Source organism: Ambystoma mexicanum, chromosome 13, assembly GCF_040938575.1.
Source record: "Ambystoma mexicanum isolate Mex_15411 chromosome 13, UKY_AmexF1_1, whole genome shotgun sequence".
In the NCBI taxonomy this organism is placed as follows: domain Eukaryota; kingdom Metazoa; phylum Chordata; class Amphibia; order Caudata; family Ambystomatidae; genus Ambystoma; species Ambystoma mexicanum.
The window spans coordinates 602735702-603889134 of NC_090938.1; the positions used below are offsets into that span (position 1 = coordinate 602735702).

A 1153433-nucleotide genomic window follows, 5' to 3' on the forward strand; every position below is an offset into this window, starting at 1 on the left:
AGGCCATGTATGCATGTATGTGTGCAGGGACATCATGGTAATGCATGTGCGACCAGTGATGTGTGATGCACATGGTTGTTGCATGTGTTGAAATGCCGCATGGGGAGCCCTATTCAGATTTTGAACATGAGAGCATGCCAGTCTCTGTACCTGGACATGGGTGGGGGTGAGGGATGGGTGCTGATGCCAGGTACATATATGGTAGCCATGTCTGTGTGCCTGACCTGCGTGTCTGTGACTTGTGCATGCCATGGATGCATGACACATGTGTGTGACAATGCAGAGATTCAGTAAAGCAGCCAAATTACCCTTGTAACCGCTGTGTTTGGTGTGTTTTGGGCCAGATGGATGTGACTGAGGTGAAGTGTGTGCATGTGATGGGCATGAGGCATGATGCATGTGAGTTACATATCATTGAATGTTTCAAGAGTCCATTGGACATGCATGGAAATGTCCATGGCATGCACCATGCCTGTTACTGTGTGTGTTTTGCCTGGACTGACCCATGTGTTGTGGAGGGACATGATGGAAGTGTACTTTGACAGTGGTGCTCATCTGCTATTGCTTCCTGTCTATGGGACCATTGTACAGTGCCCTGATGCTTGTGTTCTTTGTCTCCCTCTACGCAGCGGCTAGTGAAGAAGAGGGCGGAGACGGCGCTGTGGAGCAAGGCGGCGGGGATGCCCCCACGGCTGCAGCGGAAGGGGTGGGTGAGCCCCCACAGGGGCCTGCTACGGTGGGAGACGGTGAGGAGCCATCCAGGTTGGTGGTTTGCACAGAGGAGGAGGAGGCCGCCACTGGGGCACACATGGGGCCTGGTGGGGGCATCCCTGCTGGTGCAAGTGGTGCAGTCCAGGGCCAGGGGCAGGAGGCAGCACAGGTCACCGTGGAGGGGCCTGTGCATGTCGCTCTCCCTGACCCTGTGAGTGCACCACCATGCACCAGCAGGGATGCCCCGTCCCAGGCCTGTCCGCAGGTAGAGGGGATGTCCATGTCACCTGACTCCCCTCCACCTGCGGACGTGGGAACCCCTGGCCGTGCGGAGAAGGTCCTGATTGGGGTCGCGATGCGCACGGCTGTGATTCGTGATGCCGTGCGTGCTTCCCGGGAGGAGCATGCACGTCATCACGAAGTGCACCGTGCCGACGTGGCCCAATTGGGATCGGCCATGTTCGGGGGTTTCCTGCATGTGTTGGCCAATGTGGCGGCCCTCTCCTCCTCTGTGCAGGCTATCCACCAGTCGTTCTCCTTGCCGTCTTCCAGCCCAGATGCCACCAGGGCCCCCTGTGGACCTGCCCCGACCAATGCAGCCAGCTCGGTGGGGATCCCATCCCTGCCACAGTCGGGAGTCAGAGATCCAGCAGGGGTGGACACCAGACCAACTGGACCCCAGCAGATGGAGGATGTGACGGCATCATCGGGCAGGGCACGTGCACGACGGCGTCGGTGGTTTCCATCAGCCTGGATGCCGTCGTGCTGGCACAGGCAGTTGCGTCGGAGGCAGCAGCAGGCTCAACGTGGGAGGCATCATGGCTCGGGGCCATCAACATCAGGGGTGCAGGCATCGGCCGGAGGGCAGGAGAACCCTGGAATGGGAGTGGCTTCCGTGTGGGAGAGGTTGTGCCAGCGGATAGGTGCGGAGCGGCAGCGGGCAGAGGAGGAACGGCTCACGATGGTCAGGGCGGAGGACTCCATGCGGAGGGCGCTGAGGCGGGCTGAGTGCCTCGAGGGTCTTCGCAGGGAGTTTGAGCTGGACACTGCGTTATCCCTGCGGGACCTCGGGGCCAGGGAACATGCCCGCCTCCAAGCCATTGAGTTCGATGATGCCCTGGCCCATGACAACAACCAGTGAGCCGTCCGAATAGCCTGCTGCCTTTGTATATAGTTGTATAGTTAGGGTTAGGTTTCCTTTGTTTTTTTGATTTTTTTTTGGTTGCGATTGGACAATGCACCACTTTTTTGTATATAGTTCACTTTTTAGTTAGTAGTCAGTTAGGTTTAATTTGGTAGGGCTCATGGACCCAGGATGATCTTCTTAATTGGCTTATTTTAATTTTTCAGAATTTTTTCTTGGACATTCATCTTGTTTTGTTTGATTTGCTTTGTGTTTTTTCTTATTTGCTGTTCAATACATATTATTTTTTTAATCTTCAATGTGTCGTATCATCTCATTGCTTTCAGGCATGTCATGTTGGGTGTTTTGTCATTCACTTGCAGCCATTGTGTGTGACAGACATGTGTTAAATTGCATTATTTACATTGGGGGTGTAACATGTAATTGCCTTTGATATGTGGGTGGGTGTGATAGTTGGTTGGGCCTTTTGGCAGGGGAGGATGGGCATTACGGACATGATTGGGGAATGTTGGGACCCAGGTGCAGGGGGGCATGGATTGGACATGGGTGGGGGCCTGCTGGCAGGTCCCACACAGTGCTGGGGGGTGGGGGTGGTGGGAGACATGAGTGGGGGCCTGGTGGAGGGTGACCCTGCACTGCTGGGGGGTGGGGGTGGTGGGTGACATGAGTGGGGGCCTGGTGGAGGGTGCCCCTGGTGGCTGGGGGGTGGGGGTGGTGGTAGACATGAGTGGGGGCCTGGTGGAGGGTGACCCTGCACTGCTGGGGGGTGGGGGTGGTGGGTGACATGAGTGGGGGCCTGGTGGAGGGTGACCCTGGTGGCTGGGGGGTGGGGGTGGTGGTAGACATGAGTGGGGGCCTGGTGGAGGGTGATCCTGCACTGCTGGGGGGTGGGGGTGGTGGGTGACATGAGTGGGGGCCTGGTGGAGGGTGACCCTGCACTGCTGGGGTGTGGGGGTGGTGGGTGACATGAGTGGGGGCCTGGTGGAGGGTGACCCTGCACTGCTGGGGTGTGGGGGTGGTGGGTGACATGAGTGGGGGCCTGGTGGAGGGTGACCCTGGTGGCTGGGGGGTGGGGGTGGTGGGAGACATGAGTGGGGGCCTGGTGGAGGGTGACCCTGGTGGCTGGGGGGTGGGGGTGGTGGGAGACATGAGTTGGACATGGGTGGGGGCCTGCTGGCAGGTGCCCCACAGTGCTGGGGTGTGGGGGTGGTGGGAGACATGAGTTGGACATGGGTGGGGGCCTGCCTGCTGGCAGGTGCCCCACAGTGCTGGGGGGTGGGGGTGGTGGGGGACATGAGTTGGACATGGGTGGGGGCCTGCTGGCAGGTGCCCCACAGTGCTGGGGGGTGGGGGTGGTGGGAGACATGAGTGGGGGCCTGGTGGAGGGTGACCCTGGTGGCTGGGGGGTGGGGGGGGGGGTGGTAGACATGAGTGGGGGCCTGGTGGAGGGTGACCCTGGTGGCTGGGGGGTGGGGGTGGTGGGAGACATGAGTTGGACATGGGTGGGGGCCTGCTGGCAGGTGCCCCACAGTGCTGGGGGGTGGGGGTGGTGGGAGACATGAGTGGGGGCCTGGTGGAGGGTGACCCTGGTGGCTGGGGGGTGGGGGTGGTGGTAGACATGAGTGGGGGCCTGGTGGAGGGTGACCCTGGTGGCTGGGGGGTGGGGGTGGTGGGAGACATGAGTTGGACATGGGTGGGGGCCTGCTGGCAGGTGCCCCACAGTGCTGGGGTGTGGGGGTGGTGGGAGACATGAGTTGGACATGGGTGGGGGCCTGCTGGCAGGTGCCCCACAGTGCTGCGGGGTGGGGGTGGTGGGAGACATGAGTTGGACATGGGTGGGGGCCTGCTGGCAGGTGCCCCACAGTGCTGGGGGGTGGGGGGGGTGGGGGACATGAGTTGGACATGGGTGGGGGCCTGCTGGCAGGTGCCCCACAGTGCTGGGGGGTGGGGGTGTTGGGAGACATGAGTGGGGGCCTGGTGGAGGGTGACCCTGCACTGCTGGGGGGTGGGGGTGGTGGGTGACATGAGTGGGGGCCTGGTGGAGGGTGCCCCTGGTGGCTGGGGGGTGGGGGTGGTGGTAGACATGAGTGGGGGCCTGGTGGAGGGTGACCCTGCACTGCTGGGGGGTGGGGGTGGTGGGTGACATGAGTGGGGGCCTGGTGGAGGGTGACCCTGCACTGCTGGGGTGTGGGGGTGGTGGGTGACATGAGTGGGGGCCTGGTGGAGGGTGACCCTGGTGGCTGGGGGGTGGGGGTGGTGGTAGACATGAGTGGGGGCCTGGTGGAGGGTGACCCTGCACTGCTGGGGGGTGGGGGTGGTGGGTGACATGAGTGGGGGCCTGGTGGAGGGTGACCCTGCACTGCTGGGGTGTGGGGGTGGTGGGTGACATGAGTGGGGGCCTGGTGGAGGGTGACCCTGGTGGCTGGGGGGTGGGGGTGGTGGGAGACATGAGTTGGACATGGGTGGGGGCCTGCTGGCAGGTGCCCCACAGTGCTGGGGTGTGGGGGTGGTGGGAGACATGAGTTGGACATGGGTGGGGGCCTGCTGGCAGGTGCCCCACAGTGCTGGGGGGTGGGGGTGGTGGGAGACATGAGTGGGGGCCTGGTGGAGGGTGACCCTGGTGGCTGGGGGGCGGGGGGGGGTGGTAGACATGAGTGGGGGCCTGGTGGAGGGTGACCCTGGTGGCTGGGGGGTGGGGGTGGTGGGAGACATGAGTTGGACATGGGTGGGGGCCTGCTGGCAGGTGCCCCACAGTGCTGGGGTGTGGGGGTGGTGGGAGACATGAGTTGGACATGGGTGGGGGCCTGCTGGCAGGTGCCCCACAGTGCTGGGGGGTGGGGGTGGTGGGAGACATGAGTGGGGGCCTGGTGGAGGGTGACCCTGGTGGCTGGGGGGTGGGGGTGGTGGTAGACATGAGTGGGGGCCTGGTGGAGGGTGACCCTGGTGGCTGGGGGGTGGGGGTGGTGGGAGACATGAGTTGGACATGGGTGGGGGCCTGCTGGCAGGTGCCCCACAGTGCTGGGGTGTGGGGGTGGTGGGAGACATGAGTTGGACATGGGTGGGGGCCTGCTGGCAGGTGCCCCACAGTGCTGGGGGGTGGGGGTGGTGGGAGACATGAGTTGGACATGGGTGGGGGCCTGCTGGCAGGTGCCCCACAGTGCTGGGGTGTGGGGGGGGTGGGAGACATGAGTTGGACATGGGTGGGGGCCTGCTGGCAGGTGCCCCACAGTGCTGGGGGGTGGGGGGAGGTGGGGGACATGAGTTGGACATGGGTGGGGGCCTGCTGGCAGGTGCCCCACAGTGCTGGGGGGTGGGGGTGCAAGGGGACATGAGTTGGTGTTCATTAGTTCAAGGAGACATGTGCCTTTGCTGGGGGGCATGCCCATGGTGGGTGGGCTGCCTGCGGGACATGACCAGGGATGCAGGGTAGTCCCCTGTGGTGTGGGCTGCCTGCAGGGGCCGTGGAGGGTGTACAGGGTACACCTGGGAGGACCCACACTGTCAATACACGCGCCCAGGCTGTCGCGCACCCCTGAAATACACGCGCCCAGGCTGTTCGCGTGTGGAACTTCCCGCGCACCCCTGGAATACACGCGCCCAGGCTGTTCGCGTGTGGAACTTCCCGCGCACCCCTGAAATACATGCGCCCAGGCTGTTCGCGTGTGGAACTTCCCGCGCACCCCTGAAATACACGCGCCCAGGCTGTTCGCGTGTGGAACTTCCCGCGCACCCCTGAAATACACGCGCCCAGGCTGTTCGCGTGTGGAACTTCCCGCGCACCCCTGGAATACACGCGCCCAGGCTGTTCGCGTGTGGAACTTCCCGCGCACCCCTGAAATACACGCGCCCAGGCTGTTCGCGTGTGGAACTTCCCGCGCACCCCTGAAATACACGCGCCCAGGCTGTTCGCGTGTGGAACTTCCCCCGCACCCCTGAAATACACGCGCCCAGGCTGTTCGCGTGTGGAACTTCACGCGAACCCCTGATATACACGTAGCCCGCTCCCCCAGACCCAATCGCGTGTGAAACTTCACGCGAACCCCTGTGATGCACGTACCCTGCTGAAATCGCGTGTTAGACTTCCCGCGCACCCCGGTATACACGCACACGTATTTTTTGTCAGCGGGTGTCCGTGTTTGTGGGTACCCCTTTGCACGTCTTTTTTCCTGGAGGGCCACAGTATGGGACATTCATCATGGCAGTATATAGGTGCGATTTGTTGGCGCACCTTTTGGCGCACATTTCTTACAGCCGCAGAGACGCTACCGCCTGCTTTCTTGTGGCGGTCGTGTTTGTGCCTGTGCGCTGGTTTGAGCGTGCGCTTTTTTCCCCTATTCTATTCCATGAATACGTGTTGTAGGCAAGCGTGTGGGCGTTCCGCGCACTTGTGCCCTGTACTTCCCCCGTGACGCCCACGTTTTGGCAAGTTGTTCCCCATTCCGAGTGTTACGCCCGTGTTCCGCCTACTTTTGTTGTGTGCGCCGCGCTATGTGCGATTTTCGCTGTGGCCTGTGCGATTTTCGCAGTGACCTGGCGCACGCTGTTAGATGGCCTGTGCGCCAACGTGCGCCGCGCACTTTTTATCGCACATCCGCTGGTTTTCTCGCGCACGGCCTTCCATGAATCGACGTGCGCTGCTTTTCGTGCGATTTTCGCAATTGCACTGTGATTTTCGCTATTCCACTGCGATTCGCACGTTTTTGCCCACTTGCGCCGCGCTAATTATTCCATGAATCGGCCTCTTAGCTTCTTTTAGGAACAATGGCTGCTCGTAAGAATAAAGAAGTAAAGTTCACTCTCTACTTGTAAAACAAAATTAGGCACACATGACCCCTTCTTCTCTAGCTTTGCAAGCTTTAAGTGTTCATTAATGCTTTCCGCAATGTTTGTTATGTTTAATGAGAGACACGCAAGCACTTCTTCATAGTCTAAGGGTTTAACAATGGCCTTCAGTAGCGTTTGCTTCTATGTGAGTAAAAGAAATACTTCTGATCACACGCGAGTGCTACTTTCCATTGTCTGATTATTATATCTTCAACAAACAACTTCCACTTGCTTCTGCTTCTTTGCAGATAAAAAACTAAAGCTGGATACTGCTGCCGGCAGTGCTCGCACAAGGAATCAGAATGCCAGGTTTGACTCGTCGGCTTCTGTGATCCTCTTTCTGCGTGTTGCGCAACTTCTGCTGCTTCTGGCTCACTTGGGACCCACACCCTTTTTCTCTGACGGTGTCTCCCATACAGCCACTCTACTACAGAGCCCTGCTTACTCTTGAGACCGGCAACTCGCCCACAGCTCCTCGCCTTGGTCTCAAACATGTTTCCTGCACAGCAATCACAGCAATCAGGCTCACATGGGGAAAGACAGCCTTTCTTTCGCTGCGCAGCCTCTGCACTTCAGAGCTTGGGGGAACAGGACCCTCTCAGAGCAAGCAGGTGAAATCTGCTGCATCCACGTTCCAGCGTCCCTCTGGCTCTCCCACTTCTGCTTGATTTGCCAGCACTGTGTCTTCTTCTTTCTGCCTCTGCTACTACTGCACACACTCCATTCATAGTCCCAGCTCCTTCTCACTGCCTGTGCCTGAGGGGGCCTTTTTTGCCTCGCAGGTTCCTTCAGGTGTGGGCTGTTAGGCTTAATTGCCTGACTCCTGCTACAGCATGCCTCTTCAGCCCTCATCCTCGTCCCAGTACTCATGTGATTATGGGACTTGTAGTCTGCATTAGCAAAGTTAGTTCTTTTAAGTATTGGTTTGATTTTAAGGGTAGATTTATTCCTCTTATAATCATTTAAAGATGGACCTTTAGAATTTGTTATTAGAGAGGAAGACATTTAACTTAAAACAATTTTGCTAGATCATTTTACATTATACCTTTGGGAGTAAGGAAGGTGTTCTCCTGAAATATCTTGAAAGGTCTTTCTGTCAGTAAGGCTTACTCAGATTTTACAGTACTTATCCCTAGAGTCACAGATCTTATATGTAGGTCAGGGACATTATAATGACAATATACCAAAACGTGTTTTGGTAACCCAGAAATGTGCTTCCTTTCAGAGGACAAATACTGGGACTCATCCCACAGGATCTGCTCACCACCCTGGTGATCCTCCCGCAGTACACCACCTCAAGGTCAGGATCAAGAAGCGCCTGCCTTTCCGTGGTCACCTGGGAAGAAACGTTAGGCATGGTTACAGTGAGTGATCCATAGGATTCTTCACACAGTCAACACAGGTTTGCTTCCAGAACAATAGCAGCTACCTTGTCCCTTTGTTGTTTGTGTCTAGTAAAAGCCAAACACACTTCCGTAGGTTAGGGAGACAAGTATGAAGCAATTTACCTCAAACTGAACTTCTGTAAGGGACCTGCGCACCTGCTACCTGGTGTGAATGCATGTGGACAATCCAACACTCTATTTGCAACATGACTTCCTTTGTGGACCTCACAGATTGCCAACTACAATGTTGGACCAAACTCATTCCATGTTCCATTTCAGGTTTTGGTTTAATCCAGCAATTACATTCTGGTAGATGTATTCTTTCCAAGAGGTAAAGCACTGGAGAAGGGACCTTAATTGCTCTCATCTGCCTGAGGTTGCCTAAAACTTGAGAGACCTTGAGTGAACTCAGCTGCTGCATGCTGCAGAAGTATAGAGAAGAAGTAAAGTGGATTGCTCTCAGCTACATCTGATTGCGGCCTGCTCCACCCTGTGTGGGTGTGGGCTGAAAGGGCTCTCCAAAACTTGCAATGACCCGTAGCAGTTGTTCTATCTACTGCCTTCAGTGGGACTTCCTGTTGTGTACTCCGTTGGCCAGCATTTTGTACCTTTCATTGAGTTCCTGCATTTGATTCTGAATCTTGCTTCCGGTGGCTGCGTTTTACAGCAACCTCCCGCCTCCTTTTAGAGCCTGCCAGCTCTATGTATTTATATATACTGTCTGTCTGTGTCATTTCTAGAGCACCCTGCTTTATGTGAGCTTTTGTCTGTTATGAACTGTGACAAATCTAGCAATATCGTCACTGAGTCTCTGGAGGAAAGCTTCCCTTAAATGGCCTCGGAAAGGCAGAAGCTATCTGACTCTGACCCTGGGGGTGGTTATCTGCGGGAGGACCACGTAAGGGAGGACAAACTCCAGAGAGACAGAACAAAAACATAGGATCAGAATAATCCTTCAGCTGTATTTCCTAGTGACATCCATGCGCCTTTACAACATTATTGTATGACGTATTGTAATGTAAATGGAGAATTCCCAAGTTTTCCTAACCAGCAACCTTATTTACACCCCCCTTTCATAATAATGAGATGAGGAAGAGGGATGGAGTAATGAGGATGACCATAAGCGGTAAGCCAATGCTGAGTTCTAGTCTTTGGAAAATGCTGGCCAATGCAGGGACAATCAAAACTGACACAGCTGAACAGAACGAGAGACAGAGTCAGAGACGGCGGCTGAGTCTGACTTGTTCTGATGCTGGTTGGGACACCTCAGGTGAGCAGACTGCAGCATGAAGGCTGATGAGAACGGTGTGCATAGGTCGGGCTGAGGAGGGTTTGCTGCATCATTGCCACGGGCAGCTGGAGCCCCCAAATGCATAGGAAGGCAAAGCGGGAACCAAGCGGCTGATGAGACGCACTCCCAGTCAGTGGGCTGAAAGCAAAGAAGACGGTGAGATGTGAGGAATGCTGAAGGCACCAGTGAAGACCGTTAAGCAAAGGGAGAGCAAATGGGATAACGGGGCTCTTCAGGGCAAATACTGGGTACCGTTGACAGAACGAGAGGGACCAAGTAAAGGAACTGTAATAATTGATACAAATTCAGACATTGTTAGGAAAAGGCCAGTGACCCAATTCATAAAAAGCATTATTTCCTGGATGCGAGAGAGAGCGAATGGAGCACGGTAAAGCCCTGGCAGGACATTGAACCAGGCAAACAGCAAGTCTGGTACCCGCGCCCAAGAAATAAAGTTGCAGTACCCTGGCAGGAGAGTAAACCAGGGGTAGTAAAAAGATTGTGAAAGCTCAGAGGGAAAACCCCTACCTTGAAATTGTGGAAAAGTGACAATCAGTGCAAAAAGGGAAGAACCATACCCCTTTTTAAGCATAACTAACAAAGTTGCGATACCCTGTCAGGAGAGCAAACCAGAGAACGCTCAAGGGTAGAAACGCCTTCTTGAAATGGTGAAACAGTGGCAAACAACGTAAAAGGGAAGACCCATACCTCTTTGAAGGATAGTTGAAATCCAGAGATTGAATATCCAAGGGAACTGTATGCTTAAAGGGGATTCAAGGGAAAAATCCTCCCCCTTGGATAAACCTGGAATGTGTTAAAGAGACATTCGAACCATCCGACAGAAGAAATCTGGGGGAAGGGAATCCCCCTTTCCTGGTGGAACTTTATATTGTTTTCTTTTCTGCACCGTAGAACTTTATTTGTGGAACTGTGAAAGAAAGCTACAGGTGTACAGCTTACATAAATCCCAGATTTGCACATTATATTTAATGTTTAGCATGTAAGGGTCAGTTTAGGGTTTGTGGACACAGGACGGAGGACGCTTTTTAGTTTAACATCCTGACACAGATGTTCCTTAGTTTTGTTTAGGCAGGGAACCCCTCTTAAGATTAGCGATAGGTAGGATTTCTCCAGCCCCTTTTTCTTTTGCGATACATAGAAGCCTATAGCCAACACTTAAGATGCCACTGTGTCAGAATCTTACTCTTGATCCCTTGCAGAACCCAAACCTGAGCCAAGGATTCAGTGGAGGTTGATAGCACCATGTCAGCCTCCCATACTCCAAATTGAATACCCCATTCTCCACTATAGGGAAACTAAAAAATATCACTTGGGGAAAATGCAAAACACTGGGAAAGAGATTTACTGGATCTTTTGACCCTAAAATATAATGGAACATAGTTACTATCTCAACAAGTAGGCAAGTCATTCCCCTCTCTACCCAGAGAGTCCAATCTGCAAGTACAATTTGCCATACCAGACTCTGAATCTCAGGGATCACTGAAAGAACCTCTCCCTATAGGGAGAGGAGAAAGTAGTGGACCTCTGAGCAAATTAAAAAGGAAGTAGTACTGTGAGAAACCTGAAGGTGTCTCACCCGCTAGACCCCGGGGATATGTCATCCAGGTGGCCTGGACACAGCCATCGCTATTGGATCCAGTTCCTGGGGGTGGACCAGTGCAGGAGGATCACCTGGATGGGGGGGGCCTTCGGGTCGTGGGACACCGAAGGGTGAGACGTGGTATTCCCTTCCTCATAGCACCTTTTTTCCCATCCTACCAGGTAGGATACCTAGAAAGTCAATCCCCTACCCTTTTCCGACATGAACACTTTCTCATGCACAGTTCATCGTGAACCACAATGGACTAACACCAGAGCCGTATACCTGACATGTTCCAACACAAGGGTCAGGCAGAGTCAGGCTATTACTGATAATTACACACACCTGACTTCCCTCACACTTCCCCACATGGATAAAAGGTAGAACACGAAAGCACACTTTGAGCAAGGCAAAACGCACGAGGAAGCAGAAATTCGGGAATGGCAGTTTAAACCAAGGAGAAAGGCGGCGAGATCGGAGAGGACGACAAGGAGGGAAATACCTTTGCCCTTTTCAACACAGAACCGTGACTTTCAAGAAACCTCAAGGAAAAGAAACATACAACCAGGGATTGCAGCTGACGAACACTGTAGCGTGTGCAAGTGCCAAAGGTACATAGGGCCCTCCCGCATTGATAGCAAAGCAGGGAGAAGCGATTGCAACCGTGCTACTGTCCTTGACTCCGACAGCAAAGCATCGCCAACGAGTTCAGCACAGCCGGTGAGTTGGAGAAACTGATAGCAGACCGGACTGTGTGGTGCTCGAGGTTGTAAGCAGCAACATTGTATGAAGAGAAGAGAACTTGTGTACAACTGAACTTTGTAAGATGGAATTTGGTACCAGATACAGTGTGGTTCAGCGCCACGTGGGTCATCACTCGAATGTCTCTGTTTGGTGCCTCCCCCCATGAGCAGGGAAGAATCAATGAACTGTGAAACTGTGAAAGTGGTCCTGCAGTGGGTTACACTGAATCCCGTGCACATTCGAAAGACTTTGATTGTCTATAAACTGAAATTGGTCCGAGCCCGGCTGTGGGGGAATAATTATAGAAAAGGGGTGAACTGTAACACACCCGATAAGATTGCTGTGACAAATGTGAACCCGACTGAGGGATGCCTAAAAATTGAAGTTGGTCTGAACCCGACTGAGTGTGGCTAACAGTGAAAGAAGGATCAGAGCCTGGCTAAGGGTGATCGACTGTGATTAGTAAATCGCCCGACGAGAATATTGAGAAAGGAACTTTCTTTGTTGTTTAGGGTACATCAGGTCCTCTGAGGCAAGAGACTTTGCACAAAATAGACTTGGGCACAGAAGGCCCTGATGTTGGTGAAAGGAACTGTGCCCTCATGCCAGAGAAGCCCAGGAGTGTGCTGTGCTGGAGTGACCAGCCTTGTCCCGTGCTAAAAACGCATGGAAGGGTGGCCAATGGCCTAAACATCCTGAATTATAATTTTGTAAACACTTCTTTCTTTTTGCAAACATTATCCCACACTATTTTGTAGCATAGCGGTAAGGATTGGCAATAGATTTTTTAGTATAGGCTCTTTTTATTTGACTAGACTCCACTAGGACTGTATTATTATTTGATGGTCGTAGCTTGCTCCCATCTTAGATTTAGGTTTAGATAAAGTTCAATAAACACCCTTGAAATGTGATCACTTGTGTCTGTCTTACTTTGATACCACGCCTTCCTTACAGTACACACACATAAAAAGAAAGATGAGAAAGAGAGATTCCAGCATAAATGAAGACGGAAAAAGCAGTAGTAGGAGAATAAGGTATTCACCAATATTTCAAGAGGAGAGAACCAGGCCAGGCAGGTTCAGTACTAAGATACAAGATGCACTGCACCCGAGTGATTGGGAGTGTGACAAGCGGGTGGAGGAATGAGCAATAACCTGCCGAAAGTGAGGGGAGAGGGAGGAGTCAATATCGGGCAGAGCACTGCTACTGGGCAGAGGGGAGGGGAGAGAATGCCTGGCAGAGGGGGTGAGAGGGCAAACGAGAGTTACAAAAGATAAAGTGGAAAAAAGATTTATAGTCCCCTGGAAGAGTAGGTAGAAGACAATTAAAAGTACCAAAAGGGGGGGGGGGAGCATGAATTTAACAGGAGTTGAAAGGTCAAATCCAAAGTCCTAAACAAAATCTTCTATGAAAGGAATCTTCACATGAAAACATACCAGCCAAAGGATACAGGAGAAAGCATTATCTGGAAAACATGTTAGTGGTTTGTATGCATATAAAGGACACTTCACCCTTATCCCGAAGTACTTCCTCTTTCTAGGTCTGCCCAACTACTCTCTTCTCTTTTGGGTGACCATCAGTCTGGATTCAGAGCTGCCAGAAGCACAGGAACTGCTCTCCTGAACATCCGCGAAGACCTGCTCTCCAACCTTGATTCCAACACTCCCCTGTTTCCTCATCTTACTTGATTTCTCTTCTGCCTTCGACATGGTCAACCATGCCATCCTGCTCAACCGTCCCTGTGACAACCTGGGTATCACCAATCAGTCCCTGGCTTGGCTGACCTCTTTCCTCTCCGATCGACCCACCCAGGTCCAACTTGGTTCCTTCCTTTCATCTAACTCTATCTCTACCAGTGGTGTTCCTTAGGGGTCCAACCTCTCTCCCTGGCTTTTCAACCAATACCTGGCACTTCTTGCCCACCGTATTGCTGCTCTCTGCCCCAACTTTCAGTACTATCTGGATGACACTCAACTCATTTTCAGGCTCCCTTCCACCTCTTCTTCTCCATCTCTCATCTCTGCCTGTCTGTCTGCTTTCCAGGAGTGGTGTGCCGCCAATTATCTCTGCCTTAATGCCAATAAGACTGAGATTCTCCTCATCGGCACACCAGCTCGCTCCTTTCCTGCTGCTCTCTGGCCGGCCTCTCTTCGCCCTCTTCCTGCTCCCACCCTTCAACTCCACACTCTCCTTCTCTCCTCACATTTCGGACGTCTCTAAGAAGTCTCACTGCCAGCTGCACCTCCTCAGAGGTATTCTTCCTTTCCTCTCCTTCCCCCCGAAGCTCACTGTCTCCGGAGCTCTGGTGCTGTCTAGGATGGACTACTGCAACAGCCGCTTTCTAAATCTGCCTGCCTCTACTCTTCGCCCTCTACAACTCATCCAGAACAGGACTGCAAGACTTGTCCTTGGCCTCAAGCCCATGGATCATATCTCTCCAGGACTGAAATCTCTGCAACGGCTCCCAGTGGCTGTGAGGATTAAGTTCAAAACCCTCTGCATTGTCCACAAGGCCTTCTGGGGCCTGGGGCCTCAATACCTTCAACTCTCTCTTCCAAAATATCTTCCTTCTCGAGCTCTTCGCTCATCCGCCTCCAACTCCCTCAGGGTCAGCTGCTTCTCCAAGCAACAAATTGGTGATAGATCTGTTTCCTCTGCTGGGGCCTCCCTCTTGAACAGTCTCCCTGCTTCTCTGAAACTTGAGGAGAACCATCTCCGGTTTCGAAAGTACCTTAAGACCATCCTCTTTGCTTCTGCTTTCTCTCCTCTGCTCCCCTGCTGATCTCCTGGCTGAAACTGAACTGGTTTACCTGGCTACCCTCTGATCTCAGGCGTAGCTCCCCTCCTAGCCAGTTGCACTTGCCACCAGCTGGCCGCACTTTTTATTTATTGTCTTATTTATTTTATTTATGTTTTACGGTTATCTTATGTACTGCACTGCTCCTTCCCTTTTTCCGCCCGCACTTCTCCCCTTCCCCTCCTCCCCTGCACTTGCGCGATCTCAATGTCACCTGGCCTAGTAAGATCGCTGTTTCTGTCTTCCCTCTGTTCCCCCTCCCTTGCCTCGTCGTGCCTTGAAACACTTGTGTATAGGCGAGTTATAATTGCCATATCATATCATATCATCTGTGGTAAAGGGTCAGAAGCAGGAGTCGGACACAGAGGGGGCATTTTTAACAAGGGTTTTTTAAAAGATGTTCAGAAACCTGACTGTCCCTAACTCTTCAGGGATTACTGTCATGATCACAGGCCTAGGTAGCCCAGTAACTCGACAGGTAGTGGGAGGCAGGATCACATTAGTGCGGAAAAGGCATTCACACCTATTCTTTTTTTACAAACTAAACCCTTCCAAGATGGCTGCCGCTCTGAGGCAAGATCAGAACTCCAATATGGTCACCGTTTGAGCCACTCTACATATGCTCAAGGTATCAGTGCATGCTATCTTGGTTATGGGCCCAGGGCTATTTAAACCACTCTCTATGCCCACGCCCTTTGCTTTCCATTGAACATTGTCAAGAGAACAACGCTTACCACTCTGAGACCACTGAAGTTTTCCGAAAGTACTGAAGACGTGTCATGCTCGGCACGCCTAACAGAGAACAGCATCGCTTGCGCACCTCACAAGAAGACCTGCATTTCACAGAACAGCAGAGCTCGCAAGCCTAAAAAGAAGACCAGAATTTCACAGAACAGCAGCGCTTGCACGCGTGTTATCCCACGAAGAACAGCGCTTGCATGCGTGCAACAAAAGACTTTCCTTAATACTTACTGGTTCAATCTTGGTTGGAGCTCGCACTCCGATCCAGCCGCTTCACCCTGAAAGCCAGAACAGAAGGGCAACTTACTCGCACAGTCTGCTCTCTGCTCGCAACTTCAGCCACACCGTGCCACAAAACTTACCTTAGAACCAGATTCTCTGCCTGTTGGTACAGCGGATTCACTCCTAGACAGAATTCAGATCCTGCAGGGAAAGAGCAGAGCATACGTAAGACAAAGACAGCAAGCAGCAGACAGACAACTTCACAAACAGAGACATTTCAAGCAGCATAACACCATTGACAGCAAGAGAACAAGACTTTCTACAAGAGTAAAGACATTAAGAAGCTAACCCAAGAGACTATACTTCAAGCCAGAGCATGCGTGGGCAAACAAACTAATGAGGTAATTGGTGAAAGAAGTGTATACAAGCAGCAATAAGTCATAGCATCGTACGGTGAGTTCGGCCCCCACTAGGTAGTGACCTGGGAACATGGGGATGGGAGTAAACAAGTTGCAGGAGTAACACCCACACATTCTCGTTTCAGGGGATAACTACGGATACCCGCTGAAGGCACATCACCCTGGTGCAGCTATCAATACCCAACCAACCCCACCCCTTTTACCCAAAACACGGCAGAGTGCCAGTTCAGAGCGCAGCACGTGATTTGAGTAGCAAGAGGTGTGGGACACGTTATGAAATATCCAAACGGCCCAAGCAAAACAGGTTAGCGTTACAGAATGTGAAGCCAACGTAAACAGTGTTACCTGGGCATCATGGAGACCTCAGAAGTGGACCAGTTAGCCAAGATCCTGGGGGAGATTAGAGTAGAAGTACACACAGCCCATTCACACACAAACGCAATCCGATGGGAGTTGGAAGTCAATAGGGACAGAACAGAAGAGTTGGATCTGCACCTTACAGAGACACAAGCAGGACAGGCCCCTCTGCCAGGACCACAACCAGCGCCCATCAGTAATCACTCCCACTTCCATCCCTTTGGCGCCCTAGACCGGTTCACAGGGGACCCCCATAAGTATGCTATGTTCATGAACCAGTGTAGGCTGCATTTGTCTCTGGAGACCTGGGGCTTTTCCTGATGACCAAAGGTAGCGTTCATACTATCCTACTTAAGTGGCCAACTGATCAATACCGTTCCAAAGAGAATTAGAAAAGCTATTCGCTCGGAAGACCCAGGGACAAGCCCTTGACAATGAGCTATTGTGACTGCGGCAAGGGTCGCAACATCTATTAACCTAAATTTCCACCTTCAACAGATTAGTGGCCGGACCAATTGGCCAGATGACAAACAAACCACTTTCGTTCATAGAGGACTCCGTAGGGATCTCAAAGATGTTCTAGTCAAGGTGGTGAATCCACCAGCTCACTGTCCAGAATATAGTGACCTGATGATCCAACTTGACCACTGCTTTCAAGAATGGAAATCTGATTGTTCTCGTTCTGAGGTATCCCCCCCGTACATACATCTAAAAGAAAATCACACATGTCACACAGAGACACCACCTGAACCCATGCAGCTATGAAGTGTGAGAGGGCTGTTTGAAGTATCAGAGATGATTCTCCCCAGAACTCTGTTCTGGGACCCTCCTCATGTGGCCATGGAAAGGCAGACGCTTCCTGATCCTGACCTTGGGGCTGTGTACTGTGGGAGGATCACATGGGGGGGACAGACCAGGAAGACTGGCGAACCCCCTTTTCAACTTTTCCCGTAATCCCACCCTTTTGATGGCTTTTTGCCAAACTGTAGAAGTTGAAAACCCTAAATTTTGGGGTAGAAACTACAAGTCCCAGAAACCTAGAGGGACTGAGACAAGGAAGAGGACTGAAGAGGTGTGCAGATTTAGCAGTCAGGCAATTAAGCCTAGTAGTCATTGCAGTAGTCAGGCAATTAAGGCTAATAGCCTCCACCTGAAGTCTATAATCAAACATGTGAGGCATAAAAGGCCCCAGCAGGAAAGGAGTAGTAGAAGGAGCTGGAACAAGGACTGAAAGGCGGCTGTAGCAGCAGTAGTAGAGGAGAAGCACAAGGCTGGAAAATCACGAGAAGGTGGCAGAATAGAAGGGATAACGGCGCGTGGAGACAACAGATATCACCTACAAGCTTTGAGATAGTCCTTTTCTGTCAAACTCTCAATTGCAGAGGCAACGCAGCTGAAGGCGCGCGGGAGGCTGAGTTTTCTCCATGTAAACCACGCTGCAGTGATTGCAGAGCCGTGGAAGTGCAAGAGACTAAGGCCAGAAGCAGAAGGCCAGCCGAGGGTCTCAGGAGAAAAGGGAATGCCCAATGTAAGTGGCCGGACCGGAGACACCCGTGCTGGAGAAAGGTGTGGGTCCTGTGAAGGCATCATGAGGCAAGACACAGACAACAGATTCAAAGTTCAAACAAAATGTATTTATTAACTTAAATGTTAGGATGGTGTAGGGCCTAACTTGCCCTATGCTAAGATGGGACTTCCCTACCTAAAGAAACTAAGGATAGTCAAAATCAGTAAGTTCAACTTAAAAGTCTGTCTGTGTCCGAAACCTATACTTGCCCTCACAACTAAAGTTAAATATTGTGTAGGGATGTCAACAACAAAATAAGTAGTGTTCCAAATAAGGTTCTGAGCTTCTTCCAGCTCTTGGCTTACTTTACAGCTCCTCTTCCCCAATGTTAAGTTGTGCGTCCCGAGGACGAGGCGTATCTGTATCTCCAGAAGTCTTGCGTGCCGACGTAGGCAGGTCGTGGTAGGTGTAGACAAGTAGCTGATGAAGAGAAGTGACGCAAAGAACCGACCCCGGACCCGTCCTGTAATACAGGATTGAACTGGGGCCAGCTCCTGACGCCACGAATGACACTTCCCAATATTAACGTGGCGCCAGAACAGTGCAAGCACTGATCGGGAAGGTCGTAGATGTTACTGGCAAATACTGGCAAAGGATCCCAAGAAGCTATCCAGGATGGTGAAGGTTCGAGGTAGCCAGTACAGGTAAGCAGAAAGTTCAAGGTACCTAAATGCGAGTAGCAGCAAGTCCAAGGTACCAATGCAGGCAAACAGTGAGTCTTAGGTACCGGTGCAGGTAAGCAGAGAGTCCAAGGTACCAAAGTAGGATGAGGAACAGGGATCCACAGAAGCCGGAGAAGCGGGCCAGGACCACAGGAACCCCAGCAGGAGGCAGGCAACTCAGGCAATCGAAAAGGAGCAGGAAGGGGAACCAGGAGGAAGAGACCAGAGAACACAGGGGAACAGGTAAGGGAAGGGGGAAGAAGGCAGCCTGACTAGAGGAGGAGCAGGAAGGAACCCAGCCCAGGACCAGGATCAGGACCCAAAACCCCAGAACCAGGAAAGCGCAGCGGAAGGAAACCAACCGCGTTGAGACGCGATGAAGAACTAAATCGGATCGCTTAAGTAGCGGTCCTGTGTGAAACCGAGGCTTGAACCGCGCTGCAATGCGCATGCGCGAATGGATGCCGCCGCGCGAACGAGTCTTGGAACGCAAACTTGCTCGAACAGCTACGTGAACGGCACCCGTGTCCTACACGGGTCAGGACAGAGAAACTCCGCCGGGGAAATGTGCCCAGAGCGGTGCGTCGTCTCCACAACCTGAGACGTGGGTACAACTGCCAGGAACCAGCACGCCCCCTAGAGCCCCGTCGCCCCGCACAGGTAGGTGTTCTAACACCCAAGTTCAAACAACAGTTCCACAAATGCTTGGGGTTTCCTTCTCCAAGAAGACAACACAGCTCCAAAATGGCCTCGGGGTTCCCTTCCTCAAGGCAACAACACAGTTCAGTAGGTCTTGGGTTTCCCTTTCCCAAGACGTTAGCTTGTCCAGCTTGCCAACTCACAATCAGTTCCAGTCTCTTAATACTCAAAACCAGTTCCAGATCAACTTTTAACTCTTTCAATCTCTTCAATGTTTTACAGAGATTGCTATCTTCGGTATTCACTTTAGCCATCTAGTTCATAAGTGAAGATTTGGTATCTGCATTCTCAAACAGTGTATCCTCGGCCTAGGCGCAGTTGTCGTACCACACGGTCCACCCATTACAGGAACCACAACCGATAACCCTTGCCTTTCTTGTCCACAGGTTTCTCTGACAGTACACTTGTGCTCTGGTTCCCATTCACCTTGGTTTCTCATTCCAGTCTCTAGGCTTTGCCACAATGAGTTCTTCCAGAGAATTCATTCCATGGTGCTCATTCTCTTTCACCACTTTACTTTCACAATCTTGAATAATGTTCATTACTGGTTTTCCACTTTATTCAGTATGATTATATCTTTGTCTTTCATTATTCATTACGTGATTTTCACCCACGCTTTCATTCCATTCTTATGCTCATCAAAGCTTTCCTTCAGTTTGGTATTCAATAATGATTTATTCACTTTCTTTCACTTATAGTTCAAATTGCTTGCAACTTGCTTGCATTGTTTAATCAAACCCCTCAATTTGGGTTCACCTTCAATTGTATATTTATTTCTCTTCATCCGACAGTCATATCTGCCCTGCAATAGCCCCAGGAGCGCCCTGGTACTCACCAGTCCTTGGTGGCTCCTCCGGCCGTCTTCTCTCTCTGTTTGTCGCTCAGCGCACATGTCTCTGTGCCTTTGCAAGCAGTCCTCGCTCTTCAGAGGTCTTGCTGTGGGTTTCTGGTAGCTCCGCCTGTCACTCACGGCTATACACGAACGACGAGGCTCGAGCAGTGCTGACCCTCTCACGGCCCGCTCAGGCCCTGCATCGCAGTCTCTCCTTCACAATTGCCAGCGTCATGGCCTCCAGGCAGGACCCTCCTCGGCGGTCTCCTTCATAGCAGGGTTTCTTCCCTGTCCAGTCCGTAACACCCAACCTGGCTTCTCCCCTTCTCCACTGGTGACTCCACATTTTATTCCCCTGATTGGGCGTGCTGCCCGTGTGTGTGCACTCCGGTGGGTCTTTTTTCTTTGTCGGCACTCAGCGGTGCATTTTCCAGCTTGCCTGTGCCTGCGGTGGGTTCCATTTCCCCTCTGCCCACTCCTGCTCTATTTAAAGTTGCATTTGTAAAAAGCTTCCTGGCATCTTGGTTTGCTGTGTAATATCCGCTGCATAGCGTCCTTGATCCTGCCTTCCCCTTCCTGTTGCTCCATCCCTCCCGCTGAACCACCCCTCCCGACCCCTAATTGGGCATACTCCCCTATTCCTGTGATCCCAGTAGGATAGCAGCCTCCCTGCGGCGAAGGACCCAGAGGCAAAGGATAGCTCCCACTGAAGCAGCTCCAGATGGTGTCTGCCAGTGTCAGAAGGGGAACCGAGAACCCTGTGGCCGTCAAGCTGTTTCGACTGCTAAAGTAAGTGCAGTGGGTTAGGGGGTGCAGCAATTGCTGCACCCCACTAAACTGACCCATCCCTCTAATCACTCTGTTTTTCTTATCACACCACTCATAAGCTTCTCATTGAACAGCCCATGAAGCGACTATCAGTGGATGCCTTTGACTCTACTGTCTCTGCTCCGCCTACTCCTGCGGCTGACTTGCACTCTGACACAGCCCTCTCTAACCTGCATCTTTCCATCTCTAACACTCTGGACATCCTTCTCCCTGTCATAAGAATCTGCCTGAAGATTACCTTCAAGTGCAATTCTTGGTACGACTCTGACCTTGCCACCCTAAAACGCAAGTGCAGGGTGGCTGAGAGGAAGTAGAGGGCTTCGGGCGCATCCTCTGACAAACTGGCCTGTCGCCTGCTCCAAAGGCAATACAGACTCTCTGTCCTCTCCAAGAAGACGGTCCATATCCAAGCTTGCATCTCTGTGGCCTCTAACAACAAGGCCAAACTCTTTAAAATCTGCAAGGAGCTGTCCAATCCTACTGCAGTGTCCACCTATCCTGTTGCCTCCCAGGCCCTCTGTACGGCCCTAGCCTCTCATTTCACTGCTAAATCTCAGGACATCCTGTGCTCAATTTCCTCTCCCTCTGCCTCTCTCAGGCCCCCTTTGACTGCCTCCCCCTCTCCTCTTCCTTTCTCCTCCTTCGCTCTGACAACACCTGACGATGTCTCTAAAAAAGTCCGATCTATGAAAGTGTCGTCCAAATGGGTGCTTCCCTGCTCCTCCAGAATCATCAAGAACCACATTGCCACCCTCGCTCCAGCCTTGCCTGACTTCTGCAATCACTCTTGCACCACTGGACCTTTCCCCTCTCTCCTCAAGCACTCCCTTGTGCACCCCCTCCTAAAAAGCCTTCCCCTCCTAAAAAAGCCTTCTGCCGATCCTACATGTCCGGCAAACCATTGCCAGATTTCTGTCACTCCTTTCTTGGGCAAACTCCTGGAAAGGCTGCCCATCTCCCAGCTTACCCTCCACACTGAATCTGCTGGCTGCCGCCATGCTCATCAGTCTGGCTTCAGAGCAGCCAGAGGCATGGAAACTGCACTCCTGAACACCAGTGAAGATCTGCTCTCTAACCTCGACTCCAGCTCTCCCTCTGTCCTCATCCTCCTTGACCTTTCCTCTGCTTTCGACACGGTCAATCAGGCTACCCTTATCAACAGACTCTGTGTGAATGTGGGCATCATGGATCAGGCCCTGGTTTGACTGACCTACTCCCTCCTGGACCGTCCCTCCCAGGTCCAACTTGGGTCCTTTTTGTATTTGTATGTGTCTATTATTTATATTGCGCAGCAAACCCTGAGCTAACTGGGGACTGAAAAACCTGGATGTTACATGCATAGAAAAAACGTACAACAGTTAGGAAGACCAATAGTTACAGTTAGGTCTGATGGCAAACTTTACAAATAAGCGCAGGCGAGATAGGCACAAGTAGGATGGAAGTCTAAATGTGGGCAGTATAGAGACAGAAGACAAAAGCATCCTCGGATAGGCTTGTTGCTAAGCCAGCTTTTTATTCCGATTTGAAGGTCTGGAAGGAAGGTTCTAGTCTGTAGGCAAGAGGTATTGAGTTCCAGCGCTTGGCTGCTTAGACTGGGAAGCTAGCTCCTCCTGCAGTTTTTCGGTTGAACCTAGGTAATGAGAGGCAATAGGAGAGGGCAGATCTGGTGGAATGAGATGGCTGGTGCTTGCTGAATTTATCCGACAAGTATTTGGGAGCTGTGTTTGAGAGGCATTTGTGCGTGATTGCCAGGGTGCGAAGCGTGATTCAATTGCGAACTGACAGCCAGTTGGCATCCCGTCTGATAGTTGAAAAGTGGCTGGATCTAGGAAGGTTAAGTGCTGCTCTCAGTGAATTATTTTGTAGGACCTGTAGCCTATTTAGATTCAGTTCAGAGGAGCCAAGGAAAAGTGTGTTGCAGTAGTCCATTTTTGACAACGCTGAGGCTCTGGCAAGCATGGCAAGCGTTAGGCAACTGCTAGTGGACAGATAGGATTTGCAACTGTAGATTAACCTATTTGTGTAAGCTGTGGAGGATGCCACGGAGCTGACTTGCTTCTTTAGGGACAGTGTTGAGTCGAGGTAGACCCCCAAGGTTTTTATTTCCTTGCCGACTTTGATCATGTTTCCATCAATATTGAAGGATATGTAACTCTGGTCTAATTTATTCAAGCGTGCCTGAGTGCTGGCAATCAGGAGCTCAGTCTTTCTCTCCACCACCTCTCTCTTCACATGTGGTGTCTCACAGCTATCCTCTCACCTTGGCTCTTCAATATATATCCGGTTTCTTTGGCCCACCCAATCTCCACTTTCTCTTCTTACTTTCAGTGTTATGTGGATGACACTCAGCTCTCTTTCAGGCTTCCCTCAGCCTCTTCTCTTCCCTCTCTCCTTCCTGACTGTCTATCCGCGATTCAGGATTGGTGCACCTCTAACAATCTTTGCCTTAATGCCAGTAAAACTGAGATCCTTCTCAGTGGGACCCCTGCTTCCACTTTCCTTCTCTTACTCTGGCTGCCTTCTTTGGGCCCTCTACCCTTGCCTTGCTGTGAGGCAAATAAACTTGGCGTCACCTTCGACACCACACTCTCCTTCTCTCCTTACATCACAGACCTTGCCAAAAAAGCCCACTTCCAGCAGCACCTCTTCAGAGGTATTCTACCTTTCCTCACTTTCCCCCAGAGGGTCACTGTCTCCAGAGACCTGGTTCTCTCCAGGCTGGACTACTGCAACAGACTCTTTCTCAATCTGCCTATCTCTACTCTTCGCCCCCTGCAACTAATCCAGAACAGGACTGTGAGACTGTAATGCTTTTAAAAAAAAGTAATATCTTTGACTAAAACATGCAGTCTATTTGAAATGCATCCTGGGTGCAGCAGTGGACATTTTCCTCAGCGAAGGCTACATTTTAACGTATGCTCTGAATACTGTCTGCATTCTTTGAATCACTAGAAAAATATATTGTTCCAGTCTGAAGTGTTTCAAGGATTTTTTTGAATAAAGCACCTGATAACATTGCAGGCGCTAAAAGCAAACTATGTTGTCTATCGCGCTCCCATGAGAAAGAGGCCTCTTGGAATTTTTCATCTGACATTTCAGCCAAATACCAGTGGATGCTTGCAACAGGTGAACGTTCTGGAAAAGTACTATCCTGTATTTGTGGGAGGTTTAAATTGGAGAGCACCAGATTAGGCTGACAGAGAAAAGCTTCTGTGCTGAGGAAAAGGTGGACGCATCTTTTCCTTCCTGTCCTGTTGTGAAGATTCTCTCTGCCAACCTTGTCTGGAAGCTGTACAGTGAAGATGTTGGCAAGATGAGGTGGTCAGCTGTGGCAACGGTGAAATATATTATCTAATTTGCTTTTATTTTTGTTGTATTATGTATGTTTTAATAAACAGCCATAAAGAGCCATTTAATCTAGCTGAGTGTGTGTGTGAATTCTTGCCTTTCAAGCGTACAATGTTTTCTATTTAGTGTATTGTGGAGAAGAATAATTACTATATCTGTGCATGTTTTGGAAAGCAAAACAGAGACTTATCCTTGGCCTTAAGCCCAGGGACCATATCTCTCAGCCCTGAAATGTCTCCACTGGCTTCCGGTGGCTGCAAAGATCAGGTTCAAGCCCCTCTGCATTTTCCACAAGTCTTTCTGGCGCCAGGGCCCGCACTATATCCAATACTCTCTTTCCAAAAATACCTTCCTTCTAGAGCCCTTCGCTCAGCTACCTCCAACTCTCTGAGGGTCAGACGCTTCTCTAACCAGAGAGGGCAGTAGATCTCGCTCCTCTGCAGGTGCCTCCCTCTGGAACGTCCTCCCTGCTCCTCTCAGACTTCAGCCAGACCACCTGAAGTTCTGGAAGCAGCTCAAGACCCTCCTTTTCTCCTCTGCCTTCTCTCTCTCTCTCTCGCTCCCTTGCTAAATTACCTGTCTGCTGCACCGACTGGTTTCTTGGTTCCCTCAGAGTCTCACAAGGTACCAGGCTCCTCCACAACCAGTCTTCCTTGCACTACCTCCTACCCTACCATGCACTTAGGAGCTGTTACTGCAATCCCTACAGCCCCCGTGCCGCCTGCACTTACCTAGAGCCACGCTGTCTTGGCTGCACTTACTCGGAGCCAGGATGCCCTGATCTTACTTCCCCTTTTTCCTCTTCCTTGCACTACCCACTCTCCAGCCCCTTGCACTTCATTTGTTGCACTTGCACGATCCGAATGACACAAGGCCTAGTAGGAGCGTTTGTCTTGTCCTCTCTATGTCCTCCCTCCCTTGTAGCGCCTAGAAACACTTGTGTACAGGCGCATTATAAATGCTGTATCATATATCATGCACCTGTGATCTGTTAACATGTTGCAGGTGTAAGCCCTTCCACTCAATTGCCTGACTCCAATTACTTATGCTCTTGGGACATGCCTGACCCTGGTAAGGGTTTCCAAGTCTCTTCCTCGTTCCAGTACTAGAGTGGTGTGACTGAAGATTAGTGTGCATAACTCCTAATCGCCTCTTCCTCGTCCCAGTACTAGAATGGTGTGATTTAGGGGAACTAATAGGACATGATTTGATTAGCAAAAGCATATAAAGGTAGGGGAAGGATAAGGTTTGCCTTAGCGGTCAGGTGAGACCTCAGCCGGAGGGAGGACACTTTCGTCCGGTATACCTGTGGGCTTTTGTGCTCTCGGCCTAGCTGTCATTGGGGTCTTCCAGCCGCTTCTGGCGAGATGAGGGATCCAGTTACGCGCACGGTGATGTATTTTCTTTTGAACTGTCTGTTTGTTCTGTGATTTATTTCTATGTTATCACTTGTTGCTTCCAAGCTTTGAATAAATAGCCGTATAAGTGCTCATTATTTTCTAAGAGTGTGTGTGGTTGCAAGTTATCGCGTCTACCTGGGTTAAAATATTGGCTCTGTAATTGCACTGTTGATTAATGACTGTCCGTGCACTCTGGGTGAGCAATACAGGATCCAAAAGCGATGGCCTTTCCCTGGCCACCCGAGAAGAGGATCCAAGGGGAGTACGTGTGAAGATGCCCTCAGGTTTCTCACATACCCTTCCCTATGCAGGTTGGAACGGGATGCTTCACATGGAAACCGAGAGAGTAAGTCCACGCTACCTTGCTCTCGGCCCTTCCCGTATTCCACTGTGAAGCAATACGGTTGAAGGTCCAAAAACCACTGCATTACCCTAGGATTGGATTCCTTCCTCTGACTAATCCACACCAAAGGGGAGTGGCCCATAATTAGTCAAAACCTACGACCTAAGAGTTAGTACTTGAGAAGTATCACTGCCCATTTGATTGCCAGTGCCTCTAACTCGATGACTGAGTAGTTTTTCTCCCTGGGAAACAGCATCCAACAGATGTATAATATTGAGTGCACCAATCCATCCCGATTTTGAGATAAGACGGTTCCTAGTCCCGTTAAGGAAGCATCAGTCTGGAGGATGAACTCCTTAGAGAAGTCAGCTACTTTCAGAATGCTACACCGATAATGTTGTGCTGGAGAATTGCACTTAACCAAAGATAATTTGTTACCCTATATCATGCAGTAATTTACAAAGTCAATTTGCTTGTGCTCTTGATTTATTTTCCTGATGACAGCCAACATGTGTTTCGACACTTGGTTGTTTTCAAGGCTGTTAATTACGTATTAAAACGTTTTGATGTATATTTCACAACACATGTTTACAAGATCCATAAATCAAATTGCAGAATCAAATATTAGAAATAATGTTACATACCAGTAATGGGCAGGTGTTTGGAACATAGTGGAAATAGACAAAGGTATAGTCTCATTAGGAAGTCTGCATAATTTCTACTGTCCATTACATCATCATCAAAAGTTAAAGTAAGTAGTGCCCATTAGCTCCTAGTCAATGCATCCTCAAATTTGTGGTTAAGATTATGTACTCGGGTACTGTTGGAGTGGTTGTGTGACGCACCCTATAGCCCATACCACGTGGTGTTTATACAGGAAATAGTTATTGTTGTTACAAGAGAAGGTAGCCTCATTAGTGTTATGTTAAGCTAAAAATAAAGTTGGTGACATGCGGTTTCAGGTGCCACCCAATTGCTGCATTACAAAGTGATTATCACATCTAATAAGTAAGATGAGTCTTACCAACTAATCTTGGGTGCAATGTTGTTGTTTGGCTGAGTCTCTTAGATCTGTCATCTATGGTTAGTATAGTAATCACACGAGGAAACAAGTAAGGCTTACCTCCAGGCTTCCTATTAGGTTCTGCACCGGTCAAAAGTGTCTGTTAGTTGGGCTGTTCTAGCAACATCTGAATCCTGTAAGACATGAGAGTATGTAACTAAATGGTGCGGTAAGTGTTATGTTAATTTCCAACTTTTGCAAAAAGTTTAGCCCACTGGTATTGTTCTTTAATGTTGTGCAGTGCTCGTTTAAAGCATTGGGAAAGAACATGACAAAACAATGTTAGGTTGCTGGTTATAGGGGATTCCTAGTGTTATTTGTCAAAACTGTTCCCCCCCATCCTGCTTAACTTATTAGGTATGAAAATAATCCTTCGGGATAGTTCCCGGGTGCCGCATGAGTATATGGCACGCCAGCACCATTTCAAATGTATTGTTTAGAAAGATGCTAGCCTCACAGACTGCGCTCAATCTTACATTATGCACAACATTGTTTCAGTAATTAGAACTTTTTGTTAAATTAGAAATGTAATTGATATAAAAGACACTTGCTTAGTGTATAAAGTAAGGTTCCTGTGTTTTAAAAACAGCAATAAACAAATGTATTGTTTGCATACATTGTTATCTCAAAATGAAAGGAAAATGTGCTATACAAGCAATAACCATTCATGAATTCGATTTTGTTACAATTGGTTGTTTCTAATACCAAATATTCATAAATTCATACTGAAAAAATCCTTATACCGCCAACACGTGTTTCAACCTTGCTAGGCCGTCTTCAGGGCGTAAAGCTAATAATAATTGATACAATAAACATAGTTGGTATACAATCCTAATTGTAGAGAAAGTCTGGGGAAGAGACAAACATAGCGATGAAATATGGGAAAAGGAGAGACAACACAAATTTGATTGGAAATAAAACAGGAAAGAAAGAAAATTATTGATATTAGTAAAATAATATACTTAATCATATTTTGTCAAATATTCCAATGTTTACAAATATTAACTAAGGCATTTTCAACGGGTCTCTTGCATAATTGAAAGATAAAATTCAAATTGCTTGGTTGCATAGCCATTCTTCTTCTTTACAGTATTGGTTTAGACCCTGAGTTTGTGTTTATGCTTAACCTGTATCCACTTGACTCATGCAAACAAAATCACACTGTTAATATTTACTTGGGTGCAGATTTACCATGCATACCATTCAGAGAGTAAATAATAATATTGTACCTGTGGTATATATTCAACTGGTAGAATCAAAGATGTACTCGCTAGTAGCAAGAAAGAATAGAGCTCATTAGCAGTGCAGCGTGTGCATTTTCCTGAATTTTTTTTCTACATGGGCATAAGATTAAAGGGAACAGTAGTTAGTGCTCCGTTTAACTGCAGGATATTTCTATTCAAGAATTATAGAGCGTTTATTCTTGCCGAAAAAATAATACATCATTAATTACCATATATACAGTACATTTGAAGTTACCTGAGAGGTCAAATGAGATTTTATTATTATTATTATTTTATTATTTTATGATTAATATTAGGTGATTGGCCATCATAGGTCCTCGTTATAGATTCATGCCGTGTTCTGAAAAGGGTTATAAAAATGTATGTGTACATATAAATGTGCCCCCAGTTTTGAATGAGCTGTGTGTATTTAATAGATAATACTTAGGCTAAAGCTTACCGGCTGAATAGCAGTAATTCGAATCGTATCTGACGCATTGGCACGATCTAGCCATTGCCATGGTGACCTAATGCATAGTTCCGGTCACGTGATACACCATTTCAAATGTATGTTTATATTCCTGGGCCTGCGCGTGACATCACATGCACGGGCGTTTGACGTCACTTTGACATCACACACTTTGTTGTGCCTGATGTTGGCTTTCAATTTGAATATGAGTGAATGTCATTAATTATTATCGATTTGATACGTGCATTCATTTTCTGATTAATCTCCATAGGTTGCAGTAACATATTGGGCCTCATTACACGGTAGGCAGTAAGGGATTACCGGCACCAGTAAGGGCACCGGTGCTGGTAATCCCTTACCGCCCTACTACGAGGTCCCTTAGCGGGTCCCTTCCCTAACGCCTGGTTTTACCAGGCGTTATGGAAGGGACCCGCTAAGGAACTTCAGAGCTAATAACCGTACCACAAATTGCGGTACCGTTATTAGCTCCTTCCCCATTCCCATTGAGCCCTATGGGGGCTCAAATGGGAATGGGGAATGGTTCCTAGAATGGGGACTTACCGGGTCCTCCAGGGTTGGGATGACCCGGTAAGTCCCTATTCCGGGAACACAGACCTGGAATGCGGTAAGGGGGTAACCATGGCGCTAATAGCGCCATGGCTACCGCCTACCGTGTAATGAGGCCCATTGTCTTATCAAATGTTGCTGATTAATGTGCTTCCCGTAAACGTTTGTCGTCACGCTAGTTACTTATTTATAATTAAGAGCACTGTTATTACCATATTTATTACCATATTTTAAGTCATGAAGCGCAGCTGCGCTTGTCTTGAGTCCTGATTGTCTGAGCTGAGGCTCATGTACACATGGTGTATCTTCCTTAAAAGTGGATATCGCGGTGTGCAAGGTGCATTCCTTTTTTATTCGGTAGATGGGTGAATCAGGATGAATATGTACTGGCCTGTGAATGTAATCACTTGTGTTGTGGTTGATTGCTATGTGACTTGCAGATCTATGTTGCACTAATCTGGCAAGGCTAATGGGTGAAATCTCCAAATGGCATACCATTAGTTATCAACATCAGCATAATTTAGTCCAAAATCATAATATTTACAAGAATACATTCATTTCATGCTTAGTATTGAGTCCATGTTTCACACACTGTAAATAGCATGTACACTTTGATTCCATTCGTTGCAGTTTTAATTTCAAATCCCCTCCTCTTTTACCACTGTTAGCCCTCATAAGACCTATAAACCTTAAATCATTCTTGTCCGCCATCTGATGGCATTCCTGCCAATGGGCTGCCAATGGTAGCTGGTGATTTTGACTACTCAGACTAGCCATGTGTTCTCTGATCCTAATTCGCAGTTGCCTAATAGTACTTCGACAGGATTGTGTCCTCCGACGTATTTCACATCTATGACCGTAATCACCACAGCTGTGCTGCTTCGGAAAAAAAATTCAGCATCTGCGTCCTGTGTTGATGACGTCGATACGCTGTCCCTCGAGGGCATCCGTTGAGCGCCGACGTCACCGGATGTTATATGTGGGATGCACGACGCCCGTAGTTCCGTTTTTTCCGTGAACGTGTTCGCTTCGGAATCTTGGCGTGCCTCGGTTCTTTTCCTGTTGAATCAGTTCTTCGTACTTGGTTAATTGTGAAATATGTCTTTGTCTTCTTGTACCCCGAGGTCGGGCTTCAAGAAGTGCCAGGACTGCGGTTCCAAGATGTCACTTACGGACCCACATGACGTCTCCTTGTGGTGCCTCGGCGAGAGCCACGCCACTGATGACTGCGATGAATGCCAGTCCTTGACGTTGAAAGCCTTTCGGGAGCGGAAGAAGAAGTTGTCTGTAGGTAGGGTTTCCAAACCCTGTAAAACGAAATCCGCTGGGCTTTTGACCGACGATTCGAGGGACGACTCTCCTCATCGGCGTAAATCCAGGGGGTCTCGGTCCCAGAGTGGTTCCCGCCTTTCCTAGGCATTTGTGGAAGCGCCGTCACCGGTCGCCTTCCCCGTCCTTGTCCGAGGACTCCGCCAGACGGCGGGTAGCTTTTCCCAACAAGCATTCATCTCCAGCGGAATGGGATGCATTTCGCAAGAAGATGATGGCGATTTTCGAATCGCAGGGCACCATTCTGTCCGCGCCTTCGAAAGAAGCTGGTAAAGAACACACTGGGGCCACCGCTCACATGCCTTCGGGCTCGGACGGTCAGCACGATCATCGGGAGCCGTCGAGGTCCCGATCGGACAAGGTCGATCGCCGTAGCCGTGCCAGGTCCAGTCCTCGATGCCCTCGAGACTGTTGGAGCCTGTGAGGCCTTCTAAGAAGGCATCGACGCCATCGGCGCCATGTCCGTCGAGGGACTCTCTCAAGGCTCCGCCTCCGAAGAAGTCGTCGACGCCATTCGCGCAGAGGCCGTCGAAGGACACGCTCGGGGCTACGGCCTCGAAGCCGTTGTCGAAGTCGTCGGCACCTCGCTCAACGTTGATTCCGTTTACACCCTCAATGCCTTTTGAGGTCGGTGGAAACTCTGAGGAAGGCCCTGAGTAAATCAGTGAGGCCTGTGTTTGAGCCTTTTTCTGTACCCTCATCCAGGGATTTATTTCAGCCTTTGGATTACATCTCAGAGGTGGATGAAGGGTCAGATGTGGAGGGGTTTGTTCCTCCTGAGGTTCCTGATGACCTGTTATCGGGTCATAGCCAGATGGAAGACCTGCGTCAATCCTTACATGACGCCAGTGGTCTGGACACCTCTCTGGAGGTCGAGTGTGGCAGGCCTGAGCCTGGTACACACGCTGCGTCGTCATACAGGCATCTCATGTCGAGGGTGACGGAGTACTTGGGGTGGTCTGCTCCACCTGTGGATTTTCTGCAGGATGACCTGACAGATATTTTGGACCAAGGTCCACCCACTGACCAGGTGCTGCCATTTCATATGCCTTACAAAGAAGGGTGGCTGTGGCTTGGACTGCTTCAGAGAGTCTCGTAGCAGTGAATAAGTGGCTACTGAAAAAATACCGTCCAGCCAGTGGCGACCCGTGCTACTTGTCTACGCACCCCACTCCGGACAGTTTGGTTGTGCAGGCGGCTACGGCCCCAGCAAAGCAGGCTGCGTACCCTACCATCCCTCTGGATAGGGAGAACAAGCGCTTTGAAGGTTGGGCGAAGAAAGTGTTTTCTTCTGGGGGTATGGCTTTTAAGGCAGCCAATTCAGTTTGTGCCTTGGCAAGATTCACTCACACTCTGTGGAACTGTGTATCTTTGGCGGCTGAACATATTCCCAAAGGGGAAGAACAGGATGGTTTTCTTGCCCTCATTCAGGGTGGCAAGGATGCCATGTGTGAATTTGTGCAGTCGGGTCTGGACGTGGCAGTCTGTGTCAGCTGGTCCATGGAGGCGACCACCGTGATGCGCAGGTTTGCGTGGTTGCGGAAGTCGGGATTTGCTCCTGATGTACAGTCCCGGCTTCTCAACATGCCCTTTGATGGTGTCCATCTTTTTGGCAGCAAGGCTGACGAGAGCCTTGAGAGGTTGCAGACCTCCAAAGCTGCAGCGAAGTCGTTGAGCGCTGCAGTACGTCAATCTCCGCCTTTTCGTCCTAGGGGACAGCAATGGAGGGGAGGTTGCTTTCAATACTACTCTTCCTTTGGTAGATTGAGGGGAGCTGCCAGTCAAAGGGGCCAACAAAGGAGTACCAGAGGTGGAAAATAAGGTACTTGTGGTCCCAAAGCCGCTCCAGCAGTTGCCGCTTTGCTCTCAGGCACTGCCGCAGCCGCTTCCGCTCAGTCATGAGGGCATGTCCCATGGTTCGCCGGTTGGGGGAAGGCTGGCGCAGCATCTTGTAGAATGGCGTGCCATTACTTCAGATGTGTGGGTTCTGGAGATCATAGCCCACGGCTACTGTCTTCCTTTTCGACAGAGGCCTCACGACAATCCACCGGGGAAGCTCTCTTTGAAGAGTCCGGATCCTCTCCTTGCGCAGGAAATCAAATCCCTGCTGGAGAAAGGAACCATAGAACTAGTGCCCGTAGCGGAGAGGACCAAGGGGTGGTATTCCCCATATTTTTTTATCCCAAAAAAAGACGGGGGATTGAGACCCATCATCGACTTGCGTGGTTTGAACAAGGTCTTCAGGAAGGACAAGTTCAAGATGGTTACTCTTTCTCAAGTCCTTTAGGCCCTGCAACTTCAGGATTGGTTGGTGTCTCTTGACCTCAAGGATGCTTACTTTCATGTGACAATTCATCCCAAGTCGCGGTTGGCGACTCGCATTTTCAGTTTCGGGACCTGCTGTCCTGATTGACCTCCGCCCCGAGGGAAAGGGGGGATTTATGTCTACCCCTACCTGCACGATTGGTTGATCAGGGCGCGCTCTCCCGAGCAAGCCCTGGATCATCTGTCGGTCACCTGCCAGTCCCTTCACAAGCTGGGCTTCTCCGTCAACTTAAAGAAGTCTCATTTGACACCTACCCAGCGGCTCCAGTACATCGGAGCAGTGCTCGACACATCCCTGGGGCAGTGTTTGCCTCCCCAGGTGAGGGCTCATCACATTCTGCAAATGGTGGACAAGTTTCAACATGCCCAGAGTCTCCCGGCGTTTGAGTTCTTGAGGTTGCTCGGCCTCATGGCATCCTGCATTCTACTGGTGCCAGAGGCCAGGCTGTGGATGAGATCTCTGCAGTGGGTTCTCAAGATCCAATGGTCGCAGTCCTCCGGCAGGATGTCGGATCCCATTCAGGTGCCGCCCTCGGTCGCCCAGGATCATCTGTGGTGGGCCGTCGAAGGCAATCTGATGAAGGGGGCTACCTTTTGGCTACCCTGGCCGGAGGTAACGATCATGACGGACGCATCTCTCATGGGATGGAGAGCTCATGCCAACGAGTTGACAGTCAGCGGTCGTTGGTCTCCGTCGGAGTCCAGACTCCATATCAATCTGTTGGAGCTGAGGGCCGTCAGGTTAGCCCTGAAGGCTTTTCTGCCGTCTGTGTGGGGGAAGAGTGTCCTGATTATTACGGACAATACAGTGGCCATGCACTACCTCAACAAAAAGGGGGGGGCAGTGTCTCTCCCACTGTGCAGAGAGGCGATACAGCTCTGGTTCTGGGCCACCCAGCAGGAAATTTCGATCTCGGCAGTTCATCTGGCCGGAGACGAAAACGCGGCGGCGGACGCTCTGAGCAGACAGAGCACGGTCTCTCACGAGTGGGAGCTGGCTCAGGAAGTTCTTTTGGAGATCTTTGCCCTTTGGGGGACCCCACAAGTGGATCTCTTCACCAACAGTGTCAACCAGAAGTGCGAAAGATTTTGCTCGTGGGAATTTCCTCCAAGAGGAGCCTTAGGGGACGCATTCGTAGTGGAGTGGTCCTTCCCACTGCTGTACGTGTTTCCTCCAGTCCCCGTCATTCCGCAAGTGTTGCGGAGGTTATGGAGGTTCGGTTCCCGAATGATCCTCATTGCTCCGGCGTGGGCCAGGAGAGCGTGGTACCCGGACCTTCTAGACATGTCCATCTGCCCTCTACACCATCTTACCTACTGAGACGATCTGCTTTCACGGGAGGGGGTCGGGTTCTCCATCCAGAGGTCAAGTCTCTCAGCCTTCATGCTTGGCATCTGAAAGGCTAAGGTATAAGGATTGGTACCTCCCTGAAGACGTGATGGAGGTGTTGCTTTTGGCCAGAAGGCTCGCAACAAAATCCCTGTACCGTTGCCGTTGGAGAAAGTTCTGCGACTGGTGCAGGGTAGAGAATGTACCACATCGCACCCTCCCAGCCTGCCCCTCTACAGAATTTCTTATGCGATTGCAGCACCGTTTCCGCAAGGCTTTCTGTATTCATAATGGCAGAAGATTGGTGCCACACGTTCTGGGAAAAAACTACAACTGAGGCTACGGGCGTCGTGCGTCCTGCATATAACATCCGGTGACGTCGGCGCTCAATGGACGCCCTCGAGGGACAACGTATCGATGTCATCGACATAGGACGCAGACGCTGACATTTTTTTCCAAAACAGCCTAGCTGTGGTGATTACTGTCATAGATGTGAAATACGTCAGAGAAACATCCCATCGAAAGAACGTTACCAGGTAAGAAAGTAACTTGTTCTTCTCAAATACAATTTCTTGCAAACACAAATACCAGAAAATTAATTCTACAATTGATGAACTCTCTGATCTTAATTGTTGTGCCCTCTTTATCAGTATATTCCCGACAGTCTGTATGTGCATACCTGCACATGCTACAGGTACCACAATTATGGGAGCCTGTCGTAATTCTTAACCAGTCGCTTCCACTTGTTTGGCTAATGTCTAGAAATGATCGACAAAGCTTATTTCTGATTGTTGGTGCCCTAGTGAACACAAATTTTGGTTTCTTGTCAAGTAAGGACATAAATCGGAGTCCATTAGTAGAATATTCCAGTGCCTTTGCTCTATTTTGTAAAGTATGTGTGCGTCTTTAGAGTATCTGGGTATAAGGTCAATATTACTGCAGGTTTTCTCTACTTTCGGAGTAATTTTGAGCATATTCAATCTTCCCTGTTGTCTGATTTTGTGTTGTGATTTGTTGATGACATTGATTGGGTACCCCTCTCTTGAAATCTTCTAGTCACTCGATTGCATTCTTTAGTGAAATATGATTCCTCGCTACAGTTACAGCGTGCTTGGTAGAACTCGCCAGCCGGTATGTTGTTAATGGTTGTCTTGCGATGGCAGCTGCCAGCATGCAGGGTGGAATTGACCTCAGTGGTCTTGTGAAATGTCTTGGTTTCTATTCTCCCTTGTGATATATAGATGCAAAGGTCGAGGGAGTCTATGTTGGTGTTGTCGCAGTACCAATTAGTTTAATGCAAACACATTGTCATGCAGGTATTGTATATATTTCTCAAAGCTTTCGGATGAGCTATATCATATCATGAGAATATCTTCAATGCGTGTGTCTGTTCATAATGAGCCATAATGAGGTCTGCTAGTGCGCTAGGATAAAAGACTTACAGTTAGCTTGTATGGAACTCTGGGATATATTATGCAAATTAAATTATAAGAAATACACGGAGAGGTTACATGCAGGAGGGGATAAACCACGCAGACTACAGGCCTGGCTATATAAAAATGAGACTCCCCGTAGTGATCAGAGAGGTTAGGGATGCGGAAGGTCAAACTTATAACACCCAAGAAGGGGTAAATGGGGAGTTTCTCAAATACTATAGATGATTATATGAGGACACAGGAGAGGATATGAGCCAGGAAATACGGGAAACAATAGAGGATGTGGAGTTGCCCACCTTGGATGACCTAGAATGCGCAGATCTGGACGCCCCCATCACCGTAGATGAACTAGAGGCGGTGATACAACACCTCCCCACATGTAAAGCACCCGGGTCGGATGGGTTACCCAGCGAATTTTATAAGACATATAAGCAGGAGCTACTCCAGCCGCTGCTGGCCATGTTTAATGAAGTCTATGAGCGGGGGGAACTGCCAGCGTCCCTCCGCGAGGCAGTGATCATCCCGCTCCTGAAACCAGGTAAGCCGGACACGGAGTGCGGGTCTTATAGGCCCTTTTCCATTCTTAACAAAGATAGCAAAATACTTACGGCAGTGTTAGCCAACAGACTAAAGAGGGTGATCGGCAAGTTGATACACCCGGACCAAAAGGGTTATGTCCCAGGTAGAAACATCAAAGATAACCACAGGAGGCTGCACCATATTATTGATCAAACTAAAGAAGACTTGGGTGAGATGGCTATTGTGTCACTGGACGCGTTGAAAGCCTTTGATTCAGTGCGGTGGCCGTGGTTGAAGGCGACCCTGAAGGGGTACGGAATGGGACCGGGATATACTAGATGAGTCCAGATGCTATACAGTTCCCTGATGGCGCGGGTCAAAACTGGACCCACAATCTCAGACAAATGGCAAGTTAGCAAGGGGAGCAGACAGGGTTGCCCCTGGTCACCCATGTTATACATTTTGGCATTAGAGCCGCTGGCAATATGCCTGCGGCAACAATACGGGGAGGTGGGGATTCGCACGACGGGGGGCACACACCTGATATCATTGTATGCGGATGATATGCTTCTCTACCTGAGTTACCCGGAAGAAAACCTGCAATATGTGCTGGAGGTGATGGACCGGTATGCCACCCTTTTGGGCATATCGGTGAACCCTGGGAAGTCTAGCTTGTTCCCCTTGGGAAGGAATAGGAGCACCCCACCAGCGGGGCTACCTGTACTGCGAATACCCTGGCAGACCGTGACATTCAAGTATCTGGGTGTGAATATTTATCACACGATTGAGATGGAGCATAGACATAATACAGTGACAGCGATTGAGGGTATTAAGAATAGTATGGCGTTCTTGTCTAGGTTGCCGCTGGCCATGATGGGGAGAGCAGCTCTGCTCAAAATGGTTGTTCTGCCCAGACTTTTGCACTTTTTTGTGAATGTCCCATACTTGATCCCCAGACACTTCTTTGTGAGACTCCATGGCATGTGCAGGGGCTTTATGTGGGGCGGCTACAGAAATTGGGTTGCCCTGTGGAAGTTACAAAACACTTGTGATTAAGGGGGCATAAACCTGCCAAACTTTGAACTTTATTACTTGGTGGGACAGCTGATGTATGTGGCCAGGTGGCTGTCTGCGGAGGACTCGGCGGAAGCCAGGCTTTTGCAGGGTGACTCAGCCCCATACTTTCTAAGAGAGACAGTGTGGATGCACAAAGCTAAGATGGTGGGGAGGGGGAGACTATTGGAGTTGGGCTGGGAAGTTTGGCGCAGAGCATAGAAAACGGTGGGAGACCCAGACCCGCTCTCTCTGCAGGTCCCGCTGGTGGCCCTGTGTGGTGAGGACCCCCAATTGTTTGAAGCAGTTCGCAGATACTGGGAACCGGTGGGTCTAGCCACCTTCGGAGATATATTGAAGGAAGGGGAGATATTGGAATTCCAGAGGTTGCATGAGGAGACGGGGATGCATAGCGGCCAATACATTACATACATCTGGCTCCTGAAACGGGCAAGGGGGAGGTGGCCTGAGACAGTGTTGGCGGAAGAACCTGATGCCACCCTGGAAATGATGTATGATGTCTCAGAGGGCAGACATGAAATATCTAGGATATATGAACTCTTGAGAGCCAAGGCAGAGGGGGAGCTACTCCAGCTGAGGCATGATTGGGAGGAGGAGATCGGAGAATCCATGACCGATGGACAATGGGACAGAGCCCAGAAGTACCACAAAAAGGTGGCCCGAAATGCGAGACTCCAGCAGATCCAGCCGTATGTCACCCACAGAGCCTATTTGACCCCTGGAAGAATAGCCAGGTTTGAAGGCTCAGCTACACAGAAATGCCCCAGGTGTGGAGAGGAGGAGGCAGGGATGCTGCACATGTTCTGGGCTTGCCCAGAGGTGCATAGATTCTGGGTAGAAATAAAGACGAAAATGGCCGGCGGGGATGTGGTGCTGGATGTGGGGTCTGCTGGGGCATGTATGCTAGGAAATTTTCCCAGGCCACGTAATTTAAAGCATATTAACAAAATGAAGGACCTGGCATATGTCCTGGCCAAGCGCAGGATTGCAATGTTGGAAGGCAGCCCATAGGCCTAAAGTGGAGACATGGTGGGCAGACCTCTTGAGATGGGCGGAAGCGGAATCTGCGGTTTGGTTTGAAGCTGCCACCAGGGGGGGGGAGAAGAGGAAGTGGGCCCCCTGATGGCCTGGAGGCAATTGGTGACCTCAATGGCTACCCCTCACCAGGTCAGTCATGAAACAGAAGACTCAGACGAGTCAATAAGCACTGAGATTCTGAGATTCCCGAAACTGCTCAAGTAGATGACACTGATATAACGGCTCAGGTTTGTGAGGAGGGAGGGGGGAGGATGGGAAAGGTATAATGTGTTGGTTTGACATTGATTATGGAAGTCCTCAAAGTTGTAATTTTTGGCATGTTGTTTAAATAATAAAAACAAATTAAAAAAAAATATATGAGGTTTGCTAGTGATGGAGCATATTTAGCCCTCATAGCTACACCCTTATTTTGAACATAGTAGGTATCTGAAAAAAGAAAGACATTGGGCCTCATTGCATGGATTGCGGTAAGGGTTTACCGGTACCGGTAAGGGTACCATTGCCGGTAAACCCTTACCGCCTTACTACGAGGTCCCTTTGTTTCACCAGCCATTAAGGACGGGGCCCGCAAAGGGACCTTGGAGGTAATTACGGTACCGCAAGTTGCGGTACCATAATTACCGCCTTCCCCATTCCCCTGTCTCAGTGTCTCTGTTGTGTACTCATGAAAGCATAGCTAATACTCCCCCTAGGTACAAATAAGGTAGCTCGGTCCTCGTCTATATTTAATTAGTAGTCTGCCATAATAGCATAGAAACAGCTGGCAGCGGCACCTTAGCGGTTTATGTAAGTGAGAATAAAATTGTGTTGGGGTATAACCGTTTCCTGGTGCGCTGTTTAGTATTATTGGTTGGTTAGCTGCATCAACAGTACTGGGAGGTATTCCCAGGCCCAAGAATATAAAAATGCAATCGAAATGGTGCTGGCATGCCATATGCTCGCGCAGTGCCAGGGAACTATCCCAAAGGATTCTTTTCAAACCTAATAAGGTAAGCAGGATGGGGGCCACAGTCTTGACATATAACAATAGGAATCTCCTATAACTAGCAACTTTACATTGTTTTGTCATGTTCTTTCGCAATGCTTTAAACAAGCACTGCACAACATTAAAGAACAGTACCAATGGGATAGACTTTTTGCAAAAGTTGGAAATTAATATGACGCCTACCGCACCATTTAGTTACATACTCTCATGTCTTACAGGATTGAGCTGTTGCTAGAACAGCCCACCACCTAATAGTTACTTTTGACTTTACGCCCTGAAGACGGCCTAGCAAGGTTGAAACACGTGTTGGTGGTATAAGGCTTTTTTCAGTATGAATTTATGAATATTTGGTATTAGAAACAACCAATTGTAACAAAATCGAATTCATGAATGGTTATTGCTTGTATAGCACATTTTCCTTTCATTTTGAGATAACAATGTATGCAAACAATACATTTGTTTATTGCTGTTTTTAAAATGCAGGAACCTTACTTTATACACTGAACAAGTGTCTTTTATATCAATTACTTTTCTAATTTAACAAAAAGTTCTAATTACTGAAACAATGTTGTGCATAATGTAAGATTGAGCGCAGTCCGTGAGGCTAGCATCTTTCTAAACAATACATTTGAAATGGTGCTGGCGTGCCATATACTCGTGCGGCGCCCGGGAACTATCCTGAAGGATTATTTTCATACCTAATAAGTTAAGCAGGATGGGGGCAACAGTTTTGACATATAACACTAGGAATCCCCTATAACTAGCAACCTAACATTGTTTTGTCATGTTCTTTCCCAATGCTTTAAACGAGCACTGCACAACATTAAAGAACAATACCAGTGGGCTAAACTTTTTGCAAAAGTTGGAAATTAACATGACACTTACCGCACAATTTAGTTACACACTCTCATGTCTTACAGGATTGAGATGTTGCTAGAACAGCCCACCTAACAGACACTTTTGACCGGCGCAGAACCTAACAGGAAGCCTGGAGGTAAGCCTTACTTGTTTCCTCATGGGATTACTATACTAACCATATATGACAGATCTAAGAGACTCAGCCAAACAACATAATATACTTAACTTACAGTACTTTCAGAAGAAGCATACCGGAATGAATCATGTAGGAGAATACACACGTTTTGTGGACCTTAGAAATTTAGTCTAACAACCAGCATGGGTAAGTGACCCAATTTGGCAACAAACTTAGCAAATCAATAATATATATACACAACAGGATATCAAGCTGTAACCTAATTGGAACAACTCTTTCGTACCAACAGGAATTTACACCCAAGATTAGTTGGTAAGACTCTTCTTACTTATTAGATGTGATAATCACTTTGTAATGCAGCAATTGGGTGGCACCTGAAACCACATGTCACCAACTTAATTTTTAGCTTAACAAAACACTAACAAGGCTACCTTCTCTTGTAACAACAATAACTATTTCTTTTATAAACACCACCTGGCATGGGCTATAGGGTGCGTCAGACAACCACTCCAACAATACCCGAATACATAATCTTAACCACTAATTTGAGGATGTATTCACTGGGAGCTAATGGGCACTACTTATGTATTGCACAGTAGGAATTATGTGGACTTCCTAATAAGACTATACATTTGTCTATTTCCACTATGTTCCAAACCCCGGCTCAATACTGGTATGTAACATTATTTCTAATATTTGATTATGCAATTTGATTTATGGATCTTGTAAATATATCTTGTGAAATATACATCAAAACGTTTTAATATGTAATTAACAACCTTGAAAATGACCAAGTGTCGAAACACGTGTCGGCTGTCATCAGTAAAATAAATCAAGAGCACAAACAAATTGACTTTGTAAATTACTACATGATTTAGGGGAACACATTTTCTTTGGTTAAGCGCAATTCTCCAGCACAACATTATCAGTTGTACCTTTTGGAGTGAGAGGTTAAGGGGAATACCTCCCAGTGCTTTTGATGCAGCTAACAAACCAATAATACCAAATGGCCAGTGCGCACCAGGAAACGGTTATAACCGAACACAATTTTAAACTAACTATCAGAATGGTGCTCTGGCATAGGGTTTATTTTAAGATTGTGTAACAGATCTCGTTTTCCTCATCCCATCTGGTCTTTTGGGGCTCAGCTTTTTTCAGTTTGTCAGTTAATCGGGAGGTTTTACTTGAAAACTTTGGAATGAACCAGCGGTAGTAGTCGAGTAACCCCCAAAAGGCCCTCAGATCTTCCTTGGTTTTTGGGGGGGTGTATCGAGAACAGCTCTAACTTTCTCCTGTTGGAGTTGGACAGTACCGTTACCCACAAAAAACTCTAGATACTTAACTGCAGATTGGGCCAGTTTGCATTTTCTGGGGTAAGCGGTTAGCCCAGCTTTTCTTAACACTCTCATGACTGTGTAAAGGTGTTACAAATGAACTTCCCATGTTTTGCTATGTACCACAATGGCATTGATAGGCTCCGCAAATGTTCGAGTAAGGCTGTAAGATTTTATCCATCAGTCTCTGAAATGTTGCGGGAGCTCCATGCAGACCAAACGGCAAAACTTTAAACTGAAACAGTCCTTCGGGAGTAGTGTAAGGAACTCATGGTAGCAACAGTAAAGACAGACACAAGTGATCACAGTTCAAGGGTGTTTATTAAACTGTATGAATGGGTGAGAAAAATGCGTAATCTAATCCTAAAGCTAAAATGGGAGCAAGCTACAACCATCAAATAATAATAAGGCAGTCCTAGTGGTGTCATATCCAATAAAAAGGGCCTATACTAAAAAAAACTATTGCCAATCCTTACCACTAAGTTACAAAAAGAGTGTGGGATAATGTTCACTAGAAAAGAAAGAAGTGTTCACAAAATGATAAGTCAGGATGGTATGGCTGGGGTCTCCCTTCCCCACGTTTTAAGCACGGGACAAGGCAGTACTTCTGAGCACAGCACACTCCTGGGCCTCTCCAGCACGAGGTTCACTATTCCATTCAACGATACCAGGACCTTCAGGAACCAAGTCTCTTTTCTACAATGTCTCTTGCCTTAGAAGGCCTGCTGGACTAAAACAACAACCAAACAAAAGTTCATTCAGTGATCTTGCATCTTGGGCAATTGCTCTTCATCCCTTGGATCTCCCTCCACCAGGCTCTGATCCTTCTTGCAACGTGGGCCTCCCTCAGTCGGGTTCACTATGTCCTTTCACTTTTAATATCAACACAATGTTCTCGGTGTATCACGCTTCACCCCGATTCGCAGGCATCCCTCAACCGGGTTCACATTTGCCAATTTCACAGTTCACTTTGCTTTAACACGATGCAGGATGTACTCCTCTTAGCTTTTCCCTTGGCATCCCTCTGTCAGGTTCACATAGCCATTTTAAAACAATGTTCACTTTACTTTTCTAATGCAGTTCATGATTTGCTCATCTCATCAAAAAGCGGGGTTCCCTTCCCCTAGCTTTCTTTCGGCATCCCTGCATCACGTTCACACTTGCTTTAGTTCACAATTTCACAACCATATTGGAAAAGCGGGGGGTTTCCTTCCCCTAGTTTTTCTTGGCATCCCTCTGTTGGGTTCACACTTGCCTTAGGTCACAATGTTCCCAATCTCATTGGAAAGCAGGGTTTCCCTTCCCCTTGTTTTCTCTTGGCAATGGGTCAGAGACGTTCGATTGTACAAAGGATTTGATGTGACCCTTGTAGGACCACTCTGACACCTCACGTTGCCCTCTCCTGGGGTCTTCTGCTGCTTGTAGCTTCAAAAGAAAACAAAGGGGCCAGGCAGAGCCTTCGAATGTGCACTCATACAGCGCCTGACCACTCTGCAGCTGGCCCTTCTCTGGGCTTTCCCAAAGGTTCAAACACACACAAGTTCTTTGTTCACAAGTTCCTTGCATTCATATAATATTGCCAATTGCAACCTCAGGCTCAACACAGTTCATTTTGTTAGGAACTCAGTAAGACAGACACAAGTGATCAGAGTTCAAGGGTGTTTATTTAACTGTATGCAGTATGGAAAAACACCTAATCTAAACCTAAATCTAAGATGATAACAAGCGTCGACCATCAAATGAAAAATAAAGCAGTCCTTGTGTCAAATAATAAAGGCCTATACTACGAGACCTATTGCCAAACCTCATAACTAACACAAAAAGGTTGTGGGATCGTTTTTAAGAAAAGAAAGAAGTGTTCGTAAATAATATGTCAGGATGCGGTAGCTTGGAACCCCCTTTCCCACATTTGAAGCATGGGTAACATGGGAGCTTGGAGCACAGCACACACTCGGCTTTCCCAGCACAAGTTAACAAATTCCAATGGAAGCAATCAGGACCGTCGATGGACAAGTCTTGTTTCTTTTTGAAAGTCTCTTGCCTTTGAGTGCCTGAGGTATTCACTAAATTAACAAACACAAAGTTCTCTTTGCAGTTCATGTCGGGTGATGATTTCACCCTCGGGTCCCCCTCTTCTGGGGCTGACCCTTCAAAATTGTTCCTCTTCTTAATGGATTTTGGGTGATGACTTCACCCCTGGATCTCCCTTGTTCGGGCCCGGACCCGTCTCGACTGTTGGCCTCCCTTCGCCAAGTTCCGCCGGTTCCTTATAGCTTTCAACAAGTCTTCATGCTATTGTTCTCACAAAAAAGTCTGTTCAACAATCTGCTGTGAACCTCCCTTGCTCGGGTTCACTTGATTGCTTTATGTATTTTCAGGGTGTTAGCCTTCCACCCCTGGATCTCCTTCTGCCGGTCTCGGACCCTCTATGACATGTGGGACAATGTACTTCTCTTGTCCTACGGTGACTGTTGGTTTCTCCCTCGGTTGGGCTCAGATTCCAAACAACCAGCGGGACAGTGTACTTCTCTTGTCCCCTCCTCAGCGTCTCAATGTCTTTTCAAACAGTTCATAGTGGACATTCCTTGCCTTTGTCAACACACTGTTTCTTGGGACTTTAGATTTTGCCCCTCCTCGTTAGCACCCCTCTTCTGGGTTCACTTTCGCCAACTTCACATTCACTTTCACTTGTAAGGTTCACAGGATTCACTTTCACCTTTTTACTTTCACCATTCGGGATTCACGTACATTCACCATGCAGGATTCACTTCCCTTACTTTCTCACGTTTGTGGATCAATGTCTTTCAATTGTATGAGGATTTGACTAGACCTCCAGTATGAACACTTTGACCTCTTCTGGCGGTTCTCCTACGGCCTTCTGGTTTCTGTAGTTTTGCTCAAACAGGGATCGATCAGAGTCTCTCAGAGCGACACCCATGTGGTGCTGGTTCCCTCTGCAGCTGGTTTCCCCTCAACACTTTTACAGTTCTTTCACTGTTCATTGAAGTTAGGTTCAAACTTGCCATTTTGCGTTCCTCATTCAACACAGACCGGCTCTTATCGGTTCATCCCTCGATTCCCCGGCTGTGATGAACCGCTTGGCTTTTTGTGTTACTGGAGTCAAGCCCGGTACCACGATAGCAGGAGTTTCCCTTGCAACCGCTTATCAGCGCCAACACGCTCTGTGTACCGTTGCCATCTGTTGCTAGACACTTGTGCTATTGTCCACGGTCTTAGGCTCTCCTCCACGAAGGTTCAGCGGGTCTGGGACAAAAAGGGCAAGGTCACTTCTCTCCTCGCCACCCTCTCGCTTCCCGCCGCCTTTCTTCTTCTCTTGAACTGCTGCGCCTGCTTAGCCATCTCGTCCTGTTGTCTGCCATGCTCGTAGTGTGCTCTCTTGCTCCATCTTTTATCCCTGTGGGGAAAGGAAAGGGCTGTCAGGTGTATGTGGTTATCGCCAGTAATTACCTGACTCTGCCTGACCCTTGGTTTGTGACATGTCATGTAAATAGTTTCATCATTAGTCTGTTTTCTATCACAGTAACAAAAGGTATTTGTGTTGGAAAGGGTGTTAGAGGTTTTGAGTGTCCTACGGGTTAGGGTGGGAAAGTGCCAAGTTTTGTTACGAAGCCATGGGCAATTGGTAGAGCTTTGCACAGATATAGCGCTGAAAGCCATTGCAAGAAAAAACATACTTGCACTGTGAAGTACAAAGTGGGCATAAATGTCACTCTGTGTAACTTGCATAATTCTATTTTATGATAAAGAAGAAATTCAAAAAAGTAATTTAGTCTCATTATATTTATTCTGGATTCAGTCCCTTACATTTGACATGCATAGAGAGATGCAGACGTGCGGTAAGAAATATCTCAAAGAAAAGTAGCCGCAGTGAATTGTGTTATCTAGAGAGGCTGAATGAATGTGCTGTATTTCAATTGCATGCTTTACATTTGTTGGAACAAAGCCGAAAGGGCATAATGTGGTATTGTACATAAGATACCACAGGAAGGCATGTGCCATCTATTCAGAGTGTATTAAGTCCAGTATTTGTTTGCTGTTAGTGACCCTGGTGATCTCATTATTAGGCAGTATTCAGAAATTAGTCTCACCACTATCAAAAAAAAGTTACCACAAAAATAACACCATAGCAAAAATACCACCAAGTAATAGATATAATCCCAAAATATATCTAACAGGAGCCTGTGGGAAACATGAACAATGTTGGTGGGTAGGGGTCAACCTGGGAAATGGTCATGCAGAAATGTCATGGCCTCCTCGGGTATTGTGAAGAAACATACCTTCCTAGCGTGTTTGATCTTGAGCTTGGCCGCGTACATCATTGTGTATTTAACCCCTAGGTCACAGAGTCGCTTCTTTACAGCCAAAAAGGATTTATGTCTGTGTTGTCCCGCAATAGAAAAATCAGGATATAGATGGATCCTAGCATTAGCTCCCCCCTGGCAGCCCTCAGCAGAGAATCCCTGTCATGATAGTGTAACGCTCCCCTGGTATTCACGGGGATGCCACTCAGCCTGCATGGACCTCCTACGAACTCGAACCCTTCCCTGGAATCTGTTTGACTGAAGACTGGGCCTGAAACACAGGATTCCGGAGTTTAACTGTATTGCCTCTGGTTGCTTGACCCCCTCTTCCCTTGGGGACCAAACCTTTCACGATGTCCTCTCCTCACCTTGTCTTTTTGTATGGCGTGCTCTCCATCCTGCCCTTCGGTGCAGGGGCGCGTCCATTGATGTGGGCCCCATGCAGCCTAGTTGCTTCTCTGGCGTGGGCCCAACAGACTGGGCTTGTTGTAACTCTAGCCTGACCGGTAGGTTGGATGATTCTTAATGAACTGTTCCTTTCTTGTCTATTGTCCCCTTTATAACTCGTCTCTTCTCCCTTAGGTGTTGAAGGGGTCAGAGATGGCGTTGTGCTGCTTATGGAAGCCAAGCACTAAGCGGTGAGTGAAAGCGCTATGCGCGGCGCTGTTCACTCTTTCTTGTAGTGACCAATGTCTCTCTCTGTGTCCCTTACAGGCGCTGCAATGTCCCAGCGTGGCTGCCGGCTGAGAGAATAAGGTGCGGTGAGTAAGCGCGATGTGCAGCACCTTCTTATGGTTTCCGTGCTAACCTGTACTGTCTTTTCCCTTTGCAGGTCGACGGGATGCTCCGGAGCTGAAGTTGCCCTGAGCGGCTCGAGTTCAGGGAAGTGTTTGACTCTTCTTGCAGTTTTCGGGTGAGTTGGGATATGAAGAATGCTTACTAATGTCTTTCCTTTGTTTGTTATCTTTTCCCAGGATGCGGCGTGCCGAAATAGAGGTGACACCGCCGTAAAGCTGCCCACTGGACTGGAGGAGCGAAGGATGGAAGCCAGGATACTCCTCAAGGTAATTAAGAATATTAATGCTGTTCTTTTTCTTGCAGGTACGCGGGATGCAGAGGAAAGGCGAAGGCCTTCAGGAGCCCAATACGAACACAGTGAATGACACGCTGCGGGTGCAGAAAAACGCAAAGCGTGTTTCTCTGCCCGGGCGTGGTTTAAATAGCTTCCAGGTATCCCAGGTATCCCTGGGTCGAACCACACCCAAAATGCTAGACCGCATGCTCAGCTTATGGAAATGGGTTTTGTGGGGGCATCCATCTTGCCCACAATGCTTTACAAGTCCAATGCCAAGTTGTCCTCAAAGTTATGTGTGAGCCTGGCGCCATAGGCGCCAGGTCTGACTCCAAGTGGGTCTCTGGTAAGATGGAGAGGCCATGAAGGTCCATGTGGGGGATAGTGGCCTGGCTCCAGCATGGTGTCCCAGAGGGCTAGGGGCAGGGATCATGACAGATAGTTAAGGACTCCTGGCTATTATTGGGTGGGGAGGAGACCCTGGTTTAGATTTGGGTGCCAGCGAGCAATGAGCATGTTCTATTGCGAACTGTGACGAGAGTTTAGGACCATCCAGTAAGGTTGGTAGAATTTGCTTGACGAAATCTTCCATAGGGCCGTCGGTATTGTCTCCCGGAACACATATGAGGCGTAGGTTGTTGCACCTCAAGCGGGACTCTAGGCCTTCATTTTTTTTTTTTTATCTTTTTATTGGTTTTTAGATACAACTTAAATGAACATCGATAACCCTTCCCCTCTCTCCCTCCCCCCACCCCCATCCCCCTTATTCCCTGAGACTCGAGACAACTAAAAGCATGGCTACCAGTCTTTTGAAATCAATACAGAGCTACACTTTTCCAACATATTAAGGATACAGATGGTATGGGGGCACCATTGAAGCATATAGTCTCTCTGTAACTATTGGAGTACCGGGCCCCGGTCCAATTGAAAGTTCTCGGTGGCTCCCTGTAGTTTACATGTCATCCACTCCAGTGTTACAAAGTGCAATACCTTGCTGAGCCATTGGAGTTATGTCGGGGGTGACTGTTGCTTCCACCCTTGGGCTATCACCAACCAGGCAGCTACCACCAGGACCATGATCACCTTCTGCTTGTGCCTGGTGTGCGTTTTTTGCGTGGGGTCCCACATGCCTGCCAGCCAGACACCGTCCCCAAGGTTTTCCGATCCTTGAACCATTTTCCTAGCTTGGGCCCTAACCTCGTTCCAGAAGCGTGTAATGTTCGGGCAAGTTCTCCAGATGTGTCTCCAGTCTCCTTCCTGGCGACATCCACGCCAGAATAAGCCATCCGTTTTGGGATACATTTCTTTCAGTCTCTTTGGTGTTAGATGCCATTGCAGCAGTACTTTTTTCCACATTTCCCTCAGGTGAATGGATCTTGTCAGTGTAGTGACGCTTCACCAAACCTCTTCCCAGTGGGATCGCGGAATTTCCATCCCCAGTGTCCCCTCCCACTTCCTCATGTATATCCATCTAACCTCTTGCCCTTGCAAGTTCAGGTGGGCGTATCGATTGTATATCAATTTGCGCGTGCCTGGATACCTTATCAAATAGGTCTCGAATTTCATAAAGTCTCTCGTTCCCGCTTCTTCATTGATCGGGGAGGATAGCCAGTGAGTCAGTTGGATATATTTGTACCTTTCCGCCTTTGCTACTCCCAGCTCTTGAATGCAGTCTTCAAATGACCTACGTGATCTATCCTTGTACATATTGCCAATCCTTATGCAGCCCGCCTGTTTCCAAAGCATGAAGGCCTTCGGGTCCATTCCCTGTGGAAAGTCAGGGTTGTGGAAGAGCGGCGTAAATAGGGATGGGTGTGTCGTCAAGTTCCCCCTCTTTACTGCTGAGTCCCACGAATTGAGGGGAGCGCTCAATACCTCGCTCAGACGGGTATTCGCGTGTCTATACCGCCTGTGGGACAACAGGAGGTTTGAGAGCGGGCCACCGGCCACAGCTATGTCCTGTTTTGTCCATTTGGCCTGTGGGGAATCTGCCACCCACTCTTTGATGACTCGCAATTGTGCCGCTTCATAGTACCTTTTAAAGTGTGGGAAAGCCTGGCCCCCCTCCTTCACTGCTGCTGTCAAGGTAGCCATTGCCACCCTTGGTCTCTTGCGATGCCACACATATGCAGATGTCATCTTGTTTAGAGAGCGAAAGAATGACCTGGGGAGCCTAATTGGGAGGGCCTGAAAATAATACAGGACTTTAGGGAGAATCGTCATCTTGACCGCCGAGATGCGTCCCCACCACGAGGTGGATAGTGGTGTCCATCTTGTCAATAGTTTTCGGAGGTGGGTGAGCAATTCTGGATAGTTTGCCATGTTCAGTTGCTGGATCCTGGAGGTGAGTTTGATTCCGAGATAGGTTATACTGCTCCGTGCCAGTTTCACTCCTTGCTCCCGGGCCAGATTTGATATAGTCGCGGGGTCGGCTGACAGGTTCAGTACTTCTGATTTACTTTTGTTTATTTTGAGGCCTGAGATGGCCCCAAATGCCTCCAACCCATTCATAAGTGTAGGCAGGGATCTGGTGGGGTCTGTCAGAGCCATCATCATGTCGTCGGCGAAAGCCATGGTTTTATGTTCCAGCCCGCCCATCCGAACTCCCTTAATTCGGTGCTGTTGTCGTATCCTCGCTAGGAGGGGCTCTAGAAACAGGGCATACAGAAGGGGGGATAGTGGGCACCCTTGTTTAGTGGCTCTCGTCTGGGCAACAGTCTTGGACAAGAAGCTGTTGATGGCAATTCTTAAGGAGGGACTTTTGTAGTTTGCCTTGATCATTCTCATGTATGAGTCTCCAAAGCCCATGTGTGCCATTGTATGAAAGAGCTGCGACCATTCAACTCGGTCAAACGTTTTTTCAGCGTCTAAGGCTACTAGTATAGCCTCTATACCTGTACGTTCGGCCTTTTCTATTATGTGGCACACTCTCCTGGTGTTGTCCGCTGTTTGCCTTGTGGGGACAACGCCCAACTGCTCTGCATCCACCAGAGAGGATAGGTGTACTGTTAGCCTGTTAGCTAAGACTTTTGTGAAAAGTTTTGCATCCAGGTTTAGCAGGGAAATCGGTCTGTATGACCCTGGGAGGGTGGGATCTTTATCCGGCTTCAGAAAGAGCACTAGTTTTGCCTCGTTCATTGATGGAGTAATATTGCCCCGAGTTTTGAAGGTATTAAACAGTCTTGTAAGTCTAGGGGCCAATACATGTCGGAATTTCTTATTCTCAGATCTAGGGAGTTCTTTGTTAAGATTAATACCAGGATCCTCCCTCTCTTCCTTCTCACCTGTGTCTTGTTCCTCAGATGAGCTCTCAGTAGATATCGTCCTTCTATTTCTCCAAGTTCCCTCTTCTCTCTCCTTGTGGGTTTTAGGACGAACTCGTCTGGAGGCCACCTTGCCAGTTCGCAGATTTGCACGGCAATGGGACCCTCAGGGAGTCCGCCCCTAATTCCAGGGAAAAAGGCGTATGCCGGAAAAAACCCTGGCGTGATGGTTAACTGCTGCGGGATGGAATGCAGGAGACTCTTCCAAGAATCAAACAAAGCGAAGCGAAATCCAGGCACAATAAGGCGGAAGGTAAGTGAATGCAGCTGAGTGGAAGCAGGATTCGTACCCGAAGGGAAGCGGGAAACGAGGGTTGTAGTACATGGACCAGAGAAGAGAAGCACAGAGCGGGGACGGAAGACAAACAAGGTAAGCAAGCAAGGTAAGGCGGAGGATAGCGGGAGACAGAACCCCAGCGGGGAAACAGCTGGAGGGCAGAGAAATACTCACACGGAGCGCGGAGGAAGGAACTTCAGCGTGTTCACCTGAAGCGGAAACTGAGGGTTGCAACGCACCGACGTAGCGGTTCAATGCGTAGATAACGTTGATCCTCAGGGGGCGTGGCATGGCATTCCGGACACTAGACCGCAGTGTACGGTTCCGTTAGTGTTTCCTCCATCGATTCCACAGTTTCCAGGACGGACGCGTCGTGACAGTATAATCTCTTCTCCTCTGGACTCCTCCGGGTTTCCCTGGATGGTTTCTATGGAAGAGACGTAGAAGTCGAGGTGCACTGAGGTTTCTTGCAGGTTCCCAGGACCTTTCGGTCCAAGGGTATCCCTTCCAAAGTATGAGGTACTGGAGAACCCCGTGTCTATAACGAGAGTCCAAGATTTGAGAGACTTCATATTCGGGATCTTCTTCTAAGTTTGGGATGCATTTCTTGATCGGTCTTTGATATGGATCTCTTATGTAAGCCTTGAGAAGGGACACGTGAAACACTGGATGGATCCTTCGTAAGAAAGAGGGTAGCTTAAGTCGAAAAGCTACTGGATTGATCTGTTGTTCAATGATGTAAGGGCCAATATACCTTGGAGTGAACTTTCCTGGCCGTATACGCCTTGGTAAGTATTTTGTGGATAACCAAACCTTATCTCCTGGTTTCCAGATCGGATTTGCTCGTCGCTTTCTGTCGGCCCATTTCTTATAGGATTGACGGCTAGCTGTTAATGTTTCCTGAGCTTTCAAGTGGGTTAGTTTGAGAGTATTCAACAATTGGTCTACAGTAGGTTTGTTAGTGGTTGGAATCACTGACTGTGGGATATGTCGAGGTTCGTATCCATAAGTACATTTGAAAGGGCTCATACCAATCGCCGAATGTACTGTGTTATTATAGGAGAACTCGGCTATGGATAGAAGTTGGCTCCAGTTATCCTGTGTCTGGTTGCAGTAACATCTGAGGTATTGTTCCAGGGTAGCGTTTAGTCGTTCTGTTTGTCCATTGCTCTCGGGATGGAATCCGGAAGACAATGCCCTTTGGATCTGTACTTGTTTACACAATGAGGACCAAAATCTTGAGGTAAACTGAGTCCCTCGATCCGAGACTATTGTATGTGGTAGACCATGTAGTTTGACTATGTCTTTCAGAAATACTTCTGCAGTCTTAGTAGCAGATGGAGTACCCTGGAGGGGGGAAAAATGTGCAAGTTTACTGAATGAGTCCACTACAACCATGATGGCTGTGAATCCTTCTGAAGGAGGTAAGTCCACGATAAAATCCATGGATATATGCTGCCAGGGACCCGCAGGTAATGAATCCTGTTGGAGAAGGCCCAGTGGTTTGGCCGTGCTGTATTTACCTTGAGCACACGTGGGACAAGAAGATACATAGGCATAGACATCCTTGACCATTGTCGGCCACCAAAAATTTCTCTTTAGTAGGTGTAGTGTGGCGGCTCGACCCTTATGTCCTGCTGTGGGTAGATCGTGACACCAGGCTAGTGCTTGAGACTGTAGACCGGTATTTGGTAAGAACAGCTGGTCGTCTTTAAACAAGTATTCACCCTTCTTGGTTAAGGATGGAAATCGTGTGACTATGGATCTTGTTTGGGCTTCTAACACTTGTTGTAAAAAGGTGTTAACTGTTCCTATGAATTTCTTCCCTTGAAGTAACTGTTCGTGATCGGAGTATAAACCCGATTCTTCCCCAAATCTTCGGGAGAGAGCATCTGCTAGGTGATTCTCCTTTCCTGGTAAGTAAGTTAGTTCAAAATCATATTGAGCGAAGAAGTATGCCCACCTGGCATGGCGGGAATTTCGACATTCCATACTCTTGAGTACACTAAGATTTCGGTGATCAGTTCGTACTTGGAACGGGAAGTTCGCTCCTTGTAAAAGGTGTCTCCATTCTTCACACGCCTGTCTGATGGCCAACAGTTCCTTTTCTACTACAGAGTAATTCTTTTCACTCGGGGAGAGTGTCCTAGAATAATAAGCAACAGGATGCTCCAGTTGATCTTCCTTCTTTTGGAGGAGAGCAGCTCCAATCGCTCCTTGTGAGGCATCTGTCTCTACAATAAAAGGTAAGGTTTGATCAGGTTGCCTGAGGATGGGTGCAGAAATGAAAGCCTCCTTGAGATGTTTGAAAGCCATATCAGCCTCTGTATTCCAGGATATTCGTGTGCCTTTCTTTAGTAAGGCTGTGATGGGTAGAACAATGTTGGAAAAACCCGAAATAAATTTACGGTAGAAATTCGTCAGTCCTAGGAACCTCTGTATATCTTTTACAGAGTTTGGAGTGGGCCAGTATGGGATGGCTGAGGTCTTGTTGGGATCCATTTCTACCCTTCCTTCTGACAGGATAAATCCCAGATAAGGGACTGTAACAGCCTCAAACAAACATTTTTCTGGTTTGGCTAGCAGATGATGAATACTGAGCCTTCGAAGCACCTCTGATACCTGCTGACGATGTTGTGTAAGGGTTGATGAAAATACCAAAATGTCATCCAGATAGACCACTACTGAATTGAACAAAAGATCACAAAAAATCTTATCCATAAATCTCTGGAATTGAGCTGGAGCATTCACCAACCCAAAAGGCATCACTTTGTACTCGTAATGACCCAAGGGAGTCCGAAAAGCGGTCTTCCATTCGTCTCCTTTTCGAACCCTCAAGAGATGATATGCTCCTCTTAGGTCTAACTTAGTAAACCACTTGGCTCCTTGCACTGCTTCCATTATATCCTTAATCAAGGGCATGGGGTACCGATCCCGAATGGTCAAGCTATTAAGACCCCTATAGTCAATACAAGGTCGGAGCTCCTTGGTGCCTTTCTTGGGGATAAAAAACAAAGATGCTCCGGCTGACGAGGTGGATTCTTGGATAAGACCGTTTTGAATATTGGTATCCAAATAATCTCTTAGAGCTTCCTTTTCGGGCAGAGACAATGGAAACATACGTCCAAAAGGAACTACAGCTTCCGGTACCAGATCGATCTTACAATCCTCATTGCGATTTGGTGGTAAAGGCCTGGGTTGAACGTCTGCAAACACATCAGCATAATCTTGATAGTGTCTTGGTATGGTGTTGATACTTCTTATAGAGAGAGTAGACGCTTGAGGACATAATTGTTCCCCATTGGATAGGCAGGATCGAAGACATCGTTCAGAGCGGAATTCCACTACATTGGTTGTCCAGTCAATACCTGGGTTATGACTTCTTAACCAGGGGATGCCTAGGATAATAGGAAAGTGAGCTGCTCTTATGAGATCGAACACCATTATTTCCTGATGTACTTCCACCTTTACTCTCAGTTCTTGAGTCTCCTCCCTTATAAGGCCCGAGGACAAAGGGGTACCATCCACCCCTTCTACAGGGATTGGGATAGGTTTCGCTCTTCTGGGGATAGCATGATCTAGAGCCCATTGATCGTCCATGAAGTTCCCGGCCGCTCCGCAATCCAACATGGCCAGACAATTTACATAGCGTCCTCCTTTCCATTCTAAAACCACCGGCAAAACCATCAACTGATGTGAGGCATTCGGTACTTGAGGTGTATTGGTAATACAGGGATCTGCCATTTGAACCCCTTCCTTGTCCCTGTTCAGGGTCGGGGTCTTTCGTTTCCCGATCTCCTGGGAGGTACATGCGGACAATCTCGCAGTAGGTGTTTCTCAGAACCACAATACATACATAAGTTCAAGTCTTTACGTCTCTTTCTCTCTATTACAGTAAGAGGCCCTCATGCAGTTCCGACCTGCATGGGTTCTTCTGTTTGTCGCACGGTTCTTTCAGGTGTTGTAGGAATAAAGGAGAAGGATGAGGAGGGTGACATTCCAGACTTGTATCTTCGTCTTTCAATGCGTCTCTCGGCCATGCGGTACTCTATCTGAAGAGTCAGAGTAACCAGTTCCTGGAAGGTTTCTGGTCTAGCGACCCTTGAGAGTTCATCTTTAAGTTCATCTAGTAAACCCCGTCTGAAGAGGGTCTGTTTGGCAGAATCCGGCCATCCTGTTTCTGCTGCAATTCTTTGAAAGGTTGACAAGTACATCTGTACGTCTTGAGAACCCTGTTTTATATCCACCAGGTTCTCATATGAGGAGAACAGAACTTCGGGTCTTTCAAATCTTGTGTGGAACTGTTGAACAAAGGCTCCATAATCAGCTAGAATTGGATCGGCGTTAGTCACCAACGGAGTTGCCCAAGCAAGGGCATTACCTCCTAGATTGGAGATAAGAAAACCGACCTTGGCTCTGTCAGATACAAACATCCGAGGGCGAAAGGTAAAGTAAACCTGACAGGCATCAAGAAATTCTTTCATTCCTTTGGGATTTCCTTCGTACTTGCCACATGGCAAGGGCATTGGAGGAAGGTCATCTCGTACCTCCTCCCTTTGTGTAACTTGTAGGCGTAGAGCAGCATTATCCGCCTTTAATGCATTATTATCAACCCTTACTGCCTGCAGTTCGGCTGTGATTCCCTGAATAGCATTGACAAGTTCCTGATATTGCCCAAACTGGCCATCCTTGGGCGTTGCAATCTCTCAGATCTAGGGAGTTCTTTGTTAAGATTAATACCAGGATCCTCCCTCTCTTCCTTCTCACCTGTGTCTTGTTCCTCAGATGAGCTCTCAGTAGATATCGTCCTTCTACTTCTCCAAGTTCCCTCTTCTCTCTCCTTGTGGGTTTTGGGACGAACTCGTCTGGAGGCCACCTTGCCAGTTCGCAGATTTGCACGGCAATGGGACCCTCAGGGAGTCCGCCCCTAATTCCAGGGAAAAAGGCGTATGCCGGAAAAAACCCTGGCGTGTTGGTTAACTGCTGCGGGATGGAATGCAGGAGACTCTTCCAAGAATCAAACAAAGCGAAGCGAAATCCAGGCACAATAAGGCGGAAGGTAATTGAATGCAGCTGAGTGGAAGCAGGATTCGTACCCGAAGGGAAGCGGGAAACGAGGGTTGTAGTACATGGACCAGAGAAGAGAAGCACAGAGCGGGGACGGAAGACAAACAAGGTAAGCAAGCAAGGTAAGGCGGAGGATAGCGGGAGACAGAACCCCAGCGGGGAAACAGCTGGAGGGCAGAGAAATACTCACACGGAGCGCGGAGGAAGGAACTTCAGCGTGTTCACCCGAAGCGGAAACTGAGGGTTGCAACGCACCGACGTAGCGGTTCGATGCGTAGATAACGTTGATCCTCAGGGGGCGTGGCACGGCAGTCCGGACACTAGACCGCAGTGTACGGTTCCGTTAGTGTTTCCTCCATCGATTCCACAGTTTCCAGGACGGACGCGTCGTGACACTTATAAAATGGATCAGTATACCCATCCGGGCCCGATGCCTTGTTCTTGGGAAGTTGCTTGATGGCTTGCAACACTTCCTCCAGTGAGATATCTTGATCTAGTGCTTCTCGGGCTTCTTCGGTCAGTTGCGGCAGAGGCACTTTCTGGAGATATATTTCTTGGTCCTCCTCTTTTGGATTACTGGTGGTATACAGGTCCCGATAAAAGGTCCTCATAATATCGCCCATTTCATTGTTGGTTGTTTTCCTGGAGCCGGATGGACCCACAAGCGCCATTATGGACCTTTCCCTGGTCATCTCCCGAAGCTGTCGAGCAAGTAGGGCGTCCGCCTTATTGGCGAGGATGTAATATCTTTGTTTCGTCCTCATGAGTGAGTGGCTCACCTTCTGAGTTTGAAGGAGTTCCAATTGGCCCTGGATATGCTGCATGGCCGCCTCTTGGCTCTACTTGGGTTAGCCGCTGCCTCCCTCTGTGCCTCCCGCAATTGTGATTCGAGATCCCTTTCCCACTGTGCTAGTTGTTTATCTCTTTTAGATTTCAAGGCTATTAATTTTCCCCTCAGAACCGCCTTAAAGGCATCCCATACTGTGTCTTGCGGGGTCTCCCCTGTGTCATTTTCGTTGAAGTACGTATCAATCTTCTCTTGGATTTCCTCCGCCAGCGCTGTGTCTTGTAGGAGCTCCGATGGGAATCGCCAGGCCCATACTCTACCCTCTCTGGTTTTGAATGCTAGAGACATAGTTATTGGGGCGTGGTCCGAGAAGATGATGGGACCCGTTTCCACCTCCCTGATTGTGCCTAGAAGGTTCATGGAGAGCCATATATAGTCTATCCTAAATAACGAGCTGTGTACATGAGAGTAGTACGTGAAGCCCTGCCGTTCCCCGTTCAGTGTTCGCCAAGTGTCGTGGAGGGAGAGGGAGTCAAATGCCTTCTTCAATGCCTCCGAGGGGGCTTTTGAGCCTTTGCTAGTTCTACCCGTCCTATCCTGAGTGGGGTGCCAGGCCAGGTTCAGATCTCCCCCTAGTATAATATCTCCCGTTGCAAATTCTTCAAGCGTTCCCAGCAATTCCTTTAGGAATGTCTCTTGACCCACATTGGGGGCATAGACCGACGCCAGGGTGATCCTCCACCCCTCCACCGTGATGTTCAAGATGACATATCTCCCATCCTTGTCAGTTCTGTGGCCATGGATCTGTGCTTTCAAAGTGTCCTTTATGGCCACCAGGACCCCTGCTCTCTTTCCCTCTGCATTTGACTGGAAAATATGTTTCGCCCCTTTTATCTTCAAACAAGTTTTTTCACTTTTCTTTATATGTGTATCCTGGTACAGAAGGATGTTCGCTTTATGCTTCCAGGCTTGCCTGTCCAGTTTGGCCCTCTTTATGGGAGTATTCATGCCCCTTACATTCTGCGAGAGGACCGTCACCGGGATTTTATTCATTGTATTCATGGGAAGATTGATGGGTGGGTTCTTCTTGGTCACCCCGTTTTCCAGATGCACTCTGTGTTCTGCCAAATGTTTGTCTCGCCGTCTCTAACTTATAAACTCCCCTTATTCCCTCCCCCCCCAAAAGAACCCTTGAGGTCAGCACCGGGTCGCTACATGCCCTGAGACGAAATGTCCAGTGCCCCGGCTCATAAATCCCCATTGTGGGGAATCCTAAACCCCACTGGAGAATCCTGTAATTCTTCCGCTTCCTCTCCTTGGCCTGCTAATAGACCATTGGGCGATTCAAACGCTTCCTTCTTTTCCAGTTGGTGTGTGCAGCAGCGACCCTTAACTTATTTTGAGTTTCTGATTAGCGTTGGCATGCCCTGTAGCTGACAAGGTTTTCTTGTCTTTTCCTTTCTTGTGTACCGTCTCCCACCCCTCCTGCTGATTTGGCCCCCTGAGCCTGAGGTTTCGAGTGTGCACCTTCCCCTCCACTCAATATGCTCAGTATCCTTTCTCCTTCTTCGCAGGAGGTGATCCTGTGCTGGGATCCCTCCCATGTAAACAGGAAGCCGAACAGAAAAGTCCATTTGTATTTCACTTGGGCCGCAGATAAGTGGCGAACTACCGGGCCCATCATCTGTCTTTTGAGAAGGGTGGACTGAGCCAGGTCCTGGTATAATTGCACTTCCTGACCATTCACTCTTATCGGGGGGGCCTGTCTGGCTTTTCTCAGTATCTGTTCTTTCTGGGTGTAAGAAGTTATGGCCACCATAACATCTCTGGGCCTCATTCCCGGCTTGACACCTCTTTTGGGGCCCACTCTATGGATGCGGTCGATCCCTACTCCCGGGCCCTTATCTTCGGCCAGGATCTCGGCGAACAATTGCGTTACCGTCGATTTCAGGTCTGGCTCCGCTATGGTTTCCGGCAAATTTTTGACTCTCACATTGGACCTCCTCGATCTGTTTTCCAGGTCCTTGCATTGCTGTTCAAGGTACATGGTTGTCTGGGCTACCCTATCTAATGTTTCTTCGGATTTTAAGGAGTCCTCCTCTAGTTGCTGCAGTTTTCTTTCCACTGAGTCGGTTCTCTCCCCCAGTTTGGTTACATCCTGCCTGATTTCTTGGATTGATTAGACCATCTCGCCCCTTAGAAGTTTAAATTGCTCTTGAACCAAGTTGAGTAGTTGCGATTGAAGTTCTTTAAAACACATTTGCATGTCCTCTTTGTTCATTAGAGTTCCCTCCATCCCTCCCCGGGTTGAGATGGAGGCTAGCGGGGGAAAGTCCTCCGGCGTAGGTTTGAGGTCGTCTTGTGTCCCCCCAAAGCTGCTTTAGGTTCCTGCCCTGATTTCTCTGCGGGGAGGATTGTGCTGTGGACTTCGCCAGTGATTTGGACATTTACACACCTTGTCGGACCTGGTGGTGCTTATCTGTGGGGGTCTCTGTGGGCCTGCTCTAGGAGTCCAAGGAGAGTCCTTGATTGCAGTTCTGAGGGTATTGCGTGGCGCCACCTGTGCTGTAGGGAGAGTCGGCCTCCATCTGCGGAATAAATTCTGCATGCCTGTGGGGGGGCTGTGGCACAACGTTGCTCTTGGGGCCTCCCGAGTGTGGTCTCCAGGCAGTATGTTTTTCTTATGGCCCTCCTCCTTCGACTTTAGCCCACTGTGTGCGTTATATGCTCACCTACTGCTTGGGGAGGGATGGGCTGGTGCAGGTCTGCTTGCGTGCGTGAGATGATCACCGGTGCGCTCTGTAGTGGTGGTTATGTGGTGAGATCAAGCTTCACAGAGCCGGCTGTTCGGGTGCAGGCTTGCTTGTGCTGCTGGCTTGCCCCAGCTTGGCGCACTCTTTTGAAGTTCCCCTCCTGGGGCTGCTCTTTCCTGTGGGCCCTCGCTCAGGCCCCGCGGTGCCCGGGGTCCGCTGGTATCCGGGGGGGCACCCACGGGTGTGTCGTTGCGGGACCCCATCCCCCTGTACTTCCTTTGTGTTGCCAAAGATCAGTGGGGCCTCCGAACCGGCTCCCGGCAGATCGCCCTGGGACGCTGCTGGATTGTTGGTGCCTCGAGGGGCACCGGCATTGCTGGGGGAGGGGGGCCCACCCGGACGCAGGTCCGATCTCCTCCCGGGGGACCCACCTCCCTCCCACTGGTCCGTCCGCCGGTGTGATCCGCCACTCGTCACCTTCACCCCTCTCCCCAGGGCGGGTGCGCTTCATGCAACAGGCACGCTGCTCTTTCTTTGCCGGGGGTCCGCGGTCACTCGTCAGCATGGTCTCCCCTCCTGCAGGCCCGTAGCACAGTCCTCGGTGGGTGGGGGAGCAGGTCCGTTGCATTCTCCTTTAATGTTGTGCTGGCTCCCGCTGCGGTGGCCTCTCCCTCCGGCGGGCGCTGCGTGTGATGCGGGATGGGCTCGCGGCTCTTCCAATGTACTCTGTCAGCCCCGGGCTGCTACATCTCTTTCAATCCCGTTCTCCCACGGATCATGCTTCTTTGTTTTTTCCCCTCGGGATCGCCCGATAGGCTTTACTGATGGGCTGATTGTCGCGGCCTTTGGAGGAGAGACCGTTGGACACGTCCTCACTCAGCGGCCGCCATATTTCGTTGGTCTATGTCTTCATTTTTCTTACTGATGGACTGAACTTGCCTAGTGAGTGAGGTTCCCTCTGCCCTTAGTGCTGTGATGTCTCCTCCGTTGTCCCCACTTTAGCCTCCACCTCGGTGACTCGAGTATCGTTTTTTTCCATAGAGGACATTACAGCACTGATTGTGCCACTTATGTCATCCAGCTTGGAGTGTAGGACCATGAACCCTTCATGCATATAGTTCATCATGCGCTGCAATTCAAGGGGTTCCTCCGGAGTGGGAGGTTCACTGCCGTCACCTTCGCAACCTCCCTGGATTTTAGGTGTGGCTTTAGTATATATATTAATTGAGCTTTGCTTCTTGCCCCCACCCTTGGCCACGGTGGTGGAGCCGTGTGGTAGAAGGGGAACTTAGGAATAGGGAGTCAGACAGGGCTTGTCGAGCCAGTGAAGTGCGGCGCCTAACACCAACAGTGGTCACGCAAAGTCACTTGGATAGTGTAATGGAGATCGATGTGTGGCTCACCGGGGACTTCCGCGTCCACCAGCACCCTAAGTAGCATTCCGCAGTGCAAGGGGGCAAGACCACCAGCTAACGTAGATGGACCGAAGGGGGTTGATGAGTCAGGCTGCCGCCCACAACAACGCAAGTGACGATGAGACAAATGAAGACAGGATATTCAGGAATGAGCCAGGTCTTAAACAGCTGTGCACCTTCGCTGCCCACAATCTGTCAAGCAATGTTGTACCAATCAAGGTCAATGGGGCAGTTAGTGAGGTGGCAGCAATGTGCAGCCTACTGAGGCAACGCCTGAGAATGCTCAATGGGCTCCTTTAACTGCGAGCGCAGATAGTGTGGTTAATGGCCCAGGGCAATACTGGGAGGAGAGAGCCAAGCGACCCTCCAGACAGCATGGGGTCAGGGGGCCGCCGCAGCACTGCTAGCACTCACTGCAGCCGATGAACATGTGGTTGTACCCCGGTGTCACCAGTTGTAGAATGTGGCCCCTCTCGGAAGCCGCAGGTCCAGGCGGAACAAAGGCAGGGGCCGACTGCCCACAGTGCAGCCGCAGGCAGGCACTGCACCCAACTGCAGCGTTGCAGTGTACTCCTAAACCCCCGGCCGGCCCATAGAGCCGAGGTTTGCTCAGAGTACTTTAAGACGAGATAGCTGCACCCTTGAGATGGATGGGGGTGCAGGTTTATTACTCCAACACCAATCAATAAGGACAACTCAATGGTTTGGCAAAGGGAGTCCGTTTAATGACAAGTACAAAAAACGGGGAGTCATGGAAAACAGCAGTGATGCGTTCGTCCTTCTCGCTTCAACTCCAACGAACTTCATACAAGTTGTAACATTTATACTCAAAACTCGTCATAATTGATGTGTAACACCCAAAAGTTAATATGCAATTCTATTGTTTAGGAAAACATAACTTTGATATAGGTACTATATCTGTATATGGTAACGGAGTGAGGGGATTGGGTAAAACACTGTCACTTGGGTGTCTAAGCCCTTCCTTCAAAATGACTACTGTAGACGTCACCAAAAGTATGACGTCCTATTGGCTCTACTAACTATAGGACCCTAGATTATTTGGTCCCTTTGGATTGGGTTGGCACCAACCCCATGCATATTCTTCCACTTCGCCTAGCAGCATGCAGAATGGTCGGCCAGATACGGGGTGCCCCTTAGTTACCCGGCCTTTCTCCATTTATGGTTACAATCAATCATTGCTTCAGCAACTATGTGTCAATTATTTCACTGTGGTTGACCTTCGAAACTGCCTCTTCTGTCTGGAAAAGTTCTGATATCTCCGCTTGGGAGGATGCCAAGCGTAGGTGTGAACCCGTGCTTCTTCTCGCTCAGCTGCTCACATGAATCCCACACCGTGAATTTGTCTTGTTTCTCTCAATTTGTGTATTTGATTCTTATTTAGCTCTGCCACCTGCCTATGCCTCCTTATCTTGACCTTTCAGAGACAGGATATTCTGTTCTTAAGTTTCAATTATATGTAGCTACTGTACGCCTCGTCTATTGGTATGACCTTGGCTTGCCTGGCATGAGTTGCTTCTGCTGAGTTTTGATTCAGCCGTCTCTTTTCGTTTTGTTAAATCTGAATCTCTGCTCATTCAGCCTTTAGTAACCTGGGTTGATTCTGCTTTGTTTTCAAAGTGGAATATACTTATACTAAAGTACTTCGTGTGAGGTAGATTTATGTACAATGGCGCTTGCCGCACTACTCTTCTACTTATCATAGCAAGCCGGACTGTTTTCTACATTCTTGCGGTTCCAAACAGATCTACAGGTGTAAACTGATCGACAGTGTTCATTTTGCTTACAGCTTAACTCTGTTATGTTGTGGACCTCATTCCTTTGTCTAGGTCCACAATAGCCTTACTCATGGCGTTTCGTCTCTTTGTGTCATTCTCGGGTCGGTATTTCTTCTATCTGTGAGTCCGTCCGGGTCCTCGTGACGTCACCATTTGTCTTCCATTAAGACCTTTTTGGTTTCTTCTGGGACAGTACTTAGGCACTCTTCATTTCGGCTCATTTGCTTGTAGGGTTTCCTTAATGGATACCTTACTGTTCATGGTTTTCTGGGTAACGGTACTTCAATAGGTGTTGCTCTTCTGATAGGTACTGGGCAGAGCCCTACTGCGGCTCTCTGCTGGTTTATTTGCTTGTCATACGTCACATATTTTAGTGTGAACGTTCCTTGTACTTCAAAATGGGCTTTATTTGGGACCTCCTCTACACTCCCCCCCTCTGGGCAATTCACTGACCACTTTCACCTCCGTCTTTGGATTCTGTCAAGGAGTTCCCCCCTTCTCACCTGAGTTCGATCTTTGCTGGATTTCTTGGTCGATGCCTTCTTGCGAACTGATCGAGTCTTGAATAAAGCTGCATGAGTCTCTTCCGACTCCAGCATGCGTTCAAGGTTCCGGGATGCAGTGATCCAGGAGTCCGGGAAAGTAACAGGGTGCGCAACAAGCACACAAGTCCAGGAACCAAAAAAGGAAGGAAAGGGACTAGGATGGGGTAAGCTGGGGGAAGCAAAGGATACAATACCGCAAGGTACGGAGCACACATCTGGTCGCTACTTCGCAATAGCATTCAGGAAGTCCAGAAGGGGCGTATTCTGTGGGTCATGACAGAATGCCTTCTCCCAAAAAATGTGTTAGGCAGAAACCTTTGCAGTTCCCTCTGGGACCACTGCAAAAGATTTAAGACTACAGGTGGTTGGCAGTAAACCCAATTGGTAGCAGTCTGTACCACCCAGATTTACCTGGTAGCTGTGGCTGAGCAGTCAGACTTTTCTCAAGAAGAGTTAGGCAGTATACAGAGTATTCACAATAGGTCAAAAGAACACAGTAGAACAAGCAAACACTGACCAGAGCTTGGTGTAAAAGAGATATAATTATTTATTTAAAAACACATCTAGTTAAACACACTGGCACTAATATCAAGCAGTTCAAAAACACGGTCACTAAAAGGTATACACTCCCTTCAACGATTATTAGACAAGTCTTAAGTAAAGCAACACTTATTTTCAGACAGCGGTGAGCGCTTAACGAAGATGGCACTCTAATCAATCGGTTAAAAAGGGAGAGAAAGGCAGAGCAAAGATAGAAACAGTTCCCAACACTTTCAGAAGAACACGGTAGGAGAAGAAGGCAGATTAAAACCGTAAAGTCAAAGTTAACAAGGCCGGACCCACTTTAAGAGGCTCCGGACGAAATGTGTCCAAAGTCACACGGTTGAAAGTGCCCAAAAGTCTCGCAAAAGTTTCAGAAAGAGTTGGACCAACAGAAAGGGACCAGTTAGATGGTCAAGGAGGCCAGCCCAGTCCAGAAGGGTAAGGGATTATTGTTACCTTGTAGCAATCTTTAGAAAGGGAGGCCTGCCGGACATGGTACCTTAAAATGGTGAGAACGCTCCAGCGGGGGCAGTTGTTCCTGGCAGCGGGTGCAAGTCGGTGCTTCGTCCGGGGGAAGTGAGGATCTCGTCGTGGAGGAAAACAGGAGTCCGTTGCACTGGCAGGGAAGAAACCAGCCGCGGAGTTCTCAATTAAAAGGAGCGGTCCTTTTATTCGCGGTCCAGTGGTAAGTACTATCCGGTTGCCGGGGTGCTTGACACGGGCAATTCGACCACAAGATGTCCTGGGATGCGAGCAAAGAAGGTAAACTGGTTGTTCCCACCAGTCAAGGGAAGAAGACTCTCCAGCAGGGAGATCTCCTCTGTCGTTGGGTAGTGGTGAGTCGGTTCAGCAGGGCTCCACCGGCGGTGTCGTCGTAGCAGGTCGGCTCAGCTTCTCCCTCGTCGGATTTTCAGGTCCTGTGGCGACTTCTGAAATTCCAGTCCCAAAAGCCCTGCTTTTATGCAAGAAACCCCCATTCATTCAGCCTTACTGTCAATCAAACATGCTAAGTGGTGAGCCGGCCGGCTCACCACTTGGGCCAATCACACAAGAGTGCGACTTGAGTTGCCAAGGCAATTCAGTCCAGGATGCCTAAACCCCCTCCCATACCCCCTGTGGTAGCCAGACAGAGTGGCACCACTTTGAAGGGCTTCTGTGTAGAAGCCCGCCAAAAGTGGAACAAAGGGCTCAACCTTTGGTTTGGAGTTACAGAGGCGAACACAAACGCCATTTTAAAACCGAGTTCTGGCAGAAAATACCAACCGGTGAATTAATATTAAATAAATAAACCGGCGGTATGTTAGAGGCTATGTTAAAAAAGTATTAGCCTCGAACAATAGGAAAATCCCATAGAGATATATTCGCGGTTGAATATAAAAAGTAGTATCCACTGCCACAAGCCAAAACTCGACGAGGGGGGACGGGACAGTATCCCCTCGAACAACAGACCCAGGGGCAATCGAATTGCCCCTACCAGTACGTCCACAATATGATGGTTTGTACTGGTTCTGTTAGTAATTTGGGACTAGTAAAGCCAATGGTGACTTTACATGCCCTGGGAGACAGTAGTCAGTCCCAGGGTATGGAGTCTATGGTGGGGGGGTCACTATGACACCCCGGTGTTACTGCACGGAGGGTGCGGTGTAACACACATAGAAAAAACATATGAGACCCTATGGAGTAAAAGACCCCATAGCCCATGAAACACATTAACATTCAAAGGAACACCACAAATCATGTCCAAGAGTGGGAGAAAAAGAGTCTCACTCTTGGCAGGAGAAAAAAACAAACTCCAGAAATCCAGCAAAGCTACTGGGGGACTCACTAGGTTAGGAAATTCAGCCTAAACAGAGAATTCTCCCTAACAACCTGTTCCACCAGGTTTGCCCGGGTGTATAAGGTGAAATCTTCTGAGTAGTCGAAGGGCCTTGAAATTAGAAAGTGGCTCCCAGGTTCTTTCACTAGGAGGATATCCTTTCCATTCAACCAGGTATTGAAGCTGACCCCGTTCATACCTGAAATCACATATTCGGTATACTTCATACTCCAATTGGTTGTCGACCAGTAGAGGAGGAGGTCGGCAGGATTTCCGGGAGGATTGGTTGTAGGGTTTTAATAAGGATGTGTGGAATACTGGGTGAATTCTCTTCCAAGAGTCTGGTAGTCTAATCCGGTATGAAACTGGATTGATAATTTCCTTGATGGGAAATGGACCATAGTACCGAGGGGCCAACTTGTTTGGCCGTAGATGCCGGGGTAGTAATTTTGAAGACAACCAGCCTTGATCACCAATAGCATAAGAAGGACTTGGTCTCCTTTTTAAATCCGCATACCTCTTAGTCTGTGTTCTGGCCCTGTCTAAGTTTTCTTTGGCCACCTGGTGAACGTTGATGAGGGTTTCTATCCAGGAGTCGACAGTAGGTACTGGTGTAGGATGAGGGAGAAGAGAGGGTAGAACCGATGGATGGAAACCTTGGCTACAAAAAGAAGGACTGGTCTTAAGTGCTGAATGGTCAGAATTGCTGTAGGCGAATTCAGCCACGGGTATCAGGAGCGACCAGTCATCTTGAACCTTGGTGGCGAAACATCGAAGATACTGTTCCAGGGTCTGATTAGCACGTTCTGTGGCCCCATTGGTTTGGGGATGATAACCAGACGAAAGGGCGCGTTGGATTCCCAAAATGCGACAGAGATGTTTCCAGAATTGAGAGACGTATTGAGGTTCTCGATGAGATATGATCTTGGAAGGAAGTCCATGTAAACGAAATATGTGTTCCAGGAAGATTCCAGCAAACTCGGACAAGGATGGCAGCTTACACAGGGGTGTAAAATGAGCCATATGAGTGAACAAGTCTATGGTTACCATGATGGTCGTGTATCCTCGGGAAGGTGGTAATTCCACAATGAAGTCTGTAGCAATGAATTCCCATGGTCTTGTTGGCAGCGATGGTTGCAGTAGAAGACCCGCCGGTCTCTTGTTATCATGTTTGTTTTGACTGCAGACAGCACAAGCTTTGATGTACTGTTGTACGTCGGTCTTCATTCCAGGCCACCAAAACTGTCTTTGTATAAGACGAAGGGTGTTAGTTATGCCACGATGTCCGGAGTGAAGGGTATCATGGCAGAAGTTTATCATTCTTTGTTGTAATTTCTGTGTAGGAATGACCAGTGCATTGTCCTTGAATAAATGTCCTTCCTTAACTCTTAGGTTCCATGGATTCTTCCTTGAAATATCCTTCCAGAGGTCAGACGACTGGGTTTGCACTCGGATTTCTTCCAGGAGGTTGACTGCTTGAGCTACAAAGATTGTGTGGGGAAACATCTTAGGATAGGCCTTGTCTTCAGTGGTTACATAGTCAGGACGTCGAGATAAGGCGTCAGCAATCATGTTTTGTGATCCGGGAACATGAGTGATTTGGAATTGGTACTGGGCAAAGAAGTAGGCCCAACGCGCCTGACGACTGTTCCTGCACTCCAACGACTGTAGAATCTGAAGATTCCGATGGTCCGTGCGGACCTGAACTGGATATCTAGCACCCAGAAGTAGATGTCGTCATTCAGTGAAGGCTTGGCGGATGGCTAACAGTTCCTTTTCCAGGACGGAATAGTGTGCCTCACTGGGAGTCAGGGTTTGTGAGAGGTAAGCAATGGGGTGTTCCAGTTTATCCTCAAGTACCTGTTTCAAGACCGCTCCTATGGCATAGTTAGAGGCATCCGTTTCTACTAGGAATGGGCGATTTATGTCGGGTTGGGCCAGGATGGGGGCTTGCGTGAACTCTGTTTTCAATCGTTGGAATGCTTTATCTTGCGGTGTAGACGAGATAAAGGGGGTGTCTTTCTTCAAGAGAGCAACGATCGGCTGAACGATCTCGGAAAAGGTAGAAATGAACTTCCGGTAGAAGTTTGCAAGCCCCAGGGAGGATTGAACTTGTTTCACAGATGTAGGAGCGGGCCAAGCCAGTATGGCTTTCACCTTTGAAGGGTCCATACCAATTCCTTCTGGGCTAGGGATGAATCCTAGGTAGTGAACAGAAGTAACGTGAAACAAGCATTTTTCGGGTTTGGCTAAAAGTTTGTGTTCACGGAGTCGTTGTAATACTGTCTTTACATGTTCTTCATGCTATAGAGGATGCTTGGAAAAGATCAATATGTCATCCAGATAGACAATGACGAAGAGGAATAACATATCAGAAAACACCCTATCCATTAATGTTGAAAAACTGCGGGGGCATTAGCTAGTCCAAAGGGCATGACTAGATATTCATAGTGACCAAAGTGTGTTCTAAAGGCTGTTTTCCATTTGTCTCCTTCCCGGACACGGATTAAATGGTAGGCACCCCAGAGATCCAACTTCGTTAATATTACGGCGCCTCTCACAGCTTCCAGGATATCCGAGATCAGGGGCAGTGGGTACCGATCTTTGAGGGTGCATTGATTTAAGCCACGATTGTCGAGGCAAGGTCTGAGTTCCTTGGTGTCCTTCTTGGGAACGAAGAACAACAAAGCACCCGCTGGAGATTTTGAGGATCTTATGGTGACGTTTTCAAGATTGGTGTCCAGGTATTTTCGGAGGGCCTTTTTCTCAGGTTCAGAAAGAATGAACATTCTGCCGAAGGGAATCACTGCTGAGGGATCTGTATCTATGGCACAGTCTTCAGGTCTGTGAGGGGGTAAGGCCTGGACTATGGCAGTTGAAAATACATCAGCATATCCCTGATAGGCCTCTCGGACTTGTATGATATTGGAAACCATAAGTGGTGTTTTCTGGTCTCTCAGTGGTTCTTTAGGAGGTGTCGAGGAGGGATCCAGGGATAGACAGTGGGACATACAAAACTCTGAGCCCAAGAATAGTGATCCTGCTGTCCAATTGACATACAGATTGTGCTTTTGTAACCAGGGCATACCCAATCCCATGGGGTAATGGGCTGACTTAATGATGTCAAATGTAATCCGCTCTTGGTGATGGTTTATGGAAAGTTGGATCTCTTTTGTCTGCAGGCTTATGGGTCATGAAGAGAGGGGTCTTCCGTCGATTGTTTCCACCGGCTGCATGGTGCTTCATGTCTCGTACGGAATATGATGACTAACAACCCAGTCTTGATCAATGAAGATTCCCATAGCTCCGCAGTCCACCAAGGCCAGAATGGGATAGGTCTTATTCTTGGAGGGCGACAGGAAGGCCTGTAGTATCACCAAATTGTTTTGTCCAGGAGAGTTCAAGGATGGAATTGATGTGGTGCAAACATCTCTCTCCCGAAGCTCTGCTCCATCTAGGATCGGGAGCTGGTGTTTCCCGAACGCCGAGGAGGGGCTAGAGGTCACTCCCTAACCAAGTGTTTGTCTGAGGCACAATGCATGCACAACCCCGTATGAATCCTTCTCATTCTTTCTTGCAGGGATATAGGTCCACGGAAGGCTCCTATCTGCATGGGTTCAGGTTCAGAGACTGAGCCTGGGTTTGTGTCCGTCTTGGTGGTATTCTCGAAAGACCGCTTCGGAGGATTAGCTCTGGATTTCTTCTTCTCTGCCTTCCTTTCCTGGATACGGAAATCTATTTGCAAGGCAAGGTCCATTAGTGCCTGAAATGAGTTTGGGCGAGCCACTCTGGCCAACTCATCCTTAATCTCCTCATTCAGTCCTCTCCTGAAAAGGGTAAAACTAGCCTCCGGGGACCAATCAGCTTCCTTGACTAATTGCTTGAATCGGGTAACATAGGTGAGCATATCCTGAGATCCTTGCTGGAAGTCTAACAGGCGTTCCTGGGCACTATAGACCTGCTCTGGACGGTCAAACATGGTTTTAAGGGCTTGTATGAAGCCATCATAGTCATCCAGAAGAGTATTGCAGGAATCAACGAGGGGCGTAGCCCAGGTCAAGGCATTTCCTGAAAGGTGGGAAATTATGAACCCCACCTTAGCCCTGGGAGTTGAAAAGTAATAGCGCTTAAAAGTAAAGTGGACCAAACATGAATCGAGGAATCCACGAAGGGTTTTTGCTGAGCCATCATATTTGTCCACTATGCCGCCCAGCAATACACTTTCTTTTGTGGCAGAATCACGGGATAGAACTAATTGTTTGAGAGCAGCGTTTTCCGCCTTTAGATTCTGCACCTCAGTTGATAGCTCTTGCATGCCACGCATCAAATCCTGGACAACTGCTTCCATGTCCATATCGAGTTCGGTCGGGTGGCATCTCAAACTGTCAAGGAGTTCTCCCCTTCTCACCTGAGTTCAATCTTTGCTGGATTTCTTGGTCGATGCCTTCTTGCGAACTGATCGAGTCTTGAATAAAGCTGCACGAGTCTCTTCCGACTTCAGCGTGCATTCCAGGTATCGGGATGCAGGGATCCAGGAGTCCGGGAAAGTAACAGGGTGCGCAACAAGCACACGAGTCCAGGAACCAAGAAAGGAAGGAAAGGGACTAGGATGGGGTAAGCTGGGAGAAGCAAAGGATACAATACCGCGAGCTACGGAGCACACGTCTTGTCGCTACTTCGCAATAGCATTGAGACGCGCGGGGCCGCGGGGGCGTGGCACATTTATGGGACGTACAACATCCGCTGTGAAGGCTGGTGCGAGGCGTGTCATGTGATATGTTTAGAATGGATCCACAATTACAGCAACTGTTTCATGAACCTCCAACTTTTGCCTACAGGAATAGTAGGTCATTACGCAAGAGCCTTGTCAAAGCTGAAATTCCATCTTCTAGTCCACAGAAAGTGTTTAAGGGTACCATTCCATGTTACAATTGCCAACATTGCGGTAACATCATTAAAGGCAACAGCATATCACACCCCCACTCTGGTAAACCCATTTTTCTCAAACATTCGTGCACATGTGATGCTCAAAATGTTATTTATGCTTTAAAATGTCCATGCGGGTTATACTACGTAGGCATGACCACCAGAAAAGTTAAAGTTAGATGGTCTGAACACAAATCGAATATTCGTACTAAGAGTCTCAAGTCACCAGTATCACTACACTTTACTGAAGCACGGCACACCATTGCACAATTGAAATGTGTTATCTTGGAGCAAATCACAGCAGGAAGCAGGGGAGGTGATGTGCAGCGTAAACTGTTGCAACGGGAGATTTTGTGGATTGAACTGTTGGACTCGTTGAGCCCACGTGGCATGAATACCGAATTCGACCTTATGTGTTTTGTGTAAATTTATGTGTTTTGGAAAACTGTTTATTGGTATGCTTTGCTCGTAATAACATGTCAATAACATGTCATCTTAATAGCACCGCCTACCCTTTCTGTTCATGAATATTGTTATGTCTCAAATCTGACAACATGCACCATCTGAACATGGACTTTTCACATGGCGGACTGTTGTACTTATTCCATCGCTTCAAGGTGACTCTCTTTGCCCCTCCTTGTGGTTGATTTTATCTTTTTACTCGCCCGATGACCATAGTTCCTCCCCGACTGATGTTACCTGTCTAGTCATCTTTTTAGCCTTCGCTTTAGTTGTGGGTCAGGATGCTGTGCTGTACCTTTGCCCGCGCCCATCCTTTCTAAGGATCCCTTCACGCTTTTTATACATTGTGTGATTACTTGGCTCCACTTGATTTGTTTATTGGGTTTAGACCCCACTAGTTGTATCTCCTGCTGCTTCCGTTCCTAGTTGGACCTTAGACCTATGTGTTGCCTTTTACACTTGCTGGCTGACGGCTTCTGATAGATCTTTGAACTGTGTTTACCTCCGTGCCGTGGGGGCACCCCGTAGTTCCTCTGAGCTACGGTTGCTGCCCCCACGCGCGCGTTCCCTTTACACTCTTTCCATACCTTCCTGATGACTTATTTTGCGTCCCTTTGTTTTCCTCCAATGCGATACTGCCCGGCCCACTGACCGCTCTGTCTCGGTGACATTGTCACTGTAGTTTGTTTCATCATCTCCATGGTTACGCCACACTCGGTTTTTCCCATACCAAGATGGATGTCGCCTTGGTGCACTCACGCGCATGCGCGACTTTACCAAGGCGACGCTTGTGTTTGGATTGTGTGAACAGAGTCAATTCGCGCGCACGGCTGCGGCGAGATGATCTGTTTTCTCACGCATCCGAAGGTAAGCTATCTGTTTCCCTCTATTACTTGTCACACTCGGAATATCCCGGTTCACGTTACTAGCTCTGAAGAGATTTGCTGACTGTGTTAGTGTGCTCGTTTCTGATGTACACTTTTCGAGTTGGTGTGCAGCTACCCCTAAACTTCATGCATTTCTCCACATGTGTGGCTTACTTGATGTCTCTACCTCCGTTACTCGTTACGGTTTGCATGTATGGGCCTTCATTTGTTACTGCACTTATATCACCCCTAATTTGGTACTTTTGCCGCCCGTTTACTTTTCTACTTGATTGTTCTACTATGGACTGTTAGCCACCTGGCTTTTCTAAATGGATGGTCTTTTGATCTTACCCCCACAGATATCCTAGCAATCTGTGGCATTCGGCTACCCATTGCTTTTTGACTGGATTTCTTTTCTGTGTCTCGGCTCTTGTATCAGCAAGGTTAGTGACTTTGACTCTTTTCACTTTGATAATGGATTTCTTACAAACTGAAGAGTTCTACTGAAAAATCTTGTTTCTTTTACTACTCCACAGAGACTGTGCTATGACTTAATGGTTATGAATATGAAAAATGAAGTCTATCCCCTGAAGATGGTTCTTTGAACCGAAACGCGTCGGCCTCATTTGTTATATCTAAATATGAGACTTCATTTGTAAATTGTTGAATGGTTGAACCTATGCATTTAGAGCTTTGTAAACTGTAAACTGTAAACTGCTATACAGATTTGCAATTGTGCTGCTCTATACAAGCTGTTTTCTATCTACGCCGTTTGTTCCTACTTGTGTTATATGGAACACCCACAAGTGCTCTCTTCATATGTAAATAGAGTACACTGATCGTACTACTTTTTGTTTATTCATGTACGATTTATTGGATTAAGAGGATTAAAATCCAAAAGTTAACTCTAATGTCTTGGTTCTGATTGTTCCATTCATTTTACACCTGTGTTTACAATTTATCCTTATTAACACCGTTAAATTGTGTAATGACATTTTCTTTTGGAAACTAGAGAATCTTAGGCGGTGCTTGTACACCGTAGAATTTACGCCCTGTTGGCGCCAAATGTTTAAATGAATTTTGATTTAAAATAGAGGGTACTTATTGTCCCTGTTGAGTGCATCTGGGCTTGCTGGGTAGCAATACACAGCTTTGGATTTGTTTGTGTCATGTGATATGGCCACGTTGGGAGAAACAATGAATACAAGCCCCGTCGTGATAAGGACCAGGAAGTCCAGAAGGGGCGCGCTCTGTGGGTCATGACAGATTCATCTTACTCGATTCTTCTGTATTTATCTTCACTCCATCGCCTAAGTTCATTCCTTCTTCATCTTCTGGGTCTATACATGATGGTTTGAAAAAGTGTCTCTTTGGAGTCCATATTTGTATAACTCCTTTCAGGCTTCCTGCTATCCTTAGATGTTCATCTTTATTCCATGTCATTAGTTGACATTGTCCATTGGGGCTACAGTAAACCCATCTTCCCACATTATTTCTGTGCTTCCTGGGATAGAGAAACTTTGTTCCTTCAGGTGCGTGAATGCTGGTCTTCACAAAGTCTCTAATTTCTTCATCAGTCAGGTCTTTGGGCTTCCATCCTGGCTTGACATCAATCATGATCTTCATCCCTATGGCTTTCTTCGTAGTCTTCTGGCATTGAGAGATTATTATCTTGATAACACAAAATCCTAGTAATATCATAACTAGCAGGGCTCCCAAAAACTTGAATACATCTGCCATCCATTGTGGGACCCACGAGAATAGTGATCCAAACCAGCTATCATCATCAACTTTGTCAGTTTTGTCGATCATTTGGTTCTGCAGGTTTGTCAGCATACCTATGGCTTCTGTTAAGGTTCCATTCTCCTCATCGTGAGAAGGAATAAATGTGCAACATGATTCTCCTATTTTTGCACAAACTCCTCCATCCATAGCTGTGATCATGTCAAGGACATATCTGTTCTGGAGAGTGATCAGTCGGATGGCTCTTCACTCTTCCTTGATCGCATTGAATCCTTGTATGGTCGTGTTGATGGTCTGCAGAAACTCCCATCTGGTTATCTGCAACCATTTAGTATTTATTCCAACTTGGATTCTTGGCATGAAGATCGTCGTGAACACTGATGAGGTGAGGCTGAACAGCCTATGTTCATATGGTATTGCATGGAATGCTTCTTCTGATTTAGCAGAGAAGTAATTCTCTCTCTTCATTCGAGTTATCAGTTCCACAGATCTCTTCTTCCTCAGGAGAGCATCTGCTTTCAGGAAACTGTCAATATTCAGGTCACTTTTCGGGATCACTGATGCTGGAATGTGGACGTTCACTATTGTGCATATACCTCCCCAGTCCTTGGCAGTCTGATGTATGCTTTGGATCCACATGCCCAATAATGATCCATAATTACTGCAGTTCCGTGAACCATTCCTGGAGTATCAAAAACTTGTCCACAGTTCTGATTCTCTCCCATCTTTCTTGTGCCGTTATTTCTGAAACATATTTTTGGGCTTTCCAGTGGCACTATCTGCAAGGGTCCTCCTCTGTCTTCGACCCATGTCAGCAGCCTTGCAAGTTTTGGCCATAATGGCTTGCAGCCATTCTGCACAATGTCAACAGTTTCTTTGTAGAGTCCAGTGAACACCCATGCTCTGCAAATCACCACTCCTTTCTCCCATCTGTCTGGTGAAAGCACTGTTCCCCAAATCTGCATTTGGGTTCTGTTCTTCCACTTTCGAGCTTCCTCTGGAGTTTTTCCTTGGACATTTAGTCTCGGGTTCACTTCCCATCTTATTTCTGCTCCTTTAACTCTGGGCTTCTCGTACCTGATCACATGATTCCTATCATGAGCTATGTTTCTCGTCTTAATGTCTTGAACATAATCATCTTCATCGGGATAGGCTGTTTCAGTTGCCCATTTTAGGGAAGCGTCACTTCCCATAAACTGGCATCTAGTTTTCCACATGGCTATGTGTGAAAGACAGTGTGCTGTCTGGACATCAATTTCTACAGCCACGAAGATCTTGGACTTCCCCATGCTGTATGGTAGAAGTGCACAAACAAAGCATTCCCCTTCTGAACTTCGTCTTCCAACTTCCTTCATGTGCTGGTACCAAATGTTGTTTACCAGATGTGCTGTGCTATCCAGGTAGTAGTTTAGTTCGTTGTCATCTCCATGCATGCTTCTCTTGATTCTTAGTGTTTTCCTGTATCTCGGTCCATGGTGCAGGCCTTCCAATCTGCGCCATTTGAGTGGACAAGAGTCTTGCAGTTATTTCCCTCTCCTCATACATCTTTCTCCTGCTGGTTACAAATGCCCATACCAACCACCCTGACATTGGTCCGGTGTATGGTTGCATTGTAGAACTGGTACTTGTCCCTTGTGTTGGAACATATGTGCTTGGCAATACAGTCTCTGTGGTTTTATTCTTCAGTTCCTCTTGTCTTTTCCTTGCTTTGGCTATGAACGGCCATAATAAGTCTACTATCAGTTGTGTGTGTGCAGAGAGCTTCTCCGAGTTGGCTCTTGTTTTCTTGAGAGTTTCGGATGTGGCTGCTTCTGTTGGCTTTCTTTCCAACTCTTCTTGTCTTTCCACAACATCTGCTGTGGAGTTTCTTACGGCAGGCAGTCTCTTCTTCTCTACTGTTTTGGCTTGTGGTTCTGCAGTCACTGACACTAGGCCTGTTTTGTGTGCATTCAGTGTTTGCATGCGTGTGGTTGTCAGTAACCTTTCTTCATTCATTCCTTGCCGACCCTGTCTCTGGCTTTTCTGTTTGTTTGTTACCACAAGTGTGTGTGTGTCATTGCTAATCATATCCATTTTAAGTTCATTCGTTCCCCCATCAGATCTTCTAGGGACTGGAATGACTATGTAAGGTCTGGGTGCTTTTGTGGGTTTCATGCGTGCATCATTAGGTGGGTGCACTGGAATTGGAACGCTGGAATTGGAACTGTTAATGACAGTAAAACAATGATGAATATGATACACAAATACATTATGCCCCTGTATGTCAGGCGGCAGCATTTACTTCCAGAGAAGCGTGGAGAGTCTCTCCTCATGCGGGAGGACCAGATTGCTGCTCTGGATCCCAATCTCGATCATTCGCCAAATGTCAATTTTTATTGTACTCCTTTAAACAATGTCATCTTTCGGGTTCTGTGTTTAAGAGTGTCAGGTGCTCCAGAAGTATCCCCCCTCTTGCGGGTGATGAATTGCCTTTTATCTCAGGATACAGTTCCTTTGCTAGACTATGGGAAAAATCAAATTAATTAACAATTCAACAAGTCCTTTTATTGTGCATGTTCGAAGTATGTCAGCTCCCAGTCCACGCCTCGGATTTGCTTCAGTCCTGAAGACATATTGTGTCCTATCAATGGAAAGTAAGAAAGGAAATCTCTGGCAATGCTCTCTTGATCTGTCCCTCAGTGGAAAGCGTTTCGAATCTTCTCAGATAGTTCTGCGGATGGTTAGAGAGTTCCACTTGTAGTACAATTCCATGTAAGAGCATGCCCATCTGTGCAACATTAGCTGGATCTCTGATGAATGTGAGGACGTCAACATCGACTGGTCTCCCCACTAGCTCTGGAAAGTCAGTGATTAGGCGAAAGAGGACGTTGTAGGCCAACCTGCTGTCTTCTGGTGATATAGACATCCGTCCTGTCTTGCTGAGTTTCAGGATTGTATGCTTCCTCTCAGTGCTCCAGATAAGATTTTGAGGTGGGAGTATTTTACGCATGATTTTTCAAATTAGAGCGTAAATGCAATTTCAAGAGAGTAGAACTTAGTTTTCTCCTCTGCAAGAGAGTAAAACTTATCCAACACATACGTTATGGGTATGAACACATTTTAAAAGGGTGCGTGCTTTATTGTGTTGCTCGCGTAGCTGTCACAGATTTGGTCTTTCAGTTGGAAATTCACCATCATGCATAAGAAGGCTATGCTGCTGACAAAAGAAATGCTACATTGCCATCCAGTGGTGGAAAGTATGTTTTTTTAATGAATCAATCAAAGCGTACACGGTACGCAGTACAAAATTAAATGGTCCGTATTTGCCATATTTACATACGTAAAAGGGCAAGATACGCACGTTAACTGGTAGGCTGCTTCCTCTTTAATGTAAGTAATGTCTGCATGTTCGGTTTGCGTGGAGTGCAACTAAGATCACAATTTTATTTAAGAGTTGGCTTAAATGTTCTGTAATTGCTGCATCTTGAAGAAACGTGAGTGTGTCTGTCGTTCTTCCGACAAGATTTGGATAGTCCTCAACTATGCGAAAGAACAATGTATTAATAAGCTTATTTACTCGCTTCTCTGCTTGGGACATTTGGTCTCTCCTCACTGTACTCAGGAAGTAAGAGGAATTGTTCGGCAATAACAGTAAGCAATCTCTTTATTGTTTTTTCATTTTCAGGATCTTGAAGAAAATCAGTGACACTGGTGAGCCTCCCCACCAACGATGGGTACGGTCTTAGTACTAGATTAAAATAAGTTATCAAGTCTTTTGTGATGTCACTACTGTGGGACACCATAAGTGATTCCGAATAGGGTCTCGTTGTGGAATGAGTCGGGATACTGTATTTGCTTCCAGTGTAAGTGTCCTCAGTCAAAATTTGGCATATTCTTTTCTCATCAAGGCTTAAGTGCGTCTCAGTCCAAAGTTCAAGTCAACGGATTATGTTGTGGCTTATACGTGCAATTTTTCTTCTTCACCCTGCAATTTAGGATGCACAGAGTGTCCGTTTTTTATGTCCTTAACCCATTTTTTTGCTTAGAGAAATTTGCAAAAGGTTTTTTGTCTTTGTCTGACTGGTCATGCGTCCTTCTTCCTCGTCGTGGATCTCATCTGCACGTGCTGTGGTCCTTCCACGTTGCTCATCGACTCCTCTCATTGGGGTGCAGGCAGGGGGCCTTCTCTGATGTAGGGTTTGATATTGCCCAGAAAAATCCAAGCTCTCCTGCCTTGTAGTTTCACTGCGGACTGAGTGCAGTCCTCCACTGTGAAGGGACCGTTAAATCTTGGCTCGTCCCACTTTTTCCTTGTATGGTTCCTTACAAGGACAGTGTCTCCAGGGAAAATGGATGGTATACAAAGTCCTTGAGCTGTGTCGGTAGTAGTATCTCCTTCTGTGTTCCGTGCTGTCCTGCACCCCTTTCGTCGTCACTGCAGCTGGTCTGAAATTACAGTAAGACAAGATGTCATGCAGTTCAGGTAGTTTTGCATTTTAGACCCTAAAATTTCTCCTGTTGACTGGGCATCACATCTAGCTCTATCTCGGGGTGTCAGAGGAGTATGCATTCTTCTTCTGGTGGCTATCTCGTGTGGCGTAAGATGATGTTCAGAACCGGGTTGGTTCCTAAGTGCATACAATGCCAAAGGAAGGCAGTGCAACCATCCCTTTCTTAGAGTAAGCTTCAACTTGGCTATCCTTTCCTTTAATAAGTCGTTGAGCTTCTCACAGACCCTGTTATCATGCGGATGATACGCCGACGAGAATTTGTGCTTTATACCAAGCAGCAAGCTAATGTGTTTGAATGTCTCGTTTACAAAGTGAGCTCCGTTATCTGATCTCATTACTTCATACAACCCCCACCTGGGGAACACCTCTATCACTAAAAATGTGGCTGCACAGGTAGAGTCTGGATGTGTACATGGACCTGCCTCAATCCATCTAGAGAATGGACACACCACAACAATTAAGTACCTGTACCCGTTACATAGTTGAATCATGTCGACATAATCGACATGCAAGTGCTGAAAAGGCCAATTTGGCCTGGTGATGACTCCTCTCATAACCTTTAATGTGTGCCCAGCTGTGAATTGTTGGCAGATTATACAGTTCACTATAAAGAATGCAACGTGCTCGGTTAAATTCGGTATGAACCAGTCTTCTGTGAGTGTTGCTGCAAAATTTTCTTTCGTCATGTGTGCCGGATAATGTAACTGCCCCAACGCTAATTCTAATAGGGCTATAGGCATTACTGATTTACCTGTGCTGTCTTGTCACCACAAGCTGTCAGAGTGGTTCTTGTCATTTCCAAATATTCTTTTCTTCCTGTGGTGCCTCCCCTTGGAGTTCCATCAATTGTGTCTGCCCAAGGTTGTTATAGCTTTCAGTTGTAGTTCGTGCAATCATTATTCGCTCATTGGCAAGGATAACTTCCACTTGCATGATTGTTTCACTTTTGGATGCCATACGCTTGGCTTCCGTGTCTGCTGCTTGGTTTCCGCGTGAGATAATATCTGTCCCTTTCGTGTGAGCGGCGTATTTCATGACCGCTATGCCCACTGGGTGCTGTAGTGCCTTAATCAGCCTGTCCAATAAGGCTGCGTGTTGCACTGGCATGCCGTCTGCTCGGAGGTAGCTCCTCCTTTTCCAGCATGCTAAGCCTGCATGCACTGTTGACGTCACATAGGCGGAGTCACTGTACACTGTTACTTCCTGGTCTGCGTGATTCTCAATGGCGAGTATCAACGCCAATAATTCTGCAGCCTGTGCTGAGTAGTGAGATGGTATTCGCGCACTAATAAGTATTCGGAATTCTCCATTTGCTGTGTGCTTCATCACAGCAACGCCTGAATATCTTTGTTCGTCATTTTGATCGATTCTTGAAAAAACGTCAATAAAGACGCTTTCTCCTGCTGCCAAGGCATTTTCTTTTACCCTGGGAATTTCGTCATAGAATTCTTCATAATTTGCACAGTCAAGTATTGGCTCTCCTTCAGTGACTGGCTCTGCTATAAGCATAGCTCGGTTCACTATCTTACATCGGACTACTTTGATCGATGGATTCGATATGATCACTTCATAAGCAGAAGCTTGCTGAGATGTCAATGTGCCCTTTGGTTTTTCTAGGAAAGCAAATAGTGAGTGCTCGACGTACAACGTCATTGAGCATCCCATCACAATGGTTGTAGCCTTCTCTATGGCGAACGCTGTGGCAGCTAAAATTTGTTCGCAAGGAAAATGACCTCTCATTACTTGGTCCAGATTTCCACTATAGCATGCCAGGGGCTTGTACCCCAGTGTGGTTCTCTGTGTGAGTACTGCCGTCATAACGCTGTCATTCATGTGTGAGTACAAGTAGAATTCCTCTGCATAATTGAGAATCCCTAGAGCTTGTGCCGTGTAAATAGCTCTTTTAAGTTCAGCAAATACTTTCTCCGTGGTCTCAGCACATTCGATCTTTTCTTTCCTCACTTGGGCCTTCTTTAGGGCCTGAAGTAACAGCTTAGTATAAGAGCTATAGTCGAAGACCCATGCCCTAACATAGTTGCATAGGCCTAGAAAGCTCTGCATCTGTTTTATCGTGTGTGGTTTAGCCGTGTTCAGTATGGCTTCAGCCCTTTCTGGGGTCACTCTCTTTCCCTCATTTGAGATCAGCTGGCCTATGTACAGCACTTCTTGTTGACAATATTTTAACTTTTCCTTGTCAACCTTATATCCTTTCTCAGCCAGTATAGTCAATAGCTGAACAGAATTGTGCCTGCATTGCTCTTTTGTTGTGCTGCAAATTAAGATGTCATCCACATATTGCAGGACAACACTTTTAATGCAATATTCCTCAAGTCCATCTGCAGGACTCTGTTAAAAATAGATGGAGACTCACAATACCCCTGGGGTAGTCTCGTGCTTTTCAGACGCATCTGTCTGAATGTGAATGACATCAGATCTTGTGAGTCGCGGTGCAACGGGATTGAGAAAAAATGTTCAAGTCAATCACTGTGAAATACTTTGCCTCAACAGGTATATTACATAGGATTGTAGCCAGGTTAGGAACTAAAGGGAACTCGGCCTCAACAATATCATTTATTGGGCGTAAATCCTGAATTAGCCTCCAAGACCCTCCCTTTGATTTTCTGAACAGATATACAGCGGTATGCATGACGATTCTGACATCACTAAAATGCCCTGCTCCATCATTGCAGAAATTGTCTTAAAAATCCCCTCATCTGCCTCTCTGGACATGGGATATTGTCGGGCTTCTGGTAGAATTGCTCCTGGTTTCAGTTTAATTTTCACTTCTCTGATCCTTTTCAAGAGGCCTACGTCATAGGGTCCTGTAGTCCATACTGAGACAGGCACCTGGGCCATGTCGTCATCAAAATATTCAGGACGGTTTTGTGCCAACATCATTCTATGAGGCACTTCTCTTTTGATCATTTTCACCCAAAAGTTGAGACTCACTTCCACCATTGTCTCTGCCATATCTACTTGCTCTTCAAACAGATTGTCATTGGTGACGTCAGTCAATTGATATCCTGCTTCAATGGCAATTACTGCGTACCATTGTCGGCCTTCGTCATCATAACCATCAATCAAGGCCATTCTCCCTCGTACTGCAGCTGTGTGTATCATCAGGAGAAATACTTGTCCCTTTTCCTCGTGCATCAGTATTCTTGGTCTAAATAAGAACTCATGTGGGGTTCTCATTATTCTTTCTGCAAGGTCTGGCAGCCCTGCCATTAGCACACGCATACCATATGCAAATATTTATGGCTCTAATGGTATAGCCCTCATGGCTGAGTGTCCTGCGTATGCTCTGATCATTTCGCATACATTGGAATAGTGCATTCCTGGAGCCCTCCTCCGTGAACAAGATTGTCATGTTTAACTTTGTCATTAGATCTCGACCCAAAATGTTTACTGGGGTCTGACGTGACTATAGTAAAGGCACATTCATTTCACATTCTCCTATAGAGACTGGAAGTGCATTTGTGAAGGGAACACGACTTGTAGCTCCTGTAAAACTCTGAGTATTTATGGCCTCGCCGGACAAGGAAAACTTGCCTTCACGTATACACGAGCGTGTTGCACCCGTGTCAACTAGGAAGGAATATTCTTTATCCCCTATAACGACATCCACCCTAGGTTCCCTGTGAGGGTCTGGTGTCACTGATAGGATAGAACACATCAGGGTTCCCAGTGAGCTTTCCTAGTCCATATACAAATTTGTCCCACTGTGTGCTGGTGGATTTCCCCCATTCCCATTGTTGCTTCCCATTCCAGGGTTCGTGGTCTGCCCTGTGCACATCGTCTGTGACAGTTGCATCAGTGCCTGTTGGGATTGTCCTTGTGGAAAATTCCCCATATTCTGAGGTTCCACGCCTTGTTGCGCTCCTGGCATTTGTTGTTGCACCATGTGATTTTGTGCAACACCCTGTTGTATCACCGTACCTGCTCCTGTCCCTTGGCCGTTCTGCATCATGCCTTGATTTCTGCATGTGCGCGCTAAGTGCCCTGTCATTCCACACAACCAACATACTGGCAGTGGTCGCATCATTTGCCCGTTTGACATATCTTGATTACCCTGTTGCATATTTTGATAACCTACTTGATTATTTTGGAAACCTCCCTGATTGCTCTGCCATCCTCTTCCTTTAAATCCTCTTCCCCTGGGTTAAAACCCAGTGTTGCCCTGATCATTCTGCTGTGGATTAGTCACCTGTTGCATGCTTGATTCAGCTGTGCTAGTTATCATGGTTCCCTCAAGAGCATACTTTGACAATTTCTTCTGCACCAATTTTGCTTCCTCATCCTTTCGTGCAGCTTCCTTTTTGTGATTCTTTTCTTGCAGCAGTCTGCAATAATGTGCAATGGTCAGCTGTATTTCTGACCATGGTTTAGCCTTGATTCCTACCAATTTCTTGAGCTACTTCTGTACCGGTTCTGGCAGTCCTTGGCACAATATATGGTAGAACACAGGTATAGATTTCCCCCAAGATTCATGAGTCTGGAGCACCCACGCGTCTTGGAAATTCTGTATATGAAGCAACAGACCATCAGACTCCTTCATTTTCTGTGTCATTATACCTCCCATATCGGAAGTGTCTGGGTAAAGCACTCGTAGCGCTTTCCATATTGCGGCTCTGCAGTTGTTAAATAGAGCTCCGTCATGTGCAGTGTTGATTGTGGTCACACCCGGGTAACCTGCCCGTGTCCACACATCGTCTGCTCTCTCACCAAGTAGGGCGGTTAGGAGACCTTTGATGTCCCCTATAGCTAGCGTGTTCCCTCCTGTCATTTTTTCCAACTCGTGTATCCACTTTTCGGCTCCCGATGTCAGCATTGGAAGCTTGTTTTTCAAATGTTCTCGATCCATGTGTGGCCATGGTATATATTGTGGTCTTACTCCCCCTTTCTCGAGTAACTGAAATTCGGATGTTGAGCTCACTTTCTCCTCCCTCATGGTTCTTATATCTATGTCAGGGGTAATGTTCCCGCATCGCCGCCTGCCTGGTAGGGATCTAAGTCTGTCCACGTAGGAAGGTGAAGACACCCCCCTCTGATCTTGAGATACTTCTTCATGTTGGTCCGACTGCGTGGCTAATACTGATGCTCTTGTTGCAGACTCGCTAGTGTCTGACCATCTTATTCCCTTCTCCCTTGGGAGTCGTCTTTCGCTCTGTCTCTCTTCCTCATTTTCCTCGCTCTCCTCCCTCTCTGTGTCGGACATTGTCTGTCCCCAATTTGTGCAACTTCTTGTGTCTTCTTGGTTCCTACTTATTTCTAATCTCTCCAGGGATAGTTCCCTATTTCCACTACTTCGGGAGACATCCTCAGTGTTGTAAAGCTGGGTGCTCTCCAGGAGCTCGTCTTCCTCTTATTCTTGGGGTGTTTGCTCTATGCCCATTTCATCATATATTTTATCAATCGTTTCTCCGATGCTTCTGGTGTCGAAATCATCTTCCATATTTGCCCTAGACGTGCTGGTTACTGAATCGTACGCAGGAAAGAATTCTTCTATGTCTTCCAATCTACTACTGGAGCGTGTTTTTTAACCTCTCTCCTCAGATATTCAAGATTGCGTGCTCTCTGTCTCCGCTTACTTTCTATATCGTCATCAAATTCTTTGCGCTTCCTTGCCTCTTCTCTGACCCTATCTTCTTCCTTTTTCTTTTCATTTCTACGTTCATCTGCCCTTCGAATTTCCTCATCTCTTCGTCTCTTTATTCTTTTCTCTCGTATTCTTTGTTCTTCCTCTGACCTTTGATGCTTCTGTCTGTCTTTATTATTGGCTGCTCTTGGTTTGCGATCGAGCTGTCTTTCTTGCTCTTCGCGATATAGCTGTTCTCGCCTTTGTCTGTCTTTCTTTCTTATTCTTTCGTCTCTCAATCCCTTCTCTTTCCCCTTTCTCTGTACATCATCTAACCTCTCCCTTTGTTTCGTGTCATTAATGCCTTTGCCATCAAGTTTCATTAAAATTTGCCCTCCCATGCATTCATTTTTTGCGAATGCTATCTCACCAGTTCTATCTTTGTTTCCCTTCCATCGTTTCCCTTCTCTCTCTTTGTCAAGAGATGCATTTGTTTGTGCCTGATCCCTTCTTTCGTCATTGTGTCTCTCCTTGTCCCTTGGGACTGTGGAGGTAATATCCTTGTCCTTATCTTTCCCTTGATTTTCATCACTACTTTGCGTAGGTGACTCATATGCCGGGTTGCCATACCCCGGGGCAGCTTTAAGTTCTCTCAGTGGGTATAATCCCTCGTCTTTACTTTCTTCAACTTTTGTTTCGGATGGGGCAGGCGGCGCGCTAGGAGTCTCACCCCTCTCTGTGCATATGTTAAGTATCCAATCTATTGGCTGCTGTTCTCCCTTCTCTTGTTCATACATCTTCCAAAGCTCTAGAATAGCTAGGCGTTTGTCTAACTTTTTGCCTGAGTATGTGGCATGCAAATATGTTGTCATGTGTTGCAAGACAGCTTTAGATAAGGACCCGCCCTGTGGCCATGGCATAAACATTTTGTGGGCGGTTCCTTTAACCCACTCTGTACTATACTTCTTCAGTTTGGGTGCGTGTTTCGGCAACTGTTTGCGTAAGTGTGTCAATGGAGTTATGTCTTCCATGCTTAAAACTGTTCCCTTTTACCCTTATATAACACTTGTCAACACTTTCGCGTGACTTAAACAGTTCCAACAATATGAGCGAGCACCAAATACTGCAAGCTCCAATCCTGATTTTTCACCAAATTTTATACCTTCTATTTTACTCAAAAACCATCAATTGGCATGCGTTATTATCTCAGCTATTCAATCAAGTAAAATTGAAATCAGTTTTCTCAAGGAAATATTTTGGGTTTATGACGTCACAACAAACAACATGTAAGACAGACGTTTAACAGACTAGACGAACACCAGCTGATCACAGATATTTCTGCCTCTAATCATTACCCCTTCATGGAGTTTAAACGTATCCCTTTCACGGCGTCTTTAATCGCCGTGGTAGTCTAATCGTTCCCTGTTTAGCTGGGACTCTAGATACACGTTTCTTCTAGCCGCTTGTATTAAAAGCGTAGGAATAAGGTGAATCCTCTCACTTCTCGGGTGTCTTACCCGGTAACCTCTCTCTTCTCGGGTGTCCTCCCCAGTAAACTCTCTTTTTGCTTAATTATTCTCGAGTTATTATTCCATTCCCCTTAGATATATACATTCTTCTCTACTTCTAACTATTTTTGTTTTCCCACCTCCCTCCGTTACCTTTTCCCTTTATTTGTTCTAAGGCATGCACTTTTGCCAAAACATTCAATCTTTTTTACTCACCATTCTCATATTTCCTCTCTGGACCCTCGGGATATCCGCCTTCGTTATCTCCTTCTTCGACTTTTCACCCGCTCAGCTGCCCGTAGGAATGCGAAGGGATAATGTGGGGAACACGGTTCCCTTCAGACCCTGGTCGGCAGTTTTTGTTTCTTACATTACCACTGTCTATGGGGAGCTTCACGGTCTACTCGGCCGAATGGCAAAGGACTTGTGATATTGCAGAAGACCTAAAGGTACTTTATGTCGACGGTCAATAGGTGTCTTATTCTAATCAATAATCGCTAATCAATAACCATCAATCTCTGCTACCAAGTGTACTCCAAGACCCCTGGCCGGCCCATAGAGCCGAGGTTTGTTAAGAAGTACTTTAAGACGAGATAGCTGCACCCTTGAGATGGATGGGGGTGCAGGTTTATTACTCCAACACCAATCAATAAGGACAACTCAATGGTTTGGCAAATGGAGTCTGTTTAATGACAAGTACAAAAAACGTGGAGTCATGGAAATCAGCAGTGATGTGATCATCCTTCTCGCTTCAACTCCAACGAACTTCATACAAGTTGTAACATTTATAATCAAAACTTGTCATAATTGATGTGTAACACTCAAAAGTTCAAATGCAATTCTATTGGTTAGGAAAAGGTAACTTTAATATGGGTACTATATCTGTATATGGTAACAGAGTGAGGGGATTGGGTAAAACACTGTCAGGTTGGCGTTTAAGCCCTTCCTTCAAAATGACAACTGTAGATGTCACAAAAAGTAAGGCGTCCTATTGGTTCTACTAACTATAGGACCCTAGATTATTTGGTCCCTTTTGATTGGGTTGGCACCAACCCCATGCATATTCTTCCACTTCGCTTAGCAGCACGCAGAATGGTCGGCCAGGTGCGGGCTGCCCCTTAGTTACCCGGCCTTTCTCCAATTATGGTTACAATCAATCATCGCTTCAGCAACTATGTGTCAATTATTTCACTGTGGTTGGCCTCGAAACTGCCTCTTCTGTCTGGAAAAGTTCTGATATCTCAGCTTGGGAGAATGCCAAGCGTAGGTGTGAACCCGTGCTTCTTCTCGCTCGGCTCATCACGTGATTCCCACACCGTGAATTTGTCTTGTTTCTCTCAATTTGTGTATTCGATTCTTATTTAGCTCTGCCACCTGCCTACGTCTCCTTATTGTGACCTTTCAGAGACAGGATATTCTGTTCTTAAGTTTCAATTATATGTAGCTACTGTTCGCCTCGTCTATTGGTATGACCTTGGCTTCCCTGGCACGAGTTGCTTCTGCCGAGTTTCGATTCAGCCGTCTCTTATCGTTTTGTTAAATATGATTCTCTGCTCATTCGGTCTTTAGTAACCTGGGTTGATTCTGCTTCGTTTGCAAAGTGGAATATACTTATACTAAAGTACTCCATTTGAGGTACATTTATGTATAATGGCGCTTGCCGCACTACTCTTCTACTTAGCATAGCAAGCCGCACTGTTTTCTTAGCTTTTGAGTGGTTCCAAGCATATGTACAGGTGTAAACTGATCGACTGTGTCCATTTTGCTTACAGCTTAACTCTCTTATGTTTTGGACCTCAGCCTTTGCCTAGGTCCACAATAGCCGTACTCATGGCGTTTCGTCTCTTTGTGTCATCCTCGGGTCGTTATTTCTTCTATCTCTGAGTCCGTCCGGGTCCTCGTGACGTCACCATTCGTCTTCCATTAAGACCTTTTTGGTTTCTTCCAGGACAGTACTTAGGCACTCTTCATTTCGTCACATTTGATGGGAGGGTTTCCTTAATGAATACCTTACTGTCCATGGTTTTCTGGGTATCGGTACTTCAATAGGTGTTGCTCTTCTGATAGGTACTGGGCAGAGACCTACTGCGGCTCTCTGCTGGTTTATTTGCTCGTCATACGTCACATATTTTGGTGTGAACGTTCCTGGTACTTCAAAATGGGTAACTGGAGTGCAGGCTTTATTTAGGACCTCCTCTACAGCAGTATTAACTGTATGGCAGCCAGCGATAGGGAGCAGGGACAGGCGGTGCTGGACAAGATGAGCCCCGTCATCACGGGGCGACTCCCAGAGCAGCGTCCTCACGGGTCAGGCACCGCAGAATGTAAGGCCTGGGGGCCCGAGTAGCAGGAGTTGACCTATAGGTCCACAGTGGTAACTGCAATGGCGAGCAGCCAATGGACCTGGTCCGAGGGGTCGTGGGCAGGGATCCAGCCACCAGCCGTGCTGCCGCAGATGGGGGCCTGGCACCAGCAGTCGGGAGCAGTGTTGTCAGAAGTGGCGGGTGGGCAGTGCAGCCATCCCGCAGCAGCGCCAAGCGCCAGCAGCGATAGAGGCGCTGAGGCGGTCAGGGACATTACACAGGATCCAAAGTTTACCAGTAGGGAGTAAAGAAGTTCCCCCTTCTGATTACACCGTTCTGTCTGCAGTATGCATGCCAGAGGCCAAGGAATGCGTCATGGAGAGGACCCGTTCTGCAGAACCTCCGAGTTAGGCGGCCATCTTTGTCGTGCACAACAGCGCCCCCCCTTCGATGTATTTTTTAATGAAAAGATTACATTGAAAAAACTAATTCAAATTGTTTTTTTTCTATTCGGGGGTTTACCCCCTAGCCCCCTTTGCCTGTATTTGTAACCATTCCCCCAACCCCCTCCATACCCATTTTATCCCCTTGCCCCTCCCCTCTATATTTCGATGCAACAATACAAAAGTCAAGATAGACCAATCCCAGGGGACCAATCACTATCACGCACAGGTGCAAATGCTAAAGCCTTTAGCCAGCAAGGGGAGCATGCCACAGAGTAGTAAAACAATGTCCCAAAGGACAGTGGTGTGGGTGTTTGGAGATGGAGGTTGCAGCAGGCACTTGGAGCGAGTTGGTGGTTTTAGAAAGAGATCATTTGGAGGGACCAGGGAGAGAGAGGAGGTTGGAGATCAGAGGGGAAGAAAGGTCATCAGAAAGAGAAAGTTGGTGAAGAACTTTACGAAGAGGTTGGAAGTCATCAGAAGAAGGTTTGTGTAGAATATCAAACAGAGATTGATGTAAAATATGAGGAGGTTTGAAGTCATTAAGAGAGGAGCTTGGTGTGCAATATCAGGAGGAGGTTCAAAGTTGTCAGGTGGCGGTTGGAGTAGAAGATCAAGAGGAGGTTGGGCCAGAAGATTGGAAAGAGGTGGGAGTGAGGAGTCAGGAGGAAGTGCAAGAGGCTAGTAAGGTGGAAGCTAGAAGGAACAGGAAGGAATGAGAGGGCACACTTGGCCCATGGAAGGTGTTAGCGGCGAGACCTTTATCTGAAGTGGTAAAAATACATGGTGGAAAAAGGAGGATCAAACACATGGCCTTGCATTGAGAAGGAGCAGAGCCAGAGATTGAGGAAGGCTGTGAAGCAGGGGGGAACCAGGTCCCTAAGAGAGGAAGGTGCAAAGCAAGGCCCTCTTCTTTGCAAAATGGGGAAGGCAAACCCAGGTGGTTCTGTCTTAAAGTCGAGAAGTCGAGGAACAACTCCAACTGCTTCTAAAGCTCTTTTCTACAGGACCTACAAGAAGAAACAGAGGTGGTAGTATCCCACCATCAACCGGAGACAATCAGGAGGAAAACGGGTAAACGAGTATGTCCTGACACTATGGGCCTCATCACGAGTCTGGCGGTAATCCTTAAATGCGGCAGTAGCGCTATTACCGCCGCATTTAAGGGTCTGCCAGATCATGGCTTTGGCGGATTTCCCCCCAGCTTTGAGCCGCAGCAAAATTGTCGCTTTTCGGCTCGATTACCGCCGGCGGGAAATCCGCCGGCGGTAATAGCGCGAATTTTCCCCATTGGGCCCAATGGGGAATGAGGAATTCTCGAATGGGCCCAATGGGGAATGGGCAATAACCCTTCTGCCAAACCCGTGATCCGGCGCTAATAGTGCCGAGGGGGTTGGCGGTAGGGCCATTAGCGCTGGCGCTCATAGCGCCGGCGTTACTGCCCAACTCATGATGAGGCCGTATATGTTTAGGTTTGACCCAGGAGAGAAGCTTTTTGTGTTAAATAAAACATATTTTGACCTCTTTGGGGATCCCACTCAGCTATATGATAGATTTCATATGTAGAATGTGTGGACCCTTTGTTTCCAAAGCAAACTGCCTACTTATTTGTGACATCATGCACGTTAACTACGTGATGACATCACACCGTTGATGCACATTTATACCGACATGTTTGTTTCATCAAACACGTCAAGAATTGTAACGGCGTACCTACTGACCGACTCTTCAGACACTGTAGGTTTTGCTCCTTACTCTCTTGTTTCTGCCTACAGGCATGGCTGACTTCCATTTAGGCTAAGATTATACACCTTTCTGAAATTCCAGTTTCTAAATTGTTGCCGCTTCTTTGTAGGCATACCCTGTGGGCTAACCGTTTTCTGGCGAGCCTATCTTTCCTGCCACAAGCTAATATCTGTTTTCAACGACACCCATTCAGGACATCTATAACTCTATGTGGAACACATCCCATAGTAGTAAGTGTCTTTTTAACTTACTCTTCAGTGTGTCATCTAGTAGAATGAATCTTGGTTCATACCTTAATACCCATATCCTTTATAGGGACATTGGATCGTGGCAAACACTTCTTGAAGTCTAACCTTATGAAAAACATGGGGATTGATCTTTTTACAACATGATGAGCACATGGTGTGCTTTCTATTGTTTAAATATGTGCAAAATGTATTAGGATATACTCCATAATTTGATGCTGTTTCTATAATGTAAGTTGATCATTTACTTAAAAACGTTCCAACCTACTTACCTTGTTCTAGGTCCTAGAGAAGAGTGAACTAATGTTCTAAACAACAGATCTTTTCCCTTAGAAAAAGCCATGTGAAATAGAGTGTATGGGACCTATCATTAGATTTACAAGTGAAGACTGATATGTTTATTTAGAAATGTCATTTGAATCAATCAATGTATATGTTTGTATCTCTTCCTTGAATTTATAGATTTTTGGAAAGAATGAAATTGACAGCCCCTGATGAAGAGAATTTAATCTCAAAACGCGTTGGGCACAATTGTATGGAATAAACCATTTTGATAAAAATTGAAAAATCTTGTTGAATTTTGCATTAATGTTTTTTCTTTAAATATACATTATGACTTTACAGTGCATTCTTTCCATAAAAAATGCCAAATGTTGACCATATTTTGATTGAAAAAACCATCTGAAAATCTTAAATTACTGGGCTTATCTAGCCATAGATAGTGTGCAGGGGACAGGAGTTCCCAAATTGGGAACTTATTTTGGTTCTACTTTATCGACAACCCATATGCCAGGGTTGTTTCTTTTCTCCCCTGCACCTTGAAACACAAGAACACACCTTATTCTTTATAAACCATAAAAGACCTTCCACATTTGGAGTGCATGGTGTTTAAATCCGATCTGTTGAGAGACACAGATACAGCAATAATATCATTGTAAGGTTGTACTAAAGCCATTCTGAGAATCACTGCATGCTTATTATCCGTATTCCAAAATGTCTAAATACCCCATTTTATCTGAAGTATTCTTAATTTGAAAACTAGATCATTGTCTGAGAAACTTCCATAGGCAGAAAGGCCGTGGCTTGTGCCCCAGGCCAGCTGAAATCGGTCGGCTTCCTGGGGTGCGGGGTACTTAAAAAGTCTGGCGCTGGAGGGAGCCAGTCTCTTGGTGCTGGCCCCTGAAATTATGTGGGACCAGAAGGATACGGAGGGCTGGGTAGCATATATGGGCAGCAAAGACAGGTCCAGTCAGATGTACAGCAATGCAGGTAAGCCTCTCAGGAAGGCATGATACGGAGGGAATCAGGATGTAAAACGGGACAACAGTTACCGGCCCTTTTGACAAGGCGTTCAGGCCCCAAGAGGCAGGGAGTGGAGTGGACCCACAAAGATGGCTTACAGGGTGCAGGTGGGAGAAGCACAGGTGGGGAGGGTTTCGGAGATACCTCGTGCCGGCTATTTAATGGGGGGTCATGCAACTTTGGCAAGAAATTCCGTTTTACACATGGATGCACTAAATGTGGGGCGGCCACCCAGCTACTGTGTGGCCCAGGGCCCAAGGGTGGATTAGGAACAGGGGCCAGCACAGAGGGTCGTGGTAAGGCCATCTCCGGTAAACAGAGCTCTGCTTCACGTATATTTGAATGACTATCTCAGGGAGAAAGAGGGCATTTTGTTTTACAAGGGTTTCAGGGACAGCTTCTGTATTCCCTACAAGGGCCCCATGACTGTGCAGACAGCCAGAAACTTGCCACCATCAGAGAAGCTTCCGGGCATAGTGCTTGACAAGATCTCAAAAGAGAAGGAATTGGGAAGGGTGAAGGGCCCTTCCCCTCACCCCGCTACAAAATGTAATTGTGTCTCTGCTAGATGTGATACCCAAGAAGGAACAGGGAAAGTACAGGCTCATTCACCATCTGTCTTATCCCACGGGTAATTTGGTGAAGGATTGGCGTAACCCGGAGTACTGCTCATCTTAATTACACCACATTTCAGCAGGCGATGGATCTGTCTCCGACACAGGAATGGGGTGGGGACACTTTTAACAAAAATGGACATTGAATCGGCTTACAGGCTCCTGCCGGTACACCCCGAGAGTTTGCACCTTTTGGGATTTTAGTGGACCAGTTTTACTTTGACAGGTGCATGCCCATGGGTTGCACAGTGTCCTGTGCATTCTTTGAGGTTTTCAGTTTATTTCTCGAATGGGCGACATGCCGTAAGGAACAGAGAGGCGGTATTGTGCATTACTTAGATGATTTTCTTTTCGTGGGTAGAAACGGCTCACAGAAATGTGCATGTCCACTTGCCTCTTTCCAGGACTTGATGGAACAGCTTAATATCCCACTGGCACCGGAGAAGGCACAGGGGCCTGGAGAGGTGCTCACATTCCTAGGCATTGAGATAGACACCATCACACGTACAGGTTTCCTCAGGACAAAGTTGAAGGTCTCTTGGCAGAACTTGATGCGGGTAGAGTGTTTGCGAGGAGGTTGGCGAGGGCCACGGCAGAGGTCACCCAGAGGTTTCACCATTAGTCTTAATGCTGGCCTTAAAGAGGACCTGTGTATGCAGCACACTTTTGTTCAAGGATTCAACGGGATAATGTGGAGGGCCCCATGGGTGACCAGTAAGGACCTGCAGCTATACTCTGACGCTTCAAGTAGGGAAGGTTTTTGGGGTCATCCTGGGGCAGGAATGGGGCGTGCAAAAGTGGCTGATGCAGTGGCACAAAAAGGGTGGGACCAAGCACATTATGGCGCTCAAGCTCTTCCCTATGCTTATAGTCCTTCTGCTCTGGCTAAAGGAATTGAGTAATAGGAGGGTGTGTTTATGGTCTGACAACAGGGCAGTAGTGCAGACAATCAACTTGCAATCAGCTTTGTGTCCAGTGGTCCTGGGGCTGCTAAGGAAGAAAGTGGCAATGTGCCAGTGCCAGAATATCGGGTTAGGGCGCAACATGTGCAAGGTATTGCTAACATTGCAGCTGATGCTCTTTCTCGTTTTCAGTGGGACAAGTTCCAGAGGGACCTCCCGCTGGCCCGGGACACACGGGAGCGCTTCAGGATCGAGTGGTGGCAGCTGGTGTCGTGGACCGGATGCTCTGGGACCTCAGGGAGCGTTTGCTCATGCCAATAGTGTTAGGCAGAACCACATGCAGTACCCTTGGGGAACACTACATGCAATTAAGACTATAAGTGTCAGTAAAATTTCACCTTAAGTACAAGCCTGTACTACACAGTAATGTGGTAGCAGTGGCTGAGCAGCCAGACTTATCTCAAGGGTAAAGTGAGCAGTAGAACAAGTTGCACAAAGGACCCACAAATACAGTGATTCAAACAAACACTTACTCAAGGTTTCTTGGTAAACGAATATACATTTATTTACACAGTCATTTGGCAAACATTACACTAGCAAGAGCAGCTCAACATCATATGCTAATATACTACAAATACACAACCAATAAGTTACTGAACAAGTTCAGCTCCCCTGAAGTGGGAGCAAAATGGCACTTCAGTTACTTTTAAAAGGGGTAAAAAGACAAGGTTACAAGGTTATAAGAAATGAAGCACAAATAGCTTCATAGGCAGGGCAAAGGGTTTCAGTTAACTACAACCAGCAATTCGGTTCATAGGCCTGGGCCAAAGTCAATGGTTCAGAGTCTTTGTATAGGATAGCACAGTTCTGGTAGTAAACGGTTAAGTCTTTGCCACGGTTTATAGTGATAATACCGAACGCAAAAATCTCGAAAACAAAAATATCGAAAAAAAGGCCGAAAACAAAAATATCGAATTTTTTTTTATGACGTTTTTTTTTTCGAAATGGGGGGGTTCCCCCCAACCCCACTTTTTTCTATTTTTTTTTTATTTTAACCCTTTTTTTTTACTTACCTGACCCCCAAAAACACATATAAATAAATAATTAAATTATTCGATATTTTTTTTTTCGAGATTTTTGTTTCGAGATTTTTGTCGTTCGGTATTATTGATTCGGCCTTTTGACTGACCACCCTTTGCCACAGATCTTCGAAGAATTTGGTCAGATGAAAAGTTAGATGCTGGTTTAGGGAAGGACAAGCCTTCGAAGTCGGGAAAGTTTTACAAACTTTCACCGTGGCCAAAAAGATTTCCGGACCACGTTTGCACAGTACCTTTAAAGTGAAGAAGAGCTGTAGCTGAGGCAGTTGTTCCTGGCAGTTCGAGCAGATCTCGCTGTTCCTGTGCTTCAGTTGTGGGGACACGAAGGAGGACGTTGGGAGGTTCCTGCACTGCCCAGGGAAGAGGCCACAAGCTTGGAAAAACGGTTTAAGGCGTGAGTGCCTTAAAGACCACCAACTGGTATCCTTCCCACTGGCTATCTGGTTTTCCACAGCACTCTGCAGAAAATTCGATCAGGAGGGGACGGCGTCCAAGCGGCTTACGAGTTGGTTGTTCCCACCAAACTCAAGGGAAGAAGTTAACCTTGATGGGCTTCTCTGTCAATGGAGTTTCAGGCAATTCGGCCTTTCAGCAGGGCTTCACCAGTCGTCCAGGAGTTGCAGCAGTCGTCTTCCTTCAGCTTGTCTTTGGTTCCTTCGTTCCAATGGTCGACTCTGCTTTCCAAGTCCCAGAGACCTGCTTTTAAACAGTTTTCCCCCATTCAATCCAGCCTGACTGTCACTCACACAGCAGGGCGGCTGTCCTTGCCGGACGGCCAGTCGGCCAATCACGCCAGAGTGCATTCAGGTCTCCTAGGAGACTAAGCACAGGAAGTTTCGGGCACTTCCCTCACATCCTGCCCACCCCAGACACTCAGGCGCCAGAGAAGGGCTTCAGCACTGAAGCCCGCCAAAGGCCAACGAACAAAGGGACCAAACCTGGTTTGGCACGCAGAGACAAACACAAGAAGGACCTTTCCAAAAAGAAATGGTGAAAAAAGTTGACCAGAGTCTGTTTTTACAGAAAGGCCTTGGGCGCCATATTGAAAAACATGGCTGACCCGATTTTTTGCTACCGTTGTTTGCGGTTGGGAAAAATCATGGTAGTTTGATCTAAACCACTGCCACCAGCCATTTCAAGTAGGAAAGGGTAACATTTGATGGTTACACAAGTGTTTCGACTCTGGGGATGCTAGGCAACCCTTCCAGCACTCTATAGGAAGAGAGTGTGTGCTGGGTCTGCAAATTTAAAGAGACTAGTAAAGTCAATTTAACTTTACATGCTCTGGGAGACAGTAGTCAGTCCCAGAGAAGGTACTTAAACCTTGGGAAGTCTGAAAGACACCCCTGTGCCACTGCACTGAAGGGGCTGTGTGACACACAGAAAAGGATGATGCCTATGGAGTTATTTTAAAACTCCATAACCAAAGAACACAAAAGTAAAACACACATCAAAATACATGGAAGAGTGGAAAAAAAGGCTCACACTCTTCCCAGGTAAAAAATCAAATCCTAGAAATCCAGCAAAGTTGCTGGGGGTCTCAAAAGGTAAGGGAAATTAGCACATTCTTGAGAATTCTCCCTAACAAAGAGTTAGGTCCAGGTACCAGCAGAGCTACAATATGTTCTTGAGATTTCTCTTTGAGCAAGGGGGCACAGAGCTGGCAGGCAATGAGCAAGTGCAGGCGTTTTTGGTGTTGGCACACAAGGCTGGGAGAACAAGGAGTTGGGTGGCTGGGCACCTTGCAGCTATACCATTTTACAGCAAGCTGAGTGGAAATTGAAATCCCACCAAAGGTTTTGAGGTGCGCGCTGCACCGAAGGGCTGGGGAGATCATAAGGTCCAAAGAGGGATGGACACAGGCCCATTGATTTCGGGGTTCTGGTAAGGATCTCGGAGTGGCTGAAGCAAGCTGGGAGAGCCACAATTGGTGGTGTGCGCATAGGTGAGAGGATTGCAGGAGTCCCAAGGAGTGCAGAGATGGGGCAGCGGAAGGAGGACGCAGAGCGAGATGGAGGTCCAGGCTGGGCTGCTGGCGTGAAGCAGATGAGAGCCGGAGGATCTGCAAGGAAGTCTCCATCCTGCTGACAGCCTGCTGGTGGGAAAAACAAAGCCGCCAAATGCCAGACCACCACAGAGGCAAACCGCTGCAGAGAGAAGCTGAAGCGTGGCAGGCCGTATGCAGAGACCGGTGAGTCTGCCTAGAGAAGGGGGCCCGGGTACGGCGAAGGGGGCAGTTGAGCCCGTATGAATAGTTAAGTACTTCTGAATACTGAACAACGCAATTACAAGTACTTTTGAATACCAAATGAAATGAGAACCATTATAAGTACTTTTGAACACCAAGCAAAGCAATTACAAGTACTTCTGAATACTGAATGAAATGAGAACCATTATAAGCACTTTTGAAATACCGAACGGAGCAATAAGTACTTTCGAATGCCGAACAAAAAGATTTCAAGTACTTTTGAATACTGAAAGAAATGAGAACCATTATAAGTACTTTTGAATACCGAGCAAAGCAATTACAAGTACTTCTGAATACTGAATGAAATGAGAACCATTATAAGTACTTTTGAATACCGAACGGAGCAATAAGTACTTTCGATTGCTGAATGAAATGAAAACCATTATAAGTACTTTTGAGTGCTGAATGAAATGACAACCATTATAAGAACTTTTGAATACCGAACTAATCGAAAGTCATAATAAGGAATGGTGCAGATCAACAGGGGAGTCAAGCAAGGTTGCGTATTGGCTCCCCTGTTGTTTAATCTGTACATAGTGGATTTGCCACAGCGCTTGCAGGAGAGATCCAAGTGTCCACCAAAGATTGGTAGTGTCCCCTTGGTCGCCATGCTATATGCTGATGACCTGGTTATGTTTGATCGGACTGTCACTGCAATGAGGAACATGCTGAATGACCTATCGGGTTTTGCTGACGAGCACAACCTGGCCATCAATCTTGACAAAACAACTTCAATGTTAATATCAGCCAAGAGGGTAAATCGAGTGAAGATGGAGACTCACTTGGGTATTATTAATTATGCACTAACCTAACACTATCTGGGTATCAACTTTTAAAAAAAAATGTTTAAAAATTTTATTAAATTTATGCAAACCAACAAAAAATACAACCAAACACGCAGTGCAATTCCAACCAATACATAAACATCAATCAGTCCTTGACCACTGCCCCCCCAATCCCACCCCCCATTACGAGCCTGTTTGTCCTTCTCATTCCGTATCTGCTGCATGAGGCAGGGTATCACTATCCTCGGATTCCGCTGGATCCAATATTGTTCCAAATAGTTCAGCTATTAATAATTTCCATGCCATCAGGGTACCCACTTCTTCTTCCCCATTCATGTTACTTGCCTCTTGCCATACCACAGTTTCAGCCTCTGCCCATTTCTGCAATTCCTTCCACCACACCTCCACCCGTGGTCTGTGACACTTTTTCCACCCCATGGCAATCCTCCGCTTTGCAAGCACATATGCCAAGTCTTTCAATTTCCCAACATGTTTAAGTTTCCGTGACCTGCGAAACCCTCCTAGCAGGCAGGCCCATGCCGTGTCTATGACGAGCGTGACCCTTTTCTCAGCTAGTTTTTGTGCCACTACTCAATTACTGGGCATGACCAAAACATATGTGTCATATCAGCGTTCTCCACGTTGCACTTAGGGCATGCCTGTCGCCCAGCATTTCTAAACTTAGATATCCTCAGAGGGGTCATATATGCTCTATGCGTTACATACAGTTGTATTTGCTTCAATCTGGCATTCCTTGATACTTTCTTATGGTATCCTAGGGTACGCTCCCACATCTCATCCTCCATCTGGGCTCCCACTTCCGCTTCCCAATCCAATCTCAAATGCGTCAATTCTTTCCCAACCTTAGTCATTACCATTTCATACAATCTAGAAATCTCGTGCCCTCCTTCCGCTATGTCATATATTGTCCCCATAATGGCGTCTGGTTCCTCCGCCAATACTGTCTCAGGCCACGTTTTCTGAATTTTCTGCACCAACCTGTGATACGTAACATATTGGCCCCCATGCAGTCCCGCCTCTTCCCTTAATCCTTCAAAATCCTTGATGGTCCCCTCTTGCCAGATATCCCCTAACGTTACCAGCCCGACCGACTCCCAGTAGGATCTGACAATCACCCTCAGTTGCTTATCTCCCCCTACCAAAGCAACCAGCGGTACCTGCGGGGAACACAGAAGCGAGTCCCCCATCATTCGGCATGCTCGGCGCCACATTTTCCTCCCTAGCATCATCATCCCAGAGCGCTCCTCCATTTCTGACTCAGGCAACCAGATCATTTCCTTCAAGTAAAACGGGGTACAGTCTCGCCCAAACAACCTAAATTCAGGGGTCGCTTCATCGGCGAGCCATGTGGCCACATATTGTAATTGACCCGCTACATAATAAACCTCAAAATTAGGCAGTTTGATCCCCCCTTTCTCATGGAAATTCTGCAACTTCCATAGCGCCACTCTGTTCCGGGTGCCATGCCACAGGAAGTCCCTACACATATTGTTCAGTTTAGCAAAAAACCTCTTAGGAATCATATATGGAATATTACTGAAATAATGCAGAAGCCTAGGCAGGACCACCATCTTAAGCATCGCCCCTCGTCCCATCATTGCTAAGGGTAGCTTCTCCCAAAGCTTCATAGATTTACAGATTTTTTCAACAGCCATCTCAGTATTATGTCTATGTTCCTCTTCTGCCGTATGATACACATCTATTCCAAGGTAGCGGAAGGAACTAACCGTCCACGGCACTGACAACACTGGTAATCTTTCTACAGGGGTTCCCTTATAACTACCCAACGGGAATATGCTAGATTTTTGGGGATTCACCGCTATGCCGGACAGCCCCGCATACCTCTCCATCACCTCCAGAATATACTGAAGATTTTCTTCTGGGTATCTCAAGTATAATAATAAATCGTCCGCATATAGGGATATCAGGTGTCTTTCCCCCCCTACCTTAATACCTATCGTATCATATTGTTGCCTGAGGTATACCGCTAGGGGCTCCAGAGCCAAAATGTACAACATAGGGGACCAGGGACACCCCTGTCTAGTGCCCCTACTAAGTTGCCATCTCTCGGATATCACCGCTCCCGTTCGAACTCTGGCTAGTGGCTCACTATACAGCATCTTCGCCCACCTGATATAGCCCGGCCCCACCCCATACTCCCCCAGGGCCGCCAACAGCCACAACCACCTAACCAAGTCGAAGGCTTTTACAGCGTCTAAAGACACAACCGCTATTTCCCCTTCATTGTTACTCCCCCATTCTACCACCCGATGGAGTCGCCGGTGGTTGTGAGTTATATTCCTGTTCGGGACATAGCCCGTTTCGTCTGAATGTATTCATTTACTAATTACTTTTCGCAATCTGTTTGCCAGGACAGCCATCAATATCTTGCCGTCCTGGTTCAGCATCGATAATGGCCTGTATGAGCCACAGCCATGCCCTGGTTTATTAGGTTTGGGGAGCGGTATTATGATCGCTTCTCTGAGCGACTCAGGCAACCGTCCCACTTCAAACGCCTCATTAAGCATTTCTAGCATTGGGCGGAGTACCTCCTCTCTATATGCTTTATAAAATTCACTAGGGAACCCATCCACTTGTCGGGGGGAAATTCTCCCTGGGCCGGCTGGGCCGTCCGCGGACCTCCGGGCAGGGAGGCCCCAACTCCTCCCGCGTATCCCAAAAATGAGTATGAGGCACACGCAAGAAGCAAGGTGATTCTGCTGTTTATTAAACAAACGGCAGGGATGGGTCAAGGATCGTATGCGTCCGTCCTGACACACTCTCTCTCTCCGTGGGGCTCGCAGGCCCTTTTTACCTTAGTATGACGCGCTACTTGCGTCACCTGGGAAAGTTAGCAAAAAACCTATCGCCACTCTGGATTGGTTCCTCGAGTGGTAGGGTTAGTATAGCATACGTATAGAGAACGTTGTTAGTGGTTGAGGGTCAGTCAGGTGGTATACTTGGGTTGTCCCTTCAATTAGATACATGAAAATTGTTACATGAAGACCCCTGAGGATTGGCTAATGTTAATGGCGTCAGTGATAAGAGCCCCATGTTCTGATTGGTCCATTCGCGAGCCCCCCAGTCTGGGACCATCGCTGTTCCCAGCTCGCGGTGCACCTGTCATTTGCAACAATGTATAACTATGGGTATGTGCAGACAATGCGAGGATTTGTTCATATGCTGGAGGGCAGACTACTCCCACTGCCGCAGATGTCCATTGAGTCGCTTAATTGTTGCTGCCTGTGTCTAAAAACGTGGTATCCAGGCGCCTCCCTCCTCCTGGGCCTGGCACCCTGTCAGGTTCGGCTTGGTCACGTGAGGAGAGACCGTGGTTGAGGCAGTATTCTGCACATTTAATATTGCATCTTCCACTGTGTGTCTGGCTAAATTTGCAGGTGTGACCTTGGCTTCGGCTTGTGGCATGCGAGTTTGCAACATTGTGCCCTTGACTGTCTGTTCTCGCCGGGCTCATTCTGCAGGGTCAGCAATTGTACTCTTGCTCGTTCAATGTTCATGGAGGCTCTTGCTTGCGGCCTACTTGGGCCTGGTGCATAGGTGGGGACGTTTGATGCACGGCGCTTTAGGTTATGGTATCATATTACTTTATCCCCATTATCATGTCTTCGTTATATTTCTCATTGCAATGCATGGGGTAGGAGAAGCGTCAGCAAGCATTTTAGATGAGTTCGTTTTGCGTCTTGCGTTTCTGCATTTTGAAAAACCTATGTGAAAAATAATAAAGATGCGTGTCAGTGGGTGTGTCCGTCACCTACGTCATAGCACTGAATGCGTTCTTCGTGTGGATTGGTGTGGGAGTGTCCAGTGTGCATGTTTGCACGGGTGTGCTGACCGTTGGCTAGGTCGTCATGGCATCTCTAACGATGTGTTCATTTACTGTTGAATGGTTCAGTCGAGTTCATCCATGCCGCAGGTACTGTTGAATGGTTCAGTCGAGTTCATCCATGCCGCAGGTGTCGGCATGGGCAGGGCAGGCTGGTGGGCAGATCCGTATGTTCCTGTACCAGGGTATTTGGTCGTCTGGTAGATAGGCAAACTCCTCTCGTGGCGGGTGTCGGGGCCGCGATCCTCTAGGCCAGGGGCGTGAGGGGATTGGTGGGAGCCTTTTGTTCCATTCTCCCACTTCAGTCCCCCCTCTGGTCGACTTGTCGACCACAAACATATCCTTTTCCTTATCTCCTCTTACTCTCCATATTTTAGTTACTCCTCCCAAATGTCCATAGTGGTTGACATGGTCTTCAAATGACCAGTACATATATACACAGGTTCCTCCAGGTGTGCAGTATACCCATTTCCCTATGTAGCTCCTTGGGTTTCTTGGGTTTTCGAGCTTCACAGATGGTGGGTCCAGGTGGTTGGTGATGATCTGTTTGAGCAGTTTTTCTCTCTCTTTTATTATTGTGCCTGTGTGCTGGCCATCATCTGCCGGCATCAAGGGGTGCATACCAACCATTTTGATCATTTTGTCTGTGGTGCGTGCCTTCCGGGCCTTCCAGAATCTTATTATGATCAGTACAGCTCCAGCCAGTATTATGCATCCAACTATAATCTTCAGTCCGTCCGACAGCCAAGATGGCATCCATGACCATAACAGTGAAAACCAGCTGTCATCCTTCTTCACTCCTTTACTTTCATTCATCATTTGGGAGTGCATCTGGGCCAGTTGTGATACTGCTTCTGTCAGTGTACCATTGTCAGCATCGTTAGCAGGAATGAATGTGCAGCATGATTGTCCTATCTTTGCGCAGACTACTCCTTCCATTGCTGTAAGGAGATCCAGTACATATCTGTTCTGTAGTGCTACCATCCTCACTGCTCGCAGTTCCTCTTTTATTGCGTTGAATCCATTTACTGTAGAATTAATTGTCATCATTAGCTCCCATCGAGTTATCTGGAGCCATTTTGCGTTTGCGTAAGCTTGTAGTCCCGGATGTATTATTGACGAGAAGAACATTGCTGCTCTGCTGAATAGTCTGTGTTCTGGTGGGATTGAAGTGAGTGCTGGTTCCGACCTTCCCCATAGGTAATTTCCTGTCAGAGGTTCTCCTTGTCTTTTCTTTCTATTCAGGACATTGTTGTTGTTGTTGTCTTCGTTCTCTGGCCCCTTCTGAAGTTTTACAGATCTCTTCTTCCTCTTGTTTCCTTCAACCATTTTAGGGAAGTTCGCCATGTTCACATGTTTCTGGGGCACCACTAGTGATGGTACATTAACGTGTACCATTGTGCATATACCATTCCACAGAGAGGGCAGTGTGTGGTATGCCTTGTCTCCACAGGCCCAGTAATGGTCCACTAGTACTGCTGTTCCTGCTCCCCCCTCAGGTAACTCCATCACGCTTGCACAGTTGGTGTTGTATCCCACGTCCACTTCTCCTCTACGTTGATAGCATACCTTAGGTGCAGACAGCGGCAGTATGGTTATTGGGTCTTCATCCTTCTCTATCCATGTTAGCATGGGTACATACTTGACCCAAATCGTCCAACATCTGTCATTGTGTTCATTAATAGTTGTAATATTTTCTCTTGTTACCATGTTGCTGCCAACCAGTCCTATGTCCCATTTGTTGTCCATGTACACCTTCCCTGTTATTGTTACCAGTGGTCTTTCCCAACATCCTTGTTTACCAGGAACTTCAGTGGCGTACCAGTCACATGGTAGGTATTGTAGTGTTACTTTCTTTGTTTCTCCCTTTTCAGGGCCACTTGTCATGTATCTGAATGCTTCAGCATGCAAACTGGTCTTGTGGTAACTCAAATAAGTCTTGAGGAAGTTGTTTTCGTATGGATATGTGTCTCGCGTTTTCCATACCAGGTTCACCACCGTCCCTTGAAATCTCCCTTTCATTTGGAACAGTGCCAAGTATACTATACATAGTGCTGTCTTTTCATCTATTTCCGTGGCAACGAATGTTCGAGAAGCGCTCATGGCGTATGGGATCAATGAGCAGACGTAGCAGCTGTCTTCTGTTGTCTGCTTACCTATTTGGGTCATGTGTTGGTACCACATGTTGTTCGAGATGTGTGCTGAATCTGTTATGTAGTTATCAATACCTTTATTATCTGAGTATGTGCTGCGTTTAACTCTATTTCCCTTATGTGGAATCTTGCTAGTACCACCTGACGTGACACCTGTTGCAGCCGTGGGTGGGGGTATATTAGGTTTGGGTACAGCCAAAATATTGATAGCATAACTTTTCTGCCACACAGAGGCAGCCAAAAATCCGGTGATCATCACAATCCCTATCATCTTTATTACAAAAGCTAGTCTCACCGGCATTTTGCTCTTACCTTGCTGCAGTCCGGCAGCTTATTCTTGCGACGTTAAAGTTGCCCGCCTGAAAATTCTCAATAGGCTTGTTATTAGTGTTAGTTGTTGTTTTCAAGCTCTCCCTATCAAGTAGTCGTTCAGTGCCCAGGCGAAGAGCTGTTCCCACGCCAATCTAAGCGATCTGTCTCTTAGGGCAGGCAAGTGTTGGTGAAGATGGGGCATTGATTGTTCTATGGCCAAGATAAATGCTGTATAGTAGACACGTACCCTCCTTCTTTTCAGGTACTTTGGCCTTTTTATGTGATAGACAAATTGGTGTGATAGCTCTTCAGGGTAGTTATCGTCTGAGGGTAGCATCTACTCCTGGGCAATGAACTTTGTTAGTTATCTGTTTTCTTAGCAATACAATAATACGCGGTACCTGCATGTGCGAGAAAGAAAAAAGAGAACATTCAAGTGTTTACATGTGTATATGTGCAAGACAATGTCCTTCAATTGGGTGGTTACTGTAGTGGGTAGGGGGTCGATGGGCAGAGGGTTTGGGGCTCAACTGGCGGAAGTCCCTTTACTCTTTGATCGTGTGACCATGGGGTGGGCGGTATGGGAATTACCAGTTTCTATTTCAGTAGTTGTCTCTGGGGAATCTGGGGGGTGGCAGGGTATGGAGACACTTAGGTCGTCAGCTGTGGTAGAAGTCTCTTCCTCCGTGGGTGACGCTGTCGTTGTTCTTCCAATGGCCCTGTCGGTGACGCTAGGGCGGGTCTGGAGTTTGCAGATCTTTACGTCGTGTAGGTGATTCCAAGCACGCTTGTCCTGCAACTTTACTGCTCTTGTAGATACCTCCTCTACAAGGTGGGGACCAGTGAAGCGTGGGCTGTTCCACTTTCTATTGAAATTGCGGAGTAGCACGTGGTCACCTTTAGCAATTCTGCACAGTTTTTCCTTTTCCGGTCCTTGGTCCTCGTCTTCTTGCTGGTAACTCTTAGACCCGCCCCGCGTGCGCTCGAGCTGTTGAGACATAAACACTACACTAGTAACCAAAGAAGACACATATTGGTAAATTTCATCACCAAGAACAGTTGCAGTGTTTTCATAGTCTGTGAATGCCCTTGATGTTGGCGTTAGAGGAAGGCGCATTTGTCGTCCGGTCACCACCTCGTGAGGAGTGAGGTGGTGGTCGGAGCCTGGTCTATTCCTCAGCTCAAATAGAGCTAGCGGAAGGCAATACAACCAACTCTTCTTTGTTGTTTGCTGTATCTTTGCAATAGCCTCCTTCAGTAGGACATTCAGGCGTTTGCATATACCGTTGGCCTGGGGGTGATATGCACATGCAAATTTATGCTTGATGTTTGGTAAGGATGTGATGTGCTGGAACATTTCATTAGCGAAATGCGGGCCATTATCCGACCGCAGTACCTCGCACACTCCCCACCTGGGGAAAACCTCCCTCACTAGAAATTTAGCTGCTCTAAATGCGTCTGGATGTGAGCAGGGTCCTGCCTCAATCCACCTGGAGAATGGGCATACTACTACAATCATATACCTATTTCCTTGACATACGTTGATCATATCAGCATAGTCAATATGGATGTGCAGGAATGGTCCCTCTGGCCGGGGTATAGTACCTTTTATCACTTTCAGCGTGTGACCGGCCGTAAACTGTTGACATGTGAGACAATTGCTGATAAAATTTGTCACATGGGAATTTAACTCGGGACAGAACCAATCTTCCCTAATTCGTGCTGCAATAACTTCCTTGCCTGTGTGGGCTGGGTGGTGGAGTTGGCTCAGGGCGGTGTTCAATAGTGCCAATGGCATTACCATCTTTCCAGTGTTACCCTGGCGCCATAGTGCGTCAGTTGGTGACATTGTACATCCTCTTTTTACCCATATTTCTTTTTCTGCCATTGGTGCAGCCGCTTGTAACTCCATTATCTGTGTGGCTGGGAGATGGGTGTACCCTTCTCTTATCAACATCTCTTTAGCTATCCCCCTCCCTCTCCCTCTCTCTGACTCTGGGGGGTTCCATATCTCACCAAAATATGCAGAATACTTCGCATGTGCGTCTGCTGCTGCATTTCCTTTTGAGATATGATCTTCTCCATTAGTGTGTGCGGTACATTTGACCAAAGCTAATTCTTGTGGGTCATTTATTACTTCAATTAGTTCAGCTAATAAGAGAGCATGTTGCACTGGAGTGCCGCCAGCTCTCCTAAACCCTCTTCTCCTCCATTTGGACAATCCTGAGTGGACAGTAGACGTGACATATACGCTGTCAGAATATATAGTCACTCTTTTGTCAAAGCTTTCCTTTAACGCCAAGATCAGTGCAACCAATTCTGCTGCTTGAGCAGAGTAATGTTGTGGTAATTGTACGCATTTCACCGCCACACACACCGGTTCCTCTGTCATTTTTACCACTGCTGCCCCAGTTCTCCTTATCCCATCACTTTGGTCTATTGTTGATGACCCATCAATGAACAAGAGCTCTCCTCCATCTAGTGCGTTCTCTTCAACTTTTCTAGTACATGAGTACATTTCGGTAGTCTGTGTACAATCATGTGCATAGTCTCCTTCCTCAATTACTTCCGCTATAAACCTTGCAGGGTTAACTGTGCTGCATCTAACAATTGATAATTCTGGTCTAGATAAGATGATCCCATAACCTGACGCCCTCTGCGTGGTTAGTGTGGACTTAGGCTTGTTCAATATTGCAAATAGTGCATGTTCCACAAATAGTGTGGTTGGGCACCCCATTGTGATTGATGATGCTTTCTCTACCGCAAAGGCAGCTGCGGCAAGACCTTGTTCGCAAGGGAAATGTCCTAACATCACAGGATCCAAGTGACCACTGTAAAATGCTACTGGTTTGTAACCCATGCTTGTTTTTTGAGCCAACACTGCTTTCATTATTGCTGAGTCGCAATGTGAAAATATAAAGAATTGTCGTTCATAATCTGGGGTGGCCAGTACCGGAGCAGTTGATATTGCATCTTTCAGTTCATCAAAGGCCTCTTTCATTTCCATTGTCCACCCCAATTTTTTCTCCCCTTTGTTAGCTTCTTTTAATGCCTCAAGTAGGGGTCCTATGTACGAGCTGTAATCAAATACCCATGCTCTACAGTAGTTGCACAGTCCCAGGAACTGCTGCAGTTCCCTCACTGTTTGGGGCAACGGCGTTTTTGATATGGCCTGTGCTCTTTGTGGTGCAATCTTTCTTCCGTATTGGGATATGAGCTGACCAATGTATAGTACCTGTTCCTGACAGTACTGTAACTTTTCTTTGTCTACCTTGTAACCCTTTTCAGCCAATATTGTCAGCATCTTTAATGAGTCCTCTCTGCATCTTTTTTTCGCTTGTGCTGCAAATTATTATGTCATCAACATACTGCAACACTGTGCTTTCCACTTCAATGTTACCCAAGTCCATCTGTATTACTCTGTTGAAAATTGAGGGTGACTCGCAGTACCCTTGTGGCAATCTGGTGTGTTTCCATTTTGTGTTTCTGTACGTGAAGCTTGTTAGATCTTGTGAGTCTGGGTGCAGGGGTACTGAGAAAAAGGCATTTTTGAGGTCAATCACTGTAAATCGTGATGCCTCTGCTGGAATGCCACACAATATTGTGGCCGGGTTTGCTGCTATGGGGTATTCTGCTTCCACTATGTTGTTCAAGGGCCTGAGGTCCTGGATGAAACGCCAAGACCCTCCTTTAGCTTTGCGCACGGGGTATACAGCTGTGTTACATGGTGATTCTGATGGTACCAATATGCCATTATTTATAAGGGCTTTTATTGTTTCATATATGCCCTCATCTGCCTCTTTTGATAGTGGGTATTGCTTCACTCTAGGGAGTATTGCACCTTTTTTCAATTTTATTCTTACTCCCCCTATGCTCTTTATGCACCCCACGTCATAGGGTCCATAATGATGTTGGTACTTTTGCCATATCCTCCTCAAAGAAGGGAACTGGGGTGGATGAGGGTGCTTCAAGTGCCATTGCAATTTTCTGTGCCACTTGTTTGTATGTTACTCTTAGCCATATGTCTACACTCATCATAAATACCATTTCACCTTCTTCCTTTTCTTCTGAAAAGAGCTCCTCGTCTGACACCTGGGTGAGCCTGAATCCCTCTGCTAGGGCTATCACTGCCATCCATGCTCTTCCTTCTCTGTCTTGGGCATGTACTGCGATGTAATCAGCAGTTGCTATAATGCTCTCCATGCTCACTGAAATCACCTTTCCTTCTGGTTCATTGGCTGGTGTTTCTGGTCTAAACAAATAGGCTGTTGGCCTCCTCCAGATCTTTCCTTCTATTCCTGGAATCCATGCAAATGCCATGTCTGTTCCGTACTGGAATAGTTTGCCATCTACTGGCTCAGCCCTAATCACTGTCTGTCCACAATAGGCTTGCATAATTTGTCGTGCAGTGAGCATGTTTATTCCTGGAGTGGAGCAAATTATGCCGTCCTCCGTAAAGGAGATTGTCATATTCAACCTGCTCATTATGTCTCTCCCCAATATGTTTACTGGTGAGGCCCTAGAATATAAAAGCGGGACGGACATGTCATAATCCCCTATCGATAAGGGAATGTTATCAGTAAAGGGAACCAACCCCCTAGCCCCAGAGAATCCTTGGGTGTTCATGGCTTCACCTGACATCTTAAATTTACCTTCCCTTATGCAAGACCGGGTCGCGCCGGTGTCAACAAGGAATGAAAATTTTTTGTCACCTATCGTTACCTCTATGCGTGGTTCCTCCGAACTATTAGGTGTTACCGACAGGATGGGACACACCAAGGCCGTCTGTGGGCTGTCCTATTGTGGGTATAATGATTGACCACTTCCTGTGTAAGGGTTGTGTCCCAGGACCGTCACCCTTCCCAGTTGTGTTTGCTGTAGTTGTGTATTGGTGGAGGTTATGTTATGGTCTTGAATTTGGGCAGGTTGCTGTACTGCCTGCACTTGGGGTTGTTGTGTTATCGCTACCTGTTGTTGTGGCAGTGAATATGTCTGTGGCTGTTGTTGTGTTACTAGTTGTTGCTGCCCATTTCCCGGTTGCAATGCCTGCTGTTGCTGGATGCCCTGCTGTTCCTGTGTAGGCCCTTGTTGTCCCTGTTCTCCCCATGATGGTGTGCCTGGTCTCATTCTACATGTGCGTGACATGTGCCCTAGTAATCCACAAATCCAACATACCGGTGGTTCCCTGTTCTGCCATGGAAAGCTCCCTGAATTGTCCTGGTATACTGGTTGCCCGGTGGGGTAGAAATTTCTTAATCCTCGCCCTTGCTGTTGTGTGTTATAGCCGTATCCCCTCCCCCTCATCATTCCTCCCCTTCCCCTGTTATAATTATAATATCCAGCTCCTGGCGTTGAGTATCCTCCTCCCATGTTAGTCGTGTATGGTTGGGGTGGTGGCAGCTGTTGTGCTACAATCTGTGATGATTGTATTTGGGAGGGATTTTGTGCAGCCACTACTTGTGTGGGGTTTTGAGTCATTGTTGCAGGTGTAGTTATTAGTGCACCTTCCATCGTGTATTTAGTATGTTTTTTCTGTACCAATTTAGCCTCTTCCACTTTTCTATCTTCTTCCTTTTGTTTCATCTTTTCTTGCCATGTCCTACAATGATGTACTATCATCAGTTGTATTTCTGGCCATGCTTTTGCTTCCATCCCCACTACCTTCTTCAGTTGTTTCTGAACTGCTTCTGGGAGCCCTTGTATTAGTATATGATAAAATATTGCTGGTGTTTTGTCCCATTGTTCTCTAGTTTCCATACGCCACTTCTCTTGAATTTCCTGGATATAATCAACAGGATCTTCGTTGTCACGCATCTTGCGTGAGGTAATTGCTCCTATGTCTGATGTGTCTGGGTACTGTACCCTCAGCGCTTGCCATAATGCATGTCTGCAGTTTGCAAATGGTGCCCCATCATGTGATGTGTTTGTTATTGTGACCCCGGGGAAGCTTGCTCTCTTCCAGATGTCATCTGCTGCATCCCCCAATATTGATATTAGAAGGCCCTTTACATCCCCCACTGCCAGTTTCTGTCCTGCGGTGTGTTTTTCCATTTCATATATCCATTTTCCCGCACCTCCACTTAATGATGGGAGCCTGCACTTTATATTTTCCTTGTCTGCATGCTTCCAAGGGACGTATTGTGGTCTAACCCCTCCCCTCTCCAGAAGTGGCATTAAGTTGTGTCCTGTTTGACTCCCTGTGTTCCACAAAATCGAGTCCGCGCACCCCTCCTCTTCCTCCGTTTCTTCTACATCGTCAATTGCGTCCATATTTCCCCTGCTCGTAACTGTTTCTCCTCCATCTCTTCCCCTTCCTTCATCATTTCCTTTATTTAATGTGGGCGTGTGTATTCGTTCTCCCTGCCTGCGTCCAGGGAGGTCTCTAAGCCTGCTTGCATAGGGTGTCAGTTCGTGGGAGAAGGGTGAGAGTTTAGGTGGGCATGTTGTACGTAATGAGTGTGTTGTACGTAATGAGTGTGGGGTGGTGGAGCATGTTGGACGGGATGATGAGGGTGTAGCTGCACTTGTCTGCCTTCCCGCCATTCCTTGCTCTTCCCCCTTACTTCCTTCCAGTTCTTCCTTTCTCCTGCAGGCCCATGGTGAGTCTCTATTTGTCCGGGTGATGTATAATTTATCTAGGCTTTCCCTTTCACTAATTCTTCCTTCCTTCTCCATTCCTTCTTCTTCCTCACTACAAAAGTCATTCATGAATGGCAACCCCCAATCTGTCTTTTTCCCCCTAAACGTTACTGTTTTTAAGTCTATTAGATCTGTTCCTCCCTTTTCTTCTTTACCAATCGCTCCCCTTTGTGCTGATGTTGTTGCTACTTCTGTGTCTCTGTATACATACCTCCTTACTTCACTCTCCCCTCTCCTATCTTCTCTTTCCCCTTCATTTTTCTCCGCTATTTCTCTACCAATTTCCTCTCTTTTCTTTTTTAATTCCTCCATTACGTCACTACTCATCTTTTCCAATATCCTTTCATCTTCTTTCTTCCTTTCCCATCTCGCCCTTTCCCATTCTAATATACTCTCTATCATCCTCCCTTCTTTGTATTTCCTTGTCGTTTCTGATAGTAATCTCCTCTTCCATATTGCCATTTCTTTTTCTTTCTCTTCTTCCTCTCTTTTCCTGTCACTCAATGCTGCTCTGGATACCCTTTCTGCTACTGCCTTTACCCTTTCGGCTTCTCTCTTTTGCTCCTCAGTTCGTTCCCTCATTTTGTCCAACTCATTCTTACTTTCTTTCCTTTCCCGGGCTCTCTCTCTTTCCTCTCTCTCGAGCTGCTTGATCAGTGCATTCTGCTCATCCCTTAATTCTGCTAATCGTTCCTCCAAAATCTCTTCCTTTTGTCGTAACAGCTCTTCCTCCTTCCTTTTCCCCCTCTTCCCCTTTCATTTCACTCTTCCTGGTATTATCCTCGTCCAGTTTCCTTACTACCTCCTTCTCTTCTCCTGTTAATGAACCTCGTAATTTTAATAGTACCTGCGCAGCTACCCACTCATCATGTCCTATTTCCGCGATCTGCTCTTCTCCAGTCCTCCCCTCCCCTGCGGGCATCTTCCTATGAGCTGATCCCGTCGTACTAGTCCGCTCCCCTTCCGTGTGGCCACCTGTAGCTGTATATGGTGGCGGGCTGTATGCCGGGTTCGAGTACCCCTCAGCCGCCCTTAATTGTTCTCTTGCTATTTCTCCTAGTTCTCTTAAAGGATACAACCCCCCTCCCTCCGTTTTCACTATCTTCGCTAGGGGTATATCGTCGCTCTGTTCCTTTTTTATTTCATTTTCGTTTGAGTTGTTACTCTTTTCTCCTCCCTCTTGTCCGTTCCCCGTGTTCTGTGTGCCTTCACTCCCTTTTTCCCCATTCTCTCCTTCCTCCTTAATCTCCTTTTCTTCCGTTGTTTCCCCCACAATGAACATTCCGTTTGGTCCTGGTCGGGACCCTTGGAACATCCCCCATAAGTTAAACACCTCCACGTGGTGTGTCAACTTCTTCCCCTTGTATGTGTTATGCAGATGGGTTAATAGTGAATGTTGGGTATATGGATCGAAACTGCCATTAGGCGGCCATGGTGTCGTCATTTTGTTGTCCGTCCCCTGTGTCCATTCTATGCTGTATTTGATCAGTTTCTCCCTATGGGGTGACAGTGTTTTACATATGTGCTGTAGCGGGGTAGTGAGGGTGTTCCCCCACCCTCCCGATCCTGTCCCGTATGACATAGTAGCACTTCACTTGTTATCCTACCCCTATCTGGTAGCGGTTATCTTGCTAACAGTGTATGCTATACAATCTTAGATCTTTACCTGGCCCCGTAATTTCGGGGACTTGCGATTGTCCGCTAAGGAAAAATAGTAAAATATAGCATTTGCATTTGTATACTCTTTTCTTTCTTTTCCTCCTTTACCGAACACCTTTACGGCCCCCTGCGGCTGCGTGCCCCGTGTGACGTTCTTGTACAGCCGTCCCACTTTCTTATACCCCTCCTCCTCTTTCTTCACTTGCCGTGGCCGGCGTTCTCCGTGCGCAACCACGTCCCCCTTTTCACCCTCCCCCGATCTACTCATTACCGTTTATCTCCGTCTCCACTCCCTTACCGTAAGTCTCTTCCCCACCACTCTCTGAAAGAAAAAATGCCTCGTGTTCGAGATGTCCTATGAAAGCCCTACTGGTGACGTCACCGATCTCCTCCAAAACTACAGGTAAGTTCTTCACATGTTTTTAAAATTTCAAAATACGCTTGTAATCTACCCCCGTTAACCCCACAGCTGTCTTCCTGTCACGCCTGGAACAAGGTAATCAACAATATAATCAGACTGCGCACGCTGCGTCGCCTCGCGTGTGATACGCCCCTCGACAGGAGGGCTTAACCAGCCAATTATCTTCCGTATTAGGCAACCAGCTAGCTACCGCCTACAGGGAAACGTCATCTATCTATCGAGTTTCCTGCTCGATCAATAGGGATCCTCATCTACTCATTGATCAATAATCACCAAATCGTAGGAAACCGCACACACACACACCCTTACACGTGGTCGCGACCTAGGCCAATCAGTGTCCACGGGCGGCCGCACGTGATGTTTTCGTGCTCCGCCCCCTCCTCTTCCGTAATGTAGCGGACTGCTCTCGCACTTGTCCAGCTACCATTCACTTCACCGTCAACACTAATTTATCAAACCTTCACCGCGCACCTGTGTAACACCTCCCGCCTCCCGTATTCTATTCCTCCCCCCTCCCTCACAATTTCGCATTGCTTGTTGGGCGTGGCATACTAACCAAGTTCTCTTGATGCGGGGCCGCTCGACTGCGTGCATCCCTCCAAGCGGCTCGCCACCTCCCCTCGTCTGGACCACGTCTGGACACTCGCCAACCGCGGGCGGGATACTTCTCAACCGGCTCCCGAAGGCCAATATCCGGATTGCGCTGTCCGGTCGTCTCGCAGTTCCGCGATGGTCCTGTAGTCCTCAAAAGGGGGCAGCGGCAGAGGGGGCCGCGCCGCCGGGCCTCCTCGCAACGGGAGCACTCGGAAAAATAAAATAAAAGCAGATCTTAAACAGATCTCAGCAGTGCCTCCAACTTGTTGGGGGGAAATTCTCCCGGGGCCGGTTGGGCCGTCCGCGGACCTCTGGGCAGGGAGGCCCCAACTCCTCCCGCGTATCCCAAAAATGAGTATGAGGCACACGCAAGAAGCAAGGTGATTCTGCTGTTTATTAAACAAACGGCAGGGATGGGTCAAGGATCGTACGCGTCCGTCCTGACACACTCTCTCTCTCCGTGGGGCTCGCAGGCCCTTTTTACCTTAGTATGACGCGCTACTTGCGTCACCTGGGAAAGTTAGCAAAAAACCTATCGCCACTCTGGATTGGTTCCTCGAGTAGTAGGGTTAGTATAGCATACGTATAGAGAACGTTGTTAGTGGTTGAGGGTCAGTCAGGTGGTATACTTTGGTTGTCCCTTCAATTAGATAAATGAAAATTGTTACATGAAGACCCCTGAGGATTGGTTAATGTTAATGGCGTCAGTGATAAGAGCCCCATGTTCTGATTGGTCCACTCGCGAGCCCCCCAGTCTGGGACCATCGCTGTTCCCAGCTCGCGGTGCACCTGTCATTTGCAACAATGTATAACTATGGGTATGTGCAGACAATGCGAGGATTTGTTCATATGCTGGAGGGCAGACTACTCCCACTGCCGCAGATGTCCATTGAGTCGCTTAATTGTTGCTGCCTGTGTCTAAAAACGTGGTATCCAGGCGCCTCCCTCCTCCTGGGCCTGGCACCCTGTCAGGTTCGGCTTGGTCACGTGAGCAGAGACCGTGGTTGAGGCAGAATTCTGCACATTTAATATTGCATCTTCCACTGTGTGTCTGGCTAAATTTGCAGGTGTGACCTTGGCTTCGGCTTGTGGCATGCGAGTTTGCAACATTGTGCCCTTGACTGTCTGTTCTCGCCGGGCTCATTCTGCAGGGTCAGCAATTGTACTCTTGCTCGTTCAATGTTCATGGAGGCTCTTGCTTGCGGCCTACTTGGGCCTGGTGCATAGGTGGGGACGTTTGATGCACGGCGCTTTAGGTTATGGTATCATATTGCTTTATCCCCAGTATCATGTCTTCGTTATATTTCTCATTGCAATGCATGGGGTAGGAGAAGCGTCAGCAAGCATTTTATATGAGTTCGTTGTGCGTCTTGCGTTTCTGCATTTTGTAAAACCAATGTGAAAAATAATAAAGATGCGCGTCAGTGGGTGTGTCCGTCACCTATGTCATAGCACTGAATGTGTTCTTCGTGTGGATTGGTGTGGGAGTGTCCAGTGTGCATGTTTGCACGGGTGTGCTGACCGTTGGCTAGGTCGTCATGGCATCTCTAACGATGTGTTCATTTACTGTTGAATGGTTCAGTCGAGTTCATCCATGCCGCAGGTACTGTTGAATGGTTCAGTCGAGTTCATCCATGCCGCAGGTGTCGGCATGGGCAGGGCAGGCTGGTGGGCAGGCTGGTGGGCACATCCGTATGTTCCTGTACCAGGGTATTTGGTCGTCTGGTAGATAGGCAAACTCCTCTCGTGGCGGGTGTCGGGGCCGCGATCCTCTAGGCCAGGGGCGTGAGTGGATTGGTGGGAGCCTTTTGTTCCATTCTCCCACTTCACGCTCCTGGGGACTTACTGGTAGGCAGCTGCCTAACAACCTCCTCCAACTCCTCCAATGTAATTGGTGCATCAAGCTCTTCTCTTTCTTCTGCACTGATCTTGGGCAATCCTATATCCTCCAAAGTTTCACGTATCTCGTCCTGGCTGCCCCCCCTGTCCTCATACAGTACCCTGTAGTAATCCGCAAATTCCCTATTGACTCCCTCTTGGGTGTCTGCTACCTCTCCATCTTCTCTGGTTATTGTCCTAATCGGGGGCCTAGGGGTTTCACTCTTGTACAGCCACGCTAAGAGGCGGCCCGTTTTATCCCCGCTCGCATGCTGTCTCTCAACATACTTTTTATAATTCAGGTTGCAGAGCCTATCCCAGTGTTCCGCGCACTGCTGCTGTAGTTTAAGCACTAGCTCCGTATCGACATTTCCCTTTCTTAATTCTCTTTCTAGTTCATCTTCTGTTCTTTGTAGGTCAGCCAGGGCCCCACCCTGCAGGCCTTTTGATTTAGCGATGGCAATCCCCCGCATCACCACCTTGAAGGCCTCCCATAGTGTGGTGTGCCCGCCGAGTCAACACTGCCTGTATTCACCTCGAAATAATTGATAATCTCATCTCTGTTATCCTCTCTAAAAACTGGATCTTTGAGCGCCTCTGCACGGAGGCGCCATGTCGGAATCTGCGCCCTAGGGCGGCAATATTGCCACCCCAGGACCAGGGGCGAGTGATCCGACAGGACCCTCGCTTTATACTCTATTTGCGAAATCTCTATCACTACATCTGGCGTGGCAAAAATATAATCAAGTCTTGTGTGCAGCTGCTGCGGGGCTGAGTAGTGTGAATATTGTTTCTCCCCAGGATGCTTCGTTCTCCACACGTCCACCAACCCAAAATCATCTAGTAACGTCTGCAATGCTTTAGCTGCTGGGGCGGGCCTGTCAATCTTGTCATCAGATCTGTCTACCTTGGGGTTCAGTACACAATTGAAATCCCCTCCCCAAATCACCGCACTAGCCACACACATACTTAGGTTGGTGCACAGGGTCCTGAAATATGCCGCCGTGTTTTGATTAGGGGCATACGTGTTTACAATGCACACCTCTTTATTCTCTACCACCCCTTTCACTATAACCATCCGCCCCTCAGTATCTACCACTTCCTGTGTCAGCTGGCACGGGACGTGCGGCGCCACCCAGACCAGTACTCCCCTAGCATAGGCAGAGTACGAGGAACCCGCTACAGTACCTTTCCATTTTTTCCCAACCAGCTCCAACTTTTCACACGTTAAATGCGTCTCCTGCAGCAATGCAATATCTATCTTTTGTCTTTTCAAGTATAGCATGACCTTGTTCCTCTTTAGATAACTGTTAAGTCCCCTGACATTCCACGTTACTATCTTAAGATCTCCCATAGCTCTTTAGTACCCATCTTCCTTCCTGCTAGCCAATCCCACCCGCTCACGCAATACAGATACGACCCTCTAGCTCTTCCATATAGGCTCTTATGTAGACTTAAACTCCCCATAACTATGTACATACCAAACTCCCCTCCTCCCACCCCTCCCCCGACCCATCCCTCCCCAAACAACTTTCGCCCAGCTCCATTCCTGGATCTCAGGCACTCCCACATCTAGCCCCGACTATCACACACCTATGTTCGGGGCCCAGCAGGGTAAAGCCGCCCTAGTGGCCGCTTAACTAACAATACTTGGGGGGGATTGCTCCAGTTCCGTTACTCCTGTTTCTACATGTATTACGCTTTATGTGAATGCTAGACCACTATGAATACATTTGCACTATATTCCAGTCTGTACCGAGCTCAAGGCCCGAATATTAATCAATGTTCAACCAGTCTCATTTCCCGTATAGACAGGATCACCCACCCACTTACCCCCCTGTGTAAATGGTGCAAGCTCCTCAGGAATCACCATCTCGCCGGTCTCGGTCCACCTCCTTTTCCGGGCAACCCTGCAAATCCAGCCATGCCATCACCTCCTCTGGAGTATCAAAGAAGAGGGCTTTGCCTTTATGCAACACCTTAAGCTTCGCCGGGTACAGAAGCATGTACTTAATGCCTGCTTCGCGCAGCCTCCTTTTGACGGCCACATAGTTGTATCTCTGCCGCTGCACCAGCATCGTATAATCCGGGTATGCAGTGACGTTAGTGGAAGCTCTTTCTATTGTTCCGCCTTTACGAAAGCATTCTAGAATCTTTTCCCTGTCTTTATAATTCAAAATCCTCGCGATGATCGGTCTCAGTGGAGCCCCAGGTCGTGGTCTCCTCATCAAAGCACGATGCGCTCGTTCCACCGTAAACCCTTGCGATAGTTTGTCAGCCCCTATCTCCTGGAGGATCATGTTCTCCACATAGTTAGTGGGGTCCTGGCCTTCTTCCCCCTCTGGCAGGCCGACAACCCATATGTTATTTCTTCTCGCCCTCCCTTCCGCTTCTTCTACTCGATTTTCGAGATTGGCAACCTTCTGTTTTAGCACATGGACTTCCTTGGCATTACTAGTGCTAACCTCTGTGTTGGTCTGTACTGCGCTTTCCAAACCACTGGTTCTTTCAGCCAGCGCTCTTACATCTTGTCTTAACAGAGTGAGTTCAGTCCCCACCGCATCAATTTTAGTTTCCAGGGCTGTCCGTAGGTCTGCCATAGCCAAGCCCCATTTCGTGCTCAACTCCGTTATAGCCTCCAGGATCTGATGTTTGTCTCCCTCTGGGGCTTCCTCCGTAGAAGTCGCATCCTTGCTCTGCGCCAACGTAGTAGGGGTCCTCTGCGTCTTCGTGAAGACCGCCATTGTCGATTGTTTGGTCTTAGACTTCGCTGGTTTCACCGACATGATGTCACCCCACGTACGTGTGCGGCACCAGATCAATGTCGTTGTCAGCTCCACAGGTTCCGCCGGTTGTTAGGGCCTTTATCTCTTGATTTTTGTGTAATTACGACCCATGCAATCGCTCTGCAAATGGATTGCGGCCTCCCACGTATTCCTACCACTGGCTTAAGCCTCCATCGTCGAGCTGCCTGAGCCCATGCGGCCTGTGCTAGGCCAAGCGTCTACTTTGGAGAGTTGTATTCAGTTCTGGGAATCAGTACCTGGCCTTTTTCCGTGCGCAACGGTGCTTCTACTAGTGGTGCGCCAACATGCGCCCCACTAGCCTCCTATGTCTCACAGGCCATTTTATGCGAGTTTACTTTGCCTCCGTATCACGCTTTAGCATCAACCCTCCTACATCCACCTCTGCACATCTGCTGGCCACCTCTTTCGGTAATGCACGTATGTAGGCTTGTCTCTGCTTATCCTCAATCACTCGGCACCAGCTGCCGTACCAACTACGCCATCAAAGTCTGCAGTGTCTCCTCAAGCCACTTTGCACTGCCGCGATATGTTAAGTCAGTTTAGCGCAAGTCCGTTCCATGGGTGGTCCTTACCATCGGTGCCTCCGACTTCCCTCGCCCTGCGAGTGTGGACTTCCGGCACCGTGTCCAACTTTCGCTGCCAGCCGACCCGGCTATACGCAGCGAGACGTTTCCAGCAAACGCTTGCTGAGGCACCGCTCCTCCGATACGGGGTCCAAGGCCCTCCTAGTGTCCTTCAAGTACGGCCGGAGCCCCTGATTTCACACGCAGCGGGGTCCAGCCGTAACGTGTTTGCCCACAAGCTCCGTGTCGCTTATTCAAGCGACCTCACATCGCAAAGTCGCCAACTCCAATCCGCCTCGGGGTTGCTATATATTGACAGTTTCAGCAGGGACACTTAGTATCCGTGCCCAGCCTGGCGCCTGCAGACGCTCGTTACAGTGCCAAGCGTCAGTTTAGTTTCGGATCAGCTTTCCCTTTGTGTGCCGCCATCTTGGCGACAAAGTATCTTCACGACTGTAGCCAAGAAATCTTTTTTCTCTGCGATCCGCAGGCCCAGCTCACTCTACTTTTCAGATTCCTGTAGCATAGGTATTCCGATGCTCAATCCTGTGATTTCAAGGCACACATGCCAGTTGAAAAAGCGTAATTTAGCGAGATGTCGTCAGATCATCAGGAGCCCAGCACGGAGCACTTCCTACTCCATGGCTAGTTAGCCACGCCCCCCATCTGGGTATCAACTTGTGTGCATTTTCTAGCTATAGCAGTATCATTGAGAACAAGACTAGAAAGGCCAAACAACTTAACCACCAGATACAGAAATCTGCCAGAGAATATGCTGGCTTTTCTTGTGCCGGTATTTTTTCATTTTACAAGCAGTGCTTCTGCCCAGTGATACTCTATGGGCTTGATGCACTAGCAAAGCAAGATTTAACCAGGCTAAATTAGATCAAGGGCTTTTTCTGGCATAATCTGTTGGGTATGAGTCCTTCTTGTCCTGTCGAATTTATACGACTGGAGCTAGGTTTGACTTCCCTACGGGGAATGGCCCTTAGGGCAAGAGGTTTGCCCTACTTAATCTGGAGTGAGCCCTGCTTGTCGCCATTGACAAGTCTCACAGAGACTTCGTCTGTACTAAGGGGCCGAAATTACATAACACTGAACAACAACATTTTAGACTGGAACCCAAACTTTAACATCAGGAAGCCTTACATTGTGTTGAAAATTGCATTTGAAAAAAGATTTAATAGGTGCGACTGGTATAGTAACTATTCCCACCTATCAAAGCTAAAGAACTATGAGGCGGTGGCCTCTGTGGTACACTTGTATAGGAAAACTCAGCCTTACTTATTGCTGTGTCCCGAACCGGCAGTAAGACATTTTATATTGATGCTTCGTATTAACCAACTACCATTATTGGCAGTGCAAGGTCCTCAATTACATCTTGCTCCTGTGGCTCGCTATTGCCGCATCTGTAAACTCCCGCATAAAATTGAAACTATGAAATGTGTTTTAACGGAATGAGTTAAGTTAAGGCTCTATATATATATGTGCAAGCTGGGTGGCTTGGTCCACAGCTACTAAGCAATTAAAACAAATGTTTTCTGGGATTACTGTTTTAACATGGAGTCCATTTCTTCTGAGGTAGCCCTGTACTGGGTATGGTTGCATGTTGAAAATCTGTTGAGTAATAATGGTGCCACTGAAGGGAAGCAGATCACTCCCTCTGAAGGAAATCAATAACTGAACTTTTAGGCGATTTAGGAGCTCTTTAGTTGTAGTGATGATTAGGTATAAACTGGATTATGACTATGTCATTGTTTTTATGGCTAATGCATGGCCAGGAATCGAATGTTATTGGGACATGTGATCTTGATTTCTATTAGAAAATGTGTTTTTGATATTTCTTGTTTGTATGTTCATTTCATTTTATATCTCATTTTTAGATATTTTCTTTTTCCGTGTGTATATTACTTAGTTGTGTAAAGTTCAATTTGAGCTATAACACAATAAAGATTATTATTATGATACGTAATTTTGAATACCAAACAGAGTAAAAGGAAGTTTTGAGCACTCGTGAATATTGAATGGAGTGAAAGAAAGGTGGTGAATTGGACTGATATCATGCACTTTATTATCTGAGAAACCAAGTACTGGCTAAAGTCAAAAGAGTTTAAGGAACTGCATGTTGTGAGGAAACCTGCATTGGCAAAAGCCAGAAGAATATAAGAAAGTGTAACAAGTGCTTGCTAGCCAACCAAGCCACTGTATAGTGTCAGGAGAGTGTGACAACGGTGACTAAAGCAAGCGCCACTGTCAAATGGAAGAATCGAAAGCAGTCAAGAAGGGGTATCTGTTGCATGACTTGTAATGGGTGGACTGTGTGGTCTGACAACTACTCCTAGACCGAGGGCCATATATGAAAAGCCACTGAAAGTCTCCATAAAGAAGCTTGTGTGATTTGGAAGTCAAGTAGCAGGACTGCCTATGTGAATTAATGAAAAGTGCCAATAATCAAAGAGCTGGGAAGTGTCCCAAGGAACGGTGTTGTTTTCTTTTGTAGAAAAGCTGGAAGATTTGAACTCTTGGGAAAGGTAACCCCGATACCTTGTGAACTGTTTTGAACTTGGAGAAGGGGAAGCTGATTACAAACCAAGAGCTGGAAGAAGCCCTGAACTTTATTTTGACACTACTCATTTTGATGCTGACATCCCTACACATTGTATAGTTAGTTGTGAGGGCAAGGATAGGTTTTGGACACAGACAGACATTTGATTTGGACTTCCTGACACAGACTATCCTTAGTCTTCTTTAGGTAGGAAAATTCCACCTTAGCATAGGGCAAGTTAGGCCTTACTCCATCCTGCCTTTTAAGTTAATAAAACCTTTGCAAACCAAACTTGAACCAGTTGTCTGTGTCTATTTCATGATGCCTTCACAGCGGCTACTGGGCCTGATGCAGGAGGGGAATCACATTCTTGGGGTAGATGTTGGAGGATACTGAAATACTTTGGTCTGAGATTATCCCATGGAGTGTTTGGCAGGGTGAGGGATCCAATGTGGCCATGGAAAAATCTAGAAGGGGGATTAATAAGAGCATGGACAAATGTATGCAGCTCGAAGGCTTGGGATTTATAAGGCACAGAATGTTTTGTGAGAAGGACCCTGTCCATTTTGACAGGGATGGGGTACACTTGTCGAGTGTAGGTCACAATGTTTTCCTCCTAGATGTCTGTGCAGCACTCAGGAGAGCAGGATGCGCGTAAAGGGCTAAGGTGAGAATGTTTTACGGTGAGTGGAGGCATTGGGGGCCGCGGGGGCCACCCCCAAAGCATGGCAGAGTTATGGAGCGATCCTAGCCGGGGAGGAATCATGCTGTGGATGCTGCTGCAAGCTTTAGCCACTTTTTGCAGGAGCCAGGTTGGGGTTCTACGGGCACTGACACCCTTACCGACAGTTAGGACTCCATTATAACTGCAGTGGTCCTGTGGTTAAGCTCCATACAGGAGCATGCGAGTGAGTGTCCTAGCAGAAAAATAAAACCAGATGCGGACTTGATTACTCGCTAAAAACTAAAACCGGAAGTGATGGGGTCACCCGGAAGGAGAGTAAAACCAAAGTGATGGGTCACCGGTTTGTTTGAAGTCTTGGAATGGCAAAGGGACACCCTGGGAGGTGTTCTACGCCACGTCCACTCAGGACCGGGGCAAGGCTAGGACTGCTCATGAGTTGACGCCAATAAATGATCTGCATGTTTTCCAATACAAAATAATAGTCTGCAATCATTGGGATAAGGGGAATATGATTATGGGTTTTATGTGTGTGGGGAGGGAGCCAAGTAGGGGTTAGCCCTGCTATGTTACTGGGATTTATACTGAAGTACGCTGCCATTTGCATAGTCTTCATGCATTCTCGTGGAGCTGAAAGAGAGGGGGATGGAATAATCGTGTACTTCTGGGTCGCCACATAACCCAACCCCAAAAAGAACAAGTTTTAATGCAGCAAGATCTGATCTGCCCAGAACCAACACAAATTTAACAGAGACACCAAGCATCCCTCTATCAAGCTTGAGTGTTTATGTATGGAAGCAATTCTCTGCAGTTTTTAGAACGCCCATGTTAACATGGTCGCCTCACATTTCTGCTCTATAAAGGGTGCCGTAGTGCGCTTTTGCTTACCAGGACCCCCTCAATGCCATATGTTGTTGTCTGTTTCCTACAGCTGCATCCTCTCTGCCCCACCTCTCACAAATACTCACTCCCTGCTCTCCGGTGCACCCTTCTCAGCACTTTGAGGTGGTCTAAGAACACTGAAAGCGATTTACAAGCAAGCAACTAACCTAACAAAACATTATTGCACCCTTACTTCTGCTATTTCCTCCTTCCTTCTCTGCCCCCTCCTTTTCAGTGCTTTGAGACAGACTATTTCTTAACTTATTCCATTCCTTAAGTGCCATAACCAGGGCTTTAAGTGGACCAGGGCTAGCTGAGGCCAAGCAGTCTCCAGAAAGGGCTCCTGAGTCGGTGCGCTGCTGGGGCCCACTCCAACTAGCCCCAACCATGCCGACACCTCAGGCAGCCGTGTAGCCGAAAGCGCTGCACAATTACATGGACTGCCTGCAGGTGTCAGCACTTACGAAGTACTGACAACAGCAGACATCCAGTGCAACCATGGCTTCGGCTACACGGCTGCCAGATGACTCTGAACTTGAAATAGGAGGAAGGCTGGAGGGCCCAGTCTCTCCTTTTGTTTCTGAGTAAAGAGTCATCATGCAGCCGTAAACCTTTTAAACAAGGCTTTCGTGATAACTCTTTACTTGGAAACAAAAGGAAAGACTGGGCTATCCAGCCCTCTTCCAGTTTCGGAGTACAGAGTCATATGCAGCAGGCAGCTCTTTCATTCAAGGAGCACCTAGTTTTGAACCATGTGGCGCCTTGAATGAAAGGGCTGCCTGCTGCGTGAGAGCTGGGGCACACCTTTGGTGCGCCCAGCCCCTGGTAATAATGCCAGTGCGCCCCAGCTCCCCTGCTTTCACGAGCCCACTTGCCCCCATTGGCAAGGGGGGAAATATCGTTGGGGGGCGTGGCCTATGTGCACACATACCTAAGTCACACCCTTAATGAGAGCCCCCCCCATCCCCGCTAATCCACTGGCCATAACCTCTTATTTGGTGCATAAATAACATTGCACGCTCACAGTATCTCTGGACTCCATCTAGATGTAGTTCCTGTTTGCGGCATTAATAGAGCATTGCCGGTGTTGTATGCTATCCTGCCTCCCATGGTAGATTGTGGGAGGCAGTGTTCGGCAATCTTCGGAGTCACGCCCACTTGATGGCTACAGCCATACATGCAGCCCGAAATGAAAAGCTAATGTTATAGCCCGCCTACAGCCCGCCCTCCAACATCTCTGTTCAGGGATTGGCCAGAGCTACCAGGTGGGCGTTGTTTCAGGGCCTTCACTCTGTCATGGGAAGCCGAATATCATACAGTATGGTATAATATACGGCTTCCCATGTTGTTTTTTTTTTTTAATACTGTGCAAAGTCTGGGAGCCTAGCATTCGCTCAGTTGTACATTTGCGCACATGTTATTATTTTAAATGGTATAATAATAAGAAAGGTTGTACTGTTACAGTAGATGGGGCACTTAAACATGTTTTATGGCATAATTAACCTTTCTATATTTTATTCCAACATCACACTACAGCCAAAATAAGAAAGGTTGTACTGTGACAGCAGATAGGGCGCACATGTTATTATTTTAAATGGTATAATAATAAGAAAGTTTGTACTGTTACAGTAGATGGGGCGCTTAAACATTTTTTATGGCATAATTAACCTTTCTATATTTGATTCCAACATCAAAGCACGAGGAATCACTGCAGGAGTCTCTCTTAAGGATAAAGGGGGAGGTTGGGCTCAGTCACACAACTCTGTCATAATGCAGGGGGGTGCATGGTAGGGTCTCCCTTCAGCATGTGTTATTGGGAAGGGAAGTCAACAGTATTTTACGTAATTGGTGTTAAGCTCCCTGTTCACCCGTGGCTTGGTAAACTGTGCACATTATCACACACTGCTGCAAGTGACTGGTATGGGCTGCGCTATGTCATGGCTACAACACCACTGGGTTAATGAGGCTCAAGCCCCCTACCTAAAGTTTGGGCTGTTTGTATGGGGATGAAATGCAGACTGGTGAGAGTCTGTGCAATTCCTTTCCTTTTGTCCTCAGCAGCGCTGTTCTTCAGCGTGCATTCAGCCATCACACACTACAATGGGGCATTTCCAACCGAAAGATCCCCTTCCCCTTACAGCTACAACTATCAATTCTGTGTCTGCTTCCAAGACAGATCTATCTGATTACTGTGCCCCAATTACTATGACCCCCAAAATGTTGACTTTTTTATTTCAACCCCATTTTCACCTCATATATATGCTGGGAGAGACACGATCAGCCCCCCTACATGTATTATGGTAATTTGCACCCCGTCTCCCTGGGGTTAACTCACAATGACACAAGTCGTCATCCTGTTTAACGTTTAATCTGGTCCCTACCAATGTATCGGCACCACCTACCTCCTCCCTTGACACCCCCATACCTTTTCATTGTTGGGGTGCATGATATCATGGCCTGAACGCAACTATGGTAATTCACAAAACCTGTAACACACATCCTGTTTTATGTTTACTCTGGTCCCAAATGATGTAGAGGCACCACCTAGCCCTTCCCTGGATACCTCCATACCCTTTGATTGTGGGGGTGCAAGATATCATGGCCTGAATGCACTTATGGTCATTTTGCATCCCCTGCCTCCCTGGGGTTAGCTCACACTAACAAAAGTGGTCATCCTGTTTTATGTTTAATCTGGTCCCAAACGAAGTAGAGGCACCATCTAACATCGCCCTGGACACCCCCATACCTTTTGATTGTGGGGGGTGCAAGATATCATGGCCTGGGTACACCTATGGTAGTTCGCATCCCCTACCTCCCTGGGGTTAACTCACACTGACGCAAGTGGTCATCCTGTTTTATGTTTAATCTGGTCCCAACCAATGTAGAGGTGTCCCCTAACCCCTCCTGGAACACCCCCATACCTTTCGATTGTGGGGGGTGCAAGATATCCTGGCCTGAATGCACCTATGGTAGGTTGCATCCCCTACCTCCCTGGGGTTAACTCACACTGACGCAAGTGGTCATCCTGTTTTATGTTTAATCTGGTCCCAACCAATGTAGATGTACCATCTAACCCCTCCCTGGAGACCACCATGCCTTTTGATTGTGGGGGGTGCGAGATATCATGGCCTGAATGCACCTATGGTAATTTGCATCCCCTATTTCTCTTGGGGCTATTCACACTAGCGCAAGTGGTCATCCTGTTTTATGTTTAATCTGGTCCCAACAAATGTAGAGGCACCATCTACCCCCTCCCGGAACACCCCCATAACTTTTGATTGTGGGGGGTGCAAGATATCATGGCCTGAATGCACCTATGGTAATTTGCATCCCCTATTTCTCTTGGGGTAATTCACACTAGCGCAAGTGGTCATCCTGTTTTATGTTTAATCTGGTCCCAACAAATGTAGAGGCACCATCAACCCCCTCCCGGAACACCCCAATACCTTTTGATTGTGGGGGGTGCAAGATATCATGGCCTGAATGCACCTATGGTAATTTGCATCCCCTATTTCTCTTGGGGCTATTCACACTAGTGCAAGTGGTCATCCTGTTTTATGTTTATTCTGGTCCCAATCAATGTAGAGGCACCATCTAACCCCTTCCTGGAGACCCCCATGCCTTTTGATTGTGGGGGTGCAAGATATCATGGCCTGAACACACCTATGGTAATTCGCATCCCCTACCTCCCTGGGGTTAACTCACACTAGCGCACGTGGTCATCCTGCTGTATGATTAATCTGGTCCTAACCAATATAGAGGCGTCTCCTAGCCCCTCCCTGGAGACCCCTATGCCTTTTGATTGTGGGGGGTGCAAGATATCATGGCCTGAATGCACCTATGGTAATTTGCATCCCCTATTTCTCTTGGGGCTATTGACACTAGCGCAAGTGGTCATCCTGGTTTATGTTTACTCTGGTCCTAACCAATGTAGAGGTGTCCCCTAACCCCTCCCGGAACACCCCCATACCTTTCGATTGTGGGGGGTGCAAGATATCATGGCCTGAATGCACCTATGGTAGGTTGCATCCCCTACCTCCCTGGGGTTAACTCACACTGACGCAAGTGGTCATCCTGTTTTATGTTTAATCTGGTCCCAACCAATGTAGATGCACCATCTAACCCCTCCCTGGAGACCACCATGCCTTTTGATTGTGGGGGGTGCAAGATATCATGGCCTGAATGCACCTATGGTAATTTGCATCCCCTATTTCTCTTGGGGCTATTCACACTAGCGCAAGTGGTCATCCTGTTTTATGTTTAATCTGGTCCCAACAAATGTAGAGGCACCATCTACCCCCTCCCGGAACACCCCAATACCTTTTGATTGTGGGGGGTGCAAGATATCATGGCCTGAATGCACCTATGGTAATTTGCATCCCCTATTTCTCTTGGGGCTATTCACACTAGTGCAAGTGGTCATCCTGTTTTATGTTTAATCTGGTCCCAATCAATGTAGAGGCACCATCTAACCCCTCCCTGGACACCCCCATACCTTTTGATTGTCGGGGGTGCAAGATGTCATGCCCTGAATGCACCTATGGTAGTTTGCATCCCCTACCTCACTGGGGTTAACTCACACTAGCGCACGTGGTCATCCGGCTGTATGTTTAATCTGGTCCCAATCAATGTAGAGACATCACCTAGCCCCTCCCTGGACACCCCCATACCTTTTGATTGTGGGGGGTGCAAGATGTCATGGCCTGAATGCACCTATGGTAGTTTGCATCCCCTACCTCCCTGGGGTTAACTCACACTAGCGCACGTGGTCATCCTGTTTTATGTTTAATCTGGTTCCAATCAATGTAGATGCACAGTCTAACCCCTCCCTGGACACCCCCGTACCTTTTGATTGTGGGGGGTGCAAGATATCATGGCCTGAATGCACCTATGGTAATTTGCATCCCCTATTTCTCTTGGGGCTATTCACACTAGCGCAAGTGGTCATCCTGTTTTATGTTTAATCTGGTCCCTACAAATGTAGAGGCACCATCTACCCCCTCCCGGAACACCCCCATACATTTTGATTGTGGGGGATGCAAGATATCATGGCCTGAATGCACCTATGGTAATTTGCATCCCCTATTTCTCTTGGGGCTATTCACACTAGTGCAAGTGGTCATCCTGTTTTATGTTTAATCTGGTCCCAATCAATGTAGATGCACCATCTAACCCCTCCCTGGACACCCCCATACCTTTTAATTGTGGGGGGTGCAAGATATCATGGCCTGAATGCACCTATGGTAGTTTGCATCCCCTACCTCACTGGGGTTAACTCACACTGACGCAAGTGGTCATCCTGTTTTATGTTTAATCTGGTCCCAACCAATGTAGAGGCACCATCTACCGCCTCCCGGAACACCCCCATACCTTTTGATTGTGGGGGGTGCAAGATATCATGGCCTGAATGCACCTATGGTAATTTGCATCCCCTATTTCTCTTGGGGCTATTCACACTAGTGCAAGTGGTCATCCTGTTTTATGTTTAATCTGGTCCCAATCAATGTAGATGCACCATCTAACCCCTCCCTGGACACCCCCATACCTTTTGATTGTGGGGGGTGCAAGATGTCATGGCCTGAATGCACCTATGGTAGTTCGCATCCCCTACCTCCCTGGGGTTAACTCACACTAGCGCACGTGGTCATCCGGCTGTATGTTTAATCTGGTCCCAATCAATGTAGAGTCATCACCTAGCCCCTCCCTGGACACCCCCATACCTTTTGATTGTGGGGGGTGCAAGATGTCATGGCCTGAATGCACCTATGGTAGTTTGCATCCCCTACCTCCCTGGGGTTAACTCACACTAGCGCACGTGGTCATCCTGTTTTATGTTTAATCTGGTTCCAATCAATGTAGATGCACAGTCTAACCCCTCCCTGGAGTCCCCATGCCTTTTGATTGTGGGGGGTGCAATATATCATGGCCTGAATGCACCTGTGGTAATTTGCATCCCCTATTTCTCTTGGGGCTATTCACACTAGTGCAAATGGTCATCCTGTTTTATGTTTACTCTGGTCCCAATCAATGTAGATGCACCATCCAACCCCTCCCTGGAGACCCCCATGGCTTTTGATTGGTGGGGGGTGCAAGATATCATGGCCTGAACACAACTATGGTAATTCGCATTCCCTACCTCCCTGGGGTTAACTCACAGTAGCACACGTGGTCATCCTGCTGTATGTTTAATCTGGTCCCAATCAATGTAGAGGCATCACCTAGCCCCTCCCTGGACACCCCCATACCTTTTGATTGTGGGGGTGCAAGATGTCATGGCCTGAACACACCTATGGTAGTTCGCATCCCCTACCTCCCTGGGGTAAACTCACACTAGCGCATTTGGTCATCCTGTTTTATGTTTAATCTGGTCCCAATCAATGTAGATGCACCATCTAACCCTTCCCTGGAGACCCCCATGCCTTTTGATTGTGGGGGGTGCAAGATATCATGGCCTGAATGCACCTATGGTAATTTGCACCCCCTATTTCTCTTGGGGCTATTCACACTAGTGCAAGTGGTCATCCTGTTTTATGTTTATTCTGGTCCCAATCAATGTAGAGGCACCATCTAACCCCTTCCTGGAGACCCCCATGCCTTTTGATTGTGGGGGTGCAAGATATCATGGCCTGAACACACCTATGGTAATTCGCATCCCCTACCTCCCTGGGGTTAACTCACACTAGCGCACGTGGTCATCCTGCTGTATGATTAATCTGGTCCTAACCAATATAGAGGCGTCTCCTAGCCCCTCCCTGGAGACCCCTATGCCTTTTGATTGTGGGGGGTGCAAGATATCATGGCCTGAATGCACCTATGGTAATTTGCATCCCCTATTTCTCTTGGGGCTATTGACACTAGCGCAAGTGGTCATCCTGGTTTATGTTTAATCTGGTCCCAACCAATGTAGAGGCACCATCTACCGCCTCCCGGAACACCCCCATACCTTTCGATTGTGGGGGGTGCAAGATATCATGGCCTGAATGCACCTATGGTAGGTTGCATCCCCTACCTCCCTGGGGTTAACTCACACTGACGCAAGTGGTCATCCTGTTTTATGTTTAATCTGGTCCCAACCAATGTAGATGCACCATCTAACCCCTCCCTGGAGACCACCATGCCTTTTGATTGTGGGGGGTGCAAGATATCATGGCCTGAATGCACCTATGGTAATTTGCATCCCCTATTTCTCTTGGGGCTATTCACACTAGCGCAAGTGGTCATCCTGTTTTATGTTTAATCTGGTCCCAACAAATGTAGAGGCACCATCTACCCCCTCCCGGAACACCCCAATACCTTTTGATTGTGGGGGGTGCAAGATATCATGGCCTGAATGCACCTATGGTAATTTGCATCCCCTATTTCTCTTGGGGCTATTCACACTAGTGCAAGTGGTCATCCTGTTTTATGTTTATTCTGGTCCCAATCAATGTAGAGGCACCATCTAACCCCTTCCTGGAGACCCCCATGCCTTTTGATTGTGGGGGTGCAAGATATCATGGCCTGAACACACCTATGGTAATTCGCATCCCCTACCTCCCTGGGGTTAACTCACACTAGCGCACGTGGTCATCCTGCTGTATGATTAATCTGGTCCTAACCAATATAGAGGCGTCTCCTAGCCCCTCCCTGGAGACCCCTATGCCTTTTGATTGTGGGGGGTGCAAGATATCATGGCCTGAATGCACCTATGGTAATTTGCATCCCCTATTTCTCTTGGGGCTATTGACACTAGCGCAAGTGGTCATCCTGGTTTATGTTTACTCTGGTCCTAACCAATGTAGAGGTGTCCCCTAACCCCTCCCGGAACACCCCCATACCTTTCGATTGTGGGGGGTGCAAGATATCATGGCCTGAATGCACCTATGGTAGGTTGCATCCCCTACCTCCCTGGGGTTAACTCACACTGACGCAAGTGGTCATCCTGTTTTATGTTTAATCTGGTCCCAACCAATGTAGATGCACCATCTAACCCCTCCCTGGAGACCACCATGCCTTTTGATTGTGGGGGGTGCAAGATATCATGGCCTGAATGCACCTATGGTAATTTGCATCCCCTATTTCTCTTGGGGCTATTCACACTAGTGCAAATGGTCATCCTGTTTTATGTTTACTCTGGTCCCAATCACTGTAGATGCACCATCTAACCCCTCCCTGGACACCCCCATACCTTTTGATTGTGGGGGGTGCAAGATGTCATGGCCTGAACACACCTATGGTAGTTCGCATCCCCTACCTCCCTGGGGTAAACTCACACTAGCGCATTTGGTCATCCTGTTTTATATTTACTCTGGTCCTAACCAATGTAGAGGCGTCCCATTGCCCCTCCCGGAACACCCCCATACCTTTTGATTGTGGGGGGTGCAAGATGTCATGGCCTGAACACACCTATGGTAATTCGCATCCCCTATTTCTCTTGTAGTATTTCACACTAGCGCAAGTGGTCATCCTGTTTTATGTTTACTCTGGTCCTAACCAATGTAGAGGCGTCCCATTGCCCCTCCCGGAACACCCCCATACCTTTTGATTGTGGGGGGTGCAATATATCATGGCCTGAACACACCTATGGTAATTCGCATCCCCTACCTCCCTGGGGTAAACTCACACTGACACAAGTGGTCATCCTGTTTTATGTTTAATCTGTTCCCAATCAATGTAGATGCACAATCTAACCCCTCCCTGGACGCCCGGATACCTTTTGATAGTGGGGGTGCAAGATATCATGGCCCAAACACACCTATTGCAAATTTAATTCTATCCGCCGCTCCCCACAGGAAACCCTGTGATCTTCCGGCTAGTGGCGGACGATGCCGGATCGTCTGAAACACTGGAGACAAACTAGTTTGGATCTTTTTCAACCATCCGCACCGCTACCACATGAGCATATGGCTCTTTAGTAACGTGCATGCAATGGATGGGGTTGCAGAATAATTCTGAGTCCAAATAATGGAACCAACTCGGGAAGATGGCAAAGGTACTGTTTTATTAACAATTATCCAAAACAGGGCGGTTACAACGGACATCAACGGACGTTCGCTCAGGCTCTTGACGATTTTCTCAAAAAAACATCCTTATATGCAAAGAATACGTCAGACGTGATGTCATACTGCATGGGAAATAATAGGAAATCTATCAAAGGCTGTGATAGGCTTAAGGGGAACAAGTAAGTATACATTGCATAGGGACTAGGATTGGGATTTGCTGCCCACTGTCAGGTGGAAAACTTATGCCTACCTCTTAAAACTTGTAAAGTACACAGTTTATCATTGGTCTTCAAACTATAAGGCCCTCTACAATTGGTTGGCACGCTCGTGCCATGTCTGTAACATTCGATTCACTTATCAGCACGTAAACTCAAACCCAGGTGCCAGGAGGTGGACTGGACATTACCTCCCCACCCAATTAGCCCAGCATCTCTCATCAACCATGGCTTCTGCCATGAAGATTGTTTTAGAAATTGGCCTTGCAAAGTATCCTTGTCTGTGGGAATATATGGGAGTGCAGGCTCTCACTATCGTTGTTCTAGGACTCCAAGCTGAACCCTATTTCCATCCTAGGCTCACATGACAGGAGACCATGAATTGGCCCATTTTGCAGCAGCTAACATGACCTCTGACCCTTTCAGTACAACTCACACAAAGGGAACTGATGTATGTGTTATAATTGTGTTACAATGCAATAATACTATTATGTCCGTGGCACTAAATCATAGATATGTACTGTGAATCATTTAAAATTCCAATCCAAAGCATATGTGATTGTGCACTTCTAACAGGCAGGGGACCTGGGTAATTGGCGTGCAGGCCAATGGTGGTATGTGGGTGGGAGCATATCTATTCTCTGTCTTTGCATCAGGTGGTGTGGGTTTTCTTGACTGTGTTTGTGCTTCTTTTTTGTCACTTTGGTTGGGTGCGTTCTGGTACATGTAGTGATTTTCGTATTGGTGTACGGAATGGATGTTGTTACGCATGCACTGGATCATTTTCTTCAATTGAGACACACATGTCAAGCCCTTGCACTCACGCATGCTATTACTGTGTTGCACCTTGATTTCCCCCTCTACACTTGCACGTTCAATGCACTCACTAGCAATAGTAGGTTTGTCTACCCTTACTTTTTTTTATCATTACTTGTTGCACTATTGTAGCAATTATTGATCCTTGCTCTAATTCATGGTCTACCTTCCCCTTTACCCACCTTGTCTGCCCTCTGTGCGCTTTCAGGGTGTTTTGCTAATTGCATGAGCGCAGAATATTTGAACAACAAATAAAGGAATGCATACACTGCGCACAGCCACTGCTGATCGGTGTTATACCTGCCCATAATTCAACAGTGCACATGCCCTTGTAGTTACATTCACCCAGCATCCAGTTACACAGTCCACTGTGACGTGCCATGTACCCAGGCAGCGTGGAGTTGCGCAGCACCGTGGAGTCATGGGTTGAACCAGGACATCTGGCACAGCAGTGGGTGATAAGGTGGCGGGCATCACACACCATCTGCATGTTCAGTGAGTGATAGTTTTCTGTTCCAGTAGACTGCCTCCACAGCATGCCTGGCCACCAGCTCCACATGTATTCTGTCCAATACACCTATGATATAATATGGGATTTATAACGCGCCTATACACAAGTGTTTCAAGGCGCGATTAGGCAAGGGAGGGGAAACAAAGGGAAAACAAAGACAATGGTCTTACTAGGCCAGGTGACATTGAGATCGCGTAAGTGCAGGGGAGGGGGGAAAGGGAAAAGTGCGGGGGAGGAGGTGGCTGTGCAATACATAGGATCCACAGTAAAAAATAAATTAAATTTAAAAAAAAGGTAAAAGTGCAGCCAGCTTGTGGTAAGTGCAGGGGTAAGTGCAGACATCAAGTGTCAAGAGCTTGTAGGGGACTGTAGGGATACAGAAACAGCCACCCAAGTGCAGCTGTTGCCTGGGAGGCAGTGCAGGTGTGCAACTGGCGGGGGAGGGTACCTGGGCCCGAGATCAGAGGGTAGCCAGGTGACCAATGCAGTTTCAGTCAGGAGTTCAGCAGGGGAAAGGGGGAGAAAAGAATCAAAGAGGAAGATCTTGAGGTCCTTCCGGAACTGGAGCTCGTTCTCCTCAAGTTTCAGGGAGGCTGTTCCAGAGGGAGGCCCCAGCAGAAGAAAGAGATTTACCACAAACTCGTTGCTTGGAGAAGCGACTGACCCTGAGGGAGTTCGAGGCGGGTGAGCGAGGAGCTCGACAAGGAAGATATTTAGGAAGAGAGAGTTGAAGGTATTGAGGCCCCAAGCCTCAGAATGCCTTGTGGACAATGCAGAGGGTTTTCAACTTAATCCTCGCAGCCACTGGGAGCCATTGCAGAGATTTCAGTCCTGGAGAGATACGATCCCTGGGCTTGAGGCCAAAGACAAGCCTTGCAGTCCTGTTCTGGATGAGTTGCAGAGGGCGCAGAGTAGAAGCAGGCAGATTAAGAAAGAGGCAGTAGTGCAGCCTAGAGAGAACCAGAGCTCTAGAGACAGTGAACTTCTGGAAGAAGGAGAGGAAAGGAAGAATACCTCTGAGGAGGTGCAGCTGGTAGTGTGACTTCTTAGAGATGTCAGAGATGTCAGGAGAGGAGGAGAGTGGGGAGTCGAAGATGACCCCGAGGTTTTTAGCCTCACAGGTGGGAGCAGAAAGAGGTCCAAGAGAGGCTGGCCAGAGAGCGACAGTAAAGGAGGGAGCAGGTGTGCCGATGAGGAGAATCTCCGTCTTACTGGCATTAAGGCAGATGTCGTTGGCGACGCACCACACCTGGATAGCGGACAGACAGTCAGAGATGAGAAAGGGAGAAGAGGTGGCAGAAGGGAGCCTGAAATGAGTGTCATCCACATAGCACTGAAAGTTCGGGCAGAGAGCAGCAATGCGGTGGGCAAGAAGTGCCAGGTATTAATTGAACAGCCAGGGAGAGAGGTTAGACCCCTGGGGAACACCACAGGTAGAGATAGAGGAGAGCAAGGATCCTAGTTAGACCTGGGAGTGTCGATCGGAGAGGAGAGAGGTCAGCCAAGCCAGGGCCTGATCAGTGATCACGGAGACAGCTGAGCAGGATGGCATGGTTGACTATGTCAAAGGCAGAAGAGAGATCCAGTCATGCCTGCAAGGGCATGGAAGGCAATTTTAGTGGCATTGACCTGGTCAGCAGTCCTGAGTAGGATGATGTGGTCTCCAACCTGAAACAGGACACGCGAAAAACAGGGTTGCAATATTCCATGCAGTTCACCCACAGTGTGTTGGTATGTGCCCGTGGCTATGAAGTGTAGCACAGACACTAACTTCAGCAAGTGGGGGGTATGGCTGTACGGGTATGTTTATGTTCCTGTTCTTTTTGTTGTTCCTCTTCTTCCAGGAAAGGTTTAAGTGCCTTGCCTTTTTTCCTTCATAACTCTTTTTCCTTAATCCCTTCTACCTCATTTTTGACCTTGGAATAGTTGTTTAATGTGGTGAGAATTTCTGTGTTGATTTCTTTCTAAAATGTGAAACTGGTTTAGTCACTGTATGGATTAGCAACGTTGGGTGGCATGGTTGATGTTTGGAGAGGTTTTTTTCTTTTGATCTTTGCTGTCTTTAAAGGTGGGTAAGAGCCAAAGGTGAAATTCTCTATTTCTGTAGCAGACCGTGAACCAATAATAAGATTTTATCCAAAATAAAAAAAAGATGCGTATTGGTACAAATTTACAACCATTTGCTTCTTAAATATCCATTGTGAAACATGTTTAAAAGTTATTGAGGGGGGTGTGGCTTAGGAGGCCCACACACGGATGCCTCCTTAACAGTCTCCGGACATCGCCGGGCCTTCAGTGTTAATGGCGCCGTCATAAGTGTCGCCAGAGCCTAGAAATCCTCACTCTGGCTAGGTGAAGCCTCGAGGCATGCAGGGACCGAGTTTCGGCACCCGCAGCCCTCGCTGGACAGGGTTGGGAATCCTGGAATCAGCGGAGCGGGGACCACACCAACTCCAACATGGCGCCTGCAACCCTTGCTCGCCATAAACTGAGCAGCTGACCCTCTTCTCCAGGGTAGAGATGCGTGGGTCTGGGACTGTAACTTGCACTAAGCTGTCTGACCCAAGCTTTTCCTTTGGGGTACCTGTTGTTTTTTCTCTGCATCTTTCTCCTCTCTTCCTTTGGGAGCTGCCTTGAATTACATGCTTTCTGCCCAGCTGGTGAGTGCTCTGGCAGTTGGAGGCTTCCCGTGAGGACTTGCCAGATGCCTGACTCATTGCTTGATGCATACGGAGCATCTCCTTGAGGGCTTTGGTTGGTCCTAGGTGTGTGGTGCCTGGGTGTGCGGTGACTCTTACTACATGGGTGATAGTGGTATCTGTTGGAGTCCCTGTGCATGGATTACATGCTGCCTTATCTCTCTTCACGAGCATTGTAGTTAAGACCCCTCAGTCCCTGTGCACAGATCACATACTGCCTGATCTTTCTTTATTGGAGCTTGGGCTACCTGCGGTCCCTGGATTTGTTACCTGGAGGCTGTGATGGCAAAGAGGGGAAATACCCCTACAGATGGTGATATTGCATGCTTGGTACATGCCTGTGAAGGACCTAAGAAGATTGACAACGCTGTCCTGCTGGTGCAGTGTCCCCAGGAGAGGGGAGAGGACATGGCTCTACCAGCTACCAAACCGGATCTGGCTAACCTGCTGAGGGAACTGAAGCGGGCACTCCAAAACAGTGTTGCCAAGCTCTCCTCTAAAGTTGTGACAATTGACAAACGCGTGACGGAGGCAGAACAGTGTATTAGGGACATTGAGGACTCTTTCTGAGCAAACCTTGGAGTCTTGCGATGCTTACCAATGCCTTCCGAGGTGTGAGTCCCTGGAACACAAGCAGGAGGACATCGACAATCATTCACGACGTAACAATGTCAGGCTACGCAGCATACCTAGATCTGTAAGTGACTCAGATTTGCTGAATTAGGTCTGCACCTTCTTCCGGTCTCCTCTCTGACTGTCTGAGGATGCCAAGGTGGAACTGAACCATACCCATAGTCTTTGAGGGTCTCTCTCGGATGGATCAAGCCAGCCACCTGATGTTCTCAGTAGTGTCAATTTCCTCACGTTTAAGCAGTGCATCATGGAAGCAGCACGTGCAGACCAGCCTTCACTTTTCGGGGTGCCGACCTTCAGATATCCCAGGATCTGGCGACTTTCACAATCCAGAGGCGCAGGATGCTTTGTCCACTTACTGTGTGGCTCAAGGAGAATGGTATTCATTTCAGATGGGGCTTCTCCACTGCTCTGTTCTTCACTATGGAGGGGAAACATTGGTCAATAACATCACATCGGGATGCTTAGGATTTACTGTCATCATGGCCATCTGGCCCTCATGAGGTTGGGTCCCTAAGCCACAGAGGCGATTGTGGTCAAGAGCTGGTAAGGCACGAAACCCTGGGGGCCACTCGGGAGTAAAATGAAGGTGATTGGCCCCACGCAGGTGAAGTAGTTCTGGATGCTTTTTTTTTTACTTATCTCTATAGGTTCTGGTTGAAATTGAAATTGATATTTTATTTCTATCGCGCTCATACACAAGTGTTTCAGAGCGTGACAAGGCAAGGGAAGGGGAACAGAGGAGAAACAAAAACAACGATCTTACTAGGCCCAGTGACATTGAGAACGAGTAAGTGCATGGTAGAGGGGGAGAGGGAGAAGTGCATGGAAGGGGGATCAAAAGGAGAGTGCGGAGCAAGGAGGAAAAAAAACAAATAATAATAAATAAATTAATAAATAAAAAGGAAACAAACAGAGGGAGTGCAGCCAGCAAGTGGCAGGGCTGGGTTTAAGGCAGCAGGCTGGGTAGGTCTGATAAGTGCAGGAAGAACAAAACAAAGGGGTAGGGGCTGTATGGGTACAGATACAGACCCCAGTGCAAGGGGTGGCTCGGAGGCAGTGCATGCGGGTGGCAAGAGGAGCAGGTACCTGGGCCCGGAGGAAAGAGGGTGGCCAGGTGCATGGTGCCGAGGGAATGTAGAATCAGCAGGGGACAGGGGGGGCAAAGGCAGAAGCAAAGAGGAAGGTCTTGAGGTGCTTCCGGAACCGGAGATGGTTCTCCACAGGTTTCCTCAAGATGGTTCTCCTCACTTTAACTGTTTGGACGATCTAGACTCTGTGAGCGGATGGACTTGGCGATGGCATGAATATTCTCTCTATTGATTTGTAACTGTGTTTTGGTCTGGCGACAGCAGGCAATAGCCCCGGTCTGTGATAATAGCTCCTTTTCTGAACCGTTTTTATTTTTATACGAGTCTTTCTTGTTGGTGGGTGTGGGATGGGCCTTTTTGGAAGGGTTCTCGTAAATGTTGAGGTAAAATTGGATGCGGGATGGTAAGAGTCATGATCAGTTCGCTACTTGTAGAGTGTGACACCTGCTTAGTTTAAGCTTATCTCTTATTTCCACTTATCACTGAGGTCGTGTTAGCGGACTCCCCGTTGGGCCAGAGTTAAAGAACTTGCTCTTAATGTGCACGGATTGAACTCCCCTTTAAATCTGTGTTGCAGAGATTGAGGGACCAGGAATGTTCCATAGCCTTGTTACAGGAGACGCACCTGTGTCACACTGATTTTCGTAGACTGCGCAATAGACACTTTGCTAAACAATATCTTGCCTATTTCAGTACTAATAAAGGTGGAACTGGGATCTTTGTTGAGTTGGGAGAGAAGAATGACCGGGGGGGGGGGTCATTTTATAGGGGGTCAAGGGCTTGTTAGGCGGTCATCTGTTTACTGTCATATCTCTTTATTCCGCCAGTGAGAAGCAGGGTGGATTCCTGGTGGACTTTCTGTCGGAAAGGACTGCTTTTGCAGATGGACAAGTGATCTTGGTGGTGGGGGTAGGGGGATTATAATGTAGTACCTGACCCCATGATTAATCACACCCACCCTCTGCTACAGACTTTAAACTGGCCCAGTCTTTAATTAAAGTTCTGAGGGAAATGAATCTGGTTTACTTGTGGAGGCAACAACAACACTTGACAACACACATTTTACACGCATATAGGACTTTCTCAAGGATCAATCTCTGGCTCATATCTTCCTTTCTCCAGCATGGGTTCTGGCATGGATTCACATGCTCGTGAATATTCCCTGTTGTCAGTCCGGGAATCCTCGGTAAAAGAATAAACTGTTTGACTTGCACTTACAAACTGTCTTTCTTCTATACACCAAACACTGAGCTCTGGGTCATACTGTCCCCAGCCAATGACTGCCCTCTCCCTAAGCCCCTCCACTGGCAGCCATCTTCACATTTTTACCACACGTTCAAGTGTTGGGAGTCCTCGTGTTGTGCTCAGAGAGCTTTTCTACGTTTTTGCGCTTTTTCGATAAAAAGTTTCTATCGTTGTCAAATAGAGCCTGTGTGTTCTTTCGTTCCTTTGACCGGCAAGCAGGGATCTGTTTGTCGGCGTCTTTCAACGCCCCTTAAGGGCAAGAATTTCATGAAAGAGTTTCATGGAAGATTCCAGAACGCCATTGGGCCTACATCGCACTCCGGACCATGTCGGAGGAGAAGAATGAGGGAGGCTCCCTCTTCAAGCTCTGCTCCAGCTGCGGATTGAGGAACTTGTTTGTGGAGGACAAACACTCTCAGTGCCTCTACTGTCTCCATCCGGACCACAGCGAAGCATATTGTGAAATCTGCCTTGGGTTCTCCAAGCGAACCATCAAGGACAGTCACAGTAGGTTGGTGGCATGGCTTAACGCCAAGGCCTCTACCCTGTGCGGCAAGCAGGGCCATGCCTTACCAAGGACCGGCCGGTCCAAAGAGCTGGCTCCTAAGTCCTTTGAGGGTGCTCGATCCGCGGGGGCCCAAGACAAGGCCAAGTACCGCAAGTTTATTTCCATCTGGGTTTCCGCACAAGTGGGTACCACGATACGCAGCGCACGTTCATCTTCGCCATCTGCCTCCATCGCTAGTCATAGCTCCAGCTCCTCCTCAAAGAGGAAATCGGTTAACCCAGGGAAGCTGTGGGAAAAGCCGGAGAAGACCAAGGCGCATGGAAAGGTGTCCAACCTGCCCCTGAAGGCCCAGGTGGTCCAGACTAAGTCATCCTTGAGGATCGAGCTGGTGGCGACCGCCCTTTCGAAGGCAAAAGGGGCTGACCTGGTCCAGCGAGTGGGAAAAGATCTCCACCGACCGATTGGTGCTGGACGCTCCCACCCACGGACACTCTCTAGAGTTCCAGCAGAAGTGTCCGCGGATACCACTGGTGGCCCGGCAGGAGCAGCACATCCCTCCGCTCCTGCGGGAAGTACGGGCCATATTAAAAAAGGGGGCTATAGAGCTGGTTCCGATGTGACTGCGGGCTCCGCAGTCTACTGCAGATACTTCTTGTTGAAGAAGACTGGGGGCTGGAGGCCCATTCTAGACTTGCGGCGCCTTAACAAATACCTCAAGTCCCAAAAGTTCATGATGGTCATGTTGCAGCACGTGCTTGGCCAACTGGAGGAAGAGGACTTCTTGTCGTCGCTGGATCTGGAGGATGCATACTTCCACATCCCCATTCACGAGAAGCATCGGAAGGTCCTGTGCTTCGTAGTACAGGGAAGGCACTACCAGTTCAAGGCCCTTCCCTTCAGACTGAATTCGGCACCCAGGGTGTTCACAAAAGTGCATGGCACCAGTGGCGGCCCATCTGCGCCTACAAGGGATACATGTGTACACGTACCTTGATGACTGACTCATCCGCGCCAAGTCCAGGGAAGTAGCAGTTCAACACACAGAGAGGACCGTCCAGCTGCTGACAGATCTGGGGTTCTCCGTCAACTATCCAAATACCTGCTTGATACTATCGCAGAACGTGCTATTTCTGGGGGCCAGGCTCAACTTGGTCTCCTGCCTGACCGCCCCCTTGGAAGAGAGGATAGTGGCCATGCTGGGCAAGGTGCAATGGCTGTTGACACTGAAGACTGCCACGGTGCGGACCATCAAGTCAGATGGGGCATGCTTCTATTCAGTGTTCTCCAAATAAAACTATAAAAATTCTCTTTGGTTATCGACCTCCTGGCCCAGCACAGGCTTTCCTGGAGAAATTAGAATTCTTTCTGGCAGACACGGGGAATAAGCATGACAAGCTGTTATGTTTGGGGGACTTCAATATATGGGCTGAGGAGGTGACATCTGGGGATGGGAGAGAATTAAAGGAGACCCTGGAAGCCCATGCTTTGGAACTTTTAGCATCATCCCCCTCACATTGCCAGGACCATTGTCTTGATGTCCTGCTATATCGAGGGAAGATAATTTGTTATGTTGAGACAATCGCAATATCATGGACAGACCACTATGCCATAGTATTTGAACTGAGAATGCATAAGAAAACTCTGGAAGTGCACACGGAAAATTGGATGGGGGAGTTCCACAAGCTGAAAGATTTATTGAAAATCTCAGGGGAAACTCTGAAACATGCTTTGGCACAGATTGAAGAGGCTCTTCCATGTGAGGAGTTCTTCAATAAAGGCATGTAAATCATGGCTATGCTATTTAATGTACAGGCCCCTCTCCAACAAAACAAAGCCATGTAACCCCTGGTTTTCGCCAGATTTGGCCAAGAAAAGGGTACAGGTGAGATCTTTCGAGAAAAAAATGGAGAAGACATCGTACAGAGAGCATTTTAGAACAGGTCAAGAGCGCCTGAAGAGAATATGGAAAAGCCATTTTTGATGCCAAAGCTAAATTTATAACAGGGAAAATTGACAAAGTCATGAACAGGCCACAGGAATTGTACGCTGCTATTTCCCAGTTAGCAAATCCTGGGTGTGCGTCAGCAGCACCTGAATCATCACAAGCACAGGCGGCTGCTTTTAATAATTACTTTATAAATAAAATAGAGCTAATACAAGGAAAGATTATGGAAATTAAACCATTACATCCCCAAGAGGATCTGGAAGTAACAGAGGAGATTAGCCCAGAATGCATATCTCATGATGAAGACACTGGGGCGGATCAGAAGCTATTTATGTTTACGAAAGTATCTGAGGAAAGGGTCTGCACCTTGCTCTCCGCGTTGAAGGCTACTAATGATGTACTCTTCGTTATTCTATCTTCAGTAGCTAAACTAATAGCTCCAGATATTACCCCATTTATCACAAAATTTGTTAACAAATCTCTTACATCAGGGGTAGTACCGATGATTCTGAAGAAATCTGTGGTCACGCCACTGCTAAAAAAAAACAAATTTAGACCCTAAGAATTTCCAGAATTACAGGCCAATGGCAGGATTGTCATGGCCATCGAAAATTCTGGAAAACATTGTGACAGCTCAGCTGCAGGAACATCTGGATCAGGAGAATCTGCAATCCACTGCAATCCGGCTTCCGACCAGGTTTTGGGATGGAGATGGCGTTGCTGACGGTCTGGGACTATCTATTGGAGACAGCGGATCAGGGGGGGCGTGTCCCTGTTGGTCATGTTGGACCTGTCCTCCGTCTTTGATACGGTTGTCCATGGGACCCTGCTGAAACGTCTGAGAGAAGTGGGTGGAGTAGGGAAACAAGCTCTTCAATGGTTAGAATCTTTTCTCTCTAGAAGAGAACAAAGAGTAGGATTTGGAGATTTCTTGTTAGATTCAGGATTACAAAGCTGTGGAGTCCTGCAGGGATCGTCCCTTGTCACAGGTTTCCCCCTTTCTCACCTGCTTTCGCTGCTTGATGGAATCCAGAGGAGTTTTCTTCCGTACGGATCGGGTCTTGTACAAGCCTGCTCTGCCGTCTTCGGCTTCCAGTGTTCGTTCAGCTTTAACGTCCGGGAAAAAATGAGGAAACTCCAGGAAGACCAGGAAAGGAGAAGTGCACTCGGAGGCGGGTGCACGGAATACGGGAAGAAGGCTAAATAGGAGGAGGGAGGATAGAAGGGAAAGCGGAGGGTCTAGGAATCAGGAAACTACAGAATTCCGCAAGGCGAACTTCAGAGCACACGTCTAGCCACAGCAACAGTAGCGTTGAGACGCGCGGGCCGCGGCGGCATGGCCATTTTATAGAACATGCTGCCTCGGACGTGAAGACTGGTAGGCAGCGTTCTGTGTGTACGGCCATGTTGGAAGTAGTACAGAGTGTAAGCCCCGACGCGTCAAGGACCAGGAGGTCCAGAAGGGGCATGTCTGATGGTTCATGACATCCCTCTCCCCACTGCTTTTTAATTTATATGTTAAACTACTCATGGACATTCTGAGGAAGCACGGCATACAGTTTCACTCATACGCAGGTGTTCTTGAGGATACAGAATCTAGAGGAGAAGTACGAAATAGTTGACCGGTGCCTACAAGAAATACAGGCTTGGATGTGTGCGATCCAGCTACTGCTGAATGTCAGCAAAACAGAAAAGACTCTATTCGCTTCAAAGCACAATCTGCAGAGGGAGCATTTACACTCCCTATGTTTCCTGGGGACACAGCTGAATTTCTCCAAGAAAATAAAAAATGTAGGCTGTGTCTGGGAGGATAACATGGGAAGTGGAGCTCAAGTTAGTGCGAAGGTACAAGCAGCTTTCCACTCACTACGCCTACTGAAACATATCCTACCATTCATTGCGAATGAGGACAGAGCGGTAGTCATTGGCACTCTGGTCAACTCGAGCTTAGACTATGGAAATGTATTGCTGTCGGGTATACCAGCCTATCAGTTGCGAAGACTGCAGGTGGCCCAAAATGCAGCGGTTAGGCTGGCGTATAGGTAAAAAATCAGCTCCAACCTCTAACTTAAGAAGAGCCCTACATTGGCTGGCAGTAAAGGAGATAATTGAGTTTAAGGTACTCTGCTTGGTTTATAGGTGTGTTAACAAGACAGGAACAAGATATCTATCAGATAAAATCAGGAGACATGTTCTTACCTGACAACTGCGCTCAGCAGATCAAAATCTGCTTCATATACACCACACCAGGTATATGAGCAAAGGGGACCGCAGATTCGGCGTCTACGGTCCAAGAGCATGGAATAAACTACCCAGAGAAAACTGTGAGATTAAAACCTTTCCGGCATTCCAGAAGGCCGTGAAGACCTATCTGTTTTGTTAGAACTCCCCTAGACCTTAACTGGTGTATTTCAATCTCATATGATTAAGTGGATTAAGACATGGGCCTCATTACGAGTATGGAGGTAGCCATGCCGCTTTTAGCGGCATGGCTACCGCCATACCGGGTACCGGATCCGGGTTCCTGGAATGGGGAAATACCGGGCCATTCCGGCCTTGGAGGGCCCGGTATTCCCCCATTCCAGGAACCCGGACCCGGTACATCCCCATTCCCATTTGAGCCCCCATAGGGCTCAATGGGAATAGGGAGTATGCTAACCACGGGCCCGTTAATGACGGGCCTGTTGTAAGCATCCTGGTCTGCTAGCGGGTCACACTAAGGACGCCTGGTTTTACCAGACGTCCTTAGAGGGACTCACGAGCAGACCTCGTAATGAGGCGGTAGAGGGTTAACGGCGCCGGCAGCTCCACCAGCGCCGTTAACCTGATCCGGCTCTGCAGGTTGCAGATAGGACCCCTTCAGGAATTCCTGGACGCTTGGTGGATCCAGGTGTCTGGAAGCTTTGCAGACAAGATTGTTCTCGACGAGGAGTTCCGTCGAGCGATAAGGTGGTGGGGCGTGCGCTCCAGCATTGCCGGGGGCACGGATTTCCAGATCCCCCCATACCAAGAGACAGTCACCACAGACGCGTCCCTGGAGGGCTGGGGAGCCCACACCGGACGTCTCCACGCCAGAGGCCTGTGGCTACCATAGGAGAGGGCTCTCCACATCAATGTCCTGGAGCTGCGGGCAGTGTTCTGGGTCCTCTAGTCGTTCCTTCTGTCACTCAAGGGCAAGGTGGTGAGGGTCTTCACGCACAATACCACCACGATGTTCTACATCAGGAAGCAAGGAGGTACTAGATACCCGGCGCTCTCCAGAGAGGCGCAGGACTTGTGGCACTGGGCCGTCAGCCAAGAGATGTTCCTCATTCCTTTTCACCTGGCTGGAGTCAAGAACACCTTTGCCGACTCCCTCAGCAGGGAGCTGCGCTCTTGCCACAAGTGGGAATTTCGACATGATCAAGTGAACAACCTCTTCCTTAAATGAGGCAGACCCCAGATCGATCTGTTTGCGACAGCGATGAATTCCAAATGACAGAGATTCGCCAGAAGGTTCCACCAGCCGAGGAGCATGGGGGACGCGTTTTCCTTTCTGTGGGAAGGCCTGTTCTGCCGGAATTCCCCTTCCCCGTTGCCTCTCCAGCTGCGAGTCATTAATCAACTCAAACGGTGGCGATGTAAGATGATCCTCATCGCCCCGGCGTGGCCGAGTCAGATTTGGTAACCGGATCTTCTCAGCCTGTCAGTGTTACCCCCAGTCAAGCTGCAGGTGGTTTGGATCTGCTCACCAGAGAAGGAAGCGCAATCCTACATCACGACACAGGATCGCTGAACCTGAAGGCTTGGCTCCTGCAACCTTAGGGTTTGGAGTGTACGAGCTGCCGGCAGACTGCAGGGAGGTCCTTACCAGGGCCAGAGCATTGTCGCCTCTTCATTGCTAAGGGCACAAGTGCAAACATTTTGCAACGTGGTGCCGGACGCAGAAGACCAACCCTCTGAATATCTTAGCTCCGCAGATTCTTCCGTACTTGTACTTGGTCAAGGCAGGGCAGACGCACGCCTCTATCAAGGTGCTTCTGGCGGCTATCTCCCGCTACACCAGGTCTCCAGGACGGTCTTCTCTTTGGTCCCACCTTCTAGTCAAGGAGTTCCTCAAATGACTGTTTCGATCATTACCACCGGAGAAGGCACCTACCCCGGCGTGTGAACTCAACATGGTGCTGACGAGGATCATGGGGGCTCCCTTCAAGCATATGCATCAGGCCCCTCTCAAGTTCCTTTCGTGGAAGACAGCTTTTCTCGTGGCCATCACCTCTGCCAGGAGGGTAGGTGAGGTCCAGGTCCTTTCCTGCGAACAACCTTAGCTGACTTTTCACAACACAACGATGGTGCTGCGGATGCACCCCTGCTTCATGCCAAAGGTTCTGTCGGAATTCCACCTCAACAAGCCTTTGGTGTTGCCTGTGTTTTTTCCAAAACCTTTGTCGCCGGCTAAAAGGACTTTGCACTGACTGGATGTGGCTTGTGCGCTGAAGTTCTATGTGGTACGCACAAAGTGTTTCCGGAAGACATCTCAACCATTCATGAACTTTGGTCCTGTGAACCATAGGAAGGCCTTGTCCAAGGCTTCCATCTCCAGGTGTCTCTCCGGCTGCATCACACACTGTCACTGGTTGTCAAACCAACCGCTGCCCGGCCGTCCGAGACCCCATTCTTCCAGAGCGATCGCTGCGACGACGGCGTTCCTGTCTGGTGTGCCCCTGCTGGACATCTGCAGGGCTGCTACGTGGAGGTCCACGCACACCTTTACAAGATTCTACTGCGTCCACAGGGATTCCAGAGAGGAGTCCAGGGTTGGCCAAGCAGTGCTACGCAAACCTGTTCGCTTGAAGGTGAGCCTGTTCCGGAGGGAAGAGTATTTGCTTCTGTTGAGCCTTGCCACCTCCTGTGGTTGTGTAATGTTGTACTGCTATGTATTCTTTATTCATGAGCATGTGAATCCATGCCAGACCCCATGCTGGAGAAGGAACAAGTTGCTTACCTGCAACTATTGTTCTCCAGCATGGGTCTGGCATGGATTCACATGCAAACCCTCCCTCCTGTCCCTCTGTGGCTCTTCTTGGTCATACTGCCACTTTATGGGCTATTAAATCTGAAGATGGCTGCCAGAGGAGGGGCTTATTGGGGAAGGGCAGTCATTGGCTGGGGGCAGTATGACCCAGAGCTCAGTGATTGGTTTATCGGAGAAAGACAGTTTGTAAGTGAAAGTGAAACTGTTTTTTCTTTTTGATTCCCGGCCTGACGACGGGGAATATTCATGAGCATGTGAATCCATGCCAGACCCATTCTGGAGAACAATAGTTACAGGTAAGTAACTTGTTCCTTCTGATTCCGTTTGTATCAGAGGTACTCATTGCTACCCATGTACTCTCAGATCATACAGCAGTTGAGTGTACACTTTCAGTTGATAGGTTGTCCCCCGTTAGCAGCCCCCATGGAAGCTGCACGACCCGGCCCTCTCAGATTTGGTGTTCAAAGGACCCCGTAACTAAAGCAATAACTTATTTCTTTAGGGAAAATAGCACTGCTACCGTTCCGACTGCCACGGTATGCGACCCTATGAAGGCAGTGATTAGATGGGAACTGATTGCTCACACAACTGCTTGCACTTATAGGAATAGAACCCTAAGGTAGGCACTTTAGGGGGAGATGCGCGCTTCAGAAATGCTTCATAAGCATTTCAATTCTGTCATGGCCAGGAAGGGCCTACGGGTAGCGCGAAATAAACTAGAAGCACACTTAGCAGGACATACGGCCAAATCGATTATTCGTGCTAAGCAATCTTATTATGCCATGGGTAATATGGTGAATACATTTCTGGTTCATAAATTGAAGGCCATACATACAACAAATACTACAGCAGTGCTGGTAGACTCAGACATAAATATTCAGTACAAGGAATCGGCGAAAAGGAAGGTTTCTGAATGATATTTACCCACAGAATCTGAAGCAGGCCCGCCCCCCCCATCTCTGCGACTTACGCCAGACTACCAAATCGGGCTCTCGTCTACTGGTCAGGAGACCTTAGATACTCCTGTAACCACGGAAGAGGTGGCAATAGCAATAGTTTCTCTTAAACACAGGACCCCTAGTCCGGATGGTTTCTCAGCATCGTTTATATGATTTTTCAACCACAACTACTCAAACCTTTGACTAACTTATTCAACTTGTTCCCGGAATTTAGGGAGGGTTACTCCTTCGATGGAGTCAACTACAATTTTAATACTTAAGCTGGGGAATCCCACACAGGATTGTCACCCGTACAGGCCAATTTCTTTGAACCTGGATGCCAAGTTGTACTCTAAGGTGTTGGCCTCGAGGTTGGGGACGGTTCTACCCCAACTGATAAATCCAGATCAGGCTGGGTTTATTCCAAAGCGAAGCACACAAGACAACATCAGATGAGGCTTGGAAATCCTTGACCTAGCCAGGAGGGGATAGTCTTGCCTTGGGAGTACTCACACTGGATGCTACTAAAGCATTCGACAGAGTGCACTGGCCCTACCTTTGTGATGTTCTGCTTGCTTTCGGATTTGCCCCGTTGGCTAACTACCATTGACCTTTTACTCGAATAAGGGTTAATTGCCCCTGTCCCTATCGCTCATGGAACTAAGCAGGGTTGTCCACTGTCTCCTTTGATTTTTGCTCTTGTAATGGAGCCATTTGCGCAAAGGATCAGAGACAACTCGGAGATCACAGGGACTGAGGTAGCTTGAGTGCAACACAAAATGCCTCTTTATGCCGATGCTGTCCTGCTCATGTTAACTAATATACCAACCTCCCTTGAGGCTGTTATGTCTGAATTAAGATGATTTGAACTGGCTTCTCTGTCAATTACTAGAAATCCTTGCCATAAGTGTGCAATTGCCCAAGCAAGTCATTGCCGCTGCGAGATCCACCTGTCGATTCCGTGGGCATCTGACACTATTGAGTACCTGGGGGTGAGGATTCCTGTTTCCCCGCAGGATGTATATTGGGTCAACTTCCCAGGGTTGCTTAAGGATCTTGCCGAAGATCTTAAAAGTTGGAGTAAGCAGGAAATATCACTGATGGGACGAATCGCTGCAGTAAAAATGAATCTTTTACCCAGATTCTTGTATCTTTGTCAAGCCTTGCTAGTTAAGATACCCAATCTTGAAGTACGTATGCTGCAGCGTAGCGTCCTACAATTTATCTGGGTGGGCAAAAAGCCTAGAGTTCCAAAAGCTGAGGTTTTAAGCGATGCCCGGAGGGGAGCAATGGCGGCTCTGGGCCTCCTCAGGTATTATGTGGCTGCTCGGGTTACGCACATTTTGGCTTGGAGGTCCCCTCCCAGATGGGTAGCTCTTGAGAAAGCCAACTCCTCCTGCCGGTTATCTTTCTTACCCTTTATCGACAATATTAAACTCCCCGATCTGACACACACTTGAGCTCGACAAAAATCTTGCTGTATTACTGGCACGTGGCTTTTATGAAGAAGTGGGTGAATCGGGTTTCAGACCGTGCTCTCCAGTCTTTGGTAATGCAGAATTCTCCCCAGGATTCTTAGGGAATAGTTTTTCAAATTGGCATAATGGGGGTCTGCATAGCTTGCATCAGCTGTACCAGGAGGGCTCTCCTCTCTCGTGTCCGAATGTAAGGCTCAATTCTCACTAACCGAAGGCGAACGATTTAGATATGGTCATATTCGGCACTGGATTTCACAACTGTGAGGAGCCAGGTGACCTGCGAAGGTGAGAGTATTGGAATGTACCCAACAGTATGGCATAGATGGGGGTAGAATCTCATGCTTTTATAAACTTTTGGGAGGCAACTTACTAACCGTCAGATCCTCCTACATTGCCATTTGGAAAGCGGATGTGGGACCTCCTGTCGAGGATTTATGGGAAGAGATCTGGGCTAGAAACCACGCCTCCTCTAGATGTGTAACCAATAGAGAATGTATGCATAAACTTTGCTACAGATGGTACCGGCCTCTGCTAACTTTACATAAAATGAATGCTGCTTTGAATTCGGCTTGCTGGAGGGGGTGCGGCCTTGGGAAGCTACTTTCATATGTGGTGGTCCTGTCATGTGATCCACACTTTTTGGGTTGCTGTACTGTCTCACATTAAGGAGAGAACTGCAGTGGACTTACCCCTGGCTCCACTAGTTGGCCTATCGTGGTGCTCAGTGGAAGATGTGTACCCTAAATCGGGTTGCAGAGCACAATCGGCGACACACCAATTTTTAGCAACTAAAATATAAATAGCACGATCGTGGAAGGCTCTTATGGGGCCAGTATTGGCACAATGGTGGATGGAGGTATGGGACATCTTGGTCGACGAAAAAGTTACAGCATGTGTAAAACAATGCGCTGCCTTGGTATCTAGATTTCTGGCTCCCATTTGTTGACTATTACCAGAATTTTCCCTCCCTAACTTTTAAACCGTCTCTACTTTCAAACTATTCCTTGATGTGATGTCCTTGGTGTGGTACTTTTTTTTATTTTAACAAGGCTATGCATTTTCGCATTAGCGCCTCGGTGGTGGGATGGCTTGTTGGACCCGGGAATGTTGTGCATTATGCATTCAGCCATATTTTACTGTCTATGTATGTCTCGCATCCTTGTTTGAATAAAAGGTTTGGGGAAAAAGTTATAGAATTTTGCTTTTATACTTAACAGATACTACATTGTTCTGATATTGTGAAATGTGTAGGCTTAATTGAGCTGCAACAAGAATGCTGTGTGACTTGACTAGTTTATATTTGTGTATGATTTTGTATTATCTGGGGAGATGGTTTGTATTTATGGCCTGTATTGTTTGTCTAATTGTGCATAGGAGACTTTTAAATATTCATGTTCGTGTGCAAGGTTTGTTGGAAACCAAAGCACAAATGGAAAAATAAATAAAAAAGAATGCTAATCCATGCACTGGGAGAAATTGTTAACCCTGAGGTGCAGGCCCGTTTCTTGGCCCGGGCAAGGCGGGCAGCTGCCCGGGGCGCAACCGCCAGGGGGGTTCGCAATTACCCCGCTACACTGGAACCTCTGGAGGGGATAAAATTCCCCAGTTTGTGGGGCGGCGCATTGCCGTGGGGAAAGTTCTGTGGGTCAGGTACTGGCGCTGCCCCTTCCGACTGTAATGTCACAAGTACTACGTAACATTACAGAAGTCAGAGGCTTCCTCCGACCACTTTAGCGCCACTTGGGGGGGGCATAAGCACAATAATTAAAACACTTCAGGTCCCCCTGCAGCTAAAACCAGCTCCTCCCATCACAATGCAGGCAGGAAACTGCTAATGGTGGGCCATTGGTCACTGAATGGTTTCGTGCTGACATTGTGTTGGGAGGGGAGGTAGTGTGGGGCGTGGGCGTGCACTGTAGGCAGCTTTGCCTCTCCCAAAATAAAGCGGCGCTATTTCTTTCATGCTGCTTCTTTGCCAAACTTTATAACAATTCCACTTTAAACCACTTCCATGGCACTGGTGATGAGTTACTTCATTATGCTGATAATAGTTTTGATCAGTGTTGCTGAGTAAATATTCTTTAAGCCATGACCCGGTTCATTTATTTATTTATGCAATGTTTGTCGGGTATATGGACACAGATTATTTATTTATGCAATGTTTGTCGGATACCTGTATCCGACAAACATTGCATAAATAAATAGGTACCCGACAAACATTGCATGAATAAATGAATAATCCGGTTCCATGTCTCCTTATAACAAGTCAACAGTCAGACTTTACTGTATCAAAGCATACACTTGATTCCCATTGAAAGAATTTTAAAGTGATTGTTTATTGTGTTCGGGTGTCTCCTTGTCATTGCCCTTTTGGCTTAGGTTGCCTCCAAACCCCCTTCAGCTTCTTGTGTTCTTTGATGGTTGCATATACTGCATCCTGTGCCATATTCATGTTCTCTTGGTGTGCCCAGTCCTCATTATCTGCAGCCTAAGTGGGACTAGAGCATACAATTGTCTTGGGCACCAATGAAAAAGTGGCCCACTGTTGCAAATGGCAATTCATTCCTTGTGTAAAGGACTGTTTGACTTTGGGTAGGAGTCCCTTAATAGTGTAGTTTGGGAGTGGGGTGGGGTGCGATGCAGTGGGGCTGGGGCGCGGGGTGCGGTGGGGCTGGGGTGCGGTGGGGCTGGGGCGTGGGGTGCGGTGGGGCTGGGGCGCGGGGTGCGGTGGGGATGGCGCATTGGGTGCGGTGGGGCTGGGGTGCGGGATGGGATGTGGGGGGGGTGTATTCCTAGTGTTTCGCTCTGGGCACCAAATGGATTAGAAACTGCCCTGCTGAAGTGCGTTATAATGGTTTTCAAACAGGCAACATAACTGTGGAAACCATGATGACCATTCTCCGTGATAAAGAGAGTGGAATTAACATGCAAGGAGGATTCATGACAAGTGGGAGTATGGCATCCATCCTGCCACAAGACTGCAGCCTACCTTGTGTTCACTTATTTACAGGCACGCCTGATGCAGACAGGTGTGAAACCATTGTTCGCTAAACACTCCTTTTGCTTGGTATAATATTTCTTTACATTAATGTTTTGGCTATAGAACAGTGATAAAACACACAAGTTATGAAATAGTTAAGTTGACATTCATCACACAATGTTGTCCATGCACGAAGCCCCCAAAACAGACCACCTTGAGTTAAGCATTTCCATAAAACATTCAGGTGCTTCGTTTCAGCAATATGGTGATTAGCCCTCTCTTAACATGGCATTCTTCCGTGTTAATGTGTCTACGTACATGGGGGAGTAAACAATGTTACGTTGGTGTCATGAAACAGAAAAGTCAAAATGTTTTTCATTTATGTGATTTTTATTATTTTTTGATCCCAGCAATTAAACCACTGTACAGGGCTTTTGTAATCCTCGGTGGCAGGGGCGTTGCTAGGGGGGGGGGGCTAAGGGGGCTATAGCCCCTGTCTTTTGGTTGTAGCCCCGGATAGAATCGCAGGAGCTACAGCCAAAAGACTAGCTAGCCCCCAGTCCCAACAGTTCCGACATCAGCTTAGCCCCGGGTCTTTTCCAGACCTAGCAACTCCCCTGCTCGGTAGCCTTTCAAATACTGTGCTTTCGTTGTGTTGGTGCAGAAGGGTCCCTCCTTTGTTCCTGCTCAGTCCCGTGTGTGCCTCGAGCTCCTGTATTCCCACCACAGCCCCGCAGTGTAGAGCTCGGTTCTACTCCATGCGACTTAATTTCTTCAAACCCCCTCTTTCCCAGTCTCCCCTTCCTCTCTCCACGGCCGCTCAGTGTTGCCAGGTCAGAAGGAAAAAATAAGCTGAATGTTCCTTTAAAACAAGCCCAAAACAAGCTGACTCCCAACCAAATAAGCTGCAAAAACAAGCGCACCTCTAAAATAAGGTGGAAAGGTCTCAGAAGTTGAAAAATAACTATAACGCAAAGAATACATACAGAGAGCTCAAACATATGTTAACAAAAAGCATTTATTAAAATTGTTATTTTCTAACAATTGGTGTCTATTTTAATTTGTTGTATGTGTGCGACTTATAAAAGCAACATTATTGGCTTTTTGGATCCTTGGCTGCTCTGGTGCTTGATTCGTCGCTCAACTCTGGTCCTTGGCCCCATTGCAGGTACCTGCCAAGTAGCCCCATGTACTTCATGACACTGAGCCAGTCCAGGCATTTCCTATTAAATGCTAGGACTGGTATTTTATTTCTTCCCATTATAAGTATGGGCCTACAAGGACCAGTATGCAAAGGGAAAATCCAGGACTAGCTCATGGCGACAAGCGTGACATGGCCCCCCCACTGTCGTCCTTCTGGTATTGGGAAACCTGGTTGATTGCTGTCATCTGGTCCTTGGTTCATATAGTCCATCACCCCTCTGGTCATTGGCTCCCTCATGACTTACTCCTCTAGTAAATCACTAGCCCACCCATTGACTGTTCATTGCCATGCTAATCCCCAATCCCAGGGCTTTAAGTGGGCCGGGGCCTGCCGGGGCTGGGCCCCGGCAGGCTCTGAAATTTCGTTTTGAGGCGGGGCCCTGCCGGGGCCCAGTAATCTCCCCTGGCAGCCCCGGCCACTACACGAAAAGGCATTTTTTTCTACAGCCTGAAGCGCTCGCTCGTTTGCGAGAGCTTCAGGCTACAGAAAAAAATGCCTTTCAGCCATAATGGTGGCGCCGCACCTGCGAGGCATCCCTTTAATCAAGAGATTCCCGTCGGCCGGCGCCACCATTATGGAAAAAACGTGAGGCCGCTGAAAGCAGAGGCCTTGCTTTCTAAATACTGGAGCTGCCGCGCATTCGCGGGAGTTTCAGTATTTAGGAAAAAGGCCTCTGCTTCCAGTGGCCTCACGTTTTCAGCCTTAATGGTGGTGCTGCCCCTCCCCAGCTGGCGAGGGGCAGCACCACAATTAAGGCTGAATAGGCAGGCGCTGTCCCCTGCCAGGCAAGCCTACACAAAATAAATGCAGAGATCAGCACCCTCTCCCCACAGGGGAGGGGGTGCTAATCTATACGAAAGGCTGCCTGGCAGGGGTGGCAGTAGCCCATTGAGCCCGGGCTCGTTAAGGGGGCCTGGCCTAACGGGCCATCAAGACCCCCGCTGTTAGGCCACGCCCCCTCGATGAGCCCCGGCTCGATTTGTAGTGCCACTTAAGGCACTGCCCAACCCTGTTCTTGCCCCTCCCCACCCAAAACACCTTCTCATGGGAACTCTTTGTGCTCTCTTTAATCAAGCCTTAACATTAAACTTTGCACTCAATGCTGAATGAATTTGAGCTGTAAATGCTACTGGTGTAATAGAAATGTCTTAACCTGGTCTGCGTTCAGCCAATCAAGTTAAAAGCACTGTGTGTGTCCTTCAGTTAGTCATGTTAAAAGTTTTTGGCTTTTGCAAACTTATCAGGCATTTGCCAGGCACTGCCATTAGATGCCCTGGTACTTGCACCATTTTGCACCTGATGCCGTTCATACAACTAAAGATAGCAGTGCCTACCAAGGGCCTTTCCCATGCCTACACAAAACCCTAAACTATTGTCATTGTCTATGCTTGTTTCCATCATGACTAAACTACATGTTGCTGTAAATACCCCGTGTTTACCTCTTGGCTAGGTAATGCGTCTTCAAAGGGTCTCTCATATGCAAAAGAAAGGAGTACTTGCAGGTTCACATCAGGAAGGCAATCAGCCCGAGCCTCACAGCGTGTGCATAACAGCTTAAGGCAAGACGGCATGTTCGCCTTTCATATTCATTTTTTTTTTGTAAATGGGGCCAAGTCAGACAGACTGGCAAACAAGCGGAACAATAAGCACACAATTAAGGAAAAACGCGGACAAAAACCACGACAAGCAACCTGCTAATATTATAAGCGACTTTGGGCAAAAACAAGCCCAAAGTCACTTATAATATAATAAGCGGACATGGCAACACTGCGGCCACTAAAAAAGAATAAAATATGAGAACTGCTTAAATGATGGGCACGGGCACTCAAGGACAGAGGTGGAGCTACGCAGATCACTGGCCAATCCCAGGAACAGAAATGTAGGAGGGCGGGCTATGACATTAGCTTTTCATTTCGGGCTGCATGTATGGCTGTAGCCATCAAGTGGGCGTGACTCCGAAGATTGCCGAACACTACCTCCCACAATCTACCATGGGAGGCAGGATAGCATACAACACCGGTAAGTGGCAAGACAGGTGTGACCCAGTTCTAGACCCAGGGAACATCTGCCTCTATTTTCTGGAGGTTGTTTTCCAGCACTTTTATGAATTTTCTAAATAGGCTATGTAAAGGACACAGACAGTCCTGTCTTACACCACACCCTTCCCAACGGGCAGCAGACACCCCTTTCTCACAATCTTTCTTATTGGCCAAGACACAGCTCGGCCTCTCAACATTTCTGATTGGATACAGATCCGTCGTCTCTCCAGGAGGGCTCGCCATTACCGATACTAGCCATATTGCCTACCCCATGAGACTCTCCTTACTAATCTCCGAACGACGATATACAGGGGTAAATTCTCAAAACGTTTTTGATGCAAATGATGAGGCGCACCAAAAAAGATGCAATCTATTCTGAAAAACAAGCTGATGATGACCTGCGCATTTCTAAAACTGATGCAAATAAAAAAGCGCCACCTCAGAGATTTCTTAATTTGCTTTAATTTAGGAGAATGTGCCCATATATTTCTGTGACTGGTGCCTAGTTTGATTTTTTTCCATGGGCAATGCACATTTTCATAAACTAACGCGAATAAAGAAAGTGCAGAGGATGCGTCCTAGGGCTAGAAGTTCCAGTGGGACAGGAGCGTTTCATGCCGCTGCTCTATCAATAAAAAAAGAAAAGCAGCACAAGGGCAGGTATGACCCTATGATACATTACGCATCTCCCCTCCCCCCCAGGAACATCTTTTCTGAGCATTTTAAAACACATCTCATTTTTTAATACAGGATGTGCTTTAAAATGCACAGAACCACCCCCTGATTTCCACACATGCGCAGAGGGGGTAGAAAAGTGCATTTCATTCGATGGGCACTTTAAAATGCCCTATTTATACTATGGGGTATCTTTTTATGGCACAAATGATGAGATGTGGGCAAACATTTTCCGAAAACTTGGCCCCTAATTTTCATTTAATAAGCAGAAAATGGGCCTCATTATGAGTCTGGCGGTAAAATAAATCGTAATTACCGGCATGCCGGTGCTACCGTGTCCGTGAAGCACTGCTGCCAGAATCAACGGTTAAATCCGTGTTATCGTGCATGCGCATTCCTGCATGCTGGAAACTGTTGCACCGGCACGCCGGTAATACCACCAAACCCCCCTTAAATCTCCACACTGCCACCCTCGGTGCCTGTGACTCCAATTCCGGCTCCACGCTACCGGACTCACCAGCACTGGTAACAACGGTGCTGTTATTACCGTGACTGGAAATAACGTGTTCACCGGAAAAGGAAATGGAGCGGCGGTTATTAACAAAACACAATCCATTGCAATCCTCTGAGCACAGGAGTGATACCCACATCCTGAGCACTGAAGCACATCAAGAGACATGTCAGCAAGGGTACCTACAACCCAGAGGCGCAAGCCATGCTTCAGCTACACAAAAAGGCAATCTGGGAGGAGGTGGCCCAGAAGGTCACTGTAGTTGGAACAACACCTGGAACTGTCTGCGACTGCCATAAAAGGTGGTACGACCTGCGTCTAAGGGTGCAAAACCTCCTGTCGGCTGAGCGCACCCAGGCATGGTCACAGGAGGTGGCACTGCATCCCCCATCCACCTGCAGCCATGGGAGGAGACCTGCAGTAGCGTGCTGCGCCTAGACTCAATAGAGCGAGTTGGTGCAGAGGAGGCGTGACATCCGAGAAGTCCTGTGAATACCCGTAACCTCATTGTCACATCATCCACCTTGTCCACACTGCATACACTAGAGTCTGCAAACATGTCAAGTATGTTGTACACAACGCCAGTAAAGCCCTGCTGGCCGCCCCTACCCCCGGACCCTCTTTGCAACCTGGTTGCACACATCAACATACAGCTTGGACCCAAACCTCATTCATACCCCACTCACACAGTGAACATAACACAGGCCCCCTGTATTGCCCTCACAAGAGGCATTCAGACACACATCCCCCTGACACAGCCGAACTTGTGTTGTTACTGCTGTGCTAGAACAGGCCCAAAGTCACGTCAGTGCCAAGCACCTACATCACCAGCAAATGAGTTGCCATACACAGCAATGAAACATGTGGCCCCCTCGTCCCTTCCACCACGACCCATGTTGCAAAATCATCACTGATCATCACTGGCAGCTGGGGAGCAGGTGTAAGTGGATCTAGGTCACCTGGCCTAAGCCCCGCCCACCTGGTGCCTTCCTGGTTGCCGCTCCTTTTCACCACTTAGCAAGCCCTGCCCACCTGGTGCCTTCCTGCTTGCCGCTCTTTTACCTACTTAAGGAGCCCTCCAGCCTCTTTTCTTTTGCAGCTGGGGAGCAGGTGTAAGTGGATCTAGGTCACCTGGCCTAGGCACCGTCCACCTGGTGCCTTCCTGCTTGCCGCTCCTTTTCACCACTTAGCAAGCCCCGCCCATCTGGTGCCTTCCTGCTTGCCGCTCCTTTTCGCCACTTAGCAAGCCCCGCCCACCTGGTGCCTTCCTGGTTGCTGCTCCTTTTCACCACTTAGCAAGCCCCGCCCACCTGGTGCCTTCCTGCTTGCCGCTCTTTTCCTTACTTAAGGAGCCTGCCAGCCTCTTTTCCTTTGCAGCTGGGGAGCAGGTGTAAGTGGATCTAGGTCACCTGGCCTAAGCCCAGCCCACCTGGTGCCTTCCTGGTTGCCGCTCCTTTTCACCACTTAGCATGCCTCGCCCACCTGGTGCCTTCCTGCTTGCCGCTCCTTTTCACCACTTAGCAAGCCCCGCCCACCTGGTGCCTTCCTGGTTGCCGCTCCTTTTCACCATTTAGCAAGCCCCGCCCACCTGGTGCCTTCCTGCTTGCCGCTCTTTTCCCTACTTAAGGAGCCCTCCAGCCTCTTTTCCTTTGCAGCTGGGGAGCAGGTGTAAGTGGATCTAGGTCACCTGGCCTAAGCACCACCCACCTTCTTAGCCCTGCCTCTTCCTTCCTGCTCTTAACTCTTAGATGAAAGGCGTCTCTCGCCTGGGCGTCCATAGTGAAGGGCAGTCAAAGAAAAGGGCTATTGCTGTTTGGACCTGTTCTGACCCGGAGGATTCAGGGTCCGACCCCCTGCTAAGACAGCAGGTAAGCATGCACCAACATGTGTTTACACCCTCTGTCCCCTCAGGCCATCCCCACCCTCTCTGGTCCTCCCGTGGTGTTCCCTTGTGCCCCCCCTTCCTGCACACAGGAGTCTGTCCTGATACATTCTGGTTTCACCATCACTGTCTTGTGGCCAATGCTGGATTTTACTTTTATGGGCTTCATTGATTCACGGTGCGTCACCCTTTCTCAACTGTCATGCTGGACTTCCTTTGCATCTTATACTCATGGTGGCCCTGAATCATGCTGTTCCATCTTCATCTTGTATCCTGTTTTGCAACATTATGTGTTACTACTGACTTCTGCAATTGTATTCGCTCTCCTCTCTTGCTTCTCCACTCTTTTTGACTGCTTACTCTCTTTTCTCTCCTCCCCTCCCCTCTCCCTTTTCCCATCTCCTCCCCTCCTCCCCTTACTTTCTTCTATGCACTTACTCTATCAGAATTGTCCCTGGACCTACTATGATAGCAACCTCGTCTGTCGCTCCCCTATCCCCTTACTGTTCCCCCTCCCTCCAGAACTATCTGAAATGGTGTCAGGCATAGTACGATAGTCACTTGTTTTGTTCCTCCCCTCCCTTTCTGCACCCCTCTCCCTCACCTTTTGTTTTTCTCCGGCTCTACCAGAAATGTCATCAGGCCTAGTACGGTAGTCGCCTGTCTGTTTCCATTTCCTTTCCACTCTCCCCCTCCCTTCCTTAGCTATGTCTTAGCACTTGCACTATCTGAAATGTCGTCAGGCTGAGTACGATAGTTAATTTCACATCCTTACTGTTCATGGCCTGTAAGAATGTTGTTGTATTTTCCCTTGTTCCCTTCCTTGCCTTAAAGCGCTTTGAAACACATTGTGTATAGGCGCTATATAAATAAACTATCATATCATATCATCATATCACTGATGCAGTAAGTGCCACAGGCAGCAGTCACATGTGTAACACATCCATGCACAACCAGCCACAACACAATATCATACAGTTTGTGTGCCACACCCATAACACTCTAACCAGGAAACACAAGTAACCATGAAGCGCCTCTGCACACACCATGTAGGCACACCACACATGCACCCGCACAGTATCCCTGACCCAAGCATGTGTGCACAATGCCATGGCCACCACCATGTCCCTGACACAGCACTGTCATCAAAAATTACTAGCATTCATGCCTGTTTCATCAATCCACACCCATCACTGATGCCCTGCCTTTCTGACTCCAACAGGCACATCATCTCACAATGAGGCTGGCGAGCCAAGTACATCGAGGGCCACAAGGCCTGGTCGCAGAAGGGAAGGACCACCACTACGTCTACACAGGACTCCACAGCATTCTCAGGCAGACATGAGAGTGTATCCACATCTGCTTCCCTCCAGCAGCCCACCACCCTGGTGGTACCTGCACCCGTGGCGCCCACCATCCCGGTGGCACCTGCATCCCTGCCGCCCACCATCCCTGTGACACCTGCACCCCTGCCGCCCACCATCCCAGTTGCACCTGCACCCCAGCCACAAGGACGTCCACAAGGGTGTCCTGAGGAAAACACTGGTGACGAGGATGGAGCCGAAATAGTTGACACAGACCACAGCTACGGGGAGGCCATGGCCTTTAGTCCCATGGGCCCAATGAGCCCCAACCTCCACCTTTACGCAGTGTGAGGGACGTTGAAGGGCGCCTGTCACAAATGGAGCAACGGCAGGATGCTCTGATATCACTTGTGCAACAGCACCTTCAAGAGGCACAACTGATGCGGAAGAGTGTGCAGGCCAGTTCGAGGCAGAATGCACGTGCACTGGGCAGATGCACATGTGCCATCATGCAAATGTCCCGCCGGGTGAGTGAGGGCAACAGTGTCATGTCCTCGATAGCCGAAACAATGTCCATGTGGCTCCAGGCCTTCCTGGACCAAAGGCCCCTGTCGACACCGCCGACTCCCTCCTCTAGCACCACTCCAGGGAGTTATTTACAGAGCAGCCCAAGGCATCGCTCTGTGCGCCTGTCTCAGCCTGCACAAAGCCGCACCCCGAAGCATAAAAGGGGCTGGAAATAAGGCATTGCTACATGGGTGCCCTGTTTGAGAACTTTCCTAATGTACATAGTTATACAGGACAAGATTTGGACATAGACAGTTTGGTGAGGGGATGTGAGGAGGGGGTATTGTTGGGGAGGGGTGTGGGGAGCTAGCATGTTGGGGAGGGGGGATAGTTGAGATGGGGGGATAGTTGGGGTGCACAGTATCAGTAGTATAGCAACTTCACATTTGTACATAGTTTGCAATCACAAAATATAGTTGGTGTGGCAAATAGAATTTATGACTGGACAATCATTATTCTGTGTCATTGTATTTATTTACATGCAGCGCCCAGTGAGTGCCCAGTGCGCAAGGTGGCCTGTGCCATGTGTCTAACAGGTGATTAGAAATAGTGCTGTATAAGTTCATCCCGTGCAACACGTCCATCCATTCCGTCACAGCGCTGGCCAATTTCCTGATCATCATCACTATCAACCTCCGCCTCAGGTGAGTGCATGTCCATGTCGGGGCCAGGGTGGAAGTTGCGTCTGATGTACATATTGTGCAACATGGCACAGGCAAGCACTATCTTTCCCACCTTTTCGGTACAGTACATCAGTGCTCCCCCCGATCTGCTCAGGCAGCGGAACCTTGCCTTCACGGCCAAAAGACTGTTCAATTGTGCCCCGAGTATGTACATGGGCATGATTGTACGCCTGCTCGAAGATGTTGTGTGGTTGCCTCATGAGTGTCATCAACCATGGCGACAGGGGATAACCAGCATCACCTGCATGGAGGCAACAGAAAGTGTACATTGTTATTCCTCTGTCCGTGTCATGTTGGCACAGCCTCTATAGTGATCATTTGAGTTGACACACAGGCACATGCAATATTTAGTTACTCTGACATATGTCCTGTATAAGGTGCCTGATATGCACTGTGTAAATATGCGTGTGGTTGTGTGGTTTGCAATGGCATTCACTTGGGCCATTCGCATTCAACATGCCCTCCAACCTTTGTAATACCAAAGACAGAAAATGAAAACATTTATCTATCATTTTTGTGTTATGAAGGAAAACTGAACAACAAGTCCATGTACTAATGCTCTTTAACATTTGACATGTGTAGCATGTGTGATTGTGTGGTTCAAACAGGTAGGGAACATGGACATTTGGTGTGTTGGCTAACACTGGTATGTGGGTGGGTGCTGTGTTGTTCTCTGTCTGTCCATCAGGTGGTGTGTGTTTGCTCGAATGTGTTCTTGCTACATGTTTCAAATCTGTTGTGGTGCATTATGGTACATGTTGTTTTCTTGTTCATATTTGTTCAGATTGGCTGCTACCATGCATGCACTGGATAGAAATCTAAAATGCAGGCACGCCTGTCAAGGCCTTGCACTCAGGCATGCTATGACTGTGTAACAGCTTCAGTCAGACCTGTACATTTTCATGTTTTATGCACGCACAACACAAACTACATACTTGTCCCCTTAGTCACTGACTGTACGTGTAGTACTATAGGCTTAATTCCTGAGATTCTTATTCATGGAAACCATTTCCATTGGCACTCCCTATCCTGCACATGTTCCATTTCATGGTGTTATTCTCTTTTAAGTAGCACAGGTAAGAAGTATGCCAGATGGAATTATGCATTCTATGTCCACTGCCACTGGTGATGTGTGTTAGACATGGCCCCCATTACAATGTGCTTATGGTCAAGTACACTATGCTGTTTCATGCCCCCACCCCACATGCAAATTTGATCATGGCCTAGTAGTTGGACTCACCCAGCAGCCAGGTACACTATGCTGATTCATGCCCCCCCCCCAATTCAAATGTGCTCATGGCCTAGTAGTTGGACTCACCCAGCAGCCAGGTACACTATGCTTTTTCATGCCCCACCCCCACATTCAAATGTGCTCATGGCCTAGTAGTTGTACTCACCCAGCAGCCAGGTACGCTGTCCACTATGACGTGCCATGTACTGAGGCAGCGTGGAGTTGCGCAGCACCATGGAATCATGGGTGGAACTGGGAATCTGGCACAGAAATGGGTGATGATGAGGCGGGCATCACACACCATCTGCACGTTCAGTGAATGATATAGTTTTCTGTTGCGGTACACAGCCTTCACAGCATGCCTGGCCACCAGCTCCACATGCGTGCAGTCCAAGGCACCAATGACGTTTGGCATGCCTGCAAGGGCATGGAAGGCAATTTTCGTGCGATTTACCTGGTCTGCTATTCTGGGTAGACTGATGTGGTCTCGTACGTGCCACAGGAGTGCATCAATGGCCTGGAACAGGGCACGCGAAAAACAGGGTTGCGATATCCCATGCATCTCTCCGACTGTGTGCAGGTATGTTTCTGTGGAAAAGAAGTGTAGCACGGACACTACCTTGAGCAAGGGGGGAGGTCTGTGCGTATATTTATGAGGCTGACCAGGTCGTCATGGATCAGGTCCACTATATTGATGATGGTGTCCCGGTCTAGCCGGTACAGGGTGTGGATCTGCATTTCGCTCAGGTTTAATGGAGTGGCCCTTAAATGAGGGATTGGTGGATGTCGGCGTCGTGTAACAGGCTGGGCAATGGGGTTTTGCAGGGCCATGATGGCCCTCCTTCTCCTCAAATGCCTGCGCTCCATCCTCTGCCTCCCTGACTCTTCATGTAATTGCCCTGCAGGCATGGCCTCCAGCTCCAGTACTGCTACAGCTACTGCTAGCATTGTGGTGTTGTAAGGGGTGTGGGGTGCGGGAGTGGTCCTTTTCTGCTGTAGCACTGCTCATTTGTACCACCTGTGCTGATTATGTGCACCTGTGGCGTGTTTCTACATACATGAGTCTACTTAACGCCTGGTCCGCGATGCCAGAGTTTCCGGCATTGATTTCACATTCATACCGGCATGTACTTCCCGGTAATTGCATGTCCGTGCTGATCGTAATGTACACTTAGTTACGCCATGCCGGTATGACAGGTACGGCTGCAGTGGCACTCCGCAGATACCAGCCACGGTGTTGCCGGATGCGGCGGGTCACTTACGGTGCCGGTGATACCGGCATCCCGTTTCATACTGTGCCGGTCCGGAAAAATGTGCCGGTACGGAACTACCAGCACTGTTGTTTCCGGAACGGCATGCTTGTATTGAGGCCCAATCTCTTTTTACCCTGAGGCAACTAACCTGGCAATGCTACCATTTTTTGAATGATGTTAAAATACGGTCACGTATGTTATGTAAGCTGAAACATTCATTATTTGCTTTCAGGATGCAGAATAGTTCAGCAACTGGACTTTTTAGCTTCAACCAGGGAGTGTGGCAGTGATGGCAGAGGGTTTACCAAATAGCTGAGGTGAAACTGATGAGACACATTTTGCTGTTCAGTGCAAGAAGGTCTGGAGGATTCATTAGCATTTATGGGAGGAAATTGAGTATGGACTGATGCTAAGTGCAATCGATGACCCTAGCAATGCAATGCAATCGATGCATTAAACATATGCAGGTTCTGCTCCAGAGCGCAGGAAGAGGCTTCATTAAGGGTATTGACGTACACATGGTTTGAAAGTGTTAAGAGGTCAAATAATGATGCACAACGGTAACATCAAAATGCAGGAAAGTGAACTGCTCCATATGTAGCCCGCTGTGAAAGAACACATTAGCATTGCCCGCAGAGTATAGAGTGTAATACTGAAGACGAAGGTGTTGCTACAGGTGGATATCAAAGAAAGACGCATAACGGTAGGCCAGGAGCGAGGCTGGGGACACAATAAGTTCATTATAGACAGCTGTCAAGGAGCCACCAGAAAAGAGTTGCAATGTGCCACCATTTTGGCACTAAAACATCCAAGCTTGAAATCATGAAATGGCACAGAAATATATACAAGGGACTATCCTATAGTGTGGGGACTGTGGGGGAGTTGGCTGCACTCCCTATTCTCTTTTGTAAGGGGACTGAACCAGAGGGGACTAAGTGGTCCGGCTGCACCTCGATGTGCCCCCCAGAGGGTGGATGGAGCGGGATCCTGCAGGGCTTTCCATGCCCCCTCTAAGACACAGTAAGCACCCAACAGGGGCACCCATGTCACAAAACTACCCACTGATTACAACTCCTTAACAGCCTTGTTTAAAGTTAAATATCTCATCAAATACTGATTGTGTGTGCCTAGATCTGTTTCTCTTGTGAAGCTTGAATCTTGTAACATCCAGAACAAATATTCTATGAATGTAGAAGTTGTTGAACTAAAGAGAAGAACAAGCCTTGCCCAAGCCAGTAGGCGAATCCTTTCTGTAGTGAAACCAGCCCTATTAAAATATAACCACCTGCTTTCAGAAGTTGTTGAAGTTTTTAAAAGTCCAGTGTCCTCTGATACAAGTGTGACAAGGTTATCCAAAGTTGGAAGAGTGGCAATACAACTTCAGGGTAGCTACTGGAACCAAGAAGGTGTGAATAAATGTGGCGAAGGGAGCTGGGTGCTTGTAAAAAGATGATGTCAACAATCTGTAATGCTGAGACTGTTGAAGAGAGAGCGATAGTTTAGAAGCAGAAGCAAATTATACTAGTGGCAGTAAGACAGACATAAGAGGCAAAGTGGCTGCCCTTTTCTTATAACGCAGGAAAGAAGAGTGCCTTGCCTACCAGTGGGGGTCGAAGAGTCTTGTCTTTAAATTGTCTAACATTCATAAAGTACCAAGTTGAAGTTGAAGCAGAACTATCAGAACTGTGGTTGTGTGTAATACTATCAGTGAATGTTGTATTAAAGGTAGTTGAAGCAGTAGCATACTGTGGAGCAAAGGAGCATACTTCCACAGTAACAATAGTAGGTTGTCAAGAGGAAAGCAACACACTGAGAAGCATCCTGACAAGTATACCAAAGATACTGCAGAAGTTATAAATACATATACAGTTGTTGAAGCTGAAGCTGTTCATTTTACCTTTGAACTGTGGCAAAATACTCCTGGAAAGAGGATATCCAGGATTATTATTAGTGCTGTTTTCTTTGCTGGAATTGGAAAGGGAACCTTTGAACAGAAAGCTAAAGAACTGCTACAAGTGGATTTTTGCTTGGGTGAACTTTTGTTTCTTTTGGAACTCACAAAAACTGACTCAAGACTTTGCTTTTCTTGGTGAACACTTGGAGAGATTGACTTTGGACAATCCTGTAAAGTGGATATACTCAGGACAAGTGAAGGTCATCCAAGTCACTGGTTGCTTGATAATCACGTATTTATTTTATTTATTGTTTACTTTGAATGTTTTGTTTAGTGGATGGGCAGTTTGGTGGTTTTGTGTATGCTAGCAGAAATTCCCTTAGAGTTTAGACTAGGTAGGGAACTCCCTGGTAGAGTAGGCTTAATGACAATTTATTTGCACTTTCTTTTAGTAATAAAATGTCTAATACTGAGAAAACCACAAGCAGTTGTCCGTTTTACCTTACTGACTCCTCAAAGAGGCGTACCTATCGGGTTGTGACTGTTTCACCTTTATGATTGGGATCACTGCTGGTTTAGTAATAGTGTGGGGCTGAGTAGGAGTTTTATTCACTACCGATTCCTGTACTCCTGCAAAGCAGTAGTCATTTCACCACACTATGAGAGTGCTATGTTCCTGTTCCTATCACTAGCTCTCATCTGCTAATTTTCCACTCTCCCTCTCTCTCTATTTTCCCTCTCTGCTCCACTCTCAATCTCTACTTCATACGGTGCAATCTCTGCTTTTTCAATTCTACCTCATTTCTTTCCCTACTTTTCTCTTTCCTCTATTTCCTCGCTTACTCCTGACGATGCTACAAGCACTCTTCTCTCCACCCTTGACCCAACCTACCCTGCCCATCCCTTCTAACCTTCCTGCAAACCTCCTCAACCCTGGCTTATTCCTGCCATCACTGCCCTCTTTTGCAGGCTTCGTAAAGCTGATTGTCGCTGGAAAAAGTCTCATTCTCCCTGTGATCTTTCTGCGCTTTCTTCTCCACATTCCTCCTATGATCTTGCTGTACTCAATGCTAACAAATACTATTTCTCTGAACTTACGATCTCTCTCTCATCACTCTTGTCGTCTCTTTGAGATTCTTCTTACAATTATTTCTCCCAAACCCCGATCCCCCCTTTTTTCATCTCCCTCTTCTTCTGACTTTGCAAACTGCTTCACATCTAAAGTAGCTACTCTTCACTCTTTTCCTGCCCCTACCCCTCCTTGTCCACCCTCTGTAGTTCTACCACCTTACTCACTAGCCTTTTTCTTTTCTTTCTGACCTTGATATTTCTGCCCTTCTCACTCGTGCCCATCCCACTGCCTTACCTTCCAACCCTCTTCCTTGAATTATTCCCTAAATGTACCTTCACCTCTCCCTTACATTACCCCTTATCAATTGAATAATTCTTGGTTTTCTTCTCTTTACAAACATGTGCTAATTCTATATTGAAGAAACCATCTCACGATCCCTCAGTTCCTGCTAACTTCTGCCCCATTTCTCTTCTTCCCTTTCTATCTAAACTTCTTGAGCGTGCTGCTTATTCTCAAGTTTCCGCATATCTCAATAGTCACTCTCTTCTGCCTCCTCTTCAATCAGGATTTTGGCCATCCCATTCTACTGAGACTGCCCTCTTGCATGTCTCCAATGCTCTTCTCACAGCTAGTCACTCTAAATGCTCTATCCTTATCCTCCTTTCATCTCTATGCTGAGGACACCCCAAAATCTTTTTTCTTTTTTCACTGATACCCTACATTCTACTGTCTCTAACGGGCTCTCCTCAGTCCAAACCTGGATGTCGTCACATTTTCTTCACCAAACTCAAAAAACGAGGTTCTATTCTTTCCTTCTACTATGATTCCTCGCACTTTTCCTCCCCCTCCCTTCCTTACTCTATCTCTGCTCGCAACATGGGTGCAAACTTTGACCTCTCTTTTTCCTTCTCTCTCCACATCTCTCCAACTGCCCGATCCTGTCGATACGATCTAGTCAACATCTGCCGTGCTCAATCCTATCTCTCTTTTCACACCATGAAGCCTCCTCTTTCCTGAATAGTTTTGTCTCGTATTGACTATTTCTCAGCTCTTCTCCTTGGTCTTCCTTCCTCTTACCTTCTACCTCTTCGCTCTGTGTATAACTGATTTGCACGTTGGGACCATAATGGTGAAAGGCGCTACACAAATGTCAAAATGAATGAATGAATGTGTTTGTCTCCTCTTTTCTTTCTTCTCGAACCTCTATTACACCCACCCTACTCTCTATACCTCTTCTACCTTTCAAATAGTATCTTCTTTATAATTTCCTCTCCATTGTCTTCAAGTGTATCCATGGTCTTGCTCCCCTTTAACTCTCTTCACTTATTGCGCCCTGATGCCCCCGGGCCTGATGGTTTGCACGTTATAAATAAACAAATACAAATTATCTAACTTTACTCTCCTCCCCATGTCCTCTGCTCCCAGAATCAGTTTCTTCTCTTTTTCTAAAACCCATTGTGCATCCTCTCATTTCCGCTCCTTTGCCCTCCTTGTTTCCAAACATTGGAACTCTCTCCCTCCTTTAGTTGTTGCTCTTGCCTTACTTTTGCGACCAATCTAAAAACCCATCTTCTATCCACTCTTTCCAACAATTAACTCTATTTTGTCTCCCCTAGCTTGTTGTGATTTACTATGGAGATTGTAGTTCAGAAAAGAAAAAGTCACCTTGGGGAATTTTTTACAGTATTTGTTGTTGGTTGAAACTGCTGAGAAATAGTAATAAATGAAGTTGAAGCATAATGCAGTCTTGCCATAGAATTAATACTCCCTGGGCAGAAAGCAGGGGTAATCTTTATTGTTCACTTTGTACCGTTTTTATTTTTGTACTTGCACTTTTGGTGAAAAGCGCTATATAAATGAAATAAAAAATACAAATACCTTGCAATCCCTTGAACGCATGGCTCATTAAGGCAGGAGTATGTAGAGTTGGCTTGATAAAATGCTCGAGGTCTAGGAAATATTCCCACGACTTTATTTTGGGCTTCAAGATGAGATGACTAAGGGGAAACACTCATCCCATCACTGATTAGGACTGTCTGACAGGGTTTCTGCACTTTAAACCCGTTCGGGTCACGTGTTCGCCACACATCCCTCGTGTTTTGTTTTCTTCAGATGACGTCACCTCTGCCAGTAATTCCGCTCATTTCCAAGCTTCCGTTCCCGTCACTCTCCTCCCTCTCCTTTCGCTCGCACGCGGCTTTGCATTTGTCGCGAGCATCTTAAAAGGTGCACGAGGACAGGGCTGGGGAGAAGTGATATGTAGGGGATGACGTACTGTGAATCATTACCCGATGGCACCAAAATTGGCATCCATCTTGAATGTATCAGCTTACTTGTGAGAACAAATAATTATTTTTGAAAAATCAGAAAAAAACTGTACGTGCTGAGAATAAGAGAAATATATCCACAATGATTCAAAACGATGCTAATTCTCTGTAAGCTTATGAGAAAAACATAACGTATTTACAAAATATTCTCTTGTGTTTAAACAAACGGGAGCATGTTTGAGTCAACATATGTCAATGTTTTGCATAATCCAAGGTGGCAGAGGTGTCTACTTGGCGACGGTGTAAATAAACGTACCTTGCTGATGTTTGTCCTTTTTTTATCTCCATAAGGACAACGGGCGTCGGGCTAAGAAGAAATGACACAGCGCGCGCCCTACAAATATGTCACGCCCACCCTCGCGCGTCACCGTTCCGCCAATGTCCTACTTGTGCGCTTCACCCAGCGCGCGGCCGATAGATTTGCACAATAGAGACGCCGATTGGAGGCTGGCTGAAGTAGACTACGACGAATGACGGCAATCATTGGTTAGTAGTGTGGAGACGCTGCCCCATCGCCCCTCCCACGAACCTGATTGGAGGCTGGATCACTGTCACTCTGGACAGCAGGCTTTCGTTCTAGCTGGAGCTGTTCTCGTCAGAACTGGAGAAAAACGAAAACCATTCGGGTAGGGCTAGACTTCGCTCGGAAGAAGGTCTTGCACGAACTGTAGTGGACACAGGACTGGGCTGTTACGCGTGCAGGGGCACCTGACGTTGTGTGAACTCGAAGAGGATTACGGCCTGTCAGGCCCAGAGGAGCCTGGCCGGGGGGCAAGTGAAGGGCTGCCCCCGCCCTATTTACTTAATAAAGGTGAGTACAGATTGGGACTGCATTTGTTCGGGGTAGGACCGGGGGCATTGGACATTTCGAGGAGGACCCCTTGACCAGCAACAGGGCTTACACATTGGCCCCTAAGTTAACAAAAAGCTAGACCCAGTTATTAAAGTCATCTACAAAGTTACCCAGGGATAATAAACAGGTTTATATCCCGGTTACAATGCACACCAAGATATCCAGGTTGACGCATGTAAGCAAGAACCAAAAGCAGAAATCTCGCCTGTAGGTAAGAGAGTGCCCAAGTCATCTGGATGTAATATCCAAGGGCATTCATAGTTAACCACGGGTATTAAATAGGGACTGCTACATTGGCAATTTGAGAAATCAAGGGGGGTGTGTAGGTTGAAACCTGGATGTCAAACTGGGACATAACGATTTATGTATGTGGTCAGTAAACCGGGCAAACTAGAGTAAAACGTTTGGGCAGTAAACTGCAACAGGCAACTTGAGTTGTGTGGGTGTTATGGGAACATGTTGATGATTCATTTTTATGTTGAACTTTTGCGCTTTACATAGATTTTTTTTTAGATCCAATGATTATTACTCTACTGAAGTTGGTGCTCATTTATTGACCCCGGAAGGATGAAAGGCCGAGTTGCCCATCTTGGGATTCGAACCCGCGAACTATAGATCACACACGGATCTCCGCAGCCATTGTTCAAGCTGCTGAGTTTTCTAACGGGAGATATGTGTGACTCATGTAGGTGCATTTGTGGATTTTTGGACGTCTGCTGTGCTGTATAGAAATATCTGTAATTGTTTTTTTTTAACTGGATATCAGTGTCTAATGGTGTTTATTGGTTTAATTTAATATTTTCATTTAACTAGTAGAATTACTCTTGTTTGGCCCACTGGTTATATATTTTTTTATTTATTTTACATTTGTATAGCGCACATACAGCCCAAAGGCATCCTGGCACTGTTACTTGTGGCAGGCTTAGTTACAGAAAGGTTACATACATATCAGGGTAACATATTTCGAGTAATCGGTTAAAGGTGCATAGGACATAGCCCTTGTTATACAATCATTCAGATAATGGTTCAGTTTGGAACAGGGTGAGAAAGTGCCTAGGTGTGTACGTTCCAAGTGAGAGTAGGGTATTAGATAAGTTGAGTTAACAAGCATGGTTTTCATCGCTTTTCTGGAATGCTAGGTGAGAGACTGCTCGCAGGGGTGGTGGTAGGACATTCCAGTGTAGTGCTGCTAGGTATGGGAAACAGACTACACCTGCTCTGGGGATCGTAAACATGTTTGCGTATGGGGTTCTAGTTGGTCTGCTGGACCTGGTTGGGTGAATTCTCTCGGAGACATAAGGTGGCACAGTGAGGTGAATGCACTTGTGGGTGAGGGCAAGTGCTTTAAATATGACTTTCTCTTAGTGGGAGCCAGTGTGCCTGTTTCCTAGCTGCCGTGATATGCTCTTTCTTGGGTATTACAGTGGCTGCTCTGAGAGCGCTGTTTTGTATGGTTTGAATTTTAGACATGGTCCTGGAAGAGGTGCCCAGGAACAGTGCATTATAGTAGTCAAGTCTTGACCCTGTTGTGGCTCTGGCAATTGTGATGCAGTTATCTTTTGATAGGAAGGGTCTGGCTGCTGTAAGCATGGTAGGCTGCTGTTGAGGCGATGGTGCTCACTTGCCTGGTCATTGTTAGATACGAGTCCAGATAGACATCTAGTATTTTTACTGGATGGACGAATATCCCAAGCAAGTCACCACTGCATCCAATATAAACCACTTCTAACTTGTCATCTACAATCAACTAAAAAGTGATGGCTGAAAAGCATTACGTCCATCATAACCACTAGGAATTCTGAAGGGCAGACGTCCATTTAATCATATTTCAGGCTGCCAGTGTCGTTACAGAAGAGGGCCATCCCTATGTAGCTCGGTTTTGTAATATTTGTATACTGCCTAACTACTCTTTTTGTGTCCTCATATTACCCTAAATTCCTCTATTGCTATAGGGTTGTACTGGGCCTGAAATGGCCTCTTACACTTAAATATACAACATGTAACAGTAACCTTAATTCGCCCCCAACAATAACCTCAATTGACCACAATATTAGAAATAAGTGATCTCACATGTATTGCAAATATTACCAGCTATACTCTCTCGAGCTTTCACAACTCAACAAGTTTCCCATACAATTGTAATCTATGCTCTCTCTTTTGTAAACATTTGACAAACTAAACCAACAACAGTGCCTTTGTAACCCAAAACGATTGCATTAGAGTACATATGGGGAGGAATGGCGTATGAGTGGGTATACGCAGTTTGTAGGTGTTTGGTTATTGGCCCACCCATTGATATTGCCCATGCTAATCCTATGGTCATTCCCACCCAGTAACTGCCGAAAACTCCATCCTCATCGGAACTCTTTGAGCTAGCTTTAACCAAGCCATACCATCAAATTTTGCACTCCTTGACTGCCAGTATTTTTGCAAAGCAAATTGGAGTTGTAAACCCGCTACTGCTGAAATAAATGTCTTAACCAGGTCTCCCTTCAGCCACTCGAATTATAAGCACTATGCGCGTCCTTCATTGAAGTCCTGTTAAAAAAAGCATTGGCAAAGCCAAATGTTTTATCTTGTGTATAGGTTTTAGGCATTTGCCAGACACTGCTATTAGATGCCCAGGTACTTGCACCTACTACAATAAATGGGCAGTTAATACCACTACGGCTGTGCCTCTGAAAGTGCCTTATCCATGTCTACACAAAAATCCAAACTGTTGGTATTGCCAATACTTGTTTTTTATGGCCTGAGCACAGCGACAGCCTGGAGGTTATGTGTAAACGGGGACAGTTGGCTTGATCTATGTGGGCAATAAATGGGTTGGTTAAGGATGATTTTTTTTCTGGGTAAAAAAGTGTATGTACGAAATAAACAGTGACACTCCGAGTGATCTACGTGGGAACTATGCATGCATAAAGTCATCTGTGCAAATTGTAAATTGAAACAAACCGAGTGATCTGTGCAGGCGTTAAATACGTCCAGCCAGAGTGATCTGTGTTGGCAATAACAGACAACCCAATCTATCCAGACGAGCAATGTGGTATGCTGATCAATGCAATAGTAAAGTGGGGCCGGCAGCGTGAAGAAAGCAATGTGTGGAAAACTAGGGTGATCTGCGGTGGCAAAAACATGCAATGATGGGTGGGGATCGTGTTTAATAATAATTAAAAAAAAAAAAAAGTGCCGTTGAGATGCTACTGGTTTTTTGTTGTGGCCTTCCAAGTCATCTACTTGGCTGCTCTGGAGCATATTCCAGTTGATTCTTTGGAACTGGCTTTCTAAAATAAACTGTAAGTGAGCTCCACAACTCCTTACTGATTATTGGGAGTGCCACCTGAATATGTTGGTTCTGTTGACTCCCACCAAGCATCCATCACATTTGTGTGTCCTCGTTAGTTAATCTGCTACATCTAAGAGGTGCATTTTTCTAAATTCTGCAAAGCATTCCATACACTCACTGAAATCCAAGTGACAATCAAGCGCTAGAATCCCTTAAATCAGTGGTCTGCAACCTACGGCTCTCCAGATGTTTTGTACTACAACTGCCATGGTGCAGCACTATTGAATAAGCTTGCTACGGTAGATGGAATATGTAGTCCAAAAAATGTGGAGAGCCAAAGGTTGCAGACCATGCCTTCAATGCAAAAAAGAATCGCCAGTTGGGTGAAAATAAGCAGCTATCTAAAGTTGAGTTTATTATAACCAGGACTAGTCATGGAGGCACATGGGTTCAGTGGCGTCATCCATTAGATATAATATGATATGATATTTTATTTCTGTTGCGCTCGTACACAAGTGTTTCAGAGCGCGACAAGGCAAGGGAGGGGAACAGGGGAGAACAAAAACAGCGATCTTACTAGGCCCAGTGACATTGAGAGCGCGCAAGTGCATGGGAGAGGGGCGGGGAAAAGTGCATGGAAGGGGGAGAAGTGGAAAGTGCAAAGCAGAGGAGAAACAGATAAATAACGATCATAAATAATACAGGCAACAAACCGTTTTAGTGCAGCCAGCAATTTGCAAGTGCTAGGTTTAAGGCAGCAGACAGGGTAGGTCTGCTAAGAGCAGGAAGAAAAAGGGAGGGATGTATGGGTTCAGATACAGACCCCAGTGAAAGGGGTGGCCCGGAGGCAGTGCGGGAGGGTCGCAGGGTGAGCAGGTACCTGGGCCCGGAGGACAGACAGAGGGTGGCCAGCTGCACAGAGCCAAGAGAGAACAGATCAGCAGGGGAGAAGGGGAGCGAAGGGAGAAGAAAAAAGGAAGGTCTTGAGGTGCTTCCGGAACCGGAGATGGTTCTCCTCAAGTTTTAGAGTGGCAGGGAGGCTGTTCCAGAGGGAGGCCCCAGCTGAAGACAGAGATCTTGTCATGATCTCTGCTTCCAAAAGATCAGGACTTGCCCGACTCCCTTGGAAGCAGACCCATAACCCCGGTTCCGAGTGCCAGCCAGTCCCAATTGGGACCTTTTGGACCCTGTCCTGGCGCCAGTGGCACCAGGCTCATAAAGATGCCCAGTCCCAGCGCTGGAAGCGCCGGGCTCATAATGCTTGGGTGGACTTACCTGCAGCAGACCATGCTGCTTACTTACCTGCCAGTTGAACCCCTGATCCTCTTCTGTTTGGGACTACTTTTCCTGTTGGGTGGGGCAGGAGCCACTCCCTAGGTTCAGAACACTGGAACTCTTCTGGAAAGCAGGAACTCTTTTCTTACCTAGGCGTGGCTGTGGAAGGAGACACCTAAGCACTACAGGAGGCTATTTAAACCACACCCGATGGATGAATCTTGCTTTGCGTTATTCTGCATTCGCAAAGAAAGAACAGGTTAGCACTACGGTCTTCAGTGGCAGCGCATCTCTTACCTGGTCCATCGGCTGTCACCAACGCCTCGCGCTGCATACCGGCATCTGAAAGACAAAGGCTTACCTACTCTTCGCACGCTCCGGAGGCCTTCGGCGCTGCATCCCGCATCTGAAAGACAAAAGAAGGTGCGTTTAAAGACATTGGGCAACTTTATTACTCGCGTGCCATTACTCCTTCCCACGCCGAATCCAGTGGGTATTCCAGCACCCTTCAGCTTCTCTAAAGCTCCGAACTTGTACCTGCAAGATAAAAGGGACAGTTAGTGCGCATCGTGAAGCAGGCTACAAGCGCTTACTTACGTGCTTCCAGGCGCTTCTATTCCTCACGCGGGTTCGATCCTCAACTCTCATCAGCCCGCCATCCGCCATCGCCGGAACCCTGCAAAACAAGAGATATCATTACAAAAGACTTTTAAGATATTTGAAGTGCCCAGAACTTACCGTTCGTGCAGTTAACGACGGACAGCAGTCCTCTGAGGTCAAGAGGCCTGCACCCTTATCCAGTGAAGAAACTGGTTACGGCACCCTGCCCCGAGGCAGATGGAGAGCTCGGCGTTCACTTACCTAAGGTGAGGGCGTTAACCTTTGGGGTTCTACAGGAGAAGAGAAAGGGAAGAGGAGAGAGGCACCCAATAACCCCAGTTCATTAATCCCATATTTTCTATCTGCAGACATCTTACTCTTCAAGTCAGACATACAGTGCACAGAGGTCCAGCCCAAAGAGCCAACCGTGTGTTACACATCACCTTTGAAGATACGGCATTCACCCAGTCAAGATCGGCGCCTCTGCGGGATATCAGGTGAGCGTTACAGATCTACACCCAGCTCATTTCTTTGAAAAACGACTGACCCTGAGGGAGTTGGAGGTAGAGGAGCGAAGAGCTCGAGAGGGTAGGTATTTGCGGAGGGATAGCTGAAGGTATTTTGGACCCAGGCCCCAGAAAGCCTTGTGGACAATGCAGAGGGTTTTGAATTTAATCCTTGCATCCACTGGGAGCCAATGGAGAGATTTCAGAGCTGGAGAGCTATGATCCCAGGGCTTGAGGCCAAGGACAAGTCTCGCAGTCCTGTTCTGGATTAGTTGCAGAGGGCGGAGAGTAGAGGCAGGTAGATTTAGAAAGAGGCTGTTAGAATAGTCCAAGCTTGAGAGAACCAGAGCTTGGGATTGTCAGTAGCGCTCTTGCCCTCGTAGTGTAGCCGAGGAATTCTTCTTGCCAATCTACCGAACTAGTTGATACAATGTACAACTAGAACAATTGATTGGCGGAAAGATGGAATGCCAACGATGAACCCAGAACCGCATGGGACAGGATACTGGGACGAGACGTCTTCTCAAGGTGTACAGGCAAGACCCCCAGACAACTGCAAGAAGAGCAACAATCACAATGGTGCAATTCTATGCAGAAATCCAAACATCAAGAGAGAAACCAAACACTAACCTGTGCAGGTCTTCAGAGTGTCAGAAAATCCCCAGGAAGGAGAAGAAGTAATGTGGAAGTGTTCGTGGCAAACCAAAATAGGAAATGTCAAGGAATCAACCAGAAGTGAAGGCAAAACAGGAAACAGGAGGTGGATCCAAGCAGATGTCCAAAGAGCAACACCTACCCCGACGGCACGAGGACGCCTAAAGGTACACTAAGGCAGTCTCTAGTCCGTGTACCAGTGGGGCAAAGTTCCAATGCAGGAGTAGGAACCGCAAGCGGGAAACAGTACAAAAACAGGCTGGCAAAGCAAGGCAGGTCCGGTGGCGGTACGAGGTCGAAGAGCAGGACTGGCAGCAAAAAGTACAAGGAGTAAGCAAGGCAGATCCGGTGGCGGTCCGAGGTCGAAGAGCAGGGCTGGCAGCAAAAGTACAAAGGAGTAAGCAAGGCAGGTCCGGTGGCGGTCCGAGGTCAAAGAGCAAGGCTGGCAGTAAAAGTACAAGGGAGTAAGCAGGGCAGGTCCGGTGGCAGTCCGAGGTCTAGGAGCAAGGCTGGCAGTAAAAGTACAAGGGAGTAAGCAAGGCAGGTCCGGTGGCAGTCCGAGGTCTAGGAACACGGGGAAAACAAGGCAGAGAAGACAAGGAAAGAACCTGGATACGAGGAAATGGAAGCTGCTAGAATACAGGATTCAGAAGCGCCGGCATAACGTACAGGCGTGGCTTAAATAGGAATCACATGAGCACAATACGTCCTTCAGCGTGCACGGTGAAAACTGAATGCCGTGAGAGGACGCCATCGTCTCCATTCCAAGCTCCCGGCAGACGAGGTCTTAAAGGGGCCGTAACCACCGTTCGTTGGCAAGTACGAGATCCATAAGTATTACGCCTCGTGGAAGCCGTGGATGCCGGATAATTACGGCGTCCTAACACCGATGAGTTCTGCCAATACTTGACAGGGATACCATGAGCTTCTGGGGGAAGGAGAGGAAAGGCAGAGTACCTCTGCGGAGGTGCAGTCGGAAATTTGACTGTTAGAGCCCTCGATGTGGGCAGAGAAGGAAAGAGTGGAGTCAAAGATGACCCCGAGGTTCTTAGCCTCGCAGGTGGGGGTAGGAGGAGGGCCAAGGGAGGCTGGCCAGAGAGTGAGGGGAAAGGATGGTGAAGGTGTGCTGATGAGGAGGATCTCCGTCTTGCTGGCGTTCAAAGATCATTGGCGGCACACCAATCTTGAATGGCAGTTACGCAATCAGAGATGAGAGAGGGAGAGGAGGTGGCAGAGGGCAGCCTGAAAATGAGTTGTCATCAGCGTAGCACTAGAAATTTGAGCAGAAAGTGGCAATGCAGTGGGCAAGAGTTGCCAGGTATTGGTTGAAAAGACAGGGCGAGAGGTTAGAACCCTGGGGAACACCACAGGTAGAGAGGAAGATAGATGAAAGGAAGGACCCAAGTTGGACCCAGGTTTTTCACGGAGACAGTTGAGCAGGATGGTATGGTTGACCGTGTCGAAGGCCAAAGAGAGATCGATGAGGAAAGAGGGAATGTTAGAGTTATGGTTGGAGAGCAGATCTTCACGGATGTTCATGGAATTGTGTATAACTATATGATCCTTTTACAGAATAGGAACCTTTTTTATGTCTTGTGACGAATCAATAGAGTTTGTCCCTTCTCTCCAAGGGGAGCCCCTTCCTGTGATGCTAGGCAGATGAGCCCACTCTGCAAATCCCTCCCTAGCGGTAGAGGCAAGTGCTATCTCACTGGCAGAGACCCCCACCCCCCAGGACAAGGACTGCCTTGAGGAACTCCCTCAAGGTACACATCCTTTGGCCTATATGGGGTGTTTAAAAATGCCAGAAACTACAAGGTATCAGAACTGGGACGAAGAATCTCTTAATGGATATTCTTTTTTTTATTCAAATGATTCATGTCCATGTCCCTTTAATTCAGAACACCCCATTCACTGAGACGAGAACGTTAAATAGTGAACGGCCAGACGAAGGAGAGCGAAGAAAGAGACGATGACGTGCGTACGCTGGGGGGGGCCTCAATCTACATAGCACCTGGAGATGACGGGAACCAGGACGTGCGTGAGTTTCGAACCTGCTGGAAATTGCTAAACGGGACGCCAGACTTGCAGCAAGACCACGGCACGAGACTCCGACAACGGATAAGCCCAGGAAGAAGTGGCAGTGAGACTATAAAGGGAAATACATGGTGGGCAGCTGGTCTGCTAATGTCGCCGATACCACCGGCAGGAAAAGGTCACTCCGTGCGCCGGCGACCAGTCAAGCACTACAACACCATAACGACATAGAAGAACAAGAGGAGATGGACGCCAGAGAAGAGAAGGTGCTGGCGGCACAAGAAGCAAGAGAGAGCTCCTGATGAAGAAGACTTCCAAACAAGTTCTCCTGCAAGAACAAAGGTAATAGGGCGAACAGGAGGCCCAGGAGAATTCAAGGGAATCTATGTGCTGCACAGTTAACTCATGACAGTATAGGCGATGAAATGAAGTTAACTTGTAAACAAAGTAGCATCAAAGGTTAGGGAAACTATTATTGGAAAGATGAACATTGTGTGAGAGAACCAATATATAACAATACCCTGGGAAAGATAACTTGTCATCCTATACAAGACAAAAATACTAATGAAGAGAAAGGAAGAGCTGAACCAGAGTTCAGTGGAACCAAGCAATTAAGCCAGATACAAAGCCCAGTTGATGAAGATAAGTGGAACCGTCAAGAGAGAAATAATAGTAAAGTGAGAATATCTGTCAAGAAGGCAGTGAGTCGGGGCCAAGAACGTAGAGTTAAGATGGAAAGCCCAAAAGGGAGTTACAGAGGCCAAAGAACTCAATAACACAATTGAGTAACTTATCAGAGAAGTCATGAGAGACTATTGGTGGATTGGCTATTAATGACTGGTACTAGCAGTACCCTCAGGAAAAGGGGGTGATTCTCCTGACCTAAGTTAGTTCTCCTAAGTGGTAGGGTCAGATAGGATAGTTTTGGACAGCGGGCCTATTTCTTTGGGACATTCATGAGTGAAGGAGCACCATAGCTAGAAATATAGGTAGGGGCCACCCATAGCGATAGGAAATGTTAGACCGTTTATTATTTCAAATAATATTATACGTCATGCTATACGAGAGCCTCTGTCCTTCTGACTAGCCATACTATGTGGATATAAGTATCATTTGTTCAGTATACAAATCGTTTCTTAAAAATGTGTTTAATTGTACTATATACGTTTTTTTAAAAGTATTATTCTTGGTTCATTTTGGCCATATTGTGTGTGTGTGTATACACAGTGGAAAAACTTGAGATACAGTTAAGGTGAAGAAATGTATGAAAGCAAACTAAGGAAATTCGGCGTGTATTGGATGTGACAACAACCTTAACTCTGATGTTATTTATGATGTCATTGCTGAGCCCATCTGTGATGTAATGTATGTGCTCATGGCGTGAGTCAAGGGTTGAACTCGGCGCTAAGGTTGTTCTCCCTTCCAACATTATTGTGATACATTGCTTCACCTTGTCTGTGTCACAGCTAAAGTTGTTTTTTTTTCACTGAATTTCAAGACTTTTGGTATGCTATATCTTACTGCCCCTGAAGTAGGAAAGCTTTAGCCCCAAGGCCACTGATCAATTTGCACCACTTATGGTGAAAGTGTGTGACCCACCAGCCAATGCCCTCTCATTCCCTCCTTTTTTGTGTTGATCTCTTTCATTCCCATGTGATTACTGCCCCCCAGAATTCCCTGAAGAAACATAACCATGAAAACCATTTAGGCATAGTTTCCGCGAACATGCAGCATCTTTTGATTACCGCGGTAAGACGAAAACCCCTTTTGGAATAGCATTTCTTTTTAAACCGGCCAACATATGTGCCCTCACTTTTTTTTTGTTGGTATTCCCCCCCTCCCCCTTTCCCCACACAGTCAGTCCTCCATCCCCAGCCCCACATCTCCCACATTTTTCCAGGGTCAAGTCCTAAAAATTAAAGTAAGGGACTCATCAACAAACGCAATTGGATGTGACGTCGCCAGAAATTAGCATATCAAGGTGAAATATGCACATTTCATTACATTGGCTATGCATTACCACCCAAATTGCACAGGACGAATGGCATTTGTTTTTCATAAAAACAATACACACACAAAACCAAAAGATATTTTCTTCTAATATTATTTTTGAAAACTTAGACTGGTGTGCATGTTTTAAACTCCAAGAACCAGTACCGAAATGGGACATTTCACCTTTAGCTGTTTGTTATTTTTCATCAGGTTATATAGTGTAGTGGAAGTGTCTGGCCTACTATCTGCCAACTGTGGCTTGATCCCATGATCCTAAGGTTGGCTTTAATTCATAAATTCAAAGAGGACAATCAATGTTTCTCATTTTACCTGCGGGGGATTGAGTCCACCCTCTGAATAAAGTGGGTGTACTCCGTCCCCCTGCGTGTACCCTCGACTTGAGCCCTGGGAAGACTACAACTATCTGACTAACTGTACCCTTCGCCAAGTGTCAAACTCCGATTGTGTCCTCTTTCATTATCGTCTCTCATACCATGATGTGGCCCCTCCTCTTTTCCTCCTTTAAATATCCTTTGGGTTTTGGGCAGTATTGTTTTTCTGTTCCTGCAGGATTTTCGTGGGAACAGCTTGCCTTGTGGAAAAATGCAATGAACAATGAGAGATCTATAAACGTTTTTGACCAGTGAGCATCCCAGTCATTGTCAGATTTTGGTGAAACTAGTGGATGCATTAGCACCAAACCACAAAAAGGATTCTTTGTGCCCCACTTGTTTTTTATTTGACGAAAATCCATTCTGCGACTTTCGCTTTACGCCTGTTCAAAGGATGCACCTTTTTCTCTTTTGGAAATATGATTGGGCTGGGTCAAAAAACCTTTCTTTCCACGCTAATGACTAAGTAATCGTTTTACAAATGTGGCCCAAATTTTCCAGTTTGTGGTGGGCCATGCTCAGCAATTTAAAAAAAAATAAAAAATAAAAAAAATTATTCAAGCCAGATCTGGCCTGCCAGTCAGGTTATTGGAAACGGAATATTTGCACATGTCCAGGGTTTATAGGTTCCACCTTTGGGTAAGATTAGGTTTTCAGGTGTGATGAGTCATGCAAAGATGGCTATTTTCATAAAATACGTTTTTGATGAATAGATTTTCTAAACATTCGTACAGAATGCCCTTTTTTTTAGGTTTCGTTATTAGGTGGCAGTAAAGCCCCACCTATATTCTGAAACTACTGCAGAGGGGTAGTGCTAGGCGGGAGATGGGAAGCATTGACAAAGACAACAGTTTTGGCTTGTTTATAGGTATTGAATAGGAATTTGCCGGGCGCTGCTGTCATATGTCCAGGCCCAGGCACTGCTGTCATATGCAAAACAGAAAGGTGGTGACTGGAAGGTTTTGAATTAATCATAACCACAGGCAAAGCTCTGGGTAACCCTCCAGACCAGCGTTTTTCAGCCTGCCAATCCATTACAGAAGGGGAAAAACCATATGCAAATCGGGCTTGGTCCTACCCAAAAAGGGGCAGTCCAGCCCGAACTGCTAGGTCACATCCCTTCTGCATGAGACCACAAGCATCCCCAGACATGTTTCATCCTTGTTGGGCGTCATCAGTGAGGAGTAGCTTGGGTCTGTAGGCCCAGCAGACTCAGGACCCACGTCTGGGCATTCCTGTCCCACTAGGGGTGACTTTAGCAAAACAGAAAGGTGATGGCTGGAAGGTTTTGAATTAATCATAACCACGTGCAAAGCTCTGGGTAACCCTCCAGACCATCGTTTTTCAGCCTGCCAAGCCATTATAGAAGGGGGAAAAACCATATGCAAATCAGGCTTGGCCCTACCCCAAAAGGGGCAGTCCAGCCCGAACTGCTAGGTCACCCTAAATTACTAGGGGAATCCAGACGCGGACCCCTTGCTCACTATTCTTATAGAGGCACAGCTACACCCTACTGATGAGGTTCAACCAGACCGAAACACGTGTATGGGGTTTCTGTGCTACTCTTGTTCAAAGGAGAATTGCTTTACATTTCGGTGCTGGACTGCCCCAGGGCAGGACAAAGACTGATATGTTTGGGATATTTCTCCTCTGTGAAAGATGGTGAGCTAAAGACTCTGGATAAGGCTCTAGTAACCAGGACTCATGTCTGGCAGAGAGTCTCCCAGGACCCCCTTTATTATTTGCACTGCTGTCATATGTCCAGGTACTTGCTCCATTTTGCAGCTACTATTAATGAACAGTTAGTACTGTTATGGCAGTGCCTGGAAAATACCTATCCCATGCCTACACAAAAGTCAAAACTGTTGGCATTGCCAATAAATGTGTAATTCAGTGACTGGTGTGCACCTTAGGGACACTACAGAATAACAAGTATAGAGTCTTGAAGGGGTCAAATTAAAGATTGCTTCTTTTTATCAGGCATCGGTAAGCAGAAGCCACCAATGGTCAAGGAGAAACCAATAGAAAGGGGGCTGCACATTCCGCATGTGTTGTAAATTAACGTTTCTGTCCATTACATTTGACCCAGTGTGCTTTACATGTCAATTAGGGGGTTTCCTAATGCACTTTCATGCACATTTCCAAATGTAGAGTTGATGTCATATGTTCGACACCAGGCAGTAGCTCCAGGTAGCAATTTGTGTCAAGCAAACCAGGCTTTTCGAGACTACTAAGCAGGAGCGGAATGCCACCAACCAAGTTCGACCCCTGCTATGATTAATCATCATTGCAAACTCTAAGGAACCCACAATCGGCCGAGACGCACAAGTTGGCCTGTGGGCTTCAGGGACATCCAGAATGATGCAATGAGCAGAGGAATAATTACCAGTAAAACACTTTTCTCTTGGGGGAACTACATAAACATATGGACGTGTGTTTACCCGGTACAGCTCCTATGGGTTGAACCATGCAGTAAAAATAAATTTGAGATTCTTGGGCCCAAAATAAAAGTTACTCTTGATAATGTAGTGTAATATGCTTTTATACAGCACCCCTTACCAGTGTAGTGGTCAGCCAGTTCTGAGGCTTTTCCGATTGGAAACCCAGGCAGGAGCACAATATGCAATATCCAGTCCCTGGCCTTTGGTGGGAACATGAGTGGGTGGGTTCTGAGGTAGTTGGAAAAACGGGAGCTGTGACCAAACAGTGGAGGTCGGTAGGGAAAGGAATAAGGTGGTGAGAGATGATTTGCACTTGGGTGTACGTGGACTCCACTTCTCTAGATCAAGCCAGGATGTGCAGAAATGGACCATGATGCAAATTGTTTGGAGACCTTTGGTACTTACTTATTCCACTTTTCTAAAACTAAGCGTAAACTGTTATGGTTAGAAATGTGTCATTATCCAGAACATTCGCCGTTTGGCCTGTGGGATACCAGCGGGTGCAGTGGGTAGGTTTAAGACACGGTGGCACTTCTTGCTTCGGTGCTCTGCATACACTTCAATTTGTTCCTTCTGGTTATGTGGGTTGAACCTCTGTAGTGTACCCATGTCCATGTTTGTGATTGCAAACACGTGTTTAATAACGCTGCAGCATATGTTTTTTGATTATAGTGGGTTATGTCTAGTGATTCAGGGCCTTCTTCTGAGATCCATGTAAGAAAAGTGTCATTCCGTGAGGGAACGGCACTTTTTTTATTTGCTCAAAATCTGTGAATATATCGGTATAGATAAAGAATATCGAGCAAATGAGAAAAATTGTTGTTTCATCACAGAGTAACACTTTTCTTATTTTACATGGAGTTCCGAATCGAGCCCTCACTCTGACAGGACGTGCTGTTGACCACTGGTTACTGAACTGTCTGGATTTTGAAACCTATTATTTGCAATATTTGGTTTTCTGTCGAGTGATAATTTACGCGGTAGTGGGTGCCTTGTCAAGCAAGTAATGTGCGAACAGATGAAGTAATATTTGCAGTGATCTATTACTCCATTTTGCTTTACTTCGTACCACAAAAGCATAGCGTTGGTATGCGTCGTGAGCTTGGTTTAGCTGTCATGTCAAATCTCACAGCGAATTAGCTGCGTTTGCTAGAAATGTCCTCTGCAATTTTCTATTATTTGCTGTCCTCCAAAACGGCCTTTTAAAGGATAGTTCCGGGACTTTTTTTTTATTGTCCCTACGGTTCGGCCATGTGTTTTTAAGCATAACTCGGTAGATCGTAGAAAACTTTCCTATGGACCTTACCCGACTTTTCGTCCAATAACGCACTCGAAATCAGCCTCCATTTTCTGATAATCCTATCATTTCCCCCCATCGCCCTGGCTCACCTGCTTTTGCGGCACTAAATCAAATACCCCGCCCCTGAAACAGACTTTATCAAAACATTCATATTCCCCGCCTCTATCCGTGACGTGACTGAGCTGCGTAGGCAAACGCGCCCAGGCATCTTCTACGCGACTCCACACAGAACCCGGAAATCAACACAGATGAGCTCACACAACACAGCGCGCCACAATTTGGAATATGAAACTGTACTTTTAAATTAAACCGCAAGATTGTAAATTTGGTAAAGTACATTTATTTGACATCAAATGTTGAGAATATTCAGCGATTTGCATTTTTATTTGCTCACGTTCCAAAAAGTTCGTTTTGAGGCACGCGATGTTCCTTTGCTGTACACAGGGTCTTAGATCATCTCACAATACAGCGCCACAATTCGGAATATGAAACTGTGGTTTAAAAGCAAACGGCAAGATTGTACATTTGGCATAGTACATTTAATTTGACATCAAATGTTTTGAGAATATTCAGCGATTTGCATTTTTATTTGCTCTCGATCCAAAATAGTTTGTCTTGAGGCAAGCGATGTTCGTGTGCAGTACACCGGGTGTTGGTTTACGATAAAATAAGCTCTTCGGTCGCACTGATAATAGCATGGCTGTTCCAACAACGAGGCACTAGGCCACGACAACGGTCTGTATGTTGCATCTAGCCGTTAGTACCGCGTAAGGGCATACTTGTACTTGGCGATCGTCCCATAAAATGGTCAGGGTGGTAACGTTGTTCACGCGGAGAAGCAACTGGCGGTTAAAAAAGCCATCCGCCGGTGTCTGGTACTCGTGACACATACAATAATGAATGATGTACCTGTTTGAAAAACATAAAAAATGAAATTAGTCTCACCATCAGATCTTTATTAAAATTATTCATTTTATATATTAGGTCGGGAAATTATTTTATAGCTAGGACAGTGCAACTGGGTATTATACGTCAAGGGGGGGCTGTAGGATACTGAGACAGTCCCCCAGTGCAGGGGTTGACAGGGAGGCAGTGCAGGTGGAGAGTGGAAGGGCCCAGGACCGAGGTCGCAGACAGTGGACCAGTTGTAGCAGGGGAGAGGGAGAGAGAAAGCAGAAGCAAAGAGGAAGGTTTTGAGGTGCTTCCGTAAAAGGAGATGGTTCTCCTCAAGATAGTGCGCGGTACAAAACAATATGCCACTTAGAACGAACAAGTTTAAATTGCGGTATAAACTCATCTAAAGAGTTACTTACATTATATTTGCATTTTCCATTGTGTCTGTGCGTAGGGCAGCCCCGAAATACCACTCCTTCTATGCCGACGTTATTTCTTCTAATGAACGAACATTAAATGGCTATCGTTTCTGAAATTTTATTCATTATCGTTTCTTACGTTATTGCACCACACCCCCAAAAAGAAGTCTTTCGGGATGGTCCCGGCCTGTCAAGGTCAAATAACAATAGAACCTTATACTGAGTCGTGGGCCATTCCGGCACCCGAGCAAAAAATCAAAGCAGCTGACCTTCACTTTGAACGAGCACACATTCCTAGTTAGCTACATTCCGTGTAAGGCCATCTCACAGGACTTGAAATTTACACTCCATCTTTGCATTTTGTCTGCGTGCATTTGCAGCCCCAGCGAACCATAAATACGGAGACATTCTATATTTTTTGAAAAATGATTTATATTACTGTTTGGTTTAATTTAATGCGCAAATGAACAAGGGTGGAGAGGCACATTGCATGTACACTGAGCAATCACTTTTATTTACACAATACATAGCTACACATATTCAATGGGCCTGCGACATGAGGAGACTCGAGAGCAAAGTCACAGGTGACACCCGGGTGGTTCGCACTACTGCACGGTGAAGGGAGGGGCAAGGGTGGAGAGGCACATTGCATGTACACTGAGCAATCACTTTTATTTACACAATACATAGCTACACATATTCAATGGGCCTGCGACATGAGGAGACTCGAGAGCAAAGTCACAAATTACAATCATTTAAACCGTGATGTGTATTTCTCAATGAGCTCTTCTTTAGGTGGACATGGAACAGAGGCAATGTTGGGTGGCAATGCAGTTGTCCCCTGCACAGGTTCGTTCACAACTCCATGTATGTGCCTATCTAGGACATCAACAATAAGTCTCTCAATAAACTCATATTGCATATCCTCAAACACTGGTTTGATCACCCAATGTTTACTTCTTTTAGTGAAGGCCTTATTGTAGCGAAGCGTCCCTAAAGTTCCGGTCGTCCTACTTTGTTGACGGCCAACATTATGGTTATGTGCCAAGACCGCTAGAAGAGTCCGATTTATCATGCCCTCCATGCCAAAATGCAATCGTTTTGGCCTGTACTTTAGGCACATATTGTGGAACACCTCCAAATCTCCTGTGTGGCAGAATTCCGTGAGTCCCCTCAAATCTCTTGTTATAGTTTTATCAAATACAATCTTTTCAATGGCTTTGTGAGTGGGTGATGAAGGAATCAACCACTTCTTCTTCCGTGCCTCCTCTGTGGACAAATGGCCATGTTCACAATTGTGGAAATGTTGGTTTGTGTTCCAACGGTGAACGTTGGTACAGTGTAGCATTACTGACCGCCATTTTTCCAGTAGAATTTCCAACGACCCTCCACATGTTTTTGAGCTCCACCAAAGATGGTTGCTGATTGACTTGGACCACTGTGAAATACCTTGCATATCTTTTTTTTTACCTGCAGCCGACATTTTTTTATTGATTGTTTTTGCAAGATGCCAAACGTCAAATTGGTGATTTATATTTTTGTACTCTTCTCTCATTGTCTTGCCAATTGAAACGTGTCTGTCCGTGGCTATCAGGTCGATCACCATTCCCCGCGATTGTAGTTCTTGCAATGATGCTACAAAGCCAACTTTCTCCATGGCCACTGAGGATGTACTTTGTGACACCTGCACGACCACCGAACTCACAATTTTCTTACTTTCCATGTCCTGAAAGTGGTAGGTGCAGTACTTGGCTGAAAATCCTGGGCTGTCGCACTGTCCATCACCGGCTAGCCTGAACCGTTTGCCCGCGAATGTACTATCAATAGACATTTTTTCCATTCTCCAAGCTTCGCTAATGGCTGGAAATAGATAATCGGTTTGGTATTTGTAGAACTGAGTTTTCGCAATGAAATGGATTCCCACAAACTGAAAGAAAGACTCTAACTTTTTAAAACTTGAACCACTAAAAAGTGCAGCCGCTGCACAAAGTAGATTGCCTGCTGGCAGTTGCCCCAGCATGGGTTGTGCAGACCATGAGAAAGGATGATATTTTGTACAGGTGGCATGTATTTTAAGGTTAGTGCCTCGTATTGCACGAGTCGCATTAATCAATGGCTCCCCACATACTTCCCCACCAACCGAATGCCCACATTTCATCCGAATAATAATATCAATCAAACAACTATCGAATACAATGAATTTGGCCTCTTTCCTTATACTGTCACTCTGCATCCCAGCTGGTTCGGCCTGTAACGTTGAGGACATGTCAATCACATGAAAGGTAGAATCTCTGATATCGTCTTCCGCTATGTTCAGTGATATTGATGGTGTTTCATTGTCGTCCACTTCATTCTCTTCCATTGCAACATCTGTTCCTTCTCCGGCGATGGGTGAATAAAACAATTTCTTCAACTTTCTCGCGGTCTTAGTTTTTGCGGGTGTGGATTCTGTGAATTGATCTCCGACTGCATCCGAACTACCAGGAGGACATTCACTATCAATGGCTGGTGGTGGTATAGCTCCGTTGTCAATCACTTCATATTCTTCCCATTGGCACGATGCATCTCCAGTCTCAAGTCCCTGCCAAAAGGTTTGACAAGCAACATCTCTCGTTCGCTTCACTGTCTGTGTAGATCTAGTTCGTACACCCACTCGCAACTAGAGGACAGATTGGAAAAGGGATGTTCAGTTTAAACACAACTTACAGTATTGAACTATTAACAGTGAAAAACAACATAATATAGTGACCAGGACACTAACCTTCTTTTGCTTTCTTTTCTTTGAAACTTTCTTGCCTCGAACTTCAACATCAGGACGCTGTTGCTCCGACTCGTGTGTGCATGTCTCCACTTCCTCTTGCGCTGCAACGACTATATTTTCATGATAAGCACATCCATCACGCACTGACGCTCCATCGACTCCCTGAAACATAGAACTTTCATTAGTATGTATAATAATATTGAAAACACAAAATGTACTTGGGGACCAATACCCACGTACATCTCAATAGCAAAACACGAATGAACGCTTTGTGTAGAACATTCAAACGACAATTATTCACGCATTGTTGATCTAGTTAGATGGAACTGTCAAGATCCATACCTCGGGCTCCTCATAGACTTCCATTGATGATATTATTGAAGATGATGCTTCAGTAACTCCCTGAAACACAGTAATTGCATTAGTATGGTTTTCTATTTTGTTAAAAAGAACATAAACTTTGTGCAGGCGTCAACGGCTCATCTAAATAGACCTGCACAAATGATCAGTTGTCTAAAATAAATAATGGATATGTAAATATGATTCGATTTGCTCGATCGTTGGAAGTGTCACCACCCAGAGATCTGCATCAACTACTAGGGGTGATGTTCTTGTAGAAGAAGCTCCGTCATCTCCCTGAAACATAGTACTTGCGTTAATAAAGAAGGAAGTATAGCGGATGTAATCACGTCATATGATTTCGCTTGATCGAACTGTCAGTATCCATACCTCGAAATGCATAAGAACATCAAGGGACGATGTAACTGCGGTGCACACTTCTGCAAGCTGTTGCGCCGACCCGTAACTGCATGCTCCCCCTTCTTCTTGGACTAATGCTCCATCGACTCCCTGAAACATAGGACTTTCATTAGTAATGAACACAATATTGAAAAAAGAAGAGACATAGGAGGGCGACGACAGAAGGACATATCAATGGCTAAAAACGAAAGAAACATTGTGTGTAACAATCACGCTACAAGAATGCAAGATCTGATGATCTCCATCGATGGAACTGTCCGGAAACGTACCTCGAGCATCTGAGTGACATCAACGGTAGTCGTCAATACGTTGGACTCCTCAGCATCTCCCTGAAAGACAGTACTTGCATTATTTTGGATAACAATAATTATAACTGAAAACAAAGACTAGAGGACGAGTACAAGGGTGTACCATTAGGTAAAATACATACACGATAAATTAAAACTATTGATTTACATGCCTAAAACAAGTCAGTGGCAGAATAGCCAAGTAAGATTACCCGATGGGCGCTTGAAGTGGCTGATGACTGCAATAACGACACGGATGGAGACTCTTCCGCCTTCATATTGAGTGGATACATAAATGGGGAAATTATTGTTAGCTAATGCTACACACTACCGCAAGGCCGAGAGATAAATACGTAAACTTGACTCACCAGTGGAGGGATGTGGACGAATAGAGTGGGAATAGCGGTTGAGAGCAATTTTCGCCTCGCTCGCGGTGTGTTCTTCTTTATTAGCAATGATGTGGAGTACATGTCAGAGGTAAAGTGCCTGCTGCAGATGCGGTATCGATCACCCCTCTTGTCCGCAAAGACTTCTAGGACTCTACTTTCAAGCTCAGACGGTGGATATCCGCAATATCTGACCCATTCTCTTATCTGATCTATTGTCTTAGGGAAAACATGCATTATAGTACCTTCAGATTTATTATGAGTCTTCGAAGGGCAACCGCCAATGGAACAGGCAGGCATTGTGGAAAGTTCTGAAAAGTAAAGATCAACAATTCTCTATGAATACCAATGTAAACTCAGAACATGTGACTAGTTCCTTGCATGTACTGTCTTGAACGAAAAGAAATTGGACGCAAAATGATTATGGTACATGGCCTTACCTTGACGAACAAACAGTTAGATGCAGGGATCAGAGTAGTTTCTTGTCGTAGAACAGGGAGCAGTTCACAGGTTGCAAACTGAGGAGTTTCCTCGAAGTGTTCACGGAAGTTCACAGAGACGAAGAGCAGATAACCAGCACCTTCACGGGTTGACTAGCAAAGCGCAAAGAAGTGCTCATTAGAAATATGAAGTGGGTTATAAAGAATTCGAAACAGGGGTGTGTTTGTGAATCAAAGACGTGTATATGTCGTGGCATTATGCGGTTTGCAGGGGGCCGTCCAGCGTGAGGGGGGATGCTTGGCAGGAGACACGGGGTCTGGAGGTAGACATGGGAACAACAACCCATGCTCTATAGACCACTTTGAAGTGTACATGGTCTTTGGCACCTCTTGGCCTTTATCGCTCCCTGACAGCTCCACTTGCCAGCACAAGTACCCCGGTGCGAACTGCCTTTGATAGGGCGGGGGGTGGATTGGGGCGGTGGTCGTGCAGACAAGACACAGGAAGACTTGTGAATGGAGACACACTTATGTGGATTGCAGGGGGCCGTCCAGCGTGAGGGGGGATGCTTGGCAGGAGACACGGGGTCTGGAGGTAGACATGGGAACAACAACCCATGCTCTATAGATCACTTTGAAGTGTACATGGTCTTTGGCACCTCTTGGCCTTTATCGCTCCCTGACAGCTCCACTTGGCAGCGCAAGTACCCCGGTGCGAACTGCCTTTGATAGGGCGGGGGGGTGTGGATTAGGGCGCTGGTCGTGCAGACAAGACTCGTTTGCCGCAGGGCCTCACCAAGGAGAGGCCATCTCACTGCATGTAAGAGGCAGGCTGAAGGATCTACTACATGGAAGGCAGGGGGGTGAGTTTATAAATACCTCAGCCTCCCAGGAGAATATATGGGTGCAGTTCACCCTGGATGCCTAGGCAGTTAGTCAGCAGCAGGCTGGCCTGTGGTGGCAAGGCGGCACGGGCCAGAGGGGGTCATCTCTGTACCCGGTGCCCAAAAGGATGATTTATTATGATCAACCATATTGATTATTTACCTATAACCATGTTTTGTATCAATAAAATCCAACGGCCTTCCTTTTATTGCCAACGCTTGAACAAAGTGGTGTGGTAAGTATTTTTGGGAGAGGAGGCAAGGCCGGGAGGCTTGATGCCAACCCGCAAAATAACATATGTATGTCTGCTGCATATGGGTTCAACGGTTATGTGGATTGAAGGTGGGCGGCCAGCGTGAGGGAGGATGCTGGCCGGAGACATGTGGTGTGACAAGACAAGGCACAGGAAGACTATTCAATGGAGACACTAGATTCATTTAAAAAATCAAAACAACCATTGTTAAAATATATGTTGGGTTTTATTTTAGATCTTAATTTCAATTGAACATAAATAATAAACATTACACATTGTAAAGTTCCGGTTGCAGCACATCCAGGGAAAATCTGCGGTATTGTCCACTGTCGCTGGGGAAATGTTGTCTAATGGCAAGTACCGCACAGGCAGGTATTACTCTCCGAACGCGGTGTCCGAGCCTCCCGTGAAGCCACCAAGTGAAGCAACGATAGGCCACCAGCCTGTACCACCTTTGAAAATGAAAGATGCAAACTGTATTAAAATGACAAAACTTTCTTATCACTGTCGATTCAGGTAAAAAATGTCATTCTGCTTTGAAAAAAATTCTATCTAGAAAATGCACAATATGGAACCAATTTACATGCATTCGAATGATATGTAGATGTAATTTTTTATATGTGGGAGACGACCATGACATAGTAGTGGCATCACTGACATCAAAACCAGAGTATACTTACTCGTTACACGCGGACGAACAGTGCCGCGAAGTTCGTGCATAAGCACCATCATCATCCTCAACACGGTCCGTGAGAGGCAGGCTTCCCTGAACTCTGGCAGCTCGGTGATGCATTGCGGACTTGGCTCGCCTTCCGAAATGTAGGCCAAGCACCCGGAATTTTCACGGCAGCAGCAGTTCTCCTCCTCAGTTGGCATTAGCTCGCACCGATTGCACGTGCACCAGGTGGAGACGCCGTCCATGCGACATGGTCCAGGCTCTTCATCCGTTGACTGGTCCTCCCAACTGCCGTCCGAATCCCCATCGTTTTCGCGTGCTTGCCTTTCCAGTAGTTCTTCCTCGGTGTACTCGGGCTCGTACATATACGGCATTATTGTAGCCATTGTGTGGTAAAGAAAGTAAAATAATTTACAGAGATGGTACAGGTGTTCACAAGGCCTAGAAGCGGCGAAGGTAGCTGACCAGAGCACAGAAACGAGTCACAGAATACTCAAAGTAACACACAGAGAGTAATGGAATCGAAAATCTGCTGCTGTGTGTTGTGAAACGGTGTGTTTATACTTATTGAGGAAAGAGGCGTCCTGCCATTTCCATGGCGACACTTCATTAGCTGAGGCGCAGCGATTGTTGACACGAAACGTGCTTTGGCGTTGGGAAATGGGCGGTACGCGTCTGCTGAAGTCAGGCTCAGGGGCGGGGGATTTGATTTAGTGCCGCAAAAGCAGGTGAGCCAGGGCGATGGGGGGAAATGATAGGATTATCAGAAAATGGCGGCTGATTTCGAGTGCGTTAATGGACGAAAAGTCGGGTAAGGTCCATAGGAAAGTTTTCTACGATCTACCCAGTTATGCTTAAAAACACATGGCCGAACCGTAGGGACAATAAAAAAAAAAGTCCCGGAACTATCCTTTAACTGATCTACGACCAGATTATCCCCGAGATAGGATTTGTTCTCGGGGGTCACGTGTTTTACTTCATATGAAATGCAGATAAACGTTGACAACAATTCAACGTCAAATGTAATCTATGTGTACACACTTCTGGGGTCGGTCGCTGCATTCACAGCCATGGACCCCGAAAACAGATGTGCAAACCCAAATGTTTGCTTGTTTTAAATGGCAATGTTAAGGGCTCCGTCAAACGAAAGCTGATGAATGTACCAGGCTGTTATTAAATAACAGATGTTTCAGAGAAGGGAAGTAAGAGTACGACGGGACTGCCTCTTTCTCACTGCCTAAGGCTTGAAGGCCTCATAAACAAAAAGAAACCGAAATCCTTTTTGTACTCGTGCTAGGTTTTTCTTTGTGGTCACCAGAAAGGAAATGTAGACCCACTGCCCCATATTCAAAAGAGCGACTTTATAAATAATGTAAAAACGTACTGGAGAAATCCACAAACAGCATATAACAGTGTTGAACGGCATAATTGTGAGCTAGCACGGTGGGTTAATGCCCCAACGGAGGTAGTCTGTATTCTGCATGTCACCAGTTGGTTAGCTGATTTAGCCCGCAAAGGTCACCAAAATGAGTAGTAAAGTTGGGTAAGAATGTCACTTTATCGACACCTAGATGAAAATGTGTTTTCTTGGGAAATACGTTTTTGTCTCGTTTATTTTTTTTTCCAATCGTGAAAGACCAACCGAATGACATTTGCATATTTCACGTCGACGTCAGTGCTCTCCAGTCTCCCTACTTGTTTAGGACTCGAGCCCTGCCTAGATGTAACTCCTGTTATTAGTATGCTGCGGATAGAGACTTATTTCACCAACAGTGGAGAGAAGTGTAAAGAATTTAAAAGTTGTGTAACTTGACCTTTGCACAATTATTAAGTGAATGCTAAAGTTGAGCGATTTCGGTAGTTGGCAAAGCGTTCAGTCCGGTTCTAAGAAGGTGGACTCGTGTATTTTTTAACATTATTTTTGTTTGGATTGCAGCCGTATTCATTGCAAATGAGGCTGGGGATATAATCCTGTGAGACTCGTAGATTATCTCTCTTCCAATGATCCATTACATTTGGTGATCTCTGTAAGTAACCTATTGGGTGTATTGAGCGCCAGCACACACCATATAGACCAATGTACAACCCGCTACAGGGTTTTGCAGGTGTTGGAACGTGCCGTCAGTGTGGTTGCTGCAGAACCTAATTAGCCTGCCCGAAATTAGTTCCATTCTTAGAAAAATAGTTTATAGGGTAATGTGTTTGCTGCAGACAAGATTTGCTTGCACCCTTTAAATCATTCATGACAAACTTAAACTGTCATTCCCCAAGGTTGAAACTAAACTGCACATTTTGTTTAATGGGTTACTTAATGCAGATTTTGCTGTATTATTGGGATGCACCTGAGATGAAGCACGTCATTAAAGAGAAACACGCAAGCCAGTTTTTTTTCTACCACGAGTTTTTAACTTTGTAAAATTGGGAGGCAGGAACGTGTCTCCAAGAGAAAGAATGCCCCCCAACAGCAGACAGTTGAACATATTGACATTTTAGAGTGGTTACAAAATAACAATTTACAATTAATAACTATAATGCATCCCCATTGTTATTAAGTGTTTCCAGCTGTACAAACTGCCCAGATTACCATTTTTCATGCATTGGTGTCTTTTTTGGAGCACACGCCCTTTCTATGCATTTCCACTGGCTGACTGAGGCCCTCTTTTAGTGCTGACGTTTGGATACACTGCTGGTGGTGGGTGGTCATAATTTCGAAAAAAAAATGTCGACAGACAAAAATGTCGACAAAAAAATGTCGGAAAAAAAGTCAGACTTTCGTTTTTTTTTTAATTATATATTTATTTTAGGGGTTCGGGAGTTAAAAAAAAAGGGAAAAATGAAAAAATAAATTAAAAAGGGGGGTTGGGGGGAACCCCCCCATTTAAAAAAAAAAAAAAAAAAAAAAAAAAAAAAAATGCATTGAAATAAAAAGTCGACATTTTTTTTTTCGACATTTTTTTTTTCGACATTTTGACTTTCGACATTTTTGTTGTCGAAATTATCACTGTAAACCACTGCTGGTTTGTATTGGTACCTTCCACCCTCAAAGAAACCCCCTCCCTGATGCTCAGTCCTTACTGTGGTATTAGTGCTGTACAAGCAACAAAGCGTGTCGTTATGATAGCAGTCATAGTATAGTAAGAGAAAATAACAGAAGGGTGCCAGACTGTCCCCACGTACAGGAGAACATACACCTGCACCTTCTTTTCCTACCTGTCCTGTTAATCGCACATCCAACTCTGCCATTTACACAATCTAATAAACAGCGCATGCATAGAGAGCTCGAGGTATATTCCCCCCCCCCCCAACCATTAGATGGCTTCATATTACTAGGCTTTGATCGTCTACTCCCAGGTAAGGAACCACCCTGCTTCACTGTGAACTAGAATAAAGTCTACCATGACATGTAACAAACTCTTAACTTATTCATATATATATATTTACATCAAGATGCTAGGCTCTATCAATTTGACTGTACTAGTTGGACAACTGCATTCTCTTATCTTCTGTTACCATCAACATTCATCCTTTATACACAGTCTTCTCTTGGCTATGCATCTGTTAGCTCAAGCTTCACAGTTACAGAATTAACATTCTGGAGTTTGACCTGGGGTACAATGTATAGAGATGCCCAGGCAAACAAGCTACCAAACTTCCAGGATTGCTAGAGGATTGTCGAGCCCTTGGTGCATCCAACAATATTGTATACTGATTTTAAAATTCTCCACATCTGCATTGGAAACTCATCCCAGTTATCACAGCATTTAAATACGTATCCACCGCCTCGCTTAACAGAATATGGCCCACCTAACTAGACAGACATGTAGCCATGCTTTAACTAATCGTTCTTCCCACGCTGCATTCCTTTGATTTGTAGCCTCTAGTTCCGGCTTTCACATCTTCATAGCTTCCCCATGGCCTTTGACTAAGGTCTAGATACCCCTGGCAGGGGCACAGTACGCCACTGCATACAAGGCCAGGTGCTCTGAAACTACTATGGTCGCAATTTGGCCCAGTATAAAAGCATATTAACGTAACATTTGTTCACCAAATCTTTTTACCTGGCACTTAAAAATAGTTGAGTAATTTTGAGAAAAAGTTAATTGCCGTTGAAATAGAACGTTTTGATGGCCTGTAAACTGCTTCTTGTGTATGCATTCCTTAATCTTTGTAAATTCATAGCCATCAAAAGTATGGTTTAACTATTCCTTCTGGAATCAATGGACGCCGCCATTGGTGGCGGGACGATCAGATATTTGCCGATAAATGCTGGTTTCATTGGACCAGGCTTCTTATTCGGCTAATGCACAATTTGAATAGCACCTCCATGTATTTTCATTTAAGCCTTGTACAAAGTTCTTAATTCAAAGAAAATGACCATTACCTATCATTGGTATTTCCTTATAATACATGGCAGCCGGAAACTATTTTTCTCATTAGCACCCTGGCGGGGGAGCCAGCTAATCAGATGGCTAGGAACGTGGCTTCAACCGCTGGTGCAAGCCTGCGTTCCATGCCATCTGATGGCCGGCTCCCCTGTGCCGTGTCAAACTTATAAGGGAATAGGGGTCTCAATCCCCTCTTCCGAACCACAGAAGCCAAATAGATTGACCCCTCCCACCGTGGTTGGCACGGGCGCCTGAAAACTGATTTCAAAGGAAGCCACGTGGCAGCCAATGGGGGGAAGATGGAGTTAGAGAAAAGGGGATGGAGTGACAAAGGAGAGGAGGGGAACATACACAAGCAAATACATACAATACAGCGATATTCCTGAACCTGTACCTCTATTTCCTGAACACCTAACCTGACCTCCTATACCTGTAATGACCTCGCTACATAAGAATCATAGGAGCTCTTTAAACTCCACTTTGCACCTCACAGAACATAAGCGGATAACCTAGAACATGGACTTTGTACATAACATAGGGCTTGAACATAACGTAGGACTTGGACAGTCATTTCTTGAACACAAATAGATTGTTTTATTCGTTCAGAGCTTTATAGCATGTTTTCTCCAGATGGCGTGTCTAATGCATGGCATGTATCTTAGGGCGTGTTACATCACACACCCACTGCCGCGTTGAAGTAATCAATTAATAAACAAAGTAAGCATATAGCAACTCCAGAATATGAACACTGGGGTCAAAAACACTTAACTGATGGTCCGGATGCCTCACAAGGACATCCGGACCCTGAAGAGCGATGCCCGAAGCTTTTGGGAACCCGCTTCACCGCCGCGGCCCGAGTTTATTCAGCTGTTCGTTACCGTCGCGGCCCGGGGAAGCTCCATCAGTCCTTCGGCGTCTGATAATTTCTGCATGCTTGCTCCTAAGCTGCCGCCGCCCGTGCTGAGAATCATTAATTACCTGCACCGAGGCACGGGCGGCGGCGAGTTTTAAAAGTTGCTGCTAATGAGCAGCTGTTGTAGCGCGCGATAGGAGAACTACACACCTCCCAACACCTCATGGGAATTGTAGTTTATCGCCTCTTGCAAAGCAAGAAGCGCCGACCTTTGCCTTTCCTCAGATTCCAGACATGCCGGGACCTTCTCTCCCACCCTCTGTCCCTTCTTTTTTGTTTCTCACCTTCCCACCCCCCTACTTGCCTTATTTCGACGGCGCGGCTGCTGCCGCATCCACTCCTTCCCCTTGCCTCCCACGGGCCGCCATGGAGAAGTAAGAGGGGCTCGCTCCATACGGAGCCCCGCCTTCCCTTTCCATAGTGGGCATCATTGTAAAGGATTTTCGCGGTGTCCCGTTGAACGAAGGAAAATCCTTTTTTTAATTTAGCACCCCGGGTTACCGCTTCGGTAGCACGGGGCACTAATGACCTTAAGCCCCTGTTCCAATTGCTGCAAAGGGGGGGGGGTGTTTAACAGCTGACCTGTAAAAAGAAATCGCCACTATCGGTTTATCTGTTGTGACGGTTGTATACTAATTGACCTTTTCACAATTGACCTCGGGAGAATTGACCTAATTTAGAAGGTCAATTAGGACATATATGCAGGGGGAAACCCCCGCAAATCCCCCACCCAATCCCCTTATATTATTTATAATCCAAAACCAACTCAATACATATATAAAATAATATATAGGTCAATTGTGCAGAAGGTCAATTAGGACCACTATTAGGTCAATTGTGCAAAAGGTCAATTTGAGTAATACCGTTGTGACATCACAATGCCTGTTGCTTGAGCCAACACACAGCAGCATTCCGCTGAAGCACTTAATTCAACTGGTGATACGCTTTTCAAATTAATTTCTTATAAAATCGCTTTCTGTGACTTGAAAGCCATTGGTAACTGATAAGGAATGTTTATGGTAGTAAATCTATTTTGTGGACTGCTTGAGTTTAACACATGACCGCAACAACCTGCATGGTATTGCATATTTTAAAGCCCAAAACGAAAACTCATTTTTATTAAACTGCTTACATTATTTTTCTGCAACACGCTAGAAGCTGCATATAACAGATTTTACAATTATTATATGTTTCTGCAGCAGTAAGATTTCTTGCATTACATTAAGGAAAAAGTAATGTATTAAACAGGATAGTGCATAGCCATGTGTTTTTTTTTTTTTTTTTTAATAAGGAACAAAATATCCCATACCATACTGAACAAGGATATTGTAAGTCACTTCAGAGTTCTATGACCAAATGGTAACGAGGCCAAAAAGTAAGGAGTACTTGAACCCATATATAATTTGTGCGAACAGTGGCCTCCGAAAGTGGGGCTTTTAGTTCTTGGTTGAAATGTTTAGTGGCCTTTACACGCTGCGTAAATGTTCTGACCTGCTGTCCATATCAACAAAGATTTTCTACCTGCTACCCAAGTCTAATTGTTATGGTTGAACGAAATTGTGTAATTTAGGAATAGGCCATCTGGATTCCCTGCATGCTTTTGTTGGAACGCATTACATGGTTGATTTCTGTTGGGTAGCAGTAAGAGGGCTTGTTCTGTGGAGCCATTAATGTTTTGACGCTGGGCGATGCATGAGTATTTTTTGGAGACAGTAACACAAGATATGTTAAGCCTGGCTGTCTGACCGCTGCAGCCCCATAGCTACAACTTTTGCTTTACCCAGCCCTTATTCCCCAAACTTAAAACGCTATTGGAACATTTAACCTCATTACAAATACAGATGTGCGGGATAAACTGCGATAAAGTGGCAGTACTTCCTTTTGCTGCCGATTTACCACAGTAACGCACCGCCATCGCCATACTAGGAGTATGGCGGTAGGGAGGAAGATTTACTTCCAGCAAAAAATTGGAGGTTAATCTTCCCCCTTACTGCCAAACATTGGCAGATTTACCACACAGTAATTCCGAAAATGGTAAATCCAGCAAATATCCCCATGGAGTCCTATGGACTTAAAAAAATAGAAATTACTAACACTTTTAAGCCGTGGTATCTCCACAGGTCCAAGTGGTGGTAATGGTAATCTAGTTTGGCAGTAATAAGGCAGATGTACTGCCGAATTACCACAAAACTTGTACACCAAATCATTGTCCCTAACCTGTGACACCACTCTCACCCTGGCAACAATATAGTGACTGGCATATATAACTTGATTTGGCAAACGTACAAGCCTTTTTTAACCACCGTCTCAAAGCTAGTACTAAACGAACCGTACCAGGCTCTCCTCTTCCCATTTTACATGCACAAGCTTATTTTCCTTTCTTTCTCATAGCATCCCAACACTCCCTCTATTTTTCTATTCCAACCCTGGGCCTTCTGAAATCCCAGTGCCAGACCCTGCCTCCTGTTTCTGGTCTGCATTGTTTTGGCTGTTTCTATGAAGGTAGGATTTCCACTTATTTCTCTGTTTTGTAATAACACTAAACCCCAAGAACTAGAACCCCAAGTCAAATGAGTAGTGAAGAAATACTTCTTCCATCCAAGGGGTACAATTTCAAGTGGCAGGCATGAAGTCACTCAACACCTCAATTCTACAAATACACACAGCACACTATTTCTTATCATCACAAGCCAATTATCACTAGCCAATGGTTAGTTGCAGGTGCACATTTTGAGCCCTGTTCCATACAAACAAAAACGAATACTACCCAACATTACCTTCTCATACAACATTTGCCATCATCTCCCTTGTTGCATCAAGAATAGACTACAGCAACAGCATTTACCTTGGCATGCCGGACTACCTTACAAAAAAACTACAACAGATACAGAACGCAGCAGCAAGACTGCTTCTCAGGCTCGCTAAGAGAGAACACATCACACCGGCACTGAGATTGATACACTGGCTACCAGTCAAAAAAAGGATTTACTTGAAAACTGTATTCTCCACAGAGCAATCTATTGCCCAGAGCATTTTCCTTCAAGAAAAAAATGTCCATCTACAGACTGAACCAAACCCTAAGATCCAGCAATGCTATACGTCTTGAACCCAAGTAATATTCGAAATTGAAATATGGTGGATCAGCCTTCTCAAACATCTCAACATAACTCTTGGAATCACTTCCCAAGGAAATAAGCATTTTGAAGAAAATTTGACCTTCAGCAAACCACTAAAATCTGGCTCTTTAATTTGCCAATTTTTAAAAAAAAAAGCACACTTAAAGGGAAATGCCCAAGCTAGACTCCAAAAAGAGAGACCACACATTTTGGGGTTGCCTTTGCCACCCGGATCAACTCGACCAAACTGGATGGCCCCAGTAGAAGAAAAAATAAAATATCGCCAACCACCACAAAAGGAATTTCAGTCTAAATTGAACAATATACGGAACAACGGCATAAGGACCATCATGATCCCCCGTTAACCCTACTAAATCTATCCATATTCCTGCAAACCCACCACGCAACGACAAATGCAACACCCAAACACGACCACCACAACACCAACTCTAAAATCATATAGCATATCACACACGTCCTCCAAGTACACACTAAATCGCAACACGCTCAACATAAAACACTGTGCAGCAGGCACACAAACAACCATTACAGATGCATACACCAAAACCCACACCACCTAGAAGCAAACCCAACACACTGATACTTTAAAAAATAAAAAAAAATGTATGTTTGTATACTTTGGTTGGTAATGTAAATTCGGAAACAAAACAGCAAAAGCAGTCTTGTGCTCTCCTTCTCCTCCCCCTAACAAAGCCTCCCCTTCTTTCTTTCCAGATCTGCCAGAGTACCTGCAGACCATGAAATGGCAGCGGTGTGCAGTAAAAATCATTCATAGCATAAGATGAATGTGTGTTCTGTGCAGAGGATTGAATTCACTGCAGTGAGTGGCTTACCTCTATGTGGTTCCACTGGGAACACGCATGTGGCCTTTTGGCTAACCAGTCCTTCCTTGATTTAGCTTTCCCAGGGGACAAAGCATATGCAGTGAACAATGAAGTAATCCGTTGTTTGGATAAGGTCTACTTAAATATTTATCACTTTGCTGTTCATGAATTATGCAGTGTATTGAGTAGGGCCTGAAATCGCAGAATGCAACAAGCCTATCTGTCTCTTATCAAAGGTTAATAGAAGGCCTTGGACCGACACAGGTTGGTTTTTCTTTAGAGCACTAGGTCCCTGTTGACTCTGACTCTGATGTGCCCAAAAAGGGAGCTGTGGAGGCTTGCTCCAAACCCTTGAATTCTTTGCACTCCATGTGAAGATTAATGGGCTTGTTCAGTGAGATACTTCAAGGTGGTTGCATGAGCCATTTTGCCTGTGGGGGTTCTCTATGATTTGAGATCTGCACTTTAACCCATTGTATGTTTAGTGGATTGGAGTGATATGTTGACGATCACATTTTCAGGGATATCAAACTGTGAGTGGAAGAGTACACCCGACTGCCAGGTATCCCCGAGTTTCAGATCATTAAGCCTGGTGGGTAGGTTTTATGCCATACACTGTAGTGAAAAGAAGGCTTAATCTCTTGCTGTAGCATGGATCACAGAGATAATATTTTATAGTGGGTCCCACCCCACAAAGCCGTTGTGTATTTCCAGACTTCGGCTTGGTTAATGTGGTGATATAGTGATCAGACTGTGACACACCCATTCAGAAATACATTTGTTCTTTATCTTCTCACTGATTTCTGTTTTATGTTTTTTAAACTTTTTTTTGCAACAAACCACGTTCCAGTTCTATGTGGACTTTCACTATGAGTACTGCTTATTTTGCCAAATGTTACAGTTCGTCTTCATTAGTCGAGTGAGTATGCCATTTATCTTTGCAACATGCATCTGTTTGCTAACGGATATTAGCACATGGAATTCATTATTGACCTTATCTCAACCAGTCGGAATGCAGTCAATAACTTTTGATATTGACTGCATTCCAGACAATCGAACTTCAGAAGCAACCACCGAACATACATCATTTGTATTTGTTTGGCATTTATTGAGCATTTTACACCAAAGCACTGAAGAAATGGTTACCGTACAATAAAGTGAAGTTTGGTAGATTACAAAATGTTTCCTGGGAAAGACTTGGGTACAATCAAGTAAAATTGAGGTAATCAGCAATTAGAGGTAGGAAGTTAAGATTGAAGAATATTAGGTCTTTAGAGAATTACGAAATTCAGGGTAGGAGGTAGTACAACAGAGGGGAAAGGAGAGAGAATTCCAATGATAGGAAGAAAGAAGAGAGAATGAGCGGAACCGGATTTGGACCCAAGGGGGAGATGAACTGAGAGCAAGAACTCGGATTGAGAACTAAGAAAGAGTAGGAACATAAGAGACCAAAGATGAGAGGTAAGAGAGAGCAAGACCATGGAGGGATTTAAATACCATAGACAGAAAATAAAATGTGAGCCAGGAGGAAAAAGCCAACCAACCAAGTGAAGGCATGTTGTGAAATGGAGTCACGTGGGGATAATTGGTAGAGAAGACATATAGAACCATTACAAATGGATTTAAGAGGGGCCAAACGGGAAAGAGGAAGACCGAAGAGAGTAGAAGAACAATAAAACAGCAAGGAAAAAATTAGAGATGAGATCAGGAGTTTGGTGGCGCCAAAGGTCAGAAAATGCAAGCTTCATAAATCTTAAGGAGATGTAAACGACATGTCCGATAGTTAGTAGAAATGTGGAAAAAAAAGGATACGTCTGTATCAAAGTAAAGATTGAGATTGCAAGCGGTGATGGAGAGAGGTAAAGAAGAAGGGGGTGAAAGGAGACAGAGGAGGGAGGGCAATGGTGGGGAATAGTGGTGGTAGGGAAGAAAAGAACTTCTGTTTTTGAGAGTTTAGAACAAGAAAGTGGTCTGACATCCATGATTTGATGGCAAGTAGGCAGGAAGATATGTTATTGTGAATAGCTTGAGTAAAGGTAGGGAAGGAGAGAAAGTTGTGTGGCATCAGCATAGAAGTGGTGGGAAATCCCAAAGAGCGAGATAATGGCAGCAAGAGAAGTATAGAGCAGAAACAATAAAGGGGCCAAGAACCGAGCTTTGAGGGACACCATGAAGGAGGGGAAGTTTATGAGAAGAGGAACCAGCCCAGGAGACAGAATAGGTATGGTTGGAAAGATAGGAACTAAACCAAGCAAGAACAGAGTCGGCAAACCCAAAAGAAGCCAGAGAAGCCAAGAGGAGAGTGTGGTCAACCTTGTCAAAAGCCGCAGACAGATTTAGAAGTATGAGAAGAGAGGAATGCTTAGTGTAACGTGCAGAAAATTACAAACAGAAAGAAGGGCAGTTTCAGTTGAGTGGGAGGGATGGAAGCCAGATTGGAGCGAAGGAAAGATAGTTGTCATTAACAAAGGTAGAAATCTGAGTGGACAAGCCTCTCAAGGTGTTTCGAGAGATTAGGAAGAAGTGAGCATAATCACTCTGCATTCAATAAACAGCAAAGCAATCGATACCAACAAGGCCCTCCAACCTAATTTAACAAAACAAAGTGGAAGGTAAAAACATGCAACACTGCTTTCGCTTTTTTAAAGAAAAACTTCACTTAAGCATAGCTCGGGCTTGCTTTAGGTGCAAAAACTGTTCAAGTTCAACCAAGTTTAACATTAAAGCGCTTACCTTCAATGGATAACCTAGATCATGAGTACATATTTCAAGTTGCAAGCTAAGTTGAGTGCCATAAGGTCACTCACCACTTCCGTTATCGACATACACACAGAACACCATTTTTTAGACACCAAGAGTTGATGATCACTGGCCGATGGCTGGTGGCGTTTGGCCATTTTGAGGTCTCACCTAGTACTTGGATATTACAAAATGAAACCACATTTGATTTACGAATGCATTTTGTCTACTACTTCACCACAACTCGGAAATCTTTATTGCTACTATGTGCTAATGGCATCCCTACAAAAGTTGACAATCCATGGCCATTGTAAACTATTTCCCAGACTTGAACACTGGAGTCACTGAGAAGCAAGATCCATTTGTAGGCAGTTTGTGGTGTTTCTTTCACCACATTTAAGATCTTTTTTCAAGTACATGTGCCAATGAAACTCATTACTATCCCTGACGAATCGGATGTCGAATAGTTTTGGCAAGAATGGACACCAGCTGTGATTTAAAAATAACAGCCATCAACATGATTTGAAATATTCAGCAGTAGTCGGTAAATAAATCGGCAATAACGACGGAAGGCAGATGATTAGCGATCCTGATAAGCAGGAAAGGTTTGGTGTAATGCTCAAGTGAAGGGGAATTATCTACAACTACTTAATTACATTTCATTAATGGAAGCTACAAACCTGCATTAGGTAGAATTAATGCATGCAGGATTAGCAATAATACAATATTACAGTTTAGACATTGTATTTCTCATTCTTGGCCAAGCCCAACCTAGACTTCCTCGCAGATAAAGACCTAATTCGATAACAACATCCCCAGATGCACTTATCTGCAATCTATCGCACCAACTACCCAAATGGGCACATTCCCAGTAGTACCATATTTCTCCAATTCCCAATCTGCCCCCAAGAGGCACATCTCCACTCTTCATCCTCCCCTCGGTCTGCACAGAAATCTCACTGCTTTCTATCCGCACTTCACCGGCACATGTTCCCCTTCCAACGACACTACCCTACCAACTAAAAGCACATTGGAGGAAGTGACATGAAGGGGAGTGGTAGCAGGAAAGGAGGAAGTGGAAAAGAGATGGAAGAAACGGGCCAAAGGGAGGAAATGGGTCTAATGGATGATTGTCCAACCAGAAGGTTTGGGGGTTTTATCCTGGATTCCTACTTGGTTTCGTGTGCTTTTGTTCAAATCACTTTATTGCCCTGTGATTCTGTTTGTTCATCTCCTAAATGTGTGAGTGTTCAGAAATAAAATTGACATTTGTGGCACTCTCTAAGGGCCTGGCATTCTGCTTAAGAGAGAATGGATGTGGTGTACTGACTCGTTTGAAGACTTAAAAAAATAAAAAATAAAAAAAATGTTGATCCGGATTATAATCTCTTCTTCTCCACTTAACCAAAACATGTGGGCTATTGAAGAAAGAAACACCTGTGTAATGCGTTAGTAGATCTAAAAGACTGAAGAGGAGCATAAAGGGTATGTACAGCATATTGGGTGTAGCCCGCCTCTTCATAAAGTCTAGAAACATTGGGTAATGTGTAAACACACTGTTAAAACGAAAAGCGGACAGAGAATGTAATGAGCAAAGTTAAATCATAAGATTCTCCATTTAAACAACAAATAATGTGTGTTGTGTGCGGCTTTTTAATGTAACAAAATATAATGCATGCCAATGTGAACATCAGAGAGCAAATTCATGAAAATCAACACAGTTGTTCAGTCAATCCTGTGTATGACAATATTACAAAAGAAACATACAAAATTATGAGATCAACTCGGGGAGTGGAAAGGGGACAGATACAGCCCTGTTCCACAGTTATTCTTGGGTAACCAGAAGATCCAAGAGAAAATCCCATTTTACCTAAACTGTTGTACCTAGCAAAAGCTTATCTCTGTTATTTGATTATCTGTCAAATGATAGAGTTCCTAAAGCAATCGGCATACAGCACAAAACTGCACCTAGAGGGAAGGTTAGAAGAATTATGTTTCAGTGGTTAATCAGACATTTTAGAATCCAATGGCATGCTGTATAATCCTAGGATTAATTTACGTTTTGCAAAATCCCTGTGCCACCCCTGCTCTGCTAGGTCAGTATGACTTGAACATTGGTGGTTTTGATCGTTTTGTAACTGTGCGAGTGGTTTCAAAAATACCTCTGAGTCCTCGTATATAGTTAGTGTTTTTCTCATTGGATCTCGCACTACAGTTACTCTCATTGCAGTCTTTTGTCCTTAGATAGGGTTCTCTTCTGGGTGTCTGTCTCCTGTTCTTCCTTTTCCTTATGTGGAATCGCTCTTCAGTATGCCCAGGTGAAATGCTGCTCTTCCCACACCATCTCCTTTGTCAAAGGCTGGCAAAAGAATGAATCCAGAGTTACATGCTGCACCTTTAAAGCTCCTTCCCTCACCTGATTGGGTAATGACTCTGGAAGCGCCTGCCCCCTCCACACGTAGAAAAGCAGTTCCTTACCCACTTTCCCCTTTTCAAGTCGCTTGTGTGGTTTGGCTGCACATGTTGTTCTGGTAAGTCTCCCTGAAGTCTTCTGTCTGCAGCCTTTCTGTCGTGCAGTGTTTTGATAGCAGTGGACACCTGGGAGCTGTTGCCAGCTCGTGGTTCAAGTTGGGGCCTGGATACCTTTTCTTCCGCGTGGGACACCCTGATGCCTGGCGTGGCTTTTCTGATGGAGAACTCTGCATTCCCTTACTTCTCTCCTCCGGCGTCTCCTTTCCTAGCTGCTGTGTTTGGAGACGCTGCATTGTCAGCCAGTTGATTCTGTGGCTGTCGGCCGGCCTCCCCTCCCACCTGCCAGCTATGGGGCAAAGTGTTCTATCCAAGGCACCCCCCCCTCTGTCTTGTTTTGGGGGGAGTTCTCTTCGTGGTCCCTTCTGCGGGTTAGCGGGAGTAGTCTTCCCGGCCCCCTCTGCGGGGTCGGCCGGGGCGACTTTGCCGCCGGGAGTCGCTTCACCGTGACCATTATCCGTCCCTGCTCATAAAACTGCTACAAGTCGTATTCCTTTTGGCCCATCATCTGCGTCAAAGATCATTTGACGTCCCTTCCTGTGAGCCCATTGACGGATAATGGGTTGTGCAGTCAGTAATTCCACTGTTTCGAATCCCAGTTTAAGAATTTGTGAGACCATGGACATATACCAACCTCTTCTTAACTGACCCGTGTGGGAATGATTAGTAATAAACTGAACACCAATATGAAGCGCCATGTGTGACGAGCCAGAAGGCGGCCTCGGACCAGCGTTCACAATGCGGGACACGAGACGCTGACTGTCGACTTTTGAGTACCCGTGTAATAAGGCGATTCAGATATCAGAGACTCCCAAATAAAATACCGAGTGGTGAATTACGAGACTGAGTATTAGCACTACACTGGCAGACAAGGTTGCAGGCTGTTGCTGACTAATGAGTGGTATGAAATGAGTGCAGTGGAACGGGAACTAAAGAAGAATGGCCTGTTGCTTCCAATGACACTTTAAAGCTGTGCAGAAAACTAATTGTAATATGTGGAAGTCGGAAAAACCTGTTTGTGACAACCATTTTCGCTAAATTGTCGCTAAATGATGTGCATCAAGATATGTTGTTTGCAGTTGGAAACCATTTGAGCTGAAAGGAACGGAAATGTTGAATTTTGAAACATTGTTTGGGGAAATATTGTTCTGAATTAACTTTGATAAGAGCTGTAGTCTGTACATAACAAAATAAGAACATTGTTATTTTGTATTTCTGTAAAAAACGTCTTGCAAACACAACTTGCATTCTGTCCCACAAATTGCTGCATTGGGGGTAGATAATAATATTGAAGGTAGAAACTCTGATAGAGTCGTCTCACCCCTGACGAATTTCCGGATGATTTATTTTAATTGAGTGTGCGAATGAAATATGTAGGGACAGTAGATGTTTGAGTTTATTTAGCAGGGTGTATGAGACCAGTGTGCGTAGAAATAATGATTAGGCCAGAAGGGCAGTAATGTATAACAGCCAAATGATGGAATAGAGCTGATTCTAATGACACTTGTTTTATATGTTTTGTTCTGTTTAATACTTGTTATGAATAAAGCTTGTTTTGGTAAAAATACAATGTTAGTGTGCATTTAATGGGTGCTTTTTCACTTGCTTACAGTGTGCAGAGTGCTTGTTTGTATGTTCATGATTAGAGTCTGAGGAGAAGTCCTTTGCTCCCATAGTCTTCGGGTCTGTTTTGTTGTTTGATGGCCTCAGACCAGAGGAGTTAGGTTTCAAGTAACTTTATTCAACTTAAAAGTAACCCTATTGCAAAAGGGGAGTTCCCTTCCTATCAATCTAAACTAAATTGCTCGAAAATAGTCCTCCATCCAAACATATCTAATAATCTGGCCCTACCACTTAGAACAATATAAACAAATTAGCTGAAGTGTCCTGCACTCCGTGTTGGCCACTAGGTGTCCCATGCATTTCGCCAACGTAACAGTTCTCCTTATTTGACAGTTCTTTGCAGTCCTTCTCTCGTTCAGTCTTTCGCTCCGGGTCTCTGTGACCCTGATTTACTGGGTTAGGACAATCCTTTCTTCCCCGCTTGCTCTTTCGTCTCTCTGGCTCCCTCCAATCTGGCCAACCCTTGTACCTTCAGCGTTACAGAGTCTGCTCCATTGAGGGTGTCTCTCTTCGGCAGCTGTGGCGTTCCACGGCTTGCTGCTCTTATGGACTGGAAACGAGTGGTTTTCTGATTCTGGCTTCTCGTTACGTCATCTTCTCCGGTTCCTGGTTTCTCAGGCCCTGTACGTCTATGTATCTGCAAGGTCGCGTCTCCCTTTGGTGTTGACCTATCTCCTGGCACAGCTGGCTCTGCTGTTGTACGCGGCTCTGCCCCTCGCCGATATACTTCCTCGGAGGCTCACCTCTGTGTTGGCTTCTCCTCCTCCACTCAAGGGTCGTTGTCCTTTTTATTCTTGCTCGTGTAACGAGAGGGGGCATATTGTTCCACAGGTTGTCTAACGGGTGTACAGTACAGCATTACCTTGAGCCAAACATATGTAGGTATTGTCAGGATTACTTAATCCCACGTAGGCAGATAATATTCGGTCTATAAGGAGTTCCCCATGGGAATGGGAGTCCTTGTCCCCTGAAGAGGGGTCCCTTCCACCGAGGTGCCGCTTTCCCAAGCCCCTAGGTAGTATTTCAGGGATCGAAATTATGATTGGGTAAATAGGAGCTAAAAGTAGCTCCTGGGTATCAAGTATTAACCAGTGACTACGAGCTACCACTGGGAACGGGGAGCTAGCAAATAGTGTTCTGCAATTCCAACTTCCGCAGCAGGTACAAGCCTATCCTTTGTCCATTATTTAGGTCCCCTTCTCCAGCATGGGGTCTGGCATGGATTCACATGCTCATGAATATTCCCCGTCGTCAGGCTGGGAATCCTCGGTAAAGAAAAAACCAGTATCAGTTTCGTTTCTGATCTGTCTTTCGTAGTAACAACCAATCACTGGTCTCTGCGTCATACTGAGCACAGCCAATGACTGCCCTCTACCTAAGCACCGCCTCTGGCAGCCATCTTCAGATTTTTACCGCACGTTCATGTGTTGGGATCCTCGTGCTATTGCTCTCGAGCGTTAGTGCTATTTTTTTCACTTTTTTTCTCAAACTTCGTTTTTTCGGTCAAAAGAGCCTCAAGCTCCACCGACTCTCCATCCGATCAACGGGGACCCGTGTCGGATTCGTCTGCGCCCCTCAAGGGTGAAGATTTCGTCGAGCTACGCTTTTGGAGGACATGGCCCAGGAGAAGGGAAGCTCGACGCCCGGAAAGCTGTTCAGGATCTGCCCTGGATGCCAGCTGCAGAACGTCTTTAAGGAGGACGAACACTCCTTTTGTCTCTACTGCTTACATGAGGACAAGACGCACGTGGAGGAGGACTGTGCGTTTTGCGGCAATATGTCGGAGCGGACCATGAAGGACCGCCATCAACGTCTCGCCAACTGGCTGGAAGGTAAGAGCAAGTCAGGCGAGAAGAAGAGGAAGAAATCCGAGCGGTCTTCTAAGACCTTTGAGGACGCCCCGGTGACGGGGGTCCAACACAAGGCCAAGCACCGCGAGTCCGCTGGCACCGGGAGCGCCGAACGGTCGGGCTCTATGGGCGCCAGGCAGGGCGCACCCTCCCCCGCACCTTCAGCCACGAGCCAACGCTCTGGGTCGGGTAAGAGGAAGGGCGAGCACCCGGCGAAGCTCCTGGAGAGGCCCCGGTCGAGCTCGAAGGCCCCATCGGAGGGGGAGCGAGGCAGTGTCCCCCCCCTCAAGGATAAGGCGGTGAGCGCACCTAAGGTGGTGAAGGCCTTAATCCATCCGGCCAAGCCCTCTATCGATACTGTCGCGGCGGCCCTGGCTCAGCCTGTGGAGGCTACACCAGTGGTGGCGACCTCGGGGCTCAGAGTCTCCCTGCCACCTCGGAGGGAGTCCTCTTTTGTGCCCATCGATAGGACCCCCGTGAAATCCCCGGCGGGGAAGAAAAAGGGGGGGGCAGGGCGTCGTCGTAGATTCGGCTTCAACCTCGGAGGAAGAGCTGATCGAGGTCTTAAGCCACGGCCTTGGCGTGGAAGAAGACCGGCCCGTCAGGTGACGACGACATCGTCGAGGGTGCCGACGGGGCCCCTGATCGCCCGTCGGATTCCCCTCGGCCAGCACCGCAAGACAACTCGGCGGCCATTTTGTTGGCTATACAGTCCTTATGCTCAGAGATAAGGACGAGACTACCGTTGCCGACGGAGGAACCTCTCCCGTCGGGGGATCCCGAACCGGGACCTTCTGGTGTTCCCCCGCCCAAGAAAAGAAGGATTCACCCTCCACCTCCTTTTCAGCCGTCGCGCCCCGTCCAGCCCTCCTCCCCGTCCACCCGAGGGGATGATACGGGGACTGACAAGGCAGCGACGGGTACGGACGACGAGGTATACGACGAGGATCTACCGTCGTCACCTCCCACCAGGGCTTCTCCGCCCGACGAGATTGGATCGTTCCACTCCATGATCGCCAGGGCAGCCGAGCTTTTCCAACTCTGCCCTGAGGAGAAGAAAAAGGAAGGATTCCTTTATCAACGGCGCGAGGCCAAGAGGAAGACGGTCCTCGCGGTGCCTCTACTGGACGACATTTGGGATGAGGGCCTCGCCCTTCTCAAGAACCCTTCCACGACGCCAGCTAGAAGAGACCGGTACGAGAAGAAGTACCGGGTCCCGGACGCGGCCCCCCCTGTGCCTCCGGGCGCAGCCTACCCCGGACTCCGTCGTCTCCGCGGCGGCCAGGAAGAAAGCGGGGGGGGGGTGCGGCCTCCACATCGACTTCCCCACCGGACGGCGAGGGAAAGAAATTGGACGCTATGGGACGCAGGGTCATCTCGTCTGCAGCGACGACGATTAAAGCGGCCAACGCCTTGGCTATCGTGGCCCGCTACGACAGGGAGCTATGGTACAAACTGGCTCCCCTGCTGGACTTCCTACCGGACGACAAGAGGGCGGATGCCCTGGAGATCCTACAGGAAGGTGAGGTGGCGTCGGACCACGCCATCACTATTGCGACGGACATCGCCGACACTGGGTTTCGCCAGTTGGGCAACGGCGTGTTCCTTAGGCGGCGTGGATGGCTCAAGGCTACGGACTTCCGTCAAGACGTACAGACCAGAGTCCTGGACATGCCGTTCGATGGGAACAACCTGTTTGGGAAAACAGTGGACGATTCCCTTCAGGCCATTAAAGCGGACACTGAGACGGCCCGGGCCCTTGGGGTTCTGCAGCAACGACGGACGCCCTTTCGGAGCAGCGGAGGCAAGGGCGCCTCCAAAGGTTCCGGCGGCGGTTTCTCCGCCTACCGTCAAGCGGCCCGCTCGTCGTCTCAGGAGGCCTACAGAGGACGAGGCAAGTCTGGCGGACCCCGCCGTCGTCGCCAAGGAGGTCAAGGCGGCAAAGCCTCGTCGAAACAGGATTGAACCGGCCGTGGGGTCGGGCCCCCACCGAAGCACCCCGGTGGGAGGCCGGCTGGCGAGCTTCGTCAGCGTGTGGGAGTCCATCTCCACCGACCGTTGGGTGCTGGACGCCTTAGCCCGGGGCCACGCGCTCGAGTTTCAAAGAAGGTGCCCGCGCGTCCCCCCCGTGGCCAGGAAAGAGCTTCACGTCCCTCAGCTTCTCCTGGAGGTAAAGGCGATGCTCAGGAAGGGCGCCATCGAACTCGTCCCAAAGAGGCTTCGGGGCTCCGGAGTTTACTCGAGATACTTCCTCGTGAAGAAGAAGACGGGAGGATGGCGCCCCATCCTAGACCTGCGACGTCTGAAAAAGTTCATCAAGGCGCAGAAGTTCCGGATGGTCACCCTCCAGCACGTCCTGGGTCAGCTGGAGGAAGGAGAATTCCTGTCGTCGTTGGATTTGGAGGATGCCTACTTCCATATTCCCATCCTAAAGGGGCACCGAAAATTCCTCAGGTTTGCGGTCCAAGGGCGTCACTACCAGTTCAAAGCCCTCCTCTTCGGACTTCGGTCGGCACCCAGGGTATTCACCAAGTGCCTTGCACCGGTGGCGGCGCAGCTGCGCCGCGAGGGGATCCACGTCTACCCCTACCTGGACGACTGGCTCATCCGAGCCAAGACGAGGGAGCTCGCCGTGGAGCACACGGCAAGGACCGTCCAACTTCTCACGGACCTGGGATTCTCCGTGAACTACGCCAAGTCCCACCTGGTACCCGCGCAAAACGCACTGTTTCTGGGAGCGAAGCTCGACACAGTGTCCCTTCTGGCCTCCCCGTCGGAGGAAAGGACCAGGTCCATCCTGGGCAAGGTACAGCGGATGTTGGTTTCCGACGCGGCCAAGGTGAGGTCCATCAAGTCCCTCCTCGGAATGATGTCTTCTTGCATCTACCTCATTCCCATGTGCAGGCTCCGGATGCGCCCGTTGCAGGAGTTCCTGGACGCGCGCTGGATCCAAACGACGGGCGGCTTCGAGGAGAGGAAAACACTCGACGAGAGTTTCCGCCGAGCGGTCCGGTGGTGGGGCACCCGCGCGCATCTGACGGCGGGCATGGACTTCCAGACCCCAGACCACCAGGAGACAGTGACCACGGATGCCTCCCTGGAAGGGTGGGGAGCGCACACCGAAAATCTGCACGCGAGAGGCCTTTGGCTCCCGACGGAGAAGTCCCTCCATATCAACGTCCTGGAGCTCCGTGCAGTGTTCTGGGCCCTCGGGTCCTTCCTTCCGTCCCTCAAGGGCAAGGTGGTGAGGATCTTCACGGACAACACCACCACCATGTTTTACATCAGGAAACAGGGCGGAACCAGGTCCCCAGCACTGTCCAAGGAGGCGCAGGACCTGTGGCATTGGGCCGTCGCCCAAAGGATGTTTCTGGTGCCGTTTCATCTGGCAGGGATAAAAAACACCATCGCCGACTCACTCAGCAGGGAGCTGCGCTCGTGCCACGAGTGGGAACTACGGCAGGATCTAGTGGATCGCCTCTTCCGACGGTGGGGCACACCCCAGATCGACCTGTTCGCGACGGCGACGAACTCCAAGTGCCGGAGGTTCGCCAGCAGGTTTCCCCAGGCGAGGAGCATGGGCGATGCTTTCTCATTCCCCTGGGAGGGCCTGTTCCTCTACGCGTTCCCTCCTTTGCCACTGCTAATCCGGCTCGTCAACCAGCTCAAGAGGTCACGGTGCAGGATGATCCTCGTCGCACCTGCGTGGCCGAAGCAGATATGGTTCCCGGACCTTCTGGACTTGTCAGCGTCCCCGCCAATCAAGCTGCCGGTGGACGCGGATCTACTCTCCAGGGAAGGAGGCGCCATCCTCCACCACGACCCAAAATCGCTGAACTTGCAGGCCTGGCTCCTGCAGCGCTAGAGTTTGGAGGATACGACATACCGGCCGACTGCAGAGAGGTTCTTGCAAAGGCCAGGGCGTCCTCGACTCTTAAATGCTACGGACACAAATGGAAGAGGTTCTCTGTCTGGTGCCATGCACAGAAGATTAACCCTCTACGGATTACGGTTCCCCAGGTACTGCTGTACCTGCTGGCGCTGGCCAAAGCTGGACTGGCGCACGCGTCCATCAAGATTCATCTTGCTGCGATCTCCCGATACACCAGAACCACGGGCCGGACGTCCTTGTGGTCTCATCGTCTGGTGAAAGAGTTCATGAAGGGACTGTTCAGATCGTTCCCGCCGGTGAAGGCTCCGGCCCCGGCGTGGGAGCTCAACGTGGTGCTGACCAAGCTCATGGGACCTCCGTTCGAGCCTCTGCACTCGGCCCCGTTGAAGTTTCTGTCGTGGAAAACAGCGTTTCTTGTGGCCATCACCTCCGCACGACGGGTGGGTGAGATCCAGGCCCTTTCCTGCAAGGCCCCGTTCTTGACTTTTCACGACACGAGGGTAGTGCTCAGGACGCACCCCTCCTTCATGCCCAAGGTACCGTCGGACTTCCATCTCAACGAACCCTTGGTGTTGCCTGTGTTCTTCCCGTCGCCTTCGTCGCCGGCTGAGAGGACTTTGCACTCGGTGGATGTGGCTAGAGCGCTGAAGTTCTACGTGGACCGCACAAAGTGTTTTCGGAAGACGTCTCAACTCTTTGTGAACTTTGGACCTGTCAATCAGGGGAAGGCTCTCTCGAAGGCTTCCATTTCCAGATGGCTCTCCGGCTGTATCATGTACTGTCATCGGTTGGCAAACCGACCGCTGCCTGGCCGTCCAAGAGCCCATTCCACCAGAGCGATCGTAGCTACCACGGCGTTCCTTTCTGGTGTGCCCCTGCTGGACATATGCAGGGCTGCTACGTGGAGGTCGACGCACACCTTCACGAAATTCTACTGCGTCGATCGGGATTCCAGGGAGGAGTCCAGGGTCGGCCAAGCAGTGCTGCGCAACCTGTTCGCCTGAGGTGAGCCTGGTGAGGAGGTAAGATGCTTAATGTTGAGTTTGATGTAATACTTAATGTTGAGCCTTTGCCACCTCCCGTGGTTGTGCATGTGTGTACTGCTATGTATTCTTTATTCATGAGCATGTGAATCCATGCCAGACCCCATGCTGGAGAAGGAACAAGTTACTTACCTGTAACTGTTGTTCTCCAGCATGGGTCTGGCATGGATTCACATGCGAACCCTCCCGCCTACCCCTCTGCGGCTCTTCACTTGGTCATACTGCCACTTCAAGTGCTTCCAAATCTGAAGATGGCTGCCAGAGGCGGTGCTTAGGTAGAGGGCAGTCATTGGCTGTGGTCAGTATGAAGCAGAGACCAGTGATTAGTTGTTACTACGAAAGACAGATCAGAATCGAAACTGATACTGGTTTTTTCTTTACCGAGGATTCCCAGCCTGACGACGGGGAATATTCATGAGCATGTGAATCCATGCCAGACCCATGCTGGAGAACAACAGTTACAGGTAAGTAACTTGTTCCTTATGCTTTAAATGTCTTCTAGATGTGCCATAATATTTACTTATAGATTGTTTCAAATGCACAGAGTTAAACTCTTATAGGTGTGTTTGTTCAGCATTAGTTGGCCTTGGGAGCCAAATGTAGCTCCTGGTAGATGTTGGTGTCAAACCAACCAGGCTCTTCAAAGCTACAAGCGGGAGCTAAATGGCTCAATTTCGAAACCTGGTGTTTTACTTAGCGGGCTCATCTTCCTAGCCTCAAAGGGTGTGGCTACCCGTAAGGAAGAAGGGACGAAGTCTTCAGATTCGTCATATGTTAAATCAAAAAGATTATAAAGGAAGGACAGATTCGTCATATATGTTAAATCAAAAAGATTGTAAAGGAAGGACAGATTCGTCATATATGTTAAATCAAAAAGATTGTAAAGTAAGAACATGTGGTCAAGTGCTAATCTTGGCTTCCCAACTTGGCTAAAATGTTCAACACGTGATGCCCCTTCAAATCCCATATCTGCCATTTATTTTCATTTTTTCCTCCAGTAAAATTAACTGTTCTCCATGCACCTTTCAACGACGAATTGGCACCTCTGCATGTTTTAAATTTTATAAAGTGGATATATGTTACCTTTTCCATCTGCCACTGTCTGGTGCAGAGACAGCCAACTTGCAGTCTCCAAGCATTTCACCTAGTACATCAATCAGCCCCAGCTTGCACAGTCTATTGTGAGGGAACCTAGGAGTACATTTTGTTTGTTAAACTCATTCTGAACCCAGAAGCTAGAGTCAGGGAGATGTGACACGCAGTCGGTGTTGAGCACTTGGCAGTGAGGCAGCCTGTGAACCGAAGCATGCGCACCGCCGCAAAGGCCAGAAGGGAAGAAGGAGCTGCCCGGCCGCTGACTCAGAGGAATGTCCAACTGCGAGCCTGCTACACTGGACGCTCAATGAGCCGGAAAGGAGGGCAGACCGGACAGGAAATACCCCAAGCCAGGGTGAGGGGGTAGAAGACCCATGAGGGTCCACCCCACCACACTGTACGAAGTCGGGGCAAGAAAGCAAATACCCCAAGTCAGCATTGGAGTCCCAACAGCCCAGGATTGGCCGATCCGCAACATAGCCCAAGACAGGACTTGGTTATGGCTTTACAGGCCCAACGGCCTAGAGACTAGTTTCCCGGGCTGGAGTCTTGGGAAGTAATGCACGCTGGAACTGTAATCAGGGCAACCACTCTTAAACCACCACCTAAAAAGGAGGTAGGAGGCTACAGTGTGGTCAGAAGCAAGCCTAGCTGGGAAAGATGCCCATGCCATTTTTTTTTAAATTTATTTATTTATTTTTTGTACTTTTTATTTTGTTTCTTTATGGTGGCAGGCTAAGATCAGTCTAGATGGGTTTCTGGATGGAGGACATCATGGATTTGGACGATCATCTGATGTGCACACTTTCAAACCATTTTCTTTCTTGTAGTATAGGGAACAGAGTGATGGGTTTACAGTAGGGAGTTTTCTAAATGATTAAATGTTTATAGCCAAAACTGAGTTGTCTGTCTCCTGATTCTGGCTTATGAAAGCACTCTGGTGTAAAGCACTATATAAATTTAAATAAAAATCCAAAATAATGACTGACCCTTTCCCTAATTTGGGAGGGTCATTATCCCACGATAACCATTGCCTCTGTCTACAAGGCATACATTAGTTTTAAAAAAAAAATTGATTAGCAGAGTTTGCTCATTACATTTTTCTCGATTAGCAAACACACCCATTTGATTAGCAATGTTGTACTAATATTTTTAATGTCGCCGGAAGTAATTTGCATCCAAAACATAAAATGAGCATCAATGCAGCATTTGTGTGAACTGCAGAGCTAAGATATTAGTGAGACGTATCAGACCTTGCAAATTCTTTAAATTCCACTAGACCTGCAGGTTAAGTAATTTAGTTTAGAAACTCGACCTAAAAGAAATGCACTCGACCCATAGCAATGGGTGACAAAAAATGTAAATGCGCTTTCTGTAAAATCGTACATATTTCACATTTACTGCTAAAAAGTAAATGTTACATAAATTACAAACATTCCCTGCAAATGGTACTTGCCCTTCAAAAATCTATTTGACTATGTGAGTGGGCAAGTGGACTTTCCAAGCTTTGGCTGAGTGTCTCTAAAATTTAAAAGGTTAGCTGCATGAGTGGACACACATAATTAAATAGATCTGATAAAAAGGCTCTGAAACAGTTTGGCCAGATCTCTCCCATAGGTGCTAATATATAATACAATCATAGAGCAAAGTGAGCTCTGGAGACTAGATACAGTGTGTGGTATTGCAGTAGATGTGTCAATGCACAGTCTGGATGGAACTATTGATCATTATTTTGAGTAAACCTCTAGTTAGCCTTATGTATTCATTATGCAAGAGGAAAGAAAGTAAGAGACAAAGCAGAGTAGAGGGAATAGCAGGCAGAGACCTGGTCAAACTATGCAGAATATTGTAGTTTGCTGCCATCTCACTTTCAGGGTAACTGGTATAAAACCGCTTATGCATTGAGCACAGTTGCACAGATAAATGCAACCAGCAGGTCACAGAACTAGATCTGCAAGTTGGTCGTGGTGCGCTGTTGCGCAGGCAGCCGATGCAGATGTGAGCCTTTGGAGCTCCTCTCCGGCCACCACTATCCTGCATAAAAATGCTTCAACCGAAAATCCTGCAGTGAGACGTACACTCCCGGGAACGTGAGTGTATGTGCCACACTTTGCTCCGCACCGGTGGAGAAACCAAGGTTTAGGCACCCCGAAAAGACAACTGCTGCAACAAGCGCCTGGGCTTGGCTGCCATTTTGGCAGTGAGCACGAGTGGCACACGGGTGCAAACGCAGAGATGGGGTCTGCGGAGGCAGGTGCCCGGTACCAGCAGGGTGCCTGCACGCCCGCCGTGCCAGCAACCGGTGCTGTGTGGAGGAGGAGCAGACCGCATTCACGCTGACTGCAGTGTGAGACATTGGGAACCAGGCCGACAATCAAGGGCTTGCTGGCCACAGATGGGCGCGTAGGCCCGCATTCCATGTTGGAGCCAGGTCTGCCGTTCAGGAGGCACTTCCAGTGTGTGTGGAGACAGCCTGCTGTGCGGGTTCCTGACCGGTGGCGGGGACTGCTGGGGAGGCAGTGACACAATGAATCTGGCACCAGAGGTGGATCTGTGGGGGAGCACCAGTGGGGTGGGGGGGAGCACCGGCCAGGGCGTGGGGGGTCCCTGAGGCACAGAACTAAACACCCCACCAAGTTGAGGGTGGACTGGAGGCCAGAGCAGGATAAACATTCTGCGACCGTGACTAGAAGGCCACTGTATGTGGTCCCCTATGCTTCACTAGAGGGCATACCATACCGCAGCTCCCTCCTGGCCACCAAGATCGGATTGGGCTGTGCACCTGCTCATCCTAGTAAAGTGGAAAGAAGAGTGGGAGTGGATTCCCTGGTCATAGACATACCCTGTTGGCAGTGAGGCTGCAACATAACTCATGACACTGGTGCCAAGGGTAACTAGGCGCGGAGGGGCAGCTGTAAGTTGGCTGGCCCACGAGACAGCTACCAACGGCGCCATGATCAAGGACATGGCGAAGAAAACGGAGCTGCACAACCAGATGGACCAATATACCACCAGCGGACCCCCACCTGCTGTGTCTCGCACTCCGAGGATGGAGGACATGCAGGGGCTAGAGGGGGTGTGACCCCGTACCTCCAGCTCTCCATCTGTGACATTGAGTGCGATCAGCGCATCCAGGGCTTCCGTGGAAGGTAAAAATTGATGGCCTGGCACCGGAAGTGTCCTTTTTACAGAAAGATAAGTAGAAACTCGCTATAAGAGTGGGGGAGGCTGAGCAGTGCATTTCAGACTCTGAGGACGCCATCAGGCGCATGGAAAAACAGTTGGCGGCAGTCTCGCAGAAGTTACTCAACTGCTCGGGAGGATAGCTCAGCGGCAACTTGCTCGCCTTGGAAACAAGATGACACGGAGCAACACAGGTTCGTTCCCCGGGTCATCGCTTCAAAACCTATGGGTATTAAGCACGTTATAAATAACCCATCATTTCAAATCATATCAAAGCCGAGCAGAGGATCGTGAGGGAAGATCGCGCTGTAACAACCTCTGCATCCTCAGGGTGGCCGAAAGAGAAGAATGGCTGAGCATGGAACTCTTTCTGGAACACTGACTGTCCAACATTATTTGCACCAAAGAAGCTATCGAAATGATTCTCTATTGAGCTCGCGCATAGGGTCCCGACAGGCAGACCAGTCCCTTGAGCACCACCCCCTTACCCCTGCACAATCATTGCGAGACTCCATAATTATAGGGATCGGGATGCTTTGATGCAAATGGCACGGGCCACTGGCCTAGTTACTTACAACAGCTAAAGGAAAGGGTTTTTCCCGAATTATACCAGGGAGGTCCAGCAGGCTTGCCATTCATTTGATTCAGTGAAGAAAAGCTAATCTCGCTGGGAGTTTAGTACGCTTTAAACTTCCCTGCACAGCTTAAAGCTTATCATGGCAGCATGGTCCATCTCTTTCACAATCCCAGGGACGCATGGACCTGGGTTGAACACAGATATTGTCAGCACCTGGGCCCAAGCCACTTAGGGAAAGGCCACAGCCGGCACTGGAACTGGAGGCGTCGCCGGTTCTCTTTGAAACACAACCCGCAGAGCTGCCCGCTGACATAGAGATTGTTTTGGAGAGAGATGGCGATGGTTGAACTGGCTACAGGGATGGTGCCCTCCATTTGACACTTGCTCTTTTAATAATTGGGGGCTCTGATTGTTGGCGGGCTTGAGGTGAGACCTAGGTTCTTAATGGCCCTGGTAATGGTCACCCCACACTTGGGTGATGAAGTTCTCCTGTGTCCGGTTGGTGCGGGGTTAGGGCGACATGTGCTTCTAGTTTGGGGGAGGTACAGGGTGTGGGGGATAGTTGGGGAAGTGGACACTGGACTAGGCTGATAGGTCCTTCCGGTTGGGGGGGGAAGTACGGGGAGGAGGAGTTGGGTTGTTTGAGGGGGGGTTCATGTTTGGGGAGGTACGTAGGGCATGAGGAAGTCTCACAAGGAAATGGGGTGACACAGGCTGGGGCGGCGGGTGGAACGGGCTTGAGCAAGAGGCCAGAGGTATGACAAGGTTTCTCTGGGATGATGGCTCATAGTGGGAAGGTGTCGCTGATGTCCTGGAATGTCAACGGGCTATGCTCGAGTGTTCAACACAGGCTGGTGCTACAGTTTCTTAGTAGGCAGCCCCCCGACATTGTATTCCTTACGAAGACACATCTAGCTGCAACTGAGTTCATGTTTTTTCTTAGGTCCAACTACAGGGTGGCATTCCATGCTCGTTTCTCTAGGGGTTCCTGGGGGACACTTATTCTCCTGCATAAGAGGATCCCATTTCAGCTGAAGGAGGTGAAGTCTGACCCTAGAGGGTGCTTTGTATTGGTCCAGGGGAGAGCTGTGGTGTGCCACCTGGGTCTTTGGGGCTGTTTATGCGCCCCCACTGCTGGTGCCTTACCTTCTTTCAGAACTACAGGGGCTCACCCTTCAGGGTCATGCCAACATATGGGTGTTGGGGTGGGACTTCAATGAGGTGATGGACCGGTGTCTAGACAGAACGCATGTGGGTACCAGGACCCCATAGCTTTGCACTAAACTGTGCTCCTTCACCACTGCTGTGGGCTGGGTGGATGCATGGAGACGGCTGCACGCAACGGAAAGGGGTGCTCTCTTTTATTATTTTTTTTTTTTTTCCCCGTCTGCGGTTCATGCTTCCATGTCGAGGATTGACTTTTTTTTATCCCATTAGACATAACTTGCAGGCTGTTGTCCGCTAGGTTCTTGGCCAGAGGTATATCGGATTACTCCCCACTAGGCATCGATCTGAAAAGCAGGCAGTCCAGGCCCATCGCGCGCTGGCGCTTGAATACCTACTACCTGGGGGACCTGGAATTTGTGGAAAATCTGTCCACCAAGACTGAGGAATATTTCACTATCAATACAGGGACTGTCAACAGCCCTGTTACCCTGTGGGAGGGCTACAAGGCAACGTTGGAGCAGGCGCTCTCACTGGTAGCTGCTAGGTGAAAGTAGTAAAAGTAGTACGCGATGGCGGTGGAGTAGGCACGGAGGGCAGTAGAATAGGCAGAGGAGTTCCTCTCCTCTGAGGCAGCAGGGGCAAGGTTGACCTTGACCACGGCGCAGGAGTCCCTTTGCAACATGGCACTCGATAACGCCAGGGATGCGCACTGGGCTAGACAAAGCCAGATACATGAAGTAGGGGACCAGGCAGGGAAAATGTTGGCCTGGCTGGAGAGAAGAGATGGGGGCGGGGGGGGGGGATCGGGCACGTGCAGGATGCACAAGGGAGGGACTTGACAGATGGCAGATATGCAGAACACTTTCTAATACCTTGACGGTGTTGTTGGGGGGGGGGGGGGAGGCAGATGGGGGGTGGGGGGGCTACGTTTGACCGAGTGCCTCTTCAAAAACTCACCGTTCAGCAGACTTTGGGTATGGAGGCAGGCATCTCTGAGGAGATCTCAGCTGCAATGGCGCAGCTACAGATGGTAAGTCACCGGGACCCAGTTGCTTCCCGGTAGAAGTATGGAAATGGCTGGGGGAGCGGATGGTTGGACCACTGCCTCGCCTTTTTATGCATTGCAGACAGGATGGGTGCCTGCCTCCGGATCTTAGAATGGCGGGCATAGTGGTTCTCCCGAAGCTAGGTAAGCCACCGGAACAGTGCGTCTCCTATAGGCTGATCTCTTTGATAAATGGATAGGCCAAGATACTTGCCCGGGTCGTAGCCAATTGCTTTCTTTGGGTAATTGGTCCTCTAGTTCACCCGGACCAGTGTGTATTCATGTCGTCCAGGTCGACACGGAAGAACCTATGCAGCGTGCAACTCGCCATAGGCTTGGCTGCTGAAATGCCGTACCCACTGGCCCTCCTTGCAATTAACTTTTAAAAGGCGTTCGACTCTGTGAGATGGGACTCTCTTTGGGAGACCATGGGTCACATGTAGTTGGGGGGTGGGGGGGGGACTTCTTGTCCTGGGTTTGCCTGCGGCACATAGTTTATTTTAAAGTGCTGGCAGCGGAGCGTAAGACGGCTTTGGGATTCATCTCCCTCTGAAGTTCTTCTTAAACACACATTTTTATATACATTGCTGCACATAACTTCATGACAGTTCATTAATTTACAGATTAAATTTGGACACAGGCCAGAGTCTCGGCTTTCGTTGATGCAGCTGCAAACTTACTATTTCCTTCCCCCTGAAGCCTGTTCTAAGAATATACGTGTGCTAGAAACCCACATAAGGGTTTTCCTTATTCTTGCACTGGAGGTAGTTTTCAAACGTGCATACAGTCAGTTAATTACAGAATCTATGTTTTAAAAGAAAACCTAATAATATCTTGGCTTCTTTACGCGGACAATTTGGTATTGATATCCAAAAGTCCAGCTGGATTGCAAACTCTTCTGGATGTACTTGATCAATACGTGTCCACTAATAACCTAACAGTAAATCGGGGTAAAACACAAATTATTGTACTTGGCAAATCCGAAATCGTCTTTTTCAAATAAGTACCAATAGCTAGCCAAAAAATACAAGTGGTATCCGAATACAAATACTTGGGGTCAAACTTGAATTAGCATTGGTATCCAAACTTACAATGCTGTCATCTCAGGCTCAAATCATTCTCACTAAATTTGGCAAGTTCACATGTACACCCATTATGTCCTTTTATCAACAAAAGGTCTTACCAGTCATCACTTATGGGATGGAAACCGTGTTGCCTAGAACTCATCAATTTTGGAACCAGCTAGAGGCAAAGTTCTGGAAAACTGTATTTAATCTTCCAAAAAGCACTCCAACTATGTTACTCAGGTTTGAACTTGGTATCCTTTCAATTCATATACAGGTCACATGGAAAATGTGTACATTGTTTAGAAAATGTCTCTTAGGAATCTCTAATCGAAATAGTCTTGCCATTCTAGCTAATCATTTGTTGACCTCGAATCAGTCATTTCCTTCAAAGTAGAGAACACACATTTTGAATGCTCTTGCCAATGCCGATATCTCTATCGATCTCCTTATAATGAATCCGACTAGAGCAAAGACCAAACTCTATCAGTCTGACTGGCTACTAACACAAGAAAAATGCTCAAAACTAAAAGATTTAGATAGGAATCTCTGGACACAAACGATTTCGAACAATGGCTGACTATCTTGTAAAATGTCCATCGTCGACATTGAGATTGAAAATCCTAAGACTACGACTCAATTTGTGGCCGGTCAATGATATTCTGGCCAGGAGAGGTCTCCTTAAAAAAGAATGAGTTCATTGTCGCTTCTGCAAAGATGTAAAGCAGACAGAAACTCTTGAGACATCATCACAAAATGTAAAGCTGTCACATCACATTGTTTGAAACTAGCAAATTGCATGACACCAAAGTATACTCGGAGAACCGATAATGAGATCTGGGCCGAAATCTTTGGGTCTGGCAAAATTTCAGTTAGAATTGCAATTGCTCATATTCTTGATGCTGCTTTCCCGTATGAGAGAAATCCCATTACGAGTGTAAAACGAAAATGAACTAGCCATGCATCTATTTTTATAAAGTAATGCTCTGTTAAATATTCTTAACCCTCATTTTCTTTTCATAGTAGATTTTAAAGCTATTAAGATGAAATCATGTTAACATCTTTGCTGTTTGTTTTCGTATTCATATTTATGTATGTATCTTATGTTAAAGTAATTTATATGATATGACTAAATGATGAATTTTATGTATTTGTAAAGTTGAATTTTCAACTAAATCAAATAAAAAAATAAAAAATAAAAAAAAAATACCTACAATATTTATACATAATTTTCACATCTGTCTCCATGGCCATCATCTCTCCAATGACGTTCTCTTGCATAATAAGTGTTTGTGGTGGCTTCTTGAGTTGCCTGTGATTTGTGACGGGGTGGCATTGGCGACACTGAATACTATACCAAACAAGGATAGCGCTACATAACATTCCAGTGATGATAACCTACCTAACGCATACATTTTCACTCCTAACAGTACCGCATATACAAACCCCTTGGAATAATGCCTTGGTTTTCTTTCTCTGACAGGAGCAAAAAGATGCATGGACCCTCTCTGGGGTAAAATAGCCATATGCTTGTGGTTTTGGTGTAGCTGTTGTATGGAGCAAAACAAACTGCAAAAAGAAATTCCATCAGCACAGATTTCACAGAGCGTAATTGCACCTTGGAGTGTCTTTTACTGCTTCACCCCTCCTAGTAGTCCTTTAAAGATGGTGGGCTTGCCCACCCTGTAGCTGTCCCTTACAGAAAGGAATTCCTCTTTATAGTTTGTAGTCCAGTTGCTGTTGGTTTAACATTTCCTAGGTCTTAGGTTATATCGCAGTTCCTCTGATGGTCCAGCAATGTCTTTGGGACAAATGGCAATGTTGCAAGTGTCCAATGTCTAAGCAGTAGGGGTGCTTTTCAGCACTGGACACGGTAGACAATGGTGTGGGTAAAGAAGATGGTGCTTGCTTTAAGCTGGAAGCGTGGACCAAAAACTAGCAGCCACAATATAATTTTGTTTTGCAGCCGTCTGAATGGTGAGCAATACCTGCGACGGACCTTTTCACCTGGGCTGCAGTCCTGACACTCGATAGGTACCCAGTCTTCTGCCTGGATGCCGTGTCCTGACCCATCCAATGGTTTTGGCAATTTGTCAGTTTCGATTCTGATTTTTGATTTTGAATAGGCAGAGTAAACTGCATTTGAGCGCAGATGTTAACTATGATATGTACCTTGATCAGCGTATAGCGACTGCGATATAGATCACCTAAGTTCGCTTAAATATGAAGGTTTTTAGTGCTTTTCCAAAGCTTTCCAATGATGGAGAAGAACGGATAGGCCATGGTAGTTGGTTCCATAACTTTGGACCGAAGACCGAGAACCTCCTATCTCCCTTTGAGATCAGTTTAGTCCGGGGTATAGTCAACAGCATTTTATCTCCTGGTCGGCGATCTCTCGTTGGTTGAAGGTTGTGGATCCTGGCACTCAAATATTTTGGTGCATGATCATAGAAACATTTATGCATAAGGCAGGCCATCTTAAATTTCACCCGATCCTCCACCATCAACCAATGGTGAGATCTACGCGAGGCTGACACATGGTCCCTTTTTCTTAGGTGGGCAATTAACCTGACTGCCGCATTCTGGGCCCTTTGCAGTCTCATCTGTTTAGCTGGGATCCCTGCCATTAAACTGTTGCAGTAATCGAGGTGAGAGTTGGTTAACGCCCCTACGACCACTGAGTGGTCTTCTGCTGCCACAAAGGGGAGCACATTCCTAAGCCTACGTAGGGCGTGATTCACAGCCTTCACTTTGGCCCCTACCTGGACTTCGCTTGCTAGGTTTTCCTGCCATGTGCATCCAAGGTTCTTTATTTTCCTTGAAAATTGAATCTCTTCCCCTAGGATCGGTGGGATTGTACTTTGTTTAGCGGCCCTCAGTTTGCTCCTTGCTCCAAATAGAATTACCTAGGTTTTAGCTGCATTCAGCTGTAGCTGATTGCACGCCATCCATATTCTAATTTCCTGCATACACTGGTTGATCTTTTCAAGAGCCTCCTCTATATTCTCTGTTTCCACATACATTTGGGTATCATCAGCGTAGGAATGAAATCTTAAAAATGTCGAATAAATAATGGTCGGATGTATAGATTAAAGATCAAAGGTGACAATGCTGATCCCTGTGGGACTCCACATTTTAGCCATAGTTCCGATAGAAAACCTCCCAGTGTTACCCGCTGGGTCCTGTCCTTCAGGAAGGAACTGAACCAGTCTACCACTACTTTCAAGGCTCTCCCGACTGTCTCAATACATTGGAGAATGATCTTGGGATTGATCGTATCGAAAGCTGCAGAGAGGTCCAACATCAACAATATTGTGGCTCCTACCCTATCTGCAGCTTCTAACAGATCATCCTGGACCGCCAACAAGGCGGTCTCTGTTCCGTGATTGGGGCAAAACCCTGACTGGCATTCATCCAAGATGCTCTTGCTGTCCACGAAATCCTGAAATTGGCCCCAGACCACTTTCTCCAAGATTTTACTGGGCCAGCATAAATTAGCTACCGGCCGATAGTTTTTAAGGACTGTTGGATCTAAGTTGGGCTTTTTCAATGGTGGTTTTACCAGTGATCCCTTCAAGTGCTAGGGACATAGCCCTCCATTAAGGATTTATTTATGAACTTTGGTATAAATGGCGCAAGATTTGCTGCCAGACGGATAGCTGTACACGCTGGCATTGGAAATGCCAGGTCCTTTGTTGGCTTTAGTTGGAGTATATGGGTTAGCACAGTTTTGTTTTCAATGGTTTTAAAATGGAAGCTCTCATCTTCTCCCTTTTTGGTCTCCTGTCTCTGTCTCTTCTGAGTACTCCTCCCATTTTTCACCCATCTTCACTTTGGCAATGCTTTTCAGTGATCTGTTTGCGGAGAATGGACAGGTGTTTAGTCAACTCTTTACAATCTTTGTTAACGGCAAACATGGCACATGTCTTGGGATTTGGCAGACCCCCTACATTTGCTGGGCGGCCCATGACTCCTTTGTAAAGAAACAATTCAACACCTGAGTGCACTTAATTCTTTTGCAATATAAAAAGGCACATTACGTGTTGCTCCAAACAGTGTAACTCAGCCCAAATTGGGGTAAGTACTCCTTTACACATATTTTACCAATGCTTAATGCAGTACTGTCTTCCCAGGGGAATACTTTTACCCATTTGCTAAACATACATACTTATCACTAACATTCCTGAAACTCTTTCTCAGTGGCAGGCGATCTTCTTCTAATCTACGTGAGCAACCCATGAGTTTCATGCCTGGTAGTAACCCGCATAGTGACAGCATACCAAGGCTTCAGCAGGCTCAAAGTTAATTGTCCAAAGGTCGGTTCTGTTTCCAGTACAGGGGGGTGGTGAACAAGCGATTCTGCAGGACTGCCCGTACGCAATTGCGACTTCGGCTATCAAATACCTAGGCATCCACCTGAGCCCTAACTTATCAGATTTCTCACGTCTTAACCTCTGCCCTGTGGTGAATTGGTTTGCATTAGATATAACGCAATGGCAAACTCCCAGTGACTGTTTTGGGCAAAGCCGCTCTTTGTAAAATGCTAACACTCCCCAAATTCCTCTGTCTTGCAGAATGCCCTGCTCCCAATTCCCAGACAAATGTTTACAGAAATCGAGGAATCCCTATGCGGCCTACTCTGGGGAGGGAAGCAGCCACAGGTGGCATTGAAGCCGCTTCAGCGGTCAATGTGGGAGGGGGTACTGGGCTGCACAATTGAGGGCAGTAAATGACTGGTTGAATGGGGACCCAGCACTCCCTCACATTGCGATTTGAGCGTAGGAGGAAGAAGGGGCAGACACCTAGCCAGGTATTGTACAGGGGGGCAAGGAACAGGGGTCTCCCCGGATTGACGCTGCACACTTGCCAAATATGGGTCGAAGCCCATCAAGACATTGGATGGGGGGGCTAGACTGACCCTTGACCAGCCCATTTGGCATAATGCACTCCTGACTGAACTGCTAGGAGCTTGGAGGCAAAGGGGATAGCCACCCTAGAGGATGTGGTGCAGGAGGGTCGACTCTGTTCATTTGAGACGCTGCAGGGGAAATATGGTCTGCCAATGGTGGAACGGTTTCGGTATGTGCAAATTGCACATGCCATGGGTGCTCATTTTCCCTCTCTGGAAGAAATCCTGAGGAGCTCATCCCTGGAGGCTAATTTGTTCTCGGCAGGTATCCCCTCCAAGGTAACGTCCACGTTCTACCAGGTGATTGCAGCCTTTGGGGCCAAGGAACTGACCCACCTGAAGGAGAGGTGAGGCGGTTGGTACCAGAGGGGTGGCTGGAGGCCTTGATGTTTCCAAGAGGGGTGGGAATTGTGGCTAGACTGCGGCTAATACAATTCAAGATACTCCACCGGGCATACTACTCCCGCACTGCATTGGCCAAGTGGGGCATCGTGGGGAGCGATGCATGTCTTGGATGTGGACAGGAGGGCGGCACCTTTTATTACATACTTTGGGACTGTGCACATGTCCAGGTCTTCAGGGGGAAATGTCTGCGTAAATTGTCTGCTACAGTGGGTACTAGAGTGCCTCTAGAACCGAAATTGGCACTGCTGGGGATCTGGGAGGATACTGCGTCCATGAAACATGAAAAATAATTTCTAGGGGTGACGATGGGGCTTGTCAAAGGGTTGATCGTAGCATCTTTCGGTTCTGCAGAGTGTCCTACACCCAGCCAATGGATGGCAGAAGTGGACCGATGTTCGTCCCTAGAGAGCAGAGTGTACAGGGCAAGGGGCTGCCCCCAAAAATGTTGCAAAATATGGGGTAAATGGGGAATGGGAGGGCTGTGGGAGTATCATAGTCTGCTTTGTTTCAATCCCGGACTGTTAAAATGGCGTACGAACACCCGCTGGAATCTTCTGTTTTATTATGTCATTGCATTTATATCACCCTGAGGAGACTGTTGTATCATGCTGCGACGTACCTATGTTTGTTTTCTTTTTTTGTGACGATAAAGCTAATTAAAAGATATGATTAAAATAAAGCAGTTGGCCGTTTGATCATGTACATTTTCAAAAGTCTTTAATGTGAGGCATCTTCCCTAACAAGAAAACGAGTTCACACTATGAGATTGATACATTAACCGTCACTTTACTGTAAACCATGGAGACAATGCAGTGTTTTACAGAAGCAATGCTGTAGTTATGCGTTATGCAACAACTTAAATTGTTAGGAATGGAATTGCATGACTTTTAAAAATAAAGTTACACATACTGGTCTTTGCCAAAGAGGATATAGTTAGCTTGATAAAATGATCAACCAAATTGCTTCTGGTTTTCAATTTTTTGAAAAATAAATATAATCGTGTCTAGCACTCCCACACAGGCCTTTTGACACTGAAGAGTGAAGGAGATTATTACTATTGCTCTCTCTCTATCTGTCTATCTCTCTATCTGGTAATACCAAGTCAGGATTCTGCAACCATGATCATTCACCATTGATGATGCTAGGTAAGGCCGATGGGAATTGCAGTCCAAAACATCTGGAGAGCCATGGTTGCAGAACCCTGTCTAAGGTACTCTCACTGAGTTTGCCAGTGTTTGCCAGGGAAGCCTGCAGCTGTCAACCACCAGCAGTAACATATAAGGTAAGTGTGGGGTAGGTAGGTGGTACAGACATTACTGTATTTCATGAACTACCGAACCCACACTCATTACCTAATATCTTACTCCCTCAGGCATATAGCCTATTCATGCAATGAAGACATAGTTGACATTTAACCTAATTGTAAAAGGTAGGCATTTAAATCTCTCTCGTATGTCCAAGGTTATTCTGCAGCTAGTTAGTAGTCCACAGTTTGCACTTGGCCAGTCTTGGGTGGGGTAGAGTTGCGTGGACTAGCCTTGTGTCGCACCTAGCTAGAATTGTGACGATTAGCCTCACCTCACCCCTAGATAGAATTGTGAAGATTAGGCGTGTGTCACATCTGTATAGAATTGTGGAGATTAGCATGTGCAACATCTAGATGGAATAGTGAAGAGTAGGCTTGGGCCCATCTAGATAGAATGGTGAACATTAGGCTTGCATCACAACCAGATGGAATTGTGGAGATTAGCTTGCCCACATCTAGATAGAATTGTGAAGATTAGCATGTGCCACATCTCGATAGAATTGTGGAGATTAGCATGTGCCACATCTAGATAGAATTGTGGAGATTAGCCTTGCCTCACAACTAGATAGAATGGCGAAGATTAGCATGCCCCACATCTAGATGGAACTGTTGAATTTTAACATATGCCACTTAAAGATATAATTATCGAGATTAACCTTGCATCACATCTAGATAGAAATAACCAGCCTTGTGCACCATCTGATGACATTGTGAAGATTAGCCTTGTGTTACATCTAGATGGAAATGTGAAGATTAGCACAAGCGTGCATCCAAGTAGAATTGTGGAGATTAGCCTTGCGCCACATCTAGATGGTACTGTGAAAATTAACCTTGCACCATTTAGAGATAGAATTGTAAATGTTAGCATGCGTCACATCTAGACAGTGATGCCACTAACCTACCCTACTAAAAAAAACGAACCTCTGCTTACACCTCTCAAACTCTGAACTAGATGCAGCCATACCTCTACAGCACAACAAACCGCATACACTTCACTACACTGCAACAACAAACGACCCACACACATCCTCGTACAAAAGGACATGACGGCTACCAACCGAAAAGCACACCTAAGCTCAGTGGACGGTGTAAACCGAACTGAAGCTGCCAACAGCACATCACAGCTCACTTGCTCTTTTCTTCCCCTTAGTCCTACTAACTTACACCCCTCTCCCCCTCTTGCCTTACAGATCCGCTTGAGCGCCATGCAACCACGAAAGTGGCGATAGTGCACAGTATGAAAAGAACCTTTAACATAAACATGGCCGTTATTACCATCAAAAGCTTAGGTACTAGCACCATTTGTAAAACATTGTCGGGAGACGGGAAAGCAGTCACACCTTTGCAGAGTGTTCCCATCAAAAGGCCATCTACTTTCACCATTTAATAGTTGGCCAGAGATGAGCAATGCAAACATGCTTCCATGAAGCCCATCCTTCCGCCCGTCTCCCTTTGCTGAAGGGGCAACCTCTGGTGAGCAGTAGCAGTGATACTGTTCTGACAATAGGTATTGAGAACCACGCAGAGTCTCTTGCCCTTTTACCTATGTAGGGTAAGGGGGCGGGTGAAGAAAAGGAATGATGTGTTCCTCTAATGAGGGCTGAGAAAGCGGCAAGGACTCTATAATTCTTGCCTCCTCCACTCTGGCGGCAACATAGGGGGCACAGCTTCATACTCCCACGCGTGTGTGTGTGCGTGCGTGCGTGCGTGCGTGCGTGTTGAATTTGCTTCCTAATTGCTGAACTAAAAAAAGTTCTTTCTACTTTGAGTTAGAACACAAAGCGTATGTATCTCTGAACTACTGTATTCAACATTGTGTGTACTACGCATGGCAAGTAAAGACAGCTCAGCCCGAGCAATCACCCTATATCAACCCTAGTAGCATTGAGCTGAAATGCTGTGATTATTTACTGCAGTCTTGGTTACACCTAGTCACTCTTCCTCGTCACAGTCAATACTTGTAAAGGCAAAACCCAAAGTTGATGACTGGAATGTTTGGAATAAATCGTAACCACGGGCATGGTTCATCGTCTTTCAGCTTGCCAAGCCATTACAGAAGGCAAAAGACCATATGCAAATCAGGACTGGTCCCACCCCATACTTGTTTAGGCATCCTGCCTTGCCACCAGACATTCACCCAAATTTCAAGAAGCCGCCCTCTCTTCCCTGGGTATGAGAGGCGTGAACACATCCACAGCACTTCCAGTATGATACCCAAGGAACCAGGGCGATAACCGCGGTGAGGGAGTGTCGGGCGCCCGGACTGTGACAAGAAAGGGAGGCCGTTGGTGTAATGTAACATTCTTGTGATCTGACAGTGTTTTGGAAGCCCCCCGCCTGTGAGATATGCGCTGTAACATTGTTTTGGAGCGGGGCACATGGTTCATTGAAAACAGCCGCAGTTCACGCTGGCATGCTATTCAGCAATGTCCGTTTCATGAGTCACTCTGTTCCACCCTTGCAGCTGAACTAGTATTACAGGCGAGCGAGCCACGTTCTGACTAAGCGCTATGATCTTATTATTCTGTTTTGTCTAGCTGTGCGTGCAATGGCGGGACTGTTCTGTTTCCAACCCAGTGTTTGTAACTCGCTATTGTAAATCTTCACTGGGTGTTGCAGGACTACATCTGAACGACCATCATTAAAATAAAAATAAAAAACGTGTTTACGTTTCCAAATGGACCTAAAAACACCGTTCCAGGATGTCGTGTTTTCATTTGAAAATTACCAGCCACTTTATGTGGAATTGACTTTATATTTTTCTAAGCTCGATTCTTTAGCTATGTTTTGTGCACGGTTCCTTTTGGATTGAAATGCTGCTGCTAGTCTTTCACCCTCGCCACTTCGCTCAGGGTGTAGCCTGCCTCTTCTTCTATGCCTCATTCTGAATGGGTGTGTTGGTGAGAACTATGTGCACGCGAGATCCCGGCTTGGGTGGCTCCAAAATGAGCTCACTCTCACAAGAGAACACGGTGTTTGCGCCTCTGTGCCGCCCTAAATGCAGCCTGCAATATGCACCTGAAAAAGTACACCTACTTATTGTTTCGAGGTAGAGGACACACCCAGGTTGTGCCACGGTAGTAATGGATAGGCTCCAAACCTGATTCGCGTTGGGTCACAAGAACGTGTGAAAGGTTTTTGGCCACTACTTTCTACGAGTTCAGAAAATTAATGTAGCTTGCTTTTCGGAAATTCATGGTGAACCGAATTCAAGGCACACCTGCTTACAAGAGCTCCAGATATAAAACATAAGCCTAAAATATTCCAAATTCAAAATACGAAGTTGGGAGTAAAAGTATTTCAGGAAGGGATAACATCATTCCCATTCGCAATGAGGTTGTTTTCAGGCCTCAAAATGTGCACTGGCCACTGACAAGTGTTGGCAAGTAGGGCATGGTGTGCTCTGTTCTCTGCATGCTCAGAACCGAGAAGGCGAGGCTAAAAGCTTGCAACTTGACATTTGTACCCAATATATTTTAACTTTACAACATACATCACGTTACAATCCATACTTCATTGCAACTAGTAATTAATGCTAATTTAAAAGATGGATATTTACCTTAGAGTTGCCCTTCTGCTCCCACGGTAATATTGGAGCATCTTCCTGTGTAACTGGTAGGAATATATCTTGAGTTGTGTGGGGAAGCAGAGAACAAGCTCCCCCTAGCTGCTTGTTTATCTTTCAGTTTTATTTTTTGCTGGAGTATTTTTGCTCGTTTTATTTTGTTGCAGATGTTTGCCTCCTTTTTAGGAAGTACGTGTCTGGTTGTATGCCACTTATCTGTAGGGCTATGGGGACTCCTTATTGCGCTGCACTCAGTGCGGTCTGGGAAGATGATCCTTCCACAACTGTGGGAGCATGGAGGACGAACACAAGATCTACTCACAACTGCTTGAGTCATCTGATAAAAGAAGCCATCTTACAGTTGTGGTTGGACCTGAGGCCCATTCACACCTACTCTGGACACGAGGATCCAAAGTATGCTTCTAAAAGCTACTCAGAACTTCGTTCAAGATAATTTTTTGCACGCTTGTTGGGGAATGGGAATAACAAGATTTTCTTATCATACCTTCCTATGGCACAGGAGAGCCACTTGCAGCTCTGAGTGCGACTCTTCCCAAAACGAGTTTTGGCATAGCACCATCCTGGGGGCAGTTTGGAGAATCCTGCCTGCCAGTTGTAAACATTTCAAGCTACCAGCCAGGCATAGAAAATCCCTTGCCCACTCTAATTTCCACATGCCCACAGCACACTTTTTCTCACTAATGCTAGAATGAAAGACAGTTCGCCCCTGAAATAAGAATAAGCTACAATCTTGGGGGTTAAATTCCAAGCGAGATATGGGCAAGAGGGTTCTGGAGCTCACACTTGTAGCTCTCCATAACTTCTTCCTGGACACGTTTATCTTCTTAATTTTAATTCCATGCAACACATGCCAGCAGACCAATATTTGATCTTGGGCTTGTGCAAAAATGCAAACGCATGGCTCACAATAGTAGATTTCTGTTCTGTTATATCCAAAGTTGAAAGCCTGGCTACTGTAGAATCAGTTCATAAACATTAATAAATGCAGCCATGTCAGCTGTTACAAAATCTGGGCTGATAAACATGGGCCTCAGTTTAACGAAGGACGAAAAGGGCTTATTTCTTGGAAAGCAAAAAAACAACCGTGCCTTTTTGTCTTCTTATTTTAATTTGAATAACTCCTCCCTTGGACATATTGAATCTTGGGTGAAATTTCATAACCATGTGCCATGTTTTCAGAGTGAAATGCCGTTGACTGTCTCCAAATGTCCATTCACGGGGCCAACATTTAGAGCAATCTGGGTAAAAGCCCCCTCTTAATATGAATACAATCATCATCACAAATACCCGCAAGGATGCTAAGCTAATTGTACTATAGGTGGATAACGGTTTTTACAATCTGACTGGTGAAAAATCTCCTCATCCCTTGGCTGAACATCACTTTCTTAGTTTTGCAAAGTCTTCCTTTAATTTTAAGAGCCAGATGCTATATAATGTTCCCACCAAGGCCTGACTGTTTGTCAATAAAGCACTTGTGTACCGCTGGGGCAAAATTACAGATCCAAATTGCTTGCGATGCAAACAGGCGGAGGGCACCTTCTCTCATATATTACGGGAATGTCCCCAGATCCAACTGTACTGGCGGCAGTGCTGTGATGAACTCAGTGTGCTGGGAGAAGAGGTCCCCAGAGACCCAAAGAGTTTGCTATTAGCGGTAGAAGAGGAAGGAACACTGACACGTTATGAAAAAAGGTTTTTCGACCACCACAGCTCTAATTAAACGGAACATAGCGCAATCGTGGGGATCTGATGTAAGCCTGAGATACGAACAATGGATCACAGATGTGAACATGTGCTTAGCGATGGAGCAAAGAGTATACAACACCAGAAGATGCCCCGGGAAAACTAGAAAGATATGGCAAAAATGGGAAGATGCCCAATAGACTGATGAGAAAAGAATGCTGTACAAACGGCAAGAGTAAAGTGACAATACTGCAAGAGCTTGTATGTGACAGTTTTAGATCAGGATCCAGTGCATTTTGTTGTGGTTGGTTGATTCCGTCAGAGTCGAAATGTTATGTAATCTTTAACTTAAACTAAATAAAGAGAAGTATTAATATAAAATAAAGCACTTATAATTCCAAATATGGTTTGAAGTCTTAAAGTCAGTATTTTCACCATTGCGAAAATTTACTGGTGCAAATCAGGGAATATTCAATTATCTTTTTTTTTTTCATGGAAGTGCCGTGCCATCTGTCTCCATCACAACAGATTTCTCAAACATAGTTGAGCAGCAGCCGTCATTACTGTTCTTCTGCATAATCTTTGCCTATCCAATCTTTGAAATCCTTTGGCAACCTTGTTGCCAGATGCCAACTCTGACTTTTGATGTAATCTGTATATATACTCCCCCAACCTCCACCGAACCAGTCTGATATTGCTGAAATCAAGTACCCGTGACTTCACCATCTAAGCTCAATCCCCCCATCAACCTCTTTGTCTCAGATGGTCTATCCAACTTTGTCTAATTCACTTTCACAGACCAACCCTCTACATCCTAGCACATGGCTCCCTGGTCTCTAATCCTTCTGCAAAATTACTGCTCAGTGGTGACCTATGCAAATTTTGCAGTGCCTTGGACGAGCCTGCTCCTTAAATGTAAACTTATTATAAAGCATCCTCTCAGTCTAGCCATTGATAAGCTAGCACTTACAAGAGTGCCAGGAGTTGGTTTTAAGTGAGGCATTACTAGAGCAAACAGGCTTATTTGTCTGCCCTTCCCAAGGCATACAACACCACAATTGTCTCTCTTCAATACCTTCCACCCTTTAAAGCAAGTTAATAACTCATCACTGCAAACCTATTTTTCAAGACTTCGGCAAACTGCTTCAAGACTTCCAAAATGTGCAACCTAATAAGGAAGACGGGCTACCCAGCCACTATTTAGGCCGCACGTAGTTATTCTGATTTAACCTCTCACTTTCAACACCTTTATGCTCTTATTTGGAAGAGGAGATTCTTCTTTTTTCTTTATTTTCTTTAGCTTGGTGCCGGTGTAAAACTTTCAAGTGGCAAGGTGCTAGCCAGCCATAAGTCTGTCGCCCCCTCAGTTCTCTGCTTGTACACAGCACACCATTTATTAATCATCAAGTCAATTACTGACTATAGCCCACTTAGCCACTGTCCAATTTAATATGTAATCTTGCATTACTATTCAACAAGCTGCTCTCAAATACCCACATCAGCCAATTTATGACGCCTCTAACTAGTAACTTGTCACTTTTCATACTGTCCTACCACACACCTTTACTGATTCGGTCCATAGCTTTATCCAGCCTCTACCATGTTGTCTTTCTGTAGATTGGCCTCCTCTAATCCTCCTCATTGCCAAGCATAATCTAAAATAAATGGCCCGTACTTTGTTTTCATCCTGTAATGGCTCGGGTGTTGGTAAAGACAGAGGACGAGATTCACATGAGTGGGAATGGTGGGGTCCTCAGACCACAAATGGATAAAGTAGAAGCAATAATGAAACTGCCTATGCCTAGTAAGAAGAAGCAGATCAGAGCTTTTTTGGGCTTCGTGGGGTACTACCGACCCTTTATACCTTAGTTTTCTACCATTGCGAATCCCTTGACCAATGCACTGAGAACCTCCTTCAAAGGCGATATACTACAGGACGAGGAAGCTAAATATGCCTTTAATCAGCTAAAGACAATCCTTTCTGCTCGTCCGGTATTGCACTGTCCGCATTTCAAGCAACCTTTTTTTGTACAGATTGATGCGTCCGGTTCTGGTTTGGGCGCTGTGTTATCTCAAGGAGATGCAAGCGAATTACGGTCAGTGGCTTTCATCGGTCGGAAACTTTTACCACATGAAACTACAAACTCAACAATTGACAAAGAATGTTTGGCGATAAAATGGGCCATCGAGACATTGAGTTATTATCTAATAGGTCAGCCTTTTACTGTCTTTACAGACCATGCTGCGTTGCAATGGCTCGCCATCCAAAAAGACTCCAACCAAAGAGTGTTGAGATGGTTCCTCACACTACAAGCGTTTCAGTTCACAACCATTTACAAACCCGCTGCCTTTGAAATCATTCCTGATTACCTCTGAAGGAGCTTAGATCGGCCTGAACTGCTCAATCCTTCGAGGGTGTATGTAATGGCTCGGGTGTTGGTAAAGACAGAGAACAAGATTCACATGAGTGGGAATGGTGGGGTCCTCCTAGTTCCATAGAAAGCAGTACGGGTGAGTACTCGGCAGAAGCGGTACTGCCGGTATGGTCCGACGCCAAGGAACATAAAGGAGCTGTTCGGCTTGAGGAAACAAGAGCAAGTGAAGGACAAGAAGAACAGACATTTTCCCATATTGGGAACAGGGGGTCCTGCAGCTGCATGCGACCGCCATACCAATCGGTATTGGAGTGGTACCGACCTGTAAGCCCAGAGCTCCGCGGTCAACCTCGGCCGACACGCGGAACTCCACACAAGGAATGCCGGATGCCGATGTGAACGTTTCAACGGATGGACTTGTAGCCTATACCAGTGTCTCTCGCAAACACGTGGGCTGGTAGGCTCCGTACCAAGGTACAACGATCTGGATCGCTAACGGGAGCCGCCACCCGCGTCAATAGCATACAACTTGCAACCGCAGGTGTTACATCACACACAAAGCCCCATAATGAAACAAACTCACTTTGGTGCAATGGAGCGAAGGAACTCGGGGCTTCAGACGCCACAAGGCGAGGCATTACGGTGTACCGGGTCGGGGATGAAAAGGGGCGGGGCTTGGGGAAGCTTTTGTAACCTTCCTGAGGTACTTGATCCTGATTGGACAATCAGCCACCAGCCCATATTTAAGACTGAAACCAAGGAAGGACTAACGTGTTCTTTTTCATGCATTTCCAGAGGAGAGGAATCCGAGAGGAGAGCACCTGAACCTTGCTGGGTTTACGAGGATTAGGAAGAAGAGAAGCCACAGAGTTCACCCTTATACTGGAAAGACCCAGAAGAGACTCTGAGCATTTATTTTTTTTTCTTTCAGAAGAAAAAGGACTTTTCTAAGAACTTGAGTGTTCCAATTCTTAAAGTCTCAGTTTAAAAAAAAAATAAAGACAAGAATTCTGAAAAACATTTCGTGGTCCTGCACCTCCTTACACATCCCCATCATCATTGGCTTTCAAATGCGTCTTCTATCAAATTTCTCCAGTAAGTGCTTAACTTCCCAAAATGCCTGGGCGGTTGACTGATTGTTGGCCAAGTCCAGAGTCTCGACACTCCCTTCAGAAAATGTGGACTGGTTCCCACCCATGATCGTATTGCTAAACCATACAATTCATTTCCCACCTACCTAAAGGTGTATTCCTCCCTCTTAACTTCCTAATCTTTCACAGTCCAACTATGCTAATATTGGCCTGTTTTGTAAGCCGTCTGATGGCGGAATGCTCCTGGGCAATGTTATTTCTATTTCCCATCTTTTTACTTTGGCTAATCCTTGGCGACTTGCTACTCCGGCACAGGTTTTGGATTCCACTCGCACATTCTGGTTTGGCCTTTCCAGTTGTTCAATGTACTAAGTCACTTTTCTTGTTTCTCTTCTCTGCCAAAGTATTTTTTTAAATATTTTTTTATATTATATAATTAACAAAGCAGAGGTAAAAATGCAGAGGTAAAAATGTCAAGGTACTATCAACTAACAAGGCATTAAAAGTCAGCGTTTACATAGTCTCATTTGTCATAGCTTTCTCCTGTAGGTGACAGAGTTCACTTGTGAGCAATTTTGTGCTGCTCCTAGGCCCTTTGATTTATAACTGAATTTCTGTAGTGTTGCCTCGTTGTTACAATAACACCAACTTGTGATCTGTGACCACATACCTTACATTAGTGATATTGATATTTTATTTCTATTGCGCTCATACACAAGTGTTTCAGAGCGCGACAGGGAAGGGGAACAGGGGGAGAACAAAAACAACGATCTTACTAGGCCCAGTGGCATTGAGAACGTACAAGTGCATGGGAGAGGGGGAGGAGGAGAAGTGCATGGGAAAGACGGAGGAGGAGAAGTGCATGGAAGAGGAGAGAAAAAGGCGAGTGCGAAGCAAGGAGAAAAACTGATTAATAATAATTTAATAAATAATAAAGGTAACAAACAGTGGTAGTGCAGCCAGCAAGTGCCAAGTGCTGGGTTTAAGGCAGCAGACTGGGTAGGTCTGATAAGTGCAGGAAGAAAAAGGGGGGGACTGTATGGGTACAGATTCAGACCCCAGTGTAAGGGGTGGCCCGGTGGCAGGGTGAGCAGGTACCTGGGCCCGGAGGACCGAGGGTGGCCAGGTGCACAGTGCCGAGGGAGAACAGAATCAACAGAGGAGAGGGGGGGGGGGGGCGAAGACAGAAGCAAAGAGAAAGGTATTGAGGTGCTTCCGGAACCGGAGATGGTTCCCCTCAAGTTTTAGAGTGTCAGGGAGGCTGTTCCAGAGGGTGGCCCCAGCCGAAGACAGAGATCTACCCCCCCAGCTCGTTTCTTTGAGAAACGACTGACCCTTAGGGAGTTAGAGGCAGAGGAGCAGATAGCTTGAGATGGGAGGGATAGCTGAAGCTATGTTGGGCCCAGGCCCCAGAAAGCCTTGTGGACAATGCAGAGGGTTTTGAATTGAATCCTTGCATCCACTGGGAGCCAATGGAGAGGTTTCGGAGCTGGAGAGATACGATCCCAGGGCTTGAGGCCAAGGACCAGTCTTGCAGTCCTGTTCTGGATAAGTTGCAAAGGGCGGAGAGTAGAGGCAGGTAGATTAAGAAAGAGGCTGTTGCAATAGTTCAACCTAGAGAGAACCAGCACTTGGGAGACAGTGAGCTTCTGGGGGAAGGAGAGGAAAGGCAGAGTACCTCTGAGGAGGTGCAGTATGACTTTTTTGAGACATCAGCGATGTGGGCGGAGAAGTGCGGAATCAAAGGTGACACCAAGGTTCTTGGCCTCACAGGTGGGAATAGGAGGAGGGCAAGGGAGGCCGGCCAGAGAGTGAAGGGAAAGGATGGTGATGGTGTGCCGATAAGGAGGATCTCCGTCTTGCTGGTATTCAGACAAAGATAGCTGGCAGCACACCAATCTTGAATGGCAGTTAGGCAATCGGAGATGAGAGAGGTAGAGGAGGTGGCCGAGGGCAGCCTGAAAATGTCGTCCGCATAGCACTGGACGTTTGACCAGAAAATGGCAATACAGCGGGCGAGAGTTGCCAGGTATAGGTTGAAGAGCCAGGGCATGAGGTTAGACCCCTGGGTAACACCACAGGTGGAGAGGAAGATAGATGATAGGAAGGACCCAAGTTGGACCTTTGAGGGTCGATCAGAGAGGAAAGAGGTCAGCCAGGCCAGAGCCTGATCGGTGATACTCAGGTTATCCCAGAGACAGTTGAGCAGGATGGTATGGTTGACCGTGTCGAAGGCAGAGGAGAGATCGAGTAGGATGAGGACAGAGGGAATGCTAGAGGCAAGATTGGAAAGCAGATGCGAATTACAAGTAACCAAGTCATCCTACGTTGCTTGCATGAGGTAACATTCATAATGTTAGGCCATGGTATATCAGGAGTTGTTTATATAGCTGAATGCTCCCCCTTTTCATGACCTTTTTGTTGGCATTCGGTTCTGTGATTGAGCCCAGGTTATTTCAGGTTTGAATGACCTAATGGAGGTTCCTGGGGTACAATGGCATTGCCATTCCCCTTCCCCTTTTAGTGTGTTTCAATAGTCACAGGATGGTCAGGCTGTGGGGCCTTTCTAAATATTGGGTGTCTCTTTTCTGTGTGTTGATGTTCATTTGTACGTTGCTTATGAGTTGCATTAAAGGCTTGGCGATCTGCCGGGCCTCATGTCACTTTGGGGTGTCATTGTGAGATGGTCTGGTTTCTAGTATTTAGGAGGCTGGTTGGAAACCTCTATGGCAGGACTGTTATTTAAAAAGTGAGGAGGGGAATGTTCAGTTGTGTAGTGCAAGGGGGGGGGCAAAGGGATACCTGCGGCCATGAGTGTAGTTGAAGGAAGTGTGTATTGTGTGTGCGTGATTGTGGGAAGTGAAGTGAAGGGAAGACTGATGGATGTTTCTGTTGGATGGGGTGATAGTGTCAAACAATGGTGGTGTGGATGATGATGATGATGATGATGATGGAGTCATGGTGGTAGAATGGGGCAGATGATGAGTGGGGTGGGGACTGCAAAGAAAAAGTGATGTACAATGGGAGAGGGGATGTTTTGGTAGGAGATCATGGTGGAGTTGACGGCTAGTGCAAAAGGGCAGACGGTGAGAAGTGATAAATGGATAAGAAATTATGGCATTGGCAAATTATGGGAGTGGAAGAGAAAGGTGTGGAGAGAAGGTCTTAGTTAAATGGTGGTGAGTGCTGATAGTGTTTCTTATAAGGAGTTTAATAGTGGCCTGCAAAAGGATGGTCAAGTGTAAATGGCATGCATTGGGCGGACCAGTGCCTGCATTATGTCTTTGGGCCTTTAATATTCTGTTGTGTTTGTGTAATAGTAAAACTGTTCAAGTTACTCTTTACTACCTGAAACAGTCCCACCTGTATTTTTATAATATGCTTCATTGCTTTTATAAAGCATGTTACGGAGCTAGCTTGTGAAATGTATTATCCATTAAAGTACAAATATAAAAAAATGACAAATAATTTGCTCATCATTATACACTAAAATGAGCATACAGACAGAAAAATACCATACGTAAAACATTATCAATAGAGGCAACAATGCAAAGTCTAAAAGGATAAAGATTCGGGCAATTTTCATCAGGCTATCTCTCCTCCTTCGGGAGGATCGTAAATATGACAGCAAAATCCATGCCACCAAAGTGCTGTCAACTGACAATAAGCACAACAAAGCTTGTCTACATTGTGTGAAGGACAAATTCTGCAATAAAGGAATTAGTGTTCTGCTAAATATTTACGTATACTGGTCAAAGACATTGAAAATGCATCATCTCTTAAGTGCAATAAGTACCAACAAAAAATAACCATTTACCGTTGTACCTCGCCATTTAGCAGTAAACCATCTCGGATGTAGTATTATTATGCGAGGATGAAGCCAGATAATTGGATAAACTATTGTGTGATAAAATTGCATTGGCACGATTTGGAGGGTTTCAGGAGTTCATTAGATTCTCTCTGATATCTGAAGATCAAAGAAGGCATTTCCTAACCGCCACAAAGTGTTCTGCTTACCTTACTTGGATCCTGACAGCAATGTGCGATGACTTAAAATGTATATTTCAACTATGTAATGTACGAATAGGTACGCACACTGAATAAAATCTGCTTTCAAATTTGAAATGTGTTGCGCATTGACACATTTAAATTTGAAAGCACATTTTATTCAGTGTGCAAATACCTTACTGTAATATAGTGGACGAGTGGAGTGAGGAAGAGTGGAGCGAGGAAGAGTGGGGCACAGTAAGTGGCCTTTCAGCTTTCAGTCGAGAATCCTGCGAGTATGGTAGATGACATCTTTGCTGACATTGATCCTGTGATGATGCAACAGAATAGTCTTTAGCTGCCAAACAGTCCTCATCTTGCTGAAGCAGCTCGTCTATAATCTTGCACACATGTCTAAAGTTAAGCCTAAAAATCAAAGGGACTGGTAAAGTACAGTACTGTAGCCTAAGATAACCATACACTTTCATCAAGCAAATGCGGGGCACCTTATGTAAGGCTATGCGCATGTAGTACTGTAGAACTGTTGTAAGAGGTAGTTGTTTCTTCTTTTACAAAAGTACTGTACAGTATGTTTAACAGAATACATTTGTCACAGATGCCTAACCATCGCAGATGTGTTCCACCCTGACTAGGACCTGTCACAAGGGAATTGAAAATCTCCTCAATTTAAGTCATATCCTAACTGTTGCCTTGAATGTTATTACTCAAACCAGGGGAATGGAAGTTGTTTTTTCTTATGCTTTGATCTACTGTGTCAGCAAATGTTTGAACGCATATCTATATTGTATTTTCAAGCGCAGAGTGTACATTTTCCAATGTTTAGTTTATTCAGACCAATGCAAAGCCAGGCAAACATACATTACACTTCGACCTCTGACTATAGCACAGTCAAGTTTTGTAACACTTGCTTGTCTTGATGATTGATAATGCTCTTCCATGGGTGTGCCTTGCCACAGGTGACGTAATAAATGCCAGACAGTCTGAGGGAAATCCCAAGAGTGATGAGCCACTGCTGGATTTCTGAAATGGGATGGCCAGCACCATAAATCTCCGACTTTGGCACTCCTCTCTGGGCTTATGCGGTTATGTACCTCTAGAATCATCTGTTAAGGCATCGCAGGATAGCAGGTGGACGGGTAGCAAGTACACCTGGTGCGGTATCTCACGAGTTACACTGTCTAATGAAGCATATTTTCAGTGGTTCTGTGAAATTGCAATGACTTTAACGAGCATGGAAACTGAAGTTTCCTGTGTTGCCTGATTGGTCATTCCTACCATAATCACAAATGCACCTCCCCTGAATTCAATTTGGCTAATGAACTTGGAGTTATGTCACAATAAAATAAAATTTAAAAAAATAGCTACCATCGGACCCCGTTTTTAGTTTATTAATGTGTGGTAGCTATGAGATGCAATGTTGTGTTTCTTGCTTGACATTTCGAAACTGTTAAATACAAGCAGTTTCACCTGGCTCAAGACCTTGCCTCAAATAATGTTTTTGGAAACCAAAATCAATTCATGTGCACTTGTATTCATTTCGAGACTACACCAATATTAATTTCATGTCCAGAACCACTTAATATTCACATATTTACCATTCAGTGATTAACAAAACCTTTTTCTCCTAGCTATGCATTTAACATAAACAAAATTAAGCAAATTAACTCTCTCCACTTGCACTTCAACCAATCTTGATGCAGGCAGCGTAGACTACTTCCAGTTGAAGCCTGTGTTCCCAGCATACTCTCCCAGCTGCCATTTCGTCATTGTGGCCTCTTTCCTTGCATTCAATACAGCATTGGCTCACCCTATGTCGCCTTGCCCTGGTACCATGATCCTTTGCTACAGAGCTGCACAATCACCCTTTCTCATAGGAAATAATTGCATCATCTCACACTCTGCTGTCGCATAGCTCTCAACCTTTTGTATCTCCAGGGTGGGTGAAAACACTTTAAACTGATGATATGGCGTGTGGTACCCTCCCGTATGAATCAATTTAACATGGCAAAAGTGTGTGAGTTGAGGTTTATGTTGTTGTCCACTGCAGCCCAAAATAATAGAAATGACTTCTTTTATTACATCTAGCGTCCTGCCTTGTGACGTGTCTTCCACATTGCTAGCATTCCTTGCCCTAGTGGGAGGCCAGTCATTGGAGCAATGGATCTATTCTACCACAAAAGAAAATAGTCGGCCACCTCCCTCTTCCAAAACCGAACTGAGCTCCTAGTAATGAAAGATGAAATGAGCAAATGGCAACAACGTGGGCGGCCTACGTTTTGTAGCTTTGGCTGGAACAGCGTTGTTATGATCCTTTGGGTCTTTGATCCCAACTGTCTTGTTTTATACCCCTCCCGTAAACTGTGTGTCTAACCCCTCTACCCTGCCCCCACTTCAATTTTCCCCTTGTTTTTTTAAATGTTTATAAAACTTTCCATTGTCCTCTTCCCTCTGTTTTTATATGGTATGCATCGAGACCCCTTGGAGACAATGTACTTGGAACCTGGAAGAATGTGTACCATTTCGTGCAAATCTTTCCAACCAGTCCACGAAATGGCTGATGGAAGCTTCTGCCTTATAGCTCCTCTCCAATGCTGGGACCCCCTCTACTGAGAATGAACATGGTTTAAATCACCTGTTCTATTGAATTTCTTCCACTGGGGAGGGTCTACAACCATGTTTTAGCTCACTGCACCCTTCACAGAGGGGAAATATTGAATGCTGGCCTTGCAATGTGTAAAATAATGGCGGCCACCGGCTAACTCCTAAGGGTTCTTTCTGGAGCTGCTTGCAACCATATATCACAGGTCTATTGTATTCCAGCATATATTTTCTCTACATCCACAAAGTTTTTTCTCTTTACCAACTCTCCCTACCCCCAGCATTTCTACCTCTTTTTCCTCCACATTCTTTTCATTCCCCTCTTACAATTAATTAGCCTTCTCCCTCCACCTTCTCAAACTGTTCCATTACCACAGCGGTCCAATAAATGTACCTATCTTGAGTCGCTTATCTATCCACTCTTTACTGCCTTGTCCTCACTTCTCCTTCTGTCCTTTTCTCCTGGCTAATCCCTTTCCTACCCACACCACACTCGCCTCTTATCTACCCTGTGAGCCTTTTTGCCCAAGCAGAATCCCTAGCTCCTTCCAGTCCCCATTCACTGTTATACTTCTCTGTAATAAAATAACTTTCCCAATTACAACTTTTGAAAAAAGGACTATTTGAACGAGGGTTTTGTATGGAAGAAGTAGGATGTTGGGGCGGGGGGGAGGGAGGGGGAGTAGTCTGTTATGTGCAAAATGGCACCATAACCATTTCGCACAGTGTGCAGTTCCCCGACTTACACTTGCCATGTTTTCTTTATCCTTGTACTCTCTCCATTGTATGCATATATAAAGACGCACTTCATTTTTACTTACAAAAAAATAAGCATTGCATTTCCTTAAGGTCAATGCACACTGTTAATCAAACAGTTGGTAAGCACGGTATAATTTCACTTAACTATGTGAGTGGCTGGCATAGTTGTAGCTTCACATTTTAATTTTGCCAGTATGGAAGAACAGCTGTTGATATTTTTTTATTGTGGACTTGTTCTTACTAGTTTTAATATTTTTGGAAAGTCCAGTGTGTAGATAATGTTCACCAGAAAAGAAAGTGTTCACAAAATGAAAAGTCTTCAGAAGGGGCTGCGTGTCCCTTCCCCATGTTTTAAGCACGGGACAAGGTGTGACTTCTGAGCAGAGCAAACTCCTGGGCCTCGTCAGCATGAGGTTCATAGTTCCAGTTCAACTATATAAAAACCTTCAGAGGCGAAGTCTCTTGCCTTACAAGGCCTGCTGATTCACAATGACAAACAAACAAAAGTTCTCTCCGTGATCTTGCACCTTGGGCGATTGCGCTTCGCCCCCAGGATCTCTCTGCTGGGCTCGGATCCTCCTTGCAGTTTGGGCGTCCCTCCGTCGGGTTCATTACGTCCTTTCCTTAACACAGTTGTATTTCTAACACAGTTCATGTATTGCTCATTTTCCCTCAGAAAGTAGGGTTTTCCCTTCTCCTAGCTTTCTTTCGGCATCCCTCTGTAGGCTTAACACTTGCCTTGTTTCACAGTTCACAATCTTATTGGAAAGCCGGGTTACCTTCCCCTAGCTTTCCTCTGGCCAATGGTCAGGGACTTTCGATTGTTTAAGGGATTTGACGCAACCCTTATCGGACCACTCTTGTAGTTTATAAACCGGTCCCGGTAAGAGTCTTTTGAATGAGCGCCCTGGTGGCGCTAGACCCCTCTGCATCTGGACCTCAACTGGGCTTTCTTTAAAGTTCAAACTTATATACAAGTTCTTTCTCTTTCGAATTCCCTGCGTTCAAAATGTTTCCACTTGCAACCTTTGGCTCAACAGTTTGGTTTACCATCAGCTTCTTCCGTTTCACCTGCTGTGCGGAACCCCTTGGCGTCTTTTTGTGGAGTCAAGGATAGTACTACGGTAGCCAACTTGCCTCTCCGCCTGCGTTATCTAAGCGGGAGGGCCCTGTGTACCATTGACATCTGCTGCTCCGCACGCCAGCTGTAAATCCCGGTCTTATGCTTTCCTTTTCGGAGGTTAGTGAATCTGAGTTAAAAAGGGCAAGGGCAGTTTCCTCTTCGTCGTCCATCCAGGTCTTGCCACCTTTCTTCTCCGTTTGAACTGCTGGTTTGGTGTAGCTGACTCTTCGCGCGTTTGGCTTTGGTTGAAGTGTGCTTTCGTGCTCTGGCTTTTATCCCTTTGGAGGAAGGTAAAGGGACGTCAGGTGTGCATGGTTATTGTCAATTGCCTGATCTGTTTGTTGGGACATGTCAGGTAAATGACTCGGGTTTTAGTCTGTTGTCTGTTGCTGTGTAAGAAAGTGTTTGTGTGGGAAAAGTGGGGGTCGGGGGGGGGGGGGTAGAGTTTCTAAATATCCTACTGAGAAGAATGGGGGAAAAGGTGTTACAGGGAAAGGGATACTGTGTCTCAATCCTCGGTGTCCCACTTCCACTCCCCGAAGACCCCTTGCTCAGGTGATCCTCGCCACTGGTCCACCCCCAGGAACTGGATCCAATAGCGATGACCGTGTCCTGGCCACCTTGATGACAGATCCCCGGGGACTAGCCGGTGAGACACCTTCAGGTTTCTCACAGTATCTACCTTCAAAGAAGACCGGTTTAAACTACAATGGAGCCTGCATCTGGAGGTGATCCGATGCAATGGCTGTGGACCAGTGGAAAGTAGAATCTCTGGAGATTGGATCCCTGAACCCCAGACTTGAGGAAGAAAATTGTAAAACCCTGGAGCCTGAACCAGCAGACTAGAGTGCCACTCTGATTTCTTTCGTAATGAATGGGAGTGCCTGCAATCCCCATCTGAGGCAGTTTACTCCACGAAGGAGTCAGACCCCAAATTCCATCTTTCCCTGTGGATTAAAACATGACCAGCCAGTAAAGTAAGTTGGCTTTTCGAGCTGATTTAATAACACAGGAATTTAGTCTAACGATCCTCCCCAGATAATCGGCGTCCACAGAGAAATTGACTTTTATCCTCTGGTGAAGGTGGAAATCCAGGCGATGGAGCAACTCCTTTCAGACTTCATAATAGTGATTCCAGACTAGCCGGTGAAGGTACTACTCCGGACAGACTTCCCCATTGTTCTATCAATGTCTAAGAACCCTTCAAAACAAGCAGGAGTCGGAAAAGTTCCATCTTTACATACCCATAGTCAGTTGGAACACCCAAATAAAGGCTTTAGAAGAAGGGGTTGTAGGTATGTGACTGGGTCCAGGACTGGAACCTGTCGGAGGAGCAGAGGCTCCTCTCGACATGGTTCTGGGGGCCTATCCAGGCGAAAGCTGGAGCTAGTGCTGTCCCAGAGGCAATGAGTGGGAGCAGGCGGGAGGTCAGTCTCTGAAACCCCCTCACGTGTCTTGAATGTTAATATGGGACCACGCTCTGTCACAAGATAGTTTTCTTTTTCAGGACAGCAACTCCAAGAATGCTACTGGGTGCAACCAAGATAACCCAGATGGACCAGGGTGGATGGAATTGAAAATGTATTTATTGTATTGCCAAATCGAGTTGCAAACCCCCAGACGAATGGTGAGGCAACAGCAAACAAACTAAGATTAAAACTCCTACACTGAATACCAGGAATGAAAAGGTGCAGGTCTAAGCACCTATATAACTCAGCTCCTGGGGATGGCGGGGGGATGAGGGAGAAAAAATATAGATATTATTTTTAAAAAGCCCATTCATGCTCCACTTGCACAGCACACCATTTCTTACTTGATAAGAGTCCATTATCACCAGTCCTTGGGTTGTGTGTGGCAGGTGAAAACATTGAGGCTTCATATCCTGATAATGGCCCCCAGTTAAGTTTAAAAGTAGCATTATTTCCTTAGGGGAAGCTTTTTGTTTTTAGAAAGCCCCACAGTTTGCTGATCTAAACATTCGGATATAGGCTGTTGTACCAGAATTCCTTTTAATGTACAACTATTAAGGCAATAACAGTGTTGTATGGAAACTGTAACCAAGAGCTCAAGCATCACTAGTCTGGTAATGCATGTAAGCCTGTCTAATAGCCTTCACAATCCGTGTTGATTCACGTGTGCCATCAACTCGAAAATTCAGTGATAAAGTTAACTCTAACTTTTCTGAGATTTACACTAGAGTTACAGCAACAGCATCCTGTATAAACACCCTCTATAAGAAAGTTAAAAGCTACAAGCCCTGTGTGAGATTTGTTTGGTGTTGTTGCGCTTCTCTTTTCTGCCCCAACATTCTGACCGCATTCTAGCCAACCCACCACAAATGCAGAACAGCAGGGGGCTCAGTTCTGTGTTCGGTTGATACTTGACAAGAATCAGCCGAACAACAGAACTGAGCCCCCTGCTGTTCTTGTAAGTGTGTTTAAGGACCTGCTCACTATCGTAGTCTTCTTCTTGCTGATAGATTTTATCCATCAGCTGTGATTTTTGGATTCCGAGGCTTGAGCCTCATTACTCCATCTTCTCGGGTTGAGTATGTAGTCGTGGGTTAGGATTCTTCTTGGTCTGTGTGGACTTGTCACAGTAGGGTTGGTTTCACAGGGTCTTCGCCGTGATGGGCCTTGGGTAGCGGTGGAAGGGGTTTGCAGTGGTGGCAGTGAGTCTTCCGATCAGAGGGTTTGGGTTCTGATCCAGTCCTTGGCAGAAGTTCTTAGCTTCTCTAGATGTTCGTCCAATATCTCAGGACCTGCTCAGTGTCATGTAAACTTAAATATAGGTCTGGCCCTGGCCAGACCGATATTTAAGTTTACATGACACTGAGCTGAAGGCAAGTCGCCCTTGTGTGGCCGCACCTACTGAGCGCACGTTGGGGCGGCACTGCTACAAGCCCTGCATGAAGTCACTTTCTGCCTCAGTTCTCCACATTCAGGTAGCACACCCTTTCTTACTTGCCAGCAGTGAATTTTCGTTAGCTGGTGGCTAGTGGCAAGGGCAGATTTTGAGCCCTGTTGTTAGAATTGCAGAAATGGTCTGAAGTACAAGTGAGACCAATTTCAATGCACTCTGCCTACTATCTATTCATGCTGTGTGTAGAATAAACACTCTACAACCTGAGCTTCCTTTGGGTTGCAATGAAAGGGCAGAAGGAACTTTCACAACTCATTGCACACGGAAGTGATCTCTTCTTCCGTTTTTTATTTCTGATGTTGCCTATTGAAGTATGTGCTACTGTTCCCTGCAGGTTTCATTGCCTAAGCACTCGCTGTTTACGTCGCAGTAGCTCTCATCCTCAGGTTGGTGGCCGGTGGTGGGGCTGAGGGTGGGGAGGGAGTATGGATGGGCAGCTAGTAACAGCCAGAACAGGACAGGCAGTGTAATGTCTGAGGCACAGAAGCATTCGTTTTTCAGCTAGGAATTGTCTAGAAGAAATGGAAACCCAGTACCTCAGAGTTGGGAGCACTGATTTGATTCTTTGTATATGTTTGTTTATGCTCTGTTCCCGTGGCCACATTCATTAGGTCGATCCCCAACTCTGATATGACGTTAGGAACTTGTTATGCTCTGTCTCTTTTTTGAAGATGGGAGTAAAAGTAGGACAACCAAGTAATGCCACACGTTACACTACAGGTATGAATTGTAACCAAGTTTGTTTATTTTGTATTAATTCAAAAAAACGGTTAACCAAAAATCTAAGGAACCCATGGGGAACTTTTATCAGTAATAAAGTTCCTAATGACAAATGTGTCATGAATGGAACAACACAAAGTGAAATATTCAAGTGGCCAACACCTCTACTGCATGTTTTCCAAATTATGAAGTTCGTAACCTATTCTTGACTCCTTTTCCCTGCAGGGACACCCTAGTTTCCAAAACAATGTTCAACAGTGTGGCCAACAAAATGATCCAAATCTAATCTTAACAAGTCCTTAGACTCCTGGCTAACCTGAAGCTAAAACACAAATGTTCAAATTCTTGGCTAACGGTTCTCAAAACTTATTCTGAAATATCTAGCCCTTTTCCAAACGAAATAAAGAAATCTCTTCTGGTAAAGTTCTCCAAGGGTTACTCCGTCTGGACAGTTCTTTGGTCTTCAGGTTTCACAAGAAGAGTGGGCTCGTTTTCAGCACTCCTCGCTGTGCTGTTGGATTTATACCCAGCCTCTGGTGCATCACACTACGAGATGGGTCTCTACTAGACCTCGACTGGACCTACAACATAACAGACACCTGCACATCTGTGTTGGCATGCCTGCAGCAGCAATCTACAGTGCTCTGCTGAGAACTCTTTTGCAGGGTTCAGCACCCTGCTCTTTTAATTTGAGCCCTTGTGTCCTCTGGTACGATTTTAGACTTTCAGGTTTTGAGCATTCACTTTTTCAGGCCTCTCCTCAACCTTGGGGTTCTCAGCTTTCAGTTTCTCCCAGAAATTGTGTTTCTCACCGTTCACTTGTCTGGGTCTCTCCCAGACTCAGAATTCTCAACATTCAGACATTCAGTTTTCTCCCCGGCCTACACTTTATCAACATTGAGCATTTTTCCTTTTGCATTCTACACATCTTTGTGTCATGCTCTGGGTAGCAAGTAGCTTCTCTAATAAATTGGCCACCTTGTACCAAGCAGTGGTCTGCCTTCCAGCATCAGCAAGCAAAAAGTAATGAGGAACATGTCATTCTGTTTCTGGTCTGCTGCTCACTTTTCTAGGCTTACTCAGCCTCTTGTACGTTAGTGGTTTTGTTATTTGTATTGGCCCTTGTGATATGTTTGGGTTGTTGAGGTTTTTGGGGGGGGTTCTGGTTTAGGCTGTTCATCTGGATTCTCCTAACTGATCTTTACATTTGTAATAATAAACCTCTCTGGATTGGCTGATAGCAGTATTTGTCCCAGCTGGTGGCTCTGCGACTTGACGACTGCGCCATCTTTGATTCTTGCCTGTAGCTTTTCGGTCCACAGCAGGCCTCAGTCTGCAGAATTCACTTCTTCCCAAGATAGGAAGGCAGATTCCTGCTCTTTCTCTAACCGACTGTACTGTTCACAATCACGTTGTTTCCCAGCTCTTCTCAGCATGTAGGTTCATGTGTGATGTTGAGAGAATCCCAGGGGTTCACCAGAAGGTGTGGAGCATTTCTTGGTGGCCTTCCCGTTATGCTCCCGATCAGAATTTGGAGTTTTGGACATCCCTGGGGAAGTAGCACCGTGCCTCTTGGGGATTTGAAGCCTGCAGGGGCCCCACTCTGTGAGGTACATTGGCCAGCAGCTGGATAAACCCATTACCATGCTACTCGCAACCCTTCCATTTTAAAATGTGGGGGGGGGGCGTTCTGTCAACTCGCCACAGTGAGTAAAAGTTATTGCCAATTGGGGGTATTTTTAAGGTGCGAAAGTATCGGTTTTAGAGCTAAAAATATCTTTGTCTCATATGTCAGTGCCCTATTGCAATTAGAAAATCCAGTATTGTTGCAATGGAATCTTGGCATTGTAAAGACTGCAGAATAGCAACGAAACAATGAATTGCAGCTCTAAAACGTCATGTACATGGTAACGGGACAATAATAACTTTGTTCAGAGCGAGTGTGAAGCCGTATAAGAAAGGAAAATGAAGGAGGGAAAATGAGTTTCAGTTAAAGCTGCAACAGTTAACTAAGATCATAGCTTATTCTGGACTATTGTAAGAAGGGCCCCATCTGTTGCTGAATACCTTGAACTAAATACCCTCAGACCAGTGCAGGTCTGGTTTGAACATTTCAGTTCCAGGGCTGTAAAATCTACTAGGCCACTCGCATTGGCAAGGAGATTTTATGAAGGGCGAGTGCCATTTGCATGGTACTCAACCTTGCTAGCAAGTATCGGGATGTTTGAAACTTTTATTTAGCATTTACTGCAAACAAACTTTGGTTGTAATAAATGGCAAATAAGTTTCCCTGTGCATGGCTGGCTTTGGGTGGCAGCATTGTACCAAATGTGACGTGTGCTTGTGGTGACATGCACCATTTTACCAAAAGCACTGGTAAATCTTTTGTCACCCGTCATATTGGGGCTAGTGCATTTCTCTTAGGTTGACTGTGCAATCACCAGTGGTGGCTCAGCCATAATAGTTGGCTGGGCATCGACCCACCCGTTTTGAACGAGCAGCCACTGAGCACTCCCTCAGCTGCTTTTTGCAGCTGAGCGAGCACTTCCTGGGCTGGCTTGAACTGTGAAAGGGAAACACGTTTTTCCTTTTAGCGTTCGTACCCCAGCGCACACGTCCAATGGGCCATGCAAGGCCAGGGGCGTTTGACTTCCCCAGTTTTGTATGGCCCAATGTGGGGGATGCGCGCTGGGGTCCTGCAGCTCTGAATGTGCCAGGGGGTGCCCCTGCACCTCCCAGCACATTCAAAGCGTTTGTGGCAGTCCAGCTTGCATGTACAGGAACCGGAAGCGCTCCAGGTTAATTTTGCACGGGAGCACGAAAGCATTTCTGGACCTGGTGGAGCGGATTCTGGACCGGGGCTGCAGGTAAGAAAAGAAAAGGTGTTCAGAATACATGAATGAAGCAATGTATTTTGTGTGGATGAGAATGAATGTGTAGGTGACGGTGTACGTGAATGTATGGGGGTGATAAATTCACCCGCATTCCCACGCATCCCCAAATTAGAGATCTGCTCAAAGGCCTTTGATTTGAGGATGAATCGGAGGCCCGCTCACTAGCACAGAAATAGCGCGTGCCTCTGATTTGGGGGCACCTCCTTGCCCCACCCCCCAGCACCCCTCACATACCAAATCAGAGTCCTGCTCTTTTTCAGGATGCGGGGGGGGGGGTGCGAGGGGAGGCATTCTGCATTTTCTTACTGGGCATCAATGTTAAAGCAAACTTGTCTGCTTTAACATAAATGCTGAGTAGAAAATGACATGCCAGAGTCAGAAAATGTAACCAGGCTGGCTGCAACAATGCTTGATGAGTGTTATGTGGCTGGACTGGAATTTTGGTCTAGCCAGTCTAGCCATTTCGAACTGGGGCATGATATTTTTATACTGGGGCTTTATGTTAAATGAAACGAGTGTTATTACGTGTTGGACATGTTTTCTGATTGTGGCATGGCATTTTTAATAGCAAAGCCAACAGTAGTGTGGTGAAGTGTAGTTACTGGCATGAACTGGCAGATCCAGCTTGGACAGGTTTTCGTATAGCATCATTATTGGCACAAAGCAAACATGAGTGTTCTTTTATGGGAATACTGGCATGTATAGGTGCAGCCAACACCGCAATGTTTTTATACTGGCATATATTGGGGGGAAAGAAAGCTTGCTATGTAACCCACCATTGTAACCCATTATTAAAAAATAACTTTCAGGGAAGGGGGGGATCCCCTAGCTTAAGTTGTATGCTTTGCTCGGTCACCTTCTCTTATTTGTGCAAATATGTATGCCCCTTCGAGTAAAAAAATGTCACCAGCCGACGCTGGCACTTAGCCACCTTGAAACCGACCACATGGATAGTTTGAATGACAGGCACGCACTGAGGGGTTTTCATCTCTCCAGGCATGGAAACTTGGAAAAACGCATCTGAAGGATAGAATTCCCGTAGACCCGTTTGCTGAACAACATTGGTATTGGTACCGTTTTTGACAACTTTGTTTAATTCCATAAAGACAACTAATTATGCACCATTTAATTGCCATGCAGCAGAGATGGTGCACATCTTGACCTAGAAACTATAGACTGTTATTGTTTATCGATTCGGCAGACAAAATCAGTGGACCGGTATTTTTAGCTAGACTTGAAGGATGGGTAGAGCAGAATAATGTAATTCCACTTTAGGGCGTGGGAGGGGCTTTATGAAAAGTATTGGAACCATTCCTTCTCTATACGCTCATCCAGAAATTCATCCTAGAGAGTAGACAAACCTTGTATGCGGTCTTGATTGATTTAGAACAACATTTGACAGTGTAAACGGGAGTACATTCTGGGATGCACGGTCAAATAATGGGGTTCCTACTCTTCTCTTGAAGGCTGCCTAGAGCCTCCATAGAGAAAATACAGGTTTGGCCAGGTGGTGAAAACAAAACACAGAATTCTGTATAGGTATGAGAGTTCGACAAGGGTGCATAGTAGCACTATTTTTGTTACACAATAAATCGTTTAGCCTAACGTATCATAGAGATAGAAGCTCATGCATCTAAAATTGGGGTCTGGAAGGTAGGAATCCTTCGGTAAGCAGATGATGTCGAAATTCTCTCGTATACCCAGAAAGCTTTAAGGAAACGGCTAGCAGTTTTAAATACATTTTATGAGGACCGCAACTTGGTTGGTGTGGACACTAAAAAACAGTGGTGATGGCCTGCCACCCATTTAAGGAAGGACATGAAGTATGGAATTTGATGGGTAATGTATCTGTCAGGTGGAATCCTTTGACTTCTTATGCATTACGTTCTGTGAAGATAGGTCATCATGGGTAAACTACTAGCAAGGCATACAAAGTCTCTCTCTCCCTCTTTTGGCCTCTTTCTTTCTCGTTCGCCTTCCATCTCCACTTCTTCCTCCACCTCTCGCAGTCAGCTTGTTTACTCACTCACCGTCTAGTCTCACACTTAATCTCAGCCACTCTTCACTTCCCACGCATGCACTCTCACACCCAAGTACCACTTTCACCAACCGATACCTCGCCCAGTACAAGCTCTCTGTGATGCTCCTCCATGTTCCACTACTGTCCTTTTTCTGCGTGGTCTCTCATTCTGCATTCTTCTCCTTAACGTAACCAGAACAATCCACATTGATCCCTTGCCTACTTCCCCTTTTATTCTCCACCTCCCTCTCCCAGTGGTTCAGGCGCCCACCTGGTTCCCCAGGCAAATCTGTCTTGCTCTTTTGGCAGGATCTGGTCATACAGGGGGAAGGCTGTAAAGTGCCTCTCAATCCCTTCCTATTCTCACACGTGTCCACCAGAGTTTTCTAATGGCAGCACGCAACCAAAATAACATTTCAAAGGTATTTTTTAAGTGGTCTTGAGCGTCCTGCTCAATGATCTGCAACGCGCCCTGCTCTGCTTGCTCCTTGTTTGTTGCGGATTTACTCGTGGGTGAGTTGCATACTCCATTTTCTGCTGGAAGGACTTATGAGCCCTGCAGTCGTGAAATGGGGCAAGAAGAAAATACTGGTCAGAGCAGGTTACAGGGCGAGTGTAAGTGGTACTACGCATTTGAAGCAGGGCAACATTTGAGGGGACAGAGACTAGGGCCACTCCCAACTCACTCTCCCCACCTCTGGGGCAGGACTGGCTCTGGCAAACAAGAGTACAGATTTTTTCATTACATGGTTTACCAATTCTGAAATGTAGGCACCTTTTTAAAATCTAATCTTTAATTAAACAAATCCTTGATTGCAGAATGTCAATATACAAACTATCAATGTGGTATTGTGGCTAAGTGTCTCGCCTCTCAGCCACTCTACCTGGGTTATATTCCCGGCTGCGTCAAAAGGACAAAAACACTAGAGTCCACAATGCTATAAAATGTACTTAAAGGGAACTTTTGGTAGTAATTTGGTTATTAAGTGTATCAACCTGATATCACTAAAACAACAAATTGATGGCTGTAGCAAACTCTGAAAACAATCAAGATAATCTCTTGGTAAGAAAAAAGGAGACATTTATTGCTTGTGTTTCAAAGAACATAATAATAAATGGAGGGAACACAGTCTCATGAATAATTAAACAAATCTAAAGTAAGACAATAAAACAAAAATCAGAAAACAACAAGTTTGAACAATCACTATGTTCATCGCAATGAAGTGGCAAACAGAAAAATGAACAATACCTAAATCAATAAATGTCAACTCCAGGTATTAACTTAAATTCAATCAATACTCTGATTCTTGGATTGATGAATTTTTCAGTTAACAAAGTGTTCCTATTAGTTTAATTGACAGGTCTGCCTACGTGTGAGTGTCATATCATAACTCAATTGAAGAACAAAAAACATAGCAAAACTAAGACATCTTCAACACGTTTCGGCAAAAGAGTCACCTGTTTGGCAAACAATTCTAGATAGAAATAGTTGCCTTCCTCAGGGTGAAAAAGAACACACACCAACTGGACCCTGTGGGGAAGCAGACAAAAAACATAATAAATAGTGCAAAAAACTTTTAAATGAAATGAGATATCCTTATTAATGAGTTCTACCAAGATTGCTTGCAGAGTAAGTTGAAAGCCAAAAAGAAGGAAAATAGCCAAAAAAGTTTAGACTGTAACTGATATAGAGTGACCAGACGCGATGCTTACCGGCGACCGGGGCGGCGTCTGGGCAGTAGGGCCAGAGGTAGCCTCACCAGAACGGCATCATCACAGGGAAGTATGGCGAAGAAACAGCCTCTGTAAACGGTAATTAAAGCCCATTCCATCATGTGTTTAAGGAACTAATTGTATTAAAGGTACTATGCACAGTCGGGGCGCTATTTAGTTACTCTTGAGTGCTAGACAAAATGAATGAAAGAAAAATAGGAGCCCAAAACTACCTGGTAGTTTTTGTTGCCTTTCATTGAAGGAAAGGGCCATTTGTTGCCAATGCATGTGTCATTGCTCAGCGTGCTGCAGAATAGATCCGTAGCTTAATGGTTTCATCTTCTGAATCCCACTTAGTCAAACCTGTGGGTAAGATAAATGTATACATGTGTGACTAACTGCTAAACGGTACATTGACTAGCTAAACAAAAATTAATTGGAGTACTGAAGCCGAAGTACATTTGTATTTGGAAAAGGATTCTTGGGTGTTTAAAAAAGATCGGCTGACAAGTCAGAATGCTACAATTGTAAACAGAAAATGCTCAGTTGACTGAAGTCAATACATTTGGGAGCGCCTACCTGAAATGTAGGAAAGTTGCTTTCAATTTTTTGACAGTGCCTGAAATTGCAGGCAGCGAGCCTCATGTTTTCACACTAGCAAGGGAAACCATGTCTGGAAAAAATGAAAAACGAGCGCGTGCATGAAATGCCTCAAATTGGACAGGATTTCGGGCGGCATAATTAAAGGAATATAGTAAGAGAAAATGTAGGTCAGTGCCTAGTTAGGGAAATCAAATTCCCTTGAAGAATCGTACTTACCACGAAGTTGTATGAATGCTGAGAAACAGCCGATCAATCCGGCTGCAAGTGGAAGCTCCGACGCGTATACAGCGTATTGGAAGAATGGAGCCTCGAGGGCAGAGAGGGAGGGTTGAGGATTGTAGGAACACTTGCCATTGGGCAGCGTGATACGCATGCTGTGGTTGGCTGGCAGCCGGCGTGCCCCTCCACGCTAGTGCTCTGATTGGCTGGAAGTGCCAGGCCTCTCGAGTGCTTTTTGGGGTTTGTTTTTTTCTCCTGCTAAGAGTGAGACTCTTTTGTTCCCACTCTTAGGCATGATTTGAGGTATGTCTTTGACTTGGTATGTGCTTATGGGCTATGGGGTCTCCATAGGGTATCATCTGTTTTGGTATATGTGTTACACAGCACCCTCAGTGCAGTAACACAGGGGTGTCATAGTGACCCCCAAACATAGACTCCATACCCTGGGACTGACTACTGTCTCCCAGGGCATGTAAAGTCACCATTGGCTTTATTAGTCCAAAATTGTGAACAGAACCAGTACAAACCATCATATAGTGGAAGTACTGGAAGGGGTTAATTAGATTGCCCCTGGGTCTGTTTCCAAGGGGGCACTGTCCAGTCTCCCCTCGTCGAGTTTCTGGCTGGTGGCAGTGGTTACCACGCAAAATATTCCACCAGAATGTTTCTATGGGATTTTCCCATTCATTTTAAACGCCCCACTTTTTTGGTGCATTGTAAAGATACCGCCGGTTTATTTAATTAATATAAAATCGCCGGTTGGTTCTTTTCGCCAGAACTCTTTTACAAAATGGCGTATGTGTCCGTCTCTGTAACTCCAACCAAGGTCGGGCCCTTTGTTCCACTTTTCGGCAGGCTTCTCCACAGAAGCCCTTCAACTGGTGCCACTCTGGGATTCACAGGATGTGTGGGTGGGGGAATTGGCACCCTGGACTGCGTTGCCTTAGCAACCCAAGTCGCACTCTGTTCTGATTGGCCCAGTGGTGAGCCGCCCGGCTCACCACTTAACATGTATGAGTGACAGCTAGGCTGTTGAATGGGGGGTTTTCTGCATAAAAGCAGGGCTTTTGGGACTGGAACTTCAGAAGTCGCCACAGAACCTGAGAAATCCGAAGAGGGGAGAAGCTGAGCCATCTGCAACGACGACACCACCAGTGGTGCCCTGCTCCAACGACCGCACCACTTCCCCGACGACAAGAGAAGATCTTCTGCTGCAAGAGTCTTCTCCATCTGAGCTGGTGGGAACAACCAGTTAGACATTCGCCTTCCAGGACGTCCCTTGGTCGAATCGCCAGTGCCAAGCACCCGGCGGCTGGATAGCCAAGCTTCAGTCCACTGGGACCGCAAATAAAAGGAACGCACCTTTTTAACTGAACGAACTCCGCGGCTGGTTTCATCCCTGGGCAGTGCAACGACTCCAAGACGAGATCTTCTCCTTCCCTGGTCGAAACCACGAACTGCACCCGCTGCCAGGAACAACTGCCACCGCTGGAGCTTCCTCACTTTTAAAGGTACTGTGTTCCACCTGGCCTCCCTTTCCACGGATTGCTAAAGGGGACCCTTAAAGCATTTTTGCAACTGGGTTGGCCCGCAGACCTTCTAACTTCACCTTTTGCATCAAACCAACCTCTTTTGAACATTTAGCAAAGACTTGAATGCATTTTTAAACTGTTTGATCTTGGGCACATTTCGCCTTTTCCATTTAAAGTGGCCCTGGCCTATGAACTTTGGCTCTACAGTAGACTCTGCCTTCACTAGCTTGCTGTGGTCTTAGAAAAGTGTTGGGACCTGTTTTATTTTCATGATCTGTCTTTTTCTCTCCCTCTAACTTAATTATTGGAGTGCCATCTGAGTTGAGCGCTCACATCTGTTTTACAAATAGTGGTGTTTTGACCTAGACTTGTCTAATAATTATTAAGGGAGGTGTGTATATTTTTTCTGATTGTGTTTGAACTTGCTTTGATCTATACTGCTTAGTGTATTTCCTAAAGTGCGTTTTAAATAAATAATTATTTACTTTTGATACCAAGCTCTGGTCAGTGTTTGTTTGCTCCACTGTGTTATTGGCCTTATTGTGTATGCTCTGTATACCGCCCTACTCATATTGAGAGAAGTCTGACTGCTCAGCCACAGCTACCAGGTAAATCTGGGTGGTGCGGCTGCTACCAATTGGGTTTACTGCTTACTCCTGTAGTCTTAATCTTTTTGCAGTGTTCCCCAAGGGAACTGCACAGGATTCTGCCTAACAGTCTGGCGAACGGGCTTTTTTCTTTTTACGCGAGAGAGGCTGGAATATTATGGCACCAAAAATAAAAGCCTTGCTGTGGATTTGGCGTCCAAAAAGAGAAAGAGAGCTCGAAGGTACTCCAAAAGAATTTTAGGCTTGAAATGGTGATGAGTAACACAGCTTTCATATTAAAAGGGGAAGCGAACATGTCAGGATCAGATGCCCACCAAGGCCCCATCATAATGTTTATGATTTAAAGGGCCAGAGAATAGATATTTGGGGGGTGGTCAAAAACGTTAGTAAGAAAGGAAAATGAGTGTGTATGATATGATTATTGGAAAAAGATATGTTTATTATTGAAAAAAGCAAACGTCTCATAATGAAAGGCCTGCCAAAAGCCCATCATCATGGTTATGATTTGAAAAAGGTATTATGGCAAGATGCGAAATAGAAGACATATGTTAACAAATGGAAAGCAAGGTGACAAGACAGCCTTCATATGGTTGTTTAATCAAAAGGGTACAGGTCATGAGGGCAGCAAGCATCATTGGTGCAAAAAACAGTGACACAACCAGCTGCGGAGAACATAGCAACAGCTAAATGTAGGTAGACATAAGTCAAAAAGGTTCTCATTTGAAAGTGGTCACAACCACCAGGAGATCTAAATGCCAAGATAAAAAAGCAAAAAGGGAAAAGGAAGTTTGTGAGTAATGAACATTTCTAGGATATAGGGAAGAATTCTTCATTTAACCCATTAGTATGGGTGGCTAGACGATAAATCCATCTTGCTTCCTTCTGTAAGACAGCGAGACACATTTGTGGAGTTCTTTACCACATCTAGGATCCACCAAGAAATATCATTGGCGGAGTGGTGTAGTTCAATGTAGTGATTTACAAGTGGTGCAGATTCCGTTCTGCACCTAATCCTGAAGCGGTGTTCAGAGATCCTGATGTGGACAGGACGAGAGGTCTGCCCAACATATCGGAGTCCGCATGGGCACTCGATACAGTACACCACCTGTTTATTTTCACAATTTGTCAACGAGGAAAGGATCCACATTTTTGCCCCAATCTTGAAGTTTTTCAGTTTTTGTGTAAATTGACAGACCGAGCATGATCCACACGGAAAATGACCCACAGTTGTTCTTAGTTCCCAGAGAGCAACAAACTTTTTTTTAATTTTTTTATTCCTTAAACACAAAGGGTGGAAGGTGTCCTGCCTTTGAAAAAAGTGGGCAGACAACATCCCCCCATGTGATCCTCAACTTGTGCCCTGGCTTGAATTCTTTACTGGGTTTTAACCACCAACATGGAGATAGTCGGTTGGAATCTAGCAGTACTGGTGCAGGTTCTTTGAAGGGGTCGGTAGGGGCAGTGGGAGGTAGTGCAGGGGTTATCCCCTGGCACTCTGTGGTTAAAAACGATTGATCTAAAAAACAATTGAGCAGTTAAATTCGAGCAATAGACATCTGCCACCGCCCCTCAATTGGATTCTCTGCCCCTACGCCCAGCCCGCACCATGCCTACTTAACCTGCTTCTCACCTCTCCCATGCTCACCTGACCTCTTTCTGCATGCACGTGGTAAACACTGGTCATAGAAAGCAGACCATGTGTTCGCTGTACAGAGGAGTTTGCAGCCGAGATTCCAGTGAGTAGCTATCAACTAGGATGGATTTGGTCAATCGGTCCACAAATAAGGTAAGTAAATTGAAATACAGCACTTCTGTTGGTAATGCATCTGGATTGGATGATATATATGACCCTGAATTACCATAGGCTATGAGTTAATGTACAATTTTCGGGAAGAAAAGTGGTTGCATTTAAATAAGATGACTGTAATTATTTGTTGTTGTTGGATATTGCACTAGCACTTTTGTATGATGGTGAATTTTAAGATTAATTGTTTTAATGAATATTGTATTTTATCGTTATATTTTGTTTGGGGTTGTATGCCTGACACGATGAGATCTTTTTGTAATCCATACGTTTTTATTCAATCAAATTAAAAGATGCATTTTTACCTCTTCAAATCAGAAGTTAATAATAGTACTTTCTGTGGCACTACTCTGAAGGTACTACTGATCCAAATGTATCTGTGGAGTTGTGTGGGTTGAAACAAGAGACTCCTGTTGAGATTAATTACAGAAGTTATTTTCGATCTACGTGATCACTGCGCGCCCCGTTATACCGAATCCGAAAATGTCGAATTCCAAAACCGCAGCGTGCAGTGAGCACATCGATCGCATTGTTCCGCTTTGCATCGACCCGCGATCCATGCTCCCTACTTACTTTTGCCTGCTCATTTACCTTCATTCCCAACTGTTCTAGTCCCCTCATCCACCCCTCTGCAACGTAAGTCTCCCTTTCCTAAAGTGGGTTGTGCCTTCCGTTGCAGGGTCCCTTTCATTTGTTTCTTTTTTTTTTTCTTCCCGCGCCGCACTCCTCACATTGGAAGCGGGGCGGACACCCCCGAACCCATTTAAAATTTATTTTATTTATTCACTCATAATCACAGATTTCAATCACATTACAACAAGTACTGTTTTGCTGCTATTAATTCCACAGTTTATACATTTAGGCCATCTTGATTCTCATCACAGAACTTTAGTGATCATGAAGTTTTATATATTATCAAAAGTTTAACATTAACACGTTAACATCTCTTAACCCCACCAACCTTCCTAACCCCAACATGTATGGTGTGGGTATAACTGTTCCGAGTTTCAAGCTCTGCAGTTCCTTTCTCCACAAAGACTTCCTCCTTTACCATTAGTACTTTCTTGTAGAATCAGGTCACATGTGCATTCTTAAGTAGCATTGGTTTATTAAAGTGAGTTTCCCTATCTTTTACATATTCATGGAATGCTTTCCACACCGACAGACACTTATGATCTTTCCAAGCTCTCAGTGCACATACTTTCTCCATGGCCAACATTCCCCAAATCTGACCCACCACCAACCTACTACAGGTCCTTACACTGTTTTCCGCCATTGGCAAGTGTGAAATGAGGGTGGCTTTATTGGCACTTGCCGCATAGACGCCCTCTACTTCTGCTTCCAGTAAAATCACAGTTGGTGAATCTGGTAATTGTGCTCCCGTTATTTCTTTTATATGCCCCTGAATCTCTTTCCAGTATATTTTGGCTTTGGGGAAAGTCCACCACATGTGGTAGATGTCCCTTATTTCCTTGCATTGTCTCCAACAAAAAGGAGGATAGTTCCCATTAATTCCATGTATCCGGTGGAGGGACAGATAACATCTATAACAAAGTTTGTATGCTGTTTCCTTAATAGCCGTACTTTTAGATGTTTTATGCGCTCTGCTCCAAATTTGTTCCCATTCCTCTTCCGTAATAGGGATGCTGAGGTCCTTTTCCCACCTATCCATGTATTGGAGTCTGTCTCCCAGCTGAGCCCTATCCAGCAATCTGTACAGTCTTGATAGCCCTCTAATTGTCAATCCCTCCTGTAATGTTAATTCTAGTCCCACAGGGGTTCTTGTACCTGCCTTTTTGATCTCCTTCTGGGTGATCCAATGTCTAAACTGTGCATATTTATATCGGTCACCCTCATCTATACTGAATTTCTGCTTGCATTCCTCAAAGAGAAGGCGACTCCCACAGTGATCAAATTCCCCCAGAGATATAGGGGTTTCGATTCCACCCAGGTGTCCCAAAATGTGGGTGTCTGTCCTGGGGTAAAGTCTACATTATAAGCCATTGGGGTGTATGGTCCTAATCCCCGGGATATTTCCTGTCTTTTGTGCCTGGTCCCATCGCCTTAACGACACTTTGTTTGCTTCTAGGTGTTGTCCTTTTGCTCCTTGTGCTGCATTGCACATGGTTTCCTTTTGTATCCTTGGTTTTTTCCCATGCCAGATAAAAGAGGTGATCTCTGAGTGCAAAGCCTTAATCATGCGGGATGGTATTTCCACCGGGAGTGAACCCACTATATACAGTAAGCGGGGGGGGGGGAGGGGGACCAGTGTCATTTTAACAGCTGCTATGTGAGCAAACCAGGAAAGTTCCTGGGTGTCCCACCTGTGCAGATCCTCCTTTTACAGTTTCAAGAGTGGAATTATATTTGCCCCATATAATCCTTTACCCCGAGCCCATTTTACTGAACACAGGGAGTGGGGGAACAACACCCCAGCAACTCGCGTTTGGTATCATGGGATTCAAATGTTCCATCGTGCTAAATACGCTTTAAACGTGCATTCAGCATTTTATTCAGTATTTTGCAGCAGTACCCCCAATTGGGTGTCAGGTTGAGAAGATCGAAAACTCTCTACTAATGTGTTTGGCGTGCAGCCTCTCCCCTTCCTGCAGATAATGCTTTAAATCTTCTACAGGCAATCTTACATTCATGCAATGCATGTCGGCCCGATCTGTTTTATAGATACCCCACGCTCTGTGCATTTACAAGGAAAGCAGGCACAAGGACGCCTCATTTCAGATGTTACTGGCCAGCTGTATTTTTATCAGTTAGCATTCACCTTCCATCTGGTTGCAAACTGAGAGCCTGATTCTGAGCTTGTGATAAAAGTATTGAAGAAGGCTGATATTCTCCCCTCGAGTTTCCAGCACCGCCACCCTGGAGATGGTGGAAGATTTGAATAGGAGAAGCTGCTAAAATCTATTCCGATAGAAATATGTGCACCAGAGGCACTGTGACTATTTCTTAAAAGGCTGGCACTTTTCTAATTTGCAAAGGTGTCCTTAAGCTTTCAGTAAACTAGGAAAGTGGTGCTTCAGTCTAGGAAATGTTATTTTTATAAAAGGGGAAAACGTGTGCAGTAGAGTTAACAGCATCTCATAGGTGCCTATGTTAACAACTAAATTTGTGTGCAAAGCGAAGGCTTTTGGAAGGAGAATCCCCTCATATTGCCTGCTCTGCATTCCTGATAGTTGCTAGGGCTGTTGTCAAGCTGTAAATCAGGCACAAGCAAAAGTCCAGGCTTTCATGCCAGGCTGCCACATTTTCACTTTGACAGAATATTGTGCTTTTAAGGTAAGTGCTCATGGAAGAACACTTTCCTATTTTTGCATGCACCTCAGAATTGGGCCCTCAATCTACAGCGATAGGAGGTGGTCCATGGAACGGAAATCATTTTCTCCAGTTTTTGCTACCTATAAAGGGTGAAAGTATTTTTAACACTTGGATTCTAATGCTGTACTCACTCAGAGTAGTTCCTTTAAATGGATGTACTTTGAAACACTGTGACTAAGAGCTTTCAGGGTGTAAAGTTTCAAGACGTTAGCTACTAGCCAAACATAAATATCACTCTCCCTCATTTGTGAATGACGGGCCGAGCACTGCAACCTCAACAGAACTGCAACGGTGTATCCCTAGGGGCACCATAACCTGATGCACAAAACAAATATTTGCAAGGGAGGGCTGCTATTGTGTTTGCTACATCGAATATTAATAATATTGTATATCTAGCTGTGAAATGCACTTTGGGAAGAAACTGTGGTAGCACGAGACATGGGTCCAAATCCTGGAATCGGCAGATCACCAAGATTATGTAATCATCGGCATATCCCCTCATCTCTTTGTACAAAATTGTGCATACAACAGTGGCCACGAAAAGCAATACGTGCTACATACAAAATAAAATGTGACAATTTTGTTCTGCCTGCGAGCGACTTCTACTGATATGCAAAATGATAAACCAGTAGCCAGAGACTAAAATCCTGCCTTCCCCTCACTTACGTGGAGGCTGCCTGATGCAGAACAAGATGTGTATTGGGAACACTAGGAAACGTCAATGTCGATGCAATTTAGCATGGGCAGGTTCTGAAGATCATGGCTGCTGATATTGCAAAGCTAATACAATACTAGCTACAATGTCCTGTCACTTCGTAGTCCATGCTTTAGGGACCTACAATGCAAGAATATTTGCTGCACGAGACAGTGACACTTCCACTCTTCACCATCATTTCATTACAAATGTCGCCTAATCTACCCCACAGCATAATCTTCAATTTTGTGCCCCCTGATATTCTTCCTGTCAGTTGAACACCTGCACCAACATGATCAAGTGTGTCTTTCACTTGTTACCTGCGGGGTGTTTGATGAGCAAAGTGGACACGGTACTCTGTACGCAGTACATCAGCCTCCCCACCCCCTTATTATTCTTTGTCATGTTTGTGCCTGCAGAGAGGAGTTTATGGCAGCTAGCTCCAGATTTCAAAAAGATGCAAGTGTGTACATGTTATGTTTTAAAGGGATATCTACCATGTATTATAATACCATCTAGACAAAACTGTACTAACAGTAACGTTTACCCTGAAATGTTCAGCCTTCTGGGTCTACGACACACACCATTAGAGGAGACTGTCGGATACTCTTCTTGCATAGAGGCGAGTCAACTGCTTCTTGATCATAACATTCAACAGCTGGACATCCATCTCCACTGTACCGTCGGGCAAGTCACAGCCCCTGCATTCCCATAGCCATGCAGCAGCATGTGAGCTCTCTTGAAGGCAGAAAAAAACCCAGTTCTCATAATGCCCCATAGTACAGTGATATACCACCTCTTCTAGCAGGCCTCTCCTTTCCAACCACAGCATGGAAATGGCCAAGGTTGCTGGAACAGAGTTCCTTCTATTTGCTTCACCGAAAACCACCAGTACAGTGCACCACCCACTTTGTCAGATAGTTCATTTCGCTAATGTACTTGCTGCAAATCCCAGAAGTTTCATGTCCCATTCCGCATGATTCCTCTACAACCCCCTCCTGTGTTAGGCATCATCCTCACAGAGAGGCTGCTGGATTCGTGCCTGCATTGGGTACATGTTTAATCTTCTGGTTGCCATTTCAATTTCTGCAGTGCTACCTTCTTAAGTTTGTCAGTAAGAAGACCAGAGATGGAGAACACATTTGGAATAAACCATTGATAGTAACCCGCAAGACCCCAAAAAGCTTGTAACTCTTTTCTTTGTTTTAGGAGGGGAGGTTTACATTACAGCTTCAGCCTTATCCGATTGTGGCTGCACTATGCCATTTGCTACAAAGAATCCCAAATATGTTACCACACCTATCTAAGCAGAATTTCTTTGGGTTAGCGGTCAGTCCTGCTTTCCCTAATGTTCTGGTAACCTGGTACAGAGGGAACATATGCTCAGGCCAGGTTTTGTTATATATAATGATGCCCTCCATATAGGCCCCACAAAAAGATGACTGAGGTATTGAAACTTGATCCATCAATTTCTGGAAAGTAGCAGGGGCCCCATGTAATCTGAAAGGCAGTAGTTTAAATTGAAATAACCCAAGAGGAGTAGGAAAAGTAGCCTTGGGTTTATCAGCCGGATTAACCGGTACCTGCCAATAGCCTTTAGTTAGATCAATAGTGGAACAGTATTTGGCATCTCCCAATGTATCAATCAGATCATCTATTCTGGGCATGGGATAACTATCAAACTGGAATACATCGTTCACTTTTCTAAAATCTATACAGAATCTCGGAGTTATCGAATTTGGCAATTTAGACAATGGGGAGGACCAGGGACTTTGTGATGGTTCAATAATGTCGGCCTTTAACAGCATTTCCACTTCTTTCTGAGGTTCCCTTCAAAAGGGCTAAATCTGGCCATGCGGCTGTCAAATATCTGTATACTGCCTCTGCATCAGGCTCTGTAGGTCCCTCCAGTTTCTCTATTGCTCTTTCTTGGTGCTGTTAACCTGGGGTGGTTGATGCAGTTCGGATTCACTAAATAGCAGACATGCCAAAAGAACGAGAGTGCGTCCACCTTTTTCTCACCTCAGGTGACCAGATCTTCCTGGACCTTGTGGTTTGGCAAGGGGAGCTGCGGTTTCCACTAATGCGACCTCCAATCCATTTGCACTGTTGGTACAGTGGTCCATTCAAACATGCATGTCCCTTCCCTGACCTTGAATTGCCCCGACATCTTATTCTATTCTGACCCCCCTGACTGACTGGTTCACAGGTTCCTACTTGGACACAGGTCTACTCTGCTTCATGGGCTCTACCATAACCTCAGCCACCTCAGGCAAAGTTTTCACTATGTTCAGGCAATAATACAGTCACCCTTAAAGATGTTTTTTTTTTTTCTGAACCTTATCCAGGAGATACTTCGACTACCTGCTCCCCTTGCCTGTGGCCACTCTGGTGGTGTCGGCTGTTCCTCCACCAGTGGCGAGTTTACTAACCGCCCCAGAGTCCACATTGTGGTCTAAGTGGGCCCCCAGGTAATTCAGAATATCTCCTCACAGCCGATGCCCATTGCCTCAGCCTCTGTGGCCCGTAACCCCACCACCACCACCACCGCCACCACCATCCCCTCCTCCCCAGGCCCTGGCAACCGCTGGCCTCGCAGATGCAGTGAACAGTGATTGTGGAGGAGTAGGGGATGACAATGAAGTGTGGGGCAATAGCCCCCTTCTTGGCTTGGGGATTCCACAAGAGAAATTAGTGACCTCCTGAGGTTTCTGGATATCCCAGTAGGAAAATCTGCCAACTGAACCAGGGTTACTGTCTGGGGTGATGGCACCCTTTATTTATGATTGCATGGGCGTACTCATTCCTAAAGATGTGTTGGCAGAGGCTTACGTGATCTGGCAAAAGCCCTATTCTTCCCATATGGTCAGCAGGAGAGTGGATGTCAGGTACAGGCCATTGCCATCTGAAAAGACGTACTTGTTCTTGAATACTCAGCACCCGCTTTTGGTGGTGGCGACAGCATCCCTTTACTCTAAATCAATCTGGGTGGTGGTTTTCTTAGTCCTTTGCAAACAGTTATTTGGGAACAGAGGCAAGAAAGTGGATTAAAATTCAGCACTAGACTTGCATCAGGCAATAAGTGTTTTTTTTGCCTCAGCAAAACAGTGCCTCTGGAAAGAGTTGGCAGAGTTTGAGCAGTTCTTATCTAAGGATAAACAATATTTCACAGCAGTTCTCTCGGAAGCACACCAGGTGGCTTAGGATTTGATGCAATTCGTGATTGATCATAATGACACTGTGTCACTAGGGATGGTAATTGGCATGGGTGTCACGCAACCGACCTATTTGAGGCTGACATTTTCACTGACGCAGAGTAAAGGATACTTGACTTTCTCTTAATGTCATTGATTTATTCAACATGGCTACAGATGAATAGCTTCGTAAGAAATAATAGTACCCAAATGGTAGTCACTTGGTCGTAGCGAAACATCGAAAGCCCTTTCTGGGAGAAGGCTAGATCACAATCATTTGGGGATTTAAAGGCTTTTAGGAGCATACAGTGAAGCAGCCAGACAAGTACCCCTCCTTTCAGAGGAAAAAAAGGAGCAGTGATCCACCCACTGTGGATTCTTTCTTACACTGGACCTAAGGCTACGCATGTGGTTTATTTTCCAGTTTATTCACCAAGTTGCCAAAATCCATCCAGCCAGGCCTGCACGCAATCCCAATACTTCCCCATTTTAATCTTGTTCCCCTTCGAGTTGTTCAAGATGATTATTCCGGCACAGATCAAGTCTGCTCTCAACCAGGGACACCAGATCGGTGCAGTGGATATGCAGGATGTCTTCCTCCATATGCTGATCTGGGAAACTCCAGCGCTTCCTTTGCTTTTCTCTCGAATAAAGGTATTTTCGGTACAGTGTGTTCCCCTTTGCATTGAGTTCAGCTCACTGAGTGTTTACCAAATTGATGGTGGTTGCTGCTTATCTCAGCCTCGAGGGGGATGCATATTTACACCTTCCTGGACAAGTGGTTTGTATGGGCTGCTGCCAGTACAAGGAAGTGCTTTGTGGAGGCTGTTGGAGATTATTTTTCAACTGAGGCGTTCTGTAAAACCCAAGGAAATCTTACTAGACTGCTTTCCTGATCCTGGTTTCCACTGTGATATGGAAGTGGCCCGACTCGTGCCGATAAGGTAAACATTTCACAACATTGCAAGTTGACAACCGTTTCCTTGAAGGGGAAGTTCTCTCAGAAATAATATTGGCTCACTATCCTATGCGTCTTGCCTTCAATTTTCTCACATTTACTCATGCAAAACTCGTGCGTTGGAAGCCGCCATTTGGTGCTAATCTTTGTTCGAGTGCCTCCGGCAGTAAATCATAAGACCCACCCCTACAGCTGATGTCATTAGAAGCTTACACCCCTTGTCACAGCACCAGGGCATGTCTCATGTCTCCCATCCACAAACCAACCAAAGCTGATCCTGCTTAGCTTCCCATGGTGGCAGGGTCACCTAGCACCCTGAATGCTACTAATCATTTGCTGCCCCTGCCCCGTGAAGCTAAGCCGGACCACCCCCAATTGGTTTGTGGTTGGAAGACGACATGTTAAATATATATATATTCAGTAAAAAAACTTAGTTAAAGGGACGTTAGGGTTAAGTTGCGCTACTAAAAACCTATGAAATTCAGTAAAAAAAACTTTGTTAAACTGACATTATGGTTCCAAGTAAAACCGAAAAACACTTGAAATTCGCCAGTTATGGTAAGCTAAGCAACCATAAATCGCGCCACCACCATGCACTGCTAAAACTAACACCCAGGACATCAAAGATGACCTCACAAATATCATTGATGACATCACTGATGACATCACATGTCTAGCCCCTTCTTTTTTGTTCACTGCCATATCTAGGGCAGGTGGTTTTATTTACTGACAGTCAGAAACTTAACTTTCAAAAGGTATTACATTTATAGATAGTGCTATTCTCACATGTTCTTACACTACTTTCCTTAGAATTTAATTGCATCTTATGATGTACACCTATAGGGGAACAAGCAGAAACACAGCATTCGTTTTTGTGTGTGAATACAATCATGTAGATTATACACAGTTGCTAATGATACTGCCATTTGTTTGCTTACTTTACTCTCCATCTATGAGCCCTATATTTGTATGCATTGTAGTCTATTTATGTTGTGTGTGTATTAGTAGAAATATGTAGTAAGTGATGCATTATTAGCTAATTAGTACATGTTTCACAGTACGGAAAAGTCTGATACAGAAGCATTCACCGTTTTTTTTTATATAACTTTGGAAAATAAAAAATATAGCACCTCTGTGGTGTATGCTGCAGCCAGTACCTACATTTCTGTATGAGTAGGTTCCTGTACTAAAAAGCACACTGCAATGGAATGTTCTTTAGAGCACTACATTGCGTTATGAAGTATGTAGTTTATTACACATCTCCCAATAATCCCTGATACTTTTTTGCCAACATTACATTCACAACCCCTTGTATGAAAAGTAAATGCACTTGTGATGTCATCAGTGATGTCATCAATGATATGATGTTCCTTGGTGTTAGTTTTAGCAGTGCATGGTGGTGGCGCGAGTTATGGTTGCTTAGCTTACCATACGAAAACACCAGGAGGTTGAGGGACAAATTCGAAATCACAAGCAAACCCTCACATTAAGGGTGGAACCCTTGGTAATAACAAACAAGGCTTGTGTCTCAAGAGAACCGCTTTCTTGGGGAATCGGAGGGGTGCTATCTCAAGTCCTCAACTAACATTAAATTCATCAAGGATGAGGGACCACAAAATTGAGGTGTAAAACAATTGCATATTTTAATTAATATTCAATACAAATACATTGTACAGATTAAATACATAAGTATAATAATTCTCTCACAGAGCTCATCAGTAGAGTATTATAAAAGAGAAAATGAACAGAGAACATCAATATACATGAATGATGCAACGTAATTCCACAAGTAAGTCCCAATAATGGGAGCCTAGATAATTAAGTGGCTTATACAATGTGATAATACATGAAGAAAATTCATTTATTTACTCTCCCACTCATCATCATACGTACCATACACACTCATTTATGAATCGTTATTCATTCATACACATACAGAAGAATTGGACAGTAATAAAAACAAGCCCAACATGTTTCTTTCCTTTAGGAGATTATTTCATGGAAATTCATCAGGGGCAGAATTAACGTTGGAATCATTGCATGGTGTCTGCGACCAGATTATTTTACAATTAATAATTGTCTTCAAAGTCCAAATACTTTGGCTGAAAGATATTCCAATCTGTCAATTCAAAGAAAACTAAATGGAGGACTTCAAAGGATAGCTCCCCCTACAAGAAAGCGGTACAGAAAATCAGTAAATCAATTACCTGTTTATAACTGTGTGAAATACAACTGTACTGGTATCCTGGACACGTGACAAATACAGTGCCAGATACGGCAAAGCTTACAAATAGCTAAGTTCTCCAGCATGGGGTCTGGCATGGATTCACATGCTCATGAATATTCCCCGTCGTCAGGCTGGGAATCCTCGGTAAAGAAAAAATCAGTATCAGTTTCGTTTCTGATCTGTCTTTCTTAGTAGTAACCAATCGCTGATCTCTGGGTCATACTGCCCCAGCCAATGACTGCCCTCTCCCTAAGCCCCTCCCCTGGCAGCCATCCTCAGATTTTTACCGCACGTTCAAGTGTTGGGAGTCCTCGTGCTTTAGCTCTCGAGCTTTTACTGCGTTTTCGCGCTTTTTCAGGAGATTTTCTCATTTTTTTGGTTTAATCGAGCCTCAAGCTCCACCGTTTCCACTTCCGAAAACGGGGACCCGTTTCGGAATTCTTCTACGCCTCTCAAGGGTGAAGTTTTCGTCGAGTTACGCTTCTTGGAGGTTCCAGAAGATCTGAGGCCTACCTCAACGGACTTGGCCAAGGACAAGGGAAGCTCAACTCCCGGATCCAAGCTGTTCAGCAGCTGCGCGGGATGCGGATTGCAAAATGTTTTCAAGGAGGACGAGCATTCGAGATGTCTCTACTGCCTTCATGAGGACAAGACGCACGTGGAAAAGGATCATCGTTCCCGCCTCACCGCCTGGCTCGAGAAGGGCACAGCAGGTGAGAAGGTGAAGAAAAAGTCTGAGCGGTCTTTTAAGTCCTGTGAGGGAAGGCCAAGCACCACGAGTCCAGGGGCACCGGGAGCGCCAAAAGGTTGGGTTCTTCGGCTGCCAAGCAGGGCGCGACTTCCCCGGCACGATCAACCCAAGCCAGCGCTCTGGTTCGGGGAAGAGGAAGTCCGAGAACCCGGGTAAGCTTCTGGAGAGGCCCCGGTCGATCTCGAAGGGAGCTGAGGGGGAGCGAGGCGATGACCCCCCCCCAAGCTAAGGCCCAGGACGCACCTAAGGTGGTGAGGGCCTTGATCCACCCGGCAAAGGCCTCTATCGAGGTTGTCACAGCGGCCCTGGCGAAGCCGGCATAGACTACACCAGGGGAGGCAGCCTCGGGGACCAGAGTTTCCCTGCCACCAGAGAGGGAGGGAATCCTCTTTCCAGCCCATTGTTAAGACCCCGGTGGAAAAAGAGGGGCGAGGGGGCCGGTGGCCATTACGGACACGGATTCAGCCTCCGAGGAGGATCTGGTGGAAACCGTGAAAGGCCTCAACGAGAGAAGGTTCGATCCCAGGGGAAGGATCCTGCTGATGTGATCGAAGATGGCGACAACGACGGTCCAGTGGAGCAGCCATCCCGCCCGTCGCAGCCATTGCCCGAGCCCCAGGATTGCTCGGCGGCCATTTTGTTGGCGATCCAATCCTTATGTACTGAGATAAGGATGAGGTTACCACGGACCCCGACGGAGGATCCAGAACCTGGACCGTCGGGAAGCCCTCCGAACAAGTGGAGGAGAGTCCACCCTGCACCGCCTTTCGTGCCCACAAGGCCTGTGGACCCCTCATCCTCCTCGCCAGACCCTCGGGATGATACGGCGACGGATACAGCGACGGGGACGGACAACAATGGTGGCGATGATACAACAGACATTCCTTCATCACCCCCCCCCCCTCGGGCCTCTCCGCCCGACGAAATTGGCTCACGCCATGATAGCCAGGGCATCCAAGCTCTTCCAGCTCTGCCCTGAGGAACAGAAAAAGAAAGGCTTTCTTTACCAACGGCGGTAGGCCAAGAGAAAGACGGTCCTCGCGGTACTGTTGCTCGGCGACATCTGGGACGAAGGGCTGGCTATCCTGAAGAACCCTTCCACGACACCCGCCAAGAGGGACAGGTACGAGAAGAAGTACCGGGTCCCCGACGCCGCCCCCTTGTGCCTCAGGGCCCAGCCTACGCCGGATTCGGTCGTCTCGGCAGCAGCCAAGAAGAAAGCAACGGGTACGGCGGCTTCAACTTCCACTTCCCCGCCAGACAGCGAGGGCAAGAAGTTGGACTCCATGGGACGACTAGTCATCTCGTCGGCGGCGATGACGATTAAGGCGGTCAATGCCTTGGCGATTGTGGCCCGTTACGACATGGAGCTCTGGTTCAAGATAGCTCCCCTGCTAGACTTCCTACCGGACAACAAGAGGGCGGAGGCCCTACAGATTCTGCAGGAAGGTGAGGTGGCGTCGGATCACGCCATTACGGTGGCAACGGACATTGCCGATACTGGATTTCACCAGCTGGGCAACGGGGTTTGCCTTCGACGAGGATGGCTCAGGGCTACGGACTTTCGCCAGGACGTCCAGAACAGAGTGTTGGATAAGCCGTTCGACGGCAACAACCTGTTTGGCAAGACGGTGGATGAGTCCCTCCAGGCCATCAAGACCGACACAGAGACAGCCCGAGCCCTAGGAGTCCTTCAGCAACGGCGGCCCTTTCGGAGCTCCAGAGGCAGACGGGGAGCCTCCAAGGGATCCAGCGGTGGCTCTTCTACGTACAGCCAGGCGGCCCGCTCCTCGTCCCAGGAGGCCTACAGAGGCCGCGGCAAGCAAGGAGGGTCTCGCCGCCGTCGTCGAGGAGGCCAAGGCGGCAAGGCCTCTTCCAAGCAGGACTGAACCGGCCGTAGCATCGGGCCCCCACCGAAGCACCCCGGTGGGAGACCGGCTGACAAAGTTCGTCAGCGTGTGGGAGTCCATCTCCACAGACCGTTGGGTGCTGGACACCCTGGCCCGCGGACACTCGCTAGAATTTCAAAAGAAGTGTCCTCGCATTCCTCCCGTGGCCAGGAAGGAGAATCGCGTCCCTCAACTGCTGTTGGAGGTAAGGGCGAAGCTCAAGAAAGGTGCCATCGAGCTTGTCCCCAAGAGGCTCCGTGGCTCCGGAGTATACTCAAGGTACTTCCTCGTCAGAAAGAAGACAGGCGGTTGGCGCCCCATCCTGGACCTGCGTCGGTTAAACAAGTACATCAAGGCACAGAAATTCAGGATGGTCACCCTCCAGCACGTGCTGGGATAGCTGGAGGAGGGCGACTTCCTATCGTCGTTGGACCTGGAGGATGCTTACTTCCACATCCCCATTCTAAAAGGACACAAAGTTCCTCAGATTCGTAGTCCAGGGGCGTCGCTACCAATTCAGAGCCCTGCCGTTCGGATTAAAGTCGGCACCCAGGGTGTTCACCAAGTGCCTCGCTCCAGTGGCGGCGCGGCTGCGCCTGCAGTGGATCCACATCTACCCCTACCTGGACGACTGGCTAATCCGTGCAAGGTCAAGAGAACTCGCTGTCGAACACACAGCGAGGACTGTCCGCCTGCTCACGTAACTGGGATTCGCCGTCAACTACCCCAAATCCCACCTGGTTCCGTCGCAGGTAGCACTGTTTCTGGGAGCGAAGCTCGATACAGTGGAGCGATTGGCATCTCCGTCGGAAGAAAGGACGAAGGCCATTTTGGGCAAGGTGCAGCGCCTGTTAGCCGCGGATGTGGCCAGGGTGAGGTCCATCAAGTCCCTCCTCTGTGTGATGTCCTCATGCATCTACCTTGTGCCCTTTTGCAGACTTCGGATGCGTCCGCTACAAGAGTTCCTCGACGCCCGCTGGATTCGAGCGGCGGGCAGCTTCGAAGACAGGATCCTGCTCGACAAGGAGTTCCGTCGGGAGATTCTATGGTGGGGTACCCGTGCTCACCTCACGGCAGGCACGGACTTTCAGACCCCGGCGTATCAGGAGACGGTGACGACAGACACCTCCCTGGAGGGATGGGGGGCCCACACCGGAGATCTCCACGCAAGAGGCCTCTGGCTCCCGGAAGAGAGGTCTCTCCACATCAACATCCTGGAGCTACGAGCAGTGTTCTGGGCGCTCAAATCGTTCCTTCCGTCCCTCAAGGACAAAGTGGTGAGGATCTTCACCGACAACACCACCACGATGTTCTACATCCGGAAGCAGGGAGGCACCAGATCCCCAGCCCTATCCAAGGAGGCCCAGGATCTGTGGCACTGGGCCATCGCCCAGGGGATGTTTCTGGTTCCCTTCCACTTGGCAGGAATAAAAAGCGCCATCGCCGACTCACTCAGCAGGGAGCTGCGCTCGTGCCACGAGTGGGAACTACGCCAGGACCAGGTGGATCAGCTCTTTCAACGATGGGGTAAACCCCAGATCGACCTGTTCGTAACAAACTCCAAGTGCCAGAGGTTCGCCAGCAGGTCACACAGCCAAGGAGCATGGGCAATACTTTCTCGTTACCTTGGGACAGCCTGTTCTTGTACACGTTCCCTCCGTTGCCGTTGCTGCTTCGTCTCATCAACCAGCTCAAGAGGTCCAGGTGCAGGATGATCCTCGTCGCACCGGCGTGGCCGAGACAGATCTGGTTCCCGGACCTTCTGGACTTGTCAACGTCCCCACCTATCAAGCTGGCGACGAATGCGGATCTTCTCTCCAGAGAAGGAGGCGCCATTCTTCAGCACGACCTGGAGTTGCTGAACTTGCAGGCTTGGCTCCTGCAGCACTAGAGTTTGGAGGATACGGTATCCCTGCTGACTGCAGAGAGGTTCTTGCAAAAGCCAGGGCGTCCTCAACTCTCAAGTGCTATGGACATAAGTGGAAGAGGTTCTCTGTCTGGTGCCGTGCACAGAAGATTAACCCTCTGCGGATTACGGCCCCTCAAGTATTGCCGTACCTACTGTCGCTGGCCAAAGCTGGACTGGCTCACGCCTCCATCAAGATACATCTGGCTGCCATCTCCCGATACACCAGAACTACAGGACGGGCGTCCTTGTGGTCTCATCGCCTGGTGAATGAATTTATGAAGGGACTATTCCGATCGTTCCCGCCGGTGAAGGCCCCTGCCCCGGCGTGGGAGCACAACGTGGTGCTGGCCAGGCTCATGGGGGGGCCCCCATTCGAGCCTATGCATTCGGCGCCGTTGAAGTTCCTGTCGTGGAAGACAGCATTTCTCGTGGCCATCACCTCCGCACGACGAGTGGGAGAGATCCAGGCCCTATCTTGCAAGCCTCCATACTTGACTTTTCACAATATGAGGGTGGTGCTGAGGACGCACCCCTCCTTTATGCCCAAGGTGCCGTCGGACTTCCACCTCAACGAGCCCTTGGTGTTGCCAGTTTTCTTCCCGTCGCCTTCGTCGCAGGCCGAGAGGACTCTGCACTCGCTGGACGTAGCTAGAGCCCTGAAGTTCTACGTGGACCGCACGAAGAGTTTTCGGAAGACATCACAGCTGTTTGAACTTTGGACCTGTGAATCAAGGGAAGGCTCTCTCAAAGGCTTCCATTTCCAGATGGCTCTCTGGCTGCATCATGCACTGTCACCAGTTGGCAAACCGACCGCTGCCCGGCCGTCCAAGAGCCCATTCGACCAGAGCGATCGCTGCTACCACAGCGTTCCTGTCTGGTGTGCCCCTGCCGGACATCTGCAGGGCTGCTACGTGGAGGTCGACGCACACCTTCACAAGATTCTACTGCGTCGATCGGGACTCCAGGGAGGAGTCCAGGGTCGGCCAAGCAGTGCTGCGCAACCTGTTCGCTTAAGGTGAGCCTGGTGAGGAGGTGAGAGATGCTTAATGTTGAGTTGTTGTATTGCTTAATGTTGAGCCTGTTGCCACCTCCCGTGGTTGTGCATGTGTATACTGCTATGTATTCTTATATTCATGAGCATGTGAATCCATGCCAGACCCCATGCTGGAGAAGGAACAAGTTACTTACTTGTAACTGTTGTTCTCCAGTATGGGTCTGGCATGGATTCACATGCGAACCCTCCCTTCTTCCCCTCTGCGGCTCTTCACTTGGTCATACTGCCACTTTACGTGCTACCAAATCTGAGGATGGCTGCCAGGGGAGGGGCTTAGGGAGTGGGCAGTCATTGGCTGGGGGCAGTATGACCCAGAGATCAGTGATTGGTTACTACTAAGAAAGACAGATCAGAAACGAAACTGATACTGATTTTTTCTTTACCGAGGATGCCCAGCCTGACGACGGGGAATATTCATGAGCATGTGAATCCATGCCAGACCCATGCTGGAGAACAATAGTTACAGGTAAGTAACTTGTTCCTTCACATGGTTTCAAATGGTAAAAAGGGCTCAAGTTCCCTACCCCCATCATTGTAAAGGCGTCAGCAGGGTATCATAATTGCCCAAAACTCAGAAAAATAGGGAGAGGTTACAGTAGAACAGCCCCCGGAATGGGGCTTTGAAAGGGGTCAGGTGGAAAGAGAGAGCAGGATGAAGGGATCACTAAGAGGAATTTTGTGACCTTAAATCGGACCTGTCATTTTATTGTCCCCAGTTTGGGGTAAATGAATTCATAAAGCAGCCATTCTCCAAGCCGAGTTGATCTTATCCAGCAAACGTATTGGAAAAACTACTATTACTGACTTACCACAGTATAAGGTGGCTACTCCTCATAAGGCTAGAAAGGTCATCATTCCATCAATATATAGGCTTTACCTATTGGGAAACCAGAATTACACGGTCACCTGTCTGCACAAGAAGTGAATAAGTTGTCATTAGGGCTCTACTTAAAAGGAGGAGAGACCCTATATCATGGTTGGAAAAGGAGTACCTGTCTGGTGGATGAACACCGACTCTACGTATAGGGCAATAGTTGTGTGTGGTCCAGGTTGCATAAGTACAGCTCACACGTGTTGTACGTCAGATAACTACCACGTACCAGTTCTAAGTAGGATGTCACAGATGACAGATGCATTAGTTTCGATGTTCTATAGTAACATTACCGAACCAAATGAAAAATCACAACCTATTCATCTGGGTAATCATCTTATTCCATCAGCTTACCCAAAGGTCCTGGTAAAGTAGCACTTGAATCAAACCAGATCTGCTGACCCGGGTTTTGAATGACGGGATATCTCGTTACAGTGGGGTGTGTTGTCCGTTCGTGGTTACGAACAGTATCAAATTTTCTCCCACCCGACCGCAGTGTTTATCCTCACAGAAACTGTTAGGGGAAACAGAATATATTACGATGTCCTATGTTTCATTTTCGTTCCCAAAATCAACAAGTGGGCATTCAGTCCGTATTTATTAACTTAGTTTACCATAACTGGCGAATTTCAAGGGTTTTTCGGTTTTACTTGGACCCATAACGTCAGTTTAACAAAGTTTTTTTTGCTGAATTTCATAGGTTTTTAGTAGCGCAACTTAACCATAATGTCCTTTTAAATGGATGAAGACCATTAGCACCCTAGGTTCCCAAAGTGGGAACCCGGGGTGCTAAAAAAAAAAATGTTCCTTCCCAAACCGGTACGCCTGCGGCGTCCTGGTGTAGGAAGGAAAATCCTTTACCAAGATGGCCACCATGGAAAGGGAAGGCGGGGTTCCATATAGGGCCCCTCTTCACTTCACAACACGTGTGCGCGGTCTTTGCAGCTACATGTTTTCCACAATGCGTGTGCGTGGTCTTCGCAGCTATGTGTTTTCCACAGCGCTTGTGCGCAGTTTTCACTGCTGCGTGTTTTCCGTTAATGCCTGTGTGCGGCCATCATTTCTGCATGTTTTTCTTGAACGTGTGTGCGTGTTCGGATGAGGCACGTGTGAGCTCGGATTCATCTGTAAGGAGCGCGTGTGCGAGTTTGAAAAAGATACACTGGTACGTGCTTCCTTCAGCGCGTGTGCGTGCTTCATTCAACGTATGTGCATGGTCTTCTCAGCTACGTGTTATCTAGAGCGCGTGTGAGCGGTCTTGGCAGCTATGTGTTTTCTACAGCGCGTGTGCGTGTTCAGATGAGGCGTGTGTGAGGTTGGATTCATCTCATTTCTGGGTGTTTTTCTTCAAAGCGTGTGTGTGTTCGGAGAAGGCACGTGTGAGCTCGGAAAAGCGTGTGCGTGGTCTTTGCAGCTACGTGTTTTCTTCAACACGTGTGCGTGCTCTTCACAGCTATGTTTTATCTACAGTGCATGTGTGCGGTCTTTGCAGCTATGTGTTTTCTACAGTGCGTGTGCGCGGTCTTCACTGCTACGTGTTTTCCATTAACTCCTGTGTGCGGTCATCATTTCTGCGTGTTTTCTTCAACGCGCATCCGTGTTCGGATGAGGCGCGCGTGCAAGTTTGAAAAAGAAAGAGTCTGCACGATTTGACTGGCGCGCTATATGTCAAGAGCGGGTGAAGTAGTTGTGCGCGTTTGCTTTACTGCGCGAGCGTGGTCTACACCGCTACGGGCTTTCTTCGTGTTCTGATGTTTTTTAGTTAACACGTTTTTTTGCTTCTTGCAGCCATATTCCATCCCCTCATCATCACCCCTCACCTCCCCAAACATTATTTGATCAGTTTGACGAGTGCAATGTTGAGTTTTTTTTTTTTTGTTTTACTGCGATGTCTGCGGACACCGGACAAGAATCCAAGATGGCGTGCGTCTCCAAAAATCTGACGCACTTCACGCTTCACCCCAGCCAATCGGAGAGCATGTCACATGTCCGCAGACATGACGCAAGCCGCTTGGCCAATCTGTGTCCTGTCCGCGGAGCGGACATAGATATCATTAATTTTTTTGCCTTACGTTTTGGTCATTTTTAAAAATAACTACTGGACAGATTTACACCAAATTAAGAAAAGCACGCTTTCGGGACCAAGCCACTGCTCCTGCTGAAAATTTGGTGAAAATCCGTCCAGCGGTTTGGGCTGTAGGTGTGAGCAAACTTTTTCCCATTATGTCTATGGCAAAAACAGAAGTTTTGGGACCCCCCCCCTATAACTTTGCCCCCCCTGGACCAAACCTCACCAAACTTTGCAAAAAAATTCTGAGTGGGCCATATACTTTTTTTTGCAAAGTTTGGTGAGGATTCGTCCAGGGGGAGCGAAGTTATAAGCCACCAAAAAACTGCTCTTCCTATGGAAACAGCAACTTAACCATAACTACACAGCCATTACCGTGGCTGTGTAAAATATATATATATATAAATATTATGGCCAACATTTTTAAATTGGTGGGAGGAACTCCAGGGGTGTGGCAATGGGGAGAAACTGCCTTGGGCACTGGCACCAAGGTGGCGGCTGGTGGAGTGGTGCGGCCAGAATGCGGGCAGTTACTTGAGGATTCCGCCTGGGTTGTTGGTCTCACAATTGGCCAATGCCTTTCTCCTAGTTTGCTAATATATAAACTAATTGCAATGTAGGTGCAAAGCAAGATCCGGTGACTCCTTTTTTTTAATCTACAGTGTTACAAGGGGTTACAATTTCAAGCTACTAGCCAGCCATAAAAAAGTTACTTACCATCTAAAGCTTACACATACATGGCACCATTTTGTAATTGCCAATAGTCAATATCACTAGCCAATGGCTAGGGGCAAGTGAAGGTTTTGAGCCTTGCGTTTACAGTAGGTCTGTAGATGTATAGATTAGATAAAACTATTGATTGTTACTTTGTGTAAACATCTAGCTTAAATTGTGTATTCATTATGTAAGGGGAAAGACTAAGGTTGAAACTAAGCAGCAGACTGAGAACTCTGCAAACTAAATGGAAATGTGTAGTTTGCAGACTGTCCCTTTCAGCAGATCTGGTTTAAAGCAACAGGTTGATCTAATGGAATGTCCAGGAGTGTGGGATCAGCTGATGGGTTGATTACTAGCTGCACAGATCTGTTACTATTTGGTCACAAAACTAGGTTTTCTATCAAAAACATTTGGCTGTCGGATAGTGCACATTTTCAAAAGTGTTCTCTTGTTCTTGCCAATACAGTGGGCCTCATTATGAGGTTTGTGGTAATTCGACGGTAAATCAGCCAAGACTGTGTTAATCCCCATTTTTTGAGTCCATAGGAGGAATCCTTGGGGATTTTGGCAGAATTGCAGCGAGCAGTAATTCTGTCGATATTTGCTCTTATAGTTGCAGATTTACCTCCAATGCAGTTGGGTATCTCCACAGGTTGGTCCCTCGTGTGCCACTCTCCCCGACTTTGTGCCCTCTTCACTGGCTTCTTTAAAGCGAGAATTGAGCACAGGCCACTGTCTTAACGGTCGTAAATCGCTACTACTGGCTAATAAATTGGGAATATATTGTATGTTTGGTAAAAAGATTAACCTTTAAATAATAAAAATTATGGAATTCTCTTCCACTATCTACAAGAGCCGTCTACGACCTTGCGACAAAATCCTACAACCTGGCTTTTCTAGCCAATTTTATAACCGTGATGTTCATATGGTCAGCAACGTTCTTGGTTCTTATTGCCGTCTCTATTTGGTTCAGTTTCTGTTTGCGCTAAGATTCCTTCGGGTGTACATGCATATACATAGAAATAGTTTCTTGGCACCAATCTGTTTGAATTCCATGTAAGTTTTCGATGGAGGACAGGGGAGACTTGCATGGAATTCCCCTCCCTCTGCTTTATCCATTATCCTTTCCATCTGAAATCGTACTTTAATGCTCCCTTTTTCGATGAATGAGCGCGTTTTAAATTCCCAGCTGATGTGCACTGCAGAGTTAAAGGGGCGTCCACACTGTCCTTTCTGCAGGCTGATCGGGACCATGAGTAAATATGCAGCCTGGGGTTTACACTTCTGCTTTCACATTGTGCAGTCTTTCTTTTGACACACTGTTCTTCCTTAAACACTATTATTGTCTGTGTATCGCACCCTCTTAATATGTAAGCAAACATGTATTTAAATATGTATTTATTTCCTGCATTTGATCTGCACAATCAACACAGCCCATTTCTTACATCATTTCAGCATAACTCGCCAAGATTTAAATTTCATTTACCTGCATTCAACATTTCAATCTCATCTCTCCCTCTCTGTCTGATCTCCCTCAGTTGTCGTATATTTTCAACGACAGCCCAAGCAAGCACCTTCTGTTCCCATTTCCCACCCGACCTTCTAATCCATTTCCTCTCGCCCCCGCCAGACCTTCCTCATGGAGTCAAACATGTTTGCATTCAAAGGAATTTGCTTGTTCCCATAACAGTCCATTCTCTAAAACCATAGTGGTAGCGGAAATCGGGACCGTTTCTAGACGATGTTGTTGTGCTCAGGGCAAAACAGCACAATACAACCCCCCCACACCCCTGCGTTGCTCCTGTGCTGCTACTTAGCACAGCACTCCTGCTCCAACATTATTAAATCATTTCAATTGTAATGTCATATTGGTAGGCAATGTATAAAGAAGTGTCTAATCAGGAATTCATTTTCATTATCCCATGTGTGTTATTATCTAAATGAATGGTGGTCTCTTTAATGTTGCTGCTGCAAAGGTACCTTTTGGTGCTGCACTACCTATTTTTCTTAACAATTTCACTCTCAATTGAAACTGTAGCAAGAGCAAATAGCTTTGATGCCGTTCCAAATGCTCGAAGGGAAGAATGGAAGAGGGTTGTCAAAGAAAGGGAGAGTTCGGTAGCGGGAACGTTCCCAGCTATATTAAGCAATGTTAGTGTACAAAGAGTGCATAGAAGCTGCTTCAGAGGGCTATTGAGCAGGTTAACAGAAGTGGGTAGTATTCTAGGTGAATCATTCATGTTGCCCTATAAGCCGAGTACATAGGCAAATTAGAACAATGCCTGTCAAAGGGTTTGAGTGCACGTGCATTTAATGGCAAAATCTGCCCTATGGTGGGTACACATGATTATAGAATGGTATTGGAAAATGTCATGCGTTATCTGGCATGTGATCACAATAGCTGCCAAATGGTGTGAGCACTAGGGCAGATAATGTTAACTTTTTGCATGTGCATGCACACTGGGTGGATAGCTCATGTGAAACATGTTAGTTTTGGGAATGGGCCAATGACATGTGACAAGTTCAAAACTCTGGTCGGGCCCACTAGGCCTTCTGAGGTTGATGAATCAAGTAACATCAGTAGGTAATAACACTGATTTTATTCGAGAATTTTGAAGCTGTCCATGCAAGATTGGCTCTATAAAATCAGCAACTTATTAGATGATGCAGGAATGAGACCAACCTAATAAAAAACATAATAAATTGTGCAAGTTACTGTTTTCTGATTGCAAAACCTGGCAAATTGTGCGAGTACCTGCCGATGATGCTGCGTACCTTTACTGTATGATGACAACAACCAGTGCACGTACCTTGGCAAAGCCTAGCAGATGATGGTAACTTATACATTTAACTGTAACACTACACGAATCATGACTGCACACGGCCATGTGATCTAAACGCCTAGAGTAGGAACAGAGTCAATATTTTCATGACACCAAAGTCAAAACTGTTTGCTTTGTTAGTGCTTGTTTTCTATTTTTGCTCATACATGTTTTTCCACAGCAACACACACACCCAAACACACACACACAAAAATGAACTCCTATTAAACGTGAAAGGCAGTTGTCCTCTTAATCACAAATGTCCTCAACCATCAAAAGTTCATGCACTCTAAACCATCCCAACTCACATTCATCTCAACTCCTGGCCCCTTTGCCAGAAACTTGAAGAGCAGCCACCAACCCAATAGCTATCCATATTGCTCCCCTCACCCCCTATTTATACAAACCTTCGTTGTCTCCCAGTAAACTGCATAGGTTGGCATTGTGACTCCTTGTCACCTGAACATGTGTTCTGATCTTGACTTTCATGTAATAGACCAGTGCAGTCTCAGAGTTGTAGTCTGTTTTTGTTTTCAACTAAATCAAAAAATACAATGATATTCAAAAGAAACCCCAGTGGCCCCCAGAGCACGTGGAGTCACTCATTTGATCACCCGAAAACATCACCCATACAAGAAAAGGTGCCTAGTCGCCTGATAAAAGTCCACAAATGTATGCCAATTCCTCTCCTCCTCATATTATGCCTTCCTTTGGCCATTTACTTTTTTTGCCAATCTCTGCCCCACATCACTCTACTCCTGCAGCCAGTGTCTTGTCTTTTTTGTTTAAGCCAGAAAAGAAAACGAAGGGTGGTTTTAGTCCATCAAAAGCCCCAACCCTCCATCTGGTCATGCTAATGTCCCTAAGTAGTAATCGTCTTCCCGCCCAAGGTTGTGGAGCCGTTTGAGGATTAGTTGTACAAATAGCTGCTAAATATTGGGAGATGTGAGCCTTTAAAAAAAAACTAAAATTAACCAGTTGCATAGTAAGCCTTTTGCTTCACCATGGGGTTTGGGGGGAGGTGGTTTGATATGGGCAGTGCAGGCTTATGGCCTATGTCTCAGCGAATAGCACAGGGGCAACATGCTGGTATTGAAAGCAAGACCACACAGAGCAACAGAGGTTCGAATCCCGGAAACCTAACTCGGGTATTAAGCGTGTTTTAAAAAAAAAATAATAATAAACCAAAAAAAAACAATAAAAATTTTGATCTAAATGTTGCTGCTGCCTGTTAATTTTCAATATGCTTAAGGCTCTCTACTCTCCCAGGTGAGGTTTTTACTGTCTGTACTGTCTGTACCGGCTGTGCCCCTCTCCTTTAGCTGTGCCCTGGGCCATTGTCCGGTTTGCCTGCCCTTATAAACGGCACTGGTGGAAATTAACTGGCCTGTCCTGGGAATCTCCATTTAACTCGCAGTACTTGGGGACACACCTAAAGAACCTATGCAAGGTTTCAAACCATCTGGAGCAGTATTTTATTTACTGCATGTTGGTAATATTTCATGGTGCGTGTCCAAAAATATTGACTACAAATATTAAGAAAAAGGGAATCATCTAAAGCTTATTTTTTTTAAATGTTTGAACAATGAGGTGTTAATGGCCAACTGGTGAAGCGTTGCACTTTCTAAGTGGGCAGCGGCTCTTTAGCCCAAGTAAACGGGTGAAAGTGAAGCAAGGTTCTTCAATGAGCACGTAAATTAATGACTAGGTGGGTCAGCCCCACTGGTGTCTTTTAATGGTATTACCCCGGCATCATGCCTGGGGTGCAAAAGGTGACTTTACTTTGGGGGAATTACGGGAGCCCTTTCTCCACAAAAATATAAAAACGTCATCAAACAAGATGGCTGCTGTTACATCTGGCAGGGAGCTCTAGGATGAGTCATTTTCCGATGAGTGGCTGAACGAAAAGGCGGCATTTCGGCTGGTTTCCGCATAGTTGCTGCTGTAAATCTGTGTCTTTTTTGTGAGGGGTGGGGGAAATTTGAAGAGGCAGGGTCTTTGGTTGGGAAGCAGAGCGCATGAGCGGAAGCATGGCAAGATTCAGTCCGTAATTGGAGCAACCGAATTGGCTGTGCCTCATGCGCAGGTTGCTCATCTAAAACATGTTTTAAAAATAATCTCGAACGATTTATGTGGACAGGTGTGAGATGGCTCATAGTCAGACGATGGATTGACAGTTTGTTAATGGTAGCAGGAAAACCGATACTGAAGCTCTGGAAAATGAGGAAAAAGCCACATGTGGAGGACTGGATAGCTGATTTTCAGATACTAACTTTGATAAGGTGATGTTTTGAGGCAAGATAGAGAACATCAATATGTGGAACTATGAGCGCCTTTTAATGATCTGTAGGGTTAACATTGAGGTTTTATGTTCTACTGTGAGTGTAAAATGGAGGGGAGTTATTTTGTGTTTGTCTATCTCTGCCGGTTTTGTGTAGTTCTAACTAGTAATGGGACTAGATTATTCACGTTGCATTGTTGTTCTTGTAAAGTGCCATGTTTTGTAGCTGAAATGTAGTGCAATGAGTACTTATTTTCTTTAGCTCGTCTACTTGAAATATGTGGTATGACTCTGTACTTCTATTGCTGTTTGTTGAAATTATATTGGTATGTCTGCTTGAAAAAACAAAAAGAAAGTATTAAAAAAATATAATCTAGAACACATTTACCCCAGTCAACACCCACCCATGCCAACCTCCTACACTTTGTCCCACGCCTCATCTCGAACTCTCCAAACCTTTCATGTGAGTACCCTCTGTACCCAGTAGGGAGTGACATCCCTTTTGAATTTGTTATAAAACAATTATAACTGCATATTTCAAAGCCCAAATGTTTGCTAAATTAGGTTAAAAAAAGCCATTCAATTTCCAGCCTGTTCTGTAGAGGGTGTCACATGGAAAACGCCAATAGATGCCATGTCACCAAAGGTACACCAGAACATTTTGCTGCAGGTTTACATGCTCGGTTTTTTTGTAAAGTGACCATGAGGCCTGTCATGACCATATGTAATGAAATGTGCCATACTTAGAGCGCAGACTATGGCCCAAGGCATCTAGGAACTAAGAAAAGGGACAGCCCTGGTGAGCTATAACGTCTTATAAAAGGGATGTGTTTTCAGTGCTTTTCGAAACTAGAGGTAGTCTCCGATCTCGCACATAGAAGCAGCTAGCGTGTTTCACAAAGTAGGGGCAAGGACCAAAAACGGCTCCCTGAGCTCTCTAATAGCGTGGAATTTTTAATAACCCTTGTGAAGATGAAAGAAGACACCTAGTAACCTGGTAGGCTGATATCACTCCAGTCTAGTCTTCAGAAAAACTGCCCCAGTGTTATGAAGAGCCCTGTGAAATATAGATAGGATCATAAACTCAACTCAAGCTTTCACAGGCAGCCAGTGAAGCTGCCGGAGCAAGCTTGCAGAGGGGGTAAGTCTTGGTGCATCGAAAGCCAGCCGCGCCGCTGAGTTTTGTAGAACTTGCAGCCGCTGCGGCTAATACATTGGCTGTCCTAGGTAAACCCAATTACAATAGTCCAGTGATTCCATGATCGCTGAGGTAACTGAATTTGTACGACAGTCGGTAGGTAGGAAAGGGAGATTCATTCTCAGTACTTTTTCATTTTGCAAAGCCAGTGTTGCAGATTGCCGAAATCTGCGCCTCTCTGGAATCAGAGCAGAGAAGCCCAACACCAAGACTTTTACAGAAGCACTGGGGATGGGACATGTACCCAGGGAGTCTGGCCAATACTCAGAATTTGGGTGGTTTTAGCTGTCTGAGAGGCAAAACTCAGGACCTCAGTTTTCTGCCCATTGGCATCAGCCAATTCGATGACCTCCAACTCCCTGTTGCTGACAATCTCTCAGTTTACATGCTGGCTCCGATGTGGGTGAATCGAGACGAAACACAAGCTGTGTGTCGTCAGCGTACGTATACAATGAACCCCAAAATAAGAAATGTCTGCCAGCGGACACAAATAAAGATTAAAAATAAGCTGCGCCAAAGGGGCATGCCGCAGGGAAGAGGAGAGCGACCAGCATGGAAGGATACAGTTTCCATACGTTCCGTCTACATCCCTTTCATGCTGCTAGCCCAACAATATTTGCCAGGATTACCTTGTGAAAGTTGTTTCCTTGCTACCTGTGCCAAATATGTGCCAGAAAATATTAATTTGTAAAACAGGACTTAATATGCGTGGGGCTCGAAATTGAGGGGAGCTATTTTGCTGCTGCCTGTGGCCTAGAAAAGCCTAGTTAGCTTGACAGCAACGGCTACCAGTAGCTACTTTTGGCTCCCCAGACCAACTTGATGCCTCACAAATACACTGATGTGGATTTAACTTTGCATTTGTAACAATGTGTAAGTAAGCATTAGGACACATATATACACCATTTAAAACCTAAGGGGTCATGAATAATGGGCAAAGTGATATGTTGGCATCTTATGTGGAAGTTAGATTTGCGGAACTCTATGTACTAGCTCCTGGTTCCCCAGTGGTAGCTAGTGGTCACTGGTTAATGCTGGATACCCAGGAGCTGCTTTTAGCACCTGTTTATCAAATCTTAATTTCGATCCCTGTGAATGTTACCAACTGTACATGCCTGCATTGCCAAGGTAAAGCCTGGTCACCTATGACTCTCCCTCCCCCCCTCCCCCCAATGGGCATAGGATAGGCACAGGTGCATATACGTACTTGCGCACATACAGAGACCAGCTAGTGCATGCTGCTCTCACGCACACACAAACGGTTTTTTTAAAAAAAGGGAACTGCTTCCACTTGCTGCTCTCTGAACTCCAGAACACCGCCATCTCTTCTTTCTGTTTTAGGAAGCAGGAAACTGAGGAAAGTGACGACGCCTATCCAAAGTCCTGTGCAGGGGATGCGGCCATGCAGCAGGGCCTTGCTGAGGCTTGTATAGCTGGTCTATGCAACTTATATTTTTATTTCGTTCCCCATTTTTAGAGGTTGAAACATATTTTAGTCAGACGGGTTGCATAGCCGTTGACTTCCACAGCTTCGGACTAACACTTCGGTGTCCATAGCCTCGAATCTGAGGGTTCTGCACCACCCCCCCTTTGGAATGTAAGGGGGAGGGGAAGCCATTTTTTATGGATGCCCGTTTTAACACTTGGATCCATAAATCAAAAGGCACAGGTCTCTACCAAGCACAAGTTAGGCGTTTAATGGCGATTGCTTTAGCTCTGTGTGGACGTGAATTCGCATCTTTTACTGTCGCACATTGATTTTTCAGTTTCATCAACCCCCACTACGGCTGATTCCAGACGAGGCCTATGAAAAATGTATGAAGGTTTGTATTTCCTGAGAAAGCGATAAAGCCCGTCACTGCCGCAGAGCTGCAACAGGATCCCACCCGCCAGCATTTTTAGGTTACGTGATTCGTGTTTAGTGCTCCTTTTTTGACCTCGAATCCTTCTATCCGATTTGAAATGGTCTTGTTGGCTTAATAATAAATGTGCCCTTACCCCTTTTTTGGCCTTAATCGCCTTTAATGTTGATTTATCTGAGATTTTGCATCGTTTTTACAATGAAAACATACATACTCTATTTGTTATGTTCATGCTATGTTAATGTTAAAGGGCACTTGTACCATGCACTATCACCACCGGAGTGGTGCCCTGGCGCTCTAGCAGAGCTGAAAGGAGAGTGTGGGGTGGGGGGTTAGTAGGGTATAGCGGGAATTGGTAAAGTGAGAGTTGTGATGTCCTGTTGACCGCTTCAGTTCGGTTTGACCCGTTCGCTGAGCTTAGTTGTGATTTTCGGGTTGGTACAATTCCCATGTGCTGTTGTGCATGGCTATGGGCCTCATTACAAGCATGCCGGTCTGGGGATTAACTGAATTACCGGCGCCTGACTTCCTGGCGTCTGGGGTTGTAATACCCCAATGTTACTGGTAATTTAAGCAACCCGCGGTATCACCGGCAGGGTTACCGCCAGACCCGTAATGAGGCCCTATGTGTTGTTTATTTGTTGTTGCAGTGTGGTGAAGTGCGTGCAGATTGCTGTGCAGAGATGTGGTTGTGTATGTTTGCGTTAGAGAAGTGTATGCAGAAAATTGAGGTTTAAGAGTCGAGTTAGTGGGGATTTTCTTACCTCGTTGCTTTGGACTTCTGTGCTCATCATCTCTGTCCATCCTGTGTGTCAGATATTATGCAGCAGTTTAATCGACGGGCACTGCGTAGGCTGGTGGCTTTCCTCTAGTTTTCTAGTGGTTTGTGGGCATGAGAGGCTGTGGCGGCCTTCGCTCGCCCTCTGGCTGAAGATTATTAAATTGGGAGTTTTTTTGGTCCCTCCATGGGTTTATTTTGTGGGTTCCTACCTGCCGGGATCGGGCGCCCTGAGGCCTCTTGGGTTGTATTGGTTAATGTCCCCCCACCTCCTGTCTGTGGCTCGGGGGTCCTGTTTCCAGGTCATTGACTAGAGTGGGGTATTGAAGGCAGTAGTTCTTTCTTCTGCTTTCTCCCTGGCTTGCTCTTTCAATCTAAGTTTGTAGAGGTGTGTTCTGTTGCCAGTGGAGTCTTTGTTTTCCTAGGCGTTCCCTTCTGATTCTGATGTGAAGAGCCAAGATTTAAGCATTTTTCTGAATTTCACATGATCCTTTGTATTGCCTGTGTTTTTTGGGAGGCAATTCCAAGTTTTTGCTGCCAGGTGGGAGAATGACGACCCTCACATTTTCTTTTATTGTATGGTTTTGGTTTTAGGCGAACTTCATTGCTTGGATCTGAGTGGTCTTGCCGGAAGGTAGATGGTTATTTTCTTTTGTAGGAATTCTGCTCCTTGGCCCTGGATTGCTCTGCGCGTTCTGCAAATTGTTTTGAACCGTATTTGTTTTTTGTTAGGTAGCATTTTTAGCACTGGGGTGATGTATTCCCTTCCTGGTAGTCTGAGCAGGAGTCTGGCGGCTGCGTTTTGGATACCTTGTGGTTTCTTTAGTAGGTGTTTCGGCTTTCCAACGTATAGGCTGTTGGCGTAGTCTATTTTGAACATAAGAGGATGATGGTGAGTGTTTTATGGGCAAAGCAAAGAAACAGTAGGATCCTTTTTACTGTGTGCAGGAGGAAGACATTTTTTTTGATTAGTGTGTTTATTTGTGGTTCTTGTATTTTGTTGTCCATCAGGACCCCAAGAATTTTTACGGTTGTCGATGGTGTCGGTGCTGTTTCTAGTTCTGTCAGCGATGTGATGTAGTGGTTGTTTTCTCCATTTTTGGGTATAACCATTATTTCTGTTTTGTCTGGGTTGAGTTTGAGGCTGAGGTTGTTTGTGTTCATCCAACCATAGAGTTCTTGTAGACAGTCTTCCAGCGTTGTTTTCTTCATGTGTGTCCTGTATTTTGTAGATGATTTGTGTCATCAATTTAGCTGTAGCATTTGAAGCAGTGTCTTTTAATGAACTTGATTAGTGGAGAAAAGTAGATGTTGAAGATCAGTGAAGATGAGGACGACCCTTGTACTCCACAGGTGGTTTCCTTTGGAGTGGATTTAAACGGTTTAATCCAAACGGTTTCTGTTCTATCTGTTAGGAATGATTTAATACAGAGTAGGGCTAGGTCGGTGATTCCTAGTTCTTCCAGTCTCTTGAAAAGATGAATGGACTGGGGGAATCAGGAGGCGGAGGCAAGTAGTTAGAGCTAAGCCATATCTTGAAGACTTGTAGCCCATGTTCTTGAAAGGAAGTTCAAAGGTGACATTGTAAGAATGAAGGGAAAAGTGAGAGCTGTGTACAGGCGCATAGGGCAAGACGGTGCAACTGGAAAACATGCTGTTCCAGAGAACTGGGCAAGAACATTACCCTGAAGGGTGTTCTCTGCTGGGAGTATGGTGCTTAAGGCCATTAATGCATCTTGCATACTAGCCAAATGCACCTACACCTTGTGGTATGTGGTCTCCCAAGCGGTTGAGAATATTCCTGAGGTAGAAATGAGATGGCTTTTTGAACTTCATTCAGGACGGTAAGGACACACACATCATGTCAATCTCTGCAATCAGGACTGGATGCTTCCGACTGTTGGTCGCTCCGTGGCAGCAAATGTGGTCATCAGAAGGTTTGCATGGCTGCGTAAATCGTGATTTGCTCCTGATGTCCAATCAAGGCTTTTGGACATGCCCTTCGATGGGTCAAACCTCTTAGGAGCAAATTCTGCCAAAAGTCTTGAGAAGCTTGCAGCTTCTCAGTCGACTGCAACATCCTTGGGTGCAGCTATCCGTCAGCAGTAAACATCCTCCCAGAGTAGGAGAGGATGTTCCTTTAGTTTCTACTAATTTGGACGGAGCGGAAGAAGACAGATTTCCCAGAGGCCAAAGTAGGTTTCCACGTGACATAGAGGCTGTGGAGGAAGATCAACCCAGACAGTCACTTCCTCATTATCCTCTGCCACAGTCACAGCTCCAAAACCACTTTGTGCTTCCCTCTCTTGTGGGAGGCAGGCCAAGCCAGCATCTCAGAGAATGGCAAAACATTACTTTGGATTCTTGGTTGCTGCAGACAGTGGCACTGTCTCCCATTTTTAAAAAGGCCCCATGATTGTTCCCTGGGAGAGCAATCGCTTCGGGAACCAGACCCTCTTTCTGCAGGAGAGTCTTTGCCTGCTGGAGGAAGGTGTAGTGGAACGGTGACCTGTGGTGGAGCAATACCAGGATTGATATGCCACCTATTTTGTGTTTCCCAAGAAATACTGAGTACTGTAACCCATCTTGGACCCGAGATGCTTGAACAAGTTCCTCGAGAAGGACCGATTCAATATGGTCACTCTTTCGCAGATCCTCCAGGCTCTTAAGCTCCAGTATTGGATGGTGTTGTTCGATCTTCGGGATGCTTACTTTCATATGCCTATACATCCCAAGCACAGGAAGTACCGGAGGTTCGCCATTGGCAGTTCACTTCTAGTTTTGGGTACTGCCTTTCAGGCTGTCCTCTGCCAGAGGGCCTGCTCCAGGTTAATGGCAGTGGTGTTAGAGAATCTAAGGAGGGTAGGAATCCACATCTTCCCTTACCTAGACGATTTGCTAATCCAAACTTGTTCCCTGGAACTGGCTCTGGATCACCTCAGCAGCACCTGTCACTCTCTTCACAAACGGGGCTTCTCCCTCAACTTCAAGAAGTCCCAGATGACACCTTTCCAAAAGCTGCAATTCATTGGAGCAGTCCTGGATTCTTCCTCTGGGATGGTTTTGCCTCCCGAGTTGCGCGGACAACGTATCTTGCAGATGGTGACAAGATTTTACAATGCCGAACATCTTCTGGCTTTCGGGTTTTTCTGCGGTTGCTGGGCCTCATGGCATCCTGCATTTTCCTGGTGCCGGAAGCCTGCCTAAGGATGAGGTTCCACCAGTGGGACCTCACATCCCAATAGTCACAATTCTCTGGCACAGTAAAGGACCTTCTTCAGGTCCTGAGCAAGGTCGCGCAGCATCTCCTGTAGTGGGCCTACAAAGAGAATGAGATGATAGGGGAACTTTTTGGGCCACACTGGCCGGAGATTACAATAGTCAGGGATTCTTCGCTCACGGGATGGGGAGCTCACATGGACAATCTTACGGTCCCCACCAGAATCCAAACTAGACATAGACCTTTTAGAGCTGAGGGGAATCAGACTGGCGCTGATGACCTTTTTGCCATCCATACAGAGGAAGAAGGTCCTGATAATGACGGCCAACAAAGTGACCATGCAGTACCTCAACAAGAGAGGAGGTAATGCAGTTCACGCTTTTGACGCTGCAAAATGGAATCTCTCTGTCAGCTGTTCACCTAGAAGAGAACACGACGTCGAACGCTATGAGCAGGCAGAGCACAATCGCATACGAGTGGAGTTAGCTCAGGAAGTCCTTCTAGAGATCTTCGACCCTCTGAGAAACCCCTCCAGTAGATCTGTTCACGTGCAGTATCAACAGGAAATGCGACCTGTTCTGCTCCAGAGAATCTCCTCCGAGAGGAGCTCTGGGGGATGAGTTTGTTGTGGACTGGCATTTTCCCCCAGTCCCGTCATTCCTCATGTCATCAGGCGGTTGAGGAAGTTCGGGAAGTCCATGATCCTGATTGGGCCAGAAGGGCGTGGTACCCAGAACGCAAGAGGGAGGCAGTCTTCTCCCAAAAATCAGAACCCTGAACCTTCAAGCCTGGTTTCTGAGAGGTTAAGATACAAAGATTGGGATCTCCCAGAAGACGTGGTGTTGTTGTTGCTTTCGGCCAGAAGACTAGCAACAAAAGCACTATAACACTGTTGGAATACATTTTGCAGTTGCTGTAGAGCTAAAGATATCGATCCTTTTGCTTGCGATGCACCAACAGTGCTTTCTTTTCTGCTACACTTGGCTCATCGGGGCCTACAGATGACTACAGCCAAGGGCTATCTGGCAGCGTTATCCATCTTTAAACGCACGCCAGAACAAGGCTCTTATTTTAATATAGCCATTGTCATCCAGTTCCTCAAGGGACTGACAAATATTTTCCTACCGGTCCCTTTCATAGTCCTGGCTTGGGATTTGAACTTGGCATTGACATTTTCAATGGGAGCTCTCCATTCCTGTCCACTCCGATTATTGACATTCAAGACAATTTTCCTGGTGGCCATCACTTCTGCTCGCAGAGTGGGTGAGCTACAGGCTCTTTCGTGTAATCCTCCTTTCACTACATTTTCCAAGGAGAAGGTATTCTTGAGGGTTTGTCCCTCCTTTCTTCCCAAGGTGGTGTCAGTTTCGCATGACACAAATGATTACCTTGCCGGCATTCTATCCACCTCCTCGTCCTTCCAAAGAGGAAGAGAGGTTGCATAGACTTGACCCTAAAAAGGCTCTTACCTTTTTATATTTCCCAGATGGCAAACACCAGGCAAGACAATCAACTCTTTGTTGGTTACTGCAGACACAGACTGGGCCAAGCAGTGACTACACAGACCTTGTCATGCTGGATTATTCTGTGCATTTCAGAATGTTATTCTTTGACTGGGAAAGATGTCCCTGAAAATGTAATGGCACATTCTACCAGAGGTATGGCAACCGCTCCGGGTCTGCAAAGAGGTGTACTGGTGCAGGACATCTGTAATCTCAAATGCACACTTTCTCAAAACATTAATGCCTGGATACCTTGTCAGGTCAGGTCAGGACATGGCACTAGGTTTGGGAAAGCTGTTTTGCATGACATAAACTAGTAATACAATCCACTGGTCCCACCTCCTTCTATGTAACTGCTATGAGAGTCTATCAAAGATGAGCAATCCGTGGGTGGAGACAATCCATTAGAAGAACAAATTACTTAGCCCTGGTAATGTTCTTTCTACTGGATTTTCCTTCCACAGATTCCTCATCGCCCTCCCAACCTACCCCTCTGACTGGGTGAATGTCGTTAATTTATACTACCCTCTTTCAACGCACATGCGGGTTATGTAACCTCAAGTCGGACGTGGAAAGAAGGAAAAACTAGAACTGAAGCAATTGGCACGGTGTATGCTATTTATACCAACGTCCACATCCAGTCCGAGTGCAGGAATGGAAGCCGCAGAGGGACATTGACTCAATCGTTTTCCGAAGCTGCAAGCAGGATTTCGGTATATCAAAGATGAGGAATCCGTGGGAGGAACATGCAGTAGAAAGAACATTACCAGTGGTAAGTACTTTGTTCTTCTCATGGGTTTGTAGGCCGCGAACAAGGTTAGGATCTGGCTTACTTACTAAAGCGAAAGGTTGCTGGTGAATAGAGCCTGGTGAGGTGGCACTAGGATCACAAGTAGTGATCAATCCATTATTTATGAGTTCAAGAACAAATTGCTTCTTTTCGGATGATTAAAATGTCCTGTTGATGTACTGGTTTGCGTGCATTCTAGCATCTCCATCCAGATGCTTACAGATGGCAGGTGCCTCTTTGAGTATGCAGTATTCTAGCTCTGTGGCTCATGGTTTCTGTCTTACATTTTGTTTAGCAGAGCCAAGGCCATAGTTTTAAAACTTCAGCACATGCAGACGTTCTTTGTTTAGACTTTCAGATATCCTGGGTTGCTTGCAGGGGCTGACCTCCTGTCTGTGTGGCAGAGGAAGCAAGCTGATGTTGCTTCTTTCCGTTAATAGAAGTAACTGAGTGCCAAAGAATTGGCGATGCTGCATGCCTTCTGCCGTTTTATTTTTTCTGCCTTATTTTGAGAAGACCGTCCACAATTCAGGTTCTTTAATGCAAAGTTGGGCACAAGGGGATGAGTAATAAGATCCGGTTTGAAAGTACTGGTTGGAATTTTTGGAATAAACTAATGTTAATCCTACACAAGCAGTGACATGTTATATAAATTGGCACTTTTGTCAGTTATGTTTCCAGAAAAATAATTTAACCTGGAATTAATTTAGCTATATGGATCCATCCTTAAGTTTTCTTTTTAATTCTTATGTTTTTATTAAGTTTTAAATATAAAATAGTTGCACTTTCAGCCTGAAATGCACATGAATAAAATCTACTTGCCATGGATTCCACTCGTTGAGGCATAGACGTTTGAGGCTCAGTGTCTCCATTTGCAGGAGTAATCGTAGTGTCCTATCTAAAAGCCTAGGGGCTTGGTTTGTCTACAGTGACCTTGTGAAGATTTCTTGGTTGGGCTTTGGGGAAACGTACAGTCATCCATTTCTTTATGTCCTGATTTTAGTTTGTGGAGCAATCTTTTGAGATTATTCTGGGGTGCTGCTGAGTAGTGTCAGTGTATTTCTGTATAATGAAGCTGCATTTTCCGACAGTTTTTTAACATGAGGATCAATGTGCGGGGAAAAGGAAATGTGTGAGGGCACTAAATCCAGAGGAAGGTCAAATGGATTGGGGCGGATGGTGATGTAAGTAATGGTGGACGTTTCTGATTGAACATTTATAGTGTGCTTAAAACCAAGACCTACTGAGGATTGGCTTGTCAGTGATCATTTTTCATGATTTGTGAATAGTCTTTTTAGATTCGGAATAGGGCATCAAGTACCGGAGAAGTGGCTGTATCTGCCCAGCATCATGTATATATTGTAAGGGTACAGAAGTACGAGTTTAGCGGCATGGTGATTGGCAAAGAGTTTTATTCCGGCAAAAATTAAGAGGAAACCTAACTCCATAGCTCTAAGAGGGGTTTCCCGGCCTCTAATAAGGAACTAATGAGTCGGTCAGAATGTTTAAGTAAATAAGGAGTCCACGTTGTGTCAAAATACCTACTTCGAATGGATTGTGTCCTCCCAGGTATTCCTCATTTTATGATATCGCCATATCCAGCTTTAGCTGCTTTGGAGAAAAAAAATTCAGCAGGGGGTGCTGCGTGTCTATGCCTGCCGACTCGATGTCCCTCGAGGGCCTCGGTCTCGGTCTCTGTGTCGACGTCATCGAAGGTATAGCGCACTCTGTGACTGTTGGCTTCAGTTCTGTTTTTCCACGAGAGCTAACGCTTCAAATTATCGACTCGCTTTGGTTTTGTGACTAAAACCTTAATCGTTCGATAAAATGGCATCGTCCTCGGCTTCATCTACTCCACCATCGAGGTTCAAGAAGTGCCACGACTGTGGGGTGAAAATGTCTCTCATGCTCTCCCACCCCCCCATCGGGTGTGTCTTTGGTGCCTGCGATCCTCTCACGCTACGTCAGAGTTTGGGTCTTGCCTATCGATGACAGCGAAGGCCCTGAAAGAGTGTAAAGGCAAACTGGCTGCAGGTAGGTCCCATAAATCCCCTTTGACACCCCTGTTGAAAAGGCGATCCTCTGAAGAGTCCAGAGATGACTATCCTCGTCGGAAGACAGCTAAAAGGTACCGATAATGCAGTGGTTCTCACTACTCATCATCTTCACAGCGGTCAAAGAAAAGGCGCCACAGGTCGCCGTCTTCGTCATCGAGTTCCTCCCCAGAACAGTTCTCGTGCCTGACCAAATCAGCCTTGCCAGCCGAGTGGGAGAAGTTCAGACAAAGCGGCCTGGACCCCATCAAAGAAAGATAAGAGCCATGCCAGAGTCGACAAGCATGACAAAAAGGCAAAGGACAAAACTTGTGCTGCGCCCTCAGGCCCGGGTGTCCAGGAGAACTCCTCAGAGGTTCCCTCAAAGGAAAAAGCTCCGTCGGCATCTTCGATGCCGAAAGACTCCCTGTCGAGTTATAAGAAACCCTCGTCGCCAACTCCAAAAACTTTGATGAACGTTGAGAAAATATACACACCACTGCCAGGGAAGGATTCTTTAAAATCCCTTTCCTCAATTTATAAGGATAATGAGCCATCTTCAGATGATCGTCCATTTGGATTGCAGTATGGGACACACAATGTTCCAGAGGCCTTAATTTCTGAGGATTCAAGATTAAGAGACCGTGACACCCTGCAACCTGCAAGTGGCTTGGACACATCCCCATAGATAGAATTTGGCATGCCAGACCCTTTCGACCATGCTGATTTCTTATAGACAAAGTTGATGCCAACTGGGAGGCCCCTGAGTTGCTTCCAGCTGTGAACAAGAAACTAACCATCATTTACTGCATGTCAAGCAATGACCCGTACTATTTGAGAAAACTCCGAACTCCTGAAAGCTTGGTAGTTCAGGCTGCCACTTCTACATCCAGGCAACAAGCATACCCAACCACCCCCCCAGACAGAGATGACGAGCGTTATGATGCTTGGGCTATAAAGGTTTTCTCTGCAGGGAGTATGGCCCTTAAGTCAGCAAATGCCACTTGTGCACTGGCCAAGTTCACTTTCACATTTTGGGATTGTATAGCAATGGCGGCTGAACACATCCCCGAGGGAGGTGGGGGGAGAACGAGACGGCTTTTTGAATTATATCAAGGATGGGAAAGATGCGATGTGCGAATCTCTTCGGACTGGTCACTACTCTGCGGACAGCATCAGCAGAGCTATGGCGGCTAGCACGGTAACACGCAAATTTGCTTGGTTAAGAAAGTCCGGTTTTTCACCAGATGTACAATCCAGACTTCTTAACATGCCCTTTGACGGCGCTCATTTATTTGGCAGCAAGGCTGACGAGAGCCTCGAAGCTACAGACCTCCAAAGCACCAGCCAAACCCCTTTGGCCCAGTAATCAAGACAGCCACCTACTCGCCCACTGGTACACCTTGTAGGGGCAGGTCCTTTCGCTATTACTCCTCAGTTGGAAGAGGGAGTGGAATGTGGAATCAAAGACGTCAGAAAGGATTCCCCCATGGTGGATGGGGAGGAGGTACTAAAACCACCCAGACACGGGCGCTTTACCCTCAGCCGCTACATCAGCCGCCTCAAAACCTCTCTGAGGCCTTACTCCACAAGACACCGGTTGGAGGAAGACACCGCATCTGAAAGAACGGCGGGGTATTGCTTCAGATGCATGGGCACTGGAAACAGTAGCCCATGGTTACTCCCTTCCCTTCCTAAAAAGGCCTCGGGAACATCCACCTGGGAACAGCTCTTTCAGATTTCCAGATCCACTCCTTATGCAGGAAATGTTAACCCTGCTAGAGAAAGGTGCTATAGAACGAGTACCTGTAGCAGAGAGCAACATGGGTTGGTACTCCCCTTACTTCCTAATACCCAAGAAGGACGGAGGATTGAGACCCATCTTGGACTTAAGAAACTTGAACACGTTCAAGCTGGTCACACTTTCTCGGATCCTTCGGGCCTTCTAGCTTCAGGACTGGATGGTATCATTGGACCTTCAGGGTGCTTATTTTCACGTGCCAATCCACCACAAGCACAGAAAGTACCCGAGGTTCACCGTTGGGGGTTCTCATGATCAATTTCGAGTTCTGCCTTTTGGGCTGCCCGAGGGTTTTCACCAAGTTGATGCCGGTGGTGACAGTGAGTTTCAGAAGAGGGGAGGGGGGATTCACGTCTATCCCTACCTAGACGATTGGCTGATCAGGGCTCGCTCTCTCGAGCAGGCATTGCAACATTTCAGCATTACCTGGCACTCCCTCCACAGACTGGGCTTCTCCCTCAACTTCAAGAAATACCACAGGATACCATCTGAAAGGCTCCAATTCATTGGGGCTATCCTGGACGCATCCTTGAGAAAATCCTCGCCAGCCCAGGTGAGGGCTCAAGACATTCTGCAGATGGTCAACACATTCCAAAATGTCCAGAGTCTTCTGGCCTTCGATTTTTATTTTTTTATTTTTGTTTATTTATTTTTTTTTTTTTTTGAGGCTCCTCGGCCTCATGGCATCCTGCATTTTCCTGGTGCCAGAGGCAAAATGTCAGACCTCCTTCAGGTTCCAAGCAGAGTAGCGTAAGGTCTTCTGTGGTGGACCTTCCAGGAAATTGTTTGAAGGGAGAACCTTTCTGGCAACCAGGGCCGTAGATAATTGTAGTGACTGACTCCTCACTCACGGGGTGGGGAGCTCACACCAAAGATCTGACAATCGGTGGTCGTTGGTCTCCATCTGAATCCAAACTACACATCGATCTTTTGGAGCGGAGGGTGATCAGATTAGCGCTGAAGTCCTTTCTGCTCTTTGTACGGGGAAATAATGTCTTGATAATGACTGACAATATAGTGGTCATGTACTACCTCAACAAGAGAGGAGGTGTAGGGTCATTACCACTGTGCAGAGAAGCAATGCAGCTTTGGTACTGTGCAATTCAAAAAAGAATCTCTCTATCAGCAGTTCACCTAGCTGGAGAGGAGAACACAATGGTGGACGCATTGAGCAGGCAGAGCAGTCTCCCATGAGTGGGAACTAGCTCAGGAAGTCCTTCAAGAGATCTTCACCCGTTGAGGAACCCCTCAAGTGGACCTGTTCGCGACCAGTGTCAACCAGAAGTGCGAACTGTTCTGCTCCAGGGAATTTCCCCCAAGAGGAGCACTAGGGGACGCATTCGTAGTGGACTGGGAGTATCGTCTCCTGTACGCGCTTCCTCCAGTCCCCTGTTAAGGATATGCCTTTCCCCTGATCACCTCACTATATGCATAGCAGAACTCCCCGCCACTGGTCAAGGAGACAGCAGAACTCATGACAGTAGACGAGTTCTTAACCCCAACGTACCCCTTGGTTGTTCAGAATACAACAATCCAAGGTGTCCATTGATCGGAAGACAGGGGACCCAACCTCCACACCGCCAGCTGTAAGGCAAGAGACACTGTTGGCACAATCTGCAGAATATACAAACAGTAAAGCAAGGAGGATTATCAAAGCAGGCTAACCTCTTGGTCAGAAGAGGGTTTCTGACATGGGCCGGTAGGCGAAGGCCTAGTTGGAGGTATGCAGGGTTCTCAGCCAGCACTTGGTGCCTACAATCAAAAAGGAGGAATACGTAAGCGTGATACAGGAAATGGAGAATACAGGAATACAACAGTCAGCAGGAGGAGTGTTCCTTACCAGGTATAGGTCAAGGAGGAGTTCCGACGATGTGATAATCTCAGGAATTCCGGATATGAAGAATGGTCCACAAACCTAACCCGATGGCACGAGGACACCTATCCTTCCAGGAGGTGCAGAAGGCAGTCTCTAGTCTGTGCACGGGATGCAAGCAGGAGTCCAAACGAAGTTCAGCAATGAGGCCGTGAAGAAGGGAATCCAGATGAGTTGATGCTGATTCCGCCCCCAAAGGGCCCCTCGCACCCCGCAAAGCACAGAACCGGGAAAGCAAGCGGGGAGCGCCGAGGTTGCATCCAGGCTCCTAATTCTGATTTTTTCGGACCGTAGCCCTTCCAATCAGCCTGGTGATGGTGCACTCCCCGACGGAGCTTGATATCGAGGATGGCATGAACCTCGTATTCATCATTACCACGCACCTTGACTGGAGGAGGACGACCAGGCAGCCTGGTCCCGGGGAGACAGGGTTTGACCAAGGAGACGTGAAAACGGAATGCGTCTTCCAGGATAGAGGCAAAGCCAACCTTTTATAGCAAGAGGATTGATGAACTTGGTGACCTCGTACGGAGAAACAAATCGAGGAAGCAATGACCTGCAACCTGGCATTCTGAGATTTCTTTGTGGACCATTCCTCTTCGTATCCAGAATTCCTGGGATTATCAAATCTGAACTCCTCCTTGACCCATACCCATACCGGGCAAGAAAAGACGGTTCCTTAAAACGCGGAGAGGACTGTGGATGAATGCGGGAACGTGCATTCCCATGTACTAGATGTGTTGGAATGCTAGTAGAACTGTTAAGTGCAGGTAGCAGTCTAGGCGCACGCATAGATGGATTCCTGACATCCCTGTCATTCCTCAAGTCATCAGGAGGCTTAGAAAGTTCTGGAAACGCATGATCCTAATTGCTCTGCATTGGCCAGGAGGACGTGGTACCCGGACCTTCTGGACATGTCCATCTGACCTCCAATACGTCTTCCACAAAGAGAGGGCCTTCTCTCGCGAGAGGTGGGTCAGGTTCTCCATCCAGAGGTCAAGACTCTCAACCTTCATGGATGGATTCTGAGAGGTTGAGATATAAGGATTGGGTCCTCCCTGACAACGTAATGGAGATTTTGATTTTGGCCAAAAGGCCAGCAACAAAGTTCTTGTACCGCTGCTGTTGGAACAAATTCTGTAGCTGGTTCAGGGAAAGGAATGTGGATCCTTTTACATGCAGAACACCTATGGTGTTATCACTCTTGTTACATCTGGCTAATCTGGGGCTGCAAATTGGCACTTACCCAGAAAGAGGCAATTGATTCTCTACCTACCCAGGAGGAGACCACTCCTAATGCAATTAAAATTGCCCTTATTAACACCCCTTCCCTGGTAACACAGACACAAGACATACATGACTACATAGTGCACAATAAAGCAGACTTCCTCTGTGTGACAGAGACCTGGCTTCAAGACACCAGTGGCCCTTTTATCTCTCAAGCCTCTTCCACCAAGTTACACATTCTATAGCGCGGAATCACATAGAAAGGTGGGCAACGGGGTAGCTATCATAGCTAGATCCAAGCTAGGCATATTCCCTGCCGCAATTTCCTGTACTGACATCTCAAAATGACCCCTTCCTATCAGCATTGTGTAAATAGTGTGCTGGTCTATCGTCCTCCACGCAATATGCCAGACTTCAACGAAGAAATATTGGACCAAATTAACAACTTCAGTAGTCCAAAATCATCTACTCTTTTTCTACGTAATTTCAACCGATGGAAGGGAGACATAGGTGACAAGGAGACAATACTTCTAGAATCTGCATTAACAGACAGTGGCCATGAAATCATAAATAATTACCCTACTTTAGGGAACTCCCATATCTTGGATTAGGTAGTTACCAGGAATATTATAACAAAAGACATTGCTACAATACCATGCATTTGGTCAGATCATTCCAAGGTCAGTTTCACCCTGCACCCCCCAGAGCCAATTGTCAAACCCACAAATACTCTGAAATTTGTTAAAGGTCGTAATTTTAAAAAGGTGAGCCCCACTGATATTCAGTATGGGGTTGAAGCTATCCGGGCCAACTCTAAGTCAACCGACCATGTTGATTGCCTGTTGAATAGTTTAACTACTATATTCATAGAAATCCTCGACAGAATAGCTCCCTAACAAACAAAAATAGCCAGAGAGAACCCCAGACATCAAAGCTGGTTTACGCCAGAATTGGATGAGATGAAGAAAAAGAGGGCATTAGAACTTATTTGAACCAAACATCCTTCCAATTCCACCAGGGCGGGTTGGAAGAAATGGGACAAATCATATAGAGCTTTAATTGTGGAAACAAAGAGAAACTTCTATAATACACAGATAGAGCAAACCTCCAGTCCCACGTGAAAACTCTTCAGTATCCTTAAATCGCTGGAAAAATCCTAATCCGCGGATCTCTCTATTACAGACCAGGATTGCGCTCGTATAGCGCTAGCCTTTTAAGATAAAATCACAAAGGCAAGGGACAAAATAATAGCAACTCAAGAGTCCAGCCCTGGCACCAGGAGATACAAATTCCAACCCGGAATTCTCCTTTTCCCCTATTTCTTTGACTGAGATGACTTCATTGTTGTCTTCTATGAACCCTACTTCTTGCCCATTAAACCTCCTACCTTCCAAACTCATACTGGAAAATGTAAACTCATTTGCACCCTTGTTAACACAGTTCGTTAACGCCTCTTTCAGAGATCAACAGGTCCCTGCAGACATTAAGAAAGTATCCATTAGGCCAATCCCCAAGAAATTGAATCTGGACCACACTGATCCTAGCAACCTCAGGCAATATCAAACAGCGAGATTCTTCTAAAAACCCTGGATAAGGCTGCTACTCTTCACTTCAGGCATTTACAGAGTGCAAAAACAACTTACACAGCCAGCAATCTGGCTTTCGACCTGCTTATAGCACTGAGACTGCAGTAGTGGATCTCCAAACCCACATGCTCGATATTGTTGAAAGCGGGAAAGCTGAGATGCTGATCCTGTTGGACCTGTCGGCAGCATTCGATCTTGTCGATCACAAACTCCTTCTGGAGCGATTACAACAGCAGGGTGCTTGCTCGAAGAAGGCAGTTAGCTGGGTCAAGTCTTTCCTTTCCAATCATAAATCCTATATACAATTGGGCTCAACCACATCCCTGGTATCCTCGATCAAATTTGGCATCCCCCAAGGCGCTTTAATATCGCCACTCCTTTTCAAACTGTATATGCACTCACTCTGCATGCTCCCTGTTTGAAGAGTTGGGGATCTTTTTTTACCAACTAAACCGATGACACGCAGCTAGTCATTGAGCTAAGTGGTGACTACCAGCAAGACTTAAAAACACTAGACTATCTACAACGCTATCGAGGGATGGATGTCCTCAAATTGGCTTTGTTTAAATGGCAATTGGACCGAGCTACTGATTTTTTGCTCCTCTCAGGCTCGTGCCAAATTAGATCCCACATATGCCAACTTTATGTTGCATGGTAACAAGATCCTGAACATAGATTTAAACATGACATGGGCCTCTACGGAAAAGCCTTTATGGAAAAGCACCCAAGTACCTTTAAAGTAATGATTATACCCTACAAGTCAACCAGAGAACTGCGGTCTTCCGCCCTCTCTCTCCTACAGGAAATTTGAATCATAAGAGCCAGAGGCCTAGGTAGGTCTTTCTGGGCATTGGCTCCCTCTTTCTGGAATCCTTACCACCGTCTCTCAGAGAAACCTCCAGTTTGAGCCAATTCATAAGATACTTGAAGACACATCTCTTTAGATAAATGTCTTCGATGTTATGACTTAACTAGTTTCAGCAAGGGCATAGTAGTTGTGCCCGTCTCTCATCCTGTCATTGTGTTGTATCCTTTGAGTTTATCTCAGTGCCCCAATGTCCAAGGGTTTTCAGCGCTATAGAAGTAAATAAATAAATACATTGAAGGGTATCTGGAAGCGCCATCTATTTTTAAGCGCTCCTCTGAAGAAATATCTTTCTTCAAGATTCCACTGGTTATACAGTTCTTGAAAGGATTGACAAATGTCTTTCTTCCTGTCCCTTTCCAAGTTCCGGTCTGGGATCTCAACCTGGTTCTCAAATTCTTAATGTGTGCTTCATTCGAGCCTATTCACTCCCGTCCTTTAAGGTTGTTGACCTTAAACACCATTCTTTTAGTGGCCCGTACATCAGCCGGTAGGGTGAGTGAACTTCAAGCCTTCACCTGCAAGCCTCCTTACACAGTCTTCTTTAAGGATAGATCAATTACCTAAAATTGTGTCCGAGTTCATCTAACTCAAAAGATCATTTTACCTTCTTTCTATCCCCCACTTCATCCTGGAAAGGAAGAGGAGAGGCTGCACAGGCTTGACCCAAAACGTGCACTTAGTTTCTATATTTCCAGAATGTCTAAATTGCGGCCAGGAGATGAACTTTTTATTGGATATACGGGCTATAGGTTGGGTATGGCGGTTTCAAAACAAACCTTATCTAGGTGGATAATCCTTGCAATTTCTGAACGCTAAAGGTTAGCTGAAAAAGACCCCTCTGAGGGGCTCAGGGCACATTCGACCAGAGGCATGGCTACTTCCTCTGCCTTACAGAGGGGAATCCCAATTAAGGATATTTGTGCAGCAGCAACGTGGTCCTCTGGCTGCCCATTCACCAAGAACTATAGTCTGGACTCTTCCTCAGGCTGGGAAGGTGTTTTTGCGAGGGCAGTGTTATACTCTGTGCACAAAGGCCTATAGGAACACTAATTAGAACATTCTGACTCACTCCTCCGGTAATACAAATACTGCTCTGGGAGTCTATCATAAGATGAGGAATACGTGGGAGGAACATCCAGTCGAAAGAACGTTACCATGGGTAATGTGAGAAACCTGAAGGTGTCTCAACCGCAAGTCCCCGGAGATCTGTCATCCAGGTGGCCATGACATGCAGTGCCCCAGCCACCATTTCCAATGAGCTATGCAAGGCTGGCAAAGCAAAATGCCCCCAGCCTTGCATGGCTCAGTGAGCATGTGCGGCTAGGGAACTGAACTGTCAAAGGGAAACATTGTTTCCCTTTGACAGTTCAGCCAGCCCAGTAGCACTCCCTCAGCTGGAAAAAGCAGCTGAGGGAATGCTCAGTGTTTCACTGGGCTGGCTCCTATGCTCATCCATTATGGGTGAGGGGGCCACTGGGTGGACGGCCCCTCGCCTATTATGGATGAGCCGCCAGACAGTTTTATGGTCCAGTCTGATCATGTGAGCCGCCCCTGCCCATTTCCTTCAAACTAAAAAAAATAACAAAAAAAATATATTTTAAAATTATTTTTTTTTTCTTTACATTTCATACTGACCACCCTCCCCAGCCCCACAAGTTTGAAGACCTCTGCTTTAGGGTCTCTACCATTTTCTCAAAAAATCATATGTAAGTGCCACGTAAACAATCCATAGAACTTCCTGCTTTCTTCCAAAACCCAAAGAATGCAGCAGAGAAAAGCCTAAATATATGAGATGTCAGAAGGGCTGTCATGTATTATCTGTAAAAGACTAAACCACTCCGAAAATAGACCGTTTTTTTTTTTGGGATCTCTGGCCACATTGAGAGACGGTGATCTTCTCTCTAAATCGGCTACCTCAAAATGGATTGGTATATGCATCGAACTTTGCTATTCTCTTGCCAAGGGAATGTTACCCTTTAAGCCCAGAGCACACAACTCTTGGCACCGGGGCTACTCTAGCTTTCGTAGCAAATGTGGCCTTAGACATAATTTGCAAAGCTACCACTTGGATTTCCGTTCATACCTTTACACAACATTACTGATTAGAAACACATTCTAAAGGTGACATACAGGTGGGTCAAGCAGTGCTAAAACATTGTTTTACCACTCGACCTTCTCACAACCCACCTCCATCTCCAAGCACTATGCAAAGCCAGGGATTCTATGTAGCTCCACAAGCCTCATCATGTTTCTGATGCTTGTATCTGCGTTGAATCACATGCGCCCACCCTTCCTCCCCTCTTGGAGTTGAAGGTTCTAGGGCAAAACATGTATATTTCACACCTCATCACAACTTACCTATTCTCCACTGATGCACTCCATACTCCACTCATGAGTCAATAGACGTCACACTAGGGATAATATTACAAACATGCCCAGTCAACTTCCCTTTTCGAACTTCAAATAACAACTTGTGCAATACTCTGCACCTACCGCTAGATGACAGCCTAAGCAAAGCATGTGAATCTAAGCTGATACAAGCATCAGAAATACGAACCCGGGAAGTAATGTATGATATATGATCAAGCACCTGGTGGTGCAAAACTCGTTGCTGTCCTTCTGGCTCCTTGCAGTGGCTATAAGCAAATAAATGCTGTGATATGAAATAAGCTGTCATTGTGACTGATTTCTTTCAGTATGGTAGTTCTCCGGAGTGCGGTCCTCTGTGTTTGTGAGTGTTTGGTTAAAGACATATATTTTTATTCACTGAAAAAAGTTTAGCTAAGTTGACCAGATTTATCGCAACACAACCACTGAAATTCAGCGCATTTGGGAAGTCATCACCGGCTTAACTCGGCCCGCTCCTGTTGATGTCCCCTATAATGCTATTTTGTAGGTTATTGTGAATCCCTTCTCTTATAATATATATGTGCTCTTGGGCTTTGCAACGGGAATGCGCTGAGTTAACCTGGTCCTGACTTCCCAAATGCACTGAATTTCTGGGGTTTTGTTGTGATACATCCGGTCAACTAAACTTTAACTTTTTAAAACATTTTTTTTTAATGTTTTTTCATTGAATTTCAGGGGTTTTGTTATAGCACTGTATATGTTCCCCCAATATTTTGTTCCAGGCTAGTGAGCCATGCCCAGTATGTTTTAAAAAGGTACCGGGCAAATTTGAAAGCAGTGCTGGGCCACTAGTCTCGGCCATGCCAACTTTCCACCCCCTCCTCACTGTAGCTGTTAAAGAAAATAAAGAAGAAAAAAAGTGTCACTTTTTTTGTAAAAAGCTTTTTTTTTTATATAACTGCGGCTATAATAATAATGTACTACAGATAGCCGCACTTATTTGTAGTTACCAGATGGCTGCGGTTATCGGGGAAAAACCAATGAAAAGGCAAATTGTTCCCCTGCCTACCCAGGCATACACCAACTTGCCCCCCTTCTACTAGTATGCTCCTCCCACTCCCCTAAAGTCATTATCACTCCCCAGCGCTCTCCCATTCTCTGCAACACTTATGGTTTGCTGTGATGCACTTTCATCCCGACCTTGTTTTCTTTGATAGCCGTGATTGTCCCAACGAATAACCATGGCTACAAGAAAATGTTTATGCTCTGAGCGCCCCTCCAACTCCCAAATTTCCATCGGTGTCCTCTCTCTCCCCCACCGGCCTCCCACCCTCCCTCCTTTTGGCCTGATGGCATTTTGTTATTTCACCCTGAAATGGCATTTTTCTGCCCTTTTGTTTTCGGCTAGCCGCGGGTATACCCGTGGTTATCTCTTGCATCGAGCAAGCAAAAAGAAATGGCAACTTGCCACGTGCTGCAATGCACCATGGGAGATATAGCTATAATTTTGGGAGAAATTTAATAATGTCATATTTAATAATCTACTGGACGCAATAAATCCCAAACTCTCCCAACCCCGGAAATTGAGTCAACGCTTCGTGACCAAGTTGTTTCGTACCTGGTCCAATTTTTTTCCCAGCGGTTTACGCTATTTGCTCGAGCTAAAATTTGTCTATGGGAAAATGAATGGGGACTAGGCTGAAATTGTGCTTTTTTTGTTTGTTTGTTTTCTTAATAAGCTAAATCCATAATGTGTCTAAAGTTATTAGAAATGCATTTTTTGATTTACCATGTATTGCAATGCTCAATTTAATTATAGTGTGGCGACCACCGCACTATAATAATTTTAAATAAATATATATAGAGAGATGGCTTGATCCTTCCGGTAAAATTTTGCAGTGGAGTTTACACTGCTCTCTGTTGGTGTGCTTGGGTTTGGACTGTTATCCCTTGGCTTATTTTTCAATTGTGACCAAAACATTCCACTCCGGCACTCCATAACGTGACTATCCCCCACCTTCCTCACCCTCCAGTTGTCACCAAGTGCGTTATGTGTATGTTTCAAGGACTGCAGATGTTTAATTGTTTTTAACCTCTTTCATTCCTACTTCTCAAGTATGAACTTGCTTCTCATTCAGGTGCCTGTTTTTCTGCAACACTTGTATTCTAGTTTCTTTAGGAGCTGCAATATTCAGAGAGTTCTGTGTTAAAGTGTTCATCCCATACACACGTAGGACTTGATCATGCCACTTGTGTCATTTACTATGTCATATACAACCGATTTGCAAGCCAAGCTGTGCTCCTAGTCTTGTGTGCACGCACATAGGTGATGTGTTTCAAATGTTGCCATTGTTTGCTCTCATTTGGTATCCCATGGCGATAACTTCCTGTGACTCCTATTCATGAAGGCTATCCATCACATTTGAATTATCCAGCGATGATATTCGAAAACATGTAGCAATGCCTGAAAGTAAGACCTCCTACTAGTTCCAGTCTCCTCTGCGCATTCCCTTAATTGTAGGAATACGTAGTGGGGTCTGTTCTCACCTTGAAGAAGAACCTCCCGTTCAGATTTTCCGAGGCAGGTTCAGCTTTATATTGCATTTAAGAAACTGGGTTTCTAGATTTAATTTCGCCGGTAAGATAGCTCAGCGGGTTGAGCACTCGATGCTGTGATCTGTGTTTGATCTGCAGGTCGCAGTTTAAAATCCTGGCAAGGTCACCTCCAGCCTTTCATCCTTCTGAGGTCGATCAAGTGAGCACCAATTTCGATTGATTAATAATAATTTATGTAAATACGTTCTATGTAAAGTGCTTTGGATAAAAGCGCTTTATAAATAACAAGTTATTATAATTGTGCAGGCACTTTAATTTGAATGTCATCTAACTTCACCTTAGCCATGGGCCTATTTGTTCAGCGTTTTCAGCCAAAGGAAAGGGATCTTTCTAAGACCCCATTCCATATACATGTGCACTTAATTATAATGGTATGTTTATAGGCTGTGACACATCGAGGGATTCAGTCACTTTCCTTAAGGGGTAGCCCCTTCCTGTGAAGCTAGGGTGGTGAGCCTGCTATGCAACATTCCTCCTAGGGGTGGCGATAAGCGGGACCTCACAGGGAGAGACCCCCTGTTATGTACAAAGGGAGGCTTTCACATAACCAGTAGTTTAAAGGTAAAGAACCTTTTATTTGCAAGTTGATGACCTAAGACGACCCCCAGCAGGAGGAGTACAATCTTCCCACTAAGGCCCTGCTTCTTCACTGGCTCTCCTTGGAACCCTGCTACATAAGATGCAGTTCTATGTTCTATAGTATCTAAGTGACAATAGACATAGTGAAGGAAATATTATACACTCATGGTTTAACAGGTAAACATTGGAAACACTGCACATCCTAACACCTCTCCTCCTTAAACATAACAAGTAACTGTGTGGGTGAGGACCCACTAAAATTGAAACCTGTAAAACACATATTGAACAACTGAAATTGAAACCTGTAAAATAAATATTATATACTCGTGGTTTAACAGGTAAAACATTGGATGCGCTGCAAGTCCTGGCACAAATCAAGAGCATAGATATATGACATCTAGTGGTTGATTAGGTAGAGTCACAAGAAAGTCCCTGTCTCCAACTAACTGAAGACAAATTAACATTGAAACGGAAAAGCCACCCTTTCCTTATTCCAAATAGCTCCTCCTTTGACCAACACTGACGAACCCAAGTCTTTCACAACTTGCTTGGGTTCAGAAAACAACGAGGCTCCTTTACGAACTTTGGTGGGGAGCTTGACTTTAATCCAATCACCCTCTTTGACCTTGAGTTCCCTACAACAATTCTTCTGATCATACCTCTCCTTGGATCTAACTCCAGCTTCAAAAATTCTCCTTTTTACACTCTCTAGATCCACGTCCACCATTTTTGATTTGCCCATCCAACCTGGACATGAGTATTTGGTTTTCTTCCTCTCAAGATCTCAAATGGACTCCCGCCTGTGACACTATGGGTAGTTAGCCTATACTGGAACGTGCGTTCCATCACTGTTCTCACCCAATCTCCTCCAGTAGCCACCGCTATCCTAATAGCCTCCATCAGAGTCCTATTAAATCGTTCCACACACCCATTACTCTGGGGATGATATAAAGAAGTATTCACCTGCTCAATCCCATGATTCTCTAAGAATTCTTTAAACTCTCTGGAAACAAGTTGGGTCCCATTGTCAGACAAACACTTTCTTGGAAACCCTTCTCTCCAAAACAGTTGTTCCAAAAATCTGATTATACTACTACTGGATATGTCCTTGAGTACACATACCTCCGGCCATTTTGATAATAAATCCATGACTACTAATAGGTAGCTATCTCTGCCACCACCAATATTAAATGGACCGAGGAGATCCAACGCAATTTCGTCCCAAGGGACACGCGGGGACTCCCTCACTACCATGGGAACTTTTTGCACTTTCAAGCCTTTGTTTCCCTCAATACATTCCACACAGTCTTTGACTTGTTCCTCTATGTCCTTGTCGATACCAGGCCACCAAAATTCAGACCTCACAAGTCCCTTCGTCCTGGCCAGACCTAAATGCCCAACATGGGCCAACTCCAAGACAGACTTCCTCATACCGACTGGCACAACCATCTGGTGACCCTTGTATAAATAACCATCCTGAATCCATAGCTCCTCCCTCACTTTGGCAAAACCATTCATCTCGCCCCTGTGGCTCTTAATTTTACCTTCTGCAACCAGAGTAAGTACTCCTTGATATACAACATCCTCCGTGCAAGACACATCCCACTCACTTTTCTTTAATGTTTCATGCACCTGGAATATTTCTGCACTCTCCTCTGAACTTGTAAAGTCACTATCGTCAGAAATTTCCCTCTGGACAGATCTAGACAAGGCGTCTGCAACCACATTAACCTCCCCCTTTACGTGGAGCATGGTATACTGTAACCCTTGCAATGCCGTGACCCATTTCATAATGCGTCTTGACACTCCCTCCAAACCACCTTTCGTAAAAATTCCAACCAAGGGTTTATGGTCAGTGCAAATGGTGAAACTCCTCCCCCACAAGAATCTTTTAAATTTCTCGACACCCCAAACGCATGTTAGAGCCTCCTTCTCAATAACTGAATATCTAGATTCTGGGCCCTTCAAAGACCTGGACGCAAAAGCCACAGTCTGTAAACCTGTCTGATCCTCCTGCATCAGAACAGCCCCAACACCATAATCACTGGCATCAACAAAAAGCAATGTGGGTTTACTTTCCTCAAATATTTTCAAAATGGGAGCATTGACAATAGCCTCTTTTATCATCAAAAATTCTTTCTTGCACCGGTCACACCATTTAAAAACGACTCCCTTGCGAGTGAGAAATCTCATATTCCTCGACATTTCTGCTAACCCCTTGACAAATTTGCCGTAAAACTCCACCAGTCCCAAAAATGATAGTATGTCCCCTTTAGACTTAGGCTCCTCCATTCTTTTTATGGCCTCAATAGCCTCCTCCTTGGGTCTAACCCCTTCCCCAGTGATCTCATGACCCAGGTACACCACTTTGTTGGCTTTAAAAGTACATTTTTCCAAGGCAACGGTGAGGCCTGCCTCCTTCAAATTATCCAAAACTCTTTTCAAACGAACATCATGCTCCTTCTCATCGCTCCCACATACAAGAACATCATCCTGATAACACATCACCCCTTTTTCACCCCCAAGTAATTTATGCATAATACTCTGAAACACACTTGCGGCTGAGACCAAACCAAATGGCATGCGAACACACCTGAACAATCCAATCCGGGTGATGAAGGCGGTGAGATCCCTGGAATTAGGGTGCAATTCAACCTGATGGTAGGCCGATTTAAGATCTAGTATGGAGAACACTTTTGACCCAGCTACTCCCACCATCAAATCATCTATTCGGGGAAGAGGAAACCTGTCTGCCACAACCATGCTGTTTAGATGTCTAAGATCTATACAGAGCCTCAAAGACCCATTGCCTTTTCTGACTACAACTATAGGACTGACCCATTCAGATGCTTCTATCTTTTCAATGACACCATCTCTTTCCATTCTCTTGAGTTCTTCCTCTACATCTCCTCTAAGAGCAAGAGGAATAGTTCGCAGTTTTGCAATCTTAGGGACAGCTCCTTTCTTTAGGCGAATTACATGTACAAAGCCCTTAAGACACCCCAATTTCCCAGATAACGTGGTTTGTATCTCTGTGGGCTCTCCTCCCGCAACAGACATTACCTGCTCGGGATGACTTGCCTCAAGCCTTATCTTCAATTCAGCTTGATCGCTCCATGACAACAATTCACCCCCTCTGTTGGTAACATACACACAACCTTTGGCCTTCCTGTCCTTAAACTGTAATTCAGCATCAAAGCAACCTATAATATCTATGGGAACATCTCCATAAGCATTTGCTTTAACAGTATTTTCCCACAGAGTACAACTATCGAATTTGTTCCTCCACACTTCCACACTTATCAAGGTGTAGTCAGCACCACTATCCATTAGCATGCGTACGGGTACACCTCGAATTACAACCTCAGCATAAGGTTTCTGCATTTTCACTCTGCCATTGACAGCATTCACTGTAAATACCACTTCTCTGCCATCCTCACAATATGACTCATCTTCATAACTTGCACTTATTTCATGCACTTGATTTGACCCAGCATTAAAATTTCTACAACATCGGGCAATGTGCCCTCTCACACCACACTCATTGCATATGATATGAATAGCAAAGCAATCCTTATCCGAGGCTATATGCGACAAGCTTCCACATCTAAAGCATCTTCTCCCTGGAAAACCTCTGGATTGTCCTGAATCCCTAACCATCTTGAAAGAATTCATGTCTTTGGGAATCCCTCTGCTATCTTTTGCAGGAACCCATTGACGCCATCCTCTGCCAGTTGCCGGTCTGTTCTCTTCGCTCCTTTTAGCATTCTGCGAGGCGCGTCTTGGATTCCACGTACTCTGCCTCTGAACAACCTTTGACACCTTCAGCACTGAACCCTGACTCTCATCCAACTTGGGTTTACCATTGTTCACAGTATCCGATTGAAGAACTTCAATGCACTTATCTGTGTGTTCCACCATTTTCGCTATCTCAATTGCTCGATCCAAAGTGGGGTTCCTCTCTTTCCATAGTTCTTTCCTAATACTGTCATTGGAACATTTAATCATTAGCTGGTCTCTCAAGTGCTCATCCTGACAGTGAGTGAATTTGCATTTCACTGCTAAGCCCCTTAAAGCCGTGACAAAATCCTCGATACTTTCCCCATTCTTCTGCTCTCTCGTGGCAAATTTATATCTTTCCAATATAATGTTCTCCTCCACTCTAAAATGCCTGTCCAGTTTGGCTAATGTCCTTTCATATGGACCAGCATCCAAAATGTCAGAAGGCTCCGGCAATCTCTTTAAGACCTCTTGGCCTGCAGTTCCCAAACAGTGAAATAGCAATGCCTCCTTGCGCTCATTGGAGTAGTTGGCACCAAACACTGCTAAGGCATATTTGCTGAATCCTTCCTTCCAGTCTTCCCATCTAACCCTGGGTTCACCTGGCACTGCCAGAAAAAACACAGGAGCAGGCACATTTGCCATGTCTCAAAGTTGCAGAATAGAATAACGAGCTTGCAATTCTGGTTTAACCAATAGAGCTCCCACCCAAACAGGTAGGTGACACTAATTAAAAGATAGCTGCTTGGTTATGTACTCACCCTGGAGCGCCTCACCAGGGTCATCGGCGGCGACTCCTTTCTCAACCTTGCTCAGTGTGGGGCCAGGGTGTCCAATGGCCGCTCGGAAAACACACAACCCAAAATCCAATTATAAAAGTGCCAAAGCCGTGTCTTTGCCAGCCCGGTCTCCACAAGTTCAACAAAATTGCAGGGGTCCAATTCCAGCTCCCACAGACCACGGAGCCTCTAGGGGTTTTCCTCTGGCGCTAGCAATGTCCCTCCGGTGGATGCCACACACTGGATGTCAGGCCGTCAATAATCCACTGAAAAAGGCCCTCCCTCAGGCAAGTCAGGCTGGCTCCGCTCCACAGCCAGCACACTAGATCTGTAGAAAAGGCGCTGGGGTTCGTCCTCCGGGTCCCAATCCCATCCTCGTCGCCAAATGTTATGTACAAAGGGAGGCTTTCACATAACCAGTAGTTTAAAGGTAAAGAACCTTTTATTTGCAAGTTGATGACATAAGACGACCCCCAGCAGGAGGAGTACAATCTTCCCACTAAGGCCCTGCTTCTTCACTGGCTCTCCTTGGAACCCTGCTACATAAGATGCAGTTCTATGTTCTATAGTATCTAAGTGACAATAGACATAGTGAAGGAAATATTATACACTCATGGTTTAACAGGTAAACATTGGAAACACTGCACATCCTAACACCCCCTATTTGGAATAAGGACTCCCTTTCCAATAAGGTACTCTTTGTATAATCCTCAAATACCCAATACAGTTATATCAAGAAACATACACCAAGACTCCTCAGCCATATATACTATTGTAATGTAATTACTGAAGACAGAAATTCGTATGGTACTGTGAAGAGCAAGAGTGCGAGTGCAGGAGTAATGAAGAATGACTCAACTACTGAGCCGAAGAAATCATGCAGAGTTAAAAAAAACACAAGTCCAACACAAAGGAAGGGCTATGGTGAGAGGCTGGGGAAGCCTCAGCGTTGTGTGATAAAAGTCGGAGGAACCAGAGAACCAGGGAGAGAAACCTGTGAAATTCAAATCGGCTGAAGGAAGCCAGTGACAATGTTGGTTTGCACTGCGGCAAACTGAATGAGGCAAACAGTGCCCCAGGAGCACTACGGAGTGAGCAACCGAAAGAACAAGTGTGTAGAGACTGATAGTCCCAGGATAGACTTTCTACCAGGGCTGACAGAGCCCAAACTTGATGTGCCGTGGATAAAGCACACTGACTGCAGACCACGACGGGTCTACCAAACTGAAGCATCTCCCAGGAGGGAAATGAGTACAAGAGATGGTGGCCAACAGGGAGAGAGAAAGAAGAACCCTCACTGAGCCGATACCACGTTCAGAGACCGGAGCGTGTTTCCAAAGCAATTGGAAAAGCCATCCTGAAGAATAATGAAACCGAAGCAATGTATAACGCCAAACCAGTGATGTGGCACCATAACATTTCAGGTAATGGGGAGTGTCAAGGATGGCACTCTGTCAAGAGTGGCACAGGGCCCCCAGGTAAGGTTTGGGTGGCTGTACTGATGTAAGGTGGCAGATAAGTACACACACAGCAGGAAACTCAACAAGAAAGAAAAGTAGGCAACTGTAGTTGTGAACAGAAAGGGGCAGGAAATACAAAGATACAAACAAACTGGATTCCCTCTTGGGGTGTATGCAGAAATGGAAAAAAGTGTTCCACGGACCTTTGGAAACTCCGGCCTTCAGCACAGATTACTATTACAGGGGCCCCTTCTGTATGCTCATGGCTGGGAACAACAGTTGTGGGTGTCTGTAACACTGAAAACGCGACAAGGGAATAGGCAGAGGTTGCCTGCCGGAAACCAACAGTCAAGCTCTGTACAAAGGATCAACATAAGACACAAGAACAGAAATAACCAGGGAAAAGGATGTCTAAGAGAAATCTAGCAGCAGGGAATGAAGGAAAAAAACAGTACAATAGAAATGGGTAAACAAAAGGGGAGGACAGAGGACTCGAGGAAGAGAAGGACAGGGATCAAGAACAAGGGGTTGCAAACAGGGAAGAGAGCAAGGGAGCAGCAGCCAGGAAATAGGGGGGCTGCAAACAAGGAAGCAGGGCTGCAGTAACGGATGGCCCAAGGTGCAGAAAAACTGTAGTGGATTGCAGGGGACTGTAGTAGGCTGAAAGGCAGAAAGTCCAGAGGAGCAAGACTGCGAGCTGTAGTAGGCGGCAGACAGAGAGCCCAGAGGAGTAGGGCAGCAAGGAGCGAGCCCAAAGGAACAGGGTGTCGAGGCAGGGAGCCCAGAGTGTCAGGGCTGAAAGCAGAAGAGAGTAGCAGGCTGCAAGGCAGGAAGCCCAGAGGACCCGGGCTGTAGGCAACAAAGGATTGCAGGCTGCAAGGCATGGAGCCCAGAAGAGCAGGGCAGCGAGGCAGGGAGCCCGGAAGGCTAGGGCTGTAGGCAGCGGAGTGTAACAGGCTGCAAGACTGGGAGCCCAGAGGACCAGGACCAGGGCTGTAGGCAGCGGAGGGTTGTAGGCTGCAAGGCAGGGAGCCCCGAAAATGCACTGGCTGAGTCACATGGCAAAAAGGGGCTGGGAGCACTCTAGATGCAAGACACTGAGCTCCTGGAGGCAGCTGCTTAAATACAGCCCTGCCCTGTACTGAGGCAGGCTAATTGTCACCACTTGGAGCAGCACACCTGAAGATAATCTGCCTCCTCCCTCTCTGGTCCTGTGATGGTGGAAGCAGCACTGATCGTTAGGGCTTCTGGGGATTGTGGTTCCAATACTGACGAATGGGAATGGCCAGGAATTGATAGCTGTAGCAAGGTGCATTATGGTACATGTAGTTAGCTGAATTAAATAGGAAAGTACCAATGTCGTACAAATGGAAATGAAGGACCAAAATGTGAATAGGGGTTGTTTAAAGAGTATTATGAAGATAAACGAGTACCATATCGTCCATGATGGTTGCCAATGTGTGCGCCACTGGCACAGGCGTGACAGTGAGAGCAGGAGACCCGGGAAAACGGGCCTGACTAATATCTACGTATGTTGTGAAACTGAACATGAAGAGTGGAGTAATTATACTCCTTCCAGTGAGTGGGAATTTTATAAGAAGAGTGTGAATTGTTGCAAGAGTAATCCTACTCGTCCCAGTGAGTGGCAAACCTACACATCGATCAGGACTAATCGTATTCGTCCCTGTGACTGGCAAATGTGTAAGAAGAGTGAGAATCACAGTGAGACTAATACTTGTCCCAGTGAAGGGCAACCTTGTAAGAAGAGTGAAAATCATACGACTGATAAGAGGAATGAAGGTTTAACAAGGACTCCACTTGTATGGTTTAGTGAGAACAAGAATATAGAAAAGAGAGAATTATTCAGAGAAAACACAGAGGAAGAAAAGGAACCTGAATATAAGGGCCTGGAGGAATCCCCTTTTCAAGAACTAGATTATTTCCTACAAGAAGTGGCTAGGGACTGTCCTGACAATTCCCTATTAGGGAGAACTGTGCTGACAAAGCACCCCAGGAAAAGGTTGTTCTTCTCCTGGTCTTTTCTGTTATTTAGTATAAGTTGTAGGGACAGGCTAGGTTAGTTGACGGAGGACAGACATTTGGTAACAGACTTCACTATTGACGACGAGCACCCTAGTTTACTTGTTAGGTAGGGAACCCCTTAGGTGAAGGGAAGTTAGGTGTTTTCTTTATTATTTCATAATAAATCCTGTTGGCCAAGCCATCCATTGGTCTGTATCCTCCTTCTGACCTACCACATATGGTGTCAGAAGTAGGATGCTAATTCCCCATACAGAGAAAACCCTCCCTCAGGGGTTTCTCTCTCATCAGTAAAAATGTATGGCCACACCAATTGTCCGTCTACCTCCTATTGGGTTATTTGGCATACAACTGTCACATCCTGGGGTACCTGGCGACTTTGGAACCGATGGAAACGGTGCCCTCCATTACCGTTTCCATGCGTTCTGCTAAACTCAGAGTACAGGTCTAGTCTTTCGTGCGACGCTGCCGATGCCGGTTGTTATCTTTCCATCACTTCCGGCGTCGCGCGCGTTGCAACGTCCTGTTTTCCAGTGCGTCTGCTGTTACCGGCGCTTTCTCCTTTCACTTGTAGCTTTTGGCTAGTTTTTCTTCCTTGTTCGTTCCCTCCTTGCCCCTGTTTCCGCTGTGTTCTCCTGCTTTTCCATTGCTTTCTTTCCCCTTGCTGAACCCTTTCCCTTGACCCTACCTCCCGATTCCGCCCGCCTTCTGTTGTTTTCTTGCTGATCTGTTTCCCATTCCTAGTCTATCCGTTGTTTTTCGCTTTTTCCTTCTTTACCACCTTCTGTATTGACCTCCTGTGTACCGACTCAGCCTGTATTTAGGATTGCCTTACGTTGCCCTGATTTTGCCTTTGCCTTTCGGATTGCCATCCAATTTTCAGACTTTGCCTGTCCCTGGACTGCTTCCTCCGGTGTCCTGTACTGTGGCAAGCTATTCCTTGCTGCGTCGTCTTCAACAATCAACATTTCAGAGTGGCCTCCTTTCCTCTCTGCTTCCCCGGTCCGCTGACTTATCAAGACCATCGCTACAGTCCACAGATCTTCTTCCAGAGCAACCTAGTTCTGTTTCCTCATCTGACTTCGACAGCTTTGGTTTTTTTTTGTGCCTCCGGCTTTTTCCCCATCCTCAGGCGGCCGCCGAGGATTGCCACAGTTTACCTACAAGGTGACACTGTGGCGTCCTTCCACGGTCGCTCTTATCTACACAAAAAAAAGGAGAGACCAGACCCAAAGGAAACCAGAAGCCGGCACTTCGTTGGAAACACAGAGGTGAGGTGGAAGGGGAGAAGGGAGAGACGGTCTTCAGTAGAGGAGGAAGACATAGCAGACCCTTCTGACAACAACTTAGCCTAAACAGATCCACCTCAAACACCCAGACACCCACCCCTTTTACATCTAATTTTACAGAGGACTCAGAAAATGGTGATAAGTCCGATGACTAGGGTGAGTTAAAAAGTAGAAGGGGATCAAGACTTCATCTCTGTTGGTGACAAAAGAACAGTGCCACGAGTACCCTGGAAATCCTGTTGGGACGCCTGGTTCACCATCAGATCCAGGCAGATCAAAGGTTTCAAGCTGTCTTAGATAGGTTGGGAACAAGTCCACAATGTCATGAACTACCCCATGGGAGTCCTACAACCCTACCAGGAGGACGAGGCCTAAGGGGTATTTGTTTTGAATTTTGAAAGATTATCCAACCAATTCAATTGGGATGAAGGGCTAAAAACATGTTGTTTGGCTCCTCTCTTAAAGGGGTAGCTACAGGCCTCATATCAGACAATACCCAAGGGATTTGCCTTTTTACTGAAATCAAAACGGCTCTTTTTACAAAGGGTGGGAGAAACTGAAGATTTCTATAGACAGAAATTCTGAGACCTCCACTTACTATCTGCGGAAACCCCATTGGAGCTAGGAGCCAGAGTGCAAAACATGCTCTCTCAATGGTTAAGGAAAAAACCCTCTGTGAGATCTTAGAAACCTTAGCTCTAGAAGAGTTTGTCAATGCTTTCTCACCTCTTTACAATGTGCTGTGCTACAACAGTGTAAGCCCACCTTTAACACTGCCATCCAAGTAGTCCAAGCCGAGGTAGATAAACATTTGAGATCCCTATATGAGCCAACAGAAATTAAAAAAGACCATGAGCCATTTACAAAAATTGATTCCTTCGAGAGCCACCCTAGGAAAGTTAAAATTAATTCCTAGAGACCCAATGAGAAAAGATGACTTTAAAAGAACAGGGAACATATCCGGCAAAAAAAGGGGAAGGAAAAATGTCCACTCCCTTTTTACCTGTATGTTTTTCATGGCTGGGGGAGAGGGGCGGGGAGGGGGGGTGGAGGCCATACTGCCAGAGTCTGCCCTAAAAATAAAAAGGAAGAACCTATGGAAATAGGTTGGTTGTCCTCGGAGCCCTGGCCCTAGGAAGAAGTACATGGTGAAGAGGAGGTAGAAACCACAGAGTTATTTTTGTACCTCCCAACTTTCACACATATGAACACGTAAGAGTAAATGGATTAACAGCATGGGCCCTAGTTGGCTCTGGAAGTAAACAGAATGCTGTCAGTTCAGATAGGATATATCCCAAAGATCTAATGACTGACAACAAGTGAGAATAACCTATGATGTGGCATTTATAACGCGCCTATACTCGAGTGTTTCAAGGCGTGACGAGGGAGGGGAAACAGAGGGAAGACCGACAACGATCCTACTAGGCCAGGTGACCTTGAGATCTCGCAAGTGTAGGGGAAGGGGGATGGGGAAAAGTGCAGTGGGAAAGGGGAGGGTGCAGTGCAGTAAATAAAGACAAATAACAAAAGTGCGGCCACCTGGTGGCAAGTGCAAGGGTAAGTGCAGATATCGGGTGTCAAGTGCTAGTAGGGGCTGTGGGGATACAGAAACAGTCCCCGAGTGCAAGGATTGCCAAGGGGGGGGCAGTGCAGGTGTGAAACTGGCAGGCAGGGGACCTGGGCCCGAGATCGGAGGGTAGCCGGGTAACCAGTGCAGTTTCAGATTTAGCCAGGAGATCTGCAGGGGAGAGGGGAGAGGAGAGAAAGCAGAAGCAAAGAGGAAGGTCTTGAGGTGCTTTCGGAACTGGATATGGTTCCCCTCAAGTTTCAGAGAGGCAGGGAGGCTGTTGCTGAGGGAGGCCCCAGCAGAAGAAAGAGATCTACCACCAACTCGCTGATTGGAGAAGCGACTAACCCTGAGGGAGTTGGAGGCGGATGAGCGAAGAGCTTGAGAAGGAAGATATTTAGGAAGAGAGAGTTGGAGGTATTGAGGTCCCAGGCTCAAGAAGGCCTTGTGGACAATGCAAAGGGTTTTGAACTTAATCCTCACCACCGCTGGGAGCCAGGGCAGAGATTTCAGTACTGGAGAGATACGATCCCTGGGCTTGAGGCCAAGGACAAGTCTCGCAGCCCTGTTTTGGATGAATTGCAGAGGGCGGAGAGTAGTGGCAGGCAGATTTAGAAAGAGACTGTTGCAGTAGTCCAGCCTGGAGAGAACCAGAGGTCTGGAGACAGTGAGCTTCTGGGGGAAGGAGGGAAAAGGAAGAATACCTCTCAGGAGGTGCAGCTGATAGTGACTTTTTAGAGACGTCAGAGATGCTAGGAGAGAAGGAAAGTGGGGAGTCGCAGATGGCCCCAAGGTTTTTAGCCTCCCAGGTGGGAGCAGGAAGAGGGCCAAAATAGGCCGGCCAGAGAGTGACAGGAAAGGAGGGAGCAAGTGTGCTGATGAGGAGAATCTCAGTCCTACTGGCATTAAGGCAGAGATCAATGGCGGCACGCCACTCCTGGATGGCGGAAAGAAAGTCAGAGATGAGCGAAGGAGAAGAGGTGGCAGAGGGGAGCCTGAAAATATATTGTCATCCGCATAGCACTGAAAGTTGGGGCAGAGAGCGGCAATGCGGTGGACAAAGTGAAAGTGCCAGGTATTGGTTGAACAGCCTTGGAGCGAGGTTAGACCCCTGGGGAACACCAGAGGTAGAGATAGAGTAGAGGAGAGGAAGGACCCAAGTTGGACCTCGGAGAGGAAGGAGGTCAGCCAAGCCAGGGCCTGAACGGTGATGCCCAGGTTATCAGGAAGACGGCTGAGCAGGATGGCATGGTTGACCATGTCAAAGGCAGAAGAGGGATCAAGTAAGATGAGGACACAGGGGGTGTTGGAATCGAGGTTGGAGAGCAGGTCTTCACGGATGTTCAGGAGAGCAGTTTCCGTGCTTCTGGCAGCTCTGAAGCCAGACTATGGTCATGGAGACAACCAACAGATTCAGAGTGAAGATTAAGCTGTGAGATGGCCAGCTTTTCCAGGAGTTTGCCCAGGAAAGGAATGATGGCGATTGAACGATAGTTAGCCGGACAGGAAGGGTTGGCAGAGGTTTTCTTAAGAAGAGGGTGCACAAGGGAGTGCTTCAGGGGGAAGGGGCAAGATTCCAGTAGCGAAGAAGTGGTTGCAGAAATCAGCCAGAGCAGGAGCCAGGGTGCCAATGTGGTCCTTGATGGTTTTGGAGGAACAGGGGGTGAACCTGTTTTGCTGAGACTTTCATAGATCGGACTTGTCTAGAAACCTTGTCTGCGGAGAACATGGGAAAGGCAGAGAAGGAGGGAGGAGAGGTGGCCGAGGAAGGGCCAGAGGAAGAACAGGGAGTAGAGGGAGGAGGGGAAGAGGAAGAGAGAGAGGACAGGATGTCCTGAGTTTTAGAGATGAGATCAGAAGCCAGGGCCGTGCAGAGGGCCTGGGAGGGAACAGAAGAGGTAGAGACTGCAGCAGGATTGGCCAGCTCCTTGCAGATTTTAAAGAGTTCGGCCGAGTTGTTAGATGCTGCAGAGACGCGGGCTTGGATGTGGGCTCTCTTCTTAGTGCGTACGGAGAGCCGGTAGTGCCGGTATTGCCTTTGGAGCACACGCTACATGGGTCGGATAACTGAGAAGGTAGGTGGCAGTGCTGGAGTTGGCTTGGTCTGAGGGGTAGAGAGGGTGAGGCGGGAGGAAAGGAGAAAGTGATCACTCCAGAAGAGAGGAGTGGTGAGAGATCAAAGGGGGAAGGCCTGAAGAGATCAGAACTTCCAGAGTGTGCCCCGCAGAGTGACTCGGGCCTGAGGAGACTAGAGAGTGAGAGAGAGTCGCAGAGGTCACAAAAGAGTCCAGTGGAAGGACAGGAAGCATCCAGGTGGATGTTGAAGTTTCCAAGAAGGAGTTGAGTGGTTGAGACCATAAAGGAAGAGGAGAGGGCTGCCCACTCGGAGAGGAAGGAGGCTATCTGACCAGGTGGCCGATAGATGGTATCCACATTAAGGGAAATGCCACGAGAGACAAAGGGGCTGCAGACGAGGCATTCGGAAGAGGAGTAGGCCTATGCATGGTGATAAGGAGAAGCTGTGTTGAAAAAGCGATACAGGAGATGGGAGTCATTCTCCTGGTCTTTTCTGTTCTTTGGTAGGGTCAGGCTAGGTTTGTTTTGGGACGGAGGACCGACTTTTAGCTACAGACTTCACTACTGACGAAGAGCACCCTAGTTTAGTTGTGCTAGGTAGGGAAACCCTTAGGTTAAGGAAGGTTAGGCGTTTCTTTATTATTTCATAAAAAATGTTTTTGAACATGACATCCATTGGTCTGTCGCCTCCTTCTGACGTACCACAAGGCCCATTGGGCCTTCCGTTGGCTCACTGTTGAGTTTACTCCTCAGGACATGACAATAAATATTCTACATTCTGTACATGGCAAGGAAAAGCTCATCTGAAGTAGTCTGTCTCCGTTCCACTTGCCCGAGTAAAATAATTCTTCTGACCAGAATGCATGCCTTATACACTTATACAAAGAAGTCGCTACCCTTGTCATACTGCGCTTAAAGCGGCTTGTTGGCACATCATGAAGGGTGGCTGGTGGCTGAAAGGTAGCACAGCCTCTATGGCCACTCACTACCAATTATTTGCATGACCTATCAAAAAATGCCTTTCGAAGGGATTGTGTCCTCAGACGTATTCCTTATCTTTGATAATTCTTCTCCAGCTTGCTGGCCTTGGAATTTTTTTCTCTGTAGAGGGCGCTACGAGTCGATGTCCCTCGACAGCCACCGTATCGGCGCCGACGTCACATGCCCATAAATAGCCATGCGCGGCGTCTGATGCTCAGTTCCGTTTTTCCGCGCTTCGTGGGGCCTCGGAATATCGTTGCTCAGTTCAGTCAGATAAAACCTCTTATATTTACTCGAATACCAACTCGTTCTCGATGGCTTCTTCATCGGAACCGACGACTCCGCTGTCCGGCTTTAAAAAATGTTGAGACTGCGGTAAGAAAATGGCGATAACAGATCCACACAGGATCTGCTTGTGGTGCTTGGGAGTCGAGCACCATTGTTGTCCATGACGGCGGAAGCCTTGAAGGAGCGCAAGGGGAAGCTTGAGAGAGGTAAGTCAGTCAAAACCTCCTTGAAAGTTTCTTCGGCCGAGTCGAGGCATTCGTCTCCTCGCCGTCGAAAGCATTCCCATTCTAGGTCTCGAAGTAGCTCCCACCATTCGTCGAGATCTAGACACTCAAAGAAGAGACGTCGAAGATCCCCTTCCTCGTCATCTTCTGTTTCCCCAGAAAGGGTCTCCTGCCCCACAAAACGCAGCTCTCAGGCTGAGTGGGAGGAATTCAGGAAGAAAATGCTAAGCGTCTTCGAGAAAGCGGCCTTGACCCCCTCGAAGACAGCTGACGATGATACCCCGGGTGAAAAACACAAAAAATCGAAACACTGCGAGTCGCTGCACCCGGCAAAAGAGTCCACCCGAGAGCACCACGGGCCATCGGGTAAGAAGGCACCATCTTCGACGCCGTCATCGAAGATCCCTTCGACGCATGGATCGGCGCCATCAACGCCGTTGTCGAAGGGTTCTTCGACACATCGGTCGATCGAATCAACGCCATCGTCGACGCCGACATCGACGCTGATGAAAGAGAAAACCACGGCTACTTCACAGCCAACGGTGATACCAAGAGCCTCCGGCACGACGCCGAGACCGTCGTCGACATCCTTGAGTAGGATCCCAATCCTCTCGAGTTCTTCGAGGCCTCTTCCAGTTTTCTCGACGCCTTTCTCGGCGCCTTCGAAGCCTGTCACATCGGCATCGACGACATCGACGTTTTCTCGCCCAATAATGATGAGTTTGGCTCCTTCTGCCTTAGAAATGGGTTTTACACCATTTCCGAGGTCAGAGTACCCTGGATTATCTTCAATCTATGAAGAAGGGGAGGATTCTGACCAGGAAACCTTCGAGTTGCAGAGGACCACACTACCTGTTTCAGAGGATTTTACCTCTGAGGAAAGAAGGTTGAAAGACCTACTGGAATCATTACATGAGGCAAGTGGGCTGTACACTTCCACAGAAGTGGAATTTGTCAAACCAGACCCAGGGGAACATGCCGAAACACCCTATAAAACCCTAATGGCAAGGATTATTGAATTTATGGGTTGGTCTGCGCCTTCACCTGTTTTTCAACAGGATGACCTGACGGAGATACTAGACAAAGGTCCACAGGAGGATCCTGTGGTCCCCTTCCATGCAGTCTTGCAAAGGAAGATTTCATCTAATTGGGAAACTCCTGAGGTTATCCCTGCAGCCAATAAAAGATTGTCAGCCAAGTATAGGGTAGCTGCGGCTGACCCTGAATACTTATCAAAACACCCGACTCCAGAGAGCCTGGAGGTTCAAGCGGCAGTTTCATCAAGCAGCAGATCTGCTTACCCTACTGTCCCACAGGATAGAGATGACAAAAGGTATGATGCTATGGCAAAAAAAGTCTTTTCTGCTTCTAGTATGGCGTTGAAGTCCATCAACGCCACCTGTACGCTCGCCAGGTTCAGTCACACACTGTGGGAGTGTGCTTCATCAGCGGCTGACTGCATACCGGAAGGAGAGGAAAGGGAAGCCTTCCTTAACCTCATCAAAGATTGAAAAGATGCCATGTGCGAGTCACTTCAAACTGGCATCGATTCCGCTGACCGTATCAGCAGGGCCATGGCGGCAAGTACGACAATCCGCAGGCATGCGTGGTTGCGAAAGTCTGGCTTTGCTCCAGATGTACAGGCCAGACTTTTGAATATGCCCTTTGACGGCTCTTCTTTATTCGGTAAAAAGGCTGATGACAGTCTGGAAAAGTTGCAGACATCTAAAGCAGCGGCAAAATCTTTAGGAACTGCAATCCGCCAAACTCCTTTTCCCCCCTCAGGAACCTCTGGGAGAGGAAAGTCCTTTAGCTATTATTCCGCATTCGGGAAAGGCAGAGGACAGCTAGATCAAAGAGGCCAAAGGAGATCCACCCGAGGTGGACGGGTCAAAAGTACTAAAGCCGCAGCAGCAGCAGGTGCCTCTTTACCCTCAGCATCTGCATCAGCCGCCCCCAACCCACTCTGAGGTCTTTCCACACAAAACACCTGTAGGGGGCAGGTTAACTCACCATCTGATGGAATGGCAGGCTACTACGTCAGATGCTTGGGCATTGGAGACAGTTGCCCAGGGTTACTGCCTACCCTTTCTACACATCCCTCAGAGTCATCCACCGGGGCACAGCTCTCTAAAAGTTCCAGATCTGCTCCTCTTGCAGGAAATTATAGACCTGCTAGAGAAAGGTGCCATAGAACCGGTACCTGTAGCGGACAGGAACAAGGGCTGGTACTCCCCCTGCTTCCTCATACCAAAGAAGGACGGAGGACTGAGACCCATCCTGGACTTATGAGAATTGAACAAGTTCCTCAGAAAGGACAAGTTCAAGATGGTAACTCTCTCTCAGATCCTTCAGGCCCTCCAGCTCCAGGACTGGCTGGTATCTCTGGACCTTCAGGATGCTTATTTCCATGTGCCAATCCATCTCAAACACAGGAAATACCTGAGGTTCGCAATTGGCGACTCATCAATTTCGAGTTCTGCCATTTGGGCTGACCTCCGCCTCGAGGGTCTTCACCAAGCTAATGTCGGTAGTGGCTGCGAGTCTGAGGGAAGGGATTCACGTCTACCCCTACCTGGACGATTGGCTGATCAGAGCTGTATCTTCGGAACAAGCTCAGATCCAGCTAGATTATGTCTGCCACTTCCTTCACAAACTGGGCTTCTCCCTCAATTTAAACAAGTCACAGATGATACCATCACAGAGACTCCAGTTCATTGGAGCGGTCCTGGACACTTCCCTGGAAAAAGCCTCACCACCAGAGGTGAGGGCTCAAGATATTCTGCAGATGGTCAACAAGTTTCAAAATGCCCAACGTCTCCCAGCCTTCGACTTTTTGAGGTTGCTAGGCCTCATGGCATCCTGCATCTTCCTTGTGCCAGAGGCTCGCCTGAGAATGAGATCTCTTCAGTGGGCACTGAGAACTCAGTGGTCGCAATTCTCAGGGAGAATGACAGATCTCCTCCGGATTCCGGACAAGGTAGCCCACGACCTTCAATGGTGGGCCTATCCAGAGAACATCTTGAAGGGAGAACTGTTTTGGCAACTATGGCCGGAGATGACAGTAGTCACAGACGCCTCACTCACGGGGTGGGGAGCCCATGCCAACGACTTGACCATCAGCGGTCGTTAGTCTCCAGCGGAGTCCAGACTACACATCAACCTATTAGAGCTGAGAGTGATCAGACTAGCGCTGAAAGCTTTCCTGCCATCAGTACAGGGGAGAAATGTCCTGATAATGTCGGACAACACGGTGGCCATGCACTACCTCAACAAAAGAGGAGGCGTAGGGTCACTGCCACTGTGCAGAGAGGCAATGCTGCTCTGGTTTTGGGCAATTCAGGAAGGAATCTCTCTATCAGCAGTCCACCTAGCCGGAGAGAAGAACTTGACAGCGGACGCTCTGAGCAGGCAGAGCACAGTCTCCCACGAGTGGGAGCTAGCTCAGGAAGTCCTTCAAGAGATCTTCGCCCTTTGGGGAACCCCTCAGGTGGATCTGTTTGCCACCAGCACCAACAGGAAGTGCGATCTGTTCTGTTCAAGGGAATTTCCCCCGAGAGGAGCTCTAGGGGATGCGTTCGTAGTGGACTGGGAGTTCCCACTCCTTTACGTGTTTCCACCAGTCCCTGTTATTCCTCAAATGATCAGGAGGTTGAGAAGATTCCGGAAAACCATGATCCTAATTGCCCCGGACTGGGCCAGGAGAACGTGGTACCCGGACCTTCTAGATATGTCCATCTGTCCTCCAATCCGTCGTCCACTCAAAGAGAATATTCTCTCACAGAAGGGAGGTCAGGTTCTCCATCCAGACATCTGAACCCTCAACCTTCACGCTTGGCTTCTGAAAGGGTGAGGTACAAGGATTGGGACCTCCCTGATGACATCATGGAGGTGTTGCTTTCGGCCAGAAGGCCAGCAACAAAGTCTTCATACTGCTGCCGTTGGAACACATTTTGCAGCTGGTGTAGAGAAGGGAATATCAACCCTTTTTCATGTGGTACACCAACGGTATTATCGTTTCTACTCTACTTGGCAAACTCGGGCCTTCAAGTTGGAACTGTAAAAGGCTATCTCGCAGCGCTTTCAATCTTCAAGCGCACTGCGGAGGAACCATCGTATTTCAAACTACCTCTAGTAATACAATTTCTCAAGGGATTAACTAATGTTTATCCTCCAAGACCATTCCAAGTTCCTTTATGTGACTTAAATTTAGTCTTAAATTTCCTAATGGGTACTCCATTCGAACCACTCCACTCTTGTTCGCTGAGATTTCTCACTCTTAAAACTGTCCTATTTGTAGCACTAACGTCTGCTAGGAGGGTGAGAGAATTACAAGCTCTCTTGTAAACCCCCATACAATTTTCCATAAGGACAAAGTTGTCCTACAGGTGAAGCCTAATTTCCTCCCAAAGGTGGTTTCTGAATTCCACATCACTCAGAAGATTACCTTGCCTTCATTCTATCCCCCTCCCCATCCGGGGAAAGAGGAAGAAAGGCTACATAGGCTGGACCCAAGGCGGGCTTTGAGCTTTTACATCAGCAGACTTGCTAGGATTAGGCAAGCAGACCAAATGTTTGTAGGATACTCGGGTCACAAGTTGGGACTACCCATAACAAAACAGACCATTTCCAGGTGGATTATTTTGGCCATTCTGGAATGTTACAAACTGGCAGGGAAAGAGCCACCCCAAAATCTTAGGGCTCATTCAACCAGGGGTATCGCAGCCTCTTCGGCCCTCCAAAGAGGGGTACCGGTCTGAGACATATGTGCGGCTGCCACATGGTCGTCCGCACATACATTCACAACATTTTACAACCTGGATTCCTCCACTAGTCAAGAGACTAGATTTGGCAAAGCCGTATTACATTCGGTTCATTCCTAAAAGGGATACATGACATTATTACTCCCACCTCCAATTACATGCCACTGCTATGGGAGTCTATCAAAGATGAGGAATACGTCGGAGGACACAATCCCTTCGAAGAACAATTTGCTTCTTACCTTGTAACGTTCGTTCGATGGGAGGTTCCTCCGACGTATTCCTTATCGCCCCTCCCATCCATCCCCGCAGTAATACTTCCCTTGTGGTTGCAGCTTACGCTCCTTCAAGGTCAATAACCAATTCAGGCATGAATTATCTTATGCTACAAAACGGAACTGAGCAACGGACGCCGCGTGTGGCTGTTTATGGGCATGGTGACGTTGGCGCCGATACGGTGGCAGTCGAGGGACATCGACTCGGCGGACGTCGACTCGCAGCGCCCTCTACAGAGAAAAAATTTCCGAGGCCAGCAAGCTGGAGACGAATTATCAAAGATAAGGAATATGCCGGAGGAACATCCCATCGAAAGAACGTTACAATGTAAGAAGTAGCTTGTTCTCCTATGCTAAGTGAAAAACATCCTCAATACCTCAATAGATATCTTGGTTTTTTTTCAACTTGGATGCTCCCGTCTGTGCATGTCAACTAAGGACGTATTTCTGTCCTGTACATCAGTTTTAGGACATCATCCCCCCCTCTCCCTTGCTCATATTACGTATTCCTCATTTTTCGTCCTGCTTCTTAAGTCTTAATACTCACTGATTGGTCCTTACACTTCGTTCCTCCAGCTCAATCATCACATAGATTTTAGGACATGATTATGTATCCTCCTCGCACATCATCCTTGGTTCATCATTCCTCCTCTGTCATCCGATTTCTCATACCTTAATGCTCCTCTTCACAACATGCATCAGTCGTCACTTCTCCTGTTTAATCATCTTCCCTGCTGTTCAGGCGTCATCGTCCGATTGCCTCACACCTTAATGTTAATCTACACACCTCATGCAAGACTTTCTCTGCACCTAAGTCACAAAAGCATGTCCGGTTTCGAAAGCATTGTAAACAAACGAGTGTTACTGAATACCATCAAAACAATACAATGCAAGGTTTAAATTGTATGATTATAAACACTATGCAAAGTTGTAGGAATACAGTACATTAGAAAGAAGTCTCTAGTTTGATTTTCTTAAATTCAAATACAAGTTGGGATCCTCTGAGGCTGATCTATATCATATTCTTTGTGAAGTAGTTGGAAATGCTTAAGCGCCCTTGAATGCCTCCATGCGTATTATCCCTCCATTGCTCCACCTTTCAGGAGTCTCTTCGCTTCCGGCCTCGTTCATTTATAAATTATTGACGCAATCGCATGGGACCACTCTTTCAGATCATGGTAGTGCCATGCGGTCACTTGTAATAAGGTCTGAAATTTCGGATAAAGATTGGAGTAGTATCTGCACGGGGCCCTCTAGGTACAAGGTTGACTTAAACCTGTGGTTCACTCAACAGAGAGTTCATCACGGTATCTACTGGACACCCCCCAGGATGAAGCAATGTAAGCTTATGCAGGCAGATATATGTTGCACTTGTAAGAAAGAGGTTGGCTACTACATACACATGTTTTGATCTTGTGTTAAGGTTGTGGGCTTTTGGGAGGAGATCTTGCAGCAAATTAAGCTGGTATTGGGTCGGCCGCTTCCTTGCTCCCCTCGTATGTGTATATTAGCGTTACTTACACTGGGTCTCCAACATTTGTCTGGACAATCTTATTGGGTTTACAGAGCCCTTTTGATAGCGAAAAAACAGGTTTTGAAATATTGGAAAAGCGAGGCTCATTCAACGGTTGATAGCTGGCTACAAGACTTGTCCATCCTATCAAGCAGGGGGGAAAAAGCAGTTATCAACGAATAAAAAGGATGTAAAAGTATCTTGCAATATAGAGTGCCTTTAATGAGTTATACGTTTGATATCCTCTAGGTCTCTTAGTATCCCTCCCCTCCCCCACTCCCACCCCCCTGGTTCGTCTCCTGGTATACTTGCTTTCTTGATGAAGGGTGTTTTTTTTTTTTTTTCTTCTTTCTCTCCTTTCCTCTTACTCTTCTGTAAATATGATGATTTTTGTATATTTTGCTATAGAATTTAGGTATTGTCTTTTCGTGCAAGATTTCTGTATGGATTTCTATTGATTAATTTTTACAGAAAATGTTACCTGTTCATTAATATTTATTTTTTTTCTGTTGTCATTCATGCCAAATTACAATAAAATATATAAAAAAAGGAAAGCAGTCTAGAAGAGGAGACATTAAAATGTCTGAAATGGACATTAGTGTACAGCTTAGTACTTCTCCCACCTTCTCAATCGTCGTCCTCCTCCATCAGACATTACTTTAATTTGCTTGATATTCATGTACAATAAATAGTCCAGCGCCTGTATATAATCTTTTTTTTTTGTATAATTTAAATCCTCTGCAGGTGTCTAGTTAAATTTGTTTGCTCACAATACGTTTAGAAATTGTCGGGCGCTTTGTGGCTTACAGCATGAGAAGCCTCGCATAAGTTGCAAAGAGGAGCATAAGGTGTGATGAGGGCAATTGATGGCTGGGGAGGAGCAAAGGGAATCATTTCAAAAGAGCAGTAGTGACGACTGATGCAGGAGATGTGAAGAGGAGATCACGAAGGTATGACGTGTGAGGATGACAACCGATGACTGAGGAGGAATGAGGAACCACGCATGATGGGTAAGGTCGATGAATGTCCATGTTAAAAAAATGTACATTGTCTGTGCGATGAGTAAGGATGAAGATTGCAGCACGAGACGGGTAAATTAAGGGTCAGGAGTGAGGGGAGAAGGGAAGATGTCCTAAAATTGATGATGTACTGCTGTGTGTTGTAGAAGGAGGGCAAGGAAGTTGAAGTGGTGGCTTTGGACATTATATTAGAGTAGAGTGTAAGCTCAGTCTGGTCGGAGACCTAGCAACTCCTAGGTGATCAGTTTATCCAGGGGGAAGGGTTGCCGCTGTCAGTGGGTAGGTTAAAGGAGGGATTATGAGTTTCATTTTAATCGTGCGCTGTATGCCCTTGCTGCTATTGATTGCTTGAAAACTGCGTTACAATAGTGGAGACCAAAGATTGAATTGAGATTTCTTCGTTGATCAAATGTGCTCATTAAAAAAGAAAGATCGGAAATAATGAGAGCCTGATTGAAATAAAAAAGAAGGATGGAGCAAGTAAAGCTCAATTGCACTGAACACCTGCGGTGCAACTGATGGAAATAAGAATTTAACCTTTTGCTCGCTAGTTCCATTATATGCCCAAGTGTGAATCTGGCATGGATGTTAGATGCCCAGCCTTTTTGAAAATTGGATTTAAATATAAATGGATGCAGGTAATTCTAATGGAGAGGGCGGGCTACTGAACAGACCACCCTCCTCTCTCCACAAACTTCATGCCCAAAACATAGTAGACACCTGGGCCGACTGAATCAGTAGTCTGATCTGCAGCCCCTGCTCCCCCGTGGCACAGAGCAGGTGCCCTCCAGTCGCTGCAGCACGGGCTGCATTTATGATATGCACCTCTGTTCCAAAACCCCAATATTATGAGTATACTGTCCTGTTAGCACATTAAGCTTTCAAAAGAAACCATACCTGAGTTAAGGTATGCTGGATGATATTTCTCATAATACAGCCACATCAAATTTCTATCACACATCTGTCGGGCCTGTGAGCCCGCCCCCCTGTGGACGGATATGTGTACAAGCCAGGCTGCCTCTGCTTCTCCTAGAAAGACTGTAGTCTTCGGTTGAGTTGCCTAGCTTTCCTCCTTTGTGAGGGAGGGTAACACCCACTCCAGTGAGACGGCCACTCCACAAGAACTGTCCTGGCAACAGGAATCAAAGGGCACACCCTTCCCAAAAGGACAGGCCTCACACCCGGGAGCAGCATACCAAAGGGGTCTTTGATGTGATTGATAAGGCAAAGGGTTGGGGGTTAGTGTAGTAAAAGGAGCTCAGACCAACTGGATGAAGGTTCCACCATCTTGTTCGCTCTCTTTACCTCTCTTCGTTTCTGTCCCCTCCGCATCTGCTAACACACAGCACGTTGGGTGTGATGTCAGAAGGCAAAGGAACAAGACCTGCATCTCTGCCAGATACACTGCTGCCCAGGACCTTATCATGGTGAAGGATCCCTGAAAGTGTGCACCAGCCTTCCTTGCGTTAGGAGCCGGGAACGACGAATAGACTTGTCCCTGATACCCATAAGAGGGACTTGCAGCACCTGAGATGCCTGCTTTTCCCTCTAACCACTGCAAGACGTGATTCGATCCAACTAGACTGCATCGAATCAGCAGGGCCCTCCGAAGCTGCCTTTGACACTCGCCCGTTCTTTGAACTACTGTACTGCATGCTTGAACCAGTTTGCTGCTTTGCGCATCATTTTGTCCTGCGAGGATAGCTCCGCGGCAACGTGCTCGCCTTGGAAGCAAGACGACACGAAGCAACACAAGTTAAATCCCTGGGTCCGCGCTTGGAAACCTATTCCTGTAAAAGCGTCTAGATGCCCGCAGGCTGTGTGAGCACTTTAAAAATGCAAAAATAAAAAATAAATTGCGTTGGCTCACCCAAAGCTCCAAGTTGCGTCTGCTCACTTTGAACTGCCATTCGACATGCCAGTATCTTTGTTGCCAATCTTCATCGCCAGTGGAACTGTCACTGATGGCCCATCGAACCACGTCCATAGGACACTGCATCGAAGCATCTGACTCAAACTGCACATCTAGTCACAGCATCTATGCCGTCTAAACAACCCTGATGACTCTCATGAGCCGCACTTCCTCGAGTGCCTCATCGAACCGACCAAAAGAATCGGTGCATCCAGTCACCAGCACTTTTGCCATCATACCGATGGCAGCACTCACAAAAGTATTTCTTCGAACCGCGACGAGCTCCAGTTCAGCCCCAGCTCTGCACCGCTCCCGCCTAGAAAAACGTGACTGCCGCACTTCAGCCACTCAGAACCACAAAAACAGCACCTAGAAGCCTGGTTTGTCGTTGTTGAACCGCCAAGACCAGAGAATGGTACTATTGGCCTGTAACTGCCCCATTGGTCCATTTTTGAGCCCTGTAGACTGGCTAGGTCACCATTCATCCCTTCTTGCTACAGTACATATCCGTTTTACAGTCCTTGTGGTTAATCTCCCCTTGCATCTTTACTCCGAGTTCTGCATCTTCTATTCGTGCATGTTCTCTGTTCTTTCCACAAGGGTAGGTTTTGTACAATTTTTTTTCTGTTTAATGAAACATGCCTTCTGCAAAAAAACGTAAGTATATGCATTTGTGTAAAATCTTGATTGGACATTGCCTTTTATTTGGTACCGTTATACATTCCTGTTTGGGATCCTACTGAATCGCATTCACACACCTCTTTAGAGTTTAGCCTTCCCTCGGCCCATGTTTCCATTATAGGCGACAGAGGCATTTCTCTGAACTGATTCTGTTTTACCTTCATGATTAGGATCACTCTTATATTGTGGTGGTTTCGGGACAGAGTAGGCGCTTTAGCCACTACTTACCCTTGTACTGCTGCGGGGCAGAAGCGCCAGGTACTAACATCATTTATGAATGAAGTGCTTACCAGCGATGTCTTCGTACTTGCACCGTTGCCAGATTTTGCCATCCATAATCAGGGTATTCGCACAGTTGCCATTAAATTACCTGGTATTCACGTCATTGTTTGTGTTGGGCAGCTGGGTTGGGAAGTTGAACATAACCATGCTGGGCACCATCACCCTGTATGGTGTAAGGGTCTACCATGCTCTTCTCCCTCATTTTGTGAGAAGGTCCTTAACTGCAATCAATGCGATGTATTCGTTTTGCCATACTTTACTTGCAGAAAAAAATCCCAAATTTTAGCACAATAACAAGTTGTAATGTTCTGAATAAAATGTACAGCAGTCCATTCTCTTTAGGCACACTCTTAAGAGGGCTACTTCTAGATCAGGTGTGCCAGGGTCCATCCGAAAGGTGGATCAGATCGCATTACAAGCATTGCATGCAGGCCTCCCAACTAGACCTAAAATAAATGAAACATTAGAATACTCTGTGGCGGCTGGTAGTTACTTAAAGAGGTTAGTTAGTGCAAGTATGTGAATTGAGACCGCCTGAAACCACTTGGTAGGGTTCAGAGGAAATGTCCTCTCTCAGAACATTTTTAAACGAGCATTGGCAATGCCAGCAGTTTGTGTAGGCATGGGAAAGGCATTTGCCAGGCTCAGCCATGTGGGTATTAACTGGCCATTGATGGTAGCAGGTTCCAAATGTTGCAAGTACATGAGCATCTAATAGCAGTGCCTGGAAAATGCTAATACTTACACCCAAGGCAAAACTGTTGGTTTTGCCAATGCTTTTAATTTTAAACTGCACTTTACCAAAGGGCACGTATAGTGCTTATAAATCGAGTGGCTGAAGACAGTCCTGGTTAAGACATTTTTATTACACCAGCAGCGGGTTTGTGTACTTCAATTAACTGTTACTAACTGGCAATCGATTGTAACGGGTGCAAAATGGTGCAAGTTCATGGGCGTCTAATAGCAGTGGCTGATGGGTACCTAACGCCTATACACAAGCCAAAACTATTGACTTTTCAAATGCTTGTTAGTAACTGCTTCAGTTAAGGACACACTTACTGCTTGTAAATAGACGAGATGAAGCCAGATGTCGTTAAGGCATTTTCATTAAACCAATGGTGAGTTTACAACTCCAGTTAAGTCATTAACTCTCAGAAGACTGCTTTGAAAAAAACACTGGCCGGCAGTTTGAGCACAACGTTTGATGGCAAGGACCAAAGCAACTCTGTTTCCATGAGAAGGTGTTTTTGGCGGTATTTTTGGCGGTGAGGGGCAGGAACTTGGTGGGAAGGGCCATAGGGATTAGCATGGCCATGGGCAGTCAATGAGTGGGTAAATAGCTGAACACCTACAAGCTTTGTATCCCTACTCCTACTCCCTACTCCTATGACAATTCTCTCTAGCTGTACTCTAATACAATAGTTTTGTCTTATAGGTGCCGCTAAATCGCCTAGTAATAGCCTAAACTAAAAATGGGTTGATGAATTTTACAGCACAAATTGCTGGAGTTATTGGATAATATGCAATTGGATTTTTAAAAAGTATTTCCGTTTGTGAACACACAACATATTGAAATGCTTCCGATACTGGGTTACCAGCAATAGACAGAAGCATTTCACTGCAGCAAGCGTTGCATGTGCCCATCAGAAAATAGTGTTCCCCATAGAGGCCATGGGTGCACAGTTGACCAATCAATATTTGTTCAATATCATCATTAAAACAAGACCCGATCTAGTTGCCACTACCACCGTGGCAAAAATGTCAGTAGAAATGAAGCCATTAAAAAATATTAAGGGGTTCACAACGTTGTCTCCAACTGTAACTTTAATTTTATGGTACAAGTTTATAATAAAGGTATTTATGTAAGCATATACATAACACTCCACCAGCAACATTGCTGTATACTCCTGAAGGAGCGTGACCTCTTAGTTCAATAACAATTGTAGGTTCAGAACTGATTCAGATATTGAGAAGATTTCAGGCATGGCATCATTGTAATGTTATGTTCAGGGCTATGGTGATGTTTTATACAGCATTTTTGTGTTTAACTTGTTGAGCTCGGAATAATTGCCTCCTCTCTTTATAAATGGTGGCAAATTCTCAGAGGAGGTCTTCAGAATCAGATAGCTTGATTTTTGCTTGATAGAAAGTAGATGTTTAATGGTATGGGGATGGCTTCTTTTCTTGCTGTCATTTGGCAACCTTTTTGCTTATCACTGCATTGTTCACCTTTTATGTAGTATCCCATCATTTTGTCAGGCCTCAAAATGTGCAGCCGCCATAAGACATTGGCTAGTAATATTTGTTAATGAGGTGCTATTTATTGAACGCTTTTGCCAAAGCTCGTAAATAGAACCTATTTACATAATACATCACCCAACAGAAGTTGGACTAATTGACCCTTGGTTGAGTGCTTTGTGCTTATTGAATGAGAGGGAAAGTGACATTTTTGCCTGGCTATTAGCATCATGCACCTTGGCTTGTTTACCTCTGCTTTGGGTTATTCAGCTGTTATTCTGGGAGCACCCAGACGATCTGCTACTTGTGACAATGGCTTTCATGATGGGGAAATGTAAGTCACTGCAGCTGAGAAGCCATTCTTTTGCCGAGCCATTTGCACTGACAAGTGATATCAGTGTGCACTGTCAATGTGACGGGCTGCATGAAGGTTGTTCAATGACCTGGTCTGCATCCCCCAGAACCTCTGAGTTTGTGCAGATCAGTGATCTAACTTCTCAACATCTGAAGTGGGTTCTCTTCCACTCAAACCCTCTCCTTCCTATTTTCTTCTTCATCCTCTGCAGAGCTTTGAAATGGTATAAAACTGGGATTAAGCACTAATCAAGAAACCTAACTTGCATAGATTTAATTTCCCACAGGTTGATTTCTATCAACACTGCTGCCAAGGTCATGGTCAAACTACATATCCCTAGATTGAGAGTTGCTGAGAGAACTAATCCTCTTTGACGAGACAGGTTATTTTGGTTGATTTCACTGCATGGAAAGCATTTAGAATCCTATCTGTTTGCCTTGGACAAGAATGTCCCCAACATATGTCATAAAGGCCTCTGATACTGTAGCATGGCTTCCTTGCAATCTTTACCTGGTGATATAGGTTTCTCGGATTAGTTCTAGAAATTATCATTGCCCTGTACATCTTTACACTCTTGGGAGGGGCCCAATCTATCTAGAGCTCCCGCCTTTTGGCGAGACCAAGCACTGTTGCTTTCGACCTCCCAACAGATATCAAACATCGGGACGCTACACCTCGCATTAGTAAATTGGCTCTCATCTTTGTCAGTTACTTGCTAAGGCCCTTCTACAGAGCACAACCGAGAAGCTGCTAAGTGACTCCATTTAATGCATGACGCTGTGAGCCAGTCCTGAAATGTGGATTTGCCTGCTGGGATGTATAGACCTTTGCTTGTAATGGGGTAACCAAGTCACAGCCGGTAGAGTGAAAAGGAAGGACTGGCTCAACATGTGGTCACTTGAAAGTTGAAACAAGAATAAAACTGTTGCATGAGATGCACCAATTATATTGTGCTATGCATTTCAAAGAGCGATTTGGAGTCAAAATGCAAAACAAAGTTGCAAGAATCCACACCTTGGCCCCACCACACCCATTCACAGAAGAAACATGAAAGTTCCCTTCACAAAATGCAGCAATACAAATGGACCTTTTATAAAGCTGTGAAGCATGGCTCCAGGACATTGGGTTTCGGATTCACAGGTAGCCACTATGGTGAGGGACCAAGAATTTTAAAACTTGCCTTCAAGTTCGACGAATGGTCTTTAAACTGCATAGAGTGCTCTTTCGCAGCTGGTTACTTTTACATGCATTGATAAGGCTGAAGAAACGCTCCATCTGCTATTAACATCCTAAACGTGGCTATGAGTAGACATAGGCCTGGAACAGGCATCAGGTTGTATTGTTTTGTTGTTGAAAGAACTGCCCCAAAATAAGAATTCGAATAAAAAACAAAAGGTTTATCATCATCAGAAAAGTTTATTTTGGAAACTCACAGCACTTTCCATAAAAACCAATTACGTTAAATACCATAGTAATAAAAACATTTACTGACATATTTGAGAACTGTATACTGCAAATGAAAAATAATTAGATAACATTTCTATAGATTGCATTAGCTATATCCTAATGAATAATGCATTCCTCAGAAAAGACAGACGTGCCCACCGAACACAGGGTGATTCCACCCAGAGCAAGTAGGTCAAAGCTTCTTTTTAATGAGTGAAGCCCATCTCCTGCAACAGTGGTTTTAGTGTTTGCCCTCTCTGTCTAAGATAAGCAGGTCCTCCTTGGATGCATTACACAAGTGACACGATTGATTGTCGGTATCCCCGGTCCATGCTGCCACCACGGCCGGTAGAAACATACAATAAAAACGCGCCCTAGTGATAATCATTCATTGAGTTGGGTTCTTAGCCCATAGCAAGTACCTTTGCAGACCAGGTGCCATAATAATTGCAAGCCTCCTATTCAAGGGCTTCAAAATCTCCCGGGACGCTATACTCCGAGATATGCGAGTGAACCCTCCTTGTCACATTTCTTATTTCACCAGCAGATAAATGCCCAATGGAACAGATGGACCACATTAATTTGTACAGGTTTTGCCTTAACATATCTTAGCCAGGGGATTCTCCCATTAGGATCTTTAAGGACCAGGCATCTAATTAGCTCCTGGGTCAATACAGCCTTAGCATTGCCCTACAGTCTGAGCCAATGGAGAACGGGCTGTGCTGAGATTACATCACTAATACATTCACATCCCAGTTCTGAATGTGCTCCAAAGTTACTGGCCAAACGGGGAAGGCCCAAAACTTTCTTAAGGAAGTTATTCTCCTCCACCTGGATGGAGTTAACATTGCTGTGGCCCCATAATTCCATACCAAACCTGGCAACCGAAACTGCTTTTCCATAATACATATTTAACACCAGATCGATGGGTTTAGGCTTAAACATGCCCATGGCTCTGGTTACCCCACCCATGCCCTATTCGTATCTATTTGTTTCATCACATGGGGTCAGGACTGAAGTTGAAAGAAAACCTGAACCAAAGATAATCAAAACTATGGACCCTTGGTATCTATCCTTCCTTACAAAACATTGTTTACTTGTTTGTTTTATTTGTATAGCACTCCACACCCAAATGTATCTAGGTGCAATTTTACTTTGGTAAAGTTGAGATACATAGTTTCCAGGTTAGAGTAGACGTGCAGGTATTTTAAATTATAGTTTGATACTTGGTATGCAGGTTATTGTAGAAATACAGGAATAAAATTACAGTTTGACAGGTAAATAATTTTACACAATGACCGTGTACATACGCAGAGGGATGGCATAGCACATATTAGCCTATACAAGTTGGCTGCACTATATAAAGTGCAGTTTATGGTAGTACCGTAATTAGCTTTATTAACATGAAGGCATATCGTGGCGCCGATAGTTGCAGTGATTAGCCCAAAAAATACAGTAGTCAAGGTAGCTGATCGGTAAGTGAAACAATCATAGAGCAGTACCTTGGAAGACAAGGATATGACTCTAGGGGCCCAGATTACTCTTGTGACACGAGCGATATCGCCATATTCCACATTGCATGGAATTTCAGGGTGCACCTTCCCCTGGAACAGGGCATCACAGCTGACGTTTGCACATTCACCCCAAGATGCAAAGCATCCATAAATGAGGTATAGTCCTGTATGAGCCCCTGCGACGCTCGCAGGGTACGTGCCAACAGACTGCATCGTCCGCGTATACCAGAAGCAGCAGAGGCTGACTGCCCATTCTAGGGACATCCGGAGTAGAGTTAAGTAGACAGTCATGCAAACGTTAATATACAAACAGAAAAGCAGGGGGGCCAGGACACAGCCCTGGTATACCACCAGCTCCACTGGAAAAGAAGCAGTGCATCACCCATTGGCACCACTCCTTTCACAGGCCTGCGTTGAACACTGCAATCTAATCAGGAGACTAACTAAAGCTTCTGGGCAGTTTGTGGATCTGAGCACATGCCAGAGCTTGACAAAAGTTTTATATAAGGTGCAAGACTGCGTAGGCATCACTCTTAATGTAGGTAACAAATTGAAGGTGTAAGATCACCCCTTGATGAACTGCATTGTAACAATAAATGATGTTCCATGTAAGCCTTGAGAAAGTCAATCTCATTTTGACTACTCAAAAGCAACATTACAGAATCAAATTGACACTATGTGGACAGCTCTTAGTGATATTTTGACACTGGTGTTATATAGTGCTGCATTTGTCAAACTTCTTTCGGAGACCTGTGTAAAGACATTACAAGTGTGTTATCATTGGCCATCCTGCCTGGAGTGTGAGTAGAGGGGAGGTGAACTGTTCAGTTTGTTTATTTATATGGCGTGCCAAACCCAAAGGTATCCGGGCGCAAATGTACATATAAGGTAGCCTTTAGGCAATACGAGTTGTTGTTATCCATTACAGTTGACAAGGACTACAGCATAGTAAATGTTAAGTAAATTCCCATGTTAGGATTACAGTTAAAGCATGTTGCAAAAAGGGTTGTCATGTTCATGAGTTACATATAGTTGATAATGCAGATGCAGCTGAGGTGGGTGGCCGGATTCTTAGACTAGATAATATCAAGTTGTGGTAGACCAAGCTCTGGGTTACAGGATTGAGCAGGTCACCGTATCAGCAGGGCTTAGTTCTGAGACGTGGTTAGTTCTTGTGCAGTTAGCCTGGATCTTAGTTTCTTGCGAAAGGGCAGGAAGGCTGCCTCGACTCTGATGTTGGAGAGCAATGCGTTCCACATTTTGGCTGCAAAGACTGCGCAGCTCTTTCCGACCGATTTTTATTTATTTTTTTATTCATTTTTTTTATTTTTATTTTTTTTGTTTTTATTTTTTTTGTTTGTATTTAGGGATGGTGAGTTGGATAGGATCTTGATGTCGCAGTTAAGATCGGCGATCCAATCTAGGGTTCTCCCTTTGATATGTGTAGGGCTGGTGATACGGCTCAGAAAGCCTAGGTCTGACAGCGTATTGGCTAGCGCCTGGGCATTGTTGTCTTTGAGGGTCGTTGAGGCCCAGGTTAAGGTCACCCAGTCGAGCAATCTTGGAGCTAGGTTTGGAGTTGTTTTTGAGGAGAGAGGTAATATCTTCAAGCGAGGATACCGGGCCAGGCGGTCGGTATATGATGTGTAGGGTTATTTTGGTGGAGGTGGGAATTTTGCTTTTAGTTGTTTTCCAGCTATGAGCGCTACACCCCCTCCTCTAGCATGTTCTCTGTCAGTCCTTAGAATCATGTAATTGTCTGGAATGGCCAAGGCCAGGGAGGGTCCAGCTGCTGCGTGTAGCCAGGTCTCCGAAACTGCTAGAATGCGAGGTCGTTGGTGAGGATGAGGTACGCAATGTCGACGGCATGTGCATTGAGAGATCTCGCGTTTATGAGCGCGCATTTGAAGGGCTGTGATTTGGGGTGCTGGGGGAAAGGTAGGGGTAGTGGAGGTAGTCTTGGGTGAGTTTACCGAGTTTATAGGTAGAGGTGGTATCATAGGATAGGCCATGGGTGGATACATGGTGGGTGGCGAGGAGGTAGATGAAGGGTGATAGGTGGCCGCGTTGCACTGTGGTTAGAGGGTGGCGCAAGGGGCGGATGGGTAGAGTCTAATGGCCTGTGGATATGTAGGGGATCTACCTTGCTAGGAGACCGCTGACCAGACCAATGAAAGAATGATAGTTTAACTGATTTGACAGTTGGGGTTCCTGATGGGTAAGCGATGGTAGAGGGGTGGGCAAATACTGTTTTCAGTTAAGGGATGATTTTAAAACATGTCTCTGGACTACGACAATTGCAAGCTATTTGAGTTGTGTGTCTGAACGTTTTCTGAAGACCGCACCCAAATGGGAGAATACCTGTACTAGCTCTAGTAGACCTCCTGGCAGGATTCTGGTACCTGGCAGGATTCTGGTACCGGAAAGCTGTGGGTTTTACCTGATTGGGAGATTAGGAGAATGATAACCTTGGGAGATTATTGGTAAGCATCAAAGCGTAACTCTCCAAAAGCCTTATAATCTCTGGAAGCTCTGTGTCAGGAGGGTGAAGGTCTTGCATTGCCATCATGCAAAACATTAATCTGACGCTTTACAGGGAAGGTGAGGTCCTATCAACCCTTGCTGCCCAATTTCCAGGTGGAGTTTTGTTTGAGGTTGAGGGTACGGCAGCTCTTGCAATTCCTAAAACCTTCTAAACGTTTCCCCCGGTGTTAGTTCTTGAAATATAGGTGCTCCACAATATTCTGAGGCGCTCTGCGTATGGGAAGTAAAAGAAAATCTGCTCCTGTTGTCTCCCTCTTGAATGCCTGCATGATGCCTCAAGTACTCTGAGAGCATCGCAACTCCGGGCAACGTATTTTCTGGTGCCTGCCACTGCCATCCTAAGTGTCCGGCCTGGAGGTGTGGGCACTTTATTTCAGAATCCCTATCAATTGAGTTTTAGGATTATTTTTATCTCGCAATTGGCCCAGGTTTTCCGCTGGATGGAAGGCTCAATACCTTTTTGTTTAAAGAAAAATGAATGTGTCCATTGAACATATTTGGCACAATCTTTGACTTATAAAGCCTGCTTAAATATTTCACTTTATGCCTGACTTACAGAAAGCGGGGTGCGTCATGTCTGTCATCACATCTATGTACACAAGGTCATTATAAAGTGTGTGCGTGGTGACAGATGCTTAAAATCACTTTTCTTTTGGGTCACCCGTCCCTCGAGCGTAAATCCCCAGTTTAGCTAGGTGGAGCATTATTGATTGAAACGGTCATCTGGTCGATAGTGTTTGCAGGGCGATCTTTAGAACTTGGGTACCTTATTCGCTGTGCCTCTCTCCTGTAACTGAAAGGTAGCACCACACGTGCGTATTCGTTTGTCTGATTAATGAAAAGGGGTTATAGGACAATGAGGGACTGATCTTTTTGCCGTGTCCTGACTCCTGAAACGTTATATAAGCATTGGTTTACCCTTAAAACATTCACTTTAAATGTCAAGTCTTTGCATGATTGCTATTGTGGTTGCTTGTCCCTCCCACCTTTTAGATGGCAGCTTCCCAAGAGCTGAGGTTTGTGTTCCTTTAGTAAATAGAATCTCTCTTTTTGTTATGTTTTTTGTGGGCAGCGGTGCAGCTGAGGCGGTTGTCATGGCACAATGGAACCAGTTGCAGCAGCTGGACACCCGCTACTTGGAGCAGCTGCACCAGCTCTACAGCGACAGCTTCCCCATGGAGTTGCGCCAGTTCCTTGCAGCGTGGATCGAGAGCCAAGACTGGTAAGAACCCACTGTGAAAAAACACAAACATTTTGTTACTGTGCCAAAACTTCAAATAATGAAAACTAACCCGCTGGGTGAAACTGTTGTGCTTGCAGATAATTGTAGTTATTTGGCACACACCTCTAATATTTGATGGAAAACAGATTGTTGAGCGACTCTTGAGGTGGTAAAGCCTTCGCCCACCTCCGCTACTTCCACTTCTGGGGTTAATAACATTGTTAATCTAATTCTTCTAGGACTCGAGATGGGATGGTGAATTATGACCTCCCAGAATATTTGGTCAGGGGGGAGGGTGGCTAACCTATTATCTCCAGTGGTTTTTATTTGCCCTTCAGTCTAGTTTTAGAAGCATTGTTCTATTTGGTTGCAATACGCACCCGAGTACTGAGTCCTCCAGAGCACTAGTTTAGGTATTGAACACTGGTTGTGCCATGGCCCAGCTTTTTAGTGCTGCAAAATGTTTAAAGAAAGACCGTACATTGGAGAATGACATGTTTTCCCTTTCGAAGCACACTGTCCTTGGCAACGCACATTTATTCGCTGTCTCTTACTGGTTTCTGGGTGGACCGTTGTCGTTTCTTTTTAGAACATTTCTATTCCAATGCAACAAAGCAACGCGATTTAATGTGGGATCACATTATTTGTCTCGGTATAAAGTCGTAGTTTGATACAGAATAATGTATTTTCCCTTTGTTGTAGAAATACAATGCAAAAGTCGAATGTTTAACACTGGTTCTCCCAACAGGGCCTATGCAGCGAGCAAGGAGTCGCACGCCACCTTGGTGTTCCATAACCTCCTGGGCGAGATCGACCAACAGTACAGCCGCTTTTTGCAGGAGTCCAATGTCCTTTACCAACACAACCTGCGGAAGATCAAGCAGTTTTTGCAGGTAAAAGACAAGCATGGTCTCTGGAAGCGGAGCCGGTAAATGTTGCACGTTTCTAAGCTCGGCTAGTGTAGGCAAGGAGACGCCGCCATTCAGTTACTATAGATTAAGTGGCCCCCGCGGGCTTCTCTGCAGATTTACGACATGATCGTTCCAGCACATTCCCTCTTTCATGGGCATATAGGGAATCACAAGAATGTTCAGTGTAGCATCTGGTACAATTCCAAGCAATGGTTTGGCTGGTCTCTACCCTCCATAGCACTACCCGAATTGTGAAATGCAGGGAGACCGGAGGCCACCAACATAAAAGTAATGCTACAATTTGATAGTGGCTGCCATGAACACAGTTCATTAGTGTGTGTGCGTGTGTGTGCGCGTGTGTGCGTGTTAGTTCCCGAAATTCCCCTTGATATAAACTGTGTGGATGTGGCTGGGGCTGTAAAAATATAAATAATAATTAAAAAAATAACAAAGCAAGGGAGCTATTCGTTTGTTATTAAAGGCATTTTTTATGTAACAATTTCCCAAGCGACCTCTGTGGCACTAAGGAACGTGACTGTTAACTGAAAGCTTGCATAAAGAGGTCTGGGAAATCCTCTACCTGTACGAACAGGGCGTCGATGGGCCCTGGGAGGGTCTCAACCACCCTTTAGCTCACTGTGCTTTTCACAGAGGAGAAATTTCCATATACATATCAGCCTTTGTCCCACCCAGTACGTAGTCCAGCACCGAAATGGTAGGCAATTCTCCTCTGAACAAGAGTACCAACAGCAACCCCAGACACGTGTTTCGGCCTAGTCTGGCCTCATCACTGAGGTGGAGCCGTGCCTCTCTAAGCACAGTGAGCAAGGGGTCCACTTCTGGATTCCTCTGGTAACTTAGGGTGAGGATAAAGACTGATATGCAAATGGATATTCCTCCTTTGTAAAGTGTACAGTGAGCAAAAAGTGATGGCTCCGGACTCTCAAAGTGGGGGAAAAAACCACAGAGCAGGTTATCATGCCATGTTCTTTCGAGAGAGGGGCGCATGCTACCTTTTTTGTGTTAACTGAAAGGTTGGGTGTTCTAGCCCACCCTGGGATTGTAGAGATCTTGTTTGTGATAATGTGAAAATACCATAATGTTTATTTGGTTTAGAGTTGCTTACTATTTCCAATTGTTGGTAAACAAGCACTGTGCAACCAGATGCGAAGATGTTCACTCTCTGTAGTGACAGCTGGGATTCTGCCTTTTGTCAAACTCCTTTTTCCCAACTCCAGCATGGGTGATTTTACATTTAAAAAAAAAATAACAAGTGTCTGGGGTATTAAAGAAAAAAGAAATCCCAATACCAGTACGTCTCATCACCCTAGACGTTTCAGTGGCTGCGTACTTGGAGGAGGTGCATAGGTGACACCAGGAGCTTTTTCTTATTGTTAAATAATGCTGCCTAAGACCTCAAATAATTTTTTTTTAAATAGCCCAGCAAAAAATGGAAACTCTCCTAATATTTGCACAAAGGGATTTCTATAGAGTTCCATTTCCTTCATGGGACCCAGGAGCCCCAACGTGAAGGCTGAAAACCACCTCTTAACCCGATCTCCTTGCAGAGAGAAGATCAATCACTTTTCTGGTTTCTGCTCTGAGATGACCACTCACGTGTTTGTGACTTGCTTAAACATACTCTCCATATCTGATTGAACATAAAGATCCAGCATAAAGGCATACTGACACTGCCCCTGTACTGGGGCTGTTAAGGGGTGTGGTTGCAACGATGCCAAACGTACCTACACTGCAGCCAGAATAAAAAGTCTTAAGTTACAAACCCAGCAGGGCTGCATTGGGCACCAACAGTTCAAAGAAATGTTTTTTTAATGACCGCAAGTAACATTGTCCAAGAACTGTTCACTCTGTGCTGCAATGTATTCCCTTCCTTGTATACAGGAGACCTCGTATTCGAATTTTGTGCATGTTGACTGTATGGATGTGCTGTGAGTTTGAAGGGATGATTCAAGCCTCGATACTGTCTGGGAACGTTTATCTTGGGCTTACGATAGTTATCCTATTACTTGGTTTCTCTCTACCCATGTTCTTTTTTTGAGGAGCTGGGGTGCTTGGAAAAATGCCTTCACTATATTCTATCGGTTCCATGTGTTAATATCCCCGAAAAAATTTCGCTATACAAGAATATCGCCATATTTTTGGGGCCCTATTAAGCCATGGAACTTGCGGGGGACACCCCCGCAACCCCCATAATCTTTTTCATGGAGCGGGTGACACCCCCGTTCCCATTAACGCTATAAATTATCCACACTAATATCGCCTATGGCCTTAACACACGACCATATATATGGCAATATTATTGGTGGGGATAATATTACCTGATACCATTCTATCTTGGCCTCCTTTCATCTTCCTAACCAAAGTGTGTTATTGTTTTGCCTTATCACTTCTGGCTTTGCCATACTCTCCATAACCTCTACTTTGTCCAGCCTTGGCCTTGCTCCTGCAGCCTCTGCATTGTTGTAACATTTCTTTTTGTTCAGTTTTTGTGCACAAACCATCAACTTTTGATCCGGTGTGCAAGAAATGGTCTCCTTTGCCAGAAAATGCATGGCTTCACATTAGCATGGCGCTTACACCTAAGCCGCAAAACCGTAAACATTTTCGTTCTGAATGTATGATGAATCTGGGTTTGCTCATTGCAGCCTCTGTATGTGGTTAGTTTGACAATTGTAGGGTATTCACGGTATGAAAGCAAGAAGCAGATATCTCTTCCATAGTTGTCTCAAACCCTCCTAGATATTTTCTAATTGTCTGTGAATGATCCAGACTAGCTGGAATTGCATGGGGTGGAGCACACACTGACGTGAGAAGCTGGAAGCGGGACGGGGTGGGGAGGGACTGTGAAACATGCTGTGCTTGTAGGTTGTCATGTGCACTGGCTAATTGACTGTGATGACTTGCTTGTAGATCATCCTCCTCAAATTTCTCATTCTGAATCTTCTCTCGTTTCGCTTGTAAAATATGTATTTATAGAGCAGGTACCTCGAAAAGCCAATGGAAATTGCACGCATAGTCGCGCGGTGTTTATGGGAGGAAACACGCCTGCTTCAGACTGCAGCAACTGCCGCCCAGGTTAGTAGAATGTAGTTCCGGTTGGGGGGTGTACCACCCTGCATCTGTCACCCATGTATTGTTACAGCCAAGGTCTGTTCAAGTCCTTTGAAACACCCATTTAACACTAGAACAAATTAACACTAATCAACCCATGCCTTCATCATTTGTTTTCCACACGGATCTACTGTGTAATAATATTGGGACATTTATGTTTGTAACTCGATTGAAAAAGTCATCTGGCATTAATATTGGTATACATAGACCTTGGTCTGGGCTGCTGGAACTTTATTCCGGAGTTCCCGAAATCTCAACTACATTTTAAGGTTTTTCATAGTTTTGCAAACAGACAATCCTAGTTTTCATTAACGCCGAAAAGGCCAAGCAATATCCGTACTCACACCAGCCCCTCTTATGAATGCATTGGGGGGCGGGGTGGACTTGGGGAATGTGTGGCTGTTCAATGCTGTCGAGCATGATGCTTATAGGGGCATTGCTAGATAAAAAATAAAACAAAAATGAAGTTGCAAGCTACGAGCCAGGCACAAAGAGTCGGTCGCACCCTAAGTTCTCCACATACACACAGCCAGCCATGTCTTATATGCCATGAGTCCATTACCACTTGCGAATGGCTAGCGCCCAGGGCACGTTTTGAGGTCTACCACTAGGCATGATTTCAAAAATAAAATGGTGCATTGGCCAGTAGAACAGCAACACACTTCTAAAACTCGCTAAATTAGCCCACAAGTCAATCCTTCAAGGGCCATTTTACAGTAACTCTTTCCCACTCGGTGTTTTGCATTGTAAACAAATATTGGCACCTTTGGGTACCTGTCGCAGAGTGTCAGTAAGCGACTTGACTGCAGTAAAGACATTTTATAACTCGGAAATGTAGTGATGTAATCTAACTGATGATGACACAGTTTACAAATAGTATGTTCTATTTTGACCTCCTTCCCATCTTTCTTTTCCTCTTTCTTCCAGTTAGCTTTCTTTTTTACTCCTTTGTCCAACCCCCTTTCTCCATACTTAAGGGATACAATCCCGAGAACGTGTCTAGACTGCACCATGCAGATAGCATGCCCAGTCTTTTATGCTTTCTTGTTTCGCTCTTTCTTTCTCACTTTTGCTCACTGATTCTTTTGCACTTTCCGTTTTTCACTTTGAAATGATATGGCACAACTGTTTCAAGGCGCGACAAGGCAAGCGAGGGGGAACAGAGGGTAGACGGACAACGATCCTACTAGGCCAGGTATCATTCAGATCGCGCAAGTGCTTGGGAAGGGGGAGGGGACAGTGCAGTACATGGGGGGGGGGGGGTGGAAGAATAAATAACAATAAGTAACGGTAAGGCCAGCAGGTGGCGAGTGTAGAGATAAGTGCAGGCATCGGGTGTCAAGTGCTGGTAGTGGGACTGTAGGGATACAGAAAAGAGTTCCGAAGTGCGGAGGTTGCCAGGAAGGTTGCACGGGTATGCGACTGGCAGGGGAGGGGACGTGGGCACCGAGTTCAGAGGGTGGCCAGGTAACCAGTGCAGTTTCAGCCAGGAGGTCAGCAGGGGAGGGGAGGAGAAAAAGAAGAAGCAAAGAGAAAGGTTTTGAGGTGCCTCCGGAACCGAAGATGATTCTCCCCAAGTTTCAGGGAGGCTGTTCCAGGGGGAGGCCCCAGCTGAGGAAAGAGATCTCCCACAAACTATTTGCTTAGAGAAGCGACTGACCCTGAGGGAGTTAGAGGCAAAGAGCTCAAGAAGGGAGATATTTAGGAAGAGGGAGTTGAAGGTATTGAGGCCCCAAACCCCAGAAGGCCTTGTGGACAATGCAGAGGGTTTTGTACTTGATCCTCGCAGCCACTGGGAGCCAGTGCAGAGATTTCAGTCCTGGAGTGATACAATCCCTGGGCTTGAGGCCAGGGATAAGTCTTGCAGTCTTGTTTTGGATGAGTTGCAGAAGGCGGTAGATTTAGAAAGAGGCTGTTGCAATAGTCCAGCCCAGTGGGAACCAGAGCTCAGGAGACAGTGAGCTTTTTGGGGAAGGAGAGGAGAGGAAAGGAAGAATACCTCTGAAGAGGTGCAGCTGGTAGTGTGGCTTCTTAGAGATGTGAGGAGAGAAGGAGAGTGTGGAGTTGAAGATGACCCTGAGGTTTTTTGCCTCACAGGTTGGAGCAGGAAGAGGGCCAAGAGAGGCCGGCCAGAGAGCGACAGGAAAGGTGGGAGCGAGTTTTCCTTCCCTCTCACTATCTCTTTTGCCCCTTTTCATTACTTTTCCTCTTCTTTCACTTATTTGTGCCACTTTTGCTTTCTCTTACTCTGGGTCTTTCTGTTGTGCTCTATCTTGCATTCTTCCTTTTGGCACTGGCCTTCATTTTATTTCACCCCTTCATTTCCATTCACTCTTAAGCATCAATGAACATTTTACATTTCGATGTTATAGAATTGGTCACTGTTGCCTCCTCTTTGTAGCCTGATAGCTGTATTGTTTCTTCAGTGTTTTTGATATTCTTCAATATTGATGGGCAGCAGCTTTGACTGAAGTGCTCTGTTAAGTACATTTCTTTATGAATCACATACACAGGTAGATTTGGGAGATTGCCGATTTTGGGACTCTTACAATAATAGGAAGTTAGGACACAAGGTATACCAGTCTGGGGTGTACTGGCGATAGTGTTATTTGACCAACCCCACCCTTTTGCCTTGACAAGGGGTGGAGCGGGGTCCGGCACTGTGTTATCAGTAGAGGCGATTTCGGGAGATTGACTATTTTGCGATTTTTCAAAAATAGGATGGTATTACACAATATAACATACACAAGGCTATAGCAGACCCCCATGTGCATGTCAGCTACAGACCTGTGCAACGCTGGGCGGTGCCGCTAGTGTATGTATAAAATGTATAAACATTTGCTGAGCGCAACCAAGGCCAGAAGGCATCTGGGCGCTAAGAAGCCAAACCGTGAAGGACTATACATAACGCCACACCACCTCAAAACACCAATGTCTTAAGGGCCTTCCAAAAGCGGAAATGGTCCAAAATCTCCAACAGATATGTTGGTAGAGAATTCCAAAGTGTCGGTACCAGGACAGAGAAAGAACGTCGCCCTGCTCAAGTTTTCAAGAACGCGGAACTTGCAATAGATTTGCAGAATCTGCGTGCAAAATGCGAGACTGCACATATCTGGTGGGTTTCGACTGAAGGAAAGCCAGCCCGATCAAGAAAAAAGCCTGGTGGGCAATACAGAGTGCCTTAAACTTTATACGGCTTCTTACAGGTAGCCAATGGAGTTTGGCCAATAAAAGTGAGGCAGAGGACCATCTAGGCGCATTCAATGCCAGTCGTGCTGCAGAATTTTGTTGTATCTGAAGTAGTTGGATCAGAAAATCCATCAGTCACAGGTAGATGCAATCAGTCGTGCAATGATCCCATTATTGAGGCTGTGACTACTGTAGCATGAAATTGCAGCGGAACGAAAGAAAGCACCTTCCTACAGAGTGTTTTTAAAAAAAACAGTCCTGCTGATTGCTGCATTCTGCCCTTCTCTAGAGCCAGAGGGGAGAAATTTGACCCCTAGACTCTTAACAGAAGAGCTAGGCGCTGGGCAGGGCCCTAAAGATTCTGGCCAGAAATCAGCATGCCAATAAAGATCTGGCTTTTGGCGGGTCAACCACCAAGATTTGTTTTACTACCATTTAGACTCAACCAATTTTGGGCCATCCAACGGCCAATCTCCTCCGAGCAGAATTTCAGCTTCATGGGATTTCAGCTTGAAGATTAATTGCGTATCATTGGCGTAGGTATAGAAACATACAGCGGATGGAGATTAAAAGGTAATGGGGATGGAGAAGAGCCTTGAGGACCCCACATAAAGCAGAGGTGGAAGGGGCACAGAAGGGTGGTAGTGAGATAGATTGCATATGGTCTGAGAAAACGAAGAAAAACATGCCAAGACCGGGCCAGTCAGCCCTGCATTCTCCAAGCGCTGCAGCAAAATCTCATGGTCAGCTGTATTGAATGCTGCAGAGAGGTCCAGGAGAATCAACACTCCGACCTCCCCACGGTCCTGGAGTTAAGCCATATCATCCAGGATCGAAATAACTTATTTGGTCCCCATAAGCAGCCTAAATCCTGATTGAAATGGGTGGAGAAGATCATTTTCTTCGAGGAACCTTGAGAGTTGTGGAGTCACAATGGTTTCCATCAGCTTCATTATGGCTCGTAAGAGGGAAATAGGGCGACAGCTGGCCGGGGACTAAGGATCAAACTGGGGCTTCTTCAGGAGTGGCCTCACCATTGCATGCTTCAATGAAGTAGGGATCACACCGCACGTAAAGGAGTGGCAAAGTGTGGCAGTAAAAAGTGCAATGCAATCAGTAGGAAGCGAAGGGAGTATGTGCAGAGGAATCTGGTCAGCGGGAGAGGCAGATTTAAGCTTGCTGAATACAGCCAAGACCGTTTCACCTGTAACCGGTTCAAAGCTTGAAAATGCTGCTGGCCCACACCACCTAGTTGGGGTCTGTAATAACGTAGCCCCTATCCCCGAACTAGACGTCATAATAGACTCCCGAATCTCATCTATTTTGTCAGCAAAGAACACCCTGATGGCATTGCAGGTGTCTTGAGAATGGGAGGGGTCAAATTTAGCAACCGAAGGGGCAGATGGCTCCCAAGTGATTCCGCTCTCGAGAGGCACATGAGCCCCTAAGTTAGCTTCTTTTACCACCAGTTTCTACTGAAGGTGTTTTTGTATTTTTGTTTAGCTTTGTGCTCATAGCACATGCACCATTTGCGCTGCGCCCGGCTGCATATATGCTTCATATCCCGAAGGTCTGATGAATACCAGGGAGCAGAGGATTTTTGACGGCTCAACCCCCACCTAAGAGGGGCTAAACGATTAGACGTGATGGTCATAGTTTTAATGAGAGCCCCACAAGGGTCAGATGGAGTCTCTCTAAGAGCCAGCTGAGTGTTTAACTCCAGGGACTAGGCAGTAGAAGGTGCTCAGACTAAGTCACTGACCACGGCTTAAAAGTCAGTCAGGTCTCTGTTCAGATCCAGGGTGTTCATCTCTGTTTTGGGTTGGAATATTATTGCGCAAATGTAAATGGCAATCTAAAAACCTAGCAATTAATCCGGCTGCCTGAGAATCCGTCACATCATTTGACTTAATATTAAAATCACCTAAAACAATCAGATTTGAATGAATAAGTGCCAAATCAGTAACCAACTGAGAAAGACCGTCGATAATATCATTGGTCAAGTAAGACGTTGGACGATAGACAAACAATAAGTGCACTGATGCATTGCTGGAGGTCTGAAATCTTACCACCAACAGTTTGCACTGCACCTTGTGGGTCAGGGGGATGGCAACACACTCCAATCATGATAAATGGATAAGGGCCAAACCCCTGCCGACCTCCCACTCAATCTGTCAGGCCCGAATCAGTGCATAAGAATGAGGAAGAAGCTGCACAATGTCGGGATCTGATGAATCTGAGAACCATGTTTCGGTCACTCCTGAGATATCAGGTTGATGATCCAGTAATAAATAAATCTCCCAGCAGAGTGAGCATTGATCAGAAGACCAGTCAACGGGGTAGATACCTCCCCACCTTCCCCCGTGTCATGGTGCTTCCACTTTCTCAGTCACAATACCAACTAAAGGTGGCTGCAGTAACATGCCCCTTGGTAAACCTGTCGCTGCAGGTGCCTGCTCCAGAAATTCGCCACAAGAATATCTAAGGTTGCACCCATTATCCATATTGTTAACCACCCACGTAATGCTTAACCTTTATTCTGGCTTTCCTTCCTAGTCCAAGGCCCACGTGGGTCCGGGACGGGCTTGCATTTCGCGTGCCTTCAGCGTGCATCAGGCTGACCCGCCGCATCACCCAATTAGTAAACTGTAATAAAATACTACATTAAGCAGACCGAGGAAGCCTGGAGATTAAATATGCCATTATAAAAATAGACACTCAACTAAAATATTTCATGCGTTGAAGAGCACATACACACTGGATCAGGGAGTTTTGGTAAAGGAGAATATCTAAATTGAAGAGCAGACAACAGCGTGCGTTATCACAGCCCTTCTGGACATCAGTTTCCATAGTATGTGTGGCAGTTCATGCTAGTTTAGCTGACTAACTACCCAGCAACAACTCCATCTAGAGATCATTTGCCCATCCACTGAGTCTGGAAGAAAAGGGGTATAGTCGGTAAAAGAAAAGGATTTTCTTAGTGTTAACCATTTGTATCAGCAGAAAGATGGTGAAGCTCAGACTAAAACCCTCAGGCTCAAGGCTGTGGAAGACTTCTCACTGTGGGCCTTTTGCAGCATTTAAGAGAGTACCATGCACCCATACTTTAGGTCAGGAAATGCCTCCTCTGGGACTATTTACGTTTTGGGAGGGGATTAATTAAAAAATGGTTGAGCCAGTTTGCACTGTGGCAGAGCACTCCTTAGAGCAGGGGGTAAAAATGTCTTGTTACGAGGTACTAAATATGAGATGTGTATCTTGGGGTTTGTGCTACCTGCTTGATTGGGCATATAACCCAAAGTGAATTTTGTTCACCCTAAAATAAGGATCTATTTTTTTTCCTCAACCACTTACTCCATGCTGTCGATTCCTATTCTGGCTGTTACAGGACCTATTCTTTGATAGTATGCACTAGCTCTTCCTAGCAGGCCCAGTCCAGACGCGCAAGCTGTCCTGATGATTATTTAATGTGGGAGGGGGAGGCATATTTTTCACCCATGGTTCCCCCATTCAATTGTTGATATATACTATTGGGCCACACTTTTTTTAATGGCCAGGACTGCGCCCAATTGAACTTGTGTCCTGCAGATAATGCACTGGTGGTGTAGCTCGCTTTATTTTGCCAACACAGCTTTGATTTAGTTTTATTACAATTGCCTGTTGAAGACATAAAACCCATTCCTGAGCATCCACACAGCATATCATCCACAGTGATCAGCTGTTCCCAGTTGTAAGACTGAGAAGATGGTGGGGCAATCACTGAGTATAGAAGTTCCAAGGATCACAACGACCAACCACAGACTCAGGATCCCAGAACCAGCTAAGAGGAACAAAAGAAGGAACACCGAGACAAACGAAGGGAAAGATCGCCATATGCACATGGAGATAAACCGAGAGACGGATACCGAGACTAACAAAACGGACTGAGGGAAAACATGATTTTAAAAATATAGCCACTTATTAAATAAATACAAACATGACTAAAGAAACCAGTGAAAAATACAATTCAAAAGGCCAAAGAACAATAAACTTTGAGAGTTCTTCCAAAACAATCCATTAAAATCTTAATCCTCCGATTGAATTAGTGCATTTACAATAAATAAGAAGCTAACATAATATAGAACTAGCATTATATGTTACGTAGTCTACAAATTGATTTTTTAAAGACTTCGATATTTTTATTTTATGCACTTATGACTTTGGTCCCTGATGTTTCTTCATGTACTTGTGATTTTTGCTACTTATGTGAACCTTGCACAGGATAAAAATAATTCCTGCAATTTAGAGACATTTATTTCTTAAGGCGATTAGTGTGACCAATTAAAACTGCAGAGCCCAACTTCCATTATTTGCTTAAAAGGGTTTCTTACTGAATCACAATAAGACATGTTTCAAATGTAAAATTCTGGATATACTCATGTTCCCAAAATACTCTTTGCTTTTATGCAAATTGCCAGGATTGGGTTCTTTGAAGAGCTACTGTATTGTGTGACCAGGCCGGGGACCACGCCTCTCCAAGGATGAGAGTGTTCCCACAGTGCATTTTTCCCATTTCCAGCAGTGTTCTTAGTCCCTTTCTCGGTTGGCTGTCTCACTAACTCATTCTCAGACCTTGTTTGTTTTCAGTTACTGCTGATTTAACATCCAAACTCCCTTTCCTTCTTCCTTCTCTTTAGTCACCTTTTTTTTGTCTTCCTATGTGTTTTGAAGTGGCTTAATTGTAGTGTTTACCACCATGCAAGGAACCTGCATTACTTAAATTAAAAAGGGTGTGGCGGGGCAGGTGTGGCAAAGAGGCCCCAGATTCTGCTGCAACCAGGATGTATTTTCCTGCTTTATATCATTGTTAATGTGGTAGGTGAGGGATAAAAAAGCTGTGCGATTGGGGCTGCACTTTAACACTGGAAAAGGCCTGTAAGTCAATCGCATTAGCCCATCAATTCCGTTTGTGATCGGAAGCCTTGATCCCATGATATGTGAATATCGAATTCATATAATATTTCAAAGAATTGTGTTTCAAGTAGAGCTAGCCTTAGGGATACACATTCAGATCAGCGGTAAGCAGGACATGATGCATAATGTCTCGTTAAATCTCCGGCATGTCTTCCAATTGGTCTCTGTAGTGCCTTAACGGTTCACAGCAGAAAAAATGATTTGACCAGGTTTTCAATTTTCTTAGCAGAGTGGACAAGCAACTCACCCAACAACAGCCGTGGTGACAGAGAAGCAGCAAATGCTGGAACAGCACCTACAGGACATGAGAAAACGAGTCCAGGTGAGTGAGTTGAAACACTTGTGTAGCACCAATTCAAAAGTAAGTGGGCTCTTTTCACAAAGATTTACTGGAGCAAATCAGGTGCTGCCCTGAGTACCTGAGATGTACTCCTGCCACCGTATTCCTTTTATTTACAATGCCTAAAACGGGATCTGTATGGAGTACCGTTTGAGATGCAAATGCATTTCACAGAAATATATTTGCTCATGAGCATCACAGATATGCTCCAGGCAGCGCCGGATTTGTCCTAGTTTTAGGCTTTTAGAATCGGGTATAGGGTAGCAGGAGCAAATCTTGAGATGCTCCAGGCATCTCGTGATGTGCTACAGTTGCTTTGTTAATTGGGTACATTTTCTGTGGGTAAGTCTTTCTGTTCCAGATATTTGTTTAGTTGTTTGGTCCTTGTGCCTAAAAAATATGAAGAAAAATAGAAAAGTAAAATAATTGAGTAAATGAATGCATACACATTAAATACATTTGTTTTTCTTGCCCAGAAACACGAGATGGGTAGGCATAAAATGCTAGGATAAAAAAGTGTGTGGGCTAGGAGGTATGTGGATTTGCATGCATAGAAGTGTGGCTTCTTGAACGTTCTTAATGTGCAGTCTCTGAGGAGTAGGCGGCTCGTCGCAACTATTTGTTGCTAGAACAGGATTCCATTTTTGGTTTTCTGAAGTCTCATGTTATGGGACCCCTACTCTTTTTGCCCTCTAGTTTTTGGGGTTTCTAATTTATTTTGATGGTCAGAGGAAGTTCAGCAGAAGTACCCCTGCCACTCCATCCCTTTACCTTTCTTAAGGTACATGGTATTGGGACATCCATAAGCTGCCCCGTTCCAGGGGTGCTTCTCAGATGCCTTATTTTGCCCTGGGGGGGGGATTTTATTACCCTACATTGGTTTTGAGGATTAGGCTGGTGGCAACAGCTAACATTTAGTTTTGGCTTCAACAGGGGAGCACGCAGATTTTACCACATAATAGCCCAATTTACCTTCATGGTAGCCATTGCGGTACAATTATTATTATTTTTTTTTATCTACTCTTAGCCATTTTGTTTTAGTGGCTTCCTTTGTTGAGGGAATCCACCAGGCAAAGATGGAAGTCTTCATAGTGATTTTGACTGGTGTAGACTAGTTGCTGGTACTGGGCCAAGTGGTTCACCCCCTTTCTTTTCTAGGCCGGCCAATACACTATGTATGGGGGTGGGCCTGGGTGTGTGGTGGTTTCTGAGGCCAACTTGATTGGCTGTCCACCAATACCTTTGTTTGAAATCACCTAATGGCATTGTGTGGCGGCAGCAGCAAGCTCCAATGAGTGATGGGATAAATTGGGGAAAGCAAAGTTTCTGAGCTCAATCCTGGTGGATATTTGGAAGGTGAGCAGGTCTGCCTACCTTTGCAAGGATTTTCCGCCGTTTCCGATGTTGCTGCATTTTAAGGCCTTCTTCTGGCTATACTGGCAGGATGCAGTGGTCTGGGCAGAATTCCGGTATGGGTTTTTGGCTGCTGGGTGTACGCGTCCTCCCCAGCCCTGTTCTGCTACTGGTCCTCCTTACAAGCTGGAGCCAGGCCTTCCACCATCCTGGTACATTTTAATGGGCTGCTTTAAAGCATTTTACTTAGACAAACCAATGGGTGTTCCAGTTAGGTATAGTTTAGGTGTGACTCAAAACTCATTCAGCATACGGGCATGCAAGAAGACTAAGGGGGTAATTCATAGATTTCAGCGCAGAGGCAACGCCCGCGGGCAGCGCAGAGAGGGAGCGTGCACCAGCCGTGTGCGCTAAACAGCATTCTGGCGCACCGCGTATTCATGGAATTTACAAGCCATTTTGAGCGCTGGCGCAGAGAACATCCCGCAGCACCAGTTACGCCCCTAAGAACGCCCCTTGCGCAAGGAAAAGGCATTGAAATCCCCAATGCAGTGCAAAGGGCCGTGCTAACCCTGCACCAGCTTACAAGGCCGGTACACTGTAATCGTGTGAAAATACTACACGTACCCCGCTCACGGTAGCCAAAAGCATGAAAATGTACTGGCGCACCCCTCAGAATACGCGTACCCCGCTTGCGCCAGGTAAATTGCCTAGAAAAAGCACCCCCCTGTGGCGTGGGCTGCCTGTGGGGCATGCCCAGGGTGGATGGTCTGCCTGTGGGGCATGGGGAGGGTGAGTGGCTGCCTGTGGGGCATGCCCAGGGTGGATGGGGTGCCTGCGTGCATTTCGGGGGTGCGCGGGAAGTTTCGCACGCGATAGGCCTTGTGCGAGCGGTGTACGTGTATTTGGGGGGTGCGTGGGAAGTTTCAGACGCGATTTGGCATCGTGGGCCCTCCGAGGTGTGCGGTTGCCCTCCTCCCTGTGCCCTGCAGGCAGCCCACACCACAGGGGATTACCCTACAACCCTCACCATGCCCTGCAGGCAGCCCACATGCCATATGCACTTGTGAGCACACTTGTGAGCCCTGACTCATGTCCCCCTGCACCGCCACCCACCCACCCAGCAGTGACTGGTGCCTGCCAGCAGGCCCTGACTCATGTCCCCCCACCCACTCACCAGTGACGGGCACCTGCCAGCAGGCCCCGACTCATGTCCCCACCCCAACACGTCATCATGATCCACACTCATGTACCTTATTGCCACACAAATCCTACCCCATGCCACCCCAGTCCAAACACACACACAGACACACACAATGGGTGCAAGTGAATGAGAAAACCCACATTGTGAAATGCATGAAACCAATGACAGAATACCACACACATGAAGCATGAAACCAAAATGTATTAAATACAAAAGCAAGGGAATGAAACAATATCACACAATAATAGAAATAATAAACAAAAGGCTGCATGTCCAATATAAATGAAATAAAATATATGCATGCTGCATCAAAATAAATCCAAATGAAAAAATAAATCCATAGCTCCATGGAAATAAATTAAAAAAATTAAGTCCAATCCAGTCTTCAACTATATACAATTTCCAAATCCAGGGTCCATGAGCCCAACAATCCAAATGAAACCTACCAAAAACCCTACCTAATAAACAACTATATACAAAAAGGTGGGGCATAGTCCATGCGCCCCAAATGAAATGAAAATACAAAGGAAACCTAACACTAATTAACTATATACAATGGAGGCGGGCAAGTCCTACTGCTCACTTGTTGATTTCCCGGGCCAGGGCATCATCGAATTCCTGTTCTAATTTCTGGAGGCAGGCCTGTTCCCTGGCCCCGAGGTCTCACAGGGATAATGCCATGTCCAGATCCAACTCCCTGCGAATTTCCTCGAGGCACTCAGCCCGCCTCAGCGCCCTGCGCATGGAGTTCTCCGCCCTGAACATAGTGAGCCGCGCCTCTTCCGCCCGCCGCCGCTCCGCATCTATTTGCTGGCCCAAACGCTGCCACACGGAAGACCCTCCCAATCCAGGGTGGTCCTGCCCTCCGGCTGATGCCTGCCCCTCTGATGTTGATGGTTCCGAGCCATCATCGCTCCCACCTTGAGTCTGCTGCTGCCATGCACGTGCCCTGCCTGTTGATGCCTGCACGTCCTTCTCCTGCTGGGTCCAGTTGTTGTGGTGGCCACCCCTGCTGGACCTCCGACTCCCGACTGTGGCAGGGATGTGTCCTCTACCAGCCTGGCCGCCGGGTCAGAGGCAGCTCCACAGGGTACCCAGGTGATACTTGGGCCGGAAGATGGCAAGGAGGATGACTGGCGCATAGGGGGTTCAGTTGAGGAGGGGGTCGGTACAAGGTCCAGCAGACGGAGGAACCCAGCACTGGTGACCCGTCCTAGTAGGTCGACGCGGTCAATGAGGCATCCCAAATAACGTGCAGAGTCCTCACGAAAACTCTGCACGTCATCCCGGATGACCCGTTGACGCAACGCCAGGACAGGCTCAACACGGTCCCGGATTGCCACGTCCGCAGGGAGAGGAAGGCCAGTTGTTCGCGCATCCCCTCCTTGCGAACGGGTCTGGACGAAGGCATCCCTGCTGGTGCGGGATGATGCAGTCACAGGATCAGGGACAGGATTACACACAGGCACCTCCGTGGTGGCCTGTGCTGCCTCCTGTCCCTGCCCCTGGACTGCACCACTTGCACCAGTGGAATCCCCCCCTTCAGACCCCGTGTGTGGTCCTTTAACGGCCTCCTCCTCAACCAAACCCTCCACCAACCTGGATGACTCGGTGCCATCTTCCTCCACAGGCCCCTGTGGGGTCTCAGCTGCCCCTTCTGCTGCCAAGGAGTCCACCTCCGACCTCCGCCTCTTGGACCTACCCTCGGCAGCTGCGGCCGCGGACGCAGCACCAGACCCCTCACTCCCGGACGAGGTGACAACATGGGAGGGTGGCTGGGCCTTGCGTCTCCGGCTGGCGGTGGGATCCCTGCCGCTGTGCCCCACAGCACCGTCTACGCCCTCTTCATCAGTTGACACTGCAGACAGGGAGAGACAGAACATAGGCATCAGGGCACTGTACAATGGTCTGATACACACATGACAGTTGCGCATAAGTGGCAGTCTCAAACTTCACACATGGCATCACACTCCCCAACATGCATCATTTGAACCCACACACATGCGCAAATCAACAGGAATGTTGCAGCAGGCAGCACCATCCATACACATGCAAAAGCATGAGCATCCGAAGGTTAGCCTGACGTCACATGCAACACGGGGAGTGCCGAACACATTCACACACGTCACCAGACATGCATGCATCTGTACATCTCCACACCTGTTGCAATGAACTCATCGGCATCCATATCACATCTGCCAATCAACCTTCTACATGTTGCTGTCACATGCATCCATGGTGTATCACAGTGGCACACATGTCAAATACACGCACATGTACATTGTGCACATACATGAAGATGGAACCAGCATCCATGTCACATCACAACCATGCCACAGTACATCCACATAATTCAAAACATGTGTGTACCGACACATGCATTTGGGCACCATGCATTTGAACACATACACCATTGATGTGCCTCACACATGACTTGACTCACATGCGGCAATGTCCTTCCAGATCCCCTTCCGTCCTTCATTGTCGGCGCGTGAACTTCCAAAGAGGGCATCATAATGCCCCAGACCTTGCTCCACCAGGATGCCAACTTCATTGGCAGTGAAGCTGGCAGCCCTCTGCCTCTCTGGCTGGGGGTTGCCAGTGGTGTCCGATGGTGTTTGCCCCGACATGGCAACCCCCGAGGCAGGTGTGGGTGGGCAACTGGGTCCTGGGGCTGGGCTGTGGAGCGATGGAATACCAGTCGGGAGTCTTCTGTTCCAGCAGGAGTGGTCACAGCAATTGGACCCCTGCAGATGCCTGACGTGCAGGCACCAAATAGCAGGGCACGTGGCCAGCAGGCAGGCAGGCAGCAGCAGCAGATAGCAGATGGCAGGTGGGAGCGTGTTCGGGGCTCTGGGGGGGCAGGAAAATGGCCTTCTGGGCAGGAGCGTGGTCTTCCGTGTGTTGTTGTGTGGCCGGCTTGATACGGAGTGATTTGGCATGTGAAAAAACTGCACGTCAGCGTGTAATTTGAGGAAAGGCCCTAAGCGCATCTGTGACGTAACGCGCACAGGCGTTTCCCTCAACACGAGTGCATGTTGATTGTTCACGTGCACAAACTACACGTCCGGGTGTCACTGCGTGTAATTGGAGGAAAGGCCCTTAGCGCGTACGTGCATAAGTGACGTTGCACGTGTGGGCTGGCTTAAAAGGTGCACGTAGGACGCCATTTTCTTGTACGCACTTTTTGTGGAGAGCGAGCGGGTGATTCTTGTACTTGTCGGTTCACACGCGATTACGTCGCAACAGTTCCAGTTCGTACTCCTTGTATATTCAGACATCGTTCAATTCTTCTTTTGGCGGGGGTGTTGCCAAAACGCACATGCGCGTCTTTTTCACATTCTTTTTCCAGGCAGACGGTGAGTTGCGCATGTATTTTTCAACTGTGGTTGCCCCCGTGTGTTGCATACCCATTCAGAGGTCATTGTAGCCAGCGTGTACCACGCGTACGCTTATTTTTGTGTGCCTGGGTGCCACAGCGTAGTGCGGGTTCTTTATTCCACGCACGTGGGCTACCAGGGGTCGCGTGAATGTTAAATTTTGTTTTCGGGGTGCCTGAGCGTTGCGCGACCTGTCATCTTCCCCCAGGGGTCACAGACAGCCTTGCTAGAGCACTAGGGTACGTATTCCATCTAGTACCCTACCCCTTTCAGCCCAATTGCCCAGGACAATTGTTTACTGCACCTCCCATTTGCACAACATCAGTGCCATGGTTGGGAGGCGACCAAGCAGTAAGGGAGGCAAAGGTGGCCGACCTCAAAGAGGTGGGTGCGGTAGGGGACATGGCCAGGATGTCCAGGGTGGCCCAAGAGGCCAGTGTCTGGAGGTCCAATCAGGGACACCTATGCCCCCTCCCCGCCCCAATGGGTCGGGGAGATGTAGCTGACACCATCCCAGCTCAGGCCTTGTTAACCCGGCCCATATTGTCAACCGAACCGGCACAGGATGACTCCCAGGCTGACTTCCGTGTCACCAAGTCAGTCACGTGTGGCGGTGAAAGTTGCTGTCACCAGGCCACGTGGATCTGGGGCAGCAATGTCATCTGCTGCCCCAAGTAGCCAGGGTGCAGAGGCTGCAGGGGCAGCTGCAGCTCAATCCACCCCAGCTCCAATTCCAGTGTTGGTCCAAGTCCATCACAACGAGGTTGGTCCTGCCAACATCACCGAGCAGCCAATGCCTGCAGTGAGACCTTTGGTCATCATGCCTTTGGCTACTTCCAGTGCCCAGTCCATCTGCGCTTCAGCCCCTACCAACTAGAGCGGCGTAAGCCATTCAGGGTCCGCACCACCTTCCAAGAGGAAGAAGGGTGCTCTTGCGGTACAGGCTGGGAACCCAGACACGGCTACCCACTCCGGCACATCAAGGAAGCGTAGTTTCAATCATGCAGAACTAGACGCACTTGTGGGCTACGTGTTGGCCCATGGCCGCGAAATGCTGGTGACTGCCGGGTGCAAGACTGCTCAACGTAGGGCCCACTGCCAGTGCATCGCGGACCACATTAGTTCCCTTGGATTTGTGAGGCGCACAGCTGATGATTGCTCTAAGCGGTGGAATGACCTCAAACGCAGAGCAAAGAACAACCCGGCTTCCAATTATGCCTCTACTCTGGGGTCTGGCAGTGGGTCTCCACCAGAGGAGGATTAACTAACAGAACATGAGGCAATCGCTGGAGAGTTCACCGCAGAGGATCAGATCCAAGGCGTGGGAGACCTACCAGATCTTGAGGCAATGTCCGGTGAGTGGCCATGCATGTGTGTGCAAACCATGTGTATGTTGCTTGGGTGATGTGTTGTGAGGTTTATAGTGAATAAGTCAAATTCAAAAAAGTCGAATGTAAAAATGTCGGAAAAATAAAAATAAAATTCGAATGTTTTTTTTAATATTTTTTTTTAATGGGGGTTCTCCCCCAACCCCCCCCCCGTTTATTTTTACTAGCTAAAGCCAAAAAAAACATACAAATAAAAAAAACACATTAAAATTTATTTTTCGACATTTATTTTTTCAACATTTTTGGATTCGACTTTTTGCATTCGACATTATGACTGGCTACCGTGTTGTGATTGAGTGCCAGGTGAGGCTGTGTAGTCATACTGCTATGGGTCCCCCATGTGGTGCCTCCAAACCATACCCCAGCCTTGGGTTAGGGTTTTCAAGTATCCCTTCTGACCGCAGTAGACAATTTGCACCACATTACTGCACTTGCCTTTCAACTGTCATCTTGCCACAACATTGTTCATACTGTTTTCCTGTTCATTCTGCCTGATTGATGAAATCCTTAGCATTTTTACCACACATTTTTGTGCCGTACTGCCCCAAATGTAACATACTTCAGTCATAGATTACACCCCACAATGGCCCACATTTGTTACCTTATTATGGGAATGATTTCACCAATCAGGCTGAGTAATGTGCACCTACACATGGCCTGCACAAATCATTTCGGGGCCCTGTTTGAATGTTCAACATGACAATTGGCTTCTGTCATGTCGAAGTGACCAACCATTGATTTATCCATGTGCCTGCCATCACTGCATCAGTGAACACTGGCTTTGTTGCAGTGTGTGGCACATGCGTGTTTTGTCACACTATTTTGCATGTTCAATTTCATGACATCCGTCTCACATGGATGGGTGACAGTACTGATTTGCTACCATCTGGGTGTCCTTGTCAAATCGGCCATGGCAATGCTATGTGCCCTCTGTGTGCTGGCATGTGTCATGTATGTGGATTGTCCATGCCACTCACAGGCTAATGTGTGATGCCAATGCTATCAAGCATGCAGCACATGTGTTGCTTTTCCATCTTGGAGTCCTCAGTGTCTGCTTTTTGCCTCCCCTTCCAACTCATTGACAGTGCATGAATGCCAGCTATTGTCATGTGTGACGTGTCATTAATGTACTGGATGTCTGCCTTGTCATGCATATGTGTGTGGGCTATGGTGCTCATGCCTGTTTTGATTACTTTTCTTTTATGTTTTTACAGGTGATGAGGCACTTGATGCTTTTGAGGAGGAGATGGCGCAGAGCCAGGAGTACTCACAGCCACAACCGGGCACCAGTGGAGGACGTGGGGTGGTGGTGGGTGAAAACCCATCACTCCTACAGACCATACTGTCCACGGGTGTCTCTGGGTACACCTCGGGAGACCTCTATGAATTGGGTGCTGAATCGGACATTGAGACATATGTCCCGTCGCAGGTGAGTGATTCTGGCAGGGATGCTGTTCTCTCCAATCCACCTGCACTGGGGTTAGAGCCCTCTATGGGGCAGTCAGTGTTGGAAAGTCCGCCTGTGGTGGTTGCGGATGCAGGGTCACACTCCACAATATTTGCTCCTGTTCCTGGGCCAGCAGATCAAAGGAGGAATGCAGTCCTGCTGCCTCAGGCAGTGCCAGCACAGCAAGGTGCACATCACCTTGCCCCAAACAGGTGTGGTGCCCGCCAACGCGGTGGCCGTGCGCCACCAGGCAATGCTGTGTGGGAGAACTCCATGTACACTATAGCAGCACAACAGGAGGCATCGTGTGAGATGATGGCATAGGCTGTGGATAGGGTAGCCACTTCCATTCTCCCCCATGAAAGGCAGGTGGAGCTCCAGCAGCAGGCAATAGAGTTTATTTGCCACTCACACAGGGATGACATGTTGGCGTCCCACAGGGACCGACGGGCTGGACTGGAGACTCTGCGCACAGCCATATCTGCAGAGTCGCAGGCCCACAGGGATGCTCTGAGGTTAGAACACAGGTCCCTCAGAGATACTCTGTGTGAACTTGAGGTGTCCCGGAGTACAAGGTCAGAACAGCAGCTGGAGCAGCTGACATGCACACATCCAGCTGAGCTCCAGGCAACCTGTCGGGAGATCCGGGCATCACGCGAGGCCATGCAGGCAGAAATGCGTGCTACCCGTGAGGTGCTGCATGGGGATCTCCTTACCATCATCCTGCAGAACCAAACCTTTCACACCCGCATGCTTTCTGCCATGGAGGAGCATGCCAGGGCTTTGCGTGGTCTGCCTCCCATATCACACCCACCTTCTGATGTAGCACCAGAGGGTGATGACAGCAATGGCAGTTCTCCCACTGTAGCGTAGCCGTGCAGGCCATGAGCCCATGGAGGTTTTTTTTTTTTCTCAACATCCACGCATGTGGGTGTTGGGGTGCACCCTGTACCTCATCCCTCCTGGGTGGCCTCCCCCCCCTCACCCCCCTGGTCCTCACATGGCCATTTTTATTTATTTATTTATTCACATTTCATTCCGATTTGCTAAATGGAAATAGCATTCAATTCATTTGTTATTCTTTATTTTGTGTGTTCTATTTTTTATTTTCATTTTATTTTCAATCTTGATTTCTTATTTTCATTTTCATACATTTATTTTTATTTGGTTATGCTTCTGATTTTTACTTTATTATTTTCATTTATTTGTTTTACTTTATATTTACTTTTGCTTTTTCTGTATTTCATTTGCATTTACATTTATTTTCATAACCATTTCCTTTAAGATTATGAATTAATCTTAGTGTGTTGCTTTGTGTGGCTCCCGAAGGCATCCACTGGGCACATGTAGGCTTGTCCTGTCTTTGGGTTAGAAACGTGGGTTCCTGACGCACACCCCTCCTGCTTCCCCTTTCCATGGGCTCGCAAAGGGTGTGATCAAGAGACAGTAACTTACACAGAGACATTGGGCTCCCATAAGTTGTGTGTGCAGTCTGTAGCCCAAACGGTGTATACATCCCTATTAGGGATTGTTGTTCATTTCTCCACTGCATGGTGGATTTATATATGGTTTTACATCCAGGACTTTTTCCTTATATGCATGTAGCTTGTTCATGTCTTTACAAGCCCATCTCCTTTGCAGATGCAGTTCATGTTGTATGCAGTACACTGCTACATTTGCCTACGAGCAACACCGTGCACTTGGAAGGGGTCGATCTGCTGCCTTAGTCAGGTTGTGACACTTGCACTACTTTCATTTTTTACAGACATATGTTCCCACTGTTGGATCCTGTACTGATGTTTTGTCATGCTGATAAGTATTTGTTCATGTGTGTTGTTTTTTATTTATTACTGAGAGGAAATTGCCTCTGGCCTGTTTCCATTTGGGACAGTGCACTTTGTGACACTTGTGTCATGCATTCATTTGGTTGCTTTCACATTGCCTGCCATGCCATGGTGTGTTGGGTAGCTGAGATGGGGAGGGGTTGGGTGACATGCCACTATTTGGATGTGATATTTTGCAAGGGGGTAGTCCTTCATGCTGCATGAATGTATGCCTTTTACTGACACAGCATTGGGTGTCTTTGTAGCTAGGGATGCACACAATGTAGCACTTCCAGGTGAACAATCTCAGGGTGGTATGGTTGTGACAGTTGACTGTCCCTTTTGTCATCATCATTGTCAGCTGGTATGTGCCAGGCCTGTGTGCACTCCGCAGGGGTGGGATTTTAGGTGAGGTAATTTGCCACAAGCTGGGTACGGGCTGCCTCACCACGTGCCCTTTCACCTCCCATGCGCAGCGGCCGTGCATGTGGTTGGGGATGTGGGACACCACCATGTCCACCGCCACGCTCCGCCGGGTTGCAACGTTGTGCAGGACACATGCTGCCACTATGATCCTGCACACTACTGGGGGCGCATATAGCAGCTGCCCACCAGAGCGGTCAAGGGAGCGAAAGCGTGACTTGAGCACTCCGAATGTGCACTCCACTATGCCCCGGGTTGCAATATGGGCTGTGTTGTATCTTACCTCGGGTGGTGTGGTTCCGAATTGGCATCATCATGTAGGTGCTCAGAGGGTAGGCACTGTCCCCTGGGGAGAGGATAATGGTTGTCATTAGTGGGGTTTTCACATTTCTCAGTGTCGGACATGCATGCATGTGCAGAGGCATTTATACTCACCATTTAGCCATGTGTCGCCATGCCACCCAGCTTCCAGGTCCCGGTTTAGGGGTGACATTCTGAATATGAAACCATCATGGCTGGACCCTGGATAGTTGGCATATACTGAGGTGATGATTCCCTTGGCATCACATACAACCTGCACGTTGATGGAATGCCAGTGCTTGCCGTTTAGATACATGTGCTCAGTGGTCCTGGGAGGGGACGTAGAGCCACATGGGTGCAATCAATGGCACCTAGCACTTGGGGAAGTGTGCCACCCTGTAAAAGTCCTGGACGACAGCCTGCCTTTCTGCAGGTGTTCTGGGCATGTATATCTGCCTGTGGACTGAGGGGCGTGCAGTCATGATGGCCAAACCTGGTGTAGGCAGCGTGACTGCGTGGCCTGTGAGACACCCTCAACTATGGCACTTGTCCGCTGAAATGACCCAGTAGCCAAGAAGTGCAGTACAGAACACAGGGTGGGTGATGTGAGGCCATCCTCCCACTCCCTGACCAGTTGGGATTATTAGTGGTGGAAACCTGTACCTCCCATACACCTGGTCATCGGGCATCCCAAAAAGGCTGGTCCTGGGTAAAAAAATGCAGGGCCTGGCTATCCTCCTCCTCATGCGGTCTCCCACGACCACTGCTGCGAGGAACGGTATATTCAGCGTAGCGTATGAGCTTGTTTGTTGTTTTTGCGCACTTTTATGCTGCGCGGGGCCACTTGTGCCCGCTTCCTGCTGGTGTACGTGTTTCCGGATTCGCACGTCTTTTTTGGCGCATGGCTTTCCCCTGTTCGATTCCATGAATACGTGTTAGCGCAAGTGCGGGCGTTGCGAGCATTTACCTCCTGTACTCCCCCCCCCCCCCCCGCAACGCCCACATTTTCAACGCGTTGTTCCCCATTGCGCGTGTTACGCCCCGTGTTACACCCACTTTTCTTGTGTGCGCTACACGATGTGCGCTTTCCTTGTGTGCGTCGCGCATGCTGTTTAGTGACGTGTGTGCCCGCGTGTGCCACCCACGGATTTGGTGCACATCCCAGGTTTTTTACAAGCGCAGAGCATTCCATGAATCGATGAACAGCTGCGTGCCCTAACTAAGGTAGGTACAAATCAATTTATAGACACTTAGTTTGTCAAATAACCAACATTCAACCAATATTATACTTATTGGAACTGAAGTGCAGATATGGTATAAAGTAAGTCCAACACCATCCTCTATTGCAATAACATAAATTTAACATATGGTTCAAACTCAGCGTGAACAGCAGACAGGCGTTTCGGTGGAATATTCAGTTAACCACCTTCTTCAGGACGAAATGTCTCTTAGCCCCTATAACAATAAAGTAACATATACAGATTGGTTGCTAAGTGAAGAAATGAACCTTCATTCGAGTGGATTGTGTCCTCCAACGTATTCCTCATCCTAGATGTATTCCATCCAGCTTTGCTGCTCTTCGGAAATTTCTTCGGCAGAGGGCGCCGTGCGTCGATGTCGTCGAGTCGATAGTCCCTCGAGGGCCTCCGTCGAGGGTGACGTCATCGGGTGTATAAGTAGCATGCGTGGCGCCCGTTGGCCTCAGTTCCGTTTTTCCGCAATACGTTGCTTCGGACATTCGGCGCGCCTCAAGTTCTGTCAGGAAATATAATATTACGAGAAGAAATTATGTCCTTGTCATCGACGCCGACCACGACCCTGAGATCGGGTTGTAAGAAATGCAAGTCGTGCGGCTCAAAAATGTCGATCACGGACCCGCACCGCGAGTGTTTGTGGTGTCTCGGGGAAGGCCACGACATGGAGGCCTGTTCGAAGTGTCAGGCGATGACGCGAAAGGCCTTGCGAGAAAGGAGAGGAAAGCTACAGGTAGGTCAGAAGGATCGGAAAGCCTCTAGCGTTGATTCGAGACCCCATGGGGAAAAATCTCCTCGATGCGAAAGGCATAGATCCAGATCTCGAAGCGATTCTCATCGCTCGTCGTCTTCGTCGAAAAAGTCGAAGAAACGACGCCATAGATCTCCCTCCACCTCGTCGTCAGACGAGTCTCCGAAAATGAAATGCCCCACAAAACATTAGTCTTCCGAAGAGTGGGAAGCATTTAGGGTCAAAATGATGGAGGTGTTTGAGAAAGCAAAGCCTCGGTCCGCGCCTTCTTTGGAAACCGGCCGGGAGCATCATAGCTCCGACACTCGCGCGCCCTCGAGCCCGGGTGATCGTAAAAGGAAGGATAGAGAACCTTCCAGGACGCCGAGCGATAAACGCTCGAGTCAAGTCGACCGCTCGAGGTCACCGACGCCGTCCGAGACCTTCCACACCTCGAAGGGGAAACTGTCGAAGGCAGCCTCAACGCCCTCGAAGCAGACCCTGTCGACGACCACGACGTCGTCAACGCCTTTATCGACGTCGACGCCGAAACCTTCGGCGCCAAAGGCTCCAACCAAGCCAGGGCAGCTAGAAAAGGAGAAGGAGAAAACTGCAAGACATGTATCTTCTTCAAAATCTAGTATTACACCTCCTCCTCCTCTTCTACCAGAGAAGGTTTTCAAGCCTCTCGATAGGAAGGAGTTTTTCAAATCCTTGACCTCAATTTTTGAGGATCAGGAGAGATCCGAAGAGTAAGATGTACCTTTTGGGTTGGATTATGGCACCCAAAATGTCCCAGAATGCTTAATATCGGAAGAAAGCAGGATGAAGGATTTGGTGGAGTCCTTACATAATGCAAGTCGCATTGATACCTCTCCTGAGAATGATTTTGGTAGACCAGATCCAGGAGAGCATGCCAGTCCATCTTATCGTCAATGACAAAGGTGGTAGACTACTTGGGATGGGCTAAACCAACAGCCCAATTCGTCCAGGACGATTTGACAGACATATTGGACCATGTCCCACTGAAGACCCAGTTTTACCTTTTCATGTAGCCTTACAAAACAGGGTGGCCAAGAATTGGTAAACTCCGGATTCTATTCCTCCGATGAATAAATCCCTAGCATCAAAATACCGCCCCGCCATTAGCGACCCCGGCTATCTGTCAAAACATCCAACTCCTGAGAGTTTGGTCATACAGGCAGCCACAGCTTCCAACAAACTTGCGTACCCGTCTATCCCTCCAGACAGGGACGATAAGCGTGTGGATGGTTGGGCACGGAAGGTATTTTCAGCCGGGAGCATGGCATTAAAATCTGCCAACTGTACATGTGCCTTGGCAAAATTTTCGTACACTCTGTGGGAGTGCATAGCAATGGCGGCGGAGCACATACCAGAAGGGGAAGAAAGGGAAGGTTTCCTAGCCATCGTTAGAGATGGAAAAGAGGCCATGCAGGAATCCCTTCAATCTGGATTGGACACTGCAGATAGTGTAAGCAGGTCCATGGGCACTAGCACGGTAATGCGCAGGTTTGCGTGGTTATGAAAGTCGGGTTTTGCACCGGACGTACAGAACCGCCTCCTGAACATGCCTTTTGACGGGTCTCACCTTTTTGCCAACAAGGCTGACGAGAGCCTTGAGAGGTTGCAGACCTCAAAAACAGCGGCAAAATCTTTAAGAGCTGCTATTAGGCAACCTCAGCCTTTTCGTGCGCAAGGACAATCCTGGAGGGGACGATCCTATCGTTATTATACCTCATACGGGAAGACGAGAGGAATGGCCAGTCAAAGGGGCCAAAGAAAAGCCACTCGTGGTGGACGAGGAAAACGTGCTAAACCAGCTCCAGCTGCAGCCTCTTTGCCATCAGCGGCTGCAACATCCGCCACAAAACCACTTTGAGGACTAGCACCACAAAACACCTGTAGGTTGCAGACTGTCGCAGCATCTGCAAGAATGGCGAGCCATTACTTCAGATGTTTGGGCTCTAGAAATAATAGCCCAAGGCTATTGCCTTCCTTTTCTAAAGCAACCTCAAAGCAATCCACCAGGGAGACACCCGTTGAAGTTTTCAGATCCGCTCCTACAGCAGGAAGTTCTAACCCTGCTGGAGAAAGGTGCCATAGAACCAGTACCTGCAGCGGAGAGGAACAAGGGTTGGTACTCCCCGTATTTTTTGATCCCCAAAAAGGACGGAGGACTGAGACCCATCTTGGACTTAAGAAGCTTGAACAAGTTCCTCAGGAAGGACAAGTTCAAGATGGTTACTCTTTCTCAGATCCTTCAGGCCCTTCAACTCCAGGACTGGTTGGTCTCATTGGACCTCCAGGATGCTTATTTTCATGTGCCGATTCCTCTCGAGCACAGAAAATACCTGAGGTTCGTTGTTGGCGACTCACACTATCAGTTTCGAGTCCTGCCATTCGGGTTGACCTCCGCCCGAGGGTCTTCACCAAGTTAATGGTAGTGGTGGCAGCGCACCTCAGGAGAGGGGGATTCATGTTTACCCCTACCTGGACGACTGGCTGATCAGAGCGCGCTCTGCCGAGCAAGCTTTGGATCATCTGAAAGTCACCTGCCACTTACTCCACAAACTGGGCTTCTCGCTCAATTTAAAGAAGTCTCAAATGACACCTTCCCAACAGCTTCAATACATAGGAGCTGTATTAGACACATCCTTGGGAAAGAGCTCGCCTCCCAAGACGAGGGCTCAAGACATTCTTCAGATGGTTTCAAAATTCCAAAATGCCCAAAATATCCAGGCTTACGACTTTCTACGGTTGCTCGGCCTCATGGCATCCTGCATTGTTCTGATGCCAGAGGCACGCTTGAGGATGAGATCCCTTCAATGGGCCCTAAAGACTCAGTGGTCCCAGTTCTCGGGTCAAATGACGGATCTTCTTCAGATTCCGAACAAGGTCAGAAAAGACCTTCTATGGTGGACCTGTGCAGAGAACCTCTTAAAGGGAGAGGAGAACCCTTTTGGCAACCATGGCCGGAGATCACAGTAGTGACGGACGCCTCACTCCTGGGGTGGGGAGCACATGCCAACGATTTGACAATAAACGGTCGCTGGTCTCCATCGGAGTCCAAACTATAGATCAACCTTTTGGAGCTAAGGGCAATCAGACTAGCGCTGAAGGCCTTCCTGCCATCTGTCAGGGGAAAGAATGTCCTGATAATGACGGACAACACAGTGGCCATGCACTACCTAAACAAAAGAGGAGGTGTGGGGTCACTACCCCTGTGCAGAGAGGCAATGCAGCTCTGGTATTGGGCGATTCAAGAGGGAATCTCTTTAACGGCAATTCATCTAGCCGGGGAAGAGAATATGACGGCAGATGCTCTGAGCAGGCAGAGCACGGTGTCCCACGAATGGGAATTGGCTCAGGACGTCATTCAAGAGATCTTTGCCCTTTGGGGAACCCCTCAGATAGACCTATTCGCAACCAGTACCAACCGAAAATGCGAAAGGTATTGCTCAAGGGAATTTCCCCCGAGAGGAGCCCTGGGGGACGCGTGCATGGTGGATTTGGATTTCCCACTATTGTACGCGTTCCCTCCGATTCCCGTCATTCCTCAAGTCATCAGGAGGCTGAGACGCTTCGGGAACCGCATCATCCTAATTGCTCCGGATTGGGCCAGGAGAAAGTGGTATCCGGACCTTCTAGATATGTCCATCTGTCCTCCAGTACATCTTCCTCAGAGAGAGAACCTTCTCTCTCAAATGGAAGGTCAGGTTCTCAACCCAGAGGTCAGAACACACAACCTTCATGCTTGGTATCTGAAAGGCTGAGATACAGGGATTGGAACCTTCCAGATGATGTTATGGAGGTGTTGCTTTCGGCAAGAAGGCCAGCAACAAAGTCTCTGTACCGTTGCCGTTGGAAAAAGTTTTGCAACTGGTGCAGGGAAAAGAATGTCGATCCTTTTCTCTGTTCTATTCCGGAAGTACTATCTTTCCTTCTGACCCTAGCACATAGAGGTCTGAATATCGGAACAATAAAAGGTTACCTTGCGGCGCTTTCCATCTTCAAGCGCTCATCGGAAGAATGCTCCTACTTCAAAATTCCTTTGATGACACAATTCATAAAAGGTCTCACTAATGTGTTTCCTCCTCACCCATTTCAAGTACCGATTTGGGATCTAAATTTGGTATTAAAATTCTTAATGTGTGCCCCTTTTGAGCCTATGTACACGTGTCCATTAAGATTATTAACATGGAAAAAAGCATTTTTAGTTGCTCTAACATCAGCAAGAAGAATGAGCGAATTGCAGGCACTATCTTCTGGGCCAGCCTATACTGTGTTCCATAAGGACAGGGTTGTGTTGAGGGTTAAACCATCATTTTTACCGAAGGTAATAGCTGATTTTCATTTAAATCAAAAAATTGTTTTACCCTCATTCTATCCTCCACCTCATCCTTCTATGGAGGAAGAAAGACTACACAGACTGGACCCAAAAAGAGCTTTAAGCTTTTACATCTCTAGGCTTTCTGGGCTTAGAGTGGACAACCAGTTGTTTATAGGCTACACTGGAAGAAAGATGGGTCAATCACTAACAAAACAAACAATTTCGTGCTGGATCGTGCTTTGCATTTCAGAATGCTAAGGATTAGCACAAAAAGACCCACCTGAAGGGTTAAGAGCTCATTCCACCAGAGGCATCTCATCTTCCACAGCCCTTCAAAGAGTTGTCCCTATAACGTCCATTTGCGAATCAGCAACTTGGTCTTCGCTTCACACCTTCTCAAAATTCTATAACCTGGATGCTTCCCAGTCTAGGGAGCTAACTTTTAGAAAAGCAGTGCTTTACTCTGCCATCTAAGGGCATTTAAAAAAAAACAATTCTGACCCCTCCTCCAGAGGAACTATGCAAAATACTGCTTTGGGAGCCTATCTAAGATGAGGAATACATTGGAGGACACAATCCACTCGAAGAACAAGTTCCTTCTTACCTGGTAACGTTCTTTCGATTGGATGTTCCTCCAATGTATTCTTCATCACCCTCCCAACCTACCCCTCTGTAGATCTTTTCCATTTTATTGCCATCTCAAATCTCGCAAGGCTGATACCTGTCTGCCGGCACAATCTACACAGTACAAGATCACAGATACAAAAGAGGGGAAAAACCGAACTGAGACCAACGGGTGCCGCGCGTGCTACTTATACACCCGATGATGTCACCCTCGACGGAGGCCCTCGAGGGACTATCGACGCGACGACATCGACGCACAGCGCCCTCTGTCGAAAAAATTTCCAAAGAGCAGCAAAGCTGGATGGAATACATCTAAGATGAGGAATACGTTGGAGGAACATCCAATCGAAAGAACGTTACCAGGTAAGAAGTAATTTGTTCATCTCCAGAGATGTTATAGAAAATCTCATGTACAGTACAAAGAGTGTGGTTCTCAATCCACCTCGTGATAGGGAGCATCTCAGAGTGAGACTCCCATTTGCCAACATCAACGTGCCTAGAGTCTGCCAGTGACCCGTCACCAGAAAAGTGTTCAGTCACAAATAAAAAGGGAACTACGACTCAAACCCCTGTCATAGAACTGAAATTACGAATGTGAAAGGGAAGAGGCATTTGTTCAAGGTGCCTGCTACTGGGCTACGATGACGAGAGCCTACTGTGATAGAGCAGACATCAAGAGCAGTCTTACCTATATTCTGTCTCATAGACACCTTAAACTGCCCTTCAAAGGCCCACTGGTTACGGATGAGTTGAACAGCACTCCTTAGAGCAAATGGACTCCTATGTGGCATGGTGCAGGAACTGTAGTGGCTAATGAGCTATGTGAACAATGGGAAACATGGCCATCAGTGCCCAAGAAAGACTAACAGGCTACTATCATTGATGCAAAAATACTACCATCCATGTTACATATAGCTCCGGAGGCCAACAAGGAGTGGTTGAAAGTTAATCAAGAAGGGCGCCGATGCAGAGTCTAGATTGGTTAGGACTTAGCCAAGTGTAGATGCTCTCTGGCAGCATGGAAACTGTCATGCAGCGATTGGAAACTAAGCATTGTGAAGTGCTATGGCTGAAACAAAAGTAAATGCAGCTAAGTTGCACGCCAATGGTTGAAGGATTCGCCATGGAATGGGCGAGTATGTTGGCTAGGCCAAATCAAAGTACACTCACCTTGTTGAGTCTCGAGAGAGAAAGTAAAGTGCTGGCTCCGTTGTTTCACATCTTTTCCAAGCAGATCGTAATTCCGGCTCTACACTATATCGAACCACGAAGCATGTAGTACTGGGTCAGCGTAATTTCCATTTCAACTCAGGATGTCCCAACCTTGGTTTTGGAATCTTCTTCCTCCTGGAAAGTTGTTGGGACTTCAACAACCCACTATATATGGTTATCTGGGTGGTCTCTGGTCGCCACCATCGTTGTCCTGTTGCAGGGTCAATTTTTGCTGGTGTCATCAATATTTGCCTGCTCAGTCACCGGGGTCCGCTATGTGCAGTTTACTCTGTCCTCCTGCAGCTGTCTCTGTTGCTGATTTCACTACAGGATAGTGTGGTTCCACTCCAGTGAAGGGAGATTTGTTTTTTGAGCCATTGGACTAGTCATTGGCTTGGGGTGCCAATTCCTGGGTTTACAGGATCCTTCATTTCACCATTTAAAAAGAAGCCTTTACCTACCTGGGTGGTTCTGCTTTCCGGGAACTGGTCTGGTTTCAGCAACCAATACTGTAACTACTCAACTGTGGCCCTTTGTCAGGTTATTCATGATAAATACACTGAGGGGTCCCCGTGGTCGTTGGGTTCTGCAGGTCCCCTTCTACTACATTCCCCCATTTGTTAACATTGAGGGGAGCTCAGTGCTCCATATAGATTTTGAAATTGGAGTAGCATTGTACTCCCTATTTTTTCAAGTTGGTAGTAAAATATTTTTTCAGGAGTAAAAAATCAAGTAGTGTATAAGAGTAAACATATGGTTTAACTGTAAAACCTATAAGACCACAGATAAAACCGCAATAATAGTTTCTTCCTGTGCCCCTATGCATACTACCGGCCCAAACTTAACCAAGGAGCTGTGTGGGGGGAAATCAGGGGGACAGGCTCGCACCTGCCCTTTCTTTTCTATTTTTTTTGTTGGCCATGTTTTTTTACAAATTTTTGTTTTGTGGATGTATTGACTATTTTTTCAGGAGTAAAAGTCTGCTACACCCCTTATCTTTAAGGCCTGGGTGAAATCTTGCTCTGCTTTTCTGCTCCTTCAGCTGCTGGATTTTGAACCTCCACTAGCTCTCACCTTCTGGGTCTCCACTAGAGTTTCTTGGAGTCAATTGGCCTTCGGAAGGAACTGGGACTTTCATGGTTTTTTACTATAACTGCAGGTCAGCCTACAGACCTTTTCATGTTTCAAGTGACGCTGCAAGGCACTGATTTTGATGGTAGTATTTTTCTAGGATCCCTGGCGTACTCTTACGCCCCGTCCCCTTTCCTCCATTCTGAATGGGCATCCCTTCCAAGGGACGGGAGATGGAACCTTTTTCACCAGAAAGAACCTTCTTCCCATGCGCGGCCCTGACTCTGCCCTCCGGCGCCACACCTCAGTCCCCTTTTCCGCATCGATTGGAACGGGCCAAATTCACCAGTGCTACTGGGTTTGGCTTCGGCCATGTAATTCCACGCGCGGATACTTCTTCTATTTGTCTTTTTTTGTCTTATCTATCATTCAGGTACTCGGTCCTCAGGCGTCACGCTCCACCCCGGTGCATGTCAACTTATACAGGGTTCAGCAGGTGTCCATCCTGCAACAGGCTCTTCCCAACTTCAGACCCCCACGCCCTCTGCCTACGTTGCCTTGGCCCAGACCATGGTTGGCAATCATGTTCGGCGTGTGACTCGCTGTCCTCAAAGGCGCTTAAGAACCAAACTAACGAGGTGGAGGGGGCTCTTCTAGAGGTCGCCTCCAGAGGATCTCAAGAACTTCGTGAAGCATCGAACCAGGCCCATGGTAGGGCCGATATTTTCCAGCACACCCTGCAAGGGAAACTCCTTCCCAGAGACTTTCCCGCGTGGGAGGGACCGGCCAGGTCCTTCTACCGGCACGTGCACCGAGGCTGCTACAGCTACCGTCCTTCGGGTCGAGAGATCATCGGATCCTCCCGGGTGCAGTGTTGAGGGACTGGAAGGTTCTTGTACCAGGTCTACACCCTTTTACCTGCAACATGGCCGAGGGGCTATGCCCTAACACCGGCAATACGTCCAAGGGGGTGCCTAAACGCAGCTTTACCCACCACCAGGTCGAGGGTGTCACACCTACCGGGCCGAGGCCCAAGGAGCAGGGTAGGCCTTGTGATCCACAAGCAAGAGTCTTGGACAAGGCTGGGCCCAGCGGACCGAGCACCATGTCGCAGGCACGTGGCAGACAGCTCGACAAAATGGCGGCCACGCCAGAAAGAGGCACCCGTTCGACGCCATTCCACAAATTCAGCGAAGAACGAGTGTCAAGGTGGGACTGGCCTCAACCAGGTACGTGGCCTACAGTCTAACCTTAATTTGCGCAGGGCAGCTTTCCTTTGCGTTCATATGGACAGGGTACGCAGTGGCTTTCGCAGCCCCCCGCCACCCTGTCGGTACCCTCTGCCACCTCTTTGGCCAGTGAGGAGATGCTCTTCGAGAAGTTTCTCGGCCTCATGAGGTCTCCTCAGATGGGGGTTATCAGGGAAGTCATCCCCGCCATGCTAGCGTCACCACAGATGCCTCCATCGGGCCCCCAATCCGGCCTCCTCCGGCTCCACAGCCACCTGTGCCGCCTCCTCAAGCCTCCGGCTGCCGTCCCTGTACCCCAGCCTCCGGCGCCATGGGTTTAATTTTATGGGGGTACAGGGGTGTTTCCCCCCCCCAACTTTCATGGCACACCATTTTGTCCCCATTCATTTGGCTGGGGCGCCTTTTCCTCAGAAGTCATGTCCCCCCTACCCCCCAACATTTTCAGCAAAGTTACTCCACTGTCCGGCGCCATCTACTCCTCCTCCAGAAGATCCTCCAGATCTGCAGGATACAGACGAGGTGGAGGATCCGGACACGCCATCCTCAGCCAGGTCCTTCCACAAAAATCTTGCTTGCCTGGCGGAGTACCTGGGCCTCCCCCAACCCGAGGTCGAACATCCGGCAGAGGGGGTTCTGGCTGAAGTCCTCAGGAGACACCCCTCTGCCATCACGGGATTCCACTGCAAACCGATGTAGTCTCCTTGGCCAAGAAGGGTTGGCTCAAGCCCAACTCGGTCCAGCTGGTCAGTCAACGCCTGGACACCAAGTACAGGCAGATGGAGGGGGATACACTCTTGCTCTCGACCCATCCTCAGCCTCCTCCTCTGTGGCGCTGCTAGACGAGGAGGAGAAGTTCTTGGAGGCGTACAGCAAGAAGATCTACTCCAACGCCTCCTTGCACCTGCGTCAGGCCAACGCAGATGCCATGCTGGTTGCCGCCAACCAATGGTTATGGTGGGAAATTGCGGACTTCCTCCCGGAACTCCCCACCCAGTGCCAATCACGCTTTAAGGCGGGGCTAGCGGAAGCCAAGCACGTGGCGCATGACCTCATGGAGTCGACAGTGGCTCATATCGATACCTTAGGCCGTGCCATATGTATTGCCACGGACATGAGAACAACCTGGCTCCGGGCAACAAAATTCAACCTGGATGTCCAGGAGCACCTTCTAGATTTACCGTTCGAGGGGGGGGGGGGTGCCTCTTCCACTCCTCTATGGATGAAGAGCTGGACAAAAAGAACGGCTCACAAACAGCAAAGTCTTTATCCATTCTTACAAAGACCACTACCAAATCGTACACCCAATCTCACCAGCGCTCGGAAAAGGGTTGTACATATGGAGGGTTCCGCGGCTTCCAGGAACGCAGATCCAGGCAGCCGGACCGATCGCCGTCTCAGAACCGGCGCAAACAACGAAAAGGTGGGGGTGGAGTAAAGGCTTTTTCCAGTCTCCCTCCTCAGCATCAGCCTCCGAGGGAAAGAAGGCATGACACGCCCCTTAGGGTCCACGTGTCTCCGGTGGGGGGCAGGCTTGCTCTGCATGCACAATTCTGGTGCCAGAATTTCCCGGACCCCTGGATCCTCTCCGTAGTATCCATGGTGTACCGCCTTCCTTTCCCAGCCTCTCCTCCCACCTCCCCTCCACTCCTACAGGTTGGGACAGCAACTCTTTTGGCAGAGATCCGGATGCTCGTAGAGAGCCAGGCAGTGGAGGAAATCCTAGCCTCCCAGCGAGGCTTTGGCTTCTACTCAAGGATTTTTGCCATTTAGAAGAAGAACCAGGCGGGCCTGAGAGTTGTGCTGGACCTTTCCACCCTCAGCCTCTCCCTACCCCTGCAAAAATTCAAGATGGTTACGCCAGCTTTTATAGCAGAGACATTGGACAAGGGAGACTGGATGTGCTCCCTAGACCTGAAGGACGCGTACCTACACGTCCCGATTTGGCAGCCCCATTGTTCTTTCCTACGGTTCAGGATCATGGGCTACCATCTCCAATACAAAGTCCTTCAATTTGGCCTCACTTCGGCCCCCAGGGTCTTTACCAGACTCATGAACGCTGTGGCGGTCCTCCTCGGAGTGCAGGACCTCCACATCTACCCATACCTCGACGACTGGCTCGTTAGGGCTACATCTCCGGAAGCGGTTCGCCACTCTTCCCGCCTTTATGAACACACTGCAAGATCTGGGCTTCTCGCTCAACCTCAAGAAGTCACAGTTGCAGCCTATGCAGACTGACATTCCTGGGACTCATTTGGGACATGTGCTCCAAGAGGGTTTTCCCGTCGGAGGACCAAATATCGACCATCAAGAGGGCCACCGCCCACTTCCTCAGCAGAGAGGTGACCTCGGCAAAGTGGTACCAACATCTCCTGGATCTACTGGCGGCGGTCCTGTTAGCCGTGCCGCACACGAGACTAAGGATGAGCAGGATTCAGCTGCACTTCGCAGCCTCATGGAATCAGGAGCGGGGCTTGCAATCTGAGATCATCAACGTTCCTCCATCTCTCCACCCGGACCTAACCTGCTGGTCCATGGACTGCAACCTATGGACGGGCAAGCCCTTTCGGCCTCCCTCTCTGTAGGCCACCATCACCAAACTCTTCTCTCGAGGGCTGGGGAACCACCCTGGACGATACGTCGGTCCACGGCACCTGGACTCGACAGTAGCAGGACTACCACATCAACTGGTTGGAGCCGAACGCCGTCTGGCTAGCGCTCGGAGCATTTCTACCACTTCTCAAGGGCAAGGCGGTCTCATCCAGACAGACAACTCGACCAGCATGTACTACGTCAACAAGCAGGGAGGCACCAGATCCCCTCTGTCTAGACTGGCGATCAGCATGTGGGAATGGGCCCTGGAAAACAACATTTACCTCTCGGCAGTCCACCTCTTGGGGGGAATCCAACCTGGAGGCGGACAGGCTCAGCAGGCTGGGAGTGGACAATTACGAGTGGCAGCTAAACGACCTTGTTATTCAGGAGATCTTCAACATGTGGGGTCACCCCCAAGTCTCTTTGCCACCTGGCACAACAAGAAGTGCCCCAGTTCGCATCCTGGCAGGGTCAGGGCCCCGGCTCTCTGGGCGACACATTTCACCTTCAGTGGACCGGCATTAGGGCCTACGCCTTTCCTCCCACTCCCCTGATCACAGGGTAATTTGCAAGATCAAGGAGTCTCACCGACTCCTCTTCATTCTGATTGGTCCATGGGTTTCGGAGCTCCTCATCCTCTTAGAGGTGCCCCTATACACCTCCCGACGGGCCCAGCACATCTTCTGGCACAGCGGGGGGGGGGGAAGAATCATTCACCCCGTGCCAGTAAAACTAGCCCTCACAGAGTGATACCTGAGCAGGTAACGCTTTGGCACCTTAGCCTGTCACAAGCCAATCTGGAGATCAACCAGGGCGCAAGGAGCAAAGCCACCAGGGCCCAGTAGAAAAGCGAATGGACCAGATTCTGCCTCTGGGTAGACTCCAAGGGAATTGATCCCCTTCGCCTGCAATTTGGACGACGTGCTCTCCTTTTCGGCGCACCTCACTCATTCGGGCGTACAGGTGGACGCCTGCCATACATACCTTGCAGCCATTGGGGCTTACAGGAACTCGGAGGAAGGCATTTTTTCCTCCTCCAACCATATCGTCAAACATCTGACTGGTGCCGCTAGGCTCTACCCGCCTGTCAAGAGACCGCACCCTGTGTGGGACGTTAACATAGTCTTGGGCTCCCTGGCACACAATCCATTCGAGCCAATGGCATCCGTGGACATTAGGCTGGTCACCATCAAGACGGCCTTACTAGTCTGTCTTACCTCGGCTCGGAGAGTCAACGAGATCCAGGCGCTGGTCGCCTCTGAACCATATACCACCTTTCACAAGGACAAGGTAGTCATGCGGACGCACCCGGCATTCCTGCCCAAGGTTCAATCTGCATTTCACTTGAACGAAGAAAAAGTCCTTCCTACGTTCTTTCCTTATCCTAATGACGAAGCACAGAGAGTGCTGCACTGCCTGGATGTCAGGCGTCCCCTAAAATTCTACTTGGACAGGACCAAGGGCTTCCGCAAGTCAGACGCCCTGTTTGTCACTTTCGGAGGCTCGAGGCCAGGCTATCAGGCCTCTAAGGCCTCAATATCCCGCTGGATGGTCTCTGCCATCAAAGAAGTGTATGAGGTCCAGAACATCGCATTCAAGCGCCATTTCCCTTGGCAAGTCATGAGCAGGGCAGCCACTTGGGCCACTCCCTCTGCTTTCTGCAAGCATTACTTTTTGGATGCCGGCTCTAGATCTGATGCGGCTTTCGGAGAGGTAGTTCTCAGGAAACTATTTGCTTAAGGAGGTCCCCTCTCCACCTTGGGGCTACATTCAGTTGTAATCGACCATACAGTATGGAGGAAAGGGGACGGGAACGTAAGCATAATTATAAGTTACTCACCGTAGTCACTAACGTACTCTTAGTCCATAGTCCCCTTTCCTCCATACGTCCCACCAACCTCCCCCCTCATAATACTGGTGTCATTAGGCAATGTTAAATCTCTTGTCGACGCGTCCATGGGGACTGGTGTGGCGCCAGAGGGCGGAGTCAGGGCAGCGCATGCTCTCTGGGCCGAGCCCCCGCGCGCCTCCAAATTTAAAGGGGAAGAAGGTTTTTTTCTGGTGAAAAAGGTTCCGTCTCCCGTCCCTTGGAAGGGACGCCCATACAGTATGGATGAAAGGGGACTATGCACTAAGAGTAAGTTAGTCTCTACGGTGAGTAACTTATTTCTTCAACAAGCCCTGGATGTTTAGCTATTTTCTCTGGTTTATTAGGAATTTTTAAATCTTTGTGTTACACCTGCTTCGGATTTACATTGTATCACTGTGTGTTGTTACTGGTTCCCTCCTTAGTGTGTAATATGTCCTTCTGGGAATTGGGACTGCTCACTAAAATATGTCATGGACTTCGGTAGCACTCCTTCCTTTGTTTGGGCATTGTGTTCTCCTGTGCACTGCATTTAAATACTGCATTTACAAACCCCTTATGGGTTTGTTTAGTTTCCGATAAATAAAAGGTATGATGCGGGTAACATGCATGTGGGTGCGAAGCAGGCAAGATGGACATATACAAATAAAGCGTTTTAATGTCCTCAATGAGTTCGGTCTTGCTTGGATTATATTTCAATTGGCTACTTTTAGAACTGTTCAATTTTTCTGAACGTTACAACTGCTATGTGCACATGTATTATATGTAATACTTAATTTAGAATTTTGTAGAAGTATGTGCCAATCTCTTTGTGGTACCCCTTGGATTCTGAACATGATGGTAATTAATGTGCGTAATATTGTCTCTCAGTCTACTATTTAACTTGCATATAAAGTCTATAAGTGTTGAGTCTGCCAAAAAGTATGGGGCTTACATTTAGGGCAAAGAGAGATTTACGCCATTTACTGGCCAGTTACTGTTTTATTTTTAATCTACACTATGCTCTGCTCTGTTATGTTATGTTTAACCTGAGTACTTATTTTTCCCATCTTAAATATTGTGTGTGACCATAGAAGTAAAGTGTATCTATTTTTATTATAACATTGTTCTTTTGTGCTGTTTTTTTCTGATTAATTGTGCCTCCCTGCCAGCCCTCTTCCCTTCTAAAGTTGAGCCTGACTGCTCTGCTGCAGCTACCACTGCAGAGTGTCTGGTCTTTCCTTTTGGGTGACGCACTATTCTACATCTAAATTAGATGATTGTTGCACAACCCTCTGGTGAGGGATGAATAATCTCTGTAACACTAGCAAAAAAAGAAAGCAGGGTTTTGTTTAATTTCCGAAAAATATAAAGTATAATGCGGGTAAGATGCATGTGGATGCGAAGCAGGCAAGATGGAGATGTACAAATAAAGGGTTTTAATGTCCTCAATGAGTTCGGTCTGTCTTGGATTCTATTTCAATTGGCTACTTTTAGAACTGTTCCGTTTTTCAGAACGTAACAGTTGATATGGTTCTGTTCTCTAGTTGTAGTGCCCTTGTTTATAATTTTTTTTATTTCTTTTGGCGCTGCCTCATTTGTGGATAGTCAGCTTGGTTTCTACCATGATTGTCTGTCCAAAAAATGACGTTGTTCAATGAAGAATGTTGTAATTTGGTTTTGTTATTTCTTCAGCAGATGGATCTTTTTTAGGTCATCATATTCCAAACAAAGGATTACAGCTGTCATCTCCCGTAGACCCTCTCGTTTGCAGAGTCTTTCATCTGAGATCCACAAGATCTTGTCTGTTGTTCCCCATGTTACCAAAAGATACTGTTTCGAATCCTTCAATATCCCAGACTCCTCCCTTGTTTCTTGTTATGTTAACAAGATTTATAGCGCGCACATCCACCCAAGGGCATCTTGGCGCGAGGAGAGAACGCACCAAAACAAAAGCCTCTGTACAGAACAGTGTAAACGGCCTAAAAAAGACTGGGTTTAAGAAGTCGACGAAAGAGAAGATGATTTCAATACGTCTCAGAGATATAAGCAAGTTGTTCCACAATTTAGCAGCAGAGCCCTCCCACCCAAGAAAGACGAAATTTGGGACTCACAGCTAGGTATGCATTTTCAGAATGAAGGGAACAACCCGAGATATAATGCAGACATTTATTTTGCAGGTAATCCACCCACTCCTTGACAATAAAAATCTCTATGAACTAAGCACAAAGACTTAATCTCAATCATTTTGGCCACATGGAGCCAATGCAAGGCGCAGAACACGGAACTGATGTGGGATCCATAAGGGGTGGACGTAGCCACCCTATCAGCCAGATTCTGAAGAAGCTGTAGTTGATGTATGAGCTCAAGAGGTTGGACCAGGAACAAAGCATTGCAGTAGTCAATCCGGATGTTCATCACAGAGGCAACCACCCGCGGGCGAAGATGGACAGGTAAAAAAGGCAGCACCTTGTGCAGCACCCGCAGTAGAAAGTGGCACACTTTGCAAATTGCACTCACCCGGGTGGCCATAGATAGTGAGGCAAATATGGACTCCCAAGTTCTTAACAACTGTTACAGGGGAAGGTAAATCAACTAAAGTTGTGATCCAGAAAGGAGACCAGAGAAAGGAAATGTGAGGGGAACCCACCACCAGAATCTCTGTCTTGTCCCTGTTGAGCTTCAGCCAGTTGCAGCTCATCCAATCGCCCATGGCCCTCAGGCACTCGCACAGCCGAGAAAACACTGCAGTCTGGTCAAGATCTAAACGCACCTGGATCTGGGTGTCATCAGAGTAGCACCAGAAGCCATGGGGGGCGGATGACCCCAATCAATGGCCGAATATAGATTTTAAACAACATCAGGGACACGGCAGAGCCCCGAGGGACACCACAGGAAAGTGAACAGACGGAGGAAGTGAACCGGGGAAGGGAAATAGATTCACCCCTTTCAGTCAGAAAAGATGAAAGCCAGGACCGGCTCAGAGAGTCCTGCTTGGGCCATGCGGGCAACAGGATGGAGTGGTTGACGGTGTCGAATGCTGCAGAAAGATCTAATAATATCAGAGCTCCCACCCCACCCTGGTCCACCAGCATGGTGAGATCATCAACCACCGACACCATGACACACTGTGTCCCCTGTCCAGGCCAGTCACCCGACTGAAAGGAGTCAAAGAATAAAGCAGATTCAAGAAACGAGGAACACATGGGAGAAACCAAAGATTCCAACAGTTTCATAAGAAATGGAAAAAGAGAGATGGGCCGATAGCCAGAACAGAAACAACATATGATGGCTTTTTAAGAAGAGGAATAACAGTGGCTTGTTTTAGTTCTTTAGAGATGGAGCCTAGCTGGCAGGATTAATTAACTGCCAGCTCAAGCTAAGGTATAATGGTGGGCAAAATATCTTGAAGTACCTTAAGTGGAACTGGATCCCAAGGAGATGCTGATTTCAGTTGACTAGCTGCCTCAAAGACAGCTTGTGCCGAGAAGTCAGGGAAAAAAGATCACACCTGGACACTCGGGGTCTCCAAATCATTTGTTTTTAGATTACCAGAGATCGCAATATTAGTTTCTATAACTCTATGAATATCTGTTATCTTTGTTATGAAAAACTTGCATAACGGACCACAGCAGGATTGGGTAGCGAGCACACAAGGTGCAAAACGAGCAGACAAGGAAAAGGACTTGACCACCGAAAAGGGTTCCTTAGACTGAGAACTGATTCAACCTTGTGCGTAAAGAATACCTGTTTAGCATTCCGAATAGCCACATGGTAATCACGAGTGAGCTGTCAAAAGGCTAATTTCTTCTCGTGACAGTAAGCGAGGCGCCACTTTTGTTCGGCCTGCCTAACTTCCAAATGGGCCACTCCAAGTTCATCAGAGACCCAAGGTGCTGGTGGACGTTTTTTTGGCCGGGATGCCTTAAAAGGGGCCACCAAATCAGCTGTTTCCTGCAGCGTCTGAGATAGAAAAGAAAGGTTCACTTGTGTGGTTGTTTGGCATTTGTCATTGATAAAAGATACCATGTGAGCCAGATCCGCTGAATGCAAATTGCGCTTCAAAATAGCTTTGGGGCAAGGATTTCGAGGAAGGTTACATACAGTCCACCTCGAATGATATTAAATAGTGGTCTGACCACAAGACTTGCCTAACAAGAGCAACCAGAATAGTAGATTCTGTCGAAAAAAATGAGATCAATGATGCAGCCCAACACATGGGTAACTTCATGCACAAACTGATGAAGACCAAGGTAATTCAGAGATGCAAAAAACTGAGCCAATGTAGGTTCTTGTGGGGCATTATACCTAATGTTAAAATCACCTCACTAAATCTAACTTGTAGCGACGCTGCAAATTCCAAAAAAGGAGTAAGAAAAGCGGCGTAAGGGCCAGGCGGCCTGTAGACCATGAATAAATAGATAGTATGAGAAGCATGAACTGTCGGGCGCACCAGTAGGGCTTCCATTTTTAAACTGTGCGATAGGAGAAGTACAGAGAACTGTAAAGATTTAAACAGAATGGCTATCCCCTCTCCTGGATGGAGGGCAATTCAATCACGATGGAGTACAGTTTCCCCATCGCGGAGCGCTTTCTTGAGTGGGTGAAGAACTACCCGATAGCCATGTCTCAGTGAGGCACATGACCTTCCAGGAGTGAACCTGCAGAAACTCGTAAACGGAGGGTGCGTGAGTGAAAGCAAGCGTCCCCAAACAGCACGATCCTCCCCGCAATGAGAGACAATGAAGGACTCTCCCAAAATGGGAATAAGGCCAAGACAGAGTGCGGGTGAGCGTAAATGGGAGTTTATCAATCAGAATAGGGCATGCAAAGGACTCTGCAAACTCCGAGAGCGCTCTGTCTGACAATAGCAAAGACAGGCGTATATATTTACAAAAGACGTCATAAAAACCTACACACTATAGGGGGCACAAGTTCAATGGGATTGGGTGGCGACGACTAACTATAGGTGCTGCTGCGATGTGGTTGGCTTTGGCTGGAAGACGTCACTGGTCAGCCTCGTGGGTTGGGCTGGGCCTGGCAGGGTGGCAGAGTTCATCCAGGCGGTGTTGTGGGGCCATCGCGGCCTGTGGCAGAGACGAAAGTCTTTTCCTGACTTATTAGCCCTAGGCCATGCACACCGCAGTCACTCAGGCATTTTGATATTATCTTCTTTAGTAAATCTTTCAATAGGTTATACAACAGGTTAATGCAACACAGGAGGAATGTACCTTGTGAGGGGTCTGGAGGTAATACGTCAGGACATGGTTACCAGTGTCCTGTTGACCGGGGCCATAGGTCGGGGGGCTAAGCTTCAGGGCCTGGGACGGGTGGTACTGGTCTGTCTGCCTTGTAAGAAGTTGTTATGGATGTTCCGCTGTGTGTTGTCAAAGTGTTGGGTGTCCTGATTGTACAGGGCCATAAGTCTGAGATGGTCCGGTGGGTTGCGAGGTTTACGAGGGGGCGCGTGTGTTCATGCAGAGGTTTACTGCTGTGCTGTAAATAATGCAGGTGGCGGCCTTGGGTGCTACAGAGGGGGTCACAAGTCTTTGAAGCGGCTCCAGTCCGGTTGGGGGAGGTGAAGCAGCGCGGCGCGGCGCGGTCTCTGCTCTCATGCCTTGGCAGCCTTCGCAGGGTGGGAGGGGGAATGGCCTTGCACGTAGTTCACAAAGGTATCTCCCTCGTGTGTTGCTGATTTAGGTAAAAACATCACGAACATTTGAACACTCTATAATACTTATTCTAAGCAATACAAAACATGCATTTAAGCTTTGCTGGATGTGTCTCGATTGTATCCAATCTGAGCACCTTATTCATACATTATGTTTTAGCAAGTACAGTATTTTAGTTATATGCATATATATATATGTATTTGCAATAAGTGAGGTAGAATTAGGATTGGTGGAGAACATAGAAAGTAACCCGCCACTATTCATGGCGGTGGTGGCACATATGGGGCCTAGACATGCACATATGACATGCGCCTTCTCGTGCATCCTTCACGTGGGCCGGTATGGTTACATTCATCTTTCTTGTGTCCTCTAGCAGCATTAGTTCAGTTGAGGCGTAAGCCCATGGGGTGTAAGTCTCCCAGTGATACACGTGACAAATAGATTCCTGGTGCGTTCCTTTATTATTAGCACCCAACTGCAATGGTGTGGGCTCGCCATTGCTTATATCAAGGAAGCATGCTTTCTTGGAGTTATACATTTTACAGGCTTTTGCAATAAAAGGGATCTGGTGGGGGAAAGCATACTTTGCGAGTAATCTTGACATTAATATATAAAGACTGTCTGCCATCTGATGACCATTTTACTTGTTCTTTTCATTGCCCAGGCCTGCTGGCCGAGTCATGCTGGGAGCGATGGTACACTGCGGGAGGTGAATTGTTACAATGTTAGTGTATTACGCTCGCTCATGTCCGTTTTGTCCGTGGGAACGTGCTCGCAGCGGATCTGCCATGGTGCTGCGGCAACAAGGATGACTGGAACCCTCCAAGGGTGGGGGCCGCGCCACAGTGCGCTGAGCTCACACCATCTTTACCAGACAAAATGGTTTCTGGGCCTAGCTAAATTTTACTACAGGTGGGCCATTTTAATACGTGTGGGCAATGTCTCCAGTGGGTGAACCCTCCACCACCTGGGCCCGGGTGGCATGAGGGGATGCCCAGAAGAGCCATAGTCCTCACCTGGGGAGAAAGCGCAGGCGAGGGGGGTCTCCTGGACCAGTCCTCCCCTACATGAGCCATCCCTCTCCCACCACTTCAGCCCCCACTTTTTTCTTCCCTCTTCCCCTGGCATCCCCTCCTATTCTCTCTTGCTCCCCACCCATTCTTTCTTGCCCCCTTCCCTCTCGCCCTCCTCCACTTCAGGATTTTACAGCTGTCAAGAAATAAACACCTGGTAAATTGAAGAAGGCAAGCAAACGAGGAATAGTAAAGAACAAATTGTCTTTTTTGTACTTTGCCAGTTCGTCCACTGGTGCATCACTCCTACTGGGAAACCGTCAGCAGTAATGTGAATAGGTAGTTGTTTTCATCTTTTGGCAGGGTCATTTTCGTTGTGACCTTATGGGTTCTTATCTCTGATGACTGTTCTGCACTGTAGTGTCCTGCTGTGGGCCAGGCAAAGGTTTCAGAAAATCCATAAATTAAATGAATGGGCAGAATAGGAGTGGTAGGAGTATGTGGCACCCAAGCAAGAATGGATATTATGATTTTTTTTTTTAACATACCATTTTTATAAGGGGCATTTAAAGGGACGCGAGTTCAATTTTTCTCAAAACTTGATGCCTTATTTAATTTCTATCCTGTTCATGATGAACCCATTCAGAAGGCCTTGATCTGTCGCTGGGTAAGTAATGTTTTCGTACTCAAGGAAGCGCATACCTGTGTGCCTTTAATAATGGCTTTTGGGATAATGTAGCATTTCCCCCAGCTGTATGTGCGCTTGTGGAGAAAGTACTTTAGGTGAAAGACCCTGAACCCGTTAACAGCTCTTTGGTTGGTACCCAATAATTTGCTCTGCTGTGACCCTTGGAAGCTGTCCATGTTCTCCGAGGAGTCAGGACCAGTGCTATAACAGTCTATTTGCTGAAGACAGTCAAAGCAGTGGCTCTGTGTGCTGGAAGCCATGCATTCCCCTATGTTGCGACATTCAGACTTTAGCTACATGCCAGAATTAGTGTGGTAGGCTTGTGCCATGAGCTAGGCTTAACCACACTAAGCCCGTTCTACTTCATTTTCTGTTTGTGATGGGCAACCATTTTTTCAACACCATTTAAGCGAATCTTATAGAGATTTACAGCTGGATTATCCGTTCTGCTTTATGAGCACTGCTAACCTTGATATGCTGGTTTCAATTCCGTGCTGTATTTGGTCAGTGCTGAAATGGGTACCATCATGCCTGTCAGTAAGGATGCTGGTGTGTCCTAAAGCACTAGAATCCCCATCATTTAAAGCCATTTCTATTCTTATGAATTCACAATTTTTCATAAAAAATAATAAATACTTTTGTGCATAGAAATCCAATAGATCTTTAAGTGAGTTGAGAGCACTTAAGCTGCACACTTTACTGAGTGAAAATGCCTTGTCTAGTTTATTTGGATTTATCGAGCGCCCGTTAACCACAACAGTAGCACATGATGGATCCTATAGTATGTCATGTATTTATTAATATACTCATAGCCGAGTGGCTTTGTATTTACAACACATTTCATAATATACATGAAAAAACATAAAACATTTCCATCGAGCATCACAGAGGAAATAAAAGCATAGAACTGATAAATCATAAAATGACAGAGCAGCATGAGGTAAATTAACACATCACAAGACCTGATAATTCTAAGCATATTAAAATATAAATTCAAAAAGTAATGAACTAGAAGTCAATTAGAGTAATTTTAAAATTTTCACGCATTTCCAATAAAATGTAACCATATAAAATATTTAGATTTTGATCATTTCCCTCTAAAAATGTGGGCTAAAGTTGAGACATATCTGGGTTATCATAGGTTTTAACATAGCGTAACCGAATCAAATGCAGGCTCTCACATTGTGTCATAAGATGTACCAATGTTTCGATAACAGTTTCACCACACAAACGACATAAGCATGCAGAGCGTGCCAAACCAAACATGGCATCTTTTGTGACGAGCATGTCGCTAATATTACATTTGAAAAGCAGGTACTGTCTCATAATTGAACTGTTAGGGTATGCAACTATACAAGTGTGCTTATACACACGAGCAGTTATATAGTGACAAAAAAACTTGCTTTTAGTGTAAAGGTTCATACGATTGTTTTTTATAACTAATAGTCAGTTCCTGTTTCAATCGGTTTGTGACAATATACACCTCTCCCAACAGTGACTAACTTAAACATCCTACATGCCACTTATATAGTATAGTGATAACATAAAACCCAAAGTGCCTATAGAATCGCATCTGCCAAGACTTAGAAATCCTTGAAGAAACTTGACTATAATTGTGCCATTGTGTAACACTCGCAGATGTTCATAGCACATAACTCTCAAAATAAAAGCACATAACTCTCAAAATAAAGTCTTCGCATATTCCATTAAGATCAAATTCAAGATACAAGAACTCAACGGACCCTGCTTGAGGCATTCTAAACTATTTTTCGAAACATTTAAAATCTGCTAGATGGTTATGACCCCATACCTCAATTCCATAGTGTAGCACTTGTACTCGTTTTGCAGTATATAGCAACAGGATTGTTGAGATGGAGAAACCTCCTTGACGCCCTATGAAAGCGCTAATGGCGCTTATGGATTTCATACATTTACCTTTTGTTTCCACCAATGCATAGACCATTTTAAGTTATTCTCAACATATATCCCCAGATATTTGTAGGACTTTACATATTCTAGTAAAGAACTGTTCAGCTTACATGTAATTCTTGTGCACTGTGGGTGTTTCAGAGAAAACACCATGTTCTTACTTTTTTCGATGTTGACAGAAAGACCATTAAGATTAGCATACACCCCAGAGCAGTAATCAAACATTGTAGCACTTTAGGCGTGTGGTCCATTAAAAATAGTATGTAATGGACATGCTCAGGATTTTCAAGCTAACAGCCTGTCTCTGTCTACTTCTGGATTTTCAGTTTATCCATACAACTTTTTGATATCTTTAGGGTTGGAATTGCAGAACATGTGGTCCGGGACAGAGAAAGTCTGGTTACCAATGACGACCTCTTAAAAATGTGCTTAATTGTCAGAATGTAGCTGACCGCCTGGTATGTAACAAGTCAGACATCCCATAATAACTAGAGACAATGCTTTTTGGTCATTGTTGATCAGTATAAAGAAGATGCACTTAATCAAGTGGCAGGCAGTAGCCTTAGTTTTGTGTGTTCTGAGATAGGGAGATTTGAGCAGCAAACTCTAGCATTTTGTAAAAGCTACAGTCCTTGTATACTGCACCTCACAATTTCTAGATGGAGTGTCTTAGCTTATTCTATTTTGAAACACTTGTGGACTAATACCTGATAGGGAAATAAATGACATATAGCTATAGGCTTTGCCTGCATAACTGACTGGCGAAACGTGTTCTGAAAGGTAACTGGGTGATCCTATCTTAATACTTGGACTGCCGAAGAACATGTGCGGCAGACTGCTGTGACAAAAGAAAATAAAAAAATAAAGCTTTTGACTGCTGGTTCCCGGGACATGGGGTGCAAACAGATTGCTCATCCACACTCCCTTCCTGCTCTGACGGCCTCCTCTCTATACCCCCTCCTCCACCTCCACTTCCCCTCTATCACTATATGGTATATCCCCTGCTGGCAGAACAGGACCACTTTTTATAATGTTGATATACATACTTGTGGAAAGGCCCATTCTCAATTAATTTACCAAAATACAATATTGTGAGAGGTTTGTTATTAGCTGACATATGGTGTCTGTCTGACGCTCTGTTCTCTAAAGCTAGGCGAAAGTGACTCTCTGAGTAAGAGACTGTGTCCTTTCCCCAAATCTGGAGCAACCCAAGCCAAATGTCCTGTAATCAGATTGGGTTCTCTTAATATTAAAAATGGAACTGCATTAAAAAGCATAATTGGGGGATTTTTTTGTTTGTTCTATGCTGGTTTTTACTCGAGGATTGTCCACAAAAATACCCACAATAAACGTGTGTGATAACACACTTCAAGAATCGTTATTTCTATTTTCTGTTAAAGCACTGTATTCAGTATTTTAAAGTTGTACGCTGAATGTGATTTTAATAGATATTTATTGAAGGATTTTAAAGAAACGTTTTATTTCATTTTAATTATGAAGTCATCAACCTGTCTGAAAGCTACCATTGTCCTGGTTAGAAATGCAATCCTCTCACATCTTTGTCTAGTAGGTGTTGTACATATGCAATGATTGATGCACCAGCAGGCATTATTACCCTGGCAAAACCAGATGCCATTTATGTTCATTCATTTATTTTGCAGGATCTGGAGCAGAAGATGAAAGTCGTAGAAAACCTTCAAGATGATTTTGATTTTAACTACAAAACCCTCAAGAGTCAAGGAGGTAATTGACCCACGTTTATACGTTTTGAAGATCTGTAAATCAGAGCTGAAAAATGTAACTTGAAAGCCACTGGCCAGGCATTAAATCATTTGCTACTTCACTTTTCCACATGCACATAGCATACCATTTCTTAAATGGCAATAGAATCTTTTACTCTGTGTGCAAATGTTGAGGACTGCGTAAACTAGCCTCCATCGCTAATGTTTGATCTATTTCTTTTAATTTAGACTACAACCGATTGCCCTTCAAATGTGCCTTTCAGGTGCCCCTGTACTCAATGTTCAGTTATCTATTTGTAAAATACCCTCTACCATATACCCACATACACTATATTGCCAAAAAAACACTGGCATAATATTTTTGTGATTTCTGAACATGTGGGCTCTAGAATGCTTTAACTAGTTGAACATTTTCTTAAGTTCCTGAGATATGCTAAGGCAAGGCCATTTTCTGATGGGTTTCATGTCATTGGGCCTCATTATTAGGTGTCGGCGCCGTTAAACCATTAACGCCTTATTACGAGGTCCCTTTGCGGGACCCGACCCCCAACCTTAACGCCTGCTTTTAGCAGGCGTTAAAGTAGGGTGCCGCAAAGGGACCTTGGTGCTAAGTACGGTGCCGCAATTTGCGGCACCGTACTTAGCGCCTTCCCCATTCCCATTGAGCCCTATGGGGCAAAAATGGGAATGGGGAAGGGCCCATGGTGAATGGGGAATTACCGCCCCGCCAACAATGGAATGGGGCGGTAATTCCGCCATTCACCATGGCGGACCCCGGCATGGACCATGGTGCTAACAGCACCATGGTTTAGCGCTGGGGTCATAATGAGGCCCATTATCTTTTGGTTCTGCTGGTGCCTTTTATTGATTTATTATTGGTGTGTGTTTTGGTTCAGTTTTATCTACTTTATCTTGGCACTCTTGGCTTTTTACCCTCCTGCCGAGGATGCTGAACACCAATGTGGGCTAAACTGGCGTTTTCATTACGAGACCACAACTTTAAGCAATGTTGCAGTTTTTCTTGAGTTGCACTGTAGTGTACAATAGATCAGTTACTTTTAGTCTTTCTTGTAATCCCTACTCTAATAAGCGATACGTAGAATGTTATTTTTTCGTCTGTTATTGACTTTCACTCTTTCCTACAGATGTGGCAGATGTAAATGGAAATCAGTCAGTGACACGACAGAAAATGGCCCAACTAGAGCAAATGTTGACGGCATTGGACCAGATGCGAAGAGTAAGTATTGTATTGGGTCCCTTTACATAGCTGCACACCCACAAGAACAACCCTTTGAAACTGAACCTTTGAAGGTCACCTGGAAGAGAACACATGACTGGTTCTAGTCTTCTAAAACGTGAACCAGAGCACAGTTTAAAAATAAGAAGAGGCATCTTCAGTACATTGACCAGAATTTATTCGTTTTTTTGCATCCTCTTTTTATTTTATATATTTTCAGATCGAGAATATAGATTTTCTGGGAATTGTAGAACTAAATTGAGCTTTTGGATGCGACTGGAGGTGGAAGAAAAGAGCGCAGCACATTTTCATAGGGTAAATCATTTGAAGTACTGCGTAAATCCTTACCCTGATACTGAGCTTACTCCTGATAATTCATAGGCTAATGGATTGAATACGTTACCATATTTTGGGTGTGGAACAAAGGGAGGCATTGGACAAGCTTTAAACATCTCAAACCTTTAATCCTCAATGACTGCTGTGAAGGAACTCCATTCTCACTAAAAATCAAGATATACAGATGTAAAAGAGGCTCATCTAGCTTTACATTCAGACAGGGATTTGTTCCTGCTTTTCTCTGCAATATGATTGGCTGCATTTGTATCTTTCTCATCCTCAGAATATAGTAAGCGAGCTGGCTGCCCTCCTTTCTGCTATGGAGTATGTGCAGAAGACGCTGACGGATGAAGAGTTGGCTGACTGGAAGAGGAGACAACAGATTGCATGCATAGGAGGCCCACCTAATATCTGCTTGGACCGCCTGGAAAACTGGTACATTTTGGCTATGGCAGGGTCTTTGGGGATCGGGGGTGTAAATCAGTTTAGTATTGTTAATGAGAGATGTGTGTGGTACTGTTCTAGAAGGCAAAGACGAGACTTCTTTTTGTGTCTGGTTTTCAACTTCATCTAACTTATTCTACATTAATTGGTGAAAGACTGCGCTAGTGGCCAGTCAGCCATGCCACCATGTAAGTGGGTAGAGTGGCAGATTCTTGTTTAGCATTGCTGGCACATGAAGTGTTTTGTCTCTGTGGGTAATGCATAGATGATGGATTTCAGGATTGCATGCAGCAAATGCACTATACAAGGGCCTGATTCATACAATACAATTGTGTACCTGTTGCAAATATGCCCTTGTTATTTGTGAGTCCAATTATTCTACTGGTATATATTCTATTTGCTGATGGGCTTATGTATAACTTGGGTTGTCTTTAGGATAACGTCCTTGGCAGAGTCTCAGCTTCAAACACGCCAACAGATAAAGAAGCTGGAAGAACTGCAACAGAAAGTTTCCTACAAGGGCGACCCCATCATTCAGCACCGGCCCATGCTGGAGGAGAGAATTGTGGAACTTTTTAGGAACTTGATGAAAAGGTACGTGTTCCGGGAGGGTAATCTTTGGATCAAGTTTAGAATGCCATCGCCTGTTTGTGTAGAATGATACAAACAATTGTAGTTTTAAAGTGTTTTTCGTCTTTAATATCGGAAGAGTATATGAGTAGACTTCAGAAAAGGAGACTAAGGACATGATAGGAAAAATTACAACATACATGGTTACCCACTTGCATTAACACAACACACATATCAGAAAGGAGAGCACTGTGTGTGCCAATGCCACTCAGGTGCCCACATATTGCATTTGATCATTAAGTTGCACTTTCATCCTAAATTAAAAATGCACAAGAGCAGACCTTGATTCTTCTAAACAAATGCTCATTACATAGCACATCCTCATCAAATCTCAATGGTACATGATAGACACAACTTTATAACAGCACACAGTTTATGGCCCTGCATTTCTCTGATAGTAGTCAAGATATTACACAATGACTATCAAGCCTGTGAGGCAATGGGCAACTGTTGGACATCAAACTTGATGACAACTGGAATGCACACTTTCTGGTCTTCCATATGTTCAGGTGGACACCTGTACAACAAAATAGTGCATACCATACTAAGGCAACAAGAATCTCAACAAGTTGGCTTACATATGTTAGGAATTTTTTTTAAATTTTTTTTATTTACATAGTTTATTATTAAACTTTTTGTAATAGACATCCCTCTACTCCATGGCAACGGCCCTTTTCCCCCCCTTAGTTCTTATACATCGAGCACATCAATAAAGTTTATCACCGAGAACGTAAGGTGGACCGAGCTCCCACTCAGGATTCTATACCACCAGTCCTCCATGTTTTCATTTCTCGGTTCATATTTGCTCAAGTGTATGGATCTTATAGATCTAAGTTTGGGGCAAGCAACTACTAAGTGTCTCACAGTTTAAATTTCGTTTTGACAAAATCTGCACCAGTTGTCACGAGTCTCTGGATCCTTTCTTCTTAGTAAGATTTCCTTTGTTCTTAACGCATTCATTCGTAATCGAAGAAAGCGATCACGATGGTGTCTTGATGGGAACTGTAGGAGATATCCCGGCATCGTGTTCATTTTGTTAATTGTCGGCCCGAGTTTAGGCGCTGATACCTGGCTTTCCATAACGTCCATGTTTCGTGCCCATGCCCATTCTTTTAATTTTTTTCTTGCTATTTGTGGCCATTTTATCAGTGTTTCGTTGCTAATATTAGCTGCTAACATGATTTCATGTAGCTTCGCAGACCAATTTGCGAGTATTCCCCCAGCAACTCGCTCGTCGTCCATCGCCAGGATCGCATAGGCAGGTTCTTTGTTCGTTATTAGCGTCTTTCTCAATAGTGCTAATGATTTCCAGATCACAGTTGTATGTAGGTCATCCAGAGCTAATTCATGCCTTATTACCGAGATAGAAACACAGTTTGGTAACCTTAGAACACGTCTCCAGAACTGACCTTCCAGTTTTGCTCACATTTTGTAGTCAAGATTCCAACCAGATTCGGCTCCATAGGTGATGGATGGAATTACTTTTTGTAGATAGAATAAACGGATCGGAGTTGGAGAAAATTTGCCAAAGAGATTGTGAATTCTTACTCCTTGGGTTGCCAGAATATTCATCCGGTAATCCACATCATTGGGTCCAGATCTTCTCACATATCGAGGCAGATATCATTATGCCCAGATAACTAATTTCCGTTACTTCTTCTATCATCGTGTTTCCAATTCTTCAAGTAAAACGATTTTTCTTTGAGCCTTTCTGCGATCCGATTTTCATGATTTTTGTTTTCGATGTATTTATAGACAAATGGTTTAACTTCATATACTGATGTAATTTGTATAGCAGACGTTGTAGGCCAATCTGCGTGGTGTCTACTAGAATTAAGTCGTCCGCATATATTAGACAGTTTATTTGGGATCCGTTTAATTTAGGTGGAAAGCAACGAACATCACTCAGGGCTGCTGGAATGTCCGCGATGAACAGCTTAAATAGGCAAGCTGCAATTGGGCATCCTTGCTTGACCCCTCTTTGGGTCTTCATTTTCTCTGAGAGTTGCCCTGCTTCGTTCAGCCTTATCTGGATGGTTGTGGCAGTGTGTAATGCTATGATAGGGAACAAGATCTCATGAGGGCACTTCCAGTTTTTTAGTTTCGCCCACAGCAGTTCCCGGTCGATGCAATCAAAGGCTTGATGAAGATCTATGAATGCTATAAACAGCTTCGTTTTTCTTGCCAAAGAATTCAGTTTTAATATGTTAAGCAAAGTCAGGTTGTTTTCAGTGCCAACGCCTTTAGTAAATCCAGTTTGTCTACAATCTGTGATTCTACTTGTGTTGGCCCACTTGGTTAATTTTTTTTGCAAAAAAATCGCAAACACCTTGCCGATTGTATCCAGCAAGGCGATCGGGCAATAATTAGCTGGGTTTGCCCGGTCGCCTTTCTTGAAAATCGGCACTATGATCGCGGATGTCCAAGATGCTGGAATTTCTCTACACCTTGCGATCTTAGCAAATAGAATCTCGATGAATTTCGACCATTCCAATTTATCTTGTTTGATCATGACATTAGTAATGCCATCCGGGCCGGCTGCTCGTGAATTATTCAGTCTTTCAATTGCAAATAGTATGTCATCAGCAGATTCAGTACAGTCCCACTTTACGGACCTTAGTTCATACTGTTTAACATCAACTTCTACATCTCCTGAGAAGACCTTGTTGAAATGTTGGTTCCACTCTGCTTCTGTCACCACGCTTGCCATTCTGATGCTTTGGTTGGCCGTACAGTTATTAAGTATTTGCCAAATGTCTCTGCATTTGTGAGATTTCAGCAAATTCAGCATTACTTCTCCCCGTTCTTGATCACGTCGATACTTGAATGCTTTGGACCAATTGCGGTACGATTGTCTCCGTTTTTTAATCAGGCTAATGCTGTCGCTGCTGCCTTGTGCTTTCAAGTTGCGTATGTCAAGTTTTAGTCTCTTTTTTTCTTCATTTACTCTCGTGCTCCATTCGTGGGTGTGCACTTTCTCCGAATTTTTCTTCCACAGAGTCTGGACATTTTTCCGAGGTAAAAGCGACACGTAATCTACGTTACTGCCGATCATGCTATTCGCTGTATCTAGTTTCTCAGTGAGGCTATATATTTGGGCAGCAGACAGTCGTAGCCTATTTTTTCCATTATTTACTTCGAGATCTTGTGGTGATATCAGCTTTTTTTGTCCCGATGTTAACTTTAAGTATATTGCCAATAAATCATGGTCGCTGTTTTTAGCTGGGATTACATTCATTTCTTTAATTGTATCCCAAGCGTGTTTCGATACCCAGATGTAATCTAGTACCTTTGCGTTGCCCATGTTATGCCATGTGTTTTTCGGTGGCCTGTCGCCATCAATTTGTCCATTCACCATGTCGCAGTCATAGGACTCCATAATGTTGTCCCAGACTTTCCTTCTATCCTGGATTGTAGAGCCATGAGTTCGGGTGTTGTTCATCCGGCCACCCTTCTTGTCAAACCACGTCAAGTTCATATCGCCACATATAATGATCATGGTATTAGACTTTTCTTGCATGTGTTTTTCTAGCGAGATTGCTACCGTGTCTGCGAACTTCTTGTGATCATCACCGGGTTCCAATACACATTTAGTACTAGGAGGTGTTGCTGTGATTTCCCACCGCATCCTTTCAGCTGCAATAGCGTGCATTGCACAAACATGTTGGGATTTTCGCTTGTGAGCGCCTCCCAGTCGCAGCCAATTCTCATCATGGTTATCAAACCAGAAAACGGTCGTCCATGGGCATTTTTTCCTGCTGGATTTAACATAGTGACATAGCCTTCTTTCACTGGCGGGCTCCTTAACCACGTTTCCTGCAAACATATTATAAAGTTGTCTTCCAACTCGATTGGGAAGCTTTCATAAAGATGACAAAAGCCTCTCGTATTCCAAGAGACCAATGAAAGCGCTTTTTGTTCCTTTTCAACTGTCAGCTACTGAGTAATCTCCCCATGTTTGTTAGGTTTCGAAGAGTGCTGTGGATGGGGTTCTGTTCTCAATTGTTGTCTTAATTAGTATTTCTGTTGCTCTTGGTTCGGTACTCTGTGACCCACCCTGTTTGATGCTTTCCTCTCACCCAGGGATACATGTCTTGGTGGTTCATTCATAGATTCGCTTATCTCAAAGCCAAGCTGCAATATTTCATCTTTTGCTTCCAAGATTACCTTACGCGCTGCATAAGAAGATATGTGTAAGTAGACTTGATCGGCGTGCTCTTCAGACATGTATTCAATGATCGCAATATCATCAGTGGTCACAGTTCTCAGTGCCGGCACCGAGTGTAGAAGACACATTACATTTCTTCTGTTCAAATTCACATCAGGGTCGTCTTTAAGTATGTTCATAATTGCGATTCGTGGAATTCTCTCATTTCGAGGCTCACGGTCCCTTGAACTGTGATTCTTTGCCTCATTTAATCTCTGTCCAGCTGTTAATTTTGGGTTCAGACTTCTCAGGTTGTTGTTACCACCTTGTTTACCTTGTGCAGGCAGGCCATCACTTGGCAATTTGATATTTGACCGCGCGTTACTAGTAACGGTCCTGGGCGCCTTTGTAGTGCCATGATCGTGCTTTCTCTGTGGGACGGCGCCCATAGGGTCTGATTTTGCTTTGAAGATCCATGGATTTTCTAGCACTGACATCTCAGATTTGAGGGACTCATTTGTGTCAGAGCTGCTCACCGTGCTGTTCAACACATTTGAATGGTTTGCTTCGCATTCATCCTCGGTTGAGTATGTAGATAGATTGCAAAGGTCAATTCATGGAGTTCCCGTTAAGCTTACCAGATCATCCGATTCCAGTCTTTGTCGTTTTTTGGGATTTCCCTTTTCTTCTGCAGTTTCTGCCACATCTTTGCCAGATCTTTTCAACCCTTTAGAGACCTGCGGTACATTACTTTTAATAGATCTTGCAAAGAGGTTCGGTTTGACTGGAGTCGTTAAGTTGCGTATGAATTTCTTTGATTTACTAGCTTGTTGGCGAGGTTCGCAATTGTTCTTCTTTTCTTTCCGTTTTTTTTGAGTGATGTTTATTGGCTGCATGTTTTTTGATTTCGTGGTATTTGCTTTTCCTTTATTTGAGTTGGTGTCTGACCCACTAAAGTTTTTGGCTGTCCCATTAAAGATCCCAAAGGTGAGGCTTGGGTTGGCGCATTTCTTGGGTTCCGGTTTCTTTTGCTCAGGTGCCACCACTACTTGCTTAGGTTTGAGAGACACTGTTGATGATTGCTCTGCTCTAGCTTCAGTTGTCACGCCTTCTGATTCTGTTGACACCTCGATCCTCGGCACTATTAACTCGGATGATGTGGATCCAACTATTTCTTTTTCTTTTGTGAGCGACTTTCGTGAGTCCTCGAGTGTCGTTGTCTTTAGGCATTCACTGGAGGACGCCTCCAAGGGGCTTTAGTGACCAGTGATGATCCTAAACTACAGACCTCTGTTGGTAACAGCAATCTCATTGTTGTGGATGTTTGATTTAGACAGGCTGTAATCGCTGTTATCATTTCTTTCTTATCCTGGTTCTCTTTGGCCATGCCTTCATTTATTTGCTTTTGCATTAGAATGAGGGAAGTTTTTTCGATTTCAAGATTATGTTCCAACTGTGAGATAAGTTGGTCTTGTTTGTCTAGTTTTTCCACAATATGGGAGAGCAGCCCTCCATTGGATTGAATGGCGTCATGTAGATTTTCATATAATTTGGTGAAGGGCATGAGGGCAACCGAAGACGCGGCTAGCACGTTATTGTGTATTTGTAAGACTGCTGCTGCCGACAAATTTGATTTAAGTGCTGCTGCCACATCTTTCGGCGATTCATTTTCATAATTTAGATTTTCCAGGTCCTTTTTCTTCTTTGCACAAGGACCCTCACTTTCAGCCCTCTTGTTGTTCGCGGTATTGAAAGCTGCCTGTAACTTGGGGGTCGAGCATGTAGATGCAGTCTTCGTGTTCGAATTTTGATATTCGCTGGAAAAAGTGACCCCACTCACGGCCTCATGCCAAGGGAGTCGACTTGTAGGGGGAATTACAAATTAATTTGCCTTCTCCGACACCTCCCTTGTTTCATGATATGACATTTGCGGGTCAAGATCCACTAAAGCGCTGTGCTGCCTTGCGGGGGGTAGCTTCATGATGTGTTTGTCGATAAGCTCCAATTCGGGATTTGAAAAGCTGACTGACAACCGTTCCTTCATCCTCTCAAAGTCAGCTTTCAAGCGTTCAGCTAGTCAAGCTTCGCGCCCGGCTAAGTCCAGCACATGATTCGGGTTAGTATAGTTCGCCTGATGGAAATCCATGCTATTGTTTTCGAGTGCACTACGCGCAGAGTTGTTTAGCAGCTCTGCAGCGGCGCATCTCTCTTTCCGGATTGCCTTTGCTTTGTTAAAGCTAATCGCGATGTCGGCACTTGTTCTCGCAGCGACTTTCGGCCTTTCTGTAACAGCATGAGTCGGTAAACAACTTGACATCGCTTTCCCATGGTCGATTAATTCTCTGCTCCTTCTCACCCTAGTTTGTGGGGCTTCTCGCTTGTTCACAGGACTCTTAAGTTTGGACCTTATGAGTTCAATGGGTTCCAACACCGCCTCATGCTCTAGAAGTTCAAGGTCCGTCACATCACACGAGGGCTGGAGCGTTGGCATGTTTACTTTGGTCACGGGAAGAGAAATGTTCATATGGACGGCCGTTTCTTTACTCTCAAACTCGGTGGAACGCTGGGTTGTAGGTTTGCGCATTCCTCCTCATGCGGGCTTCTCCCAACGCCAGCCGCTGGTTCGTACGTTCCTCCGATTGGTTGTGCCTTCACTAGCTGATTATACGGTGGGCTCGGCTGAAACGAGTCGTCTGCTTCCAGTTCAGACTGTCGAGATGCGGACTCACTCTCTATTAAGGAGGCCAATGGCGATACCTGTGGTAAGGGGGTGTTGGGAACATTGCTCAGTGATTGGCGTAGGGGGAGTGACGCCAAGAGGGGACTGGGCGATTTTGCCAAGCATAAGTCGTCCGAAGGCGGCGTTTCGCCTTCTGTGTAATGCCCGCTCTGCTTTCCCCATTCATAACCATCTAACACTCCCTCTTTAGGCTGACAGTCCTCTTGAGTGGAGATACTGTCGATTGAATCCATAGAAGCGGTTGCTTCGGCAAGCCCTCGCTCGTCCAATCCGAGCGGCTGGGCACGTTCTAAACAAACTGTGTCCGACTTCTCTTTAGAGTGGAGCGTTTGCCTGGCTATAGCACGTGTCAGAGGCCCCGGCTCAGCCATCTGGTTGAGATTTACGAGTTAAAGTTCTTTCCTTTCCCCGGGCAGTAAGCCCGGCACTCCTGGCTCAGCCTGCGTTCAGCCGCGGACTACCGCAGACTGAACTCTGCCCGAACTCCACGCGCGCTCCGCGCTCCAGGGAGGTTTTTAAAGGAGGTTGAGCTTCTTTTCCTTAAAGGTGTATACCAGTACTCATGTAACACAGGGTCACGGTCGTCGCAGTAGCTGCAGCTCCTCACAACTGACTCCACCAGAGACTGCCGCAGACTGAACTCTGCCCGAACTCCGTTAGGAAATACCACAGTTAGATAGAATTGTGAACATTGGCTTGCGCCACATCCAGACAGATTTGTGAATGTTCCTGTAAAGCACCGGAGGGGGGGATATCTGTACTCCTGCTCTCTATATAGCAGAGGAGAGGCACAGAGGACCCCAGCCAAGATTCTCTATTTTATAAAACTTGGGCGAGCAATCGAGGCCTAGCTCTCAGGAGATGATACGGGCTGGTTCTTAAGTACAGTGTAGTCCCCAAGCACTCACAAAGGAATGTCCACACACTGTTAGTGAAAACACAGTTCTTTATACAAATGAAGCTTTGATTATGTACACATACACTAACACGCTTTGTGCTCAGGCAAGTCTAAAATAGTCAATATATGCAGTGTCAATGTGGTACCACAATTACTTCTTAGATTGCATTAAAATGTCATACAAATCAGTTAATAATGTCAACCAACAATAGTCATAGGAGGAAAGCAGGTTGGTTAAAACAATAGGCTGAATTCTGGGCCCCTACCTCTAGGCACAGTTTTGTATGAGGATCCCCCCCACCTGGGCAACCTGTAAATAAAGATATAATGCAAGCCCAGTCCATACATTGTTTCTCTATGATTCTTATTGCCTTCTAAGAATTTCTACCACCCCAATGTACCCAGAATAGTAGGTTTCTTCAATGAGGCGTTGATGGATCCTTCTTGAGTGGCCCCCTTTAAGGCAGGAGCCACGGATCGTCGATAGTCGAAGAAGGTGAACTTAGCATTGAGAGTCCTCAATTAAAGGTTTGATGCTGTTGAGGCAGCAGCGTCTGTGTGGGCGGTGCTTGTCGACGATCAGTCGTGGACGTCCTGCGAGGACAAGGCGTGCGGTGCACCTCAACAACGAGAGTTTGTTACCGCAAAGAGTCAATAAAGATGTTTGGGCCAGCAAGGGCGTCAGGTCGTCAGAGTCTTTGTGGTCTTGGGGTGGCGGGAAACCCACCGGCGAATTCTCCTTAGCTCGTCGGCCACGACTTTATCCGGCGGGACAAAGCGGTCGACCGTGCGGACAAGGAAGTGCTTGGAGTCAAGTGTTTTTAGGCAAAGGTGCAGCACGGCATCAAGCCGTCCCTGCTTCTGGGCAGCACAGCTTCGACGGGCCTCCAGCAGTTCTAGCAAACCTGCGAACCCTGATCGACGATGGTGGACGGCTGTCCGGTGCTTCACTTAGTTTTCCTCGGCGGTCCCCGTCTCCGGTCGACAGTCTTTCGTAGGCTTCGGCGAAGGTTAGCGGTCTGCACGATATTCCCGCTTAGCTCGGGCAGAGGTCTCCTTAGCAGGTCCTCTCTCCGATCAGTCCTGGACAAACTTGCCCGCTTTCGGATCGGGTCGAAGCAAATGCAGCAGCAGTTCTTCTTCTTCTTCTTCTTCTTCTTCCAGCTGGGCTTCAAGGATAAGCAGTTTCAAATTTCCACTTCAGCTTCTGAACAGTGTCTAGCAGTGAGAGGTCCCAGATATACCGTTCTGTCTCATTCACACTGCTGGCCCAAGCTCATCAACCAATCATTCAGAAGGTTGTGCAGGCAGCCAATCAGGCTCACAGTGCATTCAGGCAATTCTCCGCCCACTCAGACACTCACAACCAGGAATGTGTATTGGGACAAGTACCCAGCCATTCAGCACTCCACACTGCATTCTTACCAGGTTCGGGAAGGGCTATCTCAGTCTTTGTGTCACATACTAGAAACCAGACATCCACAACAAGAAGTTCATATTGGTCACAAACTCCATTCTCCCAGGTCCCACCCCAAGGGTGTACCCACAACATACAGTCGGCTCCAGCTAGTCTGGCCTGGACTTCCCCACAATACCATATATGGAAATACCACCCAACAGCCAGTCAGGGGAAGGGACAGAGTCTGGGCGTCCCAGGACTTTGGAAAAACAAGGTAACCGGCAATAGAAAGCAAGAGGCCACAGGGGGCACCTTGTCTCCTCTGTAATCAACTGATTCCAATGGCAAGGCCTGGGTATCCCAAAATGGAGGATACTCGGAGCACCTGTCAAATTCAACATGGAGCTGCCACCAGCCCACACCTGGCTTTGTGGGCCACACACAGGTGCCCAAGAACATACACTAGGGGTACAGGGTTGTACCCCCCACCCATGGGTGCCATAAGGGGATTCCCAAGGGTCTGTTCACCACGACCAAAAACAGGAAGAGCTGCACTGCCAGGAGTCCCACATGGACTCCTGGGCAGAAAACAATACAGAACACACATGAAAAAGGACTACAGGACAAGGTCAGGAAGGCTCTGTCCCTCCAATGCATTTACAGCATCACAGTTAGCAAATACCACATCTAGTTAGAATTGTCAAGATTAGCATGTGCCACATCCACTCTAATCCAGGTAGAGCCCCCACCTTTGTCTACTGTAGAGTGAAACGTAGTGTATTGTGAGGCCTGGACCCCTCTCCCACTTTGCTGGACTCTCTGGCTCTAGGTGTGGCCTCCATCTCTGTCTATTATAGGTTCAAACCCGCCTATTGTGGAACCTGGGCATTTCTCCCACTGTGCAGGATTCTCGGGTCTGGGAGTGGCCTCCTTCTTTGTCCACTGTATGATGAAATGTAATGCATTTTTTTTTATTTGTTGGGGACAAAGAGAATGTAATGCATTATGAAACCTAGGCCTCCCCACCACGTCACAGGACTCTCAAATCTAGGTGGGGCCTACATCTTTGTCTACTATATGGTGAAATATAGTGTATTGAGAGACCTGGCTCCACCATGCAGGATTCTCAAATGTAGGCATCTAGTCAAACCGCCAAGGTCAGCCGCGAGACATGTAACCCACGAACCAAAAAGCTCAAAATCTATGCGTACTTAACCCATACAAAACCACACAACCACCTCTCGCACAGCAATCCTCATGCACTTTACCGCACCGACAAACGAACACATAAGCCACACCAACAGCACACGAGGTCTGACATCGATCCGATACTCGCACCAAAGCTCACTGCGCGGTGTTAAGCGAACTGAAGCTGCCAACAGGACATCACTTCTTTCACTATCCTATCCCTCTTCACCTTACTAACCCAACCCGCCTTCTCGTTTACAGATCCGCCTGGGGACCAACTCCATTGGTGACAGTGCGCGGTACAACTACCTTTAACATTTAACATATGTACTACATATGTGGCGTGACCCAGCAATATGCTAGTGCTCTGCCTTCAACATGCCAAATCTCACACATTGAGAACTTCATTTGAAATCGGCATCCGTCACACAGACCTCTGGAGACCCCTACAAAATGCATGACCAGCAAACTCTTTCTGCTTCTTGCACTCTGATGCAAACTCCAGTCTGCATGAAAAACACAAATGGTTTTCAAATGCACACCCTGTATGCAAGGAGTCTGTACCATTGACAGAAGAATCCGACCCAGATGCAAGTAGCCCAACATAAATGTGCAGGGCTGGTAGGGTTGAGTAGGAAGAAGGCAATGACTTATATGCAATGTACAATATATTGGTTCAAAAGCAGGAAGAACCGATTCAGCTTTGATAAGCATCAGAGAAATGAAATGTTGAACTGTGACATGGGCAGAAGCTTTCCACTTCAAGCCTTCCATCAAAAGATTAAGTGTGGTGGCTACCCTTTCTAATTGATTCATTCCTCCCACAGATTCATCTTTTTTGATATTCCATCTTCAGCACCAGCTATGTTCAGAAACAATTGCATTCCACAGGATATAGAGTGGCACCCCATTTGCTCTTGCTGCCACTGGTGTGTGTGTTGATTGTTTTTTTTACACCGTTGTGGTCGGTCGCTCTATGCGAGTTCCTAGCTTTAAGAGCGGTTTGATATTGTACATTTAATATATCGCCCTCTGTTTCTTGATCCTCGACTCATCAAGCGGTACACAGCGACAATACTTCCAGAAGTTGAAGACCTTCTCAACGTCTGTCTTCTACAACTCCTTGCTGGCTTCGGCCTACTCCAGGATGCAGCCTTACAGTAGGCAGAGTGGGGGGATATCGACATCTTACATTTTATTTAGAGAGAATGGGCCTCATTACGAGATTCGTGTTAAAAACCAAACCTTATCGGCATGGAGGCAATACCGCGTCCGGGTAGCACTGACGTAGCTAACAGTGGCCGATTACGAGAATGCGTGCACGCGCGTAGCGGCATGCCGGTATCGTCAGTACCGGCATGCCGTAAATGACCCCAAAACCCCCGTTAGCGGCATCATGGAAAGCGCTGACACCTTCTCTGCCTTCGTCCACCCCTAAATAATGGGCACCAGCAATACCGGAACCGGAAGTTACGTCATTGCGCCAGAACGGGAAATGGCACGGCGGCTATCTTAAACACAATCCATTGCAGTCCTCGAGATACAGGACCTGGAGCCTCACACCACCAGCCTCATCTGCACCTAGACCTCCAGCACAATGCCAAAGGCCATTAAAGGAGCATCCCGCCAGCGAAAGGAGTGATTCTCTGAGGACGAATTAAACATGCTGGCCGACCCTCTGGCAGAGAATGGAGATGTGGTCTTTGCATCAGACCTCAGGAGAGCTGCACAGCTGAAAAAGAAAGAAGTATGGGTGCTAGTGGCCCAGAAGGTCAGTGCGGTTGGCACCACCCCCGCACCGTAAAGGATGTAAAAAGAAGTTGGGATGACCTGCGCCTCCGTGTGCGCAATATCTTATCAGCTAATCGGAGCCAGGGTCTGGCTACTGGCGGCGGGTCGAACTCCCCCATAAAACTCACCCGATGGGAAGAAACCTGTGCCGGCATCATTGGAATGGAGGCCATAGTGGAAGTGGGAGATATGGAACGTGGAGCCCTCATCGGCAGATAGAGGTGAGTGTCCACACAAACCACTGGAATGCAAAGTATGATGATGGGCCACCAATGTGACAGTGACATGAGCCAATGCATGGGCCATCACACACACATGGACACATCCCTGCCTAGATGCTGTCCCCAGCACCGTCACATTCACATGCATGCAGCATGCCAATGCCATAACTGAGACACACCCCACAAACAGAGAAACGGCATGTGTCCCACTGCACGCAGTCCACAACACAAAGGCATGTCACACAGCATACACCACCTTACACATGTGTGAACCAGACGTATGCCTGAATAACCTCTCCATGTAGCAAGAAACCTGTATGCCACAACTGTAAGACAGCAAATCATCAAATGTGTACAACGGCACTAATACCATTGTATGCATGATGCATGTACAACCATCACTGATGCCGTCCCTCTTTCGGTCCCCCACAGGCTCAGATACCGACAGCGATGCACAGGACTCTGCTGCACAGGCCACGGCACCATCAAAGAGGGCCAGGGGCAGGGAAGACAGCAACAGGCCTTCCACGTCTAAGGACACAGGCAAGCCACACCAGCCACCGAAGGCAAAGGCGACACAGGATGGCAAGGCACAGGGGTGGCAAAGGACAGCCGCAATACCAACAGTGCCGACACCGGTGGAATCCACTGCAGTTGAGCCAATTGCAGATTGCACCCTGTCTGCTGCAAACAGCTCTGTAGGGGAGGCAGCTGCCACAGCGCCCCAGAGTGGCGATGAAGAACAGTCCCAAGGCGAGGTATGCGTCCCTGAGGACGACAACCTCTCCAGGGAAGTTGTAGACACACCCAGCACACCCCAATGAGCACCCCCAATGGCACCATGCTCGACCAGTCTGGAGGAGAGGCAGTACCAGAGGCCTGGAGCCCAACAGAGGACCCACCTGAATTTTGCCCCTTGACAGATGTCCCATCCACCTCCACAGGGGTCCGGGACGGGGAGTTGAGAATGGCACAAATGGAGGGGCGGCGGCAGCAGCAGCTGACAGGGCTTGTAAAACAGTATGTCTCAGATGGTGACCTGACAAAGAAGGAGGCCCCTGAGAACACTGCGGCCATGAAAGGGGCCATTGAGTCTAGCACCGTACGCATCTGTGAGTAGCTGTCGGCAGTGAGGCAGGTCCTTGCCAGGATTGCTGATGCCTTGGAGGCTCAGCGTCCTGCCCTGACAGTAGAGCATGCGGCCACAGGGTCCTCGTCCAGCTCCACCGAGACAAGCCCCCTGCGCAGGTCTGTGCGCACCATGCGACGCCCCGACATGCCGCCCCCGGAGTCTGACAGAGGACAGAAGTAGCAGGGTCAGCCTGCATGTGCACACTTATGCAGACTCATGTAGCATACCATTGCACACCATGTGTGGGGGAGTTGTGGGGGGAGTGAGAGGGGGTGTGTGGGGAGTTGTGGGGAATTGTGGGGGGAGGGGAAAGGGGGTGTGTGTGTGAGTCAGAGCACTTTGTTCATATTTCCTGTTTAATACACCTGTTGTGTACCACAAAATCACTGGACATTGCTTATTGTATATGTGTGCTTTATTGGTTTACAGTGCAGTGTCCATGTACCCCCACACCCAGTGCTCTGAGTCCCACATCCATGGCACCCTCTGCCTCCATGTGTCTTAGAAATATTGGCCTATCACAGACTGGCGCACAGCACGTCCCTCCTGTGCATCACTACATGGATGATGTGCAACCCATGCTTCTTGTTCATCCTCACCTGGTGGTTGCTGTTCAATGTCAGGGGGCAGAGGCACGTTCCGTCGGATGCACATGTTGTGCAGCATGGCACATGCCATGATGATCTTGGCCCCCTTCTCATGCCTGTACGGGGGAGCCCCACCTGACCTACTGAGTCAGCAAAACCGTTCCTTCAACAGGCCAAAGGTCTGCTCGATCTCCACACGGGTACAGGTATGGGCACAATTGTAGTCCTCTTCGTGCCTGTTCTGTGGGTTCCGGACAGGGGTGAGGATCCACGGCTTCAAGGGATAGCCAGCATCACCTGCATGTGTGCAACATAAGGTATGTGTAAGTCAATTCCTAAAATGACACCTGTACTTATCACTCGCATGCCTGCAGAGATTTGTTGTTCACATGCACATGTCCCTGGATGTATGCACACATTTTAACTTGCCACAATGTGTGCTGTCCCATGGTCTACAGTTGTGGGTTGTGTCGTCCAGATGATGCAGGGTGTCCACTTCCTTGCTGGTGTTCATGCACTGTGGATGCCTACGGCTGTATTTGCTATCATTAATGTGATGTGTAGGGATTGGTATGATTTTTTTTTTTTTTTTTTTTTCACTAGCAGCATTGGCACAAGTCTCATCATGATTTCTCATTCAGCACTTATTATTCGCATGGTGGCATGCAGCGCTACTGTGGTGCTGGGCCAGTGGCAAGCTGTGTATTCCCTTGGTGGGATTGATTTGTGTGCTCTCATGGATGCATGTCCTGTGTTGTTTTGCTGCGGTCATTTACATTGTGCATACTCGTAGCATGTTGCTGCATTGTGTTACAGATGGTAAGGTCTGATGATGTGCAGTGGACGTGTTGTGAGATGTAGGCTGGTTGCAACTCAGGCATATTGTCATTGGTGTGCAGCTTCCATCATTTCTATGAGGTTTGGGTGTCGTGTTCAGTTTGGGATGCTATGGGGCACAGTGTTTTGCAGTATGGACATTGTGCAGTCACCACCCCAATCACACCCGGGTGGTGTGTGCATCTCCCCCCCTCCACCAATTACACTGCCATGTGCCTGTCATGCAACCTACCAAGCAGCCAGGCACATCGTCCTGCATGTCGCTCCATGTAGCGTGGTAGCGTGGAGTTCCATAGGACCATTGAGTCATGAGTTGATCCGGCATATCGGGCACAACAGCGTGTGATGAACTTGCTGGAGTCACATACCATCTGCACATTGATGGAGTGGTATAGCTTACGATTGCGGTACGCCACCTCCATGGCATGTGGGACCACTAATTCCACATGGGTGCAGTCGAGGGCACTGATAGTTTGGCATGCCTGCCAGTGCATGGAAGCCGACTTTAGTGTCAAAGATCTCCTGGGCAGTCCGTGGTAGGGATATGTAGTCGCTTGAGTGCTTCAGGAGGGCATCCAGCACTTGGTTCAGCATGCGTGAAAAAAAGGTTGTGATATGCCATGCATCTGCCCCACTGTGTGCTGGTAGGTGCCTGTGGCCAGTAAGTGGAGCACAGACACTACCTTCAGTAGAGGGGGGATGGCGGTGCGTATTTCAATCAGGCTGACAATGTCGTCGTGTATCATGTCCACAGTGCTGGTGTCCCAGTCCAGGCGGTACAGGGTGTGGATCTGCTGTGGGGTTAGGTTGAATGGACTGGCTCTGATGCGACGGATTGGAGGCTGCCTGCATGGTACCAGTGGCTGCACTGATGGGACTTGCTGGGCCTGTCTCACCCTCGTTCTCCTCCTGCGTCGCCTCTGTGGTGCATGTTGTTGTTGTTGCCGGTGTAACAGTGCAAGCATGTCCTCCAGCCCCAACATAGCAACACATTTTGGTGTGGAAAGGGGTGTGGTTTGTGGATGTGCTCATTTTGTGCTGGGCCAGACTCCATTGCCTCCACCTGTGCTGATTGTGTGCACCTTTGGCAGTTGGGAACACTGCACATTGCTGTTAGCGGGTGATTTGCGATGCCGGTATCCCTTATTACCGCCTTCGTGATGCCGGTAGTTGCATGTCTGCATGACTTGTGATGTCCTCCTGTTAGCGGCATCCCGGTATTGCCGGTCCGAAGGGCCATGTGCCTGCACGCATGCCGGCACGGGGGTGCACGGTCTCAGCGGTGGCGCTGAGACCGGGTTGTCGACTCCTAATAGGCCGGATCGGTATGCAGTGCTGGTATTCCCTTACCAACATCGTTTTTCCATTACCATGAATCTCGTAATGAGGCCCAATGTCTCTACTCGCACTCTCGTTTACTTATTGCCTAGCTGCCCTTTTTTCAATTATAGCAAGCGCACCTTTTAAGTTTTGTCCTTCCTGTAATAGGAAATTCCTGTTATAGGACACACAACGTGCGTAATCACTGTCTGCCCCAAGACATTCCGAAAAGCACTGTTGTACGTGTAAGGTCTTGCGTCCAAAGACTTCAAAGGAAAGAGTCAGTAAGCAGTGGGCGGCCTACGCCATGCAGGCTGAAGCATTGTCTGATTCCCCCTCCGGTGCTGATGAATTGGTGGAAGAACACGGCATTTATGGCGCCTTTTGTGACGCTGAAGACATGGTGCAGGAGTTATCAGACTTGCATGTGCCTGTCCCCAGCTCTGTAGGGCGGACCTTGTGCTCTGCTGTGTATACAACACCTGGTGACTTAGGCACTCACAAACACTGGGGTGCATGCAAACGTCATAAACCCATAACCTGCAGCCACACCTTGACGAAGACGTAGAACGTTGGCCACGTGGTAACAAAAAGCACTCCCAGTGATACTGGCTCGACGTGTCCGATGTCCGCTGCGCCTACAACCTCGCTTTTCGACGCATGACTCTAAAAGTAAAAGGACGCTGAGAATACTGGTTACCGTGCCTAAAACCTCAACGATTACAGTTTCGCATACGCACAAGGTTCAAAATTGAAGGGAACTGGGAGCTATTTAGCGCCTGCATCTAGCCTAGAAGAGCCTGGTTGGCTTTATACTATCAGCTACCATGAGCTACTTTTGGCTCCCCAGCCAAACCGATGCCGAACAAACACGCGTGTGAATTAACTATAAATAAAAGTCAGGACACATCTATATGACATTTAAAGCACAAGAGTTTTTAAACAATAGTCAAAATGATAAGTTTGCATCTCGATGTGGAAAATTGATTTAGAAAATGCTTTGTTCTAGCTCTTTGTTCCCCAGTGATAGCTCCTGGTCACTGATTAATGCTAGATACCCAGGAGCTGCTTTTAGCTCCTGCTTATCCAATCTTAATTTGGATACTTGTACGCCCGAACAAAGCAGGCGCCAAAACCATCGTAGAGTAGTTCAGGCATGTCAAGACAACTGTTGAAAGCGACAGTGTCTCCCACGCCACAGAATACACCAGGACCACATAAACTTTATTTGAAGCATTACGTAAATATGCGTATATACTGTAAATCCAGAGGCAATAGTGTTCCCTTTGCGTGAAATTGCAAGAACAGGTACTTGGACTAACAGCGTTTCGAGGAAGCAATGGACAAAGTATCTTCCTTTTTGGATTCTCTTAAACGTTACCTCATTAAACAAAAGTATGTTTCCATGGGGGAGGATGAACCCCCAGCAAAAACTTCAAGAACAGAGAGAGTATCTGAAACCCCTTCACATAGTGGTATTAATGTTACTGATGATCACGGTACAATGTACGAAGACCCAAATTATTACCCAGATGACGACCCAGATGATTATTATCTTCAATCACCCGATGTCCAAGATGCAACGGTGGCAAACTATCCCACAGATGATCAAATACTTTTCAACGATCTCCTCAAAAAAAGCAACAGACCATATTGAAATTTAAATGTGCGTGTCTGTGGAACACAAACTTCGTAGATGATATACTTAACGAGAAAATGCCTCTGGGGCAATTTATTCCATTGTTGCAGTCCATAAACAAACAGATTCTGCCACCTTTAACAACTCCTTCTCTTACTAGAGCAGTTAATCCACTAATTGAAAAAGCATTTAAACCAGCAGCTACAGACCCATTGTACATCAGTAGACACTTGAAACCAGATTCCCTGGTTGTTACTACAACACGGAAGAGGGTTGGTATCCCTTTGTCGACAGTTGAAGCTCCCCCAGACCAGGAGAGTAAAAAGCTGTATGCATTAGGGAAAAAGGTAGCTACTTAAGCTCCATACCAAACTTGGAGAGATAACAATACCACGCTGCTTGCAAGCTATAATAGAGTCCAATGGGATATTGTTCAAGAACAATTTGATTCTGTTCCTAAACCTTGCGGTGTCAAATACAACAGTGTCGGAGGGAAAGCGGCTGGCCAGCAATATAATTGCAAATTAATTAGATACCGCTGATATGGCAGGCAGAATACTTGCAGAAGCCACATTATTAAAACGCCATTGTTGGCTGCGAAATTCAGGCTTCAAGCCGGAGACCCAAGCCACTTTAATTAACATGCCCATAAAAAGCGCTGTTTTATTCGACAAAGCCATTGACGATGCCTAGAGAATGCCAAAAAAGAGCTGAAAAACTCTTAAAACAATTGGCCAAATCTCTAATAAACCTTACGTGCAATGGGGTTCTTTTAATACCCGACGCTCCTTTAAAAGCCAAGGTTATCCAAGAATTGCAAACAAATTTCAGCCAACCTACTACTTCCTGCCATTAGTACTCTTCTCATACACAAACAGCTCCCTTTCACTGCTCCTTTCAAAGAGCTGTTAGACGAGGAAAGGGTCGAGGTAGAAGTGCAGCTGCTGGAGGCTCCACAACCTTGTCCAAGCAGTGACACTTCCGTTTCCCCCCATATTTCCCCAGTAGGGGGGTCGCATTTCTCAATTCACCCACGCATGGGAGGGGGATCACAACAGACCAGTGGGTGCCGTCAACCGTGTCCAAGCATTATTGGATTGAATTTTTGTAAAGACTGCGCCACCATTCTACAAATTTCAGAAGGGTGCTACAGGAGCACCAGTCTATACTCAAAGCAGAAATGGTCCCTTCTAGAAAAAGAAGAGATCTAGAGCTGATTCCTCTACACGAGGTAAGCAAGGGTATTTATTCCGTATATTTCCTTGTACCAAAGAAGGACTTAACTATGCACCCTGTGTCAGACTTGCAAACACATATGTCAAACTGCAAACATTCCATATGACAACCCTGCAAGAAGTAACCCCTCTCCTACAAAAGGGGTACTACGTGGCAACACTGGATATGATGGATGCATGCTTTCATATTTCAATGTTGCCAGCACACCGAAAGTACTTGCGTTTCAAAGTAGGGTCCACTCACTACCAGTTCAAACTGCTACCCTTCGGTATAGCCTCAGCACGTGGGTGTTCACCAAAATACTGGCAGTGGTGGCAATCCGTCCCAGTATACCCTTATCTAGATAGCTGTCTCATAACAGGAGACACACCACAAATGTGTCGGCAGGACACAATCAACCTTCTGTTTCAATTGGGGTTTTCATTCATTGAGAGAGTCCAGTATTGTTCACAGCCCAGTAAAACAATTCCTGGGTGCAATAATTCAGACACAAGATCTCTAGACTTTCCCCTCCAAAGAGAGGGTCCAAAACATGTTCATTCCAAGTTCCTCATTATGTAGCCAGTTGTCCGATAACTGTTCGAAAGTCAATGCATCATCTCAAAATGATGGCTTCTTGCATCTTTCTGCTACCACACGCAAGGTTGCGCATGCGTCCAATACAGGATTGGCTGGCGAAACAATGGTTTCAAGCAAACAGTCACTCGGACTATCCAGTGGTCGATTTCAAGCTTTGCAGTGGTGGTCAGAACAAAACATGTTAAAGGGCAAAGCCTTTCTCAACCCTTCAGTGGAAGCCACTCTAACAGACGCATCACTTTCAGGGTGGCGGAGCACATTACCTACGTCACACAGCGCACAGCATGTGGGCACAATCAAATGTCAAGAAAGAATATCAACCTTCTAGAATTACTGTTCAAGGCCCTACACACCTTTCAACACCAACAAGCAGGGAAGACTGTTTTATTCCACACAGACGGCACAGCAGCCATGTTTTAAATAAACAAGCAAAGCGAGACACACTCGCATAGTCTGTCCAAACTAGCTCAAAGAATTTGGAATTGGTTAATCACCAAGAACATCTTCCTTCTGTTGCAACCTGTTCCAGGGGAACACAAATGTCTAGCAGATGTGATCAGCAGAAACTTGCAGCTCCAGTCAGCGCACAAATGGGAGTTACACTCAGACATTCTAGACAACGTCTTTAAAGACTGGGCATCCAAAGATAGATCTCTTTGCAACACAAGAGAATGAAAAATGCCACGATTGCACATCCAAGTAAGCCCAGATAGAGTACAAGGGGAACGAACAGTGGTTCAGTCGGTCAGGGAAATTTGTGTACGATTTTCTCCCAACACCACTACTGAACAAACTAATCCACAAGTTACACCAGGAACATCTTAGAGGGATCCAAATCGCCCCAACGTGTGCACATCAAACATGGTTCGCACACCTTCTCAAGTTGTCAGTTTGCCCTCCATTTAAGCTGCTGAGCTCATACAACATGTTATCCCAACATCAGGGAACAACTCTCCATCTACCACCTCAAACACTGAACTTGGCTGCTTTGCTCCTGAGGTCCTAGAGTTTGGACACCTAAACTTACCTCAAAGATGACATCTTGAAGTAGGCAGGGAAAACGAAGGCACGACATTTTTATTTCAACAAGTGGAAACTCTTCGCCTTGTGGTGCAAAACAAATCATGTCAACCCCATTGACTGTTCACCTTCTAACATATTACACTACCTGCTATATTATTTTAGATTCAGGGTTAGTGTTCAACTCTCTCAAGGTCCATCTAGCTGCACTTTCAGCATACACAACCTCACAAAGCAAAGTTTCTTGGTGGAGGGTTCCCGTGGTTAAAACCTTCATGGAGGAAGTCAAGACTGTATCACCCAATTTCAACTCCACTCCCAGGGTGGTATTTAAATGCCATTCTTACAAAGCTCATGAGGCACCCTTTTGAACTGATGCATAAAGCTATCCTTAAACATCTTGCCTATAAAACTGCTTTTCTAATAGCCATCACTTCAATAAGGAGGGCCAGTGAACTGCAAGCACTCTCAGTTCAAGACCCATTTATAACCTTTAATAAAGACAAGGTAGTGTAAAGAACACATCCAAGATTCTCACTTAAATGTATTTCCAAATTTCATGTCAATCAGTTTATAGAACTGCCAGTGTTCTTCCAGAGCCCACAAAACTCGGCAGAAAGACCTCCATACGCTGGATGTCAAGAGGTGAGTAATGTACTATCTAGACGAGACCAAGCCAATAAGAAACACAGATCAATTCTTTGTCTCACTAGCTGCCGGGAGAGAGGGGAATCCTGTGTCTAAAACAGTCATTTCCAGGTTGGATTATAAATTGCATCCATTTTTGATATTCTTTGTCCAAAAGAACTTTAACATTCACGCCAAGAGCACACTCAGCTCGAGGTACCAGGGCTAATGTAGCATTAATTGCAAATGTACCATTGTAGGCTATTTGCAAGGCAGCTACATGGAGTTCAATTCACATAACATTACACATTACTGCGTTGACTCATGAAAAGTCATTCTCAGGTGGGTCAGGCGGTATTAAGACATATTTTTGCCTCTGTACATTCTAACAACCCACCTCCTTCTCCAGGAACTGCTCCCAAGTCTATGTAAATCAAGTGATTCTAAGCAGATATACAAGTCTCAGAAAACAAACATTACATACCTGTGATCGTCTTTCTGATGCTTCTATCTGCTTAGATTCACATGACCACACCAATCCTCCCCTCTTGTAGTTGAAGCTACATAAACCTACAACGTACACAGTGCCTTACCTTCCTGTACTCGCGCATACACTTCATGCACCCATATGTCAGAAACAAACCAATCTGGGGACCCGACGCGTAGAGGACCATGGGCACAGTGCAGGTCACACTAGGGATAGTATCACAAACATGCCCTCTCGAAGTCCCTTTTCGATCGTCGAAAGCAAGACATGCAATACTCAGCACCAACCACTAGATTTCGGCCTATGCAAAGCATGTGAATCTAAGCAGAAACAAGCATCAGAAAGATGATTACAGGTATGTAATATTTGTCATATGTAGTGCTGTCATGCCCCATGACCTGCCTTCCTTTGTTCTGCACACTCCCTGTGCTTCTGGAATGTCACCTACCTCTACTAACAATTTACTGCGTTGTGCCTAACCCTCTGGCCTTTATTATCAAGCCCTGCATGGACTGCAGGAGTCAAATGACTGTCTGATGCCCACAGGACTTGTCTTTTTTCTGCCTGGGAGAGGACCATGACCTGGTGGATTGCGGTTCCTGCCATTTGATTAATCCGGAGGCTGTCTGGAAGCATGCTGCTATACTCTTCACGTTCTACCACAAGGATGGTACTAGAGCCCCTTCAAAAAGTCTCCCAACCGGGAGATCAAGAAGACCGTGCTCAAGGAGCCTTCAGAGGAATGGACAAGAAGAAGCATTGGAAGAGGTTCCATGCTCCAGTGACATTTCGGGGCATCGTTCTTCCTCTTCCAGCCAGCAATCCTCACTCTCACTCAAGAGGCAACTCTGAGGACTTGCCACTGACCCAGATATTGTTCCCCGCAAAGTTCTCTACTCCAGAACAATGGGATAAAGTCAAGTAGCATATAGTGGACATCTTTGACAAAGGACCTGGTGACTGCGCCTTTGGCATACATGCCGTCCTCTAGGCCCCATTGCGTTTTGCGAAACCGGAACCCCTCTGGACCAATACTGCATGCCTGGTGGCTCGGTTCAGTCTCTGCCAGGGGCTTGGCTACACTCCGGTGCTGAGCAGCTCTGCCATTGATGCCCCAGCCTCTCACTGCAACGCCGTTCTAAGGGTTAGCACTGGAGATCTCTCATGCGTTCCTGTTTTGAGAGGATAGTACTTTGTTAAGCTGTCTGAACTCTTCGATGAGTGAAGAGATGCTATCCCTTTTGGTTGCCAACCAATGTATTCCTAGGAGGCAAATGACTTCCTTGAGGAGTTCTACTGTGAGGAAGTTGTCTGGCTAATTTGCCTGTGGATCTTCATGTGGCCAGCAGCTTGGACGCCCGCTTGGATTTGGAGATCCTGCCAGTGCCCGGTAACCCTCACATTTTCTCCCAGAAGATGGTTGCAAAGGTGGTGGAGCTATTGGGATTGTCTGCTTCTATTCCACATAAGGTCTAATAAGACCTAACAGATGCTTTGGATGAGGGTCCTCCAAGGGAGACCCTGTTGCGCTTTGTCTGGCAGTTGCAGATCCCCTGTTGTTGGCCAGGGAGAAACCAGCCTCGGCCAATGTGGTAGATTGGGACTTTGCTAAGAAACCACTCTTAGCTCCCTGGGATCCAACCTTACTCGCCATGTATCCATCATCAGAAAGCATGGTGGTGGTGGCTGTGACGACAGTCTTAAAGATTGCATTGTTTTCTTCTTTGCCCCCTAACTGGGAGAACAAGAAGCCGGATGCCATGGGACCAAACCTTTGGCGTCTGGTAGCCTGGCCTTGTGGGCTGTGAATGCTACTTGCACCCTTGGCAAGTATATTTTTGCTCCTTGGAGTGTCGTCTCCGGTGCGGCTGAGAACCTGCCGACTGAAGAGATGACGGAAGCTTTCACCAATCTTGTGGGTAATGGAAGAGATGCTGCCTGTCAGATATTGCAATAGAGCTTTGATACGGCTGAATGTGTGGCTCTTGCTATGGGCACAGGTCCAGTCCTGAGCAGGCACTCGGAATATGCCAAATACTCTCCTGATGTCTTGTCTCAAATTTTGTTTGGGTATGCCCTTTCATGGTAACCATGTCTTTGGGGCACATGAAGAGTCCTTTCAGAAGTGTCAAGCTTCCGGCCACAGCTAAAACCTTGGGTCTTGCAGTCCCACATCCATCGTCTGCTTGGAGGAGTTGTGCTTATTCACATTCAACTTGTTTGCCCACTGTGGCGGGGTCAGGTGCTCTCTGGCTACCAGCAGCAGCGTTGTCCTTCCCTCCAGAGTCGAGGCCGGCAAACAGAGTAGGTTTTTCCACCTTGGCTATCCCCACTGTACCTGGCACTAAACCACCATGACTTGGAGTTTGTCCATTCAACTCTGGTGGAAGAGAGGTTGTCCTTATATGTATGGGTGTGGCTTCTCACTACCACTGACGCTTGGACCCTTCAAGTTGTAACTCTGGGTCTGCCTCCCGTTCCACCAATCACTCACCCAAACACCCTTCCAGTTCTTCTTTGCCTCCCATGCCTCCCCTGTTGAAGGAGGTCTCTCCGCTTCATAGCAGGGGCACCATCAAGCTGGTTCCTCATTTGCATCGAGGTTTTGGTTGGTATTCCCTTTACTTTCTTGTTTTGGAAATGACTTGTGCCTGTGTCCCATCTTGGATCTGTTGCTCATATAAGTGTACCAGGGCATTGGACAAGTTAAGATGGTTACCCTGACCCAGGTCCTCTTAACCCTCGAGCTGCAAGACTGGTTGTTGTCGCTGGATCTTCAGGATGCCTTCCATGTTCCAGCACATCCCCAGCACAGGATGTATCTTCGGTTCATGGTTGGCCATGCCCATAACGAGTTCAGAGTCCTCCCGTTCAGTCACACCTCGGCACCCTGGATTTATCTTCGCCAAACAGTTGGCACTGGTTGTGGCTCATCTGAGGAGGGAGGCGATTCATGTCTTCCCCTACTTGGACGATTAGCCAATTCCAGCTTGTAACCCGGACCAGGTGTTGGATCATTTGTACTGCACATGCAGTCTTTTGCACAGATTGGGCTTGTCCCTGAACTTCAAGAAGTCCCACATTCACCGCCCCAGTCCCTCAAGTTCGTCAGAGCTGTTGTGGGCCACAACCCCCGGGCAGTGCTTTCCTTCTGTAGGATTGGGTGGTAAACATCTTTAGGATGGTGCATGTTTTCCATTCCCAGAAGCTAGTGACAGCCTCCACCTTTCTGATTTTACCTGGGCCTCATGGCCTCCTACATTCTGGTGGAGCTGGAAGCCTGGTTGCATCCAAGATTGCACCACTGGGTACTTAGATGTCAGTGGATTCAGTTCCATGGCTACATGACAGACCGTTTTTAGGTCTTTGACAATGTGTCCAGATATCTGTTGTGGTGTACCCTGTGAGAGAACTTGCTTAGAGGAGCGTTGTTTCGGCAAGACTGGGGAGAACACCTTTTGGATCTTATGGTAAACAGACTCTGGCTTTGAATAGAAGCTCGGGAGCACATATTTTACTGGAGCTGCGAGTGATCAGGCTCTTCTTATTTGCCCTCCTCACCTCTGTGCAAGGCAAAAGTGTGCTTGGCAACACCATGATATGCGCTGCCTCAGCAAACTGTGCGGCGTGGGGTCTTTTGCAGCTTAGCAGTCTGACTGGTTAGTACTCTGGAGAACGACATATCTGACTACCCATCTATCTGGGAAAGAAAATGTTGTAGAAAATGCTCTGAGGAGACCGGCTTTGGCGTTCCATTAGTGGAGCCGCTGCTGCGAAGTTTTGGAGGAGAGCATTGCTTTTTGAGAGACTGATCAAGTAGAGCTCTTCGATTGCAGTGTGACCAGAAGCGCAAGCTGTTCTGCTCCATCCAATGCTCTGCATCCTGAACCTTCATGCTTAGCTGCTTGGGAGGCTGATGTATAATGATTTAGACTTGTCTGGTGTCCTAGATGTGCTCTTTTCCACTCAGTGGCTGTCCACTAAGTCAATTAACACTTGCAGGTGATGCAAGTTTTTGGCTTGCTGTTGGAAGAGAGTTCTGGACTCTTGCCTCTGTTCTAGATGTTTGTGCTTAGGCAGGTCTTAGGATTGGCACTGTAAACGGGTGCCTGGCTGCCATTTCAGGCTTTAAGAGAATCTATGAACAAGGCTCTTCCTTAATAATCCCCACTGTTATGCAGTTTTCAAGAGCTTTGGGTAACCAGTTTCTTCCATGCCACTTTTGTCCCTGCATCAGAGTTGAATTTAGCATTTTAACTTTCCTTATGAGTGCTCTGTTTGAGCCCCTGTGTTCCTGTTCGGCCTCAGGATAATCTTCCAGGTGGCTATAGCTTCCGTTGGACTGCATAGTGGGCTCCAGGCCTGTTCTCTTAAACCCCATTCCTTTGTGTTCTCCAAAGAGAAGGGGAGTTTGATAGTGAGGCTATGTTTCCTGGCCAAGGATCTGTCAGATTTTCATCTCTCGATCCATCATTCTGTGATTTCTTCCCTTCGACTTATACCTATAAAACAGTGGAGTGATTCCTTTGGCTGAACCCACTGCATGCTCTCTGCTATCATGCGTCTCGGATGAGAGACCTCAGGAAAAGGTAACCAGCACATTGTAGATTATGCCGGTGCTTGTGCAGACAAGACTGTGACCAAACAGACCCTGTCCAGATAGCTCATCCTCTGCATCTCGGAATGCTAGATGTGCCTGAAGGTCTCTGGGCTCATTCCACTAGAGGTGTGGCGGCCACCTCTGCCCTGCAGAGGGAGGCTCCTTGCTTTGGACGTATGTCGAACAGCTGCTTGGTCAAGTGGCAAACATGTGCAGTGGAGCACACCTGGCCATGGGGGCTTCACTGGACATGTTTTCCAAATATTGCTGCCTGGTGTCCATGTCAGGGCAGGCACTCCCTTTTTAAGAGCAGTCCTCCAAAGCTTTCTGGTGTAGGTGGTGTTGTCTCTCACCTTCTTCCTCCATATTTGTGCACTTCCTTGGGAGCAAGGACTAATTCATCAGAAAGAACATTACAGAGAGATAGGTAATTTGTATGGGGGTGTATTTGATTATCCTGGGAATCTTGATAGTATTGTGCTTCAGAAAAGTGTTGGTCACAGTGATCCAGGTTTTTTTTTTAATATGCTATTCTACTGATCGGCCAGCACTGTATCTGGGTCTGTTTTTAACATATACTTGCAGTCATGGGTCCAGTCCCAAACCGGGTGGTGGACAGGACATACAGGGACCTAGTAGATTATTGCAGCAATTGTTCTTGCAAAATTGCATGGAGTTGGACATTGATCCACAGGTTTTCTTAATTCATTATTTCAGGGGTGGATCCTATTTCACCATGGAGGTTACAATGCTATGATCAAGAGGCTGTTAGCACATTAGTTTACACAGCAGGCTTTCAGACAGGAAGATCCTGGGGCCGGGTGATTTGTATTAATATTTTGCTGGTTAATCCAGCAAGGGGCTGCAAATGTTCTAGCGATTCAGGTGCATTGCTCAAGCAATGCCTCCTGCATCTCAATGATAATCTGCTATTATGATCCCGGATGTCTGTATATCAGTACCGCAGCATTTCCTAGATCAGAGCATTTTTTGCAGAATGACTGACTTAAGGACTGCAAGTGTTTTAGTTGGGAGGGATCCTTCTTAGCACATATCGTGGTGAGCAGGGATAGACCTTGTCTCTTGGGTCGTAGTACATGAACCGCAGCAATGGGTGTGGACATGAGGGTCCAGGGATTCTCCTACACTTCTGTTCTGATTCTATAAGTGCACTTGCCATCTTTATTTTGTGAGTTTTTGGGGACACGCTTCCAAAATCCCCATGCTTCGGTGTGAGCAAAATTGTAATGAGATCTGGCTAGCGCATTTGCCTTTCTCTTTGTAGAGCCTCAATACATGTTTCCCTTTTGCAGCGCATTCGTGGTGGAGCGGCAGCCTTGCATGCCTATGCATCCTGATCGTCCTCTAGTCATCAAAACTGGGGTGCAGTTCACTACAAAAGTCAGGTTGGTGATGCAAGCTATATTAAATGTTATAAAAGTAGAAAATAAAAATGTTTAAGTAGCGTTAAGCACCCAGGAGTCTTGCATGCTTGGCCGGTAATACCCTGTAGCCCGACCCATGGTGGGCCCTAGCACAATGCTATTAGCACTCCGGCTCCGTATTGAGTGTTAATCTTCTTTTTTCCCCTAATGGGAATCGGGGACGCAATGACGGTACAAGCTAAGGTTCCCTTAGGAAAAGAAATCCAACACTGCCACCATACAACATAGAAAAGGATGCAAGTCCCTTTTCTATGTTGCTGTTGGACATTGCATCATGCAAGAGTGGGCAGGGAAGGGATTGGGTGCATTTGCTGTAAGTAAGTTGGGCTGGAGGGGCAGCAGAGGGAGGTGATGGTAGAGGTACTGAAGAATGCAAGAATGGAGAATGGGGCCGGGGCGGGTACAGCCAGGAGAAGAAAAATAACGGGCAGATTCGGGGCGTTCTGCAGGAGGCAAAAAAAGAAGCACAGACTTGTATCGTAGGTCTAAACCCATGTTCCTAGTCTTCTAATTGGCTAGCATCACTCCCCTGTGTGCTTACTTTTATTATGATCCCTTCTTGGGCCTCATTAAATGTTTAGCGTTCTTAATACCACCAAACTGAATTTTGCAGAAACTTTCCACCTAATACAGGGATTGTGGTATTCACTGTTCAGGAGTTCCATAGGACTCTACTCGGGCCTTGGCAGAATTTCTGCATGTGGTAATTCCTCCTCGATCATCACTGCTGCTTTTCCTAGAGGTATTTACTTCATGTCAAAGCAGACGGTTTTTTATGGCTTACTAAAAATGTTTAATCCTGTCATGCTTTTTGTTTTATTTTTTCCACATAACCCATAAGGAGGCCCTTGAAGGGGCTGATGGTAATGTTTGTTTAAAAAATAGTTATTTATAATGCACAATAGTTTAAGGTTGGTTGTGAGTCTGCATTTCAGCAGCTCACTAAGTGAATGGGCAATCGAAAATAACCCCTATTTCTTGTATTGGCAGGTTACTGGTCAAATTTCCGGAGTTGAATTATCAGCTTAAAATTAAAGTTTGCATAGATAAGTAAGTACAAAAAGTATAAAGCGAACAAAATAGGTTTAAAATATATTTTATTATTTTATCCTTCGTTTTTAAATTTCCTCTCCTCTTACAGGGATTCCGGTGATGTGGCTGCGCTGCGTGGGTAAGCCCTCTATTAAAGGATTGATTGCATGTTGTCTGTTTATTTTTGTATGTTTTTTTAAGTGCAAACGTGGCTAAGGTAACCGCACTGTACAATTGACAAATATGATAAATCAATCCAGAACAGCAGCAAATGCAGAATGTTAAAACAGTATTGCCTTGAGGGATTATATAATAACCTTGTGCTTAAAGCTGTGTTGGTGATTGGGTTGGGGGAAATGAGCTAGATAGTGGTAGAGAAATTGCAAAATCAAGCGAGGCGAAATGCATTGGGGAGATGGTTGGACTGCGAGAGTGAAGTGTTGCAAGTGAAAGGAGTGGATGGAACATAGAGGTGGGTAGCCAATTGATTGCATTCATATTTGTCTCTAGAACATCGTACTTGAGAGCCATGGAAAGTACAATATTTTATTGGTTGTTAATGTCACATGGTAGGGTTGAGATGTTACTAAAATGATATCTTTTAGTTTGCTAAGATTATGAGTGTGTGGATATGATTGATTTGATCCTGATTAACACATGGTGCTGATTACTTCCTACACAAAGGAGGTGGACATGATCATCAAGATGTTAACCCCCATTCCACAGTTTGACTCTGGAATAGTGTATTTTGATTCTAAAGAGAGCCCAAAACAGCTTACCAGAAACATTGAAGGAAAATGTTTATGCATGAAATTTGCAGATAAATGTTCTAAGAAAAATGGGAACCCGTTAAATGCTTAAAAGGTAATGATAAAAAATATTGTGTGCCAGCCCTTTCATTTCTTTGTGTGGAACGCCCGCTGTCAGTGCACTGTAGTACAGCTCTTTAAAAAAATAATAGAAAAAGGGTGATCTAGGCATTGGAGGTTATATTGGCAACCCCTGGCAACCATATTCCCACTGGCCCTCCCTCACATGAATCAACAAATTAAGTCTCACAATAACCTTATGTGAGCATTGGAGTACTCTTATTATGAGAACAAATCCCAAAATACAAATGATAAAGTAAAAAAAGTACACAAAATGATGTAAATAGACATTTAATAAATAGTATTCACACTCCTTATCATGAGGTTACTATCCTCTATCATGTCTCTAAGAAATAATGTTCATTTCAATAGAAAAAATGAATCGAAACAACCTAAGAAAAATTAAAAGTACTCTTTGCAACACACATTATACTCCAACTTCCCCTCCCCTTTCCTCCATACTGTATGGATGTCCCTCTCTAGGGAAAGGACCAGAACCATTTTCCCCTTCAAAAAAGTGCATTTCTCTCCTATAAATTTAAGGCCTGGCTATGGGTGTGACCGCACCCTCATAGCCCCGCCCTCTGGAGCCTGACCTCAGTCCCCTTTTCCATGCTGACTGGATCGTACCTTCTTCTTACAAGTTTGTGTGAGTTTGTGGCTATTTTTTGGCTTTTTCCAGGCTATTTTTCTATCCCGTACGGCCTCCGGTGCCTCGTCTGTCCCGGCGCATGTCAGCACTGTCAGGCTTTAGCAGGTGTTCCTCCTGTGAGAGTTGTTTTCCCACATCAGACCCGCATTTGCTTTGCCTCCAGTGTTTAGGCACGAGCCATCAGTGGGAAGACTGCAACGTTCCACGCTCGTTGAAGAATCGGTTGGCTCGTGGAGGGAGATCTTTGCGGCTTCCCCTCCAGACCATCTGAAGGACTTCGTGCAACACAGAAGCAAGTTGGACAAGGTAGGTGTAAAACTTTGTAATAAAGCACCCATTAAGGGGGATTCCTTCCTGGGGAATCCTCAGAGCGGTAGGGGTTCTAAGGACCCTAGGATCTGTCGGGGTCTCGAGGCTCCCAGAGCTACCCGTCCCTGGACCGAAGGCCGTTCGGGTCCTCCTGAGACATCGACTGAAGGGCGGAAACACTTTGGCACCGGGACTCGTCCTGAGGGGCACAAGTGTTCCAGTACCGGGCCTAGGCCTGATGGGGACACCTTCACGTACACCAACTAACGGGCACTAGTCCGAGGGCAGCAAGCCTACAGGGATCTCCCTTTGGTCGTAAACAGTTCTCCAGCATGGGGTCTGGCATGGATTCACATGCTCATGAATATTCCCCGTCGTCAGGCTGGGAATCCTCGGTAAAGAAAAAACCAGTATCAGTTTCGTTTCTGATCTGTCTTTCGTAGTAGTAACCAATCACTGGTCTCTGCGTCATACTGACCACAGCCAATGACTGCCCTCTACCTAAGCCCCGCCTCTGGCAGCCATCTTCAGATTTTTACCGCACGTTCATGTGTTGGGATCCTCGTGCTATTGCTCTCGAGCGTTAGTGCTATTTTTTCACGTTATTCTCAAAAACTTCGTTTTTTTCGGTCAAAAGAGCCTCAAGCTCCACCGACTCTCCATCCGATCAACGGGGACCCGTGTCGGATTGTTCTACGCCCCTCAAGGGTGAAGATTCGTCGAGCTACGCTTTTGGAGGACTCCAGAAGTTTCTCAGGCCCATCTCGGTCATGGCCCAGGAGAAGGGAAGCTCGACGCCCGGAAAGCTGTTCAGAGTCTGCCCTGGATGCCAGCTGCAGAATGTCTTTAAGGAAGACGAACACTCCTTTTGTCTTTACTGCCTACATGAAGACAAGACGCACGTGGAGAAGGACTGTGCGTTTTGCAGCAACATGTCGGAGCGGACCATGAAGGACCGCCATCAACGTCTCGCCAACTGGCTGGAAGGGAAGAGCCCGTCCGGCGAGAAGAAGAAATCCGAGCGGTCTTCTAAGACCTTTGAGGACGCCCCGGCGACGGGGGTCCAACATAAGGCCAAGCACCGCGAGTCCGCTGGCACCGGGAGCGCCGAACGGTCGGGCTCTACGGGCACCAGGCAGGGCGCACCCTCCCCGGCACCATCAACCACGAGCCAACGCTCTGGGTCGGGTAAGAGGAAGGCCGAGCACCCGGCAAAGCTCCTGGAGAGGCCCCGGTCGAGCTCAAAGGCAGAGGGGGAGCGAGGCGGTGTCCCCCCCCCCTCAAGGAGAAGGCGGTGAGCGCACCAAGGGTGGTGAAAGCCTTAATCCATCCGGCCAAGGCCTCTATCGAGACAGTCGCGGCGGCCCTGGCTCAGCCTGTGGAGGCTACGCCGGTGGTGGCGACCTCGGGGGCTCAGAGTCTCCCTGCCACCGCGGAGGGAGTCCTCTTTTATGCCCATCGACAGGACCCCCGTGAAACCTCCGACGGAGAAGAAAAAGGGGGGGGCAGGAGGTCGCCGTGGATTCGGCCTCAACCTCTGAGGAAGAACTGATCGAGGTCTTAAGCCACGGCGTTGGCGTGGAAGAAGACCAGCCCGTCGGGAGGGATCCCGACGCAGGAGACGACGACATCGTCGAGGGTACCGACTGGGCCCCTGACCGCCCGTCGGATTCCCCTCTGCCAGTGCCGCAAGATAACTCGGCGGCCATTTTGTTGGCTATACAGTCCTTATGCTCAGAGATAAGGACGAGACTGCCGTTACCAGTGGAGGAACCACTCCCGTCGGGGGACCCGGAACCAGGCCCTTCGGGCAGCCCCCCTCCTAAGAAAAGAAGGATTCACCCTCCACCTCCTTTTCAGCCGTCGCGCCCCGTTCAGCCCTCCTCCCCGTCCACGACTCGAGGGGATGATACGGGGACTGACACGGCCGCAACGGGTACGGACGACGAGGTGTACGACGAGGATCTGCCGTCGTCTCCTCCCACCCGGGCTTCCCCGCCCGACGAGATTGGATCTTTTCACTCCATGATCGCCAGGGCATCCGAGCTCTTCCAGCTCTGCCCTGAGGAGAAGAAGAAGGAAGGTTTCCTTTATCAGCGGCGCGAGGCCAAGAGGAAGACGGTCCTCGCGGTACCTCTACTGGACGATATTTGGGATGAGGGCCTCGCCCTCCTCAAGAACCCATCCACGACGCCGGCTAGAAGAGACCGGTACGAGAAGAAGTACCGGGTCCCGGACGCGGCCCCCTTGTGCCTCCGGGCGCAGCCTACCCCGGACTCTGTCGTCTCCGCGGCGGCCAGGAAGAAAGCGGGGGGGGGGGGGTTGCGGCCTCCACGTCGACTTCCCCGCCGGACGGCGAGGGAAAGAAATTGGACACGATGGGGCGCAGGGTCATCTCGTCTGCAGCGACGACGATTAAGGCGGCTAACGCCTTGGCTATCGTAGCCCGGTACGACAGGGAGCTGTGGTACAAGCTGGCTCCCCTGCTGGACTTCCTACCGGACGACAAGAGGGCGGATGCCCTGGAGATCTTGCAGGAAGGTGAGGTGGCGTCGGACCACGCCATCACTATTGTGACGGACATCGCCGACACGGGATTTCGCCAGTTGGGCAACGGCGTGTGCCTTAGGCGGCGTGGATGGCTCAAGGCTACTGACTTCCGTCAAGACGTACAGACCAGAGTCCTGGACATGCCGTTCGATGGGAACAACCTGTTTGGGAAAACAGTAGACGATTCCCTTCAAGCCATTAAAGCGGACACGGAGACAGCCCGGGCTCTCGGGGTTCTCCAGCAACGGCGGCCGCCCTTTCGGAGCGGCGGAGGCAAGGGCGCCTCCAAAGGTTCCGGCGGCGGATTTTCCACCTACCGTCGTCTCAAGAAGCTTACAGGGGACGAGGCAAGTCAGGCGGACCCCGCGGTCGTCGCCAAGGAGGTCAAGGCGGCAAAGCCTCGTCTAAGCAGGATTGAACCGGCCGTGGGGTCGGGCCCCCACCGAAGCACCCCGGTGGGAGGCCGGCTGGCGAGCTTCGTCAGCGTGTGGGAGTCCATCTCCACCGACCTTTGGGTGCTGGACGCCCTAGCCCAGGGCCACGCGCTCGAGTTTCAAAGAAGGTGCCCGCGCGTCCCCCCTGAGGCCAGGAAAGAGCTTCACGTCCCTCAGCTTCTCCGGGAGGTAAGGGCGATGCTAAGGAAGGGCGCCATCGAACTCGTCCCAAGGAGGCTTCGGGGCTCCGGAGTTTACTCAAGATACTTCCTCGTGAAGAAGAAGACTGGAGGATGGCGCCCCATCCTAGACCTACGACGGCTGAACAAATTCATCAAGGCTCAGAAGTTCCGGATGGTCACCCTCCAGCACGTCCTGGGTCAGCTGGAGGAGGGCGACTTACTGTCGTCGTTGGATTTGGAGGATGCCTACTTCCATATTCCCATCCTAAAGGGGCACCGAAAATTCCTCAGGTTCGTGGTCCAAGGGCGTCACTACCAGTTCAGAGCCCTTCCCTTCGGTCTACGGTCGGCACCCAGGGTATTCACCAAGTGCCTTGCACCAGTGGCGGCGCAGCTGCGCCGAGAGGGGATCCACGTCTACCCCTACCTGGACGACTGGCTCATCCGAGCCAAGACGAGGGAGCTCGCCGTGGAGCACACGGCAAGGACCGTCCAACTTCTCACGGACCTGGGATTCTCCGTGAACTACGCCAAGTCCCACCTGGTACCCGCGCAAAAAGCACTGTTTCTGGGAGCGAAGCTCGACAGTGTCCCTTCTGGCCTCCCCGTCGGAGGAAAGGACCAGGTCCATCCTGGGCAAGGTACAGCGGATGTTGGTTTCCGACGCGGCCAAGGTGAGGTCCATCAAGTCCCTCCTCGGAATGATGTCTTCTTGCATCTACCTCATTCCCATGTGCAGGCTCCGGATGCGCCCGTTGCAGGAGTTCCTGGACGCGCGCTGGATCCAAACGACGGGCGGCTTCGAGGAGAGGATCACACTCGACGAGAGTTTCCGCCAAGCGATCCGGTGGTGGGGCACCCGCGCGCACCTGACGGCGGGCATGGACTTCCAGACCCCAGACCACCAGGCGACAGTGACCACGGATGCCTCCCTGGAAGGGTGAGGAGCGCACACCGAAAATCTGCACGCGAGAGGCCTTTGGCTCCCGACGGAGAAGTCCCTCCATATCAACGTCCTGGAGCTCCGTGCAGTGTTCTGGGCCCTCAGGTCCTTCCTTCCGTCCCTCAAGGGCAAGGTGGTGAGGATCTTCACCGACAACACCACCACCATGTTTTACATCAGGAAACAGGGCGGAACCAGGTCCCCAGCACTGTCCAAGGAGGCGCAGGACCTGTGGCATTGGGCCGTCGCCCGCCCAAAGGATGTTTCTGGTGCCGTTTCATCTGGCAGGGATAAAAAACACCATCGCCGACTCACTCAGCAGGGAGCTGCGCTCGTGCCACGAGTGGGAACTACGGCAGGATCTAGTGGATCGCCTCTTCCGACGGTGGGGCACACCCCAGATCGACCTGTTCGCGACGGCGACGAACTCCAAGTGCCGGAGGTTCGCCAGCAGGTTTCCCCAGCCGAGGAGCATGGGCGATGCTTTCTCTTTCCCCTGGGCGGGCCTGTTCCTATACGCGTTCCCTCCATTGCCACTACTGATCCGGCTCATCAACCAGCTCAAGAGGTCACGGTGCAGGATGATCCTCGTCGCACCTGCGTGGCCGAGGCAGATATGGTCCCCGGACCTTCTGGACTTGTCAGCGTCCCCGTCAATCAAGCTGCCAGTGGACGCGGATCTGCTCTCCAGGGAAGGTGGCGCCATCCTCCACCACGACCCGAAGTCGCTGAACTTGCAGGCCTGGCTCCTGCAGCGCTAGAGTTTGGAGGATACGACATACCGGCCGACTGCAGAGAGGTTCTTGCAAAGGCCAGGGCGTCCTCGACTCTTAAATGCTACGGACACAAATGGAAGAGGTTCTCTGTCTGGTGCCACGCACAGAAGATTAACCGGATTACGGCTCCCCAGGTACTGCCTTACCTGTTGACGCTGGCCAAAGCTGGACTGGCACACGCGTCCATCAAGATTCATCTTGCTGCGATCTCCCGATACACTAGAACCATGGGGCGGACGTCCTTGTGGTCTCATCGTCTGGTGAAAGAGTTCATGAAGGGACTGTTCAGATCGTTCCCGCCGGTGAAGGCTCCGGCCCCGGCGTGGGAGCTCAACGTGGTGCTGACCAAGCTCATGGGACCTCCGTTCGAGCCTCTGCACTCGGCCCCGTTGAAGTTCCTGTCGTGGAAAACAGCGTTTCTTGTGGCCATCACCTCCGCACGACGGGTGGGAGAGATCCAGGCCCTTTCCTGCAAGGCCCCGTACTTGACTTTTCACAACACGAGGGTGGTGCTCAGGACGCACCCCTCCTTCATGCCCAAGGTGCCGTCGGACTTCCATCTCAACGAACCCTTGGTGTTGCCTGTGTTTTTCCCGTCGCCTTCGTCGCCGGCTGAGAGGACTTTGCACTCGCTGGATGTGGCTAGAGCGCTGAAGTTCTACGTGGATCGCACAAAGTGTTTTCGGAAGACGTCACAACTCTTTGTGAACTTTGGACCTGTCAATCAGGGGAAGGCTCTCTCGAAGGCTTCCATTTCCAGATGGCTCTCCGGCTGTATCATGTACTGTCACCGGTTGGCAAACCGACCGCTGCCTGGCCGTCCGAGAGCACATTCCACCAGAGCGATCGCAGCTACCACGGCGTTCCTATCTGGTGTGCCCCTGCTGGACATTTGCAGGGCTGCTACGTGGAGGTCGACGCACACCTTCACGAAATTCTACTGCGTCGATCGGGATTCCAGGGAGGAGTCCAGGGTCGGCCAAGCAGTCCTGCGCAACCTGTTCGCCTGAGGTGAGCCTGGTGAGGAGGTAAGATTGCTTAATGTTGAGTTTGATGTGATGCTTAATGTTGAGCCTTTGCCACCTCCCGTGGTTGTGCATGTGGGTACTGCTATGTATTCTTTATTCATGAGCATGTGAATCCATGCCAGACCCCATGCTGGAGAAGGAACAAGTTACTTACCTGTAACTGTTGTTCTCCAGCATGGGTCTGGCATGGATTCACATGCGAACCCTCCCGCCTACCCCTCTGCGGCTCTTCACTTGGTCATACTGCCACTTCACGTGCTTCCAAATCTGAAGATGGCTGCCAGAGGCGGGGCTTGGGTAGAGGGCAGTCATTGGCTGTGGTCAGTATGACGCAGAGACCAGTGATTGGTTACTACTACGAAAGACAGATCAGAAACGAAACTGATACTGGTTTTTTCTTTACCGAGGATTCCCAGCCTGACGACGGGGAATATTCATGAGCATGTGAATCCATGCCAGACCCATGCTGGAGAACAACAGTTACAGGTAAGTAACTTGTTCCTACTGTGCTATCGCTCGAGGGCCCTTTGGGGCCTGGGGACTCAGGCTCTGCGCCAGACATTTCTTTCCCTGCACACTCTTGAAGAAAGCTCAGCGTGCAAAATGGTGTAGAGCGACAAAATGGCACCCCAGGTTGCGGGAGAGTCCTATAGCCAGTGACTCCAAGGAGCGCTGGTTGCTCCATGCCTCTTCTTGCAAAGGCCAGATTTCACCCCTATGGTGGAATGGTCTGCTGCACAAGTTCAGTGGTGCTCCTCCTATCCAATCATGCCCACCGCCCTGCGGAACACAGAGTAGTGGGGCCCAGAACAGGACAGCGGATCATCTGACTGCTTCAACAAGGGATACTCCTTCAGTGTCGCCGATGGCACCGCCATGCAGAGATAGATTCTTCAAGTGTGTCATGGGGCTCATAAGGTCCCAGCAGATGACGGGGGGGCTCCTCAAGTCATCGATCAAAAATGTGGTGCCTCAGCCCCCTCCACCTCAGAAGGTGACATTCCAGCCAGTACAGTCTCGGCCTATCGCCAACCCGGTAGTAGGGGTGGGCGCGCTTGCGGGTATGCAGCCGCAGCTGGGCTTGGTTGCCCTAGCGAACAGCGGTTCAACCCTGCAAGAAACAACCGATCCAGCCCAGGCCTCGGGGCAATGCTTCACCAGCGGGGAGTTGGCAGGGCAGGGCAGGCCAGGCCAATGAGGACGATGACCTGGAGGCTTCGGCGTCTACCTCAATAAGCAGAGACGAACAAGGTCTCCTGTGTTGTGCAAACTGACAATTCAGATCTAGGCGTGGGCTCTAGAACAGGCAATCCACCTGACTGCTGTTCCCCTCCCGGGCGAGAGCAACACGTAGGCAGACTGGTTGAGCGGGCTTCTGGCAGACTACGAATGGGATGGGGGCTCACAGGTTCTCAATGCCATCTTCAGGAGATAGGGTCTCCCAGAGGTGGATCTATTTGCCTCAGAGAGCAACGCGAAGTGCAAGCAGTTTGCTTTGTGGATGGGGAGAGGCAGGGGTTGCCTTCCAAATCTCCTGGGACAACCTGTGGTGTTATGCGTTCCCTCCAATGCCATTGATCAGAGAGTGCTGCGAAAGTTCCAGGACACAGCGCACTGTCACATGATTCTGGTAGTCCCAGACTGGCCAGCCAAGTTCTAGTACTCCGACCTGGTGAGGATGGAAAGTTGGGGCCAAATCCCCCTGAAGTCAATTGGCCCGTTGAAACTCTCACAGCAGGCTGAGCAGTAGTACACCCTCAGCCAGAGTCCTTAGCCCTCTCAGCCTAGTACCTGAGCAACTAAAGATGCAGCAGCTGGGGCTTTCACAGGCCAATCTGGACCTTTATTCAAAATGCTAGAAAGGAGTCCACTAGGCTCTAGTACAAAAACAAGTGTGCCAGGTTCTGTTACTGGGCCTTTGACAGTGGAGTGGATTCAGCGTTGTGCACGCTCAATCACGTCTGATCTTTTTCTGCCCACTTAGTAAGCACAGCTGCTGGTGGACACGTTTTGAACTTATTTGGCGGCACTTGGTGCCTACAGGAACACAGAGGGCCAATTCTTCTCCACGGGCAATAGTGGTGGAGGCATTTGCAGGGGCTAGCCAGGCTATACTCTACGTTCAGAAAACCTCATCTGGTGTGGTACCTTAATGTTGTACTGGCGCAGAAGCCTTTCGTGCCCATGGCTACTACAGACATCAAGAGGATGACTAAAGGCGGCGCTGTTAGTGAGCCTCACATCAGCCAGATGCATTGGTAAGATTCATGTGTTAAATGCGTTGGGGCCTTGCACGATCTTCCACAAAGATAAGATGGTCATGAGGACACACCCAAAATTGACGAAAGTCGTCTCATCCTTTCATCTCAATGAGGAGATTGTGTTCCCAACCTTCTTTCCACATTCTAGGTCAGAAGCAGAGAGGGCATATCATTGCTGGGACAGCAGAATGCTCAAGTTCTACCTAGACAAGATGAAACAGTTTTGGTAGTCGGATGCCTTGCTGATCACGTTCGGTGGATCTTCGCTGGGAACTCGAGCATCGAAAGCTTCCATTGTGAGGTGGATGGTGGGGGCTATTTCATAGGCATACAAATGGCAGAGGAAGCCGTGCCCCGTGAATATGCAAGTGCACGCAGTGCAGGCTAAGGCTGTGGCAGTTGCATTCCAGAGGCAGGTGCCGTGGCACGTGAACAGTAAGGTGACCACATAGGCATCACCATCGGCTTTCTGCAAGTACTACTGCCTAGATGTAAATGCCAGGTCAGATGCTGAGTTCAGCCAAGCAGTCCTCAAAAACCTCTTTACAAAGTAGACCCTCTCACTCCTCCTTAAGGGCTATTTTGAATGGATTGTGTCCTACAACGTATTCCTCATCTTAAATATATCCTTACCTTCAGCTTTGCTGCTTCTGAACATTTTTCTCTCTCCACCAGAGGGCGCTCCACTCGATGCTGCAGCGTCGAGGTCCCTCGGCGGCATCCGTCGAGCGCCGACGTCATCCGCTTTATAAATCCCTCGAGGGTGCCCGTCGGCCTCAGTTCCGTTTTTTTCCGTTGGCTTCGCTTTGGATCGAATAACGGTGCTTCAGCTAGTAAGAATGTCGTCTTTATCTAATCCTTCCACACCGAAGACTGGATTCAAGAAATTCCAGAAATGTGAGAGAAAGATGTCGCTGACTGATACCCATCTGAATTGCCTCTGGTGCCTCGGTTCTGACCACCGTAGAGATGAGTGCCGTTCCTGTCAGTCGATGACCCATAAGGCCTTAAAGGAACGGAGAGGTAAACTGGCGGTGGGGGAGGAATCCTCGAAGTTTTCTTCGAGAGGGAGAAAAGACTCGGCTGAGTCTTCATCAAAACATCACAAAAAATCTATGTCCAGGAGTAGATCCAGGAAGTCCTCTTCTTCCTCCAAAAAAGGCAAAGAAAAGACGACACCGGTCTCCCTCTTCCTCGACGTCGTCTGAGGAAATCATTACATGTCAGTCAAAACATGATTCCCCAAGAAAGTGGGAAGCGTTCAGAGCATCGATGCTCAAGATTTTTGAGACTGCGGCCCAGACCCCTTCAAAAAAGTCTAGTGAAGACCATGCCCCTACTCATAAAGTGACAGGGGAAGATCTGAGACGACAAAATCTGACAAAAAATTGTCGAGGGTGTCGTCCAGGGAACCTTCCGCGACGCCTCATAAAAAACTCCTATTGGTGCAAAAATCAGAGGTGGAGCTCAAGAAAATGGCGTCTGTCATACACCATCAAAGTCCTCGTCTAAAACGTCCTCGAAGCCTCTAACGAAGGCGGTCGAGCATAAGGTGTTGACAACCCATCCCAAAAAGTTTACGTCGATCGCACAGTCAACGGTGTCGAAAGCTCTTTCGACGATGTCGACAATTCCCTCGAAGATTACCTAGACGATATCGAAGGTGATGACTACAACATCGACGCCATTGACACTTTTTTCGATGTCTTCGTTCACTCCAATTACAAAATCGACACCTGTATCGAAATCTATGCCACCTGAAGAGGTATTTCATCCAGAAAATAGACATGATTTCTTTAGAACCATGTCCTCGATATATAAAGGAGATTCATCAGCAGAAGATGTTTCACCTGCTGGTGTGAAATTTGATACAAAAGAGGTCCCTGAGGAGTTAATTGACCTTCAATCTAAGATGCAAGACTTTTGAGTGCTTGCAGTCAGCAAGTGGTCTGGATACATCTCCAGAATATGAATATGAATTTGAAAAGCCTGACTTGGCTGAGCTTGCTGATGCAGGATATAGAAAATTGATGAACAGGGGAACTGAATTCATGGGATGGAGTAGAAATTCACCTGTCTATCAGTAGGATGATATGACTGACATCCTTTCAGGGGGACCTCAGCAAGACCCCATACTTCCTTTTCATGTAGCCTTACAAAGGAAGGTTAACACTGCATGGGAAAACCCTGAATCTATTCCGGCAGTAAATATAAAATGTGTCAAAATATAGACCCTGTTCCTCAGATCCTGAATATTTGAGTGAACACGCATCACCTGAAAGTCTTGTAGTTTGGGCAGCTACTTCTACTAGAAATGCTGCATATCCTACAATTCCCACAGATAAGGATGATAAAAAGATTGATGGAAGGTCCCAAAAGAATTTTACGTTGTGGAGCATGGCTTTAAAATCTACAAATGTAACTGGCACACTTGCAAGATTTACATGCACCCTGTGGGAATGTATGACAGCGGCAGCTGAACACATACCTGAAGGTGAGGAACGTGAAGGGTTCCTTTCCATAGTAAGGGATGGAAAGGAGGCTTCGGGGGAATGCCTTCAATCAGGTTTGGACACAGCTGACAGTATCAGTAGGTCCATGGCATCTAGTACAGTGCTACGCAGATTTGCATGGCTGAGGAAGGCAGGATTTGCACAGGATGTGCAATCCAGGCTTCTCAATATGCCATTTGACAGCTCGAGGTTGTTTGGCAGCAAGGCGAATGAAAGTTTGGCGAAGCTGCAGACCTCCAAAGCGGCTCCAAAATCGCTCAGTGCCGCTATACAACAACCTCAACAACACCCCTACACAGGCTCATCGTCCTGGATGGGTCGTCCCTTTCGATTGTATTCCCTTATTTGGAAAAGGAAGGGGACAGGCCAGTCAAAAGGGACAAAGGAAATTTCCTTGGGGCGAGGAAAAAGTACTAGATCTGCCCAAGCAATGGCTACTGTCCCTTCAGCCGCTGCTGCAGCTGCCGCAAAACCACTCTGAGGTTTTGACCCACAAGACCCCGGTGGGAGGCAGGATCTCACAGCATCTGGAAGAATGGCAGGGCATTACTTCAGATGCTTGGGCACTGGAAACAGTATCCCAAGGTTACTGCCTTCCTTTTCAAAAGAAACCTCAGAATCACCCGCCTGGATATAACTATGTCAAACATCCAGACCCGCTCCTGTTGCAGGAAGTCGTAACCCTGCTACAGAAAGGTGCAATAGACCATGTACCTGTAGCGGAGTGGAACAAGGGTTGGCATTCTCCATATTTCCTCATACCAAAGAAGGACGGAGGATTGAGGCTCATCTTGGACTTGAGAAACTTGAACAAGTTCCCCAGGAAGGACAAGTTCAAGATGGTCACACTTTCTCAGATCCTTCAGGCTCTCCAACTCCAAGACTGGTTGGTATAATTGGACCTTCAGGATGCTTACTTTCATGTGCCAATACATCTCAAACACAGGAAGTACCTGAGGTTTGCGATTGGCAATTCTCACTATCAGTTTCGAGTTCTGCCTTTCTGGTTGACCTCTGCCCCGAGAGTTTTCACCAAGTTGATGGCGGTGGTGGCAGTGATTCTCTGGAGAGGGGGGATTCACGTCTACTCCTACCTGGACGATTGGATGATCAGGGCATGTTCTCCAGAATAAGCCCAGGAACATCTGTCCAAGACCTGCCACTTCCTTCACAAACTAGGCTTTTTTCTGAATTTAAAAAAGTCCAACACGATACCATCACAGAAACTCCAGTTTATCAGAGCAGTCCTGGATACTTGTTCAGGCAAAACCTCGCCTCCCGAAGAGAGAGCTCACCACATTCTGCAGATGGTAGTAAAATTCCAGAATGCCCAGTATCTACCGGACTTAGATTTTCTCAGGTTGCTCGGTTTTATGGCATCTTGCATTTTTCTGGTGCCAGAAGCCAGATTGAGGATGAGATCCCTTCAATGGGCCTTCTGGACTCAATGGTCCCAATTTTCAGGGGAAATGTCAGATCTTTTGCAAGTTCCAACCAGAGTAGCACAGGATCTTCAATGGTGGGCTTGAAGGGAACATATCCTCAGGGGAGAATCTTTTTGGCAACCATGGCCGGAGATAATGGTAGTGACGGATGCCTCACTCACAGGGTGGGGAGCTCACACCAACGAGTTGACTATCGGCGGTCGTTGGTCTCCATCAGAGTCCAAAATACACATCAACCTATTGGAGCGGAGGGCACTCGGACTAGCGCTGAAGGCCTTCCTGCCCTCTGTACGGGGAAAGAATGTCCTGGGAAAGAATGTCCTGATAATAACAGACGACATGGTGGCCATGTACTACCTCAACAAGAGGAGGAGTAGGGTCACTACCACTGTGCAGAGAAGCAATGCAGCTCTGGTTCTGGGCAATACAAGAAGGGATCTCTCTGTCGGCAGTTCAGCTAGCCGGAGAACAAAACACAGCGGCGGATGCTCTGAGCAAGCAGAGCAGAGTCTCCCACGAGTGGGAACTAGCTCAGGGAGTCCTTCAAGAGATCTTCGCCCTTTGGGGAACCCCGCAAGTGGATCTGTTCGCGACCAGTTTCAACAGGAAGTGCGAACTGTACTGGTCAAGGGAATTTCCTCTGAGGAGCTCGAGGGGATGTGTTTGTAGTGGACTGGGAATTTCCACTCCTGTATGCGTTCCCTCCACTCCCTGTGATCCCTCAAGTAATCAGGAGGTTGAGAAAGTTCAGGAAAACCATGATCCTAATTGTCCCAGCCTTACACCAGGAGAACGTGGTACTCGGACCTTCTGGACATGTCCATCTGCCCTCCAATACGTCTTCCAAAAAGAGAAGATCTTCTCTCACAAGAGGAAGGTCACGTTCTCCATCCAGAGGTCAAGACACTCAACCTTCACGCATAGCTTCTGAGAGGCTGAGATACAAGGATTGGGACCTTCCGGATGACGCCATGGAGATCTTGCTTTCGGCCAGAAGGCCAGCAACTAAATCTCTGTACCGGTGTCGTTGGAACAAGTTCAGTAACTGGCGCAGAGATAAGAATGTGGACCCGTTTTAGTGTAATATTCCCACAATATTGTCTTTTCTGTTATACTTGGCTAATCTGGGGTTCCAGGTTGGCACGATAAAGGGTTATTTAGCAGCGCTATCTATTTTCAAGCGCTCCTCAGAGGAAGAATCTTACCTCAAGATACCTTTGATAACACAATTCTTAAAAGGTCTAAATAATGGATTTCCTCCAATACCTTTTCAAGTACCTCTGTGGGACTTAAACTTAGTATTAAAGTTCCTCACATGCATCCCATTTGAGCCTTTACATTCTTGTCCGTTAAGGCTCCTTACTTTAAAAACAATACTTCTTGTGGCAATTACATCAGCCCACAGGGTAAGTGAGTTGCATGCACTTTCTAGCGGGCCTCCTCACACCATCTTTTATAAAGATAAAGTTGTCCTTAGGATTAAACCCTCTTTTTTGCCAAAAATTGTGTAAGATTTTCACCTGTCACAAAAAATAACACTGCCTGCTTTTTACCCTCGTCAAGCAAGTAAGGAAGAGGAAAGGCTACATAGATTAGACGCTAGAAGGGCTCTCAGTTTCTATATTTTAAGATTGGCAAGACTACGTCAGTGTGACCAACTTTTTGTGGGATAGACTGGCTGTAAATTGGGACTGGCAGTGACTAAGCAAACATTATCTAGATGGATAATTTTGGCTATAACTGAATGTTATAGATAGGCTGGGAAAGATCCTCTAGATGGGCTGAGGGCTCATTCAACCCGGGGCATGGCGACTTCAACAGCACTTCAAAGGGGTGTCCTAGTGCAAGATATTTGCGCAACAGCCACATGGTCATCCATGCACACTTTTATAAAACACTGCTCTATATTCGACTTCTTCACAAGGAGATCTTTTTGCTAAATCAGTACTTCATTCTGTACATGACTAATATTTCTGTGCTCCCACCTCCAATCCAAACTGCTTTGGAGTCTATCTAAGATGAGGAATACGTGGGAGGACACAATCCATTCGAAGAACAAGTTACTTACCAACTGTAACGTTCTTTCGATTAAATGTTCCTCCCATGTATTCCTCATCGACCCTCCCAGCCTACCCCACAGTACAGTTTACGTGTTTTACACTTAAAATTCCTTTTAAGGCTTGGGTCAAAAAAGGCACGCCATTAACTACAATCCATTGGCTGCAATATACGAAAAAACAGAACTTAGGCCAGCAGGCGCGCTCGAGGCATTTATACAGCAGATGACGTCAGTGCTCGATGGATGCCGCCGAGGGACATCGATGCCGCAGACTCGAGTGGAGAGAGAAAAAATTTCCAAAGCAGCAAAACTTATGGTAAGGATATATCTAAGATGAGGAATACGTGGGAGGAAAACATCCAATCGAAAGAATGTTACAGTTGGTAAGTAACTTGTTAATCTGTTGTAATCGCCCATTCAGGATGGTGGAAAGGGGACAGGACATAGGAGTAATTAAGTTACTCACTGTAGGGACTAACATTCTCCGAGTCCATAGTCCCCTTTCCTCCTTACGAGCCTCTGTTCTCCCCAAAACAGTAGGCCAGACTAAATTAGCCATCCAGCACGTTCAAGGGAACTGAGGTCAGGCGCCAGAGGGCAGGGCTATAGGGGTGTGGTCACACCTGTAGCTGCGCCCACGTGTGCCTTAAATTTAAAGGATAAATTCACTGTTTTGGAGGGAAAAAGGTTCTGGTCCCGTCCATAGGGAGGGGCGCCCATACAGTATGGAGGAAAGTGGACTATGGACTAGGAGTAAGTTAGTCACTACGGCAAGTTGCTTTTAATTTTTGAGTGTGACATTGGCTTGTTTTCCAACATTGAGTTACTTCCTACATTTTACACGTTTGTCTTTTTGAAGGTTATTGGGTAACTCATTTTTTGAATATTTTATGGTACATAGCAGAAGTCCCAATAACGGTTGTACCCACCAAATTGCTTAATCGCTTCTTGAAATGGGTTTTTAAGAAGTGTACCTTAACTTTATACTTAAACTTGAGTGTGGCCCACATATTCGTGGTTTATCCACATTGATACTGTTCTGTTCCCTCATATTAATCTCATACTATTTTTGGCAAGTGGAGTGAACTTGTTTGGTCTCTCATGGTTTTTGCAAAATGTTAGCCTTTGCATTCTCTGCCAGTGCCCCGAGCCAATCCTCTTTCAGCACTAGGTCAAATAAACTGTTAAAAGTGCATTTTCAGTATTGTAAGCTCTGCAGTGAGCCCATATGCAGTCCATATCCTGCATAGCTACTACAGTTATTCATTTGGCATGCCCTGTGAAGTATATGTATCCTTTCCCTCTACTTCACTTAATCTGGAGCCATTGTCCATGTCTACCTTGGTAAACAAATCTTGTAGAAGTGTTACACAAGCTTGCTGAGAGAAGGAAACGAGGTAAGTTAAAAACGCAACAGTTACCCCCCCACAGTGCATGTTTCTGGAGACCATTTTATCTATGTCCTTGACCTGAAGGTCTTTTGTTCAGTAGGCCAAAGTACCCGCTAGTTTCCAAGACTCGCCCGAGTTGTCCTCTTGACCTTACTCTTTAGGTATTCTGGGCCTAATTCCAAGATTAGTTCTGTGGTGCTCTGGCAGGCTAAGTATGATTTAGTGCCTAAGGTGAAGAGGATTACACTTGGGTTGGTTCCTAATGTGTACCTAGGACTTAATAAACCTGGCCCCTATCTGTGACATATTTAAGAAGTAAGCACCAACTGAGAGCACTTAAGACTGATCAGTGTGATTTGACTCTTATGTGCAAAAAGCCCAAAAGTTATAAAAAGACCCGACACACTTTGCAAAAAAAGCTTCTTCATTTTCTTTCAAAAGGATGTTTAGATCATTGATATGGTGAGCAGTCTGGCAGTGGGTTCCAACATTTGGTATCCAATACACTGAATAAGCTGCCCAAAGCACTTAAGCGCTTAAAGTGGGGGGATGGCCACAATGCATTTGGTCTTTGAGCACAGATCTCTAACTGGAGGTGAGAGTGCTATTTCTATCCTTTGCAGAGATGGAGGGGAGCAGGGCCATAAAGAGCCTTATGTGCCATAGTTAAGGACTTTAATGCAAATGGGCTCTCAACAGGAGCCACTGCATGTTCCTCTGCACCAAGTAAATGTGATAATCCGTGATCCCCGCCCCTACTCTGGTGGATGCATTCAGCACCATTTGAAGGAGGTGGATGATCTTTTGCGAGGCCCCATGGAAAGGTGTAATAAACTAACATGCTCATCCCACAGCACATCAAGGCAGATATGGTATGGTTTCATGGGATTCCTAGGATACTTGATCGTTCAGGAAATATGCACACCACACAGCTAATACCATTTCCCACATTGCACAAAGCAAGAGGGTGTTTCAGGATGGTGAAAGGTGCCAATGGATACCGGAGCTTCAAAACTCCTGGCCCAACCTCAGCCAAAAGCTTCAGCAAATTAGCCTTCATATCTCCAAGGACAAAATACGTCTGCTGTTGAGACCATTGCTTTAATTTTTTAAGAAGTTGCTTAGTAGCAACCTTATCAAGGAATTGCCAAAGGAAAGGAACTTCATAATGGGTCACCAATTGGGGCAAACGGTTGAGTCTAGGGTTGAAGTTTGAATCTTTCTCCCTAGAAGCTTCTAGTTCTTTTCTACAGACATGCATTCTAGGCATTTTATATAACCTTCAATATTCCTGATCAGTTATAGAGGAAATGTAACTCTCAGGCAGTGCTTAGGACCCTGGATGTTAATGTCAAAAAAACACATTCGAGGGGATTGTGTGCTTCGACATATTCCACATCTGACAGTAATGACCACAGCTGTGCTGCTTCGGAAAAACGTTTGGCGTAGGTGTACTGTGTCGATGACGTCGATACGCTGTCCCTCGACGGCCCCCGTCGAGGGTCGACGTCACCGGATGTTAAATATAGGACGCACAGCGCCCGTAGCCTCAGTTCCGTTTTTCCGCGAACGTGTTCGCTTCGGAATTCTGGCACGCTCGGTTCTTCTACTTTGCATTGCGAAAATGTCTTATCTTCTTCTACCCCGTGTCGGGACTGCAGTTCCAAAATGTCCATCACGGACCCGCACAACGGCTGCCTCTGGTGCCTCGGCGAAAGCCACGCCACCGACGACTGCGATGACTGCCAGTCCCTGACATCGAAGGCCTTGCGGGAGCGGAAGAAGACATTATCGGTCGGTAGGGTGTCTAAAACCCGTAAGTCGAAATCTGCTGGGCTTTCGACCGACTACTCGAGGGGCGACTCTGCGTTGGTGTACATCCAGGGGGTCTCTGTCTCTGAGTGGGTCCCGCCATTCCTCTGCTTCTTCTAGGCATTCTCGGAAGCGCCGTCACCGGTCGCCTTCCCCGTCCTCATCGGAGGACTCCGCCAGACGGCGGGTGACTTGTCCCAACAAGTATTCATCGCCGGCCGAATGGGACGCATTCTTCCAGCAGATGATGGTGATTTTTGAATCGCAGGGCACCGTTCCGTCCGTGCCTTCGAGAGAAGCTGGCAAGGAACGAGCTAGAGCCACCACTCGCACGCCTTCAAGCTCGGGTGGTCGGCGAGATTATCGGGAGCCTTCGAGGTCCTGATCGGACGAGGTTGATCGCCATGGCCGTGCCAGGTCCAGGTCCCGATCCTCGACGCCCTCGAGACCGTCGGAACCTGTGAGGCCTTCCAAGAAGGCATCGACGCCATCAGTGCCGTGTCCGTCGAGGGACTCTCTCGAGGCTCCGGCCTCGAAGCAGTTGTCGAAGTCATCGGCGCCTCGGTTGACGGCGACGCCACATCCATCGGCGCCCTCAACACCTTTTGAGGAGAATTTGCCAGAGGTGCCCCGGAGGGCTGTGAAAACTCTGTGGAAGGCTCTCAGTAAGTCAGTGAGGCCTGTTTTTGAGCCCTTCTCTGTTCCTCCCCCCAGGATGGATTTATTTCAACCTTTTGAATTCCATTTCGGAGGTGGAAGAAGGGTCTGATGAGGAGGTGGTGGTGCCTCCTGAGGTTCCTGATGACCTCTTGTCTGGTCACAGTCAAATGGAAGACCTCAGTCAGTCCTTGCATGGCGCCATTGGTCTTGAGACCTCTCCGGAAGTTGAGTTTGGCAGGCATGAGCCTGGCACGCATGCCAAATCCTTGTATAGGCGTCTCATGTCGAGGGTGACTTAGTACTTGGGGTGGTCCACTCCATCTGTTGATTTTCTTCAGGATGATCTGACTGATATTCTGGACCAAGGTCCACCCACTGACCTGGTTTTGCCATTTCATATGGCTTTGCAAAGAAGGGTGGCAGCGGCTTGGACTGCTCTGGAGAGTCTCCCGGCAATGAATAAGTCTCTTCCAAAAAATACCGTCCAGCCAGTGGTGACCCCTGCTACTTGTCAATGCACCCCACTCCGGAGAGTTTGGTGGTGCAGGCGGCTACAGCCCCAGCGAAGCAACCTGAGTACCCTACCATCTCTCCTGATAGGGACGACAAGCGCTTTGATGGTTGGGCGAAGAAGGTATTTTCTTCAGGGGGTATGGCTTTAAAGGCAGCCAACTCCGTTTGTGCCTTGACAAGATTCACTCACACTCTGTGGAATTGTGCATCTTTGGCGTCTGAGCATATTCCCGAAGGGGAACAACGGGATGATTTTCTAGCCCTCGTGCAAGATGGCAAGGATGCCCTGTGTGAATCCGTTCAGTCGGGTCTGGAAATGGCAGAGTGTGTCAGCCGGTCCATGGCTGTGAGCACCGTGATACGCAGGCTTGCATGGTTGCAGAAGTCGGGGTTTGCTCCTGATGTGCAATCCCGGCTTCTCAACATGCCCTTTGATGGTGTCCATCTTTTTGGCAGCAAGGCTGACGAGAGCCTTGAGAGGTTGCAGACCTCCAAAGCTGCAGCAAAGTCTTTGAGCGCTGCAATACATCAACCTCTGCTTTTTCGTCCTAGGGAACAGCAATGGAGGGGAGGTTCCTTGCAATACTACTCTTCCTTTTGTAGATCGAGAGGGGCTGCCAGTCAAAGGGGCCACCGTAGGAGTACCAGAGGTGGAAAGCAAGGTACTCAAGGTGCCAAAGCCGCTCAGGCAGTTGCCTCTTTGCCCTCAGGCACTGCCGCAGCCGCGTCCGCTCAGTCATGAGGCCATGTCCCATGGTTCGCTTGTTGGGGGCAGACTGGCGCAGCATCTTGGAGAATGTCGTGCCATTACTTCAGATGTGTGGGTTCTGGAGATCATAACCCACGGATACTGTCTCCCCTTTCGGCAGAGACCTCGCGACAATCCACCGGGGAAGCTCTCTTTGAAGCGTCCGGATCCGCTCCTTGCGTAGGAAATCCGATCCCTGCTGGAGAAAGGCGCCATACAACTGGTGCCTGTAGCAGAGAGGAACAAGGAATGGTATTCCCCTTATTTTTTGATCCCGAAAAAAGATGGGGGATTGAGACCCATCATGGACTTGCGTGGGCTTAACAAACTCCTCAGGAAGGGCACGTTCAAGATGATAACTCTTTCTCAAGTCCTCCAGGCCCTTCAACTGCAAGATTGGTTGGTGTCTCTAGACCTCAAGGATGCTTACTTTCATGTGCCGATTCATCCAAAGCTTAGGAAGTACCCGAGTTTGCGGTTGGCGACTCACATTTTCAATTTTGGGTCCTGCCGTTCGGATTGACCTCCGCCCGAGGGTCTTCACCAAGCTGATGGTGGAGGCGGCAGCGAATCTCAGGAAAGGGGGGATTCACGTCTACCCCTACCTGGACGATTGGCTGATCAGGGCACATTCTCCCGAGCAAGCCCTGGATCATCTGTCCGTCACCTGCCACTCACTTCACAAGCTGGGCTTCTCCCTCAATTTAAAGAAGTCACATTTGACGCCGACCCAGCGGCTCCTTTACATCGGAGCAGTGCTCGACACATCCCTGGGGCTGTGTTCGCCTCCCTGGTAAGGGCTCATCACATTCTGCAGATGGTGGAAAAGTTTCAACGTGCCCAGAGTCTCCCGGCGTTCGATTTCTTGAGGTTGCTCGGCCTCATGGCATCCTGCATTTTCCTGGTGCCAGAGGCCAGGCTGCAGATGAGATCTCTGCAGTGGGCTCCCAAGATGCAGTGGTCGCAGCTCTCCGGCAGGATGTCGGATCACGTTCAGATTCCGCCCTCGGTCGCACAGGATCTTCTGTGGTGGCCCGTCGAAGGCAATCTGATGAAGGGTGCTCCATTTTGGCAACCGTGGCCAGAGGTGACGATTGTGACGGACGCATCCCTCACGGGTTGGGGAGCTCATGCCAATGAACTGCCGGCTAGCGGCCGTTGGTCTCCGTTGGAGTCCAGACTCCACATCAATCTGTTACAGCTGCGGGCTGTCAGGCTAGCCCTGAAGGTTTTTCTGCTGTCTGTGCGGGGGAAACATTTCCTGATTATGACGGACAATACAGTGGCCATGCACTACCTCAACAAAAAGGGGGGGATGGCAGGGTCACTCCCGTTGTGCAGGGAGGCGATGCAGCTCTGGTTCTGGGCCATCCAGCAGGAGATTTCGATCTCGGCAATTCATCTGGCTGGAGACGAAAATGCGGCTGCGGACGCTCTGAGCAGGCAGAGCACAGTCTCTCATGAGTGGGAGCTGGCTCAGGAAGTTCTTTTGGAGATCTTCGGCCTTGGTTTGGGGAACCCCACAAGTGGATCTCTTCACCACCAGTGTCAACCGGAAGTGCGAGAGATTCTGCTTGCGTGAATTTCCTCCAAGAGGAGCCTTAGGGAAAGCATTCGTAGTGGAGTGGTCCTTCTCACTGCTGTACGCGTTCCCTCCAGTCCCTGTCATTCCGCAAGTGTTGCGGAGGTTACGGAGGTTCGGTTCCCAGATGATCCTCATTGCTCTGGCATGGGCCAGGAGAGCGTGGTACCCGGACCTTCTAGACATGTCCATCTGCCCTCCACGCCGTCTTCCCTACTGAGACGATCTGCTCTCACGGAAGGGGGGTCGAGTTCTCCATCCCGAGGTCAAGTCTCTCAGCCTTCATGCTTGGTATCTGAAAGGCTGAGGTAAAACGATTGGGACCTCCCCGAAGACGTGATGGAGGTGTTGTTTTCGACCAGAAGGCCCGCAACACAATCCCTGTACTGTTGCCTTAAGTTCTGCGACTGTTGCAGGGTACAGAATGTGGATCCTTTCCAATGTTCCATTCCTTTGGTTTTGTCTTTTTTGCTTTCTTTAGCCCACAAGGGCCTGCAAGTAGGTACCATTAAGGGGTACCTGGCGGCACTGTCCATATTTAAGCTCTTGTCTGAGGAATGTTCTTATTTTAAGATCCCTTTGATTTCTCAGTTTCTAAACGGGCTAACTAATGTGTTTCCACTGTCGCCTTTACAGGTGCCGGGATGGAATTTGAATTTGGTTTTAAAGTTCCTAATGGGAGCTCCGTTTGAGCCCTTACATTCTTGCCCGCTGAGACTGTTGTCCTTTAAGACTGTATTTTTAGTTGCGGTTACTTCCACACGCAAAGTGAGGGAGTGAGTTGCAGGCGCTTTCCGCCTAGCCACCTTTCACGTTGTTCCATAAGGACAGGGTTGTCCTTAGGGTTAGTCCTTCTTTTCTTCCGAAGGTTGTGTCGGAATTTCATTTAAGCCAGAAGGTGATTCTTCCGGTGTTTTTATCCTCCTCCGCATCCTGGTAAGGAAGAGGAGAGGCTCCATAGGTTGGATCCTAGGAGAGCTTTGAGTTTCTATCTCTCACGGATGTCCCGGGTCAGAGTGGACGATCGGCTCTTTGTTGGACACGCTGGAAGGCGTTTAGGTCAGGCTGTTTCCAAGCAGACCTTGTCCAGATGGATAATTTTGACGATCTCTGAGTGTTACCGTTTGGCGGGTAAGGACCCTCCAGTAGGCTTACGGGCTCACTCTACTAGGGGTGTGGCTGCTTCCATGGCCCTACAGAGGGTTGTTCCGATTCGCAGTATTTGCGAAGCAGCCACATGGGCTTCTGTCCATACCTTTGTGAGACACTATTCCCTGGACTCCATCCATGGGCAGGATTTGGCCTTTGGTAAGGCAGTCCTATATTCAGCAATTTGATTGGGCATTCTAGAATTCTAAATTTGTAAATTATTTTCCCACGTCTATATGTTAGTACTGCTTTGGGAGTCTGTCATAGATGTGGTATACGTCGGAGGACACAATCCCCTCGAAAAACAAGTTACTTATCCTACCTAGAAGCGTTCTTTCGATAGGCGGTTCCTCCGACGTATTCCACATTGTACCCTCCCAGCCTGCCCCTCTACAGAATTTCTTATGCGATTGCAGCTTACGTTTCCGCAAGGCTTTCTGCAGTCATACTGGCAGGAGATTGGTGCCACACATTCTAGGAAAAAACTACAACTGAGGCTATGGGCGCCGTGCGTCCTATATATAACATCCAGTGATGTCGACCCTCGAGGGACAGCGCATCGACATCGACGCAGGACGCCTACACCGAAAAAATTTCCGAAGCAGCACAGCTGTGGTCATTACTGTCATAGATGTGGAATACGTTGAAAGAACGTTACCAGGTAAGATAAGTAACTTGTTCTTTGCTCTCACTGTGTTGCATGGTTTTGCAGCTGTGGGCAAAAACACTGCCACAATGGTTTTGTCTTTTTATCCTTCTCCAACCACTTAGGCCCCCGCCAGCACCCAATACACACAAACGCAACAACAAGAGCAAGTTGACTGGCAACATAGCAGGACACTCTACCAGGGGTGTGGGTGGCTCCTGTGAAAATAAAAATGACTTGCTGCTATTGCCAGATGCTCCATAAAAACATGGGAGGAACTGGTACCATATGATCTTCCTTCTAGAAAGTGAATTCTGAAAGGATCATTGTCAGAAGGTATATGGTATACCAGATACTCTGGTGACCCATGCAACTAAGCTCGAACTGCAGACAAGTGCATGCACCTGTGGGTTGTCACAATATGACAGACATCCCTGACTCTGCAAGTCATTCACAATCAAGTTTCCTTTTTTTTATGCTTCTACCAGACTAGCCTGAAATCAACAATCAAGTGGTCTCCATCCTGTGTTGCAGAATGCTCTGTCTTTCACAGTGGAGGCTGATCTCTCCAAACCCGTAGCTCTGACTTCTACATTTTTACACCCTGTCTACCAGTCTCCCCAGTCCTCTTTGCTGTAAATGTGGAGCAGGTCTGTGAAGGGACACTGGACTGTGCCCCTTGATTGCCCACGGCTGATATGTCCGCTTCTTTACAGTGGACAAGCAAACCGGTCTAGTGATCTAGAAGTAATTACATTCCTTTTTCCTTATGTAGTTTGATGGCCACTGTAATGCAGAAAGTGGAGCCTTTCTGCAATGGAGCAAGTTGGCAGGGTTTGCTCTACTAAAAATATGTGCCAATCTGGCTCCTGTCCAGCAATTGCTTTAGTTCATGATAGATGGCATTAACTTTCTGTACATGGTATTGACCTTCAGTCTCACCTGTTTTTGTTAAGTGTTCACCGTGGTTATTTTCATTAATTCCTATATAGGGAAGAGTTTTTTTCTCAGGCCCATAGCCAGGATTTTCAAGGCTGGCCATACCAAAGTGATACTGTCCACTCAATTTCAGATTAAGTGGCCAATGCCTTGTTAACACTCAGTCTGTAGTTTATTGGCAATGTATTCATAATGCAAAGTAGGGAAGTGCATTTCCCCTCACCAGAACATGTTTGGGTTTTGAAACATGTAATTCCGTATTTCCAAACCAGAGACTGTGCTGCCTTTATAATACCATGCACTTCTGGCCTCCAGGCAGGTAACTCGCACACAATGTTACCAACACTGATATCAACCTGGCAGTTCCTCTCAGTCTCAGGTGGGCGGTAAACTGGTATGACTTTAAGGGCCTGTAGAGGTGCACCATCAAACGTCCTATTGAACCTCATTTTTCCCCAATTTATTCCGACTACTTTCCACCTGCAGCCCATCCTGTTTTATTATTAAAGTTGACACCCAAGTGGTCGGTAGGATGCTACCTGTAAACATCTGCCATATACACAAACTCCACCTGGGGAATTTAACTGGACACAGCACCATCCATTGCCTTTGTGTTCCTCTTCTTAATTGCCAGCTGTTTGCAAATGCAGTACTTCTAAAAGACACATATTAGTTAATGCATTTTTTGCAAGTGAGTATCATGGTGTTGTCCGCGTATAGGAGCTGAATATCCTGGGCACATCCAGTTGCTTGTTAACCTAAAACTCCTTTTAATCGTTCTGGAGCATGCCCCATTGGGTGGGAACCCGCACACAGCCTGCCTGACATACATTACAGAAAATGCCCCATCAGTCCTCCATTCACGTTGTATCTGACTCTTGGACGTTACCATCCTGAAGTGCCTCTGGTATAGCAACGTACCTTCCCTCTGGCATTTCTTGATAATTCTCACAACTACTTTCTATTCAAGGAGTCAAAAGTCCCTTTCGGAAATTCGCATCTTTCTCTTGCCCTTCGTCTGACTGAGGAGCGCGGTGCCTGTTGGGATGGAAATATTGCAAGGGAAGGCTACAAAAGTATTAAAGGTTGAATGTAGTTTATAATGTCCCTGTACACCGAAAACATAAAACGTGATCTACTGTATGAGAATTTCTCTTATGCTGAAGCAGCTGTAAGAAACCTGAAGGTGTCTCACGCACTAGTCCCTGGAGATCTGTCGTCCAGGTGGCCAGGACACTGCCATCGCTATTGGATCCAGATCCTGGGGGTGCACCAGTGGGAGAGGATTACCTAGGCGAGGGGTCTTCGGGGAGTGGAAGTGGGACACCAAGGGTTGAGACGAGGTATCCCCTTCCTTGTAACACCTCTTCCCCATCTTACCCTGTAGGATGTTTAGAAGCTCTACCCCCTGCCACCCTTTCCCACACAAACACTTTCTTACAAGGTATCGGACAATGGACTGACACCAGATCAGTTTACCTGACATATCCCAACACATGGGGTCATGCAGAGTCAAGCAATTAACAATTACCACGCACACCTGGCGGCCCTTTACCTTCCCCACAGGGATAAAAGGCAGAGCACGAAAGCGAACTTCGAGCAACGCTGAGCGCACGAGGAGACAGCTACACCAAACCGGCAGTTCAAACGGAGAAGAAAGGCAGTGAGGCCTGGAATGACGACTAAGGGGGAGTTGCCCTTGCCCTTTTCACCTCAGACCCGAAAAGCCTCCGAAAGGGAAATCATAAGACCGAGAACTACAGCTGGCATGCAAAGCAGCAGACGTCAATGGTTGACGGGGCCTCCCCCTTTGATAACACAGGCGGAGAGGCAAGCTGGCTACCGTGGTACTGTCCTTGACTCCAGAAAACAAAGAAGCCAACGGATTCAGCACAGCCGGTGAGTCGGAGGAAACTGATAGTAAACCGAACTGTGTTAAGCCCATGGCTGCAAGTGGCAAAATTCTGAACGCAAGGAATCCTAAGAGAACAACTTGTTTATATGTTTGAACTTAAAGAAAGCCCAGTTGAGGTCCAGGTGCAGAGGGGTCCGGCGCCATGTGGGCGCTCATTCGATAGACTCTGACCGGGACCTGTTTAAGAAACTACAAGAACCAGAAGGCCCAAGGAAAGGCGTCGGAGTGGTCCTATAAGGGTTACATCAAATCCTTTATTCAATCGCAAGTCTCTGACGCGTTGCCAAAGGAAAGCTTGGGTGAAGGGAACCCTGCTTTCTGATGAAAATGAGCAACTCATGAACTGTGTTAAAAAGGCACATGAACTGTGTTAAAGAAAGGCCGTAGTGAACCTGACGGAGAGAGGCCCAAGTTGCAAGCAGGATCCGAGACCGGCGGAGGGAGATCCTAGGGGTGAAAAGCAATCGCTGAGGTGCAATACCACAGAAGAAACGTTTGTTTGTTTGCTTGTCATTGTGAATCCACAGGCCTTCTAAGGCAAGAGACTTTTGCAAGAAAGAGGCTTAGCCTCTGAAGGTTTGATATTGTTGAACTGAACTGTGAACCTCATGCTGACGAGGCCAAGGAGTGTGAAGTGCTTGAGAGTTCTGCCTTGTCTCGTGCTTAAAACGTGAGGAAGGGAGACCCAGCCATAGCATCCTGACTTTTCATTTTTTTTCCCCAATAAGTTTTTATTAACCATTTTCCATTGAAACAGATAAACGCAGAAAAAAAAAACAGTAACAAGAGAAAACAAAGAAATCAACCCCTCTTCCCCTTCCCTCCCGTCCCGCCCTCCCACCTCCCCCTTCCCCCTTCCCACCAAGATTCTACAGGTTAGCTGGGCGATCAAGTTCATCAAATAGGAAAAAAAAAGATAAAATGGCAATCACTCCTCAAATTAACAGGTCCGATTCGTCCTGTGGGCGAACTATGCCCAATAGTTCCATCGCCTTGGGGCACCAGGCACGGCAGGCTCCCCCCCCTGTAAGAAGGTCAACAAGCCGGCCCATTCCGAGTAGAACCGCATGTGCGCCCCCTGGATCTCATAGGTAAGCCACTCCATTGCCACCAGTGCCCACAATTTCGCAACCCACTCATGTTTCTGTCGAGGGTCCCTTGAATTCCACTTTCTGGCCAGGACCAATGCAGCCGACATCAACATTATCACATGGAGTTTGCGGTCCGCTTTGGTGGGCAAGGTGGGAAGTGTCACATTGAGACCCAATAAGTCCCGCCCCCCCCACATCCAGCCTGCAAGGGACCAAACACCTGAGCTATCGCCCGTGAAACTAAAGACCAAAACAGTTTCGGACATTCCCACCAGATGTGAGCCCAGGATCCACCTCGCCACACTCCCTCCAACAAGACTGTGAAGACGTGGGATACATCTTATTTAACTTAGACGGGGTACGGTGCCATCTCAGCAGAAGCTTCAGCCAAATCTCCCGGACTTGAATGGACCTAGTGAGTTTCGGAATGTGGGACCACAACCTGAGCCACTCCTGTTCCTCTGACAGACCCTAAATCTTTCGCCCAACTAACCATGCAAGTCCTGGAGTGTAGTGACTCTTCCCGTTTTATGAGCTTGTAGATTGACAAGACCACCAGCCCTGTCCCCCGAGTCTGTGTCCAGATACTTTTCAAATTGGGTAAGGGAGCGTGAGCCTGCCTGCCTCACGGAAGGATGGGAAATAGTGTCTGAACTGGAGATACGAAAATCTCTGCTTCTCCCCCACTCCAAATTCTTTCTTGCATTGCTCAAAGCTTTTCACCTCCCCCTCCACCAACATATCCTGCATCCCCCAGAAAACCACGGATCGAAACTCGGGGCGAAAGTGGCCGCGGGAGTAAATTGCGGGTTACCATGCAGGGGTGAATAGGGGGAAGGGAAGGTGGTGATCCGGGCTCTACAAACAGCTTGATCCCATGCATCGCCTGTCGTCGATGTTATTGCACTACAGTACATTCTGTATGGCCTATCCTGCCTCGGCAGCTATAGAGCGCCTTCCAGGTCTGTACCCACTACTGCCCTGTCCATCGGTCTCCACAGCTTGCCCCTGTCATTCCTCTACCAGTCCCTAATGACCCTGAGGTGCGCTGCCAAATAGTACACTCGAAAATCCGGCTCCCCACCTTCAGGCAATGCTTTCATAATTGAAGCCGCCACCCACGGCCGCTTTCCATTCCAAACAAATCGGGTGGTTATTTTTTGCAGAGCCCTGAAATAGGAGGCGGGAACTTGGATCGGTAAAACTACGAAATGATATAGGAGCAGAGGCAGGATTGACATCTTTAATGTATTAATTCTACCCAACCACGAGATCTCTAGAGGGCCCCAATCCACCAGCCTAGATTTCACCTTCTGAAGGAGCGGGAGGTAGTTTGCTGCATACAGCTGGTCCACATTCTTGGTCGGATATATCCCCAGGTACTTCAGCGCGGAGTTTACCCATCTGTATTTGTACGCCTTCACAAGGTCCTGGGTTACAGAAGGCGACCGGGTCAGGGGGAGAGCTTCAGACTTGTGGGCATTGACTTGTGCAACTGTCTTCCCAACGCCTGCAGGGATACAATCGGCCATGTTAATGAGAGGATCATATCATCGGCGAAGGCCGCGATTTTATGGATGTCGCCACCGAATGGGATACCTTTTGATGTCCTCGGCCGCTCGTAAAGTTTCCAAAAATGGTTCCAAGTAGAGAGCATAGAGGAGCGGCGACATCGGACAGCCCTGCCTGGTACCCCTTCCCACTGGTATCGGTACAGAGACCTGGGCATTTACCGCCAGACGAATAACGGGGTTTTGATAATTTGCCTTAACCCGGGCAATAAAGCCCGGTCCAAATCCCATTCCACCCAAGACCGCAAAGAGGAATCCCCACTCAACCCGATAAAAAGCCTTCTCGGCGTCGATTGCCAAGAGTGACCGGGATATTTTTTTTCTGGGACTTTTCAATCAGGTGCGCCAAATTTCGGACATTATCTGAGGTTTGTCTACCCCTTATGAAACCCGATTGATAAGTATGGATTAGTTTGGGGAGGATGGATTCTAGATGGTTGGATGGATTTTAGCGTCAACATTCATCAATGCTATGGGACGGTAGGACGCGCAGTCAGTCAGATCCTTACCCTGTTTGTGAATCAAGATCATTTTAGCTTCATTCATGGAGCTGGGGAGTTGCCCGGAGGATCCTATACAATTAAATAATTTAGTGAGGATGGGAATCAGCACCTCCCTATGGGTCTTATAGAATTCAGAAAGATACCTTTCGGGGCCTGGGGCTTTACCCAATGGGAGGTTACTAATGACCCTCCTCACCTCATCTGGCGTTATCTCAACTTCCAGCTTGTCTCTGTCAAATTGCGATAACCTTTGAACGCCAATATCCCGAAGATACGCCTCCTGGTCCTTGGTCTCTGGGTAATTTGAACTGCAAAGGTCAACGTAGAATTTGGTAAATGCGCCCTCTATATCTGAATGTGACGTAAGCAAAACCCCTCCCTTGCCCTTTATTTTTAGTATAGTTTTATACTCTGCCTCTTTTCGTAGCTTTCTGGCCAATAAGCGGTCTGCTTTGTTACCTTTGACATAGAACCTCTGCCGCTGGCGGAGAAGATCGCGTTCGACAGCTCTTGTTTGTATGAGGTTCAACTGACCACAGAGCGCTCTATACTCTTTTTTTGGTGGTGGCCGACATTCTAAGGCTCATACGAGACATAATCTCCTTAAGCCTAGCTTCCAGTTGCATTTCCTCCAGCCTTAGCTCCCTTTCCCTCCTGGCCTTGATAGTGATGACCCTGCCCCTAATTGTGGCCTTCAAGGCGTCCCACCAAATCTGAGGGGTTGAATCCTCCCATTTATTGTGAATAGAGTACTCCCCCACCTACTCCGCTATCTCCCTAACTAAGAGAGGGCCCCTAAACAGCGGGCCGGGTATCCATTTCCAAATGGCCGGAGGACCCCTAGGCACCGTCAACGACAGGGTTAATGGGGCGTGGTCCCCCAAGGTGATCGCGCCCACTTCCAATGCCAACGTCCTTCCTAACAGTGGTTTCGAGATCCACACATAATCTATCCGCGAGTGTGACCTATGAGCATGCGAATAGAAAGTGTACCCCTCAGCCTGCCCATAGAGTTCGTGCCACGTATCTACTAGGGCCAGATCACGCATTTTCCTCATCAAGTCCCCTGACGGGCCCCCCTGTTTGTCCCACGACGAAGAGCTCCTATCTTTGGAGGGGTCCCAAGCTAAATTAAAATCACCCATTGGGAGGATATTCCCCCCAGCAAATTTCCCCAGACGTGTGAGGGATTTTTGTATAAAAGCATCTTGTGCCTGGTTGGGCGCATATAGAGTTGCCACCGTGTAGGACTCCCCCTTCTTCTCTAGCAACACTGCGAGATACCGACCTTGATTATCCTTCTGGATGTCCTTAATAGTCAGACATGACTCATTCCGTATAGCTATTAAACCCCCCCGCCCCTTCTTGCATGTCTGTGTAACCTGAACCAGACTTGAGTAACCCCAAAATCTAATCCTGTAAGAGTCTTTTGTCTGCATATGGGTCTCCTGTAACGCCACTACCTGGGGCTGTCCCAGCTTGAGAAAACGCTCAACCTTTCTCCTCTTAACTTGGGAATTAAGCCCATTCACATTTAGGGTAAGAAACTTTAGAACATTATCATTGGCCATCCGCCCGTTTCATATGAATTTTATGAGTCTCAGCAGACCTTCTAGCCCGTGTCCCATTTGTTGCCTTAACCATAGCTCCTGCCATGAGCCCATGTTCGGGCCACCCAACTCTGAACCGTGAATCTTGAACCTCTCCCAGCCCCCCTTCCCCTCCTTCCCTTCTAGGCGGGATCGACTGGCCGTCAGCCCCCCTTGTATAGTGACCATGAGAGCCGACCCCAATAACAAACCCAGAAACAACCAACCTGGGTAATCCCTATCCCATTCCAAGACCCCTAATCTCTCCCTTCCCCACACCCGCAGCTCAATACAGTATAAACACACAGCCCATCCAGCCCTTAACCAGCTTCCGTTAGTGCCCTCCCCGGACTCTATTCTATGCTTGAGACAGCCATAGGATAACTATGTTGCAGCTGTGGGGCTATTCCTCCCCGACGAGTTTCCCTGAGCCCTGTCTCCAGCGGGGTGCCTGGGGGTCGAGTCCGAAGCTTTCTTTCGTCCTCTCCGGCGCCTAGTCGTGGACCACTCCCATGGCCTGCGTGGAGACTGATGCACCTGCTCCCCCCGCAAAGGGGGTGCGGACTGCTCTTCCAGGCCCAGTAAGGCCAAGCCCTGGTCGCAGGTCGTAATCTTATGTTGGGAGCCCTGCCAGGCGAAAGACAAGCCAAATGGGTGGGCCCATCTATAGCGAATCTGTTGTGATCTGAGGAAGGACAGGACAGGACCCATCCGTCTCCTCTTTATAAGCGTAATCCTCGCCAGGTCCTGATAGAGTAAGATTTCTTGGCCATTATATGTGATTCGAGCGGGCTTCCTCGCTTTCTCCATAACTCTCTCCTTCACTGCATAGCTGTGGAAGGCTACCAACACATTGCGTGGTCTGGATCCGGGTTCTATTCTTCGCGGGCCCACCCTGTGGACCCTGTCAAACTGCATGTCGAGGTCCAAGGTAGCCTCCAGCAGGTCCACAAATATTCCTTTCAGTACTGCCGGCAGATCCTGGTCCTGAATATCCTCCGACAGTGATTTAACTCTAATATTCGCCCTTCTTGACCTGTTCTCCAGGTCTTCTGCTTGCAACTCCAGGTTTTGTGTGGCCACCGCCAAGGTCTCCAACAGGGTGTCCACTTTTCTTGCGTCCTCTGTCAGTTCTTGAATGGCCCGCTCATTAGTATCAACTCTCTCAACCTTATTCACATCTCTTTTAAGGTCCATTAGGCTTTCGGCCAGATCCTCGCGCAGCTTGCCCATTTGTTGTTGCCCCGCAGCTGTGATCTTCTCCGGCAATTCGCCCATGAAGTGCAAGAGCGTCTCTTGGGTTATCGGCTTATCCTGGGCTTCTTGGGGAGGCCCAGAGGCGGCCCCGACCGAGCTCCGGACTGAATACTGAGCCGCCGCGGGATCCATATCTTTGGGCCACAATTTCGTGAGGGGGCCCTCAGTAATCCTTCTGGATGGTTTTCCTTGGGAGGGGTAGTCTTTTCCCTTGCTCCAAGACCTAGCCAACCAGAGCGACCGACCTCCCCCGCTGGCAGAGAACAGGGAGTCGGTGCGACGCCAACGACGAACCCTCCAGGCAAATGCGATGTGGGGTCGGGGGGGGGGGGGCACCGGACTCGCACCTTTCCCTGGAACTGAGTCAGGCTCCTCTAGCCCTGCCAGGCCCTGCCGGCGAACGCCCCAACTCCCCCCCACCCCCCTCCCGATGCAAATGTATGGCTGCGGGACCCCCCTGGGCCCGGATGCATCGCTGTGCGGCTGAGCCCTCCCTGACTTGCCGGCGCAGCACAATTACTCCAGTGGTCCTCACCGGCCTCCGACGTCTAATAATGCGGTCCACGAGTAACCGCCTCCGGCCCAGCAGCCATCCCGGTACACCTGCGCTCCTCCCCCAGGGAGGCACAGCCAGGCCCAAATCACTGGGGTCTCTAAGCACCCTCCGGTCAGGTTTGCCCCGGGGGGGCAGCACTCCATTCCCGTCCAGCCTTCTCGCAGCTCTTCTCCCCACCTACTTGACGGGCAAATCGCCGGTGGTGGCTGTATTTTCTGCACAGGACCCCACCAGTCTCAGAGGGGGCGGTCGCCACACTACATGTCTGCGGGATAAGGCCCCGTGAAGTGGACCTATTGTCTAGTCCTCCCGTGAGCTCCTCTCAACCAGTGCAGCCCCGATCCTCCAGGGGACTCCAAGAAGCAGTTCTCCCAGCCAAGTTCCCGGGCCACAATGAGGGGAAGGTCCGCCGCACCTCCGCCCAGCTCCCGGCGACGAGCCTCCTGGCCCGCCCCACACACCGCAGGCGGACTCTCTCCCTCTCCTGCCAGCCCCGATGGGCGGGCGCAGCGCAGGCCAGTGATATCCCCGGGACCGAGGGGCCAGCAGCAATCCCCGGCGGGACGTCCGCCGGGGGCACCCCGGGCCGCCCTGCGGGCCTCAGGCTCTCCTTCCTTTCTGCTCAATCCGCGCCCGGGATGAGCCACTCCAGCGCTGGGCCCCCAAGCCAACACGGCCCCGGCGCCTATACCAGGTCCTCTTCAGGGGCTCGGCTCGCGCCGCAATCCACCCCTCACTAGCTCAGGGTGACGATGTCTCGGGGGCCAAGGGGCCAGCAGCAATCCCCCGGCGGGACGTCGGCTGGGGGCGCCCCGGATCGCCCTACGGGACGCAGGCTCCCCCTCCTCCTCGCTCAACGGGCACTCGAACAGCTCCACACCAGCCCCGGGGCCTCAGGCTGCAACGGCTCCGGCGCCTCCAGCTGCGCCTCCCCCAGGGGCTCAGCTCCTACCGCCACCCACACTCCCGTGGGTCGGAGCCCACAGCAGCCCGCTCATGTGCCGGGGAGGGCGATTGATGAAGCGGGCGGGCTGTGTGGCTATGTGCAGGTCGGGAGCACCGGGCACAGCGTCTTCCCCACTAGGCGGCCATCTTGGAATCCTGACTTTTCATTTTTGAACACTTTTCTTTTCTGGTGAACATTATCCCACACTCTTATTGCAATTTAGCAGTAAGGATTGGCAATAGATTTTTTAGTATAGGCCCTTTTTATTTGACAGGACGCTACTAGGACTGCCTTATTATTATTTGATGGTCGTAGCTTGCTCCCACTTTAGATTTAGGTTTACATTAGGCATTTATCTCACCCATTATAAAGTTCAATAAACACCCTTGAACTGTGATCACTTGTGTCTTTCTTCACTGTTGCCACCAAAAGTTCCTTACACAGCCCTCTGTCCAAGCCTACATATGGACCTGTGTGGCATTTCTACATTTTGCAACTGGTAGCCTCACTTGTTGGAAGATTTGAGGTCTGCATGGAGCACACGCTCTGTTATTGGGTGTGAAACCTGTAGGCAAAGCCCTATTCGAGCACCTGCTTCATTTGTCTCAGAGCATGAAGACTGCTCAAATGTTTCTCAGCCAGAAATGGCCAAATGGCTTCATGATATCAGATCTTTCTTCCATCAGTTACAACTATAGTGTTTACATACATGTTTGTGCCTTCTTTGCACGGGTATAGCTGGTAAACTGATGCTGGGTCTTGGTACAGCACAATATTCTGAACTTGCTGCAAATGGTACTTGTCAAGCAGCATGTGCCTTTTGTTAGGAAAATCTTTCTTTTTTCACTTTCCCACCGTTTATTTCTCTGTGATTACCATTATGAGTCTGTCCTGGAATCCTAGCTGATTTAAGAAAAGTAAATGTTTTTTTTTGTTTTTGTTTTTTGTAGCTTCACTTTCCTGATCAAGTTTTTTAATCTGGGGGCACAGGTCACTCCCTAAGACTGCCAGTGCAAGAAAACTCTCATTTATGTTTTCCTGCTTTTTTGTTTTGTAACATACCACCTTAAGTGTAGTGTTAAATAGGTACTTGGTTTTCCTTTTTCCTTTGTCTGGCAACATTTTGTATAGTTGCCTAGGAATGGCTGTGACAGTGAATTGTGTTTTCCATCCTTTTCCAGTGTATTGATGTGTACCATCTTTCTTTCTGCATAAAGCCAATTTTAGTACCATATATTGAAAATTGCTTCCCTATGTGGTTTATGATCTGCTCTTTTGCCATCCTGCTTTTTGGCCACCTTCCTGCCCTCTCAGGTCGAAATCCGAAGATTGTAAACAATGCACTGAAGACCCGGAAAAAACGCGGCTGAAGTGAACCAACATTGCCCAACCCATTCCTGGGAGGATAGCTCAGCGGCAACATGCTCGCCTCGGAAACAAGACGACACAGAGCAACACAGGATCGATCCCTGGGTCCGCACTTAGAAACCTCTGGGTATTAAGCGCATTATAAATTATCATATTCACAGGTGAACCTCTGCGCCCTTTTCTGTGAACTGGGAAAAACCCTTGATGATGCATTCCTCCATTGGACTGGTGGAATCAGAGCTGCATACTAGCTCATCCTCCGAAGTCCACAGACTGCAAGAAGTGCTGCAGGACCCTCCTATGGTCTGACCATCCATCAACCAGGCCTCTCTTCAGCAACGGCCACTGTCCAGAGCTTACGTTTTTAGCTCTGCAGATCCTAGACTTTTGGGCCTGGAAAATCGTTGCTTGTATAAGCTGCTCTTCTGCATATGGAGCTGCTTGCCTGCTGCCATGGACCAAGCCTGCTGACCCCTTAACTAGGTTTCTTCATCACCAGTCTTCACCTGCTGCGTCATAGGGGTCCATCATAGTGTCTTGCCCATCGACCTGCAAGTGTACTGGAACCGTCCCAGAATCTGAGATGGGAAAAGCCACTTAGTTGATCCCCAATATAACATCCACATCACCCACTGCATCCACAATACCAGGACCTCCACCAGCTGGACCAACATAAGTGGCGCAGGCGATTCTGAGTACCGTAGTGGCCTGTAAAATAGAGTTTGCACCAGCCCCATAGCGCCTAAGTTTGTCTTACTGCTCGGCGTACGCTACCTTGAGAGAGTTTGGTAAGAGGAAGTGTGAAAATCCCTTACTCATTACCTAGGTTGGCCTCTCTTAATGCTCCCAACATGGCTGGTTCTGAAAATATCTCCCAACACCTTCATACACATGGCACTGCATATTATATGTCTGTATTCTATTTCAGATTAATTGATGATGAATCTGACCCGCACTGGTGCAATCTCAATGTCACACGGCGTAGTAAGATCGGTATCTGTCTTCCCTCTGTTCCCCCTCCCTTGCATCGTCGTGCCTTGAAACACTAGTGTATAGGTGTGTTATACATGCCATGCCATATCATATCATATTGTTAGAGGTTGCACTGTTATGTTCACAGCCCTGGTAATTGGTACTTAAAGTTGTGTTGTAACATTGATGTTGCCATTCTAGATGGTACAGGGATCAAAAGCTTTTAATGGGATGGAAAGATGGATTTTCCCTGTGGACAGATTCTAAAAGGACACTCTATTGTGATAAACAGGGAAAGACGCTCATGTCTAACCAAACTCTATCAAGGTAACGTGACTGAGCAGTGAGGCTGGTTCTATGCGATTTCAACTAAATAATTTACAGAGAGCTAGGTTATAACGGTACTATGTTTTATTTTATGCCGCCCAGTCCCTCATTCCCCATACTTCTTACCCTACCCCAAACACCTCCCACCAGTTTAAAAAAAAAAAAGTTTTTTTCTGTCATAGTTTCGTTATAACCTACCTCTCTGTAAATGTTCTGGTTATAATCACTGGATACTGTGAGGCTTTGGCTTAGAAGAGTGTGACAGTTGGGAAGGGTTCAATTAAACACACAGAGCACTCTTAATACAAGTTAGCCAGAATATATAAAAGTACCACTCTTATCAATCCCCAGAAAATCACTGGTAAGTAAATCACTAAACCTATCCTCCCACGTATTCCTCATCTTAGATATACGTATCTTCCAGCTTGCTGCTTCGGAAACATTTTTTCACCAGGGGGCGCTGCGCTTGAGTCTGTCGCATCGATGTCCTTCGAGGGTCACCGTCGAGCGTCGATGTCATGCGCAGTTTAAAGGGCTCGAACTGCGCCCTTTAGTTTCAGTTCAGTTTTTCCGATAGCTTTGCTTCGTGGTGACTAACAGCGCCAGTTTTTTCTGACGAAATGTCCTCGTCTTCGACTCCTTCCACACCAGGTTTAAGAAGTGTCAGAAGTGTGAAAAGAAAATGTCGATTACCGACCCCCATCGAGTTTGCCTCTGGTATTTGGGCCCAGACCATCAGGTCGACTAATGCGGTTCCTGTCCGGCTATGACCAACAAGGCTCTTAGGGAACGAAAAGGTAAACTGGCGGTGGGGGAGGAATCCTCAATCTTCGAGGAGAAAGAGGGATACGAAAGAATAGAGTGCAAAGTCTTGACATGGGTCGAGGAAATCGAGATCAAGAAGTTGATCGAGGACATTTTCTTCCTCCTAGACAAAAAATCGAGGAAAAGACAACATCGATCTCCTCCTTCCTCTTCGGCTGATTCAAGGGTTATATCCCACCCTTCCAAATATGATTCTCCTGAAAAATGGGAGGCCTTCAGAGCTTTGATGTTAAAGATTTTCGAGAACGCAGCCCAGACCCCCTCGAAAAAGACGCGTGGAGACCATACCCCTTCTCACTCTAAAAGTGACAGAGGGAGATCAAAGACCAGACACGTGAGATCTGACGACAAGTCGTTGAGGGTGTCGTCAGAGGAAATCTCCCTGACGCCTCATAAAACAAAATTTAAATCCGGCACCAAAATCGACACCTTTGATGGCTTCACCAAAAAGGGTATACCAACCTCAACCCAGGCAAGACTTTTTCAGGTTTATGTCCTCTATTTACGAGGAGCAGTCCTCTGAGGAAGAAGTTACTTCAGCTGGAGTGAGATTTGGGACTAGGGATGTCCCTGAGGAGTTAATAGACCCTACATCTAAATTGGCTTATTTGTATAAATGCCTTCAAACAGCCAGTGGCCTGGATACTTCCCCTGAGGTAGACTTTGATAAAACCTGACCCTGCAGATCATGCAGACTCTGGGTACAGGAAATCAATGAGCAGAGTAATTGAGTTCAGGGGATGGAAGTCAAGCTCACCTAGTTTTGATCAAGACGACATGACTGACATCCTTAACGAAGGCCCCCAAAAGGTCTCTGTCCTGCCTTTTCACAAAGTCTTACAAAAAAGGGCATGGCCACATGGGGCCACATGGGGAAACCCCAGATTCGGGCCTTGCTATCAATAAAAAATGTCTTGGAAAATATAGACCATCCTCATCTGACCCTGAGGATCTGTCAAAACATCCCTCGCCTGAAAGCCTGGTGGTGCAGGCGGCAACTTCTAAATATTCAGCTTACCCTTCCATTCCCGCTGATAGGGATGACAAAAGAATTGACGCCTGGGCCAGAAAAGCCTTTTCTTCAGGTAGCATGGCCCTAAAGTCCAGGAATGTGACTTGTACCTTGGCACGGTTCACACACACCGTGTGGGACAGCATGACAACAGCCGCTGAATACATCCCTGAGGGTGAGGAACGGGATGGTTTCCGGGCAATAATAAGAGATGGAAAAGAGGCTATGGAAGAATGTGTTCAATCAGGACTGGACACTGCTGATAGCATAAGTAGGTCCATGGCGCCTAGCACAGTCCTGCACAGATTTGCATGGCTGAGGAAATCGGGCTTTGCACCGGATGTGCAATCCCGATTACACAATATGCCCTTTGACAACTCGAGGTTGTTTGGCAGCAAGGCAGACGAGAGTTTGGAGAAGCTGCAGACCTCAAAGGCGGCAGCTAAATTGCTCAGCGCATCAATAAAACAACCTCAACAACACTCCTATTCAGGGTCATCTTCCTGGAGGAGCCATCCTTTTCGGTTTTACTCATCGCTCTGGAGAGGGAAGGGACAGGCCAGTCAAAGAGGACAACGGAGAAAGTTTCCTTGTGGTGGAAGAAAAGGTGCTAGATCAGCCCCAGCAGCGGCAACTGTCCCCTCAGCTGCTGCTGCAGCTGCTGGAAAGCCACTCTGAGGCCTTCACCCACAAGGCACCGGTGGGAGACAGGATCACTCGGCATCTGAAAGAATGGTGGGGCATTACTTCCGATGCCTGGGCACTAGAAATAGTATCCCATCGTTACTGCCTTCCTTTTCGACAAAGGCCTCAGGACTGTCCACCGGGAGCCACCTCTACCAAAACTCCAAATCCGCTCCTTGTGCAGGAGATTTTAATCCTTCTAGAGACCGGTGCAATAGAGCATGTACCTGTAGCAGAGAGGAACAAGGGTTGGTACTCCCCGTGCTTTCTCATTCCAAAGAAGGATGGTGGATTGAGACCCATCTTGGACTTAAGAAACTTGAACAAGTTCCTCAGCAAGGACATGCTCAAGATGGTCACACTTTCTCATATCCTTCGGGCTCTCCAACTCCAATTCTAGATGGTATCATTGGACCTTCAGGATGCTTACTTTCTTGTGCCGATCCATCTCAAGCACAGGAAGTACCTGAGGTTCGCAATTGGCGGTTCTCATTATCAGTTTCGAGTTCTGCCATTTGAGCTGACCTCCGCCCCGTGGGTTTTCACCAAGCTAATGTCTGTGGTGGCAGCGAGTCTCAGGAGAAGGGGGATTCACGTCTACCCTTACCTGGGCGACTGGTTAATCAGGGCGAGTTCACCAAGATGAGCTCAGGAACCTCTGACCATGACCTGCCATTTCTTACACACACTGGGCTTCTCCCTCCATTACAGGAAGTCTCAAATGATACCACTCCAAAAGCTCCAATTCATCGGAGCAGCCCTGGATACTTCCTTGGGGAAAGCCTCGCCTCCCAAGGAGAGAGCTCAACACATCCTGCTCATGGTAACGAAGTTTCAGAATGCTCAGTATCTGCCGGCCTTCGATTTTCTCAGGTTGCTCGGCTTTATGGCATCCTGCATTTTTCTGGTGCCAGAGGCCAGATTGAGGATGAGATCCCTTCAATGGGCCCTCAAAACTCAATGATCTCAATTTTCAGGAGATATGTCCGATCTTTTGCAGATTCAGACCAGAGTGGCTCAAGATCTGCTATGGTGGACTTGCAGGGACAATATCCTGAGAGGAGAATGTTTTTGGCAACCATGGCCGGAGATAACAGTAGTGACGGATGCCTTGCTTATGGGGTGGGGAGCCCACACCAACGATCTGACAATCGGCAGTCGTTGGTCTCCATCGGAGTCCAAACTACACATCAACCTTTTGGAGCTAAGGGCGTTCCGACTAGCGCTGAAAGCCTTTCTACCCTCTGTACGGGGAAAGAATGTCCTGATAATGACGGACAACACAGTGGCCATGTACTACCTCAACAAGGGAGGAGGCGTAGGGTCACTACCACTGTGCAGAGAGGCAATGCAGCTCTGGTTCTGGGCAATACAAGATGGAATCTCTCTATCTGCAATTCACCTGGCCGGGGAAAAGAACACGGCAGCGGATGCTCTGAGCAGGCAGAGGACAGTGTCCCACAAATGGGGAACTAGCTCAGGAAGTCCTTCAAGAGATCGTCACCCTTTGGGAAATCCCTCAAGTGGATCTGTTCGCGACTGGGGTCAACCGGAAGTGCTATCAGTACTGCTCAAGGGAATTTCCCCAAGAGTTTCTCTAGGAGACGCGTTTGTGGTAGACTGGACAAATCCACTTCTGTATGCGTTTCATCCAGTCCCTGTGATTCCACACGTAATCAGTAGGTTGAGAAAGTTCAGGAAAACTATGATCCTAATTGCCCCGGATTGGGCCAGGAGAACGTGGTACCCAGACCTTCTAGACATGTCCATCTGCCCTCCAATACGTCTTCCACAAAGAGAGGATCTCCTCTTGTAAGAGGAAGGTCGGGTTCTCCATCCAGAGGTCAAAACACTCGGCCTTCACGCTTGGCTTCTCAGAGGTTGAGATATAAGGATTAGGACCTCCCGGACAACGTAATAGAGATATTGCTTTCGGCCAGAAGGCCAGCAACAAAGTCCTTGCACCGGTGTTGGTGGAATAAATTCAGGAACCTGTGCAAAGACAAGGATGTGGATCCATTCCAATGTAGCACACCTATGGTTCAATCTTTTCTTGTACATTTAGCCAACTTGAGGATCCAAGTGGGCACCATAAAAGGATACTTGGTATCGCTATCTGTTTTCAAGCGCTCGTCTGAAGAAGTTTCTTATTTTAAAATGCCCTTTGTTATCCAATTTCTAAAAGGTCTGACTAATGTGTACCCTCCAACTCCCTTCCAGGTACCCACATGGGATTTAAATTTAGTTCTAAAATTCCTTACAGGCACCCCCTTTGAGCCTTTACATTCTTGCCCATTAAGGCTCCTCACTTTAAAGACAATTTTACTGGTGGCTATTACATCAGCCCGCAGGGTGAGTGAGTTGCAGGCACTCTCTTGTAAGCCTCCTCACACCATCTTCTATAAAGACAAAGTTACCCTTAGGGTCAGGCCCTCATTCTTACCAAAAATAGTCTCCGATTTCCACCTGTCACAGAAAATTACATTACCTTCTTTCTATCGTCCTCCACATGCGAGTAAAGAGGAAGAAAGGCTACAGAGACTGGACCCAAAAAGGGCTCTGTTTCTACATTTCCAGATTAGCCAAATTTCGTCAAAGTGACCAACTATGTGTTGGATATACTGGACACAAATTGGGCCTAGGAATATCTAAACAAACACTATCCAGATGGATAATTTTAGCGATTGCAGAGTGCTATAAATGGGCTGGAAAAGAGCCTCCGGATGGATTAAGAGCCCATTCAACCAGGGGTATGGCTACTTCAATGGCTGTTCAGATGGGTGTTCCGGTGCAGGATATTTGTGCAGCAGCAACTTGGTAATCAATGAACACATTCGTGAAGCATTATTGCCTAGATTCAACATCTTATCAAGGCGGCCTCTTTGCAAAAGCTGTCCTTCATACTGTCCATGACTAACATCTCTGTACTCCCTCCTCCAAATTCTTACTGCTTTGGGAGAATACCTAAAATTAGGAACACGTGGGAGGACACAATCCATTCGAAGAACAAGTTACTTACCAACTGTAACGTTCTTTTGATTGGATGTTCCTCCCACGTATTCCTCATCGACCCTCCCAACCTGCTCCGCCTTACAGTTTATGCAAGTTACACTTCCTTAAGAGCCAAAGGTCAATGAAAAGCCTGGTCAGCTGATGGGGCTACTCACATCGTAAAAAAAGAACTGAGGCTAACCAACGCGGCTCGAGCCCTTTATACTGCGGATGATGTCGACGGTGACCCTCGAGGGCCATCGATGCCGCGGATTTGAGTGCAGCGCCCTCTGGTGATTTTCCGAAGCAGCAAGCTGCAAGATGCGTATTTCTAAGATGAGGAATACGTGGGAGGAACATCCAATCGAAAGAACGTTACAGTTGGTAAGTAACTTGTTCATCTATTTATATTCACTTTTGGGATGCAGTGGTTGTCAACTACCTTGAAGGACCCCCAGGACCTGATGCAGGCAGGAGACCACGGCGACCACTGTAATCAAACAGCGGAAGATGACCCTCATGGCAGAAACAAAGAAGCTCGTCCTATTGGGCTCTTCTTTGTGCTGGAGTGCTGCGAGTGCATGGGGAGCTCACTTGTTCCACAAGTCATTTGTCTGTGCAGTCCCAAGTCTGTACTCTGGGAGGCGACTGATGCAGCGAGGTAGCTCAGGAGAAAGTGGGTCAGCGCACTGGATGGTCCCGGGACACTTCTGAAGGCTTTCAAGGGCTGGATCCTTGAGCAGAGGCTGAGATGGGTTGTTCCCACCACGCCATCGGCCGAAGGACTGATGAAGTCCTCGCTAGATCAGAAAGGAGTAGGACTTCACAGGTGAGGGTTGAAAAAGCCAATCCTGTATTGCTGCAATGGTGAGTTGTGAATCTTCAGCAGGATGCTTCTCTTTTAAAGGGATCTTGGTTTCAATTACTATCTACTGAAGGGCTGCCGGTGTCCTCCTTTAATCCCAGATTTGAGCTGGAATCGCCCCAAGCACACCAAGTAAGGATCTTATGCACCATTCAAGCTGGCAAAGGCTGTCCAATCAAGGACCACATCCGGCCACCACATCTTCCCAGCAACAGACACACTTTGGTCAGGATGTGGACTGGGGCCAAACAGTACCAGCCCTCACATCTGGCCACAAACCCATACAGCCACGTTGCTTAGGAAAGGTGAGGCCTTGCCTGGGAAAGGGCTCACGATATATGTCATCCAACCCTAAGCAAGCAGGAACAAAGCCAAAATACAAAATGACCAAAGGACAAGGGGAAATCTTGTGGCACAGCCATTTTAGGCAAGCCGCCCCCCTCCCCCCCCAAAATGCCAAATGGACAGTACGTCCAAATGGCTATGAACTATTGCGTGCTGTTGCTGCACCCTGCACCCAGTGTAGTGCCTACATCAGGTCCCAGCGTAGAATCCTGCAGGAGCAGACGATAGTCCTCCAGACCCCTTAGTCCAATCCTCCCAGCACTCTATTTATTACAACTACTGAGCTGACTGTTCCCGGGGGTAAGAGGACGTGGCTAAAATAACAAGTATCAGGTCTCCTTGAAATGTCTCCAACTCCAAAACTTCTGATATCAGGAAACCTGCAATAAATACATCTAATGGTTAGACATGAGCGAACACTCTGGTTGTTCCCATTATTAACACCTTTATCCTCCCTCCTAGATTATCTGACTACCTCCACCCATAGCCTGGAGGTAATTCTAGTTGATAGACTTGTATTCCTTATTCAACTCAACCAGCTGGTTACTGTTTTCTCATTACTTAAATTCTTAACTTGAATATCTTGCACTGCAGACTGATCAAACTTCTTCCTTGTGTCTTTACTAAAACGTCTGTAGATAGATTGATGTTTCTTTTTATTAATCTTCTTGTAAGGCTTCTTCTGCTCTCTACACCTTCCTTGTGCACTTACTAATAGTTTCTTGAATGTTACTTTTCTATTTTGGTTCATTAGAATGACTTTTGTGGTTTAAAACTCCACTCTCTGTCCCTCTTGTAACTCAAAAAACCTTACTTCAGTTTTAAACTAGGCGCACCTCTAAATCTCGCTGCACAATTATTCCCAGTGTTAATTCAGTGTTTTTGTCTTACTTAACATAAAACGTGGGTGGATCAGTAAAACAAAGTAGGTGAATCAGTAGGTGCTTATACAATTGAATTCATGTGATTACGTAGCAATAATTGAAAAAAAACATTATTCAAGAAACAAACAGACTTACGAAAATGTGTCGGGCCAGTTAGGAAGGTGGCCAATCCTGTAAGGGTTTACAAAAGAGAGATGTTTCACAAAACATAAAACAATTCAAGTTTGCAAGTGTTCATTAAACCAGATATCTCAATAGGGACCATTTCTTGACTAGGGTGAGAGAAGGTATCTCTGTGTGTCGCCTCCTATTGATTACGACGCATTTCGGGCATGAATGAGCCCTTCATGAAGTAGGGGATATTTGTGATTTAGATGACTTCTCCTAAAAAATTAAGTTGAAAACTGAATTAGTATTTTTTTGTTCAATAGAAAGTAATACTGATTCGCATATTTAGATAGCAAGAATATCCTGTGCTCAATTGTTTGGGTCAGTAGAGGGCTCCTTTAGACTTAAGGAGACGGGGGAGAGTGAGAGAGAGAGTGAGAGACTAATTCAGGGTAGTTGGCAGAGAAGTCTTTGAGAGTAGAAGGGGTAGTGGGGAGAGGTGGTGGACAGGAAGGTATCGGAGGGAGTGATAGTAGCACCTTAAGTGTTGTAAATGTAGAGAAAATGTGATCAAAACCATTAGTGAAAGGGAGAGGCAATAGATATTGGCTTAGGGCATGCGATCACACATTGGAGGTAGATGAAAGTTTGCGAGGGTGTTTGCAAAGGGTGGCGATTAGGATTGTGAAGTAGGAGGATTTTACAGAATACAGTCCAGTGGAGAGAGCAGCAAAGGAATTTTTTTAATATTTGTAGGCTAAGAGTAGGCACATGTTTGTTTTCGAGGTCTGTATCTCTGAGGTAATCCAGGTCTGAGGACTGATGCGGCAAGGTGTAAATGTGCGGGCAGGATAGTGTTGGTAAAAAGGAGTCTTAAGTGCATAGTGAAGGTTTAAAAAAGCATGGCCGATGGAAGTCTCATGAATAGGGGAGAAAGGCAGGAGAGAGTCCTGCTTGAATTTCTTCTTGCTCATAGAAGCGGAGACAGGTGGAGTAGAGGGTGTATGGACTGGGATGTTGAAGTGAACAATAGTGATCCCATGGCAGAGGGGGTTCAGTGGAGAGGTCTGAGGAAGAGAGCGGTGTAGAGAGAAAGACTGGGTCAATAGTTCCCACTCGAGTTAGTAGGATGGTTGTGCGGAGAGTCGCCAGATAGATGGGGGTATACGGCAGGTTGCTGCGGATGGCTTGGCATGTGTAAAGTCCCTGAACATGACAATGAGGACAGTCAGCGAAGCAGGATTTGAGAGTTCCTAGGGGTTGGTGGTGAGATGCGTTTGAAGGGGTTGGTAACTAGTGTCCTGTTCAAAAGAGCGAGGTGATGTCTTGCGGGGAACACACGGACAGTGGTGAGGGCCTTACTGATGGGGGAACCCTACTCACCACCAGTTTGGACGAGTAGGAAAGGTAGCAGAATAATGAGGGTAGATCCAGGTTTTGTGACAACAAGAAGTAAGTTTAGGGAGATGGTGGTCAAAGTGGTCAGTGATATAGACTTGTTGCTAAGGGATTGTGCATTTCAGAATCCAAGAAGAAGGTGTTGAGATATAAGGGTGGAGGATAGATAAGGTTGGAGATCCAGGTAGAACTGTAGTGTCCTGTTTGAGGGGTGTGGGTGCAGGAGGAGAGGAGGGAGGTGGAGAGGGTGAGAATAAGGTAAAGGTTATACTGAGTTGTGGCTGAAGGCTACGAGAACGGGGGAAAGGAGAGAACAAAGAGGAAGGGAGCGAAGTCAAAGTGCATGATGGAGGGTAAAGAAAGTGGGCAAGTGGAGCCCAGGTGCAGTCCAAGAGGTGGGTGAGCATCGAGGGAAGGGGGAGTAGTTGGCTGGGAAGGAGCGGTTCTACGTTCTGAGATCGGCTAAAACAGGGGTGTCCCTTGGTTCCTCAACGGAAGAACAGGTCCACCAGGATTGGAGTTGCTAGGTTGACGGATCACTGAGTGGAAACAGAAGTGAAGAAAAGTGAATTCCTGTCCTGAGCAGGGGCCAATGGCCCAAGCGTGTAGCTTTATTAGAGTAGAGGCCAGTTTTCAACTCATGGTAATTTGCTCACTGTGGTTGCGTTTTTAATTGGGTTGATAATTTACTTTCTTCGTGATCTGTAAACGTGATAAATCAATAACTGAGACAGAGCACTGGTCGACATCTTTTATGGCTCTACATTGTTACAAGTAGTTTCCCACCCCATTTGTTTTCTGGTTTCCCTCCACGTTTTTAGGTCCCGAAAGTTTAATATTCTGGGAACAAACACCAAGGTCATGAACATGGAAGAGTCCAACAATGGCAGTCTGTCTGCGGAATTCAAACATCTGGTAGGTATTTGCATTTAAAGAAACTGGCACTGCTTAAAGCTGTTTATGTTCTGTAATGAGGGCGTTTGTGTCGGTAGTGCTTGCTGCTGTGCGTTGAAGATTGTTCCCTACCGTGACTTCTGTGTGGCTGTCCTGCTAGCATTCAATACCCTCCCTTGTGACCTACATATTCAAAGTGATCATAATATTGTTACAGCTCCTTGTAAACCTAGCATTTTTCAGTGTAGGTTTGCACATTCTTCATTCTTCTGTCATCGGAGTCAAACACAGAAATAAACGCTTGTGCTCCTTCATGGCTGGTTTGTGTTAATCCACCAGTTGGTTCCCTGATTCAGTATTGTGCGGCTATTTGGGTCCTAACCTACTTCATCTTGTTTTCCAAGTACTGGTTTAGGGCTTCATGATTCCAGTGACAGGATCTTGGGTATTGCAGATGCATGCTTTAGAGCCAGCACATGGACGTGTGGCATAATCTTTCTTTTTGCAGCTGGTGTCTCGGTTAAGCCATTTGTTCCCTGATGCACATGCTTTGCAACTGTAGCATACCCCTACATGTTAGATCATAGGATCACAGATGTAGGTGTGTTTCCAATGCTATATCCTTGTTGGGCAAATCCTATACTCGCTGTAGTGCATGATTTGTAGCTACCATGGGGTCTTTTTGCATTTCTGTTAATTTTGGACATGCTGTGCATTTACTATTCTATGTGTTCTTACCTGCTGATTCATATGCTTGCTGCTGTAATTCCTTTTTGACTGAAGTGCTGTCCCAGGTGGCTTCAAAAACTCGAGGACTCAGAAATGGAAGTTAGGTGTTTTGATTGTCAATTTCCAATACTTCAATTCTGAATGACTTAGGAAGGCCAGACTAAGGGGGTTCACTAGTTCTGCCTTTGCCCTCCCCAACTGGTTGGTTTACTGTTAGACTATTGATGGGTAACTCCTACTGTCTTGTTGTAGCCTCGTTTTATGTGAGGGTCTAAAGGCTATAGGCTTTTCGATTGGGTTCCTTCTGGATCTTTCTACAGTCTCCATACTCTGATGTTCCCCAGTGGCTGTATCAATGATGTAAAGATGATCACTCTACACTCCCGCCCACTTTCCCTCCTCTGTTCTCCTTGATCTCTCTATTGCTACGATCAATTTCCCCATATCCCTTCTCCCTCTCTCTCCGCCAACCCCCAATTCCTCCCCCTGATCTTCCTAGATTGGCTGTCCTCCTTTCCCCTCTGACCCCCTACATGTCCTCTTTTCCCCATCGCTCTTCCCACTTCTCGCTCTCTTGCTCGCTTTCACTCTTGCGCTCTTGTGTGCTCTTTCGCTCTCTCTTGCACTCACCCACTCTCTCTTGCATTCTTTCACTCGCTCTCTCACGCTCTTTTGCTCTCAGTCTCTCCATCTCGCTCTTTCGTGCTCCGTCTCTCGCTCTCTTGCTCTGTCTGGCTCGCACTCTCTGCCTCTCTTTTGCCTCCTTCGTCAGGACTTCACTTTCTTTTCACCTCTTGCTCTGCCCCCCCCCTTTCATACTTCTTTCTCCATCCTCACCATCAACCTCCCCTACTATGCCTAACTCTCACTCTCGCTCTTTCTCTTTCACCTTACCTATCCACCTTCTCCCCCCTCCCTTACTCTCACTCTTCTCTCCACACACACACACCCACCACTACATTTTTTGTCATTGGTACAACTCTGTCACATGCAATACCTTACCTGTGCTCTCATCCAACACTTTCACCCAACACGTTCACAACTTCCACATCATTCCTCTCCACCACCTGCTCACCAACACCTGGTTTCCCGCTCTGCCAACTCTCCTTTCGATCCCACCCAAATAACCCTCACCCACTGGTCTGAGTGTGGGGTTTTAAACCCCTGTCATTCCTAGTTCTCACCTCCTCCCCCTTCCCATTGGTTCCCTGTCACCTTTCCACCCCGTGGTTGGGTTCTCATACTGAGGCTTCAAAGTCCCTATTTGGCCTTACCGCTTTCTGTTCACTGGCATCTGCTCCATATTATTGACACAGGAATGCTTGATGCTGGTGGGTTGGTCTCCTTCCCCGCGGTGTGGTGAAGGTAGATTCTATACTGGCGAACTGATGGTTGCTGATGAGTTGAAACTCTCAACAGCCGACTCACAGCTTTTGCTTGGCCCGCTATGGACTCAGCGCAGCGGTTCCTGGGTACTGAAGTCTTGTAGAAAAGGGAAAGTAACTATGACCAGAAAAGACAGGTATGGTGGGGAGGACTGTGGTACCAACACATGCAGACAGCATTACATTTACAGCCCAGGCTGACTGGGGCTCCTGCTCTCCTCTGACAGTCATGACCTGACCCTGTCGATGTGCCCATGACTTGTAGGTCAGTTCTTGATGCCTTAGATGGTATTACCCTACATCATATACAAGCTTTATATCGCTTGGTATGTAATTTGCTTGCTCCCCTCAGGTTCTACAGTAAAAGCTTGATTTTCCTGCTCTATTGGGAACTTGTACTGGATATTCAAAAATGCTGGTTAACCAAATTTCTTTTTGCCCTAGCGGGTCAACGAAGCAAAAAGGTGGCTAACCAACCTTCCTGGCTGGTTTGCTCTTTTATGCAACTCCGAACCTTGTTATGCAGCAGTTCTTTAACCAGAAATGCTTCTGCTGCTGGCAGTGGAGTTGCCAGTTAATGAAGTGCTCCGGTTAATATTGACTGTATTTACATACTTGGCCTGCTGGCTTGTCTGTTTTTTCTCAATTTGTGTGTTACACTTTGTGATATAGTTTTCTTCTTTGTTTTTATAGACCTTACGGGAGCAGAGATGTGGGAATGGAGGTCGAGCGAACTGTGATGTAAGTCATTGTGTGGTCATGCATGTGCTGAAACATGAGTACTGCTTTGTTTTTTGCATTAATAATGGTCTGGCTGGCCTGTTTACATTTGTCATTGTAAATTCAGAGAATCATGTTGTGAGAAAAAGAACTCTCAATTTTAGTATAAATGTTTAACTATGTTTTAACATTGGGTAAACAGTATTTTAGTCATTTAACAAACCACATTTATTCATTGGCTCGGATAGGGCTTATGTGCTGTGATGACTCGTGCTTTGTGCTCCTGTTGTTCCAGTCATTAATCTGTATACACTTGCTGACTGTCAAAGAAACATTGTCCTTCACCTATCATGTTGCTTCTGTGCAGGCATCTCCAATGAGGCAAGATTTCTCATTACTTTAACCAGCATTTGTTACACACACATACACAGGCACCTATACACCTCTTGCACGCTTCATGAAACCAAGCCCCTATGATATCATTTGGCCTTCAGTCTATTGTTTCTGCTCCTGCGAGTAGTGTTCTGTACTCCTACATCCTGTCCCCTTTCCTCCATACTTGTGGGACATCTCTCCGTCCTGTGGGACGGGACCAGAGCACTTTGTAAAAAGCATCCACATTTTTTTCAAAAATGTGTCCCTCCTCTCTTTCCTGCGCGGGGCCCGGCACGCAGCCGTAACCCCGCCCACCTTGGCTCCGCATCGCCCATCAGTCCTTTTCTCCGCTCGATCGGGCCGCACACGCTTGCATCCTCGGAAGATTTTCTTCCCTTTTTTCCTCTCTGGCTCTCGCTAGCATTCGTTTACTAGTCTGTCTATGTCTTTCAAATTAGACTTTCCAGATTGTTCATCGTGTCACCGCCGCTTCACGAGGGCAGATCCCCATCCTCTTTGTTTAGAGTGTTTGGGTCCAGAACACCGTTGGGACTCCTGTTTTTACTGTGACTCCCTTTCGGTCCGGGCACTTCAACGTCGGTTGGAGCGGTGGGAGGAGGTGTTCCGACGAACTCCTCCTTCGCATTTTCAGGCGTTCATCGACGAGAAGAAAAAACGCCCGGTAAGTTCTTTACTTTTCAGAGCACCCCAGCTGGGGGATACCTTCCCGAGTTCCTCTCGGTCCGGGGGGGGGGGCGTTGATCGCTTTGTTACCGGGGTTCGCCCTGAGGTGCCCGTTGGGCCTAATAATTCTACTGGAGTTTTCTCCGAGGGTCTCCGTAAGGGGCCTGTGAACACCGGCGTACGCTCCAAGGCCCCTCCTGTGGGGGCTGTTTGTAGACCCAATTCTACTGAGTCGTGGGGTACCGGAGTTCGCTCTGAGGCCTCTCTGTCGGCTTCCCTCAAAAACAAAACCGGGGTGCGCCCGAGGCCTTTGCTGGGCTTGTAGTTACCGAACGGATGTTCGAGGCCCGCGCAGATAAGGCTGTTACCGGGCCTGGGTCAGAGGTCCCTCGTACAGAGGCTAAAGCTACCAACAGTTCTGAATGGCCGGACAAGGCTTTGTCGGTGAAAGCGGTTGCTGACCGTTCCCGCTCTTGTGGTGACACCAGATCTGTTGAGGGGCAAAGAAGCAAAGTTCTTCTTTTACCGGCAGTGCCGAGGTCCTTCCTTCGAAGGCTCAGTTGGCGGTTGGTATGTCACAAAAACATTCCAGGCCTCATAGTACCGGCTCGGCCGAGGTTCCTTATGTTAAGGCTAAGATTAAGACCCCTGATCCATCGACGAGGACCCCTGCCTCACTTCCTCACGTACCGCAGTTCCCCTCAGATGAGGACAAAATGGTGCCCGTTCCCGCCACGACCATGGCGGCCATTTTAGGTGTTACCCCTACAACTACGCCATCGGCTTCTGGTGTAGGGCTCGGTCTCTTGGGTGTACCTTAGGTCCCTTGTGCGCATCCTTACCGGCCGGTTTATGATTGGAACGCCCGGATGCCTCTTCCGCACAAGGTTTCGTTGCCTGCGGGGGGGGGGGCTCCTTTGATTTATGTGGATACGATGGAGGGGCCGGTGTGGCACCCTTCCCCCGTTAGGTCCCTGGCTTTGTCCACCTCATGAGAGGCCTCCTCAGGTCCTGAAACAATCTCCTGAGGATGCCTTTTTTGGTAAATTTCAAGCGCTTATGCGCACCGACCCCATGAGGGAATATTTCAAAGGGCTTTTCAAGGAGATATGTCCACCTGCGCCTCCGGCTCCACGCGTTCCTCCGGTGGTTCCGCCAGCGCCTCCCTTGCCTGTGGTGCCCCCCCTGCTCTTCCACCTTTGCCTCCATTGTCCCCAGTGGACAAGGCAGTGCCTGACACGGCTCGGCAGGATCCTGACCTGTCAGATGACCCTCACTGCGATCAGGACAACAAGGACCTTCCCCGCTCTATCAGAGCCTTTCATGACCGGGTATTGGACATGATGAGTTTCTTAGATGTTCCGGTGCCCGAGGCACCCGCTCCGCAGGAGGGCGTGCTTTCTGGGGCGTTCACCCTGTCTCCCTTGGAGCGTACTGGCCTGTTCCTGCAGAAGGACGTTCTGGCCGAGGTCCGAAGAGTCTGGGAAAAGCCACACTCAGGACTTTTTGTCAATAAAAAGATTGACGCGAGGTACCGGCTGCATTCTTCGGAAGAGGTGGCCCTGTCGTCTTGTCCGCCTCCCTCCTCCACAGTGGTGGCTGCGGCCACTTTGCAGTCCAGACCTGCAGCATCCTCTTCCACGACGGCTACTCAGGTTCTGGGAAAGGAGGACAAGCTCCTCGACTCCCTCGGGAGGAAAATCTTCGCCAACTCGGCCTTGCAGCTCAGGCAGGCCAACGCCGAATTGATATTGGCGGGAGCTAACATGCGGATTTGGAAAGGTCTGTCGGAGTTTGAGGAGCATATCCCGGTCGAGAAGTTGGAAGACTTCAAAGGAGGCCTTTCCGATGCCAGGGTCTTGGCCCAGGATCTCCTGGAGGCTGCGGCTCATCACGTAGACACCTCGGCTCGGGGCCTGATGCTTGGGGTCGATACCTCACGGCAGGCGTGGCTGCATGCCACTAAATTTTCTAAGGAAGTTCAAGACAAGGTGTTGGACCTTCCATTCGATGGTAAGGAGCTTTTTCATTCTTCTACTGATGTAGAGCTCACCAAAACCAAGGATAGCACTCAGGCGGCTAAATCATTGTCTGTTCTGGTTAAAGCTCCTTTCAAATCCCAGAGACCGTTGTCGCAAAGTCGACCTTCCTCTGGTTTTAGGGGCTTCCTCAACCGCAAATCTTGCAGAGTACATACACCTGCGGGGAATAACTGCCGTAGACAACAGCACACACGGTTTTTCTCCCGCTCCTCAGCCTCCTCATCAGGTTCAGGTGGCACCGCCACTGATAAGCCTGCCAAATGACGGTTTTCTGCGCTCGCACGAGACCCCGGTGGGAGGACGCATTGCGTCTCATTGGGAGGCGTGGCAGACCATCACAGAAGACAGATGGGTCTTGTCAGTCGCTCAAGCGGGCTTCCGCTTACCTTTACCCCCTACCCCACCCCTCAACCCTCCTTTTCAGCTGTCGGGCTCACCCTCCCTCAAAGCCGAGGTTCAGAAACTTCTGGACCTCAGAGCTGTGGAACCCGTTCCCCTTGGGGAGCGAGGGGAGGGCTTCTACTCCCGGCTGTTTACGGTGCCCAAACTCAACCAGGCTGGCCTGCGCACCATCCTAGACCTTTCCCAGTTCAATCTTTTCCTACCCCAAGAGAAATTCAAGATGAGCACGCCCAGCCAGATACAATCCTCTTTGCAGATGGGCGATTGGCTCAGCGTTGTGGATCTTTAGGATGCGTACTTGTATATCCTGATTTGGAATCCACACAGGAGATACCTCTGCTTCTCTTTGGGAGAGGAGCACTTCCAGTTTTGGGTGCTTCCTTTTGGCCTCAGCTCGGCGCCACGTGTCTTCACGAAGATGATGTCGGTGATTGCGGCCTATCTTCGTCTCCAGGGTATCCATGTGTATCCTTATTTGGACGACTGGCTCTTACACGGCCCTTGTCCGTTGGCAGCAGCGGGCAACCTCCAGTCTCTCCTTCAGCTCCTGTTCCACCTTGGGCTGTCGGTGAACTGGCAGAAATCCTCCATGACGGTCTCACAGGACCTGATCTTCCTGGGTTTTCATTGGAACACGATCGACTGCAGAGTGTATCTGACCGGGGACAGAATGGCGGACCTGTTGGCCACGTGTCAGATGTTTGCGCAGTTTGAGAGCATGTCAGCCTGGTGGTTCCAGAAGCTTCTGAGCCTCATGGCCTCGTGTGTCCTGGCTCTTCCTCTTGCTCGTCTCAAAATGAGACGGACCCAGATGGCTCTTCGGAATTCATGGCGTCAGGCAGTGGATCCGGATTCCATGCGGATAATGATTCCGGATTCCATGAGAGTGGACCTGGATTGGTGGTCCTCTCTCAGCAATCTGTCTGGGGGCGCAGGGTTTCAGGACCCGGTCCCCACGGTAACGATCACGACGGACTCCTCCCTCCTCGGGTGGGGTGCGACGTTAGATCTTCTTCAGGTCTCGGACCTCTGGTCGCTTCAGGACAAGCTCCTGCACATAAATCATTTGGAGCTTCTGGCGATCTTCCTAGCGCTCAGGGCGTTCAGACCGCTCATTGTCAACAAGGTGGTCAGCATAAGAACGGACAATGTGGTATCAATGTATTACATAAAGAAGCAAGGGGGAACGAAGTCTCCCCCCCTCGTGAACCTGTCCATCCAGATTTGGGAGTGGGCCGTGCTTTATGGTGTCTGGCTGCTTGCAGTGCACATCCCGGGCCAGCAGAATGTCACAGTGGATGCCCTCAGCCGGCGGACAGTGGTCAGCTACGAGTGGGCGTTGAAGGCGGACGTCCTCTCATGGATTTTCTAGCGTTGGGGCACACCGGAGGTGGACCTCTTCGCTATGGCGGTAAAGAAGCATCCTCAGAATGCCTCCAGAGGGGGGTTGGGAGCCTCCTCTCTGGGGGATGCTCTCGAGATTCCATGGCACAACATGAGAGCTTACGCCTTCCTGCCTCTGCCTCTAGTTCATCGAGCAATTTGGAAGTTGAAAAACTCTGTGAACTGTTCCCTTCTACGGATAGCCCCGTGGTGGCCGGACAGGTTTTGGTTCTCAGAACTTCAACACCTGTCGATGTATCCGCCGATCAGTTTACCAGTAACTCCCGATCTTCTTCACCAAGGGGAACAACAGATGTGGCACCTCTCCCCACAATCGCTCAGCTTGGCGGCATGGTGCCTGAGTTCAAGTTTTTAGAGCATCTGAGTTTGTCTGCGGATAACATGCGCATTATCCAGGCAGCCAGGAAACCCTCAACCAGATCTCAATACAGGAGTAAATGGCTCAGGTTCTGTCATTGGTGTTTGGAGAAGAGGTTGGATCCGAGGGTGGCCACGATTGACACAGTGCTGTCCTTCGTGTCCTCCCTAGCAGAGTCAGGGGTTCATGTTCTGTCATGCAGGACTTATCTCTCAGCGGTTTCCGCTTACCTTTCTACAGACCTGTGTTCTTATTCTCTAACTAACCCAGTGGTGAAGAGGCATTTTGCTGGCTTGACATGCCTCTACCCTCCGGTTTGTAATCCGCACCCGCCATGGGACCTAAATGTAGTCCTGACGGCGCTGTGCCATAAACCCAATGGCCACGGTAGACCTCAAGTACTTGTCTTGGAAATGGCCACGGTAGACCTCAAGTACTTGTCTTGGAAAGTGTCCTTTCTGGTCGCCGTTACGTCAGCAAGGAGAGTGAGTGAGCTCCAGGCATTGTCGGTGGAGCATCCTTTCTTGGTCTTTCACAAGGACAAGGTAGTCCTTCGGACAAACCCGGCTTTCCTACCGAAGGTAGTGACCGAATTCCATAAGAATCAGTCGATCTCCCTTCAGGTCTTTTTTCCGAACCCTGCCTCAGAGGCTGAAAGCGTTCTACACTGTCTTGATGTCCGCAGAGCTCTTAAGTTCTACCTGGACAGGACTTCCGAGCTTAGGAGTTCTTCTCAACTTTTTGTGACCTTCGGTAACCCTCAGGGCAAGCTGGCGTCTAAGGCAACTATTTCCAGGTGGATTGCTGCCTGCATCAGAGTCTTTCACCGTCCAAAGGCTGAAACCTCCTAAAGGTATCCATGCACACCTGGTGCGGGGCAAGGCAGCTGCGGTTGCTTTTCAGAAATATGTTCCCTGGGAGTCCATCGCTAGGGCAGCTACTTGGGCCTCCCCATCTGCTTTCTGTAAGCATTACTGTCTCGACATGAGCTCTAGAGCTGACGCTCAGTTTGGTCAGGCTGTGCTGAAGAACCTGTTTCAGTAAGGGGTATTTCCATCCACCCGTAGTTCCTGTAAGGAGTGCTTGGGAATCTCCCACAAGTATGGAGGAAAGGGGACGGGACGTAGGAGTATTACCAGGTTACTCACCGTAGTGACCACCTTACTCCTAGTCCATAGTCCCCTTTCCTCCATACTCCCGCCCGCCGTCCCCTCCAATAAGGTTCCTCTGTTATTGCTAATGGGTCTTTGACCCGGCGATAGAAAAGGACTGCTGGGCGATGCGTGGGGCGGAGCCAAGGTGGGCAGGGTTACGGCCATGTGACGGGCCCCGCGCAGGAAAGGGAGGAGGGACACGTTTTTGAAAAAAATGTGGATGCTTTTTACAAAGTGCTCCGGTCCCGTCCCACAGGACGGAGAGATGTCCCACAAGTATGGAGGAAAGGGGACTGTGGACTAGGAGTAAGGTAGTGGTAACTCCACTGTGCTTTTCTAGTGATTTATGCTGGTTTTTATTTCTGCTTATCCCTGAGCCTAAACTCATTCCTAACTATGAACCTCCTATATGTTCTCTTCTGACAATGGCACTCAGCTTGATGGATAGACTGCCAGGAAGGCAGCTAATGCATACAACAGGATTTTCATCCTTGTCTTCTTTACGCCACTGAAGGTGTATATACTCCGGAGCTTGCATGTTGGCCAAGGAGAAATGGGAGATAAAAGGCACTATAGAACATTTGTAGCTGGTAATATTATCCCGAAATATATGGTCGCCGGGAAAAGGCTGTGGCGGCTTTATATATGGTCACCATAAATATGGGGTCAAGCAGAGCAGGGGGTGATAATGCTATGTTCTATGTGAAACCACTGCCATTTATTTGGCAACATTTTTGTCAAACAATATTTTTGCAGGGAATTTCATGGAACCAATAAATTGGTAAATGGAGCTTACCGCCACAAAAAATACTTTCCAAAACCATTAGCTAAAGAAAAAACTTTGAATGAAAAACGTCTTCCAGATCTGTGAGACCTAAATTATTGTAAGCTTTCACTGCCTAGCGTTGTTGGACTCTAGAGTAGATTGTCTTAAAGATACATATCGACAAATTTAAGATGCATGTCCTGGTACTTTGCTGTTTCTTGTCCCCTTTTACTTAATACTGTAAGGGTGCAGATGTAAGACTCTGACACTGTTCATTATGGTTGGCATAAATGTTTATTCCAATGATGAAATGAAAGGAAAACCCTATCTTGCCCTAACTCTAAGTGGGGATTTTCCTGCCTCAACCAAAATCACTAATGTCACAGTCAGAATGTCAAAACAAGAGTTCAGAGTCCTAGGTCAGAATTCTAGCTCTGTCCCTCGCACTCTGTTAAACTAAATGAAAAGGAGGATGTCTCCTTAGTGCGGAGGAACGGCTCCCGTCCACTGGACGTAAAAAGGCAGTTCTTGTTTTAGAAAGCTCTTAAAGCTCAAACTCAAATGTTGGGGTGGGGGAGGAGGGAATCTCTCCCTTCCCCAGCCTTCCTCGGACTTCTGGTAAAGTTTGTCAATTGCTGGGGGGCCCGTCTCCCTTCTCCAGCCTTCCTTAGGCTTGTAACACAGTTCAGCAATTGGTGGGGGAATGTCTCTTTCTCCCCAACCGACCTTTCTCAGGCTTCCTCAAACAGTGGTGGATCCCTGGCACTGGTTGGCAGACATGGTTCACTTCTACAAGGCATGAGAATAAGGACCAATCTAAAGGTCCTTCCGTCCCCTGCACACCGTTATACCAGAAAAACTGGTTTTGTGTATTTCTTCAAAAAAATATATTGAATGTATGTAGCAATTTACAAATCGGGTATAGTAATCAAAAAGTTCAACGCAAAACTCGTCGGTATCTCCTTTTATTCCTCTTGCTCAATGCGTTACGTGGATGATCTCTCCTTCTTCCGGAGCTAAATTTAAATACAAAACAATGATCTGGTTTACTAAAATGTTCATCTTTAGCTAGTAACTTTTTAAACCATCACCATACTCCATAAGTGACAATCCTATTATATGCCAAGGGTTCACATTCTTTTATAATATAGGGTCAGAGTCACCAGCCAGTGTATGCTTAGAATGTGTCCAAATTACAAAGGATTCCATGGTGCCCTCTATTATTGTTAGGATATGATGGAAGCCACCACCCTCTAAAAGTATTCAAGGTGACTAGCATTTAAAACCATACAGGCGATGTCCAATTAGTGCCCAAAGTCGTGTCTCATGCAGAGTCCTTTATGTATCTCCAAATCATCCATCTACAAACCTATTGCCAATTCAATACGCTGTACACTTACCGCTATATCTGTTCTCGTCATCTCTGTATAAAAGTATCTTGGAGTGGAACAACTGAGGGGAGGAAGTGCAATCCTGTAACTCATATACTCTACATTTATGGTATCCAATTGTCAGAATAGACTGCTTAACCTACCTAGAGTTAACTGCCAGCCCCGCCCTCTGTAGCTGAAGTTCGCTGCTGTCACAGTATACTATCACGTGTCCACGCTTCGAAGCCTATTCAAAATACTGCATTCAATGAAAAGCTATATGCCGATAGTGATCCTAGTTTTAATGCCAATGTATGCAAACTATGTGCGAGACGCTGTTTCCTATTCTCTTACCGCTCGATTCGAGATGCATTCCCGAGATAATACATTCTCTGTGGTGTGCATGCTCGTCCTCCAATAGGAGAGACGCTGTGGTAGACGTAGTCTTAAATCGGGGGCTATGTCACATGACTAGTTAAATGGTTTATCTTAGTCATGAAGAGCCAGAGGCCTTCTTTAAAACATTATATTGCTGTATAATCATAATGTCACTATCCACCAATTCATATTCCTTCAACCCTAGGTAACGAAACCGAACAATAGTTTCTGATGCTTGTTAATCTGCTTAGAATCACATGCTGTGCATATGGTCCGACATCCAGTGGTAACCGCAGAGTATTGCATCTTGTCTTTCGGGGACCGAAAGGGGACATCGGCATAGGCGTGTCTGTAACACTATCCCTATCGTGACGTGTAGTGTACCCAAAATCCCTCACGCGCCGAGGTCCCTCAGATTGTTTTTTTCCGCCGAGATAACTGTTCGCCCTATTGCGGAGCTCTTTTATAAGAGACATTATTATATACTTGTCTATCGACTTTGTCGATTTTCCCCTGATAGTAATTTCCACGGTGCTTCATGTGCTACGCCGAAGACAACAGGGGACTTTCAACGCCTAAGACTGCAGTGGACTTCGACCCTTAAACTCCGGCGGCAGAGCCGTCCACGTGGCCGGGCCCTCTGGCCAGCCGACGCAGTAGGGAGAGTGGGGTTGGGGTGGTCATATCCTTTCAGCCATGTCTCTTCTTTTTCCCCCTCTTTGCCCTGTAGGTCTGGTCATCGTTTTTATTACCTTTCGCTATGGCAAGGACACCATTTAGGTTTTTCCCCTCTTGCAGGGCCAGATATCCTTGGAAGGACGAGCATGATAAGTGCAATAATTGTCTACCCCATGACCACGACGAAGCGCGGTGCGAGGCCTGTAGTCTCCTTCGTTCTAAGACGCTTATGGATCGCTGCGTTAAGTGGTGGGCTGCCTACAGCATGTCGCGGGCTGGATCTTCTTCCCCCACCGCCGCACCCGCCGAAAGTGACGGGGGTACTAGTGATGACCAGGTATCCGTGCCGGATAACATCAACCTCACGACTGATTGCTCTAGGTCCGTCACACCCATCCCCGACCCCATTAGGTCTGACGCGAGTCACGCTAAGGGGAAAACACCCGGTGAAATGGGCGTACAAGATCCCCTACCCTGGTTTCGACGGTTCTGCCGAAACGGGCAAAAGCGCCAACACGATCGGCAAAATTTTTGACCGAATCCTCTGATCTTCAAGATCAACAGCCTTCCCCGCATCCGCAGCAGCGTCTTGTGACTGGGCTTTCAAAAAATAAGGGCGCTACCTCCAAACCACATTCGGCCGTCGAATGCGCGCTCGGCTGATGCTCCGACGCCCTCTAAAGCCGCGGTAGGGAAAAATCTACCGCTAGGCCTCCTAGTCGCCTGGTAGTAGAAAAATATACCGTTGGGCCTCCTAGTCATACGGCACGCCCTACTTCGCCGAACATCGGCAATAGCATCACTAAGATTGTTTCAGCAGTGGGGCTGAAAGCTAAAGCCACTACGAAGCACAAAGAGCGGGCCGCGGACACATCGAAAGACACACTGCAACACCCTGATGCAAAAGGGGACTACAAGGAGAGTCATGAGCCTTTGGCTAGCTTTATGGGCAACAAGTTTCGACCGCATAGGGAGGAAAATCAAAATGTTCCACCCTTCAGGTTCATCTAAATGGACCAAAGAAAAATGTGAAGGGTGCATGGACCGTTTGGAAAGGTTTGTCTCATTTTCAGAGCAACCTACCCCCAAGAGACCTCGGGAAGACCCTCCCTTTGTGCTTGTTTCTAAATTTCCTAGAAATGTTGGACCCTCTCAAGAATATTTCACATCTATCCACCCAGAAGGTGAAATCCAGATGGACACTTATCAGGACATTTATGATTAGGAGGCAGAAGATACTACCTTCCTACATGACTACACTATGGATGACGAGACGGATCTCACGGAAGGCTGGGAAGACACTCACTAGGTTGAGACAGACGACCAGGACACGGATGTCCTATATTTGGATTCCCCTCCCTCCACTCCGGCCCGCAAGGCTTCCCCAGTGCCATTTTAAGGAAGGCGGCAGATATTTTAAAATCGCCACCAGGAGGCTCTACCAGAACAAGATTTTGTGGAGGATATTCTTAAAGAAAAACCCCCCTCCAGCCAAGCCTTACCTCTCGTGAATTCCATTAAAAGGAGGCAGGCTCCTTCTCTGGTCACACCAGCCCAAACTCTTCCACGCAAACTCATGGTTCAACCAAGATCTACGTGACCTAAAAACACTCAAAAGACAAGCACTCAAAAAATGGCAATCACACCCCTCCGCCCCTCTGCGCGACTCATACCTAACTATTGTCAAACAATACAAAAGCGCCAAAGCTGATGCATACAACACTAGAATCGACGATGCCCAATCACACTCAAAAGAATTATTCACTATCTTCAACGAACTAGTCATACCGCCCGCATCCAAACATCAAACAATCAAAGACGAGAATTGGTGTAATGACATCCAGAAGGCTACTCTCGACAAAATAGACTTACTCCAAAAGAAAATCAAAGCCAACCTTGACAATCTACCCAAGTCTCCACACAAAATGCGGACTGCCCCTAGCCCTAAGCACCCTCCCCAAAGCAAACATAACAACAATCCTCCACCACCTTTCACCTTTAGAAAGGTAACCGCCCCTGAGGTCCTACGCATCATGAAACAAATAAAACCCTCGCTCTGCAAGGGGGACATTTGTCCAGCAAACATAATCAAAGACTGCGCTGAACCCCTAGCCCACTTCATTGCTACCTTTATTAATGCCTCATTCGCTACTGGCTCAGTACCCTTCTCCCTCAAGGAAGCTTGGGTTCGCCCACTACTATAAAAACCTACGCTAGACCCAGACTCACCCAACAACTACATACCCATTACAACAGTGCCATTCCTGCTGAAAATCCTCGATAAGACCGCCTATCTACAGATACAAGCCTACCTTGAATCACACAACATCCTAGGCAAGAGACGGTCTGGTTTCCGCCCACGCCATGGCACAGAGTCAGCACTACTCGACCTAAAGAACCAACTCATAAAAAATATGGATAAATGCAAATGCGCCATCCTCCTACTCCTTGACCTGTCGGCTGCGTTCGACTTAGTCGACCAGAAAACACTAAGGACACATCTCACCAACACATCCCACTTCTCGGATAAAGCCACAGCTTGGATCTCATCCTTCCTGGATGGCAGAGCTATGAGGGTCTACTCAGACCAAGAGTCAGCCACCCCCTCCCCTATCAATTGTGGAGTACCACAAGGGTCCTGCACCTCCCCAACTCTATACAACCTATTCACACTCCCACTATTCAGTGACTTAGAAGAATTCGGCATAACGTTCACCAACTATGCCGACGACACTCAAATCCTTCTCCCACTAACCGGTGACTACGAGCAAGACCTAAAAACCCTACAAAACACTTATGCCATCATCCAGGCATGGATGGCAGCCAATGGCCTCTGTCTCAATGGAGACAAGACAGAGATCCTACTAGTGGGCCCTAAAGAAACCCTCAACAAGTTAGAAAGCAAATACAGTACTTTCCTAATCGAGACCTCAGTAATCTCTGTCTCCCCTGCTGTAAAAACACTGGAGGTATACCTGGATTCTACCCTGTCCATGGACAGACATGTCAGTTACATCTCCTCCTCAGCAGCTCTTACAACCAAAATAATCAATGCAGTAAAGCCTCACCTGTCCACCACAAACAACCTCTACATCGCCAGAGCCACTATAGGCGTGAAACTGGACTACTGCAACGTCCTCCTACTAGGTACCTCCGCCAAAAACATTAATAGACTCAAGATTGCACAAAACAATGCTTTAAGAGCAGCCCTCAATATTCCAAAGAGGGAACACATCTCCCTAGCAAGACAAAATGCCCATGTCAAGTAAACTTTCTTGTAACAGCGCCACGATGCCCGAGGGCAGCTGCTGCGCTTTAAAAATGCAAAAAATAAATAAATAAAAAATAGGGCAGTAAATCCAAGGGTGGAGAAATGTTTCGGCCATTGCCTACTGACCCTACATATATTAAAGGCCACGCCACCCCCGACTCCCTAGTGGTTACCACCACCCGGAAACGGGCGGGAGTACCCCTTGCTACGGGAGAGGCACCTCCTGATAAGGAATCAAAAAGATTGTATGCCTTGGGTTGGCGAATTACCACGGCAGCTGCTTTTACTACGCGCATAGCAAACAACACTACGTTGCTTGCCAGTTATGCCGATGCATAGTGGAACCTTATACAAGAAGTTCTCCGGGAGGTGCCTGAACCCGCAAGGACCAAATTTCTCGCCATTGTGGCTGAGGGCAGGCAGGTCAACCAAACTGTACTAAAAAACACTCTGGATACTGCAGAAACTGCAGGAAGATCCCTAGCTCAGGGCACCCTGCTCAAACAGCACGCTTGGTTCTGAAACTCGGGCTTCAAGCCGGAGACCCAAGAAGCTCTTATTAATAAACCTATCAAGGAGTCGAATCTCTTTGGTAAAGCAGTCGATGATGCTCTAGAGACTGTCAAAGAGCACGAGACTCTTAAGTCCCCTCAGCAAATCACACAAAAACCCTCCCCCCAGAGGGGAAGCAGTTCCCGCCGGTCCTTTCAAGGCCAATTCCGTTCCGCACAGAACATGTACAATACTGGAAACACCTGGAACTCAGGACAAGCATCCAGCACCCCTGCCAACTATCCACCTAGGGGTCAGCAGCGCGGGAAAGGCAGAGGCCCCAACTCCAGGGGCGCCACAGCCTCTGGTCAGAAATGACCTATGGATCCAGGTCCCCTCCCATGTCACCCCGGTCGGGGGCCGCTTAACATCTTTCCTTTCGGCATGGGAGGGGATTACATCAGACGAGTGGGTTCTAAAAACGGTCGCCCACGGGCACTGTGTGGAATATGCCCAACCCCCACAATTCAGACCGCCCAGAGCACGACGCCTGACGCCAGACCATCTGCGAATCCTAATACACGAAGTAGAGACACTTCTGAGAAAAGACGCCATAGAAGCCATCCCTATTCTTCAGGTAAACAAGTGTATTTATTCAGTGTAATTCCTTGTACCCAAAAAGGAGCTCACCATGCGCCCTGTGTTAGACTTGCGCCCAGCGAACCAATTTTTCAAACCTCAAAAGTTTTGTATGGTAACCCTGCAGGAAGTAATCCCACTGTTGAAACAGGGGGATTACATGGCAACATTGGACATGAAAGATGCATACTTTCATATTTCAATGTTGCCAGCGCACAGCAAATATCTAAGGTTCATGCTAGAGGACAGGCACTATCAATTCAAAGTACTCCCCTTCTGCATTGCCTCAGCGCCAAGGGTGTTTACAAAGGTCCTGGCAGTAGCGGCAGCACACCTGCGCAGACTATCCGTCCCTGTTTACCCTTACCTCAACGACTGGCTCATAACAGGGGACTCTTACGAAACGTACCTAGTGAATACTCAGAAGACAATAGACCTCCTGTTCAGTCTGGGATTCTCCATCAATGAGAATAAATCCAGCTTAGACCCCAGTCAAGTCAATCCATTTCTAGGGGCTCTGATTCGGACAAAGGACGGCCTCGTCTTCCTTTGCAACGAGAGGGTTCAGAACATATTTTCTCAGATCCCTCAATATGTAGCCAGTCGGGAAGTGACGGTACGCAAGGCCATGCGCTTGCTAGGTATGATGGCGTCATGCATTTACTTAGTTCCCCACGTGCGGCTGCGCATGCGTCCCATGCAAGAGTGGCTCAACAGCCAGTGGTATCGGGCCAGCGGACAATGGGAAGATCTGGTAGTTTTCTCACCAGGCCTCGTTCTCTCTCTCTGCAGTGGTGGTCAAGGGGAAAACCTCTTGAAGAGGAAGACCTTCACCACTCCTGCAGTAGAAGCCACTCTCACGACAGACACATCTCTCACGGGGTTGTGGGCTCATCTGCTTCAGCAGACAGCGCATGGATTGTGGTCCCCACAAATGGCATCCAACCATATAAATCTGTTAGAGCTGCTAGAGGTGTTCAAAGCACTGAAGGCCTTTCAGACACAGCGACAAGGGAAGTCAGTCCTGGTCCTGACAGACAGCACCACAGCCTTGTATTACCTAAACAAACAGGAGGGCACACACTCCAGAGCTATCCAAGCTGTCTCAGAACATTTGGATGTGGGCTCTCAAACACAAGATGTTCCTACTATCCCACCACGTTCCAGGAGAACTCTGTCTTCTAGCGGACGTGCTCAGCAGAGATTTCCCACTGCCCGTAGAATACGAATGGCGTCTGTACGAAGACATAGTCTCCAATGTCTTCGCAGAATGGGGCTTCCCAGAGATCGAACTGTTCGCAACTCAGGAGAACGCCCAATGCCAAGACTACGCCTCCAGGTACCCCCAGAACCGTTCCAAGGGGAATGGACTCTGGATAACATGGTCAGGGAAATTTGTCTTTGCTTCTCCCCCCCCCCCCCCCCCCCCCCCCCGACTTCCCTACTCAGCAAGATAGTGCACAAGATGCACCAGGAACCAGTTGCCATGATTTTGGTGGCCCCCATGTGGGCCCGCCAAACCTGGTTCGCTCATCTAATGGAAATGTAACCCCCCCCACCCCCTCCCCCCTGTGAGACTATACCCTAACCATACAACATGTTGTCTCAGGACAGAGGGGAGACACTACACCCATGCCCGCAAACTCTGAATTTAGCAGACTGGCTCCTGAAGTCCTAGAGTTTGGACACCTTCAACTCCCTCAGAGATGCATGGACATACTCTGGGAGGCTAGAAAACCTAACACTCGTTATTGCTATTCCAGTAAGTGGAAACGCTTTGTCATTTGGTGTAAAACCAAGGGCATCAATCCCATTGACTGCTCGCCTACCCAAATTGTTTATTTTATTTATATAGCGCGCCTGACCCAGGGGTATCTGGGCGCTTAGGTGAAGATAATGGTTACATGAGGCAAAGGTGTGTGTGTATATATATTTCTGAGGCTTGTGGAATCTGCTTAGATCACATGCTGTGCATAGGCCAACATCTAGTGGAAGCTGCGGAGTATTAGTTTGTTTTTCGAAACTCGAAAATGGGCGTCGACGCAGGGCGTGCCAGTAATACTATCCCTAGTGTGATGTCCCCTGTACCCATGATCCCTCACGTGTCTAGGACCCTCAGATTGTTTTTTTCTGCCATACTGGTCGGAAGCATTCCGCGGAGTTCCCTGGCCTTAGCCATACTTTTGCAAAAATGTTGTTATGTTTCCCCATTTCTCCACCCCAACGTCGAGTCACCGAACTTCCACACTCAATGCCTGCTTGGAGAAAGAATCGACCGTAGAGAGCTGCACGACGGATTTGGGCCTAGGAAGGCCTCTGGCCTCGGCCCGGGCCTTTGAAGGCCTCTGGCCTCGGCCCTGCAAGTAGGGAGAGTGGGGGGTGGACATACTCCACACTCTTTGGTATATAGGTACATTCTTATATATTCCTACACTTATTAGCCCGCTGCCAAAAGGTGCGTATGAAGGGTACCCCCTTCCAATTTTGCCCCAAGTGCAACCGCAAGTACCCTTGGGTTGACAGACACGCCATGTGCAATCTCTGCTTGCCGAGGGACCACCCCGAGGCGAACTGCAGAGCGTGTAGTAGGTTCAAACCAAAAACACTAAAGGACCGTTCGTCAAGCGTTGGGCCCACCACGCCAGGCGTCAAGAGGCCATGGCAGCGGAGGGCGCCTTCAGCGATGGCAGCGACGCCGTGCTTTCGAACGGCGAGGGCAAAGTGGCGTCAAGAGACAGCCAATCGCAAGTCCCCGACCTCGGAAGGTCGTCCGGCAAGGCGGCTATGGGGAAAACCCCCGGCGACACAAGCGCTACCCACAGTACTTCCACAAAACACATGAAGTCCAACCGAGACTCGACGCGCACATCGAGTACCCGGAAAGAGGCACATAGAGAACGGTCTGAATCGGTGTCCTCTGGGCGTTCTCGATCTAGATTGCCGCATGACTCCAGGCAACCATCCACTGTTGCCAAGAGTGCCTTGCTCCCCAAGGTAACGGAGGTTCGATCGTCGGAAGACGAAGCCAACCTCGATCCCCAGACTGCACTCCAGGAGTTGGCGTCAGCAGGTCGCGTAACGGCTGTTCCCGAGTCCCAACCTCCACGCTCGAGAGATAGGGACACTACCCCCGAACCTCGGCGCCAGGCGTCGAAAGACTCCGAAGGGGCGAAAAAACAGGGTAAACACTCTTCCACCCACGGGGAAGGGGAAAAACAGAGGAAGCAGTCTCAGCCTCCTTCCACACCACAAAAACATTCTACTCCACATAAACAGACGGACAAGTCTCAGTCTTCTGTTATCCCAAAGACCCCTGCTCAAACCAGTAGGTCTAGTCAAGATAAAACGGGGAAAGCCCTCCAAGAAAGAGTCATTCCCAGTTCAAGAGAATGGTCTAGTGATGACATAGACAGTCATGTCAAGGATGTCATCATTGGCATATTTTTACGCCAAGAACCCTGAACACTTTATCTCTTATACCCCCGACGGGTCAGCACCCTCAGGCTCTAAGGATCCAATACCCCCAAGTAAAAAGTCCCGGGGTGAAGCACCAACACAGTCTTCAGACCCCTTCTGTATACACAGCCCTATTCTCAATACTAGGGAGATCCATCCTTTTGTGAGGATCCAGATTTGGGCATGTTGGAAGAACAAACTGGGACGGGCTACTATGGGTATGATGAGGACCAAGAGGAGGAGGAGGAGGACGACCCAGAAACCTACAGGGTAGATTCCCCGGAAGATAAAGAACCCCCGGTTACCGACTCCCCTGTCGACAACCAGCCTCTCTTGAATGAAGTTCTGTCCAGAGCGGCAGAACACATCCACATTGACACCCAAGGTGCTCAAGAAGAGAGGGACTTTGCCGAGGAGTTAGTGGGAGGAAGGAGACCTGTTGCCCAGGCCATCCCTATCCTTAAGTCTATGCAAAGAAGAATGGGCCCTTCCCTTGTTAATCCCAATCTCACTAGGGCAGTAAACCCCAGAATCGAGAAGCTTTTCAGGGCAGCCCAATCAGAACCACTGTACATAAGGGGGCATCTGAAACCAGACTTCCTGGTAGTTACAAACACCCGTAAGAGGGCGGGAACACACTTGTCATCGTCCGAAGCTCCTCCTGACAAGGAGAGCAAGAAGATTTATGGCTTGGGCAGGAAGGTAGCCTCCACTTCCGCCTACCAGGCAAGGATTGCCAACTCCACCACCCTGCTGGCGAGTTACAACTGCCACCAGTGGGAAGAAGTCGCGGCACTCATAGATTCCGCCCCAGAACCCATAAAAAGCCAATTGGCACGAGTTTCGGCGGAGGGAAGAGCCGTGTCGGTTGCATTTTAAAAGCAACCTTTGATGCCGCGGATAACGCCGGCAGATTGATAGCAGAAAGTACTGTTATCAAAAGGCATGCTTGGTTACAGCAATCTGGGTTCAAACCCGAAACCCAAGCATCATTAATAGATAAACCAGTGGAGCCGGATCTATTGTTTGGAAAGGCGGTCGAGGACGCGCTGAAAAATGCCAAGGACGAGTATGAGACAATCAAATCCCTAGGCCAACTAACCAATAAACCCCAAACCAAAGAGGGAATGGCAATTTTCGTCGCCTATGCAGACAAAATTCCCAGAGAGGATCAAGCTATTACCAGGGGCAGGGTACACCATGGAACAATAACAACCAGCAGTCTACCCAGGGTTATGGCAGGGGTAATAAGAGAGGACGTGGTAAAGGAAGAGGCAGCCCTAGTAGAGGCGGCGGCACGCCTGCACCGAAACAGTGACGCTCCGTTCAGGGTCCCTTCTCACGCATCCCCAGTAGGAGGACCCATTTCCAACTTCACCCAAGCTTGGGAAGGGATCACATCAGACAGATGGGTGCTGTCCACAGTCTTCGCAGGATACTGCATCGAACTGTTAAAGCGTCCCCGAAACCACCCTCCACGACAAAAAATACATTCTTTGGACCACCAGAAGATCCTCCTCGAGGAGATCATCAATCTTCTAGCAAATGACGCGATAGAACTCGTCCCAGGACACCAGATAAACAAGGATATTTATTCAACTTACTTCCTTGTGCCAAAAAAAGATTTGACAATGCGCCCAGTATTGGACTTACGGCCTGCAAACAAGTATGTCAAGCCCCAAAACTTTCACATGACTACTCTCCAAGAGGTAATCCCCCTCCTAAAAAGGGGGATTACATGGCAACATTGGACATGAAGGATGCCTATTTTCATATTTCCATGTTCCCACCGCACAGAAAGTACTTGCGCTTCAAGGTGGACAGTCGGCACTACCAGTTCAAGGTACTGCCCTTCGGGATAGCTTCGGCTCCAAGGGTATTCACCAAGGTACTGGCGGTGGCGGTGGCGGCAGCACACGTATGCAGGGAGGCAATCCCGGTGTACCCTTACCTGGACGACTGGCTCATCACTGGGTCGACCCCAGTAATTTGCAGAACAAACATTCAAAGAACGATCAACCTCCTCTTTGAATTATGTTTCTCAATAAATAAGAAAAAGTCAAGTCTGGTGCCAAGCACCTCCAAACAGTTCCTAGGAGCTATCCTAGACACGCAAGAGGGGTTGACCTTTCCATCAGAGGAAAGAATTCGGAATATACTGCTGCAAATTCCGCAATATCAGGCCGGTCGCCAGATAACGGTACGCAAAGCAATGCGTTTGCTAGGCATGATGGCGTCATGTATTTAACTGGTCCCCCACGCGTGCCTGCGCATGCGTCCCATGCAGGAATGGTTGGCGAAACAGTGGTCTCGGGCAAGTGGTCAGTGGGACGGTCTAGTGGTCGTTTCGCCAACACTTGTACAAAGCCTTCACTGGTGAACAAGAGAAAATCTATCCAAGGGGAAACCCTTACGATCCCGAGATACAGGCGGTAGTCACAACTGAGGTAACTGGAGGGTCAGCTCATGGAAAAGTTGGAGGACTTTAGAGCTAATAATATTTGAAACAAAAGGGATGGCGTCCTACCACTTACTTTTGGTCACTTTACATATACATTTTTGTAAAGGCTGAGTTATTCAGCATGCTTGGTATGACCGAAGCCATTTCATTAAGCTAACTCTCATATCTAATCAAGAAGAGGAGCAGTTAATCCCTTAAAGGTTACACTGTAGCTTTTTATTCAGCCAGTGTTAGTAGGTGCAGAGGAAATTTTCTGCGTTCAGTTTAACATAATACTTTTTAGTTTTTTGTGTACATATAAATCAAAACACATTCATCTTATTTAACAAATGCATCAAAGAAATGTAGCAAATGCTTGAAGAAAATTAACAGACAAAACATATAAATACATAGTCATTGGTGGTTTTCCTAAATGTGTAATGTGTGCAAAGAAACATAGTGTAGTGTTTTAACACAAGGCAACCAACTGTATAGAGTCCATGGAGTCAAAATCATGAATCAAAGAAAGGACAATTTTTTCTTTCTGACATTGAATATATTGTTGTTGACTCATAGGAATAAAGGGACCTAGTCGTTGGTCTACGTCTGGAAACAGATCGAGTTATGAAGCGGGATTGGGGAATAATGCCCTCAAAATGTGGTCCTGTGATGTTTTGGTGGGAAGCCTTCATCATGGGCCTCGACTTGGTCTCCCCTATGTGAGAAACAAAAAAATAAAGAATACGAGAGAGGCTCAAATTGTTATAGAGCTCGTCTAGAAGGAATAGATCTAATGATAATTATACTGGCATGCAATAAAATCTAATTAGGACCATGTGGGTGGACAATCGGACCATTGTCCAGTAGCTTGCTAGCACTGATAACTGACCTGGACGGAAGTCAGAGAATGGTGCTTCTTCCAGTCGGGGTGAACAGGGAGCTGAAAGTAGCGTGTAGCAGACCCCTTCAAACTGATGGAGGAGGTTCCTAAAGGTAGGAAGCTGGTGTACTGGATGCACTAAGGTGATGGAGGAAATATAAAAAAAAAATATATATATATATTTCTGATGTTTGTTAATCTGCTTAGAATCACATGCTGTGCATAGGTCCGACATCCAGTGGTCACTGCGGAGTATTGCATTTTGTTTTTCGTAGTCGAAAAGGGGACGTCGACAAGGCGTGTCTGTAACACTATCCCTATAGTGACGTGCGTTGTACCCACAATCCCTCACGCGTCGAGGTCCCTCTGATTGTTTTTTTCCGCCCAGCTTATGGTCGCCTTACGCGGAGCTCCTAGAGAGACATTGCTAAACAAGTACTACGGACCTCGGTCCTTAATATATACTTACTGTTAAAAGATCCCTCCCCTCGACGTTAGCTGTGAAGCTGTTTCTCCGCCGAGCAAGTTTTCGACGGAGAGGAAGAGACAGAGGAGATCCTTCGGCGCTGCCGAACACGTGGCCAGGCCTCGCCGGCCAACATACAGTAGGGAGAGTGGGGGTTCGAACTTTTCTCTTCTCGTCGAGAATGTCTTTCTTTCTCCCCTATCTTTCCCTTGGGGTTGTTATCACCAGTTTTTATTGCCTCAGCTATGATATATATATATATATATAGGTGCCATCTCTAAGTGGATTGTTAACTGTATCCAGCTGTGTTACTCCCTTTCTGAACAAACTCTGCCTTTCACGCCAAGAGCCCACTCTACAAGAGGCATTGGGGCCACTCTGGCTTTCATTGCAAATGTACCCCTTGACACCATTTGCAAAGCAGCTACTTGGAGCTCTATTCACACTTTTACTCAGCACTACTGCATTGACACCCATTCCAAGACAGATTGGGACAAGCGGTTCTAAGACATTTATTTGCTCATGACCCTTCTCACATCCCACCTCCTTCTAACACTGCTCGCTAATATAGATATATATATATAGATATAGATACAGGTGAGTGTAACCAAAGATTCTGGTTTACTCTAATTACGATATGTAGTAAGGAACCTGGCTTAGTACACAGAATGGCGTCAAAGTACCTGTGGACGCAGTCTTGGAGCCGTTGAAGGTGCTTGGCTATGCAGGATTTGGGATAGCCATGGAGCGGGTGCCTGCGAGTAGCGGTCAAACGATAGCCCTCATTTTAATGGGGCACTCAGGCTTGTAGAGGCTGAATATGCAGTAGCTGGATGTGGCTGCGGGACCCTGGAACAGAAGCAGGGTAGAGTATGTAAAAATTGCTGAAGCTACAAATAGAAATGAAAATACGGACCGTGCTAAATAATTCGGTCCATGGTGGAAGGGGGGGACTTAAAAACACGGATGGCTTCCGTGGCGGGTGCGGCCTGCCCCGAATCATACGTATTAAAACAGGCGGGGAGCTCGTACCTGTGTGTCAGCAAACGAGTGACTCAATCGCCCAGGATGCAGGAGCTGACTGCAGGAGCCAGCGTACATACAGCGAAGAGCGGAGCTGTATCTAAAGCACGTAGTGCGCATGCGTTAGTAAGTAGTGGTTTGGTTATTGCGCATGCAGCACGGACCAGGGGGTTGGTATGGCAACCGCCTGGATTGTTTGAGGCGCGAGCGGGGCGGTGGGCTTGAAAGGAGATAGCCCTTGCAGTACAGAAATGCAGACTGAGCTGCAAGGCAGCAGAATCGTGTAGATTTAAATCTGCAGTAGGTCACAGATGTTGAAGCCTAACCGGCTTGCAGAATGGTGTAGAATAGAGAAGTAAGCATGTACATTGCCGTGATTGGCAGTGTGTCTTGTGTTGTACGCAGGATGATCAGCTTCGCATGCAAAATGACAGAATTAACGCAGAGTTAGCCTCATTACGACCCAGGCGCTAATGGGTTAACGGCGCCGTAAAAGGCTGCAGCGCAGTTAACCTATTAGCGCCTAATTACGAGGTCCCTTTGCGGGACCCGACCTTAACGGCTGGTGTAGACCAGCCGTTAAAGTAGGCACCCGCAAAGGGACCTTGGTGCTAATTACGGTGCCGCAATTTGCGCCTTCCCCATTCCCATTGAGCCCTATGGGGCAAAAATGGGAATGGGGAAGGGCCATGGAGGAAGGGGGAATTACCGCCCCGCCAACCTTGTAATGGGGTGGTAATTCCCCCATTTCTCCATGGCGGAGTCGGTAACTTACCGGCATGGACCATGGTGCTAATAGCACCATGGTCTTCCGCCAGGGTCGTAATGAGGCCCAGTATAATGAATTACAAACTCATACATTTTATACAAAGCATTAGTTGTTTTAAAAAGGAGAATTGGTGTATACACTCGTAAAAGGTACAGAGAATTGCACATTCCTAAATAGAGCTCCACTTTACAAAAGATGCAAACGATCTAGCACAAACGGACATTTTGTGTATGAATGCAGTTCTGCTGTCTGAGTTACTGAGGGATAGGACTTGCACATCTAACATGTTGCACAAGATATTTAGGCAAGATAGGCTGTCCTGCTTGTACAAGGGCAGAGCTGAATTGGGTCCCCTGATTGTTAAGTGTGGAATGACAGGTCATATAAAGGCAGTTGGCATGGCTTCATTAAGACCCTTGGTGGTGGCTTTAAGTTTAAAAATCCACCATGATTCCTTGTGGTTTAACGCATTGGATGCGTTGGTGGTGTTGAGTACTGTATCTACAATCCACCAATGTATATCATCCGCGCTATGTTGGTACTCCATGTAGTGCGAAACAAGTGGTGCCGTGTGGACTCGACAACGAATCCTAGAGCGATGTTCACCAATCCTTTTATTCGCTTGCCTCTGAGTCTGGCCAACATATCGAAGTCTGCAAGGACATTCGATAATGTAGACTACATTTGTAGTTTTACAATTGGAGAAATGTTTGATCTTCCATTCCTTTCCTTCAACCTGGAATGATGTCGTCTTCCTGGAGAACCTGCACACATTACATGTGCCACATGGGTGATGACCCACTTGTTCCCGCATGTTCCAAAGTCTAGTCCTTTGGGACTTTTTATTGAGCCTGGCGTGGGTCAGCATGTCTTTGATTTTTACCCCGCTTGAGTGCCATTCTCGGGGTTGGTTCATTTGGGAGGCTCAGTTGTACCAAGGGCCAGAATTTCTTGATGATGGCATTATTCCCCAATCCCGCTTCATAACTCGATCTGTTTCCAGACGTAGACCAACGACTAGGTCCCTTTTTTCCTATGAGTTAACAACAATATATTCAATGTCAGAAAGAAAAAATTTCCTTTCTTTGATTCATGATTTTGACTCCATGCACTCTATACAGTTGGTTGCCTTGTGTTAAAACACTACACTATGTTTCTTTGCACACAATGCACATTTAGGCAAACCACCAATGACTATGTATTTATGTTTTGTCTGTTAATTTTCTTTAAGCATTTGCTACCTTTCTTTGATGCATTTGTTAAACAAGATGACCGTGTTTCGATTTATATGTACACAAAAAACTAAAAAGTATTATGTTAAACTGAACGCAGAAAATGTTCTCTGCACCTACTAACACTGGCTAAATAAAAAGCTACAGTGTAACCTTTAAGGGTTTAACTGTTCGTCTTCTTGATTACGTATGAGTTAGCTTAATGAAATGGCTTCTGTCATACCAAGCATGCTGAATAACTCAGCCTTTACAAAAATGTATATGTAACGTGACCAAAAGTAAGTGGTAGGACGCCATCCCTTTTGTTTAAGGTAGTCGCAACCGATGCATGCCTGACAGGGTGGGGAGCTCACCATCTCCACCACACAGCTCAGGGTCTCTGGTCTCACTCAGTGGCCAAGAATCATGTCAACCTGCTAGAGCTTCTGGCAGTATTCAGAGCGCTTCAAGCGTTCGAGCCCTACCTATCAGTGCAGATCCGAACGGACAGCACTACAGCCATGTTTTACCTGAACAAGCAAGGAGGGACTCGTTCACCAAATCTGTCCAAGCTTGCCCAGAAAATTTGGATATGGGCACTCAGACAGAACATCTTCCTGTCATCTCAACATGTACCAGGGGACCTCAATTCTCTGGCGGATGCTTTGAGCAGAGATCCCCTCCCAGAGGAACACGAATGGTGTCTACACAGAGAAATCGTAGAAGATCTCTTCTCTGTGGGGTTTCCCCACTATAGACCTATTCGCCACAAGCAAAAACAGACAGTGCCCAGGATTTGCATCCAAGTTCCCCCAGCCAGACTCCGAACGCCCTGTGGATGAATTGGTCAGGGATGTTTGCATACGCTTTTCCACCAACACCTCTCATCAGGAAGGTGGTCAACAAGATGAACAGAGAATCGATGACGCTCCTAGTTGCTCCCATGTGGGAGAGACAACCGTGGTTCCCACACTTGCGAAGACTAGTGGTGTGCGAACCCATCAAACTCCCGGGCTGGTACAACCTACTGTCCCAGCACCAAGGTCAAACAGTGCATCCTCAACCCAACTCAATAAACCTGGCAGCATGGCTCCTGAGGTCGTAGAGTTCGGACATCTCAAATTACCACAGAGATGTATGGACATCCTAAAAGAATCTAGGAAGCCAAACACGAGGCACTGCTACTTTGACAAATGGAAAAGATTTGTTATCTGATGCCAGAATAAGCAATAAGCAATAGTATTACTGGCACGCCCTGTGTCGACGCCCATTTTCGAGTTTCGAAAAACAAACTGTAATAGTCTGCAGCTTCCACTAGATGTCGGCCTATGCACAGCATGTGAATCTAAGCAGATACAAGCATCAGAAATACGATTACAGTGAGTAATGTATTATATATATATATATATATATATATGTATATATATATATATATATATATATATATATATATATTTCTGAGGCTTGTGGAATCTGCTTAGATCACATGCTGTGCATAGGCCGACATCTAGTGGAAGCTGCGGAGTATTACAGTTTGTTTTTCGAAACTCGAAAATGGGCGTCGACACAGGCGTGCCAGTAATACTATCCCTAGTGTGACGTCCCCTGTACCCAAGATCCCTCACGCGTCTAGGATCCTCAGATTGTTTTTTTCCGCCATACTGGTCGGAAGCATCTTGCGGAGTACCCTGGCCTTAGCCATACTTTTGCTAATTATTGAAGTTTAAAATTATTTATTGACATCCTTCCCCACCCCAACGTCGACCCTCGACACTCGACGACGGCTGGAGAAGACATCGACCGTCGGCTGCTGCACGACGGATCTGGGCCTCGGAAGGCCGCTGGCCTCGGCCCGGGCCTAGTAGGCCGCTGGCCTCGGCCCTGCAAGTAGGGAGAGTGGGGGGTGGTACATACTCTTCACTCTTGGTATATAGGTACACCTTATATATTTCCTACACTTACCAGCCCGCTGCCTCAAGGTGCGTATGGAGGGTACCCCTTTCCAATTCTGCCCCAAGTGCAACCGCAAATACCCTTGGGTCGACAGGCACGCCACGTGCAATCTCTGCTTGCCGAGGGACCACCCCGAAGCGAACTGCAGAGCGTGTAGTAGGTTTAAACCTAAGACACTTAAGGACCGTTCGACAAAGCGTTGGGCCCACCACGCCAGGCAGGCGGCCATGGCAGCGGAGGGCGCCTTCAGCGATGGCAGCGACGCCGTACTTTCGGACGGCGAGGGCATTACGGCGTCGAAAGACTGCCGAGCGCAGGTCCCCGACCTCGGAAGGTTGTCCGGCAGGGCGGCTATGGGGAAGACTCCCGGCGACGCAAGCGCTACACACCCTACACACACTAAGCACACTAAGTCCAACCGAACCTCGACGACGTCGACTTCTCGGAAAGAGGCACAGATAGAACGGTCCGACTCGGTGTCCTCTGGGCGCTCTCGATCGAGATCGCCTCATGACGCAAGGCAATCATCCACTCTTGCCAAGAGTGCCTCGCTCCCTAGATTAACGGAAGTTCGATCGTCGGAAGACGAAGACGACTTCCACCCCCAGGCCGCGCTCCAGGAGACCGAGCCCGCAGTTAACACCAGCGAGGCCCCATGCTCAAAACAAGATACCTCTCCCGACCCTCGACGCCAGGCGTCGAAAGTCTCTGGAGCCTCCAAGGGGCAGGGAAAACATTTTTCCGCGCACGGGGAGGGGGGGAAACAGCGGAAAGCACAGCCTTCCACTCCTGTAAGACCATCCTTCCACCCTAAGCAGACAGACACACATAAATCTACTGGGACATCAACATCCAGCAAAGGTACCCTTGATAAGTCCTCTAAGTTGCCTACTAAAGTCATACCCTGTTCCAAAGAATGGTCCAGTGTAGACATAGACAGGGTCATGTCAAGGGTGTCTTCCTTAGCTGATTTTTATAACAAAAACCCAGAACATTTCCTTTCGTATGACCCTCAAGGGGCCACACCCTCAGGCTCCTCTGATCCTATCCCCCCAAGTAAAAAGGCCCGGTTCGAAAGACCTGAACCCTTCGAGGTGCAGCCTTACTCTACTCCATAATCTACTCCACACCCCAGATACCAAGGACAGACTTTCCCTGAAGGGGAGGAGTTTACAATTATGGAGGAACAAACCGGGACTGAATACTATGCGGATGATGAGGACCTGGAGGAGGTAGAAGATGAGCAGGAAATTTACAGAGTAGATTCCCCGGTAGAAAGCGAAGCCCCAGTTACCGACTCGCCAGTTGATAACCAGCCCCTCCTTAATGAAGTTCTCGCTCGCGCAGCAGAACATTTTCACATCGACACCCACGGTGTACAGGAGGAAAGGGACTTCGCAGAAGAGTTGGTGGGAGAGAGGAGGCCGGTCGCTCAGACCATCCCTATCCTTAAATCCATCCAACGTAGAATAGATCCATCCCTGGTGAATCCTAACCTCACCAGAGCCGTCAACCCCCGAGTCGAAAAACTTTTTCGGGCAGCCCAGTCTGACCCTCTTTATATAAGAGGACATCTTAAACCAGACTCCCTAGTGGTTACCAACACTCGGAAGAGGGCTGGGACACCCTTATCGTCGTCAGAAGCTCCTCCCGACAAGGAGAGCAAAAGGCTGTACGGATTTGGCAGGAAGGTAGCCTCAACGTCCGCCTACCAAGCAAGGATCGCAAACTCCACCACCCTGTTGGCAAGTTACAACTGCCATCAATGGGAAGAGGTCGCGGCGCTCATTGCCTCTGCTCCTGAACCGTTAAAGGGCCAGTTGGCTCGGATCTCGGCAGAAGGGAGAGCCGTGTCTGGTTGCATTTTAAAAGCAACTTTCGACGCCGCGGACAACGCAGGAAGATTGATAGCAGAAGGTACTGTTATCAAGAGACATGCGTGGTTACGGCAGTCGGGGTTCAAGACAGAAACCCAGGCTTCATTAATAGACAAGCCGGTGGAACCCGATCTATTGTTTGGGAAAGCGGTCGAAGACGCACTTAAGAATGCCAAGGACGAGTACGAGACTCTAAAATCCCTTGGCCAGCTTACCAACAAACCCCCTAACCAGAGAGGGAACAGTAATTTTCGTCGCCCACGCGGCCAAAATTCACAAAGAGGCAACTATGCCCAAGGACAGGGTACACAATGGAACAACAACCAGCAGTCTACCCAAGGTTACGGCAGGGGTAACAAGAGAGGTCGTGGAAGAGGCAGAGGCAGCCCCAACAAGGGAGGTGGCACGCCTCCACCAAAGCAGTGACGCTCAGTTCAGGGTCCCTTCTCACGCAACCCCAGTAGGGGGACGCATTTCCAACTTCACCCAGGCTTGGGAAGGGATCACCTCAGACAGATGGGTGCTGTCAACAGTGTCCACAGGATATTGTATAGAATTACTGCAGCGCCCCCGGAACCACCCTCCACGACAAAGAATACACTCCTTAGAACATCAGAAGATCCTTCTCGAGGAGATCGCCATTCTGCTAGAAAAGGACGCGATAGAACTCGTCCCAGGACACCAGGTAAACAAGGGTATCTATTCAACTTACTTCCTTGTGCCAAAGAAAGATTTGACAATGCGCCCAGTATTGGACTTACGGCCTGCCAACAAGTGTGTCAAGCCCCAAAAATTCTGTATGACCACGCTACAAGAGGTAATCCCCCTCCTAAAAAAGGGGGATTACATGGCAAGCTTGGATATGAAAGATGCTTATTTTCATATTTCCATGCTTCCAGCCCACAGAAAATACTTGCGCTTCAAGGTAGACAGTCGCCACTACCAATTCAAGGTACTGCCCTTCGGGATAGCTTCAGCACCAAGGGTATTCACCAAGGTACTGGCGGTGGCAGCTGCACACCTACGCAGGGAGGCAATCCCAGTGTACCCTTATCTGGACGACTGGCTCATAACGGGGGAAACCCCAGGAATTTGCAGGTCAAACATTCAGAGGACTATCGACCTCCTCCACGAATTAGGCTTCTCTATCAACGAGAAGAAGTCAAGTCTGGTGCCAAGCACCTCAAAACAGTTCCTAGGAGCAATCCTAGATACTCAAAGGGTTGACCTTCCCTTCGGAAGAGAGAATTCGGAATTTACTACTGCAGATTCCACATTATCAGTCAGGTCAACAAATAACGGTACGCAAAGCAATGCGGTTACTGGGCATGATGGCGTCATGCATTTACCTGGTCCCCCACGCGCGTCTGCGCATGCGTCCCATGCAGGAATGGTTGGCGAAACAGTGGTCTCAGGCAAGTGGTCAGTGGGACGATCTAGTGGTCGTTTCGCCAACACTCGTACAGCGCTTACACTGGTGGACAAGAGAGAATCTCGCAAGGGGAAAACCCTTTTACGATCCCGAAGTACAGGCAGTGGTGACTACAGATGCATGCCTGACTGAGTGGGGAGCTCACCATCTCCACCACACAGCTCAGTGTCTCTGGTCTCACTCAGTAGCCAAGAACCACATCAACCTGCTGGAGCTTCTGGCAGTATTCCGAGCGCTTCGGGCGATCGAGCCCCTTCTGCTAAACTTGTCGGTGCAGATCCGGACGGACAGCACGACAGCCATGTTCTATCTGAACAAATAAGGAGGGACTCGTTCGCCAAATCTGTCCAAGCTTGCCCAGAAAATCTGGATATGGGCACTCAGACGGAACATCTTCCTGTCATCACAACATGTTCCGGGGGAGCTCAATTCCCTAGCGGATGCCCTAAGCAGAGACTCCCTCCCAGAAGAACACGAATGGGTCCTTCACAGAGATATCGTAGAAGATCTCTTCTCTCAGTGGGGTTTCCCGGTGTCCAGTCAACTCGTCGAAAAAAAACTGGTCGACTGCAATTTGGTCGACGCAATTTGGTCAAACCATTTCGTCGAAAAAATTTTTTTATTTATATATTTATTTTTTGGGTTTTCGTTTTGTTAAAAAATGGGTTTTTAGAGAAAAAAAGGGGGTTGGGGGGGGACCCCCCCCAAAAAAAAAAAAAAAAAAAAAGGGTTAAAATAGAAAAAAAATTTTTTCGACGAAATGGTTTTCGACCAATTTGATTCGACCATTTGTCTGGTCGACCAATTTTTTTCGACGAATTGACTGGCAACCGGGTTTCCCCACTATAGACCTATTCGCCACAAGCGAAAACAAACAATGCCCAGGATTTGCATCCAGGTTCCCCCAGCCAGACTCCCAAGGGAACGCCCTGTGGATGAACTGGTCAGGGATGTTTGCGTACGCTTTTCCACCAACTCCTCATCAGGAAGGTGGTGTACAAGATGAACAAGGAATCGATGACGCTCATCCTAGTTGCTCCCATGTGGGCGAGACAACCATGGTTTCCACACCTACGCAGGATGGCGGTGTGCGAGCCCATCAAACTCCCAACCTGGTACAACCTACTGTCCCAGCAACAAGGTCAAACAGTGCATCAGAAACCCAACTCAATGAACCTGGCAGCATGGCTCCTGAAGTCATAGAGTTTGGGCATCTCAATTTACCACAGAGGTGTATGGACATCCTAAAAGAATCCAGGAAACCAAACACAAGGCACTGTTACTTTGACAAGTGGAAGAGATTCGTTATTTGGTGCCAGAATAAACAAATCAACCCAGTTGATTGCACTCCTTCCAACGTTGTAACATACATGCTCCACCTGCTGGACGCAGGTTTGGTTTTTAACTCTCTGAAAGTACACCTGGCAGCCCTCTCGGCTTACACCACATCCCATAACAGAGTATCGTGGTGGAAAGTACCAGTAGTTAAAGCCTTCATGGAAGGAGTAAAGAGACTTCACCCTCCTATTTCGAACCCACCGCCAGGATGGGACCTCAATGTGGTGCTAGCTAAGCTCATGGGCCCCCCTTTCGAACCCATGCATAAAAGTAGTCTCAAACACCTGACTTATAAAACGGCCTTCTTAGTAGCCATTACCTCGATAAGAAGGGTCAGTGAAATTCAGGCTCTGTCAGTGCAGGATCCTTTCTTTACTATCCACAAAGACAAACTGGTTTTACGCACACACCCTAGGTTCTCACCTAAATTCATATCTAAATTCCATGTAAACCAGTCCATCGAGCTTCCGGCTTTCTTCCAGAACCCGCAAAGCTCGGCTGAGGTGAAACTACACACCCTAGATGTGCGTAGGGCGGTCCTCTACTATGTAAACAAAACCAGACCGCTAAGGAAAACAGATCAACTGTTTGTCTCCGTAGCTACAGGCAGAGAGGGAGATCGCGTCTCTAAAGGCGCTATCTCGAAGTGGATTATCAACTGTATACAGCTGTGTTACTCTCTTTCTGAAAAAACTCTGCCTTTTACGCCAAGGGCCCATTCTACTAGAGGCATTGGGGCCACTCTGGCTTTCATTGCAAATGTTCCCCTCGACACCATTTGCAAAGCAGCTACTTGGAGCTCTATTCACACTTTTACTCAGCATTACTGCATTGACACTCATTCCAAGACAGATACACAAGTGGGACAAGCGGTTCTAAGACACCTGTTTGCTCATGACCCTTCTCACATCCCACCTCCTTCTTCTGGTACTGCTCGCTAATCTATGCACAGCATGTGATCTAAGCAGATTCCACAAGCCTCAGAAGGGATACATTACTCACCGTAATCGTATTTCTGATGCTTGTATCTGCTTAGATTCACATGCGACCCACCCTTCCTCCCCTCCGAGAGAAGGCGCATGATTGCTTGTAGTCTTACCTTTCTGGCTATCTGCTTGGATTATCTGTACTCACGCTACTCCTCATGCTTCCTCATGTCAGAAAAATACAATCTGAGGATCCTAGACGCGTGAGGGATCTTGGGTACAGTGGACGTCACACTAGGGATAGTATTACTGGCACGCCTGTGTCGACGCCCATTTTCGAGTTTCGAAAAACAAACTGTAATACTCCGCAGCTTCCACTAGATGTCGGCCTATGCACAGCATGTGAATCTAAGCAGATACAAGCATCAGAAATACGATTACGGTGAGTAATGTATCATATATATATATATATATATATATATATATATATATATATATATATATATTACAGATAGTGGATACATGTCATATACAGTTAATACATACAAATTGCAGATTGTAGAGCACGATGGTACAGGGTAGGTGTGAAACTATACTAATAGGGTAAGCGAACAACGTAGAGATATAGCTAATCATGGGGGCTAGAAGCAAGGGGGGAGAGTTGGGGGTAAGTACATGTAGTTACTTTCTATTCAGTAACCAAGGGATGATGTGACTTGTGAATTTATTGAATGTTGGGGTGGTTTTAATTTCCTGTGGAAGTGTATTCCATAGTTGGCCGGCTAGAACTGGGAAACTCGTTCCGCCCGCTCATTTTAGGTTGTACCTGGGCACCACCAGGTTATGAGGTGTTGGTGGATCTTGTAATTCTAGCAGATTGTTTCAGAGTGAATTTGTCAGTGAGATAAGGTGAGGCTTGGTGATTCAGAGCTTTGTAGGTGAGGCAGATGGTTTTGAAGTCAATTATTTTCTTGAATAGAAAGCCATTTGCAGAGCTTTCTGGTAGCCGAAATGTGCTCTCTTCTAGGTATATTTAATGCGGCTCTGAGCTTATTATTTTGCATAACCTGTAATTTGTGGATTATGGATTTATTAGCTCCTAAGTATAGGCCGTTGTAGTAGTCCAATTTGGACTGAATAGGTGCACGGGCTGGTATGATGCAACTATTGGACGATAGTAATGGTCTGCATGCCCTGATCAGCTTGCCGGTGTAGGCGGTGGCAGAGGCAGTCATATTAACCTGCTTGGTTAGATTAATGTTGGCATCGAAGTAGAAACCAAGAGTTTTTATATTAGTGGCTATGGGAATATTATTCCCATCAATGATGATGCTACTGTAGTTGGCACTCAATTTCGATAGGTTGTTAGGTGAGCCGACTAGAAGGAGCTCTGTCTTATCATCATTCAGGCAAAAGCCATGTGTGTGTATAAAGAGGATTCCACTATACAGCTACCCTCCTTCACAAGCACCAGGTGTGAAAGTCCACACTTAACACCGAGATAGCTGCCATTTTCAATTTAGACAGAACCATGCTCTACAATTAACATATTTTAATATTCATATATCAAATGTATAAAACAACATATATATAAAGTCTAAAAATGCATGATATGACATTTACAGCAGGCATCACTTATTTAATTAAGCGAACACAACAAATGTCTCAATTTGATGTAGACATTATTAACCAATGTGTGAGGTTAGTAAGGGAACGTGAGGGACATGTTCAATGAAAAAAGGACCCTCAATAATGTTTCTCCTTAAATTGGTCCTCCATGCCTGAATGATGGTGTAGACTTCGTTGATCCGACAGACATCTGTATCATATGAATCTGATAATGTGAGGAGTATCTGGGTGTCGTCTGCATAATTAGTGTAGGTGACACCCAGACAATCCAGTTTTATCAAATAGAGGCTTTGTAATGATATTGTACAAAGTGGGCGATACGCAGGAGCCTTGTGGGACACCGCAGGTGATGGTGATAGGATCGGCCGCATCTGTGGGTGAGAAAACACGCATGGTTCTGTTTGTGAGGAATGATTGAATCCACATGACTGCAGAGTTGGAAAAGTCTGCAGCCAAAGACAGGGGGTCGCATAAGATTTTATGGTCAACCAGATCAAAAGCTGCCGAGTCAAAAGGGAGGAGGATGGCAGTACTGCCTTTGGGCCTCATTACGAGTTTGGAGGCAGCATGGCTGCCTCCAAAACCGGGTCTGGGTTCTCTGAATGGGGAAATACCGGGCCATTCAGACTTTGGAGGGCCCGGTATTTCCTCCTACAGGGAACCCGGACCTTCCCCATTCCCATTCGAGCCCCAATAGGGCTCAATGGGAATGGGGAGGGAGCTAACAATGGGCCCGTTAATAACGGGCTGTTTGTTGGCTCCCTGATCCCCTCGGACCCGCAATGGACGTCTGGTCTGACCAGATGTCCAGAACGGGTCCCGCAAGGGAACCTCGTAATAGGGCGGAATGGGATTAACGGCGCCAGCACCATTACCGGCGCCGTTAAACCCATTCCGTTCGCCTCGTTATGAGGCACCTTGTCTTTTAATTCGTCAATCTGGCTTTTAAGATCAACAAGGGCAGTTTCCGTTCCATGTTGAGGCCTAAAACCAGATTGATGGGTACCTAGCAGTTGATTAATCTCCAGATAGTCTTGAATTTGCAAGTATGTAACTCTGTCTAAGATTTTCAGTAGAAAAGGGATTGTGGTGATCAGTCTATAATTAGTGGGAATAGATGGGTCGAGTGTTTGTTTCTTAAGTAATGGGAGTACCCACGAGTGCTTCAAGTTACTTGGAACTGAATTACTTGCCAATGAGGAGTTCATTAGTTTAGTAATAAAAGGAGATATATCTCTAGCTGCATCTTTTATGATCTGAGCTGGGCACCTGTCGTATTTCCAGTTGGAAGGTTTCAATGATGCTATGATTTTTTTGTAACTCAGGAGTGGTTACATTGTTGAATTTGAAACCAGAGTTATGGTCGATGGCAGGATAGGGGTGGGGGGGATTGCCATATGTAAGTTGGATCCGTTTGTCGGCTATTTTAGACTGGAGCTCTGCGATTTTTGTTTGAGAGAGCATTTTGAATGCTAGTGCACCAGGGTTTGTCCTTGGTGCAGGTATCTGGAGGTGGGATAGGGTTTTCTAGTTCCTTTAAGATGTTGAATAATTCTTTGGTACTGGAGCTAGCCTGGTTTATTGTAAGGTTGAAGGTTTCTTTTTTGGTACGGATTATCTCACTTTTGTATGTGGCTGTAATGTTGGTGAGGTTAGCTTTATTGTCTATAGAGGGGCTAGATTTCCAGAGTGTCAAGTTTTCTTTTCTCTGAGCGTAGTATTTTAAGTTCTGGACTGAACCAGGAGTTCAGGTGCGCTCTAGGTTTACCTTTGTGCAATTTTAACGGGGCAATGGTGTCTATGGCTTTGGTCATGGACTCGTTGGAGGTGTCCACCAATAGATTTAAGTCATTAGTGGCAGGTAGTGCATTAAGTATTGGGACTACCAAGGGAATTCTAGCCTAAACTGTGATGTTGTGTTTGTTCCTAGTGGGACAAGGTGGCACAATAGCAGGCTTTTTAAGCTCTAGGTTGTTGGCATTGATTTCTATGGACAGGAGGTGATGATCAGTCCACACAAGTGGTGAGGAGTCCTTTAGGGTAATGTTGCAGTTGAGATCCGCTACCCAATCAAGTGTCCTACCTTTCTTGTGAGTGGGTAGGGTGATGATTTGTGCAAAACCTTGTTCTACTAGTGTGTTGGCTACGGAGGTAGCTGGCAGGTCATTGGTGTCATTATAGCCAAGGTTGAAATAACCTAGGATAATGTTTTGTGCCATCGGTTTGGTGTTCTTGGCTACTAATGATGTAATGTCTTCTTCGAAGGATGTGGGAGGACCTGGGGGTCTATATAAGAGGTGGATGGTGATAGTGTTTTTAGGTGGCGTTTGGAACTTGACTGAAAGGAGTTCACAGGATGTCAGAGTAGGGGAAGTGGCTAGTCTCATGTCAAGGGTGGATTTGAAGATGTTAGCTATGCCTCCCCCTCGAGCGTTGGGTCTGTCAGCTCTGAGGATGGAGTAATTGTCAGGGACAGCTAACTGAGTACCTAACTCATTTGTTAGACTCAGGTTTGGTTTTTAATTCCCTAAAGGTTCATCTAGATGCTCTATCAGCCTACAACACAACAACAACAAAGTGTTGTGGTGGAAAATATCTGTTATTAAGGCTTTTATGGAAGGGGTTAAGAGAATTCACCCCCACCTCCATTTCTAACCCAGCTCCCAGATGGGATCTAAATGGCTCCATGTGTTAATATCCCCGCAAAAATATCGCCATATTTTTGTGGTGATATTAATGCATGGAACTCTTGGGGATAGCGCCGCAACTCCCGCTCCTAATATTATCCCAACCAAAAATATCGCCTATGGCCGTTCCCGATGACCATATATACGGCGATATTTTTGGTGGCGATAATATTATGTGATACCATCGAAATGTGGTTTTGACCAGACTCATGGGGTCTCCCTTTGAACCAACGCATAAAGCAAGTCTAAAAGACCTTACTTATAAAAGCGTCCTTCCTAGTTGCTATCACTTCTATTAGAATGGTTAGCGAACTACAGGCCCTTTCAGTTCTAGACCCTTTTGTTACAGTCCACAGGGATAAGGTGGTTCTGCGCACTCATCCGAGATTTGCGTGTAAATTCATCTCGAAGTTCCATGTGAACCAATCAATCGAACTATCCACTTTCTTCCAGAATCCCACTACCATGGCCGAAAGAAGCCTACACACACTAGATGTGCGCAGGGCAGTCATGTTTTACCTGGAAAGATCAAAACCACTGAGGAAGACAAACCAGTTTTTTGTTTCAGTGGCAGCTGGTGGAGAAGGTGATTCTGTCTCTAAATCAGCTATCTCAAGGTGGATTGTCAAATGCATCACACTGTTATACTCTTGCCAAGAGAGAACTGCCCATCAAGCCTAGAGCACACTCTACTCGGGGCACTGGGGCTTCCATAGCATTCATTGCAAATGTTCCCCTTGAGTCCATTTGCAAAGCAGCAACCTGCAGTTCTGTACACAACTTTACAAAACGTTATTGCCTAGACACTGATTCTCAGGTGGGACAAGCAGAATAAGGCCTCTTTTCACTACTGTTCCTTCTCACAACCCACCCCCAACTCCGGGTACTGCTCGCTAGTCTATGCACAGCATGTGATTCTAAGCAGATTAACAAGCATCAGAAGACCTGCATTACTCACCGTAATAGCATTTCTGATGATTGTATCTGCTTAGATTCACATGCACCCACCCTGCAGTGGATATCTAATCTATATTGTGAGTCTTCTGTGTAGTACAGAGAAATGCTGATCTGCTGAGGATTCGGCAGTATACTTTTGAAAGTACCAAATTCCCTGACCAGGAAGCTACATAAATATATGCTCGGGGAGAGACATATTCATAGATGTGACTACCAGGCACTCGGATGAAGAAACGTCTTGATGTTTTCCCAAACCATGGAGGGTCCCTGATCCTGGTTGGCAGACCTGGTTCCCTTCTAGCAGACACTGCAAAGGAGGAGGAATCTGGATGCTACTCCAGACTAAGGAAGGTCCCTGGCACTGGTGGGCAGACCTGGTTCTCCTTTCTCTCAGGTCTGAGTCTCCAACACAGACTTGGTTTACTCGCCTGCTAAGCAGTGTGTCCATATGTATCACTCTGAAAGTTCTCTTCACAGTCTCCTAATGTCACATACAGACTTGGTTTACTCTGCTGCCAAGTACTGTTTTTATATATCTTATTCTCACAGTTCTCATTGCCTTCTCCTCTCTTAATTGACAGCCCCGGGTCGCCTTCCACTGCCACGAGGAGGATTAGGTATCCTAGTTACGGGATATGTCCTTTTCAGGTAAGGGTCCCAGACCCTACTGTCTTTATTATATTGCTTTGTTCGTGCTTCTCGTAATGTCCCTTAGAGGTTATCCTCTCTTCCCCACTTTTCCTGTTGACTTTAGGGTTCTTTGTACCCTCTGAGACCCCCCAACCATAGACTCAGCCACCCAAATACCTTTTTTGTGTCTTGGCTGCAGCCTTCTGGTCAGTCGCGCGCTTCTCTGTTCCTTTCTTCGGCTCTCCCGGCTCTCTTCTCGGCTTGCCGCAGTAGCTCCATGGCTGCTGTACCTGTTCGGTGTGGAACTTGTAGTTGGACCACATGGTTCTGCAGTGCCGCTTGTCCTTTTTCCAGCTGGCCTTGTTGTTCGCTGGCCATGTCCCTAGGGACACAGTGCTTGTCGCCTTTCCGCGTCCTGGTCTTCCCCGGCTGTTCTCCGCAGTGAGCGTTCACCACAATCTCGGTTCCACCAAGGAGGATAGACAGGCAGGTTAATCCATTGTCGGTTTTTTGTCAGAATTCAGTGTGGTCTGTAGTTGAAGACTAGACCGTTCAGGTGGGTTCCTTTGTGTGATCCTCGCAGATCCGCAATTCTCCTTTGCTACAGTCCCTCGCTTGGATCTTCATGGCAACTACCTCCCCTATTCCTCTCCTCAGTCCTTTCTACTTCCTGAGTTCTATAAAAGTATGCTGGAAGGGAGGGTAGGAGTGGAGAGAGATGCATTGAAGGGGAGGTGTAGGTGTTGGGCAGATAGTGTGTTCTTCCAGAATAGTTGCCACTGGTCACATAGGGGGGTTTCCTCTCCCACGAGATCCACTCACTGAATACCACCCCCACAAGGACTATCGGGTAGCAGGCTCACCTCTGGCCTCGTGGGAAGGGGCACCCCCTACGGAAGCAGTGACGACATCCTGTGAATACTGATAAATAGTTGTAAAATACACTGTTTATTAAATAAAAGAATGTAGCTGTATCAAAGAACTAAGATTACAAGAAATAAATGTTTCCTTTTTATACTTTTTTGCCATATCTAAATACAGGATCCTTTGACAAAGAAACAAAAGGGTGCTGGAATTGAAATCTACATAGATTTTAAATCAGGAATGCTATTGACATTTCTAGAAAAATATAAAGGGTTGCCTCCAATTTAGGCAGGATTTTGCATTCTGTTCTAAATCATTGCTATTTAAATGCGAAGTTTAGATAAATGAATGATTTCTACTTTATCTGGAACTTTAGCAAAGAACAAAACTTCCATTAAACAAGGCTTTGCTTGTGTTACTTATAAGAACTGTCATGAATGGCAAAGACAGAACACATGTACATCGGAGACAGGTTTCAATACTCTCAGTCAAGAAATAGTGGGGTTGGTTCGGAGGGTGGTTTACAGGAAGGTTATGCATCTCAAAGGAGATGCATGTAAGCAAATCAGAGCCGGGAAATATTCACATAAGTCCCTTATCTAAAGGGCTGAATCTTCGGTACCTAGTCAAAATTCAAAGGGCCAATATCCTGCAATGTATTCATTCACATGGCTTTTAAAGTGTCCCTGCATGTTTGTTGTCTTTGATTCCTGTGGCTTGGTCTTAATCTGTGTCTTGATCCTAAATTGTATATCGAGGCAATGACCTCAAATCTCGACCTGTGTGCAGTCGTTTATCTGCCGATAATGTTGGTAAGTACTCCTCCCCACTCTCCACTGCGTACGTTTGGGTAGATTTTATTCCCACATACCTGGGTTGTCAAAGGATTTAGCAAGTCTTCATTTTTTGTTCTGGTGGCTTCGCAACTCCCACAACAGTGCCGTCTAAAACAAAAGGCAAAATTGATTGTTCTGGGAAATATCCTCCTTTTAGTTCCTTCTGAAAAATGTCAAGTGAAATCTCCCAATGTGTGCAAGGGATGAATCAAAACTGCACACTTACTTAAATTGATCTAAGTATCGTTATGAATCAAGGCAATTCGTCCCTTCTCCCCAAGGAAGGGGAGCCTCTCCCTCCCCCCCTTGTGAGGCTAGGGATGGGAGCCCGCTCTGCAACACCGTCCCTAGGGGTCAAAGCAAGTGGGACCTCACCAGGAGAGACTCCCCTTAGTAGACAATGACTCTTGTTTCTGTGAGGAACTCCCGAAACCATCAGCACAAAATGGCATGTATGGGACTCTCTAAAATGCCATGGACTTACAAATCCCAAGAGTTGGGTGATGAAAGCTAACATAGCCCTTTAAATTCAAGTCTCCAATCAACTGAGACAAGTATGTTGTGTAGTGAGTACATAACGAACAACGTAGGAAGAGAGGAATGCATACACAGGCAGGGGAGGCCCCTTTCCTGCGTAACACCCCAAGGCGTAGCAGAAGCAAGCTGCAGAGTATGCGACATTCAAGCTAGCACTGAACTGAACAGGGAGAGGGTGTATCTGAGATGCATGATGCAGCGAGGGCCGGAGCACAAAACGAGGTGGTGGCGTGACCAACTCCTATACCATCACGAGAAAGAAGCTGCATTCTAACCGGTTACCTGAAGGAACATTGGGATGCTGCAGAAAAGAGAGGGAATCCCAGGGAGAGCCGGCAACAGTGAGCGGACAGCAACGAGAGAAGCTCCCAGACGGCCAGGAGATGTTCCCCCTACATTGTTGAAGGTAACTGGGAGAACGTGAAGACTGGGAGGCCAAAAGGGAATAGTTATACAGTTCAAGAAATTTGTCCCAGTAAAAGTAAAGAAAAGTGGAATACAAAACTGATTAACTTATTGCTTTGATGTAAGAAAGAGAATCATTGAAATCCCTGAGAGGGAGAAAAAGCAACCTTGGATATCACTACCCTGGGGAAAGTACCCAGGTTTTCATCACAGAAAGAAGGGAACATAAGGGAGAATGTTATCAATGGAAGTACAGAGAAACCTTTAGGAACGATTTTAATGTGGGGAAAGAATATCATTGAAATCCCTGCGAGGGAGAATAAGAGAATTTGGATACCAATATCCTTTGAAGAGGAAAAGCAGACGGGCGTCCTTTGCGGGTCCGGTGAGAGGTCCAGCATGCTAACAACGGGCCCATTATTCTTTTTAATGTTTATTTTAAACAGGCAGGTCATAACAATACACAATTTGATCATATGTGACATGTATCATGAGAGCAATACAGTTTGTTGCCCTCCCCTCCCTCCCTCTGGATATTAAGTCCCTTCTTCCCGTCCCTGCTGGAGGTCCCCATCGTGTAAGGTTCTCGTGGCCAATTGGGGCTTGTATGTCAGGGCTGGAAAGTTTCGGTCAAAGTCTAAGATCGGGCCCCAAATGTTGTGAAAGCGGTGTAGGAGACCTGCCCCGACTGCTATCACCTTTTCAGCGATTAGGATGTCCCAGACTTTCACCCACCAGAAAGGCATAAGAGGGCCTTCTGCTGTTTTCCAAGTGCGGGCTACAACATTTCATTTCTGCCCGCCAGTAGGCATTAAGATAGTAGTTTAGCTTTGGGTCCAGATCTTGGGTAGATTCCGGGAATCGGAGCTCCAAGAAGAATTGATTCGGGGTCTAGGGGTAGTCTTATCTGAGTAATGTCTGCAATAGTCGCCAGGCATTGTTTCAAGAAGGTTTGGGCTTTAGGGCAGGACCACCACATGTGAAGGAAGGACCCTGTTTGGCCACATTGTCTCCAGAATTTTGGGTCAAGCGTAGGATTCATATGGTGGAGTCTTAGGGGAGGGTAATACCAACGGAGGAGGATCTTGTAGGCGCGTTCTCTATTTGTGATGCATGCTGAGGAGGCGTGGGCCCGGGGCCAATTGTCCACCCATAATTGGTCCTCGATCCGGTGGCCCAGGTCCGCTTCCAATTGGGCCATATACCATGTCTTGGAGGTTAAGAAGTCCTTTTGGAGGCGTTTATATAGGGTAGAGATTTTCCCCTGGGCTGGGAGCTCATTAAGGGTAAGTTCAATAGCTGTAGGGGGGCGGGTGGCTGCTTGGCGGGTCTGTGGGTGAGGGCACCAGTGGCACAGCTGGATAAATGTGAATCTGTCTTTTTCCTGAAGCTTAAAGAGTTCTTTACATCGCTCAAAGGTGCAGGGTTGTCCTCCTTCGAAGAGTTGCCCCAGGGTCTCCAGGCCTCTCGCAATCCAGGTCTTGAAGTTCCAGGTGAGAAGATTGGGTTCATGAACACCGGGGAGGAGGGGCTGAGTAGCACCGGAATCCTCTTTTGCTTCAGCGCTTTGTCCCAGACAGAGATGGTATGTTTGGTGGTCGCCAGAACCTCCCGCCATCGTCGCCGTTCGGGATGTGTGGGAGGAAGCGTAGTGGGAGGGGTAGCTGCGCCTGTTCGAGGTCCACCCACCTGGGGTGGTTAGTGAGCGTTTGTCATGATTGAATGCAGTCCTGCTGAGCCGCCATCTGGTACTTCTGTAGATCCGGAACCCCGAGGCCGCTGAACCTTGCGTTGCCTAGCATCATGGTCTTAGGGATTCTGGCTTTTTCCCCCCTCCAAATGAACTTAAGCATTTTCTTCTGTAAGTTTCGAAGGGCTGGTGCTGGGATTGATACTGGGAGTGATGAGCAAGCGTATAGGAATCTCGGTAGCAAGTTCATTTTACAGGCCGTGATTCGGCCCATTAGTGATATTTCTTGTGCCGCCCAGTGCTTTAAGTCGGCCTCCAGGTCCGTGAATAGTGGGGAAAGTTTGCGCAGTAGACCTCTCTCGGGTTAGCTGTAATCTGAACCCCTAGGTAGTTAATTCCTTTGGTCTTCCATTGGATTGGGCATAGCGGGGTTAGGGCTTCCCGCTTCTCCAGGGACAGACCCACTCCCATAGCAGCTGATTTCCGGAAGTTGATGGCAAAGCCTGTGACCTTTCCATAGCTCTCTATCTCAGCCAAGGCCTGAGGGAGAGAGGCGCTAGGCTCCGTGATGGTCAGGAGAACATCGTCCGCATAGAGGGCCAGTTTATGGTGTGCGGATCCCGACTGAAAGCCTTGGATTGCAGGGTTCAGCCTGATCCGTTGGGCGAATGGTTCCATAATCAATGCGAAGAGGAGTGGCAACAGCGGACATCCTTGCCTAGTTCCACAGGATAGGCTGATAGGGGGAGGAGAGGGTGCCCTTAATTCTGAGAAGGGTTTTGGGTGCTTTGTAGTTAGCCAGAGTCCTAGTGCAAAATTCCGGGCCAAATCCAAAGGCCTCGAGGGTGAGCCTCATGAAGGTCCAGTCTACTTTGTCGAATGCCTTGATTGCATCCAGGGCCAGACGCACCAATTCCCGAGAATCTCGGGAGGCAAGTTCTACCAGGTCCAGGGCTCTACGAATGTTATCGGCTGTGGAGCGGTGTTTGAGGAAGCCACTCTGGTCTGCGCCGATTATCTCCGGCAAGATCTGGGATAGACGTGTTGCTAGAATTTTAGAGTAGATGTTGGCATCTATATTGAGTAGGGCGATGGGTCTGTATGATGCAGGTTTCTTCGGGTCGCTTCCGGGTTTAGGCAGCAGGACCGTAATTGACTACTGGATGGACGGGGTTATGGTGCCTGTGGTTCTGAACGAATTGACCAGCTGTACTAGGGGTGCTAGTAGTTGAGGTTTGAAAATCTTATAGAACCTGGTTGAGTATCCGTCTGGGCCAGGGGCCCGGGATTTAAGGGCTTTTATCGCCTCGTCCACTTCCTCGCCGGTTGGTGCTTCCAGGGAGTCACGAGCTGCCTTTTTTAGTTGGGGAAGCGCCGCCTTCTGCAGGTATTTCCTCTGTTCCTTTATGGCCCTTACCGGGGCGGTCAACACCTGGGTCAGGTGGGCTGTTGCGAGATGTAGTGTGTCTTGGTCAGCGTATTGGATTTTACCATGTTGATCCCGCAGGCCCATGATCGTGTTATTCCTTTTTGCCTTGGCAAGTTTGGCCACCAGCAGTTCGTTCGCTTTGTTATTTTTAGCATAGTAAAACTGTTTAGCTTTTGCGATTTGATGGGCAGTGTGTTCGGCGTAGTAAGCCGCAATCTTCTTTTGTGCTATACGGATAGGCCGTTGTGTTTTTGGGGTCCAGCCTTTCTCCTTATGGATCTTTTCTGCTTTTTCGAGTTCTTCTTCAAGGCTCAGATGGGTTTGTCGTCTGTGCCTGTGGTAGGCCACCCCTTGGGCAATCAGTTCCCGCCCCCCCTCTACCACTGCCTTCATTGCGTCGCAGTTGTTGGCAGAGGAAGTGTCTTCGCTAGAGTTTTCCTTAAAGAAGTTGTTGATCGTAGTTGCGATCGCATCTCTAAGAGGCATCTCGTTAAAGATTGGGTCAAATAACGTCCATCTGCGCTGTTGGGGGATTGGGTGGCCCTTGTGCTCGGATTTCTAGGGTGACCGGGGCGTGGTCGGACAGGATTCTGGAGCCTATTGTCACATGGTTGGTAAATGTGAAGATTTACGGGGATACTAGAAGGTCTATCCTGTGAACATAGGAATAGAAGGAAAAGTATTTTCGGAGGGGTGGAGTACCCTCCATGAGTCCACCACCTCTAGAGTTCTGAATAATTGTAGGAGAGCCAGTGCTATGGCGAGGTCCCCAGCAGAGGGTGGGTGCGATTTGTCTTTCACGGGGTCCGGGACTCCATTAAAATCGCCACCGATCACTAGCTGGTCCTCCAAGAAAGGAGAAAGAGTTGTACTTAACGACTCGTAGAAAGGCGCCTGACCTGAATTTGGCGCATATACTGAGACTATGGAGTATAATTTGCCTGACCTGAATTTGGCGCATATACTGAGACTATGGAGTATAATTGTCCCAACAGCAGGCACTTCACAGCTATGAAACGCCCCCCCCCGGGCAGCGTATGGAGTCCAATATTTGAGGGTTCAGCTCTTTTCTGAAAAGGATTGCCGTGCCACCTTTTTTGGAGTTCCCAGATGCGAAGAGTTGCCTTGGGAAGTGTTGGGAACGTAGGCGTCCGAAGTCTGCCGGCAGTAGGTGAGTTTCCTGTAGCATAGCTACTGCAGCATTATCATTCTGGAGTTTTTGCAGGATTCACTTGCGTTTGGCTGGTGAATTCAGTCCTTTAACATTCAGGGACACAAACCTCGGAGTTTGATGCTCTAGGGCGAGATCTGGTGTCGCCAGTGAGCTCTGAGGGGGGGTGGGAGATGCAGAAGGGTCAGCCGACATGTCGCAGGATATGTGACCATTTATTAACCTGCCTGTGGGATTTTTGCTTGGGCCTCCCGTTGGAGGTCCAAGAGTTACCTGGGGGCGGAGGACCCTTTGTGGGCCCAGCACCCCCTCCCCCCCCGGCCAACGGGGCCACAGAACAGCGTGTAGCCAACATGGCTAGAATCGTAAGTAGTCTTAGTGGATCGTTCAAAGGACTCATGGGTGGATTGTATCTTGGAACTGGGCATGGGCCGTGGGGTGAGGCCTGCTGCATCAGTGGTTAAAGCTCATCTGTGTTCCTGTAGGTGATGGCTGGCTCTGGGGCGCCGGGCCTGGAGAGCTGGGTCACGGAATGCTGATGACTCCATTATGAGACCGTGCCTTGCTATTTCCTTTTCCTGAATCTCGGGATCCACGACCATGAGTTTTGTTTGGATTTAGAGGAGGCCATAGGGTCTGAGTCAGCTGTTGCCTCAGTGGTTGGTGGGGGCGAAGGTCCGGGGGAGTCTGGATGCATAATTTTTTCAGCGTCTTCTAGGTGGCTGATTCTTTTCAGTGTGCCCTTGTAGTAGAATTGCAAGGCTGTGGGAAAAAGCCACCTGTTGCTATTTTTTTGGTCTTGGAGGAAAGTGGTTAGCGGGCGGAGGGCTCGCCTCTTCTGGAGGGTGAGAGGAGATGGGTCCTGATAAATCTGGAGGGAGGCACCTTGGAAGGTGATTTCGTCTTTGAAGCGGCTTATTGCCGAGATGGCTTCCTTCGTGGTAAAGAAATGTACCTTGGTGATAACATCTGGTGGGATATCCGACTCCACTCCGCGGCGGGGACGCAGCCTGTGGGTGCGATCTAGGAGAAGTTGTGAATCCTCCAGACGTGGGAGGAGAGTTTGAACAAAGAGGCCACGTACTCTGCCAACTCCTTGTCTGGGACTGAGGCCGGAATTCCCAGAATTCAGAGGTTATTGCGCCGGGCCCTATTTTCCAGGTCCTCCTGCTTGTATTCTAGGATTTTGCACTTGTCCTGCAGGAGTCTAATTGAGCGTTGAACCTCTGTTAGGACGGAGGTATGGTCTTGGGTGCGATCCTCAACTTCCACCAGTCTCTGTTCCACCTCCGAGACCCTCTTGTCAGTGTTCTCTAGCTTGGTGGTAAGCTCTGTCATACAAGACCCGAATTCAGGTTTAATGTCAGCCCTAAATTCACGGATGTCTTCTTTGGTCGCCAGGGGTCCCTTGTTGTTTAGGGATTCCCGTGAGCTGGGGGTCTTGTTTCTTCGCTCTGTCGGATGACATTAGCATTGTCGCTATGTCTGAGGTCTTGGTGGATTTCAGTTGCTTGGTCATTGTGTTGTCATTGGCGGGTCAGGGGCTGCCGGGGGCACTGTAGCTGTGGTGGCGGATCGCTCCCGAGGCCGCCCGAGGCCCTTCAGAGCCCTTCGGGGACTTAGAGTGTGTCACTGGTGCGAGTCATAAACTTTATCCTCGGGAAGCGGGGTCGTGGGCAGGGGCGCCCCAGGAAGAGTCCAAGAAGAGGAGGGGAGGAGAGGGGTTAAATGTCTCACATGCAGGCCAGGCTTACCTCCACCTCGATTCTAGGTCCCCTCAGGAAGGTACAGGGTCTCCAGACGGGCGCCAGCTGTTCACTCAGAGAGGTAGTGAGGAGTAGTGCTCTCCAGGGACTCCCCGAAGGAGGCTCCCGCCGTCAACCGCTATGTGGGGGGTGGGGTCCGAGCCCCCACTCCAAGCGCGGTCCTCAAGAGCCTTCCCGACACCTTTCACCAGGATGGGGGTTTCTGTGTTGTCAGGGGTCCTGCCACGCTAGGGGGCTGCCTGTGCACGCCTTTGGATTGGTGAATTGGCCCCTCCATGAGGCCCAGGTTGAGCCGCCAACGCGGCCCGTAGAGATCTCAGCTTGTTGGAAGGGGGTACCCCTTCAGTTCGAAGGTATCTAGTTGCCGGATGGTGTGGGCCGGGGCGCCCCAGGAGGAAGAGATGAGAGAGGGGCCACACGGCCGGGGAGTGTGGGGAGACAGTTCCTGAGATCAGTGCCAGTGCCTCTCGGGTCCGTGTAAGAGGAGGAGAACAGGCCCCTAATGCAGCGCGCCGTGTCTGCCAGAGCGGGGAGCTCCTCCGCTGGTCGAGCAGGGGCACCGGCTAGGCAGCTGGGGTTAGGCTGGCCCCTGTGGGCTGTTTCAGTATCTTCAGGGGAGCGGGGGGAACAGAGCGGGAGCCAGATGTTGCCACGAGGGAGCCCTCAATCACGGAGCAGGTCGGCGAAGGGCTCCGCTCCTCCAGGCAGCCGCAGCAGATGAAGGGGGGAGGGCGGTGCGGGGGGGCTGGGGAGCAGCCCCAAAGAGGTATCGGTTGTCGCAGGCGAGCACTGCCCGGCGCTCAAGTGCCGCCGAGGACCGTACGGCAGGCGGACCCCACCCCCCGCTCTGCTTCTCCTCTAGTCCTCCCCAGGCCGAGCTAGCACGTCGGCCGTCTTAAGTACCCCGGCGCTGCATAGACACTCTCTCTTCATGCAGGCAGCCGCCGCTCCGGAGATGTATAGGGAGCGGGCGGCCGGTGCTCCAAGTGCTCATGGATCACCTCAGGAGTTCCTGTGGTGCGGCATCGTATTATTGATCGCATTTTAGGCTCAATGCAGCAGGCGTCCCACGGAGGCCATCAAAGGAGCGTCTTCATAGACGCCGCTCCAGGCCATGCCCCCCCAACGGGCCCATTATTAACGGGCCTGTTGTTAGCATGCTCTCCATTCCCATTGAGCCCTATGGGGGCTCGAATGGGCATGGGGATGGGTTCCTGGAATGGGGAAATACCGGACCCTCCAAGGTCGGAATGGCCCGGTATTTCCCCATTCCAGGAACCCAGACCCGGTACCCAGAATGGGGGTAGCCATGCCGCAAATAGCGACATGGCTACCGCCAAGGTCGTAATGACCTCCAGAATGTCTTATAAATTGAAGCTTAGAGAACCACCAAAGTAAACGGTATACAAGACAGAGATTGTCAAATTAGGCTGAACCCCAATTGTCTAGAAGACCAGAACTACAGAAGAACTTCTACTTTTCCAGATAGTTCAGGTTCCTTTAAAAAAGATCAAAAAGTTTTAAAGGTCAAGGAAAGATATTCCTCTGGAGGAGAGAAAAACTAACCATCTCATGAAAGAGCTGCATGAACGGATACAGCAAGTAACTAAAGACTATCTAAAGGTTACCTATTAACAAGAAATCCAAAGACTGATACACAAAGTACCTTCAAGAAGTACTCCTAGGAGAAGGGAACCGTTTCCTGACCTTAGTTTATTTAGAATAGTGGTAGGGCCAGTTAGATTTGTTTTAGACAGCAGACTTATTCATTTGGACATTCACGAACGACAGACGCGCACCCTAGTTAGACAGATATCTAGGTTGGGAATCTCCCATAGCGATGGGGAAATTTAGGCTGTATTCTTATTCTTTAATAAAAACAGTGGGAACAAGACCTCAGTCTCCTTGTCCTACTTCTGACCCTCCACAGTATTCATTTAGATATCAGTTGTAGGTAACAGGAACAATCGAGGCTATCTAATGGTACCATCCTGAAAAATAAGGAAGGCAAATAATAAGGCACAGTAAAAATACGAACTCTGCATGCTTCATGAACAATATAAACCGAAATAACCAAAAGAAGGCCTAATGGGCCAAAGCGACCCTTTACTCACTCACCAATGTTTTTGCTTACTGAAGACAAAATTTCAACACACCACAAATGGTCTTGACAAAACGTTGGTCGGGCAATGCCATGCTCAACAGGTTAGGGGCTAATTCTGTCAGACGAGGGCGCTTTTATTAAGGCTCATCAAAACTCTGTGTCACTAGCCCAAGGCCAGCATCTGATATGTGGTAAGCTAGGTAGAGATTGTATATCTTGCAAATCTAAATATGATAAAGATAATTCTATAAAGGAATACCTGTGGATATGGTGTATGCAAGAGAAACAATAGAGGTGGTGGGCCTTGGAAGAGTAAGTGAATGAGATCTTGAGAAATAATCCATAGGTTTGAGATGAATCGAGCAATGAGTGATGATGTTGCACAATTGCCATGCTATTGATTGACAAGCAATTAACTGCCAGGATAAGGTTCTTGAGTGCCTGGCCTTTGGCAGATTACATTGTTTATTGCAGTAGTTTTGTGTGCTTCATTTGTCCAATGCATGCTAGAAAAACCTTGCTTTACAAATGAAAGCAAACTAAAATTCCACTAATAGTTTGAGATGGCTGACGGCACACCAAGGTCTGAAAAACAAGTATCGACAAAGCCAATAATTGTATATTTTGTATAGCCAAACATTTTGCCAGGATTTACAAGCATATATTGTGGTACCGATTGCGTTTGGCAGGTATTGCCATTGCATGCCCAGTTACTACCGCTGTTTACCATTAATATCCAGGATATGCTGAGGTACTCCCATCATATTACGGAAGATAAGATCATTAACCATGCTTTGTCATTGTATGACACTGTACACCCTTTTCAGGGTTTTCGATCCTATGTACTCGGGTAGTCATTTAATGTGGTAGTTTTGATTTGTTCTTGTGATTGACATGCAAACCACTGCCAAAACCACAAACCTTTTACTGATAGCATACTGAATAGTCTCATAGTTTACAATCACGGAAAGGGAGCACTGCATGCACTACAAACGACCATTGCCCTTTTTGTCAACGGGTACAAGGTTTTCTGAGATTATACAAAAGTGCTACTGCATTGGCATAACATTCATAGGAGAGAAGATTGTCAATCATTCCGGGTTCCTTGGAGACTTAACTGGTGTACGAGCTGTGTAGCTATATTGAAGTCACCAAAATCTGAGCACTAAGGCCACCTGAGACCAGCAGTTTCACTTTGTTATGTTGTACTTCATGGCACATCCAATTTTCCTAACCCAGGGATGCACAGTATTAGTTAAAATCCAGAGGTATCCGCGCTCTGTCTGCAAATAGTTGGCAATGCCGACAAAATCCATCTATTACTTAATGCAAGTGGGAATGTTTAGATGCTGGAAATAATTACTGAAAGTCCACCGTTGATGAACCCCACAAATAATGCTGGCTTGCAGAGTTTACATTTACATCAGGACTTTCATGGCTTTGGGCTACCAGAAAGGTACAGATCGGTATCGACGCTGAACCAGGAATCTCCATTCTCCAGCATGGGGTCTGGCATGGATTCACATGCTCATGAATATTCCCCGTCAGGCTGGGAATCCTCGGTAAAGAAAAAATCAGTATCAGTTTAGTTTCTGATCTGTCTTTCTTAGTAGTAACCAATCACTGATCTCTGGGTCATACTGCCCCCAGCCAATGACTGCCCTCTCCCTAAGCCCCACCTCTGGCAGCCATCCTCAGATTTTTACCGCACGCTCAAGTGTTGGGAGTCCTCGTGCTTTAACTCTCAAGTTTTTGCTGCGTTTTCGCACTTTTCAGGAGATTTTCTCATTTTTTCGGTTTAATCGAGCCTCAAGCTCCACCATTTCTACTTCCGATAATGGGGACCCGTTTCGGAATTCTTCTGCGCCCCTCAAGGGTGAAGTTTCTGTTGAGTTTACGCTTCTTGGAGGATTCCGGAAGATCTGCGGCCTACCTCAACGGACATGGCCCAGGACAAGGGAAGCGCGACGCCCGGATCCAAGCTGTTCAGGTGCTGCCCTGGATGCGGATTACAAAACGTTTTCAAGGAGGACGAGCATTCGCGATGTCTCTACTGCCTTCATGAGGACAAGACGCATGTGGAGAAGGACTGTGCGTTCTGCAAGAACCTTTCGGAACGGACCAAACAAGATCGTCGTTCCCGCCTCGCCGCCTGGCTGGAGAAGGGCACAGCACGTGAGAAGGCGAAGAAAAAGTCTGAGCAGGCTTCTAAGTCCTGTGAGGGCGCCCCGGCGACGGGGGCCCAACAGAAGGCCAAGCACTGCGAGTCCGGGAGCGCCGAAAGGTCGGGCTCTTCGGCTGCAAGGCAGGGCGCGACTTCCCCGGCACGTTCAACCACGAGCCAGCTGGAAGTCCGTGAACCTGGGTAAGTTGCTGGAGCGGCCCCGGTCAATCTCGAAGGGGGAGCGAGGCGCTGACCCTCCCCCCAAGGCGAAGGCCCAGGACGCACCTAAGGTGGTGAGGGCTTTGATCCAGCCGGCAAAAGCCTCTATCGAAGTGGTCGCTGCGACCCTGGCGAAGCCGGCTGAGACTACGCCAGTGGAATCGGCCTCTGGGCACAGAGTATCCCTGCCACCGCAGAGGGAATCCTCTTTCCAGCCCATCGTTAAGACCCCTGTGAAGTCCCCGGTGGAAAAAGAGGGGGGGGGGCGGTGGCCATTACAGACTTGGAATCAGCCTCTGAGGAGGAGCTGGTGGTGACCGAGAAGGGCCTCAACGAGAGGTTCATAGGCCTCAACGAGAGGTTCGAGAAGGTTCGATCCCAGGGGGTTGTCCCCGCTGACGTGATCGAAGATAGCGACGAAGAGGGCCCAGTGGAGCGGCCATCCCGTCCGTCGCAGCCATTACCCGAGCCCCAGGATAGCTCGGCGGCCATTTTGTTGGCGATCCAATCCTTATGTACCGAGATAAGGACGAGATTACCACGGACCCCGGCGGAGGATCCAGAACCGGGCCCGTCGGGGAAACCCTCTGAACAAGCAGAGGAGAGTCCACCCCTCTCCGCCCTTCGTGCCTGCGAGGCCTGTGGACCCCTCATCCCCCTCACCGGACCCTAGAGAGGATACGGCGATGGATACGGGGACGGACGACGACGGCAGCGATGACACAGCGGACATCCCGTCATCACCCCCCCCCCCTTTCGGGCTTTTCCAGCCGACGAAATTGGCTCCTTTCACGCCATGATAACCAGGGCATCCAAGCTCTTCCAGCTCTGCCCTGAAGAACAAAAAAAGGAAGGATTTCTTTACCAATGAAGAGAGGCCAAGAGGAAGACGGTTCTCGCGGTGCCTTTGCTCGACGACATCTGGGACGAGGGGCTTGCTGTCCTCAAGAACCCTTCCAATACACCCGCCAAGAGGGACAGGAATGAGAAGAAGTACCGAGTCCCCGATGCCGCCCCTTTGTGCCTCAGGGCCCAGCCCACGCCGGACTCTGTCGTTTCGGCAGCGGCTAAGAAGAAAGCAGCGGGTGCGGCGGCTTCAACTTCCACTTCCCCGCCAGACAGCGAGGGCAAGAAGTTGGACTCCATGGGACGACGAGTCATCTCGTCGCCGGCAACGACGATTAAGGCGGCCAATGCCTTAGCGATCGTGGCCCGCTACGACAGGGAGCTCTGGTTCAAGATAGCTCCCCTACTAGACTTTCTACCTGATGACAAGCGGGCCGAGGCCCTACAAATTCTGCAGGAAGGCGAGGTGGCGTCGGATCACGCCATAACGGTGGCAACGGACATTGCCGATACCGGATTTCGCCAATTGGGCAACGGAGTTTGTCTCCGACGACGAGGATGGCTCAAGGCGACAGACTTTCGTCAGGACGTCCAGACCAGAGTGTTGGATATGTCGCTCGACGGCAACAACCTTTTTTGGTAAGGCTGTGGACAAGTCTCTCCAGGCCATCAAGATCGACTCGGAGACGGCCCGGGCCCTAGGGGTACTTCAACAACGACGGCCCTTTCGGAGCTCCGGAGGCAGACAAGGTGCCTCCAAAGGATCCAGCGGTGGCTCTTCCACTTACCGCCAGGCGGCCCACTCCTCTTCCCAGGAGGCCTACAGAGGTCGCGGCAAGCAAGGGGGATCCCGCCGTCGTCGCCAAGGAGGCCAAGGCGGCAAGGCCGCCTCCAAGCAAGACTGCCCGGCCGTGTCGCCGGGCCCCCACCGAAGCACCCCGGTGGGAGGCCGGCTGACGAAGTTTGTCAGCGTGTGGGAGTCCATCTCCACCGACCGTTGGGTGCTGGACACTCTGGCCAACGGGCACTTATTGGAATTCCAAAAGAAGTGCCCTCGCATTCCTCCTGTGGCCAGGAAGGAGAATCGCGTCCCTCAACTGCTGTTGGAGGTAAGGGCGATGCTCAAGAAAGGTGCCATCGAGCTCGTCCCCCAGGAGGCTCCGGGGCTCTGGAGTGTACTCAAGGTACTTCCTCATCAGAAAGAAGACAGGCGGTTGGCGCCCCATCCTGGACCTGCGTCGGTTAAACAAATACTTCAAGGCGCAGAAATTCAGGATGGTCACCCTCCAGCACGTGCTGGGACAGCTGGAGAAGGGCGACTTCCTATCGTCGTTGGACCTGGAGGATGCTTACTTCCATATCCCCATTCTAAAAGGGCACAGGAAGTTTCTCAGGTTCGTGGTTCAGGGACGCCACTAACAATTCAGCGCCCTGCCCTTCGGATTAAAGTCAGCACCCAGGGTATTCACCAAGTGCCTGGCACCAGTGGCGGCGTGGCTGCGCCTGCAGGGGATCAATGTCTACCCCTAACTGGATGACTGGCTAATCCGGGCAAGGACAAGAGAACTCGCCGTCTAACACACAGCGAGGACCGTCCGGCTGCTCACGGAACTGGGGTTCGCCATCAACTACCCCAAATCCCACCTGGTTCCGTCGCAAGTAGCACTGTTTCTGGGAGCAAAGCTCGATACAGTGGGGCAATTGGCCTCCCCGTCAGAGGAGAGGACGAAAACCATCCTGGGCAAGGTGCGGCACCTGCTAGCCACGGACGTGGCCAGGGTGAGGTCCATCAAGTCCCTCCTCGGGATGATGTCCTCGTGCATCTATCTGGTACCCCTTTGCAGACTTTGGATGCGTCCGCTACAGGAGTTCCTCGACGCCCGCTGGTTTCAGGCGACGGGCTGCTTCGAGGACAGGTTCCCTCACGACGAGGAGTTTCGTCGGGCGATCCTATGGTGGGGTACCCGTGCTCACCTCACTACAGGCACGGACTTTCAAACCCCGGCGTTTCGGGAGACGGTGACAACGGACGCCTCTATGGAGGGTTGGGGGCCCACACCGGAGATCTCCACGCAAGAGGCCTTTGGCTCCCGGAGGAGAGGTCTCTCCACATCAACATTCTGGAGCTCCGAGCAGTGTTCTGGGCGCTCAAGTCGTTCCTTCCGTCCCTTAAGGACAAAGTGGTGAGGATCTTCACCGACAACATCACCACGATGTTCTACATATGGAAGCAGGGGGGCACCAGATCCCAGCCCTATCCAAGGAGGCCCAGGATCTGTGGCACTGGGCTGTCGCCCAGGGGATGTTTCTGGTTCCCTTCCACTTGGCAGGAATAAAAAACACCATCGCCGACTCACTCAGCAGGGAGCTGCGCTCGTGCCACGAGTGGGAACTACGTCAGGACCAGGTGGATCGGCTCTTTCGACGATGGGGCAAGCCCCAGATCGACCTTTTCGCGACGGCGACAAACTCCAAGTGCCAGAGGTTCACCAGCAGGTTCCCGCAGCCGAGGAGCACGGGCGATGCTTTCTCGTTCCCCTGGGATGGCCTGTTTCTATACGCGTTCCCTCCGTTGCCGTTGCTGCTCCGCCTCATCAACCAGCTCAAGAAGTCCAGGTGCAGAATGATCCTCGTCGCACCGGCGTAGCCGAGGCAGATCTGGTTCCCGGACCTTCTGGACTTGTCAACGTCCCCACCAGTCAAGCTGCCGGCGGACACGGATCTTCTCTCCAGAGAAGGAGGCGCCATTCTCCATCACGACCCACAGTCGCTGAACTTGCAGGCCTGGCTCCTGCAACACTAGAGTTTGGAGGGTACGATATCCCGGCTGACTGCAGAGAGGTTCTTGCAAAAGCCAGGGCGTCCTCAACTCTTAAGTGTTACGGTCATAAGTGGAAGAGGTTCTCTGTCTGGTGCCGTGCACAGAAGATTAACCCTCTGCGGATTACGGCCCCTCAAGTACTGCCGTACCTACTGTCGCTGGCCAAAGCTGGTCTGGCTCACGCCTCCATCAAAATACATCTGGCTGCCATCTCCCGATATACCATGACTACGGGACGGGCGTCCTTGTGGTCTCATCGCCTGGTGAAGGAATTTATGAAGGGACTATTCCGATCGTTCCCGCCGGTGAAGGCTCCTGCCCCGGCGTGGGAGCTTAATGTGGTGCTGACCAGGCTCATGGGGGCCCCATTCGTGGCCATCACCTCCGCACGACGAGTGGGAGAGATCAGGGCCCTATCTTGCAAGCCTCCATACTTGACTTTTCACGATATGAGGGTGGTGCTGAGGACGCACCCCTCCATGCCCAAGGTGCCCTCGGACTTCCACCTCAGCGAGCCCTTGGTGTTACCAGTTTTCTTCCCGTCGCCTTCGACGCCGGCTGAGAGGACTTTGCACTCACTGGATGTAGCTAATTTCTACGTGGACCGCACGAAGAGTTTTGGGAAGACGTCACAACTGTTTCTGAACTTTGGGTCTGTAAATCAAGGGAAGGCTCTCTCGAAGACTTCCATTTCCAGATGGCTCTCCGGCTGCATCATGCACTGTCACCGGTTGGCAAACCGACCGCTGCCCAGCCGTCTGAGATCCCATTTGACCAGAGCGATCGCTGCTACCACGGCGTTCTTGTCTGGTGTGCCCCTGCTGGACATCTGCAGGGCTGCTACGTGGTGGTCGACGCACACCTTCACAAGATTCTACTGCGTCGATCGGGACTCCAGGGAGGAGTCCAGTGTCGGCCAAACAGTGCTGCGCAACCTGTTCGCCCAAGGTGAGCCTGGTGAGGAGGTAAGAATTGCTTAATATTGAGTTTTGGATGTAATGCTTAATGTTGAGCCTTTGCCACCTCCCGTGGTTGTGCATGTGTATACTGCTATGTATTCTTTTATTCATGAGCATGTGAATCCATGCCAGACCCCATGCTGGAAAAGGAACAAGTTACTTACCTGTAACAGTTGTTCTCCAGCATGGGTCTGGCATGGATTCACATGCGAACCCTCCCACGTACCCCTCTGCGGCTCTTCACTTGGTCATACTGCCACTTGGCGTGCTACCAAATCTGAGGATGGCTGCCAGAGGCGGGGCTTAGGGAGAGGGCAGTCATTGGCTGGGGGCAGAATGACCCAGAGATCAGTGATTGGTTACTACTAAGAAAGACAGATCAGAAACGAAACTGATACTGATTTTTTCTTTACCGAGGATTCCCAGCCTGACGACGGGGAATATTCATGAGCATGTGAATCCATGCCAGACCCATGCTGGAGAACAACAATTACAGGTAAGTAACTTGTTCCTTACCTGCTTCAGACTACTGAGAGCCACAGTTTGGTCTGCAGTGTCAAGGCACTTTGGAAACTAGATTGATGCAGGTGATCTCCCTTCCGGCCAAATGTATTTTCTCTTCAATGGTTGTTTCAGGGCTCATTGTGGGATGGAAAGCACAATCTGAATGGAGACCATCACTTTCTAAGTAGTCTTTCAGGTTGTCTTTTTCTACCCCTATGTTTATACCAATGTTGGACGATGGGGGGGGGCGTAGATTTTTGCTTTATTATTTTAAATCCATTCATTAAACAAAACCATAACGGATCAAAAAGAGGGATGAAAAATGAGGCCCACAAAAACGTCTCTACCGAAAGGAACCTCTATCTACAAGATTCACAAAACCCTGATCTCCAAGTCTGTTAGTCATTGTTTCTTCACATTGACTTTAATGCATACATTATCAGAGGTTGCCCAGAAGTAGATATAAGAGGGCGAGGCGGGACATGTGGATAGCTCTGAAGGAAAAGAAGCAAATGGCGGTTCTATGTTTGCTCATCCTCAGTTTATTTTTTTTTACTTTGCCCGAATAAATTCATCAGGTTTTTGAATTTTCCCCCAAGCCCATCCTCCCCTATTATGTATTCCCTATTACCCACCCCATATGTTTCGGGCAAACATTTCCGGCAAAAAATGCAGCAAAATAAAATGGGCTATGAATGAACATTGTACCAACACCTCAGACGATCTTCCCAGTGGTACACCCTCAACTGAATGAAAGGCCAAACCAGCTTGCTTCCCGGATGTCCATGCTTTCCAGAAAGGGCCTAGTCTCTGCTAGGGATGTTTTCCCACAGACCTTTGGTGAGGGTTGTATGAACACGTCTTGTAAGGGAATACAGGGATCCACCAAAGATGGTCAGAACTCTCTACATTGGGTAGCAGAGCAGTCAGGCCTTTGCTGAAGGGAAGTGACAAATCTGGTAGCAAGGTATAATTAGGCTAAAAAAAAACACCATGTGGATATACTGTATTGTACAGAGTGCCAGATGGAATTACCAATAAATGATCTCAGACCCAAATGACCAGACAGAATCAAAGAATATGGCAAAATACTACTTTATTATCAGCTCAAATAAAGTAGGGAAACCTGGTGAACAAATCCATTGCAGCTCACTCACTTCATTTCAGTTACACAAAGCCTTTATACCTCGATGTGTGTCAGCTATGACGTCACCTTATGTTGCAAACTGTAAAGACCTATCACAGGGGGGGGGGAATTGATTAAGGGAATATATATATATTTCTGAGGCTTGTGGAATCTGCTTAGATCACATGCTGTGCATAGGCCGACATCTAGTGGAAGCTGCGGAGTATTACAGTTTGTTTTTCGAAACTCGAAAATGGGCGTCGACACAGGCGTGCCAGTAATACTATCCCTAGTGTGACGTCCACTGTACCCAAGATCCCTCACGCGTCTGGGATCCTCAGATTGTTTTTTTCCGCCATACTGGTCGGAAGCATCTTGCGGAGTCCCCTGGCCTTAGCCATACTTTTGCTAATTATTGCAATTTACAATTATTTATTGACATCCTTCCCCACCCCAACGTCGACCATCGACACTCGACGACGGCTGGAGAAGACATCGACCGTCGGCTGCTGCACGACGGATCTGGGCCGCTAGCCTCGGCCCGGGCCTAGTAGGCCGCTGGCCTCGGCCCTGCAAGTAGGGAGAGTGGGGGGTGGTACATGCTCTTCACTCTTGGTATATAGGTACACCTTATATATTTCCTACACTTACCAGCCCGCTGCCTCAAGGTGCGTATGGAGGGTACCCCTTTCCAATTCTGCCCCAAGTGCAACCGCAAATACCCTTGGGTCGACAGGCACGCCACGTGCAATCTCTGCTTGCCGAGGGACCACCCCGAAGCGAACTGCAGAGCGTGTAGTAGGTTTAAACCTAAAACACTTAAGGACCGTTCGACAAAGCGTTGGGCCCACCACGCCAGGCAGGCAGCCATGGCAGCGGAGGGCGCCTTCAGCGATGGCAGCGACGCCGTACTTTCGGACGGCGAGGGCATTACGGTGTCGAAAGACTGCCGAGCGCAGGTCCCCGACCTCGGAATGTTGTCCGGCAGGGCGGCTATGGGGAAGACCCCCGGCGACGCAAGCGCTACACACCCTACACACACTAAGCACACCAAGTCCAACCGAACCTCGACGACGTCGACTTCTCGGAAAGAGGCACGGATAGAACGGTCCGACTCGGTGTCCTCTGGGTGCTCTCGATCGAGATCGCCTCATGACGCAAGGCAATCATCCACTCTTGCCAAGAGTGCCTCGCTCCCTAGATTAACGGAAGTTCGATCGTCGGAAGACGAAGACGACTTCCACCCCCAGGCCGCGCTCCAAGAGACCGAGAGCGCAGTTAACACCAGCGAGGCCCCACGCTCAAAACAAGATACCTCTCCCGACCCTCGGCGCCAGGCGTCGAAAGTCTCTGGGGCCTCCAAGGGGCAGGGAAAACATTTTTCCACGCACGGGGAGGGAGGGAAACAGCGGAAAGCTCAGCCTTCCACTCCTGTAAGACCATCCTTCCACCCCAAGCAGACAGATAAACATAAATCTACTGGGACATCAACATCAAGCAAGGGTACCCTTGATAAGTCCTCTAAGTTGCCTACTAAAGTCATACCCTGTTCCAAAGAATGGTCCAGTGAGGACATAGACAGGGTCATGTCAAGGATGTCTTCCTTAGCTGATTTTTATGACAAAAACCCTGAACATTTCCTTTCGTATGACCCTCAAGGGGCCACACCCTCAGGCTCCTCTGATCCTATCCCCCTAAGTAAAAAGGCCCGGGTCGAAAGACCTGACCCCTTCGAGGTGCAGCCTTACTCTACTCCATACTCTACTCCACACCCCAGATACCAAGGAAAACCTTTCCCTGAAGGGGACCAGGAGTTTACGATTATGGAGGAACGAACCGCGTCTGAATACTATGCGGAGGATGAGGACCTGGAGGAGGTAGAAGATGAGCAGGAAATTTACAGAGTAGATTCCCCGGTAGAGAGCGAAGCCCCAGTTACCGACTCGCCAGTTGATAACCAACCCCTCCTTAATGAAGTTCTTGCTCGCGCAGCAGAACATTTTCACATCGACACCCACGGTGTACAGGAGGAAAGGGACTTCGCAGAAGAGTTGGTGGGAGAGAGGAGGCCGGTCGCTCAGACCATCCCTATCCTTAAATCCATCCAACGTAGAATAGATCCATCCCTGGTGAATCCTAACCTCACCAGAGCCGTCAACCCCAGAGTCGAAAAACTTTTTCGGGCAGCCCAGTCTGACCCTCTTTATATAAGAGGTCATCTTAAACCAGACTCCCTAGTGGTTACCAACACTCGGAAGAGGGCTGGGACACCCTTATCGTCGTCAGAAGCTCCTCCCGACAAGGAGAGCAAAAGACTGTACGGGTTTGGCAGGAAGGTAGCCTCAACGTCCGCCTACCAAGCAAGGATTGCAAACTCCACCACCCTGTTGGCAAGTTACAACTGCCATCAATGGGAAGAGGTCGCGGCGCTCATAGCCTCTGCTCCTGAACCGTTAAAGGGCCAGTTGGCTCGGATCTCGGCAGAAGGGAGAGCCGTGTCTGGTTGCATTTTAAAAGCAACTTTCGACGTTGCAGACATCGCAGGAAGATTGATAGCAGAAGGTACTGTTATCAAGAGACATGCGTGGTTACGGCAGTCGGGGTTCAAAACAGAAACACAGGCTTCATTAATAGACAAGCCGGTGGAACCAGATCTATTGTTTGGGAAAGCGGTCGAAGACGCACTTAAGAATGCCATGGACGAGTACGAGACTCTCAAATCCCTTGGCCAGTTTACCAACAAACCCCCGAACCAGAGGGGGAACAGTAATTTTCATCGCCCACGCGGCCAAAATTCACAAAGAGGCAACTATGCCCAAGGACAGGGTACACAATGGAACAACAACCAGCAGTCTACCCAAAGTTACAGCAAGGGTAACAAGAGAGGTCGTGGAAGAGGCAGAGGCAGCCCCAACAAGGGAGGTGGCACGCCTCCGCCAAAGCAGTGACGCTCAGTTCAGGGTCCCTTCTCAGGCAACCCCAGTAGGGGGACGCATTTCCAACTTCACCCAGGCTTGGGAAGGGATCACCTCAGACAGATGGGTGCTGTCAACAGTGTCCACAGGATATTGTATAGAATTACTGCAGCGTCCCCGGAACCACCCTCCACGACAAAGAATACACTCCTTAGAACATCAGAAGATCCTTCTCGAGGAGATCGCCATTCTGCTAGAAAAGGACGCGATAGAACTCGTCCCAGGACACCAGGTAAACAAGGGTATCTATTCAACTTACTTCCTTGTGCCAAAGAAAGATTTGACAATGCGCCCAGTATTGGACCTACGGCCTGCCAACAAGTATGTCAAGCCCCAAAAATTCCGTATGACCACGCTACAAGAGGTAATCCCCCTCCTAAAAAAGGGGGACTACATGGCAACCTTGGATATGAAAGATGCTTATTTTCATATTTCCATGCTCCCAGCGCACAAAAAATACTTGCGCTTCAAAGTGGACAGTCGCCACTACCAATTCAAGGTACTGCCCTTCGGGATAGCTTCAGCACCAAGGGTATTCACCAAGGTACTGGCGGTGGCAGCTGCACACCTACGCAGGGAGACAATCCCAGTGTACCCTTATCTGGACGACTGGCTCATAACGGGGGAAACCCCAAGAATTTGCAGGTCAAACATTCAGAGGACTATCGACCTCCTCCACGAATTAGGCTTCTCTATCAACGAGAAGAAGTCCAGTCTGGTGCCAAGCACCTCAAAACAGTTCCTAGGAGCAATCCTAGATACTCAGAAAGGGTTGACCTTCCCCTCGGAAGAGAGAATTCGGAATATACTACTGCAAATTCCACATTATCAGTCAGGTCAACAAATAACGGTACGCAAAGCAATGCGGTTACTGGGCATGATGGCGTCATGCATTTACCTGGTCCCCCACGCGCGTCTGCGGATGCGTCCCATGCAGGAATGGTTGGCGAAACAGTGGTCTCAGGCAAGTGGTCAGTGGGACGATCTAGTGGTCGTTTCGCCAACACTCGTACAGAGCTTACACTGGTGGACAAAAGAGAATCTCGCAAGGGGAAAACCCTTTTACGATCCCGAAGTACAAGCAGTGGTAACTACAGATCCTTGCCTGACTGGGTGGGGAGCTCACCATCTCCACCACACAGCTCAGGGTCTCTGGTCTCACTCAGTAGCCAAGAACCACATCAACCTGCTAGAGCTTCTGGCAGTATTCCGAGCGCTTCGGGCGTTCGAGCCCCATCTACTAAACTTGTCAGTGCAGATCCGGACAGACAGCACGACAGCCATGTTCTATCTGAACAAACAAGGAGGGACTCGTTCGCCAAATCTGTCCAAGCTTGCCCAGAAAATCTGGATATGGGCACTCAGACGGAACATCTTCCTATCAGCACAACATGTTCCAGGGGAGCTCAATTCCCTAGCGGATGCCCTAAGCAGAGACTCCCTCCCAGAAGAACACGAATGGGTCCTTCACAGAGAGATCGTAGAAGATCTCTTCTCTCAGTGGGGTTTCCCCACTATAGACCTATTCGCCACAAGCGAAAACAAACAATGCCCAGGATTTGCATCCAGGTTCCCCCAGCCAGACTCCCAAGGGAACGCCCTGTGGATGAACTGGTCAGGGATGTTTGCGTACGCTTTTCCACCAACTCCTCTCATCAGGAAGGTGGTGTACAAGATGAACAAGGAATCGATGACGCTCATCCTAGTTGCTCCCATGTGGGCCAGACAACCATGGTTTCCACACCTACGCAGGATGGCGCTGTGCGAGCCCATCAAACTCCCAGCTTGGTACAACTTACTGTCCCAGCAACAAGGTCAAACAGTGCACCAGGAACCCAACTCAATGAACCTGGCAGCATGGCTCCTGAGGTCATAGAGTTTGGGCATCTCAATTTACCACAGAGGTGTATGGACATCCTAAAAGAATCCAGGAAACCAAACACAAGGCACTGTTACTTTGACAAGTGGAAGAGATTAGTTATTTGGTGCCAGAATAAACAAATCAACCCAGTTGATTGCACTCCTTCCAACGTGGTAACATACATGCTCCACCTGCTGGACGCAGGTTTGGTTTTTAACTCTCTGAAAGTACACCTGGCAGCCCTCTCGGCTTACACCACATCCCATAACAAAGTATCGTGGTGGAAAGTACCAGTAGTTAAAGCCTTCATGGAAGGAGTAAAGAGACTTCACCCTCCTATTTCGAACCCACCGCCAGGATGGGACCTCATCATAGGCCGACATCTAGTGGAAGCTGCGGAGTATTACAGTTTGTTTTTCGAAAGTCGAAAATGGGCGTCGACACAGGCGTGCCAGTAATACTATCCCTAGTGTGACGTCCACTGTACCCAAGATCCCTCACGCGTGTAGGATCCTCAGATTGTATTTTTTCTGACATGAGGAAGCATGAGGAGTAGCGTGAGTACAGATAATCCAAGCAGATAAACAGAAAGGTAAGACTACAAGCAATCATGCGCCTTCTCTCGGAGGGGAGGAAGGGTGGGTCGCATGTGAATCTAAGCAGATACAAGCATCAGAAATACGATTACGGTGAGTAATGTATCCCTTCTGAGGCTTGTGGAATCTGCTTAGATCACATGCTGTGCATAGATTAGCGAGCAGTACCAGAAGAAGGAGGTGGGATGTGAGAAGGGTCATGAGCAAACAGGTGTCTTAGAACCGCTTGTCCCACTTGTGTATCTGTCTTGGAATGAGTGTCAATGCAGTAATGCTGAGTAAAAGTGTGAATAGAGCTCCAAGTAGCCGCTTTGCAAATGGTGTCGAGGGGAACATTTGCAATGAAAGCCAGAGTGGCACCAATGCCTCTAGTAGAGTGGGCCCTTGGCGTAAAAGGCAGAGTCTTTTCAGAAAGAGAGTAACACAGCTGTATACAGTTGATAATCCACTTCGAGATAGCGCCTTTAGAGACGCGATCCCCCTCTCTGCCTGTAGCTACGGAGACAAACAGTTGATCTGTTTTCCTTAGCGGTCTGGTCTTATTTACATAGTATAGGACCGCCCTACGCACATCTAGGGTGTGTAGTTTTACCTCAGCCGAGCTTTGTGGGTTTTTGAAGAAAGCCGGAAGCTCGATGGACTGGTTTACATGGAACTTGGATATGAATTTAGGTGAGAACCTAGGGTGTGTGCGTAAAACCAGTTTGTCCTTGTGGATAGTAAAGAAAGGATCTTGCACTGACAGAGCCTGAATCTCACTGACCCTTCTTATGGAGGTAATGGCTACTAAGAAGGCCGTTTCATACAAGCATCAGAAATACGATTACGGTGAGTAATGTATCCCATATATATATATATTTCTGAGGCTTGTGGAATCTGCTTAGATCACATGCTGTGCATAGGCCGACATCTAGTGGAAGCTGCGGAGTATTACAGTTTGTTTTTCGAAAGTCGAAAATGGGCGTCGACACAGGCGTGCCAGTAATACTATCCCTAGTGTGACGTCCACTGTACCCAAGATCCCTCACGCGTGTAGGATCCTCAGATTGTTTTTTTCCGCCATACTGGTCGGAAGCATCTTGCGGAGTTCCCTGGCCTTAGCCATACTTTTGCTGTTATTATAATTTTAATTCTTATTCATTCCCTTCCCCACCCCAACGTCGACCCTCAACCTCGACGACGGCTGGAGAAGTCATCGACCGTCGACTGCTGCACGACGGATCTGGGCCTCGGTAGGCCGCTGGCCTCGGCCCGGGCCTAGTAGGCCGCTGGCCTCGGCCCTTACAAGTAGGGAGAGTGGGGGGTGGTACATACTCTTCACTCTTGATATATAGTTACATTTATATATATTCCTACACTTAGCAGCCCGCTGCCTTAAGGTGCGTATGGAGGGTACCCCTTTTCAATTCTGCCCCAAGTGCAATCGCAAATACCCTTGGGTCGACAGGCACGCCACGTGCAATCTCTGCTTGCCGAGGGATCACCCCGAAGCGAACTGCAGAGCGTGTAGTAGGTTTAAACCTAAGACACTTAAGGACCGTTCGACAAAGCGTTGGGCCCACCACGCCAGGCAGGAGGCCATGGCAGCGGAGGGCGCCTTCAGCGATGGCAGCGACGCCGTACTTTCGGACGGCGAGGGCATTACGGCGTCGAAAGACAGCCGACGAGCGCAGGTCCCCGACCTCGGAAGGTCGTCCGGCAAGGCGGCTATGGGGAAGACCCCCGGCGACGCAAGCGCTACACACCTAACACACACTAAACACACTAAGACCAACCGGACCTCGACGACGTCGACTTCCCGGAAAGAGGCACAAAAAGAACGGTCCGACTCGGTGTCCTCTGGGCGCTCTCGATCGAGATCGCCTCACGACGCAAGGCAATCATCCACTCTTGCCAAGAGTGCCTCGCTACACACACTAACGGAAGTTCGATCGTCGGGAGACGAAGACGACTTCCACCCCCAGGCCGCGCTCCAAGATACCGAGACCGCGGTTAACACCAGTGAGGCCCCACGCCCGAAGCACACAGATACCTTTCCAGACCCTCGACGCCAGGCGTCGAAAGTCTCTGGGGCCCCCAAGGGACAGGGAAAACATTTTTCCACGCACGGAGAAGGGGGGAAACAGCGGAAAGCACAGCCTTCCACCCCTGTAAAGCCTAAGCAGACAAGCAAACACAAGTCTACCCTTGAAAATAAATCACCTGCTAAAGTAATACCCTGTTCCAGGGAATGGTCCAGTGAAGACATAGACAGGGTTATGTCTAGGATGTCTTCCTTAGCTGATTTTTATGATAAGAACCCAGAACACTTTCTTTCATATAACCCTCAAGGGGCCACACCCTCAGGCTCCTCCGATCCCATCCCGCTAAGTAAAAAGCCCCGGGTCGAAAGACCTGAACCCTTCGAGGTTCAGCCTTACTCCACTTCATATTCTACTCCACTCCCCAGTTACCAGGGACAAGTTTTCCCTAGAGAGGACCAGGAGTTGGACATGATGGAAGAACAAACCGGGACAGATTACTATGCGGAGGATGAGGACTTGGAGGAGGGAGAAGATGAGCAGGAAATTTACAGAGTAGATTCCCCAGTACAAAGCGAAGCCCCAGTTACTGACTCTCCAGTTGATAACCAGCCCCTCCTTAACGAGGTTCTCGCCCGAGCAGCGGAACACTTCCACATCGACACCCACGGTGTACAGGAGGAAAGGGACTTCGCGGAGGAGTTTGTAGGAGAGAGAAGACCAGTCGCTCAGACCATCCCTATCCTCAAATCCATCCAACGAAGAATAGATCCTTCCCTGGTGAATCCGAACCTCACCAGAGCTGTCAACCCCAGAATTGAAAAGATTTTCCGGGCAGCCCAGTCTGACCCTCTGTATATAAGGGGACATCTTAAACCAGATTCCCTAGTGGTTACCAACACTAGAAAAAGGGCTGGCACGCCCTTATCTTCATCAGAAGCTCCTCCCGACAAGGAGAGCAAAAAACTTTACGGGTTTGGCAGGAAGGTAGCCTCAACGTCCGCCTACCAAGCAAGGATTGCGAATTCCACCACCCTGTTGGCTAGTTACAATTGCCATCAATGGGAAGAGGTCGCGGCGCTCATTGCCTCTGCTCCAGAACCATTAAAGGGCCAGCTGGCTCGGATCTCGGCAGAAGGGAGAGCCGTGTCTGGTTGCATTTTAAAAGCAACTTTCGACGCCGCTGACAACGCAGGGAGATTGATAGCAGAAGGTACTGTTATCAAAAGACATGCGTGGTTACGGCAGTCGGGATTCAAGACAGAAACCCAGGCTTCTTTAATAGACAAGCCAGTGGAACCCGACCTATTGTTTGGGAAAGCGGTCGAAGACGCACTTAAAAATGCCAAAGATGAATATGAGACTCTCAAATCCCTTGGCCAGCTTACCAACAAACCCCCTAACCAGAGGGGGAACAGTAATTTTCGTCGCCCACGCGGACAAAATTCACAAAGAGGCAACTATGCCCAGGGACAGGGTACACAATGGAATAACAACCAGCAGTCTACCCAGAGTTACGGCAGGGGTAACAAGAGAGGTCGTGGAAGAGGCAGAGGCAGCCCCAACAAGGGAGGTGGCACGCCTCCACCAAAACAGTGACGCTCAGTTCAGGGTCCCTTGCCACGCAACCCCAGTAGGGGGACGCATTTCCACCTTCACCCAGGCTTGGGAAGGGATCACCTCAGACAGATGGGTGCTGTCAACAGTATCCGCAGGATATTGTATAGAACTACTGCAGCGTCCCCGGAACCATCCTCCACGACAAAGAGTGCACTCCCTAGAGCATCAAAGGATCCTTCTCGAGGAGATCGCCATTCTGCTAGAAAAGGACGCGATAGAACTCGTCCCAGGACACCAGGTAAACAAGGGTATCTATTCAACTTACTTCCTTGTGCCAAAGAAAGATTTGACAATGCGCCCAGTATTAGACTTGCGGCCTGCCAACAAGTATGTCAAGCCCCAAAAATTCCGTATGACCACGCTACAAGAGGTAATCCCCCTCCTAAAAAAGGGGGATTACATGGCAACCTTGGATATGAAAGATGCTTATTTTCATATTTCCATGCTCCCAGCGCACAGAAAGTACTTACGCTTCAAGGTAGACAGTCGCCACTACCAATTCAAGGTACTGCCCTTCGGGATAGCTTCTGCACCAAGGGTATTCACCAAGGTACTGGCGGTGGCGGCTGCACACCTACGCAGGGAAGCAATCCCGGTGTACCCTTATCTGGACGACTGGCTCATAACGGGGGAGACCCCAGGAATTTGCAGGTCAAACATTCAGAGGACTATCGACCTCCTCCACGAATTAGGCTTCTCTATCAACGAGAAAAAGTCAAGTCTGGTGCCAAGCACCTCAAAACAATTTCTAGGAGCTATCCTAGATACTCAGAAAGGATTGACCTTCCCTTCGGAAGAGAGAATTCGGAATATACTTCTGCAAATTCCGCATTATCAGTCAGGTCAACAGATAACAGTACGCAAAGCTATGCGGTTACTGGGCATGATGGCGTCATGCATTTACCTGGTCCCCCACGCGCGTCTGCGCATGCGTCCCATGCAGGAATGGTTGGCGAAACAGTGGTCTCAGGCAAGTGGTCATTGGGACGATCTAGTGGTCGTTTCGCCAACACTCGTACAGAGCCTACACTGGTGGACAAGAGAGAATCTCGCAAAGGGGAAACCCTTTTACAATCCCGAAGTACAAGCCGTGGTAACTACAGATGCATGCCTGACTGGGTGGGGAGCTCACCATCTCCACCACACAGCTCAGGGTCTCTGGTCTCACTCAGTAGCCAAGAACCACATCAATCTGCTAGAGCTTCTGGCAGTATTCCGAGCGCTAAAGGCGTTCGAGCCCCATCTACTGAACTTGTCGGTGCAGATCAGGACGGACAGCACGACAGCCATGTTCTATCTGAACAAGCAAGGGGGGACTCGTTCACCAAATCTGTCCAAGCTTGCCCAGAAAATCTGGATATGGGCACTCAGACGGAACATCTTCCTGTCATCGCAACATGTTCCAGGGGAGCTCAATTCCCTAGCGGATGCTCTAAGCAGAGACTCCCTCCCAGAAGAACACGAATGGGTCCTTCACAGAGACGTGGTAGAAGATCTCTTCTCTCAGTGGGGTTTCCCCACTATAGACCTATTCGCCACAAGCGAAAACAAACAATGCCCAGGATTTGCATCCAGGTTCCCCCAACCGGACTCCCAAGGGAATGCCCTGTGGATGAACTGGTCAGGGATGTTTGCGTACGCTTTTCCACCAACTCCTCTCATCAGGAAGGTGGTGTACAAGATGAACAAGGAATCGATGACGCTCATCCTAGTTGCTCCCATGTGGGCGAGACAACCATGGTTTCCACACCTACGCAGGATGGCGGTGTGCGAACCCATCAGACTCCCAGCTTGGTACAACCTACTGTCCCAGCAACAGGGTCAAACAGTGCATCAGGAACCCAACTCTATGAACCTAGCAGCATGGCTCCTGAAGTCATAGAGTTTGGACATCTCAAATTACCACAGAGGTGTATGGACATTCTAAAGGAGTCCAGGAAACCAAATACAAGGCACTGTTACTTTGATAAGTGGAAAAGATTCGTTATCTGGTGCCAGAATAAACAAATCAACCCGGTTGATTGCACTCCTTCCAACGTTGTGACATACATGCTCCACCTGCTGGATGCAGGGTTGGTTTTTAACTCACTGAAAGTACACCTGGCAGCCCTCTCGGCTTACACCACATCCCATAACAAGGTCTCGTGGTGGAAAGTGCCAGTGGTTAAAGCCTTCATGGAAGGAGTAAAGAGACTTCACCCTCCTATTTCGAACCCACCGCCAGGATGGGACCTCAACGTGGTGCTAGCTAAGCTCATGGGACCCCCATTCGAACCCATGCATAAAAGTAGTCTCAAACACCTGACTTATAAAACGGCCTTCTTAGTAGCCATTACCTCCATAAGAAGGGTCAGTGAGATTCAGGCTCTGTCAGTGCAAGATCCTTTCTTTACTATCCACAAGGACAAACTGGTTTTACGCACACACCCTAGGTTCTCACCTAAATTCATATCCAAGTTCCATGTAAACCAGTCCATCGAGCTTCCGGCTTTCTTCAAAAACCCACAAAGCTCGGCTGAGGTAAAACTACACACCCTAGATGTGCGTAGGGCGGTCCTATACTATGTAAATAAGACCAGACCGCTAAGGAAAACAGATCAACTGTTTGTCTCCGTAGCTACAGGCAGAGAGGGGGATCGCGTCTCTAAAGGCGCTATCTCGAAGTGGATTATCAACTGTATACAGCTGTGTTACTCTCTTTCTGAAAAGACTCTGCCTTTTACGCCAAGGGCCCACTCTACTAGAGGCATTGGTGCCACTCTGGCTTTCATTGCAAATGTTCCCCTCGACACCATTTGCAAAGCGGCTACTTGGAGCTCTATTCACACTTTTACTCAGCATTACTGCATTGACACTCATTCCAAGACAGATACACAAGTGGGACAAGCGGTTCTAAGACACCTGTTTGCTCATGACCCTTCTCACATCCCACCTCCTTCTTCTGGTACTGCTCGCTAATCTATGCACAGCATGTGATCTAAGCAGATTCCACAAGCCTCAGAAGGGATACATTACTCACCGTAATCGTATTTCTGATGCTTGTATCTGCTTAGATTCACATGCGACCCACCCTTCCTCCCCTCCGAGAGAAGGCGCATGATTGCTTGTAGTCTTACCTTTCTGTTTATCTGCTTGGATTATCTGTACTCACGCTACTCCTCATGCTTCCTCATGTCAGAAAAAATACAATCTGAGGATCCTACACGCGTGAGGGATCTTGGGTACAGTGGACGTCACACTAGGGATAGTATTACTGGCACGCCTGTGTCGACGCCCATTTTCGACTTTCGAAAAACAAACTGTAATACTCCGCAGCTTCCACTAGATGTCGGCCTATGCACAGCATGTGAATCTAAGCAGATACAAGCATCAGAAATACGATTACGGTGAGTAATGTATCCCATATATATATATATATATATATATATATATATATATTTCTGATGCTTGTTAATCTGCTTAGAATCACATGCTGTGCATAGGTCCGACATCCAGTGGTCACTGCGGAGTATTGCATTTTGTTTTTCGTAGTCGAAAAGGGACGTCGACAAGGCGTGTCTGAAATACTATCCCTATAGTGACGTGTGTTGTACCCACAATCCTTCACGCGTCGAGGTCCCTCAGATTGTTTTTTTCCTCCCAGCTACTGGTCGCCTTTACGCGGAGCTCCTCGAGAGACATTGCAGATTCCATCTCCTCGACCTTTGGTCGTTTTTTCCTGTTAAAGAAACTACCTCGAACTACGTATAATACAGATTAATAACAGAATAACAACAGCGGATTGGCCCCTGCCACATTGTATGGTTCATCGCTAATGATTGGTTGGCATTCTCTCCCAACTTTGGACATTTTGCTTGTTAGAAGCACGTAAGCAAAACGAAACTCGGGTGCTGGGAACATCAGACCACTGCCCACTTGGCCAATTAGCCTACCATCTCTCATCAGTTAGGCCCTAAGCCAAGGCTCCTTCTTTGTAGTTGACCTTGCTGACTGTTCTCTTCCTTAGGACCTTTAAGGGAGTGTAAGTACATCACTATCTTCGTCTAGAGCTTAATGAATAGGCCTCGTTTTCCAATCTTGCACCACATGTGAGGAGACCACGATTCTATCAATTTTTACCTTTTATTTAATGCTATTTAATTCAATTGTGCTTGGTGCTATTACTCCTCTTGGTTGCTCCGTCTGGCATATGCTTTCTGTATATTTGATTGTTCAATACTTGCAAATGTTCTCTCCTTTACTTAATCTATGAGAAATATGTCATGTTTATGTAGCTTATCCTCTTTGACTCCCCTTGTGACTTGATGTGGCATACTTGATCCCAAGCCAAACAGATATTTTTTGCTCTCTGCAGGAAGCTGTTTTCCAGCGCCTGTCCGCTCTGCAGCCTCAATCTCTCTCCTTCAGGCTTCTTGGCTCACTATTCTATGGAACCGATGTCCATCTTTTCATCCTGCCGGCTTTACCCGTGTTATATTTCCTACTTCAGCAAGCTTCTATATTTCTTATCTACCTTGCATTTCTGTGTACATACAGCTACTGCATCTCTTTCCACTTATCCTCTTAGTTTTCAGTATTTTCTTCGTATTCGCATACATGTTTACTTTGTTACTACAGTTACATCTTCATTCTTTAAGTATTTGCGTATAGTTTCAGTGGGTCCTTGTGTCTTCTCTTTATGATGTCCCTTTACCCTGGAATGATTTGACTTACCGCTCTTCTATGTCCAATGGTGTATGCAGACATCCTTCCACCACATCAGTGTGAGGGTACCTCCGTTATGGTTGGCTGTCTGAGTGCATAACGTCTCTCGTATCTCCGATGCAGTATTGGGATGATACCTGGTGTCATGCACAGTGCTTTCTTGCTGTTTTTCCAATAAGACAGAGGTGAGGGGACGGGCACTAGAAATGACGTGTACATCTGCATCTTTACAATATACTCCTTGTAATTGAGTTACACAAATCTCAAAGTTAATAGTGTAGGTGGATCTACTAGAAATTGTGTGTATGTGTGTTTATACTGCAGGGTCAACTTTTGACTTACTGGAGGATTTGGTTAACATCTTCTATAAGAAATGGCAGACATGGTGTCATGCCTGCGCCATGGGCGCATACATTTACGATCAATATGGACCTTATTTCCCATTTGCGAGACTTTGGTGCTTTTCTATTTTTCCCAACAAACTACACTTACCACAATGCACTTGGCTATAACCATCTTTTCCTGGCCATTCCTATTCGCCATCTTCGGAACTACAATCCCCAGAAGCCCTAGGGATCTCCTCTGCTTCCACCAGCTCAGGAACAGAGAGGGAGGTGGCCGATTGTCTGCAGGTGTGCTTAGCCATGTGCGACCAATTAGCCTGCCTCTGTGCTGGGCTGGGCGGGATAAAAGCTGCTGCCTGCAGGAGCTCAGTCTCTTGCATTAGGAGTCTTTCCGGCACCTTGTTGCTTTGAGCTACGGATCTTGTATGCGGTTCCTCCTTACTCCGGCTTTGGATCCAGTGCTCTGCCGGGCTCTCTACATTGCAGCCGATCACGCTCTGCTGCCTTCCAGCCTCCGCCCTTGCCTTGCCAGGCTCTCTACATTGCAGCTCATCACGCTCTGCTGCTTTCCAGCCGCAGCCCTTGTCCTCTGGGCTCCCTGCTCTGCAGCCTGCCTCACTCCGGCTGCCTTCAGCCCTTGTCCTCTGGGCTCCCTGCTCTGCAGCCTTCCTCACTCCGGCTGCCTACAGCCCTTGTCCTCTGGGCTTCCTACCTTGCAGCTGATCACGCTCTGCTGCTTACTACCTACCTTTTTCCGCTGGGTTCTCGGCCTAGCAGCCCTCAACAGTCCTCTGCAACCTTCTACGGTCGGCGGCCCTGCCCCTCAGGGCTCACACCTTGCTGCCCGGCCCTTCTGGGTTCCTTGCCGTGCAGCCTGCTTTACTCCGCTGCCTTAAGCCCTTTCCCTCTAGGCTCTCTACCTTACAGCCCTGCTCCTGTGGGCTTGCTCATCCTGCTTTACTCCGCTGCCTTAAGCCCTTTCCCTCTAGGCTCTCTACCTTACAGCCCTGCTCCTGTGGGCTTGCTCATCCTGCTTTACTCCGCTGCCCTAAGCCCTTTCCCTCTGGGTTCTCTACCTTACAGCCCTGCTCCTGTGGGCTTGCTCATTGCTTTCTTGCTCCTCTGAGCTCTCAACCTTGTTCCTTACTGTCTCCTCTGTAATCCAATCCTGCTACAGGACTTTCCCTTCATTTCCTTCTGCTAGTTTGCTATCAACTCCCTTTTCCTGGATTTGTCTGTAACTATCTTCTCTTGTACTGTTTGTAGACCCTTTTGTACAGAGCTTGTCTGTTGGTTCCCATCAGTCAACCTCTGCCCCTTCCCGTGTCTCGTTTCTACGTTAGACACCCATAGCTGTTGTTCCAAGCCATGAGCAAACAGCGTGGGCCTCTGTTATAGCAAACTGTGCAGAAGGCTAGAGTTTTTCCTAAGGTTCGTGGAATACTCTTTTCCTATATCTGCATACACCCCTAGAGGGAATCCATTCTGTTGTACCTTATTCCTTGCTACACTTGACTACTCTTCGTTCTCATTGCTTTCAGCTGTGTGTGTACTATTCTGTCCACCTTACTTCGGCACAACCACCCGAAACCCTTCCTGGGTGTCCTGTGCCTCTCCTTTCAGGGTGTCATCTCGTGACACATGGGCCCCTCTAAGCTGGACATTTTGGTGAAAATGTGTTAACATTTCAAAAGTTATTAAGAAAACAAACTCCGATTTCACCCTTCTCCCATTCATTTTCCCATGGAGAAAAGGCTACTGTCATTGAACACTTGTACCGTGGAACAGATTTGCACCAAATAAGAAAGAAGTTGGGTGCAAGTTTCACAGATACTGCCTTTTTTGGTTTGGTGTAAATCCATTCAGTAGTTTTTGGTTTTGTTTTTAATTGATGAAGGGGTGCTCCCATGTTTAAAAATAAATGTGTATATTTATATATCTCTCGTGCTGAATTGCAGCACAGAGAAATTTTGGCAATTTTTGCCTTTTTGTTGTTGCTTGCAGCGAGGTCACCCTGTGGGAAGCTGAAAAAAGAAAGGGTTTAAAACAAGATTTGGAGGAGGGAAAGGGGTGGTCTCACATAAGAGTAGAGATGGGGAGAGAAAGAGGACCACGAAGGGGGGTGGGGGGAGTTGAAGGGTTTGGAGTGTGCGTGTCAGTCCATTTTGTGGATGATAATTGTAGTTTTAGTGCCAACCGACAGGTGACGGGTGATTTACACAGTGAGGGACGTGATGGGTCCTAGAAAGGGGGTGCACATGGAGAGTGGTAGTTGGTAGGAGAAAAGACTTTGCTGAGCGTTTTCCCATTACCGCGGTTATCTGCAAACTATGTAACAACACAGGAATTATTTCTGCAGCAATTCAACGTTAATGTTAAAGATTTGCATACCTAGCACCCCTGCCACTTGTGTGGTTTCCAGGCGCTCAGGTGTATCTGTAATGCAGGGAGGGTGGGTGGTTAGGGTTGAGCGGCAAAGAGCAAGAGCGCTGTGATGTGCTGTTGGCAGCTTCAGTTCAGAAACACTGTTCACTGAGCATAAATGCGCTTTTCAAAGTTGGCCGCCACGTGCTGTTGTGCGAGATTATGTATAGTTTGTTTTGTTGTTGGTGTTGTGACATACGTGCAGACCTGTAGAGGTCTGGTTTTGTTAAGTCCAGAGTTTGAAAGGTGTATGCAGAAGAGTGAATTTTTAGTACGGGTTGTTGGTGAAAGTCCTGAATATCCATCAAAGTCCTTCACACCTCCCACCCCTGAAATCCACCCAAGTGCATCACATTTCGGACCTAAGGAATCCATCTAAAAGCATCGATCCTCATCCCCCCCTGAAAAAAATCATCTAAGTGCATCACATTTCCTACCCCTAAGATCCATCGAATTGCTTAAGTAAGATGCATTTTTAGATTTCATAATTCGAAGTGTGATAAGTGTAGGCAATCCCTTGGTACATATGTCCTTACTAGGTACTCTAACGCATGATGTGGCTGGGTTGAGCGGTTGACTAATAGCTAAGGCTAAAGGCCAAGTTCAAAGCGTGGACCCCTTTGCAATTGGCTGTTACAAGTAGCACAGTCCTATAGAGTTTAGGCAAAAGAAAAAAGGTATTGTAAGGAAGTCATGGCATCAAAGTAAGACACACAAGTGATCACAGTTCAAGGGTGTTTATTAAACTGTAAAGTGGGTGAGATAAACACCTAATCCAAACCTAAGTCTAAGATCGGAGCAAGCTACGACCATCAAATAATAAATAATAATACAGTCTTAGTGGCGTTTAGTCAAATATAAAAGGCCTATACTAAAATAACTATTGCCAATCCTTACCGCTATGCTACAAAAGAGTGTGGGATAATTGTCACAAAAAAAGTGTTCACAGGGTCTCCCTTCCCTACGTTTTTAGCACGGGACAAGGTAGGACTCTGGAGCACAGCACACTCCTGGGCTTCTCCGGCACAAGCTTACAATTCCTTTTCTCAATATCAGGGCCTTCTGTGACCAAGTCTCTTCTCATGCAAAGTCTCTTGCTTCAGAGGGCCTGATACTTCAAAGCAACAAAACAAAAGTTTCTTCCATTTTATCTTTTCAGTTGGGTGATTACCTTTCACCCTTGGATCCCCCTCAACCAGGATCCGATCCTTCTCTAAGTAGTCAGGCTCCCTCAGTCGGGCTCAGACCAACTAGAGCACTTTCCAAAACCAACAGACTTCCAAAGGGCGATCTCATCTCGCTGGGTCACTCTGTTTGCTTACGGCAATCGCAGTTTTCACACATTCACAGGTGGCACAGCTTTCCCCTCAGCCGGGCACAAAACCCCTGTTTCACAATGTCAAAACTTTGGCAATGAGTTAAGGACTTCCGATTGTGCAAGGAATTTGGCTCGACCCTTTTATGACCTCCTTAACACTCTATACCGTCCTTCCCTATGGCCTCTTGTTACTTAGTTTTCTTTCTTCCCAATATACAGTACAGTCTCTTTGTTCATAAGAGGGGTACCAGCCAGAGACCTTTGACTGGGTGCCCCCCGCACCCTGTGGCGCCGGACCACTCTCTCTGGTACCAATGTGTCTACAAAAGACTTCTTGTCTAATTATCTTCTTACTGTTGCCAGTGCAACCTTGAGCCTAATGCAGTCCCATTGACTATCCGCTTCTTCCGACTCATTCCTTTGCTGCGAGAGTCAAGGAACGGTACCATGATTGCAACCTCGTCTCCCCGCCCTGGCTATCAGTTCTGGAGGGTACCATGTACCGCTAACATCTGTCACACTATGGGCCAGCTGCGATTCCCGTTCTTATGTTTCTTTCATCAGAGGTTTTGCGGGTCTGGTTTGAAAAGGGCAAGGGCAATGCCCTCCTTGAAATCCTTTCAGATCTCGCCGTCTTTCTTCTCCGGTTGAACTGCCGTCCTGTACTGGCTGCTCCCTCGTGCGTTCGGCCTTGCTCGAAATGTGCTCTTGTGCTCCGCCTTTTATCCCAATGGGGAAGGGAAAGGGTAGTCAGGTGTGTGTAGTTGTCGGCAATTGCCTGACCCTTGTGTTGGGACATGTCAGGTAAACGGCTCGGGCATTAGTCCGTTGTCGTTTACGCTGTGAGAAAGTGTTCATGTTGGTGGGGGGTAGGGGGGGAGTTTCCAAGTTTCCCACTGGGCAGGATGGGGAATAGGTGTCATAAGGAAGGGGATACCGTGTCTCGCCCTTCGGTGTGTCCCACTTCCACTCCCTGAAGGCCCCCATCCAGGTGATCCTTCCCCACTGGTCCACTCCCAGGGACTGGATCCAATAGCGATGGCCATGTCCTGGCTACCTGAATGACAGATCCCCAGGGACTAGTGGCGAGACACCTTCAGGTTTCTCACAGTATTCAATATTAGATAGAAGGTAATAAGAAGGGTGAGAACAGTTAATGGAGTACAGTAATGGCTGCACCCCCCACGACCTACCTTATCAGTCGCTGCTAATTCACAGGCTAACATGGGCCAACACAGTCTGGAGCTGCTTCTGCAGGATCTGCCCCTTGCCTTATGGCCCCCAGTCGCAGGGGATTGCATTATGGGCAGTAGGGCTGCCCTAGGTGCTGAACTAATGAGGAGGTCGGCAGCCAATGGATAGAGGAATATGGGGAGGACTAAATCCCTCTCTCCACAAATCCGCATGGCTATGGTGAGAATGCGATTCAATCTATGGCCTACCCGAGATGTCTTTGCCCAACGAAAACAAATTCCTGGATAAGAATTTTTGTAGATTTTGCAAACATTCGGCACAAAAACCTTAGAGCACCTAATTATAGAGTGTACAGCGCTGATTCCCTTGAGAAACAAATTGTTTGTGAAACATATGAGCTCAGTTGCAAATGTGCAGCCTGAATTTAGATGGGCTTTTCTTCTTAACTCTACCAATACAAGTTTGAATATGGCCTTGGCGAACTTTTTCATCACGTTGCTTCATGATACTGACATTGGTTAATATGCAAACGATAAGATCTTTATTAGATTTTGTCATTCATGCCATGCCTTGTTTTTATATAATAGAAATGTAAATTGTCAAGGCTATGTTGTAAAGAATTTCGTTTGTTCTTCTTTCTGTAACCTAGTATGAATACAATCGACCAATGTCATGATATTGCATATAATCATTTAGAAGGTTCTTTTTCCTTCCTTTTATTTGGTATTGTAATTATGTCATGATATATATATATATATATATATATATATATGTATATATATATTTCTGAGGCTTGTGGAATCTGCTTAGATCACATGCTGTGCATAGGCCGACATCTAGTGGAAGCTGCGGAGTATTACAGTTTGTTTTTCGAAACTCGAAAATGGGCGTCGACACAGGCGTGCCAGTAATACTATCCCTAGTGTGACGTCCACTGTACCCAAGATCCCTCACGCGTCTAGGATCCTCAGATTGTTTTTTTCCGCCATACTGGTCGGAAGCATCTTGCGGAGTCCCCTGGCCTTAGCCATACTTTTACTAATTATTGAAGTTTAAAATTATTTATTGACATCCTTCCCCACCCCAACGTCGACCCTCGACATTCGACGACGGCTGGAGAAGACATCGACCGTCGGCTGCTGCACGACGGATCTGGGCCTCGGAAGGCCGCTGGCCTCGGCCCGGGCCTAGTAGGCCGCTGGCCTCGGCCCTGCAAGTAGGGAGAGTGGGGGGTGGTACATACTCTTCACTCTTGGTATATAGGTACACCTTATATATTGCCTACACTTACCAGCCCGCTGCCTCAAGGTGCGTATGGAGGGTACCCCTTTCCAATTCTGCCCCAAGTGCAACCGCAAATACCCTTGGGTCGACAGGCACGCCACGTGCAATCTCTGCTTGCCGAGGGACCACCCCGAAGCGAACTGCAGAGCGTGTAGTAGGTTTAAGCCTAAGACACTTAAGGACCGTTCGACAAAGCGTTGGGCCCACCACGCCAGGCAGGCGGCCATGGCAGCGGAGGGCGCCTTCAGCGATGGCAGCGACGCCGTACTTTCGGACGGCGAGGGCATTACGGCGTCGAAAGACTGCCGAGCGCAGGTCCCCGACCTCGGAAGGTTGTCCGGCAGGGCGGCTATGGGGAAGACCCCCGGCGACGCAAGCGCTACACACCCTACACACACTAAGCACACTAATTCCAACCGAACCTCGACGACGTCGACTTCTCGGAAAGAGGCACAGATAGAACGGTCCGACTCGGTGTCCTCTGGGCGCTCTCGATCGAGATCGCCTCATGACGCAAGGCAATCATCCACTCTTGCCAAGAGTGCCTCACTCCCTAGATTAACGGAAGTTCGATCGTCGGAAGACGAAGACGACTTCCACCCCCAGGCCGCGCTCCAGGAGACCGAGGCCGCAGTTAACACCAGTGAGGCCCCACGCTCGAAACACAGATACCTCTCCCGACCCTCGACGCCAGGCGTCGAAAGTCTCTGGGGCCTCCAAGGGGCAGGGAAAACATTTTTCCACGCACGGGGAGGGGGGGAAACAGCGGAAAGCACAACCTTCCACTCCTGTAAGACCATCCTTCCACCCTAAGCAGACAGACAAACACAAATCTACTGGGACATCAACATCCAGCAAGTGTACCCTTGATAAGTCCCCTAAGTTGCCTACTAAAGTCATACCCTGTTCCAAAGAATGGTCCAGTGAAGACATAGACAGGGTCATGTCAAGGATGTCTTCCTTGGCTGATTTTTATGACAAAAACCCAGAACATTTCCTTTCGTATGACCCTCAAGGGGCCACACCCTCAGGCTCCTCTGATCCTATCCCCCTAAGTAAAAAGGCCCGGTTCGAAAGACCTGAACCCTTCGAGGTGCAGCCTTACTCTACTCCATACTCTACTCCACACCCCAGATACCAAGGACAGCCTTTCCCTGAAGGGGACCAGGAGTTTAACATTATGGAGGAACAAACCGGGACTGAATACTATGCGGATGATGAGGACCTGGAGGAGGTAGAAGATGAGCAGGAAATTTACAGAGTAGATTCCCCGGTAGAGAGCGAAGCCCCAGTTACCGACTCGCCAGTTGATAACCAGCCCCTCCTTAATGAAGTTCTCGCTCGCGCAGCAGAACATTTTCACATCGACACCCACGGTGTACAGGAGGAAAGGGACTTCGCAGAAGAGTTGGTGGGAGAGAGGAGGCCGGTCGCTCAGACCATCCCTATCCTTAAATCCATCCAACGTAGAATAGATCCATCCCTGGTGAATCCTAACCTCACCAGAGCCGTCAACCCCAGAGTCGAAAAACTTTTTCGGGCAGCCCAGTCTGACCCTCTTTATATAAGAGGACATCTTAAACCAGACTCCCTAGTGGTTACCAACACTCGGAAGAGGGCTGGGACACCCTTATCGTCGTCAGAAGCTCCTCCCGACAAGGAGAGCAAAAAACTGTATGGGTTTGGCAGGAAGGTAGCCTCAACGTCCGCCTACCAAGCAAGGATTGCAAACTCCACCACCCTGTTGGCAAGTTACAACTGCCATTAATGGGAAGAGGTCGCGGCGCTCATAGCCTCTGCTCCTGAACCGTTAAAGGGCCATTTGGCTCGGATCTCGGCAGAAGGGAGAGCTGTGTCTGGTTGCATATTAAAAGCAACTTTCGACGCCGCGGACAACGCAGGGAGATTGATAGCGGAAGGTACTGTTATCAAGAGACATGCATGGTTGCGGCAGTCGGGGTTCAAAACAGAAACCCAGGCTTCATTAATAGACAAGCCGGTGGAACCCGATCTATTGTTTGGGAAAGCGGTCGAAGACGCACTTAAGAATGCCAAGGACGAATACGAGACTCTCAAATCCCTTGGCCAGCTTACCAACAAACCCCCTAACCAGAGGGGGAACAGTAATTTTCGTCGCCCACGCGGCCAAAATTCACAAAGAGGCAACTATGCCCAAGGACAGGGTACACAATGGAACAACAACCAGCAGTCTATCCAAAGTTACGGCAGGGGTAACAAGAGAGGTCGTGGAAGAGGCAGAGGCAGCCCCAACAAGGGAGGTGGCACGCCTCCACCAAAGCAGTGACGCTCAGTTCAGGGTCCCTTCTCACGCAACCCCAGTAGGGGGACGCATTTCCAACTTCACCCAGGCTTGGGAAGGGATCACCTCAGACAGATGGGTGCTGTCAACAGTGTCCACAGGATATTGTATAGAATTACTGCAGCGTCCCCGGAACCACCCTCCACGACAAAGAATACACTCCTTAGAACATCAGAAGATCCTTCTCGAGGAGATCGCCATTCTGCTAGAAAAGGACGCGATAGAACTCGTCCCAGGACACCAGGTAAACAAGGGTATCTATTCAACTTACTTCCTTGTGCCAAAGAAAGATTTGACAATGCGCCCAGTATTGGACTTACGGCCTGCCAACAAGTATGTCAAGCCCCAAAAATTCTGTACGACCACGCTACAAGAGGTAATCCCCCTCCTAAAAAAGGGGGATTACATGGCAACCTTGGATATGAAAGATGCTTATTTTCATATTTCCATGCTCCCAGCGCACAGAAAATACTTGCGCTTCAAGGTGGACAGTCGCCACTACCAATTCAAGGTACTGCCCTTCGGGATAGCTTCAGCACCAAGGGTATTCACCAAGGTACTGGCGGTGGCAGCTGCACACCTACGCAGGGAGGCAATCCCAGTGTACCCTTATCTGGACGACTGGCTCATAACGGGGGAAACCCCAGGAATTTGCAGGTCAAACATTCAGAGGACTATCGACCTCCTCCACGAATTAGGCTTCTCTATCAACGAGAAGAAGTCAAGTCTGGTGCCAAGCACCTCAAAACAGTTCCTAGGAGCAATCCTAGATACTCAGAGGGTTGACCTTCCCTTCGGAAGAGAGAATTCGGAATATAATACTGCAAATTCCACATTATCAGTCAGGTCAACAAATAACGCTACGCAAAGCAATGCGGTTACTGGGCATGATGGCGTCATGCATTTACCTGGTCCCCCACGCGCGTCTGCGCATGCGTCCCATGCAGGAATGGTTGGCGAAACAGTGGTCTCAGGCAAGTGGTCAGTGGGACGATCTAGTGGTCGTTTCGCCAACACTCGTACAGAGCTTACACTGGTGGACAAGAGAGAATCTCGCAAGGGGAAAACCCTTTTACGATCCCGAAGTACAGGCAGTGGTGACTACAGATGCATGCCTAACTGGGTGGGGAGCTTACCATCTCCACCACACAGCTCAGGGTCTCTGGTCTCACTCAGTAGCCAAGAACCACATCAACCTGCTAGAGCTTCTGGCAGTATTCCGAGCGCTTCAGGCGTTCGAGCCCCATCTGCTAAACTTGTCGGTGCAGATCCGGACGGACAGCACGACAGCCATGTTCTATCTGAACAAACAAGGAGGGACTCGTTCGCCAAATCTGTCCAAGCTTGCCCAGAAAATCTGGATATGGGCACTCAGACGGAACATCTTCCTGTCATCACAACATGTTCCAGGGGAGCTCAATTCCCTAGCGGATGCCCTAAGCAGAGACTCCCTTCCAGACGAACACGAATGGGTCCTTCACAGAGATATCGTAGAAGATCTCTTCTATCAGTGGGGTTTCCCCACTATAGACCTATTCGCCACAAGCGAAAACAAACAATGCCCAGGATTTGCATCCAGGTTCCCCCAGCCAGACTCCCAAGGGAACGCCCTGTGGATGAACTGGTCAGGGATGTTTGCGTACGCTTTTCCACCAACTCCTCTCATCAGGAAGGTGGTGTACAAGATGAACAAGGAATCGATGACGCTCATCCTAGTTGCTCCCATGTGGGCGAGACAACCATGGTTTCCACACCTACGCAGGATGGCAGTGTGCGAGCCCATCAAACTCCCAGCCTGGTACAACCTTCTGTCCCAGCAACAAGGTCAAACAGTGCACCAGAAACCCAACTCAATGAACCTGGCAGCATGGCTCCTGAGGTCATAGAGTTTGGCCATCTCAATTTACCACAGAGGTGTATGGACATCCTAAAAGAATCCAGGAAACCAAACACAAGGCACTGTTACTTTGACAAGTGGAAGAGATTCGTTATTTGGTGCCAGAATAAACAAATCAACCCGGTTGATTGCACTCCTTCTAACATTGTAACATACATGCTCCACCTGCTGGACGCAGGTTTGGTTTTTAACTCTCTGAAGGTACACCTGGCAGCCCTCTCGGCTTACACCACATCCCATAACAGAGTATCGTGGTGGAAAGTACCAGTAGTTAAAGCCTTCATGGAAGGAGTAAAGAGACTTCACCCTCCTATTTCGAACCCACCGCCAGGATGGGACCTCAATGTGGTGCTAGCTAAGCTCATGGGCCCCCCTTTCGAACCCATGCATAAAAGTAGTCTCAAACACCTGACTTATAAAACGGCCTTCTTAGTAGCCATTACCTCTATAAGAAGGGTCAGTGAAATTCAGGCTCTGTCAGTGCAGGATCCTTTCTTTACTATCCACAAAGACAAACTGGTTTTACGCACACACCCTAGGTTCTCACCTAAATTTATATCTAAGTTCCATGTAAACCAGTCCATCGAGCTTCCGGCTTTCTTCCAGAACCCGCAAAGCTCAGCTGAGGTGAAACTACACACCCTTGATGTGCGTAGGGCGGTCCTCTACTATGTAAATAAAACCAGACCGCTAAGAAAAACAGATCAACTGTTTGTCTCCGTAGCTACAGGCAGAGAGGGGGATCGCGTCTCTAAAGGCGCGATCTCGAAGTGGATTATCAACTGTATACAGCTGTGTTACTCTCTTTCTGAAAAAACTCTGCCTTTTACGCCAAGGGCCCATTCTACTAGAGGCATTGGGGCCACTCTGGCTTTCATTGCAAATGTTCCCCTCGACACCATTTGCAAAGCAGCTACTTGGAGCTCTATTCACACTTTTACTCAGCATTACTGCATTGACACTCATTCCAAGACAGATACACAGGTGGGACAAGCGGTTCTAAGACACCTGTTTGCTCATGACCCTTCTCACATCCCACCTCCATTTTATGGTACTGCTCGCTAATCTATGCACAGCATGTGATCTAAGCAGATTCCACAAGCCTCAGAAGGGATACATTACTCACCGTAATCGTATTTCTGATGCTTGTATCTGCTTAGATTCACATGCGACCCACCCTTCCTCCCCTCCGAGAGAAGGCGCATGATTGCTTGTAGTCTTACCTTTCTGTCTATCTGCTTGGATTATCTGTACTCACGCTACTCCTCATGCTTCCTCATGTCAGAAAAAATACAATCTGAGGATCCTAGACGCGTGAGGGATCTTGGGTACAGTGGACGTCACACTAGGGATAGTATTACTGGCACGCCTGTGTCGACGCCCATTTTCGAGTTTCGAAAAACAAACTGTAATACTCCGCAGCTTCCACTAGATGACGGCCTATGCACAGCATGTGAATCTAAGCAGATACAAGCATCAGAAATACGATTACGGTGAGTAATGTATCATATATATATATATATATATATATATATATATATATATATATATATAATCATTTAGAAGGTTCTTTTCTTTTTTTTTTATTAATTAGTTATTGTAATTATTATGAATATATGAAAAGTCTTTTTTTTATAAAAGTAGATTAATTTCAGCAACATTTGAATAAAAAAATATGGGGAGGGGTAAAAAGACAGAACTAAAGCAGGCAGGCAGACAGAGGAGCGGTCTAGGTTTCCGCAGGAATTTCTGTGTGGAAAGTACTATGGAAATGAAGATGGGGAAAGATTATGGGGCATAGGTTATGGTCAGTGACCCATGCTATTTTAGTAGTATTGGTGTGACATGGACAGTGGCCACCGCCGAAGGCAGAGGTGGGCATGCAAATCCTGTTACTCTCGACTCCTGATGAAGACTTCAAGTATACGACACACCAGGACAAGTACTCATGGTGCCAATTACAGCACATTCAGCCCAGGAATGGTGGGACAAAACCACATCCGGGGGTGGGTGGATTACATTTCTGCAGAACTGTTATCAAGAGACTTGAACATTCTGCTAGCAATTACCCAGACAGACAAAAGAGTTATAACATGGTTACCCATGAGGACAACCCACCAGGCAGACGCCTTGACTAAGGGTTCAGTTCAAGAGGGGCATCCAGCCAGCAAGGAACTTAACTGTGAAGGGAGCACCAGTTGGAGGAGACTCAGCGCGGCCCAGGATGGAGCTGAGGCAGAGTACCACTCATCCAGGCTGTTAACACTCTCCACCTCAAGGGTTTGGTCCAGGAGGATTTCGCAAGGTGGCACCATTTCAGCAGCCTGGACCTTTTCCAAAGGTGGAATTGCCAGTCTATCCAGCAAGAAGGACTGAGGGGTAGGCGAGAAAGAGTCCAGAATGGGCTTCAAGCAGCATTAGAAGAAATTGGGAGCAAAGATAAAGTAGCAATGGTCCAGCCAATATGGCCCAACAAGGTGGGCTTCTGCAGAAGTCCACAGCAGTCCCCAGACCGTTTTAGTATGAATTGTGGAAATGCATAGGGTCTACCATTGATAAGACATTCAGTCAGTGGCTGGCCAAAGCAAACTCTCCAATCGTACCATAGGGCAGCAGACACGTTTTTGCTGCCAATCAATCAGAATGGCCCTAAAAATTACCAAACCAACACACTGGATGTAGAATATGGGTTGTCAGGGGTCAAAAAACCAGGCAAACCCAGTTTAACTTGCTCTAGATGTTGTAGGGCTGGACTTTGAGTGAGGCCACTGCCTCACTGTCCACATAGACTGAGATGGCTCAAAACGAAATGGGATTAACAAATATATTAATACCCCAGTGCCTACCACATTGGTGCATTGGGCCACTAATGTGCTAAAAAAAACGACTGCACCCCTGTTAAAGCCAAAACTATATTACAGCTGGCACCAGCCTACTCCACAACACACTTGTAGATTGATAGACGCACCCTGGGACTCAAATGGGGGGTGCTTATAAAGAACCCCTGCCAGCCATATGGCTAGCTCGGCGACTCTCCACAGAGTTGCAGTGAAAGGGGGACTTAAGTAGCAATCCCTTTTGATCACAAAAAGAAAGAAGCCTAGAAACTTCAATATTCTAAGACTTCTTATTGAAGGTGGTGTGCAAAGAGTTAATTTACCATACTAGGGGCTACTTGCATGCGGTAACGTTCTTCTGAGGTGTCTACTGGTGCCAGTCCTCACCCAGACTTCTGCTGTTGGGGGAGGGGCACAGGACCGGAAGAAGTACACTGCATCATTGCATTTCTTCCCGTCTGCCATATTGACCCCAGGTGTGTAACCACGATATGGCAAGCCCAGGGCCGGAATCGCACGTACAACCTGCCTTTCGGAGATTCACTGCCGAAATCTGATGGGTGTTAATACCAACATTTCCATTACGTCAGCGGGGGTCATTTGACGACAGTCCAACAGCGACTCCCAAATGCCACCGCACTCGGAGAATCCAGGCTTCCAGAGCCAAAGACTCCCTACCCAGTTCAACCAACATGTCCACGCTACCCCTCACTATCCTGGCAGGGTATAGCGCGAGCGGGTGATTAAGGGTTCAAACGTTTCGCCATCTGGATAATCAAACAAAGTGTTTAAAGTGATCACATTTTACAGGTGATTTAAAAGCCAATGATTGATTGTCTATTGCCTCATTGGCTACGAAGGATTGTCCGTTTCCTTTGTTAAAACATAAGCACTATTGGACTCCTTCCAGGACTGAAATGGAATGCGTCGCTGTTCTTCCCCCCAGAATGGATGCAAAATGTAATGGGTCTTAGTGCATTGCGACCGGAAAGGGTGTTTTCAACCATAAAATATATAGAGCATTGTTTTTTCTAGTCCTTTTTTAAGGGCAATTTACATATACTCGTGTGCACATCAAAGGATTTGCAATCTCCATCCCAACCCTAGGCATCCCCTCCCTTTCAATTGAAGATCCTCTGGAGGTAAACAGGGGAGGAACTCTTTAGCAGTTCTAGTTTTTATTCTTCCTTGGTGGTAATTGGTCCACCATTTTTCCATTAAACTTCAGCAGTCCGTTAACTTGGGAATCCGAGGCAGGCTGTGACAGAAGCCTTTGAAGCTTTCTTCTGTACGCTCTCTACACTTATGCGCCACTATAATTTGTGTTGTTTCACCAGTTTACATGGGCTTTTTTTGCCTACATGTGAGATCATGTACTTTTTCTGTTTTTTTTTTTCTTCTTCCCATTGATGCCAAGCAAGCCGCACCATTGCCCAGAACTGCCACCACTTGCCAGATGTTTACATTTTATGCCCATTGTACTCTAACCATTTAACTATTCCATCATGTGCCCATGCACGCCATTTACAAGGTATTGTCCTGTTAGGGTAACCATATTGGGTTCATATGCCCAAGTTTTGACATCTTAAGCCACAGTACACCATTTGCAATTATTTGACCATGTACTCCTCATATGGCACGTAATGCCACAGTTACATTTTGGCATTGTATGCACAGGCACCCCATTTCCAACCGATCGCTATAAAATTATATGAAAGATTGTTGTAGGTGTAATATGTTATGGTATTGGGCATTTGTATATCGCCTTTCCCCATTGGTATGACCTTGCGCACTGTGGGTTAAACACCCTCAGGGACCGTAGTCCAGGTCAGTGGAGAAAGTAGGGTAGTAAGTAGTGAGTATGTGCACTCTGTATGTGTGTAGCTAGGCTGACTTTTTCGTGGTGGGTAGCTGGATTCTAATGCTAGAAGTAGTGTGAATTGTGTGGGAGGTGAGTAGTATGTGTGCAGCAAGGCCGAATTGTCTTGGGGGTAGCTGCATTCTAGCGCAGGTGGGTGCTTGTATATGAGATTATGTGTGCAGCTAGGCTGAATTTATCATGGCGGATAGCTCCGTTCTCAAGGTCATTGTGGTGTATAAATTGTGTGCAGCTATTCCGAATTAATCGTGGGGGACAGCTGCATTCGATTATTTTATGGTTAATATGCACAACTACTTGCACCATTTGCCAGCTGTTGCTACCCAGTTTCCAGGTCTTCCCACCAATCAGTCACCGTCATTTGCTCGTCATCTAGTGGTATAATTTGTCTGGCATTGCCTTCAAAGAGCCAGATGCGTAATGAATAGTCACTCTTACTTGTGTAGCTACATTTATCATATTTGTACAGCCATGTGTAGTTTAGTTTAAACATGCTTGCAAAGAACCATTCTTTTAACTCACGCCTAGAACAGTGCAGTAACATCTCTAGAACACATTCGGAGCTATTGGCCAGGTATAGTTTCAATCCTACACCACACACTTTGTTCGGTGCATCAGTGCTCTTTTAACAAATGAACACATGGGGTCTCTCTCTCTCTCTCTCTCTCTCTCTCTCTCTCTCTCTCTCTCTCTCTCTCTCTCTCTCTCTCTCTCTCTCTCTCTCTCTCTCTCTCTCTCTCTCTCTCTCTCTCTCTCTCTCTCTCTCTCTCTCTCTCTCTCTATCTCTCTCAAACACGTGTGTAGTGACAGCCTCAGTGTATCTATTTTATATTTCTTTGTTGTTCATAGTAGTTACTATGCTGTATTTTGTTATTCAGTGGTATTTTGTAAGATTAAGTTTGTTGAGTCCAGATCCCTCCTGGGCCAGAGGTGGGCTTTTGTGCGAGTTGTTGGTAGAATCCACACCTTTTCACCTGTCTCTTCCCTAGCTACAGTTGTCGTCTTCCGTTAAGTTCACATAGGCTGTTCCTGGGTACAACATTGATGATGAGACTGTTAACTAGTCATCTACCCTCCTGGGGAAGGCCATTCGAGACCACAGCCCCCAATTTAGTCGCCAGGCTACAACTCCACCCAAAAAGCAGCTGCTTTCTGACCACTACAGAAAAAGTAAATTTCTCAACAGGTCTGTATCTCTGAAAGGCTGTTGGAGTCATCTCCCCTGGCTGTTGTACAGGAGCCCCACCCTTCTGAGATGCCTCCTTGGTTGATCAAATCTTCACGGCGGCCGATCCCTATGAGCCCCGATTTGCACATTGACACCGTCCAAAAAGGACAGGCGCTTTTATGTGGCTGCATGTGTCCGGTAAAAATAATACGTAGTAGGGCCGGGGGTAGGCGAACAAGGGGAAAAAAAGAGGAGTAAGCTACAAGGGGCAGAATAAGTACAGTTGAAAGCAGGTGTGCTGCACTCCTCCTTTTGCTGCAGCCGGCGAAGCAGCCCCCATCCGTGTGACATTGTGCTTGTTTTCTTGCATCCACTGCTCAGTTCTCAGTGGATTGCATCACCTTTTTGTCTGTACGGCTTTGGTGAAGAGAATTCTCAGCAGCGCATCAAATACACCGGTTTTTAGAAAAATGCCAAATCGCTGACCATCGTTGCAGTGTTCTATAGGTGTTGTGGCACACACGCGAATCAACCAAAATCACAGAGTTGGCTCATTTTGTCATTTTTGTGCTTAGTCAAAACATTACCAGTGTAATAGCATGTCATCCAGAGTGCTCAAAGGCTTCCAGTGCCATCTTAAAGCGACTTGCATTGCATAGAACACATTTATAAACCGAAAGAAAATGGACCATAAAAAGAGCAGCACTGGAACCCAGAACCAGGAGGACTCGTGTGTAAAATGCGTAAGTGTATCTTCACAATTTGGTATGTTATTCTTCTTGGTGGTGCGTGTTGTGGATGTGGCGCTTACTCCAGTGGGATATACGTACCTCTAGCCTCAGTGCCACTGCTGCCCCGCTGAGGTACATTGAGACCGGGTTAGCAGGGCTTTAAGTGGGGTAAGAAATCGAGGGGGGTGGGGGAGTGGCTTGTGGGATGGGGGGGGTTGTGTGTGTGTGTGTGTATGGCAAGTGTATCTCCTGTTGTGGCTGCGGCCGCGGGAGGATAAAGTGTCCCGACAATGTTGTGGTGGGACCGCGGCCCCGACAGGGCCACAGCTCAGCCCCACTTTTTGGAGACTGCTTCGCCCCGCACGCTTTAAGCACTGTGGGTAGGAGAGCTGGAAAGCTTCCATCACTCCAACCTATTTCGAGTCTCAGCACCGCCCCCAGTGGCCCTTCCAAGAAGGCTCGGAGTTGGAGCACATGCACCACTGTGGAGGACTCTGGCCTCCAGTGCTCTCAGCCAATGCCATTCCTGGGCCTAGACTTGATGTGGCTCTGTCTTGCTGTGCATGCAGTTTATACTGCAATGCCTTGTATCCGATTCCTTCCCGTCCACTTCTGCACTTTTTTAAAGGGAGTTCCTCACATTTGCAATTTTGAAACTGACAAGCCTTTTCTTCTTACCATAAATGGGCATGGCTAAGTTAACAGCTGATTTGCTGTTACTGCTGATTTTTGCTTTTTACTTTAACTGAATTAGCAAACTTGTCTAAATTGTAGTCGGACACTAGTTGCCTGCCGACTTGTATGAGCAGCAGTGATATTTTTAACGACTCAGGCTAAAGTTGCCCTACCCATGTCCGGATTTGTAGGCTTTGTAAAAAAAATGACTGAGGTGCTGAAACAGCTTTTATTGTATTGTCCAAAAACGTTTTAAAATAGATAGAAATCCATGTCTTTGGATGAATTTTGGATTGAAATTGTTAAGGGAGAACAGATTTCGCTAATTTTAGCAACACTGAGATGTATGGGCGAAATTTTAAGTCAATTTTAATATTATATGTATAACTAGCCATAACCACCCCCTAGGATTGCCCGGGTCTATAGTTGACATGCACCTGGGGTTCTGCTATAGCCTGGTGTATGTTATATTGTGTCCTAACTTCCTATTTCTGGAAAATCGCAAAATCGTCAATCTCCTGGAATCGCCTATACTAAAGCACAGGGCGAATGGGTGGGGTTGGTAAGATTTTAGTATCGCCAGTGCACGCCGGACTGGTATGCCAACCTCAGACCAAAATTTCAGCCCATCAACATGGGGCTGGAGCCAACCCCGAACATAGAAACACACTATCGCAAATATATATATAGATTGCTGTTATGTATATTTTGTGATGAATGTATATGGCTTTTATAGCATTGGATGTGTGCAAGGTTTTATTTGAAACCAAGAATACAAATAAAAAAATAAATAAAAGCTGCCTTAGAGTCAGTTTATTGCGAATCTGGGAGAGGGTTGTGGGAGGTCATGAGACACCTGTATGATTACAGAAATATTAAATCTAGGGATTTGCAAGCATTTCTTTATCTGCCTTCGGTTTAATTAAATGTTAATTTAATACTTCAGCTGTATGTTCAGCTGTAAAAGAGGTTCAGGAATGGTTTAAAAACCCATTTCTGTTTGTCCTGCCCCTTCTGCTCTTACTGGCAAGAAGAGCCTTTTTTTCCTAGGATGTAGAAAAGTCCTTCAAGGCTTTGTCCTATCTAGTGGTTCTTCAACGTGCTTGTGCAGAAGCTAGCACACTCAGTCAAATGACCAAGGACGGCTTTTACAATTAAAGGTAATGAGGGTCGACCAATGGATGGGCTGGCAATTGCTATAAATAATCACATGAAATGCAAAACGCGATGCATGTATAAGGCTGAAAATAGCCTCGCTGTAGAACCCGATGTACATGATAAATCACAGTATTTTATCTTGCTGCTAAAGTTATATTGGAATCCCTTGAAGGTGTCTATAGATGATATATTTGATAAATTAGATAATTGCTTTGAGAGCATATTGTCTTATAACAATAAAATCATCATAGGTGGGGATTTTAATTCTATGTGTTTGGTTAATAATGTGGACATCGAGAACGAACAATATGAGGGCACAATTAGGGCTATGCAAAGAGGCCAAAGATGGGTTACATATCTTGATAATTGGGAGATCACCTTTGTAAACTGTGACGTGTCATGTCCCAAATACACATAGAGCCGGGGACGATTCCCCTCCATGATCGACTTTTTTGCAATATCAAACTCTTTAATTCACCGAGCTGCACCAGTAATGGTCGACCCGGTCGTCCACGGAGACCATGCTACAATTCAACTATCAATGGGAATAGCGAACTCTGGACATTCGATTGAGGAGTTTCTATCACTGTGTGAGACTGATCACCCTAATATTTCCCTCAGATGGAGCTCTATCCTCTGCATAAACTAGCTGAGAAAGTGCGGATAGAACTTAACAACATTGCCGATCAGATACTGCACCCTATGCTATGTTGTTACTTGAGGGAAAGTATTGTAGGTGATATAGTCTCCAACGCAATTAGATCTGTCCATGTGAAACACAAACCCAAATCAATTACAACGTATAAGTTTGACCATGAAGTAAAGCAACTTAAAAGTAAAAAAACACAAGGAGCTCCGATCCCTCAAAAAGGTATTGGTAAATAACGATCAGTGCTTATACCTAAAAAAGTGCATTCTTCAACATTATAAAAAATAAACTCGGATCCTTTCGAATTATTAAAACAAACAAAATAAACTGTGATCTGATTAGAGCTATCCGTAACCATGACACAAAATCTGTTTGGTCAGTGATACGTAAACCAAATCTTGATGGGATGCAACATATTGACAATGCTATTCCAGCCGATGTTTGGGAAAAGTATGTATCGGAGATATTTAGCTTGCCTCATCGTTTTACGGCTATCAAACATCACCATGCGATTGACAAGGATAGGGAATGCTTTTCATGGTCCAAACACGATATTTTATGGGCAATTGGCAAGCTCAAGCAGTCCAAAGCCCCTGGCCCGATGGATTTCCCTGTTGTGTATACAAGACGGACCCATCTTTATAGGCTGATCTTCTTAAAGATAAATTTGATATAATCTAGCAGACCGGCAACATCCCAGAGAAGTGGGGTACGTCAATTGTACCCATCTATAAAAAGGGGACCATAAAGATCCTAATAATTATCGTCCCATCTCTTGAATAGATATTGTCGCAAAAATATTTGCGATTTTAGAACTCCACGATTTAGATAAATTCATAGGGCAGCACAACATCCTGTCCAAATTCCAAATAGGATTTAGGAGTGTGATGGGTACAACCCTGAACGCTACTGTGTTGGCACATATATTAGCAGGAACTAAAAGGAAGGGAGCATACCCAGTTTACATAGCTGGTATAGCTATGTCCTCAGCCTTTGATACTGTAGTGAGAGACCTGCTTTGGATCAAAATGGCGTAAGTAGGCATTCCGGGGCCTGTGATCTTCTGGATTGCTATGCTCCACAACTCGTCAGCATACAAAGTTAGGATTACTAAGGAGGGTGCAACAACTGGGCCTATAGGAACACACACAGGCCTGAAACAAGGGTGTATTCTATCTGCAACACTTTTTAACTTAATTTATATTTATGCAACCTGGAGAAACAGTGGCAAAGCATGGGAATAAACCCAGTGAGGATGGGAGCGTTGCTAATGCACTGGTTAGCATTCGCTGACGACATTATCTTACTGGACTCGACGCCAACGGGCCTTCAAGCTAAACTCCATATGTTTGAGATATATGCCCATGCTCATAATCTAACTCCTAATGCAACTAAAACTGGCACAATCGTATTTAATGCAGGAAGGAAGTTGAAGGCCTACAAATGGAAGATTGGAGGTGAAGTAATTCTCCAAATGCCAGAAATAACATATCCAGGTTTTTTATTTGAGCAACAATTCTTCTGTTAAAGTGTGGAAAGACAGACTTAACCAGAAAGTGTGCCCCCTGGCTAGTCAGTTAAAGCTGATCTTTGCCAAATACAGTTGATTTTCCTTAACTCCCCAGTGGGACTTTTTATTAATGAAAGTCCAGGCTGTGATAATCTACACTTTAGATATGCGTTTGATTGATCTAAGTCACGTCCTGGATGTGTTACAGGGGCGTTTAATAAAAGGTGCCTTGCACCAAGCACTCTCCATTCCAAACTGCGTAATTCACCATGAATTAGGCCCAGACTCACTTTGATGCAGGGCAGTGTGGTGATCTATGACGAATTACGCAAAAACTATGAATCCACCAAATAATTCAGTCTATAAAGATCTGGAGTACAAAGGTGTTGAATCTCTCAACCAATTTCAAAGACTTATGCAGAGGGTACTAGCAGTCCTTTCTGTAACCAACAACAATCTGTTATCGACCAACTTTTGTAAAGAAGAAACTGTTTGAGATGGATTGGACATATACATTAGATCAGCACAAGAACTATAACATGTCCTCAGAGTATGCAAAATGTATGCACAGAAGATTGCCGTGTTGCTCATATTTAACTATTTTTCCCTGTATGTATACACAAATGTATTTTATACGTTTTAAATTTAACCAATTTCGTACATGTGAGCGCTGCAAGTACTGGGAAAGTTCTCTGACAAGCTTGCAAGAGGGGAAATGTAGATTTTCTACCTGCTCCGATCCCTTGGAAACCCTTAAACACCTGGTACTAGAATGTCCCCAATTCAGAATACACTGCACAAATCTATTGATGAAAGGATTTGTTAACCCAGACTTTGCGGATTGTTTAGAATTACTGTGGGAAAGGATGATGGGGAATCACAATGCACTCAATTTCGCTTTGGTGGGTTTATTAAGGATTATTGAGGACAATCTGGCGTTAATTGTATAAACACGTTTTATTTAGAGTATTGTTATAAACGCGTGTTGCTCATAAGCGTACATATCAATACTGATGACATATGTATACTATGTATTGTTTTGATGCAAGAGCATCTGATATATAGTAATAATTTTTCCTATGGTTTTAAGAAGTATTGTGAACACTCTATCGAATAACACCTTGCAAGAGGCCCGATAACTTAAATGAAATCTGTAAAATGTAAATAGGAACACCTGAATTCTTAACAAACTAATATTGATGCGAATATATAACTTTTTAAAGGTTTTTATTAACTACATAAAAATAAAAAAAAAAATTAAAAAGATGGCTTTCTCAATTTATGAGGATGGCTTGTAGATCATGATCCATATGGGTGAATGGCACAGAACCAAAGCAAAATCTAGCAGACCCACCCCAATCCCCCCCCCTCCTGAACTCGAGCATGAGTGTAGTTTAGTAGCCGAAATCTCAGTGGGCCACAGATGGAAATTCTACCATGCGGCAAAACCAACTTGAAAAATTGTGACCAGAGATGGTCTCTGAAATCAGTCCACACTTGGATACACGCGAGCATTCAGAATACAAAAAGTGATTAGAGAAATCAATTCGCAGTACACGGAAGGAGGATGTGGCATGGCTAGGAGGTGAATGGAGGAAATTAATGCTTTTGTACTCGCAAGCAGCACATGTATTAATAGTCATATATTAAAAACTCTATGAACAGTGTCTTTTCTACACCTCCAGTGAAGGCCTCCGGTGGGGGTGCCTGGATAGATTGTAAGAGAGGTGTCCAGTTAGGGGAAACAATGGACGTGACCGACTTATTTTAGGAGGGATATAGTGAAAACGTGTAAAACGGTGAAATAGTAAAATTTGAAAAAGGCAATGGTTGCAAGTATGCCTTAGAACCCTGCGATATGGAGTCCTCCGATCCATAATCAACCCATTTCCCTACCAGTGTGTACCATCTAGCGATCCTCCTAGGTGGTCGAAAATCTGGGGTCTCTGCAGTTTATGCTCTTTTTTTAAATTCTGTTTCTGTGCCGCCCCCACCCTCAGTTGGAACACAGAAGACCTGATTTGACACGTGCCATCTTGATTTTGTTTACTGTGCCCTGCTGCTGTCAGAGATTTTAGGTGTGAAAGTGAACAGTGTTGTATGCCCTGGTAAGATGGTTAAGTGCGTCTTTGCGTTCACAGGTTCGAATCCTGCAAGGCTGACTCAGCCTTAGCCATTCTATTGAGGTATGCTTGATACTAGAGCTCTTAGAAGTATGAGCAATGCAACATGGGGTTCTATGTAAAACCGTGGCATTATTAATTGGGCTAAAATGTGGGCAGCTACCGCCACAGTGACTCCTCCAGAGCTTGTTCCACATGGTATGCCAGCCTCCTATGCAAGTTCCAGATGCCAACTTCAGGCAGGGACATGTCGCATGCACCAGCAAATGGCTGAGCAAATTGGCCACTAATCCAGCAAGCCCCCTGCCATGTGCCCCATCAGTCCTCCAAGTCCAGAATGTGTACTCTCTCATATAGCTTAACAGCGATTGTTGTGTAAAGAAAAGGCATCACTGGCAATTGCCAAAGCACCTCCTCCCATGTGCCCTCCCTTCCTCTGCACATGTTTTGGTTTGAAGAGCTGGGTCATAATCTTTGGCTCCAGTGGATGGGGTGGTGGTAGGGGGTGTAGGCCTTTCCATATGCCACCCTTCTTCTGGTCGCTCTAAAGTGGACGCCTGCACATAGCTCCGATTTCTGATGCACGCAAGTTATTTTTTTCCTGTTTTCAAGTTATAACCATTGTTGTGTCTGACGGCTCAACATATTTTAAGTGTTTTAGCTGCATTATTGAGGAAGTTTGAAAACCGTTTTAGGATCCCTGTTTGTCTCCCCATAGCCTAAACACATTTTCTCCACCAAGCTGCCCTTAGCTAATCCCTCTCAACTCAAGGTCCTTTAGTTTCTTTGCAGCCCACTTTGTACTATAAAACAAGGTGCCTCTGAAACAGATAATCTTGGTGGGTCGAGAAATGTGTTGACGCCATTAGTTTTGAAAGTGGGAAAAGTTAAAGAAATGTAATAGTTGTAGGAAACATTTTTCTTGTTTTTACTTTGTGGGGACACCTTGAACATCTGCTCCTAGCATGTGTGCTCTTGACCTGATTGTTATGAATTATGTCTTTTTAACCTCACTCACTAGCTTAGCACAGTTTTGAGGGGACACTGTTTGGTGCATTTTACCAATGTGGGGTGGTGGCAGTCCCCCATTTATGGCAATACTGACTCCATTGTTTCCCCTTTCTTTTTACTTTATTGGAATGTTCTCATATTCATTGTAGCCCAGACCAGCAGGTGGCAGTGTTGCTGTCTTTTTACGCGCGCATGTAGGTGGCTGTGAATCACCACACAGAGTTGGGTATTGCAGGCCCCCTAGAAAGTGGTCTCTCGTCATCCCTGCGGGACAGGATTCTGTTAGTTGACCACTGGATGCAAGGATCAGATGCACAATCGTCCACAGTGCAGAGGTACACTGGAAGTTGCTGCTGCTGGGATAGCCATTGTCCAAGCCATCTACAGCAAAGTGAATCTGTGTTCTTTCTTCAACAGGGGAGAACAAGGGAGAACTTTCACAGTGCCTCCCTCCATTGAACGTATAGGCATAACCAGTTTCAAGTCCTGCATTGCCAAGACCGTCTCCTTGAAGCTCTGAAGAGCTGTGGGCCTGTAGCAAGGACACACCAGCTGGAGTAGGGACTCTTCAAATGCATGGATCTTGCACAGTCTTGGGGCTGTGAAACTCACAGTGCACTCTTGTTGTGGGACCTGCACATTGTGGCTCTGCTGCTGGTATTCTCTGCCAAGAAGGAGCCTTTAGGCTGCCTGACTCTTCTGGTCTTTCTTCTCGTGCCTGCAGACCCTTTGCTGGGTCACACAAACTGCTCATCTCTCCTGAAGCATCCTGGTGGTCCTCCCATCACTGTGGACATCCGAAGCATAGGTCCTTGATGTTCTGCCAAGTCTAGCCTAGTGATTTTCAGTACCGTGATGTAACTGACAGAGACCGGGACCGCTCGACCCAGCTGTCCTAGTTGTCAAAATAAGACACCTCTGCACCCGTGACTCCAGGACCCATAGATCCACAACAAACAAGCAATTGTCTCCAACAGCACCAGGTCATTGTCTGTCCCGATCGGTATTAGAGGGGCTGGTGAGCATACCTATTTTTGTGTCTCCTTCAATTCCACTGGTCGCAGTGTCCCAGATACCTTTGCCTTAACATTTGTGGTACAGCATGGGTTTAGTACGGTCTACCATTGTCTTCGAGATTCAGGATTGGTAGATGCCCCTTCTGTACAAAGGAAACCTATACTCACTCTACAAAAAAGAAACTGTCACTATCTACTGTCCTGGCAACCCAATTCTGTTCTTCTGTTCTTCTGTTTCCTGTTGATATTGATAGTGTTAATATTGATAGTTTATTTGTATAGCGCCTATACACACGTGTTTCAAAGCGCTTCAAGGCAAGGGAGGGAGCAGGGTAAAATACAATGACATTCTTACAAGGCCGTGAGACATTAAGTATGTGAAATTAACTATCGTACTAGGCCTGACGACATTTCAGATAGTGCAAAAGCTTTGACAATGATAAGGAGAGGAGGGAGGGAGAGGTAGGCGATGAGACGGACAATGACTATCATACTAGGCCTGATGACATTTATGGTAGTGCAGGGGAATGACAAAAGATGAAGGGGGATGGGAGGAACAAAACAATCGACTATCGTACTAGGCCTGACGACATTTCTGGTAGTGCTGGAGATTGACAAAGAAGGTGAGGGAGGGGGCGATGGGGGAGGAACAAACACGTGATTATCATACTAGGTCTGACGACAATTCTGATAGTGTAAGTGGGTGTCCAGTCATAATATCGAATACAAAATTTCGAATGTCAAAAAAGTCGAATCAAAAATGTCGAAAAAAAAAATGTCGAATTATTTTTTTTTTCGATATTTTTTTTGGGCTCTAGTTTATAAAAAAAAAATTGGTAAAAACAAAAAAAAAAAGAAAAAACAGGGGTTGGGGGGGAACCCCCCCCATTTCGAAAAAAAAACGTCATAAAAAATAAATTCGACATTATTTTTTTCGACATTTTTTTTTCGACTTTTTGACTTTCGAAATTTTTGATTTCGAAATTATGTCTATAAACCGTGTAAGTGCATAGAATATAGTGAGGGGAGAGGAGCGAGGGAAAAGACATGGAGAGGAAGAGAAGACTGAGCAGCAGTCTTTGGGGGATCTGTAAGATAATAAGTATCAAAAAGTTGGTTCCTTACCTATAACTTTAATGTAGCATGGCCCAACACAACATGTCTTCCACGGAAATGGTAGCAAGCACCTTTTCAATTTCCATGTCAGCGGTGGTGGAGTCAAAGGGGGCCTTGTGGGGTCGAAGACGAGCAGTTGCTGGAGGTGAGGTACGGTTCAGTGGGAGGAGGGTGTGCGAGAGGGAGTGGTGATGGGTGATGGGCAGTGGATTGGAGGAGTGCCATGCAGGAACGGCTACAATGCAGTGTGTGGTGGAGCAGCCTTCAGAACCCTCGCAACATGGGCCTAAACTCAATTAGACTCCCCAATAGAGGGAGTGAATTGGCTGGCTTCCCGCCCGGTGGAAATGCATTTAAGTATTCTGTTTCCGTGTTTATTTTGGACATTGTGACCCGTTCACCCATATTTTGTCTGAAATTCGTCCAGGCACGGTTTGTTTGGCTGTTTTAGGTTGTGATAAATTCTACGATGGAACTATCCTCTATATACATTGACTTGATATGCTATTGTCAGTCTGGAAAAATGGATACCTCTCACATGTGACGGCAAATGTATTTTGGTGGCCGTGGGACAACCGTCTCATGCACAATATGACAGACATATAGGTTTCCGAGTTTGCCAATGAACGACCATTTTGATGTAACAAGGATAGCCATTTTGTTTTCTAACCATTGCTCATTGCTTTCTGTTCTTATTGCTTCGCAGTACATTTTCTGCTTCCACTGCTCGACTGTAAAACATTGTTGTCTGCACGTGAAAGGACAAGGCCGCAGGGCCGCGAGGATAACAAGAGTTTGTTGAAACACAACGTAGGCAGCGCCAGGAAAGAATGCCCGGCTCCCTCCCGAATGTAGTCTTGAAGCAGAGCTGCAGGGCATTTAATCATTTTGCAGCTGCCAGCCAGTCTCGTTATATGGTAGAATATGTTTAGAATAAAGCAGCTAAAGGCTTGAATTATGCTCTTTTTACGGCCCCCCTTTACTGAGCCCTGTTAGAGCGTGTCGGGTCCCAGGACACGAATAGCACCTCATAGATAGCAAGGTCTGGAATGCGACTCTTCCCCCGTATGTAGCTCGCTTCCAAGAACAGAAGCACTGTGTTCTGTTCAACAACTGAAAGATGCCTCCGCACTTGCAAATTGCATATTGTTACTAGAATAGATATTTGAAGGTGTCATAATTGTCGGAAGTGTCCATCATCGCACCGAGTTCAAAGAAGCACAATAAAGGGGGGTGTTAAACATGTCATAGCTGATTGTATGATATGCATTTTGTATATATGTAACTGATGTACGTAATTCACTCTCTTGCGTCCCTCGACGTCTAGAGATGCACGTCGCGGGGCGTGAGACCAAGATGGCCAACTGAGACTATTTGCTTTGCAATAAACCCTAGCTTTGGGAATACAACCTTGTGTCTGGCGTATCTATCGTGCGTGGTGACTCGCCTTGTTTCCGTAGACGTAAGGGACCCCTAGGGGCCCCTTTCAAGATGGCGCCCGAATAGGGACCCTCCCCCACTTGTTCCATCGCATACTTTGTAATTGAGTCAAGGCGGAGAACGGCGAGGACTGGACGATCGAGCCGGGATCAAGAGGTGTTCGTGGCACCCTGTAGAAGTGATGAGACTCCTTTGCAGATCTGCACACATCTGATCCCTGATCGACGTGCCTGGCTAGAGAACAAGGAGGCGAGGGTCCCGAAACGAGGCGGAAGCAAGGAAACGCAGACACGTCATTGGTTGCATCAGTATACAGACGACTTGTGTCCGAAAGGACACATTTATTTATCAGGTGAGTCATTCCCCGATTCAAAGTAATCCTGATATTGGTTGAGAGTTGACTGCAAAATCAAACGCCCTAGGTAAGGTTGATTAACCAGGGGGAAGGTTGAAACATGCCTAGGGTATTGTCCACCCTAGCAGGGTTTTTCCGCTGTCGTAGACAATCTTTGGAAGATGGCCAAATTGCACCACCTGGGGGAAGGCCGGCATATGAGATGTATGTGAAGTATGGAGTGGGTGCGATAATATTCTGTGAGACTTGGCATAGGCAAACCAGAAAGCAACAAGACCATCAGTGGCCGATTAATGGTAGTTTTGAGATAGCGAGAATAGATAACTTGGAAAAGGTGTTGATAAGAAAGAAAGCGCGTCCTACAGCATTTGATATCGTTGAGGACTGGAGAAGGGAAGCAATGCTCCGATTTAGAAGTAGAGCGAAGGTGAAGTAGCGGAAGAAAAGGAAGAGGGAGGAGTGGACTGAGAGTCTAAGGAGGTCAGGTAGACGTGACCAGTTGAATATAGAACAAATATACCCACAACGAGAATTACACATAGCAGATGAATTGATAGAAAACATATTGACCCATGCAAAACAAGGCCCAAGATCAGAAGTGAGGCCAAACACGTCAGTAACTAGTGCCCAAACCCCGCCCGTAGCCCAAACTCTCCCTCCTGTAGCTCAAGCCCTCCCACAGCCACAGACCACGCAGGTAACACTTCATATTAGCCAACCAGTCCCACAACAGACACTCCCTGTTCCCATTGTCCCATCCGCACCTCCCGCCTTAGACACAGACTCGGTATCGTCCGTTCCTCCCGGGGTTGAAGTTGAAACCACAGGGGTGAGAGGCGGGACTGAACAACGGGGATGCACGAGGGTAACTCGCAGTGCGATCAGCAAAGAAAGGAAGGTGGAATTGCAGCAACAGGCAGAAATGTATATAGACGGGAATGATGGGACGGCAGCATTGACTTCGATGTATGACTTCCGAAGAAGCAACGAAAGACAGGTAGTTTTGGAATGCATCGGTGAATATTTGGTGGAGAAATGGAAACAGTTAATTGGGAAATTACCACCGCAGCGATTGTTAGATTTGAATGCATTAGCACGCTGTAGGGAGAGGGATGAAGAAGTGAGAGAACATGTATATGGACTTTTTGAACTTAAAGATGAATTATATAATGATTGTGCCAAAATGTTTACTACACCTGGGTACAGGGGTAAGGATATCGGGAGACATAGGAAGGGAATGCAGGGGTCACATAATAGACGGCAGCAGTCACCATCGCCAGGGCAGAAGGCGATGATGGACGGATTATCGTTGTTAAAACAGGTGGGGGAAGACTTGAAAGTATGCCTACAAAAAACACAGGTGCTACTGCAGCAAGTAGCAGGACACAATAGCGGGAGAGGGAACGCACAAGGGAGGAGTAATTCGACTATGCATGGGGGAGCAGTGGGACCAAATCAGTGTGCGTATTGTAAGGAGAAAGGACAATGGCAAGCGCAATGTCCGCATCTGCAGAATAGAAATGGGTCTGGTCAGAGGAGACAGCATAGAGGGCACCAAGAAGCGAATAGACCAAATAGGAATAGTATGCAGCAGCACCACAATAATGGAGGTAATCAAAACCAAGCCCAAAACCAAAGTGCCCCTAACCAGAGTCAGGGACAGCAAAACCAACATTATGGAAACCAGAGTGGGGGAAATAGAGGAAAGAGTGGGAACGTTTTCGATACACAGTCAAACACGTATTACAGTAACAGTAATGATTACACATCGGACGATGTGTTATTTCCCCAATAGGACAGCCCAGGACAGGGGTCGGAACCAGTGTCTATTCCTGTGAATTAGAGAGGGCCCTACGTAGAAATGAGAGTCGGGAATGAGGAGCACCGCTTTCTTGTAGAGACAGGAGCGCAAAAGTGTTCAATAGACCATCACTTGGTTCCGGATATACCACTGTCAGGGCAAAAGAATGTTTCTCTGGGGTTCGCAGGTACACCAGTCATAAACCCAGTGTCCCAACCAGTCCCAGTTACTATAGGACCATTCACTGAACATTGTCCTTTCCTTTTAACAGAAAATTGTGGGGAGAACCTGTTGGGATTAAATGTGTTGAAAAAATTAGGTTCCGTTATACATTGCACGGCAGACGGGGTGTTCCTAACGATTTGGCCACAAGATGCCTCTGTGTCAGAATTCATGTCTGAAACTTTACCAGGAGAACTAAGTAAAGTGCCAACCTGTATCTGGGCAATGCATGACAACGATGTAGGATGCTTGAAAATAGAGCCAGTAAAGATCATTTTGAAAGAGGGTGTTACCCTACCGCGAATTCCCCAATACAGAATTTCAGCTGCAGGTGAGAAAGGATTGAAGAGTATTGTTACAGATTTGGTGAAATTATGGGTAATTGAAGAAATTACAGGCAGTACATGCAACAGCCCGATTCTTCCAGTTTATAAAAAAGGAGGCAATGAAGTACCATACCGTTTTATAATTGATTTGCGCGCGCTAAACAAAGTAGTAGATCCACAATTTCCCCTAGTGCCGGATGTCACTACAATATTGACAATGATGCCTGTTTCAGCAGAATACTTTAGTGTAGTTGATCTAAAAAATGCGTTCTTTAGCATTCCGGTGGACAAGGACAGCAGAGATTTGTTCGCGTTCACATTAGGAGGACAATCATTTACATTCACGCGGATTCCACAAGGTTACACGGAAAGTCAGAGTATTTACAGTAGAGCATTGAAAGAGCAGCTAGACATCTAGACATACTAGACTTACCAGTGGGTTGCGTACTCTTGCAATACATAGACGATCTATTATTAGCTGCTGACACAGAGATTTGTAAAGAAAGCACTGTATTACTACTGTCACACCTAGCGGCACATGGCCATAAAGCTAGTTTGAAGAAATTTCAATATAATCGAAAGGAGGTGGCTTATTTGGGCTACCTACTTTCGAAAGAAGGGAGAAGGCTAACGCCAGAACGCATAGAAAGTATTTCTTGTATGCCTATTCCAAAGACACAGAAAGGAGTCAGAGCCATAATAGGCATGGCTTCATATTTCCGACAATGGATCGTTAATTTTGCGTTAATTGTGAAACTGATGGTGAATTTGACTAGAAAGGATGCGGTTATGCCTTTACAGTGGGATGAGGAATGTCAGAAAGCATTTGATCAATTGAAAACTGCATTATGTTCTGCTCCAGTTCTGGGCACACCGAATTATGAGAAGGTTTTTAGACTGTTTGTGTGTGAAAGTGAAGGATGTGCATTGGCGGTTTTGACACAGGAACAAGGTGGAAGAAATAGGCCATGCAGCTATTTTTCTTCTGCGCTGGACCCTGTAGCGCGCGCACTACCACGATGTTTGCGATCTGTCGCGGCAGCTGCTGCGTCAGTGAAACAAACGGAAGGGATGGTATTGGGGCATACTTTAATTCTGATGGTGCCATAGACGTTCTATTAAATAGAACACAGACGCAACACCTCACCTCTGCTAGATTGACAAGATATGAGATTATCTTGTTCGCGCCCCATGTCCAAATTATGAGGTGTAGCGCCTTGAATCCTGCCACTACCCATAAAAGAAATTGGGGAGAATGAATCACCCCCCACCCCTCACCCCCCCACCCCCCATGATTGCTTAATGGTCACAGAGGAAGAAACCAAGGGGAGAGTTGTTTTAAGTGATACCCCACAGAAAGAGCCAGATGGAGAGTTATTTTGTGACGGCTCTTGTTTTAAATTACCTGACGGCACGACAACTGCCGCGTACGCTATCACTACCCTAGAGAGCATTGTAGAAAGCAAAAGAATCCCCTACAACTCGGCACAAGCCGCAGAGATAATAGCATTGACCAGAGCCTGCGAGATTTCTGAAAATTTGAATGTGAATATATATACTGATAGTCAGTATGCTTTTGGGGTGGTTCACAACTTTGGTCGACTCTGGGCTGAGAGAGGGTTTTTAACATCACATGGTGCCAGAATTGAACATGGCCCTTTGATTGTACGATTGCTGTCTGCACTCACGCTTCCCAAGCGCCTAGCAGTAGTGAAATGCGAGGCACACAAAAAGGTAACGTGCAAAGTAGGAGAGGGAAACGCGTTTGCAGACAGAATTGCGAAACAAACTGCCACTGATTTAAATACCAAAATGATGACGGTTCAGACTGAGGAAGTACCCTGTATGATAGAAAATGGAGTTGCCACTGTCCAAGAAATGCAGGCCGAAGCTACGGCCGATGAAATACAAGGGTGGGCAGAGGGCTCTGCTGAGTTAGATCTGGAGGGTTGTTGGGTGGTCAAGGGAACTAGAAACTGGATGTTGCCAAATTCGTATGTGACTGCAATGGTCACAATGGCCCAGAGCCCTACTCACATCTGTGCGAAAAAGATAATACAGCACCTATCTACAGTATGGCAGAATGTAAACATAAAAAAGAATGCAGAGAGGTTGGTGCAGAACTGTATCACGTGTTTACAACACAATGTAGGAAAGGGAACAGTGACTCCAATAGGCAGTTTTGGCCCGCCCTCTATGCCTTAGAGATGGAGAGATGCCAAAATTTGAAATATGTCTTAGTGGTGATCTGTGCATTCAGAAAGTGGGTGGAGGCATATCCCTTAAAAGACTGCACAGCAATGAGCACGGCAAAAGTAATGCTTAAAGAATATTTTTCCCGTTTTGGCTTGCCCCGTGTCCTATGGTCAGATAATGGCCCACATTTTGTGGGTGCAGTGGTGTTACAGATATGTGCGGGTCTTCAGATTGATAAGAGATTCCATAGTTCAAACCATCCGAGTTCGGCCGGTCTTGTGGAGAGGCACAACAGGATTCTCAAGTCAAAAATCAGCAAAATATGTGCAGGAAGCAAGTTGAGTTGGGTGGATGCATTACCAATAGCGCTATTATGCATGCGTACGTCTGTACAGGCTAAAACTGGGCTCTCCCCATACAAAATCGTAATGGGGAGGCCGGCAAATGTTTGGTGCGCACCTCAGCCAAAACGACTTAGAGAGGTAGAACATCCTGTGCTTAGTACTTATTGTGGCCTTTTAATGCAGAAATTGCATTTGATTCATCAGCAGGTGCAGGAGGCTCTACCAGTGAGATACAACGGTCCGGGGCACACGCTGGAGCCAGGCGACTGAGTGCTGCTTACATTTTTTGAAAGAAAGTCATTGTTAGCACCCAGGTGGCGCGGCCCCTATCAAGTACTCTTGGCAACGCAGACAGCGATACGGGTGGATGGACGGAAGTCGTGGATCCATGCCAAAAAGATTCCAACTTCACTGAAAGACTTGCCTGACCCAGACGACCGGAAAGAGACAGCGGTCCCAGAAACGGAAGAAACTGTTGCCAGTAAGCCGCCACCAAATCTGCCCAAGCGAGAAGTGAAACTTGAAAACAAAGCCTGAGACGATTACCAAAAAGGGGGAAGGGCAAAGAGTGCCCCAACGTTGCCCAGCAGAATCTACATCACTGTTGGCCGACACAAAATCTGCCTTGCAAATACCAGCAGAAACTAAACGTGTACCCCTTTGGCGCCCACCAGCACTTGCCAGCACGCCAAAGACCGGATCTGCATCACTGGCGCGGCGCACACCAGCACCTGCAGTAGCGCCACAGGCTGACTTTGAGCCTGAATCTGGAAGTGCACCGGCACTGTTCACAGATCACACAACACCAGGAGTGAGGCGATACAATTTGCGGCCTCGAAAGACAAAGTGATCCACAGTTCTTTGGTGTTTATGTCAACCTCTGGTTCTGCTCATGGACTGAGAAGGAACTAGAGGTGTAGAGGAGAGAAGCGTGAGAATTGTGCAAGTCGGACAATTCAAGACTCGCGGCTCCTCGGTGCGATCATAAAAAGTACATGTGTCCTGAACCAGAGCGGACAAGCTGGGCGCACATGGTACTAAGGCAATAAGATAACTGATCAAAAGTCCTCTGAGCAGTATGAGAAAGGACAAGTGATCTTGCCTAAAAATAAATAAGCAAATCCAGGCTATAAAGGACTGGCAGAACTGAACTGTGACAATTCCGTTTAACTTATTGACATCAGAGCAAGTGCAACGAAGAGAGATATCCACGACGAACTGTAATAAGGAAGAAGGACGATGAGAAACATGTCGGGACCGGTTCCAGCCTCCTCCTGCACCACTGCTGAGAATGAGTCAATTGTAAAGACTGTAAGCTTAAGGAAAACGCATGGTAAAAAGAATTGTATGCTGGCACTGACGAGAATTATGAGCGTGGTAGCACCAATAACGACAGCCCTATTATGGTATGTGGAATCGATACACCCTTTGGAAATGTTTTTACCAATAGTTAATATATCCACTACTGAAAGCCCGGTTCAGGTGATTACATATACCCTGTCCCCAATGGAAGAAAGACACAGGGAAGGGTTTGGGAACAACACATTGTTATTAATTATGAATATGATACATGCAATTCTGAAGAAAACAAACGCTGGGTATGTGCCCATTTACCGCAGCATGCTGGGAAAGGAATAGGTTGGTATGTACAGCCATTACCATTAAGTTCTGCATGTAGTGCATCTTTAAGTGCAATGTTCTATGGGAAATGGAATAAGAGTAGTAAGGGTCAATTAGACAGAACAAACATGAATGAGTTTGACGAAATAATAATGAGGCCTGTGGGTTGTTCCATATTCCATAAAGCACAAGTAATGACCCCAGAGCCTACGAGGAAAAGTACGCGAAAGATAACACGACAAAATAGACAAGATTATATTGTCCCCACCAGTTAAAACATCCGTGATGACGTTTCGTGTAAGAACAGACGGGAACAAAGATGCAGTTCCCCCTTCTTACACAGTGAATTATAACCGCAGAACTGTCCCTTTTTTTTTTTCTAAAAAAGAAAGGCTCCTTTTCAGTTGGAACATTTACTGGATGCATGAATACAGTGGTATTGAAATGGGAAATAGAACCAGTATATGTGGGAGATCCAGTTTATTTTATATGTGGAGAGAAAGCATATCCTTGGTTGCCCAGAAACTGGGGAGGTACATGTTACCTAGGTCTACTGTTCCCAGGAGTGTTCCTCTTAGAAACAGCAGACATGGCCAGACTATCCAGATCTAGAGTCAAAAGGAGTAGAAAAGGTGTTTTGATAGCGACTGACGTAGCAAAATCATTCATTCCATTCTTGTCCCATATAGTGAACTCCTATAATATAAGGCAGCTGTCCAGAATACTAAAAAATACCATAAACACAACGACAGATATACTATTTAACATGACGTTGGAAGAAAAAGGAATCAGGTTAATGACGCTGCAAAATAGAATGGCTCTCGATGTGATCCTGGTTGATCGTGGGGGAATTCGCAAAATAGTGGGATCAGCGTGTTGTGTATTTGTAGATGACTATTCCCCTACAATCTTTGAAGCAATAAAGAAAATGCATGTCCTAAGTTCCGAACTCCCTACTGGAGAAGGAGGCTGGGGAATAGAGTCCTGGTTTTGGGGAATACTGCGTTCTTGGGGATGGAAGTTGATTTCGATATTAGTAGTGGTGTTTGGAATATTCATAACGTGCTGTTGTTGCATACACTGCCTACCAATAGTTTGCACTGAGGTAACTGAAGGATGTACTAAGGGATGTATGCATATGATGACAAAATGAAAACCAACTCGTAGTCGGGCTGACCAAGACACAAATGAGATGAAAACAGTAAAAGAATTGATGGCTATAGATATTAATGAAGAAGATGATGCTTATAAAAGCATGCAAAATTCAGACATAAGTACTTCAGATTTATCGTCATTAGAGGAGGATACAATGAATGGATGAGACGTTTGGCTTACGGCCAAAGGAGGGTTTGTCAGTCTAGAAAAATTGATACCTCTCATGTGACGGCAAACGTATTTTGGTGGCCGTGGGCCAACCGTCTCATGCACGATATGACAGACATATAGGTTTCCGAGTTTGCCAATGAACGACCATTTTGATGTAACAAGGATCGCCATTTTGTTTTCTAACCATTGCTCATTGCTTTCTGTTCTTATTGATTCGCAGTACATTTTCTGCTTACACTGCTCGACTGTAAAACATTGTTGTCTGCACGTGAAAGGACAAGGCCGCAGGGCCGCGAGGATAACAAGAGTTCGTTGAAACACAACGTAGGCAGCGCCAGGAAAGAATGCCCGGCTCCCTCCTGAATGTAGCCTTGAAGCAGAGCTGCAGGGCATTTAATCATTTTGCAGCTGCCAGCCAGTCTCGTTATATGGTAGAATATGTTTAGAATAAAGCAGCTAAAGGCTTGAATTATGCTCTTTTTACAGCCCCCCTTTACTGAGCCCTGTTAGAGCATGTCGGCTCCCAGGACACGAATATCACCTCATAGATAGCAAGGTCTGGAATGCGGCTCTTCCCCCGTATGTAGCTCGCTTCCAAGAACAGAAGCACTGTGTTCTGTTCAACAACTGAAAGATGCCTCCGCACTTGCAAATTGCATATTGTTACTAGAATAGATATTTGAAGGTGTCATAATTGTCAGAAGTGTCCATCATCACACAAGTTCAAAGAAACCCAATAAAGGGGGGTGTTAAACATGTCATAGCTGATTGTATGATATGCATTTTGTATATATGTAACTGATGTACGTAATTCACTCTCTTGCGTCCCTCGAGGTCTAGGGATACACGTCACGGGACGTGAGACCGAGTTGGCCAACTGAGACTATTTGCTGCTTTGCAATAAACCCTAGCTTTGGGAATACAATCTTGTGTCTGGCGTATCTATCGTGCGTGGTGACTCGCCTTGTTTCCATAGACATAAGGGACCCCCAGGGGCGGGGCCCCTTTCACTATGGCATTTATAATGCGCCTATACAGAAGTGTTTGAAGGCGCGACACACTTTTTAGTTCTCAGCTACTATTGGTGAAGGTATGCTTGATAGCAGATATCGCAGCTTAACTCACCATTTACTTTGACCATCTAGTGCAAGGAGTTTGAACTATTTATCAGTTATAAAAAAATGCAACATTTATCTACAGTAAAAGAGCTGTGCCCACTGCCTGCAGATGCTAGTAAATTATGCTTCCCCCGACCTGGATTGTTGGGAAATGAAATATTTGTTTTATTTTTCTGTTCCTATTGAACAGTTAGTTAAAGCAAACACTTTGAAAAAACATTGTCAACGCCAGAAGAATTTGTTTGTCCTGCGTCATGTGCAGCCTCAAATGCTGCAAAATAGCAGCATGGCATGTGTAAAAGACAGCACCGGTCACATGATTACAAGTGACAACAATTGTTAAAGTATAAAAAACACAAAACTAGAGTACACTTTAGCAACATTTCGGAAACAATCACTTCTGTGACGCCTGGATAATTGGGACTATTTCCACTAAGTTGACAGCCGAGGCAGCCTTGAGCATCTTGTGCATGCACAGAATGTTTGCCTTTTGGTAAATCGGTGTCGGAAACCTACAAAAAGAGTGAAGAGACAACCCTAAGACGCTTGTATATTCGTACACATTTCCCACCTCCTATTATCCATGCCAATATTTTTGTTCCATTGGCTGTCGCTAAAGCAACAACTGTGAACCGAAAAAGGATACTTTTTTTCCGTTTGGAAAATGGCAGGAAGATGGATCTAGCCTTCGCAGTGGATATATGTTGGCATCACTGAAGGTATGTCCAAGTGGGCATTGAGTAGTGCTTGTACGTGTGCTCAAGGCTGGGAATGTATATGGAATGCTTCCAATCTGGTGTTAGTGCAATATTTCATCTAGCAGGGGAATGGCGAGCAGAGCGGACCGTTATGGATTGACAGTGCCTCCTGTGACCATTGGGAAATGTTCTTCCATTGGCTATGACAAATTTCCTGTCCCAGAGGATTACTCTGAATTACAACAATACAAGACCATGGTGACACATTGCTTTTGTTCAAGGAAGGGCTGCCAATTGTAGGGTAACTACCCTATCTTGGTAGATTACATCCTGTACACATCTAGTAGCATCATGTCGGGGACTGCTTTCCGGCGAATTTTCCGGCCCTTTTTCTGGAGGTGACAGACTTCTCTGGACACAAGATGATTTAACAATTTGGTACATCTGTGAACAGACTTTTTTTTTAAAACCTTTTTTTTACCGCTTTGCTTCTATTGTTTTTTATTTGCATAAAATGCATGCACCATTTAAGAAAACAATTTGGTGCTTGGGTGTGTGTCTGTCTGGGGGCGTGATTAGGATGAAGTGGGGTGTGTTCTATGTATTCTCCATTAGACTTAAAGACATGAGCCTTTTGTCGATGGTGCTGTTTGAAACCCTAAACATCACTCAGTAAAACAGGCAACTTTTTGTGTCCATTATCCACCCCTTATAAACCCCAAACGCTAACCGAATCCCTCAGTGACCAGGAACACTTGGAGCGAACTGGGGCATCCTCCTGGGAAGATGTTATGTTCAGGCTATCCTAGGCTGCGTGAATGCTACGACCGGGCCTTGGGTACACTGGGGTGGTTGTTTTCTCAAACCATGAGACAATGCTCCCAGAAGCCCCCAACATGGAGAAAACTGAGCCCTGCTCTCCTACTTCAATCCTGTGTCCAGATTTGCAACAAATTTTTCCATCGGAGCGAAGGAAGCAGAAGGCAGCAGGACTCGTCTTCAGACATTGAGGCAAGGGGCAGAAGTGGAGACCCATCACTAGATAGTCCATGCTGACCTATCTAGGACGTAGCTGGCCTCTGATTTATACCTCCGCCACAGTTTCCATTTTAGGACTTGTTCTCTTCTCCCCTTGCTCCTATTCCTTACTCCTCATTTGTCCTTCTCACTCCTCAGTCGTCATCCTTCCTCATCAGTCCTCACTCTTTATTCCTCCTTTCCACACCTCAGTCGTCGTCCTCCTCAACCCTCATCAGTTGTTCTCACACCTTCTTCCTTAGTGCTTCTCTTCACAACTCATGCATCAAGTCATCACAATTCCTCTTAACTCATCATTCCTCCTCCTTAGTCATCAGTTGTCACCCACTGGTATTAATGGTCCCCTTCACAACTCATGCGAGGCTTTCCATGCTGTAATCTCTAAAAGTATTGTGAACAATAAGCACACATATAACTGATTGCCAACAGAGCATTTTCATTCTATGAATCTAAACACTATACAAAGTTGAAGGAATGCAGTATGTCCAGTTTAGGGTATCCTCGTTTTTCCCCCTCACTTACAGATATTTAAGTCTGCGAGGAGCGTGTCTGATGTAGAGGGTAATGGCTGAGGTTACAATCCCCCTGAAGCCTGGTCATCATGCCCCCTGTCCCCCTGGCGCCACTCTGTGAATTGAACTCTCCCTCATAAAGCCTGATGCTGAGACCGATATCTCAAGCGTCTTTCAAACCTTCAAGGCTCCAATTTTTGTCTAGCTAGTACAGCTACCGGAAGTGTCAGTGAGGGCATGTCTGCTGAGCCTCATTACAGGATCCGAGTGTTTCAAGGACTCGTGCCAAGTTCATTATTAAAGTGGTTTCATTTTTCCTCGTAAATGAACGGCTCAATCTCCCAATCTCGTTTCCAAGGTCTCGTCTGTCTCCTGGGAGGAGAATTATACGCATGTGCAATTTCTGAAGAGCTTTCCCTTCCTTCTTACTGAAAACCGAGCTTCAGATATCCGGTCATTTTGTACAGTTTGACTATTTGGATAGCATTGCCTTGGTTAGTCTATACCAAAGGATGGTTTATAGATGTTCCATATCTCCCTGTAATGTGTGATTACTTTGTGAGATTGCTAAAAGTCGACCTCCCTTAATGCTGCTTAATGTGAGCTTAATTCTGATTGCCTAATAGTGCAGCTTTTATCTTTTTAAATGTTGGTGGCAGCCTGGTCACTGCATTCCCCATTTTCACACGCACACTCACTATTTACCATCTTCCTCCCCTGCTTTTTTTCATAAACGACCCTCATACGCCCTTGGGTTTGGTTGACTTTTAGCAGTCTCGTGTGTAAAATACTTGATCTTTTATGGATGGATTTATCACTATTGTGTCGCCCGAAAGGGATAGCTATTTTTCCCTTAAAATATAAGCCACCACTATGATCTCCATCAATTCTATGTTTGAGATCCACAAATCTGCTACTTGCACGTCAATACCAACCTTGGCATTTTTGTGTGACAGTCTGTTCAAGGAATATGTGCCTACAAAGTGTACCAAAGTGTACCACACTTTGTAGGCACATATTCCTTGTAACCCCCATGCCACTGCAACCCTAATGTCTGCTCCTGTTTCACTGTAACGTAACAAACACAGCCCTGATGTAACTATGCCCCAAGTTGAATCCTATTAACCTCCGATGTACAGCGCTCTGCTGCTTCTCGAAGCTAGGTCTGTTCTCAGTAAATGTCCACAATAAATCGATAAAATAATGCACATCTTTCCTATGACTTGTCTCTTGCTAGGAAGTGACATTTATAGAACGTTTTAGTAAGGAACAGGAGTGATGTGAATTTGTTCTGAGTGCGAATGGGAAACTGGTGTTTTCCAGATGTCACACGAAATGCCCTCACTGTGTTCAATGTGGTTACCCGGTTCAGAGCATGTCTCAATTGGCATCTGATCAAAACCATCCTTTTGAATGGCTGGAAAAGTGAGAAAGATAAAGCTATATACACTAGGCACCAGAGTAGGCAAATCACATTTAATGCCATATGCTTTACCTATAAGGAAGGTAGCTTTTGGGAGGAAGATAATATCCATGTACCAGATTATAGATGAGCAGGACCAACAAACCACAGAGGTCCATTGGTGCCCGGAAATCCCGGTCTAAGTATCAAGGCCGTCCACAGATTCTGCGGGGATCATCCTCATTGAACCAGTATGGTTGCTTCCATGTAAACTTGGCTCTAAGCAGTCCTCCCGGGAAATGGGTTTCATGAATCCGCATAGTCTGGTTCTTTAAACACTAGCACCCGTTCGATCCGGCCAGATTTAAGGCGGGAGTGAGACAAAGATGAGCTGTCCGGACAGCGCAGGCTACTCTGCAGTAGCGCAGCCAGAGCATGTCTTTGTGCAGATTCTAGGGCCCGAGTTTCATCCTGTAATGTGGCTCATCTCTTTTTGTCTTGCAGGCCTCTCTGATCGTCACGGAAGAGCTTCATCTAATCACGTTTGAGACCGAGGTGTATCACCAGGGCTTGAAAATCGATCTGGAGGTTAGTGCTGAAGGGGTTACTTTGTGCCACGTTGCCACTTCTGGTGCTTCTTTACTCGCCCGCATCAGTGTTGCTCTGTTGGTGCCGATGTACACTTTAGAAGGCAAAACATTAGCCAAAAGCTATTTGTACCAACTTGGGGTTTAGTGGATGCGGGAGCGCCCAAAGCCTAGGTATCAAAGGGCTACTTATTTGGCGTGCACCTTTTTTTGTTTCATGTTCGAATCACAGATAAGACCTATATATTGTGGCTGTTTATTATGTAAGGGGGTGGTGGAGGGGGTGCGTGTGCTTTAAGTCCTAAACCCGGCCCCCAAGAGCCAAATCTACCTGCCATTATAAGCATATCCGCACAGAACATTTCCATGCAATTAATCTAAATGGTAGTTATTTAAATGGTCAGTGGTTATCCTTAAAGCCTAGTGTGGTTGGGGTTGTCATGGACTGGACTTGTAGAGCCCTGTATTACCTGTTCAGTGGATTTGTGCCCAACAGTGATTGCCATAAAAGTGTACACTTTCATTCTTGTACAGAACTAATTTACCATCGGCAATGGAGTAAAGTGTGTTATTATCCCAACAACACAAACACATATAATTGGCATGCAGGAAGATTTTTGTGCTCAAGGCAACATTTATTCTACAGCATATGGTGCTACACTCAAAACATTTCTACAGGGTGGAATTGTTCAGAGGCCGATTTATATTTCTTATATAAGGAGCAGAAATCCAGCAGTCCAACATTCGTAAAAGTTAATGTTGTAAACTTTAAACTATATTGACTGGGTATTCTTTCAGTCCATATGAGGGTGCTTGCGAAGGTTCGATCGTATCATGCCTAAATGAGAAAATCTGCCACACAGCGCCCCCACGAGACATTTTGCATGGCCTAAAGTGCAGCAGTAAAACTTTGTCGATGCCTTTGTCTGTCCCATTTGCCCTAAAGCTCAGTACTATAACCATACATGCACATTTTTGGATATTTGACTTTAGCTTACAGTGTGCATACACCCCTCCACCTCCCATTCTTCGAAGCATTACTTGACTCTCTGATCTGCCGTTTGATGCTACGCTGTCATATGATTTTTAAACAATCTGCCCCATACAGCTGGAGTCATTTCAGCAACTACGGGGTTTAGCTTTCCAAGTTGGGTTGCAGTTTTTCCATAGTTGCAGTGGCAGGAAAGAGCTTCTGTTAAGTCTGGACATGTTAGACTCTTGCCCTGATATTGCAAGGCATGGTGCCACTACTCATTTTTTTCGTCCAGTTGCTGCCCTCATGGTACCGTTGGCTCAGTGGTGGAATTTGGCCAGATTTCACCAATTCAGAAACTGGACAAAATTGTAACCCTTAATCCGGGTAAGTGAAAAGTCCATGCACGAGACGCCACACACTGCCGCTGTTGTGATCAACTTTTCTAGCGCTCAAAGATGTTGTTCCCCGCTCAAAAGAGTCGTTTGATTTTGTTTGCATTTACTCATACCAAAGAGCCATTATATTGCAGAAGTCTTTAAGTGATTTGGAGCAACTATTGTCCCTTAAGAAATGCAAATGTGTGGCGATTGAAATGAGGCAGTGCATAAAAAGATATGCTATGTGAAGTAATTACTACAAGCATGTGACCGTATCATTGTTTCTTTCAGTCTTGATATTAGTTTAAAATCCAGGTTAGATTTTCTAGGCTGGTATTGCTTTGCATGTAGGTAATTTTACACTTCATTCAAGGTGGGCAAAGTGAAGCAACTATTATACTCGTACTCTTACGTCCCATCCCCTTTCCTCCATACTGAATGGGCGTCCCTCACGAAGGACGGGAGACGGAACTGTTTTCACCTGAAAAATCTACTTTCCCTTAGAGGCATGCGGCCCTGACTTCGCCCACCGGCGCCATCCCCAGGCCCCTTTTCCGCGTCGACGGGAACTGGCCGAATTCACCAGCGCTCCTGGGTTTGGCTTCGGCCATGTAATACCACGTGCTATTCCCTGGATATTTTGCTATCTTTGTCTTTTTCTTTTAGATACTTGGTCCTTCGACGCCACCCTCCTCCCTGGCACATGTTGTCTTCAGCAGGTGTCAAGCCTGCGAGGGGCTCTTCCCTACATCCGACCCCCACGCCCTTTGCCTCCGCTGCCTTGGCCCCGACCATGGCTGGGAAGGTAGTTCCGCGTGCGACGCCCTGACTCCACATGAACATGCAAGCTAGGTGGAGGGGAGCTCTTCCTGAAGTCGCCTCCGGAGGACCTCAAGGACTTTGTCAGACATCGCTCGAGGCCAAAGGAAAGACCTCTATTCACCATCGCACCCCGTAACGGCGACTCCTTTCCAAAGCAGCGCCCGACCGGGAGGAACCTCTTTGGTTCTATTACCAGCACACGTACCAAGGCTAGTCCAGCTACTGGAGTCTTTTACCGGGGTTACTGCCGAGGGACACCGCCCTAGTACCGACATCATGTCCGAGGGGACGCCTTCACGCAGCACTCCCAGCAGCAATACGCCTTCCAGGCCCCGGCTTGAGGTGCGGGATAGGCCTTATGTTCCAACACCATGCGTCTTGGATGGGGCTGGATCCAGCGAGCCAGGCACCACGACTTTGGCACGCAGCACGACAAAATGGCTGCCGCGCCTGACAAGATGGCCGCTCGTCCAATACCTCCTCTAGCAGAGCGGGTGGAGGAACGAGTCACAAGGTGGGACTGGTGTCAACCAGATATGTGGCCTACAGCTTATCCATCAGCAGCGCAGGGCAGGTTTCCCCTGCACCCCAGGCAGAGTGTGCCCCGGCCCCAGAAGCCGTCAGCCACTCCGTCTATATCACCTGCCACCTCTTCAGCCTCTGAAGACCGGTTCTTCGAAAGGTTCCTAGCGTTGATGCAAACTCCCCAGATGGGGGCCATCCTTCGGGATACAATCGGGGACATGCTCCCTCAGGCTACCCCACAGGTACCCATAGTCATTCCTCCAATGGCTACGGTACCACAGGCCCCTTCAGGCGGTTCCGCACTAGCCCCCGCAACAACCTCTGGCACCGGTCTCCACACCCCAGCCCACGGCGCCCAGTAGCCCTCCACCAGTTCTGGATCCTCCAAGCACTCAGGTGGACACAGACGAGGAGGAAGACCCCGACATGCCATCTTCAGCCAAGGCCTTCCACAAACGCCTTGCAGCCCTGGCAGAATACCTGGGCATTCCTCAGCCCAAGGTCAAACAGCCCGAGGAGGGGGTCTTGGCAGAAGTCCTCACTCTAAGACCCCCTACCAAGACTGGAATCCCGATGCAGAAGGACGTTGTTACCCTGGCCAAGAAGGGGTGGCTCAAGCCACACTCGGCCCAACCTGTCAACCGGCGCCTCAACACCAATTACAGGCAGATGGAGGGGTATACACTCTTGCTTTCGGCTCATCCTCAACCGCACTCCTCGGTGATCGCTGCAGCATCACTCTATTCTAAGCCTCAGTTGTCCTTGGCCACCTCGTCCTCGACGCTGCTGGGCAAGGAGGAGAAGATCTTGGAGGCGTATGGGAAAAAGCTGTACTGCAATGCCTGCGTCAAGCCACCGCCGATGCCAAAGGCTCTGGTGGGAAATTGCGGACTTCCTCCCGAAACTTCCGGCAGAGACCCAAGTTCGCTTCAAGGCGGGATTAGGAGAAGCCAGGCTGCTAGCGCAGGACATCATGGAGTCTACAGTTGTCCATATCGATACCTCTGGTCGGGCCATCTGCATCGCCACGGACATGAGGAATGCCTGCCTACGGGCTAAAAAGTTTAACACTGACGTCCAGGAACGCATTTTGGACCTTCCATTAGAGGGTCGTGACCTCTTCCACCCCACCACGGATGAAGAATTAGACCGCAAAGTCTTTATTCTTACGAAGGCCACGCCCAAGGCATACACCGTCACATCAACGGTCTGACAAGGGGCAGGCGTCTGGAGGGTTCCGGGGCTTCCAAGAACGGAGGGGAGTGGGACTAGGGCTTTTTCCAATCCCCCTCCTCTGCCCCAGCCTCGGAGGGAAAGGAGGCATGACATGCCACTTCGAGTCCACGTGTCTCCAGTGGGGGGCAGGCTTGCTTTCCATGTGCAATTTTGGCGCCAACATTTTTCGGACCTTTGGATCCTCGCCGTAGTATCCATGGGGTACTGCCTACCAGTCCCTTCCTCTCCTCCCTCCTCCCCTCCACTCCCTCAGATTGGGATAGAAACTTTGCTGGCAGAGATCTGCTCGCTCCTCGAGAGCCAGGCAGTGGAGGAAGTCCCAGCCTCCCAGCGAGGTTTGGGCTTCTATTCCAGGATTTTCGCCATACAGAAGAACCAGGCTGGCCTGAGAGTTGAGAGTGATGGCAAGGCGCGCACTCTGGTTCCCAGTCAAGTTTTCCTGCTGTAGGAACACATTGCCTCCATCTTCAAAGGTTTTCTTGACTCCATCAATCATCAGGGAGGCTGTGTTTCTTTTCCTTTTCAGGCGTGTCTAGTTATATTTCCTTTTCAGGTGTTTCAGGTTAATTCACATCGATGTCTCTAAGGATTCTGGTACTTGTATTCTTGCACTTTTTTGAATTGCAGGTGACTAGGAAACAACTCCCTCCAAAGCACAAATCTTACCCTTGATAGGGGGAGGGGGAAAACCATGTTTATGGCTCTCCATAGTAAGGCATGATGGCCCTGGTGCTGCAGCCTCTTGAGCCTGGGACTCCTGGCCTGAGAGTTGTGTTGGACCTTTCCACCCTCAACCTCTCCCTTCCTTTACAAAAATTCAAGATGGTTACACCAGCACTCATTGCGCAGACACTGAACGGGGGAGACTGGATGTGCTCCCTGGATCTGAAGGACGCGTATCTACACATCCCTATTTGGCAACCACATCGGTCCTTACTACGGTTCAGGATCATGGGCTGCCATTTCCACTACAAGGTGCTACCCTTTGGCCTCAACTCAGCCCCCAGGGTATTTACCAGACTAATGAAAGTGGTGGCAGCCCTCCTCGGGGCCCAGGGCCACCACGTCTACCCATACCTGGACGACTGGCTCGTCCGAGCTTCATCTCCGGAGGCGGTTCTCCACACCTCTGCGCTTATGAACACACTCCACGGCCTCGGGTTTACTATCACTCTGAAGAAGTCTCAGCTACATCCTACGCAGAGCCTGACCTTCCTGGGCCTCATCTGGGACACCGGCTCCGAGAGCGTCTTTCCCTCAGAGGACAAGATCACTGCCATCAAGAGAGCCACTACTCCCTTCCTCTCCAGGACAGTGACCTCGGCCTGGTGGTACCAACACCTGCTGGGGATTATGGCAGCGGTCCTATTTTTTCAATATGCATCGGACGTTGTGCTGTATTTAAACGCACATCCCGTCTGATTTCACTCTGTCGGAGTACTATCGGGGACATGAGCTGATACTGTGCGCAGCCCTCTGTCAATGCTGAGTTGTTTAAATTGACACGCCGTCAATCTGTTGCTCCATTGATTGAACAGCTATGTGATTTTAACACGCATCTTTACGTTGTGCTGTATTTAAACGCACATCCCGTCTGACTTCTCCTTCTCCTTCAGTCGGAGTGCAATCGGGTACATGAGCTGATGCTTTGCGCAGCCCTTTGATAACACCGAGCTGTTTATTTGATACGCCGCTAATCTGCTGCCTTATTGATTGAACAGCCACGTGACTAAGTTCCTCCATCGGCATTCTTGAAACCGTGCTACGAGTGTGTTCTGCGTTGTTTCACACACTCAGTATTTTGAGGGAGGGCTCCATGAGCACAGCGTCTTGACTCTGCGGGACTGCTCGCCTCTACTGTCATACCTGGCACAGCAGTACTGGTAGCCACGAAACACCACCCCTCGGTTTCCTTATCCTAAAACTAAGGATTATAGTGCCTCTTTTGGACGAATACATCCTGATGCACCTGGCCTCAGTTTTGCTGCTCAGGGACTTCTAGGTGTTATCGCCATAAGTCATTTATTGACCCTATGTGTCTTCATCACACCTGATCCTATGATGACAAATCTATGATGTCAGTATCATACCACCCACAAGGCCTATTGTGAAGAAATGATCTGTCCTGAAGATGGCCACAATATCCACCCTTGTATGGACATCAGGAGAAAATGTCCAATCCAACGTTTGGCCGAAACATGTCGACTTTTCATATCTCAGTAAACGCCTAAAGTTAGGCGTTTCCAAAACTAGTATACAGGGCTATAGGGTGTATTTATTTTACCCACCTAGTCTCTCTTTCTTTGTCTTTCCCCTTGTCTTGGTTGTTTGTGTTGATACAAAGAGAATTTGTTTGCTTTTGTGTCTTTTTATTATGCAGATTTATTAAATCGTCTTTTTAACTTTTATACTTACTATTAAAATTTGTTCTCATGTACGCGTTTGCGTCCGACCATCTGTATCTGCTGACCTTTGTGTAAATGTTATGTAGACATTTATAAGTGTGACCATAAGTGCTTCTACCTCTTTGTAGGATCTCCATAGTGAGGGGTAAGTAATTCTCAGTGCCGTTCCCCGGCACATTGCTTTTTCGTATACATTCATCCCTTTTTGAGAATTGCTCCCCCGTCAACAAAAAAGTTTGGGATTTGGCCTTAAATTGGTAAATATATAGCGGTCCTATTGGCCATACCTCACACGAGACTCGAGATGAGGAGATTACAGCTGCACTTCGCAGCCTCATTGAATCAGGAGAAGTGCTCCCAATCGGAACCAGACACCATTCCCACATCGCTCCACCCGTACCTCACGTGGTGGTCTGCGGATTGCAACCTGCGGCAGGGCAGGCCATTTCGGAAGCCTCTCCCTCAGGTCACCGTCAGGAATGCCTCCTCCTAGAGGGCTGGAGAGCCACGCTGGACAGTCGCAGCATCCATGGAGTCTGGACTCGGCAGGAGTGCCACATCAAATGACTAGAATTGAGGGCCATATGGCTGGCCCTCAAGGCCTTCCTCCCTCTTATAAAGAGCATGACCGTACTTATCCAGACGGACAATTCTACCTGCATGTACTATTTCAACAAGCAGAGGGGTACCAGATCCTCTCCACTGTGCAACCTTGCTGTCAGCATGTGGGAGTGGGCTCTGGAGTACAACATCTACCTCACTGCAGTCCACCTCCCGGGGGAGTCCAACCTGGAGGCGGACAGGCTCAGAAGACTGGGGGCGGACAATTGCACAACCTGGTTCTGAAGGAGATCTTCCTGAGGTGGGGGCATCCCCAAGTGGATCCGTTTGCCTCCCAGGACAACAGGAAATGCCAGCAGTTTGCCTCCTGGCAGGGGCAGGGCTCCGTCTCCCTGGAAATGCATTCCAGATACAATGGAACTACATGACCGCATACGCCTTGCTGCCCACACATCTGGTGCACAGAGTGATCTGCAGGATAAAGCAATCTTGTCACCTCAGCATCATTCTGATAACTCCTTGGTGGCTGGCGAAACCGTGGTTCTCTGAGCTGCTCAGCCTATCCGACAGGCCTCCCATTCACCTCCCGCTGGGCCCAGCTCCTCTTCTGACTCAGTAGGGCGGCCGGATACTCCACCACGCTGTGCGCAAACTAGCCCTCACAGAGTGATTCTTGAGCAGGTCACACTGAAACACTTGAGCCCGTCTCAGGCCAACCTGGAGATCATTCATGGCGCCGACTCGAACGAGATTGACCCCATGAAGTTCACATTGGACAACGTGCTCTCCTTCTCAGCACACCTCGCCCACTCCGGAGTACAGGTGGGCACAGGGCGCACCTATCTGGCAGCCATAGGAGCCTACAGAAATTCAGAGGAGGGTCTCCTCTCCAACTCGGTGGTCAAGCGGCATCTGGCGGGCCTCTACAGACTCTACCCACCTATAAAGAAGCCACACCCCGTGTGGGACCTCAATGTAGTATTGGGCGCCTTCGTGCACACACCGTTCGAGCCAATGGCATCTGCGGACATCAGGCTGGTCACCCTAAATACAGCTCTGCTCGTAGGCCTCACCTCCGCCTGCAGAGTCAGCGAAATCCAGGCTCTGGTGGCCTTGGAGCCCTACACTACATTTCACAAGGACAAGGTGGTCCTCTGGACACAACCGGCGTTCCTACCCAAGGTGACCTCCTCCTTCCATCCAAATGAGGAGATAGTCTTACCCACCTTCTTCGCCGGCCCCAAGGATGAGCCTCAGAAGGTCTTGCACCGTTTGGATGTCAAACGCACTGATATACTACCTGGACAGGACCAAGGACTTCTGCAAGTCGGATGCCCTATTTGTCACTTTTGGTGGGTCAAGGCCAGGTTATCAGGCTTCCAAGGCCTCCATAGCAAGGTGGATGGTCGTGGCCATCAAGGAGGCCTATGAGGGGCAGCACAGGCCACCTCCTGCTAATTTGCATGCCGATGCGGTTAGAGCCAAGGCCACTACCATCGAGTTCCAATGGCAAGTCATCAGCAGGGCGGCCACCTGGACCACCCCTTTGGCTTTCTGCAAGCACTACTGTTTGGACGCCGCCTCTAGATCAGACGCGGCTTTCGGGCAGATGGTTCTAAGAAACCTGTTTGTTTAAGGAGGATCTTCCCTCCACCCTGGGATTACATTCTGTTGTAATCGCCCATACAGTATGGAGTAAATGGGACGGGACGTAAGAGTAATTCATAGTTACTCACTGTAGTGACTAACTTACTCTTAGTCCATTGTCCCCTTTCCTCATACGTCCACAGGTGAGTGCATGCTCCCAGGGCCGTGCCCCTGCACGCCTCTAAATTTAAAGGGGAAGTATATTTTTCTGGTGAAAAAGGTTCCGTCTCCCGTCCCTACAGTATGGAGGAAAGGGGACTATGGACTAAGAGTACAATAGTCACTACCGTGTGTAACTATTAATTTTTGCTCAATATGTTACTATAGCATTTTATATGATATCAGTTGGTTTATTTTGTGGCATGTGCCCATTTCAAGTCCTCACTTTACAGCAGTGTTTTATTTGTTCTATTTTGTTTACAATTTGTACTAGCCTGTCACTCCTAGACTTTCCACGCCCATCGCTCTGGGATTCAACAGGGTGGAGCAATGGCAGAGTATTTTTTAATCGTTCCGGCACTGGATTGGCTGGTACCTCTGACGGTCGGCACGGTCAACGCTTTTTGGAATGACATTTTTATTTTTAGGCCAGGTCATATATTGCTGTAATATGTTTTTGTGTTCTCTCAGAAGGAAATCCATTTTGTTTATATTGAGTCTGTTTTTTTCTGTTAAATATCGACGTTTTTCTGATGTTGTTGGTATTGTGGACAGGATGTACAAATGTGGATAATAGGAGGGGGGATCTCAGAATTGTACTGTATTCCTTGCTGAAGTCCTGTTATCAAAGTGCGAGTTAAGCGGTAATGGTAAAAACAGGTGGTACTGGAGACGCTGCCCTTTTCATCATTTGCCTAACTGTAGGGTCTTCGGGTATTTACTTCATATAGTAGTCTAGGGATGCCACTTGAAGTAAATACAGCATGTTTTGAGTCAGATTTCCGCAAATCTTTAGCTGTAAATGTTTACAAGCACTCCCCCACCCCCCCCCAGCTACATCCCTTCAACGTAACCGACAAAAAACTGCTGATTACTAACACGTCTAATCCTTTATTCGTCATGCGAAATGCACTATTTTGGAATTTATTGCAAATCTTATTTATGATCTTCTGCATTTTGTGCTTTAAGTTGACTGCTGTAGTGAAGGTAAACCCATCATGCGGATGCCCTCAGTTTGCCACATGTTATCGTGATAAAATGTATGTAGAATAAAATAGACTGCAATGCTGCAGAACCTAAATTGGGACTCCTTAATTTGCCAGATTTGTTACCATTTGATCACCAGAAAGATTTCATGGTTTCATGACCCAGCTTTTCCTATACCTTTCATCTGAAGTACTATACTGCTGATGAGATGTGGGATTGTTTAATATTTGCTTTCTGTGCAATAAGTCCAGAACTCAGAGCGCAGATAAGACTAGGATTCATGCGTGAAACAAGGTTTTGTCACTTTATTCCAAACTCTAGAGTGCAATGCCTGTTATTGCAGTATCATTGGTATCCCCCACATTCACTGCCACAGTTCGAATGTCTAGCAATGTAACCTCTTACCTTTTACTTTGGATCTCCTTAAATTGTACATAGCACATAGATTTTGATAGTTAATAGTTAGTAAATAAATAGTCTGAGGCAGTGATAAATGAGCATAGTGGGCGGTAAGCTTTTAGAAAACATGTCTGAATGTTGTTAAAACCCATCTTTTTCCATGTCAGACAGAATAAATAGCCATGGTGCTTTGTAACTGTTTAGTTCACTCATTGCAGCATGCAACAATGTCCTCTCGCATGAACACGCAACAAAAGGAGGGCCAGAAAAATAGCCACACATGAAATTGAACCTAATATAAGGATATATGAGCATTTAGATGCCTTTTTGTCTTTTGAATGATTGGCCCATTTTAAACACATTAACTGTGTTTTCATCGTTTTTTTTTAAGACTCATTCTCTGCCAGTTGTGGTGATTTCTAATATCTGCCAGATGCCGAACGCCTGGGCCTCCATCCTTTGGTACAATATGCTGACCAACAATCCTAAGGTATGGCTGTCTTTACATAAGCACACTCACAAAAAGTGGCTTTCGTGAACCATATTCTGTAAATCAACTGTTGGTTTGTGTCACTGGATTTCATTTCAGCAAAGAAAACATTGTGCTTTTTGTCATATTTGTATAGAATTCGACATTTGTTTTTTGAAACCTTTTGAAATATGTAAACTAATTGTATACTAGCAATAGAAATTGTCCCAAATATGGGGGGAAGAGGAGGGGGAGTTTGGTTGTACCGGTAGGTCTAGGTTTTACAAAGGTTTAACTTGCTTATTTTTTTTTCTTTTCTATTTTCCCCACCAAAAGAATGTCAACTTTTTTACAAAACCACCGATTGGAACATGGGATCAGGTGGCCGAAGTTTTAAGTTGGCAGTTTTCGTCAACCACCAAGCGGGGCCTTAGTATTGAGCAGTTAACTACACTTGCAGAGAAACTTCTGGGTAAGCTATACAGCCAAATCCCCTTACCCCACCTCGTGTGCATTTGTAACCCTGCATGTCTCAGCGCATAAAGCAATTAACTGCCACCCAAGCCAAGTCCTCCTTATGCAAATAACCCCCACCACAATTAAAATTATATTTCTGTTTGTAGTGTGTTTTTTGCAGCCAATAATGTGGGGTATTCTTCTTGTACCATTCCCTTAACTGACACACAACCCACAAAAACGGTGCTGGCAGTGGAAGCTAGTTTACATCTCTGGGACTTAAGGCCTGAGGCAAGCCTGTACTGAGTAGTAAATTGCACTGTATGCAATGAAGCACACCACACTCGTGACACTTTTGTCACTGGTCACGCTCTTAGAGTCCATCACTTTGTGGGGAAATATGCATCACATTGTTTGTCTGATATTTATGCAGAACAATTTAAAGATTGTTTTGCCACCCTCATTAAATTAATTTGTATTTTCTTTTGTATTTTATTGATATTTATAGAGCACTTTCACCAACATGCTTTACGATATTTTAGAAAGCAGTACAACAATCATGGAACATTGATGAGGACCTTGCATAAAAGCAAATAACGAATCAGAAAGAAGGGAGAGCAGATGGCCTTTACATCAAGAGTGGAACAAGTAAAGGGAAGTCCAAGAGCAAATGGGAAGGAGTGATTTCCAGTGCTTGGGAGAAAAAGGAAGTGAAATTGGGCACACAGAGGCTTATGGTCAAAAAGAAGGTATAGGGATTGGGTGAAGGGAGCAGGAAGGAAAGTAAGGTGAAATCAGCGAAGAAAGATAGACCGGGGTCAGACCATAGATACATGCATAGACTATGCAGAGAAAGTGAACAGGAAGACTACTAGAGTTGATAGGTAGGAGGGAGATAGAGAGAAGGAGTGCTAGAAGAACAAGGGGAAAGAGAAAGAAGCATAATTAAAGAGGGTGTGAAGAGGGGACAGATGAGATTAAGGCAGTCTAACTAGGAACATTAAGAGTAGGCAAGATGAGGGAGCAAATGGAGAAACATTTGAATGTTGGTAGCTTGAAAGGAGAGAAAAGGGAGGGTCTTATGAATGTTTAAGAGATGATGGTGCCAAGTCTGAGCACCTGTGGAAATGTGAGCAGAAACAGTCAGAGGTCAAAGATGACACACCTTCTGAGCAGAAACCGAGAAGGGAAGCGGGCACGGTGAAGAATAAGGTGGGGGGAGGGCAACAGAAGATAAAGACTTTGTTTTTTGATAGGTGAAGATGGAGAGAACGGGAGTGCATCCAAGATTGAATAGCACAGAGATAGTTTGAGAGAGGATTGTAGAGAGTAGCAGTAAAAGAAGAGGAGAGCACGATCTGATTCATCCGCATAGAAATGGCAGAAAAGATTAAAGAAAGTAATGAGAGCAGAAAGATAAATATTATAGAGGGAGAAAAGAAGGCGGTCAAGAGCAGAACGCTGGGGAACCTCTGTATCGCAAAGGAAGGGGAGAAGATAGATTGCCAGACCAGGGAACTGGATAATTTCTGCCTGAGAAAAGACCAAAACCAAAGAAAAACAGATGCAGAAAAGCTGAGTGAAGTGAGTGTCAAAAGGAGAATATAATGATCTACCATGTGGAAGACTGCAGATAAGTCAAGTAGTACAAGAATCGATGAAAGCTTAGCATGGCGTGCAGAGCGAAAGAAACTGGAGATATGCAGAATAGCTGTTTTTGTGAAATGGCAGAGACAGAAACTAGATTGAAAACGAGGGGGAAGGGAATGACTATCAAGAAACATGTCCATAAATGATGCACTGACGTCCTTTAGAAAGAAAAGGAAAAAGGGCTATGAGGGCAATGGTTAACAGGGAGAGTAGAGCCTAGAGATGGTACCTGTTTTTTTTAGTAGGGGAAGTTTGATTAAATGTTGGCATGGAGAAGGAAAGAGTGAAGTGGATTAAGATATTGAAGAGACCTGTGAAAGGAGTAATCAGCTGATGGTATACTTTGAGGTGTCAACAATGTGAGGCAGACAACTGTTTGATGATTGTTCAAAACATGCCATTTTATTAAGATGAAAATAATAGTAAATGCCTCACTATCCCTACTCTGCTAAGGATTTCCCTTCCTACCAAAACTAAGGGGAAACACTCTAACACAGGATTTCTGGCCCTTGCACTTAAACATACAATACAAAGAAAATATATGGCAATTACCAGAATAGTTAGTTTCTTGTGAACCTTTTCAGTAACCTGGCTGAACTCCCTTCCCCATTATTCAAGCTTAGTTCAACTCCACTGTTATCAAAAGAAAAGGAAGGAAATCCACATAGGTAGCAAAGTCTCAATTCAGTTTTTGAAATTCCAATAGCAAGGTAAATATTTCTTAACCAAAGTTCCAACAACAGAGTTCTTATTCCTGAGAAAATACAGACGTTCAACTTCCTCGGAATAGCATTAATGTTTTTTCCGAGCCGCAATGCTTTTTCACCACTTTCAAGAAGACTTGATACAGTTCAAAAGTTAAGCAACTTCTTGAAGGTTAGAGGAACATAATTCTTGGTTAACAGTACTTTTTCTTCTCCAGCATGGGGTCTGGCATGGATTCACATGCTCATGAATATTCCCCGTCGTCAGGCCGGGAATCCTCGGTATAGAAAAAAATCAGTATCAGTTTCGTTTCTGATCTGCCTTTCTTAGTAGTAACCAATCACTGGTCTCTGGGTCATACTGCCCCCAGCAAATGACTGCCCTCTCCCTAAGCCCCGCCTCCGGCAGCCATCCTCAGATTTCTACCGCACGTTCAAGTGTTGGGAGTCCTCGTGCTGTAGCTCTCGAGCTTTTGCTGCGTTTTTGCGCTTTTTCAGGAGATTTTTCTCATTTTTTCGGTTAAATAGAGTCTCAAGCTCCACCGTTTCTACATCCGATCAACGGGTATCCGTTTCGGAGTTTTCTACGCCCCTCAAGGGTGAAGATTTCATCGAGATACGCTTTTGGAGGATTCCAGAAGTTCCGATGCCTACCCCGGACATGGCCCAGGAGAAAGGAAGCTCTACGCCCGGGAAGCTGTTCAGGACCTGCCCTGGATGCCAGCTTCAGAATGTTTTCAAGGAGGACAAGCATTCATTATGCCTCTACTGTCTCCATGAGGACAAGACGCACAAGGAGAAGGACTGTGCGTTTTGTGGGAACATGTCGGAGCGGACCATGAAGGATCACCACCTCTGTCTCGCCAACTGGCTGGAAGGGAAGAGCCCGTCAGGCGAGAAGAAGAAAAAGAAGTGCGAGCGGTCTTCTAAGTACTGTGAGGGTGCCCCGGCGACGGGGGCCCAACAAAAGGCTAAGCACCGCGAGTCCGCGGGCACCGGGAGCGCCAAACGGTCGGGCACCTTGGCTGCCAGGCAGGGTGCATCCTCCCCGGCGCCATCAACCACGAGCCAACGCTCTGGCTCGGGTAAGAGGAAGTCCGAGAACCCGGCGAAGCTTCTGGAGAGGCCCCGGTCGATCTCGAAAATTCCGGCAGAGGGGGAGCGAGGCTCGGACCCTCACCCCAAGGTGAAGGCCCCAGGCGTCCAGAAGGTGACGATGGCCTTAATTCACCCCACTAAGACCTCGATTGAGGATGTCGCCGCGGCCCTGACTCAGCCTGTGGAGGCTACACTAGTGGAGGCGCCCTCAGGACCCAGAGTCTCCCTGCCACCGCAGAGGGAGTCGTCTTTCAGGCCCATTGAGAAGACCCCCACGAAGTCCTCGTTGGAAAAGGTGGGGGAGGGGCTGGTGGCCATCGTGGATACTGAAACACGACCGCTGAAGAAGAGCTCATCGAAGTCGTAGAAGAGGCCCAGCCCATCGGGAGGGATCCCGACGAGGGCGACGACGAGAGCGACAGTGTCGCCGACAAGGCTCCTCAAGAGCCCTCGCGCCCGTCGTTTCCGGCGCCGCAGGACACCTCGGCGGCCATTTTGTCAGCGATTCAGTCCTTATGCTCGGAGATGAGGACAAGGTTGCCCCTTCCCCCGACGGAGGTACCTGAGCCAGACCCGACGGGGGAACCGGAGCCATGACCTTCGGCGAGTCCACCGCATAAGAGGAGGAGGACGCATCCTACGCCACCTCTCCCACCTCTGCGGCCTGCTCTGCCTTCACCCCGGTCTACTACCCACGGGGATGATACAGGCACGGACACGGCTACGACAGGTACAGATGACGACGGAGGCAACGACGGGACGTGTCTCCCGTCGCCCCCTACTCGGGCGTCCCCGCCTGACGAGATTGGATCCTTTCATGCCATGATTTCCAGGGCATCCAAGCTTTTTCAGCTCTGCCCAGAAGAAAAGAAGAAGGAAGGGTTCCTTTACCAACGGCGCGAGGCTAAAAGGAAGACGGTCCTCGCCGTACCGCTTCTTGATGACATCTGGGATGAGGGGCTCGCCCTCCTCAAGAACCCTGCCACGGGACCGGGAAAGAGGGACCGGTACGAGAAGTAGTACCGGGTCCCCGACGCTGCCCCCTTGTGCCTTCGGGCACAACCTACCCCGGATTCGGTCGTCTCGGCGGCGGCAAAGAAGAAAGCTGGGGGGGCATCGGCCTCGACATCAACTTCCCCGCCGGACGGCGAGGGCAGGAAGTTGGATACGATGGGACGACGGATCATCTCACCGGCAGCGATGTCTATCAAGGCGGCCAACGCCCTGGCTATCGTAGCCCGCTACGACAGGGAGTTGTGGTTCAAAATCGCCCCTCTGTTAGACTTCCTTCCGGACGCCAAAAGGGCTGAGGCCCTTGAAATCCTACAGGAGGGGGAGATTGCTTCGGACCACGTCGTCATGGTGGCAATGGACATCGCCGACACCGGTTTCCGTCAGTTGGGCAACGGCGTTTGCTTGAGACGAAGAGGATGGCTCAAGGCCACGGATTTCCGCCAGGACGTACAAACCAAGGTCTTGGACATGCCCTTCGACAGGAACAACCTGTTTGGGAAGGCGGTTGATGAGTCCCTTCAGGCCATCAAGACAGACACAGAGACTGCCCGGGCACTGGGAGTGCTCAAACAACGACGGCCGTCCTTTCGGAGCTCCGGAGGCAGACAAGGTGCCTCCAAGGGATCCGGCAGTGGCTCCTCCACTTACCGCCAAGCGGCGAGATCTTTGTCCTAGGAAGCCTACAGGGGACGCGGCAAGTCAGGTGGTGCCCGTCGTCGTCGTCAAGGAGGCAAGGCGGCCTCCAAACAAGATTGAACCGACCGTGGGGTCGGGCCCGCGCCAAAGCACCACGGTGGGAGGCCAGCTGGCGCGGTTCGTCAGCGTGTGGGAGTCCATCTCCACCGACCGTTGGGTGCTGGATGCCCTGGCCCAAGGGCACGCCCTCGAGTTTCAGAAGAAGTGCCCTTGCGTTCCACCCGTGGCCAGGAAGGAAAATCACGTCCCTCAACTACTGTTGGAAGTAAGGGGCGATGCTCAAGAAGGGTGCCATCGAGCTCGTCCCAAAGAGGCTTCGGGGCTCCGGAGTTTACTCAAGGTACTTGCTCGTAAAAATGACAGGAGGATGGCGCCCCATCCTGGACCTGCGACAACTGAACAAGTACATCAAGGCACAGAAGTTCCGGATGGTCACCCTCCAGCACGTGCTGGGGACAGCTGGAGGAGGGCGATTTCCTGTCGTCGTTGGACTTGGAGGATGCGTACTTCCACATCCCCATTCTAAAAAGACACAAAGTTCCTCAGGTTCGTGGTCCAAGAGCGGCACTACCAGTTCTAGGCCCTCCCGTTCGGAATTGAAGTCGGCACCCAGGGTGTTCACCAAGTGCCTCGCACCGGTAGCGGCGCGGCTGCACCTACAGGCGATCCACGTCTACCCCTACCTGGACGACTGGCTCATCTGGGAAATGACAAGGGAGCTCGCCGTGGAGCACACTGCGAAGACCGTACAGCTGCTCACGGACCTGGGATTCTCCATCAACTTTCCAAAATCCCACCTGGTTCCGTCGCAAGTCGCCCTGTTTCTGGGAGCCAAACTCGACACAGTGGCGCGGCTGGCCTCGCCGTCGGAGGAAAGGACCAGGACCTTTCTGGGCAAGGTGCAGCGTCTGCTGGCCACGGACATGGCCAGGGTAAGATCTATCAAGTCCCTCCTCGGGATGATGTCCTCCTGCATTTATCTGGTGCGCCTTTGCAGGCTTCGGATGAGACCCTTACAGGAGTTCCTCGACGCCTGCTGGATCCAGTCGACGGGCAGCTTCGAGGACAGGATCCCTCAACGAGACGTTCCGTCAGGCGATCCGGTGGTGGGGTACCCGCTCCCATCTGTCGGCGGGCACGGACTTTCAGACCCCAGCTCACCAGGTGACGGTGACGACGGACGCCTCCCTGGAAGGTTGGGGAGCACACTGCGGAGATCTTCACGCGAGAGGCCTTTGGCTCCCGGAGGAGAAGTCGCTCCACATCAACATCTTGGAGCTCCGCGCGGTGTTCTAGGCCCTCAGGTCTTTTCTTCCGTCCCTCAAGGGCAAGGTGGTGAGGATCTTCACCGACAACACCACCACGATGTTCTACATCCGGAAGCAGGGCGGAACCAGGTCCCCGGCCCTATCCAAGGAAGCCCAGGATCTGTGGCATTGAGCCGTCGCCCAAGGGATGTTTCTGGTGCCTCTTCATCTGGCAGGAATAAAAAACACGATCGCCGACTCACTCAGCAAGGAGCTGCGCTCGTGCCACGAGTGGGAACTACGCCAGGATCAAGTGGATCGATTCTTCCGACGATGGGGCGAACCCCAAATCGATCTCTTTGCGACAGCGACGAATTCCAAGTGCCGGAGGTTCGCCAGCAGGTTCCCCCAGGCGAGGCGCATGGGCGATGCTTTCTCGTTCCCCTGGGACGGCCTATTTCTTTATGCGTTCCCTCCGCTGCCGTTGCGGCTCATCAACCAGCTCAAGAGGTCCCGGTGCAGGATGATCCTCGTCGCACCGGCGTGGCCGAGACAGATCTGGTTCCCAGACCTTCTGGACTTGTCAATGTCCCCACCAGTCAAGCTGCCGACAGACACAGACCTTCTCTCCAGAGAAGGAGGTGCCATTCTTCACCACAACCCGGAGTCGCTGAACTTGCAGGCCAGGCTCCTGCAGCACTAGAGTTTGGAGGGTACGACATCCCGGTCGACTGCAGAGAGGTGCTTGCAAAGGCCAGGGCGTCCTCCACTCTCAAGTGCTACGGACATAAATGGAAGAGGTTCTCTGTCTGGTGCCGTGCACAGAAGATTAACCCTCTGCGGATTACGGCCCCTCAAGTACTGCCGTACCTACTGTCGCTGGCCAAAGCTGGGCTGGCTCACGCCTCCATCAAAATACATCTGGCTGCAATCTCCCGATATACCAGGACGACGGGACGGGCGTCCTTGTGGTCTCATCGCCTGGTGAAAGAATTCATGAAGGGACTATTCCGATCATTCCCGCCGGTGAAGGCTCCTGCCCCGGCGTGGGAGCTTAATGTGGTGCTGACCAAGCTCATGGGGGCCCCATTCGAGCCTATGCATTCGGCGCCTTTGAAGTTCCTGTCATGGAAGACAGCTTTCCTCGTGGCCATCACCTCCGCACGACAAGTGGGAGAGATCCAGGCCCTATCTTGCAAGCCTCCATACTTGACTTTTCATGACACAAGGGTGGTGCTGAGGACACACCCATTCTTTATGCCCAAGGTGCCGTCGGACTTCCACCTCAACGAGCCCTTGGTGTTGCCAGTTTTCTTCCCGTCGCCTTCGTCGCCGGCCGAGAGGACTTTGCACTCGCTAGATGTAGCTAGAGCGCTGAAGTTCTACGTGGACCGCACAAAGAGTTTTCGGAAGACGTCACAGCTGTTTGTGAACTTTGGGACTGTGAATCAAGGGAAGGCTCTCTCGAAGACTTCCATTTCCAGATGGCTCTCCGGCTGCATCATGCACTGTCACCGGTTGGCAAACCGACAGCTGCCCGGCCGTCCGAGAGCCCATTCGACCAGAGCGATCGCTGCTACCACGGCGTTCCTGTCTGGTGTGCCCCTGCTGGACATCTGCAGGGCTGCGACGTGGAGGTCGACGCACACCTTCACAAGATTCTACTGCGTCGATCGGGACTCCAGGGAGGAGTCCAGGGTCGGCCAAGCAGTGCTGCACAACCTGTTCGCCTAAGGTGAGCCTGGTGAGGAGGTAAGATTGCTTAATGTTGAGTTTGATGTGATGCTTAATGTTGAGCCTGTTGCCACCTCCCGTGGTTGTGCATGTGTGTACTGCTATGTATTCTCTTATTCATGAGCATGTGAATCCATGCCAGACCCCATGCTGGAGAAGGAACAAGTTACTTACCTGTAACTTGTTCTCCAGCATGGGTCTGGCATGGATTCACATGCGAACCCTCCCGCCTATCCCTCTGCGGCTCTTCACTTGGTCATACTGCCACTTTACGTGCTACCAAATCTGAGGATGGCTGCCGGAGGTGGGGCTTAGGGAGAGGGCAGTCATTGGCTGGGGGCAGTATGACCCAGAGACCAGTGATTGGTTACTACTAAGAAAGGCAGATCAGAAACAAAACTGATACTGATTTTTTTCTATACCGAGGATTCCCGGCCTGACGACGGGGAATATTCATGAGCATGTGAATCCATGCCAGACACATGCTGGAGATCAACAGTTACAGGTAAGTAACTTGTTCCTTCTGTTAAAATTGGGATACAACCCAAGCTTCAGTACTTTGTGACACAGCCACAGTTTCCGTATTAGACTTCACAAAAGGTTTGTCAGAATGACTTCACAGTGCTACTACTTCCACTTCAACGATTTCACCTCTGCTATAGTTTACCATCAGGACAATATGCTTTGCCTCATAGCATTCCACTTCACTTGGGCCACTGGGCCACTGAACGTTTGCATCCACTGACAATCAGACACACCACCACTACTTCAGTAGTATTAAGACACTTTGACAAGACTCCCTTCACAGTACTTCAAGACCTTCATACAGGCAAGGCACTCTTCCCCCGAAGGTCTCTCTTCAAAAGGGGCAGCCTCTTTGCCTCTCTTGTCTGTCTGCCACATTAACAACCCAAACTTACCTTTATGACTCACACAGTCTTTGGCAACATAGGTTGTGTCAACTTCAACAATTTATATGAGCAGCAAATTCCCCTTACCCAACTTTGCCTTTGCTTTCTTGGCCAACTGTTAGCCAACAATTAGCCAAAACTCTTGTTGCCACTCTCTTGGCTTCAGGTAGTGCTTGCACATTGATGTCTTAAGCAAGATTGAACTTCTATTGGCCTTACAGTATGGATACCACTGCGTTCTGGCTCTGAGAAAGGCTGCTTTCAGTGTCAAAATAGGGAAAGACTCTTGGCTTGGGCAATGCTCACTCTTTCTCTTCAGCCACATAGGCAATGATACAGTGCTTAACCACTTGAATTCTTACACAAGTTGTAGTTTTTCGTATGAATAAAGGATTAGTTCAGTATTCCTCTCTAAATCTAAATTAGGCACACGTGACCACTTCTTAATGCGTTTATAAAGGTTAGAGGTTCAACAATGTCTTTTGCAACGTTATTCTGTGTAATGGAAGACACACAACCACTTCTTCATAAAGTTTGAGCTTTAAGGGTTTAACAATGGTCTCTGTAACGTTAGATCTTCACGCAAGTGAAATGTTAATGACTCGTTCACACGCGAGTGCTACTTTCCCATTGTCCTTTGTTTAAAGACTTCAACAAACACTTCAGGCCGCTTTAGCTTATACGTGAGTGAATATTGGAACTGCATATTATTGCTGGCAATGTTTGCGAAAGGGATCAGAATGCCTGGTTTGACTCACCGGCTTCTGTGATCCTTGTTCTGCAGATTGCCCAACTTCTATGACTTTGGGCACAACTTCTGCTTCTGGCTTCTCGGGATCTGCACCCTTACTTGCTGAAGGTGTCTTTGGTCTGGCCACTCTTTTGGAGCCCCTTTCGCTCCTGAGACCTCTGATCGCCCGCAGCTCCTCGCTTCGGTCTCCAGCATGGCTCCTACACAGCAATCACGGCAATCAGTCTCTCATGGGGAAAGAAGCCTCTCTGCACATCTTCTGCTGCGCAGCCTCTGCACTTCAGAGCTTGGGAAGCCAGGACCCGCTCAGAACAAGCAGGTGAAATCTGCTGCATCCACTTTCCGGCGCCCCTCTGGTTCTCCCACTTCTGCTTGATTTGCCAGCACTGTGTCCTCTGCCTTCTGCCTCTGCTACTACAGTGCTCACTCCAGCCACAATTCCAGCTCCCTCTCATTGCCTGCAACTGAACAGGCCTTTTATGCCCCCCAGGTTCCTTCAGGTGTGGGCTGTTAGGCTTAATTGCTCGACTACTGCCAAAGCATGGCTCTTCAGCCCTCTTCCCATTACTCTTGGGGACATGTAGTCCCCAGCGACATAATTAGTTCTTTTAAGTATGGGCTTGATTTTGAATTTGAAATTACTTCCCTCAAAATCATTTATGGAGGAATCATTAGAATTCGTTGTTTCAGGGGAAGACAATTTAGTTAAGGCAATATTTTTAAGTTTCTCTCCATTCTGCCTTTGGGGTCGAGGCAGGTGTTTATCCTGAACTACTAGGAAAGACCTTTCAATAGGTAAGGCTTGCTCACATTTTATGGTACTTATACCCATGGCCATATGTTTTATGTCGGTCAGAAACATTGTAATGACAATAAGCCATTACCTGTTCTGGTAACCTAAAAAGGTTCTTATTTTCAGAGGACAAAAACTGTGTCTCATCCCATGGAACCTCCTCACCACCCTGGGTCTTGTCACTCCCCAGGTGATCCTCCCACAGTACACCACCCCCAAGGTCAGGATCAGGAAGCGTTAGCCTTTCCCTGACCACCTGGGAGGAGACTTTAGGCAGGGTTTTAGTGAGGGATCCATAGGATTCTTCACAAATTGCAGGGCTAGAGTAGAAGAAATGGGATCAAGGGGACATATGACAAGAATGAGAACATGTGAGAACCAGATCGCAGGTAGAACGACTAGGTACAAGAATGGAAGGGAAGAGTCACCAGATTGTGAAGAGGAATGGAGGGAAGAGTTTAGTGAAGAGTTTTGAGGTGAAATAGTTGTTAAGTCAGTGGAAGGAAGGAAGATAAGGGTGTCACGAAGCAGATGTGGTAAGGGGATACGATTAAGAAGCTGGAACCAGCAACGAGGATGAGAAGAGAGAGGTTAGTAAAGTATTCTTTCTTGGCTAGTAGCAGAATGGAAACCTGGGAAGAGTGGTAGTAATCTTTACATTGACTTGTTTGGCTTCCTCGTTGGCATCCAACTCTGTATTACTTGTTGCTCGCTTCACCTCCGAGCCTCTGAAGTTCTAGCTCGCACTGATCATGCCTTCATATTCTATCCATGTCCTTTATCTACCTTCTTTAACTCACATCCTTTCCAATACCTTCTCACACCTCTTTCCTGAGTTTAATGTAACCAAAATGAACCCTTTTTTTTTAAAGGAAAAAAAGCCCTTGAATATTTCAACATCATTTTTAATTGTAATGGATTCCTTCCTCCCTCGGATACCTCATCTATGATAATACTATCCACAGGGCTGCTGTTCTTCATGAACTTTTCCACCATGAGGGGGGCGCAGCGTGACTCCACGTCAGCTCTGTCTGATGCCTCTACTCGCCTTGCGCTGGTTATGACGTCGAGACAAGTATATATTGAGGTGCCACCCCCCATGACCTCTGTTCCTTTTTTTCCAGGCACAATTCAGGAACACGCATGTTGAGCATTTTTTGCATTTTTTTTTTATGCCATTCCCAACTCTACCAACGCCTCGCATTTCAAACCATGCGCAGATTGTGGCCGGCAGATGTCTGTATCGGAGCCATGCCGTATTTGTCTTTACTGCTTAGACAAAGACCACGACACCCAGGATTGTGCGTCGTGCAGGTCCATGCACCCAAAGGCCCTCCGGAAATTGGGTGGCAGAGATCTTCATCTACAGGTTGCGCGGTCCAGTTTGAGATCCCACGGCGTGGAAGAGGTCGCCTCCGCACAAGGGAAAGGAGAAAGATGAGAACAGGAAGCTTCGCAAGATCTGACTGCCACCTTCGATCTGCTAGAACATGAATGCCTACTGGCATGGCTAGCCGCCCTGGGAAACTGTTCAGTAGATGCCTCAGATTGAATCTGTTCTTTTTTGAAAAACTGATTGTCTAGACTATGTTTGGGTGAAGCTAGTTTGGAATTGGAATTAATACACTGCAGCGTCCCCCAGGAGACATGTCCACCCCCGTCAGTATTCAGCCTATACATTTGACCTCTCTGCGATCTGCTGACTTCTATGGGAATCTATGTTACAAACTATGCTGACGACACTCAGCTCCTTATGGAGCTTAGTGGGGATAACATCAAAGATTCCGACAGGTTAAACAACATCTACAGGCTTGTTAAAGCCTGGATGTCAAAACACAGACTGTGTCGGAATTGCAAAAAAACTGAGCTGATGATTTTCGGCTCCCCACAAGTTAGAGACAAACTCACTTTGGAATATGCCAGTATGGCAATTGAAGGGAACTGTATAAAAGTTGTCAAAAAAGTGAATACTTTAGGAGTCCATCTGGGAGCATCTCTTGGTGCGGAAACGCACGTGGATAGCATTGTGTGCAGTTCTCAATACCACCTTAGAGTGTTACGGCACATGAAACCTTTCTTATCACCTAATAACTGTAAGACCTTAGAGCGGTTATCATGCCCCGCTTGGACTATTGTAACATGCTGTTGTTGGGAGCTAGCAAGAACTGTGTAAACAGACTCCAAGTCCTTCAAAATGAAGCAGTTCGCATGATCTGTGATATCCCAAGGAAATACCATATCTCTGGTGCTAGGATGAATCTCCACTAGCTAACAGTCAAGGAGAGAATACGCTTCAAGGCACTCTCCCTGCCCCACAAATGCATCTTTAGTGACGTGGCTGTGTACCTCAAAGACAGTTTAAAAGTGTATGACTCCCTGCCCCCCTCCACCCTCCCTTTAGATCCTTCTGCTCTTGTAACTGTGGGTACCTGGTTATCCCACGTAGGAAGGGAGCAAGAGGAAATGGGTGTTTTTTCCCTACCCTTACAGTGCATGCCTTGAATGCTTTACCCCTGCAGCTGCAGTTATAAAAACACCTGGTAGCTTTTCGAAAAAGGCTGAAGTTTTTCTTTGAATAGCTGATCCTTTTGTATTCCCCTCTGTTGGATCGCCTCTGGATATAGCTCGTCCAGGTCAAGCTATAGCGAACTCCTGATTTCCGGTTGAGGGTCCTTCTTGTTGTCCTGCGTAACTATGTCCTTGTGTTTTTGTGCGCTCAGATGCCTGCGGGCTGTCGATGCATTACAAATAAATGAAATAAGAGATCCAATTCCCCCCAGCGGATTCTCGCACCGGTTTTCTTCTTCCTCTTCTAAAAAGAAGAGCCAGAGAAGGCAGCACAGGCACCTTTTATGCCCCAATCCTTTACCCCCTGGGGAACGGGAATGGCTTTGACGCTGGCAGACCCACCACGTCTTCCGGGACCGTCGAATACCCGTTGGGGATCAATCCATCATACCTGCGGGCTAGGGCCTAGATCAAAGTAAGAGTAAATCTCCCCCCCCCCCCCCCCCCCCCCCCCCCAGTGCCAGCAGGCTTTTCTACCGGGCATTGAAGTCTCAGTTACGGCTTTGTCCGTGGCGTTGTAGGTTCCAATCGGATGCTTATCTTCCTTTAAAGCCCTTCATGTCTAGGATGACATACATGATGAAGAGGGGGGGCTAGTTGCCCTTTGGGTTGGAACCTTTGGTCTCCAGAAAAGAGAATTCCTGGAGGAGTTCTATGAGGGAGATGAGGATGTTCAGAAGCTGGGTTTGGATCACCAGGAGTCCAGTGGTCTGGACTCCTCCCCTGAGCTGGACATTTTTCCAGCCCCCCATCTGCTCCATCCGGGCCCAAGATTCAATTCGAATTAACAGACATCTTAGATGAAGGCCCCAAGAGGGAAACACTGCCATCCTTCAATGTAGCAGTAGAGACCCCTATACTAAAGTTGTGGGTGAAGCGCACCTCAGCACCTGCCGTTGATGGCAGAAAGCAATGTTCTGCCCCATTTGATCTGCCTGCCTTGTCCACTCATGCCTCCCCCAGGAGCTTAGTAGTAGAGGCCACGACTGTGAACTTGAAGTTGTCCACCTTTTCTTCTCTTCCTACTGACACGGATAGTACGATACTGGATGCCTTGGGGAAGAATGCTTTATGCATCCGACAGCCGCGTCCTTTGTGCAATTAACGCCTCTTATACCATGGCAAAGTTCAGTTTCCGCCTATGGTCCACAGCGGCCAATGTGGCTGATCACGTCCCTGAGGGTGAGATGGGTGGTGGGGGCTTTCTGTCTATAATTCAGGATTGCAGGGAAGCTTCTAGTCCGATTTTGCAGTCGGGAGCAGACACATCTGATTGTGTCGGCAGATCCATGGCCACGAGTACGATGGTCGAGCGTCACTCCTGGATGCATCACAAGGGGCAAAACCTCAGATCTTCTGCTGCAAATCCCCTGTGAGGGAGGTGGGGGATTTTCATGTTCAGCTTGGAATGGTCCAAGACCACGTCTGATGCTTGGGCCTTGCAGGTCATTCAGCAGAGCATCTGTCTCCCTTTCGTGCAAAGTACCGCAGACCATGGCCGTCACACCAACTCCTCACCTTCGGATCCCAACCTTTTGGAGGAGGTCTGTCCGCTTCTCTAAAATAGCGCAATAGAATTGGTACCATGCTCTGAACGATGCAAGGGGTGTTATTCCACTTTTTTTCTGGTGCCGAAGGAGGTCAGGGGTTTGCGTCCAATACTGGATCTGCGGATACTGAATTTGTTCCTACATAAGGACAAATTCAGGATGGTTACTTGTACGTGCCTATTCATCAAAAGCACAGGAAGAACCTGAGGGTTGTGTTGGGCCAGCATCACTACCATTTAAAAGTCCTGCCGTTCAGTCTTTCTTGGGCTCCCAGGGCTTTCACCAAGCTGCTAGAAGTGGTGATTGCTCGCCTCTGGAGCGAGAGCATACATGTCTTTCCCTAACTGGACTGGCTCGCCTGAGCTTGTTCCCCCGACCTAGTATCAGAGCACCTGCTCTCCAGTGGTTCCGGAGGTGAGGCTGCACATGAGATTGCTTCATTGGCTCCTCCATTAAAAATGATCAGATTTTAGTGCGAAATAACAGTCCTCCTGCAGGTTTCTATCCAGGTGGCTGAAGCTCTTTTGTCAACTCTGGCACCAAGTGATGGTGGTCATCAATGCATTCCTGACAGGTTGGGGTGCTCAGCTGTCAGAACTGACAGTGGACAAAACTGTGGTTTTATCTCGGGGTATCAGGAGTATATCAATTCGTGGTGTGGAGAGTGATCAGGCTGGCACTGGTCACCTTTCTCTTCTCTGTGAAACACAAGATTGTGCTGACTCATCCACTGCCTCAACAGTGTTTGTAGATTACTGTGCATTACATTTCCTCGCAGGAGAGTTCGTTTTTCGCAATGCATTTTGCTGCACATATATATCTGGGGGGAGGGTTACAGGAATAATTAAGGTAGGGAATCCAGGAGGGGGTGGGGGTTCTCAGCTGCCGGGGGGTCTCCCTCCCCACATATATATGCAGCAAAAGGAACCTGACAAAAAAAAAGAAAATCGACGTAATCTCCTACCAGGAAATGTTTTTGACCAAATCAACCCAAACCGCCTCAACAAGAGGGGTGGTGTTTGGGTCCTTGCAGCAATGCAGAGAAGCAATGCAGCTGTGGTTCTGGGCTCTGGAGAACGGCGTCTGACGGCTGCCCATCTTGCTGTAAGAGAAAATGTTACAGTGGATGCCTTGAGCAGAAAAACTTTAGCCTCCCACAAGTGGGAGGCTTGCCAGGAAGTTCTAGGGGAGATCTTCTGGGGAACTCCTCAAGTATATCTCTTTACTTCCAGTGTGAATTGGTCTACTCCAGGGAATTGCCTTGGAAGCTCTCGGGGACGCAATGACGGTCAAATGGGCATTCAACCTCCTTTATGCATTCCCACCGATCCCTGTCATTCTGCTGATGCCCAGGAGATTGCACCTGTTATGGACCATGTTGATTCTGATCGCTATGGACAAGGCCCGGAGGATGTGGTACCGGGAGTGGCTGGAAATGTCCACCCTACCCCCCCCCCCCCCGCTTTGGTGCCTCCCAACGAGAATAGACTTGCTCTCCCAATCGAAGAGACTGGTCCTCCTCCCATTGAACTTCAGCAGCCTGAACCTTCATGCTTGGCTATTGAAGGGCTGAGATACTTGTTGGACAACGTCTTTGATGTGCTCCTGTTCGCTCCAAGACCTACAACAAAGTCTATGCCTGCAGGTAGCGTACATTTTTGGTTTGATGCCAGGAGAGGTATTTGAGCACTTTATCCTGTCTGTAATTCTCTGTTTTAGGATTTTTTGCTGTCCTTGGTCCAAGCGGGCCTGCTGATCGGCACTGTTGGGGGATACCTTGTTGCTTTTTCGGGTTTTAAGAGATCCTTCGAGCAGGGCTCATTCTTCACAATCCCTACTGTTAGGCAGTTCTTGCAGGGTTTCTGTAACCAGTTTCCTCTGTGCGAGTTGTGGTTCCAGCGTGGGATTTGAATTTGGTTTCAATTTTCCTATGGGAGCTGCGTTTGCATCCCTCCATTCCTGTTCTATTAGTTTGCTCATCCTGATGGTGATTTTGTTGGTTGCCATCACTTCTGCGACACTGGTGAGTGAGCTCCAGGCGTCATTTGTTAAACCACCTATTAGGGAGAATTCTCAGAAATGTGCTAATTCCTCCCTACCTTAGAGACCCCCAGGTCTTTTGCTGGACTATAGGACTTTTTAATTTTTTACCTGGAGAGAGTCAGACTCTTTTTCCCACTCTCTCATGTATTTTAATGTGATTTTATCTCTGTGTTTCCTTTGGTTTTTGGAGTCTGACAAACTCCATAGGCATCTTTTTACATTGTGTCACACAGCACCTTCAGTGCAGAGGCACAGGGAAGTCTTTCGGATTTCCCCAAAGGTTTAAATACCTTTCTCTTGGATAACTACTGTTTCCAAGAGCAGTAAAGTGAAATTGACTTTACTTACAAAGTTACCTTTCTAGACCCAGCACACACTCTTACAATAGGGTGCTGGAGGCGTTACTTAGTATTCACTTTGTCTAGCTTCTCATGTAACATTTTTGTGTTACCCTTTCCTCGATTAATGGCTGGTGGCAGTGGTTTACTTGTTACTACTGTGGTGTTTCTTTACCGCGGGCTGCGTTCACAGCTGCAGTAAAGCACCCTTGGGTGCCATTTTTGTCAAAATGGCCCGGTCGTCTTTTTTCGCCATTTGTCTGTGGAAAGGTCCTTCTTCAGATTTACTCTGCACGCCAAACCAGGTTTGGTCCCTTTGTTCATTTTGTCTTTGGTGGGATTCACGAGTGAAGCCCGCCTCTGGCTCCAGGGTGTCTGGTGGGGGCAGGAAGTGAGGGAGGTGCCCGAACTCGCTGTGCTTAATCTCTTAGGTGATTGGCTGGCTGGCTGTCCAGCAAGGACAGCCACCCTCCGGTTTGACTGACAGCTAGGCTGGAATGAATGGGAGAAACCTGCATAAAAGGTGAGGCTTTTTGGCTTGGAAGCCAGAGTCGACCACTGGATGAAGGAATCCAAAGAAGATCTTGAAGAAGACGCCTGCTGCAACTCCTGGACAGTTGGTTTGCCTGGTGAAGCCCTGCTGCTGTGCTGAAACGTAACTTTTCGCTTCGACTAGAGAAGCCCTGCAAGGACGACTTCTCCCCTTGAGTTGGTGGGACTAATCAACTCCAAAGTAAGCCACCTGGACATCCTCTCGAAGCTGGTTGCACTTCCACTGCATTTGCTGCTGGAACCGAAGAGCCAGGGAGAGGAACACCAGTTTGTGTACGTTGCTTTTAAGCTGGCCAAGAGCTCCAGGAAGATCCTCAGGACTCCCAGGAAGCAGGACTGACCAAGCCTGAGCCACCTCAAGAGTGCTGGACCCCAGATGCAAGGAAAGCCCATCTCGACAGCCAGGAACTGCAGTGGTGCTCTTTGTGTTAGACGCGAGGAGCTGAAACACAGAATTGCCACTAGTTTGAAGATTGCCGGTTGCTTTCGGCGACTGTCCCGTTGCAGTGCAGGAGTCCCCAGCAGTCCTCCCTGAGGCCCAGGAGCACCAGGATCTGCAGAGTTGCACAGGAACAGAAGTCTTCTGCTGCATTTTTCTTCTAGCTAAAGGTACTGTACCGTCTAAGAGAACTTACCTCTTGTTGTAGAATCTTCTACTTCTCACAAGTCTAACAGCTTGGGGCCCTACATTGATTATTCTTTTTCTTCATAGACTTCCGAAACATTGTGCAAAGACTTTTCTCACTTACCTGCAAGAAGTGCTTCAGCCTTTACCCATTGACTTTGACTTAGCCTGTTTCCCTGAATGACTCTTCTCTCCTCTGCATTGAGGGGGGTCCAAAAGTATTTGCCTGCTTAAGATTATTTATGATATCTTGTTTGTTCTAATAACCTTTTCTTTGACACTCATCTCAGTACTATTCTAATTGCCAACAGTAATATATCGATGTCCACAGTGTCCTAACTATTGAAGTCACCTGAGGGTGTTGGAAGTCTGTGTGTCATCCCCAATGGGTGTTTGCTGATTTTGAAACTAAGAGTGTGTATTTTGAAGGGATTTGTGTGCTGCTATTAAATTGCTCCCTTCTAAAGACGGTTTATTAAAATGGCCGGTAAATCAATAATTAATTGTTTTATCAAGAAACTTTGAGTATAAGTGTTTATTTGGATACTTGTCACTGTGAATCTTTGTGTAACCACCCTACAGCTCACATTGACCCCTCTTGAGATGAGCCTTGCTGCTCAGCCACACTACCAACCTGTGTAGTTCAGACTTATACCAAAGGTTGGGTCCTATTGACAGGACGCCAAGATTACTGCAGTGCACCCAAAGGGTACGCCCCCAAATCTTTACCTAACACCACCCTATTTGTTCTTCCCAAAAGAAAAGGTGACATTGAGTGTGAGACCCTCGTTTCTTCCAAAATTAGTCTCCGATTTTCATCTTTCTAAAAAAAATACATCTCGCTGTGTTTTTTCCTCTGCCCCATCTTTCCAAGGCTGAGGAATGTTTCTGTTTGCTAGCCCCGGTTTAGGCTCTTTGCAACTACGTCTCTTGGACGAGGGACGTCAGGAAACATGACCAGCGTTTCATTGGTTACATAGCTGCTTCTGCGTACTAAACAGACCCTGTCAAGGTGGATCATACTCTTCATCTTGGAATACTCTGATTTGGCTTCAAAGGATGTGTCTGATGGTCTCAAAGCTCATTCTATGAGAGGAGTGGCTGCCACCTCTGGCCTGCAGAGGGGAGTCCCAGTCCTGGACATCTTTCAGGTGGAAACGTGACCATCTCTGCATACGTTTTGTAAGCATTATTGCTTAGATTCTAATGAATGCTTTCCTCCCATGGATTACTCATCTATGATATCCCTATCCCCGCATAGCTGTTCTCTAGAAACCTTTTTGCCACCAGAGGGCGCAGCTCGGCTCCGTATGACGCCTCTACGCGTCCCCCGCGCCAGATAGACATTTGGGCCAGTATATACAGCAGCGCCAAGCCCCATGACTTCAGTTCCTCTGTTCGGAACATGCTCGTTGAGCTTAACTATTTTCCTAATACGCCATGCTTATTCCGTCCAAGGCATCGGGCTTCAAGCTGTGTACGGCCTGCGGCTGACAAATGTTGGTCTCAGATCTGCACCAGATTTTTTTATATTGTTTGGGCGAGGAGCATGACACCTAGGATAGCGGGTCATTCGTCAATGCACCTGAAGGCCCTAAGGGAGAGTGCATCGAACATCTTCACTTTCGTCCACATGGTGAAGGGCGAAGCTCGGCTGTCTCATTCGAGGTCCCACGACGTGGAATGATGCTCCGAGGAGCAAGTAGCGCAAGGAAAAGAAGCAGCAGCATCGGAAGAGATCCCGCTCCCCGAGCGAGTCCTTGTACTTACATTTATCTTCTTCACAGAAGATGTAGCAAAAAAGAGGGGCACCTGGCTCTTCCCTGACCGTTCCAGGTACTATAAGGTATGTGTAAAGCAATTGGTCAGGGCGAACCTGGACAGAACCAATGTTGAACAAAAAAAAAAGACCTTCTATTGAGTCAATTTTTCAAAATATCATTGCTGTGTATTTATACAGACAGATGTAAATGACATGACATACCATAGAGACGTAGTGAACCTAACACATTCCTAAGTAAACAAAATGTTAAAACATTTAGTACATTCTTCAATCATCTGATGGCTTTCAACATACAAAATCTTGTATTGTCAAGGGGTTGCAGTGGAACAATACACAGTGAAACATGTGTTTTGCCTCATTGGCATACTGAAGCAAAAAAAACCACACCCAATAGTGTTTCAGCCTATTGCATTTTGACAGCTTCAAGTGTAACACCCTTCATCAGGAACGGAATTTTGTAAGAGATCCCTCACAGCCTGTCATATCGATCGTGCTGCATAGGAGTTGCACAGAAAGTTTGAATTGCCGACAGGACGATCGCCAAATGTGCGTTGTACTGGGGTATGGGGGCAAGTGTTCACCCTGTGTTCATCGAGGGCGAATGCTTTTAGCATCGGTTTCTCTGAAATTCAAGGGTAGCTTGATGCACCCACTTCCCTCTAAAATTGTATCTTCCATGTGGGTCCTCTTAATGGGTCTATCACAGAGTGCTTGTCACTCTGATATGTTTGTAAAGCCCACGGGTTGTTCGATGTGTCCACTACCCTCTAAAATACTGTCTCTTGCTGGAGGGTAGCATGGGTCCTCTTAATAGGATGTATTCCGGAGTGTGTGCCAGTCTGATGGATATGGCGATGCATTAGTTGTCGTGGCAACCACTGCTGATAATGGTGCACTCGCCTCTGTGTTCACTGAATGTTCACTCAAACGCGGTAAGGGCGCACCTCGGCTCTGTATGATGCCTCGACACACCCCGTGCCAGATATGACATTTGGGCCAGTATATACAGCAGTGCCAAGCCCCATGACTTCAGTTCCTCTGTTCGGAAAACGCTTGTTGAGCTTAACTATTTTCCTAATATGCCATTCCATCCAAGTCCTCTGGCTTCAAGCTGTATACGGACTGCGGCTGACAAATGTTGGTCTCGGATCTGCACCGGATTTGTTTCTATTGCTCATTCCAGTCAGTGCACCTGAAGTCCCCCAGGGAGAGTGCAGTGTAGATCTTCACTTTCGTCTTCCGGGCAAAGGGTGAGGTTCGGCGGTCTTGTTCGAGGTCGCATGACGCAGAAGGACGCTTCAAGTAGCGCAAGGAAAAGAAGCATCAGAAGAGGTCCTGCTCCACGAGTGAGTCCTTGCACCGACATTTGTCTTCTTCGAAGAAGAGCCACCACTCCAGGGAGTCCCCTGAGCATTCGCGCAGGTACCTTTTCCTACGCCATGCCGGAGGAATGGGAGAACATCCGCCTCAAGATGTTGGACGTCTTCTCCAAGGTGGCCCCAGCCTCTCTGGCGCAGGCAACGGCACTGTCTGCTCTGGTGCTGCAGGGTCCCACTGTGTCTGCTGCGACCGGCAGGGTAGCCTCTGCGGGACTACTCATGCAGGCCTAAGAGCTCGGGCCTGGACCAGACTGAGAAAGGGGTCTCTCAGCATTGACAGGCTCTGCTTTCGGCAGCGGCGCAATCGGCACCAACCAGCGCGGTGGACACAGCGGCTCTGCAGGAATACTTCACATTCCCTAGGGACGCATTCATGTCCAAGATGTATGACCTCTATGACGAGAAGTGCAACCAGTTCCTTTTTGGGCTAGAATACATGGGTTCTAGGAAGGTGAGGTATTTCTTTGAAGAATTCTACGGGGAAGTTGAGGACATGCTGGGCATGGCCGAGGACCTGCAGGGGCTCAGCGACCACAACTTTCCGGGAGATCAATCTTTGCCAGCTCTTACCACAGGAAAGCCTCACACCGCCTTCCATCGTTTGTTGGTGTGAGGGGTCAGAAATGCGAGACGGACATAAATGTATAGTTTGCCATTTTATTGAAATGAAAGGGGTGAGATAAACACCTGTCTTGCCCTATCCCATTGACAGTATCCCTACCTAGCAAACTAAAACTAAAGAAAGATGACCTAGTGTCCAATAGTTTCTGACCCTCTCAATAATACAGTACAAGGAATATTTGTCTGGCTTTAATTCAACAAAACAATGCAAAAGTTAAAACTTGGATGTTTTCGAAAGTACTCCTTGTTACCAGGGCTAGACTCCCTTCCCCTGGATCAATTCAGGAATATCCTTGAACAAGTTCTGATTCAACAAAGATCTGTTTAGTTCAACACAAAATGCCTTTTCCATCCGTTGCGTCTTACCACTTGATAAAGCAAATGTCTTTTCTACAAACACTGGTTCAAAAACCAAAGCAATAGTTCTCTTGCACAATATCCTTTTTGATAAGATGTTTATTTCACAAAATACCTGTTCATACAACAAGGCACTGGTTTTCTCCAGACAGTGTCTTTCTCTGGCTTCAAAGTAAATCTTATCGCATCACAATGATTCTTCAAATGGAAGGCTTTTGTCAGGATAGCACAACCACCACCCTTGGTGATGCAACAGTTTGTCAAAAGAATATAATTCTCAATGTTTCTTCAACATTTTTTTAACACAACCACATTTCTTTCAATCCACTTTCTTTCCTAGTTCGGTCTCCTGCCAGGAAAAACACTCCTATCACTACAGTTGGTTTCTTTAGTGGTAATATGGGTTACAGTTCCCCCAAGTGGACATCTCATAAATGGAGAATTGTTCCCTGTTTGCGTTCTTGCTTCTTCTGAATAACCTCTTGGTTGTTGGCAATGTGGGTTACAGGTTTCCCCAATTTGACTTCTCATAAATGGGGAAATTGCGCCCTTCTCGCCTTCTTATATTTCGCCAATAAGGGATGTGAGTTAGGCATTCATTTATTTCTCCTTGCCTCCCGCTCTTTGTTACTTTGCTTTCAGACTCGCCATGGCTTATTTATAGGAGCCGAAAACGTTATGAAGCGCCTTGGTGCCCTGTGTCTCTTCTGCGGCTCACTGGTTACTGTTGGCGGCTTCCCTGTTATTCTCACGTGTTGCGTGGTACAGCGTCTCTTCTCTGTGGCATCTCTGGGACCTCTCTGGTTCTCGCGCCGTCTGTGTCTCTCTCTCTGGGAGCCTCGGCTGATCACCTTCCTGCGACCAAGGCTCTGCCGATCTCCCGATTGCCTCGTGGACACCTCCTCTGCCGTTTCCTCGCTCTTCTGCACACCTGCTGATCTGCATGTTCTCCAGAACCAAGCTGCAGCCTGGGATATCAGAGTCTCTACTGCTCCTTCTGCTTCCACCTCCTTTTCCCCACAGCTGTGTTTCATCTTCAATTTGAAAGGTCCTGCTTGGTGCCTTGCATCAAAACAACTACACCACATATTCTTTTCAATGGCATTTTCTGATCCCCATTGACTCCTGGTCCTTCTTCCTCGTCCCAGTACAACAAGCATTGTGGATCCTGAAGTCCACGATGGGTTTGAGCTTTTTATGTCAGTTCATTTCTATGGAACTGCTGAACTGGAATTTATCAGAGTTAGGAGATGTTATAGAGTTGATCTATGACTTAATTAGGGCTAAGACTTTTAACACAAGACAGAATATAGACTATTAGAGGATATCACATTTGATTTAGTAACTCCCAAGGTGTGCAACCTATTTTGTCTAGGTAACTTTTCACAGAAGGTTCTTTGGATTTCCTCATGCAAGGGACTTCTGCAATGCCAGCAGGCCATCAGATACTTGGCAATTACTGAACATTCATCCTCCTAATAAGATAAATACTGCATCTCCCTCAACTTCTCCTTGACCGCCATCTCCTCCCATGTGATCCTCCTGCATGATACTACCTCCAGGGTTAGGATCAGGTAACGTCTGACTTCCCCTGGCCACATGGCAGGAGACCTTAGGCTGGGATTTAGTGATGACGCTGCAGGATTCATCACAATGGCTAAAGTGGGCAGTACACTAGGGCTATCGGCCCGTCCAGGCCCAAACTTTAATACGAACTTTGCGATGTTCTGGATGATGCCCCCCAAAAAAGATGCTCTTGCCCTTCAATCTTGCAGTGGAGGTCCCTGTGTTGGAGGTGTGGGAGAAACCTGCCTCTGTTCCGACAGTGGTCTGGTGAGGAAAATTTGTACCACTGTTGCACCTGGCGTTTCTTTCCTCCCATGCTTTACCTGAGAGTTTCGTGGTTCACGCCGTGACAACTAGCCTGAAGATTTCTATCTTCCCGTCCCTTGCACCGGACAGAGAAGGTAAGAGCTTCGACGCATGGGGCTAGAAGTGTTTGCATTGAGTAGTCTTGCACTGCAATCTTTTTGCATCAAGCAGTGTTGCCGTGCATGTCATGAATGAGCCATGGTGATGTTCTCCTTCAGCCTTTGGGAGCGGCGACCAATGCGACTGAATACGTCCTGGAGGGAGATATGAGGGACAGTTTCCTGTCCTTGGTCTCTGATGGCAAAGAGGCAGCACGCCAAATGCTGCAATCAGGACTGGACATGACAGACTGTGTGGGCAGGTCCATGGCCCCTAGCACAGTGATTTGGCGCCACGCGAGGTGGAAGACACCTGGGTTTGCGGTTGACGTCACGCCAGGCTGCTGGATATGCCATTGGATAGCCATAACCTTTTTGGAGCCAAGGCTGACTACTCCCTCCAGATGGTCCAGTCGTGCAAGGCGACTGCTAAGTCTTTGGGGCTAGCAGTGCAGCAGCCTTCCGCACATCTATTGTCTCGGGGCAGGGGTTTTCGTCCCTTTCCCGTATTTGCCCCAAGGGGCCATGGTTTGTCTGTCCCGGGAAGAGGACAAAGCATGCGCTTCCGGAGAGGCAGAGTCCCCACTGCACCCCAGGGCACTAAATCTCAGTGGTGGGCTTTGTCATTTATCACCACTGGGGGAGGCTTTCCTTGTTCAGCCCAGAATGGTCGAAGACCACCTCCGACGCTTGGGCCTTATGGGTCATCCGGCAAGGATATTGTCGCCCATTCCTTCTGCGCCCCCCAGACCACGGCCTTCTGGCCACTCCTTTGCCTCCAGACCCCATTCTAGTGGAGGAGGTCCGTCCGCTTCTTTTAAAATGTGCAATTGAGGTAGTTCTGTGCTCCGGACGAGGGAAAGGGTTGTACTCTACCTATTTTCTGGTGCCGAAGGAGGACGGGGCCTTGCACCCCATCCTGACTATGCGGCTGCTGAACTTGTTCAAGATGGTTACTCTAACCCAGATTGTACAAGCCCTCGATCTGCAGGACTGGTTATCATCACCTGACCTTCAGGATGCCTACTTCCATCTGCTGATTCATCGAAAGCACAGGAAGAAGTACCTGAGGTTCGTGGTGGGGCAAAACCATTACCACTGATGGGTCCTGCCGTTCGGGCTATCTTCGGCTTTCAGGGTTTTCACCAAGTTGCTAGCAGTGGCTCGCCTCAGGAGGGAGGGCATTCATGTCTTTCCCTACCTGGACGACTGGTCCTCCGAGCTCACTCCTCTGGTCCAGTGCCTGAGCATCTGCTCTGCACATGCACTCTATTGCACAGCCTTAACTTTTCCCTGATCTTCAAAAGGTCTCTGATTTCATTGTCCCAATTTCTCCGATTTATCGGTATGGTCTTGGACACTCGCCTGGGCAGGACTTTCCTGCCCGAGGTGTGAGTGGTGAACATCTTTGGAATGGTCAATGTCCCTGGGAGTGGAGGACAAGTCCCAGCCTCGACCGTCCTGCGCCTTCTGGGCCTCATGGCCTCCTGCATCCTAGTGGTGCTGGAGGCACGGCTTCGCATGAGATTGCTTCAGTGGCTTCTCTCTTGCTAATGATCAGTCTCAGGGCCACATGTCAGACCCCTTGCAGGTCTTGGATCAGGTGGCTCAGGATCTTGCGTGGTGGACCATATGAGACTACTTGCTGAAAGGTGCGTTTCGCCAACCTTGGCCACAGGTGACGGTGGTCACAGATTCATCTCTGACCGGTTGGGGCGATCACCTGTTGGACCTTCCGGTGAACGGACTGTGGTCTCCTGCGGAGCCTCTGGAGCACATCAACTTGCTGTAGCTAAGGGCGATCAGGCTGGCTCTGGTTGCTTTCCTTCCTTCAGTGAAACGCAAGACTGTGCTGATCATGTCAGACAACACAGTGGCCATGCACTACCTCAACAAACAAGATTATGTGGTGTCCTTTCCACTTTGCAGAGAAGCAATGCGACTGTGGTTCTGGACTCTGGAGAACAGGGTCCCTCTGACGGCAGCTTATCGGACTGGACAAGAGAATGTCACAGCAGATGCCTTGAGCATAAAGACGTGGGCCTCCTAAGAGTGGGAGCTCTGTTGGAAAGTTCTGGAGATCTTCTCCTGTTGGGGAACTCCTCAAGTAGATCTCTTAACTTCCAGTGTCAACAGGAAGTGCGAGTTGTTCTGCTCCAGGGAATTTCCTCTGTGCCCAGTATGGGGTGTTCCCATATCCTCTGAGGAATCCTCTCCCGTGGTGCCCAGAGCCACTTCCGCACACCGTACCTGAATGGAGAAAATGGTTATGCATGCCCACCCACTCATATTCCACCTGTTCCCTCAGGTGTGGTAGCACCACACAGATCTGTGCAGCCTTATAATACAACTGGAGGTCCGGAAGACCCACACCTCCATTTTCCTTTGGAAGTACCAACACATCATATGCCACCCTTGCTTTTTTCCACTGCCCTAATAACTTCAAGAGGCGTCTCTTTACTTCCTTGAACATGGAGTCAGGCACAACTACCGGGAGGACCTGAAATAAGTACAAGAACCTTCGGAAGAAGTTCATCTTCCCTGCGTTTAAACAGCCCATCCAAGACATGGTTAGCTTTTCCCACTTGGTCATGTCATCATATAACCACTCCAAGAGGGGTGGATAGTTGGCCTCATATAACCCTTCCAAGTCCCTTGTAAAGTCCCCCCCCCTCACCCCCCCCAGGTACCGCAAGGTGTCCTCTGCCAGTTCCATCCCTATATGGTTGAACCTCAATCTATCCTCTTGTCAATCGGTCCAGTGGGAACAAAATCGACTTGCCCTTCTTAACCTTAAATCCCAAGTACCCCTCCTCTAACTGCTCAATTAACTCAACCCCTCCCAGGACCGAGAGCAACTGGTTCCGAATATGTAATAAGATGTCATCCGCATATAAGCCTAGTTTATATTCTCGCTCACCCATTCTTGTGCCTTCCACCCGAGTGTCTTCCCTTAATTTCTGGGCCAATGGTTCCATTGATAAGGTGAAAAGAAGTGGGGATATGGGACACCCCTATCTCGTACCTCTGGCAAGATCAACCTTAGAAAACATCCCATTCACCGCTATACATGCGCAGGGGCCCGAGTACAAAGCCAAAATCCCCCTACAGATCTTAGGCCCCAGTCTACATTTACCCAACACTGCCTCCAAGAAGGCCCAATCAACTCTGTTGAATGCCTTCTCTGCATCTATTGACAATATTTCACGCCCAATCAATTAATTGTAAGGTTTTTCTCATTGTATCCGCCCTCGTCCCTTTATAAAAACCCACTTTATCCGAGTACCTGTCGAGGCATATGGCCTTCCAGTCCCGTCGCCATAAGACGTGTAAAGATCTTAGCATCAACATTGAGGAGGGAAATGGGTCTGTATGAGCCACACAGGGAAAGATCCTTACCCTCCTTGGGTAACGCCAAGATGAGAGCCTGCCCAAGCGACCCCAGAGCCTGCCCGGACGTTACAATATGGTTGAACAATTTCACCATGTATGGCACCAGCACAGACACAAAGGTCCTATAAAACCCGACGTGGACCCATCCTCTCCTTGGGCCTTCCGCAGTTATAAGTATCCCACAGCCAGCGCTACTTCTTCCTCCATTATAGGGCTGTCGATAGCTGCCGCCTCATCCTATGTCGGGGCCGGTAGAGAGAGCCCCGCAAGGTAAGCCCTCCTCCCCTCAGCATCCACCTCCCCTTTGTGGCATACAGGTTCTCGTAAAAGGAGGCAAACCGCTCTGCCACCTCCTCTGCCTTTGCCACCAAAGTCCCATCCAACCTCTTCACCGAAGATAGCCATCCATCTGCTCTCTGACCCCAAAGGCGGGCCCCCAACAGTGCGTCCGCCTTGTGCCCTTCTCGTAATACCCCGGCCACAAAAATTGAGGCTTTCTCACTATCCCACCCTTCTCAAGCAATCGCAGCTCCTCCCTCTTACCCTCAACTTCCTCAACCAGTTCCCCAAACCCTTCCACCGAAGTTCGAATTTTCCTCTCCAGCACCTCAATCGACCTCTGTAGTCTGTTCTCTAAAATGGTCCTCTCCCTCTTGCGCCTCGCCCCTCTTTTATCAACAGACCCCGCCATGTCACCTTAGTACAAAAGTCAACCTTCCCTGTGTCGTTTAATCTAAAAAGAATCCCTAATAGTCCCCTGCAATTCCTCCCGTAACGGCCGATCCTTCCAGGGAGACTCCTTACACCGCCACAGGGAATGGCCTCCGTCAAACCCACCACTACCAGGTCCATCAGCACCATATCATGGTTTGTCCAACTAATCGGAAGAATCTCACAACCTACAACATGTCCCGAGAGATCCAGAAATAATCAATATGCATGTGCGTGCCGTGTGGTGGGGAGTAAAAGGCAAACCCCCTTTCCTGCGGATAGAGGACTCTCCACTCCCCCAAATCATAAAACTCAAGGCAGGCCTTCAGTCGCCCACCCTCTAAGCCCCCCACCTACCATAACCGGGGTCCATCTATGCAACAGAGGGTCCACCCATGCATTGAAATCCCCTTCCGGAAACAGGTGACCCTCACTGGCTGGCACAAATCACTTTTCTCAGCATTGCCTTCACAAATCAAATCTGCCCCTGTTTGGGAGCATAAATCGTCACAAGGGTTATGCTTACCCCTCATCAAAAGCCCAGAAACCATCAGTTCTCTGCTATCCTTGCTTTGCCATGTCTTAGTCTGCTCTAATTTGACCTTCTTATGAAGGTGAATACCTTCTTGGCAACCCTGGAGGCCCAATATGACTGCCCAATCAGCCCACATGGGCGCTATGCACCTTAAACTAGACAGGTTTCCTGCACAAAAAACACATCCCTCTTCAACCTGTGGAACTCCTTTGCCACTAGTAACCTTTTGGTTGGCAAATTTAACCCTTTCACATTGAATGTGCCAATCTGCAGTTGGCTACCCCTCTCGCGCTCAGTGAAATCTTGTCCCATCGCAACCTAGAAACACCAACCTAAAATGAAGCACCCCTCTGACCTATTTGAAATAAATGTCTCATATTGGTACCCCTGCCTCCCTCCTAATTCACACCCTCTTCTTCTGCATTCAGTCCTGTCCAGTTAAATTCACTGGCCAAAAACTGAACCACCGGGTTTGGTTTTCCTCGAGAGCCCAGGGATCATAGTATATGTCCCACATAACTGAGCCCCCGACTCCCCAACCTTTTTCAATCATAAACAACGCCTCCCCCAGACCTCCCAATCTCACCACCAAAGAAGGTTAAGTTCACTCTCCCACAACCGAAATTTTGTGTCAAAGTCAAGAGTTCCCCCTAGGCGGGGTATTGAGTTTCCAGAACTTCCTTAGGACCTGGACCCTGTGTCGCCTGTTCTTCTCTCCACTCTGTGTGCTCGGGCCCAAACCTTCTACTTCTTGCCCCTCCGATGCACCCATGAGTTCACTTCTAACTCTTTGAATATCATCCTCTGAGACCAGTCAATACTTGTGACCTTCATACTCAAATGTCATAGAGAAAGGAAACCCCCAACGGTATCTGGCACCTTTTTTGCTCAGCCACTTGGTAAAGGGGCCGCACATTCTTCTTCTTGCCAACGTGAGGGCTGAGAGGTCCTGAAAGACGGCTATTTTGGCTGAACCCAACGGAACCGGCCACACTTGCTTTCTCAAGGAAAGGCATCCTCTCCTCGAAATAGTTAAAACTCGCCTGGACAGACCTCAGGCTTTTACCACCAGCCCCACCCTGATGCACTCTGTCTATCGTGGGTTCAGCAGTAATGTCGCTCCCAAAGAGCAGTTTAACAATCTCATAGACCGATCTCTTCAGGTCTCTCTCCGTTTCCCCCTCCTTTAAAAAAAGAAAAAATGCAAGTTGTTCACGCCGTTTACGGTTTTTTCAATCGTCCATTTTGAGGATTACTTCGGCCTCTCTCCTTTCAAGCTCGGAAAGTCTCATATCAACTTGTACCTCCATTGTGTCCAAAGAGACTGATTATTCTCCACATTTTGTAGCCTGTCAACGAGTTTGTTTACATGTTTGTCCAGTGCATCTAGTTTAACCCCCAGGTCTGCCCGTATTCCTCTGATCTCCTCCATCAAGGCAGCAATATCTTTTTTAGTGGTGACTGCATCCTCAGGTGCTCCTGCCATGGTGCTCTGCTTCGTCCCCGCGTCCAAATCCTGCTAGCTCTCTGATGCCGTCGGTCTTCCCCCAAATGCAAATCTGCCTAGGACGCCCTTCCAATCGATCCACCGGATCTCACCAACATATCAAGTCTTTACATGGGGCCCACACTCCCTCCGTGGATTTCTAACACCTGTACTGGTACACAAGCTAGACACCTCATCCAGTGGCCTGCCCACCCGAGGCCTCCTCCACCTTCCCTGATCCCGTTCTCCACCAATGTCCAGGGTCTTGGGCCAGTCCCCCTTCCTTCCCGACCCAAAGCAGTCCCCCTTGCCTACCTCCAGCCTCCCACTGACTCCCTTCAAGGGTGGGCTCTCCAACCCCAGCTTCACACCTCAATGGAAATGGGTGGGGGAGGCCCAAACCCACTGATCCACTCCACGTTAGGGCGAGGACACCTCTCTCCCCCCATCCTGCTTCTCAACTTCTTCCAAGGGGATCCGTCCACGCTGCCGTGCTGAACCTCAACCCAGTTTGCACCCCGGCCCAAGCACAAAAAAAGCCACTCTGCTACCAAGCCAGACCACTTAGATCGATAAAACCCCACGGGAGGCGGCACCCTCTGCCACTGGACAGCGGCCCGCCACAGCACTTCTTAATCCGTCTCCTTGTCAGCCCCCTTCGTGTAGCACCACCCTGGGGTCCAAGGATCCACGTCCACACCGAGGAGCTTTCCCCCTACACAGTGCCTCACCACCGGGTCTGCCCTCTCACTGGGGTCTCGTGCCTCCCTGAGTGATGTATATAGTCACACATGGGATTTGGATCGGAGCCAACCTCTCCTCTCACCTGGGAGGGTGGGGGGATAACCTCACTCCCCAACAGTGGCACCAGGGACGGTCCGGGCTCTCTCCGTCCCTCACTCTGCTTTTCTTCTATTCTCCTACTTGCCGCCGGCACACACGGTTAGCGGCGGCAGCCGCAGCAGATCCCCTGCCCCCTGGGGCCCACCTCTCGCCTGGGGGGGGAGACTGCACTGGGGAGTGGTTGCCACCTCAGCCCTGCAGAGGGGAGTTCCAGTCCTGGTTATTTACTAGGTGGCAAACGTGTGTCCTTGCACACGTTTGCTAAGCATTACTGCTTGGATTCTTTTGCGGGCCACGATGCCAGTTTCGGTAGGGCAGTCCTCCAGAGTTTTCTGGTTTAGGTGGTGTTCTTGCTTCCTCCCTCCTCCAGGTTTACGTACTGCTTTGGGAGTCTACCATAGATGAGGAATACATTAGAAGGAGGAAGAATCCATTAGAAGAACAAATTACTGCTCTGTCGGTAGTGTTCTTTCTGAGAGATGTTTTTTTATTTATTTACTTTTTTATTTATTTGTAACACGCTGGGACGGAGGCCCTCGGGCATAAAGCACGAACAGGATATACAACATGAAACAAGCAAAGGGGAATCAACAGGTGTAAATCTTAAGGATGCATGCAGAGAGTGGTTCATTCGAACAGAAGAGTTTTGAGCTCTTTTCCCGTGGATTTCTCATCGTCTTCCCTACCTGCCCTTCTTGCGGGAAGCTAGTTATGACCCTGATGTAGTATCTGGCCAGGTGTGTAGAGGTGTTCGACGGGGCTGACACCGAGGCCCACTGCACCCCCTGGTGGTGGAAAAGTTTCCAGAGAACATCTGCGCTGGAATAGAGATATCATAGATGAGGAATCCATATAAGGAACATCCATCTGAAAGAACACTACCGAGCGGTAGACGCCCATTTTGGTATGGCGGTCCTCTAGTTTGTTTTGGTCTAGTTGGTGTCCTTTCTTTCCCTCCCTCCTCCAGATCCACGTACTGTTTCCATAGATGAAGAATCTCGGCAGAAGAAATCCATTAGAAGGACAAATTACTTACCTCTCGGCAATGTTCTTTCTAAAGGATGTTCCTCCCATGGATTTCTCATCGCCCTGCCTACCTGCTCCTCCTCGTGGATGGACCGTACTCCATCGGTTCCATGGTCCTTCAGTGTTAGAGTGCTAGGGAACTGAGGTACTGAGGCATGGCGCCTCAGTATTACTCTCCAGACATCTTGTCTGGTGTAGAAGCATCATACTGAGCCCCACTGATGGCAGAAAAGTTTCTGAACAGCTAAACTGTGGCTAGGATTATCATAAATGAGGAAACTGTTGGAGGAACATCCATCGAAGAAACATTATCGAGAGGTAAGTAATTTTGTTCTTTTGAATTGCAATCCGTTTTTTATTCCCTTTTGGTGAAACGATCCTTTGCTGTTTCAGTGAAATTTGTGAATATTGCAAAAATGTATACTTCTTTGGCTCTGCCAGTAATACACATTTCACGTGTTTGTAGCTAGCACTTTTCTTGCTGAGATAACTTGCTTGCTTATGTGAGCATCTGCTTTGCTCATGAGTATTCCAGCAGCCATTCTCTCCATTTCCAAGTTCTTGGACTATTTGATGTTCACTCCGCCTACAGAAGAAGCATATATACATTGACCGTGTTTCCTCCAGTTACAGTAACTAAAACATTGCTGCCTTCAGGATAATATGGAATTGGTAATGAGTGAAACTCTTTATGATATAAGTAATTTATAACATGCCTGTAAACAAGTGTTGCTAGGCGTGAAAACAAGTACCTGTTCCAACTGTGTACTGGGATGTAGCATGAATATCACTTTTGTTGCATGGAAAAATCCATTCTTTTTCTCTCGCTCTCTCTCGCTCTCTCTCGCTCTCTCTCGCTCTCTCTCGCTCTCTCTCGCTCTCTCTCGCTCTCTCTCTCTCAATTTTTCATTTTCGGAAAAATACCCTTTCACTCCACACCATAATAGGTTAATGAAAATTACCCAACTCTGGATCTACTCCCACAATTCGCCTGTTCTTGGCAACAGTACTGTGATGAGGGAGAAGTACAGAAGCATGAAGATCACCTATAGGAACCACATTGAACAGTCTAGTGGTTGCCATCTTCCTATTGGTCCAGCAGTAATTGAAATAGAGGAAGGAAACCAGGAAGTGTTGTCAAGCCCTCCCCGAGGAGCAGGTTAGCTGTGCTTTACTGAGAAGGAGCTGTGGACCACTGCACCCTCCAGACAGACGGGAACCTTTGCCAGCCGGCAAGGAAAGGAGAGCTCGAGAAACCTGCCAAACTCTTCACTGGGGAAACCAGTGTCGAGCCTGTCCTGGAGGAACCGTGAGACGGAGTACGGTCTGGGAAGAAGGAAGGCAGACCGGGAAACAAAACAAGAAGCAGGTCACTGCCAAGCTGGTTCAGTGTGCAGGAACAGCGCAGTGAGCAGCAAGGAAGACTCTCTGGGCATCCCCGAAGGGCGGCAGTCATGGAACAAAGGTCTTATCCTGGCACGGAAGAAGCAGGCACGACAGAGGCTCTAGCGTCTGGAGGCAAGAGAAGGAAGCAGGGGAAGCCCCACCGCAGACGGCAGGCGCAGCCCTCCAAGGTTTATAATGCACCATACCGAAAGCCTCCACGCTCCTCCTCTCAGGAAGCATACAGGGGTCGCTCTCAAGGCGGCAGAAGGCAGTGGCAGTGCTGCCCCCGGGGCAGAGCTCCGACCCCTAAGCGGGCCTGAACCGGTCGTGGCCTCAGGCCCTCACCTATGCACCCCGGTGGGAGGCCAGCTGGCGAAGTTCGTCAGCACATAGAAAAGATCCATGGACAGATGTGTGCTGGACGCTCTCGGACAGCGGCATACCTTGGAGTTCCAACGCAGGTGTCCTTGTATTCCGCTGATTCAGCGACGAGAACAACACAGACCACAGCTTCTGCAGGTGGTGCGGCCCATGTTACAGAATTGGGGGGCAATAGAACCTGTGTCTCTGGGGCTCCGGAGTATACTCCAGAAACTTTCTGGTTCAAAATAAAACAGGGGTGGGGGGGAGGCCGATACTAGATCTTCGTCGTCTCCATAAGTACTTGAAGTGCCAGAAGTTCTGGGTGGTCACGTTGCAACACGTGCTCAGCCAGCTGCAGCAAGGAGATTTTCTTACATTGTTGGATCTGGAGGAAGCTTACTTCCACATCCCCATTCACAAGAAACACAGCAAGTTCCTACGGTTCGTAGTCCAAGGTCACCATTACCAGTTCAAGGCACTGCCTTTTGGGCTTCAAATCAGCCAGAGGGTGTTCACAAAGTGCCTAGCCCCGGTGGCACATCTTCATCTACAAGGCATCCACGTATACCCCTACCTGGATGACTGGCACCTGCATTCCCGCTCTGGCGGGCGAACACCCATCGAAGACCTTACATCTGCTGACAGAGTTGGGGATCTCCATAAACTATCTTAAGTCTTGCTTGACGCCATCTCAGGAGACGCTGTTTCTAGGTGGCAGTGGGTGAGACCCATACAAGGCAAGTACAGCGCTTGTCGTCGGTGCAGACGGTGACAGTTTGGTGTTGGGCATGATGTCCTCCTGCATCAGCCTCGTGCGCATGTGCAGACTTCACATGCAACCTCTCCAGGAGTTTGTGGATGCAGGTGTCTGGGAACTCTGCAGACAAGAACTCATTCAACAAGGAGTGGTGGGCTGTATGGCTGCATCTCATCCAGGGAGCTCAGTTTCAGGTTCCTCCTTACCAGGAGGCGGTCACTACGGACGCCTCTCTAGAGGGATGGGGAGCCCACACCGGACATTTGCACGCCAGAGGTCTCTGGCAAACAGAGGACAAGGACCTCCACATCAACGTCCTGGAACTTCAGGTAGTATTCAGGGCCCTCAAGTCTTTCCTCCAATCATTGAAGGGCAAGATGGTGAGGATATTTACAGACAACACCACTACCATGTTCTATATCCGGAAACCAGGGGCGACCCACTCACCAGTGCTTTCCAAAGAGGCCCAGGATCTGTGGCACTTGGCTGTGCGTTGAGGCGTGTTCCTCGTCCCGTTTCACCTAGTGGAAGTCAAGAGCACCATCGTGACTCGCTCAGCAGGGAACTGTGTTCTTGCCATGAGTGGGAACTTCAGCAGGAATAAGCAGATTTTCTGTTCAGTAAATGGGGCCAGCCTCACATCAATCTCTTTGCGATGGCAGTGAACACCAAGTGCAAAAGGTTTGGCAGCATATTCCCTCGATCGAGGAGCATGGGGGACGCATTCTCGTTCCCGTGGGAGGTACGGTTTCTATACGCCTTCCCTCTGTTTCAACACACTCGCAGTGCCATTGCAGGATAATACTCGTCTGTCAGTCGCCCCGTCCATACGGCGGCTGCCGTCCCAAGACCTTCTCGCCAGAGAAGGGGGGGGTGGATTCTCCATCACGACCCAGAGTCTCTGAACCAGAGGGCATGGCTCCTGCAGCCCTAGAGTTTGGAGATTATGCTTTACCTGCGGAGTGTAAGGATATCCTGGCCAGGGCCAGAGCCTCGTCAACTTTGAAGTGCTTTGGGCATAAATGGAAATGTTTCTCTTTGTGGTGCCGGACTCAAAGGATCACCCCTCTGCGTGTTACGGCTCTGACGAGATAGGGCTTGCTTTTCCTTTTTGCACTTGAATACAAGTTTCTAATAATTACCATGACCCCTCTGTGTCAGAGTCTTACTTCTGCGCCCTTACATCATGTTTAATTGAAGACCAAGCAGATATCGCTTAATGGTGAACGGTGCAGTGGTGGACTTAATGGAGGACGGTCAGAGAATGTAGTATTTTAGGTAGTGCCTGAAAATCAGGTAATGTTGAAATTATTTAAATCTGCATTCTTATGTTGGAGGATTATATTAACCCCAAACCGCATATAGTGCCTTGATTTTCACTATCTGATGGCTGTAACTGAAAGCTTCCTTGTTCACTTTAGGGCCTGGTGTCAACTACTCGGGATGTCAAATAACCTGGGCCAAGTTTTGCAAAGTAAGACTTCCATTTACTATCATAATATGCACTTAAGCTATCTCTTTTGCAGCCTTAATTGATTTTGCACTTTATTTTTATTTATCATAGGAGAATATGGCAGGCAAAGGGTTTTCCTTCTGGGTCTGGCTAGATAATATTATTGACCTGGTGAAGAAATACATCCTGGCATTGTGGAATGAAGGGTAAGCTTTTGTTAGTTACAGGTACACAGTCTATACAAAATGTATTGTGAATACATGTTTCCACATGAATATTTAGTTGTGAAAATATTTTGAGTAGAAATATAACTAGTAAAACTGTACATTTTGTAAATCCTGTTCTCTGTAGTATTTCTTGGTATAAAAATATATTTTCATGTACAAGTCAGACTAATATACTAAAGAATTCTTCTCGTCAGACGCCACTATCCAAAAACGCCTTTTTCTAAACATTTTTTGAAGCAGTTTGTTAATATTATTAATCTGATTATGCATCAGCAGTTCACTGACATAGCTGGACTCTGTCACTTTTGGACTATTAATGGCAGCCTATTTAAGGGACACCAAGAACCCCCCCCCCCTATTCCAACTCATCTCAGGTTGTTTTTTCTTGACTTGTTTCAACAGCTTTTTCGCGAATCTGAATGTGTTCTATTTCCTTTGTAAATACTTTTTACCCTCAATCTTTTCTTTGTAATATGGCTCAGCCATTCAAAGGTTGTATTCTCTATGGTGGCAAAATTATATGGGTATTCCCTGAATATGTATTGCCTTCCAGCGGAGTATCACACAGCAGTATTTTCTTTCAGACTGTAATAAATCAAGCTTTGACTCGGGAGAGTGGTAAGGTCATGGCAGGAGATGCTGCTAAATAGGCCATCATCAACCTTATCTGATTTCTTTCTGTTCGTCAATCACAGGCTTTGCTTTTTACGGAAGCTTCCTATAGATATCTTCCTCCTTCAGATAACTCCTCTCTTAAAATAAACCATTAGGCTGCAACAGAACAAGAAGCATCTAAAAGCCCTGATGGGGTGCTGCATTGTGTTGAATCCATCAAGCATCACAGGTTCCTCTATGCTTTAGAGTGGACACTACTAGCACGCATACCAAACTATGCACAACCTTTTATCCCAGCTCCTTTTTTCTCCAGCATTGGATCTTTCATGGATTCACATGCTTTGAATATTCCCTATCGTCAGGCTGGGAACCTCAGTCCTTTTTAAAATAGCGTTTTCCCCTGGAAAACTTCGACACTTTTGTGTCCTATCGACATCTTTTTGGGTGCTCAGCCACCACCCAATACAACGTAGGGCATAAATAGCCCCGCCCCCGTGGCTTCCCTTCAGATTTTAACCGTCTCCAAAGTGTTGGGATCACCTCGTGCTTGTTTTGAGTCTACACGTATTGGTGTTTTGGTTGTTTTTTCCCAATGACTTTGAGAAAAGCTTTGTTTAGCCCCTGCGCGACTTGCGGGCCGAAGAAAGTGTATGAAGGGGACGGGCACATGGATTCCCTCTATTGCCTCCACCCTCATCACTCCGACTCCTGCGACATCAGTAAGGGCTTCTCTCAGAAAAAGCTAAAGGACCGCAATCGGCGGTTGGTGTGTTGGCTAAATGAAGGTACCTACCCTTCATCTGAAGTGGGATCGGTTCGTAGCCTGGTGTCTGAGAGACCTGCTCCATCAGTTCCTCACCGGTCGGTGTCGGCTGAACCACCGGCTAAGAAGTCTCGGCCTTCCGGTGCAGAGAAGAGTGGTCGCCCCTCTTCGGGCAAACACCTGAGGAAAGGGGCTCCTTCGTCTTCCAAGCATGGTCATTCGGATCAGTCCTGTAGATAGGAGGGAAAGCCTGAAAAAACATCTTCATTAGTGAAGGCCAAAAAGGACTCTTCGAAAAGCTCCTCTTCAGGAGACCATCGTAGGTCATCCTCTAGTAGAGAGTCGTGGAAGCACCGATCCAGTGGGACCAAATGGGCGGGATTGCCTGAATAAACTATGCCACAAGTGTCGGCGCCGTCAACGGCAGTCCCGCTGTCGACGGCTTCACTGCCGTCTATGGTGTCTGCCTCAGCGATTGTGTCTTTGGCTATGTTGGCTACGGTCGAAGAAGGCCCGAGGTTTTCGTCGTCGACGGACAACTTGCTACCAACGGGTGGGGCATGACAGCCTTCGGAGTTTGACGCCCTTCTGCCTGACACTGCTACAGCAGGAGGCGGCCATTTCAGTGTCGTCGGTGGAGGATGAACGGGAGCCAGTGGTGAACCCTACGGGCCTCGGCTTAGTGTGTGGGCCCTTCGACGATGGGAGTGGAGTCTGGTCCATCCACGTATCATCTGGTGAACCCACAGTCGATGCTGTCGCTCCAAGTCCTATCTACACTACAGTCCCTGTTGAGTCAACTAGATTCAAGATTGCCTCCTCTTGGGGCGGCCCCGTTGGCCCCTATCGTCGACGCAGAAGGTTTGCCCTCTCCGCGTTTAACATCTGCAGCTGGGTTGCCGACCCCTCGGCCGATGAGCGCAGAGCCTCCTCGTTCCAATCCGGAACAGGGTGAGCTGCTGGAGTCTGATTCGGACTGAGGGCCTAGGGACTCTATCTCTGTCTCCTTGTCGCCGTCAAGAGAGACCCGACATGGGAGTCGGATGTGGAAATGGAAATGCCGCGTAGTCCAGCACAACCGTCCCCTCCGGATGATGTGGGGGCATTACTTGCCATAATGGCAAAAGCCTGTATTGAATTTGGTCTGACCCCAGAGGAGGAACGGAAAGAATGTTTCCTATTTGACCAATGGGCAAGAGAAGGAAGGCGGTTTTCTCCGTTCCAATCCTAGACCATGTCTGGCAGGAGAGCCTACGCACAATGCGCCATCACTTCTCAGAACCAGCAGTCAAAGGGAGGCTAGAGAAGACAAGGCCCCGGACTCTACCCCAAAGTGCTTGGTTTCGCAACCCACCCCTGAATCAGTGGTGTCGGCGGCGAGCCGGAAAGCCACAACCCAACACAAGTATACTACACCTCCTGACAGTGACGCGAGAAGACAGGATGCCTTCGGAAAGAAAGTTTTAACAGTGGGGGTGACGACAGTAAAGGCGCCAACTCGTTGGCGATCATGGCTCACTACGATCGCGAGATGTGGCATCGGCTGGCCCCACTGTTGGAGCACTTACCGGAGGAACACCGAAAAGCTGCCATGCTGCTGGTAAGTGAAGGTGAGGAGGCGTGGAATCACAGCATTACCATCGCTGTGGATTTAGCAGAATCTGCTTTCAAGCAGATTAATAATGGTGTGGTACTTCATCAGCAAGCCTGGCTGAAGTGCACAGACTTTAGACCAGAGGTTCATTACAAGCTACTGGACATGCCCTGTGAGGGGGAACAATTGTTTGGAGAAAAAAATCAACGAAGCCCTCAAGGGCATGAAGGAGGACTCCGACCCAGCGAAATCGTTGGGGGCTTTGCAGAGTGGGCAGTCATTTCGCCCCTTTCGCCCCTTCCATGGAGCGTCAGGAAACACCCGATTTGCTTCCTCCGGAGACCGGGGTTACGGCCGGTCTGGATTCTCCTCACAAGGGTATAGAAGGGCAGTGCAACGCGAAAGAGCTAAGATTTTCAGGCATCCAGAAGGAGAGGGGGACAGGCCTCTTCCGCCAAAGGTAGACAAACCAAATCACAACGATGACTGTCTTCGGAGCAAAGTGCTGGGGGGCACAGTAGCCCTACACACCGACGAATGGAACAAGATTACATCAGACCGCTGGGTATTGGACACGGTACAGTTGGGCCACTCTCTGGAATTCAAGGGCTCACTGGTTCCCATTCCACCTGTGTACTCTGTGCAACCTCATCTTCACATCTTACAGCAGGAGGTTGTACTTATGCTACATAAAGGGGCTATAGAATTGCTTTCAGTGGCTGAAAGAGGCCAGGGGGTTTACTCCCGTTACTTTGTGGTGAAATGAAAAAACACAACGGCAAGTGGCAACCCATTCAGGACCTTCGGGCACTGAACAAGGCTCTGCAACACCTGATGTTCAAGATGCTCACACTAAGTCATTCGGTCGGTGCAGCCGGGCGAATTCCTGGCCTCGTTGGATTTACAAGACGCATATTTCCACATACCCATTCGTTGACGGCACCGAAGATTCCTGCGATTTGTAGTAGGTCAAGATCATTACCAGTTCCGAGTACTCCCGTTAGGTCTGAAATCGTCCCCCAGGGCGGTTACAAAATATTTGGCGCCGGTGGCGGCGTGGCTCCGACGAGAAGGTCATCACGTCTACCCTTACCTCGATGACTGGCTAGTCCGAGGCTCATCTCCGGTGGCGACGCAGGCAAGTCTCAGCGCTACCATTCAGCTGTTGCAATGACTAGGCTTCGCCGTCAACTTCGAGAAGTCATATCTATCGCCCTTCAGGAACTTGGTATTTCTGAGCGCAGAATTTTAGACTCAACTAGGCCTGGTGAGGCCCTCTGTCGAGAGAATTCAAAAGCTCAAGCAAAAAGCGACAGAGTGGAAGGTCGGAACAAGGCTGTCGGTCAGAACATACATGTCACTATTGGGAACCATGGTGTCCTGCATTTTGTTGGTGAAGAACTGTTGTCCCGTCATGAGGCCGGTGCAGGAGTTCCTTGCAGACCGGTGGGCTCAGAGTCGCCGATTGTGGTCAGACAAGATTGTGGTCAACAGCGACTTAGTGGACGTTCTTCGATGGTGGCAGCGCTCTGACAATCTGGATCGGGGTGTGCCGTTGCCGGAGTTTCAGGCTACAATTGTGACGGATGCCTCTCAAAAAGGATGGGGAGCGCATCTGGGGATCTTCCAGGTTGAAGGTTTCTGGTCTCGGGTGGAATGTGCTAGAGTTGAGAGCGGTTCATTGGGCCCTAAAATCGTTTCTGCCGCACATACGCAGCTCCTTGGTGAGGGTGAGACAATACCACCACAATGTTTTACCTCAAGAAGCAGGGGGGCACTCATTCCAGGGTGCTCTCGAAAGAAGCTCAGGAACCTTGGCATTGGGCCATGTTACATGACATCAGTATTGTAGCGTTTCATCTACCGGGGGTGATGAATGTGCAGGCGGACTCGCTCAGCAGAGAGGTAAACCAACTCCACGAATGGCAGCTGAAGGAACAACAGGTGTCAACGATTTTCCGGAAATGGGGTTGTCCTTCGTTCGATCGCTTCGCCACGCAGGAGAACAAGAAGTGCAAGGAGTTTGCCAGCAGGTGGCCTCAGCCCGAGTCTCTGGGGGATGCGTTCTCGTTCCCGTGTATGGACCAGTTCGCTTACGCATTTCCTCCATTTCCACTCATTCGACGGACACTCCAGTGGATTCGGAAATACCCATGGCGTGTGATTCTGGTGGCCCTGTACTTGGCCAGGCAACCGTGGTTCTCGGAACTACATCTATCTGTAGCAAAACCGATTCGGTTGCAAGTGACGCCAGACCTTCTGTCTCAGGACAAGGGAGCTGTCTGGCACCACGATCCAGGGTCTCGCAGCCTGACGGCTTGGCTCCTGATTTCTCAAAGTTTGGCCTACTGAACATTTCTGTTGACTGTCGCCGCATTTTGGAGGCGGCTAGAGCCCCGTCTACCAATGTCTCCTAGGCATGCAAGTGGAAAAGGTTTTGTGTGTGGTGTAAGGGCCAGTCTGGGGTGAACCCTTCGAAATTTTCACCGGAGCAAGTTCTACCCTACTTGCTGCACTTGGCAAATAAAGGTTTGGCGTTTTCCTCCATAAAAAAAGACAGCGCTGTGGATTATAACTTAAAGGTGAAGCTGCGCAAGAGTCTACGGACAGCCTTCTCAACTAACTTACAGTGCGGTTGGGCACATAGGCAGAAGTACTAGATGACCCAAGGTAAGTGACTGGTAGAAACAACAGCCCACAGTTACAAACAAGTATCTACAACCAAACTAGAATCTAAGACTCTTGGAGACTCTGAGAAGCCCCACACTCACCTGATCTGCATCACTGTGCCACCATCTGGCTACTGTACATCCATTGCCATCTATTAGACAGCTGCAGCATACCCCATCATCAGATCTGATTTCTCTCTGAAAAAGTACAAATTCTCCATCATACGGTCTGGCATGGATTCACATGCTCATCAATATTCCCTGTCGTCAGACAGCTGTGGTGATTACTGTCAGATATGGAATACGTCGGAGGACCCAATCCCCTCAAAATACAGTTTTGAAAGTGAAACGGTTCTTCTTTTACCGAGGATTCCCAGTATGGCGCTTCAGGCTGCCAACTCTGTTTGTGCCTTGTCTCGTTTCACGTACACTCTGTGGAACTGTATTTCCCTAGCGGCTGATCATATTCCTGAAGGGGAGGAACGTGATGGTTTCCTTGCTATCGTGCAGGATGGCAAGGATGCCATGTGTGAATCCGTTCAGTCGCGTCTGGACATGGTTGATTGCGTCAGGTTTGCATGGTTGTGGAGTCGGGTTTTGCTCCTGATATGCAGGCCCGCCTCCTCAACATGCCCTTTGATGGTGAACATCATTTTGGCAGCAGGGCTGACGAGAGTCTTGAGAGGTTGCAGACCTCCAAAGCTGCAGCAATGTTGTTGGGCGCTGCAGTCTGCCAACCTCTGCCTTTTCGTCCTAGGGGACAGAAATGGAGGGGAGGTTCCTTTCGATATTACTCGTCCCTTAGTAAATCGAGAGGAGCTGCAAGTCAAAGGGGCAACCAAAGGAGTGCCAGAGGTGGAAAACAATGTACTCGAGGTGCCAAGGCCGCGCGTGCAGTTGCCTCTTTGCCCTCAGGCACTGCAGCAGCCGCTTCAGCTCAGTCATGAGGCCCATGCTTCTCCGGTTGGGGGAAGGCTGGCACAGCATCTGGTAGAATGGCGTGCCATTACTTCAGATGTGTGGGTTCTGGAGATCCTAGCCCACGGCTACTGTCTTCCTTTCCGGCAGAGGCCTCACGACAATCCACCAGGGAACCTCTCTTTGAAGAGTCCGGATCCGCTCCTTGCGCAGGAAATTCAATCCCTGCTGGAGAAAGGCGCCATAGAACTGGTGCCTGTAGCGGAGAGGAACAAGGGATGGTATTCCCCTTATTTTTTGATTTCGGAGAAATACGAAGGATCGAGACCCATCTTGGACTTGCGCAGTTTGAACAGCTCCTCAGGAAGGACAAGTTCAAGATGGTTACTCTTTCTCAAGTCCTCCAGGCCCTTCAACTTCAGGACTGGTTGGTGTCTCTCGACCTCAAGGACGCTTATTTTCATGTGCCGATCTATCCAAAGCACCTGAGGTTCGCGGTTGGCGACTCGCACTTTCAGTTTCGGGTCCTGCCGTTCGGATTGACCTCCGCCCTGAGGGTGTTCACCAAGCTCATGGTGTTTGTGGCAGCGCATCTCAGGAAAGGGGGGATTCACGTCTACCCCTACCTGGACGATTGGTTGATGAGGGCGCGCTCTCCCAAGCAAGTCCTGGATCTTCTGTCCGTCACCTGCCACTCCCTTCACAAGCTGGGCTTCTCCCTGAACTTAAAGAAGTCTCACTTGACGCCAACTCAGCGGCTCCAGTACATCGGAGCGGTGTTCGACACATCCCTGGGGCAGTGTTTTCCTCCCCAGGTGAGGGCTCACCACATTCAGCAGATGGTGCAAAAGTTTCAACATGCCCAGAGTCTCCAAGCGTTCGAGTTCTTGAGGTTGCTCGGCCTCATGGCATCCTGCATTCTTCTGGTGCCAGAGGCCAGGTTGCGGATGAGATCTTTGCAATGGGCTCTCAAGCTCCAGTGGTCACAGTCCTCCGGCAGGATGTCGGACCTAGTTCAGGTGCCGCCCTCGGTCGCCCAGGACCTTCTGCGGTGGGGCGTCGAAGGCAATCTGATGAGGGGGGCTCCGTTTTGGCTGCCCTGTCCGGAGGTGACGATTGTGACGGACGCATCCCTCAAGGGATGGGGAGCTCATGCCAACGAGCTGACAGCGGTCGTTGGTCTCCGTCGGAGTCCAGACTCCATATCAATCTGTTGGAGCTGAGGGCCGTCAGGCTTGCCCTGAAGGCTTTTCTGCCGACTGTGCGAGGAAAGAATGTCCTGATTCTGACAGACAACACAGTGGCCATGCACTAACTCAACAAAAGGGGGAGGGGGGGGGGCAGGGTCACTTCCTCTGTGCAGGAAGGCGATGCAGCTCTGGTTCTGGGCCATCCAGCAGGGAATTTCGATCTCGGCAGTTCATCTGGCCGGAGACTAAAACGAGACGGCGGATGCTTTGAGCAGGCAGAGCGCGGATCTCTCACAAGTGGGAGTTGGCTCAGGAGATTCTCCTGGAGATCTTCGCCCTTTGGGGGACCCCTCAAGTGGATCTCTTCGCCTCCAGTGTCAACCGGAAGTGCGAAAGGTTCTGCTCGTGGGAATTTCCTCCAAGAGGAGCCTTGGGAGATGCGTTCGTGGTGGAGTGGTCATTCCCACTGCTGTACGCGTTTCCTCCAGTCCCCGTCATCCCGCAAGTGCTGCAGAGGTTACGGAGGTTCGGTGCCCGGATGATCCTCATTGCTCCGGCATGGGCCAGGAGGACTTGGTTCCCGGACCTTCTCGACTTGTCCTTCTGCCCTCCGCGTCGTCTTCCCTACCGAGACGATCTGCTCTTACGTGAGGGGGGTCAGGTTCTCCATCCAGAGGTCAGATCCCTCAACCTTCACGCTTGGCTTCTGAAAGGTTGAGGTATAAGGATTGGGACCTCCCTGAAGACGTGATGGAGGTGTTGCTTTCGGCCAGACAGCCGGCAGCTAAGTCCCTGTACCATTGCCGTTGGAGAAAGTTCTGCGACTGATGCAGGGTTCAGAATGTGGATCCTTTTTCATGTGACATTCCTGTAGTTCTGTCTTTTTTGCTTTCTTTAGCCCACAGGGGCTTGCAAGTGGGTACCATTAAAGGTTACCTGGCGGCGCTGTCCATATTAAAGCGCTCGTCTGAGTGTTCTTATTTTAAAATTCCTTTAATTTCTCAGTTTCTGAAAGGGCTCACTAATGTGTTCCCTCTGTCACCTTTCCAGGTGCCCGGTTGGGATTTGAACCTTGTTCTCAAGTTTCTAATGGGTGCTCCGTTTGAGCCTTTGCATTCTTGCCCTTTGAGACTGTTAACCCTTAAAACTGTATTTTTAGTTGCGGTCACTTCGGCTCGCACAGTGAGTTACAGGCACTTTCAGTTAAGGCACCCTTCACTGTGTTTCATAAGGACAGGGTTGTCCTTCGAGTTCGTACTTCCTTTCTTTCGAAGGTGGTGTCGGAATTTCATTTAAGCCAGAAGCTTGTTATTCCGGCATTTTATCCTCCTCCACATCCTGGTAAGGGCGAGGAGAGGCTCCATAGGTTAGATTCTAGGAGAGCTTTAAGTTTCTACATTTCACGCATGTCCCGGGTCAGAGTGGACGATCCGCTCTTTATTGGTTACGCTGGAAGGCGTTTGGGACAAGCTGTGATTAAACAGACTTTGTGTAGATGGATTATCTTGGCAATTTCTGAATGTTACCGCCTGGCGGGTAAGGATACTCCTGTAGGCTTACGGGCCCATTCGACTAGGGGCATGGCTGCCTTTACTGCCCTGCAGAGGGGTGTTCCTATTCGTAACATCTGTGATGCAGCCACTTGGGCTTCGGTCCATACTTTAGTACGTCACTACTCCCTTGATTCTATCCATGGGCAGGATCTGGCCTTTGGCAAGGCGGTACTGTACTCTGCAATTTGATTGGGCATTCTAAATTTGTATATTCTAAATTCTTTTCCCACCACCTTACGTTGGTACTGCTTTGGGAGTCTGTCATAGATATGGAATACGTCGGAGGACCCAATCCCCTCGAAGAACAAGTTACTCTTACCTGGTAACGCTCTTTCGATGGGATGGTCCGACGACGTATTCCATATCGCTCCCTCCCTGCCTTCCCGCTACAGAATTTCTTATGCGATTGCAGCTTACATTTCCGCAAGGCTTTCTGTGGTCCTACTGGCAGAAGATTGGTGCCACACGTTCTGGGGGAAAAAACTACAACTGAGGCTACAGGCGTCGTGCGTCCTACTTATAACATCCGGTGACGTCAGCTCGACGAAGGCCCTCGAGGACAGTGTATCGACGCAGGACGCAGACGCCGAAAGATTTTCCGAAGCAGCACAGCTGTGGTGATTACTGTCATAGATATGGAATACGTCGTCGGACCATCCCATCGAAAGAACGTTACCAGGTAAGGGAGTAACTTGTTCTTCTCCCCTAAACCAATCACTGTCCTCTGGGTCATACTGCCCTCAGCCAATGACAGCCCACTCCCGGAGCCCCTCCTCTGGCAGCCATCTTCACATTTCTACGGAAAAAGTTTCACATTTTTGTTCCAAAAGAGCCTGTGTGCTCTTCTCTCCATCTGCCGACACCAGGGATCCTTTGTCTGTGAAGTTCAGCGCCCCTCAAGGGCAAAGATTGTTGATGTGTCCAGAAGGCCATCGGGCCTACTTCGTGCCCTCCGACCGTGGCGGAGGTAAAGAAAGAAGGAAGGTCCCTCTTCAAACCCTGCACCAAGTGCGGGCCACGGAATGTGTTTGTGGAGGACAAGCACGTACAATGCCTCTGCTGCCTGCATCCGGACCACAAGGAAGAGGATTGCGGGATTTGCTGCGGATTCTCCAAGAAGACAATCGAGGACAGACGAGCACAGTAGACTGGTGGCGTGGCTGAATGCCAAGGCCTCTCCCCGTGCCCCGAGCAGGAACATGCCTCACACAAAGCCGGTCGGTCCGAGGAGCAGGCTCCTGTGAGGGTGCCTCATCGGTGGGGGCCCAAGATAAGGCCAAGCGCCGCAAGTGCGGGTCCTCCACGGTCGACGCAGAAGCAGGTCCCACGGCAGGCGGGGCGCGATCAACATGACCCTCGGCCTCCATCGGCAGCCGGCAATCGAGCTCCTCCTCGAAGAGGAAGTCCAACCCAGGTAAGCTGCGGGAGAAGCCAGAGAAGCTGCGGGTGGAGTAGAAGGATGAGCTGCCCAAGAAGGCCCAGGCGGCACAAGAAAAGTCTGTCGATGATAGAGCTGGTGGCGGCTGCTCTTTCGAAAGCTAAAGGGGCTGACCCTGAGAGGGTAGCCCCCACAGCGCTGAAGGTATCCCTCCCTCGGAGGTGAGAAGCCACAGTGGTGACTTTGACAAAGTCTGCCGGCACTCTGGAGAGGGGGACACCCCCTCAGAACTCTGTTCCAGCCCCTCAGGGTGGAAAGGGGGAGGGGAGGTAGAGGGCAAGGAAGCCCCGGATTAGTCCCATGCCGGGTCTCGAGCCATGGAAATTTTGTCCACGGAGCACAAGGATATGGAGTCCCTGCACGCGGTCCACGAGGACGTGGAAGCGGGTGAGGAGGGCGCAGGGCCCAGTGTTCCGATCACGCCAGTTCCGCCGAGTGATGTGTCTCTGGACATCCTATCAACCCTCCACACCTTGGTGTCGGAGATCCAGAAGAGGATGCCACAAGGGCCTGTTCCAACAGCCCCCAGACCCTCTATAAACTGCCTATGAAGAAAAGAAAGCGCCACCCAACGCACCCTTTTCAGCCTCCACACCCGCATCAGGTCCCATCTCCCCCAGCATACACAGGGATGGATATGGCCATGAAGACAGACCACACTATTGTTGGAGCGGGCCCCCACAGCCTACAGCATCCCCACCGGACGAGGTGGGATCGTTCCATTCAATGATTGCCAAAGCCTCCAAGCTGTTGGAGCTCGTGCCCGAGGAGACCAGTAAAGAGGGTTTCCTGTACCAGAGGCGCTAAGCCAAGAGGAAGACTATCAAGGCGGTACCCCTTCTGGACGATGTGTGGGAGGAGGGCCTGGCCCTCTTGAACCCTTGCACAGCTCCAGCCAAGCCAGATAGGCTGGAGAAGAAGTACTGGGTACCGGAATCTGCACCCAAGTGCCTGAGGTCGCAACCATCGCCGGATTTGGTGGTTTTGGTGACCGTGAGGAAGCGGTCATCTAACCTTTCCTCGTCTTCCGTCCCTCCGGACAGCAAGGGTAAGAGGTTGGACGCCATGGGGAGGAAGGTAATCTGCACTGCGGTGTCCACCATCAAGGCAGCCAATGCACTGGCGATCCTAGCCAGGTACGACAGAGAGCTGTGGTACAGGCTGAGGCCTATTCTGGAGTTCCTCCCCGACGACAAGAGGATGGAGGCGATCACCTTCTTCCAGGAGGGAGAGATGGCGTTGGATCACGCCATCACAGTGATGCTGGACGTTGCCGACATGGGGTTCCGCCAGATGGGGAACAGTGTCTGCCTTCGCCAAGGCTGGATGAAGGCCACAAATTTCCATCAAGAGGTCCAAACTAAGGTACTGGACATGCCTTTCGACAGAGATAACCTTTTCGGAAATGCCGTTGAAGATTCCCTACAGGCCATCAAGGCGGATACGGAGATGGCCCGTGCCCTGGACACACTCCAAGAGTACCACTCTTATTTTCGTTCTTCCAGAGGAAAGTCGGGAAGGTCATTGAAAGGTTTCTCCTCCTTGTACCATCAGCCTTCCAGGTCCACGACTCAGGAAGCGCACGGAGGCTGTTCCCAGTCCTATGGAGAAGGACGTTGACGCCGAAGCAAGCCTGAACCTGTCAAGGCCTCGGGCCCCCACCCGTGCACCTTGTTGGGAGGCCGACTGATGAGGTTCGTCAGCTAGTGGGAAAAGATCACCACCGACAGATGGGTGATGGACGCTCTCGCCCAAGGACATACCTTGGAATTTCAGCACTGGTGTCCATGGATCCTGCCGGTGGCCCATCAGGTGCAGCATGTCCCTTAGCTCTTGGAGGAAGTACAGGCCATGCTGCGAAAAAGGGGTATAAGAGCTGGTTCCCCAGCGACTCTGGAGCTCCGGCGTCTACTCCAGATACTTCTTGGTAAGAAAGAAGACTGGGGGCTGGAGGCCCATTCTAGACACACGATGTCCAAAGAAGTACCTCAAGTCTCAGAAATTCAGGTTGGTCACGTTGTAGATTTTGTTCTTCTACACTCACACTCCCTTCAGATGGACTGACCACATAGCCCTAATGTTTCTGTCACTGGGCACCCTTCCTCTACCCAAATTATTAAACTATGGAGTGTGTAATGCATTTCCTCATACAGAAGAATACAAATCCTTATCCACTGAAATTCTGCAGGGCCTTTCCAAATCTGGAGGGAATAGAACGCTATCAGGATGATGTTGACTTGGCTTTTTTGTTGTTTCACGACCCATATTACAAGTCTGGATCATACATTATCTTTTTAATACCTTAAAAGGTAAAGTGCACACTACTAGACAGTTTACTCCTCAACTCCAAAAGATGAAATGCCAGAAAAAGTGATGGAAAGAAAACAATGCACCCCTTATGAACTTAATGCAAAATTAATTTTATTACAATTGTTACGAAAATGAAAAAATTGTATCATACAAAAAAAGTTCATTCTAGAACAACTCTTCATTCCCTCAAAATGCAGTTTGCAAGAAATGTCTTCTTTGTCGACACCGACAACCCCGAAGAACAGGTTCAAAAGTGTCGTGATTGTGGGTCGAAAATGTGTGACCGTTCATCATCGTATATGTTTATGGTGCCTTGTAGTGGACCATAACACCTCGGACTGCTCCAAGTGCCAGTTGATGACGGGAAAGGCCTTGAAGGAACGAAAGGAGAAATTGACAGTAGGTCGAAACCCCAAATCACCTACCCGACCAAAAAACATTAGACCGAGTCAAGAGGCGACTCTTCCCGGAGGAAGAAGGTAAAGGGGTCGAGATCGAGGAGTGGCTCCAACCACTCCTCGTCGTCGTAGAAGTCCAAGAAGAGGCACCATCGGCCGCCTTCTTCGACTTCATCGTCGGACGCTTCCCCTGAGAGGGTATCTTGCCCCCAAAATCGGATCTATGGGATTACTGCGACCCCCCAGAAGTCCGACTGGCTAAAATGCAGATTTTTTTTTTTTGCTCAGCCCCCTTTACAGCACATACCCCCATACGTATTGTGTGCCATAAACCCTCCCACATATATATGTGGTGTAAATGGGGTATAAAAAACTCTTTTTCTGAAGGCGACATTTGGTGCGTTTCCAAAAAATCCACTCCGGCCGAGTGGAAGGCTTTCATATCAGAGATGCTCAAGATATTTGAAAAACAAAAGCCTCCAACCCATGCTTCTACCGCACCTTCTAAAGAAGCCGGGAATGATCTTCAGGAAAAGACTCAAGACTTTTCTTTTCAATTAAGCTAGTTTTGTCAGAGGCCGAGAACTGCTGATGCAGATAGGCCCTGCAACTCCTGTGTTTTTATTGGTTGGTTTCTGTTCCTGTCTTTCAGTGCCCTTAAGCCTCCGGGTCAGTGGCCGCGCTATATAAATTAAGTAAAGTAAAAAAGGTAAAGGGAAGGAAAGGGCTTGACCTAAATCCTGCACACCCTTGAGCCTGGGACGAAGGCCTGATCCTCATCGGGAGCCGTTGAGGCCACGATCCGATGACGTAGCATCAAAGGATCCGTTGAGTTGAAAGCACAAGCCTAAGTTGAGGTTGTTGACCCCATCGACAACGGCGAAACCCTCAATGTCGATTTCGACGCCAGCTGCGCTATCATTGCCAGCAGCACCATCAACGCCGAGCGCCCCATCAAAGCCTATGGCGCCAGTAAAAAAAAGTTTAGACAGCTCCTCCAGCGTCAAATCCATTGTTCATAAAATCAAACCTATGTGCCTCTATCAAGAAAGGACTATTTTAAGTCCCTTATTTCTATATATGAGGAGAATGAGCCCTCAGATACCTAGGGTCCATTTGTCCTCCAATTTGGTACGTCAAATGTACCAGAAAGTTTTATCTCGGAGGAGTCAAGGTTGAGAGACCTTTATGACAACCTGCAGACGGCCAGTGGGGTAGACACCTCACCTTAGTTGGAGTTTGGGAAGCCAGAGGCTGAGGGGCATGCTGATGCATAATACAGACAGCTCATGTCTAAGTAGTGGACTACATGGGGTGAAATAGGCCTCCATTGCCATTCGAACAGGATGATCTGACAGACATCCTGGATAAGGGTCCTCAGTCATATCCTATATTACCTTTTCACATTGCTCTGCAAAAAGGGGTGGTGACAAATTGGGAAACACCAGAAACCAATCCGGCTGTGAATACAAATTTCACCAAGAAGTACCGCCCTTCCATTAGTGACCCCGACTACCTGTCAAAACACCCCACTCCAGAGAGTCTGTTGGTACAGGCAGCTACTGCACTTCTAAGCAAGCGGCTTACCCTACCATCCTTCCAGATAGGGATGATAAGAGTAGATGGATGGGTAAGGAAGGTATTTTCTGCAGGCAGTATGGCGCTCAAATCAGCCAGCTCCAGATGTGCCCTTGCAAAATTTACGTTCACTCTATGGGATTGCATTTCCATGGCAGCAGAGCACATTCCCGAAGGGGATGAAAGAGATGGGTTCTTAGCCATAGTTGGAGACAGCAAAGAAGCATTGTGTGAGTCTCTTCACTCAGGTCTGGATTTTGCTGACCGCATCAGCAGAACCATGGCTACTAGCACCGTTATGCACAGATTTGCATGGTTGAGGAAGTCTGGTTTTGCACCGGATGTGCAATCCAGACTCCTCAACATGCCCTTTAATGGGTCTCATCTTTGGCAACAAGGCTAACGTGAGCCTTGAGAAGTTGCAGACCTCAAAGGTGACAGCCAAATCTTTAGGTGCCGCAATTAGGCAACCTCAGCCTTTTCGACAAAGTGGACAGCCTTGGAGGGGTAGATCTTTTCACTACTACTCCTAAGTTGGAAGGGCCAGAGGAATGGCTGGTCAAAGGGGCCAAAGAAGATTCCCTTGTGGTGGATGAGGGAGAGGTGCAAAGCCAGCTCAACAGGGGCATCTTTACCGTCTGCCACTGAATCAGCCGCCTCAAAACCTCTCTGAGGTCTTGAGTCACAGTTCACCAGTGGGGGCAGGCTGTCTCAGCATCTAGAAGAATTGCGAGACATTACTTCAGATGCTTGGGCCTTGGAAACCATAGCCCAAGGTTACTGCCTTCCTTTCATACAAAGACCTCAGAGCAATCCACCGGGGAGCCACTCTTTGAGGATTCCTGATCTGCTCCTTGTACAGGAAATTTGAACACTGTTACCGAAAGCTGCTATAGAACTGGTGCCTATAACGGAGAGGAACACATGATGTTATTCCCCTTATTTTCTAATCCCAAAAAGGGTGGAGGACTGAGACCCATCTTGGACTTGAGATACTTGAACAAGTTCCTCAGGAAGGACAAGTTGAAGATGGTCACACTTTCTCAGATCCATCATGCCCGCCAACTCCAGGATTGAATGGGTTTTTTTACCTACAGGATGCTTATTTCCATGTTCCCATACATCTCAAGCACAGAGAATACCTGAGGTTCGCAGTTCTCACCAAACTGATGGTGGTAGTGGCAGCGAGTCTCAAGAGAGGGTGGATTCACGTCTACCCCTACCTGGATGATTGGCTGATCAGGGCGCGTTCTCCTGAACAAGTCCTGGATCATCTCGGTCACCTTCCACTCCCTAGACAGACTGGACTTCTCCCTCAATTACAAGAAGTCTCAAATGACACCTTCTCAGAAACTCCAGTTCATCAGAGCTGTTCTAGATACATCCTTGGGGAAAGAGCTCGCCACCCGCGGTGAGGGCTCAAGACAGTCTACAGATGCTCACCAAATTTGTAAGTGCCCAGTGCCTATTCACCCTTTGGGGAACCCCTAAGTGTATCTGTTTGCGACAGGTGTCATCCGGAAGTGCGATCTGTAGTGCTCCAGGGAATTTCCCCCAAGAGGAGCTCTAGGAGACGCGTTTGTGGTGGACTGGGAATTTCCACTCCTGTATGCGTTTCCCCCAGTCCCCGTCATTCCTCACGTGATCAGGAGGTTAGAGTTCAGGAAACACATGATCCTAATTGCCTCGGATTGGGCCAGGAGGACGTGATACCCAGACATTCTGCACATGTCCATCTGTCTTCCAATGCGTCTTCCACAAAGAGAGGACCTTCTCTCGCTAGAAGAGGGTCAGGTTCTCCATCCAGAGGTCCAAACACTCAACCTTCATGCTTGGTTTCTGAAAGGCTGAGATACAAGGTTCGGGACCTCCCCGATAACGTAATGGAGATTTCTGATGTTTGTTAATCTGCTTAGAATCACATGCTGTGCATATGGTCCGACATTCAGTGGTAACCGCAGAGTATTGCATCTTGTCATTCGAGAATCGAAAGGGGACGTCGACCTGGGCGTGCCTGTAACACTATCACTACGTGCCGTGTAGTGTGTACCCAAGGTCCCTCAGATTGGTTTTTTCACCTAGCATACTGGTCACCTTAATGCGGAGCTCGTCAAAGACTTTGCTTATTGTCCCATCGACCTTTGGTCGAATAAATATATTAAAAAAAGATCATCACCCTATGCGTCCCTTATTTCGATGGCTTTTACAGACCTCTGCCAAAGACCTTCAAGCACTCGACGGACGGTGATCCAGTCGGCGCTGCCGCCCAGTGGCCGGGCCTTCCGCCGGCCTATAGGGAGAGTGGGGTTGGGGTGGACATTTCTATACAAACTAAGAATGCCTTTCCCTTTCCTTTCTCTTTCCCTTTTGGTCTTCGTCACTCTACCCATCCTCAGCTATGGAGAGGACTCCATTTAGGTTTTGCCCTAATTGTAGGAGCAAATTCCCTTGGAAAGATGGGCACAGCCGGTGTAACCGGTGCTTGCCCCTCGATCACAAGGAAGGATGCGTGGCTTGTAAGCTCCTCCGTCCTAAAACACTTAAGGAGCGTAGAGTCAAGCGGTGAGCGGCCTACGGTATGTCGAAGACCGAATTTTCTCCTGCTGCCGCAGCCACTGAATGTGCCGACGGTGAGGGGGACGATCATACCTCCGAACCGGAGGTTGTTGACCTTTCGACGGAATGCTCGCGTTCGGCATCGGCTCCCCGATAGGCACGACTTAGGGGGAAGTCACAACCCGGAAACAAAGACAAACATGTACACAGCACACAACCACAAGTTCATCTTCGGCCAGGTCGAAGAAGACTTCAGCACCAACGGGTACACCGGAAGCTCGGGCGGCACCCGCCGACAGTCAGGATCGGCAGCCCTCCCTGCAGCCGCAATTGCGCCTAGAGACCGGGCTATCAAAAACAAAGGGCGCTGCCCCCAATATATCAGGTTCCGCCGAGATGCATCGCAAGAAAGCGTCCAGCGACGATAGGGTTCCGGTTCCACCGAAGAAGGCGGTCGCAGAAGGCAAGGCCCCGACACCGCCGGAAAAGGAAGAGGACCCCCTCGAAATCGCAAGCTGAAGTTACGCTTCTACCCACCGCGGAGGACGTTGCCGGCAGCTTAGCCAGGATTATCGCTGCAGATTCTCAGAAGCGGCGGGCCGGATTTGCATCGAGGCCCACTGAAAGGAACAACGATCTGCTGAGGTCCAAGGATGGCCTAAGGGGGGGTACCGGAACCCACCCATAAGTTGAAGGAGAAGCACAGAGACGTCTCACCTCAGTCGGTACCTCAGGAGGAGTTCTGAGGGCGAAAAAGGGCTATTCTCGACGATGAGATGAAAATCTCAACGCTTTTCGACGGATGAACACACTGAAGACCTTTTTCCACCTCTAGACCATTCTAGGACCTCGGTTTGGAGTGGAGAAAAGTTTGAGAACTGTATGGAAAGGCTGGAAAGGTTTGTTTCCCGTTCAGAACAACCCACACCAAGAGGCCAAGGGATGAGATGTTACGCTCACCTGGTTCCCACAGGGGTGTTGGGCGGAACTGGACAGCCACGGTCTCCATCAACCTGATGCGCAGTGCAGAGATGACTGACTGGACTGGCCCACCTAGCTTCGTCTGCTTGACCCGTAGAAGTGGTCTCCTAAAGGCGGAGAAAGGGAATTAGCCACCCGTGGATCTGAGTAATAGCCCCTCACTGCGTCCCCATTTATCACCTCTGATATTCCCGTTCACAAAGCTCACCTTATAGTGTTGAATGATGAGCTCTCCATCCTGCGAGGAACGCAGGGGCGCGTTGATGGCCAGTTACTTCACTGGCTTGAGGATATTGGAAGTTCTAGACAAATCTTGTCTCCAAAACTCCTAGCGAAGAACCGTAAGCATATAGTTCTTAAGAGTTCAAAAATTTCTGAATAATCACTCTTGTCCAATTCCTTTGTTTATCTTGCAGCTTAGACCCAAAAGAAGATAGTTCTGTGGCAGCTAAAGCGTTCAGGTAAGAGTCTGTGCTGTCCGTTAAATGATGCCAAAGTTTAACTTGCTGCTTTCTCCTTCCTTACAGGTGCGGCGTAAGATTTGGCGTGCTGGTGAATAATACCTCCGGCGGTAAAATCAGGTAAGTATATGGTGGCAAGAGATTGTCCTTGTTTCCCCTCGGCTCACCTTGTTGTTTTCTTGTCCCCTTAGGTGCTGGAATGCGGCAACATAATGATGGAGGCAGCGCCGGATCGTAGAGATGCTGCGAGGAACGGTGAGTATGGTGCGGCGCTGCTGCTGGCGATGCAACGTGTTTAAATAGTCTTTTTCTTGTTCAAAGGTACGATGAATCCGGAATCAGGTAAGAAATCCAATGTTCTTGTTCTAACCTTTCTTCTTTCCCCTTCTTTCTAGGCGCTCTGGACTCGAGGCGGGCGTGGCACGAGGCTGGATGCTGACTGCAGGCACAGTGAGCGTTACGCTGCAGGATAACGCGAAGCGTGTGCTCCCCTTCGGGCGTGGTATTCCTCCACAACCACTCCCGAGTAACAAAATAGTCCCTAGGTAAAGTAGTTCCTTCCAAGCCTCACATGGGCTTGGATCTCTTGCAGCATGGTCTGCATCAGGTATGTTTTAACATATGAGCCTGGCGTCTATGGCGCCAGGACTGTTCCCCATTTGAGCCTGGCGCCATAGACGCCAGGACTGTACCCATATAGCCCGTAACAAGGGTTGCTGGGCTTTCTCTGGGTAACATGATGCCTGCTTCCGGGGTTGCTGGACTTGGTCTGGATGCCCGGGGGTAGGCATCATGACATGAGAGCCCTGTGGACCCCAAAGCTAAATTTCCAAGACTTTTTGACCCCTCTTTAGAAGAGGATATATACAATTACGATCTAACAGAGGATGACATTCCTTCGGACACTCAGGATGAGGAATTCATCAACCCTGAGGACATGCATGATCCCATAGAGGGCTGGGAAGAGAACCCAGATGTGGATGACCCTCGGCCATGGCAGTCCTTGGATCATCAAGACCCTGATGCCACGTCTCTGGACTCTCCCCAGTCCACCCCCACTAGGCAACAACCATCGCCAGTGGACGACCAATTGACTTTTAATGTAATGTTGCGTAAAGAAGCTGATTACTTTAAAATTGCTACAGATGAGGCGGTCCCCAAAGCTGACTTCATGGAGGACATCCTTAAGGAGAAACCACCGGCCAGCCAGGCCATTCCCCTCCTGAATTCAATTAAGAAATGTCTGGCGCCCTCCTTATCAACACCTGCTCTCACAAGAGGTGTTAACCCACGAATAGAAAAACACTTTTGCCCTTCTCCATCAGACCCTCTGTATATCTGAGTTCATTCCACCCCAGACTCCCTGGTGGTGACTACTACACGGAAACGGGCAGGGGTCCCTTTGTCAACCGGTGAGGCACCCCCTGATAAGGAAGGTAAACGGCTTTACGCCCTTGGGAAAAGGATCACGGTCGCAGCAGCATTCTCAATGCGCATTGCCAACAATACCTTGTTGGCCAGCTACGCCAGTGCCCAGTGGGCCTTACTACAGGAAGGCATACAAGAGGTTCCCGAACCTCTACGTACTAGTCTTCTCACCACCGGCACTGAGGGCAGTCAGGTGAATCAAAGCATTCTTAAGAATACTTTAGATTCTTGTCATGGGCGCTACTCCCGAGGGGCCAGGACTGGCCCAGCGCCCTTGGAAGCAGACCCGTCTTCCACTACTCCGGACCCAGCAGACCCCTACAGGGGCCCTTTGGACCGTGTCCTGGCGCCTTTGGCGCCAGGCTCATGAAGGGTTTCAGTCCCGGCGCCTTAGGCGCCGGGCTCATATTGATAAACAGTGTAATAATGCTTGGGTGGACTTACCTGAGGCAGACCATGCTGCATATTTACCCAGAACAATCCAGTCTGGTTGAAGTCCCCAGCCATCAGGGCTGGGAGGAACTATTCCCTCCATTCAGGAACTCTTTTCTTACCTGGGTGGAACCGGTGGAAGAACACACACTGGAAGCACTTCTCTGCTATTTAAACCACGCCCGATGGAAAACACGTGCTTCGCGTTATTCTGCAGCAGCAGCAGGACGCTGACCGAGTCGGCTCCTGCATTCCAGGTCCAGAGTCATCTTCAGCTTCCGCGCAGCAACCTGTGGATGAAGAAAGACACAGAACAATACTTACCAGATCCCGGAATCCAGTCACCGGCAAAACCTGCAAAGAATAAACATAAGGTTAGAAAAGTGCAACTCGCTCGCAGCCGCGCCCGCTTACCTGATCCATCCGTGATTGCAACGGAGCTAACCGCGGCCTTCTCTTCGGCAGCTTCTCTGCACCTGAAAGGCAAAGGACATAATTAAAAAGGGGTTCGGGTGAAGGCAGTCGCATTCATCTTAACTTACCAGTTTTTGCACGCGCAGAAGCGGCCGCATCAACCCGGCACCTGAAAACTAGAAAAAGGACATTATTAGAGGTGCCATTAAAAGCGGCCAACGATCGTTATACTTACGTGCATCGGCACGCGCAGTGGCAACGGATATAAAGCCCGCAGCATCCCGGCACCTGAAAACTAGAAAAAGGACATTATTAGAGGTGCCATTAAAAGCGGCCAACGAACATTATACTTACGTGCATCGGCACGTGCAGTGGCAACGGAAAACTACGCCCACAGCATCCCGAGGCCTGAAACAAAGGAAAAGGGACATTATTGAGGTGCCCATCTTTTAAAGCCTAAAGACTACAGTATACTTACAGGCATCCGCTCGTGCAGTAACGGCGGCATCGCTCTTCGGCATCCCAGCACCAGTGCCACAACTAAGGCCGCAAAAGACTTGAGCCACAACACTGAACTCATCCAGTGACGTAACTGGAATCCACGCACCCCTGCACCAGACGCAGGATGGAGAGCTCAGCATTTATACGCCTAAGGTGAGAGCTCGCCGAGACAAGTAGAAAGCTAGGCTGTGGGAGAAACTGGCGATTGGTGGGAGAAGGAATCCCATCAAACGGTGATTAACCCTTTTTCTTCCACCTGCAGAAAACTTACCCTGCAAGTCAGACATTCGATAAGAGGAAGCCCAGTCCTGACAGTCGTCCGAGCTCTACGCTTCTCAATTGAAGAAACGATAGCAGCCCAGCCGGGATCAGCGCCTCCGTGGGAATCAGGTGAGCGTTACAATTCTGCAGAAACGGCTGGTCGATCCCTGGCTCAGGGCACACTCCTGAAGAGACATGCATGGCTACGGAACTCTGGATTCAAGCCAGAGACTCAAGCCTCACTAATAAATAAACCTGTGCAAGAATCCAACCTGTTTGGGAAGGCGGTCGATGAGAACCTCAAGACCACAAAAAAGGTGCATGACACCTTAAACTCTGTACCAGATTACACAAAGACCCTCTAAAAGAAGAGGATCTGGTTCCAAACAGCTTTTTCGTGGCCAAGGCTTCCCTCAACAACAATACTCATCGGGAAACAATTGGAATTCTACACAGGGAAATAGCGGTTACACCACCCCGTATCCCCAAAGGGGTCAGCGTCGTGGCAAAGGAAGAGGCCAAAACTCTACCCCCAAAGGCTCCCCGGCCTCAGGTGCGATATGACCCGAAGATCTGGGTCCCCTCCCATGCCTCCCCGGTCGGTGGCCGGCTAATATTGTTTCTTCAGGTATGGGAGGGAATAACTACAGACCAGTGGGTGCTAAAGACTCTTGCCCATGGGTACTGTATAGAGTTCAACTGGTCCCCAACATTCAGACCTCCATGAGCAAGACAACTGACACCAGACCACATTCTTCTGCAGGAAGTCGAAACACTACAGGAGAAAGGAGCCATAGAAATCATACTTTTGGCACAGGTAAAAGAAGGTATTTATTCAGTGTACTTCCTTGTATCCAAAAAGGATCTAACCATGCGCCCTGTTTTAGATCTGCGCCCAGCGAACAAGTTTGTAAAGCCACAAAAGTTCTGCATGGTCACACTACAGGAAGTAATTCCACTGCTATCACAGGGGGATTACATGGCAACACTGAACATGAAAGATGCATACTTTCATATGTCAGTGTTGCAGGTGCACAGAAAATACCTCAGATTTATGATACAAGCATTATCAGTTCAAAGTACTACCCTTCGGCATAGCATCCGCACCAAGGGTATTTACAAAAGTACTAGCGGTGGCAGCAGCACATCTGCGCAGGCAATCCATCCCGGTCTATCCTTACCTCGACGACTGGCTCATAACAGGGGACTCTTGCGAAACATGTCTGTCAAATACCCAAAAGACGATAGATTTTTTATTCAGTCTGGGATTCTCTATCAACGAGAAGAAATCCAGCCTAGACCCCAGTCAGGTCAACAGTTCCTAGGGGTTCTAATTTGAACAAAGGACGGCCTCGTCTTCCCCTCCAACGAGCAGGTCCAAAACATGTTTCAGATCCCTCAGTATGTAGCCAGTCGAGAGGTGACTGTACGCAAGGCTATGCGACTGCTAGGAATGATGGCGTCATGTATCTACTTGGTTCCTCACGCGCGCCTGCGCCCAATGCAAGAGTGGCTCAACAGCCAGTGGTGTCAGGCCAGCGGACAGTGGGACGATCTAGTAGTTGTCTCGCCGGCCCTCGTTCTCTCGCTGCAGTGGTGGTCGAGGGACAACCTCTTGAAAGGGAAATCTCTTACCACCCCCTGGGTGGAAGCCACTAACCACAGACGCGTCTCTCACAGGGTGGGGAGCTCACCAGCTTCAACAAACAGCGCACAGAGTTTGGTCGCCAAACATAGCATCCAACCACATAAACCTGTTGGAACTGTTGTCAGTGTTCAAAGCACTAAAAGCTTTCCAAACACAACTGCAGGGGAAGACCATCCTGATCCTCTCAGACAGCACTCGGCCATGTACTATCTAAACAAACAAGGGGGCACTCATTCTCCAGGGCTGTCCAAACTGTCCCAGAACATTTGGAAGTGGGCTCTCAAACGCAACATGTTCCTGTTGTCACAACATGTTCCAGGGGAACTTAATCTTCTGGCAGACCTACTCAGCAGAGACTTTCCGTTGCCCAGGGAGTACGAATGGCGATTACACAGAGACATCGTCTCCAATGTTTTCACAGAATGGGGCTTCCCAGAGATAGATCTGTTCGCAACTCTGGAGAACGCTCAATGCCAACGCCTCCAGGTACCACCAGAACCGTTCCAAGGGGAACGGACTCTCGATAACATGGTCAGGGAAATTTGTCTATGCTTTTCCCCGACTTCTCTTCTCAACAAGATTGTGCACAAGATGCACCTGGAACCAGGAACTAGTCACAATGATATTGGTGGCCCCCATGTGGGCCCGCCAACTCTAGTTCGCTCATCTGATGGAGATGTCCCCATCTCCTCCAGTCAAACTGCCTTGCCGGTACAACATGTTGTCGCAAGACAGAGGGGAGACGCTTCACCCATGCCCGCAGACATTGAACCTAGCGGCCTGGCTCCTGAGGTCATAGAGTTTGGATACCTGCAACTGCGTCAGAGATGTAGGGACATTCTCAGGGAAACAAGAAAGCCGAACACCAGATACTGCTATTCCAGTAAATGGAAACGGTTTGTCATCTGGTGCAACTCAAAGAGCATTAACCCGATTAACTGCTCTCCAACACACATTGTGTTAAACCCAACTCATTTACTTTACTCAGGCCTGGTCTTCCCCCCATAAAGGTGCACCTAGCTGCACTTTCAGCCTACACTACATCACAACAGAAAGTGTCATGATGGAAGATACCAGTTATTAAAGCTTTCATGGAGGGAGTGAAAATAATTCACCCTCACATTTCTAACCCAGCTCCTGAATGGGACCCAAACGTGGTGTTGACTAGGCTTATGGGGGCTCCCTTCGAGCCCATGCACAAGGCAAGTCTTAAAGACCTCACCTTTAAGACTGCTTTTTTATATAGCTATTATGTCCATCGGGAGGGTTAGTGAACTACAAGTGCTCTCGATCCTAGATCCCTTCGTAACAGTTCACAAAGACAAGGTGGTTCTGCGCACTCGCCCTAGATTTGCGCCTAAATTAATTTCAAAGTTCCATGTGAACCAGTCAATAGAACTACCAACCTTCTTTCAAAATCCATCAAGCCTGGGAGAAAGAACACTGCACACAGTGGATGTACGCAGAGCTGTCATGTTCTACATGGAAAGAACTCGACCACTTAGAAAGACTAATCAGTTTTTTGTTTCAGTGGCTGCAGTTAGAGAAGGAGACGCAGTCTCTAAATCCACCATCTCTAGATGGATTGTTAAATGCATCACACTCTGCTACACTCTTGCAAAGAGAGAGCTGCCCTTCAAGCTTAGAGCACATTCCACTCGAGGCACTGGGGCGTCCATAGCATTCATTGCAAATGTTCCCCTTGAATATGTTTACAAAGCGGCAACCTGGAGTTCTGTAAACACCTCTACAAAACACTATTGCCTAGACACTCATTCTAGGTCTGATTCTCAGGTGGGACAGGCAGTAACAAGACATCTTTTCACTACTGTTCCTTCTCACAACCCACCTCTAACTCCGGGTACTGCTCGCTAGTCTATGCACAGCATGTGATTCTAAGCAGATTAACAAACATCAGAAGACATGCATTGCTTACCGTGAAAGCATTTCTGAAGGGTTGTATCTGCTTAAATTCGCATGCGCCCACCCTTCCTCCCCGCTCGGATGGAAGGAACATAGACGTCTTACTACTTTCTCTCTTTTCTGTACTCAAGATAGTCCTAAGGCTCCCTCACGGCAGACAAAAATAAATTAGGAGGGACCTCGACGCGTGAGGGATCTTGGGTACACTACACGTCACGTAGGGATAGTGTTACAGGCACGCCCATGTTGACGTCCCCTTTCGATTCTCGAAAGACAAGATGCAATACTCTGCGGTTACCACTGGATGTCGGACCATATGCGCAGCATGTGAATCTAAGCAGATACAACCATCAGAAATGCTTTTACGGTAAGTAATGCATGTCTTTGCTTTTGGCCAGAAGGCCAACATCAAAGTCTTTGTACCGTTGCCTTTGAATAAATTCTGCAACTGGTGCAGAGAAAAGAATGTAGATCCTTGTTTGTGTAAAACACCAGATGTTTTATCCTTTCTACTATCTTTAGCCAATCTGGGGCTCCAGATTGGTACTGTTAAAGGCTTTTTGGCAGCGCTGGCCATCTTCTAACTCTCTGCAGCCTCTCTCCTGTCCAGCAGACTTCCCTCTCCAGCCTTCTCCAAACAGGAACCGCCTGCTCCTGTCAGCCACCACACTGGACTGTGCTGTACGGCTTATATAGTAACATGTTTCTGCACCCTGATTGGAACTACGGCTGATGTCCTGCATCTGTGAGCCTAACCGGAGAGGGGATTGCGATGGTTTATAGTCATTGCATCAGAAAAAAAGGGTCGACATACCAAAGCATCGAAAACAAGGCATCTAATGCCAAAGCATCAACAGTTTATCTTTAACATGGGAAAGTGCCTTCCCATCTAAACCAGTCCATCGAAAATATAAATTGACTGGTGTCAATGGAAATGCACTTTTACATGTAAAAGATGGCATTTCAATGCATTTTTTTGTAACGTTAAAATGTTACATGGAGCTGTCCAGCGCTGAAATTTCGGCACTGGCCAGCTCCTTGTGACATTTTTTTTTTTTGTATATTGGGGGGCGAGCGTAACCCTTAATCTAACCCTAGCCCTAGCCCTAACCCTAATGTAACCCTTAATCTAAACGTAACCCTAGCCCCAACCCTAACCCTAATGTAACCCTTAATCTAACCCTATCCCAACCTCTAACCCTAATGTAACCCTTAAACTTACCCTAGTCCTAACCCTAATGTAACCCTTAATCTAACCCTAATCCTAGCCCGACCCTAACCCTAGCCCTCTCCCTAATGTAACCCTTAATCTAACCGTAGCCCACACACTAACCCTAGCCCTAACGTAACCCTTAATCCAACCCTAACGTAACCCTTAATCAAACCCTAGCCCCAACCCTAATGTAACCCTTTATCTATCCCTAACGTAACCCTTAATCTAACCCTAGCCCCAACTCTAACCCTAATGTAACCCTTAATCTAACCCTAGCCCCAACCCTAACCCTAATATAACCCTTAAACTAACCATAGTCCTAACCCTAATGTAACCCTTAATCTAAACGTAACCCTAACCCTAGCCCCAACCTTAACCCTAATGTAACCCTTAATCTAACCCTATCCCAACCTCTAACCCTAATGTAACCCTTAACCTAACCCTAGTCCTAACCCTAATGTAACCCTTAATCTAACCCTAATCCTAGCCCAACCCTAACCCTCCCTCTCCCTAATGTAACCCTTAATCTAACCGTAGCCCACACCCTAACCCTAGCCCTAACGTAACCCTTAATCCAACCCTAACGTAACCCTTAATCTAACCCTAGCCCCAACCCTAATGTAACCCTTTATCTATCCCTAACGTAACCCTTAATCTAACCCTAGCCCCAACCCTAACCCTAATGTAACCCTTAATCTAACCCTAGCCCAACCCTAACCCTAATATAACCCTTAATATAACCCTAGCCTCAACCCTAACCCTAACGTAACCCTTAATCTAACCGTAGCCCTAACCCAACCCTAACCTAACCCCTAATCTTAACATTACATTTCGATTGATCCATCAAATTTTATTGAACGAAATTGCCATTCTATGGAATAGTATTTTGATGGAAAATATTTGATGGTTTGGTGTTAGATGGTTTGGTTGTCGATGCAAAGACTGGATACCATTTTGATTGGCTAGGCTCTCTCACTTCTCCAGCATGGGGTCTGGCATGGATTCACCTGCTCATGAATATTCCCTATCATCTGGCTGTGAATCCTCGATAAAAGAAAAAACAGTTTCACTTTCACTTAAAAACTTTATTTCTCCTTTAAATCAATCACTGTACACTGGGTCATACTGCCCGAGCCAATGACTGCCCTCTCCCTAAGCCTGTTTTCTGGCAGATATCTTCAGATTTTTACCGCATTCTCAAGGGAGTCCTTGAGTTTTGCTCTGTGAGCTATTCTATGGTTTTCACATTTTTCAATGGAAAAAAAGTCCTATTTTTGTTGAAAAGAGCCTGTGTGGTCTTCTCTCCATCTGTCAGTGAATTTCAGAGCCCCTCAAGAGCAAGGATCGTTGAGTTTTCTCCGAACTTTCCGGAAGGCCATCGGGCCTACTCCACACCTCCGACCATGACGGAAGAGAAGAAGGAAGGAAGTTCCCTTGTCAAGATCTGCACCAGATGGGACTGCGGAACGTGTTTGTGGAGGACAAACGCCTTCAGCGCCTCTACTGCCTTCACCCGAACCACAAAGGAGATTGCAAGATCTGCCTCTGCTTTTCCAACGGAACGATGACGGATCGACATAGTAGACTGGCGACGTAGCTAAGCGCCAAGGCCTCTGCCCCATGCCCCAGGCAGGGTCATTCCTCACCCAGGACCGGCCCGTCCGAAGTGCAGACTTCTATGTCCTTTGAGGGCGCTCCATCTGTGGGGACCCAAGACCAGGCCAAGCACTGTGAGTCCGCTTCCGTCGGAGTTGCCGCACAAGCGGGTCCCTCAATGGGCACGGCGTTATCAACGTCAACATCTGCCTCCATCGCCAGCCACCGATCAAGCTCCTCCTTAAAAAGGAAGTCGCCCAATCCGGCTAAGCTGTGGGAAAAGCCAGCGAAGCCTACGGTGGAGGAAAAGATGGCTGACCTGCTCAAGAAGGCCCAGCCGGCGACGGAGAAATCTTCGTCGAAGATTGTGCTGGTAGCGGCCGCTGTCTTGAAAGGCGAAGGGGCTGACCCCGTGAAGGTAGCCCCTGCTGCGCCTAGGATGTCCCGGCCCCTGAGGCGGGAGGCCTCAGCCGGGGCAGTGGCGAAGTCTGCTGGCATACCGGAGAAGAGGATGCCGTTGCTGAGCCCGGCTCAGACACCTCAGGGTGCAAAACGGGTGGTGCGATGAAATCCCAGGCCAGCCACAGGCCGTACCCCAAGACACCAATGTTTCATCCTTGGACGACGAGAACCGGAAGTCCTTGCACATGGTCCACGAGGACGTGGAGGACGGCGGCGGCAACAACATCATTGGGTCTAGTGGGCCCACCACGCCTGCATCAGCCGAGAGATGTATCCCTGGACATTATTTCCACCTACACATGCTGGTGTCAAATTCAGAAGAGGATGCCGCAGGCCCTGCCCCCTGTGGCTCCGGATCAGCATCTGGCTAAAAAGAGAAAGCACTATCCGATGCCCCTGCATCAACCTCCACACCCATGCCAGGTGCCCCTCCCCCGATGTACACTGGGACGGACACGGGGACAACGATGATAACATCGTCACGGCGGGCTGATCAGCGCAACCGAGGGCATCCCCACCGGATGAGGTGGGGTCGTTTCATGCCATGGTCACCAAAGCTTCCAAGCTTTACCAGCTGACGGTCGTAGAGACCAAGAATGATGTTTCCTATACCAGATGCGTGAGGCCAAGAGGAAGACCATCATGGCAGTGCCCCTCCTGGACGAAGTGTGAGAGGAAGGCCTAGCGCTCCTGAAGAATTCTTGCTCGCCCCCGGCCAAGCAGGATAGGCTGGAGAAAAAGTACTGGGTGCCGAAGTCCGCACCCAAGTGCATGCGGTCACAACCGTTGACAGACTCGGTGGTGTCGGTGGCTGCGAGGAAGAGGTTGTCTAACCCATTATCGTCGTCCTCAGTCCCTGCGGACACAGAGGGGAAGAAGTTGGACGCCATAGGGAGGAAGGTCATTTACTCCGGCGTCGACCATCAAGGCAGCCAACGCATTGGCTATCCTGGCCGGGTACGACAGGGAACTGTGGTACAAGCTGGCCTCGATTCTGGAGTTCCTACCCGACGACAAGCGGATGGAGATTATCGCACTCCTCCAGGAAGGTGAAGTGGCGTCAGACCATGCCATCACAGTAGTCCTGGACATCTCCAACACAGGTTTCCGGCAGATGGGGAACAGTGTCTGCCTCTGTCGTCGAGGATGACTGAAGGCCACCAATTTCCACTGGGAGGTCCAGACAAGGGTACTGGACATGCCCTTCGACAGGGATAACCTCCTCGGGAAGGCCCTCGACGAGTCTTTGCAGGCCATCAAGACGGATATGGCTTGTGCCCAGGCTACTCTCCAACGGCACTGCTCTTTCTTTCGCGCCTCTGGCAGAAAGTTTTGCATATTTATGAAAGGTTTTGGTGGAGGCTCCTCGTTGTACCGTCAGCCCTCCCGGCCCACGATCCAGGAGGCCTACAGAGGCTGTTTCAAGGCTTTTGGTGGAGGTGGTCAGCGTCGTCGTCGCCCCCAAGGCGGAACGCAGGACTGAACTGGCCAGGACGTCAGGCCCCATGCACCCCGGTGGGAGGCCGGCTGACTGGATTCGTCAGCAAGTGGGAAAAGATCTCCACGACAGATGGTTGATGGACACTCTCACCCACAGGTATACCCTGGAGTTTCAGCAAAAGTGTCTGCGGATCCCTCCAGTGACCTGGCAGGAGCAGCACATCACTCGGCTCAAGCAGGAGTTACGGGCCATGCTAAAAAAAAAAAAGGGCCGATCGAGCTAGTTCCAGGACGACCCGGGGCTCCGGAGTTTATTCCAGATACTTCTTAGTCAAAAAGAAGACTGCTAGATACAAGTGTCCAGATGCTTCACAGACAGGATCCCTCTTGATGAGGAGTTCCGTCGGGCAGTAAGGTGGTGGGGTGTACACTCCAACATCGCCCGAGGCACAGGGTTTCAAAAAACCCCGTACCAGGAGACTGTCACCACGGATGCTTCCCTGAAGGGATGGGAAGCCCACACCGGATGTCTGCATGCCAGAGGCCTGTGACTGCCAAAGGAGAAGGATCACCACAATAATATCCTGGAGCAGCGGGCAGTGTTCTGGTCCCTTAAGTCATTCCTTCCATCCCTAAAGGGCAAGGTGGTGAGGATCTTCATTGACAACACCACCACAATGTTCTACATCAGGAAGCAGGGGGGGCACTCAATCCCCAGCGCTCTACAAAGAGGTCCAGAGCTTGTGGCACTGGGCCGTCGGACAAGAGGTGTTCCTCGCCCCCTTTCACCTGGCCGGAGTCAAGAACACCATTGCTTACTGGGAACTTCGGCAGGACCAGGTGGACCACATCTTCATCAACCGTGGCAGTCCCCAGATCGATCTGTTTGCGAACGAGGTGAACTCCAAATGCCAGACATTTGCCAGCAGGTTCCACCAGCCGAGGAGCATGGGGGATGTGTTCTCCTTCCCGTGGGAAGGCCTGTTTCTTTACGCGTTCCCCCATTGCCTCTCCTGCTGCTAGTCATCAGTCAACTCAAACAGTGCTGATGCAGGATGATACTTGCCGCCCTGCCGTGGCTGAGGCAGATTTGGTACCCGGATCTTCTTAGCCTGCCAGCATAGCCTCCGGTCAAGCTGCATCACGAGCCAGGATCGCTGAGCCTGAGGGCTTGGCTTCTGCAGCCCTAGAGTTTGGAGGATACAGTTGCCGGCGGACTGCAGGGGAAAAGTCCTTGCCAAGGCCAGAGCGTCATCAATTAAGTGCTACAGTCACAAGTGGAAGCGTTTCACGACATGGTGCCAGTCGCAGAAGATCACCCCTCTAAGGGTCACGGCCCTGCAGATTCTTCCATACTTGTTGCCCTTGGAGAAGGTGGGACTGGCGTACGCCTCTACCAAGGTGCATCTGCCGACTATCTCCAGCTACACCAAGTCTCCAGGAAGATCTTCTCTTTGGTCCCACCGTCTCGTCGAGGAGTTCCGCAAAGGACTTTTTCAATTTTCTTTTCGGCTGATGAAGGCTCCTGCCCCGGCAGGGGAACTCTGTGGTGCTGATTTGGCTCATGGAAGCCCCCTTCAAGCCTATGCATCAGGCCCCTCTCAAGTTCCTCTCGAGGAAAACAGATTTCCTTGTGGCCGTCACCTCTGCCAGGAGGGTGGGAGAGATCAAGACCCTATACTGCAAATGGCCATATGTGACTTTCCACAAATCGAGGATGGTTCTAAGGCCACAACCTTCCTTCATGCCAAAGGTTCAGTCGGAATTCCATCTCAATGAACCTTTGGTGTTACTTGTATTTTTTTCTGAAGCATTCGTCACCAGCTGAAAGGCCCTTGCACTGGGTGGACATTGCTCATGCTCTCAAGTTCTACGTGGCTCTCACGACAACGTCTCAACTGTTTGTGAACTTTGGTCCTGTAACCATAGGAAGCACTTGTCCAAGGCTTCCATCTCCAGGTGGCTCTCCGGCTGTCTGTATCACACACTGTCATCTGTTGGCAAACTGACCGCTGCACGGCCGTTCGAGAGCCCATTCCACCAGAGTGATCGCTGCGACGACGGTGTTCCTGTCTGGTGCCTGCTGGACATCTGCAGGGCTGCTACGTGGAGGTCTATGCACACCTTCACAAGGTTCTACTGCATCAACAGGGATTCTAGAGAGGAGTCCAGGGTCGGCCAAGCAGTGCTACGCAACCTGTTCACTTGAGGTGAGTATGTTCCCAAGGTAAGAGTATTGCTTCTGTTGAGCCTTGCCACATCCTGAGGTTGTGTAATGTTGTACTGCAATGCACTCTTTATTCATGAGCATGTGAATCCATGCCAGACCCCATGCTGCAGAAAGAACAAGTTACTTACCTGCCAACTATTGTTCTCTGGCATGGGTCTGGCATGGATTCACATGCAAACCCTCCCTCCTACCCCTCTGCAGCTCTTCTTGGTCATACTACCACTGTATGTGTTTACCAAATCTCAGGATGGCTGCCAGAGGAGGGGCTTAAGGAGAGGGCAGTCATTGGCTGGGGGCAGTATGACTCAAAGTACAGTGATTGGTTTAGAGGAGAGATACAGTTTATAAGTGAAAGTGAAACTTTTTTCTTTTACCGAGGATTCCCAGCCTGGTGACAGGGAATATTCATGAGCATGCCAGACCCATGCTGGAGAACAATAGTTGCAGGTAATTAACTTGTTCCTTCCTGATGGTCAGAATGAGGCTGAAGGGGCTGGGCTAAATCTATAAGAGACCTGGTGTCCATTCTGAAACTGTATGCATGGAAGGGCTGAATAAGCTGCTTGTGTGGAGGGTGTCCTGCTGTACTGCTGTTGTGACGGGCAAGTGCTTTGGGGGGATTCTAGGGGCATTGAGGCTTCCCCAAGAGTCTCCCTGTCCTTGAAGGGATCATTTGTTTTCCATGATCCATTCCGGCTTTTCTCATTTTGAGAGAAGTATATTGCGGTAGTCAATCTGAGGGTGGTTTGCCTGTAGAATTTCAATATTTGGGCCCTGAGACAGATTTCCTGATGTCTTCCCTGGCTTAAGTGACCTGGCTAGGTATTTCGCCTGGTTTTCCCCACATCCCAGTCCCTAATTTAGCTTCCTAGATCCGGTTAGGGTTTTGTTTCCGTTATTGAGGGGGCATTACGGGAAATGTATTTTTCTCTAACTAGCTCATGGTCACCAGAAGAAATTCATGGGGAACTTCATTGCACATATGTAACAAATAACACTACTACCAGCTTTTGCAGTGCACACAGCTAACTTGACAAAGAGTACTCACCCAGTCTTGCTGAGAGGATCGAGGTGTCTTGGATGGCACATTTCATAGTTGTGACTCTAGTGAGGCATTAGTTCAGAACTCTCTAGTGCAAATCAGGATCTATGAAACATTACAGAAAATCAAAGTTCAAAGGGTGCACCGCAGAGCTACACTGGTGGAATTTCACCTAACAATTTAGTATTTCCTTGATCCCTTTACAGATAATTTACTCTGGTTACAAATACAAGTTCTCCATGGGATATTTGTTAGTATTCATAACCTCAGTTGTGAAATGTAAAGCATACTGTCATGAGAACTTGCATAGTTTTCTTTAAATTATCTTGTTGATTTTTGCTTCTAATCTCATACTTCCGAACAGGTACATCTTGGGTTTCATAAGCAAGGAGCGAGAGAGGGCGATTCTTAGTCCTAAGCCGCCTGGAACGTTTTTGCTGCGCTTCAGTGAAAGCAGCAAAGAAGGAGGAATCACATTCACCTGGGTGGAGAAGGATATTAGTGGTATGTCCATTTTGTTCTACAGTGCAGTTTATATTGTAAACTTGTAACATACAATGCTACAAACATTTGTTTTGTCCCAGGATCTTCAACTTGGTGTGAATGAGAAATTATTTTGAGCCCTCACATGTTAAGGCCTGAATTCCACGTGGCTTTTTTAGTTCCCTTTTTGGCTTACCATGTATGCTTACAGAAATGTATGGTTAGGTAAACATCCAACCACTAGTATTTTCTCTTCTCAACTGAAGTATTTGCATTGAAGTGACCATCTAAACCTTATTCTGTTTCTTTAAGTGGCTGCACCACATTCTACCTACATTTCTGGGATGGATTCACATGCTCATGAATATTCCCCGTTGTCAGGCTGTGAATCCTCGGTAAAAGAAAAAAGTTTCACTTTAAAACTGTATTTCTCCTCTAAATCAATCACTGTCCTACTGGGTCATACAGCCACCATCCAATGGCAGTCCTCTCCCTAAGCTCCACCCCTGGCAACCATCTTCAGATTTTTACTGCATGCTTCAGGGTTGGGAGTCCTCAAAGTTGCTCTCTAAGCTATTTTCATGTTTTGTCGGATTTGTATCCAAAATAGTAACATTTGGACCGTTTTTTGCTTAAATATTTTCGACGAAGGACCGAGGCCGGCAGTGGGGATCCGCTACCGGCGAAGATATTTATCCACCGTCGGAATTGTCATCAAAGTTTCGAGAAGGCCCGGCCTTGGGCCTACTTCGTGCCTTTTCAACCATGAGTGGGGAGAAGAAGGAAAGTCGAAGCCTCTTCAAACTATGCGTGAATGGGTGGTTTAAGGAGTGACTTTGTGGAAGATCGGCATCATAAATGATTGTATTAGTGGCATCCGGACCACGATGAGGAGGGATGTGAGGGGTGCTCTGGTTTCTTGAAGAAAACCAAAAAAGACTGCTAAAGCAGACTGTCATCGTGGCTCAAGTGGAGCAAGGCCACTGACTTAACCGCGGGGCAGAGTCGAGCCTCATCTAGGACCGGCCGGTCCGAGATGAGCAAACTTCCTCTGAGAGGAGATTGAGATCCTTTGAGGACACCCCGTTCAAGGGGGTCCAAGAGAAGGCAAAGCCCTGCGCCGCTGTGTTTGCCACTGATGCAGGGCCTGAGTCGGGCAGAAGGCGATCGCCATCACCGGTGACCTCTACAGTGAGCCTAACATTGAAAGGATCCTCTTGAAAGAGGAAGTCCCCAAACCCGGCAAATCTCAGTGTGTCCGCGGATAAGCTGATGGACAAGTCCGGGGAGGACTTGTCGAAGACCTCGCAGCATGCCAGGTCTACAGTCGACAAAAGCAGCGACGAGCTCATCGTCACCGAAGTCAATGACGACCGCTGCGATAGTGCTGAAGGAGAGTGGGTCAGCGAAGGAAGTGGTGGCCACTCCATGGGTGTCCTTACCCCCGAGGTGAGATACAGCTGCGGAAGCAGCGACAAAGGCGGTGGCTACTCCGGGGTCAGGGATAGATCTCACGACCGCACGGGCCCAGCATACTCCGGAGAAGGAGAGAGAGAAACAGTCCCTCCGGTGGAGCTTCCCCAGTACATGGATCAGGGGGCTGTCCCAGACAGACAGGTGCTCATCTACTCTAATACGGACAAGGACAATGATCTGCAGGACGTTTGCTACATGTATCACAAGGTGTTACCTGCTCGCAAGAGGAGTCATGTCAGCCCAGATCCGACTCTCTTGGCTCCCTTCATCCCTAGACAGGGATATTCTAACAGCCCTGCACACACTGGTCACCGAAATCCTCCAGGATGGCTTCGACACGCAGGAGCCCCCGAGGCTAAGCTCAAAAGAAGGTCAAAGGGAACGCTGGACCTAGCCATCATCTGACTCCTCCACCACAACCTTGTTGTGAAAAGACCCCACCCAGAGCCCTAGACCCACATACGGACACAGCCAACAACACGGACGACTTCTTCATCCTGGCCGACAGGGAGACGCTGCACGCGGATGAGCCCCATAGGGCCTCCCCACCCGACAAAGTTGGATCCTTTCAACACCTTTGCTGACTCGATCACCAGAGGACTGTGTTTTTGCCATGAGTGGGAACTTCGGCAGGACCAGGTGAATTTTCTATTCAGCAAATGGGGCCAGCCCCAGATGGATCTCTTTGCGACGGCTGCGAACACCAAGTGCCAGAGGTTCGCCAGAAGGTTCCCTCAACTGAGGAGCTTGCGGTGGTGGGGGAGATGCGTGTGGTGCCGGACTCGGAAGATTACCCCTCTGGGTTTTACGGCCCGCAACTCAACCATACTTGCTTTCCTTGGCCAAAGCGGGACTGGCTCACACCAGGCCTCCGGGAAGACCTTCACTGTGGTCTCACAGGCTTGTCAAGGAGTTCCTCGAGGTGCTCTGTATGACTTTCCCGCCAGTGAAGGCTGCGGCCCTGGCTTGGGAGCTCAATGTTGTGCTGACTAAGCTCATGGGAGCGCCCTTCGAACCTATGCATCAGGCTCCGCTCAAGTTTCTGTTGTGGGAAGACTGCTTTCCTGGTGGCTATTACCTCGGCCAGGCGGGTCGGGGAGATTCAGGCCCTGTCTTGCAAGCAGCCTTACTTGTCCTTCCATGCTTCAAGGGTGATACTGCGTACACACCCCACCTTTATGCCAAAGGTACAGTCGGAATTCCACCTCAACTAACTAACTTGGTGTTACCAGTCTTCTTTCCAAATCCGTCGTCGCTGGAGAGGGCCTTGCATTCAATGGACATTGCTCGTTCCTTGAAATTCTACGTGGCACGTATGAAGGACTTTCAGAAGACTACTCTGTTGTTCGTCAACTTTGGACCTGTAAATCAGGGAAAGGCCTTGTTGAAGGCTTCAATTTCCAGGTGGCTCTCCGGCTGCATCATGCACGGTCATCGACGGGCTAGCAGGCCGCTGCCAGGCCGACTGAGAGCCCACTCCACCAGAGCCATCGCAGCTACGACAGCATTTCTCTCTGGTGTGCCCACGCTCGACATCTGCAGAGCTGCTACGTGGAGGTCCACGCACACCTTCACAAGGTTCTACTGCATCAACAGGGATTCCAGGGAGGAGTCTTGAGTCGGCCAAGCGGTGCTGCGCAACCTGTTTGTTTGAGGTGAGTCTGTTCCAGAGAGTGTTTATTGCTTCTGTTGAGACTTGCCACCTCGCGTGGTTGTGTAGGTGTACTGCTGTGTAATCATTCATGAGCATGTGAATCCATGCCAGACCCCATGCTGGAGAAGGTTTAAGTTACTTACCTGTAACTATTGTTCTCCAGCTTGGGTCTGGCATGGATTCACATGCGAACCCTCCCTTCTCCCTTCTTGGTTCATACTGCCACTTTACGTGCTTGCCATATCTGAAGATGGCCACCAGGGATGGAGCTTGGGGGTAGTATGACCCAGAGGACAGTGATTGGTTTAGAGGAGAAATACAGTTTGAAAGTGAAACACTTTTTTTCTTTTACTGAGGCTTCCCAGCCTGACGGGGAATATTCATGAGCACGTGAATCCATGCCAGACCCATGTTGGAGAACAATAGTTACAGTTAGGTAACTTAAACCTTCCTTTAAAATAGGTTGGTAGAATGTCCTTGGAGTTTGATGCTACATGACATTAGTAGATGCCAACTCCTTTCACACCTAATACGTTGAGCCGTGAAGTATTTTTGGTTTTATTACATTATCAACTTAATGCAAAATTAAGTTCATAATGTTTCACCTCAGACCATTTAAATGAGAATCTGTCAGGAAGTGCACCTGTTTTGAAGCCAAAATCTGCCATCCCAAATAAACATTCATTTTTATAAAGTTGGAACAAAGCATTGACACCTGCAGGCTTGTGCAGAGTTCCAAGAAGTTTAATTTGCAAGAAAAATGTTTTTCCTCTAAAGTTTGCTTTGTTAGTGCATTCTCTATCTGGGGTCCTCATCTAATTTCTTTGTTTTACATAACAGGAAAAACTCAAATCCAGTCTGTGGAACCGTACACCAAGCAGCAACTCAACAGCATGTCATTTGCAGAAATTATCATGGGCTATAAGATCATGGATGCCACCAGCATTCTTGTCTCGCCTCTGGTGTACCTGTACCCTGACATTCCAAAGGAGGAGGCCTTTGGAAAATACTGTCGGCCGGAGAGCCAAGAACATCCTGAACCTACAGACTCAGGTAGTCGTTGATTTTCTGTGTTTCATCGCCTTTGCGAAACAACCACCATGCACTCTGAGAAAAGTCTTCTGAGGAGAAAACGCCCGTAGGCAGGTAACCCATAAGCAGATTCACATGTACTGCAGAGATGATGTGAAATGGTGCCCCTTTATCACATGCAACAGAAGGTGGCTTTCTGAAGAGGATTTTGCCCTTAAAAACTTTATTTTAAATAATTCCAGATGTAAATTGTTTCCTGGATTAACAGCAGGGGAAAGAGTTTAGTGCACTAGAATGACTTGTGTTTTCTTTACCCATGCAAAGCTGAATTAGCCTACCTAATGACTGACCTAGGTTGGATGTTAGGAAGGACACCAGTTAATCTAGTACCCCTAAACTGTTTATTTCGATTGAGCTTATTACAAAAGTGTGGGTGGGAAACAATGCAGGGTCTAAATTTGCATAGACTGCCAGCATCAATTTGACATTTATGACTAAGAGGTTTTACGTTTTCTGTGGGGGACCGAATGTGATGCAGAATTTATTTCCACTGGCAAACACTCCTGATGAGGCTGTGTGGATTGAACAAGCGTGCCCATAGTAATATAACATCAGAGGTTTCTTGTCTACTGGTTGCTAACTATCGACCTTGAAGATCAAGACCTTTTCCATGCAAGGCATGGAAAACCATTCCAGGATTGAAGACTCAACCCAGCAGATGTGGGGAGGCACCAGGAACGTTCAGAAAACCCAAACTGGCCCTCCCAAGGCAGAAAAAAAACTGAGATATGCCCAAACCACTGTACTCAGACAGTATGGCGAGGTAAGAGTTGGAGGTTGCAAAGACAGTGTGAATCAGTGGGAAACACCTTCATAGCAGAACAAATCCCCAAGAGAGGGATGCATGGACTTAACAGGCCTGTAGTTCCACTTCAGAAAGGCCCTGGCCAAAGGCCAGTCTACCAATCACTTCAGGGTGTCGGAGCAAAAGGTCAGATGACGAGCAAAAGGTCAGATGACCAAACATAATGGTTGATCAGTAGTATTGCCACTCGGCCTAAGCCACCCGCTCAGGAAGTGAGAGGGACAGCCCAGGGATTTACACTGGTGTAAACCAGTTTAAACCAATATGCAGGATGCCATGTGGGCTCACAATAAGCCAACCTGGTCAGAACGACCATTTGAAGGCCAACCTGAGGTTGCCCTGAACAAATGGAGCCCTAAAATACAAACTGGCAAAGAGCAGGATTTTGTTTTTTTTAAATCCATTTGTACCACAATAGCTACCATAAAGGTGCATTGGGTTACCAATATGCTGAAATTGATTGCACCACGGGTGAAGTCGATGCTGCCACCAGCCTACTCCTTAAAACCAATGTAGAGTGAAATAATCACCCTAGGGCAAAAAAGGAACTGAGGCTGCCCAATACCATATACCTTAAGTAAGGTAACTAGTGTTTCAGTGGCAGGGAGACTTCAGGAGAAGTCACCGATATAGCAAAATAAAGTGGGATAAACAAAAAGCTGACAGGACTTAAAGAATTGCCATTCAAATCTCCAAAATAGGATTTCTGTCTCAACAATCAGACTATGACTGAATCTGTCAAAACGTCAGGGGTAGTAGCACAGCTCCATCCTTTGGAGGTCTTGCACTGCTCCCCCCATAATCCTTGTGCTTGGGTTCCAGGGGCTTCTTACAAAATCCATTGGTTGTCACTTGAGAGATTCCTCGTCTGTGCAAGGTCCTCACTGAAAAAGCTGGAAGAAAAAGTATTTCTGGAAGCATGGTGTCAGGCCTGATTCACTGGAACCAGAGTACCTTCGCTTGACAAATGCTTATTAACGATAAGCAAGAACCAAAGGAGCGTCTCCCCTTGCTTCGGTCGAGTCCACTGCTTCTCTGCTACCAGGCAAGGTTTTTAAAAACATTTTTTATCCAATACGTTGTGGCCTCAGGCCTTAAGTATTGAAGTTGCTTATTCGGGAGTGCAATCCTTTTTGGAGAAACGTCAAACGCCCCATTTTCCAGCAAACGTTTTACCAGTCTTAGACTTGTCCTGCCCTTCAGTACTAAATGTTATTTGACCAACTTATTTTCCTAGGCCTTTGATTTTCAACAAACTACCTGGCTCTTCTGTACCGGTCCGCCTTCTCTGATGTCTAAAATGTCTCATCCCTTAGATTGGGAATGTCCTTTCATTGAGCTACAGAGAAAAAATAACATATTTACAACCTTTGTTTCGGCTTCTGACAGGCTTTGTTGCTGAACCTGCTGGCTGACAAACCTAATGGCAGAGTCGCCCCTGCTTCAGTTTAACCTCCGGGGCCAGTACCAATGAGTAGTTGACCTGTCCTCCTTTCAGCGGCGGCAGTGATGAATGCGTCTGACATTATTAGAACACTTCGTCCTTCTCTGAGTGGGGAGCTGCCTGTTCCACTAAATGGGGGGGGAGGGTTTAGAGGCATGATGTTTAAACGCATGGAAGCATTAGGCATATACCTTATCTGGAAGGCCCTCAGGTTGGCTCAGGTTTCTTTTTAAACCATAGGAGCCCTTTTTTATTACATTGGAATCCTCAGTGATCGAGTTTGTGTCGCTGCCCTGGAAAATGCCTTAATGTTTTAAAAGTTGAGGCCATGAATATGTCATCCAAAAACGGTTATTTTGTTGTTCAAGCAGTATTTATGCCAATGTAGCTGTTGATGCTGCAGCACTAGGCACAGGCAAGTTCCCTGCGTTACAATTTTCTTTTACTCCTTGGAGAAACAGCAATGCCTGGGATATGGCAGAAAGAAAATATTACAAAATTACAGCCATTAAGACCGGTTAACCCCACCTCCATTCTTTTCAGTTAGTCATCCCAGATATTGGTTTACTTGGTGAAATTCTTTGAGCAGTCACATCAAGATGCAGCAGAGTAGTTTTCTTTCCTTCAGTCTTGCTAAGGGAACGTCCTTACTGCAAAGTTTAGTAAACAGGGTCTTGACAAAGTAGAGCAAGGAATTACTCCAGGGAAAGACTTGAGGCACCACGCATATGGAGCCTCAAATCTGTTGTGAAGGAGGTTTTAAACCTACCTCATGATGGCAAGAAACTTGTAACCCCAAACATACATGAATAAGTGCCCAATTCTCCAGTGAGGCAATAGCGAGGATTCAATCATTTCTTAGTGACCGTACCATGAGGGTCTTCTCACCATCTGCAGCGGCTGACCCTATCCCCATCACTTGTGGAGTGCCACAGGGCTCCTGTGTTTTGCCAACATTATATAATATCTTCACTAAGCCCCTGTTTGATAACTTGGACCATCTGGGTATCACCTACACCAATTATGCAGATGATACCCAGATCCTCCTCCCACTCACCAGGGACTGTAGTGAGGACCTAGCTATGGAGAACAGAATCTACAGCATCGTTCAGGCATGGATGGCCACCCATGGACTCTGCCTGAACGATGCCAAAACAGAGCTTCTCATCCTAGTCACTACACCCCTTCTTAACAGACTAGGAGCGAGTTACTCTTCCTTCATTCATTTCGATGAGAACCTCATTCAAGTACCTAAGGAAGTGAAAACGTTAGGTCTGTATCTAGACTCCACTCTATCATTCACTAAACAGGTACATACTCTAGCTTCATCAACAGTTTATACATGCAAACTAATTAGAGCAGGCAAACCATTCCTATCCCCAAACAGCTTCATGACCTTAGCCAGAGCCTTGATCATCTCCAAATTAGATTACTGCAATTCCCTATACATTGGAGCGACTAAATATACTATTAACAAAATACAGATACAGCAAAATAATGCTCTTCGAGCCGCACTGAATATCCCTAAGCGAGAACATATTTCTGATACAAGAAGGAAGCACAAATGGCTTTCCACTTATGAGAAAATTAGACTTAAAACTGCTTCCCTCACACACAAGTGTCTAAACAACAAAGCCCCACAATACTTTGCAGACAGATTCTCTAGAACAGTATCTACTAGACTAACAAGATTAGCAAACACTTATAGCCTCCAGGTTCCCTGATTCAAACTTTCCACTATTGGAGGCTCCAGTTTTCCAGTCAAAGCAGCCCAATTGTGGAACGAGCTACCCACCACATTGAGAATGGAACAATCCTTCACCAAATTTAGGCTAAACTTGATCAGTTGGCTAATAGAGAGAAATGACAAATGAATGCACTATTCTATTCTTGATTACATAGAATTTCTGTTCCTGTTTACAACTGTTTCAATATTGTTAAATTGTTAAATGTTGATTGTTTAATTTTGCTTACCAGTGACACTTTGTAACCTTTAACCTTTTACTAAGCTGTATGTTTTCTTACTCTCCTGCGCCCTTATACCCTTGGGTCTGGTGTGCATAATGAATACTAAACAAAGTGCATCAGCAGTGCAAGTCTGATCGGGGCCGTCTCGCCTACTGCTAAGACTTTTTGCTTTCATTTTTCCGTAGACATTTTAAGGCATATAAATCCAAGCAGCCTTCTTTGAAAAAATCCAGCACTTTTACCAAGAAATGTTTTCTTATTTAAAAAAAAAAAGAAGAATGTTTTTAAAAAAGCAAGACAAGTTTCTATTTCTAGAGCAGCCTGTCATTTTAAGAAAATTTTTCTTTCAGGCAGGGACCGGTTTGGCCAGTTTTATGAGCAAGTAAGATGCAACATACACATGCCACTCTCTAAGAGCAGTGACCGCTTGCTCACTGTTCTTAGAGAGACACAGCTTCACCTCACTGATGATGTCCAACTAGGCTGAAACACGTGTATGGGGTTGCTTTGGTACTCTTGTTCAGAGGAGAATTGCCTAGCATTTCGGTGCTGGACTGCCCCTGGGCAGGACACAGACTGATGTGTGGGGATATTTCTTCTCTGTGAAAAGAACAGTGAGCTAAAGACTTGGTTGAGACTCTCCCAGGGGCCATCCACCCAAGAACAAGTCAATGGGCTGTGTTTGTGCTGATAGTTTCCCAGACCCCCCTGCTCCCACTGTTTTACTTTTGTTATAAAACAGTTATAATAGGTGAGTAAAACCTAAGGATGTAATAGACAATTATAGGTGCTTTTGAAATCGGGGAACCCCAGATTGAGGTAAGCAGTAACTCTTGTAACTTATTTTTGGATGGCACACAGCTAACACAAGGTAAGTAAAACCCACATACTTGTTTTAACTTTACAATGAAGGGGAAAGTAAAACCCAATGTTACACTTTTTCTGAATGACTCAAAGTTATTCTAGGTAGGCAACAACCAAATTCAGACTTATTCTGGATAGGCTAGCAGTAAGTCAGGGGAAGCAAGACCCGGTTGGGGAACACTCATACAATTATCCTCAGGGGACTAATCTGGTGATACCAACAGTTGGAGGACACTCCTTCAATTACCCTGCAGGAATAATCTGGTGAAACCAACACTTTACTTTTCGGAAGAGGCACAACCTAATCACAGGAGAGTAAAATACCTTCACATCTACTTTCTATTAGAATGGCAAAGCAGTTTCTAAGTAAGAAAAGATGTTAACCATACTTTTAAGAATAGTGCATCACACATTCAAGATCAGTAAACTTTTGTAACTGTTCATTCTTAGTTACAGTTACCAACCAACTCTTTACAAGTAAGTAACTTTTAAATACTTGGATTTCTTTTTCTAGGCAAAAGTCCCAATCCCTTCAAAAGTCTTTCCCTTATTCTTGGAGCATGAGTGTTCTCAGTGGCGGAAAGGAGGGTCACTAGGACTAGTGACCAACTGGCAGTGTCAGAATAGGTTCTTTAGTAACAAAAGTCAGAGTTCCTTTGGAAAACTGGGCAAACAGGTAAGTACTTTACTTTAGAGTTTGAAGAGGGTCCAGGGGCTTCACAGAAGACACACTAGCAGTATTCTAGCAGTGGGACTGAGTGCACTGGATGAGTGACCTGCCCATCACAGAAAACAACCCACAGCTCCACAGAAATCCTAACAGGCTTAAGGTAAGTACATACCCAAGCAAACACAGTACCTCAGCATTGAAGAAGATTTTGCAGCAGGAGAACCTCAGGGTCTGCAGCCAACTACCCGGTCAGTGGATTCCTTGTCGTGGTGACTGAAAACAAGACCTCAGAAGGGATTTTGCAACAGGGATCGATGAAGGCTCTAAGCAAGGTTTCCCTTGCGGCTGAATACGGTTCTGCGGATTTGGCCCCTTTTCAAGGAGCACAGAAGAAGACGGAAAGTCACGGTTGAATTCTCGTTGTTACAATGGTCCAGCACTCTGGTGAGGTGACTTATCAGACTTGATTCGTGTCTCTGGAGATCCACCAGGATGCCCTCCAAGTTTCAGCGAGATTCGGAATTCGGAAGACTGTGCACCGCACGATGGCTTGAGGTCCCAGGGTATTGGGGTATTACAGCAACGCGTGGAATGGCTCAAAATGCCGGTCTTCTTGAGTCTAGTGGGTCTCAATAGGCTCTGGGTTGGGGTCGTCGTTTTCGGAGTCCCCAGGTCGATTGGAAGGAAGTGCTGCAGTAGGCTCGGGTTACACAGCAAGCTCTCCGGTCGCTGGAAATCATCTCTGCCGCTTTTCCTTCGTCATCCTCCTTGGTTTAAGTTCCAGTGGTCGACTTCTCTTCAGCTTCCAGGTTCGCAGTATTTATCAGGAATTGCAACACAACTTCTGCATTCTCTCCCTGCATTTTACCCGAAGGGGCGGTCTGGTTGTCCAACCAGGACAGCCAGCCCCCCACTGGGATTTGTGCCCATTCAGGCAAGGCGTAAGGCAAAGGGCTGTGGAATTTTGGACTCCTCTCTCGCCTCCTGCCCTCAGAGACAGACTGGAGCCTGGGTGGGGAGTCCAGGGGACTCCCGCCGAAGATAAAAATCACACAATGGAATTTTCCACCCTGGATGTCAGGGGAAGGAACAAGAAAAGACCAACACTAAAATGGCGAATAAAGAAGACCGGGGCCATTTTGGTAAAATGACCACCCTTAGGTGCCTTTACTGCAGCTGTGATCACAGCCCACGGTAAAGATGCACCAAATTAATACAAGGTATCGCTGCCACCAGCCATTGAAGGTAAGCATGTCTCTGTAACAGGATTGTTACAGTTTTAATGTGAAAGGAGATACATTGTATCTCCCCAGCACTCCACATTAGGTAGGGTGTGCTGGTTTCACTTAACAAAATGTAAAAGGGATCCAAAGATCCTTTCTACCCTTGGGAGCTGTAGTTCTCGTGAAGTTAGCAAAAGAAAGTTAAAAGGGGATCCCCTAGGGCAACCCAGCAACAACAGGCACTTATTGCCAATAAGTTGTTAAAGAGGATAACTTTAAAAAGACACTAGGGAGAGTCTTGAAAATGACACCCATAAAAAGAGTTAAAGATTATGAGTGTGGAAAAAGGTTCCCACTCACTGAGGTATTGAGGAATAATATCCCACTAATAAAGCAAAAAGTTCTAGGGTTGACCCAGGTTAGGAAGATTTACCAGTTCTGTGAAAATCTTACCTAACAATCCCCCCTTTGATCTCCAGTATGGGACTCTTAATGTGCCGGAGTGCCTCATTTCAGAGGAGAGCAGGATGCAGGACCTGTGTGACACTTTGCACAACGCAAGTTGTATTGATACCTCTCCTGAGCTGGAGTTCGGCAAGCCAGACTGGGGAGCATGCCGACTCTTCATATAGGCACCTTATGTCTAAGGTGGTGGAAAACTTGGGCTGGTCCAGACCTCCAGCGCATTTTGATCAGGATGATATTACACATATTTTGGACAGGGGTCCGCCTACGGATCCGGTGTTAGGTTCTTCAGAAAAGGGTGGCCAGGAATTGGTAGACCCCAGAAACTAATCAGGTGGTTGACAAGTCTCTTACAAGAAAATACCAGCCCTCCAGTAGCAACCCCGGCTATCAGTCAAAACACCCCACTCCAGATACTCTGGTGGTCCAGGCAGCTACAGCTACCTCAAAGCAGGCCGCGTACCCTACCATCCCTCCTGATAGGGACGATAAGCGTGTAGATGGATGGGCGTGGAAGGTATTTTTGGCGGGGAGTGTGGCGTTGAAATTGGCCAACTCCACCTGTGCGCTTGCTAAATTTTCATACACTCTGTGGGAGTGCATCTCCATGGCGGCAGAGCACATTCCAGGGGATGAAAGGGACAGCTTCCTGGCTATTGTTAAGGATGGCAAAGAAGCTATGTGTGAGTCCCTCCAGTCTGTATTGGATTCTGCGGATAGTGTTAGCAGATCCATGCTCTACAAGCACTGTGATACGCAGGTTTGTGTGGTTGGGGAAGTTTGGTTTTGCACCTGACGTGCAGGCTTGTCTTCTCAACATGCCATTTGATGGGTCTCATCTTTTTGGCAGCAAGGCTGACGAAAGCTTTGAGAAGTTGCAGACCTCTAAGGCGACCGCCAAGTCTTTAGGCGCCGCTGTTAGGCAACCTCAGCCTTTTCGTTCTGGCGGACAACCATGGAGGGGTAGATCTTTTCGCTACTACTCCTCATTTGGAAGGGTGAAAGGAATGGCCAGTCAAAGGGGCCAACGAAAGTTCCCTCGTGGTGGACGAGGTAGAGGTGCCAAGTCAGCTCCAGGAGCAGCCTCTTTACCATTGGCCTCTGCAACAGCTGCTTCAAAACCGCTCTGAAGGCTTCAGTCCCGGTTCACCAGTGGGGGGCAGGCTGTCTCAGCATCTCGAAGAATGGCGAGCCATTACTTCAGATGCGTGGGCTCTGGAAACAATCAACCACGGCTACTGCCTTCCCTTTATCAATGAGCCTCCGACCAATCCACCGGGGAAGCGCTCTTTGAGGATTCCAGATCTGCTCCTTGTGCAGGAAATTTTAACTCTGCTAGAGAAAGGTGCTATAGAACCAGTGCCTGTGGTGGAGAGGAACAAGGGTTGGTATTCCCTGTATTTTTTGATTCCCAAAAAGGACGGGAGACTGAGATCCATCTTGGACTTGAGATACTTGAACACCTTCCTCAGGAAAGACAAATTCAAGATGGTCACTCTTTCTCAGATCCTTCAGGCCCTCCAACTTCAGGATTGGTTGGTGTCATTCGACCTTCAGGATGCTTATTTTCATGTGCCAATCCATCTCAAGCACAGGAAATACCTGAGGTTCGCCGTTGGCGGCTCGCACTATCAGTTTCGAGTCCTGCCATTCGGGTTGACCTCAGCCCCAAGGGTATTCACCAAACTGATGGTGGTGGTGACAGCGCATCTCTGGAGAGGGGGGATTCACGTCTACCCCTACCTGGACGATTCAGGGCACCTTCTCCTGAACAAGCATTAGATCATCTCAACGTTATCTGCCACTCTCTTCGTAGACTGGGCTTCTCCCTCAATTTCAAGAAGTCCCATATGACACCTTCCCAACAGCTGCAGTACATCGGAGCTGTATTAGACACCTCCTTGGGAAAGTACTCGCCACCCAAGGTGAGGGCTCAAGACAATCTCCAGATCGTTAAAAAATTCCAGAATGCCCTGAATCTTCCGGCCTTTGAGTTCCTGAAGTTGCTCGGCCTCATAGCATCCTGCATTTTCCTGGTGCCAGAGTCCCGATTGAGAATGAGACCCCTTCAATGGGCTCTCTGGTCGCAGTTCTCAGGACAGATGTTGGACCACCTTCAGATTCCGACCAGAGTCTCACGGATCTTCTATGGTGGGTCTGCGAAGACAATGTTCTGAAGGGCGAACATTTTTGGCAACCATGGCCGGAGATCACTGTAGTGACGGACGCCTCACTCACGGGGTTGGGGGGCTCACGCCAACGATTTGACTGTTAGCGGTCGTTGATCTCCATCGGAGTCCAAGCTACACATCAATCTTTTGTAGCTGAGGGCGTTCAAACTAGCGCTGAAGGCCTTTCTGCCCTCTGTAGAGGGAAAGAATGTCCTGATAATGACAGACAATACAGTGGCCATGCACTACCTCAACAAGGGGGGAGGTGTAGGGTCACTACCACTGTGCAGAGAGGCAATGCAGCTCTGGTATGGGGCTATTCAAGAAGGAATCTCACTTACTGCTACGTCCCATCCCCTTTCTTCCATACTTGTGGGACATTCCGTCCTTCGGGACGGGACCGGAGCACTTTTGTAAAAAGCATCAACATGTTTTCGTCCTTTTATTTTTACGCGGGGCCACCGCACGTGGCCGTAACCCCGCCCTTCTGAGCTCTGCCCTGCGCATCGCCCTTCAGTGCTTTTCTCTGCGTAGTCTGGGCTGGACGCACTTGCATCACCGGGAGTTTTTGGCTTTTATTCCCGTTGTCCTTCCTTCCTGCTCTGGTTCCATGGTCGTCTAGTCCTCCGTCTATGCCGGAGCGTCTGGGATTTGTGTCCTGTTTTTCATGCGAACGTTGTTTCGGGTGGCTCCCTATCCTCTTTGCCTGGAGTGTCTAGGCCCGGAACATCGCTGGGGCTCGTGTCTTTATTGCGACTCCCTCTCCGTCCGGGCACTCCAGCGTCGTCTTCTCCGGTGGGAGCTGGTGTTCCAATGCATTCCTCCACCGCATTTTCAGCTCTTCATTGACAAAAAAAGAAACGCCCTGTAAAATCTTTACTTTTTAGGGCACCCCGGCCTGGGGACACCTTTCCAGGGTCTTCCAGGATCAGGATGGGCTTGTGTGGCTCTTCTGCCAGGGGCATCCCTGAGGTGTCGCACAAGGGGCCTAATAGGCACACCAGAGCTTCCTGCAAGGGTTCCCTCAGTGAACCTGCCAGCACCAGACATTCTTCCGAGGTTCCCCTTTTGGGGCTAAAGTTCAGCCCAGTTCTTCTGTGGCTCTGGATACCGGGGTTCGACAGGAGGTCTCTATTTCTGGAGCTTTCCACACCGAGTTGCGACTCGAGGCCCCTTTTGAGGGAGCTAAATGTCCTGGGTTAAAACCAGAGGTTCCTCTTCTTGGGGCTAAATCCAGTTGCCGGCAGAATCTAGGGATCCTCTTTGAGAGTCTTGTCAGTCAGGTGCATTCCTCGACCTTCCCACGCTCGGGGTCATGGTGGTACCGGTTCGGTCGAGGGGGCAAAGAAGGCAGTCACGCACCACAGGCCTCTGAGTACCAGCTCTGCCGAGGTTCCTCCACTGGTGGCTAATTCTGGGGCAGTCACTAAGATGTCCAGTAAACATCCTAGATCTGCTAGTACCGGCTCGGCCGAGGATCCTGGTTTCAAGGCTAAAATGTCACTTAAGACCCCTAACTCCCCTGAGGAGACAGTTGCCTCACGCTCTCCTGCGACGCTGTTCACCTCGGGTGTCGACAAAATGGCAGCTCAACCTCCGTGGTCCACGGCAGAAATTTTGGATTGCTCTCTTACACTAACGTTTACTATGGCTGTTGCTGGGAGCATTCCTTTCGGGGCTCAGCAGTTTTTTCCACACCATGTGGACAACAAAAACCTGTTTCTCCCTTCAATCGATTGGCATGCTTGGGCACCGCTGCCTCATACAGTCTTGCTTCCCCCTGGTTCCGCACCCCTGATGGATCTTTGTGGACCCAGCTGGTGGGGGACCTTACTGGCAACCATCCTCATTGCATTCATGGGGGTATGCCCCTCGAGCAGCCTTTGCCAACTCCAGTGCCTAGACCTTCGTCTGAGGATGTGTTTTTGGGAGATTTCAGACACTCAACCCACAATCCCATAAGGGCGTACTTTAAATGTCTTTTTAGAGAAATGTATCCTCCTGTACCGCCTTCAGCCCCAGCTGATCCTACGCAGGTCCCGGTGGTGCCACCTCCTACACCTCTTCCTGCCGGTCCACCTCCAACACTTCCTCCTCTGCCTCCACTTTCCCAGATAGAAAAAACATTGGGTGCTCCGGATAACACTTTAAAACCTGAGGCACCACGTGCAGTAGATCAGTCTTCTGTTCCTGCTTCACTGGATGAGGGCCAAGCGGACCAGGACAACGATTAACAGCCCCGCTCTATTAGAGCATTTCATGACCGGGTACTGGATATGATGGCTCTGCTTGACATTCCAGTGCCCGAGGCCCCCCCTCCACAGGAGGGGGTGCTTTCTGGAGCCTTCACTCTTATCACCTCAGGAGCGCACCTGCGTGTTCCTACAGAAGGACATCTTGGCTGAGGCCCGTAAGGTCTGGAACAAACCCCATACCGGGCTGCATCTCAATAAGAGGATTGACGCTCGTTACAAGCTTCACCCCTCTGAAGATGTAGCTTTGTTGGCTTGTCTGCTCCCATCGTCAACGGTGGTGGCAGCAGCCACCCTCCAGTAAAAGCCGGCCTCTGCATCCTCCACAGCCACGGCCCAAATCTTCTCCAAAGAGGATAAACTCCTTGACGCCATTGGCAAGAAAGTCTTTTCCAATTCGGCACTCCATCTTCGTCAGGCTAACACTGAGCTCATCCTGGCAGCAGCCAATCTTAAGCTGTGGAGGGAGCTAGCCGATTTCCAAGAATGTATTCCTGCGGATAGGCTAGACTACTTCAAAGCCGGTTTGTCGGACGCCAAAGTGTTTGCAACAGGATTTACTGGAGGCTGCGGCTCACCACGTAGATACCTCTGCACGAGGCGTCATGGTTGGGGTTGACATCTCCCGCCAAGCTTGGCTCCATGCACCGTAGTTCTCAAAGGAAGTGCAGGACAAGATGCTGGACCTTCCTTTTGATGGCAAGGAGTTGTTCCATTCCTCCACAGATGAGGCACTCGCAAAGACTAAGGCGAGGACTTTGACAACCAAGTCTTTATTGGTCCTGGTGAAAGCTCCAGCTAAGGCCCCTTATACACAGAGGTCAGGGTCCCAGACTCAGTCCTTCTCAGGGTTCAGGGGGTTTCAAGATCGCTGTGCGCTCCAATCTGAAGTTCCAGTTGGCGGGCCCCGCCGTAAGTAACAATGGCAAGGCGGCCGGTTTTTCTGTCGGCCATCAGCCTCCTCTTCAGGGACAGGTAGTCTCCCTGCTGACAAATCATCCAAATTATATGAATCTCGTCTCATCTGGAGGCGTGGCAGGCCATCACCAAAGACCAGTGGTTTTGTCCATTGCTCGGGTGGGCTTTCGCTTGCCCCTCCCTCCCCTACCCCACCTTTTAACCCTCACTTCCAACAGACTGGGTCGCCCTCCCTAAGAGCTGAGGTACAGAAACTTCTAGACCTCAGAGCAGTGGAGCCTGTTCCCCTCAGGGTATAAGGGGAGGGTTACTACTCGGGTCTGTTCACAGTGCCCAAACCCAACCAGGCTGGCCTGCGCACTTTCGTCGATCTTTTCCAGTTCGATATATCTCTTCTCCAAGAGAAATTCAAGATGATCGCCCGCTGCCAAGTAAAGTCCTCCCTTAGGAAGAAGGGCGATTGGCTCAGTGTGGTAGACCTCCAGGATGCGTACATTCACATTCTGATGTGGAGCCCACAATGGAAATATCTGTTGTTCTCTGTGGGAACGGAACACTTCCAGTTTTGAGTACTCCCTTTTGGTCTCAGCTCGGCACTGCGTGTCTTTACGAAGATGACCGTTATCGCAGCGTTCTTCAGACTGTAGGGAATTCATGTATATGCATACTTGAACGATTGGCTCCTGTGCGGTTGTTAAGAATTTCAATCAGGCGATACACTCTGCTCTCGGCCTAGTGTACAGCGCAATGGAAAAACTTATTTGATATATAGATTCAATTATTTTAAAGATGTACCACTTGTATCACACCCCTTACTTAAAAATACCCCGGGTCACGCTGGACCAGGAATCAGGCTGGTTTGTAAAAGGTATTATTTATCCATTTAAGATCAAAATCACAATATATGTTTTAATAGGTAAACAACAATCACCAATGGGGTGACAGAACACTGAATAATATCTTTAATACACTAGGACTAAGTAATGAGGAACACAAATGCAGCACAGAAAATAATACTTTTGTGTTGGTTTCAGATCAGATAGCACTATGGTTAGAAATTCCCCCTGCAACACACCTCCACCCACCAATAAGCACATTTAAATAAATGTGACGAAATAGCAGGTATTCAGAAATAGTACAGATCAAACAGTGTCTCACTTCCCCCCTTACACAGAAAGAGAAAAATGAAGTGGGCCTTTCAGCTGTCAGAATGACTTTTAAAGTGGCTGAGCAAGAACTCTAAATGTGTGGAAAAATGCTTAAATTATTATAAATTCCTACGGGAGCCACTTTGAACAGTTGCACACAATCACCAGCATGATTTAGTCCAAAGAAAACATTTGAAATCTTAAAGTCCAGGTCAGAAGCAAATGGAAGCTATTTCACACGTGTAAACATTTCTCAAAATGGGAATTTGCGGCAAACTTTCACATGTGCGATATTCGCGATAACAGGAGAATCGCCCTCTTTTAGGTACAAGTAGGAGTTGAAATTTTGTTTCTATCACAAAAACTGAGGGAGTTATAGAGGCTTTAGTAAAGGTTGTTTTTGTGAGATAGGCGCAAGAATGGAAAGAGGCTTCAGTTTTAAAATCCCAAAAATATTGACTATGGACTAGAGCATCCATGCTAAACCCCCAGGACGGCACAACGTAAGAGTCAGGAGTGATTCACGACTCAATCCTGGTTCCTCGATGTCCACCTTGGAGCGCTAGGCTGGTCACTCGAATGAAATTAATAGATCAAAGTTGACAAAATGACTAGGAAAAGGATGCTTTTACAGATAGACAGAATAAGATTTCACTACAGATTTATATAATGGTACTGATTTTGGAAGTAAGGATAAGTCAGAGGTTAGGAGGGGACAAGATAATGCACGGTAATCAACAGTTTCTAGCTTCCTGTTAATACTCACAAAACAAATGTATTTAAGATTTTGGACCATCAGGATTCTGGACCATTGAATCAGATCTATCTGGGACAGACAGCTGGGCACATCGGACTGGACAGGGTCAGCAAGGCTCTCTGGGCACAGGAATGCACGGGATCTGCCCTTCTTGGTTCTGAGGATATTTAAATTCAGCAGGCAAGCATTAACAGAACACCAGGCTGTATTATGATGCTTGCCCTAAGCTTTTGGGATTCTTTTCTAGAATTTGAGGCATAGCTGAGAATGGTTCAGCTATGCATAGGCCTTTCCTTTGCCAAGTTTCTGGAGTCTGGAACAAGGAAGATGTAGATTTCAGCAGCAGAGCGCTCCGCCAGCAGTCAGGAGATGGATAAGTTGCAGAAGTCCCTATGTGTTAGCTGTCCCTATATATTATCTAAAATGACATCACAAAGGGGGTGTATGGGCCGGTTTAGCTAAGCTTGCCCCTATGAAAGGTGATTGGGTCAGTCTACTCTCTGCCTTGATAGGAGGAGAGAACAGAGTGTCATCTTTATGGTATAATTTTATGATGCTGAGAATCCACCCCTTGCCACTGGAACACTGTCTAATTTTGGCAAAATACATATTTACACATGTGCAACCTCTATAAAAATCACATACACAGATTGCATATTTTATGGAGTATCTGCTCCTCGAAATCCCCCAGCTTTGCGACTTTGTTTTGCCTTTTTGCAGAATTGTGTCAATTTTGTAATGAGAACAGTTTCCAATATTTCTGTAAATTTCCACAAATATGCACGTTTACCATGGGAATGTGGATATAAAGTTTCACAATTCTAGCTGAAATACAGTCCCCATAAACCCACAATTATTGCCATTCCTATCAAGAATAAACTACACGGTTGTACTAAGTTTTCAAAGGTAGTGCTAAAAATTAGGTTAATCTGACATTTTCAGATTTTGCACCCCTTCTGATAATAAGTTATACACCTTCTAAAAATGTCCATTACATATCCTGTTAACACCAAATGGTCAGTATTTGTCACTCCTTGAAGCATGTGGTCGCCCCCACCATTGGAATTTTCTTCTGTCAGCCAGGAGTTTCCTGGGCTACAGCAGTTTTACCACCCTTCACACCTTCAATATCCTGGGTTGGAGGATATCCATTGTTTAGTCCTGGGCTAACCAGCAATTAGCACCTCCCCGAGAGTTTCAGCTGAGAGGAAGGCCCTCCTTCTGGGAGATACCTGCTTTTCCAGTTCTTGCAGCTCAGCCAGGTTTAATTTAATTGTTAAATTCCTTTGGTTTTACTTTAGCACATTAGCACAAAACAAACTTGTTGCATCAAATAACAGATAGAATTCTCATTTAAGATTTTAAACCTATGGGATCAAAAACAACTACAATATGGGTTACTATCAGTAACATGCCTCTTATATTGCAAACATTTGAGTTTCAGTTTATAACATGTTAAATTTTAATCTGGAAGGCCCCTGACAGCTGTCATCACAGGTAGCCCTCTGCTGCACAGAGATTTTTTTTACAGATCCACAGGCAGGCCACTTTTGCTTTGGAGATCTTATCTTTTTTTGCTCTTAGCCTTTCAGGACCTTGTAAGTTCACAATGATTCCTTAAACTAAGTGAATTGTAGCACCCAGCGAGAATTTTGAATATTTGGAAGGTTTTTCTGTACCGGCAATCTGAAGTTTCAGCAGCAAAGAAAAGGTGATTTAACACAATATTCAGAGTTTCATTTAGCAAAGCACTGCTTTTTCCTTCGGCACTCCACTTTCAATTATTGTGGAGCCCAGTGACACATTTCAGTAGTGAGAGCTCTGTTCCACCACTGACAACATGCGTGGCAGATTGGGCAGCCATCTTTTTGTGCGTTGAAAAGCGCGATTTTTCAGGGGTTTTGGCACACACACGGGTTTTACGGCCATTTTGCTGTTTCTGACACCACCATAACAGAGTAATGCAGCATAGCAGAGCAAAAGTGGGTCAATACATCCCACACAGTCCTTGGCCACAGACGGCTACGACCAATCTTCAGTCACTCCTTCAGCTCCTGTTCCATCTCAGGCTGTCGGTCAACTGGCGGAAATCATCCATGATGGTCTCTCAAGACCTGATCTTTCTGGATTTCTGTTGGGATACTGTCAGTACCAGAGTATTCCTAATGAGGGACAGGATTGCAGACCTGTTGACCACGTGCCAATTTTTCCTCCAGTCCTCTCACATGACGGCTTGGTGATTCTAGAGCCTACTGGGCCTTGTGGCTTCTTGCGTATTGGCTCTACCTCTTGCGCGCCTGAAGATGAGACGCACCCAGCTAGCTCTTTGGAGTTGCTGGTCCAAGGCTTCGGACCCAGAGTCCAAAATGATCCCATTACAACACGACCGGCTAATCGGCACCTTTTCCCGAACGCATTCAAGTGGCAATTTGTTAACTTCTGAAAACTTTGCAGCATTTGCCACCAACCAACAACTAATTAATTTGGAAACTACTGCTACGGAACTTACCCAAATCTGCTCACTCGTTTATTACCTTAATGCAAATGGATCTCCCATTTTTTTGGACGCTTTAAAACCAGGAGAACATGCATTTAAGCATTGTGCTGTAACACACATACAACTAGTACTTTGCCTACTATTCATCAGTTACTTAAAGATTTACACGCCCTGAGGACGGCCCAGATAGGGTTGAAACACGTGTTGGCGTTTTCTGTTGGCACTTGGTTTTCAATTATTTGTCGACCTACAAATTGTGAAGTTTATGTTCATATATATAGACACCTTATGACATATGTTGCCTAATAATAACATATGAAACCACAAGTGGCTACGTTATAGTTTCTTCTTTATTCTAAACATCCCTTGTTTCTTAAAGTGGTAAATCATTTGACACTGGTTGGAAGCGCAGACAGTGAAGACACCTCAGTTTTTTGCCATGATTCCAGTTCCATCCTCCATGACGGCAGATCTACAATGGTGGTCTTCCGCCAATAACCTTTCAGTGGGGACCTCCTTTCAGGAGCCTTGTCGACAAGTAACCGTCACTACAGACTCCTCCCTTCTGGGGTGGGGAGCGACGCTACAGCACTTCGAGGTGTTCCATTGGTGGATGCCTCAAGAAAGGCAGTTGCATATCAATTATCTGGAACTCCTGGCGGTGTTCTTAGCGCTCAAAGCTTTTCAACCGACTATCAGCAACAGCGTAGTCCGTGTTTGCACGGACAATTCTGTTGCAATGTTTTACATCAACAAGCAGGGAGGCACCAAGTCTCCTCTCCTTGTGGATCTGGCTATACAGATTTGGAATTGGGCCACCCAGCACACTCTTTGGCTACAGGCAGTGCACATCCCGGGTCACGTCAGTGTGGCTGCAGATTCACTCAGTTGCCAGTCGACAACCAGTTACGAGTGGGAAATGAACAGCAAAGTCATCTCCAACATTTTCCATCAATGGGGCACCCCAGAGGTGGACCTCTTTGCAACTTCTTCAAACAAGAAACTACCTCTTTATGCATCCAGGAACGGGCCGGAGCGTCCTCCCTGGGGGACGCCCTCGAGATTTCGTGGGACAACATGAGAGCTTATGCTTTTCCTCCATTGCCTCTGATTCACCAGTCGCTCTGCAAGCTCAGGAGTTCATCGAACTGCACTCTCCTGTTCACAGCTCCCTGGTGGCCAGCGAGGTTCTGATTTTCAGAACTACAGCATCTGTCGGTACTCGCCCCCTAATCCCCCCCGATCAGATTGCCGCAGATTCCCAACCTTCTTCACCAGAACAATCATCAGATGTGGCACCCCTCCCCACAATCGTTCAGCTTGGCGGCCTGGTGCCCGAGTTCAGATCTTTAGCACAGTTCAATCTGTCTGAAGACAATATGCGCATTATCCAAGCATCCAGGAAACCTTCTACGAGGACTCAGTACTGGAGCAAATGGCTCAGTTTCTTCCACTTGTAGTTGGCTAAGTTCGATCCCAAGCAAGCTTCGATCGACACCGGTCTCTCCTTTGTGTCCCATCTGGCAGCTTCTGGCATTCATGTTCTGTCATGCAGGACTTACCTTTCGGCTAGTGCGGCCTACCTGTCCACGGACCGCTGTTCTGCTTCATTGACTAATCCAGTCATTAAAAGAAATTTTGCGGTTCTTCATCTCTTCCCGCCGGTGCGCACCCCTCATCCCAAATGGGATTTGAACGTGGTCCTCACCGCGTTATGGCATAAGCCATTTGAACCTATGGCCACTACCCATCTTAAATACCTTTCTTGGAAGATTGCCTTTCTGATCGCAGTAACATCGGCGAGGTGAGTTAGTGAGCTCCAAGCTCTTTCAGTGGAACAGCCATTCCTCACTTTCCACAGGGATAAGGGTTTGCTTCGCACAAATCCTTCCTTCCTGCCTGAGGTGGTAACCGATTTTCATTTGAGCCAATCAATCTCCTTGCATGTCTTTTTTCCTAACCCGGCATCTGATGCCGAGAGAGTTTTACACAACTTGGACGTCAGGCGAGCCCTGAAGTTTTACCTCGATAGAACGAGTGAACTCAGAAGCTCCTCACAACTCTTTGTCACATTCGATGACCTGAAAGGGATACCGGCTTCAAAAGCAACTATCTCCTGATGGATTGCCTCATGTATTTCAGAAGCTTATAGCATTCAAGGCCTTTAACCTCCGAAGGGCATCCATGCTCATCTTGTACGGGGCAAAGCGGCTGCTGTTGCCTTCCAAAAGTAGGTTTCGACCATCGGCAAGGCGGCTACATGGGCTTCGCCATCAGCTTTTTGTAAGTATTACTGCTTAGACCTGAGCTCCAGGGCCGACGCCCAATTCGGCCAGGCTGTTCTGAAGAACTTATTTCAGTAGAGGTTTTTTTTTTCCATCCACCTGTTCTGCCTACGGTGTGTGCTTGGGAATCTCCCACAAGTATGGAGGAAAGGGGATGAGACGTAGGAGCATAATGCTCACCGTAGTGACTACCTTGCTCCTAGTCCATCGTCCCATTTCCTCCATACACCCGCCATCCCCTCTAAAAAGTATCCTCTATTATTGCTTAAATGGTCTCAGACCTGGTGATAGAAAAGGACTGAAGGGCGATGCGTGGGGCGGAGCTCAGGAGGGTTGGGTTACGGCCACATCCAGTGACCCTGCGTAAAAATAAAAGCACAAAAACCAAAGTTTTGAAGCTTTTTACAAAAATGCCCCGGTCCCGTCCTGAAGGACGTAATGTCCCATAAGTATGGAGGAAAGGGGACTATGGACTAGGAGTTAGGTAGTCGCTATGGTGAGTAACTTTGTTAATCGGCGGTTCACCTGGTCGGGGAGGAGAACACGGCGTGGACGCTCTGAGCAGGCAGAGCAGTCTCATGAGTGGGAACTAGCTCCGGAAGTCCTTCAAGAGATCTTCGCCCTTTGGGGAACCCCTCAAGTGGATCTGTTCTCGACCGTTGCCAACTGGAAGTGCGAGCTGTACTGCTAAAGGGAATTTCATCCGAGAGGAGCTCTAGGAGACGCGTTCATGGTGGATTGGGTATTCCCACTGCTGTATGCGTTTCCTCCAGTCCCCGTCATTCCTCAAGTTATCAGGAGGTTGAGGAGGTTCGGGAACCGCATGATCCTCATTGATCCGGATTGGGCCAGGAGAACGTGGTACCCGGACCTTCTGGATATGTCCATCTGTCCTCCGAAATGTCTTCTGCAAAGGGAGAATTTTCTCTTGCGAGAGGAGGGTCGGGTTCTCCATCCAGAGGTCCACACTCTCAACCTTCACACTTGGTTTCTGAAAGGTTGAGGTACAAGGATTGGGACCTTCTGGATGACGTAATGGAGGTGTTGCTTTCAGCCAGAAGGCCAGCAACGAAGTCGCTCTACCGTTGCCGTTGGAATATGTTTTGTGACTGGTGCAGGGACAGTAATGTTGATCCTTTTCAGTGTACAACACCATAAGTTCTATCCGTTCTGCTTTTGTTAGCACACATAGGTCTTCAGGTTGGTACCATTAAGGGTTACCTGGCAGCGCTTTCTATTTTTAAGCGCTCATCAGAGGAATGCTGCTATTTTAAGATCCTTCTTGTCATTCAGTTTCTAAAAGGGCTCACAAATGTATTCCCACCTTCTCCATTTCAGGTTCCGGTGTGGGACCTCAACCTGGTTTTAAAATTCCTGATGGGTGCTCCTTTTGAACCCTTGCACTCATGTCCATTGAGGTTGTTGACCTTTAGGACAATACTGTTGGTTGCACTTACATCTGCACGTAGAGTGAACGAGTTGCAAGCGCTTTCTTCCAAGCCATCCTTTTCTATATTCCACAAGGACAGGGTTGTATTAAAGGTGAAGCCCTACTTCTTGCCTAAGGTTTTTTCAGACTTTCACCTAAGGCAGAAAATTGTACTACCAGCATTCTATCCTCCTCCGCATCCTAGTAAGGAAGAGGAGAGGCTACATCGGTTCGACCCTAGGAGAGCGCTTCGCATTTATGTTTCCAGGATGTCCAAATTGAGAGTGGACAACCAACTCTTTCTAGGGTATACAGGACACCGACTAGGCCTGGCTGTTTCCAAACAGACCATGTCTAGGTGGATCATCCTCACTATTTCTGAATGCTACAGACTGGCACTCAAGGAACCGCCTGAGGGTTTGCATGCTCATTTCACCAGAGGCATGGCCACTTCGACTGCCCTGCAGAGAGGTGCCCCTATTAAGAATATCTGTGATGCTGTCACGTGGTCATCTATACACACGTTTACTAAGCATTACTCTCTAGATACTTCCCATGCTCAGGATGTTGCTTTTGGTAAGGTAGTCCTTTACTCTGCCCTTTAAAACTTCTGCATGTCTGAATTCTTCACCCTCCTCCTATCATGGATACTGCTTTGGGAGTCTGTCAAAGATGAGGAATACGTTGGAGGACACAATCCATTCGAAGAACAAGTTACCTACCCCTGGTAACGTTCTTTCGACTGGATGTTCCTCCAACGTATTCCTCATCGCCCTCCCAACATACCCCTCTTTTGGAATTTCCCAGGCCATTGCAGCTTTCGTTCCAACAAGGCTGAGTACTGCCCTGCCCATGTTCATGGGCACTTCTGCTATGCGAGGAGGGGGGAAAACCGAACTGAGGCTACCTATACATTTGATGACGTCACCCTTGACGGAGGCCTTCGAGGGACATCGACTCAACGCCATCAACGAAGGGTGCTCTCTGCTGAATTTTATTTCCGAAGCTGGACATTACATGTCAAAGATGAGGAATACGTTGGAGGAACATCCAGTCGAAAGAACGTTACCAGGGGTAAGTTACTTCTTCTATAGTTGCCATCAAGGAAGTCCCAGAACATAAAACTGACTGGGAGTGTATTCCCAGTACTTATTTCTCTGAAAATTGGTGTGCATATCAGTTCAACAAGGTAAAGATTCTAGGCATTTTGTTGTCCTATCAAGAAGGGGGCTGATTGATGCCACTTTGCCTTCAAGGCCTGTCCTATCAAATCCCATCATGAAAATATCAGAAGTGCCTGAAATTATTTATGCAGCAGGCTTCTGGGGATTCGTTAGTACCCCTGCCAGCACAGTTGGCTTATCAGAGCCCCTTCCTGGTGTCTCTTGTTAATGTTCAAAATTTGTGCAGAACTCATCACCCAAGAATTTTTAGGAAACAATTGGAAAATAATTTCCAGTGCAGAGGATTCGGTTCATTGGACCAATACTTACTTGCTGTGGATTCGCTCACACCCCACCTTGGAGAGGATTTTTGCCAACAAGGACATTACCTAGGAAAGAACCATGATTTAAGTTGTTTGGCTTCAAATGGATATGGACCTTATGTCCTTGAATTCATGTGGTATCTTTTGTGAAGCTCAGGACATTGTCAGCTCCCAAGATACTGGGCCCAGTCTTGAGATGCTTAAACATAAGCTGTTGTGGAATTACCACAGCTGTTAAAAGTTCCTCTTTGGTGGATTTTGGGAGATTACCTTCTTCTAAGAGCCACTTTTCAGAGTCATTCTTCTCCAATTTCCCTGACAACGGAAGCCTCAGAGTTTGGACAGGCATTACTTTAAGGGTTGTTGCAGGTGTACAGCCTCTGGTCTGCACAAGAGAGAAGAGGGAGTGCATAAAGGTGCTGGAGCTGAAGTCTATCCTTTGTCTATGCTGGAGTTTCTTCTGTTCCGGTAGTAAAGGTGGCAAGTGCACATGGACAGCACCACTTAAATGCTTTATGTAAAGAAGCAGGTTGGTCTCCCAGTCCTGCTCGCTTTGCTTTATGGCAATTCTGGTCTGGCTCTGGGCAATTACCAACAATAATTTTCCAGAGTGTTCAGGGAGTCCTAGGCCTCCTCATAATCCCTTTATTTTGAGACATTGGGCCTCATTACGGGTCCGGTGAACCCATATAAAATTACTGGCGCCTAACTTCCTGGTGTCCGGGCTATTACAAGTCCGCCGGCCGAGACGTCGGGTGCCAGTAATTTGGTTAATTCCCACTCCCATAGGAGTTGGGATACGGAAGCACCGGCACTGTTGTTGACGGTGCCGGTGCTTCCGTGATGGCTTTGCCTACCGTGGCTACTGCATCCAGCAGGGTCAGACCTGTCGGGCGCAGCGGTTCCGGCAATCAAACACATAGTTTGCCGGTCTGGAAACGGTGCCGGTAAGGTTACGGCACCATTATTTTCGGACCGGCAAACTCGGCATGAGGCCCATTGTGTCTCATAGCACAATGCAAAATCAAATAACGCAATTCTCATCTCGTCCAATTACAATTTGTCAGGACAATGTACATATAATAAACTGAAAGGTTATTAGATTTAAAAAATAAAACGTACTTTTATCAATACTATTAAAAAATAAGAAATATAATTAAAATGAATGTCCCATCCTGGCTAAAATCATGGTGTCTTGAATAAGGAGGCTGTCCAACTCATTAGGCTTTCCGTACTTATCTCCCAATTCTGAAGTCCTCTAACCGGTTAGTTCAGAAAATATTTCTGCAATGGGGTGTCCCCCAGGCACATTTATTTGCTGCAAGGCACAACTGAAAGCCTTAGTCCTACGTATCATGGATAAAGGGGAAAGGTTTGAATTTCTTGGGGACTCCTTTCACTTGATTAGTTGGGCAGGTTCATTTATGCCGTTGCTCTGTTTATACAGAGGTTTCTTCGTAGGTTTAGGATCCACTTGAACTGATTCTGATCGATCCAAACTAGCCTTGCCAGTTCTGGTACTCTAACCTGCTATTCCTGTCTGGCACTATTCTTTGATCTTCCCTCATGGAAAGACATGCCATTATTAGCAAGTATTGATCATCACCACCCCCTCCCCACCATTACTCTGCTTCAGAGATTGGTACCAGAGGAGCCTGATAACACTAAGAAGGGGATATTGCAGCTATAATACAAATTCATTCAAAATAGGTGTGGGGCAGGCAGGATTCCACCAGGAAATCGAGGAAAAGCAAAAGAATAGGATTCTGTCTATGGGCTCTAAAAATGAAAGTAAACCCCTTTTTTGTGCCCTAAAACATGAAAAGGGTAACACTGTTAATTACTTAAACCTACCTAAACAAGGGTGGTGGTAGTAGTATCTCTTTACAGAAAGTAGCCATCTGATGTTACTGAATGTGTTCAGGAGTTACTTAACACATTCAGTTAGTTATTTCTTACGCTAAGGAAGGAAAATCTTAGTCTTTTTTTTCGTGCATCCATGGGCTGCTGTATTGTATTTTATTTTTGTTTAAGATGTTATATGTGGTATTTTTGATTGGTTCGGCACTACTCCCGATATTAATTGTAGCACACAAACAGCTACAAGTTCATTATGGCTTTGAGCAGAGCAGGTGTACACACATCTCATGATGAAACTGGGTTTGCTCTTAGCTACCGAAGAGTACAATGAGGTGGCTGCCAGAGGTTGAAATATGACGTGGGCTGCGCTGTTTCTGCATCTTTAACGTTCCAGCGCACGTTTCCTTTCTCAGAATCGTTTTGGTGATCCTGTGCGAAATGTCCTGAAGATTAATTCAACATTTCTGCCATTGCTTACAATGTTGAAGCGTCGTCCGTGTATTCAAAGTGTGCTTTATGAAATAAGCAAATTCAGTAATCCTTTACTTTTTCTTTCAGACAATGACTCTTCTGTCGGTGGTTCTTAAATAAGACTTAATTATATTTCACAACAATGCATGACCTCTTTCGTGACTCGATCTGATGCTTCTATTAATCCCTACATATTTTACTTTAACCACAGGTGCTGTCCCGTACTTGAAAACCAAGTTCATCTGTGTAACACCGTAAGTGTTTAGTTCTCGCTTCTGCTTTTTTCAGTTTATTATTTTCTTTAGACATCTGGATGCTGGAATTCAGTAAGGACACCATATACCATTGCTTGGGTGCATTCTATGAGCCTTAATGACAGTTCGGAGGTCTCTCTCCTCCCTCTCCCTCTCTCTCTCTCTCCCTCTCTCTCTCTCTCTCTCTCTCTCTCTCTCTCTCTTCCCCCCCCCGGTCTCTCTCTCCCCCCCGGGTCTCTCTCTCTCTCTCGCTCTCTCTCTCTCTCTCTCCCCCTCTCTCCCCCCCTCTCTCTCTCTCTCCCTCTCTCTCTCTCTCTCTCTCTCTCTCTCTCTCTCTCTCCCCCTCCCTCTCTGTCCCCCTCTCTCTCTCTCTCTCTCCCCTTGTAACCCTGATTAGTGTTATCGGTTGTTGTGCCCTATTGTGTAATAGCTTGCTAATACTGGTGCTGTTCGCCGTATAAGCAGGCTCAAAAACTCCCTCCAGGACTTGCTAACTTTCCGTACGCTCACCGCAGGCTAGTGTTCTAATGGGAAATTAGGTTTCCAGTTACTCTGTATGACATAACCTAGTACACTCACGCCCACCTTTAACTCACCCTACTCTTACGTCCTGTCCCCTTTCCACCATACTGCATGGGCGTCCCTTCCAAGGGACAGGAGACAGAACCTTTTTCACCAGAAAAAAACCTTCTTCCCCTTTAAATTTAGAGGCGCGCGGGGTGTGCTGCCCTTGAGCATGCACTGCCTTCACTCCGCCCCATCCCCGGCGCCACACCTCAGTCCCCTTTTTCGCGTCGACGGGAAAGGGCCGAATTGACCAGCGCTCCTGGGTTTGGCTTCGGCCATGTAATTCCATGCACAGATACATCTTCTGTCTTTTTTTTGTCTTTTTATCATTCTAGCTACTCGGCCCTCTGGCGTCACGCTCTTCCCCGGCGCATGTCGACTTCCACAGGGTTCAGCAGGTGTCCATCCTGCGACGGGCTCTTCCCAACTTCAGACCTCCACGACCTCTGCCTATGTTGCCTTGGCCCAGACAACGGTTGGCAAGCTTGTACAGCGTGCAAAGCCCTGTCATCGAGGTCTCTGAAGAACAGACAAGCCAGATGGAGGGAGCTCTTCCAGAAGTCTCCTCCAGAGGACCTCAAGGACTTTGTCAAATTCCGATCCAGGCCCAAAGCAGGGCCTCTATTCTCAATCGCACCCCGCAAGGGAGACTCCTTTCCAAGGACTCGCCCACGCAGGATGGGGCTGCTCAGGTTCTCGTACCGGCATGTGCACCAAGGCTACTCCAGCTACCGGCCTCCTGGCCGAGGGAACGGAAGGTTCTTGTACCGGATCTTCACCCGAAGGGCTACGCCCATGTACCGGCATTATGTCCGAGGGGCCATGCCCTAGTACCGGCAATACGTCCAAGGGGGCGCCTAAATGCAGCTTTTCCAGCCCCCGGGCCGAGGCTGTCGCACCTACCAGGTCTAAGCCCGAGGAGCAGGGTAGGCCTCACGATCCACTCTCGAGTCCTGGAGGAGGCTGGGCCCAGCGAGCCGAGCAACACGACACAGGCACGTGGCAGGCAGCTCAACAAAATGGCTGCCGTGCCAGACATCAACACCCCGTACAACACCTTTCTAGGAATTCGGCGAGGAACACGTGTCAAGGTGGGGCTGGCCTCAACCAGGTACGTGGCCTACAGCCTATCCCTCATTTGCGCAGGACAGGTTCCCTCTGCGTCCGTATGGGCAGGACATGCAGCGGCTCCAGCAGCCTCCCGCTACCCTGGCAGTACCCCCTAACACACCTCCAGCCTGTGAGGACAGGTTCTTTGAGAGGTTCCTCGGGCTCATGAAGTCCCCTCAGATGGGGGTTATCCTCAGGGACGCAATCGGGGACATGCTCCCTCCAATGCTTCCAGCGCCCCCCGGCCCCTCAGCCGATTCCACAGGAGGTTCCGTACCAGCCTCATCCACAGCCTCCGGCTCCGGTTCCGGCACCTCAGCCCCTGGCTCCCGCTACTCCTCCACCAGCGCAAGATCCTCCTGACCCACAGGACACGGACGAGGAGGAGGACCCTGACATGCCCTCCTCAGCCAAGGCCTTCTACAAACTTCTTGCAGGGCTGGCTGAGTACCTAGGCCTGCCTCAATCCGAGGTCGAGCAACCAGCAGAGGTGGTCCTCGCTGAAGTCCTCAAACAACGCCCCTCTACCAAAATGGGAATTCAGACCAATGTAGTCTCCCTGGCCAAAAAGGGTTGGCTCAAGGCCCTCTGTCCAGCCGGTCAATCGACGCCTGGACGACAAGTACAGGCAGATGGAGGGGGGGATACACTCTTGCTATCGGCACATCCTCAGCCCCACTCCTCAGTGATCGCTGTAGGATCACTATACTCCAAGCCTGTCGTCCTCGGCCTCCTCCTCTGCAGCGGTGCTACGCAAGGAGGAGAATATCTTGGAGGCGCACGGGAAGATGCTGTATTCCAACGTGTCCTTGCATCTTCGTCAGTCCAACTCCAATGCCATGCTGGCGGCCGCTAACCAAAGGTTATGGCGGAAATTGCGGACTTCCTCCCGGAACTCCCTACGCAGAGCCAATCACGTTTCAGGGCGGGACTGGCTGAGGCCAAGCTGGTGGCGCAGGATCTTATGGAGTCCACTGTGGCCCGTAACCTCTGGCCGTATTTAACCCGGATGTCCAGGAACGCATATTAGACCTGCCGCTCGAGGAAGGGGTGAGGGGGCATCTTCCACTCCACCACAGACTAGGAGCTAGACAAAAACAAAAACAGCTCACAAACGGCCAAGTCTTTATCCAGCCAAATTGTACACCCAGTCACAGCAGCGCTCTGACCAGCCCCGTATGTACGGAGGGTTCCGTGGCTTCCAAGAATGGAGGTCCAGGCAACTGACTCCAAATCGGCGCAAGCCACAAAGGAGGGTGGGGTTACATTTTACAGTCCCCCCTCCTCCGCCTCACCCTTGGATAGAAAGAAGGCATGACACGCCCCTCCGGGTCCACGTGTCAGGCTTGCTCTTCATGCACATTTCTGGCGCCCGAATTTCGCAGACCCCTGGATCCTCTCTGTAGTATCCACGGGGTAGCGCCTACCCATCCCAGCCTCTCTTCCCTACTCCCCTCCCTCAAGTTGGGACAGCAACTCTTCTGGCGGCGGTCCACTCGCTCGCAGAGAGCCAGGCAGTGGAGGAAGTCCCAGCCTCCCAGCGAGGCTTGGGCTTTTACTCATGGATTTTTGCCATTCAGAAGAAGAACCAGGCGGGCATGAGAGTTGTGCTGGACCTTTCCACCCTCAACATCTCCTTACCTCTACAAAAATTCAAGATGGTTACCCCAGCTTTTATAGCAGAAACATTGTGCAAGGGTGTCATGCCTACCCCCGGAGCACCAGGCCAGGCACAGCACCCCCGGGAGCAGGCATCACGCCCCCGGGTAAAAGCCCAGCGGCCCTTTATAGGGGCTCTTTGGACTCTGTCCTGGTGCCGTTGGCGCCAGGCTCATGTTGGACATCAGTCCTGGCGCCATAGGCGCCAGGCTCATAAGGGGAAGGGTTTGGTGCACTTACCTGAAGCAGACCATGCTGCACACTCACCTGATGCAGACCATGCTGCATGAAGAACCAAGCCAAATGAGGCTTAGGAGGGACTATTTTTCTGAAGGAACTATTTTGTTACTTGGGTGGGGCTGTGGAAGAATACTCACCTGGAACTTCTTCCAAAGCTATTTAAGCCACGCCCGGACAGCCACACGTGCTTCGCGTTATTCTGCATCCCAGCAGCTGAACGCTCACCGTGTCTGCTCCTGCACCTGGACTCCAGCCACGCCCGCCTCGAACCTGGAACACCTGTAAGGGAATAAGAGAAGAGAAAGGTGAAAACCAAGAACTTATTCAACCTTCTTACCTGCATCCGGAATCTTCACGCCAGCATTCCTGAAAGAAGACTTCCATTTAAAAGAACCGCGTTGCTCGCTGCAGCGCCGCGCTTCACTCACCTGTTCCCGAGACGCCGCCCGGCTCCATCGCGGCTCTCAGCACTGGTCGCCACATCTCTGCACCTAGGGGAGAGAAGAAGAGACAAAAGGAGAGCAAGGGAACACAAGAGGAAAGCCGAATTTTCAGCCATATTACTTACCGGCTTTTCTTGGTGAACCATTCCACATCTCGGGTCGGCGCCGCATCTTTGGCAGGTACCGCACCCCGGCCCCTATGGGGAAAGGACAAAAGACATTACTGGGAAATTATAAAGACATTTAGAGGGGTCGCCCTCATCACTAACTCACCTGATTTTACCACCGGCAATTTAACCCCTCAACGCATCGCCTTTGCACCTGAAATAAAGGACAGAAAAAACAACATAAAAGGAGGCTCACACTTGAACTTTTGCATCTTCATACTTACGGCGTATCGCTCAGAAAAGTCAAGTGGATGTGCAGCGCCATTCTGAAAACCAGTGAAGTAACTGGACAAACGCGCGTCCCTGCACCAGAAGCAGGATGGAGAGTTCATCCTTCCAAACCATAAGGTGAGCGTAAACCGGGGGTTTTGGAGGAAGTCGGAGAAGAACGAAGGGGGGAAGGGGGGAGCAAGCACACTATTCAGCAGACAGTTAATCCCCTTTCTCATCTGCAGAAGGATATTCCTACGGGCCAGACAAGCAAGATTTGGGGGTCCTGTTCAATCGGTGGTCCGAATTCTGCGCATCACGCTTGAAGAGGCCACAGCAACCCAGACCAGACCAGCGCCTCCGTGGGAGCCAGGTGAGCGTTACAAAGGGAGACTGGATGTGCTCCCTGGATCTGAAAGACGCGTACCTACATGTCACGATTTGGCAGCCCCATTGTTCTTTCTTCCGGTTCAGGATCATGGGCTACCATTCCAATACAAGGTCCTTCCTTTTGGCCTCAATTCGGCCCCCAGGGTCTTTACCAGACTCATGAATACTGTGGCTGTCCTCCTCAGAGCTAAGCGCCTCCACCTATCCATACCTCGACGACTGGCTCTTCAGTGCTACATCTCGGAAGCGGTTGACCACTCTTCCCATGCTCTTATGAATACCCTACATGATTTGGGCTTTTCACTCAATCTCAAGAAGTCGCAGCTACATCCCACACAGGATCTGACATTTTTGGGCCTCATCTGGGACACGTGCTCCGAGAGGGTGTTTCCCTCAGAGGACAAGATCACAGCTATCAAGAGGGCCACCACTCGCTTCCTCAGCAGAGAAGTGACATCGGCCTGGTGGTACCAACATCTCCTGGGTCTCTTGCCAGCGGTCCTATTAGCCGTCCCACACACGAGACTAAGGATGAGGAGAATTCAGCTGCACTTGACGGCATCATGGAACCAGGAGCAGGGTTCTCAATCCGAGATGATCAACGTTCCTCCATCCTATCCCTCCACCTGGACCTCACATGGTGGTCCAGGGATTGCAACCTACAGACGGGCAGGCCCTTCCGGCCTCCCACCCCGCAGGTCACCATGGACTCCTCGCTCGAGGGCTGGGGAGCCACCCTAGACGATCTCTCGGTCCACAGCACCTGGACTCGAGCGGAGCAGGAGTACCACATCAATTGGTTGGAGCTTAACGCCATCTGGCTAGCGCTCAAGAGTATTCCTTCCACTTCTCAGGGGCAAGGTTGTCCTCATCCAGACAGACAACTTGACCAGCGTCTACTATGTCAACAAGCAGGGAGGCACCAGATGCCCTCCACTGTGCAGACTGGCAAACAGGATGTGGGAGTGGACCCTGGAAAACTACATCTACCTCACGCAGTCCACCTTCCAGGGGAATTCAACTTGGAAGCGGACAGGCTCAGCAGGTTGGGAGCAGACAATTACGAGTGGCAGCTAAACGACCTCGTTATTCAGGAGATCTTCAGCAGATGGAGTCTCTCCCAGGTGGATCTCTTTGCCAACTGGCGCAACAGGAAGTGCCCTCAGTTCGCCTCCTGGCAGGGACAGGGTCCCGGCTCCCTGGCCAACGCATTTCGGATTCAGTGGAACGGCATAACAGCTTACGCCTTCCCGCCCACGCCGCTGATCCACAGAGCGATTTGCAAGATCAAGGAGTCTCGCCAGCTCAACAACGTTATAATAGCTCCATGGTGGCCAGCCAGATCATGGTTCTCGGAGCTGCTCAGTCTCTCGGGGGTGCCCCCAATTCACCTTCCGACGGGCCTAGCACATCTTCTGGCGCAGCAGGGGGGCAGGGTCATCCACCCTGCACCACAGAAACTAGCACTCACAGCGTGGTTCCTGAGCAGGTAACAAGGCACCTCAACCTCTCCCAGGCCAATCTGGAGATCATACAGGGCGCCAGGAGCAAGGCTACAAGGGCCCAGTATAAAGGTAAATGGACCAGGTTCTGCCACTGGGCAGACTCAACGGAAATCTACCCCCTGACATGTACTTTGGACGATACGCAGTCAGGGCCAAGGCAACGGCCATCGCATTCCAGTGCCATGTTCCTTGGCAAGTCATAAGCAGGGCGGCCACTTGGGACACGCTCTCGGCTTTCTGCAAGCATTACTGTTTGGATGGCGGCTCTAGATCTGATGTGGCTTTCGGACAGGTGGTTCTCGGGAACCTATTTGCTTAAGGGGGGTCTCCTCTCCACCCTGGGGCTACATTCAGTTGTAATCTCCCATGCAGCATGGAGGAAAGGGACGGGACTTAAGAGTAATTATAAGTTACTCACTGTTGCGACTAACCTACTCTTAGTCCATAGTCCCCTTTCCTCCATACGTCCCACCATACCTTCCCACCCACCCACCTAATAATACGGTGTCATTAGGTAATTTTATATCTATCCTCGACGCGTCAATGGGGACTGAGGTGTGGCCCCAGGGGGTGGAGTCAAGGCAGCGCATGCTCCCAGGGCTGAACCCCTGCACGCCTCTAAATTTAAAGGGGAAGATGTTTTTTTCTGGTGAAAAAGGTTCTGTCTCCCGATGCCCATGCACTATGGAGGAAAGGGGACTATGGACTAAGAGTACATTAGTCACTACGGTGAGTAACTTAACATTTCTGCTTTGCGTGCTGCTCCTCCTCCCAGCCCCCACCAACTTCTTGTCTCCTCCACTGTTTTGCTCCTCTTCTCTCCTGCCTCCATCATTTGATAACTTTTTCTTGCTCCTCCCTTTCTACTACTACTAGTCCTCTTGCCACAAAACCACTCCTCACGCACTACTACTCGGTCACCCTGCTTTCACACTGTACCAATGTTCTCTCATTTACACATTACGCTTTCCTCTTTGCGCACACACACACACACACACACGCATATCTCACACACACACGCATATCTCTCACACACACGCATATCTCTCACACACACGCATATCTCTCACACACACGCATATCTCTCACACACACGCATATCTCACACACACACGCATATCTCACACACACACGCATATCTCACACACACACACACCCCTCACAAACACACACCCCTCACAAACACACACACACATCTCACAAACACTCACATTGACCTCCCTTGATACACCAACATTTCCTGTTTCCTGCTTCTATAACCCTGAACTGGTGAGGGTTGGCCAGCGGTCCCTATCCAAACTTTTCTTCCTCCCCTGGGGATGTATGTCTGACAAAACACTTAAAAGCGGGTCGCAAACTGACTAATCCTGGTACACATGGTCTGGTTGGAGAGATGAAAAAAGGGCTGGGTTGCATACAAAGGACTGATCCTTTACCTTATGAAGCACATCTAATCTCTGTTGTGGGGTCTTCTTTATCCATCGAACTTTGGTCATATGTTCTATCCTTTAGTGCAAGATCTCATTTTACAGGCTTTGTTTCACCAATTCAGTTTTCAGCTCTCACCGTTTATAGCTTTTGATTAATTTCTGGTTATTTATAATACGCCTATACACAAAGTGCTTCGAGGCGCAACTTGACAAGCAGGTGTGGAAAAGTGAGGACAAAAACGATCTTACTAGGCCTTGTGACATTCGGATCGTGCAAGTGCGGTAAGAGTGGTGCGGGGACAGGGGGTGTTGGTCAAGGCGGAAGGGCCCGTGAGAAAAGCGAGTGCCATGGAAGGCCAGGTGGACAGAGCCAGGGGAAAGCATAGAGTGCAGGGGAAGGGAGGTCCACGAGCTAAGTGCATAGTAAGGGGATGGAAGGGCTACAAGGGAGCAGGCTAGTGTGGGGGGAGGGGCCCGGAAGGGCAAGTGCAGGTTGGGGGGGTGGAGGGGAGCTGAAAGTGGGCCTTCTTGGCAAGGTCCGTTATGTGTGGAGAGAGAGGAGTCAAAGATAACACCAAGGCTTTTTGCCTTTTATTGATCTCGTTGATGATCTCAACAAAATCAGAGCCTTTGCACTTTTTTCTGCCCTAAGTGCTGTAGCCCCAGTTGTGGTAGAGTGGGAGCAACTTCTCTTAAACAGGGAGAGATGAGATACTGACACACAATACAAAGATGTGGATGTGTTCCAATGTCTTTGTTGAAAAAAAAAAACGTGTTGCTTCCTTTTTCAGCTGTGGTCTGTTGATCCCCGTGGAAGATGTCTGTCTGCATGCCGCCAGAAACTGTAGTGGTGGCATGGGTCTAGAAGTTTATTTCATCTGCAGACCGATAAACTTTCCCCCTGTGCTCCACTGCACGTTCACAGTTCATGCAGCCAGGGTGTCATTGTAGTGTACATTCTTCAGTAATTCGCTGCACCGTGACTCAATCAAGCTGCTCTGCTGTGGAATGATTGCCCTTAGTCACTTCAAACACAAAAGACATTTTTTCTTTTTTAGCAAAAACCTTAACATGTGACTATTTTCCAAGGTAAAATACCCCCTACCCTCACAGCCCCCTAGCGCTTTGTGGATATTAGTTGAATTTCACAATACAATAAAATACATAGGTTTTCTTTGTCACATTCTTGTACTGAGACCCCATCTTTCTATTTGCTTCATTAGCAAGTTCTCATTGTCTTGTTCAATTCAATTGTATAAATATACCATCGTGACAAATTCACTTAATCCAGCTGCAGGGTTGGTAATGGTATAATATGCTTGATAAAAAGAGCGCCAAGCATGCTAACCAAAATCCCCAAACCGTCAAGGCATCCTGTGATGCAGAATAAGTTAATTTAAGACTGGCCAATGACTTAGAAATTGTGGCACCACCATCGTCTCACTCAGGCAATTCACCAAATTAAGTCAAACCTCAACAAGTGGCCACAGTTGGCAACATGTGTTCAGGTTTCACTCCTAAATAGCTATACACTTAATATGGTGACCCCGGGGTTCCCAGTGTAGATTTATTTTTTTTAAAAGCATATTTTCAGAATATTTTTTACAGTCTACAAACATATGCTTTTAAACTATGCAGGCATTCCCGAAATGGTAAATTTTTTGTGCGGCAAGAACGCTTGAGGGAAAGGTGGGTTCCGTTCATTCCAGTGTAGTGGCGGTTAGCAGGGCTCTATTTTTACTGGGAAGTGTTTTCTGGTTGAAGATACAACCTGAATTGTATTTTCTTTTATTTTAATTGTAGCTCAGAGCTAATCCATATGGCATGTTCCTCTTTTAAGTAACTAGTTATGACATGGAGGTGTATTGTCCGGCCACAGTAGAATTATCCTCTGCCCGAAACTTGCCATTTGCTGGAACTCATTTGCAGCTTACAGTCTACCAGATTACAACCCCTTTCGGACAGTCGCCACTTGTATCCATCGAGTAGGAGTGGTTCAGTCACTTCCTTTCTGAAAGCTTGAGAAATAACTATGTGGTGTATCTGAATTGCTTTTAAGGTGTCAGTTCGAGTAGGCCTTTTGGGGCTTTCTACGGCTGACAGTTTAATTTCTGAATGTGGCCGTCTGTTCTTAATTATTCTTTCAGTTAATGGTATGTCGGCAAAAGTTCAAACATGTTGGCTGTTCATTTGAATAAAGTGCACACTCCTGCTCTTGACAAACAAGATTCTCTTTAAATTCTGCACAACCCTTCAGTTCAGGAATAAGGGAGACTGAATGTAATCTACCATGCAGGTTTGGTCAGAGGTGGCATTTTCACAACAACATTCTGGGTAGGCTGGGTTTCAAATAAGAAATCCTTTTAGGTCCTAAAAATCTGTGTAGGTATTCCAAAGTTATGGTTCGTGCTTGTTCTTCTGCTTGTCTTGGATGGATGAAACACTGATGTGTTTTATTTGCTCAGATTTCTACCTTTTGGCCTGCCGTTTGTACAAAACGTGCATGCACCAGACGAAAAGTACTGAGCTACCCCATCTGGACTGCAAATTAAGCTTTGATGTGCCCTCTTTGAGTGATGCAGCATAAAAATCCCTACACCACAAATTTAGCCATTACTTTGTAAAGCCACACACCTAAATATATTTTGTAATTATTTGGTGTTTTTAACTGCAAACCTTTGTTCTTTTAAAGTGTTACCATCATGTGAAGAAATTCTGGAAAGTGGTGGTTGGAAGATCGTTAATGAATCGTAGTGTTTGGTGTTGCTTTGGGCAGCATTCAAACCCATTGTTTTTCCACCTGCCATGCCATTACAGAAGGGAAAACACCATATGTAAATCAGGCTTGGTCCCACCCCAAAAGTGGCAGTCAAGCCAGAACTGTTAGACCACTTCCACTCTTCATGAGGCAACATGCCTCCGCAGATATGTTTCTGCCTCATTGGGCATCCTCTGTTAGGTGTAGCTTGCGTCTATAAGCCCAGACGGGGGTCGCAAGCTACAGCTCACTGGTTGCTTGGGGTCTCTTGCAGAAGGGATGTGGCTTAGCAGTTCGGGCTGTACTACTTTTGGGATGGTACCAAGCCTAATTTGCATACAGTCCTTCACCTTCTGTAATGGTCTGGCTAGCTTAAAAAAATTATCCGGATGGTTGCCCAGGGCAAAGGTAGAGGTTATGATTATCTCTGCTCAAAACCACCCAGCCATGAACCTTCAATTTTGCGCACACTCATGTAAACGGAAACGTCCAAATTGACCGAGCTTAAAAGCCTGAATGCGTGATTTTGTCGAATTTCAGCCATTAAAAAATTCAGAGCGGCCGAAAAGTTCGAACAAATCACACATTCAGTCCTGGGGGCTGCGGGGGTGTCCCCCACTCCTTTCACTATATTGTGAGTGGGGGTGTCCCCCGCTGCCATCCTGAAAAGCTCAACCAAATAAATGGGGGGATGCAGGAGGGTCCCCCGCACCCTTGCTCACTATATTGTGACGGGGGGGGTTGCGGGGGTGTCTCCTGCAACCATCCCAAAAAGCCCCAAAAAATTTAAAAGGGGAAAGGACCCTGTGGCGCTGGTTCCCGATCACGTAAGTGAAAGGGAACAGGTGTTGCAGGGACACTGCGATTTGGCGGCCGCAAGGTAAGTAGGGGGGTGGGGGCGTTGCGGGGGCCAAGTCAGAAATGTTCAGGGGAGAAAAGACCAAAGGTTATTTTGGAAACATTATCTTCAGTCTTTTCTCCCTCAAACATTTGGATCTCGGGCTTTCAACCCCGATCCCATGGAAACAACATAAATGGTTGTCCATCCATGCATATAAACCGTGCTTAATTGTCCATCAGCTCAATAAGTGAATCTTTTAATTTCCTACTGAAATGAAAATAAAAACTTCCTCAAGGGCCTGCTATCACTTGTGTTTAGGCCAGGAGTCTAACCTGTGGCTCTCTAGATGTTTTGGGCTAAAACTCCCAGGATGTTTCACCATTGACTATCCTGACAAGTACTGATGGGAGTTGTAGTCCAAAATATCCAGGGAAACAAAGGTTGCAGACCCCTACTTTTAGGCAAACTAATCTGTCAGCCATGTATTACTGGCATGTTATATCATGTGCTCTTTTCTTGTAGGGCCACCTGCGCTACTGGCTCCCTCGATATGCCCATGTCTCCTCGTACGTTTGAGTCACTGATTCAGTTTGGCAACAGTGGAGAAGGAGCTGAAGGCAGCCCAGCAGGTCAGTTTGGTAAGTTTAGTTGCAGCAATCGATCAAAAGCCTTTCTAATGGATACATTCCTCCTACAAATCCATGATTCCAGCTATCCTCCTGAATACCCTTTGATGCTCGGATACGGTTCCATCACAGCTTGTTGGTGCCATTTTGAGTCAGAAGTGATGTCATCCGTATTCATACTCTGAACTGCTGATGCTGTCTTCCTCTGTTCCCTTTTTCCATGTTCACTTGCAGGATTCTTGTTTTTAAATCTGCTACTGTTTGTTTTTTTCTCTTGATGTTTCCATCAAAGTCAGGCTTTAATCATAGTTTCATGTTGGGTATTGGATTCACACCTCAATTGTGTCTGGTATCACGTTGGAGACCACAACACAGGAGTGCATGTGTGCTGAAAACTGCACCTGAAAATGGGCCGAGAGCATGTAGCGGCTACTAAAAAAGCTGCTTCTGAGAAATCTTCAGAGGCTCTCCTCTCTCACGAAGACCATGCCAGAGACACTAATTCAGGAGTGCTCCTTGAGACTGGAGGAACATAACAAGAAAAGTAAGAGGCACAATTCACTATAGAAGCCAGTCCTCTCCTTCAGAACTTGCTCCTCTTCATCCAGAAAGCATCAGCATAGGTCCAAGATGCAGATTGGAGGCGGACAACTCTGCGCCTTACTTAACTTATCCCTCGTGAGCGTTGCACTTTTCCCATGTCTTCTAACAAAGAATAGTGGGAAGCAGTGGATATGGGTCATGCTGAAGGTTTGTGACCAAGCTCCATCTTCTGCAAAACCCTTAATCCCCAGTCGCTGCCTCTAAAGACATCTATGACTGTGAAATGCACTGCATTAGTGTAAGGAAACATTTTCTTTTTGCTGCTCCGCTCCCATTGACTCCTATAGGGATACCCCTTCTTTTTGCTTTGTTTTGACTCCTGTCCTGGCTTTTTGGAAGTAAGTAAAGCCTTTTGCTTTACTTCCATTATCATTTGGCTCATTTCTCTCAGGGAAACTGAACAGTCCATAAAACAAGTACTGAGAGACTATGGGCCTCATTACAAGCATGCCGGTCCGGAAACAACGGCACTGTTGTTTCCGGACCGGCATACTACAGGTGTGCTTGCCGGAGTCACTGTGCCCGGCAGGTCTGACCTTGCGGGGCACAGCGGCCACAATAAGCAGTCTGTAATGGAGGCACCGTAATTAACTGTGCCTGTGCTGTGCCTGTGCTTCCGTGTTCCCCATTCCCATAGAGTCCTCTAGGTCTCTATGGGAATGGGGATTAACAGAATTACCTGCGCTTGACTTCCCGGCCGCCAGGGTTGTAATACCCCGGTGTTACTGGCAATCCAGGTGCCAGTAATTTATTTTGGGTCTGGCGGCACTGTCTCTTTTAGTAAATGTTCATGTATTGTTAAAAATTGCACATATATTACCTTGACATTAAGTGCATTTAGGATACTTTGTATCCTTTTAACTTTCTCTGTAATGGCTTTTTGGTTACATTTTCAATGTGCCTACAATGGGCTGGTGGCAGCAGATATTTGTCTACTGTATTTAATACTTTTTACTTGTGCACCTTTGCATGTACCACAAATGTCTGGTAAGGGTAGCTTGCACCCGAAGATGTCCGTGCCACAAAGTTTTTGCCTGTCCTCTGGCCATATTGTTCTTAGTCCTTCCTCCGTCCCTCTGGTTCGGAATTGCCATATATGGGAAGCCCTCTCCCGGAGAAAGCTGCTGCTTTCCCACGCAAAGAGGTGGGTTGGTGTTTCAACCCACATGTGGGCCTGGCACCGTTGGTCCCAGTACACATCCCACTGCCTGAAAGCCAGTTGCTGGGCATATGTTATGATCTGATATGGCATTTGTAACGCACCTATACACAAGTGTTTCAAGGCGCGACGAGGCAAGGGAGGGGGAATGAAGGGAGGACGGACAATGATCCTACTAGGCCAAGTGTCATTCAGATCGCGCAAGTGCATGGGATGGAGATAGGGGAAAGTGCGGGGGTAGGGGGAAGGGAGAGTGCAGTACCAGAGAGGAATAACAACAATAAGTAACGGCCATGACGTGGCAGTGCAAAAGTAAGTGCAGAAGTCATGTCTCAAGTGCTGGTAGTGGGACTGTTGGGATACAGAAACAATCCCCCAGTGCGGGGGTTGCCAGGCAGGCAGTGCAGGTGTGTGTGACTGGCGGGGGAGGGACCTGGGCCAAAGGTCAGAGGGTGACCAGGTAACAGGTTCAGTTTCAGCCAGGAGGTCAGCAGGGGAGAGGAGGAGAAAAAGCAGAAGCAAAGAGAAGGGTTTTGAGGTGCTTTAAGAACCGGAGATGGTTCTGATCAAGTTTCAGGGAGGCTGTTTCAGAGGGAGGAACCAGCCGAATAAAGAGATCTATCACCAACTCATTGCTTGGAGAAGCGCCCCACCCTGAGGGAGTTGGAGGCGGATGAGCGAAGAGCTCGAGGGAAGATATTTAGGAAGAGAGTGTTGAAGGTATTGAGGCCCCAGAAGGCCCTGTGGACAATGCAGAGGGTTTTGAACTTGATCCTCGCAGCCACTGGGAGCCAGTGCAGAGATTTCATTCCTGGAGAGATACGATCCCTGGGCTTGAGGCCAAGGATAAATCTTGCAGTCCTGTTCTGGATAAGTTGCAGAGGGCGGAGAGTAGAGGCAGGCAGATTTAGAAAGAGGCTGTTGCAGTAGTCCAGCCTAGAGAGAACCAGAGCTCTGGAGACAGTGAGTTTCTGGGGGAAGGAGAGGAAAGGAAGAATACCTCAGAGGAGGAGTAGTTGATAGTGTGACTTCTTGTGAATAGAGAAGGAGAGTGTGGAGTCGAAGATGACCCCAAGGTTTTTTGCCTCGCAGATGGGAGCAGGAAGAGGGCCCAGCGAGGCCGGACAGAGTCGGGAAAGGAGGGGGTGGGGGTGCCGATGAGGAGGATCTCATTCTTACTGGCATTAAGGCAGAGGTCATTTGGCAGCACACCACTCCTGGATAGCAGACAGTCAGTGATGAGAGACGGAGAAGAGGTGACCGAAGGTAGCCTGAAAATGAGCTGAGCGTCATCCGCACAGCACTGAAAGTTGGGGCAGAGGGCGGCAATGCGGTGGGCAAGAAGTGCCAGGTATTGGTTGAACAGCCAGGGAGAGAGGTTAGACCCCTGGGGGACACCACATGTAGAGAAAATGATAGCAGAGAGGAAGCACTCAAGTTGGACCTGGCATGGTCGGTCAGAGAGGAAAGAAGTCGGCCACGCCAGGGCCTAACCAGTGATACCCAGGTTATCATGGAGACATTTGAGCAGGATGGCATGCTTGACCATGTCAAAGGCAGAAGAAAGATCAAGCAAGATGAGGACACGGGGGGTGTTAAAATCGAGGTTGGAGAGCAGGTCTTCACGGATGTTCAGGAGAGCAGTTTCCGTGCTTCTGGCAGCTCTGAAGCCAGACTTGGGAAGACCACCAATAGATTCAGTGTGGAGATTAAGCTGGGAGATGGCCAGCCTTTCCAGGAGTTTGCCCAGGAAGGGAGTGATGCAGATTGGGCGATAGTTAGCTGGGCAGGAGGGGTCTGCTGGGGGTTTCTCAAGAAGAGGGTGCACAAGGGAGTGCTTCAGGGGAGATTGGAAGACTCCAGTGGCGAAGGAGTGGTTGCAGGAGTCAGCCAGAGCAGGAGCCAGGGAGTCTATATGGTCCTTAATGGTTTTGGAGGAACAGGGATGAACTGTTTTGACAAGACTTTCATAGATCAGACTTGTCTAGAAACCTCGTCTGTGGAGAACAGGGGAAAGGCAGAGAAGGAGGGAGGAGAGGTGGCTGCAGAAGGGCCTGAGGAAGAGCAGGGAGTGGAAGGAGGGAGGGGAGAGGATGAGAGTGAGGATAGGATGTCCTGAGTTTTGGAGATGAAGTGAGAAGCCAGTGCTGTGCAGAGGGCCTGTGAGGGGACAGGAGAGGTAGAGACTGCAGCAGGGTTGGCCAGTTCCTTGCAGATTTTAAAGAGTTCAGCCAAGTTGTTAGATGCCGCAGAGACGCAGACTTGGATATGAGCTCTCTTCTTGGTGAGGACAGAGAGCTGGTATTGCCTTTGGAGCAGGCGGCAGGCCAGTTTGTCAGAGGATGTACATGAGTCGTACCAGGAGTTGCACTTGGCTTTGGGCTTCAGGCGGATTCTCATGACGGGGGCAAGAATTTCAAGAGTATCAGATATAGCAGAGTGGAGCTTGGAAAGGGCTGTGTCAGGGTGAGAGTCAGCCAAGGGGTCGGGGGGGTGAGAAAGTGGCGTCGAAAGCCTCAACTTACACGTGCTTCATGGGTCGGATGACCGAGAAGGTGGGTGGCAATGATGGAAGTTGCTTGGCCTGGGGAGGTAGAGAGGGGGAGATGGGAGGAAAGGAGAAAGTGATCACTCCAGGAGAGAGGAGTGGTGAGAGGGACAGAAAGGGGAAGGTCTGAGGAGAACAGAACATCCAGGGTGTGCCCTGCAGAGTGACTCAGGCCAGAGGGAGAATAAAGAGTGAGAGAGTTGCAGGGGTCGCGAAAGAGTCCAGAGGGAGGACAGGAGGCATCCAAGTGCATGTTGAAGTGTCCAAGAAGGAGGAGTTGAGTGGTCGAGACCAAGAGGGAAGAGGAGAGGTCGGCCCACTCGGAGGAAGGAGATCTGACCAGGTGGCCGATAGATGGTGACCACAGTAAGGGAATGGGTAGGGGAGAGAGAGAGCCTGCAGACGAGGCATTCGAAAGAAGAGTAAGACTGCGTAGGAATGACAGACAGGAATCCACTCAGGGAAGATCAAGGCTACACCCCGTCCAGAACGGTTGGTTCTGGGGGCGGAGATGATCTTGTAGCTAGTGGGGAGGAGCCTATCAAAGCTTGACAGAGCTGGCCATGAACCATGTCTCTGTGAGACCAAGGACATTGAGGTCAAGTTCCTCCAGAAGGCGGCACATGTCGCAGGAGTGTTTGGCAGCTGAGCGAGAGTTGAGTGGCAATATGAAGGTTTCCATTCTTGAAGGACTTATGGGGAGGGGTAAAAGTCTGAGGTATGCCCTGCGGAGGTGAAGGAGCCCGAGGGGGGGTCAGAAAGCGAACGGGAGGGCAAGGTAGCCGAGGGGTAGGCAGCAGAGGGAGGCGAGGTGGCCGTGGAGGGGGAAGAGGGGGCATCGGGAGAAGAAGAGAAATTGATAAGGAGCGTGAAGCGTCTATAAAAGAGAAGGTTGGCCTGGGGGCCTTGGACCAGGATGGTGTCATTCACTTAAACATTGATGATGACCTTGGAGGACTGGAAGGATGACAGGAGGTGTTATCCAGAAACCTGTGCAGTTCCCTCTGGGACCACTGCAAAAGATGTAAGACTACAGGTGTTTTGCAGTAAACCCACTTGGTAGCAGTCTGTACCGCACAGATTCACTTAGTAGCTGTGGCTGAGCAGTCAGACTTCCCTCAAGAAGAGTTAGGCAGTATACAGAGTATTCACAATAGGTCACAAGAACACAGTAGAACAAGCAAACACTGACCAGAGCTTGGTGTAAAAGAGATACAATTATTTATTTAAAACCATATCTAATAAAACACACTGGCACTAATATTAAGCAGTTCAAAAACACGGTCACCAAAAGATATACACTCCCTTAAATGAATATTAGACAAGTCTTAAGTAAAGCCCCACTTATTTTCAGACAGCGGTGAGCGCTTAACGCAGATGGCACTCTAATAATTCGGTTTAAAAGGGAGAGAAAGGCAGAGCATAAATTGAAACCGATCCCAACACTTTCTAAAGAACACAGCAAGAGAGGAAGGCAGAGTCAAACCGCGAAGTAAGAGTTCAGAAAGCCGGATCCACTTTAAGAGGATCAGAACGAAATGTGTCCAAGGTCACACAGTTGAAAAGTGCACAAAAGTCTTGCAGGTTCAGAAAGAGTTGGACCAAAAGAAAGGGACCAGTTAGATGGTCAAGGCGGCCAGCCCAGTCCAGAAGGTTAAGGGATTATTATTACCTTGTAGCAATCTTTAGAAAGGGAGGCCTGGCGGACACGGTACCTTAAAGTGGTGAGAATACTCCAGCGGGGGCAGATGTTCCTGGCAGCGGATGCAAGTTGGTGCTTCGTCCGGGGGAAGAGAGGATCTCGTCGGGGAGGAAGACAGGAGTCCGTTGCACTGCCAGGGAAGAAACCAGCCGCGGAGTTCTCAGTTAAAAAGGAGCGGTCCTTTTATTCGCGGTCCAGTGGTAAGTGGCTATCCAGTTGCCGGGGTGTTTGGTACGGGCAATTCGACCACAAGACGTCCTGGGATGCGAGGAAAAGAAGGTAAAATGGTTGTGCCCACCAGTCAGGGGAAGAAGACTCTCCTGCCGGGAGATCTTCTCTGTCGTCGGGAAGTGGTGAGTCGGTTCCGCAGGGCTCCACCGGTGGTGTCGTCGTAGCAGGTCGGCTCAGCTTCTCCCTCGTCGGATTCTCAGGTCCTGTGGCGACTTCTGAAGTTCCAGTCCCAAAAGCCCTGCTTTTATGCAGCACACCCCATTCACTCAGCCTAGCTGTCAATCAAACACGCTAAGTGGTGAGCCGGCCGGCTCACAACTTGGGCCAATCACACAAGAGTGCGACTTGAGTTACCAAGGTAACTCAGTCCAGGGTACCTAAACCCCCCTAACACACCCCCTGTGGTACCCAGACAGAGTGGCACCACTTTTGGAGGCTTCTGTGGAGAAGCCCGCCAAAAAGTGGAACAAAGGGCGCGACTTGGGTTGGAGTCACAGAAGGGAACACAAACGCCATTTTAGAATCGAGTTCTGGCCAAAAATACCAACCGGCGAATTAATATTAAATAAATAAACCGGCGGTATGTTCGAGGCTATGAGAATTAAATAATTAAAGTTGGTAGCCTCGAACAATGGGAAAATCCCATAGAGATATATTCGCTGTCGAATATAAAAAGTATTATCCACTGCCACCAGCCAAAACTCGATCAGGGGGACGGAGACGTGCCCCCTCGACTAACAGACCCCGGGGCAATCAAATTGCCCCGACCAGTACGTCCACAATATGATGGTTTGTACTGGTTTCTGTTCATAATTTGGGACTAGTAAAGCCAATGGTGACTTTACATGTCCTGGGAGACAGTAGTCAGTCCCAGGGTATGGCGTCTATGGTGGGGTGTCAATATGACACCCCTGTGTCACTGCACGGAGGGTGCTGTGTAACACATAGTAAAAACACATGAGACCCTATGGAGTAAAGGACCCCATAAAACACATTAACAGTCAAAGGAACACCACGAATCATGTCCAAGAGTGGGAGAAAAAGAGTCTCACTCTTGGCAGGAGAAAAAAACAAACTCCAGAAATCCAGCAAAGCTGCTGGGGGACTCACTAGGTTAGGAAAATCAGCCTAAACAGAGAATTCTCCCTAACAGGAGGGCATCCCACCGGGTGCCACCATTAATGGGAGAAGAAGAGAAAGGAGAAAGCACAGAGACCATATGTAGAGTCCATAGGTCTGGCGAGGGAACGACAAAGAGGATGTCGGTGAGGGTTTGCCTAGAGGAGGCACTGCTATAGGTGTCAGCGATAGGGAGGCCTGGGTTGGAGACCAGGATGTCCTTTTTAAACTTCTTCCTACCAGATTAAGTGAGAAGAGCAGGATAGTCGATAGAGAGGCAGTTGTGGCAAGTGGCTATTCATGATTGGCTAGCTACTGCCAGTGTGTGAATGGTGCATATGGATAAAAAGAGGACAACTGCAGCCATTCTTCAGAATGTTTAAGCCAAGAGCACTACGAAGAAGTTCAGCCGCTGGCGACAAGAGGACGACTCCTGCAGCTGACCAGTACCAACTCCAGTGAAATCCTGGTGAAGCCTTGCTCCTCTCTCCTCCTGATATCAAGAAGATCTTTGTTGATGCTTCAACTTTTGGACCGGTGGGAACAACCAGTCTCGACCTCTGCTTGAGGATATAATCCTTCTGAGCCTTTGGAAGTGTCCCTAGATCAACTGGTGGACTGACCAGCCCTCTCCTGGGCAACCTCGCCGCAGACGTCATTCCGAGTACATCCTTAGAACATGGAGGATTCATTTAATTTCTTAATTTGCATTTTTAAAGCGCTCACACAGCCCAGGGGCATCGAGGTGCTGTTACAGGAATATGTCTACTAGTTGCGTATTTATAACGCGCTTAATACCCAGAGTTTTTATTTTCTTTAAGCGCGGACCCGGGGATCGAACCTGTTGCTTCATGTCGTCTTGTTTCCAAGGCGAGCACATTGCCGCTGAGCTATCCTCCCGGGATGGGACAGGATCTTCAAGTCTCACTACAAGACGCCTGCACCAGAATGTGTAGCATTCTTGCATCAATGGAAACTGTGATTGACTGCTCCTTTGTACATCCATTGAAGATTGCCTGTCACCACCTGACCGTGGTGTCTCCTGTTGCAATGAGTCTTCTTTGCTCCCCAGAGGTGTCCTGAGATTGTCTGCTCTGCAGAAGTCTCCATCTTTTCTTTGCCTGGGTGTTCGGTTGGAAGGTGGTTGGAACAGAGATTCGAACCTGGACTGACCAAAATGAAATTCGGTGTCTGAAAGTGACCTCAACCATCAACACCTGGGCCTTCCGCAACCAGACCAAGCACAGCAGATTGTGTCCCCAACGGATTCCGGAACCTCTGCAGGGGTCTCTGGAGAAAGTGAAGTAGGGGTGGATTGGGGGGGTACCGTTCCTTTCCCCCTGTTTCCCCATAGGGTTATATTTGCAAAAAATGTCTTGTCCCTGGCTCACTCTTTCCTGGCTTTGGTTGATGGAAACCTGGTCAAGTATACCTTCCTTGGCCCATCGTAGTATATTGGATTGAGTGTGTTTACTTACCTGTACTTTACTCACCTTTTCAAACTTTGTGATTGGACGGTGCTAGTGGTTATGATACATAGTATACATTCCAGAAAAGTATATCTTTGGACCTGATGAATTTAGGGCAAAATGTCCCATGCCATCTTAAGACTGGACTTATTAAGTGCTAGGAAACAGTTTTGTGATTACTCTGATGTGTCTTCTACTGAACTTTATGCATCAGACTACTTGCCGGTCTTACACAAGTGTTTGAATTCAATGCTATTCTTTATTTTCGTACGGGTGGATGTATATATCTATTTTTTAGTTAGTATGGGACAATATTTGTCTAGGGGTTTAATTTGCTTACTGTATTTTTTAAAGTCCTAATAAATTGTACTTGCCTAACTGGAATTGTTTGTTTTGTGTGTGGACCCATTGTAGCCTTAGATCACTTTTTCATGCCAACTAAGTCTAAGCTCTTCTGCCTTAACTTGATTGGGTTTGGCTAGACTTCAGCATCTTCCCTGTTCACCATAATAGGTTGGCCTCACAAAAACCACCTTCGAGGGTTGATTTTGGAAATCCATCTTTACAATTGGTCCGCTACAGGGCTTGGATACCGGTCCCATTTCAAGAGAGCCATCACCTTTGGCTTCAGTACTGAAGCAACTGGCTCCACTCGTCGGCACCATCTTCACCCTCAAAGTCACAACTGAGTAAACCAGCATCTTCGGTACCCCTGCTTTTGGTTTCTCCGCAGCCAGCCTTTGAAGAAGAGTCCGATTATAGGATCCTTGACAGACCTGTATTTTTTATGAATTGTTTTGACATTTTAGGAGGAGGAGTCTGTCTAGGAAAACCTCTGTTACAAGCTCTAGACCTGCACATCTTTGACAGTCCCATGTCCTAAGTGCAGCAAACAGTCTTGACACACCTCTAGATTCTGAGCTCAGGACCTCTGTTTTGTCAGATTTGGGAGCAGACTTTCTCTTTCAGGCTGGTGATTTCCAGAGCGTTGACACCTTTTTCTTAATTTGCCCTATGAAGAGTACAAAGCTTATACCATTACTGGCATTCTAGAACCAGAAGTGAACAAGGCCCCATGCTCTCCTTCAGTGGGGCTTTAACTGAGAAACTGGTGACAACATATGGTAAGCCTGCATCCTTCCCTTTGAGACAGAAGGATTTGACACAAAATCAGAGGGCTTCTCCCTCAGACCTATGCTTCTTTCTGCCAACCATAAAAGAGAATGCCTAGTGGTTCAGCCTGCAGCTTCTCGGCCCACTCTGCAAGACTGGGAATTCAAGAGATTGGATGCATGAAGGAGAAATTACTAGTTACTCACCGTAGTGACTAACGTACTTAGTCCATAGTCCCCTTTCCTCCATACTGTATGGATGTCCCTTAGGAGACAGAACCTTTTTCACCAGAAAGTCTTCTTCCCCTTTAAATTTAGAGGCGCGTGGGGGCGTGGCCCTGGGAGCATGCGCTCACCTGACTCCACCCACCGGCGCCATTCCTCAGTCCCCATTGATGCGACGACAGTTTTTAACATTGCCTAATGACATCATATTCTTAGGGGGGAGGGTGGTGGGACGTATGGAGGAAATGGGACTATGGACTAAGAGTACGTTAGTCACTAGGGTGAGTAACTAGTAATTACTCTTACGTCCCGTCCCCTTTCCTCCATACTGTATGGGCGATTTCAACTGAATGTAGCCCTAAGGTGGAGAGGAGACCCTCCTTAAGAAAACGGTTTCCTTAGAACCGCCTGTCCTTAGGCCGCGTCTGACCTAGAGGCAGCGTCTAAACAGTAGTGCTTACAGAAAGCCGAAGGGGAGGCCCAGGTGGCCGCTCTGCTGATGACCTGTCAAGGGACATGCCTTTGGAATGCAATGGCCGTGGCCTTGGCTCTGACAGCGTGGGCATGCATGTTTGCTGGCCATGGCTTGTGCTGCCCCTCATAGGCCTGCTTGATGGCTGAAACCATCCACCTTGCTATAGAGGTCTTGGAAGCCTGATAACTGGGCCTTGACCCACCGAAGGTGACAAACAGGTCGTCGACTTGCAGAAGTCCTTGGTCCTGTCCAGATAGTATTTCAGAGCGTGTCTGACATCCAGACAGTGCAAGACCCTCTGAGGCTCATCCTTGGGGTCGGTGAAGAAAGTGGGTAAGACTATCTCCTCGTTAAGATGGAAAGAGGAGGCTGCCTTGGGCAGGAACGCAGGGTGCGTTCGGAGGACCACCTTGTCCTTCTGAAAGGTCATGTAGGGTTCTGATGCCACCAGAGCCTGTATCTCGCTGACTCTGCGAGCCGAGGCCCACTAGCAAAGCTGGTTTAATGGTGACCAACCTGATTTCTGCGGACACCATTGGCTGGAATGCTTTGTGCGCCAAGGCGCCCAACACTACATTGAGGTCCCACATGGGCTGTGGCTTCTTTATAGGCGGGTAGAGTCCGTGGAGGCCCCCCAAATCTTGCTTGACCACCGGGTTGGAAGAGGAGAATACGCCCTCCTTCGAATTCCTGTAAGCCCCTATGGCAGTCAAATAGGTGCAGCATGTGTCCATCTGTACGCCAGAGTGGGCAAGGTGTGCCGAGAAGGAGAGCAAATCGTCCAAAGTGCACTTAAGGGGGTCGATCGCCTTAGAGTCGGCCCAATGGCAGATTCTAGACCATTTGATCTTGTATTGGCTCCTAGTAGCCTTGCTTCTGGCGGCCTAAATGATCTCTAGGTTAGCCTGTGAAAGTCTCAACTGCTTCAGCGTGACCTGCTCAGGAACCACGCTGCAAGGGCTTGCTTGTGAAGGGCGTGGTGGACTACTCTGCCCCCTGCTGTGCCAGGAGATGAGCTGGGCCCAGCAGTAGGTGAATGGGTAGCCTGTCCGATAGGCTGAGAAGCTTTGAAAACCACGGTCTCGCAAGCCACCATGGAGCTATCAGAATGTTGCTGGGGTGACAAGACTCCTTTATCTTGCAGATCACCCTGTGGACCAGGGGTGTCGGCGGGACGGCATACGCTGTCATGCCGTTCCACTGTATCTGGAATGCGTCGCCCAGTGAGCATGGGCCTTGACCCTGCCACAAGGCAAACTGTTGGCATTTCCTGTTGTCCCAGGAGGCAAACGGATCCACTTGGGGGAGCCCCCATCTGAGGAAGATCTCCTTCAGTACCAGGTCATTCAATTGCCACTCGTAATTGTCTGCTCCCAGTCTGCTGAGCCTGACCGCCTCCAGGTTGGACTCACCCGGGAGGTGGATGGCCATGAGGTTAGATGTTGTTCTCCAGTGCCCATTCCCACATGCTGATCGCTAGGTTGCACAGTGGAGGGGACCTGGTATCCCCCTGCGTGTTGACATAGTGCAATCTGGTGGAGTTGTCCGTTTGGATAAGTACTACCTTTCCCCCCAATGAGAGGCAGAAAGGCCTTGAGAGCCAGCCAGATGGCTTTCAGCTCCAGCCTATTGATGTTGGACTCCTGCCGAGTCCAGACTCCATGGACGCTGTGGCTTTCCAGAGTGGCACCCCAGCCTGCTAGAGAAGAGTCTGTAGTAATGGTGACCTGAGGTGCCGGCTGCCGGAAGACCCTGCCTGTCCGCAGGTTGCAGTCCGCGGACCACCACGTGAGGTCCGAGTGGAGAAAAGGAGGAATGCTGACCGGCTCCGCTTGGGAGCCTTTCTCCTGATTCCATGAGGCTGCGAAGTGCAGCTGTAATCTCCTCATCCTGAGTCTTGTGTGCGGTACGGCCAGTAGGACTGCTACCATTCTAACCAACAAGTGTTAGTACCACCAGGCTGAGGTCACTGTCCTGGAGAGGAAGTGTGTAGTGACTCTCTTTATGGCCGTGATTTTGTCCTCCAAGGGAAAGACTCTTGGAGCTCGTGTCCCAGATGAGGCCCAGGAAGGTGACGGAGGTTGATAGTGCACCCCAGGTCATGGAGTGTGTTCATCAGTGCGGATTCGGTATAGTGAACTGCCTCCAGAGATGTGGCCTTGAGTGTCTCCGCAATGAGTGCTGGCCTAGCCATCTTGAATTTCTGCAGAGGAAGGGAGAGGTTGAGGGTGGAAAGGTCCAACTCAACTCTCAGGCCAGCCTGGTTCTTCTGTATGCGAAAATCCTGGAATAGAAGCCCAATCCTCTCTGGGAGGCTGGAACTTCTTCCACTGCCTCGACGAGCGACCGGATCTCCGCTAACAGAGTTGATGTCCCAATCTGTGCAAGAGGAGGAGGAGGAGGGAGGAGAGGAAGGGACCAGTAGGCAGTACCCCATGGAGACTACAGATAGGATCCAGGGGTTTGAAAAGTTATGGTGCCAAAATTGAACATGAAAGGCAGGCCTGCCCCGCACCGGAGACGCGTGGACCCGAAGGAATGCGTCATGCCTTCTTTCCCTCTGAGACTGTTGCGGAGGAAGGGGACTTGAAAAAACCCTTGCCTCCCCCTAAACCACCCGCCACCCTTTTGTTTCTGCCAGGGCTGACTCGGAGAATGGTCAGGCTGTCTGGACCTCTGTTCTTGGAAGCCCCGGAACCCTCCTAACACCCTCCCTTGTCGGAGCGTTGATGTGACTGGGTGTACGCCTTGGGCGTGGCCTTAGTAAGAATAGATAAAAACTTCATGGTTTGCGAGCTATTCTTCTTTTTTATCTAATTCCTCATCCGTGGTGGAGTCAAAGAGGTCACTACCCTCGAATGGAAGGTTCAATATGCGTTCCTGGACGTTGGGATTAAACTTAGTAGCCCGCAGCCAGGCAGTCCTTCTCATGTCTGTGGCAATGCAGATGGCGTGGCCAGATGTCCTGCGCTACCAGCCTGTCTTCTTCTAGGCCCGCTTTGAAGCGCGCTTGGCTCTGCGGCAGAAGTTCTGGTAGGAAATCTGCTATCCGTGTTGATTGACGCAGGTGCAAGGAGGCATTGGAGTATAGCTTTTTCATGTACGCCTCCAAGATCTTCTCCTCCTTGCCTAGCAGCGTCGAGGACGAGGTGGCCGAGGACGACTGAGGCTTAGAGTAGAGTGACGCCACAGCGATCACCGAGGAGTGTGGCTGAGGATGCACCAAAACCCAGAGTGTATCCCGCTCCATCTGCCTATACTTGGCGTTGAGGTGCCGATTGACAGGTTGGGCCGAGTGCAGCTTGAGCCACCCCTTTTTGGCCAGGGCAACGACATCCTTCTGCATCAAGATCCCTGTTATGGTAGGGGGTTCTGGGGGTGAGGACTTCTGCCAAGACCCCCTCCTTTGGGAGCTTGACCTCAGGCTGAGGAAGGCCCAAATATTGTGCCAAACCTGCAAGGCTTTCGTGGAAGGCCCTGGTGGAGAACGGCGTGTCGGGGGTCCTACTCCTCATCTGTGTCCACCCGAGGGTCCGGAGCGGGAGGTGGAGTACTGGGTGCCGTGGGCTGTGGTTTGGAGACCAGAGCCAGTAGCTGCTGTGGAGGCTGGTACAGAACCGCCTGTACTGTGGGAGGTAGGGGAGCCTGAATTAAAGGAGCCGTCTGGGGCAGCGCGAGCTGCACTGGGGCCTTAGGCGCCAGAGCCATAGGAGGAATGACTATGGGCGCTGGTGAAGTGACCGGATGGAGCATGTCCCTGATAGCATCCCGAAGGATGGCCCCCATATGAGGGGTTCACATCAGCGTTCAGAACCTTTCGAAGAACCTGTCTTCGGAGGCGAAAGAGGTGGCAGGTGATATTGATGGAGTGACTGACGGCTGCTGGGGCCGGGGCACACTCTGCCTGGGGGGCAGTGGATACCTGCCCTGTGCTGCTGATGGATAAACCATAGGCCTTGTACCTGGTTGACACCAGTCCCACCTTGTGACTCGTTCCTCCACCCGCTCCGTTCCTAGGAGTGGCATTGGACGAGCGGCCATTTTGTCTGGCGCAGCAGCCATTTTGTCGAGCTGCGTGCCACGTGCCGGAGTCGAGGTGCCTGGCTCACTGGGCCCAGCCTTGTCCAAGACGCTTGGTGTTGGAGCATGAGGCCTACCCTGCACCTCTGGCCGAGGCCTGGAATGCGTATTGCCCTCGGCAAAAGTGCCGGTAGTGCTGCGTACAGGTGTCCTCTCGGACATAATGCTGGTATTAGGGCGTTGCCCCTCGGGTGTAACCCCGGTAAAAGAACCTTGCAGTCCCTCAGCACTGAACTCTGAAGGATCCGGAGACCCCTCGGCCGTGAGGCCGGTAGCTGGACTAGCCTTGGTATGTGTTCTGGTATGAGGACCTGAGAGGTTCCTCCTTCTCGGGCGCTTCCTTGGGAAGGAGTGGATCTTACGGGGTTCAATGGTAAATGGAGGCCTTGCCTTGGAGCGATGTTTGACGAAGTCCTTTAAGTCCTCTAGAGGCAACCTTTGTAAGAGCTCCCTCCACCAAGCTATCCTGTTCTTCAGTGCATGTGGAGTCAGTGCGTCGCACGCGGTACAACCAACCTTCACAGCCGTGGTCGGGGCCAAGGCAGTGGAGGCGAGAGATTGGGGATCGGAAGTAGGGAAGAGTCCCTTGCAGGCTGGACACCTGCTGAAGCCTGCTTAAGTCGACATGTGCTGGGGAGGAGCATGGCGTCGGAGGACCAAGTACCTGATTGAAAAGAAAAGATTGAAGACATATCCGGGACATATCCGGGCAAGACAAGAGCGTGTGGTATTACACGGTCGAAGCCTAACTCAGGAACTCAGGAGCGCTGGAGAAATCGTCCGGTTCCCTTCAACGTGGAAAAGGGTACTGGGGAGTGGCGCAAGTGGGCAGAGACAGGCGAGCGCATGCTCCCAGGGCCGCTCCCACGCATGCCTCTAAATGTAAAGGGGAAGAAGGTTTTTTTCTGTTGAAAAAGGTTATCTCCTGTCCCTAGCGAGGGACGCCCATACAGTATGGAGGAAAGGGGACGGGGGTGTAAGAGTAGGGGGTTTTCTGCAGTCATTTTGGCTTTGCGGACCCTGAACTCGTCCTGCACATTGACGAGGTACATGCACCCTTGATAAGAGCTTGTGGAAGTGGGATTTGCCAGCTCATGCAGTCAAATGCTGCAAGACTGGAAACACTGCCACAAACATGGTGAAAACTGGTTTTGACATGGCAGGTTGTGTGGACCAATCCATGACCATGGTTGCGGTCTTGAGGCAACATACTCCTACGTCCCATTCCCTTTACTCCATGTTGTATGGGTGTCCCTCGCTAGGGACGGGAGACAGAACCTGTTTCGCCAGAAAAATTATCTTCCCCTTTAAATTTAGATGCGCGCGGGGGTGCGACCCTGGAAGCATGCGCTCCCCTGACTTTGCCCACCGGCACCACTCCCCAGCGCTCCTGGGTTAGGCCTCCGGCCTAGTAATTCTATGCGCTCTTCCCTGCAGTAGTACTTTGTCTTCTTTTTTGTCTTTTTCAATCAGGTACCGCTTTGGCCTCTGGCACCTAGCTCCTTCCCGGTGCATGTCAACAACAGCAGGCTTCAGCAGGTGGCCAGCCTGCAAGGGTCCCTTCCCAACGTCCGACCCCCCCCCCACGCCCTCTTCCTCTACTGCCTTGGCTATGACCACGGCTGGGAGGCTGTACCGCGTGCTGTGCACCCTCAAGAACAGACTAGCCAGGTGCAGGGAGCTCTTTGGAAGGTCACCTCCAAAGGACCTAAAGACGTTTGTGAAGCAGATGACCAGGCACAAGGTAGGTGCACTGTTCTCCTCCACACCCCGCAAAGCCGACCCTTTCCCAGGAAGTGCACTAGCAGGAGAGGCCTAACAGGTCCTATTACCAGCACAAGCACCAAGGCTGCTACAACTATCGGTCGCAAGATCCTCCCGGTGACTCCTCTGAGGGACCGCAAGGTTCTATTACCGGGTCTCAACCCGAGGGGCCACCCACTAATACCAGACTGTCTGAGGGGGCGTCTGCACGCGGCAGCAGTTACCACCACGCAGGCACGTGGCATACAGCAGAACAAAATGGCCACTCAGGCCAGACAAAAGAGCGGCTCGCCCGACACCATCCCCCTTTGCGGACAAGGTAGGGGAGAGAGTTTCCAGGTGGGACTGGTCAACTCCTGGCACTTGGCCCACAGCTTACCCATCAACTGCTCCGGGCAGATACACCTCGCCCCATACAGCGAGACAGAGCGCACCTAGGTCTCAGCAACCTCAGGGCCCTGCACCTATGCCGATTCCGTCAAGCACTCCTCTGGCCTGTGAAGATGGATTCTTCGAGAAATTCCTTACTCTCATGAGGTCCCCACAGATGAGCACCATCTTTAAGGATGTGATCAGGGACATGCACCCATGGCCACGCCATCTTTGGATCCAGCTCCTCTAGGTCCAGCGCAGACCCAGGCGCCCGCACCAGTCCCTTACGACACCGGCTTCCATGCCTGTCCCAGTCACAGCAGCCCCTTCTATGCTGCCCCAACAGCCTCTGGCGCTGTTAATCAGTACGCCACAGCTTCCTGCGCCTAGCACCCCTACGGCTGCACCGGATCAGCAAGACACAATGGTGGACACAGATGAGAAGGAAGACCCAGACACTCCCTCATCAGCTAAAACCTTTCACGAACGGCTGGTGGGCCTAGCTGAGTATTTGGGGATCCCACAGCCACAGGTTGAACAACCGGAGGTGGGGGTATTGGCAAAATCTCTTACTCTACACCCCATGGCTAGAACTGGAATCCAACTGCAGAAAGACATGGTGGCGCTTACCAAAAAAGTATGGCTCAAGCCACATTCTACACAGTCTATCAATCAGCGTTTTAATAAGTTTAGGCAAATGGAAGGGGAGTTTGAATTGATGAATAAATCATGTGATTGGAGAGACATTTCTTCTGGAAGACAGGCTCTAAAACGTAATTATTCAACAGAGAATCCAAGGCTTAGAACAGTTAAACTGATACCCTAATGCAAGACTCAGGTCACATTATGAGCGACTGCTCATTGTTACCATCCGCTTTGGTAGTAGTACCTGGTGATCTACTGATTACTAGACCACGCTAGCAAAATGCACTCTCATTGTTGTCCCGGAACTGTAGAGGTTATAAAAATGCAGTGGCCTATCCCTCTATCTTTCCATAGCTCCCTACCTCAGTATAATTTTGTTATTCCAGTAAACCTGGTTGGTGGAGTGTTATTATGAAGGGTTACACAGTAATAACTAAACAAGCATGCCAAGGCCTTTGGGTGTACATGTTCAGTATAGTTACAAACTAGCTCTGATTCTTTGCCTGCTTGCTATAATATTTAACTGTACTGGGGTCTTCCTCCTGGATCGACCTTGAAAAATATCCTGAATGATTGGTGTTTAGATGAAAATGATGACAACATTGTCCTTGGGGAGGGGGACTTCCATTGTTTTTGCCCTGACATGGATAATGTGATGCCTGGGTTTTGTGAGGAATACAATCAAATGGGGAAAGGCACAGCAAACGACTCAATATCTTGGGCCACATTTTTGAAAGAATGGAACCTTAACATTTTTTATGGGAATATTTGAGATCTTCCCTGGCCCCAACTTGGAGAAGGCGTGAATTCAAATCTAATATATATCACATTTTTGGTTCTGATTCAATCCTTCACAATTGCTTTACTTTAAATATAGCATTTTCTGAATTAAATGATCATACTTGCTTTACCCTATCATTAAACCAGGTCAGCAAGCAATACGTTTTGGGTTCACAATTAGCATATTTGGAGCTAAATACTGGGGAAACAGCAGACTGACTATGTCCAATATAGAAATCTGATCCCTCAGTAAAATGGTAGAAATCTCCTTTTGTCATCAATTAGAGTTCCAAGCTTTAGTGGCGCGGGGGGTGAACTATTACATTAAGACCTTGAATAAAATTGATGATTCCATCCCAATAAAAGGAAAAGGTCCATCATGATGTACATCCTTCGCCCCACCTCCACACCTTCGATAAAGTAGTTCTACAAAAGAAATTCTATTAAGATCAGACATAAGGAGATTAGAAGGTGTGGTCTTAAGTATAGAAAGCCTCATAGAGAGGAAAAAGAAACTGTGCCAGTGTTATACAAATTGGGTAAAATCATACAAACATGAGATGACATTACCAGATAGCCAAAACATTTTTAATGTAATTACTTGAAAGCTATTTCGTCTGGAAGTTGATCAGAAACGTAGTTAATTCAAATAAGTTAGCCATGTTAAATCCCATTCCGGAGGAAGCCTTGCACAGTACTTATTACAACATGTTAAATGATATTAATGTTCCAGGTAACCACATGAAGTGGGATTGGGACTTTGAGGTCCGATGCAGAACTCATAATAGATTATTATTATTATTTTTAATCTCGGCGTCCAGACCGGTCAGAATGTCGTACTTAATGTTAAAGGAAAATATTCGATATTGTCTTTTTTTTTTTTTTAAATAATGAGGAACAGAATACCACAATCGTGGCATATATCGGGCATAATACCCATTGAGAACTGAGACCAGCAAGACCCATTTAACTATCATCCCATTTCATTACTGGATATTCCACTAAAATCTTGGCCTTGTAAGTCAACATTTAGATGAATGGGAATAGAGAGTAGGTAGTATAAAAAATAAATTTAAAAAAAAACAGATTCGAGAGTGAGCTGGGAACCTTGTTAAATGGTTTAATATTATCATTCGTTCAAACAAGGGCCCATACTTAGCTTGTCTGGACCTTAGTACTGCCTTTGACACATTTGTAAGATCAATCTGTGGCAAAAGTTCAATAATTGAGGATTTCCTCCTAGTCCCTTAAAAATTATTGCTGTTACTACAGTGACAAAAATAAAGGAAAGGTTGAGCAGGTTGGGTCATGTGTCGAGAGATATCGAAACCACTATTGGTCTCGGGCAACGATGTGCGCTGGCCCCCACCCACCCTGTTCAACCTTTACCTTTCTAATCCGGCAGAAGATTTTAACAATTTCGAACACCTTTCTAGTGAAATTTGGGAACTCCCAAATATCAAGGCTAACGTATGCTGATATTATTTTGGTTGCCACAACAATAGGCTTGCAAAGAAAATGTAAACATTTCTATAGTTATGCCACGTGGGATAATTTGCAAATAAATGTGAACAAATTAAAAATGATTGTATTGGCTATTTTCTTGGAAAATAGAGGGGGCCCTATTAGAGCATGTTCCATCTCTGATTTACCTGTTTTTTTGTTGTTGTAAGAGATAAAAGAAATAAGACAGTTTAGGATATAATGCTAAATATAATGAAATCATTAAGGGCTCAGATGAAAATTATAAATAAAACATTTTGCAAATGCTCTTTCATTTTTATAAAAGTTTATATGGGGAATGTAAGTGATAACGACAATAGATTTTGGATTCGACTCAACCTGTTATGGGAGGGCCCAAAGAGAATGGAAGGTATTGTCTGGAAACCAGTACTAGTTCTGCCAAATGTTGCTGCTAAGGCCCATCATCCCTTAAAGTTCAATTATGGTGCAAAAAGTTATTATTAAATATGATGTTGCCTCCTATTAAGAATCCTGTTTGAAAATTTAAAATAGGTGTACAGTGTGAATCCAGTGCCTAAAAAGATAAGTTTAAGCGAAATGGAAGTTTTTGAACCTAATTTGATAAAGAAAAAAACTATTCAATGATGATTGGGCGATTAACAGACAATAGATACTTATATTTAATTTAACGATTTTGCCCTGATAAACAGAAAAGAGAGAACTTGCCGTTTTGTATTATATTTCCTTTGGTCAAGCTTCGTGTGGTGCTACTCCAGTTCCTTTTGAATAAGATACCAAATCTAGGAGTGGTGGGCCCCATAATAGGGCTTTGTGAGGGAAAAAGGTTGTGGAACCAGATGGGTCAAGCATTTGCTTATATATTGTGGTGAGACTAGAGATGAGCTTTAAGTATTTTAATAATATTTGGAGTTGTGAATCCTTATTGGGAAGAGTTCATTTAGAATAGATTAGTAACTATGAACCTACTGTCATTAACTGTAAAGTTGGGTAAAGCTCTTCTAGAAATGCAACCATTGTGGAGGGAAAATTCCGAATACATTGAAACTAAGAACACATGTAAATAATTATGATAAAGTGGGATGGTATTGTAAATAGTTATAATTTTCAGTAGTTTTCAATGGTAATTAATGGAATTTCATTATTGAATGTGGTGATTTCTATTGTCTTGCATCAATTTTGCATTCTTTTTTTCTTTTTTATTTAAGTGCATATGGTTAATTAACCTTTCACACTACATATAAAATCATTAATGAAATAAAAACATATTAAAATACATATAAAATGTCACTTCCAAACAATTAATTGTGTGCAATGTAGGGATTCCGTATCTAAGAAAACACAACAGCATATACCGCTCAGTCACGTAATCTAGTTTCACATATGGTACGCCCCAGCAGTAATAACAAGGGATTCAGCCCTGACAGTAGGCTCCAAAATTGATCGGATTTGGCATTTCTATACTCAACATATCCCTTGTCATACATACATTGTAATCTAGTACATTGGGCCAGGATGTGTCGTGCAGTCTCAATTGCTTCTCCACATAGCCTACAAATTCTCATCTCTCTAGGCGTTCCTACCCAAGCCCTGATGTGGACCAAGACCAGTAGAATATCAAACCTTAGGTAGTGCTTGGCCCTGAAGACCCTCCGCATATGGAAACTAAGGCACAATCACCATATACTAGTGATGCGACAGACACAAGGTTCGATTTTCCAAGTACTATGGTTTATTGCAAAAAATATGCTCAGTCGACCAACTGGGGTCTAACGTCTCGCAACGTGTGTCACCCAGACCTCGTGAGATGCAAGAGAGCGAACATCATTCAAACAGTTACATATGTAGAAAAAACAAGCCTTCAAGGCACATCAGAACCGCCCATAATGTATCTTCTTCAGCTAGGGTCGGTGATTGACAGTTATGAGAAATATGACACATTATGACAAGTTTCTTACTCAATCTGTTATACTTAGCAACAGTTGCAGACATAGTTCTTTGTTATACAGAACATAAAGCACTTGTTCGAGGGTATCGTGTTCTCGGGAGAGAGAGACATACCACTGCATGTTATCTACTAGTTTCTATACATGAACTAGGGGTCCGCCTGTTCTAAGGAAGATCCACGAAGGAGGACCGTTAGAAAAGTGTAAATCATGCTTTAACTGCCTGTTTCTACAGCTGTAGGGAGACAGGCCGGCACCTGGGCCGCTGATTAAATGCCGTTTCTGCTTGCTTTCAAGGACTCAGTGAGGGAGGAAAACAATGTAATTCTGTACTGTTTGTCATTCCTGTCTGGGCTGATCTTTCAACATGCAAGCTGCGGCCTCGTACCGTGTATGAGCTTTCAGAATATAATACGCTTTGCAAAGCATTGTAACAGAAAGGAAAAAAGCAAATGGCGGATGTTACACAAGATGGACGCCCTATGTTATACTGACGATTCTGTGTTTGCGATGTTGGTCATATGATGCAGTTGGTTTTCGGCCAATATAATATACCCTTTACACTTGGTTAGGGTCGTTTCTGGACTTACAAACCCTCCTTTTGGCCGTAAACCAAGAGCATCATCCATACATCTCATCTTCATTTGACCATGTATGTAGTTCTGAACTATGCATGCTACTGTAATAGTCATCTTCAATATTAATTGACATGAATTCTTTCATAGTTTCCATTTCGTGATTTATACCCTTGTTCGACACGGGAGTCTGTTTTTCTGTCATCACATGTACACATTCATTCGTAACTTCAGAGCAAAAGATTGGCAGGCAGTGTATGCAACAAAAGCAGAACATGAAATTCCAAGTAATGTTACTAAAATTGCAATCAGTTTCCATCCCCATGAACGCAGCAGTTCCCAAAACCATGTGCTTATGTCCAGATTCCAAACACCTGTCAGGGCATGAATGTCAGAACTCAGGATGTGCAAGTTCTTGATTGCTTTGAAAATCGTAGGGGAGGAGTCACTTACAAATGCGCAGCACGCTGACCCCACGAATTTGCGCACACCTCCACGATCGGGCAAGATTATATCAAGAGCCATTCTATTTTGAAGTGTCATTAATCTAACTGCCTTTTCTTCTAATGTCATGTTATATAATATATCGGTTGTTCCATTTATTGTTTTTTCTAACACCCTGGACAGTTTTCTTATATTCCATGAATTTATGGCTTTCCCCCAGAATGGTATAGATGATTTTGCTATGTCCTCTGCAATTAATCCTGTATCATCCTGCTGTGGCCTAGATCTGGATAATTTCAAAACTTCCTTTTCTGAAGTTTTGAAAAGGAATACATCAGGAAAAAGGATCCCTAAATAACATGTCCCTCCCCAGTTTCTAGGTAACCAGGGATAAGCCTGTTCTCCACGTATAAAATAAACGGGATCACCTACATATTTTGGTTCTTTGTCCCGATTGGGGCGTTCTCGCCCCCCTTCCTCCCCGCTCTCCTCACCTGACGAGATGATCTCTAGGTCCTCCGGGACAAAGTTCCTCCGGGTGCGGTAATCTCTCTCCTTCTTTAGCGGTAAAGACCTGCCGCAAAGGGAAGCCACAGTGACCGCTAGATGTACATAGCAGTCCTGGGACCCCGCTTCCGCAGACAGGCGGTAAAGAAAGGGAAAAAGCCGGAAGGCGTAAAAAACCCTTTCGTCTGGATCGAAGCCTCGTAGAGGATGTTGTGGAGGTTCCCGAGGGCAGGTGTGGCCGGAGAAGAAAACTTCCGACAGCCAGGCGGGCGGAGATTCCGAGAGGGAGGATGATAGAAGTCAATGCAGGAGATTCCACAAAGAGAAAGGGGCGAGGAAGGGTAGGAATATGCTGGAGCAGGATCCCGGCCAGAGAGAGAGAGAGAGAAGAGACTGCTCGGAAACGGTAGGCAGCGAAGGAAAAAGTACGAGAGAAAGAGCGAGGAAGCCAACCCAGCAGAGCGAGAAAAGAGTAGAGGCAGAGAGCGGCACAGAAAAAAGGCCGAAGAGGAAAAAAACGTAGCGTCTTACCCAAAGGAAAGCAATGCAATCTAAGGGGGTTGCAACGCAAAGGCACGCCGGAAGTACACGGCATATATACTTCCGGGTAGCCGTTGGAAGCAACAACTAGACCTGTAAGTGGAGCTAAAGCCGCATCCTACCATGGCGCAGACGCCAATGCGGAAGTAAGCCCCATCCGACGCGGCGGATGACAGTATGCCCCCCTCCAGTGCGAAGGCAACCAGGTTTACCAGGGTGAAGCCTATGAAAACGACTCACCATGCGGGGTGCATGGACATGAAAGGCAGGTTCCCAAGAGTCCTCCGACTCGGAGTACCCCTTCCATGAAACCAAATACTCCAAACGTCCCCGGGAATACCGAGAATCTCGGATGTGTGAAACCTCATATTCGTCCTGTCTGCGAGTCTGAGTGGGGGATTGATTGGGAATCCTCCTTCGGAGGTCATCAGAGACATAAGGCTTGAGAAGAGAAGAGTGGAAGACCGGGTGAATGCGTTGGAGGTAAGGAGGAAGGTCAAGCCTGTAAGCAACAGGATTGATCTTAGAGCGAATGGTAAAAGGACCCAAGAAACGAGGTGACAGTTTAGAAGGATGAGCCCATCTGGGCAGATATTTGGTAGAAAGCCACACTTTATCGCCTCGCCCCCAAATAGGACAGTCCTTGCGGTGCCTGTCTGCTTGGTTCTTGTTTTGTCTTCTACTTTCCTCCAGGCATATTCTAGCAGAACGATGAGTCTCGCGAAGAGATTGAAGAATAGCTTTGGCTGTGGGAGAATTGGTAGGCCCAGGAAGAGAAGGAAGAAAAGATCTGGGGTGAAACCCATAGGTACAAAAGAATGGAGAGTAACCTGTGGCAGAGTGCCTAGAATTGTTATAAGTGAATTCGGCAGTAGGTAGTAACAAGACCCAGTTGTCTTGGTATTTGTTGCTGTAGCATCGTAGATACTGTTCTAAAGTGGCGTTTAGCCGTTCAGTCTGGCCGTTTGACTGAGGGTGAAACCCCGAGGATAGTGCTCTTTCGATACCTAACCGAAGACAAAGGGCTTTCCAAAATGTAGAGATGTATTGACTTCCTCTATCCGAGATGATCTTCTCAGGGAGACCGTGGAGTCGAAATATATCCTTGGCAAAGGTCTCAGCCATCTCGGTAGCAGTGGGAAGTCCGGGTAACGGGGAGAAATGAGCCATCTTGGTGAAAGTATCGACTGTAACCATGATACAGGTGCAACCATTGGACACCGGTAAATCGACTATAAAGTCCGTCGATATGAGGCTCCATGGACGAGTGGGTATCTCACTTTGGGTGAGTAGTCCTAATGGTTTACCTGAGGGGTATTTGGCAGTGGCACAAATTGGACAGGCTTTGAGATACTCCTTGACATCTTTTCTGAGACCAGGCCAAAAGAATGATCTAGAAACAAGATCAGTAGTGTTCTGTTCTCCTCTGTGTCCTGCAGTTGGCAGATCGTGACACCAACTGATAACCCTACGCCGCCATACTCCGGAGGGAATGTACAATCGAGCTCCGTGAAAAAACAGACCCTCCTTCTCGGTGTAGGCACCGTCTTGTTGCCGTAATAATCGAGGTCTTTCGATAGCGAGAGCAGTCCTTATTTCCTGAAAAAAGGTTGCAGTAACCCCCAATATCCTGTTTCTTTGAAATATAGGCTCCCGATGGGAAGTCTCTTCTTCTTTCACCGTCATCTTTCTGGACAAAGCATCGGCAACTTTATTGTTAGCACCAGGGAGGTAGGTAATGAGAAAGTTGTATTGAGCGAAGAAGTACGCCCATCGTGCTTGTCTTGAGTTAACACACTCCATATTTTGTAGAACTCGTACATTCTTATGATCAGTGCGTATGAGAAACTGGTGGCGGGCACCCAGAAGCAGATGTCTCCAGTCTTCGCATGCCTGTTTGATGGCAAGTAACTCTTTTTCTAACACTGAATAATTAAGTTGACTGGGTGACAGTGTTTTGGAAAGGTAAGCTACAGGATGTTCCAAACCATCGTTCTCTTGAAGCAGAACAGCTCCTATGGCTGAGGCAGATGCATCAGTCTCAACTATAAACTGTAGCTCCTGATCAGGATGTCGAAGAATGGGAGCCGAACAAAACATCTGTTTGAGCAAATTGAAGCTGCATTCTGCCTCCGGTGACCAACAAAAGGCTCCTGCACTCTTCTTTAGAAGACTTGTGATGGGTAATACAATCTCCGAGAAATTTTGAATGAATCTCCTGTAGTAATTTGCTAATCCCAGACACCTTTGAACCTCCTTTATGTTTGTGGGTGAGGCCCATTCTATGATTGCTGATACCTTGCCTGGATCCATGGAGATACCATCCTTGGAGAGGATGTAAACCAAATAAGGTACTGAAGACACAGCAAACCTGCATTTTTCAAGTTTGACAAGGAGCTGGTAGTGACGTAGACGTTCCAGGACTTTCTGAACATGGTGGGTGTGGTCCGCTATGTCAGATGAGAACACCAAAATGTCATCAAGGTATACGATAACGGAAACTGAAAGCAGATCCGAAAAAACCCGGCCCATGAACCGCTGAAAAACCGCTGGAGCGTTGACTAGCCCAAAGGGCATGACTCGATACTCGTACAACCCGAATGGGGTACGGAAAGCTGTCTTCCATTCATCGCCCTTGGCGATGCGTAGCAAGTGATGGGCGTTCCGGAGATCGAGCTTGGTGAACACCTGGGCGCCTTGCACCGCTTCGATAATTTCAGTAATCGAAGGCATGGGATAGCGGTCACGTATGGTGACCTTATTGAGGCCCCTATAGTCGATGCAGGGCCGTAGTTCGTTGGAATCCCTTTTTTTGATGAAAAATAAGGATGCACCTGCCGGGGATCTCGAAGGTCTGATGAGACCGTTATGTATGTTCCTGTCCAAGTAGTCCTTAAGAACCTGCTTCTCTGCTTGCGTTAATGAAAACATGCGCCCAAAGGGAACCAAAGCGTTTGGCTCTAAATCAATAGTGCAGTCTTCTGGCCTATGAGGAGGCAAAGTAGCAGGAATCTTCTCCAGGAACACTTCTTGATAGGGAGCGCAGAACTGCGGCAAGGCATGTATGCCTACAAGATCGCTGGGGATAGTCTCAATACTAGGGTTGTCTTCTTTAGCTGTGGCTGGGAAACAATGCAGTCTGCAGTAGGGAGAGCTGAAACTGAGCTGATTGTTTGTCCAGTCTATCTGAGGATTATGTCTTCTAAGCCAGGTGACTCCAAGGATGATGGGGAAATGTGCAGCTCGGATTATGTCGAACTTGATGGACTCTGAATGTTGGAAAATGGGGATCGTGAGTACTTCTGTAGTATGTGTGATGAGTCCCGACGAGAGGGGGGGAGCCGTCCACTCCTTCCACCTTTTGATTTTGATTGCGGGCCATTCGGTGAAGACCTATCTCCTCTACCCACAAAGTGTCCACAAAGTTTCCTGCTGCTCCACAGTCCAGGAGGGCTAAGGATTCTATGGATCTAGCGGGTAGCTTGATGAGCACCGGAATAACCATCAATCTGGAGTCTTCTTTTGTGTTGGGAGCTGTAACTGAGAGTGAAACATAGGGACTAAGTGAGTCACAAGGTGTACCCCGGTACCAAGTCCCTACTGGTACAGAGGATGACCGTTTCCCTGCCGCTTAGTTGGGACTTCCTGACAGTCCTTGATGAGATGCTGCTCCGATCCACAGTATGCGCACAGTCCCTTCTCCCTCCTTCGTCTCCTCTCAGCAGCCGACAATGGACCTCTGGCGGAACCGATTTGCATTGGTTCGTCGTTGGAGTGGGAGGAAGAGGGTGTTGACGTAGGTGCAGCCCTGGACTCGGGAACATTGGTAACGATACGGTGTCTGCGACGTTCCATACGCCGCTCTTGTAACCGGTATTCTATTTGTAGAACTGAGGAAAGCAAATCAGGGAAAGTGGGAGGTCTCGCAGATCTGGCAAGCTCGTCTTTAATCTCTTCCCGCAGACCTCTTCTGAATATGGCATATTGGGCCTGCTCTGGCCAGCCAGCGCCTGCAGCCAAAGTCTTGAAGTGTGTTATGTATGATAGAACGTCAGCAGCCTCTTGCCGTACATCCAGTAGATCTTCACAGGCGGTAAACGTTAATTCTGGCCGCTCAAACGTTTGTTTCAACAATGTCTGAAACCCCGTGAAGTCAAGCAGGATAGGATTAGCATTGGTGACCAGAGGTGTAGCCCATGACAGCGCGTTACCTGTCATATTAGAGATCAAAAACCCCACCTTGGATTGGTCCGTGGCAAACGACCGGGGTCTAAAGGTAAAGTACACAATGCACGCTTCCAAAAACTCCTTAACTTTTTTGGGTGAACCATCGAATTTCCCAGAGGGAAGAGGCATAGCCGGTAATTCCGCCGGATGACCCTCTCGTGCAGTAGCCATCTGTTTAAGGATGGCGTTTTCGGCTTTGACAGTCTGTATTTCTTGTGATAGGCCTTGCACAGCCTTCCACAATTCTTGAATCTGTTCTTCTGCAGACATCTTGTATTGGCGTTGCAATCTGTCCCGATTGGGGCGTTCTCGCCCCCCTTTCTCCCCGCTCTCCTCACCTGACGAGATGATCTCTAGGTCCTCCGGGACAAAGTTCCTCCGGGTGCGGTAATCTCTCTCCTTCTTTAGCAGTAAAGACCTGCCGCGAAGGGAAGCCACAGTGACCGCTAGATGTACATAGCAGTCCTGGGACCCCGCTTCCGCAGACAGGCGGTAAAGAAAGGGAAAAAGCCGGAAGGCGTAAAAAACCCTTTCGTCTGGATCGAAGCCTCGTAGAGGATGTTGTGGAGGTTCCGAGGGCAGGTGTGGTCCGGAGAAGAAAACTTCCGACAGCCAGGCGGGCGGAGATTCCGAGAGGGAGGATGATAGAAGTCAATGCAGGAGATTCCACAAAGAGAAAGGGGCGAGGAAGGGTAGGAATATGCTGGAGCAGGATCCCGGCCAGAGAGAGAGAGAGAGAGAGAGAGAGAGAAGAGACTGCTCGGAAACGGTAGGCAGCGAAGGAAAAAGTACGAGAGAAAGAGCGAGGAAGCCAACCCAGCAGGGCGAGAAAAGAGTAGAGGCAGAGAGCGGCACAGAAAAAAGGCCGAAGAGGAAAAAAACGTAGCGTCTTACCCAAAGGAAAGCAAGGCAATCTAAGGGGGTTGCAACGCAACGGCACGCCGGAAGTACACGGCATATATACTTCCGGGTAGCCGTTGGAAGCAACAACTAGACCTGTAAGCGGAGCTAAAGCCGCATCCTACCATGGCGCAGACGCCAATGCGGAAGTAAGCCCCATCCGACGCGGCGGATGACATTCTTCTTCTTTTTCAAGTACTGCAATACTCATGCATCTAGTGAATGTTCCTACCGAATAGGAACCCCTTTTCCGTAAGCAAAATGGGACATTACGTGGACTGTAATTAATAGTATATGAGGGGATGCTGTTGGTACTCTTGTTCAGAGGAGAATTGCCTAGCATTTCGGTGCTGGACTGCCCCAGGGCAGGACAAAGACTGATATGTTTGGGATATTTCTTCTCTGTGAAAGATAGTGAGCAAAAGACTCTGGGTAACTCTCTCGTAACCAGAACTAATGTCTGGCAGAGAGACTCCCAGGACCCCCCTTGTCAATTAGTATACGAGGGGGGCACAACATCCTTATTCCCTACTGGATTCATGTGGAATGTGATTACAGATTATTTATATGGTACAAAGAGTCTATCTACTCGGTTTTCCATAGGTTTTATTATTCTTGCCCTGTTAAATATGGAACACCCTACTGGCTCCATTACCACTCTTTCGAACTTGTTCCATCCAGCTGACCCTTATCGCTCTTTTTCCATTTACCATAAAATAGTGCACTTAATGATGCATAACATGCTGTATTAAGCGGTAAAGGCTGCAGGTACCAACCCATTCCTTTTCTGCCATGCTGGGGTAAATGAGAGCAGACCCAACAATTTGTTCTATTCAGGATAGTGTGAGTCATATTCATAATTAAAAGCAATGTGTTATTGTCATACCCTTTTCTGTGTCTCTCTTCCAATGGAGGGAGAGTATAGGAGAGCACATGTACCGGACTGTTTGTGGCAGGAGCATTAGTAGCAGGCAAACATGAGCTTAAGGGATGCACAGTTTCCAAATATCAAAATATTGGGATCAGTGTAATCAGAATGCAAAGTAATGTCATAATTATTAACATATGTTTCCTACAGCAAATTCTTCTAGGTATTTTTTTAGTCTCTATTTCTAGAATATCAGCGTTGGTGCAGGAGGGAGCAGGAGTAAGTATAGGCATTGGCTGCAATCCTTATCTCGGCAATTTTCGTCGCAAATAATTTCTTCACAGCAGCACACGTTAAGCAGCAAAGCGTCCAAATTGCAGCAAAGCGTCCAGACCAGTTCTCGTTAGCCTGCTTGATAAAGGAGTAGCAAGCTTATTGTGACTCTTCAGTGCTCCAAAAACTTAAGAGCAAGCATCAGTTGTGTTGGTACCATATGCCTCCCCGCTTGTCCACACGGGCTCGCATTGGCCATTCTTTTTCCAAAGGTAGCATCGGGAAGCCGCGTTTCAGAGCTTTCACTTTGATGCAGATAGATACAGCTCCTACGCTCCACTCCGTGTGGGGAACAGAGGCAAAACGAACACGCAGATAAGATCACTTCCTGTTCCTTATTGCTCCAGGTACTGTGTGATCAATGAATAATGGATTTTCATTTCCAGTAACAGACTTAGTATCAGCTTGTGATGCAATGAGTGATGATGCACCAGTGGTCGGGCAAGGCTGAGGTGCCTTCAGCCCTTTGATCCTTGTTCCAATCTCCCTGGGCCCTTCCTCTGGCTTAGGAAGCACTTCTGGCAGAGAACTGGCGATGGTGTCTTTGTGATTGAGTGCAGCTGTTTCTTTCTCGGCGCTTGGATCAGGCAGCTCTTTCAAAGGGAATGGAATTCTTTGTGTGTGTCGCATGGATCCATGCTTTGCGACCATCCACTCGGACTGCAGTCTGTGTTGCTTGGAGGACCTGGTAAGGGCCCTTCCACCTCGGTGGCAGCGAGGACTTCCGCTCGAAATATTTAGTCAGCACCCAGTCTCCAGGCTGCAGACAATGCCCCGGGCTGGTATATCTGACAGGAAGACCCCCCTGCACCTGCTGATGAATCAAACGCAATTTCTGAGTTAACAGTTTACAATAAGTGCTGAGCAAAGGGGATTCAGTTTCATTCAGACGTTTAGGCTGTGGCACGCTCCAAACATTTGCGGGTCTCCCCATCACAATTTCGTATGGGGAGAGTCCAGTCCTGGCTTGCACAGATGTTCTCATGCACAGTAAAGGTAATGGCAGCGCATCAGGCCACTTCAACTGACTCCCTGAGCATATTTTGCTAATTTTATTCTTCACAATACCGTTCTGGCGCTCAACAAGACCGGCACTCATCGGGTGTCTGGCCAAATGGAATCGTTTATCAATCTGGAAGCCGGCACAAATTTGTAGTATCACGGGCGCAATAAAATGCGGGCCGTTATCTGACCATATGACACGTGGCAGGCCATAAACGGGAAAAGTACTCTTTTAGCATCACTTTCGCTGTGCTCATTGCTGTGCAATCCTTAAGTGGATAGGCCTCCACCCATTTGCTAAATGCACAGACCACTACAAGGACATACTTGAAATTCTGACACCTTTCCATTTCTATTAAATCAAAATGGATTACTTCAAAGGGCATAGAGGGGGGGGGCAAAACTACCTACAGGAGTCGTGGTTCCTTTTCCAATGTTGTGTTGCAAACATGTCATGCAGTTTTGAACTAGTTTGGCATTTTTCCTTAGGTGCAGATTCTGCCTCACTGTATCCAGATGCTGAATCATTTTTTTACACATATGTGCGTGGGGCTGTGGGCCATAGTGACCATCGCTGTTACATATACATTTGGCAACATCCATTTTTTACTCGTTTTGTCCACCCAGCAACCCTCTGTCTAGTTCTGCTGTACCCTCAGACCAGGCTTTTATTTCGTCTACACTTGCTTCTGTTTGCATCTCTTTAACTGGCAATTCCATTTTCTACCATGCATTTTTCTTCCATTTTCTCTTTTGACCACTCAATATACATTTTCGTATGTAAATCAGTGGCAGTTTGTTTTGCAATTTTGTCTGCAAATGCGTTTCTTTTTCCAACGTTACATGTTACCTTTTTATGCGCTTTGCATTTCATTATTGCTAATCATTTAGGAAGTGCAAGAGCAGACAACAATCTTACTATCAAAGTGCCATGTTGAATCTTTGTTCCATGTGATGTCAGGAAACGCCTCTCAGCCCATAGTTGACCAAAATTGTGTACCACCTCAAATGCGTACTGATTGTCAGCATATATGTTTACATTTAGGTTTTCAGAAATTACACATGCTCTGATTAACGCTATTATCTCTGCAGCCTGTGCTGAATTATATGAAATTCTTTTGCTCTCTACAATACTCTTTAGTGTTGTGATGGCATATGCAGCAGTTGATGTACCATCGGGTAATTTGAAACGAGAACCGTCACAAAACAGTTCTCCATCTGGCTTTTTCTGTGGGGTGTCTGTTAGATCAATTCTTCCTTTTTGTTTCTTGCTCAGTAACCATTAAACAATCATGGGGGAATTCTTTTTCACCCGTTCGTTCTTTGGGAGGGGGCATTAACTCAGCCGGATTCAAAGCGCAACATCTCATAATTTGAATATGCAGTGCAAATAGGACTATTTCATATCTCATCAGCCTAGCTGATGTAAGATGTTGCGTCTGCGGTCTATTTAAAAGAACCTCTACTGCGTGAGGCACCATTATGGTTAAGGCGTGACCCAAAACCATCCCCTCGGTTTGTTTTTTACTGACGCCACAGCAACAGCTCGCATACAGCGCAGCAAAGTGCATGCAACAGGATCCAGTACGGAAGAAAAATAACCGCATGGTCTATTTCTCCCTCCTTGTTCCTGGGTCAAGACAGCCAAACCACAACCATTGTTCTCATGTACAAATAACTTAAAATTCTTCTCATAATTTGGTGTGCCCAAAACTGGTGCTGAGCACAATGCAACTTTGAGTGGATGAAATGCTTCTTGACATTCCATGTTCCATGGCAAAGGCAAAGCAACATCCTTTTTTGGCAATGCCACCATTGGTTTCACAGTCATGGCGAAGTTCGCAATCCACTGCCTACAATATGAAGCCATGCCTATTATAGCTCTGACTTCCTTCTGCGTTTTTGGAATAGGCATACCAGAGATGCTCTCTATCCTTTCTGGTGTCAGTCTCCTTCCCTCCTTCGAAAGTAGGTAGCCCAAATAGGCCACCTCCTTTCGACAATACTGGAATTTTTTAAATGAGGCTTTGTGCCCATGTGCTGCTAAATGTGTCAGCAATGTAGCTGTACTCTCCTTGCAAATGTCTTCTGTGTCTGCTGCAATTAATAAGTCATCAATATACTATAATAATACACAACCTTTTGGTAGCTCTAGCATGTCTAGTTGTTCTTTCAATGCTCTACTGTATAGACTCGGGCTTTCAGTGTAACCTTGTGGAATTCGTGTGACTGTGAATGAACTTCCTCCTAGAGTAAAAGCAAATAAATATCTGCTATCTGGATGTACCGGAATGCTAAAAATGCATTCTTCAAATCTACAACACTAAAATATGATGCAGATGCTGGAATCATAGTAAAAATGGTAGTCACATCTGGGACTAATGGAAATTGGGGATCAACTACTTTATTCAATCCGCGCAGATCAATTATGAAACGGTATGGTATATCGTTACCTCCTTTCTTATATACTGGAAGAATTGGACTCTTGCAAGTGCTACCTGTAATCTCCTCAATCACGTTTCGTTTAATCAAATCAGAAACAATGCATTTCAATGCCTTCTCTCCTTCCACTGAAATCTTATATTTTGGAATGCGTGGCAATGTAATTCCTTCCTTTAAAACAATTTTTACCGGCTCTACTTTCAAACAGCCAACATCATTATCATTCATCGCCCATATACAAGTTGGTACTCTACTTAATTCAGTCGGTAATGGTCTAGACAAAAATTGTGATACTGGCGCTTTTTGTGGTGATATTGTCAAATACACTCCATCAGGAGAACAATGAATAACCACACTCAATTTCTTCAGCAAATTTAAACCCAATAAGTTTTCGCCGCAATTTTGTGTCAAAAGAAATGGGCAAAACTCAGTGAATGGACCTAGTGTTATAGGTACCGACTGCGACACTGGACTAATTACTGGTGTACCTGCGAACCCTACTGAGACATTATTTTGCCTGACAGTGGTAAATCTGGAACAAGGTGATGGTCAATTGAACATTTCTGTGCACCTGTGTCCATTAGAAGTGTGCTCCCTATTCCCAACCTTCATTTCTACATAGGGACCCTTCTGGTCTACGGGAATAGATACTGGTTCCAACCCCTGTCTTGGGCAGTCCTAGTAAAACAATACATCATCAGATGTAAAGTCGCCAGAGTACTATACATTTGCCTGATTATCGAAAACATTTCCATCTCCCGCACTATTCTGCTGTTGCTGGTTTTGGTTCCGATTCTGGTTCCCCTGATTATTCAGATTGTGTGGCGCTCTTGGGCTTCTATTGTGTTCTTGTGCTCCCGGCGACCTCTATTCTGTCTTCTCTGGAAATTCCCATTCCGATTGTGTATCTGCGGGCACTGTGCTCGCCAATGGCCTTCTTGTCTACAATAGGCACATTGATTAAGTCCAATTGGACCACCGTGCATGTTTGAAAAATTAGACCTTGTTTGTGCGTTCCCACCCCCTGTGTTATTATTTGCTACTTGTTGCATCAATGCCCTTGTTTTCAAATTTCCTTTGACCCGTATTTCTTTCTCCTTCTCTGCATTTACTCTATTTTCATAATATTGGGCCATGTGTAACACTTTTTTGTTTTTGCTTGCCATGACCTTTCTGTAATGCTAACCTGGTTTCCATGGGGACGTCACTCAGCCTGTTCTGACCTCTTACGACCTCAAACCCTTCCCTGGAGTCTACTCGACTGGAGACTGGGCCTGAAACACAGGATTGGCAGAGTTTAACTCCCTATTGTCTGTGTGCTTGAACCCTTTCTTCCCTGGGATCCAACCCTTCCCTTTGATCCGCAGCTCACCTTGTTTTCTTGGAAAGTGTGCTCGCAATCCTGCTTTCAGCGCAGGGGCGCGTTGATGGATGCGGGCTCGTTGCTGCCTAGTTACTTCACTGGCAAGAGTCTGGCAGGTAAGTATAATGAGTCTTTTGAACAGTTCTCTAACTTCGTTCCTTTCCTTCCTTCCTTAGATGATGGCCGGCATCCAGGGATGGCGACGTGCTGCTGAGATGAGTAGCGCTGAAGGTGAGTGAGAGTGAGATGCGCAATGCGACCCTTTCGTATTTGTATTGAACTGACTTCTTTTTCTGTGTCTTTTAGGTGCCGCAACATTTTCAGCGTGTATGCCGGTTATGAAGAAGAAATGCGGTGAGTAAGCGCGGTATGCAGCGCCTCTAGATGTTTCCACGCTAACCTGGAGTGTCTTTTCCCTCTTGCAGATGGATGAGAAGTTCCGGAGACAGCATTCCCCCAGAGCGGCTGGGATTCAGGTAAGCGTTTGAAGCTCGTACAGTCTTAAAAATGCTTACTAATGCCTTTTTTTCTGTTCTTTTCCCTTTTCCTTAGGAAGCGGCGTGCCGGGAACAGAAGGAGCGATGAATGATGGGCAGAAGCGCCTCAAGGTAAGGCTGTTCCTAAAAGTGTTCTTGTTCTTGCAGGAGCTGAGCACAGAAGAAAGATGCAGGCCTACTGGAGACCGATCCGAACACAGTGAGTGTCACGCTGCAGAAACCACAAAGCATGTTTCTCAGCCTGGGCGTGGCTTAAATAGTCTCTGGGTATCCCAGGTGTCTCTGGACTAAACTGCACATGCATTTCAGGGAACCAAAATATGTGGGGGCATCCATCTTGTCCCCATCAATGCACTACAAGACCAATCCCCAATGTTATCCTATGGGAGTGAGTGAGTCTGGTGCCAGAAGCGCCAAGTCTGACTCCAAGTAGGTCTTTGGAGGGATGGAGAGGCCCTTGAGGGCCATGTAGGTGATCGTGGCCTGGCTCCAGCCTGACATCTTGGAGGGCTGGGGACATGAGGGGCAGGAATCATGACAGCACTCCCCCTCCCTCCCCCAAGGCCCCTCTCAAGGTGGCTCTTCTGTCTGGTCCTGGATTATTTGGATGGTTTTGATGAAATCGTCTAAGCAAGCAAGGTGCATGGATGTACTCACAAGGCTTCCATGTCCTGTCTTGTGGACCATACCCCTTCCAGTCTACTAAGTAGTATAATTTGGATCTGACGTACTTTGAATCCAGGATGTCCTTGACTTCGAATTCTGGCTCCCCGGCGACTACTACTGGTGTCATGATGCCCGCTCCCGGGGAGCCGGTTCAAGCCCTGCGTCCCCGAAAGCGGACATCCAGTCCCCAAGGAAGGACCCAGCAACCCCATATAGGGGCCCTTTGGACAGTGTCCTGGCGCCGTAGGCGCCAGGCTCATTATGGAAGTGCTTGGGTGCACATACTGATGCAGACCATGCTGCAGGATCCCGGCCTCCTTGAGGCCTGAAAGGAACTACTTTACCTGTGGGACTAATTTACCATCCGGGCGTGGTCGGGGAAGGATACATACCTGATTGGAGGAAGGATACATACCTGGAACTTCTTCCAAGGCTATTTAAACCCCACCCGAACAGCCACACGTGCTTCGCGTTGTTCTGCATCTAGCAGCTGGACGCTCACCGTGTCTGCTCCTGCATCCTGTCTTCTGCCACGCCTGCCAGCATCCTGGATCACCTGCAAAGGAAGAGAAGAAGAGAACAGAAGAAGGAAAAGTCCTTACCTGCTAAAACCCGCATCCCTGAGACATCTCGCCGACAATCCTGAAAAGGAAGACTTTTATTTAAAAGCTCATCGCGTCGATCGCTGCAGCGCCGCATTCCACTCACCTTAACAGGGCGCCTCCATGTTCAGCAGCGATCATCCGGATTCGCATTCACGCCCCAGCGCCTAGGGAGAAAAAGACCAGAACAAAAGGTGAGAGAGAGAAGGGAATAAGGAAAGCTAAATCTCCATGTTAAGACTTACCTGTTGATTCATTCCCTCTTCATTTCGGGTCCGCGCCGCATCCTGGCATTTCCGCATCCCGGCCCCTAAGGGGAAAAAGAGACATCAGCATTAATGAGCGAATGAAAAGACATTACCAAAAAAAAACTCATTAAAGGCTTACCTGATTTCTACAGGGATTTCACCTCTCATCTCGGGTCGGTGCCTGTTCCCCGGCATTCCGTACCCCGGCCCCTATGGGGAAAAAGACACTAGCATTAGTACATTAATGCATGGACACAAGGGGAACCTCTTATCAAAAAACTTAACTGGAAGCCAAGCAAGTTTGGTTCTCACCAATCTGAAAATCCAGTGAAGTAACTGGATACCAACGCGCCCCTGCATCAGAAGCAGGATGGAGAGCTCGTCCTTCCAGACCCAAAGGTGAGACGCTACGAGGAATCACAGAAGGGTTTCGAGGAGGGTGAGAGGGGAAAGTGGGAGGCTGATTGCATTACCCCGCAGACAGTTAATCCCCTATTTTCGCCTACAGAAGGATACTTCTGCGAGCCAGACAAGCCAGATTTGGCGGCCCGGTCCAGTCCGTCTTCCGAACCCTGCGCATCACCTTAGAAGAGGTCACAGCAGCGCGAACCAGGCCAGGGCCTCTGTGGGAGTCAGGTGAGCGTTACAACTGGCTACGGTGGCGTTGCTACCCAGGTTCCAGGTTGAACGGGTTTAAGGAGAGACACGTGGAACACAGGATGAATCTGCATGTTTGACGGCAAAGCTAGTCTGACCGCCACAGGATTTATCACAGAGGTGACTGTGAATGGACCCAGGTATCTTGGACGGAAAGTTCAGGTTCCTTTAATAGACACGTGTTTAGACGCCAGCCAGACTTTGTCTGCCACTTAGTAGTTGGGGACCTTTGCTCGGTGTTGATCAGCAAACTTCTTTTGATGATTCTTAGCTTGAAGTAGGTGTTCAGCTGCTCTTTTAGAGGATTGAGAAATGGTCTTGTGCAAGGTTTTGACTGCTGGCATTTCCAGGGTTGTAGGAATGTCCAACTCAGAAGTACGTGGGTGCCTGCCATACATGATATAAAAGGGTTTCTGCCCAGTGTTGGTGTGTAGGGAATTATTATAAGCATATTCAGCTATCCATAATAGGTCGCACCAGCTTCCTTCAGCTTCGTGTAACATGCAACGCAGATACTGCTCGAGCGTCTGATTTGTCCTCTCAGTTTGACCATCCGTTTGGGGATTTTGACTGGTGGATAGCCGGATGTCGATCTGGGCCATAGAGCAGCATTTTCTCCAGAAGTTAGATACGAATTGAGTACCTCAGTCTGAGACTAAAACTGAAGGAAACCCATGGAGCCGTACGATGCCTTCAAGAAATACCTTTGCCAGAGTGGAAGCATTTGGGAGCCCCTTAAGAGGAATGAATATGTGCCATTTTTGAAAATAGGTCCACGACCACAAGAATAGTGTTAAACCCTTAACTGGGTGGTAAGTCAGTAATAAAATCGAGGGACAACGTGTGCCAGGGTGCTGGTTGGATTTCCAATGGTTGTAATAGCCCAGCCGGTTCCTGCTTGGATGACTTGTTTTGAGCACACACTCCACAAGATAGGATGAATTGGATAATGTCTTAACGCCACGAGGGCCACCAATAATTTTGTTTTACCTTGGCTAGGGTTGTAGCGATTCCGGGGTGGCCCTCGATCAAGGAATCATAATAACCGGACATGACTTGTTCTCGCAGTTCTTGGTTTGGTAAGAATAAACGATTCCTGAAGTAGGGCAACTGATCTTTTATCACGTAATGTTCTCCTTGTGCACTCCACGCTTGTAATTGCTCCGGACTCATCAAGTTTTGGATTTCTTCATGTAATTCTTTCTGAGTTATGGTTGCTGTGATTCCTAGGAGCTTGTCACTCGGGATGATTGCTATTGGGTCAGGGGTCGGATACTCTTGCTCTTCCACCCCCATATGGGAAAGGGCATTGGCCTTCCCGTTTTTCACCCCTGGTCGAAATGTAATCACGTAGTCGTATTCAGCAAAAGAAAGAGCCCAACGTAGTTGTCGTGAGGATTGGGCCTTTGGCGTTTTTAGGTACTGGAGGTTCCGGTGGTCAGTTATTACGGTGATTGTGTGTCTGGCGCCCAAGAGGTAGTTCCGCCATGCCTTAAAGGCTGACTTAAAGGCCAGGAGTTCTTTGTCTGTGATAGCGTAATTGAGTTCAGGGGGTGTGAATTTACACGACCAGAAGGCAACAGGGTGTAACTGGCCCGTTTCAGGGTCCTTTTGTGAGAGGACGGATCCCATAGCCATGCTTGAGGTGTCCGTTTCCACCAGGTATGGGAGATCAGGGCGAGGGTGGCGTAAGATTGGGGCAGATGTGAATCTTGCTTTGAGTTTCTGGAAAGCTTCCTCGGCTTCTGTTGTCCACTGGAACTTTTTGTTGCTTTTCCTTAGCAATGACGTGATGGGATGCATGGTTTGCGAAAATCCTGGGATGCACCAGCGGTAGAAGTTTGCAAAACCCAGCAAACTTTGAACCCCCTTGAATGAATTTGGGGATGGCCAGTTCAGGATAGCATCTACCTTGTGTACATCCATTCGGGCTGAGAATAAAGCCCAGGAATTTCACCTCGGAGATGTGGAATGAGCACTTTTCGAGCTTGGCGTAGAGCTGGCGTTGACAGAGTTTCTGCAATACGGATCGGACGTGTTTAACGTGGTCCTGCTTTGATGCAGAATATACTAGAATATCGTCGATGTACACTAGAGTACAGACATCACTCAATTCCCGTAGGACATCGTTCATGAAGTATTGAAATGCTGCAGGCGTGTTGCAAAGGCCAAAGGGGATTACTTGATATTCGTACAAGCCGTATTTGGTGCGAAAAGCGGTTTTCCATTCGTCCCCGTTTTACGCGAACAAGGTGATATGCCCCCCTCAGGTCTAGTTTTGTGTAGATTTGGGCATCTTTGACTTAATCAAGCAATTCAGGGATCAGTGGCAGGGGGTAGCGTTTTTTTACGGTAATCTGGTTCAGTGCGCGATAGTCTATGCATGTTCTCAAGTCCCCCTCCTTTTTCGGTACGAAGAATAGAGGACTGGCTGCTGGAGACTTCGAGGGACGGATGAACCCGTTGGCCAGGTATTGGTCAAGATAGGCCTTTAGGTGCTGGTTTTCTGGTTCTGTGAGTGCATAAATTCGCCCACAAAGGATTTGTGCGCCAGGTATCAGGTCGATTTTGGCAATCGTATGGTCTTTGCTGTGGCAGGGTATTAGCCTGTTCTTTCTGAAAGACATCTTGAAAGTCCTGGTATTCACTTGGTAGGGTGCCGATTGCCACAGTCACAAGCGTGGAGGTTCTGGTGTCTATTGGTTGTTTCTCTTGGCGATAACATGTGTGGGCGCAAGTCTCGGGTAAGGCCAATTCTTTTGCTCGCCAATCGATTCGAGGATTGTGAGCTACCAACCATGGCATTCCCAAAATCAACCGGAACTGTGGTGCCTTAATGAGGTTGAAAATGATAGATTATTGGTGTCCATCCTGGCACAGAAGGGTTAAAGCTGCAGTGCATTGGGATGCTGGACCAGAAGCTATTTCCGTTCCGTCGACAGTGTAATTCCCAACGGCTCCACTGTCAATGTACGCTCTTACTGCGTGCATCCGAGATGGTTGTTGGTGATTGATCAAGATCACAGATAGTGCAAAATGGGAGGTCTGTAGTTCACTCTCTACGCTTGACAAGTGGACCCCTACAGTTGCCGGGCTGGGGAGTTTTCCGATTCCTTGATGGTATCTTCCTACCGTCCTCCTCGGTGGCTTCACAGGGCACTCTTTAAGGAAATGACCTGACCTTCCACAGTACAGACATAACTGCTGCTGTCTCCTTTTATCCCTTTCCGCTTTAGTCAAGGGGGGGATCTGACCCCCCCCCCCCACCCGATTTGCATTGGTTCTCCTGAACCTTCCGTTGTGCGGGCAATGTTGTCCTTTGAACGCACATACATAGGGCGGGGGTCCGGTCTGGTTCGATCTGCTCTTCGGTCCTGCAACCTATGATCCAGTTGAACAACAAGGTCCATGAATTCTGAGCAGTCTTTTGGGGGGTTCACTACTTGTGCAAGAACATCCTTGAGCTCCCCCCGCAACCCCTGATGAAATAACGTGGTTCTCTTCTCCACTGGCCATTCTGCTTCAACTACGAGTCTATTGAACGTGGCTATGTATGTTAATAGGTCTTGATTCCCTTGGCGTAGGGACAGAAGTTCGTTGTCTAATGCAGTTCGTTGTCTAATGCCTGCCCATGAGTACGATGGGCGAACAGCTTTTCCATCTCCTGCTGAAAGCCCGTGAAGTCATGCAGCAAAGGATCGTCTTGGGCCACAAAGGGTACAGACCAGTCCGCGGTGCTACCACTCAGGTAGGATAGCACAAAAGCGACCCGTGATTGGTCATTCGGAAAGGCCCCTGGTCTACAAAGGAAGTGCAGGCGGCACTGGTTCATGAATGTTGCAAACCTCTTGGGATCCCCCGTAAATCGTTCGGGCGGGGCCAAGGGAACTGCCCCAGGAAGGGTTATCTGAACGATATTGGCTGATGGTGCTGGCATCGAGAGCACGCTTCCCGGCAATGGTGCATGCCCTGCTTGTAACTGGAGAAGTTGCCGGCTTAAATCATCAGTGCGTTCTTTGGCTACTATCAGCTCTCTCCTCAGGGTGTTGGTCTCCTGCCTGGCTGCATGTACTTCGGAACGTAGCTGCCCCAACATGTGGGCTAACTGGTCGGTTTCTGGCTTTTCCATGACGCCCAGGTGGATTTTGATGTGAGGCTTTCTGTTCTGTAACGCTCACCTGTTATCCACAGGGACGGCACTCAGCCTGTTCTGACCTCTTACGACCTCGAACCCTTCCCTGGAGTCTACTCGACTGGAGACTGGGCCTGAAACACAGGATTGGTAGAGTTCAACTCCCAATTGTCTGTGTGCTTGAACCCCTTCTTCCCCGGGGTCCAACCCTTCCCTTTGATCCACAGCTCACCTTGTTTTCTTGGAAAGTGTGTTCTCCGTCCTGTTTTCAGCGCAGGGGCGCGTTGATTGATGCGGGCTCGTTGCTGCCTAGTTACTTCACTGGCAAGAGTCCGACAGGTAAGTATAATGAGTCTTTGGAACAGTTCTCTAACTTCGTTCCTTTCCTTCCTTAGATGATGGCTGGCGTCTGGGGATGGCGACGTGCTGCTGAGGTGAGTAGCGCTGAAGGTTAGTGAGAGCGCGATGCACGATGCGACCCTTTCGTATTTGTATTGAAGGGAGTTATTTTTCTGTGTCTTTTAGGTGCCGCGACGTTTTCAGCGTGGATGCCGGTTATGAAGAAGAAATGCAGTGAGTAAGTGCGATATGCGGCGCCTCTAGATGTTTCCACGCTAACCTGGAGTGTCTCTTTCCTCTTGCAGATGGATGAGAAGTTCCGGAGACAGAGTTCCCCCAGAGCGGCTGGGATTCAGGTAAACGTTTGAAGCTTGTACAGTCTTTAAAAATAAGCAAAGATTTGCAGAATGCTTACTAATGCTTTTTTTTCTGTTCTTTTCCCTTTTCCTTAGGAAGCGGCGTGCCGGGATGGGAATGACACCGCCAAAGATGCCCGCAGAACAGAAGGAGCGAAGAATGAACAGCAGAAGCGCCGCAAGGTAAGGCTGTTCCTAACAATGTTCTTGTTCTTGCAGGAGCTGAGCGCAGAAGAAAGATGCAGGCCTACTGGAGACGGATCCGAACACGGTGAGTGTCACGCTGCAGGTGCAGAAAACACAAAGCATTTTTCTCAGCCTGGGCGTGGCTTAAATAGTCTCTGGGTATCCCCGGTGTCTCTGGGCTGAACCACACCCAAAAGACTAGATTGCACATGCAGTTCAATGAACCGAAATATGTGGGGGCATCCATCTTGTCCCCATCAATGCACTACAAGACCAATCCCCAATGTTATCCTATGGGAGTGAGTGAGTGAGTCTAGTGCCACACACACGCCAAGTCTGACTCCAAGTGGGTCTTTGGAGGGATGGAGAGGCCCTTGAGGGCCATGTAGGTGATCGTGGCCTGGCTCCAGCCTGACATCTTGGAGGGCTCGGGACATGAGGGGCAGGAATCATGACACTTTCAGATGTCATTAAATTTTGAATTTTCAGTAACAACCGTCATACATACTTATCAACAAACAACCTCTTCCCTGGTTCAGTACTCAAATCTTGACCATGAAATCTGCAAATACTTCTTCAAATCCATTAAAATAATCTGTCGCAACCTCATCTTTACCCTGTACGCAAGCTGTTAACTTGTCCCAAACAATTATTTTTTCTGGTATTAAAATTTTCAATATCTGTACTATTCGCGCTGGTAAGGCTAACATGACCGGCGGTGGTTTCTCGCAAGCTTTCCTGTTTGCATCACTTCTAATCAAATCTTGCCATGTATCACCCATAATATCAATCTCATCTGTATTTCTAATCTGTTTCCAAATGTCTACAGGAAGAATCACAGGAAATAGATCAATATCACTAATTGTAAAAACAGACGAATTCAAAACTGACTCAATTTCCTTATAAAATCCCGCCAGATTTTTCCTAAGATCAGGGATTGTTGCAGAGAGTCGCCCCTCGAATCGTCCGTTGAAAGCCCCGCAGACCTCGACTTCCGTGGCTTGGACACCTTACCTACCGACAACTTCTTCTTGGACACCTTACCTACCGACAACTTCTTCTTGCGCTCCCGCAAGGCTTTGGACGTGAGCGACTGGCAGTCGACACAGTCATCTGTGTCATGGGCCTCCCCGAGGCACCAGAGACAGGCGTTTTGCGAGTCCGTCACCGACATCTTGGACCCACAGTCCCCGCACTTCTTTAAGCCCGGACGCGGGGTGGAAGACGAGGTAGACATCTTCACGAAGAATATACTTCACAATATTCGAAGAACCAAGACCGAACAGAAACTCCAAAGAGTCGAGGCGCGCCGAGATCTCCGAAGCGAACACGTTCGCGGAAAAAACGGAACTGAGGCTACGGGCGTTGTGCGTCCTACTTATAACATCCAGTGACGTCAGCCGTCAGAGGAGGTCCTCGAGGGCGGCGTATCGACATTATCGGCGCAGGACGCAGACGCCGAAGATTTTCCAAAGCAGCGCAGCTGTGGTGATTATATGTCATAGATATGGAATACGTCGGAGGACTATCCCATCGAAAGAACGTTACCAGGTAAGAGAGTAACTTGTTCTTCTCTCATAGGCAATTGTAAACTAGGCGTTTCCTCATTCGTTCGCTTGCTAAGCAATAAAGCTAAATCAAGTGAGAAGGCAGCCCATCCAGTTTCAGGCAAAAATGATCTTTTGTATATTGTCATTAAATCAGGGGGGCAACATAAATTCTTTTTCAAACACTCATCTTGCAAATACTCAACCATTACCTGCAATACCTTCCTCTGCATCTCTAGTGTATACTGATTAAACGTATCATGCACTTCTATTGGGGTAATGGTGGCATATGTAATCCATCTAAGCGCCTCTCGCGTACACATTTTAATTTCTTCACAAACAGGTTTTAACGGTGGCAAAAATCGCTGCTGAACATATGGCACTACCTGTTGTTTCCCTTTTTTTATCTCTTCGGTCAATTGATCAAGCTCACTTTTAAACACAAATAGCCGGCCTACATGTTCTTGTACTTCCGACGCTCCATCCCGCATACGAGAAAAAACATTTAGATCTCGTAACTCCTGCGGTGCCAATGTACCAGTCATTTTTTTCCATTCCTCTACAAGATACTCCCCCCATGCATTCTAACAATACCTGTTGTTCGCCAAGCTTCTTATAGTCATACATCTGCATGGATCCCTCATCATTGCCTTCAATGTACGTTTCTGCCCACTCTTTCAGCTGCTCTTTTCTCTCTTTGCTAACCGTACTACGAGTTACTCTGGTGCTTCCTTTCAGCACAGGCCCCACCTCTACTGCAGTAGCCGCTAACTCACGCTCACTCGGCAATGGAGGAAATGGTGTCACGTGCACAGGGGGAGATGGTGCAGATGGACCAACGAGGGGGGGTGGCTGCAACTGAGGTGGAGGAGCGATGGGAAGAGGGTCAATACTTCTTTGAGGACCATAATTTCTTCGTTCATTCAAAATTGTTTATTAGCTCATCCGATGTATGCAAATCTTGTTGTGGATATATTTTTTGTACGCCTATTTGAAAGGCCCTGGCCATTCTTCTTAGATCCTCTGTTACTTTAAGCTCGTCAAGTTCTAGCGCTTTCTCTGTGTTTGATTTGTGTCTACGTGCATGTTTCTTCCTACTTCTCAAACAGAGATTAGCTTCCCTGCTCCAGTCTCACGTGACTTTGAATGCTGCTGGACGTGCCTTCTTGTGTAGCAATACTGATTCTAAGTGTTCTATACGTGCCAATTCAAAAGTCCCATCGTTGGGCCACTGCAAGTCTGATACATGTCTGGTCTGCCTATGCCAAATTGCGTTAAACATTATCGCCCCTATTCCATACTTCACATACATTTCAAACGCTGGCGACCCTACGGGTGGCGCAACCTGGCCAGTTTCCAAAGATTGTCTACCGCAGTGGAAAAATCCCACTAGACAGGAAGACAATTTCCCAGGCATACTTGAGCTTAACTCATACCTTACCCTGGGTGTTTGATCTTGCAAGAGCAACACTCAATATCAGGGTGATTAAGTATCGGGGCACGACTCACCTGATCAGTTCGTCACACAAGACGCAATTCGTCCGTATACAGACGCAACCAAGAATCGTTGTGACTGCATATCTGACTCAATCTGCCTCATTTCGGTACCCTCGCCTCGATGCTCTCTGGACACTGCTCATCGATCAGGGACCGGCTGTGTACAGATCTGCAAAGCAGTCTCATCACTTTTACAGGGGCGCCCCGAACACCTTTCGATCCCGGCTCAACGGCCTCGTCCTCGATTTGTTTTTGCCTTCAAGTATACGATGGAGCAAAAGGGGGAGGGTACCTATTCGGGCGCCATCTTTTGCTAGGCCCTGAAGACCCTCCGCATATGGAAACTAAGGTACAATCACCATATACTAGTGATACGGCGGACACGAGGTTCGATTTTCCAAGTACTATTGTTTATTGCAAAAAATACGCTCAGTCGGCCGACTGGGGTCTAACGTCTCGCAATGTGTGTCACCCAGACCTCGTGAGACGCAAGAGAGTGAACATCATTCAAACAGTTACATATACAGAAAAAAACAAGCCTTCAAGGCACATCGGAACCGCCCATAATCTTCTTCAGCTAGGGTTCGGTGATTGACAATTATGACAAATATGACACATTATGACAAGTTTTTTGTCTCAATCTGTTATACTTAGCAACAGTTGCAGACATAGTTCTTTGTTATACAGAACATAAAGCACTTGTTCGAGGATATCGTGTTAGAGATAGAGAGAGGGAGAGGGAGAGAGAGAGAGAGAGAGAGAGAGAGAGAGAGAGAGAGAGAGAGACACATTCTACTGCATGTTATCTACTAGTTTCTATTTGTGAACTAGGGGTCAGCCTGTTCTAAGGAAGATCCGTGAAGGAGGACCGTTGGAAAAGTCTAAATCATGCTTTAACTGCCTGTTTCTACAGTTGTAGGGAGACAGGCCGGCACCTGGGCCGCTGATTAAATGCCGTTTCTGCTTGCTTTCAAGGACTCAGTGAGAGAGGAAAACAATGTATTTCTGTACTGTTTGGCATTCCTGTCTGGGCTGATCTTTCAACATGCAAGCTGCGGCCTCGTACCGTGTGTGAGCTTTCAGAATATAATACGCTTTGCAAAGCATTTTAACAGAAGGGAAAAAAGCAAATGGCGGATGTTACACAAGATGGACGCCCTATGGTTATACTGACGATTCTGTGTTTGCGATGTTGGTCATTTGATGCAATTGGTTTTTGGGCAGTATAATATACCCTTTACACTTGGCTTGGGTCGTTTCTGGACTTACAGTAGAGTATAAAGTGTATCAGCCCGGGAGAACGATATTTGGTGAGATAACTACAGGGAATGACCCCAGGCAAGCCTTGATGTGTACATTGCACAAAGCTTGGTCGTACAGCCAATTGATCAGTTGCCAGGGCGCAATCATAATGTTGCGTCTTATCCTCAATTTTAGCTAGATCGAATTATCATCGACATAGGGACTACACTCAGTCCAATGACCGAGAAATGTAACAGTACTGTTTTTATTTCTATCTCGCTAAACGAGGTACTCCTAGTGACCCTCCGTGAGTGTTCCACTGTGAAGTTCAGGAGACTTGGCTCGTGAGAGACTTCCAAGGTAATCTTCGCCCACAGCCTACAGACCGCAAGCTTCCACAGTGAGTTCCGTGACTGTAGCCCAAGTTCAAGCCTTATTGCCTGAACTGGAACCGAGCAGGCTATGCCCAACAAAGAGCAAAGTATTTTCGCCTCCAGCCATTCCAACCATCCCACTGATCTCTCTGGGAGTATCTCAAAGGCATACATTATCCCTGGTATAATCAATTGCGTGTAACCATTTAGCTTGGCCTCGAGAGACCCCTCCCACCCTGTCTATTAGCAATACTCCTAAGAGCAAGCCATTTGGTCCAGGCCTTGCTAAAAGCAATCCCGCCCATATGGGACTGGGCTTTGGAAGCCTTGACTGTCATACTCAGATACTTATATTCGGCTACTTGTCCCAGGGGCTGGCCATCTATTTTCTATACAAAGGTCGGGCACTGTGTGCTCGCCTCCCGGTGGTTACAGTTTTTGTCTTAATGACATTTACCTTAAGGCAATTTCACCTCGCATAGACACTTAATGCGTCCAAAGAACGCTGTAACCCCATAGCTGTCGGATCAAAGATGACTGTGTTGTCGGCATGAGTGAGGCAATGTATGGCCTCACTGCCAAATCTGGGGGGGTGGTTATTCACTGATCTTCAACAAGGTTCAAAGTTGGACACATAAAGATTGTATAAGGTTGGGGCAAGCAGAGAGCCCTGCTTCAACCCTCTGTGGATATGGGTTTTCCCAGGTTGCCTGTTTGTGCGAGGCGTATCTGTACCTGAGTATCAGAATGTAACTGTTTCAGGAAATACCTATATCCCCCAACTCTCCAACTTATACCAAAGTTTCCCCCGATAGACACTGTCAAATGCTGAGCTATAGTCAACAAAGCACATATACAGTACTTGATCCGGGGTTTGTAGTGTACCTGAAATTAAAGTGAAAAGAATCCACAGAGGATGGCTTGTAGAGCAATTTTTCCTGAATCCTGTCTGCGTGAGATTCAGGAGGGCTCGGTTTTTGGCCCAGTTTGACAGTGCAAATATCTTGGATCCACTCTCCAACATGGGCAATAGTCTATAGTTCTCAGGCAACTGCCGAGGGCCCTTCTTATGGGCGGGGATTAATACAGATTGTTGCCAGGTCCTGGGGATGATGCCCGTCTCTCAGATGTGGAGAAATAGTAACCGCAAAGCCACTGCCCAATATTCAGGTTTGCTCTTGAAAATGATGTTACAAAATCCATCTAGGTCAGCTGAGCAAGAAGCTGATAGTTTACTGATTATCAGGTACATATTTGCTTCCTCCATCAGCCTCCCAACCTCAGTGTTCACCATGGGTCTGCAGGGTGGAGTCGTAAGAAGACTCCTGTTCCACCCAGTAGTTTTCCCTGATATAAATTTCCCAATGGGTCCCAGCTACAGCACAAAATATCTTTGATTAATGTATTCATTAACATCCAGGTGGTGGTAGCCTTGCTGTATCCGTGATTTATAAGCCAACGTTTAAATATACCTTTGAGGGCAGAGATTTCTTCTTTGCTCACTTTAAGGCTAGTGTGGTATTGTCCTCTAACCAGGCGAGTGGCCACCCTTAGCTCTCTCTTCCTGCTGGCAATCACTGCGTCATAGGGGGTTCCCAGCTTTTTTTATTCTACACCTAGTAATGATGGACCTGTCATATTGTGGTGCATACCTCGCAACCAAAGTATCCACTTCCAACTACAGGACTGTACTGTCAACATCCCCCTGGTTTCCACCCTCATTAATCTAGTATTTAGTTCTTGTATATATCCCTGCGTCCAGCAAAGTCCATTTCCCTGGACATTGGCCATAGGATTGTATGCTATCTGCTGAATAACTTCGGTTTTAGTGACCTGATTTGTCATATTCAAAATAGCTCGATCATTCATTGGTGCTGGCAAGATGTTCAGCAAGGGGGAATGTTTACAAAATGGGCCATTCAGAAAGATAAAGCCAAGGCAGCTATAATGTCTGCCATTAGTCCATGCATGGCATGCATCATTTGTTGCAGGATATAAAAGCTGTAAATCAAATTCCCCCAACAAGTCCTTCCAATCCTGACCCTGTTTATGATGTTTGGTTTTAGTTCCTACAATGTTGATGAATTTTATTATTGAATGTGGCGATTTCTATTACCTTGCATCAAATTTGCATTCTATGTGTTTCTTTTTTCATAAATAAAAATTTCAAAAGGTGTATTTAAACCATAACGTCAAAAGAAAACATTGTTGGTACGTGGCTAGACTGTCCTGCTTTGCTGCGGCAAGTCTGGTTACATTTTCTACCCCTGGCATGACATTCTTTCAAGTAAACATAAGTGTTCTGTGACTCCAATGACCTACATTGGTGCAGCTATTTTCTAATTGCAACATGACATTTTCGAATGGATTGTGTCCTCCCACGTATTCCTTATCTTTGATAAATCCACTTCCAGCTTGCTGGCCTCAGAAAATATTTTCACAGTAGAGGGTGCTGCGTGTCGACATCCCTCGAGTCGGTTTCCCACGAAGGTCACTGTATCGGCGCAAACGTCACCGTAGGTATAAATAGTGTCGCGCAGCGTCCGTTGCTCAGTTCCGTTTATCCGCGCTTCGTTAGCCTCGGAGACGCAACGCTTGGTTCCTCAGTAATTCTTCTTAATTTTCGATTTCCTTGAAGTAATCTTCAAATCTACGATGGTATCTTCCTCCACTTCATCGACGCCATGATCCGGCTTAAAAAAATGTCGGGATTGTGGAAAAAAGTTGTCGTTAACCGATCTTCACAGGATCTGCCTGTGGTGCCTGGGCTCAGAGCACCAGTGTGAGGAGTGTATGTCCATGACGGCAAAGGCCTTGAGGGAGGGTAGGGGGAAGCTGGAGAAAGGTAAAACTGTTAAATCCTCTACCCCTTTGAAATTGTCCTTGGTCGAGACATTTGTCTCCTCGCCATCGGAGAAAACATTCCCGCTAGAGATCTCGAAGTGGTTCTCGCCGCTCATCCAGATCGAGACAAACCAAGAAGAGGCGTCATAGATCACCTTCCTCTTCATCTTCTAACTCACCAGAAAGGGTCACCTGCCCCACTAAACACAGCTCTCCAGCTAAGTGGGAGGAATTTTGCAAAGAAATGCTAAGGGTCTTTGAGAATGTGGCCTTGTCCCCCTCGGAGATGCCGAGAGGTGATGCCCCGGGTGAAGGACCCGAAAAAGAAAAACGCTGTGAGTCGTCTACCTCGGTAAATTAAAAACCCTCGAGAGCGTCACAAACCCTTGAGAAGAGACAAAGGCCCTCCGCATAAAACTGCGTCTTCAATGCCGTCGTCAACCCCGATTAAGGAGAGGCCATCGAAGCCTCATGCCCCAACGGCACCATCGGTACCCAGGGCGTCGAAGGATCCTTCAAGGGTGTCGAAAGGGACCTCAGCCCCATCGACGACATCGAGTAAAATTCTGAATATCTCGATGACATTGAGGTCATACTCTAGTATATCGACGCTGTTTGTAGTTTTGTGAAGACCTATGATGTCTACATCGACGACTACTACCCTATCTTAAGCAGTGTCGACCAATCTGGCTCCTTCATCGCTTGAAATGGGATTACTTCAGAGCTTTGTCCTCTATGAAGAAGGAGAAGACTCTGATACTGAAAGGCCGTTTGGTTTACAAACTACAAGAGTTCCTATTCCAAAGGAGCTAATATCAGAGGAAGTCAGATTAAGAGGTCTTCCGGAGTCTCTACAAGATGCCAGTGGCATAGATACCTCTCCAGAGGCTGACTTCAGCAGACCAGAACCTGGAGAGCATGCAGAAATGTCTTACAGATCTCTTATGGCGAGAATTATGGAATTTATGGGGTGGTCAGCACCTGCACCCTCTTTTCACCATGATGATTTAACTGACATCTTAGATAAAGGGCCTCAAGAAGACCCAATAGTTCCTTTTCATGCAGCATTACAGAGGAAAATAGCTGCAAATTGGGGAAACACCCGAGGTTATCCCTGCAGTAAACAAAATGCTCTCTGCAAAGTACAGAACGTCGGCCTCAGATCCTCTGTACTTGAGTAAGCATCCCACCCCAGAGAGCTTGGTAGTGCAGGCTGCGACTTCGTCAAGCAGTAAATCGGCGTACCCCACTATCCCACAAGATAGAGATGACAAAAAATGTGATGCCATGTCCAAAAAGATCTTCTCGGCATGCAAAATGGCACTTAAGTCTGTTAACGCCACTTGCACGCTAGCGAGATTCAGCCACACTCATTGAGAGTGCGCTTAATCGGCGGCTGATCGTCTCTCGGAAGGGGAGGAACGAGACGCATTCTTGAATATCATCAAGGATGGGAAGGATGCGATGTGTGAGTCCCTTCAAACAGGTCTCAACTCTGCTGACAGCATCAGCAGAGCCATGGCGGCGAGTACCACAATCCGCAGATTTGCGTGGTTGCAGAAATCTGGTTTTGCTCCTGATGTACAAGCCAGACTTCTGAATATGCCCTTTGATGGCACCTCTCTATTTGGCAAGAAAGCTGATGACAGTTTCGAGACATTGCAAACCTCCAAGGCGGAAGCCAAATCCCTTAGGACTGCAATTCGTCAAACTCCAAACCAACCCACAGGTACGTCTTGGAGGGGGAAGCCCTTTCGTTTTTTACTCCACATTCGGAAAAGGCAGAGGGCAGCCAGCTCAAAGGGGCCAGAGACGATTCACCTGTGGTGGACGTGTCAAAGGTACCGAGTCCGCATCAGCAGGTGCTGCTTTGCCCTCAGCATCTATGTCAGCCGCTCCTAAACCCCTCTGAGGTCTCTCCACACAAAACACCAGTAGGAGGCAGGTTAACTCGACATCTGACAGAATGGCAGGCTATTATGTCGGATGCTTGGGAATTGGAGACAATTGCCCAGGGTTACTGCCTGCCCTTCCTCCACACTCCTCAGAGTCATCCACTGGGGAGCAACTCTTTGAAGTTTCCAGACCCGCTCCTTATGCAGGAGATTTTAGACCTGCTAGAAAAAGGTGCCTGTAGCGGAGAGGAACAAGGGTTGGTACTCCCCTTACTTCCTAATACCAAAAAAGGACAGAGGATTGAGACCCATCTTGGACTTGCGAGAGTTGAACAAATTCCTCAGGAAGGACAAGTTCAAGATGGTTACCCTTTCTCAGATCCTTCAGGCCCTCCAGTTTCAGCATTGGTTGGTATCTCTGGACCTTCAGGATGCTTACTTTCATGTGTCAATCCATCAAAAGTACCTGAGGTATGCCATTGGCAGTTCTCACTATCAATTTCGGGTTCTGCCATTTGGGCTAACCTCCGCCCGAGGGTCTTCACCAAGTTAATGGCGGCCGTGGCAACAAGTCTAAGGAGGGAAGGGATTCATGTCTACCCCTACCAGGACGACTGGTTGATCAGAGCAGTGTCCCCGGAACAAGCTCAGGTCCATCTAGATTATGCTCGCCACTTCCTCCACAAGCTGGGCTTCTCCCTCAACTTAAAGAAGTCACAGATGATACCATCACAGAGACTCCAGTTCATTGGAGCAGTCCTGGACCCATCCCTGGGAAAAGCCTTACCACGAGAGGTGAGGGCTCAAGAAGTTCTTCAGAAGGTGACCAGATTTCAAAATGCCCAGCGTCTACCAGCCTTCGACTTTTTGAGGTTGCTCGGCCTCATGGCATCCTGCTTTTTCTAATGCCAGAGGCTCGCCTGAGAATGAGGTATCTCCAGTGGGTGCTAAGGACCCAGTGGTCGCAATTCTCCAGAAGAATGTCAGATCTCCTACAAATTCCAAACAGAGTAGCACTGGACCTTCAGTGGTGGGCCTGTCGGGAGAACACCTTGAAAGGAGAACCATTTTGGCAACCATAGGTGGAGATAACACTAGTCACGGACGCCTCACTCACGGGGTGGGGAGCCTATGCCAACGACTTAACCATCAGCGGTCGTTGGTCTCCATTGGAGTCTAGACTACACATCAACCTGTTAGAGCTGAGAGCAATCAGGCTAGCACTGAAAGCTTTCCTGCCATCAGTACAGGGAAGAAATGTTCCAATAATGACAGACAACACAGTGGCCATGAACTACCTCAACAAAAGAGGAGGCGTAGGGTCACTGTCACTGTGCAGAGAGGCAATGCAGCTCTGTTTCTGGGCAATTCAAGAAGGAATCTCTCTATCGGCAGTTCACCTAGCCGGAGAGAAGAACACAGCGACGGATGCTCTGAGCAGGCAGACCAGTCTCCCACGAGTGGGAACTAGCTCAGGAAGTCCTTCAAGAGATCTTCAGCCTTTGGGGAACCCCTCAGGTAGATCTGTTTGCAACAAGTGTCAACAGGAAATGCGAACGATATTGCTCAAGGGAATTTTCCCCGAGAGGAGCTCTAGGAGATGCGTTTGTGGTGGACTGGGAGTTTCAGCTTCTGTATGTGTTTCCTCCAGTCCCCATCATTCCTCAAGTGATCAGGAGGTTGAGGAGATTCCAGAAACCCATGATTCTAATTGCCCTGGATTGGGCCAGGAGAACGTGGTACCCGGATCTTCTAGACATGTCCATCTATCCTCTGATTCGTCTTCCACAAAGAGAGGATCTTCTCTCTCAAGAGGAAGGTCAGGTTCTCCATCCGGATATAAGGACTCTCAACCTTCACGCTTGGTTTCTGAAAGGTTGAGATACAAAGATTGGGACCTCCCGGATGATGTAATGGAGATGTTGCTTTCGGCCAGAAGGCCAGCAACTAAATCTTTATACTGCTGCCGATGGAACAAATTCTGCAGCTGGTGTAGAGATAGGGATATTGACCCTTTTTCATGAAGTACACAGATGGTGTTATCTTTCCTACTATATTTGGCAAATTCAGGCCTTCAAGTTGGCAATCAAGGGTTACCTCGCTGCGCTGTCAATCTTTGAACGCACGGCTGAGGAATCTTTATATTTCAAGTTGCCTCTAGTCATTCAGTTTCTGAAAGGGTGGACTAATGTCTTTTCCCCCCAACTCCTTTTCAAGTTCCCCTGTGGGATTTAAATCTAGTCTTACAATTTCTAATGGGTACACCATTTGAACCTCTTCATTCCTGTCCATTAATGTTTCTCACTCTAAAAACAGTCTTCCTAGTGGCTTTAACTTCTCCCAGAAGAGTGAGCGAACTACAAGCTTTATCTTGCAAATCTCCACATACCATCTCTCACAAAGATAAGGTAGTTCTTAAAGTGAAGACAAATTTCCTCCCAAAGGTTGTCTCTGAATTCCATATCACACAAAAAATAACCTTGCCTTCATTTTACCCTCATCCTCACCCAGGGAAAGAGGAAGAGAGATTGCACAGGCTGGATCCAAGGCATGCCTTGGGTTTTTACATTAACAGACTTGCAAGGATTAGACAAGCAGATCAAGTGTTTGTGGGGTATGCAGGACATAAACTAGGTTTACCTATCACGAAACAGACCATCTCAAGATGGATAATACTGACTATCATAGAGTGCTATAAATTGTCAGGAAACAATCCTCCTCATACCTCAGGGCTCATTCAACCAGGGGTATCGCAGCCTCGTCCGCTCTCCAAAGAGGAGTTCCAATTAAAGACATCTACCCGGCTGCCACATGGTCGTCTGCACATACTTTCACCAAATTCTACAGTCTAGATTCCTCCACTAGCCAGGAGACTAAATTTGGGAAAGCTGTGTTGCACTCGGTGCATCTTTAAAAGGATCATTAGGTTGTACTCCCGCCTCCTATACATATTACTGCTTTGGGAGTCTTATCAAAGATAAGGAATATGTGGGAGGTCACAATCCATTCGAAGAACAAGTTACTTACCAACTGTAACGTTGTTTCGACTGGATGTTCAACCCACGTATTCCTTATCGCCTCTCCCATCCTTCCTTGCAGTAAAACTTCCTACGCTCCTTCAAGGGTACTAACCATCTCATACTGGGCAAATGCAGCACCTCAAAACGGAAGTGAGCAACGGATGCTGCGTGAGACTATTTATACCTATGGTGACCTCTACTGTGAAAAACAAGTTCAGAAACAAGCAAGCTGGAAGTGGATTTATCAAAGATGAGGAATATGTGGGAGGAACATCCAGTCGAAAGAACGTTACAGTTGGTAAGTAACTTGTTCTTCTACAGGCAAAGCCAACAAGCACATTCTAATTTATGGGGGCGGGAGAGAATTCTGGCCCGCCCTTATCCTTGGTGGTTGGTTCAAACTCCCTCACTACGCGCTGTCGCTTCCGCATTTTCGTAGGAAAGATTTGCACCCCTCCAATTAAAATATTTGGCTGCCAACACAGCTACCATCTGACAAAGTAAGAGATTTTTAAATACCGGTCTGTGGGCAGCAACCCATGTGCACGGCTTGGATTTCAAATTGTTGCAGTGCCTTTAAGGATTAAGGATTAAGGAATACTTTGTGATGTATGAAGGGAATAAGAAAAAACGAGTTGCTTTTATGTGGTGTGGGCCACAGAGCCGTGCGAGTTTTGGCTTTTAAGGGTTTCATTGCTGCTTTTGTCTGCAATAGGTTTTGCCTATGTCTTTCGCTCTCTTCTGAACATGTTTCTGCAAGTTATATTTTTTTGTTCTCGATTTTACAGAAACACTTACGTTTGACATGGAGCTGACTGCAGAGTGTGCCTCATCGCCGATGTGACATACGGTGTTCAGCGACCCATCGCTGTAATTTTCCTGACCACCCAAAGAAAAAAAATGGAACTGCGATGCTGTTTTTAGTTCCATGTTTGTGTTCACTTCCAGTGCACCGCTCTGTTGTGTTCATGTTTATTTCACATAAGCAACATGTTTTGGAAGACTCTGGATCACTCTGTGCCGGCATACTTGATCTTTCATTGCATAAAAATGTGTTGGTGTTGTGAACACACACGGAGAAGAGCCTTTAAGCAAAACCCTTTTTTAAATTTTTTAATTTTTAAAAAGTGCCTTTTAATGCTTTTGAACCTATTGTAGTTTGCGGAATAGCAAATGTAAGGGGCTCTTTTCCGATTATTAGTTTTTCTCACAAGGGGTGGTTTAGTTGATCTTAAAAGTCTGATCATCTGAATATGTCCTGAACGAAACGAAGAATGAAAAATTGGAGGCAACCTTCTCCTATTCACGAGATTGGGAAGAAACCTGTTTCATAGTTGTTGGATTCTGCAGCATATTGACACTTGCGGCTGTGGCAAAGGCTTTGGAGACCTGTGCAGGAGGTCTTGACCAGACGTACAATGACGCACATTGTCCCTAGCCCCAACCTGATTAAGCCGTAGGAAATGTGATGTCTTGCAGTGTGTGTTGAGCTTCAATAAGCACGATAACATGTATACATCTTAACAGGCGTACTCTTAATTTGATGTAAATTGTCACCCTGTCTAAGTTACTGTAAAAGTATCCTGGCATTTTGCTTCTATCAATTGGGTACATCTTGCTTTGCCTGTACAGAGGTAATGATTTAAACCATGAGGGTGAGCGCAGAAGCTACTCGCTGTTTTATGTAAGTGAGCTGCGGTTCATTGTATTTAAACTCTATACTGCTGTATAGTAGTTGCATGTTGGAAAGGTCTCCTTTATGTCGTGAATGTAAACATGATCAGGAAGGGCAACTATGTGAATGTTTGAAAAGGATGCATCATATCTCACTCAGTGGATTTAAATAGTACCACAGCAAATTTATTTCACCATCGTCCTCATCAAAAGTCCAGTAGAATGAGTTAAGTAACTTTAATGTTTAATGTTCCACAACTCTGATTACCCCAAAGGTGAACATGTGTTTAAGTTTAACCCTTTGCGTCCCTGTCCCCTGGGTGGCCAGAGTGTTAGGGCAGAACGAGCCTTGCCTGTGAGTCCACTGGCTTTTGGGGTGGGTTGGTAAGAGGATAATTAGTCAAAGGAATTAATCCATTCCCACCATTGCCCAAAATTAGGAGGTGTCCTAAGGCAGGGGGCAAAATTTCAAGTTGCAAGCTACTAGATAGGCGTAAAATATCACTTGCCACTTCTGTTGTGCACATAGTCACAGCACACCATTTCTTACTCACCAAGAGTCAATTATCATTAGCCAATTGCTAGTGGCGAGTGTACATTTTGAGCCCTGTCCTAAGTGCACTTTTAAGTGTTACGTTTTCAAGACCGTAATATTGGGAACGTTACTTCTGCAAGCTTGCTAACGCTCCCACTGTCGCCTAGAACGTTTTGCACATTTTGGTTCTGAACACACTTACTTACATAGGCTACAAGGTCTATGCAGAATCATGCCTTTTCAGTGGTACTTTCCTCTTAAAGAATGGCCAGCAGCTTCCGCTTGATATTGGGCACCAGTGTTGAGGTGTCTGTTTTTACTCCTGAATAGAGCAGTGCTTCATTAGCCAAATAGAGGTCCTAATTGTTGTAACTTGTCTTTCACACCTAATATGTACCATGCCATTGTCCAAACAGGCAGGCAATGTTGTCAAGGGAACACGTTGTCCACCATATTGGATTATCGTTGGTATGTTTTATGCACATTGATAAAATCTAAAGAACCCATTGTATGCCTAATGTGGTTCTGACCTGCCCGTTCTGTTCTGTGTTTTCAGTGTCCCCGACTGGGTTGATGATACAAGGGCAGGAGATTACTGTGTTTGGAACTAAGAGTACAATTAACGAACATACACACATTATTTTAGCTGTTATTAGTCTGTATGATTGATATACATAGGTAGTATGACTTGATTTTGTTGCCATCCATCAAGACCAATGTGAAAACGGGGTAATGACTGTCTGCCTTTAACTGGCAGCAGATGTTGCTCCCATATTATACAAATCAGTATTCCCCAAAACCAGAATTCTAGTGCAGTGTATTGAGATTTGTACTTGAGGCCACCTGCTAAAGGGACCTTTATCTGTGATTTTGTAGGAGTGACCCTTAGGTTTTTATACAGTCAGTCATCCAAAAATGTAAAGGGACATTTTCGTGTGACCCAAAATATCTGCAACATGGTTTACATGCAGATATATTTTCCCTTATGTTTTTTGCTTTTTTTTAAAATGTAAGTTGACAGGAAAATCTTTGTTTTGTATTTCTTTCTTGACGTTATTGTGAATTCCTCTTTTTTGCTCTGTATTCCTTTTGCTTGTGTGTCCCGAGACCCTGTAAGCAGAATTATTGGACCACATGTTGGGTCATGCCCCACTGCCTTGGGGTCTAAAAGATCTGATTTACCTTCCTGTTAACATTTTAATATTTTATTCTGAATTTATTTTTATGAACAGATTTCTTTTTATGGATTGATTTTATAATTGTTGTCAAAGTATTGTTTAAAGTTTTTGTGTCACATTTTCAAGCTACAAAACCTATTGAAAATGCTGCTGTGCCCAATCCTCCAACAACACTAATATATAGTGTTTCTGCTTGGGATATTACAGGGTTAATGTATAGTATTCAAGTGATTTGCCTACCTAAGCAAGGATGGCAAACAAATAATGTCCCCAATATATGTAATGAAGCAATGGTTAATACTAGCAGTCTTTTTCAGTTAGTATGATGTTAGTCTGCAAATGGCATTTGTGGAGTGCTGCTTGAGGCTTAATGTGGATGGTTGATGAACAGATTTGTGGAAAGAGTGACCAGTGTACAAATGTTGCACAATTGGTAACAAACTGAGGAGGTTCATTGAACCCGTTTTGTAGATTATTTTTTTGAAGCACCTACTACAGTATAGATCAGGGATCTGCAACCTGCGTCTCTCCAGATGCTTTGGACTACAACTCCCATGATCTCCCACCATTGATTATGCTGGCTAGGATTGAGGGCAGTTGTAGTCAAAAACATATGGAGAGCCAAAGGTTGCACACCCCTGGTTTAGATCAAGGGCAATATTGTTTGCTGAGTTTTGACTAGAAGCATTATGACAATGAAAGAGATGCTTTGTTGGTTCCAAGTGGGCGCTTATATTGCAGCAGAGAGCTGCAGTGCATAGGCCAGGAAGTGTACTGGGTGTGGGCACACATCCCGCGACTCATTGCCCATGTTTTCTCCATCATGAATTCAAAAATGTTCACTATGAGCATGCTCCATGGCTGGGTATCTGCCTAAGGCTACCAGTCTCGAAAGTTTGCCATACGTTTAAGCTCAATTAGTAGATTAATTGGAAGAAATGCAGGTTTTTAACATCCGCTATCAGTATTGCTTTCTGTGGGCAGTGACCTCATTAAACGGCCTAGGGTGAGAACAATGGCACCCTTGCAGTCAGCTGACTTATTTGTTGGGGCTGCAACCACCGGCGATGAGCCCTTTACATTTACAGGTGCACAGAATATGGTTTGTTTCAAGTTGTCCGACTAAAGAGATATAACTATGCATTTGTTTGCCTGACTTGACAAATCCCTTCTACAGAGATATCAGTGTTTGCTTCCAGTCGAAAGGGCATGTAAGGTTCCAAATGATAATGTACATTATTATCATTGGTGATTTATATTGCACTTAATGCAAGATTACTCTAGCTCCTAAACTCCGGTCCGGGGGTCGAACCCATGTTGCACAACATCATCTCGTTCCCAAGGAGAGTGTGTTGGCCCTGAACTATCCGCCAGTCTTTTGTGTATTGATCCCCAAAAAAAGTAATCACATCTGGCAACAAGGTTGAATTCTTTCTTATACTGGCAGGTTTTATAGCAATCATTTGACAAAGTGAATATTGGAATTTAAGCCAGTTAGTAAGACGCACAGCTAAGTACATGAAATTGCATACGTGGAAGACCATCTTTTTTTGTTGTTTTGCAATGTTACAGTACTTTGCAAAGAAGTGTGGGGATAGTTTGCACACATATGCACCCTTGGGATTGCTGCAGCAGCCAACATAAATCATGTGGGGATATCTGCTGTTTACTGTACCTGGAGCTAATCTGGCTATCTCCGTTCTTATTGAAATGTGTTCTATTTTACCATGATGCATACAGATTACCAAAATTGAACAGATTATATTTTTCTTGCCGGAAACACTGTTGAGCGTGCTTGCGACTAATTGAACATCACCCACTCCCCAACACAATCGTTTTCCCAAAGTCTGAAAAATCAGTTCTGTGCCTTCCCTAAATTCTGTTATGAGCAATTCTGCAATAGATGACGAGTGAATGGAAAGGCCATAATATTATTTCACAAATAGTTCTTTTTGTATATATTATTTCTGTACGATGAAAGATATTTTGGACAGTTATTGCAAAGATGGTTTAGGAACAATGTATCCTGTATATATGTATAAAGTTGCATGATCAAGTGATGCTCACTTTAGGTGAAGGGCTGCTTTTAAAATGTAAACCCCCACTCCCTCCAGATAAATGTCCCCCACCACGACCCTCCCTTGTGTCCACTGAGGAATAGCATGGCGTATAGATCATAGACTAACCAACTCATAAGTGGCCTGCCATGAATAAACCACAGATAACCATGGCATGTTGGTGATGTAAAAAGAAAATAATATTTCAAGTAAGCACCTGCGATTGTGGGCAGACTCTGGGGTGTGTGTTTGTGTGTGTGAGAGAGATACACAAGCATGCATTCCTCCTCCAAGTATATGGCAGAGGGAAAGCATGCATTTGTTGCCTTTTGTTTATTTTTTACATTCTGTGTTGCCAAATTTAGTTGGAGATGGACAGACTAGTCCGGTTGTCTTGTACTCCGTGTGGGCCACCTCATCATATTTTTACATGGCAGTGATATGGCTCAGTTTACCTTAACATGATTTATTCTGGTAGATATAACCATAAATTCACCTGGAGCAACATGGAGTCTTTAAATGGCTTTTAAAAAATGTTCTTTCTTGTGACTCGACATGTGGGTCAATGCCAGCGTTGCTGAAATTTTGGATTTGCTCATTGTTTGAAGAGTTTTGTATATAGAGCCATTTCACGTATTTCTCTTTTAAAGTAAAGCTAACACAGCCAACGGTTATCATAACCTGTTAAACGTTGGAAAAGGGGAGTTGTCCATATTTCTTCAAAGCATTAATCTAAACGTGAACATTATTTGTCTGAAAACTGATTTGTTGAGGAATATTTCTTTGCGGTAGATATCAGCTGTGCACGAATTGTAATGTATTGATATACTTTACACAGGATCACATTATAATATGGTGGTGTCATTTAGGGAATTGGTTTAGTGTACGCCAACAAGAAAAGTTACTACTTTCTGCAACAATTTTCTTTAGTACTCATAATCCTAGTGAGAATATGCAGCATTTGTATAGAGCACACCACAAATTCAATCTTGCCATCGAAATCATGTATTATGTATATCCAACTCAATACTAGCCATGTTATTGACCAGTTGTCTGGATCCAAACTATGGACCTGCAGGTTACATAGTTACTGCAGTCAACCCCAAAATCAACTGAGCTACCACTTTAGCAATGGTTTGCTTTTGAAGTACACATTGTAAAATTACATTTCCCAGTTTTTCTTTGTAAAATGTCAGAATATTTGCAAATCAGTAAATGTTAATACATACATAATTTCCTTGCACAAGCAATTGATGTTTTTGCCATGCAATGTTAATTCATTGTTTGTGTTGCGCATAACATGATTTATTTGTTCTTTTTTAATGTTCAAAAATTACTTTAACAGCTCTGACTTGCCAATAGTTTTAAAAGAGCGACTGAAGCCCCAACATTGAATGAATAATATTTTCTTATAGTATGCTTCTGTGATTTGATCCATTGCATGGCACTTTTGTTCACATCGAGGGGCAGATTGGTTGACGGTTTCTACTTTCGGACAGATGAAGACCAAGAGTTCATGCACCAACATATACAGCATGTTATCCAGTCAAAAGGAACATGGCTGTATGGTGTTGACGCTGTACTGTGCCAATAAAATTTTCTATAGCATCCCAACCCACTTTAATCTGGGATGCGGGACAATTTTGCAGGATTCGGCACACTCTCCTACTTGGAGGTTTATCCTTGGAGAGGACTGAATTGACCAAAGTCCTTGAATATTTGTGCAATGCTATGATCACACGTGAAAGCCCCTCTTCATTTAGATGTTTTTATAAATTGAATGCCCATTAGGTTTGTTTCATGCATGTTTGTTACATTAGGTTTGGATACATTCTACTGATCGATTTCAGAACAAAGAGTATTTTTAATCTGCCTTAATCCCTTTAACTCCATCCTCCCAAGGATCATGCACATTAAACTCGTAAAACGGTTCCACATTATTGCAGGCTCGTTCAGACCGGGTTCTGCGTAAACTGTAAATGGCTATTTTTACATGCAGGGCTTTATAGCCACAGTCTGTTTTTGGGCAAGCTGGAGTATAGAGCAAAGTCCTTAAATGCTAGGAATAGGAGCAAACATTCCTTCCTGTAGGGCTGGTCATACATTCACTGTACTAACAGGTAGCTCTTGCCGAACCGTCGTGCCCTAGTAAATCTACTTTGTTTGACAGAGTTATCACCTTTCCATAATTTTACATTCAAATATTCTTGGGAGGTGTTGCGAGCTAAGACATTGTGCTGCTCTGTTGTTTAAAAAGAACTTTCCAGCATATAGCGGAACCATTGTTACATTGTCTCATCTAGTTTTCCTTGATATACAAGTCTAAGGGGAGTGAGTCTCAGTTAAGACAGGCACTATTGAGAGCCAGAATACTCGGCAGTAACCTTGCTTTTTGAAGGTTAATTTTTATGAAATATATGCAAGTAAAAAAAGGTAGCCGCTACAGAAGGGAAAGGTTTTGGGCACCAGCATAACCCAATCAAGACAGTTATGATGAACGTTGATTGTATAAATTATGTCATACAAACTGAATAAAACCAAGTCTGAGGAATAATTTCCACTATAAAAACACGAACACAATTTCCAGACGAGAGAAATAGCCAATAATGTTTTCTGACTTCTCCAGTGAGTACGATTGTCAGTGTCATAGCTCTGTATTGCTACAATTTCAGTAACAGAATAGTTGTGTGCTGCTGTATAAACGAGGGGTAGCAGGAGTTTAACAAAGTAACCAAGCAGAAGTCGAGAACACTTGACAACCAAGTGAATAGTTTTAAACCTTGGTCTATTGACTGTTATCAGTCAATGCAACACCTGAGAGATGCACCGAAAGTAAAATAGTTGCTTTCAGCAGGTACCGATTGATGCACAAAAAAAACCTAATCGTGTAATTGATAAATGATCATCTGCTTAACTTCTTAATCGAGTAATTCGCATTGGCAGTCCGAAAAGTAACTAAGTAACTTCATTGTTGTGATTGGCATGATTGTTTTTTATTGCTAATAGCTCGCAGAACTGGTCCAGATCTCGGACTATTGTCTAAAACCTGCTCCAGTCGATAATATATTGACAAGCCGTCTTCAGAGGGCAAGTGCCTCCCGTTTACCTGGTGTGATTAGCTCACAGCTGGGATCTGATGCTCCTTAACCTGTCGCAGAGTAGATTGTAAGAAAGAGGGCATACCGGTTTTTAACAAATCTATTTTTAATCATTGCCACCAACGTTTTCCAACATTGTAGGTGTCTGCAACCTGCGGTTCTCCAGATGTTTTGGAAAATGACTGATCCACCACCATTGACTTTAACGGCTAGGGATGATGGGAGTAGTTGTCCAAAACATTTGCGATTGATAGGTTGAAGACTCCTGCTCCATTGTGAGTTTGTAAGACATATGAGAACCTATTGTGGAATTTAAAGCCTATTTCCATTGAATTATGGCATTCGTTGGATGGGTGGTCATATTAATACTTGGTGAAGCAGTTCTTGCATGCACATGAAACCTAGGAAATCCAAGCATGCATAGAATTCGTTGTTTTAATATAAGATAAAGTGCCCATAATGGCACGTTTAGTAAATTAAAGCTACTTTGAAGTCTCAAACTGGTTAACATGTGATCCCTGCTCTTTGTAGAAGGCGGTTCATAACACATCGATTCATATCTATTGTGCACTTTGACACCAGCTCAAACCCCAGACTGTGATTTTTTTTTTTCCCCCACTGTGCCTTCACAGTAATGGGAAAGCATGGAGTGGATTTCCCCATGTTTATTTTCCAGTATCCCCATTTTTTAGTATCGCCAATCAAGATTGTTCTCTAGTGCTGCAAGGACACAAAGTATCCCCTTGATTAATGCTTAGGGTTTAGGTGATATCCCCCATTTTTGGGGGAAGGCTTGGAGCAAAGTGTTGTGTGCATTCTCAGCTTTGATTGGATGGGTGGGGGTTAGTCCATATTGCCCTGTACCTGCTATGGATGCTTTAATTCCTTCAAAAATATAGCATTTTGCCTTGCATTTATGATATTCAGCATGCTTTTGAGCAGGGGAGGGGATTGCATTGTAAAGATGTGTTTTTTGTACATTTTATTTCTGTGATTTCTTTAAATAAATAATTCTAAAACCAAAGTGAAGCATGTGTGCAAATTATTTAGTGCATTCTATGTTGGTTTAATTTTACATCCAGGAGGGATCTACTGGATGCCACACATGAAGGTATTCCTTAGTAGAATGTCTAACATTTGTGGATTCTGTATCTGTGGCAAATGCTTTGGGCTGCACATACCACATATCTGCTCCCACAAATCATGGGCTAGCCTGAATTATTTGAGAATCAAGATCTCGAATTATTACTTCGAAGAAAATTAGTGGGTGTGATGATTTATACATCCAATCAGTGTCGTGAGTGGCAACTTTTGCTTTCCTGCACTGTACTGCCAGGCACACTATGCCACTGTCAAATCTATGTCGAAATTATACTGACCAGTGAAGCACTATGTTTTGCTTATAGGTAACATTTTCTTGAAATGTGCCCTTAAATTATTGGCTCCCCTAGGTAGGAGTTGGGGAGTAAGTGGGCAGAACTAGGTTCCCACAACCTGTACTGAATCCAGCCATCATGTGGACACAAGTTTGGTGGAAACTAGAGTTGTACTGGAGGATCTCAGCCCTGCCCCCTGCTGCTCCCTATCTCTAATGTGCATACTCGCCCATGCTCTGATACCCAGGAAAAAGTTTCTCCTAAGTACCAGTGAACCCAGTCTGAGAAGAAGCCGATTCCATCCAACAAAGAGAAATGTAGACAACCCATACTGTACGCCAGACACAGGAATTAAAACTTGCCTAACAGTGGGAGTGCACCAACACATCAATAACTACAAACACAGCATCAAAAGGCTTAACACCACAAACCTTCCCGACCGTAACCAACAGTCAACTCTGGCTGTAACCAACAGCCTTAACACCACACACGACCCCTCTGGCTTTAACAGCCAAAACTAGCTGAGTCACACAGATTAACACCACACACACACCTCCCCAAAAGTCAACTACCAACAGTCCACACTAGCTTCAACCCACAGCATAATATCGCACACACCCCTCCCTGACTTTAACCAACAGCCTAAAACACCACACACAACCTCCCCGACTGTAACCAACAGTATCATTCTAAACTCCAACTCAACTCCACAACTGTACTAAAGGTCAAAACGCCACCACGCAGCACACAGGACTTTAATTAGCCTTTTGCAACTAGTTCTGGGCCCACCTTCGCACACCCTATTGGCACACCGTCTACCCACGCAGTTTTCAGCTCTTAGTCTCTTCTTGTGGCACATCAGCCTATACCGTGTGTTCAACTCGCACCTTCTGCACTAGTAGATGACCTCAAATATGGTTACGATGTGTTCATATCTTGCGAGTCCATATTAGTAGCCTGACATCTAAGTTCCACTAAGACTATATGCCAGTTCCTTGCGCCGTGTACATATGCATTTCCTCACATTGCTTTTTTCCTATCGATGGCGTGTACAAACTGCTAGGTATGTCTGTTCAGCAACATCTACGAGTTCAAAATAAGCCCTTGTTACACTAGACCAATGTGCATGCCTATTAACTTTCTGATCTAGACTGCAATCTTCTTGACATTATTCACCCCCACATTTCCTGACTGTCTTACGACCGTCACTAGTTGGCCCCTTTTACCACAACCATGCATGCCGTCACCTTCTTTATTGCAAGACTTCTGATTACTTTCCTTGATGTCCGCTCCTCTGCTATAGCCGCAGATATCCCATATACAGAGATCCAGATCTCACCTTGTAAGCCGTGGGCACCAATTAATACCCTGCTGCCTACCATGACCACCTTTACCACACTACCCCTTGGATAAAGCCAACTACATTCATGCCACCCCTTAAGCAAATGACTCAGCCCAAAACCATCAGACCTACCAAATTCCTACCACAGTCAAATTTTTTAACTAATTATCCTAATGCAGGCGTCTCCCCATCTGTTGGAGCTCACTGTACCTTAACTCCTAACCAATGGATTCAGTGCTTTGCTACTAGACCGGTACCAAACCTACCATGCTCTACCTTGGTAAGAAACGACAGGCTTGGCTCGAGATTTAATAAAAACCTACTCGCTATATACTAGTCTTCATTACAAACCTAGTCAAATCCCTTCCCAGAAGAGTTCTACATTAAAGATTAACAATGCAAAAAAAAAACGGGTTGGTCAGAGGAACACACTGCCTAACCTCTCTAGCATTAGATCTCCACTGATCAAAGGTGCTCTGATCAATGCGAGATCCATGGTAGCACACGCTGTTGACATAGCCGACCTGATCACTTCCAAACAATTAGACTTCTTAGCAATAACAGCGATGTGGCTCCATGCAGCTGCTGGTCCTTCCCTCTTACTTGCTATACCAGATAATTACACTATCTTGAGATTAGACCGAGAAGCGACCAGAGGCGGCGCATTGCCAAGTCTAGTCTGGGACTCAGAGTACCTACACAACCTCATGTCACGTCATGTGAATTCTAACAGTGAAACTACCTCTCGCCAATTCTCGTACCTTAACCTTGCACCTGATATATAGACCTCCCAGTCCTATTGGCTCTTTTGAGGAAGACATTACATCGATACTCTCTGCGAATACTAAAGCTACCTCGCAAATTCTAGTTCTAGGAGACTTTAACCTTGGTCTCAACAACGCTAATGATCAGCATGCCTTCCCACTGACTAACACCCTTACAGAACTAGGCCTTAAGCAAAGGGTCAATCGGCCTACTCACGTAAAAGGCAGAACCCTAGACTGGGTGGCCGATCTCAATTGCAAGACAGTAATAACGTCCATTGAACTTCACGCTTGGACAGACCATTATTTACTGACCTTCGCTATCCAAGCTAGCCCACCACCCATCAGGACTAACCTGCTAGCCCCTCCACTGCTCACCAGGAATAAACAGAACATTACAGTAGACAAGCTAATGCCTCATTTCCTCCCTATCTTAAACCCCTTGCCTGCTACTTCAGACCCAGCAATGCTAGTAGACTTATACAATTCTACTATCACACAAGCTATAGACTGCACCGCTTAAAATGTGCAAAGGTAAACCTAGAGCACAGCTGAATTCTTGTTTTACACCTCAACTCAAAGCCCTTTGGGCAGAAAAAAGGAAAGTTGAAGCCTTGTGGTGTCTTGTCCTGTACTTGAGATAAGAGCCCCACCTCAGTTATTTCACCTGCCACTTGAAAGTGAGAATAGTCCGTTCCTAGTTGACCTATTCTAGCCTCAGTGCCAATCACTATCAGTTTGGTCTTTTCCTTATTAAAAGTCTGACAATTTCTTAACATCAACTTTTGTATAAGTTCATAGATTTTATTGACGATTTTTTCATCATGTCCATGATTACCAGACAATGGAATGACACATTGTGTGTCATCTGCGTAGTTCGTGAAACCAACACCATTTTATTTCAGAAGATGGAAGAAGGGCACAGTAAATATGTTATATAGGGAGGGTGATAGACAAGCCACCTGTGGCACTCCATAAGCCAGTAGAGCGGGTTGTGCATCCACCTCCCTGCTACAGACTCTGCACCAACGATTACTCAGGAAAGAGCTAATCCAAAGGGCAGCATTTTCTGAAAAGCCCGCTTTTTCCCCTTAACCTGGTGACCATCAGCTCATAGTCCACTAGGTCAAAGCCAGCAGACAAGTCCAGAAGCATAGGCCTTGCGGTTTGTCACTTGTCAATGATCTGTAGCAGTCTAGACTTCAGATCAAGCATAGACGTTTCCGTCCCAAAAACCTGCCTGAAGCTAGACTGCCATTTATTTAGAATCCAATGTGCATTCATACATTTGTGTGTTTGCTACTCGGTCCAGAATTTTGAATAAAAATGAGGTGTTAGTAATGGGCCCCTGTAGGCTTCATGGGTGGTAGTGGGAGGGCTGGCGATAGGGTGCACAGTACCCCTAGAAGAACCTTCCTGACTTTCCTCTTGAGGAACTAAAGGGCGACAATCTCCTTTGTCACAAGAGAACGTGCCAGCTCTGTGTCGGTCTTAATCGTTTGGAGTGTCTCATCCACAGCCTTTTCTAACAAATTTGTTCCCATCAAAAGGCATGTCCACCACCTTGGACTGTACATCTGCCATGAAGTCTGTTGCCTTCAGCCAACCTTGGCGCCGGAGGGCCACCCCATTGCCCATCTGGCTGAAACCAGAGCCCGCAACATCCAATGCCACCGTGATGGCATAATCGGAGGCCACCTCGCTCTCCTGGAACAAGGCCAGGGAATCAGCCTTCTTGTTGTCCAGCAGGAAGTCCTAGTTTGGCCCGAGCTTATACCAGAGCCATCCTTGTCTGGTCTTTCCGGACCAGGATGACCAGGGCATTGGCGGCCATGACGTTGGAGGCCAGCAAGTAAATGATGCGCTTCCCCACTGCATCAAACTTCTTCCCCTCCTGTTCCGGAGGCACCATGACTGAGGATGATGGGTTCGACGAGTGCTTCCTGGCAGCTGCAGACACCACAGAGTTTGGAGAAGGCTGCGATCTCGAGCACCTGGGGGGCGAGTCTGGGACCCTGTATTTCTTTTCCAGCCTGTCTCTCTTGGACGGGGGAGGCGCTACTTGGTGTTTTCATCAGGGGCAAGTCTTCCTCCCAGACATCGTCCAGCAAAGGGACGACATGATGGTCTTCTGTGAAGACTCCCTATGCTGGAAAAGAAAACCTTCCTTCTCTGGCACCAGATTTAAGAGTGGATGAGCTCGAGATCCTGGCATGAAAGGAACCCACCTCGTCCGGCGGCGAGACCCAGGCTGGCTCATCGGCACCCAACCGTTCCCCATCAGCTGGGACATAATCATCATACTCATCGGTATGTGTTGCCTTAGTGCCCGTATTCTGGTTCCGCCACTACTGGAGTTAAAGGCCTCAGGGTTGATGTCGGCTGCGGAGGTGCCGGTTGGCGTCTTGGCCCTGAAGGGCTAGGCTGGCGCTTCGGCCCGTCAGGGCTAGGTGGATGCTTTGGTCTTAGTGGACTAGGCCTGGGTGGACTTCTAGCCAGTGGTTTAGGAGGGCTGCGGACTGGGCCTTGCAATGCTGCAGCTGGCAGCTTCCGCTGTATTTCCGACACCAAGGTGTTGAGGGTAGTAAGGACTGTCCAGCGACATGTCCTAGGCGCTGGCTGTGGTGCAAAAGGAGCCGCTGGCCACTGCGCCAGGCTAGCACGCCTTGAAGGCTCAAACGGCAGATCGGGCATCCCCATGGAGATCCCTCCCAGGGCATGGTGCCGAGGCCTTCTTCGTGGTCCGAGTATTAGTCCTCTGGGAAGTGTTCATCGTCGGAACTTGCCTAGATGTGCAGAGACAACCTCGCAGGCTTGGGGAGAAACTCTGTAGGCGGTAGCAGCTCCCTGATCCTGCCCGAATCCTTTGGGAACGCTGAGACGATGGGGGGCCTGTACCCCGACAGGAGTCTCCTTAGTGGTCGTGGGCACAAAAGCTGCTGCCGCGGGAGGCAGAGCCACCTGTGGAGTCGTCTTGACCGTCGAAACCACGGTAGTATTTGCATCTCCCTTCGACGAAATAACAATGCTTCTTGACAGTGGAGCCGACTGGGTCGTCAACTGGGTGGGTACAGATGCCGTCAGAGATGAGGTGGAAACCTTGGCAGACGAAGTTGTGGTCTTGGTGGATGATGAGGCTGTCTACTGGGCCTTAAATGGGCCCGAAGACCTCGCCTTAAATGGGCCCATAGCCTTGTCCTTGGAAGAAGATCTATGCTCCGAGGGGCTCAACGACTTCCTTGCAGAAGGTAGAGGCAGTCTCATTGTGGACGGAGACAGGGAACCGGTCCTTCCCGAACTGGGTACGCAGCCGTGACGACCCTTGTGGGATCACTAGTCTGGTGCTTTGCCTTCTTTTGGATCCCCTGGGGAGGGGCATCCTCAGAGGACCTCAACCTCCTGTCGGAGGGAGCATGCACATGGGACCGGCCGGTCCTGCACGAGGCATGACTGCTGTGAGAAATCTGAAGGGGTCTCCCTAGCTAGTCCCCGGGGATCCAACATCCAGGTGGCCATGACACAGCCATCACTATTGGATCCAGTTCCTGGGGATGGACCAGTGAGGGAGGATCACCTGGATTGGGGCCTCAGGGAGTCGAAGTGGACACTGACAGGCGGTTCCCCCTTTTCCCCATCCTAACACGTAGGGCATTCAAATTCACTGCCCCCCCCCCTTTTCCGACACGAACACTTTCGCACGACACACCAGAGCCGTTTACCTGACATGTCCCAATACAAGGGTCGGGCAAAGTCATGCAATTGATCAGAATTACACACACCTGACGGCCCTTTCCCTTCCTCACGAGGATAAAATGTGGCGGAAGAGAGCACAGTACGAGCAAGGCAGACCGCACGACGAGACAGCTATCCAAACCCAGCAGAGCAAGAGAAAGGCAGCAAACATTGAGAGGTTGACGAGGAGAGACACAACCTTGCCCTCTTCGACAAAACCCTGCAAACCCTCTGCTGAAAGAATTGTAAAGCCGAGGACAATAGCCCAAGTATGCTGCTGCAGATGTCAACGGTACACGGAGCGTGTCAACGCTGATTAGCGGGAGCGAGGGAGACTCCTGCTACAGTGGTACCGGCCTTGACTCCAGTTACGAGGAAAGCCAAGCGGTTCATCACAGCCAGTGAGTCAAGGGGAGAGCCAGTAAGAGACGGCCTGTGATGAATGAAAGACGCCAAGTGGCAAGTTGAACCAAGTTTAAAAAACTGTAAAAGTGCTGAGGGGAGACCAGCTGTTGCGGGAACCAGCACCATGTGGATTTTAACTCAAGAGACTCTGGTTGATCCCTGTCTGAGTGAAATAACAAATACCAGAAGGCTGTAGGAGAGCCGCCAAGATAGGTCAAAGTGGTCACACAAGAGGTCAAGCAAATTCCCTGTACAGTTGAAAGCCTTTGACCTAAGAACTGTGAGAAAGCAAAGGAAGTGAATCCTGCAAACATTTGTGAATGTGAAGTTGACAAGAGTGAACCCGGAAAAGGGATGCGGTCGAGAAGGGGGCAAATCTAAAGTCCCAAGAAACCGTGTTGACAAGAGTGAACCCGGCTGAGGGATGTCCAGTAGAACTGTTTAAAAAGACATTAAGATTTGTGCAGGAAGGAAAAGCCAAAGTAAACCCGGTGGATGGAAGCTGAGAGTAAAGAGAGATCAGCGCCTGGAAGAGTGTGACCCAGTAGTGACGAATCCACACCCTAAGTGAAACCAGGAAACAAACTTTCATTTGTTGAAGAAACTTTTGTTTTTGTTGTTTAAATCGTCATGCCCTCGAAGGCAAGAGACTTAAGAGAAACAAGACTTGGCCATTGAGGCTCCTTATGAACTGGAACAGAACGGTCGACTCGTGCTGGGGAAGCTAGAGTGTGTCCTGTGCTCCAAGATCCCACCTTACCCTGTGCTCAAAACGTGGGGAAGGGAGAACACTGCTTTCGTTTCTTGAAAAGCATCCCACACCCTTTTTGTTTTAGTTGTAAGGTTTGGCAGTAGGTTTCTTAGTATAGGCCCTTTTTATTTGACACAGCGCCACTAGGACTGCGTTATTTTCATTTGATGGTCGACACTTGCTCCCATCTTAGATTTAGGTTTAGATTAGGTGTTTTTCCAAGCTGCATAGTGTTTAATAAACACCATTGAACTATGATCACGTGTGTCTTGTCTTTACTGTTGCCACCATGAGTTCCTTACTTTGCAAGCATACGCCGAGTCAAGAGCCTTCTCCAACTTGAGCCAAGCCGCCAACCTGCAATAAAAGGGCCTTCTTTAACTTTGTTAGAAATCCGCTGCAAATCTCGTATCCATCCTCATCATGGCCTGGATGCAGGCAATATAGGCACTTGAGGTGCCGATCCACGACAGACGTTCCGCAGTCCATATATTGTGCAGTTTGAAGAGACGCCTCTTCTCCTCAGACATCGTCGAGGTGCGACGTAGGCCCAAGCCTGGGCATTCCTAACTTGAAGTGAAGAGCTGACGGTGAAAGCAGAACTTCGCCGGCAATGGGTCCCCGCTGCCGGAAGTCGATCCACAATGGAAAAAAGTCAGAGAAAAAAATAACCTATTAATCAGAAACACTCAAATAGCAAAATACTCGAAGAGCAAGATCAGAGGACGCGCTGTAAAAATCTGAAGATGGCCTCCATGGGTGGAGCCTCGAGAGACGTCTGTCATTGGATGGGGACAGTATGACCTCAAGGACAGTGATTGGTTATAGAGGAGACAAGCAGTTTTCAGATTAAAGCAAAAGTGCTTTTCTTTTTTACTGAGGATTCCCAGCTTGACGACGGGGAATATTCATGAGCATGTGAATTCATGTCAGACCCCCATAATGGAGAATGTCTCTAGTCTGTACTGTAAAATACAAGAAACTCGAGTGGAATGGGCAGAATCGTCGCAGAGGAAATGTGAGAGTTCCCTTGTGGATTCCTTTACCTGATGATGTGTTGATTTATTGTGTGCAAACACGAAAGGTAGCCCTCAACAGTAGATTCAAGTTGATCCACTTTATACCTACACCAGTTCTACTATACCCCTGCGAAGTTGGACACATTTTTTCCAGATTCCCCGGGTGAATGTGCTCAAAACGTAACTACACCAGAAGATTTCCTGCATGTGGCATGGAGCTGCCCTCCACTGTTATGGTTTTGGGAGAGGGTCTTTGAGAAGCTAAGTGACATTGTGGTGGAGAGAGTAGAGCCTGATCCGGAAGTAGCCCTATTAGGTAATACCAGACAGATCACTGGTTGTGTGAGGAGGTTGGCGTGCTATTATTGTTGTTGGCTAAGAGGAGAGTGGCGATGGTATGGAGACGGTTACAAAGTCCTACAATAGAGCAGTGGAAAGAAGATATTGTATATTGTAATGAAATGGAAATGAAGTATGGAAGAATAGTTCACCCTTGCGCCAGGCCTAAGGACATTTGGGACCCTTATAAACAGTATCTTATCTAGCAGACCCATAAAACTGCATTGGAGTCAGAAGGGGAGGCGTCCTGAATGATTAGCAACAGTGATTGTGAGAGCATTTGATCTCATTCTATTCCATGTGGATGGGTTGATACACATCAGGAGAAGGGAGGGATATAAAACCCAATGACGTAACAATCTGGCATGATATTGTGATGACAGATAATCTGTATGTGTAGCATTGAGGAACGATTGGGTTTTGAGATGTGAGGGAGGGGGTTTGATTCACTGAACCACTGCAGTCTTGTTGTATTGTTGGTTGTTGAAAACAATAGAAAAAAAGTAAAAAGAAACTGTTCTGTAATTAGTTGCTATAGACACCAATCACTGCCTTCTAGAATCTGCAGGACTCAATCTGAGTTGAGCTGTTAATACTCAATAGTTCCTGAGGAGTCGATTATTTTGTCCTAAAGCCCTTTGGCCAAATCTGAGCCATGTATTTCTAAACATACTCTTACTGGATTGATTAATGGCAACTGTCACAAAATAGGTGGCGAGAATTGAATTCTGCCGCTTATTGATCACTCCTAAATGTCTGATGGGATCAAGTCCTTTATACTTGAGTGAAGTAATGGTTAATAAATCCAGTACAAGGTCCTTGAGATCAAACAATACGAATCAGCTAAAAATACCCACTTGTAAACTGACTCCGGTCAAGAAATGTGCCTTTTCCTTGGCTGCCCCCAGGGCTTGGAATGCCATTCCACCCAATCTTGGGGAAATAAGATCCACTGCAATGTTTCGAAAAAAGTTGAAGACACTTCGGTTAGATAATGTATCCTGGCCTGCTACAATGAATTTCAGTTTCTGATGTTTAACTCTTGTTGCTTTGTTATGGCACCCTGTTTGTGTAGGCTGGTTTTGTCCCAGCCTATGTCTTTTTGTTTTTTGTTCTGTCTGCGCCTGTAAGCCTTAGGGTCATTTGGTGCACTTTATAAATGTATTAAAGTACAAGGGGCTGCTCGTAAGCCTTCAGCAGCAGAAGTTGGTGTCGCTTGAAGCCAGGCTGCAGACGCCCAAGCAGGCCTGTATGGTCGTGTGCGCGGGCACCTACTTTCGCACCCCAGTAGGCAGCCAGATAGCAAATTTTGTCAACTAGTGGAAGTCCATCACCACGGACAAATGGGTGCTGGATGTTCATCAAGAGCACACCTTGGAGTTCCAACACAGGTGCCCTCACATTCCTCCTGTGGTGCGTCAAGAACTGCATATGGCTCAACGGCTGCTGGAGGTTCAGTCCATGTTTTGGAAAAGGGCAATAAAGCCAGTGCCTCAGTGCCTCTGGGCCTTCGGAATATACTCCAGATACATTCTGGTACAGAAGAAGTCAGGAGGGTGGCGACCGATCCTAGACCTACAGCATATCAACAAATACTAAAGTCCCAGAAGGTCAGGATGGTCATGTTGCAGCACGTGCTCGACCAGCTGGAAGAAGGGGATTCCCTGGCAACTTTAGACCTGGTGGTCACCTACTTTCACGTTCCCATTCACCCAAAACATCGGACGTTCCAAGGTTTGTGGTCCAGGGATAGCACTACTGGTTCAAGGCCCTGCCCTTCGGCCTTGAATCAGTGCTGATGGTGTTCAAGAAGTGCTTGGCGCCAGTGGTGGTGCATCTACATCTCAAGGACATCCAAGCCTAGCCCTATCTGGATGACTGGCTCATCCGTTCCCGCTCTCACACACTGGCAAACCAGCACACAGCGGAGACCATTTGTTTGCTGGCAGAGTTAGGATTCTCAACCAATTATCCAAAGTCCTGCATGGAGCCATCGCAGAACGCTGGGTTCCTGGGCACCTTTCTCAACACGGTTGCATGCCTGGCTACCCCATCGGAGGAGAGGGTGACGGCCATCCTGGGAAAGGTGCAGTGCCTGTTGTCGACGCAATCTGCGATAGTATGAGTCATCAAGTTGCTGTTGGGCATGATGTCCTCCTGCATCCGCCTCGTCCCCTTCTACAGGCTGCAGATGAGGCCTCTTCAGGAGTTTCTGGATGCACTGTGGCTGCAGCTCATGGCACTTGGACAGATGAGATCGCCCTCACCTAGGAGTTCCGGCAAGCTCTATGGTGGTGGGATGTGCACCCGCATCTCATGCAAGGAGCTCCCTTTTAGATCCCACCATACCAGGCAACAGTCACCATGGATGCCTCCCTGGAGGGATGGCGGGCCCAGGCCGGGTAGGCGCTCTCCCTAGAAGCACAGTCCCTGTGGCACTGGGCCTTTCTTCAGGGAATGTTCTGCGTCCATTTCACCTGGCAGGCACCAAGAACACCATTGCACACTCGCTCAGCAGGGAGCTGTGGACCTGCCACAAGTGGGAACTTCGTCAGGATCAAGTGTTCTTTCTCTCTTGCAAGTGCGGTCCACACCAGATCGACCTCTTCGCAACGGCTACCAACTCCAGTGTCATAGGTTCACCGGCAGGTTTCCCCTGCCGAGGAGAAAGAGGGATGCCTTCTTGTTCCTGTGGGAGGGGCTTTTCCTGTAAGCCTTCCCACTGATACTGCTCCTGCTACGTGTGATCAAAACACTCGGGCAATTTCATTGCAGGATGATACTCATTGCTTCGGCGTGGCTTTGGCAGATCTTGTACCCGTACCTACTCCCTCTGTTGTTGGCCCTATCCATCTGGCTGCCTCCAATACCTGATTTTCTCTCCAGAGAAGATGGGGCAATACTCACCACGACCCAGCGTTGCTGAGCCTCAAAGTCTGGCTCCTGTAGCCCTAGAGTTTGGGCATTATTCCCTGCCGCTGGAGTGCAAGAAGATCCTGGCCTGGGCCAGAGCTTTCTCTACGTTGTGCTATGGCCAAAATGGAAACGCTTCACAATGTGGTGCAGGACTCGGAGATCACGCCGCTTAAAATCACAGCTCTGCAGCTCCTTCTGTATCTGCTTTACCAGGCCAAGGCTGACCTGGCTCACACTTCCATCAAGGTGTATCTGGCTGCCATATCCCATTACACCAGGGCGCCTGGCAAGCCTTCCCTGTGGTCACACAGGCTCGTCAAGGAGTTCCTTAAAGGCCTCTTCAGGACTTTTACACCAGTGAATGCTCCTGCTCGGGTGCTCAAAGTGATTTTGACTAAGCTCATGGGGGCTCCTTTTTAAATCAATGCTTCAAGCCTTTTTGACGTTTCTCTCATGGAAGACTGCTTTCCTAGTGGCCATCCCCTCGGCCAGGTATGTCGGGGAGATCCAGGAGAGACCTGCAAGCAGCTGTACCTGTCCCTCCATTCTACAAGGGTGTTGTTGCGGACCCACCCGACCTTTATGCTGAAGGTTCCTTCAGAATTCCACCTCAACAAGTCTTTTGTTCTTCCAGTCTTCTTCTGAATCCTTCTACACCGGCGGAAAGGACGTTACATTCACTGGATGTTGCTTGTGCCTTGAAGTTTTATGTGGGACGCATGAAGGACTTTCGGAAGACATCTCAACTCTTTGTGAGTTTTGGACCTGTGAATCACGGGAAGACCCTGCCCAAGGCTTCCATATCCAGGTGGCTCTCCGGCTGGATCATGCACTGTCATTGTCTGGCCAACAGACCTCTTCCAGGCCGGCCGAGAGGCCCTTCCACCAGAGCCATTGCAGAAACGACTGCGTTTCTCTCTGGTGTTCCCCTTCTCGACGTCTGCAGGGCTGCTACATGGAGATCCACTCACACCTTCACAAGATTCTACTGCGTCGACAGGGATTATAATAATTATAATTGTTCTTTTATAACGCTCTTAATACCGGAAACCAGTTACTACGCGCGAGACAGGGATTCGAACCTGTGTTGCCATACATTGTCTTGCTTCAAAGAGAAACATGTTAGTCCTGAGTCGGACAAGCGGTGCTACGTAACCTGTTTGCTTGAGTTGAGTCTTTTCCAGGGGTTAAGTGTATTGCTTCTGTTGATCCTTGCCACCTCCTGTGGTTGTGTATATGTACTGCTGTGCAATAGTTTTCATGAGCATGTGAACCATGCCAGACCCCATGCTGGAGAAGGAAAAACTTAATTACCTGTAACTCCTGTTCTCCAGCATGGGTCTGGCTTTGTGGCTCTTCTTGGTTCATACTGCCACTTTACGTGCTCTACCAAATCTGAAGATTGCCACCTGGGGTGGTGCTTGGGAAAACGACTGTCATTGTACAGGGGGGGCCGTATGACCCAGAGGACAGTGATTGGTTATAGAGGAGACGAGCAGGTTTCAGGCTAAAGCAAAAACTGCTTTTCTGTTTTACAGAGGATTCCCAGCCTGACGATGGGGAATATTCATGAGCATGTGTGGCAATCATTCCATTTAATATGGGAGCCACCCCTGGTTCACTTGGAAAGGTGGGGAACAGACCCTTCAGTGAATCTCTCAATCTAAAATATAAAAACAGATTTAATGGCGTAACCGCCCCTTATTTCGCTTTCCCGCCACTGTGAGAAATTAACCCGCTGGATAGAGGTCCTGAAAAGAGAGGATGCTCAGCCTTTTTATGCATTGTATGAATCGAAGCTTGCTGGTCAATGGTAAACCTGGAATGTGAATAATTGGGAGTTTCAGAGAGTAAAGTACCTCTCCCTTCTCTTTCCTCTGTGAGCCCACAATCTGCAAGTCATCTCCACCATATTCTCTGTCTTAGAAGACCTACCGGGGGGAGTTAATAGAATCGCCCACAACAGGAATGGTGCCGCCAGGGCTTGTTCTTTCTCCACATGTCAATCCTCTCTGTCCCCAAACCAGTATACCAAGAATCCTACTTGAGCTGCCTCATAGTAAGCCTCAGAATCAGGTAGTGCCAGCCCCCCTTATCCTATGGTGCAACCAGTTTTTTCCAAAACAGGAATTCCTGTTTGCCTGCCCAGATGAACCGGGAAACTTATGATTGTACCTCACGAAAATATGACCAGGCACCGCTAGAGGCACATTCAAGAACATATAAAGAAATTGAGGTAACCGGACCACTTTTTACCAGTGCAATCCTACCATAAGAGTTGAGTGGCAACCCCATCCACCACCATCCGAGCGTGTTCGAACACCTTGTGATAATTACGTTGATCTAAAACCTCCGGGGGCCATGCAATATATATCCCCAGATACCGGGTGTAATCCAAAATCCTCATTAAACTGCTCAGTACAGTCAGTGAGTGCACCTATTTTGTCACATTCATTTTCACACCTGAAAAGTCCCCAAAGTGCAACACATCCATCAAGATTGGCTGCAAATTAACCTGCAGGTTTCTGACATAGATCACCTTGTCGTCCGCATATATGGAGTCCACTACTCTGTTTATACAACTGTATCCCTTGGTGTACATGTCTATCCCTAAGCTACCCGGTCAATGGTTCAATTGCCAAGGCAAACAGCAGGGGTGAAAGAGGACACCCCTGCCTTGTGCCTCTCCCCAGTGGGATGACTGAAGAAAGTTGGCCGTTGAATCTGATTTGTGCATTAGGCAGGGCATAAAGTAAGGAAATCATAGAAACAAACCCTTCTCCCATCCCCTTCCTTTGCAGTACAGTAAAAAGAAAGGGCCGCTCAACTGAATCAACTGCTTTTTTCGGCATCCAGCAGTGCTGCTATAAGAGAGTTCCCCCCGTGAAACTACCAAAATCAAGCCAAACTTCTGGTGCAATCCAGAGTTTGAGCACCCTGGAATGAATCCTGATGTATCTGATTTCACACATTTATGCATCAAGAGAACCAATCTAGTTGCTAGCACTTATTATCTAAGTTAATAAGAGAGAGGGTGGTAGGAGGAGTATTCATCTACCTCCTTCCTGGGTTTCAACAATACAGCAACCACCACCTCTCTCATGGATTCTGGCAGTCGGCCATCCTGCAGAGCCTGTCGGTAGACCTTTAATAGATTTGGGCCTAGTCTTGACGCAAAATGTCAGCATTCCCTGACAACGTCTTAATTGCTTGAAGGTTTTTTTTCTCCGTAATGGGACGACATAACCACTCTCTCCTCTTCAGCACACCAGTAGAGTGCTAATTGATGAAGAAAACTGCTCAACTCAGCTTGTGAAACTTGGGCCTTTGAGGAATACAAACGGGTGTAGAATGTACAGAATTAACTGACAATACCACTAGCTGCATATACAATCTCACCCCGCTCATTCTTAACTGACAGAATATGTGCCCTAGGTGCATCGGCTTTAGCAGCTTTTGCGAGCAACCTGCCAGGGTACTTGCCCTCTCCATATTGCCTAACAGCTCCCTTCTCTCTGAGCTATATCCTGAAATCTGTCCAATGCCTCTCTAATGTTCTGCTTAGCAGGGTCTTTCTTAGAGTCTACATCTGCTTCCATACGCTGGATACAGGCCTCACTATCTGCCCGTTCCCTCCGAATCGGTCGCAATATCCCAGATTTAAAAGCATCCCACAACAGTGAATATGAAGCAACCGAGCCTGTATTTTACACAGAAAATGGTCAATGACCTGCGCTAACCCGGTTCGGAACACCTCATTGGACAAGCCCACACCCTTAAACACCCAGGGTGGTCGTCCATCCAATCACCCTGGTATCTCCAAAACCAATGCTACAGGTGCATGATCTGACAATGTTCGCACAAGTATTGTAACCTCATCCACCCAACCTGCAATCCTGTATCAGGAAATAAGCCAAACGAGACACTGATTGATGAACCATGGAAGTAAATGTAAAGCCCCTCTTCCCTCCGTGCCTGGCCCTCCAAATGTCAGTCAGCTCCCAGGTCCAACTCCGGATCTGTAATTTACACGTTGACTTCAAAGGTGGCAGATAAGTCCCTCAAATCCCTGCAGAGTATTTCTGGTTCCATCACAGCATTGAAGTCCACCGCCCATATAATCCTCCCAGTGGAACTCCCATCCAGCTGCTGGGCTTTCCATTCCAGCGACTCTGCTGTATCCTAATTAGGGCCGTAGTAGTTAAAGTAATCGCCTCTCTGTGTATAACCACCATCACCAGTAGCGCTCGTCCCTCCCGGTCTTCAACCACTTCCGACAGGTGGAAACCAACCATACCCTGTATCAGTATTCAAACACTCGCCCCTTTCTCCTCGTTAAAGTAAGAGGAGTAAGAAGAGAAATGGCGGTAGCAACCCAATCATTGCCCAAATCATGCTTCCCCAGCTAGGGTCAAATGCGTCTCTTGGAGAAACACTATATCGATCTGATGATGTTTCATATATAACAACACTTTGCAGGATTTAGAGGGGCAGTTCAAACCCCTAATATTCCATATCATACATCTGTGTGCCTTAGCCATGTCTGTGCAATTCACTCCTAGCTGTCCCCAGGCATTCCCATGTGTACGCACTTCTCCAGTACAACCATGTCCTATAGCAAAGTGAAATCACTGATCTGATGAAGGCAATCCCCCAAACTACTGCCCCCCCTCAAAAGCATTAGTCGCCACCCAACCCCTCTCCCTCCACCAGCAATCCCCACATGCCAGTTAGCACCCCTGCCCAAAAACAGTACCTCCCCACCAGCAACCCCAACTTGCAAGTAACATCCCCCCAACCCTGTTTACAATCTTAAGCTTCAGCACAAGGGTGATCCAGGACCCAGCCAAACCCTGCGCCTCACTGATGAAAGTCGTTGTCTCCTCGCCACCCCAGATTAATTTAGCACACATTTTATTTATTTACATGTTTATTTTAAACCAATACACAGGTGACAGATGTACAAAGCACGAAGAACACTTCATATATGACCCCCTTTCGGCTTTCCGCAACAAGCACTCCCAAGTCTCACACGTATATGCCCCTGCTTCAGCCTCAGCCCTCCCCGCCCCTTTCCCCTCATGGCCCTGGGGATCCCACCACCGGGAGATCTCCCGCCGAGCCAAGGACCCTCCTGACCTCTGGAGGTTTGTTAGTTAGAGCCGGCAGTTCTGGTCATAGTCCAGGAATGGAGCCCAGGTGTTCGAGAAATGACGCACGAGGCCTGCTTTGGCTGCCAATACTTTTTCCGCAATCAGAATGTCCCACATTTTTATCCACCAAAGAGCCATGAATGGCCCTTCAGTTGTCTTCCAAGTGCGGGCAACTGTATTTGGGAAAGAAGTGAAATTGGGTCAGTAGCTTGACTCGCTTTCCAGACCTTGGGTAAACCCCCGGGACCCGGGCCACCAGAAGGATGGGTTCGGGTTCCAGCGGGATCGCCACCTGGGTGATGTTTTTTTTTATAGTGGCCAAGTATTGACTCCAGAAAGTTTTTACCTTTTGGGCATGACCACCACATGTGGAAGTAGGAGCCTGGCTGTCGGCAGAGACGCCAGCAGCAGGGGTCCAGGGCCCGGTTTATACAGTGGAGCCTGAGGGGGGGGGGTAGTACCAGCGCAGGAGCACCTTATGTGTGCATTCTCTGTTGGTGATGGAAAAGCAAAAGGACGAAGAATGTGTCAATGCCCAAATGTCCACCCAAGCCTGGTCCTCCAGGGGGTGTCCCAAGTCTGCCTCCCATTGCAACATATGTTGGGCCCTTGTGGAAAGAAAGTCTCCCTGTAGGAGTTTATAAAGGGTAGAGATTTTCCCCCGTGGCGGGAGATCTTGTAGGGTAAGCTCGAGGGAATTGGGGGTGCGTGTCGCCGCTTCACGAGTTAGGGGATGAGAGCACCAATGCCACAGTTGAATGTAGGGGAATCTGTCCGCTTCAGTGAGTTGGAAGGCTGCCTTGCATTTCTCAAATGAGCAAGGTTGGCCCCCCTCAAAAAGTTGTCCCGGGGTTTCAAGACCACCTGCAATCAAATGTTTTTAATTCAGGGGATGACATCCCGGGGGAAAAAGCTGGGTTATAGAATATTGAGGAGGAGGGGCCCAGCCCCCTCGGAATGCCCCTACACCTCAAAGCCCAGTCTCATGTGTTCAGGGTATGTTTGGTGGAGGATAACAGTTTACTCCAGTGCTGGCGAAGTGGGGGGCGAGATGTGTGGGAGGAAGCGTAAGGGAAGTGACGAGCAGGATTGTTCTGCCTCGACCCATCTTGGACGCTCAGAAGATATGAGCCAAGCCCGAGCGTGAGCCAATTGTGCTGCCACTTGGTACCCACGCATTTCAGGGACCCCTAACCCGCCTAATTTGGTGTTGCCCTTCATTGTCTTTTGGGAGATTCTTGCCTTTCTACTCTTGCAAATGAACCGAAACATTTTCCTCTGCAAGTGGTGGAGTGGGATCGTGATAGGCAGGGAGGAACAGGCGTATAGGAACCTCGGAAGGAGGTTCATTTTACAGGCTGTAATGCACCCGATAAGTGAGATCTCCTGCGATAGCCAGCGGTCCAGGTCCCTCTCAAGCTCTTTAAAGAGTGGGGGGGAAATTTACCCAATATACTTTTTTCGGGAGAGCAGGACTATGAACCCCCAAGTAGAGAATCACTTTTTCGCTCCATTGGATAGGGCAGAGAGTTTCGAGGGATTCCCACTCACCCGGCTCTAAGCCTATCCCCAGAGCTACGGTTTTATTGAAATTGATGGTGAAGCCTGTTGCCCACCCAAAACTATCAACTTCAGAAAGAGCAGATCTCCGTGATGCATAGCAGGACGTTGTCTGCGTAGATGGCTATTTTGTGCTGGGAAGAGCCAACCTTTAGGTCCTTAATCTTTGAGTTTAGTCTGATTCTCTGAGCAAAGGGCTCCATAACGATGGCAAATGGTAGCGGGGATAGAGGGCATCCTTGTCTGGTTCCACAGGTTAGGGGGATTGGGCCAGAGAGAGAGCCATTGACCCTGAGAATGGTTTTCGGGGATTTATAGTTAGCCAAGACCATTTTTTGAAAGGTTGGCCCGAAGCGGAATAGATGTTAGCGTCTATGTTCAAGCAGGAGATGGGTCTGTAGGAGCTGTTGAGTCGGGCAAATCTTGTTGGGTTATTCTTGTCGCTTTAGGTTCCAAGGCCATCTGGAGTCCGCCAGCCCTGCAGATGATCACCTCACCTTCCGGCTCCTTTGTACTTTCGACCAGGATGCACGCCTCGGATTTGGGGGAGAGCCGACCGCCCTGCCCTCTATATAGTCCGGTGAAGGATTTTTTGATCACCGGGCGAATCAGGGCGTAGGATCGCTTCTGCATCTTCTAGGTGACTGATTCTTTGGAGGGTACACTTGTAGGAAAATTGAAGGGCCGTTGGAAACATCCATCGGTACTGGACTTGAGGGTCCCGGAGGAAAAGTTTCAGTGTGCGGAAGGCCCTCCTCTTTTGTATTGTTAGGAGGGAGAGTCCTTGGTATATTTGGAGGGGGAACCCTGAAAGGTTAGCTCATCTCAGGATCAACCTATTGCTGATATGGCTTCTTTAGTGGTGTAGAAGTGTAGCCTTGTTATCACATCAGGCGGGGGAGTCTGAATCCGCCCCCTGTCCAGGGTGCAGCCTGTGGGTGCGGTCCAACATCAGCTGTGATTTGTCTAGCTGTGGTAGTAATGACTGAAAGAAGTCGCCCACATATTCCGCCAGGTCTTTATCTAGCACCGAGGATGGGACTCCACGTATCCGCAGGTTGTTGCGTCGGGCCCTATTTTCTAGATTCTCTTGCTTGAATTTGAGAATTTCACATTTGTCCTGGAGCGCTCGGATCGAGTGTTGGACCTCCACCAGGGTTGTAGAGTGTTATTGAGAGCGATCCTCCACTTTCCCTAGTCTCTGCTCCACCTCCGTGACCCTCTGGTCAGTCCGTTCTAATTTCGTGGAGAGTGCAGACATGCATGATATGAATTCCGCCTTAATGTCCAACATGAAGGCTTGAATATCCTCTTTGGTTGCCAGTGATCCTCTGTCCTCAGAGGCTTTTTGAGGCGTGAGCTTCGGGGGTTCGAGCTTTTTCCCCCTGTCTGCCGAGAGCAGCATTGTGGTGATGTCAGGGTTCTTGGTGAGTAACCGCCAGGACATTGCGTCCACTTTTCAATGGGGGGGGGGGGCCTTGTGGTCTCCAGAGTGGAGGGGCTCAAATGGAAGGGAAGATTAAGCAATATCCGCTGGTTCAGGCAGTGAGGGGATGACTGTCAAAACTTGTTCAGTGCTGTTTGTAAGACCATCTCAGTCACAGCGTATTTTTGTTAGATGAGAGGGGGGGGGGGCTTGTGTGCAAGTTCAGGTCCTGTGCTGGTGGCTGAGTCCCCCGAGGGAGCTGCGGGTGAGCGGGACCCTCCGCAAGCGGGGGAGTGATTTTGATGAAGGGAGGCGAAAGCTCCCAGACCGCACCAGGGTGGTCCGGGTTCGGAGGCCGTTGCCGTTGATGGCGGTGTGGGGCTTAGGATTCGATTTACCCGGTGGGTCTTATGGGACCAGGCTCCTAGTTTTGGGTGCCCTTGCCAGGGGAAACAGACCAGCTTGAGTCCAGAAAAAGTGGGCAGCCGTTCTTATCAGAGTGCGGCGGAGCCAATGTTTTCACAAGTCCCGCAATTGTGGGAGAGGTGTGTAGTCGTGGGCCGGGGCACACCAGGTAATGGAAGAGAGGGGTTGGAGGTGGTGGTTGGAGCAATCTGGGTCCACACTCACAAGACGACCCCTGCTGTTTCAAGCGGCCTTCAGGAGTGAAGGTGCGCCAGTATTTCTGCAGCGGAGTTGCTTGGTGGCCTGATAATGGCTTCCCCCCCATGCGGGGCACCGGAGGACTCCGGAAGATTAGCGTACGTTGGAGCAGGGATCGGCCGCCGGGGAGGAGCCACCACCAGGAGTTAATCCCCTTCCGGGGCCTGGGTGGGGGCTGAGCCAGGTCGCTGTGTCACATGAGGGGCCAGGCGGCCGCATGCCCCCACTGCGATGCCGCCCGGCACGTTGGACTGCCGGATCCTGCCCCAGCCCACTAGCAGAGACTGGCAGCACCCACTGTGTCTCCTGGCACCACACAAGGACTGGGCGCGCCCGACTCCCAACGGGACAGTGCAGCAGAGGTTCTCCTTGTTACTAGCGTGTGGCCGGGTAGCGGTCTTGAAGTGCACTCCGGGAGGCGATTTGGGTGGGCTGGAGGGTGGCCGTAAGGTTAGGGCTCCTTTTCCCGCTGATCGCTGCCAGCCCTCACCAGACACTGCAGTTAAGCCACTCTGGTCCGTCCGTCATTTCGGCGGCGACCTCGCAACCTTAATCTGTATCGTTCTGGACTTCAAGCGGGTGTTAGAGGCTCATTTTATTCCCATCTGCTGGTCAGGTATTCCGATTGCCGCGGCATGCATTATTTCTTTAATAAGCCTACTGGAACATCGTTTTGATCAAAAAAGGCTGCGGGCTACCCACGGAGGCCATCCGAGGAGCAGCCACATCGCTGGCGCTCCAGGCCATGACCCCTATATAGTCAAAAATTATTATTTAAAAAGAAAATCTTTTGAAAGGCAACCTTTGTTGATTTTTACAATGAAATATTGGTATGTCCCTGTTTCTGTGCACTGTTTGCCGGTATCTGTTTGCTTCCGACTGTGCAGTCTTGATTACAGGATACTTGCTGAATCATGTTGCAGGGACGTTAAGGTGAGAAAAGCCCTCGCAGAGAACGGCCGCAGTGTTGAGCGACACAGGTTTGCAGGAGACGCTTCCTGACTTTCCATGTAACACTTCTGTTACGTCCAGGCCACTGAGCCTATATAATCTGAGGTGCGAGACCCTCTGTGGCAAAGCCCTCCCAGGACAAGACAGCAATGTTGAGCAACGCAGGTTCGCAGGGGACGCTGCCCGACTTTCCACGTTTGTTACGTCCACGCCACTGAGCCTATATAATCCGAGGTTCGGGACCATCTGCAGCAAAGCCATCACAGGACAAGGGCGAGGTGTTGAGCAACGCAGGTTTTTGGCAACAAAGGGGTCTGTGGCACAGACTGAGTGCGGACGTTTCATTCTTTTGTCTGCGACCGCCAGGTAAGAAGTTTGGAGTTTGCTTGCTGCTCTGCACTTGCTTGCCCTCTTCCTGCACCGTCCACACCTGCTTCACGCATGCACCCCAGCCACCTCCATCCTCGCTTCATACGCGCCTCGCCCCCTGACCCGCACGGCCTCTCACACTCCTCCCTTGCGCTGCCCTTTGCCTCCGCACGCACGCGGTAGCCCGCCTAGTCCCTTGCAATCCCTGATGGTGTGTCCTTGCATCTTCCTCGAGATTCCCTGACTGCGTGCTCATTGCTTGCTTCACGCCCTAGCTCTTGTGGTCCCTTCGCAATCCTTGATTGTGTGGTTCCTCTCAATTCCTCGTTTCGCGTGTCCTTGCAACTTCCTTGCGTTCCTTGACCTTGAGCCCCGCGCATTGCCTCGCGCCTACCTGCGTGGTTCCCTAGCAATCCTCGCAACTCCCTTATTGCGTGTCCTCGCAACTTCCGCGTGACTTCCTTGCGTTCCTTGACCTTGTGCCCCGCACATTGCCTCGCGCTTGCCTGCGTGGTTCCCTAGCAATCCTTGATTGTGTGGTTCCTCGCAACTCCCTTATTGCATGTCTTCGCAACTTCCTTGCTATTCCTTGCTTCCCGCTTGCCTTCGTGGTCCCTCGCAATCCTTGACTGCTTGGTTCCTCGCAACTCTCCAATCGCATGTCCTCGCAACTTCCTCGCGATTCCCTGACCGTGTGCCCCACGCTTTGTCTCACGCTTGCCCACGTGGTTCCCTTGCAATCCTTGACTGCGTGGTTCCTCGCAACTCCCTAATCACATGTCCTCACAACTTCAGCGTGATTCCCTGCCTTGCCCTTGCCCATGTGGTCCCTCGCAATCCTTGACTGCATGGTTCCTTGCAACTCCCCATTTGCGTGTCCTCGCAACTTCCTTGGGATTCCCTGACCGCGTTTTCCGCGCACTACCGCGTGCTGTCCACGTGGTCCCTTGCAATCCTTGACTGCGTGGTTCCTCGCAACTCCCTAATCACGTGCTCTCGCAACGTCTTCACGACTCCCTGACCGCGTGTACCACGCACTGCCTCGGGCCCCTTCTTCCCCCCTGCTCCCATGCGCCCTCTGTTTCTGACTGGACTGACCTGATCACTGTTGTCCTACTGTCCCGTTTCTGCCGCATCTTTGCCCACTTAGGTCATCACTCTACATCGCTGTTGTTTTTTCCACTCACTGACTGCCCTGTTTTGCTTATATTGCCTGCATTTCTCCTTTATATTCCTCCCTCATCTGGGTCCTCTTTCACCGTTTTCTCCTGTTGTGGTTTGTATTCGCCTCACTGACTTCCATGTCCCATATTGTACTGGGGTGTGTTCCGTTGCACTCTTCCTTCCCCCAGGTTCTCATTTGCCAACTACTTTGTCCTTGTTATTTTTTGGTTTTATCTTCTTAGCAAATCGTTCACTTAGCAAACTGTTCTACTATTGTCTGAGCTCTTGTTGTATTGGTCAATTGTCTACTGTTGTCTCGTCCCTCCTCGTCTCGTCTGCTTGCACCCCTCCCTGTGTCCTTCCCTAGTGTGTCCCCCATCTTTCCTCTCCATACCTACTCTATGCTGCTCTCTGTTTCTCCTATCTTTTCTAGCTGCTTCTCTATCAACTATCCTGCTCTCCACACTAAATCTGGTAGGAAGAAGTTTAAAAAGGACACCATGGTCTCCAACCCAGGCCTACCTATCGCTGACACTTATACCAGTGTTCCCTCCAGACAAACCCTCACGGACATCCTCTTTGTCGTTCCCTCGCCAGACCTATGGACTCTTCATATGGTCTCTGTGCTTTCTCCTTTCTCTTCTTCTCCCATTAATGGGGGCACCTGGTGGGAGGCCCTCCTGTCCCCCTCCCACTACTCTAAGGTCATCATTAATATTTTCCTGTGCATTAGGGAAGAGGTGAGGTCAGCCCATTCAGAGATGAAGGAGGAGATCTGACCAAGTAGCCGATATGAGGGAGAAGGAGAGGGGGGGGAGGGGGAGGGAAAGGGGGAGAGAGAGGGAGAGGGCGAGGGAAAGGGGGGGGGTTGGAGGGAGAGGGGGGGATGGAGGGAGAGGGGGAGGGAGGGAGAGAGACTCTCTCTGCAGACGAGGTATTTGAAAGAGTGGCAGGCCTGCGTAGAAATGACCGAGGCAGGAATCCACTCAGGGAAGATCAGGGCTACACCCCCTCCGGAACAGTTGGATCTGGCAGCGGAAACCATCAGGGAGGAGAGTCTCAAAGCTCATGACAGAGCTGGCCGTGAACCATGTCTCGGTGAGATCGAGGTCAAGTTCTTCCAGGAGGTGGCAGCTGTCAGAGGAGTGTTTGACAGCTGAGCGAGTGTTGTGAGTGGCAATATGGAGAAGGTTGCCGTCCTTGAAAGACTAATGTGCTAGGCTGTAGTTGATTGAACATTGCCTTGATGTCATTAAATGCTCCGTTGGTGGCTTGGGACCTGGACTGAGAGCTCACTCCTGGAGAATCATCCATCACTTTGCGATTTTTGACTTGTGAGGGGGTTTCAAATTGTAGCTTTGACTTGCTTCCCTGTCTTATTCGACTTGGACATATACCGCAAGCTCTTGTGCCACCCAATGCACCTCTGGGATCTCAGGGTTCTCGGCCCTTGTAGAGCACTCAATGTTCTTAACCTATCCCAGAGAGTTGTCCAGTGGTCTTACCCAAGTCTCCTCTTCATATAGTAACTATCCTTGTACCCTTGTAGCTCACCGACCTCAAGGTTCTAGTGTGGCAGCATTTTCTCTACTAAATCACTACCCCCTCAACAGATTGTTCCTTGGCTCATCCAAAGGAGCAGCACTGCACCATGTATCAGGGAGTCCACCCCGTTCCTGCCAGCCACCACAGGTTACATCCACCCCAGATGCTCAGATAACTCTCTCTTCTACCCCCACAAGTTGTCTGGGATATCTCCACTGCAGTGTACACAACTAGAGCATTCGTGACTTGCCCAAAAACCCACTTATTCACACCTTAGTAGGCACATCCCCAGCAGTACTAGTAGGCAACGCCCCAGCTAGTACCAGTGTCAGAGCAGCGCCACTATGTCGGGGGGGACATCCGATTTACAATCTTGAGCACAAGGGTAACACGCCCAGCAGATCACCAGTAGTCAGTCAGTAACATCTCCCCCACCTCACATACCAAAGTGTCAGCTGGCAGCCTCTTTCCCGATCTTCTCTACTGGGTCACTACCACTCTGTTGAAGTTCGTACTTCCGTCACTGGCGATCCCCACATTGCGTGACCCTTGTGCATGTGCATCCAGTCCGAGATGCAACAGGGCATCACCACCATTTCAAATGCCACCAGGCAACCAACATCCTTCCTCAGACCCTGCAGTCTTACTTGAGCAGATGTGTACTCCATGACTCCTGGAGCTTCTTAGCAATGGAATCTTTGGGTACCCCCCAGACCGCTCAACTATACCCCAGATCTGCATTGCACAAACCTTCACTTTGACTGCTCCTGTTCATGGCGGGGACCGACGTTTGCAACACAGGCACAGAGATCACCAGTGCCGATGTCTGCTAGTCCCGCTCTTCCTTGTGCCTTCAGCGATCGCAGTTAACGCTCACCACTGCAGAGCTTCAATATCACGCCCCAGGACTACTACCGCTCATGAATCACAGAGCTTAGTCTTCAGATGCTGTGACACAGCATCACCTCACAGCCCACACTCAGGCCGCTCATTCACTCTCCTCTTTGGTTCCAAGGCAGCACGTCATCCCGCGGCTTGGGTGCTAATGCCGCTCGAAGCCTGATGCAACTTTCATGGCAGTTCAGTGTCTTTCGATTCACTTCACGCTGGAACACTCAACCTGTGATGCGTACGCTCGCCACAGTGCCTGTTGGGGGAAACTCCTAGGTATGCCAGAGGGATACTGGAAGTTTGCAGACTTGGAGGGCCCAACACCCTCACCCAGGATACATGGAGGACTCCATCAACGGCAAGTTCAAACTGCAGTTTATTACAAACAAACCCAACGGGGATTAAGACAGGAACCGAGCATATTTATGCACATCTCGCTTTTCCTCGGCTTGCACGCTGGTTTTACCCACATATGGCACCAGCACTTCGTCACAACCTGGGCCCTTCTCCAGAAAACCTATTGTGCCAGGTGATTAGGTACTGAATATTCTATAACCTACACAAGACACTATAGATGTTATTCTACTGGCCCTCGCATTTCAGGTGGCCTGTTCTATCCCCAATTCACCAACTATAACATTGTTGCAGTGTGGCGGATTTACCATTGGTTATTGCCCGTTGCTACCCACCCCTAGAGTACTAAACTGTGATTGGCTAGAGCTGACGTCCCCAGGCCCGGGACCCGAAATGGTTCTTAGCTTTCTGTATATCTTTTCAAGGTGATGAGAACGATTATGTGTCTGTATTGTAACTTGTGTGCACCACCTTTGCCGTATGAGAATGCTCTCCTGTCCGGCACAACACTTGTTGCAGTCTGTGTCTGGCTGCCTGGGACCGGCTCTCCATTTCCACCGTTGATCACTGTCCATTGTATGTTTCAGCTATGTCACATGTTCAGAAACCACGAATTTTAGCTCTGCAGCTCTGAATTATGAGGATGTATTCGTATTTTCTGCAGCTGGTCCCTTTGTCATCTGGGGATAGGAATGTCATCCATATCTCTTGGCCTTGGCTGCAGTTTCTGTCTCACACGTCTTGCTCCCTGTCCAACCTGAATCAGCTCAGCTCGTCTCTTGTTCAGAGGCCTGAGGACTGTTGTAATTTTCCTAAACCTTATAATGCAGTTTCTAGAGTGTCCATGCTATACTACATTTTCTTGTATTCGAGTGTATGTTTGTGTCTCTAAGTGCGGACGACACATGTGCTTCATGTCTAACGCTGCTATGTCGTGGTGTCTCCGATGACATCAGCAACATGGCTTCTTGGTGCTCTAGTCCAGAGTGTCCATATAGATGTCTGACCATGGCCTGCGGCTCTTCATCCACACATGGCTAGATCTGTACCGCTCCTGGTCTGTATAGCTGGCTTAGGGGATACCTCTCAACTTATTTATCTATCGTGGGTCCGTTACCAATTTGTCTGAAATAGAATGGATGATTGCAGTGTTTCCTGGCTTTTCGTCTTGTCATGAATTTAGTGGGAGGGGGGTGGTGGCAGGATCCCGACTCCCTCTTCATGCCGTTCACCTTGTCTCTTCTGCGCTCTTTGCCCAGGGCACAGTCACCTCAAGGCACCTTTTTGCCAGGTCGCTCCCCACTTGAGGAACACCCTCTGTATCTCTGCATCAACTCAAAGCTGAGTCGCAAAACCTCTCTGGGAGTGTGTACCATATTTTCATACAGCAAAATCGCTACCGATTAGCATGGTAGCATGAAGGAAACCATTAGGAAAATATCTGGATATATTCAGGAGCTCACAGGCATCTTGGCTGGGCTTGCTAGGGCCCCCCTCTTACAGAACAAAGTTAATAAAAGATATAATCATATGTTCGTCCCCTTTCCTCCATCCTTACAGGCGTCCCCCCATTATGGGGACGGTAAAAGAACCTTTGGCAGTGAAAAATGTAGCTTCCCCATTAAATTTATATACAACGATGCAGATGATTACATCCAGGGCAACAAACCCTTGGCATCTGTTAAGGCCTTTGAAGATCGCCTTCAGGGCCTGGCAGAGTTCTTGGGGGGGGGGGGGGGTCGTTTTGCCCGAGGAAGCACCCCAAGAGTCAGAAGTGCTAGTAGAGGTCTTGGATAAACGTACCACGATCTGGTTTGGCATCCCCCTTCAGAAGGATGTCCTGCAGGTGATGCAAAAGGTCTGGGAGAATCCCAGGGCGAACACCCAGATGAGCAAGAAGTTGGACAGCAGGTTCAGGCTGACGGACGGGGAGCCAATCCTCCTGGCCTCCCACGCAGCTGCATTCTTCAGTGGTGGCGGTGGCCTCCTTATATTCTAAACCATCGTCCTTGTCGTCTTCAACCACGGGAGCCACCTCCAGGTGTCTCTCTAAGGAGGACAAGGTGCTAGAGTCTTTAGGAAAACACTGTTATTCCATCTCAGGACTGCATCTGCGGCAAGCCAATGCAGACACACTCTTGGCTGCAGCTAACCAGAAGCTGTGGCGGGAGCGCTGGGATTTTCTGCCTGATCACCGTTCGGACAAGCAAGCCTCCTTCAAGGCCGGTCTGGCAGACGCCCAGGCCATTTTGCAGGACCTCAATTGACACAGCCAGCAGAGGGCTGTGCCTTTGTGTTGAGATGAGAAGGATGGCATGGATGTACGCCACTAAGTTTTCATCTGACATGCAGGAACGAATCCTCGGATCTGGCCTTCGAGGGCGTGGACTTTTTTCATTCATCAACCGATGACGAGTTGACGAAGAAGAAAACCTTAACTCAAACCGCCAAGTCCTTGGCTATCCTGACAAAGCCTGGACAGAAATCCATCCCTCAGTCCCAGGGCAGGACCGAGTTCACTCTGTTCTTTTTCCGAGTTCAAACTCTGTTCTTTTTCCGGCTTCAAGGGGTTTCGGGACTGTGGTACACAGAGGCCTGATATGTCACCCAGCGACAACAGGAGACAGCAGCAGAGGACTTTGTACAGGTTTATCCTCTCCCCCTCCTCTGCCCCTGCCTCTGATGCCAAAAAGCAGTGATGTCAAGGTCAGGGAACACAGGTCACCTGTGGGGGGGCCGTTTGGCTCTTTTCCAGGACTTCTGGAAGCATATTTTCAGAAACACGTAGATCCTATCCATAGTCTCCCACAGACTTCAGTCTTTCTCTTACTTGGCCTCTACCATCCTCTCCTCCTCTTTGTCAGATTGGGACCCCGGCTCTTTTATGGGATGTCCTTTCTCACTTGGAGATGCAGGCGATAGAACCGGTTCCTCTTTCATACAGGGGCTCTGGGTACTATTCCAGGATTTTTGCTGTAACCAAGAACAACCAGGCTGGTTGCCCTGAGGGTTGTCCTGGACCTGTCATTTCTAAATCTGTCTTTACCACTGGAATGCTTCAAGATAATAACTCCCACACACATAGCCACGTCTCTGTGTGCAGGGGACTGGATGTGTTACCTGGATCCCAAGGATGCGTACCTGCATGTACCCATCTACCAACTGCATTGGAAGTTTCTGCGGTTCATGTTTGTCATACCATTTTCAGCTGCCCTTCAGCCTGAACAGGGCCCCTCGTGTCTTCATAAAGTCAATGAACGCAGTGGCAGGCCTTCTCCGCTGGGACGGCCATCATTTGTATCCCTACTAGGATGAATGGCTGGTGAGGGTGGGGTTACACAAGGCGGTGTGTCACTCCTGGCAGAGATTGGCAGATATCCTTCATCAGCTGGGGTTCTCCCTCAACCAGAGAATGTTACAGCTGTGCCCATCTCAGTAGCTGGTCTTCCTAGGGGTGCGTTCGGACACTATGGTTCAACGGGTGATTCATATGCCCGAGAGGCTCCTGTCCCTCCGCAAAGCAGTGGGACACTTTCTGGCCTACTCGACCACCTCGACATGGTGGTTCCAGCATTTTCTGGGCCTGATGGCCTACTGCATGCTCAGAATACAGCACGCTTGCCACAAGATGAAGCGCCTCCAACTCCACTTGGCGGCCAATTAGGATCAGGAGAAAGATTCTCAGTCAGGCAGGATACCAATACCATCACTCCTACTGCCCGATCTTCGCTGGTGGATGATGGATGGCAATGTTTCAGTGGGAGCCCCCTTCACCTGACCGCAGCTGACCCTGGTGGTGACGACAGATTCCTCTCTTTTGGGCTCAGGGCTATGCTGGAGGGCTACATGATTCATGGGGCATGGTACAGGTCAGAAGCCCTACTGCATCGCAATCTGCTTGAGCTCAGGCCACTGGGCTTGGCCCTCAAGGTGTTTTTGCCCCTCATCAGGGACAGGTCTGTTCTGGTAGGGACAGACAATTCTCCTACAATGCTTTGCCTGAACAAGCAGGTTGGCACCCGTTCACCCCTCCTCTGCATGGAGGCGGTATTGATCAAGGAATGGGCCCTGACGGAGGGGATTTGGATTTGAGCAGTCCACCTCCCGGGGGACAGCAATGCAGAGGTGGAGCAGCTAAGTTGCTTGGGGTTCAACACATATGAGTGGGAGTTGCGCAATGACTCCTTGTTGCCCCTGTTCCAGTGTTGGGGGTTTGTGGACCTGGACTCGTTTGCATCCCCTTTGAATTACAAGTGCCCCCAGTTTGCTTTGTGGGTAGGACTGGGTCGGGGTTCTCTGGGAGATGCCTTCCAGATCTGTTGGCATGGCCACAGGTGTTATGCGTTTCTGCCCACCCCTCTGCAGGTTTCGGGCATCAGTAGGTTGCAGCCTCATCCTGATTGCCACCCCACTGGCCTTCGAAAGCCTGGTTTTCTAATCTGCTACAGTTGTGCTCCCAGGGTCCAGGCCACCTTGCAATCTCCAACAGGGGATTCCTGATGCAGCAGGGGGGTAGGGGTGAGTGGTTGGAACACCCGGACACAGCCAAGCTGGCGCTGGTGGCCTTGTTCCTGACCGGCTGAGGCTTCAGCATGCTCAATTTTCAGGTAACAACTGGGACATCCTCCAGCGAGCCAGGAGGCCCTCGGCTAGGGTCCAGTATACGAGTAAATGGACCACGTTCTGCCATTGGGCTCGTGACAAGGGTCTGGACCCTGTGACTCGTCCTCTGGATGATGTACTGGTGTTTTCAGCACACCTGGCTCATTCCGGAGTTCAGGTGATACTTGCTGCACTTATTTGGCGGCCATTGGGACTTACAAGAATTCCCCTGAGCATGTATTTTCGACAGCCAATCCGGTGGTTAAGTCCCACCTTAAAGGGTTTGTCTAGGCTTTCCCACTGGTGCATAGGCTGCACCCAGTCTGGGACCTCAATGTGGTTCTGGCGGGCCTTGCAGGACAAACCTTTTGAGCAGATGGCCTCTGTGGACCTTCACTTGGTGACACTACAGACAGTTTTACAGACAGTTTTACTGGTGGCTCTCACCTCTAGAGTTAATGATCTGCAGACGCTGTCATCGTGCAAGCCCTTCTCCACTTTTCACAACAATAAGGTCATCTTGCACACTCACCCAAACTTTTTGCCGAAGGTGGCCTCTACATTTCATCTGAATCAAGAGATCTGCCTGCCTATGTTCTTCCCGAACCCACAGTCAGAGGCAGAGAGGGCCCTACATTCCTTGGACATCAAGAGGGGCCTCAAGTCTTCTCTCTCGGGCAAAATCCTTCAGGAAGTTTGAGGTGTTGTTTGTAACTTTTGGGGGCACCTCTCCCAGCTCTCAGGCTTCCAAGACTTCCATCGCCCGTTGGATGGTTCAGGCCATTTTGGAAGAGTACACAGCCATGGGCAGACCCCTCCCGGAGGGGATTCATGCCCATTCGGTCAGAACTAAGGCCAAGGCCGTCCCATTTCGAGACCTGCTTCTTGGGATGTCATCAGCAATGCGGCTACTTGGCCCACTCCCTCGGCCTTCTATAAGCACTACTCACTGGATTCCAGCTACAGGCGCGATGCAGAGTTTGGTCAGGTGGTTCTGCAGAACCTTTTTTCTTCATCCTAGATATGAGGCAGATTATCGCAGCTCTACCCTATGTTCTTCTTCGGTGGAATCACCCACAAGGATGGAGGAAAGGGGACGGATGTATGAGTAATTAAAGTTACTCACTGTAGTGACTAGAGTATTCATAGTCCCCTTTCCTCCATACGTCCCACCCGCCTTCCCCCACTAATATGTCAAGGGCTAATATGTTATAAGAGTAGCCAGGTATCTAAGCATCAGCTATGTTCAACGGGGACTGAGGTGATGCGTCGGAGGGCACGGCCTTGCAGCAGGCCTGCCCTGACCTTGTCATGAGGTGGATAGGACCCTCTTCAGCCTGAGGTGGGAGGCCTATTGGGCTGGAATCCAGAGCAAGTCCTACTCCAGAAGGGGATGGTGGCAGTTGAGAGGGCCCCATTTCCTGTCCCCTCTCCAGGTGGCAATCTTTATAATGGCAGTACCTGTTTGCATTACCCCATGCCTATTGCTTCAAATGTTTGCCAGGTTTTCTCTATTGGTGTCAGACTAAAGTCACCACTGCAGTCGTAGGAAGAGACCAGCAGAAGCAGCATCACCCATTAGTGCTACATGCCATCTCCATTCAAGCACCAGACTGACAAAGAGAGAGAGAAACCAGAGAGGATGCAATGGAGAGCTTACATGGCCATCTGATAAGCCACACACTGTTCCGCAGTGTGAGCAGTAACACAATTGCTGCAGACACCCTAGACAACCAACAAAGAGGACTGTACTTACCTTGGGGGATTACCCCCTAACACGAACTTAGACCATCTAACACGAACCTGGACACTGAAACGCGGGTAGCCATCGCTACCTCATGGCAGCCCCACATGGAGGAATGGAGCAGAGCTTAAGCTGCTGTTTGAAAACGTCTCTGTATATGACAAATTCTACATTCGGGGAGGTGTTAATTAGTGTGTGTGTGTGTGTGTGTGTGTATATATATATATATATATATATATAATTATATATAATTAGTAAGTGTGCTTATCAGAGTGAGTGAATGTGAAGTAGAGTGAAAGAAGGGTGACTGAGAAGAAGGTGATGTGGAGTTGTAGTAGTATGGAGGCGGGTGTAGCAGAGTTGAGGAGCGAGCAGTAACATCGAAGCGTGGAGGCCGTGATAGAAGGACTGGCTTCAAAGGGGGAGAGGAGGAACGATGCAGGGAGTCGAAGGAGCAAAGGTGGGGGGAGCAGGCCACAGAGCCAGGGAATGGAGCATCAGGGAACAAAAGGAAGGGGACTAAGTCGGCCAATGTCTGAAGTCACATCCTCTGATCCTCTGATAGCTACTAACAACTTGAGAGTGTAGGGTAGCTTTAGGAAGTCCCTAAGGGTGTTTAGTCAGATCTGGCATTGACCTTTAGGTTATCCCTCAAAGTCAGACCCTAGACAGTAGGGAGAAACCTGCAGTATATACTAACCTGGGGATCAGGGATGCCTGGGTTAACGTGGGAGTCTTGCTTTTAGATGAGCAAGAGAGAAGAATGCCCTAGTCCCTTGATAAAAACGTCAATAAAAACCCTTTAACTGTCTCTGGGAGTTGGAGATTTCTTTGAGCCATCTGTGCCCCTATATTGCAACTCCTAGTCCTATGTCCACTCACTTGTATCATTAATTTCTAAATCTGTATGGAAAAAACACTTATTTTCAGAGACCAAACAAACAATATGTTCTATAGAAACGTACATGTTTTGTTTCTTCGTTTCTTAAAAAGCCTTTTTTATATTGGCCTGTTTACTCATGAAGTTCCATCTTTATTTCTATCCTGATCGGTTTCGAGCATCTGTCTAACCTTCAAGTTTTTTTTTATAAATTGTACTGTTCTACTTCAGGTGTAAAACTATTTGAAGTCTCCAACGTGATAATCTTAAATCCATTAAAAAAAGTATTTCAGTTTTCATCACTATTATTATTTAGTCAACTTCATTAAATAAAAATAAATAATAGTTCAGATATTCCCATCAGTCAATTATATCGGTTATATTTTTTACGAAAGTAGTTTTCTTTTTTTGCAGCTCATTTTACCTGTGCCCACCATCTTCTAGATATGATACACCAAGTTATCTGGTCGGCATCTTGGTGTATTAATTAATAAATGACTGACACATGTGATCTATAGTCATCATATTGTGCTTATCCTGTTCAATTCCAGAAAAGTGTGAATTTAGTTTGAATTAATTATAGTGCCTTTTTTTTCTTCTCTTTGTATGCACCACTCGTTGCAGTTCTCTTCTGGGTGTTCTCTGCAAATTTGTCAGACGTCGTATATTGCCCAGTTTTACAAAACCATGCTGAGGAGCATCTTTGGCTGAACTCTCAAAGGCATTGGTAGATGCTGTTCCCACTGCTCTTGCATCCACTCCCCTGATGGGCTTCTGTTCTTGGAAATCTTTTTTGATCAGTAAAGAGGTGCAGTCAATGGAAAAAGGGAGAAGCACGAGTTAACCACAAAACAGCCTCCTTACCTCCGGTCATATATGCTCTCTATTCCATACATACATATATTTGTCATTTAGGAGGAGAGGCATAAGAAAATGTTTGGGGAAAGCTAAGCGAGGCAGCATCATGGACCTAGCCTTGGCATTGTCGCATACCGAATGGAGATATCAAAGGGAATTTCTGTTGCTTTTGCTGTGCCTGATGCCACAGACCCCTCATTTGCTGGGGAAGGTGTCCCAACATTTTGGAGGAGGCGGGGACTCTTACACTATGAGCACAAACAGCTGTTATAGTGTTTAATGTTCGGGTATCCTATTGTCTAGTCTTCAAGTTGCCATAAAATGCCATCCTGCACCAAAGAATGAGACCACACACCACCTTTGTTTTTGTACCAAAGATCACAAACCTTTGCAACCAGAATTTCAACCTAGATCAACAGTAATCCTGCTACATCAGGTCCTGGAGGGAAACAGTAATCCTGCTACATCAGGTCCTGGAGGGAAACAGTGCCCGTTGGTGCATCCACACAGAAGAAGCACCATACACGCTCTCAGACGTCTGGAACATTGTATAATCTGCACATCCTTCATGCTCTAGGAGTTAAAGCTCACCAAGCAGTTTCAACACAACTCTTAGGATTTCAGTCATGTTATAAAGACTCTTGTATAATGGCCACTGGCCACTCCAAAGTGTGCTCCTTCTCAGCTAAGCCTGAGGGATGGGGCGGCGGCAGTCGGGAGCTGAAAAGAGATATTTCCTCTTGCCTTTTCTGGGAAGCTATGACGAAATGATTACTGCTCTGCAGCAGTACAGGGATGAGTAGTGACACAAGTGCCTAGTCGTGCCACACTTCTAGTAAACCATGATTGATCCCAATTGTAGAGGTATCGCAGGCACAGCCCAGCAGGTATACGTTCTTCTCAGTTTAAGCTAGCGCAGGCTATACTCTTGAGGAAGTATGTGAACAAGTACAGAAGCAATATAAATAACAATGGTATGGGGGTACAAAAGAAATGTCAAATCAAGGTTCTATAAAAATAAGATACCCAAAATGCATGCAACTAATAAAAACACTACTGGCCCACCCCTGTAAGGGAAAACCTAGCCAAAGTAGACTTTACAATAAAGAGCCACTCTGGGTTTGTAGAATGGATGCTCAGGCAAATTATTTTAGTAGGAAAATGTGAGTTATTGGTTATGTCTTTCAAAAAAGGTAGAGAAGGGGGCCTAAATCATTAGGGTCCTTTCGGCTAGACCAGGGGGACAGGGCCACTTCAAGTACCTTCAGTTCTTGTCTTTCAGTGCTCAACAGTATCTAGCCAGGATTATAGGTGCTTTTCTGTGGTTTAGCTGGTCCAGCTGTGCTGGCCAAATGGGAGTTGGCTTTGAGACTGGGCTCCAAATGGATCAAGTCAGCATTCGAGACAGGTCAAGTCAGCTTTCAAGTTGGGTCAAAATGATACTTCGGTTAGATTGAGACTCAGTGAGTATTTGGCTTCCACAGAGTTGAGCCGGAGTTTGAGTCAATGGGACGATGCACTTCATTGAGTCGGCGTTGAGGCTGGCACAAAGGGCAGGTAAGTGGATTTGAAGTTCTTGGAGTGCCAAAGGCAGCAGCACTAGTCCTTGAAACAGGGTGAAATGTGTAGAGCACACGTGAGCGGCTCAAGCATTGCAAGGCTGTAAACAGGCTTTGCCCTGCTTTCTAAGCTTTGCCATTAGATCCATTCCAGGGTCTCATGGGCAAGGTGAGTCCTTTCTTCTGCACTTCCCAATTAGGAAGGTTTGTAAAGATCACTTGCAGTGTTCTGTCTCCTTCAGTGAGCATGTACAAGTGCAGTAGGCCTTGTCCAGCCAGCTGGTCATCCCAAATAGGCCCTTAGGGTTGCTAGGAACAAGAGCTTGCCTCTTTCTAGGCTCACTCTTTCTTCAACTCTATGTCAGAGAACTTTGGAGCAGACTGTATCATAACAGAGTTTCTGGCAAATCCTTCTGTAAGAGTGTCTCAAAGACTAATCGACTTACCTCTCCCCCACCCATCACGCCGACAAACACGCCACCCCCTACCTTATATAGGGAAAATACAATAGTGAATTTGCCCACACCATACCTTTTGTTAAGGTGCCAATCTTGACTGCTGTGGCAAGTGCCCTTTACATGCTGATGTCATACCCAGAGTGCCTTTTCTGCAGGAAATGAGGAGAGGGGCAGGAAGTTTGGGAGACTTAAGTTTGGGAGACTTAACAAAATCCAAGATGGTGAGACCCTCCTGTGGACTGAAACTCTCCTCTGGGCTACTCTAACTCTGCATCTCCTCTGCCTACATTAGGGGTTTGCAAACTTCAGCTCTCTAGATGTTTTGGATTACAACTCCCATCAGGCCTATCCAGAATAGTCAATGATGAGAGATCATGGGAGTTGTAGTGCAAAACATCTGGAGAACTGAACTTTGCAGACCTCTGTCCTTCATCGAAAGATCTTCGGTAATCATTACCCTGGTGTGAGGTGTACATTATAATAACAGGACTTTCTTAGAAATGCTGGTTCGCAGAGGATCCCCATGGAGTGCTAAATAAATGACTCAGTATGGTTGTCCATTTTCCTTAATTTCCATCATCAGACAATTACACAGCAACACAACATTACAAATTAGGCTCACGATCGAAGGATTGCTATCTGCATTTATCTCAACTGAGCGAGGGCTTAAGCAGGGTTGCATTTTGGCATCTTTTTTATTTAATCTCTTTATTCTTGATTTAGGTGAATGATTTTCAAACATCATTAATGACGCGCCAAAATTGGGTGGATAACAGATTGCATGGATGTTATATGCAGACGACGTTGTTTTGCTATCCCAAACATCTAGTGGATTACAAAATCTATTGAACACTCTATCTAAATATTCAATAGAAAACAACCTTGTTATCAACCTAGAAAAGACTTAAGTTCTTGCATGTCATCGAACAAGGTCTGTCTTGCAAAAAAGTTACAGTTGGTACTTGCAGAATGTGGCATTGGTAAATGTCAGTGAATGTAAATATTTAGGTTCAATGGTGTATAACTCTTTGTCTGACGTCTCATATATTGCAACACTGAATCTGAAATTGCAAACTCTAAAATCGCAAGCAAACATTTTGGCCTTTAAATATGGTAAATTCTCATGCAAACACGTTATGATGTTTTACCAAGCTAAAGTAGTACCGATCTTGCTGTATGGAGCAGAAACCAAGCTGTCATTGACATCTAACATCTGGGACCTATGTAAAGGTCGGTTTTGGAAATCTGTGCTGAACTTACCACAGTGCACTCCATTACCCATAATACGATTTGAACTGAGGTCAATATCATTATTTGCACAATTATCATGGAAAATGTGTAACCTCTTTCATAAATGCTTGTTGGGTCTGGTGGAAAACATCTTGAGTGCTCTTGCTTACTATCTTGTGAACTCGGAGCATGTATTCCCACTTAAATGGAGAAATCTTGTAATTGATGTGTTATCGGATGCATGCATATCAATAGAGCTCTTGTTAATTAATCCAACTCGTGCCAAATTAAAACTGTTTCAACATGACTGGATCTGTAACAGAGCCAAATGTTGTACATATAAAGATTTCAATGGCCAACTATTTGGGTAAAAAAAACTCCGGGTAATGGCAGATTATTTGTTAAAGTTTCCATCATCATATATTAGGCAACAGTATATGCCGTTTAGTCTCAATTTATTGCCAACGGCAGAAATATTGGCAAGAAGGGGGACTCTCCCAAACAAATCGAATCACTTTTGATTTTGTCTTGATAAAGAATGTGTTGAAATACTACAACATTTGGTCGTTATTTGCGCCGCACTAACATTGATCAGGAAAACTTATTTTTATAATCTATTATCTATGTACACTCCAATGACTGAAGAGGAAATCTGGTTTGCAACCTTTACTAGTAGAAACATGACAATTAGGATTGCCATAGTACAATATTTAGACTTTGTTTTGTCATTGGTGGATGTTGAATCTAACTAGTAATTGGTCAAAAACTTCATAGATGACGTATGACTGCAGAAGATGTTTTATTATTTTGTTACTACATGAGTGATATTCCATGGGTTATTAGTTTAAGTAAAGCATGTTGAGAAAGTTTGCTAGGGTATTTATTTAATTAACTTGTATCATGTTTGTATTTTGATATTCTTTGGAAATGTGTGTATTTGTATATGACTATGTATATGTATTTTGTGTAAAACATTTGAAAGGTTGTTTATCTGGCCCCCTACGGACTTCAGGCTAAACGCGATCAAACGGGAGACAGATGTTCAAGGGATCTAACCCGAAATTGGAATAAGCAGACAATCTCTGCAAAACTTAACTAAAGGGGAACTAGAGAAACCAAGCCCTGATTTGAAAAAGGTCTACAAAGGGACCGAAGCACGTGTCATTCTAAAGGGCATTTCTATACATTAAATCATCTTTTTGAAACTGGGCGCAGTCCCACCCTGGGTTTTCTCTTCTATATTAATGTTAACATGTGGTGTTTTTCTTGGCTAAGCCACAAACCCAGAGAGACGCGACCTTATTAAACACACGTTTTTTAAAAATAATTCTGAACTATATTACCTAATTTGAATCGACATGTCGCCATGTTAGACCAGACCAACAGAGCCAAGATTTGGTGAAACTTTGTTTATCAGCCAAACAAATAATTAAAAAAAAGCTTCAATTTCCTGGAGGAAGGTAACAACCCTTCTCAGGGAAATCAAAGAGAGGGGCCATATTGGGCTGGACTCAACAGGAGTGTTGTGAGGTCTTCAGCCTGGAAAGAGTCCCTGTTCAACCAGCTGAAAATAAATAATATCAAAAAAGTGTGGCTCGATAATTGTGACTCAGTAGCCACCATGTCAAAACTAGATGTGACTTTTATTTAGATATCAATAACAGCCACCAGGCTGCTTGGTTTCACTATTATGATATTTTGAACCAAAGGTGCATTCATTTCAAAAGTCTGTCTGTTGAATATTTATATTCCATCAGCTGTGTCTAGGAATGTGCATGTAAAATTTGAACCTGCCCTGCCGCCAATGCAGAGCAGCTTCTGGAGATGTCGGGAGACAGTCACAGGAAGATTCATGTGTGCGTTATGCTTTTTGGCATGAAAAATTATGAAAGTCTCATTTGATTAGCAGGTCTCACTTTAAGAAACAGAATTACCACCCTCACTTCATTATTAAAAATAGAAAAATGCTCAGACTTTCCACTCTCACAGATCGCGTTCTGTAACGCTGACCTCTGCTTCCTTTCCTAAAAACATCTTATTCGTGCTGGGCATCCACCTGAGCCCTTTTTCTTAATGCTGAGGCACTGTTCCAATATGGCGACTTGCCAACTTCCTTGGAGGTGGTCTGGGCTGTAGATATTCTCCTGATTGGCTTAAGCTGAGACTAAGGATTGCCTGATCACAACACAACCATTGAGCGGCTAAAATGCTCCTGCAGAACTGAACATGTTCCGATTTTCTGCTCGGCTATCTGAGGGAATCGCCCATCTGCCTTCTTTCCTAAAAGATCTTGCAGGGTTGAGCGATGTGCTGGGCACCCTGTCAATCTCTGTCTCATGGCCAGAGCTGCCTTTCCAACATAGTGTTGCTGACACTCACAGAAACATTGCACCTCTGAGGTGGTTAGAGACGAAGATCTGCCCCTGATTGGCTGATGCAAGGGGGCAAGCGTATGCCTAATTATTTCTGTTGGATAGGGCATCCCTACCATGGGTGGCCAGAACCAGGATACTTTGCAAAGGGAATTCCCTCTTTACCCGGTTCCCCTACTCTGCCACACACTGAAATTCTGCCTTTGGCTGCCCCACCCTACCTGCTCATTGTTGCTATCTTCCTTGCCGTAGAATGTGAGTACTTTTACTGTCGGGTCACCCACATCGTTGTGTGGGTGGGCCTCCGTTTAGGCCCCACGGACATGACGCCCCGGACGTGACGTCAGGGGAAGGGGAGGGACGGGAACGGGGGTTTGCCAGTTCCACCGATGTTAGCAATAAAGTGAAAAGCACTACGCATCGGCTCTGGTGTTTTATTGCTGCGCGAGCGCGCACGCCCACGGAGAAAGCGCTTCAGGCGGAGGTGTAACACTGGCGACGAGCGGGTACGGGCCCCGCCGAAGGCGTGTCGAGGTCTGCAATCGGCAGTTCAGCGTGTCGGCGCACCTCGGCAGCGGTAAGCTGCACTCAGCGTTGCTCCGCCTCCCGCGTGACCGAAGGCCCAGAAGCAGCACACGGGCCCCCGCGAGCGCACACTGATAAGGCAGGCTCGCGGCAAACGACAACCACCCTTCTGCGTGACCAAGCCTGGGAGAAGCACACGGGCACCGCACGTCCGCCTCCTTGATGACGGAGGGGACGCACGTGCATGCAGCACGCCCAACCTGTCTCCCACGTGACTAAGCCTGGAGAAGCAGACGGGCACCGCACGTCTGCCTCCTTGACGACAGAGGGACGCACGTGCATGCAGCACACCCGGCGGGTGTCGAGGGCAAGGGGAACAATGCCAGAAGGCCATCCACACGCTGAAGGGCACAGCGCTCCGTTTCCCTGCACCACATGACACCAGCCAGGAGCGTGGGGAAGGCAAGCACCACACTTACTCGCCCACACACGGGTACATCTTCGGTTTGCAGCCATGTCGGACACGGCAAGCACCACGGCATCCTCCTCTGGAGGGGCGGGAACAGCGGCAACTGCATCAGGAAATGCAGACACGGCGCAAGATATCGGCCAACAGGTACAAAATGAGGGAGCGGCATCCCAAGTCATGCATATGCCCAACCCCTTTGAAATACGGGACACTTCAAACCTGGGACCCAGATGGAACATATGGCTCAGAGATTTTAAATTATACACCGGCGCCATTGGGCTAACAGATGACACAAGGCTAAAAAACACACTGTTCATGGCAGTGGGATCTGCGGTAAGAGACATTGCAGGAGAACTGTTAAATGTTGACACAGTCACTTATGGGGAGCTACACACCAAATTATCAGAATACTTCACGCCACATACAAATGTCGACTATGAACGTCACATGTTCCACAAACCAGACAAGAGAAAGGGGAGTCAATAGACAATTTCGTAATGCGCCTCCGTACCAAACTCAAACACTGTGAGTTCCATAGATACTCCAACGAAGAAGCGCTCAGGTCACAAGTGATAGCGCGGTGCCTCTCGCAACCATTTCGCAAGCAACTCCTACAGAAGCAAAGGTCACTAGAAGAGATCTTAGCGCTGGCCCGCATGGAAGCCGCAGTGGACTCTCAATTGGACAGTCTAGGCAAGGTGACCCTACAACAACACAGTGAAAACACCGAATCGATCAACAAACTGCACACCCACCCCGCCCAAGGAAACAAACCCCTCGGAGCCACATGCTTCAAATGCGGATACGAATACCCACACACAGGGCAATGCCCGGCGATAGGACAAAAATGTGCCGCGTGCGGAGGAATGGATCACTACAGGGCCACGTGCAAGAACGCACCGACACACACGCCACCTAAACAGCGAAATCAGGACAGACGCCGATACACTCGTCAGAGCCCCCCCAGATCAGTGGGAGATAGCGAAAGAAGGCACAACAGGAAAGAAGACAGCGACCGCAGAAGCCGATACACCCGGGAAGACAAACGCTCATCAGAGGACACAAGACGTTCACACAGACGGCGATTTGTACGATACGTGGAAACACGGTCCCCCACCACCAGTGACTCCCCATCATCAGAGGATGATCAAAGGAGGAAAGGCTACGTGTGGGCCCTAAAGGACAATACCGCGGCGACTCAGCACAGTCCCATATTGACACTTCAAGTGAATGATACCCCAGTGAAATTTCTCGTAGACACCGGAGCGACGGTCAACATCTTAAGTGAACGAGCATACCAATCACTGGCCACGCCACCCAAAATCAAGAAAGCCACAGTAGACATATACCCCTATGGCTCCACTACCCCTCTGCCATGCAAGGGCATGATCACGGCATGGTGCACCCACAAAGAACACACAGCCAAGATTCCGTTATACATCCTGGACACGGAGGCCAACAGCGGATGCATTTTGAGTTTCCGGACAGCGGTTGACATGGGCCTAGTGCACATTTTATACCGGTTGATGGCCCACAAGTACTTTGCCAAACCGGAAGCAATCGAAAGTTCATTTCCGAAACTCTTCACTGGCCTTGGCAAATTGCGAAACAGGAAAGTTCATCTCCATATAAATCCTCAAGTCAAACCTGTGGCCCAACATTATCGAGGAATTCCATTCAATATCCAACGCCAAGTGGAAGAGGAGCTGGACAAGCTCATCAAAATGAACGTCATAGAACCTGTGTCGGGTCCAACACCCTGGGTTTCTCCCATCGTCCCCAAGAAATCACCTGAAGGATCCATACGTCTATGCGTAGACATGCGCAGAGCCAATACCGCCATTGAAAGGGAGAGGCATCAGGCACCCAGGATCACCGACATGATCCACCTCCTTCACGGCGCGAGAGTCTTCTCTAAATTAGATCTCACCAAGGGATACCACCAAATTGAAATCGCGCCTGAATCCCGATATATCACCACCTTTGTTACTCATCTTAGACTCTTTCAGTACAAAAGACTCAGTTTGGTATTTCCTCGGCCGCTGAAATTTTTCAGGAGGAGATTCGCAAGGGGATCAGGCACGTCCCCAAATGTCTAAATTATTCGGACGACGTCTTAGTCTACGGCAAATCACAGGAAGAACATGACGTGGCACTACAAAGAGTATGCCAGGCGCTAGATGGCGCAGGACTAACCCTGAACAAATCCAAGTGTGAGTTTTCAAAAGGATCCCTGCGATTCTTCGGGCACATCTTTTCCGACAAAGGTATGAGGCCCGACCCAGAAAAAGTTGAAGCCCTCAACTCGGCCTCGCCCCCTGTAAACACCACAGACTTAAGATCATTCCTGGGCCTAGCCAGCTACTGCTCCAGATATCTCAAAGACTATGCCACTGTCAGCAACCCGTTACGCCTACTCACCCGAAATGACACGTCTTCATATGGTCACAAGAATGCCAAGCAGCGTTTGAGGCAATACGAAAGGCCATATCACAAGCTGAGGACATGGCATACTTTGATGCCAGTCGTGACACCGAATTTATCGTAGACGCCAGCCCGGTCGGACTCGGCGCCATACTGACCCAGAAAGACCCCAGGGAGCCACACATCACACACGTGGTAGCATATGCCAGCCGGAGCCTGACGACCACAGAACAGGCCTACTCGCAGGCGGAAAAGGAAAGCCTGGCGGTCGTCTGGGCTTGCGAATACTTCCACCTCTTCCTGTTTGGCAAGGAATTTACCATCATCACGGACCATCAGGCACTGCTCACCATATATGGAAGCCCGAAAGCCAGGATGCCACCGAGGATAGCCCGATGGGGCCTGCGCCTACAGGACTACCGGTTTCAAATACAGCATCGCCCGGGGAAAGAAGAGAACCCCGCGGATTACCTTTCACGACACCCCATGTCCACAACCGTCTCACAGCCGTCCATAGCGGACGCATACATTAACTATATCATACATCACCTGCAACGCTCCCAGTAGGATGGTCGGAACTGTCGATGCAGTCAGAGGCGGACCCAGCGCTTCGAATTGCAAGGCACTGTTTACAGTCCAACAAGACGACCCTCATGAGACAACAGGCCAGGTAGGAATTGGAAACAAGGGAGGACGTCGGGTGGTTGGACCAAGTAAAAGAAGAGCTGACAGTGGAAGACAACGTGCTACTAAAAGGATGCAAGGTCGTCATCCCAAGACCACTCCGTGAGAGAATAGTACACCTGGCACATGAAGGGCACAGAGGAGTAGTCGCCACAAAGCGCCTCCTTCGACAGAAAGCCTGGTTCCCACAGCTTCACCGTCTAGTAGAATCCATTGTTGGGAGCTGCCATGTCTGCGCGCAAGTGGCGCCCCCGCCACATCCAAACCCACTACAATCGTCACCGATGCCGCACAAAGTGTGGGAGGAGCTAGCGGTAGACCTATTTGGACCACTGAACAACGGGACACATGTGGTCGTACTCATGGACGAACATTCAAGATACCCGGACGTCCAGATAGTAGAAAGCAGCGCCACATCGAGCGTCATCCCGGCCCTCGACAGGATGCTCTCTGCTTATGGCATCCCAAAGATCATAAAGTCAGACAACGGCCCCACCTTCATAAGTCAAGACTTCCAAAACTTCGCAAAATACATGGGGTTTCGACACCGACGAATAACCCCCCGATGGCCCCAAGCAAATGGCATGGTCGAGAGGTTCATGGCCAACATAAAGAGAACCTTACAAATTGCCCATGTTCAAAATAAGCCGTTTGAACAGGCCCTCAATCAGTTATTACGAGACTACAGGCACACGCCCCATAGCACGACGGGAGTGTGCCCTGCGGACCTGCTATTCCGGAGGCCGATCACCACGAGGCTGCCTGAGGATCCGAGACCACAAGAGCCGACGCAGCTGGAGCAGGAAGTGAAAGCTAATGACACTGTGAGGAAAGAGAAGACAAAAGAATTCACGGACAGGAAAAGAAGAGCTTGTGAAAGCATAATGCAACCAGGGGACGAAGTATGGCTCAAGCAACCCAAGAATCGTAAGGAAGAAGCCACGTTTGCGTCCACCCCCCTAATAGTGACACACAAGAAAGGCACCATGGTCACCGCACAAAGGGACGACTGGTCGGTGGTGACCAGGAACAGCTCGCACTTCAAGCGCGTCAGTCCAGCACAGGAAGATCAATGGACCATGGACAGAGACAGCGACGACGACAGGCCAGGTGAAAAGGCGTATCAAGGAGACGGGGAAGAGTCAGGAGAAGAAGCACACCTCCTAAACCCCACCGGAGAAAGACCGACCCCGAGCAAGGCAAAGCGACCCCAGAGGAGCCGCATGAAGCCAATGCGACTCATTGAAGAAATGGGGTAAGAATGAGGCCCTAGGGCTTACATGTTAAAAAGGGGGGAGATGTCGGGTCGCCCACATCGTTGTGTGGGTGGGCCTCCGTTGAGGCCCCACGGACATGACGCCCCGGACGTGACGTCGGGAAGGGGAGGGACGGGAACGGGGGTTCGTCAGTTCCGCCGATGTTAGCAATAAAGTGAGAAGCACTACGCATCGGCTCTGGTGTTTTATTGCTGCGCAAGCGCGCACGGAGAAAGCACTTCAGGTGGAGGTGTAACATTTACCTGTGTCTTTTGTGCTCAATTGTTATGCCATCACCTTTTTCGATGGAGGTGTCGGGCCCGCTGCCACTCTTAAGTCTCTTCTCGGCATCACCCTCTCTCCTGGCCTACACCCTCCTGATTCTATTCTCACTCCTCTCTCATTCCATTGTCCTTGATATCACTAACCTCGGGTTATCATATTCCATTTGCAAGCTTTACTTCACCCCTGGCTTTCTGTTCTTCTTTACTTCCTCACCTATCCTCACCTCCATTCGTATTGGCCTCCTGGGTCCACTCCTTCTCCTGGGAAACAAGCTTCTTAGCTATAGCCATGCTGATTGACTGTCTTTCTGTCCAGCCCATCCTTTCTATCCCACCTGCTTGCTTTCAAACCACCCCTCTTCCACTGTGATTCTTCCCTCACCTCATTTGACCTGACCCCTTCCCCTCTTTTACCTCTCCTTTCCTCTCACCCTCTAGTCCCACTGCATTGTCTTTACTCACCGTCTTTAGTTTCTACTACTTAGTAGGCCCCCACCCTTTGTGCGTCCTCTGTAAATTAGCTGAACAATCACATGTAACCCTCGACTCCCTAACACCAACTACAACACCAACACATTTGTTTCTAAATATATGGCCTTTTATATAGCACAAACCTACCACGGAAGCAACATTATGCTGAACATGTTGAAGGTAACATGAGATAAGTAGATGGGGTTGCACTGTGTGGCAATTTATGGGAACATACATTTGTCTTCTAGGGAATCTCTCACTGGTATCCTTAGTCATTTCTATGACCCCCGTAGCATGGGCACTCCATTTGTCAATATCAGAGTTGATAGTCATTCATAAAAACACAGAACAAACAGACATGTGTAACACTCTGTCCCCTATTGGATGCATGATAATAAATTGGGGTAAACGATGGGGGCGTTCAGGGCCACTGCCCATATCAATTAAAACTTGTCTTTGATACATATGGAAATGGCCCCTTCAAGTTAGCCACAAGAATCTCCACTCACCTTCTTTCAGACTCCATTTTGGGTTGCCCGCTTCCTACTTCCCCTTATCATTGTTCCCCCCACCCCCGATACTTCCTTTAGCAACACAGACTCCCCTCGGATATACCCTCTTTTCCCTTCCTGTCCCCACCCTTTAAGAGAGACACCCCTCTTCTTGTAGTTGTGCCTTCCCTATTAGACCATTCATAATTGGGTCCCCCTGGTGCATAGCATTGCCACTCTTCAAGCTACCTCTGCTAACAATCATGCAGCCACCATTCACAAACCTCTAGAAGACCATGAGGTTGACAGCCTATCCCTGACTGAGAGCTGGTTCTCGGATACTTATGTGACATTGATACTCTGCTTCTGGGTTGGTACACTATTAGAGTCTGTGTTAGGCCGTAGGGGCCTTGGAAATAAGGACCGCACACCAGCTTGTTTGTAACGTCTGCTTTATTCAAACTTTTCTGCGTAACTGATTTTTCCCTGTTCTCCTCCCTCCTATGTCACGCGTCACGTGAATTGTCTTTGGAGGCCCAGTCTCCATCTTAAAGAGACAGGGCGTCATGACAACACCCCCAGACAAATATCCTTAAACCCTCTTAACATTCTTCAAGTAGTCTAGGAGGCCTCCTGATATTCCTCTGCAGTCGCCAGGCGGGATCTGGCATTGAGCATTGAGCTCCCTTCAAGTGTGTCCCACGGACTTGCTGTCGATGTGGTGGCTCTGGAGGAATCCACGGGTCATCTCTCGATTCGGGGTCCTCAGGGTCTGACTCAAAGGTTGGTGGTCCTCCTGCTTCTCTTCTGCTGGCATGTTTAAACTGTGAGCTGTTTCTAGTTACTTCTTTCTCAGCATTGGTGGCAGTGACCATTGTTCCTTTTAATGCCGTGACCTGAAGGGGTGTTGGTGCAAACTATGGATCGTTTTTTTTCTGCATGGGTTGTTGGACCCATACTTCATCCCCTATCTGGAACTCATTCGGGCGAGCTCCTCTGCGTTCGTCCGTCGCTAGTCTTGTCTTCTCCTTTCTCTTTGCATCTCTCCTTAGAACTTCTGGGTCTGCTGCAGTCTGGTTTCCCGAGTTGCTAACTATCCTTGTGCAGACTTGGTACCTCATCATCAGTTCTGCTGGCGTTCTGTACGTGGCTTCATGGGGTGTATTGTGGTAGTCTCTTAACATTCGGCATTGTGCCTGGTGTGGGTCAATGCCTTCCACACGTGCTCTTTGTAGCACCTTTTTGATGGACGCCATGAACCTTTCTGCCATGCCATTTGCCTGGGCCCATCGTGGTGTTATCTTTTGATGGTTGAATCCCATGTGTTTTGCGAACATTCCAAATTCATGACCACAGAAGGGTGGACCATTGTCTGATTTGATGACTTCAGGAATCCCCCATTCACTGATGACTTTGTCAAATATGGCGCCACATGGGTGAACGCTGTGGATCTCGCTTTCTTGACAATCGGGAATCTGGAATGTCGATAAAGAGGAGTAGGTAGTCACCTGATTCGAGCGGTTCATAGAAATCGACCGCAAATCTTTCCCATGGATGGTCTGGGATTTCAGTTGGTCGGAGCGGGACTGGGGGTTCAGCTCTGGCTGTGCATTGGCAAGGTACACAGTTTTTCACCCACCGGTCCACCATAGCGCCTAGGAAATGGAACCACACGTAACACCTCAGTTGTCTCCTGGTGTTGTCTGCTCCCGATGCCCTTCATGGGCCGTCTTGATGACTTCGGAACGTAGGGTCGCTGGGATGACTAGTCGGCATCCTCTCAGGAGGATGGATTTGTCCTGTAATGCCAGTTCTGTGTGGACCTTGGCTAGCCTTTCAAGTTCCTCCCTGCATACCTCGGGATGACGGAGTATGGCCCGACGAAAGTCCTTCCACTTGTTGTTTTCGGTGAGACTGATGGCCAGGGCCATCGATTGGTCTGCTGCCGAGGATAGTGCTATGGTCTCTAGAGAAATTGCCGGTGGTAGGGCGTTGGATGTAACGTAGTTAATGTATTCAGTGTCTCCCTGTCTAGAAACAGGTTTGCCCACCGGTGACTTGACAGGTATGCTGCTGTATTGTTTTCGCCCCCTGGCTGATGAATGATTTGGAAGTCGTATTCTTGAAGCCTGATGCCCCATCGCTCGATCCTCAGGGGGGTATTTTCATCCTAGGGTTCCTGAAGAGCGACAGCAAGGCCTGGTGGTCTGTGATGAGGGTGAACCTTTTTCCAATGACGAAACTGTGGAAGTGCTCACACACCCACACTGCTGTGAGGCTTTCCTTCTCTGCCTGTGAGTGCGTGGATTCTGGAGGGGCCAGTGCCCTGCTGGCGTAGGCTACAATGTGTCGCGGATGAGCATCTGTGCCGCTGGTTTGGGCCAAGATGGCTCCCAGTCCCACTGGGCTGGCGTCTACCACAATTTCCGTATACCATTCAGGGTCAAAGTAAGCAAGTCTCCTGGCTTCCGCTAGGGCCTGCTTGATGGAGTCAAATGCTGCTTGGCATTCATTGGACCATGTAAACGGGACGTCCTTCTGGAGTAGTCGTCACAGTGGGTCAACGATGGTGGCAAAATGGGGAATGTATCTGGCGCAGTAGCCTGTTATGTCCAGGAAGGATCTTACATCTGCCGCTTGGCCAGGTTCCTGCAAGTCGAAGATGGTGGAGACTTTATCGGGGTCTGGGGTCATGCCGTCTGCCGAGAATATGTGTCTGAAAAATTTGAGTTTGGATTTGCTGAACCTGCATTTTTCTAAGTTAAGTGTAAGACCTGTATCTTGGATGACATTGCATGTTGCTCTTAGAGCGATGTCATGTTCGTCCTTGGATCTTCCGAATACGAGGATGTCGTCGCTGTAGTTGTGTTCCTTTTATTGGTCGGGTGATTTGTCGTATCGCCTCATGAAAGATTTCAGCCGCCGATGATATGCCGAAATGTAGGCATTTGCAGCGGAAGAGTCCATCGTGCGTGGCAAAAGTGGTGCTGAACGTGGATTCAGGGTGAAGCTCCCTTTGATGCTAGCCCTGGTTTAGGTCAAGCTTGGAAAAGAGGATGGCCTTATTGAGCTGTACGATCATGTCCTCTATTCTCGGCCAGGATGTCTCTCCCTCTGAATCACGGTGTTGGCCATTCTCATATCGACACAGAGTCATAGGCGACCACCCTCCTTTGGGACGATGACAAGAGGTGAAACCCATGGAGTTGGGCCCGTGGCAGGCTCAATGATGTTGTACTTTACTAGTTGATTGAGTTCATTCGACACAGCTGACTGGAGATGGAAGCCAACTCTGCGTGGGTGTTGTAGCACAGGTCGAACAGACAAGTCAATGTGTAGTTTGACTGGTGCGCCCTTCATTTTGCCGAGTCCTTTGCATAGGAGGGGGAACTCAGCCAGGATTGTTTCCTTCGTGATGGTAGTGGGAGTTGATGCATTGATTTGCATGGTGCATATGCGCTCTCTTGGCTCGGGTAGGGGAGCCGTGGAGAGGATGGTGTCATCTTCCTGTACGTGGTTGTTTATCAGTCCCAGATCTGAGACCGTTTTGTAGCTTAGGAGGCACCTCTCTTTTGTCGGGCTTTTGATCACATGGATGGTTGATGTCGTGGCACTGTTCCGATGGACGAGGCGACGTCTCAAGGACCCAATGGAGTGTAATGGTGTTTCAGCGCCCCATTGGAAGATCCTGGCTGTCAACTGTGTTAGCCTTGGTTTGTCTTGGATCTGTAGGAACTCTCTTTCTCCCATTATGTTTACAGTTGCCCCTGAGTCAATGAGGAACTGAAGCAGCTTCCCACAAATGTCCACTGTTATTCGTGGTGCTTCACTAGCTTTCGTGTCATCCATAATGAGGTTGGCGAAGTCCTCTGAAGGGAATGGGTCATACTGAGCATTTGTGTAGTCATTTCCATATGGTACTGTGGTGTAGTACTCTTGGCGCAGAGGCGGCCCATCGTATTCGTCACAGATTTGTGGGATTGGGTCTTGCTCATTGGGTTCTTGTGCTTCCTCCTCTGGATAAAGTTCTTCGACCACTCTCACGTATCTTTGAGGTCCCTGCTGGTATGGTTGCATCTGGTAGGGCTGCGTTTGCGGTGGCCTCTGGTAAGACCTATACTGGGGCACCGTGTTTGATCGTATTGTGGGGAATGGCCTGCCTTCATGACAAACTGATTGGTAGTGTCCTTCTCTTCCACAGATGCCACATTTTTGGGTGAGGGATGGGCATGTACCTGCGTGTGGGAAGGCCATTCCACAGTGATAGCAGTGACGTTGCATCCGCGGAGTTGATAGTTGGCTGGGCCATTATTCCTGTCACCTCCTCGGGGGGCGTTGCTGTGGACTGCCGCTATGACCTCGGTCTTATCCGGTTTTGTGGACATGGAGCCAGACATGTGTGTTGCCTGTCTATCAACTCTTTAGAGGATTCTGGCCATTTCACTGACCTTCTCGATGTCCAAGGGTTTTTTAAGCAGTTGTTTTTTAAGTGTCGGAGGGATACATCCTTCGATCAAACGCAAGCGGATGGCTTCCTCGAGCAAGTATGCGTGGAATTGGCAGTGTGCCCCTTTGTCCGTAGTCTGGTGATGAATTTGTCCACAGTCTCATCAACCCTTTGGGTGCATTGGTTGAAGATATATCTTTCATAATCTCTATTAGGCTCTATGACCAGCCGTTTGTTGAGGGCCGTGATTAGCATGGCAAAGTCAGGGTGTTCAGCTGGTGGAATTGTTTTAATGAGTGTTTTAACTTTGGTTCCAACCGTGTTGAGAAACATGCTGCGCAGCCTCGGCAAGGTTTCTTCTCCTGCTGCAGCAATAAAATTATTAACGTCCTCTAGCCATTCTATCCAACGTGGCCCTTTGTCGGCTTGTGGTGTGAGGGAGAAGGGTGGTGGCATTCGCCATGCTGTGTTGTTAGATCTTGCCACGGGCGCTGGGGGCACCTGAGCTTGTCCTCCTTGGTCAGGGGAGTTCATGGTGGCGTTAGGTTTGCGGACTTGTTTCACGGAGGCTATGGGTGCCTGTTATGGTCTGTGGCACTGTTTGTGTTTTGGTGGGCCACTTGGGCTGGGGCGGGTGCATCCCCGAGCTATCAGTGTGCCTGCTTGTTACTGACAGTCTGGGCATCTAGGCATGTTGGGGGGGGGGGCACCACCCACCTGTGAGTCATCTGATGCTGCGTGCGACCTGTAGGCTTCAGCCACTGGCAGATTGCCACATGGCTCCAGACGGCATGTCTGGCTTTTCGCGCTGTTTCCTGGAGGCGCGCCTTTGTTTGTTGAGGCCAGCTGGGGCAGGGCCCGGGAAAGGGTCTGCGAGTGCCGCATACAGTTATCATCGGAGGAGGAAAGCGGATGGCCCCGGGATCGGGTCCGCTAGTGCATCTGTCGGAGGAGGAGTTGAGCGCGACCCGGGTTCGGGTCCGCTAGTAGAGGGACAGGTCCCGGGATTGGGTGCTTGTCATATGGCGTAAAGCGGAGTGCTTGTCACGCCTGAATGGAGTGAGACCCGGGATCGGGTGTGCCGCTGAAGGAGTGCAGGAATCCAGCACGGCAGGATCGCCCACGCTGTGAAGGAGGACGCTGGTGCACGAGGAACATGACCGCACACCAGCTTCTTTGTAAGGTCTGCTTTATTCAAACTTTTCTGCATAACTGATTTTTCCCCGTTCTCCTCCCTCCTACGTCACGCGTCACGTGACCTGTCTTTGGTGGCCCAGTCTCCATAAAGAGACAGGGCGTCGTGACAGTCTGCAAAGGGAAAAACAAAGCTGGAGGGGATTTTTCCCCCCCATTCCTCTTTCCCAACCAGTGCGATCTACGTGGCTCCTACCCTACTGCCTCTTTGGATTCCCTAACCTGCAAATGCTTAATCATCACAAATACCAGACTTATTGTAACAATATATCATCTCCCTGTGACACTGAACTCTTTGTAGGAGAATGGGCCAATATACAATCGTCTGATGTTGGTTTTAGGTGACTTTGGATGCAGTGGCTCGATAACAGGCAGTTTCTTGCTGTCACGTATGTGTGAATCTCTCACTTTAAGGATCTTGTCTTTGGACCTGATGCACTCTGGAGCCCACACACTGGATGCCATAGTGCGCTCTTCACCCCTTCTACCTAATGTGGTGGTTACCCTGCTTCCTTGTTCCAATAACAATCTCCTCCTGTCAAGACTTACCAGAGTCACAAACACTCTCAATGTAACACAACCTTTGGCTCTCCAGATTAGTTTTAACAACTTTCATCAATGATAGCCAGCACAGTCAGTGGTAAGGGATAATGGGAGTTCTAATGCAAAACATCTGGAGATCCACAGGTTGGAGACCCCTGTGTTAGACCAATGATGATGTCTCTCTCTCTCTCACTCTCACTCTCTCTCACACACACACACAGAGACTGGCCCTGTTTGAGGAAACTTCATGAGTACATAGCTTGATGCTCGATTCCTCTTAATCGATCCCCGTCTAATTGCGATGTTGAGCTCAGACGTACCTTGGACAATCATGCTCCTGGATTCATAAAAAGCTGGGGCTTCTTTCTAAACTGATGTGTGGTTTGGCTCAGAAGTCACAATGAATTAAAGAAAATACAGGGCCCTTGAAAGATGTAGGCACAAAACGAAAGAGCCAGAAGGCGAGGAAGCATACATGTAACACCATATGACAAACCACGGTATTAGCCTGCGGAAGAAGTAAGCTATAGTACATGACAGTATTTTCAGCCCATCAGCTGAATTATTATTGGTACAGAATGATCTCAGACTGCCTTTGGAATGTGCCTCCTCTCTGAAGGCTTCCCAATCCCTTGTGACTCTCTTATTTTGAAAATAAGGCAGCTATCAAACTATACATAGCCAGTCTGACAAGATTGCCTTCCCCCTTATCTCTTAATCAGATCGTATTTCACTGATCAAAAACATGTGCCCTTCTTGTGACTTGGTGGATCCCTGCTCTGCCAAAACTGTCAAGGGCAGCATTACCCTGGCTCCAACCTTAACAGTGCTAGTCTATAGCTCTCTAAAGACTTGTGTATTTCATCAAGGTTTGAAGAAAATATGCATCAGACCACTACTCAAAATCAATGATGAGCAAAATGATGACCCTAGCATCCCAGCATTTGATTGCCCAATTATGAATACCCCTTTTATTGGAAAGAAACATTGAGAAATGTGATGGAATAATAATTGCTTAGTTTCAGGGAGTCACACGAACTTCTAAATGGTCATCCATCTGGCTTCAGGTCTGCTAGAAGGATGCAATCGACCTTGGTATTCCTGAAGCAAAATCCTCAGGCGTCTGGATGCTGCTGCCTTGACTAGTCTCATCCTCTTGGAAATCCTCATTGGTTTTTGATACTGGCAAGTATATACACTGTTAGGCCTGCTATGCGCCTCACTCATGCACACACCACATTAAAGATACAGAGCCTGATGTCCTGTGAACTTGCTTTATTTCGATTCTCACACGTTCTGCCTTCCTTCCTCTTGTCCCCTCCCCTTCTGCTTTCCTCCCGCTCCCTCTGCCTTGGTCCTCTTAAAGGGGCCATGTCCTTTTCCATATACAACACCTCCCCCGTGCTTAACATGAAAGTCCAATTACATCTGTTCGATGAGTCTCATTGGCTTCTTTATTGTCCGAGGGGGTCTCCCTGGTGATTCGCGGCTCTCGCCGGTTGATTCCACTGGGAGCTCTGTTTCTTCTTCCTCACTAGTGTTCTCATTAGGTGTTTCTTGTGTCTCGGGTTCCTCTAGATACAATTTCTTGAAGAATGAGGAGTTGCGGGTGATGTCTCCTAGGTCTCCGGTTGCTGTGACCATGGGTCCCTTAATGGCTGTGATGATTCGCGGTTCGGTACTGTACCGGGTGTCTGTTTTCTTGCGCTGCTTTTGCCGCACTAGGACAGTTTGTCCGATTTCTAGCTGTTGTTCTTTCGCTCTCCTTCTCGTGTCGGCCCATTGCTTTGCTTTCCTCTTCTTTTCGGTGTCTCGTTCTCTGATGGCTAGGTCTTCTTCAGGTGTATAATCCTCCCATCGGGGAATGCGCGTTCTGGGTTGGTATATCACCATGAGTTCGGCTGGTGGCTTTCCTGTCGCGTCATGTTGGGTATTCCGATAGCCCCGGAGCATGCTGCAGATGGCCTTCGGATGTGGCGTCTGCTCCACCACTGCCTTTTGTCTTGTCAGTTTGATGGTAGCCATAAATCGTTCCACCATCCCGTTGGCTTGGGGCCACAGTGGGGTGATCTTTTGGTGGTGGAATCCTAGGTGGCTTGCAAAGTTTGCGAATTCCCTTCCTTGGAATGGAGATCCGTTGTCGGTTTTGACAACGTTGGGGATGCCCCATTCGCTGAACAGTTCGTCCACTATGGGTGCGGTTTCCTCGAATGATGTTGACATTGTTTGTTTGACAAAGGGGAATCTCGAATACTCATCTATTATCACTAATAGATAACCCCCTTCTTCTAGGGGCCCATAGAAGTCCATTGCGACTTTTTGCCAAGGTCTTGTCGGGAGCGTTGTTAGCTGCAGAGGGTTTGGGTTCGGTCCTTGCGCTGCTAGTTGGCAGGGTCTGCAGTGTTTGAGCATGTCTTCTACTATCACGTCCATATATGGGAACCAGACGTAGTTCCTGAGGAATCGTTTGGTGTTGTCTATGCCTCTGTGGCCTTCATGAGCTAGAGTTGCCGGGGTCTTTCTCAGTTCTCTTAGTGCTACTAATCTCTTCCCCCGTAATAGGAGTCCTTGGTCTGTGGCTATGAGTTTGTCGTGTATCTTGGACAGCCGGTCAAGTTCTTTCTGGTCTACCTCCTCCATTTCCGTTTTTCTTGTGCGATGCTCTCTCCATTTGTTGGAGCGGGTGAGAGAGACAGCGGCTCTGATTGTCGGGTCCGCTTTGCTTTTTTCCTCAAATGTTGTTAAGGAGATGGTGGGTGGCGTGGTATTTGCTGACAGGTATGAGATATATTCAGTGACTTCATGTTCTAGTGTGTCATTTTTGTCCCTTAGGGGGTGCCTGGCTAGTAGTCCGCTGGATTGGCGTCACCCCCTGGTTTGTGGATAATGGAGTAATCGTACTCTTGCAGTCTTATCCCCCACCGTTCAATGCGGGCGGCATTTTTGTCCTGGGGTTTCCAAAGATTGATAGCAGGGCTTGGTGGTCCGTGACCAGGGTAAATTTCCGTCCGATGATGAAATGGTGGTACTTTTCGCATGCCCATACAGCGGCTAGGCTTTCTCTCTCCGCTTGAGAGTAAGCTTTTTCAGTGTGTGACAGGGCACGGCTAGCGTATGCAACTATTGCGTGATGAGTACTGTCCGAGGGGTCGGTCTGGGCTAGGATGGCTCCTAGTCCCACCGGGCTTGCATCAACTGCAATAATGGTATGCCAGTCTGGACGAAAATATGCTAGTTGCTGGTTGTTGGAGAGGCCTTCCTTTATTGCCATGAACGCTTCCTGGCAAGGTGCGTCCCAAGTGAATGGTGTATTTTTATTTAGGAGGTTGTGGAGCGGGTCAGTTATTGAGGCATAGTTTGGGAAGTAACGTGCGCAGTATCCTGCCATTCCCAACAGGGAGCGTAGTTCTGCAGTGGTCGTAGGTGCTTGGAGTTCGGTTATTGCTTTAATTTTGTCCGGGTCGGCTGTTATGCCCCTGTTCGAGAATGTGTGTCCGAAGAATTTTAAGCTTGTCTTGTTTATGTCGCACTTGGGCTTGTTGATGGTCAGTCCCGCGTCTTGTAGGATGGAGCAGACGGTTCTTAGGGCTCTGTCGTGCTGGTCCTGATCTCTCCCGAATATCAAGATGTCGTCACTATAGTTTAGTGCATTCATCTCCGATGCTATGAGCCGTCTGATGGTCTCTTGAAAGATCTCTGCAGCGGACGATATGCCAAAATTTAACCTTTTATATCGGAATAAACCATCGTGCGTTGCGAATGTGGTGATGGCAGTGATTCTGGATCCAGGACAAGTTGATGATATCCTTGGTTGAGGTCAAGCTTCGAAAAGAACCTGGCTTGGTTTAACCTGATCAGCATGTCTTCCAAGCTTGGGCCCGGGTGCCTTTCCCTTTGGATAGCGGTGTTTGGGATGCGCATGTCAAAGCATATGCGGAGACGACCATTGTCTTTGGGGACGATGACTATTGGCGATACCCACGGTGCTAGTCCATCTGCTTTCTCTATGATATCATTGGAGAGAAGAAGATGTATTTCCTTTGATACTTGTTCCTGAAGGTGAAAACCCACTTTGCGCGGGTGTTGTGGGACCAGCCTGATGTTGTTGTCAATGTGCAGCTTGATGCATGAGTCTTTTAACATGCCCACCCCTTCAAATAGCCTGGGGAATTGGCGTTTGAGATCTTCTTTCGATAGGGGCTTGTCTGTTATTGACCCGATGAGTCCGTGTGGCAGTGGTAGCCCTTCTATTTCTTCTGACTGGTCGTAGTGTAGGTCAATTAGGGCAAAGGCCTTAGCTGTTCGGTAGCTGAGGAGGCAGCGGCCGACGGACGGGCTCCTTATGACATGTATCGTGGCTGGTATTGTGATGTTTCTATGCCGTAGATTGCATTGGAACTTTCCTTTAGAAGACATGGGTTGTGTCGCTCCCCATTGAAAAATGTGTGTTCTGGATTCTTGCAGGGGGTATGATGAGGCTATGTTACGGTAGATGTCTTCATTCATGACATTTACTGTCGCTCCTGTGTCAATGATGAATCTGTTTCTGATGTTGCCTAGCTGGACCGTCACTCTGGGGGCCGACGTGTCTTCATCTTCAACACTGAGGAGACATACGTACTCTCTGTCGTAGCCATCTTGCAAGTATTGAGTGTGGTCATTCCCTCCTGGGTGATGTTGGGGTGGGAAGCTGAGGTATGGGTCTCTGTCTTGCTCACACAAGCTTGTGGTTTCTCCCTTGTAGGTCACTTCATACTCCACGTTTTGCATGACGTTACTCCTGTGCGTGTCATATAGTTCATGATCTTTTTTGTCTGGCTCGATCTGGAGACCTTCAAGGGCTCTTACAGTGTTTGGGCGTTGATAGACATTCACGGAGGTTGAAGTGTTTCTATCCGTCTGGCGAGGTTGGTCTGTGTGAGTTTCCATCATGCGAGTGGCAGGTCTCGGGCGTGATGATCCTCCTTCGGTAGCAGTTCTTTACACATCACTTGGAAGTGATTTTCCATGCCGCATCTCATGCAGCGTTGGCCGATGGCAGGACAGGGACCTCTGTGTGGGTATTCAAATCCACAGCGATAGCATTGGCGGTCACTTTGTGTCTGTTGTGACGGGTACCTCGTGTTCATCCTTGTTTGGTATGCTGTGTTTCGGGCATAGGGATGTACTGCTGCTATTACCTCTCCCTTCTTGGGGTTCTCGATGGCCGCTGCTTGGATGTCTACTCTCTCGTAAACTCTGGCTAGGTCTAATACTTCCTTTAGGGATAAGGGCTTCTTTAGGAGGTGTTTCCGGAACATCGACGATACACAGCCTTCTATTATACGTAGCCTGATGGCTTCCTCATCATTAAAATTGGCGAAGTCGCACTTCGATATTTTTCTTTGAAGGCGAATGACAAATTCCCCTTTCGATTCGTGGGGTAGTTGACTGCATTGGTTGAACGTGTATCTCTCTTAGTCGCCATTGGGTGAGATGACAATTTTGTCATTGATGGCTTGTCGTAGTTTTGCATACGTGGAACGGTCCTGTAATGGGATCGTGCGTATGATGTTCTTAATTTCTCTGCCTGCTACATTTGCGAAGATGCTTAGTATGTTGGGGGGTTGTTGCGTGCCTATAGCACCTACAAAGTCCTCAAATTCTTCCATCCACTCTTCCCATCGTTGGCCCTGGTCATGGTGTGGGTTTAGAGTGAACGGCGCGGGTCTCCTCATTAGGCTGGCGTATGAGGATGGTATCTCTAGTGGTGCTGGCTGTGCATTGGGGTTTGCGGCGTCTGGAGCCGACATGATGGTGCCACTGAAATTCCTTTTGTTGGTTAGGTGGCACTTAGGTGCATATAGTGGTTAACTATGGTGTTATGGTCCTTTGTACAGCTTTCACGTGGGCGCAGGCTTTCCTTTCTCCCGTGTGGTGTGGTGATAGTGTTTTCCCTTCTTGTTTTTTTTCTTTATGATTGCAAATGTCACGTGGGGAGACGCAGGGTTTCTTTTGTAGTAGCTTCTTCGTATAAATTGCAGTTTTCGCGTATAAATTGTAAATGTCACGTGGGGAGACACAGGGATTTCTTTTGATGTCTCTTTCTCTTGTGAATCGAAAATGTCACGTGGGGAGACACAGGGTTCTTATTCTCCCGTAATATTTGTGAGTGTCACGTGGGGGAACACGGGGTTCCTTCCCCGAGTTACGGTCCTTCCAGATTGCTTTAAATTGTCACAATCGGGAGACGCGAGGTTTCCCCCCCCCCCCCCCTTACTTGAAGCGGTCGTCACGGTCCACCAGTCTTCTTGTGTCGGTGTTGGCACTTCTCTCCTGGGCGCACGGGCCCACTCCGGTCCTCCGGCGCTCTCTCCTCACTTCTCCGGCACGGGGGCTTCTCTCCCTCGAGGCGTGCAGACTTCCTCTGTCCGGGGCGCACGGGCCGCCGACCGGTGATGGGCACACGGGCCCTCTCCTTCCACCGAATCGTGTGGTCCTCTCCCACCTGAGGCACACGGGCCTCACCTTCTCGAGGCACACAGGCCTCCGATCAGCAGCGGGCACACACGGGCCTCACCTTCTCGAGGTGCACAGGCCTCCGATCAGCAGCGGGCACACGGGCCCTCTGTTGAGCTGCAGGGCACACGGGCCACTGCTGGGCCACAGGGTACACGGGCCCGCCTCAAACTGCCGGGCACACGGGCCCGCCTCACACGGGCCTCACCTTCTCGAGGCGCACAGGCCTCCGATCAGCAACGGCACACGGGCCCTCTGTTGAGCTGCAGGGCACACGGCCCACTGCTGGGCCACAGGGTACACGGGCCCACCTCAAACTGCCGGGCACACGGGCCCTCCTCGACTGCTGGGCTCACCGCCCTCCTGCTACTGCTGCCGGCACGCGAGTCTTCGCATCGGCTTCGTCGCCAGTGTTAGGCCTGCTATGCGCCTCACTCATGCACACACCATATTAAAGATACGGAGCCTGATGTCCTGTGAACTTGCTTTATTTCGATTCTCACACGTTCTGCCTTCCTTCCTCTTGTCCCCTCCCCTTCCGCTTTCCTCCCGCTCCCTCTGCCTTGGTCCTCTTAAAGGGGCCATGTCCTTTTCCATATACAACATACACCTTCTTGGCCTCTTGGAGTCCTCCTTGCTTTGGCATTTCTGACTCTGCCCTTGAATTGATCTCATCCTTCCTGACAGACATGGAAATCCCAATCCATTTATGCATATTTTCTCAAAATCTGCGAGACTAATCGGCTTTATCCTCTCAGAGACTTTTAATGCATATCTTAAACCTCTGGCAGATCTCACCATAAAGCACTTGGACACTTTTCAAACCCATGTGGATGAGGTATAAATCACCTTCCCACTCCAGGCTGCCCTAGATGGCCTCCATCAGATCCCTGAATGTTTACACCAGATCCACGACTGGATGATTGACAGTTACTTCTGCCTGAACGCTAAAAATAATCTACCTTGGTCACCCATTCCCTCTACACTTCCCTTCTCTTGCCCCCCCCCTCCTATGGCTCTGCCCACTCTCGTCCCATCAGAAAATAATCTTGGAGTTGTTTTTTTGAAAATATTACAGCATGTGTACCCCAAGACGGGCGAACTATTGAAGAAATCACATTTAACTTATTTACATACATCCATCCTCCCCCTCTAATAAAGAACATTGCTCAAAGAACCCAGGTGATGTCTGCTTTGGTAGTCTCTTTGCTGGATTACTGTAAAGGCCCCTTTTATTGGCCTCCTTAAAAATGTCATCCAGCAACTTCCAACTATTCAGACTAAAGCATCCAATGTTAATTCTGGGCCTCAGAACCCGAGCTCAAATTGTGCCCGCACATATCCTCTTGCACTGACTCCCAGTTAGTGCACACATCACCTTCAAAATTCTATGCACTATTCAGAAGGCTTTTGGTGACGATGGCCCAGTCTACCTCAGACAGAAGATACAAAAGACCTCCCTTCCAGGCTCCTGAGACCGGCAGACTCAACGTTTTTGGTTGTGTCACTCTTTAGAAAAAAAAGCTGGGTGAGAGTACTCTTGATTCAGCTGCAACCTCCTGCTGATAGGAACTTCTCAAAGACATCAGACCTGTGGATAATCCCTTGTACTTCACCAAGAGGCAGAAAAGCATCCTCTTTAAAATACATTTGGATTAGACTCTTAGATTGAGATTAGGTGGGTTCCAATCTGCTATGGCCCACCCCGTGACGCTCATTTGGCTTTTCCCCATTGCTATAAGCTGCTACTTTCTAATGGATTCCGTCTTTGGACAGATTCTTCATCTTTAAGATTTGTCTAGCCTCCAGTGAGTGCAGTGCGTCTCCATGCTAGCCTCCATCAGCTCCAAAGTTGGTGCTCCCCCTGACCTCAGTTCCTTTGTTCTGTGTTTCGGGAAAACATACCTTATAGAGATTGTATTTTTGATGCTTCATGCCCAGTACCCCGAAAGCCTCTGGCTTTAAGCCCTGTAAGAACTGTGAAACCAAAATTACTGATACCAACCCCACTGGGTTTATCTTTGGCATCAAGGGGCGAACACTAAACTGGTGACTGCAGATCCCGTCAGCCCATGCACCTGAAGGCTCTTCAGGAACTGATGGCAAAGCTCTTTACCACCCTTCACAAGGGCAGCTCTCAACCCCCTCCTGCCCTCTAAATCTCCACGAAGTTCCCAATTCAAGAATCCCCTGGAGCCAGAGGAGCAGAAAGAATAATCTGATGAGTTGGTAGCCATAGAAGAGCTGGGTGACGCCTAGTATCCAGCCAAGGAAAAAGACCCCATCAAGAAGAAAAAGATGACATGCAGGAAGAGGTCCTACTCCCACAGCAAGTCACATGATTAATTATCTTCTTCCACTCGAGAGGGACAATGATAGCGGCTCTTTAGGTTCATCACCTAAAAGAGAAAAGCAAAAGCAGAGACAGTAGCCCACAAGCTCCTCTACACCGGAGCAGTGGGATGATTTCAAAGGTGAACAGAGGTCCTTCAAAAGAAAGCATTTGCATGCCTCCCGACTCAGCCGCATCACCAAGAAAATTTGACGTCCATCGGTGCCATTTAGCACGATTATCCAGTGTCAAGCAGACTGCTCTGACCGCTGGCATCGACGTCATGGTGCTGAGTTCTGCCCCTCCAATGGCTCAGATGTCTGAGTTCATTCTAGCTTCTAGACCACAATTTTGTAACTAGAATGGAGCATTTAAGAGGGAGATCCTGTGATTTTCACCCTGGAATTGACCTTTGAGAAGTGCACAGACTTCACAGAAGAACTTAACTTTGAAGATGCTGCTATTGAGGCTTTGGCCTCCGATCAACGAGACACCAGCAGACCGGATATGTCACTGAGTGCTAGATATCATGCAGGCAGCACCATATGTTCACTCCAAGCCTGATAGCTACAGGATAGTGATTTCAAAGGCAGTGTAGTCCTTCAGGATTTCTGCACCTACCACTCAATACAACTTTGTGGACATCCTTGACCAGGGCCCTCCCAAAGGTACCCTGTTATCATTCAGTTCAGCCATAGCAGACCTGGTCAGAGCATGAGCACTGTGGTAAAAATCAAAAACTCAATTTATGGTGATAAGGAATTGGTGAGGCAATACCAGCCAGCCCCCTACACCGGGTTTCTTTCCACAGAGGTATTCTTCCCTTCCTCTCCTTCCCCCAGAAGCTCACTGTCTCCCGAGCCCTGGTTCTCTCAAGGCTGGACTACTGTAACAGCCTCTATCTTAATCTGCCTGCCTCCACTCTCCGCCCTCTGCAACTTATCCAGAACAGAACTGCGAGACTTGTCCTTGGCCTCAAGCCCAGGGACCGTATCTCTCCAGGACTGAAATCTCTTCACTGGCTCCCAGTGGCTGCGAGGATTAAGTTCAAAACCCTCTGCATTGTCCACAAGGCCTTCTGGGGCCTGGGGCCTAAATACCTTCAACTCTCTCTTCCTAAATATCTTCCTTCACGAGCCCTTCGCTCATCCTTCTCCAACTCCCTCATGGTCAGCCGCTTCTCGAAGCAACGAGCTGGGGGTAGATCTCTCTCCGCAGCAGGGGCCTCCCTCTGGAACAGCCTTCCTGCCTCCCTGAAACTTGAGGAGAACCATCTCCGGTTCCGGAAGCACCTCAAAACCTTCCTCTTCGCTTCTGCCTTCTCTCTCCCTCTCCCCTGCTAAACCTGCTTAACTCCCCACTGAATTCTGCACTAAACCTGCATCTGAGCCACTCTCAGCGACCTCGGTCCAGGTCCCAGCCACTCTCCACTTGCACTGCCTCCCTGGCTCCCCCTGCACTGTGGGACTGTCACTGCATCCCTACAGCCCCCTTCCCAGCACTTGCTCTGCACTTACCTCGCACTTTGCCACCAGCTGGCCCTTTTATTTATTATTTATTATTTATTTATTTTTACGCTACTTACCTTGTACCGCACTTCCCCCCCACCTCCTCCCCCTGCACTTTCTCCTTTTCCCCTTACCTCTGCACTTGCGCGATCTGAATGACACCTGGCCTAGTAGGATCGTTTGTCTGTCTTCCCCTTGTTTCCCTCCCTCCCTGCCTCGTCGCGCCTTGAAACACTTGTGTATAGGCGCGTTACAAATATCATATCATATCATATCATATCACATCTGTCCTGAGAATGTCTGGTGGTGCAAGCTGCCGCACTGGGCCTTAGAAAGTCAAGTTTTCCATCCCTTCCTCCAGAGAGGGAAAGCAAAAACCTAGATGCAACAGACAGAAGTTTTTGCATTAAATAAGTTTGGCCTTTAGAGCAGTGAACTCTTCATGCGCCTTAGTGAAATAATGCCACATGATGGAGTGCGATGCCAGACGTGGTTGAAAACTTGCTGGCTTGAAAATGAGGGATGGTTTTCAATCCCTCGCGGATGATGGAAAGGGAGATGCTCTCCAAATATTCCTGTCAGTCTTTGAAACAGTGGATTTTATTGCGTGGCCAGGTCTATGGGCATGGGGTCCGTACTTCAAAGGCATTTGTGGCTTAGTACATCAGGGGTTGCCCAAGATGTTCAGCTAAAGGTCCTGGATATGCACTTTGATGGGGATAATCGTTTTGACGCTAAAGCCGACAAATCCTTCGAGAAATTAAAATAATCCAAGGTGACGGCGCAGTGCGTTGGTCTGGCCGTGTACCAAGCGTTTACTGTTCCTTATTGTATTCATGTCTTTAGAGTGCGTGCTTTTTCACCCCTTCTCCAATGCTCATCGAGGGTGAGGATAGACATAATCTGTCAAGCGGCCAGAAAAGTGGTTCCCTGCCACAGCAAAGATAGAGGCAATCAGAGAAGCAAGGTCACGACCGTTACTATCCCTGCAGCTGCCACCTCACCAAAAACTCTTTAAGACCCACTGCACTCTTCCAAGGTAGGTGAGGGGGCAACTCTCCCTGCCTGCTGACAAATGTCAGCACATTACTGTGGATGCCGGGGATCTGCAAGTGGTGTCACAGGGATATTGCCTCCACCGAAACATCCTGCCTTCCTCGCCTCCAAACCTTCTGCTGTTAGATGAGCACTGTTAGGGAAAATGTAATTACTGGTAATTTACCTCTATATTTGTGGACCCTCCAAACCTTTTTCTTTTGTTCCAGCCTCCTGTCCTGACCTTTGCTAGAGGAGCACAGCCTTTAGCTGCACTCCACTGGGCTTTTGTCATCGTTATGGGGGGAACAGACATGTCCTTCAGGCTGTCAATACTGAGAAACTTTGTTTCTCTTAGTCTTTCGACTTTGTTGCCCCTTTTTGCAACTGTATTTCACTACGCAAAGTATATTACTGTACCGCACAATGGGGTTCTTGCATTTTTGGGCCTTGGACATCCACTAAGGATGTTTTGGTAACTGGACAGTGTACCTATGAGTAGACTGGTTGCAGCAGAAGCTTTTCATATATTTTTTCCAAAATGTTACCAAGCCATATCGAGCTTACCGCATTTACCTCATGACTGTGGCTAGTATCGGTCATGGCCGTGCCAAGATGTCTTCTGTCTTCTCCTTTGGCTGTTTTTTCCGTTTGCCTTCCTCCTAGTCTTTGTGACCCAGGAAACCCTTATTTGGCCATGCATGTGCCCACAAAAGCTGCCGCTTTGCGCAGTCTACTGCAGGTCACATGTGTAGGTACCCAGGAAGAGGGCTGGGACTGTCAGATCCCAATCCACACTACTGGTGCCAGGATGTCTGGTGGGCATGAGTGCATTAGAGCTGCAGTGGTCTCTGATTGGACCACTGCTGGCATGCATGAGTGGAGCAGATATCCTCATTATCCAGCTAGATGAGAGCACTCACTGGACTTGTAGATATGGAGAGGGGTCCTGAATGCAGACCTGCGGATCAGCAACAGGTCCAAATCGACCTGTAAATAGAGCCAATTATTCAGAAGAGCGGAGCAGACTCAAGGACTATTCGGAACCACACAGAAGAAGTTTGTCACCCTGAGCCCGCTGTTGTCCCGGTAGAGCCCTGCTTTGCGCTTGATCTCCAAAGATCTGTAAGGTTTCTTCAACCCCTTTGAGTGGTGGGTACAATCACTATCAATATCTCCTGGTTGCCCTGCAAAAGAGCCTTCTCAGAAGGGTCCATGGGCCATCCAGTGGACTGTCCAGCATGAACATTGGCATCCGTGTAGGAGCCTTGTGTTATCGTGTTTTGCCTTGATCTGTGAGGAAATCCTAGCTTGCACTGCAAAGCACCATCTTGCCAAATTCCGTCATCCTAGCTGCTTTGGGCCATGAGAGAGAAGCGTTCGTCATACTGCGAGACTTGAGTGCCCCTGTGCCACGGTGCAACAGTGACGGTCACTGCTGGCAACTTTCCCTTCTTTCTTCTAGTGTCCTGAGATCAGCTGCATTGGTGATTTCTTTGTCCTGCAACCGAGACGAGAGATATAGCGCCTAGTGTACACCAGGCCAGCATCTGCACTTGCAGCCCATGTGCACTTTGAAGACGAACCAAAAGTGGGAAATCGTACTACAGGCAACCCTCTCTAGACCTGCTAAGTTTGAACCCAAAGTGACCTAAGGACAGTGAGTACTGTAGCCAATTAGGGCAGTGAGTACTGTAGCCAATTACTGGTGGCTCCTAGTTCATCCATCGCATCTTTACGCACAAAGGATCCCTTGTGGCACTTACCTTGGCTTGGGTAGCCTCCGCTTCCTAAAGCCCTCAGAAAGTTGGGAATAGCTTTTTTCTCCACAGCAGATCCTCCCCTGACTCCCGGGAACCTGTTTTCCACATTTCAGAATCCTGTCTCTAACTTTGCTCGTTAGATATTGTACTTTGTGACTTTACGCATGACCGAGCACTGTTATGCGCACATCCAACATTGAGCACAAGGCTGGACTTATAAAGTTAGGGTAATCCATCTCTGAAGATTGTCAATGTTATAAAGTTTGCCTGCCCTTTTCCCTTACAGGTTTCGGCAGGATTCTGCACTTTACCACATTGACCAAAGTGACTGTATTTATTTTACGCAGTATGTGTTTGTGTGGTGATATTACTGTGTTTTCCATTTTTCACTTGTGTTTATTCTTGTGCCTAATTAATTTTATCTTTTTTATATACTACTTTCTAAGGTAATTCTTGGTGTTTAAATGTGTGTGCTCATCAAAGACCTCAGATCACCCCCACTTCTCCTGTTACTTGGCCTTGACTGCTCACCAAGCTACCGTGAATTGGTCTGGCTATCTTCCCAGAAGTGTTCTATGTTTCACTAACAAGGGTGGCCTCCTAAACATCTGTCCACCAGAGCAGAGTTTAGAAATCCATTCTAACAAGAACAGCATTCTCTTGATGAACACAGCTGTCAAGCTGGTTCCTGCCCCGCAAATGGGCAAGGTATGGTATTCTGGGTATTTCATAATGCCAAGGAGAAATGGACCAGAGGCTTTTGAAAAATATTCCTCACAATGACGAATTAAAAGTAGTTCACCTAGCCCAGATCCTTCTGGCTCTCCAACAGCAGGTCTGGCCGGCGTCACTGGAATTCCAGGATGCTTACTTACATGTTCACAGACACCCGAAACAGGAAATTGCTGAGGTGTGTCGTTAGGAACAATTCAGAGTCTTTCCAATTGGCCTTAACTCAGTCCCTAGGTGTTCACTTGTTATCCGTGGTAGCTGCATGTCTCAGGAGGGGGAGGAGCCATGTCTTTCCCTACCTAGATGGTTGGCTCATTCAAGCCTGTTCCTCTGAGCTGGCATCAGACCACTGCCACCTAACTTGCCACCTGCTGCACTCCCTCATCTTACAATTGTCTCACACCAATCATTCTCTTTTTTTTTTTATTATTAAGTTTATTGAATTTTATAGAAAACATACAAGCAACAAACTTATCAGCATTGTAATCGTAGAACTCATTGCATAGAATCCACACCCCATATCCATCCCCAACCTTCACAGAATCTAAAAAGCAAAACAGGCCAACTTATTATCACATGTCATCCAAAAACCCACCCCACATATCATCAAACAATTTCAACTTTTTGTTCCTGCGAAGGATAACCTTCTCAATTCTGGCCACTTGCCTCAAGTCCTCCACCCATTCTGAACAGGTCGGTCTCTCATCACATTTCCATTTTCTCAAAACAATTTTTTTCGCAGAATTTGTAGCCCTAAAAAACCAGCATTTCTGTGGATAAGTGAGATCTTCCACTTTATCATCCTCACCCAAGATGATAGTGTTATAATCAAAATCCTCTTGCAGTAATAGAACCTCATTAATCTTTTCAGTGACACTCCTCCAAAATGTCCTCAGTTCATAACAGTCCCAGATCAAGTTTTCAAAGGAGCCGACATCATGCTTACACCTCCAACAGGACTCTGAGTCAATCATCCCTCTCGCATAAAGTCTCTGGGGAGTCCAAAACACTCTATTAAGAATTTTGATTTGGCGGCATTGTTCTCCAAGATTAATGGATGTCAGAGTTACGTTTTTACAAAGAAACCTCCACCTCTCCACAGTCATATCAGAGCCAAGGACCTCAGACCACTTAGTTAACAACCCCTCTGCTGGCGTGTACTGTTGGCTCAGATTTCTATATACTTTGGACGCCATACCACCTAATGTTTTATATTCAGGTAGCCATAACTGCCAACCACCGCCATCAACAGTTCTCTGGTTCCGCAGAAAACCTCTCAATTTTCTGTATTCACCCACTGTACAGTCTCTGAGATCTTTAATTTGTGAAAGTCTTCTATAGCTGATCCATTTGCCGTCTTCCATCAGATCACTCAACCATAGTACACCACTCAGGAGCCAGTTCAACCACAATAGCGGCCTCCCATTCAGCAAAATACCTGGATTCAACCAGATAGGAATGTAATCATTATCACATACCTTACGCTTACTTTTCTTCCATAGTTCCCTCCAACAAGTTCTCAGGAATCTTGTCGGCGGAAATGAGCGATAACCAGATCCATCCACCGTGGACAGTATGGCCCTAGGCGGCAACGGAGAAGAACTACTTGATTCCGCCAGCGTCCAAACATCCTCCGAATCTTCAATAAATGGAACCAGATGCCTGGCTCCAAAGGCCAAATGATAATTCTCAGTCAGGAACCCCCAAACCTCCACAGTCTTGGGGCAGCTGCAATTTCCACAAGCTGAGGCGTGGCTGTTTGTTCTCCCAGAGAAAAGACTGGATTAAACTCTCAATTTTCCGCCAATGGCCCTTCTTTACGTCCAGGGGAAGCACACTGAGCACATAGTTAATTCGCGGTGTTGATGTCATTTTGATGGCATTCACTCTCCCCCAGAGACTCAATTTAAGTGCATTCCATCTCTTCAGGTCCACCTCCAAAGATTGAATCACACGTGTAATATTGACATCCATTATTTTCGAGACATCATTCGTTAGCCAAATCCCAAGGTATCTCATCTTATTCGGACACCACTTAAAGGGAAAACCCTGCATCTTCAAAACAGTGCAAGTGGTTGATGCCGGCAGCGCTTCCGACTTGGTCCAATTGATCTTGTATCCAGAAACCTTGTTGAACACATTGATCAACTCCATCAGCACAGGAATGGAGCTCTCCAAATTCTGAACCACCACCAGCATGTCATCCGCATACAACCAAACTTTCTGGGAGGCTGCACCAAAGCGTACGCCCTCAATTCTATCCTCTTCTCTTATCCTCACAGCCAGCAATTCCATGGCGATCACAAACAGAATTGGCGACAGTGGACAGCCTTGCCTCGTCCCTCTCCCAAGTTCAAAAATGCCCGAGTCCATGCCATTAGTCCGAACACAAGCAGTCGGCCGGGAATACAGCAGTCTTATCCATCCGATCATGGTATCTCCAAAACCAAAGCCTTTCAATGTACTTAAAAGATATGTCCATTCAATACGGTCGAAAGCTTTCTCAGCATCCAAGGACAACGTCACCACATCATTATGGTGTTCTTTGCTTTCATACAGTGTCAGCAACAATCTTCTCACATTTTCTGAAACATGTCTGCCTTTTACAAATCCAGATTGGCCTACATCTATGATATCCATCAGCGCATTCTCAATCCTCAAAGCTAACGCCTTGGCGAAAATCTTGTTGTCCGTGTTCAATAAACTGATCGGCCTATAGCTGCCAGTTTTCACTGGTGATCGTCCCTCCTTCAGAAAAACGGAGATTGAAGCATGTCTTGTTGAACTTGGAAGGCACCCATTCCTCAAAGAGGCGCGCAGCATCTCTAGCATCAAAGCAAACACCTGTTCTGGGAAAATTTTGAAAAGTTCAGCTGGTAGCCCATCCGGGCCTGGACACTTCCCAGAATTCAGCGCATAAGCAGCCAACCTGAGATCCTCCACATTCAAATCTCTTTCCATACACTCCAAGGATTCCAAACTCACTTTCTTCAGATGGCAGTCATCAATGAATTGACCAATTGTACGCTCAGATAAGTTGATCTCTGAAGAGTACAGGGTTTTATAATACGACAGAAATGCTGCATTAATCTCCACAGGATCAAAAGTCACCAACCCATCCTGTCTTTCCACTGCATTTACAGATCTGCCACTGTCCATAACCCTCAACCGATGTGCCAGAAGTCGATCACATTTTTCTCCTTTTTCATAGTAGTTGCTTTTGGTTCTAAAAAGCAACCACTCAGCCTTCGAAGAATACAAATCTTCCAATCGTCTCCTTTTCTGCTTCAATATTTTAATAGTCTCATCTGAAAAGTTTTGCATATTATTTCTCTCAAGATCCTGAATGTCCACAATAAGCTTTTTCACTTCTGCATCTCTCATTTTTTTCTTTTTGCTGGACAAACCAATCAACAATCCTCCAATCATTCTCAACACCTCCAGTTCACTGGGGCAGTTCTCAACACCCACCCACCCACTCACTTGGGCAGGGCCTTCCCTTCCAAAGGCAGGGTTTCGTGCATCAGCCAGATGGTCAGTGTTTTTCAGAACCAGGCCCTCCCGAGTCTCATGGCACCCTGTATTTTCCTGATGCCAGAACGTGTCTTTGTTGCTCCAGTGGCTACTACGCTGTACGTCTTCTAATTTTTATGTCCTATATGAATTATTGAAAAATATTGTTTTTGTTTTGTTGCATTTGTACCCTCATAAGTGGAAGAATTAATGTACGGCGAGATGGGCAATCTGTTCCATTGTAAATAATACAATCATCTGGTTTGATAAATTTCTACTACCTGGCGATAAAGAGTGATCTGTAACTTCAAGTTATGAAAGAAGATGTTTTCATAGGTATTGAAGTATATGTATACTAGAATGTTCCATTCGCTACCTGTGAAAGTAATACTGGAAGCCCTCTTCTGTATAGATAGTATACACATAGAGTGCCAGTAGAATGTTGCTGGTTGGCACGGAGTGCTCTGGGCTGTGTTTGAGAGTTGAATAGTCGCCGTAATTGTGTTTATAAGCCTAGTCCGAGCGATGGAATTGAAGAACAGCAAGTGTAGGAAAATTGGAATGTGTAGTACAATCAAGGTTGTGCGCGGGTGATCAGGCGCCATCTTGAAGGACAATAAATCACCAATAAACCATACGGGAAACTGTAATTTTCAAACTTTTAATATCCAACAAAATATTGATGTCAATTCTTGGTCTGACAATTGCTCTGGCTAATGTGACTTCTATGGACAGGGTAATGATTTTTCCCGAATTTCTTTGTAGTTCCCCTGTTTTATCAGCTGGTTAATTGGCGACATAGTGGACAGTAGACTGCCAGTAATGATACCGAAGTTCTCTAGGGGCTTGATAGACGCCACACTCAACAAACATGTTCAGCAAGGAATAGTCTAGTTTTGTAGTTCCTGTTTCTCCAAAGGTGATGTCTTTGATATTTGTGCCTTTTTAAGGCTAATCAATTGTTTAATCGCATCTTGAATGTGATGCACTTTGCAAAGTTATATTCAGGGATGCTTCCGGATATCCCAGAGTACCCTTTACGCATGTATTTATGAGCTGGGTGCCTTTGATCTTTATTCGGAAATTGATGTGATTTCTTCTTCAAGTGTCTCCTGTTAGTCTCATCGACATATATTTACTAGCACCCGGGAAAGAGAGGAACCAGGAGAGCTCCACAATTGATTGCTTTAGTTAGTGAAGAATGCACAGTTCTAGCATCATCTGCTTTGCCTTTTCTATTAGAAATGCTTAAATGCTCCGGAGACACCAAACTGCTTCTTTGTCTGGAAATCAGCGGCCTGCTGACGGTGAAAGGTGGGTTGGTAATTCTGGGTGGCTGAACAGCACCGGTTGAGGGACCTTAGCCTCTGCAGTTGCTATTCTCGGCCGGGATCTGACTGTTCAGTGGTCCATCACTTGTTTGTAGGTGGTGCTGGAGACGTTTCATTGCAACACGTCTGATATTGGGCAATAGTTGCCTACACTCCTGCGAATTTAGAGGTTTTGTTTCTTTAGTAACCAGATCGTCCTGTCCAGTCATAGTTATTCATTTCAGGCTTTGGGTAATGCGTTAGAAGGGGGAACGAAGATAAGCTAAACATGGCTTTATTGAAGACCTGGGCCACCACCACCAGATGCTCTCCTCAACCAAGTCGGCATGTAAACACCATTCTATTTCCATTCAGCCGCATAGGTACGGTACAACGTCCTTTCATAAACTGACATTTTTTCAATGGTTTATTTAACGATATTTTTTCAACCAACTGAATCGGAAAATATAGGGGTAGGTGGGTGGGTGTATGGGAAAGTGCGTATAAGGAGTGGAGGGGGGTCAGGAATAGAAAAAAAAAACAATAGGGGATGAGGGGCTTTGGGGAACCCCCACAAAATGAAAATCTGATGAGTTTTTCTGTTGAAAAATATTTGTTAAAAAACCCATTGAAACAAAAATCCATCGATGAAATGACATAGACCCATAGGTACACCATGCTTAACCAGCACTTCACCAATATGTTCAACTAAAGGATATTGGGCGTCTCCACATTGAGAACTGTTTGGTCACAGGTAAGACTGAGGAAAAGACCCAGAGTGCAGCTCTTTCTGATGGCCCAGCTCCCACCCCATCTTCCAGTTCAGCTCTACAAAACCGCCTTGCTCCATTTTCCACCATTGACTCTTCTGACCCTTAACACAGATGGAGCCTATGTCAGTTACCCTCTCTGGGGCGACTACATTTGGACATGTCTTTGATGATCTACTTCAGTAACCTTATTTTAATCCAATCCTCTTGTGACAAATTGGGCATAATGGTCCTACTTGGATTTGTACAGCCCTATCTTAATGTTTTCCCCTCTTTTCCTCACTCCTTCCAAAAGATCTCTCTTGTGACTATCTAAGCTGTCCTGGCATAGTTCAACCAACCATCCTGGGAACCGCCTGCTTCTGGCCTTCCACCCATTCATTAGCTCAGGTGAAGTGATGCTAGTTGTCCTTGTGCCACAACTTTTCCCGCACTCTTATTTTCTGCAACTGGTCACTGTACACATTCCTTCAATACCTTGTGATACCTCTCAAATTAGACTTTGCATTGGGGCTGGTATATGGCGCTTTTGAAAGGCTCAATAATACAGGACTGGAAGAATCCCTGCAGGTCTGCAGAACACACACTAGGGCCCCTTTGTCCCTAATTGATATGCTGGGAGACCATTGTTGCATACACACCTTATCAAAAAATGAATAACTGATTTGATATTGGTGTAGCTGTGAAATCAACCTCCCATTTTAGGGAAGTCTTCCACCACTATGGAATACTACATTTAATTTTCCGAAACATGTAAGGGTCCTACGAAGTACATACATAGGTGCTCCTGGAGCCTTTCTGGGAAGCAATGGGTCATGTGAAGATTCATCAGCTGTAAATAATAGCACAGGTCTGGACGGCAGCAGCTGGCAGACGCTGGGGAATGCTTCCACCAGGAAGTTGAAGACAACCGACATTGAAAATGTGTAAAAAGACGTGCAAGGGACACTTGAATGACCCATGCTGCGAGTCTCGGAACCTCCTCCCAACCCCAAGGATTTCTGGGAGAGAACCTAGACTAGTGATACTAGTGAATAGCAGGTACCTTCTCTACAGGGATGTTGTTTTGGGGACCTGAAAGAGGATGACGTTCTTTGGGAACTGGAATGCATGGTACAGAAAGGAGAAGCCATCATGACCTGTATGAAGACAGACCTTTCCCACCCCGTTTGTCATGTTGTGCCTCAATGTGTACAGCATAGCCCCAAATTAAACATATTCAGGTAGTTGTGTCTTCCAGCCCAAGTATTATTAATAAATCTAGGAAAACTGACTTTAGGAAGGAGTGTTGTGTTGCATAACCCATAAGCATCGTTTACAGAACGTACACCATATTTAATGAGAAATGGAACCATCCATTTATTTCTGACCATGCTGTATTCAGGTCAATTTAATAGACAGCGAATTTCATTTTGAGTTACAGGTAGAAAAGAGGCACCAGTTCTGGAAAGGTTTTTGTACGGCCACCCAGACTTTAATTCGGCCACATGAGGTAGCGGCGGGAGGGGGGAGGGGTGGATTGGGATTTGTACAAAGATCTTATAGGGGGTGATCTCATCTAGATAGGATGCTGGGGGGTCTTGTGGGCTAAGTAGCTAGGACATCTTACTAGAAACTGCTTTTCTAGGGAGAGTAGTTTTAGTCTGTCCTTAACGCCACCTGCAGCATTATTCGAGGTCATCTCCATGTCCTGGGAGAGAGCATCTTGCCCAATCTCTATCACTCCCTTCCTTGGTCTTCCCCCAACTGACTGAGCATACTGAGCTTGTTGGTTTCCTGTACAGAAATCAATCTGGATTCCAAGCATCCAGAGGCACGGAAACTGCTCTCCTTAACACCAGTGAAGAATTGCTTGCATCATTTGATTCCAACTAACCCGCTGTTCTCATTCTACTTGATCCCTCCTCTGGATTTGACCCTGTCAACCACTCCATCCTTCTAAAGCGGCTCCATGATACCCTTGTTATCTCGGAGCGGGCATTGGACTGGCTGACCTCCTTCCTCACTGACTGTCCCTCCCAGGTTATCGTGGGTTCTTCTCCTTACCCACTTCTATCTCCACCTGTGGCGTTCCCCAGGGCTCTAACCTTTCACCTTGGCTCTTTAACATCTATCTCATCCATCTTGCTCATCTTATCTCCACTTTCTCCCTTCACTTCCCGTGTTATGTAGATAGCATCCAACTCTTCTTCAGACTACCCTCTGCATCTCTTCAGACTTCCTCTGTCATTCCTGATTGCCTGTCCGCCATCCAGTCTTGCTGCACCTCCAATGATCTCTGTCTCAATGCCAGCAAGACTGAGATTCTTCTTATTGGAACTCCTGTGCCCTCTTCACTCTAGCCACCCTCCATGTGACCTTGCCAAGAAGGCACATTTCCAACTCTACCTCTCAGAGGCATCCTCCCTTTCCTCCCTTTTCTCCAGAAGCTTAATGTCTCCAGAGCTCTGGTACTCTCCAGGCTGGACTATTGTAACAGCTTCTTCCTCAATCTACCTTCTGCTTATCTCTGCCGCCTCCAGCTAATCCAGAATAGGGATGCAAGACTTATCCTTGGCCTCAAGCCCAGGGACTGTATCTCTCCAGCCCTAAAATCTCTCCATTGGCTCCAGGTTGCTACAAGGTTCAAATTTAAATCCCTCTGCATCATCCATAAGGCTGTCTGGGGCCAGGGACCATGCTATCTGCAACTTGCGCTCACAAAATACTCCCCTTCCTGATTCCTCCCATCTTCCAGCTCCAACTCTCTGCTTGTCAAGCACTTCTCTAAAATGAGAGCGGGTGGCCATTCTCTTTACTTGGCTGGCTCTCTCCTCTGGAACAGCCTCTGCCTTTCTCTCCATCTTGAGCTGGATCTGAAGTTCCGCAAGCACATCAAGACTTTCCTCTTCTCCTCCTCCTTCCCCTCTCTCCCTCCCATGCTAAACCCCCACAGTCGCTGTGATTGGTGGCCTGGGACCGTATGTATTCTTCTAGGTCCTGGCCTTCTGTCTAATCGCCCGCAACATCCAACCCCCCCTGCACTTATTGTATTGGCTGGTGACCCCTCAAGTGGTCACTGCCTGGCACTTTGCAAATGGCTTGCTGGCACCCCTCCCCCTCTTTGAAACCTCTAGCACTTACCCCCTCCCCTGTTCCTTCTCTCTCTGTGCGCTTGCACGCTCAGAATATTCACAAGGCCTAGTAGGACCACGATTGTATTTTGCTCATCACTGTTATCATGTTCCATTGTCTTGCTGTTCCCTTCCCTTTGCCCTGTGGGTGCTTTGAAACACAAATTCTTGATGTATAAGCACCTTACAAATGCCCAATAAAAGAAATAAAATTAAATTACATTTAAAATATTTTTCAGATGTTTGTACCACCCCCGGGATTGGCCCCCTTCTGTGCATATAACACTGCAAGCAACTTCTTTATATACAGTTAATTCACGAATCAAATCGAATAGGAGCCAGCAGCACAGCTTAACAGAAATGTCATGATTAAAGGGGGTATGTATGATCAATGTCCTCCTCATGACACAACAGATTGACAAACCCAACCTCTAACCACATATTCGCACCCTGTGAAGAGCTCTCAGCCAATCAGGTGGCTGGAAATGCGGACAAGAACAAACAATGTACCGCTTGCATTTTCCAGCCACCCGAGGCCATTTCGCGGGTGGAGCCATCTTGATTGTGGGGAGCCTCTCCCTGGTGCCTCCCCAAGCCCCCATCGTGCCCCCAACCCTCCAAGACATCCTGTACCCTTCCCCCACAACCCTTCCTCCATCCCCTCTTACCTGCTGGACCAGAGCTTTATGCTCTGCTCCTGGTGCTCCCTCCGGTCCTTGGCACCCACCATGAAAATAGAAAAGGGACCATGTCCCTTTTCTGTTTATTATGGCTCAAGCCATCTTTTTTTTTGTTTTGCTTTTTGGTATAGATAGACTCCATCATAGAAGAGTTCATACAATTCAATCCCATCACAATTTTTCCATCAAATTTCACTGCAAATGTATGTTTTGGGGGGACAGGGAGGGATGGGTGATTTATTTATTTATAGCGCGCCAGAGCCCATAGGCATCAGGGCGCGGAACACAAAGACAAGGACGAACAAATAAGACGGGACTGCTTGATCATTTCAGTTTAAGGGTCAAAGTTCTTAGGTGAATAATAAGGTTTTTAGTTTCTTCTTGAAGATTAAGAAATTACTCTCTAGTCTTAGAGCTGTTGGGAGTTTATTCCATTCGGCAGCTGCTTTGGTTGGGAAGGATCGTCCTAGCCCATTTGCTTTTTTTTGTTTACACGGGTTGTTTTCACCAGGCCTTGTGCTTTAGATCTCCGGGATCAGGGGTTTAGGGTAATAATAAATGGGGGGGGGGGGGGATACGGGGAGGGCTGCGTGCGGTCTCATCCCATACATTTGTGATGAAATGTCTTAAAAGAAATTCGATGGAATTGAATCTGATTTAATGGATTCGATGGAAGCACATAGAACAGATGTTTTTGTTTTCATGGGAGATTGGGCTCGTGAAATATGTGCAGAGCCTGATTCTCCCATGAATATGTAAAAACATGTATTTGCACCATGGATATAGCCTCGGGGTGTACGTCCCCCGATGAGAGGCTGATAGGTACATTCATTAATTTGCCTGTCCATTTGAGGCAACCAATAGGTGTCTCATACTTTGGGCTCGGTGGACATAGAACCTAAGTGGCGGCCTGAATGTGCAAGGTTGACTATATTTGATGTACTCTAGGGGGTAGTACAAACTTCAGAATGCAGCCTTCCAGTGACAACTTGCGTGCTACCTGGGTTTAACGCGGCAATTGTGTAGCTACGCTTCATGTAGTGCATCATGCATGGAATTTTGCATACCCTGATGGGCTCAAACTACCGTAAACGGGAGCAGTAGACAGACATTTGTCTGATGCTATTTAAAAGAAAACGCCAGCTGATGGCCGCACACAAAAAAAGACCACTTTTTGGGCTGATTTGGAGTGCCCTTCATCTGGCTGGATTTTGCTGACATTGGGCAGTTTTATCCCCTATATCGCTGAATCCCCTGTAAACCACATGCCCTCCTCCCAGTCCCCTGTACCTGCAGTGTCTGTACACAGGGGGGTAAAAATAATAGGGCGGACCCTCTTTTTTGTAAGGGGGCTTGACTCAGGAGGGTAAGAGGTATAGAGAGAGGGGGTGAGTCAAAAGCTACCCTAACCAAGGCGTGACATAGGGTCACCAGGTTTGCAGTATAGCTAGATAAATACTAACTCAAAACAAGACAAAAAACAAAAACCCAAGAATGCGAAGAATAGCAAGGAAGAGGTTTTGTTTAATTTACACTAACAAAGAACAGACAAAATTTCACACAATGCGCCTCTGCGCTGAAAGAATGTATTACTAGACACATAATAATCGGCAATTCTGTGGATTAGTAGGCATAGTGACCAACAGTGTCAATTTTGTGTGTTGTTTTCAATTACAATACATTTAACATAGTTTAACATTGTCTTTTGCATGTATTGTTTGTAATGGCAATACATTTAACATTGTCTAGCATCGTCGACACACAATTTTGTGTTTCTGGTTCGGTATTTATTTGCTGTAAGCAGTGGCTGCATAGGGTAGGACAGCGCTGCTGAGATGGTACCGTACGTTCATCAGGACAGGTTGTTAAAGTCGGGTCGATGTTGAGAAGGGAATGTCCACCTAAGGGTAATAGGGGACTGTGTTAGTTCTAAGAATGGTGTCAAAGAGATAGTAGTTAAAAACTGCAAAAACGTGGCGACCTACCATGAGCAAATAATTTGGCACCTTGGTCGTGGAATAAGTGGTCCAGTCAACAATTTATCTGGAGTGGCTGTCTGTGAACATCAGAGGCCTAAAAGCTAAATACATTAGAGAATTAGGAAGTTAAAAGCGGCGGCTAAGTACTTTTATATTGTTGGCAAAAATGGTGACAGGATGTTGTGTTAGGAGTGCCGGTTAGTGTTTCCAAGGGATGATATAACAAAGGGTCCAAATGCAGTGGATGGGCAAGAAGTATCGACCAGGTGGATGTGAGCCTTGATGATAGCCCAGTCTAAGTGCAAAAAAGCGAGTGACTGGAAAAAACACAATTATGTGCAACGGAGTGACAAGCGAGCTAAGGCTTGTAGGGCACGTCACAGGACTAGAAGAATAGATGGTTGAATCACGGCAGGGTGGAGGTAGCTTACCAAATAAATGCACGGCGCGGGTGGGCCAGAAGTAGCAGCTCCTCCGGTCACAGTCAAAAGAGCTGTGTCACTATGGAAGAGACCGCGCATGTGCTGTTAAGATACGCGCGTGTCAATCCGAGTGCGCATGTCGGGCGAAGAAAAAGGAAGGTGCGCATGTGCACCAAGCGAGTAGTGTCCCGACCCGCGGGACACGAGGAAGGAATGCTAATGGGTCTGTCATGAATGAACTACCGTCGCTAGTGATTGCAGGGATAATGTCACGATCGAACGGGTAGTCCAGGATGAAGAGATGCGTGCAGTATTGTCATTTGCAAGGAGAGCTCATTGATATACATACATAGCTGGTGATATGCAGGAAGGGGACCACATTTCTTCGACATATATGCACAAATTGAGCAATGTTAAAAAGGAAACGCATACTTTTTTTGAAAAACGGAAAAAAACATAAGAAAAGATTTTTTCTTGGAAAAAGAGCCGATGTGGCTATTGTTAAACAATCATCAATGCACAACATGCCAGTTGCAATAACTAATGGATATATATTTACAAAAAAACAAAATAGCAATCTGAGGCTGGTTGGATGGCCGCGGGCATATTTAGATACTCTGAGCTTGATTAGAAGGACTATCAATGCTGCATCTTTCTAAATGGGGAAAAAATATCGTGCCAGTACCATTATGTATTGAAAAACAAGTTCCATTCAATAGAAATGTTCAAACCATGGCGGACAGAGTCCAGACGATGTATTCATCTCTGTTCAAGTTTGCATAAGGCTAAATCTCTGTCGCCTCCGCGGAAAGGATTTCTTACTGTTTGTAAAATGGCCCAGAAGATGTCGTTGTGGGTGTGGTTCTTGGATTTGAAATGTGCGACCAGTGGTTTGTCTTCAACCTGGTTCCGCACACACGAACGATGCTCACAGATACGTTGCCGTATTTCTCTCTTGATCTTGCCCACATATATGAGGTTGCAGGGGCATTTGATGATGTAAACTGACCACTTTGTCCTGCAATTAGTGAATGAGTTGAAGGTCCAAGGTTTGCCTTTGAGATCAATTTCTTTTAGATTCGCTGTCAGGGGGCAAACGGAGCAAGTGCCACATTTAAAAGGTCCTTTTACCGCGGGTAGATGCCACAAAGTTGTTTGTTGGTTAGATATTTCGATTTCTGTGTACGTGTGTACGAGGTGGTCTTTAAGGTTCCGGCTCCTTTTGAAAGCGAAGCGAGGTTTTTCTGGGCGGAAGAAATCAGTCTGTAGTTTGTCCCAATGTTTTAGGATCACTTTCCTAATGCTGTTGCTCAATGGAGTGAACGTGGTTACACAGGTCATCTTGGTTGTGGACTGGTCTCTTGTCCTTGGTGTTAGACAGGATTTGCGGCTAGTGTTTTTCACGCGTTTGCAGGCCTGGCGAATTAAATGTTTCGGGTATCCTCTTTCTTTCAGGCGAATAGCTAGTTCTCTGCTTTTGGACTCATTTTCACATTGAGTGGTACAGTTTCTCCTTATCCGTAAAAATTGACCATATGGAAGATTCATCTTCAATCCAGATGGGTGGAAACTTGAATGTTCGAGGAGGGTATTTTTGGATGTGGGTTTTCGGTAGAGTGTTGTAGCTAGAGAGTTTTCTTCGGTTTTATAGATGTCCAAATCAAGAAATGGTATGTTAGTTTTGCTGTGGTTGATGGTAAATTTTATGCAATTGTTCTGTGAATTAAGCCATTGTAAAAAGGAGAGAAGGTTCTCTTCTGTCCCTTTCCATACCATGAAGACATCGTCAATATATCTGAACCAAGGGTGGTGGAATAGTCCTCTGGAGCCAGACCTTATACGATGAAGAAGTCACCCGACAACTCTCCAATACAAGATTTTATAAACAGTTACCAACTGAGTCTCATGAATCATGCACACGAAGAGGGTTGGATAGATGCAGACGAGAAGGCTTTCTTAGTAAACCAACACCCTACCATTCCTGCATTATATGTACTCCCCAAAATCCACAAAAACCAAACCAAACCACCAGGAAGACCCATCGTGGCCGGTATCGGCTCAGTTTTGGAACCCTTATCCATCTATATAGACCACTGTTTGAGACCTTTCATCAGCAAGATGCCATCCTATATCCAAGATACCACAGCCATGATTAAGAGATTGAATACCATACAAACAGAACAAAACGATCTATTAGTTACACTTGATGTAGAATCCCTTTACACAAGTATTCCGCAAATAGAGTGTTTACAAGTTCTAAGAACCTATTTGGATGCAAGAACAACATCGGAACCACCAACAGCATTTCTCTTGGAGTGTACCAGATTAGCGCTTATGGAAAACTATTTCATCTACAGACAGACCTTCTACCAACAGTGTCACGGAACCAGTATGGGGGCCACTTTTGCCCTCCATGTAGCAAATCTATTTATGGATGCTTTTGAAAAGGACTTTATTTACAACAATGCCAACCCATTTAAACCATCTATCGGCAGTTGGTTCAGATATATTGACGATGTCTTCATGGTATGGAAAGGGTCAGAAGAGAACCTTCTCTACTTTTTACAATGGCTTAATTCACAGAACAATTGCATAAAATTTACCATCAACCACAGCAAAACTAACATACCATTTCTTGATTTGGACATCTATAAAACCGAAGAAAACTCTCTAGCTACAACACTCTACCGAAAACCCACATCCAAAAATACCCTCCTCGAATATTCAAGTTTCCACCCATCTGGATTAAAGATGAATCTTCCATTTGATCAATTTTTATGGATAAGGAGAAACTGTACCACTCAATGTGAATATGAGTCCAAAAGCAGAGAACTAGCTATTCGCCTGAAAGAAAGAGGATACCCGAAACATTTAATTCGCCAGGCCCGCAAACGCATGAAAAACACTAGCCGCGAATCCTGTCTAACACCAAGGACAAGAGACCAGTCCACAACCAAGATGACCTGTGTAACCACGTTCACTCCATTGAGCAGCAGCATTAGGAAAGTGATCCTAAAAAATTGGGACAAACTACAGACTGATTGCTTCCGCCCAGAAAAACCTCGCTTCGCTTTCAAAAGGAGCCGGAACCTTAAAGACCACCTCGTACGCACGTACACAGAAATCGAAATATCTAACCAACAAACAATTTTGTGCATAGACCCGCGGTAAAAGGACATTTTAAATGTGGCACTTGCTCCGTTTGCCCCCTGACAGCGAATCTAAAAGAAATTGATCTCAAAGGCAAACCTTTGACCTTCAACTCATTCACTAATTGTAGGACAAAGTGGTCAGTTTACTTCATCAAATGCCCCTGCGACCTCATATATGTGGGCAAGTGCAAGAGAGAAATACGGCAACGTATCTCTGAACATCGCTCGTGTGTGCGGAACCAGGTTGAAGACAAACCACTGGTCGCACATTTCAAATCCAAGAACCACACCCACAACGACATCTTCTGGGCCATTTTACAAACAGTAAGAAATCCTTTCCGCGGAGGCGACAGAGATTTAGCGTTACGCAAACTTGAACAGAGATGGATACATCGTCTGGGACTCTGTCCGACATGGTTTGAACATTTCTATTTTATGGAACTTGTTTTTCAATACATAATGGTACTGGCATGATATTTTTTCCCCATTTAGAAAGATGCAGCATTGATAGTCCTTCTAATCAAGCTCAGAGTATCTAAATATGCCCGCGGCCATCCAACCAGCCTCAGATTGCTATTTTGTTTTTTTGTAAATATATATCCATTAGTTATTGCAACTGGCATGTTGTGCATTGATGATTGTTTAACAATAGCCACATCGGCTCTTTTTCCAAGAAAAAATCTTTTCTTATAATGTTTTTTGCCGTTTTTCAAAAAAAGTATGTGTTTCCTTTTTAACATTGCTCAATTTGTGCATATATGTCGAAGAAATGTGGTCCCCTTTCTGCATATCACCAGCTATGTATGTATATCAATGAGCTCTCCTTGCAAATGACAATACTGCACGCATCTCTTCATCCTGGACTACCCGTTCCATCGTGACATTATCCCTGCAATCACTAGCGACAGTAGTTCATTCATGACAGACCCATTAGCATTCCTTCCTCCTGTCCCGCAGTTCGGGACACTACTCGCTTGGTGCACATGCGCACCTTCCTTTTTCTTCGCCCGACATGCGCACTCGGATTGACACGCGCGTCTCTTAACAGCACATGCGCGGTCACATCCACAGTGACACAGCTCTTTTGACTGTGACCGGAGGAGCTGCTACTTCTGGCCCACCCGTGCCGTGCATTTATTTGGTAAGATACCTCCACCCTGCCGTGATTCCACCATCTATTCTTCTAGTCCTGTGATGTGCCCTACAAGCCTTAGCTCGCTTGTCACTCCGTTGCACATAATTGTGTTTTTTCCAGTCACTCGCTTTTTTACACTTAGACCGGGCTATCATCACAGCTCACATCCACTTGGTCGATACTTCTTGCCCATCCACTGCATTTGGACCCTTTGTTATATCATCCCTTGGAAACACTAACCGGCACTCCTAACACAACATCCTGTCACCATTTTTGCCAACAATATAAAAGTACTTAGCCGCCGCTTTTAACTTACTAATTCCCTAATGTATTTAGCTTTTAGGCCTCTGATGTTCGCAGACAGCCACTCCAGATAAATTGTTGACTGGACCACTTATTCCACGACCAAGGCGCCAAATTATTTGCTCATGGTAGGTCGCCACGTTTTTGCAGTTTTTAACTACTATCTCTTTGACACCATTCTTAGAACTAACACGGTCCCCTATTACCCTTAGGTGGACATTCCCTTCTCAACATCGACCCGACTTTAACAACCTGTCCTGATGAACGTTCGGTACCATCTCAGCAGCGCTATCCTACCCTATACAGCCACTGCTTACAGCAAATAAATACCGAACCAGAAACACAAAATTGTGTGTCGACGATGCTAGACAATGTTAAATGTATTGCCATTACAAACAATACATGCAAAAGACAATGTTAAACTATGTTAAATGTATTGTAATTGAAAACAATACACAAAATTGACACTGTTGGTCACTATGCCTACTAATCCACAGAATTGCCGATTATTATGTGTCTAGTAATACATTCTTTCAGCGCCGAGGCGCATTGTGTAAAATTTTGTCTGTTCTTTGTTAGTGTAAATTAAACAAAACCTCTTCCTTGCTATTCTTCGCATCCTTGGTTTTTTGTTTTTTGTCTTGTTTTGAGTTAGTATTTATCTAGCTCTACTGCAAACCTGGTGACCCTATGTCACGCCTTGGTTAGGGTAGCTTTTGACTCACCCCCTCTCTCTATAGCGTCTGTACACATCCTGCCACCCCCACCCCATAATCACACAGGCCCACGCACACCCACCTACCCCTTCAGACTTCTGGCCCCCATTTCTCCACAGCACCCCCACACACCTACGGTTTCTAAAGCCCACTCCTTGCCGCAGCGACATCCTGGTTCTGATTGATGCATTTTGCAGGGGCCGAGTTTTAGAGATGGTTTTAGGCATTGGATCGTTTTGACGCGTGCACCAAGGTACATGGTCAAAACCCAAATTCAATTTAACATTTTCAAAAAGGACGACATTTGCTTCTTGTTATCCAGTTGAGGGGTTTATACCATCCTTAATCACCTGCATCAAATATTCCCCTTCTGAGTATCCAACGTGACTCTTATCATTCAGGGGGTGGGGGTGAGGGGGACATGCCTTGTTGCATGACCCTCCCGGATGACTCCCTTCCCCACAATCTACGATGGAGGAGCGATATCATTGCCTGGATCCCAAAAGAGCCCTTACCTTATCAGTTGTTCTCTCATATTGAAAGCAGCCATCTGGCATCAGAAAAGCTGTGAGTGAACAGGATTCAGAGTGAAGCTCTACTTGATGGTAAGCAGAGCGCAAATCTATCGTTGAGAATACCTTGTTGCACCCAACAAGGACATTAACTCTTGGATGCAAGAAAGTGTGAAACTGTCAACCCAGATGTTGGAGTTAGGGGGAGCGCAGCTCCATTCACAGCTTAAAATGGCCTGTTTTCTTTCTCGCTATGACCGCTGGGTTCAGCCATAATGAGGACTCATTGGGTTCTATGACACCTTCCTGTTGGTTGTTATGTAAAATGGCAGATAATTCCTTCGGTCCAGTCGATGATACGATATGATAGGTTATTTAGAAAGCGCTTAATACCCAGAGGGTTCTAAGCGCCAACCCGGGGATCGAACCTGTCTTGCTCTGTGTCGTCTTGCTTCCAAAGCGAGCACATTGCTGCTGAGCTAGCCTCCGGAGGCCTGAGCTATCCTCCCGAGACAATAGCACGCACCTTGCGTATTATCAGATAGGCCCTTCGGCCTTTCCTTAAGCTTTATTCAGTGCATAAAATTCTTTAGTCTCTCTAGGTTTTGGGCAAATGCATTTCTGTGCCTCACCTTGATACGTTTTATGGCTTCTCAGTATATGGTCAAAACATGCTGTATTGAACACGTATCCAGCTTCATTCTCATCTGCCCTTCTTGTCACCACCCAAGTATATACTTACCCTTTCTAGCAATAAATACTTTATGTGCCTTCCTTCCTTTAAAATGCAATGTTCATGATTTTGTAGTCAGTAGGTGCAAATTGCTGGAAAAGCAACTCTCCTCCCCGCCCCATTATTCTGCAATATTGCCTACACAGACACTCCAATGAATCTCAAACCTGAGTCAGCCAGAAAACTTACACAGTTATGCGTGATCTTGACACGGCAGTACGGTGCTCTGCATCAGTTTGAGCCACAGAGCACCACCAATGCAAAATGGGATAACGCTCCCTGGTTCGCCCTCCTTACAAGTTGTTGGACAACGCCATGTCCTTCTGACCTTTTTTCCCTACTGAAATTGGCGAAGTGGGCTTACTTCTTGCCAATTCGACATGCCGGATGTATAAATAGGCAGGATCAGCTTGTAGCCATTATGATGTGTTGGGCTCTAATGGAAGCATTCGCTGTTGGGTCTGCAGTCCAGTTGGCCAGCCTGCCCCTTCTTGCTGGGCTTCTGTCTCATCCCTCTGACCAGGTCGCAAGCTTCTTCTGGTGTACTTTCAAGTTCTCCCACCGACTGGGTGGAATGTTTAATGCCCTTGGCTGCAGCGATAGTTTGTTCTAAAGACGAGTTGTGGTGAGTGTAATGAAGTAGAACCCTTTATTGGTGTACCATAGGTTGTACCAACATATACAATACAAATAAAAAAATGTTCATGCATCATTTCCAGTGTAAATGTTTCAGCAGTTATTACACCAGTTAATGTGCAAAAACGATTACAATCTACAGAGATTTCATGCTAAACACAAAGCAAATTACATGAAGAAATATTTCTGGAAAGCTACTCATCATAAGAACTAAAAACACTTCAATGCTAGTATAAGAAGTTTAATTGAAGGAAGTCAAAAATGTTCTGAATCAATTTCAGGACCGCAACACAATCTGTACTCTGAGCGAACCAGCAGTATCTAATAAACCTGCTAGTAAGGGCATCAGAAGACATAATCTGTACTCTGAGCGAACCAGCAGCATCTAATAAACCTGCTAGTAAGGGCATCAGAAGACATAATCTGTACTCTGAGCGAACCAGCGGCATCTAATAACCTGCTAGTAAGGGCATCAGAAGAAATAATCTGTACTCTGAGCGAACCAGCGGCATCTAATAACCTGCTAGTAAGGGCATCAGAAGACATAATCTGTACTCTGAGCGAACCAGCGGCATCTAATAACCTGCTAGTAAGGGCATCAGAAGACATAATCTGTACTCTGAGCGAACCAGCGGCATCTAATAACCTGCTAGTAAGGGCATCAGAAGACATAATCTGTACTCTGAGCGAAACAGCAGCAATTTATAACCAGCTAGTAAGGGCATCAGAAGACATAATCTGTACGCTGAGCGAACCAGCGGCATCTAATAACCTGCTAGTAAGGGCATCAGAAGACATAATCTGTACTCTGAGCGAAACAGCAGCAATTTATAACCAGCTAGTAAGGGCATCAGAATACATAATCTGTACGCTGAGCGAACCAGCGGCATCTAATAACCTGCTAGTAAGGGCATCAGAAGACATAATCTGTACTCTGAGCGAACCAGCGGCAATTTATAACCAGCTAGTAAGGGCATCAGAAGACATAATCTGTACTCTGAGCGAACCAGCGGCATCTAATAAACCTGCTAGTAAGGGCATAAGAAGACAAAGTGAACTATGGTTTCAATCTGATTATTCCGCACGGACCAAGCCGATCGGAGACACTCAAGCCCTCTCATGTTCCCACTCCGGACAAAGAGGGGACGAATTTGGAATCGAAACTTGAAGCAATTCATTGGCACCAGTCAGGACTGTGACCTCTTTCAGCAAAGCTCTGTAGTTATCATCTACTTGTCCTGCCCATATGTGGATCCGAGGATGAATAGGTTGTAGTGCAATGTGTGTGTCCACTGTCCTTATCCATAACTCTGCATGCATTTGGACAACTGGTGTTAAAACCAGGGGTTGGCAGCGGGATTCTAGTTTATTTTAAGTAGCACTTCCAGGTGGCGGTATCCCAAGAGTTCCCTTCTGTATTTTGTTGCTGCTATGACTTAAGTATAATACGCGTTTGAAGGAGCCATGATTGAATGCTTCCAGCTCGCTTCTGAAATCTCAATGTGGCAGCTGAAACCTTAGCTACAGCATCATCTGTTTGCATAATATGTCTGACCCAAGAACAATTGAATGCAAAACCAAACAAGTGCCTACATAGTTACATGACTTGACAAAGTCCAGGGATCTTTCCCCACTTTGGAAATGTTGCTAGAGGGTTTACGAACGCTCAAATTCATGATCTTGGTTTTATCCCTATTTGCAGCAAGATCCTAAGTGAAATACGAATAAAAAACGTCTACAAGTGTCTGACAGTTTTGAACATTATCACGGTTCCATGTGTTAACATCCCTGCAAAAATATCGCCATACAAAGATATAGCCATATTTTTGCAGCAGTATTAAGGCATGGAACCTGCGGGGGACACCCCTGCACCCCCTGCATTATTTTTAAAGGAGCGGGGGACACCACTGCAACCCCAGCTCCCAAAACCCCCCAAAAGTATCCCCCCCAAAAATATCACCTATGGCCGTTCCAGACGAGCATATTTACAGCGATATTTTTGGTGGGGATAATGTGTAGTGATATCCATTATTTTTTTTATTGGTTTATATCAAACCTATGAAATAACTCACAAGACAATACAACATACAGCCATTCACTTGCTCAATTATCACAATCTGTCCATTCTCTCTACGCTGTGCCTGAGTTTCATTTAATTTCAGATGGCTCCATGCTCAGCCGATCTTCAATTACTGCCAAAAAAGACGTGAATGGAATTAGCAGCTTCACGTCCGTTCCATTAAACATGTGTTGCCACCAATCCTCAGCGCAGAGAGAAGGATGTTTTAGGCCCCAAGGGCCGAGTGAAGTGTTCTTTCTGGTCGAAGATTGCTGCAAAATAACACCAAGTGTTTAAGAGATTTGTTTTCTTTGTCGCAGCATCTACACATTGGGTTTAAGTTTACATTACTTGCCCAAGCCCGAAGTCGCTCTTTAGTTTTGAAAGCGTTCAGTCGAAACATCATTAACAACCTTCTTGCATTTGGGTCAGGAAACAACTCAATGTATCGTTGTATGCTGTTAAAAGCACGTGCCTCAGGAGGCACGTCAATCATCATCTTGGAAGCGCCTCTCTGAGTACAGGTTTGGTCCCAGTCAGCCCGCCAGATTTTTAATTTTGCTGCATTAGGATTTTCATGGAGTATTTCTGGCTTTACATGAAATTCCGCCAGCATACTTTCGCACCTGTTGATCCACATTGACGCTGTGTTCGTCTTGTTGGCTGAAGCACTGTGAAAGATTTCCAATCGCGGAATTTGCTCACATGAGCGTGTTTTACGAAACAAGGACAGCAGACTCCAACAAATTCTGGCATGAATTGATATAAGCGATAGCACATATCGCATACAAGACGTTGTCATGCCTCTAGGTAATCCCAGCACGTTAGTCCAAAAGGTGTTCTCAAGAGAGGACCATACTTCATAGGAACACCCCAGAGCATTTTCTGCACTGTATATTAGGACCGAGATTACCTTTTGTTGGTAAAAGTTTAACACTGGTTTAAGTGAAAACTTTCCAAATTTCATTTTCAGAACGAACTCGCCAGTTGCCTGCCTTTCCTTTTCGTCTCAGCAATCCAAGGGCCGTCGTTAATACAAGCACTTATCACCATGCACAGATATTTTACACTATGTGATATTTGCACTGATTCCTGACCCAGAGTCCATGTTGCTTTCACGCTTATAGATCTTCCAGATTTAAGATTTTTAAGTAGAAGAATTTCACATTTCTTTGTGTTAATCAGTAGATGGTTCGAGGACACATATTGTTGAACAGCATCAAGCTTTCTTTGCAGACCAATGGGCGTTACGTCCATCAGGACCAAGTCGTATGCATACAGGAGCCAGCTTAGATGTGATTTATGTAATTTCGGAGGAAATGAATTTACCACATCTATGGCTGTTCCTATATCTGATATGAACAAGCTGAATATGGCCGCCGCCAAGGGGCATCCTTGTTTTACTCCCTAGAATGTTTTGATCACTGTGAACAGTGTGCCAGTCTGATCCAGGCAAATTCTGATGGATTTTTCAGTATGCAGCTCTCTGATGGCTGCAATTAGATCTTCCGGGCAGCCCCACATTTGCATTTTTGTCCACAGAAGCTCTCTGTCAATGGTGTCAAAGGCGTAGGAAAAATTGATGAAGGCAAGGTACACTGTTGTGTTTGATTTCAACGCCTCCATTTTCATCATGTTCAACAGTCTAAAGAGCAGCCTACCTGTTTGACAAAGCCTGCCTGCCTTACATCCACGTGGTTTGATTTTACGGCCCACTCAACCAGTTTTTGCTGTAACATAGTTGCATAGATTTTACCTAGTACATCTAGTAATGCCATTAGGCGATCGTTTTTAGGACTTGTTCTATCGCCTTTCTTGAACACCGGGAGGATCACTGCGGACTTCCAGGATTTTGGTGTCCGACATTGCAAATTTATTCTTTCGAATAGAGCCACACATACATCCGCCCATAAGTCAGGATGTTGTTTAATGGTATAATTTGTGAGGCCGTCCGGGCCAGGGGCTTTAGAACTTTTTGCCTTCATAATTATTGACACAATGTCTTCTTTAGGGAATGTTAGTGCCCAAGTTGTTTGCTTACACCATTTAATGTCATATTGGCTTTGTATAGATCTTCAAAAGGAGATATCCAATTTTTTTCGGACACCATACACGTTTGTAATGCACTTTGTGGAGCATGTACATTATGGATGAGTCTCCAAAAGTCTCCCGTGTTTTTGTTTTTAAACACATCATCATTGATTCAGCATAGTTCTGCAGCATTAAATATTTATGTGTTTTAAGACAGTTTTTGTACCTTTGTTTCACAGTCTTCTTTTTCAACTTTCGTTCTTCAATGGTTAAGGCTTGTATTTGTCAAATCTCGCGTCTCACCTGGCGCTTCTTTTTCAGTATCTCTAAATCAAAACAGTGTGCACGTGCAAAGTTTGTGTGTTTTAGGCCAACGTTCTTAGATTTAAATTGTGTCAGTAGATGCTCATATTCTATTGTCGAGCTTGTATGACAATAGTAGCTTGACAGCTGGGCCACTTCCTCTACCTCTAGTCTTAGTCTCACTCTATTTGCTTCTACCGAGGTTTTATGAGAACACTTCGAATTTGGTTCCTTTTGTAAAGTCAATAGTTCCATTACTAACATGTAGTGGTCACTGTTGTTTTTGCTAATGACTTTTAAAGATTTTACGCGCGGATGCAGTGCTTCAGACACAAACATGTAGTCTATTGTTGAGGACTGTTTGGTCCGATGCCATGTAGATGCTGGTGGCATATCCCCAATCGTACATCCGTTTAACCTCTGTAGGTTTCGTGACTCCATTTCGTCCATCCATTTTCTTGGATAGGGTCTTTTTTTCTGATTGCAGTGACTTAAAGTAGTCAATGTTTAGATCCCCACAAATAATTATATTTGACCAATTTGAATGTTCCAGCAGATGATCTAGTATTCACGATACCTGATCTATAAACTTATGCTTTCCTGCTCTGCAATGATTCCAGTAGACATTCAGTATTGTTACTTGTTCAATAGAGTTGTTTTTCTGGTCAAACGTTCCAATCATGGTCTCTTGAAAGAATGGCGAGTGGTTAGTCGAGGTTATGATATAAAATCCCGAGGATCTCTTAACTAAAGTTATTAAGCCAGCCATCGGACGCCCCTTATCTAGTTTTATGGCTGGATTTAGTACAAACTCGAACTCTGACACCGGTAGTGCGTCACTGAACCATGTTTCTTGTAAACATACAATTGGGAGACCATCTAACCAGTCCAGATTAAACACATGTACAAAGCCTCTCGTATTCCAGGAAGCCACTGCACAAATCTGGCGTCCTTTTTCCTTCTGACATTACAGTTGGGATTTAGTATTTAACGATGCTGCCAGCCATTGCCATTCGCTGTTTGAATCTGTTTCTTTAGGGGTATTGTCGGACGGTACTTTCTCATTTCCCGGGCCTTTTTGTCCTTGTATGGTTATACTTATTTTCACTTTTGGATCGTCTTGTGTCTTCAGTTGTATTTCAGCAAACACAACTTGTTTCTTTCCACTAGATGCCATTTTATTTGACATTTGAACTTCATTTGAGAGAGTTGAAGGATGTTCTATAGATACCAACTGAGAGGAACATCTGGATGACTCAGCTGACAATTTCAAGTCCTCAGGCTTTGAAATCCTGGCTAGCATGTATGAGCCGTCCTTTTCCTTTATTGTTGAAGTTACAAGCTGTATGCCTTCAAACTTATAGGCATCAAAGCCTAGTGAAAGGAGGGCTACGTTTGCATCACGAATGGTTATTGCAATTAAAGAGGATGTTACATGGAGTACCACCTTATCGTTACGCTTTTCGTCCGGGAACTCTACTATCTTTAGGTCATTAGAACTTATTGCGCGTAGACCCGGAACGTGGTGCAATAACCTGACAATGTTACAGCGGTATAAGATCAAATTATCGTTGGACTCCAGCCGTTCAATCATTATCTTCAAACTTGCACTCTTATCGTTGTCCACTTTTGAATATTTTGCTTTGGTCGATTGAGCGCATTTGTGTGTTTCCATTACATTTGCATTGACCTTTTTTTCATATAGCTGCATTCCGTTTGATACATCAGGATTCTTCAAAGTGGTCACTTCCACAGGAAGAACAGTGTCCCCAACTTTATAAGTTTCACCCCATGTACTGCCCGCTTGCAGTTTGGCAGTTAGCCTCAGCCTTTTTTCATGCATTGTCATAAAAACTGGGCTTGTGGGTGCCGGAGGCTGTATCTGTGAGTTAACCGATGCAGCAATAATGTGACATATTCTTCCTTTTGAGGGGCCATCTTCAATCACTGTTGAGCAAGCTGCCTGTAGGCTTATCTTATGATTCACAACTGGTATAGTTATCCCCTCTTTGTCTTCAATTGGACCACAGGGCAGGTTTGTACATCACTGTTTTTAATAAGCCCGGTTGGTATAGCAGGCTGTTCCAGGTCCTCGTATTCTGTGTCGTCATATGTTGACATGTTTAGAAGCTCTGCAGGGATATCATGAGATGGGCTGGCAGGACCCAACATTTCTAAATGTAGAGCCTTAGTTGGGGAGTGGTCAGGTCGGTTATTTTTCTTATTATTCAGAGGTAATACCAAAGTGGACTTGTTCTTGTCATTAGCCAGCACGTGGAGCACGTTTATGTTGCGAAGGAATTTACGTGCCCCAGTCAGTTTGTTACTTTTTCTTCCAGGACGATTTTTCGCTTTTTTTTTTGGGCTGGCTGGTGGTTTAAATGATTTCTTTCCACCGGATTCTTGAGGGATGAGGGCCACCGTTAAAGATTGGAAAGACACTTGCTTTCTCGGTTATGATAGTTATTACATCCTCACTTTTGTCAGGTTCGATTTGTGAATGCGTATTTGAGGCAGTTGCAAATTGGACATTGAAGACAGCTTGATTTGCAGTGCTTTTGGCCTGTTCAAATGCTGTATTAAAAGAAATCTCAACTGTGTTGTCGACAGGTATAATTGTTGGAATGACTCCAACATTACTGTTTGCCGATAAAGAGTCTTCTATTGTAGACGTCAATGTGGCCTTGTTCCCAGTCTCGAGTTCCGATGTCGTGATAGTTTGCTCTTGCAAATGCACACTCGGGTTGGTGGATCTGGTGTGCAAGCCAGCCAGTTCTCTTTTCTCTCCAGTTTGATCATGGCCGGTGATCTTTAAGTTAGCATCAACTCGTTCCTTATATTTTACATTCAGGTCTTTAGCTAGCACTCTTGTGGCATCTAAGTGATCGTTTTGTACGATCTTTCTTATACATGTGCCTTCATGTTTAAATAAGGCTAGTGCCTCTCTGGCAACTTCCGCAAAGAGTTTTTTGTCAGTACTATCGTTTTGTCTTTGATCACTTAACAATTTATGGAGGTCTCTTCTTGTTGTTAAGTGGTCGACTGGCCAAAGTATTGTTCTAAGAGGATCAATTTAGAATTCATCAGTGTCACCAAAGTCGACAGATCTTTTGTAGATTCATTTATGTGTTCATATAATTTAATAAATGATGCGAGCGAAATCGCCATTGACGAAATTAAGACAGCTTGTAGCTCCATTGGTGGCGTGCGCACACTTGTGTCAGGTCCGGAAATTTGTTCTTTTGGAGTCCATGCTCTCCTGACGGAAATGTCTCTATCTTCCCTAATTTTGGGGAACGGACGTTCCATGAGTGATGAGTCCGAAGTGTCCTCAGAGTCAGAGTCTTCAGTACAGGACAGCAGCAGCATTTTCTTTATCTGATCTATGCCTTCAGTCTCTATTCTCCTGTTGATGGTCCCCCTTTTTTGAGAGTTTAATTGAAAGCAAGATAGATCATGCAATAAGTCACTTAGCGTGACTTTATCTGTCGTTTTCATGCGTTTATAGTTCACTCTTGGCCATATGTCTTCGTTAGCTTCTGTTAGCTGGGTGTAGTTTCGCTTTAATGACACTTTTTCTACACTGTCATTTTTTGACATTGGCGCTTTCTGTTGTTTTGAGATGCAAGCTTTATTCATTGAAACCAAATTCTGGAGCACATTGTTCACGACTTCAAGTGAGTCACGTCTTTCAGTATTCCTTATTTCAAGCCTTGGGATGCTCGCATTGGTTGAGAGCGTTATTCTAAATTGCCCTTTGTGGGATCAGGTCGACTTCGCCATCTATGGCTTCATGTTCAGCCATCGATAAGCAAAACACTTCATTAATGAGCACCAGGTTGTTAGCCCTGTCGAGATCGCACGCCAGCGAGCTGGCTCCAATGGGGAGTATAGGACCGTTTATGCCAATGTGTCCAGCCTTTCCTGGCTAGCGTTCTCGGATGGGGATTCGTGCAAGGTTGGCAGGGTTTGGTCAGAAGCCTTAGCCTGAGTGTTAAAGTAGTTTACATGATTACATGAGGCTCTCGTACACGTCTCACTCTCATGATTCGTTAATGGAGCCTCGTAAAACTGCTTCGCTTCTGTCATAAGCGGTACCAATTCCGGGATCACTGCCTCCCGACACACCACGCCTCCCCTGCCGATGTCGTCACCAGAGGCGCCCCTTGCACGCCATGCACAGACGCGCAAGGTAGCTGGCTGCAACAGTCCCCGCCTGCTGGCCGCGTGACTCCCGCCCTCAACACCAGCAGCACTAGGTGAGTGTCCGGGCACTGATTTGAAACAAGGTTTCGCGTTCTGCACATTGTCATTTGTCTTTCCTCTCTGCATTGCGTCGTACAATATGTGCTCCACGGATAACTCAATATTTGGGCAGCAGGTATCCGCATCAGTTATGGCATTAATATTAGCTTCAACTCCAACTAAGTTTGACGTAGGCAAAGTTCGCAAATTAGCTTCAGAGGATACACACCCCCTGACACTCAATTGCCTTTGGCAATAGGGCAGCGTTTTCTGATACAAAAGTTGTTAGCTCATCAGCTGTGGAAGTGCGAGAGTAATAGCAACTTACTTTGTTTACGCGTGATCGTTGGGCTACAGCACAGCTGTCAGAGCCTTTGAAACAATCTCGCCTTTTTTGAGCACGCGTTCTTAGGATAAGTGAGGTGGGCTCACAGTGTGTCGTAGACATCGCGCACAGCCAAACAGCAGATACCACAGCCCTTTCTCCTCAGGGCTTACCCATTATCACTGCACCATCTGCATGAGGATTAGGAGGAGGCCTCCTTTCCAATCACTGGGACATCAGCCTGAGCTTCGATTGAGTTCCTTACTGAATTGTACATAAAAAGACTAAAGAGGGAAGGCGCGAGGATGCATCTCTGGCAATCCCCTCTGCGCATAGAGAAATAATCAGTCCACTCCCGTATCATAGTGTAGCAGCATTGTTCATGCTCAGGAGGTGGAACACTCTTATCAAATCCTACGCTGTGCCCTTCCTCCTGAGAAGGGCCCACAACTTCTGTCCATTCAGTCAGCCGAAGGCTGCCTGAGACCTGAGGTGCAAAAAGCTTTTCTTCAGGGTCACCTACCTGATACAGAACAAATACAGCCTGAAGAATTGCTCAATTGTTCAATGGCCCCACCCCTCCATGCCATGTTTCCCAGTTCCATGCGTAACACCTCAAGCCTGTCCTGGTTTTTGCTTCCGATTGTTTCATCGCAAGGGTGAGCCTACAAGTTCCAGCATGTAGTGTGAGAAAAAAAACAGGACTGGCACAACGATTTAGCATGAAACTGGGAAAATGGGCAGGTATGCCGACCTGAATTCAGGTGAGTGTGCACAGGCCGTCCATGGTTTACTATTAAGGCCTCCAGTCTGAAAGCGCGTTACGAAGAGATCTTCCTTAATGGGTCAAGAATAGTGACAGGATGATAAATGCTAGGATTATTGACTTGTTTTCAAAATGGAGGCAACCTTTTATCCGTGCGGTGAGTGGCGCTATAAATCTAAAGGTTGTGTGTTTATTTTATAAAGCAATTGTGCGTTTCCTGAGAGACCTGTCTCTGTTTTGTTGGTTGTTTGCACACCTGACAGAAAGGAAAATCATCGCCTGAAACATGTTTTGCGAGTTATAGATGGAGTTGACCTATGAAAAGAAATATTTAATGATGCAGTGGTGGATGTTTAACGATTTAGAATATTGTGCATTTATGGCAAATAAACCAAAAAGTGAAATGGAACTGGTTTAGGAGTCTAAGTATGAGAGATGTGTGCTCTGGCCTCTGGAAATGTTGAGTGCACCCTGCGGACAGCTATTGGGTTCCCGGTGGTACAGAAGGAACTTGGAGCTAGCCAGCAACACCCCTGGAGCTGCTTGTAGGACAGGGAGTAGGGCTCGCGCTACATTGATCCCACTGAGATTAGACCCTTGCATCCTTTTGTTAAAACTCCATCCTGACCTGGTTAGCCAAAGATTTCCCCCTGGAGTTTGGCATCCAAGGGAACATAGAGGCGATTATCCAAGAAATCCTCTGAAGCAAAGTAATGGTAGGGCTTCATCTCTGGGCTCTTGGCTCTGTTGTTGGCCCTCATTGTGATAGTGCACGTTTCTTAAGATTTGGGAATAGCACTAGAGAACCAAAGAAGCTATATCAGGCAAACATAACTCCACTATGGAAACAGTTACAGGATGACATGCTCAGATGGGAGTCCCAGGAGCTGTTGTGGTTCGCCCGCATCACTGCAATAAAAATGACTGTCTTCCCCCGTCTTGTCTATATAATAGGATCAATCCCGGTGCCCATACCTCCAGCCAAGATCTGGGAGTTGTAAAACGCGATATTCAAATTCATATGGCAAGGTAAGAAACCCAGGATCCAGAAACGAATCCTTCTGCGCCCCCTGCTCCTGGGCGGCCTCGGAGTTCCAGAAATTGACAGATATATTTTAGCAGCTCAGCTGGCGCCAATGCTGAGGTGGGCAAAGCCTGAGAATCACAAGGGATGGTGTAGAATTGAGCAGTCAGCCTCGTCAACTCCCCTGATAACCTTGTTGAGCCTGAAGGGGGAAAAATCGAGAGAGAGGTGGAGCGCTTTTAGAAACGACAAAATGGTCAGTGCAAAGCTGGGACAAAGCCCAGAAAAAGAAACTCATTCCGTGCAGCTTGGGGCCATACACGCCGCTGATACACAACCCAGACTTCACCCCGGGTCTCCGGAGAAAATATTGGGCGGGAGGGTCGGGTGCCGAGACTCTGACCCTGAGGGACATGTACAAAGATGGTTCCCCACTGCTCTTCACAGACTGTCAGCAGAAATTCAGCATAGGGGAAACAGAGCGCTATAGATACGCACAAATTAGACACTGGATAACCCATCCAACGGTGAAGAGGGCGGGCACAAGAACGCCGTCAGGTATAGAGCTGACCCTGCAGGAGGGTCAAACCATAAAGGGGGTTACTAGACTCTACAGACTGCTCTCCAACAATCAATCGACGGACAGCCTCCCATACAAACTGAACTGGGAAAGGGACATGCAAGAGCCGCTAACAGACGAGGAATGGAATAAAATATGGACACGGGCACACAGCACTTCTAGATGCACCACGATTAAGGAATCTGCTTACAAACTGTGCCTTAGATGGTATATGTCCCCGAACCGCATACATCAAATCTCAAAGTCATACTCACCAAACTGCTGGAAGAACTGCGGTGAGAGGATCGACCTATTCCACATGTGGTGGACATGTCCTAAAGCTGTGTCCTACTGGAAGGAAATATTAAGCCACATAAAAGACATCACTGGAGTTGAACTACCAATGTCCCCGAAAACAATTCTATTAGGAGTCCCCATAGAGGGACAATATGCTATGACAGGAACGACAGCCACCCTCATCACCCATCTTTTATCAGCGGCGAGGATGACCATAGCGCAGAACTTGAAAACCGAAGTGGTGCCGACATCAGCATGGTGGTGGATCAAGGTTTGGGGATTAATGGCCATGGAGAAGATATGTGCTCTTAGTACCAGAAAATATCTCAAATTCTTGACTGTCTGGACCCCCTTCCATGAACTGTTGCGGGATAGAGAAGCCCAATTCTTCAAACGTCAACTTCTCCGGAACACACATGTAATCTGAGGCCCACCAGATGAAAAGAAGATATGGGGTCAATCGTCAGCGAAATACCTCATACCTGTTGAACTCTGTATCTCAAAGTTGTCGTTAAAGCTGGGGGGGGGGTGAAGGGAAAGGGGAGGGGAGTTGGGGGAAAGAGTTGGGGGGAAATTGAAAATCCTCGAAGGTAAAGGGAATTTCAACAAACTGAACGGTACGAACACAAGACAGGTACTGATTTTTGTTAATTACGATTGAAAGTGCAATGTCTTGTTTACCTGTAAGCCTTCGATCCAAAAATAAAGTTGTTTAAAATAAAAAAAGATTTGGGAATGGCAGAGTCTAGAATAATCAAGAAGTGACTTGCGTGTAGTAATTCTGGCGTTCTGCCCATGTCTCCCCATTGATGAAGCCTCTCACCTAGTGTCCTATGTCCTAGTGTTCTAGTGGTCTAGCCAGGTGACTGCTCAGTGGATGCTGAGATCTGTGGCTGGCAACAGCTAGTGGCATGTACATCTGACTTGGGTGTGGTGAATGGCCACTGCCTCCCACTTAGATATAGAAGCCTAAATCCTTATTTGTCATAAGAGACGTTAATAAAAAAAAATGCTTGTATGAATCAGCCAGGTGGCTTCTGTGACTGCAGAGTGGTGAGCACACAGAAGACACTCCTCTACAGGAGACCACGCGTCCCAGAGTTTGGTGGCCACTGTGTGCTACAGGAATACAGGAGTAGCAAAAATAAAGGTGAACAGCTCTAGTGTCTTTGGAGTTCCTGTATATGCAACTGCCCTCCTGGCCAACCATCAATACGATCACAGCGTACAGCCTTTTTTGTGATCTTGCAGAGGCGATCCCCTTCATAAGTAAATCCCTACGTTTCCTTCCTAGCTTACAAACAGCACGGGTCCCTTTCTTGGGATGTTGAAGTACAACTTAGTGAGAGCCATCCTTTGTGTGGAGCAGCCTTCAGATTGCATGGTGTGGTGTGTGGGCAGTACTCTTGAGTTAGCTACCCCCTCCTTACTCACGTCTACAATTAACCAAAGACAATGAATGCCTGCTACCCCCATCCCCCACCCAGCTCCTGGAAACATAAGAGCTCTCCCAGCCTGTCAAGGGACCGCCCCCTCCATCGCCCCACCAGACTCTCTGACACAGGCCCACAAATGATCTCTGGTGAGCTACATCTGCATTAAATTAAATGTGTGAGTCCTGATGAAGCACACAGATACCCATGCATCATCGGTTCTATGCGATTTTGCTGAGTTTTTTTGGTTGAAGCAGATTGAATCGATTATTTTGTATGTTTAAAAAAATAGTTTGAATGCTTGATTTTGCCGACCATATATGTGGGGTGGGTGACCCCTGCTCCCCCCCTTAACCACCCTACATTTATTATGAGCCTTAACCCAACCCCCACATATATTTTTGCCAAAATCAGTTTTTAAAAACCGATGAATTCTACTTCGATCAATTCTATTGCGGCAAAACCTCCCATTGCTGCATCATCCCTCTGGAGGGACTGCTAGCTGAGGGCTATGCATGCCGATGAATAGTGCACTGGTACGCAGACTCCATATGTGCTTCAGCAGTACAGTAACAATCAAGGATAAGTAAATGTTAATACATGCACGTGCTTCCTTCTGCCAGCGCGAGCTTCTCTGGCCCCATCCTACTACTTGTAGGAGCGTAACACGTCGCCTTGATAGTCAACGCAAACTCCATCCTTAAGCATGTTCTCTTCTGCACCAATACTGACTGCAAAAGCAGCTGCCGGCTTCCAGTATCCACACCGCAGGGCACCAGGTCGCAACCGTCAACTGTTGGCAAACACCCTCTGCCCTGCCTGGGCTTCTGACTTGAATATTGTGCTTCACTGATAACAATTCCCACTTCTCCCCTGGAGAACGCTGTGATCCGGAAATCCTGTTAACAGCATGAAATAAACATTGACTGCACGGGAAGACGTTCTATGATGACACCCTCTCATTAGGTATTTTCAAATCTCAGAATGCATCTAGTTAACAATAAATCATCACATTCAATAGTTGGCATGTGCATTCTGGTTTCCTGGTTACAGGACTCTTTCTGCCAATCATTGCACTCTTCCTTGCTGAATGAGCTCGCTGTGCTGTCCTTGTTGACAGTCTGCCAAGCTCAAACCCAGGGAGAACTCTGTGTTCGTAGGTGGCAATCTTTGACTTTTGAACCTTTCCACCATTAGCACTGCTTGGTCTAAAGTTATTTGTGGATCACAGCTGGAAAGTACTACAGCTTTCTTCCCATCTTTTGATCCACTTGAAGAAGCATGCATTAAACATTTCTGATCAATGGCAGTTTTCCTTAGATGTACAATGTAGAAACCTTCGTTGTCTCTCTAATATTTGCCTCTTGTCATATTTTTTTAAAAATTATTTTTTAATGTGCAATTTGGCTACAAAACACGCCTTAAACACAATAAAATAACAATACACAAAATACAGGGTTAAAACACATTAAAAGGAAAAGTCAAACATTTCATATATATAAATGAGTCATTCATATGTGACAGGATCATAAAAAGGAGAGAAAAGAACACATCTTAATTTACTAATTTCCGAAATTCTTTCCATACATAAAAGGCTGATGAAGTAACAATTATTGAATCAGCTCTAAGCAAAGTATTCAATCAGTCGAAATTCTGTGCAAGTGTTAGAGTATCCTCTTTGATAGTGGCTCTCCATTCTCTGGCAAGATGTTAGAACATGTCTACTTGTCTATGTTGAAGGGTTTTTACCCCAAGTGATTGTTTGTTTATTTATTTATTTATTTATTGTGTAAGGCGCTTATACATCAAGTAAATTGTGTTTCAAAGCGCCCACAAGGGAACATGGGAATGAAATGCAAATATAACAATGAAAGAGGGCGGTGGTCCTACTAGGCCTTGTGAGCATTCAGAACGTGCAAGTGCAGAGAGAGAGAGAAGGGATGAGGGGCGGGGGTGGGCGGCATAAGTGCTAGCAGTAACAGGGAGGGAAGTGCTAAGGAGTAAGTTGCAAACTGTTAAGTGACTGTCAGAGATCTCTTGGTGACCCATCACGGGGCTTATAATCGCTTATAATTATAAGGACGTTACTTTAATAGTGAATAAAGTAAATAGGCAAACACATGTATTTTTATTTTTTAGTATTTAAATAAGGTTATCTTCATAAGTAAGGCATTTAAATTAAAAACTTCCTTACAGGCTTAACATGAGCATTCATTAGGTGTCAGTTAAAATCAAACCATTTCTCTATAAGAAAATGAAAGCATCTTCCCATGTTTTAGCTTCCTCTTTGCTGTGTTTACTAGCATGTTGCTGCAAAAAAAGAAAGGTCCTCCTTGAGAGGAAGTGTATTCTTAAAAACAGTTGTTGCCTGGAAATCGCATTGTTGCTTCCCTGTTTGCTTTTGATCACAGAATGTTCAGCATGCAGTCAATACCAGTAGTTATTGACTGCAATCTGAGCATTCTATTTGGCTGAGAGGAGCTCACTAACGATGTCCATGTACTAATATTAGTTAACATTCTGTGCCGCAATGCAGCAATTCTTATATGGCACTTTCAGGACTGCAGCTCCTATCGTTCCACACCTGCTATGATCCGCATCTGAAGGATCCATCTTCGTGAAGGTGCAATGGCCATGTATGTGCTTCTAGGAGGGATCCGGGGAGCCACTTTTGTTAGTGATCCAGTATGTTGCAGCGCCTACGCTACTAGCACAGATCCTCAGCTAGGAGATGTTGTTCAAAGAATTATCACACAGTATCTTATGATATGACATTTATAGCGCGCCTATACACAAGTGTTTCAAGGCGCGACGAGGCAAGGAAGGGGAACAGAGGGAGGACAAGACAGCGATCTTACTCAGCCAGGTGACATTGAGATTGCGCAAGTGCGGGGGGGAGAGTGCGGGGGGAATGGGAGGGGGAGCAAGTGCACGACATAAGATCAAAACTTCAAAGGACACGAAGTGTGGCAAGCAGGTGGCAGTACAGGGGTTAAGTGCAGACAACAAGTGTTAGATAAATGCAGGTATGGGGACTGTAGGGTTGCAGATACAGCCCCAAGTGCAGGGTTGCCAGGAGGCAGTGCAGGTGTGCAACTGGGAGGGCAGGGACCTGGTTCAGAGGGTAGCCAGGTAACCAGTGCAGTATCAGTTCTAATACCGATCAAAATGCACAGGCTTGCATTGACCCAGCTCAGCCTGGTCTAATGGCGATTGAAAAACACAGGCTTGCATTGACCCAGCTCAGCCTGGTCTAATGGCGATTGAAAAACACAGGCTTGCATTGCCCCAGCTCAGCCTGGTCTAATACCGATCAAAATGCACAGGCTTGCATTGACCCAGCTCAGCCTGGTCTAATACCGATCAAAAAACACAGGCTTGCATTGACCCAGCTCAGCCTGGTCTAATGGCGATTGAAAAACACAGGCTTGCATTGACCCAGCTCAGCCTGGTCTAATACCGATCAAAATGCACAGGCTTGCATTGCCCCAGCTCAGCCTGGTCTAATGGCGATTGAAAAACACAGGCTTGCATTGACCCAGCTCAGCCTGGTCTAATGGCGATTGAAAAACACAGGCTTGCATTTACACAGATCAGCATGGTCTATTTCTTTTAAGTGTTTTATTGGTTAAATATAACCTTTTGACACTAATATAAAGTATTAAAATCAAAATGTACATATTTGTTAATCCATATTACATCACATTCATAAAAACATCTCATCACAAAGAACCTTAGAAAATCAATACATCAAAATTCTTAGGAAATCATCAGTACTCAACATTCTACTGAGAACTTTCCTAAAGGCGCTGACAAAAATTTTGCCATACTTTTTTTTAATTTTTTTTTTTATAAATTCTTTTTATTAGGCAGCGTGGCAGCAAAACAACAGGCGAACAGCGCCCAGAAAATACAGTCTGTCAATATTATTCATGGTACAGGCATACAGAGATTGCATACAAAATGATTAGGAAACATAAGTACAATCAACAAGTGAAGGGGGGGTGGCCGAACACAATGATATGGAGGGAGCTCTCGGACTAATGAGAAAGAGTGGGCGGAGGGGAAGCAACCGGAGTCGCGTTGAGGTCGGACATGTGGGAGCGGAACCTAAGCCAGATGTCCCTAGGCCTGGAGTGGGTGGGTTGCATGTGAGACCAGGTTTCCTCGGAGTCAGAGGCCCACGTGACCGCCCTCAACCATTGGGCATGTGTGGGGGGAGAGGGGCGAAGCCAGCAAAGCAGGATAGATCGAACCGCTAAGAGCATGCAGAGGCCGGCCAGTTTTTTGGAGTTTCGAGAGAGACCAGGGAGGTCGTGAAAGAGGCACAATGCTGGGGAATGTTCGATGGGTTGATCGAGAATAGCGGATACCGTCGAGCAAACCGCTCCCCAGAACTGTGAGAGGCGGGGGCAGGACCAAATCATGTGGATGTAGTCCGCATCACCATGACTGCATCGAGGGCAACTAGATGAGTGTTCACTGGACATGCGATGCAATCTGACCGGAGTGTAGTGGAACCTATGCAGCACCTTAAACTGAATGAGTTTAAATCGGGAATTAAGGGACAACCGGTGAGTGCGTTCACATAAACGTGCCCAGCGATCATCTGACATTTCCACCCCCAAGTCCACCTCCCAAGACCGTCTAAGTTTAGCGAATTCTGGGAAGGATCTGGACTGCAGCATAGAGTATAACCTGGATATTTTACCTCTCATGGGTGAGGGGGAGGTAAGTTCCTCAATGGCCGGGTCGTCTGGTGGTAGCGCAGGGAACATTTGATACTTACGCTTGAGGGTCTTACGGAGAGACGCGTATTGAAGCCAGACACTCCGGTCACTCCTCAAGGGCAGGGGGAGGTCAAGCCACTCAATGAATATACCCTGGTCAAACACGTCCCGTAGCAACTCATAGCCTGCCTCGGCCCAGCGACGAACAGTAAGTGGTGCAACCTGGGGAACCCCCGGGAGGAAGTTCCAGAGAGGAAGGTTGCCGTGGAAGGTGTGGGCAATTCCAAGCAGCTTCCATGTTTTGGCTAATGCAAGGGATGTGCTAGCGACCGGACTCTGTGAGTTCAGTACCAGAGGAGCGGGTTGTATAACCAAAGAGCGAATTTCGCGGTCGCAGACCGCGAGTTTCTCGAGCCGGACATGAGGGGGGGGTCAGTTGTGTTGAACCAATGGGAGATATATTGGATCTGGGATACCAGCCAATATTTAAGAAAATCAGGAGCACCAAAGCCCCCATTGGCCATGGGAGTGGACAAGGTCTCATACTTAAGCCGGACCGCTCCTGAGTGCCAAAGGAAAGAGTTAACAGTACGAGTCAAGTCGCGAAAGAAGTCCGCACCTGGCCACAAGGGTATGTTGGCAAATTTGTAAAGCAGCTGAGGTAACACCACCATTTTCAATAATCCCATTCTGCCTGCAAGGGAAATGGGGAACTTGTCCCAGGCTAATACTTTAATGGACAGATGTGTGAGGTACTTCCGAAAGTCCTCCTCGAAGGTTAGCGCCTGCTGGCGCGTTACCTCTATTCCCAGGTAGGTCAACGTGGATTGAGCCCATGTAAATCCCAGAGTGTCAGGGGGGGGGAAAGTGCATTCCGTGAGTGGGAACAGGGTGGATTTTGAGCAGTTCACCCTAAGGCCCGAGACCCGGCCAAAATAAATGATATCCTCAAGCACTGGAGGCAGGTTGATGGATGGTGAGCGAATGAACAACAACGCGTCATCCGCATATAGGGAGACTATGTCCGCCCTCCCCGCAGCACGGAGGCCTCTGTGGGCATGACGGTGACGGAGCATGTCCGCAAAGGGTTCCATGGCAATTGCAAAAACCAAGGGAGAAAATGGACACCCCTGCCTCGTCCCCCTGGCGATCCCAAGGAAGGGGGAGCAGTGGTCACCAGTGCGGACCCTAGCCACGGGGGATGAATAAAGTAGCTTGACCCAAGAGAGAAAGGAGGGACCAAATTTACAGCTCTCGAGAACCCGCCAAAGGAATTGCCATGAGACCGAGTCAAAGGCCTTTTGCATGTCTAGCGTGACCGCCACAGCCTGAGTCTCTGGGCTAATCCTGTCAATTATATTAAATATACGTCTTAGATTCAGGGAGGTAGAACGCCCCGGGACAAAGCCGGCTTGATCGGGATGAATGATGGATGGTAGGAGGGGGGCTAACCTGAGCGCCAGGGCCTTTGCGTATATTTTGGCGTCACAATTTATAAGTGAAAGCGGACGGTACGATCCACAATGCGATGGGGGGTTTGCCGGCCTTTAGTAATACTGTAATCGTGGCCTCACGTAGTGAAGGGGGGAACACACCCGCCTCAACCGACTCCTCCCAAACAGCCAACAAGTGGGGAAGCAGGAGTGACTTATAGGACTTGTAGAATTCGACTGGGATACCATCCGAGCCGGGGGCTCTCCCCGAGGATAGGGAGTCGATAGCGTCGGAGAGCTCCTCCAGTGTGAGTGGGGAATCAAGAGAGCCCGCGGCCTCAGGGGATAAAGCCGACAAGGGAAGGGAGTTAAGAAAGGAGTCAATCTCTGCCACTGATACTTCGTCTGAATTGGAGTATAGGGACTCGTAAAAATTAAAGAATTCCGTGTTGACGTCCCGAGAGGAGACAGCCAAAGAGCCGTCCGGTCTCTCGATCCCGAGTATATGTGGGGAACCCGTCTCAAGTCGGATCAACCTTGCGAGGAAGCGACCAGGGCGCTCGCCCTCCCCGTATTTCCTCGCCATACCTGGGTTGTCCAGAAACCTCTGTTCACGATCAGCCAGAGAGCGAAACGTATCCAATTCCACCCCAATGGCCGCTAGGTTACCCGGAGAAGAGTGAAGTGAACACGCTGCCTCCAGGGTCGATAACTTGGATTCACTCTCGGCTAGATCTCTCCGGATCGACTTGAGGACCCCGTTTTCCTTGGAAAGTGCAATCCCTCTAATATAAGCCTTGAAAGACTCCCATAGTGTGGCCAGGGATGGTACCGAGCCCGCATTGAACTCAAAGAACTCTTCAATAGAGTCCCCGAGCTCGGAGCGGAACTCTGGATCGAGTAGGGCGAGGGGTTTCAGTCTCCAACAACGGGACCGGCCAGGATCAGGGCTCCAACTTACGGTGATGGTCACTGGAGAGTGGTCGGACCAGGTCCTGGGTAGAATCATTAACTGTATCACGTCCTTAACCAAGACATTGGAGATCACCCATCGGTCAATTCGGGAGTGTGAGTCGTGGACTGAAGAGTAGAACGAATAAATGCGGGAATCGGGGTAAAAGAACCTCCATGCGTCCACCATAGCCAAACGAGGTAAGGATGATAATGCAGCATAGGCTGCCCTGGAGAGATGACGGTGCTTGGACCCAGATCTATCAAGGGCTACATCGAAATAGTGTTAAAATCACCCCCCCAGAGAATTGAAACAAGGGGGAAGCCATCTAGAAGAGACGTGACCTGTCTGTAGAACTCCGGGTCATCAAGGTTGGGGCCATAAATGTTCAGCAAAACCACTTCCTTCCCCTGAAGTGTGGCATGTAACAGAACATACCTGCCCAGGGGGTCAATGTGCGAGGAGATGAGGGTGAACCGGAGACTCTTGTGAATGAGGGTCATGACCCCACGACTTTGAGTAGAGAAGTCGGTAAAGAATCTGTGGGGGCCCCAGGTTTTGGCGAATCGCACGCATTGTTCCGTGCGAGCGTGTGTCTCCTGCAAAAAGAGAATCTTGGACCCGTGGCGCTCAGCCTGCAGCTGGAGCTGCCGCATCTTTTTATAGTTACCCAATCCCCGTACGTTCCAACTCATAAAGGTCAGGTCCCCCTCAGCCATAGATGTGATGGTGTTAGAGTCAAAAAAAGTGTCCAAGACAATGGGTGAGAGCTGCACCCCGGTCCGCCTTCGCTGCCAGCGCCAATTTTCTGATAATAATACCCCCAACATGTCCCACCCCCACCCACATCCCCCTCCCAAACAGAGGAATGAAAATCCCAAACCCCCTCAACCAAAACCAAACTAGAGGCATCAGCGCCTGGGGGCCTGTAGGCCGGCTGGCCACAGCGCTCCAGGACGCAGCAGAAGCAGTAGAGCTTGCTTAAGGTGCAACTACAAACATTGTGTGTAACTCAAACAAGGTGTCTTGCACTTAGCGGAATGGCACATATTTGCAATAAAAGGAGAAACTTGAACAAGCCGAGTCCGGGAAGGAGGATCAATGCGGCACCAGTGTCGGGGAACGGCCGGGCCCGGCCTCCCCCCGCAGGGCCCAAGGGGGTAGCTGCAAAGCAGTGGACAGGAGAAGGGAGTCATCCTGGGAAGTGTTCGTCCATAAACTTGGAGGCCTCCTCCGGGATCGTGAAGAAGAACACCTGGTTAGCATGTTCTATGCGCAGTTTGGCGGGGTAGAGCATAGCATATTTAATGGAGTGATCTCGCAGCCGCCGCTTCACCGCTTGGAAAGTCTTACGCTCACGTTGGACGGCCGTCGAGAAGTCGGGGTAAAGATGAATCCTCGCACCACCCAATAGCAGCTCGCCCTTGATCCTCGCGGCTCTGAGTAGGGTATCACGATCCCGGTAGTTCAGGACCCGGGCGATGATGGGCCGAGGCGGAGCTCCGGGTTTGGGTTTAGCGGAAAGGCCACGGTGCGCCCGCTCAATGGCGAAGTGAGGGGAGAGCTTGGGTGAGTCCAGGAGTGACATTAGTGTGTGCTCAACGAAGTCCTCCATTGGCTCATGGACTTCGTTCTCAGGGACCCCGATGATACGAAGGTTATTACGCCTTGAGCGGGATTCCAAGTCCTCGTTCCTCTTCTCCACTTCGAGGACTCGGCCAGAGAGAGCCACAACCTCAGAGCGCAAGGCACCCAGTGCATCCTCCGCGGAGCCGACCCGTGTCTCGACCCCAGACACGCGACTATCGGTCCTCTCAATGTGGGCCTTGATCGAGGATATTGTGCCGTTCATATCATCCAGTTTTGAGTGTAGAGCGGTGAAGCCCTCCCTAATGAAGTCCATCATGTTTTGGGATTCAGGTGCCTCGGCGGATGATGACGCAACAGGGGCCTGCTCAGTGGACTCCTCCAGTGATCTCACAGCCGCTTTCGCAAACATGTTGATGGAGCTCTGTTTCCGCGCGCCCCCTTTGGTCATTTTGATGAGGATGGTGGTTGAGTGGGGTAAAGGGGGAAACGCTATCCGCCCCCAGAGGGAGACGGGGGGCCCCAGGCCGTGCGAGCCAATAACTCAGGTAGGATGCGTAACAAGAGAGGGAAGCCGGGGATGCCGTGGCCGCGAGACCGTGCAGGTGAAGTGTAGACCGCAGGGCTCCAGCCCGCTCAGGGAGGCGTAGCAAGCAGTACCAGAGGGCCTCGAAGGTGGGAGATCCCAAAGATGGAAGAGTGGGGACCAGCGGTACTGTCAGCACCCCTTCTGCAGAGTATCGCTGCGGGTGGAGAGGCAGCAGCCTCAAACGTGATGAAGCGGGGAGAAGCAGGCCCCCAGCAAACAGTAGGGTCACTAAGAGCGAGGGATTCCAGCCAGGGTGGAAGACATGTGAGGTCGGTGAAGGCAGGGCAGCCCCCAAATGGGGGGGGGGGGGTCAAGAGCAGGGCCGCCAAGCAGGGGAGCCAGGAAGGACCGGGCACACCAGGCGGAGCAAGTAGTCGCTGTTTGTGGGCCTCCGGCGCCCCCCACTGCAGAGGAGACGGCCCCCCAGAGAGGGGTGACACCAGAGACCCAAGGCAGGAAAGCAGCAACCCCGGCACGGGAAGCCAGCGGGGCCCCCCCCAGCACGTACCTGGAGGCCGCGCCGCTCCAGCAGCGCAGCGTGTGCCGACAGGGGGGGGAAGGTCCCAGCGACCCCCCTGCGGGCGGTGAAGACCTCCCGGGAGAAGGCGAGGAGACCTCACGATGGTTCCCCTCCTGGGGAGAAAGAGCGGGGCGGCCCAGCCGTGGGCCAGACGTCCGATCAGGAACGCCGGGGCAGCGCGCCCCAGGCCACCCAGCACCAAACAAGATAGTAGCACGGCCGGCGGGTCACGGTCCCAGGTCTCCGTCGAGCCCGCCGCCGAGAAGGTAAAGGCAGGCCAACCCCAACCAACACACCGCAGATGCAGGTGGAAGCACGGCAAGACCCCAGGCGGACCCATCCACTCTCCGCCGGGGTTGGGTGTAGGCTTCGCAGGATCACCACAGGAGGGGGGGGCGGGCCCAGCGGAGCCCAGGGAAGCTCCCCGCGGCCCCCGATCCGTGCCGGGGCTGGGTCCGCCGGAGCCCCGCGGCAGCGGCCGCAGAGTCGTTCAGGAAGATAGTGAATCCCCCCGCGGCACGTACCCGGGAGCCGCGCCTCTCCAGCAGCGCAGCGTGTGCCGTCGGGGGGGGGAGGTCCCAGCAACCTCCCTACGGGCGATGAAGACCTTACATAGAAGGCGAGGAAGCCCCGCGGTGGATCATGCAGTCGGGGAGAGAGAGCGGAGCGGCCTCACCGCAGGCCGGGCGCCCCTCCAGGGACACGGGGACAGCGCGCCCCGGGCCGCCCCGCCTCAACAGAAGCAACAGCTCGGCAGGCGGGTCACGGTCCCAGGTCTCCGTCAACCCCGCCGCCGAGAAGGATAAGGCACGCCGGCCCCCACCGATGCCCAGCAGATGTGTGAAGGAGCGCAGAGAGACCTCGGGCGGGTTCGACCACTCTCCGCCGGGGCTGGATTTTAGGCGCGCAGGAGCGTCGCAGGCGGGGGGATGGGCACAGCAGAGTCGGGGAAAGCACTCCCCGGCTCTGATTCACGGCGGGGCCGGGTCCACAGGATCACTGGGGCAGCAGCTACGAAGTTGTGTGCCCCGTGCACGGCTGCAATGGGAAAAAGTGCCAGAAAACAGGATTATGAAGTCTGCCCGCTGCGGAGCTCGCGCTTCAGGCGGCCATCTTGCTCGGCGCACAACAGCGCCCCCCTCTTTTGCCATACTTAATAGTAAAACTCATAACCAGGTTTTCTCCCACATAAACAAGTCCCCACAATTGATCAGTGCCCAAATATCGCAAATTATAGGAAAGAGTCTTATATCCCCGTTCATAAACATACAAAAGGGTACAGCAGTCCGTGTACAGATGACGCAGGATTTGCACTTCTAGTTTGCATAATCAACGTAGTCGTTCTGAATATGGGGTATGTGTCGAGCCACCCTTCCTCGAAATATCGGGAGTTGTTCAAATCTAAGTAGCAGAAGAAGCTGCGTCACTTTGGTATTTTGTAGTTTATTTTTATTTTTTTTATACATTTGTTTATTTGAGTTTTCAGTATCCACAGGGACCAAAATACAGTTCACTGACTACTAGCAACATTTTACAATAAGGAAGAGGGTGCATCAAATAACATTCCGACCATCTTACCCTCCTCTCCCGGCCTATCTCATAGGGCCCATCCACCTCCCGTCTACCCTTCCCCTCTTTCCTATTCTAACATATCCCCAACCCCTCATCCCACTTGGCTTGTCGCTCACTCCCCTTCTCAAGGGGTTTTTAAGTCCGCTGAGGAGCACAAATAGTTTAGTAGCTGACCTCGATCCACTGTCACCCCTTCCTCCAGCTCTGGGTCCCTAGATCTCTGTAAAATATCCATTTCCGCCATCCCCCATCTGTGAACATCCTCCATCCAGTGGGCCCCAGACTGGCCCTGGGGCCTCCTCCAGGATATGGCAACCCATCTTTTCGCTATTATCAACATAAATCGAGCCATACGCTTTCTTGTTTTGCACTGTTTCCTACCTGGGAGAATGCCCCATCAACACACCTTCGAGCTGCACTCAAAGTGGAACCGAGCAAACCACGAACCTTCGACATCATTGCCTGCCAATATCGTGCAACCACTGAGCATCCCCACATCATATGCCAGATTCCTGCTGGCCCTATCCCACCGCGGCATCAGCCCTGACTCAGGTTACTGTTCATAGCATGCAATTTAACTGGGCTCACATAAACGCTGTGCAGGATATTAAATTGGACTAGCTGGAACCTAGCATTCCTCGATACCTTCCGTACTTGTTCCCAGGTTTTAATCCATTCCCCCTCTGAAATCTGACAACCCATATCCCTCTCCCACCTACTTTTGACCACCAGCTACTCCACGTAGAATTCACTCCGCATCACCTGATAAATTCAAGAAACCTAGGGCCTTCCATTATCCTGGGTAAGCAGCACCTGCATCCATGGGCTTGTGTTTGACTCCTCTGAGATCTTCTTCCACAAGGCAGACAGTCGTCTGGTCACCATCCCATACGTTAGGAAGTGCACCTTTGGGACCCCATATCGCGAAGTCCATTCCTCAAATTGGCGTCAGCATCCCATTCTCAAACAAGTCTCCCACCAACCGACACCCCGTCTCCCTAAAATCAGAGAGCCCCATCCTTCCCACTGCCGACCGAAGCCTTGAGTCCACAATGCATGGCAGGTCTGCGCTATAGAGCCCCGTCACATGCAACCTCCCCAGAAGCTTCCTCCAGAGCACCCGCCCCACCTGGAATACATTGGTAGCTCCCTTGGCCCCCACCATACCCCACAGCAAATCTATTCTCCGCCGATGAGCTGGAAGGGTCCCAACCAGTCCCATCAGCAATTCCCCCATGCATCCGCCCACCTTAGTATTGCCTGCAGTTGCGCTGCCGTAAAGTTCCACTCATAATCTGGTAGATTGAGCCTCCCAGTGCAGGTGCTGTCAGGTCGCCGGTGTGACCCTCGGCCTCCCAGTATCCCCCAACAATTCCCCTACCTTCTCACCTAGTAGCTTAAAAAAACACCTTCTTAATGCAATATGGGATATTAGTAAAGTAATAAAGTAACCCCGGCAGTATGACCATTTTACAGAGTGCCACCCTCCCCATTAGTGATATCAGTAACTTTTTACAGAATTGGATCGTGTCCCCTATCCCTGACAATGCCCTACCTGTATTGAAAACAAACTTCTCCATATCATGGAAGGTCTAAATTCCCAGGTACCTAAGCGATTCCCCTTCCCATCTTAGCCCCAAATCCGGGAGGGCAGCTTGCTTATGGTGGAGAAGACCCCTTAACGGGAACTGTAGGGACTTTTCTCTATGGATGTGGAATCCAAACAGCATCCGGGAATTGCCCAGTACCTTCAGCAGCATTGGCCTATTGCTCCTCGGGTTCCCCACATATAGCAACAGGTCATCAGCGTATAGAGAGCAGGGACGTCATTTCACCAAAATGCCAGGGGTCGCGGAAGTGACATCACATGACCCATGACCTCTGATGACATCACAGGAAGTGATGTCATTTGACCCCCCCCAAACCTCCAAGTGGCATCACGGGAAGTGATGGAACATGAGCTTTCACCGCCTGACAAAACAGGAAGTGGCATTGCATAGCTTTGTCCTAAGTACAGTACGAAAGATATGGTTACGATATCACAGTAATGTGATGTACATTTCATACAAGAATGGATCACCATATGTATCATTAATATTAGTTTATAGAGGCCCTTTTTACCAAATTACTGTGAATGCAAGCAGACGTCCAAGGCCAAACGAGGATGTGTTATTATATAGCACTTACCTTGATGTAGAAGAAATATACATACAATATCAACCAACCTTTGTCATTTATGGACCTCAGAAGGATGAAAGGCTGAGTTGGCCTTGCCGGGATTTGAACCTGCGACCTGCAGATCACACACACATGTTCAACCCACTGAGCTATCTTACCAGTGAATGTTCTCAAAGTCAGAAAGCATATTACACTCTGTAGTGGATTCCTTTAAACTGGTAACTGAGATTTAACAACAGGCCAGTTCATCTGTGGGTCTTGTGCAAAGTTGGCCACATGTCAAGCCTACATGGATATTCTTTTCAGGCTTCAGAGGTTGGGAAAATATACACCGTTGGGAGGGTTTATAACTGTGTATTTAAGAATTTAGAGTAGTGTGTATATTCTAGATTTTAGTGGTAAAATAACTTGAGCCGCGTGTGGGGCTTTTGGTGGTAAAATAACTTGAGCCGCATGTGGGGGCGAGTGCGTTGCACCGAATGTTTCAAAGATCAGATGTGTACCTTCATCTTTTGCCCATCGTGCCATCTAATACTTGCAAGGCACGCTTTACAGCATTTGAGGCGCTAGAGTAGACTATGTGTTGATGAACAAGTGTTGTCACAATGGTTGGCACATAACGGATGGTACCCCGAGAGCAGAGTTAGTGGTTGATGGTGCAGAGGTTTCTCCTTAATTGCTGTGCAAATAAATGCATTCCTGAATCTCCATCTGCAGTGTTTTGAGGGAGACCTCGCAGTAACAGCTATTGGGCATCTTGCAGTAAAATCGATGCAACCATCGTTAAAAAACCTACATGTAATCTAGCACCCGAGCGCCCACTGTACTGCTTTCCAGAAAAAATGCTCTCTACAGGCCCCATTAGCTTACACACCAACATTACAAACAACGACATAGTCTTACATCCTATGCGGACATTGTGCACAACCTTGCAAACACTAGCTAAGCCCTGCAGCACCCTGGCAGTCAGGTGAGTGGTACAATACCAACGTCGGTTCAAGGATTTAACTAGTTGGCAAGCCCCATTGGAAAGCTGTTTAACCTAAGGCGCTGCGGCTAGCACTCTAACTTAACAATGCAAGTTCCCCCCACCACCCTACCTTGTGCTCAGCCAGCGCGTAGTCAAATACCATCAAACGAGTAACATCGCTGCACTTTACCAGCAGGGACCCTTTCCATAAAACTAGAAAAATGCACCGCTGCACCCCTATTAAAATTCCCACGCAACTCACTACAAATCCTTTTTTCCCCACTGGGCATTGCTAACCAGCGACGCTACATAGGGGTAGCTTCTGCTACTCCTAACTTCCACTTTGGTGCCACTGGCATTTCACCAATGTGTTTATATTTCCATATAAACATATTTATAACGCGCCTTGAAACACTTGTGTGCAGGCGTTTTATAAATGCCATATCATATCATACATTTTCGAAGCATTTGTCTGCGTGTGGCTGTAAAACGCAAGAACCTCCAATTGTATTGGATTGACAACCTTGCATCAGTTCACATATTGATTTAATAGTATTAAAAGATAAAACAACTAGCGTACTTACTGAAGCACTGCAAGTTAATGATGCCTGCTGCAGCATGCCGTGTGTCCTCGCTCTGCCTGGACGTTGTGTGCACATGTACTCTCTTAATGCAAAGGAAATTAATCGCAAGTCCGTCCCGTCCGTGCTTGATTAAATGGCCCTTTTGTGAATATCTAACTTGCTTCGTACTCAGAGGAGCTTAATGAGCCACGCACAGACCAGGATTCACACCTCCCCTTTTAGGAGTTTTAATTGTTGCAGGGTCACGGAAGGGCAGGGATGTTTACTCATTCAGTGGCGCCAGCCCGGTAGCCGCAGTCCGACACTTGTAGACACAGCTTTTGTGAAATTGGAAAAACGAGAACGACCATGCGGAGGAATAGGCATTTTCTTCCTTTTACCTCTCGATGATGAAGAAAGGGCAGCCTGCCTTCGCCGTGATCATTGAAATATCCGAGTGAAGGCAGCAACAGGCACTTCCAGCCAGCAGTGAAAAGGGGTTGGAGCTTCCGTAAAAAAAATGTTTAAAAAAAAATGCTTTAAAAAAAAAGAAAATACAGCGGTCGCAAGCGAACCACAGAGGTCGCAGCCACAGAGCCAGAGGTCACAGTAGCGACCTCTGGTGACCCTCTAATGACATCCCTGATAAAGAGACTATATGTCTCACCCCCTGCGCCCCAAGAATATCCCTGCCTCACTCATTTCCTTATGACAAAACCTTGCCAACGGTTCCAGTGCCATTGAAAACAAATTGGTGAAACTGGACACCCTTCTCATACCCCCCTACGCAACGTCCACTGCTGTGACACCCAGTCGTTAGTTTCCACCCTTGCCATCGGCCTAGTGTATAAAAGCTGTAGCCACCAGCAGATGTTGACCCCAAATCCAAAAGCTTCCGGCACACTAAATAGCCATTCCAATTCTAATGAATCAAAGGCTTTCATCGCGTCAAAGGCTGCCAACGCCATTTTCCCCTTTGTATCTTTCATCAAATCCATCACATGATGCAGGCGGCACAGGTTCATTGTTGTATTCCTTGTCTCTATGAATTTGCACTGGTCGGGATGCACCATTGTCAGGGCCACCCTTGACAGTCTGGTAGCTAGGATCTTTCCCAGAATCTTCACGTCAACATTTAATAGCGAGATGGGGGGATAGGATGCACAGTCCAGATGGGTACATCCGTTCTTTAATAAAACAGTTTGTCTGCCTCAGCTGCCACATAGGTCCCCTCACTTGCATACAGATCATGATAGAAATGCTGGAACACCTCATTAATCCCTTCCTGGGTGCTACTCAAATCTCTCAATTCGCGTCTGATCTGCGTGATAACATGCCGCGGCCATTCCCAGCAGATCAACCAAACCAGCAACCGCCCTGCCTTATCCACTTCCCCATAAATCCGCTCATCCTGCCTACTTCCATCAAATTTCGACAACAAAGCCTGTGCCTCTCGGTGTGAGGCTAATACCTTTGCCAGTCCTTCCCCTACCCGCCGCCCCTCTGCCAATTCCCTCTCGCATCCTGTAACATCCGCCCCACCCCCGTTACCTTGGATATGAAAACACCCCTAATTGTGGCATTCCCACAGTATACCCACCGCCTCCACTGACCCCTCATTAATCAAGAAGAACTCCACTGTTGCTTCCCGTAGCGTTTCCTTGAACGCTACATCCTCCAGGACCCTAGCCTGTTGGCACCAGAGCCAGATTCGTGGTCTCGACCTCAGTCCCTGCAATCTCGTCACCAAGGGAGTGTGGTCCGAAAGGACTCTCCCTAAATATTCCGTGCTGTCAAAAGAGTGAAAATCCTCTGCCCCCACAAAAAGATACTCCAGGCGGGAGTACGAGACGTGTACACCCGAAAAAAAAGAATAATCCCTCTCTTGCCCATGTGACTCTCACCACAATTCCACCAGATCCAGATCCGTCACTGCCCTCCACAGTGATACCGCCGCCTGCTGCTTTAGTTGACCGGTCCTTGCTGTACCATCCAATGCTGAGACCAAAAGGCAATTAAACCCCCCCAACCCATATGAACAACCCTTCCCTGTCCCCCCACTAGGTCTAGCAGCAAAGGGAAATACTCTTTATCGTCTACGTTGGGCGCAAAGGAATTGACCACACATATTCTCTTCCCCACAATGCACCCACAAGTACCACCGTCCCTCCAACCTCATCTGTCAAAACCATGTCCACTTGGATGGGAACCTCCACCATCGCCCAAATCAAAACCCCTCTGGTATACGAAGAATATGACATCCCCACCACTATTCCCCCCCACCGTCTTTTTTAGGGAGTCCAAGTCTTTCTGCATCAAATGTGTTTCCCGGAGCATAGCCAATTGGACCCCATGCCGTTTCAGGTATTACCCCACTTGCTGACATTTGAGTGTCTTGCCTAGCCCTTGGACATTCCAAGTCCTTATTTTCAAACTATCCCCCCCATAGTGGCCCCATTTCACTGGTTCCCCCCCATTTCATTCCCATACTGCACCATTACCTTCGCCATAAATAGTCTGCACTGTAAACACGGTCCCAAACCCCAGTAAACAAAACACATTTATCCCAACTGCCGTACGGCCAACCCTCTCCAGCGCAACCATTAGCTCCTGATACACTGATCGAACAATCTTCAAAACTGTCCAGTACGTCCCCCCATGACCCAACTGCCCCCACCATCACCCCATATTGAACAACCCCCACCAACACCCCTCCACAACTCATCCCCCCTCCCCACACTCCCATACCCCTGCCTCCGACTCCCCCAACTACATGACCCCACAGCCATTCCATTCACCTCACCCCCTTCTCTAGTGAATATACAATCGTAGATCTCAGGGCCCACCTCCATCAGGCCCCCCCGCCCCACCCACCTGAAGAAACCACACCACGGTCCCATCCACAAATCACTTATTTGCAATCCCCAGTTCCTTCATACCGGTTCTGCCTACAAGTGTACGCTCAGCCTGCCCCCAAGCACTCTCAGTCCCCAGGGTGTGGGACTCCCTCCACCCACTCCACTCATTGTCCTAGGTGTTGTGTTGGCTGCTCTAGCCAGGCCCACACCTCTTCTAGGGATATGAAGAACCAAGATTTACCTTCTGCAATGATTTTCAATTTAGCTGGATAAAACATCATATATTTGATATTCAGTTCCCGAAGGCGCAGGCGGTGCTGCTCTACCAGGCACCCTGTGCGCTCGTTCCACCATAAAGAGCTTTGAGAGACCCTTCACTTGCAGCCTCTCCAGGAGTAGGCGCTCTATAATAATAATAATAATTAGGCATTTATATAGCGCTACGAACCCTAAGGTATCTGAGTGCTGCTTATTATTACCCACGGTGTATGGTGCTCATTTATTGACCTCGGAAGGATGAAAGACTGAGTTTGGCCCCACCTGGATTCGAACCTGCCTTAACAGGCTCTGCACGGATGCCAAAGCGAGCGCTCTACTCGCTGTGCCACTTGACCGGCTATATAAACAACTCCTATATAAATAACTCCTCTATAAACAACTCCACACTAGGCCCTTCCTCTGTTTCCGCGATCCCAGCTAGGCATAAGTTGCACCAATGGGAACGACTCTCTGCATCTTCTGCTCTCGTCTCCAGAGTCCTCGTCGCACCGATCAGGCCTGCCACCTGATTTTTGATTTGTGTAGCAGATCGTCTTCCACTGTGCTAGCTCTTTGCTCCACCGTCGTCAACCTTTCGCACAATTTGCAGAGGTCTGCACGCACCAAGGACATGTCCACTCCTACCTCTTTGGTACTGCCCTCCAGAGAAGTTGTGGTCGCTTGGATAGCCTCCATCGATGATTCCAACGTGACTTCCCAGCATCATCCTTGGATGCTCAATCTCCCCATGCGGCTCCCCGTCAGGTTTGAGTTGTTTTGCTTTGGGGGTCTGTATACTTCTCTATCTGCTGTTGGCCCTTCACCACATTCGACTTGGAACTGGGCCCCATCCCCACAAACCCCGGCTCTCCTTCCAAATAAGATAGCTCAACCAAGCTATCAGGTGGGTCCAACCAGCCTCCTCCCCTGCTTCCAGTCTTGCACCTAGAGGTAGCCACCGCACCTTCCTCCACTTCACCTTAAGTGCCCCAGTTGAGGGGATAGTTTCAGCCCCAATACACCCAATCCTCACTCCTTCTTCTGCAGACTGGAGATCCAGCAAAGGCATTCCACAATTGAAACACCCTCCCCCAGCAGAGTTACAGGGGGTGCCCAATATATCACACCCTGGTGCACACTAATAGCCCTCCATGTAAGGGCCAATCAGGAAAAGATGACGCATCATCACTGTTTGCTGTCCAGCAATGGGAGCTCAGGTGCTTCCACCTCGATGAGGCTGCTCTCCCCCATTTCTCCACACCATTCTGGCACTGCTCGCCTCCAGGTATGCAGCACTGCTCTTCGTCCAGCCTGGCACCCTCTTCAGCTGTCCCCTTCTCCAATATTATCTCCCTGTCCGGCGTTAGCGAGGAGACTAGCTGAGGGGCCTCCCTGCTACCTGTCTGTCCCCCCGGCTCCTGAACAATCCAATGTGCCGGGGTCAGCCTCACCTCCATAAAAAGCCAGCATAGTATTTAGTCCCCTGGTGCGCCTGCCACCGGTCGGATTACCGTCCCTCTTGGTGGCCGCCTAGCCTCAACACGGCTTCACCCGCCCTCGCTCCAGCCACTACACTACTTTGGCATACAGCCCCAGGGATTCTGCTGTTCCTCTCTGCCTCGTCGGCTCCATAGCCCCTGCCCACCAGTGCTGGTCCACTTCCCTGCTCCAGACGGGAGGGTCTGCTTCCTCCGGCTAGTGCTTTCCGCCGTTGCACTTTCCGCTCCGCTCCGCTGCAGGCACTGGTCCTTTCGCTGCGTACTGCTTTTGGGCCCGACCACCGCACCTCAGGACTTCACACAAGAATACTTACATTAGGAGCCCACCTCCCGCTACCCCAAAACTCATCGGCAGGGTCGCAAGTTAATCCCCTCTTCTCTGCACCATATTCCGATCAGCGTGATGCAGTTTAACCGCTATTAAATCATGATTTCTGCGGGCGGCCACGGGAGCTCAAGTCTCCATGCCGTGCTCGCTTGCCACACCCCTCATTTTGTAGTTTCTTAATGCAGTTATAGGGAGTATTACTAGGGAAACCTTACCTTGTATATAAAGAGTACGCTTTTTTTCCACACAACATGGTTAATGGATTATTTCTATACCAAATAGCTGCCTTTTCTTTAAGCACCTTACAGATAATACTAACGTTTTCAGTCATGTCCCCTTTATATCCGATGTCTTTAAGGAAGCAGCAAAACTCATCAGTCCAAATACATAGAAGTACTGTTATTTCTTCCCCCCCCCCCATTTTCAAATAGAAAATACAGGCAGAAATCTGTTTCTGAGTAGTCAGTGTGATAAGACTTATTCACTACAGATGGCATCTACTGAACTGGCTAGTCCTAGGGGCTGCCGCCATAGCTTCCCTGCCAAATTTCTTAGCCAGGACAATTCCTTACTGGTAAATACGTGCAGCCCATACAAGATACTCAGTGCGATGCTAGCTTTATATAGCTGTACTAGTCCTTCAATGGAATATCCACAATTTTTCTGTATGATGGATCTTACTGCACTGGATTTAGGTCTTCTTAGAAATGGCATTAGCCAAGACCACAGGATCAAGAACACCAGGAATAATAATCCCTAAATAGAAATAGCTGTTCACCACCTGTATAGGTACTTTATTAATTGTCCACACAAATGCATACCTTTTCTTCCTTTTATGTTGAATAAATCTAATTTTTGCTTTGCTCAGGTTTAGGACCAAGCCCTGCCATCCATATGCAGAAGCTTTCATTTACACACACCAGCATGGTCTAATGGCGACCCATACAGATAGGCTGGGCTTTATATAGATCAGCCTGGTCTAATGGTGATTGAAAAACACAGGCTTGCATTTACACAGATCAGCACGGCCTAACGGTAATGGAAACGCACATTATTGACTTTACACAGATCAGCATGGTTTAATGGTGATTGAAGCACACATTCTTGACTTCACACAGATCAGCATGGTCTAATGGTGGTCGAAACGCACATTCTTGACTTCACACAGATCGGCATGGTCTAATGGTGATCGAAATGTACATTCTTGACTTCAGACAGATCAGCATGGTTTAATGGTGATCGAAATGCCCATTCTTGACTTTACACAAATCAGCCCGGTCTAATGGTGATCGAAACACACATTCTTGACTTTACAGAGATCAGCACGGTCTAATGGAGATCAATACGCACAGGCTTGACTTTACACAGATCAGCATGATCTAATGATGATCCATACGCACAGGCTTGCATTTATATAGATCAGTATGGTTTGATGGCAATCGAAACACACAGGTTTATGTCTGCAAAGACCAGCATGGTCTAATGGTGATCCATTCGCACAGGCTTGTAATTTCACTGATAATTTCTCTGGGGCCTCCATCAGGATATTGATCACACGATAGTCCAACAAATCTGTGACAATCAGTCAAAGACTGAGCTCTAGCCAAGGCCCTGAGTCATTTTCAAAACCTTCAATCACTCAATCATTTTTACGAATGTGTATTATTAATATTTGCTATCCTTGTTTTCCAATCAATTTTGCGGATTAACCTGAGAAACATGCTAACTATAGCACAATGCCTGGTGCTGCAAAGCAAGTGGGGCGGCACGGCGCTGTGTTGTTACCACGTTAACTATGTGGGCCCAAACGGATTGAGACAAGTGGAGGATTTGCCATTTCTTAATCTAGCGGATAATTTAAACAAGGGAATTTAAAAGATTAAATTTTTTTCACAAATAATTGTTTGAGTCATTTTTAATTAAGAGTACAATGTATAAAAGGAAATGGTGTGGAAAACTGAACTGGGAAAATTGAATAGTATTAACCCAATGGATTAAGCCTTAAGTATTGCAAGGATCTGGAAGAGTTTGCAAGGAATTGGATATTCATGGTTGGCCGTGCCCCGATCGTCACAATGGAACTTGGCACACCAGTTAGGTAAATACAGTCTGGATCTACTTCCATCTGTAAAGTATTTGCACAACAGATGGATCTGTTTGGTAACACTTTACATCACTTGGCAGGTTATTTTGAATGTTCTATGCAGCAGGTGCATTGCAACAAATTCTGGCAAATGTGAACAATTGGGAAGTCTTCCTGGAGCCCTCCGCCCAACGAATGAAGCAGGGGTGTAGGTAATCCCCATTTGGGGGCAAAAGGCAAGGCTATGAAACTGACGATATAGATGTAAGGGCCGTGCACTCGTCCGAGAGATAGAAAGAACCAACTTAAAATCCTGACGGCTGCTGACCAATGTTTGCCCACCTTCCAGTGGGCAGTGCCCAGATAGAGAGTAGATGCCATCTCCTGGTGAAGGCGGCAACTAACTATGAAACTAGTAGGCCCAATTTATAATTTTTGGCCACGTGACTATGTTGTGTGGTCCTGGGCAACTCATTTTTTCGTCCAGTGTATCATTGCATTTCATTTCTCTTCACAAACTAGATTGCTTATAATTGGCATAATTGCTGGCAATCCTTTGTCATTTCTTAAATAATAGGACAGATGGAAAACTGTTGGATACTGCTGGTGTCCAGAATTAGTGTTACGTGTATTTAATTCTTGTTTTTATTGTAATGTAAACTGTTGGCTTTTAATATGTTACCGCCTTGAAAATTGGCTAGACCCATAATATGTTTGTACTCAATAAATATGTTTCTATCTATCTATCTATCTATCTATCTATCTATCTATCTATCTATCTATCTATCTATCTATCTATCTATCTATCTATCTATCCAATGTTGCAAGACTTTCTCTTCTTACCAAAACTATTTCCCTGTGAAGGGAACCACCTGAGGCTGAAGAGAAGCCATTTTTGGAAGTTTCGTTTCCACAAAATTTTTGTTAGTCAAAGCCATCTGACTAATCGTGATATTTCATTTTCACTTCATTACTACCCCTTTTAATAAAAACCCTTTAAACTTCAGTTTCTGGGTATTGTCTGGTAAAATGGGACAATTCTTTGCATGACACCATAGAGATGCCTCAGAGCTCTGTTAAGTGTGACTTTTGGCCTGAACCCTTGGACACGTCACGCCGTTTGCTTTCTTTCGGAGAAAGAAAGTTATATTAGGAAAAAAAACCAAAAGGCTTTTTTCTCTTGCTGGTTGACTGTTTTAAAGCTTCTTTAAAGTGAAGATGTACATTTTAAAGAGAACATTATATATTGAATGCATTTTCCATTTTTGTCAATGACTTGAATATAGCAATTTGGCTTAAATCCAAGTTTGTCTGCGACCGGCAAACCCTTAGACAGATGCAAACGTCCTACTGGGTTCCATTTAACATCCCAAAATTCTCTCCTGCCTTCAGAATCAATGCAGCTATGAACGAACCCAGAGGTCCCCCACGACAATACAATTCTTACTACATTGTCCAACTCCAGGCCTCAAGGGCCAGGATCTGATGGGTCTTCAGGATAGCGCTCATTAATATTCAAGAGGAAAAATGTGCATGCATTTAGAATCATCGTATGCAAATTTATCTCATGGATATTAATGAGAGGTATCCTGAAAACCTGACATGGATCCGGCCCTCGAGGCTTGGAGTTCGACAACCAAACTTGAGGAGCTCTGACTCTCTCTTTAGTCCTTCGTCGATGACAAAAGGGCTCAGTGGTGTAACACAACATTAAGGGGCACCCGCCCACCCCTGGAAATTGTGGTGAGAGGCCCCTGAACGCCCCATTGGACGAACTCTTAAAAATCTGCAAGGAGCTGTCAATCTTGCTGCAGTTTCTACTTATCCTGTCCCCTCCCAGGACCTCTGCACAGCCCTGGCCTCTCATTGCATCTCTAAAAGCCATGACATGCTGTCCACACTCTCGTCCTCTCCTCCCATTCCCTCTTCTCTCTCTCCGCTACCTGCAGCCCTCCTGCAGCCGCCTCTCTTCCCTCTTTCTCTTCCTTTCCTCTGTTCTCCCCTGACGAGATTTCCAGACAAGTCCGATCTATGAAAGTCTTGTCAAAACAGGTTCTTTCCTGTTCGTCCAAAACCATCAAGGACCATATTGACACCCGCACTCCTGCCCTGGACGACTTCTGCAACCACTCCTTCAACACTGGAGCCTTCCCCTCTCTCTGAAGCACTCTCTTGTGCACCCTCTTCTAAAGATACCCACTGCCGACCCCTCCTGCCCGGCTAACTATCGCCCGATCTCTATCACCTCTTTCCTAGGCAAACACCTGGAAAAGCTGCCCGTCTCCCAGCTTAATCTTCATACTGACTCTGTTGGTTGTCTCCATGACCATCAGTCTGACTTCAGAGCAGCCAGAAGCATGGAAACTGCTCCCCTGAGCATCAGTGAAGACCTGCTCTCCAACCTTGATTCTAATCTCCCCTGTGTCCTCATCCTACATGATCTCTCTTCTGCCTTTGATACGGTCAACCATGCCATCCTGCTCAACTACCTCTGTGATAACCTGGGTATCACTGATCAGGCCCTGGCCTGACTGACCTCCTTCCTCTCCAACTGACCCTCCCAGGTTTGAACTTGGGTCCTTCCTTTCCTTTATCTCACTCTCCACTTGTGGTGTTCCCCAGGGATCTAAACTCTCTCCCTGGCTTTTCAAGCAATACCTGGCACCTGTTGCCCACCGCATTGCTGCTCTCTGCTCCAACTTTCAGTGCTATGCGGATCACACTCAGCTCATTTTCAGGCTCCTCTCTGCCACCTCTTCTCCTTCTCTCATCTCTAACTGTCTGTCTGCCATCCAGGAGTGGTGTGCCGCCAATGATCTCTGCCTTAATGCCAGTAAGACTGCGATTCTCCTCATCGGCATACCGACTCCCTCCTTTCCTGTCACTCTCTGGCCGGCCTCTCTTGGCCCTCTTCCTGCTCTTCCTGCTTGAGGCTACGAACCTTGGGGTCATCTTCGACTCCACACTCTCCATTTCTCTGCACATCTCTAAGAAGTCACACTACCAACTGCACCTCCTCAGAGGTATTCTTCCTTTCCTCTCCTTCCCCCAGAAGCTCACTGTCTCCAGAGCTCTTGTTGTCTCTAGGCTGGAGTACTGCAACAGCCTCTTTCTAAATCTGCCTGCTACTACTCTCTGCCCTCTGCAACTCATCCAGAACAGGACTGCGAGACTTGTCCTTGGCCTCAAGCCCATGGATCGTATCCCTCCAGCCCTGAAATCTGAAATGATGAAATGAGAAGCCAGTGCCGTGCAGAGGGCCTGGGCAGGGACAGGAGAGGTAGGAGAGGTAGAGGTAGAGACTGCGGCAGGATTGGCCAGTTCCTTGCAGCTTTTAAAGAGTTCAGCCGAGTTGTTAGAAGCCGCAGAGATGCGGGCTTGGATGTGAGCTCTCTTCTTGGTGAGGACAGAGAGCCGATATTGCCTTTGGAGCAGGCGGCAGGCCAGTTTGTCAGAGGATGTACATGAAGCACGCAAATTCCTCTCAGCCACCCTGCACTTACGTTGAAGGGTGACAAGGTCTGAGTCATACTGGGAGTTGCATTTGGCTTTGGGCTTTAGGCGAATCATCATGACAGGGGCAAGAACATCGAGAGTATCAGAGAGAGCAGAGTGGGGCATGGAAAGGGCTGTGTCAGGGTGTGAGTCAGCCAAAGGGGTATGGGGGGTGATAAAGCGGTGGTGAAACCCTCAACTGACACGCGCTTCTTGCACTTGCCACCTGCTGGTCGCACTACTTGTTATTGTTGATCACATGTTCAGCACTTTTCACTCCTCCCCTGCTCCTTGCGCTTTCCTCTGTCCCTCTCCCCTGCACTTGCACGTTCTCAATGTCACTGGGCCTAGTAAGATCGTTGTTTTGTTCCTTCCTTGTACCCCTCCCTTGCCTCGTCACGCCCTGCAACACTTGTGTATGGACTCGATATAAATAAAATATAATATCATATCATATAATATCTGAAGTTCCCACATCAAGATATGTACACAGGCCTTGGACTAATCTACGGGCCCCGATTGGCGGGACACCTGTGCACTGCAGGGTGTGCTGTTATGCCCTTCTATATGGGTGTGCTTCAAGTTCTGCGACTTCTCCAAGACACCGCTCCTTCAAAGCTCCTTTAACTCAAAGAATGGAAGGGCCAAAAGTGTTTAAAATATGAATGGTTCGAAAACTAAAGTCAGGATCTGAGCCCGCTCGGGGCCTCATCTTTCACCAGCATGTGACTGTCACGCTCCTTTGCTTTTTTTGCATTTGACATGGACCTCAGTGTAACCACCCAAAACGAACGGCCTTGGCACGGGCCTCTTCCAGCTGAGGCAATTCTGGATATTCCCCACATTATAACACTCCCAGAGGACACGTCTTTCCCTCACCCAGGGGCACCGAGTACGCAGGGGCTCTAGGGCCCGGGCACCCGTCAGGAAAGCCCAATTGTTTTCAAAGTCCCTATACTTACAATGCGACTTTTCTTTGACTGCCAACCTCCCCCCTCCATTCCCCTCAGCCCCTGCCAGGAAAACCAAAGGTCTATGTCCCTGCCAGGAAAACCAAAGGTCTATGCCCCTGCTCTCACCAATTTTCATCAGCTCCCTCCACTTCCTGACTCGTGATTTCTCAATAAACTTGCCTCCTATCACTGCGTCCCCTTGTTGCACAGCGCCCTGTTGCTTCGCAACTAGTTTTGCACGGTGTCCGGTCAAATGTTCGAATCCAAAGGATCAAATGATCTTTTGATCGACAGTAAAAGGACCGAAAAAAGGACGATTTTTAAAAAAATGTATTTAGTTATATATTTTTTTTAGTTTAGCATGTATAAAAAACTTTTTTATAAAAGGAAAACAGGGGGCTGGAGGGGAACCCCCCCCAGAAAAAAAAAACATTCAATCCTTTTTTTCGGTCCTTTTACTGTCGAAAAAAGGCATACGAGCCTTTTGTTTTCGAACATTTGACCTATAACCGTTTTGCACTACATAAAATCCAGCACGTACATACGCAGTGGTGTATGCCCTCATCGAAGGCAACAATGTTATGCCAACCTCCTCTACTCTAATTTACCCTACTAGTGCACCAACTTGACAGTCTAACAAAACTCCTGAAGGACTTGGCCACACTTCGTGCTGGGATACTGAACATATTTCCAGTGTACACAGTCCAGAGTGGTCCTCCTAAAGTACGAGCGCCTTTCTATCATTGCTTCCGCACTCATGTCTGTTGAGATTGCAAATTCGCCTGTGCTGGTTTATGTAGGCAAAATGGAATATGTTAAAATACTGCCACCCCTTGGTCGTAAAGTAAATTACCAGAATGAGACGTTACTATCTGACCCCAAAAGGCTTGTATAAAAAATGCGCAAACCACACAAAGTGCACTGTAATGCCATGCGGCAGAGGAGATAAGACCACCTCCGCCCAACGAACACTTACTCCCCTCCATTCCCCCACACCCCCACCACCACAGTTTTTCGCGGACAGTGTTCACCTCAGAATCAACAAACAGGAAGTACTGCACAATTTCTTTCTGTGAAATGCCATATTTCGAAGCCCATTTTTCCAGTTCATGTTTTTTTTCGCCAGCGTGAACATGTTCTTAACTAACGCTGAAGGGCTTCGTGTAGTGTGTAAGATGTCGACCATTCACGAATTCAGCTGGAAGCACTTTGCACGCAGGGGCTTGTGGTTCATGTTTTTCTATTATCAATCAAACAAACTTTTATTCGGTTTTTGACCTTTAAGTTCCAATGAACAGTTGAAGCTCACATACATATAAACAGGGAGAACATCTAATGTAGGTCGACCATAAAAACCTTATAAAAAGCACACCTTTGGCTATAATTTGAAAAATATGCAGAATTACAAATCAATAGTGCAAATCAACAGCACATTTCATACTTAGCTCCCAAGAGTTAACGCCTCTATGCGCTTGTATTTAGTTGGGACGCGGTTGATACACAGTCAGGACATTGGCACAATGATGGCCAAGGAGAGCACATGCTCTCAGCTTCAGACACTTAGTTGTCACTGACCATCGTTTTTCAGACTCCCGTTTCTCGACAGCCATGCCCTGTAGATAAAGCGTGCAGTTCCAACGACCATGTAGGGAAGCAGACATTCTCTCAGGCATCTGACGGCGGGGATTACATGCCGAATGTCTACGTTATTCAGGATGGGTCGCAGGTACATATATCTTAAGCGGTGGGTCTTGTTGCAAGTTTGTAAAAAGTGCTCCGTCTTTTCTGAGAAAGCGACATTATACAAACCCTCCAGGAAGAGAATAAACATTTGCAGGTTAAAAAAGCAAGAAATTATAGGTTTGCTGCACGTTTTGCAGCACATTGAATCGAATTGAGGGTGTGAGAGAACCGGGGTGTAAGAGCCAGAGTGCAGGAAGGGTGTGTGTGGAGGCTGCAAGAGAGCCAGGTTTTCCTTTCCTATGTTGCCTCTGCTCTAACTTTAATAGAAAGAGTCCATGATATGCCAGGCTTGACAGAACAGTGTTTCTTTTGTTCTAGTTTTTTTGTTTGATAGGCGTTTCTATTTTCTATGAACTTTTTTGATCGTTATCACTTGTAATTGTGCAACTATTCCCCTCATATGTTTCTCAATCCCCCAGTCACCAAAACTCTTCACACTCACCAACACCCCTCACACACGTATTATACACTGTTCGCTGGCTGCAGGCATGACTATCCACATACACCAGTATACAGCAAGGGCCATGAAAAAATGTGGTTTTGCTGTTCACATAATTCCATAACCCACCTATAGACACCTGCTTAAAAGACAAACCTTGGTGCACCAGCATCCAAAACAGCCTTAACAACAAAATCACCGGACTCCAAACTAAAATTGAGGACAAACACCAACAATTCTCCAACAAGTTTACCAATCCTGGCTCACCAACGCCCTTCGATACCAAATCGGGCTTCACATTCAAGAAAGTAACTACGGTACAAGTTCAAAAAATCATCACCTCCTTAAAACCCTCGAACTGCAAAGGATCAGCTGTCCCACTCAGATCATAAAAGACGCAGCTAGAGATCTATCCCCCTTCATCACTAAACTTATTAACCTATTATTCATCAATAACTCAGTTCCCAGCAACCTAAAACAATCATGGGTTCCCCCACTCTTGAAAAAACAATCCCTAGACCCAGCCATACCCACCAATTACAGACCCATCACCACAGTCCCTTTCCTATTAAAAATTCTGGACAGAGTTGCCTACCTCCAAATTCAGGAATATCTGGAATCCAAGCAACTGCTAGGAATACGTCAATCTGGCTTCAGACCTCAACACGGAACAGAAACTGCCCTTGTTGACCTTAAAAGTCAGATTGATGAAATCAAAGACCAAGGCAATGCCGCAATCCTACTCCTTTTAGACCTTTCAGCGGCCTTCGACCTGGTCGACCATAAAATCCTCTGTAGCCACTTAGCTACCGCAGCTCACTTCTCCTCCTCGGTCGTCACATGGATACAATCCTTTCTGGCAAACAGAACCATGCGGGTTTTCTCTACAACAACTGCAGCAGACCCCAACCCCATCTCATGCGGGGTCCCACAAGGCTCCTGTGTCTCCCCCCACTTTGTATAACATATTTACAAAGCCACTATTTGACCAATTGGACCGTCTGGGTGTCACCTACACGAATTATGCTGATGACACCCAGATACTCCTCACCATCACAGGTAACTACCATGCGGACGTTACCCGGATTAATGAAATATTCTCCATCGTACAGGCGTGGGTGGCCTCTCATGGCCTTTGCCTGAACGATGAGAAAATGGAACTCCTCCTTGTCAGCTCTCCCAGTAACCTATCTAAACTTAATCCCAATTACAACAACATCATTATCGATGGTCACACCATCCCTATTGCCAAAAGCGTAAAAACTCTCGGTTTTTACCTTGATGCCAACTCTAACCTCTCCAAAGAAACCAACATGATCGCCTCAGCCTCCGCCTACACCGGCAAGCTTATTAGGGCCAGTAGACCCTTCCTATCATCGAATAGCTGCCTCACTCTTGCTAGAGCCCTCATACAGTCCAAACTAGACTATTGCAATAGCCTGTACCTAGGTGCTAACCGATCTATAATTAACTAATTACAGGTACTTCAAAACAATGCACTACGTGCAGCACTTAACATCCCTAGGCGAGAGCACATCTCCACTGCCAGGAAATCGTGCAAATGGCTCTCCATACGACAAGAAATTGATTTGAAAACTATTTGCCTCACATACAAGGCATTAAACCACCTAGCCCCACCATATCTCACTAATAAATTTACCATGAAACCCCCGCCACCAGAACCACTAGATCCTCCAACACTTTATGCTTGACAGTGCCTAGATTCTCCTTAAAAAGAGCTGAAGGGGCCAGCTTCACAGTACTTGCCTCCCAACTCTGGAACACCTTAACACTCAACATTAAAACTATTGAGTCCTTCCAGATCTTCAGGAAACATGTTATCGGTTGGCTTCTAAACAAAGAGTACCACAACAGATATGTGGGTACACCTCCTTCTGCTTAACTATGTCTGTGAACTCTGTAAACTGTTGTATTTTGAAACTGTAGTACCCCATACTGCTTAACTATGTGTGTGTACTCTGTAAATTGCTGTATATTGAATTTGCATATATCACACTATGTAACCATCTTCTTTAAGCACCCTTCTACCTCTGGGTTTGGAGCACTATACAAATAAATAAAACAAACAAACAAACACATTCTCTGCCTACTTAGACCAGACTACGCATCAACACCTCTGACAGCAGAATGCAGTGCAGAACTATGATACATTTGGGCACATTGAACACATAGCAAGTCTCTAGCACTGATGCCACCCCTACTTCTCTCAGCACCCACCCACATACCTGACTGCATGGGTTGCATGGGTTGCTTCTCTACCGGAGCCTAGCCAGCCTTGTAATGCCTTTTTTGGCCAAATGCACACACGCATCCTAATCGCACGACCTCCAACACTCTAGACTTTGGTCCTCTGAGGACATTATCACTAACAGCGCATTGAGACTATAATAATGGTAAAAGGGTGCTATACAAATGACAAGTACAATACAATATAATTATGTGTGGTGGCCTGGCCTACCATCCTGTGATGTAGAGTAATCTGCCAAGCCAACCATGAGCGAGGGGTCTGAGGGGTCTGAGGTGCCTAGTTTTCCTCCTAAGGCACAATCAGCGTGACTTTCTCAAGATACATTTTAAGTGCGATGCATTGCCATCCTCCAAGCCCATATGGGGGCAAAACATGGCCCACTGTCAGGGTTTGTTATAGGTGCAAGTTGCTGGAGTGACTACCTGAGTCCCCCATATCTGCTTGGGTTTCCACAAGGAAGGTTGGATGGCTATTTGAACCAGGCTGTTTGAAGGAAGAAGGGGCTAGTGGCTGATGGGAAGATGGGGGGTGAAGCGGGTGGGCTGGGGGTTTGATGGACAGGGTGGACTGCTGGCTGAAGCGGGCATGCGATAGGCAGGATGTGGGTGGGGGATCATGAGGTCAGGGAAATAGCCATGTTTGGAGGGCTTTCCTCTATGAGGCGGAGCGCGAGGAGCAGGGACTTCCAGAATGTGGGTGCGAGTACAGAGAAGCAGGCACCTCCTAATCTGGAGAACTTGAAAGGAGGGGCTACCAGGAAGTGTGCAGAGCCTGACATGAGATTTCTAGTGGTGTGGTAGCGGGAGAGCTTTTTTTGGTGAAATGATATGCCTTTCTTGTGGATTGTGCGGTGGGTAATGCACATGGTGTTGAAAAAGGCCCGTCAACTGATTGGCAGCTAGTGGAGTGTCCTGAGTGCGGGGGAGATGCATTCTCTGGGGGGGAGTGCGAGGAGGAGCCTTGCTGCAGAGTTTTGAATCTTTTGGCTCTTTCTCAGTTGGTGTGTGGGCGCACGTAGGTAGAGGGAGTTAGAGTAGACTAGGTGCGAGAGGATTATGGCCATGATTGCAGATACTCTATTGGGGTACGAGAGATAAGGAAAAATCCACTTGAGGGTGCGGACAGGAAGTTGCACAATCTGGAGACTGTATTTATGTGACGGGAAAGGGTCAGGTCTGAGATATAAGTGCATCCTAGGTTTTTGACTGAGGGGGTGCATTGGGGGCAGGTCCTAATGAATACGGCCAAGGGATAGATTGAGAAAGAAGAGCTGTTTTGCCTCAGATTAGGATTTGTTTTTTCCAGGGTTGTGGAGCAGGAGATTGTGCATCATCCAGAGGTCAATGTCTAAGAGGCATGGTACGAGGTCAGGGTGGGGTGTGAAGGGGAGTTGGGAATCTTTAGGATGATCTAGGTGTCGTCCGCATAGTTGTAACAGGTGAAATTGTGGGAACGGATGAATTTAGGGAGGGGTGAAAGGCAGAGGTTGAAGAGGTGGCATAAGAGGGAGACTCAATGGGGGACTGCATGCAGGACTGGGCGGGTGGTGGAGGAGAAAGGGTCAAGACGGATGGTATGGGAGCAGTCGGAAAGGAAAGAGAAGATCCGTCTGAGGGCGGAGTCCCTTATGCCGAGGTCAGAGAGTCTGTTCGTGAGGATGGAGTGGTTGATTGTGTCGAAAGCTGCTGCTAGGTCAAGGAGGATGAGAGCAGCACAGTCATCCGAGTCTGCTGCTCTTTTCAGGTCAGCCCAGATAGAGACCAGGGAGGATTCAGCTCAATGGAGGTGTCTGAAGCCAGACTGGGCAAGGTCAAGAAGGCAGTAAGCCTAGGTGAAGAGGCTGAGCTGGGAGTAGGCCATGCAGTCTAGTAATTTGGCTATGAAGCAGTTGTTGGAAATGGGGCTGTAGTTGGAGGGGAATGGGGTCAAGAGAGGGCTTTTCTAGGAGTGGTTTGGAGTGAGAGATTTTGTATTCTGGCGGGAGGATACCTAGTGTTAGAGAGTGGATGATTATGGATCTGACGAGGGTGCCTGCACAGGTGGAGGAGAGGATGTTTTTGAGGAGGGCCAGTGGGCACGGGTCTACCAGGGAAACTGAGGGGCAGCTATTCGACAGAAGCTTTGAGAAATTGGGAAGGGAGATTGCAGAGAAGGAGCTGAAAAGGGTAAGAGTGGGGGCAGCAGATGGAGGGCTGTCGGTATTGAGGAGGAGGGGGTTGCTAGTTTAGCATGGATGGCGAGTTTCCTATCAATGGCTTTGTTGAAGTAATGGTTGGAGAGGGTGTCACACAGTGCCTGGATGACGATGGGCAGAGAGGAAGAGCAGAGAGGGAACTTGAATTCAGAGATGATCTTGTGGAGTTCTTTGCATGGGTTGTTTGTATTTCTGATGTGTGATGTGTAGAAGGCATGTTTGGCTTTCCTGATTTGGAATCTGTAGGCTCTCATCTGTGTAGCCAGAGTGGCTTTGTTTTGGGTGTAAAGGTTGGTATGCCAGTGTCGTTCCAGGCTATGGTTGAGGGTTTTGATTAATTTGAGGTGAGGGTTGAACCACCTGGGGAAGGACCTGTGCGGTTGGATGGCTGTTGTATGTGGGTACGGGGGACAGAGCGTATGAGAGACATTGGTCGAACAGATCTGGGGATGGGGTACCTCCATGGAGGAGGTCATTGGGCAGTTAGTAGAGTAGGGCGGAGGAAAAATTAGGACAGATGGTTACCTTGCTCCAATGCAGGAATTTGGTGGAAGGGGCAAGAGTTCGGGAGGGCAAGGGGTTGCGGGAGTCAGGCCTGAAAAGAAGATAGCAGAGTCATCAGTCCAGATGACGGGGTGGGCAAGGGTGGAGGAGATCAGGATGAATAAGTTGAACACAACTAGGGTATGACCTGCAACATGGGTGGGGCTTGATATGAGTTGGGTCAGTTTAAGGGCTTACATTTTGTCAATAAAATGGCAGGCCATGGGGCTGGAGGGGGTGTCAAACCAGATGTTTTGATCCCTAAGAACAGTGAGAGTTGGGTGCGAAAGAAGTTTGGCGGATACAGAGTCACTTAGGGACTCTGCGAAGGTCCTGCCCTAGCCCGGGGATCTGTAAAGGAGGAGAAAACTTAAGGAGAAAGGAAAGGATTTGAATTTTACTAACAGGGATTCACAGTCATCGTTGCAGGGTTGTTTCTTGACCTGTAAGGGTGTGAGGTGAGGTTTGTGGGGATGGCTATGCCCCCTGCTCTGCAGGATCTGTCGTCGGTGATCAGGGTGTAGCCTGGAGGGAGCACCTCATGTGCAGAGGTGAGGAAGTCATCGGAGATCCAGGTTTCAGTGATTAAAAGGATGTCTGGGTTTTCGTCAGAGATAAGGTCAAAAGTCATGTGTTTGTTTCTGGCCACTGATCTGGCGTTGATGAGCATGCAAGAGATGGGGAGGTGGGGGCAATGTCCTGGGCTGGGATGGGGGTAAGGAGGGAGATGCTGCCGGTGGGTCACGGAGGCATGGGAGGTGTGAGAAGAGGGGGATGAAGAAATAGGAGAGAGGACAAGAGGATGGACAGGGTTGGGCAAAGGGGCGAGGGGGAAGGTGTGTCGCAGAGAGGGGAGGAAAGGAGTCACAGGGAGAAAGGAGGGGACAAGTGTGGCTGGACGTGACAGTGGGTAGAAGGTCTTCTGTACCTGGCCAGGTGGGGGGCTGCCAAAGGTATGTGGGTGAGGGTGGGAGGGTCCACAGTGTCTGGAGCTTTGGCCAAGACTGAGCAGGCTGAGCTTGAACATGGGAAGTATAGCTCAGTGGCACCGTGCTCGTCTGTGAAGCAAGATGACGCAGAGCAACACAAATTCGAATCCCGGGTCCGCGCTTAGAAACCTCTTCCGTATTAAGCTTGTTATAAAAAAAACAATTATAATTAATGATGCAAAGGTGGAGTGCCTAGAGTGATGAGTGAAATTGGGGAATGGGAGAGCGAGAGAGAGGATGGACAGGGTTGGGTAGCAGTGTAAGGGATAGAGGGATAGGAGATGGGCGAGGTGGAGTTGAGGTGGAAGGGAGGGTGAAGCTAGCGAAGGAGGGTGGTACGGCTGTGGAAGAAAGGTTTTGTGGTCCTGGGCCTGCGGGCGGGTGCGAAGGGTTTGTGGGTCGGCTGAAAGGGAAGCTTTGGTTAAGGCTGCGCGAGCAGTGCTGAGGGAGGGCTGGGTGTAGGGCAGGAGGGGTTTGGGTGAGGTGAGAAAAGAGGGAGGCCGGCTGGGGCACACATAGTGGGAGAGGGTGATGGGTTGGCCTAGGGGATGACCAGTAGGACATTGACGTCATTTAGAGGTCACCAGGGTCGCAACTGCGACCCATGAGGTCTCCCTTGCTACCCCTGGGGTCTTCCTTGCTGCCCCAAAAAATAAATGTCTTTTTTTATTATTATTATTTTTAATGCAAACTCCTGGGCTGTGGCCAGAGCCATGTGGCTCTTTGCTTCCGGAGTGGCTGGTTTGCTTGTGCAGGCCTCTTAAAAAAAAAAAACGGGGTTCCACAAGTCTAACACTTTTTGCAGTGACCCTAAATAAGAAAGAATAGGAATACCAAATAATTTGTCTTTCTGGAATTCTATGCAATAATTGCTAGTCTCTCAAAGGGTTTATTTCAGGCACACTTCAGGGGGCGAGTCACTGATTTAATCTGTTCTTAAACACCTCAAATCAGCCTTTGATTCTTCTGAGGTCGATAAATGAGAACCAACACAGGTTGGGTGATACTGCATGTATATTTTTTCTATATAAAGTGCTTAAGCGTAAGTGCTATATAATAACACATCATTATCATTTGGCCATGGACCTCTGCTTGCATTCACAGTAATTTGGTAATATGGGCCTATACACACTGATCTTAACGATATATATGGCGATCCATTCTTGTATGAAATGTATATCACATTATAGTGATATCTTAAGCATATTTTTCGTAGTGTACTTGTGAACAATGCTATGTGATGCCACTTCCTGTTTTATCAAGGGGTGAAAGGTTGTGTTCCATCGCTTCCCGTGATATCACTTTGGGGTGGGGTCAAATGACATAACTTCCTGTGAAATCATCAGGGGTCAAGGGTCGTGTGATGTCACTTTCGCTACCCCTGGCATTTTTGTGAAATTACGTCCCTGGAGTAGCGGGTGTTTGGGCAATCTTGGGATGGTGCTTAGAGCGGCGGCAGGGCTCTGGAAGGGAGGATGGGGGAGAATGGAGTGGGGACAGGTGGAGGGGTGGGCTTCTGGTTCCTGAGGCACCAGATGACTCCTCTGGCCTTGGAATTGTTTGGCATGATAGGTTAGATGCGGGAGAGGTGACTAGATTCTGGGTCAAATGGGCTGTATGCAACAAATACATCTACCTTGCAGAATTAGGCTATATGCCAAAAATGGCTCTCTTGCACAGTTAGGCTAAGTGTAAGATATGGCTGACTGACAAAGAGGACTGGGGCGAGTTAGGCAACTTTACTTTACACAAAGAGGCTGAGTGCAGAATATGGCTACTTTACACAAATAGGCTAAGTGCAGTGAGTGTTTAACTGGCACAAATAGTCTAAGGCCCGGATTCATGGAATTATTTGCGTGTAAAACAGGGATATGCGTGCATTCTACCTGCATTTCCCCATTCGTCAAACAAGCATTTGCGTGCAGATTGGCACGCAAATCCCAGTTTTACACGCAAATAATTCCATGAACCAGGGCCTAAATGTAGAAGGAGTATGCCTTAGATCAGTTGGCTACATGCAAGCTAAGGTTAATTTGCACAAAATAGGCAAACTAGAAGAAAGGCTAACACTGATGTGCTAATTTTAGCTTACAACAAATCAGTGTCTCCTTGAAACTAGGCTACATGCAAGATAAGGCCAATTTATACAATGGGTTAGCTGCAAGATATGGCTGGCTAACGCAGTGGGCTAAATGCAAGATGAGGCTGATTTATGCTAAGTGCTAACTGCAGGATGTGGCCAACTAGCACAGATGTGCTAAAAGGAAGGTAAGGCCAATTTACACAAAAGGGCCAACTGTAGGACAAGAGTGGTTAACACGGGGTATAAGGCTAACTTTCACAAGAAGGCGAAATGCAAGAACATGGCTGACTGACGCTGTTGGGCTAAATGCAAGTTAAGGCGCACTTTCACGAATAGGTAATTGCAGTATATGACTGACTAACACTGATGTGCCCAAGGCTGACTAAAGCAGGTGGGTGAAATGCAAGGCGAGGCTGACTTTCGTGAACACGCTTAATACAACAGGTATCTTCCTTAAACGAATAGCGTAAATTCAAGATATGGCTGAATAACACCGGGGTGCTAGAAGGTAGATCAGGCCAACTTTCACGAATAGGATAAATGCAACAAGTGTTTACCTTAAACTAAATGGGCTAAATGCAAAATAAGGCTAACTACACCAATAGGCTTAATGCAAGATATGGGTGTTTGGAATTCGACCAACTGCAGGGTAGGTGTGCACTCGCCTGGCTTTTTTGAAATTGTATATGAAATTGAATGATGGTAGATGAGCCTCAGAAAATGTGTGGGGCTAATCTGCACACATTTTCCTATGCTCACCGTACAACATACACATAGACCTGTGTACTCTTGGTGGACAAAGCCTTCAAGCGCCATCCCCCCTATCATGTTTAGTAAGGATATGACAGCCAAGAGTACACCATGTCCTCTCAGAAGGGGGATCGCAAAACCTTCCTCCTGCCATGGTCAGCCTAATTAACTATCAAAGTCTCCATGGATCCACCCTGTCCTTTTGTTGAGCCCTGCATAGTGGTGGCATTGATTAACATAATCAGCATACTAATAGAGTATACTTCAAACAGGCCTCACGCAACCCACATATCCAATCACCCACAGTAAGCCTTCATGAATGTTATTCCTTGTTGACCCATTGTTATGAGCTAACCACATCTCTTCTTGCTGCTTAGCTTGCATTGTACCAGACCCAGCCTCATCTGCCGTTAGCTAGCCGGATTGATTTGGCCGCAAAGACATCTCTAACCCCTCGACCTACCTAATAATGGCCCCTCCGACCCACTACTACTGGGCAATGCCACTACGAAGATTGCATGCACAGATGCTCCATTGCACACCGAACGTATTTACGGTACTAACCATCCCGCAATAGCAAAACCGGCAACTCTAGTAACCATATGCGGTAAGCACCTTCAAGCCCACTACCATATGCCGCCCGACAATGCATCACCACTCGATTCTCAGGCACACAGATGAACTCATTATTCAAATTGGACACACTTCCGAATATATTCCCTTACACCACCCGCCAATGACCTTTACCCCGATGCGCACATGCGCTGTTAAATTGTAACCAGTGATCTGTTAAATCCGGCCACCACACCGAGCAACATTTTGCGTAATGTATTCCTGTCTGCTTGCCCTTATGGCAAACTAAAGGTGCCCTGCTCACCCTAGTGCAGCTCACCACGTAACGTATGTGTGCCTGACTCCAAACTGTATTCATGTATGATTGTCCTCATGGTCAACTGTTCACGCTCGTACCGCACAATGTGTAATGTATTCATGCCTGACTACCCTTTGGGTCAACTAAATGTGCCTTACTCACCCTGGTACCGCACACTACAAATTGTATCCTATACTGCATGCACACCAGTACACCTCCCTCCAGCGACCTACACATCGTTAAGCACACTCCGGTGCCACATTCTATTAAATGCAGCCATGCCTGCGCACCCCATGATGTGCTAAATGTGCCCCGTCCACCATCCTGGTGTCGCATACACCTAATCCTCACGTCATTTGTTAGCCATCTATACCGCATTGCACAAATGGCCCTAAGTCAGCCACTCTAACAGAGCCTCAGAACTATCAACAACAGAGAGCCCTGAATGGTGTTACAACCCTCACATGGCTCTGTCAGCGGCCAGCACCCTAGCTGAAGACTACATACCACCTGCCTATTGCACCTTACCCAGCAATACACCATAGGCACTCCTCACCAATGCTCCAGGCCTATACCCTACTATCCACCCAGCAAACTGTCCTGACACCTCTAGTCATCATCAGCGACACGTAACTAGTCGAAGGCTCACAAGTAGCACAATACGCCAACCATGCCGAGAAGCATCATGAACGACCTAATCCACATGATATCCACCACTAGCTCAGTCACAACCTGCCACTATGATAACTTCAATCTTAAACATACCACAACCCTAAGCATGGCAACCAACCTACCAGAATCTCACACCATCCCTCCCACCTGTTTCTTGCCACCTATACTCATGGCCATCTCCCATGACCTCTTAGTTCCCAGCTACCATTATCGCAAACCCTGCCAACTCAAGCCCCCAACTCACCAGCGCACCATATTCAAGCCCTCGCCTAATACCCCTGGCCATCCACGCCCGCTCCCCTCATGTAAAAGTGGGCCCACGCTGCATACAGTTGCAGCCCCACTAGCACTACAAACCGCGACTCCTTCACTAACTTGGAGAAAAGTACACCTAGACTCTAGAACCTCCTACCCTACTAGGAGAGCCTACTTCTCACATCCCATAGCCACCCGTCAAAACATGAGGCTATGTACTTTGGAAGCTATACCAATCACACATAACCAGACAGACACCACTCATCATGCCTTCAGTACCAACAATACTTGCGCAACTGACACCACCATATCAGTCACACCCCTGCATACGCCAGCAACCCCGATTAGCACACTAACATCCTATGCTACTGATAACCCAGCAGCCTCAACACTCAAAGGAACCCTCACCAACACAAGATCACTCCTAGCTCATGCACTAGACATCGCTGACCTCATCACGACTAACAATGTAGACTTCCTAGCCGTCACCGAAACATGGCTCCACGCAGCAGCGGGTCCCTCCCTCTCCTTAGCCATCCCCGATAACTACACTATCCACAGATCAGATAGACAGGGTGCCAAAGGTGGAGGGGTGGCAATTATTGCCAAAAACCACCTCCTCATAAGAGAAATTCCCAACCAATCATTTCACTCAGGGGAATTACTTTCCATTAAATTGTCCCCTTCCCACTTCAGCACTGTGACTATCTACCTCATATACAGACCCCCGGAGCAGTCCTCTCATTCGAAGAAGATGTGGCCCAACTTTTATCAGTAACCACCAAGCCATCATCACAAATTATTCTGCTGGGTGACCTCAACCTGGGCCTCTACGATCCAAATGACGACAATGCCTCCACCATCGCCAACACCATCGAAGCACTGGGCTTCACCTACTGCATCACTCACCCTACCCACATTAAAGGTCGAACACTCGACTGGCTGGCAGACCATAATTGCCAGATTGAGATCCTCTCCAACACCCCTGCCCGTGGTCCGATCACTGCATCATCTCATTCACCATACCCAAAAACAAGGCTGAAGGCACACTACCTTTTCAAGCCCCAGCCTCCCCTTCCAGAAACTCTCGCAACATAACACCAGAGAAATGACTACCACTAATGCTCCACATCACCGATTACCACAAGAACACTAGCAACAACCCATCCACAATGGTGGATCTTTATAACCAAACCTGAAAGACCAAAGAAATATTGAGGCTTAGTACCACAAATGAAATACACCAATCACGGGCTGAAAAGGTACAAGTATCTTTTATTACTGTACAGTTTCAAAGCAAAACAGATAGCTATCTGGCTCCCAACACCTCACAGTGTGTACCAGCAGACACAGTGAGGGGTGAGAGTGCTGGACATCTAAAACACAGACATAGTTATACCATATTTGAAACATTTGTCCAGCCTCTCTCCAAGCTAATAAGTTACTGGCTAGAGTTTGTGCCCAGTTCATATGACAAATATTTCAATACTGTACAACGGATTAAACAAGTTTGCATGTTCATGAAGTCACAATGATGCTGTTGGTTTTCTGATCCACAGTAAGCCTTATTCCACAAATCGCTACAATGCAGTTCAGCCAGAACACACGATCTGAGTTTGTTTTCCATTGTCTCATTGTTTATACGAGGATGAGGCTAGTAAGCGCAGACAACATCTGGATGGCAGTTCTTTCGAGTTACAAGGTTTCTTTACATTGGTCAACCAGTCTGCTCTCGGTCAGCCTAAACATTACAAAACTCAAAGGTCGTTCGGCTCGACTGCAAGTTGAAAACACAGTCCACCATTTTAGAGCACGAAACAAGAGTTGAAATCAAAATGGCGGATGATTCTTAAAATGGCGGTGACATTGATCAAAAGTCAAAACATTACGAACGCGGTTTTCAGTGTAATGAGAATGGGCTTAGGTCAATATTCATAACAAGGCGGTATTATCTGATTATGTTTTAACAAACCCTCCTTTCGGTCCATGCCAAGAGCATTACTCAAACATTTGCTTTACTCAAAACCCCACGGCCCAATGTCTGTACATCCTGAATCACATTCTTCAGAAATATCATTCGTCATGAGTTCCTTGACAGTGATGTCCTTCATTACGAAAACAGTTTTCTCGTTCCCATGTACCTTTGGTCCTAATGTACCCATAGTTTGCGCACAACATCCTCCTAACATCAAACATATGGCAGGAAGACATTGTACACATCAACAACAACAGAATAATAGGACACCAAGAATTACTACTAGGACTGCAAAGAGCTTCCATCCCCATGAACGTAGAAAGTCCCAAAACCAAGCACTTAGATCCCAGTTTCCCTCAGGGACACGTACTTCCGTACTCAAGGTATGCAGATTTTCTATTGCCTTGAATATAGTAGGGGAGGAGCCAGGTATGAAAACACAGCAAGCACATCCCACCAATTTACATACCCCACCACGCTCGGCTAGGATGACGTCTAACACCATCCTATTCTGAAGGGCCACTAATCTGATTGCCTTTTGTTCCAGCGTCATGTTGTATAGTATTGTAACGCTCACCTGATTCCCACGGAGGCGCTGGTCTTGGCAGGAAGGTGTCTGTGACTCGAAAGATGATGTGCAGAACTCGATGGGCTTCTGGGGTCGAACCTCTTCGCACTGTGTGTCGAACTTGTAGGGTGAGGTTTATGCAGGTGAAAGAATATGGGGGTTAATGGTCTGGGTTGTTCAATGTCCCTCTTCCTCTCTCTCCCTAGCTTCTCCGTAGAGCCCCCAGGTCAACGTGCTCACCTTAGATAGGTGAATGCTGGGCTCTCCATCTGCGTCTGGTGCAGGGCGCTGTTGCCAGTTCCTTCACTGGTGAAACATAGGCCTCTTGGACTCAGAGGACCGTTACCGTCGTTAACTGCACGAGCGGGGAGTTTCCAGACACCTTTTTAGTCTTTATAGTCTTTAGGTGCACGGCACGTTAACATTGAACAGGACTTCGTATAATGCTTTTCTCCCTTTTGTCTTGCAGGACTCTTGAGGAAGATGGAGTGAAGCGCCTGGAAATGCGTGAGTAAATGCAAGCGCTCTAACTGTCTTTTCCCTTGCAGCGTAGTTCGTGCTGAAGAGACGCCAGAGTATTTGCAGGCGTTCTATTGCGAAGAGCGCGATGGGCGTAAGTAAATACCTGTCTAATGTCTCTTCTTTTGTCTTTCAGAAGTTGGTTTGCAGTGCCGGAGTCCGCGGAATGCCCGTAAGTAGATACAATGCTTTTATCTCCGTAGGCGGCGATGCAGCGTGAAGAAATCCAGAATTCACGGAGTGCCGGTAAGTAATGACAATGCTTTTGTCTTCACAGGCGGAGGTGCAGCGTGCCGAAATGACCGCAGCCGATGGATCAGGTGAGTAGCACTGCGAGTTAAGGCTGCCTTGCTAACCTGCTGTTTCTTGTCTCTGCAGGTGCTGCTGTCGACTGGATACAGAAATGGTGAGTATGATTCTTGCAGATTCAGGATCGAAAGAAGAAAGGCTGGATCTACTGACCACGTGGCCTATCTTCCTTGAAGGTAACTTTGCCGGTCCCTGTCTCTTATTTTCATTTCAGTGAGAGAGTGGCAATGGACTAGCTCAACAGTGGTTTCTTGTGGGCACAGCCGATGCTATGCTGTAAGTCTAGTGCCGCTGACGCAGATCGTACCTCAAGACTCCAGGTACGGTGTGATCTGCGAACAAGGCGTTGTCACTTCCTGATGGAAGTGGTGAAACAGAAGCAAGATTGCTCAAGCATGCAGAAAGATCCAAGAAAGAATTCAAGGGCAAAGCAGCAGTCTCCTCAGGCCCCAGGGGCTCAGGAAGAATCTCCAGGAAACCCTTGGAGTCAATCAGAACGGATTTGTCATGTGGAACAGAACAAACAGTCTCCTTCTCTTCTCCTTTGTCGTGTGGCAGAGCAAAAGGTATCCTCTTGATGTGTGTCGCGTGTATCCAGTGTTTCTTGCGTCTACTTGTACAGCGGTCTGTGTGGCCAACAGGACTTGGAACGGTTCTCTCCAACGTGGTGCGAGACAGAAAACTCTTTCAAAGACTTTCGTGAGCACCCAGTCACTGGGTCGAAGTCGATGACCTGGCTCCTCATATTTTACTGGGAGGGCTTCTCGCACCTGTGGATAAATCAAATACAAGTTTTGAGTTAATTGGTCACAGTATTCAGAAAGGAGCAAATGCTCCACTTCTTTCATTCGCTTTGGCTTGGGCAAATTCCAAATATTGGCTGGCCTCCCCATCACTATCTCATAGAGGGAGTGCCCAGTTTCGTTTTTGGGGTCATCCGCATAGATAATAGAGCTATCGGTAAACCATCTGGCTATTTCAAATTGCTACTGGCGCAAACCTTAGCAAGCTTATTCTTTAAGATACCACAAGTCCGGCACTCTGAGCGTGTCTGGCCGAATGGAACCGTTTATCGATCTGTAATCCCACGCATATCTGCAGGATAACAGCAGCAATAAAATGTGGACCATTGTCCCACCAAATTACCCATGGCAACCCAAACATAGGAAAATATTCCTTAAGCATGGTTTTCGCCGTCGTTATTTCTGTGGCATCTTTTACAGGGAATGCTTCGAGCCACTTGCTAAAGGGACAAATGACTACCAGAACATACTTAAAATTCTGACAGCGCTCCATTTCGATGAAGTCAAAATGTATTACTTCAAAGGGCATGGAGGGGGCACCAAAACTAACCCTCTGTGTCGATGTACCCTTTCCCACATTAGGCTGTAAGCATAAAATGCAATTTTGGACCAAATGTTCAGCAGTCTTTGAGATGTTTACATTTACCCAGACAGGTTCTAGCAGTTTACACATTTTTCTAGCGCATATATGAGTGGGACCATGAGCCATCGTAACCATAGTGGTGACATAAGCATTGGGTAGCATCTATCTTTTCTTGACATTGTCTACCTAACAACCTTCATCATCTAAACTCGCTAAACCCTCAGCCCATTGTTTAAACTCTTCTGGAGTGGCATCAGCTGGAATATTTTTTATCGAATCAATTCCTTCATCTATTATACAAGTGTTTGTGGCTTCTCTTGTTACATACGTTTCTGAATACAAATCAGTGGCAGTCTGTTTGGCTATCCTGTCAGCAAACGCGTTTCCCCTCCCCATATCATCTGTTACTTTCTGGTGTGCGGCGCACATCATAATTGCTAGTTGAGTAGGAAGCGCAAGTGCTGAGAGCAGCTGAACTATCAAGGTAGCATATTGAATCTTAGTTCCGTCTGTGGTCAAGAAACCACTTTCTGCCCATAGTCTACCGAAGTTGTGAACCACCCCAAAGGCATACTGGCTGTCTGTAAATATATTTACTCAAAACCCTTTGAAAGTTCACAAGCTCGAGTCAGTGCGATAATCTCTGCGGCCTGCACGGAGTTATGTGAAATTCTTTTGGTTTCCATAATAGTGCTTAATGTAGTGATGGCATAAGCAGCAGTGTATGCACCATCCGGAAGTTCGATTTTTCAATGGTGTGTCATTTAAATCAATTCTGCCTTTGGTTTCTTGCTCTGTGGTATAGAGGTAGTCATGTGATATTTTGTCAATGCAAGCAATGTCTTGCGGAAGAGGCAATAGTTTTGCCGGATTTAATACGCAACATCTCTTAATTTGGATATTCGGTCAAATAGAATTGGCTCTTATCTTGTTAATCGTGCTGAGGTAAGATGTTGCGTTTGTGTTTTATTCAATAGAACGTCTACAGAGTGGGGTACCATCACGGTTAAAGAGTGACCTAAAACCATACCCTCACTTTGTTTTATGGACGCAGCTGCGACAGCTCTGCGACAGCTCTCAAGCATCTCGGCAAAGCGCATTCAACAGGATCAAGCGTGCAGGAAAAATAACCGCACAGTCTATTCCTCCCCCCATGTTCCCGCGTTAACACAGCCAACGTACATCCATCACATTCATGCACATACATAGTAAAGGCCTTGTCATAATGTGGTGTGCCCAAAACCGGTGCCGAACACAGCGTAGCCTTGAGCAGATCAAAAGTTTTCTGGTGGTCCAAGTTCCACGGTAATGGCAAAGAAATCCCCTTCTTTGTCAATGCCAACATTGGTTTTATCATTAATGAAAAATTTGGGATCCAATGTCTACAGTACGAAGCCATGCCTATCAAGGCTCTGACCTCTTTCTGTGTATTTGGGACAGACATGCTAGAGATGCTTTTTATCCGTTCAGGTGTCAGTCTTCTTCCCTCCTTTGACAGGAGATAGCCTAAAGAGGCAACCTCATGTAGACAATATTGAAACTTTTTCAATGAAGCCTTATGCCCATGCTCTGCTAAATGAATAAGCAGCAACACGGTGCCCTCCCTGCAAGCAACTCCTGAGTCTGCAGCTAAAAGAAGATCGTCAACCTACTGCAACAATGTACAAGTGGAAGGCAACTCAAGTGTATGGAGCTGCTCCTTCAAAACCCAACTTTAAATGCTTGGACTCTCAGTGCACCCTTGTGGCACACGAGTGAATGTAAGCAAGCATCCTCCTAAAATGAACGCGAACAAATACCTACTATCAACGTGCACGGGAATACTAAAGAAGGCATTCCTAAGATCCAAAACACTGAAATTAGTAGTAGAAGCTGGAATCATCGTTAATATTGTGGTCACATCAGGCACAATTGGAAATTGTGGAGCAACAATCTTATTGATAGCACGTAAATCAATAATAAAACGGAAAGGAATCGCATTATCCCATTTCTTGTGCACCGGTAAATTGGGCTATTGCACAAACTTCCTGCAATTTCCTCAATCACTCCACGATGTACAAAATCAGGAACTATACTTTTTAAAGATTGCTCACCATCAACGTAAATCTAATATTGTGGAATACGTGGCAACTTAACACCTAGTTTCAAAACAATTTGAACAGGTTCAATTTGCAAAATGCCAACATCATTGTCGTCAACTGCCCATAAACATGCCGGAACTTTATCCAATTCAGTCAGTAAAGGCCTAGTCAGAAATTGTGAAGCAGAAGATTGCTGAGGTGAAATGGTCAAATATACTACATCCGAAGAACAATGAATTACCGCATTTAATTTCTTCAACAGATTCAACCCCAACAAATTCTTGCCACAATTCGTAGTTAGAAGAAATGGACAGTGATCTGTGAATAGCCCTACTGAAATCGGTACCGGCTGAGAAACCGGACTAACCACTGGCGTGCCAGAAAACCCTACAGAAATGTTATTCTGCCCTGACAGTGGAATATCTGGAACCCGCAAATGATCAATGGAACACTTCTGTGCTCCTGTATCTATCAAAAATAAATGCTTCCTATTCCCCACCTTCATTTCTACGCAGGGCCCTTTCTGATCGACGGGAATAGGCACCGGTTCCAGAATCTGCTTCGGGCTGTCCTAACGGAACAATATATCGTCAAATACGAGATCCTCAGAAAAATAGGCAGTTGAAGGATTATCAAAAATATTCCTATTATCAACACTATGTTGCTGACTATCTTGTGAGAATGACTGTGGATTTTGAGCCAACTGACTTCTACCTGGACCCACTACCCCAGGGCGGCCTCTGTATCGTTTACCCATGGCACCATATGTGTTATTCGATCGCTGCTGAAGGATCGGGCATTGTGCTCGCCAATTACCTTCTTGTCTGCAATAAGCACATTGGTTCATGTGTACAGGACCCATCTGCGCATTACTCTGTTGAGTAAACTGACCTCTAATCAGTGTACTTCCACCTCTGGTTTCTCCATCTGTTCCAACAATACCTTGGTTTTCGAGTCTCCCTTCTTCTTTTCTATCCTCTCTTTTTCTCTATTGACTCTATTTTCGTAATACTGAGCCATATGCAATACTTCAGACTGTGATTTAACTTGCCAGGCACTTTCAGAAGTCATAATTTGTGATTGGCTATCAGGCAACAATCGGCACACAAATGTATCCACAAACAACCTTTTCCCTGACTCAATGCTTAAATCTTGAGCGCTAAAATCTGTAAATACTTGTTCGAACCAATTAAAACAATTCGGTAGCACCTTCAGATTTCCCCTGGGTACAAGCAGTGAGCTTGTCCCAAACTATTCTTCTCTCTGGAACTAGAGTCTTTAATTTAGTTACTATCCTGTCTGGCAGTGTCAGTATCACTTGTGGCAGTCTCTCACCAGCTTTCCTTTATCCATCTAACCGTACCAGGTTAACCCATGTGTCACCCAGCCCTGCCTGATCATCTGCAGTCCTAATCTGTTTCAATAAATCAGCAGGTAGGATCACAGGGAACAACAAGTCTATATCACCTGTCGTGTGCTAGACAGATTCTTTTTCTTTATAAAACCCTGTTGGATTTCCCCTAATGTCTGGAATCGACTGTCTAATAGTATTTACTTCCTGTCTAGAGAACGGGACATGAACAAATTGCAAAACATAGTGAGCTTCAATTAGGGGTGTACCGAATAGTGAAATTACTATTCGGCCGAATACCGAATAGTTAGCAAAACTATTCAGCCGAAGCAGAATAGTGAGCCGAATAGTTGGTTTTTTAAATACATTTTCTAGAACATGAGAAATACTGCTCGCAAGGCAGTAAAGAGCATGTGAATGCACGCATCATGGATGCACACATTCAACCCCATTTGAGCATTTGCACAACCAAAAGAGGCCCTGGAACTTTTTTTTTAAATTGGCTCCATATTACACATTTTCAGCAAGCCTAAACCTTTTCCTATGGGAAAGTGTGGAAATACTGCAGAAAAGAGGCCCAGTGTGCCTGTTCATAATACAAACACATGCATGTAAGCATGATGTACCCTTCAGTGAATATGCTACACACAGAGACCTTGATGTAAATTCTGCACATATGCAAGGAAACTGTACACGTGAAAATAAACAACACAGCAAACATCTCAGTGTATGCTACCCAAAGGTACACATGTATGTGCAGACAGCACCGGCCCTAGTTTAGACATAGTCCACACATGTGAATATTGTACACATGATGTGAACTCTACAAATCTATCTGGATAAAGCACTCGTGTGAGCACACACAACTGGCATGTTCTATGTATGTTAAGTGTACATGCGAGAACAAACTGTCCAGTTCTCTGTATTAGTATAGCAGCACACACGTGAGTACACATACAACACTCTCACGGTATGTGTTACAGCGTGAGCACAGAACATCTACTGTATCCATGAGAGTACGCACCTCACAGCCATCGGTGTATGTCCCATTTATGTGGAAAATATTGTAAAATTGTGAGTACACCACACGATATAGCGTGTGTTCATGTGCAAATTGATATCAAGCACATGGGTACACGAAGGGGCATAGCTCTGTGTATATGGAGATTAAAGCACATGTGTGAGCATGCATCACACCGCCCTCGACGCCTGTTCTATGTATTCAAATACATAGTGTACGCTTGCGAGTCGCTTTCACACAACTACCTGTACATGGTGCTCAAGTGGGTAGACACAGCGCAGCCCTTGGTATATTTTCTTTGTATTCAGTGTTTCCACGTGTGTATACAGTACACCACAGGGTTTGGATGGTGACGGCATACACGCAAGCACACGCCGTCCCCAGTACAGACTCTGGCGGCGTCTCTTACCTTGGTGTAGCCATGGAGCGCATCGCTGTTGGAGAGGGTGGCATTGAGCGGCAGCAGGTACTGGTTCGGCTCCTTTACTTTTTTGTGTTCCTTCTTGGCCACTACCTGGAGCAGGGCGAGGTGTAGTGGACGCTTATATGAGAGGGGGGGCTAGGGAAGATGAGGGGAGCAAAGGAGGCAGCGCTCGCTGGACCTGTCAGCAGAAATGGGGGTGGAGGGGGCTGTGCAAGGGAGCCTGGACTGCTCCAAAGTAGTTTAGTGTTCATAAAAACACAGATGGGAGCGACAGGGCCCTTTCAGAGCAGTGCATCAATCCAGTGATGACCTTTTGGGTGCAGTGGATGAAACAATCCAGGGGTCTGCACTGCAACCAGTGGCCTACAAGACCCACTGAAGCAAAGTCTCCAAGAGACCTCCTACATACCCACATAGGGACGCGTTGGAGACAATGGCTGCCCACCCCCACACATTTGTATTTATTGGAATTCCCACCAATAAATAACACTCGCAGCTTGGCCTTGGTGCAGGGATTTCTCCTTTTGTTGCTTTTTTTTTTTTAACTTCGGCTTCGCGTAAGTATTCCAGGAACCTTCGGCCAAAGCCGATTAGCTGATTTTCAGCCGAATACCTACTCGAAGCCGAAGTTTGGTACACCCCTAGCTTCAATACTGGTAGCTGGTGTGCCTGCTATGGCATCAGCTGGAATTTCTACTTTAGGAACAAATGTCGGAGGAACCTCTCTCATTGGCAATTGAGAAGTAGACAACCCCGAACGTTTGTTGAGCAATAAAGCTAAATCGAGCGGCAAAGTAGTCAAAGCAGTGTCAGGTGAAAATGCTCTCTTATAAATAATCACCAAATCTGCAGGACAACATATCTTTTTCTTCATACATTCATCCTGCAGGTACACTGCCATTACCTGTAACACTTAATTTTGCATTTCTGGAGTATACTGACTAAACGTATCATATACCTCCATGAGAGATATCGAAACATCCGAAATCCATCCCTTGTGCAAATTCGCGTCTCTTCACTTGTTGACTTACAAAAAGGAAGAAACTGTTTCTGCACATACAGTGCGTCCAATCTATCACCATCTGTTTCATCATTCTGTAACGGCTCTAACTCCCTTTTAAACTCAAAAACCCTCTCAACATGCTCATGTACTTTCTCCGCAGTGTCCCTTGAGTAAGCTAAGACATTTAAATCCCTCAATCCTTGTGGTGCATCCATGTCCGTCAAATCATTCCACATTTCGGCCAAGTGCATTCCCATCCCCTCAATCATAACATTCTGTTTGGGAATACTTTCTAGATCAAAACGTGTAGCTAAAAAAGCTGATTTTTCACCTTTCCCTTTACATTTCTTAGCCCATGCGTACAATTCCCTCTTTCTAGCTTTGGAAACTGTACTACGAGCCACTGGCCCTCATTACGACCCTGGCAGTAAGTGAAAAACGATGCCGGTAAAGAATTACCTGCATCGTATACCGCTCCGGCCGATTCTGCCCAATAAAGCGCTATTAGCGGCACCGTAATTAACGGTGCCACTAAATGCGCCAAGGGCGTGGGCACGCGACCTTCCATGCCAAAAATACCGGCATGGCGCAAAGTGGGGAACATTATGAGTCGCGCGGACATGCAATAAACGCCCTTGTGAAGGCCGTAAAGTGCCTTACCTCCATGGTGCAAATACTGCCATCGCGGACCAACCATAAACGGCCATGTGCAGTGTTCCCAACTGCCACAGGTGCACACAATTAGCACAGGTGGAGGCAATACAGACTGGGAAAGCACAAAAGGAGCGCACCTCACCCCTTCCCACACCAAGTCACACTCCACAATGATTCCAATACTACTAGCAATACTGGGGCTGGAGGACCTGATTGCAGTGGAAGTGCTACAACAACAACAACAACAACAGGCAGCACAGAGGAGACAAAGGAGGAGAATGAGGGCAAGGCAGGTCCAGCATGCCCCACCAGCACAGCCAGTGGCACCACGCAGGCAGCCCCCAATCCCACGCATCAGAGCCAGTCCATTCAACCTAACCGCTGAGCAGATCCACACCCTGTACCGTCTGGACCGGGATACCATCACCACCATTGTGGACATGATACATGACGACATTGTCAGCCTGATTGAAACATGCACCGCCATCCCACCCCTACTGAAGGTAGTGTCTGTGCTCCACTTCCTGGCCACAGGCACCTACCAGCACACAGTGGGGCACTTGCATGGCATTTCACAACCATTATTCTCACACACACTGAACCAAGTGCTTGATGCCCTCCTCAAGCACACAGACGACCACATTTCCTTACCACGGTTTGCCCAGGAGATCTCAAACACCAAAGTAGGTTTCCATTCACTGGCCGGCATACCTGGTTGCATTGGCGCCATCGACTGCACCCATGTGGAATTGGTGGTCCCACATGCCATGGAGGTAGCGTACCGCAACCGTAAGCTATACCACTCAATCAACGTGCAAACGGTATGTGACTCCAACAGGATCATCACACATTGTTGTGCCTGATTCCCCGGATCCCACTCAACAAAATGCAGCTACAAGCAATGACTATAGCCAATATACAGCACCAAACACCATCAACTGAAAGGACAGTCCCCCATTACTGCGTACAAAGGAGTCACATGAGGGTCAAATGCATCAATACACCACTACACTGACACATAGGCCCAAATGAATTGCTTGACACCATTTGTTGTGCGTAGTGAGATCATCATGAGGCTGACATCAACGGTGCCAGGATGAAAGCATACAAATTACTGGACATCTGCCAGATCACAGAAACAACCGCTGTGGACTAACACAGTGCATGGGCACTCACAAGGAACTGGACCCCCCTGCGCCCACTAGTTGATGGCATGCAAACCAGTCCATAAGAGGAATACACACATAGCAGTCACATCGTGTGTCTCCATTCATGCATGGAAATGGGGTTGAAATTAAGAAATAAATGCATGCCATGGTGTCACTTAATGAGGTCAAATATGATGTGATAACTTACACATACATTGTTGCCCACATGCAGGTGATGCAGGCTATCCCTTGAAGAGGTGGCTCCTTACCCCAGTCTGGAACCCACAGAACAGGCACGAGGAGGACTATAATCATGCCCATACACAAACCCGTGTGGTAATTGAGCAGACATTTGGCCTCTTGAAGGCACGGTTTCGCTGCCTCAGCAGGTCTGGTGGGGCACTCCTGTACCGCCATGAGAAGGTGGCAAAGATCGCCATGGCATGTGTCATGCTACACAATATGTGCATCAGACGGAATGTGCCCCTGCCCCCTGATGCTGAACTGCAACCACCTGACGATGAGGAGGGTGGGGATGGGGCAGCACCACAGGGAGGAAGCGATGCATAGGAGGGACGTGCCATGCATCAGACTCTGATCAACCAATGTTTCTAGCACACATGGACGGGGGTGTTACATGGAGATGGCACTCGGGGCACTGGGTGTGTCAGGGACATGGACGCTGTAGACTGTTAAGCAATAAAGCACACATACGCAATAAGCAATGTCCACACATGTGAATTATGAGTAACCAAAATGTGTATTGAAGAATCATAACTAAGTGAACAAGCCCTCCACCCCACACACCCACTCCCCCCTTCCCCCCTCAACTCCCCAACACACCCACTCCCCCTCCCCCCTCAACTCCCCAACACACCAACTCCCCCCTCCCCCCTCAACTCCCCAACACATGGTGTGCAGTACTGTCCACCAGTGGACCACATGGCACCAGTATACAAGGCTGTGCCTACTGGCATCCCCCTCTTCCAGCACCAGGTGCCCCCCTGTCTGATCGCCGTAGGTTCCTGCCAGACCTGCGCACAGGGCTGGTCCTGGTGGAACTAGTAGCTGAGGATGTACTTGGTTGCTCGGATGGACGCATGTCTCGCATTGCTGCCACCATCTCAGACAGCATGTGCCACACTGCGGCCAGTTCTGTACATATGTCCTTTGAGCTCGACTCTATTGCTGACTTCAGGGAAGCAGCACATTCACAGATGTCCTCCCTTACACTACCACATTCAGTAATGTGCTGTGTCAAGAGGCCAGTGAGCTGCTGCTGGTGCCTTACAATGTCCTGGATCCCCTCTCGGGTGTTTGGGGCTGGGGTGGATGTTTGAGGGGTGCCCGGAATACTGTGTTCCTCGTGCACAGTTGTGGTTGGGCTGGGAGTTGCCGGCCATGAGTTAGCCGGAGACAGCCCGTGCATGCTGGTGTCGGGCAGGCTGCATGGGGACACGTGTGGGGAATGCAGGAGGCCAGTGGGGGAGTTGCAACATGCAGCACATCCCCTTCCTCATCATCGGAGATTGCTGCTGTGGCAGCTGTTTCGCCAATTGTGCTGCTTGCAGCCGATGCAGTCCCTTCTGCCGCCGACACTTGGATGATGCTGGCTGTTGTGGGTGCCATAGTGGTGGACGTAGAGCACATTGGTGCTGTGGCCTGTGGTGTGCTCTTGGCCTTCTGATGTTGTACCGGTTGGCCTATGCCCCTTGAAGTGGAGGGCCGGTGTAGTCCCTCCTCGGCCCTGGCCTTCTTCCCTGGTGTGGCACCGGTGTCCTCATTGGCGCTGTCTGATTGTGTGCCTGTGGGGGACCAAAGGAGGGAGAGGGTTAGTGATGGGTCTTCAGGCATTGAGCATGCATTGGGGTGGCTGCATTGATATGGATTGGTAGATGAGTCACATTGGGGGGAGTGACATACAGGTTGTCTCACTCTTGGGTGGGTGATGCATGGAGGCATTTGGGTTGCAACACAAACGGGGTGCATCATGCATGTGGACAAGGTGATGCTCTGCACTGCCTGTAGGCAGTCTTGTGCTTATGTGTCTGGTGGACCCTGATATACATCATCGCACTGTCAGTTCATCTGGACATCATTGTGGTGGTATTGGCATTGTTTGATTTGAGACACCTACCTGCATCTGCTGATGACGGGGCTCCTCTCTCCATGTCCCCGACTCCCTCTATTGACTCGGTGCCTATGGTGGAGGCACATATCTCCTCCCATGGTTGGAGTTTTAGGGGCGACTCTGCACCTCCACCTGTCGCCATCCCGAGCTTTCTGTTTGCCGACAGTAAGCTTCTCACACGTAGACGTAGGTCGTCCCATCGCTTGCGGCATTGTTTTGGTGTGCGGGGTGTGGTGCCGACAGCACTGACCCTCTGGGCGACCAATGCCCAAATCTGCTTTTTACGCAGCAGCGCTGGTCGGGACATGTCAGTTGCAAAACCACGTCTGCATGCTCCTGAAGTGTTTCAGCCAACATGGTGAGCTCCTCTCTGGAGAAGTGCTCCTGGCGCAGCCGATCTCCAGTTTTTTTCACAATTTTTGGCATCCTAAATTCAGACAGGTGGTGGTTGAGGTGTGTGGGAGTTCTGGGGGTCAGATGGCTCCTGGTTGTGGTGGATGGCAATGGATTGTGTTTTTAAAGATGGCCGCCGTGCTCTTTCCCATTCCTGTGCGATGACGCTACTTCCGGATCCGCATATTTACGGTCACTGCTAATAGCGGTTGCCGCTATTTGAGGTGACCGCTATTAGCGGTGACCGCTAATGCCGATGGCTAGGATGCCGGAGGTGCTATTTCCACTGCATACAATGCCAGAAAGGGGATTTTTTGGCCTTTAGCGGCATGGCGGTGAGTTCATTACTGGCATGGCGCAAAGCACGTGCCCGCAAACTCGTAATGGGACGCTTTTAGCGGTCTATTGCCAGCACGGACACGGTAATTGCGCCATGCCGGTAATGACCGGTACTTACTGCCAGGGTCGTAATGAGGGCCACTATCTTTGATTCAGCACTTGCCCCTTCATTTGCTACAAGCGGAGCAGAATCACTTGGGAAAGAGAGAGCAGCCAAATCCTGTACAACAAGTAGTGAAGACACTACCGCTGGCAATAAAGACGGAATCACAGGAACAGCAATTGTCGGTAAGGGTGGAGATGCAGAAGGGGGAGCAACAATAGGAAGAGGAGCAACAACTGCGGTGGAGGAACAACGGGAATAACAGGAAAAGCAACAGGAGGAGGTGCAACAGCGGGAGGAGGTAAGACAGCAGGAAGAGGCACATAAGGGGTGGTGCAGTGGCAACAGTCCTACGTTCATTTAAATGTTTATCAATTAGGTTGTCTGAGGCATGAAAATCCTTAGACGGACATATTTTCTCTATACTAAGTTGGAAAGCCCTATCCATGTTTCTAACAGACTCCGACTGTTTCTGTAGCTCATACAATAATGCTTTATCTGAGTTAGACATGTGACGACGTGCATGTTTCTCTTGAAACTTAAGTTGCTGCATAGCTTCCTTTTTTCATTTCGGAATTACATCAAATGCTGCAGGCCTAGCCTTTTTCTTTAAGAATATAGACCCTAAATACTCTATACGGGCAATCTCAAAACTACCATGAACTGGCCACTGAAATTCAGAAGCATATCTAGTTTGTCTGTGCCAAATATCGTTGAATATTATACTACCAATGCCATACTTACAGAACATAGTACATGCCGGCAACCCCTCCTGTGGCGCCAGTCGGCCAAATTTCAAAGATTGTCTGTCTCTGCGAAATAAACCCTGAAACAGGCAGACAATTTCCCAGGCATATCAGATCACTGGTGTTACCTGGCGTTGTTTGGACTCATGGGAACAAATCTGCAACCAAATATCAGGATATTTAGGAACCGGGGCACGACTCACCTGATTACAAAAGACTAAGGAGGTCCGATTGTATTACAAAGGACCCTCGTGGTTGGCGATTTCATCAAAACAGCCCGCCTCGATATGGGGACCCTCATCAAGATGCCGTCTCAAACTGCATGCTCACCGTTCAGAGATCAGATTGTGCAGTACTGTCGAAGTGTCGCATCTCATACAAAGGGGTCCCAATTTTTCTCTCTCTCCGATTCCGGTCCGATAGCCGTTTCTTCTTTTCAGTGAGGTGACATCAATCTTGAGGGTCCCTATTCAGGTGGCATCTGAAAGACCAAAGAAATATTGAGGCTTAGTACCACAAATGAAATACACCAATCACGGGCTGAAAAGATAAAAGTATCTTTTATTACTGTACAGTTTCAAAGCAAAACAGATCGCTATCTGGCTCCCAACACCGTGCAGTGTGTACCAGCAGACACAGTGAGGGGTGAGAGTGGTGGACATCTAAAACACAGACATATTTATACCATTTCTGAAATATTTGTCCAGCCTCTCTCCAAGCAAATAAGTTACTGGCTAGAGTTTGTGCCCAGTTCATATGAGAAACATTTCAATATTGTACAACGAATTAAACAAGTTTGCATGTCCATGAAGTCACAATGATGCTGTTGGTTTTCTGATCCATGGTAAGCCTTATTCCACGAATCGCTACAATGTAGTTGCCAGAACACACAATCTGAGTTTGTTTTACATTGTCTCATTTTTTATACGAGGATGAGGCTGGTGAGCGCAGACAACACATGGATGGCAGTTCATTCGAGTTACAAGGTTTCTTTACATTGGTCAACCAGTCTGCTCTCGGTCAGCCTAAACATTAACGAAACTCAAAGGTTGTTCTGCTCGCCTGCAAGTTGAAAACACAGTCCACCATTTTAAAACGCGAAACAAGAGTTGAAATCAAAATGGCGGATAATCCTTAAAATGGCGGCGACATTGATCGAAAGTTGAAACATTACGAACGCGGTTTTCCGTATAATGCGAATAGGCTTAGGTCAATATTCATAACAAGGCAGTATTATGTGATTATGTTTTAACAAACTCTGTGCTGCCATCGTCAAGGTAGCTCCACTAAGCATGCGCGAAGCGAAACCTCAAGTGCACCTTAACGCCTGATATACCCCCGACCTCAAAACCCTACACACTTCCAAGAGAACAGCAGAGAGTAACTGTAAACAAAGCTCCCACAGAACTGAATAAAAACATCTTCAACAGCACCTCTAAAAACTACAAAAAAGCTATCTTACTAACCAAGAGCTCCACTTATAATGATACAATCACCAAAGCCAACTCTGGCACCAAAGAATTATTTACTATTCTACGTGTGCTTGATTCACCAGTGCCTCCCCAAGAATCATGCCACAAAGATATTGCTTGGTGCACAGGCATACAAAAAGCTCTTTTTAGCAAAGTTGCCTCACTACAAAATAAAATTGAACAAAAAAAGCTGAACCTTGCACACAGCCAACCCGCACAGATCCCCATATATGCAGCATACAACTCTAATTTTTACTTTGACTTTGATCCAGTCTCACCAACCGAAGTATTGAACATTATTACAAGTCTCAAACCCTCTAACTGCCAAGGTGATATATGCCCAGCCTCAGTCATCAAAGAATATGCATCTGAATTCCCTCCCTTTATCACAACATTATCACAACATTAATAAACGCCCCCTTTGAAGCAAACATCGTCCACACCAACCTTAAAGACGCCTGGAATCTCCCACTACTAAAGAAACCCACCCTAGACCCCAACATCCCCACTAACTACTGGCCCATAACATCGAGCAGCCTACCTGCAAATCCAAAAACACATAGAAACCAACACTCCGCCAAACAGGCTTCCTGCTAGGACATTGTACCGAAACAGCCCTGCTGGATCTAAAAATTCAAATGGATGAATTTAAAGATAACAGCAAGCTAGCACTCCTTCTCCTTCTTGATTTATCAGCGGCCTTCGACTTAGTCGACCACAACATACTCTGCAATCCCCTCGCCTCGGCAGCCCACTTCTCAACTGATGCCATACACTGGATACAATCCTTCTTTACCAATAGAACCATCAGGGTCTTCTCACCCACTGCATCAGCACTGCCTAACCCAGTCTCATGTGGTGTGCTGAAAAGGATCTTGCGTCCCACCCACGCTTAATAATATCTTCACAAAACCTCTTTTTGACCTCCTTGACGATCTGGGTGTCACCTACACCAACTATGAGGATGACACCCAAATCCTCATACCCCTAACAGGGTCATACGACCAAGACACCAAATCACTAAATCAAATTCACCAAACAATCCAGGCATGGATGGCCCAACACGGCCTCTTTCTCAACGATGAAAAGAAAGAGCTTCTTCTCATCGGCTCACAACACCGACTACATAAATTTGTCGACACCTACAAATCCTTTACGGTAGACGGCATCTCCATTAAAGTATCTATGGAAGTAAAAAACTCTGGGCATCTAGCATGACCCTGCCCTTACGATAATGAGACACATCAATGCTACAACTACGTCGGCTGCCTACATATCCAAGCTCATAAACGCTTGTAGACTTTTCCTGTCCTCAGTCAGCTGTACCATCCTAGCCAGAGCTGTCATCCTATACAGAATGGATTACTGAAATGCCCCCTACATCGGGACCAACAAATGTAACATACAAAAATTACAGTTGATCCAAAACAATGCACTAAGAGCCACACTCAACATCCCCAGAAAGAACCAGATTAGTGAGACAAGATGCTCTGCCCACTGGTTGCAGCACAGGACCGCATCCTCTTAAAAACTGTGTCCCTGACACACAAATGCATCTCACAATCAGCCTCCAAATATTTATCCAACAAGTTTGCATTGAACAAAACTAACAGACCCACGTGTAGTGCCTACACAAATCTACTCGCCATCCCCAAATACAATTTTCCCGAAAGGAGGAGGAAACAGTTTCCCAGTGTTAGCTGCTAAACACTGGAATGCACTACCAACTGCACTTAGATCTGAACCCTCCTTCTGGACATTCCGCAAAAAACTGACAACCCGACTATTCACTCAAGAACAACATAGCTAACCTAAGCACATAGCAGATCCACAGTTTTATGTACACAGCCCACCTGCAATACTTACTGACACCGGCACGTGTATGTTCTCTCATCTGCTGCCCCTCAAAATATAAAGGCATTTTGCTGACATTTTTTGCCAACGCATACTGCACCTCATAAATTTAACTAAATTGTTGATTATGCATAACTTTTATGATATATTATAACATGCCCACCAATCTAATTCAACTGCTATTGTATACATGTATGTACCTTCTAAGAATATCAGCGCCCAGATACCTCAGGGTTAGGTGTGCTCTATAAATGCCCAAATAAATAAATAAATCCATCTGTGGCAACCTGAAGGCAGCTCCTGCCTCTCAGTATCAAGGGCAGTGAACTGTCATGTCTGGGACAGCTGTTTACAGAAGTCATCCCTACAGGGGGACCCTATTCAGAAGGTACAAGAAGGTGGTTTACAGAAGGCAGAAAGTCTCGTCTCACTGCAGCTTCAAGGGATACCTGGCGCTTTAATCAGGAACCACTGAGAGCTCAATTAACCAGAGAGACCCTTTGATCCACGACAGACATGAAGATGGGTGGGACTTAGTATTACATGTTTCACTCCTTTACCTTTTCTGTTGCAAAGCACTGTGGTTAGGACCTCATGCCTACAGTAGATTGTTGGTGGGGACCCAGGATTGGTTCATTAAGGTAGGCCTAGACCACACCAATCACTGTGGCCCATTTTGCTTTAAAAGAGGGCTGATCCCCTCTTTTGGACAGATCATCTGAAGACCTTGCAAGGAGTAGCAAGAAGAACTCAGCATTGGACCCTGGATGAAGGTACAGTCTGCCTTAAATCTTCCACCATTGCAGGAACGCCAGGACTTCCAAGAGGGAAGCAAGATCCCTCCCCTAAACATCTGCCAGGGAACAGAGGTAGATACTGATTCCAGAGGACCCTCCAGCAACTCCAGAATCGGTACCCAGCCAGCATACAGTGTGCCCTGCTAGGTGTTGTGTAGTAGAGAAAATATAAGATACTGGTAGCTGTATACATAGGGTAGAATGTAGAACAAGGGTGTGAATTCTAGATGTGGAATGTAAGAAAAGGCACAGTTATCCTGGAGAAATAAAGAGGAGAAGATGACAGAAGCCAGTGTCCGCAGTATTAATATCTTATAAATATATACATAACAATTGGCGACGAGCGGGAGCAGAATCGATGCAGACTGGAATAATATAGAAGAACCGAAAGAAGAACAAAACAAAAAACAACAACCACGGGACGAAGAAGGAACTGAACTGGTGAAAAAACTGAACTGGTGAGACATAGCATATAAATAACATAAGGTCATGTCATAATAATAATAGAGGAGGTGCAGAAAGTGAAAAAGAAGCATGAGACAATAGCTCAATGTGTACTAAGACTACAAAAAAAGGCAACATTCTGTGAATTTATGAACTTTAATGATGACGAGGCAATAAAGCTACAAGTTATTCAGTGAGTGGGGAGTTCCGAAGGTAGTAAAGACAGATAATGGGCCACCGTTTCAGGGTCATGAGTTTAACAAGTTTTCATTACATCTGGGTTTTAAGCATCAGAAGATAACACCTTTGTGGCCTCAAGCAAATGGCATGGTCGAAAGATTTATGAGTGCTTTAAAACGGACTCGGCAGAAAACTATTGCAGATCATGTATCACTCTGCCACAGGCTGTTTCTCAGATGTTAAGAAGCTATCGTAATACTCCTCATGAGATGACTGGGCACTCTCCTTCGGAGTTAATTATCAAGTATAAACCTTGTACAAGGTTACCCTGTGTGGAAGATTACACAGCTGCTGAAGACCAGGAAATCAGAGAGCGAGATAAAGTGAAAAGGTTCAAAATCAAGGAGTGGACAGATTGCAAAAGGAAAGTGGAAGACAGTAACTTACAAGTGGGAGATTCGGTGCTGGTTCGACAGAATCAGAGCAAGAAGTTGGATGCTAAATACTGGCTAGTCCCACTAAAGATTAAAGTTGTCAAAGGACCCCTGATCACTGCTGAAGGGAGTAATCATAAAATAACTAGAAATGTATCATTTTTTAAAAGATTGTCTTGTGATTCCTGTAAAAGGGGGGATAAGGGTGGATTGGGCGATTCTCCGGGTGATTCACATGGCTGTGATTGACATGACTCTGATATTGATTTAACTTTACTGGATGATTTGCCTAATTCTGACAAGGGCCCTCATTACGACCCTGGCGGAAAGTAACTGACCTGACCGCCATAGCGTAAATAGCGTTTCCGCCATTGCACGACGGAGTAAAGTGCGGCTAATTCCGACCCATCGGGCACGAGCACTACGCCATGGCGGAAGTGCAAAGTCCGCAATGGCGTAAATGTCCCCAAAACGCCCCTCACCGCCGTCGTACGGCGCCCTAGGTGCAATTCCGCCACCCATCATAGCGGTCACCGTAATGAGCGGCAATCGGAAAATACGGTGACCGTAAATATACGGAAACGGAAGTAAAAACATGGTCCCGGAACGGGAAACAGCACGCCGTACACCTATAAAATCAGAATTCCCACACAACCATTAAAAATACTACCCTGAGACACATCCCAACCCGTCATCCACCCTAGTGAAAACAATAAAAATGGGAAAAGTAGCGAAAAAAGCGTGCGACCGCAAGCGGCAGGTCCACTTCTCCCGTGAGGAACTCACCGTGCTCACAGAGACCCTCCAGGAGAATGCTGCCGTCGTCTTCTCGACGCAAATGACCAGGACGGCACTTGCGAACAAGAAGGCCATATGGGCCCTGGTGGCACAGCGGGTAAGTGCGGTGGGGACCGCACCCCGCAACCCACAGCAATGCAGAAAGCGATGGGACGACTTGCGGATACGCGTACGGAGCATACTATCCGCCAACCGTAACATTGCCACAGCTACCGGGGGAGGATCGGAATCACCGATCAAGTTGACCCCCTGGGAAGAAATCTGTGCCTCCACCATTGGAATGGAGAGTATAGAGGGAGTCGGAGGGATGGAGAAAGGAGTGCAGACATCCGAAGAATCAGGTAGGTGGCCCAAATAAAACAATGCTAAATCCACAATGTCCAATCATGTGAAGTACCATGTGTCCACATAGTGCAACAGAAACACATGGCCAGGAGAACGTCTACATACATTGGCCTGATAGCGCACTTTAAAAGTCACATTAAATACATAAATAATTAAAAATCCTAAAAACACCCTCTACGCGTGCAGCAGGCACACCCTAACTGCAGGCTGCAAAACAACTGCATCCTCAATCCACACAAAAATGAAACCACCTCCAAGGCCCTGACCCAAATCACCCTCAGGTACCACCCCAATGCATGTGATACATTGCCATTCCAATTTCCACAGACCCATTAATAACGCTCGCCCTCCTTTACTCCACCACAGGGTCCGATTCAAATGACGAGCTCCAGGACACCCCTACCAGCACACCTGCAAAGAGGGCCAAGACCAACGGCCAAAGACCCTCCACCTCAGCTGCACGGATCAAGACACAGCAGCAGCACAAATCAAGTGGCAGCACACAGGAGGGGACTTCAACAGGCACCCCAGCAGCCAGCATGCCCACAACAGCACCACCACAGGTCCCCCCAATGGATGCCACAGAAGGCACTGCTTCTGGTGGCAGCAGCACCATAGGTGACACTGCATTAATGGCAGCATGCTCCGACACAGAAAACGGTGATGTCGATGTAGGATCCATCCATGACCTGTCTCAATCCCCCTGTTTGTTTCATCCCGTACACCATGAGGATACCACGCAGGGGCACCCACAAGACGACGACTGGCCATCCCCCACAAGCCCTGTGGCAAGGCAACATGAGGTGATCAGCCCCTCTGTGACACCACCGCAAATGGCCATGGCACAGCAGAGGCAACAGTCCCTCGACCAGGTGATCGTGCAACAGCAGCAACTGGCCACGCTCCTCAAGGACCATGCTGATGAATGTGGGGGTACTAAGGCAGCCATAGAAACATCTACTGAGACACTTAGGGCAGAAATGGAGAGAAGTACAGAGACACTAAGGGCACAAATGGAGAGAAGCACCGAGAGCCTGAGGGTACAAATGGAGAGAAGCACCGAGAGCCTGAGAGTACAAATGGAGAGAAGCACCGAGAGCCCGAGGGGGGAACTGCATGCGACGTCCAAAGACGTATGTGCTGAACTTGCCGCTGTGCGCCGTGTGCTCACTGAGCTCTCACAAACCCTTAGGGACATGCATGGACGTGAGCAGGCAGAGACATCATCCGTTGCAAGTTCCGTCCAGGGCAGCCCCCAACGTAGATCTGGGAGGAACCTGCGCTCCACAGGCAGGGGTGCCCCTGATACCCGGAGAGGGGGCTTGCAATAGCGTCTGCCCACTGACAATGAGCATCTTTGGACACTGGTGTTCGGGGGGGAGGTAGGAGGGTGGAGGGGGTGTGTTGGGCTTACTTGGGTGGCGGGTCGATGGGGTGTGTAACATAATTTCACATATGCTATAAACATTGCACAATCATCCAATGAGATGTGTGGACATTGATCTTTGTGTACGAGGCCTTTATAGGCGTACAGTCCATATTGTGCATGTTCCAGACACACACAGTGCCACAAGTCCCGTGTCCATGTATCAGCCACCAGGCGTGAGTGCTAGAAGCATGAATCTATGAGAATCTGACGAATTTCACGGCCCTCCTGTGCCTCGCGGACTCCTTGAGGTGCTGCCACATCCCCACCCTCATCATGACCATCTTCAGGTGCTTGCAGTTCTGCGTCAGGGGGCATGGGCATATTTCTACGTACGCACATGTTGTGTAGCATGACACATGCCATGACCATCTTTGCAACCTTCTCATGGCGGTACAGGAGTGCCCCGCCAGACCTGCTGAGGCAGCGGAAACGAGTCTTCAGTAGGCCGAATGCCTGTTCTATGACTACACGGGTACGTGAGTGGGCATGGTTGTAGTCCTCCTCATGCTGGTTCTGTGGGTTCCGGAGTGGTGTAAGGAGCCATCTCTTCAGTGGATACCCGGCATCACCTGTATGTGGACAATAAAGGATGTTTGTGGAATGACATTGCTACGTATGCACCCCCCCCCTTCCTGCCAGGTCATTGCCGCATCACATACCCCACATTATCATGCATGAAATGAGACTCACCGAGTAGCCAGGATCTGTTCCCTGCATGTCGCTCCATGTAGCGTGGTATTGTAGAATTCCTCAAGACCATAGAATCATGGGTTGATCCAGGAAATCGGGCACAACAATGTGTAATGATCCTGTTGGAGTCACACACCATTTGTACATTAAGAGAATGATATTGTTTTCGGTTGCGGTACTGGGCCTCCATGGCATGTGGGACAACCAATTCCACATGGGTGCAGTCGATGGCACCAATGCAACCCGGTATGCCGGCAAGTGCATGGAATCCCACTTTTGTGCTCGTAATTTCCTGCTCCGAGCGTGGTAGAGAGATGTAGTCGTCTGCGTGCTTCAGGAGGGCATCGAGCACTTGCAATAGTGTCCGTGACAACAGTGGCTGTGAAATGCCATGCAACTGTCCGACTGTGTGCTGGTAGGTGCCTGTGGCCAGGAAGTGGAGTACAGACACCACCTTCAGTAGGGGTGGGATGGCGGTTGGGCTATCTATCATGCTGACAAGGTCAGCGTGTGTCATGTCCACAATGGCGGTTATGGTGTCCCGGTCCAAACGGTAGAGGGTGTGGATCTGCTCATCAGTGAGGTTGAACGGATGTGCTCGGAGGCGTGGGATTGCGGGCTGCCTGCGTGGTGGTAGTGGCTGTGCTGGTGGGCCTTGCTGGCCCTGCCTTGCCCTCCTCCTCCTCCTGCGTCTCCTCTGTGCGGCCGGTTGTTGTAGTAGTTGGTGTTCGTCTTCTTCTTGAAGTTGGAGTACTTGCAGTGCTATCAGGTCCCCCAGGGCCAACATCGCTAGTCCTGCCGGTAGCATTTTGGAGTGGGTGTGGTTGTGGGAGGGGGTTGGGTGTGCAATTTATGTGTTTTCAGGCTGTATAGCCTCCACCTGTGGTGATTCATTCCACCTGTGCAAGCTGCAATCCCCTTTGGGCGTGCACGTCCCGCACACAACGCTGCAATTCGACGCATGGCATCTTGCTATTACAATCATGTATTTAATCCCGATGGCAGTGAAATATTGGTTCATATGTTCATTCTGCTATGGTCCCATTGTTTCACATGCTATCTTTGCAGTCGCGAACAAACTTGTGAAGGGTCAGTGGAATGTAGTACTCGATTGACGGTGGACCCTCATGCAGCACTGTACCGAGGTTCACCGACGGGCGGGGCGTCCCATTTCTGAGTGAAGCCAGTTGCCATTTTCACACACTGCCGCACTACATGGATGAATTTGTGATTTCGAGCGGTCACAGATGCCTTTTCGACGTGATGTTGCAAATGAGGAATTCGAAGGACAGCGCTTTCGGTTTTCAGCTAGCGGCGAGGAGACGCCCACAGGTCTGACTGCAGATATAAAGTTCTATTGTTTAATGTCCTTCGGACAGGGGCCATGGCGAGAATGCAATGATTGATATGAATAGTATGGGATGCGCAATAGCGTAGTGGACGATAAGGCAGGACGTTCCCAAATACATGTTACTTCACAACACTGGAATTCCGGGCTGGAGCACAGTGGATTTTGCAGACTGCATTACGCACAGACTCAATGGAAATTTCACATGTTATGTGAGTAAATAATCAGGCGTTTTCATACCGGGATGAGGGAATGATGTATGGATGCATGGACAGATGATTTAATAGAGAGTTTGCCATGTACAGGGCTTTTTGGAATCTATTCACTTCCCCTGCGCTATGTGATGCAGGGCTGCCATAGTGGGACCATCGTCTATCTGCCCTTGTTGAACCCTCCCTGTCTCGACGCGCCTTCAAACACTTGTGTCTATGCACGTTACTAATCCCATCTAATGGATTCTGTTTTAACAGACGCATGCACACAAACACTCGTTTGTAATAGTGTTTTCACCTCGATTTATATAGTTATGATTCGCAAGTGATTTTTGGGTGGGAATAATCCTTTTGAGTGGGCTAGCATGCATATGGCTGTGGATTTAGTGTGATCATTGAAGTGAGTAATTCAAATGAAGTTCTGATGCCCATACTATTCTTTTTCATTTCATTTGGGTGACAGGTATCTCCTCCCCTTTTGCCGCTGCCATCTGTATGCCACTCCTGCAGATGGCTTTTACTCCCGACACCTGCTGCTTCGTGTTAATCAGTGGAGCACCATTACGATCTTATGGGACGATCGCCAATGGGCCACATGCCCTTACGCAGTACTAGTGGCTAGGAGCAACATATCGACCTTTCAGCTGGACTAGTGCCTACCTAATGGGACGGCCCTGCGGTTCTAGGCGCTTCCATGTTGCCTTTTTGAACGTGAATGTAGCCCCTGTGTACCATGAAGGAACAGGGCGTCACACAAGAAGAAGCTGGTCATTTATTGCGGATGCAGCCCACAATAATGAAATATATTTTGGAGTTCATGACCTAATAGCTGTATGGGCTTGGTGATTTTGTTGTGCATTAAATTTTGATTATGATATTGACCGTGTAGCGTTATTCTTTGCAAGTAATGTAGCATATTCCTATTTGTGGAGCGATGTATTGTGAGAAGATCTGCATTGGGTTCCGGCTTCTGAGTATAGTTGCGTGGTACTGTACTGGGCGCGTTTGCCTACGAAGCCCAGTGAGGTCAGGGATAGGGGCTGCCATTAGGACTGTTTTAATGATGTCATGCTCAGGGGCGGGGGATTAGCTTTTGTGTAACAGATGCCGGTCAGCCAGGTGGATTGGTGGAATGATGTGATTATCAGAATATGGCTGGTCACAGGTGCCTGTGTTTGCGTGCGTTTCTTGGAGGGAGACTGAGGTCATGTCCATTGGAATAGCTTCTGTATTCGTGCCATCTGTGCCCTGCAGCTCCCATTGGCCCCTCTTGAGATGAGCCTGGCTGCTCAGTCACTCTGCCAACTTGTGTGGTACATGCTTATGCTGATGGTTGGTTTGTTTACTGGCAGGAGTACAGGGCTGGTGCAGTCTCCCTCAGGATACTGCTTTGAATGTTGCCTTACACTGGTGTCAAGCGATGGGGGGCCTGTTTTTGTTTGTCTCATATTTCAGTTCATGTTGCTGGACTTGAACCTTCACATGCCTGTGCTGCATCAGTACGGCAATGGTGCCATGGCAAATATGGATGGCCACTCACAAGGCACTTGGAGCCCCTAGATTCATTTGTTCATTGGCATGCATGGGTGACTTGTACATTTCACTGGTTGCATTGTGTGACTTCATTGCACCTACGAGGAGTTGTGCAATGTGGGCAGGGAGTGGTGTACAGGCACTCAGTAGGGCCTTTTACGGTTGGTTCGCGATGCCGTACTTCTCACCATGGCGGAATGGTACTTTCCGCCATGCTTGATGGCGTTAGGTATATGTCCGCTAGGGTCAGAATTTGCGTACCGTTGCGCCATGGTGGTAATTACGGTTTCGCATGGCGCGCGTGCGCGTACTTGGTGCAGTTAGCGTTGGCATTCACTACGGTGTCGCTAATGGCATCGTACTTTACGGTGACGGGTCATAATCGCACCGAGCGCTATTCGATGGCGGTATTGCATTTCCGCCATCGTTTTTCGATTTCCGCCAGGGTCGTAATGAGGGCCAAGGAGTTAACTTTAATTTATGAGGATAAGGTTGACTCTGAAATGTCCTGCAATGAAGATGTTGGAGTAACCATTAACGTTCCTTTACAGGTGGTAGGTTCTAGTGGTCAGGGTAGTAGTGTTGATCCGGTGACTTGTGCGTCTGGGGATGATGTTATAAGTCATGATTCTTCTGAGGGGGCATTGACATGTCGTCCTCATAGAGAAGTTCGCAAACCAAATTGTTTAATTGAACACATATAAATATGGTTAGATAAGGATGTTTGAGTTGAATTTAAATGTAATTTAGATGATATGTAAGGGGGGGTGTTGTGTAGTAGAGAAAATATAAGATACTGGTAGCTGTATACATAGGGTAGAATGTAGAATGTAGAACAAGGGTGTGAATTCTAGTTGTGGAATGTAAGAAAAACAGACAGTTATCCTGGAGAAATAAAGAGGAGAAGATGACAGAAGCCAGTGTCCCGAGTATTAATCTCTTATAAAGCACTAGGCTTTGCAGCAAGCTTCCTAGGTGGGAAGTGCCAGAAAGTTGCTGAACCAAACCAAGGACAAGGCAGCTGCCTGCAACACTCTCATAAGCTTTGGACCATCCACCTTAAAGGATGACACATGCCCAGTGAAGAAGCCAGGAGAAGTGCATGAACAGGCATCTACTGATGTCCAACTTAAAGGACATTTTTGAACCAGTCAAGCCCCTTGAGCTGCAACTAACTGCACCCCCGACTGTTGTTACACCACAATTGCTAAAGCCATCCGAGACGTGTTGACCAGTGCTTCAGAACCACTGCCCAGCACTGAGCCAATGATTCCTGACCCTGAGCCACCGTGTAGGCCAGCCTGCAACCGTCCATCCAGCCTCGCTTACCAAACTGCCTGCCGTCTGATACCCGCAGCTGTCTCCCATCTTGAACTCTGTAGTAGAAGCTGCAAGGCACCCTGAAACCGACTCTAAACTGTCGAGCACCGAGAACTTCTACAAGCAAAAGGCACATTGTGGTTCTGTCCCCCTGGTCCTTCTCTGAAGGCTGAAATATTGTGGTTAATTACTATACCGACTACCCCCATGTCAGTATCCAGAGTGCATTCCTTTTCCTTCTTCGAAACTGTCCTCTTTATTCCTTTATAGGTGGGATGTATTTTGTAGGGTACTAGAACTGTCTTTTGTGATAATAATAAAGTAGATATTTGTATACAACCTTGACTGGACAGTCCATTTTATCATTGGATAATAATTGTATTTTTGCTGTAGTGCAACTTTTCAAAGATACACAACCTTTCAAAGATAAGCCTGCCATTCTGCCCACGTTACCAAAATTGGACAAGGAGGTTTATAATTGACTTGTGTTTCCAATCTGTTTGGATCCCTTCTGGTGTATTAGAAGTGCAGGGCTGATTGATGGCTTAGAAGCCGTTATTCATACCTGGACCACTGATGCCCCAGAAGGTGATTTGTCACAATGGCTAACTAAAACAAATGTGAGATAGGGCTGACTTACACAAAATAAGCTGAAATCAAGATATGGCTGACTGACGCAGTTGGGCTAAATGCAGAATAAGGCTCTCTTTCACAAACAGGTAAATGCAGTAAATGCTGTGTTTAAAGCGAGCTCAAGCTAACTTACACAAAAGGGCTAACTGCAAGATAGGACTGACTAAAGCAGGTGAACTAAATGCAAAATAAGGCTGACTTTCGTGAACACGCTAAATGCTGCCTTAAACGAATAGCCTAAATGCAAGATATGGCTGAATAACACTGGTGTGCTAGAGGCAGATAATGCAAAAGAATTTATTTCACAAATAGGCTTAATGCAACAAGTGTTTACCTTAAACAAAATAGGCTAAATGCGAGATAAGGCTAAATACACAAATAGGCTTAATGCATGATATGGTGTACTAACGCTGGTGGGCTAGATACAAGAAGGGCAAACATGCACTAATAGGTTCAATGCAAGCGTCTATATGATGTTAGGTAATAAGAGTGGTGGGGTTTTACTGGAGTGCTGTAATGGGTGCAATCCCTGCCCATACCACACTTACCTTGTCAGTCACTGCTGGCTGACTGCGGCATGCTTCCCAGGCAAACACAGGCAAACACCGAGTGGAGCTGATTGCTAGTGGAGTTGCCCTTTGCCTAGTGGCCCTTAGCCGTGGGCTGCCCGGGAAGGAGCTGCCCTGATAGGTTTTCTTACGTGGGTCACCAGGCCTAATCAGCGGTCGGGCGGCGGTAAAGGATGCGGGAGGGGGAAAGAAAAACAGAAAGAGGGCCAGAGGGATGCAGGGAGATTAAGGACAGTTGCCAAAAGCGGCAAAAAGGAAATAAAATAGAAGTTCACACAATACAGCACAGGATGGATGCAGGCAGCGGGCAATAGGGGGAACAACTCACCGACTTGAAGAGGCAGCTGGAAGTGCCTTAGGTGCTCCCTGTGAGCTGACTAGCCCCGTGTGCAGTTTCCCGGTGGGCTCAAGGCCTAATCAGCGGTCAGGGTGGAATGAGAGGTATGAGGGGGAAGGAACACAGGAAAGGGCCCAAGGGAGGCAGGGAGAGCCAGGACAGGCGCTGAAAGTGTCGTAAAAGAAATACATTTTAAGCACTACCTAAAAGTAATTTCAACAATGACATCCATCAACGAAAACTCGGCCTCTCACTCATTCATGCATGGATGTCAGGCACCACTCAGAAATGAATCCCTGCAGAGACAGAATTCACCCCGCCCCCCCTGTTGGGAGCTCTACCAAGCATGCCCATATTCAGAACTGGCTGGTGGAAATGACACTTGGTGGCATCTCTCCTTAGTTCACATCCAGCACCAAGTCCATAGATGTATCATTACCACTCCCAGGGAAGCGGCACAATTGGCCTCGCAGCCAATCAGGGGGCTCAAAACACAGGGCAGTGGGAAGCTGCAATTTCTCAAGCCAGGAAGCAGATAGGGCTTCCCCTGCACCCTCCACCCCCACACCAAGTTCCACCTCTCCCATCCACTCCTCCCCACCCGTCCACTTACTTCAAGCTGCATGGTCGCTAGGTGGTGCCCAGAACACTCTGTGCTGTGCCCCTTCCCCACCCCACCACTGCAATGGCCGCCATGCAAAGGGAGAAGGGACTACATCTTGGTTTGTACATTTTCTACATTGAGAAACCGTCACTGTACTGTTTCTCAACTTAAAAATGAAACTAATAGCACCCCAGAAAACCATGCTGGGATGTTAATAGCAATAAACTCCTTTGGCGGGGCGTGGGGGGGTGCTTTAACAGGTCTGGAAATGGCATGGGCTAACACTTTGTCATGTAACTGGGGCCGGACATTAATTGACAGTGACTTTCCTTGAATACCCACATCATGAAACAGCTTGGACGGCCTGACAACAGGTCTCCCTCCTTTGGAAAATCAGGCCCTTCACCTCTGAAGAGAATCCTCGTCCAAGCCCTTTTCCATTCCTACTAGGATGGGGAGGGGGGTAGAGACACGCCCTTGGTCTGATTACCAACATCCCCCTGGCTGACGAAAAGCTGCCCAGCAGACCATAGCCTGTCTCATCACAGACATATGACTACAAACCTCCCACCCTCCAAGAGCTACACTAGTTACCCATTGGAGCATGCAGCACATGAAAGGCAATGACAAGCAAAGCTCTATCCTACATGACTAAAACATGACAGTGTCTAGAGGCATCCGCAGCACCAGAATTTACAGCATTGCCAAACCAGAATCGAAGCAATGCATGAAGTAAAGAACCAAAAAACCTTCCTTTTCCAGCTGTGCACCTCAAGTGTGGAATAACATACCAAAGCGCTTCAGATTGGCCTCACGTGCCTCGCTTGCTTTACTATAGGAACTGGAAACCCTGCTCTTTGTGGGGAACCCTGTCACTTGTTGGCTCTCTGAAAGCACTCCTTCTCCTTCACACCCTGCTTGCCCTCTGCTTGTCCTCTGATTGCCTTCTGCTCGCTGTATTCTCCCACGGTATGTAGTACAGTGCTCTGCTGAATTAGAGCCATATACATTCAGTCATACATGTACACATTCCAAACTGGGAGACTACATAGGGTGACCTCTGACCTAAGGGTTACTGTTAGAGTCTTCGATTGCATCCAATAGTTCCTATTGGGGTGTCACTTTGATTCGGATGACCAGGAATATGTGTGAGTATGCAGTGCGGAGGGTTTGACAGCAGTGCGCAGGATCGGAAAAGAAACAGCGCGCATAGAATTGTGGGTTGTTTGCCAGTCGGTGTGCTGCTGCTGACGTGCTGAAGGAGTGACAGTTGGCAGTGAATAGTGGGTGGGTGGTTGTAGCTAGAAGCCGGCAGGTGAGACTAGGTCAGAAGCCATCCTTATGACTAGGGACCATCCTTAGACATTCCGTCAGGGGGCCTCCCCCTGCTAGTTATGGAGAGGGGCCGTGAGATGGTGTTCTGTCAGGACTATTGATTTGCATTGGTCTGTCACTGAAGCAGGAACCTTTTCAAGATGGCGATGGGTCTTTTGCCAGCCATGGCTGAGGCCTGGGCAGTAATGATCTGTCACGTGAGAACCTCAGATGACCTGAATGAATACAATCACTGCCTTGTGAACATTCAATGCTCGGAAGGCCCATTCGGAACGGGACCATGATCGATTATCCTCTGCCCGGCACTGAGCGTCTTGGCATCGCATCTGCCAGAAATGGCAGAAAAGCTACTGCAATACATTCTCAGTGTGAAATACTTCACGGATCTCACGAGTGGGGAATTGACACTGATAGGATAAATACGCGACTGTGACATGCAGGGACTGGACTCTGCTGTCAATTACAGGGTCCCAAAGGACTTGATGCTTGGATTGGGACATTAAAACAGATGTGACTTAACATCAGAGTGGCATTCTAACAAATGACAGAGCTATGACTAATGATAAGTGACCTGCATTCAGAGAGTGAGTATACTGTGTTAGGCAGCAACCAGCTTTTAGAGAGTGAGTGTAGTGTACTGTGTTAGGCAGCAACCAGTTTTTAGAGAGTGAGTACACTGTGCTAGTCAGAAAGCAGCTTTTAGAGACCTGAGGACCTGATTCTCAAACATATTTTCAATGGGTCTTTCCCATCTTAAAACATTTTGGTAAATGAGGCCCATCAGCTTTTAGAGAGACTGATTGTACTGTTAGCCAGCAAGCACCTTTTAGAGAGTGAGTGTTTCGTGTTAGCCAGAAACCAGCTTTTAGACAGTGAGTGTACTGTGTTAGACAGCAATCAGCTTTTAGAGACTGCCGGCCTGATTCACAGCGTGTTTTTCAATGGGCGTGTGCCATTATAAAACACTTCTGTGAATCAGGCCCTGAGTGTACTGTGTGAGTCAGCAATCAGCTTTTAGAGAGTGAATGTACTGTGTTAGGCAGCAGCAGCCACCTTTTAGAGGGAGAGCGTACGGTTCGTCCTAAACCAGCGTTTAGACTGTGAGTGCACTATTAGTTACGAATCAGCTTTTAGAGAGTAGTGTTACTCTAGCACAGCAAACCCACTTGCTAAAAGCTGATTGCTGACAAACATCGAGCCCACAGTAACACAGCAGGTGCATTTGTACAACTTTCACTCTCCGCGTGGTCCTGTGGCACTATTGAGAGGTAACAGATCTTTCTTTTCTCTATAAATTGCTGACTGGCAGCGCAAATCCAGTCTTTAAAAGCTGTGCTTGTATTGCGAAAAGGCATGACTTGGTGTCTGATGAAGAAGGAAGTCCCTGCACTCTGCATACATCTGCAAAGAGTCATTGAGTGCTCAGCTCCACCATATGTTGTATTAAGGCTTGAGTCTGTTCATGGTGCTTTAGGAAGGCATTCCTCGCTAGGGTCGGACTGGGGCATAAAACTGTCTCGGGCACCAATGAAAAAGTGGGCCACAGTTGCAAATGGCAATTCATTGCGATTGTCACAGACTGTTTGAATAGTACACAAGGGTTTTTTTTCTATGAAATGTGATGCAAATTGTGCATTTTAAAGAATACGTATTCAGCAACACTGGTCCAAACTACTAGCCACATAGTGAAGTAACTCATCAAACTGGGCCACATTGGCCAAAAAACTGGCTGAGTGAAGGTTCCAGATCTCTCCTACGAATTGCATATGGTGTTTCTGGCACCCCATATACAAAAAGTTATTTGAAGCCATGTAGTCCGTGTAGAGTCCTCAGCTAAGATGGCCGATGCTCCTTCTGATGGCTTGGCCAAACAAAAAACAAATGTCTCACCCCATTTATCAGCTGATACTATATCAAACATCGACTGAAAAAAATAGGGTACAGTTGGTGCTCCAGATAAGAGTTTGAAGCTGGGCATTTTACTCCCTGCTCTTTTTAGGTTGGTTGAAAAAGGATTATTTAGGGAGTACAAAAATAAACCCTATTTCCAATGGAGGTTATCACACAGCCCAGTGAGATCAAACGCAGGCTCAAAATAGAAATTATTTATTTTTTGCTAAGCCTAGGTTTTGATATCACCAGGCAGCTACACATATGACGATTAGTGGTAGGCTGATCCAAAACATAGAGGGCTCCACATAAAATGGCTCCCACTGCTCGTCTTGCCCATGATTCCTCTTGGCGCTTTTTGGGGTGTCTCCACATTGGTCTTAGTCTTTCAGCCAAGTCCCAGCCTCTAGAGTTTGTAGTTTCCTTGGAGACGGTAGGGAGACGTCCTCCTCCCAAGTCTCAAGTCTGCATGGGAGCCTGATGGTTGTCCCGTAGTTAGTCTGTAGTGGGACAGGGTCAACACCCTGCTTGCAAAATACCCAAATGTCACCTTGGCTCTTCTGTGAGCTGTCCAGCACGTTGCAGCAGGCCTGATCACAGGTCTAAGACAATGAGACCACTTCACGCCTATCCTCAAGGACCTTCGTTGGCTACCCCTTTAAGCACATATCCTGCTCAAGTTATCAATGCTGATACGACTGGCCCCTCCCACCTAGATTTCAGGAAGGAACTTAAGATCCTACTCTTCAAAGAATATCCTGCCAGTCGCTGATTGCTCCACTCAACCCTATTGCCCGCCCCCCTCTGGAGCATGCTTCCTTCCTTGCTCTCCCTAATCTCCCCGGTTCCATTCCTGCCCCCGGAAGCTTACCTGTAACCCCGGGATGGGACCGACCCCTATGTACAGTACTCTGTTGCTTCCCAGCTATGTTTGCACTTTATGAACCACATTGGAAGTGGCTTTCAACTCAGGCTTTGAGCCATGGGAAGACAGTAAGCGACCCTATTATGTCTGTCGGGTGCCTTCTGTGGCATTTAACACACAATGAGGAGTCCCCTAAATGAACCACTTAACTTGATGAGTCAAAGGCCTGGACATGACTAAGACCAGGCCACAATAGTTAGACTTCAAATTTAGTCCAAAAGACCGCACACAATTGAATATGATAAAAAAACAAATTGTTTATTCAGTAGGCCATGTGTCCTACAACATAGACCATAAAACATACATTTGATCTGTTTTTAATTGTACAGGTAAAACAAACACATATATGAATGTAAAATGTATCGAAAACCATTAATACACACTTAGAACCTATTACCCACACCTAAAATTGCATGTTACCAGAAAAATTGCAATCATAAAAATGTATGCATGTATGTTAGCAGAATGTCAGAAAACAAGAGAACAAATCCCATTTGTTATAAGTAGGCGACAAAAACAAGGAAGGCTAAAGATCTGGTTCAACCCAGTTAATAAGTGCACAGTAGTGATCATGTACTGCTGACCCTGACTAATAAATGACAGAATCTGTATATGCCAATAGAGCGTGACTAATACATAAAAAGAAAATGTTATGGACCAAATGCACATCCCAGGTCTGTGGCACTGGCTGGCTCCCACCTGAGGGAGTTGGGTCGCTGGCTGACCAATCCTAGCTGCCTCTGCTCCTTTCTGTCACTTTCAAGCTTGTACCTGGGGGCCTCTTCCCCATTCTTGAGCTGTACCTCTTTGCAGTTCCCCCACTTGCTCGTTCATCCAGGCACCTCACTTTCACACCCTATAAGTGTGGGATATGTGGTTCCCTGACTCTTCTCCTCAACTCTTTTGTTCCGCTGGCTCCTCTTCATCACTTGTTTATGCTTCCTCCTCCTCACCTTTCCTCCTGACCACCTCCTGTTCAAATAGCTCTCTTAGGCACCCCAGTGACTGCTTCTTCACTACATCTTCCGTGACTCTCCCTGCCACTACCTCCCTAGCTTATCTCACCTCTTGCACTGGAACCTCATTCAGCACCTTCTCTTGGACCACTCTCTCACCCCCTCTCTGAAGTCTCTCTCACACCTGCTTCACTCTTCTCACCACCTCTTGCTTAATTCATTTTACGACATCCTCTATCTGAGACACCTTATACACAGTGTAATTTTCATCTCTCTCTTTCTCTCTCTCTCTCTCTCTCTCTCTCTCTCTCTCTCTCTCTCTCTCTCTCTCTTCTCGCTCTCTCTCTCTCTCTCTCTCTCTCTCTCTCTCTCTCTCTCTCTCTGTCTCTTCCTGGGTCACTTCCCCCCGAACTCTTGGGTCTCTTTCTCTCCAGCCTCCTGGGTCTCCATCTCCTCAGTCCCCTGGGCCTTCCTTTCCCATGTCCCATGAGTCATTCTTTCCACAGCCTCGTCGGTTTCTCTGCTGGCTGCCATCCTTTGTTCTCCTTAACCCAGCTTCCCTGGTCTTCCTCTTCCCAGCCTCCTGGACCCCCACCAACCCCAGACTCCTGGGTCTTTCTTTCTTCAACCTGCTCACTCTCCCTACCCCAGCCTCCTGGTTCTGCCTTCACCCAACTTTCTGGGTCTACATGTCCCCAGTACCATGGGTCTCTCTTCCCCAGGCTCTGGGTCGCTCTTCTAGCCTCCTATCTTGTCCCTAGTCCAGCACCTTGGGTTTCCAGCTTCTTGGGTCTCTCCTCTGGCCTCCTGCCCCTTGCTTCTTCTGCACTGTTTACTGCACAAATTACCTCCTTTTCCTGACTCCCCACTTCTGCAACAGTCATTTCCTTTTAGAGGGCCTTCATCCTGCTTTCTAGCCTCCGTCTGGCCTAAGGAAACTCAGCTGTGTTTCCCTATCCAGCTGGGATGTTGGTTGATGAATACTGCCCCTGGTGATGGCTTACAGTTCTTATGTGGGCCTTGGGGTTGGCCGGTCCCTCTTTGCAGGCAGTCTGCTCTCTGCTTACCACACCCTGGCCCTGCTTTTGGGACTCTCATACCCTTACCAGAACTAGGTGTATGAGTGAGGATACCCTGTAAGGTGACTGACTGCTGAGGTTTTCCATCCTAGTTTGTCAGGCTGAGATTCTGATCTTGCATCTGCGGAAGCTGCTGAACCCCTGGACAATCCATCTAAAATGTAGCACTCAGAGCTCCTAATTATTTTTCAGCTCAGTTTACCACACTTCTAGGGGAAAGGGGGAAAAGTGGGTAAAATAACAAACACCAGGCTGGATGCTATTGACTAGCTGGTTCCGCACCTGTAGTTGAGACAAAAGCATATACAGCACCACAATTACTCATTGAGTCACTGACCTTATAAACTATATCCTTTACTAAATAGTTTAAAAGACCATACCTGATACTTCTCCTGAAAATGCCCTGAGAAGTGATTAAGTAGATAAGACTTCCTTACTAGTTGCCAGGAAAACTTAAGGATCATTCAGCCTACTTAGATAGGTCCTTGAATGCATTAACAGACTTTCCCAGTAACTTCTTAATCTTCTTTTACTTTTACAAACTTTTTTAGTTCAAGATGAAGTAAGGAAGTTCCAACGAAATCCAATCTGGTAAAGTTTTTTGTATGCTAATATTAGTCTCTTAAAGATGTAGAGCTTGAAACTTGCGAAGGGAATTCACGTAGTAAAATTCATGCTTGTGCGCTAAAATTCCACGTAGCAAAAACACGCACACACGCTTTACATCCACGTAGCAAAAAACACGCACACGCGCGATTGTTTCTCATAGGAGAAAACACGTACATGCGCTTTAGTTCCACGTAGCAGAAAACACGTACACACGCTTTAGTTCCAGTAGCAGTAAACACGTACACGTGCTTTAGATCCACGTAGCAGAAAACACATACACGCGCTTTAGTTCCACATAGCAGAAAACACGTACACGCGCTTTAGTTCCACGTAGCAGAAAACACGTACACGCGCTTTAGTTCCACGTAGCAGAAAACACGTACACGCGCTATAGATCCACGTAGCAGAAAACACGCACACGCGCTTTAATTCCCATAGCAAACACGCGTACACGTGCAGTTGATTCACGTAGCAGGATTCTCACGCACGCACGGTTGCTTTATTTAATGGCTCAAACACACGCTAGCTCTGAAAAGTCACGTAGCTTATGAACGCATGCGCGCGCATTACAGTTTTGCATGGATACGATGAACTTGCTCGCGCTCGTGAACCTTTTCAATTAAATTAACCTTTTACTAAAATTACATAATACTAAGATAGTTCTGTATTTAAGTTTCCTTCCACTTAAAAATTATTAGAAAGCACTTATCTCATGAATGAGTCTCAGAAAAGTTCTTCTCACTGATAATGGAATCTTCTCACTCCTGTCCTGTGTCCAAAACGAAATCCAAACTCTTTTCCAGTTTAATACTCTAAGAAGCCGCTCGACCGCTTGAAACTTAAAACCCCTGATCAAGTTAAGCAGGAGCAGCCTTTCACACGACCTCTCAGCTGGGCTTCGACGATGAAAGGCAGTTTAGAATGTTCACTGTCCTTCCTATAAACAATCACCAGCCAATCAAAACTTAGGCTGAGCACTTCCATCTTGGCTTGGGGCCTTTTCCAAAGGCTGCAATTAAGGTTAAGGCTAAATTGTCTGTATCCCAAATAAAACCAATCATAACACACCAAAACCCTTACTAACTACATATGTGCCATACCTGACCCAATGTATGTAAAAATAAGTCAATGTATGTAACCCCTGACCTAAGAACATGTCAATGTATGTAACACCTGACCCAATGTAAGTAAGAATGTGTCAGCCTGACATAGTTCAGTTCCTGTTCTTGTTTACCTCGTCATTTTTATAACTGATTTCTGCACATGTGCGATGGGAGGCGAGTGTGCAGGCGGCTCTGCAGACCACCCTCTGTCGATTCCCTTGAAGGGGTAGGAGCATCTAAGATAGCATTGTGATGAGCCCCTGTCTTCTGCATGTAGCATGGCGAGAGAGACGAGGCGAGCATCCTCATGCCTATGTCCTTTGTTTGCCTTGGTGACCATGGCCCTGGAGGAAGTCAGGTGTCAGTATGCAGCATCTGTGATTGGCTGTGGGAGGAGGCAGGAATGAGATGCGGACACATTGGACTCATGGTTTTGGCCATAAACCTTTATTGAAACAGTTGTATTGTGCATTTTCTATGTTAGTCGCCTGCATACTCAGACCATGGAACTTTGGCTATGGTATTCCATGGTGGAATGTTGAATTTGTAATTTGTTCATTTGGGAGTTGGAGGGAAGCAGGCCAGAGCTGGGGGTCGCTGGGTGTGATCTTATCCTGAATAAAGAAGCTCATAATCTACTTACCTTGAGTGTGGATCCTCATCTTTTCACTGGTGACAAGTGGCTGGACCCAGGTCAGTGAACCCCAGCAAGAATGGCTGCCTCAACAACTCAGTGTTCCGTAGCCGGATCTCGACAAGCACAGGAATAGTTACGTTGTGCGGCCACTGGAGGACTAGGTACAGTTCCCCATCCTGCGCATGTAAGCTCCTCTCACATTTCCACTGGAGGTTGTATGCCGCGGGGCAAACTGTGCTGGCTGTGGCATCCCACCGGACTTTGTAGCTGTGGTGGAAGAGGTGAGGAGAAGGATACTGGAGGGCAATCTGTAGTATCAAAGAATTTCTCGATATTGTTTGGGACAGGAGCCCAGGACTAACTTGGCTGTGCACGCACCTGTGTGCCGCATTGGCCCGCTGGAGCCATTCCCATGAGCAACCACTGGGTGACTGGCGTGGCGGTGCTAGGCTACTACGCCACGTAGAACTGGCTGGTTGGCGTGGTGTTGATAGGCGACGCCATCACATGCCTGCCTTGGAAGAGAGGACCATACGGTGCACACGTAGCATGGCCATCTTAGTGGTTACCGGTCACCATAGCAACCATTACAGCACCGCGGACCACTACGAGAGAGAAGCTGCATACTGATTGAGTGCTCAGTTTAGTGCATGATGCAAGAGGAAAGGATAAAATAGAAAGATCTCTGCATCAAGGAAACATGCTAACTGGCCCCCTGTTAAGGAATTTTATTTTCCTCAAATCTGTTTGTTGGCATTGTGTCCCTCTGGAAAGAGGAGCAACTACAGGAAGTATACGTATAAACCCAATACTTTGTGCTTACTACCTGGAACATTGATATACAATGACCATGCCAGGAGTTGCCTGCTCCTCCTGCATTCATGCCTAGTCCAGGCCCTTCAAAAATCAAATGGTTACAATGGAAAAAGGGATTCCTCCAGTATGTGAGAGCTGCTTGTGGTAACATAATTTCCACAGATCGCAAGGTTTCCCTTCCTAGGATATGAGGGTCAGCGCTTATACGAAACATTGCCGGAATTGGATCAGGCACATGAGGAGTCTGTTTCAAATTAACTTGACGCTGCTTTACAGAAAGTGGTTCTACATTTTAATGCACAATTTTGGAGAGATATCATTTTGGAGTTTGAGTGCAGGAAGACGGGGAATCAGTTGGAGAGTGCCTTACCGCTCTTTGCCATTTATCACTTTCCTGTAAATTTGGTGACAAATTAGATGAATAAATAAGGGAACAATTTATGATTCACTGTGCTGATGATAAAATAAGGGAGGAACTGTGGCTCAAGGAATGGGCCAAGTTTGGATGAGGTGATAAACATAGCGAAAAGAGTTGAGCATTCCATGGCATGTGTGTCAAAATTGGCAAAGAAGGATGGTAAAGCCCCTGCAACAGAAATTTTGAGGGTGGGAGAAGCAGGAAAGAGGAAGAAGTAGAAACAGAAGGGTAGTAATCAGCATGTCCATGGTGCCACTGATTCTAAGGGTGAAAAGTTTAAGGGACAGAATACTGAAGAGCGTTTATGTTTTAGGTGTGCGAATGCATATCATTTTGCCAAGTTGCCGGAATGTCCTGGGAGGAAACTCACCTGCTCTAAATGTAAAAGGTGGGGCCATTAGGCCAATTGTTGCAATATTATTTCACTTAGGGCACAGCACAAAGTTTTATATGTGACAGAGGAAGGACAACAATCCTCAGGTGATGAAGATGAGGATCAAATAGAAGTGATTGAAGTCAATATGGTGAAGTGTTCTGGTGGTGAGGATTGTGAGAGTCAATTTGGTGAGGTTGAAGTTCATGGCAGGTATGTCAGGATGATGGCGGATTTAGGAGCAAAGGTTTTGTTGATGTCTCAAAGGGTGTTCCTGAGGGAGGTGGGTGGACAGGTAAATTACTTATTACCTGCTGATATCAAACCGGGTGGATATAATTTGGGGAAGATTGATGTTATTGGATACTTTGTTGCCCATTTGAAATTCACAGGCAGAGAAACACATGGGAAGATGTATGTCACAAAAAGTGATGAGACACTGCTGGGATGGAGGGAGCAAAAGGGATTTAGAATAAGAGTTGATCCCAACACGGTTGAACAATTACTACATGTGCGAGAGAGCGTTAGTATAATTGAATCGTATTCCAATGAGTTCTCGAAAAGTGTTGGATGTGTGAAGGGTATGAGGCACAAGATAGTGCTTAAAGAGGGTAGTGTTCCAATTGTGGTAACCTTACGCTCAGTGCCTTTGGTGATGAGAGAAGGTGTGAAAGTTGAACTAGAGAAACTGAGGGCGTCTGGCGTGATAGAGAAAGCGGGAAGTGTAGAATGTTTGTCACCTTTGGTGGTGGTGAAAAAGTCAAGCAGTGAGTTAAGGATCTGCATGGATTTACGAGAGCTTAACAAGTGTGTCATTGTGGAGAGGAATCCGCTCCCTAATATGACAGAGATGCTGGTAATGGTGGGGAAAGCAAAGTATTTCTCTAAACCTGACATGGCCTGGGCATACCACCAAATAGAACTATAGAAACTGAGGGTGTCTGGCGTAGTAGAGAAAGTATCTGGAGAGACCCTAGAGAAGCATGAAAGAACACTGAGGAAAGTGTTAGATATTTTGAAAGAGGTATTACCCTGAGAGCAGAGAAGTGCATGTTTAGGAAGGATGTTGTGGAATATTTGGGGCATGAAAAATCTGCTGAGGGTGTATGGCCCAAAAGTGACATGGTTGATGCGATAATGAAGGTGCTGTCTCCCAAGGACAAGGGAGAACTGAGGTCATGTCTAGGAATGATCAAGTTTTATTAGAAATGTGTGCATAACATTGCTGACAAAGTGGTCAAAAGGAGGAGCCTATTAAAACAAGGAGTGGAGTTTTTGTGGGATGTGAAGTGTGAGAAGGAATTTATGAAAATTAAGTCTAAGATTGATTTGGACAGACCACTTGCCCAATTCGATACAAAAAAGAGGTGTGTCATCATGGTAGATGCAAGTGATAGCGGCATTGGTGCTGTTCTGGCTCAGGTTGGTGAGGATGGTTTGGAGCATGTGATCTTGCATGTTTCAAGGATGTTGGGAGATGCAGAAAGAAGTTATTCTGTTCTTAAAAAGTGATCATAAACCTCTCAAGGTGCTTTTTGATGAGAAGGGGTTGGACAAGGTGTTGAAGAGAGTTGCTGGTTGGGTGGACAGAATGCAGGATCACAAATGTGTCATGGTGGTGATACCAGGAAGGGAGAATGTTTTGGCAGATCATCTCTCACATTTGGGTGGTGTTGTCAATGGTGAGGTTTCCGAAGTGACGTATACCATGTTTGTGACTCATGATGGAGTTGTGTCTCGGGAAGAATCGTGTACAGCTGTGAGGGAGGAGAGCATCTTGGAAAGAGTAATGGGATTTGTAGGGCGAGGTTGGCCAGAAAAGAGGTTGTTGAGTGATGAGGAAAGGGCCTTTTGGGAAGTGCGATCTGAGTTAAGCGTCTAGGACGGTATTTTGTATCGGTGGGATCGTGTGGTTGTTCCCAAGAGTTTGCGAAGGAGGATAGAAGAGACAACTCATGAAGGTCACCTAGGAATTACAAAAACTAAAGCCATATTGAGGAATGAGTACTGGTGACAAGGGTTTGATCGAGATGTGGAAAGATCTCTGGGGAAGTGTTTTGAGTGTGAGAAGTTGGGTTAGGGAGTGGTGGCTCATCTGCAGCCAATGGTGAAGGTGGACCTCCCAGAGAAAGTATGGTGTGACCTGACTTTGGATATTTTGGGTTCGTTCGACCTTCGAAGGTGTCGAGGGAAGTTTTTGTTGGTCCTAGTTGATTTGTTGTCAAGGTCGACTGAGTTTAGGATTGTTTGAGAGATTAGAGTGAGTGCCGTAGTTGAATTTCTACAGTGTGTGTTCGAGAGAGAGGGTTTGCCCAACTCCGAGTTGACTGATAACGGCAGACAATTCATAGGAGCTTTGAAGAATATTTGGTGCATTGTGGGGTAAAGCACAATAAAGCACAAGAGGGCAGCAGCTTATTATCCCAAGGGGAATGGTGCTGTGGAAAGAGTAGACAGGTGTGTGATGGTGGTAGTGAGGATGGCAGGTGCATGTGGTAAGGACAAAAAGGTTGCCATGAGGGAGAGGCTGTATGCGTTGCGCAGGGCTTCCCATACCTCCACTGGTGTGAGCCCATTTGAGTTGATGAGGGGGAGAAAACCCAATACCAAGGTATCACCTCCCTGGCTGGGGAAGGCAAGGGGAGTCTGATTGTGTGCTGGATGAGCTGAGGATGATGCTGGAAATAAAGAAGGATGTGTGGGTAAGAAAGGAGAATGAGAGATGTGGTCAGAAGAGAGTTGAGGTGTGTGTGGGTGATTGGGTACGGATTAAGAAAGGGGTGGTGAGGAAGAAGGGGGAGCCCTTGTATGCAGATCCTGTGCAGATGATAGAGGTTTTGAGGGGTGTGGTCAGAGTACGTGGTGGGCAGGTCTGGAATCTGACCAGCGTGGTGCTTATCAAATACAAGTGAAAGAAACACATTTTATTTTTAAAATGTGATGAATGTAAATATATTTGTACATAGTTGAGGGATGGAGATGTGTTGTATTGTGCATTTTCTATGTTTGTTACCTGCAGACTAAGACCATGAAACTTTGGCTATGGTATTCCATGGTAGAATGTTTACATTATAATTTGTTCATTTGGGATTTGGAGTGAAGCAGGCCAGAGCTGAGGGCTGTTGGGTGTGATCTTATCCTGAATAAAGAAGATCAAATGTACTTACCTTGAATGTGGATCCTCATCTTTTCCGAAACGAAAAAGGGCTGATAAACGCCTCTCTGTCCCTACTTTAAGAGGTATTTCCCTACCTAAAACAAAACTAAGGGTCTGTCTGATGTCAAGATGGCCAAGGCCAAGTGCCATGTGTCCAAAGTACTATTCTGGCCCTCACATTTTAAAAACCAACTCTTAGGTGAAAAGGGAAATGTCATTGGCCTTGAGTAGTGTACAAATGTTCAAAAAGAAAATGCGTAACTCCAACACAAAGTTCCAGAAGGATACAGTTCACAATTCCACAGGATGGGTCCCTTCAACTGGATTTCTCTTCACTCTGCTTTATTCTTTTAAGAACATCAGTTCCTTGAGTTTCTTTTGATCAGCAACACAACTGGTATGCAAAACAACTTGGCTTTGAGTCTTAATATTGGTAGGATACCTGGTGTACTCTCCTGCCAGGTTTCTTCTCCTCTTATATACATTTCAACATAGTCTTTAGCTATTCCTGATGCTTCCTTATATCAGGACTTCCTTATATGATGTACTTTACACACTGGACAACTTGTCCTTGCCTGGTATGCTTTCTTGCCAGGGGTTTCTTATATGAACACACTTGCAACTTGAATCTGCCTGGTATAGTCTCCTGCCAGGGCTTTTCTCATATGGATACACTTGCACTTGAATCTGACTAGTATAATCTCCTGCCAGGGCTTTTCTCATATAAATACAGTCTCTTATATTTATTCTGTTCTGTCTCTTTAGAAATATAAGAAATATTCATTCTTTCGTTCTTTCTCATTTGCTTCATTTACTGTTATTTGCCTTTGGTAGGGTTACCGAAATGTCCCGATGTCCCCACTTTTCTTTGGTAGTTTCACCGGTTCTCTGTGGCGTGCATTGGCTCTACCACAGCAAGCCTGCAGTGGCTCTTCGGCATCTCTCTCTCTCTTTCTCCCTCTCTCTCTCTCTTTCTTTCTCGCTCTTTCTCTCTCTCTCTCTCTCTCTCTCTCTCTCTCTCTCTCTCTCTCTCTCTTTCTCTCTCTCTCCAGGTTTGCTACCTCTGCTCTGTGGCTTCTGTGTCCCTTGCGGTTTCCGCTAGCCTTCTCTGGGCGTTTTTTCCATGCTTGAGCGGTGTGGAGGCTGCCTTTTGGAATCTGCGTATGCTCAGAAGCCTTCCTTCTTCTTCTAGCGGCCTGGCAGCGTACCATCTACTGCAGTCTGCTCTCCTTGGCTTCTTATGTGGGCCGATTGGCTCCATGGACCTTGCACAAGCCCAGTGGTTCCTCGGTCGACATCGAGACGATTAGACTTCTCCAGCCAGCGTCTCTCTTCTGTCAACTGACCTGCCGGTTTAAATCTCCCAGCATCAAGTATGCGCTTGCAACAACTAGAGTGCATCTTGGGCTCCTGACCTCCATTGATCTTCATTACTGAGCTCATCTTCCTCGTTACAGTATTTTTGTATTTAGGGAAAGGGAAGTCAGTTTTTGATGACTTGTGTGTAGAGTCTGGGGATGTATTCTCAGTAGTCTTGAAAGAGAAGTCCGTTTTTGATGACTTGTATGCAGAGTGTGCAAAAGTATTCTCATTAACCTTCATAAGTGGGTTAGGGCAGTTATGACAATATGCCACTAAGATATGGGGAATGGAAGGGGGTATCCCTTAAAGAAAAAGGGGGATACCATGTCTCATTCGATGATGTTGTGTCACTCCCCTGATGTTTGCCTCCCCCATGTCATGCTCCCTCATATGGCAAGGGGGATACCATGTCTCATTCGATGATGTTGTGTCACTCCCCTGATGTTTGCCTCCCCCATGTCATGCTCCCTCATATGGCTGCCCCAAGGGTCAGGATCAGGTAGTGGCTGCTGTCCCTTAGCCACATGGGGAGCGGTCACAGCTGGGAAAGTAGTGATGACCCCATCTAAATCTTCACAGCTGACATTGACTACATGCACCATCAGGATGCCAGAGTGGTGCAACTATGATACGATATCGGTCGTGGTTAACGAGCAACCTAGAAGGAAGAGGTGGGCCACGCTATAGGACGAGAAATTACCCCATTAGGTGAGATCAAATGGATGCCTCTCATCCCAGGAAACTATTCCAAAAGTGATTGTGATGTACTTTTACCTGCTTGTATGCTCATAAAATGCCAGCCTTTTTTGTACACATTACTTTTTATATTGACTTTTATATTTTTTTTCAAAATTCAACCATACAGAAAGACAGTGGATCAGTGGCCTCTCCATACAGTAATAAGAAAAAAAGAGAAACAATAAGATTGCACCCCCCCTGCAACACCTTCAAGGACAGTGGGCATGGTTGAAGAGAGGACTAAACTCAGAGACGCTGCCCTACTTGCCGCTGAATTTTCTTGCCAAGATAGCTCTCATTACAGAAATAGTTCTATTTGGAGGATTAATATTTAATCCTCACTTAAGCCAACAATCAATAGATGAATGATTGAGTCTCTCAACCAACAACCCTGTTGATATAATAGCTGATGCGACCCAGAAAGATGGGAGAGATTTGGAAGGTTGCCTAAAAACACAGCAGAAGTCTAAGTAGCTCAACGCTAGTACATACGCACAGAAAAAGGGAAAAGGGAACAAAGCAAGCTCAAATCCATGGAGAGGAAATGTTATGCTGGCCCAAGCAATGGGGACAGTAAAGGCACAAAGCCTTATTCCTGCATGTTTTCTCCTCTTTAGATATTCAGAAAGTGTGGAATCCAGGATGTAACCATAGCAGAAACCTGCATCCTATGCTTCTCCTTTGGGCTCTACGCTGCTCCCAGCTCTCTAGCCAATCCCCAAGCTTTGAATGAAGGCATAAACCTCCAAAAAAGGCTGAATTCCAAGCTTTTCTTTGTGATGTATACACACTGGGCAGGGCACTGGTCAAGGAGACATGGACAAGCTCAGTCACAGGAAGCCCCAGGTTATGCGAATGTTTTCTCCCCTGCATAAGCTCTAATAGCGTCTGAGCCCTTACCATCAGGCTCTGTTTCGTGGTAGGTGACCTAGCATTGAAAGCCCTGTCCTTCGGTCCAGGATCACTAACTTGACAGGCAGGCACCTACCAAACAATAGAGTGCTCTGTTTCAGGCTCTAACACTTCATAGTCTAGGTTCATGCGCACAACTCCTGCCAGACTGACACCCTGTCATACCCTTACCTTCACTGAATCAGCTGTATTCTGTAGTTTAATATATTATATAATACAGTATTAGAAGATGCAGTGGCTGGCAGAGGCAAAAACTGCTAGGGATATGGAAATACCATCTGGCCAATGTAAATGCAGTGAAGATCAGAATAGAATTGACCCAATCTCCATGTCAAACATTTCCAATTACCATTGGCGAGTCCTAATTCATGCTGTGCGCTTAAGAAATAGTGTGATGTGTGCATATGGAGATCTGGCATTCAGGCCATGGGAGAGTGGCTTCTGTGCCTGGTTAGTATAGTGCAACTTAAAAATGCTCACCGTGCTACAACACCATTGGCAGGTGTCAAAGGCCTCAAACGTCAGCATAAACACTGAAATAAGCGCTTTAGTGCAGATAAAAAACAAAGTCGACATATAGATTAAGAAAAGAATAATACAATTTGTGCTGGTGATGGTAAATCCTCTGTAGAGAATGGCCTAAAAACCCTGCTACCCAATTAAGACTGAGAATGCTGGCTTCCCCCACTGGTAATTGATCTTCTCCCTCAGGAAACCCCATTATCCTCCTTTATATTCACCAACTCCTGTCCTTAAGATCAGGCGCACTAGAGAAGGAAGAGACCATCTCACGTATTAACAAGGTTGCAGATTTTCTGAGAAGAAACAGAGGACGAAGACATGTAACAAGGGGATATCTTGATTGTGCATTATTTGCCTTGGTGCGGGCCTATGGGGAAGTCTCTTCCAGAGCATAGCAGTCTTATTCAAAAATAAAACATTTAGTTCCAAAATATTTTAAAATGTGAGGAAGGAAGATTTCCTCAAGCTCGGTAAATTAGACCATTGCCCTGGGCTTACTTTTATAGGTTCTTGCAACATGTAAATTGGTCAAAAATACATATATTAATAGAAATCTTGGCCATGGCAAGTTACATCCCCTCGAAGCACAGGTACATTTTTCATCTAATAACCTTTACGAATCGCTCGCTGACCCAGAGGAGATGATGGACTTTTTCTTAGACACTTTGAATAATGCAGATAATATTGAGGTTCAGAAGTAGGTGGAGATTCTCACTGTGGTAGCTATAGATGACGAGAAGACCCACAGCTTCACGCTTATGTGATGGAATTTAACTGGCTTGCAGGAGAAATCGGAGGATGATGAGTGTGTTTCTTTCATTTGGTCATTTGCACTACTATTTTATAAGAAGCTTCGATAACAGACTTAATGTATTTGGAAGGCTATACTGCTAACATTCCTCCTGCTAAGTTAACCGCAAGAGTACACACATCTCTCTGGAGATCTCTTAAAATGGGTGATCATGAGTTTAGAGTTCAAGGCTGAAACACTTTTCGCTCCCACTTCATTCAATGGGAGTAAGTACAATTTGGCTCTGCAGATGTTTTGCACACTGTCATGATCCCTCACAATTGATTATTCTGGTCAGGGCTGATGGGAATTATATTCCCAAACGTCTAGAGAACCATAGGTTTCAGAGTCCTGACAAACAACATGTGCTCACTGGGAGAAACTACAATGCAATAGTAAATACTGGTTTTTGTGTCTGCAGGCCCAGATTTATTTTATTCTCAGTGTTAAAGAGGAATTCTTGCATTACTTACAGGTAATCTTCATTACTACAAGTCCTGCTCTTCCGCGTCCAGTACTTATGTGGTAAGTAGTACGTAGTACTGGGACGAGGAAGGGGGACATGCAGGTAATGAACTTATGGAATTTAGCTTAGAAAACATTTTTTTCATGCACTAAAAATCCTGTATGTTTTTTGGTATGAATATTTTGCTGTTCATTTGCTTGAAATTAATATTATATGTGATATGATTTTATAGACAACTCCCTCTCGAAAATAAATGAAATTCTGACATTCTAATAGAAGGTGCAAAACATTCCAAGCTCAACTGCACAGTTTCATGTATGTTTAAGAAGTTGTCAAATGTTCATCAATTTTGCCTTCTTGCCTTGTTTATGGAACAGGAGGGCTTCAGAAAAGAGCTTCTCATGGCTTCATGCCAGACTCCCGCCTCTAAGCACAGTACCAAGACTAGGTACCAAACCCCTGCTGCTCAGCAGCAAGACCAGAGCGTTGCCTCTGGTAGGCCATCTAGCTTCTTATGGAGTCATGCCAGACTCCAGCTTCTAAGCACAGTACCAGGACTAGGTACCAAACCTGTGCTGCTCAGCAGCAAGACCAGAGCGTTGCCTCTGGTAGGCCATCTAGCTACTTATGGAGTCATGCCAGACTCCAGCCTCTAAGCACAGTACTAGGACTAGGTACCAAACCTGTGCTGCTCAGCAGCAAGACCAGAGCGTTGCCTCTGGTAGGCCATCTAGCTACTTATGGAGTCATGCCAGACTCCAGCCTCTAAGCACAGTACCAGGACTAGGTATCAAACCTGTGCTGCTCAGCAGCAAGACCAGAGCGTTGCCTCTGGTAGGCCATCTAGCTACTTATGGAGTCATGCCAGACTCCAGCCTCTAAGCACAGTACTAGGACTAGGTACCAAACCTGTGCTGCTCAGCAGCAAGACCAGAGCGTTGCCTCTGGTAGGCCATCTAGCTCCTTATGGAGTCATGCCAGACTCCAGCCTCTAAGCACAGTACCAGGACTAGGTACCAAACCTGTGCTGCTCAGTAGCAAGACCAGAGCGTTGCCTCTGGTAGGCCATCTAGCTACTTATGGTAGGCCATCTAGCTACTTATGGAGTCATGCCAGATCCAGCCTCTAAGCACAGTACCAGCAACCACAATCACATTTCACTGAGAGTTGTTTTAAAACGACCTGTGTCTGTGAAATGATTAGGAAAGAAAATACAGCGTTTACATCCCCTTTTGGGGGCGGAAAATGCTAGGGTGACAGCCGCAGTTTAAGCCGCGGCTGTCATACTTCAAAAACAAATCACGGCCTGGCCAGAAATGACCGTGCCAGGATTTGAGGCTCCTCCTGCGCCTGTTCTGAACCCTGATTTCTGAGCATTTTAAAGCACGTCCCGTTTGTGAATTCAGGATGCACTTGAAAATGCCCAGACACCCCAAATTATTTGGGCAAACACGCAATAGGTTCTGCACTTGAACATTCTGAACTCTCACATGGCATAGTAGGATCGTCTCCCCACACTGAATTTTATACTTAATTTGTAAGTATTTTAATGTTTCTCATCCCCTCGTCCCCTCCCTGTTGTCCTGTGGGCACTTTGAAACAGAATGTACTTACTGTATAAGCGCCTAACAAGCGAACAATAAATAAATAAATAAAGGTGGGAAAAGGGAATCTGAATGCGTGCATCTTAGATGCCCTTTGTGAATGAGGCTGCCACTTTATTTGGTGCGAATAAGGAGACGTGCTATCACATCTCCTCACTTGCGCCAAACAACGTTTTGAGAATCTGACCCATAGGGCCTACATGCATCTTCATACAGTGCCAGGGAATGTGTGCCCATCATGCTTCTTGCAACTGCTTTCCCCCCAAACATGATCTCATCAAGATATTACCCAGCAAGCTTCTTGTCACCCAAAGACAGTCTCCGAGATATAGTGCTGAGCTCACTTCTTAGCAGCCCATTCCCACAGATCTCGTGCCCAGCTCGCTTCTTAGGAGCCCATTCCCAAATATCTCGTGCCCAGCTCGCTTCTTAGCAGCCCATTCCCAAATATCTCGTGCCCAGCTCGCTTCCTAGCAGCCCATTCCCACAGATCTCGTGCCCAGCTCGCTTCTAAGCAGCCCATTCCCATAGATCAAGTGCCCAGCTCGCTTTTTAGCAGCCCATTCCCACAAATCTAGTGCCCAGCTCGCTTTTTAGCAGCCCAATCCCACAGATCAAGTGCCCAGCTCGCTTCTTAGCAGCCCATTCCCACAGATCTAGGGCCCAGCTCGCTTTTTAGCAGCCCATTCCCACAGATCTAGTGCCCAGCTCGCTTCTTAGCAGCCCATTGCCACAGATGTAGTGCCCAGCTCGCTTCTTAGCAGCCCATTCCCACAGATCAAGTGCCCAGCTCGCTTCTTAGCAGCCCATTCCCACAGATCTAGGGCCCAGCTCGCTTTTTAGCAGCCCATTCCCACAGATCTAGCGCCCAGCTCGCTTCTTAGCAGCCCATTCCCACAGATGTAGTGCCCAGCTCGCTTCTTAGAAGCCCATTCCCACAGATCTAGCGCCCAGCTCGCTTCTTAGCAGCCCTTTCCCACAGATGCAGTGCCCAGCTCACTTCTTAGCAGCCCATTCCCAGGGATATAGTGCCCAGATCGCTTCTTAGCAGCCCATTCCCACAGACTTAGTGCCTAGCTTGCTTCTTAGCAGCCCATTCCTACAGATTCAGTGCCCAGCTCGCTTCTTAGCAGCCGATTCCCAGGGATATAGTGCCCAGATCGCTTCTTAGCAGCCCTTTCCCACAGATTTAGTGCCCAGCTCGCTTCTTAGCAGCCCATTCCCACAGATCTAGTGCCCAGCTCGCTTCTTAGCAGCCCTTTCCCACAGATGCAGTGCCCAGCTCACTTCCTAGCAGCCCATTCCAAGGGATATAGTGCCCAGATCGCTTCTTAGCAGCCCATTCCCACAGATTTAGTGCCCACTTCACTTCTTAGCAGCACAGTCCCAGGGTTATAGTGCCGAGCTCAATTGTTGGTTTTAATATTTATATTTACTGTTGAATGTTTAAACGTTATTCATTAACTGTATTACACTTTAATATATATCTTTTTTTATAGTGCAGAGCTCACTGTGCTAAGCACCTAGGGATCTGGTGCCCTGCTTGCCCTGCCATAGTCTCTGGGATATTCTCATGCTCTGGGTGGAGCACCCCTGGGCAGGGTGCAGTGCTGTCAATCTGTTCAGCCCTGAGAGGCCTTTCAGCTCCCGAGAGAGAGAGGCCTCTCAGCTCATGGCAGTCAATGCAGCCTGCTAGGAAACGTTTTCTGCATCCACCAGGATCTATGCTTCCTGATCTCTCCCTACCCACTCTAAACCTACGTCACATTGCAGCCCAGTGCACTGGAGGCTGCAATCTGGCACGGTCTGGAATATTTTACTGAATATCGGCTCCCTGGTCCATTTACTACTTTTTTTTTAACCCATTCTTAGACCTTGTGGCGGCTCTTCAGACCAAATATATATATTTGTTTGTACTGGGAGACTTTAATTTGAGATTAAATCGCCCTCTTCTACCAGCTCTCTCCCAGTTCAGTTAGGCGCTGTTGGATTTAGGTCTCCACCAACATATCTCTGAGCCACGCCCAGGGGGGATACTGGACTTGGTTTATTCAGCGGTTGACATCATTACTGTCCCCGTGGTCAAGCAAGTGATATGGTCGGACCATAGCCTTATCTCTTTTAAGGTAAAACGGCTTGCATTACTTGTCAAAGCACCTCCAGTACCCTCCCAGAGGTGTGATTGACACGCGGTTGGTCCTCAAGATCTATTGTCCTTGATATTGGACAAATAGTGTCTTGGCAACATGGATTTGTCATCCCACTCACAGATTTTTAAAGAGTTAGCCGACCAAATAGCCCCTCTGAAACTGGTGCAAGCTCGGAGGGCCCACTCCGAGCCATGGTTCAGTTACCAATTGAAAGCCTCCTATCTGCTGTGAGACAGGCCGAGCAGAAATGGCAACACTCCTATGGCCTGGCTGAGAAGGCCATGCTGCGATCGATCACCAAAAGCTATCATCGAAATATTTTGGTGGCCAAACAGATGATCTTTAATCAATCCAGGGAACCCTTCTCGTTGTGAGATCATTCTCATCCCCCTCCCATCTCTCCTCCGGGGTTCGGCCCTCGCAGGCATTATGCGACTCTCACTCAGATTTTTTTATCTCTAAGATAGAAAAAATTCACGAATCCATCGCTCTGAAGAGGACATGCTGTGTGACCTCTGTTTTCTACATCTATCAAGACTGTTACACAGGTATTGGCAGAATTCCCTATCTTTTCTGCAGATGAGGTTGATCGGCCATCGGTCGACTCAAATCAGCCGCCCCCTCAGATCCAATCCCTTTGGTCACACTTAAGGCAATTATGCCAGGCCTGCTGCTCTTGGTTACTGAATCATGCCTGTTAGTCAGGTCTGATTCCCATGGAACTGAAGCAAGCAACATTGGATAATACAGTGCTAGCTAATTTTTGGCCTATTTCCTTCCTTCCTTTTTCTATGAAGTTACTTGAATCATTCGTCACACCCCTTCTTTCTTCTTTTCTGGAATCGTCTTCTTATTTTTTTACCCTTTTTTGTCTGGATTTCACCCGGGGCGATGCACCGAGAGTGTTCTGGTGTCTGTGGTTGATGATTTGTCCATGCTGGTAGACCAGGGTGGAGTAGGGGCCCTGATTTTGTTAGATCTGTCAGCAACCTTTGACACTGTCGACCACTCGATCCTGATCTCCTGGCTAGCTATGGCGGGCCAGTCTGGGACCATCCTGGCATGGTTTACTTCCTTTCTGTCAGAGAGGAGCCAGTCCTTGCTACTCTCACCCTTTCTATCCTTGGTACGTGGTCTCACCTGTGGTCTTCCCCAGGGTTCTGTCTTGTCCCCTGTGCTTTTTAATATCTACGTCCAACTGCTGGTTCGCCTCATCCGCTCCTTTGGATTCTGTTGTTACTCCTATGCCGACGACACTCAGATCCCGGTCCGTCTTGACAGGGCTGGGTGGTCGTCAGGCCTCTGCAAATTGTTTCTCTGCATTGGGAGACTGAGGAGTGCAAACTGGCTTAAGCTGAATGGGGACAAGACGGAAGTCTTGGTGGTGGGTTCTCCATCTGAGTCGATGCTATGGACCTACTCACTGTGGCCTACCATACTGGGTGATCTTCCTGTCCCTGTGACGACTGTCAAAAATCTGGTGGTGGTTCTCTCGTCCTCACTCTCTATGTCTCCACAGGTGAGTGCAGTGTGTAAAATGGGTCACTTCATGCTGAGAGTTCTTCCGAAGGCGATTCCCTTTCTTCCGCACCGTCTAAAGCTATTGGTAGTAGCCTCATTGATTACTATTTGGATAAACTACTGCAATGCGTTATATCTGGCCCAGTCCTTGGCCTCAATCCAACCATTACAGCTATTGCAAACTTTGGCAGCACAAGGTGCCACAAACGCTCCCTATGGAGCTCATATCAGTCCTTTGCTGCAGGCTCTGCACTGGCTTCCAATAGCCCAGAGAATTAAATTCAAGTCACTCTGTCTGGTCCACAGGGCCTTGTCTGGACAAGGGGCTATCTGAGGGAAAAATGTCATTGTTATGTCCCAGCCCGACTGCTCCTCTCTAGCAAGGCCAACCTTTTGGCCATTCCTAAAATCCGTCTCCCGAGTGGGAGGTCGAGTTTCTTCCTTTGCGGCCGCTAAACTCTGGAACCGTTTACCTGCAGGGCTGAAGGGGATGGAAAACCATCTCCTCTTTAGTCGGGTCCTGAAAACCTTCTTGTTTTAGCTGCTGGTTTCAACCTTGAAAATCCTTGTGCCAAGATGCCTTTGGGTGAACGTGCGTGCTATAAATGCCCCTAACATAACATAACATAACGTAACTTAACACAACATAACATAACATAACACAACATAACATAACATAACAGAACAATCTCTCCTTTTCATCATAGTGCACCTCCCGGATTTGACTCTCTTCCTCATGGACCCGTTTGGGGAAGTGGACTGCCGTGGTGTAGTATTTCTCACCCTTTCCAGGGTTTTGGTAATGCGTGCACATCTATAATGATAAATGTTCCCTCACTAAAGGTATCCATACCAGAGATTAAGGAAGAGAGAGGCGAGGAGGGTGAAATATCAGGGCAAAGCGAGGCAGCCAACAGGCAAACCGAACATTCATTGTTGATGAGACATGAGGTAGAAAAGAAGATGATGGAGTCCTTGTTTAATCTTAGATGCGTGTAGACTCAAGTGAGATGACACTGGCCAGATTGGTGGTAGAATATTGTTACTCAAATAGCAAGTACCAATAGTGGTTATGTGGTTGTGATGTGGTAGAGATATCCATTCTCACACCGAAACAAGCCTCCTTGCTTCAAAGGAACACTCAAGTACATCTTTAGCACATCATACTAAAGATGTACTTGAGTGTTCCTTTGAAGTAAGGAGGCTTGTTTCGGTGTGAGAACGGATATCTCTCCCACATCCAACCTCAGTACGTTAATACGGATATTGTTAAACTTTAGACTGTGTGATGAATCTGGATTATTTGTCCCTTTTCCCTCCAGAGGGGAGCTTCCCCATTTGAGGCTAGGGAGGTGAGCCCGCTCAGTTGAGGCTGGGAAAGCCACATGGTTTACAGGAGTCAGAGAAACCAGAGAAGCAAGACACCCTACCTAAACTGAGCTAAATGATGTGTATCAGAGGGCCAGAGAGCTCTGGAGAGCCCAGAGAAACTGAGAGACAGTAATTTCAAGTCTGAGAAAGACACTGGGGTTATGGGGACCAAGAAAACCCAAATGCGCAGACAACCCACCAAGGCCCCTCTGAGGTAAGCCTGTGAGAGGGCAAGAGGACTTTGGGAGTCGTAGAAAAATGCTGGCCTGGACAGAGAGAGAACCTAGAGGGGTCCGATCATTAAGTGCAGAACATTGTTAAACACCAAGTGGGAAATGGTAGAAGCGTTTTTAAGAAAATCTTTTCTTTCTGTAGAGGGGAAACTGCATGAAATTAAGATTCGGCATACAAAGCCTGCCGAGAGGTTGAGAATTGGATTGCAAACAATTGATGAACTCAAAGTCAGAACTGGAGAAAGAGATACAAGTGATTGGGCCAGGCCGAATCCGAACCCAAGGCTATTGCTCCGGCCTCCTTCTTTTGGTTATTTTTTTCCTAAATGCTAGGGCCATTTAGCTAACAAGTTTTGGACTAAGGACTATTTATTTTGGACTATGGGCCTCATTCCGAGATTGGTGGCAGTCATGGTGCTAGGCGGGACCGGTAAGTCCCCATTGCACCAACAATTGCCCATTCCCATTTGAGCCCCAATAGGGCTCAATGGGAATGGGGAAGGTGCTATTTATGGGCCTGCTAATGGCAGGCCCGTAATTAGCGGCCTGATCCCCTAACAGGACCCGTAAGGGATGTGTGGTCCGACCACACATCCCTAGTGGTTCCCGTTAGGGGACCTCGGAATTGGGCGGTAGGGGATTACTGCCACCGGTCTCCTTACCGGCGCCCGGTAGCCCCTACCGCCCGACTCGTAATAAGGCCCTATTTATTTTAAAATTTGTTTATTGGCATTTTCAATAGCATCCGTTACATATTCAATGTTGTGCCTTATTCTTGTATAATCAAAATACATTTTAATTTTAACTTTAACAAACAATAACAACTGTCTCCTTATAGTGTTCACGTGGATCAGCTTGTCTCGTCTCTGGGGGATAGGGGCGTTTGGGAGGGGGCATTCATGTTGTTTGCGGGGTGTGGGGGGGATGCTTCCCAGAGGCCCGTAGCGTCTCTCATTGGCTCTCATCTGGTCTTCGTGTATGTCTTGTAGGCATGTTCGTTCTGAGCCGTTGGCTCAGGGGGGCTTGTCGTCGGAGGGGAGAAACATATGTCTACGTAATAAGGCCCTATGACTCGCACCCTTACTTGTAGTTGGTTAGACAGGGAACTTCCCTCAAAGCAGTAAGGCTTGATAGGCATTTTCCTTTTATTTAAATAAACATCCTTAAACCATGGCCTTCTTCTGGTCTGCCACTGCTGCCAGCAAGGACAGTGTCAATAGATGACAGAGTATGATAGATATGATTGATTATTTATGACACGTTTAATACCTAGAGGTTTCTAAGCGCAGACCCGGGGATCGAACCTGTGTTGCTCCATATCGTCTTGCTTCCAAGGTGAGCATGTTGCCCCTGAGCTATCCTCCCGAGACAGAACTGTGAGTGTTGGGGCTATGAGAGGAACATTGAAGGAGAAGTATGCTTTGGTGGACAAATCTGAAGGGGAAGCCCACTTGACCACTGGCAGAAAATAGGCTGATCTGTGAGAGTGGTTCTGCATGTTGCACTGCCTCAATGGAACTCAAATGCTCTGTGGGGCGGGATTTCCAAGTATACAGCAAATGGGAAAGAAACAGGACAGTCATCTGACCCAAAAGAGAGGAAATGGGATGGAAACACAAATTAATGTGCCCCAACATGGACTCACAGAAAATTAACACTGCTGCCACAGTAAATCACAATTCTGCACATGCAGTATCAAGAATAGTGCTACTCGCAGCTGTTCTCTGACCTGCGATCCACTGCCAGTTCATTATGATTCGTTCTGAACGTAGGGCGCCCTGGCACCCTTCAAGGGTAGGTCCAACAACACTGCTGCTTGCTGCCATTGTTCCTTGGGACGATTATGGACTAAACTGTTAAACCCAGGGTGAACAAAAGAACATCTTGCTAGAATCTGAAAATGGACTATGAAGTTTATCTGTTTGAGACAGGAGAAACTAGGACGTGGTTATCCACAAAATAGTCTAGCATGCGGCTGTGTGCTACAGATCAATGTAGAGTTGAAGTTTCACAACACGAGTTGCATACCAGACCTCATGCCCACCACTGTTCCAAATGATCAGGTGGTAGGACACAAGCCATCAGCATGAATGTATCTGGCATACATAGAACCTGTGCTCTCAGGCACTTGTTACGTTCAGAAAGGAATATGCCACAATACACTGTACAAAGTGGCAGATGATAATCTTGCAACATATGTGTACGCCACAAATTGTACTGGCCCAGTGTGTATGCCAAGGTCAATCACTTCAGTTCACGCTGCCCATATACCAGAACACCTTGCCAGATGACGTGCCCAGAGCTAACCCTCCAACCACCTGAATCAGCTTCCCATCAGAAATACTCACTGACCAAGGCAGCAGTTTCATGTCGAAGCTTATGCGTTAAATGAAAGACCTCATGATGTTTAAGAAAAACACAGGTTTGGCAGAAAAAGTCACAGGGCTGCTTCCTTTCACATCACTTTGGCTTTTCCTACTGTGCTGAAATTACCGCAATTGTCCTTCATTTAATTTATATTAGGTCCCATCTCCCATTTACAGCCTTGGACGAAGAGTCGGTTTAGACTCGAAACACGTGTCAGGCTACTTTGAAAATAAATCCATCGGACTTATAAACCACATCTCTCTTCAATTACTTGCAACACATGCCTATATTGCACTCTTGGGCGCAGTGCGACTGAGAATTGCCGTGCTCCCATGATGTTTAAGACTGTGAGGATGTTGGTGTACGATCTCCAAACTGACGGGCGGGTGGAAAGGTTTAACCAGACTTTGAAGTGCATCTTGAGAATGTTGGTTGCAGAGGATGGGAAGAACTAGGGTGATGTAATTCCATGGGCCCTCTTTGCTGTAAGAAAGTCACCCTAATCCTCCACAGGATTCTCTTCTTTTGAGCTGGTGTATAGCTAGAACTCCAGAGATGTACTGGATATTATGAGAGAGGAGGGGTGGGAAGGACCTGGGAGTCAACAGACCTGCGATCACCCCATTGGGCAAAAAAACTGGGAAAACATGGAAAAAGTACAAAGCCTGGTAAAAGCCCATCTTCAAAAAGCCTGCCAGGAAAAAGCGTACAATTGTGAGTCCCAGCTATGCACCTAGGGGCCACAATTGTGGTGTTACTCCTCACCACTCAGAAGAAGTTATTAGCCAGGTTGAACAGGCTCCACATCATCCCTGAGATTGGTTCTAACCTCTCCTACAAAGTTCAACAGGCTGACAGAAGGACTTGGCAAATCTATAATGTTAATAAGCTGAAAGTCTGGTGAAAAAACAGCACCCCCAGCTCCTAGCTTTCTCTGAGAATAACACCAGGGAGACACCCTTACCAATGCAAGTTCATGGGGTCACAATTTCTCCAGACATCCAGCCACAGAGAACCTGGCTGAATTACTAGGAAGAAATATTGATGTTTTCCCCAGAGCCCCAAAGCCAGGAAGGGTTGGAGGGTTGAAGGGATGGTACACCCACCGAAAGAGTGATCAGACTAAAACTCTACCAGCTTCCTGAGGCTGGGAAAAAACAGTTAAAGAAGAGCTGAAGAAGATGCTATAACTAGGCATAATTGAAAGGGAGCAATCACCACACCATGACGTTCGGTTAAAGGAATGGTGCGGTCAGAAATATTGTCCCGAGAGTTCGGGCATATGTTTTTAACCTTACATTGATCGATTGTACAAACATTTCCTATGCACCTTACCGTAGTTTTCCTCTTTTGTACACAAGGGAAATCAAGTTATAGGGTGCGGCCATCTTGTGATAATCTTATCTGTTGTCGCATCGCCCAGGCAGGACTGCCTTTGCGGCACTAAATCATATCCCTGCCCCTGAGCCTGACATCACTAGATGCGTACCGCCCATTTCACAATGCCAACGCACGTCTTGTGTCAACATTCTCTGCGCTTCAGCTAATGATGTGTCGCCATGGAAATGGCAGGACACCTCTTTCCTCAATAAGTATAAACAGACCGTTTCACAACACACATCAGATTTTCTATTCCATTCCTCTCACTGTATTTCTTTGAGTATTCTGTGACTCGTTTCTGTGCTCTGGTCAGCTACCTTTGTTACTTGTAGCCCGTGCGAACAGATAACAGTACCATCGCTATAAATTATTTTCATTTGTTTATCCCACAATGGCAACAATAATGCCCTGCCAGTACGAGCCCGAATATTCCGAGGGGGAATTACTGGAAAGAGAAAGATGCGGAAAAGATGGGGCTTCGGACGACAGTTGGGAGGACGATTCAACAGATGAAAAGCCTGGTCCTAGTCGCATGGACGGTATTTCCACCTGGTGTACCTGCAATCGGTGCGCGCTAATGCCAACCGAGGAGGAGAACTGCTGCTGCCGAGAAAACTCTGGATGCTTGTCCTACATATCCCAAGGCGAGCCACGGCCGCAATGCGCTACCGAGCTGCCAGACTTCAGGGCAGCCTGCCTCACACAGTCCGTGTTGAGGATTTCGATGGTGCTTATGCACGAACTTCGCGCAACAGTTTGCCCTCGGAATCCAAGTAACGAGTAGGTATACTCTGGTTGTGATGTCACTTAGGCCACTACTATTTCATGGTTGTCTCCAATATTGTCGTAACTTCAATATATCATTGTCATACCAATTTAGTCTTGCAATTCTATAGTAGAAGTCATATAATAGTCGTTCAATATTGTACAGTGACTAGGTGGCATTTGTGCTGGCAACAATGCCATTCGATACAAGAATTGTCATTGACAACTAAGGTTTAATACACTTATCTTGGTCATATAAAAACAGTTTGTATCTTTCTCTTTCACAGGTGGTACAGGCTGGTGGCCTATCGTTCGTTTACATGGTGGCTTCATGGGAGGCTTGGACACCGCGTTTGACGAGTAATACCTGCCTGCGTCGTTGGTGCCATTAGAGAAACTTTCCCAAGTGACAGCGGTCAGTACAGGGGATTTTCCCACACTGTGCTGCAACCGGAACTTTACAATGTGTAGTAGTTTTGTGCCATCAAAATAAGAAACAAAATGAAACACAACAGAACTTTTATGAATGGTTGTTTCAGTTTTTCAGTGAATCAAGTGTGTCTCCATTCAGCAGTGTTCCGGGTCTTGCCTGCACGCCTCAGGCACATCCTTCCGCCCTCCATTATCAAAGGCAGTTGTCACCAGTGGATGTGCGCTGCCAAGGGGTGCTGTCAGGGGCGCATCGCCTATTTCCAGCCTTGGATGAAGAGTCGGTTTAGACTCGAAACACATGTCAGGCTACTTTGAAAATTAATCCATCGGACTGATAAACCACATATCTCTTCAATTACTTGCAACACATGCCTATATTGCATTCTTGGGCGCAGTGCGACTGAGAATGTGACTCGTCTAATACAAGGTATTAACCTCAAAATGCATGCCACCTGTGAAATGTTACATACAAATATTTCATGGTCCGCTCAAACGATGCTGGGGAAACTGCCAGCTGGCAATCCACTGTGTGCAGCAGCTTTACTTTTCAGTGGCTCTAGTTTAAGGATGTTGTCCAGTTTCTGTCAATTTGTGGGACTCCATTTCATTTCTAAAAAGCAGTACTACAAATATCAACATGATTTTCTATTCCATGCCATTAGTGAAGCTTGGAAAATTGAACAATAATCTATTCATAATACATTCTCCGACAAACGGTTGAGGCTAGCCTGCGATGGACAGTGTGACAGCCCGGGATTTTCTGGTAAGTACTGCACATACCACTTTCAGGACATGGAAAGTAAAAAAATTGTGAGTTTGGTGGTCGTGCAAGTGTCCGAATGTAAATCCTCAGTGGCCATGGAGAAACTTGGTTTTATAAAATCACTGGAAGATCTACAATCGAGGGGAATGCAAATCAACCTCATAGCCACGGACAGACACGTTTCAATAGCCAAGACAATGAGAGAGCAGTTTCCAAATATTCGACATCAATTTGATGTATGGCATGTTGCCAAATCAACCAATAAAAAAATCTCAGCTGCAGGGAAAAAAAAAGGTTCTGAAAGTATTTCACAGTGGTCTCAGTCTTTCAGCAACCATCTTTGGTGGAGCTCCAAAATATGTGATGGGTCTGTGGAAATTCTACTGGAAAAATGGCGGTCACTAATGCACCACTGCTCCAACGTTCACTCTTGGACAGAAAACCAACATTTCCACCAATGTGAACATGGCCCTTTGTCCCCGGAGCAGGCACGGAAGAAGAAGTGGTTGATTCCATCTTCACCTGCACACAAAGCCCTTGAGAAGATTGTGTTTGATAAAACTCTATCAAGAGATCTGAAGGGACTCACAGAATTCTGTCACACAGGAGATTTGGAGATGTTCCACAATATGTGCCTAAAGTACAGGCCAAAGAGATTGCATTTCGGCATCGAAGGGATGAAATATAGGACATTACTAGCGGTATTAGCGCATAACGAGAATGTGGGCCGTGAACAATCTAGGACTGTGGGAAACTTAGGGATGCTTCGCTACACTATGGCCTTTACGAAAAGAAGCAAAAAATGGGTGGTCAAGCCAGTATATGAGGAAATGGAATTCGATTTTGTAAAATATCTTATTATTAATGTCTTGGGGATGCATACTCATGGAATTGCACGCGATTTTGTTCAGAGCACACATACATTGTCACAAAACATTGCCAACGTGCCCTGACCACCTAAAGCAGAGCTCGTTGAACAGTTCAAATCCCGGTACAAATGATTACCATCTGTTTTTATTTTTACCAACAATGTTTTAATGAAGTGTCCAAATAAAGTATGCAATTTCTCTTTTGAAATCTATCCTCTTTGTCCTTTTTTTTTCAACTAGTACCATTTTTACGATTGCCATACAATGCAACGCTGTGCTTTCACATTTCACAGTTTCGTCAAGCTAATGTGGGACCTTCACTGATCGTGGTAGGGCCAGATGGATAACAGTGTGTAAGAATCTTTGAGGTTCGGCAGTTGCCTTACCATACAGTTACCCAAGCCGCTGAATAACTGCTCGTCACACAAAAGGGATGAGACCTAGGCTACATAAGATACTAGGCAAGCAAGAAGTACTGACTGTGAACAAAACATGCCATGAGGTAGGAGGCCGTGACATAAGCAGAGGTGGGGCCATTGCTAGACACACTTTGACCCCGTTTTTGTGTTTCCTCAACTACAATTTTGGAGTAGGGTGCATTCTGTCATTGTCAAGTTTCCCATACCCCTCAGCAGTGCCATGAACAGCGAACAGTGACAGCCCCCACATTTTTCCTCCTGTGCCCGTGCTTCTTCACAATTCCAGTTCTCATGGATGCGTTGACACGAGATGTTGCAAAATAAGAATGTATGTTCATTCTGAGTGTAGGTCACCAGCGTTGAATTTTTGCTTGCGAGCTGAGTAAGCCCACGGGTCGCACACACAGTATAAGGTTCTATTGTTTTTTGACCTTGAGAGACATGGACCATTCCGAAAGGAATTGAATTGAAGGAGGGGTGAAATAATGTAAGATATGATAAGGTTCTCCATTCCAAAATTGGACTTAGGTACATGTTCAGATTATGAAAAATCCTTGACCCGAACGGAGTCTGCATTACAGTCTGCATTATGCCAAGAGAATGGAAATGCCGAATATAATGTAAGTTTCACTTTAGACGATTTTATACCATAACTAGTCCAATTATCATTAGCTGACCGTTATTGCTGGGTTACATTGTACTCGTTCGTTCTGTGTGGCATATTGCAATGAAACGCAAGTACCACCTTTGTGTGCTGGTCTTTCTACCGGGCACATGGGCAGTCCAGCATCGAGGCGCATGTAGACCACCAATCGGTTCCCCCAGGTTCAACGCTAATAAATCATTAAATTGTGCACCTCGAATTGTAGCCTCAGCTTCTGCATCACGTTTAGAGCTGAACATACTCCATTTCACTATCCTCAGAAGCAAATAGTGGAGTACTTTCCATGTTGTGTTCTTTCTGTTCACATTGTTTCACGTCTGTGCTAATCGTTAGTTGTAACTCGATTCCGAATTAATAAGTAAAATGATAAATTGTAATAATGATCGGCTAATGAGACACATTTCTATTATTATGTTTTGCAAACAGGTACATCCTGCCATTCTGCGATTGTCATCGATTCCAGATCCAAAACGATGGTTTCTTCAACCGCCAGCTGCAGCTACATGTCAATCACTGGATTTATTTGACTCTTTTTTTGTACAATCGCCAAGGGCCGATATGCCCTTATGCTGTACCAGCGATTAGGAGCAACATGAAAATCTTTACGGTGGTCTAGAGCCAAGTTGATGCACAAGCCTTGCAATTCACTGTGTGACCAAAGCGCTTCTTTTACCCAAAACGAACACCCTGTGTACCCAAAAGGAACAGCGCGTGACTCACGATAAACATTTGCGGATCGAGAGCAAAGAAAAAAAGTTCCATTTTGATTGAATATGGCAATCGCTGAATGTCCTTGGAGCGTTTACTGTGAAATAAATGTAATTTATAATTTGTACAGTCTTGCTGTTTCCATTTAAAGTACAGTTTCATATTCCGAATTGTGACGCGCTGTGTTGTGAGACGATGTGTGTTGTTTTCTGGGTTCTGCGTCAAGTCGCATAGGTGACGACTGGGCGCGTTTGGCTACGCTGCCCAGTAACGTCAGGGAGAAAGTTGGAGCATATCACTGATTTGGTGATGTCAGGCTCAGGGGCGGGGGATATGATTTAGTGCCGCAAAGGCAGTCCTGCCTGGGCGATGCGGCAACGGATAAGATTATCACAAGATGGCCGCGCCCTATAGCTTGATTTCACTTGCGTACAAAAGAGGAAAACTACGGTAAGGTGCATAGGAAATGCTTGTACAATCGATCAACGTATAGTTAAAAACACATGCCCGAACCCTAGGGACAATAATATTTCTGACTGCACCATTCCTTTAATCATAAGATATTTGGGGAGCACTCAAACCTCTTGCTCTTCCAGTATTGCTGAAACATGGGGCCCCTTGGATCGGTCTTCTTCTAATAGTACATGCAAATGACTGTGGTCTGATGGGCTTCAAGGTCCCAACACCAAGGGCCAGAATGGAAATTGTATTCCTCATGAACAGAGGCATGACCAGAGGGTATACCGTTCTTTTGCTTCGGGATTTTTCGTCGCTGGACTTTTCATCGCCGTTTTTTTATCAGAAAAAAAATCAAGTTTTTTTTTTGTTTTTTTGGGGGGGGGTTTAAAAATTAAATAAATATTTGTGGATGAAAGGGAATAATAAAAAAAAAAACGGGGGGTTTGGGGGTAACCCTCCCCCCCAAAAAAAACGTGTTTTTTTCGATAAAAAAACGGCGACGAAAAATCCTGCGACGAAAAATCCCGCTGCAAAATAACGTAGAACCAACCAGAGAAGTGATGGCTTGGAAAGGGTGTTAGCCCCACCAGGAACTGGAATGATGTATTGGAAAGCACACCATATGACACATCCTACCATTTAAAGAACCTTATGTGCACACATGCAGCACATTCCAGGTAAACCGGAGCCTTGGTTGATGTACATCTCCACTAACACATTTTAGCCAATGGGTCACAGCTGTGGAAGCCCAATGGCCCATTTACCTTCATTTATAAACTGCATTCACCTGGCCCTGTTATTTGGGTTGCATTCTGCTTAGGAAAACCACAAATCTGTTTTTGATGTTCGTAGAGGAGTTGGAAAAGCTACTCCAAATTTTTCGGAGAGCAGCTGCTGTACTGAATTTATTTTTTAAAGGAAATGTATAAAATAAAACATTCAGAAAAAGGATTGGAGAACATATTTGATATGTGGATGGTAGTAGAGGGGCCACCAAATTGGAGCTGGATCCGGAAGTTAAGAACTAGCTGCAGTGAAAGGGGTTGAATAAAGAGGAAGAGCTGCCACTTATGGAAATCCTTATTCACAAGGATTTCACTATTCAATGCTACCAATCACAGAAATCCATGCACTGGGAATATTAACAGTGTAGTTTTGTTTGGTGATCAGTGCCAACAAGAGACCCTTCTCAGACTGCATCTAGTTGAACTGCGTTACCAGCAACATAGGCTGTCAACATTCATGAGAGTTTATATATGGTTTTTACGTTGGTAATGAGGAAGGGGTAAACTACTAATGTTTTACACCAGAGGATCGGATGGAATGAGACACCAAAATACTTGCAGGGATGACATTGAATGGCACACACCTGGTTCTCAGTGACAACTTGAAACCACAAAATACATACATCATCACAAAATCACATAGAGATAGGATCTGTGCTAGGTCAAAATCCCTGTCTGTGTCCTGCGAGAGTAACCTGATATTTCTGGTTGCCTTACTAGTTCCCCAACCTATTTTCTCCCAGTGAGCCCCACTGCTGCAGCATACGAAGAGAACAAAGGCATGTTCCCGGCTGATCCCCTTGAAATGGCAACCTGTTTGTAGAATACGCATAATTCACAAGGCTAGGGCACTAGAACTGTGAATCAAACTGCCCCATGTGAGGTATGGATACAGGGTACAATAATTGTGCTAAAAGCTGACCTTGCTGCCAGTACCAGGGCGAGGGGGCGTGGTGCCCTATTGTGCCCTAGATAAAGCTACATAAGTAGCAGGCTCCCTGTGGCACTGTTGTGCTGGGTCTATTGATAATATTGAGCATAATAAAACACATTTGTTTATTTCCAATAATATATCAAGCCATGTTAATGTGCAGTTGTGATAAAGAACATACATCAGGCTGTGTTCAGCCTTGTCAGAAGAGATCTGGCAATTTACTGTGAGGAACGCTGACTTCCGGATCTCTTCTGACAAGGCTGAACACGGCCTGATGTATTAACATTGCACACTATTTAGAAGAAGCATATGGATAGTATGGATAAATAACTGAGGTTTGCAATGAGGTACCAAATTCATCTGCAACGATTGAGACTTCAGGAGGATTACCATAGATTAACACTGAAGAAATATAATCGAATCAGGAAGGGACCACAACTATTTCCTTGGCCACCACTTTTGAGAAAGTCAACCAGAATTGGTCACTTCCACTTTGATCGAATCGAATTTCAAGCAAGAGATAAGATGACATTAAGGCCTTGAAAAAGCCCCAGAAGGGGTCGAAACACATGTTGGCTGTGCTCAATCCAATTCCTACAACGAAAGTTCTTTATCACAATTGCACGTCAAAACGGCTCAATATATTATTGGAAGTTAACCATTTTTTAAATTGTATTTAGTATTAACGATAGACCCAGCATGACAGTGCCACAGGGAACTTGCCACTTAGGCTTGTAGAATACCATTGAGACTCCACAGCAAAGCTATGTTTATCCTGTAAGCAGTGGTGGACTGGCCTATAGGGAACTCTGGAGATTTCCTGGTGGGCCTCTGCACCCTGGGCCTCTTTTGTGTGGTATTTCCACATTTTCTCATAGGAAAAGCATTGGGCTTGCTGAAAATGTGTCCTATGGGGCCACTTTGAACATTATTTCCAGGGCCTCTTTTGGTCCCCAGCAATTATTTCCAGGGCCTCTTTTAGTTCCCAGTCCACCCCTGCCTGTAAGCATGGACACGTGTAGAAGGGCATGTAAGGACAGAGAGGGCCTTAATGACACTTAAAATGTAGGAGCTCAGAGCTAAAATGACCTGATCTGCCAGCAGTATGAATGGGTGTCTGGGATCCACTGTTGAATGCCTCAATGAGAATCCCCCATGAAGGATTGCATGTGACAACTATTCCTCTTGACGTCACTGCCAAATGTTTGAATGGCGCAGTGTACTTGACGGAAGCTGAATGTGCATCGAGCTCCCAAGAGTGCTATAAAGTGAGAGGTGTCTCCCTCATACATTTGGCGATCAGTGGGACACATCTCGAAGCAGCTGAAGAGGAACTCATCCAGCTGAGAAGAGGGCAGATCTGCTCTGGAATCTCCATGGCAAAGTACTGTTGGGCGCTGCTTGATTCAGACTTCTTCACACGTCCTGGGGTACCACACCGGTGCAGCCTTCACTTGACTCAGCACCCTGCACGACTCTTCTTGTGGCTGGAGCACTGAATCTCCTGGAGTGATGGCTGTTGGTAGGATCTGCAACCTACAAGTGCCAAGACATCTTCTGTGATTGGCATCAACACGCTTCGCCGATGAGTGACTGCGGCAGCACCTCTGCACTGCCTGGCCACCATCACACCAGCTAACAGCAATGTACCCCATCATCAATCAGCTTGTTCTATGATGCTCTGATGATGTCACACAGGTCCCAGGATCACCTCATGCATCCCTGCACCTTTTCTTGTTGAGCCACAATTTTGACAGCATCTTTATCCCATAACCTGCTTGACTTTTGCCTACAGGATAACCTAGGCCCATGTAATGGCACTGGGTGCAAGCTGTGTATTATATATTATATATATTAATATATATTATTTCCGTGACTTGTGCTGACTCTAGAAGATTTTACAGCTCCACTTTGGGGCTTTCCTCTTGCCTTTACATAGTTTGCTAACATTGGATCTTGCCTCAGTTTTAAAATTCCTACCTATAACATTGGATGTTGGAAACAAAACTGAATCAGGTTACACACCTGTTACACACTCCATTGTCCCCCCTGCATAAAGCGTGCATAAAGAATACATATGTAAAGATCTATTGTGTGGTCATTTCCTTGTTGGGTGTCATTACATGCTACATTGGGCCTCATTACGACCCTGCCAGTATCCTAGCGGTAAACCTGCCATGATATTGGCACATGCTATTATTGTTTCGGCACATTGGAGTGACGGTGTAAATCCCCAATCATGGAGTCCTATAGGACTCCATGGGGGGATTTGCCATAGTTACTAGCACCAGCAATACCAGTGCCAGTAACGATGGCGTTTTTTGCCGGTAAGGCGCCTGCCTTATCTTCACAGGTGCCCCATTGCCAAACCTGTAGCTGTCCGGTCCGGTAAAGTGCCAGTATAAGTTAATACCACCTCTTTAATACCGCCCGGCCGACTTACAATGAGGCCGATTGTATCCGTTTACCACCTTGCTACCTTCCTAAGAGTGTAACCTCGACTGCTCTACCGTGTTTACAGCTGGGCGAGTCAGACATGTAAGGAGAGGCCTTGCAACCCAGGCGCGGGCTGTTCTTGCTTTGGCCCGCAGCGTAGCAAAATCCCACTACCCAATCAGTGGAAGAATAAACAGGTTTTTAATACGTCGCCTGTATAATATAATGCCATTAACATTCTAAGGTGACATGCTTGCTTCTAAAACCAGTGTGCATATGGACGAAACACATTTTTTAATTATAGGAGTGATGCAATAGGGAAGGCACAAACTAGTATGATTGGGCTATCAAACAGGGGGGCACCCTGCCAAGGTAAGGGCTAAAAGGCTCATTGTGCCTAGTAATCAGTGAACCTGCCCAAAGGTTTTCTTACTGCTGCAAGCTGCCCCCGTGACACCCCCACATAATCCCCCCGCACTCCTCCCACCCCCGTAGTTAGAAAGAAAGCCTTAGTAAGCTGTGGAGCAGAGTCAGGCTCTGGGGCCAGCCACCCACTTTCAGTTTGCATTGTATTTTCCACAGCTACAAGATCTCGTTTTGGTGCAAATGAAAGCCCCATATTTCTATTGCCGGTGAGAGGCTGGTATTTGCAGACCCTAACAATGATATCATGTTTTTATAAAGCTCCTCATGCCAGATTCCTAAGCGCTGTAACTCAAGCTTGCATTCTTGCTACCCATTTTAATGGCAATCAATGTATCCACCAATGAAGGATGAGAAGATGAGTCGGGCCTACCAGGAGTTTCATTGAGGCCCGCCCCCCACACCAGCATATGCCAATCAACAACCCTAGGGTGAGATCCCTGTCCTAACATAGGAAGCTACTTCCCGCTTGAGGAAAAAAATACAACACCAGTGGGGTAGAAATAGAATTGCAGTGGGTGCTGTCCCCAGCAGTGGTGCAGTCTCAACCACACACAACTTGCTTCAGCATGCAAGTCGTTGTCAGGCTCTTGACTCTATCGTAGTTGTATTCTCCACTGATATCTGCCTATATGTGATCTTATTGAACACAATTACAGAGTGGTACATTTCATCACGGACAAAACACAGATTTCTTTTTGTTTGTTAAATTTGGGGGTCACCCCCCAAAACACCTGTTTTTCAAAACTTTAAACGCCACCCCAAACCCACCCCTACCCATTTTAACCCCTTACCCTGCTACCCTTTATTTATTTAATTCATGTTTGCGCTGTTTTTCGGTGTTATTGTCTGCTCTGAAATTTACCACTCTGTTTTTTTTTGCAATAAAATGACTGGATACGTGATATCTGGTACGATCCTTGCCTGTGTTTGCCCTCCATGTTTCTTCCTCCTGGGTAGAGGGGGACTTTGCAGATTAAGGATGAGTGTTTGCAAGTTTCTTCTTGGCTGGTGTCTGCATTTGCTACTATTAAAATACATTGGACCCATACTGTAGAGAGCTTTATGGGCGTGCAAAGAGACTTAATGGAGCTTCTTTAATCAATAGCTAGATATTTTAAAGCTTTCAGCGCGGGGGTGATGGCATCACATGCTTTCAAGGCAAATATTGTTTGTGCTGCTTAGTTCATCAGTAGTTGTAGTTCATGAACCAAGTGTTTTTTAAGGCCTATGTTTATCGAGTTAGAGCACTCCAGTCTGCCTTTACGTCCAGGCTAGAAATGGCTTTTCCTTTTGGCTGAATCAATTCTATGTCAAGACCGGAGGCTTCCCATTATGCAGCAGTCATCCTTATCTACTCGCCCGGCAGCAAAGAAATATTACATTTTAAGATTTTCTTTGAAACACAAATTAAACAGATTTGTGGGAACATGAAATAGAGTTCTATAACATGTTCGGTCCAGGACCATTGTGCCAGCCAATCACAGCAAGACCCACTGCATGAAAGGCTGTGTCATTAGTCCCTCTTCCTTCTTCTTTGCTGCTCATCTCAGCAGATAACTCTACACATTTATTTTGAATAAATTGCACAGGTATACTGCTGCCTCTGTTGATCATGGATTTGTATTAATGTTAACTTATTATTTTCATGCAAATGGGGTCATTGAGAAACTACACTATGCTCCTCTAACTCATTGACATTATTTCTGATATGATTGTCTGCAAATTTAAACAGAAAATAGAATCTTACCCCAGGGTAACAACCAAAATTAACTAAAATAATGATTTGTAGACAGGAAAACGTATGATATGATAGTTTATTTACATAGCGCCTATACACAATGAGTTTCAAAGCGCTTCAAGGCAAAGGAGGGAACAAGGGAAAATACAATGATATTCTTACAGGCCATGAACAGTAAGGATGTGAAATTAACTATCATACTCGGCCTGACGACATTTCAGATAGTGCAAGAGCTAAGACATAGATAAGGAAGGCAGGGAGAGAGTGGGAAGGAAATGGAAACAGACAGGCGACTAACGTACTAGGCCTGACGACATTTCTGGTAGAGCTGGAGAAAATAAAAGGTGAGGGAGAGAGGTGCAGAAAGGTAGGGGAGGAACAAAACAAGCGGCTATCATACTAGGCCTGACGACATTTCAGATGGTGCTGGAGGGGGGTGGGGAGGAAAAAAACAGTAAGGGGTGGGGGGAGGAGACAGACGAGGTTGCTATCATACTAGGTCCAGAGACAATTCTGATAGAGTAAGTGCATAGAAGTAAGTAAGGGGAGGAGGAGAGGAGTTAGGAAAAGAGAGAAAGGGAGAGGAGGAGAGAACAGAGAGTAAGCAGTCAAAAAGAGTGGAGAAGCAAGAGAGGAGAGCAAATACAATTACAGAAGTCAGTAGTAACACATCATGTTGCAGCCAGGATATACGATGAAGATGGGAACAGCAAGATTCAGGGCCACCATGAGTACAAGATGCAAAGGAAGTACAGCATGAGAGTTGAGAAAGGGTGACGCACAGTGAATCAATGAAGTCCATACAATTTAAATGCAGCATTGGCCACAAGACGGTGATGGTGAAACCAGAATGTATCAGGACAGACTCCTGCAGAAGTAGGCTTGAGGGGGGGGAGCAGGGTAAAAGAATCAAGCAAAACAGGCAACGCCTGTGTGAGAGAAGGGGGGGCACAAAGGAACATCACAGGGGGAACAGGGAGGGGTGGGGTTGACCTGAGGGGACAGAGGGAGTATCACATGTTGGTGCATGCTTACCTGCTGTCTGAGCTGGGGGTCAGGCCCTGGGTCCTCCTGGTCCGAACAGGAATTGCTTTTTTCTTTGTCTGCCTTTCTCTTTAGACGCCCGGGCGAGAGACGCCCTTGATCTGAGAGTTAAGAGCAGGAAGGAAGAGGCAGGGGTAAGAAGGTGGGTGGTGCTTAGGCCAGGTGACCTAGATCCACGTGCACCTGCTACCCATCTGTAAAGGAAAAGAGTCTGGAGGGCTCCTTAAGTAGAGAAAAGAGCAGCAACCAGGAAGGCACCAGGTGGGCGGGGCTTGCTAAGTGGGAAAAAGAGCGGCAACCTGGAAGGCACCAGGTAGGCGGGGCTTAGGCCAGGTGACCTAGATCCAATTGCACCTGCTCCCCATTTGCAAAGGAAAAGATGCTCGAGGGCTCCTTAAGTAGGGAAAAGAGCAGCAACCAGGAAGGCACCAGGTGGCCGGGCTTTCTAAGTGTTATGTTAATTTTAATATTAAAGGATATTTGTACCACGCACTATCACCACCGGAGTGGTCCCCTGACACTCTAAGTGGGGAAAAGAGCGGCAACCTGGAAGGCACAAGGTGAGTGGGGCTTAGGCCAGGTGACCTAGATCCACTTGCACCTGCTCGCCATCTGCAAAGGAAAAGAGGCTGGAGGGCTTGTTCAGTAGGTAAATGAGCGCTAACCAGGAAGGCACCAAGTGGGCAGGGCTTGCTAAGTGGGGAAAAGAGCAGCAACCTGGAAAGCACCATGTGGGCGGGGCTTAGGCCAGGTGACCTAGATCCACTTGCACCTGCTCCCCATCTGCAAAGGAAAAGAGGCTGGAGGTCTCCTTAAGTAGGGACAAAGAGTGGCAACCAGGAAGGCACCAGGTGGGCTTTGACTTTCAGGCAAGTTGGAAAAACCAGTCAAATCGAATCAAACAGCAAGGAAGTGGTGTGTCAGTAGAGAAGCATTTCATATGCACACGCTTTTCAATACAAGTACAATGGAAGGATTCATTTAAGGGGACCATTTTTTCTCCACCGGCTGTTACCGTTCCTTTTATGGGGTCTTTTTTCTCTAGCTTGCTAATTAATAAAACATTTTTGCATTTCTAAGTTTCCATGCTACTGATCTAACTGCCAATGCCATCTCACAAACCTTCCAACAATGTCAACTTGTGGATTGTTTCTCGCGTACCACTTTTTCAGCAAGTTCCCCCCTGCTTTGGTTGGAGTTCTAACACATCATGCAATTTGGTTTCCAGGAGGAAGTTTACTACATTTGACATAAAAATAGAAAAGCGATTATGTATGGATATTTTAAATTGTCATAACACACACACATATATATATAGATATGATAGGTTATTTATAACGCGCTTAATACCCAGAGGTTTCTAAGCACGGACCCGGGGATCGAACCTGTGTTGCTCTGTGTGGTTTCTTGCTTCCAAGGCGAGCACGTTGCCCATGAGCTATCCTCCCTATGGCGCATGGTCTCGGTCTTGGGGAGCACTTCTTCATCTTCATATGCGATGTTAGAAGCACATTGGCTGTCGTGGTGTGGACAAGGGTTCTGGGTTACCGCTTTGCTGGGATAACGTCTTCTGTTATTTCAGCGCTCTGAGACCTATGGATGTGTAGCACTATGTAAGAAATAGATTATTATTATTATTATTATTATTATTGTCCTTGATCTGGACATTGTTTCAAGGCTAATTTTTCTGTTCTGAGCACTAAAGAAGAAGGAAGGGGTATTAATGACAGCCTTTTATGATGTGGTTTTGCTCTGATTGGCTGCTATAAAGGTCCTGGGCCTAGCTTGTCATGGAACTCCATTTCATGTTCTCACAAAGCTTTTCATTTGTTTAAAAAAAGAGAAATTCATAAAATGTAATTTTACTTTGCTGCTGGACGAGTAGATGAAGATTGTTGTAAAATATTCCCCTCTGTGTCTTTAATAGAATCTAAACTCCCACCCACGATAGTGAAGGGGATTAGCCATTGGTTGTGTGAAGAGTGCAATCTGCTTTTTCTGTCCAAGAAAACGGCACATAAGATGGCAGCCATAGAAATGGCAGAGAGCTCCCATCAGAGCCCCTTTTGTATTTCTACGGCTGCTTCGGATCAGCGACAGAGTCAGGAGCACCAGAGTAGGCTACAGCTTGCTTTTAATGTAGGCCTTTACTGCCGTCTGATTGGCTCTTCAGCTACTCCGGAGGGCAGCAGATAGTTTTATGAGACTATTTCCCAGGTTAGTGAGTACTCACAAACCCCAACTAGAGAACAGGGAATGATGAGTGGCAGGCGTCTCAAATCTGGGCAGGTACACACTCTGTGTGATGTTGGGTGCAGTCACAAGGTGAGCTGGGATTCTATGTCAAGACCTGGAGGCTCGGATCATGTTCAGCTCAACTCTTTCTCAACTAAACTCTTTACTTCTCGAGCAGCCAAACAACTTTTAAACACAGGCATAAAAACAAACTGATAAAACTACAGTTCTCATGAGATTTTGCGATTTAGAAGTTCGTATTTAATTGGTTCTTCTTTCCACGTGACTTATTGTGACCAATCATATACTAAAGTCTTGTATAATATCCTCTGCCTTCCTTCTTCCTCTTTCTTTGCTGCTCGAGCAGCAGTTAAGTGAGGCTTTATTTCCTTTTTAATTTTATATGCTAATGAAGGATAGCACTTTGTATGAGTGTGGGAAATTAGGTGTACTGAGCGGCGCGTTTTTATTGCATGGCAGAGCACATCTGCAAGAGTAGAAGCAAGAACGCGACGGGGCTCACAGAGCTCCGGTGTTCAGGTTGGTCAATAGGAGGCAGTAGCCTCATGGAAGTCGCAGCGCAACTGGTCCTCATGAGGTTCCGGCGCCGGTGCACACTTCTGCGAGGAACGACAATCAGGGAAAAACAGCAGCATTCATCGCTGCCAGATAAGTCCGGAAAGACAGCTTTCAGCACAGCGGTCACCACGTTACGCAGATATTTGATAGAACTTCAGGTGATCGCAGGGCAACGGTCTGAACACGCCATCTACTGGTGGCAGGGGCACACCGCAAGCTGTGACATTTATAAAACCAACATAACGCTGGGTGTGCGACGGGCATAGTCCCAAGAGAAACTGAAAGCAGCTCCTCAGGCTAACAAGTCCAGGAGCAGCTTGGGAAAGATGGGCACAGTCCCAAGAAAAAATGTGTGGTGAGAGCTATCTGACCTGCCTATTTGTGAATGAAAGCACTATTAGACGGGGTCATCCCAGGTGAACTTCATAGCAAAGGAGCGGCACATCCAGAAAATATGTGCACCGAGTTTTCTGAGGATGACTCTGACTGCCATGTCACATGACATGACACATGTCAGTGGCGTCGGGATGAGCCAAGCAGTCTAATAGTGCACTGAGTGCTGGCAGAGACCCACTACGCGAGGGCAGTGGCATTATGGAAGACCTTGTGGCCTTCTCTCAAGGTATAGCAGAGTTGAGGAGAGAGGCACATAGAGGCAAAGGGGGAAGAAAAAAGACCCATATGGCACACAATGACCAGACCCCCCCCCCTGGGTACTCCTCACAAGAAATGTAATTAAAAAAGGAAGGCAAGGTCATGGGGCAAGTATGGCCACGATAGCTCGGAAGAATCCACTGAGGAAAGCTGGCAGGGCAGAGAGGAATCGTCAGACAGGAGCTCTCAGTAGTCAGTAGACTCATCCTCCAGCAGTGCCAAGAAGCATAAAAACAAACAAGAGTAAACCTTTGGACGACGGGGCACAAGGGGACGAGTTTGACCGCGATGCATTGATTCACCCCAAGTCCTCCGAATGGGATCCACCCGGCAATATTACAGCATACTTAAAGAGGAGACTGAGGGTGCCATTAAGGAAGACAGGAATAAGATGAAGGAAGAATGCCCCAGGCCCAGGGTCCCAGAGGGGGTGGCTGAGACCCTTAAAATTGACAAACACATGCTGACTTTGATGGGGAGCTATTGCAAGGACGTTAAGAGGGGAAAAGACCGATCCTGGAGGGCCTGCCAGGACAAGCTTCTCGATTTTGTTGGGCCAATCACAAAGATATGACAGCTTGCAGAGGAGGCCAAGCAAAATAAGGAAGCCATCGACCCAGAAGTGCTATCAGGCTGGGGACAAAGGGCAAGATGTATATTGGGGAATGACAATAGTGCCATAGCAACAGAGAGAAGACGGTCCTTCCTCATGAAGATCGCCTCCAAGCTAGGAGAGCTAGCCCCCTTAGAAGCAGCAGCCAAGGGAAGTTGTTTGGTGAGACTTTCATCAAGGACATGGGCAAATTTGCGAACACTTACACAAATCTCAAGTCTCCTTGAAAAGATCTTCAGGAGAAAATCTTTCGACAGGCCGGGCAGAGTCAGGGGCAGCTAGGTCAGCCGTTATTCATTTTACAGGCTCTCTGGAAACAGAGCACAATGGAGAGATCAAGAGGACAGGTGGTCTTACCCCTTCTTTCCATCCAGAGGAAGGGGCAGAGGCAGAGGATGGAAGTCCAATGGCAAGCAGCAGCACAATAACTCAGGTAGGAGATGGGCCCATACCACAAGCTTCTATAATAGGTGCAGGCATCCCACCAGTGGGGGGGAGAGTTGCGCAACATATATTCAAGTGGAGGGACATTTGTGCAAACTCCTGGGTATTGCAAATGGTGTGAGGTTTCCGATTGGAATTTTTGCAGGATCCAGTACGTTAGGGAAACTATGGCAAAAGAACGCCATCACAACGGCAATAAGGGTGCAAGGAGGTTTGTTAAGCAATATGTTCTTGGTAAGGGACAGGCGCAAAGTCAGGCCAGTGATCAGCCTCAGGGACCTGAATGTCTTTCTAATATACAGGCATTTCAAGATGGAGGGAATACATCTAGTGAGAGACATACTGCAGAAAGGGAACTGGCTAGCGTTCATGGATCTCAGGGATGCTTACCTGACGGTTCCCATACACCAGAATAAACATCATCTACTCCAATTTCTATAGAGTGGTCAGAGATGGGAGTTTGTAAGTCTCCCATTCGGGCTAGCGTCAGCGCTTTGGTGTTTCACCAAGCTGATGAAGCCAGTGGTTCGCCACCTCAGGGAACAGGGCATCAGGTTAATTATATCCCTGGATGTGCCAGGACTGAAGTGCCTGAAGTGCCAGGACAAGGAGCTGCTCGTAGAGCGGGTGAGGGCCACAACCAACTTGTTAAAGCAATTAGGGTTTCTGATCAAGTAGGAGAAGTCAGAGTGGATCCCGTCCCAGTCAATGGAATTTCTGGGGTTCATTCTGGAAACAGAACAGGGGACCCTCAGGTTACCCTTAGAGAAGGTGAACTTTATCAAGAAGGAGATACGAAACATGATGGTCAAAGACTTGATATCCCTGAGGGCACTAGCCAGACTAGTAGGCGATCTATCATCATCAATCCAGGTAATTTTTCCAGGCCCCCTCCACTAACAGGCCAGGCAATGACTGAAGATAGAACATCTCATACAGGGACTGCCTTACAAGCATAGAATCCCCCTTTCTCAGGAGGCGAGGATGGAACTGGAGTGGTGGTACCACCTCACAGAGGTCTTGAATGGCAGGTCTATATTTGGTTCCTCCCGGACCTCATCATAGAGTTGAACGCCAACCGTTGGGGCTGTGGAGCCCGGTGCAGCAATCTGACAACATGAGGAGGATGGTCGACAGGGGAGCTAGCCCTCCACATTAATTGCCTCGAATTGCTGGCAGGATCATTTGCAGTTCAATGCAGGACCCAAGAGAAGACCAAATGTTTCATTCTTCTGTAGATGGACAACGTTTCCGTGGTCAGGTATATCAATCGCCTAGGTGGGACGAAGTCCAGGATGCTGGCAGAGTTAGTGAAGGCTTTCTGGCATTTATGCCTTCAGAGGAGGATCAGTGTGATGGCAGAACATCTGCTTTGTGTCCAGAACCAGGTAGCAGACTGGAACTTGAGACACGTGAAAGACTGCAGCGATTGGTAGCTGGAGGAGACAGTTTTCCAAGAGATCATGAGACGGAGGTATCCATCTATGGTGGATCTGTTCGACCTCAAGATTGAACAAGAAACTGGCATGGTTTTTTAGCTCGAGACCAGATCCGGAAGCGGCAGTGGCGGAAGTCTTTCTCCAGGTCTGGGGCCCAGCAACAGAATACGGTTTTCCTCTATTTACCATGATATCGCGAATGCTGGCACAAATAAGGAGGCAAAAAGCAAGAGTGATTTTGGTGACTCCTGACTGGAGAGGTCAAGCTTGGTTCCCAGACCTCTTGGACATGTCGTACGATATTCCGATTGTTCTACCTCAGAGTGAGGATATCATGCAGGGACCAACAGGAGAGATTCACCGTTGGGAAGCCGTTTTCCGTAAGAGTACCTGACAGGCACATTTACCCGGCTTCTCGCAGGCACAATACTCCTTACTAACCTGCACATAGTGCAACCTGGCTGCAGACTCCCCAACGTGCAATCAGAGGCTCCCTTTTTATCATCTCTGGGCCCCCCCTAACTCGATTTACCACCCTGAGACGAAGGGATTCTTGACACCTCCTCCATCGTGAATGCCCACAGCCATGGCAGTTTCTATACAATATTGCACCCAGGTTGAAACATCAGAATACACCCCATTCCCCCATGCCCCCGCTCCCACGCTGCTCCTTTGCTGCTACCCCGCATAACACTCCCCTCCAACATCATTAAATCATCGCAATTTAATTAACGCTCTATTGACTTGTACTTAAAATGAATAAGTAGAGAACAACATATACAGCAATATTACAAACAGAAATTAGTTTTCATTGTCCCATGTTTATGTCAATTATTGCCTAAATGAAGGGCGCTCTCCCTGATGTTGCTGCCACAAAAGTGCCCATTTTGCTGCTGTGGCGCAAGCTTGCCAACAATGCTGCCCTCAGCTAAAAGCGCAGTGAGAGCCAATAGCTCCCTTCACTTGATGGGCACGTGATGAATTGAGCATGCCCAGTGGGTAATAATAACACTGCTTATTACAGAGCTTAGAAGTGGTGCATTCATATGAAGCACCAAATTAGAGTTATATTAAGCAAGGACAAGTCCAGCATATTGAGATATCTGGTAAATTGTACTAGTTTCTGTTGTCTGATGGCAACAGCTAGACATTTCTGTGAGTACCTGGCAATGATGCAATCAATGGCGTACTGTTTGATAACAATAGCTATACAATGTTCTGACTATGTTAACATATACCGCAAAACACTGCAAATGGTGGTAACATGAACATGCAATTATAACCCTAGGCCCCTCACCGGGTTACATGGGCATTTGATCTCAATACCTACAGTAGCAACAAAGAACACATGTTCACTACAAACAAGTCAACACCTTAGCTTCGTTAATGCTTTTGTTCTACCTTTGCACAAAAACATGTGGTCACAGTAAAACACACACACGCACACAATTGCTCCTGGACACACAGAACACAAAAACAAAGGCAGTGTTACCCTTACACGTCATCAACTCAGCAGTCAATCCTTCCTCTGATCTTAACCATTACCCTACCATTTTTCCTACTCCTGACCCATTTACCTAACATTTAAGGGGCAGTAGCAATCATACTGGGTAACACTATTGCCTTTTCCCCCATACCAACATTTTGTTTTGCCTCTCAGTAAAGAGCATAGTTTGGCAAGGAGACTCCGTAACACCTGAACACATGTTCTTCAATCCTGGGCGTTCATGTAACAGGTCAATGCATTCTGGTAGTTGAAGTTTTCTTTGTATCAACTAGATTAACATGGAAGAAAACAATGAGCCTCATTATGTTTGTTTGTTTGTTTGTTTGTTTGTTTGTTTGTTTAATATTCTCCTTTGGGTTTTTGAAGAAGGCTCCCACCTCCCACATTGACATCTCTTTGTGAAACAAAACAAACAAACATAATGAGGCTCATTGTTTTCTTTTCTTATGACCCAGGCGGTAAGGGGTTGATGGCGCCGTAAAAGGTGGCGGCGCCGTTAACCCCATACCGCCTAATTACGAGGTCCCTTTGCGGGTCCCCACCTTAATGGCTGGTTTTTACCAGCCATTAAGGAAGGAACCCGCAAAGGGACTTTCGAGGTAATTACGGCAATGCAATTTGCGGTACCGTAATTACCGCCTTCCCCATTCCCATTGAGCCCTATGGGGGCAAAAATGGGAATGGGGAAGGGCCAATGGTGAATGGGGAATTACCGCCCCGCCAACCTTGGAATGGGGCGGTAATTCCGCCATTCACCATGGCGGAATCGGTAAATTACCGGCGTCAACCATGGCGCTAATAGTGCCATGGTTAACGCCTGGGTCGTAATGAGGCCCAATGACTTTCAAAAGAAACCCCATTGCTGCCCAGATGACATGTTACTCATTGGATTTTCCTAGCACATTACACATACAAGAGCCTAGTCATCTTGCACACAGCCATACATGAATGTGCAAACCTCCTTTCCATTCCATAGATCATGTCTTCCTCTGGCCATTTATTCAGGGTGTCCACCCCGGACCCCATAACCTCCTATTACTGCAGTCTCTGGCTCTCTTGATTAGGTCCACCTTCAGCCCCCAACTCTCCATTCTGGCATGCGATTGTCAATATGTAGCATTTATCAGACTGTCCAAGATTGTGGGGCAGTTTCAAAATGTTTTGTTTCACAAAGAGATGTCAATGTGGGAGGTGGGAGCCTTCTTCAAAGACCCAAAGGAGAATATTAAGGGCCTGATTCATGGAACGTTTTCCTACGGGATTGCGCCATTATAAAACACTTCCATGAATCAGGCCCTAAGTCTTTCGTGGCATCGTGGGGGTTTTATGGCTATGAGAAAGACATGCTTTTGTCCTCTGCCTCTGCCCGCGCGTTACAGCTACCTGCTAATGACTGTCCAAATGATTTCTAGGGTAAGAGATTTACATGCTGTCCCTGGTGAGCCCCTGGCCTTTGCCCAGTTAGCCCAGTCCTAGAAAGGGCCCTGTCCACAACAGACCAGCTGACCTGCCCTGACCATTCGTTTGTCTACATAGTCCCATCTTTATAGCCATAGTTCCTAGTCAACCAGGGAACAGACAGACCCTCCCAGCTTCTCCGTCCCAAGACGACAGAAGGCCGAGCAAGGACTTTTCCAGAAAGCTACCCTTGCAGGAACAGCACCAAGGTGTACAGGGTGTACTAGAGAGAGTACAGGAAAAACATTAGAGGGACGCCCAACCTCAGTAGAGGCCCAGGAAACCCCAAAACGTAACTTGAGAACAGTTCCTGTGTTTGAGGCCAGGCAACGGTCTCCTTCTCCAACCCTAACTGCATGTACCACATGCCAAGTGGGCTGACATGCCGGCTAGCAACCTCCACAGCAAGGTGGGGTGGGAGGGGGGACAGGCAGAGCTTTGCCACTGTCTCCACACATACAGGTAAGTCTCTATCACTGTCAAATGGGCGCCGCGACTAGAAGCCGTGTTGGTTCCAGTGCTCAGCTCAAGGAGCGGCCTTCCCTGTCTCCAAGTCATGCGCCGCGCAGCATCCATTCTCCACGGGCGCCATTAGGCGATGCTCCAGGTGCACGCGAGCCTTCTGCCAGAGCAGACACTCTGTCTGCAGCTCTGCCCCTGGTGCAGGATGAGCAGCAGGGCACGAAGCCAGAAGACACTTGGAAAACGGATCTTGTTGAATAGGTCGCCTGGTGTAACGGCACACGCATTGTAGCGTGCATTCTTGTTATCTGGAGTGCAGTCCTTGCAGCATGCTTGTTCCAGCCGAGGCAGGAGAGTCTGCATTAAGGTTGACTACACAAACCAAGCATATTTGGGTAAGAATAAATAATATGCTGCACGTCCACTGTTGCTTCTTGTTATTTATTTATTTAGGATCTGCTATTTATTGTTTTCCTTTGCTCTGCACTTTTCACTGTTCCCCCCTCTTCCTTGCACTTCCACCGTTGTCTCTCTCCCATGCACTGGCACGTTCTCAATGTCACTGGGTTTAGTAAGATCGTTTGTTTTGCTTCTCCGCGGTACCCCTCCCTTGCCTTGTCGCGCTCTGAAACACATGTGCGCGAGCGCGATATAAATAAAAAATCAATTCAATTCAATAGAGTATTTAAACATGACTTATTACCAGAGGCGTGCAGTTCTGGTCAGATGTTGAGCCCGGTTGGTCTTCTGCACCCAACCCAGCACTCCCCGTTTTATCAACCTCGGCGGGGTGAATGGTGGCACATTTTCAGTGGCAACTCTCAGCTACTGAATGATGGAATGTGGAAGCCACTACACTGGGATCAGTACCAAGGCAGTGCTTCGGTCTATCAAGTTCCTTTTATTATTTTTCTACTGAGCCTGCAGTTGGGAAGCTGGATGGTTCTTATTGCAGCCTCTATTTGCAACTACAAAGGGGAAACGCCTAAGAGCCAGACTTTCAAAAAGCACAGAAAACAAAGGCATCTCAGCAAATGGCGTCAAGCAGTGCTCCAGGTACTTTACTCTAATATACTTATCATGCGCACCATTGACCCTGAGGCTTAAGGGGGCACACAAAACAGGAAGACAACGACGGGACCACGGGAGTAAGTTCTAGAAAAGACGAACTTTACACGGCTCAGATAAGCACACACCCAAGCTAATCCCAACGGGAATGTTAACCTTATCTAAATAACAGAGCTTTCAGCCTTTTTGTTTGATGGAATTTGTGTGTGAGAGTATTTTACTCTCTATTTTTAGAATTAGAGAGTAAATCTAATTTCTAGAGAGTAGACATTAGATTTCTCCTTCACATGAGTAAAAATCAAAATTGCATTAAAGGAATCTCAGAAAGAAAAGCCCTGTGTCACAAAGCTGTATGGCTTCAAATCATGTATGACTCGTATGGAAAGCAGTCTCCCACCCCATAGCTTGTAGGTGTTTGCTAGACAGCTGCATCCTGGGACACAGGTACTCTGTTAAGAACTGCTAGCAATGGAGACTAGTATCACCAGGGGTGGACTGGCCTATAGGGAACTCTGGCTCAGATTTCCAGGTAGGCCTCTGTACACTGGACCTATTTTGTGTGCTATTTCCACATTTCCTCACAGGAAAAGTGTTGGGCTTGCTGAAAATGTATAATATGGGACCACGTTGAACATTATTTCCAGGGCCTCTTTTGGTTCCCAGTGATTATTTCCAGGGCCTCTTTTAGCTCCCAGTCCACCCTTGAGTATCATCATGAGACAGATGGTGTTTTACAGTAAACAAGTTTCTTACAAGGTTTGAAATCTAATTGTAGGCGGTGTAGTTAAAAAAACCAGCACATGCAGACGTCTCCCCTGCTGCTGCTGGCTTTCTCTTGTGCAGTGTGCTGTTTTCCAATATTGGTTGATCTGCTGCTGGCCCATCACCCCTTTCCTGGTGCTGCTGTGTCTTCGTTCCGGGTTCTCTCCCTCTCTGTAATTGCCTCCCCCTTCCTACGTTGCTCCATCACTGCGGTCAAGAAATCCTGTTGTGGTGCTTTCTCTTTCACTTCCTGCTTCCCATCTACAACAACTGGCAGTCTCCTGCTAGTCACCTTGTGTTGCTCTCACTCTGCCATCTAGTGCTGGTCTGTATCCCTCCCAGGCCCGGACTGGCCTAAAGGGCAATAGGGCAATGCCCGAACGAAAAATGCAAAATGCTAGTTTGGGCCAGTTTTTTGGGTCAAAGTTGGCCAGTTTCTTTGGCCAAATTGGGCCATTTTTTTGGCCAATGTGGGCCAGTTTGGTGAGTTACTTCACTATGCGTCTAGTAGTTGTGACCATTGTTGCTGAATAAATATTATTTAAATTGCACAATTTGCTTACATTTGATCAAAAATTGCACCTTGGGTACTATTCAAACAGCCTGTCACAGGAGGAATTAATTGCCATTTGCAACTGTGGGCCACTTTTTCATTGGTGCCCGAGACAATGTTATGCCCCAGGACGACCTTCTCTCAAAGCCCCCGTCATGGCTTTAGCATGCAACAGCAACCACCTACACTGTCCCCTCACCTGTGGGAATAGCCTGGCAATCAATGCTCTGCAAGTATATGTCTCCACCTATATGCGTGTTCTTACCAGGCTGGCAAGTCTAGGGAACAAACCAGTTAAGCATAGATTTAATGTTCACTACAAAAAATGTCATCCATATTCCAGCGCGAGTGCCCATTTTTATTAATCTTCTGTTTAGACTATTGGTCCAAATTTAGTTCATTAAGCACCTGTGCCCCGAAATACCATTCACATTAGCACTCCAAGGGAGACTTGTACCCCTTTTCAGTGGTCAGAAGAAAGGTCACTGCTGCCTGTGAGCGAGGAACAGGTTCGGACTGGCCAATTGGGCAACAGGGCAATGTCCGAACCAAAAATGCAAAATACTAGTGTGTGGCTGTTTCTTTGGTCAAAGCGGGTCACTTTTTTGACCAATGTATATAACCTATTATATCATGTGGACCAATTCGATGAGCTACTTCACTATGCGGTGTAAGGAACTAATGGTGGCAACAGTAAAGACAGACACAAGTGATCACAGTTCAAGGGTGTTTATTAAACTGTATAGTTTAGTATAATAAACCTAAATCTAGGATGGGAGCAAGCTACGACCATCAAATAATAATAAGGCAGTTCTAGTGGCGTCTTGTCAAATAAAAAGGGCCTATACTAAAATAAAAGTATTGCCAATCCTTACAACTAAGTTACAAAAGAGTGTGGGATAATGTTCTCAAGGAAAGAAAGAAGTGTTCACCAAATGATAAGTCAGGATGGTATGGCTGGGGTCTCCCTTCCCCACGTTTTTAGCATGGGACAAGGCAGAACCTTTCAGCACAGCACACTCATGGGCCTTGCCAGCACGAGCTCGCAGTTCTTTTCAACTATGCCCGGACCTTCTGGGGCCAAGTCTTTTTCCTGAAAAGTCTCTTGCCTTAGAAGGCCTGCTGGACCACATATAATAAACAAACATAGGTTACTTTGGTAATCTTTCACGTTGGGAGATTGCTCTTCGCCCCTTGGATCCCCCTCAGCCGGGCTCTGATCCTTCTTGCAATGTTAGCTTCCCTCGATCGGGTTCACTACGGCCTTTCACTCAAAACATATAATTCAAAAGTCTCATAAACAACTGTTCATTGTGGACATCCCTCGGCCGGGTTCAGGCTTGTCTACACAATGTTCACGGGTATATCACTGTTTACCCTCAATTCCCAGGCATCCCTCTGTCGGGTTCACATTTGCCAATTTCACAGTTCACTCAGTTTACTTCAATGTGTCAAAGACTTTCGAGTGTATGAGGGGTTTTGCTTGACCCTCGTAGGACCACTTTGACATTTCACACTGGCCTCTCCTAAGGCCTCTTGTTTCTCATAGTTTTGACAAAAACAACACAACCCAAACAGGCTCCAGTCAGAGGCCTTCAAATGAGCGCCCCCGCAGTGCCAGACCGCTTTGCTCCTGGACCTTTTACAAGGGTTTCTTTAAAGTTCAAACACACAAGTTCTTTGTTTAACAAGGTTGCCGTCTGCAACATTGGGCCCAGCACAGTGTGGTTTACTATCAGTCTTCTTCGACTCACTGTCTGTGCTTAACTGTTGGAGCTTCTTGTCTCAGGAGTCAAGGACGGTACCACAGCGTCTACTTCACCTCCCTGACTATTGTTCTAGTGAGGCAAGATGGCAGGCATCTTGAACGCCCCACACATGTCTCATTAGCTTTGCTCTGCCAATCGGGGTCTTGCTCAGCCAGGTCCAGACCCCTCTGCTCTTTATACGGATCACCCTCAGTCTGACTCGGACCCACTCTTCAAGTTTTGTCAAAGGTAAAGTTCACATAGAAGACATCCCTCTCCCATGCTCGAGTCTCCTTTGAAAACTTCTGGCTTTCAAGGATATGTTTTTGGACTTCCTCTCCCAGAATGCACTATGAACATTTGGCTCCCACTTCACTGCTCAGCCAAAACGGCAGTCCATGATTTTGGGAGCTGTGGTGGTCAAAAGGAGGATGTTCAAATGAGGTCAGGGTCTCACCTCCTACCCCCCATAGACCTGGGTTTGCTGTCTTGCCCCAGGGGAGGAGTTCTGTTGCAGGTACCATCAGGCAATCCCCAGCTGCCCCTAGTCTTGCCTGCTAGAGGTTCAGCTCTCTCTCCACACTGCAGTCTCCTCTCAGATAACAGGGCCCGTGTTTGGGCAGTATTCTTCTCCTCCAGGTCTTCCAGGGTCTCTGCAACTCACGGCAAGGTTGTTCTCCAGCACCTTCCAGCATCCCCAACTTGTTCAAAGTGTGCCTTTGGTTTTCCACCTTTTATACTTCCTGGGAGAGGTAATTCGATTCAGGTGTGCATAGTTGTAAAGGGTGTGTGTAAAGGTGTGCAGACTTTGCCTGGCCGCATCACTGGGACAGTCTGCTGTTAAAAGGAAGGAGTCTGTTTTCTGTGTCTGACTAGGTTTTCTGTCAGTAATGTTTACCCTCCCGATCCTTCTCGTCCTCGTCTCAGTGTTTACATGAAAGGGGGGTTGAGGGGAGTTGGAAAGTCAGTACATTTTGCACAGTAGGATGGGGAAGAGGTTTGAAAGTAAAGGGGATACCGAGACTCACTATCCGGTACCCCAACCCTACTTCCTGAGACCGCTCATCCAGGTGATCCTCCCTCACAGGTTCACCCCCAGGAACTGGATCCAACAGCGATGGCCATGTCCTGGCAACCTGGATGACAAATCCCCGGTGATCAGTATGTGAGACACCCTCTGGTTTCTTACAGTGGCTAGTAGTTTTGACCATTGTTGCTGAATAAATAGTCTTTAAATTGCACAATTTTGTAAAATTTGATCAAAATCTCCCCCTTGGGTACTATTCAAACAGTCTGTCACAAAAGAAATGAATTGCCTTTTACAAATGTGGGCTACATTTTCATTGGTGGCCGAGCAAATTATATGCCCCAGTGCGACCCTGATCCCTCCTGCTTCTCAATCCCTTTGTTGTTGCACTAACCATTTCTTGTTAGATTGGCGCATCTCTGCCCTACTCCCCTTTAGAGGTTGCTCCATGTGCAGGGCATCTGAAGCTTCTTCCTGTTTATGGGGAGTACATAAACGTTGTAGAAGCGCAGGGGATAGGGTAAGGATCAGTCATTCAGGCCCTTGAATGTACAGAGTCTGACTACTGCACACCAGTGTATGTAGGGAGACGGAGCCCTGCTGTTCGTTTCCATGGTACTGAGGGCAGATGCAGCAAAAGGACTTGGAAGACTTATGTTTCTTATGATGGATTGTGCACAGCCTGCCTTGATTTAGTCCAATAAAGCAACATTTTTACCATACAGCATTATGGACATTTTTAATTTTGTGTAACAATACACTACGGGTTTGATACCTTCTTTTCCCCCTATTCCTATGCAAATAATGTATACTCAGTTTGTTAATTCTATGGACTGGCCTCAAACCTATCAGAGATGTGAGAGGCAAGACACTACCATGGGTACCCTTTCCCCAAGGCCTCACCCTTTTATGAACCCTGCGTTGGCATCCTGACTTTGGGAACCATATCTTAGTCAGAGCTTATGACCCAGAGAGGAAAAAAGGGGCAAAGGCTCACAATCATAGCTCTCACATGTGTTCATTCCACTGTTGAGCACATTATCCATTCCTGGTTTTACTCTTTGAGTTCTGGACCTTGGAAAATGGGGTTTCCATTTTAAGTTTAGGACTTCAAGAAGGCAAAGAAAAAGAGCAAGCCTGGATGACTCGCTCATGCAGGGCATGGGGGCACAATGCGCCCTGTACAGGATTGGCATTCGGGCTACAAGCTAAATATTCGTATCTATCTGAGAACACAATTTAAATGCAGTCTTGTATATGTGACATTAAAATAAAATGAGGAAAGCTTGGTGAAAAACAGAAGCCCCAACAGCTGGTTCTATATCATTTCATCGCAAGGTATTTTTTCGCTGAGTTTTTTGCCACCGATTGTTTGCCCAAAAAACTCATCACACTATCTTTTTTTTTTCATTTCGGGGGGTTCCCCCACAATCCCCTATTTCCCAGTTATTTACTACCTATTCACCTCACCCTACCCCTTATATACTTTTACCCAAACCATATTTTTCGGTGAGTTTTTTCAGCAAAAAATCAGCAAAAAAAAAACTCAGTGAAAGAAAGCCTGGCGATGAATGAACGTCGCGCTCAACAGCTGTTCGTTTTATGGGGTGCTTCTGATCCGCACCTGAAAAACCTGTTTGTATCCAGAAGTAAAATACTTTGAAAGGACTTGTTGCAAGAAGACACTTGAGGGAACAACAATCTTTCAGAGAGGTGCAGCATTATCTGTAGTCTTGATGCAGAAAGTATTATTAAGGTTAAACAAAGTGTGCATGGAGACAAGAACATCAATGTTTGCAAAAGCAGGATGAAAGGGCATTTAGCTTTGCGGTTTAAGGCAAATTCAAGATATGATATGATATGTTATTTATAACGCGCTTAATACCCTTAGGTTTCTAATCACTGAACCGGGGATCAAACCTGTGTTGCTCTGCTTGTTTTGTTTCCAAGGCGAGCACGTTGCCCCTGAGCCATCCTCCCGATCAAGTACTGGTTGATGCATGGACTCCCTCGTCGTCCGGCTGCAACCAAGAGGGACTCACATTGGCTGTAGCAGTTACTCTGTCTCATTTATCTTGCATATCTTGCTCAATGTCTTTCCTTATCAATCCTCTACCTTGTTTCCAAATTGTGTATGGTGTTACCACCCGTACAATACAAACAAATTCAATTACATAAACTAGGGGGGTTGGGATCCTCAAAAGAGATACTACATTTGATGTTAAAATCCAGCACGATGAAGCTTACACTTCTTCTGTTAAAACATGCAAATGTTGTTGTTGCATGCCATTGCATCTACGTCACAAATACATAACCAGATGTACTTATATGAGGTAGTCATAAATAAAGTCTCCTGCTCTAATAGCATTAATAGCATTGCTTCTCTGTCCCGATCCTGTTGAGAGACAGACGAAAACGTCGTCCATAACATCCAACCCTCCCCCGCCTCCATACCATAGAAACGAGAGGAGTATATCATTTATGGTATCAGTCCCTACCCCGCCTAAATACTGCTAGCACAAGAGACGTCACTCACTAAGGCAAATTTCCGACCTTATCCTGGAACTATCGAAGAAGAGATGAATCGGCAAACTCAAGATTAACTAAACATGGTGTAACTAAAGATGACAAGAACAAGTGACATCACTGTTAATCTGACACACGTAGATGCACAAGACATGTTGTAGACATGCACTCAACATGGAAATACACACACATTAGGTCAAACTCGCATTTAGACATGAAGAATGTTATCTGCATCCACTAGATAGTAGAAACATATCATAATCAATGTATACGCTGAAATGCAACACGTATAAGAATACTGAGCCTGTGTATCCGACACTAGGCCCTTTAAGGCGAGGTAGGAATACACAGAGATAGATGGGGATACAGAATATATTCAAACATCAAAAATCAGTTCGACTGTGGAAGTTGGCAAAGTAACTGTTTTATTCTCCATTATCTAAAACAGGGAATACAACGAACATCATCCGATGTCTGGCAGTAGAACCTCAACGTATTACATGAAAAAACACACTTATGTACTAAAAGTTCATGATCATTGACGTCAATCTACGTTGCAGACTACAAAAACCTACAAATAACAGTGGTTGGCTGTTAGAGGAACATCTAGGTATACGTTCTATATAGCTGGGAAGGTGATTGGGTATCTAACGTCAGGTGGACGACTTATGCCCACCCCTAGTGCAGGTTATTACGAATGTCATCAAATACACTATGCCCCATTGGTTATACAAACTATACGGCTCTTCATTAGGTGGCCTTCTATAATTGGTTGGCACTCTGGCCCCCTGTAATATTCCACACACGCCAGCAGCACGCATGCTGGCACCCAAGATGTTGGTGGGCTGGTCATAACCATAGCTTCCCACCTCATTAGCCCACTATCCATCATCACTCTGCTGTCTGCCAGTCAATTAGCCCTTTGAAGATTGGCCTTGAGTTTGTTCTTCGTGCCTGAGCATAAAGGGAGTATAGGCATCTCCTGCCTCCCAGTTTCGATTCAGCTCAGCCCAGTGGCTATTTCATTCGGACCATGTCACTGGAGACCATGTTTCAGAGCCTTTTGCTGTATTAAACTCTATTAAATGATGAATCTCTGACATCTTCAATGTTCTCGCATCTCACCTCAACAGGAAATTGTTCCTTTCACACATTAATTGTAGCATCCGCATGAATCATCTAAGCCCACAGTGGCCTTGACTTCTTGGTGCTGGGCCAGCTAAGCCTTTCTTCCATTCACGTTAGCTGTTTTACGAACTGCGCCATACTGAGAAAACCTTTATATTCACAGTGTCCAGATTCTGTCAAAATGCTTTGTGGAATATTCATAGTCCACTCATTCCTATACATATACTATGACGCTTCACCGCAATCTAATTCACTACGTAGCCAGCCTAAAGATTTACCTCGCCCTAATTGTGGTTTCTGCATCTGTACAAGTGTAAAATGACTTAGTATCTTCTTTATTATTTATGTAGCATGAGCATCTTCATCTCGAGCCTGAAATTGTGTTCATCTTTAACACCTCCTTTGCTTCTATAGAATGTCTTCATACGTCAGCTTCTTCTATGAATATGTCAGCTCTGCTTTATATGGCATCACCAGTCTTCTCCTAGGCTCGCTTTTCCCACAACCTCCAGGATTTTGTTGAAATGGCCATCATATATTCATGAATGCATATATAGTTTTCTCAATGGGAACCTTGCTTCCATGATTCTTTGCGGTATAGGTATTCTCACTGGAACTGCACGTGTTTCACACACTGGCTCCCAACATATAGGCATCATGGGGGTGGAGCTTTGGGTGGGGGTACTTGACTCCACCTCTACACTACATATAAAGCTTGCTTAACGCAGAAGTACAACAGTAACGAGTGGCCATTTTGGAGAAAATGGACGGCGCCGCAAAGCTTGAGTGAATGGAGAATCCAGAGACACCTCGAAGCTGCAGGAGGATTCAATGTGTTGAAATAGCTGTAACACAGACCTGTGAAGGCCAGACAGTTGCTACGCGACCCCCTTCCAAGGTTATTGCAGAAAAGAGAGGTTTAGCCAACCCTGACGTAGAACAGAAGATAATAATTCTCAAGAGCAGGGCATAGTTCTCATAGATTAAGGAAAGAACCAACAACCTTGAGTGCCAGATGCCGGCTAATTAAAAGCATAACATTTCATGAAGAGTACGTCGACTAAGTCTGTAGGGGCTGAAGAGAGTAGCAGCACACATATTAATAAGAACTAAATTTACGGTAAAAGATTAACAGAATAATTCAAAATGTGGTCTCCTCACATGTGACCTGCAACCAGAGAACAGAGTCTATTGATTAGCACCAGACATGAATATGCACCTGCCTCAACTCCCCAAAAGTTCTCAGAACAAAAATGGCGGACAAGGCCAAGTTCAAAGCTAGGAGTCCTGACTGGTGGCCTAGAGAATCAGAGATGGTGTTTTACTTAATTGATAGAAGCGGATCCTTGCTGTCTCTACTTCTACCACTATTTTTGCAAATTTGCTGATGACCTACCAAATGTCCAAGGTTGGTGGAGTCAGTGCCAGCCAATCACCACTCTCCAATAATGTCATCTTGGAACTGTTGCCGAAGCCAATATATTGTTATTACAATGAGGTCTTTCTTACCTTATCAATTTAGGGGTGGTTTGAGGTGGGACCCCCAAGTAGTTATTGTTCAATGAAAACATTGATTAGTATATATTCCACACATAGATATATCACTTAACCAAAGCCACCTTCCCGCAGGTTTTTGTGAATTCAGCGTCAATTATGACGTATTTTGTTTAATGTTAAAATCCTTGAGAGCGTGGATACCTGTTGGGTTTACTGCTGTCCTTGTTTTATGCTGGTATTAATAAAAACAGACCTTTGTCAATTACCTTGACTCTTCTGTTATTGGGTGTGGGACTTCCCAGCCTGTCCATTACACTCAGGGTTGGGGATTTTCACCCCTACAATGCCACTGTTGATACCTGGCACTACCTCTGTACAGCTCTCCTTCTATCTGCCTCCGCTTCCCCGTCTTGTTAATCAATCTTCCCCGTTTTGTTGTCAGTGTTCTGGCTCTGTCTCACTGGTCTAGTGCTTTATATTGTGGTCCCATTTAGTGGTCTTTCTGCTACTCATTGTCCTGATCCTCAGTTTTTCTGATTTGCCTCTATAACTCAATCAACACAATCCTATAGAGAAAGACTGTGTGTGTATATGTCCCTCTCCCGTGTGTACCTAAATTCCTTATATTTTCGTTGTTGCTGTGCCATCAATAGCTCCCTGGTTCATCCCCTTCTTTTCTTGCTCCTTGTGCTTTGTTATGTCTAGTATGTTCTCTGTTCTTTCTACTCCACTTTCCTACCTTTGTTGTCCTGTGCATTTCTTAGGTTCTGAGTTGCTCTTCCTCTCCCTTATGACTTTAGCCATAGCAATACTATTTACTGGATAATAAATAAGCTGAAAATGGCTCATGTTTAAAATCTGGAGTCCTTTGAAATGTGTGCAAAGCTGCTTTATGGAATTAGCCTGGAAAATGTTGATGCTTTTCAGAGGGACTAGTCCTGCTTCAGGAGTCTGCCATTGGCAAAGCAGAAATAACAGGGGTAGGAGTAGGGCTGAGCGAAACTTTCACATGCAAAGCAAAAAGTGTGGAATCTGCACTGGAATCTGCTTCTGCCCATTCCGCGAAATCAACATTATGGTTCCACCGACACTGAAATTTCGCCTGGTTTTGTGTAGAGCGTGGTGTTTTGTTGCCATGTTAGTTTGTGTAGCACTCCGAGAAACTTTGCAAAGGTCTTTGTTTTTAATCTGGGCTAGTTTCATGCAGCGACACAAGACACTTTGTGCAGGGTTTTATGAACCTTGTGAGTTTCACGCAGTGCCATGAGAAAGTTTGCACAGCTTTTTTTCAATTCGTGATACGCTCGCACAGCGACACTAGACACTTCATACATATTTAGTTTTGATCAACGCTAAGTTCGCAACACGAGAAACTTTGCGCAAATCTTTTTTTGATCCGTACTAGATTCGTGCAGTGGCACAAGAAACTTTGTGCATTTTTCCCCGATCCATGTTAGTTTTGCTCAGCGGCACAAGAAACTTTGCGCTGGCTTATTTTAGATCCCTGTTAGGTTCATGTTGCTGCACGAGAAAGATCATACTTTTTTTGTAAGTGTGCTAGGTTCAAGCAGTGCCACGAGAAACTTTGTGCATGTTTTTTTTGATTTGTGGTAGGTTGTCTGAGATGTGAGGGCCCGTAATGCCTGGAAGTAGAAATCAAAGTAGTTGGGGTTTTTCAAAGGCCCCTGCCCCCAGAGTATGGGTTGTGAGTTGCCTTTTACTGGGGCCCATTAACTGACTATCAGCTATCAATCATGAGCTGGATAGGAGTCTGCTTATCACACTTGTGAACTTTGTTTTATCAGGCTTACCAGATATGCAGCCCACCCTCAACCTCCACTTCCAACCTGAATGACCTACCCACCTTTTGAAACTAGATAGGACCTCTAGGATTTTTCTTAGGGTTCTGAACTGTCTATCACCTTCAGGGATGAAGAATCCCCACCCTCCTGCTATTGGGTTCTAGGTCCTTGCTGCCCATTATCTGTTACCAGCCTCCAGGCAGCAACGCAGCGTTAATATACCGGTATGGACTTCATTTGAAGTTCCCACATTCTCACAGATGATTTTAGCATGCAGGTAGGTCAGCCTGATTACAACTCGGCCACCAATGTCTTAGAGTTGATTGCACTTTTATACCAGGACTGAGCTGCCCAAGGACCCTTACATGTGCATGGCCATGTGTTAGAGGTTATCTTTCCGTGAAGTCTGGCTCTTACCCTCGCATAAGTATGGTCCAACCACTAGCTACTATCTTCCTCCCACTGCCCCCCTGTCAGATGTTCTCCTCTGTCTCACTGCATTCAGTAAATAGAATGGAAAAACTTCTCTCCAGGGATACTGGTTATGTGCTGCTTCATCTTGACAGACAACTGGCTGGAAGTGTGTCTTCCCCATGTTAACTGCCTGATCACCACCCTTATTATTATTATTATTATGGTATTTATTGAGCATGGACCTGGCTTCGAGAAGCAACGGAACACTTTACAGAGTTATACAACAATACAGATGCCTAACTGAGCGCTTTACAGAGATGACAACAGAACAGATATACAGTGGGTGGTGGGATACAGAGTGGCACAGAGGAGGGGAACACCTGTACCGGGTGGCGGGAGGAAAGGGGCCATCGGTTTCTAGCGAGTCAGATGGCGCGAGGGGCAACATGATAGCCTATTTCAGTTCAGCCCTGGAAGCTGAACTGAACTTTTAGGGTGACGAGGTCTGAGTCATACCAGGAGTTAAACTTGGATTTGGGCATCAGGCGGATTCTCATGACAGGGGCAAGAATATCGAGAGTATCAGATATAGAAGAGTGGAGCATGGAGAGGGCTGTGTCAGGGTGAGAGTCAGCCGGGGGGGAGGAGGGGGTGAGAAGGTGGCGGCAAAAGCCTCAGCAGACACACGCTTCATGGGTCGGGTGACTGAGAAGGTGGGTGGCAGTGACGGAGGTGGCTTGGCCTGCTGGGTTGTCACGACCCGTGACCTAGAACCCCACTGGCATGGTCACATCCAAGGTAGGGTTAGGACTCAGGGTTCATTCGGGGCCCAAAGGGCCTTACATTATCATCAGGGACTCTCCTGGAGTAAGTCCTTTTTGGGACTACTTTTTGTGTGTAAGCCTGCAGCCAACATGGAGGCACCCACACAGTCTAGTTCCGAAGAACCAGACTGTGCGGTGTAGTGTTTTAGGGTGTGGTAGCCCGGACTACTTTACCTGGACTACTTTACAGGGGTAGGCTATATAAACCACACCCAAGCTACAGAACGTGCTTCGCGTTATTCTGCAGCCAGCAGCGTGACGCTCATCGTGTTCAGTGACCAGCACCCGACGTTCCTGGAATAGTGGACCTGCAGAGGAGACAAAAGAACATCATTAGCAGTCCCTGCTTACCTACAGCTTTCCATCCTTCCACCCCGGCTGCTCGCGGTCTCCCATCCCGTTGGCAGCATCTTCAGGACATCACGCACGCACCGAACGAAGCACCTGGAGGGAGAGAGAAAAAAGGACAACGTTAAACAGGTTACTCACGGCAATCACAGCAGTACCATAACCTCCTCATCTGGCTGGGCATTTCTTGGCCGGTTCCGCTCCAGAAATCTCTGCACGCCCAGAAAGACCATCGCAACCTGAAAAGGAATAAAGAATACAGGTTAGCCCAAAAAGACATTAGCGTGTCGCACTTCGAAAGGTTCTTCATACGCTCTGCATCCATAATCCCGCCAGGAGCCTGATCCAAGCAGCGCACCCAGCGAACCTCCGCTTACCTAAGGGGGAAACAATTAGGGAAAGACATTAACAGCACGAAGGAAAAGCAAATGCCTTCAGAGATTGCTATAATCAGACTTACCTCCTTAAAGACACTTGAATGGGTTGGCACCAGTGAAGTTAACTCGGTCGCTTCAACCCGCAGAAAACTACGTGCCCCTGCACTGAAAGCAGGACGGAGAGCACACCAGACATCATAACAAGGTGAGGAGGGGGCCATCAGGTCGAGTTCAAGGGGCTGGTGGGGAGGAAACAAAATCTGTTTCTAAGTTCAGTCCTCCTGTGTTTTAGGCCCACCTGCCATAGAAGATATCATCCCGAATTGGGCACATCCGGGGGGAATCCGGCAACCAGGGCATACGGGCGTCCCCGTGGATACCAGGTGAGCGTAACAGTGCGGAGGGTGAGGTGGGAGGATAGGAGAAAGTGGTCACTCCAGGAGAGAGGAGTGGAGAGAGGGACAGAGAGGGGAAGGTCTGAAGAGATCAGAACATCGAGAGTGTGCCCTGCAGAATGAGTCGGGCCAGAGGGGAGAATGGTGAGTGAGAGAGAGTCGCAGGGGTCACGAAAGAGTTTAGAGGGGGGACAGGAGGCATCCAGGTGGATGTTGAAGTCTCCAAGAAGGAGGAGTTGTGTGGTTGAGGCCAGGAGTGAGGAGCAGAGGTCCGCCCACTCAGAGAGGAAGGAAGAAATCCGACCAGGTGACCGATAGATAGTAGCCACAGTAAGGGAATGGCTAGGCAAGAGAGAGTCTGCAGATGAGGCATTCAAAAGAGGAGTAGGCCTGCGTAGGAATGACAGAGGCAGGAATCCACTCAGGGAAGATAAGGGCTATGCCACCACCAGAGCAGTAGGGCCTGGGCGCATCGAGGATCTTGTAGCCATCAGTTAGGAGTGTGTCAAAGCTGGTGACAGAGCTGGCCGTAAACCATGTCTCAGTGAGACCGAGGACATCTAGGTCAAGTTCTTCAAGAAGGCGGCAGATGTCAGAGGAGTGTTTGACAGCGGAGCGGGAGTTAAGAGTGGCAATGTGGAGAAGGTTGCCCTCCTTGAAGGACTTCCGGGGAGGGGTACAGATCAGAGGTACGCCCTGCGGAAGTGTGGAGAGCGCCCGAGAGGGGGCAGAGAGGGAGGTGGAAGGCAAGGTAGCCGAGGAAAGGGGGAGGGGACAGCAGGAGAAGAAAGGAAGTTGATGAGGTGCGGAAAGCGTCTATCAAAGAGATGAAGGTTGGCCTGAGGGCCTTGGACCAAGACGGTCCCATTAGTGTAGACATTAATGATGACCTTAGAGGATAGGAAGGAGGCCAGGAGAGCGTCCCAACGGGTGCCACCATTAATGGGAGAAGGAGAGAGCACAGAGACCATATGAGTGGTCCATAGATCTGGTGAAGGAACGACAAAGAGGATGTTGGTAAGAGTTTCCTTGGAGGAGGCACTGGTGTAGGTGTCGGTGATAGGGAGGCCTGGGTTGGAGACCAGGATGTACTTTTCAAACTTTTTCCTACCAAACTTAGTGAGGAGAGCAGGATAGTCAATAGAGAAACAGTTTGAAAAGATAGGGGGGACAGAGAGCACCATAGGGTAGGCGGGAGAGGAGGGGGGATCAAAGGGGTGGACAGACAAGACAGAGAGGGTCAAGTGCGCAGGAGAGTGGGAACAAGATGACCCATGAAGCGCGTGTCAGCTGAGCCTTTCGCCACCACCTTCTCATCCCCTCCTCCCCCCTGGCTGACTCTCACCCTGACACTGCCTTCTCCATGCTCCACTCTTCTATATCTGATACTCTCGATATCTTTGCCCTTGTCATGAGAATCCACCTGAAGCCCAAAGCCAAGTGTAACTCCTGGTATGACTCAGACCTCATCACCCTAAAACGCAAGTGTAGGGTTGCCGAGAGGAAATGGCGTGCTTCAAGTTCATCCTCTGACAAACTGGCCGGCCACCTGCTGCAAAGGCAATACCGGCTCTCCATCCTCACCAAGAAGAGAGCTCATATCCAAGCCTGTGTCTCTGCGGCATCTAACAACTCGGCCAAACTCTTCAAAATCTGCAAGGAACTGGCCAATCCTGCCGCAGTCTCTACCTCTCCTGTCCCTTCACAGGCCCTCTGTAAGGCACTGGCTAACTCAGGACATCCTGTCCTCACTCTCCTCCTCTCACCCCCCTCCCGCTACTCTCTGCCCTTCCTTTGGCCCTTCTGCAGCCACCCCTCCTCCCTCCTTCTCGGCCTTTCCCCTTTTCTTTCCAGATGAGGTTTCCAGACAAGTCCGATCTATGAAAGTCTTGTCGAAACAGGTTCACCCCTGTTCCTCCAAAACTATCAAGGATCGCATCGACTCCCTGGCTCTTGCCCTGGCAGATTTCTGCAATCACTCCTTCGCCACTGGAGTCTTCCCCTCCCCCCCTGAAGCACTCTCTTGTGCACCCTCCTCTTAAGAAACCCTCTCCCGACCCCTCCTGCCCGGCTAACTCTCGCCCAATCTCCATCACTCCCTTCCCGGGCAAGCTCCTGGAGAAACTGGCCATCTCCCAGCTCAATCTCCACACTGAATCTGTTGGTTGTCTTCATGATCATCAGTCTGGCTTCAGAGCTGCCAGAAGCACGGAAACTGCTCTCCTCAACATCCGTGAAGACCTGCTCACTAACCTCGACTCTAACAGCCCCTGCGTTCTCATCTTGCTTGATCTCTCTTCTGCCTTTGATACTATCAACCATGCCATCCTGCTCAACCGTCTCTGTGATAACCTGGGTATCACTGGTCAGGCTCTGGCGTGGCTGACTTCTTTCCTCTCTAACCGTCCCTCCCAGGTCCAACTTGGGTCCTTCCTCTCCGACATCTTTTTCTCTACCTGTGGTGTCCCCCAGGGATCTAACCTCTCTCCCTGGCTGTTCAACCAATACCTGGCACTCCTTGCCCACTGCATTGCCGCTCTCTGTCCCAACTTTCAGTGCTATACGGATGATACCCAGCTCATTTTCAGGCTACCCTCAGCCTCCTCCTCTCCTTCCCTCATCTCTGACTGCCTGTCTGCCATCCAGGAATGGTGTGCCGCCAACAACCTCTGCCTTAATGCCAGTAAGACTGAGATTCTACTCATCGGCACACCCACTCCCGCCTTCCCTGCAGCACTCTGGCTGGCTCCTCTTGGCCCTCCTCCCACTCCCACCTGCAAGACAAAAAACCTCTGGGTCATCTTTGACTCTGCACTCTCCTTCTCCCCTCACATCTCTGACGTCTCTAAGAAGTCACACTACCAGCTGCACCTCCTTAGAGGTATTCTTCCTTTCCTCTCCTTCCCCCAGAAGCTCACTGTCTCCAGAGCCCTGTTCCTCTCCAAGCTGGACTACTGTAACACCCTCTATCTAAACCTGCCTGCCTCCACTCTCCGCCCTCTGCAAATCATCCAGAACAGGACTGCAAGACTTGTCCTTGGCCTCAAGCCCAGGGATCGTATCTCTCCAGGACTGAAATCTCTGCATTGGCTCCCAGTGGCTCAGAGGATTAAGTTCAAAACCCTCTGCATTGTACACAAGGCCTTCTGGGGTCTGGGGCCGCAATACCTTCAACTTTCTCTTCCTAAATACCTTCCTTCTCGAGCTCTTCGCTCATCTGCCTCCAACTTCCTTAGGGTCAGTCGCTTCTCCAAGCAACGAGTTGGTGGCAGATCACTCTCTTTGACAGGGGCCTCTCTCTGGAACAGCCTTCCTGCCTCCCTGAAACTCGAGGAGAACCATCTCCGGTTCCGGAAACACCTCAAAACCTTCCTCTTTGCTTCTGCTTTCTCCCCTCCCCTCCCTTGCTGAACTCCTGACTGCAATTGCACTGGTTACCTGGCCACCCTTCTGATCTCTGGCCCAGCCCCCGTCAATTATCCACCTGCACTGCCTCGCTGGCAACCCCTGCACTTGGGGACCATTTTCTGTATCCCTTCAGTCCCCCTAAAAGCACTTACGTCTGCACTTCCTTTGCACTTACCACTAGCTGGCTGTTTTATGTGTCGTATTTATTACACTTCCCATGTACTGCACTTTCCCCTCTCCCCTCCCCCTGCGCACTTTCATTTCCCCCCCTTCCCATGCACTTGCGCGATCTGAATGACACCTGGCCTAGTAGGATCGCTGTCTGTCCTCCCTTTGTTCCCCCCCCTCGCCTCATCACGCCTTGAAACACTTGTGTATACGCGCGTTATAAATGCCATATCATATCATATCATATCAGAGGTGGCCTCTGCATAATAGGCTTTGGGGCAGTGTCCCTCTATTATGCACTCTGTCATGTAGGGCATTGCCCCATCAGTAAACGCAACAGGTCAGCACTCTGTGGGACAAACCACTTTCTGCCTGCAGATGCAGATGAACCCACGGATCCCTATATGGGGCATGGTGCTGTCCCAAAGGAGGGCCTGAAGGAACCACTAACTCTGCAGGAACAATCTGGCACCATTTAACCATAGGAGATATGAGCGTGTCACATATGGAGACACAGCAAACACAGAGGAGTCCATGCTAGGGCTCAGAATCGAGACTACAATAGTCTTCAATGGGACTGATGCAGGCGGGACTCAGGGAAATAAGTTGCCAGTCAGCTTTCCTCCATCTTTCCAGTTTTCCAGTGCAGACCAGGAGTGTAGCTGCAGTAAGCAGAGGATGACAACAAGCAGGGCTGAGGGAACATGCAGAAAGGTGTGTGTTTTTCAAAAAGAAATGTGTGTCTGTGCATGTGTATGCGTCTGCACATGTATGTGTTCATGTGCATGGGAGGCATGAATGGTGGATGTTGGATGTGGGAGGGGGATTCATTAAGCAGTATTGGTGCTGTGAGATTAAAGAGGGAGACCCAAACGTGGCCCTCATTACACACATCCCACTCTCAGCCCGGCGACAGAGAAATGAGAGGTGTACATCGCTTCTGGGCCCTTCCTCCCCATCATTGAGGTATCATAGGTTTGAGAAGCGCTACTCACTCAGACAACCATTGAGACCATACCCGGATGAAAGTGATGAAGAGATACAGCTGTCATCAATTGAACAAGTCGACTGACTTCAACCTCGAAGAATGCCGACGATGTCACGACTGACACCATGATATAGATACGTTAGACATGAAGCACCTAGACATTCCTGCACAAAGTTATGCTGACATTTAATTTTATTGCTGATAGACACGAAGCAAATGCTTATGACTCACATAGTTAGAGGACTGGCGCATGTATACATTTTGCTACGCTGAAACCGCAAGACGTATAAGGATGAAAATTAATTGCTTGCTGACGCTAAACACAACTGACATAGACGGCCATGCGAATAAAGATGGAAGCCACAGGTACATTGGAGTGAATTGGAAAAGCAAGACAAACTTCAGAATACAGGGAAAGGCTGACAGACTGCTCCTGCTGAAGCATGAAGACCAGGCTTCCAGCGCGGACCCCGAGCAAAGCCTCGTTAAGGACATGTAGGGAAGGAAAGTTTTAAGTTAACAGAAGAGTTAGGACACCTGCGAGGGATACAGCTGAAAATCCTCACAATTACAAGCAGTGGAGCTCCGTTTCATGGTCCTCACACACGTGATCAAGACATAGCCTATTCATTCGAGCCAGACTGAGGTGGGTGTTCTCATCAAACTGAAGACAGGAAGAAAGAGGTTCAAAGCCGAATGTTATGTCTCAAGGACAGGGAGATCGGAGATGGTAACTTGTTGGGAACATGAAGCACTTTCAGGGTCATTCCCACCACCTTGATTTATTTTTATTTTTTATTTATGTGTTTATATAGCGCCGCAGCCCGCAGGCATCAGGGCGCATTACATGTAGACAAGGACAACAAAAGGTGACGGGACAACATAGAATAATACTCTTTAGATGTCAGTGTGTTGGTGGAGAAGTTTAAGTTGAGTATTCAGTGAACAATTATTTAAAAAGTAGAGTTTTTAGTTTTTTTCTGAAACATAGGTAGTTAGGTTCTATTCTCAGGTGGCTAGGCAGCTCCATCCATCTGGTGGTTGCTTTAGATGAAAATGCCCTACCTAGGCCATTGACTCTTCCTGACGAGCTGACCTTTAGTAGTCCCTGGGCTCTAGATCGAAGGGTGCGACTTGGTTCATACAAGGTGAATTCCTTTTTTAGATAGGAGGGGGCTACCCAATATAGGCAGTGATGAACAAGGGTCAATGATTTGAATGTAATACGATCTTCTATAGCTAGCCAATGAAGATCTTTTCTATCGCCAGTAATGTGCGCTCTCTTGGATTTTCCCGTGATGGTCCTTACTGTAACGCTCACCTGATTCTCGCAGAGGCGCCGGCCTTGACTGGGCGACTACCGTATCTTCAAAGGTGATGTGTAGCACCCGTTTGGCTCTTTGGGCTGGACCTCTGTGCACTGTATGCCTGACGTGTAGAGTAAGATGTCTGCAGATAGAAAATATGGGGTTAATGAACTGCGGTTATTGGGGTGTCCCTATCTCTTTCCTCTTCTCCTCTCCTGTAGACCCCAGAGGTTAACGCTCTCACCTTAGGTAAGTGAATGCCGAGCTCTCCATCTGCCTCGGGGCAGGGTGCTGTAGCCAGTTTCTTCACTGGATAGGTAGCGCAGGCCTCTTGACTTCAGAGGACTGCTGTCCGTCGTTTACTGCACGAACGGTAAGTTTCGAGTCATTCAAATGTCTTTTTAAAGTCTTTAGTAATGATGTCTCTTGTTTTGCAGGGTTCCGGCGATGGCGGATGACGGGCTGAAGTGAGTTGAAGATGGAGCCCGTGTGATGAATAGAAGCGCCTGGAAGCACGTGAGTAAGCGCTTGTTGCCTGCTTCACGATGCGCTCTAACTGTCTTTTTATTTTGCAGGTACGAGTTCGGAGCGGCTGCAGGGTGCCGGAATACCCACTGGATTAGATGTGGAAAGGAGTAATGGCACGTGAGTATTAAAGTTCCCCAATGTCTTTAAACGCACCTTGTTTTGTCTTTCAGATGCGGATGCAGCGCCGAAGGCCTCCGGAGCGTGCGAAGAGTTGGTAAGCTTTTGTCTTTCAGATGCCGGAATGCAGTATGAAGACCTCCGGAGCGCACGAAGAGTAGGTAAGCCTTTGCCTTTCCGATGCCGGAATGTTAACCTGTTCTTTCTTGTCTTTATAGGTGTTGCTGAAGGCTGGATTCAGGATGGTAAGCCTTTGCCTTTCAGATGCCGGAATGCTAACCTGTTCTTTCTTGTCTTTATAGGTGTTGCTGAAGACTGGATTCAGGATGGTAAGCCTTTTTCCTTAGGCCCAGGACTGGATGCAGAAGACACGATGAGCGTCCTGCTGCAGAGGGTGCAGAATAACGCAAAGCAAGATTCATCCACCGGGTGTGGTTTAAATAGCCTCCTGTAGTGCTTAGGTGTCTCCTTCCACAGCCACGCCTAAGTAAGAAAAGAGTTCCTGGTAAGAAAAGAGTTCCTGCCTTCCAGAAGAGTTCCAGTGTTCTAAATCTAGGGAGTGGCTCCAGCCCCACCCAACAGGAAAAGTAGTTCCAAACAGAAGAGGATCAGAGGCTCAACTGGCAGGCAAGTAAGCAGCATGGTCTGCTGCAGGTAAGTCCACCCAAGCATTATGAGCCCGGCGCTTCCAGCGCTGGGACTGGGCATATTTATGAGCCTGGTGCCACTGGCGCCAGGACTGGGTCCAAAAGGTCCCAATTGGGACTGGTTGGCACTCGGAACCTGGGTTATGGATCTGCTTCCTAGGGAGTTGGGAAAACCCTGACCTTTTGGAAGCAGAGATCATGACAGTACCCCCCCTCAAGGCCCCTCCCAAACCGGGCTTCTCCGGGGGTTTTGGCTTGTCAGGAAATGTTCGGTGAAATCTTTTGATTAGGCGAGGAGCGTGGACATATTCAGCAGGTTCCCAGGATCTCTCTTGGGGGCCGTAGCCTTTCCAGTCAATTAGGTAGAATAGTTTAGATTTGGAGATCTTGGAGTCCAGAATGCTTTTGACTTCAAACTCGAGTTCTCCATCCACTAGGATAGGTTTTGGAGATTTGGTTAGTCGGGTTTGAGGTTGCACGGGTTTTAATAGAGAGACGTGGAAGACCGGATGTATCTTCATGTGCGGGGGCAAGTCCAACTTGACCGCTACTGGGTTTACTATGGTAGTGATGGAATAGGGACCAAGGTATCTTGGGTTGAATGTGCGTGGCCCTTTTAGAGATAGATATTTGGTGGATAACCAGACTTGATCCCCTACTTGATAGTGAGGGGCTTCCTTCCGATGTTGATCTGCTCCTTTCTTGTATTGTTCTTTAGCCCTTTGAAGGTGAGAAACAGCTTCCTTAAAGGCTTGGGTGATTGTAGAATGCAGGTAGTCTACTGCTGGTGTTTCAAGATCTTGGAGGGGATCCAACTCCGAGGTTCGAGGGTGACTGCCGTACAAAAGAAAAAACGGGGTTTTCCCAGTTCCCGAGTGGACAGAGTTATTGTAGGCATACTCGGCTATCCAAAGGATATCTTTCCAAGTTTTTTCAGTTTGTTGCAGCATGCAGCGTAAATACTGTTCCAGAGTTTGATTGGTCCTCTCGGTTTGTCCGTCGGTCTGAGGGTGGTGACTGGTCGATAGTCTCACATCAATTTGAGCCGACCGACAGCAACTTCGCCAAAAATGAGAAATAAAATGACTACCTCGATCCGAAATTAGAACCGAAGGAAAACCGTGCAGCGGACGATGTTTTCGAGAAATTCTCGGGCCAGAGTTGCTGCTGTTGGCAAGCCTTTGAGCGGAATGAAATGCGCCATCTTGGAGAATAAGTCCACGATTACTAGAATCGTATTGTATCCGGAGCATGGAGGTAGATCGGTGATGAAGTCCATAGAAAGCGTATGCCAAGGGCGAGGTGGGATGTCAATAAGGCGTAAGAGGCCTGCTGGTCTTTCCTTTTGACTCTTGTTTTGGGCGCATACTCCACAGGACATTATAAAGTCTCTGATATCTTTTTTCCAAGACGGCCACCAGAAGTAGCGCTTGATCTTTTCTGAGGTCTTGGCTATACCGGGATGACCTTCCATTAAAGAGTCGTGATAACAAGAGATTACTTTTTTCTGTAAATCTGTGCTGGGTAGGTATAATCGTTCTTGGAAATACAATAAGTTGTCCTTTACTGCAAAGTCCTTTCCCTGCAGATGCCAATTCTGTATATCTGCTGGAGTTACAAGTTGCCTGGCTTTATCCTTAACTTCCTCTATGGATTCTGTGGCGATTACACCCAGAATTCTTTGTTCGGGAATGATTGGTACAGGTTTAGGGTTGATCAAGTGTTCTTCCACTCCCATCCGAGAAAGGGCATCGGCTTTACCGTTCTTTGTACCTGGTCGATAGGTAATTATGAAGTCAAACTCGGCAAAGAATAATGCCCAACGGAGTTGTCTAGAGGATTGGGCTTTTGCGGTTTTCAAATATTGCAGGTTTCGGTGATCCGTAATCACAGTAACGGTGTGTCGGGCCCCCAGCAGATAATGCCGCCAAGCCTTAAAGGCAGACTTGATAGCCAGAAGTTCCTTGTCAGTAATCGTGTAATTGACTTCAGGAGGCGAGAATTTGCGGGACCAAAATGCCACGGGATGCAACTGATTGGTTACCGGGTCCTTTTGTGATAGAACTGCCCCCATGGCAAGGCTTGAAGCATCAGTTTCCACGATGTAGGGGAGTTCGGGGCGAGGGTGTTTTAAGATTGGTGCAGAGATAAATTTAGTCTTCAAATCCTGGAAAGCTTGTTCCGCCTCGGTAGACCATTCAAAACGTTTGTTTTTCTTTAACAAGGCAGTGATGGGCTGGACCATTCGAGAGAACTCGGGGATAAACCTGCGGTAAAAGTTAGCGAAGCCTAACATGCTTTGCACACCTTTTACGGAGGATGGTGATGGCCATTTGAGAACTGCATCGACCTTCTTTGAATCCATACGCACCCCGCCAGGTGATAATATGAATCCCAAGAATTCAACTTCAGTCACGTTGAAAACACATTTTTCCAACTTAGCGAAAAGTTTGTGTTGACGCAATCTTTCGAGGACCATTTTCACGTGTTTCCGATGTTCAGATTCCGATGAAGAATAAACGAGGATGTCGTCAATGTAAACAACAACACATACATCTATGAGCTCTCTGAGGACATCGTTCATAAAATATTGAAAGGCGGCCGGGGCATTGCAAAGTCCGAAGGGCATGACCTGATATTCAAATAGCCCATACTTGGTGCGGAAGGCCGTCTTCCATTCATCGCCCTCTTTTACTCGTACCAAGTGGTAAGCTCCTCTAAGATCCAGCTTTGTATATATGCATGCTTTTCTGACTTGGTCCAGGAGTTCAGGGATCAAAGGTAACGGATATCTATTCTTAACGGTGATCTGGTTCAGGGAGCGATAATCGATACAAGTTCTAAGGTCTCCTTCCTTTTTTGGAACGAAGAACAAAGCTGAAGAAGCAGGGGACTTGGAAGGACGAATAAACCCATTTGCCAGGTATTGATCCAGGTATTGTCGAAGGTGAAGGTTCTCAGGCTCGGTGAGGGCATAAATTCTACTACAAGGAGGAGTAGATCCAGGTATCAGGTCTATCTGGCAGTCATAAGACCTATGAGGAGGTAGAGAGTTAGCCTGATCCTTCCGGAAAACATCTTGGTATTCTAGGTATTCGGGAGGTAACTGGGGAGTCTCTGAAGATATTGCGGCCAGTGCAACAGCAGGTGGAGGGTGACAAGTAGAGACACATTCTGGAAACTGGACCGTTCTTGCTCGCCAATCGATCAGAGGATTGTGTTTCTCTAACCAAGGTATTCCTAGAATAATCTGAAACTGAGGGGCCTTGATCACATCGAACACGATCTTCTCATGGTGTCCATCTTGACTTACTAGCGTCACTTCTTGAGTGGTATGCGTTACTGGCCCGGAGGCTATCTCCGTACCATCCACCGTAGTAATGACGTCCTTTACAGCCTTGGGACAAAGAGTTAGATTCATCCTCAAAACCATTTCATGATCCACATAATTGCCGATGGCACCGCTGTCGACGTAAGCTTCAATTGCATGTAATCGATCCGGATTATCAGGGCTAATGAGGACCATAGGTATCACGAAATGCGAGGTCACGGAACTGGTTTTTACGCTCGGCAAGAGGACCTCTATTCTTGTCGGGCGAGGTCGTTTCCCTGCTCAGAGTTTGTAACTTTGGTAACTGCAGCTCCTACTGCCTTCTTGGCAGGTTTCACCGGACAGTCTCGAAGAAAGTGCCCTGAGTTTCCGCAATATAGGCATAATTGCAACTGTTTCCTCCTTTCCCGCTCCCTTTGTGTTAGAGGACCTTTCAGACCCCCTATTTGCATGGATTCCCCGGAGTCTACTCATTTGGAAGGAGTTGGCGGTTTGGAAAATACTTGAGCATCAAACTTGGAACGATCGGCCTTCCTGTTCTGCAGCCTGTGATCTATTTGAACGACCAAGTCTATATAATCCGAACAGTCTTGTGGGGGATTCACTACTTGGGCTAAAACGTCTTTGAGCTCTCCACGTAGACCTCTATAAAACAGCGTAATCCTTTTGTCCTCAGGCCATTGAGTTTCCACTATTAGTCTATTGAAAGATGCAATATAAGCCAAAAGGTCTTGATTACCCTGTCGCAACGAAAGAAGCTCATTGTCCAAGGCCTGTCCCTGTGAATGTCTTGCGAACAGTTTTTCCATACTAAGCTGAAAGGCTTGAAAATCATGGAGAACCGGATCATCTTGATGAACTAGAGGGATCGACCAGTCTGCCGCATTGCCACTAAGGTACGAAAGTACAAAAGCTACTTTAGCTTGATCAGTTGGAAAGGCTGCTGGCCGGCATAAGAAGTGCAACCGGCACTGATTGATAAATACTGCAAACCTCTTTGGGTCACCAGAAAATCGCTCGGGCGGAGCCAGAGGTACATTCCCAGGTAGGTTGATCTGCACTGGATTCATAGAGGATGTTGAAGGAAGATTTGCCCCTGATGCGGGTAACGGGGTCTGTCCGGCTTGTGACTGTAGCACTTGTCTAGCAAGATTGTCTGTTCTCTCCTTGGAAATAATTAGTTCCCTTCTTAGAGCATTCGTTTCCTGACAAGTTGCATGCACTTCTGCCCTTAGTTCCCCAAGTAACCGGGCTAGGGGGTCAGTATCCGAGGTTTCCATAGCGCCTGGGTGAGAGTTTTGCGGTAGGCTTTGCATTCTGTAACGCTCACCTGATTCTCGCAGAGGCGCCGGCCTTGACTGGGCGACTACCGTATCTTCAAAGGTGATGTGTAGCACCCGGTTGGCTCTTTGGGCTGGACCTCTGTGCACTGTATGCCTGACGTGTAGAGTAAGATGTCTGCAGATAGAAAATATGGGGTTAATGAACTGCGGTTATTGGGGTGTCCCTATCTCTTTCCTCTTCTCCTCTCCTGTAGACCCCAGAGGTTAACGCTCTCACCTTAGGTAAGTGAATGCCGAGCTCTCCATCTGCCTCGGGGCAGGGTGCTGTAGCCAGTTTCTTCACTGGATAGGTAGCGCAGGCCTCTTGACTTCAGAGGACTGCTGTCCGTCGTTTACTGCACGAACGGTAAGTTTCGAGTCATTCAAATGTCTTTTTAAAGTCTTTAGTAATGATGTCTCTTGTTTTGCAGGGTTCCGGCGATGGCGGATGACGGGCTGAAGTGAGTTGAAGATGGAGCCCGTGTGATGAATAGAAGCGCCTGGAAGCACGTGAGTAAGCGCTTGTTGCCTGCTTCACGATGCGCTCTAACTGTCTTTTTATTTTGCAGGTACGAGTTCGGAGCGGCTGCAGGGTGCCGGAATACCCACTGGATTAGATGTGGAAAGGAGTAATGGCACGTGAGTATTAAAGTTCCCCATTGTCTTTAAACGCACCTTGTTTTGTCTTTCAGATGCGGATGCAGCGCCGAAGGCCTCCGGAGCGTGCGAAGAGTTGGTAAGCTTTTGTCTTTCAGATGCCGGAATGCAGTATGAAGACCTCCGGAGCGCACGAAGAGTAGGTAAGCCTTTGCCTTTCCGATGCCGGAATGCTAACCTGTTCTTTCTTGTCTTTATAGGTGTTGCTGAAGACTGGATTCAGGATGGTAAGCCTTTGCCTTTCAGATGCCGGAATGCTAACCTGTTCTTTCTTGTCTTTATAGGTGTTGCTGAAGACTGGATTCAGGATGGTAAGCCTTTTTCCTTAGGCCCAGGACTGGATGCAGAAGACACGATGAGCGTCCTGCTGCAGAGGGTGCAGAATAACGCAAAGCAAGATTCATCCACCGGGTGTGGTTTAAATAGCCTCCTGTAGTGCTTAGGTGTCTCCTTCCACAGCCACGCCTAAGTAAGAAAAGAGTTCCTGGTAAGAAAAGAGTTCCTGCCTTCCAGAAGAGTTCCAGTGTTCTAAATCTAGGGAGTGGCTCCAGCCCCACCCAACAGGAAAAGTAGTTCCAAACAGAAGAGGATCAGAGGCTCAACTGGCAGGCAAGTAAGCAGCATGGTCTGCTGCAGGTAAGTCCACCCAAGCATTATGAGCCCGGCGCTTCCAGCGCTGGGACTGGGCATATTTATGAGCCTGGTGCCACTGGCGCCAGGACTGGGTCCAAAAGGTCCCAATTGGGACTGGTTGGCACTCGGAACCTGGGTTATGGATCTGCTTCCTAGGGAGTTGGGAAAACCCTGACCTTTTGGAAGCAGAGATCATGACACTTACAGTGTTATTTTGAATAACCTGACACTGGTTGATGCATTTTCTGCTAGCTCCCAACATCAATGAGTTCCCGTAATCAAGTCATGACAGGATCGTGACTCTAGCGATGGTGGAACTATTCTGCTGACTCAGCAATGGCCTAATTCATCTCAGGAGTCTTTGAATGTATTGGCAGTTGCGTTTAAGATATGCAACTTGAGCCTCGGCTCCCAATGATGATTGCAGATAGACACCTAGTGTCTTCACTTTGTCCGAGACTGTGATTTCCGAATCTTTGATTATGAAGGTGGAATAGGCCGCGTCTAGTTTGGTTCCGGAGCAAGAGGAGCCGAATGTGGTTAGCTCGGTCTTGCTACCATTGAGGAACATCCAATTTGTTTTCATCCATGCTTCAATGGAGTTATATATGAGCGATAGCTTGATGTTGTCTGTGGTAAGATTGCCACTCAACTCCATAATCAATTGAGCATTGTCTGCAAAGTTTGTAAAAAAACTCCAATGTTTGCCAATAGGGCGCATAAGCAGCGTAAGTAGAGATTATAGAGTAGGAGCGAAACACTGACACCCTGTGGAACACCACAGTCTACTGGCTTCGGAGAGGATGAGTGATTTCCCTAAATGATCTTGGAACTCTTGTCCTCCAGAAAAGAGGCTACCCACTCGATGGCCTCCTGGGAGCAATTCCCCAATTTGTCCAGGGCCTCTTGGAGCTTGATCGAGCAGATCAAAAGCTGCCGAGAGGTCCACTGAGGTGCACTTGGCCTGGTAACTGCCCAAGAATCCAAGGCTGAGAAGACCCTTTCTGCCGAATCCCTAACTGCCTTCCATGTTAAGCATATACTATGTTGCACTGGCCAATCACCTTTACACTAACCTGTAACTCTGTATGTGTGACACATAGAGGTGGTCTCAGGAGTAGCAAACAGATATGGCTTACCCAATGATCATACTAATCCCTTATGGAATGCATATATAGTTTGCCTCACTAACCAATCCCTTCCCATGTTAGGTTTTTGGGATGTAACCTCATTTTTGTGATGTCACATGTTAACAAAATGGAACGACAGGCGTCTGGAGAGTGAGAGCACTTGGAAAACTTTGAGTTGTTCATGTTGTGATCCTTGTTATTTGAATTGTTAATAAAGACAGTGAACTTTGTCCTGTGGCTCGGTTTTCCGTTCTTGGGGTAGGGAATTTCTAGGGCCCAGTTCCTCTTGCACGTAAATGGGGAGACTGATAATAGTTCCCCTGCCACTCTATTAAGGTTGTACAGAAAGTTAAAACTCTGGGCAGCTTCATGGAAAATAGCCTAGACTGTGAAACTCATGTCACAGCCATTACTAAGGGCACAAATGATCATCTTAAAGTGCTCAGGCAGGTCGCCCCTCTTATTTCAGTTGAAAATCGCACCAAACTTGTAAGAGCCGTTATTTTGCCACGTGTAGACTACTGCAATGCGCTCCTAGGTGGGGCAAGCAAAGCTAATATCCAAGAATTTCAAAATGTCCAGAATAAAGCCATCCGCATTATCTTCCAGATGAAACGTTCAGAACCTACTACGACAGCTAGGAAAAAACTACACTGGCTTCCTGTGGAAACCACAATCCATTTTAAACTCCTAACTTTCTGCCATAAATGTATTTTTGGGAATGCTCCAACTTATCTGAAGGACGTTGTTAGTATTTATCAGCCCAAAAAAAACCTTAGGTCAGCTGAAGACTTCTTATTAGGACAACATCGAGTGGAACGATCGCGTGGGCTCGGCAGGGCCTTTTCCACTCAAGGAGCGAAGACATGGAGTGCGTTACCGGCTTCCTTGCTTAAGACGAAGGATCTCCTTGCATTCCGGAAACAACTGAAAACATATCTCTTTAATTAGTATGTATTCTCGATAGCAGCTCGGTCACTATACCTGTCTCTCGGCGCCTGGATGCCTACGGGCTTTGGTGCGGTACAAGCATAAATAACAATAACTACAAGTGGTAGCAGAGAACGGTTGCTAAGACCTCTCGGCATCAAGATTGTCTTTTTCCCACTGAGTGCCCGAAGGGATGCATCGTGACCCGCGACGACCGCACGGGAAACCATGCATGGACACTGAGAAGGTCGCCAGGAGCTGTGTTAGTATGGACTCCGTCATGTTACATATAGTGGGAGGGGAATCTGTTGTTCGTCGTTTTGTTTTTGCGTTCTTGTGAAGGATCCCTGTTTCCAGGCATTAGCTAGGTTACAGATGACAAAAGAAAAAAGACAGTAAAAAGTATCCCTGTTTCTAGGCAGTCAGTTTAGCATATGGATGAAAAAGAAAAAAGACAATAAAAAGTATACCTGTTCTCTAGGCGCTAGCTTAGTTTGTGGATGAAATATAAGAAAAAGACAATAAAAAGAAAATCTGTTTTCTACGCAATTAAGTTTGGTTTACAGATGATTTATGTATGGATCCCTGTGCCTAGGCGCTAGCGTAGCTCGCTTAGGACACAGAAGGTGGTTTCTTAGTTTATCTCATTGAGATGTATTCCGATATGCGTCAGTATAGAAGAAGGACCTCATGATTTTGGTATTCCCTGTGATTTGAGAGGCAAGACGACGGCCGTGTGTTATGTCATTTGTGTTATTGTGTCTTGGGATATCGTAATAATTGCCCCTTCTTAGCCATCAAGGACAATATTGACACTCTCGCTCCAGCTTTGGCCGACCTCTGCAACCTCTCTTTTGCCACTGGAGTTTCCCCACTTCTCTCAAGCACTCTCTTGTGCACCATCTGCTAAAAAAAACTCTGCCGACCCTTCTATTTCAGCAAACTATTGCCGATCTGTATCACTCCTTTCCTGGGCAAACTCCTGAAGAAGTTGGTTATCTCTCAGCTTACTCTTCACACTAAATCTGTTGATTGTTACCATGACCATCAGTCTGGCTTTAGAGCATCCAGCGGTACGGAAACTGCTCTTCTGAACACCCATGAAAACCTGCTCTCAAATCTTGACTCTAACTCTCCTTCTGTCCTCATTGTTCTTGACCTCTCTTCTGCTTTCGATATGGTAAACCTCAACATCCTGATCTCCCATCTCTGTGATTCCCTGGACATCACAGATCAGGCCCTGGCGTGGCCCGCCTCCTTTCTCTATGACCATCCTTCCCAGGTGGAACTTGGGTCACTCTCTCTACTTGCGGTGTTCCGGAGGGATCTAACCTATCCTCCTCATTCTTCAATGTCTACATGGCCCCCTTTGCCCACAGCACCTCTACCTTTTACCCTCGGCCTCCTCCTAGCGCTTCCCTGACTGTCTGTTTGCAATTAATTCCTGGTGTGCTGCAAATGATCTCTGCCTCAATGCCAGTAAGACAGAGCTGGTCCTCATTGGGGCCCCTTCTCCTGCTTTCCCACTTTCACTCTGGCCGGCCTCCTTCGGCTCTACACCCTTACCTGCTAATGTGGCAAAAATGTGGGGGTCATCTTCGACTCCACTCTCTCCTTCTCTTCTCACATCTCTGACATCTCAAAAAAGGCTCACTAGCAGCTGCACCTCCTCAGAGGTATTCTACCTTTTCTCACTTTCCCCCAGAGGCTCACCATCTCCAGAGCCCTGGTTCTCTCTAGGCTGGACTACTGCAACAACCTCTTTCTCAATATTCCTATTGCTACTCTCCGTCCTGTACAACACATCCAGAACATAACTGCAAGACTTATCCTTGGCCTCATGCCCAGGGACTGAATCTCTCCCGCACTCAAATCCCCCCACTGGCTCCCCGTGGCTGCAAGGATCAAGTTCAAGACCCTCTGCATAATCTACAAGGTTTCTGGGGCCACACTACACTCTCTTCCTAAATACTCTCCCTCTAGAGCCCTCCGCTCGTCCCCCTCCAACTCTTTCCAGGGGAGCCATTTTTCCAAACAGGGATCTGGGGGTAGATCTTTGTCTGCTGCATGTGCCTCACTCTGGAACAGCCTTCCTGCCTCTCTCCGTCATGAGCTGGTTCACCTTAAGTTCCGTAAACTCCTCAAGACCTTCCTCTTCTCTTCCTCCTTATCTCTTCCTCTTCCCTGCTAGCCTCCTTTCTTTTCTCTCCTGCCTCCCTCCTCCTGCTCTTCCCTAGCTCTGTACAGCTTCTTGCTGACTGGTTGCCTGGGTCACCTCTAGATCCTTACAGGTCCCAGGCTCTCCCGCCAGTCTTGCACTTGCCTCCGGGCCTCTGCACTATGTTCAGCATTACTGCACTTTCAGCTTACGCTCCAGGAGAGTGGTAATCTTAACCCAGGGCCCTACTGGACTGGGCGAACTTGTTTCCCCCTCTCCCCTTCCTCACACTTCCATCTGTACACTTGCATGACCTGAAAGTACTAGGATCAGTAAGTTTGTTTGTCCTGCCCCCGCCCCCCAAACTTTTTGTCTCCCCTCCCTAGCTTGGTCACACCAGAAACACTTCATGCACTTGCACTAGAGGAAATACTGTCAGGCCTAGTACACTAGTTTTTGTTAGATCATTCAGAAACTTGAAGGCCTAAGAATGACTACTGTATTCCCTTGTTCCCTTCCCACCTTGAAGCGCTTTGAAGCACTCCACTTGTGTATAAGCGCTGTATAAATAAACAATTACAAATAACAAAATTAAATTACAAGTATTAGGGTTTTTCTTTTTGAGCTTGTGACGTCAAGCATAAGGTTGTTGAATAGGACTTGGTGCATTTATGTGGGAGCAAAGGCCCACAGTAAGGCACAGATGTGGTGGTAGGAGATAGCTAAAAAGGAGAGAGATGGAAAGTCTTGAGAAATAGAATATGATGGGTTTTAACTTGATTAAGTGATGTTTCAATTATCAAGGAGTGTTATGTCATTTGGGCTGGGCTTGAGGAGCATGTGAAGAAATTGTGGTTTGGACTTTAAGGGCGGAGAATAGAGTGTGGGCGGTACATGGAGCATGCTCTTTTTGACGGTAGTGAGCCAGACACCTGGTGGAATGTTTTGAGAATTGTCATGGTTTTGGAGAATTTAATGGAGAATTGGCGATAAATGCAAAATATACAAATTGTCGAGGTGTTTAAATGTGTCAACAATCCTGTTTTGATTTAAGTATCGGCAGTCAGAAAGTGACATGCTGCTATGGGGGATACAACTCTTCAACATTTGTGCAAGTGTCTTCCACATTATCAAGACAAAATACACAAGTAGAGCATGGAATGGACTCCCGATACAGAGGGCAGAATGACAAAGTCATGGCCCCTGGAGGGCAGTCTTTCCAAATATGTGCTGCAACACATGACCACGCATTTGCATGCCATTGGAGCTACGGAGAATGTTTCAGGATAGGGAAGCAGACCCACGCAAGGAAGAGTGGATTCTAAGCCTTTGCAATGTGGTTGGCGAAGCACCCATGAGCTCCTCCTCCCCCTCCTTAAACCACACTCCCACAGCAGAAAGCCAGGGATTTTACCCCTTGATAGAATTAAAAGCAGAGTCAGGATATACCAACCACCTTTATGCACCACCCTCATATAGCAGCAAGGACATGCTTAGCGGCGCATAGCAGACAAATAAGAGAATAGAGGCTATAAATGATGAACGCAAGGAGTGCAGCAACCTGTAAGTGAAACTGAGGGGAGACGACACAGGGATATCGGGATGTAGTGAGGATAACGAAGTGACAGTTCCGACAAAGAGTGGGTAAGGGAACATATATTGCCCAAATTGAATGCACAGGCAGCAGACGAGCACAGAAGTATGGGGGAGGAAGGTCCAAAATGTAAGGTGATGGAGGACAGAGAATGGTCAGAGATAATGGAGGAAGTGAAGAGAAGAGAGAGGGACAGAAAGAGGAACATGAGTGGCTGAAAATGGAATAAGAGAAGGCAGAAGAAAAGGAAAGGGAGGAAAGAGAGAAGAAAAGGCAGACGGAGATAGAGGAAAAGGCACTGAGAAAAGCAAAGGAGGAAAAATAGTAGCAATTGCAAGTGAAGAGAGGGCATTGAAAGACTCATTAAAGAGCATGGATGCAGAGAGGAAGAAGAGAGGGATTGGAGACAGGAACGTTAAAGAGACAGAAGTAGAGAGCGACATCTGAGGGAGGTAGCAGACATCATGACAGGACCAATACGACTAAATGATGATGATGAAGAAGAGGGGATACGAAGAAGAATAGGGATACTGTACAGGAGCAGGAGGGATAGCACCTCTGCCCTGAAGACAAGCAGGAGTATAGCAGGGTCTCCATTTAGGGGGGAAACAATTCACTGGTGAAGGTAACAGGGAAACGAAAGGGGAAACACGCATTAATGAGACTTAATTTTGAAGATGAAGGTGAAGAGGTCAGCAATGACAGTATTGGGATCATGGAGTCAGATGAGGACCTGTAGGAAAATGACGATGACGAAGGGAGGAGGCCTTGCCACCCCTCCAGGGAAATACACCCCGAAAGAGAGACACTGTGAGAGGAGAGGAAGACACTGAGAAAAATAAGGGAGGACTCCAAAGACGCCTTGAACATCTCAAATATAGGTTGCATAGGGCAGACAAATGTACCCCATATGTACAGAGCCTAGCAGCCTTACCAGGATGGAAAAGAGTGAGTATGACGAGAGCATTCACAGCTACCAAAGACAGTTGCGTTGCGAGAAAAGGGTGCCGGATGACCACAATATGTACCATGGCAACAGATAGACAAGGACAATCTGAGGGGCAAGTTTCCCTCACTGACCGCAGGCACGGGGAAATGGATATTTGAGTTCGAGAGTTGGACAGCAGGGATGACACTGGCAGTGGGCGACATGAAGATCTTGGTCTCAGCCATTCATGGGGACGTAGCGGACGATGTTTGGAAACGGGCAGGGTGTCCCCGAGTGACAGCACAGCCATATGGCAGGTTCTGAGTGTACAGTACCCAGGCAATCTGACATAACCGTGATTAGGGCATGCAAAATGCGTGAAGACGAAGACACACTTCAATATATTCAGGAGATACAAGATTGTTGGCGTCTTGAGATGAGAGAGACATGGGATAAAGCAGTCGGGTTATTTTATCACATATTAAGCCAAGGGCTACCAGAGAAGGTATAGAAGCAACTGAAGAAATTAGTTGGAATGGAAGTGAAGCCATGGTCAGAAATTCAGCTAACTGTAGTACATTATTGCCAACTAATGCAGGAGAACACGAGAAAAAAGCACAAAGACAGGAAGCAGGAAGAAGCGAAATTAGTGCAGAAAAAGCTATCAAAGTATACAGAAGGGGCGATGTTGACGAGCGGACAGGGAGTAGTTACTCAGAATGCACAAAATCAACAACAGGTGGCAGGGGGAAGTTTTGCGGGAGAAGATTATTGGTCACTAGGAAAGGGAGCAGTGCCCCTGTGAAAGAGGATTTGGACATCCAATGCAACACGGTGGAGACAGGCTTAACGGAGGGCAACAGAGACCCATGCGGGCGTCCACCACAATGCTCGACGTGCGCTAGAGTAGGTCACATATCATGACTATGTAGGAGCAGGGGTGGAGTATCGGGGTGGAGTATCGGAGGATGTATTGAAGAAAATCATGGAGCAATTGAAAGCGACAAAATGTAAGGGTGACCCATGCTCCTTGTTTAGTATTAAGGCTTGTCCTCCGGCTCTTTTGAAGTCTATGTGTAAATTCATCAACACATCATTGTGCGAGGGTATTGTCCCGGACGATTTAAAACATGCTTGGGTTACCCTCATCCTGAAAAAAACAGGTCTGGGGGCAGGCAACCCACTTAATTTTCGTCCCAAAACAAATACACCTTTCTTATTAAAAATACTTGATTGGGTGGCTTACATACAGATCTCAGAGCACCTGAACCAATTTCCCATTCTGAATCCTTATCAGTCAGGCTTTAGACAAGGCTTCGATACCAACACTTCCCTATTAGATCTAAAGTCCAGACTCCTAGCACATATGGATAAAGGATTCTCCTCTCTTTTAGTTTCCTTGGACCTCTCAGCCACTTTCGATTTGGTTGAACATTCCATTCTTGTGTCCAGACTAATTGAGGTGGCTAACTTTTCTCCAGCCGCAGTGCTCTGGATTACCTCCTAATTGGAACACAGGCACACTAGGGTTTGTTCTGAGGAGGCTGAGGTCTCACCTATTAACATGCTTTTCGTGGTGACACAGGAGGCTAGCACCTCTCCCTGCCTCTATAATATCTTCATGGCCCCTTTCTTCTCTCTTTTACAGCAGGAAAGGGTCAGGTTTTCCAACTATGCCGACGACACCCAGTGTGTCGTCACACTTACAGGCGATCATTTGCAGGAACTCAATAGAGTGTTCTAACTCATTGAGAGTTGAATGATTGACAATAACCTTGCCCTTAACAGAGAAAAAACAGCTGATAATCGTGGGTAGCCCTAGTGCATTAGCTAAATTAGATGCGGCTTATATTTCCTTTAGGCTGGGCGATGATAATATCTCCCCTTGTCCCAAGTTAAAAATATTGGGGTAGTTCTGGACCAGGCACTATCCATGAGAGCCCAAGTCAGCAGTATTGTGTCATCTACTGTATACTACGTTAAACTGTTGTCGGATCTGAGGCCATATATATATCAGACTAATGCAGAAACTATTGCCAGAGCTATTGTGGGGGCAAAGATCGATTACTGCAGTAGCCTTTTGGTCGGTCTAAGTAAAATTGATATTAACACTCCAGGTTGTTCAGAATGGAGCAGTTAGAGTGGTAGTTGGGCTGGCCCGCCGTGATCATGTCTCAGATGCAAGACGCTCCTTGCATTGGCTTCCTGTAGGGGCACAAGCTAAGTTCAGATTACTGGTCATCACATTTAAATGCAGATTAGGCCAAATGCCTGCTTATCTCCAGGAGCATATTTTCAATAAAATTAATGGTAGGGCTCTCTTTCTGTCTCTACCCTGTTGCAGAACTAAAAAGGCAGAACAGGGTGCTTTTTTCATCGGTGCACCCAAGCTCTGGAACCAGTTACCCACAGCATTAAGAGGTCATTCCTCTTCGACGGCCTTTAAGAAAGCCCTGAAAACCCTCCTATTCTCTTGAACCAGGTTCCTCCCCTAGTATCTTGTTAGTTATTGGCTCGTATATGCTTTTTGTTACATGCTCTGTCTCGTCTTGTCTGCGCCCTAATGCCCCAGGGCCTAAGGTTGTGCATTACAAATATTTTTTTATTTTTTTTATTTACTTGATTGAATCAAATTAATGATTTTTACAAGAGAGGAAAAGGAAGAAAAGGAAGAAAAAGAGAAGAAGAAGAAGACAAAGACACGTAGCAGTATACGGTTGTAACAGAATTAAGAAATAAAATTGTGGTTCCTATTTGGAGTTGTAATGCCTATTGAGACATTCAAGTCAGAGTTCAGGTGTTTTCTATACATAAACAGCAAGTTCCATTGGGCTTACTGGTTTAGCGACCCAAGAAATATTTAAAGTAAAGTAAAGTAAAAGGAGTACAGCAGAATGAGGGTGATGATGTGTCAGCCAGCATATCAAACAGAACAACCAGACTATTATGCCCAAGATCACACACAGATGCAGACATATCCACCACAACCAGCGCCAACACAAAGTACACCAGTACAATCACACCAACCTACGGTGTACACACCACGAACACAGGAGTATACACAGTCACCACAACCAGCACAGCAGGCACTAGCACAGTAGAATTGTTTAGGCACGAGACACACAGATTCTACGATGCAGACTCCTGTATGAAAACTAGGGGGAGCGACCGTGGTGGGAGGTAATCCCTTCACAGGGACAGGGATGGCTCTATACCCACAATAGGACAGCCTACAGACAGACCTGATGTGTTGGGCCGGGTGTCCTTTCCGCTACACCCGACCCAAATGAGGACCCTTGTGTAGTTGTGACCATAGGTGACAAGACAGTTTCTTGTCTCATAGATACAGGACAACCAGATCCTGTATTAGGGAAGGGAGATACCCGATGTCAGGAATGGCCATGAATGCACAGGGAGTCTCTGGGGCTACAGACTTGGTTCCTTTCACTAACGAGCTTCTGATTTCCATACGGGTGTATGACCTGACCATGTCACTTGTATATTCCCAACAGACACCAGTCAACATAATGGATAGGCACATGATGAGCCAACTTAACATGACCATTTCATTCACCGATCAGGGGATAGTATGTTCGACCCCAGGAATTCACTACATGAATGTGCTAGAACTCATGCAGGCATATTGTGGGCAGATTATACAGAGGGGTGTGCCAGTGAACCCAGAGTTATTACAATATGGAGTGGAAGTACTATTAGCATGGCTTCCAGGGATACAGGGCAAACTGCTTTGTATACCTACTGAAATTGTGTTTAGACCAGACGTCCCCTTAGAGGAGAAGGAGAGTCAAGTGTTCCCACTAGAACGAGAGACGGCTATAGTGAGGAACGAGAGGGTAGGAATGCACAGAACTGATGACACAGGATGGGCATGGAGAACAGTAATCGCGGTAGGAGAAGGGCACAGTCTGACTGACTTCAAGGATGAAGAACTGTTCCAAGAGGACCGTTCAGACCTCGAGACAGAGTTCTTTATGAGCATTACCTATTGGGTGAGAATTCATTAAAGGGAAGTACCACAGAGAATGTCCTTACTGAAAAAGGCACCACCACCATTTCTTGAAGAAGGCCCAGAGCAAGTACTGTGTTATGGACCAACAGCCCCTATGACGTTGGCCTGCTAAAGGGGGCAGGAGCTGTCAAAATAAAGCTTAGGCCAGGGCTATTCTACCAAGGGCAGAACAATATCATTTGTCCAAGGAGGCAGACAAAGGCATTTATGAGACAATTTCCGCTTTAGTGCAGCAAGTGATTCTGGTACCTTCAAAATCACAGTGTAACATGGCTGTGTACCCGGTGAAGAAGTCAACGGGGGGATCATGGCATTTTATTCAGGGCCTGCGCCCTATGAACCACATCATTGAAGCAGAGTTCCTATTAGTTCCCAATCCAGCAACAATACTATGGTCCTCATTACACGGAATGCGGTAAGGGTTTACTGTTACCGGTAAACCCTTACCGCTTTACTACGAGGACCATTTGCGGGACCCGACCTCAACGGCTGGTTTTACCAGCCGTTAAGGAACGGGCCCGCAAAGGGACCTTGGAGGCAATTACGGTACCGCAATTTGCGGTACCGTAATTGCTGCCTTCCCCATTCCCATTGAGCCCTATGGGGGCTCAAATGGGAATGGGGAAGTGCCATGGTGAATGGGGAATTACCGTCCCCACACACCTTGGAATGTGGCGGTAATTCCTAATAGCGCCATGGTTACCGCCTACCGTGTAATGAGGCCCTATGTAGCATTCCACTGGAAGCTAGACATTTTATGGTAATAGATTTGAAGAACGCTTTCTTCTCTATACCACTTCATGAGGAATCACAATAAGTGACATCCGTTCTATATAGAAATAAAAAGTATAAATGCACAAGGCTATCTGAGGGGTACTGTCAAACACCCTCTATATTCAATAGGGTTCTCCAAATGGACCTAGTGAACATATATTTGGACAGCACAGTCATTTAGAATGTAGACAATATCTTGGTTTGCTGCAAATCAGAAGAACAGTGTTGAAAAGACTCAGTACATTTGCTAACAGTGTTAGCAGAAATGGGTTACAAGGTGCAAAACTGCAATATTGTCAAAGTGAGGTGCTGTACATTGGATAGTTGATATCACAAGAGGTAGGGAAGGTAACCCCAGAAAGACCAGAGGTGATCTTTAGAATGTAACCACCATGGACGTTAAGGAAAATGCAGCACTCTTAGGTCTCTGTAATTATTGCAGGGCCTGGGTGTTCGATTAAAGCACATACACAATATCCCTTTTAAACAGACTCCGGGAGACACAGAGGGGGGACGGTAACCTGACATGGACACCGGAGATGACTGAAGCATTTGAGGAATTGAAAGGGGTAATATGCACGGCCCCAGTGTTCTGGATCCCCGATTACAGTGAGGAATTCGATTCGTTTTTTGCACTCCAATGGAATAGTGATGATAGCGGTGCTCACACACGATGACCTTAGGGCACAAGCCAATAGCTTATTATAGTGGACATTTGGACCCAGTGATGAGAGAACAATTGTATTGGGAAGCTGGTCAACCCTACCTTAGCACTTAACACTAAGTTGTGCACAAATTTAACCCTGTTCTATAGCTTATCAAATTGTAAGCAGAAAAAGTGAGAGTGAATAAATGAACAATTCTTTATTTGATTCATTAGAACCACACATTTCATACCCAAAACTATATACCAAAAATATAAAAACACATATTGTGACTGGGGGTTAGTACTAAGTGACTTGATCAAGATTTGTCACAGGAATAAACAAGCATTATTGATCCGTAATAATACCACAATAACTTGGGTCCACTTACAGCCTATACCTCAATGTATATTGCAAAACAGATCAGACTATTTTGTCAAATTGTCAGTTCAACTAAATTCAATTGTGAAACACCAGAACTCAAACAGAAGAGTCATCTGCTGGTCAACTCGTGTTTTGGCCCCTTCCTTGCAATGCGTCCTCTCCCACACGCTCACGTGATTAATTACTGGGCCCTTATCAGGACGTAAAGATTACTTTATCAAGGACCTTAATCAGTTGTGACCCCCCATGCATCATAACTTCTATAACAAATAAAAACACAATGCGAAAAAAGTAAAAATTCACTCTATATGGTCACCTCAACCATCTTCATTAGCATGATAACAGGTATAATGTGTGCCGACCTGAGCTACTGATGCAGGATATGCCAGGCACAAAACCTATTAGAAAGCCATTCATACATTTCTTGAAAATATTTATTGCTGGAGCGGCGACTCCTTCACTCTGCAAGGGCGACAGATATCAATTATGTTTTTGTCATCCCAAGCAATTAAACATGTACACATGTTCCTCGTTTCACAAAATATCATCATAACTCACAGACCTGTGGAAGGAGGTTGGTATGTGTCCCCAAAAGGTTACAATGCTCCAGCGTCAACGTGGGAATTCTTCTTACACACTTGTAAAAAACGCAAAATCCTTAAAAGTCAGGACATAGAAACTGTATCCATTCAATCTTTTCACAGATCCCTACAAGGTATTATTTTCTTGACAGTAACTAGATCCTCCAAATTCCACAAACAGAAGAGTTGACGTGCTCATATGTATTCAAAAGTAAGAGGGGGACTCTAATCCGAAGCCTCTTGCCGGGGAGGCAAGAATCTTTGGCCATATTCCTCAAATATGTCTATACATTTCTGATGCTTAACTGGTTTGAGGTTAACATTTGCTAAAGCTGGGACAGGTTTGGGTGTACTTCATACGGTGGTCAACACACTGCTGGGATCCAAGAAAAAGTGTTTTTGCAAACCAATTCATAAACAGGTTATAAAGTTGGAGCCATGGCATGCCCAATATCACGCGAAAGTGGGCAACTCTACTGTAATCAAAAACTAATGTTTATTGATGGTTGTTTATTTTTACTAAAAGAGGGTGGATTACTCAGTAATGGGATCGGATATCAATGTGCACTGATTGATTCCTTCCACAGATTCTAAAATAGGCTAAGAAAGTGAAATGCTATGAGATGATGGCTACTGGTCATCCATCAGGACCCTAGCAGCACCACAGTCAAAACGAGCTTTGTCTTAGTCTGATTACATTTCCTTTCTTGCTTACTTTCTCGAAGACAACAGTCTAATTGTAGAGCCAGTGTCAAAGCAGAGAATATCCCAGGCGGGGCCCCCTGGCCAATGTGTCCTTCAGTTTCTCATTCAGTTGGTTCTATGATGCTTGTTCATGGAATTTAGCTAGAGGACCATTTGTTTGCAATTTTGTTTTAACACTTTTCCTCGCAAATAAAATCAGGGGGAGACCAAACACAACCTCTCCATTAAATGCCTAAACCCAACCACCATATATACTTACGAGGAAAAGTGTTAAGAAATTTCAAATAAAGGGGGCCTCAAGCAACTGGGCCAGCAATCAAATGGGCAAGAACGATTCAGTCCACATCAGAATAATGCAAACTCAGGCAACGGGACCTGTTTAAGTAATGTTGCATATGTTACAATGTCCACGGAACTGTGACATATGTCCAGTAATGTTTCCTGGGCAGTGTATGGCAGTTTTGTGTGATACAATTTATCTTTGAAGGACCCCAACAAGTTTTGATAATGATCCAAAAGTGGGCTGGACCCTGGGACCTGGGGGTCCTTTAAGACAAGGTAGCAGTATCTGAGCTGGATGGGGATGCAGATATTACTCATACATAAATAATCAGGCAATCTGTTTTCAGGCCGAGGCACGGCACTGAAACAGCCCTTATTGATCTAAAAATTCAAATAGAGGAGCTCAAAGACAAAGATAAACTAGCCCTCCTCCTACTCCTAGACTTGTCGGCAGCGTTCGACTTAGTAGATCATAAAATCCTGTGCTCACATCTCATGACATCAGCACACTTCTCTCACAAAGACACAACGTGGAGCTAATCCTTCTTAGACAATAGAACAATGAGAGTTTTCTCACAAACAGCATCAGCCAACCCCGCACCATTCACATGTGATGTCCCACAAGGCTCCTGTGCATCTCCCACCTTTTACAATGTATTTACGAAGCCCCTGTTTGACGACCTTGACTATCTGGTGTCACCTGCACTAACTATGCAGATGACACTCAGATACTCATACCACTCACTGGGGACTCTGGCACTGACACTAATTAACGCAATCTACAGTATCATCCAAGCCTAGATGGCAAAACATGGACCCAGTCTCAATGACGAGAAGACAGAGCTCCTCCTCCTAGGATCAAACTTCAAACTAAACAAATTTAGCAAGCAGTTTGACACTTTCCTCATTGATGGTAACTCCATTAAGGTATCTAAAGAGGTGAAAACTCTTGGCATATATATCGATTCTTCATTAAACCTATCAAGACAGGTCAATGCATCAGCCTCTTCCACATCTTATACCTGCAAAATAATCACCGCTTGTAGACCCTTTCTCTATACACCTAATTGCATTACTATAGCTACAACGTTATAAATCTCCAAGCTAGATTACTGTAACGCACTCTATCTTGGAAGCAGCCAACAGAATTTGAGAAAAATGCAGGCTCTACAAAATAACGCCATCAGGGCAGCTCTAAATATTCCCATATCCCATCACATTTCAGAGGCCAGAGGTAACCTGAACTTGCTCTCGATCAAGCAAAGGATCTCCCACAAAACCCTTTCTCTGACCCACATATGTCTGGCCGACCTAGCCCCTACATACCTGACAAAAAACATTATAAGCAACACTTCTGACCGCCCTATGAGATCGGCTCAGGCACATTGCCTCAAAGTCCCAGGCTTCAAACTGCAAAAGGCAGGAGGGAACAGTTTCCCAGTACTTGCAGCCAAGTTATGGACCTCACTATCCCTCTCTCTAAAATCTGAACCTGCCTTCCACCCATTTAGAAGAAATGCCAAAACCTGGCTCTTTGCGCAGGAACCTTAGCTCACCCTTCCTTTGGCCTGCAACCTTTGTAATTACTAGCATATTTGCTCTACTCTTGTAAATTTATGATTTCATGTATAAGTTCTGCATATCGTAGCCTATGCATATTGCATATTTCTGTAAAAAATATCATCATAATATTGCTGTAACCTGTATTCTTGCACATGTCATTTGCAATTTGTTGTATATAGCAGTGTATCAGCTAAATGTATTCTGTACTTTTCATCATTCATACTAGCACTGTACCTCTGTAACTAGCTTTGTAAGAAATGTGCCCAGATGCCCTAGGGCTTGGAGCGCTATACAAATAAACAAACTAAATTAAACTAAACTAATCAGACCGACTCAGGAAGTTGGCAAACTCAAGACTGTTTTATTAACAATTATCTAAAACAGGGAGTTACAACGATCATCAATGGACGCTCGCTCGATTTCTCTCAAAGCATTATATGAAAAAATTAAGGTTTTATATTAAAGATTTGTCACTACTGACGTCATCCTACATGGCAAAGTAAGAAATCCTACTGGGGGATATAATAGGCTCAAAGGGAACATCTAAGTATATCTTCTATATGGGTGGGGGTTGTGATTGGGTCTCTAAGGTCAGGTGGACAACTAGGCCCATCCGAAGTGAAAGCCATTGTCCATATCAAGAGAATATCGCCATCCTATTGGCTTCTCAACTACAGAAGCCCTCTGAAATGTCAGTGTACCTTTAGATTTCTCCAAAACAGCAAAGAAAGCTTGCTCAACAAATAAAGTCACAAGGCATGGAACACCCCATTACAATTCTCGTAGACTTCCCAATAGCGAAGGTGGCTGCTGCCAGCGATTATCCGCAAGGAAAGTATCCTCTCGTAACAGGGTCTAGAATCCCACTATAATATGTCAGAGTTTGGTACCCAAGTGTGGTCCTCTGTGTAAGCACCGCTGTCATACAATTCCATTTGTGTGTGAGAACAGGAAGAACTCCTCATAGTAATTGGGAGTTACTAAAACTGGAGCTGTAGAAATTGCTTTTTTCAATTCCTCAAACCCTTCCTCCATTTCATCAGTCCATTCTATTTTTTCCTTGTTCACTTGTGCTTTCTTCAGAACCTGCAAATGGGGCCTCGCATATGAACTATAATCAAATACCCATGCTCTAACATAGTTGCACAATCCCAAAAGCTGCTGAATTTGCTTTATCGAGTGTGGTTTTGGTGTTTTCATAATTGCCTCAGCTCTTTCAGGTGTAACTTTCTTTCCCTCATGCAAGATTAACTGGCCTATGTACAACATCTCTTCCTGACAATATTGCAATTTCTCCTTGTCCACTTTATGTCCCTTGTCTGCTAGGATAGTCATCAATTGAATCGAGTCTCGTCTGCACTCTTCTGTTGTGCTACAAACTAAAATGTCATCTACATATTGTAGCACAACACTTGGAAAATTGATATTGCTTAGGTCCAGCTGCAGGACCCTAATAAAGATCGATAGGGACTCACAGTACCCTTGGGACAAACAAGTACTTTTCAACTTCGTCTGACGAAACATAAATGACGTAAGATCTTGGGAGTCCTTATGCAATGGGATTGAGAAAAATGCATTTTTCAAGTCAATCACAGTAAAATATCGTGCCTCTGTAGGAATACTACATAGAATCATTGCAGGATTTGGTACTTGAGGAAACTCTGCTTCTACAATCTGGTTAATTGGTCTCATGTCATGAATTAATCTCTATGACCCCCCTTCGATTTTTTCACAGGATACACAGCCGTATTACAAGGGAACTATGATGTCACCGGGATGCCTTGTTCCATCATAGCAGATATAGTCTTAAAAAGCCCCTCATCTACCTCTCAAGATATTGGGTATTGCCTTGCTTGAGGTAAAATTGCTCGTGGTTTCAACTTCATCTTATCTTCTCCCACCCCATTCAATAAGCCTGTAATCCATAAAGAGGCTGGCACTTTTTCCATATCTTCATCAAAAAATGCTGGGTGCTGCTGCACTATCAGCATTCGCTGTGGAATCTCCCTTCTTTCTATTCTAATCCAATATGTAATACTCATTTTGAACACTACTTCATCGTCTGACAGATCGTCTCTAAACATATCCTTGTCAGTGACCTCAGGCAATCTTCCCCAATGGAAATTACTGTTCTCCATGGCCTGCCCTCATCATCGGTTCCTTCGAGCATGGCCAATTCCCCTTGTACTATAGCTGCCTGTAATTCTAGGGGAATAATGTGTCCCCCCTCTTCGTTCATAGGTACCTGTGGCCTGAACAGTAATTCATCAGGTATCCTCAGAATTTTGCCCACTAAACCGGCTAGCCATGTCAACAAAATGAATACCCCATAGTGAAAGACTTCTGGCTCTAATGGCATTCTTGCAGAGCTATTTTCCCTGTAAACGCCATGATAAATTTGCCCACGTTCAAATAATGTATTCCTGGCATGGAACACACTATGCCTTCATCAGTGAAGGAAATCGTCATGTTCAACTTCGTAATTAAATCTCGGCCCAGAGTATTAACCAGTGTCTGTCTTGAATACAATAATGCAACAGACATATCACACTCTCCTATGGAGACTGGCAATTCACCAGTAAAAGGAACTCTACTTGTAGCTCCAGAGAAGCCTTGCACATTCATGGCATTTCCCGATAATGGATATTTTCCCTCTCGTATACATGAGCGAGTTGTCCCAGTACCTACTAAAAAAAAAAGGATTTTCCTCCTATAGTAACATTGAGCCTTGGTTCCTCTTGAGGATCTGGTGTCACTGATAGTACTGAACACATGAAGTCACCCTGTGAGCTGTCCTATTGCAGGTATATGGTTATTCCTGTGCCTGTAAAAGGACTTTGTCTCATGACAGTGACACCCCCTACTCTAGTAGTCAATAGCTGTCCAGTGTTTGCACTCTGCTGTATCTGCATGGGTGCGTGCTGTGACTGCCCTTGCAGTGGATTCAATGGTGCTTGCTGTGGTTGTAAAGCATGTTGCATTTGCGGCGCTTGTGCTTGATACACTGTCTGTTCTTGGGCAAACCTGTCCCTATTTTGTGAACTATATGCTGGAGGATAAGCTGTCCCCCCCCTCTTGAGAATTGCCCGTTTTGTACAATTCCCTTGGCTCCCACATGTTCGCGCGATGTGCCCTGTCGTTCCACATGTCCAAGATACAGGAAGGAACCTTCTAATTTTCCCCCTCTGCATATTTTGATTATCATTCTGCATATTCTGAAACCCACCTTGGTTATTCTGGAAGCCTCCTTGATTATTCTGGAAGCCTCCTCTTCCCCTGAAACCCATTCCTCTACCTAGTGGCATAAATCCACTCCCTTCTTGATCCGATTGGCGTTGATTATTCGCCTGTGACATACTCACTGTTTGCTACGTTCCTAACCACTTTCCACTCATCAGTACCACTCCTTTTACGGCGTACTTTGACAATTTCTTCTGAACTAACTTGGCTTCCTCAAGTTTTCTAGAATCCTCCTTCTTATTTTTCTCTTGCAACAGTCTGGACTTGCTCTGGCAATCCCTGGCACAACATCTGCTAAATTACTGATAAATTACTGGTATTGATTTCCTCCATAGCTCCCTCATTTCCAAAGTCCAGCGTTCCTGAATACTTTGAATGTAAGCAAGCAGATATTCTTCATCTTTCATTTCAAGTGCCATAATTGCACCCATATCTGACGTATCAGGATACTGTACCCTGTACCCTAAGTACTTTCCAGACTGCCGCCCTACAATTATTAAACAGCGCATCATCATGAGCTGTGTTCTGTGCCATGACACTTGAGTAACCTGCTCTCGTCCAAATGTCATCAGCCCTTTCCCCAATAATAGCTGCTAGGAGATCCTTAATGTCCCCTATGGCTAGAGTATTTCCTCTCGTCATCTTCTCTAGCTCATAAATCCATTTTCCGCACCCACCATTAAAATAGGGGGTTTACATCTTAAATTATCCTTATCCATCTGGGGCCAGGGGATATACTGCAGTCTGGCCCCTCCTTTCTCAAATAAGGGGAATTGCGAAATCCCAAATTGGCAATCGGCTTTCATAATCTACCTATCCATAGTAGGGACAATGGTGCCTGATTTCCTTCTTCCCGGTAATGACCTCAATCTACTCACATATGCCGGCGATTCCCCCTCTCACTATGTGATCGTCCTTTAGGTCGCTCTGTATATGCCATAGGCTTCAGCGTCCTATCTTTAGGTTGGTCTAAATCAGACCATCTCACTTCCTTGTCTGTCTGAAAACATCCCTCGGGACCACATGCACTTTCTCACACCTCCCCATGGAAGGTTTCTCTGTCTTCGTCTGACAAATTTAGTCCCCAACTAGCATGACTTTCATCTTTCTCATCTCTGTTTAGGGTCAACCTGTCCAAAGACAAGGCTCTGTGCTTGAGACTAAACGTGCTTCCTTCCTTGCCTCGTGACTGGACAACTATAGATCGATCTTCTTTTCCCCTGCTTCTCCATTCACTTTTTGTCCTCATCTGCTGATAAGCTTTATCGATCCTATCTCCAATGCTTCCTCTCTCAATATTCCCATCAAGGTTTACCCTAGACGGTTTTGGCATTGCTTCTTGGGATGGGAGAAACTCCTTTATGTCGCCCCATGATATTACTGGACTCTGTTTCATTAGCTCTTTTTCAACGCGATCAATGTCGCATGCCCTCTGTCTTCTTTTTCGCTCCAGTTCTTCATCGAATTCCCTTTGTTTCTTTGCTTCCCATTTAACCCTTTCCTCCTCTCGTATTTTCTATTCCCTTCTTTCATTTGCCCTACGCACCTCTTCGACCCAGTGTCTTTGCATTCTTTTATCTCTTTTATGTTATGTTCTTCCTCCTCTTCTCTTCTAGCCTGTCTCATTCTTTGATTGCTCTCTGCCTGTTATCATACTTTTTTTGTTCTTCTGCTCTTTCTTCATTTTTAAGCTGCTCCTCCTGATACATTTGCTCTCATCTTTGTCTATTCTTCCTTTTGTACTCATCTTCTTTCAATTGTTGCTCTCGTTCCCTGTCTTATTTATCATGTTCGTCTTGATCTTCTCCTTGCCCTTCTTCCTCGATGCTCTTCACATCAAGCTTGAGCAGTATCTGTCCACCCATCCATTCATTCTGTACGAGTGCTATCTCGTCAGCTTTGTCTTTTTCTCCTTTCCATCTTTTAATCTCTCATTCTATCTCTAGGGTCACACTCGGTCGTTCACTTTTCTCTTTGTCTTGTAAAACCTTAGAGATCCCTTCCTTTTCTGGAGTCTTTTCTGGGCTCCCATCACTAATATAAGCAGGCGGGTTAAAGGAATGTATCAGATTACTATACCCTGTCGCCGCTTTTAATTTCCTTAATGGATCTAATCCATCATCTCTTATACTATCACCATTTACTTCAGGCACGGTAAGGGGAGCAGAAGGCTCTACACCCCCTGTACACACTGGTTAAGCATCCAGTCCTCAGGAGACAGATCTTCCGATTCCTCCTGGTACATCTTCCAAAGCTCTAAGCTAGCTAACCTTCAGTTCCAATTTCTTTCCTATGTACGCAGCGTGCAAGTATGTGGCCATGCGTTGCAGAACCGTTTTTGATAGCGATCCCTCTTGTGGCCATGGCATGAACATCCTATCTGCCGTACCTTTAACCCATTCTGCACTGTACTGTTTAAGCTTGGGTGCATGTTTTGGCAGTCCCTCACACAGATGAATCAGTGGCGTAACATCCCCGATTACGAGTCTCAATTGACCGTTGATACTTACTGTTGCTTTACACAAAAATATGTTTCAGAAAAATAACGGATATGAGTGCACACCAGGAGTTGCCGCCCAAAGCCTCCACTTCACACTTTACTACAATCTACCTGTTCAGTCGGCGCCGACGATGACTAAATAGATTTTAACCTCAATCTCTACTTAACATAACCTGTCGTTTGTCGCTCTTCGACACTTCACTTTTCCAATACATAAAATACACAAACAAACAAACTGGCCGGCTTCAACGTATATCTCTTCAGCACTCCTCACTGCTTATCTTTTGCCCCTAAAAATACTCTGATAGGTGTGTGAGTTAAACCCCTTCACAGACCTTGTTAGTGTGTCGCCTAAATACCCACTTGTGTTTTGGAATAACTCATTCTAGACGTTCCTTGAACATAGGACTCTGGGCTACCTGTGACGCTCCACGTCATATACCTTTGACACTCTTCATCATGCATTAAACAACTAACCCCTGTTACTTCTTACTACTACCACAGTCCCCAATTTCTACTCACTTTGCCATATTCCTCAATCTACTCACCATTCGCTTTTCAGCTCCTGACCCTCAGGATCATCTCCTCATCCAACCGGCCACCGTTGCCTTCGGTCCGCTCAGCGCCTGTGGAAACCAGGAGGGATTTTGTGAAAGAAAGACCTGTCCCACCTGTATCTTCTTTATCTTGCAAGAAGTTTTATGTTGGCCGTTCTCCACAGGAAGCCTTGCGATCCTCCAGCTAAATGGCAGAGGATGCCTGACATTCCGGAATCCTTTAAAGCCTACTTGGTCGACGGATCCGTAACCATCCTCTCCTGCTACCACGTGAACCGCAGGACCTGGGGGTCCTTTAAGACAGGGTAGCAGTATCTGAGATGGATGGGGATGTAGATATTACTCATACATCAATAATCAGACCGACTCAGGAAGTTGGCAAACTTAAGACTGTTTTATTAACAATTATCTAAAACAGGGAGTTACAACGATCATCAACGGATTCTCGCTCGATTTCTCTCAAAGCATTATTTAAAAAAACAAAGGTTTTATACAACAAATTCATCACTAGTGACGTCATCCTAAGTGGCAAAGTAAGAAAACCTACTGAGGGATATAATAGGCCAAAAGGAACATCTAAGTATATCTTCTATATTGGTGGGGATTGTGATTGGGTCTCTAAGGTCAGGTGGACAACTAAGCCCATCCCAAGTGCAAGTCATGAGAATATATGACATCCTATTGGCTTCTCAACTATAGGGCTCTATTCTACATGGCCCTCTACAATTGGTTGGCACGCTTGTACCCTTCTGGAATATTCCACTCGCTAGCAGCACGCAAGCTGGTACCCCTGGTGCTGGGAGAGTCAGACTGGTCGTGCCTCCCCACCCAATTAGCCCTCATCCATCATCACTCCTGTGGTCTGTCATTCAATTAAGACTTTGCACTTGGCCTTGAAGAGGCTCACTGTGCCTGAGAATAAAAGGGAATGAAGGCATGGCCTTGTCATCTGGTTTCGGTGTAGCTCGACCCAAAGTCTATTTTCATCTGACCATGTGACTGCAGATCACGTTTTGAGCTCCTTCGTAGTATTTAATACTATTAAATGAAGGAAGCTTGGCACTTCTAGGGACTCTTGACACCGGTCCAGCCAAGCTTTTCTCGAATCTTCCTTCGCCGTCAGCTGATTTATTCAACTTCGCCACACTTCCAGCCCTTTCATTCACGGGGTTCAAGTTTGCCAATGTGCGTTGTGGAACATCCAGATTCTATACATTCCTATATATACATATATATATATGTGATTCGCCTGCAGTCTATTCACTTATTTACTTACTTTGATACTTTATCCTCAGATTCTATATAAGGTATATGCTCTTTCTTCATTGACATCTCTTCTGGGTGTGTCATTTCTGCTTCGCGTGATGTCACCAGTCTTTCTTTCTCATTCATTTTCACACTACTTATGGAACTTCCTTCAAAAGACGATTATTTCTCTGTGGATACACATAGGGTTTTCTCAATGGATACTTTGCTTCAAGAACTTTTTGCTGTATGGGCACCCTCACTGGTATTGCGCATGTCGCAATTTCCGGCTGCCAACATATAGGCAAGATGGAGGCGGGACTTTCGGTAGAGGTACTTAGCTCCTCCTCTACAGGGCTGTCCTCAGTAGTACAAGTCAGTGCTCCCTTAGTTATACTGGAAATCATATAGCAAATCTTAGACTGGTCCGATGTGTATACATGTGGTCAAAAGGGGAAGTGGACCGTGCTGGCATCCAGAAATCCAGAAACTCATTTAGCTTTTTTGGAATTGCCATGATATTTTTCCACAGAAGACTTTGCCACGGTAGAGGTAAAGAACCAAACGGCCCGAGTAGCTACTAAATGGCATGCAGTAGTATTTTCCGCCTTTAGGGAATCACTTCGGTGAGGAGAGCTTGAATGTTGTTTGAGTTCTTGCACTTGCTCCATAATGTCAGGGAATTGTTGGCATCGCAATCTATCAGCAACTGCCTTTGCCTGGCTTCTCTGGGGTCAGCAACAAGAGTAGAGCTAAGGCAGATAGCTTCCAGTAGCCACTACGCTCCCAAAAGTGTGCTAGGAGCAATTGAGAAATAGGCGGCAACCATCGAATCAGTAGGTGAGGGGAAAATGGAAAAGGGATAAAACCCTTAGATTACAACAAAAGAGGCGGTGGAGAGGAAGACCAGTAGCGGAGAAGAGTGACAGGAACTAATGGGGAAGTCCCAAGAGAAGAAGTAGAGTCCAGAGATGAGGCAGAGCACTGGCAAACAGGGGGGCTCAGGAGAAAAAGAAGTGCAGGAAACTACATGCAGGCCGAAGAGTGAAAGGGATTCAGCAGGCAAGAACAAGAAGTGACTTGTGGTAGCAGAACAAAAGGAACAGAGGAGAGTCTGGCAACAGGAATGGCTAGATCTGCAGCGTTGCGATGCACTGAGGCACGTTCCAGTCCTCGATTTCCACATGTCATCCCGCAGGCAATCCAAAACTGGAAGAGATCATCCACCATGTTGGAAAAGACTGGACCCCTAATTAGGACTTCCGACCCAATATATGAAGGAAGCTGACACTTTCCAAATTACAGGCAACAAAGGGCCATCCGGCAGCACTGCAAAGGGTGGCATGCATGGATTCACTCCTACAGCTGGTAAGATGCCACCTCTGCCACAGGGGCCTGACACTGGCAGTCTCTGGGAGTGGAAGCTGAAATAGTGGTTGTGGTTGGTTGGTTGGGGCATTTGTTCTGACAATTCCTGTTTGCACTCATCACCGCCTTTTGGGGATTCAGAAACCTGTTTCGTGAAAGTTCTGCACTGGTCCCATACCTCTCCCCGTGCCCCATCCTCTCCTGCCTCCCCGTTGGGACCCTCTCACTTTCCCCTGGGACATCTGCCCTTGGAGGTTTTGTAGCCGCAAGGCCATGAGTTTGTAATCTGCATTCTTTCTTTTCTTCCTGGCACGCCGCACAGTGGTTCACTAGCATAACTAATTCAGCTAAGGGCTTCCTTTCCAACCACGTGCATATCATTTATCAGCTGCTGTTGCAGTGTTGGCAATAATCCCTGAACAAAGGCGTTGGCCAAAGCGTCTTGGGTGCTTTCTGACGGCTTCATCGTGCCAAAAGATTGAATAAAGACCACATTAAACTGATATAGATAGTATGTGGTTCACACCCCTTTGTTCTGTTGATAGTTGTTCATATTTGGCCATTCCATTTTCCAGTAGTAGACCCTAGGATTAGCAATTAATATTATCCCATGTTGTGCCCATACCAGTTCTTTGTCTATCCCAGGGTCAGGTACAGGCCAGCCGCTTTGCTGAGTAAGCTGTTGTCTAACAGTTGGTAACACCACGCACACAAGTTGGTTCATATAAGCACAAGAGGGATTATAACATTGAATCACTGTCACAGGTTCCTCAGCAAATCTTTGTGGTTCCTCACTAATGATTGCAAAGTCTTTGCCTAGTTTTCTGACGTTCCCGGTGACCATAGTGCGTTCACAGTAAATACATTTCTCGGGAGGATAGCTCAGGGGCAACGTGCTTGCCTTGGAAGCAAGGTGACACAGGTTCAATCTCCGGGTCCGCGCTAAGAAACCTCTGGTTATTAAGCACGTTATAAATAACCAATCAAATAATATTATTATTTTTTTTATTTATTTGCATTTGTAGAGCGCACCTACAGCCCGGGGGCATCGTGGCGCTTGTTACAGGAGTTTCCAAGGAATTTTCAGTAGGCAGGTTACATCTGACTGACAGGTCTCTTAGTTACACGAACAGTATTCATAACATTTTTCTTTTAGTAGACATAAAAAACAGCTTATTGGTTAGATGAAGAGTTGTGTCTTGAGTGCTTTGCGGAAAGCTAGGTGGGACTGAATCATTCTGAGGTTAGGCGGGAGGGCATTCCACTGTGCGGCTGCTATCGTGGGGAAGCTGGATCCTCCTGCACGGGCCTTTTTGGTTTTGGCCATCAGGATAAGGTTAGAGTAACCCTCCCTAAGGGGTCTTGTGGGTCTTGTGGCAGTGTGTTTGACAATCCTCTGTACAAGGTACGGAGGGGCAGTATCATGGAGGCATTTGTGTGCCAGTGAAAGAGTTTTGAAAATGATTCTCTGTTTAACCGGGAGCCAGTGGACTTGTCTCCTGATTTCTGAGATGTGTTCTTTCCTTGAGGTCCCAGTGGCTGCCCTGAGGGCATTGTTTTGCACTAGCTGCAGTTTAGAAAGGTTTTTGCATGACGTCCCTGATAGTAGGGCGTTGCAATAGTCTAGTCTAGAGCCAATGATGGCTCTGGCTATGGCAAGGCAGTTCTGTTGTGTGAGGAATGGTCTGGCTGCATTAATGATTTTGGCGTAGTAAGCTGATGAAGTAGAGATGGCATTTACTTGTCTGTCCATGGTGAGGTTTGAGTCTAGGTAGACGCCCAGTGTTTTGATGTGGTCAGACACCTTGATGGGTGTATTGTCAATAGTAAAGGAGGAGTATTCCTGACTGAGGTTACCCAAGGTGGTGGGTGAGCCGATGAGTAGGAGTTCTGTTTTTTCACTGTTTAAACAGAGCCAATTGTCAGCCATCCAGGATTGGATAGTTGAGTATATAGCCGTAAGATTAGACATGTCAGTCTTGTAGTCACCTGTGAGAGGGATTAACACCTGCGTATCATCCGCATAATTGGTGTATGATATGCCCATGGCAACCAGGATGCTAAACAGTGGCCTGGTGAAAATGTTATAGAGCGTAGGCACTATGCATGACCCTTGTGGGACTCCACATTTAAGTAGGCTCGGGGTGGCAGAGGCCGAGTACGTGAAAACTTTCATAGCCCTGTCTTGGAGAAAGGAAGTAATCCAGTCGCGTGCTTTGGGAGAGAAGTTAGCCGCAGAGGCAAAGTGACGGCACAGCGTGTTGTGGTCGACCAGGTCGAAAGCAGCTGATAAATCAAGGAGTAGGAGAAGTGCAGGTTTGCCTAAATCTCTCGTCGTCCATTTGGTTTTTTAAATCGAGGAGGGCTGATTCCGTGCCATGTCTTGGGTGGAAACCTGATTGCCGCAGGCCTAAGAGTTGGTTCTCCTCCAGGTGTTTTTGGACTTGCATATAAGCCGCTTTGTCGAGAATTTTTAGCAGGAATGGGATTGTAGTGATTGGCCTGTAGTTTCCGGGGACAGTGGGGTCGAGTAATCGCTTTTTGATTAATGGGCGTATCTAGGCTTATTTGAGGTCTTTGGGGACAAGGCCTGATCTGAAGGAGGCAGTGAGGAAGGGAGCCAGGGCGTGAGAAGAGTCTTGGATAAGTTGGGCAGGACAGGCATCACCTTTGCAATTGGAGGGTTTAATGGATTCGAGCAGGGTAATGGCCTCTGATTCAGTGATGTCTCTGAATTTGAATGGGGGAGAGGATTTTGGTGCTGGTGAGGTAGGTGCTTTACTATGCTGGCTAGATATTAGCTTTTCTAGCATTTTCTGGTGGCCAATGATTTTGACCTGAAGGGTGTTGAGCTTGTCGAGCATTGCTGATTGAATGCTGTTGCACCATTTAGCATCATTGATGAGCGTGGGAGGAGGGGTAGAGGGTTTTTCCAGTTCTCTGAAGATGGAGAATATTTCTTTGGAGTTGGATTTGGCGCCATTGATACTAATGTTAAATGAAAGGGCTTTGGCTTTGATGACATTGTTTTTATAAATCGGAGATGATTTTGAAGGCCTCCCTATTTGTTTCTGAGGGGTTTGCTTTCCAGGTAGAGAGGGCAGATCTTGTCTGATAGTGCGTGGACAAGGGAGTCTTGGAAGTCAGTGCAGGGGCCAGGTGGTCGGTATACAATATGCATATTGATGGTGCAGGTGTGTGACACATTGATTTTAAGTGGGAGGTAGTCACAGTTTAGTCCAATTGGTCCCTGGTGTCCTGGTGATTCCCTAATGCTAAGGGAATTCTTGGCTATGAGGGCAACACCCCCTCCTCTCTGGTTGGTGCGGTCTCTCCTAAAGATAGCATAATCAGCGGGGATGGCTAGGGAGAGTGCTGGTCCTGAATTAACCAGGTTTCCGTAATTACAAGTATGTCTAGATTATCTTTGGTGATCAGATCGTGAATGTCAAGGAGATGCGCAGGAATAGAGCGAGCATTAACTAGTGCGCACTTTAGCGTATGGGCAGAGTGCTGTGGGGTGGGTTGTGGTGTGGTGCGAGGTGGAGGCAGTTCAATGGGCATAGGCACAGTGGCAACATGAATAGGTGCAGGCAGTTCAATGGGCATAGGCACAGTGGCAACATGAGTAGGTGCAGGCAGTTCAATGGGCATAGGCACAGTGGCAACATGAATAGGTGCAGGCAGTTCAATGGGCATAGGCACAGTAGCAACATCAATAAGTGCAGGCAGTTCAATGGGCATAGGCACAGTGGCAACATGAACAGGTGCAGGCAGTTCAATGGGCATAGGCACAGTAGCAACATCAATAGGTGCAGGCAGTTCAGTGGGCATAGGCACTGTGGCAATATGAATAGGTGCAGGCAGTTCAATGGGCATAGGCAATGCATGACCATGATAGCAAGCAGGGTAACTAGCGTGAGTAGTAACCTCCATGTTATGGTTTTGAGCCTCAGCTTTTAAAGCTCTCTTAGTAAGTCTTTTGGTACGGTTATGTTCAGTGGAGGGGGTGTCTCTGTGAGTGTTCCGTGATCCGCGTACATGAGTGTGTCGGCGGGTGGCTTCACGTGGAAATCTGCTTGCAACTCTGAGGTTGCGGACGTTAGTTGGCGGAGCGTAGCATTGCATCGGAGATGGCAGGATGCGTGAGCGGAGACGAAGGTTTCTGAGAGGTAGGAGAGCGGGGTATGTGTGGGTGGGGGGCTCATAGCAGCACTGGCCATACATATAGGTGAGTATAGGCGACATGCGAGGATGTGCGCTCTGAGCCTTACCTCTATTATTGCGGTGGGCGCCATCGAGCGCTGACGAGCAGCGAAGAGCTGCTAAGAGGGATGACAGCCTTTTCTCCTGGCCTTCCCTCCGCGGCTTTGCCTCGCGGCGTGCCTCCTCTCCCTTTAAAACAGGAGAGGAGGTTGCGGCGAGGTGTGGGGGGCCAATCCGGCATCCCAGAGGCTGGTGTTGTGTCGGTCACAGGCACGGTGGCCATTTTGGCTTGGTAACAGCTCTCTTTGTTCCTGGAAGTGCTTTTCCGGACAGGAACAGCTGATTGCAACGAAGTCGGCATCGGGTGAGTGGGAGGGATATGTGCAGGAGTGAAAGACTCGACTGCAATGCTGGTGGTCCCTCGCAGCGGAGCTGCTAAGAGGGATGACAGCCTTTTCTCCTGGCCTTCCCTCCATGGCTTTGCCCTCGCGGCGAGCCTCCTCTCCCTTTAAAGCAGGAGAGGAGGATGCGGCGAGGTGTGGGGGCCAATCCGGCATCCCAGAGGCTGGTGTTGTGTCGGTCACAGGCATGGCAGCCATTTTGGCTTGGTAACAGCTATCTTTGTTCCTGGAAATGCTTTTCCGGACAGGAACAGCTGATTGCAACGAAGTCGGCATCGGGTGGGTCAGAGGGATATGTGCAGGAGTGAAAGACTCGACTGCAATGCTGGTGATCCCTCACAGCGGAGCTGCTAAGAGGGATGACGGCCTTTTCTCCTGGCCTTCCCTCCGCGGCTTTCATAAGTGGTTTCCTTGTGTAACTGTCTGAAAGGGTTTGGGATTATCGGCGTCTCTCTCCTGTCTCTGCATAACAGAAACCCAAAAGGGAAAGTTAGCAGGAAAGTGGTTGAACCTGTGGTGCGGCCAGCTTCATGTGTGCTTCATTTGGAGTGTGGGCTGGAGGGCCCACTGCAGGTAGCTGATCCAAGCTGTAAAGTTGGATTGGGAGTGAGTACGGGGCTCTCGGCAGATGCTGAGTGATGGGCTGGTGGATGACAGGTGGCTGTTGAACAGGTTGTGTTGGGGTGTGGACAGGTTGTCAGGGGCAAGTGTGCTGGGGGCTAGACAGAGCAGACTGCTGTCGGGTAGATCGGACATTGCTAAAGAAATCTATTACATCATCAAGCATATGATAGGATATGATATTTTATTTGTATCGCGCTCATACACCAGTGTTTCAGAGCACGACGAGGCAAGGGAGGACAAAAACAACGATCTTACTAGGCCCAGTGACATTGAGAAGGCACAAGTGCAGGGGAGAGGGAAGGGGGAAAGTGCAAGGGAGAGGGGGGGAAATGGGAAGTGCTGAAATCACTCAGCCATGAAACCTCTGCAGATGCGGAAGGGACAGAATTTAAGATGTCTATTAATAGCGGACTGAACTTCCCTCACCCCACTAAGGCGGTGGTGGCTGTTGTGGGGGCTGCTCCGGATCACCGGGCAGCCCCCGTACTCATGTCGGGACCACCCGACGGGCATCAGTTGTGCGGCGATCACGCTGCGCATTCATGGGTGGGGGGTCACCCCACCCGCTCCGGATCACCAGAGCTCCACACGTGGCCGAGGGCACCCGGCTCACAGCGGCCCCGGCTCTGGGTCACCCAGGCCGGGGTCGCCACAACAGTCATGCTCACATGGCTAAGGGATCACCCTAGAACGGCGTTGCCCTGCAGGGGCACCGTCCTCGTGCTGGGCCCCGTCCGTGGGCCCAGCGCATGCAGCGCAGCACCAGCATGGTGCTTGACAGACGACACTGGAGTCAGGATTATTCAGACTGCTGAGCCGGAAGCAGTTTGGACCTTTTATTGACTTGGTCACATGGGGAACCATGTGACCACAACGCACACTCTGGGAGAGGCCATGTCCCCCTACAGGGGTGACATGCAATAGTGGCACTCATTTTAAAATTTCACCCACACTCGCCCCATTTTTATAAAACACCCCCTTTCCTTGTTTTCAACATTAATTTGAAACACCCCTTATTCCCAAAATCAAGGCGTCCGTAAACAATTACAACACCCTGATGCGTGAACATTTCTTACCTGCACAAGACAACCAGACATCTCTGTGTATTGCCCTACTTGTCTTCACACCACAGAATAGTTTCACACAAGCAGCTTCTGAATATAATGTGCACGTGTGCATTCATTACACCGTTTTAGGCGTATGTGACAGAGGCATTCACTGTGGAGAATACAGAGAATGAGGGGCTTTGGAATGCTTATGGCTCCCTTCCCAGTCAGCTGTGACTTGTCTGGGAAAGGGGCAATTAGCACTCTCCATTTCACACTTGTATTTGCCCCAGCCCAGTAAGAAAAGATAAGGCTTCAAAGACACACGCCTGAGGAATGACCCTAGCCTGGTAAAGCCAAGCTAAGACTTTTACCATCACAGTACCTCAAAGCCCTGGTTAGTGCCTACCTGCATTATGCAACAAAACCCCTTTTGATCGTTTTTCAAGGAGGCAGACCTCTGTGTTTACACTTCAAAAAAAGGACCCTTTTCTGTGTTTTTGGGGACAAGGAAGCGTACCAGGGAGCAGTGTAAGTGCCACCACCTGGCATAGATGTTCCTTGTTGTGTTTGGAAGCCAGGGTACACCCAGACCAAGACTTCTTCATACACTCCCATTCATACAGCTCCGGTGACCGATGTTACCCCCACCGGCTCATCCGTCCTGCATTTAGCCATTAGGATCTGCTAATGCCACACCTTACTGACTGATATATATTTCACAATTTGCTGACTGACTACAATTCCCTATTGACTGACTGCATGCATCTAATTAACAGACTAAGAACTTTCTTAACATGGTTTTGTTCTGTGTTTTTGTACAGTGCACATGTGTATTTCCTGTCTCACTCATGACCAGACTCTTGCTGATTACAGACTTAAAAACCTGACCCCCTTTACACCGACCTCCATTCTGCGTCTGTTCTTGCTACCATGCAAAAGTATGGGCGCTTGTCTAGACCCAATGGAGGAACACCACCTGCGGTCATCCTCCCCCTGATTACTCCGATTGAGGTTTTGACTGCTCTCCTACCATGAGACGACTGGCCTACCATCAGATGAGGTGCTGCGGGATTCAGACGAAAGCGATGTGCAAGGCTGCCAATGTGCTCTGGGAGTAGCAACAGGTACGGGTCAAGTTGCCAGATTGTGGTGTAAAAACAGAGCCCACATGTGGTTTTCAGAAGCTTTGCATGGAATTGAGTCAATGGGTCTCATTACGAGCATGGCGGTAGCCGTGCCTGTATGGCAGGCACGGCTACCGCCATGCTCGCTACTGGCCCGCCACCCGCGATTGGGCAATAACCGGCCCATTACGAGTTGAATGGGCCGGTAATGGCCCATTCGCGGGTGGCAGTATTACCGGGCTCCCAATCCCCATTCTGCCCCATAGGGTAGAATGGGGGTGGGGAGCATGGTTGCACCTGGCGGGCTGTCAGGAACCTGCGAGCAGAACTCATAATGCAGCGGGACGGTATCAACGGTGCGGGTGCCTTACCGGCACTGTTCATACCATCACCGCCAGGGTCATAATGAGGCCCAATGTCTCTATATTTCATTAAAGTAACCTGCAACATGTCCCCTCCTGAAGTAAAAGCAGCAGCAGCAGCAGCAACAGCAGTGATCCCAATGGCCCCAGATCACACATGAATAGTTTCAATGTGTAGTGTGAGGCTTCCATTGCCATGTGCAATGCAAGCCATAGAATGTTGTCTAGTGGTGGAACCCTGGGTTCCCTCAGGGTCCATGGACGGCAGTTAGGCATTCGGGATGGGAAGACACTACTGAGAGGAGGATATGTGTGCTCTCCCTATTCTTCTAACTTATGCCCTGAAACTTAAATAAAGCACTTCTACCTGTTGTACCTGCTGGCTCCAGTGTCTTACCTGCGTCCAGTGTCTTCTGCTGAAGCACTGCTACACTACACAAAGCTTGCGAAAGTACTTTTTGTCAGCATGACTTCATCCTTCATCCATACTTGAAGTCGATACAAGCCCTGGGAAGAAGCATTCTCCCGCTTGAGGGTGAAAACTTCCACTTGTCCCTCTTTGCTGTTCTGTGCAGCTGCTGCATCCACTGATCACGTGACACTAGCCTTCTAGGACACTTCCCTTCAGGGCTATCTGCCGTATTCTCCATGACTTGTCATCCTGGGCTTTTTCTATTCTTCAATTCAGTCCTGCCTTTAGCCCATAGAAAAAAAACGGGCAAAGTCCATCCACCCTGTGCCCCTTACCGGTGTCAAGGCTTTTCATGGCAAATTCAGCACTTTGGCATTCTTTTGCCAGCAGCCCTAACGACTGAGGCCTCATTAGAATGTCTGTGATTATGCTAAAAAGATTAAACTCAATTTGATGAAATGTGTATACTACCATAACGTTGCTAAAAGGGGACCCTGTTGGTGGCGGTGTGGGAGGGGGGGGTTGCAAGTTCTTAACTTTTCTGATTTTCCAATGAGCTTCTATTATGGGCAACAGGGATCCCACTGCCATTAGAACCCTCTTCTTCAAACTTGGGTATAGGCAGTGTCCTGGGAGGCCGGCTTTCCTTGCTGCAGAGTGCCCTCCTCCTCCAGTCCTTGGGACATAGACAAGCATCAGATTGTGGCACATCATGCACAGCTATAGGTCCCGATCATTCTGTGCCTAGTGGCTCAAATCATTACTCACTGATGAGGCCTAAAAAGGGCGAAACATGTCTGGGGTTGGTGGTTGAGCTCCTGTGCAAAGAGGGTGTGGCCTGGCAGATTGGCTAGACTGCTCCATTGTGTGCGTTGTCAAAAGTGATTGTTCTGTGGCTAGTCCTTCCCTCAATCAGAACGAATGCCCGGGTTACTTACTGGTAATCTTCATTACTCCTAGTCCTAGTCTTCTTCGTCCAGTATGGACTTAAATGTAAGTACTGGGACGAGGAAGAGGGACATGGGGGTAATGTTCGGATTACTAACCGGTAATCTTCATTCCTTCTATTCCTATTCTTTCTCGTCCCAGAAGTTACCTTTAAATCCGTACTGGGACGAGGAAGACGGACGTAGAGGTAATGCGATACAGTGTAATGGAAATTGACGCTTTCAAATTGAATGACCGGAGAATGTAAAATCAATGCTGCATGCGCATTTCTGTGACGTCGTCAGTGTGAACGACGCATGCGCGAGTCTCGTTTTGGGTCGCGCATGCGCATTTTGAATAAAGAACATCCGTGCGGCAGTTGCCGCTGGGACCCTGGAAAGCACGGACGCCTGTGTCATGTCTCAGTGAATTTGTGCGTGTGCGTGCGAGTACAGGGCGGCCGGAGGCACGGGCTCGCCCATCACATTGGCGATGAGGCGGGAGCCAACGGAGTTAGCGGTTTGACACACACTGATGTGTCAATTACCGGCATTTTCTTCTTTGTGCATCCCGAATCCGATGCGAGCGATGGCGATCACGTTATCTTCAGTGCGTAAGGCAGTAGCGGCCCGCGAGGGTGCTTGTGCGCTGGCCACGTGCTAAGGGATAATAGAACACCAAATCTTTGGAACTTCTGCCGTTCTCTGTCCCAAGAGGACTGTAGTGCAACCTGTAACCAGAGGATTCTTGGTGATAGGATGGTCATCTAAGCACAGAAGGCAGCCAGGCATTGGAACATCGTCGCAGCACTGTGCCACCTCTGCGCATTTGGCCAGGTGCGTCAACAATCTGCCCAAGTCAGGTTTGCGGCCTCTAATCCTGTCTTGAGGTGCCTGTGCGACCTGTGAAGATGACGGACAGTGATGGAGAAGCAACGGCGGCGCAGACGGTGGTGCGCAGACAACAGGGTTCATTGTTACCCATGCAGGAATTTGACACTTCGGGTCCACCTTCAAAATTGGGCCCAAAATGGTTGCTGTGGATAAAAAAATTAGACATGTATTTCACAGCGACCGGAGAGACCACTGACGACACTAAGAGGGCGACACTGCTCTATTCGGCAGGGATGGACGTTCTCCGCATATATGAGTCTCTAAACCTGCACGTAGTGACGTATGATGCCGTTAAAACGGCCCTTAAGAACTATTTTATTCCTTTATCTAACGTGGACTTCGACAGATTTCTATTCTGTGGCGAGAAACAGCGGGAGGAGGAATCACTTAACCAGTTCTGCACACGTCTGCGGCAGATGGCTACCCTTGTTGGTGGGACAATGAAGAGGTTATGATCCGCAATCAAGTGATCCAACGGTGCAGTTCGGGCAAACTGCGCAGACAGGTACTGCGGGAGCCGGGTTTGTCTCTTGTCCAAATATTAGACAGTGGCACAGTGTATGAGTTGGCTGAGACGAGAGGCGCAAAGATGGATGCAGCTGTGCGCCCGGGCAAGTCTGAAGAGGCATTTGCAGTGGGGAGGCAAGCATCGTCGAAAGCGCGATGGAGCCAGAAATTCCAGGATGCAGCTCCAGCGCATGGATCGGCGACTATTTGCCAGTACTGCGGGTATGATCTGCCCCACTCCGATGACTGTCCCGCCAAATCGAGAACCTACGGCAGGTGCAATGGTCCTGGCCACTATGCCAGGATGTGTCGAGCCCCCGCACCGGTTGCCACGCAAAGAGGACCGGCAAAGGCCAAGTGGCGGTGGGTTTAGGAGACAACGCAGTATTGCGACACTGGAGCAAGATGCCCAAAGACTAAATATCGCAGAAGAAGAGGAGGATGAAGAAGAGGTTTTTTTTATTTCGAATCTTGCGACAGGAGCATGGAAAAAGAGGCAGCCTAAGTGTGTGGTGGACATTCAAGGTGTTCCGACACAGGTACTGATAGACACAGGCGCCTCTGGCTGTGTGCTTGCCACCGACCACTATAAGGCAATCCCGGGGCCACTACCGTTGGATGTGTCAACGATAATTTTCACCTTTGGAGGCGACACTCCGCTACCTCTTTCAAGGGGTGTTTGTGGCACCTGTTACCAAGGGGACCAAGACCATCAAGGCCCGGTTTTTTGTCACAGACGTCAGCCCGCACTCACTACTCAGCTGCGCTGCGTCAGAGGCGTTGGACATTGTACACTTTGCCCTCAAGGTTTACCAGGTGGACATAGACCAACTGCTGGTCAAGTTTTCTGGTATCTTTCAGGGAGTGGGCAAGCTGAGGGGTCCCCCAGTGCATCTTCATATTGATGACACCATCAGGCCCACCGCCCTCAAACCTCGACGAATCCCGTTCCACCTCACGGAGCAAGTGGAGAAGGAGCTTCAGCTTCTAGTCGAAATGGACATCATTGAGAGGGTGGAGGGGCCGACGCCCTGGGTCTCGCCCATCGTAATGGCGCCTAAGCCGAAACAGCCGGGTGCGGTATGCATCTGCGTGGACATGCGCCTCCCGAATGCCGCCATTAAACGAGAAAGATATTTAACACCGACCCTTGATGACATCGTGGGGGAACTGCAAGGGGCCAGAGTATTCTCGAAGTTGGATCTGAGGTCGGGCTACCACCAGCTAGAGCTCCACCCAGATTCCAGATATATTACAACATTTACCACACACGAGGGTCTCTATCAGTTTAAACGCCTGAGTTTTGGCATTTCCTCTGCGGCAGAAGTCTTTCAAAATGCCGTCAGGGGAGCGCTGGCTGGCCTAAAAGGGGTACTCAATAAGAGTGATGACATTTTGGGTTTTGCTGAGTCCAAGGCCGAACACATGAAGAGACTGGAGCATACTCTGCGAAGGTTGAGCGAGTTGGGACTTACTTTGTACCGTGAAAAGTGAGAATTTTTCAAGGACAGGATTGTTGTTTTTGGTTTCATCTTCAATGCCAGCGGCGTCTCGCCAGATCCTGAAAAGGTCAAGGACATCCGCGAAGCAGCAGAGCCCCAGTCCCCACGGAGGTACGTAGTTTCCTGGGGATGGTTAACTACTGCGGGCCATTCATCAAGGGGCTGGCGTCCCTGTCCGAGCCTCTCAGAGCGCTGACCAAGAATGAGGCCACCTGGGTGTGGGACAGGAGAGAGCAGGAGGCGTTTCAGGAAATCAAAAGAGCACTGTCCGATCGAGACACAATGGCGTACTTTGACCCCACCGCAGAATCGGAGATTGTCGTCGATGCCAGCCCGGTGGGACTGGGGGCTGTTCTTATGCAGGCTGATAACAGAGGCGACATGCGCCCCATCGTATATGCGAGTAAAGCTCTCACGGACACGGAAAAACGCTACTGCGTTGGCCATTCTTTGGGGCTGCCGCCACTTTCGGCTGTACATTCTGGGCAAGCCAGTTACGGTGGTGACCGACCACAAGCCGCTCCTGCCCATCCTAGCGGGCGTGTTGCAAAGCCCCCCCCCCCCAAGGATAGAGCGCTGGATGCTTGCACTCATCGAGTACGGGGTCAAGCTAGTATACAGACCGGGGACTAATAATCCTGCGGATTACCTCTCATGCCACCCAAACCACGAACGGGCAGAAAGTCCCAGTGAGGTGCTGGATTGCCAAGAGTTGGTGTACCATGTTGTGGAGAGCGCGATGCCCATGGCTCTGTCCAGGGTAGCCGTGGCCGAGGAGTCGTCGATGGACGAGGTGTTTCATATTGTCAAGGCTGCGGTGAGAAGTGGTGACTGGAAGGAGGTGCTCCAAAACAACTCCAGGCGGGAAGTGAGGTCTCAGAAGGACCTTCAGGAGCTCTAGAGGGTGAGGGAAGAACTATCGATATCAGAAGATGGACTACTGCTGCGGGGTAGGCAGATCGTCATTCCACAAGCCCTGAGGAACCGCGTCCTGGAACTGGCACATACGGGACATCAAGGAATCACCAAGACAAAGGCGCGGCTCAGACCCAAGGTATGGTTCCCCGATCTGGAAAGTCTGGTGGAATTGTATGTGAAAAGGTGTATACCGTGCCAAGCGGCAAGTCCTGTTGAGAGGGCTCAGCCCATCAGTTCCATGGAAAGGAGTGAGAAGCCGTGGGGCACCGTCCATGCTGATTTTGGATCAACGGGAAGGGGCATGTACTTTTTGGCGGTGGTCGACCAATGGTCGAGGTACCCGGAGGTGGAAGTGGTGGAATCAACAGCAACCGACCACACCACCAGGGCGTTGGACAGAATGTTTGTGACGCATGGCTTCCCTGAGATGTTGTGCTTGGACAATGGACCCCCATTCACAGGCAGCCAGTTTGCGCAGTACTTGAAAGAAAAAGGCATCCAACACCGGAAGGTCTCGCCCCTCTGGCCTCGGGCGAATGGGGAAGCTGAAAGAATGATGCAGACCCTTAACAAAGTGTTCAGAATATCAGCCAATGGAGGGAATGACCTACAGCAGAGATTGGTCGAGTTCCTAAGGGAATACAGAACCACGCCCCACCAGTCCACGGGGGTCGCCCCAGCCGAAGCGCTGTTTGGACGCTGCCCGAGAGGTTTGATACCCGAGATGGAGGGCTGGGAACCCGGGGTTATCGACAACAAAAAAGTCTGGGAGGAGCGAGCTGCACGCAACGTGAAGGAGAGTGCGAGGAAGGGTTTGCAAGACAAGGAGGTGGCCGTTGGTGATTCAGTGTTAGTGTGGAATCGTAAACCTGAAGGGAAGCTGTCACTACCATACGAACCCCAGCCGTGGACTGTTACCCATGTGAAGGGGACCATGGTCACCGCGGCCAATGAACGAGGGACAATCACCCGCAACCAATCTTTTTTGAAGAAAGTGGACATTCCCTGTGAGGAGGCAGACCCCGACGACGAGGGCCTCATTGGAAGCGGGGGCCGAGAGCCCTGTAGCGGATGCGCCACTGGATGTGCTGCTGCGGGTGGAGAGCCCCGGTGTGATCCCCCAGAGCAGCCGTCGATACCCTGTGCAACATGATCGCAGACCGCCTGCTCGTCTCAAGGACTACGTCCAGACTGAGCCGGCGTCCGAGTAAGGTCAGCGACCCATGTTGGGTCCAGTTATCGTTTTCCATGTTTTACTGTTGTGTTTAATGCACGTTTGTTTTGATTAAAGAAAAAAAAGGGATGTGAGGTCGTCAGTGTAAATGACGCATGTGCGAGCCTCGTTTTGGGTCGCGCATGCGCGTTTTGAATAAAGAACGTCCGTGCGGGAGTTGCCGCCGGGACCCTGGAAAGCACGGACGCCTGTGTCATGTCTCAGTGATTGTGTGCGTGCGAGTACAGGGCGGCCCGAGGCACGGGCTCGCCCATCACAATTTCCATGAATCCCATTTTGTGCGTCTAAATCAAGTTTTAACCACAGAATTCAGAAAGGAAGTGCCCACCAATGCCATACAGACTAAAGAGGCCATGCAGACACCTTCTGCTGATTTCTGATTGGTTAAAGGAGGCAGTGCGGTTTGTGTACAAAATAAACGGTTTAGGTGTGATTGCAATGTCTGATGCATTCTGTGGTATCAAGTTCGGTGTCTTCCTGCTGGTATCTACAGACCTATGTTCTTTCTTTTTTCCAACTCTGCACCTGTTTGCAGTTGCATGTTTGTGTTGTCTGCTTACTGCTCGACTTCGCAGTCACGTGCCTGTGCTGCTGCCTTCGCGCGGTTTGCAGTTGCATGCCTCGGCTGCTTTCCTCCCTGCAGGTGCTTGCTATAGGCCTCGCTGGTCTTCGCTTCATGTGAGATTGAGTTGCATAATAATACCGCATCACTGGCGAGATGATGCAACACGAGTCTGCAAATATTTCCCCTGGGACTGACAAGGCCAAAAATAAATGAGAATCCTGTGTTAGTCAGAGCTGGAAATAGCCCAAATTCGCGGGTAGTCGCATGCTTGGCAGAAAAGCTCTCTCTGCGAAACAGAAAGAAGGCGTGGCCGCAGCTGCTTTCTTTGCTGGAGATCAGAGCTGCTTTTTCTCAGTGCAGACTCCAGTAGCAATGAGCCCGTCTCATAAAGAAGCACAAATAAAACAAGCATTGGCAATGCCAACAGTTTGTGCTTTTGTAAAGGCATGGGAAAGGCCCTTGCCAGGCATTGCTGTACTGGTAGGAATTGGCCAGTGATGGTAGCATGTGCAGAGTGGTGTGAGTACCTGGGCATCTAATAGCAGTGCCTGGCAAATGCCTAATACTTATACACAAGTAAAAACTGTTGGCTTTGCCAGTGCTTGTTTTTAACAGGACTTCAGTGAAGGACAGGCAGAGTGCTTATAAATTGAGTGGCTGAAGGCAGCCCTGATAAGACATTTGTATTACACCAGTAGCGGGTTACAACTCCAATTAAGTCATGAACTCTCAGAAGACTGCTTTGAAAAAACACTGGCAGGCACATCAAGTGCAAAGTTTGATGATAAGGCTTGTTTAAAGCGAGCTCAAAGAGTTCCCATGTGAAGGTGTTTTGGGCGGGAGGGGCAGGTCCTGGGTGGGAATGGCCATTGGGATTAGCTTGGCCATGGGCAACCAATGGGTGGGCAAATAACCAAACTCCACCTACAAGCGGTGTGTCTCTCCTCATATGCCATTTCTCCGTATCTGTACTCTAATGCAATCGTTTTGGCTTATAGGTGGTGCAAGCGACACCTAATAGCACAAACTAAAAAGGACAGACATGGCACCTTTTTTAATTCATGCTTGTTTGATAATTGTGCAGGTCACCTCCTTCTGAAAGGTGACCTCTACATTTATGTGGGGCTCGACAGCAGCGCAAAAAAGATGCGCTTCCCAGCCCCCTTGCAAACCTCTCGCTCCTGACACTAATTATGACAAGTTTCCAGCACCCGCTTGGTCGTTGGGAGCGCATTTCATCTTTCTATTTCTGTTTAAAGGCTGGAAATGCAAGTTTGCCAGCACCGGTTCAAGACGTTACTGTCATACTTAAAAAAAAAAAGAATGCCCTGCCATGACTGGCGCATCGGCTTGCACCGGTAACGATCAGGTCCAGGGGAATGTCATTATTTTCTGTGCATTTCAAAGTGCATTCCATTTGTGGAGTCGGGATGCGCATTGAAGTGCATAGAAGTACCCCTTACTTGCGCAAATGCGCAACGCAGGTGAAAAAGGGCATCTGAATGTGCACATCTCATATGCGCACGTCGAGAGGGCCGTCGCGGATTGGGCTGCACCTTTTTTTTCTCATCAGTTGCGGCAAAAAAGCTTTGAGAATTTTGCACAAGGAGTCCATGAGCAGCACCCATGCAGCGCTTACCACAGCGTCTGACATAGCTCTGCCCAAGAGCCCCTGGTATTAATGCCTGACATGGCATCATTGCAATGAGGGAACCTTTATGTATCAGGTGAAATGCAGGGCTAGGCTTGTAGACAGTAAACAACCCCACTTCACCCATGCGGCAGAAAAAAAAGACCAAGCAGTCACTTCCCACCATTCTGCACTGGTGCAGTCAGGGGTGGTCAAGCGTGGGAGTGTATAGCCCTGTGGTAACCCCACCTGCCAAGACAGGGAGCAGCAGAGCCTGTGGTACGACTTTATTTGCAAGGGTTCCACACCCATGCAAAAGGGAACCACCATTTGCAGTCCTTCGGCAGTGTCAATGGGAGGTTCCAGCATGCAGGGTTTCCATTGCTGGTGGGAGCATCCGTCCAGTATCACCTGTCTTCTGTAAAGGACATTAGCACCCTAATGGGAGGAGCCAGCCAATCAGGTGGCTAGGAACAGCCCATGCACGGTTTCCATTACTGGTGGGAGCATCCGTGCAGTATCACCTGCCTTCTGTAATGGACATTAGCACCCTAATGGGAGGAGCCAGCCAATCAGGTGGCTAGGAACAGTCGCACGCAGGGTTTTCATTGCTGGTGGGCGCATCCATCCAGTACCACCTGCCTTCTGTAATGGACATTAGCACCCTGATGGGAGGAGGCAGCCAATCAGGTGGCTAACAAAGGGTGCATGCAGGGTTTCCATTACTGGTTGGAGCATCCGTCCAGTATCGCCTGCCTTCTGTAATGGTATCGCCTGCCTTCTGTAATGGACATGTCAATACCGTGCTGAGGCAGGCCCGTCTTTCACCAGCTGGTAGAGCACTCATGTAATATGGGCCAAAATACAAATATATTCACCTTGAAATGTACGAAACTCGCCTTATACATATTCATTATCGATATCCTGATGTATCGATAACCCACAGGATCATATCAGAAAACATTTTAACAAGCTTATACTACCATCACATGATTGTTGCCAGAGAAGAGGGCCGTAGTGCCCTCAAGACATTGGGGTCCCTCATTGTGAATGAGATAATCCAACCTCTTTAGTTATATCATACTACCCTGCCTGCTGGAAATTAATTATTTCTATTCCATTACTAGTTTTGGACAGATCACACCACTAAAATGATTTGAAAATTTAAGGTCTCACCAGAAAACGTTTTTTTTATTTTCCAGCAACCACCACCATCAAAAACAGCATTTCTACTCTTGCTTCTGTGCTGGCCTCGTTCTTTTGAGCATGGCTGTCTCCCTCTGAACCCCACCCCAAACCCCAAACAATTCACAGATCTGGACATTCTAGACAACTACTGCCCCATTACAAATACCCTTTTTATCATTAAAATCCTTGAGAAAGTTTCTGCGCAAGAAACTGTTGGAAAGCTAGCACTGAACCCCCCTCCTTTTCATAAGGGACCAACCTTTTCATTATCTCAGTTGCAACACGCCAGCTGTTCCTCCCGGGACTGCAAGCCGTTTATGACACCGTGAACCATGTCGTTCTGCACAAAAGATTGTAGGATTGAAAAAATCCTTAGGTATTGATGGCATTGCTTTAAGGTAGATGACATCTTGTCTTGAGAATAGAGAATTGCAAGTCAAATCTAGGCCTTTTCTCTCCAAGGTTTATGAAGGTAACTGCGGAATACTGCACGGATCAATTGTCATGCCACTGTGCCTGTCCTTGGCTGTACCGGATAAGAGTAAGGCGCCTATCTTTCCTTTGTGGAAGACGCAGGCGTGGCATCTGACGTAAAGGTGCATCGGCATGCAGCCAATCATTGGGCAACCAGGAAGGGAAGAATAGCTTCAGCGGTCCGCGTCTCGCGTCTCAAAGCTCTGTATCCCCTTCCGAGTGGACGCATCCCATTTTCTTACAGTATGTGCCTTGTCCTTGTTTCTTGTTCACTGTCTGTCCTGGAACCCATCCTACTCTGGTCCTGCACCCCTTCCTGCTCTACTCTCGCTCTCCTTGGCAGTCCGTAGCTATATTCCTCTTGAGGAATCCTTCTTCCTATGGCGTCCTCCCTTGTAATTTTAGTCCCTAACCACTCTCTGGGACCTTGAGAATATTGGAGTGTGCACTATCATCATTCAAGTGCCTACCCACTCTGGTGGACTTTGTATTCATTGGGGAAACTACAGCCAGCTACTCCAGGAACTCCTACAACGAAGTTGTAGGTTTTTTCCGCGTCTGCTTTTACCCCCAGAAATATTGATTCCTCTCGGGGTTTCACCTGTTTAGGGGTGTTTCCGTTTAACCTCGGAGATATCGTGGAGCTGCAGAGGGACCGGCCCTACCTCGCCAAGTCTACTCGATGCACAAGAGAGCACGTAAGGCCGGTGGGTGACATTCATTCTTTCACCTTGGGAGCTGAATAGCTACCCTACTGCACTTGCTGGCCACACTGCTCCACCCCTGTAGAGGAAAAAATACAGCAATCTCTACAGCTGTCTTCATGTACAGGATGTGAGAGAAACACAAACAACTTTTGGAACTGTAAAGCAGCAAAACAATTCAGAAGATTCCATGGGGGTCCTTTGGTCTGTGAAGCACAAGAGCTAACATACAACCATTTCACCACTAATGGGTGCTTAGGAATATAGCACATTGATAAGGATACCATATTAGAGACTGGTCATGCCTGAATGGGAAACAAATGCCCTTGTAGGGGCTGTTCCGGTCCTGAAGAAAGCAGTGCACTAATATATACCGCTGAAACCGGTTGACCTTGTTAGTAAACTGTAATCTCCAAACCAAGGGAGATACTGGTAGATGGTCTTTTGTCTGTACACCAAATAAGAGACGTATTGGCTTTGTATCTACTTGTGTGTTTTTACTTAACTTCCCTTCCGGGTAGTCATGTAAGGAGAAATAAAATAGTTGCCTTAACGCACCAGTTAGGATTTATTTTTAAAGTGTTAGTGTTGTAGTTGCAGTGAGGGAAAGCTTCTCTTCTGTCCTGTCCCCCCTTTTAGGTAGGCGGCAGATCAGTGAAACCTAAGGATAGGCCCTGATAGGTAGGTACAGTTGAGTTCTTCGGTGAGGGGTCTGTAGCTACGGAGATAACACTCGTCTAGTGATTGCCTCACTTTGGTGTTGTGGCATGTTGCACCTTTTCCTTCCTCATTTCAAACCTATGCTAACGATATCCAGATCTCTTTCAGACTAGGGGTTCAGGCCTAGGATGCCAGGGACGTCTCAACATGAGCCTCGCGCATCCAAGACTGGGTGATGGAGAACAGCTTTTGTCTTAACACCTCCAAAACCGATCAGTTTCATGGACTCCTAAATTTGTCCTTTAACATGACCTCCTCCTACTATGGGTCCTTCTCCCATAACTGTCCCTACTCCCACAAATCATGGTGTTATTTTCAATGGCAATCCCACTTTCTCCCAACATGTTCAAGAGCTCACAAAGAGATCTCAGTTTCACATGCACCTGCACAAGCACACCCTCTCCTTCCTCAGCTGTTCCCTACAGTGGAAGCGACTAGAAGTGTGGTCCTCTACTGTGTGGACTACTGCAATAGCCTCTACCTTGGCATTCCCAAAAATCTTATCCACCAAATCACAATTATTCCAAAAAAGGCTGCGGAACTAACCCTGGGAATGAAACCGAGTGGGTCTATCCCTTCCGTATTCATACCCTTCTCTAGCTCCCTGTGGATACCGGAATTACTTCTAAGCACTCTGCTTTATACACATTGAGCCTATTGGACAACAGGACTGGGGTATCTCCAGCAGAACATAAGGAAGCACTGCCCCACTAGGCACCTCGGGGCTGCTTCTTCAATGAGATGCACCAGTGGTGCTGATGGGAAAAAGAGATCCAGCGACAGCACCCTTGGAAACTACAGGAGCTACCTGGGAATAACTTGACCACCTTCCTTAGAGTGATAGCAACTAAAAATCATACAAGTAGATTCCGGACTGTCTCCCTGATGCTGCTCGCACTGTATACCTTCAATAATCAGGATGAACTCTAAATACGCTTACGTCAGATGACCCATGCCCCGGCTACCCCCTGTTTTCTCTGTTGGAGATTTATTTACTCAAGTGCATTGTCTTAAATTGCACTTATTGCATATTTCTGTCTATGGCACTTCCCCTGTTCCCCTACCCTTTGCACTTAACTGATCTGGAACTCACCAAGCACTATGAATGATCAGTCACTTTCCTGCTCTTATTACAACTCCTTTCCTGACTTTTTCCCACTTGCGGAGCCACCAACAGGTTGTTCTTGTAGCTGGTGCATTACCAGTTAATAATGAATATATAAAATACATAAGTGATAACTAATGAGCTAAACACGGTTCCCTGTTGCCTTAGGGGCACCAACATGTCAGGGCCCTGGATCAAGGGCTCTCGAGTAATGGGAAAGGCAGTTAAAGGTTCTTGATCGAATGCATTGGGCATAGAGCGGGAGGGAGTCAGTCTCTGGGCATTAGATTGGGAACCTGCAGGTGAAATCCAAATGTAGAGACTTTCATGTCTTCCGGCTATCGAGTGAAGAACATCAGAGTGGTGCATTTACACATTGGCCACAGACATTAAATGGCCAAAGGAAATCAGTAGCATTTCAGAAACTGTGCCAGCTACGGGCATGAGCAGCCATCATAAAAGGCTCTGTGCTCTGCCAGCTACTGGCCCATCTCCATCCTGCCTCACTATTCCAAACTGCTAAAGCAAGTGGTCTTCAGCAGGATCACTAGCTGTCTTGAAACGAATGATCTCTGTGACGCTGTTCAATCTGGATTGCGCAGCCATCATTCTATTGAAACCGCATTGACCCATGTCACTGACTTCTTCTCCTCTGCTCACCAACCCAAACTCTCCTCTAGCTTCATCCTTCTGGAGCTATCTGCTGGCTTTGACATAGTCAACCACATTTCTCTCCTGCTAACCCTCTCGAGTCTAGGAATCCAGGAGACTGCTGTCATCTGATTTGCATCGTACCTTTCTGTCTGTTCCTTCTCTATCTCCTGGAACATCGCCCCCTCAGAGCCTACTCATCTCCCAGTAGGTGTACTCCAAGGCTTATACCTGAGCTCTCTGCTTTTCTCACTCTGTACCTTCTCCCTTTCTCCATTGACAAACATATCTCCTCCTTTGGTTTCTCCTACCATCCCTTTGTGGATGATACCCACATCTTCTCCAACAAAACACAATGAAAGACAATGGGGTTAGCTTAAATGTCAAAGAGATTCATCCCCATACAGAAACATGTGTTATACTTATAAACCAAGGGAATCTCTTGGCCTTCGTATTGTGCTCTCTATAGGTAGATAAAAACCTGAAACACAATCCTCTAACAAATGTGGGGCTGCGTAAAGACTTTCAATACACAACTTTAAAATATTACAATTTTATTCAATCACAATTTCCTTAAAATCACATAAAAAAATGTCTTTTAGGAAAACCCAAGAATTGCATTACATTCATAATTATTAGTGAAAAAAGTGCAAAAGTGCTAATATAAAGTGCAGATCAAATTTTCCTTTAAACCACTTAAAAATACACCGTTTACACAATTAGCCGTACAACAAAAAGACTAACCTAAAACAACAAACATTTATTTTGCACTGCTGTCTATTATAAACAAGAGAACTCCTAAATAATGAAGGTTGTTCGCTAAATTCGTGTGCTAGATTTATTGGGCAAATCATGTTGGCATTACCAACTAGGTTCTAACGTTCGTTATTAATTCATTATGCGACACTTTTACCCATTACAGTGGTAAATAAACCCAACATGTTTCGTTCTGATTTTATAAGTACAAGTTTAACAAGAACTTCTTCAGGGGGACCCGACAAAGCAGGTCACACAACTTGTGTATACTCTTCACAGTCAATTCAAGAACAGGTGATCGTCTTAGCCTCTAGAGAGAACAACACAAAAATACAGCCTTCAGTTACGCTATATTAATAATTTTGAAAAAAGAAAACAGAATTAGCATAGGTCTCCCACTATTGGCTCACCGCAAAACAACGGGTTAATCATCCATCCCTCCCTTTTGCAGGAAGGTAGATGTGTCTCCACTGTAGACTGCCATCTGCTAAAACAACACATCATGTAAATCAACTGGTCAAGTAAATGTCGGAAAACATAATCATTACACGCATTTATATCATAGTAATACATGATTTATACATCCTGCAGCAGACGTCTCAGTTGTTCTTAAAGGACCTATTGGAATATTTTAATGGACAAGTAAGGCGCTGTCGCAAAAACATGAGTGAAACCACCCTTGTACTTCATATGATACACCAACGTTCTTTATGTGGAGTACCGGTAACCTCTGACAGTCTAAATAGCACTGTCACTAAGCTCTACACTCAGTGTGGAGTGACAAATAAACTTACATGGATTTCACAATAACACTTGTATTCCCCTTATCAGGGCGGATTGAACACCACCTTGTGTAATTATTCTTCCACCTTCAATCACCAATTTGTAAATACCGGAATACTCGCAGTGTTAATCCAAGGCACGTTTATCTATGGAAAAAGGGGAAAGGGGAAGCGGACGTAAGTTTCAAGTCCTCCATATTACCTGCACCATACAGTCGCAGCTACCATACCATCGATAATACCACCTAATACCAACTTAGAATTCTAGCAAGTACTAGGCGGTAGCAACACAATAACTGTGCACCCTCAACTGCGAGCGTAACTAACCCCTGTGATGTATAACAAAGGGGCTTTAATTAAAACAGACCGTACCTTGTTTAACCGTTTTATCAAAAAGGGCCGCAACACGATAGCAAAAAATGCACATCTTCTCCTTCATGTCCATCACTTGTGAGGAGACACCTGGGATACTCAGGAGGAACTCAAAAGGGTAAAGAAGAGAAGGAAACTGAACAACAGGGACAGCAGGACGAGGCATAGCACAAATACCTACAGAAGTGAAGCACATACTGTTAAAACAAAGAAATATCGAGGCTGAGTACCACAAATGAAATACACCAATCACGGTCTGAAAAAGATTCACAGATCTTTAATTCTGTACAGTTACAAAGTAAAACAGATAGCTATCTGGCTCTCAACAACCTGCAATGAGTACCAACCCTTCAAAGAGAGGAGAGAGAGTGCTGGACATTAGAAACATGCATGCTTTTATACAATTCTGAGCAATATTGTCCAGCCTATCTACATGTTAATAATTTGTGTTCTAGAGTTCGTGCCTAGTTCACATACAGCTTATACAATAATATTGAAAGGATTACATAGGTTTGCATTTCCATGAAGACACAATGATGATGTATGTTCTCAAATCCTGCAGCAAGCACTGTTTGTTGTCTCCTCACAATTGCATTCAGCCTGTGTCCACGCTCAAGGTTTGCTTTATATTGTCCCAATGTTTATACAAGGATGAGGCTTGTGTGCTCAGACAATACTTAGATGACAGTTCATATGGAGCGCAAGGTCTCTTTACCCAGTTTAAACAGTTGGCTCTTGGACAGCCTAAACATTAACAGAACGCAAAGGTCAGGAGGCTTGGTTGCAAGCTGAAAACATAGTCCACCATTTTAGAATGAAGAACACACCAGTAGAAATCAAAATGGCGGCTGAATTTTAAAATGGCGGCGAAGTTAACCCAAAAATCGGACCTTTGCAACTTGGTTTTCCTATGTAAAGCGATTGGGCTTAGGCCAATATAAATACTAAGGAGGCACTATATAATTACCGTTTGACAATACACTGCAGGTCAGGGTACTAAAAGCATTGTGACGCATTCAAACTCTACTACTGATTATTAGAGTATTGGAGAAACACTGTTTTGTCCAAAATGCTTTAGAAACAGAAGTGTGCTAACTTGATTTGGGCTTCATGTATAAACTTGTCCGTGTTAAGGTACACTTGATCGCCATCTTGGAATTGTTCCAAACAGGGCGGCACTGGCAGTGGAGGCTTCAGTGCTCCCAACTTCAGCGCTGCGTGCAAACTAGCCAGTGGTTAAACCCGGGCTCCTGTGCTCCTCTTGCTCTGCAGATCCATGGACATAGCCTGTCTGGAGGGCTGCGTCACAAATGACGGCAGCTGAGATTAAAGCCCCCAAGAGTGGCGGAAGTGATGGCAGAATGTGCATGTCGTCTCAGAGCTGAGAGTGAGGCAGAGGCAGCAGAGACTGTGGTCTAGGCTCAGGTCTCACGTTGCTACTTCTACTGCCCACTAGCCCTCTCTTACTTCCCTCCTTGTCTGCTGAATGTCTGTTCATATCTACAGGACATGAACCCTGATCTGACACCTGTATCCTCTCAAACTCCTGAGAGTCCTCTTCAACACTCGCCACCGGCTCGTTTCACCTCCCGCCTCACTCACAGAACCCTAGGACACAGGCTGCGTGTCTCCATGACTGTAATCTGTCCTCCTCCTTCTTACCTCTGATTCTCTGTGCTCTTTTTTCTGTTTCGCATTGTTTCTCACTCAATCCTACTGTTGTTTGAATAAATTGCTTCCTCTCCTAACTTTTCCAAATATTTTCTCTAGTTTCATTCTCAGTTTTTTCTCCCCCACCTCTTCTACAATTGTCTCTAATACTGTCTCGTCCCCGTTCACCTTCTTTCCAAACTTTTCTGTTCTCCAATTTCTCCTTTTTCTCTACCCAGTTTCTTACCAATTCCTTCTCTTCCTTCTGCACCTCAATCGTCTGCTTTTCCATCTCCAAACCGCCAATCCCTATCATGCTCTCCTGTACCTCAAGCCTCTACTTCACCTGCAACCTCTCCTTTGTGCCACCACTCTGTTTCGCTCCTCCTATTGCTCCAAGCACCCACAAAACGGCCTTTTCCTGCCTGAATTATATGGGCCTCCCTTCTCCCCAGAGTTTTGACATGTGTTTTGACATGTGAGTGTTTTGGTTCCCTGACCCGGGATTGCGGGGTCTCATTTGCTTAATTACCACTGGAGTTTGAGATTTACTTGTGTGGGTGCTCTGCAAAATGCAGACTAAGTCAATACCAGGCCACTCCGCCATTTTGAATTATACAGCGCTCCCATGAATGTGCTCTATGCTTTGTACACTGTGCTGCTTCCAGCAGGGCCTCCGCCACTCTCTCTGTGACCTTCTCCTGCATGTTACAGCCCGGTGTTGCAGTGGTGAGCCACTCTCCTCTCATTTTCATGATGACATTTTAGAATGAAAGCAGTGATTGTTGCTACATGCAAGGCCCCAAAACTAGAGCCCACAGATCCTCACTCATGCTGCACTTGGGCCAGTTGATTTGTTAGCACAGATGTGGCGATCCTCTGAAACTGATCCTGGTTTTGGGAAGATGACCAGAGGATCCTCCCCACTCCTCTTCCGGACCAGCAAGATGGAATTTGTAGTGTTACTTGGCCCCCATTGTCACCTCGCCACACACCCTAAGGGTCAGGCAGGGACATTTTCACAGTGACTAAGGGAATGAATGGAAAGCATAAGGAGGAAAAACAAATATTGGATTTTTCAAGCTCACAAACATAGAAGAAAATAAGAAAATACAAGAAGGTTATACAGACGAAGATATGTAGGAAGGAAAAAGTCCTGATGGAAACCAGGCACATACATGATAAGAAAGATATGCCAGTAGTGGCTCTGTAGAACACAATAGAAGGAATTACTGCAAGCATGTGTGTTATCCCGGTGCAGGACCCACTCATATTATTAGGGGCCGTAGAAGGTGGGAATCACAGAGACCCTTCACAGCATTTTGCAGGGAGACCTAATTATTTGTGAGTTACCCCACTAAGGGTCTGATTTACAGAATGTTTTGCACGCTGAAAAGTGACTCTGCACATTCATCAGTTTGCAAAACTCCTTACGCCGATTCATGGAACGGACATTGCGTGTCTTTCCGTGGCTTTGCGGGGGCCTATCGCGTCTTTGCATGAAGTTGAGTGCGGTGCGAGAGACTCTCCTCAAAGTGTGGGACGGTCCTACGCAAGGAAATAAATAGGGGCGGAACATGCATATACCCCATTCGCACGCAGAATGAGGAAGAACGTAGGCGTGTTGTGGGAGGGCCATGCCGAGAACCCACACATCCATTCAAGTGCAAACGTAACCGAATGTATGGATTTCACCATGCAGCATCATATCGGGAAAAGCCACGCGCAAACCTCCTGAGCTCACTGCCACATGATAGTACACGTAAAGTACAATGTGCGTACACAGTGCAAAGGAAACAACGTGTATAAAGCATGCAATGCACACCATTCCAACGTAGGTCAGCCAAAATGAATGCAGGAATACTGGGAGCCATCATAGTTGGGCACAGAAGGAGGAGGAGGATGCGGAGACCCCGGATTATCACAACATGCATCACGCTGTTTGGGATGCCAGACGACCAGGTGTATGCAAGGTACTGGTTCCTACCCCATGTCATACTAGAACTGGTCAATTAGTGGGAAGAAGACCTTGCACCCCCACCATCTGCTCCCATGCCCTCACCCCCCTGGTAAAGGTGCTGACAGCACTCTATTTCATAGCCACATACTCCTTCCAGCGCACTACAGCTATTGTGGGTGGCATATCTCAAGCCACACATTCCTGCTGTCTACAGCAGGTGTTGGCCTGCATAACATCAGGTGTGAGTGTGCGTAGGAACATATACATGCCGCACACACTGCAGGAAAGGCAGAGCATGTGCCAGGAGTTCTATGCGGTAGCACACTTCCCACGTGTATTTGGAGCCATTGATTGTACACATGTTGCGCTATGCCCACCCCGATTGATGGAGCACATTTACCGCAACCGGAAGCACTGGCATTCCATCAATGTGCAGGTCATCTGTGATGCAAAAGGAGTCATCATGCAAGTCGATGCCAATTTTCCTGGTAGCACACATGGCAGGTACATCTACCACCAGTCAGCACTGGACCTAGCTGGCACTGGCATCAGGAAAGTTCGGAAACAGCTGGCTCCTAGGTGAGTATCAACTGTGACACAGTGAACTGACCACGACAATAAATGGTAATAACAACCATCAATGCATTTGCAGGGGACAGTGCCTAGCCGCTATCAAGGTTCCTGCTCACGCCATTCAGAAGTCCGGCAACACCAGCTGAGGTAAGATACAATGCAGCACATATAGCTACTAGGGGCATACTGGAGTGCACACTTGGGGTGCTCTAGTCACGTTTCCGCTCCCTTGACCAATCTGGTTGGGTGTTGCAATATGCCCCACCAGTAGTAAGTAAAATCATTCTGGCAGCATGTGTCCAGCGCAAAGTTGCCACACGGCGTGGCATATCAGTTGATATGCAGGAGGGTCATCGCTCTAAGCCACAGGCACCACCGTTGCCCTTGGTTGGCTAAAGGGCACAGTGAGAGGCTTTACGCAATCAACTCGTGCAAACATACTTCTCATGAAAAACAGACACTGTGGAGCGCACACACAATGAAGCCACATCTCTGGTGCCATTCAATGATGACTTGGGGCCAGTCCTACGTGCCCATAACAAAGCCCTGAGAATGTGTGTCTGGGAGAGGCAAACATTGCGTGGCCAAAGCCATAAACTGCAATAAACACTGACACAGTCGTAATAACTGTAAACAACAGTGACCATGTTGCACACACCAAAGCACACAACACAAGCAACTAAATCCCTGACCACAGTCACATGGCCACCACCAACAATAGTGCATGCAGACCTACAACAACACACACAGGAACACAAATAGGAAGGCACAGCACACATTTTAATCTGCAACTAACACTTGTGTGGATTACCCCATCTGCATCAAAATAGTCACACAGAATGTGAACATTAAAGGTTCACTACAAGAAATATGCACATCTCGGGAGGATAGATCAGCGGCAGCGTGCGCGTCTTGGAAGCAAGACGACACGAAGCAACAACAGGTTCGATCCCCGGGTCCGCGCTTAGAAACCTCTGGGTGTTTAAGCGCGTTATAAATACGTAACTAAGAAAAAAAAAAAAACACAATTAAGCAACTAAGAAAAACAAAAAAAAAAAACAATTCCTGTAACAGCGCCTCGATGCCTGCGGGCTGTGTGAGCGCTTTATAAATGTAAAATAAATAAAATAAAAAAAAATCTTACCTCACACCTTTACCCTTGTGAGCCTGCTGCAGCTTTACCCTAGAATGAATCCTTCCTCCCCTTGGTAGGCTCACAAACTAGCCTACTCTGCTGACGGGTCGCGTGCAGGCATCCGACTGCACTGTCCTCCGCAATGCCAGCAAACATCTTCCCATGCAGAATGCCTCAGTACATAAAAACAACACGAGGTCAGAGCAGAAAAAACATCAATGTACCCAATTACATAGCTACATGTGTCCCCCTGTGTACCATGCAACAATTGCAAGCAAGAACTCTCCAGCCACCCATCACCATGTGTTCCTGCACCCATGCAGCCAGATCTGCCCACCTCAGGACAATGCAAGTAAAAACACAGTGACATCTTTCCCACCCCCAACACTTACACTTCCTGCCCCATTGAATGCCATGCAGTGAATGACCAGGTACCACTTACCCCTTGTTTTATTGGGGAGATATTGTGAACACGCTGATCCGGCTGGAGTCAGAATGACAGTGAGAGGACTCCCAAATAGAGATCCCTGAAAGGTTGGAAACACAGAATCACCTTGGAAGCACTCTCAATGCCAAGATGTGGTATCCACTAATTAACGTGGCATCAGGCCAGTGCAGTAAACACTAGGGGAGCTGATGATGGAAACTCCAAGATGATGGAATGCAGACATCTCATCAATTGCAGTGAAGACAGGATCTGGAAGAAGGCAGCTGGTCACAGAGATAGCAGTCATACAGGAAGGCAGGGCACAGAGGCAACTGGTACAAAAGAGACAAGCAGACAAGATAAAGGAATGAGAAACGGAAGTCAAGGAGACTGCCACACAAAAGGGAGCAGGGAACAGGCAAGAGGAAGGGAAGGCAGAGTTCATAGGGACTGGACTGAACGGGGACCAATGTGCTTGGAATTTAAGGGAGCGTTGAGATGAAATGAGCAGCTGTCAAAAGGCAGCAAAATATCTGCTGGTGTACCGTGCAAGGTACATGTCCCCATAGCAAACAACAACACCAGGTCAATGGTGTGCCTGATGTCTGTGGTGAACCTGGCAACCCCCAAATGGGCTGCAATGCTGTGCTGTGTGTGGATTTGTCTCAGGACAGCACACCCAGAAAGAGCAGAAGTACCAGGATTGGACTGCCAGCATGGCTAGACATGCCATGAAAAGTTGATTGAACGGGATGCCGTGCGGCAGGCAAGACACATGCAAGCAATCATTCGTCAGACTCCCATCATCATGTGTCCCTGCACCCATGCAGTCAGACCTGCTCACCTCCAGTTAACTCATAAATAAATGCCCTACAATTACAGCCTACTTCAAAACAATCACCCCGCAACCAGTGCCTCCCTGACTGCTATGCAAAAACAGCAAGCATAGACTCACCAGCCTATGATCAACATTTGTTCCTGCACCCATAAAGCTTGACCTGCTCACTTCAGTCCAAGGTAGAAAAAAACACCCCACAGAGTGCCAGAATCACTGCCACCAATGACACTGCAACCTGTGTCCCCTGAGTGCCTACAACTTACCTGCACAAGGTACCCACCTGTCTTGCATCCACAGCATCACCCCTGAAACAACATTCTAAGCTTGCAAAGACATGCTTTGCATTAAAGTAAATAATCTGGACAGCCTTGACAACTCCTGTATGGAACAAGGATATTGCCAGGGACCACCCAGTATCAACGTCCAACGTCCAAAAGATGAAATAACAGAGCGTGAGCAACTATCAACCTTATGGCAGCTAAACTCATCAACAGAGAAATCTCTGGTAGTGAAGCAAACAGATTTCATGCACAGCACAACATGCACTCTGGAAACAAGTGTCAGTCAGCCCCGGGATGCGAGGGCAAGTTGGACCATAGATTTTGGGCATTCAAGTTCTTCACACCCACTGTCAGGTGTCACGCGTGCCTGATGAGGTGAAGATCTGGAGTCTGGAGTGGAAGTACCAGTGTGGGAGCTGATGTGAATGATGACCGAGGGCAAGAGGGAGACAGGACACAGAGTGATGAATATGTAGCTGCGGAGTGGAGGGAGAGAGAGGGATGGGGAATCGTTGTGCAAGGAGGAGACTGGCTGGTGGGGAGATGAGGAGGGCGATTCTGTCTATCACAGTGGGTGAGTGCCGAGAGAAGGTGGTGAAGAGAGGAAGACCGACAGAAAGACCAGGAAAAATGCACCATGGTCTGAGAGCCTGAAAGGCACATAGATGGAAAAATAGCACATGTTATGGGCGAGGAAGGACATTAGAGGGTGAGGGGAAAGGGCAGACTGGGAAAGAAAATCTACCTGTGAAAGGGCAATCCTCAGCTACTCATCACAAAAACATGCTCATCCCACCATGGCATGTAAACCAGAAAGATACCCATGTCTACAGCAGCCATGCAAATAAGACAATTCAACCACATCTCGAGGCCCTGCATCAACCACAACCCACCCTGTTGGACACCACAGTAAATTCACACAACCACAATACCCAGCTTGTGTCTCACCCTCCAACAGACCACACGACGAGGATGAGACAGGCCCAGTAATTGTGCAGGGATCATAGGGTGCACCGGCAACACCTACAGGGACAACAGATGAAGAGAAGCTGGGGGGAGTGGCCAATGTACCACATGCATGTGCCCACAATGTACTCACACACACTGTGCAGTCACTCACAGTGCTGGATATGAACAACAAATAATTTAAAAACAAAGTCATGCAATACTTCTTGGTGGAGAGAACATACTGAGTACAACAATGAACAACAAGTGGCTTGATTGGGGTACACAGGTAAAGTCTGTCAGGGATACACATGCGTAAACCAGTACAACCCTAAATGCACCAAGTGTGCCAAACCTGTCCTGTGGAGTCAATGTAGACAAATGGCCAGATCTGTGTTACCAGAGGCAAGGCCATGAAGGGGAGCAGCTAAAGTTGTGTAGACCTGGCAATGGCCGTGTGTGTAAGACGTAGAATTGTGGCAGGGCAGGTCATGTGAGCGGATAAGAGTGTGGAGTGTGTTCTGGCACAGGTCAAAGAGTAGTGTGGATAGGGAGTACACCTGCATGGCCCCGTAGGACACATGGAGTGAGGGGAGGAGAAGGGTGGCAGTAAGAAGACATCATAATGTTCAGTGAGGAAAGTGAACAACCAAAAACAGATGCACAGAGAATGCAGGACATGAATGAGGATGTAGATCCAGAATGTGGGTAATACTGCCAATGAATCAAGTGTAATATGTGCTGCACATTCCCCTTATTTGGCTGTCAATTGTGGAAGTGCAACCTCAAAAACAATGCACACACATTGATGTGGAAGAGTACATACTCACACATGCATGTGCACAGACAAACATTTGCACTGACATTCACGGTGACTAAATGAATACAACCGCAGAAAGTAAATGTGTGAGAATGCATGCAAATATTGTGGTGACCACCAATACAGATATAACACAATGCACAGTCCTCATCCTTACCTGCTGACAGAGCTGCCCTGATGTGATTCCCTCATCACCTTCACCGGAAACTGTACCTCCACATTTGTGAATGGAGGGCCAGTGCCTGGCAGAGGGCATGGGGACTAGGGAGGTGAAAGGGAGCAGGGTAGACATCCCATGGAGTGCAGTCACTGGATGAATCAGAATCACTGCAACAACATGGGACATTGTATGTCACCAGCCATAACAGCAAATCATGCATACTGCACAAATGTCCATAAAGGCAATCAACTCATTGTTACCTGCATATGTCATTCTGTTGTCCTCAAGTCAACCATGGCAGTTGTCACCACTGTGCATGGCTGTATCTCCAGTACTGCACTCATTATTCTCTTGAGAGGGCAACGGCACATCTGCCAAGGTCAGAAAAAATAAATAAAAACAATACATCTCGGACAGGGGAAAAGAAACATGCCTCCATCCAGAACAGGGGTATGAAAAAATAAGAAGAATGTGTCCATCCCAATCAAGGGGCAAAAAACCCAAAAATCAGACTACACTGGTCAGGTTAAGAAAATGATGTCCATTCTGGACTGGGGGTAAAAAAATGTCCACCCTGGCGGGGGAGAGGAGGGTGCGTGTCCACATCCACATGAGTGGACCACAAAACTAAAAAAAACATACCTTCATGGGCTCATGGACATCACGGTAGAGGTGTCTGAGGAGGCGTGGGTGTGCTGGCCCACCCATCCTGCGGCGGATCTGCAGGTGGTTGTGGTTGTGTCGGTGGATTCATTCCACGCAGTGCCAAGGCCTGGTATTCATTGGCTAGGGCCAGCCATAACACAGATGCATATACCAGCACCCCTAAAATGGTGAGGTCATGATGCGCTTCATCCCGAATGGCCACATAGTCTCTATGTGCTCTCACTCATGATGCATCAAGTTGCTGGGACAGTGTCTGCCTCAAGGTATCCATCTCCTCATGGAGCTGTGTCCTTGTGGCTGAGAGTTCATCATGCAGTGAAGCCCTCAAGCTCTCTACCTCACAGCAATTGGATATACAAGATGCCTCTCTATGTGCCCTAGCATCTGCATATAGGGACTCCTGCAGACACTTAAGATCAGCCCGTTGGCCCTTGATTTTGGCCTGCATGCCCAGTCTGTGGGAGTGGTTTAAGGAATTTGTGTTTTGTTTCTGTTGCGCATCCCGGGCCGCTAGTGTCGACATGTTCTCGGCCAGGTGGTCTATGCCCTCTGCAATACGACTCAACATATCACCATGCCGGATGGCGGCTCACAACATTTGCTGCTCCCACACAGTCTCTCCAGCATGCACACTTCCACCACATGTGTGGGCCCACAGCTCTGTGATGCAAGGGACCAGGCCCGTTGCGGCGGTGCCCCTGTCTTTGGCTGTAGGTCTGCAACGCTTCGTTGGACATCAGCCCCAGAACTTGACACCAACTCATGGGAGGGAGGTCTTGCAGATGTAACTACTGCGGGCGTGGGTCTCACCACTGACCGGACGTGTGACGCCTGCTGCACCACCGCAGACTCAACGGTCCAATCTGATCTGCCAGTTGGGGCACTCACCTTCTCCCTCTGCAAGGCATCCACTTCTGGTTCTGCATCTGAATCGGCAGAGTCAGAAGAGTCCAAAGAGGCAGGAACACAACTGATAATTGCCTGTAACACTTGCAGATTTTCATTCATGGCAAAGGACACCACGGCCTCCTCTGGTGGACCTACGTACCAGCACCTCCACTTCTTCCTCCTCCTCCTCTGTATCCTCTGCATCATCACCTGCACATGGACAGAGGAAGACAGTTTGAGTCTTGTGTTTCCTGACAAACATGCACATGTACATCAAAGTGCAGACAGACACAAAATGGCTGGACACCCATATATCTGACATCGTGACTTGGCACACTGTGAGCTATAAGCCACAGATGTGTGGCGTTTGCTGAAATGCGGCACCCCTCCGCCCCAGTCCTGTCCATGCCGTTAGTGGACATATAGACATACACAAGAGGTGTGTACAATGACTGATGGGCCATGCAACCAGCATTTCAACACACAGCCCGGGACAAGTACTGCACATGTGGCATTGTAATGCTGAAGGCCAGCACATGGCATCAGTTAGCTGGCCAAATCTACAGATACTACCAAGATTGAAATATGACGGACGATACATTATTAAAAATGTGTACTCGATAACCATGAGGCACATCACATATGCAGACTGCTCATCCATTACTCTCCATTGTTATATATGCTGCATGCCTGGGATGCCAAACATTGGTGTCCTTGCCAAAGTGATCCTGTGGATGCATTGGGACATGGCCTACATACATTACTTCACCATCGGTATCCTCACCATCCACCCAACATGCCAACCATGGCCACATTTAGCCTAAATGTGACTGCACCCTGATCAGGACAGTTATTATGCAGAGCGTAGTCCATGTACAATCAATGACATGATAAGTGGGCAGCAATGATGTGTGTGCAAGTCAGTTCACAACCCTGTCAGTGAAGGCCTCCCTGTGCATTTCCAAAATGTGACTACACATATGACTGTTACCGTCTGGTGTGCCACATCAATGATGACACCAGGTGTACCTGCACCCTGTTTGTGGATTCACTTGGCTGTGAGTCCCTTTCTGCATGCCTAGCCATGAGGGAGTGACTGGCAATAAATTACTGCCTCTTTGTATTACAATGTCATGTAACGGGTGCTGTCATCTCACCCAAAGTGAAGTGGCACTGCACATTGTGTGTGTTTGCTGTGCACCATATTCGTCGTAGTCCCTTGCGCCACCTCTATGCCACTTGTACATTTAATAGTAAACTGTGAGAATTGACATCTGCATCTACTACGAGTGTGCCGTACTGAACCCACACTGAATTACATGGATCAATCACAGAATTCTCATGTAATTCTATACTCCACTGTACAAAACCCCCTTGCCACACTGTCACAACATGGTATACACTGGCTGCAGGCCATTACTGACGCATGCCTGATGATGAGGAGGCTGTGTCTGTATGAATGTGGACAGCATACAACATATCATGAGCCGCCTTTGTCATTCATACTGCTAAAGGTCATTTGTGGTCTGGGAGTAATACGTAGGTGCAACAATCATTCCCTACATTCATGCATCCTGTATAGGTGAATTTGTTGGGGCCGTATCGTGAGAGGTGCTAACCTAACAGACTGCGCTCAGGCATTCCTAATGTACTACCACATTGGGATGTTTGTTAAAGTTTGATTGAAAATAATTACAAGTAGGAGACAAAGTAATTACATAAAGGTTTGTATTGAGATGCAGACATCTGTCTGGTGAAAACCACAAATGAAAAAGTAGTATTAGTTTCATACACTTGCAATGTTGTTGTTCATAGTAGTATAAACATTTTGCACATTAGAACATATACCACTTGGTAGCTGTGTTGTTTTAACATCTATGCTACTTGGTAGCTTGTCATAGTTCCAACCAAAACGTAAGTTCCTACTGAGTATTTAGAACATTGTAAAAACCAAATGGTAAGTGTGAAATACAATTGTAAGTTTTCTCACTGACTTTAATTTGCTTCATTAATCACATAAAAAACTATGTCACGCCTACACGTGTTTCAACCTGACTAGGCCGTCTTCAGGGCGTAATGGTAGTACTGATTGATACAAAAATTGCATTGACTTCAACCATCACATTTGTTTACAATTCCTGTCACAGAGAGATGTGGGGAGGGAGCAAACATGGAGAAAAGGGAAAAAGGAAAGAAAAAACATAATGAGTGTGTGAACAAAAGGACGAGATATTCCAAATACCGCATCAATATTGATATGCATTTTCAACATAAAGTGTTGTTTAAAGGGCATGCAAGTAATTCGTTAGAATTCCGTTTTAGGGTTTTGGAAAAGAACATTTTTGACAATTTTTTTGCCTGGACGCATATCAAGTATGAAGTAAGAGCTATTTTCACCTGAGACTAAGACATGCGGGCAAGGGAGCGTGCATAGAGCCAATTTGCTAAATTGGACCAAAAACCAGTTCATTTTAGACCAGTATCCATGGTCAAGATAACACTAGGGTAATTCGGATAATCTCATATACGTTTATATGTGAGTTAGTGTTATTTCATGTAGAAGATAAAATTATGAGTGCTCCGTGGCAAGTGCTAGTTTGGTACCTTATGCCTGGGGTAGACATGGATCTGAACAAATGGTGGTTTCAATTGGTTTTCTCGGTCTTTTCAGATACAGCGGAGTAACCATTCTCCTCAAGCGTTTCGGAAAACTTCTGAGCCTACTTGGCATTAGCAGCTAGAGTTTTGGTTATCTATGGAAAAGTATAACATGAAGATATGCAGTGGTGAAGTTACTGTATATAGCCGGTGCGCTGATAGTTAAACATGCTGTCTGAGCAATGTTTGTGATATAAATATGCTTGTTGCTTGTTAAAAAATACTATAAGCGTTTTTACCTGAAATGTCATTCAAATGGTGTGTAGACGATCAGCCATAGTTAGGCAGCGCAGGGTTACTTCTCAAATAATCCCGCCGAAATCTAAAAAGTATGTGAACATAGTGAATACATTTAAGTCTTTCTTCGGACCTATCTATGTTTATGATGCCATAGTTTAGTTTGGCGCTGTTATTAAAAGCTATCAAGTCGTTTCAGACTTACCGGCAGAGTTTCGAATGAAAATCTCATGTTGGACGCCGTTGGGCAAGTTATAGTGCATCGGAAGAAGGAGACCGTAACTATGGCAACAAAGTAGTTCCCTCCCGGTCATGTGACATGTCACGTGTTCCGGGTACTGGGAATGCCAAAGAAACGGCAGTCTGCAAGAAGTCATAGTGCTTTTCGCAGCCTAACATGATTGTCACAATATATTGTTCATTGTGTTAGGTACAATAAAACTAAAAGGTTAACCAGACCGGCGTGCATTTGCGCTAATCCGCTGCAGCACCAGTGATACTTCCTGGTCATGTGCAGTATCACGTGACCCGGGTTTCTAAGCAACCCGAAAATAACAGGACATTGCATGGGGCATGGATTCGCTGCCTCTGCCGTGTTCAGATACTAACGTGAACCCAATGCAAGGGTTTTTGGTATTTTGGCAATATTACTGTTAGTCATGTTACTCTCCCGGTGATTATTAAACAGTGTAACCTAACTTTTCTTGCCCGTATGTATTACATTAAAGCATTAAAGCTTACTGTTTGTCATGTTACTATCCCAGTAATTATTAAACAGTGTAACCTCACTATTCTTGCCCGTATGTGTTACATTAAAGCAGTCATGTTGCAAAACGACTTATAGTGATGCATTTGATTTATGTGATACTCGGCCAAACAAGCAAATGGTGGATATCCCTTTGGTTGAGAAAAGCCCTTATGGGTATGTCGTCAGTATCTAAGAACATAGGAAGAGGACCCAAGATTGGAGTCCTCCCTTCCCCTGCACTCTCTAAGGCTACGCAGCAAGGGCGTAGATTCTTTAGGATATAGTTTGCAATATTCGTGTTGAACACTCTTTAAAACTTGATTCAACAGTGTTTATAAATTCAAACAGAAGAACAATGGTTTTGGTTTTTAGGTGTCCAAAGGTAAAGCGAACACCTATTTATTCATACATAAATATGTAGTGAAGGCAGGAGAAATTACAAAGCAACAATACAATGTCAACATAATCAAAAATTGATGAAAATTCCACTTTAAATGGCTTGACGCGTTTCGAGGTAATTCCTCTTCTTCAGAAGCCTCTGTGGATCTACTGTCTAGTCATGATGCATATAGGGAGAGATCAAAAGAAGGTATACATAGATATCTGTTAGACGAATAAAAAACAAATGGCACTGCTTCATTCAAATTAGGTCTACACATGTAGTGTCATAAGAAGTTCAAACATTTAATTCAGTGTAACCAGAATAGCTATATAGCTATGCTTTTAAAATCATAAACACTGTCTAGTATAATCCCGTGCACCTCTAATGGGAATCCAACATAATAGATCATCAATGGTAATGTAAAACTAGAAACCATAATATAGGCTGTCGCTTCAGCGAGTGTAAGCAGAATCGGAAATATAAGACAATTACATTAGGTCCTACACAGTTTGAATGGAGTCATGAGTACTACGTGTTAGCCCTCTATTCATGGGTAGATTCACTGTTCTCAACTGGGAACCAAGTACATTTACTCAAGGACAAGTGCCTAAAAATGCCTAAGTTCTGTATAGAAATTCAAAAAGGAACATATCCATATTTAAGGGCCTATTCTACCAATGTGAGTACACTGTTGGGCATAATTAGTGCAAACTTATGGCTAAAATGTACGTAGAATACACTGACCTAATGAAGTACAATGTTGTAGCAGGGAAAGGTTTTCACAAATGTGGTTCATGCAATTTTTGCAAATATGCATTATCACCAACCAAAGTGTTCAAATGTCATGGAGGACTGCAAACCAATATCAAGGACTTTATTAACTGTCGTTCGAAGTACGTTATATATGGCATCCAATGTGTTTGCAAGAAAATGTATATTGGCAGTACCATCTGAGAAGTCCGTTTTCGAATACGTGAACATCTTAATAACCTCAGCAGCCAAGATATCAGACTACCACTAGCCGTTCACTGGCAGGAACATCACCAATTGGACAACACCAAAGATATCAGATACATTGGATTACAGCAGATCCAACCACATCTGAGAGGTGGAGACAGAGAGTTGAAGCTACGCCAACAGGAAGCTAAAATGATTTGTAAATTACGCTGTCTTTGACTCGGCCTCAACAAGGAACATGAGCTCAACATTTTTCTATAGCCTGTAGTAGACACTGCCTAATGGCCCACCTTTAATCATAAGTACAAACCAAGGCACGAAAATGCAATGTCACTATAATAACAGAGTCACACACACTCAAAATGAGTAATCATCATGTCATTATTTTCGTTACAAGTACAAACATGCAGCTATAGGTCCACTAGTAGGAGAATTGTACAGCACGCCGCTAAATGTATCTTAATACCTAACAGTTATTCCACAATTCCACCTAAGTGTCTACCATACAGCCCTAATTATAGAACATTTCCCATCAAACAGGAAGATACTGATGACATACCCATAAGGGCTTTTCCCAACCAAAGGGATATCCCCCATTTGCTTGTTTGGCCGAGTATCACATAAATCAAATGCATCACTATAAGTCGTTTTGCAACATGATTGCTTTAATGTAACACATACGGGCAAGAATTGTGAGGTTTCACTGTTTAATAATTACCGGGAGAGTAATATGACAAACAGTAAGCTTTAATGCTTTAATGTAATACATACGGGCAAGAAAGGTTAGGTTACACTGTTTAATAATCACCGGGAGAGTAATATGACTAACAGTAAGCTATCACATACCAAAAACCCTTGCATTGGGTTCTTGGGTTCACGTTAGTATCTGAACACGGTAGAGGCAGCGAATCCATGCCCCATGCAATTTCCTGTTATTTTCGGGTTGCTTAGAAACCAAGGTCACGTGATAATGCACATGACCAGGAGGTATCACCGGTGCTGCAGCGGATTAGCGCAAATGCACGCCGGTCTGGTTAATCTTTTAGTTTTATTGTACCTAACACAATGAACAATATATTGTGACAATCATGTTAGGCTGCGAAAAGGAATATGACTTGATTTCTTGCGGACTCCCGTTTCTTTGGCATTCCCAGTACCCGGAACACGTGACATGTCACATGACCGGGAGGGAACTACTTTGTTGCCATAGTTACGTTCTCCTTCAGCCGATGCACTAGAGCTTGCCCGTCCAACATTAGATTTTCATTTGAAACTCTGCCGGTAAGTCTGAAAAGACTTGATAGCTTCTAATAACAGTGCCAAACTAAACTATGGCATCATAAACATAGATAGGTTCGGAGAAAGACTTAAATGTATTCACTATGTACACATACTTTTTAGATTTCGGCGTGATTATTTGAGAAGTAACCCTGCGCTGCCTAACTATGGCAGATCGTCTACAAACCATTTGAATGACATTTCAGGTAAAAACGCTTATAAAATGTTTTAACAAGCAACAAGCATATTTATATCACAAACATTGCTCAGACAGCATGTTTAACTATCAGCGTACCAACTATATACAGTAACTTCACCACTGCATATCTTCATGTTATACTTTTCCATAGATAACCAAAACTCTAACAGCTAATGCCAAGTAGGCTCAGAAGTTTTCCGAAACGCTTGAGGAGAACGGTTACTCCGCTGTATCTAAAAAGACAGAGAAAACCAATTGAAACCACCATTTGTTCAGATCCATGTCTACCCCAGGCATAAGGTACCAAACTAGCACTTGCCACGGAGCATTCATAATTTGATCTTCTACATGAAATAACACTCGCTCACATATAAACGTATATGAGATTACCCGAATTACCCTAATGTTATCTTGACCATAGATACTGGTCTAAGATGAACTGTTTTTTTGTCCAATTTAGAAAATTGGCTCTATGCACGCTACCTTGCCCGCATGTCTTAGTCTCAGGTGAAAATAGCTCTTACTTCATACTTGATATACCTCCAGGTGAAAAAATTGCAAAAATTGTTATTTTCCAAAACCCTAAAAGGGAATTCTAACTAATTACTTGCATGCCCTATAAACATGATTTTATGTTGAAAATGCATATCAATATTGATGCGGTATTTGCAATATCTTGTCCTTTTGTTCACACACTCATTATGTTTTTTCTTTCCTTTTTCCCTTTTCTCCATGTTTGCTCCCTCCCCACATCTCTCTGTGACAGGAATTGTAAACAAATGTGATGGTTGAAGTCAATGCAATTTTTGTATCAATCAGTACTACCATTACGCCCTGAAGATGGCCTAGTCAGGTTGAAACACGTGTAGGCGTGACATAGTTTTTATGTGATTAATGAGGCAAATTAAAGTCAGTGAGAAAACTTACAATTGTATTTGACACTTACCATTGCGTTTTTACAATGTTCTAAATACTCAGTAGGAACTTACTTTTTGGTTGGAACTATGACAAACTACCAAGTAGCATAGATGTTAAAACAACACAGCTACCAAGTGGTATATGTTCTAATGTGCAAAATGTTTATACTACTATGAACAACAACATTTCAAGTGTATGAAACTAATACTACTTTTTCATTTGTGGTTTTCACCAGACAGATGTCAGCATCTCAATACAAACCTTTATCTAATTACTTTGTTTCCCACTTGTAATTATTTTCAATCAAACTTTAACAAACATCCCAATGTGGTAGTACATTAGGAATGCCTGAGCGCAGTCTGTTAGGTTAGCACCTCTCACGATACGTTTTCTACATAGGTGACAGTGGAAGATCACCAATCTAACCATACGGCTGCAGCCACCTATGCAATCACCCCACAAATTAGGTGATTTTCCACTTCAGTTGTGCGCATTCACGACGTTTGGGCCTGTTTTCCACAAAGTGGATTTTTCGAATTTGTTGCCCAGACTATGAACATCATCCTAAAATGATGTGTAAGTGTTCTTGAATGGGCGTGCTCGGACTGAGAACCAGCACCTCCTCATCTACAGATCCCATGAAACTAGGATCAACAAAGCCCCCATGCCACATCTGAGTGGGCGATGTAGCTTCCATGTCATTACATTTCAAACAGTTTACACATGTCTGGACAAGTATGTATGTCTCAAGTACACAGAAAGGCCAATGTCTGTGCAAGTGTCATCCACAATGATGCTTGGACTAGGCATGTGTCTGCCATGCATCGACTGATAAACACATACAGCCCTTTCATGTTAGACTGGTGACTCTAATATGAACTGGATTTACATTTTGATATTCAACCTTGCACATACCTCAAATGCAATGCAGACAGGCACACTCATTGGGCCTCCTTACACGGACGGCGGTAAGGGAATAACAGTACCAGTAAGCGATTACCGGTACCGCTAAATTCCCTATTTAATTATGACCCGGACTTGCCGCTATTAGCGCAACCGTTAAGTACGGTGCCACTAATAGTGGCAAGTCCCAGGGCGGGCGACCCCCAGGTCGGAAATAGCAGCATGGCGCTAATAGCATCCCATCACAAGCTAGGCGGACATGGCAATAGCAGCATGGGAAAGACCCAAAAACCCCTTACCGGCATGGCGCAAATACCGGCATTGCGAACCACCCGTTAAGAGACCTGAGCAGTGTTTCCACCTGCCACAGGTGGACACATCCAGCACAGGTGGAGGCGATGGAGACTGTGGCAGCACAAAAGAGCACACCACACCCCTTGCCACACCCCTTCCCACACAAAAATGCTTCCAATACTGCCAGCATTACATGGGCTGGAGGACATGATTGCAGTGCGGCAGCACCAACAACAGGCAGCACAGAGGAGACGCAGGAGGAGGAGGAGGAGGAGGAGGAGGAGTAGGGCAAGACAGGCGCAGCAAGCACCACCACGGCACCCAGAAATACCACAGAGCAAGCCACCAATCTCCAGGATCCAAGCCAGTCCATTGAACCAGACACCTGAGCACATACAAACCATGTACCGTCTGCACTGGGATACCATCACCATCATCGTGGATAAGATATATGACGACAGCGTGAGACTCATAGACATCAGAACTGCAATCTCCCTCTAGTGCAGGTGTTGACTGCGCTCCACTCTCTGGCCACAGGTTCGCAGCAGCACAATGTGTGGCAGATGCATGACATCTCACAACCAGTATTCCCATGCATGCCGAACCAGGTACACAATGCCCTCCTGAAGCTTGGACATGAACACATATTCCTGCCACGGACTGCCCAGGAGATTGCAAACACCAAATTATGCATCTATTCACTTGCAACCATCCCAAGTAGCATCGGGGCCAGCTACTGTACCCATGTGGAATTGGTGGTCCCACATCACAATGAAGTAGTCCACAGAAACAGAAAATATTTTCACCCAATCATTTTCCAAATGGCATGTGATGCAAACAAGACAATCACACATTGTTGCGCCAGACATCCCGGATCAACGCATGATTCAATGGTCCTGCAGAACTCAACCATACCAAGCAACATGGAGCGACAAGCTGGCAAACGGTCGTGGCAACTTGGTGAGTAGCAGGCCATGCACAGGGCGCTGTGATTGGGAGGAAGAGAACGATACACCAACTGTGAATTGTCTGGCGTGCGTGGGACAAATGGTCAAACAGATGTACTTCAATGTCCATTGGGGGACTTCACAATGTACTTGATAAGACCCCACATGAAATGCGAAGCTGCACAACATTGCATACATTCCAACATTTCAAAGATGACACATCCATCCACAACCACATTTCACATCATGCCACACCACATAATACACAAATCATCATCTTGCCCTCAGGACAGTTATACAGAATTTGGGCAGCACAACATCATTACCGCAATGTGCCCTAGAATGCATCCAAAGGAATCACCCCTAGCCATGGCACATGACCACAAACCCATAGCACCACTGAAGTGATTCCCCGCAGCACAGCAACATGGATATAGGGATGGCTGCACACTGGCATAGCGGTACAAAATTTGCCTGGGCCCAAGGACACCTGAGGCCTGGCCTCAGCCAGGACATTACCATTACTTGCGGAGGCATGTTTCGGGCATGTCGACTTGCATTGTTGAGCCCAGCTTTGTACGTTGCAGTCACGCAGATTGTCTGCATGCATGCTGTCAGTTGTGACTTCCAATCACAATGCAAAGAAGACATGTGTGACATGTACAGTCCACAGCAGGGTGGCCGGTAACAGGTACCCATTCTCACCCCATACAGGCAAAGCCGGCTATCCCCTGAAGAGGTAGCACCTAACCCCTGTATGGAAACCAGAGAACCAGCAAGAAGAGGACAACAATATTGCACATACCCGTACCTGCGTCGTGATGGAGCAGGCATTCGGCCTTTCCAACACACAGCTCCGGTGCTTAAGCATGCCGGGTGAGGCTCTCCTGTACGGCCATGACAAAGTGCCGAAGATAACCATGGCATGTGTGATGCTGGACTAAATTTTCATCAGACGGAATGTGCCTATGTCACCTGACATGCAAGCGCCAGATGAGGATGATGTGGATGGTGATGAGGATGGGTCAAAAGGCCCGCAAGGACATGCAAGTGGCAATGTCCAGGAGGGACACGATGTGTGTCAGCATCTGATGTATCAGATTCCATGACATCCAAGGTATAATGATTATGGATGCAGATGGGTATTACTGCCCTGATGCATGTGGTCAGTCCCACAAAGAACCATCTCCCCAATACAGTACACACACACAATGATGAATACCAAGCCTGTGTTTCAACTTTTCAACAGTGTATTGTGAACATAAGACAATAATTAAGTGCATGGTCCCAACTGTGCAAATGACTTTACTCCCCTCCCCACACAACACTCCCAAGAACACCCTTACCCCCCTCCCCCCACAACACTCCCAAGAACACCCTTACCCCCCTGCCCCCACAACACCCCCATGTGAGCCTCATGGGGTGAACGTGTTCTTCTCCACATGTGCCACCTAGTCCTTGCTGGCCCTAATTGTCAGTGCCTCCTCCACCATTTGGTGGTTGGGATGTGGTGCGCCTCAGGTTGCGCAGAGACCGGCATAGGGGGCTAGTTTGCCGGGAACTCCCAGAGGAGGTGGTGCCCGGTTCATCCTGTGTTGTGAGTGGGCATCGGCGCTCAATCGTTTCTGCTATACGGATCATGGCCTGCCTGAGTTGGGCCATTTCATTGCAGATCCTGTTGGTGCATGCCTCCATGCCCTCCCTTGTCTGCCATGCATACATACTGAGGTCCTCCCTCAGACGGCCTGCCTCAGCCACATGCTGCCCTACTAGCCCAGTGATCTCTGCCTGCCTCTGGATGATGGATGAGAGGTCATGTTGCATGCTAGGTGCTGGTGGGATGACTACTGCGCCTTGATCCATGGCACTGGCATCAGGTGAGAATACCTGGGGGCTCCATGCCCCTTCCAGGGTGGGGATGGGTGATCCTCCATGTCTACCCAACCTGATGACAACCTTGGGCTTGCCAGAATGGAGCGTGTTGGTCTGGGGGTCTGGCTTTGATCCACAATGCCATGTGCTTCCTCATCATCCGAAAGTGGGGCAGTGGCTGCTGCCTCACCAGTGGAACTGGTTGCAGCAGAGTGCGTGCCCTCCATGCTGGTTTCACTTGCAGGGAGACACACTACTGTGGGTGCTACGATGGCAACAGGCATGGCCTCAGGCTGTGTGGAACTGGTGCTCCTGCTGCCTTTGTCCCTCTGGTCATGGTCACTCCTCCCGGTTCCCCTTGAGGCTGTGGCGGTGTTCCCTGTGGCATCTCTCCTGGGTTTTTTGGTGGATGGGGGAGCAGGTGTCGCAGTGCGTGGCTCCTCAGTTTCTGTGTGTGATCCTGTAGGGGTGAGAAATGGGGATATTCATCATTTATGGTTCGACCTGCCTTATGCTGAATGATTACGTCATGCCGCTCTATGCATTTGGGCCTCTTTATTGTGGATTCAGGTAATGGGGATGTTGGGTGGGTCATGCATGAATGGGTCTGTGTTGCACGTGTATGTGGTGATGCATGCATGTATGTTTGTGGCTGGATCCACGGCATTAATATGGACACATAATTGGGGACCCCTCACACTTCACTGTGCATTTTTTGATGCATACACTCACCTCCATCGGACGAAGTGGCCACGCCATGCTCCATTTCTCCAACACCCTCTATGGATTCCACTCCAATTGTGGATGCACAGGTCTCCTCCCACTCACTGAGTTTAATAGGCGATTTGCTGCCTCCTACTGTGCCCATCGCCAGGTTCCGGTTCGCTGCCAGTATGTTCCTGACACGGAGCCGGAGGTCGTCCCACCTCTTACGACAGTCTTTAACTGTGCAGGTGTTGGTGCCCACCGCGCTGACCTTGTTGGCAACCTCTGCCCAGATGGCCTTCTTCTTGAGGATGGTCTCCCGCCGCATGTCGTTGCTGAAGACCACATGTGCATTTGCCGCTAGTGTCTCGGTCAGCATTATGAGCTCCTCATTGAAGAATTTTTTTTCTTACGTTGCCGCTCTGTAGATTTTTTTACGGCCTTGGGCATCTTTAGGCTGTCCTGGAAGGATTTTTGTCCGAGTTTCCTGGAAAGGTGTCCTGGATGCGGAGGATGGCAATGGATTGTGTTTTTAAAGATGGCCGCTGTGCTCTTTCTCGTTCCGGTGCGATGACGCTATTTCCGCTTCTGCGTTTTTACGGTGACTGCTATTAGCGGTGACCGCTAATAGCGGTGACCGCAAATTGCATGCAGTAAGAAGGCGGAGGTGCTATTAGCACTTTGGTCGAATCCGTTAATGGACTTTTTGGGGGCTTTTACGACATGGCGGTAGGAGTATTACCGGCATGGCGCTATGCTCGTGTCCGCGTACTCGTAATAGTCTGCAATTTGCGGACTCTTGCGAGGGCGGAGACGCAAGTAACGCCATGCCGGTAAATGCCTTTTTTTACCGCACAATGTGTAATGAGGCCCATTGACATTATTCATGTCTGTACCCTTTCTCATGGGCTGTCTACATATGTTTCAATTGAAGAGTACCAGACTGCCCACATTGGCATGATGACCCACCATTAGCTGTTTTACACAATGTTTCATCTAGTGTTGCCCCTTGCAATATACAAGTTGAGTTGCATCTACTGAACATCTGCTACACAGGGCACTGGTATATGGGCACTAGTTCACGGCATCTTGGATATGCATTCAGGCAAGGCATCCTCTAAGAGAAGGGGACATTATAAACATGCAACCCAGCAGCAAATGGTGTGTGTGTTCAACTTAAATCACATGTATTTCATATACAGTGCAAAGAGACAGGCCACAAGAATGTTGCAAAGATCAATACATGTGGATGTTGCATTTTCTGGCGTCACAGAGGTGTGCCCTGTGTGTGATGAGTGCCAATCAGGGTGCACGTCATGGGGTCTTACAATTTGCACATTGGGACATTGAAACCCTTCATGCAAGTACTGGCACATTTGCAAAGGCCAGCAGACAGTGATGTGTACTGCCACAATGACATGTGCCTCACAGGTGGCCCACACAGCAACCTCTTAAAATGCCAGCCATGTGACAGAGGTCCACACTGTAGCAAACATGCATTGACTAATTGGATTTTTTCAAAATTCCCTTGGAGGAATGGGACGGTCATAAGGGGAGATGAGGAGACCTTATAAAAAGATCAGTTCTAAACCTAGCGCTTCGTGTTGGATTCCTTCTTGCTTCTAGATCCTGTATACATTTGCTATTATTATCAGGTTTAATGGTACTCTATTTATTGACCTTAGAAGGATGAAGTGCCAAGCCATGCGAAGTGCAGGCGGCAGCACCTATGTCACAGGTGAGCGCCTGCCTCATGGAGATCTCCACCCAGACTATGCAAAGGCACAAGACCCTTCAAGCACATAGGGAGGACCTGGGTGACCTCCAGATACTGGCCAAAGTATGGCGCTGGGACGAATTCTATATTCATAACAAGGGGAGACGTTTGTGTGCTCTCAATCGGAAGCAGCGCAGGGGTCGCTAGAGAGTTTTAGGGCTTGGTGGACAGATCAAGGACAAAAGAACGGTTACATTAAAATATAAAATCCAGTTTTATGTTTGGTGATGCGGTTGGCATAGAATGTGCAATTTTAAACGGTGTTCGCCACCATTTCCTTCCCCTTTCTACCTGCCATACTCTATTTTCTTTTCTTTTTGATTTAAAGTATCATGCGTTGACAATAAACAATAAAAAAAGTGGCTTAGTGAAACTATTATAAGTGTGAGGAAGGTACTGCATAGATGCCAACTTTTCCCAGTGGGCTCGAGGGCCACTCCTATGGTCCAGACGCCAAACATTTGCATAATTTGCATAGCGTCTCCCACCTCACTAAAATGCGCTTTGAACCCACCACGTTGAGGAAATTAAAATGCATTATAATTAGAAAGAAACTTGTTTTAGTTGTATTAACTTGTTTTTATAAAAGCGTTTAACAGAGTCAATCAATGCCTTTGCTGACACAATAGCACCTAAATTGCTCGTTTTTTTTTTAGTTTTTTTTTTAGATGAGGCATGCTTTGTTTTTCATTCGGGCTGCGAAATCTGCGAATCTGTAAGAGGGGACTGGAGGGCAAGTCTATGTGATTGTTCGCAGAAGCAGACCTCAGTAAAGCCAAGACTCGTTATGCATCTAAAAGCATCATCCCTTTAGTAACGTGATTACCTGCCCAGCTCGCGGGTTTTCCCAACACCTTTGTGGCCTGTGTTTATTTTTTTGCGGGTCACTTGCCAGCTATTACTGGGGATTTGTTAGGCTACCGGCCAGTGATTCCATAAGTGAATGGGTACAGAAGGTTTTCTCGGAAATACATAACTCACAACCTACCCACCCCACCCAGCGAGAAGAAAGTAGTTTAGTGCCCTGTTGAACTAGTATGAAAAAGACAGTACACTCCGGTCCTAATGCATCATAGTGTTAACAATTGTTTTATCTGTTCTACTAACTACCAAGAAAAGCATGTCCATGCCAACATTCGCAGTTTCTTTGCACCAAAGCATTCTTTCTCTGTGTTATTTATTATTAACTAAACACCATCAATAATATGGTGCTTTTAAGAAATGCAAGAAAAATACCCTTCTACCTCTTCTGTCAGAGTAGAATAGGCCATTTTAGTTAACAAATCACAGATGCCATAGCATCACCTAGGAGCCATCCCTGGATGTTCACTTCCAGAACCCCCAAGAAATGCATTGTGGGTATGCATATTTACTGAAATGATTGCATTTTTGCCCAATGAGAGGCAATGATCACACATACAATCGTTTCAAAATGGCCGCGTTTATATTGTTTCCCTCAATCTTCAACCCCTCAAGAACTCTCCAGCTTCCCAAGACTTGTGGTGAGATCCTCAGCGTGCCACGTATGCATGGCGGCTTGAAAGATTATGTTGCACACGTTCCAGCACATTTTCCAGCCTCGTTTAAGGCTCGTCATATGAGACATAAAGTAAAAGCATACGGCCAACCAGGAACACGTGCATTCAATATGCATTGCAGGCTGCTGTGTGATCATGGTTTTACAAGCTCAAGGCTGCACGCGCCCCTTAGAGGGAATGGGTAAAAATCAGTCCAGCGTAATCAGACCACAGACAAACTTTTCGGATGTAGAGGGCTGCTTCTCGATTTCTAATAATAGCAAAATAATCCTGGGAAACGGGTCCAGAGAAGTACATTGATCCACAGTCCTTGAAGGTGCCCCTGAGTCATTTTTCCAGCATAACCAGTGGCTAACCAAATAAATCCCATTCACATCCCTCGTGCCTCATGAATATGAATTGTGGAAATCCTCAAATTCCGGCTGGATGCAGCCCTTATGGAACATGCACTAGTGCTAAAGGTTTGTCTGGATGCGCCTCGCTCCTCCGAGCCCTGATACCCTTCTTGTGGTCTCATTTCGCCTTAACCACACAGACAATAATGTATCACACCAAGTCAATACAGCCCCACCCGATGCCAGATCAATGCACAAGGAACATGGTCCGACACCTGACAACCTTTGCAAGACCCCAGTGCAGGCCCAGCTCCAGCAATATGCATCCGGGTCGGCCAGGTTTGTGATCAGGGGGGCCACATTTCCATTGGGTGTAGGTGTAGGAGTACCCTAAACAAAGTGCTGAAATTAATCCATATTTCCCAGATCCATGATTCAGTAAAAAAATGCCTTCCCAGATCCAGAAAAATACAGTACAAAGCAAAAGAGATTCAAGGAATATAGTGTTGCAACATCAATCTACCTATATTCCTTTGCCATCTGTTCTCCCTTTCTAATTATATACATTTCTCCTTCACCTTTCACCCCCCCAGTCACCTTCCATCATCTCCCCCTGACCACCAATCCCATTTATCTCTACTCCCAACTACACCCAAAATCACCATGTCTGTCTTGGCCTGGCTTGGGAGAATCAAGGGTGATGCTTCCTCCTCTGCGAGGGCTCAGGAGCAAGACACCAGTGTTTGTTCCATCTCAGATGGTGTGCTCTCAGCAATGCCTCTCTGAACACTGTGGCTGCTCCCAGTAGACCTCGGAGGAGGTGCTTGTGGTTCCGCCACCTTGTTGTGAAAGGCACCCCCCTCCTTCCAATATACTGAAGCAAGGAATAGGACATTTTGTTTCTTACAAAATTAAATTTTGAAGCACAATTTAGTGCTACCATGCAGGGAAGAGAGCTAGGGTGGGAGACGTGGGGTCAAGAGGCTGATGGTGCAGGTTTATGGTTTTCTGTCTTCCTGATATCGCTCCCGGTGGAGCCTGGCAGGAAGTAGGGGCCCTTGCTCTCTTGCCACTTCCCTATACGTCATTGTCTGCTACATACTGTTTACTTACTGGTTAGTATATGCAATTGTCCATTAGGGCATTTTGTTTGATGTGTTTACTTTGTTTTGCTATTGAATGTAACAATTTTTTTCAATTAATGTGGCCTGATATTTTCAAAGAAAGACGTGTGTGTTCTTGGCAGGTCCTGACACATGCGCTGCACATCTCTTAAAGCATGAGTGAGACTTTTCTTAAATAGCTTATACTGTGAACTGAATCACTTCTAGGGGCACCTAAAGTTGGCAGGTAAGGCACAGTGTGATTAAATTATTTGCCCAGGATCACACACTTTGGTAGTAAAGCCAGAATTTGAGCCTATGCATCTTCCAAGCTCACGTTGGTACAAATGTGTGTTAAAGTTTGGTTTTGAATACCTAAAATAATACTCGATTTTATACAGATTACTTTAAAAAGTCACATGATAAAGCAACCTAACAATGTATGCATCATTGCGGAAATGTGTTGATGAAAAACAGTAAGGGAATCATTTTGTTTTTAACCTTAAATTGCACAGAGGGGACCACTTGTGTTTGAAGTTTTTTGCAAAAGGGACGCTCCATGCAATTTGAAGTGTTTCCACCAAGTACTGGAAAAGTAAAGAATAAAACACTGGCAAATATCGCCTTTGATCTTCAATTTTCTACTACGTGTCTTGAAAGATGTAAATCCCTTCCACAATTAATGATTGTGGGGGCTATCCACAGTGGTTTCTTTTGGCATCTGCCTGCTTTTACCAGGTGTAAAAGGCAGTCTGATTCCATAGGAATCCATTGGTTTTCCGTAAAACGTAAAGATACATGCTGGTGAAAAACCAATCAGATTGGGTAGGGGGACTTGTAAGAACAGACAAACTTGTTAAGTCCGATCTGCTTTCCAACTTCGACTGCCAAATTGTACAAAATCCTCCAGCACATAGGAAGTGTCAATAAATGCTTTTAGTACACCTTTTCCACTCCGCTTGACTTGGAAAATGCCCCCCTATGACTGTAGCTTTATTTTCCTCATCCTGAATGGAAGACTACAAGCTCCAGCATAGAAATTAATGAGAATTTACAAAAAATCTCATACAAGCTTTGCACTCTTTAGGAAATATTTAAATACTGTATTTTTGTTTTGAAAGATGTTAATATTTTATATTTTGCCAGCAACATTATAGGGAACGCCCTTGCTCTTGTGTTTTTTTCCAAGTGTTCATGATTCATTTTCTGAGAGGCAAAGGTTTAGTGAGGGGTTCGAGCAATCCTCCCATCCCCCTCTCACAATCACTGATGGAGTCCCACAGCAAATAATGTCTATTTCCGGCACTGCCTAAACACCCAGCACGCAGGATTTTCATTATACTTTCCAAGCAAGACCCACAATACACATGATGTATTTTGTTTGCATGCAGACACTGTTAGGTTACTCAAACGGTATGAGGTTATCAATTCAGTTCTTATCAGTTTGAATCACGAAAAGTCCTGGCAGTTCAGGCAACTCTTCCACACGGAAAGAGATGCATTCTACATAGGTCGGAACCCCACTGGTAAGCACACTTGAGAAGAAGATCTGAATGTGGTCCATACTTGCCACCCTAGCCTTGTCATTTTCAGGTAGGGCCTTGTTGGATCAACTCACTGAGGTACAGCTTGTTTCCCTAGGCATAGCAAACAAGACACCCACATCCGGGCATACACACTTTTACTTAGAGAGATAATCTGAAACCAAACGTATTGGCAAAGTCAACAGCTTGGGATTTTGATTAGACATGGATAGTTATTTGCCAGTCACTGCCATAAGGGTAACACCTGGCCATAATAGAGGAACAGCTGGAAACTTTGTGAGTACCTGGGCATATGATATCATTGCCTGGCATATGTCTGTCTAATAACTATACACAAGCCAAAACTGTTGGCTTTGCAAATGCTTGTTTTAGAAAGGACTCCAGTGCAAGGGACAGAGGCATTGACACAGATATCTATATGTATATATAAAATGGAAAATCTGTTTGTTTTTTTGTTTGTTCCTCATACAATTCCACACTGTTCAGCCAATCTGCACCGTATTTTGCACAGTTACCTGTGAGGACTCTCCGGACGTCACTGGCTACATTACATGTGGACACCCCACTCCATTCCCTGGATTTAAGCCTCTGCACACTTGAGACGGTTGGCTGGAAGCGGCGAAACATCAAGGTGGTCGTAGAAGGACCAGACAGAGCTAATTTCAAGTGTCTGGACGTGAGGAACAGAAGTTCAAGGTCAACCACGTTTCCAGCCCCTAGGATGCACCGTTTCCGAGATATACGCACTGCAACGTGCAAAGCATCAATGTGGTCATCGAAGGACTAGACAAAGCTAATTTTAACCGTCTCGAGGCCAGGAACAAGATTTTGTTCTGGCTCAAACCCCACTTTTCAAGGCACTCGGACTCTCTGTTTCCGAAATATCTGCCCCACAATGCACTGCAACATACTGCACCATGCACGGGTGAGGCGACAGGTCAGGAGAGCACACAGAAGTTCCCATTATGCTGCTCCCCTCCATGTCTGCTCCGCGATTGTCAACAATTGATGACAGTGTTATCATGTCTGGCTACAGAACCCGTGCGAACTACGGGCACCATTTGCTAGTTGCTTATAAAATCAACTGGCTCAAGACACAGATTAAGAGATTTTTATCACACCAGGTGCTCATTTACAGAGGCAATTAAGTAATTAAACACTCAAATGAAAGCTTAGATATAACACTGGCAGGTCCTATACAGCACACAGATTGGTGTTAGTTTGTGATAGAACTTGCACAGAGAGTTCCCACAGCGTAGGTTTTGGCAGTGAGGGGCAGGTAGTTGGTAGTATGCCATAGGCATTCATAATGCCATTGCTAGTCATTGGGTGGGTAATGCCAAACACGCCCATAGGATTTGTGCTTCTCCTCACATCCTTTCTCCATCCTATCTGTGTTCCACTGCAAGAGTTCTGACTTACACCTAGTAGGCAAAACTAAAAAAGGATGTATGTTTGTCTCTGAATCAATCATAACCACTGGCATTGCTCTGGTCAGCCATCCATAACATTGCCTGCAAATTAGCCTTGGCCCTGCCATTAATGTGAGCAGCCCTGCCTAAACTGCTAGACCCCAAGGCCACAAACTGTCTGTGGTTGCTTGTGTTCCAGTGCAGACGGTACATGGCCTAACAACTGAGACTAATCTGCACCTTTTGGTGATAGGACCAACAGTCATTTTCTAATGGCATGTCACCTTCTGTACTCACAGGACATGCTAAAGAATTATAGCATGGAATGTTGTGCAAAGAAATGATAGTGGTAATGTTTAATTCAAAGCCTTGCATTCATCACTTTTTCACTATGCTGCTCTCCCCTCCAGAATTACATTTTTGTTACTACCAACCTTATTTTTTCACTTATACTCAAGTAGTTCATGCAGCAGAATATATTTGTAAGGATCTGCAGTCAGTTGATGCACTTTCTGCAGAAATCTGTGTCCAACCAACATCACGTGCCATTTATTGTTTGACATAGGTAACCATTTTATTAAGCATGATGTGAAAAAATCCTATTTTCCCATTAAAAAGAAACATACTTTAAATTACAGAAACCAACTTTGCGACTTTAGACTTGAGAAAATAGCTGTATGCAGCCTTCTTGATTAAGCACTACCTCACTTAGAGGTGTGAATGGCCCTTCATCTCCCTGGTCATTTGTGCTTTCATGGCTATAGGGCATAGATCATTGTCAAGGACAAGCAAACAAATCCTGGCCAGGCCTCCTTCAGTGCAGCCCATTAGAATGCTAATCCCTCTGCATTGTTGCATGTTAAGAGTGAAATGCCCACCTCCCTTGCCCCTACAGACCCCCAATGCCTCTACTCCCTCAGGTCCCACTTGTAATGCCTCCTTTCTAGGGGGGGCAAGGGGATGAGCTTGTGGGGGCTTGGCCCCCTAGGCCCCCCTGCTGGAGCCGGGCCTGAAACAGTTTGCCCATGTGCAGCATTCCTGTTAATAAGGCTGTGACTGCAAAAATTGCAGAAGGTGCGCTATGCAAGACCATTTCACATTACCTATGTTCGATACACTTTAATGCGTCAACACACCACTTTTTTAAAAAAGATCTTTTTCAAATAGAAGTAATGTTGGCATCCACGAACAACACGGTGGATTGGTTCAATGTTTTGGTAGGTGAACACTTGCATGCTCTACTCTAATGACATGCAACAATCGATTATGACAATAATAATACAATCCCAGTAATTGACACTGATTTCTGTGCTATTTCAGTTTCAGACACGAATAAGGAGACCTCCACTTTAGGTGATTTAATGTCTGCAAATAACTCTTCCGCAGAATAACTTCCGGCAATGTGTATTCTAATGTAATTGATTACATTCCATTATATGTTGCAATGTTTTCTTTGATGGAGTGGCTCACATCCGCTATTTGTTCACTGTTCCTGTTTTTCAGACTGTGGTTCCCTTACGTTGAAAGAGAGTAAATCAGTGCACTGCAGGTTCTGTTGCGATGGCCCAGATTAATATTTTGAAAAATTCATTCTGGTGTGTACACACAAACATTTTCAATCAAATTAACTACAAACATTCATAAAACATACACCAAAAGAGTGATAAACCTATTTGTTTAATTGGTTACAAGCAGTATTCACAAGATGGACATGCTAGATTATTACTAGTTTTGGTCCTGAAGAAGGCTCTGAGTAGTTGTTACCCAACAGGCCGAAACTCAAGTTGACTAGGTTCATGATTGACAATGACAGAGAATGTAATTAAGTTAACAGTCTGATGAAATGACTAGGTGGTAGCCTTTCGACTCAACAAGAAGATGTGTATGGAATGTCACATAATTGATTGGAATTTTGAATTATTGTTTTCTGCTCAGTGGACTTCAGATTGCTATTATGGCTGTGGCTTTTTTGATAATACTGTGCATATGTTTTTGGGAAAATACTGTACAGAATTTAATTATATGTATTTTGCTTTTTTTTCTTCTTGTTATCACCCTGTTATTTCTTTTTTTTCTTTTGCTTTTTTACCACGTTCCACCTTGTTATTTCTTGAGTTGTCTTTATAATTATTGATTTATTTATTAATTATTTACATTAAACTAGCTAATCTAACTACTGAATAATTATTTGTATCATGACAGTACTGCTCCTACATGCCCATCTATATCCTTTAGAGCCAAAAGGCTTTTATGGAAGTGTCTGTGAGGCATAAGAAGGGTGTAGGATGTTAGTGAGGTGCAGCTGGTGAATCAAGATCTTAATTGTGGAAATGCTCTTATGTTAAAGTGCTGGGCACAACAGACACAACATTTTAAAAGGGCCACAAAGAACAGTCAGAATTGGGGGCCAGTAAAGTATTTTGGTACAGCAACCGGGACAGTTGGGGCACAGGGCTTTTTCTGCTGTCACTTTGAAGAAACACAGGCGTTTGTACTGTTTATTGAAAATGGAAAGAACATCTGTACAAGGGCATATTGATGGCCGGAGCAGTCCTGCTGCCGGGCGCTTTACAAACTTTACAAAGTCAAGCTAAAGTGTTAAGTACAGTAAAGAGTCTGGTGGTGGGGAAGGAGCTGGAAATAGATCATTGTGACAGAACAAGAAAGACAGGAAACATATATTCACTCATTGCAGTATTTACATATATTCCATTCAGTTGTAATTATAGTTTCAGATAATCAGTTGTGTGGAGGTGATAGCAGTATAAGACTTCAGGGCTTCCTCCTGGGAAAGAAGGTAGCTCTTAAGGGTCATCTTAAAGCCATTTTAGGGGGGAAAGAAGGTAGCTCTTAAGGGTAATCGTGAACACATTTTAGGAGGGAAAGAAGGTAGCTCTTAAGGGCCATCTTGAAGAAGCCATTTTAGGGGAGAAAGAAGGTAGCTATTAAGGGCCATCTTGAAGCCATTTTAGGAGGGAAAGAAGGTAGCTCTTAAGGGCCATCTTGAAGCTATTTTAGGGGGGAAAGAAGGTAGCTCTTAAGGGCCATCTTGAAGCCATTTTAGGAGGGAAAGAAGGTAGCTCTAAAGGGCCATCTTGAAGCCATTTTAGGGGGGAAAGAAGGTAGCTCTTAAGGGTCATCTTGAAGCCATTTTAGGGGCAAGCAGGTGCATTAATGGGGACTCCGGAGTGTGAAAGGGTCAGAGCAGGGTAGACAGCAAACAGTTACATTGAAAGTTCATGTCATATGTACAAACAATGATGGATTCATTCACTTGCCTCCCCCTCTTACATCCCTGATGCATAATGTCCATCCCAGCGGAGCCAACCTTATACATTTTCTAAATTATGCTGCTGTCTTATTGATGTTTGAGGCTCCAATCTGGACACAAATTCCTCCCTGCCCTTAACGCACATCACCTAGAAACCGATCTGCACACAGTATTTAGGTATTTCCCAACTGCACGGACCACGACGCCCTCCTCTTTCCGACCCTTTAGAACACCTGGACACCATGCACATGGTAGTAGTGCATGGTATAAACCTCAGTAACATAAAATTACATATATCTTACATACTGAATGTTTTACAACCCACGCTGAGGTGGCGCAATAGCAACTTGTTTAAGCTTTACACCTAAGTGAAGATATCTACAACCAAATAATGAAGCAGAGAGTACGCATAACATGTCAGTCTTCTCAAAATGCTTATGCCAAGGGGAATCTGTTGGAGTTATGCCACTGGGAAAAGCAGGACTCAATGCATGACTTTTTCCTCAAACAGACCAGATGATCTACACGTCATGCAAAGACACGTCTCAGGGTGTGGAGTCCAAAATGCCACTTTGCACCACTAATTCCATGCAGCACTAAAATCTTTTCCAGTATATTGCTGTTTTTTTCTTGGTGAACTCATATGTCCAGACTCAGTTCCTTGGTTGTTCTGAAGTGCTGAGAGACTTGATCTACCCATGCCTCCCTAATGAATGACAATGAGGCAAAACACACGCAGCATTCATTACCTGTTGTCTCGTGCAGACATGCAATGCCAAAGTAGCTCGAAATAGAGTTTTCCTTTTGGGGGGGGTGGTTGAGATTTTGCATATTGTTGATCTTGTCTATTTGCACAGATGAGCTAAACTAATGATGGAAAGGCGCCCCATATATGTTCTAAGTGGTTTCAAAGCATTCATGCACGAGTGCTCATCATATGTTCTGGGATTTGTTGAGTCTCTCTCTAAATGGTTTGGAAATGAACTGGGATGTATTCCCTAGTCACTGTGCCTAAATACTCAGGCTAGACCTCACGGGAGCTAGGAAGGACGGACCTGATCAGGTGGCTAGGGAAGCCCTATGAAGCAAGATCAGGAAGGAACAGGGGGGCATGCTTGGCCCAAGGCAGCACTTGGGCAAGACTCCAATCTGAAAGGGTTAAGCCCACAGTGGGAGGGGCGAGTCTGGGGTGTGGTTTTGAGGACCAGCACAGGAGTAGTGAGGTGGGCAAGAGGGAAGGAAACACTTGTCGCGCTCTGAAACACTTGTGTATGAGCGCGATAGAAATAAAATATCAATACCCTAAAACAGGGTGTGACAGAGAACCTCTTAAAAGCCACTCTTGGGAAAACTCAAGGGAGTGAAAAGCTGACTAATTCACCAGGCATATTGGAAATAAGATGAGAAGATACCCGACAAATCCCAGGGTGCGGAAAACCCTTTAGCCCGGCCTGAGACCAGAAGGCAGTCCCCTTGCAGAAAAGGGAACATAGGGTGCTGTGATGAATCCAGGGAATTCGTCCCTTCTCCCCATGGGGGCGCAACCCCCCACCCTTGGGGACTAGGGAGGTGAGCTTGCTCTGCACACCCACTAGGGGACAGGGCAAGCGGGAACTTGCTTGGGTGAACCACCTTAGGGGACACAGAATCCCCAGGTAAAGCTCTTATCATATCTCCCTCTAAGTCAAAGTCTCAAATCTTGGTTGGATATATGTGCGTTGAGCCGTACCATAATGTGGGTTCCATGCATTAATATCCCCGCCAAAAATATCGCCATACGAAAATAACGCCATATTTTTGCGCCGATATTAAGCCATGGAACCTGCGGGGTACACCCCCGCCAACCCCATTATTTTTTAAATGTAGCGCGTGAAACCCACGCAACCCCAGGTCCTAATAACCCATAAATTATCCCCACTAATAATATCGCCTAAGGCCCTACTCCACACCCATATTTATGGCGATATTATTGCTGGGGATAATATTACCTGATACCATAATGTGCAGGGCCCACTAAAGGTGGATAAGAGTTGGGGTAAACTTGCCTTGAGAAAGACCAGCAAATGGAGGAAACACATGTTGGCACTAGGGCTCCTTTACCATTTGAGCACAACTTATGATTAATGGAATTAAAATAACAATTGTGAAAACGCAACAGAGACATTCTGTTATTAATAGTAATATTCATTTGACGAACTGTCAGTTCAAAGCTTTCTCTGACTATCAGCTGTAAAGACAAATATACACATAAAAGCAGGTGCAGTAAGTATCCCCTTTAAAGGTGACTGGCTTGGTTTCTGACCCAGTTCTGTTAATGCCCACATTTGAAGAAATTTACCAATGCTGTCTTCTCTCTCATTCCAAGAAGCAAGGCAAAAGGCCAGAAACCCATGCAGAAGCAGAGAGAGCCAGCCTGAGGTTGAAACGCAGAATCCTGAGCTGGAGTGCAGAGGAAAGGATGTCTCCCTTCCTTCCAGGAGGAGCCTGGAGGCAGGTCCATGCAGAGAACGTGGTGCAAGGAGGAAATCCGGTGCCCTGGAATGCTGCGAGTCTAGAAAGGCAGAGAGACCACAGAGCATGGACTCGTCGAATTGAGGGAGAAGCGAGCAACCGGGCTGAAACACATAATACCCCACGAGGGGTAAAAGAAAGCAGAGAAGCAGACAGTCAGAGAGGCCAGACAGCGCACAAGGGGCCGAACCTGTGAATACCGCACAAGGGGGTGAGAGTCACAAGAGAAGCACACGAAAAGTGAGGCCAGAGAGCTCAGAGAAGATGAATACTTAAAGAACCCAGTTTTGAACTGTTACTCGAGACAGATGTCTGAGAAAGGGAGAGAGACCCAAAGAGAAAACTGAGTGGGTTTCAGATACCAGCCACCAGAAGCCAAGTATAGTGGGTACAAACACACTTAGGCTAAGCTTTAGTTGTTTTCGTTTATTAGTGGTAGCGATAGAGCATAGGAAATAATAGGTTTGGATGGAGGACAGAGTTTTTGTGAGACATCCTGACAAGCACCTGTTGGTTGTTTTTTTTAAAGTTAGGGAAACCCATCATCATCGCTATAGGGGTAGATAAGCACTTATCTTCTTTTAAAACACTTGTTGAGCCATGACTTCTTGTGCATCTCCTGTGTTTGACTTACCACAGTGCAGAAAGCCTTTTGAACAGGCTACAAGAAGGCTCATTCGGTTCCTGAGTTATGATTACACTACCATGTTTGTTGTGTTGCTCACCTGCCTTATACTACTAAAATAAGGAAACCTCTGAAACAAGCATTTCTGTCCTGTTGATTGATTCTCCACTTGTTTCCAGCTCCTTGGAAACTGAACATATGTTCTTGTAATCTTTATTACAAACATGGATGCCACATCACTCTGCTATGGACACGGTCTGTGTTTCATTTTATATGACATACTCATCATTGACCGTTGCTGCTACGAGCCTTCCACAGTTTACCTTCACATGTTATTATACCTGTTGCCAGCAGCAAATGGACATTTTTTATTTTCTTTGCGCCCTTCCTGGCCTTCTACACAGTTAACTACGAGATACTACTATATTGTCTTAGACTATTCCTATCTCATCTTGTAATACAACTATATCATCTTAGAACCTTCGTCGGCCGGTTGCTCTTGAAGGATTCAGATCTTTCTTGTCTGAAAGATCGCAGAGATTGCACTTGGTCTCATCTCTCTCTTTGATGTCGCAGTCGTTTGCTTTGGGGTACCGAAGGTGTCTCCGCTGTCCCCTTTGTGGGTTAATATCTATATGCAGCCCTGTATGGGTTTATGAAAAGGGTTCCAACTGAGATATCATTCCTATGCTAATATACAAGTCTACTTATTAGTAACCAACTTGTGTAACGGAATGGGTAACCTAATTTTATGTGTGAGGAGAGAAATTAGATGATCCGAAATCGACTCAAGTTAAATCTAACCAAGAATGAGATCATGTTGTTAGGGCCAAAACATCTGCTCAAAGATCCTCAGACAACCCTAGCCCACCATTACTGTTTGGTTTGCCTCAATCTTATACTCATCAAGTGAAGAATCTTTCGTTTATCTGGCAATTGAATATGGATATAAGTTCACAAATGAATTCTGTACTTGAGGATGTATCTACTAAAACAGATGTTAATGTGTATTCCTAGCATTGATCATCGAAGTATAGTTGGCACCCTTGTCGATTCCAAATTGGACCATGATAATGGACTGTATGCAGGTCTAACAGTTAAACGCCCTTGCAGGCTTCAGAATGTGTAACATGCTGCTGTCAATTATTCTTCAAACTCTCTAAATCGGATGGCATTTCTGTTTATCAGTGCTCTCTTCATTGGTTGCCAGTTGGCCAAAGGATAGTCTTATAAGTTGTATGTAGGGTCTTAAAATGCCTGCAAAACCTCATTGATCAAATTCATTGTTATGTACCATCCACACTGCTTTGAATCCTTGGTAAACCTCTTCTGGTTATACCATCTTCTAAGTGCAAGTCTAGAGAAGACCAGTGATTTTCTATTCATGGTCCCCGTTTGTGGAATGCTCTCCGACTTCATTTACATTCGAGTTGGAGATTGTTTTAGTACACAGTTAAAACTCACCTTTTTAGATAATGCATGTTTGGATTTTGTGTTTTTCTGATCAACTGGTGTTTTCCAGCAGCGCTGAGATGCAGTAAGTTCTGCTTGGTGGGCCTTGTATGACTCTAATTTCAAATCAAATCAAAATCTCCATTGAATAGTGTATCAGATGTTAGGTTATTGTGTCGTGTGCAATCATACTGGTTGATAAAAAAGAAATCTAAAAAAAATACTGACCAAGTTTTAAGATCCTGACTTATGCTCTTACTACACAAGATGATCTGTAGCTCTGCCCTATCCATGACATACTCTATGATTTGTTCATTCATAATGAACACTGTGCCTGCCCCATTAACTTCCCCATAATTGGAGGTGATTACTCTGCGTATATAGCATAGTGCATATGCTGTCACCTGTCTTCATATGGAATATATATATTTTTCTTGAAGTCGGGACACATCTATTTTCTTTGATGTCAATGTTGCATAGGGATTGCAGCATTTAGATGGATGCAAGAGTTCATTTGCAATCCAGCAAATTGCTAATACTAACTTTTTATTAGTATTTTTGTGTTGAGACTGTATTGTGTGCCTCTCCTCTCTCTCCACTTTCCCCAAAACCTTTTGTCTGTATAACGTGATATAATCTATGTTGCCTTGTGTTGCATCATAAGCAATACATGGAAAGGTGGCTAATTGTTGTTGCATTATTGACCATAACTGGTGAAGTTCAGGGTTTTTACAATTTTGCATCGTACCCAAAGCATCCCTCCAACTGATATTTGTCTGGGCACTTGTGAGGTTATGTATTATTATAGGATGCCATGTGATCTTAGTGGCAAATCTAACTTAACCATTCTTCTTCAGCGGGCAAGACTGCCGGTACCGCCGTCGACTTCGAGATGAAAAAGTCATGTTGGTTTCGAGAGTGAAACCGAAGAGCAACTTACTGAGGAATCAACAATTACCTTAGAGCCTGTACTCAGCTAAGTAGGGCGAACATGGAGTCTTGATTGAGTCTGTGTGAACATTGAGTCTGTGTAACTTAGCGACACAAAGGTTACACATTCTAAAGTAAAGCCCAAAAAAAAGACAAGGTGCATCCAAAGTAGAGCCTCGATTCTTCTACTCCCTCAAAAACTAAAATGGATGACACCATTCTAAAACAAATTTGCCCCACTCGACACCGAAACATAAAATTGACATGGGTCATCTCAAGTTGATATCAGAACATTCTTCACACAGGATTAAAAAATGGAGGAGTCAAAGTCAGAAATGTCAGCTTCAAGCAAAACCTCCTCGTGAAAAACAGCATAAACACCAGGCATCATTACAAACACTAGGGATATCTCAAGGGAAGGGAGTCTTATAAATAGCTGTGATGAATCCAATACAGTCATCAGAGATTCCTCGTCAGTGACCTCCTCCCATGTGGCCAGGGGACGACAGCCGCTACCTGATCCTGGCCCTGGGGGTGGATATATGAGGGAGGATCCCATGGGAGGAGACAACTACCGGGGAGTTGTCATGACTTCATTGGACGAGACACAATATTCCCTGCTTCCCTATGAGGAAGACCCTCTAATACCCAAGACCATAATGGCCTATTGCCAGCTGTTTGTTCCTACGTTGTAGAGGAAGTAAAGAAACCTCTTCCCAATACTCTTTGCCAGGACCAGCTTGCTGGAATCCGCAGGAGCTGATGCTGATCCCACAGACCCTCACCAGGAGTTTCCTGCTCAAACCTATGTTCACAGCTGAGTCGAGAACCCCAAGAAAGGCAAAGGGGTAGTGGATAAAATAATAAACGAGATACAGCAGACTCTCAACCCTCTGGCTTGTCTCTGATATCTGTAGTGTAAGTGAAACAAATGCACCTGGTTACATATACACTGAAAAGGACATGTGCATATGAATCACAACTGTATTTTCAAAATCCATTATCTGCTCTGCCTCTGCTTTTTGCTTAGAGGCGTGATATTATCACACTGAATATTCTAAAAGGAAATGATTGACTTTTGTGCACCCAGTACTAACAGTTCAAGGAAATATGAGTTCTATTAATAGTCTCTTCCTACTATTCTTATTGAGTAACTTGCTACTGCACCCTTAGTTTTCTTAAAAGAAGAATACTTCCTCTTAAACGTTTTTTTAATTAACTTGAGCGAAATACTTCCAGATATTAGCTAATGTAGCTTAAAATAATGTATTTGTAATAACTTGCAATTCTAAGCTGAAGATCATGTCCTTCAATAATACTTCAAAGCTGACCGGAAATAAATGTTTGTCCGTTACTACCAATTCTTCTTGACTAATGTTCCTTTTCTATGATTCTGGAATCCTGATTTTAGAATATGTTGAACTTAAACAAGGAACTTGTTCTATGGAGTTTCCTTTACAAAAAACATAGTCCCCTTTCTTTTTCTATGAATTCCTATTGAATGAAAGAATGCTACTACTTCAGAAACTCTCACGCTGCTGCTGCGATTAAAAGGTACTGCACACATTGATGTACCTTTATTCTTTTAGCATGCATGTTGTTAGTTCACCGTGCAATGAAATATACGACAGGCGCTACTTCACCGCGCAATTAAAAAATAAAATGTCAGATACGCCGCGCCACTTCATTGCGCAATTAAGAAATGAATGTTCAGACACGTGCTACTTCACTGTGCTTTTAAAATGACATGTCAGACATGCACCACTTCACTGTGCGATTAAAAATGAAATGTTAGACACATGCTACTTCACTGCGCATTTAAAATGAAATGCCAGCCATCCAGGCGCCACTTCACTGCGTAATTAAAAATGAAATGGACTTGCGCATAACTATTTACAACTTCAGCACCGCGACGTAACACGCGCATTTACTGAAGACTTGCACCTGTGCTTCTCATGATAATACGCGCACCTGTAACACGCCACTGATTTGCTTACTACAAAGGGCGCCTTGCTTCTTTAAAGGATCAATTACTCACGCTTTGCATGTACGTTGGCAACTTCTTTTACTATAGTTGCTGAGTAGGAAACAACTTGAGATTGTATCGCGTTGTTCTAGCTTCAGTAAATAGCGCTGAATTTCGTTGGCATAATGCACCTTTAAAAGTATAGAACTTCAACTATTTACATAACGTTATGCAGTTACGACAGTGCAGTTACTTGCCAAGTTTAGCCAGCATGTTTCTTAAATTGAATATACTGTTCTTTCCTTCTAAAACTTCAAAATGAACAGTTACCTTTAGTTTTGATGTTCACTCTAGCCTTTGGTATAAAAATGGAAACGCTCCCACCTGTACTCTTCCAAGGAACAGACTCTGACTGCTCTGATGTCTTCTTACTTCTTTGTGATGTTATCAGGACTCTGGATTGGGCCTAAATTAAGGAACTATAAAATCACACAACCTGTCTCTGAATTACTCTGGATGAAAGGCAGTTATAGAACCCTGTGCACCAGCCAAGTACCCAGGCCATAGTTCTCCCAACCAATCAGATACACCCTACACTCCTCCATCTTAGCTTGGGAAGCCTGTAATGTTTAGCCTTGGAAAAAACACCCTCCTACTCTAAGACCCATTGCAGGCCATCTCCACCTACCCCAGCCAGTCCTGACACTCTTTAGGTCAAAACCTATGACCTAGCGACACAAAGCTCCAGCAAAACCCTTTTTGCTTCTGGTATACCTTTATGTGAAACTGTTCAATCATGTAAAACCACCACGGGACATTTAAAGATGGCAATCGCACTACTGACAGTGGCAGTGCAGGAGAAGATGTTGGTTTCTATGCAGAGGCTTTCGGGGGGAGACACGTCCTGGTGTGGCAGAGCAGAGGAATCCGCTTAGATAGAAGGAGAATAGCATTTCATAAGCAGGAAGTGCTGTGGAGATGCCAGGCACCACAAGTGAGTTCTTGGGTACTCAGCAGCTCAAAGAGGCAGCATTCTCCATACCGGGACCTGAAAGAAAGCAGGCGTGTGACACCAGAGCTGCAAAGGAAGCCGGAAAGAAATCTGCACAATCTACAGTGCAGAAGCGCGAACGGGACAGGAGACGCTGGAGAGAAGTGGTGAGTCAACCCAAAGCAAGTGGGGACCCCAGGGCATTCCGTCGACCACACCAACAACAAGCTGAATAATAATAATTTGGCACTTATATAGCACTACGAACCCTCAGGTATCTGAGCGCTGCTTATTATTACCCACGGTGTGTGGTGCCTCAGAAAGATGAAAGGCTGAGTTTGGCCCTGCCGGGATTCGAACCTGCGTTAGCAGGCTCTGCACAGATGTCAAAGCGAGCGCTCTACTCGCTGTGCCACTTGACCGGCAAGAGTTATGAGATTGCTAATACAGAAACTACAAGAAGATTGTTTGAATGAAGCAAAAGACAAAGGACAGATCCAGACCAAAATAAGATATGAATGCATGAGATGCAAGTGTGGGGCAAAGCTTGAACAAACATTTAAACAGAGAGATATACCAAGCCAGGAACAGTAAATGCAGTTTTGGCGAGACATACAAACTGTGGAACACATAACTTGCAAGGGAAGGATACCAGGCAAGTGAAATCACAAGAGAAGTCCTGGAAGGAGACTACACAAGGGAGTTGGAATTGCATAAAGAGTCCTGGCAGGGGAGTATATCAGGCGATTTGCAAAGATACAACAAACACTATGGAAGGACAGTGTTTGCTAAGTTGGAATTTCATAAAGAGTCCTGGCAGGGTAGTATACCAGGAGATTTGCAAAGCTACAAGAAATATGAAAGAAGGACAGTGTTTGCTAGACAAAGGAGAACCTTGTGCTAAACAAAGACTGTTAAAGAATGTGTTGCCTAATAGGAGCATTGTGAATCAAGGAGAGACATTGCATAACATTTAAGAATCCAGGGGAAGGGAACCACTCTCTGGATCCAGGGTCTTTCACCTTGAAGAACATTTTTCATTGGAGCTATTCCATTCTTTAGTTGTGAAACACTTTTTTGCCACTATCAGGTTGAAGACATTTCCTTTCACACTTTATTTTTTTGTTTGTAGTGTGAGGATCAAGATGGGACGTTTTGGACACAAGGATGGCTTTTCAGTTTTTGACATCGTTACACACACAGGGCCTCATTACGACCCAGGCGGTAAGTTACCGCCTGGGCCGTGACTTTACCACCATGGCGTTAACTACGTTTACGCCATGGTGGTAGGCGGACTTACCGCCCCATTCCGAGGTCGGCGGGGCGGTAAGTCCCCAATCTCCATTTACCCTTCCCCATTCCCATTTTTGCCCCATAGGGCATAATGGGAGTGGGGAAGGCGTTAATTACGCCACCGTAAATTACGGTGGCGTAATTAACTCCATGGTCCCTTAGCGCCATGGATTTTAACACCTGCTAAAAGCAGGTGTTAAAACCTCCATGGCACTAAGGGACCTCGTACTCAGGCGGTAAGGGTCGGCGCTGTTTACGCTGCCGTAAACCCCTTACCGCCTGGGTCGTAATGAGGCTCACAGATCCTTAGTTTCAGTTTTTTAGGTAGGGAAACTCCTCTTTAGAAGAGGGCCAACCCATTTTCATTTAAATAAAAGTCTTTAACCAAAAACATGAAACGTTTGTGATCCGCATTCATTTCTGACTCCTCACATAGCATGCAGAAAAAAAGGTTTTATTACCACGTCTGCTTCAGAGGAGGAACATGAGGGCAAGCATACACACACTCACATCCTCTTCAGGTATTTGGACTAACAACCCCCATGTTGAAAAAGTACAAACCTGCCCCCAGTGACACCGTGTACAGTAAGGGCTACGTAACAACTGATTCATTTCTAGTCACGAAAACTCACAAAAGAGGTGGAACACCTTTGTCTACGCAGGAATATCACCCCAGACAAAGAGAGCAAACAAAAATATATGTTTATGGAGAAAAGTGTCCCCTCATCTTGCTATCAGGTATGAATTGCAAATGCCACTGCACTCATGGAACTATATAACAGGGCACAATGGGATCAAATGGGTGGTTTTCTAAAAGAAGTTCCAGAACCCTTACAGCCACCCATGGGGAACCTAATAAACAAGGGAAATCAATCTGCAAACGCGGTGATTAGAAATTCTCTAGATGGAGCTGATACAGCCAGCATACTGAGAGCAGAAGGCACAGTTATCAACAGGTATGCATGGTTACGAGGCTCGCGTTCGGCCAGAAATGCAAGAAACGCTGTTAGACATGCCCAAAGACAATCAGCAAACTTTTGGGGAAGCCGTGGACGATGCACTTGAAAAAACAAAAGAGGAACATGAAACCATTAATGGCTTCAGCCTGCTTTCAAGCAGACCGTACCAACTAAGTGGAACCTCAACAAAACGTAGGACTATTCGTCCCCAGCAATCTAGCCTCTCAACATCTCACACCTGCCAAATACCGTATTTGGCTCTGGGTAAAGTTCACAACACTCAGCCACAGCAAGGGTGCAATGCCATGTTAGATGTGTCAGAGAGCATGGTAAAGGCCTAACTCCGAGAGGAGCAGCCTCAGCCACAACACAATCACTTTCCCATGATTGTTCCCTCTCATGTCTTCCCCAGTAGGGAACATTGTACACCCAGGTATGGGAGGGAATAACAACAGACAAGTGGGCCATGTCCACAATCAAAAACAGGTATTGGGTTGAGTTGCTACAAATACTTCACGATTATCCACCAAGACACCAAACCCTAAAGCAGAACATCTCCAGCTACTGAAAGACGAATTTCCGAGGTTGTTAATGAAAGTAGCTATTGAGGAAATGCCTCAACACCAGGTAAACACAGGTATGTAACCTTTATACGGGTAATATAGCTCAGTGGCAATGTGCTTGGAAACAAGACGACACAGAGCAACAACGGTTCGGATCCTGGGTCCTGCTAAGAAACCTCTTCTGTATTAAGCGTGTTATAAATAACCAATTATAATTATATGATATTACATTCTGGTTCCCAAAAAAAAACAAAGAGTCCGGTTTTTGACTTAAGACCGGCAAACAAGTATGTCAAACCACAAAAGTATAGGATGACCACACTACAAGAAGTAATACCCTACTAAAAACGGGGGATTATATGGCAACGTTAGATATGAAAGATGCATATGTTTCATATTTTAATGTCCATAGGCCATCTAAAGCACCTATGCTTCAAGACCAATCACAGGCATTTCCAGTTCAAAGTACTCCATTTCAGAATTGCCTCGACACCTGGTGTTTTCACCAAGGTGCTCGTAGTCATGGCAGTCCACTTATGTTGCAAGGGAAACACACTTTATCCTCATCGAGACGACTGGCTTAAAACTGGGAAGAGTGCAAAACAGTGTCAAAATCACACACCGGAGACTATCAATCTCCTACACGAATTGGGCTTTCGATCAATGAAAAGGAATAAAGCCTCTTTCCAAGTCAAAACTAAAAAATTCATAAGGGAGTTCTAAACACAGAATTGGCTATGGTTTACTTGTCCCTAGATAGAGTAGCACAAATTCCAGGTTACACAGCTGGTCGCCATATAACAGTCAAAAGGGTTATGAAGTTACCCGCATTGATAGCGTCATGCATCTACATAATACCACATGCAAGGCTCAATTTGCTCCAGTTACAACTATGGTTAAGTGGTCTCAAGCAACAGGTGAATGGGATGATCTAGTTGGAGTCTTGCAAAACCTAGTATCAGCCCTTTCATTCAACAGAAAACATACTAATGGGAAGACCATTTGCCAACTCGTCAATTCAGGTAACCCTCCCAACAGACACATCTATGACAGGGTGGGGGGCACATTGTCAACACCTCTCCACATAGGGAAGGTGTTCAGCACAACATGTCACACAACACATACATGTGCTATAACTACTAGCAGTCAAGATTGCATTGAGCTCTTTTCAGAAGAGACTAATAAAGAAAACATTTCTCATTCATGTAGACAACACAACAGCCATGTTTAATATTACGAAGCAAGACAGAACACACCTGATAAAATGGTCACAGCTCTATCAGAACATTTATATTCAGACTCGACACGTTCCAGGGGGAGCACACCTCTGTGGCAGACATCCTAAGCAGAGTATTAGTGCAGGAACACAAGGGTGAATTAAAAACCAGCACACTCAAACAGATGTTTCTACTATGTGGTCAACCAGCTGTCCATCTATTTGCAACAGCAAGGACTGCAAAAGGCCCCAGCTTCACATCCAGATACCTGCAGCAGGGACCGCTAGGCAACGCACTGCGGATAGGCAGGACAGGGATATTTGAATACGCTTTTCCCCAACCCATAACTGCACAATGTACTACACAAGTTGCTGCAGTAGCATGTTTCAATGATACTCATTGCACCAATGTGGGCAAAGCAGCCATGGAACTCTCATCTGCTGATCGTGTCACGATGTCGCCCATTCAAACTATTGTGTTAACACAACAGAATCAAAAGATAACACATCCAACATCTCACTCAATCAACGTAGCAGCGTGACTCCTGAAGTCATGGAGCTTGGACATTTCAATGTACCTGCACGCTGAATGGAAATACTAAAGGAGGCACGAAAACCCAACACCAGATATTGCTATTTGAATAAATGGAGAGCATTTGCCATCTTGTGTACAAAAGGTAATATCAGTCCCATTGACTGCTCAACTACCATCACGCTAATGTACATTGTCCTTCTACTAGACTCAAGACTAGTCTATAATTCACTTAAGATGCATTTGGTTGGCAGCATTGTCAGCATACTGACCATCTCAACATAAGGTTTCTTGGTGGAGAGTTGCTGTTATCAAGGCATTTAAGGAGAGGGCTAAATGCATCTATCCACCCGTGGCACAGCCACCACCGGACGGGGAGTTAATCACTGTGTTAAAGTACATCTTTGGGCCCACCTTTTGAAGCTATGCGTAGGACTTCTTTAAAGGACATTACATACAAGGTGGCATTCCTTATTGCCATCACTTCCATCAGAAGAATAAATGAATTACAGGTCTTATCTGTGACAAAGCATTTTTGTATCGATACATAAAAACAAGGTGGTTTTAAATACATCCTAGACTTACAACAACATTCATTTGAACATTCCATGTCAATCAGTCCATAGAACTTTCAGCCTTTTTCCAAAACCCACAGAACAAGGGGGAAAGGGCCGTGTTGGACACTTGGTGTATGGAGGGCAGTTTTGTACTACATTAATAAAACTTAAGTGTTCAGAAAATCTGACCAGGTTTCTAGTTCAATGGCAACGGGAAGAGAAGGGGATTCCGTCACTAAGGCTACAATTGCAAGATGGATCATCAAATGTAAACAACAATGTTACACCTTGTGCAATAATTCTCTTCCTTTCACCCCAACGGCTCATTCAACAAGTAGTACAGGGGGAACACTCGCTTTCATTGATAATGTACCAGCAGAAGCACAGAGCTCTGTGAGCACATTCAACCAACAAAATTGTGAAGATACTCAGGCTTACACCGATTTTCAGGTGGGACAAGTAGTATTGAAACATTTATTTGCCACTGTCCCTTCAGCTCCCCCACCACTTTCCTCAGGTACTGCCTGCTAGTCTATTCACAGCATGTGAATCTAAGCAGATTCTGAAGCCGAAGAAGACAAGCATTACTTACCCAGTAGCTTGTATCTGCTTAGAGTCACATGCACCCGCCCCTATGTATAGCATATTACTTATCAGAAATAAGCCACGGAAAGACGATTACTGGGTAAGTAATAAATAAATAAATACATTATATATATGTATATATATATATATATATATATATATATATATATATACATACAGACACACACGCATACACACTAGGAATCGTAAGGACTATGCATGCAAACCAACATCTATACACAAATACCGCACACACACAATCAAAAAGAAGACATTCTTGAAAAACATGTTTTGTTTCAACAAAATATTTTATTGGTATTTTACAGCAAAAGTCAAGCCATGTCAGAGTACAAGCACAGATAAAGACTTAGCAATATGAGACAACATCAATAACATAGGGCTATGTATTCGCTAAGTTTAGTATATTGCACAGGTCCATTATCAGGAGGCAGCTGATAGGGAAGTGTTTAGGGGCTCAATGCTTCGTACACCATCGAAATACTGGTGGTTTTTGCACTATCCCTGGGAATTGTTTTGCATAGTCAAAAAAGGGGGACCAGGTGTTGTAAATTCTCCCCATGAAGCCCCGTTGAGAGGCCGTTATTTTCTCTGCCACTGCTGTGTCCCAGCATTTTTTCCATCACATGGTGGTTGCCAGGCCTTCAGGTTGCTTTGATAGCCGGGCAATAGAGATTTTAGCTGCAGTGAGAAGGTGGGTAATTAAGTCCATCAAGTGTCCTGTGAGTGGGAACGTCCCACCGCCAGTGTCCCCCAGAAACACAATTCCCGGGGTACCATGATATTGTCAATCCTGTGATTAGCTTAACCTGGTCCGAAACCTCCCTCCAGAATAGCAATGACTTTGGGCAAGACCATAAAAGATGGAATAGTGACCCAGTGGTGACCATCCCGGATTGCATTTGTTCAAGGTTTCTGTAGTGATATACCACCTATAACATACAATCACAAGCCCCTCCTTATTTGTAACATCTATTGAGGTTTTGTGCATACGGGTCCAGATACGCCCCCATTCCTCCAACTCCAGTTCTCTTCCTAGGTCCCTTTACCATTTGAGCATATGGTTCTCCTTCTTGTTGAGGTCACCTTTCTCTAGGAGCTTATATAGGGTCAATGTTTTCTCCCTCAGGGCCACTGACGTGTGTTCCAGCGGGTTAAGTTCTCTGCTCCCTTGCGTTCTAATGTTGTGTTGCGACATAAAGGGGCGGAGTTGGGCAGAATGGAATCTTTCGGGTTCTGGGATTTGGAATTTAATTTTCCATTCTTCGAAGGAGAGTGGTGCCCCATTGGTGTAGAAGTCCTTAATTTTCCTCAAGCCCCACTTGCACCAATTATTGAACCATGCTTTTTTGAGCCTGGGAGTGAAGTCTGGGTTATCCCATACTCGGGTGAGTGGCTCCAGTGATCCCCTATGACCCCATTGACTTGTCGCCCTCTTCCAGCTGTGTTTCTAGTGGCAGTTAGCGGCCAGTGCCCGGGGGATTGCAAGATGTCGTAAAGTGTGGTAGGGTGAATAGAGGGGTTGCACACCGGCTCTTATGACACAGACTCTGAATCACTCAACATAATCTATCAAACCATCCAGGCTGGATGGCCCAAAATGGATTATGTCTAAATGACGAAAAAACAGAACTTCTCATCGGATCACAACACTGTCTTAACAAACTCTGTGATTCCTTCAAATCCTTCAATATAGACGACAATACCATAAAGGTGTCAAAGGAAGTAAAAACCCTTGGTTTTTACCTTGACTCAGCTGTCACTCTAACCAGACAAGTCAATGCCACGGCTTTGGCGGCAGCCTACACGTCGAAGCTCATCATTGCCTGCAAGCCTTTCCTGTCATCCGACAGCTGCACCACACTTGCTAGAGCTCTCATCTTTTCCAGACTTGACTATAGTAATGCCCTCTATGCTGGCACCATGAACTATAATATCAAAAAACTGCACATGATCCAAAACAACGCCTTGAGAGCAGCGCTAAACATCCCTAAAAAGACTCACATCTCCATTATTAGACAGAACACCCACTGGCTACCTGTCCAGGAGTGAATCCTCTTCAAAACACTAACTATGATCCACAAATGTCTACACAAGTCATCCCCTAAATAGCTGGCAGACGAATTCACCTCTAACCAATCTAATAGGCCCACACGCTCAGCATAATCACACCTACTCTCCACCCCCTGATTCAAGCTTCAGAAATCTGGAGGCAGCAGCTTCCCAGCGGAACCTGACAAACAGTGGAACACCTTATCAGCCGCATTAAGGTCAGAAGCCTCCTTCTGGACCTTCCGTAAACACCTGAAATTGTTCTTCTTCACACAAGAACTACTAAAATAACTGACTTTAGTAACAACTATATGAACATCGAAACTTATGTTGGAGATGGTTAGGTACCTTCCTCTGTATATGCGTTACCTTGTAACACATGCACATTATTATCAAGAACTTTTGCGTAACCTTGTAATTGTTTATGCTCTTTATTGTCAAGAACAGCGCCTAGATGCCTCTGGATTAAGTGTGCTACACAAATTTTAAATTAAATAAAAATCAAATAAATACTCTTCTATTTGTTTCCATCGGGGCTGGTTGGTGTTAGACTGCCATATGAAGGTGTGTGATAATTGTGCCGCCAGACTATGGGCCTCATCACGAGTTGGGCGGTAATGCCGGCGGTATTACCGCCAGCAGTATTACCCCTACCGCCAAACCCCCCGGCGCTATTAGCGCCGGATAACGGGTTTGGCAGTAATGGAATTCCCCATTCCCCACTGAGCCCATTCGGGAATGCCTCATCCCCCATTGGGCTCAATGGGGAATTTTCACGCTCTTACCGCCAGCGGATTTCCCGCTGGCAGTAATAGCACAATTTTTCAGTGGATTTCCCCCCAGCTCAGAGCTGTTGAGTAATCCTCCGAAGCCCTGATTTGGCGGACCCTTAAATCCAGCGGTAATAGCGCGACCGCTGGATTTAAGGGTTACCACCAAACTCGTGATGAGGCCCTATATCTAGAGATGTCTGGGACCCCCAGGCCTCCGACCACTGCCCCTCTGAGCATCACTCTCTTAGCAATTCTTGTTCTTTCCTGCCCCATACATACTTCAAAACCCCCTTTTGTAACTTTTGGAGCTCTCCTGGGTGTATGGTTACCGGTAACGCTAGGCACTGGTAAAGTAGTCTCTGAGCCAAATTAATTTTCAGTGCTACAATTCTCCCCAGCCATGATACCCCTTGTTTGTGCCAATGCTCTAGGTCATTCAATAGGTTTCGGAGCAGCTGGGGGAAGTTGGTCCGGTATAGTCCCTCAGTTTTTTTTGGTACATTGACCTCCAAGTAGGAGATTCGTCATTTGGCCCAGGGATGGGGTTAATGTTTATTCCCAAGGCCCTTGATTTCTCGTAATTAACCCTGAAGCCTGATGCCTCCCCAAATGCTGAGACCTCCAGCCAAAGTGCATCCAGCGAGCTCTCAATCTGCGTTAGGGAGAGGAGGATGTCATCAGCATACATGGGGACCTTATACTGGTTCCCACCCAGCTGTAGCCCTTGTATTTGTGTGTTGCCTCAGATTCCAGTTGCAAATGGTTCCATAGCGAGAGCGAATATTCAGGGATATAGGGGGCAGCCCTGGGGAGTGCCTCAAAAGATATGGAGTTTAGGGGATCGTATCCCATTGATTCTCAGGGAGGTAGAGGGATGCTGATAGTTGGCCATGACCCATCAAATAAACTTTGGCCAAAACCAAAGAGGGTTAGCGTCTTCTGTATATAACCCCAGACCAATAGGTCAAATGCTTTGTGGGCGCTGAGTGATATCATAGCCATTTCTATTTTCATTCTTGAGGCACTTTCGACCAGGTTTAGGGTGTGCCTGATGTTACCTTGGGTGGTGCATAAGGTCAGGGAGGACCCTAGCAAGTCGGGTTGCCAGGATCTTAGAGAAGATTATTCATTAATGTTAAGGTCAATAGGATTCACAATCCTCTGGGTCTTTATCCGGTTTGGGGATGAGAATGGTGAGGGATTCCTCCATGGATGGAGTGATGCTCCTTGTTGCTAAGAAAGAGTTAAAAAGCGTGGCTAGCTGAGGGGCAAGAATGTGAGCATAAACCTTATAGATCCTTTGCGGAAAATCCGTCTAGGCCTGGGGGTCTGTTCTTTACAGTTTTTACTAATAGACTTTTCACCTTATTACTATTTATGTAATAGAACTGTTATGTGTATGCCAGTACTCTCACGGATTTATCCGCTAAATGCATTTCCGGGATGGATTTTGCCTTTTTAAGCTCTCTCCCTGTCTTCACAGATCAGTTGCTTTTATGTGCCCCTTAGATAGTCGCTACTATCTCCTCCAGCCTAGTCTGCTGCAGTTGTCCCACCTTTTTTTGTGTTGTGGCACACATTATTAACACTCCCCTGATCAATGGATTCATGGCGTCAAAGATTACCACTTCCGAGCATCCCAGTGAGGAGTTTTCCCCAAAGTAACAAGTGAGTGCATTGGATATTTCCTCTTTAATAACTGTGTCCTGCAATAGTGAGTCTTGCATCTTCCAGTTCCATTGTGGTGGCTTTGGGAGACCATATACTCTAACCAGGGCCTGCACTGGGGGTGTGATCTGAGATCACCCTCGGATGTATCTGAACTTCTTCTAGGCAGGGAAATAGCTCGCTGGACATTAAGATTAAGTCTATTCTGGAGAGGCCTTATTGAGATTGGAATAAAAGGTATAGTTGCATGCTCCCTCGTTGGAGAGACGCCAAGCATCCACTGACGCCGTTTCCCTCAGGAAGTCGGCAAACCCTATTGCTCATGGAAAATCCTCTCTTGATGGTGGCAAGGTCTTGTCGCTATTTGGGTTAGGGTCCAGGTTGTAGCCCCCTCCTATAAGGAGGCTGCCTTCTGTAAATGCTGTTATGTCCTTGAGGATGGTGCAGGGAAACCGGCCTTGGGCAATGTTTGGGCAATAGATGGAGGCAAAGGTTAGGGCTTGCTCAAGTAGGTAACCCTTAACCAGTAAGAATCTCCCCATCAGGTATCGTTTCGCCTTAACCTGTGTAAGTGGTACTTCCCGGGCTAAAAAGCAGCCCACTCCCCATGTTTTCTCCCCCGCGGTAGCGAAGTAGCACTTGTTCAATCGGCCAAAGTGAATGCGTTTCTCATCTTTCGCTAGGAGGTGTTTCCTGCAGGCAGGCTACGTTGGCAGAAGGTTCTGTTAATGTACGCTCCACCGACTTCCATTTCCCTGGAAAATGAAGGCCCTGCACATTCCAGGTTACCCTGCAAAGTTCCCTAGTCGAATATATCACCATGTTTGTACCATTCCCTTCTGGCTTCTAGCTTCTGTCCCCGGTCCCACGTGTGGGAACTCGGGCAACCTCTGCTATTCTACTTCTTGTACTGCTGCATCGATAATCCTTTCCCGACATATTTTCCACTCAACTAGTATAACCCCGGAAAATCACCACCCACCTCCCTCCAAAATGAGTGTCGAGCCTCTGAGAGTAGCCCACAACTCTCGGGGCTACTGGCTCAGATCCCGACAACCAACCTTTTTATGGATTAAGGCATGAAAACACAACAGTAGCTTCAGTACTGCTGTTTGCAGTTACAGCTTTCGGTCTCCGGCACACTCCTAACTCTCGACCCCCGTTGTCCATGTTCCTTCCTTAGGTGCGTAAGTTCTCCCTTCGAGAGATCTATCAGTCCATTTCTGGGGTGCATGCTGCCATTGTTCAATCGGACGCACCAGGGGTGCCTGCAGGAGTGCAGATTGGCTAGTTCTTCTTTGTAGGTGGATTGTTCCCTCTCAGAGCCTGGCACCTTTCTTGCCCATTTGTGATGGGCCTTTGATCCTCCTTCTCCTGTCCAACAGCGTCCAGTGCTGTTTTGCCTTCTTCGATGAGTCCCCTTTGAGTGCAGTGCCCTCTTCGTCATTGTCATTTACTCCTACAGGGCTTAATAGCTTTTCCGCCTCCTTCATTGTGTGTATTTGCCATTGCTTACACTCCAGCTGGAAGAACAGTGCGGTATGGAAGCCCCAGCGGTAGAGCACCTTCTTATCTCACAGCCATTCCATTAATGGTTTTAAGGACTTTCTTTTCAGCAATGTGGCAGCTTTGAGGTCCTGATATAGGGAGATTGAGGTGTCTCTGAATTGTATGCATGAGGAATTCCTGGCTTCCTGCATGATCTCCTCCTTGACCCTATAGAAGTGGACTCTTGCCAGGACGTCTGGTGGAGTGGTTGGCATGGTTGTTGTTTGTCTGGCCCTGGTTCGATGCACTCTGTCCAATTCCAGTGGGGCGCAATCTGGAAGCGTTAGGATAAACCTGAAGAGGTCCCGGTTGAAGTCACCCAGCTCTGCATCCGTAATGGAGTTTGGGATTCTGCATAGTCAAATGTTATTACGGCGGAAGCGGTTTTATGAGTCCAGTGCAGTGATTCTGTCCGCTCCCTCCCCAATTTCATGGGATTGTTCACATAGCGTGGATTCCATCTCTGCCATTCTACTTTCCACCTCGTCCATGCGTTTGTCTAGGCCCGAGATTCTTTTCATGAGCTCTTCCGTGCCTCTCTGATATTCCTTGGTCATGGCTGCTAGGAGTTCCTGCAGATCTGCCTTAGTGACCCCTTGAGTTAGCAGCGGGGGTGGGGGGCGTTTCAGAGTCTCTTTCTTGCAACATTGCTTCAGTTCACTCCCCTTTTTTCCCTTTATCTACGGTGGGGATCAAGAGAAGCATAGAGATGTCCACTTGTTTTAGGGTTTTTTGCCATCTCTCCCCTTGGAGCACGGAGAGGAGGTCCTTTATTCACGTGGCTCAGTGCAGTTAAGTGTGTCCTTCGCTTAAGCCTTGAGCACCTTGTGATGCGGTTGGTTGTGTGGTGCCTGCAGCAACATTGCCCTCCGTGTACTTGCTTTCCCTGCATGTCCCTGTCTTGTGTTGGGTACTTAGCTGAGACCTGTTGAGGCGGATCCTGGTGTGCTGCTATTATCCTTTCATTCAGGAGTCACGCGTGGGTATTGGCTGCTGTCCAGATTCTTAGTGGGTCCCCCGTCGTAGCCTGTTCCCATGCACCAAAAGCGGGTTATGGACAGCCCCCATAAAGAAGTGGTGTTGGGAGAGTTTACCTTGGTGGTGCGCCGGTCCCAGGACAAAGCCTCCTCATGGATTCTTGGGATGGTGCCTCATCTGGCTCATGGCGTGGCAAATGCTCCTTCTTAGCCTGCTGGGCGATGGCATTGGAGAGGCTCTGCAGGGATAGTCGGTGCCGCCTCCGGGAGGCTGACTGTCTGCCAGCATCAGAAGCTGCTCATCAATGCTTTAGCTCGTCCTCCCCCATACCGTAGTCGATGCGCCTTCTGCGCTGCATGGAGAGACCGAAGCTTGTCCCAGAGGAGCACCTCTGTTTCGGCTCCTGGTACGGGTGTGACATCTTAACCCACGGATCGCAGGAGCCCCTGCTGCATGTGCAGTGCCATTCCGGGGGGAGGAGGATTCTGCAGCAGGCCGCCGTGAAGCCGTGAAAGGGACTGCATGCACCCCCCTGGGACCTCAACTGTGCGGGGCTGTCAATGTGCGAGCCCCGGCATCTTGGTTTTCACTGGGTCGCACTGCGTCTTGCTGCTGAGATCAGATTCTTAGTGATCCGGCATGAAGGAGCTTATTCGCTCTGGCCAGCTGGGCACCACACTTTCCCCCCGCCTGGTGCGCGTTTCCTGCTGCCGTAACTCACTGAGCAGCCGGGTGCGGGACGAGAGCTTGTGATGCCTCGCTCTCCGGCTCCAAGCCATGCCCCGGAAAAAAAATGTTTTAAAAATAGTAATGGTTACTACATATTCAAAAAGTGAAGTCTATAAACGTTGTGAAAGCCAACATTAAGGTAACTACAAATACTCAGTTAGAATTAAACATTTCTCAGGCCTGACCATGCACCCTCATACTACAAATTAAAGATGAACTGTAATGAAGTCTCCTGCCTTTGCCCAGGGATTTGGATGGGTCAGTCATGGGGGATGGGCGCCATCACACACGCAGTGTTGCTGCCTGGATGTGATAAACAGAGCCTCTCCTGGACCACCCCATTTTGTGCCAAGACTTAGGCAGAAGACTGTTATTGGTAATATATATTTATTGTCACTTTCTCTTAAGAGACCATGGGCCTCGTCACAAGGGTGGTGGAAACACGCCAGTGCTACCGGTGGGTTGCCACCAACCCTGTAACACCGTTTCCGCTACCTGATATACCGGTGCCACCGGGATATCACAGGTGGTGGTGGAACGGTAAATCCCCATTCCCATGGAGTTCAAACAACTCCATGGGAATAGGGACACTGAAGCACTGGTACTGTTGCTAACGGTTCCAATGCGTCAGTGGTAGACATGCTGGTAGGGGCCTGAAAACCCGGCAGGTCAGGCCTGCCGGGTGATCTATGCCTTTACCGACATTCTCTTAGTATGGCGGTCCAGAAAGGGTATTGGTATATTGCTACTGGCACCCTTACTTATGGACCATCACACTTGGAATGAGGCCCTATGAGTGGCTTAGAAAAAGTCAGTATACATCTGGCCCTGTCCGAAACCCTTCAGGGTTAACAAAAGTCAGTATACAAATGGATCTGTATTTGGTTGTTTTCCTCATTTGGTGGCCCCACCTGAAGACAGAGAGTCTATAAGAAATTAGGAGTATAGCAACAACTTGTGTCAGAGTCTGATGTAGATTGAGTGATGCCACTGTCCATTTGTGTAGAAGTGCATGAGAGTGGTCCACTTGGCAGAATAAGTGAAATGTGCATGACATTCACAATGGTGGCTAGGGCTAAAGCTGGCTAGGTCCATGCCGCTGTGTGCCACGTCAAACACTAATTTCCATCAGCAGCGTTCAGTGCAGGAGAGGTGGCTAGGGCTAAAGCTGGCTAGGTCCATGCCGCTGTGTGCCACGTCAAACACTAATTTCCATCAGCAGCGTTCAGTGCAGGAGAGGTGGCTAGGGCTAAAGCTGGCTAGGTCCATGCCGCTGTGTGCCACGTCAAAAACTAATTTCCATCAGCAGCGTTCAGTGCAGGAGAGCCAGTACCCCAATTCTGTCTTAGATTCAATACACACCCACACATGTCCCCACTACCCGGTTAGGACGCCCCAACTAGGGGGACTGGGACACTATACAAATATCGGGTATTTGGATCATAGGGCGGGTGGAAGGAGCTGGCGAGTGAGGTGTGGGGATTACTGGAAGATGGAGGAGAGTAGAGAGGAGAGAGTGGCAAGGTGAAGAAGGAGAGAGACAGCAGGAGAAAGGAAAGAGGAGGTGGAGGCCTGGGTAAAGAGGTGAGAGGAGGTAGATAAGAAAGCAAGAAGACTGAGGCAAGGAGGAGGAAGAGAGAGAAAAGGGGACAGGGGGCACAAAAGAAGTGGAGGAAGGAAGGCACAAGGAGTGGAGAGGAGAAGGGTCATAGAACGGTAGTAAACTGGAGCTTGGAAGAGTGCATAAAGAAGGTGGAAAGAAAATCAAGCAAGAAGAGTGAGGAGGAGCCAAGAGGAAGAGTAATAGAAATATCTAGATGGAGGCGGGACGGAAGGAGATTGGAGGAGAATGGCAGTGGGAACTGTGATGGGTCAGAAATGGCAGACGGACACAAAGGTATAGATTTCTCAGTCTGCCATTTTATTTAAATAGAAAGGGGTGAGACAAACACAGGGACATCATTTCACCAAAATACAAGGGATAGCGGAAGTGACAACACATGGTCCTTGACCTCTGATGACATCACAGGAAGTGACGTCATTTGACCCCACCCGAAGTGATATCGCAGGAAGTGATGGAACATGACCTTTCACCCCTTGACAAAACAGGAAGTGGCATCAAATAGCATTGTTCCTAAATACACTACGAAAAATATAGTTACAATATCACTATAATGTAATGTACATTTCATATAAGAATGGATCGCCATATGTATTGTTAAGATCAGTGTGTATAGACCCATATTACCAAATTGCTGTGAATGCAAGCAGACGTCCATGGCCAAATGATAATGATCTGTTATTATATAGCACTTACGCTTAAGCGCTTTATAGAAAAAATATACACCCAATATCACCCAACCTGTGTTGGTACTCATTTATCGACCTCAGAAGGATGAAAGGCTGATTTGAGGTGTTTAAGAACAGACTAAATCATTGACTCACCCCCTGAAGTGTGCCTGAAATAAACCTTTAATGAGTCTAGCAATTATTGTTTAGAATTCCAGAAAGACACATTATTTGCTATTCCTATTCTTTCTTATTTAGGGTCAGTGCTGAAAGTGTTAGACTTGTGGCACCCCTGTTCTTTTTTTTTTTTAGAGGCCTGAACATGAAAGCCAGACACTCCAGAAGTAAAGAGCACGATGGTGCTGGGCCACAGCCCAGGAGCTTGCACTAAAAAAATAAAAAGACACTTTTATTTTTAGGGGTAGCAAGGGAGACTTCAGAGGTCGCAATTGTGACCTCTGGCGACCCCTAAATTATGTCCCTGGACAAACGCCTCTCTTTCCCTGCCTTACAAACTAAAATTAATTAATATGACCTAGTGTCCAAAAGTTTCTGGCCCTCACACTAATACATCCAACAAAATAACATAAGGAATTTTTGGCAATCTTAATTTCAACACCACAGTGCAAAAACGCATAAGATTTAAAGAGTACTCCTTGTGACCAGGATTGTGCTCCCTTCCCCTGGCTCAATACAGGAACACTTGAGGGAAAGGTTCTCGTTCAACAAAGTCCTATTCAGTTCAACACTGAATTTAGTATTTTAATTTGCATTGTTGATCGTGAAAGGGAAAGGGGAAACTTCTAGATCTAATTTTAAGCACATTTAAAAAAAGCTTTACTTTGAACATTGTGAAATTGTTAATGTTATGCTACCTAAATTGTGATTATTTGCTTATGTGAATATATCTGGTTCCTTTCTGAGGTGCTTTCTGTGCTTAGCAACTCTCCACAAGTTTGTGCTGTGGTGCTTGTACAAATAGGGCCACAAACTACAGTTCTCATCAGGCCTGTAGTGACTACAAGGCACCCACCATACATTTGAAGGGTAACACTTACAACAACAGAATCGAGAATGCCAACTCAGATACTAAACAACTCTTCACCATACTATGGGAGCTTGAATCACCTGCCCCTACCCCAAAACCACTGCATCAAGGATCTCCCCTGGTGCACTAACATCCAAAATGCCCTATCCGACAAAATAGCTTCACTACACAACAAAATTAAAGCCAAATCATCCAAGCTTGTCCCCATCAACCTGCACCTGACCTGCCTCCGTCTTACAACAACCATATTCCAAAATTTGAATTCACCCCGATCTCCACAGCTGAAACTCTAAAAATGATCAAAGGACTAAAGCCATCTATATGCTAAGGTGACATCTGCCCGTCAACCCTCATCAAAGAGTGTGCTGATAAAGTTGCTCCGTTCATCACAACTCAGATAAACAACTCCTTCTCCTCCAGCAACATACCGGAAAACTTGAAAGAAGAATGGGTACTCCCCCTACTGAAAAAACCTACCTTAGACCCCAACATCCCAACAAATTACCAACCAATTACTATGGTGCCCTTTCTCCTGCAAATTCACGATAGAGTCGCGTACCTACAAGTTCAAAAGTACCTGGAAACATACAACCGTTTAGGCCTCTGCCAATCAGGCTTCTGCCCGGGCCATGGGACAGAAACTGCCCTGTTGGACCTCAAGATCCAAATGGACCTAATCAAAGATAAAGGTGACCTGGCAATTCTCCTCCTCTTATACCTGTCCTGAGCATTCGACCTAGTTAACCACAACATCCTTTGTCATTACTTGGAACATGCAGCTCATTTCTCAACCAGTGCCATAAAATGGATCAAATCCTTCCTGTCAGACCACACCATGAGAGTCTTCTCGCCCACTGCAGCAGCTCGACTGGTCCCAGTTACATGCAGAGTACCACAAGGCTCCTGTCCCCTCCCCCCACTCTTTACAATGTATTCACAAAGCCTCTTTTTGACCTCCTTGACAAACTGGGCGTCCCATATACCAGCAATGCTGACGATACCTAAATACTTTTACCTATCTCGACACTGACACCAAACTCCTGAACAACATCTACCTCACGATCCAAGCTTGGATGGCACAACACAAGCTTTGTCTGAACGATGAAAAAAACTAACTTCTCATCATTGGCAATCCCCCCAGACTAAACTCACTACCCCAATCCTACAAATCATTCAATATTGATGGTCACATTATCACAGTGGCCAAGGAGGTACAAACATTAGGAGTTTATTTAGACTCATCATGATCCCTTACAAGACAAGTCACTTCATCAGCAGCTGACACTGCCAAATTGATCACAGCTATCAGAACCTTTCTTTCAAAAGAACAAATGCATAACACTAACCAGAGCACTCATCTGATCGAGAATCGACTACTGCAATTCACACTTTGCAGGTTCAAACACACGAAACATTAGGAAGTTGCAAATAACTCAAAATAACACAATCATAACTGCTCTCAACATCCCCAAAAAGGATCACATCTCAGCTAGCCACAACCTCCACTGGCTACCAGTACGTGATCGCATTAAATTCAAAGTCCTCTCACTAATGCACAAATGCTTGTCCAGCAGTGCCCCAGCCTACCTCGCCAACCAAATCCCCAAAGCACAGACCAACAGACCTACCCAATCGGCTTACTCACATCTCCTCACTATCCCCAGATTCAAACAGCAAAAAGCGGGATGCTGCAGCTTCTCAGTGATCGCGGCCAAACAGTGGAATTCCAGGCCGCTACCGCTTAGAACAGACATGCTGTTCTGGTCATTCCGCAAAGGTCTTAAAACCTGGCTCTTCGCTCAAGACGACCAAAGCACCACAAACCTGCCATCGCTCAATTCTGCTAATAATCCAACCACGGCACACATCAGGCTATATGCAAGTAATGTAACTGTTTAAGGTAAATGTATATGTAAATAATGTATCCGCCCCATGGCCTGTATGTATCCGATTTCAAGGATAAGCTCAGTGGTACGGCTGTAACCCATTACCGCACCACATGAACTTGTAACCATATTCTCAAGCTAAGCGCCCAGATGCCCACATGAACTTGCAACCATATTCTCAAGCTAAGCGCCCAGATGCCCACATGAACTTGCAACCATATTCTCAAGCTAAGCGCCCAGATGCCCACATGAACTTGTAACCATATTCTCAAGCTAAGCGCCCAGATGCCCACATGAACTTGTAACCATATTCTCAAGCTAAGCGCCCAGATGCCCACATGAACTTGTAACCATATTCTCAAGCTAAGCGCCCAGATGCCCACATGAACTTGTAACCATATTCTCAAGCTAAGCGCCCAGATGCCCCAGGGCTTGGTGCGCAATACAAATGTACAAATAAATCAATACATTTTAAGGGATACTGGCAAACCCTTAGTGCCCCACAATGTCACCCCGTGCCGACCCCCTGAGCCACCCAGTGGGAGAGGAAACACAATCATCACAGAAGCTATTACTTGGGTCCTGTTGTGATCTGTTGTTTCTGAATATTCCATTGTTGTAGTGTCTCAATAGGATATTGGGGGGCATCTATGAAAGGAGACATGCCACAATATTTACCCCCGCATCTGTAATAGAATCACAATTTGCTAAAATGATAACCACGCCACCCAGTTTGAGTGCAACACCCTTGATTCTTTGCCACTGGCCATGCTGGCTGAGGCTTTGGGACCTCAAGCCCACATCTGGACGGCCACATAATGAGTAACATGTTTTTTTCTCCATTTCATTTGTCTTTGCTACGTTGCAACAAGAAGTAGCAAAGCGCCTTGAGAGGGCAGGCAGTGAACTCGCAAAACAAGTTTCTGATTTCTGCGGGGGCTATTCAAAAGCCTTCCTGTCCAACATTCTTTCTACACCACTCCTGTGCTCTGGCACCCCAGGCCTTACACACTGCAACACACATATACCCCTCAGACTAGCCTGGGTGACTGATGCATGTGGTGGGTGAGGGGCATCGGATCACGCTGGCACTTTCACAGCATTTGTGCAGTGTTTTCTAATGGGTGCCAAACCCTCACCACTCCACCTCAAGTCCACTACCCTATAAATCACTGATAAAGGTTCCCTTACCCAGCCTGTTGCCACACTGGGCCTGGCTAGAAGGGGATGCATGCTTGTCCCTGAAGGGAAATCCTAGAAACAAAGACACAGACACAAGGGTAATACAAGTTTGTTTATTAAATGTGTAAGGTGGTTCTTTATTAATCTGTGTGCGGTGTGTGTGTTTGTCTGGATCAAACCTTCCAGCCCACCACATGGCTAGATGGCTTGACAGGACTGAAGAGAACAGCCGAACCCGGGCCGCGTGTGGGGGCGGCCCAGAGCTGGCGCATCAGCCATGCCCCCTCTCAGCCCGCCTCGTGGCCTGCGAGGCGGGCCCTTCATAAAAGTCCTCCCAGGGTGCATATGTCAGGCACGGACCGGGAGATGAAGGGCGGGGAAGTCCGCTCCACCCAGGAGGGTGGAGCAGTGAATTAAAACCCCAGGCTGGCTTTGCCGGCCAGTCTGGGTGAAGAGGAGGAGGGAGAAAGTCACGGGCTGCTCCGTCGGGCAGCCCGGGTGAAGGAAGCCCCGAGCTGCCCAGCGGAGCAGCCCGGGTAAAGGCCGGAGGCTTGCCCTTGTGCTTCATCAAACGTTGCACAGGATGCAGGTTGAGAATGTGCTTCATGAAATAAAGATGGCGGTGCGTCCCACTGCAGTGATGTGGGGTGGACCCCATGCTAACGCCGCTGCCTCAAAGATTGTAAAAATGCTGCGGGTCAGTCAGTGAGTGTGGGTGGGCCCCCCAGCCAACAGGGCCCACCCACACTCAAAAGGTCCGTGGGTGTGACGGTGATCATGGATGGTCTCCACGCCAATGGGGGCCACCCAGAAGAGAGAAACAAGGTCATTGGGAGTGGCAGTGGGCGGACCCCACTTGCGCAGGGGGCTGGCCAGAAGAGCATGGGTTGTGCAATGAGTGCGCATGGGACCATGTGGTGGACGGGGCCGCCGTTACCATCAGGCCCCTAGCGTCACAACCAGCCCACATACAGGCCTGCTCAGTTACCAGAGACTGACCCATGAAGGTATTGTAAAAGGGGTGACTGATTGCAGCAGTCCCCTACTGGTCACATAGGACCTGATTCACTTGAACGTTTTCCACTGGGGTTGCGCCATTATTAAGTGCTTCTGTAAATCAGGCCCATATTGTTTTATATGTGTTATATGTTGCATGTACAAAAAAAAAAAAAAAAAAAAATATATATATATATATATATATATTTATATATATATATTTATATATATATTTATATATATATAAAATAGTTAAATTGAGCATCATGATACTTAGGAAACCCGAAAAATCTATTGCTAATGACTATTCACTCGCATGACAGATTTGGCTGAAATTCTGCTAACATGAGCTGTGTCCTAGGCCCCCCCGCCCCCTCCGCCCAGACTGGACATTTTGGTAAGGATCCATTAAGTAATGAAAATGTTATTAGGAAAGAAACAAAACGGCCTTTGGACAGTGTGAAGGATGGACATTGTGGAGGGCAGTGGAGCTGTTGATGGAGGCGGAGAGGGAAGAGGACTCCGGGACTAAACATGCAGAGATTGGACTGGGACCGAGGCAGTGGGGGAAGGTGAGGGAGAGAGGTCTTGATGTTGAATTGTTACATGTTGTAAAAACCTTAATAACAGATTTTAAAAAAATTAAAAAAGAAAGTAAGAAAATGCTGTTTTCCCATAGAGAAAAAGTCAACATTTCTGCGCAGAGCACAGCAAAAATCAGGTACGAAACAACTTGGGCATGAAGCGTTGACTCAATTTCCAGGAGGGGTCTTGGGTTATTACGTCCAGTAGTCTTTAAAATATTTGACGCTGAAGGGGGGCCGGTGGACCTTCTCCTAAAATTATAGCTATATCTCCCATGGTGCTTTTCAAGAGAGAAGCTTTTCAGAAATGAAAAATCTGCCATTTTTTAAATATATATTCACTGAAAAATCATTAGTTAAGGTACAGTTAAGTTGTGTAGATTTAACGCAACAAGAACCAAGTCGTGAAATGTGGACTTTTTCTCTATGGGGAAATACATGTGAGTAGGCCGAAAACAGCGTTTTTCTGCTTTCTTAATAACTTTGTCATTTGTCATTTCTTTCCCAAACTGTCCAGTCTGGAGGAAGTGTAGAGTTTGGGGTAAGTGTTAGGGGGAATGTAATGTAGGTTTAAACGTTAAGAAGAGGTAGGATATTAAATATAAATTAGGATATCAATAGATAAAAGGGCGTAGAGGGGAGTTACCCTGGTGTGAGGTAGTCGGACAGTGTGTTGGCATGCCTGAGGCCACCTGGCAAGGTGAGAGGCCCCCCTCTAACCTCACACTCCATGGGTGTGTAGGTAAGGGGTCTGTTGCGAAAGACTCAACCTAAGGGTCCCCAAAATCCCTCCCAGTTGAGCTGTTGTAGCAGGTCCCCATCTGGTTGGTGCTCATGCTGGGGGGAATCCTAAGTAAATGGGGGTTAAGAGTATAAGCGCGTTGTATAAATAAATAGCGGTCCCCGTTGGGATGCCTATAAAATTCACTCTGGTGGCTGTGTCCATTAGTCATCTAAGAATTCCGGGTGTAGACCATGTCCTGTTATCAGCAATTTTACTTTGAGGTGCAGTGCCCCTCCCAGCAAAACGGCTGTTTCACCAAATGCGGTGCAACCTCCGTGACAAGATGGGTGGGTACCAACTAAGTTGCGGTGACGAGGGGTCAAGTGGGATCACTCAGATCCCAGTGGAAGCTGGTGGATGTAGTCTTTCTTCGTCACAGTACATTCCCATCTGCTTGATTGCTGTCGCTGAATGATATTGTTTTTTCCCACCATCTGAGTGGGTACAGTGCCTGCTGCAGAGATCTGGTGCCAGGACTGAATAACAGCAATGTCGGCCCAGCTTCAAGAATGTCAAAAAGGAGTGACATTGAGAGGTGTGTGTCGTTGATTTGGGCTATACTAAAAGCTTTCATTTAAACACCTACAGACAACCTTGTTTGCAGTGTTTTCTGTATAGCTGCTCATTATTATCACACACAAGGGTTGGGTAAAACCGCTCAGTGATTCTTCACACCCGTGGGAGTGGCCCTTACACTGTGAAGCACACACCCCACCCCTTGCATGCTCTTAGTATATGTGAGTCATTTCGATCTTGCAAAATATGACTCAGCTTGGCTAAAGGGCAGAATCATATTAAGTCTAGTAGAAAATAAAGGCGGAATTAAATACTAATGAGACAGTACTGATCAAAGTCCTGAATGAGGAATGGCCCTCTTAGTCCATGTCAGGCAAAGTATAACAAGCTAAAAGACATAGCATAATAAGTGGTGACAGCGCCTAGATGCCTATGGGCTTTATGCGCTTATACAAATGAATAAATACATAAATAAATAAATATGTCCCCCGGATCCCCTCACTCCAAAGACATAGCTTTCAGCAGCTGCAGACTGAAAGTTATATGCCCCTTCAACCCGAACACAGTCAAAAAAGGGGGCCCAGGTGGGGTCGAATGTTCTATCAGTCCATAAAGGAAAGACTTTTTTATTTTTTATATTTTTTTATATTTTTCCTTTCCCCCTTGTTCTACCTTCTTGTTTGGGGGGATTTGTTTCACAGTTAAAATGACATTTCGACATTGCACTGTTTCTTTCAACCTACTCATTGCCTGCATGCAAGTGCTGGTATGTTGAGATTTCAATAAAAATGCTGTGCTAAAAAAAAAAAGACTAGCAGAAAACGTTACATAACAATAAATGAACAAATACATCATATTGGAGCAGTTTTCAGTCAGGAACCCATGGCTTTACGCAGGCAGGGTTAAAAATGTGCCCTCGTGCCGGTGGCTCTGTCGGTCCCCACACTTGATTTCTCTATGGTCTAAATAAATGAAAGGTTGACAGTATTGCTCTTCCCTGGTCGATTTCACTATTCCTAGAATCACAATGTCCGTTGTAAGCAATTGGAGTTAGATTAAAAAAATATATAAATATATGAATGAAATATAATATAGATAATGCATAGTTTGAATTGCGGAACACATTATTGTATTGAAGTATTGTTATTAGAATTATCTAATAAATGTAAGTAACTAAGGGAGTGGAACCTACATTATCCTATTTTGATTTGATTTTGTTTTTAAACATACCTATAAAAACAGATTTTACTCCCTTTAATGGCAGTTGTGAAAACTCGATCACACCTGTAAGGTCTCAACTTTAGTTACATACGAACAGATCTTTTAAAAGTTCCTTAGCTACTTGCGATTTTCCACGCCATGTATTGTTTTGTGGCTCACCCGGCCTCCCTCTCCATTTCTTATCCCTCTTACAGCACTGCCAACAAATACCCCAATGTTGGTTACAAGATGTACATATGCCGTGTTTCCGCCGCCAACTATTTACGTGCCTTTTAAACGTGGCGTTTTTGCCCCTGCCGTTTTTCCCATGTTTTGTTTTTTAAAATACATATGTGTTGGTTGTTTGAGTAGGGATTTGGGAGGTAGTGGGTGGCAGGTAGAGTGGGCAGGGTCGGACTGGCCCATCGGTCACTCGACCCGTGGCTGGGCTGAAATCATTTGTATGCGGGCGAGTCCCTAGGGGTCGGTTTCTGCCAACGCCTGGGGGCCGGTTTGGGCGAGAAGAAAAAAAAAAGCACCCACAACAGCATGGAGTAGGGGGGCGGGGCAGCTCATTGCTGCCATGAGCGCTCTTCTGGCTCCGCTCCCCAAAGTGCCTGGCACTGCTCTCTACAATTCATTGAAACTTTCTTGTCACACCTCTCTTCCCATTCCCACGCCAGTGCACAGACCGTGGTAACCCTATCAAAGGATGTGTGTGAAGGGGTAAGGGGAGGTTATTGGTTTCAAAACAGAGATGTAAGGAGTGCATGAAGAAAGCGGAGAACAAGGGTTGCATCAGAGAAACACGAGCAGTTTGGGCTTGGGCATGGAAATGGGCCCCCCTCCTTTGCTCGCAGCTCACGCTGTTCCACATAAGGAGAAAGAGTGCCGTGGAATTGGGGCGGGGGGCACCACCAGCCACACTGGGGCTTTGATGGCTCCTGTTAAACATGATGGGACCCCTCCCAGGATGGGAGACAGACGGCGGTCGGAAGCAGAGCATAGGGGACACAGGCTGCAGCCCGGACTCCTACGAACGGGCGCCCTACTGGGTAAAGTGAAGTGGGTGCCTGGTTTTTGGGAGGGGGGTGACCTGCATGTTGTGGGAGGGTTGCGAATTGAGGCAAAATTGCATACGTTATCACCTTCCCAAGCTGTATCGAAAGCGCTCTGAGATGATTTCACTGGAAAATTGTCATTGAAGTGGTGGGATGGATGTTTTAGAGTGTTATGGCAGTTTTACAGTCTTCAAGCAGTTGGGTGGGTGTCATATGAGCAGTGCTGGTCATTGGGCCGGCTCTCGGCGGATCCGAGATCCTGCACCAGATGTGTAGCCGGATCTCGGGATATGGCCAGAGTCAGCCGCCCAAGCCTATGAACTACGCTGTAAAAAAGAAAAAAAAAGCGTCCGCGACGGCAGCATTGCCGCTTACCACGGCTTTGGCACTGATGTGTAATGCATAATGCTCGCTACGTGTACAACTGAAAGGAATCAGTTGTACATGTAGCGAGCATTGTGCTTTACACACCAGTGCCAACGCCGGCGGTAAAAGGCAATGCTGCCCTCGCGGGCGTTTTTTTTTCTTTTTCTTTTTTTTGGCACAACAAAATGAGCCAGGGCTCATCAAGGGGGCATGGCCTAACTGCAGGGGTCCTGCTGGCCCGTTAGGCCACTCCCCCCCCCAAGATCCACGGCTCAATGGGCTACTGGTACCCCTGCCAGGCAGCCTTTTGTAGTAATCAACACCCTCTCCCCATTGGGGAGAGGGTGTTGATCTCTGCATTTATTTTCTATAGGCGTGCCTGGCAGGGGACAGGGCCTTGCCTATTCAGCCTTAATGGTGGCGCTGCCCCTTGCCAGCTGGGTAGGGGCAGCGTCACCATTAAGGCTGAAAGGGTTAGGCCGCTGGAAGCTGAGGCAGTTTTCCTGAAGACTCGCGAGTTTCAGTCTTCAGGAAAACGGCCTCAGCTTCCAGCGGCCTCACGTTTTCTCCATAATGGTGGTGCCGGACCACGGACATCTCCTGCTTAAAGGGATGCCTCGCAGGTGCGGCGCCACCATTATGGCTGAAAGGCATTTTTTTCTGGAGCCTGAAGCTTTCGCACACGAGCGAGAGCTTCAGGCTTCGAAAATAATCATTTTCGTGTAGTGGTCGGGGCTGGCAGGAGAGATTAGTGGGCCCCACAGGGCCCGCCTCAAATCGAAATTTCGGAACCTGCCGGGGATGCGTCCCGGCAGGCCCCGTCCCACTTAAAGCCCTGGCCGGCGGTAAAAGGCAATGTTGCCGTTGTGTGCACTTTTTTTTCTTTCTATTTATCTGATCGGATGGCCACTACCAACCCTGCCCCCTCTAGACCACACCCCCTCTGCCCCTCAACTCCTCCCCCACCCCGGAACTTGTGGGATCCCCCACCACATTTTTTCCATTTCCACCACTGCATATGAGACCTATCGGCTGGTGACGTCATTTAACATGTGCGCATGTCGGATCCGCTGTGCTGTTTGCACAAAAGCCTACTTGTGTAGATGTCTCCCCCAGCACCTCAGTCTTGGCTGCTGATGGGAGGAAGGATGGGGGCACGGCCTCTGTGGGTATGTGTGGGTCGTCATGGGGCGAAGGAGTGCCGGGGGGAGGGGGGCCTCTGGGGATGAATTATTGACTGGATGGGGTCATCAGGCTGCGACGACCACCTGCCTCCCATGCCACCATCTTTGTGCCCGGCGGGATCGGATTCCTACCCCGTAGACGGAGATCTGGCCAGGCTGCTCACTAAAAGTGATGTGCGGAGCTGCATGCCCCGCCCCCACCAAGCCCACCACGCTGTGCCTCCGCCCCCCATTCAAAGTCTATGAATTTACTACACACACCAATCTTGACCTGCCCGACAACTTTCTTTAAAACCCCATTACGAGTCAAAATGAGGCTCTCCAATTAGTGCCCTCATGCACCTTCGTAACTCTTACCCAGGGCCATTCAGGCTGCCATGCCCGTACCGATGGGGAGGCGTGGGGGATGGGGAGGCTCGCTCATCTCCTGCAACTTTTCACGTGTTGGGGCATTGACTCTCGCAGCCCTAGCCCTGTACACTGCACTAGAAAGCACACCCCAAAGCTTTGTGTGTGTGTGTTTAAATATTCCATATTCGTACACTAACACTCCTAAAAAAGGCCACTGCTGGAGCTGCCATCGTCTGGATTCTGGAGCCACCGACCTCACCGATGCCGTCACCGTCACTACTGGTAAGTGGGAAGCACTTTTCTTTTAATTCAGTTTTACTATGCTTTTATTTTAAAAAGAATCAGCTCCAGAATGGTTTCATTTTTAAAAAAAAGTGTAGGAAAAAGGCACATGTGTTTTGGGGTTTGTATTGTGCGTTGGAGGGGGAGTGGTGATGGGGTTTGTTGTGGGGAGCGGTGCAGGCCAGTAGGGAACATAGTACCACTACTTCTTTTCGTACACTTCGACCACTGATTGCTGGATGTTTTAAGTTCTGACAATACAAATAATGCTAGCCAAGCAGTCCGACCGGATGCAATAAAAGGAGCGCTATTGAGTAGTTCGGTTTATTAACTTCTGCTAAACTTTCAGTAAACAGTTTTGATAAAACATCTTATGAACAGAGAAATTGTTTTCTGTCTTCCCAGGTATTGTCATCAAAAGTCCAGGTGCTCACAGCACACGAGATGTGGACAGTGTCTGCTATGCTAAGTACTCAAATCATAAGGTCCACCCCCTCTCGGCCAAGCACACACAACCACACTCTCTCTCTGGCGGATCGTGATGCCGGGGGAACACCATGTTGCCTCATGTACTCCCTGGAGTTGTGGTGTGCCCGAATCTGGAGGGCACAGGCATTAATGCCCCCTTCAATGTGTTACACAACCATGGACACGTTATGGCAAAACGAGACCAATAACAGACCTGAAAGTGCCAGGCCTAAAATACATCGACATACAAGAATGGCTAAGCCTATAAAATAATGTGCACTAGGTGTGCAGTCATCAGACAATGGTCGACTTCTCTGCACCCAGAGAGGACAGGACATTAAAACATCACAACAGTCATATGTAAACAAAAGTATCCATATGTTGGTGCAAACAATTGGCGCTGTATAAAATCTTGCGCGCTGCAAACCATTTTTGAGCCTGCGCGCGTAAAGTGTCCTGCAGAGCCATTTTGAAAAGTTGCCCGCCCTATTGCAAAGGGCAATTTATCCAGGTGTGAGTTTTTGGAATAGCATTTTCTGTAAAGTCGTGAATTGATGTGATTCAAGAATGATGGTTTGAGGGCCACTTTTCTTAGGCGAGGGGAGGGCCACTTCTTTGAGGCGAGGGGTGGGACACTTTTTTTTGGGTGTCCGGTCTATTTCTTGTACCAGTCCGACCCTGAGAGTGGGGTGTATTAGATATGGTTGGTGGGGACCACCCCATTAAAACAAAATGGACGAAAATGGCAGCGGTGAAAACAGCACGTTTAAAAGGCAAACATGTAAATAGTCTGCGGCAAAAACACATGGATCCTAGATTTAATATGCAACAAGAAAGTACATTAGCATCACAAAAGCAATGTTGTTGAGTCATAAGGCCGAGCCAACGTGCTGAAGACCCTAGCTCTGCGATCCCACTGCAAAACAGCCGTATCAGCAATCATCATCTCAAGAAGGTACTATCATTACCAAACTAGCACAAGGCTTTATGGCTTACACAAACATGTTCTAGCAGGAGCCAATTCTGGAATTTTATTTACTTTTCAATGACGAGAGGCAGGCACATATATGGTTTTGCATCAACATGTAGTATTGCTTCAGAGTTGGCAGATTGTAAAAAGTTCTGTTTTTTCAGACAACAGCAGAACTGTCCATCACATTCTCCAGGCAAAACTGGTTGCAAGTTCATAAAACAATGGCTTGCTTTTTGGGGCTGTCTCTGGCTTCTAGCTTTGTAATATTTAATGATGTCAAACAAGGGTTTGCAACCTTTGGCTCTCCAGATGTTTTGGACTACAACTCCCATCATCCCGAGCCAGCATATTCAATACTTAAGGCTCAGGGGAGTTGTGATGCAAAACATAAGGAGAGTCATAGGGTGCAGATTTCAGACTTAAAGGATGGCTTTGCTTGTCTTCCACAGAACGGCCATCTTAGCCCTGCAGAAAAGGATGCTGTTTGGTGGATAAGGGGGGCTCATGATATTATGGAAATCTTGGGGGTTAAGGACCCTTATAGTGCAACACCCGGCCAACTTCAGATGTGTTGTTCTGTAGAGGAGGTCCAGATATGACCTGCACCCCTGCCCGCCATTGCGAGTTGCCAGTAAGGTACTCGCCGTGGTACGTGACGTATGAGGAGCAAATGAACCAACAGAGAGCCGCACTGGGACTCTGCCCCTTGTACGTAAGGAGACCAATACCGGTTGAAGCAGCCATAAAGCGACAACCCTGGGCAGCACGATACCCTATCAGACAGCCATACCAGCCACTGATACAAAATGAGGAATACCTGCACACGGTCCACAGGGAGACCCCTAAAGCCTTAATGGAAGGCCAATGAAAATAAACCAAGGGCCCGAGCAGCCTGGAGAACAAACAGACTTGGCTACTGAAAGCACAAATGCCAGTACTAGTACTAGTAACTGCAAGGATAATGATAATGGATGCAGGGAGAGACACTGTTAAAACATAACACAATGGTGCCATAAGACAAGATGGAAGCAACCGTCCTGCTGAATGTGTGTAAATAAGCTTGTAATGCAAGAGGCTAAGAAATCGATACTGCTTGCAATGCCTAGTAGAAGAGTAGAGCGGCAAGCGCCAACCATATATCTACCTCAATACTGCACAATGTACACGTGCGACTCCATTTTGTGAAAGCAGAAATGTACACAGGCGGCCAAAGGTTTAGAAACCCAGCATAGACCAGAGAAGGAGCAGAATCGAAACTCAACAAAGAGAGGCTTATGCTAGGGAGATCGAGGTCACCCAGAGAAGGGGAGGTGAGCATTAGCTCACAAGACTCCAACTACAGAGAATACCAGCCTGCCCGTGAAGGTCAAGATAAGAGAGGCCCATGCAGGTGGCCAAGCACACACAGAATTAAATGCACAAAAGGTTGGAAACTGAAGCAGATTCACAGTGAACCAACACGTGACCAGACATGCGTGAAGATGTACCACCGCCTGATGTCACCCAGAACCAGGGGGTGCCATAACTTTTCCTGATAAGAGACTACAGATCCGAGGCCATACCCAGCCAACCAATTCACACACAGACCTAAACCACTGATTGTTGGAAGGGAGGAAGGGTGAATCTTGGGACACTAGGCACCTGGGTGTCTACTCTAAAGCTGCTAATTAAAATGGAGATTTATGTTTCGGGGTGTAACTTGCCCAATCATAAGGGACCATGTAATCTAGGTTCCTATAGACACTGTAACCAATGAGACGTCGTACTTGTAGTGACATCAATCACGTGTGGTGTAGAGGGAAGGGTGTAGACGCCCACCCGATAACAGTTATCCAATTCACTTGCATTATTTCCATATACAGATATAGCACCTATACGTAAGTTACCTTTCACAACCAATTGTATTGCATGATGATTTTTTGTAGAATTAGACGTCAATGATGATGGATTTTGCCCATAAAAGAGGCTGTTTGACTAATGTCGGGGTGTCGGGGTGAGGCAGGTGTTCGTGATGCTGCTGATTTCCATAAGCTGATGTATGTACCATTAAACGGACTTCCCTTTGCCAATTTACTGAGTCCTGATTATTGAACCTTGCTGGAGTATGTGAATCCTGCACTCTGTCCTCGCATGGTGCAGCTATCTTGTATTACTAGTTTTCGAGGGTGAGTACTGACCAATGGGCCCGTCAGTCATTTCCTCTGCTCGTCAACTCTTCATTTCCCATAATTCTTATCTGCGCCATTGAAAACAGGATGTAACAAGAAAGCAGGCAGAGTGTGGGGGATGTTTAGCTTTGTGCTGATGCAAGACTCACAGCTATAGGCATAAAATACTGAAAGCAAAAGAGAATGTTGACTATATTGTAGGTATCTTGGAAGGAAACCAGAATAGTTACTTCTCACAGAAATTATGGAAGATTACAAAAAATATCTTCCAGTTCATTTTCTTCAACCAAAAACTTCAAATAGGCAAATTCAGTATTTAAAGGGGTAGTTCGGTCAGAAATGTTATTGGCCCAATCAATCGGACATGTATTTTAGGGCATACATCGATCATTCTTAAAAATAATTTCAATGCAACTTAACTGGGTTTTTCTCACTTTAACACATGCGAAAACGACGGGTTGGGTACCGCCATCTTGTGCTAATCTTATCCGTTAATCCATTGCCCTAAATTTAAGTGCCCTCACGACACTAATTCAGATCACCCGCCCCTAACGCTGACATCACTGGACGCTCACGCCACATTTCACAACGTCAACGCACGTCTCATGTCAACGTTCACTGTGCACAATCTGTTGATGTGTCCCCTTGGAAATGCCAGGACGCCTCGGTCCTCGACAAGTGCAAACAAACCCTTTCTGATCACACAATGTTGGAGTTTCTATTTCCTTTGTGTCAGTGTATTTAATTTTGAGCTTCCCTGACTTGTTTCTACTATGTTCAGCTATCTGCCAAGTACGACACACTCAGAACTGGTACTCATACTGCCTACAATGAATTAACTCAGTAGTCGCTTTTCATTCATTATATTGTGGACAAATGTCTTTACCAAACCTTATTCAAACATGTGTCCTTGCGAACAATGTGTTTTTGTCACATGGTTGTTTCTTTGCTTGTCCTTCTTTAACATTCAATGTTAATGGGATTCCTCTTTTCTTTATTGCATACAAACAAAAACGTTTTTATTCACCTCACTGTTGATTCTGTGCTTCTTCACTATTCAGGAACTATGGCAACAATTCAGCCCTACCTGAACGAGCCCGAATATTCGGAAGAGGAAATCCTTGAAAGAGAAAAAAATTGAGACGATGTGGAATCAGATGAAAGTCATGAGGACCAATCACTGGAGCCTGAACCCAGTCGCATGGAAGATCTTTCCACCTGGTGTACCTGCATTAATTGTGAGTTTATGCCTACATTGGTGGAGAACTGCTGTTTCAGAGAAATCTCTGGCTGATTGGCCTACATTGCCAAAGAGGACACACCACTGGTATGCGTTTCCGAGCTGCATGACTTCATGGCCACCTGTCTTACAAGATCCGTGTTGCGAATGATGATGGTCCTTATGCACAAACTTCGAGCTACATTTCGCCCTTGTAATCCAAGTAACAAGTACGTTCACTCTACATATGTTGTCTGTTTGACGACCGAGACGGCTAATATAACATGTTGTTCCCCTACATCAATATAACTTCGATGGATCACTGACGAAAGAATTTTCTGTAAATTGAATACATTACTCATTCTAATCTGAAACCAAAGTGTTCATCTTTAGATTTATCGTCCGGACAATTACGTTTCTTTCACTTGGAAGTATCTCCCAAACTGTTTTTGCAAGAATGTGTGCTCACATTTCTAATTGATCCCTGCTTCAAATCACAAGTACTGTCAGTACTTTGCACAAAAAGGTACTTTTTAATGCATAACAATGGCTTACATTTTACAAGGTAGTGGAAACAAAATAAATGCAATGATTCAGTTAATTCAAGTAATATATTTCTGTATCTCTTACACAGGTGGTACAGACTTGTGGCTGGGATTTCGCGTTCAACGAATAATACTTGCCTGTGTGGTTCGAGCCATTCGTGATGAATTCCCCAGTGACCATGGACAATACTGTGGATTTATACAGACAGTACCTCGACCGCAGCAGTATAATTTGTAGTGTCATTGCCATCCACTTAACCAAACTAAATAAAAAGAATAGTTAATCTGAACAGTTGTATCCACAACACGTCCAAAAACCTAAGAGTATCTTAAAATACTGGTGTGCTTTAACAAGTTTACTGGCCTATCGCACTGCGCTCATCCACATCCATACACCCTCCGCTATCAATTGTTGTTTGCACCTGTGGGTTTTTCGCTCACAAGGGGGTGGGGAGGATGGAAACGCTCAAGGTACCAAATACCATGTACACCACAAAGCAATCTTTCGCATGGGCACCCATATCCACATGGCCATCTGGTGCCTCCAGTCTCCCTTTTGAAGATCCCATCCCTGCAATCAACATATGTCTGTGTCCTTTGACTGTGTTCCGGGCCTGTTGCACTTGCCTCATCCACATCCACCCATATCCGCTCTCATTGACAGTTCGCACCTGTGGGCGTGCGCTCGCAAGGGGGCTGGGAGGATGGGAACGCTCAAGGTGCCAAAAACCATGCCCAGCACAAAGGGTTCTTTCGCATGGGCACCCATATCCACATGGCCACCCCAGACCTGGTGCTTTCAGACTCCCCTTTACACCCTGTCCCTGCAATCAACATATGTCTGTGTCCTTTGACTGTGTTCCGGGCCTATTGCGCTCCCCTAATCCACATTCCTCCCCCCTCCACTATCAATGGCTGTTCACACCTGTGTGCGTTCGCTTGCAAGGTGGCTGGGAGGATGGGAACGCTCAAGGTGCTGAATACCATGTACACTATAACGGGTTCTTTCGCATGGGGACCCTTATACCCATGGTCACCTCATACCCAGTGTCTACAGACTCCCCTTTGAAGACTCCATCCCTGAAATCAACGTATGTCTATGTCCTGAGTTATGGGCCTATTGCGCTTGCCTCACCCACAGGTTCCTCCTCCGCTGACAGTTTACACCTGTGGGCATGTGCTCACAAGGGGGCTACACTGGCAGGATTGAGGAGGACAAACATTGTCATAGAGGCCTGGTGGGTGTGAACGAATAAGTCAGACATTCACATACTCACCCACTTCTGTAATCCTTTATAAACACTCTGGGAGTTAACAAAACCTCTGTGAGATTGACAACTGATATCGCCAGCTCTCCACTTTTTACTTTGCCTTCTGAGTAGGCTCATCTGTTCTTCTAAGTAACGGTTACTTTTACTATTTTTTTCTGTAGTGCCAACATTCTCTGCCAGGCCACCTTCTATTGCTTTTTACTCGATGTACACCCATTCTTATTTTATTTTATTGAAAAAGTCTTCACCATTATCAACCATCTTATGCATTTTTATCTCTGCATTTAGCACATAACATTACAGAGTATTGTTTCCAAATGTAATCTTTTGTAATGCATAAATTCAATGCATGTTTACTTTAAGTGTAATTTTTTTTTCTTATTAATGGAATATGATGTTTGATTTACTCAGTGATACTTTTTTAAATGGTAATATTAATTTATATTTCTTTAACAGATCATAGTGACAATTTAACAAAGCCTTCTTGTAAAGTTTTGGGTTGCACTAATAACAGACTTGCTAAAGGTCAGAGTACAGTATTTCCAAAGGATTTAAATTTAATAAGAAATTGGCTCCTGAGCTGCGGATTTCCAGTATTCAAAATTAAAAGCAGAGCCAAGGATGTCTTGGATGACGTGAGTGGCAATCGATTCAGCATCTGAAGCATGTACTTCTCAGAATATATGTACGAACAATCACAGTGCACTAAAAAGCGTCACCTGTCACTCCTTCGCAATTACTTCCCAATGCAGTTCCAACTGAATTTCAGCACACGCTGATCCGGGTGAGCTGAATTTTTAAATGTATTTTTACCATTTTCTAAATGTGCCTGTATAATATGTCTTATAAATGACCACTCAGTGGGCCTCATCACGAATTGGGCGGTAACGCGGCGGTATTACCGCCAGTGGTATTAGCCCTACCGCCAAATCCCCGGCGCTATTAGCGCCGTATCACGGGTTTGGCGGTAATGGAATTCCCCATTCCCCACTGAGCCCATTCGGGAATGCCCCATTCCCCATTGGGCTCAATGGGGAATTTTCGCACTCTTAGCGATAGCGGATTTCCCGCTGGCGGTAATAGCGCAGATTTTCGGAGGATATCCCCCCAGCTCAGAGCTGGGGGGAAAAATCCGCCAAAGCCCTGATTTGGCAGACCCTTAAATCCGGCAGTAATAGGGCGACAGCCGGATTTAAGGGTTACCACCAAACTCGTGATGAGGCCCAATATATTGAAATAATCTGTGAACAGGTAACATAATGAACAATTTTCAGTTTTGGGGAATATTTCCATTGATATTTTATTACACAATTTTCCTTCGTGACAAGATGTACTGTGGTTTGCACATTTTTTACTTTTGATTACTTTGTGTATCCGTACTTTAGAGAGACTCGAATAGTTCAGTCCAATGGGCGCATTTCCAAACATACACTCACATCGCGTCCTTTAAAAATAGGTCATTTTTGTCAAAAATGACCATGTCTGTCTTTACGTAGATCACACTGATAGAATTGCAGGCCATTACCATGGAGGAAACCACAGACACACCCAACATCCTAACGGTGAGGCCAAGCAACTTGCACACAAAACTTTTTTTATCGTTTTTGATATGGTCTATATTTTAATACTAATGTCCATTTTTTATTGAACAATGGTATGAATATAAATATCGATTAAAGGACCGTGATGTTACATCGACCACTATTCCAGAGTCAATAGCAACCTCACTCTTCTTTCAAGTAATTTGTTTAGAATATTCCTATAGATGCGACTATACAAAATATGTATTTGTTCAAGTTCAACTTAAAACATATTGATTATTGTTGTGTATAGCATTAGCTTTTGATACAAACTGGCTTGTAGGCTTCTTTATCAATATCGACAATCTTTTACATGTAATTTTTGTTGTTGTTACTTTTATGTTACATCTTTATTATTACAATTACTGTTATATAGGCAAAGCCCGGAACGTCAACAACCTTCTATTCTTCTACTGCAACTGGCCTGGAGGATGAGCTATAAGAAGTGATCATTTATTGATTTATACTAATAGTTATTGATTAACAATATCTGTTTTTACATTTTAATTTTGGATAATTTGCAAAGATATTGTAAAACATCAGTTATCTATTTTAACTGTGATTTAATATTTAACGTTTTAATGGTTACCATAGTGGCATTTTGTTATATATCTGTATATGATTCTTTAAGTGGAAGAGCACATTTCAAGGTTTATACAATTTCAAAATGCTGTTTTTCAGCTTGGGTTGGTGGTAGGCAAATCCAATTTGACTGTTTCAAGGAAAATTCAGAAAACAAGGGTACATCGCTTTTTTTTAAAAAATAAGTTGTTTATCAGTTATTTCATTGATATTACATTTTCATGTTGTTATTCATATATTTTGTATGTGTGCTATGAATTAAGCATGTTTTTGTTCTCTTCAATTAGAGGCGTAGGAAGAAGAGAAGTATAAAGACTACACAAGATAATGGTGTCGCTTGCCAAACCGTTGACCCTTGGGAGAAGCTACATTGTGAGGCTCAGCGTGGTCCTCGTTAGATTCAGTGTTGTGATGCAGATGTCCAGTGGCCGGAATCTGAATTTAATGTCAGCAGTGACCACTGGAAAGTAACCCTGGATCATTGTTACAGCACACAACATCACCCAGAAGAAACAGACAACACAGAAGATGTTTCAGAATTGTTTGCAGAACCGCTCACACTATCCACACCCTAAAGAAATGCTATCTAAAAATCAGACATTGTTCCCAGTTTCCCCAATACATGTGGACACATCGGAAATATCACACACAGAAATAACCGAAGCATTTTTGCTACTGGTTGATGATTGTGCTTGTAATGTGGACTTCACTCTTCCTAGTGCTGAGGACTTATTCACCACCATGGAATCGCAAACCACAATACTTCTGGACGATTGGCTATTAACAGAACCAAAATACATTGTATTCAACTGCTGCATGATCGATATTATGAAAATGATTAAATGTGATCATAAATTGTGTAGGAGGATTTGTGAGGAGCCACTGGTGACGTTTACTTGTGTAGTCAAAGGCACCAACCTGAAGATTAAGGCTAGCTGTGTACACTACCATAACTCATGTTCATGGTCTGCTCAACCTATACTTGGAAAGGTGCCTGCTGAAATTAACTTTTTCCATCTGCTTTGTTGTTCAGCAGATCAGCATACGGACCATTTCAGGTTTTTCTAACACTGTGGGGCTCGAGTTCCTTTCAAAAACCCAGTACTACAAAATCAGAAGGATTTCATGTTCCTCGCTATCAGCCAGACCTGGATACTCGAACAGATGTCAATGGACAATGCTCTCGCTGGCAAAAGGCTCTGGCTTGCTGGTGATGGACAGTGTGACAGTCCAGGTTTTTCTGCTAAATACTGCACTTACTACTTCCAAGACATGGAAACAAAAATAATATAATGAGTTCAGTCATTGTGCAAGTATCTGAATGTAAATCTTCTGTTGCCATGGATAAATATGGTTCCATTAAAACCATTCAACTTCTGCAATCCAGAGGACTGCAGATAGACCTGATAGCCACTGACAGGCATGTTTCAATAGCCAAGGCCATGCAAGAGCAGTTCCCAAACATAAAGCATCAATGTGATGTATGACACGTCGCAAAATCCATTTCGAAACAAATTACAGCTGCTGAAAAAAAAGTCTACAGAAAACATTTTAAATTGGTCAAAGTCTATCAGACACCATCTTTGGTGGAGCTCAAAAGCCTGGGATGGATCTGTAGATATTCTGCTTGAAAATGGTGTTCATTGATTGATGCACCGTTCTTCTAAAATACACTCCTTAAAAGAAAACAAACATTTCTTAGAATGTGCACATGCACCATTGAGCAAGGAGCAGGAGCGTAAGGAAAGATGGTTGGTTCCAGGCTCCACTCCTCACACAGCACTTGAGAAGATTGTGTACGTTAAAAGGCTTTCAAGCGACATGCGGGGAATGCCACACTGGAGATTTGGAGTTGTTCCATAATATGTGCCTAAAGTACAGGCCTGCTTGCATTTTGGTATAGACAGTATGAAGGCCAGAACAAGATTGGCTGTACTTGTACACAATGAGAACATTGGAAGGGAACAAGCAAAAACTGCAGGAATTCATGGGATGCCTCGTTACAACAAGGAGTTTACCAAAAGAAGCAAACAGTGGGTGGCAAAGCCAATCTTCCAGCATATGGATTTTGAACATGTGAAAGATCTGACATTGAATGTGCTGGCCATGCCAACACATGGAATTGATACAGATTTTGTTTCCAGGGCCCAGTTTATGCCATGGAACATTGCAAAAGAGGTTTGCCTTCCCAAACTTGAACTTGTTGAAAGGTTGACTTCGAGATTGAAATGATGTGTTGCTCTCTTCACAATACTTAACAAAGCCAGTTTCAAGCTTTTTCACAGTGTTTGGAAACTGTTTTCATTGTACAATAAATGGAATAATATGTCACGTGAGATGTAATTGTTAAATCATTTCTTTTTATTTAATTACTGTTGTGAAGTAATGCCACTAAAAAGGACTTAACATTTCTATTATTCTTTGGTTTTTGTACTTATTACCATCAATATAATTGATTTATATTACAACAATAAATGTCAGTCTGATTATTTCAAGTATGTGACTCCAATCAGATCAAATGTAAAAGAGACTGGTGAGCTTAAATCCAACAGTTACCAGGAGCTACATTTGGCTCCCCAGGCCAACTAATGGAATGCTATAAACGAGTTCCTTGTTCCCTAGTGGTAGCTCCTGGTGACCGGTTATGGCTGGATACCCAAGCACTGCTTGTAATTCCTGTTTATCCAAACCTAATCTCGAGCCCTGTTTGTAATGAACTCACAATAGTTGAAGAATCTAATCAGAAAATTGGAGCAGCAGACATACAGAAACTCAATGTGTCCAGAGCTCTGGTCCTCTCCAGGCTGGACTACTGCAACAGCTTCTTCCTCAATCTGCCTAAATCCTCCCTTCACTGTTAGAATGGATTTCTGAACTCTGATCTGGTGAACAGAGGTTCAGGAGGCCCCCCATGTTTAGTGGAACAGGGAAAACTTCTGCGAAGTTAGCCAGGCCAATTCAAGGTAGCTTGGAGAGCAGTCAAGGCTAGATCTCAGGAGTAGTGGGGGTGATCTGAGGTCTTGGATGAGCACATACTGCAGGATGACAAGAATTACACTTAGGCAGTAGTATATAAAAAATATACAATTTATTAGGCCTAGAACAAACACAGATGAATAATGAAGAACATAGTAATGCTACTACTTAAACACACACTAGATAGAATATATGTACAATCACTTTTCGGTCAATGCGGTAAAGTGCGGATTCCCGCCAAAACCTGTGAGGAGGGAAAGGAAGCAAACTTCATCACAATGGCCAACTCCAGAAATGGATATCCCTAACTTCCCTAACTTAAGAAGTCCAGCCCTACGAAGATTGGAGCCAATCTTCGCTCCTATGAAGATTGGAGCGTAAAAGTGCTTGTCGATGCTGAAAGCTCACAAGGGCCAAACTTCAATGGGGAGGAAAAGTTAGAAGAGGACACTGAAGTGTGAGGAATTTGGTGACAAGAGTCAGAGGCGGGCCTGCTATGGAGAACAAAGCTATCCCCAACTTTCGGCTGACTATAGGAAGCAAGAGCCACCCAAGTCAAGGCAAGGACCACAGGGGATACTGTGTGCGTAAAAACGGTATGGATGAACTAGGTGCCCCCGGTAAGTGGTATGATTACTCACTGACCTTAGCTCACTCTGGGCTAAAACTTGGCAGGTTAGAAGGTCAACTGGACTATGAAATAACCTCCTTGTCTACACTTCAAAGTGCACAGCCGCTGTGGTTGCAGATCTGATTTACATCTGAAGTTGGATCCCTTGTCACGATTGCAGGACAAAGAAAGCACTGAAGCAGCTGGTCTCAGGACACTTGAAGAAATGTGGGAAAGTCGCTAACAGTGACCGCCACTGTCACACAGTGACGCAGGAGCAACCAAGTCTCGCGGACTGGTGCATGCTTCTCTCTCACGGCCCAAACCAGTAGGGATGAAAAAATGTGGCAACAAGATGCTTCGCAGTGCAAACTTAAGGTTCTCCCAAAGCTTGAGCCGAAACTCAATGTAGCAATGCTCCAGCATGGGTGCCACAGTACAAGCTGGTCAGTCCACTGCAGGGGCCAGGGACACTTCTGAGAAGGTTTGTTTGCAGGGCACCAAGGAGGCATTGAGAGTGATTGGTCCCACTACTCAAAAGGGTTGAAGCACCTTTGCAGGTCTTCAGAGATTGAGCGCAAAGCAGGGCTCTACCGGGACAACAGCAGGTTCAGGGTGTCAAATCTTCTCTGCGCGGTTCCAGACAGTCCTTGGATCTGCTTCACTTTTCAGGATTCTTGGCTCCATGTAGAGGTTGAGTCAGACCTCAGGGTGATCTGCGGGTCTGCACCCAGAGCCCTTCCTCATGTCCCAAAGTCCAGTGCTCGCACCCAGCTTGCCAATGCGGAGATCTGCCCCAATCATGCACGCCAGCAGTGGTTCAATCAGGGACCACTACGGCTATTATCCTCTCAGGCTCACCGGATATTCTGCACCAGTAGTGTGGATTGCGACCAGACAGCCCCAGCCCACTTCCTGGGCACCTACACACATGACATGCATTAGCCCATGAAAACTGCTGGCTTTCGCGGGTGAATGCTTGCCCAAATAAGGACTCCCCAGGGTCACAAAGAGCAAGGGGAAGGCCAACAGACAAAATGGCCAAATGGCAAGACGAAACACCTTGTGGCACAGACATGACGGAGACTAGACACAGTCAAGAGCCACACGCGGTAAGCGCGATATGGCTCAATAAAGAAATGTAAAAATACATGAAAAAGCTTCTGCTGACACCAGACTTCTGCTAGGCACATTGTCCAGATACCAAAAGATCCTTAAGGGATGTCTAGGGCCTGAAAACACAAGGACCTCAGTGCGCGGTAAGGTAATGTACTTTGTGCACTGAAATACAGTTGCCGAAAGTGGCAACAAAGTCATAAGACTAAGGGAAACAATGTTTCCCAGTACTGCCTGTCAGGAGGACAAGTCAGTTTACCCAGAATGATGAGCAAAAGCCCAGTGGAGTGCAGCTGAATGCTGTGCTTCACTGGCAGAAAGTCTGGACAGGAGGCTGAAACGTTGGGGAGTCACAAATATAGGTAAAATAGCAGTAAGTGAAATTTTACCTAACATTCACCCCCTTCAACTAATCATAAACAGGACTGCAAGTCTTATCCTTGGCCTCTAGCCCAGGGACTGCATCTCTCAAGCCCAGAAATATCTCCACTGGCTCCCGGTGGCTGCGAGGATCAAGTCAAAGACCCTCTGCATCATCAAGAAGGATTTGTGGGGCCAGGGACCCCACTACATCCAACTCTTTCCCAAAATACCTCCCTCTTAGAGACCTTCAGTCATCTAGCTGCAATTCTCTGCAGATCAGACGCTATTCCAAGCAGAGAGTGTGGGGTAGATCTCTTTCCTCGGAAGGAGAATCCCTCTGTAAAGGCCTCCTGGCCCCTCTCAGGCTTTTGCCTGATCTCCTTAAGTTCTGGAACTTTTCTCTTCATCCCCCTGTTATGCCCGCCCTCTATTGCATTGACTGACTGCCTGGTCCCTTCTGAGCTCCACAGGGTACCAGGCCCTCCTTACCTAGTATACCCCAGCACCCTGTCTTGCTTCCCCCCCCAACAACCTGTACTTGTCCTTCTGGGCCCCTTTCCCCTGATAAGCCTGGCGGGGTGTGCATCCATACCGAGCCTTGTCCTTCCCCGTCCGCTGCACTTCGCATGTGGTCCTCACTCCCTGCTTCCGCTGATACTTGCCCACCTGGCCTCCCTTTAGCACTTGCTTACCCCCATT

At 47.3% G+C, this 1153433-nt stretch overlaps 1 protein-coding gene across 5 annotated transcripts; it reads left to right on the plus strand.

Annotated features, from left to right (window-relative positions):
• Window positions 1–159363: 159363 nt before the first annotated feature.
• Window positions 159364–768998, plus strand: STAT3 (signal transducer and activator of transcription 3). Of its 5 annotated transcripts, none has more exons than XM_069634450.1 (24): window positions 159364–159457; window positions 343456–343605; window positions 344354–344498; window positions 347514–347612; window positions 356017–356112; window positions 393341–393422; window positions 394567–394658; window positions 395278–395429; window positions 395874–396032; window positions 423830–423922; window positions 424952–425011; window positions 425103–425132; window positions 472483–472576; window positions 475363–475410; window positions 587851–587934; window positions 598419–598517; window positions 598833–598968; window positions 635258–635310; window positions 635401–635495; window positions 669495–669634; window positions 673584–673799; window positions 698760–698802; window positions 710645–710760; window positions 766552–766750. In XM_069634450.1, exons 2-24 carry the CDS (start codon window positions 343478–343480, stop codon window positions 766605–766607), a joined length of 2316 nt encoding a protein of 771 aa, XP_069490551.1. In that variant the 5' UTR covers window positions 159364–159457; window positions 343456–343477; the 3' UTR covers window positions 766608–766750. The 5 variants fall into 5 exon arrangements, with proteins under 5 accessions (XP_069490551.1, XP_069490550.1, XP_069490554.1 ...); XM_069634449.1 differs by lacking the exon at window positions 159364–159457 and adding an exon at window positions 167821–168084 and having other exon boundaries at window positions 766552–768998; XM_069634453.1 differs by lacking the exon at window positions 159364–159457 and adding an exon at window positions 167827–168084 and having other exon boundaries at window positions 710645–710751; window positions 766552–768998.
• Window positions 768999–1153433: the final 384435 nt, after the last annotated feature.

Excerpts from the sequence above, each read along its gene's own strand:
- STAT3 (XM_069634450.1), top strand. The coding sequence starts at position 343,478 with ATGGCACAATGGAACCAGTTGCAGCAGCTGGACACCCGCTACTTGGAG. Across the intron at positions 475,411-587,850 it reads GAGGTCGAGCGAACTGTGAT|GCCTCTCTGATCGTCACGGA; the intron begins GTAAGTCATTGT and ends TTTGTCTTGCAG. Across the intron at positions 710,761-766,551 it reads CAGCCCAGCAGGTCAGTTTG|AAACACTTACGTTTGACATG; the intron begins GTAAGTTTAGTT and ends TCGATTTTACAG.